Genomic DNA, 1,153,433 nt, shown 5'->3' with positions numbered 1-1,153,433 from the left:
TCGCTGCCAAAACATCATGCAGGACACGGCTGAACATCGTCTGGGACATGCCACCAACATCAGCTATGGTGAATTGAAACGTACCAGTGGCAAAAAAATGTAGGGCTGCGATCACCTTCATCTTGGGGGTCAGCGCAGTAGGGTAACTGTGTCGCGGTTGGAGGTGTGGTGCCAGCCTGTTTGTCAGGTCCTCAATCAACTGTTGGGTGAATCTGTAACGGCGAATGCAGTCACGTTCCCTCATGGCACCCAAGTCTGGCATTGGTCTGGGGACAGGCGGTGCCCTGCAGAAATTGGGAATAAATAACGAAGAGTGAGAACATAACAACATCAATGTCAATGAACTGAACACATGCTCAACTGCTAATACACATCTGCTAAATACAGAGTCTGGTCTGTGCAATACATCCAGGACACGTATGCCAGCCGGGTGATACTCCTACGAAAAGCCTGCTGCACCCGTTGATTGGCAAGTGTACATGACATGCCCTGAAACTAGCTGTGGGCCAGTGTCAGTGAATAGCCAGAGAAATCACAAGAGTGACATACATCCACATGTCAGCATTTTAAGGATGTCATCTCATACAGACAGCTGACGGCAAGCTAGACGCACAGATCACATGGAATGTCAAATGTACAGATCACACACATTGCGATGAAGGGGTACACGTGAAAACAGAAAACACAGACATTGAGACGACGCAGATATGTCCTCATGTCAAAAAATCAAGTTCGATGCATACAGACACACGTTACGTGGAAATCCACATGTGGCATGGTGTGCGTAGATGTGTGCCATGCCCATCTAGACACAGACACATGTTGGATGCAGCAACAGCAGATGCAGTTGACGGGACACCAACAGCAAGCTCATGGGAACACATGACACACACATGACATAGTCACATCGTTGCACACTGGTCATTAAATGTCAGTTGTTAGTGTCCCTGTCCCTGGCATCAGGGGACACTTGCGGGTGGTGGTGACTGTGCCATACCACTGATGCTGTGCTTGACACGTTTGTACTACATTCCCACATGTGCAAAGTGTGAAGGGGAAGTGTGCCACATAGTGTCCCATCACACATGACATGTGTACACAGGTCATCACACATCAATTGTGCAAATACATGAGGAGACATGTGCAATATCACTGCCTGACACACCTAGGCCCTGCACATGTAGGACAGCAATGACAATGACTTGATGTACATCCTTCTACGGGTCTGAGACCTCCATTCCTTTCGTGTGCGCATCCTATCAACAGTGTAAACGTGTGAAACGCACCATACACACGCTCTGAGGGCGTGTGTACGGTCCGTATCACTAGAGTTGTGTGGCCGTAGGAGCACTCGTGGTACGGACCGTACACACATACGTGTACTACCAGTGCCTACCCGTACATGTACTCCCAGTGCCTACACGTACGTGTAGGCACTGGTAGTACACATGTGGGTACATGTACTACCAGTGCCTACACGTACGTGTACTACCAGTGCCTACACGTAGGCGTAGGCACTGGTAATACACGTATGGGTACGTGTACTACCATTGTGGACACGTACGTGTAGGCACTGGGAGTACACGTACGGGTATGTGTACTCCCAGTGCCTACACGTACGTGTAGGCACTGGTAGTACACGTGCGGGTACGTGTACTACCATTGCGGACACGTACGTGTAGGCACTGGGAGTACACGTACTGGTACGTGTACTACCAGTGCCTACACGTACGTGTACTACCAGTGCCTACACATATGTGTACTACCAGTGCCTACACGTACGTGTAGGCACTGGTAGTACACGTACGGGTATGTGTACTACCATTGCGGACATGTACGTGTAGGCACTGGGAGTACACATACGTGTACGTGTACTACCATTGCGGACACGTACGTGTAGGCACTGGTAGTACACGTACGGGTACGTGTACTACCATTGCGGACACGTACGTGTAGGCACTGGGAGTACACGTATGGGTAGGCACTGGTACGTGTACTACCAGTGCCTACACGTACATGTAGGCACTGGTAGTACACGTGCGGGTACGTGTACTACCATTGCGGACACGTACATGTAGGCACTGGGAGTACACGTACGGGTACGTGTACTACCAGTGCCTACACGTACGTATACTAGCAGTGTCTACACGTACGTGTAGGCACTGGTAGTACACGTACGGGTACGTGTACTACCATTGCGGACACGTACGTGTAGGCACTGGGAGTACACGTACGTACTACTAGTGCCTACACGTACGTGTAGGCACTGGTAGTACACGTACGGGTACATGTACTACCATTGCGGACACATACGTGTAGGCACTGGGAGTACACATACAGGTACATGTACTACCAGTGCCTACACGTACGTGTAGGCACTGGTAGTACACATGCGGGTACGTGTACTACCATTGCGGACACGTACGTGTAGGCACTGGGAGTACACGTAGGGGTACGTGCACTACCAGTGCCTACACGTACGTGTACTACCAGTGCCTACACGTACGTGTAGGCACTGGTAGTACACGTGCGGGTACGTGTACTACCATTGCGGACACATACGTGTAGGCACTGGGAGTACACGTACGGGTACGTGTACTACCAGTGCCTACACGTACGTGTACTACCATTGCGGACAGGTACGTGTAGGCACTGGGAGTACACGTACGTGTACTACCAGTGCCTACACATACGTGTAGGCACTGGTAGTACACGTGCGGGTACGTGTACTACCATTGCGGACACGTATGTGTAGGCACTGGGAGTACACGTACGGGTACGTGTACTACCAGTGCCTACACGTACGTGTACTACCAGTGCCTACACGTACGTGTCAAAGGCACTGTGCAACTGGTGCCGTAGGGATAAGTGTGAAACGCACCGTACCTGTGTGTGGATTTGAAAATTACATAGGGGACACATAAGGGACAAGTATTAGGCACTAATGTCATGGATACAGAGTTTTCAGTTCAAATTTTCCATCAGGTGGCCTGGAAAAGTCAGTTGGCCACAAAATACAATGTTTCAAAGTGGTTGTTGACTTGACATGATGCTCAAATTTTGAACGATGCAAATGCTGTCACTGGTGAATGTGGAAAGGGATTGCAGTAAACGTAAAATGCGAATGAATCTGACCAATCACTATGTACTCCTCCAAATGAATGCCCCTCAGAAAGACAGATATAAGTCAGCCAGAACCCATGAGAGGGCACTTGCCTGCACAACTTTCCTGTCGACAACACTGCTGCTGTCTGTGCTTCCTCTGGCACCATGTCAAGGTCTGTGGAGAGGGCCCAGCCATTCACCCAAGAGGAAAATGAGGCATTGCTGGATGTCATCCTCCCACAGTACCCCAGCCTGTATGGGAGACCAGGGGAGCAGGTGAGTGCTGACTCCACTAGCTTTGACTGTGCACCTTTTTCGTGACTGTCACTTCTGGCATTGTGTCCAGGTGTGACAGACATGCAATGTTGTTTAGAGTGGGTCCCAGGGGGGGAATGGCTTATGTCTCCCATGCAGAGCATGATGTAGTTCATGTGTGCACTCCTCACTTGCATTGTGCTTACTTTGACACTCACTGCATAGTGCATGACACATTCAGCCTGGCTAATCCTTTGTGGCATTTTTTGTCTATGATCCTGAGTTGATTCAGTGGTCCCCCCGGTGTGACAGGTGACTGTACCCACAGATGTGTGTGAGTTGAGTGGAGCTGTGGTGAGAGTGTCCAAGTGATATGTACGCCCCCTGGACATTGATGTGTGTGAATGTTCCTTGTCATGTGGTTGAGTGTCTATGTGAAGTGTTGCACCACAGCTGCATGGAGGAGGCAACAGCTCTACCCATCTGATGTGAGAAGTAAGCCGTGCTGTGTGTCTGACTTGCTGAGCTAGCCCCACACCTGTGACACCCCACAGGCAAGTGGCACATGTGCAGAGTGAGGTTTGTATCCGCTGTTGCCAATGGCATGTGATTGATCTGTGCCTGTGTGTGTCTGTGTACTCTGCTGAGGTTGCGTCAGTGGCCTGGGGCATGTAACTGCTTGGAGGTGCTGTCCATCAGCCTGGTGTTGCTTGTGATGCACAGTGTGTGCCATGTTCATGTAGTGTGTCGCACCCCTCATGCCACCTGTGTACTTTATATGCCATGTAGTGCATTGGGGCTTCCACAGAGGCCAATGTCCATATGACTAAGATGCAATTCCTTGGCAGCATCCTATGCCCTGTTCAACATATGAAAGATGTTCAAATGTGTGTCTCTCTGACATGGAGCAGGTGTAGTGATGTTGTCTCACTTTGTCATCCTCACAGGTAACTGCCTACGCCAAGGGGGAGATCTGGAAGCAGGCCGTCAGGGCCGTGATATCGGTGGAGGGTCGCAGTCGGCGCCTAGCCCAAGTAAGAAAACGGTGGCAGGACATCCGGTGCTGGACCCGGAGGATCGCCCGGGTCCTGCTGAAGGACTCACCTCCACGCCCCCATGGCGGGCGCCGACGCCTGACCCACCAGATGAAGCGTGTCCTGGCGGTGGTCTTTCCTGACATGGATAGGCGGTTACAGGAGATGCAGCAGCAGGAAGGGGGTAGGTACATGTGTGTTTGTTGTGTGTCACCAGCTTTTGGAAGTGCTCAGTCGCCTGGATACACTGCCAGGGTTTATATGTGCAGTGCATATCCTTTTCCCCCCAAGTCAACCGGTGCTCTTCTTCCTCTCTTTCCCTCCTTGACATGTGTTCCCTGATCTGTGTATGTACACTATTGCACATGGTCATCTAGGCTGCCAGTTAATCCAAGTGCACATTGCTTTCTGCATCATGTGTGGGGGTGGTCTGTGACATGTGGTGGTACCTTGCCTGTGCCCTGTCCTGTTCAGTCATTTGGGGGTCCATATTTGTTGGCACTGATGCTGAGTCTCAACATAAGAGTGTGAGGTTTCAAATTGACAGACTTGCAGCATGCATGACCGATGTTGTGGCCTCAGACATGATGTGCATGAGTGGGAGATATGCATAGTGCCGGGACGGTTGCTCATGTTACAGTCAGATCATTCCAGGACCATGGAGCAGTGTGCCCACTACAGTTCCCTGAGACACCCTTGCCTCTGAATCATGTGTGTCATCTAACACTGTGCCCATTCTCTGTGTGTTCAGCATAGGTTGGCCTCAGTGGCATTGTTCCCTGGCCTCATTTGTATGTATGTAAAGTGTGCTACATGTGTCCACTGGACAGGGTGACCCCATTTGGCTTGTGCATCCTCACACTGGGCAGTGCCTGTGTGTCTATTTACAACTATCTGTTGATGGTTGTTTGTCACAAATATGTGTTGGCAGCCTCACAAGGTGATGTGGAGTACATTTAGGAATTCTTGATGCACATTTTAGTAAACCCAGATTAAGAGGTGTAACTTCTTGATCTGTCTCAATCACATTGTCTCAGGTATGGGGGGTTTGTGCGGGCAAGGCCTACATATCCAAACCTTATGTCTCCTTGCCAGGTCTGACCTGTGTGTGATAATTGTTTGGACAGACACTCAACATGTAGTGACCCAGTCATGTTGTGCAGGGTTTAATGTTTGTGCTTTGCAGCATGTGTGAGAAGTTTAAATACGTTTCCTGCTCATCCATTTTTGGCACCAGTGTGTGGTCCAGATGCTACGTAGTTTGGTCTTTGTGTGCTTACATCTGTGTGGACATTCTTGGTTGCCATGAGTGTGTCTCCTCTGTGCAGGTGCTCCTTATTCCGACACAATTGCAGGCCCATTATCTTATGCATTGTCTTGTGTTTGGACATGTGTGTCACTCCACATGACAGGCAGTGGGTCAGATGTGTTCCCAACTGTGTAATCATGGTACGGATGGCCATGTGACAGGTGGCATGATTCAAGTTGTTAGTCATGAAGTCTTGTACCTTGGCACTCACTACACTTGTCAACATGTCTTCATGTTTTCAATGCTTGACTTTGATGTTTTGTTGTGAAGGACAATAATGTGCCTGCATGACAGATGTCTCCCACGGAAGTGCACAAGAAACCACCTTTACACTTTCAGGGGACACACTGGCACATATTAAAGAAAGGCACAGTTCGAATAATACTTTTTTAAAGATTATACATATCCATGTTCCCACAGTGTGGTGGCATTTGGGTAAGTCCTTGGTTGTTGCTGATACCAACTTACGAGTGTCAAGTCATCCAGACCGCCGTGGGGCCATGTATATGTACTAACTGAAACCCCATTTCTTTCTAACAGTGGCTTCTTTGAATAAGGCTGCCAGCTCATACAATGACTGTGTAAATGTAGTTTTGTGTGCAGCTCCTTATGTGACTTCTTTTATACAGGCACATGTTTGTTCTGTTCACAAAGTGGCACATTCACACATTCTAAACACAGGGGCGGCTGGTGACATTTGAAATTGGTGAGGCGTAAAAGTTGAGGATAAGTGTTATGTCGATAGCGAGCGAGCCGACTATCATAGGAGGGACTCGAGGGGAGAGGGACTTGAGAAGTGTGTGCAAATGGAGCATTTTACAGCAAATTTGAGAGGGCAAGAATGTTTATAAAGCAATTCTGAAGGTGTAGACTTGAAATATGCAAATACATTACAAAATACCCCATATCTTACAGCACTAAACGAGCCTCCTCTGCTCTACATGCCTCTTCTACCCTCCGTGCCTCCTCTGCCTTATGTGTCTCCTCTGCCCTCCGCGCCTCCTCTGCCCTCCGTGCCTCCTCTGCCTTATGTGCCTCTTCTACCCTCCGTGCTTCCTCGGCCCTCTGCACCTCCTCTGCTTTCTGTGCCTCTTCTACCCTCCGTGCCTCCTCTGCCTTACGTACCTCCTCAGCTTTATGTACCTCCTCAGACCTCTGATCCTCTCTTGCCTCATGCTCCTCTTCTACACTCTGATGCACCCCATCTACGCTCTGCCCCCCTTCTGCCCTTTGATCTTCTTCTGCCCTCTTCACCTCTTCTACCCCTTTCCCATCCTCCTCTCCCTGCGACTCTCCGTCTGTCTTCTTCTCCTCTTAAATCCCTCACACTGATATGTGAGGCCCTGCCGGACGGTGTGGGGAGATGGCTATCTGTCAGCGCGCAACTGCGGGCCTGGAGCTTGCTGAGATAACCACCAGCACCTGGAAACGATTAACATTCAGCAAGATGTGGATCTTGCTGCTGGTGGAAAGTTTTTCAGCATTCACCTGTCAATCATCATTTGTTTAGCAATGAATTCAGAGTCCCTAAGCTGAGCAATTAATATGTGAATGAGAGGCCCGGGTGCAGCCGCATAACGAGTGAACACATTCATTGAGAACTTTACACCTAGGATTGGGAAGAAAGAAGCAGAATTTAACACTCCAGATGATCTGACCCGGAAGCGCAGTAAACTCTGCTGTTTTCTTTTCCAACATAAACTTAGTTCCTGGTGAGAGAAGTCATGTTACCATCCGGAATTGCACATGGCACCAAATAGAAAGCACAAGATGCCTACGTCTACTATCTGTTAGTTTCATAAAATGGCAAAACATCGGGCATCACAGGGTGGACACTGACTGCAGCCGAGCCTCGCCGCCTCCACTTTTATTACTTGGACCCTGGCTGGTGTCCAAGAACGCCAGCCGCCCCCAGCGGGCACAGCCACACTCAGGCACACAGTCACCCCCGCCTGTGGACGACTCCCAGGGCTCGAGCGGGGATCAGCGCCCGGTCTAGGGGTGTCGGACCCCACTCCAAAAATACAAGCGTGCGTGGACTCGGTTCACCATCTCAGCCTTTTAACTTCTCTCACGGCCATATGATGGTCTCATTTGTGAGCACGTCTTACACTGTAATTAGCTGTACTTGTGAGCTGATTACACAAGAGGGTCAGCGTGTAACAAACGTAAATAAAAAATACTCGATCGTTCAGGTGAATTAGATTATGTATAGGGTCTCCCCAAATACCAACTGCCAAATGTTTCAAATGCAGTGTTTCAGCGAGATATTGAATTTGAAGTAGCACCTCTTAAATCGATGTCACTATAAAGCTTATCCTAGATACTGACACAAAACCGGTATATATTCTGAAAACAAACCTGCTCATGGAACCAAATTCGCATGCCAGGGGCAGTACACAGTCGCGGCGGGGATCGGGAGGGGGAGGTGTGGGGTGGGGGGGTGTTATCGCGTGGGCTGGGGACCGGGGAATTAAATATAAAAAAAACTGAAAACTTACCTCACTGCGCCACCTCTGCTCCCCTTCGCGCCTTCACGAACGGCACTGACTGGAGTGGACTGGCAACCCCTCTCAGCCAATCCTGGTACTGCCAGCAGCGCCAGGATTGGCTTAGGGCACAGTTACTACTCGCCCGCCTGCCCATTAGGAGACCGAGGTTTGAGCCTTTGCTCAACCCTCGCTCTCCTAATGGGCATGCGCCAGTCAGAGAAGACACTAGTGCGCATGAGCGGGCACGGTGCGAAAATTCGCCCACCTTCCCCACTAATGCGCACTTGTGCTGGTGCCTGTTGCCCCTGGTCTGACAATCATGTCAGTTAACATGACGCCGGACCGCCCACCCCCTTCAGACTCTGAAGGGGGTGGGCGGTCCAACGTCATGCTGACTGACATGATTGTCAGTTCTCCCTCTGCGTCTTTGAACTTAAGTAAACTGATTACTTAAGTTCAAAGACGCCGAGGGAGCTGCGGGCGGGGGGGCTACGCCCCAACGCTCCAATGGACGCACCGCGCCTGTCTAAACATGTGGATTGTGTAAAGTGTTGTGATTCCCAGGGGATCACAATGTATTTCATTTGGGATTCCAAAGTACTCACAGGTCTCTGATTGTGGGGACACCTTCAGCATTGCGGTCTGTTATTTAGCCTTGGGTGCACCAATACTGTTTCGTTCACAGTAAACAAGAGGTGGCATGCCTTCATAGTAATGCTGTGCTCAACTGTTCCCAGACACTAGCTTCTCAGTATAATTCGATATCAAGTTATTTGCTGGTGTGTCCTAATTTTCCTTGTTTCCAAGTGGCATGGTGGGTCAACCAACTGTGGAGTGCAGGGCTTACATATGTGCGGAGTAATCTAGATGTTACTCATAATGCCTTTCCTGATATGCACTGTGACCTATTTTGTTTGTACTCATGTGTCAGATGTAAACAGGTGACTGATTATTTTCTGTATCTTCACCTTGCCCACAGCATCATCGGAGGACACAGAGGGAGACACCTGCACGGACCTTGAGGAGGGATCCAGCACCTGTGCCACCACTGCTGGCGAGTCTGCAGGAGCAAGTGGCGCGGAGGGAGAGGGGAGTCAGGCGGAGGACCTGTCTGGTGGCGACACTGACTACGACGCTGACGGGTCCAAGGCTGAACTCCTCGAGGGGGAGGAGGCTGCTACAACATTTGGCAGCAGCACAACATCTGTCACCGCCTCCTCCATTCCCATCACCGCCCTCCCAGTTGCTCCGGTCCCTTCTGTCCGTGCAGGGCACCACCATGTATCCTTCGTGCCAGGCCCCGCACCCCCTGCCCCTGTCACCCCTGCTGCCCTCACTGCAGAGTCTGTGGACATTCAGCAGCAGTTGCAGGTTGGCCAGACATCGATGCTGAATGTCCTCCATGGCCACACCACACTGCTGACACAGATGGTGTCGTTCATGGAGGGCATGTCAGCAGCGATGTCTGACCAACGGATGTTGCTGAGGTCCATGGACTCTTCACTGACGGCAGCAGTGAGTCTCCTGCAGCGCTTCGTCCCCCCCTACCCCTGCACCATCCACACTTCCCACTCCCATGCCTGTCCCATGCACACCCAGACATTCCCAAGCACGCACCTCACCAGACACAGGCAGCACACAAACACGTAAGGGCAAGCACACACCTCCTGGCACGCACACTCAGGGGGATAAAGGCACACCCACTGGGTCTGGGGCACACAGGCATACATGCAGCCACAGTCTGAGTCCGCATGCCTCAATACCCAGTCCCTCCAAAGGCACTCCCCTTGGCTCCCCTGCCACACAGTCAGACAAGGAGAGCTACTTGGCTGTGCTGGGCCTCAGCCCCACTGGGTCACCAGCCCGCAAACGGGCAAGGCACTTCCCGGGTAGGGGAGTTGATCCCCCCCCTCCCCCAGTAGCGCTGCACCCCGTCCCTCCGACCCCACCCCCTCCTTTGTGCCCGTGGTTTCTTCCGGTGCAGGGGATACTCTGGACGACCTGGCAGAAGTGTGCAGTGCCGAGCTCACCTCCACCTTTGGCGCTGCCCCACCCCCTGTGGTGGAGGCATCCAGCCCTGCACCCACCACACCTACCCTTACACCTCCTGCCCCTGCGGTGCCTGGTCCTTCCCCACATGATGCACCCCCCCCCCAGTCGACGAACCTGAGGGTTCTAATGTGCAGGCAAGCTAGGGGAGACACGTACCCATGTGTCCCCCCAAGGACTTCTATTCTGGACTGGCCATTGGCCTTTGTGTATAGTGTTGTTGAAAAAAATATTATCTTATGCTGATTAAAGCATTTTTTTTTACTTTGAACACTATTGCATTTCAGGTATTGAAGTTGGTGCTGATGCTCCAGGAGTTGGGGTTGTGGTAATGTGTTATGTTTCGGGCAAACGTTTGAGTCTGATGCTCAGGAGGTGGCCCATGGGATCTGCGAGCCATCACAAGGTCTCTGCAAAGGATCTTTGGTCGTGTGTGTAATTTGTTTTTGGAAACATTGTACCAAGGTGTGTCCCTTCCTCCGTGGCACCTGACATCTTCCCTGCAGAGAGTTGCACAATTGTTGTGCTGACCTGTATATACATTCCCTTTGTTGGTGACTGTTAGACGGACCGGGAGGGTCGGCCGAGGACGAGGGGAGAGGTCTCCGGGGAGAGCCGTCTCCAGCGATCGTACAGATAAATAACTTCCCCCCCCCCCACAGCCAGACACCACACAAGGAGAAGATTTAGCGTTCTTTATATGCACTTCTTAAGGTACGATGAAATAGTACAAGGAGGTCTGGACTCAGGGGTCCCCTCGATTTTAGTCTCTCAGGATAGGGAAAGGGTAGCGGGACAGTCTGTTTACCAGTCTGGTAGTTCGGATGAAATGATGATTAGCTCACAATCCTCGAGCTTGGTGGTTTAGCTGGTACGGGCCGCGGCAGCGCCAGCAGGTCCCGGTAGAGATGGTCGGTACACGGTCCGCGGCAGCGCCAGCAGGTCCCGGTGAGGATGGTCGTTACAACGGGCCGCGGCAGCGCCAGCAGGTCCCGGTGAGGATGGTCGATACAACGGGCCGCGGCAGCGCCAGCAGGTCCCGACGAGGATGGATGTTGCAGAAGGCCGCGGCAGCGCCAGCAGGCAGGTCGATAGTTCGCAAGATAGGGCTACGGCAGCGCCAGTAGTCCGTCAAGGCTGAGTTCTCTCGGTGTCTCTCGACTCCAGGATACAACTGCCTTCCTGCTCCGGAGCTGCCCCAGTTATAGGGCAGGCACCCTTTGATGTCCGGACCCTCGCACTTGGAGGTCGGAGGGCCCGGGATGAAGGTGTCCAGACACCCAGCGGGGGGTGGAGCCAGCGCCTGGGGGAGCTGGAGGCGATCGGCACCTGGCGGGGGAAGAGCCCTTGACGCTTCGTTCACCCATTGACCTGCCAAGTGGTCCGCTCACCTCCTGGGTGGATGGTGGTGCCGGGATGTCGGGGCCGGCCAGGCCCAGGGTTAGGGTCGGGTGGAGGCCACGCGGCCTCGTGGTGCAGGGCCCAAGATGGCGGCTTGACCCGGCCGGGGGAGCCGGTGGGGGCTGGGGCCCTGTCATGCGGGGAGGGAGCGAGCCCTTCGTGTGGCCTGTCCAACAGTGACGGATCCCTTCAACTATGGCCATGCCTGCTCAGCAATGTCTCCGGCTGCATCGTCTGTGCCATCCTTGCTATTCACTGTACTTGTGTATTGAGTATGTTGCCATGCCTTCATGGAGTAATTATGCCTTTTCCGCACTATGCATGTGTGTAATCCCATCCTAGCACACATATGGTACTTGTTCTGCAGGGTATTTGGGCACCTGACTGACAATTGTGGGCATTGTATCTGTGGGAACTCCATCCTATTCCTTCCATGAGAGACAACATCTTGGTGGCTGTCCCATTCCTATCAGTCCTGGGATGTGCGTGACAGTGTGTGTTCCCTTTGGCTCTCTTAGTTTAGTAGGCATTGACATGACTATACAGTCTTGTGGCATGATCTCCGTGTGTGTATTGTGCTGCATCCGCCAGGGGTGGGTATGCTTGTGTCATGTGTCCTCACACCCACATGTGGTATGTCATGCAGTGGCGGAAAGACATCCATCCTCATGGGAGTGGGACACTGCTGTCAGTGATGTGTTGTTATGGCACTATCAACATAGTCGAAAATTAGGGATGCGTACATAAACCCATGGAGTTGTGGTCATCTGATAATGATGTACACACCCCCATGTCTCTGTCCACTGCTGGGAGTGATAGGCACCCACCCTTCACATGTCTCTGTCCACTGATGGGAGTGATAGTCACCCACCCCTCACATGTCTCTGTCCACTGCTGGGAGTGATAGGCACCCACCCCCATGTCTCTGTCCACTGATGGGAGTGATAGGCACCCACCCCTCACATGTCTCTGTCCACTGCTGGGAGTGATAGGCACCCACCCCTCACATGTTTCTGTCCACTGCTGGTGTTCCTCTGCACCCACCCCTCACATGTCTCTGTCCACTGCTTGGAGTCCTCTGCATCCACCCCTCACTTGTCTCTGTCCACTGCTGGTATTCCTCTGCACCTACCCCTCACATGTCTCTGTCCACTGCTGGGAGTCCTCTGCACCCACCCCCGTGTCTCTGTCCACTGCTGGTATTCCTCTGCACCCACCCCCATGTCTCTGTCCACTGCTGGGAGTCCTCTGCACCCACCCCCATGTCTCTGTCCACTGCTGGGAGTCCTCTGCATCCACCCCCATGTCTCTGTCCACTACTGGGAGTCCTCTGCATCCAGCCCCATATCTCTGTCCACTGCTGGTATTCCTCTGCACCCAACCCTCACATGTCTCTGTCCACTGCTGGGAGTGATAGGCACCCACCCCTCACTTGTCTCTGTCCACTGCTGGGAGTCCTCTGCACCCACCCCCATGTCTCTGTCCACTGCTGGTATTCCTCTGCACCCACACCTCACATGTCTTTGTCTACTGCTGGGAATCCTAGGCAGCCACCCACCCACCCACCCGCACCCTTGGTGCAGTACACTGCTGTCCTGGGCATACACCCCCCCAATGTACTGGTTATATGCTGCACCAGGCCCTAAGCCAACATTTGTGGCGTGTGTACGCCTTGTATCACAAATGTACTGGTGCCCTAGGGGTATGGGTGATGCGGTCCGTACCCCCGCATTCATAGGTTGGGTACGGTCCGTACCACACGTACCCCTACATCCCAACTACAATGGAGGTACGGACCGTACCCACGCCCTCAGAGCGTGTGTACGGTCCGTACCACACGTACCCTACATCACCACTACAATGGTGGTATGGACCGTACCCACGCCCTCAGAGCGTGTGTACGGTCCGTACCACCATTGTGGTGGTGATGTAGGGGTACGCATGGTACGGACTGTACCCACGCCCTCAGCGCGTGGGTACGGTCTGTACAACCATTGTAGTGGTGATATAGGGGTACGCGTGGTACGGACCGTACACACGCTCTGAGGGCGTGGGTACGGTCCGTACCACCATTGTAGTGGGGATGTAGGGGTACGCGTGGTACGTACGTACCCACACCCTCAGCGCGTGGGTACGGTCCGTACCACCATTGTAGTGGTGATGTAGGGGTACGTGTGGTACGGACCGTACACACGCTCTGAGGGCGTGGGTACGGTCCGTACCACCATTGTAGTGGTGATGTAGGGGTACGCGTGGTACGGATCGTACCCACACCCTCAGCACGTGGGTATGGTCCGTACCACCATTGTAGTGGTGATGTAGGGGTACGCGTGGTACGGACCGTACCCACGCTCCCAGAGCGTGGGTACGGTCCGTACCACCATTGTAGTGGTGACGGGTACGCGTAGACGTCCACTTCCATTGTGGCGGTACGCAGGGATTGGTGGACACGCCCCCCGAAGTGACCAGACCCTAGAGGTAATGTCTGTACAGGATATATTCTTATTTAAATTGGGTAGTGTTGGAAGGCGTTCCCCGGGGGGGTTGCGGAATGTGTTCCTGACCACCCTGAGGCCCACCTTTCCCAAAGTTAGGCCGAGCAAGAGCAGGGAGGCCCTTCCTGGAAGGGTCTCGCACCTAGGATCGCACACGCTACGCTTACTCTCTTCTTCGGATAGAGGGACACCACACAGTAAATCGTTGTAAGATAATAAGCTTTTATCGGTGGTTATCAGGGATCTTTATGATCCGGCAGGCAGGTGCAGAATTAATGCCACAAGCGGCAGCGATCTTGTGATGGAGGGAAAAAGGGGTAGCGGGACAGTCTTTCACTCAGTGTCTCTGCGAGGTATCCGGCGCCCAGCTCTCAATCCTCGAGCTGAGGGGATGTTGCTTCTCTCGGCGATCTCTGCCGACTCTCTTGGAGGAACGGGCCGCGAGTCACTCAGCAGGCACCGGAGGGTCTTTGTTCAGGGAGCCGCGACGGCGTCAGCAGGGCTCAGATGGTTCAGAGTTCGGGGAGCCGCGACAGCGTCAGCAGGGCTCCGATGGTTCAGAGTTTGAGGAGCCGCGACAGCGTCAGCAGGGCTCAGATGGTTCAGAGTTCGGGGAGCCGCGACAGCGTCAGCAGGGCTCAGATGATTCAGAGTTCGGGGAGCCGCGACAGCGTCCGCAGGGCTCAGGTGGTTCGGAGTTCGGGTAGCGTTCTTCTGTTCGGGGAGCGATCGAGCCGCGACCAAGTCCGCAGGCTCTCGTCAGTCCAGGTCTTCTCTGCCTCTCGTCCCCTCAGCACCCCTTGTTATACTCCCCCTCCTCTTTGAAGTCCGGAGTCCTCGCGGAGAGGGGTCTGGGGCCTGGGGGCGGTGTGTCGGGGTTTCCTGTCGCTCAGCCCTTTGATCTGTTCAGGTGTGTCCGGGAGGGACTCCAGACGCCTAGCAGGAGAGGCGCCCACTCACCGGGGGCCTGGTGGTCGATCGAAACCTCCCTCGGGGAAGAGACCAGAGGTGTGACAGGGTCGGCGCCTCTCGGTCGGGTTTGGGGGGGGGGTTCGTTCGGCCATGCGTGTTGGGGATCTGGTCGGCCCTCGGGATGTTGGTCCACGGAAGCCGGAAGGCCGTGCCCACGAGGTTCGGCGTGGTTGTAGTGTGACTTGCTGGTCGGGAGGGTCCACGCCACGAGGCCGGTCTCACACGTGCCCCCCCCAGCTGAAAGGCGGGGAGAACTACCCATCCACTTGGGAGTTCTCCTCGCTGAAGCGGAAGAATCGGGACAGGCCGTCCGCGTTGGCGTGGTCCGTCCCGGGGCGATGTTCCACAGTGAAATCCATACCTTGGAGGGAGATGGACCAGCGTAGCAGCTTGGGGTTTTCCCCTCGCATCTGCATCAACCACCGCAGGGGTCGATGATCTGTTTGCACTCGGAAGTGTGTTCCGAACAGGTAGGGCCGTAGCTTTTTGAGGGCCCAGACTACTGCGAACGTCTCTCGTTCAATTGTGCTCCACCGCTATTCCCGGGGCAGTAACCTTCGGCTGATGAAGGCTATGGGCTGATCTATGCCTTTGTCGTCGTACTGTGAGAGGACTGCCCCGATGCCGTGTTCCGAGGCGTCCGTCTGGACCACAAACTCCTGGGCGTAGTCAGGTGCTTTGAGCACTGGAGCCGCGCACATTGCGGCCTTTAGGGTGTCGAACGCCTTCTGGCAGGAGGGAGTCCAGTGTACTTTCTTGGGGTGTTTTTTGGAGGTTAGTTCTGTGAGAGGGCCTGCGATGCTGCCATAGTTTTTAATAAACCTTCGGTAGTAGCCGGTGAGGCCCAGGAAGGCTCGGACTTCCGTTTGGGTTGCAGGGGGTTCCCAGGACAAGATGGCGTCGATCTTCGGCTGGAGGGGGGCGACCTGCCCACTCCCCACCTGGTGCCCCAGATAGGTTACGGAGCCGTGCCCAATTTGACATTTGCTAGCTTTGACGGTGAGGCCGGCTCGGCGCAGAGCCAGCAGGACTTGACAGAGGTGCTGGAGGTGCTCGGTCCATTGGGAGCTGAAGACCGCTATGTCGTCGAGGTATGCTGCGCTGAACCCCTCTAGTCCGGACAGGACCCTGTTCACCAGCCGCTGGAAGGTGGCCGGGGCATTTTTCATTCCGAACGGCATCACCCTAAAGCGGTAGTGCCCATCCGGGGTGGAGAAGGCGGAGCGCTCCTTGGCTCCCTCGGTGAGGGCAATCTGCCAGTACCCACTGGTCAGGTCGAAGGTACTGAGGTAGCAGGCGGCCCCAAGGCGGTCAATGAGTTCGTCGGCACGGGGGATAGGGTGAGCGTCTGCTCGGGGGACCGCATTGAGGCCTCGGTAGTCCACGCAAAATCTCAGCTCGGGGGCAACACCCGGGGTAGTCGCTTTCGGAACCAGGACTACCGGGCTGGCCCAGGGGCTGTCGGAGGGTTCAATCACCCCGAGGTCTAACATCTTTGCCACCTCGGTCTGGATGTAGGTCCGGACCCGATCAGGGACCCGGTAGGCCCGATGTCTCACTGGCGGGCTGTCCCCGGTGTCCACGTCGTGGACACACCAGCTGGTGACCCCAGGGGTCAGGGAGAAGAGATCCGCGAACTGCCCTAGTAGCTGGCGGCAGTCGTCGGTCTGTTGGGCTGTGAGGGCGGTCGACAGTCTCACTCCCTCCACGGATCCATCGGTTTCCTTCGCCCCCAGGGGTCTGGAAGGGGCTCGGTGTCGTCTTCGGCCCCATCGTTGGTGGCCAGGAGTAGACTTAATTAGGTCCGTACAAAGTGGGGCTTGAGGCGGTTCACGTGGAGAACCCGGAGGGGGTTCCGCGGGGACTGCACATCGATGAGATATGTGACTTGGCTCTTCCGCTCGATCACCTTGAAGGGCCCAGTACATTTATCTTGGAGGGCGCAGGGTCTCACAGGGGCCATGACCCAGACTTGTTGGCCCGGCAAAAACTCGACCAGCGTAGCATTCTGGTCATACCAGCGCTTCATTTCTTCTTGACTGGCCTCGAGGTTTGCTTCTGCGAGTTCCCTGAATTTTCGGGTCTGGTTGCGGAGCGCCAAGATGTATCGGAACACGTCCGGGGGGGTGCCCCGGGGGGTTGTTTCCCACCCCTCCTTGACCAGGCTCAGGGGTCCTCGGACGGGGTGTCCATATAATAGTTCGAATGGGCTGAATCCCAGGGATTTTTGGGGAACCTCCCGGTAGGCGAACAGGAGACATGGGAGGAGGACGTCCCACCTCCGGCGTAGGGGTTCCTCGAGGCCCAGGATCATTCCTTTCAGCGTCTTGTTAAAGCGCTCGACTAGTCCGTTTCCGTGGGGGTGGTACGGGGTGGTGAATTTGTACGATACTCCGCACTGCTGCCAGAGGGATTTCATATAACGGGAGATAAAGTTCGTACCCCGGTCACTCACAACTTCGCGGGGGAACCCCATGCGGGAGAAGATCCCCATCAAGGCCCGGCCCACCACGGGGACCGCCACGGTGCGGAGAGGGATGGCCTCGGGGTAACGGGTGGCATGATCCACTAGGACGAGGATGAACCGGTGGCCCTGGGCGGTCTTGGGGTCCAGCGGCCCCACAATGTCGATTCCTACCCGCTCAAAAGGGGTACTGATGACGGGGAAGGGCTGTAGCGGAGCCTTGCGCTTGCCCCCACTCTTTCCGCTGGCCTGGCACGTGGGGCAGGACTTGCAGTGGGCCTCCACATTTGCTCGCATCTTGGGCCAATAGAAGTGGGTGACGAGCCGTTGGTAGGTCTTATCCTGGCCTAAGTGTCCGGCCAGGGGTACATCGTGGGCCAGGCCCAGGAGGAGACTTCGGAAGCGTAGGGGTACCACTAGTACCCGGGCCGATCCCAACTCGGCCGACTTCTGTTCGCTGTACAGGAGGCCGTCCTCCCAGTATACCCAGTGGGTGCCAGTCTGGTCGCCTGCTGCTTGGGCCTCGGCCTGTTGTCGGGGCCCGATGAGGGACGGGCAGGTGGATTGTTCTTGGCAGAATTCTTCACGGGAGGGGCCCCCTTCGCCAGGCCACTGGGCCAGTTCTGGCAGGTCCTCGAGGTGGGTCAGGGTATCGGGGTCGGATGGCACTGACCCTTCGTCGGGACTGGTCGGCTCGTCCACTGAGGGCGTGGACCGTACCCACGCCCTCAGAGCGTGTGTACGGTCCGTACCACCATTGTGGTGGTGAAGTAGGGGTACGCATGGTACGGACTGTACCCACGCCCTCAGCGCGTGGGTACGGTCCGTACAACCATTGTAGTGGTGATATAGGGGTACGCGTGGTACGGACCGTACACACGCTCTGAGGGCGTGGGTACGGTCCGTACCACCATTGTAGTGGGGATGTAGGGGTACGCGTGGTACGTACGTACCCACACCTTCAGCGCGTGGGTACGGTCCGTACCACCATTGTAGTGGTGATGTAGGGGTACGTGTGGTACGGACCGTACACACGCTCTGAGGGCGTGGGTACGGTCCGTACCACCATTGTAGTGGTGATGTAGGGGTACGCGTGGTACGGATCGTACCCACACCCTCAGCGCGTGGGTACGGTCCGTACCACCATTGTAGTGGTGATGTAGGGGTACGCGTGGTACGGACCGTACCCACGCTCCCAGAGCGTGGGTACGGTCCGTACCACCATTGTAGTGGTGACGGGTACGCGTAGACGTCCACTTCCATTGTGGCGGTACGCAGGGATTGGTGGACACGCCCCCCGAAGTGACCAGACCCTAGAGGTAATGTCTGTACAGGATATATTCTTATTTAAATTGGGTAGTGTTGGAAGGCGTTCCCCGGGGGGGTTGCGGAATGTGTTCCTGACCACCCTGAGGCCCACCTTTCCCAAAGTTAGGCCGAGCAAGAGCAGGGAGGCCCTTCCTGGAAGGGTCTCGCACCTAGGATCGCACACGCTACGCTTACTCTCTTCTTCGGATAGAGGGACACCACACAGTAAATCGTTGTAAGATAATAAGCTTTTATCGGTGGTTATCAGGGATCTTTATGATCCGGCAGGCAGGTGCAGAATTAATGCCACAAGCGGCAGCGATATTGTGATGGAGTGAAAAAGGGGTAGCGGGACAGTCTTTCACTCAGTGTCTCTGCGAGGTATCCGGCGCCCAGCTCTCAATCCTCGAGCTGAGGGGATGTTGCTTCTCTCGGCGATCTCTGCCGACTCTCTTGGAGGAACGGGCCGCGAGTCACTCAGCAGGCACCGGAGGGTCTTTGTTCAGAGAGCCGCGACGGCGTCAGCAGGGCTCAGATGGTTCAGAGTTCGGGGAGCCGCGACAGCGTCAGCAGGGCTCCGATGGTTCAGAGTTCGAGGAGCCGCGACAGCGTCAGCAGGGCTCAGATGGTTCAGAGTTCGGGGAGCCGCGACAGCGTCAGCAGGGCTCAGATGATTCAGAGTTCGGGGAGCCGCGACAGCGTCCGCAGGGCTCAGGTGGTTCGGAGTTCGGGTAGCGTTCTTCTGTTCGGGGAGCGATCGAGCCGCGACCAAGTCCGCAGGCTCTCGTCAGTCCAGGTCTTCTCTGCCTCTCGTCCCCTCAGCACCCCTTGTTATACTCCCCCTCCTCTTTGAAGTCCGGAGTCCTCGCGGAGAGGGGTCTGGGGCCTGGGGGCGGTGTGTCGGGGTTTCCTGTCGCTCAGCCCTTTGATCTGTTCAGGTGTGTCCGGGAGGGACTCCAGACGCCTAGCAGGAGAGGCGCCCACTCACCGGGGGACTGGTGGTCGATCGAAACCTCCCTCGGGGAAGAGACCAGAGGTGTGACAGGGTCGGCGCCTCTCGGTCGGGTTTGGGGGGGGGGGTTCGTTCGGCCATGCGTGTTGGGGATCTGGTCGGCCCTCGGGATGTTGGTCCACGGAAGCCGGAAGGCCGTGCCCACGAGGTTCGGCGTGGTTGTAGTGTGACTTGCTGGTCGGGAGGGTCCACGCCACGAGGCCGGTCTCACACGTGCCCCCCCCCAGCTGAAAGGCGGGGAGAACTACCCATCCACTTGGGAGTTCTCCTCGCTGAAGCGGAAGAATCGGGACAGGCCGTCCGCGTTGGCGTGGTCCGTCCCGGGGCGATGTTCCACAGTGAAATCCATACCTTGGAGGGAGATGGACCAGCGTAGCAGCTTGGGGTTTTCCCCTCGCATCTGCATCAACCACCGCAGGGGTCGATGATCTGTTTGCACTCGGAAGTGTGTTCCGAACAGGTAGGGCCGTAGCTTTTTGAGGGCCCAGACTACTGCGAACGTCTCTCGTTCAATTGTGCTCCACCGCTATTCCCGGGGCAGTAACCTTCGGCTGATGAAGGCTATGGGCTGATCTATGCCTTTGTCGTCGTACTGTGAGAGGACTGCCCCGATGCCGTGTTCCGAGGCGTCCGTCTGGACCACAAACTCCTGGGCGTAGTCGGGTGCTTTGAGCACTGGAGCCGCGCACATTGCGGCCTTTAGGGTGTCGAACGCCTTCTGGCAGGAGGGAGTCCAGTGTACTTTCTTGGGGTGTTTTTTGGAGGTTAGTTCTGTGAGAGGGCCTGCGATGCTGCCATAGTTTTTAATAAACCTTCGGTAGTAGCCGGTGAGGCCCAGGAAGGCTCGGACTTCCGTTTGGGTTGCAGGGGGTTCCCAGGACAAGATGGCGTCGATCTTCGGCTGGAGGGGGGCGACCTGCCCACTCCCCACCTGGTGCCCCAGATAGGTTACGGAGCCGTGCCCAATTTGACATTTGCTAGCTTTGACGGTGAGGCCGGCTCGGCGCAGAGCCAGCAGGACTTGACAGAGGTGCTGGAGGTGCTCGGTCCATTGGGAGCTGAAGACCGCTATGTCGTCGAGGTATGCTGCGCTGAACCCCTCTAGTCCGGACAGGACCCTGTTCACCAGCCGCTGGAAGGTGGCCGGGGCATTTTTCATTCCGAACGGCATCACCCTAAAGCGGTAGTGCCCATCCGGGGTGGAGAAGGCGGAGCGCTCCTTGGCTCCCTCGGTGAGGGCAATCTGCCAGTACCCACTGGTCAGGTCGAAGGTACTGAGGTAGCAGGCGGCCACAAGGCGGTCAATGAGTTCGTCGGCACGGGGGATAGGGTGAGCGTCTGCTCGGGGGACCGCATTGAGGCCTCGGTAGTCCACGCAAAATCTCAGCTCGGGGGCAACACCCGGGGTAGTCGCTTTCGGAACCAGGACTACCGGGCTGGCCCAGGGGCTGTCGGAGGGTTCAATCACCCCGAGGTCTAACATCTTTGCCACCTCGGTCTGGATGTAGGTCCGGACCCGATCAGGGACCCGGTAGGCCCGATGTCTCACTGGCGGGCTGTCCCCGGTGTCCACGTCGTGGACACACCAGCTGGTGACCCCGGGGGTCAGGGAGAAGAGATCCGCGAACTGCCCTAGTAGCTGGCGGCAGTCGTCGGTCTGTTGGGCTGTGAGGGCGGTCGACAGTCTCACTCCCTCCACGGATCCATCGGTTTCCTTCGCCCCCAGGGGTCTGGAAGGGGCTCGGTGTCGTCTTCGGCCCCATCGTCGGTGGCCAGGAGTAGACTTAATTAGGTCCGTACAAAGTGGGGCTTGAGGCGGTTCACGTGGAGAACCCGGAGGGGGTTCCGCGGGGACTGCACATCGATGAGATATGTGACTTGGCTCTTCCGCTCGATCACCTTGAAGGGCCCAGTCCATTTATCTTGGAGGGCGCAGGGTCTCACCGGGGCCATGACCCAGACTTGTTGGCCCGGCAAAACTCGACCAGCGTAGCATTCTGGTCATACCAGCGCTTCATTTCTTCTTGACTGGCCTCGAGGTTTGCTTCTGCGAGTTCCCTGAATTTTCGGGTCTGGTTGCGGAGCGCCAAGATGTATCGGAACACGTCCGGAGGGGTGCCCCGGGGGGTTGTTTCCCACCCCTCCTTGACCAGGCTCAGGGGTCCTCGGACAGGGTGTCCATATAATAGTTCGAATGGGCTGAATCCCAGGGATTTTTGGGGAACCTCCCGGTAGGCGAACAGGAGACATGGGAGGAGGACGTCCCACCTCCGGCGTAGGGGTTCCTCGAGGCCCAGGATCATTCCTTTCAGCGTCTTGTTAAAGCGCTCGACTAGTCCGTTTCCGTGGGGGTGGTACGGGGTGGTGAAATTGTACGATACTCCGCACTGCTGCCAGAGGGATTTCATATAACGGGAGATAAAGTTCGTACCCCGGTCACTCACAACTTCGCGGGGGAACCCCATGCGGGAGAAGATCCCCATCAAGGCCCGGCCCACCACGGGGACCGCCACGGTGCGGGGAGGGATGGCCTCGGGGTAACGGGTGGCATGATCCACTAGGACGAGGATGAACCGGTGGCCCTGGGCGGTCTTGGGGTCCAGCGGCCCCACAATGTCGATTCCTACCCGCTCAAAAGGGGTACTGATGACGGGGAAGGGCTGTAGCGGAGCCTTGCGCTTGCCCCCACTCTTTCCGCTGGCCTGGCACGTGGGGCAGGACTTGCAGTGGGCCTCCACATTTGCTCGCATCTTGGGCCAATAGAAGTGGGTGACGAGCCGTTGGTAGGTCTTATCCTGGCCTAAGTGTCCGGCCAGGGGTACATCGTGGGCCAGGCCCAGGAGGAGACTTCGGAAGCGTAGGGGTACCACTAGTACCCGGGCCGATCCCAACTCGGCCGACTTCTGTTCGCTGTACAGGAGGCCGTCCTCCCAGTATACCCAGTGGGTGCCAGTCTGGTCGCCTGCTGCTTGGGCCTCGGCCTGTTGTCGGGGCCCGATGAGGGACGGGCAGGTGGATTGTTCTTGGCAGAATTCTTCACGGGAGGGGCCCCCTTCGCCAGGCCACTGGGCCAGTTCTGGCAGGTCCTCGAGGTGGGTCAGGGTTTCGGGGTCAGATGGCACTGACCCTTCGTCGGGAGTGGTCGGCTCGTCCAGAAGGGGGTCGTTGGCCTCTGGGGGTGTATTCTGGATCTCGGGGGAGGTGGCGGTGTCTAGCGGCATGGGCTCGTTCCCCTCGGAGGGAGGCGCCCGGAGAGTCATTGAGCGCGTGTTGGCGCATACCCACTCGGGGAGGCCCATCATCTCGAGGTGGGCTCTTCGTTCCACTTGTCCCCACGGGGAGTTCTCAAGGTCGTTGCCCAGGAGGCAGTCCACGGGCTGGGAGGTTCGGACCGCCACCTTTAACTTGCCGGTGACTCCCCCCCATTCGAAGGGGACTAGGGCCATCCGACAGAGGCTCTCGGAATTGTCTGAGGAGATGACGGGGCAAAAGGCGCCAGGCAGGATCTGATCCTCGGAGATCAGGTGACAATGAACCGCCGTGACACTCGCCCCCGTGTCCCGGAGGCCCTCGATGCGGTGACCGTTGACCGTCACCTGCTGTCGGTACTTCTTCGTGTTGGCGGGCAGGGACGTTCCGGGGACCATCTCTCGATCCCCTAGGGAGACCAAGGCCATGGCGGCTGGTTCCCATTCTTCGGAGTCTTCGATCTCTTCCCCCAGGGCTACGGAGGCCATCTGTCGAGTCGGCGGGGTTGTTGTGGTGGACCACTGGTACAGGGGACACTGGGGGTCGCTGGCATAGTGTCCGGTCTGTTGGCAGTGGAAGCAGGTGATCCTCACTCGGGGCCCCGGCCTCCCTGGTGGCCCGGTGCTGGCCGGAGGTGGAGCTGGAAAGGGCGGAGATCGTCCTCTGGGAGGGCTGAGCGGGGATCCCCCCGGAAGCTCCCTTTGCCGGCCTTGATTCCAGTCAGGGACCCCCCCTCTGGCGGGGGGGTCCCTGACTGTGGCGACCGTAGTCCCCCACGGGGCCCCGGGAGGCCCGGGTGTTCACCCATCGGTCAGCCTCGACGGCCAGTTTTCGAGGGTCTGTGAGTTTGCTGTCCAGGAGGTGCTGGCGCAGCTCTACGAAGCAATTCGCGGACAAGTGTTCCCATGCGATTAGGTCGAACAGCTCCTCGAAGGTAGAGACCTTGCTGCCCTTGATCCATCCGTCCAGGTCCCGGCTGTAGAAGTTCACGTACTCCACCCAGGTGGTACCGGGTATCTTTTTGCAGTCTCTAAACCGTTGCTGGTACATTTCAGGGGTGAGCCCATATCTGGCTACTAGAGCCTCTTTCATGTGACTGTAGGAGTTCATCACGGTGGAGGGCAGGTCCAGCAGGGTATCTCTCCCCTCGCTCAGGAACCGGCCCCACAGCCCAGCCCCCCAGTCCTTCTGTGGGACTCGGTGGGAGGTCATGGCGACTTCGTAGGCCTTGAACCATTGCTGAATATCGTCGTTCTTATAGTATTCTTTCACCACATCTTTGGGGATGTGGACCTTTGGTTCCACGGTGGAGGAGATGGGTTGGGTTTCCGAGGGTCGGGCCTCCGCCTTCTTAGCCTTGAGCTCGATTTCTTTTAGGCTACGTTCGTGCTCTAGTTGGAGTTTCTTTTCTTCGTGTTCTCTCTGTCGTTTCTTTTCCTCTAGTTCTCCTTGTAGGCGTAACTGTTCCACCGCCAGTTTTTTTTCCGCCAGTTTTATCTCTCCTTCGATTTTTAATTTTGCTAGTTCCAGTTCGTGGTTGCGATCTCTTTCTCGGTCCGCTAGTTCCTCCGGGGATAGGCCCCTCTCGGGGGTGCCGTTCCTCCCCGGGCTGCTTCGTGGTTCGTTGGGAGGTTCTCCTTCTGTTTGTGTCCGGGGAGTTTCTGCCTCGACCCAGGTTTTTAATGCCCCCTGGAAATCCTCTTTCGTGCTTAGTCCGGTGGTAGCGATTCCAAAGTCTTTGCAAAATTGTTTCAGTTCTCGGTGTGTATAAGATTCTAACTGGTCTTTTTGGAATGCCGCGCTCGGGTTGGTGCCTGCGGCACCTAGGGAAGTTTCTCCTTCCATTTTTCTTGGTAGTGCGTACGTCGTCTACTGCACGATCTCTAGGTGTTGGCTCGGATCCCGTCGCCTGCCACCAAATGTTGGAAGGCGTTCCCCGGGGGGGTTGCGGAATGTGTTCCTGACCACCCTGAGGCCCACCTTTCCCAGAGTTAGGCCGAGCAAGAGCAGGGAGGCCCTTCCTGGAAGGGTCTCGCACCTAGGATCGCACACGCTACGCTTACTCTCTTCTTCGGATAGAGGGACACCACACAGTAAATCGTTGTAAGATAATAAGCTTTTATCGGTGGTTATCAGGGATCTTTATGATCCGGCAGGCAGGTGCAGAATTAATGCCACAAGCGGCAGCGATCTTGTGATGGAGGGAAAAAGGGGTAGCGGGACAGTCTTTCACTCAGTGTCTCTGCGAGGTATCCGGCGCCCAGCTCTCAATCCTCGAGCTGAGGGGATGTTGCTTCTCTCGGCGATCTCTGCCGACTCTCTGGGAGGAACGGGCCGCGAGTCACTCAGCAGGCACCGGAGGGTCTTAGTTCAGGGAGCCGCGACGGCGTCAGCAGGGCTCAGATGGTTCAGAGTTCGGGGAGCCGCGACAGCGTCAGCAGGGCTCCGATGGTTCAGAGTTCGAGGAGCCGCGACAGCGTCAGCAGGGCTCAGATGGTTCAGAGTTCGGGGAGCCGCAACAGCGTCAGCAGGGCTCAGATGATTCAGAGTTCGGGGAGCCGCGACAGCGTCCACAGGGCTCAGGTGGTTCGGAGTTCGGGTAGCGTTCTTCTGTTCGGGGAGCGATCGAGCCGCGACCAAGTCCGCAGGCTCTCGTCAGTCCAGGTCTTCTCTGCCTCTCGTCCCCTCAGCACCCCTTGTTATACTCCCCCTCCTCTTTGAAGTCCGGAGTCCTCGCGGAGAGGGGTCTGGGGCCTGGGGGCGGTGTGTCGGGGTTTCCTGTCGCTCAGCCCTTTGATCTGTTCAGGTGTGTCCGGGAGGGACTCCAGACGCCTAGCAGGAGAGGCGCCCGCTCACCGGGGGCCTGGTGGTCGATCAAACCTCCCTCGGGGAAGAGACCAGAGGTGTGACAGGGTCGGCGCCTCTCGGTCGGGTTTGGGGGGGGTTTCGGTCTCCCTCGGCCGGGCATGCGTGTTGGGGATCTGGTCGGCCCTCGGGATGTTGGTCCACGGAAGCCGGAAGGCCGTGCCCACGAGGTTCGGCGTGGTTGTAGTGTGACTTGCTGGTCGGGAGGGTCCACGCCACGAGGCCGGTCTCACAGGTAGGGGTTATGTTTCTTGCCCCTCACCCCCCCTTTGCCCCTGGGTGTTGTTCTGACCTTCTGCGGCGTGCGCGGCGGTTTCGGTGCACCAGGTCGTAGGCTAGGAGGGCCGGGATGACACGTAGGATGGGGTCCATGGCTGTCCGTCGCTTACCAGTGCTCCTTCTTTGCGTTGTCCTCAATTTCCCGGGAGCTTTTGGCTGCCGTAAAATATTAGCCGTGCGGAGTGACGTAGGCACAAATCGTACTTGCTGGTCCGTAAAACGCTGCCTGACTCCGTCCGGACGTCACGTACGCGATGTCCCGGATCGGAATTGTGGGTATTTTTTCGCTGCACGTAGTTTTTTACGATTCGTACGGAAATGGTATTTCTGTACGAATCGTACTTGCTGCTTTGGAAGGAGGATTTCCTGGGTACGAGTCGTATGGAGAATACGCTCCGTACGACCATTCGTACCCGGGTTTTACAGGATCGGAATCGGCCCCTAAATCGTGGACTATTCTGATGGATTTAAAGGTTGATCCAGTTTTGGTTCAGTTTTTGAGACAACTCTATACTGGGGCAACCACCAAGGTTCGATATGGAACCAAAGGGTTGGTTGAAATATGTAAAGCACTTTATGAATGATCTTGGGCACTTAGATTATTATACTTGCCCAGAGACAATGAACTCTATTTCCCGGAGAGAAATTAAAGCTATATGCATGACCCACTTAGAGATAACCAGACTTGCACTGGAGATGAATCAACCCACAGTAGTTCAGCATCAACTGATTTTAACAACATATGACATCCAACCATATCTTTTAAGCTGTCTAGGGGGGTATGATAGGTATGTTTTAACTCGTTTTAGATTTGGGACTTTCCATCGATTAATTAGCTACCCAGTGATGAATAATTGGTCCAGAGAATTATGTTGTTGTCCCTGTGACGATCTGTCTCCGCAAACAAATATCCATGTGATCTTATTTTGTAAATTTTATGCTAAGGAAAGATCAAGATGGATCCTGTCCTTGTTAAGGATGGGGGGATGGAGGCGATGCCGACCTGCTTTGCAATATTTGCAATTATTAGAAAGTGATTATTGCTTTGGAGTTATGGTCGGTTTTCTAAAAAGTATACTGAGAGTGAGGAAAAGTAGTAATGTTTAACCGTCTTTGAAAGTAGGCCATAATTTAATGTATAGGATCACTCTGTATGTATTGTATATTTGTTACTACGATTTGTTCACTCGTTTGGATTAAATACACCTGTAAATGGACAAGATGTAGGAGAATAGTATACGCGTATTTTAAAGCAAAGAATATTTAAATTGTTTTATCTGTTATGTTTGCTTTTGTGATTTTATATTTCTGTAATCGAATAAAGCTTATTCTGATTCTGATTCTGATTCTGAATCTGAGTAGGTAATACAGAACGAATTCCAATGGTGTAACCATTTCCATCTCGAGTCCTCTGCCATTATCAAACTAAAGGTTTGTACAAGTTTTGATGACGTTCCAAAAGTATCATCATTGACATATAGATAACAGATGTATGTGCTTCTAAATGTGTGCTACTAAATGTAATCATTCATCCGGAATGGCTGTCTCTTCTTTCTTTCCTGACGCACAGTACTGACAGCGTTCGCCATCAACCTATGATCCATACTATGTTCACTCTTGTCATGTTTCCTTATTGTTGCATAAGGAACCAATCTCTTTATGTTCTGTTTTTCATCATCTACCACCAGTGTGTTCCCAAGCAGTGTCTTAATCTTCTCAGGGTCAGAAAGTTTTGATTCACCATTCCTCACTGATGCTCCCAATTTAACACATATCCAATCACCTTCTTTGAACTAATAGACAACCTTTTTCAATTTCTTATGTCTTTGACAGTAAATCTCTTATTTCACTGCTACCCTATTCAGAACTACTCTCGGATAATACCCTTTTTCTACTCTCCCTCTCTTTGACTAAGGACAAACCATTGTTTTCTGCTTCCTTCTCAGCAGTATCAAAAACAGAGATCCTCCATGACTGTTAAAACTATCAGCCTTTGGGTGGTCTTCCCTCAAACATTTTGCTTTCTTCCTACATTATTGCTGATCTTGTTTTTGATGGCCTTAGAACACTGTCAACTTTACTACTGCTAACCAGTGCTAAAGTGTGATCACTCCTTAAAATAGTGTGATATTGGCTTATCCCCAACTGGCATATTTAATTTCTTTATAAGTCCTTAATAAGGTGGTACTAAATGTACGCAGGGCCTGGAAATTATGTGCTACTGGTGGGCCTGCAGCACGTATTGTGCAACACACTTGAGTAGCCTTTTCAAACATGTCTCAGGCCTGCCAGTGTGTACAGTTTTAAAAAGTTATATTGACCTAGCAAAATAAACCCTTTGCCAGATCCAGAACCTCCATTTTAATACATATAAATCACTCCTAGGGTAAGCCCTGGACAGCCCAGAGGGCAGGGTGCAATGTATTTAAAAAGTAGGACTTGCACTTTTAGGGTTTACATGTTCCGGTAGTGAAAATTCTTAAATTAATTTTTCACTACTGCAAGGCCTATCTCTCCCATAGAGTAATATTGTAATACAAATCCTCTCTTATGATAAAGTCAGATTTTAAAGTACAGTTTTGAAAAGGATACTTTTAGAAAGTTGTAATTTTTCTGCCTCAACCATTTAGGTGCCAATTCCGATCCTGGAAAACCCGGGTACGAATGGTCGTACGGAGCTTATTCCCCGTACGACTTGTACCCGGGAAATCCACCTTACAAAGCCGCAAGTACGATTCGTACAGAAATACCATTTTCGTACGATTCGTACAAAACTACGTGCGGCGAAAAAATATCCACAATTCCGATCCGGGACATCGCGTACGTGACGTCCGGACGGAGTCAGGCAGCGTTTTACGGACCAGCAAGTACGAATCGTGCCTACGTCACTCCGCACGGACCATTTTTTTACGATAGCCAAAAACTACCGGGAAATTGAGGACGAAGCGAACAAGGAGCACCGGGGGGGGGGCAGGGGCAGGAAACATAACTTCCACCCAAGTGAAATTGCAAATATGTCCTGTACATACATGTCCTCCTGGCTCTGGTCACTTCGGTGGGCGTGTACATCACTCGCTACGTACCGTCACAACGGAAGTGGACGTGAACGCGTCACCACGACAATGGTAGTACGGACCGTACCCACGCCCCCACAGCATGGGTACGGCCCGTACCACATTGGAGTGGTGATGGAGGGGTACGCGCCGTACCCACGCCCTCAGCGCATGGGTACGGCCCGTACCACCATTGGAGTGGTGATGGAGGGGTACGCGCCGTACCCACGCCCTCAGAGCGTGGGTACGGCCCGTACCACCATTGGAGTGGTGATGGAGGGGTAAGCGCCGTACCCACGCCCTCAGAGCGCCCCCAGCAGTGCCCAGACATATGAGGGGTGGGTGCATCTCACTCCCAGCAGTGCCCAGACATATGAGGGGTGGGTGCAGAGGCCTCCCAGCAGTGCCCAGACATATGAGGGGTGGGTACATATCACTCCCAGCAGTGCCCAGACATATGAGGGGTGGGTGCAGAGGCCTCCCAGCAGTAACCAGACATATGAGGGGTGGGTGCATATCACTCCCAGCAGTGGACAGAGACATGGGGGTGGGTGCCCAGGACTCCCAGCAGTGCCCAGACATATGAGGGGTGGGTGCATATCACTCCCAGCAGTGCCCAGACATATGAGGGGTGGGTGCATATCACTCCCAGCAGTGCACAGAGACATGGGGGTGGGTGCAGAGGCCTCCCAGCAGTGCCCAGATATATGAGGGATGGGTGCATATCACTCCCAGCAGTGGACAGAGACATGGGGGTGGGTGCCCAGGACTCCCAGCAGTGCCCAGACATATGAGGGGTGGGTGCATATCATTCCCAGCAGTGCCCAGACATATGAGGAGTGGGTGGAGAGGCCTCCTAGCAGTGCCCAGACATATGAGGGGTGGGTGCATATCACTCCCAGCAGTGCCCAGACATATGAGGGGTGGGTGCAGAGGCCTCCCAGCAGTGCCCAGACATATGAGGGGTGGGTGCATATCACTCCCAGCAGTGCCCAGACATATGAGGGGTGGGTGCAGAGGTCCCCCAGCAGTGCCCAGACATATGAGGGGTGGGTGCAGAGGCCTCCCAGCAGTGCCCAGACATATGAGGGGTGGGTGCATATCACTCCCAGCAGTGCCCAGACATATGAGGGGTGGGTGCCCAGGACTCCCAGCAGTGCCCAGACATATGAGGGGTGGGTGCATATCACACCCAGCAGTGGACAGAGACATGGGGGTGGGTGCCCAGGACTCCCAGCAGTGCCCAAACATATGAGGGGTGGGTGCATATCACTCCCAGCAGTGCCCAGACATATGAGGGGTGGGTGCAGAGGCCTCCCAGCAGTGGCCTGACATATGAGAGGTGGGTGCATCATCCTCAGATGACCACAACTCCATGGGTCCATGAACGCATCCCCAATGTGCGACTATGTTCAGAGTGCCATATCAACACATCACTGACAGCAGTGTCCCACTCCCATGAGGATGGGTGTCATTCCCCCACTGCATGACACACCACATGTGGGTGCGGTGACAAATGACACATGCATACCCACCCCTGGCGGATGCAACACAATACACACACTGAGATCATGTCACAAGACTGTATAGTCATGTCACTGCATGTTATGTTATGTTATGTTATGTTATGTTATGTTATGTTATGTTATGTTATGTTATCTGGTGTTTAATTGAGCGCTCAGCTACTCAAGCAGAGTGTCCCGGCGCTGTGTACTGCTGGGGAATCCATCCTGGCTTTCCCTGTGAGATGGTCCCTTACTGGGCATCTCCAAGGTGAAGACCAAGCATCCCCGGCGCTGATGGGGCCGTTAGTGGAGATTAAGCAAGCTATTGCCCAGAGTTGCTGAGTGTGATCCATGATTAGAGTAGGCAACGAGGCGAGAATTATCGAGTCCGCTGACCTTGGCCCAAGACTGCATACTAAACTAAGAGAGCCAAAGGGAACACACACTGTCACGCACATTCCAGGACTGATAGGAATGTACAGGTGCTAGTACAGCCACCAAGTTGTTGTCTTCCATGGAAGGAATAGGGTGGACTTCCCACAGATACAATGCCCACAATTGTCAGTCAGGTGAACAAATACCCTGCAGAACAAGTACCATATGTGTGCTAGGCTGGGAGTACACACATGCATAGTGCGGAAAAGGGACCATTTCCCCATGGAGGCATGGCAACATACTCTATACACAAGTACAGTGACTACCAAGGATGGCACAGACGATGCAGCCGGACACATTGCTGAGCAGGCATGGACATAGTTGAAGGGATCCATCAGCCACCAAGGGAATGTAGACACAGGTCAGCACAACAAGGGTGCAACTCCCTGCAGGGAAGTTGTCAGGTGCCACAGAGGAAGGAACACTCCTTGGGACAATGTCTCCAATCACAAAGAGCATACACGACCAAAGAATCATTGCAGAGACCCTGTGACGCCACACAGATACCAGGGTCCACCCCATGAGCAGCAGACTCCTACATTTCCCAACACATGATCACCACCCCAACCCATGGAGCATCAGCACCAACATCAATACCTGAAAAGCAATCGTGTGCAAAGGAAAAACAAAATGCTTTATTCAGCATGAAAACAAAAAGTAGAAAAGGGCACTATTTACAAAGGCCATAGGCCAGTCCAGATACGAAGTCCTGGGGGGCACACATGGCCACGCGTCTCCCCTAGCTTGCCTGCACATGTGACACCTCTGGTTGATTGACTGGGGTGGGGGCATCATGTGGGGAAGGACCAGGCACCGCAGGGACAGGAGGGGGTAGGGCAGGTGTTGGGGGTGCAGGGACGGACGACTCCACCACAGGGGGTGGGGCAGCGCCAAAGGTGGAGGTCAGCATTGCGCTGCACACGTCCGCAAGGTCTTCCAGCGTGTCCCCTGCACCCGAAAGAACCACAGGCCCCAAGGAGGGGGGGGGGTCGGAGGGATGGGTTGCAGCGCTACTGGGGGAGGTGGTGGACAGGGGGGGGACTCAACTCCCCTACCCGTGGAGTGCCTTGCCCGTTTGCACGCAGGTAAAACAGTGGGGCTGAGGCCCAGCACAGCCAAGTAGGTCTCCTTCTCAGACTGTGGGGCAGGGGAGCCGAGGGAAGTGACATTGGAGGGACTGGGGAGTGAGGCATGCGGACTCCGACTGTGGCTGCGTGTCTGCCTGTGTGCCTTCTTCCCCCTGAGTGTGCGTGACTGGAGGTGTGCGCTTGCCCTTCCCTGTTGGTGTGCTGCCTGTGTCTGGTGTGGTGCCTGCCTGGGAAGGTGTGTGTGTGCTTGGGACAGGAATGGGAGTGGGAAGTGTGGATGGCGTAGGGGTAGGTGGGGGGACCAAGCGCTGCAGGACACTCACTGCTGCCGTCAGTGACGAGTCCATGGACCTCAGCAACATCCGTTGGTCAGACATCGCTGATGACATGCCCTCCATGTACGACACCATCTCTGTCAGCAGTCTGGTGTGGCCATGGAGGACAGTCAGGATCGATGTCTGCCCAACCTGCAACTGCCGCTGAATGTCCACAGACTCGGCAGTGAGGGCAGCAGGGGAGACAGGGGCAGGGGGTGCAGTGCCTGGCACGAAGGAGACACATTGTTGCCTTACATGGACAGAAGGGACGGGAGCAACTGGGAGGGCGGTGATGGGAATGGAGGGGGCGGTGACAGTTGTAGTGCTGCTGCCAGCTGTTGGAGCAGCCTCCGCCCCCTCAGGGAGTTCAGCCTAAGACCCGTCTGCGTCGTAGTCAGTGGTGGTACTACCCAGGTCCTCCGCCGCACTCCCCTCGCCCTCCGTGCCACTTGATGCTGCCAACTCGCCAGGAGTGGTGGCACTGGTGCTGGATCCCTCCTCCACGTCCGTGCAGGTGTCTCCCTCAGTGTCCCCCGATGATGCTGTGGGCAAGGTGAAGAGACAGCAAATAATCAGTCACCTGTGTACATATGACAGATGAGTCCAAACTAAATAGGTCACAGTGCATATCATGAAAAGCATCATGAGGAACATCTAGAATACCCAGCACATATGTAAGCCCTGCACTCCCCAGTTGGTTCACCCAACATGCCCCCTGAAATAATGAAAATCAGGACAACACAGCAAATAACTGGAGATCCAATTATGCAGAAAAGCTAGTGTCTGTGAACAGTGGAGCACAAGGCAGACCATGACGGCATGCCACCTCCTGGTCACTGTGAACAAAATAGTATTGGAGCACCCAATGCCAAATAACAGACGCCAATGCTGAAGGGGTCCCCACAATCATAGACCTGTGAGTACTGTAGAAAAGAAGAAGTAATACTAACTGATCCATTGGGAAGCACAAAACCTTACACTATTGACATTTTTGGAATGTGTGAATGTCCCACTTGTGGAACAGAACACACATGTGCATGAATATCAGAAGTCACACAAGGAGGTGCACACAAAACTACATTTACACAGTCATTGTATGAGCTGCCCGCCTAATGCCAAGAAGCCAATGTGAAGAAGAAATGTGGTGTCAGGAAGTACATATACATGGCACCACGGTGGTCGGGATGACTTGACACCGGTAAGTTGGCATCAGCAACAACCAAGGACTAACCCAAATGCTGACACACTGTGGGAACATGGATATGTATAATTCCTAAACAAAATTTGGACAGAAATGTGCCCATGTTCTAATAGTGCCAGTGCGTTCCACAAAAGTGTAAAAGTGGTACTTGTGCACTCCCTTGGGAGACATCTGTCATGCAGGCACATCATTGTCCTTCACAAAAATCAAAGTGAAGCATATAAACAATTGGGACATGTTGACAAGTGTAGTGAGTGCTAGGGCACATAACTTGTTGAATAACAACTTAAAACATGCCACCTGTCACATGGCCATCTGTACCATGATGACACAGTTGGCAACACATCTGGCACACTACCTGTCATGTGGATTGGCACACATGTCCAGACACAGGACAATGCATTAGCTAATGGCCCTGAAATTGTGTTGGAATAAGGAGCACCTGCACTGAGGAGACACCCTGATGTGAACGAAGAATGTCCACACCGATGTCAGCACACACAGACCAAACCACATAGCATCTGGAGCACACACCCGTGCCAATAATGGATGAGCAGGAAACATGTTTTTTAAATTGTGACACATGCTGCAAAGCACAAACATGACACCCTGCACAACATGCCAGCGTCACTGCATGTTGAGTGCCTGTCCAGACAATCATCACACACTGGTCAGACCTGGCAAGGAGACATAAGGTTTGGACATGTAGTCCTTGCCCGCACAAACACCCCATACCTGAGACAATGTGATTGAGGCAGTGCAAGATGTGACACCTCTCAATCTGGGTTTACTAAAAAGTGCATCAGGAATTCCTAAATGTACTCCACATCACCTCGTGAGGCTGCCAACACATATTTGTGACAAAAAACCTCAACAGATTGTTGTACATAGACACACAGGCACTGGCCAGTGTGAGGATGCACAAGCAAAATGGGGTCACCCTGTACAATGGGCACATGTAGCACACTTCAGATAAATACAAATGAGGCCAGGGAACAATGCCACAGAGGCAAAACTATGCTGAACACATTGAGAATGGGCACAGTGTTGGATGACACACAAGATACCGAGGCCAGGGTGTCTTAGGGTACTGTAGTGGGCACACTGCTCCATGGTCCTGGAATTATCTGACTGTAACATGAGCTACCGTCCCGGCACTATGCATATCTCCCACTCATGCACATCATGTCTGAGGCCACAACATCGGTCATGCATGCTGCAAGTCTGTTCATTTGTAAACTCACACTCCTATGTTGAGACTCAGCACCAGTGCCAACTGATATGGACCCCCAAATGACTGAACAGGACAGGGCACAGGCAAGGTAACAACACATGTCTCCGACCCCACCCCCACATGATGCAGACAGCAATGTGCACTTGGATTAACTGCCAGCCTAGATGACCATGTGCAATTGTGATTACACACAGACCAGGGAACACATGTCAAGGAGGGGAAAGGAGGAAGAACAGCAGCGGATGACTTTGGGGAACAGAAAATGCAATGCACATATTAACCCTGGCAATGTATCCATGCGACAGAGCACTTCCCAAAGCTGGTGACACACAACAAACACACCTGTACCCACCCCCTTGCTGCTGCTGCTTCTCCTGTAACCGCCTATCCATGTCAGGGAAGACCACCGCCAGAACACGCTTCATTTGGTGGGTCAGGCGCCGGTGCCCGCGGTTCTTGCCTTCTGGTAAGTCCCCCAGCAGGACCCGGGCGATCCTCCTGGTCCAGCACCGGATGTCCTGCCAGCTTTTCCTCACCTGTGCCAGGCGCCGACTGCGACTCTCCACGGAGATCACGGCCCTGATGGCCCGCTTCCATATCTTCCCCTTCCCGTAGGCGGTTACCTGTGAGGATGCCAAAGTGAGAATGGATCACTACACCTGCTCCATGTCACAGAGACACACATTAGAACATCTTTGATTTGTTGAACAGGGCATAGTATGCAGCAAACTAATCGCACCTTGGTCATAGGGACTTTGGCCTCTGTGTAAGGCCCAATGCACTACATGGCATTGGAAGTACACAGGTGGCATGAGGGGTGCGACACACTCCCTGATCATGGCACACACTGTACATCACAAGCAACACAAAGCTGATGGCCAGCACCTCCAAGCAGTCACATGCCCCAGGCCACTGTCCTAACATCAGCAGACTACACAGACACACACAGGCACAGATCATTCACCTGCCAGTGGCAACAGCCGATACAAACCTCACTCTGCACATGTGCCACTTGCCTGGGGGGTGTCACAGGTGTGGGGCTAGCCCAGCAAGTCAGACACACAGCACGGATCACTTCTCACATCAGATGGGTAGAGCTGTTGCCTCCTCCATGCAGCTGTGGTTCAACACTCCACATAGACACTCACCCACATGACAAGGAACATTCACACACATCAATGTCCAGTTCATTTGGACACTCTCACCACAGCTCCACTCAACTCACACACATCTGTGGGTACAGTCACCTGTCACTCGGGGGGAACACTGAATCACCTCAGGACTATAGAACAAGAAGGGCCAGGAGGATTAGCTATGCTGAATGTGCCATGCAGCATGCAGTGATAGTCACAGTAAGCACAATGCAAGTGAGGGGTGCACACATGAACCACATCATGCTCTGCATGACAGACATGAGCCATTCCCCCCCCCCCCCCCCCTCGGACCCACTCTAAACAACATTTCATGTCTGTCACACCTGGACACAATGCCAGAAGTGCCAGTCACAAAAAGAAGGGGCACAGTCAAAGGTAGCCGAGTCAGCACTCACCTGCTCCCCTGGTCTACCATACAGGCTGGGGAACTGTGGGAGGATGACGTCCAGCAACGCCTCATTCTCCTCCTGGGTGAAAGGCTAGGCCCTCTCCACAGTCCTTGACATGGTGCCAGAGGAATCACAAGCAGCAGCAGTGTAGTCGAATCAAAGGTTGTGCAGGCAAGTGCCCTCTCAAGGGTTCTGGCTGACTTATATCTGCCTTGCTGGGCTATTTCATGAACAGGTGTACAGAGTGATTGGTCAGACTCATTTGCATCCTACGTTTCCTCCAATCCCTTTAAACATACACCAGTGACAGCATGAGCATTTTTTCAAATTTGCAACATCATGTCAAGTCAACAACCACTTTGCAACAATGTATAATGTGGCCAACTGCTTTTTCCAGGCCACATGATGGAAAAATGTGATCTTTAAACTGGGTATCCATGACAACCAGCATTCATGTAGGCCCTAATACTTGTCCCTTATGTGTCCCCATTGTAAATTTCAAATCCCCACACAGCTACGGTGCGTTTCACACGTACCCCTAGGGCACCACTACTCTAGTGCTACGGGCCGTACCCGCGTGAGTACGGCCCGTAGCACTATGGCGTACGCCTACGGCAACCCTACCATAGTACTACGGGCCGTACCCGCGTGTGTCCGGCCCGTAGCACTATGTTAGTGTTGCTATAGGCGTACGCCATAGTGCTACGGGCCGTACCCGCGTGCGTACGGCCCGTAGCACTATGGTGTACGCCTACGGCAACCCTACCATAGTACTACGGGCCGTACCCGCGTGTGTCCGGTCCGTAGCACTATGTTAGTGTTGCCGTACGCCATAGTGCTACTGGCCATACCCGCGTGTGTACGGCTCGTAGCACTATGGTAGGGTTGCCGTAGGCGTACGCCATAGTGCTACGGGCCGTACTCACATGTGTACGGCCCATAGCACTATGGCATACGCCTACGGCAACCCTACCATAGTGCTACGGGCCGGACACACGCGTGTACGGGCCTATCTCTATGGCGCACGCCTACGGCTACACTCCCATAGGGATAGGACCAGTGTGTACATGTACGTGTGTGCGGTCCGTACACACACGCGTAATCCTACCCAAACACCATATAGTGATACGACCGTACACACGCCCTCAGAGCATGTGTACGGTGCGTTTCACAGCTTACACTGGTGATAGGAGGCTCACAGGATAGGAATGGAGGTGTCTGACTCGCACAAGGATGGACATCAAGTCATTGTCAGTGCAGTCCTTCATGTGTAGGGCCTACGTGTGTCAGGCAGTGATGTGGCACATGTCTCCTCATGTTTTCACCCAATAGTTGTGTGATGACCTGTGTACACATGTCATGTGTGATGGGGCACTATGTGGCGCACTTCCCCTTCACACCTTTTACATGTGTGCGAGTAGTTCTAACTTGTCAAGCACTGCATCACTGGCATGGCACAGTCACCAACTGTCCCCTAATGCCAGGTACACGGATGATGACACCTGACATCTCACTACCAGCGTGCCACGATGTGACTATGTCATGTGTGTGTCATGTGTTCCCATGATCTTGCTGTTGGTGTTCCGTCAACGGCATCTGCTGTAGCTGCATCCAACATGTGTCTGTGTGTAGATGCCCATGTCACACTATCACGCACACCAGGACACATGTGGAATGACACGTAACGTGTGTCTGTATGCATCAAACAGGGAATGCGAGCTTAGGACATATCTGCGTAGTCTCAATGTCTGTGTGATCATTTTTGACATGTACCCCTTCATGGCAAGGTGTGTGGTCTGTCCTTTTTTCCATGACATGTGACCTGTGCGTCTAGCTTGCCGGCAGCTGTCTGTATGAGATGACATCCTTCAAATGCACATATGTGGATGTATGTCACTCCTGTAATTTGTCTGGCCCACAGCTACTTTCATGGCATGTCATGTAGACCTTGCCAATCCACGTTTGTAGCTGGCTCTTGGTAGGAGTATCACCTTGCTGGCATACGTGTGCAGGTTGTATTGCACAGTACAGACTCTGTATGTAGCATATGTGTATTAGCTGTTGAACATGTGCTCAGTGCATTGACATTGGTGTAGTAATGTACTCACTCTTCGTTATTCCTTCCAAATTTCTGCAGGGCACCGCCTCTCCCCCGACCAATGCCAGACTTGGGTGCCATGAGGCAATGTGACTGCATACGCCGCTACAGATTCCCCCAACAGTTAATTGAGGACCTGACAAACAGGCTGGCACCACACCTCCAACCGCGACACAGTTATCCAACAGCGCTGACCCCCAAGATGAAGGTGATGGCAGCCCTACATTTCTTTGCCACCGGTACGTTTCAGTTCACCATAGCTGATGTGGGTGGCATGTCCCAGACCATGTTCAGCCGTGTCCTGCATGATGTTTTAGAAGCCATGTTGGAGCACCTGGATGAATTCATCCATTTTCCAACTCGTGAGCAGTTGACAGGTACCAAGGGTGAGTTCTATACCCTGGGAGGGATGCCCCATGTAATTGGGTCCATTGATGGGACACATGTGGCTTTGGTAGCACCACAGGCACAGGAGGTAGCCTATCGCAACAGAAAACATTATCACTCCATTAATGCCCTTGTGGTGTGTCTTGCTAACATGCTGATTTCCCATGTCTGTGCACGTTTTCCAGGGTCAGCACACGATGCCTACATCATGAGGCGTAGCAGGGTGCCAGAAATGATGCTGCAGCTGCACAACGAACGAGCATGTCTTGTTGGTGGGTATACTCTGTTTGTCCAGTATTTAGCGGTATCTTTGTATGTGACGGCATCTCCTGACCCACTTCTTTACATGATGTTTCCATGTAGGGGACTCTGGCTATCCCAACATGCCATGGCTGGTGACGCCTCTCCACAACCCGAGAACAGCTGCAGATCACCGTTACAACAACGCCCATGGGCAGACCAGGCGAGTGATTGAGAGGACGTTTGGCCTCCTGAAGAGCCGATTCCGTTGCCTCCACAAGACGGACGGGTCCACCGGTGAAGGTCTGCAAAATCTTCCTTGTGTGCTGCATTCTGCACAACATGGCAGTGGAGAAAGCTGTGCCACTCATCCTGGATCCCGATGAGCAGGAACATCCACCCGTGGAGGATGACGGCCTTGGTCACGAGGCAAGTGAGAAGGAGGAGGAGGACATCCGGAGTCAGCTCATACGCAACTTCTTCTCATAATGGTGAGTCCCTGGGTCTGAGTGTGCACGCTTGGAGCCTTGTGTGGCATGTGTTGCAATGTGTGTGTCCAGCTGACTGTATGCGAAGTGACTTTGAGGTGTGTGCTGATGTGACAACTCAAGTGCTGATGTCATTCCACACATTTCAGCTGACACACCCATTTGACAACTAGCATGGTGTCAACCTTAGTCATGTAGAGTACATGACCATGCATGCGGATGACTATGTTTTTCCTGACTTCTTGTGTGTCTCTCATCCCCAGGTAGTTGCGCATGCTGTCTGCTCGTGGCATCGTTGTGCTCCTGCTATTCCTCATGAGTATTGCAACGTGTGCTGAATCAGCGTTACATGCACGGACATGGTGAAAAGTCTCCTTTGGGTAAGGAATGCAGCAAGGCATTTTGGGTGGGGTAGTTGTTTGGAATGTGTGGGCACTGCCCCTGTGCAGGTTTTGTTACTATGCATACATGTGGACTCAACATGGAGCACATGACATGTAGCATGACTCACATGAATTGATAGTCACACTTCGTGACAGTCATCTGTAATGGGATTGTGGATTTTGATGAAGGCATCAATGTGTGTACAACTTCCCTCTGAAACATACGGGAGGCTACGGGTGGACATATTGCGGGACTTACCCATAAGAGGCTCAATGGGGAATTGCAGCCTCTCCGTGTGCAGCAGGGGATGTTTGGCTCAACCCCTTCACTTGTGTGCCACTCCAATGGATTTACAGCATCTGTGGTGCAAAGGGGGTGTCCAGTGTAGGTCCCACATGTTAATCCAATAGACCTGTGATTCTGTTAATGTTGATGCTTTTGCATAGGTGTGAGCCTGAGTAATAAAGGTCTTCCTCAGCCTCCAAGGTGCCTCATCTCTGTCAATGCAGGTCTCTTGCCACTGGGCATGCGGCATCTCTGGCATGGTTGTCAAGGATTGTGCATATGAGTCTATGTGTAGATTAGCAACCTGCATGCTGTTCTTCATGTATTTGATTCTCTATTGTGCATGATGTCCATGGCTGTGTATGTGTTTTGGCATGTTGGTCCCCACAACGGGCCGTCAACACCTTCTGGGGTGTGTTTCCTGTGCTCAGCTCGGCCTTCAGTTTCAAGATCCGGTGTCAGTCATCTTTGGTGATTGTGCATCCTTTGTCTCTGGGTGTGCCATTGAAAACCGGTAACTCCTTCCTTGACATACACCTGTTGCAGTAGTCCTTTCTGACATCCTATTCTTTGTGTGGATATTGTGGCATAGTTCCCAGGACATGCCGCCTGCTGTTGCAGCCACTGCAGCAAGGGCACACGTAGTTTCCAGATTTGGCAACACATACACATCAAAGATGCTCCTCCCTTCCTCCCTCAACACATTCATTTGGCTGTCATCAGCTTGTCTGTGCCACAGTTGCGGCCACGGGGTACCAAAGGCTGGACCGTCTGCACATGCAACGTGCACATTGCACGACCCTCAGGTCCTTGCATGACCCACATCACACTACAGTCTGATGTTGCAGCCACCCTCCAAGCAAGGTCCATCCACACATCTCCCGCCTGCTCTCAGGCATGCACTGAGCACACACACAACACCTTTGCATGATGAGTGTGCAACTCCGACTGCCTACACAGCGCTGCCACGCCTTCCAGGCCCTGTCACACCCACCAAGTCATTTCCCTCCTACTCCCCACCAGCTCTGTACCCCTGCAAGGCCATGGGAGTGGGACTCAAGGCTTCTGCATGTAGTATGCTGTCGTCGTGAGGCACATGGCACAGGAATCATCTCTCAGCGTGTCAATCTACAATGTGTCCAGGACCCCCCTATCCACCATCACATGCGCACACGACCTCATCATCAACTCGTATGCCATTGACAGCCAGGCGCTCCTCACCCTCACCAAGGAGGCAGACATTTCCTGTTCCAATATTCAAGATTGCATGGGATCCATAGATGAATGGCAGAACAGCAGCCACCTGAGGCTGGACTTGTACAGGACTGAGGTCAACATCTGAGGATTGTCTCCTTACAGCTGGGTCAACTGCTTGTGTCCCACCCACAGAAGCCCCGCACAGGCACTCAGTGTCCACGCACACAAGATGTTGTGCATCATGGATTGCTTGCTCACATTTGCCATGGTAATCACCAGCATCTGTACCTCACACTGCAACACCCTCAGCATTATGCGCATGATCCCCAGATAGATCTACTCCAAGGAAAGACGGACCATCCCCCAGGTCCACAACAACAACCGTGTCAAATACTGCCCTTCCCTCTACAGAGCAGCCACATCCAAACTCCAGGGACACTTGTCCACATCCAGGCTGCATCTGCACACCTCAGCTTCAACATTCCGCGCCCCAGCCACATCACCGTACAGCAGAGATAGCTGCAATGGATCACTGTGTGCTGCAGGATGACCTTCAGACTCCTCACCCACACTCAGGAGGCAGGCCACAACCCTGATCCAAAACCAACCTTGTACCACTGTCATCCGAGACCCCGTAGTGCCATCTCCGTGCATCCAACCTTGACCTGGCCACCATTCTTCAGATCCACCTTACTCCAGCATGCAGGACATAGTTCTCCCACCTGGGAACACATACCTGGGACTCCCTCCCCGGAACCTCCAAATGAGGCATGACCTCTACGCCTTAATGTTACTCTTCCAAATAGGTGTGTCTGCAAAGTTTCCCTAGCACCCCCTCAGCAGCTTGAAGCCATCACAGTTGAGTATTGTGCTCCATGTCTGCATTGAATGATAACTTGTGACCCATGTGTGTCCTGTAGCAGACTCAGATCCCAGGGTATGGATGGGTGGAGTTGGTTCAACACTCAGGCATAGTTAGACATTTACACACACATATGTGTGGTTGAGTTAGACATTTACACACACATATGCTGCCAAATGACAGCAACATCTCATGACAAAAAAAAATAATTTATTTTTGGTGGGGTGAGTGCTAAGGTGCTCTACCGGGTGCATAGAATCCAAAGTTCACAGGGGGAGATGGCATCCTTGTCAGTTGGAGTCATCAGAGTCCAGACCACAGTGTTGGTCATCATTGGTCAGACTGTGACCAGCAAGTCCATGTGGCAGAGAATGTCATTAGGTGAGGTGCTGCTGTTGCGCCAGAGGTCCAGGTGCCAGGCCAGGTGACCTGGGAGATGTGGATGGTCCGCTGACTCTCACGGTCTTTTCCGTGGACGACCCACCTTCCTGGGGGGACCCTCAGATGCAGGCCTTGACGATGTCTGTGATGCTCCGTCGGACGAATCCTCCTCCTCCTCCCTCCCTGTGGCTGGTGGTTGTCTTCGCCTCGTGGCACAGGGAGGGTTGCCCATGTTGTCGGCGATCCGACGGAGTGAACGGCTCATGTCCGTTTGCACCGCCAGGAACTCAGCCAGTCTTGCCTCCATCCGTTCTTGGTGTTGTTGTTGACTGGCATGTTGCTCGGCCTGCAGGTTCTTCATCTCGTCGAGGGTCCCCTTGAAGTCTGTGAAGCTCGACACTACCTGGCTGATGCCCCTGGTGTCACGCCGGTATGTGTCCAGGATGTGGCGTATGTGTGCCATACCAGTTCCCTCAGCTGGCTGGTCAGGTTCTCGCCTCCGCCTGCCTCCACTCCCACCACCCCTGCCCCCACGAGCCTGGCCTGCCGTTGTGGGCACATCAGGTCTACGGACCCCTGAGGGATGGCATTGGCGTGGTCGTCTGCCTCCTCCTGGGTGCCCGGAGAACCTTGTCCCTCCTGGTCAGACTGGCTGTGTTGTTCAGTGCGAGCAGGGCTCCTGGGTGTCTCCTGGGATGTGGCAGAAATGGAGGTGGTGGTTGGCACAGCTGTACCTGACACAGGTGCTGCTGGGTCTTGGGCACCAGAGGGGCCAGGTTGGTCGGGGTCATCCACGAAGTGGTGGGAGTCATCGCTGCCGGTGGGATCATCTTCACGCTGAGCCTGTGACTGTGATTGTTCCCCCCCATTGTTGGGGGGAGGTCGATGACGTTGCCCTGTGTGTGAGAGAGAGACAATGTTAATGCTGTTTCATGCCACATCCATGTTTCATACATATTCAAGAAGTCACAGTTCCTCCAGGTGGTTGGATGTGCCTAGCATTCCTCTCAATGCACACTTTGGGATGGGTATGTTGCGGGGGACAGATTGGTATGTGCTCCTGAGTGTTTGACCAGTAGATTTTTGGCTGGGATGCTTATTTGGCTATGGATTGGTCTTGTTGTGTCACATGTCCATTGTGAGAGTGGGTAAATCCGTTGCCTGCCCTGGGGGTGTGTGCTTGTGTGAGGGGGGGGGGGGGGGTGACCGGGCCTGCTGTTGAGTGTAGTGTGATTTGTCATTGGGTCTCCCAGGTGATGTGTCTGTCCCCTCATGGTGCATGCTGGCATGACAGTGTGTGTGAGTTCCTGTGCTAGGTATGTGAGCTTGTGGAGTTGTTGTTTGAGTGTACAGTGGTCACAGGAGGACCTTGTGCTGCCTACAGCAGGGCCAAGTGTCAGCTACCTTGTCAGAACTTTGCCAGTCCCTGTGCATTGGGCATGGTGCATGGGTATGAACCTAGGCCATATGGGCTGTGGGCATTGGTGTCTGCTTCTGAGTTGCACAATGTGTTGTATGAGCCCCACCCTCCCAGCATCCCGGACATCCAGTCTTGGGTTTGTGGTTGGTGTGGCCTGGGACATGGCATTGCCTTTATTTGTGAATGGGGCATGGAGACGTTAGTGGCATGAGCGTGGTTTTTGAGTGTGGTTGTGTGCGGTGAGGTCTTGGGGTAAGTTGCGTGCATTTGGTGTATTTGTGGTGTGGATGCCATTCCCCCCATGTTACGTGAGTTGTTTGTGTACTCACCAGGCTCTGCAACTCCTTCGACTCCGTGTACTCCCACCGGCGGATGCGTAGCTATCACCTTCTCCTCCCAAGGATGGTAATGTACGGGTCTGCGGGGCAGCCCACCTCCAGTGATGTTACTCTGGGCGTATTCCTCGTTCATTTTCCTCTTGACTGCCCTGCGCAGATCGCACCACCTGGCTTGGCATTCATGCCTGGTCCTTCGGATGGGCGCAACTGCATTCACCTTATCGACGATCCTCTGCCACAGGCTGGTTTTTTGGGCTATGCTGGTCTGTCTGACCAATGTTCCAAACAGCTGTGGCTCGACTCTGATGACTTCGTTGACAAGGAGCTCCAGCTCCGCCGTTGTGAACTTTGGATTCTTGTCTGTGGGCATGGTGTGGGGTGTGGGTGTGGATGGTTGTGGGTGTGTGGGTGTGAATGTGACGGTGTGTGTGTGAAGGTGAAGAGGGGGTGTTTGTGAAGGAGGTTGTGTGAAGGTGTGTGAGTTAAGGTGTAGTTGAGGTGTGAGTAAGGTGCAGTTGTTTGTCTGTGGGGTCTGTCATCAGTGGGTCTGTTGCAAAGGCTCATGGGTTGTGTGTGTGGGCCCTTTTTATTGGTCCTTTTGTGGGTGTGGCTGGGTTTGAATTTGTGGTGGGTGTGTTATAAGAGGTGGTTGTGGTTTGGGCCTCTGTTTGCCTGTTTGGATATGCCAGGTCAGTCATGGAGATGTATTTTGTCATGTAGACGTGTTTTGTGGTGTTGTGAGAGTCGAATTGACCCTCCTTGTGCTGTTTTACAGTGTCCTGGTTCTGTACGAGTATTTTGAGCCTAGGTAAGGTCCGTACATACGCGACGCTGGGTGAGGGTGCTGTGCTACGGTGTTGGGGTATGATGTGAACGGGTGCGGGGCTGTGCTACGGTGTTGGGGTACGGTGCGTACAGGTGCGGGGCTGTGCTACGGTGTTGGGGTACGGTGCGTACGGGTGCGGGGCTGTGCTACGGTGTTGGTGTACGGTGCGTACAGGTGCGGGGCTGAGCTACGGTGTTGGGGTACGGTGCGTACGGGTGCGGGGCTGTGCTACGGTGTTGGGGTACGGTGCGTACAGATGCGGGGTTGTGCTACGGTGTTGGGGTACGGTGCGTACGGGTGCGGGGCTGTGCTATGGTGTTGGGGTACGGTGCGTACAGGTGCGGGGCTGTGCTACGGTGTTGGGGTACAGTGCGTACAGGTGCGGGGCTGAGCTACGGTGTTGGGGTACGGTGCGTACAGGTGCGGGGCTGAGCTACGGTGTTGGGGTACAGTGCGTACAGGTGCGGGGTTGAGCTACGGTGTTGGGGTACGGTGCGTACAGGTGCGGGGCTGAGCTATGGTGTTGGGGTACGGTGCGTACAGGTACGGGGCTGGTCTACGGTGTTGAGGTACGGTGCGTGCAGGTGCGGGGTTGGGGTACAGTCCTGGGGTACGGTGCACAGGGGGGGTACGGGGCTGACATACGGGGGTACGGTGCTGACATATGCGGGGTTAGGGGGGCTGTACGACTCGTCTCCGGGCACAGGTTTACCCGTGTACATGTGTGCTGCAGCGTTCGCTTCGTACGGGGCCTTTTACATGCGGTTGGGTATTCGGAAGGGCGGTACGGATCGTACTTGCGCGCTCGGACTTGTGTTTTATGATTTTCACGTAAAAATTTCCGGCTCCCTATCGTACACTTTTCCCAACGCTATTCGGACGTGAAATTTTCCGGCTCTCTCTCGTACCCTTTTCCCGACGCTATTCGTACGTATTTTTCACATACGAATCGTACTTCGCTGTTTGTAAGGAACTTTTACGATTCGTACGTGAAAATATACGGACACGAGTCGTACGCAATTTTTTTTTACCGGATCGGAATCGGCACCTTAGTGTCTGTAGCCTGTCTCTGGGTCACATGACTGGGTGTAGCTGACAGTTGAACTTTATGTATTCCTCCTAGACAGCCACACACAATTGAGAGCACAGGTGTGCCTGGATGGACCATCACTGGCAGGATGGGAGGGAGAAGCTAGGCATAGCCCTACTTACACTTGAATCGTCTGTGTCCTGCCTCCACACAAAAGGCGTCATACTGCCTGTAGTTAGGAGCCAGGGCAAGGGAGGTAGAAAACCTGTGCACCAGAAAGGGAAACCTCTAGAAGTTTCTCCCACTTCAAAGGAGGCACCTGATATAAATATTGAAATTCAGACAACAACATTTTAGTACACTTCTGTATCCGTGGAGATTTTTCCAGGACGAAAGACTGCTGTGCTGCTGAAAGGACTGCCACTCTGCTGGACTGCGGCCCTGCTGGGCTGCTGCCTTGCTGCCCTTCTGTCTGAGTCAGAGGGATTGGACCTGCACCTGAACCCAGGACTCCCAGAGTGACTACAAGGGCTAGTCTGCTGGCCTCCTGTTCAGAGCAACAGGGACTTAACAGGCTCCCAACCACTTGAAACAGCACCCATATCTAGCTAGAACAAGTACCTGACCTCCAAGTGGTACCCTGCAGGTACTGGATCCTTGGTGTGGCCGCAGAGAGGCTGAATTGAAGTTTTTGGGCTCTTCGCAATTGGTGCTGAAACCTTGTCACTCTCACAGCCTGCCAATGCGAAGTTCCATCAGCCCGACCCTTTGCACTACAGCATTAATCACTCATTGGGAACACCACTGCACAGTGCCTGCCCAACCATCCGTGACAAAAACAGGATCTTCACACTACAGCGGCGCCTTGACATGATGCCCAGCCTGCTCTTCGCGCTACATCACCATCCACAACGATTTCCTGCTCCTTGCCGCCCCCTCCATCACGAACGGATCACTTTACGCTTGACTGAGATGGTAACTTCTCACCAGATTTAACCTGGTCCCTGTATCAGAACTGCAGTCGGCCTGAACTTGTGACTTTCTCACAACCATGACCAGATAGCCTCAACTGGCGCTTTGGGCTTTTTAATGCTATCTTAACAAAATGTTCACAAAATCTTTAAAAAATTCCTATGTCCGGTTCTACTGATTGGGTTTTTGTCATTTTGGTTTTGCTATATTTATTAAAATCTACCCTATTTTTCTCATCTGATGTTGGCTCCTTCTTGTGATGTGTTTTTATTTTATTGCTGTTTGAAGTATTGCACAAATACTGACACATTGCCTCTACTTTAAGCCTGACCATTCTGAGTCAAGCTACAGAAGGTTGATCACAGGTTAATTTGGGGTTTGCTTGTGACTTAACCCTCTCAAGGATTATGGTTGCTGCTTGAGTAGGGTTTCACCTCTCTCAACCAGTAAAACAATTTCTTGTAATGACAGCCTTTTGAGTAGTTCTATAATTCCATAACCTTGTTCTCAATTCTACTTTCCAATTCAAATTACTCCTGATTGCCAGCTGCAAATAATCTCCACACATTCTATTGAATTTCTCAACTTTTTTCTGTGTGATCTGAAGATGGATGTTAAAAAATGTAAAAAGTTCAGTAATTTATTCAGATATAAACTGAGGATCATTATCTGTGATTACTTCCTCTGGCATCTCCTCTCTTCTAAGTACATCTATATAGAAGGCAACCACATTATCGGCCTTTATTTCATGGGCTATCTCGTCTTCCTGCCACTTTGTAAAAATCTATCATAACAGTAGCCAATTTTTTCTTCAGTCTAACCTGACTGAAGGGTATCCAAATATCCAAACCATGTTTTTTCTACGGACTATCCGTATTCTGTTGCTGCATTATAGGAGATTCCCTCAGTGCACAGGACTTGTCACTAAGAATACAGCTGACACAGCTCCTTACATTCCTCTCTATATTTCTGTCCATTCCTGGCCACCAAAAATCGACATGCCCCTTGTGTTTCGTAGCTGACATCCCACCATGCCTATCATGCAGTAATTTTGTGATTCTCATTCAAAGAGATCCAGGCACCACCAATCTATCACCCCTGCTATCACCTCTATAGATCATATCATTGCCACAGATAAACCCGTTCAAACCATCATGAATTTTCCAAGCTACTCATTCTTCACCATCATTTTGTTTCCCACTCTTTTGCTATGTATTCCTGAATTCTCTTCAATTCTTCATCAGTATTTAGGTTAGTTTTCCATTCCTCTTTCCCAATGGCTGCACTTAAGTACGCTGGCATGAGGAAGAGATGAGGATATGGTGGGCTAATGCGCTGTCTGCCCTCGAGGTCAAACACACAGGTGCCGATTCTGATCCTGTAAAACCCGGGTACAAATGGTCGTACGGAGCGTATTCTCCGTACGACTGGTACCCGGGAATTCCACCGTACAAACCAGCAAGTACGATTCGTACAGAAATACCATTTCCGTACGAATCGTAAAAAACACCGTATGGCTAAAAAATACATACAATTCCGATCCTGGACAGCGCGTACGCGACATCCGCACGGAGTCAGGCAGCGTTTTACGGACCAGCAAGTACGATTCGTACCCACAACACTCCGCACGGCTATATTTTTACGGGAGCCAAAAAGTGCCGGAAAAGCTAAGTACGCCGCGATGCACGAGGAAAAGGGGGCCCGCTACGCGACGTATACGCCATCACCCACATCGTACGTGTCATCATGTATGGTGCGTACCCCAACATTGCATATGTACGGACCGTACCCCCAACCCCCCATATGTACACACCATATCCCCAACCCCGTATGTACGTGCCGTACCCCCACCCCAGCCCCGTATGTACATGCCGTACCCCCAGCCCCATATGTACGCGCCATGCCCCTAGCCTTGTATGTACACGCCGTACCCCCAACCCAGACCCGTATGTATGCGCCGTACCCCCAGCCCTGTATGTACGCGCTGTACCCCCAGCGCTACACCCTGGGGGTACGGCACGTACATACGGGGCTGGGGTGGGGGTACGGCGCGTACATACGGGGCTGGGGTGGGGGTACGGCGCGTACATACGGGGCTGGGGTGGGGGGGCCATACGACTCGTACCCCGGGCACAAGTGTACCCGGGGTAGGGGTCGTACACAATTCGCTCCGTACGGGATGTTTTCCATACGCTTGTGCATTCGGAACGCCGGTACGAATCGGACTTGTGCGCTCGGACTTCAGTTTTACGACTCATACGTAAAACTGTCCAGGGACGTCTCGTAGACTTTTCCCGAGGCTATTCGTATGTATTTTTCCCGTACGAATCGTACTTCACCATTTGTAATGTACTTGTACGATTCGTACGCAAAAAAATACGGATACGAGTCGTACGGAAAAAAAAAATACAGGATCAGAATCGGCCCCACAATGTAAAAGAAACGTTTTGAGCGACCTTAGTCTGTGGAAAAGACACATTGAAATATGTAAAAAAATGATATTTCTATCCACTATATCAGTGAAAATTATATTAAAAATATCGATATTAGTCACAGTGATATTAATTACCTAGAAAACGATATTTTTGTCAACAATATTTCTGCATCACCATATTTGTATGTTATGATATTTAGTTTCTAATGTTTCGGTCTCCCGATATTTTTAAAACTATATTTTGTCCAAACACCATGCAGAACAAGTCATTTCACCCACTGAGTTCTTGGGATGGTTTAATCCAGTGTTAGCCCAGAAACAGAGTGGTAAGATGCATATTTGGTTGATCTACACGATTTGAATGACTTCGTTTGAGTGGATCGACATCAGCTGTCAGATTTTAACCAAATGTCGATTACTATAGAAGACTGCAAATGTTTTTAAAACCTGGGCCTATTTAAAGCATATCAACAGATTGTCTTGCATCCTAATAGTAGGCATTTAACTTCTTTTGTGATCCCAGAAGGAGCATTTTAATATTTAAGCATGCCTTTTGGTCAGTCCTATGCTTCTGAAGTCTTCAGTCAAAGAGACACTAGGAAGCTGTGGATAGCAATCAGCAGAGGGACAGTATTCCAAGATAACATACTGATTAGTGGAAAAGATAAATGAGACCATGACATGATTTTGAGACTTTCTGAAAGAAAATTAAGAGATGGTAGTTTAACCATAGGGGTAGAAAAATTAAAATTTGCTGTGACAGAAGGAAAATATTTGGGTCCTGTTGTTAGTGGGAATGGAATTAAACCCAGAGTAAAGCTGTTCGGGGATATTGAATGTGCACACAATAAGTTTGCTGACTATGGGAATGCTTTTGAAGAAAGGAAAAATGTATGTCTGGTCTGAACAAAGCGAGAAGTTGTTTGTGTAAGATTTGTTTATTAAAACCATTAGATCTGAAGCACAAAACAGTTATGATTTCATACGCAAGTGCATATGGTCTATGTGTAATACTGCTAGAATTACATAAAGGAGTTCCGAGAGTCATGGCACTTGTTTCAAGAACTTGAAGGAGAAGAAGAAAGTTGTTCAGTCATAAAGAAAGAACAAAGCACTTGCTTGTTGGCACGGATCCCAGCATTTGAGGCTATATTTATACGGAATAAGAATCATATTGAGAACTGATCACAAACCTCTCATTGATGTTTCTACAACACAAGGTGCAGCCAAAGTTACTTTGGATGGCTAAATTCTTGCTGATACTCTACGAGTGTTCCTTTGAAATTAAATATCTGAAAGGAGAGAATAATGTCAAAGTGGATTGCTTATCATCCTGCCATTAATGTCAACGATAGATTGTGAGGGGATCACTGACAAAATATCGAGAAGGAGGATATCGACCTGCCAAAATATCGAGGAAAAAATATAGAATGCCAAAATATCGAATCCCTATCTACAAACAGGTAAGTACAAAAGTATAGAATCCAAAATATCGTTGTAAAAAATATAGTTGGTCAAAATATCGAATTTTTTAAATGTCTTAAAAGTAATGTAAACTTAATTAAATAATACATATAATTAACTAAAACATACTTAAAAACACTTAAATAACTTTAAAATTAATAAATAATTAATGTAAGTAAAAAAAGAATTAATACATATATAGTAACGTAATATTAATTAAAAATATTCAATATTTTTTGCGTAGGATAGCGGGCGGGTAAAATTTACTATTACTACTCCAGTAAGTGCAATAGTAGGGAAAGCGTTGGATAGCGGGAGGGTAAAAATTACTAGTCCCACTCCAGAGAGTGCAACAGTAGGGAAAGCGTTGGATAGCGGGAGGGTAAAAATTACTATTCGCACTCCAGAGAGTGCAATAATAGGGAAAGCATTGGATAGCGTCGGGGTAAAAATTACTATTCCCACTCCAGAGAGTGCAACAGTAGGGAAAGCGTTGGATAGCGGGAGGGTAAAATTTACTATTCCCTCTCCAGTGAGTGCAACAGTAAGGAAAGTGTTGGATAGCGTAGGGGTAAAAATTACTATTCCCACTCCAAAGAGTGCAACAGTAGGGAAAGCATTGGATAGAGTAGGGGTAAAAATAACTATTCCAACTCCAGAGAGTGCAACAGTAGGGAAAGCGTTGGATAGCGTAGGGGTAAAAATTACTATTCCCACTCCAGAGAGTGCAACAGTAGGGAAAGCGTTGGATAGCGGGAGGGCAAAATTGACTATTCCCACTCCAGTGAGTGCAACAGTAGGGAAAACGTCAGATGGCGTAGGGGTAAAAATGACTATTCCCACTCCAAAGAGTGCAACAGTAGGGAAAGCGTTGGATAGCGTAAGGGTAAAAATTACCATTCCCACTCCAGAGAGTGCAACAGTAGGGAAAGCGTTGGATAGTGGGAGGGTAAAATTTACTATTCCCACTCCAGTGAGTGCAACAGTAGGGAAAGCGTTGGATAGCATAGGGGTAAAAATGACTATTCCCACTCCAAAGAATATTGTATTAAAAATAAATTAATTATTAATACCAAAAGAAAAAGTATTAAAATGAATTACCAACCACACAATATTTAATAATTAATTAATTATAAATACCAATATTTTTTTATTAATTACCTATTAATAATTAATTAACAACCAATTAATTTTCAATACCAAAAATTAATAAATACAAATAATACCAATTAATAATTAATTAATAATACATTATTTATCAATATACAAAAATTATTTCAATAATTAATTATTTACAATTAAATTACTTCCCACCATATTCCCCTATAAACCCACAACCCGCTACAAATAATAAATTAATACAATTAACATAATTATCAATTAAACAATTAATACAAATTAATTACCAATTAATACAAATTATTTACCAATTAATAATTAATCAACAACCAATTAATATTCAATACCAATTAATAATTACTTAATAACAATTAAATTACTTCCCACCCTATTCCCCCATAAACCCACAACCCGCTACAGAAGTTAAACGCAAAATTAAATTAAAAATAATTAATAATTCCTAAAAATTATTATTTAATGTACTATAATTAAATTACTTCCCACCCTAATCCCCTATAAATCCACAACCCGCTACGGAATTAAATTACACAAAGATTAAATAACATACAATTCATTGCTTTAAAAATATTCAAACATACATTCCAAAATTAATACATACTTTTAACACATATACTAACACTTAAAACACTATAAAAAAATCGATATTTTTAACAACTATATTATGACTGTCGATATTACTTACTTCTATATTATGTAAATCGATATTTCTTACCTGATTTTCGATATTCTTCACCACTATATTTTGGCAATTCGATATTCTGTCCATTCTATATTAAAAACTCGATATTCTGTCCAGTCGATTTTTTTTTCCGATATTATGACTATTTACCATTGTGAGGCATATGATTGGATAGTGGCCAATGTAGAAGGTTCTTTGGGGGAGCCGTGGCTAGAACATACCGGCTTTCCTCGACAGACTATGGTCGGTCAGGCCGTTTCTTCTACATTGTGTGTTTGACCAAATTTTCAAATTGCATTTTGTATGCAAAAAGTAATTTTGGTTTGGGAACTGTAATTGCTAATAATTTCTGTTGCTTTGTGGGAACATTGTGGGGGGAACATTACTTCTGTCAGCCATTTTGTATTGCCATCACTCGAGGGCAGTTAACGCTCTAGCACGCCGCATCCTAATCTCTGCCTCACGCCTTAGCACTTAAACGTGACCATGGAATGGATGCACGCAGTGGGCGTGCCAAAAGCAAACCCGTCTGCTCCCGTCCGTGCATGAAAGGGAGCAGAGGCCAGAAATGCTGATTCTGACACCCTGGCAGGCATGTCTACTCAGTCACACAATTGCATGTTTTGCAACCTCTTCATACTAAGGTTTGTCCACCTTTGCTAGATCTAGACTGTACGGTAACTATTAGGTAAGGCTCACATTGCAATTATAAAACTAAACATTTGCATTTTGACTCTACCTCTACTCCAGTAGCTCAGCCAATGCTTCTTAAGGCTAATCCACCCAGGAATGTTTTTCAGTCTTAATTGCCGGTCGCTAGTGAAGTATCACTGGGAGATTTTCAACTTTATCACAGACCATGAACCAGATGCGGTCTTTCTTACAGAGAGTTGGCTAAACTCTGCCTCTGGGCCCGATGTAATTATGGCTATGCCCTCTTCTTACAGTATCCTGAAAATGGATCAAGAAAACAGGAAAGGCGGTGGTGTTGCTATTATTTTTAAAAAGCCCTATGTATGTAAAGTTGCTAAACTAGCAATTCTGAATTGTGAAGCTCTTATGTTTTTCATTATCACTTGCCCATAACTTCACCGTGTCAGGAGTCTATATATATCACTCACCTGGCAATGTGGTCAATTGGAGTTCTACCATCGAGGAAGCTCCTGCATCATTAATTCTTAATTACTCCAATTTCACCATCTTGGACTATCTTAACATCCACTTTAATAATGCGGCCTGCCATACAGTTACATCTGTAATAGAGGATCTTGATGCGCTTGACATGCATCTTATTATAAAACTCCCCACTCACACCTCTGGCCATTTGCTGGATTATTTTTTACAAACCTAGATGATATCCAGACTGACCAGTCGCTTCCCCTGCCATGATCAGACCATTTTGAAATCCCACTTTCTCTCCTGGCTCCCTCAGGAGTGCTTATTCAATACTGTATCATAGGAGTTCCACTGGCAGGAATTGGATAATAGGGCTTTGGGGGGGCGGCCGACCAGCAGGAGGCTCGCCCCCCGGGGGGTTTTGGGCCGGGGGGGGGCAGCAGGAGCACGGGGGCGGGTTGGGCTAGTTTTGGGCTACTTGGGCTGGTTGGGCTCTGGTTGGGCTCCTTTTGGGCTGGTGGGCTATATAGCCGGCCATTTTGTGTGGCGACCCACCATTTCGGTGGATCGTGACACAACCGCCGGCTGGGTGGTTGGCACGAGCTTTGTCGCGAGCTTTGTTGGACCTAGGCGGTTTGCGGTTGGCGCTTTCTGGGCGATTGTCCTGCGAGCGTGTGAGTCGCCGCGCGCCGGGAAGTGGGTGGCGGCTGGGGGGGGCGCGGCCGCGTGAGGGCGGCAGCGGCACCAGCACGACGGAAGCAGGGGAGGCGGCGGGGCACCGCGGCCCATGCTGTAGTTTGTTGGGGGTGGGGGGGGTTCACCGTGTGCGTGGGGTGCAGGCGTTGGCAGGAGAGGTGGTGCAAGAAGGGGGAGAGGGCGCCCAGTATGAACGCTTGCGGCTGGGGGGGAGGGGTGAGTGACGGCAGTGGGGAGTGGGGGTGGGTCCTCACCATTATTGATAGAGAGCTCAGAGGAGGGGGAGGGGGGTAGCGGGGGGGAGCCCTGCGGCCAGCAGGGGGTGTGCGGTTGGCGAGGTTGTGGAGCCCGGGGGGGAGGAGCAGGACGGGGGTGCCGGGGCAGCTGGTAGCAGTGGTAGAAGGGTGGGGAGAGGCAGGGGGGGTGGTCCCGGAGGTGTCTCGCGGGAGGTCCGGCGGGGCGGCGGGAGGTGAGGGACCTGGAGTGGAGCGGAGGGGTGCACGGGGGAGTGGCCTGGGAGGTACCGGCGGGGGCCAGGGGTGGGGTGCGGGGGCTGGGTGCGGCCCGTGGGGCAGTACGGCGGGAATTGGATTCACTGGAGTGGAGTAAAGGGGAGGAGGGTGCGGGAGGGTGGGGGCGGGGGGGATGCTGGTGGCGGGGGGTGGGACGTCGGGGCATGGCGGTCGTCTCCTGCATGGCGGGGGGGTCATTCATCCTGGGTCCGGAGGGGCGGGGAGCGTGGGGGGATGCGGGAGGGTGGGGGGCAGTGGCGGGCCACATTAACCCCGGCATGTTGGACTCCACCTATTTGTTTCCACAGGACAGGCTGGCGAAGTGCTCGGGAGAGCTGCATGCGGCTCCAATCCGCCGAGGGGATGGGCCGGCTCTGCCTTATGCGGGCGGTCGCACTCCAATGAGGGACCTGGCAGCGGTGGCACAAGAAAGGTGGGGCGGTAAGTCCCCGCCAGCCCCACCCCAACGGGTAGATGCGGCCACTGGGGGAAGGGGGCATCGGTCCGTCCGCTTAGATCGGGACCCCGAAGAGCGGCATACCAAGCGGCAGAGGGAGAGTGTGGATCTTAGGGAGCTGCTACACACGTGTAGGGAGCGGGCTGGTTTGAGCAGGCTGGAGCCCGCGGAGGGCGGCCTATGGCAGGACCCGGGGGTAGATTATGTGCATGGGGGAGAGCCACTGGATTATGAGGAGGAGAGTGAAGAGGAGGCGGAAATCCGCAAGCGGGGGCGGGGGGAGGAGCGGGGGGGAGGGGAGCGGAGTAATGCCTTGTCTAGTACCTTACAGGAGGCGCCCCGTCGGAGCAAAGCAGCGAGGGTGACGGCCCCCCCTGTTCCACTGGTGAGGCGGCGGGATCCGGTGCGGACACCGACCTTGATGCCGGGTAAGGCAGAGAACGGGGCAGGGAGGGGTTCAAGTGGGGACATGCGCACAGTCTCGATTGGCACAGATGCGTGGGGGAGAGGGGAGTGCGTCTGAGTAAGGGCACGTACGTGTGCGACGCGGGGGTGGGACCGGACGGCGCGGGTTTGGCGGGTGGGCTCCGCGGCTCCGGACAAGGATGGGGAGAAGGGGAAGGGTGGTAAGGAGGGGAAAGAGAGCCATGAGCTGCCGGTGTGCAAGCTGCCTTATATGGGCATTACCAAACCTTTGGGGGCGCATTTGTTGTTGGCCACTAAAGAAAAGACCTGGAAAGGGGACTACGTGGACATCCTGAAGCTCCTGCATAGGGAGCTGACGGCGAAGGAGGGGTCCAAAGAGGAGGAACAGGAGTTAGCCAAGCGTCCGAGGGTGCCCCTGAATATAGAGAATTGGTCCGCGGGGTTTTTGATTTTCGCCAGTGTGTACTGTGAGAAATATCCAGAACGGTCCGTCGCCCTTTTTAAGTACATGGATGTTGTCCGGAGGGCACAGGTTACCTATGGGGGTTACGCATGGTCGCATTACGATGAGGAGTTTCGGGCGCGCTTGGCCTGGGATCCGGAGGCGAAATGGGGGGAAATCGATTCGGATCTGTACCAGCAGACCATGGGGGGGCGAAGTTTGGCAAGACAATCTATACGGCGAGCGGGCTGCCCCTTGCGCCCCGCCCCTTTCCCAGCCGCCCCACCCGTGGGGGGGTGGGGCAAGGTGACAATACCGGGGGGCCCCCGGTGGGGGCATTCTGGGACTTCAACAAAGGTCTTTGTATGCGGCAATATTGCAAGTTCAGGCATGAATGCTCCAAATGCGGGAAACATCACTCGGTGGTGCAATGCTGGGGGACGGGAGGCAACCAAGGGCAGCAGTCCGCTCCGGGGGGACAGCAGGCGGGCAGTCGGGGAGGTCGGGGGGACAAGGGACTGTGGGAAAGGGCTTGTACGCCGGTTAGACAGGATCGGTTGGAACCCCTGCTGGCGTCTTATCCACGGACCAAGGACGCGGGGCTGAAACGGCGGGGTTTCCGGTCGCGGTGTATAAGTCGGTGGTCTGGGAGAAATTGGACAGGGAGGTACGGGAGGGGCGGATGGTGGGGCCGTTTGGGGAGGTGCCGATCCGGGATCTGATAATCTCGCCCATCGGAGGGGTGCCAAAGAAGGAGCTGGGACAGTTTCGCCTGATCCAGCATCTGTGCTGGCCGGAAGGGGCGTCGATCAACGATTACATTGCGGCGGAATTGTCGTCAGTATCGTACACATCAGTGGACGTGGCGCAGCGTTTGGTGATGGCGGTGGGGCCCGGCGCACTCATGGCAAAGTGCGATATCAAGTCGGCATTCCGGTTGTTGCCCGTCCACCCGGATGATTATCAACTGTTGGGTATACAGTTCGACGGCGCCATTTTTGTGGACAAAGCGCTGCCAATGGGGTGTTCGATTTCTTGTGCTTTGTTTGAGCACTTCAGTACCTTCTTACAGTGGGCATTTTCATGGCACACGGGGAAGGCGACGATGACACACTACCTGGATGACTTTTTCCTGGTGGGACTGCCCGGTTCGGCGGACTGCCAGCAACAGCTGGACAGTTTTACGGAGCTCATGGGCTACCTGGGTGTGCCCCTGACGCCAGAGAAGACACAAGGTACCAGCACGGTGCCGTCATTGTTGGGCATTGAGCTAGACTCGGTGGCCATGGAGGCTCGGTTACCGGAGGAGAAGAAGTTGTGAATGCTGGGTTTGGTGGACGACATGCTGGGGCAGCGGAAGGTGACGGTGCGGGAGGTGCAGGTTCGTTTGAGACATTTGAATTTCGCTTGCCGGGTGGTGCGGGCAGGGCGTACGTTTTGTAGACGGCTGGGGCGGGCCCTGGCGGGAGGTACATTGCCGCATCATCATATGCGATTGTCAGCGGGCACGAAAGAGGATCTGCGTATGTGGCGGGCGTTCTTGGCGCATTTTAATGGGATCCCGATGGCGCCCCCAGAGGACTGGGAGTGGGATGTCACCATCTCTTCAGATGCGGCGGGAGTGGGTGGTTTCGGTCTATTTTGGCAGGGGAGGTGGTGTGCGGAGGAATGGCCGCTGCATTGGCAGGGCGCAGGGAGGAGCATCACGTTTTTGGAATTGTTCCCGTTGGTGGTGGCAGTGACGGTGTGGGCGCGGGAGCTGGCGCACAGACGTGTGATTTTCAAGGTGGACAATAAGTCAGTGGTACATGTTGTCAATCGGCAGTCCGCTAGAGTTCTGCAGGGGCTCAAGTTGTTGCGGGTGTTTGTGCTGCGTTGTTTGGAGCATGATATCTTGTTTCAAGCACGGCATGTGCCGGGGGTGGACAATGACATTGCGGATGCTTTGTCTCGTTCACAGTGGCAGAGGTTCCATGGGCTAGCCACGGAGGCGGACAAATGCAAGACGCCAGTGCAAGCGGGGATGTGGTCGGTAGGAGAGAAAGGGTCATACAGCTGGTAAGAGGGTCGGTGGCAGGTCAACGTGAAGGGCATACGAGCAGGCGTGGTGGGAGTTCGTAGACAGTGGGGCGGGGTGGCAGGGTGATCGGGGGGTTCAGTGTGAGCAGGTTGTGCAGTTCATGTTGACATTGATGGACAAGGGTATGTCGAAGGCGACGATTGCGGGAAAGTTGTCAGCCATAGCGTTTATGGGGAAGTTGTGCTGGGGCTATGCGCCGTCAGCGGTGGAGTTGGGCGCAAGCTTACTGGAGGGCTGGGTGTGAGAACGAGGGGCCACGGCTCGTCAGCGTCGTCCTATCACAGGGCGCATGCTAAGGGGTGTGCTACAGAGCCTGCCTGGTTTCTGCCATAATCAGGAAGAGATTCTTTTGTTTTCCACTCTTATGTCGTGGATGTATTTTGGGGCCTTCAGGGTGTCCGAGCTGGTGGGGCAGAGGGGGAAGCCAGGGGTGTGCTGGGAGGCTGTGGAGTTGCGGGCCGGAGAGGTGGCGGTTCGCTTGCAGCGCTCGAAGACAGATCAGCGGGGTGAGGGGACCTGGGTGTTTCTGGGGCCCGGAGTTGGAGCAGGACATCTGCCCGGTGGTGTGGGGGGGGCGGTTGGCATCCCGGTTGCGGTCGGTGGAGGGTGAAATATTTCACCGGGTCGCGGGGGAACGGGTGACGGCGGCCCAGCTGCTGTGGGTCCTGCGGCACGCCCTGCTCGGCATAGGTGAGGAGCCAAACATTTTCGGGATGCATTCCTTTCGGATAGGGGCAGCAACGGATGCGGCTCGCCAGGGGTGGGGGAGGGAGGACATTATGCGTTTGGGGAGGTGGAAGTCGGACTGTTACCAGACATACGTTCGGTCGCAGGCTTCAGGGGGGAGGGGGGGAAAGTAGGCAGAGCACTTCCTTTGTGCTGACATGTGTCTCTTTCCAGGTGCGGTGGCGGGGCCGGACGTGGCCGGGGTGTCCATCCTCATCCTGGGCCACTCTTTCATCAAGCGAGCGGAGCGATATGAATGGGACAAGAGCAGAAACCTTAATTTAGAATTGCATCCTAGGTTGTTTCGATGTCAGTGGCAGGGGCAAGGGGGTATGAGATGGCATGAGCTTTTTCCAGTGCTGAACAGGGCTGTAATGGGGGGAGTGTGTCCTGATGTTTTGGTCATACATTTAGAGGAGAATGATTTGGTGCAGTGCAAAGGCCTGGCGTTGTTGAAGTAGATGAAAAGGGATTTGCTGGAGATTCGGACACAGTGGTCAGGTTGCTATGTTATTTGGTCAGAATTCATTCTGTGGAGAATTTGGAGGGGGGCTGCGCGCACGGCGGCCGTAGATAGGGCGCGCCGGAAGATTAATAGGGACATGCAGGTTTTTTGTGACAGGGAGGGGATAGGTAGGATGGAACACCCGGAATTACGCTATGCGGCAGTGTATTTTATTTAGAGAAGACGGGGTGCATTTGTCTCGGTATGGCATGGAGTTATATATTATTCAGCTGAAGGAGGCGTTGGACAGGGCAATAGGTGTGTGCAGGTACCCGAGGCGTCAGGAGGCCTAAAGGGGGGGGTCGAAAGCCGGCAGTTCCAACTTTCGAGTGGCGTTTTTCCTAGGTCATGGGGAACATATACTGAGTTATGGTTACGGTGGGATAGAACATAAGAAGTTACCTAGTTAGGTAGGGTAGGAAAGTTAGGAATTGTAAGTTGTGTTATGATTGTTGCAGGGGGGGAAACAATTTTAGGGGAGGGGGTGGGGGGCCAGATAGGAAGGCTATATTTAGTGAGGATTAGTTTTGTACGGCACAGGCCAAGGTATGTTTTATGTAAGGTGCACCTGTTTCCAATAAAGCTGCCTTTTTCACACCAACAAGCTAGCCTGTGGTCTGTGCTGCCCCCCGTAGGGCCCAATAGGGCTTTGGGGGGGTGGCCGACCAGCGGGAGGCTGGCCCCTCGGGGGGGTTGTGGGCCAGGGGGGGCAGCCGGAGCACAGGGGCGGGTTGGGCTAGTTTTGGGCTACTTGGGCTGGTTGGGCTCCTTTTGGGCTGGTGGGCTATATAGCCGGCCATTTTGTGTGGCGACCCACCATTTCGGTGGATCGTGACACAACGGCCGGCTGGGTGGTTGTCGCGAGCTTTGTCCCGCCCTCCCTCCCTAAGAGTTTGTGGGCGCCCCACCCCTCTTTTGAGGGTGGGGGTGTCGGTTCTGGCTTGGCAGTCGGCGTGGTTTTCTTGGGGACAGGTGCATCGGGGGGGATGCTTTGTTTGGGGTTGTCGCTGGAACAGGTGCTGGTGTGGTGCGCAAGGATTTGGGGGCGTTTTTCCTAGGTCATGGGGGACATATACTGAGTTATGGTTACGGTGGGATAGAACATAAGAAGTTACCTAGTTAGGTAGGGTAGGAAAGTTAGGAATTGTAAGTTGTGTTATGATTGTTGCAGGGGGGGAAACAATTTTAGGGGAGGGGTGGGGGGCCAGATAGAAAGGCTATATTTAGTGAGGATTCGTTTTGTACGGCACAGGCCAAAGTATGTTTTATGTAAGGTGCACCTGTTTCCAATAAAGCGGCCTTTTTCACACCAACAAGCTAGCCTGTGGTCTGTGCTGCCCAGCGTAGGGCCCAAAGGTGGATTTTCCTACTTTAAATTCATTACTTGAGGCCAGCGGCCCTGTATTGAGTCATTCGGTGGAAGTGGTCTCTTGCAACTTAGATTTGTGGATCAGACCTTCCTTGAATGTTTTAGCTCCAACTACACGGAGGAAGCATCATAGAACTCTTCCCCCTGGCCGGTGGTAGAACAAGTCATTTTACCACCTGTAAAAAATGCGTAAAGGACTTGAAAGAACAGGCAGAAAAACCTATAACAATGAGGATGAACAAAGTTATAGGAGGGCTTTGAAGGATTATCAGAAAAAGTGTTGCACTGCTAAAGCCAAGTCCTACTCAGATGAAGTTGCTGTGGCAAAAAACTGCCTTAAACCCTTTTTAGGTCAAGCCTAGGCAGCGTGCATGTAAGACCTGCTGTATTCATTAAAACGACTTTGATCCCGGCTGCTGTTTACCATAGGTTGACTCCAGTGTTGCTCTTCTTTGCAGTCTCCAAACTGGGTCACGCAGCCGATATGTCCCTTCCATTCTTTGTTGAGGAGCACAGACCAAGAACAGTTTTCTTCCGCTTTGATTGTATATCTGTTGTTTGGGAGAACTCTTTTTTTTTGTTGCCTTCCTAGGCTCGTGTTCTAACGTATGTGTTTCTGCCTCGTCCCATGGTGCAGAAAGCCTGCCACCACCTACCCCGCGTCACTCATTTTCTTCAAGGTCTTAGTAGCATAAGCTACTCTCCAGCCCGGTCTTTTTGCATGCACATGGAACAAATGGTTTCAGAGAATGCAGTGCCTTTGGTCAAGATTCTGCCCAGGCTTTATTCCCCCCCATAGGAGTAGGCTGCCCTTGGTCAAAGGGAGGCAGCATTTTTAGCAGAATCTTGGAGCGTCAGCATTTTCTTCTCCACCTCCCTGCATTAGTAGATCTCATGGGCTGCACTCTTCTTCCAGGGACCTCTCGATCAGAAAGTGGCAGCTGGACAGGGCAGGGCAACTGTTTGTGGGTTTCATGACCAGGTTCTCGCTGCCAGATGATTACCATTTGTGTTACCAAGGTGCCGATTACGATCCTGTAAAAAATTTCCCCGTACGACTCGTATCCGGTCTTTTTACCGTACGAATCGTACAAGTGCCGTACAAACTGGCAATCACGATTCGCATGGTGAAAAGTCCATACGAATCGCATTGGGAATTATTCCCCACACGTCCTCGGGTCGGAAAATGTGTCCGACACGTCCTCGGACGATTTACCATACAAATGTGAAAAGTGAAGTCCGACCGCGGAATCACGATCCATCCCGTGCGTCCGATGTTACAACCGTATGGAAAAAACACCGTCCGCACTGAACTCCCATAGCAACCATGGAGACATGTGCCCGCATATGCGCCCAACACCCCCCCCAGCCCTCCTATGTACGAGTCGAATCCCCACCCGTGTATGTACACCCGTGTATGTACGAGACGTACCCCCACCCGTGAATGTATGGAGCGTACCCCCACCCCAACCGTGTATGTACGACCCGTACCCTCACCCGCGTACGTATGGAGCGTACCCTCACCCCAACCGTGTATGTACGACCCGTACCCTCACCCCAACCGTGTATGTACGACCCGTACCCTCACCCGCGTACGTATGGAGCGTACCCCCACCCCAACAGTGTATGTACGACCCGTACCCTCACCCGCGTACGTATGGAGCGTACCCCCCACCCCAACAGTGTATGTACGACCCGTACCCTCACCCCAACCGTGTATGTACGACCCGTACCCTCACCCGCGTACGTATGGAGCGTACCCCCACCCCAACAGTGTATGTACGCCTGTACCCTCACCCCAACCGTGTATGTACGACCCGTACCCTCACCTGCGTACGTATGGTGCGCACCTGTTAGACGGACCGGGAGGGTCGGCCGAGGTCAGGGGGAGAGGTCTCCGGGGAGAGCCATCTCCAGCGATCGTACAGACAAGTGACTTCCCCCCCACAGACAGACACCACACAAGGGTAAGATTTAGTGTTCTTTATATGCACTTCTTAAGGTACGATGAAATAGTACAAGGAGGTCTGGACTCAGGGGTCCCCTCGATTTAGGTCTCTTAGGATAGGGAAGGGGAAGCGGGACAGTCTGTTTACCAGTCAGGTAGTTCGGATGAGATGATGGTTAGCCCCCAATCCTCGAGCTTGGTGGTGTAGCTGGTACGGGCCGCGGCAGCGCCAGCAGGTCCCGGTAGAGATGGTCGATACACGGTCCGCGGCAGCGCCAGCAGGTCCCAGTGAAGATGGTCGAGGTACGGTCCGCGGCAGCGCCAGCAGGTCCCGGTGAAGATGGTCGAGGTACGGTCCGCGGCAGCGCCAGCAGGTCCCGGTGAAGATGGTCGTTACAACGGGCCGCGGCAGCGCCAGCAGGTCCCGACGAGGATGGATGTTGCAGAAGGCCGCGGCAGCGCCAGCAGGCAGGACTATAGTTCGCAAGATAGGGCTACGGCAGCGCCAGTAGTCCGTCAAGGCTGAGTTCTCTCGGTGTCTCTCGACTCCAGGATACAACTGCCATCCTGCTCCGGAGCTGCTTCAGTTATAGGGCAGGCGCCCTTTGATGTCCAGGTCCTCGCACTTGGAGGTCGGAGGGTCCGGGATGAAGGTGTCCAGACACCCAGCAGGGGGTGGAGCCAGCGCCTGGGGGAGCTGGAGGCGATTGGCACCTGGCGGGGGAAGAGCTCTTGACGCTTCGTTCTCCCATTGACCTGCCAAGTGGTCCGCTCACCTCCTGGGTGGATGGTGGTGCCGGGATGTCGGGGCCGGCCAGGCCCAGGGTTAGGGTCGGGGGGAGGCCACGCGGCCTCGTGGTGCAGGGCCCAAGATGGCGGCTTGACCCGGCCGGGGAAGCCGGTGGGGCTGGGGCCCGTGATGCATGGAGGTCCGAGGGCAGAAGTTCCGTCGGGAGACGGGGTGCAGGCGCTTTTCGTGCGTCGCGCCTGGCGGGCCGGAGCTTGGGCCCTATCGTGCGGGGAGGGAGCAAGCCCTTCGTGTGGCCTGTCCAACATGCGTCCCCCCCAGCTGAAGGCGGGGAGAGTCACCCATCTTCTTGGGGACTCTCCTCGTCGAGGCGGAAAAATCGTGACAGGCCATCCGCGTTGGCGTGATCTTGGCCCGGTCGGTGCTCCACGGTGAAGTCCATTCCCTGCAGGGAAATGGACCAGCGCAATAGTTTTGGGTTCTCCCCCCGCATCTGCATCAGCCACTGCAGGGGTCGATGGTCGGTTTGTACCCGGAAGTGGGTACCGAAGAGGTAAGGCCGGAGCTTTTTGAGGGCCCATACCACTGCGAAGGCCTCCCTCTCGATGGTGCTCCAGCGCTGTTCTCGGGCCAGGAGACGCCGATTGATGAAGGCCACCGGCTGGTCATGACCCTCGGGGTTTAATTGAGAAAGAACGGCCCCGATGCCGTGGTCGGAGGCGTCTGTCTGTACCACGAATTCCCGACTGTAATCGGGGGCCTGGAGCACAGGGGCGGTGCACAGGGCGGCCTTCAGCCTCTCGAAGGCCGCTTGACAATCGGGGGTCCAGTTAATCCGCTTTGGTTGGTTCTTGGACGTGAGACCCGTGAGGGGCCCCACGATGCCGCCGTAGTCCTTCACGAACCGCCGGTAGTAGCTCGGACCTCGGTCTGGGTGACGGGGGGCTGCCAGGACTGGATGGCAGCAATCTTAAGTTGCAGCGGGGCCACCAGCCCGCTTCCCACTTGGTGCCCAAGGTAGGTCACGGACCCTTGGCCAATTTGGCATTTGCCGGCCTTAATTGTGAGGCCGGCCCGCTGGAGGGCCTGTAGGACCTCTTGGAGGTGGAGGAGGTGGTCGGACCAGTGGCGGCTGTATACAGCGATATCGTCCAGGTAGGCAGCGCTGAACTCTTCGAGCCCCGCCAAGACCTGCTTCACAAGGCGTTGAAACGTGGCGGGGGCATTCTTCATGCCGAAGGGCATGACCTTGAATTGGTAGTGGCCATTGGGGGTAGAGAAGGCTGACCGTTCCTGGGCCCGGGGTGTGAGACCGATCTGCCAGTAGCCCGCTGTTAGGTCGAAGATACTGAGGTAGCGGGCGGCCCCCAGCCGGTCGATCAGTTCGTCCGCTCGGGGGATCGGATGAGCGTCGGTCCGGGTGACAGCGTTCAAGCCCCGGTAGTCGACGCAGAATCTCAGTTCAGGTGTGGTGCCGGGGGCAGCGGCTTTGGGAACCAATACAACCGGGCTGGCCCAGGGACTGTCCGAGGGCTCGATGACCCCGATCGTGAGCATTTTGGCCACTTCCTCCTGTATGCAGGCCCGTACCCGATCTGGTACGCGGTAGGCCCGGTGTCGAATAGGGGGACTGTCCCCGGTGTCCACGTCGTGCACACACCACGGGGTGACCCCGGGGGTGAGGGAGAACAGTGCAGCGAACCGCAGCAGGAGGTTTCGGCAGCCCTGGCGTTGGTCCGAGGTGAGGGCGTCAGAGAGTCGGACCCCGTCCACGGAGCCGTCATTCTCCTGAGTCTTCAGGAGATCCGGGAGGGGTTCGGAGTCTTCCTCTGCCCCACTGTCCGTAGCCATCAGGAGGCTGAGTTCTGAGCGCACAAAGTGTGGTTTGAGTCGGTTGGTGTGGAGGACCCGAAGGGGGTTTCGGGAGGTCCCCATGTCGATGAGGTAAGTGACGGGGCTTTTGCGCTCGACCACTTTGAAGGGCCCCGTCCACTTATCTTGCAAGGCACATGGTTCGGTGGGGGACATCACCCACACTTGTTGACCAGGCTCGAACTCAACGGAGGAGGCATTGTGATCATACCATCTCTTCATGTCCTCCTGGCTGGCCTCGAGGTTCGCCTTGGCCATCTCTCTGAAGCGCCGGGTCTGATTGCGTAGGGCCAGGAGGTATTTGAAGACGTCTGGAGGGGTCTTTAGGGGGGCCATCTCCCAACCTTCCTTGACTAGGCTGAGGGGCCCTCGCACAGGGTGCCCGTACAGGAGTTCGAAAGGGCTAAAGCCGAGGGACTTCTGGGGGACTTCTCGGTAGGCGAAGAGGAGGCACGGGAGTAGTACATCCCACTGGCGACGGAGGGGCTCTTCCAATCCCCCAATCATCCCCTTGAGAGTGCGGTTAAAACGCTCCACTAGTCCGTTCCCTTGGGGGTGATAGGGGGTCGTGAATCTGTAGGTGACCCCGCATTGTTGCCAGAGGGACTTCATGTATTTGGAGATAAAGTTCGTGCCTCGGTCGCTGACGACTTCTCGGGGGAAGCCCACCCGGGAGAAGATCCCCATTAGGGCCCGGCCAACCACCGGAGCTGTCACGGTCCGTAGGGGCACCGCCTCGGGGTAGCGGGTGGCATGGTCCACTAGTACCAGGATGAACCTGTGTCCTTGTGCCGTGCGGGGGTCCAGAGGCCCCACAATGTCTATTCCTACCCTTTCGAACGGGGTGGTGACCACAGGGAAGGGTTGCAGAGGGGCTTTCAGCTTCCGACCACTCTTCCCGCTGGCTTGGCATGTGGGGCAGGACCGGCAGTGGTTCAGGACGTCGTTCCTCATTTTTGGCCAGAAAAAGTGGGTCACTAGGCGACTGTAAGTTTTGTCCTGGCCCAGGTGTCCAGCCAGGGGGACATCGTGGGCCAGGTTGAGTAGGAAGTCTCTGAAGCGGAGAGGTACCACCAGCACTCGACCGGCCCCTAGCTCTGCGATTCTTTGTTCGCTGTATAGCAGGCCGTTATCCCAGTAGACCCAGTGAGATCCGGTGGGGTCCCCTGCGTTCTGGGCGCTGGCTTGTTGGCGGAGTCCCTCGAGGGAGGGGCAGGTCTTTTGTTCCTGGCGGAACTGTTCTTGGGTGGGCCCCCCTTCTTGACGCCACTGAGCCAGGCCGGGAAAGTCCTGGGGTTGTGCGTCCCCTTCGGTCGTTGGCTCTGGGGGGCTGGCCTCGTCGTTGTCTTCTACTGGGGCGACCGGGGGCGGAGGTGCTGGCCATTCCGGTTCTTCTGATCGGGGGACGGCATGGGCGGCCATGGACCGGGTGGTTATGCAGGCCCAGTCCGGGAGGCCCAGCATCCCCAGGTGCTCTCTTCTCTCGACGGTGGCCCACGGGGAACTTTCGAGGTCATTCCCCAGGAGGCAGTCCACGGGGGCATCGTCCCGGACCGTCACCTTCAACAGGCCGGAGACCCCTCCCCATTCGAATGGGACGCAGGCCATTTGACACATACTTTCAGAATTGTCGGCTGAGCGGACGGGGCAGAGAATGTTCGGCAGGATCTGCTCGGGCTTCACCAGGTGACAGCGGACGGCCGTCACACTGGCGCCTGTGTCACGCAAGGCCTCGGCCCGATGTCCATTAATGGTCACCCACTGACCGTATTTCCTGGTGTTAGCGGGTAGGGGAGCCCGCGGGACCATGTCTCTTCCCCCTAGGCACGCCAGGACCATGGCGGCCGGTTCCCACTCTTGCTGGGCCGGCTCATACTCTTCCTGTTCCTCTGATAGTCGCTCTTCCCCCAGGGCGGCGGCAGCTACCTGGCGGGGCTTGGGTGTTTGGTTCTGCGGGCAGCTCGGGTCATTGGCGTAGTGGCCGACTCGCTGGCATCGGTGGCACGTGACGTTGGCTCGGAACCCAGGACGCATCGGGGGGTTGCCCCGGCCGGCCGGAGGCGGGGTGCTGGCCACGGGGGTTGCCGGCAAGGCTTCTCTCCCTCGCCCCTGGCCTCCTCCTCCTCCCCGAGGACGGTGCTGGCCTTGGTTGCTTCGGTTCTGCTCGTGTGGCCCTCTCCGGCCCACTCGGGTGCTTTCCCATCGGTCAGCTTCGGCGGCGAGCTGCCGGGGGTCAGTCAGCTTGCTGTCGAGGAGGTGCTGCCTGAGCTCGACGAAACAGTTGTTCGACAGGTGCTCCCATACCACAAGGTTAAAGAGTTGCTCGTAGGTCGTGACATGGCTCCCCTTGATCCAACCCTCGAAGGCACGGCTGAAATAGTTAACGTACTCCACCCAAGTTGTACCCGGGATCCGGGTGCAATCTCTGAACCTCTGGCGGTACATCTCGGGTGTGAGGCCATAGCGGGTGAGGAGGGCAGCCTTCATGTGGTCGTAGGACGACATTTGGTGATCTGGGAGCTGTAGCAGGGCATCGCGACCTTCGTTGACGAACCTCCCCCATAGTCCGGCTCCCCAATCACTCCGGTCGATCCGGTGGGAGGTCATGGCGATCTCGTAGGCTTTGAACCACTGTTGTATGTCGTCTTCTCGGACATACTCGCGGACAACATCCTTGGGAATGTGTACTTTTTTCTCGGTTGGCCCCGGGGTGTGCGGTCTCTCAGGCACCCCCGATTCTTTATTCTGTTTCCGAAGTTCTATTTCCGCCAGTTTGCGCTCGTGTTCGAGTGTTATTCTTTTTTCCTCAAGCTCTCTCTGTCTCTGCTTTTCTTCACGCTCCTCTCGGAGCCGCAGATCCTCTAGATTTAGTTTCTGCTCGGCTAACTTGAGTTCACCGTCCATCTTGAGCCGTGCCATTTCCAACTCGTGTAATCTGGTTCTTTCCCTTTCCTGGATCTCCTCCTGCGAGAGGCCCGTTCCCCGCTCCTCGGGAGCCGTGGCGTTCCCCTCTGGTGCGACACTGTTTCGGTCGGAGGGCCCGGCGATCCCAGTTTCTGTCCACGACTCAAGGGCGTGCTTCAAATCATCTTTGGTACTCAGGCCGGTGGTAGCAATGCCTAGTTCCATGCAGAATTGTTTCAGTTCGCGGTGGCTGTATTCTTCTAACTTATCCATTTGGAATTTTTCAGTGGAACCGCTATCTTTGGCCGACATCGTGGTTTTGTCGTGGGGTAAGCTACTCTCTGTACGATTACGCGTTGATTCGGATCGCGCCGCTGGCCACCAATGTTAGACGGACCGGGAGGGTCGGCCGAGGTCAGGGGGAGAGGTCTCCGGGGAGAGCCGTCTCCAGCGATCGTACAGACAAGTGACTTCCCCCCCACAGACAGACACCACACAAGGGTAAGATTTAGTGTTCTTTATATGCACTTCTTAAGGTACGATGAAATAGTACAAGGAGGTCTGGACTCAGGGGTCCCCTCGATTTAGGTCTCTTAGGATAGGGAAGGGGAAGCGGGACAGTCTGTTTACCAGTCAGGTAGTTCGGATGAGATGATGGTTAGCCCCCAATCCTCGAGCTTGGTGGTGTAGCTGGTACGGGCCGCGGCAGCGCCAGCAGGTCCCGGTAGAGATGGTCGATACACGGTCCGCGGCAGCGCCAGCAGGTCCCAGTGAAGATGGTCGAGGTACGGTCCGCGGCAGCGCCAGCAGGTCCCGGTGAAGATGGTCGAGGTACGGTCCGCGGCAGCGCCAGCAGGTCCCGGTGAAGATGGTCGTTACAACGGGCCGCGGCAGCGCCAGCAGGTCCCGACGAGGATGGATGTTGCAGAAGGCCGCGGCAGCGCCAGCAGGCAGGACTATAGTTCGCAAGATAGGGCTACGGCAGCGCCAGTAGTCCGTCAAGGCTGAGTTCTCTCGGTGTCTCTCGACTCCAGGATACAACTGCCATCCTGCTCCGGAGCTGCTTCAGTTATAGGGCAGGCGCCCTTTGATGTCCGGGTCCTCGCACTTGGAGGTCGGAGGGTCCGGGATGAAGGTGTCCAGACACCCAGCAGGGGGTGGAGCCAGCGCCTGGGGGAGCTGGAGGTGATCGGCACCTGGCGGGGGAAGAGCTCTTGACGCTTCGTTCTCCCATTGACCTGCCAAGTGGTCCGCTCACCTCCTGGGTGGATGGTGGTGCCGGGATGTCGGGGCCGGCCAGGCCCAGGGTTAGGGTCGGGGGGAGGCCACGCGGCCTCGTGGTGCAGGGCCCAAGATGGCGGCTTGACCCGGCCGGGGAAGCCGGTGGGGCTGGGGCCCGTGATGCATGGAGGTCCGAGGGCAGAAGTTCCGTCGGGAGACGGGGTGCAGGCGCTTTTCGTGGGTCGCGCCTGGCGGGCCGGAGCTTGGGCCCTATCGTGCGGGGAGGGAGCAAGCCCTTCGTGTGGCCTGTCCAACAGCACCCCTTACCCCAACCGTGTATGTACGACCCGTACCCTCACCCCAACCGTGTATGTACGACCCGTACCCTCACCCACGTACGTATGGAGCGCACCACCCACCCCAACCCTGTATGTACGACCCGTACCCTCACCCGCATACGTATGGAGCGTACCCCCACCCCAACCGTGTATGTACGACCCGTACCCTCACCCCAACCGTGTATGTACGACCCGTACCCTCACCCGCGTACGTATGGAGCGTACCCCCACCTCAACAGTGTATGTACGACCCGTACCCCCACCCCAACCGTGTATGTACGACACGTACCATCACCCGCATATGCATGGAGCGTACCCCCACCCCAACCGCGTATGTACGGACCGTACCCCCACCCCAACCGTGTATGTACGGACCGTACCCCCACCCCAACCGTGTATGTACGACCCGTACCCTCACCCGCGTACGTATGGAGCGCACCCCCACCCCAACCGTGTATGTACGACACGTACCCTCACCCCAACCGTGTATGTACGACCCGTAGCCTCACCCGCGTACGTATGGAGCGTACCCCCACCCCAACAGTGTAAGTACGACCCGTACACTCACCCGCGTACGTATGGAGCGTACCCCCACCCCAACCATGTATGTACGACCCGTACCCTCACCCCAACCGTGTATGTACGACCCGTACCCTCACCCGCGTACGTATGGAGCGTACCCCCACCCCAACAGTGTATGTACGACCCGTACCCTCACCCGCGTACGTATGGAGCGTACCCCCACCCCAACAGTGTATGTACGACCCGTACCCTCACCCCAACCGTGTATGTATGACCCGTACCCTCACCCGCGTATGCATGGAGCGTACCCCAACCCCAACCGTGTATGTACGACACGTACCCTCACCCCAACCGTGTATGTATGACCCGTACCCTCACCCGCGTACGTATGGAGCATACCCCCACCCCAACAGTGTATGTATGACCCGTACCCTCACCCGCGTACGTATGGAGCGTACCCCCCACCCCAACAGTGTATGTACGGCCCGTACCCTCACCCCAACCGTGTATGTACGACCCGTACCCTCACCCGCGTACGTATGGTGCGCACCCCTTACCCCAACCGTGTATGTACGACCCGTACCCTCACCCCAACCGTGTATGTACGACCCGCACCCTCACCCGCGTACGTATGGAGCGCACCCCCACCCCAACCGTGTATGTACGACCCGTACCCTCACCCGCGTACGTATGGAGCGTACCCCCACCCCAACAGTGTATGTACGGCCCGTACCCTCACCCCAACCGTGTATGTACGACCCGTACCCTCACCCGCGTACATATCGTGCGCACCCCTTACCCCAACCGTGTATGTACGACCCGTACCCTCACCCCAACCGTGTATGTACGACCCGTACCCTCACCCGCGTACGTATGGAGCGCACCCCCCACCCCAACCATGTATGTACGACCCGTACCCTCACCCGCGTACGTATGGAGCGTACCCCCCACCCCAACAGTGTAAGTACGACCCGTACCCTCACCCGCATACGTATGGAGCGTACCCCCACCCCAACCGTGTATGTACGACCCGTACCCTCACCCCAACCGTGTATGTACGACCCGTACCCTCACCCGCGTACGTATGGAGCGTACCCCCACCCCAGCAGTGTATGTACGACCAGTACCCCCACCCCAACCGTGTATGTACGACACGTACCCTCACCCGCATATGCATGGAGCATACTCCCACCCCAACCGTGTATGTACGACCCGTACCCTCACCCCAACCGTGTATGTACGACCCGTACCCTCACCCGCGTACGTATGGAGCGTACCCCCACCCCAACAGTGTATGTACGACCCGTACCCCCACCCCAACCGTGTATGTACGACACGTACCATCACCCGCATATGCATGGAGCGTACCCCCACCCCAACCGCGTATGTACGGACCGTACCCCCACCCCAACCGTGTATGTACGGACCGTACCCCCACCCCAACCGTGTATGTACGACCCGTACCCTCACCCGCGTACGTATGGAGCGCACCCCCACCCCAACCGTGTATGTACGACACGTACCCTCACCCCAACCGTGTATGTACGACCCGTAGCCTCACCCGCGTACGTATGGAGCGTACCCCCACCCCAACAGTGTAAGTACGACCCGTACACTCACCCGCGTACGTATGGAGCGTACCCCCACCCCAACCATGTATGTACGACCCGTACCCTCACCCCAACCGTGTATGTACGACCCGTACCCTCACCCGCGTACGTATGGAGCGTACCCCCACCCCAACAGTGTATGTACGACCCGTACCCTCACCCGCGTACGTATGGAGCGTACCCCCACCCCAACAGTGTATGTACGACCCGTACCCTCACCCCAACCGTGTATGTATGACCCGTACCCTCACCCGCGTATGCATGGAGCGTACCCCAACCCCAACCGTGTATGTACGACACGTACCCTCACCCCAACCGTGTATGTATGACCCGTACCCTCACCCGCGTACGTATGGAGCATACCCCCACCCCAACAGTGTATGTATGACCCGTACCCTCACCCGCGTACGTATGGAGCGTACCCCCCACCCCAACAGTGTATGTACGGCCCGTACCCTCACCCCAACCGTGTATGTACGACCCGTACCCTCACCCGCGTACGTATGGTGCGCACCCCTTACCCCAACCGTGTATGTACGACCCGTACCCTCACCCCAACCGTGTATGTACGACCCGCACCCTCACCCGCGTACGTATGGAGCGCACCCCCACCCCAACCTTGTATGTACGACCCGTACCCTCACCCGCGTACGTATGGAGCGTACCCCCACCCCAACAGTGTATGTACGGCCCGTACCCTCACCCCAACCGTGTATGTACGACCCGTACCCTCACCCGCGTACATATCGTGCGCACCCCTTACCCCAACCGTGTATGTACGACCCGTACCCTCACCCCAACCGTGTATGTACGACCCGTACCCTCACCCGCGTACGTATGGAGCGCACCCCCCACCCCAACCATGTATGTACGACCCGTACCCTCACCCGCGTACGTATGGAGCGTACCCCCCACCCCAACAGTGTAAGTACGACCCGTACCCTCACCCGCATACGTATGGAGCGTACCCCCACCCCAACCGTGTATGTACGACCCGTACCCTCACCCCAACCGTGTATGTACGACCCGTACCCTCACCCGCGTACGTATGGAGCGTACCCCCACCCCAGCAGTGTATGTACGACCAGTACCCCCACCCCAACCGTGTATGTACGACACGTACCCTCACCCGCATATGCATGGAGCATACTCCCACCCCAACCGTGTATGTACGGACCGTACCCCCACCCCAACCGTGTATGTACGACCCGTACCCTCACCCACGTACGTATGGAGCGCACCCCCACCCCAACCGTGTATGTATGACACGTACCCTCACCCCAACCGTGTATGTACGACCCGTACCCTCACCCGCGTACGTATGGAGTGTACCCCCACCCCAACAGTGTAAGTACGACCCGTACCCTCACCCGCGTACGTATGGAGCGTACCCCCACCCCAACCGTGTATGTACGACCCGTACCCTCACCCCAACCGTGTATGTACGACCCGTACCCTCACCCACGTACATATGGAGCGTACCCCCACCGCAACAGTGTATGTACGACCCGTACCCTCACCCGCGTACGTATGGAGTGTACCCCCACCCCAACAGTGTATGTACGACCCGTACCCTCACCCCAACCGTGTATGTACGACCCGTACCCTCACCCGCGTACGTATGGAGCGTACCCCCACCCCAACAGTGTATGTACGACCCGTACCCCCACCCCAACCGTGTATGTACGACGCATACCCCCACCCGCGTATGCATGGAGCGTACCCCCACCCCAACATTCTAAGTACGGAGCGCACCCCAGGCCCCAACACCAGCACCTTCACACAACATCGCGCATGTACGAGTCGTACCAAGCCAGACACAAGGACAGCACTGTACAACTAAATTCCCCAAGTACACACCGTACACACGCTAAAAACGCACGTACACAACCAGGACAAAGCAAAACAACACAAGAATACACCATTCGAATGGCACAAAGCCACTAAACATGTCCAACAAGCACAAAAACAACACATTCACTGACCTGCAACTGCCAAAATCCCAAACAGAGGCCCAAAACCCAACCACTCCTTATAACACACCCACCCAAAGTTCAAACACAGCCACACCCACCAATGGACCAATAAAAAGGGCCCACAGACACAAACCATGAGCCTTTGCAACAGACTCACTGCTGCCAGACCCCACAGACAACCTACAGCACCATACTTGAACCTTTACTACACCTTACACTTGCACACCTTCACACACCCACCTTCACAAACAGCCCCTCATCACATTCACACACACACCCACACCCACACACCCACAACCATCCACACCCCCCCTCCACCATCCACACCCACACCCCTCACCATGCCCACTAACAAGAATCCAAAGTTCACTAGCCGAGAGTTGGAGGTCCTTGTCGATGAAATCCTCAGAGTCGAGCCACACCTCTTTGGAACAGTGGTCAGACAGACCAGCATTTCAGAAAAAACAGCCATGTGGCAGACGATTGTCGATGCTGTGAATGCTGTTGCGGACACCAGAAGGACCAGGCATGAATGCCAAGCCAGGTGGTACGATCTGCGGAGGAGGGTCCGAGCCAAAATGACCGACGAACACAACCAGGCCAACGTCACTGGAGGAGGGCCGCCCCGCAGACCCGTACAATACCATCCCTGGGTGGAGAGGGTGATGGCCATACTGCCGGTGGTGGCAGTGGACGGATTAGAAGGACTCCGAGACCCGGGTGAGTACACAAACAACTCACCTCACATGGGGGGAACGTCATCCACAACCAAATTCACAAACAGGCACACAACCACCCCAAGCTATGGCATGACTCAACCACACTCCATGAACACGCACATGCCACTGGCGCCACCATGCCCCATGCACCCAGCTGGACAATGCAAAGTCACAGGCCACAGAAAACACCAACACAAGACATGGTAAGCCAGATGGCGGGAGTGTGGGCCCCACAAATCACATAGTGCAACTCAGAAGCAGACAACAATGCCCCCTGCCCATATGGCCTAGGTCACAGCCAGACAAACAGTGTGTCCCCACATAGGAAAGACTTGCCAGCAAATGGCGGACGCCTTGCATTAACACATGGGGGTGACGGCACGTTCTTGCACATGACAGCAGCCAATGAACAGCCAACACTGAAAGAGTGGCAGCACACACCACCACAGCAGCAGCGCAGACACAGACACTACACCCAATGGGTGCCTGGAGATCAGAAACAAACTCACATCAACAATCCAAGGGCCATTCAAAGATCTGCTAACAGTGTGTGCCCAGGAAGCTGGTCTGAGGTGACAGAGGGTGACACACAGAGGGAGGGAGAGGGGGACAGAGAGGGAGGGAGACACAGGGAGACGGACAGAGGGAGGAGGCTGACACACAGAGAGAGGGAGAGGGGGACAGAGAGGGAGCGAGAAAGGGACACACAGGGAGAGCAATTCAGCTTTGTGGGGTGTGGGATTGTCTGCTCGTCAGCAGGTGGACTGCGTGCATGTAGACAAGGGTGGCCAGTGCCAGAACCCCCCTCTTCTCCATGCCAAAACACAGGGCCATGTCACAACCTGTGCACGAGCACAACACCAGCTACCTGCATTATCTAAGTGTGTGAAACCACTCCATGTGCCCACGTACAGTGCAACACGGAAGGCGCCAATGCATGGCTCGCCACACCTGCCCACTCCACTGCTGACTGCAGTCACAATTGACGCAGCAAGTAAGACTGTGCCACACATAGGTAAAGTTGCAAAAGCTGTGGCCAAGGGACATACCCATGCACAAGTGCACTGTGAGTGGAATGCAAGACAAATACAAATTCCCAGAGGAAATGTGCCAACTCAGAAACCAATGAAACATGGATGTTGCATGGAACAAAATTAACATTGTCTCTCTCACACACAGGTCAACGTCGTGGATCACCCCCCAACACTGGCGGGGAAGACTCACAGGACCCGGCTCGGCGGGATGACGGAGCCACCGGCAGCGACGACTCTCACCACTCTGTGGGCGTACCCGACCCCGACCAACCTGGCCCCTCTGGTGTCCAACGACCTGCAGCACCTGTGTCAGGTACAACTGGGCCAACCACCACCCCCACTCCTGCCACATCCCAGGAGACACCCAGGATCCCTGCCCCACCACCACAATGCAGCCAGGCTGGCCAGGAGGGACACGGTGTACCGGGCACCCAGGAGGAGGCAGGCGACAATGCCAATGCCACCCCTCAGGGGCCCCGGAGACCCGATGTGCCCACAAGGGCAGGCCAGGTGCAAGTGGGCAGGGGTGGTGGGAGTGGAGGACGGCGGAGGCGCGATCCTGACCAGTTGGCTGGGGAACCGGTATATTCCCATGTCCGAAACATCCTGGACACATACCGGCAGGACACCACGGGCATGGCCCAGGTTGTGTCCACCCTCAACGAGATGAAGGGGACCCTCGATGAGATCAAGACCCAGCAGGCCCAGCAACATGCGGAGCAACATGCCTGTCTACTGCGACACCAAGGGCGGATGGAGGACAGACAGGCTGAGCTCGTGACGGTGTTCACGGGAATTCACAGTACACTCCGTCGGATAGCCGACAACATGGGCAACCCTCCCTGTGCCACCAGGCGTAGAACATCACCACCCACAGGGAGGGATCAGGAGGAGGAGGAGTCATCCGACGGAGCATCCCAAACATCGTCACGGCCTGCTTCTGAGGGTCCCCGCAGGAGGGCGGGTCGTCCATGGAAAAGACCGTGAGGGTCGGCGCAACAGCACCATCTCCCAGGACACCTGGCCTGGCACCTGGCCCACTGGACCAACAGCAGCACAGCAGCAAAAGACATTCTCTGCCACATGGACTTGCTGGTCACTGTCTGACCAATGTTGACAAAGACTGTGGCATGGACTCTCAGGATTTCAAATGGCAAGGACACCAACTCCCCTAGTGAACTTTGGATTCCACACACCCGGAAAGCCCCTCATGTCATACCACCCCCCCCCCCGGTACCCCAACCAAAATAAAAAGTTACACCATGAAGAGAAGATGCCTACCTTTAGCATTATTACCTTACATGTGTCTTGTAAAGTCTAACCATGTCTGAGTTCTCATTTGACTTCAACCATCCACACCCTGGGGCCTGAGTCTGGCACAGGACATACATGGGTCACATTGTATTAGGCAAGACAGACATGGAGCACCATACACACCCGTGATGGGCCCAACCAGCTGAGGGGGTGGCCGCACAACCGTGCCGACAGACATTTTGAGTACAGCGACAGCCATGCGCAGAGGTCAGGGATCATGTGGAGTGTCCTGGGGGGCACCCAGGTATGGGTGGACAGGTGGCAGAACCATGTCCTGCAAGCTTGAGTCAGGTGGATGCAGAGAATGGTGGCCTGGCCAATGTTGGATGCATGGGGATGGCACATGTCACAATACCCACACAGTCATGGACATCATGCACAATACACAGTCTAATCCCACACAAACAGCTTGCATCTTGCCACTCTACACATAGACACATAGCCACTATCACGGAAAACCATGCCAGACATGCCGGATGCACCGTGGCAACACACCAGCATTGACTGAGAAGAGGCACCTTGGAGGCATAGGGACACCTTTATTAGTCATGTATTCGGGATTGCAGAGGCAACTCGGAGTACACATGAACGGGTCATGTGGAGAAACATGTGGGTCCAACACTGGAACCCCCCTTCTGCAGCACAAATGCGTGATAGCCATGGAACTGGCACACAAGTGTCGGGTAACAGCTAAACACCCCCTGCTGCTCACGGAGAGACTGCCATACACCATTGATCCGCTGATGTGGAAGTCCCACAACATGTCAAGCCAATGCAAACCGTATGTGTCCGAGGGCAGTGTAACACACATTGATGCCATCATCACATTCCACAATCCCATCACTGATGACTGTCAACAAGTCTGACCATCTATTCAGGTGTACCCAGCTGCATGTCATGTGTACCATGGTGATGCAACATGTCTGCAGAGGAACCAAACATCGACAGGGGCAGTGTGCATACATCGTAAACAGCTGCCACACCTAATACACCCCTGAAGCATCCCTTACCCTAAGGAGACTTCCAAACTTGTCCGTGCGTGTAACGCTGAGTCAGCACACGATGACGTGTCCATGAGGAATAGCAGTGCCACAACAATGCAACCAGCAGACGGTATGCGCAAGTACCTGGGGAAGAGAGACACACAAGAAGTTAGCCACAAAAAGCACAGCCACTTGCATGTGCATGTACTCGACACATGTAAGGATGACAACATGCTAGGTCACAATTATGACTGGGGAAATACACATCACTGGCACCATCACTCCAGTGACACATCCACACACACCTCTGACTCACGTGCCATACATGCAGATGGACACACACATCGCAACACATGCCACACGGGGACCAATGCGTGCACACACAGACACTGGTACTCACCACTAAGCAAAGAAGTCGCGTATGAGCCGAGTCCGGATGTCCTCTTGCGGAACCACATCCTCCACATCACTAGCCCCATTGCCAAGACCTTGGTCCTCCACGGGTGGATGGTCCTGATCATCTTGATCCAGGATGAGTGGCACAGCTTTCTCAACTGCCATGTTGTGCAGCATGCAGCAGACCATGAAGATTTTGCAGACCTTCGCCGGGGCATATGGGAGGGCGCCGCCGGTCTTGTGGAGGCATCGGAATCGGCTCTTCAGGAGGCCAAATGTCCTCTCTATCACTCGCCTTGTCCGGCCATGGGCGGTGTTGTAGCGGAGCTGGGCCGGTGTGATGGGGTTGCGGAGAGGTGTGATCAGCCAGGGCATGTTGGGATAGCCAGCGTCCCCTACATGGAAAGCACATGGACATAAGTAGGACAGGAGAAGCGGTCGTGCTGGAAGTCTACGCAAAATACAGGACAGACAGAGTGTACCCACCACCAACACATGCTCGTTCGTTGCGCAGCTGCGTCATCATTTCAGGCACCCTGCTATGCCTCATGATGTAGGCATCGTGTGCTGATCCTGGAAAACGAGCACAGACATGTGAAATCACCATGTTGGACAGACACACCTCAAGGGCATTGATGGAGTGGTAGTGCTTGCGATTCCTGTACGCTACCTCCTGTGCCTGTGGTGGAACCAAAGCCACATGTGTCCCATCTATGGACCCAATGACATGGGGCATCCCTCCCAGGGCATAGAATCCACGCTTGACACCAGTCAACATTTCAGGGGTTGGGAAATGGATGAACTCATCCAGGTGAAGCAACATGGCCTCTAAGAAATCATGCAGCACACGGCAGAACATGCTCTGGGACATGCCACCAACATGAGCTATGGTATTTTGAAAGGTACATGTTGGACAGGCCACATGAAGGGCTGGCTCCCTCCCCGCATGACAGGGCCCCAGCCCAGGCCCACCAGGCGTGACCCACGAGAATCACCCGCACCCCGTCTCCCGACGGAATTCCTGCCCTCGGACCTCCATGTATCACGGACCCAAGCCACCACCGGCTCCCCCGGCCGGGTCAAGCCGCCATCTTGGGCCCTGCGCCACGAGGCCGCGTGGCCTCCATCCGACCCTAACCCTGGGCCTGGCCGGCCCCGACATCCCGGCACCACCATCCACCCAGGAGGTGAGCGGACCACTTGGCAGGTCAATGGGAGAACGAAGCGCCAAGGACTCTCCCCCGCCAGGTGCCGATCGCCTCCAGCTCCCCCAGGCGCTGGCTCCACCCCCTGCTGGGTGTCTGGACACCTTCATCCCGGACCCTCCGACCTCCAAGTGCGAGGGTCCGGACATCAAAGGGCGCCTGCCCTATAACTGGGGCAGCTCCGGAGCAGGGGGGCAGTTGTATCCTGGAGTCGAGAGACACCGAGAGAACTCAGCCTTGACGGACTACTGGCGCTGCCGTAGCCCTACCTTGCGAACTATCGTACTGCCTGCTGGCGCTGCCGCGGCCTTCTGCAACATCCATCCTCGTCGGGACCTGCTGGCGCTGCCGCGGACCGTTGTAACGACCACCTTCACCGGGACCTGCTGGCGCTGCCGCGGACCGTACCTCGACCATCTTCACCGGGACCTGCTGGCGCTGCCGCGGACCGTGTATCGACCATCTCCACCGGGACCTGCTGGCGCTGCCGCGGCCCGTACCAGCTAAACCACCAAGCTCGAGGATTGTGAGTTAACCACCATATCATCCGAACTACCAGACTGGTAAACAGACTGTCCCGCTACCCCTTTTTTCCTATCTTGAGAGACTTAATCGAGGGGACCCCTGAGTCCAGACCTCCTTGTACCATTTCATCGTACCTTAAGAAGTGCATATAAAGAACGCTAAATCTTATCCTTGTGTGGTATCTGTCTGTGGGGGGGAAGTTATTTGTCTGTACGATCGCTGGAGACGGCTCTCCCCGGAGACCTCTCCCCTTGTCCTCGGCCGACCCTCCCGGTCCGTCTAACATTGGTGGCCAGCGGCGCGATCCGAATCAACGCGTAATCGTACAGAGAGTAGCTCACCCCACGACAAAACCACGATGTCAGCCAAAGATAGCGGTTCCACTGAAAAGTTCCAAATGGATAAGTTGGAAGAATATAGCCACCACGAACTTAAACAATTCTGCATGGAACTAGGCATTGCTACCACCGGCCTGAGTACCAAAGATGATTTGAAGCACGCCCTTGAGTCGTGGACAGAAACTGGGATCGCCGGACCCTCCGACCAAAACAGTGTCGCACCAGAGGGGAACGCCACGGCTCCCGAGGAGCGGGGAACGGGCCTCTCGCAGGAGGAGATCCAGGAAAGAGAAAGAACCAGACTACACGAATTGGAAATGGCACGACTCAAGATGGACGGTGAACTCAAGTTAGCCGAGCAGAAAATAAATCTAGAGCATCTGCGGCTCCGAGAAGAGCGAGAAGAAAAGCAAAGACAGAGAGAGCTTGAGGAAAAAAGAATAACACTCGAACACGAGCGCAAACTGGCGGAAATAGAACTTCGGAAACAGAATAAAGAACCGGGGATGCCTGAGCGACCGCACACCCCGGGGGCAACCGAGAAAAAAGTCCACATCCCCAAGGATGTTGTCCGAGAGTATGTTCGAGAAGACGACATACAACAATGGTTCAAAGCCTACGAGATCGCCATGACCTCCCACCGGATCGACCGGAGTGATTGGGGAGCCGGACTATGGGGGAGGTTCGTCAACGAAGGCCGCGATGCCCTGCTGCAGCTCCCAGATCACCAAATGTCGTCCTACGACCACATGAAGGCTGCCCTCCTCACCCGCTACGGCCTCACACCCGAGATGTACCGCCAGAGGTTCAGAGATTGCACCCGGATCCCGGGTACAACTTGGGTGGAGTACGTAAACTATTTCAGCCGAGCCTTCGAGGGTTGGATCAAGGGGAGCCAGGTAACAACCTACGAACAACTCTTTAACCTTATGGTATGGGAACACCTGTCGAACAACTGTTTCGTCGAGCTCAGGCAGCACCTCCTCGACAGTAAACTGACTGACCCCCGGCAGCTCGCCGCTGAGGCTGATCGATGGGAAAGCACCCGAGTGGGCCGGAGAGGACCACACGAGCAAAACCGAAGCAACCAAGGCCAGCACCGTCCCCGGGGAGGAGGAGGAGGCCAGGGGCGAGGGAGAGACAGCCCACCGGCCACAACCGTGACCAGCACCCCGCCCCCGACCGGCCGGGGCAACCCCCCGATGCGTCCTGGGTTCCGAGCCAACGTCACGTGCCACCGATGCCAGCGAGTCGGCCACTACGCCAATGACCCGAGCTGCCCGCAGAACCAAACACCAAGGCCCCGCCAGGTAGCTGCCGCCGCCCTGGGGGAAGAACGACTATCAGAGGAACAGGACGAGTATGAGCCGGCCCAGCAAGAGTGGGAACCGGCCGCCATGGTTCTAGCGTGTCTAGGGGGAAAAGACATGGTCCCGCGGGCTCCCCTACCCGCCAACACCAGGAAATACGGTCAGTGGGTGACCATTAATGGGCATCGGGCCGAGGCCTTACGTGACACAGGCGCCAGTGTGACGGCCGTCCGCTGTCACCTGGTGAAACCCGAGCAGATCCTGCCGAACATTCTCTGCCCCGTCCGCTCAGCCGACAACTCCGAAAGTCTGTGTCAAATGGCCTGCGTCCCCTTCGAATGGGGAGGGGTCTCCGGCCTGTTGAAGGTGACGGTCCGGGATGATGCCCCCGTGGACTGCCTCCTGTGGAATGACCTTGAGAGTTCCCCGTGGGCCACCGTCGAGAGAAGAGAGCACCTGGGGATGCTGGGCCTCCCGGACTGGGCCTGCGTAACCACCCGGTCCATGGCCGCCCGTGCCGTCCCCCGATCCGAAGAACCGGAATGGCCAGCACCTCCGCCCCCGGTCGCCCCAGTAGAAGACAACGACGAGGCCAACCCCCCGGAACCAACGATCGAAGGGGACACGCAACCCCAGGACTTACCCGGCCTGGCTCAATGGCGTCAAGAAGGGGGGCCCACCCAAGAACAGTTCCGCCAGGAGCAAAAGACCTGCCCCTCCCTCGAGGGACTCCGCCAACAAGCCAGCGCCCAGAGCGCAGGGGACTCCACCGGAACTCACTGGGTCTACTGGGATAACGACCTGCTATACAGCGAACAAAGAATCGCGGAGCTAGGGGCCGGTCGAGTACTAGTGGTACCTCTCCGCTTCAGAGACTTTCTGCTCAACCTGGCCCACGATGTACCCCTGGCTGGACACCTGGGCCAGGACAAAACTTACAGTCGCCTAGTAACCCACTTTTTCTGGCCGAAGATGAGGAACGACGTCCTGAACCACTGCCGGTCCTGCCCCACGTGCCAAGCCAGCGGGAAGAGTGGCCGTAAGCTGAAAGCCCCTCTACAACCCTTCCCAGTGGTCACTACCCCGTTCGAGAGGGTAGGGATAGACATTGTGGGGCCCCTGGACCCCCGCACGGCGCAAGGACACAGGTTCATCCTAGTACTGGTGGACCACGCCACCCGCTACCCCGAGGCGGTGCCCCTACGAACTGTGACCGCTCCGGTGGTTGGCCGGGCCCTAATGGGGATCTTCTCCCGGGTGGGCTTCCCCCGAGAAGTCGTCAGCGACCGAGGGACGAACTTCATCTCCAAATACATGAAGTCCCTCTGGCAACAGTGCGGGGTCACCTACAGATTCACGACCCCCTATCACCCCCAAGGGAATGGACTAGTGGAGCGATTCAACCGCACTCTCAAGGGGATGATTGGGGGATTGGAAGAGCCCCTCCGTCGCCAGTGGGATGTACTACTCCCGTGCCTCCTCTTCGCCTACCGGGAAGTTCCCCAGAAATCCCTCGGTTTTAGCCCTTTCGAACTCCTGTACGGGCACCCTGTGCGAGGGCCCCTCAGCCTAGTCAAAGAAGGTTGGGAGATGGCCCCCCTAAAGACCCCTCCAGATGTCTTCAAGTACCTCCTGGCCCTACGCAACCAGACTCGGCGCTTCAGGGAGATGGCCAAGGCGAACCTCGAGGCCAGCCAGGAAGACATGAAGAGGTGGTATGATCACAATGCCTCCTCCGTCGAGTTCGAACCTGGTCAACAAGTGTGGGTGATGTCCCCCACCGAACCATGTGCCTTGCAAGATAAGTGGACGGGGCCCTTCAAAGTGGTCGAGCGCAAAAGCCCCGTCACTTACCTCATCGACATGGGGACCCCCCGGGACCCCCTTCGGGTCCTCCACACCAACAGACTCAAACCACACTTTGTGCGCTCAGAACTTAGCCTCCTGATGGCTACGGACAGTGGGGCAGAGGAAGACTCCGAACCCCTCCCGGATCTACTGAAGGCCCAGGAGAACGACGGTTCCGTGGACGGGGTCCGGCTCTCCGATGCCCTCACCCCAGAGCAACGCCAGGGCTGCCGGGACCTCCTGCTGCGGTTCGCTACACTGTTCTCCCTCACCCCCGGGGTCACCCCTTGGTGCTTGCACGACGTGGACACCGGGGACAGTCCCCCTATCCGACACCGGGCCTATCGCGTACCAGATCGGGTACGGGCTTGCATACAAGAAGAAGTAGCCAGAATGCTCACGATCGGGGTCATCGAGCCCTCGGACAGTCCCTGGGCCAGCCCGGTTGTATTGGTACCCAAAGCCGCTGCCCCCGGCACCACACCTGAACTGAGATTCTGCGTCGACTACCGGGGCTTGAACGCTGTCACCCGGACCGACGCTCATCCTATCCCCCGGGCGGACGAACTGATCGACCGGCTGGGGGCCGCCCGCTACCTCAGTATCTTCGACCTAACAGCGGGCTACTGGCAGACCGGCCTCACACCCCGGGCTCAGGAACGATCTGCCTTCTCTACCCCCGATGGCCACTACCACTTCAAGGTCATGCCCTTCGGCATGAAGAACGCCCCCGCCACGTTTCAACGTCTTGTGAACCAGGCCTTGGCGGGGCTCGAAGAGTTCAGCGCGGCCTACCTGGACGATATCGCTGTATACAGCCGCCACTGGTCCGACCACCTCCTCCACCTCCAAGAGGTCCTACAGGCCCTCCAGCGGGCCGGCCTCACGATTAAGGCCGGCAAATGCCAAATTGGTCAAGGGTCCGTGACCTACCTTGGGCACCAGGTGGGAAGCGGGCTGGTGGCCCTGCTGCAACTTAAAATTGCTGCCATCCAGTCCTGGCAGCCCCCCGTCACCCAGACCGAGGTCCGAGCCTTCTTGGGGCTCACCGGCTACTACCGGCGGTTCGTGAGGGACTACGGCAGCATTGTGGGGCCCCTCACGGGTCTCACGTCCAAAAACCAACCGAAGCGGATTAACTGGACCCCCGATTGTCAAGCGGCCTTCGAAAAGCTGAAGGCCGCCCTGTGCACCGCCCCTGTACTCCAGGCCCCCGATTACAGTCGGGAATTCGTGGTACAGACAGACGCCTCCGACCACGGCATCGGGGCGGTCCTTTCCCAAGTGAACCCCGAAGGTCATGACCAGCCGGTGGCCTTCATCAGCCGACGTCTCCTGGCCCGAGAACAGCGCTGGAGCACAATCGAGAGGGAGGCCTTCGCAGTGGTGTGGGCCCTCAAAAAGCTCCGGCCCTATCTCTTCGGTACCCACTTCCGGGTACAGACCGACCATCGACCCCTGCAGTGGCTGATGCAGATGCGGGGGGAGAACCCAAAACTATTGCGCTGGTCCATCTTCCTGCAGGGAATGGACTTCACCGTGGAGCACCGACCGGGCCAAGACCACGCCAACGCGGATGGCCTGTCACGCTTTTTCCACCTCGACGAGGAGAGTCCCCAAGGAGATGGGTGACTCTCCCCGCCTTCAGCTGGGGGGGACGCATGTTGGACAGGCCACACGAAGGGCTGGCTCCCTCCCCGCATGACAGGGCCCCAGCCCAGGCCCACCAGGCGTGACCCACGAGAATCACCCGCACCCCGTCTCCCGACGGAATTCCTGCCCTCGGACCTCCATGTATCACGGACCCAAGCCACCACCGGCTCCCCCGGCCGGGTCAAGCCGCCATCTTGGGCCCTGCGCCACGAGGCCGCGTGGCCTCCATCCGACCCTAACCCTGGGCCTGGCCGGCCCCGACATCCCGGCACCACCATCCACCCAGGAGGTGAGCGGACCACTTGGCAGGTCAATGGGAGAACGAAGCGCCAAGGACTCTCCCCCGCCAGGTGCCGATCGCCTCCAGCTCCCCCAGGCGCTGGCTCCACCCCCTGCTGGGTGTCTGGACACCTTCATCCCGGACCCTCCGACCTCCAAGTGCGAGGGTCCGGACATCAAAGGGCGCCTGCCCTATAACTGGGGCAGCTCCGGAGCAGGGGGGCAGTTGTATCCTGGAGTCGAGAGACACCGAGAGAACTCAGCCTTGACGGACTACTGGCGCTGCCGTAGCCCTACCTTGCGAACTATCGTACTGCCTGCTGGCGCTGCCGCGGCCTTCTGCAACATCCATCCTCGTCGGGACCTGCTGGCGCTGCCGCGGACCGTTGTAACGACCACCTTCACCGGGACCTGCTGGCGCTGCCGCGGACCGTACCTCGACCATCTTCACCGGGACCTGCTGGCGCTGCCGCGGACCGTGTATCGACCATCTCCACCGGGACCTGCTGGCGCTGCCGCGGCCCGTACCAGCTAAACCACCAAGCTCGAGGATTGTGAGTTAACCACCATATCATCCGAACTACCAGACTGGTAAACAGACTGTCCCGCTACCCCTTTTTTCCTATCTTGAGAGACTTAATCGAGGGGACCCCTGAGTCCAGACCTCCTTGTACCATTTCATCGTACCTTAAGAAGTGCATATAAAGAACGCTAAATCTTATCCTTGTGTGGTATCTGTCTGTGGGGGGGAAGTTATTTGTCTGTACGATCGCTGGAGACGGCTCTCCCCGGAGACCTCTCCCCTTGTCCTCGGCCGACCCTCCCGGTCCGTCTAACAGTACCCGTGGCAAGAAAATGTAGGGCTGCCATTACCTTCAGCTTGGGTGTCAGTGCCGTAGGATACCTGTGCAGCGGTTGCAGGTGTGGTGCCAGCCTCGCCGTCAACTCCACAATCAACGGTTGGGGGAAGCGGTAGCACCGGATACAGTCATTCTCCCGCATGTCAGCCAAGTCCGGAATTGCTCGGGGAAGTGGCGGCGCTCTGCAGTAATTTGGAAGTGACAAGGAAGAGTGAGTGCACTACAACAAGATTTTTTTGGTGCTGAGCACATGTTAATCTGTCAATACACATATGCGACATACGGAGTCAGGTATGTGCCACATGACCTGGACACGTATGGCTGCCAGGTGGCACTCCTACCAAGACTCAGCTACACACGGAGATTGTGAACCTCCACATGCCATGGCATGGGATTCGCTGTGTCCCAGTGTAAGTGAACTGCCAGACGCAACACAGGAGTGACATACATCCACACATCAGCAGAAGTAGGATGTCGATTGCAGAGACTGGTAGCGGAACACTAGAGCCACAGGTCACATGACACTACACTAGGACAGCCCACACACCTTGCCATGAAGGTGTACATGTAATGACTCACCACACATTCATAGAGAGGATGCAGACATGTCCTTGTTACGCTACTCCGTGTCCCATGCATACATACGCACCTCACATCCGATACCACATGTGGCCTGGTGTGCGGAACAGTGTGCCATGTCCATCTACACACAGACACATGTTGGTTGCTGCAACAGCTGATGCTTTTGAGGGAGCTCCAACATCAAGCTAATGGGAACCCCCCACACATACATGACATTGTCACATCGTGCACCGTGGGTAGTGACATGTCTGGTGTGGTAACCCCTGTAGCGGGCATCAGGGGACACTTGCGTGTGTTGTTGACCGTGCCATGCCAGTGACGCTCATCCCAAGTGTGCAGTACGACATGCACACATGTCAAAGGAGTGAAGGGCATGCCTGGCACACATTGCACCGTCACACATAACATCTGTACACATCTCATCATACATCTGGTGCCTTCTCGACTCAGGAGTAATGTGCCACATCACAGCCTTTCACACCTGTGCCCCACACATGTAGTACTGCCCAGACAATGCCTTGATGTCCATCCATGGACAAGTATGTCAGCCCTATTCCTTCCTGTGTGCTGCCTGTCACCACTGTGATGTGTGAAAGGCACCGTACTTTCGCTCAGAGGGCCTGTGTACGTTCCCTATCACTATGGGAGTGCTGCTGTATGTGTACCCATAGTGATAGTTAGCGTACGCACGCGTGTACGGTCCATATCACTATGGGCGTTCTCGCATATGCGTACTCATAGTGGTACGGACCGTACACACGCCTGTATGCTCACTATCACTATGGGTGTGCTTGCGTATGCGTACCCATAGTGAAAGTGAGCGTACGCACACGTGTACGGTCCGTATCACTATGGGTGTTCTCGCGTATGCGTACTCATAGTGATACGGACCGTACACACGCCTGTACGCTCACTTTCACTATGGGTGTTCTCGCGTATGCGTACTCATAGTGGTACGGACCGTACACACGCCTGTACGCTCACTATCACTATGGGTGTGCTTGGTGCTTGCGTATGCGTACCCATAGTGAAAGTGAGCGTACGCACGCGTGTACGGTCCGTATCACTATGGGTGTTCTCGCGTATGTGTACTCATAGTGGTACGGACCGTACACACGCCTGTACGCTCACTTTCACTATGGGTGTTCTCGCGTATGCGTACTCATAGTGGTACGGACCGTACACGCGTGCGTACGCTCACTTTCACTATGGGTACGCATACGCAAGCACACCCATAGTGATAGTGAGCGTACAGGCGTGTGTACGGTCCGTACCACTATGAGTACGCATACACGAGAACACCCATAGTGAAAGTGAGCGTACAGGCATGTGTACGGTCCGTACCACTATGAGTAAGCATACGCGAGAACACCCATAGTGATACGGACCGTACACACGTGCGTACGCTCACTTTCACTATGGGTATTCTCGCGTATGCGTACTCATAGTGGTACGGACCGTACACACGCCTGTACGCTCACTATCACTATGGGTGTTCTCGCGTATGTGTGCCCATAGTGATACGGACCGTACACGCGTGCGTACACTCACTTTCACTATGGGTACGCATACGCAAGCACACCCATAGTGATACGGACCGTACACACGCCTGTACGGGCCGTTGCTATGCATTTGTGGTGCCCTAGGACCCCAGGACGCACCGTACCTGTGTGTGAAACTACAAATTACATAGGGAACACATGAGGGACAAGTATAAAGGCCTACATGCATGCTGGTTGTCATGGAGACCAAGTTTAAAGTTTGAATTTTTTTAAGCAGGTGCACAGCAGTAGTCAGTTTGAATGAATCTACTTTGTTGCAATGTGGTTCTGGAGTTGACATCATGCTCAAGAAAAAAACACAATAAGAACCCACTGACTGTGCTAGGTTTGAAGGGATTGGAGGAAACATAGGATGCAAATGTGAGTGACCAATCACTCTGTACTCCTGTGCATGAAACAGGCCAGCAAGGCAGATATAAGGCAGCCAGGTCCCATGAGGGAGCACTTGCCTGCACATCTTTGTATTCGACGACCCAGCTGCTGCTACTGATTCCCTGGAACCATGTCAAGGTCTGTGGAGAGGTCACAGCCTTTCACCCTGGTGGAGAACCTGGCTTTGCTGGATGTGATCCTCCCACAGTACCCCCTGCTGTATGGCTGACCAGGGTATCAGGTGAGTGCAGAGTCTACTAGCACAGACTGTGTCCCTTGTTTGTGACTGTGACTTCTGGCATTGTGTCCAGGTGTGGCACACATGCTATGTACTGTAGGGGGGGTCCCAGGGGGGGAATGCCTGATGTCTCCCAGCCAGTGCATGCTGTGGTGCATGTCTGCCGTCCTCACTTGCATTGTGTTTACTGTGACAATCACTGCATGGTGCATGCCACATTCTGCCTGTCTTGTCCTCCTGGGAATGTGGCCTCTACAGTCCTCATGTGATTATGTGGTCAGCCCAGTGTGACAGGTGACTGTACCCACAGATGTGTGTTAGTTCTGTGTACCTGTGCTGAGAGTGTCCACATGATGTGTTCGTACCCTGGACATCGGTGTGTGTGTAAGTCCCCTGTCATGTGGGTGGGTGCATATGTGGAGTGTGGCACCCGGGCTGCATGAGGGATGGATATACCCTGCCCATGTGATGTGAGCAGGGAGCAGTGCTGTGTGTCTGATGTGCAGGGCCAGCCCCACACCTGTGAGCCCACCCTGTCTAGTCGCACATGTGCAGAGTGAGGTTTGTCGCTGCATTTGGCAATGGCAGGTGAATGTCCTGTGCCTGTGTGTGTCTGTGTACTCTGCTGCGGTAGCGTCAGTGGCCTGTGGCATGTGACTGCTTAGAGGTGCTGCACATTATCCTGGTGTAGCTTGTGATGCACAGTGTGAGCCTGGATCATTGCTTGTGTAGTTGCCCTCATTCCACCTGTGTACTTTCAATGGCACGTCCTGCTTTTGCCCTTCCCCAGAGGATCATGTCCCTATGACAATGGTGCAATGCGTTGGATGCATACTATGCCTTGTTGTAAACAGCAAGTTTGTTCTAATATGTCTCTCTGTGACATGTGCCTGGTGTATTGATGTTGTGTCACTTGTTCATCCTCACAGGTAGGCGCCTCTGCCAAGAAGCAGATATGACTGACCGCCGTCAGTGCCGTGAGGAGTGCGGATGGTCGCAAGCGGCGCCTAGCCCAGGTGAGGAAACGCTGGCAGGATATCCGGTGCTGGACGCGGAGGATCGCACGGGTCCTGCTGGGGGACTCACCTAAGACCCATAAGAACCGCGGGCGCCGCCGTCTGACCCACATCCACAAGCGTGTGCTGGCGGTGGTATTTCCAGACTTGGAGAGGCGCTTACAGGAGAAGCAGCAGCAGGAAGGGGGTAGGTACATGTGTGTTTGTTGTGTGTCACCAGCATTTGTAAGTGCACAGTTGCATGGATACACTGCCAGGGTTTAAAGGTGCTGTGCAGATCCAGTTACCCACAGTATAGCGGTGCTCTCCTGCCTCCCTTCCCCTCCTTGCAATGTGTTCCCTGGTCTGTGTGTAGTCACTCCTTCACAAGGTAATGTAGGCTGGCGCTTTCTCCACGTGAACTATGCCTGTAGCATCATGTGTGGGGGTGGTGTGTAACAGGTTTTGGGACCTTGCCTGTGCCCTGTCCAGTTCAGTACATGTGGGTTCCATGTCAGTTGGCACTGATGCTGAGTCCAGACATGGGAGTTAGTCTCTCAAGTGTCATGCCTTACAGCACGCATGTCCTATGTTGTGGCCTGTGACATGATGTGCATGAGTGTGCGATACGCATAGTGCAGGGATGGTGGCGTGTGTTGCAGTCATTCCCATTCAGGACCATGGAGTTGTGTGGCCACTACTGTCCCCTGGGGCATATTTTCATAGGTGTCATGTGTGTCATCACAAAACGTGGACACTCTCAGTGTCTACAGCATAGGTTGTGCTCTGTGCCATTGTCCCCTGGCACCATGTATATTGACGTAAAATGTAGTTCAAGTGTCCACTGTACAGCCTGACCTGATTTTCCTTGTTCATACTCACGGTGGCCAGTGCCTGTGTGTCTTGTTACAATCATCTGATGATGGCCATTTGTACATGATTATTTGGACAGGTGCACCTTGGGTATTTGGCGTCCAATCTTGCATTTATGCAGCCCCTGTGTATTTCACCCAGACTAAGAGATGTAAGTGCCATCTGTGTCTCAACAAATTGTCTCATGTAGGGGGTGGTTGGTGCGGGCCAAGCCTACATGTCAGACCCAGAATTCTCCTTGCTAGGTGTGGCCAGTGTGTGATGTTTGTCTGGACATACACTCAAGGTGCAGTGAGCCAGTCATGGTGGGCATGTTTTCTGTATTACCTATGCAGCATGTGCCTCAAGTTCATGGATGTGGTCCCTGCTCATCCCTATTTTCGGCAACGCTGTGTGGTGCAGATGCAGGGCTGGATTGTCCCCAGGGCCTGGCTCCTATGTCAAACTCCATTTCATGTAATTTGCTATTGTGTCATGCTCTCCATGGATTTTCAGTGGCATGGTGGGTCAACCAACTGTGTGTTGCATGCCCTACATCTGTACCTTGTTTTGTAGATGTTACTGATCTTTCTTTTCAGGCTATGCACTGTAACCTATGTAGATTGGACTCATGTGACATATGTATACAGGTGTGTGATTAATTGCTGTCTCTTCACCTTGCCCACAGCATCGTCGGGGGACACGGAGGGAGACATGAGCACAGACGGAGCGGAGGGACCGAGCACCAGTGCCAGCGTTGACATCGTGGCTGGCACATTGAGTGGTACTGAGGCAGAGGAGAGTGAGCCCGAGGACCTGTCCACTGGCACGACAGAATATGAGGCTGACGGGTCCGAGGATGATCTCTCCGAGTGGGCGGAGGCTGCACCAGCAGCTGACAGCGGCACAACATCTCACCCCGCCCCCTCCATTGCCATCAGCCGCCTCCCACTTGCTTGTGTCCCTTCCCAGCGTGCCCGGTCACCACATGTCTCCTACCTGCCAGGCACCGCACCCCCTGCCCCTGTCTCCATTGCTGCCGCCAATGCCGAGTCTGTGGACATCCAGCGGCAGTTGCAGGTTGGTCAGGCTGCGATGCTTAATGTCCTCCATGGCCACAGCCAAGTGCTGAACAACATGGAGGCATACTTGGAGGGCATTTTTTCATCGCAGGCTGACCAACGCAACTTGCCTCCATTGACTCGACACTGACTGCAGCAGTGGGTCTCCTGCAGCGCTACGTCCAACCCCCTACCCCTGACCCATCCACACTTCCCACTCCCATGCCTGTCCCACGTACACCCAGACGTCAGCATGCACCCACCACAACAGACACAGGCACCACACCAGCAGGGAAGGTCATACGCACACCTCCTGGCACGCACACACAGGGTGAAGTAGGCACACCCACTGGGTCGGGGGGGCAAACGTAAGTCACGCAGCCAGAGTGGGAGTCCGCATTCCACCAAATCCACTCCCTCCAAATCCCCTCCCCTCTGTCCCTGAGCCCCACTGTGACACCACCCCACAAGCGGTCAAGGGAGTCCCCGGTCAGGGTGGTTGAGTCCCCCCCCAGTCCACACCCTCCCCCAGTGGCGCTGCGACCCATCCCTCTGCCCCCCCCCCTCCTTGGGGCCTGTGGTTCCTTCGGGTGCAGGGGAGTCTCTGGAGGACCTTGCAAAGGTGTGCAGCGACATCATGGCCTCCGCTTTTGGCCCTGCCCCACCCCCTGTGGTGGAGTCCTCCATCCCTGCACCCACGACGCCTACCCTTCGCCCTCATGTCCCTGCGGTGCCTGGTCCTTCCCCCCCACATGATGCCCTCCCCGCTGTGGAAGACGAAGGAGTCTGACTGTGCAGGCAAGCTAGGGGACATGCGTCCCACTGTGTCCCCCATCCAGCTGTGACTCATGGACTGCCCTATGGGCTTTGCAAATATTGAACTTTATCCACACACACTTTATTTGGAAATGCTGAATAAAGCCTTTTTTTTTCCTTAGAACACTACTGCTTTTGTGGTATTGCTGTTGATGGGGCTGCTACACGCGGGTGAGGGTACGGGTCGTACATACACGGTTGGGGTGAGGGTACGTGTCGTACATACACGGTTGGGGTGGGGGTGCGCTCCATACGTACGCGGGTGAGGGTACGGGTCGTACATACACGGTTGGGGTGGGGGTACGGTCCGTACATACATGGTTGGGGTGGGGGTACGGTCCGTACATACACGGTTGGGGTGGGGGTACGCTCCATGCATACGCGGGTGAGGGTACGTGTCGTACATACACTGTTGGGGTGGGGGGTACGCTCCATACGTACGCGGGTGAGGGTACGGGTCGTACATACACGGTTGGGGTGGGGGTACGCTCCATGCATACGCGGGTGTGGGTACGGGTCATACTTACACTGTTGGGGTGGGGGGTACGCTCCATACGTACACGGGTGAGGGTACGGGTCGTACATACACGGTTGGGGTGGGGGTACACTCCATGCATACGCGGGTGAGGGTACGGGTCGTACTTACACAGTTGGGGTGGGGGGTACGCTCCATACGTATGCGGGTGAGGGTACGAGTTGTACATACACGGTTGGGGTGAGGGTACGTGTCGTACATACACGGTGTTAGAAGGCAACCTCAGAGGGGCCCGGAGGGGGCCCTGACTGCCCTGAGACCCACCCTCGAGGTATCGTAGCCGGGCACTGGCGGGAGATTCCTCAGGGGAGGAACCTCGTATCTAGGATCGCACACTCGGCACCACACGACAGAGAGACACCACACGAGGAGTTCTTATGAGCAAATCTTTATCAGATTGGAGTAGTAGGATCTTTATGATCAGCACAGCAAATATATACAAGCAGAGCGTGGGCTCTCAAAGTCTTGGAGGGGAGTAGGAGGTAGCGGGACAGTCTTTGGGGATGTGGATCAAATGCAGGAGCGTACCCGTCGCGCAGCTCACAATCCTCGAGCTGGGGGATACGGTTGTCGTCGTGGGGTCCGGCGGGACCAAGAGAGTCTGTGGGAGCCGCGAGTCACTCAGCAGGGCTCGGTTACAAGTTCGGTGGTCTTACGATCTTCGAGGAGCCGTGAGTCACTCAGCAAGGCTCAAGCACAAGTTCGGAGGTCTTACGATCTTCAGGGAGCCGCAAGTCACTCAGCAGGGCTCAAGCACAAGTTCGGAGGTCTTACGATCTTCAGGGAGCCGCGAGTCACTCAGCAGGGCTCAAGCACAAGTTCGGAGGTCTTACGATCTTCAGGGAGCCGCGAGTCACTCAGCAGGGCTCAAGCACAAGTTCGGAGGTCTTACGATCTTCAGGGAGCCGTGAGTCACTCAGCAGGGCTCAGGTGTTCCAAGGCGAATCTGCCGGACAGTCCCAGAGCACTCTTTGTTATAGGGCGACCCCTCTTTGATGTCCGGAGCCTGTGCAGGCAGGGGTCTTGTCCCCTGGGGGTCGCTTGTTGGGGGTTTCCTGCCATTGTCTTTTGATCCGTTCAGGGCCGGGTCGGGAGGAGTCCCAGACACCCAGCAGACGTGGAGCCAGCCCTCGGGGAGGCCGGCAGGTCGATCGAAACCCGCCGTCCCAGGGAAGCGCAGAGGTGTGATAGAAACTGCTCCTCCCTCTCTCATCCCAAGGGGAGCGTGATGTCCTCCAGCCGGAGTGGCGCCTCTAGGCCAGGGTCGCGCTGGGGCCGGGCGGCCATCTTGTTGCATGAAGTGGGCACGCGGGCCCGGCATGGCCGAAGGGCAGAAGGCCACGGACGGGGAAGTCCGGGTTGGGTGCGTGCGAGTTCTGGTGGGAAGGCTCGGCTAGGCCGTGGGTCTGGGGGCTGGTGTGAGGTGCAGGGGTCAGGTCTAGCTATGTTACGAGGGCCGGGTCTAACATGCGTCCCCCCCAGCTGAAAGCCGGAGAGAACTACCCATCTTCTTGGGGGTTCTCTTCGCTGAGGCGGAAGAACCGGGAGAGGCCATCGGCGTTGGCGTGGTCAGTCCCAGGGCGATGCTCCACGGTGAAATCCATCCCCTGGAGGGAGATTGACCACCGCAGTAGCTTGGGGTTTTCTCCTTGCATCTGCATGAGCCATCGCAAGGGGCGATGGTCGGTTTGGACCTTGAAATGGGTGCCGAACAGGTAAGGGCGTAGTTTCTTGAGGGCCCAGACTACGGCGAATGCCTCTCGCTCGATGGTGCTCCATCTCTGTTCCCTGGGCAATAGCCTTCGGCTGAGGAAGGCTACGGGCTGGTCTAGGCCTTGGTCATTCACCTGGGAGAGGACTGCCCCGATGCCATGCTCGGAGGCATCAGTTTGTACCACAAATTCTTTGGAGTAGTCGGGGGCCTGGAGGACGGGGGCAGTACACATGGCCGCTTTCAGGGCCTCAAACGCCTCTTGGCAGGCAGGGGACCATTGCACCTTCTTGGGCTGCTTTTTGGACGTGAGTCCCGTGAGGGGACCGACCAGGCTGCCGTAATTCCGGATGAACCTCCGGTAGTAGCCCGTGAGGCCCAGAAAGGCTCGGACCTCCGTTTGGGTAGTGGGGGGTTCCCAGGCTAGGATGGCGTCGATTTTGGGCTGTAGAGGGGCGACCTGCCCGCTTCCGACCTGGTGCCCCAGGTAGGTTACCGAACCTTGCCCAATCTGGCACTTGCTGGCTTTCACGGTGAGGCCTGCCTGGCGCAGGGCGGTCAGCACCCTCCGAAGGTGCTGGAGGTGCTCACTCCACTCAGAGCTAAAAACTGCGATATCGTCGAGATATGCGGCACTGAATTTTTCCAGCCAGGCCAGGACTCTATTTACCAGTCGCTGAAAGGTGGCCGGGGCATTTTTCATCCCGAAGGGCATCACGCGAAAGCGATAGTGCCCATCCGGGGTGGAGAAGGCGGACCGCTCCTTGGCTCCTTCTGTGAGCGCAATTTGCCAGTAGCCGCAGGTGAGATCGAAGGTGCTGAGGAACCGAGCAGCCCCGAGCCGGTCAATGAGCTCGTCGGCTCGGGGAATGGGGTGGGCATCGGCTCGGGTGACTTCATTGAGTCCCCGGTAGTCCACGCAGAAGCGGAGTTCTGGTGCGGCCCCGGGGGCAGCTGCTTTTGGGACCAGGACCACGGGGCTGGCCCAGGGGCTGTCCGAGGGTTCGATCACGCCGAGGGTCAACATTTTCTAGACTTCGGCTTGGATACAGGACCGGACCCGATCAGGGACTCGGTGGGCTCGGTGTCTCACTGGTGGGCTGTCCCCGGTATCCACATCATGGACACACCAGTCGGTGACCTTGGGGACCAGGGAGAAAAGGTCCGGAAACTGAACTAGGAGCTGGCGGCAATCCTCACGCTGCTGGGGAGTGAGAGACGGGGAGAGGTTCACCCCCTCTACGGAGCCGTCCTTCTCTTGGGTGCACAGGAGATCGGGGAGAGGATCTGACTCCTCCTCGGACCCATCATCAGTGGCCAGCAGGAGGCTCAGCTCCGTTCGCACAAAGTGGGGCTTGAGGCGGTTCACGTGGAGGACCCGGAGGGGGTCCCGGGGGGACTGGACGTCCACCAAGTACGTGACCTGGCTCTTCCGCTCAACCACTTTGAAGGGCCCGGTCCATTTATCCTGGAGGGCGCAGGGTTTCACGGGGGCCATGACCCATACCTGCTGGCCCGGCTGAAACTCGACCAGAGTGGCGTTCTGGTCGTACCAGCGCTTCATCTCCTCCTGACTCGCCTCCAGATTGGCCTCGGCCATCTCTCGGAACCTTCTAGTCTGATTTCGGAGGGTCAGGACGTAACGGAACACATCTCGGGGGGGCCTCGAGGCGCCGCCTCCCAGCCTTCCTTGACCAGGCTGAGGGGCCCCCTGACGGGGTGCCCGTAAAGTAACTCAAAGGGGCTGAACCCCAAGGATTTCTGGGGAACTTCGCGGTATGCGAATAGGAGGCAGGGGAGCAGGATGTCCCACTTACGCCGGAAGGGCTCTTCCAGGCCCGCGATCATCCCTTTCAGAGTTCGGTTAAACCGCTCTACCAGGCCGTTTCCTTGGGGGTGGTACGGGGTGGTGAACTTATAGGACACCCCGCATTGTTGCCATAAGGACTTCATGTACCGGGAGATAAAGTTGGTACCGCGATCGCTCACGACCTCGCGGGGGAAACCCATGCGGGAGAAGATTCCCATCAACGCCCGGCCCACCACAGGGGCCGTGACGGTGCGCTGGGGGATGGCCTCAGGGTAACGGGTGGCATGGTCCACCAGGACGAGGATGAACCGGTGCCCTTGGGAAGTTGGGGGGTCCAGGGGCCCTACAATGTCGATCCCGACCCGCTCAAAAGGGGTACTGACGACAGGGAAGGGTTGGAGGGGAGCCTTGCTCTTCCCTCCGCTCTTTCCACTGGCCTGGCACGTGGGACAGGACTTGCAGTGGGCTCCTACATCTGCTTTCATTCTGGGCCAGTAGAAGTGGGTCACGAGGCGACTGTACGTTTTGTCCTGGCCCAAGTGGCCTGCGAGGGGGACATCGTGGGCCAAGCCCAGGAGGAGGTTTCGGAAGCGTAGGGGTACCACCAGCACCCGGCCGGACCCTAGCTCCACCGACTTCTGTTCGCTGTACAGGAGGTCATTCTCCCAATACACCCGGTGCGTCCCCGTCTGGTCGCCTGCGGCCTGGGCCTCTGCCTGTTGCCGGGGCCCGTCCAGGGAGGGACAGGTAGCCTGCTCTCGGCAGAACTCTTCTCGGGAGGGGCCCCCCTCGTGGCGCCACTGGGCTAATTCGGGCAGATCGCCGAACTCGGTGACTGGGGTGGAGTCGGAAGGCAGGGGTTCGTCACTGGCGATCGACTCTTCTGGTGAGGACATGGGGGGACCCTCGGCTGGGACCATCCTGTCTTCAGGGGTCAGGGCGTCGTCGACTTCCCTCAGGGGGGTCAGTCGAGCCGCCATGGATCGAGTGGTGGCGCACACCCACTCAGGGAGGCCCATCATCCCTAGATGGGTCTTGCGCTCAACTTGTCCCCAGGGGGAACTTTCCAGGTCGTTCCCCAGGAGACAGTCGACGGGTTGGGAGGTTCTCACTGCAACCTTCAGTTTACCGACCACCCCTCCCCACTCAAAGGGCACCAGGGCTACCTTACATAGGCTTTCTGTGTTGTCGGCTGAAATGACAGGACAAAAGACGTTGGGGAGGACCTGGTCTTCGTGTACTAAATGGCTAAGGACACCGGTGATGCTGGCCCCGGTGTCCCGGAGGGCTTCTACTTGGTGGCCATTGATCGTGACTAGCTGCCCATATTTCTTTGTGTTAGAGGGCAGGAGGCTCCCAGGGACCATCTCTCTATCTCCTAAGGACACTAGGGCCATAGCGGCGGGTTCCCACTCCTTGGCATCCTCAACCTCCTCCCCCAGGGCTACATTGGCTATCTGTCTAGCAGGGGGTGCTGCCTGGGTGGTGCGTGGGGCCATGGGGCATTCAGAGTCGTTGGTGTAATGCCCGGGCTTCTGGCAACGGAAACAAGTGATGGTTACCCGGTGCCCCCGTCTAAGGGGGGGGGCCGGATACAGCTGGTGGGGGTGCCGGGAAAGGTGGAGGTTGGGACTTCGGGGGACTAGCCTGGGACTCTCTCTGCCCTCCCTGGTTTCCCCCCTGTTAGAGTCGGGGATCTCTGGTTGGCGCAAGGTTGCCCTTGTGTCAAGCAGGAACCCTCTCCTCTACGTCAGGGCGCAGGATAACCCCTTTTGAATGACCCTTGCTCACCCTCTAGGTGCGTGGCGTGAGCAGCCAAGGCGATTCCTCAGGCGTTGTTGGTTAAGCACTTACAATCATACACACAGTAAATACATCAATGCCCCCCAGAAACGGACACCAGACTTGGATATATAGAAAAATACGCTTCTTTATGTAAAAATAAGGATATATATCTCAGCAGACTTATCACAAGACCAATAACGGTTTCGCTATGCCACCAGGTTGTAAAGCAGGCAAATGTTCTTTGTTCGTAGCTTCAAATGGAGACCTTGTAGTCTCTTCGCAAATGTTACTTGTGGTTCCAGTACTCACAGAGATCGGCTCCTGCGAACGGGGAAATAAGGCGCTGCGGGCCCCGAGCCCGATACTGGAACTTCTTTCGTGATGTGGAGAGTCGGCACAGGTCGGTGCGACTCTCAGCTTGGGAAGTGTTCTTGGGTCCTCAATCAGCAGGTGTGGGCAAATAGGCAGGCGCGGCCAGCGACCCTTTAGCACGGCGGTGCAGGAGGGTCTCCACAGCGGGGGCCGCGCGGCCTGGGATGTCCGGGGATAGCGAAGCGGGGTCGCAGGGCACGGTCAGTGCAGCTGGCTGACCCGGCGTAGATCACAGTCGTCGGACGGTTTCCGGCGGGAGGGGTGATAGCGCGGTCAGCGCGCTCCAGTGGCAGGCGGTGACAGGGATGCAGGCAACCTGGCCCGGGGACAGAGAGCGGCTCCGGACGGAGCGGGGCTCTCACGGGTTTGAGGCAGGCAAGCTTCTGAGTGTCACGGCCCTAGGAGGGGCGATGAGGGGCGCAGTCTCTTTCCAGCGGGATGCACACACGGCTCGAATTGGAGGACGAGCAAAAGCACAGAGAACCCACTGGTCCTGGGGTTCAGTTCAGGGGGCAAGCTCAGATCAAGCCCTTGGAGAATGTTCAAGCACAAAGTAGCAAAGTCTTTTCAGTAAGTCTCTTCCTCTCCTTTCTCAGCAAGGCAAGCAGCAGGCCAGCTCCTCCAGCGTCTTCTTCTCCTTCTAGTCGGGCAGAGGTTCTTTGTGGTAAAACAGGATTCTGATTTCTTAGGAGCCAGGCTCCTACTTTTATACCATGATTCTTTTGTTCTTTAGCGCCAGGGGGCCTAGGCCTGGCTCAGTCCAGTTCTGGAGCACTTTGTTATGGTGACTCTGCTCTTTCCTTTCAGCAGCAGGGCAGAGACATCAGCCGCCCCACAGGGGGCGGCGCCGGCTTTGTGGTGGCAGAGCACAGGCCTATTCAAGAGTCAAGGTGTACTCCTCCCACCCATCCTGGTGTCATCTCCCGGCCCACCACCTGGCAGCCAACCTGTCTCTGGGGATCCCCCCACCCTGCTCCTTACTGTTGCTAGGCAGAACACACACACACACAGCAGAGGTGGACTGAGATGGTCAGGTCAGTAAATACTAACTTTCTAAAAGTAGTATTTACAAACCCAGGATATTAAAATAAACTTGACTACAAGAAGTATTTTATTATTCTGAGTTCAGGCATACTAAACTTGACACTCTACCATGCTCTCTGAGTCCACTGGGGTCATGGCGTTGGCGTGATCCCAGCAGCCCATTCTGGCCTATGGAGAGCAGGTAGCCTTCAATAGTGAGAAACGGAAAGGGCCGTAATTCACTACTAAGACATGCCACACACATCAGGGCATGTCCTACCTTATGCCTACAATGCACCCTGCCCTTGGGCCTACCAGAGGGGTGGCTAATATGTAGGTAAGGGAAGGTTTAGGGACTGGCAAGTGGGGGCACTTGCGCAGTCAGCGTGACGGTCCCGGACCGCGCACAGGGTCTGCGGTGGCAGACCCTAGATACATTTTACAAGGCCGCTTCCTGTGGGTGGCGCAACCAGCGCTGCAAACCCACCAGCAGCATTAGCATTCACAAGCCCTGGCACCCCTGGTGCACTTTACTGGGGACTGACAGTGAATCCAATAAACCAATCATGAACATCAATTACAGGTACACTTTACCTAGGGAGCACTTGCACTGCGGCATGGATTAGCCGTGGCGCAGTGCCCTGAGCGGACAACACCAGCAAAACAATCGAGGCACACCATCAAAAAGTGGAAGGGAAACTCACGCCAAGGTGCCAGGTCTAACACGTGTCCCCTCCAGCTGAAATGTGGGCAGAACTACCCTTGCCCAGGGGGTTCCTCGTCACTAAGGCGGAAATACCTGGACAGACCGTCAGCGTTGGCGTGATCTGTACCAGGACGGTGTTCCACCGTAAAGTCCATACCCTGTAGGGAGATGGACCACCTCAACAGCTTCGGGTTCTCACCCCTCATTTGCATCAACCATCTGAGGGGCCTGTGGTCCGTCTGAACCCGGTAGTGAGACCCAAACAAGTAGGGTCTTAGCTTCTTCAGCGCCCAGACCACAGCAAATGCTTCTCGCTCAATTGCACTCCACCTACTTTCCCGTGGAAGTAACCTCCTACTGATGAAGGCTACGGGTTGGTCCCAGCCCTCCTCAGTCATCTGTGAGAGGACAGCCCCTACACCATGCTCTGAAGCGTCTGTCTGCACTAGGAATTCCTTGGAGAAGTCAGGGGCCAAGAGCACGGGCGCCGTGCACATGGCAGTCTTCAGGGTGTCGAAAGCTTTCTGACAGGTGTCAGTCCAAATCACGTTCCTGGGCTGCTTCTTGGAAGTCAGCTCTGTCAAGGGGGCAACAATCGTTCCATAGCCCTTGACAAACCTCCTGTAGTACCCAGTGAGCCCCAGGAAGGCCCTCACTGCGGTCTGCGTCTTGGGGGGTTCCCAAGCCAGGATGGTCTCAATTTTGGGTTGCAAGGGTGCCACCTTGCCACTCCCCACTTGGTGTCCCAAGTACACCACGGAACCCTGCCCGATCTGGCACTTGCTTGCCTTGATCGTGAGGCCTGCTCGGCGCAGAGCCATCAACACTTCCCAGAGGTGGCGCAGGTGTTCGGGCCAGGTGGCACTGAACACTGCGATGTCATCCAGGTAGGCGGCACTGAACGCATCCAGCCCAACCAGTACCTGGTTGACCAACCTCTGAAAGGTGGCAGGGGCATTCTTCATCCCAAATGGCATGACTCGGAACTGGAAGTGCCCATCTGGTGTAGAGAATGCTGACCTCTCTTTGGCCCCTTCGGTCAAGGCGATCTGCCAGTACCCAGACGTTAGATCAAACGTGCTGAGGAACCGGGCAGCCCCCAGCCGATCAATGAGCTCATCAGCTCTAGGGATGGGGTGCGCGTCAGTCTTCGTTACTGAATTGAGTCCTCTGTAGTCCACACAGAACCGGAGTTCAGGTGTGGCTCCCGGCGCAGCAGCCTTTGGGACCAAGACCACGGGGCTGGACCAAGGACTGCTGGAGGACTCAACCACCCCTAGCGCAAGCATCTTGGAGACCTCCTCCTTGATGCAAGCTCTGACCCTGTCAGTTACCCTGTAAGCCTTGTGCTTCACAGGTAAGCTGTCTCCTGTGTCCACATCATGGACGCACCAATCTGTGACACCAGGAACCAGGGAGAACCTATCGGGAAACTGCCCCAGCAAGTGGCGGCAATCTTCCTGTTGTTCGGGCGTCAGGGTGGGTGAGAGGTTAACTCCATCCACTGACCCATCTTTCTCAGAGGCTACTAAGAGGTCAGGAAGAGGCTCGGTCTCCTCTTCCATTCCATCATCAGTGGCCAGCAGCATGCCCACTTCGGTCCTCTCTAAGTGGGGCTTAAGGCGGTTAACATGTAGGACCCTTAAAGGGTTCCTGGGAGACTGCATGTCCACCAAGTAGGTGATAGGACTTTTGCGCTCCACAACCTCAAATGGACCTGTCCACTTATCCTGAAGTGCACAAGGCTCCACTGGGGCCAAGACCCACACCTTTTGTCCAGGTTGAAGCTCTACCAGAGTGGCATTCCGGTCGTACCACCGCTTCATCTCCTCCTGGCTGGCTTCCAGATTTGCCTCAGCAAGTTGCCTGAAACGCCTAGTCTGGTTTCGGAAGGCCAGCATGTAACTGTATACATTCTGGGGAGGTTTCCTGGAAGATTGCTCCCAGCCTTCCTTTACCAAACTCAGAGGTCCTCTTACCGGGTGACCATACAGAAGCTCAAAGGGGCTGAATCCTAGAGACTTCTGTGGCACCTCTCGGTAAGCGAAGAGCAGGCATGGCAAGAGGACGTCCCACTTACGCCTCATTGGACCGTCCAGGCCCATGATCATGCCTTTGAGGGTTCGGTTGAATCTCTCAACCAACCCATTTCCTTGGGGGTGGTAAGGAGTGGTGAACTTGTACGTTACCCCACACTCCTTCCACAGGGATTTCATATATGTGGATATGAAATTGGTCCCCCTGTCGCTCACCACCTCTAGAGGGAATCCCACTCGGGAGAAAATTCCCATCAGTGCTCGTCCCACCACGGGGGCCGTCACTGTCCTCAGAGGGATGGCTTCAGGGTACCGGGTGGCATGGTCCACCAAGACCAGGATGAACCTGTTGCCCAGGGCTGTCTTGGGGTCCAGAGGCCCCACAATGTCAATACCCACTCGCTGGAATGGCGTACCGACCACGGGGAAGGGCTGCAGAGGAGCCTTGTGCTTCCCTCCGCTCTTACCACTTGCCTGGCAAGTCTGACAGGTTCTGCAGTAGGAATCTGAATTCTTGTGCATTTGGGGCCAGTAAAAGTGGGTGACAAGCCTGTCATAGGTCTTGTCCATCCCCAAATGTCCTGCTAAAGGCACATCATGAGCCAGCCCCAGTAGGAAGGTTCTGAACTTCTGGGGTACCACCAGCACACGGGCTGACCCAGGTTCAGCAGCCTTAGGCTCGGAATACAGGAGGTCACTCTCCCAGTACACGTAGTGTGTTTTGGCCTGAACACCATTGGCCTGGTCTGCAGCCTGTTGCCGCATACCCACGAGAGAAGGGCATTCTTTCTGCTCCCTGCAGAATTCCTCCCTGGAGGGACCTCCTTCTTGCTGCCAATGGGTCAGCTCAGGCAGGTCTCCCAGTTCGGCAATCTGTTCCCCGGTAGGCTCCAGAGCATCTCCTTCAGGGTCTGCTTCCTCCTGGGCCGTGGGAACTTCGGGGGCCGGTTTCCCGCGCTTCCTGCGCCTTCTCCCTAAGGCCGGTTCCTGGACCTCTCCCTCAGGCTCCAGGACCCTCTCAACACCCCTACTGGCTGCCATGGACCGGGTGGTCACGCACGCCCAGTCGGGTAGACCCACCATCCTCAGATGCGTGGTCTTCTCCACCTTTTCCCAAGGGGAGCTCTCCAGGTCGTTCCCTAGCAGACAGTCTACAGGCATGTCAGTTCTCACAGCGACTTGTAGAGTACCAGAGACCTCCCCCCACTCAAAGGGAACTTGAGCCATTGGACAACGACTCTCTACGTTGTCAGCATTGACAACCCTACAGTAGGCATTGGGTACAATCTGCTCTTGAGACACCAGGTGTTGCCTCACCGAGGTCACGCTGGCTCCTGTATCTCTAAGAGCCTCAACCTTCTTTCCATTGATGGTCACTACTTGCCCATATTTCTTAGTGTTAGAGGGCAGGTAGGTTACAGGGACCATCTCACTGTCTCCTAGCAAGACTAGGGTCATCTGCCCGGGACCCCCACCCTCCTGGACTGCTACCTCCTCCCCAAAATTAATATTAGCTACTTGCCGGGGTGGAGCACCAGTGGGTGCGGTCTTACCAAACAGGCGACACTTAGGATCAGAGGCAATGTGACCCGGGTCACCACACCTATAACAATTGAAGGGCCCCTTTGGAACAGGTCTACCTGTCGGGGCCCCGTTCTGCTGCGGGGGTGGGGGAGGCTGAGAACCCTTCTGCTGGTTCCCTTGGGAATTACTTTGGGGGCCTTTTTGGAACCCCTTCTGTTTACCCTTGTCCCCCCCACTCTTCTGCTGGGGACCCTGCCCACCTTTGGCGGAGTCTCCCACTTGACCCTTGTGGACCCTGGTGCTGAGCCAGCGGTCCGCCTCCTCAGCAAGCTTCCTTGGGTTGGACAGCTTGCTATCAATCAGGTGCTGGCGTAGCTCAGGAAAACATTGACTGGACAAGTGCTCCCATGCAATTAAATCAAGCAGCCCTTGATAATCATTCACTTTGCTACCCTTCACCCAACCATCCAGTGCTCTGCAGAAAAAGGTTACATACTCCACATAAGTACTCTCAGGGATCTTCTTAGTCTCCCTGAACCTCTGTCTATATAGCTCAGGAGTTAACCCATACCTGGTCATTAAAGCTTCCTTCATATGGGGGTATGAGGTCTGGACTTCTAAGGGCAAATCTAACAGTGTGTCCCGCCCTTCAGCAAGGAACCTTCCCCACAACCCCGCTCCCCAGTCTTTCTCAGGGACCCGGTGTGAGGACATGGCCACCTCGTAGGCTCTAAACCACTGCCCTATGTCATCCTTTCTAAAATACTCCTTCACTACATCTTTGGGGATGTACACCTTGGACTCTACCTGCACCGGTGGAGTGCTGCCACCAGAAGGAGCGGTGTCCAAACTTTTCGCCTTCAGCTCCAACTCCTTCAATCTTATATCGTGATCCATTTGGCGTTGTTGTGCCTCCAGGGCCAACTTCTGCTTCTCCATTTCCATTTGTCCTGCCAACTTTGCCATCTCTATTGCATGCGCCCTGTCTGCTACCCTGTCTGCCAGCTCCTCTGGCGACCGGACTCTGCTGGGCTCCTCAAGGTTGTCGGGTGGAACGATGTCCCCCGCATTCCGTGGGTCTCTTGACTCCTTCCAGGCTCTCAACGCCTTGGTGTACTGGGTCTTCCTCTTGAATCCAGCATGGGGGACTCTGAATTTTACACTGTAGCCTTTCAATTGCTCCATCGTGTAGCCTTCCAGTCTCTCCCAATCCACCTCATCTATTCCAGAAATCACAGAGAGTGCTCTTCCAGCGGAGAGTGAGCTAGGCATGGTTGCAGTAATGGCAGATGTCTCAACAAAGTTCCAAAAAATGAAAACCTGTGGCTGTGTTACTTGGTCTGCTCTCACTATCTGGTGATTAATAATTCACTGTATGCAAATTACAAGTGCAAATCCGAAATCCCACCGCTGCCACCAATGTTAGAGTCGGGGATCTCTGGTTGGCGCAAGGTTGCCCTTGTGTCAAGCAGGAACCCTCTCCTCTACGTCAGGGCGCAGGATAACCCCTTTTGAATGACCCTTGCTCACCCTCTAGGTGCGTGGCGTGAGCAGCCAAGGCGATTCCTCAGGCGTTGTTGGTTAAGCACTTACAATCATACACACAGTAAATACATCAATCCCCCCCAGAAACGGAATGTTAGAGTCGGGGATCTCTGGTTGGCGCAAGGTTGCCCTTGTGTCAAGCAGGAACCCTCTCCTCTACGTCAGGGCGCAGGATAACCCCTTTTGAATGACCCTTGCTCACCCTCTAGGTGCGTGGCGTGAGCAGCCAAGGCGATTCCTCAGGCGTTGTTGGTTAAGCACTTACAATCATACACACAGTAAATACATCAATCCCCCCCAGAAACGGACACCAGACTTGGATATATAGAAAAATACGCTTCTTTATGTAAAAATAAGGATATATATCTCAGCAGACTTATCACAAGACCAATAACGGTTTCGCTATGCCACCAGGTTGTAAAGCAGGCAAATGTTCTTTGTTCGTAGCTTCAAATGGAGACCTTGTAGTCTCTTCGCAAATGTTACTTGTGGTTCCAGTACTCACAGAGATCGGCTCCTGCGAACGGGGAAATAAGGCGCTGCGGGCCCCGAGCCCGATACTGGAACTTCTTTCGTGATGTGGAGAGTCGGCACAGGTCGGTGCGACTCTCAGCTTGGGAAGTGTTCTTGGGTCCTCAATCAGCAGGTGTGGGCAAATAGGCAGGCGCGGCCAGCGACCCTTTAGCACGGCGGTGCAGGAGGGTCTCCACAGCGGGGGCGGCGCGGCCTGGGATGTCCGGGGATAGCGAAGCGGGGTCGCAGGGCACGGTCAGTGCAGCTGGCTGACCCGGCGTAGATCACAGTCGTCGGACGGGTTCCGGCGGGAGGGGTGATAGCGCGGTCAGCGCGCTCCAGTGGCAGGCGGTGACAGGGATGCAGGCAACCTGGCCCGGGGACAGAGAGCGGCTCCGGACGGAGCGGGGCTCTCACAGGTTTGAGGCAGGCAAGCTTCTGAGTGTCACGGCCCTAGGAGGGGCGATGAGGGGCGCAGTCTCTTTCCAGCGGGATGCACACACGGCTCGAATTGGAGGACGAGCAAAAGCACAGAGAACCCACTGGTCCTGGGGTTCAGTTCAGGGGGCAAGCTCAGATCAAGCCCTTGGAGAATGTTCAAGCACAAAGTAGCAAAGTCTTTTCAGTAAGTCTCTTCCTCTCCTTTCTCAGCAAGGCAAGCAGCAGGCCAGCTCCTCCAGCGTCTTCTTCTCCTTCTAGTCGGGCAGAGGTTCTTTGTGGTAAAACAGGATTCTGATTTCTTAGGAGCCAGGCTCCTACTTTTATACCATGATTCTTTTGTTCTTTAGCGCCAGGGGGCCTAGGCCTGGCTCAGTCCAGTTCTGGAGCACTTTGTTATGGTGACTCTGCTCTTTCCTTTTAGCAGCAGGGCAGAGACATCAGCCGCCCCACAGGGGGCGGCGCCGGCTTTGTGGTGGCAGAGCACAGGCCTATTCAAGAGTCAAGGTGTACTCCTCCCACCCATCCTGGTGTCATCTCCCGGCCCACCACCTGGCAGCCAACCTGTCTCTGGGGATCCCCCCACCCTGCTCCTTACTGTTGCTAGGCAGAACACACACACACACAGCAGAGGCGGACTGAGATGGTCAGGTCAGTAAATACTAACTTTCTAAAAGTAGTATTTACAAACCCAGGATATTAAAATAAACTTGACTACAAGAAGAATTTTATTATTCTGAGTTCAGGCATACTAAACTTGACACTCTACCATGCTCTCTGAGTCCACTGGGGTCATGGCGTTGGCGTGATCCCAGCAGCCCATTCTGGCCTATGGAGAGCAGGTAGCCTTCAATAGTGAGAAACGGAAAGGGCCGTAATTCACTACTAAGACATGCCACACACATCAGGGCATGTCCTACCTTATGCCTACAATGCACCCTGCCCTTGGGCCTACCAGAGGGGTGGCTAATATGTAGGTAAGGGAAGGTTTAGGGACTGGCAAGTGGGGGCACTTGCGCAGTCAGCGCGACGGTCCCGGACCGCGCACAGGGTCTGCGGTGGCAGACCCTAGATACATTTTACAAGGCCGCTTCCTGTAGGTGGCGCAACCAGCGCTGCAAACCCACCAGCAGCATTGGCATTCACAAGCCCTGGCACCCCTGGTGCAGTTTACTGGGGACTGACAGTGAATCCAATAAACCAATCATGAACATCAATTACAGGTACACTTTACCTAGGGAGCACTTGCACTGCGGCATGGATTAGCCGTGGCGCAGTGCCCTGAGCGGACAACACCAGCAAAACAATCGAGGCACACCATCAAAAAGTGGAAGGGAAACTCACGCCAAGGTGCCAGGTCTAACACCCCCCCTCTCTGGCGGGGTGGTTCCTGACTGGCTCGGGGGTACTCTCCTACAGGGCCCCGGGAGACCCGGGTGTTGGTCCAGCGATCCGCCTCGACAGCCAGCTTTCTTGGGTCCGTGAGCTTGCTATCAAGCAGATGCTGGCGGAGTTCCACAAAGCAGTTGGCCGCCAGGTGTTCCCACAACATAAGGTCTGTTAGTTCTTCCAGGGTGGTTACCTTGCTGCCCTTGATCCATCCATCGAAGGCGCGGCTGAAGAAATTCACATATTCCACCCAGGTGGTACCCGGGATCTTCCTGCAGTCCCGGAACCGCTGGCGGTACATCTCCGGGGTGAGGCCGTACCTTGTGAGGAGGGCCGCTTTCATGTTTTCATAGGATGTTTGCATGGAGGTGGGTAGGTCGAGCAGGGTGTCTCTCCCTTCGCTGAGGAATCGTCCCCACAACCCAGCCCCCCAATCCTTCTGTGGGACCCGATGGGAGGTCATGGCGACCTCGTAGGCCCGGAACCACTGCTGAATGTCATCATTTTTGTAATATTCTTTGACCACATCCTTGGGGATGTGGACCTTCTGTTCCGTTGGGGCGGCCGCCTCCCGGTTCCCCGGGGGCCGCGTTTCTACGTTTCTCGCTCTCAGTTCTATTTCCTTCAGGCTGCGTTCATGTTCCAGTTGAAGTCTCTTTCCCTCGTGTTCTCGTTGGAGTTTCTTCTCTTCTAGTTCTCCCTGTACTCGCAATTGTTCTACTGCTAGCTTTTTCTCGACTAATTTCAGCTCGCTCTCGATTTTGAGTTTGGCTAATTCGAGCTCGTGATGGCGACTTTTTTCTCTGTCTGCGAGTTCCTCCGGGGATAGGCCCCCGTCTGGTACGAGGCCTCGCACCTGGTTGCTGCTGCGTTCTCCTTGGGAGGGTCCAGCTTCGTTGTGGGGCTCCCCCGCTCCTTCTGGCCGGGAGGCTCCAGAATCCACCCAAGCTTTCAGTGCCTTTTGCATATCTTCTTTGGTGTTGAGACCAGTGGTAGCGATTCTGAGTTCCTTACAGAATTGTTTTAGTTCTTTGTGAGTGTACTCTTCCAGCTGTTCCACCTGGAACACGGTACTGGCGTCGTCTTCTATGAGAACCCCGGTGTTTCCTTCTGCCATCTTTGTCGGTAGTGCGTCAGCCGTTCACGGTACGATCTCTAGATTATGGACCCGAATCCCGTCGCTTGCTACCAATGTTAAAAGGCGACCTCAGAGGGGCCCGGAGGGGGCCCTGACTGCCCTGAGACCCACCCTCGAGGTATCGTAGCCGTGCACTGGCGGGAGATTCCTCAGGGGAGGAACCTCGTATCTAGGATCGCACACTCGGCACCACACGACAGAGAGACACCACACGAGGAGTTCTTACGAGCAAATCTTTATCAGATTGGAGTAGTAGGATCTTTATGATCAGCACAGCAAATATATACAAGCAGAGCGTGGGCTCTCAAAGTCTTGGAGGGGAGTAGGAGGTAGCGGGACAGTCTTTGGGGATGTGGATCAAATGCAGGAGCGTACCCGTCGCGCAGCTCACAATCCTCGAGCTGGGGGATACGGTTGTCGTCGTGGGGTCCGGCGGGACCAAGAGAGTCTGTGGGAGCCGCGAGTCACTCAGCAGGGCTCGGTTACAAGTTCGGTGGTCTTACGATCTTCGAGGAGCCGTGAGTCACTCAGCAAGGCTCAAGCACAAGTTCGGAGGTCTTACGATCTTCAGGGAGCCGCAAGTCACTCAGCAGGGCTCAAGCACAAGTTCGGAGGTCTTACGATCTTCAGGGAGCCGCGAGTCACTCAGCAGGGCTCAAGCACAAGTTCGGAGGTCTTACGATCTTCAGGGAGCCGCGAGTCACACAGCAGGGCTCAGGTGTTCCAAGGCGAATCTGCCGGACAGACCCAGAGCACTCCTTGTTATAGGGCGACCCCTCTTTGATGTCCGGAGCCTGTGCAGGCAGGGGTCTTGTCCCCTGGGGGTCGCTTGTTGGGGGTTTCCTGCCATTGTCTTTTGATCCGTTCAGGGCCGGGTCGGGAGGAGTCCCAGACACCCAGCAGACGTGGAGCCAGCCCTCGGGGAGGCCGGCAGGTCGATCGAAACCCGCCGTCCCAGGGAAGCGCAGAGGTGTGATAGAAACTGCTCCTCCCTCTCTCATCCCAAGGGGAGCGTGATGTCCTCCAGCCGGAGTGGCGCCTCTAGGCCAGGGTCGCGCTGGGGCCGGGCGGCCATCTTGTTGCATGAAGTGGGCACGCGGGCCCGGCGTGGCCGAAGGGCAGAAGGCCACGGACGGGGAAGTCCGGGTTGGGTGCGTGCGAGTTCTGCTTTGAAGGATCGGATAGGCCGTGGGTCTGGGGGCTGGTGTGAGGTGCAGGGGTCAGGTCTAGCTATGTTACGAGGGCCGGGTCTAACACACGGTTGGGGTGGGGGTGCGCTCCATACGTACGCGGGTGAGGGTACGGGTCGTACATACATGGTTGGGGTGGGGGTACGGTCCGTACATACACGGTTGGGGTGGGGGTACGGTCCGTACATACACGGTTGGGGTGGGGGTACGCTCCATGCATACGCGGGTGAGGGTACGGGTCGTACATACACGGTTGGGGTGAGGGTACGGGTCGTACATACACGGTTGGGGTGAGGGTACGTGTCGTACATACACGGTTGGGGTGGGGGTGTGCTCCATACGTACGCGGGTGAGTGTACGGGTCGTACATACACGGTTGGGGTGGGGGTACGGTCCGTACATACACGGTTGGGGTGGGGGTACGGTCCGTACATACACGGTTGGGGTGGGGGTACGCTCCATGCATACGCGGGTGAGGGTACAGGTCGTACATACACGGTTGGGGTGGGGGGTACGCTCCATACATACGCGGGTGAGGGTACGGGTCGTACTTACACTGTTGGGGTGGGGGTACGCTCCATACGTACGCGGGTGAGGGTACGGGTCATACATACACGGTTGGGGTGAGGGTACGGGTCATACATACACTGTTGGGGTGGGGGTACGCTCCATGCATACGGGGGTGGGGGTACGGTCCGTACATATCCGTACCCACGCTATGGAATGCTTGTGCGGGCCGTACCCAGGCCTTTGCCACGTGGGTACAGCCGTCCCGCCATTGCTGGGGTGACGTATGTGTGGGCGTGGTACGACTCGTACCCATGCTCTTAAGGCGTGGGTACGGGACGTACCTGTATTGTTGTGTTGCCGGTTCGCATCGTCAAGTACTTCCGTTGTGGCGGACGCTGGCTTTGCTGGACACGCCCCCACCCCCTCGTAGTGACCAGGGCCTGGGGGTCAGGTATGTCCAGGGCATGTGTGCTGTGTGACTTTGGTGGGGGTTTTGTGGCCTGCCCCTGCTCCTGCCCCCCCCCTTTCCCCCCTCCCTTTGTTGTTCTGACCTTCTGCGGCGTCTGCGTCGTAACCTGTAGAGGAGGTCGACTGCTATGAGGGCCGGGATGACCCGTAGGTTCAGGTCCATGTCTGTCCGTCGCGTACAGGTACTCCTTGTTCGCGTCGTCCTGATTTCCCGGCAGTTTTTGGCTGCCAGAAAATATTGTCCGTGCGGGATGACGTCGGTGCGAATCGTAATTCCTGGTTCGTGAATGGCAGTCTGCGTGCGTCCCGACGTCACGTCGGCGCTTTCCCGATCACATTTGTATGTTTATTTTCGTCGGTCTGGGTTTTGTACGATTCGTACGGAAATGGTGTTTTCCGTGCAAATCGTAATTCCATGTTTGTATATTTTTGGGCCCGGGTACGCGTCGGACGGAGAATATGCTCCGTCCGACGGTTCGTACCCGGTTTTTACCGGATCGTGATCGGCACCCAAATGTTTGTTTTCTAGCGTCCCGTACATTTTTCATTTTCTAGCTGTAACACTTCCTGGGGAAAAATATGCCATCTGCTTCTGTTTGTTTCCTGATGTCCGTACATGTTCTTCTTATGTCGTGTGTGAACGGCCAAGCAGAAATGTTTCTGTCGTCACCTGCCTTCTGTGCTTGGAGTGCACATGATACCATGTCCCGGCTGCAGCAGGGAACAGCTCACTTTTGAAAAAAAGTAAACTCTTCTCTTGGACAGATCAGCCTGCGAGGGGAGCTGTTAACGAGGCAAGGTTTGCCCCCAACACCGGGTGACACTAAATTAATTTATACCTGCGCAGTTGTGCATTCAGCATCGCTACTAAAGCTCGTGAGACCCAGTAGTTCCTTGTATATTTCAAAACCTGGTGTTAACATTAAAGTGGCCACGCGTCCCCTTATTAAATGTATAGGTAAGCATGGGTGTTAACTGAGTGACCAGACAATCTGGTTATAGTGAAAAATCTGCGACAGTGAATCGCGGTGCCGCTCCCTCCCTCTAGAACATCGCATGTATGACTTCCATCCCTCTCTACAAATATGTACACACCCTCTCCTTCTTTCAGCGAGAGACTTGCACGATTAATTGCCAAAGAAAAAATCTAGTGTTCTTTTGCAACTTCCATGCTTCAGAGGCATCCGTTTATACACACAACAGTGGGTCCCTTGCTTAAAATGATTCTGTGCTGCTGCTCCAGATTGTATAGGCCCTGCATCCTAAGCTTCCGGTCTCTATGTTGGGCCAGAACAATCATGCATTGAACTAGCATCCTTTAAGGTAATCTCTTGAGACCAGACCTGTAACAAATAGTGGCGTGGCATGTCGGGCATGCGTAGCTGAACTGTGACTGTCTCCAGTCTGGTTCACATCCCCTTTGAAGAGCTTCCGAATGCAGTTTATTGGCCCACCCCCATGCCTATCTGTCCCACTCTGGAGCTGTTTGACATTACTGTGCTGGCCCTTCCCAGATATCAATAACCATTTGTTTGTTGTAAATTGATGAACATCCACATCATCACACTACATACCTTCTGTTTGCACCAAGCATTGTAAAGCTTTGTTCCATGGCTCCTGTCTCAGCTCTAATCCAATGGCAAGAATGATGAGTAATATAAGGCCAGACGACGAGGAAGATAAAACTGAATATTTTTAAACCCTGCTAAAAGGAATAAAGCTTTTTGATTACACACATCTCATTAAACAAATAAAGATGCTGAGATGCGAAGATTCCGCCGTTCACTCTCTTTAAGTTCTCTTTTTAGGTCGAGCCTAGACAGCGCATGCGCAAGACCTATAGTAAACACAATATGGAGGGTAATTTCTCCTGCTGCATGCCATTGGTCAACTCTGGCATTGCTCTTCTTAGCTGGCTTATTGTTGGCTGTCAATCCAATAGTCACTTTCGTTTATTCCAGAAGCAGCATCACCTAACTACAGTTTTCGTCCGCTTTCTTGTTTCATGTGTCTCCGAGGGGAACTTTTTTTTAGGATTTTTGCAGCCGAGTTGCAGCATGACACACTCACTTGCATGCATTAGATTTATAAACACCCCGTCTTTCTGCGCCCCCTCTCCATCACTCCCTTCAGTTCAAAATAATCTTCACTATTAGCTTGGTGCCAGCGCGTCACCGCGCTCAAATATTCAGAGCAATAGACACGGGCATTGACGGAGCACGCAGGAGCCAATAGGGGGCGCCGGGAGAGCGGCTCATTTTTTAGGTCTCGCCTGGCTATCGCGTAAGCGATCGCACAGCGAGACTTCTGTAGGGGCTTCAGAAAATGCTCCCAAAGGCTTCCCAGGCGGATCGGGACATGATTACGTGCACAACCACGCGCATTCCATTTGCCACCAGCTACTTCCTGCGCGTGCGCCGCCTCACGCATTTGAGAGATTTAGTAAGGGGCACAAGACCTTAGGAATGCGGTTTATGGCCAGTGCATGTGAGGCATTCAAGCACGAAGCTGGCATCGGACTTGAAAACAGCAGACTGCTTTCACCAGCGCGCGCTCGGCCTCACTTCCTGCATCCCCTCTTACAACAAATAACTTTCGTTATAACTCACACCCCATATGCTCGTTCCCTCCCACCCTTCCTTTTCTTGTTGTTTACAAACCACGCCACACACTGCTGCACGCCACACACTGCTGCACGCCGCACACTGCTGCACGCCGCACACTGCTGCACGCCGCACACTACCGCACACCACACACTGCTGCGCACACTGCTGCATTACACACTGCTGCATTACACACTGCTGCACGCCGCACACTGCTGCACGCCACACACTGCTGCACGCCTCACACTGCTACACAAAACACTGCTGCATGCCTCACACTGCTGCATGCCTCACACCGCTGCACGCCTCACACTGCTGCACGCCACACACTACCGCACGCCACACACTGCTGCACACCACACACTGCTGCACGCCGCACACTGCTGCACGCCGCACACTACTACACGCCGCACACTGCTGCACGCCACCCACTGCTGCATGCCGCTGCACGCCACACACTGCTGCATGCCACACACTGCTGCACGCCACACACTGCTGCACACCGCACACTGCTGCACACCACACACTGCTGCATGCCGCACACTGCTACACGAAACACTGCTGCATGCCACACACTGCTGCACACCACACACTGCTGCATGCCACACACTGCTGCACGCCACACACTGCTGCATGCCACACACTGCTGCACGCTGCACAATGCTGCACGCCACACACTGCTGCACGCCACACACTGCTGCACGCCACACACTGCTGCATGCCGCACACTGCTGCACGCCACACACTGCTGCACACTGCTGCATTACTCCCTGCTGCATGCTGCACGACACTGCTGCATGCAGCACACTGCTGCACGCCGCACACTGCTGCATGCTGCACACTGCTGCACGCCGCACACTGCTACACGAAACACTGCTGCACGCCACACACTGCTGCATGCCACACACTGCTGCACGCCACACACTGCTGCACGCCTCACACTGCTGCACGCCGCACACTGCTGCGCGCCGCACACTGCTGCATGCCTCACACTGCTGCACGCCGCACACTGATGCACGCCGCACACTGCTGCACGCCACACACTGCTGCACGCCACACACTGCTGCACGCCTCACACTGCTGCACGCCGCACACTGCTGCGCGCCGCACACTGCTGCATGCCTCACACTGCTGCACGCCGCACACTGATGCACGCCGCACACTGCTGCACGCCACACACTGCTGCACGCCACACACTGATGCACGCCGCACACTGCTGCATGCCGCGCACTGCTGCACGCCACACACTGCTGCACGCCACACACTGCTGCACGCCACACACTGCTGCACGCCGCACACTGCTGCATGCCGCACACTGCTGCACGCCGCAGACTGCTACACGCCACACACTGCTGCACGCCACACACTGCTGCATGCCACACACTGCTGCATGCCACACACTGCTGCATGCCGCACAATGCTACGCGAAACACTGCTGCACGCCACACACTGCTGCACGCCACACACTGCTGCACGCCACACACTGCTGCATGCTACACACTGCTGCACGCCGCACACTGCTGCACAAAACACTGCTGCACGCCACACACTGCTGCACGCCACACACTGTTGCACGCAACACACTGCTGCACGCCACACACTGCTGCATGCCACACACTGCTGCACGCCTCACACTGCTGCACGCCTCACACTGCTGCATGCCACACACTGCTGCATGCCACACACTGCTGCACGCTACACAATGCTACACGAAACACTGCTGCACGCCACACACTGCTGCATGGCACACACTGCTGCATGCCGCACACTGCTGCACGCCACACACTGCTGCACACTGCTGCACACTGCTGCATTACTCACTGCTGCATGCTGCACGACACTGCTGCACGCAGCACACTGCTGCATGCCGCACACTGCTGCACGCCACACACTGCTGCACGCCGCACACTGCTGCATGCCGCACACTGCTGCATGCCGCACACTGCTACACGAAACACTGCTACACGAAACACTGCTACACGAAACACTGCTGCATGCCTCACACTGCTGCATGCCTCACACTGCTGCACGCCTCACACTGCTGCACGCCACACACTGCTGCACGCCACACACTGCTGCATGCCTCACACTGCTGCACGCCGCACACTGCTGCACGCCACACACTGATGCACGCCACACACTGCTGCACGCCGCACAATGCTACACGAAACACTGCTGCACACCACACACTGCTGCATGGCACACACTGCTGCACGCCACACACTGCTGCACACTGCTGCATTACTCACTGCTGCATGCTGCACGACACTGCTGCACGCCGCACACTGCTTCACGCCGCACACTGCTGCACGCCGCACACTGCTGCACACTGCTGCACGCCGCTGCATGCCGCACACTGCTGCACGCCTCACACTGCTGCACGCCCCACACTGCTACACTCCGCACACTGCTAAACGCCTCACACTGCTGCACGCCTCACACTGCTGCACGCCTCACACTGCTGCCTGCCGCACACTGCTGCACACCGCACACTGCTGCACGCCGCACACCGCTGCACACTGCTGCACGCCACACACTGCTGCACGCCGCACCCTGCTGCATGCTGCACACTGCTGCACGCCGCACACTGCTGCACGTCGCACACTGCTGCACGCCACACACTGCTGCACGCCACACACTGCTGCACGCCGCACACTGCTGCATGCTGCACACTGCTGCACGCTGCACACTGCTGCACGTTGCACACTGCTGCACGCCACACACTGCTGCACGCCGCACACTGCTGAATGCCACACACTGCTGCATGCCGCACAACGCTACACGAAACACTGCTGCACGCCGCACACTGCTGCACCCCTCACACTGCTACACGAAACACTGCTGCACGCCTCACACTGCTGCACGCGGCACACTGCTGCATGCCGCGCACTGCTGCACGCCACACACTGCTGCACGCCACACACTGCTGCACGCCACACACTGCTGCACGCCGCACACTGCTGCATGCCGCACACTGCTGCACGCCGCAGACTGCTACACGCCACACACTGCTGCACGCCACACACTGCTGCATGCCACACACTGCTGCATGCCACACACTGCTGCACGCCGCACAATGCTACGCGAAACACTGCTGCACGCCACACACTGCTGCACGCCACACACTGCTGCACGCCACACACTGCTGCATGCTACACACTGCTGCACGCCGCACACTGCTGCACAAAACACTGCTGCACGCCACACACTGCTGCACGCCACACACTGTTGCACGCAACACACTGCTGCACGCCACACACTGCTGCATGCCACACACTGCTGCACGCCTCACACTGCTGCACGCCTCACACTGCTGCATGCCACACACTGCTGCATGCCACACACTGCTGCACGCTACACAATGCTACACGAAACACTGCTGCACGCCACACACTGCTGCATGGCACACACTGCTGCATGCCGCACACTGCTGCACGCCACACACTGCTGCACACTGCTGCACACTGCTGCATTACTCACTGCTGCATGCTGCACGACACTGCTGCACGCAGCACACTGCTGCATGCCGCACACTGCTGCACGCCACACACTGCTGCACGCCGCACACTGCTGCATGCCGCACACTGCTGCATGCCGCACACTGCTACACGAAACACTGCTACACGAAACACTGCTACACGAAACACTGCTGCATGCCTCACACTGCTGCATGCCTCACACTGCTGCACGCCTCACACTGCTGCACGCCACACACTGCTGCACGCCACACACTGCTGCATGCCTCACACTGCTGCACGCCGCACACTGCTGCACGCCACACACTGATGCACGCCACACACTGCTGCACGCCGCACAATGCTACACGAAACACTGCTGCACACCACACACTGCTGCATGGCACACACTGCTGCACGCCACACACTGCTGCACACTGCTGCATTACTCACTGCTGCATGCTGCACGACACTGCTGCACGCCGCACACTGCTTCACGCTGCACACTGCTGCACGCCGCACACTGCTGCACACTGCTGCACGCCGCTGCATGCCGCACACTGCTGCACGCCTCACACTGCTGCACGCCCCACACTGCTACACTCCGCACACTGCTACACGCCTCACACTGCTGCACGCCTCACACTGCTGCATGCCTCACACTGCTGCCTGCCGCACACTGCTGCACACCGCACACTGCTGCACGCCGCACACCGCTGCACACTGCTGCACGCCACACACTGCTGCACGCCGCACACTGCTACATGCTGCACACTGCTGCACGCCGCACACTGCTGCACGTCGCACACTGCTGCACACCACACACTGCTGCACGCCACACACTGCTGCACGCCGCACACTGCTGCATGCTGCACACTGCTGCACGCTGCACACTGCTGCACGTCGCACACTTCTGCACGCCACACACTGCTGCACGCCGCACACTGCTGAATGCCACACACTGCTGCATGCCGCACAATGCTACACGAAACACTGCTGCACGCCGCACACTGCTGCACCCCTCACACTGCTACATGAAACACTGCTGCACGCCTCACACTGCTGCACACCGCACACTGCTGCATGCCGCACACTGCTGCATGCCGCACACTGCTGCATGCCGCACACTACTGCACGCCGCACACTGCTGCACGCCACACACTGCTGCATGCTGCACACTGCTGCATGCCACACACTGCTGCACGTCACACTGCTGCACAGCACACACTGCTGCACGCCACACACTGCTGCACGCCACACACTGCTGCACGCCACACACTGCTGTACGCCGCACAATGCTACACGAAACACTGCTGCACGCCACACACTGCTCCGTCCATCACCACCCCCTTTTGTACTACACACTGCTGCATGGCACACACTGCTGCACGCCGCACACTGCTGCACGCTGCACACTGCTACACGCCGTACAATGCTGCACGCCGCTGCATGCCAACAGTGCTGCATGCCTCACACTGCTACACGAAACACTGCTGCACGCCACACACTGCTGCATGCCGCACACTGCTGCACGCCACACACTGCTGCACGCCACACACTGCTGCACGCCGCACACTGCTGCACGCCTCACACTGCTGCACACTTCACACTGCTGCACGCCTCACACTGCTGCACACCGCACACTGCTGCACGCCACACTCTGCTGCACTCCACACACTGCTTTTATGCGAGTTTATGCTACTGACATTGTAAATGACAATGCCTTTTATTTGTTTTAAAACCAAAACATAAATAAAAGGCATTGTAATTTTACAATGGCAATAGCTCAAACTCTTATAAATGCGAGACCTATCGCATTGCAAATGCTTGTTATTGCTGATTATGCAGGTCGGCAGAGACCCAGGGACCGGACTCGGGATACACGTGAGAGATGCAATCCATCAACCCGGGAATATAAACTCCTTAACGCAGTCAGGAAACACGCATATTATGGACACACCTGTTGGGGGGGGGGGGGGTACGTTAAGCCACAGTAGGCCTGTTCCGGGACTTCTTTGTTTTGGGGATAAAGCAAGCTATTTCCGCTAACTTAGCTTCCACCTCTACTTCGGGACCAGCGCGGTTAGTAAGGGTTTCTAGGATCCTGTGGGCTCTTGTTTTCTATTGTCTCTAAAATGTTTAGTCCATATGCACACGCTGAGACTGTCTCTTTTACGATCTTGAATACCACATGCCAGAGGCGCAACTAGAGCCAAATTTCGGGGGGGGGGGGCTAAGAAAACATTTCGGCGGGGACTGAATCTTTAAGCAGTAGGCAGAGTGGAGCTGCAGGGGCTCTTAGAAGGGGTGAAACAACAGCAAGGCCTCATTAACATGCAAATGGACTTTTAAAGACCTGTGAAGTGCTCGGGTGCGGCTGTATGTGCGCCCGGGAAGCTGTCTCATCCCGGGCTGCAACACAAGACGGGGGGGGCGCTGAAGCCCTTTGAGTCCAATGGGTGTTGTGCGCCTGCCACATGCTAAGTGTTATGCTCGGCTGCACGTTCCCTGCGCTGTCGGACTCGAAGTCCACGTGCTATTAAGGGAGTCCTAATACCTCTTAATCGCTGTTTGTTTACAGCCTCCAAAGCAATATGGTTTCTGTTGTCGCTCTATTTGACATTACTGTTTGCGATAAGGAATTGGAGGTGCCATCTCAGTAGGTAGCTGCTGCAGGCAAGTGCTTTGCTGGCCACTCAGCCATTCTTGTTAGGCACATGTGAGCAGGTTCAATAGTTTATAACTTTCTGCTGTTCGCTAGGTTTTACCTTTTTCCATCTGCAGCTGAACTAGTAAAGGGTATGCCCCTTGTGTTGCTGTTGGTGCCAGCGCACATTGCAGGGTAAAACGGGCATGGTCTTTGTGAATACGTTTTAACATAGCATTCCTGGCTTTGCACAGATGGATATTAAGTGCAGATGGTATATATATAAACTTCTTTATTCGGTTTTTACAAATTGTAAAACCATAAAAGGTACATTTCACACACAAAAATATACAAATATACAATAAAAATGGTAATCATGGGAAATAGTTACACAAATCCAAAGTCAGGTGTTTTACAGAAAGCAATTTTTATGTTTTCGATAGCATTTTGTCTTACAGATTTTTCCTGTGTTTTACAATACATTTTAGAAAATTGAGAACACAATAACAGACCAGTTCAGATTCTAGCAGTTGAAGGCGTAACATGGCTGGACGACATTGTCTAAATCCCCACTGCTTTAATAAAGGAAGTAGCCAAACCCTCCTGTGTGGGTGATGGAATTTACAGAACAATATTGTGTGTAAATTTGACTGTATTGATTTTTCATCACAGGGACAGGTAGAGAGAGTTAAATCCCACTTTTTTCTATCAGGGAATGCTACTAATCTGTGAAAAAGCTCTAGTCTGAATCTTGTTAATAGCATTCTGTCATAGGTGCTAATCTGTAATGTAAGATAGGGCTGGATTAGGAACGTCAACTGGATCGCATTGGCATGTAGAACCGAGGGTTTTGACCACTCAGATGCCAGCCTTAGTGATTCTAAATGTGTCAGGGCCAGTTGTTTCAATGATCGTTTTGATACCTCGATAACGTTTTTGGGTTCGAGATAATATTTCTCCAATCCAAGATCTTTGAAGAAATTTCTAATGTATCGAAGCCATTTGATTTTTGATGATTGGTCAAGGATCATTGAATCTGCAACAACTTCCTGAGTTATACTATTTTTTTCAGAGGTCCATATGCGCCGCCAAAGCAATAATGGTTGGATCTTTAATAGGTCCTCTAAATAAGGGATTCCGAGTTCTAGATGGGAGGCGTAGATCGAGGTGCTACGTGGTGTTGCTAACAGGAAACTAAGAAAGGTGTTTTCGATCACCTGTAGGGCACTAACGTCTACATGTCCCCAGAGCCCCGCCCCATAAAGTGCAATGGCCTGGCATTTGGCTATATATATTCTTAATAGTTCCACTGGGGGCCTTTTCCCCAATCTCTGAGAAAAACTCATCAAGGAAATTATTGCTCTTTTAAAAAGATGACATCTGGCCTCTACTGCTGGTCTCCAATTGAGTTTTTCATCAATCATGATACCCAGGTAGCAGTATTGAGTGGTTATCTCCAATTTTTGGTCATTAAGGAAAATGTTCTTTAAACGTTTTTTCCCGCTACCTGTTACCATAACAAACGTTTTTTTTACATTTACTTGTAGATCCAGCCCACCCATAAAATTGACATATCTGTTCAGGGAGTTTTGCAGTTCTCGTGGTGTGCGTGCCAAAATGACAGCATCGTCTGCGTAGAGCAGGGCGGGAATCAGGCGTTGTTTTACTCGTGGTAGGTCCTGCGCCCCCCTCAACATCGCCTCCTCTAATCCATTTGTGTATAGAGAGAAGAGGAAGGGAGCCAGGACACATCCCTGCCTGACTCCACGCTCTACTGCAAAAGGTGCTGTCAGCTCCCCTCTTGTGCCAAAGCGAACCCTTGCTGTTGCATTTGAGTACAGTTCTCTTAGAAAGTCTAAAATGGGGGAATCCACTCCCATGTGGGCCAAAATCGTCCAAAGTTTTGCGTGCGAGACGCAGTCGAACGCAGCGGACAAGTCCATGTAAACCATGTAGACTGTGTCATTCTTTGCTTGAAGATATTTGGCCACTATCATGCTAAGATTAAGAGCCTGCTCCACAGTTCCAAAACCCTCCCGAAAACCGAATTGAAGATCTGAGACAATATCTTTCTCTTCGGCCCAGTTCTGGAGTCGCTCAAGCACGACTCTGCCAACAACCTTTCCCAAGGAGTCTAATAGGGAAATCGGACGGTAACATTTCACATCTTGACGGTCTCCCTTTTTAAAGATAGGGACCATAATCGATTTCGTCCAAGATTTTAGCAGGCCCAGCTTCACTGATGCACTGCATACTCTCGTAAGGATGGGGGACCAGAGATCTAAATTAAATTTAAAAAGATCCACTGGGACCCCATCTGGGCCTGGGGCTTTCCCACTTTTGCTCGCTACCAAGGCCTCTATAACTTCGGAAATATCAATGTACAGGGAGATTGGGTATACAACTGTAGGAAGTAGCAATTGTGCCCCTGTCGGTGTAGCTGTATTATTAAAAATATTGGAAAAATTAGACACCCAGATATCTTCCTCAATTGCGACTTCTATCTTTGGGCCGTCTTTATCTTGTAGATAAGGAGTTTTAACAGTTCTCCAGAAGGCAGCGCTATTGTTAGAAACGGCGCTAGAATGTAAATCATTCCAAAGTTTCTCTTTTAAGTCTTTAGTTCTTTGCTTGCGAGCCCGTCGATATTGATGTCTCAAGAATTGGATCTGAACCTGATCTCTATCGGTTTTGTTTAACGCCTCCTTTAATTTAGTTAAGGCCATAGTACAGCTATGGTTAAACCACCCTTTAGTAGTTGGATTTGAGTTGTGTAAAGTTACTGTGAGAAGTTCCTTAATTTTCTCTATAATTTGTGCAAAATTATTTAGGACTTCTGCATCTGTTACTCCTAAATCCAAACACTTGATTATATTTTCGTATGCCTCGTTGACCAATTTGCCTGTAAATTCTTCCGGATCCACTTTTCCCCATTTTAATGTATAGCCATTTTGCCTTCCCATCTCAAGATTATTTTGTGCGAGGGTCTTCGCTATAACAGCGGTTGGAGATTGACAATCGGTTACATGACATTCCATCCTAAGGGCAGAATGATCGCTTAAATCGTTTGTCAACACCTCAAACAGCCTGACTCGGGGCAACAATCCTGTTGAAGCGAGGATATAATCTACTGTGGTTTTGTGGCCCCGACCCACGTATGTTGGTTGCAGGGAATTTGTACCTGGACTTGATTCATTGATGATTACAAGTTCCAGGTCTGTCAAAACATTATTCATAGCGTTTCCCCCCCTGCTATGAAAAAAATGCATCAGGGGAATATCATTTTCGTCCACGATCCCGCAACGATTTTTCCCTACATGTGGGCATGGGTGTAGATTCAAGTCTCCTCCCCATAGAAGATGAACTGCCCCTTTTCCCTTCCTTAGTTTATGGGTTATCCTTTCCTTGATGTCAGATAGAACAGACAAAAATGTATCCTCTTCCAAGTTGTTGTAAAAATTAAGCAATAGGATCGTCTCTTTGTTATTTTTCACAAGGGAGAGTAGCTGAAAGTTTGGTTCATACACAACTACAGAGACTTTCAGAAAGTTAACTGTGTTTGCTATGTATGTGGTCAACCCTCCCTTGGGTCTACCTACATTGGTACTCTGAGCGGGAGTGAAAAATGTTTTATAGCCCTGAAGATGGAGTTCGGTCATAGACCATGTCTCCTGGAGACATATGATTTTCCCTGACTCCAGGAAAGCAACGGCCGTCCCATCATTAATCTTGGAGCGGAGGCCCGCTACGTTCCAAAAAAGGATGGGTAAATGCTGCAGTTCTATATTGACCGGGGCTTTATTTATTATATAGGTCATTTTTTCTTTAGGTTCTGGGTAACATGTCTTAGGGTTTGTAATTTCCGAGTTGGTCACAAGGTCAGTTGTTGGACAGATTGTTTTTTCCTTAGACTTTAGTTTGCATGTTGTTGTTTCTATCATGTCTGGTAGTCAATCAACTGATTCAAGAACACTATACCTATTTGTCATCGGAATACTAGACCAAAAATCACTTTGGGGTGACTCTCTGTATACCATTCGAGAACCCCAGTCCTCCCGCCCTCCTCTCCAGTGTTGTGGTCTCGATGCGTGCCAGGGGCCATCGTTATCATAGTGGCGGGAACCCGCTACTTGCCAATGGTTAGGTTGTTTCCCCTGAGGTAGAACTATTGCTTCCCAAGGGCGAACGGCATAATTTGGGATCCCTTTAACAAGACCAGAAGGATAGAAAAAGGAAAGTCTCCTAGTTCCTATTTCCTCATTTGCATTCGAGAACTCCCAAGAGCAGATATAGTTTACCACTCTTGGGTCCTCAAATGTGATCAAAATGCAATCTCCTGGTATAGTTTTTCTACTGTTTCCCACCCATGGGGTCCTGCGTACCATCAGAATCCTACAAGTCCAATTTACTGGTACAGGACGATTATTATTAAGCCAGTATTGGACTTTATTTTTTAATGACCACGTAGGTTCTGTATTTGGGTTATCTATTTCAGGGATGCCTGTCATTACAACCACAAAAGGAGTTGCTTCTGGGGGCAAATCCACAGCCAGTCTAGGTTCAGGAGGCTTCCTTACGTCGCCACTGTTGCTATCGGGCACCACGGTTTTTTTGGGGGCTTTGTTTGTCGGCGTTATTTTTTTGTTAGGCATGAGTTTTTTTGGGGCCAGGGTTATCGGAGCTGATGTTTTTTCTTTCGAGGTGTTATTCTGGGACGGAGTTATCACGAGGTTTAGGGTGGGTTCCACTACTCTATTACCATGTCGCACTTTAGAAGGAGGTCATTTTGGTGTTACTTTTACTGATACATTTTCTAAAACTTTATGTTGTCTGTTTGCTGGCTTTTGAGGGGGCAACTTAGTTCTTTCCTTGCTACAATCCCCTGGGCCTTGCTTAAGTTTTATATCATCTATCAGGTTCACTAGCTGTTGCTCTATCCGTATTAGTCTTGATTCAAGTGGAGCAAGGGAAGATTTTAGGAGGGCCGTGAGATTGTTAATCAATTGTGAATTATCAGTCTCATTTCTTGTTTTACTGTGAGGTGAGTGCATAGGAATTTCTTCGTTTGTTAATTCTAGAGTGTCTTGCGTAGACTGATTTATCGCTATTAGATCAGATAGATGTTCTGCGTTGTGAGGTTCTATCTCTTCCCTACTACACTGATCAGCAATTTGGCGAAGACTAGAGTTTTTAAAGGTGTTTTTTCGTTTCCTTATGGCACCCTCTCTCCTCCCTCTTGATTGTCTCACTTCTTCCGGTGTTAATTGAGGAATCATGTCTGGTGTCTTCTCTAAATCTAAGCTTGTCTGGAACTCAGATAGTTGGGAGGCCGATAAATCAACGTTATTTGGCAGGCTACGCCTACCCTCGCAAGGTGGCCTGCGCCCATCTGTACTAAGAGTTTCCGGGGTTTTTGCATTCCTTAAGTTTCCGATGGATGATCTTTTGGCCAAAGCTAAATCCAGAGAGACCCTATCTTCTATTAGGCTGATACTCTGGTCAATGAATGTATTTGCCTTGGCTATGAAGTCATCCATGGGGCCTAGGCACTTCCCTCCACCCCCCTTCACTTTAGATTTTTTCCCTCTCGTTAATACCATGTTTTCTAGATACCAATGGAAAGTGGGTGAGGGATTAAGTGTACGTAATCAGGTATCGTTGCACTTTTAAAACCATAAATATACACTAATAATATAATCTGATAAAATTACATGAAGTAATACGTACACTGTTCGCACAAGGTTAAGGGCGTTAGGGGGATGGCCCGGTCCGGTCTCTTCCGTTCTCTAACGGCCTCAAACGGCCCGCTCTTTGCCCGGTCTTAGCCCCGTGCTAAGACCCGCGCGCGTCCCGCTAGCGCGTGTAGGCAGGGAAACGTACATATAATAAGGGGCAACAGTGTTGGGGGAGGAGTCAGGAAGAGGACCAGGTGCGGCTGATCTGCTTCGTGCACAGCACCCTGGTCCTCGCAGTCCTGAATACCCCAGTTCTTACAGGGTCAGCACTCCAACAATGCCCCAAATAGCAGCAGCAAAGTCCCGGTCCCTCGAGCGGCACCCGCAAAGCGGGGGCCGCGAGGCGCGGTATTAGTTCCAAGAAAGTTGAAATGAGAGTCCGAGGAATCCCTTCAAGGGCAGCAGCACCAGCCAAGTTCACAGACGGAGCCCACGATGCTGGGGCTACACCGCCTGTTTAAAGTGTTGGGGGAGGAGTCAGGAAGAGGACCAGGTGCGGCTGATCTGCTTCGTGCACAGCACCCTGGTCCTCGCAGTCCTGAATACCCCGGTTCTTACAGGGTCAGCACTCCAACAATGCCCCAAATAGCAGCAGCAAAGTCCCAATCCCTCGAGCGGCACCCGCAAAGCGGGGGCCGCGAGGCGCGGTATTAGTTCCGAGAAAGTTGAAATGAGAGTCCGAGGAATCCCTTCAAGGGCAGCAGCACCAGCCAAGTTCACAGACGGTATTATTTTGATGCCGCTTCCACTTTCAATGTTCGCCCATACAAGGAGGTTTAGTTTGCCAGTGACTGCTGTATGTTCTGTTCCGTGCGTGGAATCCTTCAGTGAGCAACCAATGCATTTGTAGAGTTATGCATAATGTACTGCACTCACGTACGTGTTTTAAACTCTTAAACGATCCCAAACCACCCCTGCCACCCACCATGGTTTTGCTGCTCCATCCCGGGGCCCACCTCTTGAAAAGCGAAGGAGCAGTAGGGCATCCTTTGTAAAATATTTTAAACTGTGCACTTTAATTGATACACTTTCCATTCTGTGTTTCAAGCAAACATGTATTCCTGAATCAAACTGCATGCCTCAGTGTGTAGTGATTGTAAAGCTGTTCAATCCAGTGGCACAGCACCTCGGATAGTGCGCTGCATGGCTAAACACTTACAAGGTCCCAAAGGCGAGAACTATTGGCTATGCCAATGCTTGTTTAAATTTCTTCTGGATTTCCATTCATTCTTGTTCTTTCTAAATGCTGCCTTCTGAGAGGACCGGTGAAGCCAAAAGGGATCAGTGATCTTCTTCAAACGTCACAATGTAATGAGAGACTGTCACCTTGTACTTACAGGACGACTAATCACAAATGGTAGTGGATTTCAGTCTGCACTGGCTGCAGTATGCAGGGGCTCAGCCGACATTGAGAGACAGCTGTCTTCTGGCATTCACAATCAACCAGAGGGTGCATATGCTGCCGTTATGGGTAGAACAGTGTCATCACCAGTCCTTAAGTATTCTTCAGAATTCTAGGATAGACTGTAAGTATGTGCTATGGATAAAACTGAGTTATACATTGTCACCTCCCTGATTGATACACTAGTGTTCCAATATTCAGTTAGGTGCCTTAAGTTACTGAGCACCTTTATTAAAAAAACATTTTGTCCAGTAGGGCGAAAGCACCATTGTCTCTCCTGACATTTTCATATGAGAAGAGAAAGCTTTGTCTTCCCAGTTACAGAAATGGAAAACATAACGCATTGTGAGACCGGCCTCGTGGCGTGGGCCCTCCCGACCAGCAAGTTACCCTACAACCACGCCGAACCTCGTGGACACGGCCTTCCGGCTCCCGTGGGCCAACATCCCGAGGGCCGACCAGATCCCCAACACGCATGCCCGGCCGAGGGAGAACGAAACCCCCACCCCAAACCAGACCGAGAGGCGCCGACCCTGTCACACCTCTGGTCTCTCCCCCGAGGGAGGTTTCGATCGACCACCAGGCCCCCGGTGAGCGTGCGCCTCGTCTGCTGGTTGTCTGGAGTCCCTCCCAGACCTACCTGAACAGATCAAAGGGCCAAGCGACGGGAAACCCCGACACACCGCCCCCCAGGCACCAGACCCCTCTCGGCGAGGACTCCGGACTTCAAAGAGGAGGGGAAGTATAACAGGGGGTGCTGAAGGGACGGGAGCAGAGAAGACCTGGACTGACGAGAGCCTGCTGACCTGGTCACGGCTCGATCGCTCACCGAACAGAAGAACGCTACCCGAACTCTGAACCACCTGAGCCCTGCGGACGCTGTCGCGGCTCCCCGAACTCTGAACCACCTGAGCCCTGCGGACGCTGTCGCGGCTCCCCGAACTCTGAACCATCTGAGCCCTGCTGACGCCGTCGCGGCTCCCCGAATTCTGAACCATCTGAGCCCTGCTGACGCCGTCGCAGCTCCCCGAATTCTGAACCATCTGAGCCCTGCTGACGCCGTCGCGGCTCCCTGAACTACGACCCTCCGGTGCCTGCTGAGTGACTCGCGGCCCGCTCCTCCTAAGAGAATCGGCAGAGATTGCCAAGAGAAACAACATCCCCTCAGCTCGAGGATTGAGAGCTGTGCGCCGGATACCTCGCAGAGACACTAATTCAAAGACTGTCCCGCTAACCCTTTCCCTCCTCACGAGATCGCTGCCGCTTGTGGCATTAATTCTGAACCTGCCTGCCGGATCATAAAGATCCCTGACAACTACCGATAAAAGCATATTGTCTTATAACGACTTACTGTGTGGTGTCCCTCTATCCGAAGAGAGAGTAAGCGCAGCGTGTGCGATCCTAGGTGCGAGACCCTTCCAGGAAGGGCCTCCCTGCTCTTGCTCGGCCTAACTCTGGGTAAGGTGGGCCTCCGGGTGGTCGGGAACACATTCCGCAGCCTCCCCGGGGAACGCCTTCCAACATTTGGTGGCAGGCGACGGGATACGAGCCAACACCTAGAGATCGTGCAGTAGACGGCTTACGCACTACCAAGGAGAAATGGAAGGAGAAACTTCCCTAGGTGCCGCAGGCACCAACTCGAGCACGGCATTTCAAAAGGACCAGTTAGAATCTTATACGCACCTAGAACTGAAACAATTTTGCAAAGACTTTGGAATCGCTACCACCGGACTAAGCACGAAAGAGGACTTCCAGGGGGCATTAAAAACCTGGATCGAGGCAGGAACTCCCCGGACACAAACAGAAGGAGAGCCTCCCAATGAACCACGAAGCACCCCGGGGAGGAACGGCGCCCCCGAGGGGGGCCTATCCCCAGAGGAACTAGCGGACCGAGAAAGAGGTCGCAACCACGAACTGGAACTAGCAAAATTAAAAATCGAAGGAGAGATAAAACTGGCGGGGAAAAAACTGGCGGTGGAACAGTTACGCCTACAAGGAGAACTAGAGGAAAAGAAACGACAGAGAGAACACGAAGAAAAGAAACTCCAACTAGAGCACGAACGTAGCCTAAAAGAAATCGAGCTCAAGGCTAAGAAGGCGGAAGCCCGACCCTCGGAAACCCAACCCATCTCCTCCACCGTGGAACCAAAGGTCCACATCCCCAAAGATGTGGTGAAAGAATACTATAAGAACGACGACATTCAGCAATGGTTCAAGGCCTACGAAGTCGTCATGACCTCCCACCAAGTCCCGCAGAAAGACTGGGGGGCTGGGCTGTGGGGCCGGTTCCTGAGCGAGGGGAGAGATACCCTGCTGGACCTGCCCTCCACGGTGATGAACTCCTACAGTCACATGAAAGAGGCCCTGGTAGCCAGATATGGGCTCACCCCTGAAATGTACCGGCAACGGTTTAGAGACTGCAAAAAGATACCCAGTACCACCTGGGTGGAGTACGTGAACTTTTACAGCTGGGCCTTGGACGGGTGGATCAAGGGCAGCAAGGTCTCCACCTTTGAGGAGCTGTTCGACCTAATCGCATGGGAACACTTGGCCGCTAATTGCTTCGTAGAGCTGCGCCAGCACCTCCTGGACAGCAAACTCACAGACCCTCGAAAACTGGCCGTCGAGGCTGACCGGTGGGTGAACACCTGGGCCTCCCGGGGCCCCGTGGGAGACTACGGTCGCCACAGTCAGGGACCCCCCCCGCCAGAGGGGCGGAGGGAATCAAGGCCGGCAAAGGGAGCTCCCGGGGGGATCCCCGCTCAGCCCTCCCAGAGGACAATCTCCGCCCTTTCCAGCTCCACCTCCGGCCAGCACCGGGCCACCAGGGAGGACGGGGCCCCGAGTGAGGATCACCTGTTTCCGCTGCCAACAGACCGGACACTATGCCAGTGACCCTCAGTGTCCCCTGTACCAGCGGACCGCCACAACAACCCCGCCGGCTCGACAGATGGCCTCTGTAGCCCTGGGGGAAGAGATGGAAGACCCCGAAGAATGGGAACCAGCCGCCATGGCCTTGGTCTCCCTAGGGGACCGGGAGATGGTCCCCGGAACGTCCCTGCCCGCCAACACGAAGAGGTACCGAAAGCAGGTAACGGTCAACGGTCACCGCATCGAGGGGCTCCGGGACACGGGGCGAGTGTCACGGCGGTTCATTGTCACCTGATTTCCGAAGATCAGATCCTGCCTGACGCCTTTTGCCCCGTCATATCATCAGACAATTCCGAGAGCCTCTGCCGGATGGCCCTAGTCCCCTTCGAATGAGGGGGAGTCACCGGCAAGTTAAAGGTAGCGGTCCGAACCTCCCAGCCCGTGGACTGCCTCCTGGGCAACGACCTTGAGAACTCCCCGTGGGGACAAGTGGAACGAAGGGCCCACTTCGAGATGATGGGTCTACCCGAGTGGGTATGCGCCACCACGCGCTCGATGACTCTCAGGGCGCCTTCCTCCGAGGGGGGAGAGGCCATGCCACTGAGCACCGCCACCATCCCGAGATCCAGACTACACCACCAGAGGCCAACGACCCCCTTCTGGACGAACCAACCGCTCCCGACGAAGGATCAGTGCCGTCCGACCCCGAAACCCTGACCAAACTCGGGGACTTGCCAGAACTGGCCCCGTGGCCCTGCGAAGGGGGCCCCTCCCGTGAAGAGTTCTGCCAAGAACAATCCACCTGCCCGTCCCTCATTGGACCCCGACAACAGGCCGAGGCCCAAGCAGCAGGTGACCGGACTGGCACCCACTGGGTATACTGGGAGAACGGGCTGCTGTACAGCGAACAGAAGTCGGCCGAGTTGGGATCGGCCCGAGTACTAGTGGTACCCCTACGCTTCCGAAGTCTTCTCCTGGGCCTGGCCCATGATGTACCCCTGGCCGGACACTTAGGCCAAGATAAGACCTACCAACGACTCGTCACCCACTTCTATTGGCCCAAGATGCGAGCAAATGTGGAGGCCCACTGCAAGTCCTGCCCCACATGCCAGGCCAGTGGAAAGAGTGGGGGCAAGCGCAAGGCTCCGCTCCAACCCTTCCCCGTCGTCAGTACCCCTTTTGAGCGGGTAGGAATCGACATTATAGGACCACTAGACCCCAAGACCGCCCAGGGCCACCGGTTCATCCTCGTCCTGGTGGATCATGCCACCCGTTACCCCGAAGCCATGCCTCTCCGCACCGTGACGGCCCCCGTGGTGGGCCGGGCCTTGATGGGGATCTTCTCCCGCATGGGGTTCCCCCGCGAAGTCGTGAGTGACCGGGGTACGAACTTTATCTCCCGATATATGAAGTCCCTCAGGCAGCAGTGCGGAGTATCGTACAAATTCACCACCCCGTACCACCCCCAAGGAAACGGCCTAGTCGAGCGCTTTAACAAAACACTGAAAGGGATGATCATGGGCCTCGAGGAACCCCTACGCCGGAGGTGGGACGTCCTCCTCCCCTGCCTCCTGTTCGCCTACCGGGAGGTTCCCCAAAAATCCCTGGGATTCAGCCCATTTGAACTACTATATGGACACCCCGTCCGGGGACCCCTGAGCCTGGTAAAGGAGGGGTGGGAAACAACCCCCCGGGGGACCCCTCCGGATGTGTTCCGATACATCTTGGCGCTCCGCAACCAGACCCGGAAATTCAGAGAACTCGCAGAAGCGAACCTCGAGGCTAGTCAGGAAGAAATGAAGTGCTGGTATGACCAGAATGCTACGCTGGTCGAGTTTCAGCCGGGCCAACAAGTCTGGGTCATGGCCCCGGTGAGACCCTGCGCCCTCCAAGATAAATGGACTGGACCCTTCAAGGTGGTCGAGCGGAAGAGCCAAGTCACCTATCTCGTCGATGTACAGTCCCCGCGGAACCCCCTCCGGGTCCTCCACGTGAACCGCCTCAAACCTCACTTTGTACGGACAGAATTGAGTTTACTCCTGGCCACCGACGATGGGGCCGAAGAAGACACCGAGCCCCTTCCAGACCCCCTGGGGGCGAAAGAGACCGATGGGTCCATGGAGGGAGTGAAACTGTCAACCGCCCTCACAGCCCAACAGTCCGACGACTGCCGCCAGCTACTAGGGCAGTTCGCGGACCTCTTCTCCCTGAGCCCTGGGGTCACCAAGTGGTGCGTCCACGACGTGAACACCGGCGACAGCCCGCCAGTGAGACATCGGGCCTACCGGGTCCCTGATTGGGTCCGAACCTGCATCCAGACCGAGGTGGCGAAGATGCTAGCCCTCGGGGTGATTGAACCCTCCGACAGCCCCTGGGCCAGCCCGGTAGTCCTGGTTCTGAAAGCAACTACCCTGGGTGTTGCCCCCGAGCTGAGGTTTTGCGTGGACTACCGAGGACTCAATGCGGTCACCCGAGCGGACGCTCACCCTATCCCCCATGCCGACGAGCTCATTGACCGCCTTGGGGCCGCTCGCTACCTCAGCACCTTCGACCTGACTAGTGGATACTGGCAGATTGCCCTCACCGAGGGAGCCAAGGAGCGCTCCGCCTTCTCCACCCCGGATGGGCACTACCGCTTTAGGGTGATGCCGTTTGGAATGAAGGATGCCCCGGCCACCTTCCAGCGGCTGGTGAACAGGGTCCTGTCTGGACTAGAGGGGTTCAGCGCAGCATACCTCGACGACATAGCAGTCTTCAGCTCCCAATGGACCGAGCACCTCCAGCACCTCCGTCAAGTCCTGCTGGCTCTGCGCCGGGCCGGCCTCACCATCAAAGCCAGCAAATGTCAAATTGGGCACGGCTCCGTAACCTATCTGGGGCACCAGGTGGGAAGTGGGCAGGTCGACCCCCTCCAGCCGAAGATCGACGCCATCCTGTCCTGGGAACCCCCCGCAACCCAAACGGAAGTCCGGGCCTTCCTGGGCCTCACCGGCTACTACCAAAGGTTTATCAAGAACTATGGCAGCATCGCAGGCCCCCTCACCGAACTAACCTCCAAAAAACACCCCAAGAAAGTACACTGGACTCCCTCCTGCCAGAAGGCGTTCGACACCCTCAAGGCCGCCATGTGCGCCGCTCCAGTGCTCAAAGCACCCGACTACGCCCAGGAGTTTGTGGTCCAGACGGACGCCTCGGAACACGGCATCGGGGCAGTCCTCTCCCAGTTCGACGACAAGGGCATAGATCGGCCCATAGCCTTCATCAGCCGAAGGTTGCTGCCCCGGGAACAGCTGTGGAGCACCATTGAGAGAGAGACCTTCGCAGTAGTCTGGGCCCTCAAAAAGCTACGGCCCTACCTGTTCGGAACCCACTTCCGAGTACAAACGGATCACCGCCCCTTGCGGTGGCTGATGCAGATGCGAGGGGAAAACCCCAAGTTGCTACGCTGGTCCATCTCCCTCCAAGGGATGGATTTCACGGTGGAACATCGCCCCGGGACGGACCACGCCAACGCGGACGGCCTGTCCCGATTTTTCCGCTTCAGCGAGGAGAACTCCCAAGTGGATGGGTAGTTCTCCCTGCCTTTCAGCTGGGGGGGGGCACGTGTGAGACCGGCCTCGTGGCGTGGGCCCTCCCGACCAGCAAGTTACCCTACAACCACGCCGAACCTCGTGGACACGGCCTTCCGGCTCCCGTGGGCCAACATCCCGAGGGCCGACCAGATCCCCAACACGCATGCCCGGCCGAGGGAGAACGAAACCCCCACCCCAAACCAGACCGAGAGGCGCCGACCCTGTCACACCTCTGGTCTCTCCCCCAAGGGAGGTTTCGATCGACCACCAGGCCCCCGGTGAGCGGGCGCCTCGTCTGCTGGTTGTCTGGAGTCCCTCCCAGACCCACCTGAACAGATCAAAGGGCCAAGCGACAGGAAACCCCGACACACCGCCCCCCAGGCACCAGACCCCTCTCGGCGAGGACTCCGGACTTCAAAGAGGAGGGGAAGTATAACAGGGGGTGCTGAAGGGACGGGAGCAGAGAAGACCTGGACTGACGAGAGCCTGCTGACCTGGTCGCGGCTCGATCGCTCACCGAACAGAAGAACGCTACCCGAACTCTGAACCACCTGAGCCCTGCGGACGCTGTCGCGGCTCCCCGAACTCTGAACCACCTGAGCCCTGCGGACGGTGTCGCGGCTCCCCGAACTCTGAACCATCCGAGCCCTGCTGACGCTGTCGCGGCTCCCCGAACTCTGAACCATCTGAGCCCTGCTGACACCGTCGCGGCTCCCCGAATTCTGAACCATCTGAGCCCTGCTGATGCCGTCGCGGCTCCCCGAATTCTGAACCATCTGAGCCCTGCTGAAGCCGTCGCGGCTCCCTGAACTACGACCCTCCGGTGCCTGCTGAGTGACTCGCGGCCCGCTCCTCCAAGAGAATCGGCAGAGATTGCCAAGAGAAACAACATCCCCTCAGCTCGAGGATTGAGAGCTGTGCGCCGGATACCTCGCAGAGACACTAATTCAAAGACTGTCCCGCTACCCCTTTCCCTCCTCACGAGATCGCTGCCGCTTGTGGCATTAATTCTGCACCTGCCTGCCGGATCATAAAGATCCCTGACAACTACCGATAAAAGCATATTGTCTTATAACGACTTACTGTGTGGTGTCCCTCTATCCGAAGAGAGAGTAAGCGCAGCGTGTGCGATCCTAGGTGCGAGACCCTTCCAGGAAGGGCCTCCCTGCTCTTGCTCGGCCTAACTCTGGGTAAGGTGGGCCTCCGGGTGGTCGGGAACACATTCCGCAGCCTCCCCGGGGAACGCCTTCCAACACGCTTCAATGATTTTCTAGCTCAGCTGTTAAAAAAAAATGTGTAGCTCACTCTAATTATCACAGCCTCTATTTTACCACCACGGCTTTCAACATACCCATTGGTGCAATCAGGTGCATTATAGGAATTAGCTCAATGGAACCACAGAAAACTTCACAACCCAGAATGCATTAGGTTGTGACATGAAACCTCAGATCTTCAGGTGTCTGTGGTGACATGGAATATGGCGGTCCCTTCATTTGCAGACAATGTTGGGTAAGCGTGCAACTGCAAAAAAGATGCCTGTTTCTGGTCCTGGAAAGACCTGCCTTGGCAGTTCAGTCCGGACTGTTCCTATGAGGCTCAGGGTCAAGACTGATTTGCATATGGCTGGCTCTGAACTGGGGTGGCGAAGTGAGCTAAAGAATGATGATGGATTCAACCCGGATCTGTGACTGTCGGAAAAGTTTTGGCGCTCCATCCATCATCTCCTTGTGTAAGCCTGCAACTGCACCTCAAAGATTGAAAATATTAAGAAAGGAGGGCCTCTCATTGGTCGTGATACCTTCAGCTACAGCAGGTTTTAAATCCACCATATTTCATGTTCTTTGGATTTTTCTTTGCATCCTGAGTTTGTAGATTTGCTTTTCTCATTTTAGATCGAGGACTGCAAGTTTTAGAACGCAAGTTATAAAACATGGCTGGAATAGCTACTTACGCTGCTCAAAACTTGCCATGTGTCAGAACCGAAACAGATTGATTCAGTTTTGAAACAGAAAGAGGTTATTATCTTTAAGCAAGCAACCAGCTGAGGGTGTCACACATGAACTGGCATCATCTAGCAGCATTGTCCAAAACAGAATTTTTAATTCTTCTTCAATGATCCAAAAGTCTACCAATTCTGACCATGACGTTCAGATATCACTCCTTGGAGTCTATTTTCTGGTACTCTGTTGAATGTAAGTTTTACAGTGTAAACCCATCGCATTTATTTCACCACATTCCAATTTTTGAATAGATACATTATAAGTAGACTAAATTCAAAACCAAAATGATGCCTTTATGTGAGACCGGCCTTGTGGCGTGGACCCTCCCGACCAGTAAGCAACCCTGCAACCACACCTGATCCCCGGTATCACAGACTTCCGGCCACCATGGCCCAATAAACCCGATGGCCGGCCGGGGCCCCAGCAAAACCCAAGACACTACCACGCATGCCCGGCCAAGGGAGAGAGAAACTCCCAAGCAAGACCGGGAGACGCCGTCTCTGTCACACCTCTGATCTCCTCCCCAAGGAGGGTTTCGATCGGCCACCAGGCCCCCAGTGAGCGGGCGCCTCGCATGCTGGGCGTCTGGAGTCCCTCCCAGACCAACCTGCACAGATCAAAGGGGCCGAGCGGCAGGAAATCCCAACACACCGCCCCCAGGCACCAAGACCCCTCTCTGCGAGGACTCCGGACTTCAAAGAGGAGGGGGAGTATAACAAGGGGTGCTGAAGGGACAGGCGGAGAGAAGACCTGGACCTAAGAGAGCCCTGCTGACCGGGTCGCGGCTCCCCAAACTCTGAACCATCTGAGCCCTGCTGACGCTGTCGCGGCTCCCCGAACTCTGCTCCATCTGAGCCCTGCTGACGCTGTCGCGGCTCCCCGAACTCTGAACCATCTGAGCCCTGCTGACGCTGTCGCGGCTCCCCGAACTCTGAACCATCTGAGCCCTGCTGACGCTGTCACGGCTCCCCGAACTCTGCTCCATCTGAGCCCTGCTGACGCTGTTGCGGCTCCCCGAACTCTGAACCATCTGAGCCCTGCTGACGCTGTCGCGGCTCCCCGAACTCTGCTCCATCTGAGCCCTGCTGACGCTGTCGCGGCTCCCCGAACTCTGAACCATCTGAGCCCTGCGGACGCTGTCGCGGCTTCCCAAACTCTGCTCCATCTGAGCCATGCTGACGCTGTTGCGGCTCCCCGAACTCTGAACCATCTGAGCCCTGCTGACGCCATGGCGGCTCCCGAGAATCTGAAACCACCTGTGCCTGCTGAGAGACTCGCGGCGCTCCTATCCAGAAGGATCGGCGGAGATTGCCGAGTGAACCCAAATCCCCCAGCTCGAGGATTGAGAGCTGTGCGAAGGATACTCCGCAGAGACACTGAACTTTAAGACTGTCCCGCTACCCCAATACCCCCATCACGAAACCGCCGCCGCTTGTGGCATTGATCCAACAGCTGTATCACGGATCATAAAGATCCCCTGAAACTATCGATAAAGTATACTGTCTTACTAAGAACTACTGTGTGGTGTCCCTCTGTCAAAGAGTGTAAGCTCAGCGTGTACGATCCTAGGAACGAGACCCTTCCAGGAAGGGCCTCCCCGCCATTGCTCGGCCTAACTCTGGAAGAGGTGGGTCAAAGGGGGGTCAGGAACTTATTCTGAAGCCCCCCCGGAGAACGCCCTTCCAACACTTTATGTCTCAGATCATCCAAGCAGTCTTTGTAAATATGGGCCACTGGTGCTATTCTATCAAAGCATGAGTTGTGTGTGGTAGCTGTTACTAGTTTTATAGATTCGTTAAGTTGTACATAATGTCCTTTTGTTATTATATAGCGCTAGCTTGAATTCCCATCCAAGCACTATGTGCAGGTAATAAAACCAATAAAATAAACAACACATAATTCAACTCCACACCATGCCACAAAATTCCACTTGCCATCATACCACTGTGCTACATAATTCCACTCCATTCCAAACCACATAATTGCAGTCCGTGCAGCACAATTAAACTCCAGATAATTCCACTACACATAATTCCACTCCAATCCTACATTTCACACCACATACTTACACTACACATATATCCACTTACTTCAAAAACACATAATTACACTCCACAAAATAAATTCAACTTCACAACATGCCACATAATTACACACCATATACCACTCCTCCACACCATGCCACAGAATACCACTCCAAACCACGCCACATAATTAAAAACACACAATTCAATACCACACGATTCTGCACCACACAACATAGATAGATAGATAGATAGATAGATAGATAGATAGATAGATAGATAGATAGATAGATAGATAGATAGATAGATAGATAGATAGATAGATAGATAGATAGATAGATACATACATACATTTTATTGCACAATTAATTAAAATCATTGCTATGAGGCCATATATAAAAAAACAGTATATTATTTATGTTCCAATATTAAAATAGGGATTTAAAAAGATGTATTATAGTGGGTCGCTCAAAAAAATTCAAAAAGTTTAAACCTTTCTTACGCAACTATAAACATGAGGCCTTTAAAAATACTTAGGCACAGCATTATGGATTATAGTTCTGTGCAATGGTCAGAATACAAAACTGCCTTTACTGCCATCAGATATTTCAAAAAGCGTGCCACCAGCTGCACTGATTCGCCTTTCATGCACTCGACTAGGGCAGCTTGACATGTCCGGATATTTAAATTACGCCAAAGTGGGCGAAGCCAATATATTCTCAGAAGGCGTAGTGTCTCGCAAATGCACAGGATGTGAGTTAGGGATTCCTCTACTGCTCCGCATGCTCGGCACTTAGTAGCTACAAACTCTTTGTACCCACGCCCATATTTGTATGCCACCAGTGGGATCAATCCAAACTGCAATTTCATAATTTGACGCTTCATTATTGGTTTTAAGGGGGAGGACAGATAGTGTGACAAATTCCCACTGTTATAGAGATTTGATGCCCAGCTTCCATGACTTAAGTTTTTCAATGTTTGCATATCACTGTCGGCGGACGGTAACTTCGCCTGTTTTGTTAAAAGTTTTACGGTCGCTGATATGGGTAAGGGGGCTAACCATATTTTCTTTGCTTCCAATACCTCGACACAATGGGCGAGAAATTCACACCATGTGGACCCTCGGGTGTTTATCATTGTCCAGATGTTTTTCTTTAGCGTGTTGTCCTGGACTTGTTTTGCTTTTAGACAATATGCTATAAATCTAGCTTTTAGGATCCAATTTTGGGATGAAAGGTTGAATTCTCTACGTATTTGCGCATGAGAGGTAGCGGTCGGCAGAAAAAAGACTTTAGGAAAACAGGCCAACTGTGCTCTGTCCAGCCATGTTGTCATCTTGTCTTTGAAGGCTTGCACTATGGGCTAAAGTTTGTAAAATGTTGCCCTCATTAATTTGATTAAGGGAGTGAGATCATGTGAACTTGTGGCTTTCCTTGCTCTACAGAAAATGCCTCCCAAGGATTGAGCTGGTCCTTGCATTGCAGTGATATGAGCGGAGGTTTGTCCTTTATGATTGATCCACACTCCTAGGTACTTGTAGGTTTTCACTGTCTTAATAGGTTTACCTTCAATGTTTCATGAACTTTTCTTTTTTGTTTGTCGCAAGATTATCATTGCCTTTGTTTTTGCCGTGTTTATTTTTAAATTGTTCTCTCTGCAGTATAGAGACATAATTGCACTCCACATAATACCACTCAGTGCCACATAATTACAATTCACATATGTACACACTGCTCAATACAACATAAATAAACACATTAATGCATTCTAAACTACATACCAGAAACACACAAAAATGTACTCTACACCATGCCACATATTTCCCAAAAACATACCTTTGATCAACACCACACAGTTCCATGCCACACAATTTAAATCAACACATTTCAAATACACCACACATAATTCCACACCAAACCGCATATTTCAAATACACAACACAATTCCACTCACGCCACATACCTCCAACCTACACCACAGATTCTCACATCATGCAACAAAATGTAACAGCACACTACATATTTCATCTCGACAACATGCCACTCCACAACACAAAATACGATTCTACATAATTAACTCTATAACATACATTCTCAATCCACATAATTCCAGTACACTTAATACTATTTCATTACTATCCTCATAATTCACCAGCACACCATGCCACGAATTTCCACTACACAACACCATACAATACCACAATAAACAATTCCAATCCAACCCATCTCGCCATAGCACTTCCTCCAACCCTGTCATCTCTCCCCCACTCACCCACTGCTCCCCTCATCTTTCCCTCACACTCCCACTACCCCCTCTCATCTCACCCCCTCTCATCTCACAATTCTACTGCCCCCTCACACACCTCCCTCACACTCCCGGTCTTCTTTTTATACTGCCTGATCACAGATGCTACCTTGTTAAACCTCCTTGCGCTGTCCAGTCATCCACCTCCAGCCTTTTCCCCCTGGGTGCCCCTCCCACTTGTCCCTCTCTCTCTCTCTCTCTCTCTCTCACTCCCTCTCTCACTCTCTAACACTGCCAGTTACTTTTTAAAGAGAAGTCCCTCAAATGCACACTCTCATCCTCGTCTAGGATGTCTTCTGCGTACACAAGGCTCCCTCCGTATGCGTCTCTTGCCTGCCCTCCACTTATTTTTCACTTACTCACACACTTTCTGCTCCTCTGACTAGAGTTCATTCACCACTTCGTACACAAACTACCTGTCCCTCTCTATCTTACTTTATATCTAACCACTATCTCAGCACCATGTCACATAATTCTACTACACAAATACACTCCACACCACACAATTCCACCCCGCTCAATTCCACAACTAACAATTCCAATCCAACTCACATCATTTTCATTCCACACCAGATGCACCCATTCCACTCCTAACCAAAACACATTGGTAAAAGGCTTTGTCATTACAAGACCAATAGCTCTAACTCTTGCAAATGCATGACCTATTGCATTGCAAATGCTTGTGAGAGTTGTTAGGAATCTTTCTGATCAGGGCCAATGTGATAAAATTGCAGATTTCTTCTTAAAAAAAATAGAATATATTCAAAATACATTTTTTGATACACACATAGTCTCCCCGATAACCCCCTTCTTGGTTGTCTAGCTTCTTGAATACTTTTGGTCCTCTAGAGGTGTCTCCATTTATTCATTACTCACAGCCACGAGGTCTGGCTCGCCACTGGCTCCTTGCCCCTCCTTCTGTATTGAGTAAGCTGTCCAGGCCAGGCCAATTATGTAACAACTTACTCAGCTTTTAAATGTCTCTTTGGCTGAAGGCAGTGTTTCCTTAGCTTGGAAACGGGTCTTAGTTACACCTTTACCTAACAAACCTAACCGTGACCCTCTCATTTGGTCAAATTATAGGCCCATATCCTTTTTACCTATCCTAGCCAAGATGCTGAAACAACATGTCAACCGTCAACTGGCATCTTATACTGAGGGTAATGGGATACTGCACCCCTCACAATCCTGCTTCAGGGCTGGTTACAGTACTGAATCTGCCCTCCTTGGTGTCATGTAATATCTTCGAGGCCAAGTAGATTCAGGCTGTACAGCTGCACTGATTCTTTTAGATCTCAATGCCGCATTCAGCACTTTGAACCACCTCACGTTGCTTTGCCCACTCGAAGGAATGGGAATACAGGGCACTGCATTGTCGTGGCTAAGATCTTTCCTGTCCAATCGCACCATTCAGGTGCACTCACATCAATACAGGTCTAAACCTCACCATCTAGCCTCTGGGGTACTGCAGGGCTCTACCCTCAGCCCACTTCTCTTCAACCTATATGTAAGGCAATATTGCTGAAATTGTGGAATTCCCAGGGGCTGACACTTTTCTTGTACACTGGGTCACCCACATTGTGGTATCCTTATCCACCAAGCATAACTGCAATGCAGAAGCCCTCCATACTTGTCTTACCCAAGTCTAAGCATGGATGAACATCAACTCACTGAAACTTAATGGGGACAAGACTGAGGTTCTGCTAGTGGGCAATCAACCCCACCTTTGGGGTCCTCATCTTTGGCCATCTAACCTGGGCATGACCCTCTCCCCAGTTTAGGTGGTTAAAAGTCTGGGAGTATGGATAGATGATAAGTTGACCATGCAATATCAGATAAACAAAGTCACTGCCAACTGCTTCGGTATCCTTAAATGACCAAGAAAACTTTTTGGCATTCCTTCTGGTCTCTGCCCAACATACTATAGACCAGGCACTTGTTATTTCCAGTCTGGACAATGGCAATGTTCTGTACCTGGATGTAGCAAAATCCTTACTAAGACGGCTTCAAACTGTCTAAAATGCGGCAAATCGCCTACTTCTTCACCCACCCAGGTGCCCTTATTCAGCCTGTCTGCTACACACTCTGCACTGGGTGCCTATTGAGCAACAAGTCCAGTTTAAGACCTTGTTCTATATGCATAGGTGTCTTGCTAATACAGGGCCACTATATCTGAGACCCTTGGTGTCTGGCTACCTTGCAAATTGTGCTCTCCAATCCAGCCATCAAGATCTGGCTAGGATTAGGAAGTCTCGTTAGGGTGGCCAGGCATTTGCTTTTCTTGGCCCTAAACTCTGGATTGATTTGCCAGATTCACTGAGAACCTGTAATTTACCCACAGTCTTTCAGAAGCAGCTAAAAACCTGGCTGTTTCTTTCGCTATAACTGGTATTGTGACTGCTGTTTGTCCTTGGTTCGGTGAGGAGGCTAGCACTGGGAAACCTTTTTTTGTAGCCATGTGCCTTACAAATCACCCAAATAAATAAATATATACATTTTATGTGTTACTATTGTTTATATAAATGCCATTCATTGTGTTTAAACCATAGCTTGCAATTTTAAGTGATTTCTAATTTGTGTTAATGTTTAATAGTAATTTACAGTGTTGTAGTGGATTGTTGGGTTTGTTGTGGCACAGAGTGGGAAGTTAATTAGGTTAAAGGTTATTTATTTATATGACTGATATTTATGATGTAATTTATGTAATCTGATTTATTTTCATTGTATGTTATTTGTGGGCTGTTAGGTTTGTAGGGGGTATAGGGTAGGAAGTTAACTGAGTAATAATTAGCAATTAACTATTCATTGTTAATTATTTAATAGATGTTTAATTACATGATTTATGGAATACTTATTTATTTTACTTATATTTTAGTTGCAAGCTGCTAGGTTTGTAGTTGTGTATGATGGGATGTTAATTTAGTAATAACAATCTATTATTAATTATTAAGTATTTCATTGATTTTTAATTATGTAAAATATGAAATACTGTTTATTTTACGTATATTTTAGTTGTGGGATGCTAGGTCTGTAGGGCAGAGGGTGGAAAGTTAGTGAAGTAATAATTAACTATTAATTATTATTTGTAAATTATTTAATTGAATCTTTAATACGTAAATTGTGGAATACATATTTAATTTAATTTTGTTTTAGTTGTGAGATGCACGGTTTGTAGGGGTGTAGGTAGGGTGGGAAGTTAATTAGGTAGAATTTAACAATGATTATTTGTTAATGAATTTTTCTTTTTTTAAATATGTAAGTTATGGAATAGTTATTTTTTAGTTATGTTTTAGGTGCAAACGGTTAGGTTTGAATGGGTACAGGGTGTGAAGATAATAAATAATTGAATAACAATTATTTATTAATTGCTTTTATTTTTATAACACTCACACACATGTGTATGGATGTGTGTGCATACATATATATATATGATGTTAATTCATAACTCCATAAACTGAGGTCTTTTCAGATACGTGGCAAACACATATTCGCCAGGTACGATTTAATTGTCTGACAGTCTTTTTATTTATCACGCACAGTAGTCTTTAATATTCTCACCGGTTTTCTTTATCATGGCCCTTTAGTCATGTATACTGATGTTTCTACCACCGGCACATTATTTATCTGCCAGATGGTGTTAACAAACTCATATACATATAGCACTGTTTTATTTTTATTTTATTTTTTATTTTACCAACTCTTTCATTTTCCAATCTTTTTTCCGCTGGGCAAGGGACTCTCGCTATTATCTTTAACTACAGCTAATTAGATTATACCAAACAATATTCCATATTTTCTTATCCACAGAATATTTCCCCTGAGGAAGGGACCTGCGAGTCCCGAAATGCATTGAGCTTCATAAACACAATGTTTCTGCCGAAAGTATCTGCTACATATATGTGGAAATTCTTAAGGAGATATCAACATGCAATGCGCATATCTTGTTTTTCTATGATGTAACTCAAAACATTCATTGTGTGTTAACCCAATATTTGTGAATTGTAACATTGTTTTAATTGAACACTTATGTTAAGCACAAGTATATCTTCTGCAATGGTTTGATAAACTATAACATTTCAACAAGATAAAAATGATGATTCAATTTCATTGTGTTGAAAACTGTATATTATGTTATAAATTTTGAACATAACGTTCCAGTGAACAGTGCACACTATAATCAGGTTTTTATACCTGTTACTTTGGTATTTTCGTTAATCGTGTGATGTCAACACACTACTATAGTGCAGCACCCTTTTTTTCAAAATTTCATATATTAATTTAGTTTAGACAACCTAGAGTGCACCTCCACCTCTTTTCTTAAATGCGAAGCCCACTGGCCCACGATGGAACCTTGAGCACATTTATCAGAGTTCTGACCTGAGCGTGCAACCCAGTTATATTACATTCAGTAAAAATGTGTGACTCACTTAACATGCACCTGCCTTTCTTTAAGAAATGCGCACATAAGATCGATATGGTAAAAATGTAGATCGGTATGGTAAATATGTAAACAATTTTAAAAAACACAGTCACGTAAAAAAAAAAAAAACTCGTGCAAACGCAGGTCTATCATTACCATGTTTAAGTCCAGATATATGACTACAAGGAATTCACAAGAGTTTAGGCTTGAAAACTGCAAAAGATGCCACTATCTAGGAGTTCATGATACACGTTAATCACGCAAGTGCACATTCACTTGTTAAAATGTTACTTTTCAGGGGACATTGCAGCGCGCGCATCCCTCGCGTGCTTAGCACGTCATCGTGATTGGGGTGAAAACGAAAGTGATCGCGATGACGTGCTAAGCACGCGAGGGATGCACGCGCAGCAATGATTGGAGAGGCAGAGCGAGGCGCGCGTGCTTGTGCACGTAACCGGAAGCTGGTGGCCGGCGGGTAGCAGTTTGAAAAGCCCCTTACTAAAGTCGAGCAAGCAGCGCATGCGCTGCTCTAGGCTTGGCCTAAAAACTGCCGGTGCTCAGACCCGGTGAGACCTGGCACACTTAAAGCCCTGGACTCACTTATAATTACAAATTCTCAACCCAGCTCTCTAGTATAATCAGCGCACTCCAGATAACAGTACAACCGTTTCTGTGTGGGGGTTTTATTACTTGCATGCCGTCGAGATGGCAACCCGATTTCCACTCCAGAAGGGGCAAGACACATGATGATTCACCCGTATGTGGGTGGGGACGGTTTTTAAATTACAATCCGCACTCATGGACTGAAACATGAAAAGGGTTTCCGCTCACAAAAGGGACGGCGTGCAATGCATCGCCTTTACAATCCCCTGGAGGGTTATTCGATGAGAAGCATGGTACCTTTGAATGTCCGCATCCGAGCGGAGTGAAAGTTATACTATTTTCAATTTAAATGACGATTGATATAGGCTACGTGCAGCACAATGCAGGGCACCTGATTTTAAACTCGCCGCACTAGTAATTACACTCCCTAGTGACTTCTAGTTAATTCCCGACCACTTCCCGCTGAGGGTGTTAGACAGGCCCCAGCTACCAATCAGGCGTGAAAACTCAGAGGATGTGAGTTTACATGGAGAGCTTTCTCCCGTGGCTAAGTGGGCGGGACCAGCCTCGGGCCTCAGGGCAAATTGGCTAAAATGTGTGTGGGGCGTACATTTTGATTAGAGAGGGACTGACCAAGGACATACACCGTTGCCAGATGTCCATCTAGTTAATGTAAACTATGCATTCTCTGTAACATAGAAGGAAGACTGACACAATAAGCATGCCTCAGTAGTAAATTAGCATCCTACTGGAAGAAAATGTGGCACAGCGATGAGACTTTCTGAAGTATGTCTCCCTGTTGTTCTGGATCGTATTTTTGCATTTGAAGAACTCAAGTGGAAACGCTTAGGAAGAGAGAGACGCGTCCATAGACCACGCTCCTAGACCATTAGAATATACGGATTCAAAAATTGTTACAGTGGAGCTTATGGTCCCGCCAATAAATAGGTTTTTTAGAATAAACCAGCTGTGACAAGGGAACCGGACTCCTGGGATACCTCTGTAGACTAAATAAACAAAGAGATTTTTTTTGCGAATGGGCGCATAAGAGATCGGCTGATCTCAACAAGTGTATGAAGCCTGTTGGACCTGATGAGAACCCCAAGACTCTTTGCGGGGTTCGAAACGTGTCGACCTTAGGTTTAAGCCAAACATGTGTTGAATAAAATTGTACTCCTGTGCATTCTGAAACGAATAATATTGTGGTTAGCACAGAGAATATCCAACATCAAATTCTCAACAGTTTGGCTTCCCCGTTAAAATATGAGAACGACACTTGACAATATTTCTCACTTCTAAACGGGGTAGTTGTGTTGTGTTTTTTGACTTTTGAAGTCTTTTGTCCATGTGGTGTCTATGTGTTAAATGAGTTTTTATGTTCTCTGTGGTTTGGGCGTGAAGAGTATTGTAAATATTGCGAATATGTAGTTGAAAATTTGTTGTTGTTGTTGCGTCTCTTTTTCCTTCTAAAATGTTTGTAAAGTATTTTTCTGAAAGAGAATGATCTAAAAAGAAAATATGAAATGATTAAATAAGGAATGAATTCATTTCCCTTGAGACTACAGTGATTGTTTTCCGTGTAGTTTACACTGAATAATATTGAAAATTAGATCAGCACTGGCATTTGTTTTGGTTTACTTGATGATTAGGGCTTAGCCTTACTGATTAGAACCAAAACCCAAGTTGTGCTTTGCAACTGTTTAAAGAGAGCATCCTTATCCCCTTTGACAGGTTGCGGCAGGCATATTCTCTTCCTCGTGGATACCTCCAAGTTAGTCATTTTTTAACACATCGTTCAGAGAATGAGATCCAGTTTGCATATAACTCTTTATTGGACTTCGTCTCTAAAACCCCTGCTAAGAGAAACATCGGTTTAGCCTATAAACGTATATATCAGCTGTCCAGGGATCACGGTGTGGAGCCTTTTTTGATATTGTGCAATAAAGGGGCACAACTTCTCAATAGCGCAGTGATGTCTGGTGATCTTAAACGTAGCAATGTCCTGGCACAGTCAGTTCTCGAAGTGTCACGAGTCAATGTGCATCATCTGAGATTTATTAATGATTTTTTCTACACGCCACTCAGTATATATACCAATCAATCAATCAATCAACAAATCTTTATTCGATTGTTACATCATGAAAGATACACTACAGTAAAAAATATAAAAATATACAGCAGACAGATACAAAGACCTCCATCCAGGACCAGCCCAAGGGGTCATGCTAAAACTATATAAAAAGTAGAAATCTTTCAATTTATATTAAAAGTTTAAAAAGAAAAACAAAGTGAAACTAGGTACATCAGTGTACTTATAGTTCTAAAACTGGAGGCGCTGAAGAATCATTCCTGTTCATCTGAGCCCTGCGTATTGCCCAAGACCAGCTAAGAAATTTAGCTATAGCAACAACTATGTCCTCTCGGGTATTAGTTCTCAAAAGGCGCATAGCTACGTTATGTGATCTAGTGCCTAAATTGGTACAGATCGGTTTTAGCCATATTTTCCTGGGGAGAGCAAAGGCTGGGCACACAAACAAAACGTGGGCAATGGACTCTTCCTGTGTTTTGCAAATGGGGCAATATCTATCAAATCCTCCTTTCCACTTGTAGCTGAAAGAATTGAGCGGAAGAGATCCTACTCTAAACTGGTGATATAATTTACGATCCCCTACTCTAGAAATAAAATTCCAGTAGGGTTCAAAGCTACTTAAAAGTTTGTGATCCAGGAAGAGACCAGAGAATGAGCTACTGTTCGTCTCAGACCACAATTTCCGTAACCTGGATTCCCAATATAAGGTTTTAAACTCGAGCTTGCTGGGGAACTGATTACCTCTAGGATCCACCCACAGATGGCCCAGCCCCATGTCAATCAAGCCCTTTTTAATGTATTGAAGCCAGGCAATTCTCTTTTGCGTGTCAAGATTCTTGATATACCAGATTGCATTGGCATACGATAGAAGCTCGGGGGTGGTCCACAATCTTCTCCAATAAGAAAGGGGTCTAAACCCAGCATTATCATTAAATGCCCTACACCCCAAATCTAACAAGAGGGGCTGAATGGGGGTAGATTGTGGGAGAGAGGTCAACGATCGTAGAAACTTATTTTGAGCTTTGACTAGGGGCAATAAATGATCAAAGCCCCAGATCTCTGCCCCATATATGACCGATGCTCTGACTTTCCCCTTATATAGAGCAATTGCAGGTCCCACTGGTTTAGCGTAGGAAGTTCTAAATTCCTTCAAAATGGCTCCAGCAAGCTGGTTATGTTTGAGAACAAATAGATCTATTTGTGGCTTCCAGGATAGCTTTCTACTCATTGTGATGCCCAAATAAGAAAATGTGTCAGTCTGTTCTAGGGAGGTGCCGTTCAATGACACTTGACTCTTGACTATTTTATGTTTGTGCATCAGCATGAACTTGGTCTTCTCGACATTAATTACCAGGTCGTGGTCATTACAAAACACCATAAAACGATCCAGGGCCCGTTGCAGACCAGATTGAGTTTTTGATAAAATGAGCGTGTCATCTGCAAACATAAGAAGTGGAACCCTGGAACGTCTAATATAGGGGCGTCAGTTGGATAGTTTGTAAAGTAGGATATAACTCTATTAATGTAAAGGGAAAACAGGGTTGGGGCTAAAACGCATCCCTGCCGGACGCCTCTATTTACAGGGAATTTGTCAGTTGTATCACCCTGTTGGCCCCATCGAACTTGTGCAAAGTTCGAAGTATGGAGCCTGAATATAAAGAGTAAAAGAGGGGTCGGCATGCCAGCTTCCATAAGAGAATCCCACAATTTATTATGGGGGACTAGGTCAAAGGCAGATTTTAGATCAATAAATGCTGCGTACAAAGTCCCCTCCGATAAAATGACCGTACGCCAATAGATCATAATAAATCTAAATACCTGATCGACGGTGCTTACGTGTGACCTAAAACCAGCTTGATAATCAGATAACACCCTAGATTCATCTATCCATTCATGGACCCTAGCTAAAATATTCCTGGCCACTATTTTTTTAAGTGAATCAATTAAGCTAATGGGTCTATAATTACAAGGACAGGAATGATCTCCCTTTTTAAAAATTGGAACAATTTCTGCGCCAAGCCAGGAAACAGGCAGAGGGACGCCCCGAGCTAAGACATTAATCAAAATGAGAATGTACCTGGCCCAATTGTTTTTGACACATTTAAAAAGATCCGAGGGAATGCAATCCGGACCGGGTGCCCTGCCTACTAGGGCCGAGTCTTTAGAGGCCTCAATTTCCGCCAGGCTGAAGGTTAATACCTCAGAGGTTATTAGGTTACTATAGTCAGATGCTGAACTTCGAGGGCAAGTAAACTAGGCTTGGTAGTGGGAAACCCATTTGTCAGGAGGGACATTGTTGAGAGGGGTTGGAACATCCACCCTACTGCCCCATTTTATTAGGTGCCAAAAATGTGTCCAGTTCTTCTCATAGGAGGCCTTCGTTAGCTCCTCCCATCTATCCTCGTCAAAACGTTTTTTTGCCTTAAGTAAAACCCTTTTATACATAGCCCTAGAAGATTTAATTGTGTGGATATCTTTAGACTTAATTGCCAAAGAAAGCCGCTTAAATGCTTCACAACACTCTTTATCATACCATTTTGCAGCCTTCCGGACAGAGGGTTTTTTATTTTTTTTACCAGTTAATAAAGACTTCACCTTCCCAAGAAGAGCCTCATGTTCTTTCATAAGGCATTGGGGGGGTTCTTCTAAGGGATTAAATTAAAAAAATTTAGACAGGGTTTCCTCAATTAATTTACGAAGTTTGCCTTGGATATTATCGTTTCCCGATATGAGGGCCCACTTCAAGCGACGAAAGTCGTTTGACGCTACGAGATCACCAGTCAACATATCTCACTCGGAATTGTTATTCGCTGATATCATTGGGGCCAGCCTCATTGATAAGGGTTCATGGTCACTTTCAGGTCTAGAGATGACCGTCATATCCGAGACAGTAGACCATAGGTCCAGGCTAACAAGAATATAATCTATCCTACTGCCACTTCTCCCATTTGAGAAAGTGTGGCTGCCATTCAGATCTGATGGGGTTCTCCCATTTAGAGCTCTCAGACCCCGCCCCAAGGAAAAACCTTTAAGTTGAAGGGCCGCCTCAGTCCACTTATTGGAGTAAGGGACAAGGATGGAACACCCCAAATGGTATCCTCTTCTGCACTTAGGCTACCGTCTTCATAACCCAGGGGCTCAAAGGTGCAATTAAAATCACCCATTATAACCAACGATTTTGGGCAAATTACATCATCAAGGAGGGAATCCAAGTGCTGTATAGTAGGGGATTGTCTGCCCCCCACTTGCCCTCGCGAATACACATATACACCCCCGCCTCCCCCCACAGTTACAGCACATGAAGCAGCAATACTTCAGAAATAGCAGATACAGTAAAACAGAAGTAGAGCATGCTTATCTCCTTGTCAGTATGACCAGGTCACCATGTCCTCTTAACCTCTTTCTCTTGCTGTGAATTTCCAGTAACGGCAGAAACAGAATCAGATTTGTTAACTTAAAAAAATGAATACTAGTGTCATTTAGTACACTGATTTGTTTTTTGCATTTCTAGGGACTGGCAATACTTGTCCAGCTAACCCGAGGAACGGTAAAAATTGCTTGAACATTATAATATAAGGGGGTCCCAATATTTCTTCTTTTCGTAGCAAGAAGCAATTTGAACTATTAGTTGTGGTTTTGGTGACAAGGGCTTAAATTACAGTGTTCCCTTCCAAATGCATAATTCAAAATACAAGCAAAGAGTTTAGTGGCCACAGAAAACGTATGGCAGGTGTCTCTAAGAGAAAACGTAGGGCCTTTCTTTATTCCTATGCTATGCATAGATTACATAAAACAAGTAAGGAGATTGTCCCATAATGAGGTTTTTATCCATTCAGTAGGAGACCCAATTATTAAGCATTCAACGTAAGGTGGGTGGAAGTTTGACATCCTTTAATGGCACCCTTAGTACATTAACATTGCACGGCAGGCACTTGTTGGGCCGTCTCTTGAGGCATCAATCTGATATTGGATACTTTTCACATATGCAGTCAGACAATTCATACAGGCAAACACACAGGCACAAGTGGGTGTTGTATATAGGCTAAGAATGAGCAGTCTGACATCTTAGAGGAGTATCTCCAAGATGCATAGACCAACAGTCAAAAGGCCTAGAAAGCAAAGCTGTACGCTGTGGGATCACGTAACTTGCTTATAGGCTGTTTTTACATGGCAAAGCTGTCTTCAGCATATGAAGAAATACATCCGAGGTCTTGCAGCCCTCACAGGTCTAGGATTCCATTAAGAAATGTGGAAGACACTGGCCGAACCCAGAGTGAGAAGTGATGTACGCACATGAATGGCTCAGTCGTGGCTTGGGGAAGAGCACGGAAAACAATGTTGCACATGCCTGAGGAGTAGTGTGGTAATTGGAGGACTTTTATTGCGAGGTATGGGTTTGGTGTAGAGGGTGAGTAAATGGTGTAAGCAATTCATTTTATGGGTAGGTTCTGATATTGGCGGGTGGTGTTGCTGAGTTGCACGCTGGTAGCTAAGTGATGTGAATGGCTGAGTGGTGATAGAAGGGCATGTGGGTAAATAGGTGATGGGGCGTGACAAGTTAGAGTGTAATTGGTGATTCTACCAATTCATTGTGAGTGACTGAAGGAGAGTCGTAAGGAATAAGTTTATATGTGCAGGACTGAGTTGTATCATGTAAATGAATAAAAGTTGAGGGAGTGAGGGGGCGTAGGTATGAGGTTGAGTGATTTCAGTGGTGATCAGCGAGGGCTGATGGCTGTGGGGATTTCTGTAGGGTTATGTTTGTGTGAAATGGTAGTTTCAAACGTATGTGGATGTAAGTGAGGGGTGTGAGCAAGTGGTGTTGAAAGCTAAACCTATTTCCAGACCTGACCTACAAATGATGTAAAGAGCGTGAGAAAAAGTGACACGGAGCAGACCCTGAACATATGTTATTTCCAGATCATAATACTTCATTTTGTCTGTTGTTAACAAGCATTGTATAGCAGAGTGCAGGAGGCGAGGCGGTGTTGAAGGATAGAAGCTCTTGGAGATATGATATTTCTTTCTCCCACAACATTCTTTATGGGCAGTGCGGAGGACCTTGAACTAAACTCTTTACTCAACTGGAAGCCATTGAAGTGTTTTTATGCTTCAGACACATGATGGAATACTCTGAGGCTGCGGATGGCCCTGAATGCAGTAATCCGAACCCGAACATGCCCGGACCATCAGTGTATGGAGTTCCTCGATGAGAAAGGGTAGCCTTTGCTCAAAATATGCAATGTGCCACAGCAAGAGGCCAAAACAGACTAGACCTGCACTTTCACTGAGACCTCCTGCTCAAGCAGCGCTCACGCGGTTTTACCTAGTGGCTGAGAAGGGGGCGGGGGACCCATAGTCTCTGGCAACAGCAACTCCTTCCGATGTTTCCCTATGGCCAGGAGTTCCATGCGGTTTGCATTCAGCTTTAAGCGAGTAATCTCATCCATTGCTGTGAAGCTTGAGGGCAGCATGAGCAATGGAAGCAGGGGATTATGGGCTGATCATTGGCTGTGTGCAGTCTGCATAGACTAGTCCCGAACAGCCGAAGCATCGAATCAAATGTAGAAGCGGCCGGGCATAGAGATTACAGAATACTGGTAACAGAGGGGAGACTCTAGGACTCCTGGCATTACTGCGACATTCTGAAGGGGCAAGGCTCAGAGATTGAGATCTAGCTTTCAAGGAGGTCAGTCAACCCAGTTCTAGGCCTTTTCCACCGATCTCATTGAGCTTGGTTTAGTTTAGTTTAGCAACTTTCTGCTAAAGGAGGGACAGCGCAAAACGGGGTTTATATATTAAGACATCGTTGCATAAAAGATTATCAAAGTAAAAGTAAATATTTTTTGCCAGAAAAGTATGAAGCATTACTATCACTTGAGGCTCAGGACATTTAGTATGCTCATTAAAATGCAGCTCGTTATAGGTGAAGCTCTACTGCTTGCATTATAGTGGCAAAACGTGGTGGATGTTCACTCCGATCTATTTAAAGGGATTTGGTGGCACTCTAAATTCAGCAACCAGGACACCCGCCACCTTTTGAGGGGGGAGGAGCTGCCGGCTTTGGAGCTGGGGCACCAGGTCCTAGCCTCAGCATCAGCTCAACATCCTGTGATTCTGGGCAAATCACTTAGTCTCCTTGTGCCTACCAAGAAATGAATGTGTCTTTGTGTAAAGTAACTGGTGCTCGTGTAAAGCTCTCCAATACCTTCGGGTCGAGTTTGCTCTATATACAACTGCAAAAAATCTGTCTTTTTATGATGCTAGTAAACATGAGATTTTCCATGCTTCTGTGCCTCTTTGCTAAGAGCAATGGCTGTAATTCCACACAAAGATCATGACTATTAAAGGTTGTTTTCTTCGTACAGCCTCTTGTCTGACATTTGCTTCATATTCAGCGATTCTCAATTCTTCTTTATCCCTTGACTGATTTATTTAGCTTTCTGTTGAAGAAGTCAATAACAGGCTGTTGTGTTGGCATTCCTTTGTGGCATGAGACGTAGAGTGTAGAGGGATTCTTTCAGCGAGGTGCCACTGCACGACATTCCCTGCATGGAGGCTACGGCAGTGGGAGCTTGCCCGATCTCCTTACATGTTCCTGTGCTATACTCAAATAAAGAGATTTACCCAAAACACTGTCTTAGTGTGTGAAGAGGAGGCAACATAACAATTGGAGATGAGGATGGATTTGGATAGATTGGTTGGTAGAGGAGAGGAAGGAGTGGATTTTGGAAGGACGGAAGAGGATGATGTCAAGAGAGAGCCAATGTTAGGGATGCAGTGGGGATGTGGTCCATGAGGCTACACCCCAGGCATCCGAGGGCAAGGATTCAATACATGAAGTTTCAGACAGCACTAAGAGCGAAAGAGTGTTGCCTAGATGGTTAAAGGAATATGTTATGGATTAAGATGATTATTTTGTGGTTTTCTTGTATTAGGGGGGGAGGGTAGCTGTATACTTGGGCCAAGACTTAGGTGATCTAGATGAATATCAGCTGGCAGTAAAAAAACTAACCATTTATTATGAGGGAAAAGTTAATTTAGTTGTTCATCGTCACAAATTTTTTACACGCATCCAAGGTCCCAATGAATCCATTGACACTTATATAACAGCCTTAAAAGTTTTGGCCAGTTACTGTGATTTTGATTATTTTACCTCACAATTAATTAGAGATCAATTAGTATCTAGATGTTATTCAAAGAAAATTCAACAAAGGTTGTTATCTTGTAGAAATCCTTCATTAGACGAAGCTATTGATATAGCAAAGAGTATTGAAACCTCTGAATGCGATTCTAAAATTTTGCAAACTCAACCTTTGCCCTCAACCACTGGTGCTTTGTCGACACACACAAATGATACTGTAACCAACAAAACCAGAGGTGCTTTCTCAAATTTTAGAAGTTTTAGAGGTACGTCTTTTGGTCGCGGCACAATTGTATGTTTTAGGTGCGGTTCAAATTCCCATGTTTCAAGTTTTAAAAATTGTCCAGCTGCAGCACAAGAGTGCTGGAAATGTAAGAAAATTGGTCACTTTGGCAATGTTTGTAGAGGAGGAAAACGCCACCCTATCAGACTGGTTCAAGATTCCGATGTTGACACTGATGTTGTAGAAAACAGATTTGAAGAATTAATGTTAGCAGTAGATTGCATTGACATTAATAATGTACATTCCGAGAACGCAATTTCTGATCCTCTAGTTCAGATTTTCATCGATAATATCAACATTCCGCTACTCATAGATTCTGGTGCAAGAATTACTATCATTTCTATTGACAAGTATAAACAGAGCTGGTCTCACAAAGTGTTATTGCCTCCTGATGTTGTCACTACCGCTTTTGAAGGCAGCAGGATTGACTTAGCAGGATACTTCTGTGGCAACATCACTTTTGAAACTAAAACCATTCATGGGAAAATTTATGTGGCTTACAAAGGCATTAATGTTCTGGGGTGGTGGCACCAAGCAGAATTTGGCATGATCATTAAACCTGGTCATAAATATCCTGTTTCTCTTACCAATTCAGTTTCTGACCATTCTACTTGGAAAGAGAAATTTAAAAATGTATTTTCTGATAAAATTGGCTTGATTAAAATTTTTTACCACACCATCAAGGTTAAGGAAGGTGCGCAACCAGTCAAGCATAAACTACGCAATGTTCCTCACAGTGTTAGAGGTGAACTGTCGGCTATGTTGAACAATATGCAAAAGGATGGCATTATAGAGAAAGTAGATGCCACCTTATGGCTTTCTCCGATTGTTTTGGCCAAGAAAAAAAATGGCGAACTTCGTCTATGCATTGACTTGCGCACTATTAACAATGCGATTTGGGTAGAGAACTACCCTTTACCCCGCATTGAGGATCTAATCACTGCTGTCGGCCAATCCAAATGGTTTTCCAAACTAGATTTACGAGCTGCTTATCATCAGGTGGAACTGGATGTGTCATCAAGGCATCTCACGGCCTTCGTTACACCTGATGGTACTTTCCAGTTTCGTAGGATGCCATTTGGCTTGGCGTCAGCTGCTTCTGTGTTTCAGAAAGTCATGAGTAACCTATTCAAAGATGTTCCCAATGTAGTTGTGTTTCAAGATGATATTTTGGTGCACACTGTCTCAAATGAAGAACACAACATGGTACTTGAAAAAGTACTTACATTATTGCAAAACAATCATGTTACTGTCAGAGAAGATAAATGCATCTTTCTAGTAAATTAAATTGAATACTTAGGACACGTTCTTTCCAAGGATGGTGTTAAACCTAAACCCAGCATTGTGGATGGTATTGTCAATGCACCTCACCCTATTGACAAAGATCAACTTCGATCGTTCGTTGGACTTTGCGAATTTTATTCCAAGTTTATAAAGAACTTCGCAAGCCTCACTGAATGTTTCAGAAGTCTTTTAAAGAAAAGCTTGGATTTTATATGGACAGCCACCTGTCAAGATCATTTTCAACGCATTAAAGAGAGCATTCTTTCTGCACCTGCTCTTCAAGCATACGTGGAAGGGCGGGATACTTTTTTTACTGTGGATGCCAGTTCTTATGGCATGGGTGCTGTATTATCGCAAATGTCTGGCAACAATGAGATTACAATTGGTTTTGCATCCAGACGCATGAAAGATGTTGAACTGAGGTATTCAGTTATCGAAAAAGAATTACTTGCTTGTGTATGGGGAATTGAGAAATGTAAACCATATTTGTGGGGGAGAAAATTCTGTTTGAGAACCGATCACAAGCCTTTAGTGGACATCCTTTCTGGCAACAAAATCAAAAAAGCAACTGCTAGGTTAGCCAGGCTATCCACAAAGCTGTTGGAATTCAATTATGTAGTGCAATACATAGCTGGAGGAAAAAATATTAAAGCTGACTTTTTATCCAGACATCCTGTGCAGGTGGACAAGTCTAATGTTTCAGAAGATGACATTGAAGAATGTATAATTGCCAGCATTGATGACACTGTAATCTGTTCTGACATGGTAGAGTGGCATAAAGCATTAGAAAGTGATGCATTACTCAAACAAGTTATGGAATTTGTAGTGAAAGGTTGGCCTAAGGAAAGATCTGTTGAACCTGAGTTACAACCATTTTGTAAGGTTGCAAATGAGTTATCTCTGGAAGGTGATCTCTTAGTCAGAGAAGGTAAATTGATTCCCCTAAATTGCCTTCGACAAAGAATCCTAGAAACGGCACATTCAGGTCACTTGGGTATGACTGCCACCAAGCGCAGAGTTCGCAATGATTTTTGGTGGCCATCGGTTGATCGAGATGTGGAAGCACTTATTGTTAATTGTACACAGTGTTTGTACAGTGACAAACATTTGGTCACAAATTCTCCATCTCCCAAACCTTCAATTTCTCCCAATAGAGTGTGGCAAAAGGTCGCAGTAGATTTTCTTGGACCATTTCATGTACTACCCAATTGTATGAGATATTTCATAGTTTTAATTGATCATTTATCCAGGTGAGTAGAGGTCAGAGGTGTTTCTGAACCAAACACAAAATCTGTAATTAAATTTCTTCATGATGTGTTCAGCAGAGAGGGCACACCGGAGGAATTACTTACAGATAATGGGGTTCAGTTTACTTCACAACTCATGCAAGAATTTCTGACAAAGATGGGCATCAAACATTTGCGCACTCCTTTATATTTTCCTCAAGCAAATGGCAAAGTTGAAAGATTCAATAGGGTGTTAGTTGAATGCATTCAGAGTGCCATCAAAGCTAGAGTAGATTGTGAGTCTGCTGTTAGAGATGTAGTATGGGCATATAGGACTACTCCTCACTCTGTATCTGGTTGTGTTCCCTTTGAATTGATGAGAGGGAGGAAAGTGGTATCTACGCTCAATCCGTTTTGGAAGTTGAATTACTTGGATAATAAATGTGATGTTGCAGAGAATTCTCTCATTGCAAAAAATCGCAGTGATGAAGCAAGTTTTAGGAGATGTGATAAACTTTCCGTGCCTGTTTCCAAAAAAGAAGTCAGATTTGTTGTTGGTGATCTTGTTCGTGTCAAGGATCCTTTGTTACTGCAAAAAGGGAAATCAAAGTTTAGGGATCCTGCACGTGTAGTCCTTATTAGAGGTAACTCTGCAAAATTAGAGCATGGTCAATGGTGGAATTTTGGTCGTTTGGCCAGATCCAATCCTGTTTATAATCCAGTTGTAAATATTGGTGAAAGTTCTCCTGAGGTCAGAAGGAGTTCAAGATTTAGGAGAATTCCCAGTAGGTATGTTCAGTAAGGATCTTTGTTCACAGTTTTTGTCAAATGTGTAATTTTATCTTTTTGTAAAAAGGAGGGAGATATGTGGTGTCTATGCATTCATTCTTAGTGCACTTCTTTTACATATAAATGTTAGAATGTTACTTTGTACTTGCCTAAGTATTCCATGTATTACATATTCGGAATGTTTGGGTTAGAGGATGGAATTGCTTCTCTAGCAGTTGGAGCAGCCACCTTGAGCCCTCTACACCTGTTTACTTATGTATCCTGTTGACTGGAATAAACCCTATCAAAGAGTGAAGATTCCTTGTCTACTTGAATTGCTGTACAACATTTCTAAGGAGAACACACTTCAATTTCCTTTGTGGGTTGGCTTAGAGGGGATAAGTTTAATTTAGTTTAGCATTACATTTTGATTTTTTTAGTGGCAATTACGTTTATTTTACAGAGGGAGGATGTGTTGTGTTGGCATTCCTTTGTGGCAGGAGACGTAGAATGTAGAGGGATTCTTTAGGCGAGGTTCCACTGTACGGCATTCCAAAGTTATTTATCCAAAACACTGTCTTCGTGTGTGAAGAGGAGACATCATAACATAGGCTTCTTGCTATCTGATTTGAATTTCTTGTGGATCGATGGTTGCACTAATCTGGTTATTTGGATCCAACTGGAGAGGTGCTAATATGCACACTTCCCTTAATCAACTAGTGACCATGTAAATGATAACTATGATGGTCAGCAGTTGATCAAAGGACTGGAATAATGGACACTGGATATCTTCAACTTACCTGATCTTCCTGTTAGACTCAACATGTACTGTAGAAACATGGATATCTATAACAAATTAATACTTTTTAGAACATAATCAGCAAGATTACAATTCACTGACTGTACTGTGTTACATGTTAGATCTGTAATAATGTATTACCTACTATGAGGTTGTGTCATGATGTTTACTTACGTGGAATCTTTTACCTTGCTCCACTCTAGAATGTTAGGCTGACGGCACTCGAAGAATGTCAGTTGCAGCTGATTTCCCGAGCTGGTCGGACGCCAGGTTGTGCTCTGCACTAAACGTCTTCTTCAAGATATCCAGTCTCTTGTGTTCATTTCTCTGTCCCTTCTCAACATTTTTGGCGACGAGGATGGGATTCATTCATGGTTAGAGAAATTCTCAAGCAGACTGCTTATCTCGTATGTCATTGGAGTGGGAACATGTTGATAAGAATGTTGTGGAAAGACTTGAGTCTGAAGAAGCTGTAGCCCCTCTTTGTGATGTATAAGATTGTAACTTTGGTGTGTTTTCCAGGTTGCAGTGGGAGGAAGGGATGTGGTCTGATGTCACCCTTAAGGAGGTGATTGACATGATTACCTTGGGTGTGCGTAGGAATAGTATGGTGTCTGTGTCTGCTAGACCTTATTGTAAAAGCATGGATGAGCTGTCTTTAAGCCGTTCGTATGTGGTCATGAGAGGAGATCGTTTTGTCCCGCCTGTTAAGTTGAGATTTCACATTTTCAGACTTTCCCATGAAGGTCACTTGGGACAAGGCATGACTATCAGAAGAGTCAAAGAAGACTTCTGGTGACCTGGTATGAATGACCAAATCAGAAGATGGGTGCAAGAATGTGGTTTGTGGAAGGAGAGTGAGAAGAGATTGAAAGTCGGTAGTCAGAGCAGCATAGGGCAGATTTCTGATCCAGGCAGGTCTCGGAGCACAATTTGTTTGGACTTTATAGGCCCACCTTCTGATCTGTCTTCTGACATGCAGTTTGCTGCGGTGCTTGTGGGCGTTCATTCCAGGTGGCTAATTGTTAAGTTTTTGGGAGACATTACCACTTCTTTCACTATTACAATTTGGGAGGAGGTTTTCTAAGAGGAAGGTGTACCACATACTCTGCTCACGGACAGTGGGACCCAGTTAGTCTCTGGTGAGATGTGTTTTTTCTTGGAGAGATGTAGAGTCAAGCATTCTTGTACTTCTCTTTATAACCCTATGAGTAATGGTATTGTTGAAAGGCCTAACAGATTGGTAAAGGGAACTGTGCAATTAGCATTGTCCAGTGGAAGGTCGCCTAGTCAGTTAGTGAAAGAAATGTTATGGGCATATCGTTCAACTGTACACAGTCTCACTCACAAATATCCTCTTGAACTTATGAGAGGGCATTCGCCTGGTTCCATGTTGGTTCCCTCCTGGTTACATGATTGGGTGATCGGTGGTGGTAAGCATGTTCACAAGGAGGTTTCTTCCAAATTCAAGGTTGGAGACTGGGTAAAGGTGAGGTCTGGTAGGTTAAGAGGCGGTCTGAGCAAGTTTTCTGGTCCTTTTCGTGTTGTTAGAGATGGGAAAAAATGTTGTGGTCATTAAAGGTGGTCACAGATGGAATTTTCGTAGAGTGGCGTTGTTAGAAATGAGGGGGCTCTGGTTGACGCAGGTGTGTACCCACCACAAGCAGGGACCCTTTACTTCTTGTCAGGGCGAAGGATGACTCCTCAGAATAACCCCTGCTCACCCTCTAGGTGCGTGGCGCGAGCAGTCTAGGCTAAGTCTCAGGCGTACACGGTTAAGCAAATGCAATTACACATACAGTAAATCCCTTGCATGCACTACAAACGGACACCAATCAGGAATTATATAAAAATAAGCTTTCATGTAGATTCAGCAGATTCAAATACAAGGCCCAGTAACGTTGAACTGATGGGGCCACAACTCTTGGAAATACGGTAAAGTCTCTGTGTTGCGGAAAGTTCTTTAGGCGGGCACAAGGTACTGTGGGCCTCAGCGCACTTCGTGCTGAGGCGGCGCCCGGGAAGCACGCGGCAGATGACAGGGAAATCAGAACGTTGCGGACCCTGGATCCGATGCGAGCTCGCGGTCGAGTTCGTAAGTACAGTACCTTGTTTCTTGACGTGAAGGCGGGTGCGGGATTTCAGCGGCTCTTCGACAGAAGGGCGAGGCGGCGTCCGGGGCTCCCACACTTCACGATGGGGGTCTGATCTTCAGGCTCACGGCAAGAGCGGGGTGTTGCAGGTGGCGGGTGAACAAAGCAGGGCAGCCGGGCACGCAGGTTACGTCCGGGCCGTCCGAGGCTTGGAGATGCTCACAACGCCGATTCCGGCAGGAGGGTGAAGGTGCGCAGTGAGCCTCCGGCGAGCGAGGTGACAGGGGCAGCCCAGCACAGCGTAGGGGGAGCGGCTCAGATCGAGCGAGGCTCTTCCCAAGGCGGGGGCGGCTAAGCAGTCCTGGTCACGGCTCAGGGAGGGACTGGGGCACGAGGGTCACAGCTCCGGCGAGGGAAAGGACACCACAGTCCAGCGGCAGGCGAGTGAAGATCAGGTAGAGCCCAATGGTCCTGGGGCTCAGTTCAGGGGGCAAGCTCAGTTCCAAGCCCTTGGAGATCGTTTTGGAAAAGCACAAGTCTTGAAAGTAAAAATAAAGCAAAGTCTTCAGCAACAGTTTCTCTTCGCCCCTTTGGCAGCAAGGTCACCACTGCAGGCCAATCCCCCAGGATAGGGACAGTCTTCCTCCTACAGCTTTCCCGGTGCCTCCTCCTCAGGCAGAGATTCTTCTTGGTCAAAAGCGGATCTAGTTTCTTAGGAGCAGGGCTCCTCCATTTATACAGCAAATCTTTTGTTCTCCCAGGCCAGGGGGTCCTTTGCCTAGTCCAGTCCGGTTTCTGAGCACTTTGTTTACGCGATGCAGGCTTCTTCTTTCAGAGTGCAGGGCAGAGTCCTCAGACGCTCCACAGGGGGCGGAGCCGGCATTGAGGTGGCAGAGCACTGTCCTATTCAGAGCCTAGGAGTACTCCTCCCACCCATCTACCTGTCGATCGTCCTATTCACCACCAGGCTACCTAGCCCTGCCCATCTGGGTCCCCCAGCCCTGTCACTCACACCAGCCAGACATCAGATACACATCACGCAGAGGCGGCTGAAATGTTTAGGCAAGCAAAGGCCAGCTTTCTAAAAGCGGCATTTGCAAACGCGGAATATTAAAATAAACCTTACGAAAAGATGTACCTTATTATTCCGAGTTCAGGCATACTAAACTCGATCTTCTACCGTGTTCTCTGGGTCGGTTAGGATCATAGGGTGTAACAATCCAAGCCGCCCATACTGGCCTATGAGAACAGGATAGCCTTGCAGTAGTGAACAACAAGATGGCGGTAATTCACTACTAGGACATGCCACGCATCTAGGCTTGTCCTACCTTATGCTTACAACGCACCCTGCCCGTGGGCCTACCAGAGGGGTGACTAACATGCAGTTAAGGGAAGGTTTTAGGGACCGGCAAGTGTGGGCACTTGCCAGTCAGCATGTCAGTACCAGACTGCACGCAGGTTCTGCGATGGCAGACCTTAGACATATTTTACCGGCCGCTTCTGTGGGTGGCACAACCAGTGCTGCCAGCCCACCAGCGGTGTTTGCATTTACATGCCCTGGTGCTCCTGGCGCACTTTACTGGGGTCTGACAGTAAATCAAACGATCCAATCATGGAATCCAACCAACATATACAATTTACATAGGGAGCACTCGAACCGCGACACTGGTTGGCAGTGGCACAGCGCGCTGAGCGGCCAACACCACAAAAACACATGAGGCACAGCGACAAAAAAAAGGAAGGGAGACTCACGCCAAGGTGCCAGGTCTAACACGTGTCCCCTCCAGCTGAAAAGTGGGGAGAACTACCCTACCCCAGGGAGTTCCTCATCACTAAGGTGGAAAAATCTGGACAGACCGTCAGCATTGGCGTGATCTGTACCAGGGCGATGTTCCACCGTGAAATCCATACCCTGTAGGGAAATGGACCACCTCAACAGCTTTGGATTCTCACCCCTCATATGCATCAACCATCTGAGGGGCCTGTGGTCCGTCTGAACCCGGAAGTGAGACCCAAACAGGTAGGGTCTTAGCTTCTTCAGCGCCCAGACCACAGCAAATGCCTCACGCTCAATAGCACTCCACCTCTGTTCCCGTGGAAGTAACCTCCTGCTAAGAAAGGCTACGGGTTGATCTAGGCCCTCCTCATTAATCTGTGAAAGAACAGCCCCCCACACCATGCTCTGAAGCGTCTGTCTGAACGATAAACTCTTTGGAGAAGTTGGGAGCCAAGAGCACGGGCGCCGTGCACATAGCAGTTTTCAAGGCCTCAAAAGCTTTCTGACAGGTGTCAGTCCAAATCACTTTCCTGGGCTGCTTCTTCGAAGTCAGCGCTGTCAAGGGGGCAACCATGTTGCCATACCCCTTGACAAACCTCCTGTAGTACCCGGTGAGACCTAGGAAGGCTCTCACCTCGGTCTGGGTTTTGGGCGCCTCCCAATTCAGGATGGTTTCTATCTTGGGCTAAAGGGGTGCCACCTGGCGACTCCCAACTTGGTGTCCCAAGTACACCACGGAACCCTGCCCGATCTGGCACTTACTCGCCTTGATCGTGAGGCCTGCCTTGCGCAGCGCCATCAATACTTCCCAGAGGTGTCGCAGGTGTTCTTCCCAAGTGGAGCTGAACACCGCGATGTCATCCAGGTAGGCTGCACTGAACGAATCCAGCCCAGCCAACACCTGGTTGACCAATCTCTGGAAGGTGGCAGGGGCATTCTTCATCCCGAATGGCATAACCCGGAACTGGTAGTGCCCATCTGGGGTGGAAAATGCGGACCTCTCTTTGGCCCCCTCGGTCAAGGTGATCTGCCAATACCCAGACGTTAAATCAAACGTGCTGAGGTAGTTGGCAGCCCCTAGCCGATCGATGAGCTCATCAGCTCTGGGGATGGGGTGTGCGTCAGTCCTAGTGACTGAATTGAGTCCTCTGTAGTCCACACAGAACCGGAGTTCGGGTGTGGCTCCCGGCGCTGCAGCCTTTGGGACCAAGACCACGGGGCTGGCCCAAGGACTGCTGGAAGACTCAATTACCCCGAGTGCAAACATCTTGGAGACCTCCTCCTTGATGCATGTCCTCAGCCTGTCAGTCACCCTGTAGGCCTTGTGCCACACAGGTGTACTATCCCCAGTGTCCACGTCATGGACGCACCAATCAGTGACACCAGGGACCAGGGAAAACAGATCCGAAAATTGTCCCAGTAACTGGCGACAATCATTCTGTTGCTCAGGGGTCAGGGTGGAAGAGAGGATGACACCATCCACTGACCCATCTTGCTCCTTGGCTGACAGGAGGTCAGGAAGAGGTTCTGTCTCCTCTTCCATCCCAGCATCAGTTGCCAAGAGCATGCCCACTTGGGACCTCTCCAAGTGGGGCTTGAGGCGGTTGACATGTAGGACCCTTAAGGGGTTCCTAGGAGACTTCAGGTCCACCACGTAGGTAACAGGACTCTTGCGCTCCACCACCTCAAAGGGACCGGTCCACTTATCCTGGAGCGCACACGGCTCCACGGGGGCCAAGACCCATACCTTCTGTCCAGGCTGAAGCTCTACCAGAGTGGCATTCTGGTCGTACCACCGCTTCATCTCCTCCTGGCTGGCTTCCAGATTTGCCTCAGCAAGTTGCCTGAATCGCCTAGTCTGATTCCTGAAGGCCAGCATGTAACTATATACATTCTGGGGAGGTTTCCTGGGAGATTGCTCCCAGCCTTCCTTGACCAGACTTAGAGGTCCTCTGACTGGTTGACCATACAGGACCTCAAAGGGACTGAACCCCAGAGACTTCTGTGGCACCTCACGGTAAGTGAAGAGAAGGCATGGTATGAGGACGTCCCACTTACGCCTCATGGGTCCTTCCAGGCCCATTCTCATGCCTTTGAGGGTTCGGTTGAATCTCTCAACCAACCCGTTTCCTTGGGGGTGGAAAGGTGTGGTGAACTTGTAGGTTACACCACACTCTTGCCAAAGAGATTTCATGTACTTGGACATGAAATTGGTACCTCGGTCAGACACCACCTCTAGAGGGAATCCCACTCGGGAGAAAATTCCCATCAGTGCACGTCCCACCACGGGGGCCGTCACTGTCCTCAGAGGAATGGCTTCTGGGTACCGGGTGGCATGGTCCACCAGGACCAGGATGAACCTATTGCCCATCGCTGTCCTGGGGTCCAGTGGCCTACAATGTCAATCCCCACTCGCTGGAATGGGGTACCGACCACAGGGAATGGCTGGAGTGGAGCCTTCTGCTTCCTTCCACTCTATCCACTTGCCTGGCAAGTCTGGCATGTCCTGCAGTGAGTATCTGAACTCCTGCGCATTTGAGGCCAATAAAAGTGGGTGACAAGCCTTTCAAAGGTCTTGTCCTGCCCCAAATGCCCTGCCAATGGCACATCGTGAGCCAGCCCCAGTAGGAAGGCTCTGAAGTCCTGGGGTACCACCAGCGCACGGGCTGACCCAGGCTCAGCAACCTTAGGCTCTGTATATAGGAGGTCGTTCTCCCAGTAAACGAAATGTGATCCTGACTGATCACCTGCGGCCTGGTCTGCAGCCTGCTGCCGCATACCCACGAGAGAAGGGCACTCCTTCTGTGCCTTACAAAAGTCCTCCCTGGTGGGACCTCCTTCCTGCTGCCAATGGGTCAGCTCCGGCAGGTCTCCCAGTTCAGCTATCTGTTCCCCTGTAGGCTCCAGGGCATCCCCCTCAAGGTCTGCTTCCTCCTGGACCGTGGGAACTTCAGGGGCCGGCTTCCCGCGCCCCTTGCTCCTTCTCTCTGAGGCCGGTTCCTGGGCCTCCCTCTCAGGCTCCAGGACCTCTTGAGTACCTCTACTGACTGCCATGGACCGTGTGGTGACACACGCCCAATCCGGCATACCCAACATCTCCAGGTGAGCACTCCGCTCCACCTTAGCCCAAGGTGAGCTTTCCAAATCGTTCCCTAACAAACAGTCTACAGGCATGGCGGGCCTCACAGCTACCTGAAGAGTACCAGAGACCCCCCCCCCACTCAAAGGGTGCCTCTCTGTGTTGTCAGCGGCAACAACGGGATAGAATGCATGGGGGACCACCTGCTCCTGAGACACCAGGTGACACCTGACAGCTGTCACACTGGCTCCTGTATCTCTAAGAGCTTCCACTCTATGGTCATTTATGGTCACCCACTGCCTGTACTTCTTAGTGTTCTCAGGCAGCTGGGTTGGGGGGACCACTTCACGGTCTCCTAGCGAGACAAGGGACATCTCTGCGGGACCCCACCCACCTTGGATATCCCTCTCCTCCCCCAAGGCTACACTCGTCACCTGCCGGGGTGGAGCACCAGTGGGTGCTGGTTTACCAAACAATGGACACTTTACATCAGAGGCAAAATGCCCCAAATTGTTACACCTGTAACATCTTACGGGCCCCTTCTGAACAGGAGGACCTGTCGGGGCCCCGGTCGGTTTCTGGGGTGGGGGAGGCTGAGAACCCTTCCCTTGGTTCCCTTGGGGACTACTTTGGGGCCCTTTTTGGAAATGCTTCTGTTTACCCCTGTCCCCCCCACTCTTCTGCTGGGGACCCTGCCCACCTTTGGCGGAATCTCCCACGGGACCCTTGTGGACCCTGGTACTGACCCAGCGGTCCGCCTCCTCAGCAAGCTTCCTAGGGTTAGTCAGCCTACTATCTATCAGGTGCTGGCGTAGCTCAGGAAAACAATTACTGGACAAGTGCTCCCATGCCATTAAATCAAGAAGCCCTTGATAATCATTTACCTTACTACCCTTTACCCAACCATCCAGCGCTCTGCAAAAGAAAGTCACATACTCCACATACGTACTATTGGGAATCTTAGTGCAACCCCTGAACCTCTGTCTATATAACTCCGGGGTCAACCCATACCTAGTCATCAAGGCTTCCTTCATATGGGCGTAAGAATTATGAACATCAGCAGGTAAATCTAACAGTGCGTCCCGCCCTTCACTCAGGAACCGTCCCCACAACCCCGCTCCCCAATCTCTCTCAGGGACCCGGTGGGAAGACATGGCTACCTCGTAGGCTCTGAACCACTGCCCGATGTCGTCATTCTTGAAGAACTCCTTCACTACATCCTTGGGAATATAAACTCTTGGTTCCGCCGGTGCTGGCGGTGTGCTGCCACCAGAGGGGTTAAGCTCCAAACTTTTTGCTTTCAGCTCCAGCTCCCTCAGCTTCATTTCATGCTCTAATTGTAGTTTCTTTTCTTCCATGGCTAATCTTTGTTTTTCCATATCCATCTGCCCATTAAGTTTTGCCATCTCCACTTCGTGTGCCCGGGTTGCTGCCCTGTCTGCCAACTCTTCTGGCGACAGGCCTCTGCCAAACTCATGGACACTTTCTGGTGGAACCATTTCCACCTGATTCTCTGGTGCCCTTGACTCATACCAGGCCCTCAGCGCCTTCACGATTTGGGTCTTGTTTCTCAATCCAGTTTGGGCAATTCTGAACTTGGAGCAAAAACCTTTCAATTCTTCATTTGTATAGTCCTCAAGTGCGCCGTCTCCCCAATCTATGTCATCTACTCCAGAGATTATAGAGGCTGCCCTTCCGGCGGGGAGTGAACCAGGCATGGCTTAAACAACGAAGATTCTTGGCAAAACAAAAACAATTGCTAGTCTTGTGGCTGTGTTACTGGTCTGCTCTCACTACGTGGTGATCAGTGATTCACTATACGCAAACCACAAATGCAAATCCGTAAATCCTCACCGCTGCCACCAATGTTAGAAATGAGGGGGCTCTGGTTGACGCAGGTGTGTACCCACCACAAGCAGGGACCCTTTACTTCTTGTCAGGGCGAAGGATGACTCCTCAGAATAACCCCTGCTCACCCTCTAGGTGCGTGGCGCGAGCAGTCTAGGCTAAGTCTCAGGCGTACACGGTTAAGCAAATGCAATTACACATACAGTAAATCCCTTGCATGCACCACAAACGGACACCAATCAGGAAGTATATAAAAATAAGCTTTTATGTAGATTCAGCAGATTCAAATACAAGGCCCTGTAACGTTGAACTGATGGGGCCACAACTCTTGGAAATACGGTAAAGTCTCTGTGTTGCGGAAAGTTCTTTAGGCGGGCACAAGGTACTGTGGGCCTCAGCGCACTTCGTGCTGAGGCGGCGCCCGGGAAGCACGCAGCAGATGACAGGGAAATCAGAACGTTGCAGACCCTGGATCCGATGCGAGCTCGCGGTCGAGTTCGTAAGTACAGTACCTTGTTTCTTGACGCGAAGGCGGGTGCGGGATTTCAGCGGCTCTTCGACAGAAGGGCGAGGCGGCGTCCGGGGCTCCCACACTTCACGATGGGGGTCTGATCTTCAGGCTCACGGCAAGAGCGGGGTGTTGCAGGTTGCGGGTGAACAAAGCGGGGCAGCCGGGCACGCCGGTTACGTCCGGGCCGTCCGAGGCTTGGAGATGCTCACAACGCCGATTCCGGCGGGAGGGTGAAGGTGCGCAGCGAGCCTCCGGCGAGCGAGGTGACAGGGGCAGCCCAGCACAGCGTAGGGGGAGCGGCTCAGATCGAGCGAGGCTCTTCCCAAGGCGGGGGCGGATAAGCAGTCCTGGTCACGGCTCAGGGAGGGACTGGGGCACGAGGGAAAGGACACCACAGTCCAGCGGCAGGCGAGTGAAGATCAGGTAGAGCCCAATGGTCCTGGGGCTCAGTTCAGGGGGCAAGCTCAGTTCCAAGCCCTTGGAGATCGTTTTGGAAAAGCACAAGTCTTGAAAGTAAAAATAAAGCAAAGTCTTCAGCAACAGTTTCTCTTCTCCCCTTTGGCAGCAAGGTCACCACTGCAGGCCAATCCCCCAGGATAGGGACAGTCTTCCTCCTACAGCTTTCCCGGTGCCTCCTCCTCAGGCAGAGATTCTTCTTGGTCAAAAGCGGATCTAGTTTCTTAGGAGCAGGGCTCCTCCATTTATACAGCAAATTTTTTGTTCTCCCAGGCCAGGGGGTCCTTTGCCTAGTCCAGTCCGGTTTCTGAGCACTTTGTTTACGCGATGCAGGCTTCTTCTTTCAGAGTGCAGGGCAGAGTCCTCAGACGCTCCACAGGGGGCGGAGCCGGCATTGAGGTGGCAGAGCACTGTCCTATTCAGAGCCTAGGAGTACTCCTCCCACCCATCTACCTGTCGATCGTCCTATTCACCACCAGGCTACCTAGCCCTGCCCATCTGGGTTCCCCCAGCCCTGTCACTCACACCAGCCAGACATCAGATACACATCACGCAGAGGCGGCTGAAATGTTTAGGCAAGCAAAGGCCAGCTTTCTAAAAGCGGCATTTGCAAATGCGGAATATTAAAATAAACCTTACGAAAAGATGTACCTTATTATTCCGAGTTCAGGCATACTAAACTCGATCTTCTACCGTGTTCCCTGGGTCGGTTAGGATCATAGGGTGTAACAATCCAAGCCACCCATACTGGGCTATGAGAACAGGGTAGCCTTGCAGTAGTGAACAACAAGATGGCGGTAATTCACTACTAGGACATGCCACGCATCTAGGCTTGACCTACCTTATGCTTACAACGCACCCTGCCCGTGGGCCTACCAGAGGGGTGACTAACATGCAGTTAAGGGAAGGTTTTAGGGACCGGCAAGTGTGGGCACTTGCCAGTCAGCATGTCAGTACCAGACTGCACGCAGGTTCTGCGATGGCAGACCTTAGACATATTTTACCGGCCGCTTCTGTGGGTGGCACAACCAGTGCTGCAAGCCCACCAGCGGTGTTTGCATTTACATGCCCTGGCGCTCCTGGCGCACTTTACTGGGGTCTGACAGTAAATCAAACGATCCAATCATGGAATCCAACCAACATATACAATTTACATAGGGAGCACTCGCACCGCGACACTGGTTGGCAGTGGCACAGCGCACTGAGCGGCCAACACCATAAAAACACATGAGGCACAGCAACAAAAAGAGGAAGGGAGACTCACGCCAAGGTGCCAGGTCTAACAGGCGTTCTATCAGAAGGGCGGTCAATGCCCTTTGCAAAGCAATGAAATTTCAGGTTGTTCTGGAGCTATGTTCATGCCTGATTTTGTCCATTCTTCAAATTCAGGTCGAAACGAGGCCAGTGATATTTCTGATTCTTCGGTGAATGAAAGTGGTGGCAGTTTGGAGTCTGCAAGTGGTTCTGTTGTAAAGGGTGATGTGGGTGTTTGAGTTCGTAGACCTCCTTCTTATTTACAGGACTATGTTAGGATGTGATTTATTCTTTCTTATTTACAGGACTATGTTAGGATGTATTTCCTTCTCTTTTATCTTGTTTTATATAGGACCTGTTGTAATGCACTGTGTTTTTATTACATGCCTATTCACAGGTGTGTTTTAGAATTTCATGTTTTTATTATCTTTGGTTTCTTTCTTTGTTTTTCTTCTATCGTTTTGTTTTTGTTTTTTCGTTTCTTTGTATAGGAGAAGGATGTGTTATGATGTTTACTTACGTGGAATCTTTTTTTCCTTGCTCCACACTAGAATGTTAGGCTGACGGCACTCAAGGAATGTCAGTTGCAGCTGATTTCCCGAGGTGGTCGGACGCCAGGTTGTGCTCTGCACTAAACGTCTTCTTCAAGATATCCAGTCTCCTGTGCTCATTTCTCCGTCCCTTCTCAATAGGTTGCTGACAGATCTTATTTCAAAGAGCATCAGTAGATTCAGAGTGAAATCTGTTATTGCAATAATCCTAAATTCATATATTCTGTTTTCTCAGTACTGGGTTTGAGTCAAGTGACATAACTGTACTATAGAATTAGTTGGCCTAAGAATGGTTGCAGGACTTAGTTCACAGAATTTGACAAGTCAATTACAGTATTAAGTGCATTACATAAAACCTGATGACTCCGGCGGTATGGAGTTCAAAACGAAACAATTGATAACTCCGGGATAAAGTCCATAGCACAAAACACATGACTCTAGTGCAAAGTTCATAATACAGAACCAGACGACCGTATTACAGAGTTCATATGTACACTGTTATCTGGTATACTTCTCTGTGTACAAGATCCGGAATCACTCTGACAGGAAGATGCCAAGAAATCCGACCGTCCTGGCAACAGGGGTTCCAGCTGCAGCAACACGAAGATCAATTGTCTAGCAATTCACTTCATACATCACAATTAAATTGTGACCAAAGGCTCAAGAGTTCTATGGCATCTTGAGAATTGTAGTTCTCCTGAGTTCTGTTGTATGCTTCATGTACAATCCTCGAAGGCTCTGTCCAAGTGGTGCCTATGCTCTGCTTGCAACTATGTATGCCCATGACGTTCAAGGGACGACATCTTTGTATTCGTATGACAAGCATGGACCATGAACCCTGACAGTTCCCACCTTACCCCCTGACTCCCCATCACCTCCCCCTAAGGGCCAACATCCTGGTGGCTTGCCTGCAGGCATACTTGGAGGATTCCTGTAAAAACTTCTTTAATGAACGCAAGCAGATTAGAGGCCAGGTACAAAGACCTTTCCTCAAAGCTGTACTCCTTCCTATCCATCAAGTATTGTAATTGCCCTCCAACAAGGTTTGCTTATTTGATCTTATATATTTTTATCTTAATTTTCACCATTCGCCTGAATAGAAGCAGGGTGTGGAGTAAGACATGCTCTTGCAGAACAGGTTTAAACTAATGATATATGAAACATTGGGTGAAACTTCATAGACTTTAGCCATTTTAACCCACCTGTTACATATTTCACACTTTTCTCAATGGTAAATGGACCAATTAATTTGGGTTGTAACTTGGAAGTCTTTTCAGATGCAAACATTTTGTGAATAACCAAACCTTTTTATCCACAATATATGTAAGGTGCTGGATTTCTTTTCTTATCAGCATAGAACTTTTAAGTAGCTTTCACTTTCTCTATGGACTCTTGTACAGCCTTCTGAGTCCATTTAAATGCTTTTGGCTTTTACAGAAATTATGCAGATGAATGTAGATCTAACTGCAATACCTTCAGGGAAGATTTAGTAAATAAAGCTGTTGTGCTTGCTAACAAGGCAGCTAATTTTACTATCTTAGGAGATCTCAACTTGCACTTAGATGATAGTGGCAAGACAGGCATTGCTAATTTCTTAGCCTCCCTGGAGGCATGTCAGTTAGCACAACGGGTCTCAAATACCACACATGTAGCAGGTCATTTGCTAGATCCCATATTTTCTAACCTAGACTATTTAATAACTGAGCCTCCTATCCCTATGGCCTGGTCGGACCATTTTCTTGTCCCTTTTTCTTTCTGCTGGCAAGGTAAGCCAGTGTCAACCCGCTCCTTACCGGTATTGACTAGGGGTGGGCGGAATTTGCGAAATTAACTTTCGCAAATTATCGCGAAAATGCTAAAAATCTCCGCAAACACGCCGGAAATATCGCAAAGACGCGGAAGTTTTTTTCCCGCCTGTTCGCGGTATTTTTTGCGTGATCGCGGGTCGCCAACTTACCCATGCGGTTGCTCAAGGGCGCGGCCATCTTGTTTTCACTTGTCCCGCCCTCTCGCGATGCTTACTTCCTGTTCCGGGTCTCGCAATGCATGTTCGCGCCTGTTCGCGGTCGAAATTTCCTGTTCGCGACCGCTTTTACTTGATCGCGTTGCTTTTTGCTTGCTCGGGGAGAAAATATCGTGCGAACTTGCGCACGTGGTCGCAATGGGCGCGGCCATCTTGTTTTTCACTCTATTGCATGGTTCTGGGGCCTGATTTTCAATCCTCCCAAAATCCTTTCAATCCTTTGTTTATAGCCACTTTTTTTTGGATCTTTATTACTTATTATTTCTGTAACTATTTTCCTGCTTCTATATTTTTTGTTTTTGTCTATTTTTTTTTTGTTTTTTAGCTACTTTTTCCTCTTTCTATTGCCTGCTATTTATTTCCTTTACTCCTTTATTTATTTTACCTTTTCTTTCCCGCCCCATCCCCTGAACCATGTCCAAGGGTAGGGCTGTTCGCCGGCGCAGCCAGAGCCGCGACCGTCTTCCTTGCGGAAGGCGGCGCCCACAAGGGGTGCAGGCACGGGCCTTATTTGGGGAGGAGGAGTTGGCTGCACTAATTTTCTTTGTGCAGCGCCACCTCCCCTCAACCCTGGCAGCAGGTGGCAGGCCTGGGTCCGGGTACGGCCTCCGGGAGCGTCGGCAGCGGTGGGGGAAGGTGCACCGGGCAGTGTCGCACATTTCTGGGGTCCGGCGCACCCAGGCACAGCCGACGCACCGGTGGTCCGACATCCTGGACCGTGAGCAGGACCTGCTGGACCTGCTAGGAGTGGAGGTCCCGGGGCTTGGTGAGTACATATTTAATTACTACAACTTTGTGTCTGTTCTTCTGCTCTGTGTTATATATTGGGAATATTTTTTTTCCTTCCAACCAGCTAGAATGTTGCTGCTTACAATACATTCCAGGTTAATAACGTTTAAAAGTCTTCTGTGATTATGGTGCTCTTCTGCGCTACTACTAATCTTACTTGTTTGCAGCTTTGCGTTTGCGCTTGCTTAGCGTGATTCTTTACGAGTTTATTTTAGAGAAATTAAGTTACGTTATGCTACAGTGACTCTAGTCCACTCCTTACTTTGTCCCGTCACTATTAGATAGGGGCGGATTGATGTTTAGGTACACTACTTTGTATGAGCTTCTAATTTGTTAGTGGTATGCGTGATGCCCCCTCACTCAGTTACGTGACGTGCTGCTAGTACGGCAGTCTTTAGAACCTTTTCTAGTTTGTTCAATGAGTGGTGGTAGGCTTAGCAGTTACTTAGCAGTAGCAGATCAGGATCAATCAAACCAAAATTTGGTGTATACAAAAAATGTAGTCATGTTCATGTGTCCTCCATGATTTGACCATACGCATTGTTGAGGAATACAGTGGAAATGCATACTTAATGTACAATTGGCATGCCTGGAATAGGTGGGCTAGGTTGGGTGGTACGTTGTACTTAGGCTTAGTTGTAACTTAGTTTTCTGGAATCAGAATGGAAGACTGGATTACTGTTGATAAATAGTAACTTAAGTAGTCGAACTGCGAATCCTCCGATATTACATGTTGACCAGATGAGATCGGTCAATGTAGTTATTGCAATTGTTGTTTACATAAGTGTTTTTTGACCGTTGTTGAAAAATATTGTATTTGTTTGACACCATCCATCAATGTTTGTCTCTTTCTTATATCTTTCCTGTTCATCAGCACCCAGGGGCAGACCGACAGGGACTGGGCAGTCGGCGGGACAGGAACAACACCACCAGGAGGACACCGCTGAGGGCTCCTCTGCTGGCCCCAGTAAGTCTTCTTGTTTTTAATAATATTTCTTATTCCATAACTTTTACTGCCCCATATTTTTCCTGAACTATTGTTGGTTTCCAAATGCTATTTTTTTACCACCAATTATCCTTCGATCTGTACGGTTTCAAAAATATTATCCCTGCCTCCGCTATGATGACTCTGAGTACTACTACTACTACATACTATCAGTCTGTCTGTACTGTAGTAGCTAGTCTTGCCCAGTTGGCCAGTGCCACTCTTTGTGAAAGGTTGTAATATAAAACTCATATTCACCAGTAGCTCGAGCCATTGAGTCCAATCCGTTGGGTCGTCGTCTTGTACTACTTTTACTCTTATTGATCTTGAGGCTTTGAAAATTCACAGCAACAACAGCCCTACCAGATTTATTACTATTTTGATATGATACCCTATAGGACATACTACTGTTGTAGGGATCTTGCACATACATTTGCACCAGAAAATAGGATGTTGGTGATGGTAGGTTGGACCTTCCTTGCACACCTCAATCAGAAATTCCGCACCCACCACAATTCCACTGCTTGACTATAGTACTGTCTTGTCATAACTATAAGGTCTCGGAACCCTCCCCCCAAGATACCTAACAAGTAGACAACCCAGAACATAACACACCCAACCTCTCAGTCGTGGAAGCAATTCACATGCACACCCTTACTTTAATTTTCTCACTCGTGTAACTTAGTCCACACCAAATACCACCAAGTCTATGTAAGTTCAAAATGTTTATTTCAATTTGAGAAGGTCTGCACACTGTTTTCTTAGCAGCACCAACCGGAAAATCAATAACATTAAAACAATATACATTGTTACACTTATACAGTTGGGAATTAAATCATGATAACTGAATAGTGGTGGAAGGCAGCACCACCATCCCATAGCAATTTAGTTTATATAAATTTATAAAAGAAGATGTGAGTGAAGGGACCTCTCACCTTAGAAGAACCTAGTACTGGTAGTTGTTGCATCATTCAGAAGCTCTGGTTCGTAGAAGGGAATCTTGCGTCTGTAATGCGAAAAAAGAAATGGTGTGCGTTAGTATATTGCAACTTGCAAGCATTTCTCAGCCGTGCCAAAAACTGTAGCATCTATGGATAAGCAAAATGGACTAACAGTAACAGTAGTACACCAGTACTTCCTAAAAAAGTGGCTTGTTAATGTTTGTGGACCGCTTGTACGCAGCGCGTAGACTAGACAGTAGCAGTGTGAGGCAGGTCATGTGGGCTCGAAGGTGTCTTAAGAAGCTGCAAGGTAAAGGTAACGTCACATGTGCAAAAATAAAAGACACAAAGGTAAAATGGTAGCATGGCTAGGGCTAATTAAGCAAAGGCTACAATGATCATATATAACTATTAGTGTCTACTCGACTACTATCTGATTTGTACTAGTGATGTATGTTAGTATTAACTCATTTTTCAACCTTGCTACTGATCAATAGGGGGAGGTGTATATGACGACTAATAAATGTGTAATGTTTTCTAGGCGCATTACCGACCACCAGTGCCGGGGCCAGCGAACAAGGCGACGCGGAGGGAGAGGATGCGGCAGTTGCTGCCGATACCGACGAAGGAGCGGTAGGGGGAGTGGCAGCACCAGTGGCAGGCGGTGGTAAGTTAGATTCATAATCCTTAACTATTGTTGAACTTGACAGCACACTCACTGCAAGGGTGTACTGTATGTATATGTATACTGTACAGTTGTGACTTAGGGCCCCATTAGGATGGTGGGCGTATTGCCCCCGCCGGGCCGGCTGGAATTCACTGCCGACACCGCAGGGGCAAACCTCCGCCATCCCTGTAGAAATTATTCAGACCCCCCACATGTCGACCAGGCGGAAAAGGGTTCAATATGCCGGTGGTGTCTCTCTGAACACACCGCCAGCCATATAATCTGCATTTTGGAATGCCTTTGCGTGGCGGCATTGCCGTCCGCCACGGAAAGGCATGCAGACATTGCAGAGTATGCTTGGGTGCCCCCATGGAGGGTACCTACCTATGCTATGGTACCCCCCCCGCCTTTCCAAGCAAAACGTGACAGGCTCCGTGCGGGGCCCGTCATGTTGTGCTTGGAAAAGCAGCACAACATTTTAGCATTGCTTTCAGCAAAGCCAACCAGAATGTAAAAAAAAAAAAACAGGATGTGCCCGCCACTGTGCCGGGCGCATCATCCTAAATAATTGTCCCCACGGGACCCCCACCCTTTTTAGCATGAGGATGGCGGGCCGACAAAGTCCGCCCGCTATCCGATGTCGTAAGTAAGTATGAGTTGTTGGGGACGTTTGAAGAGTGAACTAGAAGACTAGAATTCCCTTTATTTGGCATAGGACTAGGAGCCGGAGTATTGAGTAACCAATGGCCTCATCTATCTGATTTCAACTCCGCTTTGAAAGTTTTATGGAGAAGAGCACCTGGTGCACTGTTCAACTAAAAAGTGAAAGACGGGTGGAAGGAAGAAGGACGGGCGACATTTAAAATGTTATGTACTAATATGCTTTATTTTATAGTGCTACTCTACCATGCCACTATGTGTATAAATAAGTAACTTGTCTTACTGTTTTTCTAAGAGTATATTTTACAATTGTCTTGTTTTTTTCTTTTTGATACACAGCTACTCCTAAACTAAATTGAAGGGAGTTGGCCGCCAAGGCACGGCGCCGGAAGCTGGAGGCAATCCAGAGAGAATACCGGCGGCTGGTGGTCTTAGCCGAGGAGGAGGACGAGACTGCGGCTGCAATTGGGGAAGCCTCCTCCAGTGCCCAGGGTCCCAGCCACCACCCTCCAGCGCTACGGCGCCACCGTCTGGCGGCTGCCCGCCGCCACCGTGCCATCTCCGGTGCCCCACCCACTGTGGCTGCAACTGCCGCGGCCTTAGACGCCGCGTCGCCCGTTTAGAGGACGAGATGCGTCAGATGCGTGTCCTCCTTCAGTCCCGCCCCACCACTTAGTCCCTGTCCTCCTGTTCTGCCCCTTTTTAAATTCTTGTTTGGGTGGGTGGGTGGTAACTTGTTTGGGTGTTGTTACGGACTTCTATGGACATTGGTTGGGGTTAGGGAGGGGGGTGGGTCAGCTTTTGTGGGTTTAGTTTATTTTTGTTAGGGTAAATTAAATATATTTTTCTATGTTACATGCAATGTTGTTAATGTTTTGTAGGTGGGGTAACTGTTTTACATCACACTGTTTCCTTGCTGGTGCATGGCCGCCCATAGCCTGTGTTTGATTTCAATAATTTGCTGACTGTATAAGACACAAACAGATAGATGCGACACACCTCACTCATTGACTGGTCCTTCTAGTACTTTCAGTCTGTCCTCTAGTCTATGCATTCTTTGGAGTGGTGTGTGAAAATGAAATCATTGACAAAATGTCCATTATTAATTCTGCCTCCCCCAAACTTCTCTCTTACTGGTGCTTGATGTTTATGTCCAACTGTGGCACAGCACTGTCTGCATGGTGAAGATGGTGTCCTTTTTCATACATGCCATGATTGAGGTGGTGGTGGTGGTAGTATAGTAGTAGTAGTAGACACTGGCAGGGCGGCAGCATTTCCAAAAAAAGAAAAGGAGACAGTCAATCGCCTTTGAGAGACTGTTAGAGGAGTAGTTGAATGAAGTACAGTACAGAACTTACCGAGCAACAATAATATGCTCAAATATTTGACAAATAAACTGAATGGTGGTTAGGAGGATAGCCTACTAGACAGAGTTACAAACTATAGTTGTGTCGAGTCACTTGACTATGCCTACAGTCTAACAGTTAGTGCTGTATATGAGGAATGACAACAAACAAATCCAATCAATGCCGGCAATTCATGCTGAGGTATATGTTCCTTTGTTAAATAAAATAACCTCTGAAATATCCTACTCATGGGTGGCCAAGCAGAAGAAGATCATCGCTCTGCCTTGAAATTGAAGTAGTGTTGCTTTCACCACATCCGCCCCAGCAAGTGTGTGATTAAGTATTAGTGTACATTTAATTTAGTTACACCTCGACAATAATTCACACAGCCCGGGGGAAGAGGGTTAGGGTTTGTTGAATGGATGGGAAGGGGGTTTTTGGGAAAGGTTTGACATAGAAAAACAGTATGCATACATAGACAAACAAACGACAATCATTGAAGACTACCATATCCATATGTTAAGGGAGAAAAAGGCAATGCATGCATGATGATGAGAGACCCGGATTACATACACTTCTATTTCTTGTTCTGTTGTTACGGCCTTAATACTTTAACAGATAGCAAATAGAAATTTTAAATATTGGTAGGGAAGAATCGTAAACACAGAGCAAACCTAATGATGATTGATAATAACAACTCCAAGAACACACTGTTGTAAAGATTGTATACAAGATATTAATCAAATTATTTAAAAGAAGTTAAAAGTGGATACTGTTACTGTCTTATCCTGGTCAAAAATGTGGACTGGATTTTTGCATCTCGGCATTCCTCTTGCTCCTCTCGTCCATCAATCTTGGGTGTGTCGCCTCGCCACTCGCCACTGCCCGGCTGGAAAAAAAGGTGATTGATTGGTAAGGTAATTAATATGCATTGTAATGTTTTACAAAGTTTTGGGCAAGGCCCGGCCTGTAATTTTAGATGGAAAACCAAAGGGGATATTGAGAAAGAAAGTGAAAACAAATGCACAAGTGATGGTGTAGTGCAACAAGAACACTTTTTGAGGTGGCATGTATGCATATGCATCATCTCTACTCTAGTCTGTTTCCAGCATTGACCTTCAACAGTAACAGGAGAGAGCAGGCCCACAGTGCTTAGCATTAGCACATCCTACGTTAACACTTTAGAGTCCTTTTTTTTCTCTCAAAGAGTTGGACAAACGCAAAGCACATTATCCATTCCAAACATAGCATTTTACGGTTTAAGTTAGTAAAATCAATGCACTGCAGTCATCCCACCGCTACACTCTATTCAACTTCTACACAGACATTTGGGTCTGCTGTGGTTGTTGTTGACGTGTTTACCTTTACTCTTTTCCGTTTTATGCCACTCCTGAAACATCCTCCTGACTTCATCATCATCTCTGATACTTTTACTGACTGACTGTGAAGATCGGCCTGCAGTATAAGTAACATTTTTATGACACAACAAGAGTAGAAATATAAATATTACTGACTTGAGTCATTCTTTTTTGTGTACAGAAAGATAGATTACTACTAGTACACTTTGACATCACTTTGTGCACAACAAACAAACAACGCAAACACAAAGACCAATAGCTCAGAGTCAGGTGTCCAATGCATGCCATTAATTGTCATCATTCATTACCTGTTCCTTCTCATCTTAAGTTAACGGGCCATCTCTTTCGCCATCATCATGATGGATGGTGCTGTTGTGTCACAGTCATTTGCATTGCACAGATTGAGTGAGTCCCCTTCCTGTATTGAATTAAAAGCAATGTATTACCAAGATGCAGGATAAGTACACATTTCTTATTTACAAGAAGGGGAAAATTGAATTCACCTTGAGTTAAGTTTAGTGTGTTCTGTAAAGTTGATTATTGGCAGCGCACAATTACATAAATTCATGCGCAACAAACACAACAAAATCTACATCATTCAGTCTGCGACTCTGCGGCCAATGCATGGCATCAATCATTACCTGTTCCTTCTCATCTTAAGTTAACGGGCCGTCTATTTCGCCATCATCATCATGGACGGTGCTGTTGTGTCACAGTCATACGCATTGCGCAGATTGAGTGAGTCCCCTTCCTGTATTGAATTAAAAGCAATGTATCACCAAGATGCAGGAGAAGTACAAATTTCTTATTTGCAAGAAGGGGAAAATTAGTGTGTTCTGTAGAAAGTTGATTAGTGGCAGTGCACAATTACATAAATTCATGCGCAACAAGCACAACAAAATCTACATCATTCAGTCTGCGACTCTGCGGCCAATGCATGACATCAATCATTACCTGTTCCATCTCATCTTGTTAACGGGCCGTCTATTTCGCCATCATCATCATGGACGGTGCTGTTGTGTCACAGTCATACGCATTGCGCAGATTGAGTGAGTCCCCTTCCTGTATTGAATTAAAAGCAATGTATCACCAAGCTGCAGGAGAAGTACAAATTTCTTATTTGCAAGAAGGGGAAAAATAGTGTGTTCTGTAGGAAGTTGATTAGTGGCAGTGCACAATTACATAAATTCATGCACAACAAACACAACAAAATCTAAATCATTCAGTCTGCGACTCTGCGTCCAATGCATGGCATCAATCATTACCTGTTCCATCTTATTTTCAGTTAATGGCCAGTCTCTCTCGGCTCTGTAAGGAGGATAGCTATAGTAGTCATCTGATTCATGGTCCACTTGTTTTGGAAGGACGAGGAAAGTTTGAATTTGTTGTTACCATCATCCAATCATCATTCATGAGGGAAATGGAATTGAGCAGGAGATTCAGTATGATCGAGCGGAGGAGCTGGATTCGGAGGACTGTACTGTCAAATGGCAGACACCTGAAACTTGTATATTAAATTAGAAGAGTAGAAGACGGTGATAATGGATTTGTTGCGATTCACAAGTTTATAACCGGAACGACAGACACATAAACAAAGGGGGAAAAAAGGGAGGAAGACAGTAAGTGCGAGCCTAATTGTCAGGGAAGTATAGCTCGTCCTCAAACTCTGGGGGTTCTTCCAGTAGTAGGTAATCATCTGACACAATACTTCCGTCACCTGAGCCGCTGTCCTCATCTTCCTCTGTTGATTCATGTATTGTGTAATTCGGTGGTATGAAGTGCTGATTCATTTTGATCATTGTTAACCTCTCCACGTTTTTTGGAGATAGACTGGTCCTTCTCAATGTTACAATGGAACCAGCAGCACTGAAAACACGTTCGGAAGAGACACTTGCGACAGGGCAAGCCAGATAGCTTATCGCCAGCCTGCTGAGCTGTGGCCATTCAGACCTTTTCCTATACCAATACTGCAATGGGTATTGATCAACGTACACCTCTGTTGGGTCGTCCAGATAGGCCTGGACCATCCGCTCAATGTTCAGGGTTGCTGCTTTTTTCTGTGCATCAGCACTGTGCTTACAAAGGCCCATCTTTACATACCAATCCTGTAATGATCCAGTTATTGTTTCTGTTGTCGATAGTGATGGTGAGTGTTGTGATTGTGACTCTGAGCCAACCGCACTGCCCTCAGCCAACGAAGTTGCACTTGATTCTGCATGGCCTGCTTCAGTATCAGTACTTGTTGTGGGTTGATGTGGCGGGCTTTTAATTAGCAGCCCTTCGTTTTCAAACTTAATGGCTGCTTGAGCTATACAACTTTTGTAGCGGGCAACATCATTGTCGGAAAAAGCAAGGAATGTCTTCACTAGTCCTAATTTTGCACGTGGATCCAGAATTGTGGCACAAATGTAATGTTCTTGTGACAACATTTTATTTTGTATCCTTACATTTTCAGTTAAGCGCCTGGATAAGCTCTCCACCAAGTCATGGGTTTGTCTTCTGTCCTCTACACCTTTGTAGGATTCAGACACATTATTCAGCTCATGCTCTAGCATTTGCAACAATGGGATAGCTTGGCCCATTGTACAGTCCTCCTTGCTGACTTCACGTGTGAAGACCTCAAAAGGAGACAGCATCTCAGTCAGGCATTTAATTAGGGTCCATTGCTCCCTCTCAAGGGTCATGCCTTTAACACTAGCATCCCTGCTTCTGTACCAGACATATTCATGGAGTGACCTGTGCTGTTCGTACAGACGATCAAGCATGTAATACGTTGAGTTCCAACGTGTTGCCACCTCCTGGATGAGTGCCTTGACTGGCATCTTAAATTCACGTTGGATGATCCTCAGCTGCTTCCGAGCTTTAAAAGAATGGCTGAAATGAGTGCATATTCTTCGGCAGATGGCCAGTAACATGCTGACTATGGGTTCTTTTTTCAGAAAGTCTTGCACTATAATGTTTATGCAGTGTGCCAAACACGGAACCCTGAAATAGGAACCAAATTCTATGGCCTTAAGTACATTACTGCCATTGTCTGTGGCAACAAAACCAATACCAAGCCCTCTGGGCCGCAGCCATTCCAAAACCTTGGTGCGAAACTCTTCTAAAATGTTTTCAGACGTATGAGATTTCTCCATGGCGAACATGGCTACAGTTGCATGTTTCCGAGTACCTTCAAAAATCGCAGCTGTGTCAACAACACCTCGTGCAGATAGTTTATCTCTAACCCCCACAAAAGAGATCCAGTGTGCAGTGATGCACATGTAATCTGTGGCTTGGCAACTGATCCACATGTCTGTTGTCAGGTGGATATTGTGCACAGCACTCTGCTGCAAACCTTGACCAACCAATTCCAGCACATCATGATGTAGTGCCGGAACAGCAATTCTTGCGAAATAGGACCGGCTGGGAACTTTCCATTTCGGGCAGATGGCAGACACAAATTCAAGGAAACCCACCCCTTCCACAAATGAAAAAGGAAGAAGGTCCAGCGCTAACATTTTAGCCAGCTTTGCATTGTACAATCGTGCCGTTGGGTGGTTGCGTTGGAACTGCCCCTCCAACCTAAACATGCTCTCAATGGTAGGCTGGCTTACTTTCCTTAGTGGTGCTGTTTTCATTAACCCACTAAGGCTCAACGACACAGATTGTCTCATTGAGGTACTCGCCGGTCGCCTTGGTGTCTCACCCACACTCTGAGTATGGCTCTTACTGCGGTGCCACTCTGATGTTCCTGAGGAGGATGTGGGCGTTACCACTGCAGTGACTGCACTACTGGAGACAGGGCTAGTAATGCCTCCCTGTTCTTCACCTGCCACCACAATAATATCGCTCCCTGATTCTGAATCCTGAGCAACTTCAATGGGTTTAGTTTTTCTACTTTCTTTTAACTTAAGTAGGTGATCCTCCCACACGATATTGTGGTGTATTCTGAGATGACTTGCTTGTCCTCCGGTACCATAGTTTGTACCAAGCTTACCACGCCGAACACCTTGCCGACAAATTGAGCATATAGCAACGTTCTCCTCCTTGGCGCTAACAGAAAAGAAGTCCCAAACTGGGGAGGAGAACTTTCTGGCACTGCTGGATGTGCCACTTTCAACACCAGATGAACTTGAGGGGGTGCTTGAAAATATGTGACCCTGTCCACCTACACTGTGACTTTTACTACCACTTCCTACTGAGATGGTTGAGCTGGATGTAGGTCCCTGCCGGGCCTTGGAAAATATGGCAGCTGGAGGTAGTTGTGGTGTAACCTGTGTTGGTGAGATCCGTGCTACATCACGCTCAGTAGCAGCCTTTCTGGATAGGGTGAGAATGTCGGTCTCCAATCCCTTTGGGGCGGGAGTAATGTGCGTGATGACTGGCTCGTCTTCATCATCATCATCACCCCCCTCTTCTACATCTACCTCCATAACTCTAAGTTTTTCTGGGACTTTCTTTTTCAGAAGCATTGTCTTGTGGCGTATATCACTCTCAGACCGAGCTGGTGGGACCCAAGTGTCATCACGATCATCAGAAGCGGGGCTTGAAGAAGAAGATGATGGACTAAGCCTCCTTTTCCCTGCTGGTGGTCTGAAAGACAATAGATCTTCTGAAACAGTGGTTTGACTTTGCTCCACTTTGTCTGCAGGAAGCTCGATTTCCTGAAATGCCCCTACGTCAGGAGCAACAACTACTATGGTGGGCTGTTGCGGCAGCTGCTGCTGTTCTTGTTGCGGCGTCTGCTGCTGTTCTTGTTGCGGCGGCTGCTTCTGTTCTTGTTGCGGAGGCTGCTTCTGTTCTTGTTGCGGCGGCTGCTTCTGTTCTTGTTGCGGTGGCTGCTGCTGTTCTTGTTGCGGCGGCTGCACACTGATCTGCTGAGTTTGCGCCTGAGTTGAACTTGATTGTGTACTACTTTGCGGTAATGACATTTCTTCAACATCGCTGCTGGTTAGTAGACTGGCTACCTCTGCGACACTAAAGCCCTTGGGCCTAGGTTGGTGGGGTTGGACTGCTGTGCTGCTCCCAGCTTGGTTCCCGGACAACGCTTTGGTGCCAAAAAAAACATTGGCCGGCACACCACCAGGTGTGGTTAATGGCATTTCCTTTTTCTGTTCCATCTTCTCGCCGGCAACTTTCTTGGTACTGGACCTGGTACCTTTCTTTGGGGCCATCTTCTTCAGACGTCAGGCAGGATGCAGATGCACAACAAGTTCTGGTCACAGGTGGACGTGATGCGCAGCAGGACTTTTGTCTGGCTGGCAGTACAACAGGTAGCCGGATGATGCTGATGACACCTCCTACTCTGTCTTTTGTGCACCTAAAAGCAAATAAGACAGGAGAAGAACATCAGTGAAATGTTGCATTTGTTGTTGTGGTTCAGTTACTTAGTACTGTACTAGTGCAAACAAAAGATAGTCTAGCCATTTTTGACTTTTTTTTAACTAGAGCTATGTTATACTACTGTGTACAGCCACACACTACACTCTCAGGAAGGATAGGAAATTTAATAATAACCACCAAAATAAAAATGTAATGAAAGTGGGGTGGACCATTAAATTATTTGAGCATCTCAGCATCCATGGAGTTGCTGCTGGCAAAGGGGGAGGATGGATGGAAGCAGTAAGCCAAATAGCCAATAGGAAAACCATGCAGGCCTATGGCAAAAGCAGGACACTAATAACTCAAAGTCCAAACACCAAAAAAGGCCACCACCGACATGGACACTCACAAATCATAAACAAGCCGGGGGCCTCGGAAACACCAGGAGCTGACAAAAGGCCTATAAAAGCCAGGTAAAGGATGCATGCTAAAGCACACTGTTCTGCCTTTTTAATGCAACAAAATGGAAATAAGAACATTCACAGGCCCCAAAAAGGTCTGCAGGGTGCATGCATTGCACACCAACACACCAGACACATACAACAAAAGCATGTCTTTAAGACAACCAACATCAGAAAGGCCACCCCAAAAAACACACTTCCCCAACTCAATCCAATGCCATCCATGCCCTAAATGATGTCTAAATTCAACAGATCACACAGAAAACACTTGATTAATAAAGCTGTGGCTACCTGCTCTGATCCTAGTGGATGAAAAAGCAGGCCTGTTGGCAGACAAGGCCAGGCAAGCATGCAGGCCTAGGCCTCAAAATGGCCACCAGCCACATGGCCAGGCCCAACAACATCACAAAGGCCACCCCCAAAAAACACACTTTCCCAACTCAATCCAATGCCATCCATGCCCTAAATGATGTCTAAATTCAACAGATCACGCAGAAAACACTTGATTAATAAAGCTGTGGCTCCCTGCTCTGATCCTAGTGGATGAAAAAGCAGGCCTGTTGGCAGACAAGGCCAGGCAAGCTTGCAGGCCTAGGCCTCAAAATGGCCACCAGCCACATGGCCAGGCCCAACAACATCACAAAGGCCACCCCCAAAAAACACACTTCTCCAACTCAATCCAATGCCATCCATGCCCTAAATGATGTCTAAATTCAACAGATCACACAGAAAACACTTGATTAATAAATCTGTGGCTACCTGCTCTGATCCTAGTGGATGAAAAAGCAGGCCTGTTGGCAGACAAGGCCAGGCAAGCTTGCAGGCCTAGGCCTCAAAATGGCCACCAGCCACATTGCCAGGCCCAACAACATCACAAAGGCCACCCCCAAAAAACACACTTCCCCAACTCAATCCAATGCCATCCATGCCCTAAATGTGCTTGAAAATGAAATACATTCAAAAAACAACAAAAGGAACAGTTGCTTCATCATGCACACACACACCCATGAGGCCATGCCCATGGCTAGCTCGGGCCTACTACTACTACCCACAGAATAAAAAAAATTAAAAAAAGGAATGATGATAATTAATTATCAAAAATAAATTGTAGTTACAACAACTGCAATGCCCACAATCAAACAAACACAACAACCACTTACTTGTAAAATATCCTATTCCAAACATCCTCAAATCCAATTGCAATGATGCAGCAGACAAAAAGAGTGATCTTTCCAGCTCCAAATCCAAAGGCAGAATGAGCAGGAGATGGACAAAGCACTGGGAGGAGCTTGCTGGACAGGAACAGGAAGTTCGAGATTCTGTGTCACTTCCTCCCTCTCTCCACCTTTTAAAAAAATGACTCCTTGCACAAAAAAAGGAAAGCCAAATGTCAATGTAAGGAGTTCTTTTCATCCAAAATCAGCATTTGCAGATGGTCTCATGCTGCTAGAGCCGATATTCCTCTCCAAATTGAAAATTTTACGTTGTTGAGTTCTCGAGCTTCACATTACTTCCGCCGGCGTGTCGAAAATGACATATCGCGTTCTCTTCTTTGTCCCTGTCGTGTTGGATATGACGTGTTCGGGGTCTCTTTCTCCGTTCGATTAGACGTGCCCGCGTCCTCATCCTCTGGCTCGCGATGTAGAATGACATGTTCGAGATCTCAATCTTCTCATACTCGCGCGGTGCATGATCGCGAGAAGAAAGACGTGATCGCGCGACAAATGACGTGATCGCGCGACAAATTACGTTAATGCGGCCGCGAACTGTCGCGAGACAGCGCAAATGGCTACCAAAATCCAACATCTCGTGGAGAACGCGACCGGGTCGGGAAAACTTGTCGGCGAACGCGGGGTTTCAGGTAAGGCGATCGCGCGAACGCGAGAATGTATCTTTTTACAGCGCGAGCAAGAAACAAATTATCGCTAAGCTGCGGAATGCGGAAATTTTGACATTTTCGCGCTTTCCGCGGAACGCGAAAATGCCAAAATATCACAATTTCCGCGAACGGAACGGAATTTTGGCCCAGGCCTAGTATTGACATGACCCTGGCACAAATTAGAGGTAAAAAAAAATTCAGATATACTGGCAAACCACATTCAACTGTTGTCAGCCGTTGAGCTAGCGAACACATGCTTCCAGGATTGGCTGACCCAAGCCCTGGACAGCTGTATCCCTGACAAAATTTGTTTTAAACAAAAAAGAGAACAGTCGAACCCTTGGTTTGATGAATCCCTGATTAACGCCCAAAAAAAAATGTAAGCAACTGGACCGGGCTTAGAGGCACGTGTATGACAGTGAAGCAAAAACCAGATATCGCGAATCTATTTAAGCCTATCATAAGCTGGTCTTCTCCCTTCTTAAAACTATGAAAGGCGCAAATTTAAAAACATACTCGCCTGTTACGTCCAACAAGCAGTGCGAGGAACTGGCCGGTCATTTTGTGGATAAAGTGGAAAAAATCTATAAGAGTTTTCCACCCATCAATACTAACTTCGACCAGTGGGATGGGTACAAGGAAAATAGTCCCACAACCAATAATACACTGTGATCTTTTCCCCAAATATCCCTTATTGAGACTGAACACCTTTGCCTGAAAATCCAATGAGGTTCTCTAGCTGATCCACTGAAACCAGCTCAATTCTGTTTATTTCGCAACCACATTCTACCAGTGGCCAGGGAATTGATTAATTTATCCCTGACCTCAGCGTGCCTTCCATTAGCTTGAAAGCACGCAAAAGTGACACCTCTTCTGAAGAAGGCAACGTTAGATCCTTCTGACCCATGTAACTACTGTCTCATCTCCCAATTTCCTTTTTTAGCCAAGGTCACAGAATCCCATGTCAATACCATTCTGACAAAGTTTATAGAGGAAAATGCCATGCTGGATTCCTCGCAAAATGGTTTCAGAGCCCGTCACAGTACAGAGTCGGCCCTGCTAGCAGTGGCGGAAGAAATCCGGAGTAACCTTGACGAAGGAAAGTCCGCGGCCTTAATCCTGCTGGATTTAAGTGCTGCCATTGACACTGTCTCGCATGAAATACTACTAGTCAGGCTACAGGAGAATAGGGATTGAGGGTTTAGCCTTGGACTGATTTGTTCCTTCTTAGAGGGTAGAACTTTACAGGTCATTGTCCCACCCTAACACTCCCAGGTTTCAGCAATCAGACACGGGGTCCCACAGGGATCTACACTGAGCCCCGTGCTCTTTAACATTTATGTTCAACCCTTGGCAGAGATGGCAAAAAGTAGAGGGCTGTCGTTGGTTTCTTATGCCGACGACACCCAATTAGTCATCGCCTTCTCCAAGAACAGCAAAAACAATACTATTAAATTTAAGGAGGACTTGCTGGCAGTCACCAACTGGCTGACAACGAACTGCTTGCAGTTAAATTCCAGCATGTCAGAAATGTTGTTGTTCGGAAGAGATAGTGAGATGCTGTCAGAACAATGGTGGCCAGACCAACTAAAACCTGCAACACTGCCAAAGGAGGCGGTTAAGAACCTGGGCTTTTGGTTTGATAGAGGTCTTTCTTTCGACGCTCAATCCAAAGTAGTCGCAGGGACCTGCTTTGGGCTCCTGAGAGGATTAAAACCCATACTTGTTTTTTTCAAGCCCAAAGTCCGGCAGATTATAGTGCAGGCTACAATCCTATCGAGATTGGATTATGGCAAAGCCCTTTATTTGAGTGCCAATAAATCCTGTATTCAGCGCCTTCAGAGAATACAAAACACAGCAGCCCGTACTCTATTGGCGCTACCGAAAACATGTTCTGTGTCTAGATCCCTAACAAAACTACACTGGCTACCAGTGGAGAAAAGAATTCAGTTCAAGACCTTATGCGTTGCCCATAAAATCCTAACTCAACAATCCCCCCCCCCCGGTTTTATCTGACCTGCTAACACAGTATGTCCCAAGGCGCTGCCTGCGGTCAGCGGATCAAGCGCTGGCATGCACCCCCAGAGTTCTGAGAGCCAGAGCTGGTGGGCGTTCTTTTAAATTCTGGCGGCGAGACTCTGGAATTCCCTCCCGGCGGCTATTAGAGGTCTTAGAGATCACCCAGCTTTCCGGAAAGCCATAAAGACCTGGCCCTTCCCAGCGTAACTCTCTTGTCCCTACCAGGCTGTCACATCGTACGGGTAATGCGTAGATAGTGCTGGAATGCCCCGTTGCTGGGGCAGCTATGCGCGGTACAAATCTGTTTAATAATAATAATAATACCCCATGTCGATGTTCTTACATATAGGATAAAAATGACAACCCTATAGCAGAGGGATTACAGGTTTATTCTGCTAACCATAGCATCTTACTCCAATTTTCATCTTGTAACTGCGCTTAATATCTCAAACATTTCTCAATGAGCGGATTTATAAGCTCAGTCTATCCATACATCTGCATATGATAACTAGCTGACTTATGAATTTCTTTACAGAATTCTGACCACAATTTTGCATTTAATTGAGGACTTATTAAAACCTGAGGCACACCATATAATCGTATGATATGTGCAAATATTTGTGCTAGTTCTGCAGAGGAAAGCAATCCAAGCAATGCAACAAAATGTCACATTTTAGTCAAATGATCAACTATACAACTGTGTTCACTCGATGGTCATTCCACAATAAAGTCCATAATTACGGTGTGCCATGGTCTGGGTGGAATAGGTACTGGTCTTAAAATGCCATTAGGTTTCGTGTGTGAACTTTTAATGTGGGCGCATAGTGGGCACATAGTGCAGGGATCTTTAAATACTGTTTGACATCTGTGGACAATGTGGAACACCGACAATTTCTTTTAACAGCAGTTATTGCTTTAGTTATTCCTAGGTGCCCAAATGAAGCCATCTCATAGCTTCCTGTCTTAGTTGATCTGAAGGTAAGTAGAACAATTCATTTTCCAATACTAGCCCATCTTTCTCACTTATACCTTCCTTTTCTCTTAGAGATGGTTCTTCGTCAACCAACTGTCATTTACTGTGTTTTTTGGTTAGGGAGGGTTTTATGTTAATCAAGGTAATAGAATGGCTGCTCTGAATTGCAACTGGCAAAGTCGTTGGAGGTTTACTATCATGTTATTCTCGTTTTCAATTTGACTCTGTATAAAACATACATCTGCCTTACCATTGCAGAGACAAAGATTTTAATTAATACATGTTCACAACTCATTCCGTTCCTTGGGAACAGCAGATTGGGAAAAAGAGACTAGCAATTATGCAGTTGACTAACTTCTCCTAAATACATTCTATTCTGGTTTTGCAAGAGCATATACCTGACACCACGGCGCGGGGGCACTGCTCTAAAACAAACTGGCAACCATGATTCAAATGTGGAGGCAATACACGTATTTACTTCCTATCCAACACATCAGGAACATTTTTATAACAAGATGGCAAGGTGACTGTTCAACCAATAACAGGACTTGACATTATTCGATTTAATGCCTTTCAAAGACTGCTGTGAACTTGTTCTTCAAGTTTCAAACAATGATTCATAGAATAATCCGAAAAAATGTGTATTGTCATTGTGGCGCAGTCAATATTGAGATTAAGTAGCATTGAACATGGCATACTTTAAACCACTTTGATCCTGTGAGCATCAATCAACTCAAAATATATATTTTCATGGTGGCTTTCAGAGAATACTGTGAAAATCTTGCAGGTATGCAAACATACAGGCCCTGAAGATACATAGTCTTAACCTCTACAGGAACTCTTTTTTAGGTATTAGTAAATGTTGCATACAATTAATATCAATATAGTTCCATGAAGCAACTCAACCAAAGCCTTGAAATAACCTTATTCTGACTGTTGAGCAAGTAATTGTTTTTATAGGAGCCATTGGGGTCCTAATTACAATTTGCACAGTACTGGGGCTTTTGTACTGTGTGATGAATGTGCATGTGAATACTGTTCCTTCAATCTAAATTCTTGTTTCTCACTATCTACTCACGGGCACTCTTATTCACTCTTACGCCCCACTTACTGTAGAGCATCTGTGTCACATAAATTAATGTGTTCATAGAATAATGATTTATAAACATCCTTTATAAACAAGCTTTATATGTCCACTTGTGAATCTTCTGAGTTTTGTTATGATATCGGGTACTAATTGATGATTACTTTTTTGAATCCCCACTTGGGACCAACTGTGCTTTGTACCAAGTATTACCCAGGTCCCACGGCCTATTTATTGGGTTGCTCATTGATTTGGAATCTAGTTTCAAGTTCAGCAACTTACTATTTAAAGAAAGAACGTGTGATTTCTTTTTATCAAGTAACTTCCACATCTGTCTGCATAAATTAGAAAAAGTATACAGCAGTGGATAGTCATATTTAACTAAAATAATACTCCAATTGGCAGCATTCCCATTAAATAAGATAGGAAAAAAGCTACTTTAACTTGATCATTTAGAAAGGCCACTAGGGCTGGGTCAAGGAGGTGCAAAGAAAAAGAGGGCCCCAAAACGAGTTTGGGCACCAATGCATTTCCCATAGACTTTGTACTCAAATATGTAACACAAAACGGCTGTACACATTTGAATGAAACTGGGCAGGATTACACATTAAGGCGCATTGAGGATTCTTTTAGGTACTAAAAGTGAGCAGTGTAAGTATTTTTTAAGTTATATGGCTTTTTAACTTAGTGATCTCTGTGGTTGCTGTACTTTTGTCAAATTTCGAGGATTTTGTGGTATTTGGCAGAAGTACCGTTGTACATATAGATGACAGGTTACTATGTGATTGGTGAATGAATTACCTATACAAAAATTAAAGGCACCCATGTTGTTTTTAGGTGAACTTTGGCTATGTTCTGCCTTTCGCCCCTACATGTAGGCAAGTCTTAGGTTTGATATGTTTCCCAACTTATTACCACTTTATTAAAGCGGTATTATATAAGTAGAAAAATTTGTACATTTCTATATTTTTTTAATGTACGGAGTTTCAGGGTACTGCCAGAGGTGTGGCGCAGCGGCCAGGGTGATTGACTCCGGAACCCGGGGGCTCACGTTTCGATCCTCGGCACCAGCGGGAGATCAGCCCAGCACCATGTGACTCTGGGCAATAGCTCGCTTAATCTTCCCGACGGCCCCCAGAGCCTTGACACCATCAGGTAATTGTTTGCCCTTTACAAATACTGGACATTTACATTTACATTTACATCTATAACACTCCACGGTATTCCACTCTACAACACTCCTCACTCTATGTCACTCCAATGTACGCCACTACACTATACGCCACTAGACTGTACTGCACTTCACTCTACGCCACTACACTATACGCTATTCCACTCTACCCCACTCCAATGTTTGCTATTCCACTGTACACCATTCCACTGTACGCTACTTAACTCTAGGCCACTGCAGTCTACGCTATTCCAATGTACCTCACTCCACTCTAAGCAAGTTCATTCTACTAAACCCGGGCAGAGCTGGCGGTGTCACGTATCTAGTGCAGACAACCGCTCTACACGTCCCTCCGCAAACGAAAGCAGCGTGGGGGAGACAGGCAACGGTGTTCCAGGAGCTCTGTGCGCAATGGAGTCAGGAAGTCGCGTAAAACCCCACTCGCCACCTAAAGGAACTACCACTCCCAGCGGGCCGCGCGAGGAGTCACGCGCGCGCCCAGGAAGTGACGACAAGGTATTCCCAGAAGGCTATGTAAGCCGATCACAATGCGGAAGACGCCGCAGATTATTCGTTGCAGGTTGGCGATCCCGGAAGTTACGGAGTCGGACCCGCGGTCCTCGGCGGTGCGGTAAGGGTGTCACGGACACCGCAAGCATCTGAGCAACATGCTGGTATCTTGCTTAAAGATTTCTTACATTATTGAGACATTAGCACACAGTTAGAAACGATACTGCTAAAACATATGTGGACTATTCACGATCTAGCTGAACTGAACATACGATAGAGGAGGAAAAGGGGGGGTTCATTAGTAGCCATATTTAAAAGCTAAAGAACCTTGCTAAATCTACCAGGTAGCTTCAGGAACATTCCACTGTCCGCAATCCTGGTGGGTGCCTAAGGCACGTTTGAATGTGTGTGACGTAACACGCTGATATTTGGAGACAAGGCAACAAGATTGAAATGAATGTGTGTGACGGAACACGCTGATATTCGGAGACAAGGCAACAAGAGAAAAAGGAATGAATGTGACATAACACTTAATTTACCGAAGCGCTTGCTATTGCTTCATTTGGTGTGTATAAATGTGGCGTGTGTTTTGTTGTCCGTTTCATAGCAGGGGGGAGCAGTGAGAGGTGGAAGTTGCACCTTCCGCCCTTGTGAAGCCTGAAACAACACGCGCATGGTGGGTATAAAGCGAAGCTGTTCTACAGGGGGGGGGGTGATGCCCATGTTTAGTACATATGGATTCTGAGGCTTGTTTTCTATTATAGTACGCCCTTTATAAGCTCCATAAAGAGTCAGTGAACAGAACCAAGCCCTACTACGACCTTTTGGAAGAGGTGTGAAGTCTTACAACACCTTTAAGAACATTAACCAACTAAGCTACTTATCTTTCTTTACAGGTATGTTAGCCATAGGGACTCCCTAAAGGAAGGTGGAGAGTAGGAGAGATGGAAGTACATGTGGTGTGAATATCTTTTATTTCTTTACAGGTCTCCCTCCCCGCTGTCCCCATCCTTTCCTTCCCCCGATTGACCACCTTAAGCTTCCGTGCCATTACGGCATTCCGGAATTAAGGCTGTCAATAGGTGGACCCATTTGAGCAACGAGCCGATTCTGAGAGGCAACCGAAGGACCGACGACAGAATAATCTGCCTTAAATAATATATTCCTCTCCCGGTTGGTTCGTTGCAATTATGGCCACCTTAGAGGAAGTGTTGGCCACCTTAGTGCTATTACAGCAGGACGTAGCAGCCTCTAGGGCGGAAACAGCCGCTCTACAGGAAAAGGTAGATAGTATTCAAAGAAATCCCTTCAGTATCCAAGCAGGAAGAAGTACGGAGGGTAGTCCGTGGCAGTTGGGGAGTTCCCCATTTCAGGCACCACTTACAGTAGAAATTACTACCCCTATACCTCTGGCCGCACCAGAATGTTTTCAAGGAGATGCCACCAAGGTTCAGGTCTTCGTGACACAAGTACTGTTGCACTTTACCTGCAGGCCTAAAGCCTTCTCTACTAATCAGGCTCGGGTGGCGTCTCTGATATCGTATTTAACCGGAGACGCAGCACAATGGGCCGTGCCTTTCGTACGAAGGGATGATACCTTATTGTACGACTGGGACGAGTTTAGAAAGGAGTTCGAAAGGGTTTTTGATCGCAGAGCAGCATCTTTTTCTGCCGACAGAGAGTTGCTTGAACTAAAACAGGGCAATAGAAAGTTAGTGGTATATATAAACACCTTTCAACGTTTAGTAGCGGAAACCCAGTGGCCCGAGGTAAAAAGGGTGGCCTTGTTTTATCAAGGTTTGAGAGACGAAATGAAGGATGTGTTAGCCCAGATATACCCTCAGCCTTCACAATGTATGGATCTGATTAATCTAACATTAAGGTTGGATTATAGAATGGGAGAACGCAAGGGGGAGAGAAGGAAAACCGAAAGACCCTCCTATCGTTTTGATAAGACCAGAAACCCCGGGGTTTCCGCAAGTTCGTCGGTTGAACCTATGGAAATAGGCGCCGTGCGCGCACCCTTGACTCAAACAGAGCGGGAAACTCGGAGAAAAAACGGTCTCTGCATATACTGCGGTAAGAAAGGACATTTCGTTAAAGAATGCCTTAGTAAACCAAGGACCCCTTTAGCGTTTAAGAAGCCACAGGTGGCAGTAACAGAGCTAGTGCAGGAAAACTAATGAACTCAAAGATAACAGAAGGGGGATCTTTGGGTTCTATTAATGTCCCTTCTCTTAAATACCGAATAACGCGTTCTCCGTACCATTTTTCATCCCCGTTCAACTAAAAACTGCGAAAGGGTGGCAAAGTACTGAAGCAATGATAGACTCCGGAGCAACAGGGCTTTTTGTAGATAGCAGGTTAGCCAAAAAACTAGGGTTAGGGCTGGTATCCAAGGACATTCCAGAAGACGTACTCACAGTAGACGGAACAGAGTTAAGTACTGAACCGGTACAGTTCCATACCGAGCTCTTATCAATGAGCTGTGGAACCGACCATTCAGAAACCTTTAGGTTTAACGTCATTCAGGCCCCGCAATACGGTATTATATTGGGGCTCCCTTGGTTGGTACAACACAACCCCTCAGTTAATTGGAAGAAGTCCAGGGTGTCATGAGCTGGGATGTTTTACGGTCCCCCTACCAGGGCCGAGCAGGACTCAGGTACACAACATAGCTACAGCAGCCGAAACGGATGTAACCCTACCAACTTGTTACGCGGAAATACAGAGATGTGTTTTGTGAGAAGAATGCAGACACTTTCCCCCCACATAGGCCTTATGACTGCCAGATCGATTTGGTGCCAGGGGCGGTCATTCCCTGTGGTAGGTTGTATGCTTTGACCGAACCGGAAAACATACATCTTAGAGAATACCTGGACAAATACCTGGAGAACGGATTTATACGTCCGTCCAGGTCCCCTGCCGCCTCTCTCTTCTTTATTCCCAAAGCAAACGGAGAAAAGAGGGTATGCATAGACTTCAAAGCCCTAAATAATGTTACCATAAAAAACCGATATCCATTGCCATTGATTCCTGTGCTGCTAGAACAAGTGAAACCCGCCACTGTGTTCACCAGGTTGGATCTGCGAGGGGCTTATCACTTGGTAAGGGTTAGGGAGGGCGATGAATGGAAAACCGCCTTCCGTACCAGGTATGGACTATATGAATACACCGTAATGCCCTTTGGGCTTTGCAATGCCCCCGCAGCGTTCCAATATTTCGTGAATGAAGTGTTGCGGGAGTTCTTGGATCAATTTGTAGTAGCATACATAGATGACATTTTAATCTACTCCTCCTCTGTTACCGATCATGTACGACATGTTAAGCAGGTGTTCGAAGCTTTGAGAAACAACAAGTTGTATTGCAAACTCAGCAAATGCGAGTTTCACGTGCAGAAGGTGGAGTTTTTGGGGGTGATGCTCTCTCCAGGCGGCCAGGAAATGTCAGAGCCCAAGATCAAATCTGTAAAGGAATGGCCCAGACCCCCTAACATTAAAGACATTCAGCGTTTCCTTGGATTCGCTAACTTTTACAGGCGCTTCATAAGTCATTTCTCGAACATAGTGGCACCAATCACTAAGCTCCTCCAAAAGAAAACCCCCTTCAAGTGGGAAGACGAAGCGGAAGCCTCGTTCCAAACCCTGAAACAGGCATTCACAACCACTCTTATCTTGGCTCACCCTGACCCGGAAAAGCCGCACGTGGTAGAAGCAGACGCCTCAGACGTGGCTATTGGAGCCATCTTGTCCCAACGAAAAGAAGACACCGGCCAGCTGCATCCAGTGGCTTATATGTCCCGAAAATTGAACGAGGCCGAAGTGCGATATACCATCTCTGAGAAAGAGCTTTTAGCAATCAAGGCAGCCTTCAGTGAGTGGAGACACCTGTTGATGGGTGCCAAACATGTGGTAACCGTGTACACGGACCACAGGAACTTGCAGTTCATGAGGTCTGCTAGAATGCTATCTCCCAGACAGCTCCGATGGATGCTCTTCTTTTCGGAATTCAATTTCCTGGTAACCTACAGGCCAGGAACAGAAAACAAAAAGGCTGACGCTCTATCAAGACAAGAGACGATGCTAGGAAGTAGGGTAAAGACAACTCATTCCATTCTTCAGCCACAAGTGATTGGGCTTCTTCAAACTGATTCCTTCCTGCGGAGAGTGGCAAAAGGGGTTCAAACCCGTTATTGGAAAGACTGGCTAAAAACCCATACCCAATGGACCTTGGTCAAAGGACTACCCCTGAAAGGCAAACAATTGTTAGTACCTTCCGTAGACCTAAGAAAGGAAGTATTTCATTGGTGTCACCAGTATCACAGTGCAGGTCATAACGGGATAGAAAAAACCCTTGACAGAATACGACGTCAGTTCTGGTGGCCTCAGATGGAAACAGAAGTACGAAATATGATTCACAAATGCGAAGTTTGTGTGCAATCCAAAACCGAACACGGGAAAACCAGAGGTTTGCTACAACCCCTTCCTACTCCACTGGTGCCTTGGGAGACTATATCCCTAGATTTTGTGATGGGGCTTCCCAAGGATAACGGCTGTACAGCCATCCTAGTGGTGGTGGACAGCCTCACGAAAATGGGGCATTTCATCGCCTGTGCGCAGGAACCCACCGAAGGACAACTGGCACAGTTACTAACGCAACACGTGTTTCGATTACACGGCCTTCCGTCTAATATCGTGTCTGATCGAGACCCCAGTTCACAGCAAGGTTTTGGAAAGCATGGTGTAAGGCTCTTCATATGAGGTCCTCCACTTTAACCAGTTTTCACCCACAAACAGATGGGCAAACCGAAAGACTGAATCAAACCTTAAAACAATACCTAAGGTGTTACGTAGCGAAGAACTCTGATGGGTGGGTGGATTTACTATGTCAAGAACTCTGATGGGTGGGTGGATTTACTATGTCTTGCGGAAGTCGCGTACAATAGCGCCAAACATCAGTCAACAAGAGTAGCGCCGTTTTATAGCAGCTATGGGTTCCATCCTCGAATCATACCTTTGTCAAGCCCTACCAACAATCTACAAGTGCCAGAAGTACAGAAAAGAGTGAACCACATCCAACATACCTTGAAACAGACATATACCAATCTTGAGAAAGCCAAGGTCAAATACAAAGCAGAAGCGGATAAACACCGCCAACCGGCACCTCCCTATAAGGTGGGAGACGTGGTATGGCTATCGACACGGAACATTCGTTTCCGTAAATACAGTATCTTTAACCCAAGGTTCGTTGGCCCTTACAAAATTAAAAAGGTGATCTCGCCGGTGGCCATGTTATTGGATCTTCCGAACACCATGAAAATGCATCCCGTATTTCATGTGTCCCTCTTGAAACCTTCTTATACACCAGTGAAGAAAAAACCCAGTCCTATTTGGGTAGATAACGAGCTTGAGTACGAAGTCCGCGAAATAGTGGACTCCAAAATGAGAGGTTCCAAACTGTGGTATTTAGTGTCATGGAAAGGATACGGAGTAGAAGAAAATTCATGGGAACCAGCGGTGGGAATGCCTTCTCCAAAGAAAGTTAAAATATTTCACGCAAGGTATCCCAACAAACCTGGCCCGTGTAGGCGGTCGTCGGAAAAGGGATGTGCTGTCACGTACCTAGAGCAGACAACCGCTCTACACGTCCCTCCGCAAACGAAAACAGCATGGGGGAGACAGGCAACGGTGTTCCAGGAGCTCTGCGCGCAATGGAGTCAGGAAGTCTCGTAAAACCCCACTCGCCGCCTAAAGGAACTACCACTCCCAGCGGGCCGCGCGAGTAGTCGCGCGCGCGCCCGCCCAGGAAGTGACGACAAGGTATTCCCAGAAGGCTATGTAAGCCGATCACACTGTGGAAGACGCCGCAGATTATTCATTGCAGGTTGGCGATCCCGGAAGTTACGGAGTCGGACTCGCGGTCCTCGACGGTGCGGTAAGGGTGTCACGGCACCGCAAGCATCTGAGCAACATGCTGGTATCTTGCTTAAAGATTTCTTACATTATTGAGACATTAGCACACAGTTAGAAACGATACTGCTAAAACATATGTGGACTATTCTCGATCTAACTGAACTGAACGTACGATAGAGGAGGAAAAGGGGGGGTTCATTAGTAGCCATATTTAAAAGCTAAAGAACCTTGCTAAATCTACCAGGTAGCTTCAGGAACATTCTACTGTCCGCAATCCTGGTGGGTGTCTAAGGCACGTTTGAATGTGTGTGACGTAACACGCTGATATTTGGAGACAAGGCTGTTAAATGGTAGCTGCAGGTTCAGTCGATAACCTTTCAAGTATTGCCCGGCGGTAATCGCCTCTTATACCATTCGATGATTAACCAACAAAAGAGGCAGGCGCCGGAGACTGGAAGGCAGGAAACAAAGTTTTATTCCGTCGGAGCAGAACACATCAGATCGGACAGCAAGGTATCGTCTCGAGGTGCTCTAACCACATCTCTGAGGCCTGGCCTCTTATACACAGGTTTATTGCTTTATTACACGTGACACATTCTTGTTGAGACTTTGATACATGAAAGAACATCCTCGGAATCCCCGGCTCGGATCCGCTCCCACACATAACTACAGTGGAAGTCCCCACCCCACCCACAGTAGGAGATGGCTATCACACAGCTGGACATTCCGCCAATTCCCGGGGGTGTGTGCGACTGGTCGGGCCTCAGGGGGTGGGGGCCTTGATCTACTGTAATCCCTTTGATGTGAGGTGTTTCCCTTACAGTAGGGTCGATAAACTGCATCCGCAGGGCTAGGTGATGGCCTGGGATCGGTTCGGACAATCAGGGGCAGAGGAAGGGGGTTATCAAAAGGATGTATGACCATGTATGGGATGAAAGGAGGAGTTGGTCAGGCGCGGGATGTGGTTCCATGGCAGGGTCGCGCAGAAGGAGAGGGTTTATGGCCCATGTATGAGAGAGCGGGGGGTGGCCGGCGCGCGGGGGATGTTTGCAGCGCCTGAGGGACGCGCTGGCGATCGGCAATGAGACCATGGTGCCTAAAATGGCCGTCGCGCGTTTTCTGCGTGTGGCGCTTGGGGAGAGACAAGATGGCGCAGATAATGTTCAGATACGAACTAAATTTCCACAAGGCAACAAGATTGAAATGAATGTGTGTGACGGAACACGCTGATATTCGGAGACAAGGCAACAAGAGAAAAAGGAATGAGTGTGACATAACACTTTATTTACCCAACGCTTCCTGTTGCTTCATTTGGTGTGTATAAATGTGGCGTGTGTTTTGTTGTCCGTTTCATAGCAGGGGGGAGCAGTGAGAGGTGGAAGTTGCACCTTCCGCCCTTGTGAAGCCCGAACCAACACGCGCATGGTGGGTAGAAAGCGAAGCTGTTCTACAGGGGGGGGGGGGGTAATGCCTATGTTTAGTACATATAGATTCTGAGGCTTGTTTTCTATTATAGTACGCCCTTTATAAGCTCCATAAAGAGTCAGTGAACAGAACCAAGCCCTACTACGGCCTTTTGGAAGAGGTGTGAAGTCTTACAACACCTTTAAGAACATTAACCAATGAAGCTAGTTATCTTTCTTTACAGGTATGTTAGCCATGGGGACTCCCATAAGGAAGGTGGAGAGTAGGAGAGATGGAAGTACATGTGGTGTGAATATCTTTTATTTCTTTACAGGTCTCCCTCCCCGCTGTCCCCATCCTTTCCTTCCCCCGATTGACCACCTTAAGCTTCCGTGCCATTACGGCATTCCGGAATTAAGGCTGTCAATAGGTGGACCCATTTTAGCAACGAGCCGATTCTGAGAGGCGGAGTGCCACTACGAGGTGTTTCATGGAGTTGGAAAAAAACTCTGTGAAATTCAGCTCTACTCCCCGCCTCCACCCTCTAATAAAAACTATTTTAAACACCATTCAAAAAGAAAAAAAAACACTTACCTCTATTGTGACGTCCCCGGGCTGCCCTCCTTGTCCTCCTCACCGTCTCTCTCCTGCAAACTCCTACGTCAGACGTACGTCTTGCGAGAACTGCACATGCGTGCGTGTGCCCGCATGCGCAGTTCTCGCACGACGTACGTCCAACGTGGTGGGTTTGCACGAGAGAGACCACAGTGAGGAGGAGGAGGGCAGCCCGGAGAGGCCACAGTAGAGGTAAGTGTGTTTTTTTCCTTTTTTAAATATTTTTTATTAGGGGGTGGAGGCAGGGAGCCTATTTTTAGCAGGGGGGGGCTGGCTAAATCCGCTCCGCTGCGGAGTCGGAGTATTGCCTAAACTTCACGTTCTCAGCACACTTCGCTGGTGGAGTGGAGTTCTCAGTCAGCCCTCACATTCTACACCATACACCACTCCAATCTACGCTCTACGCTATTCTACTGCATACAATTCCACTCTACGTTACTCAACTTTATGCTATTCCACTCTACCCCACTCCACTATACTCTACGTTATTCTACTGTGTGCCACTATAATGTACCTCTTTACGCTATTCCACTCTACGCCACTCCACTCTACAAAAGTCCACTGTATGCTATTCCACTCTACGCCAGTCCACTCTAAACCACTCCACTGTACCCTACTCCAGGCTACATCACTCCAGCATACATTATTCCACTGTGTGCAACTACACTCAACACCACTCAACTGTACGCTATTTGATTCTATGCTACTCCACTCCACCTGCTCGAACCCATTAGACTGTACGTCACTCCACTGTACACTATTCCACTGAACTGTACTCTGCTGCACCCTACTTCACTGTAACCCACTCCTCTGCATGCCACTACACTCTACGCTAATCCACTGTACGAAATTCTATCTGTGCCACTCCAGTATATGTCGCTACCACTGTGTCACCCCACTGTATGCCACTCTACTCTACACTACTCAACTATACCCTATTTCAGTGTATGCTACTCTACTCTACTCTACGTTATTCCATTGTCTGCCACTCCACGGTATGCTACCCCAATTTACGCTATTCCACTCTACGCCACTCCGCTGTACGCTATTCTACTGTATGCCACAGCCCTGTACCTTACTCCACTGCATGCTCATCCACTCTATGCCACTTCACTCTAACCTACTCCATTGTATACTATTACACTCTACAGCACTCCACTCTTCGTCACTCCACTATGTGCTATTCTACTGTATTCCACTTCACTCTACGCCACTCCACTCTACAACACTCCACTCTATTCCACTCTACTGTACACCAATCCGTTCAATGCCACTCCACTACATAGGTTTTCGCTGTACACAACTACATTCAACACTACACTATTCAGTTCTATGGCATTTCACTCTACTCCACTCCATTATACGCCACTCCACTGCACACTTTTCCACTGTTTGATATGCCACTATACCCCACTCCACTCTACGCTACTCTACTGTGTGCTATTCCAATCTACACCACTCCACTATGGTTTACTCCACTGTATGCTGTTTCAGTGTATGCTAGTCTACTGTATGCTTTTCCACTGTATGCTACTCCACTTTAAGCCACTTCCCTGTACGTTATTCCACAGTATGCTACTCCACTGTACCTCACTCCACTCTAAGCCACTCCATTATAAATATTCCAAATTACGTCACTCTAGTGTACTGCCTGTTGAGAGCCATCCGTACTGGATATTGTGCATTGCCCCTCAAGAGCCTTCTGCGCTGGTTTACAACTGCCCAAAGTGAACCAACCGTGCACAGCGAGTGTTCAGCGCACTGAGTGTTTTTTCAGCTACGGCTGGTGGGCAGGATCGCCTATGAGGGAGTTCTCCATATAGTGGCACTCCTGATAGGAGGAGTCTATAAAGGATTTCTCCTCACAAAACAAATGAGTCGTCCTGCGCTTCAAGCCTCATTTTGGTACTGGCGGCCATTTTCTATTAGAATAGATCCCCAGTTGATTGAATGCGTTCCAGCTTAATTGGTGGGCATCTTAGGCAGTGTCAATGAAAAGTTTGAACATTTCCCTGTGGAAATTGTTATAATTCAGTGCCATTTAAGAGAAAGGTCATTGAAACCACTTCTGTTGTAAAAATGTACCACTAGATAATGCAGTGACTCATTAAATTCTTGTTGTTGGAGGTAAATAAAGGGAAACAATGCTGTTAGACCCTCCTTTAAACATTGCATTTTTAACTGCACTGAAAAGCTTATTAAATGCATGTCCTTTTGGAAACGCAACTAATGAGTTGATACGTGATCAACTAATGGTTAACTCTAACAATAAACACATTCAACGTTTATGGATCATGGGAGATCCCACCATGGAAGAAGTGGTGGTTTCAGCCAAAGCTATAGAACAGTCCATGAACTGGGTAAAATAGGTCAATGAAACCCAACAAAGTAAAAAGGAGAATGAGGTTTGTGCAGTTGCAGAAACATATGTGAAAAATGAGAGCTATAAAAGTGGGCAGGGATTGACCTGCACTCAACATAGAGTGCAGCAATTGCAGAGGAAAGGTCACTTTTCAAAGATGTACAGGCATGTGAAAAAACAGCTTGAAGATTGTGTTGCACAGGTGTCAAGAGGCACATCTTTCGTAGAAATGGAAATTGAAGATGACATGGCCATGGAGAGAACCGTCGTTTTAATAGTGCCTGGAAAAACTATGGAAGATGATGATGAACCCATCAAACCACCTATATGCAATTTGCAAGTGCTGGGTACAGAGTTGTCTGTGATGGCAGACTCTGGTTCTCCGTTCACAATAATATCCCAGGCATACTTTGAAACCAAATTTGAAAATAAAATGACACATTTGTGTCAACCATATGTAGTAGCTGTTACTTTTGATAGACGAAACATTGATTTCATTGATTAATTTGAGGCCATAACAAAGTTCAAAGGAAGAGTGGCCCAGTTAAATATTTATGTGACCAAAAAAAGGAGCAAATGTGTTTTGGGATAAGTTCCTAAGAAGATTAAACATTAAAATCAATCCTAATGCAGTGGATCATTTACTGGTGGTACAAGAGCTGAAAGCTGAGGAACAGATAATTTCCTCTTTCCCTGAAGTATTTAGTGAAAACATTGCAAGGCTATGAACATGAAATAAGATTGAAAAGTTGTGCTGAACCTATCAAACAAAAAGTGAGAATGGTACCATTCAGTGTTAGAAAGGAGTTACAAGATCTTTCGGATCAAATGCTGAATGAGGACATCATCAAAGAGATAGAAACATTGGAGTGGATTTCCCCTGTGGTTTTGGCCAAGGAAAATAATGACAAACTCAGGTTGTACATAAACTTGAGGGCGCTTAGTGAAAGGTTCATTGTAGATAGGCATCCGTTGCCAAAGATCAATTATCCACTTTCTATGTTCAATGGAGCCAAGGTGTTTTCCACATTAGGCGTACGTAGTGCCTACCACCAAATAAACTTGTCAGAGAAGTCAAAGCATTTGACAGCTATTATCACACCATGTTGTGTGCACCAGTTCAGAGGGATGCCATTCGGACTGGAATCAGCATCTTTGGTTTTCCAGAGAGCCATACAACATATGTTCAGGTTTATGGAGAATCAAGTAAGATGCTTCCAGGATAATATCCTGGTATTCGCAAAAACGGAGGAGGAGCCTTTTGGTGTACTTCAAGAGGTTTGTAGGAGAGTCCAAGAGAGGTCTTGTTTTGTGTGCTGAAAAATGTAAATTGTTTCGAGTCCCAGGTGGACTACTTGAGACATACAATATCTGCCAAGGGTGTGGTACCCAAAGAAAATCTTGTGGATGCTATCAAACAAACACTCACACCTGATAATAGAGAGAAATCAATGTCCTTTATTGGATTGTGGGAGTACTGTGGAAGATTTTTGAAAGACTACTTTTACACAAAGTGATGATCACACAATTTTAACATTAAAAATCAAGCAGATTCTCCCATCTTCCTTTTCTTGGTCACACAAATGAACGGACATTCCCTTATAGCCCATGAAAAGGGCAGAATTATCTGGAATACTCCAGGTATGAAGAAGTTGAATATTTTAGTTAATTCACCACAGCTGTTTCAGTTTAAAATGGACAATAGTTTTGTCCTGAATTTTGAATTGACTATTTCGGCAGTAGTTCAATCCCCACAAAACTTTTTGGTACCAGGAAAAAGCCCAAAATCTTTAAATAAACCACAACAATCTACAGATTACATTACTAGAAGATTAAATAGTTTAATAAGGCAGCAATTCAAAAGCTTTTCTGACTCTAAGAAAAAAGAAATCTCTAAGTTACAGAGAAAAAGAAAGAAAATAATCACCAATAGGAAAAAAGAATTTATGGACAAAAACTGAATTGACTTGCAGATGGCAAGTTCTCAAAAAACATAAGCAACAGTTCTGGAGACTAATAACAAAAGCGACCGGAGCTCAAAACCCCTCACCAGCAAACCCAGTTTCTCAAAATGATTGGGGAAAGAATCTTATAGATCTTTATAAGGCCAATTCGGAAGGACCCTGTCAAAAGATTTTGTGGAAATTTGTGAACAGCCGAGAAGAAGAAGATTGGATAAGTGCTCCAATGGAAGAACAATTTGTATTATATATCAGGAGGTTTAGATCATCATCAGTGATGGATCCAGATAGGATCCCAGTCACTGTCCTAAAAAGTAATCCCGAAGCCTGTAGTAAACTTCTGGAACCTCTATTCTGCTACATATATAAAACTGGTCAAATACCAAAATCATAGACTGGGAGCATTGCCACCCCCATTTTGAAGAAGGGCTCAAGACTTTCTCCGAGCAATTACAGGCAGATAGCTCTGTTGGACGCAACTGGAAAAATCTTTACAACAAGCATCCTGGACCATCTGAAGGAATAGGCCTTCTCAAAGGGGGTGATTGCAATGACTCTGGCAGGATTTTGTCCAAAGCATTCAGTGATTGATAACATCGATCTGCTATAATCAATAATAGACAAATATATGGTAATGAAGTCACAGATTGTATATAGTGTATTTGTGGACTTCTCTACAGCCTTTGACAAGGTCGATAGACCTTGCCTATGGAGGAAGCTGATGAAAATGGGAAATCCTGATGTTTTATTAATTCTGACCCTACATACTACAACATGGTGTAGAGTGCAGTTGGGAGGAGAAAAGGGCCTAACTGATAGGATTCCTACTTCGAGTGGCATCAAATAAGGCTGTCTGTTGGCCCCCTTACTTTTTTCCTTGTATGTAAGTGACCTACCAGAATGTCTAGTAGGTATAAAAGATTGTCCCCCTAAATTAGTCATGCATTAAATACATACCCTAATGTATGCCGACGACATTGTCATCCTTGACTTAACCCCGATCAGCATACAACATAATTTAGATACTCTTTTCGCCTACACTGAAAACGTTTTTTGAAAATTAATACTTAAAAGACACAGGTGGTTCCTTTTAGGGGAAAGAAGCACCATATCCATTTCAATTAGGTGCTAAACCAATAGAAACAGCAAAGGAGTATGTTTACTTAGGGCAAACATTTTCACAGACACTGGAAAACAATTCTCATCCATACCACCTAGAATCAAAAGCTACATCCCTTTTAAGTGCCTTAAAAAATCTATACACCTACTCAGGATAGAGAAATTTCCAAGCCCTTTTGGAAATGTATCGTATAAAGATTCCACCTACTTTGACAAATGCCTTAGAATACTTTCCAGAAAGAAAATGGCACTTTTTGCATAAATGTGAAGGGAAGTTTCTGCGGAAAATAACAAATACTAGTCAGGCCACTCCCATTCAGGCTCTTTGCCTGGAACTATCTTTGACGAGTGCGTATACAATCGCACTGGCCAATATAGTCAGGTGGGCATATAATATGCTACATGCACAAAAAGATACAGTAAGAGCCTTATTAAAACTTGAAACCCTTGAGAATGGCTCAGGAAAAAATACATTTAAAAAGAATCTTGCAGTGGCTCTATCATATTTTAAGTACACAATTTTACTCTTATCCACTTGGCCGCAGGCTCATTTGAAACCTTTTTTTAAAAATAGGACCCCTCATCTTAGCTATGATCTAGACTTAGCCCACTGCTCAAGGTTATCACATTATAGGTCTTATTCTGCTTCCCTTGAGTATAAGATCTATCAGAAGTACTTGAAATTCACTCTCAGGTATAGCGTGTGACAAAGCATTATTTTGCTACGTTTAGGGATCGTGCCTTTGAATACCTATACCAAACATTTGGAATACTTTACTGGCAAAGCAGGAGTTTGTAATCTCTGTAATGGTGGGGAACAAAACCTACCTCACAAGATGCATATATGTTCAAGCAGAGAGATAGTAGAGGCTCAACATTGTTTTATAAATCCTATATGTTCAAAGAATAACGTCCTTACAGGAAAGGAAATTATGGCTATTATAATTCCCCGCCAAACGAATTTGTATGTAACAATGTACTTACATTTTTAAATCCTTTTTACCATTTTACTTGCAATTGAAGAACTTATGGAAGTCAAAAACTACTAATGCTTATCCTAGGAAAATGTATTTATGATGAAGATGTTGATGGTTCTTATTAATTTTCCGATAAATGAATTTGTAACAATGTATATAAATGTTTTAAAATTACCACTGTAATTGCATTAGATGAAATTATGGTAACTAAGCAAATTTACTAAGGTTTGTTTTAAAATGTTATTGTTGACCTCAGTAGAGGTCTAAATCAATTAATAAAAAAAATCTTGAAAGACTTTGCCACTGTGATGGTGATGGAGCGGGTAAAATAAAATATTTTAGTATACCCAATCCATTTATATAAGTTTATATTAAAACAACTAAATGATTAATTTTAATGATTAAACAGTGTGCTGTGACGAACTAACCAACCTTATTAACCAAGAGAATATACGTGGGAATGCATTTGCATGGCTAAATAATAAGTGAACTAAAGTTTGTACGCATATTAAATTTATATGTTTAGTTTAATCAATGTTAATGTGATTTGCGCTTAAATAAACCAGCGTTAACGGCTTTAAATGTCACATATGGCTAGATAACTTCATACACATAAGGGTATTAGTGAGGGAATAACAGTGTTATAGTCATTTCTATGCATTAATTGCATTTTGTGTTTCTTTTACCTAAAGTTGTCTATTTCGGCCTACTAAAAGATGGCTGCCGACTGAATCCTCACTAAAGTACATGACTTCATGCAATTGACAATGGAGGAAGGCGTCTGCACTGACTACGTAGTGTCCTCTCCTTGAACCTCCAAACCAGGTCCATGAAGACTACTCTGGGCGAGGTGCCAATGTCCCTGAACACGGAAGAAATGTTGCAATCTGGGAACCAAAAGCCACCTATTCACAATAGACTAATACTTTCTTGACCTGGGAACGACGTTCCCATGCGCTTAGCTTATACATTATTCGTATGTGAACTTTGGTGAATGTTGCTTAAAGTAGTGGGACGGGGCTGAATTCAGCCAATGAACGGCCTGGAAATAAAATAATGTAACTGTTATATGTAAATTTCAGTATAAATATAAGTAGTCCAGAGAGGGAGGTTCGGTTAGCACCCAATGAGCTCGAGACGCACCCTGATCGATGCTACTCTATGCGGCACTTCACGCTGACAGCAGAGGACGGGACGGTAGAATCTCTGATGAATTTCTGAGGACCAGTTTCTGACTTAGAGAACGACAATTAGCCAGAATAGGTAATTATGACAAAAGATACTATTGCATTTGTTAGGATTTTAACCTGCAATTCAATTAGATAAAGAAAAATTATTGTTTGAAGAACTGTGTCGGGTGGTTATTTCTTGAAATGTTTATTGATTAATATAAGAATTGAAGGGTTATCTATCAAATTCCAACTCAACTAAATGATCCGATCGTCCTCCGGATGGATGAATTGTTAGGGTAAACTTAATAGATGTGATTTCCTCCATCCAACGAAATAGAACTGTAGCTCGGGATATTTGAAGATCCCTCTGTAGGCACGGATAGATTGATGAGAATGAATGTTGGTGTTATGGGCCCCACCAGCGTGTGATGTGTGTATGCGTGATGACTGAGGAATCATTCCGTCCGTGGAAGCAGGAGGAGATTTTGTGTTCTGAACTGCACCAGTATTCTTGGTAGCTAGAGATGGTTTTTATTGTTTTGGTTTGATGATTTTGCCTGTATATAGCTTATCAATTATTGATTGGTATTGAAATGTGTACTAACACTATATGTTGAAGTCGTATTGAGTTTTATGTAGTCTGTACGGCTTCTGGGATGTAAGAAGTCGGTGACAGTTCCGTAGTAGGGCAGAGGTAAGCGCTGCTCTCGGGAAAGACGGGATTGTGGTTGCCCGTAGGTACATGGGGAAAAACGTGTGACAATTGAAGTTGCGCGTCGCATTGTCTGGGTTCGATTCGGTGACATTGCTGTGTGTTGCCATTAGAGACAATTTCGGTGTCAGAAAAATGCATATGATAGCAAAGAGTTATCTGTGAAATTTTGGTCTAAAGTACCAGGAAACCAATTGGTATGCCGATAACGCTTTTTACTGAAAAGGTAGCAGGTGTTCTCTGAGCTTGTTAGAAGGACAAAGTAGAGGTAAGCGCTGCTTTGTTAACATATGTTATAATTCTGTAGTAGGACAGATTGTTCGCTGTTCTCGGGAAAGCAGGATTCTGTGTGAATGAACGGTATTTCCTTGTGTGAAAGTGCGTGAATGAAATAGCATTTGAATTAATTGCAGAACTCTGGTTTATTTCTCAGGAGCATTGCGTTTCCACATATGTGTCTTAATACCAGGGACAACAGTTAATTGATGTTTGAAAGAAGGGTAAAGTGCAGGGATGTGCTATTTTGCCGACGGATGTAAAGATTCTGTAGTAGGGCAGAGGTAAGCGCTGCTCTCGGGAAGACAGAATTCTCGTGGGAAAGATCTTTTACTATTCTGTGGTTAGCGGAGCAGACAATGGAGATGTTTGTGTGTTATAACTAACAAGTATTGTAAAATCGAAACAAAGTCTACCGAGTAGTTTTGTAAAGGAGGGGTAGACTGAAAACAGGAGTCAGGAGCAGAAGTTGCTGCAGCGACTGTAGACGTCAGGAGGACCGCGCTGTGATTGGACAGCTAGTGGGTGACGTAGACGCTCCAGGATTGGTGCATTAGTGAGAGTCGCGCAGGGATTGGAAGTTGTGACAGCGACGTAGACGTTCCAGGATTGGTGCGTTAGTGTGAGTCGCGCAGGAATTGGAGATTGTGACAGTGACGTAGACGCGCCAGGATTGGTGCGTGAGTAAGAGTCGCGCTACTATTGGACTAGGGATCGGACAGTGGTAGAAAGGACTAAAGGGTTCATAAAAGACAAGAAGATGTATTATCATTCACCCGAGAAAAAGAAAAAATCTGTGTTCAGTAAAATAAGAAATTTGTTTGCAAAAGACAAGGAGATTGTGACTAGGGAGGGACAGTTACTCCCTCCGGCAAAGACCCCTGCATCCTTCATGGTTGCGAAATAATATGGGTACCATACTTGTATCTGGTTAGACAATTGGGCAAAGTATACAAAGGAAGACGGAGCCCTAGCATTTCCAGAGGAGGGGTCTTTTAATTTGGCAATATTAAGGAACTTACGGGAGAGGATGATGAGCTTAGATCCGCGACCTAGGCCTACACAGTTCGAGGCATTGACAGAGTGGCAAGATGAGATGCATGAGAGAGAAAAGCAGAGAAATGGCACTAGATACCGGTACATGTTTGGACGGCCAAATGATCGGGAAACTCATAGTGATCGAATGAGAAGGTGGCAAGATGCTAGTATGACAGAAGGATTATTTCCTGTTAGAACAGAAGGAGAAAGTGGAGGAAGAAAATGCCTAGAAAAGAGAAATCATGTAGAAACCCGGAGGTATGGGGCTAATGAAACTGATGATGATGATGTCCTAGATGATATGTTTTACAAGAGCCCGCCTCTGTACAGACAGGAACCAGAAACGCCAACCACAGGCACACCAGTAAGGGAGACTCTGAGAATCATTGAAACAGAAGTTATGACCCAGAAATGAAAAGAAGAAATTCACTTAAAGAGAAAGGAAATAGGGTCGAGAACGAAAATTCTAGAGAACTAGCAGAAACCACATTGGAATTGACAGAGAAAATAAGGGAATTGACGAAAAATCTAGAAGCAGTTACAGTCCCTGTGACCATAGGTCCTGTTATGCCTATTTTTGAGAAGCAGAAAAACAGTGAGCATGGACTAACAGTTCCGTATGTGAACCAAAGACAGGCAAACAGCCCCTGATGAAAACGAAAGAAAGTTCCTGGGGACATGCTATGGGTAAAGGTGAACTACATGTGTCAAAGAACCCATTTTATTGTTCTGATACTGCTGAGAGAAGCAGAAGGGTAGAAGGATCAATGTTAGAACCACAGAGACTGGCAGAACCAGGGAATGCAGAGAAATCAGTGAGCATAACTACTGAAAAATTGAATGACTGGCTAAAAGGTTTGCAGGATAAAGAAAAAGAATCTCATACCATTGATGTGGCTAAATTGAGAATGGTGTTAGAAGAATTGATAGTAGGGACAATCCCCACAGAAAAGTTGACAAATTACCAGGATGAGGAGTTAATATTCCTGTGTAAGAGCGTCACTTGGAGAGCGAAAAATGTACATGACAGATTAGCAGAGATAGCCAGTGAAATGGGAATTGACATGGACAAGGTAAAAGCTTTACAGAAGCCATACCGAGTGGATTTTACAGAAAAAGACATTGAGAATCTGAATGCCGCAGGAAGAATAGGGCAGATTAGGGACATAATCACAGTATTGAGGAAATGGGGAGATGTGGACAAATGGAAAAGCAGGTGGTATAGGAAGCGGGATGACACCTCAGACAGAACATTTCCAGCATTTCCTGTGAGAGAAAAGGAGAAAGTGATGATGGAGCTCCCTATGAGAGAGATTCCAGGAGGGGGATATGTGCATGTCCCATGGACTAGACAGGACATTTTGTCATTTACAAATGACTTCCCTAGATTACGGGAAAAGCCGGTCGAGTGGTACAGACAGGTAGACAGATTTGTGAAATTATCAAAAGTGCTGTGGATTGATTTGAATAGTCTGTTTGATATAATAGTGCCAGCAGACTTGTGGGCAGAATGTAAGATAGTCATAGACTGGCCCACTAAAGAATATCCGAGAGATCCCAAAACAGGAGCCCCAGACCCGGAGGTCATGAAGAAATAGGAACAGGTTATGGCCTTCCTGAAGAACAAAGTGCCTCCAAAGGAAACAGATTGGGTTAAAATAGATCGAACACATCAGGAAGTGAAAGAGTCAGTCCACGCATACTATGATAGGCTAATTCTGGCTTTTAAACAGTTTAGTGGGGATGACAGTCTGGGAGAAAAGGACCTGAGTCATTTTGTGTACAGATTTGTGTATGGTCTGCGTCCCAAGATTGGGGACATGATCAAGCAGCCCACCGTGGACTGGCAGAGCAAGAAAATAGATGAGATCCTGAGGCACGCTAAAATTTTTAGTGATGAGATTGAGGCAAAGCAGCGAAAACTAAAAGAGAAAGCAATGTGGGCTCAAGTAAAGGTTGCAGAGAGACAGGAAGCTCATCTGATAGAACAGGCTAATAACCCAGGCATTAAATCAAAGTTTGGTCCAGGAAAGGGAAAGGGTAATATAGAGGAAGCCAAGAAAAAGTTTCCCTGTCACAATTGAGGCAGATTAGGGCACTGGAAATCCGAGTGTAAAAATCCACCTCTTGCTAATGATGAAAATCCGTCATTAAATCCACAGGTGCAGTGTGAGGGGAGTGACCCATCGCCGCAACAGCAGAAGGCTGTTAATCTACAGAATCAGGTGCCAAAACCGCCCTTAGCACAGAGCCGGAGTACACAGAGATATAGCAAAGAAACGGGATTCTACAATGAAGAACAGGTAAACAAACTGCACCGCGCGAGCGCTGTGTCACAATATTGGATGCAAAATGACGAAAGTGAGCCAGAAGAAATTTATTGACGGTGCCGAAAAGAGGAAGCAGAGTGCGTACTTGGCGCATCTCTAGAAATAGATCAGACAGGACCATTTGTAGATGGGAAAGTTAATGATGAAAACATTACTTTTCTAGTAGACACTGGAGCTACACGATCCACTGTCAGATCAGCCGATGTTAGAAATCTTCCTCTTTCGGATGAAACAATCCAAGTAGTTGGCGTGTCTAACACCCAGATTAAAACTTATCTTACTGACCCTGTGAAGGTCAGAATAGGGAAATTTTCAGACATGCATAGATTCGTGGTGTGTGATACCAGTCCCGTGAATCTATTAGGAAGGGATTTGTTGTGCAAGATGAATTGCACCATATTCTGTACACCAGATGGAATAGCCTTTGAAACACCAGATGAAGATGTTTTGTACAAAATGACCATAGCAAACCAAGAGTGCGAGGTCACTGGAACCTATGCAGTATTCAATCCCGATGAATTACCCCGGGAATTGAAACAGACAGTGAAAGCAGCAGTCTGGGACTTCACAGGAGAAGATGTAGGCCTAATGAGAAATGTAGACCCAGTGAGAATTGCTGTAAAGGAGGGAGCTGTTTAGCCAAACATTCCACAATACAGACTGACCCCAGAAATAATAGCAGGGGTAACCCCTTTGATTGAGAAGATGATCCAGCAAGGAGTGTTGAGGGAGATAATGAGCAGTCCATGTAATTCGCCTATTATGGGACTGAAAAAGCCAAGTGGGAAATTCAGGATTGTGCAAGATTTGAGAAAGATTAACAAGATTGTCGTCTCATGTTGTCCAATTGTTCCAAATCCCTCAGTAATTTTATATCAGATCCCACATGATGCAGAATGGTACACAGTAATTGATTTGTGTCATGCTTTCTTTTCCATTCCGTTGCATCATGACAGCCAGCCACTTTTTGCATTTCGGTTTGGAAACCGTATTTTGGCATGGTGCCGAATCCCACAGGGGTACACAGAGAGCCCCTCCATTTTCAATCAGTTGTTAAAGAAATCTCTGGAAAGTCTTACTATGCCTGAGAGTTCAGTTTTAGTCCAATATATTGACGACCTATTGGTAGCGTCAAAGACACGTGAGGCTTGTGAAACAGACACCATAGCTTTGCTAAATCATTTGGCAGATAGAGGACTTAAGGTATCTCCAACAAAACTGCAATACTGTAAGAAGGAAATGACATACTTGGGTCATAATATTGAGAAAGGCCTGAGAAAAGTAACCATAGATAGAATCCTAATCATTAGAGGAATGAGAGCTCCAATGACTCAAAGAGAAGTAAGAATGTTCCTAGGAATGGTTGGTTATTTTCGTCAGTGGATAAGTAATTTTTCCCTGATTGCCAAACCATTGGTGAAATTGACAAAAAGTGAGGTAAAAGACCCCCTCGAACTGAACAAAGAAGAATTGGCAGCATTTAAACAGCTGAAGAACAGTCTTTGTGAAGCCCCTGCACTGGGTATGCCAGACTATGAAAAGGAGTCTGAGCTATACTGTAGTGAGCGAAATGGGTGCGCACTTTCAGTGTTGATACAGAAACACGGAAGACAAAGGAGACCAATAGCCTATTTCTCGTCAATGTTAGATCCAGTGGCGATAGGTCTGCCAGGATGTCTGAAAGCCGTAGCGGCTACATGCCAAAGTCTAGAGCAGAGTGAAGGTATTGTGATGGGGTATCCAGTAAGAGTGTTTGTACCCCATAGTGTGGCGATCCTTTTAACAAGGAGTCGAACACAGTTCATGTCACATAGTCGGCTGACTAAGTATGAAAAAGTCATTCAAGGTGCAAACAATGTGAGTCTGGAAAGATGTGTGAATGTGAATCCAGCTACACTTTTGCCTGATGCAGAGAGAGTGGAGATAAGAGAAGAAGTTGATCATGATTGTCTGGATGTGCTTGATTACTGCACGAAACCTCGTCCTGATATGAGAGATCTACCACTGCCAGAGAGTGATCATGTGTTTTTTGTGGATGGATCCTGTTTGAGAACAGATGAAGGAGTGTTGAGCGCAGCCTATGCAGTATGCACAGTTTCAGCAGTTATAGAGGCATCGCCCTTGAAAGGAGTTAGATCCGCTCAAGTAGCAGAAATAGTGGCATTAACCAAGGCATGCAAGATTGGGAGGAATGCGAGAGTAACTGTGATGACTGATAGCCAGTATGGCTTCGGAGTTGTCCACGATTTCGGCCAACTATGGCTGCAAAGAGGTTTCCTGACCTCAAGTGGAACTCCCATAAGGAATGCAGAAGTGGTTGGAAAATTGCTTGAGGCAATACAAATGCCCAAATAATTGGCTGTGGTAAAATGTGCTGCTCATGAACAAGGTAGTGATTACATCACTACCGGAAACCGGTTTGCCAATGACATGGCTCAGTATTGTGCCCGAAACAAATATTCTATTAATCGGTCAAAGGAAAAGGAAATGTCTTTTTGCTCCATAATGTGATTTCGGCCAACTATGGCTGCAAAGAGGTTTCCTCACCTCAAGTGGAACTCCCATAAGGAATGCAGAAGTGGTTGGAAAATTGCTTGAGGCAATACAAATGCCCAAATAATTGGCTGTGGTAAAATGTGCTGCTCATGAACAAGGTAGTGATTACATCACTACCGGAAACCGGTTTGCCAATGACATGGCTCAGTATTGTGCCCGAAACAAATATTCTATTAATCGGTCAAAGGAAAAGGAAATGTCTTTTTGCTCCATAATGTTTACTAACGTTGTGGGAACATGGGATGAAGTGAGAGATCTACCACTGTCAGAGAGTGATCATGTGTTTTTTGTGGATGGATCCTGATTGAGAACAGATGAAGGAGTGTTGAGCGCAGCCTATGCAGTATGCACGAAGCCTATGCAGTATGCACAGTATGGAATCCAGTAAGAGTGTTTGTACCCCATAGTGTGGCGATCCTTTTAACAAGGAGTCGAACACAGTTCATGTCACATAGTCGGCTGACTAAGTATGAAAAAGTCATTCAAGGTGCAAACAATGTGAGTCTGGAAAGATGTGTGAATGTGAATCCAGCTACACTTTTGCCTGATGCAGAGAGAGTGGAGATAAGAGAAGAAGTTGATCATGATTGTCTGGATGTGCTTGATTACTGCACGAAACCTCGTCCTGATATGAGAGATCTACCACTGTCAGAGAGTGATCATGTGTTTTTTGTGGATGGATCCTGTTTGAGAACAGATGAAGGAGTGTTGAGCGCAGCCTATGCAGTATGCACAGTTTCAGCAGTTATAGAGGCATCGCCCTTGAAAGGAGTTAGATCCGCTCAAGTAGCAGAAATAGTGGCATTAACCAAGGCATGCAAGATTGGGAGGAATGCGAGAGTAACTGTGATGACTGATAGCCAGTATGGCTTCGGAGTTGTCCACGATTTCGGCCAACTATGGCTGCAAAGAGGTTTCCTGACCTCAAGTGGAACTCCCATAAGGAATGCAGAAGTGGTTGGAAAATTGCTTGAGGCAATACAAATGCCCAAATAATTGGCTGTGGTAAAATGTGCTGCTCATGAACAAGGTAGTGATTAAATCACTACCGGAAACCGGTTTGCCAATGACATGGCTCAGTATTGTGCCCGAAACAAATATTCTATTAATCGGTCAAAGGAAAAGGAAATGTCTTTTTGCTCCATAATGTTTACTAACGTTGTGGGAACATGGGATGAAGTGAGAGATCTACCACTATCAGAGAGTGATCATGTGTTTTTTGTGGATGGATCCTGTTTGAGAACAGATGAAGGAGTGTTGAGCGCAGCCTATGCAGTATGCACAGTTTCAGCAGTTATAGAGGCATCGCCCTTGAAAGGAGTTAGATCCGCTCAAGTAGCAGAAATAGTGGCATTAACCAAGGCATGCAAGATTGGGAGGAATGCGAGAGTAACTGTGATGACTGATAGCCAGTATGGCTTCGGAGTTGTCCACGATTTCGGCCAACTATGGCTGCAAAGAGGTTTCCTGACCTCAAGTGGAACTCCCATAAGGAATGCAGAAGTGGTTGTAAAATTGCTTGAGGCAATACAAATGCCCAAATAATTGGCTGTGGGAAAATGTGCTGCTCATGAACAAGGTAGTGATTACATCACTACCGGAAACCGGTTTGCCAATGACATGGCTCAGTATTGTGCCCGAAACAAATATTCTATTAATCGGTCAAAGGAAATGTCTTTTTGCTCCATAATGTTTACTAACGTTGTGGGAACATGGGATGAAGTGAGGCAATTGCAGGATGAGGCAGGGGATGAAGAAATGAGGCAGTGGATAAAAGCAGGATGTGCACCCAGGGAAAAGGATCATGTGTGGGTCTATCGGGACGGAAGACCAGTAATGCCTGATAGCATGATGTCAACCATGGCACGGATGTATCATGGCCAAGGACATCTGGGGAGGGATGCCATGATAAGGGCCTTTAAGCAGACCTGGTATAATCCAAAATTCAGGCTGATAGCAGAAAGTCTCTGTCAGAGATGCCTGACATGTCAGCAGTACAATCCTGGAAGAAAAAAGGTGGTGAGTCTGGGTACCATCGGCCGGGAAGGAGGACCTTTCACCAGAAGGCAAGTAGATTTCATTGAAATGCCTCCTTATAACAAACTGAGGTATGCTTTGGTGGTAGTCTGTCTGTTCTCTCGGTGGGTGGAGGCATACCCGACCAGAAGAAATGATGGAATCACAGTGGCTAAGCTATTGTTGAGGGAATTCATCCCAAGGTACGGGTTTCCAATAACCATAGAATCAGACAGTGGTGGACATTTCTACAACGAGATCATGAAATTGATTTGTGAAGCATTGGGTGTACAACAGAAACTGCATTGTGCCTACCGACCAGAGGCTTCTGGTGTGGTTGAGCAAATGAATGGTACCATCAAAAATAGAATTGGAAAAATGTGTTTAGCCTTGTAGGAAACCCATAAGAGGTGGAGTAGAAGAGGCTAAGTTAAAAGACACAGTTAGATCTAACAAGATGGCTAACATAGATGATAATAAGAGTAGATGTACCTTCATGAGAAGATGGTGCAAGACATGTTGCTGTTGTACAGGACTATTAATGCTTCTTTGGAGCGTACTCGCTCTTTTGATCTCTTTCAAAGTAACTTTAGATACATTAGCAGGACATACTGAGAATATGACTAATATAGTGAAAAACTCACAAAAGGTAATACCGGTTAGAACAAGCACAGAGCATGTGCATCAAGAAAGGTCAATAAATGATTTCTCTAGTAATGTGTTTTCAAAATTGTTGTATGAATATGTTAAAACAATGGAAGTAAGGGATTGCTACGTCTGCATGCAATTACCTGCATCTGTTTCAGAAGGGGTGACTTATCATCACCTCCCAGCAACTTATGGAATAACATGTAGCGTCTTGACTAGTATATTTTATCAAGTAGGAAAATTAGAATATAATTTGTCTAACATAGATAATATTCTTGGACGATTGCCCATGAATAAAGAATTAAATCCAGCTAAAGAAGCTAATACATTAGGAGAAATTTTTATAGAAACTAAAGGACTAACCCTAGAATATATTTTTAAGAACAATTTAACTTGTAGTTTGAAACCAGAAGAGAAAACATTCTTGGATATGGTTGAGGAGAGAAGATTGAAAATACACAAGAATGCAGAAGGACGTAAAGAAGGGGAAAACATTTGGGCAATAGATGGGAACAAGGAAACGCAAGGTGATGTTAGACCAACAATAGCTATAGATTCACCACAGAAAGGCAAATTATGCATCATGAGAGAAAGATCCCAGTATGATTACATATACATAGGGACAAGTGAGTGTCATGATACATACTTCATTGCATCCGGATGGGGATTTAGAGGTGGAGAAGACCCAGTTTTTCCTGGATTGTATTATATTTGTGGGAACAAGGCTTATTACAGGCTGCCTGACCATTGGTATGGCACATGTTATGTAGGCCTGGTCTTTCCAAAGATCCTTCACATGGATAGAGTAGAAAATAGTGGGCCAAATAACCTACTAATGCGTAGCAGAAGAGAAACTTGGTTAGAAATTGTAGGTGATATTTTTGGAGCTTTGATACCAGCAGTGGGAATATCTTTGAATGCAAATAATATTCGGAAGCTGTCCACCATAGTGGATCGTCTGTCAACAAGCACAGCTAGAGGATTTCTATTGGTAAACACTGAATTAGTTGCCATGCGTGCTATGATTATGCAAAATCGACTTGCCCTTGATATTTTATTGGCAAAAGAGGGTGGAGTCTGTGGAATGCTGAAAGTTCAACATTGTTGCACTTACATTCCTGACGAAAGCAGAGATTTAAAAGTCTATATCAAAAATATTACAGAATTGCATGATGAAATAAAACCACTGGAGGTTGAAAGTATCTGGACTAGAATTAGTAATAAGATGGCTGCTATAAAGGCTTTCTTAGGTAAATTAGGTAGTACTATAATAGGGAAAATATTATTTCCATTAACCTGTGTGATTTTCGTATTATTACTACTTAGATTAGGATGTAAATGTTGTAGATATAGAAGAAATAAAAAGAAGGTTAAAAGAGAAATTTACAAAAAGAGGGAAAAGAAACCAGGAAAAGATCTCAATGAAATAGAAATGGAAGAGTGGAATGAGAGTATGTATGATAAAACCAAGAGAGAAGATGAAAGGGAAACAGAATTTTAATTAAGCAAAAAGACATTTCAAATTTTCCGCAAAAGGGGAGCTAAATTGAAATTTGGTGGGTTGTTTTGGTGGTGATAAAATCACCAAAGGGGGGATTGATGGAGCGGGTAAAATAAAATATTTTTGTATACCCAATCCATTTATATAAGTTTATATTAAAACGAGTAAATGATTAATTTTAATGATTAAACAGTGTGCTGTGACGAACTAACCAACCTTATTAACCAAGAGAATATACGTGGGAATGCATTTGCATGGCTAAATAATAAGTGAACTAAAGTTTGTACGCATATTAAATTTATATGTTTAGTTTAAGCAATGTTAACGTGATTTGCGCTTAAATAAACCAGCGTTAATGGCTTTAAATGTCGCATATGGCTAGATAACTTCATACACATAAGGGTATTAGTGAGGGAATAACAGTGTTATAGTCATTTCTATGCATTAATTGCGTTTTGTGTTTCTTTTACCTAAAGTTGACTATTTCGGCCTACTAAAAGATGGCTGCCGACTGAATCCTCACTAAAGTACATGACTTCATGCAATTGACAGTGGAGGAAGGCGTCTGCACTGACTACGTAATGTCCTCTCCTTGAACCTCCAAACCAGGTCCATGAAGACTACTCTGGGCGAGATGCCAATGTCCCTGAACACGGAAGAAATGTTGCAATCTGGGAACCAAAAGCCACCTATTCACAATAGACTGATACTTTCTTGACCTGGGAACGACTTTCCCATGCGCTTAGCTTATACATTATTCGTATGTGAACTTTGGTGAATGTTGCTTAAAGTATTGGGACGGGGCTGAATTCAGCCAATGAACGGCCTGGAAATAAAAGAATGTAACTGTTATATGTAAATTTCAGTATAAATATTAGTAGTCCAGAGAGGGAGGTTAGGTTACCACCCAATGAGCTCGAGACGCACCCTGATCGATGCTACTCTATGCGGCACTTCACGCTGACAGCAGAGGATGGGACGGTAGAATCTCTGATGAATTTCTGAGGACCAGTTTCTGACTTAGAGAACGACAATTAGCCAGAATAGGTAATTATGACAAAAGATACTATTGCATTTGTTAGGATTTTAACCTGCAATTTAATTAGATAAAGAAAAATTATTGTTTGAAGAACTGTGTCGGTTGGTTATTTCTTGAAATGTTTATTGATTAATATAAGAATTGAAGGGTTATCTATCAAATTCCAACTCAACTAAATGATCCGATCGTCCTCCGGATGGAGGAATTGTTAGGGTAAACTTAATAGATGTGATTTCCTCCATCCAAAGAAATAGAACTGTAGTTCGGGATATTTGAAGATCCCTCTGTAGGCACGGATAGATTGATGAGAATGAATGTTGGTGTTATGGGCCCCACCAGCGTGTGATGTGTGTATGCGTGTATGACTGAGGAATCATTCCGTCCGTGGAAGCAGGAGGAGATTTTGTGTTCTAAACTGCACCAATGGAACCATTAAGAAAGCTGTATTGCAAGGATTGTGAATTTGTGTGGGAAACTGACCAACAAAATGCATTTGAATGGATCAAGTCACAAATTGTAAATGCACCTGCTTTTCATCCTTTTGTGGAAGGAAATTACTGTGTGATATCAGTGGATGCAAGTGCTTTTGGGCTAGGTGCTGTGTTGTCACAGATATCAAGTGAAACTGAGTGGGTGGTCGTGTATGCTTCTAAGACATTAAATTCATCGGAACACGTGTATTCTGTTATTGGACGTGAGTTATTAGCCTGTGTGTGAGCTACAAACCACTTTAGACATTTCGTTTGGGGAAATTGTTTTGCTATGGTGACAGATCACAAACCCTTTATACCCCTTATATATCCTGGTGGTGGAATAAATTCTATTGCCCGAATTGCCAGGTTGTGTTCCAAGTTACAGGGGTATAGTTTTGATATTAGTTATGTGCCTGGTCGATTGAATCAAGCAGCAGATTTCCCATCCAGGTTGCCCCAACCAGAGGAGAGAGTGAAAGTGAAGGAGGATGAGGATTTTGATGTGAAGGCTAGCGTAATGGATATATGCGGTGAAAATGCAGAAGTTAACTACAAAGTCTTTGGATCATTGAATATGCCAAGAATGAAGTAGTGAACATGGTCAAAAATTACCTTGTGGAAGACTGGCCCAGTATCAAAAGTCTTGTAGATCCTTTAAATTCCTGTGCACAGATTACGTCTGAGTTGTTCATGAATGTGAATTCCTGTTTGGTAATGACAAATGTATCCCACCAGTGAAATTGCAGAACCATCTCCTCGATTGGTGTCACCAAAGGCGCATGGGAATCACTGCGTTGAAAAACCAAATGTGGTACTAGTGGCCAGGGATGGATGTTGATGCTGATCTGTTTGTGAGACAGTAAAATGTATGCAAAGTTGCAAACAAAAATTGCAAGACCCAGATAACCCCTTTGCAAATATCCCATGGCCAGAGTGCGCCTGGCAAAAGGTGGGGTTAGACATTGTAGGACCATTGGTGAATTTACTGGGAGATGTAAGATTTGTGATAGTCCTTATAGACTATCATTCAAAGTGGTCTTAGGCAAAGTTTGTGGAAGGTGGAAACACCAGAGCTGTGATTGAATTTCTCATTGAAGTATTTAGTAGAGAAGGTTTCCCCGAGAAATTAATTACTGACAATGCTGTCTAATTCATTTCTAATGAGATGACAGTTTCTCAATACTCATAAGATACAGCATGTAGGTATAGCCTTATATGAACCACAAGGCAACAGTTTCGTGGAACAATGTAATTGATATTTGAAGGAAAGTATACACTTGGCTGTGGTAGGAAAGATTCCTTTCTTTTTCTCTGCTCGCAAAAGGTTGTGGTCATATAGAATCACACCACAAACTTTCACAGGTGTATACCCCTTTTTTCTGATCAAAGGAACACAACCCACCTCACTGATCTTTCCATGGTAGTTCAAAATCAAATTCTCTAAGCACAAGGTTATGAATGAGCAAGATATGAATGTTCAAAATAATAGCACCCCCATGAACCTGGGGTGTGTCCTCATAGGCACAAACCAATGCCTGGAAAATAGTTTACAACTACTCTGTGTCAAGGAATTTTGGGGAATAAATCCCTCCCAGTCGGCATTGAAAGCTGTCATCAAGAAGAGCATCTGGTTGTGGTCCTTTCATTCGGATAGGGCGATATTGTCAAAAAGGAAACACGCCTGGGCAGTGATTACAAATTTTAAACCAGGAGTTGTACCCTTCTATTTATCAAGCACGTTCGCACTTTATTGGAAAAGTAAGTTTCTGGCTCTAAGGATGGGTGAATGGCCGTTTTTAAAGAACCCTCAAGAATGGCGCCGACCAGATAATCATACCTAATGCAGGCTGTGTGGCTACCATACTGAAGGAATTGAACACATAGTTTGTCTATGTCCCGCAACGCTCACCATCAGACGACTTCTACTGCGAGGAGACTGGATTAGGTTCAGAATTTGATCATGCCACCATTTTTAGTACGATATATCATCTTATGCTTTACAAATGTGTCAGTTTCACTTCATGGATAATTTCTCTACTTGCATCTTTCATGTAGAAAGTAAGATGGCCGTCACTGTTAACGGCGTTCACATCACAATTTTAGGCTAATGTCCTATGTTTATGTTTATTTCCGATCACTCGACGATTTAATACACGCCGCAAGACCCGACTCTTAAACACGAGGAGTTTTGAAGCAGGTCTTCAGCATCACTCGAGTAAGTATACTTCAGAGGCACTTAATATTGAGGACACAGGGTGTTTTTTCCCTAACAAACAGCGGTTTCAGATGCACGCGTTGAATTTCGTTCTAGCTATTCCGTTGGTGGTTGGGCCGTGCACGTTCTATTCTAAACTTGGGATCGTAGACACAGCTGTAACGCTCTGTGATTTTTCTTTGCGGTTGCTTATAGTGGTTTGTTCATCTTTTCTTGCCAGCACTTGCTTCACCTCTACTGCACGAAATACATATTTCTCTCTACGAGATTGAAGAGAGATCATCACCGTGGTCAGTTGGTTTAATGTTACACACACTACACACGCTGACAAGCACGATCTAACCCAGTTTGTTTAGGCCTTTATCTCTACACGTATTCATACGAGATTATACTTTGGTTTCCTCATGGCATTGTATTTTGGTTTACATCCATAGAGTTAGCCCCTGATGAAGGGCGGAATGCCCGAAATGCATTGGGATATATAACATCGAAAAGTGTTGAACACTTTTTCACAACAGAAGAATATATAATAATGCATTCTGGATATTGCAGTCATTTGGTATTGAAACCATGATTTGATAGGAAGAATTCGTCTATGTCTGTGAAGAATAAACAAGCAAAACATTTAAAGATTACTGTCGCTATTTTCAAAGAAATAACAACTTTGGAATCCTTTTTCCAGGCATTGGTTTGTGCATTTGGGGACACACCCCAGGCTAATGGGGGTGCTATTATTTTGATTATTGATTCACGCTCTGGTTCGGAGAGCGGTACCCAGGGAGCACAACAAACATTCATTTAACATTATACCCTTTTATTGAACTCCCTCGCAATTGCTGTGCATGGATGTTGGACAGGCCACACGAAGGGCTTGCTCCCTCCCCGCACGACAGGGCCCGAGCTCCGGCCCACCAGGCATAACCCACGAAAAGCACCTGTACCCCGTCTCCCGACGGATCTTCTGCCCTCGGACCTCTACTCATCACGGGGCCCAGCCCCACCGGCTCCCCCGGCCGGTTCAAGCCGCCATCTTGGGCCCTGCACCACGAGGCCGCGTGGCCTCGCCCCGACCCTAACCCCGGGCCTGGCCGGCCCCGACATCCCGGCACCACCATCCACCCAGGAGGTGAGCGGACCACTTGGCAGGTCAATGGGAGAACGAAGTGTCAAGAGCTCTTCCCCCGCCAGGTGCCGATCGCCTCCAGCTCCCCCAGGCGCTGGCTCCACCCCCTGCTGGGTGTCTGGACACCTTCATCCCGGGCCCTCCGACCTCCAAGTGCGAGGGTCCGGACATCAAAGGGCGCCTGCCCTATAACTGGGGCAACTCCGGAGCAGGAAGGCAGTTGTATCCTGGAGTCGAGAGACACCGAGAGAACTCAGCCTTGACGGACTACTGGCGCTGCCGTAGCCCGCTCTTGTGAACCATCGTCCTGCCTGCTGGCGCTGCCGCGGCCTTCTGCAACATCCATCCTCGTCGGGACCTGCTGGCGCTGCCGCGGCCCGTTGTAACGACCATCCTCACCGGGACCTGCTGGCGCTGCCGCGGACCGTACATCGACCATCTTTCCGGGACCTGCTGGCGCTGCCGCGGACCGTGTACCGACCATCTCGACCGGGACCTGCTGGCGCTGCCGCGGCCCGTACCAACTAAACCACCAAGCTCGAGGATTGTGAGCTAGTCATCATCTCATCCGAACTACCTGACTGGTAAACAGACTGTCCCGCTACCCCTTACCCTGCTTTGAGAGACTTGAATCGAGGGGACCCCTGAGTCCAGACCTCCTTGTACCGTTCAACCGTACCTTAAGAAGTGCTTATAAAGAACACTGAACCTTATCCGTGTGTGGTATCTGTCTGTGGGGGGGGGGAAGTTACTTGTCTGTACGATCGCTGGAGACGGCTCTCCCCGGAGACCTCTCCTCCTGACCCCGGCCGACCCTCCCGGTCCGTCTACCCTTTCTAACATTGGTGGCCAGCGGCGCGATCCGAATCAACGCGTAATCGTACAGAGAGTAGCTCACCCCACGACAAAAACACGATGTCAGCCAAAGATAGCAGCTCCACCGAGAAATTCCAAATGGATAAGTTAGAAGAATACAACCACCGCGAACTGAGACAATTCTGCATAGAACTTGGCATTACTACCACCGGCCTGAGTACCAAGGATGATCTAAAGCACGCCCTAGAGTCGTGGACAGAAACTGGGGTCGCCGGACCCTCCGACCAAAGCAGCATCACACCAGAGGGGAACGCCACGGCTCCCGAGGAGCGGGGAACGGGCCTCTCGCAGGAGGAGATCCGAGAAAGAGAAAGAACCAGATTGCACGAGTTGGAAATGGCACGACTCAAGATGGATGGGGAACTCAAGTTAGCTGAACAGAAACTCAACCTCGAGCATATGCGGCTCCGAGAAGAACGAGAAGAGAAGCAGAGACAGAGAGAGCTGGAGGAGAAAAAAATAACGCTCGAGCACGAGCGCCAACTAGCGGAAATAGAACTTCGGAAACAGAATAAAGAACTGGGGGTGCCTGAGCGACCACACACCCCGGGGCCAATCGAGAAAAAAGTCCACATCCCCAAGGATGTTGTCCGCGAGTATGTCCGAGAAGACGACATACAACAGTGGTTTAAAGCCTACGAGATCGCCATGACCTCCCACCGGATCGACCGGAGTGATTGGGGAGCCGGACTTTGGGGGAGGTTTATCAACGAGGGTCGCGATGCCCTACTGCAGCTCCCAGATCACCAAATGTCGTCCTACGACCACATGAAGGCTGCCCTCCTCACCCGCTACGGCCTCACACCCGAGATGTACCGCCAGAGGTTCAGAGATTGCACCCGGATCCCAGGTACAACTTTCAGCCGTGCCTTCGAGGGTTGGATCAAGGGGAGCCATGTCACCACCTACGAACAACTCTTTAACCTTATGGTATGGGAGCACCTGTCGAACAACTGTTTCGTCGAGCTCAGGCAGCACCTCCTCGACAGTAAGCTGACTGACCCCCGGCAGCTCGCCGCCGAAGCTGACCGATGGGAAAGCACCCGAGTGGGCCGGAGGGGGCCACACGAACAGAACAGAAGCAACCAAGGCCAGCACCGTCCTCGGGGAGGAGGAGGGGGCCAGGGACGAGGGAGAGCCGCCTTGCCAGCAACACCCGTGGCCAGCACCCCGCCTCCGGCCGGCCGGGGCAACCCCCCGTGGCGTCCTGGGTTCCGAGCCAACGTCACGTGCCACCGATGCCAGCGAGTCGGCCACTACGCCAATGAACCGAGCTGCCCGCAGAACCAAACACCCAAGCCCCGCCAGGTAGCTGCCGCCGCCCTGGGGGAAGAGCGATTATCGGAGGAACCAGAAGAGTATGAGCCGGCCCAGCAAGAGTGGGAACCGGCCGCCATGGTCCTGGCGTGCTTAGGGGGAAGAGACATGGTCCCGCGGGCTCCCCTACCCGCTAACACCAGGAAATACGGTCAGTGGGTGACCATTAATGGACAGCAAGCCGAGGCCTTGCGTGACACAGGCGCCAGTGTGACGGCCGTCCGCTGTCACCTGGTGAAGCCCGAGCAGATCCTGCCGAACATTCTCTGCCCCGTCCGCTCGGCAGACAACTCTGAGAGTATGTGTCAAATGGCCTGCGTCCCATTCGAATGGGGAGGGGTCTCCGGCCTGTTGAAGGTGACGGTCCGGGACGATGCCCCCGTGGACTGCCTCCTGGGGAATGACCTCGAGAGTTCCCCGTGGGCCACCGTTGAGAGAAGAGAGCACCTGGGGATGCTGGGCCTCCCGGACTGGGCCTGCATAACCACCCGGTCCATGGCCGCCCGTGCCGTCCCCCGATCAGAAGAACCGGAATGGCCAGCACCTCCGCCCCCGGTCGCCCCAGTAGAAGACAACGACGAGGCCAGCCTCCCAGACCCGACGACCGAAGGGGACGCGCAACCCCAGGACCTTCCTGACCTGGCTCAGTGGCGTCAAGAAGGGGGGCCCACCCAAGAACAGTTCCGCCAGGAACAAAAGACCTGTCCCTCCCTCGAGGGACTCCGCCAACAAGCCAGCGCCCAGAACGCAGGGGACTCCACCGGAACTCACTGGGTCTACTGGGATAACGACCTGCTATACAGCGAGCAAAGAATCGCCGAGCTGGGGGCCGGTCGAGTACTGGTGGTACCTCTCCGCTGCAGAGACTTTCTGCTCAACCTGGCCCACGATGTCCCCCTGGCTGGACACCTGGGCCAGGACAAAACGTACAGCCGCCTAGTGACCCACTTTTTCTGGCCGAAAATGAGGAACGACGTCCTGAACCACTGCCGATCTTGCCCCACATGCCAAGCCAGCGGGAAGAGTGGTCGGAAGCTGAAAGCCCCTCTGCAACCCTTCCCTGTGGTCACCACCCCGTTCGAGAGGGTGGGGATAGACAGTGTGGGGCCTCTGGACCCCCGCACGGCACAAGGACACAGGTTCATCTTAGTACTGGTGGACCATGCCACCCGCTACCCCGAGGCGGTGCCCCTACGGACCGTGACAGCTCCGGTGGTTGGCCGGGCCCTAATGGGGATCTTCTCCCGGGTAGGCTTCCCCCGAGAAGTCGTCAGCGACCGAGGCACGAACTTTATATCCAAATACATGAAGTCCCTCTGGCAACAATGCGGGGTCACCTACAGATTCACGACCCCCTATCACCCCCAAGGGAACGGACTAGTGGAGCGTTTTAACCGCACTCTCAAGGGGATGATTGGGGGATTGGAAGAGCCCCTCCGTCGCCAGTGGGATGTACTACTCCCGTGCCTCCTCTTCGCCTACCGAGAAGTTCCCCAGAAGTCCCTCGGTTTTAGCCCTTTCGAACTCCTGTACGGGCACCCTGTGCGAGGGCCCCTCAGCCTAGTAAAAGAAGGTTGGGAGATGGCCCCCCTAAAGACCCCTCCAGACGTCTTCAAATACATCCTGGCCCTACGCAATCAGACCCGGCGCTTCAGAGAAATGGCCAAGGCGAACCTCGAGGCCAGCCAGGAGGACATGAAGAGGTGGTATGATCACAATGCCTCCTCCGTTGAGTTCGAGCCTGGACAACAAGTATGGGTGATGTCCCCCACCGAACCATGTGCCTTGCAAGATAAGTGGACGGGGCCCTTCAAAGTGGTCGAGCGCAAAAGCCCCGTCACTTACCTCATCGACCTGGGGACCTCCCGGAACCCCCTTCGGGTCCTCCACACCAACCGACTCAAACCACACTTTGTGCGCTCAGAACTCAGCCTCCTGATGGCTACGGACAGTGGGGCAGAGGAAGACTCCGAACCCCTCCCGGATCTTCTGAAGACTCAGGAGAATGACGGCTCCGTGGACGGGGTCCGGCTCTCTGACGCCCTCACTTCGGAGCAACGCCAGGGCTGCCGGGACCTCCTGCTGCAGTTCGCTACCCTGTTCTCCCTCACCCCCGGGGTCACCCCTTGGTGTTTGCACGACGTGGACACCGGGGACAGTCCCCCTGTCCGACACCGGGCCTACCGCGTACCAGATCGGGTACGGGCCTGCATACAGGAGGAAGTGGCCAAGATGCTCACAATCGGGGTCATCGAGCCCTCGGACAGTCCCTGGGCCAGTCCGGTTGTATTGGTTCCCAAAGCCGCTGCCCCCGGCACCGCACCTGAACTGAGATTCTGCGTCGACTACCGGGGCTTGAACGCTGTCACCCGGACCGACGCTCATCCGATCCCCCGAGCAGACGAGCTGATCGACCGGCTGGGGGCCGCCCGCTACCTTAGTATCTTCGACCTAACAGCGGGCTACTGGCAGATCGGCCTCACACCCAGGGCTCAGGAACGGTCAGCCTTCTCTACCCCCGATGGCCACTACCAATTCAAGGTCATGCCCTTCGGCATGAAGAATGCCCCCGCCACGTTTCAACGCCTCGTGAACCAGGTCTTGGCGGGGCTCGAAGAGTTCAGCGCTGCCTACCGGGACGATATCGCTGTATACAGCCGCCACTGGCCCGACCACCTCCGTCACCTCCAAGAGGTCCTACAGGCCCTCCAGTGGGCCGGCCTCACCATTAAGGCCGGCAAGTGCCAAATTGGCCAAGGGTCTGTGACCTACCTTGGGCACCAAGTGGGAAGCGGGCTGGTGGCCCCGCTACAACTTAAGATTGCTGCCATCCAGTCCTGGCAGCCCCCCGTCACCCAGACCGAGGTCCGAGCCTTCTTGGGGCTCACCGGCTACTACCGGCGGTTCGTGAAGGACTACGGCAGCATCGTGGGGCCCCTCACGGGTCTCACGTCCAAGAACCAACCGAAGCGGATTAACTGGACCCCCGATTGTCAAGCGGCCTTCGAGAAGCTGAAGGCCGCCCTGTGCACCGCCCCTGTGCTCCAGGCCCCCGATTACAGTCGGGAATTCGTGGTACAGACCGACGCCTCCGACCACGGCATCGGAGCCGTCCTTTCTCAGTTAAACCCCGAAGGTCATGACCAGCCGGTGGCCTTCATCAGTCGACGTCTCCTGGCCCGAGAACAGCGCTGGAGCACCATCGAGAGGGAGGCCTTCGCAGTGGTGTGGGCCCTCAAAAAGCTCCGGCCCTATCTCTTCGGTACCCACTTCCGGGTACAAACCGACCATCGACCCCTGCAGTGGCTGATGCAGATGCGGGGGGAGAACCCAAAACTCTTGCGCTGGTCCATTTCCCTGCAGGGAATGGACTTCACTGTGGAGCACCGACCAGGCCAAGACCACGCCAACGCGGATGGCCTGTCCCGCTTTTTCCGCCTCGACGAAGAGAGTCCCCAAGGAGATGGGTGACTCTCCCCGCCTTCAGCTGGGGGGGACGCATGTTGGACAGGCCACACGAAGGGCTTGCTCCCTCCCCGCACGACAGGGCCCGAGCTCCGGCCCACCAGGCATAACCCACGAAAAGCACCTGTACCCCATCTCCCGACGGATCTTCTGCCCTCGGACCTCTACTCATCACGGGGCCCAGCCCCACCGGCTCCCCCGGCCGGTTCAAGCCGCCATCTTGGGCCCTGCACCACGAGGCCGCGTGGCCTCGCCCCGACCCTAACCCCGGGCCTGGCCGGCCCCGACATCCCGGCACCACCATCCACCCAGGAGGTGAGCGGACCACTTGGCAGGTCAATGGGAGAACGAAGTGTCAAGAGCTCTTCCCCCGCCAGGTGCCGATCGCCTCCATCTCCCCCAGGCGCTGGCTCCACCCCCTGCTGGGTGTCTGGACACCTTCATCCCGGGCCCTCCGACCTCCAAGTGCGAGGGTCCGGACATCAAAGGGCGCCTGCCCTATAACTGGGGCAACTCCGGAGCAGGAAGGCAGTTGTATCCTGGAGTCGAGAGACACCGAGAGAACTCAGCCTTGACGGACTACTGGCGCTGCCGTAGCCCGCTCTTGTGAACCATCGTCCTGCCTGCTGGCGCTGCCGCGGCCTTCTGCAACATCCATCCTCGTCGGGACCTGCTGGCGCTGCCGCGGCCCGTTGTAACAACCATCCTCACCGGGACCTGCTGGCGCTGCCGCGGACCGTACATCGACCATCTTTCCGGGACCTGCTGGCGCTGCCGCGGACCGTGTACCGACCATCTCGACCGGAACCTGCTGGCGCTGCCGCGGCCCGTACCAACTAAACCACCAAGCTCGAGGATTGTGAGCTAGTCATCATCTCATCCGAACTACCTGACTGGTAAACAGACTGTCCCGCTACCATTTACCCTGCTTTGAGAGACTTGAATCGAGGGGACCCCTGAGTCCAGACCTCCTTGTACCGTTCAACCGTACCTTAAGAAGTGCTTATAAAGAACACTGAACCTTATCCGTGTGTGGTATCTGTCTGTGGGGGGGGGGGAAGTTACTTGTCTGTACGATCGCTGGAGACGGCTCTCCCCGGAGACCTCTCCTCCTGACCCCGGCCGACCCTCCCGGTCCGTCTACCCTTTCTAACAATGGACTTCAACTCCAAGATATGAATGATGTCGGAAGAAAGGTCAGCAACAAGCAGTGCACGTCAAAGAGACAGTATGACACGGCATATAAAGTTACTCCGGTAAATATATCTGTGGGTGACTTTGTGAGAATAAAGTGGATTAGAAGAATGAGTAAAGGCAGCAGCAAATTCTCTAAACCCATATGGTGTTAAAACCAACAAGGGAAGTGTGATCACCGAAAATGGCAAATGTTAGAACAGAGCAGAGGGGACAGAGTTTATGTCAGTGACCAGGAGACTTGGAAGACAAATGCCCTCCGATGTCGGGTGTTGCAGGATGGATGATGATGACCTTGACTCTGCAGCTGTGAGGACCAGGTGACTGAGGAAGGCCAAGAGCTGTGCACAAGCTGTCCCACGTCAGATTTCGAGTGCTAAGGGATCGGTGCCTGGCGGGAGCACCAGCAAGCCTTGGCGAGTGCAACCAACGCAGAAATCAAGGGAGGAGCACTGTCAGGACCAGCAAGGTCATGGGGACTCACCACAAGCAGGGGAGTCAAGGCAGGCCCCAAGCAATCAGGGGAGCCCAAAAGAAACAAAGGTGACCCTCAATAGGACACACAGGCCAGAGGCACTGGAGTCGCAAGAGGACCTTAAGCAACTCACCAAAAGATGCACGCCAATGTGGCTGAAGATTCTGGTCACTGGAGGTGCTCGAGGTTGGGGCTACTTGGAGCCCCAAGATCTTCTTGGACAGAAGCCAATAAGCCTTTGCAACTGCAAGTTAACACAGTGCACAGGGCTTCGGTTATTGAAACCCCCACGTGGGATACAGGCCTCAAACTTGGTGAGAGGGCAGGGTAGGCCTCGAGAGTTGTGGAAAACCACCACCTGTGTTGCAGAACCTTACGGAGTCCGGAGGAGCTCAGGATCAGCAGACCATTGACATATTTGCAGTGCCTGCGAATGCAGGGGAGTGACTCCCTCACTCCAAGGGAGATTACTTCAGGTGTCTTTGATGCCCACATGCCTTGGAAGGTTCCTGTATGGTGCATAGGCACAGACGATGCAGCAGATCCCAAATGAAGTCCAGCTAAGTCCAGAGTGCCCAGACGGTAGAAGAAAGAGTGGTGTCTGATCTGAATCTTGTCCCACGACAAATCTAGGGACCTACCAACAGGTAAGCCCTTAAGTACCCTCAGGAAAGCGTTGGGATGATTCAGGGGACCCTCCTAGTTTCGAGCCAGAGCGGAAGCCAGCGGCTCCCAGAGCTAGCTTGAACTGGACTATGCATGGGGACACCAAATATGCCCCTCATGCAGACTGAGTGGTGCTGGCAAGCGCACCCACCCTACCCCTATACACTAAGTCCTGTCTAGGAGGTGGTCACACCTACCTGTGACAGGATGCCTATTGTTCTGCCTTCCCCTGCTTGGCTCAGCAGCAGGAGGGCAGAATCGTGTCTTTGGTCGGTAGTAACCATTCTGCGCTGTCCGGGTCAATAAGGCTGGTACCGGGAACACTGAGAGCCTAACGGAGGGCTCTTCCAGTGCTTGGAATCATACCTCCCACACCATTTACGGTGCAGGGGTATGATTCCAACATGTTTGATACCAAACATGATAGGATTTGTTGCAGCCAGTTTTCAGATGGTCATTGCGTAATAACGTGATGCCCCTCTATATGGGGTTCACTTACAACCCAGGAGAATGGACTCCGTAGGCTGTAGGGGTGTCCTGCTCATGCAGGGGCACCTTCACACTTAGAACCAAACACCCTGCCATCAGGATAGATAAGGCCTGCTATAGGGGTGACTTATAGGTTTTAAGTACAGTAACCCTAGATATAGGAAACCTATATCTTTAGTAAGTGGTGCTAGCACCAGCTTACACAGGCTGCAATGGCAAGCTTGTAGTTCCATTTTGAAATGTCTCCCATGGGTGGCATAATGCATGCTTCAGCACATGGGGTACCTATGCCCTGGGTACTGAAAGGACGAACGGAGCCATCAGTTTCACAGGTAAGTCCTTTATTGACCATCAGCCAAGTCCACCAGGCAGCAACTGCCGCCAGCTGAATCTCCCTTCCCCAACATTCACCATTCCATCCCATAACCTCACACATATCCCCCTCTTACAAAATGAAAAAGAAGAAAGAACAACCCTGAGCAAAGTACAACAATTAATAAAGGAAAAGAAACAAAGAAGATAAAAGAAGCTGTAAAATACATGCACATTACAGTGACGGAAAATGAACCTTAACCAGAGCAATAAAATGAGAATACAGAGAAACAATAGCAGGTATTAAAGCATGACATCATCTTTAAAACGTGCAGGAGATTTCCTGTTCCTGGCAGTACACCCAGCCGCAATACCACCACCGCCGTTTCCTCTAGACACAATGTCATTATTGACAGGATGACCAAAAGACTGGGAACTGAACACAGCATCCTGGAGAACACTTTACCACCATCAACCACAATCACACAATCACACGATCACGAACACCAACCACCCTTTTGGGAGAGGAAAATGTGGAACAACCTTTCCTCAAAAAAACGGGTTTTTGAGTGCGAACCCAATCACCAGGCCTGACCGCCAAGGTCCTCCCAAGGGTTACAACACTTGCTTTACCAGATACAGCCTTCCCCACATCCAATACTTTTCCAAGGACATCACTGTTCACAATTTTCCGATCCATCCAACCTCTGTTCAAGTTAGTTCCAGACACCCTTCCTCTCATCAAGGTGAAAGTAGACACTCCATTTACACTATGTGGAGTAGTTCTATACGCCCGTAACATGTCCTTCAAAATTTTCTTCCAATTGAGATTATTCACTAAAGCTAACTGCAATTGATCTTTTACCACACGATTAAATCTCTCAACCAAACCATTACTCCTGGGATAATAAAGAGACGTCCTGATATGGCGAATAGCATTCTTTTGCAAAAATTCAGTCATTTCCGCAGATACAAATTGGGTACCATTATCTGTGACCAACTCCTCGGGATGCCCTTCTCTGGCAAAACCTTCGCTGAGAAAGTCCAAGATAACAGAAGTGGGACGCTGCATCAGTGACTTTTGTGCTGGGGAAGAACTTGGGGGTACACCTGATAATGCCGGAGGGTCAGAAGTCCCAAGGAACATCGCCAACACTGCTGCCCGCCTCCCTGACAGCCCGTACTCACCCTGGAGGGACCACTAGTCCCAGGGTGCACCTGCCACCTTCTCCCACCGCCGCCAACGAGGGGGAGGCGCCAGCATCGCACTTAAAGCGCTGCCTCACCTCCCGCAGCGCGGGACGCTGCATCAGTGACGTTTGTGCTGGGGAACAACTTGGGGACACACCTGATAACGCCAGAGGGACAGAATTCCCAAGGAACATCGCCAACATCGCTGCCCACCTCCCTGACAGCCCGTACTCACCCTGATGGGACCACTAGTCCCAAGGTGCACCTGCCACCTACTCCTGCCCCCGCCAACGAGGGAGAGGTGCCAGCATCGTGCTTAAAGCACTGCCTCACCTCCCGCGGCGCAGGGCGCTGCATCATGACTTTTGTGCTGGGGAAGAACTCGGGGGGCACACCTGATAACGCCGGAGGGACAGAAGTCCCAAGTAACATCGCCAACACCGCTGCCCGCCTCCCTGACAGCCCGTACTCACCCTGGTGGGACCACTAGTCCCAGGGTGCACCTGCCACCTTCTCCCGCCGCCGCCAACGAGGGGGAGGCACCAGCATCGCGCTTAAAGCGCTGCCTCACCTCCCGCGTTGCAGGACGCACGCGGGCTGCACCCGGGCCAAGGGCGCGCCCGTCCAGGCCTGTCAGTGCCAGGAAGAGGCAGGGCAGGGCCACCCCCCTTGGTTCTTGATTCTTTGTTCCATCGACACTGGTAAGACTGTTCTGGGACCCTTAATCCAGTCATTTTTACCCGGCACACCCAGTTCATCTTGCAGAAGTGCTAGTCTGTTCCTTGCACCCACTAGCTGGATCTGGTGGCGGATCCAGGGTACCTGTAACCCAGTGTCCCATAAGATCAATAAGTGGAACTGCTCCATATTAAGTTGTTAATTGAGACATATTTCATATGTATATTTTGTTCCCTTATTAATTTTAGTCCATAATCTTAGTGTCATTGTTCTGGCATACAGTTTGTGTATTAAATATCTCCCGTTTTAAATCACAATCCTGGTTTTGTGCCTTAGTTGGCTCAATGCCTTATAGGCTTGTACTAGGGGTAACCTTTCCTTAAACATGGGTAAGCGCATTTGTGCGGTAAAAAAAGGTCCCCAGGTCCCCATTGCGGCCCCTTAGCCCCAAACGTCAATAGGCAGAATGCTCCAGAGGGCTCTTGGGGCGGTATCAAATGAAATAGAACTGATGGAGAGGCGCCTGTCTCTAACTCCAGACTTATTCAGACCAGGGCCTGAATCACTCATCCCTCAACCAATATCTCCTGGCTCTCCACCGAGACCAACAGAATCCCTGTCTAGAACAATCGAGTCATCCTCACCATCACCTCAACAACTCCCAGTGAAGCCAACAACCTGTAAAGGTGGAACCATCACCGCCTCTCTTAAGACCACTAAACGCAAGGCTGGAAATTAGGAATTAAGAGAAGGAAAAACCCAGATATAACAAACAGCGTAGCTGAAATAGTCAGCAGTAGAAGAACGACCGAGCCTCTTACCAACCCCCTAACAGCTTCTGATTGTCCTCCTTAGATGAGGAACCTGATAGTGGAGTTGGAGAACCAGATGAGAGTTATCATAAAGGAAGAGCTTGCGCTTATATTCAAGCACACAGGTGCAGGGCAACAGACTGGGTTGAGCAGCAAGGGCAAATCCCCTGGTAGTACCACCATTGTCCTAGGGAAGAGGAAAGACTGTAGCTCCCAGACAGATAGCATAGCCCAATCTCCCACTGGCAAGAAGGGGCCCACGATGGCTTCAATCTCCGCTGCCCAATTGAGTGACGGAAGGGCAGAGGCTTTTAGTGCCGTGCCGGCTGCTATCCTCTCGGCACATTCTGAAACACCTGGTATCTATCCATCCTATGATCCTAGGGCAACATCTGGCCCTGCCCCGCCGAGGGAGATCCCGCATAGAAGAGGGCCTATCCATATAGAGCAGAGGGAAGGCAGGGAAAGGCTATATCCAGCAGAGGCCGAGGATACCAGTGCTACGGCCGACTCCGACCATAAACCTACCCCCAGCCTTACTCCCTTATGTCATCATATTAACAGGGGTCCCTGAGATTAATAATGGGCAGAAAGAATCTGCAGCTAGACCTAAGGAACAAGTGTCTTTTTTGGTTAACTAGGCACAAGCAGTTCACCTATGACAGGGTTGGGGAAATGTTAATGGTTCGAAGAGTGGGATTGGTGGGTAAAAATCCAAAAACAATCCAAGGAGATTGCATAGTCATCAATTTTAGCAACCCCCTGACCGTACAAACAGTAGCAGGCCAGCTTGCTAGCACCCATGCACTGCGCACTGAGGTCCGAGTTTATACTCTGGACTTTTTTTATCTGGGCAATTACATCCCGCCTTGGATTCCAGTGCACAGGGCCCCAATGAATAGATTCCAACCCTATCAATTTGCAGGCTAAACCCTTAGACCTCTTTTTAACATTCCAGTGGCAAAAAGATACAGGCCCCTTGAGGAGGTGGATTGACTCGGGTTGCAAGGCAGCCATAACCCTAACATTGGGACAGAGGGGTCCAATAAAGTAGCAGGGGTGAATACTAGTGGGCAACAGACACAGAGCACCCTTAATAGCAAAGAAGACGAACCAGGGGACCAACAACCCTCATCTCCCTGGGGAGCTTTAGATTATGATGGGTTAGGTGTAATCATGCATAATAATTCATCTTTAACTCTATTGGATCATGTAACCCCCAGCCCAGCTAGGAGTGCCCCCACAACGGAACAAGTTCAAGTCATTCCTATGACTCAGCCAGTTATTATCCGAAGCCCTAGTAACAACTGTTATGATGCACATGGTGGCAATCCTTCCGCCGGCCATAAGCTAAGGATTCTATCATGGAACATCGCTGGAATAAAAAATAAACTGCACTGCCCAGACTGGGGACAGTTTGTAGGCACCCACGATGTGTATATGTTTCAGGAGACTTGGGCAGAGAGGATATAGTGAGGAGAGGCAATGCAACCTCCAACGTGCAGGCTACCTTAGGGGGAAGAGGCAAACCCTCGGGGGTCTATGCCCCTGGGTCGTTACCCACCTGTATTGTACTGTGGTTCAGTTGAATACTGCATCCAACGATATCCAGTGTATTGTACTCACTTTCCCCTCCAACTTAAAACTTGCTTTTGTTAACATCTATTCCCATCCTGTAAACATCACTCAGGAATCCCCGACTATAGACCTACTCAACACCTTCATCGACTAAGCACCCCTGAATGCTAGATTGATTATTGGGGGAGACCTTAACTGCCAATTCGAGCCCCTGGCTGCCCCCACTGATGCCCCCTATAGTGATGACGATAGTATTTGGCTAATCCCTGATCCTCAAATTCCACCGGTAAAGGCCTGGACTCCTCTGGTACTCCAGATAAATGCAGTAACCTTAACCCACTCTCTGAGGGCGTGTAACAGCCGTACCAAGTCTGACCAGCCAGGGAAGCTAACCTTTAACAGAACAGGACAATCTTCCCTGCTGAACTATATTCTAGTGGAGACGAGCAGTTGGCGGTGGGTGGTCGACTTCGCTGTCATGCCAAGACTTGACAGTGATCATAACGCCCTGATACTGGAGCTCGAGCCTCCAGAACTTTACAATCCCACAACTATTGGAACCCCTGCAGGTACCAACTTAACACTCACCAACAATAGAAGGAAAATCAGGTGGGGAAAACTCAAGTAGTCACCAGATAATGCAGCTGCATTATATTCTCTAATCATCTTGCCCTTAATGGAAATGGACTCGGCTGCTGCAACACTCAACACTCCACAAACCATTAGTAGACTAGAGGCACTGCATGAAGAACTGTCAACAAGTCTGACCAACATTTTTAACCCTAAGATACATTCTAAGCCCAACAAGGGTGCCAAGCAAACTTAGTTTAATAACTCTTGCCGTAAGGCAAAGGGTGCCCCTATAGATACTATTAAACTCAAGGATAGATCCTTAATCAAATCAAGCAGGGCCCAGTATCGAGATAGTATCAAGTTGGCTAAGAAGAACTGGGAGCTAGAAAAGTGGGACGGCATCAAGGAAGCACTCTTTAATAGGGACATGAAGAAATTCTGGTCATTGGTGAACACCAACGGCAGTATAGAGAATTCAGCGATTGAGCCAAACATTGCTGCAGCCGCGTGGAAGTTGCACTTTCAAGCTCTCTATTCTACTGAGGAACTCACGGAGCCCAAAGATGCAGCTTTCTTAGAAATCTTAGGGAATCCCAATGAAGACCCCCAATGGATTACTCTAAAAGAAGTCTTAAACGCAATCAGGAACCTCCCCCTAGGAAAGGCCCCTGGTTTAGATAAGATCCCTGGGGACTTCTTCAGGGAGGAACCCAACATCTGGGGACCCTATCTCTGGGCAATATTTAACGCTATCTTGTTAGGCATGAAGATCCCGGATACGTGGTTAGGGGCCGAAATCTTCCCAGTCTTCAAGAAAGGCTCACCCCTCTTGCCCTCCAATTATAGGCCGATCTGCCTAATAGATGTCACACAGAAATTGTTCGCCAGGATCCTCCTTGAGCGGCTCCACTCTTGGATGGAAGAGCGTGTAGTTCTGAGTGCGTATCAGGCTGGGTTTCGAAGAATACTTCTACCATCGACCAGCTCTTCAGGCTCCAACTATTATACTGGAAGACGGTGTCAATAGAGGGTGGCAGCCTCTATTTGAGATTCGTTGACCTTAAATTGGCCTTCGATCTGGTCCCCCGTGTCAAATTGTGGGAGGTTCTTGAGCAGCTGGGTATCCCGCCCTACCTGCTGTCACTGATTATGCGATTGCATACAGGCAACTTTGCTCAACTTAGGTATGGGAAATCCGGAGAATTGACCCCCCGCTTCCCAGTTAACAGAGGAGTGAGACAGGGGTGTTGTTGGGAATGGCCCTTTTTGCAGGGTTATCCCTAAACTTTTTGCTTTTTCCTCCTACTTTTTCCTGACCTGTGTGTGTTGGTTTTAGGTCTCTGGGCACTTTACCACTACTGATCAGTACTAAAGTGCATATGCTCTCTGTGTAAACTGTGTTATGGATTGGTGTTTCCATGATTGGCCTATTTGATTTATGTGTCAGTACCTAGTAAAGTGCACTGCGAGTGCCAGGGCCCATAAGTCAAAGGCTGTTGGTGGCCTGCAGCACTGGATTGTGCCACCCACGCAAACAGCCTGTAAAGTGAAACTCTTGCCTGCCGTTGCAGTGCCTGTGCGCAGCCTGGGGCTGCCATATCGACTTGGCAAGTGCACCCCTTGACAGTCCCTAAACCCTTCCTTTTCTACATGATAGTCACCCCTAAGGTAGGCCCAAGGTACTCCTGTGGGCAGGGTGCATTGTATGTGAAAGGTAGGACATGCCCTGGTGTGTGTGGTATGTCCTGATAGTGAATTACAGCCTACTTCGTTTTTCACTATTGCAAGGATACCTGTTCCCCATAGGCCAGAATGGGCAGTTTGATTATAACATCCTATAATCCTAACTGACCCAGGGAACATGGTAGAAATTCGAGTTTAGTATGCCTGAACTCAGAATGATAAAATACATCTTTTAGTGAAGATGGTTTTAACATTCTGTGTTTGAAAATACCACTTTTAGAAAGTAGGTATTTTCTAACCTAACCATCCAGCCTGCCTCAGCTAGCTTGTGTATTGTCTGTCTGGTTTGTGAGTGACAGGGGCTGGGGAGACTCAAGGAGACAGGGTGAGTCAGCACAGGGCTGAATAGACCTATCTGCATGTAGATGGGTGCGAGGAGTCGCACCTGGGTCTGAATAGGGCTGTGCCTGCCTTCCACAATGCTGGCTCCACCTCCTGTGGTAAGTCGGATGACCCTGGCCCACACTGACAAAGGAAGAAGGTGCACACTGGCAGAATGCACCCAGAACTGGTTTGAACTAGCTACAGGACCCTCTGCCTTCAGAGGACAAAGGATTTGCTGGTATAAATATTGGGGCCCAGACCCCAGAGCTTTAGATTACTTCTGAACTAAGGAACCTGCCAGGAAGAAGGACTGGGAAAGCTGGAGGAGGAGTACTGCCCCTATGCTGCGTGTTGTGGGGTTGGCCTGCAGTGGTTGCTTCTGTCTTGGGGAGGGAAAGGACTGGACTGTGCTTTCATCATCCTGCTGTTAGAGTTTTATCCAAGGGCTTGAAGTAGAGCTTGCCTCCTGTTGAAAGTCTCAGTGATAGAAAAGACTTCAAAGAACTCGCAGGAATCAAGGAACCTGACAAGAAGAAGAGCTGGAAGAGCTGGAAGAGCTGCCAGGAGGATTACTGCCCCTTTGCTGTGTTGTGGCTTTGTTGGGTTGGCCTGCAGCTGCTGCTTCTGCCTTGGGCAGTGAACTTTCTCTACTTGTGCTGAGTATCTCCAAGGACCTGAAACCGAGCTGGCCTCCCGTTAAGAAGCCTCAGGGATTGTAAAGACTTCACCAACCTCTGGGTACCGCTCCTGGGATCACTGTTTCAGTTGCCACAGAGAAGAGGGAACCGCGACCGACTCCGTCACTGACTCCGTCGCTGGCCTTGTGTCCCAAAGGCACCGCAGGCCGCACCGTCTCGCCCTGCACCGCAAGCCTTGGTCTCACGACGCCGTCTGCATGATCATCACCGAGCCGCTGCCTGCACTGCATCGAGAGGACACCACAGCCCGCACCGCCTCGCTTTACTTCACTGGCCTAGTCTCACCGACACGATTGTCTCTGGCTCGACACCCGTGACCACCTCGTCATGCACAGCTGTCCGGCTCCGCCAGCGCCCATTCCCGCCAACCGGCTCTGTCGCTTGCATCGCAACCTGCCAGCACCGCATTGAGCACCGTCTCGCCCTGCACCACAAGCCTTGGTCTCACCGATGACGTCTGCACGATCGTCACCGAGTCGCTGCCTGCACCGCATTGAGAGGACACCGCGCCCTGCACCGCTTCCACTTTGCACCGTAACCACGACGGATGCCACGACCGGCTCTGTCACCTGCACAAAAACCTGCCAGCACCGCATCGAGCACCGTCTCGCCCTGCACCGCAAGCCTTGGTCTCACCAATGCCGTCTGGACGATCGTCACCGAGCCGCTGCTCGCACCGCATCGAGAGGACATCGCGCCTTGCACCGCTTCCACTTTGCATCGCAACCGCGACGGATGCCACGACTGACTCGCATGCCCGTGCGAGCCGCACAAAGAATGGTACTATTAACGAGTCTGTTCACGCTGTTGCTGGCCCGTACCGACACTGTCAGCGGGAACGGCGAGACTCTGTTGTTTCCAGCATCGCGGTAGGCTTGGACCGAGCTACTGACTGGTACGAACTGTGTTTTCAACGTATTTTTGCAATTTAAAGACATCTTGAGAAGTAACTATTTTTGAAGTACTGTATGGGGGATTCTTTATCGTATTTGGTCTTGTTTTAAGTAAATGAAAATATTGGCTATTTTTCTAAACTGGTGTGGTGTCCTTTTGTAGTGCTTACATTGTTTTACTGTTGGTTTTGTGCAAATGCTTTTACACACTGCCCCTAAGATAAGCCTGACTGCTCGTGCCACTGCTCGTGCCAAGCTACCAAGGGGGTGAGATGGGGTTATTTTAGGAGTGTAACTCCCTTACCCTGACTAGGAAGAAGGGTCCCTGTTTGGACAAATGTGCAAGCCCTCGCCAATTAGAGACCCCCATTTCTAGCATTGGTTGTCAGTGGTGAGGATAGGTCTTGTGTTTGCACTTGACTTACAGTGATTGGTGTGCACTACTACCATATCGCAGACCATTATGTACCACACACATGTTCTTTTTCTTTTTGGCCTATTTTTGATCTTGCCAGTTTGAACTTGCTACTTCAACATGCCTGAATCGATTGCATCATTTATTGCATCAATGGAAATTGCCTTTGAGGAGGATCGATTGGAAGCCTACAAGGTAAAGGAGTTAAAAATCGATTTGCAAGAACCAGAAAGTCTAGGTCAGAGGCCTTGCCAGGAAGGATCAGCTACAAAAGGTGCTGAGGGCCTGGGTAGCAGCCAGACATGCCAGTGGGCAATCTGGTGTTCTCAGTGGAGAGGTGGAGAAGCCTGTTCCTGGGGTGGATGTGCTTTTGGGAGGGGGGGACCCTCCAGGCAGGGCAGCAGTAGCTTGTCCCCAGAGGAGCTGGAGGACAGGTGGGAAGCAAGGAAGTTCGAGTTAGAGAAACTCAGGTTGGAAAGTGAGAGGGAAGACAAAACAATAGCCATGGAGGAAAGGAGGATGATCTTACATCAAGAGCTTAAAATGAGAGAGCTGGAGCTGGATTGGGAAGCCAGTAGGGCTTAGTCCAGCCCAGATGGTGACAGCAAAGATGTAGTGTCCAGTACTGAGGATGAGGTACACACACACACACAGACTTGGTGCCCTGCTTCAAGGAGGGGGTTGACATACACCTGGGGGTTCAGGATTGTGAGGTTACTCCAGTGGTGCATAGTGTCCCTGAGGTGGATTGGGGAACTGGCACGGGGTATCATATTCCTGGTAGTGGGAGGGACACTCTACTGACTCTAGAGGAGAGGTGCAGGGAGAGGGGTTCCCCCATGATAGAAGCCCTGGTAAGTGAGTATGGAGACCAGCCAGAAGAGTATGGGTTGAGAGACAGCAACTGTCAGACACTGTCTCACCAGTCTTGTGAGAATGATGTGGGGTACTTTTCTGAGGCACTGGATGGTTGGGTGAAGGGTAGTTTGGTTAACACCTGTGTGGGGCTGTGTGATTCAATTGTTGGAGAGCATATTTTAAGTCCCTGTTTTCCAGAGCTATGCCAACACCCGGTGGAGTGCTAGTTCTCTGACCCCAGGGAGCTTGCACTGGAGCCAAACCTTTTGGTGGATTTCAGAGGGTCTGGATAAGCATCTGGGGGTGACCCGGAAGAAAGTGGCTTAGGTATTTCCCAACTGTGGGTGGTGGGAAAGGTTCATTGTAGCCCAGATAGGTCCCGGTGTCGTGGGAAGGATGTAGGGTCTCACGTCCTGTCTCCGCGGAGAAGGAGTGGGAATGAGCTGCAGCCCAAGGTGCCCGAAACCCGTTCTCAGAGCCTGGGTGGTTCCATGAGGGAACACCAGGTGGGGAGCCTAGGCTGTACTGGAAGGCCACCCATTGAGGGGGATCCCCTAGTGTCTGGGGAACTGGGGGCGACTGCTGTAACAAGCCTCCCACCGGTTCTGGAGTCTGGCAACACCGCTCCAGTTGGGAGGGTGCAGAAGTCCAGATGGAGGGGTGAGAGGGGAATGCGTTCCCCAGTGGGAGAACCAGTGGGTCAGGGGCCAGCCAGAAGGGCTGAGCCTCCTAGCAGTGACTATGGTGACACCACTTCTGTCCTGGGGGATCTTCGCACACTGTCAGATGGACAGAGGTCAGGAGATCTGCGCCAGGCAGACTGTCACACAACACATGAGTCACGTGTTACCCTCAGGGGGAGCATGCGTGCTCCCAAGGAAGTCCTGGTGCGCCGGGCAGGTGCTCAGCTGCAGGGTTTAGTCTCTGGGTTGGGAGACCAGTTGTTGGAGGGAGCTCCTGAACTGGTGGGTGAGTTGGGCATGATACCTGCCACAGGTGCCCTGACAATTTTGGAAAGACCAGTAGGTCAGGGGTGGTCAGAGCACCCCAGGACTGACTCTGGTGAGGCCACTTCTGACCTGGGGGGTCTTCATGCTCTGTCAGGTGGACAGGAGGCTGGAGACCTGCGTCAGGCAGATTCTGGCACAACTCATGAGGAGTGTGTTTCCCTTGGGGGGTGGGGTTGGTGTACTCCCCCAGAAGTCCTGGGACGCCAGGCACAGGTCCAACCTAAGGGTACAGACCCTGGGTTGGAGGGCAGGTTCAGGGTGTCCCCCCTGACCTGGAGGGAGGGGTGACTGCTAACAGTCCCCCTACCAGTTTGTCTTCTAGGGGTGCCACTCCAGATGGGAGGGTACAGAGCCGCAAGGAGGAGGACCAGGTGTGGGAGAGTCCACCCCAGTTCCTGGTTCAGCCTCGGGGTACAGACTCTGGGCTGGTGTACCAGTAGCAGGATAGCACCCCTGAACTGGTGGGCAAATTGTGCAGAACACCTGCCACAGGTGCCCTTACAATTCTGGAAGGGGTACCGCTCCAGGTGAGAGGGTACAGAGCCCCAAGGAGGAGGTCTGGGTGTGTGAGAGTCCACCCCAGTCCCTGGTTCAGCCTCAGGGTACAGACCCTGGGCTGGTGTACCAGTTGCAGGATAGCACCCCTGAACTGGTGGGCGAATTGTGCAGAACACCTGCCACAGGTGCCCTGACAATTCTGGAAGGGGGTACTGCTCCATGTGGGAGGGTTTAGAGCCCCAAGGAGGAGGACCGGGTGTGTGAGAGTCCACCCCAGTCCCTTGTTTAGCCACAGGGTACAGACCCTGGGCGGGTGTACCAGTTGCAGGATAGCACCCCTGAACTGGTGGGCAAATTGTGCAGAACACCTGCCACAGGTGACCTAACAATTCGGGAAGGGGGTACCGCTCCAGGTGGGAGGGTACAGAGCCCCAGGGAGGAGGACAGGGTGTAGAAGAGCCCACCCCAGTGTCCTGTACATCTGCAGGGTACAGACCCTGGGCTGGTGGGTCAGTGCCATGATGTCATCCCTAACCTTACAAGAGGGAGAGTGGACAAAGTGTGCCAGGCACCTGGGGCTACCGCCCCCACTCTCTGATGCCCTGATGCCACATAGGTTAGAGAGCCCTGAGAGGAATAAGGCCTGGGTCTCCCAACTGACGACTGTCGGTAGCCACTGTGGCTTACTGTCCTGGTGGACAGAGTTGCCCCTGGGAGGGGGACAGAAGTCACACCCCAGGGGTGGACTGGGCCACACCACTGTGTTGGCCATGTGGGTACTGTCTACCTGTTGGGACACATCTGTGAGCAAAGTAAGTTTAGGTGCTGCACAGATGGGGTCCACAGGTGAGGAGAAGGGTTCCCCATGGGTCAGCTTAGTGGGCCTGAGAGTATGGATAGAGGGATCCAACTAGGTTCAGGAAGGCATAGAACTGGAATGAAACCCTGCTGTTGTGGGCCAGGTTCCATGTTCTATCGCCCCAAGCAGGGAAGTCCATCGAGGTATGGATTGGTCTACCCTGGCTTTAGGCTGGAAGGGGGTCGTGTTGGAAATGGCCCTTTTTGTAGGGTTAGCCCTAAACGTTTTGTTTTTTCCTCCTACTTTTTCCTGACCTGCGTGTGTTGGTTTTAGGACTCTGGGCACTTTACCACTACTGATCAGTGCTAAAGTGCATATGCTCTCTGTGTAAACTGTGTTATGGATTGGTGTTTCCATGATTGGCCTATTTGATTTATGTCATACACAAAAATGGAGCCAAGGGGGTCAAAAAGGCAGGTCGCCCCCCACTCATGACCATATACAAAAAAGGACCTGCCTCGTACTAATCCTTGTTTTAAGCACAGTGTACACACTCAACACTTTATACTCAACGTACTGGCTTCTGCACAAACTGTTGCTCTTTAGCCGTCTTTGCGGCCCTGATTGCCATTCGCTAAGGAGTTCTAGTGTCACTGGCTATGTAAATGCCTGAAACTAGGTATATTTAGAAAAGTGTTTCCCCTGAAAAGCTATTATATCCCCACCACTATGTGTGAGAAGAAAAGAGGAAGAAAAAGCGAGTTCAAATTCAAATTCAACAGAACCATCAAGTATAGTCTCTGTTCCAATACCTCAAAAGGAAGAAGTGCAAAAAAGTGAGGCGGACGGCAGTACCTCACGGACGTAACCCCAACGAGGTTTATGCAGACAGGTACACGCCCGCTACCTCACGTTCTCATCATAGGCGACTGCCGTCCCAAATGAAGATGAAGAATAAATCAAAAGTAGTTGTGTCTATTCTAATACCTAATGTGAAGTGGAACTAAAAATCTAAACTGTGTCTATGTTCCAACAACAAAAAAGTGGGTGTCGACCCTAAGAAAGAGGAGGGTGAGTCTGATCAGGACCCAAGACACTCCCAATTAAAACCGGGCAAGACCACACTAGCTAAATCAGACTTTTATTTAGTGCTGTGTGGCTGTCCACTAAAACCAACATGTTTCGTTGCCTGTATGGATTGGCGGCAACTTCTTCAGGGCTAGGGTCGACTAGCCTCTCTGCTTTAATAGCTCTGACCAGTATAGTATCTGTCAGGACCTGTGGGAAACATAAAATACAAACACACACTTTCAATACAGCACCCCAGTTACCTTTAAAGGGTAACACACATTCAATCGGGCACTTTAGCAGTTTGCATTAATTAACTGCAATGGACACAGTGCCTGTATCATCTGTATCAATCATATTTACCGTTGGGGTTGCTCATTTACAGCATACCTCAACCCTCAGAGTAGGAGTGTCTGTGCTACCTCGGGTACTTATGAGCTGCTTGCCCGCAAACCGCGGATTCGTATATCTAAAATGCATAGGAACAGAGAGTTATCTTATTGCATACCAGTATTGAACACCTTACACACATAAGTTGGTAACTATGTGTAGGACCGCTATCATGTAATAACCAGGATCCTGTGATTTCCCCATATGGCTAACACACATGTATCATTTAATGCCTAACACGTCCCATCACGTTAGGGTGGCCACATAAATTAATACGCTTCACTTCCTCGTTGTATTCATGGTCCTATCCAAGTTGTGCTAGCTGTAGATGGTTAAGTTGTGATGGCGGAGTGCACACCGTGTGGGCTCTCCGATGACCCCGCCCCGCCCTCCGAAACCGGGGAGATTGGATGTATTAGACGGCCACTAACGGGAACTAAGAGTATTCCTTTAGCTCTATTCTGTATACAGTCTACCACACCCAGCCCGCTATCAGTCTCACCTCGTCAGTCTTGCGCTCCGGGTTCTATCCAGCCTCCATCGCGGGCTGTGTGGCTCTTTCTTGTTTAAATGCTACGCGCGTGTTGACTATGCCCATGCGCGAGCGTGAACTGAAGGCAACAGCGGCCATCTTGTGTAAACCGGAATACGCGCCCAAAATGGAAATAGCGTATACGGTGTCGTTGACATGTGCGGACGTGCACTGGGGGCAATCGCGGCCATCTTATGTACACCGGGACACATACCCATAATGGAGCTAGCGTGTATGGTGTCATAATGTTATTAACCAATGTACCACACTCCCCAATTGGCTTAGTGAAATAATGAACTGGCTGCAACATAGCACACATTCCAGGGCCCTTCAGTTGTTATATATTTACAATAGGGTCCTAACAATGTGTCATGCAAATGATTACCGATACTGTCACAGCCCATGAATGGCCCTCCGAAATGTCGACAGGACAGTGTACTCAGATGGTGTGCAGGGACTGCATGGGTTGCCCTAACCCCCCTATCACTATATGTATGCTTGTTGATATACAAAAAGTGTCTGCAGTTCATTTGGATGAGGTTTGCAATGTGATGTAAATTATTGATTTGCAACCTTGTTCCACTCGATGTAATCATTAAGGCCATGTAGGTCTGCTCCCTCCTGGTAAATCCAACGTGCCTCCTTCATTGTTAGTCTGGCGTCCATGTTATAAATGTCACCCAAGACCCGCTCCAATACGACCCAACGTAATTCGTGAGGGCCATGTCTGGCCGTCACGAAGTGCTGGACCAACTTTGTGGTTAATTTGCCCATCCGAATGGTACTTAAATGTTCTTGTACACGGACCTTCACTTTACGCGTGGTCAATCCAATGTAGTGAAGGCCGCATGGACATGTCAGTCTATATATAACGTTGTTCGTATTACAATTGCTGAACGCATTCAAATACCAAATCTTCCCACTTGCCAGCATGACATTCTTAGTTGGAGTGGTGAGTTCGCATACACTACAACCACCGCATTGATAGTGTCCTGGCGGAATCCCTGTGGACTTGATCTCACCCTTAGGTCGTGAGTGCACAAGGCGATCGCGTAGACTGGTAGAGCGTTTAAAGGCAAAGCGGGGTTGTGGCATGGTCATGGTAGAAGTGTGTAGAAGTGGCCAGTGTTTCCTGATCACTTGTCTAATTTGTGTCGACAAGGGACCAAAGGTGGTGACTACGGGGATGCAATCTCCTGTGATTTTCGGTTTTCTCTCCAAGAGGGCCGTTCGTGGGGTATTCAGGGCTCGTTTTTTAGCCTGCTTGATAACCTTGATAGGGTATGCTCGTGCCTCCAGTTTACATGATAAGGTTTCTGCTTGTTGTACAAAGTCCTCAGTGTTCGAACAGTTCCTGTGATATCTCAGGAATTGTCCTACAGGTAAGTTGTCCCTCAATGCCCTGGGGTGGTAGGATCTATAGTGCAGGAGGGAGTTCTTGTCGGTAGGTTTCTGATGGACATTAGTGACCAATTTCCGATTTACTACACTGATATCGAGATCCAGATATGTAGCTGTAGTGTTGCTGATAGTCCAGGTAAATTTGAGGCATTCATCGAGGCCATTAAGCCACTGAAGGAATCTGTCAAGATCTGCTGCAGAGCCTGTCCAAATACAGAGCACATCGTCGATATATCTCTTCCAGAGGGCAATGTTCCTCTGGAAGGGATTAGTGCAATGTGAGATGTAATTAGTCTCAAATTGGCCCACATAAATACAAGCCAGACTAGGGGCAAATGTAGCCCCCATCGACGTACCAGACACTTGCAAATATAGCTGGTCCTTGTAGGCGAAAAAGTTTTTTGTTAAGGCCAATTCAATGCATTGGAGAACGAAGGTTTGCGGGACATCATAAAACCATTCGCACTCACCCAGGGCATGTGCTGCTGCCACCAGCGTTGCTTCCTGGGGGATGCTGGTGTATAATGATTCGATGTCAATTGTGACCAGCAATTGATGTTGAGGGTCAAACACAATGTCATCCAGGATTTTTAAGACTGATGTAGTGTCCTGTACATAAGAGGGTTGGGTAATCACACATTCCCTCAGGAAGAAATCTGCAAACTGGGATAGCGGTTCCAGGACAGATTGAATCCCCGATACAATAGGGCGTCCCGGGGGTGGCCTCTGTACCTTATGAATTTTTGAAACGATGTAAAACGCAGGGATCCTGGGTTTTTCGTTAATCAAAAAGTCCGCTTCTTTGACCGTGATCCACTTCTTTGCTTTGGCTTCCGCGACCATCGTTTGAATGGTCGTCTGTAAGTTCTTGGTGGGATCTCTCATGAGAGGTTGATAATTATGTCGTACATCAAGCAATCTGGCCACCTCCCGCTCATAATCCACAGTGTCCAGCACCACCACCGCTCCCCCCTTATCAGCAGGTTTGATGGTGATACTAGGGTTCTGCTGGAGGGAATGTACTGCTAACCAATCAGCCTTTGTCATGTTGCTGTGGCTGGGGCCCTGCTGTTGTTCTTCCAAAAAACTAATGTCTTGCATGATTTTTTGTTCAAAAACAAGGACTTCTGGGCCAATAGAATGGTTAGGGGGGCAAAATTGGGACGGTCGTCGCAGATTTGTAGAGAACACCGAAGGTGCCTCAGTTTCTTTACCCTGGAAGAATTTATTTAGTTTGATCTTCCTCATCAACCCGTACAGTTCACCCCGCAGCTTAAAGCTGTCATGTTTGGGAGTGGGGACATATCCAAGGCCTTTGTTTAAGACCCTGTGCTCGTCTATTGTCAAGATGTGTGAAGACAGATTGATCACAATGTAATTCTCCTCCCTAGTTACTGGGGTATTCTGCCCCTGCTGCGGGTGATCCTGGGTGAAAAATGGATTTGTTGTTGTGGCGTGCTCTGCCTCTGGCCCTCCCCCTGTAACTGGTCCCTCTCTGATCTGGGGGGCGCTGTTCTAAAAAATCCCTCAGCATGGCTCCCAGATCTTCGTTTTCATTTGGGACGGCAGTCGCCTATGATGAGAACGTGAGGTAGCGGGCGAGTACCTGTCTGCATAAACCTCGTTGGGGTTACGTCCGTGAGGTACTACCGTCCGCCTCACTTTTTTGCACTTCTTCCTTTTGAGGTATTAGAACAGAGACTATACTTGATGGTTCTGTTGAATTTGAATTTGAACTCGCTTTTTCTTCCTCTTTTCTTGTCACACATAGTGGTGGGGATATAATAGCTTTTCAGGGGAAACACTTTTCTAAATATACCTAGTTTCAGGCATTTACATAGCCAGTGACACTAGAACTCCTTAGCGAATGGCAATCAGGGCCGTAAAGACGGCTAAAGAGCAACAGTTTGTGCAGAAGCCAGTACGTTGAGTATAAAGTGTTGAGTGTGTACACTGTGCTTAAAACAAGGATTAGTACGAGGCAGGTCCTTTTTTGTATATGATCATGAGTGGGGGGCGACCTGCCTTTTTGACCCCCTTGGCTCCATTTTTGTGTATGATTATGAGAACGGCAGCTTAGCCGTGAGAGCTTTTAAAGAAAATTTGTAAAAATCATTAGACACTCACTTTTAGGAGCACCCTATTCACATTGGGGACATACATAGTTCACATCACTCCTTTAGGCATTTTTGACACTTTGCCTATCAACTGACCACATATGTGGGTTCTGCTATAGAATGGACCAATATTGCTTGGCATTCACTGATGAACATATCGCATCGATTTTGGCAGGGCCATCATTACTTCCCAATGCGCCCCTTAGTGGTGTGGCTTCAGCTAGGGAAGAATGGGAAAAACTATCCATTACCAAAAAACGGCAGGTCAGAATAGCCCTTCATGGTGCCCTTATGACAGAATATCTGCGGGCAGGGGCAGCCCCAGCCAGTCTCCTGGTCCGTATAGAACCAAAAATCTTTCTAGAGGCCAAACGATTCCGGGTGGACTGGAGCTTTATAGCAAACAAGTGCACTTGGGATTGGTTAGTATTAATCATCAATACTGCAAAGAGACTGAGCGAGGAACTGCTTAAAGAAATATTAGATTTGGAAACAGCACTGAAGGCAGATACCACCATAAAAGATATAAAAGAACAGTTGACCACAATCCAGAATGATGTTGGGGAATATCAAATTTATATGGTGAACCAAAAAATGAAGGGAATTAAAAGAAACCTAGAGAGATTTAGCCATGAATGGGCCTTTCCATATGTCGAGGACAGTCATTATCAACAACCCCCAGAAACACTACACTTTACACGAGGGTCCAGAGGTGGGCGCCGGCAAGGTAAACGAACATTTAACAATTGGACGTTTGACAATACTAGCAGTGAAGAGGATGATTGCAATGGACAACCCTCTACCTCTGCTTCCACGTCCAACTTTAACCAGAGAGTCAGATTTAACACCACAGAGAGGCCAAACGAAGATCTGAGAGCCATGCTGAGGGATTTTTTAGAACAGCGCCCCCAGATCAGAGAGGGACCAGTTACAGGGGGAGGGCCAGAGGCAGAGGCAGAGCACGCCACAACAACAATCCAATGTGGCAGAATTTTTCACCCAGGATCACCCGTAGCAGGGGCAGAATACCCCAGTAACTAGGGAGGAGAATGACATTGTGATCAATCTGTCTTCACACATCTTGACAATAGACGAGTACAGGGTCTTAAACAAAGGCCTTGGATATGTCCCAACTCCCAAACATGACAGCTTTAAGCTGCGGGGTGAACTGTACGGGTTGATGAGGAAGATCAAACTAAATAAATTCTTCCAGGGTAAAGAAACTGAGGCACCTTCGGTGTTCTCTACAAATCTGCGACGACCGTCCCAATTTTGCCCCCCTAACCATTCTATTGGCCCAGAAGTCCTTGTTTTTGAACAAAAAATCATGCAAGACATTACTTTTTTGGAAGAACAACAGCAGGGCCCCAGCCACAGCAACATGACAAAGGCTGATTGGTTAGCAGTACATTCCCTCCAGCAGAACCCTAGTATCACCATCAAACCTGCTGATAAGGGGGGAGCGGTGGTGGTGCTGGACACTGTGGATTATGAGTGGGAGGTGGCCAGATTGCTTGATGTACGACATAATTATCAACCTCTCATGAGAGATCCCACCAAGAACTTACAGACGACCATTCAAACGATGGTCGCGGAAGCCAAAGCAAAGAAGTGGATCACGGTCAAAGAAGCGGACTTTTTGATTAACGAACAACCCAGGACCCCTGCGTTTTACATCGTCCCAAAAATTCATAAGGTACAGAGGCCACCCCCGGGACGCCCTATTGTATCGGGGATTCAATCTGTCCTGGAACCGCTTCCCAGTTTGCAGATTTCTTCCTGAGGGAATGTGTGATTACCCAACCCTCTTATGTACAGGACACTACATCAGTCTTAAAAATCCTGGATGACATTGTGTTTGACCCTCAACATCAATTGCTGGTCACAATTGACATCGAATCATTATACACCAGCATCCCCCAGGAAGCAACGCTGGTGGCAGCAGCACATGCCCTGGGTGAGTGCGAATGGTTTTATGATGTCCCGCAAACCTTCGTTCTCCAATGCATTGAATTGGCCTTAACAAAAAACTTTTTCGCCTACAAGGACCAGCTATATTTGCAAGTGTCCGGTACGTCGATGGGGGCTACATTTGCCCCTAGTCTGGCTTGTATTTATGTGGGCCAATTTGAGACTAATTACATCGCACATTGCACTAATCCCTTCCAGAGGAACATTGCCCTCTGGAAGAGATATATCGACGATGTGCTCTGTATTTGGACAGGCTCTGCAGCAGATCTTGACAGATTCCTTCAGTGGCTTAATGGCCTCGATGAATGCCTCAAATTTACCTGGACTATCAGCAACACTTCAGCTACATATCTGGATCTCGATATCAGTGTAGTAAATCGGAAATTGGTCACTAATGTCCATCAGAAACCTACCGACAAGAACTCCCTCCTGCACTATAGATCCTACCACCCCAGGGCATTGAGGGACAACTTACCTGTAGGACAATTCCTGAGATATCGCAGGAACTGTTCGAACACTGAGGACTTTGTACAACAAGCAGAAACCTTATCATGTAAACTGGAGGCACGAGCATACCCGATCAAGGTTATCAAGCAGGCTAAAAAACGAGCCCTGAATACCCCACGAACGGCCCTCTTGGAGAGAACACCGAAAATCACAGGAGATTGCATCCCCGTAGTCACCACCTTTGGTCCCTTGTCGACACAAATTAGACAAGTGATCAGGAAACACTGGCCACTTCTACACACTTCTACCATGACCATGCCACAACCCCGCTTTGCCTTTAAACGCTCTACCAGTCTACGCGATCGCCTTGTGCACTCACGACCTAAGGGTGAGATCAAGTCCACAGGGATTCCGCCAGGACACTATCAATGCGGTGGTTGTAGTGTATGCGAACTCACCACTCCAACTAAGAATGTCATGCTGGCAAGTGGGAAGATTTGGTATTTGAATGCGTTCAGCAATTGTAATACGAACAACGTTATATATAGACTGACATGTCCATGCGGCCTTCACTACATTGGATTGACCACGCGTAAAGTGAAGGTCCGTGTACAAGAACATTTAAGTACCATTCGGATGGGCAAATTAACCACAAAGTTGGTCCAGCACTTCGTGACGGCCAGACATGGCCCTCACGAATTACGTTGGGTCGTATTGGAGCGGGTCTTGGGTGACATTTATAACATGGACGCCAGACTAACAATGAAGGAGGCACGTTGGATTTACCAGGAGGGAGCAGACCTACATGGCCTTAATGATTACATCGAGTGGAACAAGGTTGCAAATCAATAATTTACATCACATTGCAAACCTCATCCAAATGAACTGCATACACTTTTTGTATATCAACAAGCATACATATAGTGATAGGGGGGTTAGGGCAACCCATGCAGTCCCTGCAAACCATCTGAGTACACTGTCCTGTCGACATTTCGGAGGGCCATTCATGGGCTGTGACAGTATCGGTAATCATTTGCATGACACATTGTTAGGACCCTATTGTAAATATATAACAACTGAAGGGCCCTGGAATGTGTGCTATGTTGCAGCCAGTTCATTATTTCACTAAGCCAATTGGGGAGTGTGGTACATTGGTTTATAACATCATGACACCATACACGCTAGCTCCATTATGGGTATGTGTCCCGGTGTACATAAGATGGCCGCGATTGCCCCCAGTGCACGTCCGCACATGTCAACGACACCGTATACGCTATTTCCATTTTGGGCGCGTATTCCGGTTTACACAAGATGGCCGCTGTTGCCTTCAGTTTACGCTCGCGCATGGGCATAGTCAACACGCGCGTAGCATTTAAACAAGAAAGAGCCACACAGCCCGCGATGGAGGCTGGATAGAACCCGGAGCGCAAGACTGACGAGGTGAGACTGATAGCGGGCTGGGTGTGGTAGACTGTATACAGAATAGAGCTAAAGGAATACTCTTAGTTCCCGTTAGTGGCCGTCTAATACATCCAATCTCCCCGGTTTCGGAGGGCGGGGCGGGGTCATCGGAGAGCCCACACGGTGTGCACTCCGCCATCACAACTTAACCATATACAGCTAGCACAACTTGGATAGGACCATGAATACAACGAGGAAGTGAAGCGTATTAATTTATGTGGCCACCCTAACGTGATGGGACGTGTTAGGCATTAAATGATACATGCGTGTTAGCCATATGGGGAAATCACAGGATCCTGGTTATTACATGATAGCGGTCCTACACATAGTTACCAACATATGTGTGTAAGGTGTTCAATACTGGTATGCAATAAGATAACTCTCTGTTCCTATGCATTTTAGATATACGAATCCGCGGTTTGCGGGCAAGCAGCTCAGAAGTACCCGAGGTAGCACAGACGCTCCTACTCTGAGGGTTGAGGTATGCTGTAAATGAGCAACCCCAACGGTAAATATGATTGATACAGATGATACAGGCACTGTGTCCATTGCAGTTAATTAATGCAAACTGCTAAAGTGCCCGATTGAATGTGTGTTACCCTTTAAAGGTAACTGGGGTGCTGTATTGAAAGTGTGTGTTTGTATTTTATGTTTCCCACAGGTCCTGACAGATACTATACTGGTCAGAGCTATTAAAGCAGAGAGGCTAGTCGACCCTAGCCCTGAAGAAGTTGCCGCCAATCCATACAGGCAACGAAACATGTTGGTTTTAGTGGACAGCCACACAGCACTAAAAAAAAGTCTGATTGAGCTAGTGTGGTCTTGCCCGGTTTTAATTGGGAGTGTCTTGGGTCCTGATTAGACTCACCCTCCTCTTTCTTAGGGTCGACACCCACTTTTTTGTTGTTGGAACATAGACACAGTTTAGATTTTTAGTTCCACTTCACATTAGGTATTAGAATAGACACAACTACTTTTGATTTATTCTTCATCTTCATTTGGGACGGCAGTCGCCTATGATGAGAACGTGAGGTAGCGGGCGAGTACCTGTCTGCATAAACCTCGTTGGGGTTACGTCCGTGAGGTACTGCCGTCCGCCTCACTTTTTTGCACTTCTTCCTTTTGAGGTATTGGAACAGAGACTATACTTGATGGTTCTGTTGAATTTGAATTTGAACTCGCTTTTTCTTCCTCTTTTCTTCTCACACATAGTGGTGGGGATATAATAGCTTTTCAGGGGAAACACTTTTCTAAATATACCTAGTTTCAGGCATTTACATAGCCAGTGACACTAGAACTCCTTAGCGAATGGCAATCAGGGCCGCAAAGACGGCTAAAGAGCAACAGTTTGTGCAGAAGCCAGTACGTTGAGTATAAAGTGTTGAGTGTGTACACTGTGCTTAAAACAAGGATTAGTACGAGGCAGGTCCTTTTTTCTATTTGATTTATGTGTCAGTTCCTAGTAGAGTGCACTGTGAGTGCCAGGGCCCATAAATCAAATGCTGTTGGTGGGCTGCAGTACTGGATTTTGCCACATACGCAAACAGCCCGTAAAGTGTAACTCTGGCCTGCCATTGCAGAGCCTGTGCGCAGCCTGGGGCTGCCATGTTGATTTGGCAAGTGCACCCACTTGCTAGTCCCTAAACCTTTCCTTTTCTACATGTTAGTCACCCCTAAGGTAGGCCCAAGGTACCTCTGTGTGCAGTGTGCATTGTATGTGAAATGTAGGACATGCCCTGGTGTGTGTGGTATGTCCTGATAGTGAATTACAGCCTACTTCATTTTTCACTATTGCAAGGCTACCTGTTCCCCATAGGCCAGAATGGGCAGTTTGATTATAACATCCTAGAATCCTAACTGACCCAGGGAACATGGTATAAATTCGAGTTTAGTATGCCTGAACTCGGAATGATAAAATACATCTTTTAGTGAAGATGGTTTTAACATTCTGTGTTTGAAAATACCACTTTTAGAAAGTAGGTATTTTCTTACCTAACCATCCAGCATGCCTCAGCTAGCTTGTGTATTGTCTGTCTGGTTTGTGAGTGACAGGGCCTGGGGGAGACTCCAGGAGACAGGGTGAGTCAGCACAGGGCTGAATAGACCTATCTGCATGTAGATGGGTGGGGGGAGTCGCACCTGGGTCTGAATAGTGCTGTGCCTGCCTTCCACAATGCTGGCTCCACCTCCTGTGGTACGTCTGATGACCCTGGCCCACACTGACAAAGGAAGAAGGTGCACGCTGGCAGAATGCACCCAGAACTGGCTTGAACTAGGTACAGGGCCCTCTGCCTTCAGAGGACAAAGGATTTGCTGGTATAAATATTGGGGCCCAGACCCCAGAGCTTTAGATTACTTCTGAACTAGGGAACCTGCCAGGACGAAGGACTGGGAAAGCTGGAGGAGGGGTACTGCCCCTATGCTGCATGTTGTGGGGTTGGCCTGTAGTGGTTGCTTCTGCCTTGGGTAGGGAAAGGACTGGACTGTGCTTTCATCATCCTGCTGTTAGAATTTTCTCCAAGGGCTTGAAGTAGAGCTTGCCTCCTGTTGGAAGTCTCAGGGATAGAAAAGACTTCAAAGAACTCGCTGGAATCAAGGAACCTGTCAAGAAGAAGAGCTGGAAGAGCTGCCAGGAGGAGTACTGCCCCTTTGCTGTGTTGTTGCTTTGTTGGGTTGGCCTGCAGCTGCTGCTTCTGCCTTGGGCAGTGAAAGGACTGGACTGAACTTTCTCTTCTTGTGCTGAGTATCTCCAAGGGCCTGAAACCAAGCTGGCCTCCTGTTAAGAAGTCTCAGGGACTGCAAAGACTTCACCAACCTCTGGGTACTGCTCCTGGGACCGCTGTTTCAGTTGCCACACAGAAGAGGGTATCGCGACCGACTCCGTCACTGGCTCCGTCGCTGGCCTTGTGTCCCAAAGGCACCGCAGGCCGCACCGTCTCGCCCTGCACCGCAAGCCTTGGTCTCACCGATGCCGTCTGCACGATCGTCACTGAGCTGCTGCCTGCACAGCATCGAGAGGACACCGCAGCCCGCACTGCCTCGCTTTACTTCGGTGGCCTGGTCTCACCGACACGATCGCTGATGGCTCGACACCCGCCTCGTCACGCACAGCTGTCCGGCTCCGCCAGCGCCCAGTCCCGCCAACCGGCTCTGTCGCTTGCATCGCAACCTGCCAATACCGCATCAAGCATCGTCTCGCCCTGCACCGCAAGCCTTGGTCTCACCGACGACATCTGTACGATCGTCACCGAGCCACTGCCTGCACCGCATGGAGGGGACACCACGCCCTGCACCGCTTCCACTTTTCACCATAACCGCAACGGACGCGACGACCGGCTCTGTCACCTGCACCGCAACCTGCCAGCACCGCATCGAGCACCCTCTCGCCCTGCACTGCAAGTCTTGGTCTCACCGACGCAGTCTGGACAATCATCACCGAGCCACTGCTCGCACCGCATCGAGAGGACATCGCGCCTTGCACCGCTTCCACTTTGCATCACAACCGCGACGGATGCCAAGACCGACTCGCATGCCCATGTGAGCCGCATAAAGAATGGTACTGTTAACGAGTCTGTTCACACTGTTGCTGGCCCGTACCGACACGGTCAGCAGGAATGGCGAGACTCTGTTATTTTCAGCATTGCGGTAGGCTTGGACCGAGCTACCGACTCGTACGAACTGTGTTTTCAACGTATTTTTGTAATTTAAAGATATTTTGAGAAGTAACTATTTTTGAAGTACTGTATGGTGGATTCTTTATCGTATTTGGTCTTGTTTTAAGTATATAAAAATATTGGCTGTTTTTCTAAACTGGTGTGGTGTCCTTTTGTAGTGCTTACATTGCATTACTGTTGGTTTTGTGCAAATGCTTTACACACTGCCTCTAAGATAAGCCTGACTGCTCGTGCCAAGCTACCAAGGGGGTGAGCAGGGGTTATTTTAGGAGTGTAACTCCCTTACCCTGACTAGGAAGAAGGGTCCCTATTTGGACAAAGGTACAAGCCCTTGCCAACAAGAGACCCCCATTACAGGTGTGTGCTGGCCCTCACCCTGTTTTGCCTTTTTATTAATGCACTGGTGGCCCAATTAAATGAAGTAGCGGACAATGACGCCCCGAAGCTGATGCAAGGCAGGGTGCCAGCAATGATGTTTGTGGATGACACTTTGCTGTTGTCCAAGTCCCCTATGGGCATCGAAAGGATCCGAGACAGTTTCTCTTTATTTTGCAAAAATCGAGGGCTGGAGATTAACACAATAAAGACCAAATTCATGGTCTTCAATCCAGCCAAAACGTCTCGCCCAAATCCCTCCTTAAATGGCACTTTGTTAGATAGGGTGACTGTCGAATGGGGCCCACAACTACACAAGGCAGGCTTGAGGCTAGCGCAGATGGTGGGGGGAATCATCAAAACCTTTAGGAATTCCCTATACAAACCGCCTGGCCCGATAGCTGAAATATACAAAGTACAAGTAAGGAGTGCTGTAATGTACGGGGCAGAACTATGGGGTCACTGCCCCTCTGGCGGATTGGCCAAAATAGAGAACCAATTCATGAGAAAGCTCTTGGGCTTACCGCCTAGTAATCCCCTCATCCCCCTGCGCCTGGATTTAGGAATCAAACCCATAGCAGAGGAGATTGGACTAAGACCACTGACCTTTTGGCACAGACTGTGGGCGACCCCTGAATTAGCATCCTACCAAACAGAACTCAAGGGGGTCCTGGGACTTCCGGGGACAGGAAAATTGCCATGGTTCAAGTACATCAAAGAAGCATGTTCTAGAATAGGCATGCCTAACCTGTGGAGTAATCCCTAGGAAGTGTCCCCGATAATATCTCGACTTCAACTTATAAGAGCTTATTGATCGCTTAAACTAGTCGATCTGCAGGGGAACACCAAACTCGGGCACAAAACGGCTGATTTTCTTAACATAAAAGCCCAGTATCTCTTTGAGCCTTTCCTGGATGATATACAGCCCTCCAAAGCTAGGAAGCTGTATATCCAGTTTAGAACAGGGTCCCTCCCGGTTATTGCTTTTACGAATAAATGATCAAAAGATTCCTCTGTTGGGTGTCCCGCTTGCAACAGCCATGATGAGACCGACATTCATGTTCTTTTTTTTTTGCCCTGGCTATATATCTGCCAGACGGCGTTGGCTCATACCATTATGTAGAAACATGGGCTCTACACAGTGTCTGGAGGTGTATAGAATTTTAAGATCTGACCCCCCCCCCCAATAGTTTTTACCGTGTCCCGATTCCTCAATTCTATGTGGCAAAGGCATAGGGCCATTTTAAACACATCTCAGCAACTGTAAAAAATGCCCCCTGCAATTGTGTTGTTTATAGTATCAAAATTGTAATATTTCTTATCTGACAAACTAAAATGCTTCTTTGGCTATATTTTGTAATCTGCTAACAATGAATTCTCAAGATTTGTCTTAACACAGCTATATATGTATATGTATATTGGACTTTTTATGGCCTTTTATGACCAAAATAAAGTTTGTTGAATGGATGGAAAAACATTCAACCATCCTTACTTCAGGCCACCTGGACAAACAATCAATAAGCACCAAAGTAAATTTGGGTGTGCTTCCTAACACAGCAAACGGTCCAGAAATATCCAAAGCCAATTTGCTCCTATGCATGGACGGTGGTTCCACAAATACGACAGGATACAGAATGGTAACCTTGGATTTGTCACTAGCGACACAAGCATCGCAGTCCTTGACAAACTGGTCTGCCATTTTGTCTGTCACCGGCCACCAGAAATCTTCTCTAATCCTATGTTTGAGTGCCCTGATACCACCATGGCCAACATGTGCAAGATTAAGAATGTTACACTTAAGATTCTGTGGAACAACAAGCAAACTGCCCCTATGCAAAACACCATTGACAAAAGATAATTCATCACGCACTTTCTCAAAAGCAGCAAAACTCTCATGTAAATCCTTAACAGTGGGCCATCCTTGAATCATGTACCTCCTCACTCTTGTTAAAACATCATCTTTCTCCATAGCGTACAACCACTCTTTCTCACACAAAGCGCCATCCAAAACCTTATCCACGGAACTCATTACACAAACCATAATCGAATACTCATCATCGCAGGTATCCATGTTAGAATCATCCGGGACGGGTAACCTAGACAAACAATCAGCAGCAAAATGTATTTTCCCTGACACATGTTTTAGCTTTTACTGAAATTCCTGCATACGATACTGCCATTTGGCAATGCGGGGAGTAGCCCTTCCTCCACCATGAGTGCAAAATAGATTCACCAAAGATTTATAGTCTGTGTGAAGAACAAACTCTCTCCCCCGCAAGTAAGTTTTGGAATACTCAGTTCCCCAACACATGGCAAGGACCTCCCTTTCAATAGTAGAGTAAGTGGCTTCAGCCCCACGTAAAGTACGGGACGCAAAAGCCACAATCTCCTCACTACCATTCGAGCTCTTCTGCAATAGCACTGCCCCCAAACCCACACTGCTAGCGTCAGTCATTCAAATGCTTAAGTCTTGCATGTTGTAAGACTTCAAGGTATGTGCAGAAACTAGGCTTTTTTACATTTCTTTGAAGACACATTCACATTCATTTGTCCACTCATATCTAGCATTCTTTTTTAGAAGGTTGCATAACACTGCAGTTTTACTGGCAAATTGCGGAACAAATTTGGCATAAAACTCAACCAAACCTAATAAGGACCTGAGTTGATCCTTATCACAGGGTGAAGGTGCATCCTCAATAGCTCTCAAAATTTTCAACTTAGGCTTAACTTCATCGGCAGACACGTGGTGCCCCAAATAGTCAACACCAGAATGGGCAAAATTACATTAGTCTCTCGTTAAAGTCGGGCAGTTTTTCCTCAAAACTTCTAAAATCATTTTTACTCTCAAATCATGTTCTACGTTATCTTTGCCATATATAAAAAATATCGTCCTGAAAACAGGCAACTCCTTTCATACCTTTGAACAAAATGTCCATCACCCTTTGGAACACAGAAGATGTAGACGCTAAACCGAACGGCATGCGGATGTAGCGGAAGGCACCTTCTGGTGTGATAAATGAGGTTAAGTGTCTGGAATCATGGTCCAATTCCACTTGGTGGTATGCTGCTGACATGTCAAGAGATGTAAACACCGCAGCATGATAGAAAGTGGCCAACATTTCGTTAATGTTGGGTGAGGGTTGACGATCTACCCAAATATTACGATTTATATCACGGAGATCCACGCATAAATGCAAAGATTTGTCAGCCTTACGAGCTAAAACGATCGGGGACAACCATACTGAACCTGCAATGGGTTCAATGATTGACACGGCACACAATAGGTCAAGCTTTTTCTTCAACTCTTGTCTAAGACACAAAGGTACCTTCTTGACCTTGTGAACCACAGGAATGGCATTACTCTTCAGAACGATGTGATGTTTGAAATTGTGTAGTTTGCCCAGTCACAAAACACTTCACTAAATTCATTGATCCATTTTGAGGCATTAACATCTTGTACCTCTCCAACAGCATTTAAACTTGAATTCATCAAACGATCTCTAGTTAATACCAGATCGGGATGATTGGGATCTAAAACTATGTTGAGATCACCTTGATCGACCCAACCCAATAAATTTGATCTATTTTTTACGACAAACACACTAGTATTGACAGAATTGTCACAAAACTTTAGATCAGCCTTGAACTAGCCAACGACTTCCACTTTTTTGCCCCATAAGCAAACAGCTTAATATCAGATGACTCTAAAACGACATCTTGAAATTTGGCAAACTCATTTTCACAAGAAGAGTAACAGGAGAACCAGAATCTGCCATAATCTTTACACTATGGCCATTAATCGAAAGATCACACAACGCAGGTTTTCTTTTACCAATTTGTTTGATAAGTGCACAATTCTGATCATATTGAACACACCCCTCTTTACTAATCATTAAAAGATAACCTTCACCATTCACACTTCCGGATTCAATATCAACGTCATCCTCACACACAGCACTGACAAATTGTCTCCTTTGACTACTTGCTCCACAAATGCGAGAAAAATGACCTCTGGGGCCACATTTAAAGCAAGTTTGACTTAAAACAGTACAATGTTTGAAATTTCCTAAATGTGACCTACTACCACATCTGTAGCAAACAAACTCCTTTTTAGTATTCATTGAGGACCCCACAGGTTTTTTTTACATACTTCAAATTCTGGCTTTTAGGTTTATCACCACCTCTTTTCTGTATGACGTTAACTTCCTTAGACTCCAATTTAGCACAACTTATAGCCAACTCTTTCATACACATATCAGATTGTTCGATACTCCTTGCAATTTTCAAAGCAAGTTCCAAACCAGGATCCTCACTAGCCAGTAACCATTCTTGGATTCTCCTATTACAAGTTTTCTCAATTAGTTGATCTACAACTATTTCTTCTTTTAAGTTCCGATAATTACAGTTCAAGGATAAAGTACGTAAAGCTGAAACAAAATCATCAATGGATTCCCCAGGAAGGTGTGTACGTTGCAAAAACCTGTGTCTTTCCAAAACCACGTTCTTTTAGGAGAACATCTTTTACTCAAGGTTTAGATTAACGATGCTTATTCATCAACAATAGGCTCAGCATCTCCCTCACCACTGGGAAGAATGAGAACAGTTTCAATGTGTAGCGTGTTTAGAATTGACCTGCCCTCATGACCTAAGTTCTAGACTAACAATGCTTTCTTTTTCCTGGATGTGAAGGTATCTCCATCTATAGCGTCAAGATACGCTTCAAAAGCCTCACACCAATGTATCCAGTTCAATGGAGGAGAACCAGGATTTGCCAGGAAAGGAGGTAGCGGAGATATTCCTTCCATAACTGTAAAAATACACGCAGAGTTAGTTGGTGCCGAAATAGATATTAACTAGGTAGTAAAAATCACTGACTGTCAATTTATTCCACAGCGTTATAGGAAATTAAATTAATAGGAATTAGACCTATTGCAGAGGAGACTGGACTTAGACCGCTAACCTTTTGGCGTAGACTGTGGGTGACCCCGGAATTAGCAGTCTACCAGTCAGAACTAAAGGAGATTTTGGGTCTCCCGGGTGTGGGCAAATTACCACGGTTTTCACATATAAGGGATGTATGCTATCGGATAGATATTCCAAACTTATGGAGCAACCCCGAGGTAGTGTGCCCGACAATCTCACACTTAGAACTAGTAAGAGCCTATAGATTGCTCAAACTAGCTGATATCCAGGGGAGCACTAAACTTCGCCATCTAACAGCTGATTTTTTAAATATTAATTCGGAGTACCACATTGAGCCCTTTCTGGATGATATTCAACCTTCTATGGCAAGGATGTTATACTTTCAGTTTAGAATAGGGACCTTGCCGCTTTGTGCCTTCACTAAAAAATGGTTAAAAGCCTCCCCCCTTGGGTGCCCCGCTTGCAACTGTATAGATGAGACTGATATTCATGTCTTTTTCTTTTGTCCTGGCTATAAAACAGCCAGACGGCGATGGCTCGCCCGACTTTGCAGAAATTTGGGGTGTATGCAGTGTATGAAAGGCCTTTAGAATATTGAGAACTGATACTCACCCACCCATTGTTTTTGCCGTGTCCCGATTTCTGAACTCCATGTGGCATAGTCGTAGGGTGCTGTTAAACTCACCACTGCAAGTATAAAATCCCCACAGTGTACATCTTGTTACTTTTTAATCATTTTTAACTTTTAACTCATTTTTAACTCATTTTTTACCCTTTTCACATTCCAAAAACTAAAAGTATTGATGAAATGAAAATCGATCGTACCAAAATTATATGTGGCTATTTCTTTTATGATGATTGTGGCCATATCCAGGGTATTTGCTGTGGTAGTTGACGGAGCTCGAGAAGAAGCTTTGTATTTTCGAACCCCCTACCCTGTGATGAATTTTAATGTTGTCAATAACCAGGTTTGGCTAGTATTTTATTTTTAAGTATTGGTCTTGTGTATGTGTTTTATGTGTTTTTCTGCAATTGTTTGTATCACCTACTTTTTATGGTCTACATTGACCGAAATAAAGTTTGATGGAATGGAAATTGATAGGTGTAGAAAGGCAACTAGTGCGCTGGAATGAGCTGTGCGCATCAATGAGAAATGTCACCATACGAAATGCAGTAAGCTGTGCACATTAATAGTAAGCTGTGCATGAAATACAGTAAACTGTGCACATTAATGGTAAGCTGTTCACATCAACAAGAAAATATGGTTGACCTTAAGTAAAATTAACAGATGAGTAAGCTGTGTGCATCAGGGAATGAGCCAACACACGAAACAAGCGTTGCCATGGTTACTTTAAACATACTGCCGATTATGGCTGCCACATGGTATTGATGCCTATTATAAAAGCTGTGCGTATCAGCATGATGAGCAACCATCGAGAGTTTCAGAACAGCTGATGCGCAAACGTTGCTCAGAGAACAGGCAATATTTATGGTGTGCCTGTCACCGTAAACACCATACCGTATTAAGATGGGCGCCGTACGTCTACGCGGCGTGTTGAAGATGTTAGATACTCCAGAGGTTGCGTGCGCACCGCCACACGAACACCCACTGCCGCACGAGCTCAATCGCGCACAGTGGACGCGAGCCCAACAGATGTGCCTCAAAAGTCTCTGAAGTCCCAAATGGCTATCGATTCACAGCCATGGACTAGAATGATGCACAACAAGGAACCCCCACATCAAAGAAGAGCCTGGAAACAGTACGCTGCAGCATAGGACGTAATCGTAGAACGTGACGACGCGAAGAATAGCACTCCAATCAAGCAAAACCAGCTCCAAGGAGGACGAAGACAGCATCGAAGAGGTGGACATACTGGTGGCCACTCGTCGCCACTGAAAGGACGCACAGAGACATCAGTTTCACAGGTAAGTCCTTTATTGACCATCAGCTAAGTCCACCTGGCAGCAACTGCTGCCAGTGCTGCAGATCAGAGCTTATAAATTCTCCCTACTTCCACGGACAGAGTAATTCCACAGTCATACGCACATACACTCATCATACGCTGGTGGGCCCATTACACCAACATTTATTCTATTAACCTATCCGCACTGAATAGGAGAGAGAACTCCTTGATCAATCTGCATCTAATTTGAGGTCAATGCAATCAAATTGAATTGTCTCGAGTCATGATTTAAACAGTTTAAACACATTTGAGATCTCAATAATATGACAAAGAAATAACCACCCAACACTGAAATTCAAACAGAAATTATTTTATCTAAATTAATTCATAAGGAAAGCCATTCAATTGCAAAATCATTATTCTCATATTTACCTATTCTGGCTAAATGTCGTACTCTAAGTTAGGACAGGTCTCTCAGTAAAGAATCAAAGTCTCTCGAGTCGCCGTCCTCTCAGTCAGCATCGATCCTCTTGAGCATAAGTTCAGGAAGAAGTGGCCTTAGACCCTCTCTAGTCTAGAAATATTTATACTAAAATTTACATACTAAAAGTTACAAACAACCTCTAAAACGTCCGTTGAGCAGAGCGAGCAGGGAAGGATGTTAGCTTGCAACATTTCAAAAAATCTCTGCTCTCGGATATCTCAAAAATAAAAACACGGAAAATAGGAAGTCAAAATATAGTTTGCAATATCCATGGATGCTCTTCTACAGAATTGTATCACTCGCAGTGAAGCCACCACAAGTTTATCAAAAATGTTCATTTGTGACAAATGTTCTCCACCAAGGATATTTGGCGACCATCCCAGAGTTGTCGTCTTTTTCATAGCTTTTAGCTCAGACAGAGGCCAAGGTCACGTTCAGCGAGGCCTCTCTTCATATCTCATCTACTCAAATGCAGGCTGTAGATGTCGGCCATTTTCTTAACAGGCCAAAATGGACAACTTAATTAAAGAGAAACACAAAACAACGTTACTACATCGTACTGATTATACAGTGTTAATTCCCACTAATACCCTTATGTGTATGTATTTATCTAGCCATTTGCGACATAAAGAAGCATTAAAGCATATTATTTTAAAGCGCAAACACATAACAAATAGCGCATTAGCCACACTTATTTAATTAATTTGCTCACCAACTTAGTTCACTTATTAATTAAGCCATGCAAATGCATTCCCACGTATAATTCTTTCATTAGTAAAGTTGATTAATAAAACACTCGACAAAAATTAATACTTAATAATTAATTATTAGTAATTTTAATTATGACATATAAAAATATAAGCTGATGTTTGGGTTTAAATAGAAAACCCTGCTCCAGCAATCCCCCCTTTGGTGATATATCATCACCACAAAAATCCAACCCAAAAAATGTAGTCCCCTTTTCTTAGGAGAAATTCAAATGTCTTTTTGCTTTTTATTAAACTCCAGTTTCTCTTTCATCATCTCTTTTTGTTTGTAGATACATGCTCTCCCTAAATTCTTCTAATTCTATTTCTTATGGGTCTCTTTTTGCCCTCTTTTGTCTCTTTTCAACATTTTCTTTTATTATTTTCTTTTTATTCCTCCTATATCTACAACATAAACACCCTAATCTAAGAATCAATAAAGAAATAATCACACATGTCAATGGAAATAATATCTTACCAAAAATGGTACTACCTATCTTAGCAATAAAATTCTTAACAGCAATCATCTTATTAGCCATTTTAGTCCAGATACTTTCAGCTTCCAGTGGTACTAATTCCTCATGCAAATCAGTAATATTTTTGATATAGACCTTTAGATCTTTGCTTTCATCAGGAATGGAAGTGCAACAATGTTGAACTTTCAGCATTCCACAGACTCCACCCTCTTTTGCCAATAGAATATCAAGGGCAAGTCGATTTTGCATAGACATGGCGCGTAGAGCAACCATCTCTGTATTTACCAACAGAAACCCTCCAGCGGTGCTTGTCGATAAGCGATCCACCACTGTTGACAGTTTCCGAATTCCATATGCATTTAATGAAATTCCCACTGCTGGTATCAAAGCTCCAAAAATATCTCCTACAATTTCTGTCCAAGTTTCTCTTTTAAAGCGTGTTAGTAGATTAATTTGTTCTGCATCTTCAATTCTATCCATATGGAAAATCTTTGGAAAGACCAGGCCAACATAACATGTGCCATACCAATGGTCAGGCAACCTGTAATAAGCCTTATTCCCACAAATATAATACACTCCCGGGAAAACTGGATCTTCTCCTCCTTTAAATCCCCATCCCGTTGCAATAAAGTATGTATCATGGCACTCACTAGTCCCAACAAAATAATAATCATATTGGGATTTTCTTCTGGTAATGCATAGTTTACCCTTCTGTGGTGCATCTAAAGCCAAAGTTGGACTGGCCCCATTCTTCAACTCCTTTCCCATCTCAATGTCCCACACTGTCTCACTCATTTTATATCCTCCTGCCTTTTCATGCATGCTCATTCTCCTTTTCTCTACCATGTCTTGGAAAGCTTTTTCTTCTTCCTTCAAACTACAAGTTAAATTGTTTCTAAAAATGTAATCTAATGTTAATTCTTCTGTTTCAATAAAAATCTCACCACAAATGTTAGCTTCTTTAGCAGGATTCAATTTTTTATTCATAGGCAATTGCCCAAAAATGTTATCCTTATTAGACATATCATAATCTATTTTCCCTAACAAATAAAAAATACTACTCAACACACTACATGAAATTCCATACGTAGCTGGAAGATGATGATAAGTAACTCCCTCTGAAACAGATGCAGGTAACTGCATACTGACGTAGCAATCCCTTACCTCCATTGTCTTCACATATTCATACAATAATTTTGAAAAAACATTGCTAGAAAAATCATTAATTGACCTATCCTTGTGTATGTATATATTACTAATTCTAGGTGGTACTACTTTTTGTGAACTCTTCCCTATATTAGTCATATTCTCAGTATGTATTCCCAAAGTGTCTATTGTAACTAATAAAACAAGCACACTCCATAGTAGCATTAATAATCCTGTACAGCAGCAGCACATTCTGCACCATCTTTTCAAGAAGGTACATCTACTTTGATTATTTTCTGTGTTAGCCATCTTATTACTTTGACTGTGTCTTTTGACTTAGCCTCTACTACTCCACTACTGAATCTCTAGAACACTAGATCATTAAAATCTGTTAATTTTTAGAACTCTTCTTCTTCACTCTTCTCCAAGTGACTCCTTTAGTTCACTCAATTTGGATTTTCATCACTTTTTACTTCTTCTTCAGCAACATCAAATTGTATCAGATCCTGAACATCTGTCTCTTCTCCAATGTCAGACAAGATGACTTTCAGGATTCCAACAGTTTTCTCCTCCTCAACCACTTTCTGTAAGGTCCCCTCTGGATTTCCTTGACTCTCTGCCTCTTCTTCTTCAGACAGTGCCACATACGTCCATTCTGGTGACCTATACTTCTGGTTGGGCTTTCTGATTCTCTTGATCTCCTCTGGTTCCTTTGGTTCTTTTTTTTCTTCTTCTTTCGCTTGATTTTGACTTGACACCTCGTTCACCTGCTCAGCTTTCGATGAATTCACTCGTGTCAGTCGATATCTCAGCCTCTTTATCTTGTTAGGCCAAAGATCTCCTTTTACACTTCTTTTCTGTTTCACTTCTCTATTGTTTCTTTCTCCGATCCAAGTTCTCTTTCTCAGAACTCGACCCTCTGGTATCTCATTCTCACTCTCATCCGATTCTGTCTCATTTGCCTCTTGTTCATCAACAATTCTCTCTTTTTCCACAGTCTTCTTCTCCACCGATTGAGATTTCCCTACTACTGTCCCTCCTCGGGTCTCCGACACGCAATCTTCTTGCTGTCTACTTGTCACTTCACCTAGCTTATCAGGAATGTTCCCTACACCTCCTCGGGGGTCTTCCGCAATCTGTCCCTCTCTATCTCCTTCTGACCCTACTTCTTCAAGGATTATCTCAGATGGATTCCTCTCAATCTCTTCATTTGACTCAAGAATAGTCTCTGTGGAATCACTCTTTTCTTTTCTTTCTTTCTCTTTATTTTCTCCACTGCTCGTTAGAACTTCAGGCACTTTTCCAGAATCTGAGCTCTCTTCTGAAGTTCGCAATGTTCCTCTTGAAACTCTTGAAACTTCTTCCGGTAAGAAAAAAGAATCACCTGACTCTCTTTCTGACTCTCTTTCCCCCCTTTCAGGATTCTTTTTTCTTCTCACTGTTTCAGTGTCTGCATCATCACTGGAATTTGACTCTTCAAAGTACTCTTTTCCAGTCCCATCCTTTGGATTTGGAACTCTCAGAGTATGACTTGCATGAATCCAGTTCTTCACTCCAGCACACTTCACAGCAGTCGTCGTAGTCAGAATGACTTGTCTTGGCCTTCCCCACCTTGGAACCAAGCAATTTCTTCTTCTGTGCACTTTTATTCTCACCCAGTCCCCTGGGCTCAGATCATGGGCTGCCTTCTTTTCAAGTGTGGTGGCGTCTTCTCCAACCTGGTGAAACACAGAATGAACTGCGTCAGCCAGGCCTTTACAGTAATCCAAAATCATGTCATCAGTTATAGTCATCAGCTTGTTGACAGGCACGAATGCATGTCTCATTGCACGTCCCATTAATATTTCATGTGGACTCAACCCCGTAGTTCTGTCTGGAGTAGATCTAATAGTCATTAGCACTAGAGGCAAGACATCAGGCCATTTCATTCCAGTAGCTAAGCACATCTTGCCAATTCTGTTTTTGATTGTGCCGTTCATCTGCTCAACAACGCCAGAAGCCTCTGGCCTGTATGCACAATGTAGCTTCTGCTGTATGCTCAATGCTTCACAAATTAAACTCATGAGCTCATTGTAGAAGTGTCCTCCTCTGTCTGACTCAATTGTCACTGGGAACCCGTACCTAGGAATCAACTCTCTTAACAGCAACTTGGCCACTGTTATTCCATCATTTCTCCTAGTCGGATATGCTTCCACCCACCTTGAGAACAAACAGACTACCACTAGAACATACCTCAATCTATTGACTTGGGGCATTTCAATAAAATCTATTTGCATTCTGGTAAAAGGACCTCCTTCTCTGCCTATTGTTCCTAGGCTCACCACTGTTTTCTTTCCAGTATTGAATTGCTGACAAATCAAACATCTTTGACAGATGCTCTCTGCAATCAGCCTGAACTTTGCATTGTACCAGGTCTGCTTGAAGGACCTAATCATAGCATCCCTCCCCAAGTGACCCTGGCCATGATACATTCTTGCCATTGTTGACAACATAGAATTTGGCATGACTGGTCTTCCATCCCTATAGATCCAAACATGATCCTTTTCTCTTGGTGCACAACCTGCCTTGATCCAATCTCTCATTTCCTCATCTCCTGCTTCATCCTGCAACTGCCTCACCTCATCCCATGTTTCCAGTACATTAGTAAACATCACAGAACAAAAAGACATTTCTTTCTCTCTTCCCCTGTTAATGGAATGATTGTTCTTTGCACAATACTGTGCTATGTCATTTGCAAACCGGTTACCGAGAGTAACAAAATCATTTCCCTGTCCATGAGCAGCACATTTTACAACTGCTAATTCTTTAGGCAGCTGTATCGCCTCAAGCAATTTCCCAATCACTTCAGCATTATTTATAGGAGTTCCACTTGAAGTCAAGAAACCTCTCTGTAGCCAATGCTGGCCAAAATCATGAACAACTCCAAATCCGTACTGACTATCAGTCATTACAGTCACTCTCACATTCCTCCCAATGTTACAAGCTTTTGTCAGTGCCACCAATTCTGCTACTTGAGCAGATTTAACTCCTTTCAAAGATGAAGCTTCCATAACTTCTGAAACTTTACACACTGCATATGCAGCACTCAGCACACCTTCTTCTGTTCTCAGACATGATCCATCCACAAACAACACATGATCACTCTCAGGTAGTGGCAGATCTCTTATGTCCGGTCTCGGTTTTGTACAGTAATCAAGCACATCCAAGCAATCATGATCAACATCATCTCTCACACTCACATTTTCAGCATCTGGCAACAGTGTTGCTGGATTCACATTCACACATCTCTCAAGAGTCACATTTGATGCTCCCAGAATGATTTTCTCATATTTAGTCAGCCGACTATGTGACATATATTGAGTTCTGCTTCTTGTCAAAAGAATTGCCACATCATGAGGTACGAACACCCGTATAGGATATCCCATTATTATACCCTCACTCTGTTCCAAACTTCTGCATGTAGCAGCTACTGCTTTCAGGCAACCTGGTAAACCCACAGCTACTGGGTCAAGTGTTGATGAGAAGTACGCAATTGGCCTCCTCAGACGTCCATGTTTCTGGATTAACACTGAAAGTGCACATCCATTTCTCTCACTACAGTACAACTCAAACTCCTTCTCATAGTCTGACATTCCTAGAGCAGTAGCTTCACATAATCTGCTTTTTAATTCTTCGAATGCTGCCATTTGTTCTGCATTCAACTCCAATGGGTCTTTTACTTCACTTTTGGTCAATTTAATCAGTGGCTTTGCTATCAGGGAAAAGTTACTTATCCACTGACGACAATAACCTACCATTCCCAGAAACATTCTTACCTCTCTCTGAGTCATTGGGGCTCTCATTTCTCTGATACTTTTGATCCTGTCAATGGTCACCTTTCTTAGACCTTTCTCAATATTGTGACCAAGATAATGTACTTCTTTCTTGCAAAATTGCAATTTGGCTGGAGATACCTTTAATCCTCCATCTGCCAGATGATTCAATAAAGCTATGGTATCTACTTCACAGGCTTCACGTGTCTTCGATGCCACAAGTAGGTCATCGATATATTGTACTAGTACTGAGCTTTCAGGCATAGTCAGCCTCTCCAAAGACTTCTTCAGCAACTGATTGAATATTGAAGGACTCTCTGTATACCCCTGTGGGATTCGGCACCATGCCAAAATACGCTGTCCAAACCGAAATGCAAAAGTCGGCTGGCTGTCATGATGCAATGGAATTGAAAAGAAAGCATGGCACAAATCAATTACTGTGTACCATTCAGCATCATGAGGAATCTGATACAAAATCACTGATGGATTTGGCACAATGAGACAGCATGATACCACAATTTTGTTAATTTTTCTCAAATCTCGTACTATTCTGAACTTCCCATTAGGTTTCTTCAGTCCCATTATAGGTGAATTACATGGGCTACTCAGTAACTCTCTCAAAACACCTTGCTGAATCATTTTGTCAATTATAGGTGTTATTCCTTCAATTATCTCTGGTGTCAGTCTGTATTGTGGGATATTAGGATAAGAGATTCCCTCTTTCACTGTAATCTTTACTGGATCTACATTATTCATCAATCCCACATCCTCTCCAGTAAAATCCCAAACTGCTGCTTTTACTGTGTGTCTCAACTCTTGAGGCAAATCATCTGGATTAAATACAGCATATGTTCCAACAATCTCATTTTCTCTATTATCCAGAGTCACCCTGTATAAGACATCCTCATCCGGTGTATCAAAGGCTATTCCATCCGGAGTACAAAAAATTGTGCAATTCATTTTACACAATAAGTCCCTACCTAACAAGTTCACTGGACTAGTGTCACTCACTACAAATCTGTGCATGTCCGAAAATTTCCCTATCCTTACCCATACTGGTTCAGTAAGACGAGTCTTAATCTGTGTATTAGACACACCAACTACTTGGATTGCTTCGTCCGAGAGAGGAAGATTTCTTATATCTGCTGACCTGACAGTTGATCTCGTCGCTCCTGTGTCTACTAAAAAAGTAACACTTTCCCCATTTATTTTCCCATCTACAAATGGTCCTGCCTGGTCTATTTCTAGAGTTGCTCCAAGTATGCACTCTTCCTCCTCTCTTCGGCACCGTCAGTAGTCCCCTTCAGACTCACTCCCCTCATTCTTTAACCAGTATTGTTGTACTGGATTTGTACGTCTCGGTTTGTTTACCTGTTCATCATTGTAGAATCCCGAGTCTTGATTGTATTTCTGAGATCCCCTGTTCTGTGGCAAGGGCGGTTTTGGCTCTTGATTCTGCTGCTTGACAACCTTCTGCTGTTGCTGCTGATGATTACACCCCTCGTTCTGCACCTGTTGATTCAAGGATTGATTTTCATTATTCACTAACGGTGGATTCGTACACTCAGATCTCCAGTGCCCTAATTTTCCGCAGTTGTGGCACGGAAACTTCTTCTTTGCCTCTTCTATGTTCCCCTTTCCTTTTCCTGTACCATATCTAGGCCTATTTCCTGGATTATTTGCTTGTTCAACCAGCTGTGCTTCTTGTCTTTCTGCAACCTTCACCTGTGCCCACATTGCTTTCTCCTTCAGCTTTCTTTGTTTCGCCTCAATTTCATCACTGAAGTACTTTGCATGTCTCAAGATCTCATCAATCTTCTTACTCTGCCAATCAACTGTGTGCTCACGTATCATTTCACTTATTTCGGGTCGCAAGCCATATACAAATCTGTATACAAAATGACTCAAATCCTTATCACCCAGATGTTCATCTCCACTGAACTGTTTAAAAGCCAGTATTAACCTTTTATAAAAAGCATGAACTGATTCTTTTGCTTCCTGATGTGTTCGATCTATCTTAACCCAATCTGTCTCTTTAGGGGGTACCTTATTCTTCAGGAACACAATAACCTGCTCATATTTTTTCATTACCTCCGGGTCTGGAGCTCCTGTTCTCTGATCTCTCGGGTATTCCTTAGCAGGCCAATCTACGACTATTTTACACTCTGCCCACAAGTCTGCTGGAACAATTATATCAAACAGACTATTCAGGTCAATCCACAGCACTTTTGACAATTTCACAAACCTATCTACCTGCCTATACCACTCGACAGGCTTTTCTCTCAGTCGAGGGAAATCATTCGTAAATGACAAAATATCCTGCCTAGTCCATGGGACATGTACATATCCTCCTCCAGGAATCTCTCTCATAGGATAGGCATCCACTGTTTTTCCTTTTCTCTCATAGGAAATGCTGAGTAAGTCCTGTCCACTGTATCTTCTCTTTTCTTGTACCATCTATCCTTCCACTTTTCCACATCACCCCATTTTCGCAATAAGGAAATCATTTCCTTAATCTGCCCTGTTCTGCCAACATCATTTAAATTCTCAATGTCCTTATCCGAAAAGTCCACTCTGTAAGGCTTTTGTAAAGCTTTCACCTTGTCCATGTCAATTCCCATTTCCCTCGCTATTCCTTTTAACCTGTCATGTGTATTCCTAGCCCTCCATGTGATACTCTTGCACATGAATAACAATTCTCCATCATGATGATTTTTTAACATTTCTGTAGGAATTGTTCCCGCTATGAGCTCCTCCAGTTCTATGCGCAACCTGGCTACATCAATTGCCTGAGAATCTTTATCCTTCTTTGGAGAACTTTCAACCAATCATTCAAATCCTCAGCCGTTATTTCTGTAGACTTTTTCCCTGTACTCACTTGTTCTGCCATCCTCTGTGGTTCCAAAATTGATCCTCCCATCACAAAATTTCTTTCTACATAACCAGTATTCAATCCTGAGTTAGGCTGTACATCTGACTCTCCACCACATATGTCATGTCTCAACCGATTCTCTCCCGTTCTCATTCCTGACTCTCCCGGAGAACCAACTTGTCCATTTCCCACATATGGAACTGTTAAACCATTTTCACCCACTCTTTGCTTATCAAAAATAGGCATAACCGGACCTATCGTTACAGGCACCGTAACAGCTTCTAGATTCTTGGTTAATTCCCTGAATTTCTCTGTCAACTCAGATGTGGTTCTTGCTAATTCTCTTGTTTTTTCATCCCCGATTGCATTCTCTCTTTCTCTCTCTCGCTCTCTCTCTCTTTCCCTTTCCGTGAAAGAGCTACTACTTTTCAGATCAGGTGTCACAACTTCTGTTTTAATGATTTGCAAAGTATCTCTCATTGGTGTAGCAACTGGTGTTCTCACTTCTGGTTCTGGTCTATATGGAGGTGGTCTCTTATAGATCATGTCATCCAAGACTTCATCCTCATATTCATTAGCCCCATACCTTCTCAATTCTGCATCATGTACCTTTTCCGTACCTTTCCTCCCTTCCGTTTCTTCAACAGTTCTCATAGGATATAGTCCCTCTGACATACTAGCATCTCGCCATCTCCTCATTCGATCATGATGAGTTTCACGATCATATTTCCTCCCAAAAATATTACCTATAGTTACCTCCACTCCTCTGTTTTTCTCGCTCATGCACCTCATCTTCCCATTCTACCAATGCCTCAAACTGTGTCGGCCTTGGTCTGGGCTCTAGACTCATCATTTTTTCCCGTAAATTTCTCAACACAGCCAAATTAAATGAACCATGTTCCGGGAATGCTAAAACACCATCTTCTCTAGTGTACTTAGCCCAATTGTCTAACCAAATACAGGTATGATACCCATATTTCGCAACCATGAAGCATGCAGGGGTTCTTCTCGGAGGTAGTAACTCACCCTCTCTAGTTATTATGTCCTTATCCTTGTCAAACCATTTTTTAATTTTACTGAACAAGGATTTCTTTTTCTTTCCCTCTGTTTGGTAATACATTTTTGCCTTTACCACAACCCTCTAGTCCTCTCTACAACTGTACAATCTTCTGTCCAATAACAGCGCGACTCACACTAACGCACCAATCCCGGAGCGTCTACGTCACCCTGTACTTCTTCCAATCCCTGCGCGGCTCACACCAACTCACCAATCACAGCGCTTTCGCTGTTCTAACCCACTGTCCAATCACAGCGCGGTCTTTTCTGACGTTAGTAGTCGCTGCAGTCGCTTCTACTCCTGTCACTCGTCTACCCCTCCTTTACAAAACCTTCTTGGTAGACTCTGTTTCAGATTCTACAAATCTATTAGTTACAACATATAAACATCTCCATTGTCTGCTCCGCTAACCACAGAATAGTAAAGACCTTTCCCACGAGAATCCCGCTTCTCTCTAGAACAGCGCTTACCTCTGCTCTACCACGGAATTTTTACTTTCGTTGACACAGTAGCACATCCCTCTACTCTGCCCTTCTAACATGCATCCATTAACTGTTTCCTCCCGGAATGTTCCTAAGAGCTTCACAATTAACTAAATGCTCATACATTCACGCACTTTCACACCAGAAAAATATAGCACATTCACACAGAACACTGCCTTTCCCGAGAACAGCGAACAATCTGTCCTGCTACAGAATTATAACACGCGTTAACCAAGCAGCACTTACCTCTGCTCAGTCCTTCAAACAAGCTCAGAGAATACCTATTACTTCTCCAGCGGTAAGCTTTAACGGCAAACCTTACGGATCCCTGGGACTTAAGACCAGAGTTTCACAGATAACCTTCGCTACCATACACACCTCTCTTATACAGAAAATATGTCTCTAGTAGTAACACACGACGATGTCACTGAATCGAACCCAGACAATGCGACGCGCAACTTCAATTGTCACACGCTTTTCCCTGCATTCGTACAGGGCCAACAATCCCGTCTTTCCCGAGAGCAGCACTCACTTCCCTCTGCCCTACTACGGAACCGTCACCGACTCCCTACGTCCCAGAAGCCGTACACACTACATATAACTCAATACGACGACTTCAACATTTAGGGTTAGTACATGTATCAACATCAATCAATAAATCCAAAAAGCCTATGTACAAGCAATCTATCAGATCAAGACAATAATCAAAACCATCATACTGCTACCAGGAAACTGCTGCAGATCAGAGCTTATAAATTCTCCCTACTTCCACGGACAGAGTAATTCCACAGTCATACGCACATACACTCATCATACGCTGGTGGGCCCATTACACCAACATTTATTCTATTACCCTATCCGCACTGAATATGAGAGAGAACTCCTTGATCAATCTGCATCTAATTTGAGGTCAATGCAATCAAATTGAATTGTCTCGAGTCATGATTTAAACAGTTTAAACACATTTGAGATCTCAATAATATGACAAAGAAATAACCACCCGACACTGAAATTCAAACAGAAATTATTTTATCTAAATTAATTCATAAGGAAAGCCATTCAATTGCAAAATTATTATTCTCATATTTACCTATTCTGGCTAAATGTCGTACTCTAAGTTAGGACAGGTCTCTCAGTAAAGAATCAAAGTCTCTCGAGTCGCCGTCCTCTCAGTCAGCATCGATCCTCTTGAGCATAAGTTCAGGAAGAAGTGGCCTTAGACCCTCTCTAGTCTAGAAATATTTATGCTAAAATTTACATACTAAAAGTTACAAACAACCTCTAAAACGTCCGTTGAGCAGAGCGAGCAGGGAAGGATGTTAGCTTGCAACATTTCGAAAAATCTCTGCTCTCGGATATCTCAAAAATAAAAACACGGAAAATAGGAAGTCAAAATATAGTTTGCAACATCCATGGATGCTCTTCTCCAGAATTGTATCACTCGCAGTGAAGCCACCACAACTTTATCAAAAATGTTCATTTGTGACAAATGTTCTCCACCAAGGATATTTGGCGACCATCCCAGAGTTGTCGTCTTTTTCATAGCTTTTAGCTCAGACAGAGGCCAAGGTCACGTTCAACGAGGCCTCTCTTCATATCTCATCTACTCAAATGCAGGCTGTAGATGTCGGCCATTTTCTTAACAGGCCAAAATGGACAACTTAATTAAAGAGAAACACAAGACAACGTTACTACATCATACTGATTATACAGTGTTAATTCCCACTAATACCCTTATGTGTATGTATTTATCTAGCCATTTGCGACATAAAGAAGCATTAAAGCATATTATTTTAAAGCGCAAACACATAACAAATAGCGCATTAGCCACACTTATTTGATTAATTTGCTCACCTACTTAGTTCACTTATTAATTAAGCCATGCAAATGCATTCCCACGTATAATTCTTTCATTAGTAAAGTTGATTAATAAAACACTCGACAAAAATTAATACTTAATAATTAATTATTAGTAATTTTAATTATGACATATAAAAATATAAGCTGATGTTTGGGTTTAAATAGAAAACCCTGCTCCAGCACCAGCACAATTCCCGTCCCCAACATTCACCATTCCATCCCAGAAGCCCACAGGTACCTTAGTACCATATACTAGGGACTGATAAGGGTATCCCAGTATTCAATCTGGGGTGTACCTAAGTATTAACCACACCAATTTAAGGGAGAAAGCAAAAACAGGGGTCCTGATTAGAAGGATCCCAGTCAGACTAGTCAAAAACAGCTTGGCACCTGGCAAAAACGTGGGGGTAACCATGCAGAAGGATACTACCTCCATACAATGCATTTGTTCACATCCACACCGTATGTTTTTTATTCCCTTTCTTATCCGCTACCATGTTTCCAAACTCCCTTTTCCCTACCTCTTCCTTCTCCTGTGTACCGATTAGATATTGGGCTTGTGCCTTAATGTTGCTGTCTTGGGAGGGGGGGCTAATGCTGACAGTTGAAACTGACAGCTGATTCATTATTACTGTACGAGAAACTGATGTTGGATGCAGAATAAAGGCACTCCTGACAACCGTACATTTTATTGTTATTGTCATTTATATTGCTTGAATAAACCACACAATACTTTAATCAGAGTTCGGACATGTCCGATTAGTACTCTATCTGCACACTACAGCATAGTAGGTAGACTAGAGCAGTGCGCAAATACTCGGTGAATACGCTCAGCAAGCCGTGCCGGCTCTGCTGCGATTGGACCATGTCTTCCGGTGCAGCAGAAAGGTCTTTTCCGGTGCAGCCTGCATGGGCGGTCTGTTTAGCGATAGTTGGGCCGTCTCTTTCGGGGCGGGCTTCTTCGTGTACCCAATAGCAAGTATCACGGAGAAGTACAGCAGCTACAATTCTTCTCGGACCGCCCCTTGCCCGTCAATCAGTTTTAAAGTCCGCTTTCAGAATTTACTCCCGGGGTCTTCAAATAAATTGAATTCAGAAAAGGTCCTTGGTATAGTAGAGGCACTCGGATTTTCAGGATCTTCTGTCGGAAGGTAAGACGTGAGTTCGCGATCATTCTGGGCGCCGGTGGGTTGGTATATAGACTTGTTACGCTGGAAAATTGGTTCAAATGCTGTGGTAATCTCCCGCGAAACGGGAAAGGGCGCGAAAAGGCTGGTTTGGCGCGCATGTTTCGTCGGCTGCAGTCTAATAGACGTATGTAGACAGCAGACCCTGACTGTTCTCACGCCTGTCTCTTACAATTTACACAACACACGCGATTGTTTCCCTTCATGTAGGCTTTTCTATATAGTTTGATATTTTTAATTTACATAGCTCATATTAAATACGCTCATAGGTTTAAGAAGTTTAGCTCCGTACGCACACGTAGGTCTTTCGATCGATGTGGAGGCTGGAACTCATGTAGACAGTTGTTATGATGCACCATAGCAAAAACATGTGGTTATAAACAGGATATAGAAATTCATTTCCCGTTGAAATTCGGTATATATACGTTTCTAGGTCCTGAACGGACGTGCTTTTCCCACAGGTGGATGGATTTTTACCATTGGTATGCGTATTTGTCATTTTTCAATGTGTCATTATTTATCTTCTCTTTATTCATTACCATCGTTTCATGTACACATTTCACTATCACACAATTATATCGCTTTGTTCTCCAGTGGCGTAACGAAACTTGAGGGGGGCCCCCTGCAAAGTATATAGAGGGCCCCCCTCCAGCAGCTCGGCCTACCACTTTGCCCCACAGCCGAGAAATCTGATATATTTTGATTTGAAACCTCCAACATTTAATGAAATGTTCTATATTGTCTTGATCAAAGTTCTATTTAGGGAAGTGGGAAACACTCCTAAAATATAAACTTCGCTATTTGTGACATTGCCAAGAGCAGATTATTTAACTGAGACAGCAATCGGAGCAATGCCAAGGAGCGATCCTAGTGTCTCAGGAACCGCCTATCGCTAAAGAACAAAGAACCATGAAGGGTTGGAATTAGAATTTATATTGATGGGCAAACTTGAAACTTTGAAAGTCTAACCTAAACCTGCAATTTCACAGACTCGACTGACAGTATACAGGAGTACCCAAGCTATAAAACAGTATCCTGCCAACTCCAAGAGAAATAAACATGAATTGTCTGCAGGCCACACACTTGTGACTGTCAAGTATTGTGCATGGTAATAACGTGAACTGAGGAAGCAATTTCAATTTCTACCATCATGTCTTTGAGTAAGCAGGACAAAAACTGCTTGGATGTTTCAGAACATTGATGCAGATGTTTTTCAGTTTGTAAACAATGCTAATTGCAGAATCTATACAAACTGTAGTTGGTAAAGCAAAGGAAAAAGTGCAAATACTTTCAAAGTGCATAATAAAACAATCACCAAGGGGAATTCCTTCCCCCTCTGCAAACGTGCCAGGGGGCGTTTTTGCAGAGTGATGAAAGGAGGGGGCGTGGCCTCCGATGGCGGCTTTTTTTTTATTTTTATTTTTTATGCTGCTGCACGTTATATTTGTTGTTATTTTACCAGTCACTTTGACATATTTGCACCTTCATGCACAAACCAAAGGGGCATTGGTTGACTAAACTTGTTTGATTTTTGTATCCTGCTGTACTTGTTGTTGTTTTACCAGTCACTTTGAAATATGTGTGCCTTCAAAAAGGGAATTGTTTGCCTAAACTGGTTTGATTGTTGGTGCTGTACTTATCAGTTGCTTTGATATATTTGTGCCTTCATGCACAAACCAAAGGGAGAATTGTAACGCTAACCTGGCTTTATTTTTAACTGCTGGACTTTTTTCTTTATCATGCACTATAAAAGTATTTTCACCTCGCTGCAAGAAGAAAGGGGAATTGTTTTACAAAACATGCTTGAGTTTTTTTTGTATATTGCTGGACTGGTGATTGTTTTATTATGCACTTTGAGTATTTGCTCTTTTTCCTTTGCTTTGCCAACTACAGTTTGTATAGATTCTGTAATTACATTTTGTGCTATTTATGGTGTTGATTGCACCTGTTTTTAATATGTAGGCCTAAAATCTTGTAATTAGCATTGTTTACAAACTGAAAAACATCTGCATCAATGTGCTGTTGCTTGCACCCACTTACAGGCTGTGTTATTGCTTGCTACCACCAGCTGTTGCTTGCCCCCTTCCACCACATACTGCTACTTGCCTTCAGTTGTTGTCTGTGCAATTGATTGCCCCTCTCTTGCTCTGGATTGTTGCTTGCCCTACCCACCCCCTTCACCCTCCACCCCCTCCGTGATGTTCCTCCTGGCCTCGTTCCATTGTCAATTGTCCCTTTTCACTCACATGGCATAACAAAAAAATGCTAGGACGTGGCCAGTGCTGGCTGCATTAGAGCTTTAAAAATAAATTTTTTATATATATTCACTGAAAAAACCATAGGTTTCAGGGGCGTTATAGTTAGCTGGACTTTTCACTCGTACAAAACCATAAAAATTCCCCCGTTTATAGTTAGTTCAGCTAACTATAACTCGCGTGCCCGCAATGCACTGCTGATGACGTCACATATTACATCACTCATGACATGGTCAGTGACATCACTCATGACATCACTGATGACATCTCAAATGACATCACTGATGACATCATCCAGTGAATGTGTGTTTTTCTGAAAATTACATGTGTTTTATATATGTATATCTCAAGGTCGATGGAAGAATAAATGGGTATATAAGTGTCTAAATGGATGATTTGTTTTTGAAAAATTGATTGTATAACTGACTGATTAAGTGTATCTTAGTGAATACATGCCTTAGTGAGTAATGTTTAAATGTGTAAATATCTGTATCAGTCTCTCACTTTGTGTATAAGTGGCTGCATGGGTTGGTGAGTAGCTACATGAGTGTCTATATAGGTTATTAGTTGGTTTTTTGAGTATCAGTATGAGTGTCTGAGTGTCTGTATGGTTCGGTGGGGGGTATTACGTAGTGCATAGGTGCATGAATGAGTGACTCACTGTTTGTATGTGTTGAAGACAGCATGTGTGCAGGACTGTATGGGTGGATGAGTGTGTGCATGGGTGTGTTAGTGAGTGATAGACTGTCTCAATAGTGTCTTTATGAGTAACTACATATGTTTTAAACTAGTATATGTGACTATTGGTGTATATAAGTGAGTATGTGTGAGAGTGAGAGATTGAAAGAGTTCCTGTATGAATAGGTATGTGTTTCTATAAGTGATTGTTTAAAAGACTAAGGGGCATATCAACAAGCAGGCGATAAAAAATTATCGCCGCTTTTGCGGCTGTTTTCGGCCGAAAAGCGGCGATAATTTTATCGCCTAATCAGCAAGGTCACACTAACGCGTGAAACCTTGCTTTAGCGTCAGGATTTCTAACGCCCAGCTTTGCATCTTTAATGAGATGCAAAGTGGACGTTCCTGACCTGGCATGACAGGAGAAATGTCGCTAAGCGACATTTCTCCTATCATCAAGCCCCACACTATAAAGCATAGCGTTAGGAAAAGTAGCGATAACACCTGTTATCGCTACTTTCCTAACACCTGCTTCAGGACTGACTTAGCCATGATATCCTATGGAAGGTGGATATCATGGCTAAGTTTGGGGCATATCAACAAGCAGGCGATAAAAAATTATTGCCGCTTTTGCAGCCGTTTTCGGCCGAAAAGCGGCTATAATTTTATCGCCTAATCAGCAAGGTCACGCTAACGCGTGAAACCTTGCTTTAGCGTCAGGATTTCTAACGCCCAGCTTTGCATCTCTAATGAGATGCAAAGTGGACGTTGCAGACCTGGCATGACAGGAGAAATGTCGCTAAGCGACATTTCTCCTATCATCAAGCCCCACGCTATGAAGCATAGCGTCAGGAAAAGTAGCGATAACACCTGTTATCGCTACTTTCCTAACACCTGCTTCAGGACTGACTTAGCCATGATATCCTATGGAAGGTGGATATCATGGCTAAGTTTGTGAGTCCCTATCAACAAGCTAACGTGAGATTATCGCTGGGTTTCCAGCGATAATCTCACGTTAGCCAGTTAGCGCCAGGATTTTTATCGCTGAGGAGATAAGCGTTGCTAACAGCATGCTATCTCAGCGATAAAAATCGGCGCTAGCCGGCGATAATTATCCTGGCGCTAAATGCGCTCAGCGATAATTATCGCCGGTTGTTGTTGATATGCCCCCATGTATGTGTAAGTTTCTGTAGAAGTAAGTGTGGTGGTGTGTGTATAACTGTATATGCAAGTAAATGGATGTTTGATTCCTTATTAGCATGAGTGACTATGTGTGTGAGTAACTCTATGGATGAGTGGCGTTGTGTAACAGGATGTATAGGTGTGTGAGTACATATGATGAGTGAGTACATGTATGAGTGACTGTCTAGGACTGTTGGTGAATGAGTGGATGTGTATGTGGATCTTAGAATTACTGAATAGGTTGCTGTAACTGGTATTGGTATGTCCATTGTTTTGAACATTGTAGTTTCTATTTTTGAATGTGTGTATCAAAGGTTATATTAGGGGAAGAGGAGGTCTGCCACTCTATCACAAGGATGATGTCATCAGTGATGTCATTAGTGATGTCATTTGAGATGTCATCAGTGATGTCATGAGTGATGTCACTGACCATGTCATGAGTGATGTAATATGTGACGTCATCAGCAGTGCATTGCGGGCACGCGAGTTATAGTTAGCTGAACTAACTATAAACGGGGGAATTTTTATGGTTTTGTACGAGTGAAAAGTCCAGCTAACTATAACGCCCCTGAAACCTATGGTTTTTTCAGTGAATTTCAAAGGTTTTTTAAATGCTAATTTCTAACTATGCCTACAGAGATAGGACATGTGAAGAAAAAACGCACAGAAAAAAAAAGAAATGCAGAAAGAAGCAACAGAAGTCCTCAAAGACGAAGAAAAGTGCAGGAAGAAGGATAACGTGCAGAAAGAACAAACAGAAGAGCAGAAAGAAGCCTTGTTGCAAAATCATCCTGTACCCTCAACTTTTTCAGACGGATACTGGTGGTAACTGAGTCTGACTAACCAGTCCTAGAGCCAGTGCTATGTTAAAAGACACTCAGAATACAGTGAAAACACCTACATACACTAGGGAACACTATGCGTTGGGGTCCCCCTGTGATCAGCATGACCTCTTCTGTAAGCCCCTAGTATATAATAGGGCAGGGGATTAAAGCTACCTCTTAAAACGCGCCACAGGGCGTGTTTGCACACGTCACCTCAGGCCCCGTCCCCTCACTTCCCCACTGTGTAAACACGCCCTGTGGCCGTTTTAATTTGGGAGATTAAGTCCCCTTGAATCCTGAGGGTCCCTAGGGTCCAACTAGACCACTAGGTACCTCCAGTAAGCGCCACAGAGCTGTGTTGCAGAGAGATGTAAAAAGGGGCACGGCCTAGACCACCTCTCTGCAACGCAACGGAGTGGTGCTTACTGGAAGCACCTGGTGGGCTAGTTGGCCCCCAGGGTCCCTCAGTATTGAAGGGGAATTAATTCCCCAACTTACAACTGGCCAGGGGGCGCGTTTGCAGAGTGCTGCAAGGAGGGGGCGTGGCCTCCAGCGCGATGCCGGTCTTTTATTTATTTTATTTTTTTAAGAAGGAGGGCTGTGTGGCCCCCCTTTTTTTCTAATTTACTGGCCCTGGGGACCCCATCCCTCAGGGCCTGCACCCTCATTTTTTTTATTGAAAAAAATTAATTTGGCCCTCCCAAGGCCTTAATTGGCCCCGGGGACCCCAACCCCCGGGTCATGGCCTTTTTTTTATTTAAATTCTTTAGGAGGGGGCTGCGTTGCCCCCCTCCTCAGGCCACTTATGGCTCCGGGGACCCCATCCCCCGGGGCCGGCCTTTGTTTTTTATTATTTTAAAAATATATATATTTATAGAAACACCTAGGACATGCTGGACAAACCGTATGTACCTATCACCATGACGATTTGCGTTATATTCATTAAAAGGCGACTATGCATAGAATGAATCCACATGGAATGTATTTACACCGCTAGTGAAGCTCTGACGTGTCTGACGCCCTACCGTGCCTAATCCCGGCACCCCCACCGGTGGGTACTCTCCAAGTAGACACCCTTGTCGTTTATTTATACAAACATGGGTAGCTATTGACGGGCACATTTAATATACACGCACGCCAAGCCATTCAAAGGGGATTCAACAAAAATTCGACCAAACTATGCAAGAAACCCCCCTCACGGTTAATAAAAAACACATCCACCGCCAGATGTGTAATACTTTTTACTTAACTCTCTGGAAAGGAGACGAACCTCACTTGAGAGTCACAGCGTGCTCCTGGCTGAGCCCAATGCTGTGTTACACCCACCAGTGCCCGCCGATTGTCTCACACCTCTGTGTTGTATTCCACCAGCTAGTGCGTATGCTATGACACTCTCTAGCCCATGTGCACTGTAACACCACCCCGTGAATATGTCATGCCACACTTGCCTTCGCACGGGTTATATTGCCCCATCAAACGTGCCTTCCTCGATGTGTATGTTATAACGCACAGCGCTATGCCATACATATTACAATCTGGGATCCATATCTTTGTCACAGTGCATATGCAACGTTGCACTCCCCAGCACATATTTTATCTTACAACTTTAGAGACTAGTTATGTTACACAACACTGCCCTGTGCATATTACACTCCAAGGCGCATATCGCATAGCACGCGCTAGTGCCTGTGCTATCTCGCGCTCTCCAATGAATCTGTCATTGCGCACAATGTATTGTATATTATATTTCACGCCCGGTTCATCTTATATCACACTTTTTGGTGCATAGTTTATATCATATACTACATCTAGTTTTCATTTTCAATCGTGCTCTCAGGACTATGTTCTGTATAACACTGCGTCCACCTACCCTTTTCACGGGCATTACATTTTGCGATGGGGGTGGAGGGTCAGGGGGTGTTTCTGCCAAGTGAGCCCGGAGTCACAGTCACAAACGTCCTCTTCTTCCTGAATAAAAGTGAGATTATGCTGCATACTTGTTCATATTTATTTATTTATGGGTTTGTAACGCGCCGGCATCACACCCGAAGGTGTATCTCCGCGCGGAGCTGTAAGGAACAGTCAGGGCAGCGCTCCAACTAGAACAGAGTGGTTTTAAGGAGTTTCCTAAAGGCCAGGTGGCTAGAGCAATCTCTGAGAGAAAGAGGAAGATTGTTCCACAGACGAGGGCCCCTGATGGAAAGGGAGCGACCCCCCTGTCTGGTCTTGTTGTGTCTAGGAACCTGAAGTAGCAGCTGATTGCTGGACCTTAGAGTGCGGGAAGGGCGGTGGTATACAAATTTCTCCGCAAGGTGAGGTGGACCGAGGTTGTGAAGACCCTTGTGCACCACACAGCAAATCTTGAATTCCACCCTTTTCCGGATGGGGAGCCAATGGAGGGCCTTGAGGAGGGGCAAGGATGGGGTTCTAGGGGGGGCACTGGTTACCAGGCGGGCCGCAGTGTTTTGAACCACCTGAAGTCTGTTAAGCACTCCTTCGTTGGCTGCTAAGAATAGGCCATTGCAATAGTCCAGGCGGCTCAAAACGAGGGCCTGGACCAAGGTCTTTCTGGTGTGGTCTGGTAGAAGGGGGAACACCTTCCGAAGGAGGCTAATAATGTGAAAGCAGGAACCTGCCGTGATGTTGGCATGATGAGCAAAGGTGAGATCATGATCAAGACGGACCCCCAGGTTTTTCACCACCTGTTTAGGGAGTGGGGCCTGACCCAGACTGGAGGGCCACCAGTCAGGGGTCCACAGGATTTTAGCCCCTCCGAATAGCATGACCTCTGACTTTCCCACATTACACTGGAGAAAGTTCCGGGCCATCCAGCTGGCGATCGCAGTCATGCCGTTGGAGAAAGCTAGTCTTATCTCCGGGGTAAAGTTTTTAAAAGTAAACAGCAGCTGCGTATCGTCAGCGTAGGAGATGGGCATGAACCCGAAAGACCTCACAATGTTAGCCAGAGAGGAGACATATACGTTAAACAACGTAGGGCTAAGACAGGAGCCCTGTGGGACTCCTCTGGTGATACTGGCCGAGGGGGAACTGAAGGAACCCATATTCACCTTCTGGGTGCGTTCAGAGAGAAAGCTGGTAAACCACGCCAAGGCGGCTTTCTCAATGCCGATCTCCTTTAATCTGGTCAGGAGAATTGCGTGGGATATGGTGTCGAAAGCTGCGGACAAGTCCAGCAGCACCAACACCACTGACATCCCTCTGTCCAAGGACAGGCGTATAGCATCCGTGATGGAAAGGAGCGCCGTCTCGGTGCTGTACCTGGGCCTGAAACCCGACTGAGAGTGGTCCAGACAGCCGGCCTGCTCAATAAAGCTGGAAAGATGGTGATTAACATGCTTCTCCGTCAGTTTGCTGATGAACGGCAAGAGGGAGATAGGCCTCAGATTAGTCATGTCAGACCAAGGGATGGAGGTGTTTTTCCTAATAGGCTTGACCATGGCCTCCTTCCACTCCCGGGGGACCAGTCCCTCAGAGAGGGAGCAGTTGATCACCGTCTGAATGGAAGGGCTGAGGACACTCCCAATGTGGTGCATGATACGGGCAGGAACAGGGTCCACTGGGCTGCCTGACTTAATTGTCCCGATCAGGGAGTTGACTTGGTCCAAGCTGATCTCGGGAATAGAAGACAGCGCAGCGGAGACAGCACCGATTGTGCCGGGCTGGGGGCTGAAAGAGGGGACCGTCTCCTCAATTGGTGGACTAATTTGGGAGATGTTATGATAGATGGAATCGATTTTATTTGCAAAAAACTCAGCGGTATCCTCACACAGTTTTTGGGTCAGCATTTCAGGACTGTCACAGGCGACGGGCTTGGTAAATGTGCAGAGAACCTGGTAAAGTAGTTTAGGATCATTGCCAGCCTCAGACAGTTGGGAGACAATGTAGGATTTACGGGCAGCTCTGATGTTTTTGTGGTAAAGTCTCATCGCTGAGCTATAGCGTTCTTTATCGGTCATACTGCGTGAGGTTCTCCAGGCTTTCTCCAACTTCCTGCAGGCCTTTTTCTCCTCACGCAGTAGGTCCGAGTACCATGGTTCCTGCCTGCGGTCAGAGCGCCGATTACAGCGCCTTAAAGGAGCAATTAGATTGACAGCCGTGATCAAGGCCTCGTTGTATTTGGACAAAGCCGAACTGGTGGAGTCAGAAGGGAGAAAATCGGGAGGTACAAAAGTAGCTCTAAAAGTGTCAGCAGACATTTTATACCACTGCCTGCGCCATAACGGAAGAGGAGCAAGTAGGGGGCGTTCTGTAAAAAGAGCGGGGAGGGAAAAATTAATTACAAAATGATCAGTCCATTCCACCTGCGTAGGAGGATAACACGACAGGAGGTGCGAATTGGACATGATTAGGTCGAGGGTATGACCGGCCCGATGAGTCGGACCTTGGTTGCACTGTTTAAGACCAAGGGTAGATAGATCAGCCAGCAAGTTGCGTGCATCTGCATTATCAGCCACTTCGCTGTGGACATTGAAGTCTCCAAGGAGTACAAAATTAGTTCCTATAGTAATATAAGGAGCCAATGTCTCCAGAAGGAGAGTCGAAGCCTCCCCACAAGGGCCAGGGGGACGGTACACCAGTGCTCCCTTCCAGCAAGTTTGTGACAAGGAACCTATTCTGAAAACAAGGACTTCAATGTCCTTAGTACAGCATTGGTCGAGGAAGGTAACAGTAAGAGTGTCCTTATAGATTACTGCAACCCCGCCGCCAGTTTTGACAGGGCGGTCAAGCCTAAGAATCTTGTACCCCATGGGGATCCCCAGGGTAATGGCAGGGACCAGATGGGGTTTGAGCCAGGTCTCTGTGCAAAAGCAGAAATCAGGGCGGGCCGAGTGAATTAAGTCCCAAACCTCCGAGTGATGCTTCGGGAGGGATCTTATATTACATAATATGCTATTGCCCTTAGGAGACCAGGAACACAAGTCACCAGGGGTCAATGTGCCTGAAAGGGGGGGGCATGTGTATGACTGATAGTGGCAGTGCCTACATGAGAAAGGGCCCTCTGGACGAAAATCAGGGTTCTGAGCGCAACCTTTCAGCGGAGGGTCCCACAATTTACGAAGGTCATTGGAAGAGTACCTAAGTCTGTTGGAACCGCCAGCGTAAAGAGCCTCGATAGCAGGGGTCATGGCCCCTGGCCCCGTGCGGTCACGGACGGGCACAGACGGGCTCCTCTCTGGCTCGTCTCAGGCGCGACTAAGGCGCCCCCTGCGCGCAATCGCTGCGCGCTTGGGCGACGAGAGGGCTTAAATGCCCTGCCTGATGCAGACCGCTAGAGCGCTGACAGCGCGAAAGTGTGGGTGGGGTCACTGGCTCTTCCTGTCCCGCCCTCCGCTCAATCGGCACTGGTTGCCGTGTCGGACCGGGGCGGGGCAGGGGAAGAATCGAGCACAAGCCCTCAAGGAGTCAGAACGCAGTAAGTATGGCCAAAGTGTTTTAAGTAGTTCGCACAGACACACATTTTAAAAACAATAAAGTTCCTAATACCCACCTTCTCTGAACAGTTAGCTTGCTGCCCCATCCACCTCCTCCCTATCCCCTGTTGTCTGAATCCATGGACTAGCCTCCTCCCTCCTGCCATGCATGGTCTGATGTGCTGCCACTGCCCTCCATTTAGCATGATGTACCAGTCCACTCCTCCTGCCCTCCATTGCCCAATTCTATGGCCCATCATTGACCTCCTGATTAGCCTTTGTGCTTAGCTTGCTGCCCCTATTCTCCTCTCCCCTGCCCTCCGATGTCTTTGTGCATGCCCCTCCTCCATCCTTTTTGCCCACTAAGTTCCATGGACCTGCCGCTCCTATCTACTCTGAGTGTTCTGTTGAGCTGCCACTCCCCTCCCACCTGCCTAGCATTGTCAGATGACTGTAACCTGTCCCTGCCACCTCCACCCTGCCTGTCCACATGCCATGCCTCTATCCCCTTCCTCCTGTCCTCCATGGTCCATTTTACTGCCACACCCTTCTGCCCTCCCTGATCTGTTGTGCTGAAACTGCTCCTCCTGCCTGCCCCGCGCAGTCTGTTGTGAGGCCCCTTCCCCTGAACTCGCTTGTCTGTGCCCAGGTCCTGACCCTCCCTTCTATCCTCCATGGTCCTTTGTGCATGCCCCTGAACCCTCCTTCTTGCCCATCATAGCCATTGTGCTGCCACTAACCCTCCCGCATGCCATGCATGGTCTTCTGTGCTGCCATAGCCCCTCCCACCTTCCCTGTGTGGTCAGCTAGCTGCCCCTGACCCCCTCCCACCTTCCCTCCATGGTCTGTGTGTATGCCACCATAGTCTCATTGTTGCTCTCCATGGTGTGTCTTGTTTCTAGTGCCCATCCTGCCTGACCTCCATGGTCATCTTGCTGCTCCTGCCCTTCCACCTTGCCCCCAGCCCTCTGTTTCCATGTGCAGACCCCCTATTCCCTCCCTCCTGGCTTGTCTGTTCCATTGTAATGCCCCTGATCCGTCCCTCCTGCCCTTTATGGTCTGTTATGCTGCAGCTTTCTCTCCTGTCTGTCCATTATGGTCAGCTAGCAACCATTGCCTCTTTCCCATCTGTTCTCTGTTGTCCATGTGCATGGTCCTGTCCCCTCCCTATTGCTTTCTATGGATTGTTGTGCTGCACTCCCGTCCCGCATGCGCTGTGTGGTGTATTGTGCTGCTGCAAACCCTGATGCCTGCCCTGTAGGGTCAGTTTGGTGCACCTCTCCATGTCCCTCCTGTCCTCTGTTATCCGAGTCCATGTCCCTACCCCAATTCCTCCTGCCTACCACGATTCAATGTACCATACTTGCGAACATTTTGAACTTGGTAAGAGGGAGATTTTGAAAAACAACTGGGTTACTGATTTTCCCCTTTGAGTTACATTGAAAAAGAGGAGATTGTAGACAGGAGACAGATCAAATAAAGCCCATTTGAGCTTAAAAACATTGGACGTTTCCTGGCTGAAACGGGTCTGTTGGCATGTATGGTTGTACTACCACTGCCTCTTCCTTCTGCCCACAATGGTCTATTACATTGCCACAGCCTCTCTTGCAAGTCCTGTATTGTTGGTTTGTTGCCCCTGCCCCCCTTTCCACTGCCCTCCATAGTCTGTTGTGCTGCCACGGCCCTTCCTGCCTGCTCAGTGTGGTTAAATTGTTGCCTTTGCACCCTCCTACCTGCCTTCAATTTTCAGAGTCCGTGCCCCTGGCCTCTGCCTCTCAACAGTATCCTAATGAACAACTAGATTGCTAACATTCTATATTTATTACAAAAGTATGGAACGCCTGACGTCATCTTGATGTAATCAAAACTGTAATACCTAGAGCATTTCCTTTAGAAATTACATATATGAGAGGGTCTTATTGGCATCAAAATTATGGTTAGTGCTCTAAAAGACTAAAATAAGGACATATTTTCTGAGTTTTCAAATAGCGAGAAAGCACTTTTAAATTATTTGTTACCTTTATGTTTTTTTATCCAGTTGACCACTTGATTAAATGTTGCACTTAGGGGAGAGGATGTGGTGTTATTTCCAGAACTGCAGACTTTGCAACTGGGGAACCAGGTTGGAGTTTCTGCTTCAGCTCGACATTCTGTGATTCTGGTCAAAGCACTTAGTCTCCCCATGTCTACAACCAAAATTAATTTGTTCTTGTGTGATGTAACCAATGCTCATGTAAAGCACTCCAATACCTGACAAGTCTGCACTATATAACACTGCAAAAACACAAAATAATAAGTGTTTTGCACACTTCTGTCATTGGGCTATATTTGGGCTACATCTGGGAGATTTTGGGCTCTTTTGTCTCCGGTGGCCATCTTGGGAGATTTATTTGTTATGAAGTTTCCTAATTTCCTCATGTACTGCAGTCTCCTCAGTAGGAAATGCTTTCATTTTTTTACTTTGATTCCATCATGAAGGTATTCAGATATGTAACACATTTGCCATAAATTCTGAATGTTAGCACTCTAGTTGTTCATTAGATCACTGTAGTAAAACTACTGTTCACCATGGAAGTCTGCTCCTGGTATTAAAAGTGCATGTTTCAGTCTGCATGTCAGAATTTTTTAATGAAATAGAAGAGGATTTGAGAAGTCACTCAAAATGTGCCCTCATTTTCTTTCTTCAGAATTAATCATAATTTCTATGGCAAAATGAACCCCCTCATTGTGTTCCTTTTTAAATTAAATGTTTTAAGTGTTACCAGTTTATTCCAATCAAGATGGCTTCAGGTGTGCCATACTTTTGTCATAATGAAGACAGTAAGCGCTCTAGTTGTTTTTAAGAACACTCTGGGACATTCTGTCATTGGGCTATACTTGGGCTACATCTGGGTGATATTTGGGCTACATTTGGGTTCTTTTGTCTCTGGTGGCCATCTTGGCAGACTTATTTGTTATGAAGTTTCCTAATTTCCTCATTTACTGCAGTCTCCTCAGTAGGAAACACTTTCAGTTTTTTACTTTGATTCCAAAGGCATTCAGATGTGTCACACATTTGCCATAAATTCAGAATGTTAGCACTCTTTTTGCTCATTAGATCACTGTAGTAAAGCTACTGCTCACCAGGGAAAACTGCTGCTGGTATTGAAGGTGCATGTTTCAGTCTGCATGTCAGAATTGTTTAATGAAATAGAAGAGGATTTGAGAAGTCACTCAAAATGTGCCCTAATTTTTCTTTCTGTAGCACTAATCATACTTTTTATGGAAAAATGAACCCCCTCATTTTCTTCCTTTTTAAATTAAATGTTTTAAGAGTTACCACTTTAATCCATGCAAGATGGCTTCAGGTGTGCCATACGTTTATCATAAGTAGGACTGTTAGCGCTCTAGTTGTTTTTTGGAACACTCTGGGAAGCTGCAGTAGAACACAAAGGAATCAACTGACAGTCTCTGCCCTTGTTGGATGTACATGTTTTACTGAGAATGTCAGACTTCATTCTCACATGACTGAGAAAGATAATGTGAATTTACAGAAAATAAGCTCTCAGTTTAGCTTATAGATCACCTTCCAAACCTCTGTGGGAAAAGCATGAGAAAATACTTTTCTCTCAATCATGATATCCCAGCAGAAGGCTTTTTCACATGGTGAAATCACCTTAGAACATACCACAATTCCTAAAATGAGTATGGTACCATCAACAAATGATTTATAATGTAACTAAAGTCTTAAAACCTTCTATTAACTACAATGTTTTTTAATGAGGTGCTATCATGTATATTGGTCCCAAGATGGCTGCCAACACTTCTTGGATGAAGTGCTGACAGCCAATCAGATCTCAGGATGAGATGTGTGGTTAGGCTCCGCCCACATATATATATGATTTTACTTTTGATTTTCTCAGGAACTACTGAACAGATGGACACCAGACCTGCAAAAGGCACATCCCTGACCTGAGGACTACCTCTCTGCCAAATTTCAAGTAATTCTGTTCAGCCGTTCGGGCTGTACCTTGGACTAAAGGTCCCTATGGAAAATTGCATGGGGAAAACGCGTTTTGGGACCCCCATTTTTTCTCAGCCCCCGCTTTACGAATCCCCCCGAGACTTTCAGGGTAGGAGCGGAGCGGAGCGCCCCACCTATTTTGAGAATTTCGCGAGGATTCGTCAACCGGCGCCAAAGTTATTCCAAATAGAATGTTGTGGATTTCCTATGGAAACACGGTCCTAACTATCTACTGGCGACCGCCAGTAGATTATATATATATATAATCACTTAAAAAACCATAGGTTTCACACATGTTATAGTTAGGTAGATATTTGACTCGTAAAAAAACAATGAAATTCCCCCGTTATAGTTAGTTCAGATAACTATAACTCGTGCGCCCGCAATGCACTGCTGATGACGTCACATATTACATCACTCATGACATGGTCAGTGACATCATCCTTGTGATAGAGTGGCGGTCGCGCGAGTTATAGTTATCTGAACTAACTATAACGGGGGAATTTCATTGGTTTTTTACGAGTGAAATATCCACCTAACTATAACGTGTGTGAAACCTATGGTTTTTTAAGTGAATTTGCAAGGTTTTTTAAATGCTAATTCCGAACTATAATGTGTATGAAACCTATGGTTTTTTTCAGTGAATTTGTATGGTTTTTTAAATGCTAAGTTATGAAAGTTTTCTTATTTTTTGTTATATATTTATTTTACAATAAACTACGTATTAAATTTTTTTTTTTTTTTTTTTGGTTTTACACCATGCACGCACAGTGCGCGCACCCCCGCGATTTAAAAAAAAAATGTTTGTTTTTTTTTTTTCTGCCTTCAGGGACCCCCTGACAAAGGCTAGGGGGTCAGGAACTCTTTACCCTGCCCCCTTTTCACGTTCGCCACCTTCCTTTTTCACTCTCGCACTGAAAACAAACAAAATGGCGGCCGACACTTCCTGATTTCGACCGATTCGAACGTTGACTAACATGTAACCACCAATCAGAATTACGCTCGCGCACGTTAGGGTGCTCGCACGGTACGCGCTTATAGATATTTATATGCTTTTAAATGCTATTTTCTCAGGAACTACTGAATAGATTGACACCAGACCTGCAAAAGGCACTTCCCTGACCTGAGGACTACCTCTCTGCCAAATTTCAAGTAATTCTGTTAAGTCTAAGTGACGTCCCAGCACTGTGCGCGCCGCGGACCCTGCTCTCAATGACTACTGCATGATTTCGAGTTGAAGTTTAAAAAAAAAAAAAGTTGTTTGTTTTATTTAACTATTTCTGTGTTAGAGTACAGATCAATTCAGTGACTACTGTGTGCTGAGGGGGCCCCCAGAGCTTGGGGCCCCCCCCCCGCAACGGGGGGCTGCGGGGGCCTTTGTTACGCCCCTGCCTCTGTGTTACACTGTATTGCATTCTATGATCGTTTTTAGGTCTCGTCTGAGCTAGCGCTTGCGCTGCTCTGTGCGAGACATTTTGTAAGTGGGATTTTCGAAGTGCTACCCACAGTCTTTTGGCTGGCCTAAAGCTTGAGTGCACGATCACATGCACGTGCACAGCTGGCATCTAATGGCTCCTCAGCTCCCACTCCCCCCTCCTTTCTCCATAGCTTTGGCTCCAGCCGCCATCTGCCTTTCTTATCTACGAGCCGTCATGGCTCATTAAGTGCTTTCGCGCGCCAATGCTTGTTTTAAGAATGCAGCAATACTTCAAAAATACAGCAGAGGGCGCCATTGTTCTTTTTTTTTAATACCGCCGCTCCACACTACTCGTGGATGCACAGGGCTGACTCCAGACCCACTCTCTAAATCTCCCCTCCAGGCGTGGCTGCAAAAAGGTAAGTAGTTCAGCAAATGTTAGACTTGCCTATAAAATATACATCCCATTTACTACATGGCCAACAACAAACCAATGGAAAATCTACATTTCCGCTGGCTGTTCAGCTTCTGTCTCCTTTGCCCGCCGCTCTTGGTACAGCCTCACTGATTGCCACAGTTACCTCTTGACGTGAGTCTTACGCCTACCCCTGAGTTACAGGCGTCAGTAGTAACCAGAATGACTGCTTCGCACCCTCACTCTCCCTGCTGTTCTTCAAAGATCTGCAGATCACAGGTTTATGTCCCAGCAACGCAGGCTCTGCCATCCATCCTTCGGTGATGGGTAAATTGTGTACCATTAACTTGGGTAGAAGTAACACCTATTATTTATAAACAGCTGATTGCAGTATGAAACGCTATACGAAACGCGTTATTTCCGCTGTGCAGAGATCTTGACCAAATACACGAGAATGAATTCCCTGCATATTCTTGAAACAGCAGGGGTAGGTCGATAGACCATGTAAGGACTGCAAATAGGATATGGAAAGGGGCAGTCAGCACCAGCCCCACAGTCCTTGCCTCCTGCGAAAATGCAGGCTGGAACTCAGAGTAGCTAATGACCATTCACCAGAGTGATGTCATGCCTCCAGGTGCACAAAGCACTACAAATGGACTCGGCTTGCTTGAGAGGGAACCGGGTGTGATCAAAGGCGCGCATTCCTTACGTCCTAAACCCAAATTATGAAAAGTATTCAGGCTGAATGAGGATGAAAACATTAAACCATTCTACACTTCAAAGAGTTTTACTTTGAAGTCCGTTGGCCACAAAAGAAGTCCCCTGGTAAAAAAAAAATAAAAGCGTGCACACTTCTAACTTGCTCAACGTCAAGCACGTCAATTCACGTTTATCTGTGCTTTTTGACATTTCTTTCTGTCTGGCCCAGCTTTCTCTTTTTCCCGTCTGCACAGACATACCTGCACTGCTGCCACCTGCGTGTCTACCCATCGGCCTCGTGCCCGTCTAATCAACGCGCATGTCTCTCCATTGTACACCGTTTCGCTTGCCTTTGTCCATCTGCTCTCACTGCCTGTCTCTCTAGTGTTCTCTGCCTCTTGCATTGTGGGTCTCAACACACAGGTTTCTCAGTCGCTGTCTCGCCTCACTGTGCTTCTATGCATCGTTCTCAGTCTCTATCCTTAGCTGTTTCTCAGTCGCTTACTTTGCCTGCTCACTCCACCAAATAGCAGTCGGTTTCATTAGTCCAATAGGTCTCGCCTTTGAGACCTTATAAGCGTTTAGCCATGCAACAGTTAATGTTGTTGCACCAAGGATATTGTGCTGCATATCTAAACACTTATAAGGTTCCAAAAGCGAGACCTATTGGCTATGCCAATGCTTGGTTGCATTGGTCTTCTTTTTTTCCTGACACACTCGTGCTTTCTGTGTGTTTTGATGTCGATGTCAGCAGGAATTTGCAAAGAGGGCACCAGGGTTTTTACAGAAAAGTACTTCTATCGTGGCAGCGTACCTCAGAGTGTCCCCAGTTCCAGCTGGCATCTAGAGTGTTTTGCAGCATTTGTGTCATGCGCTAGGCACACTAGCTCAGTGGTACTTTTTTTCTTAAGGATGGACCATGGTAAGGCTGATTAGGCCTTTCTGGGCTTCTAACCATTCCTCTCCAGTCTATTATGCAGTGGATGCTCAACCCACTGGGCTGTTTTATTGGCCCTGGTAGTTGAACTCTGTTTTGTTAGCCACCCTTAGGCAAAGTGGTAGACTTTTTGCCAGTGTCTGACCTGATTGATTTTTGTTTTGTACTCAAAATGAAACACACTTGACACTTGAATTACTTGGTCTGACCACAGGGCCATTATCTTTCAAATAGACATACGACCTGTTGCCCCTTTAGTCTCCAGGCCGGGAACCAGAATGGGCACTCGTGCCTGGAAAACTGCAGATATGCCTCAGATGCTACATTCCCTGGCTTCCTCCCGTCCTCAGGGTGGAAATACTCCGGCACTTTCGGCTTTTCAGGACTGGATCCGAAGCGCCGCTGACCTAGTGGCCCCAGAGAAAATTACGAAGCCCAACAGAGTATCCCCCTCGGCCCCCTGGTACAATGAAGATCTTCGACTACATCGCCAACACTGCAGAAATCTAGAAAGGCGCTGGAGGAAGGTCTACTGCCCCATAGCCAGACAAACTTATAAAGATGCCCTTCAGATTTACAAAAAGGCAATCTTGGCCCGAAAAACCGAATTTTTCTCGGCACAAATTAAGACCGCTGCTAACTCGGCCAGAGAACTCTTCTCTGTTGTCACCAGCTTGTCTACCCCCCCTGTCGGGCCTGAAGTGGAGCCCTCACAGGCTTTCTGTAACGAATTAGCAGCCTTCTTTATCACAAAGGTTGCAGATATATATGCTTCCTTTGAAGACAACTCTAGAACTGAATGTAGAGGTGGTAGCGGGAAAGAAGCATTGTCTTACTACAACCATGACCATTTTCCATGCTTTCTACCCGCCTCACATGAGGATGTGATTAAAATCGTCTCTACCATCAAATCGGGCTCCCCACTGGATCCTTGTCCCCCATCCGTGATGTCAAAACTCACAGAAGTGATTTCCCGCCCTCTCATGGAGATCTGCAATACTGCTTTTTCGACAGGCCAATTTCCAAGTATATGGAAGAACGCTGTCATAAAACCCCTCCTGAAAAAACCTTCCTTAGATCCCACAGCTGTTGTAAGCTACAGACCGATCGCGTGCCTGCCCTTTCCTGCCAAAGTATGCGAATACCTGATGAATAGACAGCTCTCAGAGTTCGTCGAGACTCACCAGCTTCTCGACGATACGCAGTTTGGGTTTAGGAAAGGGCATGGAACAGAGACTGCCTTGATAAAGGCCTCTGACGAGATCAGGGTGATCATGGACCAGGGAGGGGCGGCTGTTCTTATCCTTCTGGATCTGTCAGCAGCTTTCGACACGGTCGACCATGCCATCTTGGTCGACCGTGTCACTGCTTTGGGGATTAACGGTTGCGCCAGGGATCTTATCTCATCGTTCCTGGCAAACCGTACCCAGACAGTAAAGTTGGGAGATTTCTATTCCCCTATCTCTGCACTCCCTTGTGGAGTCCCACAAGGCTCCTCGCTAAGTCCCATGCTTTTTAATATCTATGTAGCGGACTTGGCGAGGATAATAAAGGCCTATGGGATACAGCTTACATCGTATGCAGACGATACCCAGCTGGTGCTGGGCATCCATAAGGATGGTCTCACGGTAGCAGCCAACTTTCAGAAAGCTATGCTTGAGGTTAGTAGCTGGATGGCTTTGAACTGCCTTCGCCTCAATTCGGATAAGACCGAGATCATGACCTTTGGAAGACTCTCCCCTGAATGGTCCTTTGGTTGGTGGCCAGAAAAGCTTGGCCCTCCACCTGTCCCAGTAGAAAAAACCAGAAACCTGGGAGTGATCTTTGATAATAAGTTGGTTTTCGACCTCCACACCAACAAGGCTGTGTCGTCGTCTTTTTTCATCTTGAAAAAAATTAAGAAGCTGCTGCCTTATCTCCCGCCGTCAGCTGGGAAGACCCTGGTCTCTACCCTAGTCTTCTCCAGGATAGATTATGGGAATGCACTTCTCCTTCACACCCAGAAGCGTGTCACAACGAAGCTGCAATCTATTCAGAATGCGGCTGCTAGGATTCTTCTCAACATCCCTCGTCGCAAATCTACCACTCCTGGTATTCGTCAGCTTCATTGGCTGAGAGTGGAGAGCCGCGTCAAGTTTAAGGCCCTCTGTATTGCTTATATGGCTGTACATGGCATTGGACCTAGGTTCCTGGTTGAAGCTTTCCAGCTGTACACTCCTAGGAGGCAATTAAGATCGGCCAATAACAGTCTCCTCCCGGTGCCACGCACAAGATCGGTCACCTGGGGAGACAGGCTCTTTCTTGTGGCCACTCCAAAACTTTGGAACCTCTTGCCACTAGCCATCAAAACTGCCCCGAATCTGATGAGCTTCCGCAGGCTCTTGAAAACATGGCTGTTTAATCAGTAAGAGGATGACTTGATGATAGATTCCAGTTGCTCTACAGCGCCGAGACACCTTCGGGTATTTGTCGCGCTATAAAAGTTGCGTAAATAAATAAATAAATAAAGCCAATAGCTAAGGCTTGCATTTTCAGGCCTGCTGAAGTGAAAAAACAAGCATTTGCAATGCAATACATCTCGCATTTACGCGAGTTTGAGCTGTTGACAATGCAAATGACAATGCCTTTTATTTTTGTTTTCGTTTTAAAAACATAAATAAAAGGCATTGTCATTTACAATGCCAATAGCTTAAACTTGCGTAAATGCGAGACCTATTGCATTGCAAATGCTTGTTACTTGTGCCTCCATTATAGCTAATGTCATTTAGTCCTAACTTCCCTGTATCCATTCTCTATTTTTTTTAGTTCCTTGTTCTAGTGGGAACGTGGGCAGTCAATAATATCACTCTCACTCCCCATGAGTGACTGCACAACTTCGATGCACAACCGTGGTGTTATCCTGCGATCGCTCCAAATTTGATGGACTGCAGCGCAAGTATTCTGCAACGGTAGAAAGTTATCTGCCAACATGCTACTTTTTTTTTTTTTTTGTGTGAACAGAATAAACAAAATACGGTGCAAAAGCTCATTAGCTATATGCATTTTTTTCTTTTTTTATTAATTTATATTTTTCGGGAAATAATTTAGTACCAGTAGATTAAGTTTTGCCTGCCACCCGCAGGTTTGACAGAATTGTAACTTCCTTGAATGGTCCTTCAAAATAGAAATTCGTTTTCATCTTTTTGAGATCCATATTATTTTATTTATTTTTTTGTTTTTTTTTAACATCATCCAAAAACGTTTATCAATAATAATTTTTAAGTATTTGTGATTACTGTCCTAATGTCCATTTTTTTTTCTTTTTTTTTTTTCTTCTATTTTTCCTTGACTCTAGACAAAACTTTTAATACACATTCTCTGATTATCTTCAATATGAGGTTTGCTGTTCAACCAGTTAGGAACTAAATAATAACGAGACTTTCTCCCTCATAATAAAACAAGAGGATACATCAGTTGAGCTGTGTGAAGTGTTATGATCTACCTACATTTTGTGCCTTACAAAATCTGCTATAACACATCTTCCTTCAGGAAACGATAAAAACGACAGGAAGCAAGCGAAGGTAATACACATTCACAACTCCTGTACATGTAAGCAAACTATCCTAAATTACAAGAAAAGATCACATTACATAAAATTATTCCACTCCTTAGATTGTAAGAAAGATGCCTCCTAAAAGGAGAGTGCCATGGAGCCTAGGAGAGATGCTATCACACCCAAGCAACTGCTGCCTTAGAGGGTCTCCCAAGGAACTCTGGGCTTCTTATTGGGTCAGGATCTCATTCGTGTTTTACCGCTGCCCTATCCTGCAAGATGGGGGTATCCAAAGATATTGGAGTAGACGCATCACTCACTTATCGTGACATGCTTCATCATTGGCGCCTATCCACACCCTGGTGACATGATACTATCCGGGCGGACTTAACCATTGATGGAATGGGAGACCCGACTTTCTCTCGCTCTCCATAGTGTAAAAGAGCCTAAGAGAGATGCCAGGGAGCCTAGGAGAGATGCCACTAATACTAGGAGGGATGCCATGGAGCCTAGGAGAGTTGCCATGGAGCCTAGGAGAGCTAGACAAAACTCTCTCCACCGAAGGGTACACTCTTTCTGTTTTTGTGTTTATAAATACTCCCACGTATGTGAGAGCTTGCACTGTTATTTTTTATATTGAAAGTGAGACATAGGATATAACAGGCTGCATCAACACCAAAGTTAAATCTATTTGTATACCTTCTTCAAGCAGTTTGTTTAATCTCTCCCCAGCTCCATTAGATTGTTTTATATAAAGAGACTGTAACAAATAATGCATATTGTTAGGCACAGCAGCTATTGTACTAGGGAAATACCCTCTACGCCGGGATCAACAAATCTCTGCTCCACAAGCACCAGACCCTACAGAACACCGCAGCCAGACTCGTCCTCGGCATCCACCGACACAAACACATCACCCCACACCTGCAAGACCTCCACTGGCTCCCCGTTGAGAAGAGAGTAACTTTCAAGATACTCACCCACGCATACAAATGCCTCCACAACATCGGACCTCAATATCTCAGTTAAAGAATTGCCTTCCACGTACCCAGGAGAAACCTCCGATACGCCGCCCTCGCCGAAACCCCGCGCATCCACAGAGCCAGAACAGGTGGAAGAGCCTTCTACGTTGCAGCAAAGACTTGGAGTGAGCTCCCGATCAACATCAGACACGCACCCACTCTGCATATCTTCAGGAAGACACTCAAGACCTGGGTCTTCGACTGACCTGTGCTGTACCTTCTTCTCCTACCCCCCCCAAAACCCCCCCTTGAGACCCTCATGGCTGAGTAGCACGCTTCACAATTCCCTGATTGATTGATTATTGGTCCAGCAAAATCAAGAGCCAGTTAATCCCAAGCATTTTCCAGAAATTGAACTAGTAAAGTTGCATCCCTGAGTTTCCAGTGTTTGTTAGATATTAGGCGAGCCTCAAACTTGCCTAACGCATCTTTCACCTGGCAGTCGATAGCAGCGGCAGCGTTTTAAAGCATGGACAAAGTGGGCTCTGGCCCAGGGCGCCAGCCTTTCAGGGAACCCCCGGTAGAACCAGCTCTGTTCTGCAGAGTCTTGCCCTGATGACCTTGAATTAATTCTTAATTGTTTTAAATACCGTTTTCCTTGAATTTATCTCTTTTGTGAGGGATGTATGGGAGTCTCTTACAGATATTCTGCAGAGAAATGTTCATGTTTTTCGACACACTGCAACCTAAATTAAAAAAAGGTTTATTTTAAATCAAAATAGGACTTCACTGAGGGGTTCTCGGGCGGTGGGGGGGTGGTTGCAATACTGATCCATAGACTGGTCCCATATACGCACATAAAGACCTGGAGGGATACGCAGGGCAGATATCTCTTCCTACAGGGGCAGATCGGGACAGAGTCTACAGTTTTGGGATGTGTATACGCCCCCCCCCCTTTTCTTGGAGCTTGGTGGAAAAGCTTATGACCCTGTGGACAGACATGCCGGATGGGCTAGACATGGCTGGGGGCTGCTGGCGGACTGGGGGCCTGCCGGACGCAGGTGGGGCTACCAAGCTACACTCAATGGTGACTGGCCTGGATTGGGTGGATCCTTGGTGTCGTTTACATGGGGCGGAGAAAGGCTATACACACTTGTCGGCTGTGCATGGCTCCTTCTCCCGCCTTGATTACATCTTCTTTCCCCATGCCATGGATTGCAGGGTGGTCGCCGCAGATATTCTTCCACGTGGTCTGTCAGACCACTCACCGATCACTCTTGGACTGCGCGTGGGTAGAGCGCCTCAGCCATTTCGGTGGCGTCTCTCGGCGTTGAACCTTCAGAGAGACGACTATAGAGAACATATGGCGGGAGCCATCGACCAATTCTTGTCATCTAATGTAGGGACAGTAGAGGGGGCGGACTGCCTCTGGGAGGCGATGAAGCCTATGCTTCGGGGTGTGGATATCTCCTATTGTGCAGCGGCCTGCAGATTGCGTAGGGAGTCCCTTATTGAGGTGGAGGCGAAGCTGTTGGAATTGGAATCTAGCAGCAGGGATAGCTCCGGTCGACTGGCTCGCTGCCAACTTCTGTTGAAGCAGCAAGAATATTCCCACACTCTGCTGGATGAGGCCCGACAGGTGTGGCTGGCGACCCGCAGTAGGATTTACCAGTGGGGGGGATAAGTCCAGCAAATTATTGCATATGTTATGTCAGCGTCGCTATATTCTCAGTCGCTCCCAGGCATTCTGGGTCCGGATGCATCCACCCTCTCGGACCTCTCCGTGATAGCATATTATGCAGATCTTTATGCCCCCAGGGAATGCCTCCCAGCGGCGGTAGTCGGCCGCTTTCTTGATGATTTGCCGCCCTGGACCATCTCCGATGATGTGCGTGAGGAGCTGGATCTGCCGCTCATGGAAGAGGAGCTGGGTCCAATGGCTTCTCATGTGAATTCTTTAAACGCTATTTTCTGCAATTGGGACCACATTTCATGGGAGCGGTGGATGAGGCCTTGGAGCGAGGATACCTGCCCCGTGATTGGAGACACGCGGAGATCGTAGTGTTTCATAAGCCCGGAACACCTCTGGATCAACATGCGTCGTATCGCCCCATCTCTCTTCTTAATGTGGAGGCCAAGGTGCTGGCCAAGGCTCTGGCCAACTGCCTTCGTGCGCATATTACATTTCTGGTTCATCCCTATCAGGCCGGGTTTATGCCTCAGCGGGCGACCCGTCACAATATTTGCCGCGCCCACGTGGTGGTGGCAGCCACCCAGGGGTTGGGGGAGCGGGCCGCGCTATTGCTTGCGGACATGGATAGGGCCTTTGACTCCCTCAGCTGGGTGTATTTATTCGCTCTCCTCCGTAGGTTACATTTAGGACCGTGCTTCTTGTTCTATATAACTCTCCTATATACAGACCTGACTGCGTCTGTATGGGTGGCGGGTTCTGTCTCCTCCGCGTTGTCTATCAGACGGGGCACTAGGCAGGGGTGTCCGCTGTCCCCCTATTTGTTCGCTCTAGCGATGGAACCCTTAGCGTCCTGGGTACGGATTGATGCCCAAGTGACTGGTCTGGAGTGGGCGACGGGCCTGTCGGATCGCATTGCTTTATATGCGGACGGTGTCCTCTTCTTTCTTATGGATATCGATAGGACGGGACCACGCCTTCTGCGCATTATGCAAATCTCTGGGGAGACCTCAGGCCTATATATGAACCCTCGCAAATCTACTCTATGGGTTATTGGGGGAGGGGCGGGCCCTGGTTCCTGGGCCTCCTCTGTCCAGGTGGCCTCTGGGGGATTGTAGTACTTGGGAGTGTTCATATCGGACTCGCCACTCGTCTCATGGGAAAGGAATCTAACTCCTATATTGAATTGTGTGCGCAAGGATCTTAAAGTCTGGTCCCACATGCCCCTATAAATACATGGCCGTCGTCCATCTTTAAGATGGTGTCACTACCCCGCCTCCTTTACCAATTGCAAAACCATCCATGTTTGATCTCTCCCGGATGGTTCCGACGGGTTAATGCGGCCCTAGGTCAGTTTTTGTGGGTGGGTGGGTGGAATGGCAAGAGTGGCCCTGCGGATGTGCTTTCGGTCCACGTATTGTGGGGGTTTGGCAACCTCCGATATCCTGTCCTATTATATGGCCTCCCACCTATTAGTCCTCAATGAGTGGTGGTATGGGGATAGGGCGGATCCAGCCTACACGGTCGAAAGAGGTTGTATGGAGGACCACACCTTACATGCTATACTTTACGCGGCGTCGCTACGCAGCTCCTGGCCCCCCGGCTACGAAACTTGTCTTTCAAATCTGGCGATGGGCGATGCGGAGTACCAGGTGGTGGAACAGGCTAACTCTGGAGGCTCCCCTTTGGCACAATGGGCGACTGCCGCAACTGGCTACATTGTCAGGTTTTCGAGGCTGGGACCATATTGGCATTTCTACTCTTGGGGATGTCATGCGGGGCTCGGTTCTGAAGTCCTTTCAGGATTTCCAAACAGACTTTCAAATGCCTAAAACCCAATTTTTCAGATAGCTACAGTTCCTACATGCTATCGCCCCATATATCGAGGGGTTGGGGTCCTTAGCTGAGTTTAGTCCCATAGAGGCTAAGGTATTTATGGGGGACCTTCATGACCGCAAAATCTCAAAGATCTACCAGTCCTTGGTCACGCATTGCTCCCCCACATTATAGAGTCTCAGGGAGGTCTGGGAGGAGGACATAGGCCCTCTGGAGGAAGAGGACTGGGTGGAGGCCCTTGCCTCCCCACGGGGGGCAGCCATAGCTGTGAGTCTTCGCCTGATCCATTTTAAGTATCTCCATCGGGTCTATTTTACGAGGGTCAGGCTCTGGAGGGCGGGATTGGTGGCCTCCCCGGTGTGTTTCCGATGCCAGCACAAGGAGGGCACTTTACTGCATACCACCTGGCACTGCACTGCCCTAGCACGATTTTGGCGGGGAATTTTGTCGTGCCTCTCTGGGGTGCTGGGATGGGACCTCCTCAGCTCCCCAAAGCTGGTCCTGCTGCATGTGATGGATGATATAGGAGGGAACATATACAAGCGCCATCTTATGCTACTGGGGTTCAACTTGGCTAAGCGGGACATTGCTAAAGCGTGGTAGGCTCTGGATTTCTGTATGGGGCTAGAAATCCCTATCTTTGTGGCCAGGGGGTGCCCGCTTAAGCATTATAAAATTTGGCGGCGATGGGCAGAGTATTGAGGCCTGGAGTTGCTACCTGTTTCAGTAGCCAGGCCCACGGACTTGGCGTCCCTCCTGTTATAGGTTATATGTAACATTGCCCGGTGGTTGTAGGGGTACAGTGTCTGGACGGCTGTGAATGTTTCCTCTGGTGCTGCTTTTAGGTAGGCGTGAGTGCGATTGGGGAGGGGGGGGTGTATGAGGGGGTTTGTTACTCTGTATTTATTTGGTTAATATTGCAACTGTATTGCTCTCAATTTGTCCTATTTTGCTCCAGAAAGTGTCAGTCATTTCTGTGTACATCTTCTTTGCATGAGTTGCTGGGTGGCAGTGCTCTGCAATATCTTTGTTATTTGGCAAATAAAATCTGTGTAAAAAAAAATAGAACTTCACATATGAGAAAATAGAGGGGGGCACAAAGATTATATTCGGTGCTATTAGTGAGCTGCTTCTGTATTATAATATTGAAAGCACGTCACTATCCTTCAATATTAGATGTAAACACATTTACAATTTGGGGACAGATGGATGACAGTTTTTTGCGGTCGCGTTCCCGTTTGCGACCACAAAATAGGTCTGCCGTATATACAAACCCTATTTTGCGAGTCAGTAACCTATTACTGACTCGTAAAATAGGGTTTGCTATTAGGAAGGGGGAGGGGGACGTGCCTTCCTAATAGCAAGTCATACTTCAATGTAACATTGTTTTGTTGCCGCCAAACACTCGCAGTTTACCACCAATTTCAAGTGGGTGGTAAGCCACTCGCAAACAGGAAGGAGTCCCTTTGTGACTGGCAGTGAAAATTATTTTTAAGAGCAAGCAGTGGTCCCACTGCCTACTCTTAAAAAAATGAGACCGAAACGTTTCATTTTTCTTTTTTAAATGCATTCCGTTTTTCTTTAAGACTGCTTCATTTAAAAAGCTGTCGCAGACATGGTGGTCTGCTGACCCCAGCAGGCCACCATCCCTGGGAGTGTCAGCCATTCCCAATGGGGTCGCAAATGGCACCTGCCTCATGAATATTAATGAGGCAGGCAATTTATGACCCCATTAGGAATCGTGAACAGTGTCTGAGACACTGTTGTAAATTGCAATTAGCGACTCGCAAATTGGAAGCGTCGTACATCTTGCCCATAGACCTGTGTACCTGAGAACTCGCTGACCGTGACATGGCCAAAGAGCTGAAACTGGATCCTAAGTTCAAAGCTGTTCTGAACAGAGGCCCCCATGTTACATTTGGCCTAGGGCCCCTGAAATCCTTAATATGGTCTTGGCTAGCAGGCCACCAAAATGATTTGCTCGAGATATATTTTTTGTTGTAGAACTAATCTCCAAGTCCACTGAATGTACCAGCATTTCTATTCTAGGTTTTAACATTGTTGGTGGAACATACTTGCCAGCTCTTAGTAAAACACCTGTTTATGGTTAATTCAGCAGGAATCTGAAAAATCATACCAATTCGTTTTTAAGATGTTTCACAAGAGGCCAACAATGTATCACTTTTATCAGAATTAAGTCCTGTTCACAAGCTTCATTCTATTCACTTTTCATGACTATGGCTTGATGTTTTGTAACTGCTTCATCTAATGAGACAACCCATTCCTCCTCCAAGTTGTCTGAGACGGACAGTCTTCAGGTGCATTAGCACCTCCAGCAATGTAACACACATCAGATTGTATTCCTGTAATTTAAAATGTGTTTCAATCTAGATAGTGCTGCTCCCATTCTTCTTTTACCCAAAAGATATTTCCGTGGTTTATGATAAGTGCCCAAGATGGTGTGTGCCCCAAATGTATTAAAAAAAGAAAAATGCCCCTAGCACACACCAAGGCTTCACACTCTATAGTGCTGTATTTCTTTCCACTTCCTTAAGTGACCTAGATGCGAGCAAGATGGTATGCTCTGCATTACCGACTCTTTGGCAAAGTACAGTACCCATACCAAATGCACTGGCATCAACTGTAATGGTGCACTCAAATCCAGATATATAGGGGGTCCCGCTTCGCTGCTAATCCTACCTGGAGCCCAACTGCTGGTTGCTTTTGCTGTCACCTCAGGAGGAGACGCCTGCTTTCTTCACCGTGCCTGGAGGCGCCATTGCGGGTAAAGGCATCACACGGGACTCCGTATCCCAGGAGCCCGTGTGGAGTAGCACCTGTGCTTTGCCACGCCTACCAGCCCCAGGCCACTCAAAAGACCTTGCGGAACCCGCTGGCGCGGGTCCCGCTTCGCTGCTAATCCTACCTGGAGCCCAACTGCTGGTTGCTTTTGCTGTCACCTCAGGAGGAGACGCCTGCTTTCTTCACCGCGCCTGGAGGCGCCATTGCGGGTAAAGGCATCACACGGGACTCCGTATCCCAGGAGCCCGTGTGGAGTAGCACCTGTACTTTGCCACGCCTACCAGCCCCATTTTGTAGGACGCCCTACTAAAGTTCTAGCTACATCCGCTACGCGGCACGTGCCGGACGAAGCCCGGACAAAGGGCGGACCGTCTGTGGCCGTCCGGAGCCAGAGGAGGCCGGGCTGGGCCCACCCTCTAACCTTGGCATTTGCGCACCTGCCCCCATCCAGGTACTGTTTTTGCTCTGTGTGGAAACTCGCCTAATGTAGGTGGTTTTGGGTTGCATCATCTGGTCTTTACCGTTGGTAGCTGCCTTATTCATTGCTTAATTGTGGGACAGGGTTTTGTTTTGACTATATGATAAACTTGGACTAATATCAGCAATGTCAACTCGCTCTGGGAAAAGTCTGAGGGGGAGCGAGGGGGGCATGGCGGGCACCATGGATCAGTTTATCACCCGTGTGGCAAATGTTATCGAGACAGAAATTACCATGGCCGAACAGCAGCTATCTCAAAGTCCGTTTGGCGATAAACGCTCCTCGATTGGCCCGTTAGCCCAGATTTCCTCCCCAGACCGCACTTCGGACTTGCTCCCTCTTGTCCCCCATTCCCTGGATCACCCTCGAGTGGCGGCCCTAAGAGCTAATATAGAAGGGCTTGAAAACCTGACGGTTACGGCATTCAATGTCCAAAATCAAGTGGTCCCTATTCCAGTAGTAACCAAGACAGCCACTTCTATTTTACATTTGGCCGACCCCACCACTCTTCTAACGTCGCCTCCCCCGGCGGCTATTGGGGTACAGAAAGAAATCCACCCAGCCTCCGCAATGAGGATAAAATATGGCACTCGCAAGAAAAAGGGATTGCCCAAAAACTGTAAGAACCAGAGATGGGTGGGCGCCAGGAGGGGCGATCCAAATTTACTAGTGGGGGGGGGCTATCAGCCCTTCTCAGGAAAAAAAAGTAGAGGGCACAATTGAGGGGCCTGCAAATTCTGTCCCTAATAATCAGATCGCGGGTAGTGCAACGACTCCTTCTCTAGATTCTCCCCTCATTAAAAAGATGGAGGATATATTGAAATCTTTACTCCTTCCAGTTTTAGACAAAATTAGAGGGCTAACCGAGCGTGTGGACAAAATGGAGCAGACCTCCCTAGACAACTTTTTCTCATTAAAAGCATTTATAAAATTGCAGTTAAGGATGAGGGATGATGGCCTAGGGGGGGGTCTCGACGACAAGGTCCCGTCTTCCAGTCAACTTAGACTTGCCACCACCGCGGATAACTCTACAGATGCGTTGGAAGCATCTAATTGTAATTTGTACCCCACTGTGTTGGCGGCGCACACTTCCAACAACACAGGCCACCCCTTCCCCAAGCGTGTAGAGAAACCTAAGACCCGTAAAGTTTCCAATCCTATTCCAGGTAAAAGGAAGACATGCTCCCCAGCCCCGGTTTGTTCAGGCGAGAAAAATCCTACCACCATACTTACCACTCCAGTAACTCACAGCATTTTAGAGTCCGCAACTCCCATACAGTTGAAACTGTAAATGCACATGTACTGCAGCCAGGTGAGGGCCCTTCTTGTAGGCAGGATCTCAACATACATCTCCCCCCTGATTGCCAGCCCTACGTAGTTGTGTTGACAGGGGTACCGGAGCTTAGTCCAGGCAAGTGTGAGACTTACACTGAACTGTTTAACAAGACTCTTTTCTGGCTCAAAGAGAATAGACCTTTGCCAGAGTTTTGGGAGGGCCGGATAATCCATGTGCGCAGAGTTGGATGGCTAGGCACTAGGGAAAAAACTATTAATGGGGACTGCATTATTGTGAATTTTAAAGATCCGAGGACTGTCAGTTACATTTGCAGGGGACCCAGAAAGGAACATAGTTCAGCAGGCAGTAAAGGCCTTATTGAACATAGTTCAGCAGGCAGTACAGGCCTTATTGATACTTGCGACCTCAGTTTTTTCAATCCTCCAATCCCGCCCGTGAGACAAGTCGGACCATACATGCGGGAGGGCTGGGACAGTTGTCACCCGCGTAGTTGTATTTCTAAATACAGCTTATTTAACATTAACTCCAACCAGTCACAGGGTCGTCCTTGGCAAAGTAATTGACAGGCGATTTGCCCTAGACGGGAGCGGTATTTTGAAGCTTCTGGGGAATTTTACACCGACAGCTCTCCCTCAGGAGAGCAGTTGGGGAGTTTCACCTCTCCTATCCTCTCTTCCTTACTTTCTCCCAGGGGTCTCCCTCGGGTTGTGCTCCAGTCCAGCAGGGACCTATCTGTAGTAGGTCTTCCAATCCCCAATGATGTGGCACCACCCGTTGGTGAAATGGACACTATTATTGAATCCACCTCCAATATAAGAGCACCAGCTTTAGGGCAGGGAGGGGTCCCCAACATGCCCCTTAAGGTAGTTAGCTGGAACATCGCTGGTTTAGCTCGGAACACAAGCATCCCAGACTGGAATACATTTATTGAAACCTTTGGGATCTGCTTGTTCCAGGAAACATGGTGCCTGGAATTACAGCATAAGCTGGGCTTTACCACCTATTTCATACCAGCTGTTCGACCCAACGGAGGCAAGGGGCGCCCTTCTGGAGGTCTGTTAATTTGGGTAAGCATTTCCCTGCGGTATTCTATCAAATGTATTCCCACAATTTCACCGGACCTACAGAGACTCTCAGTGAGAGGCCCGGGTGGAGGAGGAGTCTTTGAAGTATTTAATATTTATGTTAGAGGCTCTAGGGGTGGTTTATCTAACCTTACCCCGATGGGCATTGACGAGGAACTTAAGAGTTGTGGCCCTGACTCCCTAGTACTACTAGCCGGGGATTTTAACTGCACATTTGAACCTCTTGCAGTGGACGATGTGTTGGGCGTCAGTGACGACGATGCAAGGAGAGGCATCCCGCCACTGTCAATTGTTCCAATTAAAAGATGGACCCAACACGCAATTGACCTCAACTCCATCTGTATGGAGTATGGCCTTAGAGCTACCAATGGCAGATCCAAGTCAGACCAAATGGGGGCACACACATATAATAGAATAGGCCATTCCTCCAGGATTGACTACATTATCTTGAACTTTCGCCTGTGGTCCTTCTTGGTGGATATGGAGGTCCGACCGACCATCGATAGTGACCATAATCCCTTATGTCTGTCCTTGTCCCCTTTGTGGAAGGGTAGCTCTCCTCTTCCAATTCCCCATGTGTGGAAATCAACACACGAAGTGCTCCCCTCCAACTGTGGTAGGCGCCTGAAATGGAAGAATTTCATTGGTAACGAGGCCAAGATGCGGGAGGCGCAATCCATATTGGCCAACACCATACCTTGCATAGACTCCCCCTCTACTAGTGCGCTGTAGGTATCCGCAGTTTTTGCACAAACCGTAAAGGATATAGGCGAGCTATTTACACTTAAGATCGCGGGACAGGGGGTCAATATGAGTGATGGCAGGAAGCGTCCAGCTGGGTGGTTCTCAGGTGCATGTCGAGTGGCCAAATGGGAACTGCTAAAGGCAGTAAAATCGAAGAATAGAGCCCTGGTGCGTGCCGCAAGGGGCATCTATAGGAGGGCTTTAATAAAGGCTAAGGTAGATTGGGAAGATCAGTACTGGTGTGACCTGAAGGCTGCAAGCTTAAGGAAGGATGCAAAGGGTTTCTGGGACCTCTTGAGATCTAGGGAGAAACCGGTGGACACAATGATTACATGTAACGTACCTGAGAGTGTGTGGGTTGACCACTTCTCCCAACTTTACTCATTGGCTCAGGAAGAGGGGGATAGTTTGAGAGCACGACACCCTTATGTATTTCCCCAGCCCAAGGATGAGCTTCTGTTTACATCTAAGGAAGTGGTGGGGGCGATTAATAGTCTTGTGCCGAACAAAGCAGCAGGTCTTGATGGTATACCCGGAGACTTGCTACGCACCAATCCGGAAGTTTGGGGAAAACTTATTTCCGCCCTTTTGAATTCCAGCTTTGAAGGGGCACCCTTCCCGACCTCATGGAAGGGCGCTGAGGTCGTCCCAATTTTTAAGAAAGGCTGTCGGAACGACCCAGCCAACTACCGCCCAATAAGCCTTTTAGACACTTCACAAAAGGTGGCTGGAAAAGTGATTTTGACTAGGATATTGCAGTGGGTAGAGGAAAAGGGTATTATATCAGATTTTCAGGCTGGCTTTAGATCAGGCACTGGGACAATAGAGCAATCCTTTCGACTAATGATGCTGTATTGGAAGGTTGTTCTATTGACCAAGGGCAGTCTGTATCTTGCTTTTATAGATTTGCGGACTGCCTTCGACTTAGTTCCCCGTAGCCAACTATGGAGAGTGCTTGACGAACAGGGTATTCCACCCTATTTGTTAAACTTGTTGATAAATCTTCACGCTGATAATTTTGCTCAGATTAGGTGGGGTAATCAGGGGCAGAAAACAGCATGTATACCTGTAAATAGAGGGGTACGCCAGGGATGTGTCCTTGCTCCCACTTTGTTCTCCTTGTATGTTAACGGTGTGGTTGAGCATTTGCTTCAATGTCCTGCAGATGCACCATCCCTGGCAGGCAGAAAAATACCTACCCTTCTATTTGCAGATGATACCCTCCTGATTTCTAAGACTTCGGCTGGTTTGCAGAGCTTATTAGCTAACTTCAAGTCTTTCTGTGACACCAGAGGCCTAGTCATTAACACTGCAAAGACCAAGTATCTGGTTCTAAACCCCCCCAAAAAATTGGCCAAACCACCGACTCTCAATGGTGTTGCCCTCGAGAGAGTCTCAGAGTTCGACTACCTTGGTATTCGGCTCTGCGACTCCAAGAGCTGGAAATGCCATCACCAAAAGATGTTGTTGACCCATAAGAGGGTGGTGGGTGCCCTGCTCAAGGAACACTGTGCCTCATCCCTGAAACCCATCGCTGCCGTTTTAGACATCTATAAGGCTAGGAGTGTTAGTGCTGCTCTTTATGGGGCTGAACTTTGGGGGGTTCATAAGGTGGACCATCTATCTCGCTCCAAAACTACATTTCTTAAAGATCTAATGGGGCTCCCTTATAGTACCCCAAACCTCCCACTGTTTCTAAATATGGGCATTCGGCCACTTAGCGAGCAGGCCAGGCTTCGCCCTCTTCTTCTATGGGCAAGAATTTGGAGCACTCCCGAACTTTCCAGTTACGCGGACGGTCTAACCGATGTGTTGGGATCACCTGCTTGGGCCAAGATCTCTTGGTTGAGGGAAGTCAAGCGTCTTCTCTTCAGCCTTGGTCTTGGCGAATATTGGAACAATAGATCCGCCCCCCCTAAGATAGAGTTGAAAAGGATTTATTGGAACTGGATAGCTGGCACTAGAAGTAGTAATGCCAATCTGTGTAGGTCCTCCATGGATTTTCTCCTGATTAAGGAAGTGCACTTCTGTGAACCTTACCTAGACGCTATTTCAAATCGTAAGGATGGGGCACTCTACTTCCAATTTAGAGTAGGTGTACTCCCCGTAGGAAAACTGACTTCCAGGTGGAAGGTCCCATCTCAGACAACCGCTTTTTGCCCTTTTTGTGAAAAAAGGCCCGAATCTGTCCCCCATCTTCTGTTCGAATGCCCGGCCTATGCAGCCCCCCGGAGAAGATGGGTAAAGCCTCTTTGTAGAGAACTTGGAACTAGATACTACTTAGAGGCCTTGCGCATATTAAAAAATGATCCACGGCCCCTCTTTGTTTGTGGCCTAGCAAAGTTCCTAGGTTGGGCTTGGCGCATTAGATCATATAGGCTTTCGTATCTTGTTTAATTTGTTATTTTATCTAAATATATTGATTTTTACTTAATTTATTGGCACCAGTAGCAGTTCTGAAATGTTTGCTTAACTCTCCATGCACTGGTTCCTTTTACTATTTTACTGTGTATTATTGTATTCTTGCTTTTTAAGATATATTTATATCGAAATAAAGCCTTCTTGACTTGATATATTGGTTTTCAAACCTCACATTTCTGACTATTGATTTCAAGCTATTAGAAATATGCTGTTCGTTATCAGTCCACACGTTTCTTTTAAACATTTACTTTAATGGTGCCATAATATTGGCAAACTGTTTTAGAAATCTGGAATAGTAATCACTAAGCCTATGAAATATATTAATTGATCTTTGTCCTTGGGTGCATATTTTAAGCCTTGGTAAAATCAGTCTTATGTTTATTACTCTGAGCTTTGATCCTGTGTCCTAAATAATTGATAGCATCATTTATTATTTGCCTTTATCACGTGACAGACACCCTCCCATTCCTTTAGTATACAATATGCTCATTCACATACTTTGCATATAAAAGTATGCTGTTCTGGAAGGCTTTCACTCCAGGGGCATCCTTAAATAGATAATACATTAATTTCTGTAATAACGCTAGCTGCTTGACCTAAGCAGACTGTTCATCTCAATTCTTTATATTCACCGAACGGAGTTATGACTGCAGTTCATAACTGCTATTTCTCTAATGCTACCTGATGGTTTGCAGCCTTTAAATCTAATGTATTGAAATTCTTAGCTCATTCTTATAGTGTCCGCAATCCCTGAATTTTCAGTAATGAGTAATAATCTGCTAAAATATTTTTGATCATTATTATGAAATCTGTAAATTGATTTGGCTTCCATTTTTCTTTGCACGGCCCTCGTCCACTCAGCAGCATTCCAAGTTGAATAATCTTAATTTCACTCAACTTTTCCAGATCTTTCTGCAAATCGCTTCTGACAAACAAAGGTACATCACACACTTTGTCTATCACAGTATTGGCTTTCTCTTTCAATTTTATTTGATGTTTAAAACCCTTGCCCACCCCGATTTTATCTCTAAACCATTCTTTGTATGTACTCAATATCATATCCAAATCTACCACTTTCACAAGGGTTACAGGTGTTTCCGTGTCAGGCTTTTAAACAATTTCTTGAACGACCCTGATCAATCCACCCCATAATATCTGCACCCTTAATTAATACATAATTCTTGGTAAAGTGACTATCAGAAGCATTTTAGGTATTCTCAAAATAACCTACCATTTCAATATCCTTGTCACCATGTGCCGCGGCTTTAATGTCAGAACCGGAAGTCGGAGATTTAATGTTTTGGAGAAGAGGGGCTTGCACCCGCCCCTCTTCTCCCCTCTTCTCCATTGGCTGGCCTCTTGAATGCTGGCCAGCCATTGGAGAAGAGCTTCGTCACTCCGAACAGGCCCCGTCCTTTTCGGATTCGGGGGCGTGTTTTTTTCAACTTTTCTGATTATCTCCTCCAGCCAATGGCATGAGGAGAATCCGAAAGCGCCGCTGCCTTTCTCCGAGGCATTTCTGCTTCGCCTCGGAGAAAGGCAGTGGTATGCTTAGGCAGTGGTGTGCTTGTTAATGCTTGTTTTTCAATGCACTTCAAGATTTGTGTAAATTAAGACATCCTGGAAATGTGCCAAATGAAGAAGGTCACACTTACAGGCAACTTCATTTACATTTCTTCGCTGAGGCATTTGCACCCCCTGTGAATGAAGACACGGCAATCCCTAAAGTCTGAAGATATATGGTACTCGCTCCGTCCTTAAAATAAGAGGTACGCACGCAAGGCTCTGCACAGACTAGTCTTTACGTCAACAGTGGGAGGGTGGGGGTTTTGAGACAGTTTATAGGTGGCAATAAACAGGGCAGAAAAATCTAAGATGCAAGAGTTAGATAATTACATCAGCAATCGAACTTCTTTTTGACAGAAGCTCAAAGTGACATTTTTCTTCGGGGTAAAAGTGTCTCACTTTTTAAACATTGTAACAAACACAGGTTATTGGCAAAAAAGCTGAAAATAGAACAACTCTCTTTAATTTGTACATACTTTACAGTGATTATAATAATAATTTAAGCAATATAACATTTGTATTATGGCTCTCATCCTAAGAGTGTGGCTTTCAGTACCAAATGCTGCCAGTTTAAAATGGCCGCCACGTTCTCACCATCTCGCAGGTTTTAAGGCTTTCGACATAGTTTGTTTTGCAGTCTTTCTTTTCTTCCACCCGGCGTTAGGGAATTGGCAGTGCGCGTGCGCACTGTAAGTTGCATGCACAGAGGCGGAAGTTCGCATGCGTAGTTACCATTTGTGCTGTGTACGCTCAACCCCAGAAGGGGGGCCGGGTTCCTTCGCACCGTCCACGGCCTCGAGTAGTGTGAGAGGAAGCTGTAGCTATGGTGAAGAAACGGAAAGGCCGAATTGTCATCGACTCGGATACGGAGGACAGCGGCAGCGATGAGAACCTGGACCAGGTGAGTCTTTGGAGCTAAGCTTCTGGGTTTGTTTGGAAAGGGAGCGCGGGCCCTGCCTCGGTTGTGTGCTTTCCTGGGTGCGGGATACTGGGGCTTCTCTGCCGGGAAGTTATTTGCCCTTAGTGTTGACCTCCCCGGTTATTCTGAACAGAAGCGTCCTAAACTCCGGGCATCGGCCCTGAGAATTCTCTGAAGTGCTGAGAAATTCCCACCATAAGACAGATGTGCATCTCTACTCGACTGGCAGCCTGGTGGCGGGAGATTGTCAACAGCATTCTTGGTCTTAGGCTCAGATGTGCAACTTGCACAATCACTTTACCATATGTACATAACTCCTACCTTTACAACAGTCCTATGGCTAAATACGTTGAGTGTATGGAGTCTTGTTTTTAATTGCTCCCTCCAGCTCTGATCCTCCATCTCAGAATGCACGTGGATGTTGATGTACAATGGACATGGGTTTTTGCATGTCTCGCGTCACATAAGCCTAGATATTATTAAAGAGGACGTTTGTCGACTTCAGTGTTTATTGTTGGATACAGGTTTGTAATGTCACGCCTTCTTGTTGTTTTTTTTTTTTACAGTTTGTATGCGATTAGTTGCTAATAAACGATTGTCAGCCCTTCTTGTTATAATGATGGGTACCATCGATTTTACCTGTGTTTCTTGGCACTAGTCTGCAGCTGTTTATCCCCTGTGTTATTTTGAAGTGATGCTTGTGGGTAACTGTCACCCAAGTATAAGCAATGTTAGATTCAGAAATGAAACCGTTCAAAGTTAAAGTGGTAATCTGTCGACCCGTCGTCTATGCCTAAAGTCAGCGTAATTGAAAGCGATGTGGATGCTTAAAAGTGACGTTTGTATCCTAGGCAATCCTTACGAAACTACTCTTGCCAGTGATTTTGTGGCTGTAACAGGTTTCCAAAAGCCAATGTTTACATGTTCATTAACTGCAAATCGTAGTGTGCTATTTGGAACCCCAAACTTGTCTGAGCGATCATGTGAAGAAGACTAAAAAAATTTGTGATCCTGTAAGAAATCGGTGCACTGAATTTTGTCGTGTGTAGGAAAACACCTCGTTTATTTTTTTAAGTGAGTCTTATTGTGGTCAGTCAGTCACACAGCTTTATTCGATCTCTTTAAAATGGATCATAAAAGCACAAGTTATCTAAGAATTCCTCACTCTCTGTCTACCTCACTCTGTATCACTACCTCACTCTCTATTTCAATACCTCATTCTCTTTCTCTATCTCACTCTCTCTCTGCTAATGCAATAGGTATCACGTATGCAAAAAAAGCTAATGCCAATAGAAATGACAATGCCATTTATTTAGGGATACAAAAATGATAAAAAAAAATAATGAGCAATACCAATAGCTCTACCTATAATATTGCCGAGACCGTTGCATTGTAAATGCAACGGTCTCGGCATTGTTACAGTTAGAGCTATTGGCATTGCTCATGCCATAATTTTTGTTTATGTTTTTGTTTGTAAAACATGTAAAGAAACGCCATTTGTTATTTACAATGTCAATAGCTTAATCAGTGTGTGTGTAGGTGGCTCTGTGTGTGGGTGCAAATGCAATAGGTCTTGCATTTGATAGTGATTAAGCAGTTGACATTGTAAATAACAATGCCGTTTCGTTAAATGTTTTAAAAACAAAAACATAAACAACAATAATGTCATGAGCAATGCCAATATCTCTAACTTTACCAATGCCGAGACCATTGCATTGTAAATGCTTGTTACTCTCTGGATCGCCTTTATTTCTTACATCAACCTTTAATATAAACTAGTAGACCCTATCAGCGAAATCTTGCTGTTCCTCATTTATGACACAATTTACTTTTAATGAACTATTAGTGCTCCTACAAACATTCATAAAGTGTCCTTTTTTTGGGGGGGGGCAATTATTGCATTCCCCCCCCCCCCCCCCCCCCATATGCTGGACAGTTAACACTGTTGCCAATATGAGTGCACAACCACATCCTTAAGAGCTGCACTACACCGATTTTCTAGTTAGTTTTGTTGCCCCTCCTGTGCTTTACTTAATCCATTCACTCACTTATTTACCACTCTCCAGAAATCACATATACTGACACAGCAGACCGTTCTGTTTCTTTTGCTATTTTTGTTTCCCTCTAGTGTAGGGTTTGTGCAGTACAACAGATATTAATGTACTTTTTCAAAGAACAATTTACCACAATTAGATCTCTGATACATAGATCAACACCTGTCTCAAAATTACACATGCATGCTAAAATCCTTAGATACGCAACATATTGATCTATAATCTTACTCATGTACTGTTAACGTGAATAGAAATTAAAACATTCCACAACTACACTTGGTTCATTTGTATTTTGTTTTTAGAAAGCCTTCTTTCTTCAGCAAATTCACTCCATGCTCTGAACCCCTCTCTCATTGGTTCCAATTCAGAGAAGTTGTCAAATATATATTGTCTTCCTTACCCAGAAGGTTAAATATAGCATAAATTTCCTTGGCACATAAATTACTGCATCATTGGCTACTAAATAGTTTTGATATTCATAATACCAGTGTTTCCATTTTAGTGTGGGTTTCCTGAATTTTGTAGATGACCAGGCCGTTATTGAATGTGACCACCACTAGCCATATTTTTCGAAGTTTGAATATTTAAGTAATGTTCATATTGCTTTAAAGGTAAGAATTTCAGTACTTATTGAGGTACTGCTGTTGTATTAGTCCTAGTACTGATAGCTGGTGTATACATAAGAGTAGCCTTTGTATACAAATGTCATTGTTCTAAATAGAATTAGTTAAGCACAATGTATATAAGTGGCACAATCTTTAATTCTCCATCTCAATTATATCATGCATTGAAATATTTCCAATAGCATATATTTGTAAAGCGCACCATCACCTGCAAGGAAATCCTAGTGTCGACTAGGTATGTGTCTACTCCTACCTGTGGTAGGTTTGTTAATTGGGAGGCCATTCCATGCTCTAGGAGCAATGTGAGAGAACACTGGTCCTCCTGAGCTGGTCTGTGTTTGTATGGGATGTGTGTGAAGTCCTGTGGAGCAGAGGTGTTTGGGTGGAATGAGATGCTACTGTTCAGGTAGGTGGGACCAGAGTTGTGTAGTGCTGTGTGTGAGGAGTTTGAATTGAGCACGTTTGTGAATTGAGAGCTGGTGTGATGTAAGTTCTGTATGGGAGGTTGAGGATGAGTCTGGCTGCATAGTTCTGGATGGTTTGCACTCTTCTCGTGAGTTGCTTAGTGATCCTGAAGTAGAGAGTGTAACCATAATCCAACTTGCTGGTGACTAGGTCATGAGTGACCGCTTCTCGAGTGTTGCTTGGGATCTTCCTCTGCATCTTCAGGGTGTGGATGCAGTATGCAGTGACGACTTTGACTTGTGCAGTCATGTCCAGTTGGCTGTCGATAATTGAGAGATTCCTGGTGTGGGTCTGAGTTCGGTCAGCCACAAGTTAGTCTCATAGTGAGGTGTTCTTGCCAACTACTCCTGGCTTGTCTGAGTTGGCCTGAGGCACTTGGCTTTCATCCAGCTAGCGACTTCAGTAATGTGGGCGGTGAACTGCTTGTGTTGGGGGGGGGGGGGGGGGGGCGCGGAGGTGGTCTTGTTTGAGAGGGAGAGTACAAGTTGTGTGTTGTTTGTGAGAGGGGAATACGTGGATCTTGTGTGCATGGATGACATTGGACATAGGGATCACGTTTGCTTTGAAGAGGGTGAGGATGAGTGACTAACTATGAGGCACTCCTCAGATGAGTTTGCGGGCTTCTGAGGAGTAAGGTGCCAGGCTGACAACATTGCATAACACTTTTTTTTTTTTTTCTTTTCAAATTGTGTATAGTTATTTTGCTGCAAGTATTAACCAATCACTCTTAAATGGGATACATGCCTGATATGTGACTTCTTTCCGTTAAAAATGTCTCTTCTGAGATTTCATCCGATGCGGTATACTAACCGTGTTTAAAAAAAACAAAAAAAAGTGCTGCATGCTTGTTACATTTTAAATGTCGGTGCAGCGACTCATTGCTTTAATTTATTTGCTGCTGTATGTAATTCCACATCCAAACATGTTCTGCCTGAGATGCAAGTCACAGTTGTGACATGCTTAATTTGTTTCCAGTAGTGCGTGTCACCAATCCTGTTTCCCTGCGGCAGCCCTTTCAGCTACAATATGTTCCTCTACCTTTCCCCATGGTTTAAATCCTCCCCTATAATGGCTTTTTCCAGCTTGTGTTGTCCCTATGACCAGCAAGACTGAGTCTTCCTCTTGCTGGCTGGAGTTGTCAGATTCAGTATTGTGCGGGCTGGTGACAATGGCTTCTTCTGTCGCATCTCCTTGGTCTCCAAAGGATTGAAGTTGTTGTTCTCTTCTCCCTGTGAAAAATCTGCCTCTGCCGACATCCCCATCTTATGGGCAACTGTGGGTCTTGTCTGGTCCAAAGTGTCTTTTTGTTTTAGAACAGACTGCAGGCTGTGCAATCCTGTTCCTTGTGTCCCATCAATAAACAGAGATTGCAGATGTTGTGTGTCTGAATAAGCGTATTTAGCACCAAATTGAGGACACGTATAAAAGACTTGTTTTTTTTCCTTCTTCACCCAAAGCTCCACATTCTTCACATGTCTGGGTGAAGTTTTGTGAAGTAAATGGTAGAAATCTTGCAACGTCTAAAGAACTCTGCTCCACTAGTCACCATGATTTGTCGAACTTGCGTCCGAGGAGTAGATGCCTTTTCCAGACCGTAAGGCGTCCATGGGCAGCTAATGCGTTTCTGCTGCGCGGTGATTTGGTTTAATCTGTCCGAACCAGAGGGCGTAAAATAATCTATCTAATAAAGGAGCCATTGGACATGCTCTTTCTCTCAAGGAGGTGGAAACTCTACGTCACACCAGCAATAAAAAGACTCTCGAGAAAGCCAACTTGTGATCCCAACACCATAGGATGTGTATCTGCAGCCAACACACGCTATAAATGCGTGTCTTTAATGCGCCTTCAGTGCACTTGCTGTACTAAACCAAACTCCTTTCAGTTTGTAGATACAAGTTGGAGGGTGCCTGAGAATGCCTCTTGTGCCTACATTCCTCAAACTGAGTGAGCATATCTACCGTTGAAACTAAGGCAAACAGGCCGGAGGAACGCAGCCTAAGTTCCCTAAATTAATAAGCCAAGCAAATGTCCTGTGCGACTCCTTCATCAACACTTCTACCTTTTGCTTTGAAAGTGCGAAAGCTCAGTTACTAACTTGTATCATAACTAGGGCTTTTATGGTATTTATGTTTTTTGATACTTCCGTCTGTATTTATCCAAATTTATTTTTTGGTCATTTTATCTGTATTTATCCACTTTTTTTTTTTTTTTGCAAGCAAAAGAAGACACTGCAGCCAGTACATTCCCACATTTATTTAAATAGGCACTAGACACTTGCACTCAGTTGTAATAGGTTTAGATACACATCAAATTAAGTAAACCCAATATATTCATCTGAAAACTTTACCAAAATAATTTAAAGAACATAGGTCTAAACAGTCTTTGAATAACTTGCATGAGGAAACCTTTACTGTGTGGCTGTACGCCCTAGGGACCTTTAAATCCTGTTATTTTCTTGTCACATTTGACGTGCCTTCAAAGACAGAGGTCAAATGTCGAGCTGTGTCTTTGAGGGAGCAACCCATTCTTTTTAGGTCTCGCAAGAGACATTTTATATGTGGGATTTTCAAAGTGCTACCCACTGTTTTGGCTGGCCTAAACCTTGAGTGCACGATCACATGCACGTGCACAGCTGCTTCCACTCCCCCCTCCCTTCTCTATAGCTTTGGCTCCTTTGAAGCACTTCAAAGGGTCCGCTCCCCCGCCCCAAGCGCTCGCGCCCACGCTCCGCCGGGCTTGTTGACATTGTTGTGCACTCGTGCTTTCAGTTTTCCCTTTCTCCTCCCACCCTGCAAGTCTCTGTCTTTCTGCCCCCGCCCGACACCCCTCCCCGCCGTCACCGCTGGTTTAAAAGGTAGGCTCCTTTCAGAGTTTTATTTTATTTATTGACATTGTTGTGCTTGTACGTTTGAAACCCAAGTATGGAGTTTCCCCAATCCATCTTGCCAGAACGCATGCCTTCATTTCACCGACCACCTCCCGCCCGTCGCTCTATTTGTTATTCATATGTTCACAGTGTGATTTACGATTTTTTAAATTTACTTGAAATGTTTTGTTTGTGGCGCTGCCTTTCTGCCCTCTGTGCCACTCGTTTTCCATCTTTTTTTGTTCCTTTCTGCCCTCTGCTCCTCTCGTTTTTGTGCCCGTCTGCCCTCTGTTCCACTCGTTTCCCTCTTTTTTGTTCCTTTCTGCCCTCTGCAACTCTCGTTTTTGTGCCCTTCTGCCCTCTGTCCCACTCTCGTTTTTGTGCCTTTCTGCCCTCTGCTCTTCTCGTCTTTTGTGCCCTTCTGCCCTCTGTGCCACTCGTTTTTGTGCCTTTCTGCCCTCTGTGCCTCTCGTTTTCCACTCTTTTTTTGTGACTTTCTGTCCTCTGTTCCACTCGTTTCCCTCTTTTTTTGTGCCTTTCTGCCCCTCTCGTTGTTTGTGCCCTCTGTTCTACTCGTTTTTTTGTGCCCTTCTGCCCTCTGTGCCACTCGTTTTTCCTCGTTTTTTGTGCCTTTCTGCCCTCTGTTCCACTCGTTTTCCCTCTTTTTGTGCCTTTCTGTCCTCTGTTACACTCGTTTTCCCTCTTTTTTTGTTCCTTTCTGCCCTCTGCTCCTCTCGTTTTTGTGCCCTTCTGCCCTCTGTTCCACTCGTTTTTGTGCCCTTCTGCCCTCTGTTCCACTCTTTTTTGTGCCTTTCTGTCCTCTGTTCCACTCGTTTCCCTCTTTTTTTTTTTTTGTGACTTTCTGCCCTCTGGTCCTCTCGTTGTTTGTGCCCTCTGTTCCACTCGTTTTTTTGTGCCCTTCTGCCCTCTGTGCCACTCGTTTTTCCTCGTTTTTTGTGCCTTTCTGCCGTCTGTTCCTTTCGTTTTTCTGTGCCCTTCTGCGCCACTCGTTTTTTTCCCTTTTGTGCCCCTTTTGCCCTCTGTCCCACTCGTTTCCCCACCGCTGTGCCCCCTGTGGACCCCTTCCAACACTACATATTCACCAAAGGATTGTGTGTGTGCGGCTCGGTGTGTGTGTGTGTGTGTGTGTGTGTGTGTGTGTGTGTGTGTGTGTGTGTGTATAGATGCAATAGGTCTTGCCTTTGCTAAAGCTATTGGCATTGTAAATGACTATGCCATTTATTTATCTGTTTTAAAAACCAACCCATAAATAAAAAAGTTTGTCGTTTACAATACCAATAGCTCCAATTTATGCAAAAGGCGAGACCATTGCATTGTAAATGCTTTTTTTGATAATTCAGTAACCTATCAATGGTTTGCAACACCAACTGGTGTTACAAACCAAGCCATTGATACATCGTGTTTCACAATTGCGAGGGAAGCCCCTTTGATGCCCATTGCTATCGGCAATTCAGAAAGAGTCAGTAAAACCATTTTACAGTCTGGAAATGCTTTAATGAATTGTTGGCATAAACTCTGCGATTCTGAAAAAAATGCAAAATGGCTTTGTACATCAGGCCCTTAGTTCTCTTCTAATGAGACTCTGAAAGACCGTTGAAATAAAGCCTCTCAGAAGTGCCTCTTTGATATCAAGCCGACACCCTTATAATATGTTCTGTCTATGCTAAACCCAGACCACACCCAGAAACTACTGGATTCATCATAACACACCTGGACTGAGGCTCTTCTTTCTAATCTAAAGCGGGGCGCAAATTGAACTCTTATTTAGATTCTGGCATGCAGTACAACATGAATGCAATAGATTGCAAAATCTCATCTTTCACCACAAAAATGGTTTGCATGTGCAGACGTCAGACACGGTCTACTTGAAGACTAGCTTTAGAAAAAAGCTGGTGTGCTGTACCATTCTCTCAGGGCAGCAGGGACATTAATCCACCCTGGGTAATACCTTAGTAGTGGGAATCCAAGCCAGCCTGCTGCTTCTAAAGTGTTAACAGAGGCAGATGCTCCACTCGCCCACATGAAAGTACAACATGAGTACTCCTGCCAAATTCACAGCACTGTCTCCTTTTCAATTTTTAATAAATGGCAGTAGGTACAGATTGACATTAACAAAGATAAATACTGAATGGGCCTAATCTGTTTATTTACATAAACCCGAAATATCACAGGTACAAACCCACCACTCAAAGATTTTCTAGTTAACGACCGATGCACGTGATTGTCAAGAGTACTTATACATCAAGAAGTGCAAAAATGCTCTTAGTCAGAGGAGGAAAGAGAAAGCAGCATTCTGGTACTTTACGTTTCTAGCCTTATTTTACAAATGCCAACACCGAAGAGTCTTTATGTATCAAGGTCCAAAGGTGGTGAAAGCATTGTGCTTTGCCAACCAACAGGGAAAGGACAATCAGAATATCATTGATGCTAGAATGGTAAGCTGCATCTGTCAAAGTGATTGAAGAGCTGTAGCTGAAGAAAAGTAGGGTTTGACCCCCCTTATCATTTGGTTTCTGCACATTTTACACTCAGATTCCATGAGTAGATGGAAAGCTGCAGACAAATTTATCACCACCATCGGGACCGTGCCCAAATAACAGTGACCTGTAATAATGCCTACACATATACGCTATCATATGAATGTTCCAGGGAAGCTAAAAGCAGTAGCGGTTGCTTGGATATATTTAGGACAACCAGGGTATTTGAAACAGATGATGCAACCTGGGTCTGTTAAGATAGCACACCTTTTTTAACCACACCTTTAAACTACATCAGAAGGTCAAACAGGTCCACCAAGGCCACCTTGACAACTACAATTCCTGGTGGCATCTAAGCTATCTGTGAACCTGGAGACCCTGTGTACAAGTCTAAGCCACGATACAGCGTAGAGGAAGTTAAATCGAGAAAGAAAGGCAGATGCGAGACCTATTGCATTGCAAATGCTGGTTTACATTATAAAAGTGTGAGCATCTGGCATTGCTAAGAATAATGCAACACTAGCTATTGGCTTTTTAAATGATAAATAAATGCCATTATGTGTTTGTTTTATAAAATAGATTAAAAAAGGCATTGTCATGAACAATGCCAATAGCTTAAACCTTTGCAAATGCGAGACCTATTGCATTGCAAATGCTTGTTTCTCTTTGCAGAACAATTTCCCTGGGATTATCTAGACCTACATAGGAATTATTTTGACAGATGTTTCTTCCATTTTTTTCTAAACGGAGAAGATAATTTTCCACTGTACATTATGATAAATATCTAATTATAACTTGCTGAAACGCAAGGCGAGTGTCATATTTTTATGGGGAGGAGGGTGCAAAATGCTTTGTTTCAGCATCGTAAACAGTCTGGAGCTGCGAAAATGTGTACACAAAGCAATGCACTTGGTGGGTAAGGGGGGAGTGAAAGTCGCTGCATGGGTGAGTGGATGGCTGTTTGAGTTGATGTATGGTTAAATAAAGCACTATGACCAATCAACGATGGCTGCTATTTCACCCCCCCCCCCCCCCTCCTTATTAACCACTGCTCGCCAGCAATAAAACCATTTCTAAAGCTGGCCGCGTTATTGCTTTGTGTTGGGTATTTTTTTCAGCTGATGTCCCAAACAGGGGAGGATTCTCCGGGAATCACCCAAAATGAGTTGTGCAAAATTAGGGTTACAACTATGGCCACACTTCACATGGGTACTGCATACTGTGAATTTTCTTGGAAATATATTTTTGGGCTTATGCAAAGAAGTCAGTCTCCACATAGAAAGGTACTAAAACATACCATAGAATTTGAAACTTTTGTAGTCGCATAATGTTTCATGAGCTCCCTTCGCGAATATTTCCAAAAATCGTTTGCTTCCTGCCAGTTTGTGGCACCGAATTATTTATTTCAGGAACCGGTGTTCCATCCTATACAGGCTGAACGTGTGTGAATTGCTATTCCTCTCCTTCTCCTCTTGCCAACTGTTGATTTTTAAAAAATGTTTGTGTTGAAACATTGCGCTGCTGCTGCTGGCCATGTTCTTCTGCCACTGTTGTGTTTTGAAGCTCGGTATAATACTTTCCACTACAAAAAATAATGCAAACGATTTGCATTGCCGGCAATGCATGATGGGAATGATTGACAAAAACTCTACATTATTTGTGAGCAGAGTTTACTTCTGGTTTTATTTGTGAAACGAGGATTTTTTTAATGGACTTTAATTTGTAAAATGTTAAACCCTAGCTGACTTGTGGCTTCATGTCTTGTATAACACTGACTAAGTCAGGCATTTTAGACAGCTGCACTTGGAGTGCTGGGGTTATTGAGCCCACAATGACCGTGTTAAAAGCAAAAATAGAAGCCACACCTTCCAGTATACTATCCGTTGATATGCGAAGAATGGCTGACTGCATCATGTCATAGTGGTGTGTGGCAGCCTTGTAAAATGCAACATAAAATTTAGATCCTGAACTCCTGCTTTTTTTTTTTTAATTTTTTATTTTTTTTATTGAGCAATTGAGGGGTACACCATCCAGTGGGTGAGAGGACCGAGATGGCCTTTCAGATGCAGATGTGAGCATCTCCCTACTAATTGGCAAACCTGACACCCCTTGGAAAAACAAACCTACCCTGTTTTTCTTCGCTTTCTCTATGTATCACTTTCACCCTTTTGTTTAGGTCTGGGGTTAACCAAGACCTTTTGATTTTACTGAAAGTTTCTGTGCAATACATTTACATAAAGGGCTTGCAGCCAATTCTCTTCATCCATTGGTCTGTGTCATTCACATTTTGCTTCTACATCATAAAGCATGAGGCAATGGGCCAGCCTACTTCAGCCACTGGCTAACTTCACTTTGAGTGACTGTATTTAGCCCTTTCACAAGGCGCACATGCACACATAAGGTGGTCAGCGTCAGTGTTTTTCTTTATCACTTTAGTGTTGCCTCTGTTTGCAGAACCTGATGTGATAGCAAGAGGTTTATTACCAGATGGAAGCACAGGGCACATTCCAGATTTATCAATCCCTGGCTCCTGCCAGTGCTTTTGTGAATTCCTTTTGAAATGGCCTGCTGCTTTTTCACAACATGCTAGCAGCTTACCTGAACTCTGAATATAAGCACATGAGGGTACTCTCTTTGCAACCCTACCTGTCTGTTGTTCGTTCCTTCTTTAATGCTTTCCTTTTTCTTGCTGTCTTTCTTTCTGCCTTGTTTCTTTCTGCTTTTTTCCCCCCTCCCCTTCTTTCCCAGAGGCAAGAGATATGTGTGTATCAACACATCTCAATAATTAATATATTCACTGTACATATGATCGGGATTTATGTCATTTAGACCATATACATCTGAAAATCATATTCTTGGGACTGTTATGTTGTTGTATAGTCAGATTGTTAAATAACTAGATACGTATTCCTACGATTGAGTACCAACACTATCCGATGTTTGTTTGCACTTTAAATTTCTAAATGGATTTAACCCACCATCGTTTTTTAACATTTTGAGCCCTTGCAGTTACACATATCAATGAAATGTTGCACTGTATGTATGTCCATGTCTAAGCATAATATTTTTCGTTTTCACTAATCACATGATGTATACATGGTGAAGGTGCTTAAAAGCGATGATGGACTTTAATCTAGTCATGTGATCAAGCCCAGTTAATGGGCGAAACGTGTCATCTGCCATGCTGAGCATCCGCAAATAAAGAAACAATTTATGCACTCAACTTGTCTCCGTGACCCGTTTGTCGATCAGCAGTCGTGGGAATTTGGTAAAAGTGTGTGTGTGTGTGTTTTAGTGTTCGTGTTAGACCAGGCCTTTGGATTTTACTGAAATTATGTTTATAACCTAGTTACCCATTGGGGTTTCAGCCAGACTTTCTCCATTAGTCTGTGATTCTGTCATTCATATATTTTTCCAACCACTCCCTCCAGCATACATCAAGGGGCAATGTGTCAGTCCACTTAAGGCACTGGCTGACTTCACTAGGAGTTACAGCTTTCTGCCTTTTCACAAGGCACACATCCACACACAAAGTAGTCTCCCCGCCCACCCCCCAGTGCCAGTGAGTACTACGGCAATGTGTGCTTTTTTGGGGGGGACCTAAACAAAGTTTTTACCTTTTTTAGCCATGGTTTTCAATTGGAGTAATGATGGCCCGCAGCAGGTTCTCGAGCAATAGTTTTGCCAAAAACCATGACAAAACAAGAATTTCCAAAAGGCTGCAAGTTAACACCAGACCTGCTGGCTTTTCCAATGTGGTTTTGTTTTCATTATTGCACTTCCCCTCCCACTCTTAACTACCTCCCGCTGTGGGTTTAGGGGATTTGTAGAGCTCGTGACTACCCTTGGGCATCTCAGCGCTGTATACCCCCATGTGCAGTGGCTGCTGTCTCTGGCTTCCTACTCATACATTACGCCATACAATTTTCACTTCTTCAACCATTTCTTGTCAGTATCCTCTCACTGCACTGATCTCACTGTGTCCGAGTCTGTCTCTCTCGCTCGCTCTCACACCCGCCATGCTTCTGCAACTCTGTCCCTCGCACCTTCTCTGTATCCTAACATTAAGTGTGTCTTCTTCTTGCCTCTCCACCATCTCTGGTCTCCCCACAGATCACCTGGTGAGTGAGATTTGTACACCCACATTTGTGGTTAAATTGGCCATGAATCGCTCCTGGCTGGGTCCAGTAGATTACCAGTTTTATGTCCGTGAAAGTGCATTAAGTGCCAAGTTTATAGGACTGCAAAACGTTGCAGGGTGTTTGGGGATGATCTCATGAATATGTTATTCTTTTTCACCTCTAAAGGTATGCGTTCTTCTTTTTTTTTTTTTTTTCTTCAGGGGATATTTCTTGAGTTCCTTGGAAAAGTAAGCGGGTTCTTCGTGGCCGGCTATTTGCATCTCCATAATCCACTTTGACTTCCACAATGCAGCGGACAATCATGTGAGTGACCTGTTCAGATGGATATTGTTTGTGTTTTGATTTTTAAAAAACTGTTTTATTTAGTGCTGGCTAGACCAGGAGGTATCCGAGCGCTTTACATGAGCCTATTGGTTACAAAACTAACAGTGTTACAAGGTTACAGAAGTTTCTAGAGCATAACATTGGTTGGGGGGGGGGTGGACAAGGGGATAGAAAACGTATCAATTCTTGGTAGTTCAGTCGTGGCGTAGAGGACTTCCATGGATAGCAAAAGTTCGAGAATGTAGGTTGCAACAGACCGGAGGTTCAAAGGGGATCAAGAAAGGGCGAATGTTCACTGAAGGGCACTGACCTGTGGCAAGGATCCGTAAGATGGTGGACCAGAACAAAGACCCCAAAAACAAGATGGCGGGAATGCCGGTAGAACAAAAGTCGAGTAAAAGACAAGCAATGGGGGGGGAAAAAAAAAAAAACTACCCGAAAAGCGGAGGTGAGTGGGGAAGGCGGTAGGTAGTCTGTTCAGGAGTGAGGAAATGGTAGACGGTCCCATATCGCTCTCTGGGTCCTGCAAGTCCGGGGAGGTCGGCACAGCGTCGTGTAGAAGTCTCAAGATTTTAGACTCCTGTGCAGTGGGACGCCAAGAAACCGCGTCTAAGGTCCAGAGGAGTCAGCCAACAGCCGGAGGGGAGAGAGAACCTCTGCCATGTCCCCAGCAGCCTCCCGAGAAGAAAGCGGATCCACTTTTCCCTAGTATCTCATCGGGGAGGCGGGGGGGGGGAAGAGAGCGAAACTGCAGAGAGACGAGGAGAGCTGAGTCTGAAGTCCGGCTCGGTCGGTGACTGCTGAGGCACTGAAGCCAGAGCCAATCTCCCTGAGTTTATCCAGCTGAATATTGGATCTGCCAGGACGGAGATTGTCTGGGACGCTCTCAAAGCTGGCATAAGAGGCGAGACAGTAAGGTTTGTAGCAAGGAAGCGGAAAAAGGACCGTCTGAAATCTCTAAATGATTTGGTGGCCCTCTCTATGCTGGAGCAAAAACTAGTCTCTGAGATAAAGTGTGCTGGGAGGGTCAGGGAGGTTCAAGCGGAAGTTGCTGCTTTTCGTTCAACTATATATCGAGGGTATGCAGATGAAGCAGCCGCCAAGTATTAAGTACATAGAAGCAAGTTTTATGAATATGGAGAAAAGGTTGGGAGTGTCCTGGCTAAAAGGCTACGACAAAAGGAGGTTTACTCTAGGATTCTCAAGATTAAGGATATGGATGGGAATTTATTAGAGACCCCCTCCCTGATTCATGATTCTTTTAAAAAATATTATGAAAAACTATACACGGCAGAACCGGTCAGAGGAACGCAACAATATTTAGAGGGAATGGGCTCTGTCGGCTTAGAGGAGGTGGATAAAGATGCACTAGTAGAAAGGGTTTCTTGGGAAGAGATCGAAATAGCTATGCTGTCACTAGCCTCAGGGAAGGCGATGGGCTCAGATTCAATCCCCTTAGAGTTTTACACTAAGTTCAGGAAGAGCCTAGCTGGGCTACTGACCTCGGTTTTCCAGGCTGCATTTAAGGGGCCCCCCCCCGGCCTCTTGGTCGGAAACAGTCATAATAATCTTTAGGAAGAAGGGAAAGGATCCCTGCGAGCTCTCTTCATACTGCCCAATTTCCCTTATAAATGCCGACAACAAAATATATTCGAAATGCTTGGCAAGGAGATTGGGGGGGATTATTACACCTTTAGTCTCACTACAACAACATGGATTCATAGCTGGGAGAGGGACCACGGATCACGTCAGGCGACTTATATCTGTCTTTGACTGGGCACAGGCAACGGGGGTTCCCGTTGGGGTGGCCCTGTTGGATGCCGAAAAGGCATTCGACAGGGTCTCCTGGGAGTTTTTATGGGCAGTGATGAGATGGAAGTCCTTTCCAAATGATTTTATACGAGCAATACAGTCTATGTACCGTATGCTGAATGCAATAGTACGGCTAGGGGGAGAAGAGTCACAGAGGTTTATGGTTAGCAGGGGCACGCGGCAGGGGTGCCCCTGCTCCCCACTTCTTTGCTCTGTTTATAGACCCTCTTATAAATAGGCTGGAGGCTGATACTGAAATCTGTCCGGTAAAAGCGCATATATATTCAGTGAAAGTCTTGGCATATGCTGACGACCTTGCGGTGCTTTCTGCGGATATGAATAAGGCTATGGAAAGAATTGTGGTCATTACTAATAACTTCGGTACAGTGTCTGGCTATAAATTAAATCTGGATAAGACACAGGTGTTACATACGGAGGCTGGTTTACCATTAGAGATGGAGGTAGCCACAGAGGCAATCTATCTAGGTGTGCTCATTTCTACTAATATTCAAGATATACCAAGGATTAATGTTGAACCACTGATTGTATCATCAAAAAATACTTTGGAGCGTTTAAATAGGCTGCATCTATCTCTATATGGAAGGGGTAATGTTCTAAAAATGTCTATCTTCCCGAAATTCCTGTATCTGTTTCGGGCTATTCCAATTATGTTTTCCAATATCTTTTTTAAGAGAATAGAGCGAATGTGTTCACGGTTCCTCTGGGGGTTTCGTCGCTCTAGAAGGGCGATGAAATGGTTATATCTGCTGGTAGAGCGGGGAGGTCTGGCCCTTCCTAACTTTTATGTTTACTATAGCGCTACGCTGCTCCAATTTATGGGTGTGTTGGTATCTGGGAACACTGAGGTTCAGGAGCCCGCTTTTTCCCCATCTATTTATGAATTGTGTTTGGGAGAATCGGCGCGAGGGTTATTACTAGAAATCCTGGAGCCAAGTTATTATAAAAAGACTCGGTTTAAGATTATTCAGGCAGCATATGCAGTATGGAAGAGGCTCAGGAAACAACTAGTTATCCCTTGTATCACGTGGTACACACCTCTGGATTCGTATATTTTGTCTTCTACCGTATATGTCATGATTCAGTTATGAGGAGGTGGTCACAGCATGGTATAAGAGTAATAGGGGACTTATTAGAGATGGGTGATATTCTTTCTTTTTTGACACTCCAAGAGAAATTTGGGGTTGGTAGGTCTGATTTTTTTCAAATATCTTCAACTTAAAAGTTTCTTGCAGGCTGAAATTGCGAGGGGGAACTGTCAGGTGTCTCAGATCCGGCTATTGGAGTTGATAAAAGGGAAATCTAAAATAGGTCAAATATACAAGGAAATTATCTTAAAAGAACCTGATGACATCCGTTAATTTGAAGCAGCGTGGGAGGGAAAACTGTCATTAACTAATCTCGATCTTCAGCTGGTATGGAGGACCGCTTGTTCTATTTTGCTTTCTGGCAGTCTAAGAAGTCAAGCCTATATGGCTATGTTTAATTTATATTATACGCCAGCAAAGATTACAAAGTGGAAGGCTGGAAGGGGGACGAGATGTGCTAGATGTGGTCTATATGGGGCAGATTTGATACATATGTTTTTCTCCTGCCCTTCGCTTCATCAACTCTTATCTGATATTGAATGTTTTATTTTAGGGTCTCTGGGTATACCGATTTCTGTGACTGCACCTTTGGTTTTGTTCGGGATAGAATATGGTATGGACCCGGGGAGGAAATTGGTACCCCATAGAGGCCTAAAGTTCATATGTATGGCGGTTCTGAGGCTATGCATAACATCTCAGTGGCTTGACCCCGAACCCCCGTCATTTGCTAACTGGAGGGCTAAGCTTATCTCAATTTACAATTTGGAAACCGCCCTATACAAATTAAAAGGTAGGGCAAGGAAGAAACTGGGGGCTGCAATATGGGAGCCGATTGGTAATTGGGTATAGTAATATACCATAATGATTATTATTAGATATATGTCTGTAAATTATGGATTATTCATGTTGGATTATGGCTCTCGGTTTGTATATGTTCCCGATTTAAGGCTTTTCTGTTTGTATACTATGAATCTTGTTTAAGTATTTTGACCTCACTGAATTGCGCAAAATTAAATAAAAATTAAAAAAAAAAAGAAAAGTATCTCATCGGGGAGGCGGGGGGGGGGAAGAAGAGAGCGAAACCGCAGAGAGACGAGGAGAGCGGAGTCTGAAGTCCGGCTCGGTGGGTGACTGCTGAGGCACTGAAGCCAGAGCCAAACTCCCCTTTAGCCGATCTAGCAGCTCCACTGGGCATCGGCCAAGATGGCCCTGTCTCCGCGGTCAGGACATCAAACATGCCTTACTCCGAAGATCTCGAGCCGAAAAGCAGGAGATTGGAGCTACGAGGACAGTAGTTGAACATGACCCCAGGTGAGTTAAAAAGGGTCTCGATCGGAGGTGGATAACAAGGGATTAGAAGCCAAGAAGGCCATCCCTCCCCGGGAGCTCCCTGCTGGAGCTCTTCACCAGTGGCCATCTTGGCATATAGCCGTATGGTTAGATGTGCTTAATAGTAGCTCGGGAGGAAATTAATGTTTGGGATTTTCTGAGTACATTGAAATAATAACCTAATCAGGAGACCTATCAACCTTTGGTTTTCTTTGCACAATAAGTAACCATTGATTCTCAGCAGGTCAATTTTAGTTGTCAGTCATCAGAGGTTGAGACAAACTTTTTCCGTGCAGGTTACATAAAGATCACTGCAGGTTGAGCTCCATCCACTGATCTAGCACAAGGTTACCTTGTCCTAAACTGCCAGACACCAACACTAATTTGTTGGTTACTGTGGTAGTGAAACCATTGACTGTAAAATAATAGAGAGGAGGTGTTCATCTTTGTTTTTTATTGTGCATTACTTCAGAGCCAAGGCTCATTCTGACTAGTTGGGAGGGTGTTGTGTGGCATATTGTGGCAATCTGTGCATGATGGGTAGCGGTACCAGCACCGTGCTGTATGACATTAAAACTGGTTTGTACAGCTGTAGTTCACTGTATGAGCAGAGTACTTGCTGACCTTAACAGAACTGCTCCGCTACCTTCTTTTTCTGTGAAGCTACAGGCCTCATCTAGCCCTTTACTGGGGGCAGAACGGATGAACATACCCACTGCAGAGGGTTCAGTATTTCTGTCCCTACCCTGTGGGTAATCCCAGATTGTTTTAAAAGAGCAGGGGCCAGAAAGTGCTATTATAAAAATCACATCTGAGTGGTTTACATTTTTCCCCATTATTGGTATTTTGACACAAGTTGTTTTAGTTATGTGCCAAGCAGGGACAGCCTATTTTGAATGATCATGACAGTGGGAAAGGTTGTTCCTATTTCCAGAGTTCACTGTCGAAAGCAGCAGGTGTCGTGGCCGCATATGTGTAACCAAATTAAAGGATGCATTTATTCATAGTCTCAGTTGGCATATAGCTTCAGGTGAGGAGAACACCATGTATTCAGTTATGAGCTTTCATTAAACTAGTAGGGGCGTTGTATGGCATGTAGTTTGTTTGTTTCATTTGAACAAATTGTTCTAAAATACGATTAACAATGTTATAGGAAATCTCACAATGTACACAGTGTTTTCTTGACATAGTGCAAAATGGTAACTGCATGAAGCCTAAGAAATCTGGCCACGGATTAGGGTGAGAAGGCTGCCTATGAAGGAAGTGTAGTTTTTTTGCAGTCCAAGAAGGAATAGAATATTAGGTAGAGTTGATGGTCCGTTGTGAGAGTGGAGGATGGACAACAGAGAATGGAGTCTCCCAAACAACTGCAGTAATTGAGGAGAGTGGTTCAGGGGAGGCCTATACCTCATGGCAGGAAAGCAACGGAGTCGATGGATCTTTAATGCTGGGAATGATGAAAGATGTCATTCAGGCATTTTACGGTACATCAATGATACCTGGGGCCGTATTTTGTATACGGCACTCTTTCCCTGTTTGCACCATTTCGCACCTTTCAGAAGGTGCGCAGGGTGGAAACTGGGACAGGCACCATATTAGAAAGAATGTGCTGCCCCCTGGCAGTCGCGAACTCGTGCTGCCCTGGGGTCAGCACATTTATAGTGAAATATGGAGGGGCTGCGTCAAAAGGTGCTCTGCTTTACAGTGCAGGGGGTATGCTGCCACCTTCTTTAAGAGGGGGGAGAGAAATCCCCTTGCAGGAGGGTACAGTTAGTGACTGCACCCGTCTGCAGAGAGAACATCTGGGCATCCATGGGACCCACTTTGTCCCCTCCGGAGGGATACCTTTTTTATGGCACACTTTCATTGCACCTCCTAAGGGCATATTTATATATGCGTCCATAATACGGTGCTTGTATAGGAGATTTCCTCATTTCCTTTGGGCAATGCCCCCGTGGAAATGAAGGAACACCCTCTCCTGATAGCGATGGGGCTAAGTGTAGGCCAGCGCTATCCGTATTGGAGAAGGAGATGCAAAAGCGTCTGTGGCCCTTTATGTAATACCATTGTGCCCTTGGGCCGCACAAAGCTGATGAACACTCCTGTTGCGCCCCCAGGACATAATGTATAATACAGCCCCAGGTGTGTTTTGTGTCTGATCTTTGTATTTTTCTCCAGAGGTTTCCTTTTAGAGCGAAGTTGATGGCTTTTTGAAGGTTGGTGGATGTGTTGTGGGAAAACAATGCAGATGTTACTTAAAGTATAATTTCTACACACTAAACATTATGTATTTTTTGCTTTCAGATTAACTATATTGATCTGTTGTAAATGGGCCTATGTGGAAATATTATAAAAGTGTCTCTCTGTTTCAGGTCTTTCTTTCAGGCCAAGCCTGGGGCAAATATTAAGAAGGAGGAGAAAGATGGAACGAAGACTGTGGCGAAGATTCCCAAAACTGAGGAATCGCCCAAAGGGCATGTATTTGCTGCTTTATTCTTGCTCTGACAATTTTGTTGCCACCTCAGCCCCACTCCTCCTTTCATTTCTTTCTGTGCCTACTTCAACCTTTTTCTTTCTTTCTAGAGGAAACGAGCATCCGCAATGCAATAGGTCTTGCATTTACGTATATGTTTGAGCTATTGGCATTGTAAATGACAACGCCTTCTATTTAGGTTTTAAAAACCAAAACCTAAATAAAAGGCATTGTCATTTACAATAACAATAGCTCAAATTTGCGTAAATGCGAGACCTATTGCATTGCAAATGCTTGTTTTTATAGATTTCACTGTTTGCCCAACCTCTAGTCTCTATTTTGCAAATAGAAGGCTGCTGTGGGAGCCATGGATGGGACAGTCGTTCAGCCCTGCAGATGCCATTGGTGGGATCTTCAGCTACCACTGATGTAATGGTGGACAGAAGTCCATGATACCAGTCAGTTCCTTTTTCAGTTCAATGCAGCTCGGACAAAAAAGATGTTAAACTAGTTTATACCTTTCATGCTTAAGAGTTGTAAATCTGCTCAGTGGCCTGCCTTTCACTCTCTTTGCTCACTTTGGCATGAGACATTGTGATGTCATAACTTAAACTCTGGTATTAATTACAATAAAATAGGCCATTTTCTTATTACTGTTCAGGTGCAATATCAGAAATAGACAGTACGAAACTCCAAGAGGGTTTTGTGTAGGTATTCAAGTCTCCTAAATATATTGCTTACTCTTGCAACTGAAATTGATTAATATTCAACTCAATTGATCAACACACACACACACGTGAATGTATTCATTGACGAACTACCAAGAAACGTTAAGATCTATTATCTCCTGCGTCACGTTACTCTGCCATTCTTCTTGTTCTGCAAAAAGAACGTGACATAAAAAGACACGGGTCTGTCTGTTATCTGGGGCTCTTCAGAGCCCGTATTTCCAGCCTGCTCTTGTTTGGTCATGTTCACTGACCTGCGCTGCGAGGCTAAAAACAGACCCAGCCTGTCAACCCCAGCAAGTGTGAGCTCAAATGAAGCAGAACCCCTGCTTTGGCAATAAGATGCCAGGAAAAGAGTCATGAGGCACAGAACAGCAAGCGTAGCACACCCTCTTAGTGTAGTCACGCGCTCGAGATGTACAATGGTGCTATGGGAAGATAATGGACAGGGTGTGGACAACTGCCAAGGCAAAGACACCCAAAAGGAGCAGGCACGTGGAGTGCACGATTATATAAAACAACACTCTGGCACCATGAATGCATGATGGGTTAACCATTTTCAGCATATTGGGCAAGACCCGCTAAACCTAGTTCCATAGTATTTCCTAGTTTGTAGAAACTGGCAGAAGGCTGAAAAACGGGTCAGGTCATGCACACACGTTCACAAAATGCATAAAATGGTGGCAGAATTAAATCAAGCCATTCGTCGTGTTTCCATGGCTTCCACCTTTCTCACTGGTGTCCTACCTTCTTTTCCTCCTCCTTTCTCCCCTTGCTGCCTCTTTCTCGCTTGCTCTGGGTCAACCTCAGACTATGAACCATACTAAACGAGTGGTGTGCGCGCGCGCCACAGCGAGACATGTGTTTCCAATTATCGCGCCCGTGTCTGGGCACGATAATTGAAAACACATGTCAGGAATGCACGTAATAGACACCAATAGGCCATGGGCGGCCAATGAGCCCGCCTTTGGCCAATTTCGTGCTGTCCTTCATAAAAAGACGCACGCAAAGGCCAATAGCGTGGGCCGAAAGGAAAAGCAGGAGCGTGTGCGATTCCTAGGTCCATTTCCAAACCCCCCTACAAAAAGTCTCTCGTTGCGCGAGCAGTGATACGCACTGCACCGCTAGGCGCGAGACCTAGAAAGGGTTCAGGGGAGTATCTGTGGTGAACTTTCCTGCGTGCATTCCTGTGCATTTTGAAATCCGTGTTACACTACAAATGTGCACTTGAGTCCCAATAACTTGCAGCTATACTTTCTCCTGCCATTCTAGCATATTTTTGATGCGTGCAGGACTCGTCTGTCCTCATCCATAGAGAAGAGGAGATGCTGCTGGTGCATTGAATGCTAAATGAGCTGAAATGCTTGTGGTATCGTAGCAGTTCCTGCCCCTGATATGAGATGTTCTGGAGATCAGACACACCTCACTAAAACTTCAGCTGGGCTTCTTGAAATGCTGAGAAGTTGGGGTGGTCTGCACTACTCGTTCTCTCACACTGCATCCTTTATAGATTATCAGAATTCATGGTAAAAATGTCACACACAAGTATTACAAACCATACATGTAGTATATTGATATTTGTGGCCTATCCACAACTCACTGATGCCAGTGAGGTGGATATTGGCCTTTCTGTAGATCTGCATATTTCAGTTTTTCCATCCGCATGTCACGTGTAGGGGGTGTGCTCTGCATAGGTTTTTTCCAATGCTTTTACCAGCATCTGACAACTGAAGCTTGTTGCCTACAACTCCTGTTGGAAAGATTTTTTTTTTACTTACATTTTTTCCTGTGCATTTTTCTAAATCGAACTTACTTTGATTTCTTTCTTAGTGTTTCCTGTGCACCCGTACTAAATAGCTAGCCTTGGGATAGATCAATTTATTCATATTGATGCCAGACCTTCATCCTAATCTTGGCCAAGGCTTCTGCTATGGCATAAGTCTCTGTTCTAACCCAATCCCAACTCTGGTATAAAAGATGAGGTTTGCAGACCGTTTAGAATGCATTTAGCATTTGCAACAAAGCATGTCCTGCAGGACTCTGGCATTTACAATAGTTTTCAGTCAATGAGTATGCCTTTAAAGCAGTTGGAGAGAAGTTACTTGTGAGGTATTGTGGCCTAGACGGACTTGAAAAAACCTCCCAGGTGACTCTCACTTTGAGTAACCTCTCTTCAGCCAGCATCGGTTTAATGACTGTCTACCTCCTCTCTTCTCAACTCTTGAATATGTTCCCTGCTAGAGGCGTTGGGGGACCAGCTTGCTGTTCTTATATCTATTTATAAATATTATTAAAGATTACCAAAGCAAAATTCACTTATTTCTCGTTGCCCTCAGAGAATTTACACTCTGTTCAAGGACAACCATCTAACCTCTTTGACATCCCACATGGCTGGAGTTAAATGGGCAGCCTAATATTAAAATCCTAACTCCTTCCTCGAGCTTTAGAATGAGTTCCTGTCTAACTGACCGGGTTAGCCTGTGCGCTATAAAGCACAGTATGTTTTTGCAAGATAGTATTTCCTCTTTGCATTCATGTTCTTTTGTTTGTTTTTTAGTTGCAGATTTTTGCACGTTCATGAGTGTTCTCACCTGGTGCCACCGCATGCCCATCAAGTTCGGTCATGGGACTTAGATATGGTAGAATCAGTCCATCATTTAAACCACTGTATAAATGGAAATATGAACCCCCAGACGCTCGGCTACTAGCGCAAACCGCATTGGCTAGAGTGGGCAAGCCTGCCGGGTGCCTGTCTTTATTTCAAGCTTTCCAATATTATTCGTCCTGTCCTTGCCTTCACATGCCAGGCCAAAATCCGATTTTCATAGCATTTATTTATACCCTATTGTATCAGAGGTTTCTTCAATATCTAGTATCGCAAGTGCATACTGTTGCTCTACTACTTATGATAAGTGTGCTATCTGCCTCAGATATATGATGCAATGTTCAAGCGATCAGACACACTATATAACTTCTGATGCAGGAAATTAATACCTGCTATTGGCACTACCAGATCAACTAAATTGCCTACCTCTGAATATATATTTACTGGCATGTGGCCAACAGATACCTGCAGCAACCTTCACCCTGGCCGCTCCACAGAAAGTATTTCCACCTACCAAGAACCACAATGGCTCTACCTCATCACATACAACATGGTATCCTCCATTGGTGTTCTTGCCTCTTCTCAAGTGGCTGTTTACACTTGCAGACAGGGTGTGAAATCTGTGCCATTGATGCTGGAACTCGCGTTTATTCCGGGCCTAACTGTATTCTGAATGAGTTTCTGCCCTTGCAGGAGGCAGCTAATGCAATCTGTGTAATCTACACTGAGAATTATGGAAGAGGAGGTTGTTGCAAGCAGCTAGGGCAGTCCTCTTGCAACACAGCATGATTGCCTCCTTTAAAGGGCTGCCCGCTGGTGCTGTACAGTACAGGATCACTGCACAGACAAGCTGTGATTGAGAAACTGCAAGCTAGCCAAGGAAAACAGTACCCATCAGCTGATGAGCTGCTGCTTGCCACTGGTGGCCCCTCACGTAGTCCTCTCCACCCTTCCTCTGTTTTCAGAATGGGCAGAATGATGTTTTTTGTATTTTTTACTCCCTCAGATTTATGATGGAAGGCTCCATCGAGTAGCATAAGACTAGGCCTGGGCAAACTTTTAATTACACAGAGTAATCTGAGTAATTTCAGTTACTTTTTTTATGTAAAATTACGCGTTTATGCCCATTTGTGTGGTTATGAGTAATTTGCCACATAACTCCTACCGCTGGAGCACTAGAACCACAAACTTAGTGTCTGGCTGCTGCTTTATGTGGTCTGTTGTATTTAGCGCTATTTTTTTTTTTAATAGCGCAAGATGCATTCTCATGTTCGTTTGGGTTACCATCCTGGCATAATCTCGCGCAATTTTGCTGTAATAATGTGACCGCAAATTACTTGAGCTACAACCACCCTTACTTAAGACCTGCACAAAGTCTGAAGTCAGAAAAAGCAGATAAAAGCCACATGGATGAGCGACTGAAGCAAGGTTGTGTGTTTGTCAGGGTGGAGCTGCAGACGGGGCTGTGGAAACACTGGGTACAACTGGCCACTACCTGCTAGATACAGCCATGAAAACTGAATGGAGAACCCCACGTTCGCTGTGTGTCTACATTTTCCTTGTGAGGCCAAATTTAGACATTTTTTCGTTGTCAGTTTGTGTCTGGTTTTCATTGGTGGCAATATTTCTCACCAGAACACAAAAAAGCTAGCTGAAATAGTGCGTCTGGCACCCAAAGCTACTATATTTGAGACCAATTGCAAAAAAAGTGTAGTTTTCAGAACGTAGGATACCGTGTATTTATCTTATAAGTTCTGTCTTTAGATTGATGTTTTTGCACTCTTGACAGGTCCTTCACCCTTAAGATTTATAAATGCAACCATTATTTCAAGTATCTTATTTTGCTCAGTTTCATTCTAATTAAATCCACTTCAGTTCCTAAAGCTTGCATTGTAGTTTTACTGTACTATAATTGCTGTTGGAATTTCACTTCTATAAAGCTGTGCTGTAGAATCTCAGACCACCACTAGCCTAATAAAACAAGCATATTTAAATTTTTGGGATCGAAATGTAAATTGGTGTGCCATTGAAACTGCTGATAAATGTCTTGTTTGCGAAATATGTCTGCGTGTGGAGGGTTCAGGAAACCATTTTATGTTTGACACCACTTTATAATTCTTCTGTGCAGTGTCCAGCATCCATTAGCAGGGCTTAGTACACCATCTTTGTACTCGCACCTTAATTGCACTGAAAGCAAACTTCCCTTTTCCTCTTGACCATTCTGTCATCTCTGCTTGGCCGCTCACACACACACTCCCCACCGTACCTCTGTGAATCTGCTGTTAATGTTGAACATAACAATGGATAAGCAACACCATTGCAATTGTCAAAGACTTTCTCTGGGCACTTCTATGCTATTGTCACAAACCTATGTGGCATTATGCATTGCAGTATACAAAGAACAGCAAGCATTACAAATTACAGAAGTCTGGTTCATATCTTAAAGTGCCTTTTCAGTCACTATCGTACTCCGCGTACATGCACTGTGTCACTCCTTTTGGCACTTATGCATCAACCCACTGATTTATTTATTCTTGAATTCACTCAGTCACCCATCCACCAAAAAAGACCCATACAAACTCAACAACCATATGCAAGTTAAAAGAATAAAAGTAGGGAAAGAGTAAAAATGTTGACACCGAATTGTGGAAGGCAAATGGTTGCAGTAGAAAATAAATTTAGTAGTGTACATCCATCTTGGAAAGGTCTGTAAATAGTGTATAATCATTGTAATAATCCACGCTGAAAAGGTCTATATTGGTTTTATCATATGGTTTTCACAAATGTGGCAGGGCCATTTCCCTTGTCATAACATTTGATAATATAAACCAATCAGACTTAACGACTCCCAATTAACCAATAAGCCTTTATTACTGACTTGTCACCGTAACCTGCCTAAGCCTTCTGGATGGTACCCAAGCAGTCCTACAAGGCAACCACCATTTATACAGTCATAAAATTACAAATTACTATACTGTTGGCAAAATTATATTCAAACCCTCTTCAGAAGACCTCACAAATGATTATCATACTGCACATCTTCAATCAGCAGGGTTTGTCGGAGGGGGTAACCAGCATCATAACCCTATCCTACTATGGTAACCAGTCAACTTCTGTGTAGCAAAATACTGGTCTGCGGGCTTCAGCATGGCCTAATAATAATTAATCTTAGCGGGCATATTTGCTTTAACAGAAGCTTTTCACAGTAAACAAGGCCTCTAGTGCCTTTTGTTATAATTTTTCCTAATAAACACAGCAGAACTATGGCATATGACATTTGATTTTTGCATGGCACATGGCAGTTTAGGTAGAGGAGGCGAATTAATTTTAAGTTAGTATATTGTTTTGCTTTTCTTCAATAGTTTTTGTTTATTTCATTTGGTTTTAGATGGTCCCTAGGGAGAGTCTGTCGCTTCAAATCCTTTTCAATGTGCATGCTATGGCCGTGCACGACTAGCCACACCAGGGATGCTCAGCGCAGTGAGCGTACCAAGAGCAGCCGTGTCTACACCTGGCTGGGGCCAACCACTGTTTTTTAAAAAATATATTTTTTTATTGTAATTGCTCATAGAAATCCTGGCTATAAAAACAAAATGGTCAGGAGTGCTGCCTCATGGAGTTCTCCGCTCCTTCAGATGAAATGGAATCCTTAGAGGCGCTACAACTGAGTATGGCGATTTGTTGCACTCTGGTATGTTAGAAAACATCCCCAGCACTCTAAAATATGCGTATTTGTGGAAGCGCTTGCTATTGGTACATGCAGTAGAAGTCAACGACTTAATCCCTGCCAATAACCAAGATATTTTACTATTGTAAAACTTAATTCCCAAACTTAATCACTGCTCCGCTAAAGTGTTCTAAAATTTTATTTCAGAATTGAAAATGTAAAAACATCCTGAGGCAGGGTGGCAGTGATTATTTTGATTCCTTTGTGTTTTTCAAAGGGAATATGTTGGTGACTATGCATCCGGTTGGCAATGATAAACTTGCTGTTCTTTTTAAAGGGAAACCATTGTCATGATACTTAAACTTGCCTGTCATTCTCCTCATTATTCCTGTAGTATAAGCATAAGTTTGCCTGAAAGTCAAAGTGCAGTGTAAATGCTCTTTTTCAGTGGAAGTCCACACATCTGCCCAATCAGAAGCTTGTAGCACGAGGGGAACAACCTGTGGGCTGATCCTAAGCCCCTTTCTCATTACGGTATCTTAAAGCTTTGTCTAGCTGTGTTGTCAAGCTAGACCTAAATCATGCATTGGCTATGTCTGTAGTCCTTCCTTTTCAGAACTGCATACACAGGCTGATACCACTACACGCAGATCTGTGTGCAAAGAACATAAAGATACAAAACCTGTACAGTCACACTGCACGTTCAGCACACATGGCCCACCGGCAGCATGTGATGTCCATGGGACATACATTTATGATTGCCTGTGGGCTTCTATAGGTGCTGCTTTAGTAGAGTAAAAATTAACAAAAAATACATGTAGAAAACCACTCTGAATCTGCAGGTAGTGCATAGTGGTGCCTATGTACAAATGCGCAAGCACACCTTTGTGCACTTCCTGTCCAGCAATCTGCCATAGCTACTGTCTTTGCAAATACGGATTCCTATAAATGGAGGCTTTTGCAAACTACATTATGCTGTTGCAGCACAGAGCAGATACTTACTTTGCTTGACCAGTTTCCAACTTAAATTTAATTCTGATTATTGATCTTGTTCCAACCAATTATTTGTTGAAAAGCCACATTTCTCCCATAAATATTCCAGTTTTTGGCTGATTATGGTGGTCAACGGTTTCCTTTTTATTTCTTTGGTCTTCAATCACTTGTTATGCTGCAATAAGTGCATCTCTATGCCATCGGAAGATGCCCATGGCCAATTTCATGAGCACATTAATGTCTACTTTTGTCCCACTCTGTTTTTCAAACCACCAGAATTGGCAATGCTAGACCGACTGGCTTTTACAGGGCTTGTTTTCCTTGTTAGTGAGAAGTATTCTGAATCTGTTTCTCTTACCTATGTTTATATAGGTCTAAGAAACCTGAGCGGCCTTTGAAAGAGAGGAATGGAGTGGAGTCCCCAGTAACCCGCGCTCCTAAGAAGTATTCACGGGTTATCGAAAGTGACAGCTCTGAAGAAGAGGAAGAGCATATGGAGGTGGAAGAAGAGCAGAAAAGCGAGTCTCCATCCAAAGCTAAGGTTTCTAAGAAAGAAAGGTCTTTGGAGAAGAAACCTGAGTCACCAGCCAAGAAACAAGATAATATAAAGGGAAAGGAAACTGAGGAGGAAAGTGAGATCCTAACCAAAGTTAGGAAACCATTGAAGAGCTCCTCCTTGGAGGAGAAAGCTAACTCTCCAGTCAAAAAGACCGCATCTACTACAAAATGTGAGGAGTTGTCGAAGGAAGAAGAATCTACTGCGGCTGAATGCAAGATGCTAACTAAAGGTGATAAGGTGGAAGTAGAGACCCCATCCAAAGGTGGGAAACCATCAACAAAAGAAGAATCGGTGAAGACCCCACTCAAGAGTATTGTGAAGCAGGTAGAATCATGTGTCTTAAACGTCAGCTGCTTATCCTCCACTCCATTCTCAACGTTCCTTTTGCTTCATGTTGTCTAGTTTCTGGTTATATACAATGCTCCTCTATATTCAACCACTCCCACTTTAAAACTCCAACTACTGCAACAAGCATATGCAAGCTAAATTAAAAGAGCAATCATGTAAAAAAGAAATCCTGCAGCCTAAACATGTCACACATATGCTGAAAACAATTAAATGAATAGGTAAGCGTAGCAGGAGGTGGCGCAATTGCAATAGTATTGTCCATGGTGTACAACGACTGTATTAAGAATCCCCATTAAATTGGAATATTTGGCTTTAACATATGCTTTTGAAAGTAGATGTCACTCCTACCTGCTTTTTGACCTATCTTTTAATAATAAACTGATCAGATGTGACTAACTTTTCCCGAAGTTAATACCAGAAATGGGTATTTAGACGCTTTACATTGAACCTTTCCAACCATTCAGTTAACCAATTCAAAAATAAATTGTAGCCTAACAGTTAAATTGCATTCAGAGGTCGAATGAATCAATTCAGACCATAGCTTTTTGCAATTCAGGCCAACTGTTTTGAGTGTGAGCCTTTCCGTGTAGCAGCCTTAAGGCAATTGGTCTTAGAATTGCCAATATGTATAACATTACAGTTGGCAAATCAATATCCACCTTTCCTAATGGGGCTTAACACTGATTCTCAGTTTTCTAGGCCCTACGGGTTTTCTCTGCAGACAACGAAAACCTGCATAATAACATGCCACCCTTAACGGCCTACTTCCTCTTCACATATGCTTTTCACAATAAATATGTCTGCCCTACTGCCTTTGTTACATATTTTCAGAATAGATTAGACCTATAGCATGTGGCATAACTTTTCCCAGTTAACTAATGGGGCTTAGAGCCTTTAGCATTGGCTTAGTGACAGTGACCGCTTTAGCCTGGTACGACCAGTGCTATCCCACCGGGTGCCAGGGTCTATGGGGCGCCCTCTGCATGACCGACTGAACCAATATAAGAACAGCATTTGTGTGTGCTGGATTGTTCAGGAGATAACTATCAAAGTTATTATGCTATTGTAATTAATGCACTTGACGGCGAGACTCCTAGTATAATAGCATAGAGGGTTAATGTTCCTGTTGCAAAGCACAACGTGTCACATGCAGATCAAATTTATAGAGATTGCTTAGAGAGTTATTGCTTTTGTCACAGAGATCCTTTTGTTTTGACTGTCCTCAAAAAGTTGCATGCAAATTGAAAGGCAAACGTTTCGAACCTTGTTTATTCCCTCACTATTTTGTTCTAGGTTTGCTAAAAAGAGTTCCTTTGGGTAGCAAAACAATGTTATTAGTTTAGGACTCCTTGTGTTACATTTATGGGTCTGATTTGCTAACAGTTTTAGCCTGGTTTGCATCATAAAATAGTGCGATGCCCTACGTTAAGTCAAGGAGGCATACCAGGGGTAGCACTTTTGATGCAGCGGAGTTTACCAGCTCTATACATACAACACTCATTTGGGCCCATATACATTCATACACTCAATAATCTAGCAAATATCCGCTGGACATCAATTTTGATTTACCTTCGGGAACCTTTACGCCAGTATTCTTACCAATCCGGTCTCCTAAGTAAATGTACGTTGTCGAAAGATCTAGTAGTAGATTAGAATAGGGAGGAAATGATGATAGTAATAACAATTCATTTAACTTTTATTCAAAGAACCACAGACTCAGGAGTTTGAAAGATTTATCTGAATTAATAATTTTGTGAGTCAAATCGAAATACAAGTAGATACACCACAATTCTCCATCAGGTAAAGGTAGTACAGTTAGCTTATAATTCGGTTCACATTAATTAAAGTCTTGTGATGACAGTACCTGAGGAGAGAAATAATAGAGCGCAAATACTTAACATAACCCCACAGAGCTATATTTACCTAGAATGGTGTGAGGACCTAGACATCAGAGTATCAAGGGTTCAGGACCGGTTCAGGCCCGGGAAGGTGATCTCTTCTAGTGTAATGCCAGCGTTGCACCCCTCTCTGGTGCTACTCTCTCCGACTCAAGCTCGTTCGGACCCCTTCCTAGATGTGCCTCCTCGGTTGTTCCGCGATCTTTCCCTAGTGTTGGCTTCTTCAGTCAGATTGCAGCAAAATTGGGCAGCATCTCAGCATAGCATCGGCATCAAGTGGATCAAGTGTGTGACTAACTAGAACTTGCCTCTGTTATGCCAATTCAAATGTATGATCCACCCCCAAATGTTTCAATTCTATGTACACCCCATAATTTGATTGGGCCAGGCAGTGGGGTGAGGACATCACACCATATTAAGTGTAATAATTTTCTTTAGTTCTATTGTCTCATTTCCCCGCCCCTTAATTTTAATACCCACAAGCTTTATTCCCACAAGCATTTCATATGTGGATTGATAAATCTGTTTCGTCGTCTTCCTCTCGTAGGGTCAGAAGTTGATCTTCCCATGTCATTGCTGGCCACATGGGTTGGCAGCCATTCAATGACTTAATTGGTTTCAGAACAAGAAGGTTTCACGCATGCATAGTTGCCGCAAAGGATAGGGACATCGGTCACCCTCCAAGGCCCAAATGTGAGCTTTTAATAAAGTCAGAGAAGAACATGTTAGAATACAAATTTAAATGAATTCACTGTATACCACTTCTATTCTAACCCCATTTACTTAATCTATTCTTTGCATTAATGGCTTAGTAAAACTTGCATAGCTTAGTTTCAGTATGGCATGTGCGTTAATGCGAGGTTTTCGAGCAGCCATGTTAAAAGCTATTGCGCAGCTGCAAAGATTTCCCACCAAGCTACAGGAGACGTCCTACTACGTAGAAGTAGTAGACACATGCGCAGAAAAGTTCCCGCGTTTTGGTGGCTATTTTAAAGACACTGGTTACTCATTAGTAAAGCACATAGAAAAGCTTCCCCTAGATACAATATGTAAAATGTGATGCAAAGTTATTACTCACAAACAGGTTGGTTATAATGTTACAGTTTATTTCAGAGGATTGGGTACGAGCAAGTTTCTTTTTATACGAAACCTTGCTCCATAAATCCCCTCTCTGATGGCATTTTATGCCATCACTAGCTTCTATTAAATCAGATGCCAACTTTAGCACTCTACCATTTCGATTTCTTCAAATCTTTTATTCCCTCCTTTATCTTTCTTAAATTGTGATCCTTTCATTCTTTTGTAGAAATTTCCCTTCAATTCTTCAAGTCGTATTGCATCTAATTTTCTTTTCCTACACTTCTCATTCACTTCGTACCTTTTTTCTTTTTCCACTGCATTTGTGGCAAAACATTATCATTAGAACTAACAAAGTTATGTACATGATCAGCAAGAATATTTGACCTAAGATACTCTTACCTATGTTAGAAACTAATAGTGGAAACTATTTATTTTTCTCCATACCACTGTCAACCTCCAGTGGTTTTAGTTCTTCTTCCAAATGCGTAATAATTTTAATATGCCTTCCAATTTCTACACTTTTATTAGGTATATATGTGCAACAATGTTGGGCTTTCAACATTTTACAGACCCCTCCCTCTTTTGCTATTAGGATAACGAGGACAAGTCGATTTTGCAAAACCATAGCTCTAACAGCACCTAATTCTGTATTGATCAGTAAAAATCCTCCAGCAGTGTCAGTAGATGACCGATCAACTACTGTTGACAATTGACAGATTTATCGAGAATTCAGCAAAACCCCCACTGAAGGTATCAATGCACCAAATATATCGCCTACTATTTCCAAAAAACTAGCTCTTTTACATCTGGTTAGTCCATTACTGTCATTATTGCTTCCAGTGATTCTTTTAACATGATAAACTTTAGGGAATACTATTCCGAAATAGCAACTCCCCTACCAGTGATCAGGCAACCTAAAATAGACTTTGTTTCCACAGATATATTAGAAATTACAGGAAATACTGGATCAGTTCCTCCTTTTAGTCCCCATCCCCCAATTACTAAGAAGTTATGTTCACATTCACTGGAACCAATAAATGCATTGTTCTATTCTGTTTTAAGTCTATGGAGACAGATTTTCCCTTTCTTTTCAAAATCCAGTGACATAGCAGCATGAGTTTTGCCAGTTACCAAAAGATCTTCCCTTTCAGCCCATTTAGGTACCTGAGGTTTCGGACCTGAGGCTTCGGATCTGAGGCTCTTCTTTGGAAATCCTGTCTCCTTGGAAATCCTGTCTCCTTTGTTCTACTAAGTTCAAAAATTTCTTTTCTTCTTCATGCAATTTACATGTTAGGTTGCGTTTGTGTGCATCAGCTATATCTATTGTCTTCATTGTTAGGAAATATTCACCCATGAATTGTGAGTCTTTAGTACTAAGGACAGGGTTCATGCTCTTTCGCATAGGGACTTCTGAAAATATTACATCTACATTTGAATAATACTGCAGCTTTCCAGTTTTATAAAATAAGCTAGCTAATACACTACATGAAATACCATATGTCAAAGGTAAGTGATCAGTTACCCCTTCAGCTACTGAGTTTGGCAATTTCATGCGCACACAACAATCACTAACTTCCATTGTTTCTACATAATGTACTAAGTGATTTGCAAAAACATTTAAATCCGTTTCGTTTTTATCTACAGTGTGGTGTAAATCTAACTCGTTTGGTGTTCTAAGTCTACTGTCTCCTTTAATGTTTGCTACTTCCGTATGTGCATTAGTACTATTCTGTTTGTATCTATCCATCAAATAAGGAATAGCTATTGCTAATATTACCCATATTATGAGGACTAATATTAAGCTACATATACAGATTCTACAACACTTCTTTATACAGCTTTGTTTTGGTTTTCCAATAACTTTGACAGACATTTTGGACCCGAAGATTGGTCTCTAATTCAGAACTTGGTATGAGATTACACCTTGAGCGTCTTCTCTCCCTTTCAAGTCGGTCTCACTTCATCTATTCATTCGTCATTCAGCTCTTCATCACTTTCTTCATTTGAGTCAAGATTTTCAAAATCTTCAAGAATGACATATGTCCACTCAGGACCCTTGAACTTGTTATTCAGTGTCTTCAACCTTTGGCTCCTTTGTTTTGGTGTTAGAGGAAGGTCCAGATTGACTGGATACTTTGTTTACTTGATCAGGTTCTTCACTGATTGTCTTAAGGCGGTATTTCAGACTCTTAATAATTCTGGCCGATTATCACCTTTTAGATTTTTCTTAATTTTTACTGCACTGTCAGTTTCTTCAAGGCTTCTTTTTATTTTATTTTATTTGCGGCACAATTTGATTATCTTCGTCTTCAAATTTCCTCTCTATCTGACCTTGTCCAGGGCTTATTGTTCTGCCTGGATAGGTCCATCTATCTCAATCTGACCCTGTTCAGGATTGGTGATGTCTCGTTTTTCTTCTGTATCCTGAACTTGTTTCTTTGCCTATCTGGTCCTGTTCAGGTCTTTTTACCTCTTTACCGTCTTCTGCCTGACCGTTTTCTCTAAACCCTATCTGTCCCTCCTCAGACTCCGGAATGGGGCTTTTGTTTTCTTCTGTCAGAGTATATTGTTCTCTCCTTAACTGTTCCTGCTCAGGTTCCCTAATACTCGTTTTCCCTACTTTCCTGAGCGAGTGCTTCTACACCTGACTGGTCCTCACTCTTTTCCTGTCTGTCCAACTGTGTTTGGCTTCTAGTTCTTATAAATACTTCAGGTGTGTCCACCGCAGGGGTCCAGTCGTCCTGATAAGTGCTTGGTTGTTCTTGGGCAGCTACCTCAGGATCTTCTATAGGAAGTTCTTCAGCTGCACAACCTTCAGCAACTTCAACTTCTTGTTTCAATTGAAATTCTTCTTCTTCAGGAGCTGGTACCCTTTTGGTATGACTTACATGGATCCAATCAGACAATCCTGCACACTTTACAGCTGTTGAAGTAGTCAGTATGACTTGATGTGGTTTGTCCCACCTCGGTGCTAGGCACTAGAGTGTGATTCTTCACAACTACCCAGTCACCAGGATTCAGATCATGCGCTGGGTTCAGCTGTCTGTTGACTGCGTCTTCCCCCAACCTGATGAGAGATAGAAAGCACTCTGTCAGCCAACTCTTTGCAATACTCCAAAACCAAGTCTTCAGTTATATTCAACAGCTTGTGTCCTGGTACACATGCTTGTCTCATGGCTCTTCCCATGAGTATTTAATGGGGACTCAAGCCAGTATTTTTGTCTGGAATACTTCTGAGTCCCATCAGAACCAGAGGTAAAGCATCAGGCCATTCCAGTGGGGTGGATGCACACACCTTTCCGAGTCTTGACTTGATTGTGACATTTAATTGTTCTACCACCCCAGAAGCCTCTGGATGGTAAGCGCAGTGCAATGTTTGTTCGACTTTGAATGCTTCGCAAATTAGTCGAATTATTTCATTATTAAAATGAGACCCTCTATCTGATTCAATCGTTACTGGAAAATCAAATCTAGGGATGAGTTCTCTTAATAAGAGTTTGGCCACTATCAAGCTGTCATTTCGTCGGGTATACTTCCACCCACTTTGAAAATAAACAAACTATGACAAGTACATATTTCAACCCTTAACAAGCAGGCAGTTGAATGAAGTCTAATTGAAGTCTTACAAAAGGACCTTCTGCTTTTCCAATCTTTCCCATACTAACCACAGTTTTCCTGTCAGGATTCATTTGTTGACCTGTTCAACATCTTTGGCAAAGACTCTCTGCTACATTCCTGAATTTTGCGTTAAACGAATCCTGTCGGAAAAGTCGAATCATTGCATCTCTGCCCACATGTGTGTCTCCATGATAAATTCTAGCCATCGGTGCAAGCATACTGTCTAGCATTAATGGTCTGCCATCATAACAAACCCACACACCATATTTTGCCCTTCTTTGACGTCCTATTTTCACCCACTCTTCCTTTTCTTTCAGGTCCACTCCATCCTGCAGATCTTTCACCTCCTCCTAGGTTCCCACTCCTGCAAGTAGCATAAGTTGGCAGCTAATTCCACAAGTTTCGATTTTTCTTATTTAGTGCAATTTTATGTCTTGCACAGTGCTGGGTAACCTGGTCAGCATATCTGATACCGGCTGTCACATAGTCCTCTCCTGATTGGTGAGCAGCACACTTAAGCACAGCCACCTCCCTTTTTTTTTTTTTTTTTTTTTTTTTTTAAAACCATTATTACAATTTCGAAAAGATACAAGTATGGGCCTACAACCAACAGGCCGGCCGCTAGACGCAGTGTAAACATAAGCACAACTTAACATGCACATCAATGAAGCAGCAAAAGAGTTACTAAAGTGCTAATCATCGCAGTCAGCCACAGCCGCAGTCCCTAAACAAACAGGAAAGGTTTCATATTTTTGAAAAACAGAAAACATCAAACTCACAAGGCAGAGGAGGTTAATGGCAGAAACATGTGCTCCTCGTATCGAGGGAATAAACCAACCCGGGTAGACAGAGGGGGGGGGGAGGGGGGCAAGGCAGAAGCGACAAAGTTGCATGTCGCAGGAGCATACAGGAATGCGGGGGCTAGGGAGACAGAGCGGCGTCCATCTCACGCGTCTGGGGCGGGGCGCAAATACCTCCACGATAGGAGTTCCAGGGACCCCACACCTTAATCCACTTCCCAGGCTTGCCTCTCGCCACATACACCGTTTTCTCTCTAAACATACACCAGTCCATGTGTTCCTTCCACGCTGAGACCGTTGGCGGCCTCTGGGAGCCCCACAGTTGTGCAATGTCACGCTTCGCTACCATATAGCCCAGAGTCACCCACTGCGTCTGCATCACATTGTAATCAGTCGGCTCCCAGACATTCAGCAAGCATCTACGTGCCTCCGGCAACAAGGCAACATGCGTGACTTTTTCTAACACCGCATGCACTCTGCACCAAAACCGAGTCACCTCCGGACACTCCCACAAGATATGGAGAAAAGTCCCCAGTAGCCCACAGCCTCGCTTACACAAACCATCCACCGAATACCCCATACGCACCAGGCCGGGCCCCGTGACGTACACTCTATGCAGTATCTTAAGCTGGACGAACCGCAATCGGGCCGGGATAGCCACCTCTTTCGGGGAGGCCACCGCTGACACCCAATCCTCGCCGTCCAGTTCTATACCGTCTGCAATCCATGTCTCCCGCAATGAGGCCAGCAAACCCATTCGATCATTGATAAGCTTTTTATAAATCAACGAAATGGTGCTATCCGGCACATAGCCGTCCAATATTCTGTCTTCCAACGGGGAATGCTCCGGAATAGCCGCCACGTCTGAGAACATGGAACACAAGGCATGATGAACTTGAACATACCGATAGTATTCCCTATCATTCAACTGGTATTCCGTTTCCAGCATGTCGAACGTCTTGAATTTCCCTTTCGTCCAGAGTTCCCCTACCGTGCTGATACCAATCGTATCCCACTTCTCGAAGCCTTTCGTAGTATACAGACAACCCAAACGCTGGGACGCGTACAATGGCGTAGCCCGAGTCAAGCGATCCCTCCACCCCATCGCCGCATTTGCTGCATGCCACACCTGCACTGCGACCCGCGTCGGGCCCGTCAACCGCGCATCAAGGGACCCCGAGTATAGTGCTCGATTATAGTCTCCGCCTGGCAGTAGCAATTTGTCCATCTCAAAAGCCGGGTTCAAAGCAGGGCCATACATCCCGTGATTGACGGCAGCCAACTGGGAGGCCCAGTAATATCGCTTAATGTCAGGGAGGGCGACCCCCCCGTCATACCACGGTAGGGTCAGTTTAGCAAGAGCAATCCGCGGTCGCCCATCCCAAAACAATCGACGCTGGAGACACTCCACCTCCCGAAAGTAACGGGCCGGCACTACGTCCATAGTATTCTGCAGGGCGTACAAAAAACGTGGTAGCGACATCATTTTGAACAATGCTGCCCGGCCGAGCGGCGAGAGCGGCAGCCGCCGCCAACCCGCCACATCCGCCCTTAGGCGCTGAAGGGGGGGGGAGAAGATTCCGTTCATACCGGGCCACCGGATCCAGGGTTATAAAGATACCCAAATACGTGAACCCCGACTCCGAAATCTGGATAGGGCACCCCCGCGGAAGGGGGGGGGCCTCCCCGGAGAGAACGTATACACAAGACTTAGCCCAGTTAATTACCAACCCGGAGTTGCGACCAAAGGAGCTCAACACATCCACCAATACAATGAGCGATTTACGCGGAGATGCAAGATACAAGAGGATATCGTCCGCATATAGGGAAACACGATCCTCGTATTCCGGCGTCCATCTAAGGCCACGTATCGAGGGGTGCCACCGCAACCATTCCGCAAGGGGCTCCAAGCAAAGCGCAAAGAGAAGAGGCGACAGTGGACATCCCTGTCGGGTGCCCCTACCCAAAACAAAGGGAGCCGACACCCGTCCGTTGACCACTACCTGTGCCAGTGGGTTGTCATAAAGCAATTTCACCCAACCGATAAACCCCGGGCCGAACCCAAACTTCGCCAACGCCGCCCAGATGTATGGCCATTCCAAGGTGTCGAACGCCATGGTAGCGTCCAAGGACGCCAAGATGGCCGGCTCACGAATGAATGGGGCGCGAGCAAGGACGCCATGCAGTCGCTGCAGGTTCAAAGCGGTATTGCGATGGGGTATAAAACTGGATTGATCCTGATGAATCAGGTCGCCCACAACCCGGATCAGACGATTGGCCAGTACCTTGGCGAGGATTTTGGGCTCCGCGTTTAACAAAGAGATAGGCCTGTAAGAAGTACACCGATCCCGCGGCTTCCCTTCCTTATGGATAACAACAATACTAGCAAGACGTTGGTCAGAAGGGAGGGAGCCCGCCGCCTGAGCCTCAAGGAACATGTCCCGGAGATACGGGGCAATCGCATCTGGGCGCAGCTTATACAATTCGATGGGAAGTCCATTAGGACCCATGGCCTTACCCGAGGCAATGGAGCGGATGGCCAAAGCAATCTCATCTGGCGATAGGGCCGCATCCATCAATACTTTATCCTCATCAGATAGGGAAGGCAGAGTAATATCTCGAAGCAGCAGTTGAGAGTCTTCCTCCGATCGCTCTGAGACCGGAGAGTAGACCCCGTGAAAATACTCCGCAAAGCAATCAACAATGCCACCGGGGTCCGTCACCCGCACACCATCCACCCTCTCAATCTCCGGCACCACTCGACTCGCTCTCTCCTTCTTATCTAACCAGGCAATCAACTTCCCTGCCTTATCACCCATATCGTACAATCGCCCCTGTTGCTCCCTGCCCATACTCCTAGCAGATTCAGTAACCAGCGCCTTATAGTCGGCCTGCTTAAGCTCCAGCTCATGCAATCTGTCATCCGTAACACCTTGCTCCAAATCACTCTCCAACTCGGTGATCTCATTTTCTAGCCGAACAACCTCCTGCGCCTCGCATTTTTTGGTGTGGGAAATGAGAGATAGGGCCTGGCCCCGGAGCACCTTCTTAAAGGCCTCCCAAAGGGAGACGGCGGAAGACACCGACCCCACGTTATCATTAAAATAGTGTTCCAAAGACTTAACCAGGTCTGCACGGATCGTGGGGTTTCGTAGGTACCAGGGGTTGATCGGCGCCACCCTCCCCTCCGCCCCCAAGGCGATATCTAGGTGTAGCAAAAGAGGGGAGTGATCAGATATACCGCGTGCCAAGTGTCGCACTTCCCCGATCATCCCAGCTTGGGCCGCAGGCACTAGCATATAGTCCAGCCTCGAAAGACTACCGTGGGCCCCAGAGTGGAAGGTATATTGCGCCTGTCTAGGGTGTTTCAACCGCCAGCAGTCTATCAGTCCCAGGGTATCCAGAAAGCCCCCCAGCCAGTTCTGGGCCCGAGGGAGGTCCCTAGGGGGGGTGTCGATCTTCAACTCCGGAAACCACTGCGTTAAAATCCCCCCCCCCCCCAAGACCAAACCCCCCCCCCCCCCCCCCCCCCCCCCGGAAGCCCAAGTAGCAGGCGCCCCAAATCAGCAAAGGTGGCCGTCTGCAGGCCCGGCGGCACGTAGACCGCGAACAGCGAAATCAATCTACCCTCCCACCTCCCCACCAGCGCAGTGTAGCGCCCTCTGTCGTCGTGGAGCACCTCATCCACCACCAGCGGGAGAGAGGTCCTGACTAAAATGCCCACTCCCCTCGAGCCAGAGGTGAAACCAGAATGGGCCAGGAGGCGATATCCTCGTCTGTTCATGGCATGAAAAGAGTTCCCTATGAGGTGCGTTTCCTGCAAGAACACAATGTCAGGCGAAATACGTTTCAAGAACTGCAGGACTACCCCCCGCTTTATCCTGTCCCCCAGCCCATTCACATTCCAGGAAAGAAGTCTCAGTCCCCTACCCCCCATCCCTCCCAGCACAAAATATCCCCCTCCCGGGGAGCACAATCATAATAGCACAGCAAAAAATTATTACCCCGCCTTGTGAAACAAACAAACAAACCCCAACCCCCCCCCCCCCATCAACCCCAACAAAACTCCCCCCTCCCTGCACCCCTGCGTGAGCCCGAACAGCCCCCCCAACATGCAGTGTGCCTGTCACCCCAATATGGAAAAAGGACAAAAAAAAACCCCAGAAGGAGGAAAGGGCCCCAGCAAGCCCCCCGCAACCTCCAAATACCACGGGGCAAATCGTTACAAACTGGAGTCCAGTGCAGCCACAGGTGCAAAACGTTACCAATACAGTCCATCACCAGGATCACAGTTCCATTCCTACTCCGTCAAACCCTCTCCGCTCTCCGCCATCCGACCCTCCCGATCCCGACTCTTGGGCAGGGCATCCAGCCACTCTCCCACCGCCTCCGGCCGGTCGAAGAAGTGGGAGCGACCATCCAACTCGACCCGCAGCCTAGCCGGGAACAGCATCGCATACTTGAACTCCATGTCTCTCAAGCGCCGTTTGATGGCCGAGAATCCCATCCGTTGCTTTTGAACCGCTTGTGTAAAGTCTGGGTAAAAGCTAACATTAGAGTTCTCAAATCGTAATGGCCCAGCCACCCTCGACGCCTGCAGGATAGCGTCTCTATCCCGAAAATTAAAAAGTCGGGCAATGATAGGCCGCGGGGGGGCACCCACCTTGGGCGCACCCCCGGGATCCTGTGGGCCCGTTCCACAGCGAAGAACTTGCTCAGCCCTTTGGGTGCTAGATGAGTCACCACTAGATCCTCCACAAAAAGATCCACAGCAGACTCCTCCGACCGTTCGGGCACACCGATAATGCGGACGTTGTTCCGTCTAGCCCTGCCTTCGGAGTCCTCAAGGCGACGCTCGGTCAGGTCACTGGCGAGCTGCAACCTCCGCACCGTAGTCTGCAAGGCGGCCACATCTACTGTTAGGCTCGACGCTGCTTGGGTCAATGAGTCGACCCGGTCATTGGTTTTCGACAGGTCCGCTCTGACCAAGGTGACCTCAATCAGCACTGAGTCCAATTTGTTAGCCAGAGTATCCAATTGCTGGTTCACAGTCACCTTCATCTCCTCAATGGCCCCCATGACATCCAACAGGGTCAATTCGGATGATGCGCCCGAGGCCTCCTTGGGCGGCTCAGGCGATTTACGCGATCCACTAGGGGATCCCTTTGGCTGTGCATAGCGGTCCATATTGTTGGCCTGGGAATAAGCTCCCCTCCGGGTAGATTTGGGTTTCAGTTTGTCGCCGTCCACTCTCGTCGTCATCGTCAGCGATCAGCAAGGTCAGCACCCTCCAGCACCCGGAGGAAGGCCAGGAGATCCGGGCCGCCAACTGAAAGTGGCCTGTTTACAGTTCAAGACTAGGCCTTGCACTCCGTACTCCGCGCAGCTCTCCCAATGTCCCACGCATCAGTCTCGGTAGCTTAACTCGAAACCGAAAGTGAAAGCACGGGGTCCGGGGCAGGCCCAGCCTGGCATGCCGCTGTTGTTCAATTCGCAGCCGGGCACCTCACCAACCCGAGTTCGGCACCAAGGCCGGAGAAGGCCGCAAACTTCAGATCACCAAAAAACACGTTCCCGGAGTCCAATTTCGATTTGGAAAACGAGTGGCACCTTAGCACAAAATCATAAACAAAAGCCCATCGAAAAAATCAGGATTATGACAGGATAGACGTGGGAGGTTGCGGAGGCCCTCGGGAGCCACAAGCCTAAACGGCCATCTTGGTTGCGCGCTAGGCTCCTCCTCCCCACAGCCACCTCTTTTGGTACTGAATTGCCTCAATTAATTCTCTAACAAAATTTCCATTTTTAATAGGAGGTCCTGAGGAAGTTAGGAAATCCCTTTGCATCCATAGCTGGCCAAAATCATGCACAACCCCATAACCATATTGGCTGTCAGTAAATATGGTTAGTCTCCAATGTTTCCCAATTTTGCATGCTTTATCAAAGCAATCAATTCGGCTACTTGTGCAGATCTGACTTCTGGTAAACGGAATGCTTCGACTATTCCAGTTAATGTACATAGAGCGTAAGCAGCACTAAATCCTCCCTCCTCGTGTCGATCATGAGCCATCTACAAATAGCTCATGATCTGCATGATCTTGTATGTCAGGACGTGGTTTGGTGCTAAGTTCTGTCACGTCAAGACGTTCATGTTCAACCTCATCTTTCACTTCTTCTTGGTAGGGATCAGGTAGTAAAGTGGCTGGATTAAGAACAGTACACCTCACTATAGTCACGTTTTCAACCCCTAGTAGTATTGTTTCATATTTCGTTAGCCTACTGGGAGTAAGGTACTGCGTTCGGGTTCTGTTCAGCAAAATCACCACTGCAGGGGGAACGTACACCTTGACAGGATGTCCCATTACAATTGACTCGCCCTGTTCTATGCTCACACAGGTTGCAGCTACAGCTTTCAGGAAACCTGGTAATGCACATGCCACAGAATCTAGGGTAGCAGAAAAATATGCCACTGGTCTTCTCGTTAATCCATGTCTGTGTCAGAACTGAAAGTGCACAATTACCCCGCTCATAGCAGAACAATGCAAATTCTTTTGAATAGTCCGGCATTCCTAAAGTAGGTGCTCCACACAAACAATCTCACAACTTTCTAAATGATCCCATGCTTTCATCATCCCATTCTATGGTGTCCTTCGCTCTCTTTTTGGTCATCTGTATCAAGGGTTTAGCTAGTAAAGCAAATCCTACAATCCACTGCCTACAACTCCAAGAAACATTCTTATTTCTTTTTGGGTTTGAGACAACTGCATTTGTCTTTTTATTCTGATTCTTTCAGAGGTCACACTTCTAATTCCTCTTTCTATTTGATGTCCTAAATATTTGCCTGAGTTCTTACAAAACTGAAGTTTCTCAGGGGACACTTTGTGTCCACCTTTTGCCAAGTGATTTAGTAATGCAATTAAATCAGTGACCGTCTTCTCGAGTGTTCGACGCTACCAACAGGTCGTTGATATACTGCACCAGGACTAACTCTCTGGGCAACGCAAGAGATTTAAGGCTTCTTTTGGGAATCTAATTAAAGATTGATGGACTTTCAGTGTACCCTTGAGGCACATGATTCCACACTTAAACATGCTCTTCAAATTTAAACGAAAATAAGAACTAACTATCTGGATGCAATGGAATAGAAAAGAATGCATGACATAAATCGATTACTGTGAACCAACCTGCTTTCCATGGTATGATAAAGAATCACAGCTGGGTTGGGCACTACTGGACAGCATGGTACAACAATCTTATTAATTTTCCAAAGATCTTGAACCACCCTATACTTCCTGTTGGGTTTCTTAATGGCAATTATAGGTGAGTTACAAGGGCTACTCATTATTTCTGTCAGGATGCCTTGTTCGACTAATTGCTCAATCTCTGCTGCAAAACCTGCCTTTATTTCTGGACTCATTTTCTATTATCGAGTATTCAGATAAACAGCACCTTCTTTCACTGTCACTTTTACGGGATCTACATTTGCCATCAATCCTATTTCTTTTCCAGTAAAATCCTGTATCTCTGCATTTACAGTCAGTTTGACTTCGGCAGGTAATTCATCTTTGGTTATCATTGAATACATTTAATTTACTTCTGTCCCCTGTTTAGCTAACATGAACTTGTAAACTCCATCTTCATCTGGGGTTTGTATTGCGACACCATCCGGTGTGCAAAATATGGTGCAATTCATTTTGCACAACAAGTCTCTTCCAAGCAAGTTTACGGGACTTGAGTCACAGACCACAAATTTATGCATTTCTTTAAAATTTCCAATTCGCACCTCCATTGGTTCTGTGATCAGGGTTCTAATCTGTTTGTTCGAAACACCTACTACTTGGATGGCTTCACCCGAGAGGGGCAGGTTAGGAATGTCAGCTGTTCTCACAGTAGACCTGGTAGCACCAGTATCCAACAAGAAAGTGATATCATTTCCTTCCACTTTACCTTCTACGTATGGACCTGACTGATCTACTGGTAGGGATGCGCCAAGTACGCACTCCCCTTCCTCTCCACTCAGGCACCGTCATTCTTGTTCATAATCGATTAGTGGGTCCTGCAAAAGAAACTGCGATGTTACCAACTTTTTCTTACCACTTCCTTCTGGAAATCCGGCGTCCACACTGTACTTGGCTTGACTCTCAAAATTTGACTTGGGGGCAGGTGGCAATTCACTCTCAAGATATATTCTCTGTTGCGGATGACTCATTAACACCTCATTCTGCGTCTGTGGATTTAAGTTTTGATTCGGTCATAACTTGTACGATTTTACACTCGTTATTCCAATGCCCTAACTTCCCGCACCCATGACAGGGTAACCTTTTCTTTGCATCTTCCCGCTTCAATCTTCCTGTGGTTTTCCCCCATTATTGTCACTTTGACCTTGTGCTCTTCCTTGATTTCTGACTTTATTCAATTGAAGCTCTTGTTCAGATAATTTTACTTGAGCCCACATTACCTTTTCTTCTAAGGCTTTTCGTTTGTTATCGATTTCATCCCCATAATATTTGGCATATTTTAAAATTTCATCAATGGGCTTTGATTGCCAACACAGCATGTGCTGCTTAATCATTTGTGATATATCCAATCTTAACCTTGTCACAAATCGATACACAAAATGAGTCATGTCCTTATTTTCTAAACTTTCAAGCCCACTATACTGTTTGAACACCTATAAAAGCAGTTCATAGTAGGCATCTACAGACTCATTCTTTTCTTGGGTTGTTCTGTCTATTTTTATCCAATCAGTTTCTTTCGGGGGGAATTTTACTCTTCAGAAAAGTGATCACTTGATAATATTTTTTCATTACATCTTCTGACGGGGCTCCTGTCTTTGAATCTCTTGGATATTCCTCACTAGGCCAATCTATAGTAATTTTACACTCTGTCCACAAATCTGCAGGTAATACTATGTCAAACAGACCATCCAGATCTTTTAACAAAACCTTTGAAACTTTCACCAACCTCTCAACTTGTCTGTACCACTCCACTGGTTTCTCTCTCAGTTTTGGGAAATCCTTCGTAAATGACAAAATATCCTGTCTAGTCCATGGTACATGTACATACCCCCCTCCGGGTACTTCCCTCATCGGATACAACCTCTCAGCCTTTTCTATTTCTCTCATGGCATATTCAGACGTTGTTCGATTTACCTGTGCTTCTTCCTTTTTCTTTGCCCACCTAACTTTCCATCTTTCAAGGTTCCCCCCCCCCTCCCCATTTTTGTAACAGAAATAACTCCCTGATCTGTAATTTTTCTTCCAGACACATTCATGTTTTCCAAATCCTTATATGAAAATTCTGCTCTATATGGTTTCTGCAACACCTTTGACTTCCCTATGTCAATTCCCATTTCAGATGCCAAATTTGTCAGCTTTTCATGAAATGTCTGTTTCGTGTAATACTTCTACAAATAAACAGCAATTCTTCCTCACTGTATGTGTTTAATCGGTCTAGACCCACATTTCCAGCAACCATTTCTTCCAATTCTACTCTCAATTTGAAAATATCTAATAATTTTGGCTGTGACTTTGGCTTTTCTATTTCTTGTGACCATCTCTCTATCTTCTGGGGTTACTATCCTGTTGATGTTTCCAATCTAACCTCCTTTGAACAACTGGGCAAATTTCTCCTTGGGGTTTCCATTATTGGCTCTCTTATCGGCAAATCCACCTTTTCTTTTCTAGGTTCTATGCTTGGGGTAGGTATTACAGGAACTTTGGGACAATTTGACTTTTCGCCATACAATGGGACTACTGGACCTATTGTTACTGGTAAGGTCAATACTTCTGGATGAGCGTTTATTTAAACTATTTTCTGGATCAACTCGTCTCTACTCTTTATCGCTTCCTTTTCTTTCTCTTGAAGTACTCTGTCTGCTGTGTCATGTACTATCTGAGGAACCAAAGGTGTTCCTATCATCGGTGCACTAGGAGTCATTTTATTGAATCCATCATTATAAGGTGGAGGACTTTTCATCAATATGTCTTCTAAGTATCCTTCTTCTGCATCCCCCGCTACCTAGCAGCATTAAGTGCTTGGTTTTCTCTGTACATTTACCTCCCATCTGCTCTTCTGATGTCAATATGAATTTATTTGAAAGGTTTTATATAGCGCTGGCTAGACCCGAAGGTATCCGAGCGCTTTACATGAGTATCAGAGCATAGTTGCAGGTTACATCATTACAAGATAGTTTCAGAGCATAGTTACATGTTAGTTTGAGAAAAACAATAAGGACATGTACGTAAGGGAAAGAGCAGGCATGGGGTGAGATTCTGGGGAGAGGGGTTATTAGCAGGGGAAGTAGACAAAGAATGAAGGAGGGAAAGAGGTGGGGGAGGGAGAGAAACAGTATGAAGAGGAGGGGGAGGGTGGAGGGGGCACAAACCGGTAGATGAATAAAAGCTGCGTCCAAAGTCCAGTAAGCTGTATAAACCTTCTGCCACCATGGCCTGTTTCATTTGACTAGTTCTAGTCTCTCGGGGAAATTTCGGATAATGTTTGCGCAAGGTCCTGTTACTTCATGGTCTATCACGTTCAAAGGCTTCCATTTCCCATTCTTCTAAAGCCTCATACAGAGTCAATCTAGGTCTGGGTTTTAATTCATTCATCCGTGTTCTTAAATTTTACAATATTCTTCCATTAAAGCTGTCTTACTCAGGAAATGCTAATATTTCATCATCTTTTGTGTATTCTGCCCAATTTTCTAACCATACACCGGTATGATAGCCTCTTTCCACCATCATGTATGAGGCAGGCGCCATCATGTATGAGGCAGGCGTATTGGGAGGAGGAATGAGAATCCCTTCTCTACTCTTAATGGGTTTGTCCTTTTGAAAATCATTCTTAACCTTTTGCATAAATGACCTTTTTCTCTTTTCTCCGTACATTGTGTGTTCGTGCTTATTAAGGTACTGTTCGTAAGCAAACCCTATAAATCTTCTATCTGGACGAAGTCCCTATTAATGTTGGATCGTACATGCAAACTCCACTATCTATTATTCTTGGGACATCTACTTTGATGACCAATCAGACGCTCGCTTTAGTTCTAATAATTCTCCAATACCAGCGCGTTTTCTAGTCTGAGGACCAATCAACTTCTACTCTGCTCGCTCCCTTGGCCAATGCTTGCGCGGCTTTTTCTGTGACGTCGGTATCACTCCTTACTAATGACCCCTCCTTTACAATTTCGCATCAACTACACACCCGCTGTTTCAACCAATCCCAGCGCAGCTCTCAGTTACGTCAGTGCAGCACCCACAACTGACCCCTCCTTTACAAGGTAATGCGAAACCTTATTTTCTCACAAAATTTCACACAATTTTCATTAATTAACCACGTATAAACATTCGCTATTGTCTGACCCACTAATTCAAAGAATAGAAAATGTATTTCACTGCGAGTAAAACCCTTCCGCTTACTCTTCATACACTATGAGTAAAACCTTTCCGCTTACTCTTCACACAAGCATCGGAGAACCTGCTACTCCTTCAGTATTAACCTTTCTAGGTGATATACCATCAACATTTCACCAGCGAACTCCTCGCCGCCAATTATTCTCACTAACATACAAGAAATTATTCCCTAACGTAGTGCTTCTAGTCCTGCGTAACTTTCAGCACTTTATCGATCCAGACCAATAACCTCACTGCAGTGTGGCTTCCATTTACCACCCGCTATTCAATATTCCTGGGAATTTCCAGACAACATAAAACAATACATAACTGGTTTGGTTAAAACATAAATCAATAATTCAATTTACAAACTACAATCCTCGCCTAACTAACTAAACTAACCATGCCCCTGCTACCAAGAAAAACTGATGCAGCGGAGTTTACCATCTCCATACATACATACACACAACACTCATTTGGGCCCATATACATTCATACACTCAATGAGCTAGCAAATATCCGCTTGACTTCAATTTTGACTTACCTTCGGGAACCTTTACACCAGTATTCTTACCAATCCTGTCTCCTAAGTAAATGTACGTTGTCGAAAGATCTAGCAGTAGATTAGAATAGGGAGGAAATGATAATAGTAATACCAATACGTTTAACTTTTATTCAAAGAACCACAGACTCAGAAGGAGTTTCAAAGATGAATTAATAATTTTGTGAGTCCAATCCTAATACAAGTAGATACACTACAATTCTCCATCAGGTAAAGGTAGTACAGTTAGCTTATTCTATTCACATTAATTAAATTCTTGTGATGTCAGTACCTGAGGAGAGCAAGAATAGAGAGCAAATACGTAACATAACCCCACAGAGCTATATTTACCTAGAATGGTGTGAGGACATAGACATCAGAGTATCAAGGATTCTGGGCCGGTTCAGGACCGGGAAAGGGATCTCTTCTAGTGTAACGCCAGCGTTACACCCCTCTCTGGTGCTCCTCTCTCCGGCTCGGGCTTGTCCAGACCCCTTCCTAGATGTGCCTCCTCGGTTGTTCCGCGATCTTTCCCTAGTATTGGATTCTTCAATCAGGTTGCAGCAAAATCGGGCAGCATCTCATCATAGCATCGGCCTCAAGTGGGTCAAGTGTGTGACTAACTAGCTAGAACTTAACTCTGTTATACCAATTCAAATGTATGATCCACCCCCAAATGTTTCAATTCTATGTACACCCCTCAATTTGATTGGGCCAGGCAGTGGGGTGAGGACATCACACCATATTAAGTGCAATAACTTTCTTTAGTTCTATTGTCTAATTTCCCAGCCCCTTAATTTTAATACCAACAAGCTTTATTTCCGCAAACATTTCATATGTGGATCGATAAATCTGTAATGCAATGTTTCGTCGTCTTCCTCTCGTAGGGTCAGAAGTTTATCTTCCCATGTCCTTGCTGGACACATGGGTTGGCAGCCATTCAATTACTTCATTGGTTTCAGAACAAGAAGGTTTCACGCATTTGTAGTTGCCGCAAAGGATAGGCACAACGGTCACCCTCCCAGGCCCAAATGTGAGCTATTAATAAAGTCAGAGAAGAACATGTTAGAATACAAATTGAAATGAATTCACTGTATACCCTTTCTATTCTAACCCCATTTACTTAATATATTCTTTGCATTAATGGCTTAGTATAACTTGCATAGGTTAGTTTCAGCACGGCATGTGCGTTAATGCGAGGTTTTCGAGCAGCCATGTAAAAGCTATTGCGCAGCTGCAAAGATTTCCCACCAAGCTACAGGAGACGTCCTACTACGTAGAAGTAGTAGACACATGCGCAGAAAAGTCCCCGCGTTTTGGCGGCCATTTTAAGGACACTCTGGTTACTCATTAGTAAAGCAAATAGAAAAGCTTCCCCTAGATGCAATATGTAAAATGTGATGCAAAGTTAGTACTCACAAACAGGTTGGTTATAATGTTGCAGGTTATTCAAGAGGATTGCGTACGAGCAAGTTTCTTTTTATACGAAACCTTGCTCCATCACTTTGAGGTTCCCGGGCACTCGCTTATGTATTTTGATGCTAAAGTAGGGCTCAGGAAGTCTGCTCTTTCACTCACTATGGCGAGTCCGATATTATCAGGGCGAACTATTTTTAGGGACTACTAGCCTGGTTTGGTGAGAGACTCCAGCTGACAAAGAACACTTTCTTCTAATTTAGTGATGCCTTTAAATCTTGTTCCATTTGCTGTGTGTTCAAAGACTAGTTCAGATGTCAGTTTGTTCCTTATTTTATATTCGAGATTGTAAGAAGGCAATCTGTGTTTACAAAATCTTCTAACTTTTCAGTCTGAGAAAGAAAACTAAAGTGAATAGTCTGACTAACATGCTGCCTGCAAAGAAAAGTTATTAGTTTAGTTTCTAAGAAACATTTAAATACCTCTTAAATTAAAATGACAAATATTTCAAAATATATTTCATTAGTTGCGAAAGCATTTTTTAAATTCTGATATGTGCTGGAAACAAATATTTTAACAGTATCAAAACAATCGGAACACTTTACTTGGTGATGTGCAAATGATAAATATTTGCAGAAACCCCATTTCCCCATTTATCAGTTGTATGCTATATAGTTTTATCAGTTAAAATGCCGGTCAGTGGTAAAGTTTGTGGCCATTTCAATGGACATGTGCTGCCTGTAAATGACATTGCACTACCACATTATGTTTTAGTAATCGATCTATTGAAAGTAGAGTTTTTAAATATGAACTTAGAAATGTTCATATCCCACCCTGATGACAATGCTATTGATGGCCCTCTGGGCAATTGAGGGATCATGCCTGCCTTTTATGTTGGTTAGATTTTTATCATACATGGTGCAAAAGTGTAGTCATTTTAAATCTAACATAAGAGTTTTGGTCAGCAAACATGCTGAGCCCATATTGAAGGTGCTCTCATACTTAAATGAAGAAAAAAGTGACTCCATGTAAAATATTTGCTCTGGAGCACTCAATTGGGACCCGCTTATGGGTCAAACATAGATTTTTGTGCTGGAAGGGTGCCCTTCCAGTATAAAATCGAAGCTTTGTATCAACAGAACATCCTTGCACTATGGCGCAAGGGTTTGTGCATTGATCCAAAGCAGCCTAAAGTCCACCGCCACTAAAGGAGAAAGCAAAAGCAGCATATCTTGGAAAATCAGGTGCTGTTGTTCTCTCATCGTTTCATGCAGCTCAGCAACTTTGATTACTGCACATTGTAAAAGCGTAGTTAATATGCCACTTCGTTTCTCCACACCAAGAACTCCTAATACAAGTTTCCAGCCAATATAGATCTAATGTTTGACTCCTATACCTTTTTATACCTCATTGTCTTGCGTAACATTTCCTATAAATTTGATTTACACACTTGACTGACTCCTTGTCTGTTATGTTTGTGATGTAAAGCACTCTGACAGTCTACATTGGTATTCGTAGCGCTGTAAAATAAATGTGAGAGGGGGGGCTAAGGAGAGATGAGGGACACCATTGAAAGGTTGTATTGAAGGAATCCATGAAGGAGGTCATTTGAGGGGCATCTACAAAGATTGTTGCTCCGAGTATCACCAGTACTAAAGCCGGCTGTAACGAAGTGAAGTACCTGGGTTGATGTTGAAAAAAGATTTATTCCAAGTAAAGGATCCCATCCGCAGAAACACTGCAACCAGGGAGCAGGCTCGGGGTCAACTGCCTAGAAGAGCATCTTACATCATTACATTCTGAAGCTCTTGGCAACAGAAGCAGAAGCCTAGAATGCCACACATCTCCCTTCTTTCCAAATAAAATTAACTATAAACAAGAGTAACATAAAGATGGCAAGGAAGAGTAAAGGAAACAAAGCATACATAGTTTTTATCCCAGGTTGTTCATTCTTAAGTTCTAAGTCACTTGAAAATGAAAGACATCAGCATGACAATTACTTTACATATTCACTCAAACACGCTGGAGGGGAGGACAATCTCGAAGACTTACGAATAGCACCTGAATTTCCATAGGAGACGCCGGAATTTCCAGAGGAGTTAGTAGGGTCAGACCTTGATCCTCCACATCAGGGATGAATCGGAACCAAATCCTCACCACAACCACTCTGTTCAAATGCTATGATCAGCAGTTTGACCGTATTATTGAAGACCTTAATAACCTACATAGGTTTAAAAAATGCTGTAGAAGAACTTTTCTTGCAAGGGTTTTTAATTAAAACCCAATCGCCCACTTTCACCACAGTCTTCTTTACACTTTTTATTTGATCATAAAGCTCTTTATGAGCTTCAATCCTCCTTGACTCAGCCAGCTTCCAATCATTCTTGTCATTGTACACATCACGATTAGATTGCATATCATTGACCCAAGTAGGGGCCATCAACGTGTTAGCACGCCTACCGCTGAATAGTTCAAAGGGAGTCTTCTTAGTTATGGCATGGGGAGACAACCTGTACATTTCAACTTTTTGCAGATTTCTTCACCCCAATCCAACCCTGCAGATTTTGTCATTTCAATGGTCTCTTTTCGAACACGATTAAAGCGCCCCACCATTCCATTAGTTTCTGGATGGTACAATGAGCACCTCTTGTGTTTGATGCCATGTCTACTAAGAAATTGTTCCATTCCTCTAGACTAACTGTGCCCCATTGTCAAAATTGTGTCTGGTATCCCTTCCCTGGCTATAAGTTTCTCCAAAAACGCCTTCACATGCTTGGTCTCTAAATCCCGTGTAATGGTTATTTCTGGCAATCTGGAAAACAAATCAACCAAACCCAGTAAGTACCACTCGGAACCAGAGGACCGAATGGGGCCGAGAATATCAAGCCCTACTTCCTTCCATGGACCTACGGGCGTTCCCGTATAACCATGGGTTGAACCTTTTGGCTTGGCTACTCTTTCGCTCAATGTACACTGCACACAATCTCTGATATTTTGTTCCACATGCAAATCCATAACGGGCCACCAGTAGGACAATCTCAGTCTATCCTTAGCGTCTGACATACCCTGATGCCCTGCATAAGCCAAAGAAATAAGCTCCTCTCTTGCTCAGAAAGTTGGTCTTTGACGTGCCAACCCTTTTTCCAACTTGTCCTCACCTTTAGGTCTGGTCTTCCAACCTGCCTTTACACACTCTAAAACTATAAGCAAGACATTGCCGCACCAGGAGCGTCATGCCACCTTTCTTTGGCAATGCTACCCCCTTCAATAGAACATACCTGTTGCAAAGTCATCACGTGTCCTGGGCACACCACAACTTTTTGCTAAATGGTACTGGTTGTAACTGACTCTGACTGACCCTGGGCTCTGCCTAACCAGGCCCAGGGCAAGTGCTATGCTGAAAGAGACACATTTGAAATACAGTGAAAACGCCCAAATACACTAGGGTACACTAAGGGTTGGGGTCCCCCTGTGGTTGGCATGACCTACCCTATCCGACCCTATTCAATATTAGGGCAGTGGGGTTAAAACTTCCTAGAAGTCCCTAGCCCACACTAGGGCATGGCAGTTTGGAGGGCAGCAGCTTTTCTGCAATTGCATGTGTGCACTGCTGAAGCCTGAGGCCAGTTTTTAAAGTAGCTCTGGGTGGCAGGACTGTAAATTGTGCTCAAACTTGACTTTGGGGCACTTAAAAATGGATAACCTACAATGTATTTGCATATTAGGAACCCCCAGGGTTCTCCCCTAGGTGTCCCAGGGGTGGGGGCGTCAGGTATTTATAAGGTAGACCCTTGTAAAATGAGTTTAATATGCCCTGGGTTAAGTGAAATTTCACAGTGGGATTAAGTGCTGCCCAAATTCAACTTTGATGCTAGGAGCCCTGTGGAGGGGGTATCTGCAATGTTTCTACAGATCCAGAACCCCTACAGTCTCCCCTAGTTGTCCTATGGGGTGGGCGTCCTGTAGATATAAGCAAAGTACTTATAAAATATGTTTTTGGAAGTCCTGGTGCTGGAAAAATTGCCCAAGTCATTTTTCCCATTGGAGATCCCCTACCACATAGGTTAACATAGCAGGAAGTTATTAATTAATAACTCTTGATAGAAGAAGGCTAGAAGTCCCATTCAAAGACTATGGTATATGGTATTGTTGAATTTCTCCTAAAGTGTACATACAAGAAGTTATACGAATTTCTCGTTTGTAAGTCCAAATTCAGCCTTCCAGTGGTCTGCCCTGATTGGTCAGAGTTAAGTGGATTAGCCAGGCTGCCTTGAAGAGGTGATCAAGAGCCCCTGGGGTGAACCAGCTCTGCTGGGAGGGCAGTGTGCTGCTACACAGAGATGCCAGAGCAGGTGGAGGAGTCGTAAACCATGGTCTTCAAATGGAAGAGGAGGCCTTAGTGTCATTTCCAACTCTACACTCTTCACCTCAGCCAGAGCCAGGCTTCTGGAAGGAATACACAGCTGCAAGAGGGAGTGTTTAGGGAAAGTAATCCATCCTAGGGGTGTGTTTAGCCAGCACTTACCTCCCTGCTGGAAAATCAGCCATTATGAATTTGGAGGATTTGGTGCACTCTGGGACAAAATAATGCCACACTCTACAGGATGTGTTCATATTTTTGGGGAGTTGGCCTGCTCCCATTGGTCATCAGTGACCTCCTGCTTGACCTGGAGAACGTGGAATAAGTATCTGAGAGGGGCAGAGCCTCTCAGATCTGCTGCTTGAAACTTACTGAAGCAAGACATTGCCAAGCTAGAAAGATTTCTACGGCCTGATCTCTGAAGACTGCACCACCTGAAACTACAGCCCTGTGGATTATCTTGCTGAAAAAGAACTTGAGTGGACTCCGTAAAAGCTACAGGTTAAAAGAGCTTATTTGGAACATCACCACCTAAATCTGCACCTTGGAGAACCACCAGTGGATTTGTAAGGGTTTTTTACCAGTGGATTGTGGGAACAGAAGTCCTCAACTTTCAAGGACCATCTTGAAGCTTCCAGACCCTTGGAGTGACTTTGAGACACTTTGGGACCCCTTGAGGAACTTCAGGAAGAAGTTCAAGAAGCTTGGAGAACTTAGGAGCAACTTTGGAAAAAAGCTCCATAGATGGACCGACTCAACCTGGCCAGCCAAGCCGCCTGCCTTCAACCGCGAGCCGGCCAAGCCATCCAGGTTTGTCCTGCTAAAAGCTCCGTAGATCCCACTTCCAGAGTTTGACCGGGAGTAGAAGAAATCCAAGGCTGGCGAACCCTCACCGAATCCGGCCTAGTGAAGAGCATCGAAGGACCCCAAGAGAAAAAGCTCCATAAAAGTTTCTAAGAACGAAGTAAAGGTGACCGAGAGCAAACATGAAAGCCAAGCTGCCTGCCTTCAACCGCGTGTCGGCCTGGATCCTAGGTTTGCCCCGCTGAAACGCTCCGGAGCTTGGACTTTCATAAGTTTGACCGGGAGCTCATTGCAAGACTAGCTGTCGAACCCTCCCCGAATCCGGACTGACAGAGCTTCGAGAGACCCCGGGAAGAAAAGCTCCACGAAAGCTTCTTAGTTCGAAGGCAAAAACTGTGACCAGGACCTACAGCGAGTGGTAGCCACTCAGGGCTCCATCGCTGTCGGCCTGAAACTTTGACTTTGAGCCAGTCTATCACGCCCAGGTATCCCAATAAGGTGCTATGTTTCTAAGTGCTATATAATGCTAAATCTTTGAAAATTCCTATCTCCGGTTCCCTACATTGGATATTTGTCATTTTGGTGTCATTTTAAAGATAAAAATATTTCCCATTGTTATAAATTGGTGTTGGATTTTTATTATGTGTTGTGTCTTAATTATTTACTGAATTGGTGTTTTTAAATGCTTTGCATACCTGTCTTTGAAGTTAAGCCTGCCAAGGATTGAGCATAGGAATAATTTTCTAAGACCTATGCTGAGTCCTATCTTGTGTTAGTGGCCTTATTGCCAGTTGCAGACCTACATTTGCCCCTACCAATATTCTACTTTCCAACAACACCATATCCTCATCTTGCTCCTATTCATCAGCAGAGCAGTTCTCATCATCTGTAGGAATCCAGCTCTGTATATACTATACCAAAATGAGGTATAGTGTGCACAGAGTCCAGTGAAACCCCAAAGGTTGGCAGAGGTAACGCTAGATAGCACCTCACACTCTTATTTGTGGTAGTGTGGTCGCGCAGTAAGGCATTATCAGAGGACAGTGTTAAGCATTTGTTGTACACACTCAGTCAGCAAATGAATTCACACACTCAAAGACTGAACTTCAGACCAATTGTTTTGTATCAAAAATATTCTTTGATTAAATTAGTGTTACTGATAAGCGAATGCTTTTCAGAATACAGTGCATATACTTTGAATGGGATTTTCAGTAAGATTACAGGTAAGTTACTTTTGGGTTAATTTTCTTACTCAGAGTAGTATACCTGGATACTACTCTGGGACATTTCCTGTAAACAGGTAAGTAAAATCGTTTTTGTTAAACAGTACAATTTTAAAGAATTTCTTACGGTTTTCAAACTCCACACTTAGAAACTTTTCCAAGGAAAAACAGTCAATATTATCCTGTGGAGGAAAATAGTGTTATCGGTTTTGAGGTAAGTATTTGGTAGTGGGAGTTGAGGTTCTGGGGGTAGACTCGGGGGTCCTCCAGGGTCAAGGATGCACTCTAGTTACACCCTCAGCGGCACTAGGGTTGCCGTGTGCAGAGTGCTGAGGCCCAATGTTATCCAATTGGGTATAGCTGGCCTCTGGTTGGTGGCTGCTGGCAAGCAGGCCACTTGGTTGTGGGAGCAAACCTCCTGAACTTTAGCTCAGGACAAATGGGGAAACAAAGTAGCACCAAAGGTGCACCCTCAGCGGCAGTAGGGCGGCAGGGTGCAGGGTGCTGTTTCGAAGTCGGGCACCCTGTTGATTTCAATGAGGAACCTCCAGTTTGCAAAGGCACTGCAGGCTTGGGAACAAAGGTCTCCTGGGTGCAACTACCACCTCGAGAGGTAAGTTGGGAAGTTAGGGGTTGGTTAGGCACAGTCTGTTTGGCCACCCAAGGCCGTGGGGCGTCGGGTGCAGGGGTGCCTTTTGGGGTTGGATCTTCTTACCAGCTCCTGGTCGCGGTTGTGGGGACCTTTCGGATAGAGGCTGCAGGAGTCTGCTGGAGGCAGTTCAGGAGTCGCCAGGTCTCGAGTCCGGATCGCCAGGGGACCTCCCGTGGTGTTTGCCCACTCAAGCTCGGGCTGTGGACGGTGTCAAGAGGTCATTAACTTGTTGTGCAATAGTCTCGCTAAAGAAGAAGAGAAATACTAAGTACCTCTGGTGTAGACCATATCCAATGTGGAGAAAGATTAATTCAAAAAACCTTACAAAATCAGGGTTGCCCGAATTCCAACACTGCCACCATCTTCCCAAGCGAAGTGGCTAAGCAGTCTAGTTGTTGAGAAATCTAGTGAAGCCAAAGCGCAAGTGCGACTATCGCACGACCCACTTTAACTGAACTCTTGAGGAGATGGGTAGTGTCTCCGTTCTGCGTCTGTATCCTGAGGAGAAATTTGGAAACTAGCGACTATTCCCAGAAGCAGTAATTCGCTAGTGGCTCTGGGTCTTAGAAGCAAAATCCAGAGAGCAGTGTTCCAGTTCTGAGAGGAGCTATTTCAGTGAGCAGTGTTCCTGGCTCGTGAGGAGCTGGCTCAGTGAGCAACGTTCTGGGTTCGTGACGAGTGGGCTAGTGAGTAGCGTTCCGTTCCATGGAAATATCATGGAGCAGTGTTGCAGTTCCAATATTTGAAAACCCAAGGTAAAGCGTTTTATAAAATATTGAGCCTTGAGCTTTATACAACGCGCAGGAAGATGTAAATTAAGTCAGCGCCTAAGAGGACTAAGAACAATTGGGATTCATAGACTTAACAGAAATTCTGAAGTACCACCCAGACATCAAGCAGGAGAGTAGTGTCTCTAGCGAAGAGCAGAATCATTTATTTGAGACTTTGAAAATATATTAAGACTTTACTGACCAGAACTTCAAATCAACTATAAACATATAGCAACGCCTCAAACAAACCTAGAGAATAGACGACTTCAGCTGAAGTTCTCCTTAAAATAATTTGGTGAACAGTCCCCTGCTAATGTTAATCTCAGGAATAAGTAGTCACTTAATTCCAATATTACCCGAGAGAGGCAATCCTCGATAGTTGAACAGACCTGGGTAAAGCATAATTGTAGTGACTTAGTGAGAAGGTTCAATTGTGAGCCCCTAATAATTATTGTGTTAATTCATTGTAGGTGCGTTCTAGACACCAGACCAAAAAGGCAGACGAGTCGAGCTAGAAGCACCTGACATGAGGATTCTCTCTGTTGTCCCCTTCCCCTTTCCCCCTGGTTAATGCTCGAGACCTATCTGTACATTGGTCACGGGTAGTGATTGAGAAATTATATTCTGCTCCTGAGGAAGTCGACATTGGGTATTGTCCTCTGACAAATGCCGGGTGCCGAGTGGGACGGATTTGCGATGTCCGGCCGGAGCCAGAGGTTGCAGATGAATAAATCCGGTGTTCACGGGAGACAAAGTCTTTGTGCTTGAAGGCAGGCAGGTCCTCCTGGGTTTTCGAGGTTGCTGGCTGCAGGACACACCGGGATTTCGCAGGAGCAGGTTCGAGAGGTAGACGGGCTGGTGCCAAGTCAGTGGGCTCCTCTTGTTAGCTGCTGCCTGGCTGTTCGGTCCCTCTACTTCTTTTTGTACTTTCTTCTTGTCTGAGGAAACAAGGTTCAGGGGTGTCCCTAAATACTAGTTTTAGGGGTGATACAGGTAGGTAAAAGGTATGGTCCAATGGGTCTGTTCCCTGGGTGGGCACACCCCCTGTTATGCACTCCTCCAGTGGGAGGGGGGTATGAGCCTGTCCCTGGTTGGCTGAGTTCCCCCAGCTGCAAGATGGCGGGGACTGGGAGTTGTGCTTCACCTCGCCTCCCCCACCTATGGGGTGGAGTTGGCAGAGGTGGGTACACCTCTCTTCCACACTTGTTTTTCCCACCGGTTCTCCCGCCTAAAGTGGGGGTCAGAACCAGGGGGGGCCAGTTGCTGAAAGCAGCAAGTGGCCTGGGGAAGCTTACAAAGGCAGCAAACCTTTGAAGCTTCCCCATCGTGAACCCTGGGCATCTTGGGGGAGGAGGCTTGGCACCTCGTCCCAGGATGTGCATTGTTTCGGGCCCCAGAGAGCAGCAGGTTCTCGACCCAGGGGTCCAGAAACATGTCCGGTGGTGGCAGCTGAAAGCAGCCACTCAGCCTGGACACTAGTGGTGGTTAGTTTTCAGAGGGCATCTCTAAGATGCCCTCTGAGTGCATTTTTCATTAATTATCACTCTGGCATCAGTGTGGGTTTAATGTGCTGAGAAGTTTGATACCAAACTTCTCAGATTTCAGTGTAGCCATTATGATGCTGTGGTGTTCATAATGACACTCACAGCACCATATACTCTTAATGGCAGCACTGCACTTACAATGTCTAAGAATGGACTTGGACACTGTAGGGGTACAGGGCTTGTACACATGTACCCTCACCACTGGTATAGGGCACCCAGCTAAAGGGGTGACCTATGCCAGGGCAGTGGGTTGTAGACATGGCACACAGTGCCCTTGGTACCTATGGTACCATTTACTGGGGGCTGACCTGTGGCCAGAGATGCAAATTGGATTAGTTTTGGGGAAAGAACACCAGCCCTGGTAACCGGATTGACAGGGACCCAGGGCACATCAAGTCAAAGTGCATCAGTAGTCTGGCAAAAATTGGAGGGGGTGGTTACTGCAACGGAAACTCACTTTCCTACATCATCTACCAAGCGAGACAAAGCATCTGCAACTTTGTTCTCTACCCCGGGCAAATATTGGATGTCAAATTCATAGTCTTGCAATGCCACAACCCTCTTGGTGATTCTAGTTGACGCAGCATCGATACCCCTTTTTTTTTTTTTTTTTTTTTTAATAAAGATTTCACACAACGGCTTGTGGTCTGTCCTGACTTCAAACACACTGCCCCACAAAAGATTCTTCCATTTTTTTTTTTTATGGACCATTATATAGCAAGAGCTTCTCTTTCTACGACAGAGTATCGCATTTCTGCACCCTGCAGCTTCTTGAAAGAAACAAAATAATGTCATCATGCCCTTGGTTCTTTTGCAGTAACACAGCACCCAGACCTTTCATACTGGCATCGGTTATAAGAAAGGACTTCTTTTTGGGGTCAAAGCTGCTCAATTTGGGTGCAGCACTCAATCTCTTCTTGAGAGTGCAAAACTCCTCCTCACAAACCTGGTCCCATACAAACGTGCACCCTTTACGCAGCAAAGACCTCATGTGAACACACAGAGAAGCAAAACCCTGGACAAACTTGCTGTAGTACTCTACCATTCCCCCAAAAACTCATTAACTACTTCTTTGTTAGTAGGAGAGTCTAGTTTGCGAATGGCATCAACAAGATCCTCCTTAGGCATCTCACTACCCGCAGAAATGGAATGACCTAAATAATCAATGGATTCTCTCCTGAACTTGCATTTTTCAATTTTGACAGTTAGATTGAAGTCATCAATTTCTGCTCAAAACACTCAACACTCTATCATCTTGCTCTCTATTGTCCCTTCCAAAAATTATATCAGGATGATATATTCTCTCACCAGTTAAACCCTTCAAGACATTATCCAAAGCTCTCTGAAAAACCGAGTCTGCTGAAACCAGACCAAATGGAAGTCTGACAAAGTGGTAAGTACTGAAAGGGGTCACAAATGCTGTAAGGTCTTTAGAGATATCATCAAGCCTAATCTGCTGATATATAGATTTAAGATTGATGGTGCTAAACACCTTGACACCCTGTAGGAACATCAACTTGTCCGCAATCTTCGTCAAAGGATTACAATCCACCACCACATGCTTATTTAACTCTCTCCGGTCCACACATAAAGGTAAAGAACCATCGGCCTTCTTGGAAGCTACAACTGGAGCAAGCCATTGCGTTGCTTCCACTTCCTCAATTATACCATCTGCTTTCAATCGTTCCAACTCACTTGGTACTTGTTCACGCACGGCCACAGGCACTTGTTCATGCACGGCCTCAGGCACATTACATACCTTACTTCAAACCGGTTTAGCACCATCAACCAAACTAATGTGATGAACATATTGCCGCAAACAACCCAAGGCTTTACAAAAGACTTGAGGAAATTTCTACTTTAACATTTGTATAGAATCCTCAGAAGAATTACCTTGTACAGAAGATATTAAATTTGTCTCAGAATTTTCTCTTAGTTAAATGGGAGGTGATTCATTAGGATCTAAAAATCACACCAAGGTCTCTCTGGTGGAACCAACTCAATATGCTGTCCCCTTTTTGGGGAAATGTATATGTTAGCATTGACTAACCTTTTTGGGGTCTCCTAGAATACAAGGAGACCCCAAAAATAGCCAAACTATTTAATCTGCTCGCCCCCATATGCACAGGGTCTAATGTCAAGGCAAAATAGCTTAATTTTTATCTTTGACATTTTTTTAGATACAATTCTTCCAAAACTATGGTAATCTTGGCAACCGGAGTCAAAAAGAACGTTGATACTTTCACCTTCCACCAAGATTTCATCAATAGGACTGCTCCTGCCTTCTTCATTTCCAGTAACTTGTAGTAAAATCTGTCCTCACTCTACTCGGGCGTATGGATCATGTGAACAGGCTTCCTCATCGTAAAGTTCATTTACCCTTCCTTTATAGGTATTACCTTTACAAACTGCAGCAACGTGACTCTTCCTCTAACAATTACTGCAGGTGACTTTCCAACCCGGACACTGTTTGTCGCTGGCCAAATGACCTACTTTCCCACAATGAAAACATTTAACTTGAAAAGTATTAAACCTTCCGGTTTTCTCAAAAGTAGTTTTTCCTTTTTTTTCATGTTCTTTTTGTTCCTTTTGAGATTGTTTTACAACATGAACGGAGTCTTTCTCTTTCTTATCACCATCCTTTTTTATGACTTCCACACATTTAAGGGAGTGTGCAATCCTTTTCGCAATAAGAACATCCTAAAGGGAAGGTTCATCCTTTTGCCACAGTTCCTGTCTTACACGTTCAATATTACACCGCAACATAAATTGGTCCCTTATTCTCTCATCAAGGAGCCAAACTTACAAGTTGAAGCCAACTTTCTCAAAGTAGTTATTTAATTCTCTATAGACTCCTCTTCCAATTGACTTCTGCGACCAAAGTGATACCGCTCAAGAATAGTACTGACTTTAGGTAAATAGCGTTTATCCAATTTTGCTATACGAATTTCAAATTCATTTTGATCACCATCGTGAATTTAGGGAAGATGGTCAAAAATCTCCTGTCCCTCGGACCCTAGACAATGTAGTAATAAGGCTGTTTTCCTTTCAGCACTGAGAGGAGCCACACACTCTGGCGTATATTTCAAATACTTTGCGCCATTTCTGCCCTCTAATGGGTGGATCACCGGGAGATGACAAAAAGGGAGGCGCAGTAACATTTTGCATTTTGTAAAGGATATTAAATTGCAGAAAACACTTAAATTCTAAAGAATTACCTTGACCTGAAAGGAAATAAATATTACTCACTAATGCAAGCCTTTACATCAAAAATTAACTTGGTATAATATAAAAGCAGTATGTGTGTCACTGTTGAAAAGAGGCTAAAATGACACACTAAATATTAAAGTGACACACCAAACATTGTTATATGCTGTGAGTGTGCGTGTCACTGAAGTAATATGCAATGTCGTAAAAATTAAGAAAAGCATATAAACCTTTACAATGTAGTAAGGCTGAAGTAACAAATTGTGTGCGTGTCACGGAGTAGACACGCAATGTAGCTAAAATTGTAACATTGTTAAATATCATGGAAAATGAAGTTGTTACGTGCTTGTGTCATTGAACCAGCACGCACAAAGCACAAAATCACCAGCGTCTTTTTAGATAATTTTGTGTGCATATCACAGAAGTGACACTCAGCTGGGTTGTGAGGGTTGCAATGCAACCACAAGACAGGAGAAGAAATTGATGCGGTGACGATCCGCACTGACCGTATTTAAGAGTTTGTGTGTGTATCACGGGAGTGACACACAGCGGTAACGTTTCCAAGCAACCGCGTCGCTGAAGAAAAAATAAACACGTTGCAGGAGGCTTGTGTGCGTATCGCAGAAGTGACACGCAGCAGTAGCGTTTCAGAGCAACCACAACGCTAACTAGTCCTACTGCAGAGTATGCCTAAGTTGGCCGCCACGCAGCATAATGAAGAATGTGACCGGGTCGGTGTCCATATGACGTTGACAAAGTCAGCTCTCCAAGCGAAGGAATTCAAGTAGAAAGAATTCTATGGCGTGTGGGCAACTTCAAAGAAAACAAATTCCGGTGAAGCGCGCTCAAGAGTACGAGTCAAAGCACGAGTTGTACTCGTAGAAGGTAACGGATACTTCAATTTTTCTTTACAAGTAAATAAAACGCTGTATCACAATGGGCTAACGCAACAGTAGGAAGCTCTCGTGTGCACTAAAAAGTCTCCTTTATGTTATAAAAAGGGACGATTAGTACAAAAAGTCCAATGAGGCCAGAGTGATCAGAAGGCGATCACCCTCTGATTTGAAAAATAAATGCAGGCACCAAATCGTTGAACTGTATTAAGACCCGAACATTCAACAGTACCTTAAGGGAGGGATTCAATTCATGTAGAAGGTCGTGCTTTAAGAGATGCTTAAGCTTCAAGGTGAGCTTGTGTTTGATGATGTTGAGATCCTTTCCATGTACTGTCCAGCCATCCTCTGTCACCAAATGTAACTAAGTGAAGTAATCGGGTACTCCAGATTTAGTTCAAGTAAAGGATGCCCATCCACAGAAACACTGCAACCATGGAGCAGGCTCAGCTTCAACTGCCTAGAAGAGCATCTTGCATCATTACATTGTGAAGCTCTTGGCAACAGAAGCAGAAGCTTAGAATGCCACACCGGCCCTGTTTAGAGTAACCAACTCAAGCCTATTGTCTTGAGCATGAGCTTTTACATAAGGCATTCAGCTGCATAATGTCTGGAAATTACAAATGTTCACAATTCCAGTTAACCAACCATAATACAGTCTTGACAAGGATTATCACGGTGCCAAGGTAAGAACACTAAAAAATCTTGCATAACACAATAATAATGTAATTATTTTTAAAGAATAATCTGTCTTCACTCTTTAGTGCAGTGTTGTAGCAATTGATCCTTACAGGCCTATTGCCTTTATCAGTAATCAGTAAATTGTTATTTGATTCCGACCTCAACTGAGATCAACAAATACGGATATAAAATTATTATTATTATTGAGTTTATAATGATTAAGATGGTAAAACTTTTACTTTTAAAACAAACTATAAAATGGAGAAGTAACAATGTTCTATCGCCTACCCATGCAACATTCAATAAAATAGGATAACATCTTCTGATTGTGCTTTTTAACTTTAGAACAGCTTCAGAAAGCATTTTAAAAACTTATACAAGTTATGGCATACAAATTCATTGACCGGACTGCGCTGTAATCCCTCCTATTCTAGTTTAAAAAAAGACCTCAAAACCCCCCTCCTCATTTATTATTGGGGTTCCTAACCTGTGTCCTACTCATGATTTCTTATCTATCATACTATATTGTTCAGTAATTATCTACCCTGCTCTCCTGTTCACCATTTACCTAATTACTTAAATGTATAGCTCCTGCCCCTGTTTACAAACATGAGCATTATACAAAACCAGATAAATACTTTGTATATTTCAAATTTCTGTTGCACTACCTTTCATATGCTTTTTTACCCTATGTGCCTTATACTATCCTTATCTTGTAAAGCGCTCTGATACCTCTGGGTCTAGCCAGCGCTATATTAAACCTTCAAAATAAATAAACATAATTAAATCTTGGGCCAAAAATGCATTTAACTTCAATTGAATTGGAATTATATAACGTCGTCGTGCTGCTACTATACTCATTAGGATAGATTAATAAAACGTGAAGCAAATATGGTCGGCCACCTTTGCATAATTCACATATTCCTTTGGGGTTATTTGTACCATCCCAGCTTGCTAAAAATGTTGCTTAAGGGAGTATACCCAAACGTAAAAAGAGTAGTATACAGCGCCTTACCCCGTGCTCTAGTTGAAAACGTAAATAGAGACCATAGGTTTTAAATTCTGTTTTCTGCAAATGCTTTATACTGCTTCAATTGAAGGCAATGCTCTTTATCCAATTCATAGCTGATTCTAGGGGCCAAAAGTTTTAAAAACCATTTCAAGTACGCTGGGGACCACTCCTGTAAAAGTGCGACAGTGCATTGAGAGACCTCAAAGGCTTTTAACATATCCCTATTAAAAGTATACCCAGACGCTTCCTCTCTTAAAGTCTCCAGTTTTAACAGATGCCTTAAGGTGTCTGGCGCTGCATGTAATGGGTTGTACGCCCACCTAATGATATTTGAAATTACTCTAGCAAAGATTCCCGTTACAGATCGCTCAAGACTGAGTGCTTGCACTGGTACCAAATGCGACACTTTTAAAAAATGTCGGAGCATGGTTCCTTCCTTTACTTTGATAGATTGCCATGTTTTAATTTGTGTGTATTCCATGGCATGTGATAGAATCGGAGGGATTTTCATGCCATGTAAAATGTCTATTTCCCGTAGAGCCCCAACGTGGGATTCTGCCCTCCGACTTGCGTGTAGGAGGTGGGCTGTATCTTGTAAATTAGAAGTAAAACTACGGCCAAAATAGATATACTCTTTTACAGTCTCGATCGGTTCGCCTCCTAATGACCATGTATAAGATAAAGCTTTCCTTCTGCCACTGAAAGGGAGTGCTTTAGTTTTAGTAATATTTGGCACCAGAGAATCTTCAGTTGCGTAATGATTTAGTTCATTCAGGGTTCTTTGCAGGCCTATCTGGGTATGATCGAGGAAAACGATCTCCTCGGCATACATTAAACACAGTATGTCAACTTGTGCTAATTTAGGAGGGTAATTTTTAATTTGAGAGAGACGCCCCGGTAAATCGCTAATGTAGATTGAGAATAATAGGGGAGCTAATAAGCATCCCTGTTTCAGCCCGTTCCGCGAAGGAATTAGTTTGGTTAGGCCTTTTTCTCCCCCCATTTGGACTCTGCACCATGTTGATGTGTGAAGGGAGATTGTTAAGAGATCTTTAGGGATCCCCAAATTCGCCATTTTTCTCCATAGGGTCAATCTATCTACACTATTGAAAGCAGTCAAAAAATCAATAAAAGCACAATATAGAATTTGAGCATTTAACTTAACAAACTTATCAAGTACTGTTTGAAACACAGCAATATTTTCCAGTGTAGAATGCTTTGGGCGAAACCCAGCCTGATACATAGGGATCTTTTTTTCTCGAAAAAGCCCAGTCTTTTAAGTGTTCCAAAACCCAAGCAGCAAAGATCTTACCTGTGGCGTAGAAGGGCTATTTGTCTGTAGTTTGCGGGATTCGTTCTTGTGCCTTTTTATTTAGGAGAGGAACCACCACATTCCCCCGCCAGGATTCTGGTATTTTCCCTGCTTTTCAGGCAATGTTGGAAAAGTGGGGCTAAGAATTTACCCCAGTCAGCGTTTTTTTTTTTTTTGTAAAACTTTAATTGGGGTCTTATCTGGTCCCATCGCTGCAGATGACCTGGCAGAGGATATCGGAGTAGAAATGTGTGCGGCTGAAATTTGCATTGGTTCCTGCTCGGATTGGTTCTTCAACGATTGATCCAGTCTGGGGAAGATCAGATGCTGATAATTACATTTGTAAAGCCTTAGAATATACTTTTCCCAGTCGGATGATGATACTGGTATGGCTTGAGCTGATTTTCATATTCCCATCTGTGCAGAGATTATGTTCCAAAATGTTTTATTATTTTTGTGTTTTACTGCTAATTGAATGTCGACCCAGACACGATCTCTTAGAGCTTGTCTTTCTTTCTTTCTCCTTTTTCCGTTGGTGGAGTTTTTTCAGTTTCCTTAATTCTCCTTGTCTTATCACACAGAGCGAAATTGAATTCTAGTCAATTTAGTTGTCGAGAATTCTTATCAACCTGTTTTCCCATCTCACTTGTTTTGACATTTTCATGCCTTGCAGAGTTTCCTTGGAGGGAGACAACCACTGAATGTATAGTAGCTTCAGATCTGTTTATAGGATTGCCTGCTTTACTCACAGATGTTAGCAGATCTTGGGAGATTGTATGATTTATTTTACTGATTGTTTTGGAATTCCAATGTGTCCTTCCAGTTTTGTGATCTATGATTGCCCGTCTTTCAAAAGAACAGAGTGACCACGGAGAAGTATGCTGAGTGAAGACGTCAATTTCTACAGAAAGGAGTGCGTGATCACTTTTGTGGGTATATTGAGTAGAAAGTGATTGGACCTTCGGAAATAGGTCTAAACTACAGATGAAATAATCTAAGATTGAGGACTTAGTTGGATCCAGTCTGGTGTATGCCGCCGGAATATCACCATCGATTCTCCCGTTTATTATTACGCCATTCATTGCTTCAATAGATGAAAAAGCATTTTCCCCCTTTATCTGCTATTATTTTATCGGGGAATACAGGAGTTGGTATTAAACAGGCTACTTCTTGTGGAGATTTCCCCCTATTATTGATTAGTATATTAGAAATCTTTCCATTTAAATCCCCAGCCATTATCATCGTAGGTTATCCCCTTACTTCTAGAATTGATTCGATTTCCTTGAATGCTTTGGTCAAGATATGATCTTTTGTGGTTCCTGATGGGAAATATGTATTAAAAAGTAAGAGCTTTGATGAAGGCTCCATTCTTTCTTTCCGGCACCTAATGCATTGAACATTTGGAAGCGAGAGCTCAATTTCTTCCGGGTCCCAATCCATCTCTTCTCTCAGTAGGATTTGCATGGCCTCTTCTAGAGGCCTCTGCTGCTTTAACAAACCCAAAGTATTCTTTTTGAGAGAAAGTCGTCAAGGACCATGTTTCCTGCAGTAACACAATAGAGGGTGAATATTCCAGAATAGAAAACATTTTGTCGGTAGTCTTTCCCGCGATGTTCCATGACCCTATTGAATGTCTATCGCTAAAAAGGATCCTTGCCCAACTTATTCCTGTTCAGAGATCCCCCTATCCAAGCTGGGAATTTTCATCTGATAGCGGCTTTTGCCTTGAGTCCGATGCATTCCAGAATCGCCGGACTCCATCTTTTATAGAGATCTGCAGAGGGGTGTCTTGCACAAACTTCCTTTTTAGGTCTCGCCTAGCGTTGAAACGCGAATGCGCTGCCATCGCTTTGTAAGGCATGCAGTATATACTGTAGTGTGGAAGCTTCGTGGAAGCTCCGTCCATTCTCTGCCCATTGGCTTTTGTCTTAAATGCTGCCTTCCGATTGGTTTGAGGCTTGTTAGTCCCTCCTCATTCGTCATTTGTATCCTTCCATGGCTTTTGGCCCCTTTAATCCTAACACTATTTTCTTCCCTGTCTCCCCACCCCACCGCCCCCTCCCTCAGTCTGTGACTTCCCCCCATAACCCCCCCCCCCCAACTCACGTTCTTGTTTTCTTGCCTGCCGGCACTTCCGTTTTCATCTGTATTATTGCCACCTTGAAATATGCAAGTTCAAGATGCGTGCTGTACTAAAACTTCTCATGCTTAATTGATTTAAATGATTTTAATGTTATAAGACTCTAGGCAACATTCGGGGTATACAAATGGCATTGTTGGGCGGGAGGAGCGGCAGTGCTTAAAACGAGCACTTTTAATAACTTCCTCTCAATTCTATAATCTTGTGTACTGAGGTGACCTGCTAAAGAAATGCACTTTTTTTAATTCTGAAGAGACATTATCGCACATTTACATCATGTTAACTCTATGATTAACATGCCGATCATTTTCATGGCTCCCCCACTGGATCATATATGCTTTGCTCGTCTCAGGCTGGCTCTACCTGCTAATTAATCTATTGGCTCGCGCACCTCTAACAAAGAGAGATGAATGGATACATGACAGTGAGCCCGGTAGATGGTAGAGAAATAGACTGGTGCAGACAAACAGACAAATTCAGTCTCCATTGCCTCCCGTCAGAATCCTCACTTTCAATAACCTGGAAATCTGTTGGCAGCTCCCGCATGCCCCAACCTCATCCCCCACACCTATTCTTAGCAGAAGTGGCAGAATTCTGGTGCAGAGGAGCACAGCAGAGTCTATAGAAACGCTAGGATCCCAGCCTCTCCGGGCGGGCAGCTTAGTCTTCCGGGTGCCTTCACACTCAGGATAAATGAATACATTTTGTTCTGTGCTTGAGTCGCCTCTCTGTGAGCACTATCTGGTAGATGGAGCTCTGCGTTAATAAACACATTCAGAGAGGTGGTTGTGTACAAACAAACAGCCACAATACCAAACGTTTTGAACGTGTAGTTAAATACCTGCTCATCGAGTACCTCATTGGCTTATCATTCCATGGCACTACAAAAATTACATTTGCTCAACTGTAAAACACTCCCTTCTATGGGTCATTTAAAAACTCTGGGCTTTGAGGGTTAGGTAACTTACTTTGGATACTGTGTAAACGAGTAAATGCAAAAATGAATGCAATGAAACTAAGCAACCAGTACTGTCTTAAACACTGTGAAAACTGACACGCATCCTGGCATTTTGTTTAGTTAATGTTGCTTTTCTCATAGATGCGAGTAAAGCACTCTTAATATCTTAATGAAATCTGCACACTTTTAACTGATCGCACCAGGCGACCTTTGACAACTAGGCAATGAATACTTCATTGCCTCCCAGTGTTTGGGGGTTAACCTAGACGCAGGCAAGTGAGTCAAATAGTCTAGAAATTGAAAGCGAAGCCGGGATTCCGATTCACACGCTTCGATCCCAATCGCATTGGTTAGTCTGTGAGCACTACTTTTATCAATGAGTTTCGCATTAGTAAAACACCACGGTGTGCATATGTGGCGACACTTCACCCATGAGGTACGTGCCAAGTAATTTTTGACACAAGCCACACTTTGCGTCTTTTCAATATATTTATTACGAAGTGCAGGACCTTTCCAAGGGATTTTGCACACTCCATACATTCACTCCCAAAAAAAAACTTGTAGGTAAAAAACATTGCCATTTACAACTTCAATAGCTCTAACTCTCAAATGCGAGACCTATTTGCATTGCAAATGCTTGTTTTACCTCCGTGCTCTGCTAGTTAGGATTATTGTTAGTGATGTCTATTAATTCTTTAGCATCCCTCAACTGTTCACCGAGGAGCTGGCCTTTTTAACCATGGCGATATCAAAACCGTTTTTATGAAGAGTGTCTTGTTCTTTAATTATAATAGCTGGAACTACATTTGACCAGAACTCTACGCGAGCCACTGAGCAGATCATTTTGTCAGGAAAAGAGACTCATTTTATTTCTCCTGTAGTTAATGATTGGAGTAGTCTAATCTTATGTAACAGTTCAACTATTCTCCCTTGGTTTAATGGGCAATTGCAGCTAGGGAATATGTCTGTAAATTCTAGAATGTTTGAGACTGGGCTTTCGGACTCATCCTGGAGGTCCTGATAAGTGTTTATCTTCTGTAATATGTTCATTTGATTTTAAAAGCTTTGATGAGAAATTTGGTGCTAGCGGATTTAAGACTTTTCTGTCTTTTTATTTCAATTCGAGGAATTGGGGGTGACTGCTGATAAGTATTGAGAGATCCTTTATTACTGTCCTTGACGTGGTTGATTTTTTTCACCTTCTTGCTCTATTGGGCTTGCTTGGAGAAATTTTTCTTTTCGCGGTTCTCTTTTCGATATTCTCTGTTTAGCTCTTTTCTTTGTCGGCTTCTTATTATTATTTTGCCTGATCTTGTATTTCTCCTTTTTATGAGGCGTTGCGGTTCCAATTGAATTGATTGGTCCCGGGTTGGGCTTTTCCCTGAGACTCTCCCATCAATTACTAGAGAAGTTGAGAGACCAGTTTTTTTGTTCTTTTACTTGAAAAATTGGAAATAAGGAAATGGGGCTTTGAATGGCTTTACCCTTCATACTTCTTGGGCAAGGGTCTTTGAATAATTTTCGAAGGGAATACATTTCATCCCCATTTAGGAAATTAGTTTTTTGAATCTGTTGTATTTGTTTTTTTCCCTTCTGAGTTTCCTTCTGCTTTGCCCTGTTTGCTTGCAATGGGGAAATGCTGGGGACTGGGTGTTTTAAGAGACACTTCTCTTTTCTGTCTACGTCATACTATAAAATAAGAGATTGCGAATGAGTGAGTCATTTGAACGGGTTGATTAGGTTGAATCAATTGTTTTTTCCTTTTTTTTTTTTTCTTTTTTTTTAATCTAGAAGATATTGAAGGATTCCTGTTTGAGTTTCCAAAATCTGATACCAGTTTTCCAAGTTCTTTTCCAAGAGTGTTAATATAGAATCCATAATTCTCTGCAGTGACAGAATAGTACTGGATACGAGATCTTGTCTGTTTGCTGATTGCGGCATAATAAACAACGGGAACTCAGGGGATTGTGAGAAGTTATACTATCTAGCACACCGAGCAATCTGCTAGACCCAGAACATAAGGACTGGCTGTTTTTGAGGATCTTTTGTATCAAGATGCGAAGGTCTGGAAGAGTGAAATCTGTTGTTGAAATTAGTCCGAGGCCCTCCTGGATTTCTATTTTGACATATCCCTGGGAGTTCTTTCATAGGCGGAAGATTCACAGTCTCTTTAAACTCTTGGGACGTTGCCAAGTCATGAATTTTCGAGGGGTCCTACAATTAAGCATTTTGGAGAGCTACATCCTTTAGGGGAAGGGAATTGAAGACTGAGCTCTCTTTTCTTGCACCAACTTTTTCTTTAACTATGGTTACGTGTTGCTCTAACTGATCCTCTTGAGGAGACTTTTTAGGGGTATCTGTGGTTATTGTAGTTGTTGGTGTCGTAGGCAAGAAAAAGATAGTTATTAAAGGTTTCTCTGTCTGTACCGATGCTCCGTGTTGAGACATTATACAGTTGCTCTTATAGTTAACTGGTGTTCGTGCTGTGCCCACTTTTTTCATATGTATAGTGTGGGACCGTAATCTTTTATAGACCATACTGCTTTGTCGTTGAGTGGAGTCCAGAGTTAGATTTAACTGAGAGTTCCGCCCCCGTTGAGGCTTGAGAGAGGATAGATAGAAAGAAAAAGAAAGCAGGTCGAACCTTCTCCTATTATATTTCACTGGCGTTGATGCAGTTTTACTAATGCGATGATCTGGAGGTCCAGGACCAGAGGGGTGGAAGTATATCTTGGCGGGAGCACTAAAGGGCCTGAGTGCGGATGCTCAAAAGCACCGCAGGCCTTGATGACTCCCAGCCACCCTCTGCAGCTGCGGATGCACTGTCTCACCCAGCCATCTACTGCCTCTTCCTTGCCTTCATGCCCACCTGCTTACTGTTTTGCTGTCTGTCTACAGCCCTTAGACTCTTTCTGCGCGCTTTTCGAACCACCTCCTCGGTCTCCAGGCAGCTCTGAGCTATTCTCCGGGCTCAAATCTCCAGGCCCCCCTGGCCACCCGATACAACACCCGTTTCAAAGCTCACACACCCCAGAGTAAGCTCCCCTTTTAACCATGGCCACCAAAGATGTCGGTTTGCTGTCTTGGGCTAACTAGCTAACTGGCTGGCACGGGGAGCACAAGAGAACAGCGTGATTTTCGAGGTATGTGGCGGAGATCAGACTTCGAACTTAGATGCTGGTGACCAGCAGCTCACAGCACTTACAGCGGCAGCTTCACAGCAGCTCACGGCACTCGGTCAAGATCAGAGAGTGTTTTGGTCACAAGCGTTTTTGACCACGGCTGCTGCTCGCTGGTGATCAGATGGTCAGTCTGCCATACTGTCGTCGGATACTGTGTTGTGTAAACGGCAGGGTAATTAACTGGAGCCGGCACCGCTAGCTGTTTGCGAGCATTTTTCTGCGTCCTTCGGCGTCCTCCGCTCCTGCTCCCGCTCTGCTCTGTTACTGAGGACTGAGCGAAAACACATATGCTTTTCACTATAAATATGTCCGCCCTCCTGCCGTTATTTTAACATTTCATAATAAACAGATCAACCTTTACCATTGGCTTGTCGTCATAACCAGCTCAGGCCTACTGAATTGAACATTAAGATTCCTATAAGACAAAAGAGCAAGCCAAGCACTTTTCCCCCTTCAAGTGGAAGCAAACTGCTTCGGCTACAATCAAGCTTGTAGACTGGAATATCAACCTGTATACAGAGCCTAAGCTCCTTTTCTTAGTACTGTTTCTTAAAGCTCTATCTGGGGATCAAATGAGGTCTAGAGACAGCTGTGATGTCGATAGATCTAAAAATAGACCCTCAGATAGTCAAGTTCTTGACATTACTAGTAGCAATGAAGGCTTATTTTGAATGTTTAGAAGACTTTTGCCTGACTTGACCCTGTTGTGATTGCTAGGGCGGGACTGCTTCTAGAAACCTTTAAGTAGCAGTGGTAGAACTCGTGCATACAGAGTACCCATCTTTTTATAATCCTATTGAAGTGTAATTCAATAGTGGTGTTTTCTGTCTAGTGACTGATTGAGTTATTGTATTTCTCAAAGAAAGACAAACGTTTCTTCCTCTGGGAATGTTTTCAAAGAATGAAAGTGTTTTGAAAATGTCTTCTTGTATTGCTCCCTCTACAAGAGCAGAGCACTACTACTGTTTCATTTAAAGGCTCCTCATTTCACTTTGGCATTGTTCAATTAACTTTCATCAATGTGATGCCATTTTTTCTTTTGATCAGTGTGAAAGAAGTATGTGCTTTTTAAGTAGTCCTTCATTAAGTAACCATTTTGTGTAATCTTGTTTTTGATAAATGTTACGTGTATCATGATTTACTACTACTAATTTATTGAATAAAGGTGGGTATTGCAAGGTGACTAGACGTATTTTGGAAGGTATTTATGCTATCAAATGAAATACTCTTCAATAAAAAGTAAAACAAAGAAATTAACCTTCGTGACTCTTTTTCTAAGGAGCAGGTGACTGTAATGAAGACCCCACGGGCAGAGTCCTCTCTGGATGTGTCTTCTCCAGCCAGTGATAGGTCTGGAGAGAGCCCCCTCTCCTCCGATCCAATGGTCATCTCTCCTTCTGGCATCCCAAAGCGAAGAACAGGTAACGATTTGCACAGAAGAGATTGAAACATACCAGGGCCCAGATAAAACAGCTTAAAGTGTCACTCTGCAGACTATGACTAAGGTGGTGAGCTTCCTAACACTTGTACTATCCTTTCTACATCAGCTCGCAAGCAGTTCCCAAAACGTAAACTGGAAACTATGACCAATGGTGATGTTGGTAGCAGAGGAGATTCTGAGACAAAGGAGGCAGTCTCTAAAAGGCAGCGGATGGAAACTGGTAAGCAGTGTTTACATAGTTTGCTTTAAGTGGTGGAATTGCTTTTCGTGGAGTATTGCAACTTGTTGTCATCATACAGTGTCAAAACTTGTGCTTCATGACTGCTAGTAGCGGGTATCCCTTTGACTAGCTAATCCCAGAATTCACCAATTCTGTTCATATAGTGTGAAGTCCGCTACAAATCCAATCTAGTACTGGTTGTTAGAGTGCAAAATTTTGACTAGATCATAGTAAAATACCGCGTGTGTAGTTTTAGAAATTCTGTTTTGTAAAATGTTTGTATTTGAATGAGATCGGGTGCATTCAGGAGGGTTTGGTCATAGGCAAGAATTTGCATTTTTGGTTTGCAGGGTGTTAAAGTACCTCGCCACTCAAATCAAAATACCAAAAAAAGTGTTGTTTTCTAAAGGTTAAAGAAAAGAAAGCCCGGGAACTTTCCTATAATCCTAGTTTTTTTCATCACCAATATTTGAAGAAACTATAAACCGTAGACTATCTGTGTCAGCTGGATTGTTATAATACTTTCTCTGGTATATTGTTTGTTTTCTACAGTTGCAACGTTAACGTCTAAAATAAACTGTGCTCGTTTCATACAAAAAGAATAAAAAAATAAATAAACATGCAGCATTTTCTAACTATTTTGTATAAACATCCCAATAACCCATGTAAAACAAACGGCACATATGGCACAAAATACTGTTGTTCTTGCCACTTTTAATAAGTAAAGGAAACTGTAGTCTTTAAATAGATGTTTCACATTCTCCTACACTCAGAGTACTAAACTAATACTGCAGCTTTAAGAATTCCAAAACGCGGTAAGCCTTTCTGTAATGCTGTAAGGGTCAATGAAACTATCTCTTTTGAGCACTGTTGGCTTTAAGATGCTGTTTTTAGGACTGGAAATTCCGATTTTTTTTTTTTTTTTTTTTTTTTTTTTTTTTGGTGCAGTTTTATGCCACTGTCCATATCTTACAACATTTTCTTTATTTTCATGTATGTTCTCTTAGGTTGGTGCCCTTTTGTATTCTTCTGTGTGGTGTTAATTTCACTCTCAGCCTAATCCTTGAGCCTCCATGCCAGCTTTTTGTGACCAGTGTCTTTCTGGTTTTGGGAGGAACGGTAGGGGAAGTAGTGCGAGTAAAGCAACTGTAGCCCCTGATTTGTGGGCTCTCTGCTCCACAGAGTAGAGTCACATCTGTCTTGAGGCCAAAGAGGGTGTATCTTGAGGTTAGTCAGTGAGAAATTGAATGGGTTGCTCTGTGTTCCAGCAGCTTCAGCTTGGCAAGTGAGCTTTCACTCCTATATGTTTCTGTTAGTGATGTTTCCAGATCTTCTACATTTTAGCATTCTACTTCTAAACCCAATGTCTGTATTCTCCACCACTGAGTTCTGTTTCAGTATCGAAAGTCTCCTTGTGCAGGGGCGAGTCACCCTTGCTATCGGTAACTTTGAGGGGTGGTACCTCTAGTTCAAAAGTTGAGAACACGGAGGCACATTATAAATATTCTACCTTCACCAGACCTTGAGCCTCTTCAGAGCTGCCCAGCCTTTTATTGAAAGTGTTTACTTCACTTACCAGCCTGCCAGTTATGAGACCAGCTCCACCTTAAACTGTGTTTTTATCTTCTCCTATGCTGCCTTTAAATGACAAGATCAGGCAGTGTGGAAGACATCCAGGAGGAGTCAGGAGGAATCTCGCAGTTAAAAGAAATAACTGTTACGATCACTCAAGAGAAAGGAGGTCGGAGAGTAAGCGAAGGTTTTAATCTGTGGGGCTTGAGAAGAACCAGGAGTTCCCCAAGGTGCAGCTTAACAAGAAGAGGGGAGCAAAAAAAATCTGCAGCAGCCTCCTCTGACCACAAGGTTAGAGGGCCTAGAGATTCCACAGGCAGATTTCTACTGCCTTGGTCTGTTTGTAATCCACGTTTGAGCCGCTGGTTGAGGACCCAACAACTTTAGTCTGATTCCTTGCTCCCCAAAGTGATAACTAAAGTGAAACCAGGCAAGATGATGACAATAATACGGATTGCTCTGGACTGGCATATACCATTGTGATAAAAAGACCTACCTATTTGTTGGTGCCACCTCAAAAGACGTTTTGGTGCAGGCCATACATGTGCAGAATGTCCACAACATCCTCTTGTTTAGCGTGCAATTGCTGAGCTTGATTGTATCTCCTGAAAAACTGTGGTACTTCTATGTGAAGCTTCCAGTTGACTGTTTAAACATCTTAAAGGAATCCAAACCTCTTTCTATCACAATTGTCATATTCCTTAAATTGAAGAACATTTTTCTGGAGACGTTAAGGGATGTGGAATTCCTATAGCCTGACATATTGTTTGGGGTCAAGGGCAACAATATATCATTTGTATTTCTGCAGCACAAACCCTTTGGCTGCCAGTTTGCAGTACCACATTATGGATCAGGAAAGGGCACTGTCTGCAGTTACGGTAATATTTTTGACCATATGTTAATGCTGTTCAAACTTGTATTTATGGTTCATTAATTGAAAGCCTAAGTTTAGCAATATGAGGCTATGTATAAGGCTCCCAGAATACTATGGGATTTGATGCAAATATTGGCAGAAGCTTGTAAGCATGATTGAATTATTTTTTACTTTCAAAATAAAATACTCATATAAAAAAAGGAAAGCAGGATTTTTTTTTTCCCCTCTAAACTACTTTAAAACCTTATTGGTGTTGGAGCTTCTGGCCCCTCACCATTAAAGCAAACATTGGCAAAAGCAAAAAAAGTTTTTGGTCTCAAAAAGCACACACTGCCACAGTAGTTACTGGCACTGAACAAAACTTTGTGTGCTGATATGCTCCTTGTGAAAGAGCAGAATGCTGTCACTCACAGTGAAGCCAGCTGACACACAGAGGGAGAGAGAGAGAATTTTAATAAACGCAAAAGGTCCTGGTCAACACCAGACCAAATTAGGGGTCCAATTATTAAAGAATGTCTCAAAAGTGCACATATGGTATATGTCCTTTCATTAGGTGCAGCTATACGGCTTTCATGAATTCCCAAGAATTTACAGAATTAGGACAAAATAGTACTCCCGAGAAAATATTTGTGAACTGCATTTTCGCATGAGCAAATATGCATGTGTAGATTTGCTCATGCGAAAATCTGAGTGTTCGCAAGTTCACTTTCTCTCCAAGCACTTTGTTTCCAACTCTGAAAGAAGATTTATGTCTGTCATTGTCAGAAGTAAATTTCTCTGTATGGGAAAAGAATAGAGAGTTGTTGAAAACCCTTTAAAACATGCAAGTTAGTAGCTTTGCACCAATGCAAAAGGGCATTCTAACCCTGGAACTATTGCTTACCATTACCTTCAGCCCTAGTATGTAGATCTGCAGTAACGTGGCAACATAAGGGGAATGCAAGTATTCAAACACTACTATGGTCTTGGCATGATCAGAGAAGCTATATCAGAGCTCTTATATAATGAGATTGCTGCCATAATGTGTCACCGCACTACATGGCACCAAAGGGACAAGTGGATTTTGTTACAGTACAAGTAGATTTATGAAGCAACCTGCCCCATGGACAAGTATGTATCTTTTATTAAATTCCACACCCCTGATGTTGGATGCAAAGTGATTAGTGACTTGTGCTGCAGTATCCTCTTGAATTGGCTACTATCCTACAGTTTTTATCTGTGGATTGGAATTTGGCTGCCATTAATGCTTATGGAATAAAGCCATCTTTTTCACCATTCATGAAAGACCATCTCTTCCTTGAGAGCTAAACCTATTTTTTTAAGTTAATGGGGCCTCCCTTTGAACCCATGCACAAATCGGATTGCAACATTTGGTTTGGAAAGTAGCTTACTCTGTGGTCACTTGGAAGAGTGACTGAACGTCCTGCTCTGTTAGGATGAACTCCTAGATAGTTTGCCACTGTAATAAAGCATCTCTACAATCTGGTCATTCTTTCTATCCGTAGGTTGTTTGATTTTCACATCAAACTCTTTCACTTTCGTCATTTTCCCTATGTTCATCCTTTGACAGAAAAGCCCATTATAAGTTGGACATAAAAACGTCTTGTGGATACTTACTAGCCTGTGCAAAATATCTCGGGCAATCAAGATACCTCTTTTGTATGTGAGGCAGTTTTCAGTTATTCCTTCCACAAGTAGACTATAACCTAGATCGTGTCATGCAAAAAGTATGTGATCGCTGAATACAAACATACTTTTACTGAGTAAACCTACAGTCCATTCTACAAGACCGAAAGTAATTGTGGTTATGAGGAAGGTATTTTGTTTTTATCTTTAATTTCTACATTTGTTTGAAAAGTGTACGACAAGGTGCTTGTGCCTGGAGATATTCTGGTGTTTATGGATTCAGAGTATACCCATGGCAGAACTCCATACTTAATCTTCAAGAAATGAATTGACCCGGAATACTTCACACATACGTTCTTATCTGCAGACAATATTATCTGACAAAACTGGTTTGATTTAGCCCATTCTCATTCTATTTAAAACATGAAAGGAAATCCAGGAAGAAAGACAGCAATTTTAAGAGCTGAAAAAAGAACATCGCTTTTATAAGATGAGGCAGCATCTCGCTCTCCGCATACTCTCCTCCTACAGATCTGTTTGTTCTTATATGGCAGCAAGATCCTAATCCTTAACTATTTAACTTCAACAACAACCATTGCAAGGCAAACCAGTAGGTCGGGCCTTGGCAAGTGTGCAATTTCTTTTTCCAACTTTTTTGAAAATGTATGCAGTGTTTAAAAAAAAAAAACATAAGTGGCAATCCTTTCGAAATTAATGAGTGGGGGTTGATACCCAAGCATATCATCTCTGGTCCTTTTCAGAATGCTTTGCAGACGATGGATGGTCAGGGCTTACCTGTTCTGCCATGGTGGGTGGAACCAATAGTTGAATAGCACTTCGGTGGATGAAAAAACAGGAATTTTACTGTAACAGATGTGTGCCTTTTGCTCTACACTGTTGCTAACATGTGCATTACCCACTACATTAAAAAACTATCCATTAAAATAATAAAAATGGAGGTCACAGAAAAAATGTTCAATTAAAAGGAAGTTATTGGTTTATAATAATGTAATCCAGGAAACCCTATACTCCGTTTCAAATCTCATCCCAATTCTCAATTAAATGGCAGCAGAAAGCATTTCTTGTGACTCCTAACCACAGATTCCTCATCTGTTCAATATACCCTTATACGTTAGTTACGTTGCTACATGACTGCTTCGCGTTCATGCCGCTTTGAAGGAGACCTATCATAGCCTCAAACTTCAGTGTAATTTAGAACCATCAAACATCTATCCTTCTGAATATTGCTCAGCGGGAAGGAAGCGGGAGAACTGCTTCATTACAGAATGCATTTCTAAATAAGGTAAAATACTGTTCAGCCGCAAATCTTCGTCCCTGAGTGGGCGCCCTTATAGTTGGTGAGTCTCCTTCTCTCCATGACAGGACTCCTTACATTGATCGCTTTTACATGATCAGAACACTAATATCGTATCTTTTCTTCCTGATTTGATGAAAAATTCTTACATGTGAAGCCTTGAAGTTACTGATGTAACGAAACGCGTGCCGGCTGTTGGCTGTTTTTTCAATCATTGTTAACGGCGAGGCCACATGGTCTCATCTATTATGTATTTATGAATAATAACTGATCATTTGTCAAATCTTGTGCTTGTATTTTGTGTCTTATCTCAGTTATTGGTTTTACACTTGATTGGACATTAAAAAGAATGCATAACGATTTAAATATATGGATTGATTTCCTGTGAGTTGTTATATCTGATATTATGTCTTAACTGAATGAAAACTTTTGATGACTAAAAGATATTTGTAGAGTGCCGAGGTATACAGGTTGATATCGGTTCAGTATCGGCAGGCTCCAGACTGGTTCTGGAGAATTTTCCCTTGAATGTCAATAAGTGGCATGGAGTTGCTCCATGTTGGATGCATCATGCCGAGATGTGATGTTGAGGTCCCTATATCTGCACCATATCTGTGCATTGATGTAATTTTCTTTCTTTCCGCACCTGCCTACTTGGATCTGGAGCTATTTCGAATTCTGTTGGTTTCAGAGTTCTTTTTCCCTCAGTAACTTTTCCAATGTGTAAGGGGCGTGTCCTCACCTAAAACCATAGGGTTCAAACTGTGCAGAGATTGTCCACGACAGATATCAGTGACCAACACCGATGATTTCTGTTACTGATGTTTCCAAGCGCAGATTGGTGTTGTGCGACTGTTGCATGAAGAGAGACCAAAAGGCCATCTGCGACCACAAATCAAAAATTGCCGTAGCAGACCTTTGAATTAAGTTGAGGAAAAACTGGCTGAGGATGCGTTCTTGCTCCCACGGCACAGCCGATCTTGCAACAGATCATCATTGAAGTCATGAAGTTCAGGTAAGTCCAAGAAATCCGAAAAATACAAGAAGTCCAAACCCTGCCGTCTTTTGTCCTGTCACTCCACTTTTCGGAGTAGTTAATCAAATCCAGAACTGATATTAACCCAGCTTCCCATGTGCCTGGGCTGTAGGTGATACCATGGTGACATCATGAGCTGAGACTGGTGATGGACCACATCTTTGGTATCCCTCAAACTCCCCCGGGTGCTAGGATTAGAGGCAGCCACCATTCAGATTTCCGCTGACTGATCCCTTCCAATGCTGACTGTGCCACTCGACCGGAGGCCAGCCCTCTCTTTGAACTCTGCTCTGAAGACTCTGTCCCAATGTCCGACACAGCCTTCAGTGCCATGACCAATAAGATTAGTCTGAGCCTCTACACCGGCACTGACAGGACTGATGCTGAAGCAGAGCCAATAGTTTTTCTCTGGTTTTGAGGTGCCTCTTTAGCGCTGCCACCTCCCCCAACAACCTGCTGTTACTCACATTTGGACCCTTTAACATACCACCAATGTGGTGGTGATGATAATGCTGGTGAGGACACTTATGATAAACTTTTTCAAGATCTACCAGATGCCAGTAGCCTGGATACTTTTCCAGACATTACTCGCCTAATCTTGCCATAGCAATGGAAGAATCTACATCCTTCGCAAAGTGCTCAGGATAGCTGCATAAGTATTAGACCTCACTTTACCCACAAGACCTGTCAAAACAAATGTCCTAACTGTGGTCCTTAACCTAGGACAGATGAGCCAAGAACCTTTTCTCCCTATTAATGCAACCAAACTAGAGGAAAGAGCTAAAGTGGTGTTGCCACAAGAAACGCACCTAAAAAGGGCAATGCCTAAAGATTCAGAATTAAGTATTACACAATTTAGGCTCATAGTACAGCCTCAAATAAAAACGTAAATTGGCATTTTTGTTGAATAACTCTTGGGGCGCATATATGAAAGAGGACAATGTCTTTCAAAGCAAGAGGTGGCTATACATCCTCAAAGCTTCAGTGCATGCCCCAAACCAGGGACCGGATATATTTATTTTTAGAGTATGCCGCTTTGAGGCTTTGCCTTGGTGCTGAATAATGTGTATGGGTGATTACAATCAAGACCTCTGTCACATTGTCCTGGGGAGTGATTGAATTGTCTTTAGACACGAATGAATATCTTATAGACTGGGAGCAGGTGAACATTTGGTAACAACTGCACCCCACAGATCATTACTAGACTTTTCATTCACACGTATTTGTGGATAGAAACAATCCTGATTTAGGAAGCCCTGTCAGACTGCAAAAATAGGGCTAATCTTGATGTGGCTCCAAACCCCAGTAAGAGGCACTCTTGAAGGCATTGACACAGCATGTATAGATGAGTTATTGGCTAGGAAGGTATCTAAAACAAGACCGAACCGATAAAACAGTTGAAAACAGTAATCGTACGGAGGCTAATATCCCTGGCTGCAGTGGAGAAATGGAACAGCGGTTTGGTTGAATACAAACTGTTTTGAACTCTGGGATGTGGTGAGGAAGTGTAAACAACCCTGGGCTAGAGCAGACTTGAGATGTTTTTTTTTATTTTATCAGAGGGCAACAAAAACGTTTATTTGTGAACTCGTCAGATAACCACTCCTAGAGTTCAAGTCTAAACCGTATTTGAGACTGTGAACAAGTCAAATGCTCTACTGGCCAGTATTCTAAATGCAAAACTGGACAAGGTCATAATACGTAACCTTGTGTAGGAAGAGAGAAGCAAGGCTGTGTTCTTTAGTGACTTTTCTATGTCCCTATATTCTGACTCAAGAAAACGAGGTGGGGCAAAGGTAATCTTTAGTGGAACCAGGGCTTGGAATTAAAAGATATCCAAAAGCAGTGAATGATGGCCCGATTCCAGAAAATGTTAAAGCTGCAATAAAGAACATGAACCCCTAGTCCCTGCGATCTCACTATTTTCCCAATAAATTTTATAAGATGGCCTCCTCTCAACTAGTGCCTATCCTGACCAAGTGGTGTCATTCAGTAGGTGAAAATAACGTGGTCACTGAATCAGTAGAACTGCCGAAAAAATTGCAAAAATGTACAACAATATGCTTCCTGTAGCCTATCTGTATATTAAATGTAGATAATAAAGTCTGCATGCAGTTACTGACCACAAGACTGGCGCAGATACTACCAGACATCATACAAGGATACCAATCTTTAAAAATAGCATCTTCAATGTTAGAATTGGACACTGAGAAAGTATTCAACAGGGTGTGCTCTTCCTTCCTCAGGAGGGTGATTGAGAGGTGGCATAGGAGAAATCTTGATAAATACCTGTGGAAAGTCTTTTGGCCTTCAGCGGCTGTCGCCACAGTTGTGACCGAAGCTTCTGCCCTCTGTCCTCTGTATGCCATGTAGATTCAGCATCTGGGTTCCTCCCGAACAGAGATATCCTTTCAATCTGCATGAGCGGTAGGTGTTTTGACGGGACCGCAAGGCATTTCTGCACTTTATCTGTTGCCTATTGGTTTGGTTAATTTGTCACTGACAACCCAAGCACCAGTTGGTATACCAACAAACAGGGCAGTGTGGGTTCTTGTCCCCTGTGCATAAAAGCACTGAAATTGTGGAGATGTACCTCTGTAACTGTTTTGCTAACTGTAAGCCTTCTGGTGGGCTCTCTCAACGTGAAGGTGGATAATCTGAGCAGAAATCTTTGGGATTACAAATGGGGCCTCTCTGGAGATTTATATGACCTTCGCCCACAGGAGAATGTTACAGGTGGTACCGTTTGCTACTCAAAACAATGCTCAGTTCCCACTGGTCAGTACCTTTCAGTTTTCCAAAGTAGGGGTTCCTTAGGGATGCGTTTTGTGTATGATGGTCTTTTTCCCTTCATTATGAATTTGTTACCTCTGATTCTGTATCCTCTATAAACTAGAGGCAGGACTGTGTGTTGGTGATCCTGATTGCACCTGACTGGGCAGGTGATGTTCGGTAATTGGAGTTGCTCCGTTTTTGTTTGCTCTCCTATCCCATTGAGAGAGAGGGGGTAGCGCAAGAATTGCTAGGTGGTACGCCCAAATCTCCGCAGCCTGCATCTACGTGCTTGAAGAGTGAGCTTGGCATATTGACAGACTGACTGCCTTTAATCTATTTTCAGAGGTGTGCCTCCCAACCATAGTGTCTGTGCTCTAGCCTCTGGTAGCGCTTTGTTACTTGGTTTGCTGAGGAAAAGGTTGACCTGTTCGTGGAATTATAGATTGCGGTTTCCACTTTCTGTAGCCTGGCAAGGCTTTGCTCTGGGCAGTGTAAAATGTGTGTTAGCTGTTGTGTTTGTGTTTTATAGTTTTTTGGCATTCTTTTATATGTAAATCCATTGTAGTGACAAGCTTCTTGAAGTCTTTTTCCTCCTTTTCTAGTCATCATGTCCCGGTTGTACTATCTAGATATCGCTTGTTCGATGTGTTCACTATTTGAACTCTTCCTTAGCTAGCTATACCATTGTTTTTGCTTTAAAGACTGTCTTCCTTATATCTGTCGCCTGTGCTCAACTACAGTCTCTGATCAGTTTACCCTGCCTTTCTGTATAAGGTGATGCTTTCTGTCATGGGCTGTTTGCCTGTTTCCTGTCTGCCAATCCATTACCCTGCCAGAGTTCTTCACTCTTGTGCACCCTACCAAGGAGGAAGAATCCAAGTGATGTAGGATTGTCAGGCTCTAGGTTTTTTCCTTGACAGACCTTAGGCAATCTTGTTGATTATCCGCTCTTTCTTTGCTTTGCTGGTGCCAAAAAAGGTTAAGATGTCCAAAAGAGGATACTTTTCCCCTCGACTGTTCTCTACAAGAAGTTGTATTATGCCCTAGCACAATAGTGCCCCCTGCTGGCATCAGAGTAAATTGCACCAAGACGAAGGCTGATTCTTAAGCATTGTTGGGCTCTGACTGGGGATTAAGTTGACACTTTTACTAAAAACTACTGCCTTGAATTCTCTAGTTCGCAGTCATGATCATTTTGCCTGCAAGAATTTTTGGTGTGCTCCTTTCCTTGGACCCACCTGGATTGGGTAGTGCTTGGGGTATTTAATTATGAGGTATAGAGCCTGCAGGTAGAAGTGCCTATTACCAGAAAATGTTACTTACTTTTCGTGGCAATCTTTGTGCAGATTTAACTACACATTCCTCTCCGCTTGCCAGCCCTGTTTTTCTGAGCAGTGGTCTAGATTTTGGTAACTCGCTCAATCAAGTCTCTGCCTGAAAGTGTTGAAAAATGTATAGGAGCTGACATCCGCATGAAGGGTGTCAACTCATGGTTCCTGGATCAATGTAATACCACCTATCTTCGCCAGGGAACAATTGTGAGATATCTGGATCTAGTCTGGCACCTGGGGACTATTCATGAAGATTTGAATCTGCAAGTAAATGGCACATTCACCAGATTGATTATCAAAGGTAAGTAACTTGTTCTTATGTAAGATTTCATTTTCTAAGCATGATCCATGCTGCTATCTTTGGTGTTTGCAGTTAAAATTAAATTCTTATAAACAGATTTGTCATGCCTTATTCACTTATTCAGTAGGTCAAATAAAGCATTTACTTCCAAAACACTGGAAGTCTGGAGCCCTATCGATTTGTATGTAAAATAGTCAAAAGGCAGAAAAAAGACCACTGTCCTCCGCCCCTACCAATTTTAGTTCTGTAGATAAAATGACATCTTAATACTTTTTTTTACCTTTTGCTGGTACAGACAACGAACTGGAGAAGACCAAGGAAGAGCAGCCTAAAGTCCCCCAACAGGGTGACAAAACCATGGAAGTAGAAGAGGTGACGGTCCCTGGTTCCACCGTGCAACCAGTGAATGATTCTGAGCCAGCGATTGAGCAGGAGAAAAAGGCAGATTCTAGATTGGAGCTTTCAAAGAAAACTGCCAGCGAAGGAACAGAAGACATGGAGACTGTAGAGGAAACTGAAGTGAAAGAGGTGGCACCAAAGGAGCCAGCGAAGCCTGTCCGACCCATCAGCAGCTTCTTTGGTGAGCCTAAACTTTTGATTGTTGGTCCCCTGAGGTCTTTAGTGCTGTACTGTTTCCTGCATAAGAGCCAGACTAAAGTCATCCTCAAGGGAAGGATTTATGGGTCACCGGTTTAAAAGTACATTAAGGCATTTGTAGTCCGATTTATTTGTAGTAGTTTACTGCTGGCAGGCATCTTCTTACTCCCAAGTATAGGGAGATGGATAGTGTTCTCTGCTGTAAAAATGAAATGCCTGTAACCTGTAAAACTTCAAAGGTTAACCTTGCCAGTTTTCTTACACCTTTTTAGCTCTGGTTATTGACCTTACAGCCTTGAAGCAGACCTACTGCTATCCGTTCGCATAGTGAGTGTTGGCTCCATCTCTTTCACCCGTAGGCTTTGTTCAGTCAGCCTCTTACAGCCAATGGTTGGAGATTTAGTCAATCTTATCTGGGCCCGGTGGAGGATTCATCTTTCGCCTAAAGTTGTTTGTTTAGGTGTCTGACTGTCTCCACTTTTAAGTGCTTGGACTGAACTCCATGAACGACTGTTACAACTATACCCCTCTCTGCTGACTTCCTTTCCTTGTGTCTCGCTTTAATGTGCTAAGGCTGAATGCATTCGCAGAAATGAAGCCAGACTTATTGGCTTTGCCGATGCTTGTTAGTTGAGGGTAGCATTATTTAAACTGCTTCTTTTCGAATTTTCAAGAGCGAGGATTTCTATTTGCGTATTTGCGCATTGGTCTTTTTCAAACCGCATTGGTAGATGTGCTGATCCTGTAATCTCTCTTGGGTGGAGGTCTGTGTCTGCTTTAGAGTGAGTTCATTGGCCCAGCTGACATAAGAGTGCACCTGTGAAAGGATGCTATCCTTAATTTAGGTTCTTATGTTCTGTTCTGGTACATGAGTGATGATATTACAGTCCATGGGGTTTACAGTGGTAAGGCCAAATGCCCACTCTTGATCAAGAATGGATTTGTTTCTTTGGCACCTATGTCTGCATATAGGTAAGACTGACCTATGGTCCAAAGTGGTAGAAAAGTATGGTAAGCAGTGAAATGTAGAATAACACTTTGGGGAGCCTGTGTGAATGCTTTGGCAATATAACTGGAGTAGAACTTTGAAACTGTTCTATTCTTTCTGTTTTAGCCTTTATAATGAGCATTTCGGTGATTTCTTTCCTAGGTAGCTAAATATGTTAATGCTTCGTTTATTTTTTAAACAGATCTCCCTCATTACGTTCCAGGACCAAAATGTCCATATTTTGTCGACCAAATCTTTCCCTCTGAATTTGTATTGTTCTGTCAGGAGGAACGTAGAAATATTTACACTTCTAGAAGTACTTTGTTTTCATTAAGAATTAATAGCTATTAAAAGTACCGCATGCGAGAAGGCTCGTTTTGTGCTGACTGCTTGGACAATCTGCTTGTTCTGAGAGTGCTGTTTCTCTGGCTTTGGCAATTGGACTCTGAAGAGCAACACTGTTGTACATGAACTTCTGAGCTACCTGGTGGCAATCTGCTTATCTCTCCCTTCCATCCATGCATTGTCCTGTGCTACTGGTACACACAGTCGTCCTGACATTAAAAGCGCCACTTAACAATGTTGATCTCCTTTGCTTTACACAGATGCCCTTTATGACTAATGATCTAGCACCCAACAGTTATTTTATTGTTCCTGCTCCTCATGTGGTGCATTTTGGTAACCAGATCCAAACATTGGAAAACGAGCATTTGCGTTCTAAGTCTAAGTATTCATTAATTATTTTACAATAACTGTAATGTACAACAGAAATAACATGAACGTAGAGAAGGATGTCCGAGCCAAGCCATTCCAGAATATCTTAGGTTGTCAGTGGTCCAAACAGGTTGACCGGGTCTGCACTTTAGCCCAGAGAGGAAGTCCTAAGTTTTCACTTCCCTTTTGAAGGACTTTGTTGATTGAATCAGTCTAATTTCTGTAGGTAGGGAGTTCCAGATTCTCGGGGCGACACCTGAGAAGGCACGATAATAGGTTTTTGTTTTTTAAAATGTGTTGGGTTTCAACAGCAAGGTGCTGGAGCTCCTAGAGGAGCGTGTACCTCCCGAAAGGACTATCTTATTTGCAAGGTATAGAGGAATGTTGATATGAAGTGCTTTGTGGGTCATGCATGCAAGTTTTAGTTGTATCCTTGCCTCGTATGGTAGCCAATTTAGAGCTTTCAAAATCTGGGAAATGTGGTTGGATTTCTTGGAGCCCGTGACGATCCTTGCCGTAGCGTTCAGTGAGGCCCTGAGAGGGTCCAGCCCGTATCTAGGTAGACCACTAAGGGTTGCACTGCCATAGTCTAGTCGGGAGAGCACTAGTGCTTGCACAGCTGTTTTGAAGTCCTCGGGTGGGGGGGGGGGGGCAGAAAGGGTTTGAGTGTCCTAAGAATGCTCAGATGAAAGTTTGCTCCTTTTGGTAGCAGCGCTGATGTGTGATTGTATGTTCAGGTTTTTATCCAGCACTATTCCCAGGGATCTAGTAGAGTCTGATATGTGGTGTGCAGTTAAGAGCGATGAGATTATTTATACATGTCTTCACAATGAGGTTTTGCTTGGGTGGGGAGATAAGGAGTAATTCTGTTTTGAGGGCGTTCAGTTTGAGATGGTTAAGGGTTAACCAGTTTTGGGTTATGTGCAGGGTTCCATTGAGAGTCGTGATATCATCCGGTGAAGAGATTTTCAGGTATAACTGCGTATCATCGGCATACATGTGGTAATGTATGTTAGATGCTTTGTATTTCAGTAAGAGGTTCAATGAAAAGGTTGAACAGGGTGGGGTAGAGAGATGACCCTTTGGGTACCCCCAGAGTGCAAGGACTGGGATTGGAGAGGGTTTGATTGGTTTTGAATCTTTGAGATCTGTTATGGAGAAACTAGGCAAACCATTTTAGAACTGTGCCAGAGAACCCCATCCTATGTTCCAAATGTTTAGGAGGTTATCATGTTTGACTGTGTCAAAAGCTGATGAGGGGTCAAGTAATACTAAAAGGCATGATTTTTTCCAGTCAAGCATAGTACGAGCGTCGTCCACTATATGTGTGATGGCCGTTTCGGTGCTGTGACCCGGACGGAAGCCAGATTGGAATTGATCCAGTAATTGGAATTCTTCAATGTGGTTACATAGTTGTACCTGAACGCATTTCTCAAGGAGTTTTGCCAGAGTGGGGGGATGTTTGTGATAGATGGGAAGTTGTTCAGATCCTCCGGGTCAGCCAATGGGTTTTTAACAATAGGAAGCACCAAACCGGACTTTAAGCAGTCCGGGATTTCACCTTGAAGGAGGGAAGCATTAATAATTTTGGACCAGAGAGGGACTACTGACCTTATCAGATCTTAGAAGAGGGGAGGGGGATCATTAAAGTGATTAGAGGGTTTAAGGGTAGAGAGAATGTTGTAAATGGAAGTGTCGTTGAGGGGGGCGAATTGACTCCAACAGGCACTGTTTTTAGGGGAGTGACTTGCAGCCATCTGGTGCTGCGAGGGGAGGGGGAGGTTTAGTACACGTGATAGGTCGACCGGGGCCAAGCTTAGCTCGAATCGATCTTCTTCGCTTTTTCTTGGAAGAAGGCAGCAAAGTCCTCATAATTTGGTTGTGGACTGGAGCGGAGTGTTGTCTGGGTGGTAGTGTTGTTGGATTGATGTTTAATCCAATCAAACAGCATTTTGGGGCGGTTTTTGGCATTGTCCAGTTGGCATCTGAAGAAGGACGCTTTCACCGTTCTGATGTCTTTGCTGTACATGCTCCTTTTCAGCCTCAGGAGCTTAAGGAGTTCCGCCGATGAGGATCTCCATGCACGTTCTGCAGCTCTCAGGTTGCGTCTGTCCAAGTTTAAACTGTCATTGTACCATGGGTTGGATACTTTGTTGGACCTTCTTTTCAGTTTTAGGGGAGCAACTACATCCAGTACTTTCAGTATAGAGTTGTTGTAGTGTTCAGTGAGTTCATGAACTCTGACATAGATGTAGGAGGAGGCAGGGCCAGATTACATCGAGAGACTAGCTCGTTCACTTTTGTGTTTGCAGCGATCTTTTCCAGTGAATGTTTCTTGGGTTGGCCATTCTTAATGTTCCAAGTTTTAAAATGAGGAAGTTGATGTAGAAGTGGTCCGACTAGTCACAGGGGGTAATTGATTCCAGCTGAATGGAGTTGGGGTTCGAAATGATTAGGTCAAGGGTCACGCCTAGGTTGTGCGTTGGGCTGTCACAGAATTGAGTCAAATTGAGGTCCAACAGGAAGTTTTTAAGACTGTTCACTGCCTGCTCATTCGGGTCAGTCCAATAAAGATTGAAGTTTCCCAGGAATATCTGGGGACAGTGTCGCCCAACGTTTGATGAGATGGTTTCCATCATTTGTTCAACTAAAGGAAAGTTGTCACCCAGGGGATAGTAAAAGATGTGAAGGTTGCATACGGTTTTGTGTTTGCTGATAATGTCTATAGAGAGATATTACCATGAAGAGAGGGCTGCAGCAGGAGATTGCTTAGCTGAGGGACTGTTATGGAATATACAAGCAATGCCACCACCCGTTCTTTTAGCTCTATCAAGTCTGATTATTTTGTGGCTCGGGGGTACTAGGATGTCAAGGACAGGTCCAGATTAGTCATTTAGCCAGGTTTCAGTGAGGATTAGTAGGTCTAGTTCCATATTTAGGATGAGGTCAGCGATGTCCGTAGCATGCTTCACCCCCGACCTACAATTGAGCAGCATGGAGTCAGTCTGATAAGGGTGGGTACTGTGAATTTGCCTAAGGTTATCAGTGTTAAGGCCATTGGAGTTATGTCTAGGAGCCCTGTGAGGGTTAAGTGGAATCGTTTGGACGTACACCGGGGGGGGGGGGGGTCGGGGGGTGGGAGGCTTAAAGGAGTCCACCTGCTCTAGTGGGCTTTAGTGTTGTGGGTAGCACTGGTTCAGGTATGTTTGAGTTGTCCGTTATGGTGGAGATGTAAGCTAGTAAGAGGGAGCGAATGTCCTGGTCAGATAGGAGTTTCTTGCATCTAATGGGTCTGGAGAGGTCGTTCGGGGAGGGAGTGGTGTTCCAATATCGTCCCGATGAGGGCAGCCTGTATTTCATCTTCCGCTCAAAGGGCCGAGTTGGGAGTGTAGGAGATTGGGTGGTCACAGACAGAATCATTTGCGACATCTTGTCGGACGCTAATTCCAGGGCCAGCTCAGAGGTGGTGTTTATGAGCTTATGTATGTCGGATTTAAGTTTCTGCAACTCCCAATTGATTTAAGTCTACAGGCATGACCGGTTTGAGGACCATGGGGCTTGGAGAAGGAAGGTGAAGAGTCGTTCACAAGAGTGGGGGGAAGGCATGGTACACAATTGGGAGGGCAGTTGGAAGGGACCATCCCTGGAGAAGGCGTTTGCACGGTGATGTCTCGATGGGCGCCAGGGGAGGGAGTGTGTATTGGTATGGGGTGGAACTCTGGCATCAGGGAAGTATGGTTCAAAGAGTGAAGGGGGAAGAGTCTAGATTGAGCTGTCGGCGGCATAGTTATGTCCAAGCAAGCCGGGGAAGGCCTCACGAGATTGTGGCTAGGTAGGGAGACAGATTGTGGGATGTGAGGAATGGGTGAGGGGTAGATTCTCTAGGGGATCTGAGAGGAACGATGTGAGGAATGGGTGAAGGGTTAGAATCCCTAAGGGATCTGGGAGGATCGCTGTGAGTCAGGGAATTTTTTAAAGAGGTAGAAGCTCTCATCCAATAATCCTAGATTACGATCAGAGGCTTGACTGAGCATAGTCCCATTATTGTAGATGTATATGGTAACAGTAGCTTTGAAAGTGGGAGACAAGACTGCTGAAAGTCTTGGGCCATGAGGGAATTTCTTAGTAGCTACGATCTTAAGAAGAGAGTAGAACGCCTTCCTCCACTTGGCTCTTCTTTTGGTATAAAAGATCAGATCGCTAGTAAAGGCTCCTTTTTTTTGCCAAAAATAAGTATCAGATATAAGGGTTTCTGGACTAGATTCAAGCAGTCTGTTTGAAGGATTTAGCTGCTTTTTTAGATAGGTTGGGTGGATAGTTAAAAGTGCAGCTATTTCGACTTAGTCGCTCCAACCTGGCGTCCGGCTTGCTCAGTGTGCGAGGGGCAATGTTTTAGAATGACTTTCTGTGGGATGGTCGCCCTGGGAGGATAGACTGGTGTGCAGCTTCCAGGACTGCGAGTAAGCAACTAGCTGGAGCAACCGCCTCCGGTATGCTAGGAAGGTTAGCAACGTGTCTCTTATCTACCCATGAAGGCCGACTCCATCGGAGTATGCGGGGCTGTGAAAGCGATCAGAGTTACTGAAGGCTTAGAGTGTGAAAGTACCCAGTAGAAGTACAGAGAATCCCTAGCCGTGTAGATTGTGTAAATCCTGAGATACCGCTAGAGAGGCAGGAGGTGAGTAACCTCTTGAGGTGTGTGTAGCAGCCCCAACAGAGTAGTTCACGAAAGAACTGGGGAGATCCTAGGCGATCCCAGATGGGCGTCGCATTGGGAACCTGAAGGTCTGTGAGTAACCAGAGTAGAGACCGTGAGAGTAACCAATGAAGAAACCAGTAATGACCGTGTGGATCTCCGTTTTGGCAGAGCATGAATTTTCCATCTAGTTTGCTGTGCTTTGCTTGTCGATGGACCCTCTGAATTCGTTGGTGAGCATCCCACCACCAAGATGGTGCGAGAGTTAAAAGGAGAAAAGCCTGCTGACATCCATAAGCAGCAATAGGAAGGACCCTGAGATTTGAGGAGGCATTGAGCCATAACGTTCTAAGATGGCCGCTGTATTGGGACACTGGGGAGCTAGGTGCATAAGCTCTGCTGGCCGCCTTAGGGAGGAGAGACTAGGATGGCCGCCCAGTGCCTCACACGAGTAGAGCAGTGAGGGGCAGGTAAAATAAAAAAAAAACTGGAGTGAGCTCAAATAAGTGGATGTGTGTGCTCTCAATTTAGGCAGAGCATGACTATATATATATGTAGCATATGTGGGGCACTGTACTATGTGACAGTATTTTACCTTGCTAGATAGACATAAGGTCCGTATTTGTGCTTGGTCGTCTTGCAGTATATTGAACTTTGCATGCTTCATGAACTCTTAAATAGTGTAGCAGCGACTGCTATGTTTTTTGCGCTGGACCAAAACTAGCATTTTTGCTAGGGCAGAAAAGGAACAAATTGTCGGTACCCAGAATTGTGTACTGTCATGAGCTTAGTCTCGTGGCTACCGGTTTCCATCTAAGTAAATCTGATCATCCATTTATATACCAAATGACGATTCTGAAGGACCTTTCCAGCTGTTGTATAGGAAAATTGTGAATAGAGTTGTGCATTTTTATTCCAGTTGGCCAGTGTGGCACAAGATCCATTCCTCTTTGGCTTCCGGTGCGGTTACCCATTTCATTAAATAAGTATGTGCACAATATACAAACTTGGATGTATCTTTCGGTATCGTGAATGTAACACTGAACCAGTTATCCAACCCGTAAATGTAGGTTTTATATATGTTGCGTGCCCTACAAAGCTGTTTGTACCACCACTCTTGCCTGGTACACCTGGAATGTTAAACCTGAAGACAAATGCAGAAACCAATCAAGTGCTACACTAACAGACTTTTAAGCTAATAGTCCTAATTACTTAACACTTTCACGTTTAAATTATTTATTAATTGGTCCTAATGCACAGACTTTTAGATCCTCTAATAACTAAGCTCACTTTATCAAAAACCTTCTTTCAAAAGGGGTTCACTGTAGCAGAAACTGGTGTTTTTATATTGTTTCTGAAAGAAAACTCGCAAACGAAATTGATGGCCACACTGATTTGCAAATCACGTTACCATTATCAATGACATCACTATAGATACAGTTTCTCTTCTTTTTTTATAGGTTATTTAATCATATGATGGTGTTCAGCGTAATTGTTTATTGGTATAAATATGGAGTTTACAAGTGACCTGTTTGGGTGCAAGTTTTCAGTTGGTGGGTTAGCAATTCATTTTAACTGGTTAACTTCAGGAAGGGGGGGGGTTACTTTTTTTGTTGTGTTTTTGTTTGTTGCAACGATTAATGTTGTTTTACCATTAGTGAATGGTCTTTGGGTCAATACCCATGCAACAATCCCTGTTGTGCACTGCCCTTAGCCCTGCATAGTGGAGTTGCATGCCTGACCTATGCTTATTTGCCCAGGCATCCGGTCATCGTCCTGCGCGGAAGCAATTGGATGCAATGAGGAATGGCTGCACGGTTGGCTGGCTGCCTGTAGCCTTGTGCAGCGGTGTCAGATGGCCAACCTGTGCATTCCAGTTGCTGAATGCAGGGGCTCCGCATCCTACTAAACATGCACTCGGCTGCAGGCCTTCAACATAATCCCTATTGATTTTGTGCACATTTTCTGTAATGCGTGTTTTCATACACAGCAGTTTATTTGCAAGCTCATTCAGAAGTGTTTTCTCTTAATTGTACCTCCATGTTTTAACTGCATTTCTATATCCACCCAAATCAATCAGTAGTCTTATAAAGCGCAAACTACTCGCCCGTGAGGGTCTCAAGGCACTGAGTGGGGTGTGAGGTGGGTCTGCGGTTCAGTCGAAGAACCAGGTCTTGTGGTCCTTCCTGAATTGCAGCAGCAATGGTGATTGCCTGAGGTGCAGAGGTAGGGAGTTCCTGGTCTTCGCAGCGAGGTAGGAGAGAGATCTTCCTTCTTATGCTCACGGTGGTGTCTTAGGTTTCCTCTTTTTCTATTCATGAAATTAGCAAGCTTGAGAAAATGCTGTCCGTGTGCTTTTTATTTTTATGAAATGTTCTAGATTATTCAAAATGATCTGTTTAAACAGTGTCCCACTTTATGGCTAGTACCTGTCCACTTGTTTGTGTTGTCTAGTTTAAAAAAAAAAAAAAAAAAAAAAAAATTTATCCAAGGAGCAGAGCTCACAAGTTTTGCCAAATTCACAAATTAGTAGGCCAGGGCGGAGTTCGCCTATGTTCGCAGAGTTCCGCTATGAACTCCATGAAGTGACAAAACTCTGCGTAGTCCCGCGAATAGCGGAGTGCGGTGCATGCAGTTCGTGCTGATCTTCCTGCAGTTTGAGTAGAAATTCTACCAGAGTGGCAGCTCGCGCTCGATAACTTACCGTTGGTGAGCACGAGTGAGGAAAAAACTCCGCTGAGCAGAGTTTTCTGCACTCCGCGAGCGGCTTGTTGTGCAGAAAAGTTCGTAAACACTGCAAACGAAGCGAAGTTCACCGTCCATGCCGACAATGGCAGAAAAAAATGATTTCAATCTGATCGCCTGCCTGTCATTTCATTAAATATTCAGGTGTGATTGACAGTGCATGCAAGATTTATGCTCACGAGTTTGACTACTATATTTCAGAAGTATGCCCAATAATTTTTCAATTGCAAATAACTTTAAAACTGCGGATTTTCATTGAACCACAAAAGAAAACGCTGTGAGTGAAGTTATATTTTTATGCCAATTGTTGTAAATCTTTTCAGCCATTTTGATGTAGTAGAGCCTATATCTTTCCTTGAAAGCAAAAATGCAAAATTCATATTTTTTGCCCTACTCGACATTTTTTTTTCTTCTTTATACAGCTGCACAAAACCGGGCATGCTGAAACTGTTAGCTGTGTAGGCTATGGAATGTACTTTTTTTTTTGTTTTGTTTTTGAAGATTTGTCAAATGGCTTCAGTTTTCAGGGAACCCATAATTACATTTTAAGACTGAACCATAACTATAGAGTTGCTATCACAGACTGATAAAATCTGTATAGTCTAAATTATAAAATAAGTTAATGGTCCATTGCGCATATGTTTGCTTGTTCTCATTACCCTTGTTATTGATGTGGCAGAAAAGTCTCAAGTCTTTGCCCTGGGGTCTTCTGAGATCATTCTACCCCAACAGCAGGTAGAGGCCTCCATTACCTGCTTGTTTGCTCTGCTCTGGTTTGTTGTGGGAGGAGTAGGTTGGGCACTGTCCATGAAAACCACCTTTGTGTAAAGTCATGGCACTGTCCATGAAAACCGCCTTTGTGTAAAGTCATGCTTTTCCCAGTGTTTAGAAATGGTCCTACTCCAAGCCAGCGTTACCCAAATCATGGGACAATGAAATGTGAGGTCTTTGAACCTGGCTGTCATCAGCCTTCTTGAAGCAGTCTTCAGGGACAGACTAAAGGGCAGACCTGACTGAGAAACGTTTTCACCTTAATTAACAAACTTCAGTTCCCCCCCCACCCCCCCCCGCCCCCCTCACCTCTACTATCAACTGAATGGCAGTGCTCCGGAAAAACTAGTCTGTAGCAACTTGCTAATAAAACTTTCATGTAATTTCTAAAAGTAACTTTGTTTGCATCCTCCTTCACTTCAGTGTCTAGGTCTCAACCATGGGAAGGCAGGCAATACACTTCCACTGTTTGGGGAAGCTTCCTAGTCCTCATTTAGGTGCCGTACCAAACCAGAGGAATATGAGATGGACCCCAAGGAAACTTACTGGAACTGTCCAGTTCCCACGTTCCCTCTACGTTCTCACATGTTCCAGCCTTTATCTTGAAGAAGCTTCCGAAAGCCTTCCAGAGTACATTAAACAATCTCTCACAAAACAATCCTTGAATGTGATTAACCCAAGCAACTTGCAAACACTCTGGAGGGGGCCTGTCTGTGCGCGCAGAAAAACTCAAGCAAGGCAGAGTCACAATTCAGGATGACCGGAGGCCATGTCAAAGCCAATAGTAAGAACATAATACTTTCCAATGTACAACATAATGTACATTTGCGCACCACTGCTTATAACCTCATACTTCATCTCACAATGTACAACACAGTGCACATTTGTGCACCATTGCGCATAACACTGCACTTCGAGACCAAAAAGTACATTCCACAACTCCAGTGGCAGCTCGTGGAATATGAAACTGGTGAGGCGTATGCAGAACGAATGAACGTATGTGAGCGCAGTGAGCGAGCAGTCTGCAACAAGGGGAGTTCGGGGGGGGGGGTGGTTCTCCCCTGTGAAGACCTTTTTAAAAAAAGAATGGCATCTTTTTGGTGCGATTTTAAATTTATTTATTTATTTATTTATTTTTTCCCAGCACTAATTCTGTGATAAATGGACTAAAAATTCAGTTCTTCTAGGCTTTCATAAAAGAAAACTCATACATTTCGGAGAATTTCTGGGTTGCCAAGCAAGTCTGACTTCTGAAGAGGGCTAGGGTATTACTACCCTGTCCAATAGAGAACACTAGTTAGCGATGTGAACAACTTCAATGGACAAACGTGGGGTCTAGGGAGAGTCCCTTAAGGCAGAGAGAGCTGACTGGTGCCAAGCTCACCTGGGGAGGGTTCGCTTTCACCTGGGGAAGCCATGGCTTTGTCCGCTGAACTCGAGTGGGCTGCTGCGAGGGGAGGGGCTGCCACCAGCACCATATATCACCAGCACTGGGCCACCCCTTGTTGGAAGAGTTGCAAATGGCCCCTGAGCTCTTAAGGGGAGGCTGTGCAGCTTGTAGCATGCAATGCCAAACAGTATTACTGAAACTCCTAGTAAATATGAGGTCCTGATTTCAAAAACATAACCTGCATGTTCGTGGAGGCTTGCCTGTGAATTCAGTAGGCCTTTCAATGTGAACTCTGCAAGCTTTCGAATTTTAGGAGCACGCACACGTTTGTACAATTAGTGGTTTACCAAACGTGCTCAAACGAGTTGACAGGGGGTTGTGAAGTGAAATGCTATTACATTGAAGGAAATCGGATTTTTTCTTAACACGCTCCTCGTTATATATAACGTAGCCCGAGGCATGTGGCTTTAACTTATTAGGCACGTCTTATTTTGATTAATCAGCAATCTCTACTTTTAACCTGTGCAGTTGTTGGGGCTTGGCGGGGAACCTGATATGCAGAGTAAATTGTTACTTGTCTGCTACAGGTTTTAAAGAGGAAAAACAAGACACATGTTTTTTTATTTTTATGAAACGGTCTAATGTTTTGGCAACCTGCTTTTGTGTAAGCGTTGATTTGTCTTTCAATTGCATTCTAAAACAGGCATGTTTGTTTAGTAGTGCAACAACCAGTAATCCACTACCCATTCAGCTGGATACCATCTCCACTGCATTCTATGAGTTGCAGTATGAGAAAGCATTAGCACGCTTTGCAGGGGAGCCTCGAGGCGGTATATTTTACACAAAATACTGGAAATAGGCTCCAAGTGTTGCACGAAGACTAAACCAGAGGTCTAAAATCTCATGCAGGATTCTGGAAGATATTTTTTGTTTTGCACCAAAAATAAGAACATTTTCCACATCTCACACTGGGACCATTAAGAGAAAACGAGATTATTAGCGCTTGTACGTGTTGCACGAGCGCAAATAAGGGGAGGCTGCCTCTTTCACAGTGATCAGGAAAGAGGGTACATCTTGCACAAGGATAGGGAAAGAGAGACCTCCATCTTGCATGTCAGCCGGAAAAGGGGGCTACGCCTTGCATGGACATTAGTAAAGAGAGGAGTGGTTATTCACAAGGGCCAGAAAGGAAAGACGACCCCTCGCACAGGGAACTGGAAAGACTGGCCACGTCTTATAACAAGCAAGGAGACGGGACGCATTGACGGGAAGCACTTGACTCTAGCCCTCTCCGCAGAAATCACCTATCTGCCCCAAGTCCACCCAGAGACGTTTTAAGGCATGGGCAAAGTGGGCTCTGGCCCAGGGCCCCAGCCTTTTAGGGGGGCCCCCCTGATAGAGCCAGCTCTGTCCCACAAGGCTTGCCCTGATTACCTTGAATAATTTATGGACAAATTGTTTTAAATATTGTTTCTCTTTAATTTATTTTTGATGTGAGTGGTGCGTGAAAGTCTACTACAAAGATTTTTCAGCGAAATGTTGTGTTTGTTTCATGCAACATCCATAAATAAAGTTTCAGTTAGATCAAAACAGGACTTCATATATGAGAGGTGGGCAGGTGTCACAAAGATTATTTGCAGTAATGTAAGTGAGCTGCTGCTGTGCTACAATATTGAAAACACACACCACTATCCATGAACATTAGATGTAACAACTTTAGAATTGGAGTGTGCCTGTGCACTGTCAGTGACATGGCCTAAGAGGGCATGAAAAAGTTGAACCTGGATCATAATTTCAAACCTGTTCTGAACAGGGGCCCCATAAAAACTATCAGCCCCGGGCCCCCAAAATCCTTAAGATGTCCCTGAGTCCACCCATAGCTGCCCCACACAGTCATCGCATCTTTTCACTTTCAAACCCACCCTGCACTATTCTGGAAGCAACCCGTGCACGTAGCGGCCCTTTAACCCCCCGTGCACCCCTACCTCTCTGCACTTGAAAAGCAAGAGGCGCGACCCCCCCGCAGGTAGCATCCATTCACAATCACACAATCCCTGTCCCTTGGCAAACCTCCAGCCCCGCCTCTCCCAAAAGCACCTCTGCCGCAGCTGTCATTTCCTCCATCCCACCCCCCTCTCCCATTGCACCCTTTCCCAAAAGCAAGCGCCTCCTCTTCGCGAGTCCCGCAAGAAGCACATTTTCTGCATCGTGCATTAAGCTGCCCCTCCCCCTCCGCCGTGAATTCAAGCCCCCTTAGTCTGCACTGCCCTCTCTTTCTTGCGCAACATAATGCAACAACTTTGAGATGGTGGGAGTTGCAAATGTTACTGACATACACCTAAGTGCGCGATACATGAGACAAAGAATTCTACAACAATTCAAAAGGGTCTGTCACCTTGTAAACCTCGAGTGAGGTGACCCCAGCTGTGAGCTTCAGGCAAGAAAGTGCTACTCCTTTTTGGACCCCAGAGGAAGATTGTGACCATCATTCATTAGCAACACAACACCAACAATATCAATCGGCACGACCGCTTTTCTTGCCTAGAGAAGCATTTATAAATGCTTAGAGAGCTACAGGTGAAATAATGTCTCATTTGTTTAGTGCCACCAAATGATGTCCTGCCAACAGTTTCTTACATAATTGCAGAAGCGCAATGGGAAAGTGGCAGCCATTTATGCCCAATTATGTAGCTGTTCCAATAAGATCGCCCAATAAGATATGTTTGGTGAGGTGTTACATCGAATAGCAAACAGATAATATAGCTACAATGGCTTCAAAGAGAGGGAATAACATGCCGAACAGTTAAGATTTATCCTATAATCATCGTGGACCACAAATGCGGCTCAAATTAACTTCACAATTTAAAATACAGGATCACCAAAACAACCTTCTCATAATCCACATTTTGCAATAGTTGTTCACCCACCACTCTTAAAATACGACTTCAGCCGCGGCTCGCAGTACTCTCTCTCGCGCGCGCGGGGGGGGTGTAGGGGGTCGTGCAGGGGTGGGAGCTGGGCCGGGGGAGTTTTAAAATAAAATAAACTTACCTGGCCGGGTCCACGTCGCCTCTACTCCGGGGTCCTGTTGGCTGGCGCCTACAAACTGCTGGCAAACCCTCTCAGCCAATCCTGGTGCTGCTCCAGCAGCGCCAGGATTGGCTTAGCAGGGCTGCTCGCCGCCCGCCTGCCCATTAGGAGACAGAGGTTTGAGCCTTTGCTCAACCCTCGCTCTCCTAATGCGCAGCCGCAGCCTGAGCAGACACTAGTACGCATGACTGGACTGGTCAGAAAAATATGCCGACCTTCACCAGTCCTGCTGCAGTCTGCCCCTGGTCTGACAATCACTCAATATAACGCCAGACCGCCCACCCCCTTCAGACTCTGAAGAGGGTGTTCGGTCCGACGTCCTGCTGACTGACATGATTGTCAGTTCTCCCTCGCGTCACTGAACTTAAGTAAACAGAGTTTACTTCAGTTCAGAGACGCCGAGGGAGCTGCGGGCATGGGGGGGGGCAATGTCCCAGCGCCCTAATGGACGCACCACCCTGCACAACTCTCATGCTTTCAAATGCACATCCCACACGTTCTGTTCTTGGCAAGCTGTTCTACTGTGACAGCTCTGACTTCAAAAGTACGAGAAGAGAAATGAGGCATATTCAGGACGTCGGGTTCAGGCTAGGATAAAAACACACCAAAGTCAATTAAAATGATGGTAGTCAAAGGTCATCACAGGGTGTCAGACCATAAAAATGCCTCTAGCACTACATTCCACCCCATGACCTTTGACTATTGTAACATACATATATCAAAAAATGTACTTCTTAACTGAAAGCACAAATCTAATTGAAGCACACACTAAAACCGTGAAATCATAAAAGCATGTAACAATCATTTCAAAGCATGTAAAAATAGCTCCTGTATTTCTGAATACTCAGCAACGAGAATAAATGTATGATGAATACACAAAAAAAATGCACAAACAGAATCAAGCATATGAACTCATTAATGTCACATATGGCTAATTCTGGAACCTCTACTATTGAAGCAGCCAAACTTCTATGTTTTGTGCTTAAAGTAAAGGAAGCATCATCTTTAAATTAAACAGCATCTTTTTTCAGTGTATGTGTGTGTGTGTATATATATATATATATATATATATATTTCACTGAAAAAACCATAGGTTTCACACACGTTATAGTTAGGAATTAGCATTTAAAAAACCTTGCTAATTCAGTGAAAAAACCATAGGTTTCACACGTTATAGTTAGGAATTAGCATTTAAAAAACCTTGCAAATTCACTGAAAAAACCATAGGTTTCACACAAGTTATAGTTAGCTGTACATTTCACTCGTAAAAAACCAATGAAATTCCCCCGTTATAGTTAGTGCAGGCAACTATAACTCACGCGACCGCAATCTTCTGCTGATGCTAATACTGTATTTAGACACTTATTTGCCCATGTCTTCTTCCATTAAATTTTAGCTATACATATATTACAAATATTTTTTTTTCATAAAGACACATATGTCATCAGCAGAGGATTGCGGTTGCGTGAGTTATAGTTGCCTGCACGAAGTATAACGGGGGAATTTCATTGGTTTTTTACGAGTGAAATGTACAGCTAACTATAACTTGTGTGAAACCTATGGTTTTTTCAGTGAATTAGCAAGGTTTTTTAAATGCTAATTCCGAACTATAACGTGTGTGAAACCTATGGTTTTTTCAGTCAATTTGTACGGTTTTTTTAATGCTAAGTTACTTTACGCCATTCGTGGCGTGCGCGCCCACTTAACGCAGTTCGTTCCGTGCGCGCACGGTGCGCTTCGCGCACCGTGCGCGCACAGTGAGCACGCGGTGCGCTTTGCGCACCGCGCGCCCACTTTACGCAGTTAGTGCCGTGCACGCACGGTGGGCACGCGGTGCGCTACACGCACCGCGTGCCCACGTTACGCTACATGGGCCATGTACGCACGATGCGCTTCGCGCACCGTGCGCACATGGAGGACATATGATGCGCTTCGTTGTGAAAGGTAATATTTTAATTTTTCATTTCTGTTATATGCCATGCACAAATGGTGACCTTCGGGCACCATTTGCACATGGGGTGGAGAGAGTATGGATAATTTTTTATTTTTTATTAATTTTTACCGTACGCGTACGGTAAGCGTAATCGGCGAAATTATCGAAAAAATTAAAATTCCGTTTTTGGCCTTGGGGGATCTTTGAGGACTCCCTCAACATGGGTAGGTGCTTAGGAGCTGTCTAAACAGCCCCTTTACATGTTTTTGGCCTTTGTTTTTTAACCTCCTCTCAGACTGCGAGAGAGAAAATGGCGGCCGCCGCTTCCTGGTTTCGACCGATTCGAATGTTTACTAAGATCTAACAGCCAATCAGAATCGCGCTCGCGCACGGCGGCGTGCGCGTACGGTAAGCGCACCGTAAGCGCACCGTAAGCTGGCTCAGATATATATATTGATTTAAAGGCTATTTTCTCAATCTACTGAACAGATTTACACCAAACCTACAAAAGGCACTTCCTTGACCTGTAGACTACATCTCTGCCAAATTTCAAGGAACTCTGTTCAGCCGTTCAGGCTGTAGCTGTGTCTAAAGGTCCTATGGAAAAATGCATGGGAAAAACGCGTTTTGGGACCCCCCTTTTATCTCAGCCCCCGCTTGACGAATCCCCCCGAGACTTTCAGGGTAGGAGCGGAGCGTAGCGCCCCATTAGTTTTGAAAATTTCGCGAGGATTCGTCGACCGGCGCCAAAGTTATTCCAAATAGAATGTTGCGGTTTTCCTATGGAAACAGGGTCCTAACTATAACTACCTACTGGCGACCGCCAGTAGGTAATATATATATATATATATATATATTCACTTAAAAAACCATAGGTTTCACACATGTTATAGTTAGGTGGACATTTCACTCGTAAAAAACCAATGAAATTCCCCCGTTATAGTTAGTTCAGATAACTATAACTCGTGTGCCCGCAACCCACTGCTCATGATGTCACATATTACATCACTCATGACATGGTCAGTGGCATCACTCATGACATCATCCTTGTGATAAGAGTGGCGGTTGCGCGAGTTATAGTTATATGAACTAACTATAACGGGGGAATTTCATTGGTTTTTTACGAGTGAAATGTCCACCTAACTATAACATGTGTGAAACCTATGGTTTTTTTAAGTGAATTTGCAAGGTTTTTTAAATGCGAATTCCTAACTATAACGTGTGTGAAACCTATGGTTTTTTAAGTGAATTTGTACGTTTTTTTAAATGCTAAGTTATGTATGTATTATATATTTTTTTTAAGGTTTTTCACCGTGCGTGCACCGTGCGCGCACCCCGCGATTTAAAAAAAATTAAATGTTTTTTTCACCCTTCGAGGTCCTTCAGGGACCCCCTGACAAAGGCTAGGGGGTCAGGAACTCTCTACCCTGCCCCCTTTTCACGTTCGCCACCTCTCTTTTTCAGTGTCGCACCCAAAACAAACAAAATGGCGGACAACACGTCCTGATTTCGACCGATTCGAATGTTGATTGACATGTAACCACCAATCAGAATTACGCTCGCGCACGGCACCGTGCGCGCATATAGATATTTATGTACTTTTAACTGCAATTTTGTCAGGAACTACTGTACAGATTGACTCCATATATGCAAAAGGCACATGCCTGACCTGAGGACTACCTTTCTGCCAAATTTCAAGTAATTCTGATCTGCCGTTCGGGCTGTACCTTCGACTAAAGGTCCTATGGAAAATAACATTGGGAAAACGCGTTTTGGGACCCCCCTTTTTTCTCGGCCCCCGCTTGACGAATCACCGCGAGACTTTCAGGGTAGGAGCTGAGCGTAGCGCCCCATTAGTTTTGAAAATTTCGTGAGGATTCATCAACCGGCGCCAAAGTTATTCAAAATAGAATTTTCAGATTTCCTATGGAAACACGGTCCTAACTATAACTATCTACTGGTGACCGCCAGTAGATAAAATATATATATATATATATATATATATATATATATATATATATATATATTCACTGAAAAAACCATAGGTTTCACACAAGTTATAGTTAGCTGTACATTTCACTCGTAAAAAACCAATGAAATTCCCCCGTTATAGTTAGTGCAGGCAACTATAACTCACGCGACCGCAATCCTCTGCTGATGCTAATACTGTATTTAGACACTTATTTGCCCAGGTCTTCTTCCATTAAATTTTAGCTATACATATATTACAAATATTTTTTTTTCATAAAGACACATATGTCATCAGCAGAGGATTGCGGTCGCGTGAGTTATAGTTGCCTGCACGAACTATAACGGGGGAATTTCATTGGTTTTTTACGAGTGAAATGTACAGCTAACTATAACTTGTGTGAAACCTATGGTTTTTTCAGTGAATTTGTACGTTTTTTTAAATGCTAAGTTACTTTACGCCATTCGTGGCGTGCGCGCCCAGTTAACGCAGTTCGTTCCGTGCGCGCACGGTGCGCTTCGCGCACCCTGCACGCACACTTTACGCAGTTAGTGCCGTGCACGCACGGTGGTCACGCGGTGCGCTGCGCGCACCGCGTGCCCACGTTACGCGGGATGGGCCATGTACGCACGATGCGCTTCGCGCACCGTGCGCACATGGGGGACATATTATGCGCTTCGTTGTGAACGTTATTCATTTGTACTTTCCATTTGATTAGTTATGCCATGCACAAATGGTGCCCTACGGGCACCATTTGCACACTGGGTGGGGAAAGTGTGGATAATTGTTTTTTTTTATATAAATTTTTTACCGTACACGTACGGTAAGCGTAATCGGCGATTTTTCGGAAAAAAAAATAAATGTTTTTTTGGCCTTGGGGGTTGTTTGGGGACACATATATGGATGCTGGGTGTTTAAGAACTGAATATACTCCCCCCTGTAGATGTTTTTTGTCTTGGTTTTTGCAGCTCCCCTCAGAGTGCGAGAGAGAAAATGGCGGCCGCCGCTTCCTGGTTTCGACCGATTCGAATGTTTACTTAGATCGAACAGCCAATCAGAATCGCGCACGTCACCGTACGCGTACGGTAAGAGCACCGTAAGCGCACCGTAAGCTGGCTCAGATATATATATTGATTTAAAGGCTATTTTCTCAGAATCTACTGAACAGATTTACACCAAACCTACAAAAGGCACTTCCTTGACCTGTAGACTACCTCTCTGCCAAATTTCAAGGAACTCTGTTCAGCCGTTCGGGCTGTGTCTAAAGGTCCTATGGAAAAATGCATGGGAAAAACGCGTTTTGGGACCCCCTTTTTATCTCAGCCCCCGCTTGACGAATCCCCCCGAGACTTTCAGGGTAGGAGCGACGAATTTGGCGAGGATTCGTCGACCGGCGCCAAAGTTATTCAAAATAGAATGTTGCGGTTTTCCTATGGAAACAGGGTCCTAACTATAACTACCTACTGGCGACCGCCAGTAGGTAATATATCGCTGAGATCTGTTCTGTTTCGCATTGTGAGGACTTGGCCGTCTTCTTTGTAGAAAAGGTGGAGGCTATTTACCGCTCTTTGCCTGGCTCGTCTGTACCTCAGGAGAAGCTGAAATCCAGCCCGAAGACCCTTATGTCTTTGTGCTCTCTCTCAGAGCTATCAATGGAGGAGTTTAACAGAATTGTGGCGAAAGTCAAATCAGGCTCGCCAATGGACCCTCTTCGACCTGCCCAATTTAGAGAATCTGCGTCACTGTGTCTCCCTCCTCTACGTGACCTCGTCAATCTATCTCTGACGTCAGGTTCTGTTCCTGGCAGCTGGAAACAGGCCCAGGTGATGCCTATTTTAAAAAAAACCTGCCCTGGATCCATTAAAGCTGGAGAACTACCGTCCCATATCTCTTCTTCCGTGGGTGGCAAAGTTGACCGAGGCCCATGTCAACGCTATCCTTTCCACTCATCTCCACTCTGCTAATATAGATCCTTCACAGAACGGCTTTCGATCTGGCCATAGTACTGAGACTGCGCTGCTTTCAGTGGTCGATCATCTACGTACTCTGGTCGACTCCGGTCAAACGGCGGCATGGGAAAAACGCGTTTGGGACCCCCCTTTTATCTCAGCCCCCGCTTGACGAATCCCCCCGAAACTTTCAGGGTAGGAGCGGAGCGTAGCGCCCCACCGGCGCCAAAGTTATTCAAAATAGAATGTTGCGGTTTTCCTATGGAAACAGGGTCCTAACTATAACTACCTACTGGCGACCGCCAGTAGGATATATATATATATATATATATATATATATATATATATATATATATATATATATATATATATATATATATATATATATATATATATATATATATATATATATATATATATATATATATATATATATATATATATATATATATTATGCTTTTTAAAGACAGTTTCCTGAATGCAGTTTGTAAAATAGCATATAGATGGACTTTGACTAAAGGATAATGCTACTGATGCACAGTACGATACGAGGTCAAGCCCAGCTTAAATATTTGAATAATAATGCATTCTGGGAACTGTGGTCGAAAGCAAGGATCACATGACCACTTGGACATTAAATTAATTCAACTCACCTGTGAGTTGAATTGAAACGCGTAAGGTATTTAATGAGTTGGTTTTTGCTGCCACGCTAACCAGAGCAATAAAGTCTCAGCATGAAGTGATGCCGGAGCTGTGGGCTCCGTTCTTCTTTTTTATGTGCCAAATTTCAAACCAGATTCTCCATTCCTGCCTGTGAGCCCGCCCTGCAGAGTTGGAGGCCCCCAGTAAAGTGGAGTTATGTTTGTGCATATATATATATATATATATATATATATATATATATATATATATATATATATATATACATATACACTTTGGATGTGCACCTTGAGTCACTCACATCACAAAGAAAACACCTCAAATGACCACAGCCACTGGAACCACGCATCACAATGGCACTAGTCAGAAACAAATCGCCTCACCCGATCGTTCACTCGACATCCTTGCCAACTTAAGCTGGGTGAGCCCGTTACAGCCAGGCAATGGACTCTCGATCAGGACTCCAATCCAGATTCTTGTGGCAATATGTCTATTCCACAAGTGAACTCCCACCCTGGCTGTCAACACCCCTCAGCTTTATAGTCTCAAAACACACTAGAAGGTTCAAGAGTCTTCCCCTCAGTGCCAAGGAAACTGACTGGGATTGGCCAGCTTCCAGGCAAGCATTCCACATCAAGGAGTTCCCACGTTCCCTCTACTTTCTCACATGTTCCAACCTTTATCTTGATGAAGCTTACGAAAGCCTTCCAGGGTATTAAACAATCTCTCACAAAACAATCATTGAACGTGATTAACCCAAATAACTTCAAGCCTGTCTGTGCGTGCAGAATTCAGGATGAAATGAGGCCATGTGAAAGCCAATAGTTAGAACTTAATAATACTTGTCAATGTACAACAAAGTGCACATTTGTGCACCACTGCTCATAACACTGCACTTTGAGACCAAAAAGTAGATTCCACACCCCTCTCCCTCTTTCGAAGAGAAACCAGGCATCTGCACGACGTCATACATTTAGGCTAGCATAAAATAACACATCAAAGTCAATTAAAACAATGGTAGTCAAAGGTCATCACAGGGTGTCAGACCATAAGAGTGCCTCTAGCACTACAGAGGGGTATGCCAATGTGACCTTCCCCCAAAGTGGATGCTTCTGACATTGCCGGCGCCAGCTCCATTCTGATTCTCATCCATCCAGAGTCAATCGACTCTGGCGCGCACCGCGCCCATAGAATATAGGGCGTTGCCTGTGCATTCTGAAGAGGTTTCAGGCAAGGGAGAGGACTGGGTGGGGTCTCTGGACCATTTAGAACAACATTTAGACACTCCTGGTGAAGATTAGAACTGGCATGAGGAGCTTGCGGAGGCCGGTAGTCTGAACACTTCTCCAGATGCTGGTATGCTCTCTCCACCCACTGTGGCTATGGAGTAGGGAGCTTCTTATGCTATGGGGGTAAAGAGGGCAGCAGATGTCCTTGACCTTAAACTCACCTCGGTGCAAGTCCAGACTAATCTCTTGACTGAAGTGCTTCAGCCTGGTGCTTCCTCTTCTGAACCCCTTTTGCCCTTTATTAAGATGTCCTTCTAGGTTCGTGGTCCAAGCCTAGCACAGGGGAGCTTGTGAACAGGACTATAGCACTCCACCATCCCCCCTGCCCTGGGTTATCCAAGTTTCCTCAGCCAACATCCTTCCCCTGAAACATTTGGGTTCCAAGCCTCCACGTCTCATGGCACGTTCTCTTCCACTCCCTCGGACAGGGAATCCAAGAGGCTGGACTCACCACATTTGGGAAGATGTTTTTTTCCGCTAGCCTGGCACTGCAGTAGGTGAACACCTCATGCCTATTGAGCCGTTTCTTACGCACCCTTTGGGAAACTATTGTGCAAGTACTGCCACAGGTCCCGGAGGAGTCCCATGCCATGCTCTCCTGGACATTGAAAGATGGGAGAGATGCAGCAAAAGTCCCTATTAGGTGTGGTGTGGATACAATTGACTCGTTGGGTAAAATAGTTTCATCGACGGTGGCCTTGTGGTGCCACGCCTGGCTAAGATCATCTGGCTTCTCGGGGAGGGGAGGGGGATGTGGTGTCCAGGCCAACCTCGTGGACATGCCCTTCGATGGGACTAGTCTGCTCAGAGAAAGCAGACTCTGCCCTAGAGTGCTTCAAGGATTCACAGACTACAGCCAGATCCTTGGGCCTCCTAGTGACACCTCATCCCCAGTCTGCCTTTCATGGCATCGGAAGGGGCTTTCAACCATGTCAGCCATACCCCAGCCACTGTTCTGCAGACTTCTCAAGTTGTGTGAGGACACAGTGCAGTCCGACCTCATGGGAATGGTAGCCAGAAGTAGAGGTTCCAGTCTCAACCCCCCCCTACATCTGCAACTGGCTGTTGAAGGCGTCCTCACCTCAGGTTGTCTTCTCCCACCTCCAAGCCATAGCGTACGTCCTGCATCTGTTGGGGTTCACTATAAACATGCCGAAGTCCCACCTGACTCCTTCTCAGACGCTCCCTTCATCAGAGTTCTTCTGGACACAGTGCAGTTTTGGGCTTGTCCTCTTGAGCAGCGAGTCCAGGATATTCAGGTTATGATACCACTATTTCAGCCTCTATCTTGGATTTCAGGGAGAAATGACTCTGAGGCTGCTGGCTCTCATGGCCTCCTGCATCCGGTTGGTAAACCATGCCAGATGGCTTATGTGGGCTCTTCAGTGGCAACTGAAGTTTCAGTGAGTGCAGCATAAGGGGAATCTCTCCCACCTGGTCTAGATCTCGGAGGGAACCACACAGGACCTGCAGTGGTTGCTAACGAACCGCGATTTGGTCAGAGGCAGACCCCTCTCTCTTCCCCAACCACGTCTTACAGTAGTGACAGATGAGTCTCTCCTCATGTGGGAGAGGTGGAGATCAGAGGACTCTGGTCTACGGTGGAGGCAGGGCTCCACATCCACGTGTTGGAGGTCCGGTTGATCTGATTGGCATTGAAAGCGTTTCTTCCCTCTGTCAAGGGGAAGTTGGGGCTAGTGTTTTCGGACAACATGGCCGCTATGTGGTACTGCAACAAGCAGGGCAGTGTGGGGTCGTGGTCCCTTAGTATTGTCAAGATCAAGAATGACCAGGCCCAAGCCATTCTCGTGGCTCTGGACCGGGCAGAGAGAGTCTGGTTTCTCAAGCTTCTTCGAACGAGTGTCGATCCTCCGATCAGGCTGCCCCTTCTGGAGGATCTTCTGTCACAGCAGCAGGGGAGGGTGCTCCACCCGCACCTGTCCACTCTCCTCCTACTTCTTGAAGATTGAGCAGCTGCAGCATTTGACCTTCATCCCAAAGTCTGTAAGGTTATCTTGGCGGCCAGGCGGGCCTCCACCAAAAGGGTCTACGCCTGCTGTTTGTCGCAATTTGTAAGGAGGATGAGTGAGCTGCAGGCTTTATTGTCCAAGACTCCCTGTGCTTTGCACTCGAGCCTCTTTCCTGCCTATGGTGGTGACCCCTTTCCATCTGGCTCAGTTGGTCACACTGCTCACCTTTTATGCTCCTCCGTATCCCTCTAAGGAAGAGAAGAGTCCATCATCTGGACCCAAAAAGAGCATTGTCATTCAACCCTAACCACACTAAAGAGTTTCAGGTAGACGACCAATTATTCGTGGGAGCTTGAAAAGCACAGGCAGTGCAGAAACTAACCATTTCGCGCTGGGTCGTTACCTGTATTAAGATCTGCTATGTCTCCTGGCTATGAAGCAGCCTCCTGAAGGCTTACAAGCCCATTCCACCAGGGGGGAAGGCTGCAGCCACGGTGTTGGCTTGTGCTGTGCCAATCCTAGTCATCTGCCAGGCTGCAATGTGGTCTTCACTTCACACATTTGCTGAACATTACTGTCTGGAAAGTCTGGTCCATAGAGATGGGCATATCACCTGTTCGGTCTTGCAGGACTTTCTAGTCTAGTAAATTGTCCCCAGCCCACCACCAGGAAGTATTGATTGGATTTCTATTCAAAGGTAAGGAATCTGCAGCTAGAAGTCTCTATCAGATAAACAAATTACTTACCTTCGGTAACGCATTGTCTGGTATAAACAATATCCAGCTGCAGATTCTTTTTAGATTTCCTGCTCTGCTGACTCATTGTAGGATTAGGGTTGCTTCCTCTTCAGGGCCCTAGTTTGGACACACCATAGTCTGTTCACTTCATGGCTCTGCAGTTTTGGCAAGGGAAACGTGTAAAGTAACTGACAGCGCGCCTACAGAGATCGACTGCACACTGCTTCTAGAATCTGAGGCTATGAACCGCTCGGCTTCATATAATGTTTAGATGAAAAAGAAGGGGTTGTCCCCGTTTGCTTTAGCTCTGGTACGATGGAACACCGAAGGTAGTATAACATGTGCAGCTTTAAACTGTTTCACCTCTGCCTTTGGTTTGAGATGGATAGCATAAGCTGTACAAAGTATGCCAAAGAAAACTGCTGTGTATCCTACTGCTTCTTTAATCTAAAGGTTTCTGTATACAACTTCGGAGCAGAAGACTTTGCCTTTGTAAAGGAGTATCATTACTCTTATTTCCCTAGGGACTGCTTATTTCTTAAGTTACAGTCCTGTAGCACGTGTTTGCCATTTTTTGGGGACCATGGCAATACTGCCCCTCCACCATCCCACCCCTTTCCCCACTCCTTGGATCCAAATCTCATCTCACCCCGGATCCTTCTGCTTGTTCTCCTCTAATCCCATACCGCTCGTCAAACTGCAGAAGTGTGGTGTGCATCTGAAGATAATTTGTTTATGTAGATGCTGAAAGCTCCATAACATAACTGTGATCCTCTTTCTAATTGCCTGTTTATCATGTGGTGGCTTTGACGTTTAATGTGAATAGCAGAGTTTCCTTCCTTGACGATGTGTTCAGGTTGTGAAAGGGTAATTCTTAAGGGACAGTAGCTATTACTTTTACCGTGTGGTGGTTGCTTAGGAGCTACATATGTTGGCACCCCTCGGGAAAGTAAAGGTGAGAGCACTGCCTTCCTGATGGGATGTATTGATGCGCAAATCAAAGGTAGTCTATTTTTAGAACAAACCTTAATGATTTATGCAGCTGTGGGTAGGTTCAGTTCCTTTTGACCTCTTGTCAAGGCTCCTATTAGAGTGTGCTATCTTTGAGTTTGGTTTATGGTGACTGCTGCAGTTTGTCATTAAGGTTAAACTACTTTTTGCTACTTCACGTGAGAAGTGGCCTCCGGGTTCAGGTTTAAGCATTCCACAAACGGGTTGCTTACAAATTTAATGATGTTTCATATAAAATAATTTTTAGTCTTTTCTGATTAAATGCTCTAAACCACACCTTTATGCAGTTCAGTCTGCTTATATCACGAAATTCTTACGTACATTTTCCATTCCTTTCTCAACCTTCGCATGGAAACATTAATGTTGACCCAAGTTTACACCTCTTCAGACCATGAGCTAGGTGTTGGTCATTTTTAAATATTCCTAGAACAATTTGCCCCAACCAGGAGTTGTATTTTGGGCATTTTCCTATCTACTTTTAATGTACTCAGTTGCTAATGCAATTACCATGCATTCTCTAGTAGACAGTCACCCCAAATTCAAAGTTAGACTAGCTTGTGCTCCAGTGATGGTTTTAACCCACCATATAATTCCGGATTTCAACACTCTAGCTCTCCGAATTTCTGCATCATGGCCATGTTCACACTGAATGAATGTCTGTCAGGCACACACGTTAGACATCCCTGTTTGATTTATCCCTCATTAAATAATTTCGTCTGATTACCTTTAGAAGTGAGTCCATTCACACATGTTGTGCCTGAGCCAGTGCCTTGTGGAGTTATTTTGTAGAAATCTTTGTGTTGTGTGCAGGCGCACTACATGCCAGTGCGGCAAAGCTCGCCTCTGTGCTGACCCAGTGTTTCCTGCGCAACTTGTTCTTCCACACAAGTATTTAGTTACGTCGTCTCTTTGCTTTGAAAACTATATTTGAGTTCAAAGTAATGAATTTCAGGGTTTCAGTGATTCTCCACTTCACTGTATCTCCCAATCCTTCTTGGTACTGAAGAAGGCCAACTTAAAGGCCAGATATTTGATTATTTTACATCCACAATTGAAACTACTTTTCACAGAAATCTCCCATGCAAAACGATGGCCATTCATATGCTTACATTTAAATTGCCTAACACAGCGTTATCTGACTGGCTACTACATAGGTCTCTTGACCCAGTGAGCGTTTTAAATAATAAACTATCTTTTACATTTAACTTTGTTAGGCAGCATTCTAGCAGACCAAAAGCTGCCTACACAACTGTTTGCATCATTGAAGCCTTTCACTGACCCACCCTGCCTTTCTAGAAATCTTCCTGTCAGCCAATACTTATGTGACACATGACTAACCACTTTATATCAAATGTAAACAATATTTGAAAGCGTGACAGATTCACCTACTTACTACCAAGGTTGAAGTTCAATCCCCCACCTTTATGCCAAAACTGTGTATGTACCTTATTCTGCCATGTTTGTCCCAAAGTGATCATAAAAGCTGTTATGGAAAAAAATATTTTGATTACCTTTGCCGTGCTCAGTCTGTGAAAGTGCTGGCTCCTCACATTGCGGAATTAGGGACCGACTTTAACATCTGTTTTGGCACTCAGAATCTCTGACTGCTCCAGAGTGGGTTGTTTTCTCTTCCTGGAAACACCCCAAACCATCACATGCAGTTATTGGCATGTTACATTACTTTTATTCCAGTCCTGATTAAAATCTAGGAAAATATCGTGGACAAACAGCTTTGATTTTTTTTAGAACAGCCAAATGGCATGATTGCATAGCATTTAGGCTTCCATACTGAAATGGATACGGAGTACGTGCTACTTATAGCTCTTAAATTGCAAACCTTGATTAATGGAGAGAGAGCAGCTGTCATCCGCCTCTGCTGTGATTGATACCCTATATCGCAGCCGTATCTTAATGCATGGTCTTGCGGAACGAGACCAGAAGTGCAATGCTTAACTAATTTCATTTCTTTCTAAAAGGTAATTGCTAGACCCTGTCACTTGGATCCATCAAGATCATGTTCTCTACGATGTTCCACAGGCTTCATCCCTTTCCCCTCTAATTCTCAATATCTTAATCTGTCCTTTCTTTACTCTTCTCAGGCAGCATGGCTGTTGAGCATTATCTTGAACAAGTGACACACAGCTCATCAGGCTGAATTAAAACAGCGGCTTATTTGCCTTCAGTCTACACAATTCTCTACAGGATATTCACACCTAGAGGGAGAAAAATGTTCTCAAACTTAATACCAAGCTGTATGTGATTGGTAAAAATACTGAGCGATACCAATGTTTGGCCATCCTGCATAGATACTCCACCATGCCTTGAATCGAACTAGTTATCCACTGGAATCTTCCTTGGCCACCAGCCAACTTTTAAAAAACTGCTTCTTTCACCTACTTTCAATGTTAAGAAAATCTGTCTTTTCAACCTTTTAATACTACTATGCCCAGTTGGTGGCCAGGTGTTTACTCTACTGTAGTAGCACACACTGGACTACCAAAATATCTGCTTTTATCTCTTCTGCTAGCTTTGAGTTTTTCTTTGACTGGTCAAGAGTTTGCTCAAACTTAATGAAACAATAAGCTGTACCAATCTTTTTCCAAACACCATCTACTCCAAAAGAGCATGGTCTGCACGATGTGGATGTGATTAGATCATCAAAATATTATACGTACAGGTCTAAATATTTCAGACAACTCGGATAACCTTTGATCCAAAGCACTTTAAAGAAATCCATCAACCAGGAATTGATCTCGGGGTGGGTCATGGAATGTTTAACAGCATGCTACTAAAGGGCAAATTGACACACGACCCTTTTGCAAGGGGGAACTGCAGCCACATCAACCTTATTCTGCAACATCGTCTAATATTTTGCAAGTCTGAGATTGGTGCATAATTTATGTGCTCATTACTGTATAGACTTTTGTTCAAAAGCTAATGCTTAAATTGATATGTCCCTTTGCCATCTGGCTGACTAAACCTTGTGTCCACCTCCTTTTGATAGTACAGTAAAATGTATTCGAAGGTCACGAATTAAAGGAAAAGTCCGTTGCTGGAGAAGAAAGTATGCACCTGTGACAATAGTTCTCAAGAAGGATATCTCCCGCTCTGGAGGGTGGTTGGATACCTGAGTTCTAGAGAGGGTAGGAAAATAAAGTGGAATGGTTGCTTACCTTTGTTCCGAAATAAACTCCCATCGCCTTAGAAACAGCATTTTACAGAGCAGTTGTCTATTAATTATGAGTGTTTGAGTTCGGAGTAGTTTGTTCTGTACTCAATTTCTTTTACATTATTTAAAAATGTGTAAGGTAGAAAAAGCTTTTATTTTAACAAAAATTAAAAAGTTGATGGTATTTCAGGCTAGCAGCTGAAAACTATTTTAAGGCTCTGAATTTGGGGAGGACTTTTAATATTGTTATATTTCTCAGCTAAACACTTAAGTTTTGAAAATCAAAAGGGTCTACAAAATGCAAACATTTTATGTAGACCTGCCTTAATTTGAGAATGAAGCAACTTTCGATTTTATCTGATACAATTTCTTTTTACTTGTACCAACCTATTTGCCAATGATTTCCCTTTAGCCCCTATCTATGCACTGAAGCTAACAATGCACAATAAATTGTCTGTTTTCTGTTTGGATAATACCTTGATTAGAGCGATATTGAAGGCTTCCTTAATTGGCTTGTAAGTTGTAATCCACTTGAATGCGGTTTGTCAAAGAAACACATGAATGAGGGGATGGGATATCATTCTATGAAAGTTTTAGCATCAACGATTATTCTGGGCAAATATGAAAAGCTGCTTTGTACACCTGTAATAAAAATTACTATCTAACCATGGGCAATGCTAAATGTAACTGGGCAGTTTTTTTCAAAGCGTTATCCTCTAAAATGCTGTTTCATGTATAGAAGCCCAATCAAACACTCTGGTACTGCATTATTAGTTTATTGCATTGATGACACGCTTTAAATGAAGATGATGAAGTTGCAATTGCTTCAATAAGTTTTATTAATCTCCAAATCCAGCTTTATAATTCCAAATTCCACTTCTAGGGAGTCTACCTATATCCAATTTTTATGTTTGATCATTGGAATTGAATTTTGCAGTTGGCTCAAACATCTCGTTGTGTTATAGTCACAAGTCCAAGTAATGCAACTGCCTTAAAGTCTGTTTACGTTTTTATATTAGAGGGTAGTATTAAAATGTAAAGACCACTTAATAACAAATAGTTTTCGTTTTTAATATTATACTATGTCTCCAGTAGTAGGGTGACTGGTTCTGTGGCTTCTCTATCAAGACTTGTTATTTACCACTTTCGAAGATAACTAACCTCTGTTCATTCAGTAATACAAAATTTACTAGCTATCGTAAAGGAAAGTTTCGATTCTATTAAGGACGCGGAGGTGAGGATTAGGCTTTTCTTTCTCCGTTTATTTTTGCTCCAGCAGCTTTACCAAAGACACACAAACAGCAAGAAAACTACATTTCCCATGATGCCAGGGGACAATGATAGAAAAAAAGTCCAACCGCTATGAGCCAATCCGGTGCCAGGAACCCCAAAAACTTCCTTTGTGGGACGCTCTGTACTCCTCTTTCTTCCTGCAACCACAATAAGTCGTTTCTCGTTAAATCCTGTTTGGTAGCGTCCGAACCTAAATCGAAGAAAGATAGTTGTATGTTTGAGAAATGTAAACCCTATGTACAATCTCAAAAGGAAACATTGGCAACATAGTCCAGAAATATCAAACACCCATCTAGGAGATATAGGAACCATGAAAATGAAACTCTCTACTCACCATAGATACGGTGGTACGATCTGGGAGGGTGTTAGTGCCAGGGCGGGCTAATCCTCGCCGCCGCGTCCTTAATAGAATCGAAACTTTCCTTTACGATAGCTAGGAAATGTATTCTATGGCAGGATTGGAGGCTTCAGATTAGGCTAGTTTAAAGCTTATCCACCACCAGAGAGGCCAGGGAAACCACAGGCTTGAAATAAAACCTCTTGAAGGTGGAGTCAGAGGACCAATCTACGGCATTAAGGATGTCTTCCAGCTGCACTCCTAGGGAAAACACTTTAGACGCCATCATCGCACCACGCACGGAGTGAGCTCCAAAACGCAAAACATCTATGCCTGCCTCATGCATCGCCCAACAAACCCATCTCGCGATTGTGGGGGAGGAAACCGCCCTGTGTGCTTGGTGAGGGCTATAAAAATCTGGTTGACACCCTGAGGACGTATGTCAATTGTAGCCACTTCATAGGCCTTAAGTGCCCTGACCACACATAGTTTCGGGACATCAGGAAAGGCAGGATAGGACACTAACCTTGAATTGGTCTTGGTTCATCTAGAAATATGAAAAGTGACTCAGTCCGGAGTAAAGACCCTGCCAGTAATGTCCAGTGCTCGTACATCCGAAACCCTGCAGCATGATATGAGGCACAAGAGTTGCAAGTTTTGCCGACATTTGCTTCCTGGATAAATACTTATTAGACGGCCAAGATTTAAATAAGTCGAGAACCTTATTAACATCCCAGAGGACCGAGGAACGAGGCTCGGGAGGAACCGATAGCCTTATGCCCCGTAAAAGCTTGCACACCAAAGGGTGTTCGCCAAGAGGATAACCATCCATCAGATTGTGGCCTGCTGAGATTGCTGAATGAAAGGTATTAATTGACCGATAGGCCAAACATTCCTTCGCTAAGGAGGCTAAGAAATTAAGGATGTGGACAATGGGAGCCCCCATCGGACCCACCTGTTGTCGAATGCTTCATCTCCCCTAATGAGACCAAGCTGAGCGATCTCGCTTACTGGTGCTGTCCGCCCAGGACTTCGCAAGAAGCGAGGCTGCATCTGCCGAAAGGCCTGGCACTTGCTAGCGTTGCCAGAAAATCGCCAAGCCATCAGATGAAGTCCGCCTGTGGTCAGGAGGTGATGAGTGTTCCCCTGAGGATCCTTGAGGAGAGAAGGACCGAGGGGTAGACGGATTGGAAAATCCCAGGAAAGTTCCATCAGAACTGGAAACCAGGCTTGCGACCTCCAGATTGGGGTAATCACCACCAGATCCACCTGTAGTCTCCTCACCTGGGTTGTCAACCGCATTATCATTGTGAAGGGTGGAAAAGCGCACCCCTCCTCCGTGCTCCAATCTTGAAGGAAAGCATCCACTGCCAGAACGTCCGGATCCGGACGCCAACTGTAATATCTCCGTAATTGGGTATCCATTCTGGAGGCAAAATGATCTATCGAAGGTGCCCCAAAAGGCGTGGAGCTCTAGGAAGACTGAGGCATGGAGTTTCCATAGACTGGTGTCCTTCCAATGATGGGAGCACCAATCCGCCACCCGGTTGGATGAACCTGGGAGATGTTCCGCCGATAGAGATATCTGGTTGGCCAGGCAGTACTCCCAGAGATCTCAGGCAAGGTCTGATAGCGCCCTGGACAATGTGCCCCCTAGGTGATTGATGTAGCATACTCCTGCCACATAGTCCATCTTGAGCAAGACTCCGCACTGAACCGCATCCTTGGTCCAACACTTCACCGCAAAAGAACCTGCCATTAATTCCAGGCAATTGATGTGCATATTTTGCTCGGAGGAGGACCATTTTCCGCCGGTAGAGACTTCCCCGCAGCGGGGGCCCCAACCGGAGCTGCTGGCGTCAGATTCGATCACCAGGTCGAGCTGAGAACTGAAGATGGCTCTGCCATTTCAGGCCTCCATGTGGGAGATCCACCACTGAAGTTCGATCTTGGCCTCCTCTGAGAGGGCTACAACCTGAGAGTATGTGAGACCCTTGCGCAAGTGAAACGTCCTGAGACGTTGAAGGGCCTTGTAGTGGAGGGGACCAGGGAAGATGGCCTGAATTGAAGAGGAAAGAAGGCCCACCACCCTGGCTAGGTGTCGTAAGGATACTGTGGGTTTCGCCAATATGCGTCTTAATTTGTGCCGAATCTTGGAAACTTTGTGATACTGAAGGGATCAAGTGGTGTGGACCAATTCTATCATGAACTCCAAGAACAGCATCTTTTGAGAGGGAACGAAATCGGACTTGGTCTCGATCACAAAACCCAGGGACTCCAGAAGCGGTACCACCTGTTGTAATTGGGTGAGCAAACGATGGGGACACTGACACAATAGGAGTATATCGTCCAGATAAATTATCAACCGAATGCCCTCCGATCGGAGGCGCTCCACCTCTGGTTTCATTACCTTGGTGAAGCACCACAGAGCGGAGGGCAAACCGGAAGGAAGGGATGCGAACTCGAAAACCTGCGAATTCTATTGGAACTGCAGAAAATGCCTGTGAGGGGGAAATATTGGGATCGTTAGGTAAGCGTCTTTCAGGTCCAGACGCACCATCCAGTCTTGCGTTTGTAGGAGATCCCGAAGGAGATGAATCCCCTCCATTTTAAAGTGGCGGTAAACGAACCACTCGTTGAACTCTTTGAGGATCTTACCCGTTGCACAGGTGTTTTTGCTCCAGGCAGGGGCTCTTTTGAATATTGCCCAAGCGCTACTAGCGCTAAATACAAACCGTAACTTCCCCTGCGTGAGCGTTAGGCGCAGCCGAGCAAGTCTCCTCTTTCCGATCGTAAATGAGGAAAACGACTTGCCGGCTACGCGGAGGGTAACTCGCTGCAGACCCCTGGCGGCGGGAGGGCCGCACCGCGCTAAGAGTCTCAGTGACAGACGCGGCTGCGAAGGAGCGAGACACAGCGTGCGCATAAATCAGGCTGCAATTATACAGATCGCGTGCACCATCAAAACTCTCAATTAACTCTAAAGAATGCCTTCTTTTATCATAAAAACGAAGAGAAGGTTAACACTTATCTGAATGCTGCTGGAGCAGCGAAGGAAGAGGAGTACACAGCGTCCCACGAAGGAAGTTGTTGGGGTTCCTGGCACTGGATTGGCTCATAGCTATCATTGTCCCCTAGCATCATGGGAAATGTCGTTTTCTTGTTGTTTATATGTCTTTGGTAAAGCTGCTGGAGCAAAAATAAACGGAGAAAGAAAATCCTAATGTGAAGCCTCCAGTCCTGCCATAGAATCCTATTGTGTTGATGCAAAAGATAACCGACGCAGCTCATGAAATGAGATGTCCTGAATTCTAATGATTGTGGACTCCAGGTGTCTCTCCCTTGTTATTTTAAGCAATGTGCAGCTATCTGACAAACGTGGCAGAATCTAACCTTGGTCAAAAGGTCTTACAGTAAAATGTTTTTGAATTTTATGTATATTTATTCTTCCCATCAGCTCCAAGGAAGCCCTCACCAAAAGCAGAGAAGGACAAAAAGTTGGAAAAGATTGAGAAGGTGAAAGATGTTGACAGTGAGCAAGTAAAGCAGGAGAAAGATTTGATACTGGAAGAAAAGCTAAAGTCCGAAGAAAAGAGGAAGGCAGAAAAGGTGAAAGAGAAAAAGACTGAACATGTGGAGAAGAAAGAAGAGGAAAAGAAGACTGAAAATGAGCTGGATAAACCAGATATTCAGAAAGCCTCTCCCGGGGCTCGTGACAAAGGTGCAGCAGTCAGTAGGTAGGTCTACGGAGTTATTACCTGCTCAAATGTATCTCCCAAGTCTTGGAGGATGCTCTTAAATGCGGTTATTCACATGACCCTGTAAAAACTTCAGGTGCTCAGAGCCAGAATCCCTGTTTTCAGTTCTTCATCTATAACTGGGGAGGGGGTGGGGGGAGGGTCGTGTGTGTGTGTGTGTGTGTGTGTGTGTGTGTGTGTGTCTCTCTCTATCTTTCTTTCTTAATATTTTTGTTAATCATTAGACCCGGTGTGCGAGCACCACCCTTCTAAAGAGGGTACTGGTGGGTTTCCCTGCATGATAATATACCGGAGCATAATAGCAAATTTCTGACCCTCAAACTGCTTCTGACTCCTGCAAACTTGCAATGAGCTCCCCAGGCTCACTGAATCGCAAGATGCCTCTGCTCACTCTTCGGGTGAACTTTTTTTCTTCTTCCTGCAACTTCTTTCCTAAATCATGCGGTTTGATAGCAATGTTATTGTGCCTTCATGGCAGGCGCTGTAGCCTATTGGCCACAGGTTCAAATATAAAGAGGTAGCTCTCCGAGTTCATGCCGTTGTTATAGAAAATCCTTCTGTAACTTGCAATGCCGCACGTATCAGTCCCGAGAAACCGTTCCTTTAATTTATGTGCTTAATGCAAATATCTCAATATTATCAGGCTGGCATAAGTTTGAAGCCATGAAGTGCTTTATTATTGAAATGTTGGTAAATGAAATGCTGTTGAATTGCACAGTAGTGTCGCGTATAAAAACAAATCAGTTTCTATTGCCTGAAAATTAAAAGGCAACTGAATAGTATAGTTATGCATATATTCATGATAAAGTGCAAATTAAGTGAATGAAGACCTGATGAATCTTACTTGTTTTCGCTCTATCATTTGATCATTTTACATCCGTTTCAGTGCGAAAATTGACCAATGGGCTGGGTAGCAAGACACGTAGCATGTATTGAGAAGTCTCATTGCTACCCATTGAAGAAAGTCTTTCTAGCTGTGTTAAATGGCCCACACCTCGTAATAAGACTCGCGTGCAGGGAGTAAAGAGCCCCAACACTCTGTGAAGTAAGGCCCTCCACCTGTTGATACAAGTCTCACGGCTCCCCATGGAGGAAACGTTTGTCTAGCTTTGCTGCACAGCCCATTGACTGTAATAAAATAAAATAAAAATTCTACAAAACAGAAGCTATTGATTTAAAGCCAACCAGATCTTTCTAAGGTTATCTGTGAGACAAGTCATACCTCCCACAAGACCTTTACAATAACTACTCTTCAAACCTAGGTTGTTTAAACCTAGGTTCTGCATGAGCCATCCCTACCATGAAACTGAGACCAGGCCTACCTCCCACAAGAATTTCTACAAAACCGGCTTGTTGGAAATGGCCCTTTTTGCATAGTTCTCCTCGAACGTTTTGCTTATTAGTTATCCTCGAACTGTTTTATTGACCTGTTTTTGTTGTCTTTAGGACTCTGGGCCCTTTACCACTGCTAATCATTGCTAAAGTGCATATGCTCTGTTCAAATTATGATTATAATGGATTATCCATGATAGGCATATTTGATTAACTAGTAGTTCCTAGTGAGCTGCCTATATGCCAGGCCCTGTAGATCAAATGCTACTAGTGGGCCTGCAGCACGGGTTGTGCCATCTACGTGAGTAGCCCTGTAAATGTGTCTTAGACCTGCCACTGCAGTGTCTGAGCACACATTTAACTGCCATGTTGACCTGGCAAGTGCACCCACTTGCCAGGCCTTAACCTTCTTCTCTTTTCTTACATGCAAGTCACCCTCAGGCAGGCCGAAGGTACCCCAATGGGCAGGGTGCAGTGTATGTGAAAGGTAGGACATTTGCTGGGGTGTTTTACATGTCCTGCTGGAGAAATACTGCCAAATCTTTTTTCGCTATTGAAAGGTTATCTGTCCCATAGGCTAACATTGGAGTTGCTTTATAACATCTTAATAGTATAACTTTCCATTGGGACAAGATAGAGAATTGGAGTTTAGGCTCTCTGAACTCAGAATTCAAGAACACATCTTTTTAGGAAAATGGTTTTTAAATTGTGTTTGAAAATGCCCCTTTAAGAATTTTCTTGTTTAACCATTCCCTGTGCCTATGTTTGTTTGTGTATTGACTGTCTGGGTTTGGATTGACAGGAGCTGGGGATGTCCATTCACTGTAGACAGCCACAAGGAGGATTGAGCTATGTCCTGCCTTTCCTGGGTGAACAGACCTGGGCTTCATTTAGAGTGGTGACAGGAGTTTCATTTGCACCCAAATAGGCAGTGTCTACTCCGCTACAGGCGGTGGAGACAGCATTGCGCAAAGTTGGGCCAGAGAGGGCTGCACTGGTTTGGACTGGGCTCGGAGACTGTTATGATTTGTAATGTATCCCAATATAGCTCTGGGTAGTCACTTAACCTTTCACCTACATGTTCTCTGCCATGTACTACATAACGGTTTTTGGTGCTGACCTTTTACCTAGTTAGGTGCTGCATAAATGTAGTGTGGTTTTCTCCGAAAATTTGCCTCTTCTATTATGAATGAGGATTCTCCGAATCGCTGCAGGATTACCATCTTCTGCATAGTAACTATGTATAAGGTTCATCACTATCGTCTTCCTTGGCCGACATGACACAGCAAGGTAGAACCCCTTAGGGTACCTTAGGGTATATAAACACCATATTTTTGCTAGGGCAGGCAGAGGAAAAAAGACTTCCATGCTGACACAAGACGCTGAGGTTCCTGCATGCAGACACTCCAGCATGCAGTGGTCTGACATCCCTCGCGGGGTGTCCATCTCGAGACCAAGACGGGGTCCTTCTTTCTCTCACATCAGGTAATAGGGTTGGTTTTATCCTAGGGGGATTCTTGGCCACACCTACATACATGCTAGGTACATTTAGGTACATCTAGTTAGGGTTAGCATCATAGGAGTACTCATTATTACTGTCCTGTATTTATACGCCCGCATATATCCATTGTTTTAGCACTATGGTAGAATTCCACCTTCTATTTACTCTGATGCTTATAACCGTATATATCTGTTTTATAGCTGTTGCAGCACACATAGAATCACGCTGGTTCAATAAATGCTTAATGAAAACGTCCCAATCGTTTAATATTTGTATCTCTCTGAACCAAAATGAACATGAGTGACTGTACTGTTTCCACGATCCCTGACGGGTCAGGGTTGTCATGTTTGATAGTTGGCAGAAACTATTCTCTCCTTGGTAAGAGGGGTTCATAGTAGCACTGTGGGCTAGCTGGTATACAGGCGAGCATATCCAGTGGGGGTGTCTGGGATCAGTCTGGACACCACTCCTACATTTTTTTGTCTAAACGCGCATATCCTATATAGATTTGTAGGACCTACACGGCAAGACCCTTGCCACAAAGAGAACCACGAGAACATGGGGTATAAGTATTGGACTTTAAACCCCAAAGAATCCGATCACTTCTGGACTCAAGAGGAACCTATGCCAATGAGAAGAGCTGGTGAGCTGTAAGGAGGAATACTGCCCCTTCGTTGTGGGTGTGCTTTCCTGGGTTGTCCTGCAGTTGCTGCTTCTGCCAAGGAGAGGACAAAGACTGGAACTTTGCTTTGAACCTGCTTGAAGTGGAATCTCTGAGGGCCTGTGTATGCTGGCCTTCTGTTCTGAAGTCTCTGGTCCACAAAAACGTCACCTGCAACCCACAGACCAGCCCCTAGACTCCTCTGTGGACTCCTGTGTTTAAAAGGGCTCCAATTCCAGTCCCTGGGCCCTGTGAATTGTGTTGTTGGTGCTGCAAAGCAAGAAAAACAATTCCACTGTCAGGGACACCGCAACCAGCACTGAGGCCGGGGGCACTGCTCGTAAAGTGCACAACACACTGCCTGCACCGTAACTCCAACGACCTTTGACACCTGCAGTTATCAGCCTTCCTAACTCCAGCTCGTGCACCGACGCAGTCACCGCCAGCATCTGCATCCTGTTATCACAGAGCCGATAACCGACGAGGGTGACTTCACAAACTTTTCAACTTCGTATCGCCTCAGTGGAACAGGCGCCAAGTAACTTCTGTCCTGGATTTGACACCTTGCCCCCCCCCCCATGGCAACCAGCGCACCGGCTTCGCCTCAGCTCCGACGCCTCACCTCCACAACACCATACATTGTCATGACGTCGTTATAGCCCCAGGTAGAGCTATTTTATCTGATAGAGACTACTAGTCGCAGATTCCTTAATGTAGAATTATCCCCAAGCATGAGACTGGACCCGGTAAACTTTCTTTGCCCCAGCATCCCTGCGCGCCGGGGTGGTGGTACCACAAAACTCCGCCCGACATCGTCCGCGGGCGTGACGTCAGCGAGGTCACATAAGCCCCACCCCGGCGCGCTGACCTCAGTTTCCTTCTTTTACGCATGCAACGCGGATCCGGATCGTGTCCCTGACCTGTTTTCAGGCCTTCTTTTCACGCTTTGTGTTGTGGGACAGTGTGCAAATTCCTTCGGGCTTTAAGACTTGCTAGTTTTGCGTGCGTCAGATGTCGGCGACAGACCCTCATCCTATTTGCATGTGGTGTTTGGGCGAGCACCATGATTCCACGGACTGCGACGCTTGTCAGCATCTGAAGCCTAAGTCCCGGCGGGACCACCGGATGAGACTCCTTTTGGCCCGCTTGTCCAGATCAGTGTCGTCTTTGCGTCCGTCCTCCGCGGAAGGGTCCAAGAATCGCCGATTCCGACCGCCCGTCACCGAGGCCCCTTGGGCGTCGCTCGCCCGTCGGTAAGTCTTATAGCTTGTCCCCGAGGCCTGGTCCCCGCTCTGCGGAGGGCGTGGGTTCTCCACGGGACATGCAGCCTCATTCGTCGCCACCCTACCCGCTGTTTCCCGGCGTCGGGGTGACCAGGGCCCAAATGGAGGCCTATGCTGTGGCTCTGCAGGCTTCATTGGCCCCTCCTCCTCTTCCTGGGACATCCGCGGATCCCCTGCCACATGCAGGGCCTTCCGCGGAGTCGCCGGCAGCTCCGGCACCGACTGGTTCGGCTTCAGGTTTTGGAGGTGTGGTGCCGTTGGGGTGCGACCTGTCTTCGGCTCACTGCGCCTCTGCCTCGCCGCAAGCCCCCGAGGGGGGTCCCTGTGGTGTCACAGGGTGTCGCCAGGACTCGCGGCTCGTGCTTGAGTCCTCCTTGGTCTTTTGAGCAGGCGGCCTTGCCAGTGGCCGAGCTGACACTGCTCAGGCGCCGATGGCTGTCTGCCCTGGCAGCGCCGCGGGTGCTGACTAGGGGCCGGGGCGCGTCCGTGGCTGCTTCGTCGGAGGTGGAGTCGGCGCCTTTTTGGCGCCGTTCTTTCGCCGACCCGGAGCAGCCCCGCCCCATTTTACTAGGGCGCAATTGGTGGTGGAGGTCATCTTGGCGTCCCCTCCGGCGCCGGTCGATGTCACACCGGCGCCTGTGGCAGACTCCCTTGGCGCCGGGTCGTCGACTCATCTCCAGAGGCCCCCTCCTCTCTGGAGGTTCGTCAACTTTTTGTCTCTTCTTCCCCGGAGACGGGACGCCACGTCGTGGCCTTTTCCCTGGCGTCTTCCAGGGAGGGCTCTTCGCCGCCCTCGTGGCCCCAGCCTTCCCCAGAGGCACCTCAGGTCCCCCACTCGGCCGTCAATCTTCCACCAGTCCGAGGCTAGCCATTTCTTCCTCCAGCTGGACTCTGGGATGGCCGGCTTAGTTTACAGCTGTCACCCATGGGGGAATTGCCCCCCCCCCCCCCCCCCCAAACGCCCTACAGAGGAGAGTGCAGCCTTTGCCTAGGCCATTTCCACAGCCGCTGGCATTTTGCACATGGGCGACCCCCGCCACCCCATTCCCTACGGACCATTTGCTTGAGGTCCGGGCTCTGGTGGACGGGAACTGCTTCTTCCATTCAAAGCCTCGCTCCATAATTCTCTTCTGGGGGTGTCCTGCCACGGGGGATCCGGTGCCCCAGTCGCTCCTCCACCGCCAACGTCCTGCTCCGCACGATCCAGTCTGCCTTTCTTTCCACCCTTCTACCCAGGGCCCTCTTCTGCAGAGTGCTTTTCCTGCCTTACATTTGGTGGTGTTTCCTCCGTCACGGGAGGGCTGGTGGTTGGATTCATGGGGGCGTAACATCTTCGCTTTCTCCAATGCTGCTTTGCGAGCACTCAACACGCTTTGTGTGTTGGCCAGGGCTACTTCCAGATTGTTGGATTCCGTGGAGTCCCTTCTGTCTTGTGCCTCTCAAGAAGGTGTCTGCACTGATCTGCGGTGCCATGTGATAGCTGGCCGGCTGGGAGTTGGCGCATTTATTCTTCATTCGGCCATGGATGTGTCTGATGCTCTCGGCCGCACTATGGCAAGTTCAGTAGCTCTCCGTCGCCATGCTTGGTTGAGGGATAGCGTTTTCCCAGAGAATGTTAGGGAGCGTCTGGTTGACCTGTATTGATGGGGTGCTTTTGTTTAACACCGATGCGGATGCCGCCATTCAGCGGCTCCTTGCGGGGCTCCGTCCTCCTCCCCCTCCGTAAACTTGACTTGTCGGTCCTCTGCTGCTTTATGGGCGGCGTTATCCCACCCTTTTTTCGGGGGTCTAGTGGTTCGGTTGGACCATCTGTGTATTCTGTGTGAGTTGGCGTGCCTTCAGGGTCCTTAGGTTGACCCCTTTGTACTGTTGGCAGCTAGTACAGCCCCTTTGGCTTTTGTAGTTCTTTGGTTGTTGGTACACCTGTATGTGTCCTCAGGTTGGGCCTTCTGTACGTTTTTTGTTTGGCTGATTGGCAAGCCGTCCGTGGTTCTATCTGCAGGTCCTTTATGTTCTTGTCCTCTGCTGCGGGATTTTTCCCTAAGAAGTGTTCCCATGTTTTCTTGGGACGTATCATACCCTATGTGGGTAACTTGTAGGTATTGCATAGCTCTGTCCTGCGCTGGAAGGTATGGTCGCCCCTTTTTCGGGTTCCCTTCCTTTCCTGGCGTCACAGTATACCGCTGGTGCGGTCTCTTTTGTCTTGTCCGGGTGCAGCTTGCGCTGTTCCAGGTTGTCATTCTCAGTGCTCTCTACATCGCTCGACCAGTCTGGCATGCTGTCTAAGGTGTCGTGTTGTGGTGTTTCTGCCTTCCTGTCCGGCGTTTCAGCCTGGTCCTCTGTCTGGTGTACCAGGGGGGCTAGGTTTCTCCTGGCTTTCCTGTGTTCTGGTTGACTGCTTGGGTCCGTCCTCCGTGTCTCTCCTCTTTCTCTTCTGGCTGGTCCCACTTCTCTTTGTTGGTCATTGTGTGTCTATTGATCGATCCTTCTTTGGGGATTGCTCTGAATTTCCCTGGCCTCTGCGCACCTGTGCCTTTCTTCTTACGACTGCGCTTCTTGGCTGTGGAGCCGTTCCTGCCTTGTCTTCTTCCTTGCGGCTGATGCCTGTTCAGCTGTCCTCTATCGCTGTGTGTTTTCCTACGGCGGGCTCTGTCTCCGGTTCTACCTCTTCTCCCTGGAGTTGGGGTGGTTCTTTTCCTCCGGGGTGCTCCTCTTCCTCGGTCTGCCCCTATGAGGGTTTGTGGCAGTTGTACCTTGGATGGGCTTGGGGTCTCCTAGTCTTCCCTTCGCCTTGTTCTTGCTTACTTCTGCTTGGTAGGGGCTGGACCGCCCTTCTTGTCTCCGTGACACGTCCCCTGCTGGGGTCCTGTGTTTCTCCCTACGGTGAAGGTTCTCTCACAGGTCCTCCTCCCATCTGGGTATGGCTAGGGTATCTATTCTACGTTAAGGAATCTGCGGCTAGTAGTCTCTATCGGATGTACAAGTTACTTACCTTCGATACAATGTATCTGGTAGAGACGATTCTAGCCGCAGATTCCTTCACGGTCCGCCCTTCCTCCCCGTTCTGCGAGGACCTTCAGTTTGGTTTTCTGCACTCTCCTCCCTCCGGGTGGCTTGTCTTCTGTGGGTGTCCGCTTCGCTTCCTCCCGGACAGGATGCTTCGTTCTGCTTGATTGTTCCACCCCTTCCCTTATGATACATGGTCTGTTGGTTCATGTGTGCTTCTGCATCCCTCCACCCTGAGTCTTTTTCCAGTTCAGGGGCCTACTTTTACTCTTCTCCCTTTTACTTGTTTGGGGTTTCTGATTCCTTTGCAGTCCTCTGTTTTCTTTTTTTTTTACCTGTACCTCGGCCTTTGAGCTCCTTTCAGGGGATATGGCCCTCCTTGATGGTGTTGTCTGGGTGTGAACTGCTGTTACTCCTCTGTTCCGGGCTTGTTGCCCTTCGCTGTTGTGGATTGTGATTGCAGTTTCTCTCACTCTCTCCCTCGTTTTTCACATGCTTTCTGCCTCCAGGGAGGATGTCGCCTTAACTTGCAAGGGTGTTCCTCAGAGCGGTGCTCTGCTCTTTCACCGCCATGGCGCTTTGTACCTTAGTGCTTGGCACTTTTCCAACTGGTGCTGTTCCTTGCCTTTCGTTTTTCCATTTTCTGTTTCACTGGTTTTTCACACACTATTCCCATACTCTCCACAGTTTTGTTTGTGATGGCTCCGCGTTGTGGCGTGGAAAATTTCTCAGAAGAACAGTGATGGCTCCGCGCCGGAGTGGGTCTTATGTGACCTCGCTGATGTCACACCCGCGGACGACATCTGGGCGGAGTCGCGTGGTACCACCACGTGCAGCGATGCTGTGGCAAAGAAAGTTTTCCGGGTCCAGTCTCACGCCTGGGGATAATTCTACGTTCAGGAATCTGCAGCTAGAGTCTTCTCTACCAGATACATTGTTACCGAAGGTAAGTAACTTGTACGTTTCTACAAGTTCTATTTTGGAAGTAGCTATTTTAAAAGTTCATCTTGATACCTGTATGTTGGATTTTTGTCGTTTTGGTCTTGTTTGGGTTAGATAAAGATATCTTTTTTTTTTTCTTTTTCTAAACTGTTGTGTTGTCCATTTGAAGTGTTATCACTGTATTACTTTGAAGGGGATATCTAAAGTGTGTAACCCCCTTACCCTGACTAGAAGAAAGGGTCCCTACTTGTACAAAGGTGCATACCACTGCCAACTAGAGACCTCATTTCTAGCACTGCTCATTTAATACAGGCTTTGTAAATTGCTTTTCTGCCTGACCTAAGGAGGATAGTCAGAAAAAGTTGGCACATCCTCAAAACCGACACAGTTATCGGTAAGGATATTCCCAAAGAACCAATGATCACTTTCAGAAAATCGAGATCACTTCGTGATAAATTGGTACAGAGCCACTTATCACCCCTGCCACAACCTACGGGTACTCTCACGGCCCTGCACGGATTCTTCCCCTGTGGGAAGTGTAGAGCCTGCAAAAATTGCAAAAGAGTTCTCACATTTAACATCCCAGGGGTCAGGCAACCAAGGCGCATAGATAAATTAATTACCTGCTCGACCACCCATGTGGTGTACTGTCTCACTTGCCCGTGCGGGCTCAAGTACATTGGTAGCACTATCAATAGTGTTAAAATGCGCATTTTGGAACACCAGCGTGCCATTAATAGAAATGATGTAAATTACCCTGTAGCCAGGCATTTCGCCATCATGCACCACAGTAACCGGGATCTTCTACAGTACTTCGGTCTCGATCATGTACCCGCTAACATTAGGGGGGGTGACCGAGTCCAAAGACTACGTAGACTGGAATCCCGCTACATCATAGATTTACACACAAAGGCCCCACACGGTCTTAATAGTGGGGAAGAATTGAGTGTACACCTGGGCAGATGAGCACACTTTATGGGCGGGGAACTACATATCGTTCCTCGTTGATCAGTTTTAATACTGGAGATAATTGGCTTTCATATACGTATGAATTATGAAATGAGTTTGAATTCCCAACATGTAATGCTTACCACTGTTATACTGTTTTCATCCCTCTATTTTCGTTGTCTTTCCCGCACATTGTCTCCCATGTTTCCCATCCCTTATCTCCAGTTTCTTTCTGTCTTCTCTTTTTTTATTTCTGTCCATCATCTGTCTCCTTGAATGTATAGGGAGGTATGGCCAATACATGGCGTTATATGGTTTCTCGCATGACAATGGTATATACCTTTTTAGGACGATTTGTTGATTTAGTTAAATTTGCAGTATTACTTAATGAATTATGTTTCACATGACTGCTAATTTCATCATGATTCTTTTGATTAAGAGACTTAAGTTGTATGGACATCATGAGTGAATAGATCACTCTAAGATGGCCGCCCCAAGAATATTGTAAATAGTGGGATTTGAGCCATCTTCTGTTTCAGTGGCTGTCAGTTGATTCTGTCTCACGCTGTCGCGCAATACATGACGTAATCTGTATTTAAATGTAAGCGCGCGGTCTTGCCGCCGAGACACTGACGAAGATTGATTCGAAACGCGTCTGTCTTGCTGCTATTTTGATTTCTGCCGAAATAAAGAAATAACTGATACAGAACCCCTCCTGTGAGTGCTTAACTCTGCGTGAGTAACGAGAGTCTTTGGGAGCTGTAATTTCTTGTGGGGCACCGCCACATCATAGCACCCGCCTGCGAGTGACCCGGCTGCCGGTGCAACTTTGGGAGCTTTCATATTTTCCGGGGCACCATCCCTACAACGCGAGGACATTGGAGTAAGAGACTCAACCGGGATTGCGTCACAAGCAGCGTCCGTGGATCGTTTGAACAACGAAACCCGGTAAGCCGTGACGCCGTCATTGTGAATTACTGTTGAGTGCTTGGCTTCGCATTGATACGGGATAAGGCGCTTGGAGGGGTAGTACCGACAGGGCAAGAGTACGCTTTGCCCTTGGCAGATGCAGCGAACATGTTCGATGAAGCAGACCGACATGAAGCAGCGCGTGACATTTTCAAGACAACCACTGACAGAGGTGCCAGTGGAACCGATGATACATCGAGCGGTTCCAACACTCGAAGCACCTTGCGCATGCAGTACAATCAACTAGAAAGACTCTGTGAGAGAGAGATCAGGAAATGGTGGGAGGCGACCTCACTCCAGAACTACATGGATGTAGACAGGGTGCCAAGAGGACTACGAATATACACAGTGCCCGCCTATGAAAATCCGGATCCACAACTCCTGGAGGAATGGGCTGAGTACACGGCAACATCATGCAAAGGAATGTTGGCGATTTTGGTGAAATTTGCTTGGAGCGATAGGAACAAAGCTCTAGCGGAGATAGCTATCCTCGAAAAGGATCTCACCAGTAATGCAGATGTTAGCACCCAGGAAACCCTCAGGGAAGAAATGAAGAAACGACTCAAAAAATACGAACTAACAATTAGACAACGGAAACAAGAGAAGTTTGCCCGTGATGAACGCGACTATCTACAGGGGAGGATTTTAACTTTCGCGAAAAAATTCGACGAACCCCGGAGAGCATTGAACAAAAAACAACCATCTGAACCGACGAATAGAATTGAAACATCAGAATCCGAAGTCACGGAGAGCGAACTCTCCGGAGACGAAGTACCAGCCCCTTCTAGCGTTCCCGCGAAGAGTCCTTTTCATCAGGAGTTCAACCTCATACGCCAATCTTGGCTAAGAGGGGGCAAGAGCAAACCGCCCGAAAACGAAGACCGACCAGAAGGAGCGGCTGGAAGGGCAAGAGGAAGAGGAAGGGGCAAAACAACGACTCGTGGGTCACGGAACAACAGAGGCAGGAGATGGTAAACGACGTCGATGACTTAACCATCGTGAACCTGACACCGAGAATACTCACGAATGCCGAAGAGTCCGCCCTCAAACTGGGACTTTCCTTTTGCCCTAACAATCATATGGAATATACGCAAACACGTATTGATTTATTCAAATTCACACGGAAAATGAAGCTTCACAAATTCTTCAAATTAAAACCCACGGCGAAAGAAGCCAGACAATTAAAACAACAAGGACAACTGCAAGGAACCGATCTATTGACCACTGGTGATCTTGACATGCTGGAAATGTTGGAGGCCCTACGGAATGAGGAAGAAACTGCTGGTACCCTGACAGATGATGTGGCAACCAGAGCCATGCGAGTGGGTATACAACAAACAACACCGGCTACGAGTTTCAAGCCCCCCTCAGTCTTTATCCCGCAAATGCCATATGATGCGATTGACGCATTCTCTGATGCGGTAATACAGGACCTCGTGAAGTTTAGAGCACAAATAGTGTGCAAACCCTCCGACAAAGGAGGAAACATCGTACTACTGACAAGAGAACAGTATTGTCGCGAGGCTTACCGCCAATTGAATGATGTGAAGGTTTATGAAGCAACCAATATTGAACAGTACAATACAAGCATTCTACAATATCAAAATTTATTAGAGAAATGGCGCAAAAGAGGCATGTTGGGAACTAACGAATTTCTTTTTCTACGCAATCTGGACCCCATCACACCAACTTTTTACCAGTTGCCAAAAATCCATAAAAACACCAATGACCCGCCTGGGAGACCCATTGTTTCCTCTATAGGAAGCCTTACCGAGAACATGTCTGTATATATTGACTCCTTCCTTTTTCCACTGGTTCTGCAGCTGAAATCATATATCAAGGACACTACCGATTTCATTACGCAGATTAAGAAGATCAATTGGGAACCCACATACCAACTAATTGCTTTGGACATCACTAGCCTGTACACATGCATCGAACACAGCCAAGGTCTAGAGGCAGCAGCATATTTCCTGGCGAAAAGACCTTTGAAATTTTCTGAGCACAATATCATGCTCCTTGAATTTATTCAATTTTGTCTGTCTAACAATATTTTTTTATTTCAAGAACAACTTTATAGACAGCTGTCCGGGACTGCCATGGGGACCTGCTTCGCCCCCAGCTATGCGAATCTTTTCGTGGGCTGGTGGGAGGAGCAGGTCGCCCTCAGTGACCATATGAACAAATGGACCAAATATGTGATAGCATGGCACAGGTACATAGACGACCTCTTCTTGGTATGGGGGGGGGTCATCAGACGAGGCTCAGACTTTTATATCCGAGCTCAATGACAATCAACTCAACCTCAGGTTTACATCTGAGATTAGTTCCCTAACGGTGAATTATCTTGATCTGAAGGTGTTTGCTAGAGAGGGTGCCCTCGAGACTGAGTTATACAGGAAGCCCACTGCGGGCAACTCCATTTTGCACGCCCAGAGCAATCATCCACCCACTTTGATTCGCAGCATCCCGTACGGCGAGCTACTTCGCCTGAAACGGAACTGCTCAAGGGAAGCTGACTTTGAACAAGCAGCAATTCAAAGCATAAAAAGGTTTCAAGTTAGGGGTTACAATTATACAGACCTGATCTCTACACTTAACAAAGTGAGAAAAATACCCAGACAACAACTTCTGACATATAAAAATACAGCCAATAGGAATACAGCTGAACATGAGGGCAAATTTCGCCTTATAACCACTTTCTCAGATGATGCAAATCTACTAAGGAGGATAGTCAGAAAAAGTTGGCACATCCTCAAAACCGACAGTTATCGGTAAGGATATTCCCAAAGAACCAATGATCACTTTCAGAAAATCGAGATCACTTCGTGATAAATTGGTACAGAGCCACTTATCACCCCTGCCACAACCTACGGGTACTCTCACGGCCCTGCACGGATTCTTCCCCTGTGGGAAGTGTAGAGCCTGCAAAAATTGCAAAAGAGTTCTCACATTTAACATCCCAGGGGTCAGGCAACCAAGGCGCACAGATAAATTCATTACCTGCTCGACCACCCATGTGGTGTACTGTCTCACTTGCCCGTGCGGGCTCAAGTACATTGGTAGCACTATCAATAGTGTTAAAATGCGCATTTTGGAACACCAGCGTGCCATTAATAGAAATGATGTAAATTACCCTGTAGCCAGGCATTTCGCCATCATGCACCACAGTAACCGGGATCTTCTACAGTACTTCGGTCTCGATCATGTACCCGCTAACATTAGGGGGGGTGACCGAGTCCAAAGACTACGTAGACTGGAATCCCGCTACATCATAGATTTACACACAAAGGCCCCACACGGTCTTAATAGTGGGGAAGAATTGAGTGTACACCTGGGCAGATGAGCACACTTTATGGGCGGGGAACTACATATCGTTCCTCGTTGATCAGTTTTAATACTGGAGATAATTGGCTTTCATATACGTATGAATTATGAAATGAGTTTGAATTCCCAACATGTAATGCTTACCACTGTTATACTATTTTCATCCCTCTATTTTCGTTGTCTTTCCCGCACATTGTCTCCCATGTTTCCCATCCCTTATCTCCAGTTTCTTTCTGTCTTCTCTTTTTTTATTTCTGTCCATCATCTGTCTCCTTGAATGTATAGGGAGCTCTGGCCAATACATGGCGTTATATGGTTTCTCGCATGACAATGGTATATACCTTTTTAGGACGATTTGTTGATTTAGTTAAATTTGCAGTATTACTTAATGAATTATGTTTCACATGACTGCTAATTTCATCATGATTCTTTTGATTAAGAGACTTAAGTTGTATGGACATCATGAGTGAATAGATCACTCTAAGATGGCCGCCCCAAGAATATTGTAAATAGTGGGATTTGAGCCATCTTCTGTTTCAGTGGCTGTCAGTTGATTCTGTCTCACGCTGTCGCGCAATACATGACGTAATCTGTATTTAAATGTAAGCGCGCGGCTTGCCGCCGAGACACTGACGAAGATTGATTCGAAACGCGTCTGTCTTGCTGCTATTTTGATTTCTGCCGAAATAAAGAAATAACTGATACAGAACCCCTCCTGTGAGTGCTTAACTCTGCGTGAGTAACGATGCTTAACTCTGCGTGAGTAACGAGAGTCTTCGGGAGCTGTAATTTCTTGTGGGGCACCGCCACATCATAGCACCCGCCTGCGAGTGACCCGGCTGCCGGTGCAACTTTGGGAGCATATATATATATATATATATATATATATATATATATATATATATACTACTGGCGGTCGCCAGTAGGTAGTTATAGTTAGGACCCTGTTTCCATAGGAAAACCGCAACATTCTATTTGGAATAACTTTGGCGCCGGTCGACGAATCCTCGCGAAATTTTCAAAACTAATGGGGCGCTACGCTCCTACCCTGAAAGTCTCGGGGGGATTCGTCAAGCGGGGGCAGAGATAAAAATGGGTCCCAAAACGCGTTTTTCCCATGCATTTTTCCATAGGACCTTTAGACACAGCTACAGCCCGAACGGCTGAACAGAGTTCCTTGAAATTTGGCAGAGAGGTAGTCTACAGGTCAAGGAAGTGCCTTTTGTAGGTTTGGTGTAAATCTGTTCAGTAGATTCTGAGAAAATAGCCTTTAAATCAATATATATATCTGAGCCAGCTTACGGTGCGCTTACGGTGCGCTTACCGTACGCGCACGCCGCCGTGCGCGAGCGCGATTCTGATTGGCTGTTAGATCTTAGTAAACATTCGAATCGGTCGAAACCAGGAAGCGGCGGCCGCCATTTTCTCTCTCGCAGTCTGAGAGGGGGTTAAAAAACAAAGGCCAAAAACATGTAAAGGGGCTGTTGTGACAGCTCCTAAGCACCTAGCCATGTTGAGGGAGTCCTCAAAGATCCCCCAAGGCCAAAAACTGAGTTTTATTTTTTTCGATAATTTTGCCGATTACGCTGACCGTACGCGTACGGTAAAAATTAATAAAAAAATAAAAAAATATCCAAACTCTTCCCACCCCATGTGCAAATGGTGCCCGAAGGACACCAACTGTGCATGGCATATTACAAATGAAAAAAAAATTAAAATATAACCTTTCACAACGAAGCGCATCATATGTCCTCCATGTGCGCACGGTGCGCGAAGCGCATCGTGCGTACATGGCCCATCTAGCGTAACGTGGGCACGCGGTGCGCGTAGCGCACCGCGTGCCCACTGTGCGTGCACGGCACTAACTGCGTAAAGTGGGCGCGCGGTGCTAAGTGGGCGCGCGTTAAGTGGGCGCGCACGCCACGAATGGCGTAAAGTAACTTAGCATTTAAAAAAAAGTACAAATTCACTGAAAAAACCATAGGTTTCACACACTATAGTTAGGAATTAGCATTTAAAAAACCTTGCAAATTCAGTGAAAAAACCATAGGTTTCACACATGTTATAGTTAGCTGGAAATTTTACTGATAAAAAACCAATGAAATTCCCCCGTTATACTTAGTGCAGGCAACTATAACTCACGCGACCGCAATCTTCTGCTGATGCTAATACTGTATTTAGACACTTATTTGCCCATGTCTTCTTCCATTAAATTTTAGCTATACATATATTACAAATATTTTTTTTTCATAAAGACACATATGTCATCAGCAGAGGATTGCGGTCGCGTGAGTTATAGTTGCCTGCACTAAGTATAACGGGGGAATTTCATTGGTTTTTTATCAGTAAAATTTCCAGCTAACTATAACATGTGTGAAACCTATGGTTTTTTCACTGAATTATATATATATATATATATAATCTACTGGCGGTCGCCAGTAGATAGTTATAGTTAGGACCGTGTTTCCATAGGAAATCCGCAACATTCTATTTGGAATAACTTTGGCGCCGGTCGACGAATCCTCGCGAAATTTTCAAAACGAATGGGGCGCTACGCTCTGCTCCTACCCTGAAAGTCTTGGGGGGGGGGGGGGGGGGATTCGTCAAGCGGGGGCTGAGAAAAAAGGGGGGTCCCAAAACGTGTTTTCCCCCATGCATTTTCCCATAGGACCTTTAGTGTGCGCACAGTGAAAAACCAGAACAAAAAATAAATACATAACTTAGCATTTAAAAAACCGTACAAATTCACTGAAAAAACCATAGGTTTCACACAAACGTTATAGTTAGGAATTATCATTTACAAAACCTTGCAAATTCACTTAAAAAACCATAGGTTTCACACGTTATAGTTAGCTGTACATTTCACTCGTAAAAAACCAATGAAATTCCACGTTATAGTTAGATCCGGTAACTATAACTTGCGCGACCGCAATCCACAATGTGTAATTTAGATGTCATCATTGATGTCATGAGTGATGTCACTGACCATGTCATGAGTGATGTAATATGTGACGTCATCAGCAGTTTATTGTGGGCGCGCAAGTTATAGTTACCTGATCTAACTATAACGTGGAATTTCATTGTTTTTTTACGAGTGAAATGTACAGCTAACTATAACATGTGTGACACCTATGGTTTTTTAAGTGAATATATATATATATATATATATATATATATATATATATATACACAAAATTGTATAGTACAATGCCGCATACCACAAATATTCAGTCTTCTCAGGGCAGCCAGTTGTTGCTCTCCAATTATGTGAGGTGACGTCCAAGCTAGGCCCAGCTAGTGCATTCAGGTCTTAGAAGTTCCATGATGGCTTTGCAAAAGTCAAAGTATACCCACGCTGTAGCACATCAGTCCGAGCAAGTTCTCTCTGAGTCCTGACAGCTCCGGATTCGGTTTTACCTGTTCTCGCTAGAGTGGTGGTTCCTCCGCTGGTCACATCCTGCTTTGTGTTCACGGCTGCTCCGTGTCCCAGGACGGCTAGCCTCGCATTTCACCATGGACCACTTCAGGCAAATGGTGTCGTAAGCGTGCACCCAGGACAATGGGCCCTTCAGGACACAGCACTACACAGGGCGACAGCCCTTTTCTTGATACAGCTATGACCAGTGCAACTGCCCTCAATCTTCACCGTGCCCTACCCTGCCCTTGGCATACAGGGATTGCGAGTAGCAGAATTAGGTGACGACCCTCTTTGGGTCACTGCGCTGCACAGGGCAACGGCCCTTCCTTTGTCACAGCGTAACACCAGACGGCAGCCCTTTTTCTTAACTGTGGCCCCCACCTGGCATATGAGGGTTGCAACAGTGCACATGGGCGCCGCAAGCCTGTCTACCCCTGTCTGCGCCTGGCCTTGGACTGACCCAGATTCTCCGTGGAGACACACACACTGCAGGGGACAAGATGGACCCCATTGTCACCTCCAGCAACCACGTCAAATCTAGCTATGTCGCAGAACTCACATGGAGCGATCACTCCACCATCCACTTTCGCATCCCCAGACAAGGTACTAGAAAAGACTATCAACCAGCAACTCACAACACATCTGAAGCAGAACCAGCTACTCCACGCCTCCCAATCCGGATTCCGCAGCAGTCACAGCACCGATACTTCCTAAATTGAAGCCACCGACTACATCTGAACCCTCCTCGACTGAGGAGAAACAGCAGCTCTGATCCTCCTTGACCTCTCAGCAGTCTTTAACACTGTATCACACCACACACTGATCAAAAGACTCTACCACATCGGCATCTAAAGGAACACACTCAGATGGATCACCTCCTTCCTCCCCGAAAGAAATCAAAGGGTCCTCCTACCACCCTTCACCTCGGAACCCAAGGAGATAGTCTGTAGTGTTCCTCAGGGCTCATCCCTTAGCCCCACGCTCTTCAACGCATATATGACCCCATTGGCCAACATAGTTGGATCTCACACCCTCAACATAATATCCTTCATAGATGACACCCCACTCCTCCTCTCCCTCACCGATGAACCTACCACCACCAGAACCAACTTCACAGATGCATGACAAGCCTCGCCGACTAGATGAAGAACACCTGCCTGAAGCTGAACACAGACAAGATGGAAATTCTGATCTTTGGCAACAACAGTAACCCATGGAGTAATGCCTGATGACCCTCGGATATGGGACCCGGACCCATACCCACCGACCATGCCAGAAACCTCAGAATACTCCTAGATAACAAGCTCACCATGATATCACAGATCAACACAGTTTCCTCTGCCTGCTTCCACGCGTTGCTCATGCTACATAAGATTTTAAAGTGGCTACCCCTGCACAGCAGACTCACTGTGACACAGGTATGCATCACCAGCTGACTAGTCTATGGCAACGCTCCCTACGTAGGAATTGCTGCCCACCTCCTACAGAGGCTTCAAACCATACAGAATGCCACAGCTAGACCTGTCCTTGACCTCCCCCAATGATCCCTCATTACTCCCCACCGAAGGCAACTCCACTGGCTCACCGTACAAAAGAGATGCTTGTTCAAGCTGCGGACCCATGCCCACAAGGCTTTACACAACCAAGGACCCTCCTACATTAACCACTGCCTGAACTTCCACCAACCGTCGACGATCACGCTCTGCCTCCTTTTTACTTGCCCATATTTCTCGCATCTATCGAAGCTAAAGTGGAGGATGCACCTTCTTCTACACTGCTCAAAGACCTGGATCAGCATCCCCACACAGCTCTGGATTAACACCTCGGTGCCAAAATTCCGAAGGGCCCTCAAGACCTGGCTGTTAGAATAAGCTTCCCGGGACCTGCAAGTGCCTGTATACCCTATCGGGTGATTAGCAGTGCTATACAAATCCTGATTAATTGATTGATGGCCTAACCAGTGTCTTCTCCGGGGCCCCACCTGGCATACGGAGCTCACAACTGCACACACTGATGGCAAATCCAAATGGTGTGCTGATTTCCACCTGCCAAAATCTCACACTTCGTGTCCTGAATCCAGTCGGCAGAACTCACACTGGCCTTGCTCTCTCCAGGTGATTTCTTCCTCCTCCTCACAGGGCCCACTGCTGTCTTGTTTGGCAGAAGCTGGTGCTCCAGAGCAAGTGGTCTTGATTCTCCTGGGTCATGTCCCCTCACCGAACAGGGACACTGGCAGACCCTCAGTCCCTAGTCCTAGTTACAACAGGCCAAACTCATGTTTAGCTTCTTCATGCATTTGTACAGCTTCTGTTTGACAATTTTAGAGTCTTGAGATCCTCTTTTATATTAACCATTTCTAGATACTGATGTGAATTAGTGTCTGTCTTTGAAGTTCATATTCTGTGGGTTGCCCACTTTGAAGCGCCCACTCCTCTGCTTGGCTCTTGTAGAGAGTAATCTATCACAGCATGGAACGTCTTCAAACCGGATTGCCCCAAAAGCAGGCAATAGGAGTGACTCAAAGATCACACCTGGATGTCCGCTTCACTGTTCTATGCTTATCAAAAAGTTTATAAAGAAGCCCAGCCCTGCTCTTTATATTCCCTTGTCAGCCTTATCGCCTTCCTGAGATGCGACCAGGCCCCTTCGACCAGTGACCCCTTTCAGAAACCTAGAGCCCCATTTGAAGTGTACTGAAGAACTTGGCTAATCCTTCATCCAGTGTGTCCCTCCCAGCGGTCAGGAATGCAGATACACATCTGTCTGGGAAAGGGGGTGGTGGCTCCTTTACCTCCACATGCTCTCCAACAAGCACTGGGACTCCACAATGGAGCCCAAAGTCTTCCATTCATTTAGCCCCGCACAAGCACACATGCATTCTTGTGCACATGCACACAACACACCATCACAGGCTCTTCTGTATTTTACGTCTCCAAAAGTGCACTTACATCCGTGCGCACTTGCAGAAACTGATGCTAACTTCCTTGTATGGCGCTACTAACGGGTGCACATACAACCCAGTGCTCACACTAGGTTGTAGGGCCATGCAGCGCTACATTAAACCAGATGCAGGCCAAAAGGGAGCTAAGCACACAGCAGATAATTTTTAAATGAGTGGGCCAGTAGGCCCCCCACCCATGACACACGTAACCGGGTCTAGTGATACTACTGATTACTTGCGTGGTATGCTGCCATCACCATGCACATTCTACTTAGCTCTGGGTAGGGGCAGTAGCCCTTCACTCCTATAAGGTAGTATGTTGTAAAATCCCCATCACCCCACCCAGTCTTTATAATGTTGCAATCTGTGAGACAAGCCTGGGTCATGGCATACATGCATTATCTGTGTTCGCCCATGACCACCACTGTTACAAAGGATCCAGATATAATCGCAGCTTGGTCACTCACGGCAGGGGTTCATGCCTATTATCATGCAAGGGAGTTTTCAATGGCCGCAATTGTTACACTCAGGCCCCTCCCCACTATCTTTGCAAACTGCTTTTGCTGGCCTTTCCCCCACACAAACTGCTTCCTTAACATGACCTAGAACAATTCAGTAGATACTTCGTCACCCTCAAAACACACACCATCACCACATGCTGCATCTCGCAGGACCTAACCACTCCTACCACCCCTTCATCTCCTGTTGATAAACAACCCCCTACCCCTCCCAGAATGGCTGAAAGTAGCATTAACAATTATCTGCAGCCCTGTGGATTAAAAAGCCATTCTATCAACCTACACGCTGTACCTCAGGGCTTAACTTCTCCCTCCACCCCATCCGCGCTTCCTGAGGATCAACGTCCCCCTACCCCTCCCAGAACTGATGAAAGTAGCATTAACAATTCCCATCAGCTCCATCTCTCAAACAGCCAGTCCATCAACCGCCCCAGGGTTCCTCTAGACCCTACGTCTTCCGTCACCACATCAGCACCTCAGGAAGATCTACAACCCTTGCCTCACCCTAGATTCGCTTCAAGAAGTGTCAACAAACCTCCCCCCGTCTCACACATCGCAGTGACTCCCGCATCTAGATTTAGCAAGATCAACAACAACAACCCCTCCCGCTCCACATCCACACCCACCCTCAGTTCCCCCGCCCCCACCCTATCAAGAACCTCCCAACACACATCCCTTCATCACCGTTCGAAAGTTACAAAACGTAAACCTTAAAATCCGACACGTCCTTCATCTCGCTGAAAACTCCCTCTGTACATTTAAACACCTTGAAAAGTCCCTAACATCACTCGAGAAGGGGATAAAAACTATCCCTTATCGATTCTTGCGCACATGCAGACTCTCCAACAATATATCGAACCGTGAAATCCAAACTCTACTAGGGCTATATGAAACTACGGCAGGCCCTACCACAAACAACAATGAATATGCTATACTCCCAATCCCCAGCGACCCAAGCAGAACTTCAGATCCAAGACTTAGAGGAATAAATCTGAAAAACCTTCAATCATTAACCGCGCACACCGAGAACCCTGAGCCAACTTTAAAGAATTACTCAAACGTGCTCTCCTGCCTTCTACTGAATTGCCGCTCAGCCCCTAAACACGCCTCAGACATCGCCGACCTTGTCCTCAACAGGAAAGTGGATATAATCATCCTCACAGAAACCTGGCTCAATGAATCATCCTCCCCCTGCCTTGACCTTCTAGTCCCCCCAGACTACAACATCATTAGACAGAACGCACAAGACAGGCGGTGGTATAGCCTGCATACATCGCTCCGGCATCTCCATCTCAATTTCACTCTGAACCCTTAGTCTCCTGTGAATATCTGGGAATTGCTGTTAAAGCATCAAATATCCTCTCTCACAAACTACATATACTCTACCATCCTCCAGGTTCGAATGCTGAATTCAAAGAACAGCTTATGGAAATTATTACCTCTAACTCTTCCCCTCACTCCATAAACATATACCTGTGTGATTTCAATCTCCATTGGGACAACCTCCTGGACTAGCAGGTTAACGCCCTCAAAACCTTCCTAGCAGACCTTTCCATGACACAAGTTATCTCAATGCCAACTCACTCAACAGGTGCCACTCTTGACTGGATCATTTCTAAACACAATACAATTGAATCTCTCTCGGTCAGTCCCTGTGACTGGTCAGACCATCCCATTATTACCTTCCAAATTCCATCAACTTACAAGAAAACTTTCTCGCAACAAAGAAAGCAAAAACATTGGCTAAGAGACACAAAAAACATCGAGTGGAACAACCTGGCTTCCCACTGTGAGAAGGCTCTCACTCCCCCCATTAACCATTAACGTGTCAGACGTCAACGACTTGACTGCTCACTAGAACTCCTCAATGACCGAAATCTTCGATCAAGCCACGCCTCTAAAACTTACAAGAATTCCAGATAAAGACGAAAAACCCATGGTTCAGCGAAGCCTTAAATGAAGAGAGACGCAAATTTAGATCAACGGAAATGGAGGCAACAGACTTCCCAGAATCATCTTAAACATCTCCGTAAATCGAGACATTCCTACAATAAAAGTATCCTACAATCAAAAAAAAGACTTTTTCAGATCAGAACTAGACAAGGCCAAAAATAGTCCAAAGAAACCTTTCGAAATTCTGAAACAATCCAACAAATTAGCCAAATCCTCAATCCTAACATCGAAATCACAGTTGAGTAGTGTAGAAATGTTGTCATTTTTCACATCTAAAACTAACTCCCTGCAACTCTAACTCAGTGAGGCAGCATCCAACTCCGCCTCGCCAAAGAGCAGTCTAGCCATAATTCCTGCACTGCAAGAACTTCCGCAACCCAAAAATAACTCTCACTGGGACTCGTTTACACTTTGCGATCTCAATGACATCACCTATATCCTAGCAACGACCAAACTTAACCACTTTAACAACCCCGTCCCCTCTAATTGTTTACCCCACTTCTTCCATATCATCTCACCCCTCTGGGCCAAAATCATCAATGTCTCTCTTTCACAAGGTCACATCCCACACTGCCTAAAAACAGGCCAAGTCACCCCTATCCTGAAAAAACCAACAGCAGATAACTCCGACCCCAACAATTTCTGACCAATAATCAACATTCCCATGCTAGCCAAGGTCCTGGAAAAATGTGTGCAGCAACAACTAAACCAACACATCTCGCACTTCAATCTACTGAACACTCACCAATCGGGTATCAGACCTGGACATAGCACAGAAACAGCCATCCTACACATAGTAGATGATGCCCTTCAAGCTCTTGACCGCAACAAAACCTGCCTGTTAGTCCTACTTGACCTCTCATCAGCCTTCGATACGGTTAATCATGACAAATTACGAAGAAGACTAGAAAACTGGATGGGTTTATCGGGTAAAGTCCTTCAGTGGTTCAAATCCTTCCTGGAAAACAGAACGCAATCTTACATGATCAACAACAATCTCAGTTTCCTCCCTTAACCTTCTGGGAGTGCCTCAGGGTTCTACACTATCTCCCATGTTATTCAACCTATACGTTGAACCACTCACTGAGCTACTACAGCAGGAGAACATCTCCTTCCACATGTACGCGGATAACACCCAACTGTACATCAAGATCTCCTCTATCGAAGAGATAAAGACAATGAACCTAGCTCTCGAAAAGCCAGTCCAATGGCTATCAACCAACTTCCTCAAGCTTAAGTCTAAAAAAACAGAGTTTCTCCTAATCTCCCCCCCCAAGAACACCACTGAGACAAAGGAATGGATCAAAATTATCACTGCGTTGAATTGCACGCCAACTGTAGTAGACTCCTCCTTATCACTAGGTATCACTCTAGATAAGAACCTCAACATGCAACATCACATCAAATCATTGACTAAAAACGCCCGCTTCCACCTCAGGTATCTCCAGAAAAATGAAACCTTTTCTCGAATTCCGACCTCAAATCCGCAGTCCAGTCCTTAGTTATTTCAAGGCTTGAATACGGATGCACCACCCTCGCTGGACTTCCCAGAATCTCATCCACACCTCTAAAAGCCTGTCTCAATGCCGCAGCAAGACTCATAACAGGGTCTAGGAAATTTGACCGCATATCACCACATCTGAAAGCTCTCAACTGGTTACCCTACGAAGCCTGAATCCACCTAAAAATGGCTTGCATCACACACAAGGCGTTACACCACAACACCCCTCGGTACCTAGCCCAAAAACTCACCTTATCTGGAGGAAACAGACATTCAAGGAGCTCAAACAATCTACTTCTGAAACCCTCACGTTTCAAAAAGTCTCAAACTTCCAACAGAGCTTTCTCCGGGGCTGCGCCAAGGATATGGAACTCCTCTCCCACCATACATCAGAAAAATCTCCGCTACACCGCTCATCAAAAAGGAAGCAAAATTATACCTGATGAGCAAATTCCTACTTTAAATCCGCACAACCACGACCCCTGAACCTCAACCCCTAACTACCTCTACCGTGGGTTCCCTGCCCGTAGCTGATGACCTGCACAAGCTTGAACTGTATCGCAAGACTCAGAGCATTTCTCCCCGAAGCTGACATGTGAAGTGTAAACCGACACGAACTTTGAATGGTTTTACTGCTTAGAACTAGTCCTCTCATTGTTGTTACTCCTTGTTACTTTCGGAGTATGTCTTTTTATATGCAATGTTCTCCTTTTGAATCTGTTGACTGTATGCCTTGTGTAAAGCGCTCTGATGCCCTAGCCTGGGTCTGGTTCGCGCTCTCTAAAACTTTAAAAATAAATAATGAACATCACTCTCCAATCAACTTCATTAACGTCAAACACCTTTGCCCCCCCAAAAAGACCCTCCTTATCAAATGCATCTTAACTGACACTCCCTTACCCCCTCCTACTGCCCATACGTCCTCCCTGCTACCCTGATTTCTCCTATGAAAACACTTGTCACTCCTCCCTGTCCCCCTTTCTCCAAATGTCTGTGAACCCCATTCCACTCCCTGCCCCATTCCATTCCACCAGTTATACCATCTCAGGCTCCACTACCTGGTACTACCCAACCATCCCCCTATCATCCTGGTTCAATTTAGCCAGCGTTCCTTTGCCCTCCATGCTATCACCATGAAGCCACTCAACCGAATACCTGATACTGGAAAACCGCCCTCCTTTCCCCTACTCACCCTCCACCCCTACTCAAACTTTGTTCTTCAACCCTTGCACCAATAATTTCTCTCCTCTTCTTAGCCCTTCGCATATACCTATATCCGCTAATCTGAAACCCAATTGCATGAATTCTCTATCTCTGCCCCATCTGTTTTTCCTCCAGTGACTTTTGAACCTCAACTGTATCTTGAAACATGGTACGAAAGAACCGCACGAGCCTCTACCTGCCCTGGAACTTCAATAGCCTCCCCTCACAGATCTCTTATCCTCTTCAGCACTTCTCTGGAGGAAATTTACATCCTTACACAAGCATCCTCTGAGCTCAGACTCACTCCTCATAAATGCTACCTACAATATCTTGCACAGTACAATACTGTCAGACGGCATATAAACTCACCAAATATTCCCATGTTGCGTGCTACATAGCTGCCGCTTAGCAGACAAACACTGCTGTGCGATCTATGAAATGGTCCAGGACCTTGACATCCTCGTCCTTGCTGAAATCTGGCTTAATGGTAACTTAAGCAATGTTCTGTCACCCTTACTGCCCCCTTGATACTCCATTTTGCGCTGTGACCAAGAAGACCGCCACAGTGGGAGTTTAGTTGTCATTTACAAACTCCTCTCGTGCCACTCGCAACCTTAGGATGAATGTAATTTACCACTCCCAGAACAAACCAACACTTTCACGGAGGACTGCATGAAATTCCTCACTTCCCAATTAATCAGCTGAGACTGCAGTGTCTTCCAAGGTGACTATAGTGTTCACTGGGGCACCAAGCATACCAAACTTATGGACACCATTGGCTTTTTCTTTCTCAGCCACATTGACCTCCGACAACACTTTCAAAAGCCCACACACTGCAAGGGCTCTACTCTAGAGTTAATCATTACCAGAGCATCACACCTCATGACTAGTGACCCCATCCCATTGACTGGTCTGACCTCTTGCAGCTCCCCTTCAGTATCCTTCACCCTCACCAATACCCTCAGTCAACCTTAGAAGGGGAAAATTTTGTTCAGGGACATAAATAAACTCAACATCACACCTATGGCCTTCCTAAACTTTGCTCAGATTGTGCCTCTGTTCCACATCAGTGAGACCCCAGGCAGTCCACTCTTGCATGTAATCCTTGATTGATGGATTCACACCCATCAAGAGCAAATGCAGCTGATTAGAACAGTCTCTGCCTTGGTACTCAAAAGACCTCTACGAAGCAAGGGTGCAGCAAAGAAACATTGAGTGGAGACGAGTATCCTCCCTACTCAGTCTGACTAAGCTATGATCTGCAAGGATAAACTATAAAGGCCACATCTTTAGAGCCAAGTCCTCATTACCTATTCCTCTTGGACCGTGCCAAAAACAGACCTAAACAAGTTTTTGAGGTAATCAAACTGGTTAACAACCCTTCTTCCACTTTCTCACCTAAGTCCTCTGAGGCCTTGTGCATCAAATTTGTGAATTTCTTTGACAGTCAAAGACCTGAACCTCTCCCTTCCAGAGACATTTGATAATAAAGTTGATGAGAATCTACCCTGCAAGGCACTGCAGCCATGGTCCTCTTTCTCCGCAATTTCAGAGGCTGATCTACGGTTTACCATATCTAAGGTGAAACCCCTAAACCTCTCTGTGAAGCTATTCCTGGCTCCATCCATAAAGTCCTCACCAAACATACACATCCCCTGTGGACTACCCTGGTCAACTCCTCCCTTGAAAAGGGGTGACACCAGACCATCGCAAAATCTCTGCCATAAATCAATTCCTCCCCCCCCCCCCCCAAAAAAAAAAAAACCCACATTCACTGGATCACGACAACTTGAACAACTTTCTTTCATTCATTCGCCTTGTAAGAAAGTGGCTCTGTATATAATGCACCAAGTAAAGTTCAGTGTGCAGAGTCCACAGTCCCTAGAGGTTTGGCAGAGGCTAAAGTTAGATATAACCTTACTCTCTAAAGTGGTAGCTTGGTCGAGCAGTAAGGCAGTATCAGAGGACAGTGTAAAGCATTTGTTGTACACACTCAGTCAGCAAATGGCCTCACACACTCAAGAACTGAACTCAAGGCCAATTGTTTTGTATATAAAAATATATCGTTTTTTTATTTTAGAACCAACAATCTGTATCAAAATACTTTCTCAGAATAAGATGCTGTAGTTGTATACTTTCAATAAGCAATATACTTTTAAAGGCAATAGTTACAGTTGTTGCAATAGGCAACACAATTATAACACAATTATAACATTGAGCTCAATGGGAGTTTTTAAGTAAATGCAATTTCAATTACTTTGCGTATGATTTTCTTACTCAGGGTTGGATCCTGGATTCAACCCTGGTGCATTTCCTGTAAACAGTTGAAAGAAATCGTTTTCGTTACACAGGCGATTTTGAAGGAATATTTGTATGTTTCAAAAATCGACACTTAGAGGAATTTCAGGTAAAAACCAGGCAATGTTATCCTATGGAGGATAATCAAGTTATCGGTAAGTACGGTTGTAATTACTTTTCAGGGTCAGTGCTGGGCACCAAGATCCAGCACTGGGATCTCTCCTGATAACAGGTGAGTAATTTCGTTTTCGTTATTCGGCTGATTTTTGGTGAATATTTTAACGTTTCAAAACTCGACACTTTGAAGAATTTCCAAGTGAAACCAGTCAATGTTACCCTATGGAGAAAATGTAGGTTATCGGCTTTCAGGTAAGTATTGGACTGGCAGAGTTAAGGTTCTGGGCATAGACTCTGGGATCCCCCAGGGTCAGGTGGGTACAGTTGTTATACCCTCAGCGGCACAGGGGCAGCCGGCTGCAGAGGTGCCTTTTGGCGTCGGGAAATCTTACCGTCTGCTAGTCGCGGTTGGAGGGGTCCCTGGTTCTGACGCTGCAGGCGTCGTCTGGAGCGTCGAGGAGGGTCCTTGGGTGCTGTATTCTTGGTCACAGTCACCGGGGGGACGTCCTTGGGGTCTTTGTTCACTCAGGCACAGGCCGGGCTTGGCGGGTGCAGTGTGTGCAGGAGTCTCGGTTCCTGGCTGGCACCAGGGGTTTGTTACTTGCTTTGTGCAGAACCACTGCTCATGGGAGTCCCAGTCTTTTAGAGTCACAAGGCTGCCAGGTCCTCCGGTGTTTTCGAGGTTGCTGACCACTGGAGACGCCGGGTTTTAGCAGGAGCAGGTTCGAGGGTCGACAGGCCTGTAGGGCTGAGGCTAAGTCAGTTGGTGTCGTCCTCTTGTTAGCAGCTGCACGGCAGGTCTTCTTTCTTCTTGCTCGTTTTGGATTCGGGATCTGAGGAAGGAAGGTTCAGGGTGCCCCTAAATACTAAATTTAGGGGTGTTACAGGTAGGAGAAGGGCAGGGACCAATGGGTCCCTTCCCTGGGGTGGGTACACCCCCTATCCTGCCACTCTCCAGTGGGAGGGGGGCAGGAGCCTAGTCCTGATTGGGTAGGGCTCCCGATCTTCAAGATGGCGAGATCCCGAAGATGTGCTTCACCTCGCCTCCCCCACCTGGGGGGTGGGGTTGGCACACCCCCTTTCCTCACTTGGGGTTTCACGCCAGTCTTCCCGCCAGAGTGGGGGCTAGAACCGGTGTGGACCAGTTGCTGAGTACAGCAAGTGTTCTGGGGGTGGCTCACAAAGGCGGCATGCCTTTGAAGCTTCCCCCTGCCCATCCTGGGGGAGGAGACCTAGCACCTCGCCCAGGACGTGCATTTTTGCAGGCCCAGGAGAGCGGATGGCTCTCTACCCAGGGGTCCAGCAACATGTCTGCTGGGTGGCAGCCTCTCAGACAGGACGTGGATTGTAGGTTAGGTTCAGGGGGAAACTCTAAGTTGCCCTCTGTCGTGAATTTTACATTAAACCCACACTGATGCCAGTGTGGGATTTAATGTGCTGAGAAGTTTGATACCAAACTTCTCAGTCTTCAGTGTAGCCATCATGGTGCTGTGGAGTTCGTGATGACGACCTCCCAGCACCATATACTCTTAATGGCAGCACTGCACTTACAGTCCCCAGGAATGGACCTGGGTACTGTAGGGGCACAGGGCTCATGCACCTGTGCCCACACCACTGGCATAGGGCACACAGCTAGAGGGGTGACTGAGGTATGCTAGGGCAGTATGTTTGTGGGCATGGCACACAAGGATGTGTGCCATGTCGACTCTGTTTTGTTCTGCACCAAGACACGCAGCCTGCAAAGGCAGTGTGTGTGTCAGGGTACAGGGCCTCTAAGGGTGGCACAATAAGTGCTGCAGGAGGCCTTCTCTGGTCACAGTGCCCTGGGTACCTATGGTACCATTTACCAGGGGCTGACATGTGGCCAGAGATGTCAATTGGGTTTAGGCTTCAATACAGTTTTAGGGGAGGAACACAGGCCCTTGGGTCCTGATTGGCAGGAGCCCAGGGGACACTCCGTCAAAGTACGTCAGCAGTTCAGCAAAAAGTGGGGGCATACCATGCAAGAAAGATGGCACTTTCTCACACTCCTCCCTTCCATTCCTAGGTAAGGAAGTTTAAAGTTGCGTAGCTTTCAGCTGTCATTCCACATCCAAATAACCGCTTTATCACTCTCCAATCATACTTCCGGCAGGGCCACAGCATAGACTGCAATTCTGCCGAGTGAGCGAAGCTTTCTGCATCCTGGACTCTGCAAGTTCTTCCTTTATTGTCTCCTCTACCCCTCTGCTGCATTTGACAAAGTCAACCACCAGGCGCTGATAAACCGTCTGAAACAGCGAATGGGATCTGAAGGCTTATTCCCGAACTAGTTTACCTCCTGCCTAACAAACTGCTCTCGAATAGTGAAAATTGGGAACTCTGTCACGAGGCCAGTTTTCCTGCAGCAAGTGTCCCCCAAGGCTAGATCCTCTCTCCAATACCTTTTAATAGCGAACTTGGACCCGTCTGCATGATTATTAGGAACTCTGGGATCCTCTGCTATCTATACGCAGACGATACCCATGTCTACCTTGAAGTCGCATCCTGGGATTACCTCATCGTCCTATACAGCACTTGGCAATAATTAATTCATGGATGACCAATCACCACCTCTAACTTAATGTGGCAAAAACGGAATTTATTCTGAGATTGCTGAAGAAAGGTAATCCTTCTGTTCAAGACTGCCTGGTGCTCTCCCCTGCCTTGGAGGGCTGTTCGACCATTGTTCAGAGTGCCAGGTCCCTTGGTTTCACGTTTGACAGCCATTTTAACTTCCAGAGCCATATCCTAAACATAGCCAGGTTCCAGCTAATGCTGCTATAGGGAATCTGGCAACTCATCCCAGCCTAGGACGTATAATCAGTTGTTCAGGCTTTGGTTCTTTCCAGACTGAACTACGGGATTGCCCACCTCTCAGAAAAGTTCACCTGGGCCCCTCCGAACAGTCCAACATGCCTCTGCTGGCTTTGTGACCTGTCACAAGACATTTGTACACAACCCCTAACCTGCTCACCCTCCAATGGGTCCCTAGAGGGACAAGAGTCCAATGTATAACTGCATGCACTACTCTCAAAGCACTTCCTCTTCGCCCTCATACTTAACTGAGAAATTTAAAGATTTGACCCCCAACAGGGGTCTAGAAATGCTTGGTTCCTTCTCCTTGAGCCTCCCACCTTCATACGGGAGCAATTTATGACCCAGTCATTTTCTGGAAGTGCCACAAGAATAGGGAACCCTCTCCCTCTGCTTGATCTCTTGCCATTCTCCCTTCAAGAAAGATCTAAAAGTTCTTCTCTTCGAAAGACACTTGGCTTAATTGTTCTTGCCCCTACCTGCTCTTCAATTTATGCTTAAATTTGTTGGAGGTTGTATCCCTGAAATATCCCTCCGCAGACTGTCGGAGAACTCTAGTTCTATACAGTCTTCCTCCCATTTTCTCCTGGTTTCTTGTTTTTTTATTATGGTATTTAAGATGTCATTGTTTTGTTTCTATTGTAAAGAAGTCAGATGTCCAGGGGCCAAGTCTGTGCTACAGTTTAGTGGGGGGTTTTAGTTGGCCATGTACAGTTAGGTTACCTAACTTTGACTGTCAGTGACTCATGTCTCTTTATGTACTGGTTTTGTTTGTTTAAATCCTTTGCTCTGTTGTCTATGGCTGAGACAGCACATGGCAAGCTCTTACGTTGGTGCCAGTTCTGCCTTTTGGCTGACCTGCGTGGTTCATCTTAACACTGCCTGAACAGGCTAAAACAGTTAGCTTTTAATTTGAGTTCCCTGCATGCTAACACGAAGTTCATTCTTTCATACATGTAAAATGCATTGATTTCTAGTAAAGTCTCTTGCATGTGGATAGATGCTGAATTTAAGCTATGGAGGTAGGTGCTTGTCTTTTAATATAAGGAGATTGACACCTTCTCTTTAATCTCACACTTTCTCAGTTTCTTTGGCACTTCAAAGTCCGAAACTTCAGAAGATTCTGTTGACTACAACCCATCAAAGAGCAGCTACCATCCTGTGAAAGATGCCTGCTGGATTCATGGACAGAAGTGAGTAACCCATTTTGCTAGTTTTGATTCATGGTGATGCTAATGGGTGTAGTAGTGGCGACAAACACTACCAGAAAATTAATTCTAACAGGTTTAGTAAAGGTGCAGGACCTGTGCAGTGTGCCATTGCACAATTTTGTCAGTTTAAATACTATTCAACCCAATGAATCAGAGTGAGGGTGAGACTGAAGGATATTGAGGCTGGCCTTCTTACTCATTAAAATCTTGGTTGAGTGGAGAGTTTGTCTTGGATCCAGCTCGTACAGGATTTTGAAAATTCTGCCCATGCAGTTGCTTTTTGACTTTCAATAAGTGAATATCAAAAGGAGCTTTTTTCCATTATAGCTGAACCTTTGCCCATTCAGTTTGTCCGTGTGTTGGAACAAACGTCATCTGCCAGGCTTTTATAAAGCTGGGGCATCACTGTGGGTGTCCCATGAGCCCAATGCAAGATTTCACTTAAAATTGTGTTGGTCATCAATGGAGGACTGAGATGTCTGAGCCAGTTTTGTGAGTGTGGTTACTTCTGTTTTTTGCACCCAATGTGATGGCAAGCTTTCTCAACCCTTTGGGACCTCAAGCCTTTTGGTCTTTGTCCCGTGGTGTGAGGAGCTGTCCTAGTGGGTGGAGATTGCATTCTATTTCCAGAACAATTTGAGCCATCATTCAAGCCCCTTTGGTTAAAGAGATCTTGCCTGTTGTGTTCGCTGTCCCCTCCTCCAACTGCTGCTGTGGTTAGTCGCCCCAGATACCTGTGGTCTCAACTGTAAAACACTACTGCATCTGCAAAAGAAAAGATCACAAACTTGTGGGCTACTTCCCATTATTTGTCTCAAGTTAATTGTCCACAACTCAGAAGCATGTGATGCTTAGCCCTCCAGCGGTTAAACATTGTGATCAGTAGTGGCCATTGGTGGAGAGTTATCTGGTCACCTGGAATTATCAAGGAAGACCTAATGATTCTGAGGAACTTGTGTCGTTTGGAAGTTGTTTAGAATCCTATTTGATCTAGAGCAGAGGTCTTAAAACCTTTTAGCTCTGAGCTCTCCCCTAGCAAAAGTTTTGAAGTCGGCCCCCTCTCCACAACTGTATGGCAAGAATTGGGGGAGTGAGAGAGGAAGGGCTGACCGCAGGGGGAGGGGGTTATGCGATCATTTCAGTGGTACTTTTCAGTATCTCATAATCCACACAAAGTTTGAGGCTTATCAAAGAAAAAATATATCTTCGAAAGCAGAAACTGACCAAAAACATTACTCCTCATATTTAGTGTTGCGAGTCCCTCAGGCTCCTGGGCCTCAGTGCAACTACACCTACTGGACTTATGATGGCTGGTGCCCTGAGCAGCAGTCAGTCTCCTTTCACCCCTTCCCCTACAATGCTGGTCACTCTTGCCTTGAAGCGAGCGGCCTGTCCATTTCAGAAAAATAAGCTCCCACGTGTTGGCCGCCCCTTTGCAACTAGGGTGCCCTCTGCCCTAACACTAGCTAGGAATATGAGCCCTCATGCCCCTTTTATGAAGGCAGACAGTCATAATTGTGATGCCGTGGGCCTAATACAGAACAGCGCCATATCTACAGAGATACAGCACTGTTACTCTCCCTCTCCCTGCACTGGCCCACATTTGGCAGCCATGTGCCAACTCTGACACCCTTGCTCCTTAGTGCAAGGATGTGTGTGTTCTCTAAAGCATAGGTTTTTTGACTGGAATGGGTCCTGTCCAGTACAAAAACTATGCTTTTGCAGTGTGACTCTTTTCTGGGTTTGAATGCTGTGCGTTATTCCGCCATCTAGTTGTTTGGTCCAGAATTCTCCTCTTGTTGTACTTTTTCTTTTTTGTTGTTGGGTTTCATCTGTTATCATTTGGTGCCTTGTCAATCCCTCTCCTGACATCAGGAGTCTGCTTCAGAAGCCCTTGTGCCTGATGGCCATCTTTAGATTATTTTTTGCACTTTTGGGTCTGAAAGCATCGGCCGAAGGCTCTTTGAAAGTGGAAAAGAGGATAAAGCGACACATTGTCTAACAATGTCAACTAATTTTACCTTTCAGTCTGCATTGTAGAGCAAAGGAGAGGAGGGTGTCTGATATACACCGAAGAAGTAAGTGGAGCAAATAGGTGACCAATAAGATCACAGAATGTGGAACCAAGGGGTCACAGTCACTGGAGGCTACAGAGAACATGCCCTTTAGGTTTTACCCACAGTGTTTGCCTAGAAAGACCATCACCAGGTGTGCAAACTCTGCTTGCCGAGGGACCACAGCGATCTGCGAACCGTGTGGCGAATTAAAATCAAAGGGGGTTGGCACCAGGGGGTAGCAGAGACGGACACAGTACCATCCAGGCCCAGAAGACCAGCTTTTTGCTGCGGGAACTGTGTGTGGAGCCAGGACGAGGATAACTTTGCTGAAGAAGGCCCCGATGCAGAAGCGGAGACATTGACTGGGAACAGTTGCAGACAAAAACAGAAAGAAAAACATGGACAGAACACATAAAATAAGAAATTCTGGGGTTAACCGAGCCAAGGCATCCGAAGTCTAAACCCTCAGGCTATCGCCGCACCATAACACTCATCAACCAAAGACAAGTCAAAGAAGAAAGACCCCCTTGGGTCTCATAAGGACACCCTAGAAAGAAGTTTCTCTGAAAAACCATCGGCAGACAAGCAGCAGAGGATCACGAAGCCAGCAGGCAAGACACTGGTACCGTTACAAAAAAAAAAAAAAGAAAGAAAAAAAAAGTCTGCTAAGTGAGCTCTCTGTCAAAGAAAGTGTACTCTAGGTTGAATGGAAAAAGAGGTGACTCAAGGCACAGATAGCAGCAGTCTTCCAAAAGAAGGATTTCAGTGCCTTCCTTAGGGGAATTTCAAATCCAGTTGAAACCTTGATGGAAAAAGGCTACGACGAGGGGGAGCTGGCTGACCTGTAGCCACCAAGAACGCCACAGCCCCAAGAGTAAAAAACACATGTTCTAAAAGGAAGAAGATCCTGAGTCTAGGGGCTATTTCATGAAGCAGAGGACATGGGAGATCAGTAGTAGGATCTTGACGTCTACTCGCAGAGTGAGTCGACACGTATCAGTCTCTGGACGATATCACCATGTATTATATGGTGGTGAAGAGAGCAGCAGTCTAATATGGGGCCCAATTAAAGGAGGAAAAGGCACAAGTTTCTTACTCGAAACCCTCTCTCCCATGGAAAGCTAGTGCCAATGCCTGCCAATTTGATCCAGCCTTTTGGTTTAGGGCAGAGGTGTTCAGTGAACCCACAACTTGCAAACCGGTAACAGATTGGAAAAGAAATATAAACACTATTCTGAAGAACCTGCTGCATACAAGTTAGTGCAACAGCTGACTCTATCATTGTGGCCACTGCAAGAAAAGGGGCCAATGTACCAGCGTCCTCGTGGCCACCTCCTGAAAAGCAGCAAAAGGATCGAGATGGTGGGGCGAAAGTTTGAAAGAGGAGCTGCAACAAAATGGCACATTGCCAACTCCAATGCCCTTCTAAATGGCTTAGCCACGAACTGTGAAGAGGTGGGAGAATTACTGAAAAACCAGAACAGCACCAAATGAGAGCAAACTCGCCCATAGAAGAGAGCAAGACTATTACAACACATGGTGAAAATCTACACTAGATATCGCAGACCTGGCAAGCAGGCATCTGGTGTCGAACAACACTAAGATGACACGCTGGCCGAGTGTTCGGTTTTACAGTGACGTCCAGGCAAACAAAATTAACATCCCCCTTCAGCGAAGGGCAGCTCTCAGGCAATGTTGTGGACAAGACTGCAGCAAATAAACAAGCATTGGCAAAGCCAATAGGTCTCACCTAAGCAAGATCTGTCCGATTTGCCAAAATTTATTAAGCCATGCTTTGCAGCAGCAAGGCTGAAAGTACATTTTTTTTATTATATAAAAAGCTTTTAGCCATGCTGCTATACAACAGGACAAAAGAATTGACAATGCCAAGAAATCTCACATAGGGAAGACCTACTCGCTTTGCCAATGCTTATCAGTTGAGGCTATAATTTTCTTATGAAGTTGACGTAAAAACAGTTTTTGAAAGGAATGCCTTCTGCAGATTTGTCAATTGCACAGCAGAGCATTTTCCATGCCCTGTTTTGCAGCCTTTGGTGACAGGCTGTGTGGCACATGTATTCTGCTCATCTGCCCTTGCCAGTGACTTTACCACGGCTGTCACATGCAGTCTTTGATGGCTCCAGAGCGAAGCATCCTGGTATGTCACTCTGTGATCACAACAGAGTGACTTGCAATCAAGTGAGGGTCAGAGCGAGAACAATCGGGACAGGGCTGTGAAATGCATTACATTTGGTGACATTTTGATTTCCTACGACAGATTACACTGCTGTGGAACATAAGGTGCTGCATGCTCTAACCGCGCCTCAGCAATTCCATTTTATTTGCTTACTGTTGGACTTGGCTTCTTTTGGCATGTTTCCCCAGAGTGTTTGCTTTCTGACCTCCCTGTTTTGACTCGGTTTCTGCTGGCGTAGTATTTGTGCGCACTTTTCTCACTGCTGATCAGTGGTAAAGTGCAAGTGCTCCTGTGGTAAATTGTGATATAGATTGGTGTTTCCATGATTGGATATTTGATTTACTTGTTAGTCCCTTGTAAAGTGCACAGAGTGTGCCAGGGCCTGTGAATCAAATGCTACTAGTGGGCCTGCAACACTGATTGTGCCACCCACATGAGTAGCCCTGAAAAGGTAGCTCCGAGCCGCCATTGTGAAGTCTGCCGCGGTTTGTAACTGCCATATCGACTTGGCCAGTGCACACACTTGCCAGTCCCTCACCTTCCCTTTTCAGGTACCCCTGTGCAGTGTATGTGAAAGGTAGGACATGCCCTGGTGTGTGTGGCATGTCCTGGTAGCGAATTACGGCCAATTTCGTTTTCCGCTATTGCAAGGCTACCTGTTCCCACACGGGACAGAATGGGGAGTTTGTTTATAACATCATATAAACATAACTGGCCTGAGGAATTGGATAAGAAAATAATGTTTATTATGTCTGAACTCCGAATCTGAAGATGCATCTTTTAGTGAAGGTGATTTTTACATTCTGTGTTTGAAAATACCACTTTTAGAAAGTAGGTATTTTCTTGCTCATTCATCCCATGTGCCTCTGCTGGAATGTGGATTGCCTGTCTGGATTTTGGATGACAGAAGGCCGGGTAGCAGGAGTGGCTCCAGATAGTCTAGGTGGGTCAGGAAAGGGCTGAATAGACCTGGGTTGCAATTGGGGAAGGGGGAGGAGATTTCCTTGCACCTCAAAGGGCCTGGTCTGCCTCTGACCATGCCATCTCCTGCCAGGAAGTCACGCCAGAGAAGGCAGAACTGGTTCTGGCTGGGCACAGACACTCTCTGCCTAAGAAGAGATCAATGGATTGTGGCATATAAATATTGGGGCACAGACCCCTGAACTTTAGAACTCTTTTGGACCAAGAAGACTGCCAAAAAGAAGAGCTGGAGAAGCTGTGAGGAGGAACTACAACATTGCTGTGAGCTATGCTGTGTTGGCCTGCAGTGGCTGCTTCTGTCTTGGGCAGTGAAAGAACTGGACTGAACGTTCTGCAATCTACTTTTGTGAGTGTTTCCAAGGGCTTGAGGTAGAGCTTGCCCCCTGTTCGAGAAGTCTCAGGAACAGCAAAGACCCTTCTGCCCTCAGGACTGGGAACTGTGTTTTGTGCTGCAGCAGAAGAAAAGCAACCCGACCACGTCTACGACGCCACTGCCAACTACGTGTCCTGAAGGCACCGCAGAGGGCACCACCACAACGCTGCACCGCAATCCTGGTCTCACCGACGCCTGCTGACGACGCCACTGAGCCGCTGCTCGCACCGCGACCTGTGGGCAGCGCACGCTGCACCGCCTCGCTTCATGAAGACTCCTTGATATCCCCAACGATGCCACTCCATGCCGAAATCTACACCGTTGCTCACACCGTGGTCCGAGGGCACCGCTCGTAAAGTTACACGACGCACCGCCCTCATCGCGCACCGCAAACTTGGCCTGCCGGCGCCATCGACTCCAGTTCATCAGCCGACAACAGCGCTTCAGCAACGACAACGCCGCTGCTTGCACCACGACCCACCAGCACCGCGACGATCCCCGCATTCACTTCGCACCACGACCCTGGTCTCACCGACGACGCCATCTGGCGCCATTGAGGCACTACTCGCACCGCGACCTGAGGGCACCGCACTGCTGCACTTTGCACCGCAGCACCTGACGCCAGCGTTCCTGACTTCAACAGAGAGGAATTCGATCTGCAATGCGTGTGACTTCGAGGGCCCCAACGACTCCTGCACCAACCTCCGGAACAGACGCCTGTGGAGGCCGTGCTTTCGTAAGCTCGAGCCGACGCCCTGCATTGCTAAAAGGTACTTTTTGCGGGTCTCCTGACACCGTAGCTGGCCCACGACGCCGCGGTCAGCCAGAACTGTTTGGATTTGTTTTCTCACGACACCGTGATAGCCCTGGACGGAACTATCGACGTCCAGTAACTGTTTTTCAAGCATATTTTGATAACCGAAGATTTTTAAATATTTTATTTATTTTTATCGTTTTTGATCTTGTCTTAAGTATATAAAAATATTGGATATTTTTCTAAACTGGTGTGGTGTCCTTTTGTAGTGCTTACACTGAATTACTGTTGGTTATGTGCAAATGCTTTTCACGCTGCCTCTAAGATGAGCCTGACTGCTTGTGTCAAGCTACCAAGGGGGTGAGCAGGGGTTAATTTAGGAGTGTAACTCCCTTATCCTGACTAGAGTGGTGGTTTCTTCCCGACTTTGGCTCATGCCATAGCCAACCAAAAATCCCCTTTCTAATACTTACACATTTGCTTAACTAATCTGTGGGAAGAAACTGTAATAGTAGATGCTGTTCTTATAGAATTTAAGGAGTGTGTAAGTTGGTTGACCATAGGCAGTTGTGCTCATCTGAATACCTTGTGCACATATAAGAAGAGCAGGGCTACATTTCTAAAAATTGCAGCCCTGCACATGCTCCGTCTAGCCGGGACCTAAAAAATGGCTTTCAATCAGTGTGAACTGCTGTGTTTTGTAATATAGCTGCTCCAGTACAACCCAGGTAGTTTTGGGAGAATTCGCTAAGTAGAAACAATATGCAATTACTGTATTTAACTTCTCCGCTTAGGACACGAATTGCTGTAGACGTGGCTTCCCTGTGTCTTGTGTTTGGAAATTCAAATATAGTCTTGAGTATGTTGTAGTTTGAGCTTGTCCGCCTTAGTTTATAAAATTGCTGGAGACAGCTTTTCGATTTTCTTATCTCCCTCACAAACCATATAATTGATTTATGTTTCGTACATTCTTTTCTGAGGCTAGACAGGACGCTAATTCTTCATGTCGTACTTTCATATGATAAGCAATGTTATTCAAAATCTTTATGTATGGCCTTGGTTGCTGCCAGGTATACTCGCAATGGTGTAGTTCAGTGTTCATATACATTCAACTTTGCAAAGCGGCAGTTTAATGGATACAGTGATTTATTAGTCTCACTTTGTTTTGTAATTGAAGTTTATTTGAATAAAACACTGCTTATTTTTGGCAGCAATTCTTCAAATACGGGTTTGGTTGCGATAATTGTGAGCGAAATATAATTGTCAGATATTGTTTGATACATTCACTGAAAGCCGATCTGGTGCAGTGATCCAATAGTTGATACATTTTAGCGGTTCAGTGCGTTTAATTCCGCCGCCTCAGTCAGAAGATTGCCAAAGATTTTGCTTACTGGCACGCATTATTGATTACGTTTATCACGGTGGTTGTCCCCTTTAGAATTAATTGAGTTATAGTAGTTCCTGGCTCAATTAGTTTTAAAGCATTTGAGCAACCGAAACAGATTGCCTCCCCCTCAGTTTAAGTAATTGTCGTGGACACCGCTTTCCGATTTATCTCCTTCACGTGCCATGTATATGATTTTATACTTTTTCCACTTTAAGGCTAGTCGTGATGCTGGTCCTTTGTATAGTACTTTAATATGATTGGCAATGTAATTCAAAATCTGTATTTACGGCATAGATTTCTACTGATTATACTCAGTGGCGTGGCACTGTATTTATAAACCTTAAACTTTGCAAAACGGTGGCTTAATGAATTTCAGTAATAATTTTCATCTGATGTATGTTTCGTAATTGAAGTTTGTTTGAAACCGTGTTTGTTTTGCAGCTATTATCAAACTACGGCTTTGGTTATAGTAATTATGAGCATAAATGGAGTTGTCAGATCTTGTTTGATACATGCACTGAAAGCTGCTCTGGCGCAGTTAAAGTTGTTCACAGTGATCTGATAAGTTGATACAATTTTTGCTGGTCAGTGCATTTGAAGATTGCAGTAGATTGTGCTTGCTAGCACACCACATTGATTAAGTTTCTCACCCTGGCTAGAACTAGTTAAATTGTAGAAGTTCCTGGCCAGATTTCGTTTTGAAATATTTAATACTGCAATTAGTATAAACTTTGGCATACACACACACTGTGGCTTTGGCATAATCTGCTCTGATGACTTGAATACAATTATGCTTACCTCTGGGGAGCTCCCATTTGGGCGGGATCATCCGATTCCGTCCTCTGGTGCTCGATCTTCTGAGAAGTATCAGGTTCTTCCTATTTGAAATACCGGGTGCTGCAGCAGTAATGCTCTCAATACAATGTGGTCGAAAGAGCAGCACGCTCAACAGCCAGCGTGGAGGGCACAACCGATAGTTTTATTGCAGTAGAAAATCACACCGACAAGTTTTGACCAAAATGGAGCTCGGAGCGAGTAAAAACACAAGTGCTTGTGTGACGTGCTCAAAAAGTAAGGAAGAAGTAGTTGTTAAAACCGTCCCTAAAATGGGAGCAGTGGATGGATAGTAGTAATTGATCCATGCTCCCGGGCAGGGCTAAACACAGCAAGAGGCATGAGGCATGCTTTCCATAGACCAGGGTTCTCCAAAGTCTGTCCTTGAGGGCCGTATCCATGCCAGATTTTTAGCATATCCCATTTAGATCAATTTAGTTTTCTTAAAAATCTGGCATGGGTCCTGCCCTCCAGGCCTGACTTTGGAGAACCCTGCTATGAACAAATGGGGAAAAAGAATGAGAGCCGTGATGGAGCCAGCAAATGGGAAGCCTTTGGGCGGGCTGAAGCTCACATATTGAATACAAAAGTCTTTTCGAGAAAACACTGGCGCTGTCAAGCCGCGACCTAAAAAGGACAATGACACAGCGAAGTCCATGATGTCTTTGCAGTTTAGGGGCAACCAGAGGAGAGGGGCGGCTCCCTTAAGAATACCAACAGAAAGAGGGAGCTTCCAAGCCAACAATTCACACCAACCACTACAATAAACAAGTCCGCTGCAGGGAACTGCACAGCAGTGCCAATACCAAGTGCCCCAAAGGCTGTCCTTTCGCGGGCGAGAGTGGTAAGGGGCAACTGGTTGGCACCTGGGCCCCTAGCTTGCTACTTGCCTGTGGCCTCCAGGTCCTGGTTGTTCCAGTCTGATTCAGTGACACCGCTGCTGCCTGGGTTTTTCTGACTGTTTTCCAGACTGGGTTTTCCCACTTACTGTTCCTGCTGCCAAGCGAAGTCCTGCCCACCCCAGGACCTACTTAATGCAGACTGCAGCGCAACCCTTCAGTGTTCGTGTGCAGCGAGCACACAAAAAGGCAGCCCACCCGCGCCTCGAATGAACCTGGCACCATGACCCCTGCCCCTTCCACCCCCCGCAGATAACCTTCGATGTGCTCTATATCCTCTAAGCCGCAACAAACACTGCCACCCCACTGACCCACGGTAGGACCTTTCATCTGCACCCACTGCCACTTCACCAGCCCTAGCAGGCACACCAGCCCCACCCTCAAAATACCACAGGCACCACCTGAACTAAAACACCAACTCTCATTCGCCCTTCTCAACACGCTAACTATGCAAACACACCACCGAGATTTGGGACCTCCTCTCCACCCTCACACCCGACGTCCTCTTCCTTACTGAGACCTGGCTAAACCCCACGTCTGCACCCGACATCGCCACTGCAGTACCCAAAGTATACAAGATCACCCACTGCGACTGTATCAACAAGTCTGGCGGAGGGAATGCCATCATACATAAGGAATCAATCTAATGCACCACCACAAATGTCGATCACCCCAGCAATGGAACGCGTCAACTTTCAACTCCAAACAGACAGCAAAACCACCATCAGGGACACCCTGGCCTACCGCCATCCAGGACCACATCCAGCCTTCTGACGCTTCATTGCCAACTTAATTGCTCCCCTCGACATAGACTCCCAACAACTACAATTTCCTCGACGACCACAATGACATCAACACTACCAACCTCCTTCACAACATGAACAACATCGGACTCTCCCAACTTGTTTACAATCCCATGCACACCGTAGGCCACACACTATACCCCATCTTCTCCTCCATAGACCACATTAGGTACAGCCACACGAAGGAACTCACCTGGACCGACCACTCCATCGTCCACATAAACATCACCAGCTCACTGACCTCCACCTCCAGTCTGCCCAACGCAGCTGTAGCAAAGTCTCAAAGGACATATGGATCAACGCCCTCCGAACAACCCACCCTGTCTTCTCCAAAAACCTAGACCAGAACTTCAGAAAGTTCAACTATTGGATCACCAACTGCACCAATAGCTTCACTCTCAATGGCAACAACATCCACAGAAGTACCACCAAGGAGGCTAGCTGGTACAACGAAGTCCTCAGAACCCCTAAACAACACTGTAAAGGAGATGGTGCACTAGTAAGGGCATGACTGACAAGACTGCATTCAAGACAGCCCTCAACCTCTGCCACAGACAGTTGAGAGAGTCCAAGAAATGGGCCTTGGCCTCACGCATTGAATCGAGCTCCAATAGCAGCAAAAAAACGCTTCCAACACTCGTCAAAGAATTTTCCACCTCTATAGCTGCAAAGGACAGTTCGAGGCATGTGGGCTGCTGAATTCATATCTGTGCATAGATCGCCGCCTAGTGTTGGGTCCGGATGATTGCACATTGTTGTCCTGGAAGAGTCTTCGAAGTATCACGAGATAGGTGGCTCCTCCCCTGGACTACAGTGCGCATGGGCATCCTCTCCATCCTCAGATTGTTTTTTTCCGCCATTGGGTTCGGATGTGCTTATCTTAGCTCAAGTTAGGAAAACTTTATTTAAGGCCAAAAGCCTTTAGGTATCGTCGGTATTGTTTGCGTTCGGTATCGACAAACTATTATACCTGTTCTTGGATTTATTCACACTTCTCGGACCTAGTTTCGGTCCGAACATCGATCGACGTTCGAGGATGGAATCGAGGACTCCCTTCAAGAGATGTCCTTTATGTCATGCGAAATATCCACACATCGATGTCCATCCGGTGTGTAACAAATGTTTATCACCGGATCATGATGAGTCAAGGTGTATGGCCTGTGCCCGGTTCCGGTCAAAGAAGACACTTCGGAATCGACGGGCGGCTAGATTGGAGGCCAAACAATCGGCGCCTAACCCGGTTAACATATTCAGCACCGAGGATGAAGAAGTCGAGAGCGTCGAAGAGACAGACTCGAGCCATGCTTCGGAGCATGAATCCCAATCTGACGACGATGATGAGGTGATCTTCGAGGACGAAGACGTCGTCGATGAGGTAGGAGATGACGATGAGGCCCTTGGGGCCGAGGAAGATAGCTCGGGCGAGGAGCTAGGCCCATCCGTCGATGCGGAGGCCGAAGGACACAGTCTTGATAAGGCTCAGGTCGAGGGATCGCCTGCGGGCCTTAACCAAGATCGGTCGGATCGTTCTACAGCCCCGCCTGAAGGCCCGGCTTCGAACATTTCAAAAGAGCCGACACTATCAAAAAAGACTGGATTCGATTCAGTGAAAGCGAAACCAAAACCAGCACCGGTCAAATCGAAACCGTAAGTGCAACTGGTTCAGGTCGGATCGAAGGCATCGAAGCCCTCCAATCCGTCGACACAGAAAAGGGACATCGGAGCCGAACAAACAAAGGACTTCGGTACCGAGAAACCAAAAAAGGGCTTCGGCACCGAGACACAGAAGAAGGCCCTCGGTCCCGAGAAAACGCAACGGCCTATGGCACCGAAGGTTGGTGCACCGACCACCAAGGTCACGGTGGTCGATCCGACTACGTCAACACCGAAGAGTGCGGCGACTGCCAAAATATCGAATCAACAAGGCGTCGATCCCAAACTTCGGATCGAAAACCCGAAGGCTGGGAAGAAACCGGAGACCGCGTCGAGTCCTGGCTCCAAAGAGCCTATCGGTTCCAAAGCACCGTCTGCATTGACGTTGCAACAGGTGTCGGAGTCCCTACAGCGCATCAGGGAACGGGCAACCCTCGAACCAAATACGGGTCCCGAACCACACAGTCGCCAAAGCTCACTCGGCGCCGGCACCGATCAAGTTTGGATTGCCGCCACCGGGGGCACCGAAGGTGTTCGAACTTAGGAGGAGTCTCGAACAACCACGAACAGTGTCCACGGAAAGAACCGATGTCGAGGACTCGCAGGACCAGTTTATCGAAACCGACACTGGTAGGCTGTTGTTCCGCAAGCGGAGAATTGTTCCTGAGAAGGCTTTGGACTCCTACAAGATTCCACTAAAAAGGAAACTGGCATCAGGTTCGACGCCAGTGCTTGTAGAAACATTCCACACCCATCATCAGGAACCACCATCCTTTTCTCCTACACACTCGGAACAGGATGCAGGAGAGGGCTATATTGGGGATGATACCACTTATCCTGTGGATAATGACCCTGATGACCAACAGCAAGACCAGGATCAAGCATGGGGAGACCCCACTGACCAAGGTGACCCACAAGATGCTCCTGACACTCATCTTTATAATGTCAAACCATCTCCCACTGAAGATACTGCTGCTTTTAACGCCCTCATTGAAAGGGCAGCTGCCAATCACGGAGTGGAACTCCATTCTGACTCTGTGGAGGAGGATTTCTTGGTGGACACGTTCTCCACATCAGAACGAACGGTCAAGACTCTACCAATGTTGAAAGGGGTTCTTAAACATGCTAAGGACATCTTTAAGGAAACCACCAGGGCACGGGTATTGAACCCGAGAATAGAGAAGAAATACAAACCTGCACCCGGAGACCCAATGTACATTAAGGGTCAATTCCCGTTGGACTCCATGGTAGTTTCTAATGCTCGCAAGAGAGCTAACTCGCAGACTACAGGTGATGCTCCTCCTCCAGACAAGGAGTCCAAAGTGCTAGAAACATCAGGCAAAAGGGTAGCAGCACAAGCAGCAAACATCTGGTGCATTGCCAACACTCAGGCACTCCTGGCCCGATACGACAGGTCACACTACGATACACTAGAAACACTGCTAGAACACCTACCAGATGAATACAAAGATGGAGCGGAGCTCCTCATCAGAGAGGGAAAACTCATTACAAATGCATCCATCAAATGCGCACTGGATGCAGCTGACACTGCAGCAAGGGCAATCAACACTAGTGTGATGTTGAGGAGGCACGCATGGCTGAGAATATCAGGCTTCAAACCTGAGATTCAAAATAATATCTTGAATCAACCAGTCAACCCAGACTTTTTATTTGGCCCCGAGGTTGACACTACACTGGAAAAGATTAAAAAGGACACAAACTGCGAAATCTATGGGGGCTCTACAGTCGCAGCAGTTTCGGAGTGGCTCCTTTCATCGCCCCGGGAATAGAGGAGCAGCTAGAGGTCAGGGGTCACAGCAGCAGTACAGTAAAGGAGGTCCCCAGAGTACCTATAATAAAAACAATAGGGGTGGATATCGTGGATCCAGCACCAAAGGCAGAGGACGAGGACACCACAACACCAGGTCCTCCGCCAATAACAAACCGTGACGTCTTGTCGCTGCCCCCCGCCCACATAACACCGGTCGGGGGGAGACTCCCAACAGTTCCTGCCAGTCTGGAGATCCATCACCACAGACAGGTGGGTCAGAGAAATTGTCCAGTACGGTTATTGTCTGGAATTCACATCCAATCCACCCAACATACCACCAAGACACCGTCCTATGTCCGCAGAGCACTTGACATTATTGCAGCAAGAAGTACTAAGTATGCTGCAAAAAGGAGCCATAGAGCTCGTGCCTATGGAACAGCGGGGGTCAGGGATGTACTCTCTGTACTTCTTAATCCCAAAAAAGGACGGGTCTTTACGACCTATACTAGACCTCCGCCCCCTCAACCAATACATTCTGTCAGAGCATTTTCATATCCTCACCCTCCAGCAGGTTCTGCCGTTACTCAGTCAGGGAGACTTCCTAGCAACACTAGATTTAAAGGATGCGTATTTCCACAGACTCATACACCCATCACACAAAAAATATCTCAGGTTCACTCTTCAGGATCAGCATTATCAGTTCAAAGTACTCCCTTTCGGAGTATCAGCGCCCAGAGTCTTTACCAAGTGCCTAGCGACAGTGGCCGCACACTTAAGGAGACAGCACATTCACGTCTTCCCTTACCTGGACGACTGGCTTGTTCAGGCAAAGTCAGCCCAGCAGTGTGCCAGACACATATCCCACACCATTCACCTTCTTCACAGTCTGGGATTCTCACTGAATTATCCAAAGTCACATCTCCAGCCCGCCCACGTACGGCAATACCTGGGCGCGACTATAGACACTCTGGCTGCCAAAGCTCAGCCAAATTTAGCGAGAATCAACAGCATGCAACTGCTGATAAAAAAGTTCAGACCACAACACTCCCTTCCAGCGCGAGTGTTCATGCAGTTGATAGACATGATGGCCTCCTGCATCTTCATAGTCCCGCACGCGAGACTACATATGCGCCCGCTTCAGGAGTGCTTGGCACGTCAATGGAATCAGACTCGGGGACAGTTGAAAGACCTAGTGTTGGTGAGCGGTCGGGCATACAACTCTCTGCATTGGTGGAATCCACACAACCTTTGCAAGGGCCGACCGTTCCAAGAGCCTGTTCCACAAATAATACTGACGGCGGACGCGTTTCTCCAGGGATTGGGGAGCTCATGTACTTAATTACACAGTGCAGGGACTATGGACGACACAGCAACAGAAGATGCACATCAACCTTCTGGAACTGATGGCTATCTTCCTGGCAATGAAGGCATTCAAAGTACACTTGTGCAACAAAGTCGTGTTGATCCGGACGGACAACATGACTGCCATGTACTACATACAGAAGCAGGGAGGAACACACTCTCCACAGTTGTCTCATCTGGCTCAGAGCATGTGGAAGTGGGCCATTCAGAGGAACATGTTCCTCATGGCGGAACACCTCCCGGGCAAGGACAACCAGATGGCGGATCTGCTCAGACACAGCCACCAAATGCACGAATGGGAGCTACATCCATCAGTACTCCAACCGTACTTCCAGCAGTGGGGTCATCCAGAGATAGACCTATTCGCCACAAGGGAAAACGCAAAATGCCAAAGCTTTGCCGCCAGGTTTCCGCATCCACAGTCGCAGGGCAATGCGATATGGATGAACTGGTCAGGCAGATTTGCGTACGCTTTTCCCGCAGCGCCATTAATACCGCTAGTGGCACGCAAACTACGGCAACACTCAATGACACTCATCCTGGTTGCTCCAATGTGGGCACGCCAGCCATGGTACACCACGTTACTAGAACTGTCCGTAGTGCCGCCTCAAAGACTGCGGCTAACACCCAAACTTTTAACACAGAACCATGGTGAAATTCAGCACCCAGATCCGCAACAGCTGAACTTGGCGATCTGGCTCCTGAAGTCTTAGAGTTTGGCTACCTGAACCTGCCTCCAGAATGTATGAATATCATCAAGGAGGCCAGGAGACCCATGACCAGAGCTTGCTGTGCGGCTAAATGGAAAAGGTTTGTCATTTACTGTAAAAACAATGACATTAATCCGCTGGATGCATCCATTCAGAACATCTGTTACCTGTTACACTTATACCGATGCAATCTGGCATACAACTCCATCCGTATACATCTAACCGCAATAGCGGCCTATCTTCAGAACAGACAGCACCTCTTTATTCAAGGTGCCTGCCATCAAAGCCTTCTTAGAGGGACTCAAAAGAGTGATTCCTCCAACTCACCCACCGGCACCGGTGTGGAACCTGAATGTGGTCCTCACCAGATTAATGGGTCCACCTTTTGAACCTCTACATTCATGTGAGATTCAATTCCTCACCTGGAAAGTAGCCTTCTTAGTGGCAATCACTTCGTTGAGAAGAGTTAGTGAACTCCAGGCACTAACCATTCAAGAGCCATTCATACAGGTTCACGCAAACCGAGTTGTACTACGTACTAACCCCACTTTCATGCCTAAAGTGATATCGCAGTGCCACATGAATCAAACTATTGAACTGCCGGTTTTCTTTCCAAATCCAGAAAATGTCGCGGAGAGAATGCTCCATACACTAGATGTAAAGAGGGCCCTCATGTACTATATAGACAGAACAAAGGATTTTAGGAAAACAAAACAACTGTTCGTTGCCTTTTCTCCACAACACAAGGGCAACGCCATATCCAAAGCAGTGATAGCCAGATGGATCGTTAAATGTATTCAAATTTGCTATGAAAAAGCTAAACGCACATTAACGATTCCTCCCAGAGCCCACTCAACACGAAAGTTAGGGGCGTCCATGGCTTTCCTAGGGAATATTCCTTTAGAGGAAATATGTAGAGCAGCCACATGGTCCACTATACATACATTTACAAAACACTACTGTGTAGATGTACATTCAAAACAGCAGGCAGCTGTAGGACAGGCTGTTCTCAAGACCCTTTTTCAGACTGCTGCAGCTGGCACGGGCAGCCGCTGCTAATAGAGGGACTGCTATATAATCTATGCACAGATATGAATTCAGCAGCCCACATGCCTCTAACTGAATATGCTACTTACCAGTATGCATCTGTTCTTGGCATGTAGGGCTGCTGACATTCATATCGCCTACCCTCCTCCCCGGCGTCTGTAGTGGCTGCAGCACTCAATTACTGTATAGCATGGTCATCACTTGCGGTATCTACTCCATCACTGCCACAATGGCGAAAAACAATCTAAGGATGGAGAGGATGCCCATGCGCACTGTAGTCCAGGGGAGGAGCCACCTATCTCGTGATACTTCGAAGACTCTTCCAGGACAGCAATGTGCAATCATCCGGACCCAACACTAGGCGGCGATCTATGCACAGATATGAATGTCAGCAGCCCTACATGCCAAGAACAGATGCATACTGGTAAGTAGCATATTCATTACTCCCTCACAGGAACTCTGCAACAATCTTGCAAATTTATTCTATGACTAGATCGCCAACATCTACAGAAACATCAAAGCCCAGGCCAAGACCATAAACTTCTTCAAGCAACACCATGACCCTGCTACCGCCACACACATACTGCTAACCGAATGGAGGCAGCTCGCCCTTCAGGACACCGCGCCCATCATGACTCCGTCCATTCAGGGGCCCTCACTGACCCATGACCTCACCACATTTTCAGCCTAGGCAATGCCAGAATCACCATCTTGTTCAACACCTCCATTGCCGTGGCCACCTTCCCTGAGGCCTAGAAACACAAAGTCGACGCCCTACTAAAGAAACCCATCGGCAGACCCCAGCGAACTCGACAACTACCGACCGATCACCCTACTCACGATCCCAGCCAAAGTATTAGAAAAAGCCATCAACCAACAACTTTTTTCACATATGGAATAGAACCTCCTACTCGAATCCTCCCAATCTGGATTACGCCGCAACCACAGCACTGAAAAAAACTCTCATTGCGGCTACAGACGACATTCAAGCCCTACTCGACCGAGGAGAGACTGTGGCTCTGATCCTCCTAGAACTCTCGGTAGCCTTCAATATGGTCTCCCTCTACACGCTCATCCAAAGGCTGAACAACATGGGCAGCCAAGGAGGTTCTCTCAGATGGATCGCCTCTTTCCTCACCGGGAGAATGCAAAAACTCTGCCTCCCACCCCCTTCACCTCCAAACCCAAGGAAATCTGTGGAGTACCCCAAGGAGCCTCGCTCCACCCCACCCTCTTCAACACTTGTGACACCTCTGGCCAGCATTGTCAAAACCCACAGACTCCAGATTATATCCTACGCCGTCGACCCACAACGCATCCTCTCCCTCTCCAAAGACACCACCAACATCTAGACCAACTTCCACAACTGCATGACAAATGTTGTCAACTGTATAAAGGACAACAGCTTGAAGCTCAACTCAGACAAGACAGAGGTACTGATTTTCAGAAACAAAAGCTTCCCGTAGGAGGCATCCTGTTGGCCCTCAGAACTCTGACCTTCTTCTACTCCAACTGACAGCGCTAGGATCCTAGGCATCATTCTGGACAACAAGGTAACCAGGACATCGCTAATCAACTCCATCTTCTCCTCCTGCTTCTTGATCCTCTGCATGCTTGGTTAGATATTCAAATGGCAACCCCAAATCTCAAGGCGCACCATCACCCAAGCCCTCCTATCCAGCCAACTGAACTACAGGAATGCTCTCTACACAGGGATTGCAGCTCATCTCCGATGACTACATACCATACAGAAATCTGCAGACAGACTCATCATGGATCTCCCTAAACAAACCCACACCACCCTCTACCTCGGAACTCCACTGGCTCCCTGTACAGAAAGAAGCCAGTTCATGCTCCCCACCCATGCACACAAGGCCCAACTTAACTGTGGACTGACGTACTTGACCCACCACCTAAATTTCCATCAGTGACACTTCTGCTCCGCATCTTTCACTAGCCCTCATCCCCTGCTTCCAACATAGCAGATGTGGAGGTCGCTCCTTCTCCTTCCTAGCAGCAAAGACCTAGAAAGAGCTACCCTTTCATCTACGGGTCTCCCCACTTCTTTCAGAGTTATGAAAGTTCCTGAAGACTTGGCTATTCGGCTAATCAACTGTACCCTGCCCGTGCCTGGATACCCTCACTGGTGTCCAGGAACGATATACCAATCTACTGATTGATTGATTTAACTGTCCAGGGAAGTAGGCCCCTCAACACCTCCATTTTTTTGCATCTTATATATAGCGCAAACTCGACCCGAAGGTATTGGAGCGCTGTACATGAGCACTGTATTTACATTACATATTCAGGCACGGGGAGATTAAGTGATTTGCCCAGAATCCCAGGATGCGGACACAACCCCGAGACTTGAACCCTGGTTTCCAGCACCAAAGTCGGCAGTCTAGCCAACAGACCACATCCTCTCCGCCACATCCTCCTCCTCTCAATAAAGGGCTTTCTCCACATAACACCTGCAAGAGAAAAAATGGGAGCCTTGCACCAGTGGATTGAACAAATGGATTCTCAACATCATCCAACATGGATATTGTATAGAACTTGTAAGATCTCCCCCAAGACTGGGACCAAAGGAATGATCACATCTGAAACATGAAAGATCAGATCTATGACGGGATGGTGAAAGAGTTGTTGCAAAGAACGGGAAGTAGAAAGGGTACCACAAAAAGATCGGTCAGTGAAACTAGTCAATCTGTTTCCTAGTACAAAAACCAGACTAGTCACTGTGCACAATTTTATACCTCTGTTTCCTTAAATTAATAAGGACACAAAAATGACAATGCTTGCACATTCCCATGAACAACAGACTCAAAAAATCCCTAGGCTTTGTAGTGGGCAGAACACACTACCCATTCAGTGTACTACCATTTGGAGTAAAAGCTGCACTAAGGGTGTTTCTGCAATGCTTAGTCGATGTAGCAGCGTACTGGAGGAAAAAGATGTACATGTACCCCTACCTAAACGATTGATTGGTAGAAGCAAATTTGTTCTGCATGTGTGCAAGCAGCATCAAAATGATGGAAACGCAACACAGGCTAGGTTTCTTAATAAACACGGAAAACTCCTCTCCAATACAAAGAAGGAAAAAAATAATTTTAGGAGCAAGAATAAATGCAGTGGAAGCACATGCATTTCCTAGAGACAAGAGAATCCAATCGATAACACATCAATTTCCCCCCACTACTGCATGGGTCAGTCTGACAGTGAGGGCACTCTGTAAGATGATAGGCATGATTGCTTTCTGCATCCCATTAATTCCATATGTGAGGCTTCACATGAGGCCAATCCAGGAATGGATTTAGAACCAAATGGTCCCAAGCATCAGGAGGTAGGAGAATCTAGTGGTTGTTACGCAAAAAGTGCAAGAGGAAATGGCTTGGTGTAGAACAAAGAGAACAAAAGAGTGGGGAGACTTTTTGCACTACCAACTCAGACGTTTTCCCCCAGAACACCACACCCAGAGCTTGGCAGCATAGTTCTTGAGTACACAAAATTCGGATGTTTAGAGAACAATGGAAGTCCTAAGGAAAGAACAAAGGCCACCTACAAAGAAATGCTACAGGGCCAAATGGGGAAGGTATATGAAATGGTGCCAATGGTCTGGCCTATATGGAAGCAGGACACCAGTCATCACATCACTAACTCTAATAAATGGCAAACTAATGTACACCTCACTGAAGGTTCACTTGGCAGCGATCGTAGCCTATACAGGGAGACACATAAGCAGATGAGCCTTCACTACACCGGTGGTCAAATGGTTCCTAGAATGGGCTAGGGGAGCAGCTCCACCAAGATATGCACCAACAGACATGTGAAACCTAAATGTGGTGCTAACCTAATTGATGAGAGCCCTTTTGAACCACCCCACAAAGCAAACCTTAAATTTGTCACGCTGAAACCAGTCTTCTTAATTGCAGTGGCCTCCCTAAGCAGCGTAAGTGGGTGGCAAGCGTTTACCATCCAGGAGCCCTTAATGTAAATACACAAGGACAGGATATTTATGAGAACCGTTCCACACTTTCTACAAAAGGTCAGATCACAGTATAACATAAACCGAACTATCCATCCAAATTCCAAGTTTCTTCTAGGAATCAAAGACTGAGGATGAAAGAGCTTTGCACACGCTGGATGTTTGTAGAGCATTAGTGTGTTAACTAGAGAGAAGAAAATTGCTAAAGGTGCCAGTTCTTTGTATCCTTTGCAGACCTGAACATGGGAGTACCAGTAACTAGGGTTACCATCTCAAGATGGATAGCTCAGACAGTACAAATATATCTCAAGAAGCCTTTCATACAACTGGAACCAAAGCCAAGAGCACGCTCCACAAGGAAGAAGTAAGCCACTCTAGCCTGCCTATAAACTTCCCATTAAGTGATATATGTATGTGAGAAAGTGGCTCTGTATATACTGCTCCCTAATAGGTACAGGGTGTAGAGTCCACAGTCCCCCAGAGGCTGATAGAGGTCAAAGTTAGGTATGACCTTACTCTCAAAAGTGGTAGCTTGGTCGAGCAGTAAGGCAGTACCAGAGGACAGTGTAAAGCATTTATTGTACACAGTCAGTCAGCAAATGGTTTCACACACTCAATAACTGAACTCTAGGCCAATGGTTTATATATATAAAATATATGCTTGTTTTATTTTTAGAACCACAAAGGGGATAAAAATATACTTTCTCAGAATGAGAGGTTGAATATAAACACTTTTGCCTTAAGCAATAAATTTATATAAACAGTCACAGTTGGTTGTAATAAACAATCCTATTTCCTAAACATAACAATGCATTGAGCTCAATGATAAATTCAGGTTATTTGTAATAAATTACTTTTCAGATTACTTTTGGAATTCCAGGTCTGGCTCCTAGATCCAGCCTTGGGTCGGTATTCAGAATCAAGTGATGAAAGTCGACTTAATAACTGTAATGATTTTTAAATAATATTTAGCTATTTCAAAAGTTAGCACTTAGAAAATATTTCAAAGAAAACATTCAATGGATCTCTATGGCAAGAAATTCAAATTGCAGGCAGAGTACTTTATCGTTACTTTAGTAATCCAGGACTGGGTACCTAGACCCAGGACTGGGATCCTTATCAAAAACAGGCAAGTAATTTCGTTTGCAGAAATGGTACGATTTTACAAGAATATTTCAAATTTGCAAAAATAGACACTTAGAAGAAATTTCACAGAAAAGCAGACAATGGTTTCCTATGGGAGAAAAATGAGTTAGAGGTAAGTATAGTTGTGGACACTTTTCAGAGTCAGGGCTGGGCACCAAGATCCAGCACTGGCAGCTCACCTAGGAGCAGGTGAGTAAATTCGTTTTTGTCACTTGGCTGATTTTTGGTGAATTTTTGCAGTTTTGAAAAGTTCACACTTAGAAGATTTTTGAAGAAAAAGCCAGTCAATGTTACCCTATGAGGAAAATGAAGTTAGCGGTTTAAGGGTATGTACTCGACTGGCAGAGTTGAAATTCCGGGCATAGACTCAGGGGTCCCCCAGTGTCAGGTAGGTACAGTTGGTTCACCCTCAGCGGTTTCAGGACGGCCGGGTGCAGAGAGAGTTAGGCCCAATGTTATCCTATGAGGGATAGGGGGGGCCTTGGTTGGTGGCTGCTGTCTGGCAAGCCACGCGGCTGTGGGAGCTGGGCTCCTGGTCACTTACTCAGGGCAAGTGGGGAAGTAAGTTAGTGTAGAGAGTGCACTGCCAGGGCCACTCGGGCGGATGGGTGCAGGGTGCTTTTGAGCCGTCGGGCGCTCAATGGAAATCATTGGAAATATTCCGGTTTGGAAAAAGGCTGCAGGCTCGGGGACGGGGATGTTCCAGGTGCCACCACCACTTCGAGAGGTAAGTTGGGTAGTTGTAGGTTAGGTGGGTACCCCGGGATTGGGCACAGGGGGCCGTAGGGCGCCGGGTGCAGGGGTGCCTTTTGATGTCGGAAATCTTACCCTCTTGTCGATCGCGGCTGGGGTGGCACTTGGTTCTGAGGCTGCAGGCTTCTTCCGGAATGTCGAGGGGGGCCCTTGGGTGCCGGACTCGGGGTCACAGTCGCCGTGGGGTCGTCCTCAGGGTCTTTGTCCACTCCGGCACTGGCCAGGCTTGGCTGGTGCAGTGTGTGTTGGGTCCGCGGTTCCGGGCTGCTGCCAGGGGTTAAAAATAGGTTTCTTGAGTAGAGCCTCTACTCATGGGAGACCCAGGGGCTTAGAGCCAAAAGGTAGCCAGGTCCGCCGGGGTTGGTGAGGTTGCTGGCCACGAGAGATGCCGCACTGGTGCAGGTTCGAGAGTCGACAGGCCGGTAGGGCTGGGGCCAAAGCAGTTGGTGTCTCCTTCTCTTTTTAGCAGCTGCAGGGCAGGTCCTTGTTCTTCTTGCTCTTCTTGTAGTTTTTCTATCTGGAATCTGGGGAAGGAAGGTTCAGGGTGCCCCTAAATACTAGATTTAGGGGCATTACAGGTAGGTGAAGGCCAGGGACCAATGGGTCCTTGTGCTGGTGTGGGTACACCCCCTATCCTGCCTCTCTCCTGTGGGAGGGGGGCAGTAGCCTAATCCTGATAGGGTAGGGCCCCCCATCTTCAAGATGGCGAGAGCCCGGAGATGTGCTTCACCTCGCCTCCCCCACCTGAGGGGTGGGGTGGGCAGGCTGGCACATCCCCTGTCCTTGTATGGGGTTTCCGGCCAAGCTTCCCACCAGAGTGGGGGGTTGCAGTGGCCTGGGGAAACTCCAAGAGGCGGCATGCCTTTGAAGCTTCCCTTTGCTCATCCTGGGGGAGGAGATTTATCACCTCACCCAGGATGTGCATTGTTGCAGGCCCGGGAGAGCAGGGGCTCTCCCACCCAGGGGTCCAGCAACGTGTCTGCTGTGTGGCAGCCTGGGCAGCCTCAGAGCAGACGTGGATTGTAGGTTAGTTGTAAGGGGGCATCTCTAAGATGCCCTCTGGGGTGCTTGGTACATTAAATCTCACACTGGCATCAGTGTGGGTTTAATGTGCTGAGAAGTTTGATACCAAACTTCCCAGTCTTTAGTGTTGCCATTATGGTGCTGTGGAGCTCGTGTTTGACGAGCTCTCAGCACCATGTACTCTTAAATGGCAGCACTGCACTTACAGTGCCCGGGAATGGACCTGGGTACTGTAGGGGCACAGGGCTCCTGCCCCTGTGCCCACACCATGGGCATAAGGCACCCAGCCAGAGGGGTGACTGACATATGCCTTGGCAGTGTGGGTGTTGGGCATGGCACACAGATGTGTGCCATGTCGACTCTTCATTTTGTCCTGCACCCAGACACTCAGCCTGCAAAGGCAGTGTGTGTGTGTAAGGGTACAGGGCCCCTAATGGTGGCACAAGGAGTGCTGCAGCCCTTGGGGACCTTCCCTGGTCACAAGGCCCTGGGTACCTAGGGTACCATTTACTAGGGGCTGACATGTGGCCAGGGTTTGCCAATTTGGAGTTTGTGTGTTTTAAGGAAGGAACATAGGCCCTGGGCACCTGATTGGCAGGAGTCCAGGGTACACTCAGTCAAAGTACATTCAGCAATTTAGCAAAAAGTGGGGGCATACCATGCAAGAAAGATGGCACTTTCTCACAATGTATGGCAGCTTTTTGGTCATCACTCCATACTTGAACAAAGCACTATTGCATAGATATCTAGGTGAATAGAGAATCACAAGCGGGGCTTTGTTTGCAAGTTCAAGCTCATTTCAAACGCTGCAATGAGCAAAGATACTGCTACAAAGTGAAGGTGCACCATGTGAATCCATAAAAGATTTGTTCTGCAAAACCAAATGGTTGCTTGGCATTATGAGTAGTTTTGCAGCTTGCAGATATTTTATATTGCCTTGCGACCCACCAGTCTCCCCTTGAGAAGAGGTGAAACATGACAAACAAGGGGCAAGATACAAGACCAACCTTAAACACCAGGAAGCCAATTTTGAAGTAAAGTGAAGAATCCAGTCACCAGGAGGAAAAATAATTTGAAGATAGCGACCACGCACAGGGGTTTCATGGGCGGGCCACTGACACCAGGAGAGGTGGAGAAGGCTCCTAATGTAATAAGATGGCGCCCAACAACAAAAGAAGGGGGACTGCAAGAGGGGAATTCAGACCAAAACATAAGGTGGCAGAATAATACACAGCATGTGAATCCAGAAAATGATTCAAGCTGCAAAATACTTCTACCACCGGTAAGTAACTATTTAGTTTGTCTTTTCATTTTGCATGTGTGCTTGGAATGATGAATGCCCATTTTGGCTGGGTCACAAGATATAAATCCTGTGTTACATTACATGGTAAGTGAACCAACCGTTTGTATACTACTTGTAACTTTTATGCATCAGATTACAGTAGTAGAACTGTGGTAGTTTGAACTACGGTGGCATGCTGAGTACCAGACCCTGCACCCTAGTCCTCTTGTCATAAGTGTGTTTTTTCACAGAGCTTGGCTTAAGTCCAGGCCTTGCAAACTCTGCAAAGTGAACCCCTCCCCCCACCCGAAAGCTTATTGGTTCAGGCCAACCACCATGAAGGTCAATCCCATCAGACCGGAAGTCGAAGTGAATTGACCCATTTTGATAAGAGTTTTTTTGCCTCTGCCAGTTTCCCATTGAGGTCCCTGAATGTGTGTGGATGATGTAGGGCACCATACACATGCCATTGAGGAAAAGTTCAGGAATGCTTTAGTTTTGACAGTCCATGATGCGTACGATGTGGCTAATTACGCATTGACAGCTGATGTGGACAGGACGTATAGCTTGGGCTGTGCCATGAGCACTAGTGTTGTGATTGACATTAAGCTTGGATGCATAACCAGGATTCTATGGGGACCTGGAGGTATGCCTTATGGATATGCATTTTGATGGATTAAGGCAGATTCTGCCAGTAGCATTTCAAGGAAAGCTGTGTCACAGTCCATTTATTAGGCGGCTTGCTGCCAGTTGGTCGTTTCCTCCAACAATACCGTAAGCTCGGAGGTAACTTGTGAGGGCTTGCTTATTGTCAAAGGCAGCCCGTGCAGCATCCTGCACAGGCATTACAGAGTTCCAGAGGAGATGATGGTAGTAGAGGACTTAACCAGCAGCAGGAACAGTTTTCATCACCTTCCTTGTCTACTGGCACAACTCTGCTAGCAGGTTGCAGGATACATGTTTCCTCTCTGCTGTGCATTGGGGACTGGATGGTGTTCTTGGACTGGCACGACGCGTACTTTCATGTACCCATCCAGCAGTCCCTCAGATGCTTCCTTCGGTGTGTTGTAGAATCGGAGCATCTTGTATGCTGTCTTGGCGATTGGCTTCACCTCTTGCCTCCTCATAAGAGGTTTAAAAAGGAGATGGTTGTAGTTGTGGCCCACCTTCGAAGGCCCGGGATGCACATATTTTCATACCTCGAGTCTATGGACTGCTGAAAGCAAACTTGCCACAGTCCGTAGCAAACCAACTGGAGATTCCTTTTCTTGCTATTCTTTCTGGGGATCTCCATCAATGAACCTGTCTGTTATCTCCAACCAACACAGAGGATTCAGCATACGATGGATCTGTGACCTCTTGTATGCCTTTCCACTGCTGACAATTGTACTTCAAAATCTGAAGGTCTGGAAGGACCTAGCCCAGGTCCTCATTATAGCCCTGGATTAGGCCATGATAGTGTGATACTCTGACATACTTTGTGTGAGTATTTGCCCTTTGCTTTGCCTATCTCTTCGGGTTGACTTTCTTTCCCAGCTCCAGAACAGGGTTCTGGCCCTGAATCTCTACAACCTCCTTCCCCATTCATGGAGGTTGAGCGTAATTAACTGAAGGGTTTTGACCTGCCTGTCGAAATGGTATACATTATCTTGACAGCTAGGTGCCTATCCAGCAGATGGATTTACTCGGGTAGCTGGGTGAAACGTGCGGCCTGGTGACCCACTTCAGGCATAGTGTTTTGATATACTGTTTCTTTCAGCCCTAGTGTGGCAAGGTACCACTGTGGGCACTGTTGAGTAATTTGTTGGTTCTTTCGACCTTTTAAGTTTGCCTGACCTACCTATGTTGTTCAAGTACACAATGGTAATTTGCTTCCGTAAAGGGCTGATGTATGTTTCCTTTTGCACCCTTTGTTATTCTACAGCGGGACCTTAACTTAGTTCTCTGGTTTTAGATGTTTTCTTTATGAACTTGCGCACAGCTGATCTCTGAGGGTGTTCACCATTAGGACTATTTCGTTATTGCTGTTACTTCTGTGCGCCATGTCAGTGAACTACCGGTGCCTTCAGTGTAACCTCCTTCAGTGACAAATGGGTGCTGCAGACGCTGGCTTCCTTTCTGCTGAAAGTGGTCTCACCCGTCCATGTGGGGCAGTCCATAATGCTTCATATTTCTTTTCTGTCCACCACATCCTTCTGTGGAGGAGGAGAAGCTTCACCAGTTAGATCCCAAAATAGCCTTCAACTTATACATAGATCAGAGTAATGAGTACTGGGTGGATAACCAGCTTGTTGTCCTTTAGCCAGTGCCCCATCTTAGAAAGGAAGGCAGTTAAGAAACCGATCTTGTCCTGTTGAAATGATGGTAATCCACAAGTGGAAAGGATTCATTCAAGGTAAGTTTATTTATTCCGTTTTGGCCCATGACGCGGCACGTCCTGTCCACTTTGACAGAGTACCTGTTTCGAACGGGAACCAGAGAGAAAACCCGTGCCACGATTGTAGGCAACAATCAAACATACACAAACAAATTTACAGTAGATAAAAGGCATGCCGAGAGAGCACGCTCGGCACTAGAATATTAAGTAACCCTGCGTACTTACTATTCCATTACAACATTTCCCCCTTTAGATCTCAAAAACAAAATATCATCTTGGAAATTGACTTTAATTACACACGTACTCCTATTTTTGGGGAATTCTCCCGATTAGAAAACCCAACAAATTCATGCAGGTACTACCAGGAGCTGTACCCTTGGTCCCGGAGGATATGTTTCTTGCAGCAGCTGTGGGGCCTGAATATGTGTATCATAAGGTTGGGGATTCTGAATAAGCCAGTGTGCCCAATCATTATCTGCCTCTTTTGCCATTTCTCTCCTTTTGCTTATGATAGCCACTTGATCAGAGGTCAGTCTGACAAGCTGTCTCTAATTCCACCACCATTTTTCCACGGTAAGTGCAGAACCTTTGCTTACCCTATCCACCTGCACAGGAGCAGAAAACTTGGAACCCCCTTTCTTTGTTCTAATGTGTTTTCTAATCATAACCCAATCACCTGCGCGTAAATCCACAACGGAATCCCCATGTTCACCATCAAATCTGGTTCTCATGTGAGCCTGCTGTGCACCAACTGTAGCAGCAATTATCCTCTTAAATGGCATCATTTCAGTATTTCCTTGCGTTTTTTCACTCCTTCACATGTGGTACAAAGTAGTATGAGCGTTCTGACCCCTCAATGAAAAAGGAGTCACCCCATGGTACAATAAGGAGAAGTATTATGAGCCCAGACCTTGCGTTCAATAAATTTCATAGCATCCATTCCTGAAGCCAAAGCTGTTTTCACCCCTCCTTTATTCTATTTGCATGTTCAACCAAACCGTTAGAAGATGGTGCATACAATGCAACCTTGAGATGTTTAATACCCATGCTCTGTAAAAAAATAATTCCCCCATGCACAGTGCGAGAAGCAGAAACAAAAAATAGTAATAACTTTCAGTTATTACCATTTTATGCTTGGGTGCAGGAGGGCGGGGATGCTCTGCGAGCAGGGCAGGGGAGGAGTGGTGTGCCCACCCCTGAGTGCGCAAAGACTATTTGGTCGGCCCTCTGGGGCTGCCCAAGCCAGTCATGCGTACTCTGCTCTTCTCCGGAGCCTGCATGAAGAACATGGTCTCCCCATAAGTTTCTGGCTGGGCAGTGTCCCGACCAATCACAACACTGCTTGCAGCGTTGTGATTGGCTTAGGGGAGGGAGCCTGGCTGCCTGCCTCCTGTTCCTGCCGGAGTAGGAGAACAGGAGCACAGAAGACGCTGGACCCGACCGGCAGAAAGGTAAGTTATTTTTTAAATTAAAATGATTAAATTAAATCCCCCTCCCCTCGCAGCCCCTCCACCCTACCCCCCGCCCCCAATGCCTCCCACCCCCCTCTCCCAAACGCGACTGCTCATGCATTCAGAAACAAAATGAGTGCAATTGTCTGTGACCAAAAGTTTAGGAAGTCCCTCCAATACAAAAACTTGTTCTAAAAAAGTTAAGACTGTCCGAGTATGTCGATGCAACAAATACATGGTACATCCACTTTGAGTGATAATCTATAAGTAATATAGTATACCTCATTGATTCTAGTAAGGTGGAGAAAGGACCAGAAAATTCCAACCCCAGTTTTTCCAATGCTTGATCAGGAAACTGGGTGGGACACAATGAAACGCACATACCTTTCCAATGGTTGTCGGACAAACACTCCAGGTGCTCAAGTTAAATCTTTGATTGATCAGTGTCCTAAGATGGTCACCAATATTGTTGCTTAATTTTCATACTCTTCCTGGTACACCCCAGATGTCCATCATGAGCCTGTGATATGATGATACCACGTAGCTTGGAAGAAGGAACAAAAAGAAATCCCCTGAGCACAAATGTATTTTCCACCGAAAGTTCGTCAGCAACCTGAGCAAATCTTTTCAACTCTCCTTGTACATTCCTCACTTCAAGCCATCCTTTGATCTTGTATTCTACAACTTTATTTCGGCATGGAATCCTTCTCTGAAGCATTGATCCAGTCTTGCTCACTTACAACTGATTTGTATTCAGATATAGCATCAACCAATGCCACACATTCCACATCATCTGACAGAGTTGTCAGATTTCTCCCCCTCAAGTACCATGCATGACAGTCTGCACGAACATTCATTCCACCTGGGATGTGACTAATGGTAAAGTTGTATGCCTGCAACTTTGAAACCAACCTGGTAAGTCTAGATGACCTATTTCCATTGCCACTCCTCGTAAAAAATGTGCATCAAAGGTTTGTGATCAATCAACAATTCAAACCTGGTGCCTCAAATATATGTTCAAAATTTATGGACCATCCACACGCAGGCCAGACCTTCCCTTACGATGGTACTATATTTCTTTTCATATGCCTTGAGTGCCCTGGGCGCAAAAGCCACAGTTTACTCACTGCCGCTAATCCTTTGACTGAGTACAGCGCCTATATCATGTGCACTGGCATCCACCGTAATGATGAATGATTTTCACAAAACGCACTTAGTGCTGGGGCTGTTATGATATGTTTTTTTTACCTCAAACACTGTATTTTGCACTTCCGACCACACAAACCTTTGTCCTTTCCTTAACAGCATTCTAGGTGGCTCAATAAACTGTGCATAACCTGGTACAAAGCATGCATAGTATTCTGCCAAACCAAGAAATGAACAAAGGGCATCTTAGACAATGGATGGCAATCTACTATGATTTATGTTAAGGATGCGCAAGTCGGCAAATAACCTGATGTCGCCAGTCCTCTTGCGCACAACGACAATAGGGGCCAACCACTGGGAAGAATCAGTGCCTTATGTAACACCTTGAGTCACTAATTCATTAAGAGATCTATTCAGTTCCTCTCTGGCGCTCTAAGCAACAGGGCGAACTTTCTGTGCACCAGATTGGGCATTGAGAATCTGCCTAATATTGTGCTCCAAACCTAGAACCGTACCAACGGGCCTGGCAAATAAGGCTTTAAAATCTGCTCGAATGGCATTAACAGATTCCTGAGGATCATCATTGACACATGAAATGGGTAGTTTGGGCATCTTTCCCTGAGCCAATGGATTGTCAGATCCAGGAGCCAACAGTATACCCATCCAGGCAACCCACAATGTTTCTCCCTTTGTCAGCAACACAAACCTTGGTAATGGTATCCCTACCAAGACACAAAACCTTTGAAATAGCCAATCATGTCGATCTTGTTCCCCAAAAGCCTTCGTATTAACATCTATAGGAGATAGTGAACGGTCAAAACCCCAATGTCCATAAAAGGTAGAGTCACGTGAAATGGTTATGGGTTACCTTGAATCAGCCATGACCGTTAACTTAATATGATCCACAAGAACTTCACATCAAGGGCCTTTGATGGGTAACTCTAGAGTGTTACATTCCAATGTTATCATGACATTAAGTGAGCCTACACAATCCTCCACATCTATGTCAACATTTCCCACTTTTGCTGTATGTTTTCGCACTCCTGCATGCACTATGAAAGTGACCAATTGTTTTACACAGGATACATTTGTTTTCAGTAGCGGGACAACTAGGAAAGCTCCTAAGATGGGATTTAGCATCACACATGTAGCAAGAGCCAAAGACCTTTTTGTTAAATGTTTTAAATTGTTTCCCTTTAGAACTAATAGCACCCACCACCTCAGTGCATTCTTCTGTGGATGTAACATTAACCTTAGAACGTCTGAATGTAAAAGTTTTGAAGAAATCCGTGTCCTTTCAATGCTCTTTGCCAGATCTAGTACCACCATTAGTGTTGGATTGCTACAACTTGGATGTCTTTCCTGAATTTTCCTAGAGGAACAATTAAAACCAACTTTGTCACAAATGTAAATGTCAAATTAGGACCAAACTCACAAGTAAATGCTAGAACTTTTAGAGCCGATACATATTCTTCTACATTTTCCTCTAGAAATTGTTTTCGTTTGAAAAAGGCATGTCTTTCAAGCATAATGTTAGGTTCATCAGCAAACTGTTTCCGTAACCTAAAAACCGCCTCAAAGTAAATGTTCCATTGGCTGTTGCCTGTAGGTGCTTGCATAGTTTGCAAACTGTCAAAAATAAGCTGTGCTGCGTGACCAAGACTTCCATATAAAAAGGCGGATTTACGTGCAGGATTGTAGCATCTATGGCAACCAAATGGTTCTCAAATAACTTGACCTAATCTGTCCATTTAAATAGGGGTGTACCTGGATGAGTTAAAGGTGAAGGTTAAGTCATGGATTGCTGCACGCCTGTAATGACAACATTGCTACCTGCGCTCACACCTGAATTTGAGGTGGACATGATCACACACATTAGATAATAATATACAGGAAGAGATGAAGGTAATAATCAATAACCAGTATGAATAACTAAACAGGAGAACTACATGGACATGAAAATTAACAGTAACAATGGTGTGCCTATCACCGTGTGTGAAGGTATGTTACCAAACATGCCAGGTGTTCGATGTCCAATACACTGTGTGCAGATCAAGACTCGATACTCTACTTCGTAACTAAAGGTGTGCCTGTTATCGATTCCTGTAAGGTTGGATGAGGTGTGCCTGTCCTCGATCGTGCAAGGAAAGTTCTAATCTGAAGAAAAATAAGCGTAGGTGTGCTTGTCACCGAATGTGCAGGCGAGCTGTGTAGGAAATGAGCAGCTGTACATCTAAGATGGCCGGCAGGGCGTCCGCGTGTGCAAAGGTTGGAGTCAGGCGTGCCTGGCCTGGATCTTCCATGTGCAAGACGGCCGCCAAATGTAAATGCATCATGACAAAGCCTTCCATTGTTGACACTGGGATAGCCTTCTGCTCCCCCTGCGGCACTGCTGTGAAGCAAGGATTTCCCCCTAAAACATGTCCAGGAGGTACAAGCATGCTCTGCAGTATGCGACTGGAGGCAAGAGCAGTCTCCGTGGTGAGCGACAGCAGGAACAAGAAGAAATCACATTAGGGGGCGCAAAAAGCGGCAAACTGTCCAGAATAAAACTTTTTCAGTTCGTCGGTGAGCCAGCGAAGGACAGCTTGTCACCATATGAAATGATGGTAATCCACAAGTGGAAAGGATTAATTCAAGGTAAGTTTATTTAATCAATTATGGCCCATGATGCGGCACGTCCTGGACACTCTGATCACGGCAGAGTAATGGACTCCAACGGGAACCCGAGAGAACACCTGTGCCACAAACGTAGGTAACAATCAAACCTACACAAACATTACAATAGATAACCGGCATGCCGAGCACGCCTGCTCGGCACTAGAATATTAAGTAACCGTGTGAGCATGGCGATTACTATTCCATTACGCCTGTACATAAAAATGTTGTATGCCTTTGCCAAGAAGGATCCTCATTCCACTGGTGAGGCATGTTCCAATGTTGGATATCTGCTGGGCTGCTACATAGCTATTCACCCACATCTTCAGCAGACATTAGTCTTGCTTGTTTGCAGAGGGCCATTTTTCCGGCTCGTTCTGCAGGACTTCCTAGTACAAAGTCCAGTCCTCAGGTCCTCCACCTTTTGAGAGCTACTGCTTTGGTATTTGTTCCCAAGTTGAGGAATCTGCGGTTAGGAGTGTTGATCAGAAAAACAAGTTAATTACCTTCAGTATTACTTTTTCTGGAGATTACTCTGTCGCACTGCAGATTCCTTAACACACTCCCTCTTCCTCATCATGCAGAGCAGGCTTTTAGGATTCTAAAAAATGTCCCAAATTGGGTTTACCCACTGTAAAGTTAGCAATCTGTTGCAGTTGATCCGCATAGGTGAGTTGGTTAAAAAAAACGATGTCAGGGGGCAGGGATCAGACCTATGTATGGTTCTGTGCCATCCCTTTCTTAGGGGATACAATGCCACTGATCTGATTGTGCCACCTGTTGGCACATGTAAGTAACTGTTTGCGATGTTCCAGCTCCAGCCTTCTTAGGGTAATTCAAGCAGTGAGGAATCTGCAGTATCCACCAGAAGAGCTTTACTGATGGTAAGTAACTTGTTAATTTTCCTTTTGAGTAAAGGATCCAAGAAGACTTACATTTTTATTTTTTTTATTTTGGGTTAAGAGATTGAACTTTATTTTGAGCACTGGCTAGTCTTATTCAAGGTTATGAATTAAAGGGTGATATATTGAGATAATCCCGAGGTATGATGACACTGGACTGGCTATTAACAATGCTTCAGTCTGATGAGCAAGCAGTTTACATCCCTTCAAGTCCTCCTGTAGTTGTAAGTGAGAGTACATTACTATTGTGGCGCTTACAGCAGACATGCCTTTTTTATTTTGGCTACCCTATTCCTGATCGTGGAATTCTTTGGCCTTTTTAAGCTTCACAGTATAATTATTCACCCATTATGATTAAGTAGGTTTAGGTTGGAAAAAAGTGAAGCTGAGTATTTCTGTTGCTTGCTGAGGCTGATTGTATTTGTATTGTTGGGGAAATTTTATTGCAAAGATTAAAAAAAGGGTCTAACGGAGCCGCCACCCTTTCACCCTGTCTTTTGGGGTAAGCAGTAGAAAGGGCTAATGCTCATCCTGCCATGCTCAATTTCTACCATTATGTATTGTGTTCTCTTTGCTCTCTTACAGAGTCCCTTATCTGGCTGTTGCTCGGACATTTGAGAAGATTGAGGATGAATCTGCCAGGTAATTCCAGGCTCTAAAGTTAGTAGCAATGTGAGTTACCATGACTATGGCTGCAGATAGGAATTTTTCTAGACACCACTCTGTGTATTAAGAGACCCTCTTCATTCCCTGTAGCTGAAGGGTTGGAAGATAAAGGGCTTTGAGCTGGAATGATAGTGAGCCACATTTGTGGTGGCATCTGTCTTGCTTGAACGCTGATCCCGATTAGGAGCCAGAACTCGGAGGGCAGGTCAGATGGAGAAGATTGGAAAAGCCAGAGCCTTGAATCCTGCATTTGAAGTAGATGGCTTTATGTAGAAAGAGTCCGGGACAAAGTTCCACAGTTTAGCTAGTATCCCCAAAATTGGGAATACACCTAAACTCTTATTGGCTAAACACAGACTGTTTCAGGCCATAACGTATATAAATGTTGGTGATCAGAAATCCACATGCAGTCCTGTGTGCCTTTGTGGTTATTACCAATTCCTTTGACATAGATGCATTTGCAAGAGGCCGTCTGTGACGATCTGTCAGAGTTACAATGGACACAGCATAGTTGTCTGCTGCATGGTGGGTACTTACAATTTGACATTCTTGGAACCCTAGTGGGAGGAATGTTTCATAGGACAGGTGTGAGGAGATTATGGTGTTTGCTGCAATTACTTTGGAAATTGTTATGGAAGATTTGGTTAAGGACCTGGAGGCTGTAGAAATGAGCGAATAACAATCCATACTTTAGGTGTGAGATCGTGCAATGATGAAACCTAGATCTTCACACTAACTGGAGAGGGGCCTAGGTCCATGTTGAAGCCTATGAGATTATATTATCCTCATCCACAGCAATGAATGAAAGTTCATTTTAAATGTTGCTTTGCAGTCATGCCACAGCATTGATCAGTATGCTTCATTGTCTTCATGACCTGTTGTGTGTTGGTTCTGGTATGGTGAAAATCCCTTTACGCACAAAGGGAAGAGCTGGTGTTTCAGATTTTGAACAAGCACACTCTTGAAACGGTCACTGAAGCAGTTGGACTTTGTGGTGTTAATGGTGACCAGGCACACGAGTGCCACCTACTGGAAAGAAACATTGGTGTTGGTAGGAATAACACTTGTGCCTCTCAGATTGATTCCCTGGACACTGAAAGGTGATCCTTATGTTAATTGTATTTGTATAGTGCTTACGAACCATTAAAGGGATTCAAGGTGTACAAATAGACTACAGATATTACAATATCTGTAAAGAAGTGTGGTGGCCCTCTACTGGTGGCATTAGTGGCTTTTACTTTTCCAGCATGCGGTTGCATGGTCAGTTCGAAGATGAGTGAGTCGTTATGAGGGAAGGGTGCCATTAATGCCTGGTTGATATGGGATAAAATACTATGTGCAGCAGCCGCCCCAGCACGCATAGAGCACCAGCTGCCACTGTCCTTTGTGGCTCCATATCCTTGCAGTGCACTGTAACTTTATTCCTAAGTATGGAGTGCAGCAGACTAGAGTAGTTCATAACCAAATTTTAGTCTTCAGATTGTCTGAGCCAGCTTTTAAAGCTCACTGAAGGTCCCTGTCATCTGCTGAAGGTGCTGATTGCTGCGAACTGTCCACCATACTCTTGTGGTCCTAAACGAACCCACACAGCTAGGAGGAGAGCATTGTTTAATTAAGCCTCAAGAGCAATAAGATTGAATCAAGGGCAGACCACTTTGGTTTTCGCCAGTCTAGATATGTTGTACCGTGTCTGCTGTGGACTTCTAAGAAAAACCTTGGGCCCATGGAATGATTTCTTTTTACTGTGACTCGGCCTCTTGGGTAAGCCTTGGCGAAGCACTACGCTACGCTCGCGTAGTTTGCGAAGTTCGCGCTACTTCGCACTACGCGAACTGCACGTAGCACAGTGCGAACACGCGTAGCGTAGTGTTGCGTAGTGCTGCGGTCATTTTTTGCTTGCTCGCGGTCCTCAACGTCAAGTTGGCGACCGCGAGCAAGCAAAATGACATCCCGGCGAGACTTTTTCCTTGTTCGCGATCAGCAACTTCAAGTTGGCGATCGCGAGCATGGAAAATAAACCTCCCGGCGAGATTCCCAACGCGAGGAGGTCAGGTTTCTCATTGAGAGTGGTCCCGTATGATCGCGACCGCTCGCGATGAGAAACTACCAGTTCGCGTTGAGAAAGCTGAAGCTCGAGTAAAAATCTACTCTAGCAGCAGAAAACTACAGCTCGCACTGTGCAAGATGCCATTTTCAATGATTGCACAGTGCCGGTTGCTTGTCCGCACTGTGCAATCATTGAAAACGACATCTGGCACAGTGCGAACAAGGAACTACGCAGTTCGCGAAGTGCTACGCGTAGCTCGCGTAGTGCGAACTTCACTTTGCGTAGCTTCGCGAAGTGCTACTTCGCGAACTATGCCCAGGGTTACTCTTGGGGAGAGCTTTAAAGAACTTGTTGATCAGAAGCATGTGTGCATTTAGGTTGCTGGTATCTGCCTCAGTCTCTACCACTCCCTCGGTTTCTACCCTGTATGTTTCTTGGCTCTGCTCTAGCCCTTTGATTGGCTGAACCAGTGTCAACAGTCCATTAAGGCTGCTAATGGTGGTGTCAAACATTAATTACAAGCCATGCCTCCTGGATTCGTTGTTGTTGTAACCTATGTTCGAGCTGCAGTAATAAGGCTCTCCAGGTCCAGTTCACTCTTTCGGTTGTGTGATAGCTCAGTGAGATAACATGGTAGCTTCAGAGAACTGTGTGCAACATGCAGGTCTCTGCTTCAAATTCCAGCAGTGAGTGTGAGTCTGATGAAATGAGCAGCAAATGAAGAAATAGGCCTTACTGATAGTGAGTCTTTGGTGAATACCGTTCTCGTTAACAACTAATCGAATATTCTTTCAGGAACAAGAATATCGAAACGCTGAGCAACCTCCTGCGCTCTGTGATCGCCCTCTCGCCAGAGGACCTCCTGCCGTGTGTCTACCTGTGCCTGAACCGCCTGGGCCCGGCCTACGAGGGACTGGAGCTGGGTATCGGTGAGACCATCCTCATGAAGGCGGTAGCGCAGGCAACAGGTAATTAGCCGCTGTCTTCTGCAGACTGCTAGTCTTCTCTTCCCCAAGTGGCTCTCAGGAACATTCACCCTTTACCCAGAAGGCGCTCTTCGGGCAAACCTGCACACCCGGGAAGGTGACAGTGGACTGTTAACTAGCACCATTTCAATTTTTGTTTTTGTGTTTAAGGAGCTTTATTGAAGCAATTAAGAGCAAAGGTACAACATTACAACAACAATTATGAAAAAATACGAGAAATAACCTGTATATAAGCATGGCAAAATGAAAACCTGATATAACAACTACTGTTGACAAAAGGTAAAACCAAAAGCTAGGAGCAGTAATTAAGAATTATGTACCATAGCAAATGAGCATTTTATATTTTGTAGATACAGACAGAAAAGATGGAGAGAGGAAAAGACAGAAAAAGAAAACAAGAAGTCAACATCATTACCAAATATAGTAAATAAGAATATCCGATACAGGCACTAAAAAACTTTCAGATAACAAAGTGATAGTACTATATTATCTTAATCCGAACAATTTAAGAAGTATAGAGCACAATACTCAAGGTGGCTGGAAGACAAAAGTACTGTCTTTGTTACGTATTACAGACAGGGATAAATAGTTGGTGAGTGGAGACCATTTTTTTGTTTTTGTTTTTTTAAGTAGCTGCTGAGAGGTAGTGGCAGAAGCTCTATCCAGCCGGTGAAAACAGAGAAGATTCCACCAGCTGGAAAAAGTGACCTTAGTGGAGTCCTTCCAGTTAGAGGTAATAACCTGAAAGGCAATGGCAAGCAACAAATCCACAAACGTGCCCATCTTGCGAGCACCAAACCAATTTGCAGAATTACTGCCCAAGAATATGGAGTACATGTCAAAAGGAAAATTAATAGAGCACATGGAGGTGATTACTTTACATACTTTTGTCCAAAAAGAGGAGATGCTAGGACAAAGAAAAAAGGAATGTAAATATGTGCCAGGGGTGTTTGCGCAAGACCAACAATTAGGAGATAGTTCGGAGTTGTATTTGGAGATAAACATAGGGTTAAATATAACCTCTGATAAAAGTAATAAAGGGTTTGAGTGGTGCTGGAATTACAGGAGGTGTGTTGTATTTGTGTCCAGATAGAGTTCCATGTGTGTACAGAGCGAGTATGCTGCAAATCTTATTCCCATAAGAGTTCACTTTTACTCTTGGGGCAATTAGGAAGCGAAAAATTAAGATATTTATAGATATGGGCGGACCGAACGGAAGGGGAGGTAGATAAAGGCTCTAATGGGGGGTCTAATGAAGGAGATCTAGAGAGAACTTTTAGGTTAAGAGCCTTCTTAAAGAATCATACTTAAGAAGAGAGGAGGCAGGCAGGCAAAATTTGGATTGTACTTCCTGAGGGGATAAAAAATGCGTACCTTGGAGTAAGTGTTTAACTTTTTTTTATTCCTTTGGCCACCCGGTCTCTCAAAAAAATAGTACGGTTGGAAAATTTAATGGACTTATTATGCCATATCGGGGATTCTAGGTAAACTTGCAAAGATGAAAGAGAGTTGTTAATGACCGGATTAAGTTGATATAAATTGTAAGATGGTTGGGGACTTAAATGAGCGAGGAGGGTGAGAAAAATAGGCCAACGAGGAAAAGGGAAAGGGATGAATCGGGGAATCCTCCAATCTATGCTAGACTGATAAGAAGGGTGTTTCGGGAGAGGATAAATATGGTAAAACCTGACTAATTAGAAAGGAAGAGTGATACTGTCGGAAGTTGGGGAAATTGACACCACCCCGATCTTTAGGTGCAAACAAAGAAAATAAAGAGATGCAGGCTTTCCGGTTATGCCATAGAGTATATACTTAAAGTACTATTAAGAGTTTTAAAGAACTTTAACGGAAGCCTTACAGGTAATATGGACAGGTATTATTTAGTGGATGACTTCAGATTTAGGAAAGTTTAACTTGTAACCCGACAAGGTGGCTTATGAAGAAAGGATCTCCGTAAAAGCGGGTAAAGAGATAAAGGTATCTGAACCATTTCTAAATATTAAAATGCCATATTCACACAACCGCAGATTCCTGCTACTGGACTGCCTCCCTGAGCCCCCTCTTACACAGGTGTGCATTGACCGAAGCTTGAGAATACCCCAAGGTTCTGGCACTTAAGAGCGTAAACCCACAGGGGATTCTTTCATAGCTTCTTCCGGTGCTGTCTTTCGAAAGCTTCACCGTGGTCTGACATGGCATGACATGTAGAAAGGGATCTGTCTTTCTCCGATTATCACCGCTGCCTGCATTGATCCTGTTTGACCTGCTCTGTGCAGCCCAGCAAGCTTTTTGTCTTCCTCTACACCCCCTACTCTTTGACGTTCACAGATAGGGACTGTCAGCACTTTATTTCTCCTAAATTGATCCTGCTCGTTCGTCTTTTTTTATTGTTGCTGCTCCTGCCCCATATCTGCTTATAATTCCACTCTTTTCCCCATCCTTAACCATTACCAATGGCCTGTTTTGAGGTCTGATGCGCAAATCCAATCGCTCCAACCAGTGGGTCCCGGATGCACATACATATTTGTTGCTGTTAGTGGTGGCTGGTAAATTTTGAAAGTGATGAGCCATAACATTCCTCGTACTGGACGTGGACAAGTAAAGTATGCCAGATCTTCTTTAAGGATATTTTGAGTGGGGCATGGTTTTCAAGTTTATATTTTTTTTTTGTTTTGTTAAAAGGGTGTTCAGATGGCTGATCTACAGCACCATTTTGCCTGAAATTGTGAGCGAGTACTAATGATATATTCCAATTCATTAGTGTATGCAGGCATGCTGAGCCTCCCCACAGGTGCTAGGCATGCATATACCCAAGAAAACCTTGAAAAATGCTGCCACAAGAGCGGAATTTTCAACACAATGTCCCATAAAGAGCAATCCGTATTTCAGGCTTTTAAAACTCTGGCTATGCAAGCTCACGTTGCCTATCGGTTTTTCATAACGTTTTCAGCATCCTTCTCACTTAAGTCAGTCATATCTTATGACTGAGGCTCTGTGAAAGAAGTAAGATGTGAATCGAGGGTTCTGCAAATAACACCTTCACCGGGCATTAACAGCAGTGCTTGACAAACACTATATGAACACACAGCAGTGCTGCCGCAAGTTACATAGAGATCGCAACAGCAGACAGAAATCTTTAATCCTCCGGCAGGAATAGTGATAATATCAAAAAAGCTTCATCTGCATAGATGCTAATATCCCTCCATTCAAGTCTTTTGATAAATATAGCAGGTAATGCTTTCTTACCAAGGACCCAACATCGTCACTACATTTCTCAAACTCTGCATGAATAATTTCTAAACTATTAGTTTTAAACACTTCAGGAATTCTGTTATTTTATCCAAAACCTCAGTGTCCAAAAATACTGCAAGCAATGTCACCATGATCTACAAAATGTTTGCTTTGGATAAGTAAGGTCCTTCCCCTCCTCCATAAAGGCAAATAATTTTCTTTTATAATAATAAGCAGTATTTGTTTCAAAACACCACATTTTAATTTTCATTAAATACTTTTGTGGTCCCCTCAAACATCGCCTTGTTAGGTCGAGCGTTCAAGACCTCTTGTATATACTTTGGTATATACTTATATGTGCATGTACTTTGTGGGCGTATGTACTTTGTGGGCACTGGAGATCAGCCCTAGGACTTGTCTGCTTCCGCTTAGGGACATTTTTTTCTGTTCAGCTGCCTCTATTTAACTGTCTTGATAGAAAACGACTAGCGAAAGTCAGTAAAATACCAGAATTGCTTTCTGCTGAGGGTCTTTCTGTTTTTTATTTTTCTGGCAACTGCCTCTATTTAACTTTCTTGATAGAAAACGACCAGCAGAGGTCAGTAAAATACCAGAATCACTTTAGCGTTCTCTAGATTCCAGTCCATAGAAATTGTCTCCCACGAGCACCCGTAGACAATATTTTTTTTAAATCTTGTATTTTCAGTGATATGACCACGGAAGGCCCTGATTTTATATTAAAAACAGAGCTTCGGACTATACCATTTCCTGCTGAAAGCCAATATTTCTCTCCATGTGTTCCCATACCTGGTGTGTCACACGGTTTGTTGCTTACTTTCCCTCCATGTTAAAGAACAGTAGATGTTTCAGCACCCAGGCTAATGTGCTGCATAGCTAAATACATATAAGGTCCCAGGCGAGACAGATTGCATTGCAAATGCTTGTTTTTTTTGTTTTTTTTTACCTCTTAGCTCAGATATGCTACTGCCTACGAGCCGTTTTTTTCACTTCTAAGAGGTTTTTTCCACATGTTTTCAGCCCTGTCATTTAAGGGATATGTGCTTTGCTGATTTTGTATTTGACTAGTGCCCTTTATCTGACTCTCTTTTAGTAAGATGGGCTTATTCTGGAATTTGTAAGCATTGTGATAACCTCTTGATTGTGTAATGGCAGCCCAGAACACTACACTGCCCATCTCCGGACCATAACCTACCTGCTTGCAAACACTGCTTATAAATGAGATGTAGTTCCCATCGGGGAAGTGTAGTTATTATGATCATCATAGGACATAGGGTAGGATAAATACCCCTCTACCTCTCCTCCATCCTCATTACTGCCAAATTCTGCTCATGCCTCTTCTACAATGGGAGTACCTGCCTCCACACTGCTTAGTGAGGAGCCTTTTATACCCTCCGCATGTCCCTGGTATTGTTTGTCCACGTAGTGGTCATTTTCTGTACCATGGGCTCTAATCTGTTATTATTGGTGGTATCATTGGTTTTATTGTAAGGGTAAACTATATATGGAAATTAGTAAATATCTGCTTTTTGTTTCTGACCCAGTAGTGAATAGGCCATTATTGTTGTTCCTTGGTCTAATTCCTAAAAATTATGAAAATAAATATGGTTACATATGTGGTTAGCTACCTAAAGATGTTTTGTGAAAGTCATGTATTAAAACAAAATGAATTGTCCCTTTTATAGATATGTCCCAAACATCTGTAGCCAGGAAAATGTACGTCTATTCATCCATCATTTAAAGATTGATTTCCTTGTAAATTGCAGTTAACCAGTTTTCTACCTTACTTCAGGAATCTGCTATTTATATATATTTTCTGGACACCTCCAGTTTCTCAAAGTTCTCTAAGGCAACCTAAAATCGGTATGTTGATGACCACATTTTATTAAATTCTACTTCCAATCTTTCTTTAGCTCTCCTCCATCTTTTCTGCTCTGGCCCATGTATTATGTGCACCAGTGAGTTCACTCTGGAGCCTCTGAGAAGTGTTTAGTTCCTTCCCACTCCCTCGACCTGGAGACTGGAATGCTGACCTTGAGAGAGTTAATGCAGAATCTCTGGGCATGAGGGGGTGTCTATTCCACACACATGGATTCTAACTAGTTTCTTTTGGGCTTTTAGCCTGGATAATGCTCTCTTAAAGTCTTTTATGCTCTCTACCTACAGGTCGCCAGCTGGATAAGATTAAGGCCGAGGCACAGGAGAAGGGAGACCTGGGATTGGTGGCAGAAAGCAGCCGCAGTAACCAACGCACAATGTTTGCTCCACCTAAACTCTCTGCCTTCGGTGTTTTTAACAAACTTAAGGAGATTGCCAGGATGTCGGGAAACGCGGTGCGTGTGGAGCTTTATTATAATGAAATTAAGCGGGAAACTCTTGGAGATTTGTCTAACAGTTAACACATAAGTATTAGGTTAATTCAGCTAAGATCTGCAGAGACGGATTTATTTTGTTTAAAATGATGTTCACAAATGCTACATTTGCATATGTATTTTGTATTCTTAATGCATAACCGTTTTGAGCCAGCGGAACATAGCATGCAGGAAGTTCCTTGTGGTGTGTACATTTTCTGCTTGTACCTTTTCTAATTAATTGTAGCATTTGGAGACCTTGTGTAATTTAATGGATTTTCTCTATTTATTTTCACCTCACATTTTTGGGGGGACATTACTTTAATGGGGGGGACACTTTTTTCCCCTTTTTTCCTACCATTTCTTGATTTTATTCAGTTACATTTAAATGATTCCATTGCCTCACCTATTTTTCTTCATAAATTCCTCTTTACCAGCTGATATCTTTCATATCCTCCATGACTGACCATTTCCACATACTAATCCTCTCTTGGTGGTTTCCTGAGATTTCAGATTAGCAAGAACATCACATTCTGGTTTTCCCATTTGTCCCTTGAATTTTTTCCAAATCCATCCTTCAGTTGCATGGTGATTGGGGCTTATTTCCTTTCTACATTAGGGAATCTTCATCTGTCCGAGGTGATTGGGTGCAGGATGTAAATTCTCAGTACAAAATACATCAGGACCCGAATACAAAGATCAACCTGTCACAAAACCCAAATCTCCATATAAGCACAAGTTATCCAGTCTGAAAGTCCTGATCTAGACACCACCTCATATTCCATTCTTCCCTTTTTCCTGGCCACATGCACGGTGTCTTAAATCCTTTAATGGCAACAGCAACAAAAATATTGTTGCTACCAGCCAGTCAGATCGCCAATCCTCTGAAGATCTCTATTTGGCCGAATGTAAAAAAGTAACTGCCAAGGACCTGCTGCTCCCCCCCCCCCCCCCTCCCCCCCCCCCATGCCCCAATGGAGACTGTGTTCGCCGCGGGTGCCGTAATGTGGCCTTGGGTGCAGCTGCCTTACAGCTGGGACCAGAGGAGGACAGCAGGGACGAGGCAGACTTGCTTCTGAGACGCGGTCACCCTGCAGAGGTCTGAGGGCTGCTCTACAGTGTGCGGACCCTGGGGAGTGCTGTACAGTTGTTCTGGCCCTGCGGAGGCACCACGCAGTGTGGGCTCGCCCTGAACCTGGGCTGGGACCACTTCTTTATGCCTTGCTGGACCCATGGCCACGTGCAGGGAACATTGCGGGACTTGGGCCAGCCCTGAGGGAAAATTGTTTGTTGCTGAGACTGCAGAGGGGGATGGCACCCTCTCCCTCAGGAATGCCTTTGTTTGCGGGTTAGAGCAGTCCCCCCTCCCCCATCCTTGGATTTGCGTTCTGCTTGCTGTGAAGGTGGCACTGCTGCTGAGGGTTGTTGCCCCTCTACTTCTCCCCCCACCCCCGCTTCATGGTGTGTCTCCTCTTTTGCTGCCCTTGGACTCTGGGCTAGGGACAGGTTGTGCCTTGCTTCGCTGCCCCCACCATCCCCTGCAGCAGTCCCTGGGGCCTTACTATGCCTTGGGGGACTTACCATGCTCCTGCCGGCCCACCCAGCAGGGTGGCTAGGGCCTAGTGGATTCTCCGCGGCAAGGGACCCTCTTGACCTGGATGCGTGGGGGGGGGGGGGCACCCTGGCTGGTGGCGCCCCTGGCCCCAAGACTTTTGTACAACTCTGGAGCCCACACATCAGTGAAGGGGCTTGTCTCACTCTGCTTGACACCACAGGTGTCTGGCTGCCCATGTTGCTGAAGGGCAAGCAGGGGAAGGAGGAGACCTCGCTGCACCACTCCCTCATCCTGCATGCGGAAAATCCCCACAAGCTCCACCACCTACCACACCCTTGTTGCTTGTGATGCCTAATGGTAAGCAAGCCAGGGAAAAGTTTTCTATTCTTCACAAACTTCTGAAATTGGTCCCCTAATACCCACTGTGGGCAAGAACAGAGCCCCACTGCCTGCCCGGCCCAGCCCAAAACTGACCACTTAACTTCGGTGCTGACAGGGGCTCGGGGGGGGGGGGCCTTCTCTGGGATGGCAGACTCTTTGGGACAAGCCAAGCCCAATCTGGTCACTATCCTTAAGGCCATGCAAGACTCAGACAGCAGGGGTGGCCCCTCCACTATGGAGGAGTGTCACCCCACTACTGCTACCCAGTAGCGGCAACGGGGAAAAGGAAAATGATAATACAATCATTATTATTATTTTCTTTTTCACTGTTGCTTCCGCTGGGTAGCAGATTTGTGGGGCCTGGTCATCCTTCTGAGCTTCAGGAGGAGGAGGAGTAATGGGCACTACTAAGTGTGCATGATGGTTTGGCCGGCTGTTTTAGGCCGGCCAAACCGTCATGAACATTTAGCATTTCTCCACTAGTCTGTGTTGTTCAGTTGGATGGAGAAAAGCCACAGGCTCCTAGGCACTGTCTGAGCAGCGTAGTAGGCTGCTCAGACCAATCTCAGCGCTGCTGTCATGCTGTGAATAGCATGCCAGATTTGGCATCTGGGAGCCAGCGCAGTGTGGCCCAGTCTGGGATCAGCGGAGGAGGAAGACAGAGCGTCGGGTAAGTCTAAATATATTTCTTTTTTATATTTTTTCTATGTATTTATGTGCCCTTCACGTCGTGGTCAGCTGCCACTGTCAAGCGGCCCTGGAAAACAGGGTGGGTGTATGGACGTGGTGCTCCTTTGCCAAGATCTCCGAAATGTTGTCATCAGAGTCAACAAGGCCTAGTTCTGTGTGTCTTCCATGGAGGATGAGGTTTACATCCAGAAACTGCAGGTGGCCTAACTTCTGATCTTGGCGGCTGCCCTGGAGGAGGGGACGAAGGATGCTGAGAACTGCTCACGCCGCGATAATCTGCAGATAGTTGGATTCCTGGAGGGCTCGGAGATGCCTGATGCTGCAAAATTCCCGAAGGACTGCTTTCACTCACGGGTCCCAGATTTGGCCTTCTACCCTTGATTCGTAGTGTAACTGGCCCATTGATCCCTGATCCGCGCGTCCCACCTGGGTTCCTGGTGCGCCCCTTGATTTGCCATGGAATCTCAATTTTCGGGACTGGGATGTGCTCCTCATAGAAGCCCGTTGGCCTTCCGAACTTTGTTTTAAAAACACGCACAATATGCTAGTTCATGACCATACCAGGGCCGTCTAGCAGCACCGCCACTTCTTCACAGCTGCCATGCAAAAGCTCCAGTACATGCTCCTCTTCATGGCAAAACTCAAAGTCCTCTTTGAATCTAGGTCCTTAATTTTTGATACCCCTGAGCAGGGCTGGTAGTTGGTTGAGGAGAGAAGAGACCCACGTGCCACTATAGACCGGCTGACCCCCAGCAGTCGGTCGTCCCGAGGCACCACCAATCGCTCCGCCCCTCTTCCCCCCCTCGAGGCTTCAGAAGAAGCAGTGGCCCCGTTCCTATTAAACCCCCCTAACTGCAATGATGGTTCTTCGTCCTCTGAGCCCCTGCACTCTGATGGGGGACTGAAGGGCGACTGAGTAAGGTCTCATCAGCGTGGAGCCCTGAGAGAGAGACTCCCCAGCATGACGCTGCCTAGGCCTGTACTTGTGGTATTTATCCCCAAATTGCTCATCCAAAAGTTAAGGCTCAAGACCCAGAATCATGGGCACTTAGCGAAAAGGTTCTGTAGTAGGGGATCTCTGTGTATAGTCATAATCTAGTGAATAGTCCCGCCATGTGCCCCAGAGCAATAAAAAATAATCTCTAAAGGTGACAAATCATGCAGACCTGCATACACCTTTAAGAGAGAATTTAATTTAAAGACAGATAATGCAGCCTATACCCACAGGCTACACTGTCCAGTACTTCAACTAGAATTCCACCAACATCCACAAACAGCACTGCCAGTCCAGCTTTTCTCCACATAGGAAAAAACCCTGCCTCTACCAGCAAAAGCCTCTGGAATGATAGAATAGAGAGGAAGGAGTGGACAGACAAGCCCCATAGGCTGCCATTATGTGGCTTAGAACAGGATACTGTGCCTTTAAGAAAACTTTCCAGATTTCCAGAACTTTCCCCATTATCCCAGAATGCCCAGCAGGTCCCATTTACTTTCAGTTCTTTTTTCCGGCTCCTGCTAGCAGGACCCTGGAGCATTGAGCTCTCCCCTTTTCAAGGGTTTATTGTAGTTTTTGTCAATTTTTGTCACTTTTTCAAGTGCTTAGTGGCTGGTACTGTCAACATGCCTGGCTTGTTCGACAAGTGCCCGGAATGTGGTAGAAAAAAGGCTAAAACAGATCCACACGAGGTGTGTATAGGTTGCCTTCCCCAGTCCCACGTGCCTGAAGACTGTGATATCTGCCACTCGTTCTCAGCCAGGACCCTGAGGGACAGAATGAAGATCAGGCTTCAAGTCCTGGAGGAGAGAAGGCTGAAGGCACCAGGTGGGTCTGGAGGGGCTGATTTGGCCCATACTGAGGCCTCTGGGGGGCTCCCCAGGGGCAGGAAGACCAGTAAGCGTCCCCACTCCCCGTCGAGGGCGTCGGCGGCATCGAGGAGGATGACTACCATCTGTTCGCCGTCTCCCCAGGGCTCTGGGGAGAAGCGGCGTCGACCTCGAGGGACCTGAACAGGCCGCCGTCGACTACATCGGCATCTTCGGCGATGTCGCCGTCCAGCAGTCGGCATCGAGATCGGACCCGGCGTCGGCGCTCGCCGTCGAGGGGAGATCGCCGTTCGCCGTCGGTGAAGAGGAGACGGTCGACGTCGACGTCGAAGAGACGATCGCCGTCGAGGCGCAGATCGCCGTCGAGGCGAAGGTCGCCGTCGAGGCGAAGGTCGCCGTCGAGGCGAAGGTCGCCGTCGATGAAGAGAGAGTCATCGGGATCGGTGTACTCTGTGGTGTATACGCCTCCTCGGATGCCTACGTCACCGCCTCCTCCCCCACCACCTCCGACTCCGCCTCCACCACCGCCGCCACCACCGCCTCCACATCCGCAGCCACTGCCTCCGCCGCCCCCACCTCGGTCGTTACCACGCACTCCATTTGGGCTGCCGGCGGTTCCCCCTCGGTCGGTTTCCCTTCCGAGGTACCCGACTCCGCCGCAGGGGACTCCGAAGCCGCGACGCCCGCGGTCGCCGGGACCGGCTAGACCGGCGGGCAGACCGAAGCCGAAGAGGTCGCGCTCCCGCTCTCTCAGGAGGAGAAGATCACGGAGCCATGGACTGTCATCGTCGGACTCAGGACGACGCCGTAGGAGGCACAGGTCCAGGTCGCACACGCGATCATCGACCAGAGACTTTTCCCCGACGCTGTCGGACTCGCCGGGGACTAGGGTGTCTCCGGTGGACGATTTGGTCTCTTTCCAAGAGGTGCTGTTGAGAGGGGCAGCAAAGTTGGGTATCACGGTGACGGTTCCAACACCCACGACGTCCGTGATATTCGAGACACTTCATAAGAAACATCTGTCTCGCCCTCTACTGCCCCTTGTACCAGGACTGGTGGAACCCGCGTTGGAGCTGTTCCTCACTCCCGCGGTGACGAAGGCCGCCCCCTCCAGGCTCATGAAAAAGTATAGGGCCCCGGAGTCGGACCCTACCTTTTTGAGGATGGACCCGAAGCCGGATTCGGTCATCGTGACGGCGGCGAGGAAACTACATGCGACCGCCCCTTCATCGACGGTCCCGCCTGACAAAGAAAGCCGCTGGCTGGATTCTGCGGGCAGGAAGGTGTGTGGGACCGCCGCCACCACCATGTAGGCGGCGAGTGCAGGGGCTTTGTTGGGCCGTTACGACCGGGCCCTGTGGGAGTCCCTGCAGCAGTATGCGGACCTGCTGCCCCGGACAGGAAGGAGGACTTCTTGGAAACAGTGCGCGAAGGCATGCTGGTTTCTAATCAGGTGATCGGCGCGGCGGCGGATGTCTCCTTGTTGGCCGCCCACGCCTACTGTCATGGCGTCCACCAGAGGCGGCATTCGTGGCTGCGCCTGACGTCCCTCAAACCAGAGTCGCAGCACAGAGTGGCCAACTTGCCCTTCTCGGGGGAAACCCTGTTCGGAAAACATGCGGATGATGAGATGGCACGCATGAAGGCGGAGGCGGAAACCCTGACGGCCGTCGGGTTGGAGAAGGCCGAGAAGAAGAAGCGCCCGTTCCAGAGGAGGTTCGGGTCTTCGGGCAGAGGGCGTGGGCAGGGTTCGGGACAGCAGCAGCACCAACAGCAGCAGTTCCGGAAGCCCTTCAGAAACGCCAGAGGGGTAGAGGAGGCCAGTAGGCGACTACCACTACCAAGGGCCCGGCCGGGTCTCGGCCCTGAGCGGCTACTTCCCCCTCAACCGTTACCCACTCCAGTGGGGGGAAGCATTCAACTTTTTCCGGCAGAGTGGAGAAAAATTACTCAGGACAAGTGGGTGCTGAATATTGTTTGCAATGGATACAGTCTTCGGTTTATCAGCCCGCCTCCAGCGATTCCGCCGGTCAGCTCTCAGTTCCAGCTGAGAGAGCTCCAGGCGGAGGCAGACATCTTGTTGAGAAAAAAGGCGGTAGAAGAGGTACCTTTGTCTCAAAGGGGAAGAGGTCTGTACTCTCGGTTCTTCCTCGTTCGCAAGAAGGACAAGAACGAGTTCAGGCCCATTCTGGATTTGCGACAGGCAAACAAATGGATTCGCAGAGAGAAGTTTCGCATGCTATCGTTGCACCAGATTTACCCTCAGCTGCAATGGGGAGACTGGCTCTGTGCCATAGATCTACAGGATGCGTACTTCCATGTGCCCATAGCACGGAAGCACAGGAAGTTCCTGCGATTTCAAGTCGGCGCCAATCACTATCAATACACAGTACTGCCATTCGGGCCAAAGTCTGCGCCCAAGACCTTCTCGAAGTGCATGGCGGTGGTGGCGGCACATCTGCGAAGGAACAAGGTGTTTGTCTACCCGTATCTGGACGATTGGCTGATCAAGGCTTCATCCTTCTCGGAAGCGCAAGATCACTTCCGATGGACGTGCGCTCTCTTGCACAAGCTGGGGTTACACGTCAACATGTCCAAATCGGTCCCGACTCCGGTCCAGTGCATACAGTACCTGGGAGCCTCCATCGATACGCGGTCAGCAAGCGTGTCTCCTTCGGAGGAGAGACTGTTATCACTCCTTCGGAAGGCTCAGGACTGCTCCATCGACGACAGTGAGGAAGGTGTCTTCTCTACTGGGATCGATGGCCTCCTGTATCTTCCTCATGCCTCACGCATGGCTACACATGAGACCACTGCAGGAGTGCTTGGAGGATCAGTGGGATCAGAGGACAGGCTCTTGGGACGACAAGATACGACTGTCGCTGCATGCTCTTCAGTCTCTGAAGTGGTGGTGTTCGGTGGAAAACCTCCTCAAGGGGGTTCCCTTCCACAAGGACATTCCCACGACGAGTGTCGTGACGGATGCGTCTCTCCAGGGCTGGGGAGCGCATTCCGGGGACTTGTAGATTCTAGGAAAGTGGTCTCCTTTGGAATCGACGTACCACATCAATTTCCTGGAACTCAGATCTGTCTTCCTGGCACTGAAGGCCTTCCTTCCGTCCTTCCAGACCAACTCGCTGCTGATACAGACGGACAATACAACCACGATGTATTACCTCAACAAGCAGGGGGGTCGAGATCGCGCACTCTGTCGCAGGAGGCGCAGGTGATCTGGCACTGGCTGCTGGCCCGAGGACTGACTATTACGGCCACGCATCTGCCAGGGGTGCAGAATGCTCAGGCGGACGCCTTGAGCAGGCTGATTCAGGAAAACCACGTATGGGTCATAAACGACGAAGTACTAGGAGAAGTCTTTGCAAGGTGGGGGACTCCAGACGTAGATCTGTTCGCCACCGCCGAAAACAGCAAATGCCAAGACTTTGCATCAGGTACTACCAGCGGGGGACGCTGGGGAATGCGCTATGGATCGATTGGTCGAACAGCTTTCTGTACGCTTTTCCACCCATTCCCCTGATTCCGGCAGTGCTCATCAAGCTGTCCCAGTCCAGGGCGCGGATGATCCTGATCGCCCCGGAGTGGCCCAGGCAGTGGTGGTTCACGGACCTACTTCACCGGTCTCTCCTTCCTCACATGCGGTTGCCGTGCAGGCCGGACCTTCTCACGAAGTTCGGGGGGCGGATGGTGCACCCCAACCTCTCGTCTTTGAGTTTGGCGGCATGGCTCCTGAAATAGTGCAATATGGCCATCTAAATCTACCAGACGATTGTATGGACATACTGAAGGAGTCTAAACGACCTTCCACTAGGACATCCTATGCTTACAAGTGGAAGAGGTTCTGTATCTGGTGTAAGTCCAAGAACTTTGATCCGACGACATGTAAGGAAGATGTCATCCTTCCGTACCTTTTACATCTGGCGCAGTCTGGCCTTAATTTCCATTCCATTAAGGTTCATCTGGCTGCTTTGACTGCTTACAGGAAATGCCCTTCACAGACTTCCTTCTTTCAGATCCCTGTGGTCAAGGATTTTTTGGAAGGCTTGAAGAAAGTGTTTCCTCCCGTCAGACTTCCCTCGCCTTCCTGGGACTTGAATGTGGTGCTGTCCAGACTGATGAAGGAGCCTTTTGAACCCATTCACAAGGCTTCATTGCAGCACCTATCCTGGAAGGCGGCGTTCCTAGTGGCCATTACATCGGCCCGCAGGGTGAGTGAACTTCAGGCATTATGTTGTCAAGAACCTTATACTGTATTTCATGCTGCTAAGGTTGTGATGCGTACTCACCCTAAATTTCTTCCTAAGGTTATCTCTGACTTTCATGTCAACCAGACCATAACTTTACCTACGTTCTTTCAGAATCCCTCTTCGCCAGCGGAAAGGTCTCTCCATTCCCTGGATGTTCGGAGGGTGTTGAAATTTTATCTGGATAAGACCAAGGATATTCGTAGGTCTGACCAATTGTTTGTTAATTATGGATCAGTCAGGACTGGTCTTGCGACCTCTAAGCACTCCATTTCTCGGTGGATTGTGTCCTGCATACAATTTTGTTATCAAAAGGCTAATAAGACCTTAGGGGGTAAACCTAAGGCTCATTCCACCAGGGGCAAAGCTGCCACGACGGCTTTGCTGCGTAATGTTCCTATTGCGGAAATCTGCAAGGCGGCCACTTGGAAGTCGGTCCATACCTTTGCTGCGCATTACTGTCTGGACTCGGATGCCAGGGCAGATGCTCAGGTTGGGCAGGCTTCGCTGCGAAATTTGTTCGCACAGTAGTGGTTTTGTCTTGTTGTTCCCCACCGCTGTTGTTGTGTGGGGATGGGCTTGCCATTCTATTCACTAGATTATGACTATACACAGCGATCCCCTACTACAGAAGGAGTAGTTTCTTTTCTGTAACTCCAGTTCTGTAGTAGGGGTATCTCTGTTATAGTCATAAGCGCCCGCCCTCCTCCCCGGTTGAGGGATAATTATTCATATGTAGAATGCTACAGGTCTGGCGTGCTACGCCTTCAAAAAGAACTGAAAGTAAATGGGACCTGCTGGGCATTCTGGGATACTGGGGAAAGTTCTGGAAATCTGGAAAGTTTTCTTAAAGGCACAGTATCCTGTTCTAAGCCACATAATGGCAGCCTATGGGGCTTGTCTGTCCACTCCTTCCTCTCTATCATTCCAGAGGCTTTTGCTGGTAGAGGCAGGGTTTTTTCCTATGTGGAGAAAAGCTGGACAGGCAGTGCTGTTTGTGGATGTTGGTGGAATTCTAGTTGAAGTACTGGACAGTGTAGCCTGTGGGTATAGGCTGCATTATCTGTCTTTAAATTAAATTCTCTCTTAAAGGTGTATGCAGGTCTGCATGATTTGTCACCTTTAGAGATTATTTTTTATTGCTCCGGGGTCCACGCACATGGGCGGGACTATTCACTAGATTATGACTATAACAGAGATACCCCTACTACAGAACTGGAGTTACAGAAAACAAACTACTCCTTCTGTAGGTCGCAGGCTGATTAAGTCAGTTTGTTGCATAATGCTAAAGTTAGCCACGGTAAGGACCCAGCTCTGTTTGGTAGGCACCTACCGAATGGAGCTTGGTCCTGACTGCAGAAAAATTGCCAGATAAATACCCCAAGTACACCTTCAAGTAGTTTATTAGTTCCTTTAATAGCTCTTATGCCTTGAAAAAGCCCCAGTCCTGCACTCCGTAATGGGCAGAACACGTGCCGGGTGTCCTTGTGCACATTTGTTCCAGCCTCTGCAAGAACAATAAACAGAATTCACCAAATTCAAAACAACCACCTAATTTCCTTTTTCCATTGGAAAATCTCATCAACACCAGAAAATGTCCTCCACTTCTGTCCACCTTCTTAAAACCATTCCCTTGTTTAAATGGGTTCGGGCTCTCCCCATTTAGGACATCTGGAACTTTTGTAAACGACTCCCATTATTGGGGCGGAGAACCCTGGGTACCACGACCCCAACTTTCCCGTAAGCTTACAATGTGGCTTCATGCCCGGGTGCCGCTCGAGACACTGTATAAGAAGGGTTCAGGCGTTAATCTCTAGGTTGGGTGCATCCCGTTCCCCCAGCAGCGCTAGTTTTTCTAACACACCAGTCTCTGGAAGTACATGAGGCGCCTTATCAGTGCCCTTTACCACTTTTCCCTACTCAACAGGTTGTTGTTCAATGGAGGGCCAGCGGAGAGGATTGCTCTCTATGCAGACAATGTTCTACTGTTTGTGGCTAACCCCCAGACTTCGGGCCCCAATGATTCGAAATTCTCAAATTATTTGCTAAGGCCTCCGGGTTAACTCATCCAAATCTCTACTAGTCCTGATCAGAGGCGACACCAGTGCCCACTTGTGGCAGTCTGATATCTCAGTGAAGTGCCTCTCCTTCAAGTGCCTGAGGTTTCACAACTCCCTGCTCTCTGACCTCACAAGATACCTCAACTTGACCCAGTTAGTGTCCAAAATGAAAAGCGACCTCATGAAGTGGTTGCAGCTTCCCCTGCATGTGATGGAGCGTATCGCCCTCTTCAAAATGATGATTCTCCCTTCCTTTCTATACATATTCCAACACTTTCCACTACCAGTTCCCCCATGCTGGTTTGACACTCTCCACCTCTCTCTTTGGGGAGGCGGACGCTCCCGATTTGCATTCCCCAATGTTTAACAATCTCTGTATAATGATGGTGGTCTGGGGATGGTGCACCTCCAATGTTATTATCTGGCCTCCCAACTAATTGTTAATGATTGGCTGGGATGATTCAGCATATTGTGGAGAGCTTTCTTCTTTGGGATTTCAACGTGTTCTAGATATGCTGTGCGGTGCTCCAGTACCTTGCAACCTGCCTGACCTCACTCGTGTGATCTTCCTTTGCTGGAGATCCTCGTTGCGATTTCTAGGCTGGAATGGTAAATGGACGGGGATCAACTCCCCTACGGAGGTAACACTGGCTCTATCACTCAACAGGCTTGGAGGGCTTCCACAAATGGGATATGATCAGCATCACAGTCCTTGGGGATGTCTGGTCGGGGAAACACATTTTGCCCTTTTGAGACCTACAGGATTGTTACAATCTTAATCAAACGCAATTCGAGAAATCTCTGCCACCACGCCAAAACGTTTAGCTAACATCCCACCTGACACTGAAGTTTTGCAATTTAGTCCCCTGGAGGTCAAGCTGCTGATGGTTCTCATTGGTAAAGGTGCGGGCTCCCAACTTTATCAATCATTCATTGCAAACACCCATATGGTTTTGGACACACTCCAACTCCGCTGGAAGGGCTGGGTTGGTGATCTCGAAGAGGTGGATTGGAGGGAGGCCAGGCTGGCTCTTCCCACATTGGCTATTGCTTCACGCCTCTGGCTGATTAAATTACCTACACATGACTTACCTCAACCCTATATGCTTACACCGTGCTGGTAGGATCCTCCAACCTGCCTGCTTCCGCTGTTCCACGCCTCCAGATGATTTATACCAGTTTAGACCTGCCTGGCTATCTCCCCATATTGGCAACGAATACTCTGTGAACTTCTGGAGGTCATTCAGTGGGACCTTGCCCTGACTCTCACTGTGGCCCTGCTGGGCATGGTTGAGGTTGGCAGCTCCCGGGCTGATCGTACACTTGTGGGTGTTGCCACGTTGGTTGCTAAGCAGGACATTGTCTGAAGATTGAGCTCCCCCAGAGCCCCGTGCCTGATGGAATGGAGGGCGGTAGTGAACTTGTGCCCTCAACTCAGTCTGTTTATATTGTACGTGGCTGTCCACAGAAGCATGATAAGATATTGGAGAGTTGGGGGCATACTGTAGTTTAGGAAGGTGATTCCGTCAAATGGTTGCATACAATATGAAAGTGAAATGCGTTGGTAACTTTACTTTACTTGGTGGATTTCACAAATCGTATAAAAAAATGTATTATCTTGGGAAAATTGGAATATTCATATCTTTGAAGAGTATGCAAATTAATGGTTCTGATATCTATGAAATGAACCCTTCAAGGCGTGTCATACACCTCTCTGCAATACCAATATCAAAAACTGCTGAATGGATTTACAGTATGCAAAAAAAGGCACTGCTTTGACTAAACATCTACCTCTGTGCCAAATCTAACAGACAGCAATGTTTCCTACTCAAGTTACAATGGAAAATGCACATTTCTACCCCATCTCATATGTTCTGAATAGATCTTTATGAAACTTCATGTGCTGAAACAGGTCACTTGACTGGAACATTTTGTGCAGATTCGTTAAACAGTGCCCCAGTTATAGGCAAATTAAACATCTTCTTTCTAATGGAAACTAACACCCAACTGTAACTACAGTCTACAGTCTGGGGTAAACCAATATATTTCTTTCACTGAAAAAAGTAAATGTTAAAATCATGTTGTTGGGTGTTGAAACACAAAGCCTTTTCATTTATTTAGCGTGTTTTATAAAGCGCGAACATGACCATCATGGTATCGGAGCACTATACAAAGCGAGCTGATGAGGGTTGCTGTACAGTAAAAACAACTGTTAATTAAGATCTGCTGTACATAGATATCGAAGAACTAGGTATAAAACAATATGATGCCATATAAAATTAGATGAATGACAGTTTTAAAATGATTCTATTATGACGCAAGTTTTTCTAGTAGTACAGCTTTAACTTCCTTCTTAAAAAACCAGAGTAAGGTAATTGCTCTTGTTGGGGGTGGTAGGGAGTTTCATATTTTTGGAGCAAATCCAGCGAATGTGTGGCTTTGAGTTTTCCTCTTTTTTTGAATCTGGCTGATTCTAGCATGATGGATTTAACACTTCTAGAATCCCTTCTGCCTCCTGATAGCTTCTTCGTTTTCACCATGCATTTGAGAGCAGAATTGTGTAGAGCGTTGTGCATGCAACCTTCTGTTGGATCCTAGCTTCAACTGGGAGTCAGTTGAGGGTCCTGAGTGATGGGAAAATGAGGTTATAACGACGTGTGCCTGTTAAGTTTTGCTCCTGCATTTAATGTCACTTTCATTTGGGTCAGGCTGACTTTAGGTCGACCTATGAGAGTTGCTTTCCCAGAATGAGAGCACTAGAGATTGATCTGCTATTTTGAGGTCATCTGGCGGTATGAATGGTTTTAGTTTTCTTAGGAGGTGCTGATGTAGGTTAGCGCTTCTGGTTGTAGCTTCTGGTTGTAGCTTGTATGTGAGCTCACATGTTTAGTTTGTCTAGTGTGATGCCTGGTGATTTTATGGAGTAGCAGTTGGTTGGGGTACAGTTTAGCGATTTGAGTTTAGGAGACCATGGTTGCGGTTGCAGGGATTCAATGAATGGGGAGAAAAGAATGTATTTGATTTTCATCGGATTCCGTTTTAGATGGTTGTGTGCCAGCCAGTCCTTTGTTTTCGTCAGGGTGTCTTCCAGTCTCCTGATATCCTCTTAAGTTGAGAGTTTGATGTAGAGTTGAGTATCCTCAGCATACATGTGGTATGAGATTTTTGATTGTTTAAGGATTTAAGTGATTTGTTCCATATAGAGATTGAAGAGCGTTGGTAAAACTGTACATCCTTGTGGAACGCCCCCGTCAATATCTGCTACATCGGATAGGGTGCTGCAGACTGAATACTGGTTGGAAGTTGTTTAAGTCTTTCTGGTCAGTGCCCGTTTTTTTGTACTAGGGAAGATACTTGGCCCATTTTCTGGCGTTCTGGGAGTGATCCTTGTTGGAGAGATGCTTTCACGATTATAGTCCATAAGGGAGTGCTGGATTGGTGGATCTCTTTCAGCAGGTGGGATGGAATGGGATCATCCAAATGTGTGGTAGGTTTCATTGACTGGATGGTTTTCTGGATTGTCTCCTCAGACCGAAATCTGAAACTGCTCCAGAAGGCTGTTTTTTCTTGGGACAGGTGAGGAGTGTTGGTCAGTATTCTTGCTGTGAGTGCAGGGTTAGTGGGTTCCCAAGGTTGGGTACTAGCTTGACTGGAAGTAGAGTCGCTTATTGATATTGAATGGTTTCTAAAGTGCGCAAATGCCAATGGCGTCTTGGCGCTGAATAACTACTATACTTGTAGAGATAACCTGCGATAAAGTCCAAATATTGCCTCTTAAGACAGGAGAACAGCCAAAGTTTTAGATGTTTTTTTTAAATTTAAAAAAGTTGGACTGGCCTCTCAGTTGTTCCTATAGTCCTGCTTCAAAGTACAGTCTTGATGCAAAAATCCCAGTACAGGAGCGGATGTTGGGTTGAGCCAGGTTTCATTTAACAGACTGTCCAGATCATCCCCATAGACATGGGTACTCACAAACATTTCCCCGGGAGCCGCAAAGCCTTGTCTGTGTCCTACCTGAGGGCCGCACCGGTGCCAGCAATGTGAGGGTTGGGGTGATGAAAGGTGAGCGTAGGGGGATGCAAATCAGATGTATGGTGTGGACAACAAACCGTGCCTTCGCATGACTTCTGTCTGCAGCCAACACTCTATTTTCATAAACCAAGTATTAAAGACAAAGCATTAACTTTTAATGTAAAACATGAGGGGGAAAGAGATACTCATCTAGTGGCTGAATTGCAAAATGTGAAACCAGAAAACCTGGTATCAATCCTGGCTTCCCCACTTGACGAAATTGTGTGATCCTAGGCCATTGGTTAACTTCACTTTTTCTCCTATTTCTTTATTACCACATATGAGAGCTGCTTAAAATATTCAGGTTCAGTATGTGTGCTATACAAAACATTCTCTTGGGTTTTATTTAATCAACTATAATGTTGTTTCAATTTATATAACAACCGAGACTAAACACAAGTTGCACCTGACAAATGACTTGCCTCTTGGTTACATACTGACTTTGTTTTCAGAATGGGGGGTGGCAAGAATGTTGCTTAGATCATGTTTGAAAACTATCGCTGCTAAAAAGTGCCTCTCAGTGCAGTGATATAATCTGATCTACAAAGGTAAAACTCATGCATTTTAGCAAAATCCACTTTATTGAAGTTTGCAGAGTTTCATGTTTTTACATGTTTAGTGCAAGATGTCTTTAAAACTAAAGGTGTTCCTAAAAATAAGTTGTCTAGGACACCTTCTTTACCACGTCTTTAGTTGATGAGTAAATAAAGAATGCCTGTTTCACAGCTTTCTGAATGTTCCTGCTCTGTCAAGTGAAAGCACCCCAGTGCTGCTGTCCACCAGGTGGCTGTAATTAAAGGTCAGGATGGCCTCCTGCGGCACCTGGGTCGTACTTTGAGTATCCCTGCTCAAAGAGGATATCTGCTATATCATTCGCATGTTTAGCAGCTGATCTGCAATTGTGCCACATACATTTCAGGTTAGTTACTGTTTTTGTGTTGGACCTTGAGTTTGTTACGATCAGGATCAGGTTGTGTAGAGGGTTGAATCTGTTTTTTGTAGATGGATGTCTTGGCAATTGGGATGATAGATGTAGTGTCAAGGGAAGTTTCTTGTGCACCCTGATAGTATATTAGCAGTGTTTAGCTCTTATGAGAGGTGATTGTTCATTCTTCTTGGCGTGTGAAGCTTGTTGTGTCTGCTGTTATAGATAGGCTTTTTTTATTTTTAAACTAAACATTAGGTCTAATGTTTAGTTAAAAGAAAAACAACAACAAACACTGAAATGTAGAGGTTCTAGTTCTGTATGCTTACTATTGCCTGCACCCCTCCCTGGTTCTTCTTATGACTCACATATTATATCCCGCACAACCTAACTGATAACACAATAGTCATTTGAATCATAGAGTTACTGAGTACACATGTGAATGCTTAGCATGAAAATAGTGTAATTCTTGTAGGCAATTGTGCATGTTGAACTTTATTTGGTGCACCATTTACAAACCATTAAAGTTTGGACTAAAAGTGCTGCCTTGGGTTGAATAAGGTAAAGGCCTGAGCACACCTGATGTAGGTTTTAGAGATGTGATTGAAAGTAAATTGGGACTTAAAACCGAAGCCTATTCAATAACATCTGTGAGAAAGGCTAAAACTGTAGCTGCAATAGAGTAGTATACACTAATATGTACAAAGGCCTTTAATAAGGTGTGTATGTTTATTTCCATTACTTTGCTATTGATTTTGATACATTGTAGAATAATCTAGAATGTAAGCGTGTCCCACTTAAATATTGTTTCTCACACTAGTGTTTTAAATATGGCTTTAAGGTTGTATACCACTGTGCCAGTCTCGGGAACGTGTATAGCTTATTTAACTAAACTATTATGAGGTGATCGTAGGGCCTCACAGAAAGTATCTTTTCAGTGGTAAATGTATACCTTTCAACCTCTCGACATAAAATTGCAAGTCATGTAAAGTTAATTCAATTCAATGAAACTTTATTTTGGCTATCAAAAAGCCATAAAAGCACATACAAACATAGCGTAATACAGAGAACTCAGAATTAGCACTTCATAAAATTACCATAAAAATATTTGTCATATATAAAAATCAGAGGGAGTAAAATGTAAATTACGCTGAGGAATAAAAAAAATGCAGAAGCAATTGTTCATATACATGAAGCCCGCCTGCGGGTCAACCACATTGCCCCAAAAACCTGGCTCAGTGCGTGCATATAAAGGCTGGCAGTCTGATCTGAGAATACAGAGGGCTGTACTATGGTTGCATGTGCCTAGTTCTTTACATAAAGGTGACAGCCAATATGAACGGGCATAGACAGGACAAGCATACAAGGCATGTGCTATGTTTTCCCTCAGGTGATTACATGCAACACAAGCCAGGAATTCGAAGAGGCCCTTTTATAGGTAAAAGCTTTAAGCGGTAATTTGCTTACTCTAAACATGAAATATAATGTTTGATCCAGTGGTACTTTAATATAGTCCGAAAACTGTTCATACGCATGCAGCGATTTAAAATGTGTCAAATCATTTGTCATGAGGGCTTTTGCCATTCTGTGGAGTTCATCATACTCTGCTTTTACCCAAAATACATTTTTTGAGTGCTTCCTTTGGGGGAATGGGAACTGCAGAAGGGCTTCACACAGGTCACCCAGCCCAAAAGAATGACGTGACCTTCGGATATTATCAAGCCACTTTATTTTGACTGGAGCTGCCAGATTACATTACATGGTGGAAGGCAGCAGTGAGCGAACTGGGGGGGTAGACCAGAGACGCCTCCAAAACAACAACGGACATGCTCTGCACTTGCTCTCCATCCTTTGTATGCCCATGTCCAATGTCAGGGGGCACAAGAGGGTGCTCGGTGGAAGGTGGGCAATATTTCTCCAAAACGTATTCTCTGGTCTAATGAGCTCATCGATATTTACACAGCCCCACAGTTCAGCACTGTATAAAGCAGACCCCAGTGCCCTCGATTCATAGATTAGGAGACTGGGGCTATTGTTTTGCTGGAAGAAACCCTATGCTCTTTGTAAATAGCCCCCACTATTTGTTTATGCTGTAGGATCACCTTGTTGACATGGCATTTTCAGGACATGGAGTCAGCAAGAGTAACTCCCAAGTATGCAAAGGAGCCTACCCTCTCCAGTGGCACACAGTCATAAGCCAATCTTCCTTTGAATTTTTTGTGAGTTAACATAAATCAGTTTTGTCTTAGTGGTGTTGATTTCTAATCCTCTCGAGTGACCAAACTCACCAAAGTGATTCGGAAGCTTTTGTGGTGCACTCGCGTTTTCATGTGAAGTCTTTAAGTTGGTAACTCCATTAAGGTGAATAGATAATTATCCACGGATGTAGCGTGCTGAATTACCTCAAGTCCCAATAGGACAGTGTCACAATGATTGTATAATGTCGTCCGTGATGTCATTTTACATGTCATAAGTGATATAATATGTGGGATCATAAATAGTGCAATGGTAAGGCAAGTTCTAGTTAGCTCAGAGGATTTCTGTGTTTTTTGCTAATTTCTAGGGATTTTTGATTATATTATTCACCCAACTTCCCTGCTGAGGACAGCTTTTGGCTGTGCGTAGCGGTGGATTGACCCATTCCATATCTCCCCCCTCTGCTCCCCCCACTGCCCGCTCATAGCCTTTGCCATGCAGGGCTGCAGGCTGGTCACAGGGCCTGTCCTGCAGCCAGACCCTGCACCTCAACCATGTGGGTGTCCAACCCCCAATTAGTGCACAGCATGTGCTTGGGTGCAGTCCCTGGCCTCTGACCAGGTTCTTCTCCCAGCCACTCATGGGTGCCCTCCAGAATTCCCGTATCCTGTAATTGGAGCTGCAACATTTTTCTTCAAGTTACTGCCAGCAAATCAGATCGTCCTTTCCCAGGGTAACAAAAGGGCCGATTGGAAAAAAAAAACCCTCTCTTGGCCAATAATAAACCCATATGTTCGAGGCATATGAGCTGCAGATCTCACACTTAGCATTAGATCGCTATCTGTTGTTGGGCTCGGATGCTTGCACCTTATTGTCTTGGAAGAAGTCTTTGTAGTCACAAGATAGGTGACTCCTCCCTTGGACGATCGTGCGCATGGGTATCGACTCCATCCTCACATTGTTTTTTTCCGCCATTGGGTTCGGATGCAACTTTTGCGCACCGGTTCGAAACTTTAGTTTCAAACTTTGACGCACAGAACTTTCACAAACCTTTCGGATTGACTAGACACATCAAAATCTCGACTCTCCTATCATCGGTTCGATTCCAGTCGTCGATGCGGGCCGCTGGGCCTATCGACGCCGTAGGGCCTACGGCTCATGGAAAGGACGCCTTTCAAAAAATGCCCCCAGTGTGGAGCAAAATTTCCACACAGTGACCATCACAAGGTCTGTAACCTGTGCCTCTCGCCAGAACACGACTAGTCCATCTGCCCAGCCGGCGCCTCCTTTCGATCAAAGAAGACCATTCGAGATCGTCGAGCTCGACGACACGTCATGGCGCAGAGATCAGCCCCGGAACCGGTCGACCTCTTCGATGAAGGCTCAGATGTCCCAGAAGAAGTTTCTGAAGATCTCCAAATCGTGTCAGAGGCAGAAGACTCAGACGACCCCATCACTCCTGGGCAACGAGTGAGTACTACTGCCCCTACCCCAACCCCCACACCAAAGCAGAAGGCACAGGAAGACTTTGCCTGCTGGCCCCAGTCGCGACCTAAAGCACACTTCAGAAGCCCCGCCTCTGGGCCTGGCTCCGAAGAAAAAAGATAAGCCTTCCGGCAGCTCAGGACTGAGCAAACCGCATGTACTAGTCCCACCGGCACCTTCGGCACCGAAGCCAAAAGAACACTCTGCTCCGAAATCGGCTCAGATTTCTTCCACTTCCAAAGACAAACCGGCTTCGAACACATCGAAGCCCGTGGATAAGCCGGCGTCGAACACCTCTAAACCTAAGGATCACGCCACAGCTCCTAAACAAAAGCCTTCGGAACCGAAAATCAAGCCTAAGGACTCTACCACGCTTCCTAAGGCCAAAGAGCATAAGACTCAGCAACAGCCCCACTTGGAACCGAAATAATCAGCGCCGAAAGCGGTTATCGAGGAGGAGGAGGAACTTTTTCATCCGGATCCTGTTGATCCTAAGCAGAAAAAGATCTATATCAACCCTAAAACAGGACATGTCACTGCTGTGCCATGCAAGAAGGGGAAATTGGACACACCACAAACCCCTCCAATGCCTGTGAAGGACTGTGCCACATCACCTATGTCTTCTTCCTCTCCTGTCCTTTCTTCTAACACCCCTCCTCTCCCCAAACCTGTTACACCGCCTCAGCCTGTAACTTCTCCACCACATACACCACCTCCAGACGATGATGATGACGACCTAGAGGTGGGTGGTGACCATTAATGACCCGTTCACAGATCCAGATGACCCACCACAAGACGATTGGGATTACAATGATCCAATAGATCCCCCAGACCTCCCAAGCCCCCAACCGTACCCAACAAACCCATCTCTCCCAGATGATCATATTGGGTTTGGACAACTCCTCAATAGGGCTGCTGTATTTCATGGGGTGCACATGCACTCAGACACCAGAGGAGGATATTCTTCTAGACACATTTGAACAGTCCCAAAAAACTGTACAGATATTGCCAATGGTTAAAGGGGTCATTAAGCATGCTCCTGACATATTTAAAGATCCTGTACGGGCCAGGAGTCTTAATCCTAGGATAGATAAGAAATATAGACCTGCCCCTGACGATCCTGCGTACATCAAAGGTCAGCTGCCTCTAGACTTATTAGTAGTGTCCAATGCTAGAAAGCGAGCTAATTCACACACCTCCGGGGACGCACCACCCCCTGATAAAGAATCAAAATTATTAGACGCATCTGGCAAGAGGGTAGCTGCGCAGGCAGCCAATCACTGGCTCATAGCCAACACTCAAGCACTGCTGGCTAGATACGATAGGGCCCGTTATGACCAACTGGAAACCCTATTACAGCATTTGCCTGACCAGTATAAAACTCAAGCAAATTACCCAATCCAAGAGGGCAAACTAATCACCAACGCATCAATTAAATGTGCCCTTGATGCAACAGACACTGCCGCTAGGTCTATTATTACTAGTATACTGCTCAGAAGACATGCCTGGGTGCGCATTTCAGGCTTCAAGCAGGAGGTCCAAACAACCATTCTAAATCAGCCGTTCAATCAAAACCAACTTTTTGGGCCGGCTGTGGACACTGCTCTTGAAAAAATGAAAAAAGATACAGAGACTGCTAAGTCCATGGGAGCGTTGCAGTCTCCGCAAGCGCGTGGCTCCTTTTGCCACTCCTTTTATAGAGGAGCCTCCAAAAACGTGGTCACAGATAAATCCTCTTCCTTTAAAAACACCACCCAAACATCCCCCAATAGAGGATAATTTAGAGGAGGTTACAGAGGGAACAACAATAAAGGGAGAGGCTGAGGTAACAACAACACTCGTACCTCCCCTGCTACTAAACCGTGACTTCCCTCCACTCCCCCTGACCATTCCACTCCGGTCGGGGGAAGATTAACACAGTTCCTACCTGTCTGGAACTCCATCACAACAGACAAGTGGGTAAGTCAAATTATCTAATATGGTTACTGCCTAGAACTTACAGCTACCCCCCCAAACATACCACCCAGACAGTGTCCAATGTCCGCAGACCATCTTACACTTTTGAAACAAGAGGTTCACTCACTGCTTCAGAAGCACGCCATAGTCAGTCCCCTTGCTACACCAGGGAACAGGGGTTTACTCCCTGTATTTTCTAATCCCCAAAAAGGATGGCATCCTACGGTCAATTCTCGCTCTCAGACCCCTCAATCAGTATATACACTCGGATCATTTTCACATGATCACTCTCCAACAGGTGCTTCCAGTACTACAAGTAGACTTCCTTGCCACACTAGATCTCAAGGACGCCTACTTCCACATTCCAATACATCCTGCTCACAGGAAGTATCTAAGGTTCGTGATGGAAGGACAACACTATCAGTTCAAAGTCCTTCCATTCGGAGTCACCACTGCTCCAAGAGTGTTTACCAAGTGTATTGCAGTAATAGCAGCACACCTACGAAGACAACAGATCCATGTCTTCCTGTATCTAGACGACTGGCTAATAAAAGCCAAATCATACAACCAGTGTATCCAACACACTCATCAGACCGTCCAAACACTGCACAACTTGGGGTTCACAATCAACTATACCAAGTTGCACCTTCAGCCCTCTCATGTACTTCAATATCTAGTATCCACAATAAATACTTCCACAGCTCTAGCATATCCCAGCCCAGCCAGGATAGCCAGTTTACAAGCTCTCATCACCAAATTTCAAATCCAACACTCGCCAGAGTGTTCATGCAACTCATAGGCATCATGGCATCTTGCATTTTCATTGTACCTCACGCAAGACTTCAAATGCGTCCCTTACAGGAATGTCTAGCACATCAATGGAATCAGGCTCAGGGACAACTTTCAGATTTGGTGATGGTGGACAGCCGCACACATCGCTCTCTGCAGTGGTGGAACACAAAAAACGTGTCCAAAGGGTGGCCGTTCCTTGAGCCTGTTCCACAGATAGTACTAACAGACTCATCACTCACAGGGTGGGGAGCCCATCTCTTAGCTCACACAACGGGGGGCAAATGGACCAATCAACACAAAGTGCTCCACATCAATAATCTGGAACTGCAAGCGATATTCCTAGCTCTGAAATCATTCCAACTCCATGTACAAAACAAAGCCGTCCTGATCCGAACGGACAACATGACAGCCATGTATTACATACAAAAACAGGGAGGAACAACTGTCCCAGCTTGCACAGAACATTTGGAGGTGGGCCATCCCACAAAACATATACCTCCTCGCAGAACATCTTCCAGGAGTTCACAATCAGATTGCGAATCTGTTAAGTCGTCAGACACAACAGATTCACGAATGGGAACTTCATCCACAAGTTCTTCTACCTTTATTCCAAATGTGGGGCCAACCAGACATAGATCTATTTGCCACACACGAAAACGCAAAATACCCAACCTATGCCGCCAGGTTTCCACACCCGCTGTGCAAGGGCAATGCGATATGGATGAACTGGTCAGGCAGATTTGCGTACGCTTTTCCGCCACTCCCTCTGATTCCGCTAGTGGTACGCAAGCTCCGTCTCTAAAAAGTGGCTCCCACATGGGCGCGCCAACCGTGGTTCACAACACTACTGGAACTTACTAGTCCCACACCAAAAATTACACTTCTCCCCATCACTACTAACGCAGAACCTTGAAGAGATCAGGCACCCCGATCCAACTCAAATGAATCTTGCGATCTGGCTCCTGAAGTCCTAGAGTTCGGTTACCTTAACCTTCCACCGGACTGTATGAACATCATTAAAGAAGCCAGGCGCCCCACCACTAGAGCTTGCTATGCAGCAAAATGGAAAAGATTTGCCATTTACTGAACTATCCATCATATCGATCCACTGGGTGCGTCCATCCAGAACATAATTTGCTACATACTACATTTGCAAAGATGTAATTTGGCATACTCATCCCTACATCTACATCTAGCAGCACTTGCCGCTTACTTACAAAACAGACAACACTTGTCGCTTTTTAGGGTCCTAGCAATTAAAGCATTTATGGAAGGCCTTAAACGAATCATACCTCCCAGAATACCACCCTCTCCAGTGTGGAATCTCAACATTGTGCTTACTAGGCTCATGCGACCCCCATTTGAACCTCTACATAAATGTGAACTTCAGTTCCTCACATGGAAAGTAGCTTTCCTTATTGCAATCACATCTCTCAGGAGGGTAAGCGAGATCCAGACTTTAACCATACAAGAGCCATTTTTACAAATACATCGTAACAAAGTGGTTCTCAGAACAAACCCAAAATTTCTGCCTAAAGTCATTTCTGCATTCCATTTTAACCAATCTCCGTAGCAGAGCTCTCTCTGCTACGGAGCTACCCGGACTCCGTAGCAGAGAGAGCTCTTCACACCCTAGACGTCAAAAGAGCTCTACTCTATTACACTGACAGGACAAAATCCTTTCGCAAAACAAAACCATTGTTTGTAGCTTTCTCTCCACCGCATAAGGGTAATCCCATCTCAAAAGCTGGGATTGCAAGGTGGATCGTTAAATGTATCCAAATATGCTACCAAAAAGCCAAGCGCACATTAATAATTCCCCCTAGAGAGCACTCAACTCGCAAACTAAGGGCTTCCATGGCATTCTTGGGGAACATTCCCCTAGAAGACATTTGTAAGGCAGCAACATGGTCTACAACATACACCTTCACTAAACACTATTGTGTTGACGTGCAAGCCAAGCAACAAGCTTCTGTAGGCCAAGCTGTTCTTTAAACACTTTTTCAAACTACTGCAACAGATATAGGTGACCACCGCTAGGGGAGATACTGCTGTACAGTCTATGCTAAGTGTGAGATCTGCAGCTCATATGCCTCGAACGGCAAATGCTACTTACCAGTATGCATCTGTTCTTGGCATGTAGAGCTGCAGATCCTCACACGCCCACCCACCTCCCTGGGACCTGGATATGTTCCAGTACTATCTTACTTACATACACACACATGGACATCTCTTTCTTTTCTACTAACTCCATGATTTCCCATCATGGCGAAAAACAATCTGAGGATGAAGTCGATGCCCATGCCCACTATCGTCCAAGGAAGGAGTCGCCTATCTCTTGACTACAAAGACTTCTTCCAAGACAACAGCAAGGTGCAAGCATCCGAGCCCAACACCAGATGGCGATCTAATGCTAAGTGTGAGGATCTGCAGCTCTACATGCCAAGAACAGATGCATACTTGTAAGTAGCATTTTCCTTTTTAACTCATGGTACCACAGGAATCCCGCTGGACCAACCACCCTTATATACCGATTATCAGCGAAACAAAAAATGCTCTTCCTATGAAAACTGACCTAACCAAAACTACATAGTTGTGTGTGTGTGTGTATCAATCATAATCTGCTCTACGAGAAGGCCAAAATATGTATTGACTGTGTCAGTTTTGGGTTCTACAGTAAGTTGTTCATCACTGATTGGCATGTGTGACACCTCGTTCCTTATGGATTTTGGAAGGGTCTGTAATATAAATGCTTTATGGAGCATGGGCTTCGTAACGGATCAACCAGTTGGAAGTGGCGAAACCACCAAGTAAGTTCTGTCCTCAACTTCCATCAGGGAACCGTATTGATCTCTTCCAAGAACTGGTAGTGGATGAGTTGAATACTCTCCGACATAAATGGCGGAATAGTTCTAAAAAAGGACATTTCTCGAAGCAGAATTGGAAAAACATTGATGAACTAAGGTACAATCCATCTTTGATCACAAAGCCGTCTGATAAAGGAGGTAACATAGTCCTAATGGATCAAGGGACCTATGTAGCAGAAGCACAGAGGCAATTAAACAACTCTCTACATTACACTTGCCTCAAAACAAACCCACTGAGTCATCTGGAAAAGGAATACCATTCAAAATTGAAGGTATGGTTTGAACTAGGCCTAGATCTGTTCCTGCAAGAAAATGTAAAAGACCTCCCATCATACTTAAAGAACAGTACAGACTTCTTAAACCGTATAACAATCCCTGGTAGGCAGAATATATAATCACCATGGACGTAGTGTCGTTCTACACCTCAATTGAGCATGGAAAAGGACTACATGTTAGTGAGAGCTTTTAAAGGGACTGACCAGTTGAATGGCTACACCATACACAAATGTTGATGGATTTGTTGAACTACGGTCTTGCACAACGTTTTTACGCTTGATGGCAAATTTTACCAGCAAGCACAAGGGATAGCCATGTGCACCTCCTCCACCCTCACCTACGTGAAATTATTCAAGGGGTGGTGGAAGAAGTAGGTAGCCTGGGCTGATGAGACCAGCCAATACTCTGAGAAAGTGGCCCTATGGACCCCATTTATTGGCGACCTATTTATTCTGTTGGAAGTCAGTGAAAGTTAACTAGAATTCTTCTTGACTAAATTAAATCGCAATGATTTTAATTCACATATACACAGTCGTCAATCAAGCAACTTCTTGGATGTAGATTTGGAGGATAAGATCTTGACAACCAGGATCCACAGGAAACCTATAGCAACCAACTCTATTCTACATGTGAATAGTGACCATCCAGATGCTCTCACGTGGAGCATCCCCTATAGCCAGATGTTATGCAAGGAGGGTTTGCTCAACAGAAAAGTTGCACGATAAGGAAATATGCAGGATGGTTAGGAACATCAGAGAACATGGATACTCAATGACCGCATTGGAGAACGCCAGTAAAAGGGCTAAAGAAAAAACGAGAGGACAGTCTTTGTACCCGGAAAATATTCAGGAATAGAGCAGCAAAATAGTAAAGAGACTGTTCCTGGAATATAATATGGCCCAGCTCAGTATCAAGAAAATTCTTATAAAGAATTGGCACGTCATAAAAAATTATGAACATCTTGGAGAGATTTTTGAGAGAGGACCACAAGTAACATCTAAAAAAGTTAGGTCCCTGGGAGACATTCTAACCTTGAGTCACTATGTTTGTAAGCAATAACAACCAGGACAAGGAAATTGGTTAGTTAGAAATATGGAGGGTTTTACGGAGTGCAATTCCTGCAAGTCTTGCAAACATGGACTTCATTATAAGAGTTATCACATATTTGAAGACCATGAGGTACCAATCAAGGAAAGAATAACATGCAACACAGAGTATGTTATCAATGCTTTGAAATGTGGCTGCAAAAAGTTATATGTTGGTAGCATGAAGAGCACATTGAAACTAAGAATCCTTCAACATATGAGAGCAATAAAAAAAGGTGTTTAAAAACTACCCAATGGCCTGTCACTTTGATCAAGCTGATAACCGGTCCCTATCAACATTCAATTATTGGGGTAACAAACAGTGAGGGCTCAACAGAGAGGAGGTGACTGTGAAAAGGAATTGAGGAGGCAAGAATCACGTTTGATACTCTCTATTGGGACAAAAATACCCTGGCGCCACAACATGGATGCAGAACTATTTGTTCACCTGTGATGTTGGAGTTAGGGTTGTTGCACTTCGATGAAATGGTTATAGATTATTCTTAGAACTTGTATAACCCTTAAATTGTAAAATATCATCCCCTTCCTATTTTTGGGCTCGAGGTAGAACAGCTAATATAGTGGGTATTTCAAGAGGGGATTGGACCCCCAAAAAAAGGGGGGGGAAAAAAGGGAAGAAAAAGATATATAGTAGATATTGTATGGCACCGTGTACTTTAAGTAAAATGTTATGCACTTTACCTTAGTGAAATGACTGAGGGTACTATATCATGCACAAAGCACTTTTTACTTCAAATCCTGTGAACTAACATCGTTCTCCACAAAAAGTATGATCAGGATCAGAAAAAGATTTGCGTTTCATTTTATATTCTTATGCAATATTGACACAGCATTGTGCACTTTAAATATGTGTAACGGACATTCCTCCATAGAAACTAGGACCAAGCACCTTAGGTACTTTAGTATTAAACTATGAATATAGGGTTTTGCTTGACTAACATAGTGGAGGTTATCGTACCCATTCTGTATTCTGCACTTTAATTATGATGCTGCCCTCACTTGGTCATAAATCTCCAACAAGAAGAAATAACTTAAAGTCTTATAAGAGAAAATTAATTTTTGGGAATATCGTTTTGAAAAGATGTCCTTTTAAATATTTTAAAATGGGCAATAAGTGAGGTATTGGAAGATGGCATAGTAACAAGAAAATTATGCATGTGTACCTGGTTCAGTTGTGAAAAAAGGAAAGGGGGGGGGGGGGAAGAATAGCTCAGAGTATTCTTAAGTGCACTAAGTGGATGAGAAGAATGAAAGATTCAATTAAATAGAACTGGAACCCTTAAGTATGTATTACGGTGTCTAAAAACGTACAATATACCAAACTTGATAATGTAACCTAAATATGTGGGACAGTGAACATCAACATGGTGGAAGGATAACTCTGTTAATGTGTTTGGGAAGTGTTGCTTTAGCTGTTTGAGGGTCAGCAAAACAGAGTAAGGATATAGAATAAAATTGTTCACACTGCCGAACCCGACCAGAACCAGTAGAAGGCATCCACGAAACACGTCGGTCTAAGTAAAGTACGGAACAGAATATTGTGTGTTAACCATGCACATGTAATTATGAAAAAAGAAAATTGAGGAAGCAAACTTGATATTGGACGGTGCCGCTGTGCGGTGTTGACGATACGGGACGCCCAAACAAATATATATCTATCTAACATGGAGACTGTAGTGATGGTCCATTCGATCTCAGTGTCCATGGTGATTTTTAGAGTATAGTATTCGGTTAATTCCAACGGCTGAGTATTGGGAGTATCCATGACTCTGTGAGGCAAAGCCTTAAGTGGGTCTGGCACCCCTCTTCTCCTTACCAATGTTAATAATTTGCATCTTACACCCTGCACATCTGCATAAATGGTATATGCCGTGAGACTTCGTGCATCTGTTTAACCAAGGATAATTAACCAATGTCAGGATAGAAGAGGTTAAATGTGTCCATTAAATTTACATCAGATTAATTCACAAATGGACGCAACAGGGGCAGTTGTTTCAACATAAGTAATTTTAATATGCATTCTGCTAGGTAGTAAAGAGTGTTGTTTTTTTTTTTTTTTCCTCTTTCCAGTTTTGCACTACTATAGAAATAAACTGGAATGTGATTGTTACACTGTAATAATAAATGTCAACATAAGTTTTAGTGCAGTTGCTCTAAATATTGTATATGTGTTCATTGATCCTGTATAGAAATAATCTACTGTGTGAGTTCAGACGGAGTACCATTGTTAGATAACTAGGATGAATAATACAACACTTTCTTTTACCTGTAACCACCATTGTTGGTATCATTTCATAGTCTTACACAGCATGAAAGGTGAGGTTGGCACACCATGTATCAGTCATAGAATCTACTTTGAAATAATGATTGTCTATTGGGGAAAGGTAATACTTCAAGCTCATTGCGCATGTAGCTCAATGAGGATCTAAATGGCAGCAAAGTATTAAAAGTATACATTTCATACTGTGATAAAACTACAAAGGAATCCTAGTGTTTAAAAATAAAAAGGGATGCTTGCGGATTACTGGGAATAGCACAAAAGCATGAAAATCTATGAAAGATACCGAACCTGAATGACTATTAACTTTCTCTCTTATGGTAATTCTCACAGTGAGAAAGAACATTTTAATTGCGTTAAGAACGAAGAATAAAGCTCTTAGTCCTGTTGGGCTTCTTTAGAACTTTATAAGCAGTTTATTTTATCAAACCACTAGTCTTCACTCTGATCCAGGCAGGAAGACACCAGCTTAATCTGATACACAAGCTTATACTGTACCCGTTTACTGTGGTACTCCACGTTGGGCAGCCAAACGGGTTGTTAAATGTTTGCAACTGTGACACATTTTTGGTAAAGGTAGGTGAGATTTGGGCTGGGACTCCTTGAGTTAGTTTGGTGAAAATTTGTGTCTGCTTGATTCATTGAGATCTTCTTGTTACAGTGTGTTCTATATCCGAACTGCAAAGTTAAATTGCATTTATTGCCCAATTTAAAAATCCCAACCCCATATTACATCCATTTTTAATGAGAAGTACCTCTAGATCTTCTGCGCAGCAAGGTAGTTTCAATAAAATGAATGTCAAAATATGACAAACTTTGAGGAGATGGTTTTCTTTGTTTTAAAAAAATGTGTATACATGTGAGTATATGTATGTATATGTGTGTATATATATATATATATATATATAATGTATATCTAAATTGAAGTGTGGTGTATTAAAGTAGATTTTCTTACCATTTTTCTTCTAGTCAATGAATAAGAAAATTGATATTATCAAGGGGATATTCGTGGCCTGTCGACACTCGGAAGCACGTTATATTGTTCGGTCAGTATCTTTAAAGCCTGATCATGCCCTAATTAGAACCTCTCCTTTCCCTGACAACTTCTCCCTGTATTTTATATGACCTTAAGATTGATTTACTCACTTGTTAAGCTTTTACTTAATCTCCCTATGGGTCTCTCCTATCCCAAAACTGTCTGCTTTGTGACTTTAGATCTTTGGCTGGAAAGCTCCGGATTGGTCTTGCAGAGCAGTCAGTCTTGTCGGCTATTGCACAGTCTGTGTCCCTCACTCCTCCAGGACAAGGTAAATTCCGCAATATCCAGTATGTGACCTTTGATCTTGAAAGCAAATGTTAAGATGCCTCCTTGACATTTTATGTAGAAGAGCCTCCTTTTTTTGTGTCGATGGGAGTTGTACTCTTGTGCGTTTTTTGTTTTTTGGGGGGGGGGGGGAGATGGAGGGTGGTTTCTCTTTTTCCTTTCTGTACTGGAATGATGAATATGATACAATTTGAGGTGCAAGGCAGTTAAGTTACTAAAATGGTAGGTGGAAGGAGGGCACACAGTACATTGGAATAACCGGACAAATTGTAGTTTAGAATAGCTCCTTAAATGAATCTGTAGTGTAGACGGACCTACTGCATACAGTTTAAGCCTTAAATTGCATTCCTGCTTTTCATTTGTCTTATACGTCCTTTTCTTCTTTGTCGTTGTGCAATAGATACCAATTCTCCTTGATTTGGGCAATCTTTTCTTGGACTGCATCACTTAGATTAGCTTTGTGAATAGAATTAACATGTCATTTTAACACCTGTGCTGTATAGTGCTTGGATATGTCCTTTCGTTATTTTTTCCTCTTTCATGTTGAGAATATTTAAAGCCTTCTGCTTCATTAATTCAGAAGCCATCTTATTTTATTTTAAATCGCTTTTATTGCCGAAATATATATTGAGAAGGCTTCTGCTCCGATTCATAATCGTACTATAGTTACTTGCTATGAGCGGAGGACATTTTCAATCTCCTAAACATTTTAAAGCCTCAGTAGATTTTTTGATCTTGAGGATTCTTTTAGCTCTCCGAAGAAGGGCAGTTGTTCTGGAGCTCTAACTTAAGCAAATCAATGGAAATAATATAACGGGTCTAAGGTTTGTACAGACCACCATGAATAAAGTTTCTTTATGCCATGCAAGACCCACCGCCATATAACAGATGCTTTTGAGATGCATACACAAGTGTTTGGTAGTTTAATGGGTGTTTCAACATCTTGGTTTTTACAGGTTTTGGTAGAGTCAGTGGCTCTCTCCACTGTTCAGTTAGTAGATAAGTGTAGATATTCTGGCAACTGAGGCTGGACGGGCTCTCTGGTAAAGAGATGAGACCCTAGCAGGGAGTGAAGTGAATTTTCCCTGCATCTGCTCCAGCATATGGATGCTGTCTAGATGGATGGACCTAAGCTTCAAAAAGATCTGCAGGGCAGTTTGTGAATTTGCATAGACTGGCGTCCACTTGTAGCCTACGTCCTACTTACAGGTAGTTGCCTGAGGTTATCTAAGTATTAGTTCCCCCATGACACTCCACGAGTGTATTGTATTTTCATTATATCTATATTAAGATTACGGCATAGCCAGTGACCACCCTCTGTCCACAAATGCTGTTCAGTCCCATGTAGTGCTCCTGCCATTGTAACATTCTTCCAATTACATTATTAACCCTGCAAAAGGAAGTTACTCATTTCTATTTATTTGCCCTACTCTACTCAGTGACCACGTTACTGCTGTCCAATCGTCTGTAGTATGTCTGATGTGCTACGCTTTTTGACCAGCAATTGTGGTAAAGTATTTGTTACTGGATTTGACACATTGAACTCTGCATTATTGAGACCTGGAGCTATTGGGATAATTAGAGGCTGCACAGATTTCTCATCTCAATGTTTTTAGGTTAATGAGCACTTCTTTGTGCGATGAGATCAGAGTGCATACAAAGCAAAATACCAAATTGTTCCCAATTGTATTATTTAAAATGTTACAAATGCTTTGTGTGGGCACTGGCATGCCTGTCCTTCTGGGACACATCTTAAAATGCAGAGTAGCAACAAAGCTGCAACATTTAAGGAATGCACATTAAGAAGTGCGTAGGAAATTTCGACGTGGAGAGAAATTGATGCAATCCTGGAACCCATTGATCCTAGAGTCCCCATCTTACTTGTGCTTGGCATTTTCAGGAGTGATTACCCAGACTGTTCGAGAAATTGAAAATTAAGTATTTACTAATTAATAGCAAATGGAGGCTGAGGTCCTTCACAGTTAGTTTATTACAACTCGTTTTAGTGAACTAATTTTAGAGTCTTAATTTGCCTTCTCCCTTCTACTTAGAGTTTCCCCCTGAAGTGGTGGATGCTAGTAAGGGAAAGTCTGCGGAGGCCCGTAAGGCCTGGTTAGAGGAGAGAGCCATGATCCTGAAACAGACCTTCTGGTAAGTAATCTCCCTTTGGTGCTTCCAAACGGGCACATATGACAACAGTATATTTCCTAATGGATGCAATTCACATCACTAACGTTTATCCTAAACTGATTCCGTTTAATAATAGGTTCTCAATTTGATTTTTTTTTTTTTATTGTTATTCAAACAGAAAGGTCATTACAGTTTAAAAACAAGTTAACCATATAACCGCAAGTACTTGCTCTATATGCACAGGGTTCTCTATTAATTTCTAGTCAAAACTTTATCCAGACGGTCTAGCTATCTTGTCTCTATTCTTGGCTAGTAACATACATCATTATAAAAGACTTGTACTGGTAGCAACCACGTGCGCAGAAGAACTGCAGTGACAGCACACATCAACAGAGTAAAAGAAATGGCATAGTGTATAGAAATGGAAGACAAGCTAAATCTAAGATTGACAGGGGTTTCAGTGGTTATATACTAGGCTTAGTTTCAGCACATTTTCACTAGTTTAGAGCTCTCCAATTGCAGCATGTCAGACACGAGACCCTCATGAGGTCCTGCTTTTTACTTTATATTCTGAAACTTTTTTAACGAATGCCAGAATACATTGGAAACACAAGCTCTGGTTAATCTTCCCTTGACATGGTACAACTCAAGGCAAATGCAATATTTAGTTGAACTTTATTGGGATGAAGGTCAGAAGGGCGGTTTGTAAAAGATGAGCAGCATATTAACGTTTGTGTTTAGGCATGTGTTCTAGCAATGTGACAAATACAGAGCTAGCAAGTGGCTCTGTGCCCGTAGATACTTTGAGCCTGTCTTGGTATTGTACTCTACTTCGTTTGCATTCTGAGATTTTGAATGGTGAACACTGTTGGTAAAATTGCTAGAAATGGTGTGATGTCAGGGGCCACATAGCAATGATGCAAGTAATTATTTGTATTCTCTAAACATTGAATGAAAAAGAACAAACATTGTCATAGCCGATAGGTCTGGAATTGGATGCAAAACTTTTGGCTTTGCAAAAACGTGTTTTTTTGGCGTGGTGCTATTAAACAATGTTGGGGAGCTACCAAGTCCTCACCGATCTGCATAAAAAAATTGCAGTAAAGCAAACAAATAATTTTGCCCGTAATACCACACATTGCCAAAGTAATCCTAGCCTTGAATGGAGCTACTTTGGGGGCAGATGGGCTCCTTGAGAAAGAGCAGAATGCCATCACCCTGAGCCAGTGGCTGTACTCTGTTGACCTGGGCTGCAGTGGATGGAAAAACCATGAATGAAACTACAACAGACCAATTGATGAAGAATCCTGGCTGAAAGCCCATTAATGTTAACCACATGATGGGTATCATTTTTGTAAAATATAAGTGTTTTGGTCAACGCCAGGCCTACAAGTTGAAAACACCCAATTTCCTCTAAGCTAGTGCAGACAGACAAGTGATTATTAGACCAGCTGTTCAACCTGTATGTTGTAGATGTACCTTATCAGTGTTTTTAATAGAAAAATTTCTGAATATACAAATCTAGCCAGCAAAATGAGATTCAGAACCCTATCCACTACAGGTCTCTCCCATCTCTTTCTGTGGAGCTATTGAGCCTGAAAGCTATTGTGATAAAGCAGCAAGTTGGGCATCTTTGATTGTAATGGGTCAACAGCGGAAATCCATTACACACACAAATGTAAAAATTCATATAGGCACGCACACTTAGACCTGACAATATACATGTACGCTTTTACACATGCTGACCTCATACACACATCTATGCAACACAGCATATGTAGATTTAGAGCAAAACCCCTACAAGCATCAATGGACGTGTTGACCCAGCATCCATAAAAGTGCAAATGCACACATGCCAACAGACATATAGGCATTTATGGAGGCACTAACACACCTACAAGCATTCAAGCACACACAGAGTATCACACACTTGTGTAGAAACTATACAAATTGTAGGGGTGAAAAGGTAAGTAACACATAGGAACACATGCAATTGCAGATTACATGCATTAAGGAATGCATATTCAAAAGAGGATCAGTAAGGCTGAAGTTTTCAGATCAAGAAAAATTGGAACGTTATGCCTGCAGCATAGTTACATCTGTGCTCCTGCATCCTCTTGCATGTCAGGAAACAAGGGGTATGGACTCCTTTTACCTTTGACATCTATCATTGGATTTAACAGTTGCAGCAGACTCTTTGGCAGGCATATTCTTCCTTTGCTCTCAATTCACAGGTGTCCTCATTCAGAAAGCAGACAGCCTGAGCAGCCGTCTGCACTTAACATATGAATGTGATTTCAACCGTGGAGTCTCCTGCTCCATCTGTGAGTCCTTTTTTTTGTTAGATAATTTTTATTAAAGATAAGAAAGCACAGTATTACAAGTATGAATTAAGCCAATAAGAGTATAAGTATAAGCATACAGGCAAATATAAAGTAGTAGTAATACATTAAGCAAATAATACATAGAAAAAGGTAATATACTTTATGAACAGAGATAATAATGTTGCTAAAAACAAGAGGCTAGAACAAGGATTATTGTATTATAATAGTACACAAAGAACCTGAGGACATAGTGAGAATGAGTAAAATCTGTAAATAATAGGTTAATTTTTTTTATCAAAAAAGGGAAAAAAGAAAAACAGAACAGAGAAAAGAGAAGAAGAGAGAGAGGAAAAGAGGAAAGAGATTATGATGTTGGTGACAGAAAAGATGTAAAGGGAAGCCATAATAAATCAGATTTGATTTAAAGATGAATGGAGGATTGAGGAATAGAGGCGATTCTATGTTCATCACATATAAAGTTCCACCAATGTAAAAAGGATAGTTTAGAGTTGTCTTTCCAACAAGTTAGTATAACTTTAAAGGCCACAGCAAGAAATAAATCCAGTAATGGTGAAATAGGAGTCACTGTATCAAAAGCTGGCGACAAAGTGCCTAAAAATACATTTTGAAGATTAAGTTGTAATTTATGAGAAAAAATCACAGCACATTTTGTTTGACCAAATAGCATCCCAAAAAGCATAAACCTTAGGACAATAAAATAATAGATGCAATAAAGAACCTTCAGCATTAAGGCAAGACCAACAAGATGCTGTAACGGAATGATTGAATTTATGTAGCAAGAGAGGAGTAATAACAACTCTATTATAAATAAAAAATAGGGATTGTGTGAGTTTAGCAGCCTTAGATGTCTTAAATATTTTCAGCCAGAACTTGTCCCATTGTGATATAGATAAAGTCAGAGAGGTCCTGTTCCCAATCCAATTCAACCTTAGACTTATTCCGAGTGACAATAGGGGAAGATAAAGATTTATAAATGAGAGGCAGTAGGAATAGTGTCGTTAGAAATTTGATATAGAGAAGAGTCAGGAAGAAAGGAAGTAGGAGTTGGTAGAGAGAGGAAGGTCTGAATACATCCCTGAAGAATAGGAGCTAAAGTATCATATTGCTGGATACAGGAATCAGGCAAATGAAAAGATTATTGCAACTGATGGAAGGAAAGAATTACATTATTGGCAAACATTTGATGTACATAATAAAGACCCTTTTCTTTCCATTGTTTGTAGTAAAATGATTTGTGGTGAAATTTTATGTATTTGTTAAACCAGAGTGATGACGCTTGAAAAGATTGGTGGTAGTTAAGTAACTTAAAGAAAAGTGTGTGCAACAAAACTTGAGAATGTTTAAAAATAGGATACTTAGAAATAAAAGTACAGTTAGACATGTGAACAACATCACGTATTAAAAAATCATTTTAACAGTGAGCTTTCAACATTAACCCATGGAGGCTTAGGTAAATCCTGATAATCCTTAGACAAAACAAAGAATTGACGAATCAAAAATGCATCCTGGTATAAATTAAAATCAGGAAATCTTACCCCACCCTCATTCTTAGGTCGAATCAATTTAGATAAGGCAATACTTGCATGTTTGTTATTCCATAGAAACTTGGAGCATAGTGAATTAATCTGAGAGAAATAATATCTAGGAATTTTAAATGGTAACATTGACAATATAAATAGAACCTGGGGGACAATCATCATTTTAATTGTATCAAGTCTGCCCCACCAGGAGAGAAACAAAGGGGACCAAAGATTTAACAAATTAGTAATCTTAAGTTTTAAGGAAGAAAAATTATGAAGTAGTGTATCACGAATGTTGGGGGAGAACCAGATGCCAAGATATTTAATTTTTTGAGGACACCATGTAAAACTAGATATGTCAAACATATATCTGTAACATGAGGGATTTAAGGGTAGAACTTCAGTCTTAGAGAAGTTTAATTTGTAACCTGAAACTTTAGCAAAAGATGAGATTTCCTGTAAAAAGGGAGGTAAGGAGGATTCAGGGTTGGACATATAAACAAGAACATCATCAGCATATGCAGACAGCTTAATTTGTGTAGACTTAAAACTGAAACCGGTAATGCGAGGGTTATTCCTAATACGTTCCAAAAATGGCTCTAAACATAACAGGAACAATAATGGGGACAGAGGGCAGACCTGACGTGTACCTCTCTGCAGGGAAAAATTGGGGGAAGAGAGACCATTAACAAAAATACAAGCTTTAGGATTAGTATATAACAATTTAACATAAGAAATAAATTTCGGGCCGAAACCAAACCATTGTAATGTATGAATCAAGAATTCCCAATTAACACGGTCGAAGGCTTTTTCTGCGTCTAAGGATAGAGCAGCTAGCGGGGAAGGATATTTTTTACTAAGGGCAAGAATATTGGAAAACATCCTGGCATTATCAGAGGCCAATCGACCTTTAACAAAACCAACTTGATCTGGGTTAATGAGTATAGGGATAATTTTCTCTAAACGAGACTCCAATATCTTTGCAAAAATTTTACAATCGTAATTAATTGGTGAAATAGGACGAAAATTTTTGCAATATTATGGATCTTTACCAGGTTTGGGGAGTACAACAATAAGAGCTTCCAAAAAAGAGCCACATGCCATGGAGTTGGAAATAAAGGAATTAAAAAGTTCAAGTAATTTGGGAGCAAAAATTGAGGAAAAAGCAGAAATTAATTCAATTGAAAAGCCATCGGGGCCAGGAGCTTTTGCTTTCTTCAAAGATTTAAGAGCATCATTCAATTCTTGTAGGGAGATATCTTCTTCCAGGGATTGGAAATCATCTTGGGAGGTTTTAGGCTTAGGGATATCACGGAAAAAAGAGACCAAATCTTCCTTAGAGGGATTGGTAGTTTCGGTATATAAGAGCTTGTAAAACGATTGAAATGAGGCAATAATATCAGAATCAGATGAAAGGAGTGTATCATCCAGCTCTGAATGAATGGGACCAATAACTTTTCGTTCTGATTTAATTTTTAGATAATTAGCAAGCAATTTCCCGGCTTTGTTTTGGCCACCATGATATTTCGATTTAATCTTAAGGAGAATATTACAGGCACCCTTGGTAATAATCTTATTTAAAGTGGATTTAGCTTTTATTAAATCTTGCAATGATGAGGAAGATGTGGAAGAGAAATAATTATGTTCAAGCAATTTTATATGGGCTAAAGTTTCTTTATATTTAGTGTGAAGTAACCTTTTCTTCTTTGAGGAATAAGCAATAGTGAAGGCTCTAAAAGATGCTTTAAAAGCATCCCAATTGTTATGCAAGGAAGTGTCTAGGGAGTTATTAAAAGAAAAGAATTCCTTGATAAAGGAAACCGCTTCTGAAATAAAAGCACGATCTGATAACAGGAAATTATTGAAGCGCCATCTGCCCTGTTTACAAGTGGTGAGGGATAAATCAATACGGGTGGAGACAGGAGCATGGTCAGATATAAAAATGGACCCAATGTCAGAGGACAGTCGACAAGGTAACAATGCTTTAGAAACAAGTATATAGTCAATTCGAGATCTAGTATGGTGTACGGGTGAAAAGAACGTAAACTATGAGGTATCAGGGTTACACGTTTTCCACGCATCAAATAGAGGGCGGGAGGAGATGGCAGTTTGAAATGATTTGTGGGATTTGTCAGGTTTGAACTTGCATTTGGATTGTCTATCAGTGAACGGGTCTAACCAATTATTGAAGTCACCACCAACCACAATATTGGGATTGGAAATGGATAGAAGTTTCAACTTTATAGAATGCCAAAATTCCGGATCTGGTTTAACAGGACTGTAAATATTGAAAAAAGCTATCTGCTTCTTGTCTATGATAACCTCAGTCAATACCAAACGACCATTTTGATCACATTCAGTCGACAAAATTTGAGCATTAATAGATTTATGAAACAAAATAGCAACACCACCATGTCGATCCATAGCAGGGGAGAAAACAATCTGGTTAACCCATTGACGTTTAAGTTTAAGAGATTCTGTGTCATTGCAATGGGTTTGCTGTAAAAAAGAAATCTGAGTGTTAAGTTTAGCAAGATGAGACAATACCTTCTGACGTTTGACCGGGTGACCCAGACCACGAACATTCCACGAAACGACATTCACCATACTTCTGGATGGAGGGGAACGTACGGACATAAGACCACATAACTGCAGGAGTGACAAAAAAAGAAAAAGAGACAATTTTCAATAGCTAAAGCAAAGGACAAAATCCTGGAAAAAACACCAAAGCAAGAAAATAGAATAAAAAATAAGGAAGAGAGGAAAAGGGGAATAGAAATAAATTAAAGAGGGAAGAGAGTGCAACAAGAGGAGTAGGTGGAAAAAAGTAGACAGATCAAGGAGGAACATCCAGATCTGTAAAAAGAGAGAAGATCTAAGAACGGGGAGCATAGTGACACCGAAGGACACGGACCACCATGAAAACAGGTGAAGAAAACAATGAAATGTACGAGAACTTCACATGTATAAAGAGAACAGAAAAACAAGGAAGAAAAACAGGCAGATCAATATATCAATAAAGAAAAACAATCCATCAATGGGGAGGAAATCAAGAGCCAGTGTCCATGCCATGTGCAGAAAAATTCTGAAGAAAAAGTTTGAGTTTTTCCGGATCCTCGAAGGAGCGTGTGCGACCCTCATGTGTGATTTTGCACAGGCAGGGATGAAGAATTCCATATTGAATGTTAAGTTGACGCATCTGAGGTCGAAGAGCAAGAAATTCTTTACGTCTGGCATTGGTAGCATTGGAAATATCTTGAGATATAAAAATATTATGGCCAGACCAGGTAAGACGGCGTTTGATTCTAACAGCTTTCAAGACTTGCATAAGATCGGTGAACTCCAGTAAAAGCATTATAATTCCACGCGGTCTGTTAGCAGATGGTATAAGCCGACCCAGTCGGTGAGCCCTTTGTATGTTAAGAGGATTTGATGAAGATTGAAGGTCTAGAAGCTCTGGAAGGAATTTCTTTAAGAATGATACTAGATCAGCCCCTTCAACATTTTCCGGCAGGCCAAAAAGGCGAAGGTTGTTTCTGCGATTGCGATTTTCAAGATCCTCTGTGTGGAGCTTTAGTTTAAGAACTTCCTGTTCAAGAAGAGGGATCTTTGTGGAGATATCCTGTAAATCGCTGACCCGTTGTTCAAGATCTAGTACCTTACTTTCCATAACAATCCATCGTTCCTCAATTTGTTTAAGCTTGTCATTGGTAGCGGACATGAATGGCTGGAGGTCACGTACCTCATCTAAGATGGAGTCCAGGACAGGGTTTTGTGAAGATAAAATCGGTGAAGGCGGGTCGTTTTTGTGCCTTTTCGGTTTTGTACCTGAGCTCGAAGCTCTGGGCGCAAGCGGATCGTTTGACATTCTTGAGCAGTAGAGAGTCAGGGATACAGTAATCCAAAAGCAACAAAAGCTTAGCGTCACTTTAACGCGGGATAGTAGTAAATTCAACAGAAGCAGGAACACGACTTGGAAATCTGATATGCTATAGTCTATCCCGGAGCAACTAATCCCTTTGGACACTAGAACACAGTTCAACAAGACCCCACCATGACTGGACTTGGCACAGCGATGACGGAAGGAAAATGTCTCACAAAATCAGCAAGTAATTGAGGAGACCGTGACTAATGAGGGAAATTCACGCCATAGACAACATAAGCATGAAAAACTCACATATTGACTGAGAGGTAAAGTCCATGAAAAACCAATGCAGCAGCAGGAGGTGAAAAGAGGCAGCAGAAAATATAACCAATTAATGCCCTTGAGGAGCTTCAGACCATGTATAAGAACATTGGAAACATAAAAATTCACAATTCCATAGCTGTTCAGGGAAAAACACAATTAGAGAGATGAAAAAAGAACCGAGCACCGCAAAAAAGCAATACAAAATGGCGGCCGCTCGCATCTCTGAGGTAAATAACAGCAGCTACGGTGAAGAACCATTTAGATTGGTGAAGTGGGAGAGGAAAGGCGGTATAAATAACTCACTGCGCTGTCCTCATCACAAAAATGCAGGAAGGGCATAATGAAACTGATGGATAGCAGGCATTACATTTTGAAGGGCAAAAAAGTAAGAAAAATCGGAGCGCGAGCACCGCGATTCAAAATGGCGGGCGCTCGCGTTTTTATGAGGGAATAATCACCGCCGCGGCTTCTAGGTGGAAGAACAATGCTGGAGTCTCCATTTGCGGCAAGCCGACTCACCGATCCATTACAGACTCGAAGATGTCATCCAGGCGTGAAGAAGTGGCGTCCGAAGATGAGATAAGGACAGAGTAGCTCCGCGTCCACACGGAGCTCACGTAGAAGCCGCCATGTAGCGACGGCGTCCAAGCCACGCCCCCCCATCTGTGAGTCCTGCAGCACCTTTAACACTAGCAGTGAGATGGTCCTAGGTCCTTTAGGGGATCAGTATCATCTGAACCTGTTGAGAAATGCATGAATATGTCCTTCCTTCAAAACTTTTAATGTGACTTATAGAGACAGTCCTATATGGTCAGTGGAAGCCTCTAACGGTTCTTGGCGAAGTTGTTTTTTAAAGATGATCTGTAAGTTTTAGGAACCAACACTCTTGCATTCTCGAGGCATTTCATGTTCAATGTACACACATGTGAACCAATCCACAAGCGTTCTGTCAGCATCCCTCTCTCATTCAATAACCACCAAGGGACCACCAGGTCTTGAAACACTTGTTTTCCTAGGACATTGGGTGCTCAGTGCCTCTTGGCTCCCTCTTGTTTCTTTTGTAATGCTGAGAAATCTCCCTCTACATTTGAATTAAAAAAGACTGACTGTGACATAGTTACTATTATTTCAAGTCAGTCTGTCTGCTCTCTTACACTATGCTCTCATACTTTGCCATCAATTAAAAACCATTCCACCAATAAACTCCCCTTGTGACAAGGTAACTTCCAGATGTGCAGTAGAGGCAGCGTGGCTGCATATCTGTTGTCATGTTGCACTACCAACCTTCCTCTAAGGAGCAGTTTTGCTCCCAGTATTGGGTGGCAAGGTAGCGAGTGTTTGGAAATAGAAGTGATCGTATGGAATAGAAGTAAACGAGTCTCTAGTAAAGATACCTTTTGTTCTACTACTTCATCACTGTCTTCATTAAATTAACAAGCAGCCTGTCCACCCACCCTGGTTAAACAAAGACAGTGGATGCGGAGAAGGTGATTAAAACCTTGGTTAGACAACAAAATGAGCTTGCAGTAAATTGTAAGTTCGAGGCATATGAGCTGCAGATTGTACACTTAGCATAGGTCGCCATCTGGTGTTGGGCCCGGATGTTTGCAGTTTGTTTTTCTTCTTGGACAGTCTTTGGAAGTCACGAGTTTGGTGACTCCTCCTTCGGTCCGTACTGCGCATGGGCTTCGGCTCCATCCTCAGATTGTTTTTTTCCGCCATCGGGCTCGGATGTGATACTTCGTGCTCCGGCTTCGAACTTCTACGGTTCCAGCCTCGACGGAAAATCCTCGATTCTTCGAGTTCCTTCATCATCTTCATCTCTCGAAGCGGCACTTTCTCCATCCCGTACATCGACACCGGCCTTCGGGCCCTCCGCGACTCCGGTCCCGGCCGATGGAAAGGACTCCGTTCAAAAAGTGCCCAAAATGTGGGTCTAAATTTCCCCACACCGACCTCCATCAGGTGTGTAACCTTTGCCTCTCTCCGGAACACGAGGCCAGAGACTGCCCCGCCTGCAAGTCTTTTCGATCGAAGAAGACCATCCGAGATCGAAGAGCTCGACGCACCATGGCGCACTCATCCTCTGCAGCTCCACCGGACATCTTCGGAGACGACGCCGAAGCTTCGGGGCAAACACACACCGAGCAGGAGGAAGACGTCGTCAGCGCTTCCGAGGCCGACGACTCCGACGTGGAGGACATTACACCAGCGCAGCGGGCCGTGAGTACTATGCCCCTTCCTACCCCCACGCCGAAAACCAAAGAGACTCGGGTTACTCCCTCGCCTGCCGGCCTGGGCAAAACCAAAACCAAAACTTCGATCACCCCACCTTCGGGCCCGGTGTCGAAGCTCCCAAAGTCTCATGGCAGCTCGGGATCGAGCCAGCCGACACCCGGTGCCGAAAAACAGCATCCGGCACCGAAGACTGCAAAATCCAGCTCGACTCCGAAACCACCGGTGCCAAGCCTGGACACTCGGTGCCGACCAAACACAAACACAAATCTGTCGGCACCGATGCTCCGGCGCCGAAACATCATTCGACGCCGAAACACCCGGAGACCTCAAAAAAGCATGGCGCACACAGACCATCGAAACCCCCGGTTCCGAAATCACCGGTGCCGACAGACGACTCGACACCATTGGCTCTGTTTACACCAGACCCTTTACAAAAGACTTTGTCCAAAGATCCAAAGACTGGGCTTTTGACTTTAACTACCAAGAAAAGACGCCTTGATGCTCCGGCTCCTCCTCCTCCACCCAAACGGAAGGACTCTGCTACTTCTCCCCTCAGAGTGCCCTCCCCACCACCACCTCCCCTACCCCCTCCACCTCCTCCACCGCCTCCACCTCACAGGTCTCCGCCACCTGTACCTCACTACGATCCGACCCCATCCCCAGATCCGGATGATGGGGATCCGGACAATTACCCGTCGGACGCCCCAATGGATCCCACTCCACCAGGGACCCCAGATCCGTGGGAGGATTACAATAACCCTGATATACCCAATGTACCTCAGGACGACCTATACCCATCAAGACCGTCTCCTCCAGAGGACTCCTTAGGGTTTCACCATTTAGTGCAGAGAGCAGCACACTACCATGGGGTGGACATGCACAGTGAACCAGTAGAAGAAGACTTCCTACTGGATACATTTGATATACAAGACAAATCCACTTCCATTTTACCCATGCTTAAGGGTGTCACCAAGCACGCTACAGAGGTGTTCAAAGACCCTGTCAGAGCCAGAGTACTGAACCCTAGAATAGAGAAGAAGTATAAGGCGGCACCCACAGACCCTGCTTACATCAAGGGCCCTGCTCCCCTAGATTCCCTAGTTGTCTCCACAGCTAGAAAGCGGGCTAACTCCCAATCCTCAGGAGATGCCCCACCGCCAGACAAAGAATCTAAACTTCTGGACGCGTCTGGTAAACGCACCGCCTCCCAAGCTGCAAACATGTGGCGCATTGCAAACACACAAGCACTGCTTGCGCGATATGATAGAGCACACTATGACGAACTAGAGGCTCTTATGCAGCACCTTCCAGAAAAATACAAGCACAAGGCTCATGACCTGATACAGGAGGGTAAACTAATTACAAACACCTCCATTAAGTGTGCCCTCGATGCAGCCGACACTGCTTCTAGGGCCATAAATACCAGTGTCCTTCTTCGTCGCCACGCCTGGCTCAGGATCTCAGGGTTCAAGCCTGAAGTCCAGGCATCCATACTCAATCACCCCTTTGACCAGGAAACACTCTTTGGGCCAAAGGTAGACGAAGCGCTCGAAAAGATGAAGAAAGACACAGACACAGCAAAGTCTATGGGGGCACTCCAAACACAAGCCTCCAAACGTTCCTTTCGACGCTCGTCCTTTCGTGGCACAGGCAGAGGCTCCTCCACCGATAACGCCTCTACCTCCTACAAGTCCCCTCCTCAAAATACCTTTTCAAAGGGCAATCAGAGAGGTGGTTACAGGGGTAACAACAATAAGGGCAGGGGCAAAACCAACAACACCCGTTCTGCCACCCCCCCCGCACAATGACTCCCCACCGCTCCCCCCAGACCATTCCACTCCGGTCGGGGGCAGACTACAAAACTTTATCCACGTATGGGAGTCCATAACATCGGACAAATGGGTGACCCAAATCATTCGGTCAGGGTACTGTCTCGAACTAACATCTACCCCACCCAATATCCCACCAAGGCACCGTCCAATGTCTCAAGAACATTCCACACTGCTCAAACAAGAGGTACTCTCACTCCTCCAAAAACACGCTATAGAGCAGGTCCCCGTCAATCAACAAAATCTAGGGGTCTACTCCCTATATTTTTTAATACCAAAGAAAGACGGGACCCTCAGACCCATTCTCGACCTCCGGCCTCTAAATGCCTACATACATTCAGACCATTTTCACATGGTCACCCTACAGCAAGTCCTCCCACTCCTCTGCCAGGGAGACTTTCTCACAACCTTGGATCTGAAAGACGCATACTTTCACATTCCAATACACCCCTCTCACAGGAAATACCTCAGGTTCGTGGTGGACGGGCAACATTACCAATTCACGGTTCTCCCCTTCGGGGTCACCACCGCACCACGGGTGTTTCCCAAATGCCTAGCAGTAGTAGCAGCACACCTCAGACGTCAACACATTCACGTCTTCCCTTACCTGGACGACTGGCTGATAAAAGCCGCGTCCTACGACCAATGTGTGCAACATACAAACAGCACCATCCAACTGCTCCACCAGCTAGGCTTCACGGTGAACTACCAAAAGTCCCACCTCATACCATCTCACACAAAGCAATATCTCGGGGCCACTATAGACACCTCCAAGGGTATTGCCTATCCAAACTCAGCCAGAATCACAAGCATTCAAGCCTTACGCAAAACATTCCTTCCTCAACACTCTCTTCCAGCAAGAGTGTTTATGAAGCTCATAGGAATGATGGCGTCTTGCATCTTCATAGTGCCCCATGCAAGACTCCACATGCGTCCACTTCAAGAGTGCCTAGCACAACAGTGGAACCAGGCCCAGGGTCAGCTGACGGATCTGGTGTTGGTGGACGGCCGCACACATCACTCTCTGCAGTGGTGGAACACCACAAACCTTTCCAAAGGGCGACCGTTCCTGGACCCGGTTCCTCAGGTGATTCTAACAGCGGACGCATCGCTCTCCGGCTGGGGAGCGCACCTCCTACACCTCACCATGCAAGGTCTATGGACGCCACAGCAAAAATCGCTCCACATCAACCACCTGGAGCTCTTGGCGATCTTTCTAGCCCTAAAATCTTTCCAAAAACAGATTTCGGGCAAAGCAGTCCTCATTCGCACAGACAATATGACTGCGATGTATTATATACAAAAACAGGGGGGGACACACTCTCCCCAGCTCTCCCGCTTAGCCCAGAGCATATGGAGATGGGCAATTCCCCAAAACATCTTTCTCCTGGCACAGCACGTTCCAGGCGTACAAAACACCATGGCAGATCTGCTCAGCAGACAAACACAACAACTACACGAATGGGAACTGCATCCACAAGTTCTTCACCCATTCTTCCAACAGTGGGGGCATCCTCAGATAGACCTCTTCGCCACCCACGAAAACAAAAAATGCCCAAGCTTCGCCGCCAGATACCCACACCCATTGTCCAAGGGCAATGCGATATGGATGAACTGGTCAGGCAGATTTGCATACGCCTTTCCACCTCTCCCACTAATTCCATTAGTGGTCAGGAAGCTACAACAGCACTCCCTCACACTCATTCTGGTAGCTCCGACGTGGGCCAGGCAGCCGTGGTACACCACGCTACTACAACTGTCAGTGGTACCACATCAAAAACTGCATCTATCCCCATGCCTCCTAACCCAGAACCATGGAGAAATCAGGCACCCGGACCCAGCTCAGCTCAACCTGGCGATCTGGCTCCTGAAATCCTAGAATTCGGATACCTTAACCTTCCCCCTGATTGCATGAACATCATCATGGAAGCTAGACGTCCTACCACTAGAGCATGCTATGCCGCAAAGTGGAAAAGATTTGTAATTTACTGCCGTAACAATACAATCAACCCTCTAGATGCATCCATACAGCACATCATATGCTATCTGCTCCATCTTCACAGGTGTAACCTGGCATATTCATCCATACGCCTACACCTAGCAGCGATCGCTGCTTATCTACAAAACAGACAGCATTTATCACTCTTCAGAGTGCCCGCTATTAAAGCCTTCATGGAAGGCCTTAAACGCGTAATTCCTCCCAGGGCACCACCTTCCCCTGTATGGAATCTAAATTTAGTTCTTACACGTCTAATGGGTCCGCCCTTCGAACCAATGCACAAATGTGAGCTACAGTTTCTCACCTGGAAAACAGCTTTCCTTGTAGCTATCACTTCCCTTAGAAGGGTTGGTGAAATACAAGCGTTCACCATACAGGAACCCTACATACAAATGCATCACAGCAAGGTCATACTTCGCACAAATCCGAAGTTTCTGCCCAAAGTCATTTCCCCCTTCCACCTCAATCAATCAGTGGAATTACCTGTCTTCTTTTCGCAACCCCAATCTGTTGCAGAAAGGGCCTTACACACACTTGATGTAAAAAGGGCGTTACTATACTACATACAAAGAACGCAACCCTTCAGGAAGACTAAACAATTGTTCGTTTCCTTCTCTCCACCACATAAAGGCAACCCCATTTCAAAATCAGGGATAGCTAGGTGGATTGTAAAATGCATACAAATTTGCTATCAAAAGGCAAAGAGAACATTTTCTGTTCCCCCTAAAGCCCACTCTACAAGAAAGTTAGGGGCTTCTATGGCTTTTCTAGGGAATATACCCTTAGATGACATCTGCAAGGCAGCCACATGATCTACACCGCACACCTTCACAAAACACTACTGTGTAGATGTGCATTCCAAGCAGCAAGCTAGGGTGGGCCAGGCTGTACTAAAGACACTTTTTCAAACAGCTGCAACGGATACCGGTGGTCGCCGCTAAGGTTGGGTACTGCTATGTAATCTATGCTAAGTGTACAATCTGCAGCTCATATGCCTCGAACGGAATATGCTACTTACCAGTATGCATCTGTTCTTGGCATGTAGAGCTGCAGAGTTGTACACGCCCACCCGCCTCCCCGGCTACCTGTATCCGTTCCAGTACATCTTATTTAGATACAACACATGGGTTTCTCACTGTTATTACTACGCTCCATCATTTCCCTATTGGCGAAAAACAATCTGAGGATGGAGCCGAAGCCCATGCGCAGTACGGACCGAAGGAGGAGTCACCAAACTCGTGACTTCCAAAGACTGTCCAAGAAGAAAAACAAACTGCAAACATCCGGGCCCAACACCAGATGGCGACCTATGCTAAGTGTACAATCTGCAGCTCTACATGCCAAGAACAGATGCATACTGGTAAGTAGCATATTCCTTTCAGTGCACTCTGCCAATTTAGTGCACCAAGGCTCCTCTAGTCCAGTACATTTCTTTTATGAGGAGGCATCTTATCTGTTTTTTTTATAATCTTCTTGAAAGGGAAGAATTGGGATTACAAGGAAGTAACATTTATTTATTGTGCAATTTTGGGTTGCAGCACCAGTTTGATTTAAAAAATCAACCTAATACTCTGTAATAAGTGTGCGCTTTTTGAGGAGAGTATGGTGCTGACAATGAATTTATGCCTCTTACCTTCACATACAATCTCCTGGGAGGCTTAGTGAGGTACTTAACATAGTTATGGAGACAGAAGTGGATCAAATTCTGTTATTAAGAGATCATTAATCTGTTTAAAATAAATGTTTCTTTTTGTGTTCCAGTGAGTTGCCGAACTATGATGCCATTGTTCCTGTCATGCTAGAACATGGAATTGAAAACCTGCCAAAGCACTGTCGGCTTTCACCAGGTAACAGCACAGGTTATGGAAATGAAGCTGCAGTAACCAACGTACATTACAGAATGCACATGACCTCTAGTTCTTTCTGTTCAGTCTTGCAACATCAGTAACCGGACTACTTTTCAGCACAAATATCTAAGACCATTTTTAGAATCTGTACTAGTCTTCATGTCCTGCTTATGGTACTTCTTTGAGGGCTTTAGTGGGACGGAGCACTACAGATTGGAACTCAAATGTATGCAGGAAATGTTTGCATATGAATTGCTGGAGAAAACTTGTAAAACATGTTTTTACTTGAATATAGATTCAAAACATAATTTTCTCCATTGATGTAAAATTAGTAAACTAATACCAATTCCACCACTTTTTAATTGATGCTTAGAATACCCATATCGAATTTGGCATAAAGGCACTGCTGCAACAATTCTATAATAGCTAACATAAAATATGTATGGACTCCTTGCCGCCATAGGTACATACTCATTCTCTTCCAGGGGATCCTCATCAATAGTCATAAGCACTGAATATTCCCGCCCATGTGCGGGGACCCCGGAAATAATAAAATTATATATGTAAAAAACATACATATATACAGCTCTGTATATGTATAAACATATATCATTTTTTCCAAGCAAATGCAGCTCCCATAAAAGGCTAGGCAATGTAAAAATATATACATCCAATAACACACATATATCTATATATATGTATAAAGGTATAACAATACACCCAAATCTCTTTTTTTTTTTTTTTTTAATGAGGTAAACACTCATGAGAAAGCAAAAAATAAAGAGAACAAACTGTGGAAAAACACAGATGTATAACACATTGCCAGCCTGCAGGCTGCATTGCAATACAATACCATAGAGACTAAAAAGCCCTGTACAGGTAAAAACTGGCACCGTGCCTTTAAGGCAGCCCTGACTTCCATATCCCATCATGCCTCAGGGGTGACAGTTAGGTCAGTTGTTCTTTCCGGCTCCTTCAGTCAGGACCCTGGAATTCAGCTCTCTTCTTTTTTGACTCTTTAGTCAAAAATTATAACAACTTTAAGATTTTTTTTGGACTTCTTCTTACAATTTCTGTGAGGAAGTCAGTATCCTGTGTTTTTCTGACTGATTTTTCAACCATTTTGTCAGAAAAATGCCTTCTTTATTTGTTCCATGCCCATCTTGTGGAAAAAAGAAGGCTGCGTCAGACACACATGAGGTGTGTATCATCTGTCTGCCGGACTCTCACTCTCCAGCAACATGTCGTCATTGTGAAGACCTTTCCAAAAGGACTTTAAAGGAGAGGGAGAGGATTAGGCTGTATGGCCTAGCAGAACGGTCGACGTCGAAGCAGTTGGTCCCTGTTTGCTCTCCATCGACGTCGGGCTCGGCGTCGAAGACTCCAGCGGCGGGATCGTCGCTGAGAGGTGAGGAGTCAAGGGGAAGTCATGCTGCAAAGAGAAAATCGACGTCGACTTTATATTCAGCGTCGAAGAGGATGCGTTCGACGTCGACGGCGTCTAAAAGCTCGGCGTCGAGGACTCGGCGCCATAGTTCAACGTCGAAGAAGCATCTGTCGACGTCGAGAGAAGATCGATCGACGTCTGCACAGAGATATCGTTCGTCGTCGAAAGAAAGACATCGTTCGACGTCGAGGTCGGCGAGACATCATTCGACGTCGCGAGAAGAACGTAGACGATCTCCACAGTCGACGTCGAGACCAAGATCGCCGTCAAGATCAAGATCGCCGTCGAGGAAACATCGTTCGACGGCGAGGAGGCTTTCGACGTCGTCGGAGCTTTCGACGTCGAGACAGAAGTCTCCGTCAGGAGTGACGTCGAGGCAGACGCCTCCGTCAGGGCCGACGTCGAGGCAGGAGCCTCCGTCGGAGTCGACGTCGAGGCAGGAGCCTCCGTCGGAGTCGACGTCGAGGCAGAGGCCTCCGTCGGAGTCGACGTCGAGGCAGAGGCCTCCGTCGGAGTCGACGTTGAGGCAGGTGCCTCCGTCCTCACAGGTCTCCAAAGCTTTGGTGAGGTACATGAAGCCTCCGTCGAAGGTAATCTCGACGTCGAGACAGGAAGCTCGGAGCCTCGAAGATTCGAGTCAAGGGTACGCAGGAGGTTTCACATATTCGCCTCACAATTCGACCAGTCTCAAGGCGAAAATCTCCTCATAGACTGATATATACAGCTCCGGAGTCACCGCGTATCATTTCTATCTCGCCTTCAGGATCAGAGGGCTCAGGTTCAAGGTCAGCATCACCAGAGCTTGTACATCAATCTCCAGTTCCTGCAAGAGAAAGTTCGCAGGAGGAGGACAATGCTGTGCCTCAAAGTCCCGTAAGGGAGATGCCTCAGGACCCTGCTATGACAGACACAATAAAGGCATCGCTAACAAGAATAAGGGGCGTGGTATTCCCAGCGACACCGATCAGACCAAGATCTCGAGAAAGAGAATCCCGAAGTCACTCTCGAGCACCAAGAAGGCGATCCAGGTCTGCCTCCCTCAGAAGAGAGTCGACCAGATCAGAGAGAAGGCGCCGTAGGACCCCTTCTACCTCCCCTTCTTCCAGATCATCCAAAAGGGATTATTCACCGACACTCTCGGAGACGCCACCCTCTCGGGTATCTCCGGTAGATGACATTTCTACATTTCAAGAAGTGTTGTGTAGAGGAGCTACAAAATTAAGTATCCCTATGCCGGTTCAGGAGACCACCACATCCATAATTTTTGAAACTCTTCATGAGCGCACAGTGACACGCCCGTTGTTGCCATTAGTCCCCGGTTTGCTACAACCGGTAATGGATATCTTTCTCACGCCAGCAACCACCAAAACGGCGCCGGCGAGAATTCTAAAAAAGTACCGTCCAGCTCCGGAGGATCCGCTATTCCTTAAAACAGATCCTCCACCGGACTCTGTCATCACCGCCGCTGCCAGAAAGACGCATGCAGTAGCTGGCTCTTCAACGGTGCCACCAGATAAGGACAGTAAAACGCAAGACTCCTGGGGGAGGAAAGTTTGCGGCTCAGCATCCTCAAGCTTGAAGGTGGCAAGTGCCTCGGCTCTTCTGGGGCGCTATGATAGGTCACTATGGGACTCTCTTCAGAGGTTCGTTGAAAAAGTTCCATCAGAGGACAGACGGGACTTTGAAGAGATTTTGCATGAGGGGAGTCTAGTCTCTAACCAGATCATAAGTGCAGCGGCGGATGGGGCAACACTGGCAGCGCATGAATATGCACATGGAGTCACAGCCAGAAGATCATCCTGGCTTAGATTGACGGCCCTGAAACCGGAAGCGCAGGCAAGAATTTTAAATCTGCCTTTCTCCGGTAGTTCTCTTTTTGGGTCCCATGCAGACGAGGAAATGGCCCGAATGAAAGCAGAGCTGGAGACCATGAAAGCAGTCGGGCTTGAAAAGAGGAAAGAGTTTCGACGCCGCAAGGGAAATGACAGGCGCAATTACCAACAGAGGGTTCAAACCCCTCATTGGCAAAAGAACCAGGACCAGCAAGGTCAAAAGAAACAGCAATACCAGTCCCGCAAGCCATCCAGGGGACGAGGTAACAACAGGCAGTCTAATGCTGGAAACAAAGCACCGGGGAAGCAATGAGAAACCGCTTCCTCCGATGCTGTCCACCGCTCCGGTGGGAGGAAGTGTTGCGCATCATCTTCCAGAGTGGCAGACAATCACAAAGGACAAGTGGGTACTCAATATACTGCGTCATGGGTACTCGCTTCGTTTCAAAAGTCACCCCCCATCGATTCCTCCTGTCAAGTCATCCCAGCATCTAAAGCAGCTCAGAGAGGAGGTAGCGACGCTACTACTCAAATCTGCAATAGAGAAAGTGCCCATAAACCAGAGAGGAAAGGGAGTTTACTCCAGATATTTTCTCATCCAAAAGAGGAGTGTGAAGGCGGAGTTCAGACCCATTTTAGACCTACGGATACTGAACAAGCACATAAGAAAGGAAAAATTTCGCATGCTGGCGCTCCACCAAATATATCCTCTTCTCCGGATGGGCGATTGGATGTGTTCACTGGACCTTCAGGATGCATATTTCCATATTCCCATCCTAAGGAATCATCGAAAATTTCTCAGGTTTGTGGTAGGCAACGCTCACTATCAGTTCAAAGTCCTCCCATTTGGCCTGAAGTCAGCTCCTCGAGTATTCACAAAATGCGTGGCAGTAGTAGCGGCTGCTCTGAGGCGCGCAGGAGTCTTCGTCTATCCCTACCTAGACGACTGGCTAATAAAGGGCTCATCGCCACAGAATGTGCGGACACAGCTGTCGCTATGCCTGAACTTATGTCGCAGGTTGGGTCTCAGAGTGAATGTCAAAAAGTCCAATTTTTCACCAACGCAGAGAATACACTACCTGGGTGCAACTATAGACTCCGTAGTAGGAAAAGTGTTTCCTTCGGAGGAAAGACAGTCATCCATTATGCTAAAAGGCAGACAGATTATGACCAGCAATCTGTCGTCGGCAAGGCAAATCTCATCTCTGCTAGGGGCCATGGCATCCTGCATCTTCCTAGTGCCCAATGCCAGGCTAAGGATGCGTCCTCTCCAGCAAGATCTCGAGGACAAATGGGATCAAAGAAACTCTCTGTGGGAAGAAAAGGTTTGCCTCTCCTCTGCAGCCAAACAGTCAATCAAGTGGTGGCTGAAGCCAAGGAATCTGCAAGTGGGGATTCTTTTCCATCAAGAGCCCCCAACTCAGACCTTAATCACCGACGCATCCCTTCAGGGATGGGGTGCGCATTTTGGGACTCTGCAAACTCAAGGACGGTGGTCCAGCAGCGAACAGTTGTACCACATCAACATGCTGGAGCTCAGGGCGGTCCACCTAGCCCTCAAAGCGTTCCTACCTGCGATAACGACGAGTACCATTCTAGTACAGACGGACAATACCACCACAATGTACTACCTGAACAAGCAGGGGGGTACTCGATCCAGAACGCTCTCGCTGGAAGCTCAGTCCCTGTGGCACTGGATCCTAGCAAGGAACATCTCATTGAAAGCGGTGCACCTACCAGGAGAACTCAACGTGCAAGCAGACTTGCTCAGTCGGCATTTTCAAGAGCCAGAGGACTGGGTAATCAACGACGAAGTGTTAGAAGACATCTTCGGGGAATGGGGGCGCCCGCAAGTGGACCTCTTCGCGGACGAGCAAAACACAAAATGCCGAGGCTTCGCCTCAAGATACCATCGACCAGGATCCCTAGGGAATGCCCTTTTGATCAATTGGTCAATGACATTTGTGTACGCTTTTCCGCCTCTCCCACTAATTCCCAAGGTGGTGACCAAGCTACAGAATTCATCTGCCAAGATGATACTCATAGCACCGGACTGGCCGAGGCAGTGGTGGTACACGGATCTCCTACACATGTCGATCCGCCCCCACAAGCGGCTGCCGTGCAGGCCGGACTTGTTATCCAAGATGCAGGGGAAGATTTACCATCCCAGCCTTCCCTCGCTGAGCTTAACAGCATTGCTCCTGAAGTCCTCCAGTATGGCCATCTGAACCTCCCTCAAGAGTGTATGTCCATACTGAAGGAAGCCAGGAGGCCTTCGACAAGACACTCCTACTTCTGTAAGTGGAAAAGATTTTATATATGGTGTGCTCAGCATCATTATGATCCCACTAAATGCCAGGAGGATGTAATTTTGCCCTATCTTCTACATTTAGCAAGGGCAGGGTTGAAATTTTCTTCCATAAAGGTTCACCTAGCAGCCATAACAGCATACAGGCGTTCGCCTTCACAGCAGTCATTTTTTAAAGTGCAGGTAGTGAAGGATTTCTTGCAAGGACTCAAGAAAGTCTATCCCCCTGTTAGACCTCCCTCTCCTTCCTGGGAGCTAAACTTGGTTCTGTCGAAGCTCATGGGTTCACCTTTTGAGCCTATTCATAAGGCTACCCTACAGCACCTCACATGGAAGACAGCATTTTTAATAGCCATCACTTCAGCACGGAGGGTCAGTGAGATACAGGCCCTCTGTTCTAAAGAACCCTACACTGTTTTTCATCTAAATAGGGTGGTGATGAGAACTCACCCTTCGTTCCTACCCAAGGTGGTATCGGAGTTTCATGTAAACCAAGCCATCTCCTTACCAACCTTTTTTCCCAACCCCTCCTCTCCGGCAGAGAGGGCGTTGCATTCTCTGGATGTCAGAAGGGTCCTAAAATTCTACCTAGATAGGACTAAGAATATCAGGAAATCTGACCAATTGTTTGTGAACTATGGGATTGTCCGTATGGGCTTTGCTGCATCCAAACGTTCCATTGCTAGGTGGATTGTTTCTAGTATTACTTTGGCCTACCAACTGGCTCGGAAACCATTGGGGGCGCGCCCTAAAGCGCATTCGACAAGAGGAAAAGCGGCTACCGCGGCTTTTCTCAATAATGTCCCACTCTCCGAGATCTGCAAGGCAGCCACTTGGAGATCTGTCCACACTTTTACCAGGCATTATTGTCTGGATTCGGACACCAGGGCAGACACTCAAGTAGGACAAGCCTCCTTGAGGAATCTGTTCCAAACATAATCATTTTCATGATTCTTTTTCTCCATGGGTGATACAACCTTAGTTTCATTTGCCTGCTGGTGGAAGGGGAGCTTGCTACTCTATTCAGTGCTTATGACTATTGATGAGGATCCCCTGGAAGAGAAGGGTAAGTTACTTACCTGTAATTCTAGTTCTCTTCCAGGGGTATCCTCATCAAAGTCATAAGCAACCCACCCACCTCCCCAGGCAAATGAGAAGAGGTGTATTATTCATTATGGAAAAGGTATATCTTTGTGTTTAGGACTACGGTCCCGCAAAGAACAACTGACCTAACTGTCACCCCTGAGGCATGATGGGATATGGAAGTCAGGGCTGCCTTAAAGGCACGGTGCCAGTTTTTACCTGTACAGGGCTTTTTAGTCTCTATGGTATTGTATTGCAATGCAGCCTGCAGGCTGGCAATGTGTTATACATCTGTGTTTTTCCACAGTTTGTTCTCTTTATTTTTTGCTTTCTCATGAGTGTTTACCTCATTAAAAAAAAAAAAAAAAAAGAGATTTGGGTGTATTGTTATACCTTTATACATATATATAGATATATGTGTGTTATTGGATGTATATATTTTTACATTGCCTAGCCTTTTATGGGAGCTGCATTTGCTTGGAAAAAATGATATATGTTTATACATATACAGAGCTGTATATATGTATGTTTTTTACATATATAATTTTATTATTTCCGGGGTCCCCGCACATGGGCGGGAATATTCAGTGCTTATGACTTTGATGAGGATACCCCTGGAAGAGAACTAGAATTACAGGTAAGTAACTTACCCATGTTGTTTTTCATTCCCATTTAGCAGCTTCACTGAATTTAGAAGGATATCACAAGATAATATATAACCACAGGAAAAAACTTGTATTGAGTGACATTATGGCAGTGATAATAGTACTTACTTTAAAAGCCACAAAATTGAATAAGGTTTACAAGGATTGCTGAAACCATAAAAAAACACCTAGTCACATTTCAAGGGAAAGAATCTTAAATTTGTGGACAGTTAGCGTGAGATTTGTTTTTTCAGTGGCATTTGTATGATACAAGTAGCTAGTATTATAACTGAGGCTTTCTAGTGACACCAGAAAGCAGAAAATCCCTTTGTAAATGTCGCCAGCACTCTAAGGTAACCTTAAAAGACCATAGTTAGTTACGTATTAGCATTTTATCATCTTTCATTTTTAGGTCTGAACTTTGAGGCAGCCTTCGATGTTTGGCTAGACAATTGGGTTTCTAGAAACATTTGTACATGATATACATAAACAAAGGTACTTGTTCAGTGGGCTTTTTTATTGGTCTGTTTAATTGTCATTTCCACTTTGCTTCTGTCCATCACATCATGGTGTAGTGGGTCAGCCTACTTTGCTGATTGGGTCCCTTAATCTTGAAGTACTGAACAAAGCCTCTGTACATTGTTTTCTGCCATCTAAAAGTAGTTCATTTTGAATAGAGACTTCTAGATGTAGATTCCTCACCTTTTTGAATTTTTCCCAGGCGTCAGGCTGTATCTGGAAGATTTTTCAGTAGTACTTTAGCACACTGATTGATGGCGCCTTGCAGCTCTGTACCGGTGCCATTCTGCTCCTCAAATGAAGTATTGGGCCTATATAGACGCCTCCCTTGTGCGCTGACGTTGGTTCCTTTCTTAATGCACCATGGGATACAGATCTGGAGCTCCTAGGCTCTCAGACTTACCTCAGTTTCTTCTATAATTCTCTTGGTGCCCAAGGGGTGTCATCCCTTAAAACAACAGGTTTCAAGCCCTAGGGACTGTCACAAGCAAATATCTGTGGCAGATCCCCATCAGATGTGCCTCTGGTGCTGGGGGGGTCGAACCACAACACTTCCCGCGGAGACTGTTAATCAGTGAACCTGCAGGCCATCAGGGACCATGAGGCAGAACTCCACGTCGCCTAGCACAAGAAAACTCATCTGGAACATTCCAAGATGCTCTGTGTCCAAGGTTTGTTCTCTGTCCTGCTTCCATTTCCCAAAACGATGAGCCTCTCCAGAGGTTAGTCTTCGTCATGATCTAAGTCTTCAGGTAAACATAAAAAGCATATGAAGTCAAAGCAGAGCTCTGCTGCTTCGTGCCGCTCATTTGCCCAACCGGGCGCAGGAGTGGCGCAATCCTTCTCAAATTCGCTCCTGAAGTCTGACTACTTAGGAGCCAATTCCACAGATGGTTCAGCAAAGCCCGAGTTTCCGGGGCCTTCAGCCACACCGCTCCAGATCGAAGAGTTCCAATCAGCCATGCTCCTACTGATTGGATCCCTGCCAACTTCCGCTGGCATGCCTTCAGATCCCAAGGAGCCTAGAGGCCCTCAACCTGGTATACTGCCGGCAGGTTTGCCCCGGTGCCAGATGGAACCCTCAAGTTCATCTTTCATCTGCCTCCGCTTCCGGCAAGGTTGCCCTGGGTGCATCAATTCCAATGCCAACTTTGCCACCCAAGGAGACGGAGATGATTGTTTTTTCCAACACAGAGTCTATGCTAATCTGACCTTGTTCGAAGTCTCATGAGGATCTAACCCAGGCTCAACTTAAACCAGCCTTCTGCCCTCAATCTTCTACCTCTTGAGTATTCGCAGGGTTGTCAACAGTCTACATTCCCTTTTTGGATCAGATTTGGACAATGACTAGGGGTGCCCTGGGTGATGAGGTCACTCAGCCGTATCAAGATGAGTATTGGTATGAAAAATTTACGAGAGGCTAGTGGCCTTGATGCCTCTCCTGAGACTGCACTGTTTACTAACACCCACTGACCCCCTTCCACCCTCCCCAGGCCAGCCACAGAGGAATCCAATCTACAGCTTTCTGCCCTAGATGCCAAGAAAACATTGTAACCGAAGTTCTGCAGCGGGGGCAGACATCCTCGGACTCTCTCCAGCCCTTTAATAATGCACTGATAACACGGCTTTCCTTTCACGGCACCCCTCACCAGACACCCGCGTGGTGCAGGCTTCCACAAGTTCCAACTCCAATATATTTACTGCTACATTCCCTGATAGGGAGTCTAAAAGAGTAGAATCATTCGAAAGACATGCCTTCTCTTTCACCAGCCGGACTTCATTCTCTTAACGCCAGTTGCTTCATAGGCAGTTATTCCCAAGCTCTTTTGGTCTCAGTGACACAAGTACCCTAGCATGCCTGACGTCTTCTGTCCTATTGTGACTTTGACACCACCGATTCCATCCGGCAGGCAATTGGCACCAGTGTTGCCATGCGTGGCTGCGCTCAACTGGGTTATCCAGTATTGGGGTATCTTTCATAGATTCACATGCCTGAATCATTCCCCGTCGCCGAGATGGGAGTCCCATGGTAAAATACAAAAGTAGTGCCATAAGTAATAAATAGGCCAAAAGAGGCCAAAGGCTATATCTTAGTAGCCTATCTACGTCCTTGTATGAAAAGGACCAAAAGTCTGCTTGAACCAATCAACTATCAGCACCCTCTAGAACACTCCCAACAGAAGCCGTTCTCCTCAGATTTTCACCGCACGTCGTGTGGAAGGGAGTCTCCCTGAGTGCTACTCAGTTTTCTTCTTGTCAGCTCTTCAAGCAAGTATATCTGACAAGAATGGCCTCTTCAACTCCTGCAGGACCTGTGGGAAGAAGAGGGTTCATGTTGATGATCTTCATAAAGATTGTCTTTATTGCCTCTACCCCAAATATGAGGCTTAAGACTGTAAAATCTGCCGTACCTTTCCCAGCAAGACTCTAAGGGACAGAGAGGCAAGATTACTCTTATGGCTCAAGTCTTAAGAACGTCCTTCTTCTGCTGAGGAAGAGGACTGATCTTCCTCATCTAGCAAGAGGGCTAGATCCCTAGAAGGCTCCTCGGGCGAGGGAAGGAAACCTCTTAAAACTTCCCAGGATAAATCTGTTCACAAAGAAAGGAGTTATAAACACTCCTCTGAGCCAGCGTTGTCTCCGCCTTCTACTCGACTTACAGAGCGTCCATGATCATCCTCTTCATATTCTGTGAGAAAGTGGCTCTGTATATACTGTTCCCAAATAGGTACAGGGTGTACAGAGTCCACAGTCCCCAGAGGCTTGGCAGAGGCTAAAGTTAGATATAACCTTACTCTCTAAAGTGGTAGCTTGGTCGAGCAGTAAGGCAGTATCAGAGAACAGTGTAAAGCATTTGTTGTACACACTCAGTCAGCAAATGGTTTCACACACTCAATAACTGAACTCTAGGCCAATGGTTTATATATAAAAAATAAATGCTTGTTTTATTTTGGAACCAACAATTGGAATTAAAATATACTTTCTCAGAATGAGATGCTTTATTTAAATACTTTTGCAATATGCAATTGACTTTGGTAAACAGTTACAAGTGGTTGCAATAGGCAACACTATTTTAAACACCATAATGCATCGAGTTCAATTCAAGTTTCATGTTATTTGCCACAGATTACTTTTAGGATTACTTTTGGAATTCCAGGACTGGATCCTAGATTCAGTCCTGGGTCAGTACTTGGAATCTAGTGATAAAAGTCGACTTAATTACTGTGATGATTTTTAGACAATATTTTGCTATTTTAAAAGGTGACAGAAAATATTTCATAGAAAACAGTCAATGATTCCATATGGCAGAAAATTCAAGTTGCAGGTACAGTATGTTCTCGTTACTTTTGTAATCCAGTACTGGGTGCCTAGACTCAGTACTGGGACCTTTATCCAAAACAGGTAAGTAATTACGTTTTCAGATATTATACGATTTTTAAAGAATATTTAAAGATTGCAGAAATTGACACTTAGAAGAAATTTCACAGAAAAACAGTCAATGATTTCCTATGGGAGAAAATGGGGTTACTGGCAAGTACAGTTGTAAGTAGTTTTCAGAGTCAGTGCTGGGCGCCAAGATCCAGCACTGGGAGCTCACCTAAGAGCAGGTGAGTGTTTTCGTTACTCGGCTGATTTTTGGTGAATATTTTAGGTTTTGAAAAGTCCACACTTAGAAGAAATTTCAGGAAAAAGCCAGTCAATGTTACCCTATGGAGAAAATTGAGTTACTGGTTTAAAGGTAAGTACTCGACTGGCAGAGTTAAGGTTCTGGGCATAGACTCAGGGGTCTCCCAGGGTCAGGTAGGTACAGTTACTTCACCCCCAGCGCCACAAAGGCAACCGGGTGCAGAGAGAGTTAGGCCCAATGTTATCCTATGAGAGGTAGGGGGGCCTTGGTTGGTGGCTGCTGACTAGCAGGCCACGCGGCTGTGGGAGCTGGGCTCCTGATCACTTACTCAGGGCAACTGGCGAAGTAGATAGGTGTAGAGGTTGCACTGCAAGGGCCACTCGGGCAGCTGGGTGCAGGGTGCTTTAGAGCCTTCGGGCGCTCAATTGATTTCAGTGGGAAATCTCCGGTTTAGAAAAAGACTGCAAGCTCGGGGACGAGGATTCTTCAGGTGCCACCACCACTTCGAGAGGTAAGTTGGGTAGCTGGAGGATAGGCCTTGGGTGCCGGACTCGGGGTCACAGTCGCCGTGGGGTTGTCCTCGTGGTCTTTGTTCACTCCGGCACAGGCCAGGCTTGGCTGGTGCAGAGTGTGCTTGGTTTGCGGTTCCGGGCTGCTGCCAGGGATTGGAAGTAGATTTTGAGTAGAGCCTCTACTCATGGGAGTCCCAGGGACTTAGAGTCAAAAGGTAGCCAGGTCTTCTGGGGTTTGTGAGGTTGCTGGCCACAAGAGATGCCGGGTTGGAGCAGGAGCAGGTTCGAGGGTAGGGCTGGGGCCAAAGCAGTTTGTGTCTTCCTCTTCTTAGCAGCTGCAGGGCAGGTCTTCTTTCTTCTAGCTCTTCTTCGGATTTTGGAATCTGGGGAAGGAAGGTTCAGGGTGCCCCTAAATACTGGATTTAGGGGCGTTACAGGTAGGTGAAGGGCAGGGACCAATGGGTCCCTGTCCTGGGGTGGGTACACCCCCTATCCTGCCTCTCTCCTGTGGGAGGGGGGCAGTAGCCTAGTCCTGATAGGGTAGGGCTTCCCATCTTCAAGATGGCGAGAGCCCTGAGATGTGCTTCACCTCACCTCCCCCACCTAAGGGGTGGGGTTGGCAGGCTGGCACATCACCTGTCCTTATTTGGGGTTTCCGGCCAAGCTTCCCGCCAGAGTGGAGGGTTGCAGTGGCCTGGGGAAGCTCACAGAGGCTGCATGCCTTTGAAGCTTCCCCCCTGCCCATCCTGGGGGAGGAGATTTAGCACCTCGCCCTGGATGTGCATTGTTGCAGGCCCAGGAGAGCAGGGGCTCTCCTACCCAGGGGTCCAGCAACATGTCTGCTGTGTGGCAGCCTAGGCAGCCTCCGAACAGACGTGGATTGTAGGTTAGGTTTTAGGGGGCATCTCGAAGATGCCCTCTGGGGTGCTTGGTAAATTAAATCCCACACTGGCATCAGTGTGGGTTTAATGTGCTGAGAAGTTTGATACCAAACTTCTCAGTCTTCAGTGTTGCCATTATGGTGCTGTGGAGTTCGTGTTTGACGAGCTCTCAGCACCATGTACTCTTAAATGGCAGCACTGCACTTACAGTGCCCAGGAATGGGTCTGGGTACTGTAGGGGCACAGGGCTCCTGCTCCTGTGACCACACCATTGGCATAGGGCACCCAGCTAGAGGGGTGGCTGATATATGCCATGGCAGTGTAGGTAATGGGCATGGCACACAGGGATATGTGCCATGTCGGCTCTGTTTTGTCTTGCACCCAAACACCCAGCCTGTGTGTGTGTGTGTGTGTGTGTGTGTGTGTGTGTGTGTGTGTGTGTGTAAGTAAGGGTACAGGGCCTCTAAGGGTGGCACAATGAGTGCTGCAGCCTTTAGAGGCCTTCCCTGGTCACAAGGCCCTGGGTACCTAGGGTACCATTTACCAGGGGCTGACATGAGGCCAGGGTTTGCCAATTTGGGTTTTGTGTGTTTAGGGAAGGAACATAGGCCCTGGGCACCTGATTGACAGGAGTCCAGGGCACACTCAGTCAAAGTACATTCAGCAAAAAGTGGGGGCATACCATGCAAGAAAGATGGCACTTTCTCACAGATTCTGTAAGTAAAAACCCAAAAAATCTTTATCTCCACGTCAACGATATGTTATGTCGTCGATGGCGACTATATCGACGACGGCTGTTTCCTCTCCTATATCGTCGACTAGGATTACTATTACGACAAGACCATCGTCGAAGCCCGTTGACTACGCACTGTCGACGAAGAAACTGTCGGCGAGACTTCCGTCGACGAAGATTCCAACGGCGCCGACGGGAGAAGCATCTACGGCGAGCCCGTCGGCGATAACCCTGCAGACGACTTAGTCTATGAATGTGCCTGTTATATTACCGCTGTCGACGACCGGGCCGGCGACGAAAGACATTCTTATTTCTGCACCGTAGACGAGAGTTTTTCAAATAAAGACATTTCAGAGGCCTTTTCAACAGCCTTTTTAGGATTATAGTAAAATTTCCCCTCTCCTACCTGTTAGAGGGCTTCATCGAGGATGAGGATTATGATGATGATGAGGAGGACGACGATCAATACAGAGTGACTCCTAGTCCATCTGAGCTCAACGTTAAGTGCCAAGATACTGATGAGGACGATAATAATCAGGAGGAGCATTACTATCATGAACAAAATATGGCTCCACGTCATACATATCAATTCCATCACAGGCAGGAATCTCGTCAGAGGGAAATGGCTCATCTTCCTCCAGCACTTATTCAAGACCTACAGGCTATGTTGGCGGATTATCATCGGAGATTTCCTCCGCAACAAATTCCGACAGAGAGCCAAATTCCACAAGTAGAGGTTCCTGTACTAGAGCTTACTCTACCTAGTACACCGGCTCCTGCACAAGGTCCACCTGACACTGGACATCAAGACCCTTCCTCCTCGGATGAAGGAGTTTAGGAAGGCGAATTACCTAAACAGGCAGATGCTCCAGATCCCTGGGACGATTGTATCATCGAGACACCATCTCCCCCTCCGCACTTACCCTCTGATTCTCCTCCTGAAGACATCGGAGGATTTCATCATTTGATGCAGAGAGCAGCCACTAGGTTCCAGCTCCCTATTACTGTCAAGCAAACAGACTGTTTTTTACATGACTTGAAGGAGGATACTAGAAAGATCATACACTCTATTCCAATCATTGATTACATCTGGCAAGAGGGCATGAAAATCATGAAGCCGCCAGCATCTAAAACGGCGGTGCTACCTCGTATAGAGAAAAAATACAGCGCTCCAGATAACAGTCCATCTTGCCTCATAGGTCATCCGAGGCCAGATTCGGTCATATCTCAGGCAGCACAGCGGCGTTCGAAAAGCCCTGCAACACCAATTACCACTCCTCCAGACAAAGAGGGACGTTGTATGGACCTTTTGGGGAAGAAATTCTCTTCTATGGCTGCAACTTCAATTAGAGCTGCTAATGCCTTGGCAATCATTGGCGGTTATGACCACCAAATGTGGTCCGATATAGCGGAATTGATAGATCTTATCCCAGAGGATCAAAGAGAGGAGGCCCGGAAGATCTTATTAGAGGGTGAGCGAGCTGCCTCCGAAACAATTGACTGCGCATTCGACATCGCCAACACGAGCTTTCGGCAATTAGCTGGGGCAGCAGTTCTTCGGCGCCAGGGTTGGCTTAAAGAGACTACCTTTAGACCCGAAGTTCAGATGAAGATCCTGGACATGGCTTATGATGGGGATTTAATGTTTGGGAAACATATTGATGACGCCCTTTTGGCAATCAAAAATGACAGACACCGCAAAATCTTTAGGTGCTCTACAATATAGACGTATACCTTTCAGAGGAGCCAGAGGGCGAGGATTCACTACATATCGGGGGGGCTATCAGTCGAATCAACAGTATCGTCAATACCAGCCTCAAAATCGACAGTCATACAACCAATCGTCTTACCGTCAGTCATCAACGGCAGGTTTCTCTCGCCAGGGTGGCCGAAAGTGGACACCGCAACAAGGCCGTGATTCTGCCAGAAAGCAATGAGCTTCTCAGGTTGCCAGTCAACCATACCCCCCTACCCGTGGATGCGAAAATTTCTGCTTATGCACAGCGGTGGCGTGACATCACTTCAGACCGCTGGGTGCTGTACCTAGTCACCAAGGGTCATACACTAGAATTTCTCTAGATACCACCTACCACTCTGCCCAGGGGTCCCCCTCGTCTTCACTTATTGCGCAAAGAAGTCTTGATCATGCTCCTCAAGGAAGCAATAGAAGTACCATCCACACACAGGACAGGTTTCTATTCTCGTTTCTTCCTAATCAAAAAGAAGTCAGGAGAATGGTGACCGATTCTGGATCTCCACAATCAACACATTTCTCAAAAAACAAACATTCTGGATGGTAACACTTTCCGATATTCTGGGGTGCTTAAACAAAGGGGATTTCATGGCTTCTCTGGACATGGAAGACGCATACTTTCATATCCCTATCCATCCAAAACATCGAAAATATCTGTGATTCACAGTGGCTGGCACCCACAATCAATTCAAGGTGCTCCTGTTTGGCCTAAAATCAGCGCCACAGATTTTCACCAAGTGCTTACCACCAGTAGCAGCGACTGTACGATCCCGGGGATCCAAGTTTTCCCATACCTCGACGATTGGCTGCTCAAAGCTCTGTCGAAGCAAGAAGCCACATCAATTTGTCTCCATCTGTTCAATAGGCTGGGGCTCACTTTGAACAAGGGCAAATCAAATTTTATTCAAACTCAGAATATTTTATTCCTCGGAGCATCCCTGGACACCGTCCAGTGCAAAGCACTCTTATCTCAAGACAGTCCAGTGCGCCTTCAAAAATTAGCGACAACCATTTAAAAAAGAAAATCAGTTTCTGTTCGAACATTCACATCACTCCTAGGGATGTGCTCCTCCGCAATCAACTTGATCCCTTTAGCGTGGCTCAAAATGAGACCTCTTCAAGAGGAGTTGCAGAAACAATGGCAACAAGCATTGGGTTCTTTCGAGGATGTTATCCAAATAACTGCACGTATGGTGGACGCACTCCGCTGGTGGTCCGAAACAGCAAATCTTGCCCAGGGTCTCACCTTTCTGCAAAACATTTCGGACTTCATATTGACGACAGATGTCTCCATGGAAGTATGGGGGAGGTCATCTGCAGGATTTACAAATCCAGGGAAAGTGATCTCGTATACAGAAACAGTAACACATCAATAGTTTGGAGCTTCGGGCCATATGTTTGTGCCTTCAGGCTTTCCTTCCAAGGATAGCAGGTTCCTCAGTGCTGGTCCGTACCGACAATACACCAGCATGTACTATATAAACAAACAAGGAGGAACAAGGTCCGGGAAGCTTTCGCAGGAAACACAAGAATTGTGGGAATGGACAACGTTCTTCGGAATATCCTTGAAGGCCGAGCATGTCAAGGGTCTGCACAATACACTAGCATATTCGCTAAGCAGATCTCTATCTGGCTGCAACGAGTGGAAATTAGAACAAACTCAGGTGAACAAGATCTTTCGGACATGGGGCAAACCAGCTCTGGATCTGTTTGCGTCACAGGAGAACAAGAAATGCCAATATTACGCCAGCAGGCCGACAACGACCATGTTCTCACGGAACAGTGGTCAGGTTGTCTATCCAGATCCGCAATCCTTTCACTTGCACGCATAGCTCCTGAATTCCTAGAGTTCAGAGATCTCAGTATTTCACAGGACTGTCGGGACATACTGTCTAAATCCCGTGCTGAAAGCACTGTCAAAACGTATCGTTTAAAATGTAAAAGATTTTGTTGTTGGTGTGAAACCAATAAAGTTCGTCCAGTCAAAGCTCCTGCTGAACAGATTTTACCTTACTTACTCTCACTGACCAAGTCTGGACTCACTTTCTCGTCAGTCAAGGTTCACCTGGCTGCTCTTTTCAGGTACAGGAAATCTCCGCAGCTTACTTCTTTATGTTTGTCTTCTCTTGTAAAACAGTTCATGAAAGGACTTTTCCGCACTTTGCCTCCTATGCGTTAGCCTCCTCCGGAGTGGGAACTCAATGTGGTTTTAGCACAACTGATGAGACAACCATTTGAACCGATCCATAAAGCAGATCTCAAATATCTCACATGGAAAGTAGCCCTCTTGCTGGCTCTTACTTATGCAAGGAGGGTTAGTGAGATTCAGGCTTTTACGATCAAAGAACCATTTTTACGTTTTACACAGAACTATGTAATCCTGCGGACGAATCCTAAGTTAATTCCAAAGGTACCCACCCAATTTCACTTGAACGAACCAGTAATGCTACAAACTTTCTTCCCGAATCCATCCAGTCTAGCTGAAAGGACATTACATTCATTAGATGTAAAAAGGTGTTTGAAGTTTTATCTTCTAAAGACAAAGGATATTAGAAAGACTGATCAACTGTTAGTGGGCTACGGTCAAGGAAAACAGGAACAGCTGTAACAAAGGCCACAAAAGCCAGATGGGTCGCATCTGCTATTCAGTTCTGCCACGAAAAAGCCAACAAACCTCTCGAGGTGAAGGCTAAAGCACACTCCACCAGGACTGTTGCATCTACAGCTTTGTTTGCTGGAGTTACATTGGACAAGATATGCCGTGCTGTGACATGGCAGAATGTCCACACGTTCACAAGACACCACTACCTTCAATCTGCACAAAAGGAGGATGCAGCGGTTGGACAAGCTGTATTACGCCACCTCTTTCACAAAGGTCAGATTCTTTACATTTCTTTAACGCTTGTCTATAATTAGCTTTCTTTACTGTTACATTGCTTACAGTGTTCATGCTCCTATGTTTCTCAATTTATTTGTTCCTCATGCTGATCTCCACTGTATGGTTATTGCTTTTATGCTTTGTCATTGCAATGTTTCAAGATTGTGGATGTATATTGGGAGTGTTAAATTACATGTCTCCCACCATCCGCTAACGACAGTACAATTGGGTTATTGCTTGCTATTCTGATTCAGGCATGTGAATCTATGAAAGATACCACAATATTGGATAAGAAAACAAGTTACTTACCTGTAACTACAGTTATCCAGTATTGGTATCTTCCATAGATTCACATGCACCCACCCTCCTCCCTGTGGTACCACTTCTCATTGATTTTAGGGGTATTTACTTCCCACTTATGCTTGGAAAATCTGAGGAAAACTGCTTCTGTTGGGAGTGTTCTAGAGGGTGCCTGGAGCTGACTTTTGGTCCTTTTCATATAAGGATGTAGATAGACTACCATGATATAGCCTTTGGTCTATTTAATACTTATGGCACTACTTTTGTATTTTACCGTGGGACTCCCATCTCGGCGACTGGGAATGATTTATGCATGTGAATCTATGAAAGATACCAATATTGGATAACAGTAGTTACAGGTAAGTAACTTGTTTTCGTCTCCAACAATGAGCTGTCCTTTCTTTTGGTTATGCCGTTTGGTGGGACTTGTCTTTTCAGGAACAAAGCTCACTCTGCTCTTGAGCATTTTAAGGAGAGCAGGGCTGTGGCTCTTTACCCGCCTCGCCAACTGCAAGAGTTTCACCATTCCATTCATGACTTTGGCTGAGGCGCTCTATACTGCCAGCCTGTTCAGCCATCACAGGGTAAAAAGTAGTTTAATGATAACAGCTGAGGTGCCCACCACCCTTGTGGTCAAGTTTAGCAGGGTTGGCAAGCCAACGCTTCGGACATATGGACCCTGCAGAATGTTCACTAAAGATGCACTCTCCCTTGGAGGGCGTGGCTTGGCCGGCTGCAAGATGGCCGCACTCCGAGTGGGCTCTGCCGGCCAAGCTTCATAATCCGTCAACAACCTGCTGACAACAGATACATTCCTGCTATCTAACAGCCTTTTCTTACTCTGCTTTCCCGGTGGAGTCGTCTGATCAATTTTACGTTTCCTGGCGACAACTGGTGCCTGATTTACACCGCCCGAAGATACGGCCTGCTCTGCGCACCGGGGTTGGCCCTCCTCCTCCTCCTCGGGGTTCCCGGTATGCTCTACTGCCTGCTGGACGTCTGCGGACTTCCTACGTGGGGCCTGGTGAATGGTGCAGCTGCGGGGCTGTCTCTGGCAGGGTTGGGGGTCGACTCGCTGTCCCGCCCGGCCCGGGCTGCAACGGCCGGGGCACCATCTTCCCGCGCGGCCTGGTCAGACTGCGCGGCGGCCGCAGGTGCCTGGGCTTGGGGGAGGTGAGCAGTGAACCCCCCTCGGCTCCCTGCTAGTGCGGCCCTGGTTCAGGCGTGCATCCCCTGGTCTCTCCCCTACTGCGGAGCGAGAGGCGCCCTCCCCTTTCCCGTGCCAAGGATCCAGACATCCGCGGCCCACGAGATTCGGGACCCTCCGCGACTTTGGGCCGGTGCCCCACTTGCGGCCTGGGGGTGCTGGGTTCTGGGCCCCCGTCAGATTCGCCCTACACATTGTTCTGGAGGCACCTACCTGTGTTGGCTTGGACTGGCTGGTGACTCGGGGGCGCGACCTGGGAGCTCCCCCGGAGGCACCTCGTCTCGGCTTGCCCCGCCTACTCCATTTTGGACTTTGCTGCTGGCGACTGGAACTTTGGCGGTCCCTAGGCCTAAGCCAGCTGGGTAACACACTTGCTGCACTTCCCTGTGGTGGGACCCGCTCCTTTTCGTTGGCCGCTCCTGGCGCTATCTGGGAGTTGGGTCGCGGCTGTGAGATCGTGCAGTGCCGCTGCCCCAGATCAACTGCCCTCTCCATTGCTCCCTTGCTCTGGCCGCCATCAACAGGAGCGCCGGTCTGCGCTAACTCTACACTTCTTGCCCATGTGGAGGACATTTATGGCGCATAGGCGCTACCCTACGCCTCCTCCTACCTTCTCCGAAATCTGCCCTGCCCAGCCCCGCCACGACTGGCGCCTGCAGGGGGAACCTTACGCCAAAGGACTTTCCTGTCTCACTGTGGTGCTTGACATCTATGGCATCCTCCCTTTGTCTCCTCTGATATGGTGGGGTGCTGTGCTGGAGGAGTATTCTTAGTTCTCGCATGTGTTCTACTACCCAACTTAATAGCAGCACCTCTAGCCATCTCTCTTGTGTCCGTTGCTCCTGGAGGCCGGCTGTGAATGCACTTACCATTAGTTATCTTGACTGTTCCTCCTGGTCTGGGCCATACTCGTGGTGGCTGGCCGGCTCGTGACATCCTCTGGTGTGGCTCCTCCTGGTCATTCCTCCTCTTCACTGCCTCAGAGTGCGGTCTGCCTCCTGGTTTTCCCTACAATGGGGAGAACGGACCCCAAGCAGCCTAAAATTACATTCAAGCACGAAGGTCCACTCGCCATGACGGCGAAAGCTCGGAGGGTGGTGACACTGCTCCTGTCATGGATGCACCTCTGGCTCGGGATGATGACTTAAAGGCAATCATGCTTGTGGTGAAATCAACTGCAACAAGTATTGCTACTCAACTAGACCAGCTCTCCGCCCGACTAGACTCTGTGAAGGCCCGTGTTGACTCGCAAGACAATCTCCTCCTCCATGTTGAATCCAGGGTATCCGACGCCGAGGATGCCGCCACACAGGATCACTAAAAACTGTTGCAGATGGACAAAATCCTAGCGGTCATCCTCGAGAAAAAAGATTTGGAGGCACGCTCTCGCCGGAGCAATCTTCGCATCACGGGGGTTCCGGAATCCACCAATATCTCCTGCATGGAGGACTAAGTGGAGCAACTTTGGCACCGAACTCTCCTCAGTTTTTTATTTTTTAACGCAAAAGACACACAATTGATGGACGGAATGCAGAACAAATTAAAATATTCACCCCCAGTCAAGTGATCTGGGTTAAATCCATCATTCCTTTGCTCACGATGCCACCCCAGTTTAGACCTGGCCATATGCAAATCAGTCTTGACCCTGTGCCTCATGAAAACAGTCCAGCCCGAACTGCCAAGCCAGGTCATCCATGGACCAGAAACAAGCCTCCTAGGACCGGTTTCGGGGTTTCACCCCTCTTCAGCCAGGGTAGCTTGAGTCCAGTGGCACAGTGAGCCCAGCACCCACGTCTGGGCATACCTGGCGCACTTAGGGCGAGAAAGCAAAAGACACACAATTGATGGACGGAATGCAAAACAAATCAAAACATTCACCCCCAGTCAGGGTCAAGACTGATTTGCATACGGCTGGGTCCAAACTGGAATGGCATGGTGAGCAAAAAAACAATGGATTTAGGCCCAGATCTCTGTACTGGGGTGAATGTATGACATTGTTCTGCATTCTGTCCATCAATAGTTCTTTTTGCATTTGTCACCCTGAGTGGGACGGGTATGCTCAGACGTGAGTCCCGTGCTCTCCATGCCACTGGACTCAAGCTATCCTGGCTGAAGAGGGGTGAAACCCCGAAACCGGTCCTAGGATGCTTGTTTCCAGTCCAGGGAGGACCTGGCCTGGCAGTTCGGGCTGGACTGTTCCCATTGGGCACAGGGTCAAGACTGATTTGCATATGGCTGGGTCCAAACTGGAATGGCATGGTGAGCAAAAAAACGATGGATTTAGGCCCAGATCTCTGTACTAGGGTGAATGTATGACATAGGTTCTGCATTCTGTCCATCAATAGTTCTTTTTGCATTTATCGTGGAACGCGCCCACCGCTCCCTTGGCCCACGGCCTGGTCCCGGTTTGCCACCTCGTCCCATTATTGCAAAAATTCTAAATTTTAGAGACCGGGATGCCATCCTCCGTGCTGCACGTGACATGGGCAAGATCAGCCATCAAGGGAACTCACTTTTTTATTCTACCCAGATTACACTCTTACGGTTCAGGCTGCACGTCGTGAATTCCTGCCTGCAAAGCGGATTCTTCAAAGACATGAGGTCGCCTATTCACTTGCCTATGCTAAGCTGGGGGTCAAACAGGGTGCAAAGACGCTTGTATTCCCTGATCCCAAGGAAGCCCTGGCTTATGCCAAGAAACTCGACAGATCCTCACACTCTTCTTCACCTAGCTTCCATCGAGCCGCCGGCACTGGGGACCTGAGCGAAAACGATTGAAATGCTGTGATATGTACACTGTTTCTTCTGCACGTTGTCTATTGACACCTTAGCTTGGCCACCCTGCTTTATTGCAGGGGTGTACGCTTAGCCGTGCCATGCCCTCACGGGATAATTCCCTCTCTGGATGTTGTCCCCTCTCTTCCCAGTTGTGGGTTCCTTGGGTGGGTAGGAGTGGGGGGGTTGGAGTGGGTGCGGGGTTGGGGATCCTAATATCATAGCTTTTTGGTCTGTTGGGGTGGGGTGGCTGGGTAGCAGTGGGGTCGTTCTTGTTGCACAGTCAATATGGTTGCCCACCTGGTTTTCAAGCAACTGGGTTTTCTATTTGTTCCGGGTATCGGTGTGGGTGCGAGGTTGGTGGTCCTTTTTGGCATTATTTTTCGGTGTGGGGGGTGGGGTTTCTGGGTGAGGTTTGGGTTACAGGAACAGTTAAAATTGCCCGCACTTTACCTACCTTTACTTATGCAGCCTCCGAATTTCAGTTCGATGAAGGTTCGGCAGTGTGGGCGGGGTTAGGGAGGGGGTTGCTGTGTGTTTGCCCCGCGTTTCATTGGGGTTGGGGTATTGATCTTTCGTTTTCATTGTTTGGTCATAATCGGATTGTATCTCTTTATTGCATTTAGTGTCCTTCCCTGCAGCAGGTCTGTGCATGACACTCCCCTCTGTCCAATGGCACTGCTTTTCCCCTCTACTTATTTCTTCTCTGGCACCTGCGCACTGGGGCTCCACTTTTGGACTTGGCCTGCCCATGCAGCTAGCTCCCAACCTGCCCAAGTATTCGCCAAGGGAGACCAGTCAGCCTCCCTGCTAGTCGGCACCACTATGCCGTAGCACACCAACTGGTGTTGCCTGTTGTTTACTCTATTCGCTCTGCGTCTCAATGCTCCCACATGCAGTAAAACATGACCCCATTTGTTGGACCTGGCACATCCATGGTCTTCACGACCACCGAAAAGCCACGCTCATCCACTCTCACCTGCAGCGACACAAGGTAGACATTTGCCTTCTACAGGAGACACACCTTCTGCCCGAGACCTCCTCCAGACTCCAGTCGTGCCACTGGGGAGAATCGCATTCCTCGTTTTATTCCACTTATGCAAGGGGCGTTTACATTCTGATACGTAAGGGCCACCCCTGGCAAACTCTTCAGATACTCACGGATCCTGACGGTAGATACGTGCTTCTGCATGGCTCTTTGCTATCTCAACCCATGACAATCACTGCGGTGTACGGCTCTAACTTGGATGATCCCGATTTTTTTTTTACACATGTATGGCACCTCATTTCCTCCCTCGGCCCGGCGGCTCTCCTCTGGCTGGGGGGGGGGGGGGGGGGGGGGGGGATTTTAAAGTTACTCTTTCAGCGGCATTGGACTGTTCTGGCCCCCACTCCTCCCATCCCCGCGCTACCACTCTGCCCCAGTCCTTACTGACTGAAAATTCGCTGTATGACGCTTGGCGTCATGTTTGGCCCGATGCCTGCGAGGGCACTTGCCTCACAGGGGTTTGTGGCTGCTGGTCATGCATTGATCTTTGGATCACTTCCCCGGATGTCCTCACTTGGTTCACATCAGCCACTCATATGGCATGTACTTTTTCGGATCATGCCCCGGTTCAGGTCTCTTTCCGTCTCCCTCACTTCCCTCAGCGGGCATTCACATGGTGGCTCCCTCCGAATGCTCTTCGCGATACAGTCTTTTGTGGCGAGATCCAAACAGCGATCACCAACTATTTCGATCTCAATGTGGGCTCGGTGGACTTTGCCTCTGTCCTGTGGGAAGGTTTCAAAACAGTCATACGGGGCGAGTGCATCTCTAAACAGGCCGCGATCCATCGTTCGAGCCGCACCACCTTGGACAAGCTGGAAACTGAAATTAGGGCTCTGGATGCCGCTCAGGCGGCCCACCCCGGGCCCGAGAGACTCTCTCTTAAGACAAAAGCGCGCTGCATTTACTGAAGAGGCTGATAGAGAGCTTGCCTTCCTGGGCAGAGAGGCTTGAGCATGGCGTTTTGGAGAGGGCGATCAGCCCTGAAAGACCTTAGCGAATCTTCTTCTCCCCCCCGCGCTGAGTCGTATGTCACTGCTCTTCGCGATGGTGGCCCCACCAGAACCACCTATCCTGAGGAAATCAAGACTCGTTTCATGGACTATTATTCGCACCTTTACGCTGCCCCCCCCCACCCCACTCGCGGGAGGCCTTTGAACAATATTTCGATACCATCGCGTTGGTATGGCTGGAGGACTATCATCGGAAATTATAAGACGAGCCCTTCACTAAGGAGGAGATACTGGCTGCCATAAACAGCTTACCTAGTGATAAGGCCCCCAGTTTAGATGGTCTTCCAGCCTCTTTTTATAAAACTTTTGCATCGCTCTTGGAACCACACTTGGCTGCCATGTACAACGAGTCTTTCGACACTGGCCTCTTTCCTCCGTCCCTCCGGGAGGCGATGATAACACTACTACTCAAGCCCGACAAACCAGCTGACTGTCGCAACTCATATCGCCCCCTTTCCCTCATTAATATAGATAATAAAATCTTTGCTAAATTGATGTCCTGCCGCCTTCTCCTCCTCATGCCCCTCATTGCTCTTCCTGACCAGTCTGGCTTCATCCCTGGTCGTGCCACCTCGCATAATCTCAGGACTGTTTTTTCAGTCCTTCACCAAATCAATCCCAGTCTTCCCGCGGTGGCCGCCCTTCTAGATGCTACTAAGGCATTCGACACGCTCGAATGCCCCTTTTTAGTTTTTTCTCCTACCGCGCCTTGATTTTAGTAATATTTTCATACGAAAGATATCCCTTCTCTATACTCGCCCCTCGGCTCGTATCCGAATAAATGATCAGATATCAGATCCCATCTTGATTGAACGCGGTACTCTGCAGGGGTGTCCTTTTATCGCCCATGCTCTTCGCATTGCAATGGTGCCCCTAGCGGCCAGACTCCGGCAGCAACACACTCAGAGGGGTATAGGTTTCTCGGCCTGATCCCTCCTTGTTTCTATGTATGCCGATGACGTTACACTGTATGTTCGTCACCCCCAAGACAATCTCAGCCCTCTGGTGCGTGAGAATACGCTTCAGTGGTTTGTCGGGCATACAGGTGAACTGGAGCAAATCCGTGCTGTTGTCCCCTCCCCTCCCCGCCCCCCCCCCCCCCCCACCACGGATGCCACCAAACCATTTACGCCAGATTTTCCCTTTGTCTGGGCTTCTGGCCCCACCCGCTATCTGGACATCTGGTTGAGTAGGGACTTGGATGACCTCTGGAGGTCTAACTTTGGGCGTGCGGTGGATTGACTAGAGTCTACGATCCCGCATTGGAATCGAATCCCCCTGTCCCTTTCCGGCTGTATAGCCATTGCTAAGATGGTGGTCCTGCCGAAATTCCTTTACCTTTTTCTAAACGTCCCCATTCTCCTCACTGCTCATTTCTTTCGTAAAATTTGTTCCCTGATTATCTCTTTAGTCTGGGCTGGGAAGCAGCCCAGGGTTGCGTATGACATCCTTACTCTCCCCATGTCGGTAGGAGGAATGGGCGCTCCTAATTTTAAGCTTTATGCCTTAAGTGCCCAGGCCAGCTTTCTGCACTTTTAGATCCACCCTTCGCCATATCAACCTCATGTGGCTGTGGAGACTGACATTGCATCTCCCTGGCCGCTGACTACGAGTCGCTTGCGGGCGGAGGTGGACACGGTCGAGACTTTGCGCTGGGCCTAGTCCGGACTGCACCAACTCTCCAATACCCCGCTGCGATCGGCCGACATCATGCCGATTGTGCGGCATCCTGCTTTTCCCTCTTTCCAACCATCTGGTATGTCCAAACATGCCTCACGCTTGGGCCTGTCGACATTGGCAGATCTCTACCCTGGTGGCTCGTTCTACTCCCTTCCCACCTCTTCTGGCCCGCTGGACACTATTTTATTTTAGCAATTGCATGCTATATGCAGGGAGTTGCACCCTACGTTTCCCCAGCCCCCGCCTACAATGTCTGTTCTGGATTTCATCTATATTTCACCGGCACCTCACAAAATGGTCACTAAATTATACTCCCTGACGCTCTCATCCACTTCCATCTCCACAGATCGGGCGCGTGTGGCTTGGGGTGAAGACTTGGGCATGGATATCGCTCAGACTGACTGGCTTTATTGTTGTAATCCGACGAAGAAATTGTCACCCAATTACAGGCTTCATCTTATTCATTTCAAATATCTGCATGGACTATATCGTACTCCTGCTCAGCTTCACAAACTTGGACTCATACCCAACGATAGTTGCAGGCGTTGTGCCGCCCCTGCTGCGGATTTTGCACATCAAGCGTGGCTGTGCCCTAAGGTGACTTCTTGCAGGCGTATGCGCCGCCATCTCCGAGATGACCTCTGCATCGGTACAGCTTAATCCACCATTGTGTCTGCTAGGCTTTGTTAAATTCTGCCCGGATGCTTCTCACCGCCTGATTGCAATGCTGCTCGTTCTGGCCAGGCGTAGGGTGGCCATGTGCTGGGGGCGCAGACCGGTGCCCCAATTCGCTCACTGGCTTGAAGACTCCTCGAGATGTCAGACCTTGCTTTCTGAATTCTGGGACTTACTCCCCGCGAGATCGCGCCCAATTGACATATGGGGTCCCTTAGTGACATATCTTCGTTCCCGACTTCCTTCGAGCAGTGCTGCATCCCTGCCGGCACCCTGCCCGCGGCGGCCGCCAGTGCTGGTCAGTAACTGCCTTCCTCTATCCCCGTGTTTCCCTTGCTCACTGTGCCTACCTTCATCCTTAGTGTTTCCCCTTCCCCTTCTATACATGTGTTGGTTGTGGTGTTATAGCAGTGCCTCACGGATTTCTATTTTTTGTATGCTGGTAATTGTCATTCTATTTATGATGTTTGGCTAAAATTACATTGTGTAGGTCGCTCTGATTTGATGCAAATGTACTCGGATTGTACTGAATTAATCAAATAAAGGTTTTGAAAAATTAAAAAAAAAAAAAAAAATACTCTCCCTTTCCTCTCCTCTGTCACATCTTCCACCGCCCCCTCAGCGACTTACTGAGGACCATTTCTCCATTTTGAGGCATGAAGTGCAATCCCTTTTGGCCAAAGAGGCTATCAAGAGGGTGCCAGTTCCAGAAGTAGGACATCAACGTTCTTCCTGCAGAGTCCTCAGTCCAGTTTTCTACCTGCTTCCTCTAAACACCTGCTTCCGAATGGAGAAATTCAGAATGCTCACCCTAATACTGGTTTGCCCTTGAGCCTGGAGACTGGATGGTGGTATTGGACCTGCAAGTTGCAGCTTTGGCTCTTACAAAATGAGCATGCATTCCTTCTGGAGGCTGTTTGAGGCCAATGCATAGCAATAGTGTATGCAAATCTTTTTGCAGAGCACAATTCAGCAGGAGATGGTTCTCTTCTGCACTGCCATGCTTTTTTTCACTCCAAAGAACCCAGTGAGCCTTCTTTTGGGATCCAGGTGATGGATCCTCTTCTCCCTAGATGGGTGAGGTGGAACATAAAACCAGTGCCCCTTGAGTGCTAACGAAAGTGATGCCATATCCATGTGATCTGTGGTTCCCTGTTTGTATTGCTAAATTTTTCTTTTAAAAGGCTGGAAATAAACCACATATATAAAAGAAGGTAAACCTCCGTATTACAACAATTAAATAAATAAAGTGAGTCAGTGCTATAGTATGCATAATTGGGTGGCCTAAGGCCCTACAACTTACGATGTTCTTTACTTAGCATGCCATAGAAGCCAAGGAGAGTTGAAGTACAATATGGGCCTCTCCCCAACCCCTTCCGGCGTAGGAGCCTAGCCCAAGTGGTGCTTCAGAAGAATTCCTCCCAGCCTCACCACAAGGACACAGGAGTAGTAGTAAAATCTTCTTGCTTTAGCCTTTCCTATCCCCATAACCCAGTGTAGCTCATGGGCTTTGGAGGGGATTCTACCTCTGCATATTCCTGTAACTAGAATTCACCCCACCCCATTTTGCCAATGGTGGTTTTGGACCCTCTCAGGATACCACTTGACCCAGGGTGTGCTGCTGACCCCTGCAAAGGACTGGGCCTCAAGGTATCTGGCAGCTGTCCTGGTGCCACCATTGCTATTTTGAAGATGAGGCAGGTACTGCTGTCAGTTGCCCCAGTCCTTATTGTCCCACAGAAGGAGTGACAGCTGGCTGAATGTTGTGTTTGTAATTGCGAATGAGACCCATCTGCACTCCTGCAACAGAATGCGGGCGACGGAGTTACAGATAAGAGTGCCTGAGCAAGTTTGATAGTTAAGGACAGGAAAGCATAAAAATGACTTTCTACTTTCAAAATAAAATGTACAGCATTCTAGACCAAACCCTTTTCCCCTCGCTTCAAACTCAAAAGTCCTAAATCACTGGTACTCTGTACAGGTGGTTCTTTAGAGTAGGGTTGTTTAACCAGGGTACCAGAGAGTTGGATTATTGCCATATGTTCAGTATAGGTACGCACAGTTGATCTAAATGGAACACTTAGTTGGTGGGTCTAATGAAATTCTGAGTTTCAGCTGACCCTACCATACCTACGTTCATGATCCATGCTTTATAGAAGTATTGTTAAAGCTTTTCTTCTGCAGCTAACTTGTGTCTTCTAGGTGCTCTGCCTGTTGAAAGACATGGTACACAAATCTAATTCACTGCAGAAAGGCCATCACCGTATTGAATACATGCATCTTTGATTTGTCAGAAAATTACCACTGGAATTTGAGCATGGCTAAAGCCCAGCAATTCATCCAAAACTTTCAAGACCTGATCAACCACTCAAACATGTAAAGGAACTTGCAGAATTATCTTAATCTTGCCCTGATCTTTGAGGTGCTACTGGTCTGTGCTAGTGATTAAACACTACAATTTATGGTTTTGTTTTTACTGATAATAGAATTCTTGAAAACATTTGTATTTATGCTTTCTTGACCCTGAGCCACATATCTCAGTTTGCAAGTACTCTATAAGTTGCCTGCTACATCTACAGGTATCCCTCTGAAACCAATGTTGGCACACCCGACCAAGGGCATTGGAGAAGTGATGAAGAGATTTGACGAAGCAGCCTTCACCTGCGAGTACAAGTATGATGGCGAGCGGGCTCAGGTAAGATGCTGATCCAGAAAAGAAAAATGCTTTATATGCCTGCCTATGCATTGACTCTATCTGCTTTTAACAACAGTGAGCTTATTTCAGCTTCTGTGCTTTGAACCATAACAAACACCATTAATTCTGCTCATTCAATATGGTCCAATTCCTTTAAAGTATATAAGAAGCAATGACTTCTTTTTTTTGTTTTTTTTTTAACAAGCGGGGGATGAGGTTTCAAACCTACAAAACTAAATGGTTTGGTTCTCTAGTGTTGAATGATATAGTTAATCGCTATAATCATTACCGATCATCAGGCTAGTAATCCTCAGTAATTATAAATAGCAGTAAATAGTGTCAAAATAGCCTAACAAAACCTTGTTTGTTTAGTAGCACATCCACCACATTTGAAACAACCCAAACTTCAGCAAATGAGTTTGAAAAACTGAACTCTCTTTTCCTCCTTGAGGCCACCATAAGTCTCTACTGCAGGTCACGTGTGAGGGAGTCCCTGAGAAGAGCTCTACTCTAGTCAGTTACTTTTAATCTTTACTTCACCCTCCCTGGACTGCAGCCAGCCCTATCTTCAATTTTCTTCAAACTGTGAGTTGTTTTTAGGGGATTTCTCAGATTTGCACCTTGGTACTGGCCCCTGGGGACCGTCAACTATACTAAGAAAAAGAAATGCTCAGTCTACGAACAAAAGATCTACACTGATGATCCTCATGATCAATGCATGTATTGTATTTATCCTATTCATAAGGAGTCTCGCTATGACAGCAGCAAGACCTTCCCTTTAGAGTCGCTGCAAGACCGAAAAGAAGGTTGACTGGACAAGTGAATTTCCCCCTTTCTAAAGTGCAAGATGCTGGGAAAGTTGCCCCACCAAGCCCTCCCAAAAAGGCGCTGTGATAAAGGAAGCATATTGAACTTCCTCAGCTTGATTAAAATGTGTACACCGCCACCTCCTTCAAACATCATCAAACATAGACTTCTTCAGAAAAGGCGTTAAAAAGGGCAAGTAACCTGCACAAAAAGTTGCATGCAAATCCAGATCGAATTGACTTTCAATGAGACCTGCTGCCCAAATACTTGACAAGCAAACCTGCATCATTGATAAGCAAGACCTCTTCATAGAAGGGCAGCTCATCATATGACGATCACACCATAGGTAATCCTTGTGGTAACATCACCTCTCTGACAGCGATCCCCGTCAAGTGCATCTGTCAACGGCAGTGACTACCTTATCGGTGGTAGGATTTACTTTTTAGCCCTTAACTTTTTCATGTTCGCCACTGAAGGTTTCTGTGAACTGCCTTTAGTTGACAGTGCCTGCTTTAATGCCCTCCTGGAAAGAACAGCAACAAATTTTGACCTCCCTCTAACTTCTGTGGACAAACAATATTTTCTATGTGATTTTTATAGACGAAAGAAATTCACAAAATTAATCTGATCCTGGATTTTGTCTGGCCTCACCGTCAAGACCCTTCCTGGAAAAGTAGTATAGTGTGCCAGAATATGGTCCGACATGCTTGGCTGGCCAACTATCACCAACTTCATCATTGTGACAGTGGCCCAGCATAGATAAAACGTTCTCTCAGGGGATCGCCATTGAAATCATAAGCACTAAATAGTCTCCTCCACTGCGGGGGACCCCGGAGCAGTTTTGGAGGAAAGTGGGTTTCTGTTGCAATAACCCCCCCTGCTTTTTGCCAAACTCCTGATGCACTTTTACTTGGTGTGCCCTGGGTCCCTGCCATTCAGGTTCCCAGGGCCTGTGTTCTTTCCCCAAAACGAACCCAATTGGCATCTCTGGCCACAAGTCAGTCCCTGGTAAATGGTACCACGGGTACCCAGGGCACTATGACCAGAGCAGGCTTCTAAGGGCTGCAGCACTTATTGTGCCACCCTTAGGGGTCCTGTACCACTACACTCACACACTGCCTTTGCAAGCTTCCGGTCTTGGTTCAAAACAAAGTGAAGAGTCGACATGGCACATATATCTGTGTGCCCTGCCTACAACCAACCGCCCTGGCATAGGTCAGTCACCCCTCTAGCTGGGTGCACTATACCAGTGGTGAGGGTACAGGTGCATGAGCCCTGTACCACTACAGTGTCTAAGGCTATTCTTAGACATTGTAAGTGCAGTGCTGTCATTAAGAGTATATGGTGCTGGGAGTTTGTCATCACAAACTTCACAGTACCATAATAACTTCACTGAAAACTGAGAGGTTTGGTATCAAACTTCTCTGCACATTAAACCAACACTGATGCCAGTGTGGGATTTAATGAAAAATGCACACAGAGGGCATTTTAGAGATGCCCCCTGAAAACTAACCCACCTAAAGCGTCCTGGCTGAGTGGCTGCTTTCAGCTGCCACCACAGACCTGTTTCTGGACCCCTAGGCCAAGAGCCTGCTGCTTTCCGGGGCCTGAAACAATGCACATCCTGGGATGAGGTGCCAAGCCTCCTCCCCCAGGATGGGCAGGATTCATGAAGGGGAAGCTTCAAAGGTTTGCCGCCTATGTGAGCTTCCCCAGGCCAATTCCTGCTTTCAGCAACTGGTCCCCACTGGTTCTGACCCCCACCTTGGGCGGGAGAACCGGCGGGGAAAACAAGTGAGGAAGAGAGGTGTGCCCACCTCTGCGAACCCCAACCCTCAGGTGGGGGAGGCGAGGTGAAGCACAACTCTCAGTTCACGCCATCTTGAAGATGGGGGGACTCAGCCAACCAGGAACAGGCACATGCCCCCCTCCCACTGGAGGGTTGCATAATAGGGGGTGTACCTACCCCAGGGAAGGGACCCATTGTTCCCTGCCTTTTACCTACCTGGAACGTCCCTAAATCTAGTATTTAGGGGCACCCCTGAACCTTGCTTCCTCCGATCCAGACAAGAAACAAGAAAAAAGGACAGACCAGCCGTTCAGCAGCTAACAAGAGGAAGACGCCCACTGACTTGGCCCCAGCCCTACCTGCCTGTCTCCCCCTCGAACCTGCTCCTGCGAAATCCCTGTGTCCTGCAGCCAGCAACCTCAAAAACCCCGGAGGAACTGCTTGCCTTCACTTCCAAAGACTGCTTCTCCTGTGAACACTGGATTTGTTCAACTGCAACCTCTGGCAGCAGCCAGAAACAGCAAATCTGCCCCATTCTGCACCTGCTGTCCACGGCCTGAGCTCGAGTGGGCAAACACCACGAAGCAGTCACCCCGGCGATCCTGGCCCGAGATCTGGCAACCGCTGACCTGCCTCAAGCCGACGCCTGCAGTCTAACTCCAGAAGGCCCCCGTAACCGCGACCAGGAGCTGGTAAGAAGATCCGACCCCAAAAAGCACCCCTGCACCCGACGCCCCACGGCCTTGTGTGCCCAAACCAATGGTGACTAACCAACACCTAACTTCCCAACGTACTTCTCGAAGTGGTGGTCTCCCCCAGAAGTCCTTCGCCTTTTGCAAACCGGAGGTTCTCCATTGGAAACAGGGTATCCAACCTTGAAACAGCACCCTGCACCCGGCTGCCCTTGTGCCACTGAGGGTGCACCTTTGGTGCTAATTTGTCTCCCCATTTGCCCCGAGCCAAAGTCCAGGAGCTTTGCTCCCACATCCCAGTAGCCTGCTTGCCAGCATCCACCAACCGGAGGCCCCTTATCCCCCATTGGCTAACATTGGGCCTCAACACTCTGCACCCGGCTGCCCTAGTGCTGCTGAGGGTGTAACAAGAGTGCATCCCTTACCCTGGGGGACCCCGGAGTCTAACCCCAGAACCTCAACTCAAAATGTAGTTTTATTTATTTGCTGAGTTTTATATAGCGCTGGCTAGACCAGGAGGTATCGGAGCCCTTTATATGAGGATCAGCGAGTTACAAGTTACAAAGTTACAACAGTTACAGGCGCCACGTATAACATAGAGAAACAAAGTGTTAAACAATAACTTGAGTAACTAGCGCAAGCATATTCAAGACATAAGTCCAGAGGGGCAGAGAAGGGAGAGGGGGGGGAAGGTACTTGGGGGTAGGGAATGCAGCTCGGGTCGGGCAGACCGGAAAGGGGGAAAGTACTTCAGGGAATGGATTTGTCTGAGGGCAGGGGAGTAAAGGAGACCCAGCAGAGAGGTGAGGGAACCATGTCCAATGTCCGGCTGGGTAGGTGATGGCCGAGGGGCTAAACCAGACCCTAATCACCTCTATAGCTGATCAAACTGCTCCACCGGGCAGCAGCCATGATAGGCGTCCCAGGAGGAATATCACGTCCGACCGGTTTTTGGGAGACAGAGGTGCTTCTAACTCCCGCCTAACCCGTCCACTTACTCTACCTCTGCCTACCTTTGGGATTCCACTGGACTCTGTGCCCAGTATACCTCACTTTGGTATAGTATATATAGAGTCCGCTTCCTACAAGTTTACATTGACTTCTTCTTACTACAGAAAAGCCAGGATTCATGTAAAACAAATGTTACATTTCCAGCCTTAAAACAGGCTATATTGCCAATTATATTAAATGATTTTAAAATGTGGACGTGAAAAGGTTTAAGTCTTTAAGTCATTAGAAAGATTAAAAAGTGACCTTTTTAAAAAAATGTCCTGCTCAAGCTCTTTTGACTTCTTTTTAAAGTAATATAAGAGGGAATATATGGCAATGTGACTGTACAGGCTGCAGGATTGAAAACCTAGGAAACTGCACCTGTAAGTGCACCTTGACCTCCAGTGTCCCATCACGTCCTGCAGGTGGTAGTTTACTCAGTTCTTTTTTCTAACTCCTTCTGATGCATGTGTGGCAGTCAAGATATTAGAGCAGAGCTCTGTCTTTGTAAGTTGTTTTTTTTCTCATTTTTTTCATCTGTAGCATTAATTAAGTGATTCACTTGACGTCCTTCAGGGCATAGAGTATTTTTAAATACTTTTCTGACAAGAAATGTATCTGATTTTTCTCAAAATATCAATTCTTTTTGAGAACTGCCTCGAATGTGGCAGAACAAAGAGTAAAACCGGCTTGGTACAGGTTCTGTATCCTAGGTTTGCCTGACTATCGTGATTCAAAGATGCGTCTCAATTGCAAGACCCTTTCCAGGAGCACTTTGAAGGAGAGAGCGAAGATTCACCTTCACTACTAAGTGGAGCACCCTAGAAGGCAAGATCCCTGGCTGGAGAGACTTCTGAAGGGCGAAGAGAGACAGTTTCCTGTACCAGTGCCTCTGTCGCGCTCTGAGTACTCCTGCAGAGGAAAATCAAAATGTTCTGGTGAAAAACAACTCTCCAGTTCATATAGAATTTTTGTCGAGAAGAGGTACAACACCTACTTGTTCCCTGGCAGGAGCTGGTTCGACATCAAAAACACATAGTACATTGAGAAGGTGAGCAACGTTAAAAGGTACATTGATGTCTAGACACCAGACAATGTCGAGACATGGTTCCACATTGGGAGAACATACAGCTTCTCTGACTAAGACAACGGAGTTGCTTTCACAGATGAATGTGCACAGACTTCCATCAGAGTCTGACTGAGGACTCCTGAGCCTATTCTCCATCGAGGCTGACTTTGCTAACCCCTCCTTAGACTCCAATGGAATCCACTCCTCCTTCACATTAGTCTCCTCTACCACCTCCTACACCGCCTCATTCTCAACCAGTGATTTTAGCGGTACTTTTACTGCCAATACCACCAGCCACTCCTTCTCGGCCACCACAGACTCCTGTATCAGTATCACCTACACAAAGGCATCCTAGATCTCGCTTCCGTCCTACCAGACCTCGCAGCCATAGGTCTAGGTCAAGATCCCACTGTCGTCATCGTCCAAGATCTCAGACGTTCACGCTCGAGATCGAGAATATCTTCTACATCCAGATCAAGATCCTTTAGTCTCATCATACCTCATCTTCTTCAAGTCTATATTCAACACCTTTAACAGATTCTCCTCCAGCAAGAATATCTCTTGTGGATGATATCAACACTTTCTAGGAGATACTTATAAGGGGTGCTCACAAATTAATTAATTTACTGACTAGGAATGTGCTCCTTTTTATCATGGTCGCCTCCACTTTTTGCCACTGGTACTGATGTTTTTTGACTGATGTGCGCTGGGTCCCTGCTAATCAGGCCCCAGTGTCAGTGCTCTTTCCCTAAAAACAAGGTAAAATGGTCTAATTGTAACACAATTATCACACATTTTAGGACCCCTAGTAGGTGTTACCGCTGGTAATTAGAGCCTGGCTACTAAAGAGGGTCTTTCAGGGCTGCAGCATTTATTATGCCACCCTAAAGGATGCACCTACAAATTGCATGCAGGATGCCATTGCATACTGCTGGTTGTGGTGCAAACCATGAGTGAAAACATGCCAGAGCACACTGCATATAATAAATGTAAGTCTCCCCTGCAATCTAAGGCTCCCGTTTTCCGTTTTTATGGATTTTTACAGATAAATACAGACAGAAAACAGTGTATTTTCTGTCTGCATTCATTTTTAAAAGTGGATTAATACAGAAAATTGCCTTCTTTTAAGGGACTCTGTGCTGTCTTTCATGAATTATTGGCCAATAGCTGAGCAGATGGACAGCAAGGGAAATTAAAAAAACAGAATGCAATTTCATTAAATAATATATTTGTGGTTTAATGCGAATGTTTACCAGTGGATGTTTTGTTATATAATATTTGGCAGCCTAAATAGCTAAAACAGACGGATATCAAAGTATGAGTGTGCGTCAATCACTTAAATAAATATGGAAATGTACAGTTTTACAACTTTTTATCCGCAAAACACAAAATAAATATGGATAAATACAGACAGAAATGCTAAAAGAATAAATACCAAACAACCGGGAGCCCTGATTATATTATATGGGAGTACAGATCTACACGAACATCTATGTCCCTGTGCTATTTAGTTCAGTTACTAGATGGTACAAGGATCAGCGATCATTTGTGACACACGGGTACTGCACACATTTTCTTAATCTGTGGTTCAGTGTTAATTCATAAAAGTGTTCCTTCGATGGTCTTGGTATGCAAACAGTCCAGTCATACATCTGTGATAATGCTTTTTGAACACTTGACATCTCTGAATTTAAAGAACATTTAATTTCCATCGCTTTCATACTTTGGAACAGTTTAGCCTGTGGTCAGACTATGCTTTTTTGTTTTATTTCTCTGATTTTCTTTATTTCTAGATACATATCTTGGAGAATGGCGATGTGCATATCTACAGCAGGAATCAGGAAAACAACACTACAAAGTATCCAGATATCATTGCAAGAATTCCAAAGGTAGGGATTGCTGTCCCTATATAGATGTTGTAAGGGTGCTGTGTGACTTTCAGATACTTGGATTTTGCGAAAAAGGCAGAGAAACACTTTTGCTACTTTACAAAATGTGAGCGAAGGCAGTGAAGAAGATCCTGGGCATGGTTCTTTATATCTCCAAGGCAAGATCTTCCTCAAAACTATGTGGAAGAATCAATGTTAATCTGAGGCTGCTCTTGACAAATTTCGCCTCCACAATGTGGTTTGTAAAGTACCAGCACATCTGAAGGTGTTATTTGGGGGAAAACTCAGTGACGGTCTCAAATGTGTGCATTGTTATAAGCAATTAAATCTTTTATTGCATAATTAATAAAAACCATTCCAATATAGTGCAGTTTAAAAACACTGTAAGCTCATAAGACAGATTTAAACAGTCGCCATAAAAATATAAAACATTTCATCTTTAAAATCATTTGATCAAATACTGGTAGGTTGAGAGGTATCCTGCCTAAAGCAGAGGCATCATCAGTAGTTAGTGCAACATCATTGAAAGGCTGGTGCATCCCATAATTCCTACCCCCCATACAGCATACAGGATGTAGTTAGACCATGTAAGTTACCAGTGGAAAATGTACTATTGAGGGATACTAGTGCCCAATACAAAATAGAAGTTGGCCAGAGCAGTTAATTCTAATAGACCTTCCTTAGGCGTGGACAGTCGCACTTAAAAATGTTCAGCCTTCCCCAAGATTGAATTCCCTAACCTCCTCTAGAGGTTACTGCTATCTATATAAAAACAAGATGCAGGTGCAGAAGACTAAATACAAATGGCATTATGACCTTTAAGGAGGAGTGCTCATGGTAGAATCTGGGAGAGAGGTGGGCAGATTTTTAAGTAAAAATACAAAGGTCAGTGCAATAGAAGTTATTGATAATTAAAGTGCTTGTGTAGGTATTTAAAATGAGAACGTTTGGAGGGTTAAGAGCCATTGCTCATTGTAAAATCTGGGATTGGTTTTGGGCAGTTTTTGGGTATATATTTAACATTCAGTGCAATGGGCACTATAGAAATGTTAAAGGAAATTAAAAATGCAAGTGTGGCCATGAACTACAGCAGCACTAATAAAGATTAAAGTGCAAATGCGCAATATAAGATCTAGGGTAGGTACTATGTTCTTTGAACTGTTCCCTTCTCCCCTGCTTCCGCTGACTCCTTGGCTGCATCACTTTTCCCAAAAATGTCGCCCTAATACAATGCAACCCAATGTCAATTAGTACAAAACTGTCCAGAACCGCTTCCCTGCATGACCTTATTCCTTGATCTCTCCAATCTGATGGCAACATCTAGCCAGAGAATCCTTATCTTTGAATTTCCCAGGTGTCAGACTGGATCCAGAAGATTTTTCATTGAGCAATACTGCTGCACGCCGGTAGGTGGTGTTGGTCAGCTCTGTGTAGCATCGCCGGCCTCGCTGGAAGTGGCATCTGAGACATCTAGCCGCAGATTCCTTAACTTAGAATATCCCCAGGCTTCAGACTGGATCCGGAATTGTTTTTGCAGCAGCAGCACCTCTGCGCACCGGGGGACGGCACCACACGACCCTCCCCCCCCCCCCCACTCTGACGTCATCCACGTACGTGACGTCAGCGAGGTCATACAAGTCCCTCCCGGCACGCTGATGTCGGTTTCCTTCTTTTCCACGTGCAACGCGGATCTGGAGTAAGCGGTTCGTCTGGCCTGTTTTCAGCCCCTTTTTTGACACTTCACGTCTGGCACAGTGTGAGATGCCTTCGGGTTTTAAAACTTGTACTTCCTGTTCGCTGCAAATGTCCGCGATGGACCCACATCTTATCTGTATGTGGTGTCTGGGTGAGCACCACAGCTCCACGGACTGCGACGCCTGCCAACACCTCAAGCCGAAGTCCCGGCGGGAGCGCCGGATGAAGCTTCCTTCGGCACGGCTGTCCCGGTTAAAGTTTTCTCGTCCCCCTGCCTCAATGCCGGCGGGTCCCTCTACTTTCCAGTTCCGCTGTTGATCGCCCTCTGGGGCCCGGGGCAGTCGTTCCCCCACTTATTGGTAAGTTGCGGCGCATGTAATACATCCACGAATCCAACACAGAGCTGGAACAATGTGGATTGATGCAGATTCTGGTGCCAACAGAACCCATGGATCCTAGGTCAGTGCCTGAGTTCTATTCTGAAGGGCTAGGCCTCCGGGATGAATGGAACACCAGTTGGAAGGCCAGGAAATTAACTGGTGTAAGGAACTTGGAGAAGCCAGTGGTCCAGCCACATCTCCAGACACTGATATGCTTTCTCCCCCTATTGTGGGTACTGAGTAGGGAGCAAGCATCTTATTCCATGGTTGTGAGGAGGGCTGATGAGGTCTTGGATCTCAAATTTTCATCGGTGGCAGTCAAGACCTACACCTTGATGGAAGTGCTACAGGAACCTTCCTCTTCAGAACCCTTGCTCCCTTTTGATGCGCTGACCGATCTCCTTCTGGGAACCTGGTCCAAGCCCAGCACAGGGGATCCTGCGAACAGGACAATTGCTCACCGCTTCCACCCTACACCTGGGGACCAGGGTTTCCTCCCTCAACACCCAACTCCGAGAGCTTGGTTATCCAAGCCTCTACGTCCTATGGCACATTTACTGCCACACCACTACACAGAGAATTGAAGAGTATGGACAGCTTGGGGAAGAAAATGTTTTCTTCCACCAGCCTTGCGTTCGGTAAACACTGCATGCGTATTGGGCCACTACACCCACACTCTGCGGGACACGGGTGCACAAGTGCTGCCACAAATCCCTGAGGAGGCCCGGGCCATGCTCTCCCCAGTGGTCAAGGACAAGAAAGACGCAGTAAAGGTCACAATTAAATGTGGCTTGGATACAACCGACTCGCTGGGCAGGACGATTTTGTAGACTCTGGCACTTAGACGCCATGCCTGACTGAGAACATCTTGCTTGAGGTATCTTGCTTTTCAGAGGATGTCCAGGTTTCCCTCATGGACATGCCCTTTGATGGTACCCTCTTCGGAGTTAAGGCAGACTCTGCCCTGGATCGCTTCAAGGACTCAATGCTGCTGCCGGGTCCTTGGGCCTCTCAATTGCCCCTAGTCAACCACAGTCTGCCTATCGCGCATTTCGTGGCTATGGAAAGGGCTTTCAAACGCGCCAACTCTACTCCAGTCATTGCCCCACACAAGGTGCCCAGTCTGTGCAGGGGCGGGTCGTGGTTCATACCGACCCTGTGGGTCAGGTGGTCAGAGGTCTTTCAAAGCCACCACTCCCTCTGCCTGCAGTCTCCAAGCTCTCCTAATCTTGCGCTACAAGATCAAGGGTGGCCAGTAGGTGGCAGAATATGCCATCATCTGCACCACTGGCAGTCCTTCACATCGGACAGGTGGGTGCTGCAGATCATTCGGAGGGCTACTCCTTTCCCTTTGAATCTCCCCCACCCCCTTGCCGCCTACTCACGACCAGCTGACTGAGAATAATTTGTCCTTGCTCTTCGAGGAATTCACTGCTCTCTTGGCCAGTAGAGCCATAGAGGGGGTTCCGATATCAGAAGTAGGCAAAGGTTGCTGTTCCCTCTACTTTCTGATACCCAAGAAGAACAAAGTGCTTCGCCCTATGTTAGACCTAAGAATCCTCAATCTCTTCATCAAAAAGAAGTTCAAGATACTCTCTCTAGCTCAGGTACTATCTGCCCTGGAGACTGGATGGTAGCATTAGATTGCAGGATGCTTATTTCCTTATTCCTGTCCTGCCTGCCCGTCTGCGTTACCTGCGATTTATGGTAGGCTGCTAGCACTTTCAATTCATCGTGCTACCTTTTGGCCTTACCAGCACCCCTCCGGTGTTCATCAAGGTGATAGCGGTGGTTGCACCTCATCTGCGCAGGTCAGGGGTGCCAGTCTTCCCCTAGCCTGATGACTGGCTGCTGAAGGCGAACTTTCCCCAGGCTGTCTTCTCCCACCTTCAAACTATGGCGATCCTTCTGTATTCGCTGGGGTTCACTATCAACGTGCCGAAGTAACACCTGACTCCTTCTCAGACACTCCCTTTCAGCGGAGCAGTTTTGGACACAGCACAGTTTAGGGCTAATCCTCCCCAGCAGTGAGTCTGGAATATGCGGGCTATGATACCGATGTTTCAGGCTCTATTCTGGATTTCAGTGAGAATGACTGAGGCTGCTAGGCCTCATGGCCTCCTGCATCCTACTGGTGACACTTGCCCAATGGCATATGCAGGCTTTTCAGTGGGACCGGACGTTCCAATGGGCACAGCATCAGGGGAATCTCTGCAACATGGCCCAGATTTCATAGTGAACTGCAAGGGATCTGCAGTGGTGGCTAACGAACAGCAATTGGGTCAGAGGCAGACCCTTCTCCCTTCCCAAACCAGATCTTACAGTAGTGATAGATGCATCACTCCTGGGATGGGGCGTTCATCTGGGACAGGCAGAGATCAGAGGACTGTGGTGGTCTCTGGTGAAATCCCGACTCCACATCAACATGCTGGAGGTCTGAGCGATCTGATTGGCATTGAAAGCCTTTCTACCAGCCATCAAGTGGAGTCTGATCTAACTGTTTTCAGCAACACCACTGACAAACCAGGAGGGATGGGGGTCATGGACCCTTTGCCAAGAAGCCCTGCGTCTCTGGAAATGGATGGAACAGCAGGCCACATCCCTGGTGGTTCAACACCTGGTGAGGTCACTGAACGCCAGAGCAGATTAACTCCACCGTCATTGCCTTGCGAATCACAAATGGCGTCTCCATCTAGTGGTGGTTGAAGGTATTTTTCTGCAGTGGGGATACCTTGGGTTAGATCCTATTTGCTTTCGTCGAACGCACAATTTCCATAGCTTTGCGTGCTGGAGTTTCAAAGCCAGCTCTCACTCGGAGACGCTTTTAGTCTCGACTAGAGCTCAGGCATCCTGTGCGCCTTTCCACCCATACCTCTCCTACACAGAGTTCTCAGGAAGATCAGGAACGACCGGGCCCAAGTCGTCCTAGTGGCTCCGGTCTGGGCAAGGAGAGTCTGGTATCCCGAACTTCTCAGCATGAGCTTTGATTCTCCGATCAGACTGCCTCTTCTGAAATATCTTCTGTCGCAGCATGGTCCTCCTCTTCCCAAACCTGTCAACTGTACACATTCTTGCGTGGAGATTGAGCACAACAGTTCACAGTTTTCAACCTTCCTCCTGAAATCTGCAAAGTTTTTCTGGCAGTCAGGCATCCCTCCACAAAGACTGTGTACGCCTGCCGGTTGAACAAATGTGTACTATATTTTACAGTAGAGTCTGTTGATCCTCTTTTTACTCTGTCTGATATTCTTCTTTTATCTTTGCCCAGTAGGGCTGCACTTTGTGTACTCTCAATGGTTACCTTTCTGCTCGGTCTGCTTTTTTGCGGCTGCAGACCAACCATCTTTATTTAAGTACCCCATTATGAATAGGTTCCTTAAAGGTCTTCAAAAAAAGAAAAGGAGCATATTATTCTATAATCAATTTGGCTCAGTCAGCAGCAGTATAACCAGTTCCTAGCAAATCTCTATCATCAAATGTGAAAGATTAAATATCCAATCAAATTCATCAGGAGTCTTGTGCATGAGTTTCAGTCCACTTTATTGAAGTCTAGTCATTGTAACAGGAAACAGTCTTGTTCTCGATATGGGACTGTGACTCGAACAACAAGGGAGTACTATACCATCTTACAACTCATCTTTTACTATTTTCGTACATTGTGCTTATTTGCCAACTCTTCATTCGGTGCAACATTAGAATTTTATTAACGCAAGGACGAAACTCTTGGCTTGGCTGATGTGCTATTGTTGCAATGAATAAGCTTCAATAAAGTGGATTGAAACTCACGCACAAGACTCCTGAGGAATTTGATTGGATATTTAATATTTAGCATTTGGTGATACCGCTTTGCGAGGCAATAGTACTGCTGTTAATTGAGCAAAATTGATTATGGAATTATATGCTCCTGTTCACTTTTTGTTGGTTTTGAATTTTCTGTGACTGCAGAGCAGTGGTGTCACGACACGTTGAGCAAAGGCAAGACATATTACAACCATACTATACACAAGTGCAACGTTTGATGGCCAACACGGCTATTGCTTTTTAACCTTAAAGGTCTTGTACATATGTTTCCTCCTTCCCCTTTCATTATGCCTTAGTGGGACCCTAATTTGGTTCTCACATTTCTGATATGTGCCTCTTTTCAGCCCTTTCATAATTGTCCTTTCTGGTTGCTCACCATCAAGACAGCCCTTCTAGTGTTGGTAACATCTGCCCGGAGGGTGAGTGAACCACAGCCTTTCTCATGCAAGCCTCCATTCCTGTCGGTTTTTCCAGACCAATTGGTGCTTTACACTAGAGCCTCTTCCCTGCCTAAAGTGGTTATACCATTCTATGTGGGCCAGTCAGTCACCTTGCCCACTTTCAACGCTCCTCCACATCCTTCAAAAGAAGAGGATTGACTCTACTGACTGGACCCCAAAAGAGCGTTGTTGTTCTACCTTGACCCCACTGTGAGCTCCAGGTAGATGACCAACTCTTCGTGGGTTATGTGGGAGTGAAGAAGGGTCAGGCGGTACAAAAACTAACCATTTGCACTGGATCGTTCTCTGTATAAAGATATGCTACACAGTGATGAAGAAGCAGCCCACTGAGGGCATAGGGGCTCATTCCGCAAGAGCTGAAGTTGGTACCACGTGGAGTCCAAGTCCAGGAGATATGCCAGTCAGCCATGTGGGCTTCCCTGCATACATTCACCAAACCGAACTACCTGGACAGTCCGGTCCTCCGAGATGGGCACTTCTTCCGTTCGGTCCTACAGGACTTTTTAGTTTAGGATTTGTCTGCAGCCTACTACTGAGGATGATATTGCTTTTGTATCTATTCAAAGGTGAGGAATCTGCAACTTGATGACTCTAGCAGATGTACAAGGTAATTACCTTTGGTAACGCACTATCTGGTAGAGACCAGATCTAGGCGCAGACTCCTTACCGACTTACCCATCCTCCCCACTCTGCGGACCAGTGTCTAGGGTTAGGGCTGATCCATTTCAGGGCATTAGTTTGGACACACCACGGTCAATGCACTTCATGGTTTTGTGCTTCTGGTGTGGAAAGTCATGGAAAAGTAACTGACTTCGGCGCACCGAGGTGGCGCCTATATAGGTGACGCGGACTTCACTTCCGGTGCAGACTATGCTACCTACCAGCGCTCAGGGGTATTGCTTGAGGAAAAATCTTCTGGATCCAGTCTGATGCCTGAGAAATTCAAAGGTGAGGAATACGCAGTTATATCTAGTCTCTACCAAGTAATGCATTACCGAAGGTAAGTAACTTTCCTACTCAAGAGCTCACGCCAATCCCCCGCGGCAGACCTGCACAACCTCAGTCAATCAATCAAAGCATTTGTAAAGCACACTACTTACCCGTGAGGGTCTCAAGGCGCTAAGGGGTGGGGGAATGCTGCTACTGTTCGAAGAGCCAGGTCTTGAGGAGTCTTCTGAAGGTCAGCAGGTCTTGGGTTTGCCGTAGGCAGAAGGGGAGGGTGTTCCATGTCTTGGCGGCGAGGTGGGAGAATGATCTGCCGCCGGTGGTCACTCTTCGGATGCGGGGGACAGTGGCGAGGGCGTGGTCGGCAGAGCGGAGATGATGGGTGGGGGTGTAGAAGCTGAGTCAGCTGTTGAGGTACGCTGGTCCAGTGTTGTGGCGTGCTTTGTGTGCGTGGGTGAGGAGATTGAAGGTTGTTCTCTTGTTGACGGGGAGCCAGTGCAGGTCTCTCAGGTGGGGTGTGATGTGGCTGCGGCGAGGGATGTCGAGAATCAGGTGTGCGGAGGCGTTCTGGATGCGCTGGAGTCGTTTCAGGAGTTTGGCTGAGGCTCCTGCGTAGAGGGCGTTTCCGTAGTCCAGTCTGCTGCTGACTAGGGCCTGGGTGACCATCCTTCTCGTTTCAGTGGGGATCCACTTGTGGATCCTGCGGAGCATACGGAGGGTGTTGAAGCAGGAGGAAGAGACAGCGTTGACCTGCTTTGTCATGGAGAGGGTGGATTCTAGGATGACCGCTAGGTTGCGTGTGTGGTCGGTAGGCGTTGGAGCTGTTCCTAGTGCGGTCGGCCACCAGGAGTCGTCCCAGGCAGAGTGGGTGGATCCGAGGATGAGGACCTCTTGTCCGAGTTCAGCATCAGTCGGTTGTTTCTCATCCAGTCGGCGACGGCCTTCATTCCCTCGTGGAGGTTGGATTTGGCGGTGTGGGCGTCTTTGGTGAGGGAGAGGATCAGCTGGGTGTCATCAGCGTAAGAGATGATGTTGAGGTCGTGCAGTCGGGCGACGTGGGCGAGCGGTGCCATGTAGATGTTGAACAGTGTTGGGCTGAGCCCTGGGGTACGCCGCAGATTATCTCTGTGGCTTCGGAGCGGAAGGGGGGGGAGGCAGACGCTCTGTGTTCTGCCGGAGAGGAAGGAGGTGGTCCAGTCCAGGGCCTTCTCTTGGATCCTGGCGTCGTGGAGGCATGTTCGTAGTGTGTGGTGGCAGACCGTGTCAAAGGCGGCTGACAGGTCCAGTAGGATGAGGGCCGCGGTTTCTCCATTGTCTAGCAGGGTCCTGATGTCAGTGGCGGCGATGAGAGCAGTTTCGGTTTTGTGGTTGCTGCGGAACACTAACTAGGACGGGTCCAGGATGCTGTTCTCCTCGAGGACTCTGGTCAGTTGTTTGTTGACGGCCTTCTCAATGACTTTCGCCGGGAACGGGAGCAGGGAGATGGGTCGGAAGTTCTTGAGGTCCTTGGGGTTCGCCTTGGGTTTCTTGAGTAAGGCGTTGATCTCCGCGTGCTTCCAGCTCTCCGGGAAGGTTGCTGTCTCGAAGGAGATGTTGATGGCTTTCCGGAGATTGGGTGCGATGGTGGTGCTGGCTTTGTTGAAGATGTGGTGTGGGCATGGGTCTGACGGGGATCCGGAGTGGACGGAGTTCATGATCTTGATGGTGTCATCATTGTTGATGTTGGTCCAGGAGGTCAGGCAGTTGGTGCGTGTGGTGGTCGTGCGGGTGGAGGTGGAGGTCTTGGTGGTTGCAGGGGCGGTCGCGGTGTTGAAGCTGTCGTGGATGTCTGCGATCTTGCGGTGGAAGGTGGCTAGCGAGTCGCACAGGTCTTGCGAAGGTGGGATGTCGTTGGTGCTGGAGCTGGGGTTGGAGAGTTCCTTCACGATGTTGAAGAGCTCTTTGCTGTTGTGTGCGTTGTTGTCTAGGTGGTCTTTGAAGGAGGCTCTTTTGGCGGATCTGATGAGGTGGTCGTGTCTGCGGGTGGCGTTCTTGTGGGCTGCGTAGCTTTCCGGTGTTAGTTCACGGATCCAGTTCTTCTCTAGCTTTCGGCAGGTTTGCTTGGAGGCCTAGAGGTCTTCGGAGAACCAGCTCGCTTTCTTTCTGGTGTGGCTGTTGGAGGGTTTCTTGAGCGGGGCATGGGTGTTGGTGCAGTAGTCGATCCACTGTCTGAGGTTGCGGGCTGTGGCGTCGTGATAGGTCAGGTTTGCGGGTGGGCTTCGGGCGAGGGTGGTGGTTAGCTGGTCTTCGGTGACTTTGCTCCAGCAGCGGCGAGGCATCCGCTGGGTGCGGTGGTGTGTGGTGGGTTTCCGGAAGGTGAAGTGGATGCAACGGTGGTCGGTCCAGAGGAGTTTGGTGGTGTGGTTGAAGAAGACGTGGGAACTTGCTGAGAAGATGGGGTCAAGCGTGTGGCCGGCGGAGTGGGTGGGTGTTGTGACGAGTTGTGAGTCCAAGGTTGGCGATCAGGGTGGAAGAGTTGGAATCCTTGTTGTTCTCGAGATGAAAGTTCAGGTCCCCGAGGAGGATGTAGTCTGTGGAGGCGAGGGCGTGTGTGCTGACTAAGTCGGTGATGGAGTCGCTGAACTGTGGTCAGGGTCCGGGGGGACTGTAGACGAGGGTTCCTCTGAGGGTGGTGTTTGGGTCAGTGTGGATCTGGAAGTGCAGGTGTTCGGCGGTGCAGAGGGTGTCATCGGTGTTTGTCGAGATTTTGAGTGTTCCTGTGGACGGTGGCAATTCCTCCTCCTACTCCGTTGGTGCGGTCCTTGCGGGTGATCTTGTAGCCTTCCGGGATGGCTATGGCGATGTCTGGTGCCGAGGAGGGGTTCAGCCAGGTCTCCGTCAGGAAGGCGATGTCTGGGGTGTTGGTGTCGAGTAGGTCCCAGAGTTCAACGGCGTGTTTGCGGGCGGAGCGGGTGTTGAGAAGGATGCTTCTGAGGTAGGTGGGTTCTTTGGTAGGTGGGTTGGCCGGCCGTATGCTGGTGTAGCTGCAGTTCCTGCAGGAGAAGGGTCTTTGGGTGCACTTTGGGGCGGCCAGGCAGCATGTGCGTGATCGTCCGATGTTGAGTGCGTGGAGGGTGCTGGCATCGTAGCGGAGACGGGCGTCATGGCGGTAGCGGGGGCCAGGGGTTCAGGCACTGGGCGCGGTCCAGGCGCAGATGGGCGTGCCTTAGGCGCCCCTTCTATGCGCCAGCCGCACGCCTGCTGCCCGTGTCCGCTGCGCGGCCTCCATATAAGGGGAGGTGGGAGGGAGGGGGAGGCGGGAGCGGGATGGCGAATGGGAGAGCAGGGGGGCGGGGCCGCAGGGATGCAGAAGTGGGAAAAACGGGTGAGGGACGGCGGGGGGAAGCGAGGGAGAAACCGGGCACAGAAGAAGGCAGCAGTTACGTACACAAGGAGAAGAGAAGCAAAGTTAGGCACACAAATGAGTCTGGTAAAAAAGAAGCAAAATACAGTACAGGCAGCAGACAAAGTCTGGCAGAGAGGTGCAGCAGCATGGGGAACGACCTGCCTGCGAGCAGGGTCAGAACATGAATGATGTCCTCCGGTCCTTGTTCGCATAACTGACAAATTTCTTGTCCTACCCGTCTTGTCCACGGGGGAGAGTGTGTGCACTTGTTAAGAAAAGACGGTGAGCAATTGTGTCTAATGAAAACAGAGTTGGTATTAAATCTGTTGGAAGTTCAAGCCTTCCGTTTACCCTCTTTATTCCTTGCAGAAAGCTTGATGAGCTGAGGAAGGGTCAAGATAAATCTGTATTTATCCTGGGTGATGGTCATTGTCCTGTAGCCAGAGGCCCTTTGTTAATTAATATGAATCTCTATGGATAGCACTCATAGGTAAAGGGAAACGAGGAGAAGAGGGCAGCAGGCTCTCTCCATGCAGTGATCCCACAGCAAATGTGCCCATGGGATGGGAAGGCCACCAGGGTTTAAAAGTAGCAGACACCATGATTGTACCTGCATGTCCATCAGGAAATGATGACTGACCTCCTCGACCGTTGGAGAATGTCCTGTGTTTTATTCATCTTTTGAAGAGCCACACACCAGTGTTTTCGAGTGAGCATAGAGCCAAGAGTGGAATCCCCCCCGGATTGCGATATATTTAATTTTATTTCCTTCCAGACTGGGAGTAGGATCTGTGCTTGAAGGTATCCCTGTGACTGATTTTGCGTGCGGAAAGGAATTTTCGAGTTTCAGTAAAGGCTGAGCTTCAGCTCATTAGGCGAAGGACCTTACAGCAGTCCTGCACACAAATAGTCATCTTCAAGGAAAGGTGAAAGTTGGCTTTGGAAGGGTGACTGCTTTGAAGGAAAAGGAGACTTGAAGCAGCTTGTCAAAATATGGAAGGTTGGCACACATCAAGGGATACCGGGTAAGCTCCTTAATATCATTAGAAATTAGAGTTCTTTTCCCCTTCCTTGTGCGGTGTGTGCTTCTAGTTACCATCTGTAGCTGGAGAAGACTGTCTGTGGAAGAACTTGCCGTTTTGCCACATGAACTCTGTCTCATATCCATGCACACTGTAACCTTCATGAGACTATACCCTCCTAAAGGTAGCTACTGGACTAATGGGATTCCAGTAACTGTGCATAGACTCCAGGCACTGGAAAGGGACTTCTGGTGTTCTCTCCAAGGAATGGTGGTCACTGGTGTATCCTTGAGTGGTGGGACATGGGACAGTGGATGGGCTAGGAACATTTGGCTTCATATCAACTGAAGTCAAATCGTGCAATAAAAGTATTAGTTCGAGGCATATGAGCTGCTGATCACACACTTAGGATAAGATCGCCATCTGGTGTTGGGCTCGGATGCTTGCAGGTTGTTGTTGTCTTCGGAAGAAGTCTTTTGGTCACAAGATAGTTGACTCCTCCCTTGGACTACAGTGCGCATGGGCATCCACTCCATCCTCAGATTGTTTTTTTTCCGCCATTGGGTTCGGATGAAACTTTTCCACTCCGCTAGAAAACTTCTAAACCAAGCTTTTAGAAGCGAAAAACCTTTATAATTTTCATCGATACACCTTTACTCGACATCGAATTCATCGGGCCGGTTCCGGACGTCGACGCGGGCGATTAAACCTATTCGCGCCGTGAGGCCTGCGGCTCATGGGAAGGACGCCGTTTAAAAAATGCCTCCAATGTGGAGCAAAATTCCCGCACAGTGACCATCACAAGGTCTGCAATCTGTGCCTGTCGCCGGAACACGACGAGTCCAGCTGTCAAGCCTGCGCCCATTCCAATCCAAGAAGACCATTCGGGATCGGAGAGCTCGACGCCATATCATGGCACACAGACCAGCTCCGGAACCAGAGGACATCTTTGATGAAGGCCCCGATGTCCCGAAAGAAGATTCCGAGGAACTTCACATTATATCAGAAGCAGACGACTCCGACGACCCCATTACTCCCGGGCAACGTGTGAGTACCGATGCCCCTACCCCAACCCCTCAAAAAAAGGCATTGGTCAAGACTTCGCCAGCTGGCCCCAGTCGCGACCGAAAACAACCTTCTGAAGCCCCGCCTTCAGGCTCGGCTCCGAAGAAATACAAGCCTTCAGGTGGCTCGGGCCCGAGCAAACATATTATTGTACCTCCAGCATCTTCGGCACCGAAGACATAAGACCTCTCGGCACCGAAGCCGGCTCCGGCACCGTCTGCACCGAAACCATCGAGGCCCGTAGACAAACCGGCACCTAAAGCTCCCAAGCTTAAAGACTCCATTTCGGCACCGAAACCTTAATCGGCACCGAAACCTTAATCGGCACCGAAACCTTAATCGGCACCGAAACCTTAATCGGCACCGAAACCTTAATCGGCACCGAAACCTTAATCGGCACCGAAACCTTAATCGGCACCGAAACCTTAATCGGCACCCAAACCCTCATCGGTACCGAAACAACCGGCTAAGGTCTATACTACACCTCTTAAAGACTCTACCGATCACCCAAAACATAGATCGGAACCGAAAAAATCGGTGCCAAAGTCTGTTCCTGAAGACCAAGAACTTTTCCACCCAGATCCAACGCAAAAAAGGATCTATATTAATCCAAAAACTGGGCATGTCACTGCTGTGCCATGTAAGAAAAGGAAGCTAGACACAACACCTTCTCCTGCTCCTGTAAAGAAGGACTCAGCCACTTCACCCATTCCTCCTTCCTCTCCTGTACGACCTCTTACCCCACCCCCCCTGCCTCCACCACCATTACCTCCACCATCTCCTTCACATACACCACCTTCACAGGATGATGATGATGACCTAGGGGGAGGGGGGGATCCGGATGATCTTAATGATCCTAATGATCCTTTCACAAATCCGGATATTGTACCATTGGACGATTGGGATTACCCTCTGCCTGATGTACCTGATCCTACTACATACCCTTCCAAACTCTCACCTCCAGATGACCACCTGGGGTTTGGACAACTAGTACACAGAGCAGCGCTTTACCATGGCGTCACCATGCACTCAGATGCACCCGAGGAAGACTTCCTTTTCGACACTTTTGAGCAGTCTCAAGAATCAGTTCAAATTTTACCTATGATTAAAGGGGTCATAAAACACGCCACAGAAGTTTTTAAGGACCCCGTACGGGCCAGGGTACTTAACCCTCGAATTGAGAAAAAATATAGACCTGCCCCAGAAGATCCTTCTTATATTAAAGGACAGCTCCCTCTGGATTCTTTGGTGGTTTCCAACGCAAGGAAGCGGGCTAACTCCCAAACAGGAGATACACCGCCCCCAGACAAAGAATCCAAACTATTAGAAGCCTCGGGCAAAAGAGTAGCAGCACAAGCAGCTAACCATTGGCGTATTGCCAACACACAAGCTCTATTGGCACGCTATGATAGGGCTCACTATGATCAGCTAGAAGATCTCATACAACACCTACTAGACCAATACAAGACCCAGGCAAATGACCTTATACAAGAGGGAAAGCTCATCTCAAATGCCTCAATTAAATGTGCACTTGAAGCCGCAGACACTGCCTCTAGAGCAATCAATACAAACGTACTTCTTAGACGCCATGCATGGCTACGTATTTCAGGCTTTAAGCCAGAAGTACAAAGTACCATACTTAGCCAACCATTTAACCAAGAGCAACTGTTTGGACCAGCATTAGATACTGCACTTGAAAAATGAAGAAAGACACCGAGACTGCTAAGTCCATGGGAGCATTGCAGTCTCCACAGCCACGTGGCTCCTTTCGACTCTCCTTCTATAGAGGAGCATCCAAAAATATTGGAGCAGACACCTCCTCCACGTTCAAAACCTCTACACTAACATCCCCCAATAGAGGATATTTTAGAGGAGGATATAGGGGAAACCACACCAAGGGACGAGGTTGAGGCAATACCAACACTCGCACCTCCCCCGCCACTAAACTCTGACATTCCTCCACTCCCCCCAGACCATTCCACTCCAGTCGGGGGAAGACTGAAACAGTTCCTACCTGTCTGGAATTCCATTACAACAGACAAGTGGGTAAGACAAATTATCCAGTATGGTTACTGCCTGGAACTCACCAATAACCCCCCCACATATACCACCCAAACAGCGTCCCATGTCGCCAGACCATCTTACACTCCTCAAGCAAGAGGTTCTCTCCTTGCTCCAAAAGCACGCAATAGAGCCAGTTCCCTTCCAACATCAGGGCACAGGGGTATACTCTCTATACTTCCTAATCCCCAAGAAGGACAAGACGTTAAGACCCATACTCTACCTCAGACTCCTAAATCGGTACATACACTCAGATCATTTTCATATGATCACTCTTCAACAAGTGCTTCCACTATTACAGAAAGGCGACTTCCTTGCCACTCTAGATCTCAAGGATGCCTATTTTCACATTCCCATGCATTCTGCTCACAGGAAATATCTAAGATTCCTGGTAGACGGGCAACACTATCAGTTTACTGTCCTCCCGTTCGGAGTGACAACTGCGCCCAGAGTATTCACCAAATGCCTAGCAGTAGTAGCAGCGCATCTGAGGAGACAACAAATTCATGTCTTCCCATATCTCGACGATTGGCTCATAAAAGCCAATTCATTCAACAAATGCGTTTTACACACTCACCAAACTGTTCAACTTTTACACAACTTGGGATTCAACATCAACTATCCCAAATCTAAACTACAACCCTCCCATATACATCAATATCTGGGAGCCACCATAAATGCCTCCAAGGCCATAGCTTATCCCAGCCCAGCCAGGATAGCCAATATACAAGCTCTCACCTTAAAATTTCAATCCCAACACACTCTCCCAGCAAGAGTGTTCATGCAACTCATAGGCATGATGGCGTCATGCATCTCCATTGTGCCTTATGCACGACTTCAAATGCGTCCCTTGCAAGAATGTCTAGCACGTCAGTGGAACCAGGCTCACGGACAACTTACGGATCTGGTGTTGGTGGACAGTCGCTCACATCGCTCACTAAAATGGTGGAACACCATAAACCTGTCCAAAGGGCGGCCGTTCTTGGAGCCTCTTCCACAGATAGTGCTGACAACAGACGCATCTCTCACAGGGTGGGGAGCCCATCTCCTAGGACACACCACTCAGGGCAAATGGACCACACAACAAAAAGTGCTCCATATCAATTACCTGGAACTACTGGCAGTGTTCCCAGCATTGAAGTCATTCTAATTACATCTAAAGAACAGAACTGTCCTCATCCGGACGGACAACATGACAGCCATGCATTACATACAGAAACAAGGAGGCACACATTCTCTCCAACTGTCCCAGCTCGCACAGAACATTTGGAGATGGGCAATTCCCCAGAACATCTACCTGCTAGCAGAACACCTTCCAGGAGTTCACAATCAGATTGCCGATTTGTTGAGTCGACACACCCAACAAATCCACGAATGGGAATTACACCCACAAGTCCTACTCCCATTCTTCCAAAAATGGGGCCAACCAGACATAGACCTATTCGCCACACACAAAAACGCAAATTGCCCAACCTCCGCCACCAGGTTTCCACACCCACAGTTGAAGGGCAATGTGATATGGATGAACTGGTCAGGCAGATTTGCGTACGCTTTTCCGCCTCTCCCACTCATTCCATTCGTGGTACGCAAGCTCAGACAAGTCTCTCAAGCGCATACTAGTAGCTCCCACATGGGCACGTCAACCCTGGGTCACAACACTACTGGAACTCTCTCTAATTCCACACCAAAGACTGCGCCTCTCCCCGTCCTTATTAACCCAGAACCATGGAGAAATCAGACACCCCGATCCACATCAACTGAACCTAGCGATCTGGCTCCTGAAGTCCTAGAGTTCGGTTACCTCAACCTACCACCAGACTGCATGAATATCATAAAGGAGGCCAGACGGCCTACTACTAGAGCATGCTACGCTGCAAAATGGAAAAGATTTGCCATTTACTGCACTAACAATGATATACGCCCACTGGATGCATCCATCCAGAACATCATTTGCTAATTACTACACTTGCAACAATGTAATTTAGCGTACTCATCCATACGTCTCCACCTAGCAGCATTAGCAGCCTACTTACAAAATCGACAACACTTGTTTAAAGTGCCTGCGATCAAAGCCTTCATGGAAGGTCTTAAAAGGATTATTCCTCCTACATTACCACCCTCTCCAGTGTGGAATCTAAATATTGTTCTCACTAGGCTCATGGGTCCCCCATTTGAACCTCTGCATAAATGCGAACTACAATTCCTTACATGGAAAGTGGCTTTCCTTATTGCTATCACATCCCTTCGAAGGGTAAGTGAAATCCAGGCTTTAACCATTCCTACAACTACATCGTAACAAAGTGGTTCTTAGAACAAATCCAAAATTCCTGCCAAAAGTCATTTCTCCATTCCATCTTAACCAATCAGTCGAGCTACCAGTGTTCTTCCCAAATCCGGACTCGGTAGCTGAAAGAGCTCTTCATACATTAGATGTTAAAAGAGCCCTGCTGTATTACATTGACAGGACCAAATCTTTCCGCAAAACCAAACAATTGTTTGTTGCTTTCTCTCCACCACATAAAGGCAACCCCATTTCCAAATCAGGGATAGCCAGGTGGATAGTTAAATGTATCTAAATATGTTACCAAAAAGCTAAACGCACTCTAACAGTTCCCCCTAGAGCGCACTCCACACTCAAAATAGGGGCTTCCATGGCATTCTTAGGAAACTTTCCCTTAGAAGATATTTGTAAGGCAGCCACATGGTCTACAACACACACATTCACTAAACATTACTGTGTTGATGTGTAAGCCAAACAACAAGCTTCTGTGGGTCAGGCTGTCCTTAAAACTTTATTCCAAACTGCTGCAACCGATACAGGTGACCACCGCCAGGGGAGACACTGCTGTATAGTCTATCCTAAGTGTGTGATCTGCAGCTCATATGCCTCGAACGGAATATGCTACTTACCAGTATGCATCTGTTCTTGGCATGTAGAGCTGCAGAGCCACACACGCCCACCCACCTCCCCGGGACCTGTATCTGTTCCAGCATTGTCTTAGACATTACACATGGACATCCTTTCTTATTCTCACACACCATCATTACCCATCATGGGGAAAAACAATCTGAGGATGGAGTGGATGCCCACGCGCACTGTAGTCCAAGGGAGGAGTCACCTATCTCGTGACCAAAAGACTTCTTCTGAAGACGACAACAACCTGCAAGCATCCGAGCCCAACACCAGATGGCGATCTTATCCTAAGTGTGTGGCTCTGCAGCTCTACATGCCAAGAACAGATGCATACTGGTAAGTAGCATATTCCTTACCATTGCTATAGTTTTGAAGAGTAACCCTTTGATCTGATCTGTATATTACAATGTTAACTGTTCTCAAGACAGGACAAACTGACCACTAGGCCTCTGAAAACAATCCATCCAATGCTCCACTACCTGAAAACATCACCAGTAACATAGAACACTTCACCTTCAAACACCTTATCACTGTCAACTACACCCTAAGCAGCACCCTTGTATACTGTCCTCCAGGACTATGCATAAACTTTGACTCCAGTGCCTTCATCTTTCTTGGCGACCCCCAACTACCACCTGGAGCACCTCATCGAATCCCAACACTACCAACCTCCTCATGGACCTGTCCAACCGCAGACTCATCTAGTGAGTGGAAGGCCTCACACACACACCTTACCGGGCACCTACTGGATTCCAACTTCAGCAATATCACAGTAGACCAGTTCACAGCGATCACCTGGGCCGATCCTGCCCTCATCAACTTCAGCATACCCATTCCACACCACTACAGAAACGCCATCACCTCATCATAGCGTGAATGGAACAAGATTTCGAAAGTATTGTTGTCTTCCAAACTCCAGTACCATTAGCCTTGTCACAACAACGTCCCCGACTTCATCTCCAATTTCATCCCCTGCATCACTGCTCGTACAGATACCCTTGGCGCCTCTCAAAGCCACCAGAACCAGACTGCAAACGCCACTCAAAGCAACTTGAACGAAGATGGAGACAGTCAGTACAAAACTGTCTAGCGCCTACGAATCCGTCCTCAGACGTTACCATCAGCAAATCAGAGGCACCAAAAAAATCCACTCACTGACCTCCTCGACAGCAGCACCAATAGAGTCTGCTATTTCCGCCACGGAATTGTTTGCTGTAGTGATAGACTTCACCTCTCTGGCAGCAAGCTCCCCCACGAAACACCCTTTGAGGACCTCTGCACCAGCTGTCTCTGTTCGTCATCAACGAGATAACCAGTATCTACGAAACCTTTGAGCCCCAACTGGACCTGTTCACCCTCGCAGCACTCCTGCCCATCGCTACCAATAGTCTATCGATTTATTTATTTATTTTTGTATACTTTAGTGTGATGCTGTAGTTGGGACGGGTCTGCCCAGACATGGGGCCTTTGCACTCTTTGCCACTGGAACCAAGCTACACCCCATTGATGAGCCCTAATTAGGACAAAACTGGCCTTGGGTTACATGTGTTCTATTTCAGGGACGACCTCGTCTGACAGTTCGGGATAGACCGTTTCCATTGAAACTGTGTAGGTACTGATTTTCGTATGACTGGGTCAAAACTGAGGTGGAGTGGTGTGCCAAATAGCAATAGACTGGGATGCAGCCCGAGTATCAGTAGCTGAGATCATTTCAAGCATTCAAGCCATCAGTTTTTTTGTGAGCACTTCAGGGCTACCATGGTAATGGCAGGGGTGGCTCTGCCTTTAAGCAATGTCTCTCCACCTGTATTCCCTGACCACACACCTTTCAGGGGAAGATTGCAGTTATTCCGTCCAAAATCGGAGGACATAAGCGCACACACGTGTTCACAAGCTAATATGCAAGGGTACTGCTTGAAGTTCTGCACAGCACCACCACACACACCACCTTACAACACGTCAAGATCATCTGATACTTTTGTAGGAAGAAGTTCATTCTCTTTTCATGAAGGGTGCCATTGAGTCTTGTGTCCCTACAGCAGCTGGGCCAAGGACTATACTCCTAGTACTTAGCCTTCCCCAATTGGTTGGAATTCTATGGTCTCTTAGATCTCGGGCCTCCTAAACAGTACCTTTTTGTTGGAGCACTTCAAAATGATCACCTGGAAGGACATCATCCGACTGTTCTGCACAGCTGATAAAGAGAAAAGGCCATGAGCAGTGCCTAGTGCACACTGATAACAGTATCCCTGTTGCACAAGCTAGGGTTCACAGTCCAGGACATAATGTTTTATTTTGTAACACAGCAAATCCAACCTAATGTCAACATTTCACTCCGTTTGCAGTCGGTTACTTTGGGCCAGACGAGAGCCACCAGTCTGATCCCAGGTACACAGCACTCAAAGGCTGCTGGAAGGCTGTTAGGAGCTGTGGCTCATCTATGTTTGTCTGCATTTAAACAACTTCTCTTGTCTCAAGTACTTTCTGACCCTTGTTAAACTCAAAACGATAATACTTCGGACAGCAGCGAGGTGCCAAGATTGCTCTTATCCGAATTTTACAAAGCAGGAGTTGTAGCATAACATTTTTAACTGCAGCTCTGACTAAATATCACAGCACAAGAGACCTGAAACACAGTGTGAGGATTGAGACATAATGACCCCTCTGCCCCACATTTCTCACGGCCTTACTTTATTCATTTCGCAAGTGGGAATCACCCCGATATCCCTCCCGCTCTCTCTATCTCTCTCTCTCCCCCCCTCTCTCTTTCTCACTCTTTCTCTTTCTGTCTGTCTCTGTCTCTCTCCCACCCTCTCTTGCGCTCTCTCTCTCTCCTCTCTATTTCTCTGTCTCTCTCTCTCCTCTCTATTTCTCTGTCTCTCTCTCCCTCCCTCTTTCTCTCTTTCCCTCCCTCTTTCTCTCTTTCCCTCCCGCTCTCTTTATCTCTCCTCCCTCTTTCTCTCGCTCTCTCTCTCCCCCTCTCTCTCTCTTTCACTCTTTGTAACCCTCTCTCTCTCCCTCTTTCTCTCTCTAGCTCTTTCTCTCCCTCCCTCTCTCTCTTTATCCCTCTTCCCTCTCACTCTCGCACTCCACTCTATGGCACGTAATAACATGCCACATAATTACACTCTACTAAATGCAACATACACTCCACATAATACCACTCAGTGCCACATAATTACATACCACATATTTACACTCTACTCAATACAACATAAATACGCCCCGATACTACTCAGTGCCACACAGTTGCAAGCCACATAATTGCACTCTACTCAATGCAACATAAATACACTCCAAAAAATACCACTCAGTACCACAGAATTACACACCACATATTTACACTCTACTCAATGCAACATAACTGCACTCAACATAATGCCACTCAGTACCACATAATTACACGTCACATAATTACTGTATTCAATGCAACATACAAGCACTCCACATACCACTCAATTCTACATAATTCAACGTCACATAATTACTCTCTGCTTAATGCAACATAAATACACTCCGCATAATACCACTCTGTGCCACATAATAACATACCACATAATTGCACTGAACTCAATACAACATAAATGTTCGCCTTTGGGTCAAGTCGCGCTATATAAAAAAGCAACAAACAAAAAACTTTTGCAATGCAGCATCGTATTACTGAATGTTTGCGCTACTGTTTGCATTATTATTAGCAATGCCAATAGCTCAAACTTTTATAATGCGAGACCTATTGCATTGCAAATGCTTGTTAGTTTTGCTTTCTTCCTCTTTCGCTCTTAAAGTACTATTTCCAGGTTGTAAATAAATTATGTGTCCCTTCCATTGCAGGAATGTAGGAGGTTGGAGATCCAGCCAAGCAGAGGCTACGCATAGCCTAAAAAGTGCGATAGTGATGTAAATGATCCCACTCGTATAGTTGGGATATTGAGTAATTGGTTCCCCTTGTTAAACTCTCCAACAGGGATAACCTGGAAAAGCCAGCTAATCCTCTCCTTCCCCACCTTTCTTAAAAAAAAAAATCCCTAAATTGTAGATATTTTTGTAAAAATCGCGTAAATCTAGCCCAAATCTCCTCAAATTATGCCATAGGATTCCCAGAGAGCACATCTCCTCAGCTTCCCAGGCCAACTCGTTCCCATATAGATATGTAACCATTGCAGAATATTTCGGGCAATTGACTATTCCGATGCATAGGGGTATACCAGGTTCTGAATGCCGCCATCAAAGTCTTGAACCTTGTTCTTTTATAATAGCTTGGCTCAAAGATTTTCAACAAGCATCCCTTAGCTGCAGTCCTGATCGCTAACTCAAATATTGATAGGACATACCCCTCATTCAGCTCATCTCCTGCCTTGTTATCAAAGAGAGGTGAAGATGTTGAAAAGCTGCTGCTAGGTAATATAATTTAAAATTCGGCAGCGCCCATTTCCCCCCCCCCCCCCCCCCCCCCCCCCTTTTCCCTGAGAAGGCACAGAAACCTATTGGCCCTCCTGATTTTCCCATATGACCAGATAAACCTGATCACCAGCGTATCTATAGATTTAAACCAGGCATTTTTAAACTCCAGAGTAATTGTATGAAACATATAAAGTAACGTTGGGAGGAAGACCGTTTTAACTAGGTTACATCTCCCCTTAATAGAGGTGTAGATTGTCCCATCTTAGTAAATCCTTTTGAGCTTTTTCTATAATTGAAGAAAGTTTTATTTCGACTAACTGCTCCACTTCAGCAGTAATAGCCTTTTCTACCATACGACAGTCATGGGTAGCCGTATATCTATTTACCACTACTTGTGTTTTACTCTTATTTAACGGATACCCGGAGTAAGCTCCAAATTACTCAGTTATCTTTTCAATAACATGGAGAGCATTATCTGGATCTCTTGTGACTATTGCAACATCGTCTGCAGAAGCCAATGTTTTCGTATCCCATCCATGCAAACGAATCGGTATGACCTCAATGGAGGCTTCCAGTCTACAAAGAAGGGGTTCTATATATACATCAAATAGCAAGGGAGAGGCAGGGTTCCACTTTCTGTATAGGGCTGGGATTCATGACCCATATTCTGAAGTCGAGCTACTGGGTTGGAGTACATTACTCGAATTGCTTGAATAAACGGCTCCCAATCCAAAGGCCCCCATAACTTTCCACAGATACTCCCAAGACACTCTTTTGAATGCCTACTCTGCATCCAACAGGGCGACCCCCGTGGATTCGTCTACATTTTTGGTTGCATTAAACATTGCAATTACACGTATTCACCGGAATAAACCCCTGCTGCCTAACCGATACCAATCTATGTATAATGCTACCCAGCCTATTTACCAAGATATTGGAGTAGTCTGGAGCGGTGCACCACCAATTTACTTATCAATACATCACACCAAGTGGTCAGTAGTTTGTACTCAAATCTTTATTTTAAATTAATTGTCCAACCAAAGCCTCAGCCAACGCGTTTCGTTCAGATTGAACTTCGTCAGGGCTGGAAGAGTATAGAAAAACATAACATAAATAAACGCACCACACAACATTTAAAAATTACATTAAAAGACACATTAAAAAGTAACACATACTAAGAGAATATGCACAGGACAAAAAATGGATATACCCTAAGCACTCAATACATAAACATAACCATACAGAGCAATTTTATGAAAAACAATACATAACAATGCAAATGAAAATGTCATGTATATATATTATAGTATTACATTAGTAACAAAGGAGGCATAAGTATGCCTATGTGGTTCCAAAATTTATATATTCTGAAGACCCTTTTTGCTTGAGAGTATGATTCAATGAAGAGTGCCCCCAACTAAAACATAGTTCCTATATATGTGATGTTATATCTGAATGCCCCATCTAGCCACGTGTAATATTAAAATATTTCATCAGAAAATAAAGGGGGGGGGGGGCATATGTGTGCCTATGTAGGTCCAAAGTTGAATTTCCTGAAGGGTGAAGCGCACCCCAAACTGCAAATAAATTCTTATACATAGAGTAAGCAAAAGCAAACTGATTAAGACAAAAGGGCAGGAAAAAAATTATGAGAAACAGTCCCCCATGGGGAGACATGTACCATAAGTGAGAATGCGAATATAATCCAAAGGTATGACCACTGTCTATGTAGACAAATATCCGTCTCGAGAGGAGCTGTAAAAAACGTCGTACTTTTCAGGTAAACAGTCCTAATTGTGCTTCCAGTGCCACCTTGATAAGGGCACTGTACACGATTCTGTCAAAAAAACAATAACAAAAATAGACAAAAATCAAACAAAAAATAGACAAAAAATAACAGAAAATAGACCAAAAATATCGAATCAAGTCCAAAGATGTATGCATATATATATAAAGTAGGAAACAGACCTAATGTCGTTTTTGGGCGAAGCAGAAATAAAATACCACTGGGGCGTGAGATTTAAACAGGACGTAATGTCAGTCCAAAATGATGAATCCCACTCAAAAGTATCTGACCGGAAAGTACAATAGCAGTCCGAAAACATCCTACTTGTAAACACTAATTGGAAATTATAAACCCAAGGTTCCAAACCAAAACATGGTAACAAAAAACACGTAGTAACATAAACAACATGTAGATGGAATTGCCAATGGAACTAACATTAGTTCGACGAAGTTAACTCAGGACAAGTTGCATTCCGCCCTCGTATAGTGCCACTACACCAACGTACGTGAGGCAAAGCATCCGCCATGTTGACACATATATAAGAAGAATCGTGCCATAGCACAAAAAGGAAGAAACAAATGGGAATTCCCTTTAACAAGCCCGTAGTCACCCGGACTCTAAATGTTCCCCAAAGGAGAGTCAAAAACCAGGACTTTGATAAAACAGCCCCCAACCCCATACCGACAGAATCAAAAGGTTACCAAAAGTATCGCCGCATACCTGTAACTCAATAGAAGTCCGTGCTCTCCCCTCAGAGTGTCCCGTATCGTAACCGAAAAACGCGCCAAACTTTAAAAGGAGATGTACGTGTGCAAACAGACGTGCGTCGGCAATCGTGGGCGGGCGTGTGAAAGGTGGTCAATGTGATCCCTGCATTATTGGTTTCCCTGGAAACCAGGGTGTATACCAAAGGTTGAAAAAACGGACTTGCGTTAGGGTAAAAAAAGAGTGTCTAAAACGTCAAAAAGCGTCGCGAGTTGTGAGCGGGTGTGTCGAGGGTTAGCCAATGTGATCCTTGCATTAATGGTCTCCCGGGCAATCTGGGAAGACAAAAAAACCAACGCGCGTTTGGAAGGTAGCCAATGAAATCCCTGCATTGTTGGTCTCCCGGGTAAAAAAGAGCGTCTAATACGTCAAAATCGTCGCAGGTTATGAGCGGGTGTGTCAAGGGTTAGCCAATGTGAACCTTGCATTAATGGTCTCCCGGGCAATCTGGGAAGACAAAAACACCAAAACAACGTCAAAGACTCAAAACGCGCCTAGTTCTAAAAGGAAATGTGCGTATGCAATTAAAGCGGTGCGTCGGAAGTTGTGGTTGGAAGGTAGCCAATGTAATCCCTGTATTGTTGGTCTCCCGGGTGAGAATCACACAATAAAGTGACCTAAGAACATTCTATCACTCATGATAGAAAAACTCATTTACGCTAGCAGACTACACACGCGAAAGTAAACCATAGATATCTGGAGATATAAAAAAGGGTGTCACACGGCTACCTGGAGACCGAATCTAACGAAGGAAATGAACAAGAAAATCCGTTCTACGGTTCATGGAGCCAAAAAACTAATAAACTGAAAAATTATACCTGAAGGATATACAGACAAACCATAGGTCATATAAATCTACAGATATATTTAAGGTTTCATAATGCTACCCGGAGACAAGAAGCTGGTGCAATACAGACATTCAAAGAGTCCACGGTCCTCACATAATTCCAAAAGGTCATAAATACACAACCCTAGTGCATATCTCATCTAAACTGATAAGCTCATGTAAGGAAGTAATGGAATTCATGGTCTGAGTTATGCCCCATAGTAACCGACCGTAATCTACATATCCATTTGGATTCAGTTTGTCTCAATGTGAGGTCTCTGTTCCCTCCTCGTTTGTTCACAGGAATATGGTCTATGCCACAGAAAAGGAAGGACTTGTCACCCAAATGTACTCTATTGTAATGCTCCGTCATGGGGTATCATGCGTCATTGTTAATAAGGGCTCGTCGATGTTCTTGGATACGAGTCTTCAAACACCGTGCTGTACTCCCCACATAAACCTTACCACACGGGCACTCAAGTGTGTATATTACGTATTTGGTATTGCAATTGATGAAGTGCCTGATGTGATGTATCTTATCAGTGTTGAAACTAAATTCTTTGCATTTATTACGTCCAAAAGTACATGCATTGCAAGAGGTACATGTGTAAAAACCAACCGGCGGTTTAGGTAACCAGGTGCTGGGTGTCTTCTGTGTGGTCACATAACTTGGACATGAAGAACTTCTGAGTGTACGTCCCCTTCTATACACCAAGGAGGGTTTTCCACTAATATTGGGGCGTAATCTAGGAATATCCACAAGTAGATGCCAATGCTTCCTAAAGGCTTTGAAAATGTTGTCACTATGTGCAGTGTAATTCGTGAAAAAACATATTTTTTCTCCGGTTTTGGAACTAGTGAGCGAGTTCCTGGAAGCCCCTCTATCAGTTTGCATAAGGGTCTGGGATCTAGGTAGTTTTAAGACTCTACGCTCAGCTCTGTCAAGTGTACTAGAATCATATCCCCTATGTGTGAAACGCTGTTTGATATCCTTAATGTTCTCCCTGAATCCTTTTTCCTCGCTACACAACCGTCTGGTTCTGACCATCTCCCCATACGGAATGTTGGCAATGACGGAGCTGGCATGTGCACTCGAAGCATGCAAAATACTATTGCATGCTGTTTTTTTTCTGAACATTGTGCTGTGTATTTGGCCCTCTTTAATGTAAAAATGAATATCTAAAAAATCGATATTTTCTTTGTTATGTGACATTGTTAGTTGTACATTAAAGGAGTTGCTGTTGAGGTATGCTAGATATTCCTTAAGCTGGGTTTCTGAGCCTGACCACAGACACACAATATCATCTATATACCTCCCCCAAAACACGATTGTGTAGCGAGGAAAAAGGTTTCAGGGAGAACATTAAGGATATCAAACAGCGTTTCACACATAGGGGATATGATTCTAGTACACTTGACAGAGCTGAGCGTAGAGTCTTAAAACTACCTAGATCCCAGACCCTTATGCAAACTGATAGAGGGGCTTCCAGGAACTCGCTCACTAGTTCCAAAACCGGAGAAAAAATGTTTTTTCACGAATTACACTGCACATAGTGACAAAATTTTCAAAGCCTTTAGGAAGCATTGGCATCTACTTGTGGATATTCCTAGATTACGCCCCAATATTAGTGGAAAACCCTCCTTGGTGTATAGAAGGGGACGTACACTCAGAAGTTCTTTATGTCCAAGTTATGTGACCACACAGAAGACACCCAGCACCTGGTTACCTAAACCGCCGGTTGGTTTTTACACATGTACCTCTTGCAATGTATGTACTTTTGGACGTAATAAATGCAAAGAATTTAGTTTCAACACTGATAAGATACATCACATCAGGCACTTCATCAATTGCAATACCAAATACGTAATATACACACTTGAGTGCCCGTGTGGTAAGGTTCATGTGGGGAGTACAGCACGGTGTTTGAAGACTCGTAGCCAAGAACATCGACGAGCCCTTATTAACAATGACGCACGATACCCCATGACGGAGCATTACAATAGAGTACATTTGGGTGACAAGTCCTTCCTTTTCTGTGGCATAGACCATATTCCTGTGAACAAACGAGGAGGGAACAGAGACCTCACATTGAGACAAACTGAATCCAAATGGATATGTAGATTACGGTCGGTTACTATGGGGCACAACTCAGACCATGAATTCCATTACTTCCTTACATGAGCTTATCTGTTTAGATGAGATATGCACTAGGGTTGTGTATTTATGACCTTTTGGAATTATGTGAGGACCGTGGACTCTTTGAATGTCTGTATTGCACCAGCTTCTTGTCTCCAGGTAGCATTATGAAACCTTAAATATATCTGTAGATTTATATGACCTATGGTTTGTCTGTATATCCTTCAGGTATATTTTTTCAGTTTATTAGTTTTTTGGCTCCATGAACCGTAGAACGGATTTTCTTGTTCATTTCCTTCGTTAGATTCGGTCTCCAGGTAGCCGTGTGACACCCTTTTTTATATCTCCAGATATCTATGGTTTACTTTCGCGTGTGTAGTCTGCTAGCGTAAATGAGTTTTTCTATCATGAGTGATAGAATGTTCTTAGGTCACTTTAAAGTGTGATTCTCACCCGGGAGACCAACAATACAGGGATTACATTGGCTACCTTCCAACCGCGCGTCCACAACTTCCGACGCACCGCTTTAATTGCATACGCACATTTCCTTTTAGAACTAGGCGCGTTTTGAGTCTTTGACGTTGTTTTGGTGTTTTTGTCTTCCCAGATTGCCCGGGAGACCATTAATGCAAGGTTCACATTGGCTAACCCTTGACACACCCGCTCATAACCTGCGACGATTTTGACGTATTAGACGCTCTTTTTTACCCGGGAGACCAACAATGCAGGGATTTCATTGGCTACCTTCCAAACGCGCGTTGGTTTTTTTGTCTTCCCAGATTGCCTGGGAGACCATTAATGCAAGGATCACATTGGCTAACCCTCGACACACCCGCTCACAACTCGGGACGCTTTTTGACGTTTTAGACGCTCTTTTTTTACCCTAACGCAAGTCCGTTTTTTCAACCTTTGGTATACACCCTGGTTTCCAGGGAAACCAATAATGCAGGGATCACATTGGCCACCTTTCACACGCCCGCCCACGATTGCCGACGCACGTCTATGTTTGCACACGTACATCTCCTTTTAAAGTTTGGCGCGTTTTTCGGTTACGATACGGGACACTCTGAGGGGAGAGCACAGACTTCTATTGAGTTACAGGTATGCGGCGATACTTTTGGTAACCTTTTGAATCTGTCGGTATGGGGTTGGGGGCTGTTTTATCAAAGTCCTGGTTTTTGACTCTCCTTTGGGGAACATTTAGAGTCCGGGTGACTACGGGCTTGTTAAAGGGGATTCCCATTTGTTTCTTCCTTTTTGTGCTATGGCACGATTCTTCTTATATATGTGTCAACATGGCGGATGCTTTGCCTCACGTACGTTGGTGTAGTGGCACTATACGAGGGCGGAATGCAACTTGTCCGGAGTTAACTTCGTCGAACTAATGTTAGTTCCATTGGCAATTCCATCTACATGTTGTTTATGTTACTAGGTGTTTTTTGTTACCATGTTTTGGTTTGGAACCTTGGGTTTATAATTTCCAATCAGTGTTTACAAGTAGGATGTTTTCGGACTGCTATTGTACTTTCCGGTCAGATACTTTTGAGTGGGATTCATCATTTTGGACTGACATTACGTCCTGTTTAAATCTCACGCCCCAGTGGTATTTTATATCTGCTTCGCCCAAAAACTACATTAGGTCTGTTTCCTACTTTATATATATATGCATATATCTTTGGACTTGATTCGATATTTTTGGTCTATTTTCTGTTATTTTTTGTCTATTTTTTGTTTGATTTTTGTCTATTTTTGTTATTGTTTTTTTGACAGAATCGTGTACAGTGCCCTTATCAAGGTGGCACTGGAAGCACAATTAGGACTGTTTACCTGAAAAGTACGACGTTTTTTACAGCTCCTCTCGAGACGGATATTTGTCTACATAGACAGTGGTCATACCTTTGGATTATATTCGCATTCTCACTTATGGTACGTGTCTCCCCATGGGGGACTGTTTCTCATAATTTTTTTCCTGCCCTTTTGTCCTAATTAGTTTTGCTTTTGCTTACTCTATGTATAAGAATTTATTTGCAGTTTGGGGTGCGCTTCACCCTTCAGGAAATTCAACTTTGGACCTACATAGGCACACATATGCCCCCCCCCCCTTATTTTCTGATGAAATATTTTAATATTACACGTGGCTAGATGGGGCATTCAGATATAACATCACATATATAGGAACTATGTTTTAGTTGGGGGCACTCTTCATTGAATCATACTCTCAAGCAAAAAGGGTCTTCAGAATATATAAATTTTGGAACCACATAGGCATACTTATGCCTCCTTTGTTACTAATGCAATACTATAATATATATACATGACATTTTCATTTGCATTGTTATGTATTGTTTTGCATAAAATTGCTCTGTATGGTTATGTTTATGTATTGAGTGCTTAGGGTATATCCATTTTTTGTCCTGTGCATATTCTCTTAGTATGTGTTACTTTTTAATGTGTCTTTTAATGTAATTTTTAAATGTTTTGTGTGGTGCGTTTATTTATGTTATGTTTTTCTATACTCTTCCAGCCCTGACGAAGTTCAATCTGAACGAAACGCGTTGGCTGAGGCTTTGGTTGGACAATTAATTTAAAATAAAGATTTTTTGAGTACAAACTACTGACCACTTGGTGTGATGTATTGATAAGTAAATTGGTGGTGCACCGCTCCAAACCCCTTCCGAAATTTCATTGATCTGCTTGGCAGTTTGCATCTACTAACAGCGGATGCAGGGGCGTTTGTATGCACACCATCATTAACTATACCGTTTGATCACATACTATGGGAACACAGTAAGGAGGTGCAGTCGTTGGAGTCCGCCGTTAACCCTCATTTTTTCTAAAAAGATATTGGAGTAGTGTTTGGTGTCTAACAGTGTGATTGGTCTATAGGCTCCTGGATAAACGCCTCCTTTCCTTTCTTTAAAAAAAACTATTACATTGGCTGTCGCCCACGAGTCTGGAGGATGCAAAAGTTCTAATGAAAAAAGCGTATTAAATTAGAAGGGAAATGAATCCGTTTCTACCGACTTCACGGAAGGGAGGTCCTGAATGGCTAGCTGGATTTCTTCAAAAGAGAATTCCTCCCCGAATAGGGACCACTCCTCCTGGTTTACTTTATTAGATATTATTGGAACCAGATACTGCTCCAAGTCCTTGAGACCAGCCGTTGCTGGAGCTTTATATATATTGATGTAATATGCTCGAAAAGCTTCTCTAACCACATTGGGATGTCACAACTCTAGAAGTGTGGCTCAATGATTAGAGCGGCAGACCCTGATGCAGAGGTCTAGCCCGGGACCAGGGTTCAATTCCCCGCCTCGGCGGGTCTTGGGCTCAAAAATTCCACGGACCTGATAATTCTCGCCTCGGTGCCATTCCAATCATGGAGTCCCACTCTGCAACTCTGGGCAATAGCTTGCTTAATCTCCACAACGGCCCCCACAACGCTAAGGATGGCTGGCCTCCACCTTGGGGGTGCCCAGGAGTGGACGCCTCACAGAGAAAGCCAGGATGGGTTCCACAGCGGTATTCGTACAAGCGCCTTGAGACCCTTGCGGGTGAGTAGTGCGCTATACAAGTATCAATTTACATTTTTTTACATTTTACCTTACCCATTCCTAATTTCATTAATCTGCCCTGCAGTCTTTTTTTTGCCTCATCCTGACCGCTAACACCCACCCTATCCGTTCATTATATTCATAGCACTCGTGCGTTCTAGCCACACAATTTCCCGGCCATCTTCTTAGCCGTACATTTATTCAAGCGTGACCTAATTATGGCTATGTGATTCAGCACGGGGTATAACACTTGCCCAGATAAACAGCTACAACAAAGTCTGCCTCTGCTTCCCCTAGCTTTTGATAAAGTTCTCTGATCTGAAGTTGAGAGTGGCTCCGTTTAGCTATACTAAACCTAAGGGTTTCCCCTCTTATGCCAGCCTTAAAAGCATCCTAGACTATCCTAGGGGATTAAGTTAAAACTAAATTCTGTGATCCACCCCTCTTACATATTCCAGATTTTACAAGAGACTTCTCAAAAGACCATCTTCTGGGAACCCTTCCCAATCCCTCGAGAGGTAGCTCTAAAACAAGAGGGTTCTGGTCCTACATTAATCTTGGAAAGAGCTTTTTATCCGTGACTCCTTAACCAGTGATGGCTACACCAAAAAATAATCCAATCTTGCAATGTGCCATGAGGGGCCAAGTAGTAAGTGTACCCAGCAACGAGGGGGAGGGGGGGAGGGAGACAGAGAGAGGGAAACAGAGAGAGACCAAGCCCTTGACCTACCCCTTGACCTTGCTGGAGCTTCACGTAGCACTCCACTGATGTCTCACAACAGAGCTTATTGCATCGTCTCCCCACTTCCCTAGCCCAATAGACACAGGCTGTTCAAGCACACCAGATGTAGCTGAAGGGCCCGCTGTTAATTCATGCGAACTAGAAATATTCTTGTTCCCAGCACGACCAGCCTCTGAGACACAGTTCTGGGTATAGTTCGCCTTCATCTTGAGTATCCCGGGAGACCAGGTCATTAGTTGTACATTTTGATTGGAAGAATTCTGTAATTTCGGGTTGTGGGGTAGCATAGCGACTACATGCATCACCCAGGCTCTGCAACCGCCACAAGTATAGGTTTCTTTACAGAGCTGCCTAAGCGGTCTACCATATTCTTACTCCTCCCTGCGCCAGTGCTATCAGGCCGGTTTTAATCATGTTAAGAGTCTACAAGTTTACCTGCATGGTTGCCTGCTTGATTTTGAGATGATTCCTGTCTCAGCCCCTTACTAACGGTCACAGTCTGAGTCAAGCTAGATGCACTGTCTCCCTTCTCACAGGGTAGCTTTGAGGATTTGGGACCCATGATGAGCACTGCAAACGACCAAGCAGATGGAGGACCAAATGGGAGAATACAAACTAGTCGGGCTACAGTGTACTACCTGCAGTTTAGATAACAAATACTCATTGGCTGCTACCAGTAAAGGATTTCCATAGTGCAAGCGACTTATAATCTGTGCTTGTTTTAAGGTTTTTGTAGAAGTTGGCGGAAGCCAAGGAAATGCTTTTTTCAATAAGTGCATAGTAGCATAGCAAGTTCCACAAACATGCATTATTGGTGGTTCAGCACCCAGGATTCAATAAATACATCGAATAGATGCATCTATATTCGAACATATGTTCTTGTCCTTTAAACAACACAAGAATTCATAACAGCTGAAAATCATGCATGTAACAAATGCATAGCAGAAAAGTTTCTTTCTTCAATGATTCTTTATTAGTTATCATCTTTTAAAAACCACGCCAACAAGCAGTAGCCAACACGTTTCGTCCTTCAAGGACTCCTTCAGGGCTTGAAATGATGTGAGACTAAGTCTGCCAGGATTCAAACTCATGACCACCAAAACACCATATTTGTCAATGGCAAACTTTCAGCTCACTGAGTCGTGCTCACTAGAAAACCTTGTTCAGGTCACACCATAATTGTGTTCAGCTCTATGTGATGAAATCACATACCTCTGTAAGGAAGTAGTGGGCTGTTTTATTTTCTTTAAGTGAGGATATCCTCATCAGTCACCTGTGTCATGGCACTGCAGCTGCCCGGACTGAGTACTAAAAAACAGTCACGACATGTTCCTTCATAAACAGAATAAGGTCTTATTTTAGAATTGAGATTTTTTTACTACTTGTTTTGGGGACAGGACTGGCCCCAGCTCGGATGGCCACCAGTCTGAGGCCCACAGATGCTGAGCTTTACCGAACAGCGGTATTTCTGTTTTCTCTCCGTTTAGTTGTAGGCAGTTACTAGACTAGAGCTAATTTCCTCATATAGTCATAAAAATGGGGTTTAACCACGTCCAGGTCCTGACCAAAAAAGATGGCCAATCAAGTGACTTTGGCGTAAGATATTATCTTGAAGCCGTGTGCTTTGACCATCTTTGCCAAAGGGGCAACATAGATGTTAAATAATGTGGGGCTTTACGAGGAGCCCTCTGATACCCCATTGTCAACAAGAATGGTACAAGACTTGAAATGGATTCAAAATCATTTGGGTACAATCTTTCAAGAAGACGTGAACCATTGAAGGGCTTTGTCATAAACCGCAGGTTCATACAGCCTGCGTATTAGAGTATCATATGAGACTGTTTTGTTAGCTGCAGACAAAATCCTGGAGCACAAGCATCGCTGGAGTGCCTGCACCATTCCAAAATTTTTACTTAGATCTACGCCTCCCTTGTCCCTCTAGCCCTAGGATATTTTATAAGCAGGTCGTCCCTAAAAGGCACTCGTGCCAGCAAGCCATGTTATGTTATGTTACCCAATTTATAAATCGCGGCGCATACCCGAAGTTGTCTTTACGCTTATTCTGTAAGAGACAATGAACAGAGTAATAGAGCCTACTGATTGAAAAGCCAGGTTTTCAGAAGTTTTCTAAACTGAAGCAAGAAAGGGAGAGATCTTATGGTGAATGGCAGGAGGTTCCAGGATGTACCTGCTCTGACCGCAAAGCTGCTGCCAACCCAATTTCAATTATTTTAAATCTAATGGAGTTTATTCTCCACATGCCTGATGATCTTAGGTTTCTAGCTAGGGTGTACCAACTAAAGGTTTCCCTCAGAAAGGTGGGCCCAGAATCATGTTGCGCTTTATAGGTCAAATAGAGGGCCTTAAACTTAATTCTATTTTTTGACCTTCAGCCAGGGGAGGTCTTTTGAGTGCGGCGGAAACTGAATGATGCCTGGGTATCTCCAGTAGAAGTCTGGCTGCAGAATTTTGGAGAACCTGCAATTTGTTCAAATATTGGGCTTGCAGACCCACGTAGAGGCCGTTACAGTAGTCTATTTTTGATGATACTAAGGTGGATGCCACTGACTTCCTAACTGAGATAGGCAGAAAGATGAGATTTTTTTTTTTTTTTAATCATTTTAAGATGTTATAGGAGGAGGAGACCACTGTATTGACTTGATTGCCTAAAAGTAGGTGATCATCTATGATGACCCCCAGACTTTTGGCTTTCCTGGTGGGGACAGGAAAGAGTCCCATATCTGCAGCGCAGCACGGAGCAGACCAGAAATTTTGGTTATTGCCGTGTATGATCACCTCGGTCTTCCCGGCGTTGAGCTCAAGACAGTGCTTGATCATAGATGTATTTCATGCAGTTATGAATGCGGAGGTTGGTGTCGTATGTATTTTTAGTGGCTGATAACACAATTTGCATGTCTTCTGCGTATGATATGAGTGAATCCGAAGGACTAAGTGAAGAGTCCTGCAGAACCCCACAGGGCAGACAGAAAGACTTTGAAGAAAAGGCGCCAATGTTGATCATATTTTCCCTGTCTGACAAGAAGGAGACTAGTTTCAGAGTGAGGTTTTTAATGCCTTTTGCTTCCAAACAGTAGATCAAGATGGAAGTTGCAGGTAAAAAGCAGTTTCACACCTTGTAAACATCTCGCAGTCAGCTGGACCACTTGATGTTCTTAAAGTTTAAAAAGAAAATGGCGAAATAAGTGAATATTGTTCTGTAGATTCTTATGCATATTGGTGATCTCCCTTTTTCCACGTAGTGCAAAAAAGACACTGTGACTTCCTGCATCCTAGACACGGAGGCGGTGGCCTGGGACGCTGAAAAGAACCAGATCCAGCCATTCCAGGTTCTCACCACACGCAAGAGGAAGGTCTGTACTAGTGCCCACCCTTCTGCTGCACCTTTCCTGCTTTCTCGGCACTTTGGGGGATGGGGTATGGGTGGGGCACAATTCGGTTGAGGAGGGCAGCTGTTCGAGATCTTGGAGATAGTGATCTGCATTGTCGCTAGAGGAGTGGAGGATGATTAAAGCACAGAGGTTTTAAGTACCTCCTCTGTGAAGCGGGACAGACCTCTCAACCAGCGTTCATGCACAGATCTGCTCTTCTATGAGCTGGAGCATAGTATATTGTAAGGAGAGCTAGATTCGTAACTTAGCCTGAAAAAGAGGGAGGGAGGAAGGGAGAGAGCGAGAGAAGAAAAGCTTCGACCTCACTGGTCTCAGCAGCGGCTAACATGGCATTTTTACATTATGTGCTCTCTGCTATGGGGTGTCCCTGGCATGCAGCACTGGTCTCCCCACTCTAGTTTCTGGTCATTGTGCACGTGGAAACAGGCCCTCTACTGTAACACCTGCTGGCCAGAGTGTGTTTGCCATATGTAATACCACCTTACCGCCATGACTGGGACTTTTTATGCTAGCCTTTAATGAGAATTTTGATGCCAGAGTCTGGGTTACGGCTCAAGATTTCAAGGCTTGGGCCATCTTGGAAACTGAGCTTCCTTGGATGTTGCATGTGGATATTGTTTGTGTATGTTATCTTTTTTTTTACTTGCCTGCTCTCTGTGGATCATTCAGTGCATCTAAGGTGTAGAGGCCAGTGCCAGCTTTGGCTAAAAATTGCTCTCCAGTTTTAAGCCATGCCCCTGTGCACTGTAATACCTGCCCCTTCAGCGCTGTGCGTCCCCCTCCGGTATAGGGGAGTGACTGACTGACTGATCTCTACCAGTAATCTACTCACACGTTCCTTCCTTTGTGACTTGACTTGATTTCCACATGGTTTGCTGGCTCTCCTAGGGTCTGACATGTTTTTTCTCCTCCAGGATGTGGATGCCTCCGAGATTAAAGTGCAGGTGTGCGTCTATGCCTTCGACATGCTGTACCTGAATGGAGAGGTGAGCGTTACAGAAAGCAGCTGCAGACCTGGCTGTACCCCACGAAAGTGCTATCAGCATAAGTGTATAATCTGCATATAGTACCATTGTACTGCAGTTCAATTGCGGCATGCTCTTGTGACCTATTCTACTGCTGCCGTGGTTAATGGCCTAAGCCACCATCAAGCTATTTTGTAAATAGTTCATTATTGCTTTATCCATTGTGGTTTATTAGGTTTTATACTCTCAACAATACTGCGGCTGCAGCATTTTCAAGATAGTTTTGAATTTAAGACACTAGTCACGTGATCAGCTATTTGTTGTATAGTTTTCAGATTAAACCCAACATGTCTTCATGTCTTCAGCACAACCCGATCAAAAACTCACACAACACAAAGGTAAATGTTGCACCTTTTATGTGACGGTTGCTGTAGTGAATTGGTAGAAATCAGCTGAAACATATACCCAGACAGTAGTGAGGCGTGTTAATATGACAATATAGTGAAATATTGCCAATGAATGTCTGCATAATATATCTGTTGTTGCTACACAATTAGTTCTCCCTGCCGCATAATTAGATTTCCCCCATTGATGCAGAATTCCAGTCACCTTTGTTATAATACAAGGTCTGTGCACATGCATAATAAGTAAGCCACTGTGAAATAATTTATCGTACTTTATAAAAATCTTTCATTGTTAGACGCTTTTTATAATCAAATGTTGACATACGCCAACCAAAATTATTGAAGTAACTATATAGATTAATCTGTGCATGAGTAGCACAATAGGAGAGTGAAATATTCTTGAAAGTTTTTAGGAAGAGACAGTAAAGATATTATTAAACCCTAAAATATTATTCTTGGGGTTGGTGCCTTCTGGCAGCGGGCTCGCGGATTCATGGACTGCATTTTAGCCCTCCGCATTCCCTAATGGTCAGAATTGCCACCATGGTGGCTGAGAGCATCAAGGCAGCTTTCCGGAGAGAGGCCAAGCATTGGATGGCCTGAAGTTTGATTGCTATTCTTGCTCATCTGAGCATTTCTGGTGCACGGTTGAGTAGGGCATGTTAGCTCTGCCGTGGCGCGCGGCACTGGCCTTGATCAAATCTGGAGATTTCAAGGTCAAAAAATGGGAAGAAAAATATGAATCTCCTGAGAAACATAGTTTATTTTCCAAATGGTGAATCTCCCTCTAAATTCGAAAGAATCAGCTTTTCATGTTGAGAAATCTAACTTGTTGTTTTGTTTTTCACAGTTCAGGTGTTTTCCATTTTGCAGTTAAGATCTTCTTCTTTTTTCTTTTTTTCTTTTTACTATTCTATATTACTGGAGATCCTTTTATCATGAATTCATTAGAAACTCTTCAAAAGCAGTTGCATGGGAATTGTAACCCATTTCAACTAAGCAAAGCAAATTGAAGAACAACCCACAATAACTTACTCTTTGTGCCTCTCTTTGGCCACCGATCCACTCTACAACTACCCCAATCTTCCAAATCCCTTCCATGAAATGACCCCCAAGCTGTGTCTCTTGGGTCTCACTTTTAATGCTCCTTTCTTAATCCCTTCCCATCCTCTTAGATGCACTTCAGCTTTTGCACTGGAGGCAGCTTGCAGTGTGTGCTATTCTAAATTACTCCCTCATGCTGTAGATTTTTTTTTTAATCTGTTGCTTACTTTACGAATACATGACCCTCCCAATCTCCTCCAAATCCTCCCCCCCCCCCCCAATCAAAAGTGATTCTAGTGAAAGATCCTACCGCTACCCCAAACATTTCAGTCGTTGATTTTACAAGCCAATTGCAGCTACCTTTCCCTCTTCTTTAAATCAAGGGTGAAGCAGACGAGCTTGGCATTGTAAGGAATGTTGTCACCAATATATCAGATTTTATATCCATAGCCTCAAGGACTTAAATTCTTTATAGAACGGCAGGCAAGCAGCTGGAAGGAAAAATACAATCAGCTTGGGTACGTCATGCTGCCAAGAATATCTGAAGGTCACCAAGCATCTGAGACATCCAATTGGCACATTCGTAACTTTACCGTTGCTAGACCAAGCATTCTGTTGTCTGTGTACAGGGCACGGATTTTGCCAGAGCACAATCAGCGGACGGTAACGCAAATGGAAAGTTGAAGCATAGCATCACCCCCTCTGGTTCTGCCCATTGTAGACACCAATACATGGAAAATACCTGTTACATAGTGCGACATTCCGTAATCAGGAAACGCTGTTTATGGCTGCTTATCCCCTGCTCGACATCAGTTAGCAAAGCTGTAGCACCCTAAATGTAAAATATAATGTAGACAAGGAAGATGCAGAAGCCAGGCCAACCACAAAGCAGTAGACACTAGACTGGATCAAGAAACAGGATTTCCTGAGGGGTCGTCCAAGGCCCAAACTCTTACTGGCATTTGGTGGCTGTCGGCTGGGGTGGGGCTCTGTCCGCCAGCATCCTTCATGGGCGCAGGGAGGAGGAGCCAGCCCTCCCAGCACAACAAAGGCTGCGCTGCCCTCCCGCAGCGCGGGATGCGTCCTAGCGAAGGGTGGACCCGCCTGTGCCAGTCTGCGGTTGATTGTGGCTGTGCTGGACCCACTTTCTGAGGCCTTTTTCACCACATCGTAGCACCTCCAATTGACTCTGAAGTTGTGAAGCCACAAAGCCTTCGCCTGGAAATTGAGGCCAAATGCACCGAGATATACTGTTTCTTCTCTCCATCTTAACAGTTATCAGGGGCCTCCTTTCTACCCCAGGCTCTCTTGTCTTGTCTTGTCTCCCATTCTGTTAATTTTCCGGGAACATGGGCAAGAGAAAAGGGGGCGTCTGTGGCTTCACCTTCTCATTTAGTAAAGCCTACCCCAAAGTCTACTAAATCGACCGGATGCTCGAACAAGCCGTTGGCGCCATCAGTAATGAAATCGCCAGAACCAAATGGAGGCTTTTCATCAATTCAGATGGTCCCAGTGGGGGTCTATCTGGCCTGTCTCCTTGCCTTTCTTGGGACACGCCTATAGTTTTCCCCAAAACAGTGCTGACTTTTCCTCCGCACAAGGATCCACTATGAGCCGAGCGCGTACTTCGCCAGCCGATACTCCTCTGAACCTCTCAAATGGTCCAAACAACAAATCCTTGTCCACAACTTTACCAAAGAGATTTAAACGCGGCGAGGCACGTAAACAGATGCCATCCCACTTCTATCTACACCCAAGACCCCACAAGTATCTGAGCCCGTGTCTGAGTCGGCGCCTATCCTGGTACCAAGCACAGAAGCCCTTGAGGCTTCAGTTTTAACTTTAGTCCAACTCTCATTGATCTCCTCAATGACCTTCAGGCAAGCCAGCTAAAGACTTCCTCAGAAAAACTGTTCTCATCGATCAACACCATACTCTCTCCTCTGGTTTGACGTTTGGCCACTATTGATTCCAATTTGGTCGTGATTGGTAGCAACCTTTCAGGTTCCGCTAAAGGAACTTTAAATCCTACTACCACCAAGCACTGTATCTTGAATAGGAATTCTGATGGTTCTTTTGAAAGTGTATTCCAGCAACACAGGCCCTGCCCTCTCCTTGCAATCTGCCCGTACAGTCTGACCACCCTCGCAACAATCTTTTTCGGACAGCAAGCAGCCAAAGTACCTACTTCTGATTGCCATTTTACTAACAAAAGGGACCCAGAGGGCAGAATGGCCTCTACTCCTTTCCAAACGCAGTCACAACTACCAGTTATCAATCTCCCCCTGCTGTATGCCTGTATGTGGCTGTCTTAAGAGGGGTTCCCTCATTGTGTTCGGACCAACGTGAATCTTATGAGCAGCTTTTCAACAAAAGCCTAGACTGGCTCCCACAACATAGAGGTTTGCCATTTCGACATGCCAAGGACATCCTGCACGTAAGGAGATGGATTGTTCCAAATTGGCCAGACTTGTTTAGAGATTGTATTGTGATTAATTGTAGTCTCCCAGATCTGGCATAAAATCTGTTATTCAATGCTAGACCCAGTAATCGGGCCACTTCTTCCATCTCCTTTGTCCTGTTAGGGTTTTTCTACAGACATCCCTTTGATCATAGGCAGTGCCCACCCAACTCGGCTCCAACCGGTAGGGCACATGATGTAATTTCATCTAACTACCACAGGGACATCAACACACACCAAGATAACTCAGCACAGATAGCCCCAGTTAGTCAATCACTCTCCAATATTCTGCCGGAAACTCCGGTCTCACAGTGTGCTCCCCTCTTCACGTGCCCTCTACCCACATTTAATAGATTTGACGCAGTCTCCGATCTCGACTGACTTACAGGCCCAAAAGTAGTTTTAACATCTGCTCCTTTGTGTATTACACCTTTAAATGACAGTCCCTCAACAACAACCACTGTTGCCCCACCCTCCGGGACAATAGTAATCACAACTCACACTCTCAACCTGCAATTGCACTACAGAACCCTTTCTGTCCTCAGTTGGAATGTGGCAGGCCTCAATGGGAAGATTAATGATGATGATTGGAGGGCATTCCTCTCCAAGTTTGACCTAATCCTACTGCAGGAGACCTGGCTTACTGATGCACTGCACTTTGAGGGCTATGCTTGTTACTCAAGTCCTGCTGTCCCCTCCACCCACTGCGGTGCGGCCGGTAAATTAGCTACCTGGATCAGTCTAAGCCTCCAGGTAGAGGTGTCCTAGATTAAATCTTTTTCTTCTGCCTTTTTAGCATTAACAATTCGAGTACCAAAGACTAACATGGTTTTTTACTTGATAAATTTACATAATAATGATTTTATTAACGTTAGCTGTACACACTATAACAGTCTATTTAATTTTATATCCCTACTACAATCTGAGGTTGAGAATCGTACCTCTTAAGTTCATTTTTTTTCTCTGCGGCTATTTTAATGCCAAGATTAATGGGGGTCCCAGGTTGCAAGACTTTGACACAAAAAGACATTCCAGTTTGTAAGATGCCAGGGGTGCAGAGCTGTCCAATACCTTACTGCCTACGGCCTGGTCGACTTAGTTGAAATTCTAGGGGTAGCTTGCAACACGTTGATGCCATTTAGAAGGGGGAGGGAGAGCTACCCTTATAGATTGATTGTCAGCCTTGATTATTTTATCTTGGGTTTCCAAAGGCGAGATCTTGCCTACAGACTGGGGCGATCATAATGCTTTGAGAGCTTGTATATTTTTACCGCTCTAGGGTCTTGCCTGTAGCAGTATTCTGGCTTTCATTGCGCGTCATTCCTTGGATGGCCTACAACTAGTTTGTGGTATGAATAATCAAAAAGAGTTATTAGTTGCCTTGCTCAAGTCAAATTTAAACAAATTCCTCTATTGCCTAGCAGAGAACGCAGAGGAATCTATGGCTCCTCAGAATAGGCTCATTCTCACAATCAGGGACTCCATGCTCAAGCCAATTTGCATTTCATTATAATAGGCTAAATCTCACAATTGGGGACTGCATGCTCAAGCCAATTTGCATTTCAAACACGGACCCAACATGGTTCGATAGGGTCTGTTTCCTGGCAAACAGGAAGCTGATAAAAGCTCAACGCCTGCCCCAGGATTAAGACTAAAATTGTACTTACAAATAGGAAGAGGGAAGTATACAAACAAGATTGGGACCTTTTGGAGCATGCGTCATGGGGAAAGGACAGTAAATCCCTTTGAGACATAGGGACTATCAGTCCTCCTCTTCAAAATAATATCTCTGGCGCGGCCTGAGTTACCAACTTTTCTTTCATTTATCACACTGAAGATGTGCTAATTATGTCTGCTATTCTCCTCAGCAGATTGCGGAATTCCCCCCCATTTTTATTAACTTTGGAGGAAGTTGAGTCGGTCATTCACCACAGTAAGGGTGGTAAAGCTCCAGGTCCAGATGGGTTACCAATGGATTTGTTGAAATTCTTGCCTAAAATCTGGGGTCCCCTGATCACGTATACATTTAACACTTAGTTATCTACTACTATTCCCCCCACCCCCCTATGGTCTACCGCATCAATAGTGCCTATACTCAAAAAGGGTGACCTTATATCGTCCAAGTGCTATCTACCTATTTCACTCGTCGACCGCACAATTAAAATCATCGGTAGAATAATTAAACTGTTGGGTTGAATGAGCAGATGACTAGGGCATACTCTCCCCCTTTTAATTTGGATTCTGGCCAAAATTAGCAAACAACGAACAATGTTTGACTGTGGCTCTGAACATTTACAAATGTACTAAGGTCAAGCGCTCCCCATATACTTGGCTTTCATGGACCTATCCTTCGCCTTTTACTCAGTGAACAGAACCAAACTCTGGTTAATGTTGCTGGTTCACGGCGTGGACCCGCCTCTGGTGAATATTCTATACTGCCTGCACTCTGACCTTTCAGCCCGAGTTCATTCAAATTCTCTTTTGGAGCTTTCGTCTGAATTTCCTGTATAGAGTGGAGTGAGGCAGGGCTGCACATTGACACCCTTATAGTTTATTTGATATATTAATGGATTAACAGCTCACTTATCTTCCCACACAGACATGCCCAGAATTGCAAGCTCCCCCATTCCCGCTTTACTGTATGCTGACGATGCAGTATTGTTCGCTCTCATTCCAAAAGCATTGAGACATCAGGTGGACTGTTTTGCTTCCGTTATGCACAATTTGAATCTAAATACTAATTATTCTAAATTGCACATTATGGCCTGTGGCCCGGGCAAATTAAGGTTAAACAGAGTCCGTATTAATGGGCATGTTTTGACTACTGTAGAAGATTTTCATTATTTAGGATTAAATTTGAACTCAACAGGGTCATCGAATTCCCATCTTGCTCAGGCTAGTCTAAAATTAATAAAACAGCAGGTAGAGTCTGCAACCTCATTCGATGGCAAATTAGGGGGACAGTGTTTCTACCACTGAAAGATCATATTTCGCAATGCATCAGTGTAGCTACCTATGGTGCTGGAAGTATGGGGGTTTCAGTAAATGCTGTTCACTTCAGACAGAGGAAAAACGTTTTTTGTAACGGTTAAGTACACCTCTGTCCACTCCCTGTCGCATTATTCATTTTGAGTTAAAGCAGTGTTTTATCGAGGATAAGATCCATCTGGCACCACTTTTATTATGGGTTAGTGTTTGGTTGAACCCAGCTGCCAAACTCTGTAAGGATATTATTTTTGACTGCCTGACGTTGGATAGGACTCGTCCTGCTTGAGATACTTAGGGGATTCTCTTGGTTCCCTCGGTACAGGCTGGTGGTTTACTGAACCCAGTCACATCCCCAAAAATGCTAGGATGGAGATGAAAAAATGATTTAAGGACCACCGTGCAAATATTAGGCTGAAACACTAGTTATCCAAACCCTCGGTGTTGCATTTGTATAGTCTTTTATACACAGGTGATTCCCCTCTGTACCTGTCGCTGGACCTGTCAAGATGGGAGCGGCTGCTTCAGAGCAGGGACAATTTATTGGTCTCTTCTTTTTTTTAAACATTTTTCAGATCCAGAGGGGAGCACCGTCTCCTCATTCGGCATAATCACTATTGCACTTTATGTTCTTCTGGAATTTGCACAGCTTAGCACGAAGGCACTTTCTGAGACCCTTAATAAGTAGGTTTGGCCTCCGCTGCTGCAGACCAACCCTTCTTCACTTACAATCTCTGTGTTCCCTAGAAATTGTTTTCACTGCCTGTGCCTTTTTGAAAGCAGCACTTGGGGCTGGACACACAGTATATAGACTTGGCAAAGATGTTGGGTTTATTAATTGGGGATAGAAGGAGCGTATTTTGGACCCTATTTGAGGTTTTTGTTCTCTTTCGATCTCCTATGTATGCGCTTTGCAGTTACTCCCCACAATATTATATGGCGCATTCGAATCTGACTTCGATTTGTATTTTCTTGCTCACCTAAAGCACATTGATATGATGTATTACTTGATGCGTTCTTAATCCCTAAAATCTTTTATGCATTTATTTTTAACAGTTTTTATGTATGATCATTTTTCAGCTTTGATGTGTGATTAGAGCTATGTGCAATATTTCTATGTACTTTATTCGGTCTAAAAACAATAGACCATAAAAGTTATATTGAATTGATCAAGAAACAAAGTAAAAGCAAGTTTTATACCTGAAGCACTGGGTTCAAGGAAGCATTGCAGGGAAAGGCAATAAAACAAGAATCCAGTAGTGTTTGGTAAAAATTGACATGGGTGAAACTTGATGAGGTCACACTGGCCTTAAAGTGTATGGATTCCTGGCCAAACTCTGCAGTAACCATGTCTTTATAACTCTATTGTCCCATCTTTGTCCTGCATATTTCCGACCCTACCCTCTCCAGATTGCATTTGAAATTATACAAATATTGTGCATCATTTTAGTTTAACTTCTATTGCTGAGATTTTCTGAATCTTGAGGTCTCCCAGATATCTCACCTGATTGCTGAATTCACTCTAGCCTCTTTGGCAGAGTCCCTGCTGCTTCACCCACAATTCCACCCCGCCACCTGGCATGTTGGCGTGGTCACAGCTGTCCTAATCAGTCTGCAAACTCTAATTCCATTAGCATAATACGTGCTTGGCCACCCACTGTTCGACCTCCCAGCCCTGTTGGCAGCCCCTGCTGTTCCACCAATGGCTTTCCTGCCTGCTGGCCTCATTGGCCCAGTAAGCTTCAGAGTTTTGCTCATCCTCTGGCCCTGATGGGTTCTTACTACAAAGAAAGACACTAAAATCATTGTGCCTGGCAAATTCTTGAAGAATTTTGTTATTGGTCGAAAAGGTTTCACTTATTTCGCACTGTACAACAAAGACATAACATTTCAGTGTTCCCTTGCAAATTTGACCTACGGGTAGTCTTTTGACTAGTCCTAAGTAATGTATTTCAAACTTCTACTTGTTTAACACTAGTTCCCCAGAGTTTCCCTCCACAGTTTCATTCCTCCCTCTAAACCCAAATATTTTGTGCCATTGGAAAGCTTTACATGAACTGTCAGTGTCTGCCTCCACTATTTTCGCTGACATTCTCTTTTCAGGGTTCTGGTGTTGTCTTTCCATATGGATATTTTTTTCATCATATTAAATATTCTAAATGTGTGCAATTGAAAGATGTCTGGTTGTTGAGTTTAAAATGTAGGTCCCATTTTACTGCACCCCCTTACCGTCCAAATAACGCATTGCTGTGAAGGGGCATAAGGCGACATGCCAGAACTTAATAACTTTGGTAAATTAAGAGGATATTTTTCTTTCCAAAGTTGCACTCTGCTTTGTAAATATACTGAAACATTAAAGTAATGTTTTAGTTAGGTGAATTTGTCAATGACATGAACGTTTAAAACTTGAGAAAAACACAGAAATTTACCTGTTAAAGTTAGCAGCACTGACTATAACTTGCTCCCCTGCCATACACTGTTTATGACCTCACTCATGACATGTTCTGTGACATGATTTATGACCTCACTGATGACATCTCAAGTGACATCATTGACATGACTATTTCAGCACTGGGGACCCAATCGCCTGGGGCCCGGCATAATTTATTTTGGAGGTGGGGGGCACGCAGCCCCCCACCCCCCTCCCTGGGCCAATTTCACCCCCGGGGACTCCATTCCCCAGGGCCCTAACAGTTAAAGGAGGGTTGTGAGAAAGGGTCATCTTTCTTGCATGGTATGCCCCCACTTTTAGCTGAATTGCTGAATGTACTTTGACTGAGTGTGCCTTGGGCTCCTGCCAATCAGGTGCCCAGGGCCTATGTTCCTTCCCTAAAACACACAAAACCCAAATTGGCAAACCCTGGCCACATGTCAGCCCCTGGTAAATGGTACCCTAGGTACCCAGGGCCTTGTGACCAGGGAAGGCCTCTAAGGGCTGCAGCACTCATTGTGCCACTCTTAGATGCCCTGTATCCTTACACACACACACACACACACTGCCTTTGCAGGCTGGGTGTCTGGGTGCAAGACAAAACAAAGAGTCGACATGGCACACATCCCTGTGTGCCATGCCCATCACCTACACTGCCATTGCATATATCACCCACCCCTCTAGCTGGGTGCCTTATGCCAATGGTGTGGGAGCAGGAGCCCTGTGCCCCTACAGTACCCAAGTCCATTCCTGGGCACTGTAAGCGCAGTCCTGCCATTTAAGAGAACATGGTGCTGAGAGCTCGTCAAACACGAACTCCACAGCACCATAATGGCAACACTGAAGACTGAAGTTTGGTATCAAACTTCTCGGCACATTAACCTCTTCAATGCCCGTGAAGAGCTGGTCTCGTCATGGGCCGCGGTTGCGCTGTGCCCATGACGAGACCAGCTCGTCACAAACCCCGCCCGCTAATGAAACGGCCGGCACAGGGCGGGGAAAGGGGCGGGCACTGAAGGGGTTAAACCCACACTGATACCAGTGTGGGATTTAATGTACCAAGCACCCCAGAGGGCATCTTAGAGATGCCCCCTTAAACTTAACCTACAATCCACGTCTGCTCTGAGGCTGCCTAGGCTGCCACACAGCAGACATGTTGCTGGACCCCTGGGTGGGAGAGCCCCTGCTCTCCTGGGCCTGCAACATACACATCCTGGGCGAGGTGCTAAATCTCCTCCCCCAGGATGGGCAGGGGGAAGCTTCAAAGGCATGCCGCCTCTGTGAGCTTCCCCAGGCCACTACAACCCCCCACTCTGGCAGGAAGCTGGGCCGGAAACCCCAAATAAGGACCGGGGATGTGCCAGCCTGCCAACCCCACCCCTCAGGTGGGGGAGGCGAGGTGAAGCACATCTCCGGGCTCTCGCCATGTTGAAGATGGGAAATCCTACCCTATCAGGACTAGGCTACTGCCCCCCTCCCACAGGAGAGAGGCATGATAGGGGGTGTACCCACCCCAGGACAGGGACCCATTGGTCCCTGCCCTTCACCTACCTGGAACGCCCCTAAATCTAGTATTTAGGGGCACCCTGAACCTTCCTTCCGCAGATTCCAGATTCTGATATACAAAGAAGAGCAAGAAGAAAGAAGACCTGCCCTGCAGCTGCTAAGAAGAGGAAGACACCAACTGCTTTGGCCCCAGCCCTACCGGCCTGTCGACCCTCGAACCTGCTCCTGCTCCAACCCGGCATCTCTTGTGGCCAGCAACCTCACAAACCATGGAGGACCTGGCTACCTTTTGGCTCTAAGCCCCTGGGACTCCCATGAGTAGAGGCTCTGCTCAAAACCTACCTCTAATCCCTGGCAGCAGCCCGGAACCGCGAACCCAGCACACTCTGCACCAGCCAAGCCTGGCCAGTGCCGGAGTGAACAAAGACCATGAGGACGACCCCACGACGACTGTGACCCCGAGTCCGGCACCCAAGGACCTCCCTCGACACTCCTGAAGAAGCCTGCAGCCTCAGAACAAGGTGCCCCCCTTACCGTGATCAACAGAGGGTAAGATTTCCCGACACCAAAAGGCACCCCTGCACGCGGTGCCCCGCGGCCCCCTGTGCCCAATCCCGGGGTACCTCCCTATCCTCCAACTACCCAACTTACCTCTCGAAGTGGTAGTGGCCCCTGAAGAATCCTCGTCCCCGAGCTTGCAGTCTGTTTTTAAACCGGAGACTTCCCATTGAGATCAATTGAGCGCCCGAAGGCTCAAAAGCACCCTGCACCCAGCCGCCCGCGTGGCCCTGGCAGTGCAACCTCTACACCTACCTACTTCCCCACTTGTCCTGAGTAAGTGACCAGGAGGTTGGCGAAGCGGTATTTCCCTCGGGAGTAATGTCCCCAACCTTGCACTCGTGGAATGAATTTCAATAAAGTTCTGCGTAATATTTTTCGGTATATACTTTTCTTTATTTGACAATTTTCAAAATGATAATCTCATATTCGTGATTTCCATTGTTAGACTGAATTTCATACTATTGGTTTCATAGTATCGCTGTGAGCCCTATGCATTTCGGGCATTGCCCTTCTTCGGGGGACTTTTGCTGAAAGTACAAGAATAACATAAAATGTCTAAACACTTAAATCTATTATCAGCATGTCAAACATTGATAATGAAACATTTGAAAATGCGAGAACAGAAATCTGCCTGTGATGCCGGTGGGTAAATGGTATCTACTGTTCTTGTTCAAATTAACAATAAATGCCTGTACATTGCCATTTGTTAATAAAGAGAATTCTTAGGCGTTTGATTGTGAAAAAAGTGCTCGCTTAAAAAAATGCTGTGTTTGAAAAAATGTGTTTAAAGCAAACATTGTGTATACTAACTGTCTCTTACCGGTTTAGCATTGCGTGGTGATATTTGACTGAAAAAATGTACACATGCCGTTTCTCTGGCGTGTTAAGTGATACTCGCATGTTATTTTTCTAACGTTTAAAGTGGTAATCAACCGGTGTACTCAACGAGACGTTGTTGGGTAGTTTAAGAGTGTGCTCGTGCTAAAAGAAAGGTATGAAATACCTGATTAATGGCCGTCTTCCTGACGTTTCATAACATTCGTATTTTACCAGAAAAGTACTCGCAATAGAGCTGGAAATTTTTTTTCCCATAAACGAACCGTGATACAAGTCACTATTAGTTTGCCGTTGCGGGTCGTAACTGAGTTTAAATTGGTAACAAGTTGTTAAAAGCTGGAGTCGCTTACCTTGAGTTTACTCGCGTTGTGCGTGTGTCGAGAGTAAAAGCCGAGTTTTAAAGTGACGGTATCCATGGAATCGTTATGGACGCTGGCGTAGCAGTCAGGTGTTCATGGATAGTGAAAAAATACTAATGTTAAGAAAGGATGTTTAGGAAAAAATACTGCTTGATCGTAAAACGTTCTAACGAAAAACATAATGAATGTGGTGTGATGTGTGGATATAATCCACCCCTTAATGTGTGATGTATTATATGTCAAAATATATAATAGCACTAAATGAATAAATAAAAAATAAAAATTGTAGAAGGAATTGAAATGAGTTAAGGTGATACCGTCGTGCTTGACTGTAATTAATGAAAACTATGCACCGCGTTACCTCCTGTGGGAATAATGAACGATTAATAAAACAGGGTAAACAATCAAATCTTTCATAGCCATTAGAATCCTAGATATGAAATTTTTCTTGTGGTGAGATAAACAATTAATGATTTGATTGTTTACCCTGTTTTATTAATCGTTCATTATTCTCACAGGAGGTAACGCGGTGCATAGTTTTAATTTTGACTAACCACAATTGTCACCTTCAGCACACAAACTAGCATTTATTTAATTTTGGATGCAGTAACCAAGTCCCACCTGTTAATTACAGTCCAGCACGACGGTATCACCTTAACTCATTTCAATTCCTTCTACAATTTTTATTTTTTATTTATTCATTTAGTGCTATTATATATATTGATATATAATACATCACACATTAAATGGTAAAATACGAATGTTACGAAACGTCAGGAAGACGGCCATTAATCAGGTATTTCATACCTTTCTTTTAGCACGAGCACACTCTTAAACTACCGAACGACGTCTCGTTGAGTACACCTGTTGATTACCACTTTAAACGTTAGAAAAATAACATGCGAGTATCACTTAACACGCCAGAGAAACAGCCTGTGTACATTTTTTCAGTCAAATATCACCACGCAATGCTAAACCGGTAAGAGACAGGTAGTATACACATTGTTTGCTTTAAACACATTTTTTCAAACACAGCATTTTTTTAAGCGAGCACTTTTTTCACAATCAAACGCCTAAGAATTCTCTTTATTAACAAATGGCAATGTACAGGCATTTATTGTTAATTTGAACAAGAACAGTAGATACCATTTACCCACCGGCATCACAGGCAGATTTCTGTTCTCGCCTTTTCAAATGTTTCATTATCAATGTTTGACATGCTGATAATAGATTTAAGTGTTTAGACATTTTATGTTATTCTTGTACTTTCAGCAAAAGTCCCCCGAAGAAGGGCAATGCCCAAAATGCATAGGGCTCACAGCGATACTATGAAACCAATAGTATGAAATTCATTCTAACAATGGAAATCACGGATATGAGATTATCATTTTGAAAATTGTCAAATAAAGAAAAGTATATACCGAAAAATATTACGCAGAACTTTATTGAAATTCATTCCACGAGTGCAAGGTTGGGGACGTTACTCCCGAAGGAAATACCGCTTCGCCAATCAATATACACCCTTATGTTCAGAAGGGTTACCAACCCTGAACCATTCACCTTGATGAACTACGACCAAAAATAGTTACAAGGCATACCCCAGGAGTGCTTTATTCCACATTCCAATTGGACCATCTCATTAAGTGACCAGGAGCCCAGCTCCCACAGCCGCGTGGCCTGCTAGTCAGCAGCCACCAACCAAGGCCCCCTATCCCTCATAGGATAACATTGGGCCTAACTCTCTCTGCACCTGGCTGCCCTAGAGTCGCTGAGGGTGAACCAACTGTACCTACCTGACCCTGGGGGACCCCTGAGTCTATGCCCAGAACCTCAACTCTGCCAGTCGAGTACTTACCTTTAAACCGATAACTCTATTTTCTTCATAGGGTAACATTGACTGGTTTTTTCCTGAAATTTCTTCTAAGTGTGGACTTTTCAAATCTTAAAATATTCACCGAAAATCAGCAGAGTAAGGAAAACGAAAATACTCACCTGCTCTTAGGTGAGCTCCCAGTGCTGGATCTTGGTGCCCAGCACTGACTCTGAAAAATACTTACAACTGTACTTGCCAGTAACCCAATTTTCTCCCATAGGAAATCATTGACTGTTTATCTGTGAAATTTCTTCCAAGTGTCAATTTCTGCAAACTTAAAATATTCTTTAAAAATCGTATAACTTCTGAAAACGTAGTTGCTTACCTGTTTTGGATAAAGGTCCCAGTACTGAGTCTAGGTATCCAGTACTGGATTACAAAAGTAACGAGAACATACTATACCTGCAACTTGAATTTTCTTCCATAGGGAATCATTGACTGTTTTCTATGAAATATTTTCCAAGTGTCAACTTTTAAAATAGCAAAATATTGTCTAAAAATCATCACAGTAATTAAGTCGACTTTTATCACTTGATTCTAAGTACTGACCCAGGACTGAATCTAGGATCCAGTCCTGTAATCCTAAAAGTAATCTGTTGCAAATAACTTGAAATTTCCATTGAGCTCAATGCATTATTGTGTTTAAAATAGTGTTGCCTATTGCAACCACTTGTAACTTTCTACAAAAGTCAATTGCATATTGCAAAAGTATTTATATAAAGCATCTCATTCTGAGAAAGTATCTTTTAATGCCAAATGTTGATTCTAGAATAAAACAAGCATATCTTTTTTATATATAAACCATTGGCCTAGAGTTCAGTTATTGAGTGTGTGAGACCATTTGCTAACTGAGTGTGTACAACAAATGCTTTACACTGTTCTCTGATACTGCCTTACTGCTCGACCAAGCTACCACTTTAGAGAGTAAGGTTATATCTAACTTTAGCCTCTGCCAAACCTCTGGGTGCCTTGGTTCCTACACACTGCACCATCCATAGTCTCCTTGTGGGCGACCGTGGGGGGGGGGGGGTCCCAAGGCCCCCTGATCCCAGCCGTCTCCCCTCATACATCGCGAGCCAGCATTGCTCCCGCCCGCAGGAATTGCCTACTAATGCTGGGGCCCTCTCTTTATCTGTTTCCCAGCCCACATCACTGCGGGCATGGAAACAGATCAGAAGTCTGCTCCAAGTGGGCAAGAGCATTTTTTGAAGCTCACGCCCCCTGGAAGTGGGCTTTGTTTGCTCCCGCTTGCCACGAAATTTGAAAATGCTCCTGCCTAGTGAGAGCAAAGAAGCAGATTTCCCTGCCTGTGCCACAATGGGAAAGAAAGCCACTATGTCCCGGGCGGGGGGGTCGCTCTCCAGAACGAGCGTCTGAGCTGGCTCCAGGAGATAGGGTCTCTGGAGCCATTAATGGCTCAGGAAGAGGGGGCAAGGAGCCCTCTACCCCTCACCCCCTTCATTAAAAGATTCAGCCCAGGGGGATGGGGTTCCCAGTGCCTCTAGAAGCTGGGGAGGATGTGGGGGGGGGGGGCACGTGGACCCCCTCACCTTTATTAATACAGTTGTCCCCCTGTGAATGCGGTCCCTGGGACCTAGAACTAAGGAATACGGCTTGACTGCCTTTTTTTTTCCTGATCACGCTGAAGTCTCGCGTGATTGTTGCATTTTCTTGCCTATTTATCTGTTTTTGTTCTCTTTTATTTGCCCCAAGGGGGTTCCCTCTGAGTCCCATTCTCCCCCCACCCCCAATGGGGCCTAGGGTATCAGGGATTCTCTTCCCTGCCCCCCCCCTATATCTTAGCTTTTTATAACTTCAGGACAGGGTACTAAGCCCCCGAGTCCTGTAATAGCTGCCAGCAACGTGTTTCTCATGTTGCTGGCAGCCAGTCAGAGCATTTTCTCTTGTGGAAGTGAGATGGCCGAAGGGAAAAAAATATATATTTGTATTTTAATGCTCTAGTGGCTTTCGCCACTAGGTAGTTTTACTTGGGTCTGCTTTTCCATAGAAAGAGTTTTTTTAGCCCTGTTTGACGAATCTTCACAAAACGTTCCTAAGGAAAACATATACATATACACACACACACCAAATGTTAAAGTGACATCCTAGTTGGGTAAAAAGTAACAGTTAAAATGTAACCTTTAACAAGTTAGGTAAAAATAACAGTTAAAAGGTAACATTTTACACTCTGAAAACTGCACATATTCATCAATAGTTAACCTAAGTAACTAAAGTAACTAGAACTCACACCTGCACCATGCAGTGTTAGAGACAATCAGTGATTTCAGAAAACATATCATGACTGATGTAATATGTGAGGTCCGAAGCTGTGCCTGACAAGGGAACGAGTAATAGTTACATGAGAACTGGTGAAGCATTGCATTTTAACTGACCTTTTCAACCAACTATAACTTCACATTGACCATTTATTTTTTTCAGTGTATTTGTGTTCTTTTAATGAAGATTAAGAGGTTATAAACATACCTAACTATAACGTCACCGCAACCTTTTTTTTCTGTGTGGATTTCTAGTGTTTAATGTGAAGTAATCTCTAATTTCCATACGTATTGGCAAACCCCAGCTGGCATTACCTTCGGCTGTGTGCAGTTTGGGGTTGACCACTAGGCCCTACAGCCAACCCCTGCAGTCGGCCATCGCCCCCATGCCTAGACTTCAGAGGTACACAGGGTTGGCTGCAGGACCTGGCCTGCAGCCCTGCCCTTTGTCCAACCACACCCCGCCCCCACACCCCGTGCTCGCGCAGCCTTCACCTGTTGGCAGCAACTCACAACAAACTCAATTCAAAACACTTGCAGGAGACAGCATGGCCATTGCCCTCCCATGTAACTCCCAAAGCTCACCCCACTCTCCCACACTGTCCAGGGAGTCATACCTTAGTGTTCTTTTCATTTTTAGGACACAGGGATAGAGTCCCTGTGTTGCAAAATATCTGCTGCATCATTTCTTTTCATGTTGATGGCAGCCAATTGGATCACCAGTGGGAGTTTGTGCATCGCCTTTTGCTCCCACTGGAGACCCTCCTCGGCCAATATGATCACTCGATTATTTAAAGTTGCATGATCACTGGACTTCCTTGAGCCTCCCACAAACCCAACTGTCAAGATGTACAAAGTTGTTTAACCTTAATTTCTCAAAACCTACTTAACTGATTTACATCATATCCCAAAAATCTTCTATGGAAAATTGCTTGAAGAAATTGTTTTTGGACCCTCCACCTTACTTTTTTTTCCCCCTCTGCCCCTGCTTGACAGATCACCCCGAAACTTTACAGGAAGGAGCTGTGCTCGATAAATAGTTTTTTTGGGGGGGAGGGTGTAGGAGGGGAGGTTGACGATTCATGAAGGTTTGCCTAACAGTGCTAAAGTTATTAGCAAACCATAAAACGCTCTTCCTATGATAACGTGGTCCTAACTATAACTGCACAGTGGTGACCACCTTGGTGTATGTATATGTGTATGTATATATATATTTTTTAATCTCATTTTAGGTTTATGTATGCTGAGATGATACCGCACAATTAGTGTGGAAATAATTTATTGGACCAAATTTGTACGTTTGACACACAAAATCTTTCATCCTCCTTCAGCCAGCTTTGAAAGCTGAAGTTAGCTGCAAAGGTCATAACTACCTATCTGATAGACATCTAGCCGCAGATTCCTTAACTTAGAATATCTCCAGAGGTGTCAGACTGGATCCGGAAAATCTTTTTTCCCCCAGCAATACCTCTGCACGCCGGGAGGTGGTGTCGCCCGGCTCCGTCCTGACGTCATCCACAGAACTGACATCAATGGAGCCATAAAAGCCCCTCCCGGCATGCTGATTTCAGTTTTCTTCTATTCCATGTCCTAACGCGGATCTGGGAAAGTGATACCTCTGGCCTGTTTTTGTTATCTTCAGGCCTTTATGATGCCTTTTTGTGTCAATTGTAAGAAAGTGGCTCTGTATATACTGTTCCCAAATAGGTACAGTGTGCAGAGTCCACAGTCCCCAGAGGTTTGGCAGAGGCTAAAGTTAGATATAACCTTACTCTCTAAAGTGGTAGCTTGGTCGAGCAGTAAGGCAGTATCAGAGGACAGTGTAAAGCATTTGTTGCACACACTCAGTCAGCAAATGGTCTCACACACTCAAGAACTGAACTCTAGGCCAATGGTTTTGTATACAAATATATTGTAGATTTATTTTAGAACCAACAATAGATTTCAAAATATACTTTCTCTGAATGAGAGGCTTTAGATAAATACTTTCAATATGCAATAGGCTTTTGAATGCAATAGACACAGTTGTTGTAATAGGCAACACAATTTCAAACACAATAATACATTGAGCTCAATAGGAATTTCTAGTTAAATGCAAGGATTACTTTTCTAACCACAGGACTGCATCCTGGATTCAGTCCTGGGACATTTCCTGTAAACAGTTTGAGTAAAAGCGTTTTGGTTACAGTAGGGACTTTTAAGCAATATTTTGGCATTTTAAAAGTTGACACTTAGAAACTTTTTCTCATAGAATCACCAATGTTATCCTATGGGAGGAATTTCACTTAGCAGGTAAGTGGGGTTATTTTTACTTTTTCTAACTCAGTGTTGGGTCCTGGATCCAGCACTGGTGCATCACCTGTAAACAGTTGAAAGAATGTGTTTTGGTTATACAGGCGATTTTTAACAAATATTTGTAAGTTTGCAAAATCGACACTTCGAATAATTTTCATCAAAAAACAGGCAATGTTATCCTATGGAAGGAAATTCAAATTATAGGTAAAGTATGTTCTCGTTACTTTTGTAATCCTAGGTTCAGCACTGGGACATCTATCTAAAACAGGTAACTAATTACGTTTTCACAGTTGGTGCGATTTTTAAAGAATATTTGTAGATTACAAAAATCGACACTTAGAAGAAATTTCACAGAAAAACAGTCAATGGTTTCCTATGGAGGAAAATTGGGTTAGCGGCAAGTATGGTTGTAATTACTTTTCAGGGTCCGTGCTGGGCACCAAGATCCAGCACTGGAATCTCTCCTGATAGCAGGTGAGTATTTTCGTTTTCGTTACTCGGTTGATTTTAGGTGAATATTTTAAAGTTTAGAAACTCCACACTTCGAAGAATTTCCAAGTGAAACCAGTCAATCTTACCCTATGGAAGAAAAGAGTTATTTGCTTTTGGGTAAGTACTCGACTGGCAGAGTTAAGCTTCTGGGCATAGACTCATGGATCTCCCAGGGTCAGTACAGTTGTTACACTTCAGCGGCACAGGGGCAGCCGGGTGCAGTGTGAGTTAGGCCCAATGTTATCCTATGGGAGGCAGGGGGCCCTTAGTTGGTGGCTGCTGGCTTGCAGGCCACGCGGCTGTGGGAGCTGGGCTCCTGGTCACTTGCTCAGGGCAAATGGGGAAGTAGAGTAGAGATTGCACTGCCAGGGACACTCAGGAGGCTGGGTGCTTTTGAGCTGCCGGGCGCTCAATGGATTGCAATGGAGAAGCTCAAAAACGAACAAAGGCTGCAAGCTCAGGGACGAAGGTTCTTCAGGTGTGACCACCACTTCGAGAGGTAAGTTGGGTAGTTGGAGGATAGGTAGGCACCCAGGAGTTGGGCACAGCGGGGCGCAGGGCGCCGGGTGCAGGGGTGCCTTTTGGTGTCGGGAAATCTTACCCTCTGCTGGTCGCGGTTGGAGGGGTCCCTGGTTCTGGGGCTGCAGGCGTCGTCCGGAGCGTCATGGTGGGTCCTTGGGTGCTGGATTCGGGGGCACAGTCGCCGGGGGGACGTCCTCGGGGTCTTGGTCCACTCCAGCACAGGCCAGCCTTGGCGGGTGCAGAGTGTGCAGGGTTCGCAGTTCCTGGCTGATGCCAGGGGTCAGTTACTTGCTTTGAGCAGTACCACTGCTCGTGGGAGTCCCAGTTGCTTAGAGTCACAAGGTAGCCAGGTCCTCCGGGGTTTGTGAGGTTGCTGGCCACTGGAGATGCCGGGGTTTAGCAGGAGCAGATTTGAGGGTCGATGGGCCGGTAGGGCTGGGGCCAAAGCAGTTGGTGTCTTCCTCTTGTGAGCAGTTGCACGGCAGATCTTCATGTCTCTTGATCTTCTTTGCTGTTTCGGAATCTGGATCTAAGGAAGGAAGGTTCAGGGTACCCCTAAATACTAAATGTAGGGGTGTAACAGGTAGGTAAAGGGCAGGGACCACTGGGTCCCTGCCCTTGGGTGGGTACACCCCCTATCCTGCACTCTCCAGTGGGAGGGGGGCAGTAGCCTAGTCCTGATTGGGCAGGGCTTCCCATCTTCAAGATGGCGAGAGCCCGGAGATGTGCTTCACCTTGCCTCCCCCACCTGAGGGGTGGGGTTGGCAGAGGTTGTCACACCCACTGTCCTTCCTTGGGGTTTCCGGCCAGTCTTCCCGCCAGAGTGGGGGTCAGAAGCGGTAGGGGCCAGTTGCTGAGTACAGCAAGTGGCCTGGAGAAGCTCACAAAGGCGGCATGCCTTTGAAGCTTCCCCTGCCCATCCTGGGGGAGGAGACCTAGCACTTCGCCCAGGATGTGCATTGTTGCAGGCCCAGGAGAGCGGATGGCTCTCTACCCAGGGGTCCAGCAACATGTCTGCTGTGTGGCAGCCTAGGCAGCCCCTCAGGCAAGACGTGGATTGTAGGTTAGGCTCAGGGGGCATCTCTAAGATGCCCTCTGTCGTGCATTGTACATTAAACCCACACTGATGCCAGTGTGGGATTCAATGTGCTGAGAAGTTTGATACCAAACTTCTCAGTTTTCAGTGGAGCCATCATGGTGCTGTGGAGTTCGTGTTGACGATCTCCCAGCACCATATACTCTTAAATGGCAGCACTGCACTTACAGTTGCCAGGAATGGCCTTGGGTACTGTAGGGGCACAGGGTTCATGCACCTGTACCCACACCACTGGCATAGGGCACCCAGCTAGAGGGGTGGCTTATGTATGCCAGGGCAGTGTGTGTTGTGGGCATGGCACACAGGGATGTGTGCCATGTCGACTCTGTTTTGTTCTGTACCCAGACACTCAGCCTGCAAGGGCAGTGTGTTTGTGTCAGGGTACAGGGCCTCTAAGGTTGGCACAATAAGTGCTGCAGCCCTTAGGGGCCTTCCCTGGTACCTAGTGTACCATTTACCAGAGGCTGACATGTGGCCAGAGTTTGCAAATTAAGGTTTAGGTTTCAGCACAGTTTTAGGGAAGGAACATAGGCCCTGGGTACCTGATTGGCAGGAGCCCAGGGCACACTCAGTCAAAGTACATTCAGCAATTCAGCAAAAAGTGGGGGCATACCATGCAAGAAAGATGGCACTTTCTCACATCAAGGAACCGTGTGTTAGATGCCCTTTGCGGGCTTCAAGCCGTGCCTGTCCTGATCGCGACAGATGTCAGCGACGGACCATTACAAAATCTGTATGTGGTGCTTGGGCGAGCACCATGACTCAGTGGAGTGAGACGCTTGCCGCTAGCTGCGGCTGAAATCCCTGTGTGCCTTCGGGCCCAAAAGGGGGTGGGGGGGGGGAGTAGGGACTCAGGCTGGGACTCTGCCGGCGGGTTTACCCTCGGCTCCGACAGAGTGCCCTGACTCCGACTCCGGAGTCGCCTCAACATTGGGACACGGCCCGGTGGGGAATTCCACGACATCTAGCCTTTCCACAGCTCCGTTGCACAGCCTTCCGAGGCTTCCTGCAGCGTCGCTGGAGGCGGCTGCGGCACGGTGCATGACACCACTTCGGTGCACTCTCCCCGCAGGTTTCCACCTCGGGGATGTTGAGTCGACGCCGGTCCAACTCCGGCCGGTCGAGGCCTTATCGGAGGTCGCCAACGCCGGCTTGACTCGGATGGTCGAGGCCTTTTCGGAGGTTGCCTCGATGCCATTCGACGCCTGAACTATCTCCGGGTTTATTGGTGGAGGATGTGGTCCCAGTGGATTCCCCAACCCCGGAGTTATTTCAACGCTTTCCGGAGTGGGCGCCAGTGGGGCATTGACCTACTCATCCTTTTGCTGAGCCTCTGTTAGGTGGCTGGATTAGCTTGTGTCCGTCACATACTGATGACTTGCTGTCACCGCCTCGCGGGGCCACGGAGGCTAGTGGAACGTTTGTCAGGGCTGTTTGCAGGGCTGCAGACATTTTGAGGATGCAGCCATCCCCAGTCTCTAGACCTTCGGAGCCTTTGCTGGATCTTCTCCACTAGGGCGCGAGGGATATGAAGCCATTGTTGCCAGTTGCAGAGTGATTATTTGACATCCTTCTCAGGACTTGGACGCGGCCCTCTTCGGGGGATCCCTTGGATCATGCTGTGGCACATCGCCATCGCCCAGCTCCCGATGACCCAGCCTCTTTGACCCTCCATCCTGGGGCTGGAGGACTTGTGCTTCAGGCAGCTCTTTCTACCACTCCTGTTCCGTTGCATCCTCCCACCCGGGGGTCTCGATGGTTGGAGTCATGTGGCCGCGATGTGTTTGCATCCGCCAGCTTGGGACTCCGGTCCGTTGTGTGTTTGCTCGGGCTACATTTGCCCTTTGGGACACTGTCGAGCAGCTCCTCCCCTCCCTGCCGGAGAGCTCTTGTGCCGATCTGGCCCGCCTAATCCATGATGGCCATGATATGGCGAATTTTCGATTCGGTCTGCCATGGACACAACTGCCTCTGTGGGTCGTGCTATGGCCAGGTCGGTTGTCATGCGCCGCCATGCGTGGTTGTGGGATGGCATTTTCCCAGAGCATGTTCGGGAGCGGCTAAGAGATCTGCCATTTGATGGGCTCACTGTTTTTGACGCCTATGCTGATTCTGCGGTCAGGCGCCTCCTGTCTCTTTGATTGTCTTCCCAGGTTTTAATCCTCGTGGAGGATTTTTGGTTTCGTGACTGTGCCGTCACTTTCTTTTCTGTTACCCGTTGTGGTTTACAGATGTTCTGGGTTGTGTGGCTGTTCAGCCATGTTATTTCCTTCTTCTGGTACAGCTGGTTAAGCTGTGTTTACATTTCTTTTGAGCCTCTGCCTACGAGCTTGTCTCAAGAGGGACCCTTCTTTGTTAGGGTTGTGCCTTACCCTATGTGGGGTATTTGTTGGCTGTTATATTGCTACTCTTCCTTACCCAGGAACTTTTGCCACAAGTTGACTCTTCCTATTTTTGTAGGATGTCTCCTCTGTTTAGATTCATGGGGTTGGTTTTTCTCCAGGGCTTACAATTGGTTGTTTACGGTTGGTCCGTAATACATCCCCACCTCCGTAGGGTCGTCCTTCTCTGCTGTTTCGTTGGGGTATTGTCACGCCTGTTCTTTCCTGTTGTGGTCTTGCAGCATCCCTGTGCCAGTCTTTCCTGTCTACAGATGGACATGCGCCCCTGGAGGGCAGGTACCTCTGTTCCGTTCCAGAACAGTCTCTTCTGTATTCTGTGAATAATTGCCGTATTGGTGCATACAGGTTGTGCTCTACCTCTTTTCTTCTGGCTCAAGCACTTTCTGGGTCTAAGGCAAGGGGGGTTCTCGCCGGCTCTCTCGGCTGTGTGTTGCCTCCTACCCCTCTTCCCTAGCAGGGTCTCTGGTCCCTTGCTTCTTGCAGGACAGGGGGTCCAGTTTGTCCGTTCCTGCCCTGTGCATATTTCTTAGTTCTTCAAGGAGTGGCGCTGGTCTATAACTTTCTGCCACCGGATCTGTGCTCCACTCCAGCGGTTTCTCGGGGTGTGGGTTCTTACTCACATTTGTAGCACTGGTGATGGGCTCCCCCACCAGCTGTTTTTCTGGGTGAGTTTTTACTCCCATTCTGGCACAGTTGCTTCTTTAGGTAGCGTTGCTGTGCATGTATTCTTTTCGACATTCTCCTTTTTGGTAGATGGTGTCAGTCTATGGCGGTGTATGCTTTTTAGCGGCAGGCTTCTGTCTGTGCCTTCTTATATTCCTTTACTGGCAGTATTGTGGTCTATGTTTCCGCCTGCCTCACGGGAGACAAGGTTTCTTCCCCCTCGGAACTGTTTTCTCTGCGTTCTGTGCTTATGCCGCACACCGGTACAGTGATACCGATTGAGCGACTCCCCTGTTTAGGGTTTCGTCACTTCACGTATGTGTGGCAACATTCCGGTCTCTTTGTGTATATGCTGTAGGTTCTACACGCCAAAGGGGTGCTGGCATACTAGGTTCTTTTTGCCCTGGTATCAGCCCTTCTTGCTCACTCTCTCCTTCGGGATAGAGTCCTCTGTGTCCCTGGCTTTGCAGGTTATCCCCTCACAATGGTAACTTTTGGTACGTTTGGCGGCATGCCTACCTACTGAGCTTTTGCTCAATGGTGGCTCTTCTGGCTCTTCTGTCTCTGTTGGCACTAGACTCTGGGTTCAGCCCTGCCACTGTTGTCACATGTCCTAGTGGGTACACGTTTTATGTGTGTTTTTTTTCCTTAAACACACTGGCCTTCTGTTCTTGGCTGGACAGTCTTCTTACTCTCCCCTGTTTCCTTTTGGCATCCACTGTGGTGTATATTCAGGCGGTATGCTCTACCGTTGTCATGTTGTTTTGCCCCTTTGGGGCTTCGTTCCTCATGGATCGTAGGGACCGGTGCTGGGATCCTTCTTTGAAGGAGTCACTGCATTGTTTCTTACGCTGGCACTGATCTTTCTGGTTCTGTATTTCCTTTCGTCTGTGTCTGGGCGAGAGAGGTCTCACACAGTCTCGTCAGATTTTGGTGTCTTTGCCGTCCCTTGTTCATGTCGCTTACGGAGTTTCCTGGGTCTATGTCAGTTGCCTGGCATTAGGATTACCACCGCGTTTTGTCAGCCTTTTGACGCATATGTTCTCCTGGAACTTGGTGGTTGTTTTGCAGACCCTCCACCTATGGGGTATGGCTTTGGTATCTATTCTAAGTTAAGGAATCTGCGGCTAGATGTCTCTATCAGATGGGATAGTAACTTACCTTCGGTAACAATATATCTGGTAGAGACACAGTCTAGCTGCAGATTCCTTAACGCTCAAACATCCTCCCCGCTCTGCGAAGGCCTATTCATATTTCCACCTAGGCCCCCCTCCCCTCCTTTCTGGTGGCCTTGGTCTTCAACAGGTGTGCTCTCTCACGTCACTCTTGGGTAGGGTGTGTACTCCTGTGTGGGGCCTTTCGGCCTCCCCTCCGTTCTAGTGTTTGGTTGGTGGCGTGTTCTCGCACCTTCCTTTGGCGCATGGGGTGTTGTTCGGCTTCCGAGCCCTTTGGCTCTCCACTCCGTCCATGTTCTTAGGCGGTTACGGTCTATACTTTTCACTGCCTTCTCATGTTGCTCCACCAGTGTTCCTCAAGCGTGAAGTTATTCTGGTTTTTATTCCCGCCCACGCCTGTGCCCCCTCCTTTCTATGGCAGTCGGTTGGGTTGGGTTCTCTTTGGTGCTGCAGTCATTCAATCTCTGGAGGGTGTGTGTAGTGAACTTTCTGGTGGTCGTTCACTTCTAGTCCCTTGTCTTGCAACATGTTGCTTCGATATTGTGGTTCTTTTAATTTCCCTCCTGTGGTGACAAGCTGTACCTGGCTGGTGATATCTTTTGCGCAATAAGCCGTTCCCCCCTCGAGGTGGGGCACGACTTGGCAATTTGTTGGGCCCTTGCTTGCAGCAAGTGTTCTGTGAGCTCCCATCAGTCACTCAGAGTACTGGGTGCTTTTTCAACTTCCTATTGTTTCTCCTTCCAAATGATTTGACTCTCATTTTCATGTTACTTATCGTTGTTGTTTCAACAATTTCACTCTTTAACACATACTGTTCCTATGCTACCGCAGTTTTTTGCATGGCTCCGCGTTGTGGCGCGGAAAAGTTTCCTGTAGAAAACTGACGTCAGCACGCCGGGAGGGGCTTTTATGGCTCCATTGACGTCCGTTCTGTGGACGACATCAGGACGGAGCCGGGCGACCCCAACCTCCCGGCGTGCAGAGGTATTGCTGGGGAAAAAAGATTTTCCGGATCCAGTCTGACGCCTGGGGAGATATTCTAAGTTAAGGAATCTGCAACTAGACTGTGTCTCTACTAGATATATCGTTACCGAAGGTAAGTAACTCTTCCGTTAGGTCACACCTTCATACAGTGGTTCCCAATCTGTGTGCCGCGGCACCCCAGTGCGCCGTCAAAGCTAGTCTGGGGCGCCGCACACAGTTTGGGAATGTACATGAATTTGGCTGTTAATCGTGTCTTTCTAAAGCACAGAGCTCTAGTTTCACTCCCTCAGCTGAAAAACATTTCAATCCGTAGTTTGAAGTTAAAATGTAAAAGCCAAGATATTTACGATGCTCAGGGTGTAATTGTTTCCAGTTATCCCTGAAAAAAATGAGTTAATGCCCAAATACAAGTTCATGCTAAGTTATATACACAGGCTATCTGAAGTGTTCAAAATTCATAAAAGGGAGACATGACATCTGCAGTATTCAGTGAAGGTTGATGTTCAAGTTCATTGAGATTGCCGAAGAAGTGAATATTTTGATGCTTATTTCTCTAAAAATAAATTAACATTTCCATAAGCGACTGTCACAGATCAGAAGCAGAAGACCGAAAGCAAATGGAATTGGTTACAAGCAGAAGTTCAAACTCAAAGGTCAGAAACTAAAGTGCAAAAAACATAGGACATAGGTCAGAATAAATGCCCATAAATAAACTAATGTCACTGATGAAACAGAACATGGAGTCATAAACCTAAAGAATCAGATTCCAAAAATGTGGCCAAACCAAGGTGACAGGAAAAACAGTGGTAAAGACAGTGTGTGGTGGGAGAGACCTGGGAGGGACGCATCTGAGAGCCCAGGGAGGAGCTAGCACAGCGCTGATGTCATCGTCATCTTGGAGCTGAGAGAGCGGCTCAGGCAGCATGATCCCGTCATCTCAGAGCCCAGAAAGATGCTGAGAGTGCATTATTGGAAACTAGGTGCAGCCTGCGGTGCATCAGTGGGAGCCCTCCACTCTGAGCCCTAAGCTCTCCTGGCAGATACCAGGCCCTCCCCAGGGGGCATGCACACACAGTCAGAAGGCATGAGGACACACACAGGAGGCCAGAACACAGTCAGGAGGCATGAGGACACACACAGGAGGCCAGAACACATAGTCAGGAGGCAAGGACACACAGGCAGTAGGCAAAAACAGACTGAGGGCATGAGGACAGAGATAAGATGCAAAAACACACAGATAGAAGACACGAGACAGACCGCATGCATGAGAACGCAAAGTCTGGCGTTGGGAAGGAGCAGACAGGAGATGTCCACAAAACACACTCATAAAGAGGACAGAGTGAAAAGGGAGCAAGCCAGACAAGGGTTTACCTGGGGTCATCAGACTGGAGACAATAAAGTGCAAAAACAGAAAAAACTAGACAGCAGATGCAGTCTTCTCTATCAATGTACCGAGGGTCTGAAATAACATTCATGTATCTATCAGGGCCTCACAAACCCTGCTCAGGAATGACCGGTCTTAAAGATACACCTCTTCAAAGAGCTCAGTAGTGGAGTGGATAGGATTGCATCTATGATTCTAATACCTTTATCTGCTTCATCCCAATTATTTTCAGGGAGAAAAATGGAACTACTCCTGAGGCTGGGCTTACATCCCCCACCCGTCCCCCAAAAAAAGTAACAAAATGGGGAGCCCCGGCCAATGCCCAATAGGTCAAGGGAGCCGCAGGTTGAAAAAGTTTAGGAACCACTGCCTTAATATAAAGGAATATTTTTAGGAAGATACATTACAATTTGCAGCTCCTTGGTGACAAATATTAAAATCTCTGTACTTTAATATCGTTTAATAAATCTTAAATTGGTCTACTTGTATGGCTTTTCTAAAATTCCTTGGTGTTACAGACTTTTCCAGTTCATGGTAAACAACTAACTTACTATGCATTTTTGTATACTTTTGCATTTTGTCAAGTAATTTCTCATTGTTAGTCATCTTTTTTGCTGTGTTTTAGTCTCTTGTGAAGGAACCCTTTGCTAAAAGGCGCAAGCTGTTGCGAGACTCTTTCGTAGAGACCGAGGGAGAGTTCATGTTTGCCACCTTCATGGACACTTCCAACACAGATGAGATTTCGGAGTTCCTGGAGCAGTCTATTAAAGGTATTTAGGAGACCACCTCTGACTGGGAGTCCTGGCCAGCACTGGTGCCATCATATGTTAGGTGCCATAATGTTTGACCATTGTTGCTGCACTAGCCTTTGTTTTCTGTACATAGACACTCAAATTATGCACCGATATTGGGCTACGGTATTGTATCTGCTGCAGATCAGATTTGTAGCTGCTGAATGCTGTTAATTGTTTTTATATATATATATATATATATATATATATATATATATATATATATATATATTCATACACTGGTAAAGCATTATTTGACTTACCTAGATCTTTGGCGCCAGTTGACGAATCTGCACAACATTTTCCGGAAAGAAGGTGCCGTGCTGATTCTTGTTGTGCATCGAAAGTTTTGGGTCAATCAGGACCAAAGAAAAATGGGAGGGGGGGGTCAAAAACTGTGTTTTCCCAATGTTAATTCCTACAGAGATTTTAGTCGCAACTACAGCCCAAACCATTAGGTGGAATTAAACCAAAATCGGTAGAAAGGAAGAAAAGTGTGTGTGTGTGTGTATATATATATATAGGGATGCGGATCCTCCAAGGATCCGATATTCCTCGTGCTGAAGCCATCTTGGGACTCTGCTTCAGCCTAGTCCCACAAAAAATGTGTAAAAAAAGAAAAGGGGACCGGGTAGGAATACCCTGACCCCCTAATTGTGGTCCTGGGATCCCCCAGTGACCCCGAAAGGGCCGAAAAGCACGTTTGTGTTTTTTACCTCACGACTGAGACGCAAATCTGCAGCAATGTTTAGTTTTTTAAACTGCGAGCGAGCTCCTCCTCAGGCTCTATTAGCACCTAGGACCATGTCCTCCACAGGGCAAACGCCACCTCCCATACCATAACACAAAATGAGGGGGGGGGGCGTGGACCCGCCCGCCCCGGGTACAATCTTCTCCCCGGGGGCAAAATTTTTTTGTGAAGAATGAGTGGCCATGCTCCCCCTTACCCGTACCGTTCTCAGACCCTGGGACCACCACCTCCCTTGAGCCATACATGGCCATGGACTCCACCGCCCCCAAGGGCCAGCTCCTCTATGTCCTAAGGTGCCAACTCCAGCTGTTTGCTCTTCCTTGGTGGGAGCTTTGACAGATCCCACCAAGCAAAAGAAAACACTCCGGTGCCAGCAGACAGGAGTTGTCAAAGTGCTCCAGCCCACTGGAAGAGGAGGTTTCCACTCTTTCCCTGGCCCCAGGTATGCGGGTGCAGAAAGATGAAACAATTGCTCCTGTACGTAGTGAGCTGCCTTTCCAGCAGCTCCCTCCACGCAGCAGCAAAGCCGGCACCTGCAGAAGGCATAGAGCCGGCTGGGACGGTGGGGTCTTGAGACCCCACCCCCCGCGGTCCTGGGAGAAAAAAACAAAAAGAGGCAAAATAAAGGTCAGAAACTAGCAGAAAGAGCATGAATAAAAGTGAGAAACAAGCAGAATAAAGCTCCGCAACAAGCCGACAGGCAGAATAAAGGTGATAAACGAGCAGAAGAGGCAAAATAAAGGTCAGAAACGAGCTAAAAGAGTTCAAATGTGAGAAAGAAGCAGAACGAGGTATAGTAAAGGTCTCAGAGTGTAGAAAGAGGCAAAATAGGATTAGCATCAAGCAGAAAGAGGCTGTATTAGAGGTCAGAAACCAGCAGCAAGAGGCAAAACAGTGGGCAGAAAAGCAAGCAGGAAAGGCAAAACAGAGCAGAAGAGGGCAAAACGGAGAACACTCATACCCACTGTGAGAAAGTGGCTCTGTATATACTGTTCCTTAATAGGTACAGGGTGTACAGAGTCCACAGTCCCCAAGGGTTTGACAGAGGCTAAAGTTAGATATAACCTTACTCTAAAGTGGTAGCTTGGTCGAGCAGTAAGGCTGTATCAGAGGACAGTGTAAAGCATTTGTTGTACACACTGTCAGCAAATGGTCTCACACACTCAAGAACTGAACTCTAGGCCAATGGTTTCTATATATAAAATATATGCTTGTTTTATTTTAGAACCAACAATTGGATTTAAAATATTCTTTCTCAGAATGAGATGCTTTATATAAATACTTTTGCAATATGCAATTGACTTTTGTAAACAGTTACAAGTGGTTGCAATAGGCAACTCTATTTAAACACAACAATGCATTGAGCTCAATGGAAATTTCAAGTTATTTGCAACAGATTACTTTTAGGATTACTTTTGGAATTCCAGGACTGGATCCTAGATTCAGTCCTGGGTCAGTACTTAGAATCAAGTGATGAAAGCCGACTTAATTACTGGGATGATTTTTAAACAATATTTAGCTATTTTAAAAGTTGACACTTAGAAAATATTTCAAAGAAAACAGTCAATGATTCCCTATGGAAGAAAATTCAAGTTGCAGGTACAGTATGTTCTCGTTACTTTTGTAATCCAGTACTGGGTGCCTAAACTCAGTACTGGGACCTTTATCCAAAACAGGCAAGTAATTACGTTTTCAGATATTATACGATTTTTAAAGAATAGCTAACTACAACTTAAGCCCCCGCAATGCACTGCTTATGAACTTACATATAACATCACTCATGACATGCTCAGTGACATCACTGATGACATCATCCACAGAAGCACTCACACACCTACTCGCAAGCCTATACAACCTCTCGTATAGCCACACAACTGCTCACATACCCATTCACAGACCCAAGTTGTTTCCTAGTGGCTATTACCTCTCTACGGCGAGTTAGTGAGCTACAAGCACTAACTATTCAGGAACCTTTTCTGCAAATCCATCATAATAAGGTTGTTCTCCGAACAAATACTAAATTCTTTTCTAAAGTAATTTCTCCCTTCCACCTCAATCAGTCTGTAGAGTTGCCCGTATTTTTCTCGCAACCACAGGTGGTCGCAGAAAGAGCTCTTCATACTTTAGATGTTAAAAGAGCATTGCTATATTACATCGAGAGAACACAACCCTTTTGTAAGATATAACAACTTTTCGTGTCTTTCTCACCACCACACAAAGGCAACCCCATATCATAATCGGGATAGCTAGATGAATTGTTAAATGTATACAAATTTGCTACCACAAAGCAAAACGTACCTTATCTGTTCCTCCTAAAGCCCACTCTACACGAAAGATAGGGGCTCCCATGGCATTTTTAGGGAACATTCCCTTAGATGACATCTGCAGAGCAGCTACATGGTCTACACCGCACACATTCACAAAACATTATTGTGTAGATGTGCAAACAAAACAACAAGCTAGTGTGGGCCAGGCTGTACTCAAAACACTATTTCAAACCACTGCAACAGATACTGGTGGTCGCCGCTAAGGAGGGGTACTGCTATACAATCTATGCATGGTGTGTAATCTGCAGCTCATATGCCTCTAACGCACGGGCACTCATAGTACGGCCCGCGACCTAAAAAATCCAGTTGACCCAGCTGGCTGGTGTAGGTACCAAAAATAGATTATGAGGTTATAGAAGTCAAATGAAAAGAGGACCGGGCGGAGAAAGCAGAGCTCTCCCGTGCAGTGGCGTAGCTAGAGCTTGTGGCGCCCGGGGCTATCCCTCAGATTGCCGCCCCCCCTCCCCCCGGGGGAGGGCATGCACTTCAAAGAGGTCCGAGAGACACGTAGTATGGCCGCTAATAGTTACCTTTATCATGCAAGTTACATGCACATACATGACACGGTCCAAGGCTACACAGTTGAAAACACCGGTGACTGGCAGTACAAAAGAGAACACACAGACTGCATGATCTATCTGGGGACTCAGAAAAACTGCATGTGACATCCATCAGAGAGCTGCGTGAACAATTACCTGGTAATCCCCTCAACACAATGCAAACATGCACATTCATGACACTGTTCATGTAACCTTCATCTACAGCTTACATTAAATGACCATTCATCATGGTCCCCCCCCCATTAAAGCAGTGGGGACCTGCACAAACGTGATGTGCTCTGTGGACCCAAAACCAACTTAACAGTATCGAAGCCTGTGATTCTTTATCTTTCAAAAACAGCAAATTAATTATTCACAGGGAATGACTCACTGTGTGCCCTTAAAACTAAACGCAGCACAAAGGGGTCAGTCAGCTCCACCTTGCCAACACAGACCGGATACAAAGCCCACTCTGGTGGCCCAAAGGCAACAACCAGGGGTCACTCCCTGTCATTACTTCCAAGCAGCAGCAACCAACTCCCTGGGAATGAAAAGACATGTGCTCTTGGTTCCCAAAACCAGCTTGTAATAGTGCATCTCTTCTTCACAGCAGCCTCAGCACACACATGGTGCACAGCCTGCCTGGGGGCCCAAAGCTAAAATACAGGGAGGGGCGACACATTATGATCACAATCCTTAAACACAGTTGTGGGGGCCATGGGAACTTGTTCAACTCTATCCAAGACCCGGGACCAACTGTTCCGGCGCTGCGGCACTCCTTGAATATTCAGAAGAAACCAGAAAAATAGGACCAGTAAAACTCACTCTTTTCCAAATCTCTTTCTAAATATTATCACTTTCCATGTAATGTTCCTTTGATGGGAAGAGGAGGTTTCTGAGGTGGGAGTATCAGGCAAGTGATACTACTCTGGCTCCATCTGTTCGAGCCTTCATGGAGGATCCCTCTTCATTACTACCTCCACCTGACCACGGACTCGGCAACGCTCTCCCTTACAGGCTTGATTATCCACTACTCCTCTCTCCAGTGCACCTTATCTCACAGCTGACCTTGGGCCCCCAGCCCCATATCAGGCCCCATCGGGCTCCACTTTGCTTTTTCCCGGTAAAAACATTAGTAAAATCACCTTCAAACTTAAAACATTGAATATAGCAGTAAATATAATTAGCATGCACTTTAAAGTATGTTCCACAGTAGCCCTTATGACCCGACTGCTAATTAAATCAACAAAAACAGAAAGGCCATAACAGGGCCGGCTTTAGCGCTGATGCGAAAGTCTTTTTTGGCGCCACACTAATAACCTCTTTCTCCATAAATACCTTTACTACCACCTTCCAACAGTGCCCCTCATCCCTCTATGGCCCCCCTAGTGATCTCCTCCTCAGATTCCCTCACTCCCTCACGCCACAAGTGCCCCTCTTCTCCCCATAGCCCCTCCCCCTCATGACCTCCTCCTTGGACTCCCTCACTGCCACCATCCACCAGTGCCCCTTATCTCTCTGTAGCCTCTCCCCCTCATGACCTCCTCAGACTCCCTCACTACCACCCTCCACCAGTGCTCCTCATCTCACCCTAGCTCCCCCTCCACACCATGACCTCTTCCTCGGATTCCCTCACTGTCACCCAGGGCACAAGTCCTAAAAAAAGAAGTGGGGGGACGCTGACGTCACAACAGCAAGTGATGTCACGAAAGGTGGCTTGCACCATCAGACTCATTGCCTCCCCTCGCTCACCCCTTAGATGCCATTGCATCAGAAAAGCCAGCGCGTGAGCAGCGTTCTGAATGAGCTCCGATCTCGCCCCAGAGAGGCCAAAGAGTAAATGTGTGGCTCCAGTAATCGAGCTCCCGCGAAAATAAGTGAGGGGACGCCATCCACCCGCCTGGTACCCCGACTCGAGCCCTGCAGTCACCCTCCACCAGTGCCCCTCATCGCTCCACAGCCCCTCCAACTACCTCCTCCTCAGATTACCTCACTGCCACCCTCCACCTGTGCCCCTCATCGCTCCGTAGCCCCTCTCTCATATGCATTTGTTGTTTAGCGCTACTCATATCAGTGTAGTGTGTCTGCACTTTACACCACGAACACATTATACAGAGACAATGAATCATACAAGTATGTAAATCAGTCTACAGGGAATGTCACATAAGCCAATGAGGATTACAAGGTGTAGGAATCTGCTGCATACTTAGAAAGAGGACACAACAACCATAAATAAAGATATTTCTCCCCGTTGTGCCTCTGGTGGGGAGGCGTACAACTCTGATACACTCCCAGGTCTACTAATGTTGGTGAATCTGGGAATGTGTCAGAATCCATGGTTAAATGTGCTGGAACACCTACACTCCACCTGAGGCATGCCTCCCTGCTGCAGATTAACGCAAGGCAGCGATTGCGCTGCCTTGTGTTACTCTAGATTCCTCAAACCAAGGTGGCCTTGCGGGACTAGATAAATCTCATTTAGGTTTTGTGACGCCGTTTTGTGCCCTTGCGACGACGCAAAACCTTGATAAATATGCCCCTGTTTGTCTTTTCTTGTCTCTGCAAAGCGCTCACATTTGAATTCATCCACACCCTCTTTCATCTTGTTTCATTGCTACAGATACAATGATTTCGTTGTAATGTTAGCAAAATGGAATTAAACATGCCGAGGAGGGAAGTAAAAGTGTGATTTGTTATGAAAGGTCTCTAAAAACCTCCCCAATAAAAGATTATTCGCAGCAAAACACTCCAAGTGTTGCTTTATGTGTATGCTATTTCAACTGCACACACTCCTGCTTGCTGCAAAAACCTAATAGCATTACGGTAGCCTTTGCTACACTGTATTTCAAAGTAGGTCCGTGTCATCCATACTGGTGGCCAGTATATTTTGAGAGGGTTTGGTCTGGGGAAACACAACCTTAGGATTTAAAAGAGTATTCCATGGGGGTCAGCTTTACTGATAAAAATGTATCTCTGCCCAAACATACTCATTTTAGCAACATTAGAATGATGAAAGACTGAGGAAGTTCTAACTATATCACAAAACATATCTATACCATTCACGTTTGTATGCAGCTCTTTGGTGACAGACTCAGTTCATTGGTCACTGTCCTATGTTAGGATTGTAACATCTGAACTGCAAGTAACACAAGGATCTCTGTGGCAAAGGCAACAACCCACTGAGCTTCGACACAAAATACAGTTCATCTGCATTTAAAAACTACTAACAGACAAATGATTGCTCTCAAGCGAATCATTAATCACCAGCGTTATTGGGGCATCTTTTATTGTCTTATTGTTGTCCTGCATCGGCCATGATAATGATAAAAACTTCAGTATCAACTATATGACTTGTTGCCCCCCTCTTTTCGCTCCATGAGATGGTATCCATTCTTTGTTCACAAGGAGTATAAAATAAACAGTACCCCCCCCCCCCCCCCCCCCCCGTGATAGAGAATGGAGATTCCTAGCCAGACAGGCATATAAGGATAAAGTGTTCAACTGTGTCTTTCATGTGAAATGTGATGCGAGACACAAGCTGCTCATCAAGATGCTGAAAGCGCCTAGAGACAGCCATCCCATCTGAGGCAGGTGTTTGCAGGGTCGTCCTACTAAAACATATAATTACCTGACGCCTCCTTTTCTCATGGCCTTCAGCCGATCATGCATGCATCCCGGCCGCTTTTCCAGTGCCAGGTCAATGACAGCAGGTCTTTGTGACACTGCACACTGGCATCCTGGAAATAGTAATGTGGCTGGACACAGAGCTTTACACTAAACCTAGAACTGGCAGGAACCCAGCAGGAAAAATACAGACATGACGTACATCTGCAACCTCATTGACAGGGTTCGAGGTTCAGAGCGCATAGACCCAGGCACCACGTCATTGCCATAGTAAAGTTTGAACCCTTGCCTTGTGTTTACTCTGTAACACACAAAAGTATTTTAATACCAGGGCATGCTGAGCCAGGTAATCACTGCTTGAAAGAAGGACTATAGGGAACAACGCATCCTACCCAAGAGTAGGCTCGAGCGAGATTTCAGTTGTGGTCAATTTCACTTTATACACGGAATCCTTCACAATCCTCAAGGAAACCTTCTGAACTGCAAGTAACACAAGGATCTCTGTGGCAAAGGCAGCAACCCACTGAGCATCCACACAAAATACAGTTCATCTGCATTTAAAAACTACTGACAGACAAATAATTGGTCTCAAGCGAATCATTAATCACCAGCGTTATTGGGGCACCTTTTATTGTCTTATTGTTGTCCTGCATCGGCCATGATAATGATAAAAACTGTTTAAATTAAGCGCACACGAAGTACGTGTCCTGCTGGACCTGCGCATATTTAAAAAAAGAAATGAAACACATTCTCTTACCTACTACTGCAGTCTGCACTAAAACAAATTATCCACGCAGCAGGCTCAGCAGACTGCCCCAGGCCACAAGGTCCTCACGAGAGTGCGTAGTGGTGAAGCGCGTGACGCGTCACCGCTACGTTCTCATCGCGAGGGCCGGGCAAAAATGTAGCCCAGGGCCGTCATTGGTAGCGCTGGCGCGCGCTCTCCATGATTGACGGCCCTGGAGCAGGCTGGAATGGGCGACGCCGCGGGCAGAGAGATTAACGGTCATCATGGCACTCATAGCACTACAGGTTAGTGCGCGCTGCTTTCCCGGCCGTGGCGGACTTTATAATTTATTTAGTGACACTGTGTCCCTAAATAAATTAAAAGGCCGCCGCCGCCCTAAATATAGTGCCGCCTGGGGCGGTCCGCCCCCACCGCCCCCCCTGGCTACGCGCCTGCTCCCGTGGCATTTTCAAATGACTGTAAACGAGTGAGAGCATAAAAAATGGAATCTGTGGGGAAAGACTGATATGTGATCTGTTTCGATCAGTTGTTCTTTTTGTCATGATCAAAGCAACTCTTTCTTGAGTACTTACCTGCAAGATTTAGAGCTTTAACATCAGAGACTCTTTAATAGGATGGAAGGCACAGTAGTATATCCCGTTTGGCTGGCACTTGTTTTCTGAATAAAGATAATCATTTGGCCATTGTTGGAGAAAACGAACAATGGAAACATTCCAAAGGACTGAATTGTTGGGGGGGAGAGGGGTGGGGGGGCAGGGCTTGGAAATCAGATTTCTCTCCCAAAAACCCAAAAGGAGTTTAGTAACTAGGGGATGTTCTCTTACTGGGTGATCTGCTACTGGAGTGTGCCCTGCAGAGATGGCCGATCTTGACTGTTTTGTAGGATAAGTCTACAGTTTCCAGAATAAATAAGTAGGTGAAAACAAATGTCACATCTGCAACCACTGTATCAAGGTCCCGTTCAGGGCACCGGCATGTCCACCTATTTAGTCCATGCTGATTGATAACGTTTGTGGATGGAGTCTGACCAGGCATTAAGCATTAAGAGGGCTTTGCTCACTCGGCAGCCTGACTTGAAAGATTACATACTATTAGATGAAGCTGTTTCAGAAGGACCAAGGGATGTGATTTCTGTAGAGGTTCCAGGAGCAGCTTTGGAAGGAGAAGGAGAAGCAGGGGAGGCTCGCACAATAGCTCCAGTAGAATAGAGAACCAAGGTTGTGTTCTCCATAATGGAGTTATGATGACCTGAGCCATTTGTCTCCTGGTCTGACATCTCACTCAAAGGAGTATTGTAAATGGGAAAATGCGAAGTTGCGCCCTGTCCAGTGTTGGCAAAAGGAATCCGTGTCAAGAGCCAGATCTGGTCTCCAGCTGTAAAAGAGCAAGATTTGAAATGTAAGTCTGAATGCAAAAAGGTTGATCTTGAATGGACCTCATTTGTCCATCAGTGTTGAGAATAAAAAAGGATAGAGTTTCCATTTGCTCGAATTGCAAAGGAATTGCAGATTCCAGTCTGCGATATGGTTGTTTTTACTTGGACGATGAGCTGATGTATATTGTTGGGTAAACAGAATTTCCAGAATTCCTTCACAATGCCTGGTAGAGATTCAAGATGTCTTTCCCCCAGGGCTGTTTATGTATTTATCTGCTGAATTGTTGTCCTTGCGGAGCAGGATACAATATTGAGACTTCTTGGTGGGGCATAAAGGTAAGAGACCGGTTTGGAAATGATCCAGCCAGAAGCTCCATGCAATTGACTCTCCTCTTGGGACCATGTGCCTCATGTGGAGATGGCATCGCGTCTTGCCCCACAGCTGAGGAAGCTGGCAGCTGATTCTATTAAATACATTTTCTGTTTATAAATGGCCCTGCCATTCCAGTTTTCCATGTGGGGTGATCACCATTGAAACAATTATTTGACCACTTTAGAGTGGGACTACCTGGGCATAGGCAATTCTTTTCCGCCGATGTTCTATTTTCAGTCTCTGTAATGCTCTGTAGTGAAGCTCACCTTAGGACTCCTAACTTTACTACTCCTAAACTGAGAAAAATCCTAACTCTAAGACTTTCGGTATTCACAGAAGGCATTTAGGAGTCCTAAAGATAGGACTCCTAACTTCTGTGGATACTGAAATGAGTAAGTGCCTTCTGTGAATACCAAAATGGTAGTAAGTTCAGGATTTTCTCTTAAGTTCGTTCTGTGAATCGGGCCCACTGACTTTCTGAGTCCTGCTTGAACATAGGCTGCAGTTTTTTCAGAGAGAAATCAATCTGAAGAACAAGGGTGAATGTCTTCTGGATCGAAAGTGTGAGAAGATAGTTTGAGTGAATAAGAGTGTTGGAAGAACCGTCTGGATCCTGCAGCCCAATCCTCTTGAGTATACCTTGTTTTTATCCTCCAGTGTGCTGGCGGGCAAAATGTCCAAATAAGTCTCTTATAGGTAACCTAGGATTTCTATGGCTTTCGCCTTAGATGGTCTTTTTGCTTTTAAAAAACGTACTTTACCAAGGGGAGCAGCTTCAGGGATGAGAGGTGAAACAGCAGGGTTTTCTGGCACCAGGAATGAGGCGGTGGACTTCGTTTAGGTTAATGAACCTAGGGATGAGGAAACTGACTTTCATACATAATTTTGAATAGACTAATCAAGGATCTGCCTATCTCCGTTAAACAAAATACATATATATATTTTGAGGAGTTAGACCCACTAACGACCTTAATTAATAAATACGCGTGTGTCTGTCTGTGTGTGTGTTTATGTATAAATATATAGTGGGGGAACTGCCAAGCCCCCCTTTATTTTTTTTATCTTTTCTCTTTACCTCTGCTCTCCCCTGAACCCTAAACTTATTTTTACCTCCCCGTAATCCTAAAATTACCCTTACCTCCCTTTACCTTTCCATAACCGTACAATTACCCTCCCCTCCCTTTACTGCTACCCACACATCCTTATCACTTTTTGTTAAATAACGTAATAATATATATATTTTTTTTTTTACTTATCCCTGTGATAAAGTCTGAGAATTACTCATTTGTGGTTGCTATTTACGCGTTATTCCGGATCCCATATAATGCCCTTAATTATGAAGAGGAGACTGGGCCTTGCATTCAAAAAAGTCCATACACTTTTGAAATTGGTGCGAGTCGTGATCAAATTAGTGCTCTTTTAATCTTATTGCAGATAGTTTGTCTCTTTACTCACTTTCCCTTTGTATCATGCCATGAGGGGCCATAGAACGGAAACTGCCCTGGCGACCCAATGGGTGTGTGCACCCCGGGGCACCCTGGTATTCCAGAAGGGGTAGTAGAAGCTTGTGCGGCCTCTTCTGTGATACGAATAGCGCTGGCTGGGAGTTCCCTAATTTGCATAGGGGTGTGGTCCCATGCAAATGAGGGAAGCACCATGCCTCTGCGATACCTATAGCTATATTAACAAAAATGTTTTGTGCTTGAACTGACAAAGCATGCATTGTTGACTTATGCTATGCCATATTACCGGTACAGGTGAAGAGGTAAACATGCCCTTAGGAGGTGCACTGACAGCGTGCCCTTGAAGGGCAGCCCTCTGGAGGAGCTAAAAGGGGTCCAAGGGACCCCCCCCCCCCCCCAACACCAGCAGGTGGCTGCAGTCACTCACTGCACCTGCCTGCAAGACGATCTAGCCCCCCTCTTCAAAGTGCAGGGACGGTACACGCTTGCACTTTGAAGCACAGAGTGGCTTTAGAGCAGCCGCTCCGCGTTTCACTGAGTGCACTGCCCTCAGGTCACCACATGTTTGCGACTGTCTTGAGAGCAGCATATTCATCATAGTAGGCGTTCTCTCCCTGTATGTACCCTATTCTTAATATGCTGGAAGCCTTCATTTGCAACCAATATTGGAAGAGTTGCTTAAGAACTGTTAGAGTGATCTTTTTAGGTCTTGCCTGCGATGCAGCGCAGCTGCTCGCTTTCGAGATCTATAGTCGTTGGTTTTCTGTCGGGCTTCTTTGGAAGTGGGGTTGGTGCACGCCCGGTCTCCCTTGGGCCCCCCCCACACTGCGAGGCGGTCTTCCCACCAAGCCGTTGTAATCTGCAGTTTCCATCAGAGAAGCCCTAATGCCAGGTCGAAAGTCTTATCTTGGCCTCTGCAGCGGTGCCAGACTCGGGTGAGTGTCTTCCTTCGTGGTATAAAGGAGATTTCAATCTCCTAAATGGGGGGGGGGCTTAATTTTTTCTGGCTACTCCCCGAGCACCGATACACGGCCTTGCGGTACCTCGCACCTCAATCCTCCTTTGTAGTGAAAATGTCACAGCTCGAGGCGCGTGTCGTCGAGGTGCCATGGTGTCATGTCAGCATGTTCACAAGAGTAATGGTGAGGCCTAGCGCTTCTCTCACCCGCTCCAGGATGTGCAGAGGGAGCTGCCCTTCACGGGCCCTCATGGCGCAGCAGAACGGTGACTTACCACCACAGGACAGGAGTAAACCTGCTGAAAGTGGCGGGGCCTCCACCCCACCCCACGATGTCACCAGGCCAGAAGCGGCATGTGCCGGGTTTCTTTGCTCTAATTGCTGACGGGATTATTAGACTCTAAATATTTGTGAGCCGTGCGGCGGGGATTTGATTAAAGACAATTCTACGAAAAAATGCTGTTCTGGAAACTGCTCATATTTGGCTGTTTTGGATGCGAAATGCTCAGTAATTCGGCGCATTATTATTTTCCGTATGGTTTTCTGTTTCAATGTGGGTTTGTTTAATGTTTAAGCCGCTGCCAGGGTTTGCAGACTGAGGCACACCGAGAGTACATTTTACCTCCGAGGCAGGATCAGTGCAAGGCACGAGGCCTCAGTCTCGAGGAGATGGCATGGGAGGGCTGCCCATGTGCACTGCACACACCATTACGCATCCCGTGGCACTGCCCAGACTCCTGGAGGTACTCGGGACACTCTCACACACCCCTCTCCACAGGCAGCTGCGCACATCTACAGGCTGCTTACAGAGCACTGAAAGTAAGTGTGCATTGGCTAAACTGAAAATGCACATGTGCACTGCACGCACCATTACGCCTCCCGTGTAGGGTGACAAACTGGCATGGGTGCAAATTCAGGATGGGCAGTGTAAAAATTCAGGACAAAGGGTCAAAATTCAGGACAAAACTTTGGGACAAAAGGTACGTTTTCCGGACACATCAGAGGAGGTCGCACAATATTATATAAATAAATAGACAACCAACATAAGTACTAGTCAAAATACCTTTATATTAGGTTGAGACAATCGTGCACTTCAGTTTTTCACGCACCTTTGAGCAACTGTGAAGATCTTTTTGTGGTATTTCATATGCTCATGATCTATTTATATGGTTTCGGCACTGGGTTGTCTAGTCTGATATTTTGTTTATAGTTCAGGGTCCTAGCAGGCATGTTTGGTGAGAGAAGTGGTCAGGAAGATCTGCTCGGATGGACTTTGTTACTAGCATATCATATCTGAGTGGCACTGTGAGATGTAGAGCAGCACGCATAGAATGGAGCCAATTGGGACCTGCAGTGCTGGACTAGAGTTCAATACTCTGAGTGGCCAGCTTTATGTCAGATCACTTCGGTAGTACATGTCTATTCAGCTGGTGATGACTGGTTTATGGGCTGGTACAGTACTGAGTGATGGTTAAGACCCAGAGGACAGGTCTTGTGTGAAGACAGGAAAACAGTTATTAACCAGCCTGCATGAGCTATAACTGGAAATACACAACTGAAAGTTATGGTATTATTGTGGGCCAGAATGATAAGATAGGAGTTCACATTACTATATAATGCCTTTAGATGATGAATCAGCCCAATTAGAATGCTGATTGGGCTGTTTCATTTGTGTGAGCTGTAAGCTGCAGATTCTATCTGATGCCAAGAAGTGTGCTACAGACCAGAAACTGTATACTTTGGTGAGGCATTATTGAAGGTCAGAAGGAGGCACTGTCTTTTACATACAGAACATTTAATTTCGAAATGGAAGCACAAGGCCAACATGCAGTTCTACTGATAAAACTACATAGCTCACAAATAATAATGGGTGAAAATGAGGTTTCAGCGCCTTTATCAGATGAGCCTGTTTTAGAGTACAGAGCCAGCATTGAGATGAAAGGTCAGGAAGCACACTCCGAGTATGGCAAGAATTGGTGCCTCACTTGTCTACTCTGTTTCATTTAAAGTTTCAAATAAAGTAAAGTAGTCTAGCCAGAGTGTTTCTCCTGATGTTAACGTTTGTTAGCAGGTCCATATGGCCCAAGACCACTTGTTCTGCTCAAAAGTCTTAACCTTGTATAATGCATTGTGCACGTTTCATCTCACTTGTTGCTCATTTCACACTCGCTTCTCGTAATTGGCGTGATCAGCTATTGTTTTGTGCATGCTGTTCCCTGTAGTTTCTTCCTGGACCCTTTTGTCATATCCCTAACTTTACAGGCAAAATCACTCATTAATTTCTAAATAAGGAGTATAAACGTGTTCAGGTGACAGTAATCCTCTGCTTCCCTAAAAGTGTTTTCTTTTTCCAGGATGTTCTTTGTTTTTTTTGTTTTTTTTAAGACATCATTTTACACTTGCCTCTCCTCCCTTTATAAGCTATTTCCTATTTTCTGGTTTTACAGCACTGAAAGGTCATATAAATGACAAATATAATCACACCACTGCAAATAAAAAAATAAAGTAAAAGAACATTGTAATTGGCAATGCTAAAAGCTCTAACTTTTATAAATGCAGGACTGATTGCATATACTCGTTTTTTTAAAGTAACTAGCAATGTTACTTTCATCCAATGAGTTACTTTTTAGGTCTCGCTGAGCCCCAGCGCTTGCGCTGGTTCGAAGAGACATTTAGTATGTGGGATTTTCAAAGTGCTGCTGGCTGGCCTAACGCTTGCGTTCACGCGATCGTGCACGCGCGCAGCCGTCCGCCAGCAGCACTTTGAAAACTCGTGTGCGTCATCGCGATCACTTTTGCTTTCAGAGCGATCGCGATGACGCACGCGCACACACAACTCCCGCTTCTCCCCCTCCCCCACCACATTTTGCGTCCTCGGCCGCTCGCGCGCGGCCAACGCTTGTTTGTAATGTCACGCTTCCAGTAAAATGCATCAGTCCGATGAAGGATTTGTTAAACAGGGCGTCTGCAATGAGCTCTTCAATTGAAGACGTGAAAAACTCCAAGCTCCCATAACATATACAGGCACTGTGAGTGCAGCTCGGCCCCGATTATAGGGCTTAATGACCACCACTGTTTGCACGCGCCACAGCCGAGGTGGATACTGGAGTCTGGGAGCGGCACTGCAGTCCTGCGCCAAGCTTCGCCTTCTGACACATCTCTTGTGTGTGAGCTCGTCTTTCCCAACTCGGACTCCGCTTTCAAGCTGAGGATCTTGATGGGCTTGGCTGCTGGTAGGAGCGGGTCTGCTCAGGAGAGTGACAGCATGATGTATAATGTACACCGTAGTTACAGCAGCACATGCTGCTTCAGCCGAGAACTGTTCCTTTAGATGGATACCTCGGTGTTTGTAGAGATGTTGTTGATTGCTCCGTGTGAAGATGCGCAGCAGTCGGGACAGCTCCTCGGGGTCTAGTGCGTTGTTCACAGCCAGCCCATCTTGCATCAAGCCATGCTCTTACACGAATATTTCTTAATGTAGACTGTAGGGTACCGCGAGAGGTAATCCTGTAGTCAAAGGTAAGTCTGTAGTTAAATGTCGGACTGAAACAAAAATTCGGCCGGGCACCAAAATGAAAGTGGCCCCCATTTGCGAAAAAAGTGACCCACGTTTGCAAATCAGGCCACTTTTGAACTTGTAAAAAGACACGCTGTATGGGTATTTTGTACGGTGTGGGAGACTCCGTGTTTGCTGCAAGCATGTTTGTAGTAACAACAGGGAAATCGGCATTACAAACCCAGCCCACTTGACCATAAAATAGGCACACAACCAGCTTAAAAAAAAAACCAAGCATTTGCAATGCAATAGGTCTCGCATTTACGCGAGCTTAAGCTATTGGCATTGTAAATGACAATGAGTTGTATTTACATTTTAAAAACCAAAACATAAATAAAGTCATTGTCATTTACAATGCCAATAGCCAAAACTCACGTAAATGCGAGACCTATTGCATTACAAATGCTTGTTTCTTCCTTGCCTTCAGACCCACCACATGCCTTCACTTGCCAGACTGGCCCATTGTCATTCTGTATGTGGCAATCATCCGGCAGATAGAATGACAATGGTTCCATCACAGTCTGTGAGAGGCCAGGGAGGAGCACGGAGGAGTGCGAGGCAGTCCCAGCAGGGAGTTCTCAGAACACAGAGGCTTCTTAAAGGTGAGCAGTAATCCCCTCCCCTCCCCCCCCCCCCCCCCCCCCCCCCACCACCCTAATCCCGTGACACGTCCCGGACTCCTGGAGGTACTCAGTACACCCCCAAACACCCCTCTCCACAGGTAGGTGCGCACATCTGCAGGCCGCTTACAGAGCACTGAAAGTAAGTGTGCACTGGCTAAACTGTGTAAATGCACGGACAACTGCACAGTCACTATGCACTGTTTGAGCGAAATTACCAGAAGAGGCCAACTGGGCTCCTTACTGTATCTTCCAGAAACATCAACAGTTTATCCAGTTTCACAATGTGACGTTTTCTTTCTTCAAGGAGAGCCCTGTCACTAACCACCCAGTGCGTATCTCCCCATTTCACTGAATGAACCCTCTCACCGACCACTGCTACACCAGGGGCCGTATGTACAAAAAATTGGAATTGCAATTATTGCCGAATCGCAATTCCTAGTGTAAGAAAACGTACAAACTTCAGACAGCCTTTCCTACCTCATGAATATTAATGAGGTGGGTCGCAATTTGTGACCCATTAGGAATTGCAGTCACCACAGGGATGGTAGTCTGCCATGTTTTAATAAAACAATCTCCCCCCCCCCCCCCCATTTTTCAATGCAGACCGTTTTCATTTAAAGGAAAACTGAATGTTTCAAAAAATAAAATTAAACATTTAGGGTTCATTTTTAGTTCTTGCCTGCGATGCAGTGCAGCTGCTTGCTTGCGAGTTCTATAGTCTTTGGTTTTCTGTCAGGCTTCTTTGGAAGTAGGGTTGGTGCACGCCCTGTCTCCCTTAGGCCCTGCCCACTCTGCGAGGCGGTCTTCCCACCAAGTTGTTGTAATCTGCAGTTTCCATCAGAGAAGCCCTATGGCATGGCCGATAGTCTTATCCTGGCCTCTGCAGAGGTGCTAGACTCGGGTGAGTGGCTTCCTTCGTGGCATAAAGGAGATTTCGATCTCCTAATAAATTACGTGCACCCCTGCCAGAACGGTTCCTGTATCTGTTGTTTCCTGAAACATCCCAGTTGTCACGTTGGTGAGAAATATCACAAATAATACGGTACCTACAAGTGGTAAATGAATTAATAGGATGCATACCGCGCCGTGAAAACCACTGAAAACATTTACTGCTGACACATTTGTGGTTAACTACAAAATAAGAGAAGTCCTTCTTTTTAACTGTAATAGTGCCGCAAGCTGTTAGGGGGGAGAGAGGCTCATGGTTATTTTTTTTAATTTTAAGTTTGTTACAAATCGCATCCCAAACTCACCTCACTTCAGGATATTACTAGAAGAAATTTACAGTTTTGTAATAACTTAGCTGGTGCTGTTCTAATTTTTGTGTACTGAAACGGGGAGTTGGGCGTAAGAATTTGCTTCTCGTTATCTGATCTCAGTATAGCAAGGAATGTGTTTTTTTAAGCAGCATGTGGTGTGCCTTGCTTCTTGTGCAGTATGGGCGTAAATTAACAGATCTGCCTTAGGAATGGCCAAACCCACCCTCTAACTAAAACAGCTGTTCCCTATGTGCTGCAGTATCAAGCTCCATATAAACCACCCAGGGTAAACAACATCAAGAGGTCAAAGCCTCCCGTGCATATCTGCTGCTCTTTAGTACTGCTCATAGCACCACCCGAAAGGCTGCGGCCACATCCAGGACCTGGCATAATTGTTAGGGATTATTCAGTAGCTGTGTTGAGTTTGCATTGCCTTTTTGTACCAGTGTCTGTAATATGCGAGACAGAGTAAGGGCACACAAACACAAAGATAATCATTCATTCCATATGGTTCGGCACCGTTACTTTCCGCTCCATACCCCATGTTGCTTTTTACAAAGCTGCATCTAACTTGAATTCTGCCTTTTCTGACTTCCCTCTCCGCATACGGTTATATATTATTTTTGTGTTGCTATTTGTTTTACCTTTGCCTACAATTCTGGATGCCAATAAAGTAATTTGATCGGGTTGCATTAAAGCAGTTCTCAACTCCATTCATTCAGTCACACAAGGATCACCTCAAACTGAGCATAAATACATATTTAAAAAAAATTATCCAATTTACTTTATATCGCGCTCCACTACGCACAAAAAATAAGTAAAACAATGCCATTTACAACGCCGATAGCTCTAGCTTTTACAAATGTGAGACCTATTGCATTGCAAATGCTTGTTTGTTTGGGCTGTTTCTTATTGCCATGCCAAGTAGGCATTTTTTTACACGGAGCTGTAAAACTATAATATCTGCGTTTGTATTGTAAGGCCATAAATCCTATTGCTCTGTATTTTCAATATTGTGACAAATGTACTTTTGTATGTTGTTCATAAGGACTTATGTCTAACCAACCATTTTATAGCAAAAAAGAACTTAAAATGTCCACACCATCTGTGGTGTGGAAGCGGATCTGTGTAAAAGATGGGAAATTAGTAAGACAATAATGAATAACAAGCATTGGAACTGCAATCGGTCTTGCATTTGTTTGTGTTGAAGCTATTGGCATTGTAAATGGCAATATATTTTTCTTATGTGTTATGGTTTGTATGTGGTGTGTAGTGGAACTATGTGTATTGGATTAGTTAGTGGTGTGGTGTGGAGTGGATTTGTGGAGCGGCATTATGTGGCATGGTGTGCTGTGGAAATATATGGTTAGCAATTTTGTGGCATGTGTAGTGGTATTGTGTCGAGTGGTAACTTGTACAGTTTAATTATGTGGGGTGCAGTTGAATTTTGCGGCACAATGTGGAATTGTGTGGTGTGGATTTGATGTATGTGGTGTTGTCACTGCGTTGAGTTGTATTATATGGTTTGGTGTTAAATTATGTGGTGTGGGTTGGAAATGTGTAAAGCTGAATTGTGTGGCATGGAACTTTTTGAATACCTTTGCGTTTTTGGTGATGGAAAAGAACAAATAGGTAGAAGCTAAGCATCAGATCTATGAGTTAAAAAAGAAAAAAAAAAAGGAAAGAGTTGGACCTATTGGCATTTTAAATGTCTTTTACCTATGCGTTATGGATTGGAGTGGATGTATGTGGTGTATACCAATTATGTGGGTTGAATTAGACTTGTTAGTTGTGGCATTGTGTGGTGTGAACCTGTGTGGTGTGGATTTGTGTAGTGGAATTATGTGGTATTGTGTGCAATTGTATTGTGGTCGTAATTATGTATTTTTGAGTGTATTGGAATTATGTGGTGTGAGACTGTGTGTAATGGAGTAAGTTTGTGGAGTGGTGTTTTGTGTTGTGGAGTGTTATGTAGTGGAGTTTAAAGAAGACCTTCTACAATCGAATGGCTCTTAATTAAAAAAAGAATTATCAAAAAATGTCTCCTAGTGTTTTTTTGTCCTTGCAATGCTGGCAATCTCCTGCTGCCTGTTGTAATGCTTGTTTGTTATAGCTTTTTTTGTAATGCAGGGACATAAACAATAGGAGAGTTGAGATTCAGAAATACTACCTGAATTACAACATGAGCTGCGGACGGTCACTAGGAGAGAATCAGCAGATGCCAGATTCTGAGGACACACTGAGGTGGTGCTGAGTAATGCTGCAGTGGTGCTGAGGTGTTGGTGTGCAAGTACAGATGTGATGCTCAGGTGCTGCTGAATGAAACTGTTATTGCTTAGTGCTGGTGTTGAGGTGATACTGAATGTTACTGAGGCAGTGCTGAGTGATGCTGAGGTGGTGCTGAGTGACGCTATGGGGGAGTGACCCTTGACCTTGTTGGTAGGTCGCTCCCCCACCACACAGCTCCGCTTGTGTGTCCTGACCCTGCTCCAGCTGCCACTGCTATGGAAGTTGAGGCCCTCCTCCACCCACAGGCTACTACCTGCGCCTCATCCCTGGTGGCCAGTGGTAGGCCTTAGGTTTGTATCTCTGTCGCTGTCTGTCTTCCCTGTACTGCCCATACTGTCTTCTGGTGTCTGTGACCGCTGTTGCCTGTCTCCCCCCTGTGCCTGCATTCTTATCTGTGCCAGTTTTGCCTTCTGTTCCCCTTCACTGCCCATTCGCTGCCCCTGCCTCCCAGCTGCTCCTCCCTCCCACATCCCCATATTTGGCGGCCGCTGCGCGTGAGGAGAGCGTCCCTTGACCTTGTTGGTAGGCCGCTCCCCCACCACACAGATCCGCCCGTGTGTCCTGACCCTGCCACAGCTGCCACTGCTGTAGAAGTTGAGGCCCTCTTCCACCCGCAGGCTACCACCTGCGCCTCAAGCCTGGTGGCCAGTGGTAGGCCTTAGGTTTGTATCTCTGTCGCTGTCTGTCTGTCTTCCCTGTACTGCCCATACTGTCTTCTGGTGTCTGTGACCGCTGTTGCCTGTCTCCCCCCTGTGCCTGCATTCTTATCTGTGCCCGTTTTGCCTTCTGTTCCCCCTCGCTGCCCCTGATTTGTGCCCGTTTTGCTTGCCTTCTGTCCCCCTCGTTGCCCCTTCATTCTGTTTCCCCTTGCCTGCTGTTCCCCCTCACTGCTCCTGATTTGTGCCCGTTTTGCCTTGTGTTCCCCATCGCTGCCCCTGATTTGTGCCCGTTTTGCTTGCCTTTTGTCCCCCTCGTTGCCCCTTCATTTCTGTGCCCTCTTGCCTTCTGTTCCCCCTTGCTGCCCCTGATTGTGCCTGGTTGCCTTAGGTGCCCTCGCCGCTCCCGTTCCTGCTGCTGCGCCCCCTGTGGCCCCGCCCCCTCACTGCCCATTTGCTGCCCTTGCCTCGCGCCTCCCAGCTGCTCCCCCCTCCCACATCTCCGTATTTGGCAGCTGCTGTGCGGCCACGCGCAGCGGGAGAGTCACTGGCGCGCCGAAGGCAAGCCCGTCTGCGCCCGGACCGAGCCCCGCACCCGACACGAAGACCACCGCGCTATGATGCCAGCACACTCCACGCTCTCAACCCCGGACGGACCCACACCTGCTTCAAGGCCGCCCCAAAACGTACATGCGGTCCCTTCACCTGCCGGAACTGCAGCTCCACCATTCTCGGAGCCGCCAAACAACCCGCCAAGAAAGACCTCAACCACCTACGATGCATCCTACTGAACACCTGCTCTGCACGCAGACACGCCGTCGAGCTCTGGGACCTGCTCGACACATCCTCCCCGGACGTCGCCTTCAAGAGAGAGACCTGGATGAATGACTCCTCCGCACCCGACATCACTATAGCCATCCCAGACGGCTACAAGATCATACGCAGAGACCGCACCAACGGAGTCAGAGGAGGAATCGCCATCGTCCACAAGAACAGCATCAGAGTCTCGACCAGCACCGACGACACTCTCAGCACCGCCGAACACATGCATTTCCAGATCCACTCAGACCCCAACTCCACCCACAGAGGCACCCTCATCTACAGACTCCCCGGACCCCGACCCCAGTTCAGCAACTCCATCGCCGACTTCATCAGCACGCACGCCCTGACCTCCCCCGACTACATCCTCCTCGGAGACCTGAACTTTCACCTTGAGAACAATGACAGCAACTCGACAGCACTGATCGAAACCTCGCCAACCTCGGACTGAGGCAACTCGTCACAGCGCCTACCCACACGCTTGACTTCATCTTCTCCGCAAGCCCCCACATCGCCTTCAGCCACACCACGAACTCCTCTGGACCGACCACCGCTGCATCCACTTCTCCTTCCAGAAACCCACCGCACCCAACAGATCCCTCGCCGCTGCTGGAGAAAAATCACCGAAGACCAACTACACGTAAACCTCGCTCTCAGCCCACCCACCGAACCCTCCAACACCGACGCTGCCCACAGCCTCAGATGCTGGATCGACCACTGTGCGAAAACACCCTCGCCCGCTCAAGAACCCCCCTTCCCTACAGAGACACCAGCAAGAGGGCCATCTAGTTCACCCCAGAACTCCTAGCGAGCCTGCTGGAAACTAGAGAAGAGATGGCGCAGTGAGCAGACTCCGGACTGCCATGCAGCCCACAAGGACGCCACCCGCAACCACCATCACCTCATCAGGACTGCCAAGAGGACCTCCTTCAAAGACCGCCTCAACAACAACGCACACAATAGCAAGGAGCTCTTCAACATCGTGAAGGACCTCTCCAACCCCAGCTCCAACACCAACATCCTGCCGTCGTAAGCCCTGTGCGACTCCCTCTCCACTTTTTTCCACCGCAAGATAGCAGACATCCACGACCGCTTCAACACCCAGACAGCCCCAACAGACATCAACACAACAGAATCTTCGCACACCATCGACCACGACCCCCTGCTAGCCTGGGCCAACGTGAGCCTCAATGACACCATCAAGACCATGAGCACAATCCACTCTGGCTCCCTGTCAGACCCATTCCCGCACCACATCTTCAACAAAGCCAGCAGCTCCATCGCACCCCACCTGCGCAACGTCCTCAATCTCTCCCTCGAGACCGCAACCTTCCCAGAGAGCTGGAAACACGCCGAGATTAACGCCCTACTCAAAAAAAAACAAGGCAGACCCTAGAGACCTGAAGAACTTCCGGCCCATCTCTCTGCCCCTGTTCCCGGCCAAGGTCATCGAGAAGATAGTCAACAGACAGCTAACCCGATATCTTGAAGAAAACAGAATCCTGGACCCTTCCCAGTCAGGGTTCTGCAGCAACCACAGCACCAAGACCGCCCTCACCGCCGCCACTGATGACATCAGGACCCTGCTGGACAACGGTGAGACCGCAGCCCTCCTCCTCCTGGACCTCTCAGCCGCATTCGACACCGTCTGCCACCGCACACTATGCGCACGCCTCCACGCCGTAGGGATCCGAGACAAAGCCCTGGAATGGCTGCCTCCTTCCTCTCCGGCAGGACCCAGAACGTCTGCCTCCTCCCCAAACCACCCCCCCATTCCGATCTGAAGCCGCCGAGATCATCTGCGGTGTACCCCAGGGATCCTCCCTCAGCCCGACACTGTTCAATGGTTACATGGCCCGCTCGCACACGTCGCGCGACAGCACGACCTCAACATAATCTCCTACGCTGACAACACTCAACTGATCCTCTCCCTCACCAAGGACCCCATCACCGCCAAAGCCAACCTCCACGAAGGAATGGAGGTCGTCGTCGACTGGAGGAAGATCAGCCGACTGAAGCTAAACACGGACAAAACGGAGGTCCTCATCCTCAGCTCCAACCCTTCAGCCTAGGACGACTCCTGGTGGCATACGGCACTGGGGGCAGCCCCGATACCCACCGACCACACACGCAACCTGGGAATCCTCCTCGACTCTACGCTCTCCATGACCAAGCAAGTCAATGCCGTCTCCTCCTCCTGCTTCAACACCCTCCGCATGCTCCGCAAGATCTACAGGTGGATCCAGACAGATGCAAGAAGAACAGTCATCCAGGCCCTTGTCAGCAGCATTCTCGACTACAGAAACGCCCTCTACGCGGGAGCCCCGACCAAGCTCATCAAACGTCTGCAACGCATCCAAAACACCTCGGCACGACTGATCCTCGACGTGCCACGGCCACATCACCCCCCCCCCCCCCACCTGAGAAACCTGCCCTGGCTGCCCGTCAACAAGAGGATATCCTTCAAGCTCCTCATCCATGCACACAAGGCACTCCACAAGACCGGCCCAGCCCACCTCAACAGACGACTTTTCTTCTACATCTCCAACCGCCAGCTCTGCTCCGCCGACCTTGCACTCGCCACCGTCCCGCACATCCGTAGAACAACCACCTGCGGGAGATCCGTCTCCCACCTCGCTGCCAAGACCTGGAACACCCTCCCACTGAGCTTACGACAGACCCAATACCTGCTGACCTTCAGGAGGCTACTCAAGACCTGGCTGTTTGACCAGTAGCTCTTAACCCCCCCCCCCCCTTCCAGCGCCTTGAGACACTCACGAGTATATAGCGTGCTCTACAAATGTTGATTGATTGACTGAGGTGGTGGTGCAGCGCTGGTGCTGGGTTGAGGTGATGCACTGTTGATGCTGAGGTGGTGCTGAATTGCTGCTGAGGTGGTGGTGGTGCACTGATGCAGAAATGGTGCTGTGCTGATGCGCTCTCCAAGTGCTGATGTGGTGCTGTGCTGATGCTGAGGTGGTGGTGAACTGATGAGGTGATGCTGAATGATGCTGATGTAGTGCTGAGTAGGGCTGAGGTGGTGCTTAGTAAGGCTGAGGTGGTGCTTAGTAAGGCTGAGGTGGTAGTGCTGCACTGGGTCTGATGTGGTGCTGAGCTGCTTCTTAGGTGGTGCTGGATGATAAGTTGGTGCTGTGCTGAGGTAATGCTGTGCGTATGTTGAAGTTGTGCTGCATTGGCGCTGAGTTGCTGCTAAGGTGGGGGCTGCTTTGGTGCTGAGCTGGTGGTGATGCACTGATGCGGCGCTAGTGCTGTGCTAATGCTGAGGTGGTGCTACTCTGATGCTGAGTCATGCTGAGCTGGTGCTGCTACACTGGTGCTCGGGTGGTGCTGAGCTGGTGCTCAGTTGATAAGTGATGCTGATGTGGTGTTGTGCTGAAGTGGTGGTGCACTGATGTGGATATGGTGCTATGCAAATGCAGAGGTGGTGCTGTGCTAATGCTGAGTTGGGGGTGCACTGATGAGGAAGTGGTGCTGTGTGATATTGAGGTGGTGGTGTGCGATATTGAGGTGGTGATGTGTGATATTGAGGTGGTGCTGTGTGATATTGAGGTGATGCTGTGGTGGTGATGAGTTGTGTTGAGTTATGCTGAGGTGGTGGTGCTGCGCTGGTGCCGAGTGATGCGGAGTTGGTGCTGAAGTGGTGCTTCATGGGTCCTGAGTTGCTGCTGAGGTGGTGCTGCGCTGGAAGTGGTGCACTGATGCTGAAATGTTGCTGTGCTAGTGCTGAGATGGTGATGTGTTGATGTGGTGCTGAGTTGGTGGTGCACTGAGGAGTTAGTGCTGTGCTGATGCCAAGGTGGTGCTGTGCTGATGCTGAGATGGGGCTGTATTGATGCTGAGGTGGTGGTGTTCATGTGGTGCTGTGCTAATGAGGAGATGGTGCTGCACTGATGCGGAGTTGGTGCTGCACTGGTGGTGGATCACTAATGAGGTGGTAGTGCTATGCTGATGCTGAGTTGGTGGTGCTGCACTGTTTCTGAGGTGGTGCTGAGCTGGTGCTGAGCTGGTGATCAGGTGGTGCTGAGTGATATTGAGTTGGTGCTGTGCTGAGGTAGTGGTGCACTGATGCTGAGGTGGGGTTGCGTTGGAGGTGGTGCACTGATGCTGAGATACTGCTGTGCTGTGCTGATGTTAAGGTGGTGCTGTGCTGATGCTGAGTTGGTGCTGCACTGATGAGGTGGTGGTGCTGTGTTGATGCTGAGACGGTGCTCTGGTGATGTTGAGGTAAGGCTGAGTGATGCGGATTCCCTCACCACCACCTTTTTTACAGTGTCCCTTAAGGCTCCATAACCACTAATGGTCAGATGCATTTAATTAGTTATAAAGTGTCGCACATACCAGTTTAGGGTATCAGAGCACTTTGCATCACTCACAAATTACACACAGACAATCATAAGTGTAAAGATGAGTGTAAAGGAAATGTTACATAACACAGAGGACTGCAGGGTGTAGGAGTCACAAGTCTTGCATATTGGTAGGCAGCATTACTAAAGAGTGCTTGGGCCCCAAAAGCACACACTCAGGATTGATAACAGAACACCATAGTTGGAGGCTCTCTTAAATAAAAATAATCAATTTCCATCCAGATGAACCCTTTTTGCAACTTTAATATCTCCTCTAATCTTCTTTGCAGTGCATGCAGTTCTTTGATGACGTTATAAATTCACTGTTCTGTTAGGATTTTAACTTGTACACTGCAAGTAACAGAAGAGCAGTAACCCATTGACCTAGTTACATTGTATGCACTTTGTAATCTGCATGGTACACTTTCTTCACAGCTGGCATATGAACCCTCTGGCTACTTCTTCCACTAGACAACTCTGATCTCTCCAGCAAAAACATCAATCACTTGAGTTATCTTGACATTTTTATTGTCTGGAAATTGCAGGAGGCCAGGAATGTGTTGAGTGCTTTTAAAAGCAAAATAAACTCTGAAACATTATCCCTCTGAAGTCAGTGTCCAGTGCAATCGCACAGCCCTTGTGCTAGCCCTGTGTTCTTTTTCTGCTTTTATTTAATGTATTACATTCAAATGCACATTTTAAAATGGACATTTTTCCAGAAGGAAACATTTTGGCCGCAGCGCAAAAACTGATCAGAAACTTCCAACTCCTCAGCCAGCAACCAAGAATGCTGCAATAACATTTAAGCAGTTGCGTCTGAGCACCCACGAGCAGATCAACAGAGCAAAGTGTAATGATATTGTACTAAGTCCCTGCTCCTTGGAGGAAAAAGGAGGGACAAAGAGGTAGCACTGGCCACTAGTAAGCAAGGAGTTTTAAAGGACATTAAAACAAACCAATGAGAAGCAAGGAATGGTATCAGGCCCACAGAAATATATGTATACTAAAGTATACAAGAGGTCGTACGCTTTTTTTCTTGTTTATCTTGCTAGATACCGGACGCCGGAGACTGCTCCGGACAGCCTTTTGGATGCGGCCAACACCGACATTCAATAACTCTTCTCACAGACATTGGTTGAATACTCTTGCCTCATTGTGCGTCATTTCATCACACTTTAGTTAGACAGAATCCGAGTCCTATTGCTCGTTGACTTGCTCGCCAGAAGAGACACCTTACACTCATACTATCTTGCCCTGAAGAAGCCCATGTTTGGGCGAAACACGTTGGCTGGCTGTTTTTATGAAGTGCAACAAGGAAAATAAAACACGGAAGATACAAAACATTGATATGTGATATGTTTTGTGCTGTAATATTTTGTTTACTTGGTTTACCTGTGTCATTATATTGCCTCTCATCCAATCAATTTTTATGTATATATTTACGTTCTACAAGCAGCAGAATGTTTGAGGTGGGCAATATTGCATATTGCTTGTGACTGATTCTGGTGGTGCAGTCTCCTTTGACCCGGCTTCTGCTAATTATTTTCTATGGTTTCTAGATTCCTGTGAGGGTCTGATGGTGAAAACACTGGAACAGGATGCCACCTATGAAATCGCCAAAAGGTCCCATAATTGGCTGAAGGTAAGAGTGACTGTTGGATTGCTGGTTTTGTAAATTAGCACTAGACTTCAGATAGGCTCCAGGAGTGTTATTCGTTTATCAGAAACAGTAACAGCTGGCTTAATCTGAACTCTGCTTTTTTTTAATGGAATTGTCCATTATGTGTGGGATCCCAAAATTCATCTAAAAAAAAGTTTTACGAAAAATATTTTAAACCAAAAGCCAATCGTAAAAGCAGCATTTCCTTTTCTTTATTCTAAAAACAAATTTGAGTTAAATTACCAGCCCTGTTTCACCACTCAATTTCATTACCCAACAGCAGATCATAGGCATCATCTACAGGAAAAAAAAACTGCTGCTGTCTCCCTCTGGCAGGTCCAGGGTTTCAGACTATAATGTCATTAGGACAGTCCGTGTTACCTCTTAGTAGAGCAGTTATCACTAAACACAAGCTATGCTTTTTTGTCTATTTCTCAAACTTACTTATGAAGCGGTTTGTTTACTTCACTTGTTTGGGCTCAGCCGCTATTCCAAACCTTTTTACATATTTAATCTGATAGACGTCTAGCCACAGATTCCTTAACTTAGAATATCCCCAGGCGTCAGACTGGATCCGGAAAACTTTCCGCAGCAGCACCTCTGCGCGCCGGGGGGCGGCGCCGCACGGCTCCTCCCTGACATCGTCCACGGACATGACGTCAGCGGAGCCATGTATGCCCCTCCCGGCGCGCTGACGTCAGTTTTTTTTCTTTTCCGCGTCCCAACGCAGATCCTGGAAGACCAACAGCTCCTTGGCCAGGTTTTTAGGCCTTATCGACACCTTCGGTGTCGCCGGAACAGTGTACAATGCCTTCGGGTTTTAAGGCTTGTGAAGCCTGTGCGCGTCAGATGTCTGGCACTGACCCGTATCTCATCTGCATGCACCACGACTCCAAAGAGTGTGACGCCTGCCAGAGGATGAAGCCCAAGTCCCTCCGAGAGTGCCGTATGAAACTGCTGGCAGCACGGCTGTACGGTCCAGCACCTTCGCATTGCCGCTCTCCCCCTCCGGCTTGGGCTCCGTCCAGAGGTCGTTCCCGCGATAGTCGTACAGGGGCAGGTAAGCGCAAGACCAAGCGGCAAGCACGGAGGTCCTCCCATTCACGTTCAGCCGCCGCCCGCTCCTCTCGTTCTATGCCAGGTAAGGGCGCCCGTCAGTTGCTTCCTCCATACCTCCCTTTCCGGGGGTTGGGGCGATGTGTGCCCAAATGGAGGCTTATTCTATTGCCCTCCAGTCATACTTTGAGTCCCCACCTCTGCCTCGAGCGCCTTCGGGTCCCAAACAGGTGGCTCGCCGCCCGGCTTGACCAAAAGGGCACATTTTGCAGTAGGATCGACGTCGGATGGCTTCCGAGTAGAGTCCCCTCTGGTGTTCGTCGACGTCCATACGACTCCGACCCGGTGTCTTATCGACTCCGGTGCCACCGTCCAAGCTTCTTCACGGGGTTGCTGCTCCTTCCGAATCCTCTGACGTCGCTGCGACCTCCACACTGTCGATCGGTGCCGGCAACAACGCCTCCTGGTCAAGAGGTTGACGCTTCTCAGGATTCCCCGGATCAGGGGCCCATGGTGCAAGTGCCTTGTGTTGCCTGGCCTTCGGGTCAGTCTCCGGCTCCTCCAGTTTTGTTGTCCAGTGGACGGCTTAGTCTTCAGTCGTCTCCTACCGACGGCTTATTATCACCTAGCCGGATGACAAATGAAGCTGGGGCTGCTTACGCACGTGCCATTCACAGGGCGGCTGCTATTCTTGGTTTTCAACCTCCTGTGGCCCCCCCTCCTGTCTGATCCCTTACTGGATCTGCTCCATATGGGGCCTATTGAGGTGGAGCCTTTGCTGCCATTTGGCAGCTCTTTATTGGACATTTTGCGTGCCTCATGGGCAAGGCCCTCTTCTGGTGACCCTGTTGATCGTGCTATTGCCCGTAGGCACCGTCCTGCTCCAGGTGATCCACTCTGCCTGTCCACTCACCCTACGGCACAGGGGCTCGATGTTCAGGCAGCCTTTAACTTAGTCTTCATCCGCCATGCCATTATTATCTCCCACCAGGGAGTCTAGCTGGCTGGACGCGTGTGCTCGCCAACTTTTTGCTTCTACCAGTGCGGGTATCCGGGCATTGAATACTGCGTGTGTGTTCGTGCGTTCATCCTCCACCCTTTGGGACCTGGTCAAGAGCAAAACCAAAGGGGTTGACGGACGGAGTGTTGAACATTGCAAGCACTCACCCCCAGTCAACTGATCTGGGTTGAATCCATCATTCTTTAGCTCACTCCGCTACCCCAGTTCAGACATGGCCATATGCAAATCAGTCTGACCCTGTGCCTCATGGGAACAGTCCAGCCCGATCTGCCAAGCCATGTCTTTCCTGGACTGGAAACAAGAATCCTGGGACCGGTTTCGGGTTCATAACCCTCTCCCTTCTATTCCAGAGGAGCCGCGGTCACAGTTGCTTCTGCTTGATGGCAGGGGGATGGCGTAATTTTCGCTCCGTTCTTCCCTTGATGCCACTGACTCTGTGGGGCGAGCTCTTGCTCGATCTGTGGCTTTGCGCCGCCATGCATGGCTGTGCGACAGTCGTTTCCCAGATAATGTTCGAGATGCCCTCAGAGATCTACCGTTTAATGGCGTGGACCTTTCTGATCCCTACGCGGATTCGGCAGTCTCCCGGCTCTTGTCCGGGTTGCCATAACTTTTGCACTGTTCTGTGCCTTAGTTTTCTACACCTCTATCACAAACGTGTATAGTAGGTTAACAGTTTGCTGTCCACGGCTGCTCAGCCTTCTCTGATTAGCATTTTCCTTGCCAGGCTTATGGGACCACCATTTGAATCACTTCACTAATGTGAACTTCAATTCCTGACATGGAAAGTTGCTTTCCTTGTGGTGATAACTTCCCTCAGAAGTATAAGTGAATTATAAGCACTTAAGCTACATGAACCATTCGTCAAATTATTCCCAACAAAACTGGTAATACGTAAAATATCCAAAGTTTCTACCAAAGTATCAGCTTTTCACACAAGTCAAACTATAGAGCTAACAGTGTTTTTTTCTAACCCAGACACAGTAGCAGAAAGAGCATTACATGCACTCAATATTAAAAGGGCACTAATGTTCTACATAGACCGAACCAAACCCTTCAGAAAAGCCCAGCAACTCTGTCGCATTTGCAAAGCCACAACAAGGAGCACCCATATCCAAGGCAGGAATTGCCAGACGGATAGTTAAATGTATTCAAACCTGTTACTGTAAAGCAAAGAGGGTACTCGCAGTACATCCACGAGCTCATTCCACTTTTTAGGAAAAATACCAATAAAGGATATTTGTTATGCAGCTACATGGAATAATCCACATTCATTCACAAAGCAGTATTGTGTTAATGTATTAACCAATCCACAAGCCAGAGTGGGTCAGTCTGTACTTAAAACTTTTTTTCAAACATCTACTTCAACCAATCGAAAGCCACTGCGTATGTTATGTTATTAAGATTTATAAAGCGCACGATTACCATTCCGGTGTCCTGGCGCTAAGCATTAACTACCTAAGCAGATAACATACCTAAAACTGAGAGAAAAGCCAAGTCTTGAGACCCTTCCTGAACACACTAATGTCAGGGGAGTTTAATGAAAAAGGAAGTTAATTTCAGATTCTGGATGCACTGGTTACAAAGCTTCTGCCTCCCCAATTAACTTTTTTGAAGCAGGGGGTTTTCACTAGTTTTGCACCCATTGATCTAAGAGATCTAGATGGGATGTACCAGGAAAACTTGTTTCTTAAAAACTGTGGACCTGTCCCGGTCAAGGCTCTGAACACAATACATAGTGCCTTGAATCTAGATCTCAGATGAGTAGGGAGCCAATGTAGCTTTTTGAGTTCTCCTTTAACTGAGACCGACCTAGGGGTCTTGGTTAACAGTCTGGCTGCTGCATTCTGAATAGTTTGGAGCCTATTTTGATGTTGAGCTTGAATATTGACATAAAGACTATTACAATAGTCAAGACGTGACAATATCAATGCAGTCACCACGGTTCTTAGGTTCCCCTCCGAGAGAAAGAACCTGATTTTCCTGATCATTCTCAATATAAGCGAGCATCCAGATATCACCTTGCTGACCTGGTCTCCCATATTGAGTTTTTCATCTACCACCACACCCAAGTTTTTGGCTTTCCTACGGGGTGTGGGACAGAGACCAAGATCCGCAGGCCACCAGTCTGGTGTCCACATCAAGGGGTTATTACCAAACCTCAAGACCTCAGTTTTAGCTGAGTTCAGCTTGAGGCAATTGGCCGACATCCATCTGGAGACGGCGCCCATGCAGTCTGAGAAGCGTGCTCCTGTTTCTTTTTCAGCTCCCTCCTTCACTGACAGTACAATTTGAGTGTCATCCGCGTAGGAGGTAAGCTGAAATCCAAAAGCTCTAATAATGCCAGCCAGGGGGAGGAATGCTTTAAATTTGATGCAGAGTATAAGCATCTACGACCAACACATGCTATGAATAGAATGTTAATTACCCTGTAAGCATCCATTTGTAGCGTGTAGTGTTGTAGATTCCTATGCACCCACCCTCCTCCCCAGAGACTTTTGTTTGAAGAATGCTCTAATTGACTCTATATAATAAACATTATACTTGCTCTTATGCACATTTTTAGGTCAAGCCTAGAGCAGCGCATGCGCTGTGCTCTGGCAAGACTTTTTGTAAGGGCTTAAGAAAATGCTACCACTGTGGCCTAGAGCTTTAGTGCATGTGCGCGGGTACGCGCTTACGAGCAGTGGCGCCCTATGGCTTTCCTCTCTCGTCATGGGTCACAGGCCATGGCTGTTCTGTCCGCCCTCTGCATTCCGCAGACCTTCTCCAACCTGCTTTTTCCCCTCTCGACCCCTCCCTTTGGACAGGGAGGAGGGAAACTGCTCCTGTTTGCAAGCCTCACCACTATTCATGCCATGGAAGTTTATCAGTAAGGCATGAACAGTGCATTTCATTTCTTGAAAACAAGTGTCCCTGTCTCCCTTTCTACTCTGGGCTGCTCACTCCTCTGGCCCCCACCTCTAGGCTTCAGGGTCAGAGTCTGCCAGCAGCTTCACTCTGCAGCTATTCTCTCCTCCTTCTTCCTCCCACCCCGTTTTCAGAGGGGAGGGGAAGGGAGGCTGGGTCCATTGCAAGCTTCTCAACCAGCAGCTTTAGGTATGTCAAAGAAGTGGCCACTTTACCCTTAATACGTAATGCTTATCCCCTCTGCCCCCCCCCCAGCACTGTCCTAACACTTATCATCAGGTTCAAAGCTTGCCGTGCTTACCCCCCTGCCCCCGCTCTGTCCTAAAACTGGTCATACGGTTCAAAGCTCGCCGTACTTACCCCCCCCCCCCTGCCACTCGCTCTGTCCTAACACTTATCATCAGGTTCAAAGCTCGCCGTGCTTACCCCCCCTGCCACTCGCTCTGTCCTAACACTTATCATCAGGTTCAAATCTCGCTGTGCTTACCCCCCTGCCCTCCGCTCTGTCCTAAAACTTATCAGGTTCAAAGCTCGCCGTGCTTGCTCCCGCTCTGTCCTAAAACAGATCATCCGGTTTAAAGCTCGCCATGCTTACCCCCCTGCCCCCCCGCTCTGTCCTAAAACAGATCATCCGGTTTAAAGCTCGCCGTGCTTATCCCCCTGCCCCACGCTCTGTCCTAACACTGGTCATACGGTTCAAAGCTCGCTATACTTACCCCCCTGCCCCCGCTCTGTCCTAAAACTGGTCATACGGTTCAAAGCTCGCCATACTTACCCCCCTGCCCCCGCACTGTCCTAACACTTATCAGGTTCAAAGCTCGCCATGCTTACCCCACTGCCCCCCCCCCCCCCCTCTGTCCTAAAACAGATCATCCGGATCAAAGCTTGCCATGCCTACTCCTCTGCCCCTGCCACTAGCTCTGTCCTAACACTTCTCATCAGGTTCAAAGCTTGCCGTACTTACCCCCCTACCCCCGCACTGTCCAAACACTTTATCATCACGTTCAAAGCTCACCGTGCTTACCCCCCTGCCCCCCGCTCTGTCCTAAAACTGGTCATATGGTTCAAAGCTCGCCGTGCTTACCCCCGCCCTGTCCTAACACTTATCAGTTTCAAAGCTCGCCGTGCTTATCCCCCTGCCCCACGCTCTGTCCTAGCATTGGTCATACGGATCAAAGCTCGCCATACTTACCCCCCTTCCCCCGCTCTGTCCTAAAACTGGTCATACGGTTCAAAGCTCGCAGTACTTACCCCCCCTGCCACTCGCTCTGTCCTAACACTTATCATCAGGTTCAGAGCTCGCCGTGCTTGCCCCCGCTCTGTCCTAAAACTGATCATACGGTTCAAAGCTCGCCATGCTTACCCCCCTGCCCCCCGCTCTGTCCTAAAACAGATCATCCGGTTTAAAGCTCGCCGTGCTTACCCCCCTTCCCCCCCCCCGCTCTGTCCTAAAACAGATCATCCGGTTTAAAGCTCGCCGTGCTTATCCCCCTGCCCCACGCTCTGTCCTAACACTGGTCATACGGTTCAAAGCTCGCCATACTTACCCCCCTGCCCCCGCTCTGTCCTAACACTTATCAGGTTCAAAGCTCGCCATGCTTACCCTACTGCCAACCCCCTCCCTCCCCCCCCCGCTCTGTCCTAAAACAGATCATCCGGATCAAAGCTTGCCGTGCCTACTCCTCTGCCCCCGCCACTAGCTCTGTCCTAACACTTCTCATCAGGTTCAGAGCGCGCCGTGCTTGCCCCCCCAGTCCCCCTCCCCCGCCACTAGCTCTGTCCTAACACTTATCAGGTTCAAAGCTTGCCGTACTTACCCCCCTGCCCCCGCACTGTCCTAACACTTTATCATCACGTTCAAAGCTCACCGTGCTTACCCCCCTGCCCCCCGCTCTGTCCTAAAACTGGTCATCAGGTTCAAAGCTCGCCGTGCTTATCTCCCTGCCCCACGCTCTGTCCTAACATTGGTCATACGGTTCAAAGCTCGCCAAAGGTGACCGTGCTTACCCCCTGCCCCACACACTGTCCTAATACTTATCAGGTTCACAGCTCGCCATTGTGCAGCACAATGTCCTTGGTGCAACAAAATCAACTGTTGCATGGCTAAACACTTATAAGGTCCCAAAAGCGAGACCTACTGGCAATGCCAATGCTTGTTATCTCTTCTATTACTATATTGCTCCTTTTCTTAATGCTCAACTGATGAGCCAAAAAACAATCTAGCAAACGGACCCAGGAACATGCGAAATACACACTGGAGGAGAAGTCAGTATATCTCGTGACTCGAACACTTTTTGAAAAGAAAATAACTTGCAACTGTCCTAGCCCAATACTAGATGGCAGAATAAGCTGACCATATTAATCTACAGCACTACATGCTACGAATTGATGTTTACAGGGTAAGTAGTGTAGGAGAGTAGGGTCTGCAATCCTATGATCACCCAGATTTTTTGCTTTTGCTTCATTGGTTTACGACTTTCTCCGGCTGTGGGCCTGCCAATCAGACCCACAGCCTAGCTGTTCTCTCTCGAAATTAACACACATGTACGTTAGGTGCATCCACTAATTGGAACTGGGCCGCCTTGTCAGTCCCTGTCTCAGCATACCACAGGTATCCAGGGCATCGGTGTACCCAGGGCCTACCAGGGGCTGCAGCATGTATTATGCCACTCCTGGAATGGCCGCCCAAATCTGACACAACTGGCTGCACGACAGCTGGGGCCACGTGGTGTAATCACCCGTTGCTGTAGGTGTAGTATTCCTACACCTAACCCTAAAATGGACACATGGATTCCTATCAGTCACTCCTATGGCAGGCCTTATCAATCCTGAAGGCAGAGTGCGGGGAGTCATGTGGGATGGTGCTCTGGCGCGAGCCGAGCCCGTCGACGGCTTGCGGAACCAAGTCCTAATAGCCGTTCCATGGTGACGCGGGCCAACTATTTGCTAACTTTGGCATCGCATCACCTACACATGTCGCGTAAGGTGTCATACGAATTGGAATACGAACCCCTCGCTAGTTCTGGCGACGGGGTTAGCATTCCCCCCTTCTAGAGGGGCACGACATGGAAGTAACCCTGAACCCCGGTTAAAGTTGACTCAAGCCTCAGCATCACAAAATGGATGCTGCCACCAGACACAAGTCTGACCTCCTGCTGCTGGGGGACCTTCCAGCGAAGGGAGTTTGGACAAAGGGTTTCCTGTCGAGGGCGGTGTTAGCACCGTCCCAGACAGGGTTGTGTATCCCAGGTAGGCAGGGCTGAAAGGAAGGTGATTGCCAGTGGCACCCCGGTGCTCACTGTGCATAGCCCGGCTCAAACCAGTTTCGGGGGCACACCAGCCCCTGAGCTGGCGCGAAGCCGGACAAAGGATAGGGGTGTAACCACCCCCCTCCTGGCTCCACCCATAGGTAGAACCTAGTCACGGGCCAACCCCTTTTTCTTAGAATAAAGGTAGGAGCGAGTCCCCTTCCCAAATTGGATAATCAGATAATCGGATACCTCCGAATCACGAACCACTTTCCACGAAAGGAACTCTTGACTATTTCTGAAGACTCTCCCTTGTGGCTAAGGAGTAGCCACCCTGCTCCAGCAGGCACCAACTAAGCGCTTGCGGTTTGCTGTAAGTCTCTCCTACGGATCAAGACTGCCCAGCTCGACGAGACCCGAGTTCCCTGCCATCTCTGACCTTTTACCTCCCTCATCAGCCCAGCTGAGAGCCGTAGGTGTGACGAGACCTGCGGGACCGGCTATCTTCAGAACCTGCACGACGCTTATCTAGCACGCCCACCGAGGGACCCTCGAGTGAGTGCACCTAGGGTTTGAGAAGCCCTAAACCCTGAGCAGCTCCAGCATCGAAGTCTGTCTCCCCAGCATCCGCGAGATCTGCGTGGGGGGCCCTTCCGCTCCTTGCTGTTCACCGCGTTGTCCGACCACTTGCCGTCCGGCTTGTGGCCCTCTTCACGACGCTCCAAGATTATTTTTCATCACTAGTCCGGTTGCTCCCGACTGGCACTTGCTCCCCTTCAACAGAGGAGTACCCCGGACCCTCCTGGTCCACTCCCGACGCCATCTTGACTCCCCCGCTTGGGTGGCCACTGCCAAGATCCGCTGCCCCTTCCTGGGCCCAGCATCATCGACAGCAGACACCTTCGTGGGACAGCTCGCCCTCCATCCTGGTCGCCGCCGCGCCTCCTGGTCCGAGGAACAGCCGAGTCCGACGTCACCCACTCACCTGGTCGAGGTGACTTCAGCCGGTACCCTCCTGGTACCCACACGATCGCTGGCTAGCGGTTGAGAACTGAGTCCCCTCTGCTTTCAGGTTTTCCTTCATCACCGATCCAGGCTTGGATCGCCCTGAACATCGTCACTGGTCGCCTGCCAGCAACTTCTTCTTTCAGGCTCCTGAGACTACACGAGGACTCCCGACATCTTGACTAACTTCACGCAGCCGCAGCCTCCGGGCTAGGTAAATCGAGCATCTCGGTGCTCCATCGCAGGTTCGCTCTACAAGTGTCCAGTTCCTTTTTCGTTTAGTCCCACTGATCGGAACCCTCCGGAATCAGTACCTCCAGACTCTAACCATTCGCATTTCACTGTTAGTGTAGATGGTTTCTCGCGCCCCTCGGGCATTTGTGTAACTTGTGCAACTGAAGTATTTTTCTAAGAGTTTTGTAGTGTGCGTAGCTCCCTGACTCATAAAGAGCCAGGGTAGTCTTGTTATAAATAAATACCCTTTTATTTTCATAACAACTTGTGTGGTGTCCTTTCACTTGGTGTTCAAGGGGTATATGTGATGGTAAACAGCTGGCTTAACACGCCCTCTAGAGTTTAGCCTAAGACTGCTCGTATCCACGCTACTAGGATAGCTGGTCTAAAAGGTTGACTTACAACCAATCATCAATAAGGGTCGTTTGGAATGATACACAGTGATCACTAGAATAGTGAGCACTACATATCAGGCCAACTTCTCACATTGGTGAGCAGCGGTTGGGATTTGAGCTTGCTGTTGTTTTACCACACACGTATCCTAAGAATATCGCAGTGAAAGATCACATAAGTACCCAGGTACATATAACTTAACTTAGAATACTCCGAGTTCTACTGAACCGGCTGTTGTAGTGTAACAGGGCTTAGCACACCCTGACTACAACTCCTAGCAAGGGATCAGTAGGTAAACACATAGTGTAGGTAGGTGCAACACTTACACCGCACTAGACAAGCATGTCGGTCCACGGAGAGTCCTCGCAGACTCCCTTAGTGGTCAGTGACCCTCCACAGGTCGTGTCACGATATGCAACCCTTAGCTTCAAGGAGATGCGACAACTATGTGCCTCCAGGAAGCTAAACCAGGGTTCTAACCCTACCATCGCAATTCTGATAGGTCTCTTAGAGGCGTACGATGCTAGGAGGTCCTCTAACACAGGTCCCCCCAGTGCAGATGGGAACATGCCTCCCTTAGAGGGAACCCTCGGTGACCCCGACCTCGACCTCCACACAGAGGAGGAGGACGAGTTATCGGGAGACGAGGCAGACAAAGGTCCAGCGGTAGTCGGCAGGCTTACAAGGACCAACTTAAGCAGGCATGAGAATGGAACTGGGGGAGCCCCGGGCCCACGCTCAAGCAGGCTTAACCTTGGGAACGGACGAGCTAGGTCTCTCTCCAGAGGCTCCGGCAGATCGGTTCATACACATGTCTCTCAGGCATCCTCTCAGAGAGGAATGACTTCCCCTCAGAGGAGGGAGCATGAAGCGAAGATGCGGGAAGTCAATCTGAGGATCGAGCGGGAAGAACTTGCCCTCGCCAAAGAAAGACTTGCTCTGGCCCGAGAGCAGAAATTAAGTGGGTTAGATCCCACTGGTGGCAGCAGTCTCAATAGAGAGAAAGACAGGGGTATAGACACTAGACACCTGAGTAAAATAGTGCCCCCCTTTAAACAAGGGGACGACATCCACAAGTGGATAACTGCTTTGGAGAGGGCCTGCACTGTCCAGTGCGTCCCCCCAAGTCAGTGGGCAGCTATACTGTGGCTTTCCTTTGAAGGTAAAGGAAGGGACAAGCTCCTCACTACTAGAGCTGAGGATGCTAACAACTACCAAGTCCTGAAGAACACACTGATTGATGGGTTCGGCTTAACCACGGAACAGTACCGGGTGCTGTTCCGGGACACCCAGAAAATTCAGTCTCAGGATTGGACTGACTTTGTTGATTGTGCCACTAAGGCTTTGGAAGGCTGGTTGCTGGGTAGCAAGGTTACTGATTACACAGGATTGTACAATCTTATCATGCGAGAACAGATTTTAAACAACTGTCAGAACCAATTGTTGCATCAGCACCTTGTCGACTCGGATCTGACCTCTCCCCAAGAATTGGGAAAGAAGGCAGACAGATGGGTCAGAACAAGGGTCAAGCAGAACCAGAATCAGAACCAGGGTGGTCAGAAGAAAGCCGACCAAAAGGGTAACAAGAACGAACAAAATGACCAGAAGTCTTCGACAGGTCCCCAACAAACCAAAGAGGGTGGGGGTCAGGCTTCACAGAAGAAGAAGACTCAAGAAGGCCAGTCAAAAAGGTGGTGCCAGTACTGTAAAAGTAAGACTCACTGGTTTAGTGAGTGCACCAAGAAAGGAGGGCAAACTCCTACCACTGCAGCCCCTAAGGCACCTGCGCCCCCTAGTACAGTCAGCAGTGGTAGTGCGCCTCCCAAGGCATTAGTTGGGTTAACCTTGGGAACAGAGGGGAGTGACGACTTAGTCGGCACGCTCACTCAGGCCGTCCTTGTCTGTACAGGGGATATGGATATGTCCCCTGATGCCAGTCCCAATACTTTGGGCAAATACAGACAGACACCTTTGATCAATGGAAAAGTGGCTCAGGCCTACAGGGACACGTGTGCCAGTGTCACCATGGTGACGCCTAACTTCGTGGACCCTGGACAGATCATGCTAGGTACCAGTTACCTAGTGACCAATGCCAGCAACGTCACTACCAATCACAGTATGGCAGTTGTTGATTTCTCCTGGGGAGGGGTAAGTGGCCCGAAAAAGGTTGTGGTTAGTTCAGACCTCCCCGTAGAATGTCTGTTGGGCAATGATTTGGAAACGTCACAATGGTCAGAAGTGGAGCAGAGGACTCACATGGAGATGTTAGGCTTGCCAGCACATGTCCTTGCTGTGACCAGGTCACAGGCCAAAAGATGCCCCACTGAACAGGTGCTGGATCCTGGAAGAACGGACCAGACACCTTCCAAGAAAAGGAGCAGTAAGGGTAAGGCTTCGCCTTCCCCCTTGCCCCAGGTCGTGGATCAAGTCTCCGAGGAGGCTGACCTTAAGGAACTGAGGGAAACTGAGCCGCAAGAGCTTGAACCTGGTCAGGTTGAGTTTCTGGGCTCAGGGGGACCCTCCAGGGAAGACCTGGGGAAGGCACAGTTAGACTGCCCCTCACTTGAACCCCTCAGACAGCAGGCTGCTGCTGAGGCTGCAGGGAACGCCACAGGTACCCACAAAGTGTACTGGGACGATGGACTCCTGTACTCTGAGGCAAGAGACCCCAAACCTGGTGCGACCAGGAGGCTGGTCATCCCCTTGTCTCTGAGAGGTTTCCTTCTCACCTTGGCCCACGAGATTCCCCTTGCAGGTCACTTAGGCCAGAATAAGACTTGGGACAGAATTGTCCCACACTTTCACTGGCCCCACATGTCCGAGGATACGAAGGAGTTTTGCCGCTCCTGTGTCACTTGCCAAGCCAGTGGTAAGTCAGGTGGCACGACAAAGGCCCCCCTGATACCACTACCAGTGGTGGGGGTACCCTTCGAGCGAGTGGGGATCGACATTGTCGGACCAATGGAACCCCAGACAGCATCAGGGCACAAGTTTATACTGGTGGTGGTGGACCACGCCACCAGGTATCCTGAAGCTATTCCCCTTAGGACCACTACAGCACCTGTGGTGGCACGGGCCCTACTTGGAGTGTTCTCCAGAGTGGGCTTCCCTAAGGAGGTCGTCTCAGACAGAGGTGCAAACTTCATGTCGGGATATCTGACTGCTATGTGGAAGGAATGTGGTGTCAACTACAAGTTCACCACACCCTATCACCCACAATGCAATGGGCTGGTTGAGAGATTCAACCGGACCCTAAAAGGGATGATTCACGGACTACCTGAAAAGCTTCGGCGGAGATGGGATGTCCTGATACCCTGCCTCTTGTTCGCCTACAGAGAGGTCCCGCAGAAGGGGGTTGGCTACAGCCCTTTCGAGCTTCTGTTCGGACATCCTGTAAGGGGACCCCTTTGTTTGGTAAAGGAAGGATGGGAGAGACCTCTCAGAAAGCCGGCATCAAACATTGTGGACTATGTGCTCGGTCTCCGCTCGCGGATGGCAGAGTACATGGAAAAGGCGTCTAAAAACCTTGAGGCGAGCCAAGAATTACAGAAAGCTTGGCACGACCAAAAGGCTGTCCTGACTGTGTACCAGCCTGGACAGAAGGTGTGGGTGCTGGAGCCAGTGGCCCCAGCAGCACTCAAAGACAAATGGTCTGGGCCCCACACGATCATTGAGCAAAAGGGAGAGGTCACCTACCTGGTAGACCTGGGAACTCCCCGGAGCCCCCACAGGGTGCTCCATGTAAACCGGCTCAAGGCATATGTCGACAGGGAGGGCATGGGCTTGCTCATGGCCACAGATGAGGGACAGGAGGAGGAGAGTGACCCTCTCCCGGACCTGCTCTCTCAGAACCCTGACGATGGATCAGTAGATGGTGTTGTCTTTTGTGGCAGCCTCTCTGGACATCAACAAAAGGATTGCAAACAGGTTCTTCAATCCTTTCGACATATGTTCTCTCTGACACCCAGTCAGACCAATTGGTGTACCCACGAGGTCGACACTGGGGACAGTCTACCCGTAAAGAGTAAAATCTATCGGCAACCTGATCACGTCAGAGACTGCATCAAGACAGAGGTGCAGAAAATGTTGGAGCTGGGAGTCATTGAACCCTCGGACAGCCCCTGGGCTAGTCCCGTAGTGCTCGTGCCGAAACCTCACACCCAGGGCGGTAAGAAAGAGATGAGGTTCTGCGTGGACTACAGAGGTCTCAATGCAGTCACTAAGACTGACGCCCACCCGATACCAAGAGCAGACGAACTTATCGACCGGTTGGCCTCGGCCAACTACTTAAGTACGTTTGACCTGACAGCTGGGTATTGGCAAATCAGGTTAGCTGAGGAGGCCAAGCCCAAAACAGCATTTTCTACCCCGGGTGGGCATTATCAGTTCGTGGTAATGCCCTTTGGTTTGAAAAATGCACCTGCCACCTTCCAAAGGCTGGTGAATCGAGTTCTCACTGGGTTGGACGACTTCTGTGCGGCGTATCTGGACGATATCGCTGTCTTTAGCTCCACCTGGGAGGATCACCTGGTCCACCTGAGGAAAGTGTTAGAGGCCCTGCAGAAGGCAGGCCTCACTATCAAGGCCACCAAGTGCCAGATAGGGCAGACACAGGTTGTATACCTGGGCCACCTTGTAGGAGGGGGTCAGGTTCAACCGTTGGAGAGCAAAATACAGGCCATACAGGACTGGGCTCCTCCAACCACCCAGACTCAGGTTCGAGCTTTCTTGGGCCTGACTGGTTATTACCGGAAATTTGTCAGAAATTATGGATCCATTGTGACCCCGCTAAACGACCTGACAAGTAAAAAGATGCCAAAAAAAGTTCAGTGGACAGCAAGCTGTCAGAAGGCATTCGATGACCTAAAGCAGGCCATGTGCACAGCACCTATCCTAAAGAGTCCAGACTACTCCAAACCATTCATTGTCCAAACAGACGCTTCGGAGCTGGGTGTGGGAGCTGTTCTATCACAACTGAATTTTGATGGTCATGACCAGCCCATAGCTTTTATTAGCAGGAGGCTGACCCCCAGAGAGAAGAATTGGTCAGCTATTGAGAGGGAGGCCTTTGCTGTGGTTTGGGCCCTGAAGAAGTTGAGGCCATACTTGTTTGGCACTCACTTCAAGATTCAGACCGACCATAAGCCCCTCTTGTGGCTAAATCAAATGAAGGGTGAAAACCCCAAACTACTTAGGTGGTCCATTTCCCTACAGGGGATGGACTTCACAGTGGAGCATAGACCTGGCACTGATCATGGCAATGCAGATGGGCTCTCCAGGTATTTCCACTTAGAGCAAGAAGACTCACCTGGTCAAGGTTAGCTTATTGTCCCAAAGTTTGGGGGGGGGGTCATGTAGGAGAGTAGGGTCTGCAATCCTATGATCACCCAGATTTTTTGCTTTTGCTTCATTGGTTTACGACTTTCTCCGGCTGTGGGCCTGCCAATCAGACCCACAGCCTAGCTGTTCTCTCTCGAAATTAACACACATGTACGTTAGGTGCATCCACTAATTGGAACTGGGCCGCCTTGTCAGTCCCTGTCTCAGCATACCACAGGTATCCAGGGCATCGGTGTACCCAGGGCCTACCAGGGGCTGCAGCATGTATTATGCCACTCCTGGAATGGCCGCCCAAATCTGACACAACTGGCTGCACGACAGCTGGGGCCACGTGGTGTAATCACCCGTTGCTGTAGGTGTAGTATTCCTACACCTAACCCTAAAATGGACACATGGATTCCTATCAGTCACTCCTATGGCAGGCCTTATCAATCCTGAAGGCAGAGTGCGGGGAGTCATGTGGGATGGTGCTCTGGCGCGAGCCGAGCCCGTCGACGGCTTGCGGAACCAAGTCCTAATAGCCGTTCCATGGTGACGCGGGCCAACTATTTGCTAACTTTGGCATCGCATCACCTACACATGTCGCGTGAGGTGTCATACGAATTGGAATACGAACCCCTCGCTAGTTCTGGCGACGGGGTTAGCATTCCCCCCTTCTAGAGGGGCACGACATGGAAGTAACCCTGAACCCCGGTTAAAGTTGACTCAAGCCTCAGCATCACAAAATGGATGCTGCCACCAGACACAAGTCTGACCTCCTGCTGCTGGGGGACCTTCCAGCGAAGGGAGTTTGGACAAAGGGTTTCCTGTCGAGGGCGGTGTTAGCACCGTCCCAGACAGGGTTGTGTATCCCAGGTAGGCAGGGCTGAAAGGAAGGTGATTGCCAGTGGCACCCCGGTGCTCACTGTGCATAGCCCGGCTCAAACCAGTTTCGGGGGCACACCAGCCCCTGAGCTGGCGCGAAGCCGGACAAAGGATAGGGGTGTAACCACCCCCCTCCTGGCTCCACCCATAGGTAGAACCTAGTCACGGGCCAACCCCTTTTTCTTAGAATAAAGGTAGGAGCGAGTCCCCTTCCCAAATTGGATAATCAGATAATCGGATACCTCCGAATCACGAACCACTTTCCACGAAAGGAACTCTTGACTATTTCTGAAGACTCTCCCTTGTGGCTAAGGAGTAGCCACCCTGCTCCAGCAGGCACCAACTAAGCGCTTGCGGTTTGCTGTAAGTCTCTCCTACGGATCAAGACTGCCCAGCTCGACGAGACCCGAGTTCCCTGCCATCTCTGACCTTTTACCTCCCTCATCAGCCCAGCTGAGAGCCGTAGGTGTGACGAGACCTGCGGGACCGGCTATCTTCAGAACCTGCACGACGCTTATCTAGCACGCCCACCGAGGGACCCTCGAGTGAGTGCACCTAGGGTTTGAGAAGCCCTAAACCCTGAGCAGCTCCAGCATCGAAGTCTGTCTCCCCAGCATCCGCGAGATCTGCGTGGGGGGCCCTTCCGCTCCTTGCTGTTCACCGCGTTGTCCGACCACTTGCCGTCCGGCTTGTGGCCCTCTTCACGACGCTCCAAGATTATTTTTCATCACTAGTCCGGTTGCTCCAGACTGGCACTTGCTCCCCTTCAACAGAGGAGTACCCCGGACCCTCCTGGTCCACTCCCGACGCCATCTTGACTCCCCCGCTTGGGTGGCCACTGCCAAGATCCGCTGCCCCTTCCTGGGCCCAGCATCATCGACAGCAGACACCTTCGTGGGACAGCTCGCCCTCCATCCTGGTCGCCGCCGCGCCTCCTGGTCCGAGGAACAGCCGAGTCCGACGTCACCCACTCACCTGGTCGAGGTGACTTCAGCCGGTACCCTCCTGGTACCCACACGATCGCTGGCTAGCGGTTGAGAACTGAGTCCCCTCTGCTTTCAGGTTTTCCTTCATCACCGATCCAGGCTTGGATCGCCCTGAACATCGTCACTGGTCGCCTGCCAGCAACTTCTTCTTTCAGGCTCCTGAGACTACACGAGGACTCCCGACATCTTGACGAACTTCACGCAGCCGCAGCCTCCGGGCTAGGTAAATCGAGCATCTCGGTGCTCCATCGCAGGTTCGCTCTACAAGTGTCCAGTTCCTTTTTCGTTTAGTCCCACTGATCGGAACCCTCCGGAATCAGTACCTCCAGACTCTAACCATTCGCATTTCACTGTTAGTGTAGATGGTTTCTCGCGCCCCTCGGGCATTTGTGTAACTTGTGCAACTGAAGTATTTTTCTAAGAGTTTTGTAGTGTGCGTAGCTCCCTGACTCATAAAGAGCCAGGGTAGTCTTGTTATAAATAAATACCCTTTTATTTTCATAACAACTTGTGTGGTGTCCTTTCACTTGGTGTTCAAGGGGTATATGTGATGGTAAACAGCTGGCTTAACACGCCCTCTAGAGTTTAGCCTAAGACTGCTCGTATCCACGCTACTAGGATAGCTGGTCTAAAAGGTTGACTTACAACCAATCATCAATAAGGGTCGTTTGGAATGATACACAGTGATCACTAGAATAGTGAGCACTACATATCAGGCCAACTTCTCACAAGTAGCATATTCCTTTTATGTTTTATGGTTTAAAAAGCAGTTGTGGGCTCATTGCAACAAATTAGCGTCAATGTCTTGGTTGAATATCTTAGTTTTAATTGTACTTCTCCTATTAGTCTACTATTTATCACAAGTGCATCTAGTCTGATTCAATCCACACTTCAATGGTCCAAGTTTTTATATTCCAGTGAATTATGATCATCGTTAATAGGTTTGTGTGTGCAACTCTTTGTACTTCAATATGTCATAAGGTGCAACATGCATCAAAAGGTTGGCCCTGGTTACCTGGAGAAGAAGATCTCTTTGTACTATCCTGCCAAGACCCTAACTCAAAACCACCAGCTCTTTTCCATCCCTCGCGTCGCATTAATAAATAGATTAGGTAGGCCTTCTCTGTCCAGTCTTCCTCTTTCTGACACTTGCTGCCTCATGATCTCAGATTTAGTCACACACAGTTGTTGATACAAGGAAAGGTCCCCTGCTTGCTCTAGAGTGTGCACCCTGACTTAATGTTCCCAGAGCATGTTCTTTTTTGACTTCCCCCTCAGCCCACATTTCAATCATGCAAGTGCACTGGGGCCTTGGCGCAGCATATTGAAACCCAGAGTGGAACTTATGGGTCGGAAGGACACACTAAGTGCTCCTCCCTTTCTTGGAGTGACTGCTTTTATTTCCACAGGCTTTATGGGACTGGCAGTATTGGCAGCCAATATATTGTAGGCAAGGCAGGCCTGTACCGGCCTTCCTTGTATTCTGTCTGTCCCCTGTAACAGTTCTTTGCCCATCTGTATGGAAGTTGCACATAGGTGTGCTTCAGGTGTATATATATATTGCATGCATGCGCATTGCTTTAATGTAATGGATGCTTGTGGATGAAGAGCAAGTGAGTGCATGTGACTACAGCCACAATCGGTTCATTTTTGTATTGGGTGCCAATACATGACATCAAGGCTTAAAGGAAAAGCCCAGACAGCACATGTATGTTGCCAGGCTTTCCGATCCCTAATAAACCCCCCAAAGAACATTTCAGGGAACTTTTAGTGAGCGTGGCAGTGAAGTGATGCAAAAATTAAGAAAGGAGGCAGAGCGTTTCTTTTAGTTTCCTCTGCCTGTTCCTGTCCCATTATTCTCTGGGAGAGGCTAACTTAACAGGTTAAACAGGTAGTAAAGTGGAACAGCCCCACCTGGATTTTTAGATCTCGCCTACGCAGCGCGCATGCGCTGCATAGGAAAAATACCTTTAGCCATCGGTCCCCTTTTTTGTCCAAAAACGTGCACGTGTTGCATTGCTTTCAATTGCAAAACGTGCACATTTGGCGATTCCCTTGCGGGAGTGAGCGACAGCGCCATATGTTATCAATTATCGCGCCTTGCTGCACGCTCATGCATGGGAATCGCGCAAGCCACCTCCCCTCCCCCCCCTCCCCCCCCCCCCTCCCCCCCCCCCCCCCCCCCCCGTGCCTCGGGGGGGGGGGGCGGGCTGAGCCAGTGCAGGAGAGGGAGCAGACAGATCGGGAGCCGGTGTGTTGTCACACAGCAGCACAGCACACCTCGTGCCTGAGTCTTGTCAGTGACACCACAGAGCCTCGCGGGAGAGCAGAGGGTCCGTACTCGCGGACCTAGGAAGGGAGCCAGACTCCGTGGCTGGAGGTACTCAAGAGCCCGGTGCTTCAGAGAACTGTATCTGACGGAGACCGTGTGACATGCTCTTAAACACATCACACGACAGAGGGACGGAGGGCACTGGAGCCACAGACGGAGAGCGCACCCTGCACTGGGTGCGTCCGTGACAACATGTGCATCACTGGGAATCATTACAATCCTCTTTGCTTATTACAGTCTCCCACCATCCTTACACTGTGCTGTGTACTGCAGCCACAGAGTAAAACTGTAAACAATGTGTGTGAGTATCATGTGCTTATCACAGCCAGGCAGCCTCTAAGCACTGTGAGTGTGATTCATGTGCTTCCTACAACCAGTCACAGCCTGTAAACACTGTGAGTGTATCAGGTAATTACCTCACCCGACACATAGGCACACATCGAAGCATTCAGTTTCCTCTCGGTAGCCAGCCTCACCTCAAACGCTGCATATTTCTATCTTATCTTAACTGCAGTCGCTCTCTTTCTGTAAACACTGCGAATTATTAGCCTATGTTTATTGCCACAAACTAACAATTCAAGTGCTTAAGACAGACAGACAGTCTGTAAACACTAAGCAGGTCTCCTGTGCCTCTTGCAAGCACAGAGGATGCTAACCCTGCATGGTTCGATTACTTGATTGCTTGTTGCAGTCAGACACAGACTGCTGATACCGCCTTTTTCCACTGTGTGCTGATCAGGTTTTATCACTCAGGTCAAAACAGTGAACACTGCCCATTTCGAATGTGTTTACTGCAGTGAGGCGCGCAGCATTCTGCGCATTGATAACGTGTTCTCTGCAGTCAGACACGGACTCAAATCACTGCACTCCTCTGTGATGTTTACTACAGTCCGACGCGCAGTAAACAATGCACATTTGTATTATGGGGAGACTAAAATCAGACAGACTCAATGCGGTCAGACAATGTCAGTAAACTGCACGTTCGAGGCATATGAGCTGCAGATTGTACACTTAGCATAGATCGCCATCTGGTGTTGGGCCCGGATGTTTGCAGTTTGTTTTTGTTCTTTGGACAGTCTTTGGAAGTCACAAGTTTGGTGACTCCTCCTTCGGTCCGTACTGCGCATGGGCTTCGGCTCCATCCTCAGATAGTTTTTTTCCGCCATCGGGCTCGGATGTGATACTTCGTGCTCCGGCTTCGAACTTCTACGGTTCCAGCCTCGACGGAAAATCCTCGTTTCTTCGAGTTTCTTCATCATCATCTTCATCTCTCGAAGCGGCACTTTTCTCTATCCCGTACATCGGCACCGGCCTTCGGGCCTTCCTCGACTCCTGTCCCGGCCGATGGAAAGGACTCCGTTCAAAAAGTGCCCAAAATGTGGGTCTAAATTTCCCCACACCGACCTCCATCAGGTGTGTAACCTTTGCCTCTCTCCAGAACACGAGGCCAGAGACTGCCCCGCCTGTAAGTCTTTTCGATCAAAAAAGACCATCCGGGATCGAAGAGCTCGACGCACCATGGCGCACTCCTCGACCGCGGCTCCACCGGACATCTTCGGAGACGCCGAAGCTTCGGGGCAACTACACACCCAGCAGGAGGACGACGTTGTCAGCGCTTCCGAGGCCGACGACTCCGACGTGGAGGACATCACACCGGCGCAGCGGGTCGTGAGTGCTGTACCCCAGCGCCCAAAACCAAAGAGACTCAGGTTACACCCTCGCCTGCAGGCCTGGGCAAAACCAAGCACACAGCTTCTATCACCCCACCTTCGGGCCCGGTGTTGAAGCCTCAGAAGTCTCACGGCAGCTCTGGCTCGAGCCAGCCGACGCCTGGTGCCGAAAAACACCATTCGGCACCGAAGAAAGGGATACCCAGCTCGACTCCGAAGCCACTGGTGCCGAAGCCTGGACTCTCGGTGCTGACCAAACATAAACACAAATCTGTCGGCACCGACGCTCCGGCGCCGAAAACTCCTTCGACGCCGAAAAAACCGGAGGCTCCAAAAAAGCATGGCGCACAGAAACCATCGAAGCCCTCGGCTCCGAAACCATCGGCACCAGCGGACGATTCGGCGCCACTGGCTCTGTTCACACCAGACCCTGTGCAAAAGACTCTATCTAAAGATCCAAAGACTGGGCTATTGACTTTAATTATCAAGAAAAGACGCCTTGACACTCCGGCTCCTCCTCCACCACCCAAACGGAAGGACTCTGCCACTTCTCCCCTCAGAGTGCCCTCCCCACTACCTCCTCCTCTGCCTCCTCCACCTCCTCCACCCCCTCCCAGGTCTCCGCCACCCTTACCTTATCACTCCCCGACCCCAGATCCGGACTTCGGGGACCCACATTATGACCCAGCGGACGCCCCAATGGACCCCACTCCACCGGGGACCCCAGACCCATGGGAAGACTACCACAACCCTGACATACCTGATATGCCTCAGGACGACCTATACCCATCCAGGCTGTCTCCTCCGGAGGACTCCTTAGGGTTTCATCACTTAGTGCAGAGAGCAGCACACTACCATGGGGTGGACATGCACAGCGAACCAGTGGAAGAGGACTTCCTACTGGACACATTTGACATTCAGGACAAATCCACGTCTATTTTGCCCATGCTTAAGGGTGTCACCAAGCATGCTGAAGAGGTGTTCAAAGACCCTGTCAGGGCCAGGGTACTGAACCCTAGAATAGAGAAAAAGTACAAGGCGGCACCCACAGACCCTGCATATATTAAGGGCCCTGCTCCCTTAGATTCCCTAGTTGTCTCCACAGCTAGAAAGCGGGCTAACTCCCTGTCCTCAGGAGAAGCCCCACCGCCAGACAAGGAATCCAAACTTCTAGACGCGTCTGGCAAACGCACCGCCTCCCAAGCTGCAAACATGTGGCGCATTGCAAATACACAAGCGCTACTTGCGCGCTATGACAGAGCACACTACGAAGAACTTGAGGCTCTTATGCAGCACCTTCCCGAAAAACACAAGCGCAAGGCTCATGACCTGATACAGGAGGGTAAACTAATTACAAACACCTCCATTAAGTGTGCCCTCGATGCAGCCGACACAGGATCTAGAGCCATAAATACCAGTGTCCTGCTTCGTCGCCATGCCTGGCTCAGGATCTCAGGGTTCAAGCCTGAAGTCCAGGCGTCCATACTCAATCACCCTTTTGACCAACAAACTCTCTTTGGGCCAAAGGTAGACGAAGCGTTGGAAAAGATGAAAAAGGACACAGACACAGCAAAGTCTATGGGGGCACTCCAAACACAAGCCTCTAAACGTTCCTTTTGACGCTCATCCTTTCGTGGCACAGGCAGAGGCTTCTCCACCAATAGCGCCTCTACCTCTTACAAGTCCCCTCCTCAAAATACCTTTTCAAAGGGCAACCAAAGGGGTGGTTACAGAGGCAACAACAATAAGGGCAGGGGCAAAACTAACACCACCCGTTCTGCTACCCCACCCGCACAATGACTTCCCTTCGCTCCCCCCAGACCATCCCACTCCGGTCGGGGGCAGACTACAAAACTTTATCCACGCATGGGAGTCCATAACATCGGACAAATGGGTGACCCAAATCATTCGGTCAGGGTACTGTCTCGAGCTACCCCACCCAATATCCCACCAAGGCACCGTCCAATGTCTCAAGAACATTCCACACTGCTCAAGCAGGAGGTACTCTCCCTCCTCCAAAAACACGCTATAGAGCAGGTCCCCGTCAATCAGCAAAATCTAGGGGTCTACTCCCTATATTTCTTAATACCAAAGAAAGACGGGGACCTCCGGCCTCTAAATGCCTACATACATTCAGACCATTTCCACATGGTCACCCTACAACAAGTCCTCCCGCTCCTCTGCCAGGGAGACTTTCTCACTACCTTAGATCTGAAAGACGCATACTTTCACATTCCAATACACCCCTCTCACAGGAAGTACCTCAGGTTCGTGGTGGACGGGCAGCATTACCAATTCACGGTTCTCCCCTTCGGGGTTACCACCGCACCACGGGTGTTTACCAAATGCCTAGCGGTAGTGGCAGCACACCTCAGACGTCAACATATTCACGTCTTCCCTTACTTAGACGACTGGCTGATAAAAGCCGCGTCCTACCACCAATGTGTGCAACATACAAACAGCATCATCCAACTGCTCCACCAGCTAGGCTTCACAGTGAACTACCAAAAGTCCCACCTTATACCATCTCACACAAAGCAATATCTCGGGGCCACTATAGACACCTCCAAGGGTATTGCCTATCCAAACTCAGCCAGAATCACAAGCATTCAAGCCTTACGCAAAACATTCCTTCCTCAACACTCTCTTCCAGCAAGAGTGTTTATGAAGCTCATAGGAATGATGGCGTCTTGCATTTTCATAGTGCCCCATGCAAGACTCCACATGCGTCCACTTCAAGAGTGCCTAGCACAACAGTGGAACCAGGCCCAGGGTCAGCTAACGGATCTGGTGTTGGTGGACGGCCGCACACATCAATCTCTGCAGTGGTGGAACACCACAAACCTTTCCAAAGGGCGGCCGTTCCTGGACCCGGTTCCTCAGGTGATTCTAACAGCGGACGCATCGCTCTCCGGCTGGGGAGCGCACCTCCTACACCTCACAATGCAAGGTCTATGGACGCCACAGCAAAAATCGCTCCACATCAACCATCTGGAGCTCTTGGCGATCTTTCTAGCCCTAAAATCCTTCCAAAAACAGATTTCGGGCAAAGCAGTCCTCATTCGCACAGACAACATGACTGCAATGTATTATATCCAAAAACAGGGTGGGACACACTCTCCCCAGCTCTCCCGCTTAGCCCAGAGCATATGGAGATGGGCAATTCCCCAAAACATCTTTCCCCTGGCACAGAACGTTCCAGGCGTACAAAACACCATGGCAGATCTGCTCAGCAGACAAACGCAACAACTACACGAATGGGAACTGCATCCACAAGTTCTTCACCCATTCTTCCAACAGTGGGGGCATCCTCAGATAGACCTCTTCGCCACCCACGAAAACAAAAAATGCCCAAGCTTCGCCGCCAGATACCCACACCCATTGTCCAAGGGCAATGCGATATGGATGAACTGGTCAGGCAGATTTGCATACGCCTTTCCACCTCTCCCACTAATTCCATTAGTGGTAAGGAAGCTACAACAACACTCCCTCACACTCATTCTAGTAGCTCCGACGTGGGCCAGGCAGCCGTGGTACACCACACTACTACAACTATCAGTGGTACCACATCAAAAACTGCACCTATCCCCATGCCTACTAACCCAGAACCATGGAGAAATCAGGCACCCGGACCCAGCTCAGCTCAACCTTGCGATCTGGCTCCTGAAATCTTAGAATTTGGATACCTTAACCTTCCCCCTGATTGCATGAACATCATGGAAGCCAGACGTCCTACCACTAGAGCATGCTATGCCGCAAAGTGGAAAAGATTTGTAATTTACTGCCGTAACAATACAATCAACCCTTTAGATGCATCCATACAGCACATCATATGCTATCTGCTCCATCTTCACAGGTGTAACCTGGCATATTCATCCATACGCCTACACCTAGCAGCGATCGCTGCTTATCTACAAAACAGACAGCATTTATCACTGTTCAGAGTGCCCGCTATTAAAGCCTTTATGGAAGGCCTTAAACAAGTAATTCCTCCCAGGGCACCACCTTCCCCTGTATGGAATCTAAATTTAGTTCTTACATGGCTAATGGGTCCGCCCTTCGAACCAATGCATAAATGCGAGCTACAGTTTCTCACCTGGAAAACAGCTTTTCTCGTAGCTATCACTTCCCTTAGAAGGGTTGGTGAAATACAAGCGTTCACTATACAGGAACCCTTCCTACAAATACATCACAGCAAGGTCATACTTCGCACAAATCCGAAGTTTCTGCCCAAGGTCATTTCCCCCTTCCATCTCAATCAATCGGTGGAATTACCTGTTTTCTTCTCGCAACCTCAATCTGTTGCAGAGAGGGCCTTACACACACTCGATATTAAAAGGGCTTTGCTGTACTACATACAAAGAACGCAACCCTTCAGGAAGACTAAACAATTGTTCGTTTCCTTCTCTCCACCACATAAAGGCAACCCCATCTCTAAATCAGGGATAGCTAGGTGGATTGTAAAGTGCATACAAATTTGCTATCAAAAGGCAAAAAGAACATTATCTGTTCCGCCTAAAGCCCACTCTACAAGAAAGTTAGGGGCTTCGATGGCTTTTCTAGGGAACATACCCTTAGATGACATCTGCAAAGCAGCCACATGGTCAACACCGCACACCTTCACAAAACATTACTGTGTAGATGTGCATTCCAAGCAGCAAGCTAGGGTGGGCCAGGCTGTACTAAAGACACTTTTTCAAACCACTGCAACGGATACCGGTGGTCGCCGCTAAGGTTGGGTACTGCTATATAATCTATGCTAAGTGTACAATCTGCAGCTCATATGCCTCGAACGGAATATGCTACTTACCAGTATGCATCTGTTCTTGGCATGTAGAGCTGCAGAGTTGTACACGACCACCCGCCTCCCCGGCTACCTGTATCCGTTCCAGTACATCTTATTTAGATATAACACACATGGGTTTCTCACTGTTATTACTACGCTCCATCATTTCCCTGTTGGCGAAAAACAATCTGAGGATGGAGCCGAAGCCCATGCGCAGTACGGACCGAAGGAGGAGTCACCAAACTCGTGATTTCCAAAGACTGTCCAAAGAACAAAAACAAACTGCAAACATCCGGGCCCAACACCAGATGGCGATCTATGCTAAGTGTACAACTCTGCAGCTCTACATGCCAAGAACAGATGCATACTGGTAAGTAGCATATTCCTTCTCTATGACACATACTGCAGTCAGACACACTAACTGTAAACTGCACGTTTATATTTCTATCATGTTTCCAGTCCTCAGTTACATGCAGTAAACAGTCCACCTTTTTGTTAAGGGTTCACTGCAGTCGGACACAGTAAACACATATTTGTAAACACTTGATGGCCGTGTCTCTAACTCACCTACTCACAGATAACTCTTTGAGCACTGCATACTTCTGCCATGTTCCAGTGACAGGCAGCCACAGTCTGTAAACATGGCACGTACTTCTGCATTCATGCAAAGGTTGTAAACACTGCATGGTTCTATCATGTGCATCCTGCATTTATGCAAAGGTTATAAACACTGCATGATTCCATTGTGTGCTTCCTGCGTTCATGCAAAGGTTGTAAACACTGCATGTACATCCTGCATTCATGCAAAGGCTGTAAACACTGCCTGATTCTATCACATGCATCCTGCAGCTATGCAAAGGCTGTAAGCACTGCATGTACATCCTAAATTCATGCATGATTCCATTGTGTGATTCCTACATCCATGCAAAGGCTGGAAACACTGCATGATTCCATTGTGTGCTTTCTGCAGTCATGCAAAGGCTGTAAATACTGCATGATTCCATTGTGTGCTTCCTGCAACCATGTAAAGGCTGTAAGCACTGCATGTACACCCTGCATTCATGCAAAGGTTGTAAACACTGCATGATTCGATTGTGTGTTTCCTAAGTTCATGCAGAGCTGTAAATACTGCATGATTCCATTGTGTGCTTCCTGCAGCCATGCAAAAGTTGTAAACACTGCATGATTCTATCGTGTTTCCTGCAGCCATGCAAAGATTGTAAACACGGCATGATTCCATCATGTGCTTCCTGCAGTCGTATAAAGGCTGTAAACACTGCAATCCACAATTCTACCATACTTCCTGCAGTCATAAACACAGCACTGCATGAGTCTATCGTGTGCTTCCTGCAGCCATGCAAAGGTTGTAAACACTGCATGATTCTATCATTCACTTCCTGCAGTTATATAAAGGCTGTAAACACTGCACTGCATGATTCTATCATGTGCTTTCTGCATTCATATAAAGGCTGTAAACACTGCACTGGATGATTCTATCATCAGCTTCCTGCAGCCATGCACAGGTTGTAAATAGTGCATGATTCTATCATGTGCTTCCTGCAGTCATATAAAAGCTGTAAACACTGCATGATTCTATCATGTGCGTCCTGCAGCCATGCAAAGGCTGTAAACTGTATGATTCTATCATGAGCTTCCTGCAGTCATGCAAAGGCTGTAAACACTGCATGATTCTATCATGTGCTTCCTGCAGTCATGCAAAGGCTGTAAACTGTATGATTCTATCATGAGCTTCCTGCAGTCATGCAAAGGTTGTATACACTGCATGATTCTATCATGTGCTTCCTAAAGTCATATGAAAGCTGTAAACACTGGATGATTCTATCATGTGCGTCCTGCAGTCATACAAAGGCTGTAAACACTGCAGGATTCTAACATGTACTTCCTGCAGTCATACAACGGCTGTAAACACTGTACGATTCTATCATGTGCTTCCTGCTGTCATGCAAAGGCTGTAAACTGTATGATTCTATCATGTTACTCAAGGTGGTTAAACCCATAAATGAATAGTCCCATTCAAAACCAGCATTGGCATAGCCAATAGGTCTCGCCTTTGGGACCTTATAAGTGTTTTGCCATGCAGCAGTTGATGTTGCGCCAAGGATATTGTGCTGCATAACTAAATACTTATAAGGTCCCAAAGGCAAGACGTATTGGCTATGCCAATGCTTGTTGGTCTTGTTTTGGGTTGCTACTGAGAGAAGATACCCCAGCCCGCTCCTTCCTTCCTTTACACACTTGACCCAAAGACTTTAGCTTGACCAGCCTGTGTAGAAAATCACAAAAGTGCAGATCTGCCCAGAACTGGTCGCAGAACTGAACACCTGGAAAGTGCAAAAACTGTAACTTGAGTATAAGGATGAAGCAGAAATGTAGTCATTGTGCCAAGATTTCCTGATGTGTAGCCACCGGGTAGGTTCCTTTGAACTCCAGGACTCTCCCATTTGCCACAGACTGCAAACTCCCTTTGTCCGTTTCAGTACGAGTGTTCTTTTGCTGGTGAGCTGGCCATAATCATGACTGTTCTACCACTGGGAGGCTTTTGGGTAGCTGTGTGCTTTACAAGATCTATAGATTAGGAGAAAAGTTGACCAGCCTGGCAGGAGGAGCTGCCGGCAATGAACTTTATAGGAGAAAGCTGCTTAACTCTATAGGATGTGCATTAGAGGTGTCTGTGCAAGAGGAAGGCACTGCTTAGAACAAGCAAACACTGTGAAGGGACTTGGCAAAGCAACACCACACAAAGCATAACGCACATCAAGAGACCGCAAGCAAGGTTCAGAGTCTAAGACATATTTTCTTTTAGAAATGGTATCGACAATTGTTGCTCGCTCTTTATAGGTTATACCAAAGAATTATATCATGCAAAGAGTCCACATATTCCCTTACTAGTAGACATGAACTTGCTCTAGCAATCCCAATGTGCTCTTCTAGGGGTTAGTGTGGTTGAGCAGCCTTGAGCTTATCAGAGATGAGTGTTAGACAACTGCAATACACACATTAGTCAATAAATGATGCACACAACTCAATGAGGAGATCCACACCAATTTATAAAAATAACTTACATCTTATAGATCTTTTAGTACCAGAATGAATACGCTCACACAAGTACATTTTTGAAGAGAAATATTATTGTGTTTAAAAAGTCAACACTTAAGTGTTTTTTTGAGAATCTGCAATGTTATCCTATAGGGGGGAACAATGTTATCCTATGGGAGGAACAATGTTATCCTATGGGAGGAAAAACAAATACGGCATTCAGGTACAGTACAGTGGCTTACGAGACCGATCTCCTGAACTTAAGGGGAGTATTGGGCAAGGTCCAAGGCAGCACAGCACGTTCCCTCCAGCTGCACCACGGTAGTCTAGTGCAGAAAATAAGTTACTTATCTGTAATCTTTCATAGGTTCACAGGCGACTCACTCTCCTCCCCCGAGATGCTCCCCTTATAGCTCGGGATTCTTTATTCCCACTTGGGCTTGAAAATTTGAGGGACTCCTCCTCTGTTGGGCGTGTTCTAGAGGGTACTGTTGCCTGATTGGTTCTAGTTCAAGTTTGATCCTTTTTTTTTAAAGGACATAGATAGGCTATTAAACTGACTTTGTAATTGCCCTTCTAGCCTATGATAGTAATACATACTACTTTCTTATGGTACCGTGGGACTCCCACTTCCGGGAATGATTCAAGCATGTGAACCTATGAAAGATATTAATTCTGGAGAACTTATTTTCTTCTCCAGCGTTGGTATCTTCTGTATATTCACATGCAAACCTCCCTACTCCCCTGGCTATGATGATTTTTAAAGAACAAGTTTTTTTTACATGTTCACTTATGTTCTAATTGCACACACTTAAAATGTTTTTGTTTTCTAAAATTGTTGCACCTATCCTATTAATCAAATATGTTAAGTGTTCTCAAAGTGTAGTCTTTGTGGGTTGCACCCAATTTTTCTTAACATTTTATTGACCACTTTTAGGCATAAAGTGCATTTAATGTCTTTATCAGAAGAACCTATTTGAGAGGCTCAAAGGAAATATATACTGATTGTTTTAATTCCATTCCTTAATAGCTAAAGAAAGATTACCTGGAAGGTGTTGGAGACACATTGGACTTGGTTGTCATTGGCGGGTACCTTGGTAAGGGTAAACGGACGGGCATGTATGGCGGTTTCCTTCTGGCTTCCTATGATGAGGAAAGTGAAGAATACCAAACTATTTGTAAGGTAAACATCCACAGGCCTTCCATGTGAATAATCTTCTTATTCATTGTAAGAACACACTAGTATTCTTTATTGATTTATGACACGTGGTAAGAGTACATTATTCAACTTTGACGTGTTCCATTTTTAATTATTTTTTGTTGTAGTTTATCCTTCTCAGAAAAAAGTGTTAAAGTTATACGCTTCTGTATGCTTCTCACCCACCGTCTGCCCTTGTAACTCCGCTCAATCTCAATTTTTGCATTTTACAGATTGGCACTGGATTTACCGAAGATGATCTGGAAAAACATCATGCCTTCCTGAAGGTAGGACCTCTGATGCAAGACTTGATTTGTTACATTGTGCATGTTTTCTGTTTAAAACACATTTTTTTCCATTGTAGGTAGAGAATAATTGTACAGTGGTGAACTCATGTGGGTGTTTTGTCTAGTGTTCTATTTTCCTATGCATGATATCAATTGTATTTTTACATTTGACCAATAGCCTTTGGTGCTGATCCTCTGAAATTTCCCATCTGGCTGAAAACTTTGAAAGGCAGGTATGACTGTAGCAGTCATTTAAATCTGAGGTGGAACCTGATTTAATGGTATTTTTCTCCCAGCTCTAGGAAGCTTTCATAGACTTCGGTTTGTCAAGTCCTTGGAATGTTTCTATATCCTTTCACTGCTCCTTATTTGTTGCATTTACTTAAGGTTTTGCTGAGTGAAAAGTTGGGACAGTGGCAAATTTGTATGATCTTTTCATTGATGGATATCAACCCTGCTTATGGTTATTCACATGAGATTTGGCAATTCTCAAGGAGCTGTCCGCCAACCAATTTGACACGAGGGCTCTGTAAGGGATTAACATTGTTGTAGCAGAAAAATCGGTCTGGAACCATCACCCTAGTCTTTAATTACTGGATGCAGCTCAAGTTAATTGGTATTTGTAGCACATGTCATGTCATTCAGGATATCACCTGGATAGCTACAAATCTCATTTTATGCCATGAACCTGTAATGCTCCTGCGTTCTTAATTGAGCATGCACTCCGTATTTAACAAGTTGATGGATATTATCCTGTTTTGCTCGGGTGGGGTGTTATTTCGGGTTTAAACGAAGTACTAGATATCTTCTACATATTGACCTCTCCTAAACTTGTTTATTTTTTTCACTCGGAAGTTTGGGTGAAAAGTTGAAACCATTTATTATAGGTATTGACTGAGTTAGAGCACCGCGCTCTTAACATGGCACATGATGTCAAATTGGAAGCAAACCGTATATTACGAAAGAACACAAATAGCCATTAAATGAGGTTTGATATGATATTCCACATCATACAAGTCAGACCTGTTGCCTGAATTATGTAGTGGCAATTGCTATTTTGAAGCCTAATTGCAATAGAAATTTAGACTCCCTGAATGTTGGAGGTTTAAGGGCACATTCTTTGGAGAGCCAAAAGAAATTGTAAAATGCGTGGTAGATTTTTTGAGCCTTATTGTGCTTCATTTCCCCCATGCAGGACCAGGTGATAGAAAAGCCACGGAGCTACTACCGATGGGATAGTGCCACTGAACCAGACCACTGGTTTGATGCTGTGCAAGTGTGGGAGGTGAAATGTGCAGACCTCTCCATTTCTCCTGTGCACAAGGCAGCTCTAGGTCTGGTGAGTATTTGCTTGCTCCGGACTCTGACTGTAGCTTTAGACTCTAATCGGAGTCTCTTGTACATGTGTTGGATCTTTGTTAGTAGCGAAAATGCTGAAGTGATATCAGCTGGAGATTGTTCCATGACAAGCATGTGGCAAAAAACAACGTGGCCTACAAAATCTTAACACAACGCACCACTACTGCCTGTAATGAATGAGATTGTCTGTTACATTAAGTAGCTTGGTGGCGTATTGACTATGTCTAATTATGTACAAATTAGAATGTTGGAATCTTACAGGCTATAAGCAGACAAACTAATATGCAATGTATTTTTATGGTCCGCTCCCTCTTTTTCATCAGCGATATGCCCTGGTTTACTAATTGCTTGTTCGGATGCTTGATAGAAGGATCAATGACCAGATCAGTAATTTATATTTAGACTCTGCACATATTTTTTGATCATGTATTGGAGATGTAGGATGGTATAAACACCGTGACCTGTTTCGATAGCCAGGTTTTAACTCTCCCTTGTTGTTAAGGTTATTAGTCCACCACTCCTACATTTTCAGCTCAGGCAATGTAAGCTGTCCCCTTCACACCTTCCCCAACTTAGAGGCAGTGTACACCAAGGACTAGGTAGTCAAGGGTGGCTGGCAATTCACAATCTTTTTAATCCCACAGGTTGATGAAGAAAAGGGAATTTCTCTGCGGTTCCCTCGATTCTTGCGTATCCGTGATGATAAAAAGCCAGAAGATGCAACTAATAGCGTTCAGGTACAGAGTAACACTATTACTCCTTGCATCTCATTTTGATGTCCACTCACATGGTGCAGCCGTCCTGATGACCTCTGGCCTTCGATTACAGGGCATAGGATATGATGGTTAAACTTTGGCACACAAGCCAGTGGTCACTGCCAAAGTACTGATTACTCCGCTTCACAGTCTACTAAAGCTTGGTAATGAGATTTGCTTAAATGCTCATTTCCAAATATGACCACTAGGCTGCTTGGAAAACAAGAAGGCGCAGAAGGGTATATAAGAAAATAAGCATTAGTGATGCTCATATATGTTAGTAATGTTTTTTGGGTTATAATTAAACCTACTCCTTTGAAATTCAAAGAGTTGAGGAATATTGTCCCTGGCAGAAAATGGGTGAGAAAGGAGGATTATGGTGTCTTTCAATGGGAATGAGGGTCTCCCTTTAAAGGTACTCAGAATAGTTAGAAGTAGTCAAATGCACCAATGGCTGTATTGTAGGGCACACCCAATAGTAGTAGTATAGTGATTGAAGCATCTCATAATCATTGTTAAGGATGTCTTATAGAACCGTATCTAAGATCGGTGTTTAATGGTTTTCTTTATAGTGCCATGCAAGATAGGAGAGATATTGACCTTGACTCCTATAATGGCCATCTGCGTTTTAGAACTGGTGAAGGAAGGGGCTTTGAGTAGGAATGTAGGAAGTCTAGCTTTGTGCACAGATCAAATATTCCATTTTAGGATTGAAAGTTCAGAATATAGGTCAAACAGAAGTAGAAAAAAGTAGACTGTGTATAAATATTTGTCCTTCCTATGGAATATTCCAATCTAAAGTCATTGAACCTGCAAATATGTGATGTTGTGAAAGAGGGTAAGTTGGACTTTAGGAGTCTAGATTTGGGTGTTGGTACTAATTTCACGTATTGCTATTTATGTAGTTCTGACAATTGTTGAATTATGCCAGTTGTGAATTGCTGCTTTTCCGTAAAGTGTTTTTAGAAATCAATCATAAACTGTGTAGGAAATATCTATTGCCAGTATAATATTTGGATAGGATACGATAAGCTTGATCAACAGTAAGACTATTTCTCCATCCTCAGTATCTTTATTAAAGTCATAAACATTAGAATTTCATTGCGAACACTAGTTAATGTAATTCAGTATCAGTGTAACATTTTATTATTTTTGAGTTAAAATAGTTAGGATCTTCTTCTTTTTTTGGTAAATTTATTTCAGTACATTTGTCTTCAAGTGTCTAGCCCAAAAAGTACAATCTGAAGTTATCAAGAATGTTCAGACTATATACAGTGGTCCTCTGGTCCCTTGAACTACTTTCTCCTGGCAGAAAATGACTAACAAAGCAGCAAGAAATGTGTACTTTTGACATTTAGCTGACTCTTCCTTTATTTGTGAATTTTAATCTTAATCAAATATTTTATTGAGATTTCCATTACTATTTTTTATACACATTCACCTCTTGTGTTTGCTGCACGGTATGATAGCCTTTCTTTTCAATTTGACTTTTTTTTTGGTTTTATTTTGTTCAAAGTATTTTATTGAGTGCGAAAACATGCAATCAGATGACATGCGGTACAAGGTATATTGTAATACAATCATCCTTAATATGATAAACAATTTCGTATGGCTGTTATAAGAATTCCTACTTGCAGAACTAAAACAGTACTTTGGGATATATGGATATAGCAGAAAACATTATAAATGAGATCTACCACCATAGATGAGTAGGTGGGATTGGACAAAAAGAGGATTATGCATACCTAGGCTGTCCGATTTTAGGTTTAAACCTATAATAACTGATAAAACCCCACTGGAAGAGAAATAGCCCTCACCAGTGAAAACATATAAACACTGAAAAAACACCTGCACAACCACAAACTAAATTCCATTCAAAGAAAGGAAAAAAGGAGTGAGTCATTTTTTTTTCTTCCTGAAGAGGCCAAAACAATGTAACTTTGTTATAGAAGCTAGCAGTAAGAACATCTGGGCTAACATTATTCTGCTTGACTTTTGTTTAGGGATGCCACTAAAATATTGTTTCTTCTTCCTTTTGTTTTTTTCAGTTCTGTGGTCTTTGGTCTAAAGATGCAGAGTTTAGAAGCATGTTTTAGGTCTTGTTTAATTATTTTATAAACCGTAGAGAATCAGGAAATATCAATCATATTTGATTCTTTCACTGATAGGTAAAATGGCTGGTTTCATAAGAATCTTTCCTAATGTGTCATCACATTTACCCACAGAGAAAGGGTAAAAACCCTTAATACATGAGCCCCCAGTTTCTAGTGAGTCAGTATTGATAGTAGGCAAATTGCCAACACCTCAGGCTTTAAACATTCAATGCAAGGTAAAGTGACAAGTATATGGGAAAAGAGCGCTATCACCAAGCATCTGGGATAGTGGTTAAAACATGACACTAGAATTTTGGAAAACATGGACCGCAGTGTCACTTAGGATGCTCTGCACAAAAGGTTCTTTCATAGTTCAACAAAGATTGCAGTGATATTGTTTGTATTTGCAGTGATTCAGCTACGTATATTAAAAAGTTGTGTGATGACCTGTCAAAATTGATACCTGAGCTGAAGTGCTTCCCTGTAAGAGATCCTTGCCACTTGTTAGATCGTATGCTGAAAGCATCTTTACAATCTTCAGAGTTAATGAGGAATGCTATTGACTTTTTAGTCCATTCTGGTGCAGTGTTTTCTTATGCACAGCAACTAAAACGCAAATATTTATTAATTTCTGCTTTGTGTGGCATCAAAGAAAGAGTCATCCCAACTGTGCCCCTTAGCTGATGGTTCTCAGTCCAAGGGGCTATGAATGCTATATTATCCATGTGGCAACCGTTTACAGAATTTTTGCCGAGTGATGATGCCAAAGGCAAGAAATGTGAGGATCTTTGGTCGCATATTGATAGTGATGTGAAACAAAAGTTCACTCTACTGCATTCTTAGATTTTTACAGGAATACATAACTGCCGTAGTGGACATAATGAAAAACTAGAGTCTGAAAACACCCTTGTCTGCCAAGTGTTCAGCATAATTGGTGTAGATGTGAAACATCCCCTTGAGAGTAGGCTGGGCGACACCTTTAGTGACTTTGGCACTGCAACATGTTCCATATTAGAGTGCTTGGCACTTCGTAAGCAAAGCAATGGTGAAGAACAATTCAGGAACTTTTATTTTACAATGTATGAGAAATGGCTTGCAATGATGCATAGAAATGTCCCTTCATCATCAATGGCATTTGAAGTCAATGAAACCTCACTCTGGTACTCTGTTCTAGATCCCTTCCGTAAAAGGGAATTTCCTCAGTAGTTTCTAAAGTGCTGCTTCATTTTTTACCACTTCAATAACTCTGAAGGCATAAGCGCCCAGATCAGCACAAATGATGCAGAACCTGCCCTGAGAATGGCAATGTTCAAGTGAACCAGTATTGGCAGGGAAAGCTATGTCAATGGCTGGAGTTAACAAATTGTCTACTGGCTGTTTTGGCGTTGCACATCTCAAGTGCCAATGTTGAGAGGGCCTTTTCACAGAAGTTTACATGGGAAGGAAAGAGCGAGCACACATGACCAAAGACTCACTGAAGAAGTATTGTATGGTGTACTACAATACATTTAATTTGCAAAAATCTATTTGGACCTCATATACACTATACTTACACTGTCTATATACCATGCGCTACCGGTGCAAAAAGCAAGCAATAATAAAAGCGAAATGTTCCATAAACACCGGAAAAACACTGTTTCTATAGTTTTTAATGGCGTGAAAATGTGTAACCACTGATAACTACTGTGTTTTTTAAGGTATTAAAATCACTTAAACACTGAAAAACCCCACCAGAATTTACCAAAAATAGAAACTGAAAACAGGAAAGCCTATGCATACCAAAGGGATCCCACACTATAGGATGTGTTACGGGAAAATGTTTATCGTCATGAAGTATTGCCTACATTATAATGAGAACAATAAGAGGGGAACTATGAACCTGAGGTATGGGGGAGGAGAGGTGGTGGGGAAATGGATGAGATATGCAAGTGAGTATCCATTGGCCTAGCCAGACCCGAAGGTGTAAGTGAGGGTAAGTCCTCCAACATTAGTGTTCTTCTCAATAAAACAATCTAGAGTACCACACTGCACTGTAGTTGGGTAGGAGGATTGTGATTGCATAGAATGTGCCCCTCTGAAGTATGAAACCCAAGCCCACCAGGTATGGTGAGAGATGGTTAAATGATTTCCATTTTGAAAGAATAATTTTCACTGCAATAGTAAGAAGCCGATCTCAGAGGGCCATATTGTTGGCATGGAGATTCATAGTGTTCTCTGAGGCCTTTGGACTTAAAGCTACCATAGGAAAGCTCAGGGATATGGGAATTTCAATTATCCAGTATTGGGGTATCTTTCATAGATTCGCATGCTTGAATAATTCCCCGTCGTCAAGATGTGAGTCCCCGGGACATTTATAAAGGTAATGCCACAATAGACATAGAAGTTAAAAGGCCTAAGGCCTCCTATTTAGTAAGATATCGAAGTCCTTATTTAATAAAGGACAAAACTGAAGAGAACAACCGATCAGCTGACACCACCCTCTAGAACCTTCCTGAAAGGAGCTCCAGTCCCTCAGTTTTTATACCGCACGTCATGCTTGGGAGTCTCCACTGAGCTCTCTTCAGTTTTTTCCTCATAACTTCTCATTATCCTTGTCTTCAGTTTTTCTCTTGGATTCAAGGTATTTTTCAACTCCCTTGTCTGAGTAAATTCCACTCATTTCATCATGTCGGAAACACCTAAAAATTAGGCCTTTTTAGGCCCTGCGGTACCTGCAGAAAGAAAAGGCTGCACATCGATGACCTCAAAGATTGCCTTTACTGCCTCTATCCTGATCACAAACCAAAGGAATTTTCATCAAAGACTTTAAAGGACCGTGAGGGGAGGCTGTTATTAAGACTGCAGAGGCTTAAAGACAGGGAGGACCCTGTATGTTCTGAGGAAAGCGAAGGTTCTGCAAGATCCTCCTCAAAGATGCCTCAAAAAAGACCACTGGAAGTCTCTCCAAGTCACTCCTCGCAGCAACCTCCAAAGAAGACCCACAAAAAGTATTCAGAGGCTACTAAAAACAAGATCTGCCTTCCAGAGCGTCTCCTTTGCATCAGCGTTTGATTTCTGTCAAAAAATCTTTTCAGAACTCCGCTTCAGACCCTCCTACTCCTCCGGTGAAGGTAAAACGACAACAAGACCTCTACTGACTGCTGTCGTAGTAACTTCGCCACGGTTTCAGTCTTGTCAGCGTCCATTTCATAGTCAACGTCTTCGTCAACGAGTCTTGGTCCTTTGTCGTCGACGATAAAGATATTCAGAAATTGGTCAATGAAGATTCCAAAGATTACCATCCCAACAACGAAGATGAAGACGAGTGCTTAGTTGACAGTGTTGCCTGCGTCGACTAAGAGTCTACCGTAGAAGATTCCCTCGTGGACGATTTCTCCCATTGCATCGTCGATGACTGTATTGTCATCTACTCCAGTTTCGTCTGGGACATTAATACCAATGCCCGTCGACGGTTCCTCGACAACAGTGTGTGTACCGACAACGATCTCGTCGACGACACCAAAATCTAGACCAGGAAAAGTAATTTCCTAGTCAAAATTTCAAAGAGCGAGACTGACACCCTCATTAACTTCTCATAGTAGGGTTCAAGCCTTATTACCAACTCATCTCTTGGATGACGATGATTCGGACGAAGACAGCTTGTTTGGGGCTGCACAAAGTCCTTCGGAGTTGAACTTTAAATACTAGGAAGACTCCGATGATAAGAAATTCTATAACCAGCATCTGTGCTATTCTGACCAATGACGTCAGCAGCAACTGCATCCAGGGATGGTTTGTCTTCACTCCAGTCTGGTAACTGATTTACAATTCATGTTGGTGGACTATAAAAAGAGGTTTCCTACGTCCACGCCATCTCTTGCCCCAGCGCTTTCACCCCCTCCTGTGGTGCCAAGTCAACCTCCACCCCTTCCTATTTCTCAAGTGGCTATGCAGCAGTTCCATCTACAGATGAAGAAAAGAGGGACAACAAGAAGGGGAAATCCAGGATATACAATCTCATCCAGACGAGTGGGATGATTGCATTATCCCTCCACCAGCGTCGTCACATCCACCTCAAGTAGACTCACTTCCAGAGGAAATTGGAGGATTTCATAATCTCTTGGAGAGAGCAGCCAGACATTTTGCACTTCCAATACCTACTCGCCAACAAGACTGTTTCCTTTACAATTTCAAGGAACCTTTTAAAAAAATCAGTCAGGTCTATGCCCATTATCGACTATATTTGGGATCGGGGCATTAAGTTGAGAAACCCAGCCACAGTTCCTCCAGGCTTACCAAGGCTCGGTTAAAAAATATAAAGCCCCTGACGACACGCCTGCCTGTCCCGCAGGTCAAAGAACCCATCAGCTCCACTATCAGCACCTCTGGACAAGGAGGGTAGGAGACTGGACAACATCGGCAAACGTTTTTCCACTATGTCTCCATTGACAGTCCGAGCGTCCAATTCCTTAGCGCTGCTTGGGCGCTACAACAGATCGATGTGGTCAGATATTGCTTCTTACATCAACGATCTCACACAAGACATCAAGGAGGAGGCAAGAAAAGTTTTACTGGCATGCGAACGTACCGCTTCAGAAATAATTGATTGCGCAATGGACATTGCTTCCACTGGTTTCCGTCAGTTAGCTGGAACTGCGGTCCTATGGCGCCAAGGATGGCTAAAGACTACAACATTCAGGCCTGAAGTCCAGACCAAAATTCTAGATATGCCTTACGATGGACACACAAACTATTTGGTAACCATATCGATGAAGCCCTTCAGGGAATCAAAAAGGTCACTTACGCGGCCAAAGCTTTGGGCACCCTCCCGTATTAAAAAAAAAACCTTTTCATCGTGCATGGGGTAAAAGTCGGTCATCCTATAGGGGAGGTTACCAACAATATAGGTTTCCTTCCTATATTTCCTTCAGCCAGCAATACAGGACACAATTCGCTCAGAGACAACAGCCTGCGACTGTCTACAATAATTCTTCCTTTCGACGAAAGGCGTGACAACTAAGAGTCCGCCAGACGTCCATGACCTCTCACTTCTGCTGGTTACAATTTCTTGGTATAGGAAACAATGGTCCTGGACTTCTTTAAAGCTACAATTCAGTTATGAAAAACATTCATTAGTCAAAGGGCATCTGGTACATATAGAATTAACTTTCTATCATTAATTTACCACCATTTTCTTTACAATGCACACAAGTATATCCTCAAAAGACACAAAGGCACAAAATATCGCTCCAATAGGGACTGTTAATTATTTAGTTACTTTTATAACGGATCATCATATTCAGTGCTCCAAATAGCGAAAGAATTTGCTCCAAGGGGAGTGTGAAAAAGGAAAGTGCTTGTGAGGTAGGACAGATATAAAGGAGGGGAATCCAAAAGGCAAATTCAATAACCAATCAAATACACATTCTGGTATCCTTAGTAAAAACTGGTTGTGGTTCATAGTGGCACCAGATTTACAGATAGACCTGTCCCTTATGGATTTACAAATATTCATTTCATGATTTTCTGATGAAGCACAGAGAACATTCATCTGTGAAAAGGCAGGGCTGGAATGATATCAGGTACAGGCCCACTGGGGGATGAGTGTCGAAGTTTCGACCCAAGTGCAATGAGGGTAATTTATATCCTCTGCAGGCGGGTCTTCCTCAGGACGGGGGAGGGGAGGCAACCTAGGGTGAGGTACAGTCAGGATACAGCCCCTGAGGAAGACCCGCCTGCAGAGGATATAAATTACCCTCATTGCACCAGGGTCAAAACGTCGACACTCTCCCCCAGTGGGCCTGTACCTGATATCATCCCAGCCATCTTTTTCACAGAAGAATGTTCTCTGTGCATTATCAGAAAATCATGAAATTAATATTTGTAAATCCATAAGGGACAGGCCTATCTGTAAAATGGAGGCCTGGGTTATGCCAAGGCTGGAAACAAGAAAAATCAGGGATAAGACCACATATCAGTCATGACCATTAATATGCCAGGAATAGGTACATATAGGCCAGTCATGCTCAGAGTAGGTCTATGATGGCCGCCAGCATACCACACCTAGATCAAAAATACTAAAATAGTCCACGATGACCATTATTATGTCACTGGCACTATTATGTCAGGAGTGGACACAATTATGCCAAATATAACACTCTTATGATGGGGCTAGCATATATATTTGACGGTTTTTGGCACCAGGCATAGTTTCAGGAAGCAATAGAGTTTAGTATGGGCACACACCTAAATGTTGATGAATCTCTTAATTTTCTTTGGTCTGGATTATACCCTGTTCTCATCAGGTCTTGAGCTGATCATGCATCTAGCTGACACATTTTCACTCTGACCCCTACAGCCCGCACTTTGGTAGGTCAGCACTGATTACAGCTCAGGCTACTGCTGCCATACTTGTTTGATGGTGCACTGGTCACACACATGTTGTGACTGATAAAGGTGGGACTACAACATGGTCAATCTCCTTGTGGCTTAATTATATTGAGATTGGATACAGACGGTCATGTAGCTGGTCCTATAAACCAGCCCAATGTGTGTTTGAGTGTTATTATGAGTTACTGTGATTAGTTTGGCTGGCTGTCACTCTTAGTGTCTTGAGATGATCAGTGCTGCCTTCTTTAATAGGCACCTACTCTCTGAAATTGATACTGGGCTTGACTTCGCCTCAGAGGGCTACTTTGAAGGTACTGGCAAGCTACCAGTAGCTCCCGAGCTACTCGTTGGAGACCCCTGATCTAAACAAACAAGGAGGAACTATATCTCTCTCCCAAGAATCTCAATGAATTTGGTACTGGGCAATTCAACATGGAATTTCTTTGAGAGCGGAGTACGTTCCAGGGAAGGAAAATACAATAGCGGATTCACTAAGCAGATTACAGACCACCTGCCACGAGTGGGAGTTGAACACCTGCCACGAGTGGGAGTTGAACCAAGATACTCTCCAGAATCTTCTCCCAGTGGGGACAAACAACTATAGACCGGTGTGCCACAAACGGCAACCCCAAATACCAATACTCCGCAAGCTGGCATCCCCAACAGGGATCTCTGGGGAATGCTTTTTCAATAGCGTGGTCTGGCGTATCTGCCTATGCTTTTCTGTCAATTCCAATATTTCCCAGGGTTCTAAAAAAGATGAAAGCAGAACCTTGCAAACGAATTCTAATGGCTCCAGCGTGGCCTCGCCAACATTGGTTCATGGAACACCATCTCCTACACTTTATGACCGCTGATTCCTCTGAAGCAGTTTCCCTCTCTTCTCATGATGAACCAGGGACAAGTTCAGCTCCCGGATCCAGGCTCTCTGAGATTATCGGCTTGGCTCCTGAGTTCCAGGAATTTTGAAACTTAAACATTCCTCAAGAGTGCAGGGAGATCCAATCTCATGCTAGAGCCAACAGTACCAAGAGCACTTATTCTTTAAAATGAAAAGATTCTGTGTCTGGTGTGGGTCTGGTAGGATGCATCCCCTCAATTTCTCTCCGGAGGAAGTCTTGCAATATCTCCTCCATCTAGCAAATTTAGGTTTGGCTCATCCTTAGATCAAAGTTCACTTAACTGCAATCACTCATTTTCGAAGATCTTCTAAAGGTTCTTCCTTTTGGTCAAACAAACTGATAAAACAGTTTCTTAAAGGTTTTTAAAGGACCTTCCCTCCTGTAAAATCTCTGCCTTCAACATGGCAACTCAACATGGTACTTGCTCAACCAATGAAGCACCCATTTGAGCCGATACATAGAGCTGACTTAAAATTCCTTTCGTGGAATACTGCTCTTCTTCTAGCTTTTGCGTCCGCATGAAGAGTTGGTGAACTTCAAACATTCACAATACAAGAACCCTTTATTCAATTTAAACATGATAGGGTGATCCTTCGCACGAACCCGAAATTTATACCTAAAGTCCCATCGGACTTTCATCTTGATGAACCAATCGTTTTAAACTTCGTCTTACCAAATCCTCAAACAGCTGCTGATCGAGCTATGCATTCTGTGGACTCGAAACACTGCCTTAAATTTTATCGAGACAAAACTAAATTCTTCTGCAAGACTAATCCACTTTTTGTAGCTTAACACTTGCATAGGAAAGGTTTTCCCTTAACGCAACAGAGCATATCTAGATGGATCTCTAGTGCTATTCTCTTCGGTCACCAGCAAGCTGGTCAACCCCTGCAATCAAACATTCCTGCCCATTCCACTAGGGCAGTGTCTACATCTATGGCATTGTTTGCTGGCATGCACCTCTCAGACATGTGTAGAACAGCAACCTGGAAGACGCCGCATACATTCACGAAGCATTATTGCTTGGATTCAGAATTGATGAAAGATGCTGCAGTGGGACAGGCGGTGCTAAGACATCTGTTTCACTAAAGGTGAGCCTTCCTGCCTTCCCACCAACCCTTCTAATCCACATTTCTCAGTTTTTTCTCTTTGTGATACCAATATTGGAAACTATTCATTTGCTATTCCATATGCAAATACATTTTTATATTTGTATGTATGTATTTCTATTTTATTCTCAAGAAAGTTATTGACTATTCGTACATGTATGATTAATATATATGAAGAAATGTGCTTCTTACTGCTTTTTATTCTGATTCAAGCATGTGAATCTATGAAAGATACCCCAATACTGGATAAGAGATACGTTACTTACCTGGAACTGCAGTTATCCAATATTGGAATTTTCATAGATTCACATGCGACCCACCTGCCTCTCTTGGAAGGGCTTAATTAGTACTCTCAGTTGTCTCTATGGGTATGTACGGTGCTTAGGAAAATCTGGAGCTCCTTTCAGGAAAGTTCTAGAGGGTGGTGTCAGCTGATTGGTGGTTCTCTTAAGTTTGGTCCTTTTTTTAAATAAGGACTTGGATATACTACTAAATATGAGACATTAGGCCTTTTTATTTCTATGTCTATTGTGACATTACCCTTCTCATTACCCTTCTAAATGTACCCGGGACTCCCATCTCGGCGACGGGGAATGATTCAAGCATGTGAATCTATGAAAGCTACAAATACTAGATAACTGCAGTTACAGGTAAGTAACTTATTTCATATATCTGATAATCTACCCTGTATTGAGCGCCAATAAGGTGCCAGAAGTGGACATTCAAAGAACATGTGCTGGTGTGACTCAGGATCTTGTTATCAGTTCCAGCATTTGTCAGTCTCTCATGGGTTTAGTGTGTGAAGTCTGGCTGGGGTCCAAAGAAATTGGTTCATTGTAAAGAATCCGGATTGTACAAGAGGTGGGGAGATATTGTTGCATATTGCAAATTTACCAATGTTCTGCCATTGATCATCAGTAATGTTTAAAGACGTCCGTATTGAAATGTTTCGCTCATTTGACATATAGTATTGATGGTTGTGCTGTGACTGGTTCCGATAAGAGTTTATAAATTTTAGAGGCAATATGCGCTGAATGCTTCCATCTTGCAAGACTTAACGGTAGGGAATGAATGTTTAGTGAGAATGAGTTTTGATAGTTTCACCTTCATTTTATGGAAATTATAAAAGTGGATATTGGAGAGGCCAAACCCAACTGTAAAGTCAAGTAGGGAAGCGGGTCATATAGGTCTCTGGTGGCCCATGGTTCTGTGACCCGGCCAAGTTCAGTTTTAATTTTAGGGTTATGCCACAATGAGGCCCATCTGTAATTATTAATAGGCCCGACAGTCTTCTGTACAGTAATTTCAAAGCATTGTCGGTATCCGTAAAGATGTGTTGGGAATGATGCATAGTGAATTTCGACGTTGTAACAGAACATGTACTAAAGGGCGAGCATATACTTTGTTCTTTTTCCAGCCTTCTAGGGGAGTTGGGGGCTCCTGGAAGTAACCCTTGGTCACCAGGAAGGCAGATTGATAAAGGTTTAAATTTGGTAAACAACAACCCCCATGAGATGGACTTTTCCAAAGTGATTTTTAAGAGATCCTTGCTTTCTTATCACTACAAAGGAACTTCAAAGTAATTTTATCAATTTTGTGAAAGAAAGAGGTTGAGAGTTTTAATGGGAGCATGGAGGATACGAAATTCACTATTGGAGTGATCATCTTAAGGATTTGGAGCTTTCCCCCAACAAGAGATGAACTTCAGGTACCAAAAAGATGGCAGATCCCTGCCTTTGGCTCTAGTTTGACTCATTGCATTTTGCTGTTAGATCTCCACTGAACCAGAAACCTAGGTATTTAAGACCTGAGTCACCCAGGTGAGAGGGGAAGAACAACGGATGTAAGGGAAAGACCTCCATTTTGTCTCTGGTTAATGTATAGCCAGAGACCTCGGAGAATGAGTGAATGATAGTGATGCTTGGAATTGTGGTTTCGATGTCTTCAGAGAAGATGAGAATATCACGCGCATATACAGTGGTTTTATATCTCTTGCTACCAAATTGGAGACCTCTTGTCTCCGCAGCAGCATTAAGTAGTTTAAGTTTTGGGTCAGTAGCGAGTAAGAAAATTAGAGGGGAAAGGGGATATCCCTGTCTTGTACCTTAATGTAGGTCAAAGTACGAAGCGGTAGCACCCTTTATCCTAATGTTTGCTTTGAGGTTGGTATATAAAGCCATAACCATATTTGTGAATGAGTGCCCAAGATTATGGGAATTCCAAGACCGCGTGGAGAAAAGGCCATGACACTTTATCGAAAGCCTTTTTGGTATCGAGAGCGATTTCTGCTGTTGTACGTTAGAAAAGGCGGGACCTTTCTATTATGTGGCAGAATGTATAGCTATTATCCCAGGTAGGACAACCCTTAAAACTGGTTTGGGAGTTATGTATTAATTTGGGAATAAAACTCGATTCTATTAGCTAAAATCTTCACAAAAACTTTTGCTTCCATATTTCAAAGTGAGATGGGATGGAAATTTTTAGGTTCAGAATGATCCTTCCCTTCTGTAGGAATTACCACTATTGTGGCCTCAGACGCTAATCCTTACATTTTGCCCAGATGTGCAAAGTAAGGTGATTGATGATTGAGGAAGGAAAGACTTTACAAAAAGCGATAGGAAAGCCAACTGATCCTGGTCCTTTATCCGACCGCATACATTTTATAGCTTTAACAATTCCCTCTGTATCAATTGGCTGATTCATGTGTGTTCTATCCGAATCAGATACCAAGGCCATGGAAAGGAAATTCAGAATGTCTCATAGCATCCCTTGAGTATAGAGTTTACTATATAAGTCCTTGAAGACCACAAGTATCTCTTCAGTTTTCAATTTTTGTAAGCAATCATGAGCCATTACGTGAGATAGCTGGATATTGCAATTATTACATTTAAGAGTGGCGGCAAGCATTCTTACGAAGCGGGAGTTGCCTTGATTTTTGTGTGAGAACACTGAGATATGCCCTTATACTCACAATGGTGTTGTAGGTATATTTCAAGTTTTTAATCTTATATAATAAGTGCTTCTAAATGCCTCATCGTTTTTAATTTCGACCTCTAACTTATGTAATGTTCTTTCATTTAATTATTTTTGGCTGCCCGCCGTTTCATGATATGCCCTCTGACATATTTGAATGCGTCCCACAGAATTAACGGGGAATCAAGAGTGCTTAATTTCTTTAAAGAAGCAACCTATTTCAAGCTGAAAGATTTCAATTGCCTGTTGATTCTCTAAGACTTCTGTATTTAAATGCCAAATTCTGCCAGTGTTTGTGTCAGACACAAATCTGATAGACATGGATACTGCAGCGTGGTTCGAGTTGAGAATAGGGTGGATCTTAACATTAGTAGTTTCTTTGAGGAGAGAGTAATCTACAAGTAGATAATCTATACATGAGAAATTAGAATTGGGTGGGGAGAAGAAAATAGAATCATTTCCCTTAGCAAAGTGTAGTCTCCACACATCCAAGAGACTGTAAGACGCAAAGACTAAGCATTTCTTTCTGTGCCCTAGGAATTCTTAATGTAAAAGCGAGTAGTTATCTAGAATGGAATTCATAGGGAGATTAAAGACCCCACCCACAATGGATTTTGAGCTTTGTGGGATATCCCATGCTTTTGTGATTCGGCTTCTAGGCTTCACTCCTGTCTGGTTTTATTATGGTATATCCATATCTTGATTGGTATCATTCAGAGCGGATTATTCCACTTTGCTTTATCATATGTATCTATATTAATGCGCTTGTGTTCCTACTGTTTTTGCCATCAATGACGTGTTCTAATTAGTATAATTTGTTAAATATGGGCATTGTACTATAGTGTACTCCATTTTACTTCTAAAACACTTATATGCCCAGGCTGTGATTTATGATGTTTGACAGCTTAAAGCAGACAATTTGTTAATATTTGTTGCTAGTCACTCATCATTGTAGATCCCCACTTGTTTTGTTCTATCCGGCCGGCCTGAGATGCTGGGTCCTGGCGCTGCACTTGCGTCCCGCTACAGTCTTCACCATGCCTCCTACAGAAAGCCCCTGGTGGAATGGGGCCCTACCCCAACTCTGGCATTCTACGGAGTTACTATGGGCCCCCCTAAGTTTCTGGTTATTTTTTCCCCTATACCTCCCTCCGTTTCCCCTTTGAGCAACTTAACTGGCCCGACTTAACCAATTTATTCCATTCCATTGTGTATGCAAACTTGCTATACATAATTGCTCATCAGCACATAAACAGATGACTCAATGTCATCCCTAAATGTTATCTCTTTGAACACTAAAGGGCTGAATTACCCTGTCAAAAAGCCAAAGTATTAGACTATTGTAAAGATTTAGATGGGGACATAGTTCTACTCCAAGAAACTAAAATTGGTAACAACGAAAGACTCCTTATGAGGAAAGGCTGGGTTTCTGATATCACTTGTTCTGAAGCATGGGGGAAGTAGAATGGGGTTCTTACCATAATATCGAAGAAATTAAAATTGACTATTCGCCTCAGAGCATGACACCAATGGCAGATGGTTACTTACCAGACTAAATAATGGGTCTCCCGATATCTACATTATGAACATATACGGCCACAATGTAGATGATCCACTATATTGACAGCCCCTCAACAAAAAAATTATCAGATACATACAGTGAAACCAGTAGCAACAGATCTTTCTGGCCATATACTCCTGTAAGAAGTAGAAACCTATGAGCGCATAAACATAGATGCATATGTTGAACCAAAGTGGAACAAACCAATTTGGATGATACCAATCAAGATCTGGATATTCTATAATGGAACTAGATAGGAGTGAAGCCTAGAGGCAGAAGTACAAGAGCATGTGATACATATGAAACCATATTCAAAACTTAATAATATTGGATCAAGTCATGTATGCCAAAAACAGTGGCAACATGTGAGCAGAAACATAGATGCATATGTCAAAATAAAATGGAATAATCCGATCTGGATGATACTAATTGAGATCTGGCTCTACCATAATAGAACCAGACAGGAATAAATCCTAGAAGTAGAAACAGAAAAGCATGTGATACATACAGTGAGTCCAGTAGCAACAGATAATTTTGGACATACATAAGATCCTGGTCAAATACCCTTTTCTGTCTACATTATAAAGCATCGCAATGCTCTCCATACAAGGTGGGATGGCAAGGTAATTCCTGTTATTCCACGGGTAAAGAAACATGTTGGTGAAACTGAGGTGCCTATGATGCCCTAATATGATAGTGTATGCCGGAGTATGCCAGAAGAAGCAAAAGATGCACATTTATGCACTTTTTATCTAAACAACGTTTATGGATACAGAGATGTGGTGGAATGAAAACCAGTTATACCATAATGTCAAACCATCTAAGAGAAGTTAAGACATCGATCAGAGCAGTGTAGAGTTAGGCTCAGGAGGAACCAGACTGATGGAGCCTCGACCAAGTGCTAGGGAGTGATTCAGAATCCATTTGGTGCTCCGAGTTGTCCCAAAACGTTTCTAGATCAGATGGCTCCATGAAGATTTTAGTCTGACCTTTAAAGATTATACGGTATGACCAGATCGCAAGAAGTCTTGTGAGATGGAGATGTTGTGATTTTGCCACTTAATTGCCTTTACCTTCTGCATGTGTGCCAACATTTGTTCCGTGTATTGATGAGAGAGCGGTTTAAAAATTAGCGGCCTGGAAGATATCCTGTTCTTTGGCTTACATTTTGGGACCCTGTGTGCTCTTTCGATCTCAGTATTTAACAAAAGTGATTTGAAGGATTTCAGGTATCAAAGTTAATAAAGTTAGCAACTGAGGTAGCAGAATTTTCAAGACATTCCGCTACTTCAAAAATGCGAAAATTACTCCTGCGGCTTCTGTCTTCCTGCTCTGTAAGCTCCCTTTATAGCGCAGAAATATAGAGTTGCTTGGCCTTATTGGAGTAGTCCTCCAATTAACGTATTCTTGTTTCAGGATTAGAAACCCAGATGTTTAAGTTGTGGAGGTCTTTGCGAATGCCAGTGACCTCTACCTGAAGCAAGTCTGTTTTTGTCTTGGTGCTTCGAGCAATATCATGTACGTAGTTTAGAGACTATGGCCTCTATGGTAGATTAGGAGTCCTGGTTTACTTTCACTGGTGACTCGGGAATTGTTGGTGATTGTGTTGAACGTTTTTAAGCTGGCTTTGGCGTCCCTCTCTTTCATTTAACCGTCTCTGGAGTCCGACATATCGATACTTAATACTGTGAGGCCAAGCTTAGTGAAGAGGTGAACGTTCGAGTATGATGAGCCCTTGCTGATAGAGTGCAGAGATGCTAGGGCAACATACTGAGGGGATCAGAAGGCACAGTTAATCACCTAAACACATGATAGCAAGGTTTGACCACAGTATGAGAAGACACTTGCAACAGCTGACTTTAAGACTTACTTAGGCATATATATTAGAAGAAGGAGCTGGTGCTAAAGCTTGATGAGCAAGGTCTTTTTGTTCCTTCAACGTTTATCAACAGCTGTGAAAATGGACCACAGAGTCTCATGTGCCCAACATTGAGCCTATGGTACTGACCTCATGCTCTAAACATGCTTAGGGACCACTGCCATTTTGGGAGGGTCTGGCGTCATCTAAACAGAAAATATCCTTATGAGGCTAGCACTCAAATGTGGTCAGAGAACCCAGCTAACAGTGTGGTGGTATCATAGTTGCATTAGGGATAGCTGAAGCAGTACAAAACAGTTCAAAATATTGTGCTCCACCTAAAGAAACATCAGGGGTGGGTACTAAAAGTGGTTAAAACATGCCTCCAGAGACCACCGCCATTTTGTGGGGATCCGGAGACAAAGAATATTGTTTGAGTCCAGTACTTAAATGTGGTCAGAGATTCCAGCTGATCACAAGGTGGCACCGTATTTCTGCACAGGACCGTTTAAAGTACCTACAATTGTCAAAAAAATGCTGAAGTGCCATCTCGTCTTGAGATATATTGAGACCGCTTGACCCACAGAGTCCCGGCGAGCCGTGATCATACGTTGTAGATATGGGTGGTATCAGTGAGAGACAGCGTACCATGGACAAGCACTCTTACCGCTCCAGTAGAGTCAAGTAGAAAGTAAGGTGAAGTATCTCTAGAATGGTGGAAATTACCACCACTGGGTGCCTCATCCCGTTCGGTTATGGTGTGCGGGTGTAGACGCTGGTCCCACTGTGAGGAAGGTGAACGCTGCGATCATGTGCGAGCAGGCCGTGGGAAAGTAATCTTCTTAGTAGTCGCTCTCAGTTCTGCCGCAGTCACACTATCGCTTTCAGTCCATCTTCTGCCACTTGGGAATGCTTTTAAATGTTTCAAGTAGTTATCCAGTCCGGCCGACACACCTGAGGTGCAACGGAGCTCAGAGACCAGCGCCATCTTCTCCGCGAGCCAAGCTACATCCCAATTTGACTATTTTGTAATATTTGATAAGTGTTTTGTGTATTTGTTGGTCGGGATGCTTGGTACAATTAGTGTTTTCCGTGCAGTCTGTATATGAAGTGGTCTACATGTAGTGCTGAGGGCCTGGTCACAAGCCCCGATGTCTGAGCACAGTAACTCTATGCACCCTAAGGCCATCAGGGCCAAGTTATTCTTGACCTTGCCCTTAAGGAGACCCCAAAATGGTGCTTTTCTCTCTATCGTAGATATCTATTGGTAGAGAGCAGCCACCCTAAGGGTCCTTTCATAAGAAGCACATATATCACTATAAGAAAGACGAGTTCTTTCATTCCTTATCTTGGAAATGATCCTGTTCTCAGAATCATTTGGTATGTGTCAGCACCATTCACCGACCGCTTCTTCCTCTGAGCGGATTTCAGTTTCGTGACGGTCTTTCTGGCTACGTTCACTGATCTGTCTCAGAGGCTCTTTGGAGGACCATGTTGGGGCTTTGCAGGCTGCTTGTCTTCCTTCCGGGCCCCTTTAACCTCTCAAGTTTGGACCCAAACCCTTCTGGCCCAGCAGCTCCTCCCCAAACACCGCCCAAATCCACATCTTCTCAAGCTCCGGCCTCAGTACCACTTCTGTGGCAGCCATCTTTACCCATGACACTGGCTCACTTAGCAACAGTACCTTTGTTGATGGTGTCTCCAGGCCTCGCTGATCTATTTGGCATTGCTTCAGCCCTCCTAACAGAGTAGATCCTTTGGGTAATTAATAAGGAAGATGTGCATACATGTAAAACTGACACAGAATCAGATGCACTTCGTATTCTTAACGTGGAATGCTGGCTCACTGATGTGGACAGATCAATACTGATAACCTTTTTTCCCTTATTGTACCAAAGCTGGGCTTTACTTGGCCAGTGGGGTTATTTCATTCCCAACGAGTCCTATGCTCGGACGTTTCCTCATTCATGGCTGTTGTGCGTAAAGAGCGGAGGTGCGATAATTGCCCTAGTCATCTGCTGAGGCCAAATCTGAAATAGTTCTTTCAATCCATTTTTGAGAAGAGATTGAAAAGGTCACCAGCAGTACCGCCAATTAACCTCCCCTCCCCCTATCTTCCACGGACTTTGCCTTCACAAAGATGCCCCGAATTGCCATCCCTCCACCATTAGATTCTTACTGGGGAGGGTCTCCCATTTTCCGGCCTCGTGGAAATTCTTTCCCATGCAGCATAAAATCTCTATTTGATCCGCAAGGGCTACCCCTAACATATCATGAACATATTCAGCAACCATGAACAGGAACACAAGGGATCTACATGCTGGTTTTTCTGAAACTGTCCTGCCAACAGTGCATACCTTAACTCAGAAAATCTGCAAGTTAATATATGAACAGCAGAAAGTTCTGCTCAGAAACTTGAAGAGGTAGCTACTCCTCTGTTCCTAAAATGGACTGCAGACAGCAGTCTGAGCAAAAGCAGGGCCATAGACCTGTACTGAGCTTAAATACCAAAGTAAAACTTGTTTATGATCAGGATCACCAAGTTTAACTTCCATTGTTGTTGTGTCCACGTCAAAATAGAAGTGTAGAACTTATGGTGTCAGAACAAAGCCTACACCTTGGTAAAATCACCAGTACAACCCAGTGACAATGTTGAAAGGAAACCGATTGAGCTGTGCTTGTTCCTTCCCCAAAGGCAGAAAATGCATTAGAACAGTGAACACTGCACAGAACACAAAGGTAAAGTGCCCTGGGCAACTCCTACGCATACCTGGCAGAAGCACTGTTCCCAGACATATTTCAAATAAACCTAGGTCCACATGCCTGGTGAAAAATTAATACTAAACTTTGCTCACACTGGCTTTCAAATAAACAGAAAACTACACAGGCATAACCCAATATAAACTTAATTTGAGGTGTTAACTGTGCACGCAAATGTTGGAAGACCATGACATTTCTTTGCTTCCTCAGCGCAATTTTCGTACAGCAGACAAGTTTTGCTGCCAATGATCCTGTAGCTAACAGTGTGCAAATCAATTTATTTGCAGACTTATTCCCTTTGAGCAGGAATAGGCCCAGATATGATACTAACACCAGACTTACTAACCTAGTCCCCTCTTGGAATCTGGAGATTAAGAACAGGGCAGTGTGAGTGGCGGAACATAAAAGAGCAGAGAGCATCACACAATATACATCTGTCGTAACTAGAAAATCTTCATTTAGTTGCTCTTTGTCATGTATGAGAAGACTAGAGCAGCGAGGAAGACGTGTTAATTGCCTTTCATTAACCATTTATCAGCTAGAAGAAAATCTTATTGAGGTGCAACATATCCCCATCCAGGCACATCCTGGATATAGGGTAAGACTGGACTGCTGGAAAGAGGGGTTTAACAATGGGAAGAGAGATGTGAGAAAACAATGAAAAGATATTCGCAAGAGCAAATTCAATGAAAAGGTAGAGACAAGGTATTTAGGAGCAGGTAAGAAGGAAGGAAGATTTTACATTCCTACTTAGTGGGGAAAGAAAGGGAAAAAAGTCAAATTATAAGCACTAGAAAAACATCCCATGCTGCGAAAGCTAATCTGGTATGTTAGTAAGAGGAGTAGGTTGCCAAACAGTGAGTTTCAATTAATTGCTATACCAAATTCTCCCCACACACTCAGGAGTATCAGATGGGTACCATCCTCATGCAATTTCTGCAGCACGTTCGCTGTAGCCCCATGAGGAAGCATCAGATACCACAGAAGACAAAGAACAACTCACTGTGATATTGGAAGGGCACATCCTTGTGTGGTGATCCAGAAAGATAGATCAGAAGGCACTGCTGAAGGGGCCTCATTCTTCAACATTATAAGGCACCAGGAAAATACCCAAGGTCATGAAGCCCAAAACGCAGAGGACATTCAGTAATGTAATAGGCACTGGACTGAAAAACATCAGGATATTATCCTAAGTATCCAAGATCCTCAGAGGTGAAGGAAATCTATCATGCAGGTGGTATTCACAGAAGGTCAATCTCCGAGTCCCAATGAGCTGCGTTTTCCACTAAGTGATGGAGAACCCCTGACGATGAAGCAAGCTCAGGGTAGAAGACTATGTAGTCTGAAACCAGCTGCGGAAGCATACCTGCATTAGTCAGCCCCTAGTATCCAAGGACACCTGATCAACTGAGGGAAGCTGGCACCACTGGCGGCACTTTGGTGAAAACCAACACCAAAAATTGATAATGAAGGGACCCCACTGTGCGACAGCCAACGTCCTTGAGCCAGGACCACTGGGTTGTGAAAAAAAGACATTACTGAGATTCAGTCACCCTCCTAAGCTGTGCTTTCAAGGCAAGGCCTAGAAAACCCTACTCAGAAATGCATCTCGAACCTGTCCTGATGGACAGAGGTTCAGGGGCCTTATTTCCAGAATCATGTGGTATAGCATAGTCTGAATAAAGTTTAACAGCTGGTGGATATTCTGGAGCAGTGGGGGGGATTTGTTTATAACTGGTTTAAATTGCACGACTGTTCCACGCCCACATCACTCTGGTGTGTTAGCCTAGAACCACTATCCCCCCTCCTTTAATAAGGCATTTCCCGGTGGACGCGTTTTAACCTGCGGTCCTTCGCTGACACTACGCCCCGTGTTATCTGACACTTTGAGTCACCCGGGCTCCATATACTCTTATACCGGACCGCATTTAGCAGGCTAAGCTCAAATCATTTTTAGCAAGCCTTATGCCCCCAACGTGGCACTTCCTTCTCTATACCTCATCCATTTCAATTGTTGTTCCCTGTTTTCACCGCGACGCCGCCAGAATCTGTTCTGTCATACATCACAGCTCACACTGAACTTTTTTACTACTGACACGGCACTATCGAGTGTCTTGTCCACGTCACCCAATATGATTTTACTCATACGGTTACCGATCTCAGGCACACATTACACTGAGTCCAGCACAGATACCCATCATCCGTACCATACCTCCACACCTGCCAGTTACTGTGTGTTTATAGACCTTCTGAGCATTCACCTCACATGGATTTGTCTTCAACCCCTCTCTCTTTCTGCAGATGGTTACTATAGAACCTTCCCGTCTACCACTCAAGTTCTGCAGACACGCTAATTACGCGCATTAAACTACCATCGACAGGGCCACGCAGTTAGTGGCACCGGTCTTTATCTATCATGTTTTATAAGTTTTTTGCATTCCACATTCAGTCATAGTGGATTCCTTTTTAGGTCTTGGGACCATCCGGTCGGCAGACCGGAAGTCCGGAGATTTAATGACTTGGGAGAAGAGGGGCTTGAACCCGCCCCTCTTCTGCCCTGTTCTCCATTGGCTGGCCTCGTAAATGCTGGCCAGCCATTGGAGAAGAGGTCCCGTCACTCCAATCATGCCCCGTCCTTTTCGGATCGGGGGGCGTGTTTTTTGCGAAAAGTCTCAAGGAAGAGACAACAGCAAAACACGCCCCCGAATCCGAAAAGGACCCTGCGTTTCTCCGAGGCATTTCTGTTTTGCCTGCCTCGGAGAAAGGCGGTGGTGTGCCTTTTGCTCTGCCTTGTTTAGATATTATTTTGTGAGCTCGCGCTTCTGTTCCTGGCAAGGAGCGGAGGCAGTCTTGCCCGATGCGTGTGTGGAATGAAGAACTGATGGAACGCAGCTCTCCCCCGCCCTGTCCGGCTCCTTCGACGGGGCGTTTCCGTGCTGAATTGCTGCTCGGAGCGGATCTAAGGAGGCTGGTGCTGGTTCTTGCCTGTGCCCCACACAGGCACTCGTCCTGTAGTCCAGCGTCCACCATTCCCCGCCGCTGCTTTTGTTAAGGGACTGGCAGGCTCGACAATAAATAAATCTCGCATCTTGTTACTGAAACTCCTTGCAAGCGATGTATTTTTTTACTAGAGCCTTTTTTAAACGTTCAATACACACTTTTCATTCCATTTTGCAGATTAGCGAGACCCGTTGTAGAATGGTGTGCTTCACAAGGACGGTCTGCCCTCTTCAATCTTTTGTGGCACTGCTCTGGGCAGGGGGAGAATGCGGATGTGTGCCGGTGGAGGCTGATGTGTGCCGGTGGAGGCTGATGGAACGCTTTGCTGTGAAGGGCATAGGGATTTCTTCCTGGTCGAGGGGAGGCTCAGTGCCACTTGCCCCAGTGAAACCCTCACAGCCGGTGTTGTGGTTGTGAGTTTGCCTTTACAGGGAATGCTGGACAACATTTATGGCCTGCTTTCGTGGTTTGCATGCCCTTGCCTACAGCCCATAGCAACAATGGCACAACAGGGAAGATGCACGTGTTCGGACGGAGGGAAGGTTGAAATGTGGTTCATGGACTGTAGTTCATGCAGAAAGATTATTTAAAAAAAAAAAATTAACTGTGTCACCACAGTTGGCTGATAATAGAACATTTAGGGGGGAAAAGGGGAAAAACAGCTGAATGCAGTTTTAAGTAAGGCAACGGAAATGGCTTATTTATTTTAATGCTCTTAAGCGCTTTACAAGAGCAGAAAAGCCCAAAAAGTTCAGAGCACGTCAAGTTTCACAAAAACAGGGGCAGGCGTTGCTTGGCAACCCTTAGAGCAGCCCATCTTGGGAAGGTGGTGGGTCGGATTAACCAGCTCAGTGTTAACACTTGAAATATAACGTAATCCAGCTGATTTTGGGAAGTAAAATATATAAATAAGACCTATCAAGGCCATCAGTCCATGTAATAGGCAGGCTAGCCAGCACCTTCCATGACTGCTGATGGCAAATCTATCCAGAGGGAAAAGAATTCCTTACATTCTTGCATAATAATGCTTTGTGTCACAGTTCATGATGACGGCTCGCGGCTCCCGATTCCAGATCCAGTGGCTAGTGACCCTGGATCACGCTTGGACTGCCGCATGCAGTGGGGACACAGACGCCCGGTGTGCTGCTGCCGCGCCTTCTGCTGGCTCGATAACAGCAGTTACTGTGGAGAGATCTGCTCTAAACAGCGGGAGCTCGAGCCACCACGGTTAGAGATGGGTGAACGAACAGCCCGCGCAAAGCTCTGAAAGTGTTTGCAATATAGATCACGTAAAATAGGATAGGATTTATAAAATACTCTGAGTGTATTTCTTCAACATGTTGAAACGTTGCTAGTAGTACGTCACGTTATGGCACGGCACTGAGAGGTACTTGTAGAAAGTGATCGTTTAAAAAAAAAAAAAGTGTGATGGGCCTTTGCAGTCAGAGGTTCAGGACAGGAGGAGAGAACGGATCAAGGCCAGAGGGGCAGACTATGGAGTTGGGAAACCGTGTTAAGAGTCTCGGCGTCGGCACAACATCCTGTTTTGGGCAAATCACTTAATCTCCCTGTAAGAACAAGCATTTACAATGCAATGGTCTCGGCATTGGTAAAGTTAGAGCTATTGGCATTGCTCATGACATTATTTTTGTTTATGTTTTTGTTTCTAAAACATTTAAAGAAACGGCATTGTCATGAGCAAGGCCAATAGCTCTAACTTTAACAATGCCGAGACCGTTGCATTGTAAATGCTTGTTTCTTCTGTCTCCCAACAGGTTCTGCTTTGTTGAGAACACGTACTAAACGTGCCTCAGACGCAGAGATGTCCTATCTATCCTGACAATAGGTGACGTAGAAGTATAGGGTGTCTTTCCCTGACTCCCACTAGCACTTACTATATGCACACGGTCCTGAAGAAGCGCACAAGGTTCCATTAGGGACCATTGGTCTGCGTGAAACAGTTCGACCACCACTTACTTTTATCACATCACACACACTCATGTTCACGGTTTGAGAGCAGGTGGGAACACACTAGTCCCTCCCTTTTATTTAGTCCAAAGCAAAGCCTCCAAACCACACAAACTTTTTAATTTACTTCAAGGACCCTTGATTAAACTTATTTAGGTACCAAGAGGTAATTTTAACTTCACCTTCACCCACTAACTTGGCCCACACACCCACATGCTCAAGCACGGCACCTCCTTAAAAGATCTCCAACAAAGAGCCCTCTCGTAGGGCCCGTGAGGGACTGCAGCGCCACCCCCACGAGGAGCACTGCCCAATGATGATGCTTGACACTCACAAGAGTGTGTGAGGGCACAAAAGATAGGAGGTGTACCCCCACTTCTAGCACACTCAACCGTCTCTAGGAGACATTGACAATTTACTCACAACCATAATTCGGTTGTAGAGCATTTGTCCTCCTTTCCCTTTAGGAACTGTTACCACTAGGTTATAACTGGATAACTTTTACTACCTTTTAAACCATGTACTCCCAGTATCATGATTTCTGTTTTCCACTCATTAACTGAGAGGTTATGGTTTTCTGCAAAAGAGTCTAAGATGTCAATTTGTCTCTGTGGACCGATTGTACTGAGTGAGATTAAAGCCAAATCCTCTCCATACATTAATGTTGATATCTGGGTGTTTCTTTTTCTTTAATTGGAAAGTCCGATAAATTAAAGAAAATAACTACTTGTTTCAGTCCATTGTTAATTTTAACGTTGGACAAGTATTCATTACCAGACCCGAAAAGTGTCTTTATCCAGGTTTCTATTGATAAGTGTAACAAGAGACTAAGAAGAGTATTTGGTGCAACCATTTTAATTTATTTTTCCACTGTTTCTTTATCAGCAGTGTCGTAGGCACTGCTGAAAGCAACAAGTGGCACACACAACTTCATTTTCCTGCAGCTAACTGCAGGATGCTGGCTCTTTTAGTAAAGGACTAAAACGAGGTACACTGTGAAAAGAGTCAAGACAATCCGCAGTTGGTTTACAGAGACAAAAATGATAACCCAAATGCTCTCTTTTGTGGTAGTGTGTGCGAGCAGTTAGGCATATCAGCGAGTAGTGCTAAGCATTTATTGTACTCACAGAGGCAATAAATGAGACACACATTCAAAAATGAATCGGACCAATTTAGAAACAGAAGTTATATTTTTGATACATTTTGATACTAATAACTTCATTATCAAGTAAGTACATTTGTAGTTATGAATTTTTACAGGTAAGTAAGATTGAAATATGCGTCTTTACAAAATAATGCTTCCCTGTGGGATAAAAGTCATACGTTACATACAGTTGTTTGCGATCGGTTTCTAGTGGGCCAAGGTCCAAAGTACCACCAGCAGTTACTGGTTATCTGCCCTGGGGCGTCCGATTATAGAGATAGAGGTAGGATTGGTAGCTGTGCGAGCTACGCTGGTGGCAAGAAGGGAGTCCACCTAAAAACAGGCTGAAGAGGGGGACTTGGGACAAGTTTGGGAGTTCCCAACAGGGGGGCTTGGGTCACAAGGGGTCTGAGGACAAGGGTGCACAGCTGGTTCGTTGGTACCCAGGCTGGGTCACTCAGGTGCAGAGTGAAAAGGTAAGCTGGACTCTGTGCATCCTAGGGCCTTGCGGTGGTCAGTCTTGCTGGTTGGAGGTGCAAAATCGGAACAGCTGGGCCACTCAGGAAGTGGGTCTTTGTAGTGCTGACGTCCTTCAATAGCTGCTCGGTCTCAGTGTAGTGGAAGTCCGGACTGGACTCTCGCAGGCTTTGTTTGTTGGAAGGGGGTCCTATACCTCGGGTATTGGTCCTGTGCGGCTCTGATTGGTCCTGGTGTCCTCTCACTTTGTGGAGGGACAGATCTGATCTTCAGGAGCGCAGGGTCCTCTTCCTGGGGCTGCGTCGGGCTGACTGGGGAGCTGCAACTTAGTACACCGGACTTTGCTTTTCGGTGCCTGTGGACTGCATGGGAGAAGCTCCTCCACTCCGAGGGAGATTGCATGGCAATTTGTGAAAGACTGGCAGTCTCCCAGAGTTCTTGGAAGCTGTTCAGCTGCATGTAGAGTTGCTGGTCACAATTGTTGAAATTTGGTGCAGCCAGGGCTTGGTGCCAAAAGTCCACAGCAGTCTTCAGCTCTCGCTTTTCTTGCGACTTTTCTTTGTCCTCTCTTCTTGATCCATCGAATCTAAGTTACTGGTTTCAGGGTTGCCACCTAAATGCTCAATTTAGGGGTGTTACGGGGAGTGACCAGTAGTAGCCAATGGGCTGCCTACATTTAGGGTGTCTACACCCTCTATATGACCACTTCCTGGGGAAGTGGGCATAACCCTGACACAGAGAGACTAATTCCACCAAAACTAAGATGGTGGAATTCTAAAAGTCGCTTCCACTTCATATAACCCACCTTAGGGGTGGTACTAGCCTGGGAGGGGAACATTCCTCGTGACTAGCTAATTTTCCTGCCTGTCCTGGTGCCAAAAGTACCTGGGGTAGGGAGTGGTGTTTTCCCTGTCTGGGGAAACCTTGGGTCGCATATCTAAGGCGGCAGAGGCCTTTGAAGCCTCCTGCCTTGATATGCTGATTACTTAGCCATCCTGCTTGGAGAAGGGGACAACACATCCGGCAGTAGCAGGCATTGTTTCTGCCCTCAAAAAGCACAGCCTTTCACCTGCAGGGGGTCAGAACCCAGGCTGTGGTGGCAGGCTGGTCTGTAGCAGTCCGCCACTACACAGGTAGTTTTAGGTTTTCAGGGGGCACCTCTAAGGGGCCATCTGGGTGCATGTACTAATAAATCCATCACTGGAATCTGTGTGGGCTTATTAATACGAGATATTTGACACCAAACATTTCTAGTTTCAATGAATCCATGGTGACGCTGGGGAACACATAAACTCAAAATGGCTTCCCTGTCCACTTGCAATATCTAAGAATCAACTTGGACATCACCAGGGCATATCTTTTCATGCAGATATGTCCACACATGTAGTATAATGCATCCTGCCTTAGGGCTGTAAGGCCTGCTATAGGGGTGACTTATCTATGCTGCATGCAGTGTCTGCAGTCATGGAGCACAGGAAGTGTGTCATGTTGCGATTTCACTCTTCTCTGCACCGTGGCACACAGCCTGCAGTGGAATTTTGCATTTTGGTGATGAGGGGTCCCTTAGGGTGGCACAATACATGTTGCAGGCTTTAGGGACCCTCTTTAGCCTCCTTGCTCTAAATACCAGAGACACCATTTACTAGGGACTTACAAGGGGTGCTAAAGGTATTGCCCATTTGGGGAGCAATTGTACCACTTAGAGAAAGAGATCTGGCACTGGGGACCTGGATAACAGGAACCTAGTGCACTTCTGAAATAAAGTGCATCGGATACCAGGCAAAAAGTGGGGGTGACTGTCAAAAAGAGGCACTCCTCCTATATCCTCCTCAACGCTCCCCCCCCCCCTCCTCCCCCACCATCCTCTCCCCCCTCATATCGTGTAGGGAGTTGGACCACCTCAGCAGTTTGGGATTTTCACCTTTCATCAGTATTAGCCACCTGAGAGATCTGTGGTTGGTTCGAACAAGGAGGTGACTATCAAACAGGTATGCTCTCAGCTTTTTCAGTGACCAAGCCACAGCAAAGGGTTCCTTCTCAATGGCACTCCATTGCTGCTGTCCCGGGAGTAACCACCTGCTAATGATAGAAACAGGCTGGTCATGGCCATCATCATCATCGGTCTGAGAAACAACTGCTCCAATTCAATGTTCAGAGCCATCAGTCTGCACTATGAACTGTGTTGAATAATCTGGAGCTTTAAGAGTGGGTGCTGAGCACATTGCTTCTTTCAGGATGTTAAAGCCTTTTGACTGCTCACTGTCCAGTTAATCTTCTTTGGTATCTTCTTGAAGGTATGTTCAGTGAGGGGTGCCACAATGGTACCATACTCCTTCACTGACCGCCTGTAGTACCTTGTCAAGCCAAGGAATGCAGTGACTTCAGTCTGGGTTATTGGAGCTTTCCAGTCCAGAATTGTCTGGATCTTGGGCTGTAAAGGTTGAACCTGGCCTCCACCTACAAGGTGGCCTAAGTATACAACCGTGCCCTGCCCTATCTGGCAATTGCTTTTCTTGATAGTGTGGCCTGCAGCTTGCAGAGCCTTCAGGACCTTCCCACGGTGAATTACGTGATCCTGCCAAGTGGAACTTTAAACCGCAATATCGTCCAGATATGCTGCGCTAAATGTTTCCAACCCATCATGGTCTTTATTCACCAACCTCCGGAACGTGGCAGGGGGATTATTTAATGCAGAGGGCATAATACAGTTAACTGATAATACCCATATGGGGTGGAGAATGCTGATTCTGCGTTTGTTCCCCAGGTCAGACCAATCTGCCAGTACCCTGATGTCATATCAAAGGTACTGAGAAATGTGGCTGCCCGTCCTGTCAATTAACTTATCAGCTCTAGGAATTGGGTGTGCATCAGTCTTGGTTACTGCATTGAGGCCCTTATAGTCCACACAAAACCTCGGCTCTGGTTTTCTACCCTTGGAGTGAGGTTTTGGGTATAACACAACTGGGCTGGACCAGGGGCTCTCAGAGGGTTCAATGACTCCCAATTCCAGCATCTTGCTGACTTGAGCTCTGATGCTCTCCTCAACTTGATCAGACTGTCTATATATTTTATTTTGACAGGTTTATTGTCTCCAGTGTCCACATCATGGATACCCCAAGTAGTCTGACCAGGGGTTAAGAAGAAGAGCTCCGCATACTGCTCCAGGGCTTGCCTGCAGTCACCTTGCTGTTGGGCAGATAGGGTGTTTGAGAAAGCAACTCCATCTACTGAAGCATCTTCTGGGCTGTAGGAGATGAGATCAGGGAGAGGTTCACTCTCACCTTCCTGATCCTCAATTACCATGAGCATAGTCACATCAGCCCTGTCATAGAAAGGCTCCTGCTAGTGCCCAAGTCTACTAGATAGGTGCCCTCCCCTTTCCTTTCAATGGTGTATAGTAGGGACCATTCCACTTGTCCTGAAGGGCCCTAGGTGCCACCTTGCTCCAAACCCCATGCCTTCTTCCCTGGTTGGAACTACCTCCGTGCAGCTTTTGGTCATACCAATACTTCTAGAGCTCTTAGCTGACTAAGGTTTTTGATGCTTTCCCCATGTACTCTGCAGCCCTAGAACATAGGCCTAGTACATAGTCCACAATGTTTTGCTCAGGTTCTTTGAGAGGCCTCTCCCAGCCTCCCTTAACTTGTCACTGTGGCCCCCTTACAGGATGCCCAAAGGGACTGCACCTAATGCAGATTTCCTTCTGAGGTACTTCTCAGTAAGAGAAAAGCAGGCATGGCAAAAGAACATGCCATCTCCTTCTGAGTTTTTCAGGGAGTCCCATGATCATACCTTTATGGTTTTGTTGAGTCTCTCAACTACAACATTGAATTGTGGATGATATGGGGTAGTGGACTTGTGAGTCACACCACATTCATTCCACATCCTCTCTAGGTAGCCAGACTTGAAGTGACTACCTTGGTCTGACACCACCGCCTTAGGTAAAGCTACTTTTGTAAAGATCCCTAAGATAACTCTGTCAACTGCAGGAGCAATGACCGTCCGAAGGGGTATAGCTTCTTGGTACCTTGCCATGATGCACTACCACCAGTATGAATCTCTTCCATGATGCTGTTGGGAAGGTCCATGGGATCGACAACGTCAACCCCTACTCTTACAAAGGGAATCCCAACCAAGTGGAATTAATGGGGCCTTTGGGTGGTTACCTGCTTTGCCACTGGCTTGGCAGGTAGCACAGGAGTTGTAAAACTCCTTCACATTCTGGGACATGTTTGGACAGTAGAAGTGAATGACTAGCCTACTCCAAGTACTGCCCAGCTAGGGGGGATGTCATGGGCCAATGAGAGTAAACATACCCTGTACTGCTGAGCACTACCAGTCTCCTAGTGGCACAGGTTTGGGGTCTCTGGCCTCAGTGTACAGGAATCCCTCCTCCCAATAGGTTCCGTGGAAGCCACTGAAATCTCGCTTTTCTTGTGCAGCAGCTTGCTGTTTTAGGCTTTCAAGAGTAGGAATGAGCCTATGCCTTTGGCACACCTTCCTAGAGGATGCCACTGGGCCTAAGAGCTTTGCCTGGTAAGGCTCAAGTTCCGGGAGTGGATGTATGACAGAACAAGGAATGCCTTTACAACAATGCTGAAACCACGACCGCTTCTTTCCAACGAAAGTCTTTACTTTTTTTTTTTTTTTACCTCCAATGCCTTTACCATGAAAATGTAATTATTTTACAGGTAGGTAAAACAACACTTTTATAGGGATCTCTATTTAGATAGATAGAGGTCTGTGTAATGGGTTTATACCCACTTATAAAATACTTACATTTCCATTTTGCGCCATTTGACGAATCTTCGTGAAATTTTCAAAACTAATGGGGCGCTCCGGCCAGCTCCTGTCTTGAAAGTTTCAGGGTTATTTGTCAAGCGGGGGCTGAAGAAAAAGGGGAGGGGTCCAAAACGTGCAGGCTACAGCCCGAACTGCTGAACGGAATAGTGAGAAGTTGGCCTGGTATATGCTGTCCACTAGTTATAGTGGGCATCTTGCACCAGTCCAAACGACCCCATATTGATGATAGGTTAAAGACAACCTTTATTGAAAGCTATCCTAGTGGTAGCTATGGAGAGCAGCCTTCAGGCTAAGTCTTGAAGGAATGTAAAGCAGCTTGTTTTACCAGTCTATAATCTCTTGAGTGGCTAAATGAAAGGAGACCACACCAGGTATATATATATATAAAATATATGTATTTATTCCTAAACACACCCTACTAGTCTCTTTATGAGGCTAGAGGTAAAAGCACATAAGTTACGGTTCAAATATTATAGTAAATTAGCACAGTACACGCTAGGCCCTAGGGGCGGACCAAACCATATACTAAAAGTGGTATAAGAACCACGACTTAACTAGACACAAGGCCTAGTGCATGTAGAATCGCTGGGACCCCAAGGAACCACCCAAGGTAGTGACACAGGGGACCCACTGGGGACGTGTGCAGTGTGAGAACACAGCCGCAAGCTCCCATTAGCGTCTATGGGGAAAGTCACGGTTAGATTTTTAAAGTTAAAGGACACTTAGAAATGGACTAGGACCAAACCCTCTTGGACTTAGATAGTTCTAGGCTCAACACCCACGGGAGCACCGGAGTACTCTAGTTACCTCACCCAGGGAAGCCGGGTGCATAGGTGTCAAATGGTGTTGGGTCGCGTCGTCTTTTTCAATGGCAGCTTGCAGAGAAGTGCTGCTGCCGGGAAGATGCTAAGTGTCCGAAGAGATCCAAGCCTGGATCAGAGATGCGAATAACCTGAAAGCAGAGGGGACAGAGTCCGGGTCACTTACCAGTGACCAGGGGCACAATAGACAAATGCCCACCAATATCGGGTGTTTCAGGTGCGAAGAGGTGAAGCTTGACTCTTCAGCCACGAGGACCAGGAGGCATCAAGGACCACCAGGAGCTGGATTTGAGCTGTCCCACGAAGGATGTAGAGTGCTGCAGCGTCTGTGCCCGGATTGAACACAACAAGCCTTGCCAACAGCAACCCACCCAGAAAGGAGAAAGAAGCTTCGGTGCAGACCAGCAAGATCCTGGGGACTCCCCAAGCGATGGAGAGTCAGGGCATGTCTGAAGCAACCAGGGAAGCCCAATTAAAGGAAGAGTTGCCTTCACAGGGACCCACAAGTCGATTGACCAGGGATAGCAAAGGGACCTCGAGAGGAATCACAAAATGGCAGCCCACGGGTCACTCGGAGTGGGTAGGCTGACAATCTTCTGTGGATTCTCTTCTCGGGGTCTGGGCTGCAAGTAACCCAATGCACAGCCTCAAGGGACGTCAAAAAGCTGATGCACTTCCAAATGTGCACGGTGTCCAGGGGTTCCGGTTCCATGGTACCCATGAGGGCTATGGGTCTCGGCTTTGCTGGGGACTTGGTTCGGCCTCTCGGAGGTCTGGAAATCCACCTCTGGTGTTGCAAAGACTTCGGCGTCCGGCGAGAGCTTCGGAGATGCAGACCGGACAGATGCGTCTTTGGTGCCTGCCAAGCACAAGAGTCACTCCTTTACCCCAAGGGAGATTCTTCAGTCATCTGGCGTTGAACAGACCGTCGAAGGTCCAGGATTCAGTTGGAGTTTCGTCCAGGAATATCCAAAGTTCTGGTTACAGAAGTTCCTTCTTTATACCCAAGGGAATGGGTTGGACTACCTCAGGGGACCCACCTATGGGAGGGTTTAGAAAGAGGGGTGGCTACACCAATTTCCTTTGTCCAGTTTCGTGCCAGAGCAGGGGCTGGTAGCCCCTGCAACCGGTTTGAGCTGGACTATGCACAGGGACACCAAATGTGCCCCCAGTGCAGGACTTCAAAGCACTCGTGGAGTGCTCCCACCCAGCCCTAATCCACTAAAGCCTGTCTGGGAGGTGGTAACACCTTCCTGTGACAGGAAACCTATTGTCCAGGCATCCCCTGCCGGAGATTCGGTCAGCAGCAGGAGGCCAGACTTGTGTCTGTGGCTGCAGCAATCATTTTGTGATGGCAGGGCTCTTTTAAGCTGGTACTGGTACTGGGTATACACGTGCTGTCATGTCTCTCCCGCTAGAAGGGTGGGATCATACTCCCATACCAGTTACTGGTGTGGGAGTACGATTCCAAGGTGTTTGACACCAAACACAATATGTTTCCATGCAGCCAGTCCAAAGTTAGCATTTACCGTTTGGTTATAATGCACATAAGAGTATATGGTCAGGGTGCATCACAGACCACCCCCCCCCCCCTGTGCTGTCCTTTTGGAGGGCTTCCCTGGGGTGGCATAATACATGCTGCAGCCCCTGGTAGGCCTCTGGGGTACCTATGCCCTGGGTACATAGTATACCATATACTAGGGACTTATAAGGGCACTCCAGAATCCTATCTGTGGTGTACCCAAGGTACTAGGAATCAATTTAGAGAGGAAGCAGCTAGGCTGGGGTCCAGAATAGCAGGGCCCCAGCCAGACTAAAGTCGAAAAACAGTGAAACATTAGCAAAAAGTGGGGGTAACCATAAGAAGCAGATCCTACTCTCCTACAGGAATTACAACAAATTCAGCAAAAAGGTAGCTCTTGGTTAAGAAAGCGACCTTTTTTTAAATTGTGTAAATCAGTTCAGTAGTCTTTGAGACATTAAAAAATAAAATGCGAACAATATCTGGTGACCGCGGTGGATCCGCGAACCCTCACGAACACGACCTTGATTCTGATTGGCTGCCATCCAAATGTTACAGGGACGTTATAGTTGGGTTCAGATTTCACTCATAGTGAAATTCAACAGTTATAGTAACTTGAGCTAACTATAACTTACGCCCCTGCAATGCACTGCTTATGACCTCATATGTTACATCACTCATGACATGGTCCTTGACATCATCCACAGAACCACTCATACAGCACCTCACACACCCTCACATCAATTGACATACCCACACAGCCACTCACACACCCATACAGCCACTCACACCCACTCATCAATAGCCATTCACACCCCCCACCCACTCACACATGCAACCACTCATTTTCCATATACCTACTCAGCCACTCACTCACCCATACTGTCACTCACACAGCCACTCACACGCCTATACAGCTACTCCATATTCACGTATTCACCCATACAGCCTCTCACCCGAGCCACTCACTCACCCATACAACCACTCGAACACCCATACTATCACTCAGATTTGTACTTTTGTACTCGCTCTCCAATACAGCCACTCACACAACCAATCAGTTAACCGAATACCCATTCAAACAATCACTGTCACCCATACAGCCATTCACACAGCCACTTATTCACCAAAACAGCCACTTGTACACCCACTCACCAATACAGACACACACACAGCCACTCCCACACTTGTACAGTTACTCAAACACCTTTACAGCTACTCAGCCATCCACTCACACGGCTACACACAGCCAGTCGTAGAAATAGTACCACTCATAAGTAGTACACAAAGTATAGTAACTTAACTTTTGTAGTACCTTAGTATATATGTTTAACAACCATAAATGTTTAAAAGACACTCAAAATCACTGGATGATGTTAAGACCATGTCATGAGTGAAGTAATATGTTAGGTAATCGGTGCATTGCGGGGCGTAAGTTATAGTTAGCTCAAGTAACTAGAACTGCTGAATTTCACTGGTTTTGTATGAGTGAAATCTGACCCGAACTAGAACATCCATGTAACCTTTGTTTTTTGCAGTGATTTTGTTTTGTAAATGTTAAGTAAAATGCTCATCACAATGCACTGTGTGGAGGGGGTTACGGGGGTAATAGAACGCAGGGCCTGGCCTGGCATTCCCTCCTCACCATCCATTGTCCAAATTCATGCCCCTGCTTCATCATTGCAGCCCTCTGTGACTATTGTTCTGCCGCTGACTTTCCCAGCTGCCCTGAACAGTTAGCTTGCTGCCCCATCCACCTCCTCCCTACCCTCTGTTGTCCGAATCCATGCACCAGCCCCCTCCCCCCCTGCCCTGCATGGTCCGATGTGCTGCCAGTGCCATCTATTTAGCATGATGTCCCTGCCCATTCCTGCTACCCTCCGTTGCCCAATTCTATGTCCCATCAATGCCCTCCTGCTTAACCTCTGTGCTTAGCTTACTGCCCCTGCTCTCCTTCCCCCACCTGCCCTCCGGTATCTGTGTGTATGCTCCTGCTCCCTGCCCACTATATTCCATGGACGTGCCTCTGCCCCTCCTATCTACTCTGAGCGTTGTGTTGAGCTGCCACTGCCCCTCCCACCTGCCTAGCATAGTCGGATGGATGCCACCTGTCCCGGCCACCTCCACCCTACCTGTCAGTTTCATGCCCCTATCCCCTCCCTCCTGTCCTCCATTGTCTAATTTGCTGCAACTCCCCTCTGCCCTTCATGCTCTGCAACTGCTCCACCTGCCTGCCCTGCGTGGTCTGTTGTGAAGCCCCTTACCTCTCTTGTCTGTGTCCAGCCCCTACCCCTTCCTTTTGTTCTCCATGTTTTTTTTTGTAAACCGTTTAAATTGCGTGAACTTGACCCAAAGGTATTGGGTATCAGAGCACTTTACATAGCACCAGTTGCATTACATGAGGACACATTCATTTATTTTTTGTTAGGCACGGGGAGATTAAGTGATTTGCCCATATCACAGGATGTTCGGTGTCATTGCCGAGACTCAAACCCGGTTCCCCAGATTCGAGGTCGACCGCCCTAGCCGTTAGCCCAACTCCTCTCCCCATGTTCCTTCATACATGCCCTTTCATACATGCCCCTGCCCCAACCCTCTTGCACACCATGGACGTTGTGCTGCCACTAACCCTCCCACTTGCCATGCATGGTCTTCTGTTCTGCCACAGCCCTTACCATCTGCCCTGTGAGATCAGCTTGCTTCCCCTGACCCCTCCCACCTTCCCGTTGTTGTCTGTGTGTATGCCATTAGTCTAGTGTTGCCCTTCATGGTGCTGCAATTCCAGTGCCCATCTCGCTTGCCCTCCATGGCAAGCTTGCTGCTCCTGTCCTGACCCCTTGCCCCTGCCCTCTGGTTTCCATGAGCAGGCCCACATCCCCTCGCTTCTGTCTAGTCTAGTCCATTGTTGTGCCCCTGCCCCTCCTTCTTGTCCTTCATGGATCGTTGAGTTGCAACTGTCCCTCCGGTCTGTCCAGTATGGTCAGCTTGCTGCCCTTGCCACTTCCCCTCTGCTCTCTGTTGTCCATGTGCATAGTCCTGTCCCCTCCATATTGCTTTCCATGGTCCTTTGTGCTGCACTACCGTCCCACTTGCCCTGTGTGGTGTATTGTGCTGGTGCAACCCCTGATGCCTTCTTTCTAAGGTCTGTTTGGTGCCCCTGCCCATCTCCCTCCTGCCCTCTGTTATCCAAGTCCATGTCCCCACCCCATTCCTCCTACCCTCCGTAATCCAATGTACCATACTTGTCAATATTACTAAGTAAGAGGGAGCGTTAGGAAAAAAACCTGGGGAATTGATTTTCCCCATTGACTTGCATTGAAAAAGAGGAGGTTTTACGCAGGAGATAGATGAAATAAATCCTTTTTGAGCTTAAAAACATTGGGAGTCTCCTGCCTGAATCGGGTCAGTTGGCATGTATGGTTTTACTGCCACTGCCTCTTCCTTCTGCCCTCAATGGTCTGTTATATTGCCACAGCCTCTCTTGCCTGTCCTGCATGGTTGGTTTTTTGCCCCTGCCCTCCATGGTCCAATGTGCTGCCACTGCCCCTCCTGCCTGCCCAGCGTGGTAAACTTGATGCCTCTGCGCCATCTTCCCTGCCCTAAATTATCGTGTCCGTGCCGCTGACCTCTGCCTACCAACAGAATTCTAATGGAAAAATAGATTGCTAACATTCTAATTTTATTACAAAAGTGTGGCAAGCCTGGCAACGTCTTGATGTTATCAAACCTGTAATACCTAAAGCATTTCGTTTAGAAGTTATAAAAATGTGTTTCTTATTCCCATAAGAATTATGGTTAGCGCTGTAAAAAAACTAAAATGAGGATGTTTTCGGAGTTCTCAAATAGCTACAAAGCCCTTTTAAATTATTTGCTATCTTTGTTTCTTTATCCAGTTGATCACTTGATTATATGTTACACATAGGGGAGAGAATGTGGCATTTCAACCAGAGCTGCAGACTTTGCAAGTGGAGAACCAGGTTTGAGTTTTGGTGTGCGCTCTACATCCTGTGATTCTGAGCAAATCACTTAAACTCCCCATGTCTAAAACCAAAAAGAATGTGTCCTTGTGTAATGTAACAGATGCTCATGTAAAGCACTCCAATAACTTTGGGTGAAGTTTGCCTACACAAACTACAAAAAAACAAAGAAATTAGGTGTTTTGTACAAAAAGCCTTTCATTGAGCTATACTTGGGCTACATTTGAGTGACATTTGTGCTACATTTTGGCTATTTTGGCCATCTTGGGAGACTTGTGTTATGAAACTCCCTAATTTCTTCATTTACTGCAGTATCCTCAGTGGAACTTTTGGCATAAATTCAAAATGTTAACTCTCTAGTTGCTCATTAAAAGACTGTAGTACAGTTGCTGGGAGTCTGCCGCTGGTGTTGAAAGTGCATGTTTCAGTCTGCATGTCAGAATGTTTCAATGAAATAGCAGAGGTAGATGTTTGAGAACTCACTTAAAGCCTGTCCTAATTTTCTTTCTACTGCAGTAACCATAATTTCTATAAAATGTTACATTTTACCAGTTTGATTCAATCAAGATGGCTTCAGGTGTGCCATACTTTCGTCATAAATCAGACTTTTAACACTCTAGTTGTTCTTAAGAACACTCTGGGAAGCTGCAATAGAACACAAGTCTTCACCCAATGGTCAGCCTTCTTTTCCAATTCCTGCGAAGAGACTGGACCTAGGTCCAAGAAGTACTGATGCAATTTTTGGGAAACAGATGCTCTTTCATAATAAGATTATAAAGTCTATCATAGTCTTGCACATTGTTACCTTTTAACTAGCTACCTAGTGTCTTTACTGAAAAGTCAACAATATCTACTCAAGTCGGACTTCAGGTTTTATGAGTCATCCTGAACTTAATTTTGTACTCTTCGTGCTCCGTTAACCTAAAGAGGCCCTGTTTAACACACACGGACTTTGTTGTTTTTGAGATTATCCCTTGAGGGGAGTAGTCGTGTTGTTTTCCCTTCCTCTCCCGTTGTTTTTTGTTCTTTATATAGTGGACCAAAACGAGGGACACTGTGTAAATATTCCAGGCAAACCCCAGTTGTTTTACAGAGGCACAAATGATAACCCAAATGCTATTTTGTGGGAGTGTGGCAACAAGTTAAGGGTATCAGAGGGTAGTGATAAGCATTTGTTGGACGCACATAGGCAGTAAATGAGGCGCACACCTGAGAATAAATCGAAGACCAATTAAGAAAAATATGTTGTATTTTTCTATACATTTTGATACCAAGAACTTCGTTATCCAATAAGTACTTTTGCAGTTATGAATTTTTACAGGTAAGTAAAAGAGTTCAGTATTATAGGTAGCAATGCTTCCGTATGGGAGCAAAGGCATATGTTGCATACAGTTATTTGAGATCAGTTTTTGTGGATCGTCTTCGGTTATAAGTGTTTTAGGGGGGCCAAGGTCCAAAGTACCACCAGCAGTTACTCGTTACCTGTCCTTGGGCGTCCGGTTGATGAGGTGCTGATCGGGTTGGTAGCTGTGCGTGCAATGCTGGTGGAAAGAAGTGGGGCCACCTAGAAGCAGGCTGCAAAGGGTGGCTTGAAAACAAGTCCTGGAGCTCCCAACAAGGCGGCTCTGGTCACCCCAGCCAATTTGTCTGTACCCGGGCTGAGGTGCTAAAGTTATTGCCTATTACGGGACCAATTGTACAGTTTTAGGGAAAGATATCTGGCACTGGAGACTTTGGAAAACTGGAACCTAGTGCACATCTGTCAAAATTGTGTAGGATACCAGGCAAAAAGTGGGGGGGACCATGTCAAAAAGGAGCACTCTCTTAACGGACAAGCTGATTGGCTCGATCCTGGCAACGGTGTGTTGCACTGTTGTCAAAGTCCATGTCAAATTCTATGCCGACTGTGGTGTAAATGATGCTAGGCATCTGCTGTTCCGTCGGAGGCACTCATACATTTTCCTATATGAACTTGGACCGGAGTCACAGGAACTCTGCACCGTTTATTGTTTACTCTGTTATGGTCTCAGTGAAAGTGTTCATCCAAGGAGGAAGTTTGTGCCTTTTCTTCATAGAAGTCTCAGGGATGTTTCATTCATGCCTTTCGTGAAGCCAGTGGATGGGAGACTGCGGTTAATAGTGTTTTCCTATTGGTAGTTACGATGTTTCATAGGGATTACCTCCTGTGGGGTCAGGTTTTCATTTGCCCTCGGTTGCTGGTTGTTGCTGACGCAATGTGAAATTTCAGTTGATTCCCATTAGGAATTTAGTTTTGGCATTCAATCACTCCTAAAATGCTATTTAATTATTCTCCCACATTTTAGATTTACCTGTAGCGGGGTGCACTGTGCTGGTGTGCTTCTTGTTGTGGGATGTGGGTTTACCCCTGTTCTCTAGCCTCGAGACATCTGATCTCTGGAAATGTCTTCTTGTCTTCCTCTGTAAGAACAGTTGTAGTTTGAATACTACAGTCTATTATGTTACAGGCAGTGTGGTGTGAAATCTTGCAGCCACACCTGTGCGTGCCTGTACTGAAATCTTGGGTTGGTTTTGTTGCCTTAGTTCTTGATTGATGTTTTCTGATCTGGGTATTAGGTTCCTTAAAGTGGTTTTACACTGTTTTATGTCACCCCCTCACTTTGTGGCGGTATTGTACATTTGCCCCTAGCACTTGATTCGTTCCTGTTTTGCGTTGTAGTTGCCATGTTGGTGTGTGATGTGGAACCTGGGTCTGCTGGTTCAGTCTTTCCTCATCTTCTATGCTATTGCCCTTCCCTCCAGATATGGGGACCTCAGTTTGGGATACATTTTACTGTGTGGGCATTATAATAGGCTGTGGATAGTTTGTCAGGATGCCCCTGTGTTCTGTTTTCACTTCTGTGGATGGCTGTCCATCACGGTCTTTGGTGTGAAGGAACTCCCTATGTTCTTTTACCTTGTACTCTCGTGGTGTATGATGTTTTTGGTGTTGAGGGTTGCTTCCTTTCTTTGAGGTTTGTTGTTTTACTTTGTGTCTTTCTTTACTGGTTCTCCTGACTATTGGCATGACCTTTTGGGTTCACCTTGAAAAGAGTGTACTATCCAGCATGGGTGCGAGGTTCCAGGAAAACCAGTGTCTAGTGTCTTACTCTGCTTGTCAAAGTGAGGATTTTCCCGAATGGCCCTTTTGTTTTCCTTCTACTGGTATATTTTTCTTGGTCTTCAATTGCGTTGGTGCTCTTTTCCACTAGTCCTATAGTTGTGCGACATAGTTGTGTGACAGATGATTCACTCCCTTCTGTCGATACAAAGCTCCATTCTAGGGTTCCTTAGTATCTGAAGGTGGTGATTGTATTTAGTCAAGCTGTTTTTGTCTCCTATGGTTGGGGTCTGGAACATGACTCCTTTTGTTCTCCTATGGTGGTTTCCTTTGTTGGCTTCTCTCTTTTTGCTGCCCATCTCATTGTATTTACAGTGTTGGACTCTACTCTCTGGTTATCTTACTGTTTTCTTCTTTGATTTTGTGTTCAGATTAATAGCTAGTTCCTTGCGGCGTATAAGCGTGTGCCCCTATAGTTAGCCTTTTGTTTTTTGTTTAATGATGTTGCTGTTTGGGGTTCTACCAGTCTATCATGAGGCATTGTGTCTTATGTGATACAGCTCTTGTCTGCCGGTGTCTAGGGTTGGATGGTTTGGCTTAATTGCCTTGGTGTACAGGATCTTTCATCGTTTCTGTCCTCAGAACTGCTTGAGTATTTTATTCTTTTAGATTGTAAATTGATGATTGTTGCATTTTTGTATACTTTGGTGGTTTGAGACAAATAACCAAATAAAGTTATTTGATGATGATGATGCTTGAGTATTCAATTTATGGGGTGAGGAATCAGAAAGTAGAAACCTCCATCAAAGGAAGAGTTACTCCTCTTTGGTAATTCTTTCTGGTGGATAATCTATCTGCTTTGCAGGTACCTGCACGTCTCCCCACTCTGAGGAGCTCTTTCTTTGCTGTTAATATGCTAGCAGGCAGGTTTGTGCAGAGCATGCCTTTGCATTAGGCAACGGTTCTGTGTCTCCAAAGGCATGCAGGGGAAAAAAGGATGAGTGCCATTGGACTCTGTCATGACAAAGTATCCCCCTGAAAGCTTGTTAGCGAAGGAAAGAAACTTGATTGTTTGTCTTGCTTTAGTCCGCCTATGTCACACTTCTAGGGCACAGTAGCTTCTTGAGTGCGAGTTGGGGGATGTGTATTGCGCTGTGATGGGAAAACAGGAGCTCTTCTTTTGTACTTCCTAATGTGGACTCCAATGCTCTCCTTCACAGTGCCTGACACTTTGAATAATGAATGGCTGTGTTTTGGGATGATCTAAAATGAAACTGCAACTTCAAACAAAGCAATGGCTGAGTCGAATCTTCATGGCACATCAACGAAGAAATGACCTGAAGCGGACCGACCAAAAACCTTTTTCTTTTCCTAATGTATTGTTGTTTTTATTTCTTAGAAATGGATCTTCTGGACCGCTGAGTCTCTCTAGCCCAGACTTAAAAAAACATTTGCTATCAATTTAACACAGCAATGAGGCACGCAATCCAAGCTTGTATCAAAGTGGCAGTATCTCCCTTGTATTTTTTTCCTAGTAGTATGACTTCTCTTGATTTGAGACTGAATGAAATTATCTCTGGTGGCTCTTTCTTGTGAGAATGGTATACTTTCTGCAGTACTTAGTACAAAAAAAGTACCAGGGCCCAGATCAGTAGGCCACTGCAGCTTGCACCACCTATTGCCCCTGCCAGTGCATAAATGGCAGCACCAATAGAACTACTAACCATCACCCTCCTACAAGTGTTACAATTCACACTATTCCAGGCTACCCAAAGCTATAAGTTTGGCTTGGACTGTAGTTATGTCCTTTTAAGGTATACTAAATTATTAAATATCTGTTGTGCTCATTTCAACATTTAACAAACAGTTTCACCATGTGGCGGACTGTCATAAGTGCCGGTGTTGACAATTAACTGCTGAGCACTAGAAACAGACCGGCTCATATTAAGCACTGCTCTTCTGAAGGGGACAGATTTGCAGTGCAATACTGTTCAAAGACATTTCTGGTCTTTTCTCTCCTGTGTGACTTTGCTGGAAGGGGCCCTGTACAGCAAAGGGGCCTAGGAAGACCCAGACTTGCCTCAGTCATTCCTACCACGTTCTCTCTGAGACATTGGTACAGATTTTGTGATTGCAACATCTATTGTATAGTCTACATAGAAGGTACTTTGGTGTTGTGGGCCCTGGGCCCACATGCTAGTAGAATCCGCAATAGACATCATAGTTATAGTTGGCTAACTGGACCTGGGCACGTGCGCCTGGCCCCTTTTATTAGCAAGGTAACCTGACCGGTGACGCCTGTGATGGGTGAGTGTGCATTGTGGGGTGCAACAGAGATGGAACACTAGAACGTGTCCAGCAGGACACTACATCCCTCCCAAACTTAAATGAAAAGAAATAAACAAAAGTCCAACCTATGAAGAAACAAACAACAATACACAGCACCAATGAGTCTCTTCAGGCTGTCTGCTGGGTGGTGCTCGAGTCCTGGACCACATGGTTAGAAAACTTTGGTCCGCCTTGGCGATGAAGTTTAGACTGACCTGGTCTTGCGGTGTTGGAGTCTATTTACAAAGTTCAAAAATAGCAGTGCATCTGGAGCAGTGATGGAATCCACTTTGGAGATCTTCTTGCAAGCGCTCCGGCAGACAGCCAGCCTGCAAACACGGAGAATGACCTTGGTGGCTGAGGGTTTTGCTTGGAGGCGATGATGCTTTCCAGTTCCCGATAGCCAAGCAACTTCAGACTTGCCTCTCCTGCCTGAACTCACCTCTCACTGGAGTTTCCTGGAGGGCCTTCCTGTCGGGCTGCCATGGGACCATATGGGCTTTGTGTAGGCCGTGCAAAGGTGTCGCTGATGAACTGCCACCAGGGCCACAGCCAAGTCGCTCATGCAGCTGCAAGGTGTGGTGTCTCAGAGTCTGTGTGCTTTCGCCGTTGGGACTCCAGTTCTCTGCCTTTCTCAGATGGTCTTTGGGTGACCAGTCTCCATCTGCGACCTCCATGCTTCTTGGTGCCTGTGGTGGAGCTGTTGCCGATGCATCTCTCCGATCCGGATTCACCTCTCACAGGAACTCCGATGAGGCCCTTACCCCTGGATTGCCACGTAACCGCGAGGGCTGTGCGGGCTCTTCGTAGGCGTTGCTGAGGGGTCGTTGCAGAACTCCCAACAGGGCCACGGCCAAGCCTCGTGTAACCCTAAGGGTGGCTAGTCCAATGGTTGGGCATGCTCTTCTTCGGCAGGCTTCAGGTTTATGGGGTTTATGAGGGCACACAGAAGGTTCCTGGGTGGCTAGCCTTGTTAAACACCGGATGTCTTGAGCGTTTGGATCCACCCTGGTGGTGTGATGCTCCTTAGATGATGTTGGTGGCGATGATGCACCTGGAAAATGAAAAAATTTTCTTTTAGTTGGGTAACACGTGGCAATCTCTTGCTTTCTGTGACCTTGTGGAGTGAGGAGGACTGGAGGGACTTTGTGCCCACTTATGGTTGTCTTCTGGCAGGTGCACTTGCTCGATGTGGTGCCATCGATGCCAAGCACCCGGTGACAGGTGAGTGGACGGTGGCACTGTGAAGCGTGGGGCCTGGATACCGATTGCGCATGATAGCCGCTTACGGTTGGTCCTCCCGCGAGGCTGTCTCCAGTGAAGTCTCTGCACCCCGGTAGCTGGCTTGTGCTGATGAACACCTCCTCCCTTGCTATTAAGAGTACTCTGTCCTGACGCTCTTTTCCTTTTCAATCTTGCACACCTCTGGTGGTTGTTTGCCTTGTGTCGTTGTGCCACTCTCCTTCCCTCCTTCGCAAAGTGGCATTGTGCTATGCTCTTCTCCTTCTTCCGACCAGGTTCATCACTCGGATGTGGTGTCCTGCCACATGTCATGTTTGCACCACATGGACATCTCGCTGGTCGTGTCCTGTTTGTGGGACAATCTTTACTTTGTTCCTGACCTGTCGCAGGTCTGTCCTGTTGGTAGGACGTGCTTCTTCTCCTTGAGGACCTCTTGCAGGCCCTTCCCCTCCTCAGGGGTTTTCGCAGTGCTCCCCTCCACTTCACTTGAGGACATTGTGCTTGCACCTCAAGGCTGCACCGTCGTGGCGCTTGATCCTGCTTTGTTCGGACATGCTTGGCAGGGTTGGTCACTTTGTGTGACGTGCTCCAGGTTTGCTGTGCGATGTGGTGTCCGGCCACATGTGGCCTGTCGTTGGAGCACATGTTGCTGTGGCAGCATGCCACACGGAGTGTGCGACTCTCCTCTTGCCTGTCTTGGCTGACTGGCGACTCAATCTTGAGGCAGTGTGAGGGAGGAAACTCAGCGGTCTTTGGCCCACTGTGGGGCGTCACTGGTGTAGTGTTGCCTTCAGCATTGCTTCTTCTCTGTGAAGATGTTGCTTTCTACTGAGCGCCTGCCCATGCTCTCATGTTCTCTGGTGCAGCCTTCTGCGCATCTTTGGCTTCGTGAACTTAGTGCTTTTCGTGGGCACCCTCTTCTGGTGCTTGGTGTGCCATTTTGAAAACTGGCGGTGGTGTCCATTCACCACTGATGCATGCGGTGCACTCTTTCCACTTGGAGTGTGCACTTTCTCCTGGCCCTTCTCTTTTACAACTGTGCGTGGGCAACCGGGAGCAGCTCACTATGTGCTGGGACTGTTGTCTGCGCAGCTCTCCCTTTTAACGTGACGGCTCCAGCACTCCCCCACATACTGCTGTATGACTGTAGGCACTTTCTGTAGATACCTCACTCCATGTTCCTCTTGCGAGCTTGGCAAGGGCAGTTGCAGCAGGTAGCAACGTTTCTTCTGGTTGTGGCTGCGGATGGCATCCAGAGGGTGCTCTGTGTACTTGCACCGGTTCTGGCTTTTTAACTCTGTCTTGCGGGTGAGGGCAGCGCTGCATGGATGCTCTGCTAGGTAACAGCAGCTGTCATGGGCTCTGTGTGGAGGGGCACAGTGGAGGGGCCTTTCCTGTTTTCTGTGTGTGCTGGGCACTACTGTTCATGGTCTGTTTATTGGTGCTTATGGACATTGTTGTGTAGTGTCCACCTTCTGGATGGAGGCAATGACCTGGGAGCCTCCTGCCCTGACTGGGACTTCCCTGCTGACTCTGCCTGCAGGCAGTGTCAATTTCGCTCTGCCTTCTTTTCTGTCTGGGGCTGATGGTGCCTGGGTGCACGTGGGCGTGACTGACCTGGAATGTATCAGGGCTTGGAATATGGTCACGGTAAGGACTGTCAATCTTCATGTTTTAATGAGCGGGAGAGCGGCTTAACTTTAATACATATGTTTTTTGTTGTTGTAGCATTTCATTTTGTAGCCCCTCTCGTAAGCGTCATTTGCTGGTGCAGTTCAATGGGCTGACAATGTTTGGGGCCGAACTGCTAGACATGAATGACGGTATGCAAGCTATTTTCACATGCAGAGCGGCTTGTCCCTTTGAAACTTTGGCCATGTTGGGGTTGCTCTGTGTATAATGTCTTGTTGCACGGTGCGGTGCAGCATACGGTCACTAGGTGGCTGCGAACGCCTCAGGAGGCCGTAGCACCTTCCCTTATGCTGCGGGCCGCACAACCATTCGGGTGCATCTAGAGTGCTTTTCCCCTTTTTGTGCAGGTGCAGCCTCTGGCCCCGTTCAGTGTTGGTGCACTCTCCGTCTTTCTCTTGCTGCTAGCGGGGAGCCACAGTGAACAGTTGGCCGGTTGCAGGACTCTCAAAGCGCCATTCACCATGCTGCTGTATCTCTACCCTGCGCCCAGGGAGGTGAGTGAACAATGGCGGTGTCCGGGGTGTTTTAAGGCTGGTGGTGGTTATCTTCACAGAGGGTGTGGGGGGGGGGGCTTGCTTGCAGATCTGGGCACCGGTCTGGGGTAAAGTCACGGGCGTTGTTACTCCTCGATGTCGGGCGGCATGGTTTTGCAGACATTACCGTTGTCGTGTGGTGTGGCGAGGCAGCAGCTAGATGGCGCTGCAGAGGCTTCTAGTGCTAATCTCCACGGCAGCAGTCTCTCTGAAATCGCAGACCGCGCGGAGGCTGAAACTTCATCTCTCTCTTCAGGTGCCGCTTCTCCACCCTTGCAGGCCCGGTGCTGAACAGGTGAATGATGCAGTGGAGTGCCTCTCACCCAGTGGCAGCTCCTCTTCAGCTACACTGCTTGGCACTCCATAGGTCCGTGGCATCCGGTGCAGTTTACTGCAGGCTTCGTGGGTGCTGGTGTGGGGCTCCGTGCTGTGTGGTAGAGCTTGCGGGCGGGGGCTGCCACATTTGCGGTGTTGCAGCTCTGCTTTGTTGGGGAGGGCGCTTCCCCGTTCTTCTCTCGTTGGTGCTAGCTGGGTGCATATTCCTTGCGGGAGGGGCAGGGGTTGCCACTGCTACGGCCTGCAGCTCTGATGCTCTTCTCCCCTCACTACTGTGGTCGGGCCTCCACATAAGGGTTGGACCGTGCTAGTTCTTAACTGTGAACGTAGCTGCAGACAGGGCTCATCTTACATGCTGGCGGGGCCTCATCCTCCTCTGTCAGCTTCAATGGCACCCTGTGCCGGTGCTGGCTTGATGTGCAGCCAGTGGCTGGGGGTGGGATCACTCGGTGGTGTGGCAGCATTCCCCAACTGGTTCTCTCCTTGGCCAAACATGTGTGGGCTGGCAGCTGCAGAGTCATGCCTTGCACGCATACAGGTGTGCCTCAGGCTACATTTCTCCTCGGGGCACGACAGAGAGGCAGGTTAATGTTCGGATGGATACTTCTAACTGCAGATTCCTCACCTTCAAATAGGGCCAGACTGGATCCTGAAACTTTTTTCAGCGGTGCTCTCGCATGCCAATTGATGGCACCATGCGGCTCTATGTTGGCTCCTCACCACCCTGGAATTGACTGCAAAGAGCCATACATAAATGCCACCTCTACGTGTTGACATCCGTTCCTTCTTTTCAAAGCAAATCTGGAGATCCGTTCACAAACTTGTCTGTTTCCAATATCTTCTAAAAATCGAATCCAGTGGGCTTGGTAATGTCACACCCCACCCCCCTCCTTAAAACTGCATATTGGAAACTTTGCTGCAACTGCAGTAAACAAATGTATGTAATGGACCCACACAAGGAGTGCCTCTGGTGTCTTGGCTCAGGCCACAAGTTGAAGTCATGCAAGATGTGTGTCCTCTGACATCAAACTACAATCCGGATCTGAAAGAAACACGTTAGTTATATTCCTCACCTTAGAATATCCCCAGGCGTCAGACTGGATCCGGAAGATTTTTCGTCAGCAATATCCCTTGCGCGTCGCTAGGCGTCGTCTGCGGCTCCGCGTCCGTCGTCGGCGTCGTGCGGCGGAATGACGTCGTCGGAGTACTTAGACGCCGCCCTCGCGCGCTGACGTCAGTTCTTCTTTTTTCCGCGCCAGTAAGCGCCGATCCGGGAGAGCTACCCCTTTAGTCAATTTTTTACTAACTTTTTTGACTCTTTTTGGTCACTTCTCGACTCTGGTGCCGGTAGGATGCCTGGTTTCAAGGCCTGCAACGACTGTCACCGACTGATGTCGGTGACCGGTCATCACCGCCGGTGCCTGTACTGCTTGGGCCTCGACCACGACGCGGTGTCGTGCTCCGATTGTATGGCCCTGACCTCGAAAGCTAGGCGGGAGCGGTCCCGCAAGCTTCTCGAGCTTCGCCGCTCTCGATCCCGGTCCAGGAGGAGGTCCAAGGATCGGTCGCGGAGCCGCACTCGACATCGTCACTCGTCTGGCTCGAAGTCTTTGGGTAAGTCGAGGCACTCCAAGAAGTCCAAGAGGCGACACCGCTCTTCGGACTCCCCTCGCCTGTCGCGTGACTCGGCCGAGGGTCTGGGTGATTCCACCCCCGCGGCTCCGCAGGCGCCGCGCAAGTCCCCATACCCGACGGTCCCTGGGACTGACGCGACGCCGGCGGAGGTCAGTGCCTTCCTCTCGGCCATGAGGAGCCTGGCCCCGCCGTTGACGCCCGCTGGTGCGCCTTCGGGCCCCGCAGACTCGACTGGGCGACCTCGTGTGCCGGCGGCGCCGTTGGAGGCTCCGGCCCAGACGCCGCAGGTCCCCGAGGGGCCCGAGCCTGGGCCCCCGTCGACGCCGGTCGACCTCGTTACACTTCCTCAACCGGCGCCGACACCGATACCACCCCCGACGCCGGCTCCGCTCGTCGTCGATCCCCGGTTCAGCCCCTGTCCGGTCCCGACGTCGATGCGACACATATTGTTTATCGACCGGCTCCGATCATTACTCCTGTTTACCAGGAATCGGATGACGGGGGCGACTGGAGGGGTCTGCTGACCCTATGGCCCTTCAGGGCCAACTGGGCAGATGAACTGGGGGAGGCCAGTGGTTTGAATACCTCACCGGACACTGGATTCATCTCTCCTCCGACTGTGGCTTCGGAGGAGGGTGCAGCTTTTTCTGTGGTGCTGCGCAAGGCGGCCGAAGCCCTTGGGCTTGAGCTGCCTGCCGTGGCTGTGAGGACTAACATCCTCACTGAGGTGCTTCAGTCTGCCGCATGCTCCACTGAGCCTCTGCTGCCATTCAATGAGGCCCTCACTGACGTTCTGCAGGGCACCTGGTCCAAGCCCTCCACAGTCCCTCCTGTGGATAGGAACGTTGCCAGGCGCCACCTCCCTGCTCCGGGCGACCCCAGTTTTCTGTCCCTACACCCCACCCCCGAGAGTCTGGTTATCCAGGCCTCTACCTCCCAATCCTCCTTCCCGTCCGCTCCTCCGGACCGGGATTCCAAGAGACTGGAACAGTTTGGTAAGAAGCTGTTCTCCTCTCTCAGTTTGGGCCTGCGGTCTTTGAACACCGCCTGTCTCTTGGACCGTTATTCCCACTCTCTGTGGGATGCGGTGGAGGACGTGCTGCCACTGTGCCCGGAGGAGGCCCAGGCGTGGCTTTCCTCGGCCCTGGCCGATGGGAGAGATGCAGCGCGCCATGCAATCCGATGTGGACTCGACACTACGGACTCGCTGGGTAGGGCGATTTCTACCATGGTGGCGCTTCGACGTCACGCCTGGCTGCGGTCCACGTCCTTTCAGGGGATGTCCAGAGCACCCTCATGGACATGCCTTTTGATGGCGCTCGCCTTTTTGTTGAGAAAGCGGACAGTGCGCTGGCTCGCTTCAAGGACTCCCGGGCTACGGCCACGTCCTTGGGCCTCTCGGCCCCGCGGCCACAAACTTCCGCTTTTCGCTCCTTTCGTGGCCAAGGAAGGGGCACCTCCTCACGTCCGCCTAGCCACCGGCCGCAGAACCAGCCTGCGCGCGGTCGAGGACGTGGTTTCCGCCGAGGCGGTACTGGAGGACGACGCGGTCAGTCCACATCCACCCCGGCAGCATCCGCCTCCAAGCCTTCCTAGTCCGAGCTTTCAGCCCCATTCCACGCCAGTGGGTGGCAGAGTTCACCATCACCTGCTCCACTGGCGTTCCATCACGTCGGACAGGTGGGTGCTGCAAATCGTCCGAAGGGGCTACTCCCTCCCCTTCGAGACAACCCCTCCAGCCATGCCACCGCAGCACCACCGTATCTCGGGGGATCATTTGAATCTTCTCCACGAGGAAGTTACGGCCCTCTTGGCCAAGGGGGCCGTCGAGCGCGTTCCGAGCCCAGAAGTAGGTCGTGGTTGTTATTCTCACTACTTTCTGGTTCCCAAGAAGGGCAAAGGGGGCCTACGCCCTATCTTGGACCTCTGGAACGTCAATGCCTTCCTCCGGAAGGAACGGTTCAAAATGTTAACTTTGGCTCGGGTTCTAGCTGCCCTCGACCCTGGAGACTGGATGGTAGCGTTGGACTTGCAGGACGCATATTTCCACATCCCCCGTCCTGCCGGCCCACCGGCGTTACCTGCAGTTCACGGTGGGTCAGGAGCACTTTCAGTTCACCGTGCTCCCCTTCGGCCTTACCAGTGCCCCTCGGGTGTTCACGAAAGGGATGGCGGTGGTCGCAGCTCATCTGAGCAGATCAGGGGTTCCAGTCTTCCCCTATCTCGACGACTGGTTGTTGAAGGCGGGCTCGCCCCAGGCAGTCGTCTCCCACCTCCAGACTACGGCGGATCTCCTGCATTTGCTGGGGTTTTCCATCAATGTGCCGAAGTCACACCTGAGCCCCTCTCAGAAGCTCCTCTTCATCGGAGCGGTTCTCGATTCGGCGCAGTTCCGGGTCCATCCACCGGAGCAGCGGGTCCGGGATATACAGGCCCTGATTCCCATCTTTCGGCCTCTATCCTGGGTTTCGGTCAGGCTAGTGTTGCGGCTTCTGGGGCGGATGGCCTCCTGCATCCTACTAGTGCATCACGCCAGGCGGTGCATGCGGGCTCTGCAGTGGGACCTGAAGTTTCAGTGGGCCCAGCATCACGGCAACCTGTCCGACCATGTCTTGATCTCGGAGGGCACTGCACAGCAGTTGCAGTGGTGGCTCACGGACCGCGATTGGGTCACGGGCAAGAGCCTCTCCTTACCCCTACCGGAGCATGTCGTAGTGACGGATGCGTCCCTCCTGGGATGGGGTGGCCATATGGGAGAGGCGGAGATCAGAGGCCTCTGGTCTCCGGCGGAGTCTCGCCTCCACATCAACTTGTTGGAGCTGAGAGCGATCCGACTTGCACTGAAAGCCTTCCTTCCCTCTGTCCGGGGAAGTGTCGTGCAGGTGTTCACGGACAACACCGCCGCCATGTGGTATTGCAACAAACAGGGCCGTGGACCCTTTGTCAGGAGGCTCTGGGCCCCTGGACATGGCTGGAACACCAGGGCATCACCCTGGTGGTTCAACATCTGGCGGGCTCTCTGAACGCCAGAGCAGACGAACTCAGCCGCTGGTGCATGATGGATCACGAATGGCGTCTGAACTCCGAGGTGGCGCAAGGTCTCTTTCAGCAGTGGGGAGAGCCTTGGTTAGATCTATTCGCCACCGACGAGAACGCGCAATGTCAGCAGTTCTGCGCGTTGGAATTTCCAAGGCGGCACTCGCTCGGCGACGCTTTTCGCGAGCGGTCTGTTGAACGCCTTTCCGCCTATACCACTTCTGCCCAGAGTGCTGAAGAAGATCAGGCGCGACCGGGCCCAAGTCATCTTGGTGGCTCCGGATTGGGCACGAAGGTACTGGTATCCCGAGCTACTCAGTATGTTGACCGATCCTCCGATACGTCTGCCCCTTCGGGAGGATCTTCTGTCGCAGCAGCAGGGGACTGTCCTCCACCCGAACCTGTCCAGCCTCCACCTCCATGCGTGGAGATTGAGCGGCGACAGTTGATGCCATTTGACTTGCCTCCTGAAATCTGTGATCTAATTCTGGCAGCCAGGCGTCCCTCCACAAAGACGGTATACGCCTGCCGGTGGAACACATTTGTGGCATGGTGCACAGCAAAGGCTGTGGATCCCCTTTCCGCCCCTCTTTCTGAGGTTCTCCTCTTTTTGTTCTTTCTTTGGTCCGGCAGGGCTCTGCCCTGGGCACCTTGAAAGGTTATCTTGCTGCCCTCTCTGCCTTCTTACGGCTTCCTGATCAGCCCTCTCTTTTCAAGTCCCCTGCAGTGTCACGCTTTCTTAAAGGCATTACTCTCACGTTCCCTCCTGTCCCTTTCGTAATGCCTCAGTGGGACTTGAATCTTGTCTTAACATTCCTGATGTGTGCTCCCTTTGAGCCCCTTCACAATTGTCCTCTTAGTCTTCTTACTCTTAAGACTGCTTTCCTGGTAGCCATCACCTCGGCTAGACGGGTGAGTGAGCTCCAGGCTCTATCGTCCAAGCCTCCTTTTCTATCTGTTCATCCGGACAAGGTTGTCCTTCGGCCTCGTCCTTCCTTTCTACCGAAAGTGGTGACCCCCTTTCATCTTGGGCAATCTGTCACCTTGCCCACCTTCTTTCCGCATCCGCATCTTTCCAAAGAGGAAGAGCGGCTCCGTCTAGACCCAAAACGTGCGCTCTCCTTTTATTTGGACCGCACAAAACAGTTCCGAGTGGACGACCAGCTTTTCGTTGGCTACGTGGGTGCAAAGAAGGGAAAAGCTGTGCACAAACGGACAATCTCCCGGTGGGTCATTTTGTGTATAAAAATCAGTTATTCCTTGGCAAAAAAGGACCCGCCTGTTGAGCTGCGCGCCCATTCTACTCGGGCCACAGCGGCTACTACTGCTTTGGGACGGGGAGTCCCTTTGCAGGACATCTGTCAGGCGGTGACGTGGGCTTCGCTGCACACGTTTTCCAGGCACTATTGCCTAGACAGCCAAGTCCGAAGGGATGGCTTCTTTGGCCGTTCTGTCCTCCAGGACTTTCTGGTGTGATCTTGGTTCGCAGACCCACCACCGGGGTTGGTATTGCTTGGGTATCTATTCTAAGGTGAGGAATCTAACTAACGCGTTTCTTTCAGATGAACAAGTTACTTGCCTTCGGTAACGATGTATCTGTAAGAAACATTAGTTAGTTAGATTCCTCACCGACCCACCCATCCTCCCCGTTCTGCGAACTGACATCTAGGGTTAAGGCTATCCCTTTCAGGGCCCTAGACTTTTTTGGCACCAGTGTCGGTCTCTTGCATGGCTCTGCGTTCCTGGCGCGGAAAGCTATGTACAAGAACTGACGTCAGCGCACGAGAGCGGCGTCTAAGTACTCCGACGTCATTCCGGCGCACGACGCCGACGACGGACGCGGAGCCGCAGGCGACGCCTAGCGACGCGCAAGGGGTATTGCGGACGAAAAATCTTCCGGATCCAGTCTGACGCCTGGGGATATTCTAAGGTGAGGAATCTAACTAACTAATGTTTCTTACAGATACATCGTTACCGAAGGTAAGTAACTTGTTCGACAGGGAGGCAAAACTATGTTACCAAACACACAAACTTGGTGGCTTGCAGTAAATGAGACCTTGTGCTCCTCCCGAGGCGCTCCTAGGAGCGATCATCTTTGTGCTTAAAATTCTCTGGTAAGGCCAGGGCAAATTCTAAGCTAACGGATAAGAAAGCAAAGCTTGACTCCACCCACATCCCACTTCTTTGAACCCAAGGAGGGAGGGAGGGAGGGAGAGAGACAGTCACACGATGTATGTTGTTCACCCTCAACGTCTGTGGTTATGGATCTGATCCCTCAGTTGTCCCGATGAGTCCCAACTTACTTATGCCATTGGTAACACCGCAGCAGATTAAGGGTTCAAAGGAGGCCATGCTGTAGTTTCTTGGTGTACTTCCTGCTCAATTTAGTGCTCCTTTAGGCCTCGGGGAATCACAGGGGCCCCAAGTCAGGTCATCAGTGGCTAATCCATCCTCTATGCCCTCTGGCATCTTGCTACCTGCCTCAGGCCCTCCCATTCCTCCAATCTGACTCCTTTAATCTGAAGTGGTGGCTGCTCGAACACAATTGGTCCAGTGGCTTGCCCATATCCCTTCCCCTGCCAGAGCTGATAATGGTGATGTATGAATTGATGTGGGCTAGGGAGGTCATATGAAAAAGTTAGAGATCTGATGGAAGCCGAGCTCCATATCTATTTGTTGGAGTTGAGCGGCACTCATCGGGCTCTGAAGGCCTTCCTGCTCTACATGAAGGGGGAGGGTGGTGCAGGTTCTCACAGGCATCAAACAGTGCTGTGTGGTATTGAAGAAAGTATTGCAGAGTGAAGTCTCGGGGTCCTTTGCCAGGAGACTCTTCACTAGTTTGGTGGAGTTCCAGGGTATTCGTCTGAAGTACCTGGCAGGGTCCCTCGATGTCAGAGCAGAGGAGTTGAGCAGGTGGTGCCTGGCAGATCACAAGTGGCATCTGCATCCTGAGTGGTACAGAGCATCTTCCAAAAGTGGGGAGAAATCTGGCTAGATCTTTGTCACCATCAAGAACAAAAATTTTTAAATGTTTTGCACATTGCCGGTTCCACAGTAACACTTGTTAGAAAATGCATTCCGGCTAGAATGTAACAACGCTTGTATATACGCCTTCCCGCACCTGCTTTTCCTGCCTCCGGTTCTAAAAAAGATCACAAGCGACTGGGCCCAAGTCATCCTAGTGACTTTGGATTGGGCCAGGAGTTTTGCACTCTGATCTTGTGGGCATGAGCATCTGTTACCCCATTAGGCTACAACTTCAGAGGATCTCCTGTTGCACAAACAGGGCATTCCGGACGGGATGGACTGGCCTCTCCTTTCTTGGGTGCCTGTGGTGCTTGTTTGTTAAAAAATTCAAACAAATAATAATGAACAGGACTTAATAGAATTCAATGTAATACAACAATTATTATTAGTGTTTTCTAACAATATATATGTAAACTTGTATATGTCATTTCATTTGTGGAACTGGGTTGACATTTTCTTCCTCCGATTTTTCCTGCTGGTTTGTTTTCGGGTTGTCAGTTGCTCCGACTCCTCCTGTGAGTCCAGCAACTCAAGGGCCTGGTCTCTTGTACCGCTGCCCTTGTTCTCTCCGGCTGCTTCATCCTTGCAGAACGATGTCTGTCTTTTTGCGTTGAGGACCTACCTCGTCTCTTCTTGCTACCACACGCACCGCTCTTCGAGGTCGGCCTCTGTCTATCCCTTTATTCTTCGGCCCTCACCTTTGACTACTTGTTCTGTGATCTGGCTGTTCTTTAACTCTTTTATTCTGGAGTGGTTCGTCAGGAACTTTGTTCCTCTTCTCAACTGTTCTTTTCTATGAAGGTTTCTCTTTTTTCCTACACTTAACATGTGTCTAACCCATTCAGAGTTAGTTGTACCAGTTCTTCTTTGATTTTGTGATCTCTCTTCTTGAGAGTTCCTTTCTTCTGTTGTGTCTTCACCTCCCTTTGGGAGCTGTGCAGTGGTTTTTACCTTCATGTGCAGGTATATACAAAATGCTTTTACTCTCTCAGTACGTACTATTCTGCAGGATTTTCTTCCGATAGATCTATACTGCCTGCAATTTTTCTGTTTCCAGTCTTCTTTAGAGAGGCTCTTATCTGGACTCTGTACTTGTACACTTGTATTTTCTTCTGCAGCCCCTCTTTGGTTCAGCTTATCTGATAGGGGCTACTAGGTGTAGATTCCTTCACGTACAATTATCCCCAGGCGTGAGACTGGATCCGGAAACTTTTTTGCCACAGCATCCCTGCGCGTCGGAGGCGGGGCGACATCACGCGACTCCGCCCAGGCATCGTCCATGCAAGTGACCTCAGCGAGGTCACATAAGACCCGGCGCGCATACGTCAGTTTTTTCCTTTTCCGCGTGCAACGCGGATCCGATGCTTGCTACGGGCCTGCTTAGGGCCCCTTTTTCTTCCATTACCTTTTGGAATGGAACAGTGTGCGAATGCCTTCGGGCTTTAAAACTTGCACGTTTTGTGGGCGTCTTATGTCGGCGACGAACCCTCACCTCATTTGTATGTGGTGTTTGGGGGACGATCACGGCACCACAGATTGTGCGGCGTGCCAACAGTTGAAGCTGAAGTCGCGGCGGGAGCGCCGGATGAAACTTCTCTCCGCACGTCTCTCCAGGTCGACGTCCTCCCCTCGGTCTGCTTTCGCGGACAGCTTCAGATACGGCCGTGGTCCTAGTCTTCGGCCTTCTCCGATGTCACGTGAGCATCGCACCCCAGTGGGTAAGTGTTGCAGTTTGTCCTCGGGGTCTGGTTTCCGGCCTACCGGGTGCGTCTACTCTCCGCGGGTGATGCAGCCCCGCGTGTCATCCTATCCACCGTTTCCCAGTGTTGGCGTGTCGAGAGTCCAAATGGAGACATACCCGGCGGCTTTTCAGGAATCGCTGGCGTCTCCTCCTCCTTCTCCACCTGGGGCATCGGCGGATCCCTCGCACTGCGCAGGGCCCTCTGCAGCGGCGCCAGTGGCTCCGGCCCCGGTGCCGACTGGTTCAGATCCAGGCTTGGGAGGATGTGGTGCTGTTGGGGTGCGGCTCCTCTGGGGCACCTCCTTCAGGCCACGGCGTCTCTGCCTCGCCGCAAACTCCCGAGGGGGTCCCTGTGGTGTTGCGGGAGGTCGCCGGGGCTCGGGACGCATCCCCGAGCCCCTCTCGATCCTTTGACAAGGTGGTCCTGTCTAAGGCCGTGGTGACACTGCTACGGCGCTGGCAGCAGCTGGACCGTGCGGAGGCACAGGGGTCGGTGGACATTCCTCGTCCCGCTCCGGGTCAAGGCCGAGGGAGGACCCCTCGTCCCACCTCACAGGCGGCTGCCTCGTTGGAGGGTGAGTCGGAGGTTGAATCGTCCCTGGTGCCGCCACATGGGTTGCCGAGTGAGCTTCGCCTCATTCTGGGCTGCGGAGGGCTTTGTGCCACTCCCCAGGCCCGTCTCGTTCCCCCCCACGCAGGGGGCTGCCTTGGCAGGGGTCGGGTCGGCGTCATTCCGGCGCCGCCCCGGAGCCTGTGCAGCTCCAGCTCTACTCCGGTCTCCGGTGCGAGGTGACTTGGAGGTACCTTGTCCGGTGACACCGGATGGTGCCGACGTCGTGCCTCAAGCAGTGGACTCTACGGCTCCACAGGAGTCATGCCGCGGATTCGTCTTCGGACGCTCCTTCTCCGAAGGCAGGCTGTATATTGGTGTCGCCCGCCCCGGAGACTGGTCGCCGTGTGGTGTCTTTCTCACTGGCATCGAAGGGCGGCTCCCCACCCTTCCTGAGGCAGAGGTGTTCGTCGGAAGAGCGACAGGTCCCTCATTCTTCAGCCCATTCTCACTTCCAGGTCTGGCCCTTGCCCGTCCCGCTTGGCCTTGGGAGGTCCTTCACCAGGGCTCTGGTGGGAGGGAAGTCTTCCGTTTTGAAGGTTCGCTCCTTTCTTCCTTGATGGGGGCTTGGAGGCATCCTGCCTCGGGAAACCCGGTGCCTCAGCATCTTCTGCACCGGCACCTCCCAGCGCTGTGTGACCTGCCGTGTCTTTCCCTTCAACCCTCAGCCGCCAGCCTCCTTTTGCGGACTGCTTTTCCCTCCCTGCCGCCACGGTTGACTCCCCCGTCCCGAGAGGCCCGCTGGCTGAACTCTTGGGGGCACAACATGTTCGCCTCGACCAGCACAGCCCTGCGGGCCCTCAACACCTGGTGTGTGCTGGCTAGGGCCTCCTCCTGTTTGTGGGACTCGGCTGAGTCTCTGGGATCTGCAGCGTCCCAGGAGTCTGGTCTGGTGGACTTACGGCATCATGCATTGGATGGCCGGGAGCTTGCAGCGTTTATTCTCCGCTCAGCACATCTCAGAGGTGCTGGGCCGGGCCATGGCTTCCGCCGTCGCTCTCCGTCGCCATGCTTGGCTTCGGGACAGAGTATTCCCTGAGAATATTCGGGAACAACTCATCGACCTTCCGTTTGATGGCAGCCTGTTCCATGCCCCGGCCGACTCCGCCATCCAAAGGCTCTTGACGGGTCTCCGTCCTCCTCCTCCGCCTTATCCTCCACCATCCCCTCCTCAGTGACTGCTGAGTTGGGTTGATTCTGGGTGGTCTTATGCCAGTTGTTCTGGCTGTGGAGTGCGTTTTTCTGGCCGTTTCCATCCTTCCTTGGGACTTTGGCTTTGTTGGCTGCTGGACGTGTGCCATGACTTTTACGCATGTTCTTTGCCTCCGGTGCACTGGGATGGGAGGTTGTCTATGTGCTGGCAGGGTGACTGCGCAGGTTTCTGCTTGTTCTTCTCCTTTCCCTGCCCTTGGGTTCTGCGGTGTTGGCACTACTCTGGTGGTGTTGTCACAGTTTCTTTCCAATTTTTCTGCTCTTCGCACACTGTTCCCATGCTTCCACAGTTTTTTATCTGGTGGTTCCGCATTGTGGTGCAGAAAAGTTCTCAGAAGAAAACTGACGTGGGCGCGCCGGGGGCGGGTCTTATGTGACCTCACTGATGTCACGTGCGCTAACGCCGCCTGGGCGAAGTCGCGTGATGTCGCCCCACCTCCGGCGCGCAGGGATGCTGTGGCAAAAAAGTTTCCGGATCCAGTCTCACGCCTGGGGATAATTCTACGTGAAGTAATCTGCGGCTAGAATCGTCTCTACCAGATACATCGTTACCGAAGGTAAGTAACTCGTACTTCAGGCATACTATTATTTGCAGGGGGTGTACCCTCTCTTGATTTGGCGTTGCCCCAGCCAGCTCCTCCTCGGTCTGTCTCACTATTTGTTGTTACGGAGGCCATCCTTTCCTTCTCCTCTAGGTGTTAGCATTTTGTGAAAACGGATGCGAGTCTTGATTTCTCTCTAGTGAGATCTTTCACCCTGCAGTCTTTCACAATTTAATCTCCAGGGATTTTTTGCTTTGGTATCTAATTCAAAGGTAAGGAATCTGCGGCTAAATGTCTCAATCAGAAGAACAAGTTACTTACCTTTGGTATCGCCTTATCTGGTAGATGTTGAACCTAGCTCCAGACTCCCTACTGACCCTTCCATCCTCCCTACTGACCCTTCCATCCTCCCTACTGACCCTTGCATCCTCCCCGCACTGTGAACTGATTTATTCCTATCTTTTATATCCTGCTTGATATTAGGATACTCCTCTGGCTTCATATTGGGATACTCCTTCTAGCAGATCTGTCTGTATTGACACAGAGAGAGAGAGAGAGAGAGAGAGAGATATCTCTTTATTGATACTGTTTCCTTGGCCAGTTTCTGTAAATGGCTCTGTGTTTTTGTTGCGGAATGTTGTCACCTTAGAAATTGATGTCAGCGTGTTGGGAAGGGGCATATATGGACGTCCCATCCGATGGTCAATGTCACTAGAAATGCACAAAGGCCTCTACCGACGTGCATCGGTACTGCTGAAATTTCTTTCCTGATTCAGCCTGGTGCAAATTAAAAGTGTAGGAATTTGCAGATAGATCCTGTCTACACCAGATTAGATGTTACCGAAGGTAAGTAACTTGTTTTTTATGGAGATCTGATAGTGAAGTTTTTTTATCTTCTATAAGAGTCTTTCATCAAGGTCAGACTTAGTTAGGTTGTCCAAATGAACAAATTGTGGGATCAATTGCCAAATGATGAATCGGAGTGTGGTGGATCTTGGCTGCATTTGTGACAGTGCTGTTTTCTTTTTGTGAAATTATATGCCTTTTAACAGCTTACTTTTTATTTTATTCTCTTTTAAAAGTGAGAAGCTGTAGGCAACAATCCAATTCATGTATTTTTGTAGAATTGTATTTTTCTATTGAGTACAGATATCTGATATTTATGAAATTAATAAAGATACTCCTCAGGAGGGACTAATATTACCGGTAAGTAATGCCTTCAGCGTAATTGAGAGGAGGCAAGAGACGAGCATAATGGTGAAAAGCCCTAGGTGAGCCTGCCCTTTCCTACAAGTCCCATAGATTGATGCCCTTATACATAGTCCTTTACGCAAGGCGGAATTGCCATCAAGGATGGGGATGGCTTGTGTCTTTATGCTGTTTTTATATTATGTTGCTTGTGATTTAAACATGAAAACAAGGAAATATACCTTTGGAATTTTTCTTCAGGTTGCAGATTTGTATAAGAAGCAGCAGCAAATCCAGAACCAGAATGCAACTGAAAAGACGGAAGAAGATTTCTACTAGTGCCAGAAATGACTACTTCCCACCCTTACGATCTGTTCCATGACTAGGGTGTGGCAAGGCCATCCTTGGAAAAACTGTCCAGAATGTTGAATCACATGCCAGGAGACTCGTCTAATATTTTACTGAGTACACCAGTATTGGATATTTGCTACTGTAAGCTCTGCTTGCACAAAGGCATACACACCAAACGTGCAGGTGCATTGAAGGGAGACCAAGGACTAGAGCTATGATAACTTAAAATGAATTTGGGGACGATGAGTGGGGTAAATTACCGGTGTGATGTTTTTGACAATAGCAGTTATGATGAGTGCTTGTGCTTTCCATGCTGCCTTACATAGCCGTTATGCCTGCCAGAAAAAAATACATGATACAGGAGAGTTGTCAGATGTCCTGAATCCTACTTCTTCAAGCCCAGTAATCTTTAATTTCCTGAAAATCTGAATGATCTGATAAAACTCCATCCTGTAAATCGCAGGCCATGTTATTTTATGTTATCCGTTAATGAGCTGTCCTTGTCTTTAAACTTGGATCATTAGCCATGCATAGCGCCATTCAGTAATATGGTTGGACTAGTGCCTTTTTATTGAGATAATGAAACTTCACTTCCATGAAGCTAAGCGTTTAGAGCGAAGTGCAAGTTTAGTCTCCTCTTAATATATTGCCGTACTGCAGATTGTTGTATGGTGAGAGACTTTTTGATGGAGACACCATCATTATGTTTGGTGAGAGAGGATGGGGGTGAGAGGGGATAGCTAGTAGTTTTTCTTTGATAGTCTTGAAAGCAACATGTCTTGTGTTTTGTAAACATATTTGTTTTGTAAAAAAGAAAAAATATCTTTGACCACAATGTTCCTTTTTTCTAACCTTACTTGTAAAATAAAGAAAACCTGTTTCTAATCTGTTTTTACAACTGCTGCATTTCTCCTGGATATAGAAGATGGGTGGGTTATAACTAGGGTGGATGAAAGCATAATTATTTTTTTCCCTTGTTAAATATGTATCTGTTTTGCAAAAATTAGGTGAAACCCCTTTAGTTGTCAGTTTCTACTCTAACCAATTTTCAGTGTGCAAAGAACTTCAACCTTGCATTCAGAAAAATAAGACAACTGAACACCTCTTAAGGGGATGAATCCGAGGCCAGCTCCTATAAATCTGAATTGTGAAATAAAGAAAAAAGAAAGCCTAATGCAGCTGTGGCCTCAGGCATACATTCTCCAGTGAACGACCATAAAGCGAGACCTTCCCATAACAGCTTAGGTGACCGTGTTGACTTTCACATCACTTTTTCCCTTTTTTTTTGGTGGACGAGGGGGGTGGGGGGAAGCAATGTTGGTTCTATTTCATGTTTTTCCCTTCCCCCCCCCCCCCCCTTTTTTCTTTTTTCCCTTTCTGTTGATAGTTGACCTGCTCTGCTCATCTTACCTTGGTAATGCTATTCTCCAAGACACTTGTTGTCAATATCGCACTGTTTACATGGAGCCGTAGGTCTTGTTCTTTGTTTGAAAATCTAATAAAAGATTTAAACCATAAAGCGAGACCTTCTCTGATATCTATGCCTCCACCGTCCTCTCTGGTTGACTAAATAATTGAAGACTACCCCACTGTCTGTGGTAATCCAGTCGATGGTCATGACTGACTGCGACGAGCCCTCTTCTAGGCCACTACAGGTGAGAAATTCACTGCAGAGCCCACAGAGGTCGCAGTCCAAAACAAGCTTCCTCAATACCACTGTCCGTGTCACCACCATCGATAACTACATCTTAGATGATTCTACCATAAAGAGCTTCTTTAACCATGAAACCTCTACAACCGATGTATACTTTTCGTAGTAAAATTCTACTTCAGCCACCAATTAAGCTAATGAACACCGAAGCGGAAGAAAAATATGATCCTTTTGGTGCTGCCTTTAGTCCAAGACGGTTGAAGATTAAATGCCAGAATACCTAGGAACATGTGTAATAGCCTGAACCACAGCCTGAAGCCTTGCATCTTAGCTTCCTTCAACAGCACTGGAAAGAGTTGTGTGAGCTGTTTTATGACCCTTATGAATTGGTGTTAGAAATTGGGCTGATGGTTGACTGGGGTGTTATCCCTGGTCAGCAGCAACCACAATCTTAGTCAGGATAGGAGGAAGGCGAACTCTAAATCAACCTGCGATCACACTCTGGTAGCTTGGCACACAGAGCAGTTAGGCATAACTTTGAGGCAAATTATTTGTTCAACACTTAAAACACTAAAACAATTAAGACACCACACAAAAACATTCCACACCAAGTTACAAAACATAGATTGGACTTGAATAAAAAAAAAACAGGACCTAAACAACAAAAGTCCAGTTTGTAGAACCAAAGATCTTGATTGTTAACGTTTTTAATAAAAATAGCACAAAGCGCTGTTGGGAACATCTGGTCGTACCAGACCGGGACAAACTTACAAGTTCAGGCTGACCACAATGGAACCCATGCCCCCTATAAGGACCTAGTTAGGCCAGCTGAACAGAGTACCTTAAATTCTGATTGTGGAGCATTTCTCAAATCCATGTTGTAGATACGTCGCATAGCGGAGGCGATGTGTCAGTTCCCAGATGAGGTGAGACTGTGGTGCAAGGTCCTGATGCGTCGACATGGAAGATCCTGTTGACGGGGCTTGTGATGCGAAATCCGCTGTCAAGGATGCAAAGAGCAGCCGAGGCGATGCGTTTGCTCCGATGAGCAGTGAAGCTGCGATATGGAGTTTCGCCGTCGACGAGAGTTGCGAGGAGCTTGTGCTAGGTAAAGCGTTGTGCAGCGGCAGCTCCTGAGGCGATGTCAGTCCCAAAATGTGGGAGTTGGCAGCGATCCAAGTCTTTTACGGCGGGTCCAATCAATGCAGCAGTATCGATGCAGCGCTCAGCAGATGTCTGTTCCGCTGGCAAGCACCTTAGGCCCACTTTCAAGGGTCCAGGACTGGGGTGGCACCTCTTGGCAGGGTAGACGCGCAGATGGCAGAGTCCAGATACAGGGGTTGGAAGCCTGTTATGTCCCTGAGGCAGATAAGGAGTCCATCCAACCAGCCCTTGGAGTCACTCTGGGGTCAAGTGATGCAGATCCAGTCCTTCTCACCCAGGAGGGCAGCCGGTCAGCACAGCAAAGCAGCAGTCCAGCAGAGTGGCAGTCCTTCCTGGTAGAGTATCCAGAGGTCCAGAAGTGTACTGAAGTGGTGGTGTCTGAGGTCCAGTACTTGTACCGTGTGGTGCCTTTGAAGTAAGGAAAACTTTAAAGATCAGCATTTGAAGTGCTCAGAGGTCCTCAGTTCCTGCCCTGGTTTAAGACTCATTACAGGGGGTATGCAGCCCTTTGTGTGTGAACAGGACACAGCCTATTTAGGTGTAAGTGAAGTTGTGCCTAATTCCTACCCCCATCCTGCCAGAGATGGTCCATTGAGAGACACCTAAGTTCCCATTGTGTGCAGCTGTCTAGGAGGAATACACGAAGCCCAACTGCCAACCACACCCATTCATGGGATCAGAGACAAGCTACAGGTACCAAATGACTACAGCAAACAAATGCCAACTTTCTCAAAGTAGCATTTTCAGAATTGTAATCTAAAATCCAACTTTACCATAAGCTTGGATTTTAAATTGTGATTCCAGAAACACCAGACTTGAAGGGTTTATTTCTTCCCAATTGGGAATTGCACTTGTAGCATCTAATAAGGTAATCCCAATGTTCTCCTATGGGAGAGAGAGGCCTGACAATAATGAAAAACACATTTGAGAGTTTTTCAATAGCAGGACATGCAAAACCTAAAAGTACATGTCCTGCCTTTTAAATACAGTGCACCCTGCCTTCTGGATTGTCCAAGGCCTATCTTAGGGGTGACGTATATGTATAAAAAAGGAGGGTTTGCTCCTCCAAACGTTTTATATTGCCATGTCGACATGGCAGTGTGAACTGCATTCAGGTTCTGCACTGGTAAACCAGAGACATGTTTGAAAAGCTACTTAAGTTGGCGGCACGATCAGTGCTGCAGGCCCACTAGTAGGTTTTAATTTACAGGTTCTGGGTACGTGTTTAACCACTTTACTAGGGACTAAACACGAGGGTGAGCTCTATTTGGGGCCTACTCGCCCTTTCTGTCGAGCTGACAAACAGGTGTTCTGTTCACTCACAAAGTAAAGGAGCATTAAAGATGCCTTTAAATCTTGTTTTTTATCTTGTCACATTTATTCTGTGTTCAGAGAGGTTAAAAGTCTGTATACATCTACAATTACTTATCTTACTCTGACTGCAAAGTTTTAGGATTTTGTAAAGGGAACTGTCTGTTGTACAGCACGTTTGTCAAAGTGTGAAATGAAAGGCTATAGGATGTCATGTTTTATTCTAGCACATGTTTAAGTGGCTAAAAAGTGAACTCTACAACCATTTCAAAATCTTTAGTAGCTATGAAAGGCCCTGTTTTGTAATTCAGTGATGAAAGAAAATATTTGAATAGGATGGAAACAAATCAGAACACTTTACTTGGTGATGTGCAAATGATAAATATGTGTTCAAGGCATATGAGCTGCAGATTATACACTGTGCATAGCTCGCCATCTGGTGTTGGGCCCGGATGTTGCAGTTTGTTTTTCCTCTTGGAGAGTCTTTGGAAGTCACGAGGTTGGTGACTCTTCCTGGGTTCGTGTTTCGCATGGGCTTCGGCTTCATCCTCAGATTGTTTTTTTTCCGCCATCGGGCTCTGATGTAATACTTCGCGCTCCGGTTCCGAACTTTTCCAGTTCAACGATCGACGCAAAAATCCTCGCTCATCGCGCTCCTTCAGATAATTAATCATCTTAATCACCTTCTCTTCGGCACTTCTTCGATTCCGGTCGTCAACGGGGGCCTTCGGGCCTATTCCGGCTCCGGTCTCGGCTGATGGAAAGAACTCCCTTCAAGAAGTGCCCTCGATGTGGGTCCAAGTTTCCCCACACCGATCTTCATGAGGTGTGCAACCTCTGCCTCTCCCCTGAACACGAGGCCCGAGACTGTCCCGCATGCAAGTCTTTTCGCTCTAAAAAGACTATTCGAGATCGACGGGCTAGACGCAACATGGCGCACTCCTCGACCTCCGCTCCAGTCGACATCTTCGGGGACGACGTTGAAGCTCCGGGACAGCAGCACATCGAAGAAGAGGACGACGACCTCGTCAGTGCTTCCGAGGCCGATGAATCAGATGTGGAGGACATCACCCCGGCGCAGAGGGTCGTGAGTACAATACCCCCTCCCACGCCGATACCCAAAAAGGCTTCGGTCACACCTTCGCCTTCGGGCCTAGGCAAGACCAAGGATACTGCTTCTCACACCCCACCTTCGGGCCCGGTAAAGAAGCCTATTAAGCCTTCCGGCAGCTTGGGCTCGAGCCAGCCTACCAGCGGTACCGAAAAACACCCTTCGGCACCGAAGAAAAGATCAGCCTCCATCTCCACACCGAACCCAGTACCAAAGCCTTCGGTGTCGAAACCTGCCCTTCCGGTGCCGACCAAACATCACATGGCCCTCGGCACCGACACTCCCGTGCCGAAGCCTTCTTCTGCACCGACCAAAAAATCGGAGGTCCCAAAGAAGCACGGCTTAGACAAGCCTAAAAAGCCGCCGGCCCCGAAAACTTCGGCGCCGACCGAACAACCAGTGTCGCAGGAACTTTCCACACCGGGTCCTCTGCAAAAGACACTCACCAAGGATCCAAAAACTGGACATTTGACATTATCTACAAAAAAGAGACACTTGGACAAACCAGCTCCACCTCCACCTCCAAAGAGGAAAGACACTGCTACCTCCCCTTTCAGAGTGCCTTCCCCACCTCCTCCACCCTCCCCACCTCCACCCTCGCCACCCCTGCCTCATCGTTCCCCAACCTTGTCTCCTCTCCAAGACGATTTAGGAGACCCTTATTATGATCCAGCAGACGTGCCACAAGACCCCACCCCTACTGGATCTCCAGACCCATGGGACGACTATCACAATCCGGACATCCCAGATGTCCCACAGGATGACCTTTACCCATCTAGGCCATCCCCGCCTGAAGATTCCTTAGGCTTTCACCACCTGTTACAAAGGGCGGCACACTACCACGGGGTGGAGTTACATACTGACCCAGTGGAGGAAGATTTTCTCCTAGACACCTTCGACAATGCACATAAGTCTACTGCCATTCTACCTATGTTAAAGGGAGTAATTAAACATGCACCGGAGGTTTTTAAAGACCCAGTCAGGGCCAGGGTCCTAAACCCCCGTATAGAGAAAAAATACAAAGCCGCCCCCACAGACCCTTCATATATTAAAGGCCCTGCACCATTGGATTCCCTAGTGGTATCTACAGCTAGGAAGCGCTCAAATTCTCAGGCGTCAGGCGAAGCACCACCACCTGACAAAGAGTCCAAGCTCCTAGACGCGTCAGGGAAGCGCACTGTGTCACAAGCCGCCAATATATGGCGTATCGCCAATACGCAAGCGCTGTTGGCCAGATACGACAGGGCGCATTATGATGAGTTAGAGACCATCATGCACCATCTCCCTGAAAAATACAAGAATAGGGCTAGCAAATTGATCCAAGAGGAAAAAATAATAATTAATACCTCTATACGCTGTGCCCTAGATGCAGCAGATACAGCCTCCAGGGCCATAAACACCGGTGTCCTTCTCCGTCACCATGCCTGGCTCAGAGTTTCAGGTTTTAAACCTGAGGTACAAGCCTCTATATTGAACCACCCATTCGACCAAGATCATCTATTTGGCCCCAAAGTTGATGAAGCCCTTAAAGATGAAAAAAGATACTGATACGGCGAAATCCATGGGAGCCCTACAGTCTCACACTCCTAGGCGCTCTTTTCGCCGCTCTTCCTTTCGGGGCACGGGTAGAGGCTACTCCTCGGATAGTGCATCCACGTCCTACAAATCCCCTCCTCAGTCTACCTTCACAAAAGGTTATCAAAGAGGCGGATTCGGAGGCAATAATAATAAGGGCAGAGGCAAGACAAATACCGCGCTCTCTGCCACACCGCCTACCCAATGACTTTCCCCCGCTCCCTCCAGACCATTCCACTCCGGTCGGGGGCAGGATACAACATTTCCTTCACATCTGGGACACAATCACCTCAGACAGATGGGTGACCCAAATTATTCATTCAGGGCATTGCCTAGAATTAATATCTACCCCCCCCCCCCCCCCCCAAACATTCCACCCAGGCAACGCCCAATGTCTCAAGAACATGCAACGTTACTAAAACAGGAGGTAACCTCCCTCCTGCAAAACAAGCCATAGAGCAGGTCCCCATCAATCAACAAAATTTAGGGGTCTACTCCCTGTACTTTCTGATTCCAAAGAGAGACGCGACTCTACGACCTATCCTAGATCTCAGACCTCTAAATGCTTACATACATTCAGACCATTTTCACATTGTAACCCTTCAACAGGTTCTTCCACTCCTCTCCCAGAACGACTTTCTCACCACTCTGGACTTGAAAGACGCATACTTTCACATCCCAGTACACCATGCTCACAGAAAGTACTTCAGATTTGTAGTGGACGGGCAACACTACCAGTTCAAGGTGCTCCCGTTCGGGGTAACAACAGCACCAAGGGTATTCACCAAGTGCCTAGCAGTAGTGGCGGCACACCTCAGAAGACAGCACATTCACGTCTTCCCATATTTGGACGACTGGCTAATAAAAGCCACGTCCTACCAACAATGTGTGCAACACACCGCCGCTACAATCCAACTACTTCACCAGCTAGGCTTCACGGTGAACCACCAAAAGTCCCACCTTGTACCATCACACACAAAACAATACCTCGGTGCTACCATAGAAACCTCAAAAGCCATAGCCTATCCCAATCCTGCCAGGATTGCAAACATACAGGCTCTGCGTCAGAAATTCATATTTCAACACGCTCTCCCAGCAAGAGTGTTTATGCAACTGATAGGGATGATGGCCTCTTGCATTTTCATAGTGCCCCATGCAAGACTCCAGATGCGTCCACTCCAAGAGAGTTTGGCACGCCAGTGGAACCAGGCCCAGGGGCAACTGACAGATCTGGTGTTGGTAGACGGTCGCACCCATCGCTCTCTGCAGTGGTGGAACGACACAAACCTTTCCAGAGGTCGACCGTTCCTGGACCAGGTTCCACAAATAATCCTAACAGCAGATGCATCGCTCTCCGGCTGGGGAGCTCATCTGTTACATCTCACAGTACAGGGCACATGGACTCCGCAACACAAGTTACTCCACATCAACCATTTGCAGTTACTGGCAATCTTCCTAGCCCTAAAATCCTTCCAGACGCAGATTGCAGGCAAGGCAGTCCTCATTCGCACAGACAACATGACTGCCATGTACTACATTAAAAAACAGGGGGGCACACACTCCACAGCTCTCTCAATTAGCACAGAGCATATGGAGATGGGCAATTCCACAGAAAATCTTTCTCCTGGCCCAACATGTCCCAGGAGTCCAAAACACCGTGGCAAATCTGCTCAGCAGACAAACGCAACAGATTCACGAATGGGAACTTCAACCACAGGTTCTTCACCCGTTCTTTCAGAAGTGAGGGCATCCACACATAGATCTATTCGCCACCCACGAAATCAAAAAATGCCCAAGCTTCGCCGCCAGATATCCACACCCATTGTCCAAAGGCAATGCGATATGGATGAACTGGTCAAACAAATTTGCATGCGCCTTTCCACCTCTCCCACTAATTCCATTAGTGGTGCGAAAGCTACAACAGCATTCCCTAACACTGATCCTAGTTGCTCCAACATGGGCCAGACAACCGTGGTACACCACACTGCTGGAACTCTCAGTAGTACCACACCAAAAGCTACACCTCTTACCATGCCTCCTAACCCAGAACCATGGAGATATCAGGCACCCGGACCCAGCTCAGCTCAACCTTGCGATCTGGCTCCTGAGGTCCTAGAATTCGGATACCTTAACCTTCCCCCTGATTGCATGAATATTATCAGGGAAGCTAGACGCCCTACTACTAAGGCATGCTATGCTGCAAAGTGGAAAAGATTTGTTGTTTACTGCCACAACAACACAATCGATCCTCTAAATGTGTCCATACAGCACATCATATGTTACTTGCTCCATCTCCAAAGGTGTAACCTAGCATATACATCCATTCGATTACACCTCGCAGCAATTGCTGCTTACTTACAGAACAGGCAGCACCTATCACTTTTCAGGGTGCCTGCCATTAAAGCCTTTATGGAAGGCCTCAAAAGAGTAATTCCACCCAGAGTACCACCCTCACCTGTCTGGAACTTGAATATAATTCTCACAAGGCTAATGGGACCCCCTTTCGAACCATTACATAAATGTGAGCTGCAATTTCTCACATGGAAAACAGCATTCCTAGTGGCCATCACTTCCCTTAGAAGGGTTAGTGAAATACAAGCACTCACCATACAGGAACCTTTTCTTCAAATGCATCATAACAAGGTGGTACTCCGCACCAACCCAAAATTTCTACCCAAAGTCATTTCTCCCTTCCATCTAAACCAGTCGGTAGAATTACCAGTCTTTTTCTCACAACCTCAAACCGTTGCGGAAAGGGCTTTACACACACTGATGTTAAAAGGGCCTTACTTTACTACATCCAAAGAACACAACCTTTCAGAAAAACCAAACAGCTATTTGTCTTTCTCTCCACCACATAAAGGCAACCCTATTTCTAAATCAGGGATAGCTAGGTGGATTGTAAAATGCATACAGATTTGCTACCACAAAGCAAAACGAACGCTATCTGTTTCCCCTAAAGCCCACTCTACAAGGAAGATAGGGGCTTCTCTGGCTTTTCTAGGAAACATACCACTAGATGACATCTGCAAAGCAGCGACATGATCAACACCGCACACTTTCACAAAACATTACTGTGTAGATGTGCAAACCACGCAACAAGCTAGTGTGGGCCAGGCTGTACTAAAAACACTGTTCGAAACAACTGCAACGGATGCCGGTGGTCGCCGCTAGGGTTGGGTACTGCTATATAGTCTATGCAGAGTGTTTAATCTGCAGCTCATATGCCTCGAACGGAATATGCTACTTACCAGTATGCATCTGTTTTTGGCATGTAGAGCTGCAGATCTATACACGCCCACCCGCCTCACCGGCTACCTGTATCCGTTCCAGTCTATCTTATTTAGATACAACACACATGGGTTTCTTTACTGTTATCACTACGCTCCATCTTTCCCTGCTGGCGAAAAACAATCTGAGGATGGAGCCGAAGCCCATGCGCAATACGAACCAAAGGAGGAGTCACCAACCTCGTGACTTCCAAAGACTTTCCAAGAGGAAAAACAAACTGCAAACATCCGGGCCCAACACCAGATGGCGAGCTATGCACAGTGTATAGATCTGCAGCTCTACATGCCAAGAACAGATGCATACTGGTAAGTAGCATATTCCTTGCTAATACCCAATTGCTACAGATTATTGTTTATACACTATATAGGTTTATTAGTAAAAACTACATGTTAGTGGGAATGTTTTGGGCCATTTCAACTTCCCTAGACCCTCCCCCCCCCCCCCCCCCCCCCCAATTCACTCAATTTGGTCTGTGGTTGTGGAATGATGTGCAAGTCTTCCGTGTGTTCATGATGCGTTGTTACTGTCGGTGGTTGAGACTAGTTCTGATTGTGTGACTGAGATATTTTGGGCAGGTCAGTTCTCAAAATTCTTGCCTGAGAGATCTATACGGGCACCACAGCTCTCCAAAAGATGCCCCTTGATTAGTTCGGGAAAGATTGATCCTCTCTATTCCTAGGATGAGCCAAAGGCGATGGAACTAGCCCGGGTGAGTGGGCGGATGTGTTGTCCTCCAGTGCAAGAGGATGTTTTGGATTGCCGCACCCATGACTATGCCAATCTGCTTCAGCCGTCTAGATCTAAGGGGGTAGGTGAGGGGATTGGGCAACGCATGTGTGTAAGCGTGTATATCTGAAAGAGACACGTCAGTGATAGATTCCTTACCTTAGAATATTCCCCAGGTGTCAGTCTGGATCTGGAAAGTTTTCTGATTAGCAGTACCCCTGCACAGCAGTAAATGGTGCCGAGCGGCTCCGCGCCCGTCACTGGCGTCGTGCACGCCGGGACGACGTCATGGAGGCTACTTAGGCGCCACCCATGCGCGCTGACGTCAGTTCTTTCCTTATCCGTGCCGAAAGCGCAGATCCAGATTGAGCACGTACCTTGGTCAATTTTTGACCACTTTTTGTCTTCTCCTCTTGTCTCCTGGTGCACGTAAGGATGCCTGGCTTTAAGTCTTGCGGGTCGTGCCACCGTAATATGTCGGTGACGGACCCCCATGATGTCTGCCTCTACTGCCTGGAGACGGACCACGACTCCCGAGATTGTCGGGACTGCCGTGCCATGGCCCCGAAGGCATTGCGGGAGCGGCGCCGGAAGTTGCTGGAGGTCCGGCATTCCTCTCGCCGCCGCTCTGGGTCTAGGGGCTGTTCGCAGGACCGCAGCCGTCGCTCCTCTGACTCTAAGTCTTCACCTTCAGATTCCGGTAAGCGACGCTTAAGAAGTCGAAGAAGCGTGTTCGCTCTCTGACGTCCTCCGTCGCTCCCCGGAGGCGGGCGTGGGGGACAGGGGCTCTGCCCCTGCAGCTCCTCTGGAGCCTGGGAGTCCCGCAGCCTACGCCCTATACCTGGGTCCGTCGGCGACTCCCGAACAGCGGCAAGAGTTTCTTGCTGCCTTGGACCGCCTGTTTAGGCCTCGGGCTCCCGCCAGTGTGCCTGCGGGCAGATCCTGTTGACCCGGCAGCACCGCCTCCGGCGCCAGCCCCGGAGCCGCTGGATCAAGCGCCCGTGGCTCTGGCCCCAGTGCCTCCACAGGCGCCGCACTGGGTGGCGTTTATCCCACCCCTGCCTCAGTTCTCAGACCATTTCGTTCCGACCTGGGATCCTCATTGGGATGGGGCTCTGGTTCGGCCCCGGCTGGCGCCGCTCCCGGCGCCGCTGGCCCCCCTCTCCGGCACCGGTCCTGCCGCCGCGACCCCCTTGTGCGACAGTGTGACTCCGAGCAGGATTGGGTGGATGACCTTCAAGATGCGGGTGAACTTGATGTATCTTCTGACCCGAGGTTTGCCTCGCCTCCGCCTACTATGGAGGAGGGCGCTTCCTACACTATGGTGCTGCGTCGAGCCGTGGAGACTCTCCACCTTGACCGCCCTACGGTGACCTTTTAGACCAACCTCCTTACAGAGGTGCTCCAGATGGCATCTACATCGTCGGAGCCGCTGCTCCCTTTCAATGAGGCCCTTACCGAAGTCCTCTTGGGTACTTGGTTGTGGCTGGCCTCGGGGGCGCAGGTGGATAAGAATGTCGCTCGGCGTCATCGCCCGGCGCCTGGTGATCCCGCCTTCTTGACCACTCACCCCATGCTTGAGAGCCTGGTCATTCAGGCCTCGACATCGTAGAGTGCCTTTCCCTCGGCTCCGCCAGACAAGGACTCTAAGAGGCTGGACCAATATGGCAAGAGGTTGTTCTCAGCCAGTTTGGGGTTGAGATCGGTTAATACCGCCTGCTTATTGGGCCGTTATTCCCACACAGTGTGGGATTCGGTGGCAGAGGTTCTACCTCAGTGCTCTGAGGAGGTCCAGGCTGTCCTTTCACAAGCAATTGCGGAGGGTAAGGATGTGGCGAAGTTTGCCATCCGGTGTGGTTTGGACACCGCCAATTCGTTGTGCAGGGCGATTACCACGACAGTGGCGTTGCGGCGCCACGCCTGGTTGCTTTCCACTGGTTTCTCACCCGATGTCCAGAGCTCGCTCATGGACATGCCCTTCGATGGCTCCCACCTCTTTGGTGATGAGGCTGACAATGCCCTGGAGGGCTTTAAAGACTTGCGGAAGCGGGCGTGGTCTCGCCATCAATGGAGTGAGACGCGCGTTGCTGGGGCTCCGGGCCGCCGCTGGTGAAATCAGCAATCATGAGCGGTGCAGAAGCGAAAGGGGCGCCCCGCTTGGGGGTGGAAGCCTGATGGAGAGGAAGAAGCGGCTACCTGGCGGCTCGGGGGGCCCCGGAACTGTGCGGCTGAGGAGAAACGCTGTGGGGTAGAGGATGCTCCGGCCGGAGGGAGCGTGCCCACCATCTTGTGTGCTCCCGCCCGGCACATCCCGGAGGGGACAAGCCCTGCGCTCCTGCGGTGGGAGCTGCTGGTGGCGCGCCTTGGGCGGCCTCGCGAGCGGTGTGATCGGCGGGGGCTGCCGGTGCCCTGATCTTCCTGCCCGGCGGGCTTGACGGCGGTGGAGCCCGGGCTTCAGCGAGGAGGGGATCGCGACTGCCATTTTGCGACTGGCGCCCGGAGGCCTGTGGAGAGTCCCCGACTTCGGAGCTGACGGCGCCGCAGTGGTAGTCTGCCCTGCTTGGGGAGAGCTTTGCTGGGGGGGATTGAGCCCTGCTGTCGCTGCATCACTGCTGCCGCTGCGGACCCCGACTCTGAGTAGGCCTGGTGAGCTGCGGGGCGGCGGAGCGCTGTTGCCCTTGGGGACTTGCCGCTGGCGCTTTACTGCCTTGGAAAGGACTGGGCGATGTCCCCTGACCCGCCTGCAAACTGAGAGTGGACTGGGGCAGGGACCTGGGAGGTCTTGGAGTCTACCGCCTAGTCTCTGCCCCCTGGTGCCTGGAGGGGTGAGCGGAAGATCCCTGGGGGCGCAGGGACGCAGCTACCGGCCGGAGGGGTGGCGCTGACCACGGGCTGCGCAACGCGGATAGATCGGGGCAGGAGCCTTTCATCGACGGCGCCAGATGACTGAGTTAGGTGGGTGCTGGTAGAGGGGTGCCCGCTGCCGTTTTGGGACTTTCCAGCACCGGTCGTGGCTGAGCGAGTGAGGCCCTGTGGCGGGGCCCTGTGAGAGCGGCGACTGGAGGGGCCCGCAGTTCATACGCAGCCCGGTACCTGCCTGTACCCCGGGGCCTGGTTGCCCGCTTGCCCAGCTGCACATGCCCTGTGCCGCCTTGGTCTCTGATCCCCAGGCTCGGGGTAGTGAATGGACATTGGACCGGGTGTAGATACATCGGACTGGCTGGGGGCCCCTGTCCACCTGATCCTATCTGGAGGCGGCGGCTGACGAGATCTGGGGGCCCTGGTCTCGGCCAGCTGAAGTTGACCTTGGATACCCCCGCCTCGGACATCGCAGGTAGAGAACTTCCGAGCTGCTGTGACGGGCCCTCACGGCGGCTTGTGAGGGGACGTTCTTGCTCTGCCCTCCGGTTTGGCCGCGCCGGTGCTGCTCTGGGCCGGAGTGTGGAGGTGGTGTGATCGTTCTTTCATCTCATTGTGCGGCTAACTAACGACTCTGCCGAACCATGACTCGCACTAAACCAGGAAAAGAGCCGCCGGCGGCCTCCAAGGACACCACAGTTATGGATTTGTGGAACAAGCCCGGTGCAGCGCCGGGGGGCGCTTCGCAGTCGAGTGCTGGAGGCTCCGCAGAGCCGGTGACGCAGTCCTTCATGGCGCAGTTTATTCAAGATCTCAAATCTGAAATTGGATCGCTTCGCACGGAAGTTCAGGCATGTGTTAAGGAGCTCCGGAGGGATGTGGGAGAGCTAGGGGACCGCGTTGACGATATGGAGAAGACCCTGGACGCTCGCACTGAAGATCAGGAACACCTTTGGCAGCGAATTGCAACCCTGGAGGAACAGCATGTTGAGCTCCAAATTCGGCAGGAAGACTTGGAGAATAGGGGGCGCCGCAACAACATACGCATACGGGGTGTTCCGATTGGAGCGGAAGGTTCGGATGTCATGGCTTTTGTGCCTGATCTACTACATGAAATACGGGGAGACGATGACACCTCGCCGCCAACCCTGGACCGTGCGCATAGGGTCTCGGGGCCGCCTGGGAGACCTGAGCTCATCCCTGATATCCTGACACGGGTCCATTTCTTCGTCGAAAAGGAAGCCATCCTTAAAGCGGCTAGGACAAGCCTGAAATCCTGTACAGAGGCACCCCGATCCAACTCTTTCAGGACTTGGGCCCCCACCACCCTCCGACGCCGGAGGGATTTTCGACCCATCACGGACAAACTGAGGGCCCTCAACATCCGCTACCAATGGGGCCATCCCTTTGCCCTCATATGCCAATGGGAATATAGGCGTCGGGTGCTGCGATCATACAGAGAGGCAGCGCAGTTGCTACAGGTCCCGGATTACCTGCCGGTCAGTCCCTCGCGTCGCCCTGCCAGACCTCGAGCCCCACTCAAGCCTAGTTGGTCCAGGGTGTGTCGATCTGGGCGCCCCCTCTCTCCGGCTGCGAGCAGGTCATCGAGGGACAAACAAGACATTATACAGCATATCAGATCTCTGGAAGGTGGCTCGTCGCCGGCGGGATCACAGGAGTCCGCTCCCAAATGAACTTTCTAGAAACCCAGCGATGTGCTTGCTGCAGGCCGCGGAGAGGAGACGACTCTTTATCTGAATACCCAGCGGCTGTGCTGGGTCCCAGTCCAACGCCTTGCGTACTTTGCACTGGGGCATACGTGACGCCCACTTCTGGACACTGCAACTCCACTTCTGGGGCGGTGGCCCGGAGCTGAAACCCGGTGACCTGGAGCTGTAGAGATGGTGATGATTGACCCCCACTCTATTCCTGGGAGAGTGACTTCTCCGGGATATCCTGTGCCACTGTGCCTGGCCATTCCCTGGACTGGAATAGGCATTGTTGGCCATGTTGGCCGTTTCAGAGTTTGTTTTTTTCCCCGACCTTACCCTCTCTCTTCTTTTCCCTTCCCCTTTCCAACCTCCTGGCGGGGGGGACATGAGGGCTTGCGGGGGAGCCACGCGGGGTTAGATGACCAGTGTCAATGACCACTGTACCTTACTGGAAGATTGTCTCCCTTAATGTGAAAGGGCTTAACTCACCTAGCAAACTGCGCCAAATCTGGAGATATTTACTGCAACAGAGTCCCGATATAATTTTCCTACAGGAGACACATCTCCTCAAGTCCGATGTAGCTCGGATGGCCCACCCACGTTTCCCTCACCAGTTTGGTCTTCAGCAACCACCAAGACAGCAGGGGTAGCCATTTTCTGCAGGGTAGGTTTCCTACAGGGGGACACGAAGGTGTTTAGGGACACTGAGGGTCGGCTTGTGCAGGTGGAGTTTGTGAGAGGGCACCGCGCGCTCACGCTTTGCAATATATATGCCCCCAATCAGGGTCAAGATGCCTTCCTGCGCAAGATAATAACGGAACACCTCGAGCCGGTGAATTCAGACCTCATTGTTGGAGGTGATTTCAACTTGGTATGGGATGCGGATCTGGATCGCTGCGGGGGAGCCTTCCACAGGGTCGGGGCCATGTCTGCAACAGTGAAAAAGTCCCTTACTGCTTTAAACCTGGTGGATATTTGGCGTTACCACTCCCCGGGGCAGAGAGACTACACATATTATTCCCATGCGCATCGCTCCTATTCCCGCATAGATATTCTTTTTGTGTCCCACTTCTGCTTAAAGATGCCCTGTCGGCGTCTCACACGAGTATCTCGGTCTCTGATCATGCACATGTGGAACTGCTACTCCATGAGCGCCTCACCCGCTCGCCCCGATCGCGTCGTTGGCGGTTTCCAGACCATCTCCTGCGGGACCCGGCGGATAGAGAGGAAATTCAGGCAGCTATCCTGGCGTACTTCGAAAATAAGGATTTACCGGGGACTCCCCTCCCTCTCCTGTGGGATGCCTTCAAAGCTACGATAAGGGGCACCCTCACAGCTCTAGCTGTTGCTAGGGCGCGAGAAACCAAACTCTATGAAAACAAGCTTGCGCGCGAAATCAAGACGCTGGAAAAGTTAGACCAGGAGCGGCCTTTGGCGGCTCACAAGCGATGTCTAGCAGTCCTTCGGGGCCAGCTCCGGGTGCATAGAACGAATAAGGCAGAACATGCGCTACTTGCGCTCCGGCAGCGCTTCTATGAAGGTGTCGACAGGGTCAGCACTGTCCTCGCACGACGCTTGCGTACACGGACGGCCAAGGCCCACATTGCAAAACTGCAGGGGGCAGATGGAGCTTGGGCTACCACGGAATCAGCAAAGCTCCAAGACTTTCACGACTACTACTCATCTCTCTACACGGGGGATCCACCAGCGCCGGATTTGATATCGGCTGCCCTGGGATCTTCTGCATCTCTTCAACTCTTTCGCGGAGTCTGTTGGCCCCTCTTCGGATATGGCAATGGCTGAAATAGCCCTCATCCCAAAGCCCGGGAAGGACCACACCCTCTGCTCTTCCTATCGGCCCATAGCCTTGTTGAATACTGATCTCAAGCTGTATACCAAACTCCTTGCTAAACGGCTCAGTACCCATCTACCCAACTTCATTGACCCGGACCAGGTGGGGTTTATACACCAACATCAAGGCGCGGACAATGTACGCCGCATAGCCCATATTGTAGGGAAGGCCAAGCACTGGGGGATACCGGCCTGCCTTCTGTCGCTCGAAGCTGAAAAAGCGTTCGATCGGGTGGACTGGGCGTTCCTCCACGCAGTTCTGCAGAAGGTAGGACCAGGGCATAAGATGGTGGCGCGTATTATGGCTCCTTACATCTCGCCAGTGGCTAGGGTGCGGGTGAATGGTAAGCTGACGCGGCCCTTCTTTATCTGCAGGGGCACCCGGCAGGGTTGCCCCTTGTCGCTCCTACTGTTCGCCCTCGTGGTAGAGCCGCTGGCCATCCTGATCCGCCAGTCCCCTGATATTAGGGGTATCTCCCTTAGGGGGGTAGAACACAAGATTGCCCTCTTTGCTGACTATCTCCTTCTCACGTTGTCCGACCCGCTCTGCTCGCTCCCGGCGGTGCACTCGTTGCTCCAAGCCTATGAAGGCGCCTCTGGGCTGAAAATTAATCACTCGAAGTCCTGGGTGCTCAACATCCCGATCCCAGAGGAGGAGATCACGGCACTGCAGGCCTGCGTTCCTTATCAGTGGGCGAGCAGATCGGTGAGATACCTTGGCCTCAATTTGACCCCGGACCTGGCTACCTGGACGCAGGCCAATTGGCAGGACTGTAAGCGCTCAGTCCTTGACGATTTGCGCACATGGAAAGCCTTGCCACTTTCTTGGCTGGGCCGCCTTAACGCAATTAAGATGTCCATCTTGCCAAAGATCCTCTACCTTTTTCAAACCTTGCCGACCCCTATACCGGAGCACCACATTCAAGGTTTGCAGCGCGAACTGACCACATTCATATGGGGAGGTAAGAAGCCGCGATTCTCTAATAAAATCTTGCAGCTCCCCCGGGACAGGGGCGGCCTCGCCTGCCCCAATCTGCTAGATTATTATTGGGCGTCACATCTCCGCTTCATTCTCGAATGGGGGGCATGGGAGAGCGAAAGTGTGGTTTCACATGGATAGGGCAGTTACGTTCTGGGACCATGCTTGGCTGCCTCGGGAGGCACGCCACCGCAGTGCGTATATGGCTGTCCCCACTAAAATGGTCCTCGAGATCTGGGACAAGGTGGCAGTTCGTAGGGGCCTCACTACCTTCCCCTCTCCCCACACACCTATTGCTTGTAACCCGCAGTTCCCGCCAGCGTGTCGTCTGCCCTATTTTGAGAATTGGACCGAATCTGGTTGTAGGACAATACGGGATCTATTTCTGGGGGGGGACTTTAAAACCTTTCCCCAATGCAAGCAGGAACTTGGCCTAACGGAGAAGGACAAATTCCAATACATACAACTTCGGCACTGGATACAGGGTTTCTCTCTCGCGCTGGCGGCCACGTGGCCCCTCACTCCGTTCGAGCGGTTGGCACGCACATTTGGCACCTATAAGGGTTTAATCTCTCACATATACAAAGTGCTCCAGCATGCGCAGGGTCTAGATCCCCACCCTTATCAACTGCGGTGGCAGAACCTCTCCGGCTCAGGTGTTACTCCTGCCCAGTGGACGCGGCTTTTGGGGCGACATCCCCAGAACCTTTCGTAGCATACCCCAACAGGAATCAGCCTACAAGGTGATGACCCAATGGTACTATACCCCTGTCCGACTTCAAAAGATGTTTCCCAAGGTGTCTTCTCTCTGTTGGCGCTGTGCTCAAGCACTGGGAGACTTCATACATGTTTGGTGGGCGTGTCCCCTCCTGGCTACCTATTGGAAAGAGGTCCTCCGCCACATTAAAAGGGTGCTCAGAATCCCTTGCCGGAGGACCCGCTCACGATAATTTTGGGTCTCAGGCCAGCGACCATGTGAGCTATGACGGGCTGGGATTGGCACCTGAGCCTCCACATGCTGGGTGCCGCGAAGCAAACGATAGCATTGTATTGGAAGAAGGCAGAGACACCTTCCATAAATGTGTGGTTCACCCGCTTGTGGCATGTGGTGGCAATGGAGCTGCGCCTTCAATTCAGGGATACTAAGTACAGGAAATTATGGAAACCCCTGGTGGACCATCTGGGGAGGATGGAGCATGCTCGGTTACAACCGCCACGGCTCCGGGCCTTAAAGTTGTTTGACGACGTGTTATGCCCTACTGACCCGGGGGGACTCTGGAGGTCCACAGGGCAGCCACGTTCACAGTTGGAGGGCCGCTAACCTCAGTTGGGCACACCAAGACTGTTGCCTTTTGATACACCTTGTACACCGCCATCATGGCAGTGTGGGTTCCCTTGGGGTGGTACCTCTTGAGTAGGAAAGGGAGGCTAGATATGGGTAGCAGAGTCCTACGTACCTCACCCTCCCGCCAGGTCTGTTCCCTTCCCAATCTTCCTCTCCTCTCCTTCCGCCTCAATCCCCTACCTAATAGTTGGTTTTCCTGCTTATCACTCCTTGCTTTGGGAAAGATAACGGATGGGTACTGCAACTCCGCTGTAGCAACACTGCACTGTCGAATACTGCCTGCTAGTTGTTGGGTCTCATAATGCACTGTAAGGTATGCATATGTGCGGGTCAGACGGTCTTCATGGTCCTACAGTAACTGTCTTATGCTGCTACAACTTTTGCTGCCGGCCAGTGTGGTTGTAGGCGAACAGCTGTGTAGTGTTGCCTTTGCAAACAATAAAAAGTTGATTTATAAAATAAAGACTCTTGCGCCACGGCCAAGTCTTTGGGTCTTTCCTCGAAACCTCCTGCCACGACAGGGTTTTGTTCCTTTCGTAGCCAGGGCAGGGGTACCCAGGCGCGCTCTTCCAGCAAGCCTGTGCAGAACCAGCCTCAGCGAGGTAGCGGACGTGGGTTCCGCAGGGGCGGGTCTGGTAATCAGCGTGCGGGGTTCTATCACCCCCGCTGATTCCGCCTCAAAACCTTCCTAATTCGAGCTTCAGGGGGGACCCCTCGCCAATGGGTGACAGGGTTCACCTCCACCACTGGCACGAGATTATGTCAGACAGGTGGGTGCTGCAGATAATCTGCCAAGGTTGCTCGCTCCCCTTTCTGTCCTCCCCTCCAGCCATGCCACCTCGGTACCACCGCATGTCGGGGGATCATTTGGCTCTTCTCAGTCAGGAAGTCACGGCCCTCCTGGCCAAGGGGGCCATCGAGCACGTTCCCGATCAGGAAGAAGGGAGTGGTTGCTATTCCCACTACTTTCTGGTCCCCAAAAAGGACAAGGGGGGGCCTGCGCCCCACCTTGGACCTCCGGGACGTCAATCACTTCCTCCGGAAGGAGAAGTTCAAGATGCTGACTCTGGCTCAGGTCCTGTCTGACCTGGAGACTGGATGGTAGCGTTGGACTTGCAGGACTCTTATTTTCACATTCCCGTCCTGCAGGCCCACCGGCGTTACCTGCGGTTCACGGTAGGCCAGGAGCATTTTCAGTTTGCCGTGCTCCCCTTCGGCCTTACCAGCGCCCCTCGGGTGTGCACGAAAGTGATGGCGGTGGTCGCAGGTCAGGGGTGTCAGTCTTTCCCTACCTCGACAACTGGCTGTTGAAGGCTGGTTTGCCCCAGGCAGTTGTCTCCCACCTCCAGACTTCAGCCGACCTCCTACATCTGCTGGGGTTCTCCATCAATGTGCCGAAGTCGCACCCGAGTCCTTCTCAGAAGCTCCCTTTCATCGGAGCAGTTCTGGATTCGATGCTGTTTCTGGTTTATCCTCCCGAACCGCGAGTCCGGGATGTTCAGGCTATGGTTCCGCTCTTTAAGCCTCTATCCCGGCTTCTGGGCCTGATGGCCTCCTGCTGGTGCCGCATGCCAGATGGCATATGCGGGCTCTGCAGTGGGATCTGAAGTTCCAGTGGGCCCAGCATCAGGGCAACCTGTCCGATCATGTCCAGATCTCGGAGGGCACTGCACGGCAATTGCAGTGGTGGCTCACAAATCGCGATTGGGTCAATGGCAGATCCAAGTTAAACCAGATTGGTCGCACACTGCTACACCTACCAGGCGTGTTCCCTCAATGAAAATGGTCCCTGAAGGTCAGCGTCGGCGGATACACCTATGCTCGAGTATGAATGCAAGTATGCGTGGCGTGTGCCATCCCTGGACACGTGTTTCGAGGTAGTTGCCTCTCGTCAGCAGGGAGTAGGAAAATGTGTGGGGTTGCTGTGTAAGCTGCTAAAATCGTTATCAGGTCTAGTACCTCTCGTAGCGCGCAGGTGCGTAACCATGAGTCCGTCGACTCCACCGGCTCAAGGGAGCCTGAATATAAAGTTAAACCAGATTGGTCGCACACTGCTACACCTACCAGGCGTGTTCCCCCAATGAAAATGGTCCCTGAAGGTCAGCGTCAGCGGATACACCTATGCTCGAGTATGAATGCAAGTATGCGTGGCGTGTGCCATCCCTGGACACGTGTTTCGAGGTAGTTGCCTCTCGTCAGCAGGGAGTAGGAAAATGTGTGGGGTTGCTGTGTAAGCTGCTAAAATCGTTATCAGGTCTAGTACCTCTCGTAGCGCGCAGGTGCGTAACCATGAGTCCGTCGACTCCACCGGCTCAAGGGAGCCTGAATATAAAGTTAAACCAGATTGGTCGCACACTGCTACACCTACCAGGCGTGTTCCCCCAATGAAAATGGTCCCTGAAGGTCAGCGTCGGCGGATACACCTATGCTCGAGTATGAATGCAAGTATGCGTGGCGTGTGCCATCCCTGGACACGTGTTTCGAGGTAGTTGCCTCTCGTCAGCAGGGAGTAGGAAAATGTGTGGGGTTGCTGTGTAAGCTGCTAAAATCGTTATCAGGTCTAGTACCTCTCGTAGCGCGCAGGTGCGTAACCATGAGTCCGTCGACTCCACCGGCTCAAGGGAGCCTGAATATAAAGTTAAACCAGATTGGTCGCACACTGCTACACCTACCAGGCGTGTTCCCCCAATGAAAATGGTCCCTGAAGGTCAGCGTCGGCGGATACACCTATGCTAGAGTATGAATGCAAGTATGCGTGGCGTGTGCCATCCCTGGACACGTGTTTCGAGGTAGTTGCCTCTCGTCAGCAGGGAGTAGGAAAATGTGTGGGGTTGCTGTGTAAGCTGCTAAAATCGTTATCAGGTCTAGTACCTCTCGTAGCGCGCAGGTGCGTAACCATGAGTCCGTCGACTCCACCGGCTCAAGGGAGCCTGAATATAAAGTTAAACCAGATTGGTCGCACACTGCTACACCTACCAGGCGTGTTCCCCCAATGAAAATGGTCCCTGAAGGTCAGCGTCGGCGGATACACCTATGCTCGAGTATGAATGCAAGTATGCGTGGCGTGTGCCATCCCTGGACACGTGTTTCGAGGTAGTTGCCTCTCGTCAGCAGGGAGTAGGAAAATGTGTGGGGTTGCTGTGTAAGCTGCTAAAATCGTTATCAGGTCTAGTACCTCTCGTAGCGCGCAGGTGCGTAACCATGAGTCCGTCGACTCCACCGGCTCAAGGGAGCCTGAATATAAAGTTAAACCAGATTGGTCGCACACTGCTACACCTACCAGGCGTGTTCCCCCAATGAAAATGGTCCCTGAAGGTCAGCGTCGGCGGATACACCTATGCTCGAGTATGAATGCAAGTATGCGTGGCGTGTGCCATCCCTGGACACGTGTTTCGAGGTAGTTGCCTCTCGTCAGCAGGGAGTAGGAAAATGTGTGGGGTTGCTGTGTAAGCTGCTAAAATCGTTATCAGGTCTAGTACCTCTCGTAGCGCGCAGGTGCGTAACCATGAGTCCGTCGACTCCACCGGCTCAAGGGAGCCTGAATATAAAGTTAAACCAGATTGGTCGCACACTGCTACACCTACCAGGCGTGTTCCCCCAATGAAAATGGTTCCTGAAGGTCAGCGTCAATGGCAGATCCCTCTCCCTTCCCCAACCGGAGCACACAGTAGTGACGGATGTGTCCCTCCTGTGTTGGGGAGGCCACATGGGAGAGGCGGAGATCAGAGGCCTCTGGTCTCCGGCGGAGTTCCGGCTCCATATCAACCTTTTGGAGCTGCGGGCGATCCGACTTGCACTGAAGGCATTCCTTCCCTCTGCCCGGGGAAGTGTAGTGCAGGTGTTCACGGACAACACCACCACCATGTGGTATTGCAACAAACAGGGCAGGGTGGGGTCGTGGACCCTATGTCAGGAGGCTCTGCGCCTCTGGACGTGGCTGGAACATCAAGGCATTACCTTGCTGGTTTAACACCTGGCAGGTTCTCTGAACGGCGGGGGCGGACAAACTCAGCCGCCGGTGCATGGTGGATCACAAGTGGCGTCTGAACTTGGACGTGGCGCAAGGTCTCTTTCTGCGATGGGGAGAGCCTTGGTTAGATCTATTCGCCACCTAGGAGAACGTGCAATGTCATCAGTTCTGCGTGTTGGAATTTCCAAGGCGGCGCTCGCTCGGAAACGCTTTTCGTCTCGAGTGGAGCTGCGGTCTGTTGTACGCCTTTCCGCCTATACCACTTCTGCCCAGAGTGCTGAAGAAGATTAGGCGTGACCGGGCCAAAGTTATTCTTGTGGCTCCGGACTGGGCTTGAAGAGTATGGTATCCCGGGCTACTCGGTATGAGCATCGATCCCCTGCTCCGTCTGCCTCTTCGGGAGGATCTTCTGTCGCAGCAGCAGGGGACGGTCCTCCACCAGAACCTGTCCAGCCTCCACCTTAATGCTTGGAGATTGAGCGGCGACAGTTGACACCTTTCGATCTTCCTCCCGCTGTCTGTGACGTCATCCTGGCAGCCAGGCTTCCCTCCACTAAAACGGTGTACGCCTGTCGGTGGAACAGATTTGTGGCATGGTGCACAGCTAAGACTGTGGATCCCCTTCCTGCCCCTCTTTCTGAAGTTCTTCTGTTTCTTCTCTCTTTGGCCCAGCAGGGCTCTGCTCTGGGCACTCTTAAAGGTTATCTTTCGGCCATCTCTGCCTTTCTACGGCTTCCAGATATCCTTCTCTTTTTAAGTCCCCCGTTGTTTACCGTTTTCTTAAGGGCGTTACGCATACGTTCCCACCTGTGCCCTTCATAATGCCTCAGTGGGACTTGAATCTTGTCTTGACTTTTATGATGTGCGCTCCCTTTGAGCCCCTTCATAACTGTCCCTTACATCTTCTTACTCTCAAGACGACTATCCTGGTAGCTATCACCTCTGGGGTGGGATATGTCCTTCTTTCTTGCCAAAGGTTGTCACGCCCTTCCACATTGGGCAGACCATCACTTTGCCCACCTTTTTTCCGCCTCCGCATCCTTCAAGGGAAGAGGAGCGGCTCCACCGTCTGGACCCAAAACGTGCGCTCGCATTCTATCTGCCGCGTACACAGCAGTTCCGGGTGGATGATGAGCTTTTTGTTGGCTATGTGGGCTCCAAAAGAGGTCAGGCTGTGCACAAACGGACCATCTCCCGGTGGGTCGTTCTGTGCATCAAAACCTGTTACTCTTTGGCCAAGAAGGAGCCTCCTGTGGGACTGCGTGCCCATTCGACCAGGGCAACTGCAGCCACTACTGCCTTGGGACGCAGTGTCCCCTTGCAGGATATTTGTCAGGCAGCTACGTGGGCCTCGCTGCACACGTTTACCAAGCACTACTGCCTTGACAGTTAGGTCCGGAGAGACGGCTTCTTTGGCCGTTCTGTGCTCCGTGACTTTCTGGTGTAATCCTGTTCGCAGACCCACCACCGGGGTTGGTATTGCTGGGGTATCTATTCTAAGGTAAGGAATCTATCACTAACGTGTCTCTTTCAGAAGCACAAGTTACTACTTGTGTAACGATATATCTGTAAGAGACATTAGTTAGTGATAGATTCCTTACCGCCCCACCCATCCTCCCCGTTCTGCGAACTGATTACTAGGGTTAAGGTCATCCCCTTTTAGGGCCCTAATTTTATGCACCAAAGGTCAGTTTCTCGCATGACTCTGCGTTTCGGCGCCGAAAGTTGTGTACACAATTAACGTCGGCGCGCATGGGTGGCGCCTTAGTAGCCTCCGTGACGTCGTCCCGGTGTGCACGACGCCAGTGAGGGCGCGGAGCTTCACGGCGCCACCTACTGGCGCGCAGGGGTACTGCTAAGCAGAAAACTTTCCAGAGCCAAACTGACGCCTGGGGAATATTCTATGGTAAGGAATCTATCACGAACTAATGTCCCTTACAGATATATCGTTACACAAGTAGTAACTTGTGCAATAGGAATCTAGGGAGCTGAGTGCATAGATGTACGTCAATATCTACTAATACTCGTGACCAGTAGGCTTGGATATGTGGGCAGTCCCCAAAGTAAGTGTACTAGCGTACCCCCGGTGTTGCACCCCCTCCAGCAAGTTACGCTTTTATTGGGGTCGAATCTGTGCAGGCGTTCTGGAATTAAATACCAGTATATTTTTAATTTAGTAAGTGATTCAGTAAGAGCCGTGTTGCAAGTGGTGTGATGGGCTCTGTAATAAATGGCCTCCCATTCCTTGCTGGTCTGGGATCTCCCCAACCTCAACATCTCCTAGCGAGTCTCACAAGGCTTGCAAGTGTCTAGTAGGCTGAAGAAGAAAGGTATAGATAGGCTTTCCTGTTTTCAGTTTCTATTTTTGGTAACTTCTGGTGGTGTTTTTTCAGTGTTTTCCAGTGATTTCAATACCTCAAAAAAACAGTGCTTTTCAGTGGTTACTCATTTTCGCGCCATAAAAAACGACTGAGACAGTGTTTTACCGGTGTTTATGGAACGCTTTGCTGTTATTATTGCTTGCTTTCTTCGTCAGGCCCCAGCCATGGTAAGGTCCACACTGTATGACATTTAAAGTGGATAAGAGGGCGATCATGATGTGTGCTGAAGAGATGAATGCCAGAATGTTACCATCTGACCAGACCAAGCAGTGTATATAGGTACAAACTACAGAGAATCGTTTGTGGCAGCCAGCAACGTCTCACAGTTCGGATCATTTTTCATAATTTCCCCTACAATATCACTGGGAGCTTCGGACGACATGATTTACAAGTGTTCATATGTGCCACCATAGCATAATACAAAGTTACACATTTGGATGAGCAGGTGTATTTAGAAAGTGTATTTTCACCCCGAAGAGCAAGAGCACCACAGTGCTGAATAACTGAAGGTTCCAGTTCATCTTATAAACACAACATTTTTTTGAGATGCCTTCGGTTCTTCACAAAACCTCTAACCAAACAAATTTGATGAAGGAAAAGCATGATAGACAATAGGGATTCCGGGACTCCCATCAACCTGAGGGATTTCCACAACAAATGTCTGGGAACTAGACTGAATGATCTCCTCAGTTTAACAAACGCTAGATATATTTTAATGTATTTCCAGAAAATCCGAGAAAGCCTGAAGACCTGGTCAACTGTGCTAGTGTTACGCCTGAAAACAGCCTGTCATCCATTGTTCCAGTTGATTAAGAAACTGCCTACGGAAAATCTACTGCAGATTGTCCAATAAACGGATGGGCCTGTAATTACTTAGGATGCCCCTATCCCCCTTTTTAAAAGAAAAAAATATGTTAGCACTAATCATTTCATCACGGAAACAAACGTAAATAAACAACATGGTTTCCCCCTGTTAAGTTTTTTTTTTTTTGCAATTTAACAAGTGAGACTCTTCCACAGCTCATGAGAATAACGACAACACTGTGTGCTTGTGTGTTTGTATCGCTAACCAAGCCGAGTGCTTCAAAAGGTTAAACGCCTTAAGTATCAGGCAAGTGACACTTCCCGGGCGCCCTCTGTGCGAGCCTTCAGGGAGAATTCCTCTTCATTACTACCTCCTCCTGACCCCAGACTCTGCAACACACTCACTCCCTTACAGGCTTGATTATCCACTACTCCTCTCCAGTGCACCTTATCTCACAGCTGACCTTGGGCCCCAGCCCCATATCAGGCACCATCAGGCTCCACTTTCATTTTTCCCGGTAAAAACATTAGTAAAATCACCTTTAAACTTAAAACATTGAATATAGCGGTAATTATAATTAGCAGACACTTTAAAGCATGTTCCACAGTAGCCCTTATGACCAGACTGCTAATTAAATAAACAGAAAGGCCATGACAGGGCCAGCTTCAGCGCTGATGCGAAAGTCTTTTTTGGCGCCGCACCAATAATCACTGCCATACGCCACAAGTGCTCCTCATCTCCCCATAGCCCCTCCCCCTCATGACCTCCTCCTCGGATTCCCTCACTGCCACCCTCCACCAGTGCCCCTCATTCCTCTGTAGCCCCTCCCCCTCATGACCTCCTCAGAATCCCTCACTACCACCCTCCAGCAGTGCCCCTCATCTCTCCGTAGCTTCCCCTTCCCCCTTCCACCCCATGACCTCTTCCTCAGATTCCCTCACTGCCACCCTTCAACAGTGCCCCTCATCGCTCCATAGCCACTCCCACTACCTCCTCCTCGGATTCCCTCCCTGCCACCCTGCAACAGTGCCCCTCATCTTTATGTAGCCCCTCTCTCATATGCATTTCATTTGTTGTGTAGCGCTACTCATATCAGTGTAGTGTGTGTCAGTACTTTACACTACGCACACATTATACAGAGACAACGAATCATACAAGTATGTAAATCAGTCTACAGGGAATGTCACATAAGCCAATGAGGATTACAAGGTGTATGAATCACATGTCATCCATACTGGTGGGCAGTATATTTTAAGAGGGTTTGGTCTGGAGAAGCACAAACTCCGGATTTAAAGAGTACTCCAGTGGTTAGGGGTTGCCTTTACTGATAAAAATGTATATCTGCCCAAAGATACTCATTTTAGCAACATTAGAATGATGAAAGACTGAGGAAGTTCTAACTATATCACAAAATAAAAAAAGCGAAGTTCTAACTATACCATTCAGGTTTGCATGCAGCTCTTTGATGACAGTTCATTGGTCACTGTCCTATGTTAGGATTGTAACTTCTGAACTGCAAGTAACACAAGGATCTCTGTCACAATGACAGTAACCCACTGAGCTTCCACATAAACTACAGTTTGTCTGCATTTAAAAACTACTAACAGACAAATGATTGCTCTCCAGCAGGATCATTAATCCCCAGCGTTATCTGGGCATCTTTTATTGTCTTATTGTTGTCCTGCATCGGCCATGATAAGGATAAAAAACTGTTTAAATGAAGCACACACGAGGTATGTGTCCTGCTGGGCCTGTGCAGATTTATAAAAGAAAAACAACTAGTAACACATTCTCTTACCTACTCCGTGAGTCAAACTTTGCGTCACAGCCTGGTGTGATAAGCAGCTGCAGGGGTCAGGAAAGGTGAATAGGAATAAACAAACTTCTTTTCTCCTGCACTGCATAGAAAAAGAAATATCCACGCAGCAGAACAGTAGGCAAAGGTTACCGCGGCCAAAGAAAGGTTTTGTCGCCTTTCGCCATGTGGAGATGAAGAGTGAAAAAATAAACAAAGCCTCGTTTACATGTAAATGGTCTTTTAAAGACCTGTGAAGTACTCCGGTGCGGCTTCGATAATCTCAAAAACTGTCTGTGTGTGGGCACCCGGGAGGCTGTCTCGGCTGACACACACCACGTGTGCTCTGCGCGCCTGCCTTCAAGCCCTCACTGCGAGGGCCAAGGCTCCTGTTTGGGTGGTTAGAACCGGGCCTGATTACAATGCGGGCACAGGTTTTAAAGGCATATCCACACGTGCACGAATGCAAGCATCGCAATCAGTTACAGTAAGCACCGATAGGCCAGCGCTCACACATAGGCACGATTTTATAACCTGCGCTCGTATTGAAACTCATAAGCATGATTGCACCTCGAAATATCATGCATATAGTATCATAACCCGGTTGGCGCACATTGTGTTTTTCACGGCAAAAGTTGAATTTTGGTGCCGGTATTTTTCACTTTTATTTTTTACCGAGAGGGACACGCTTACACAAGGTTGTTTATTTGATCTTTTCTGAAGCACTCAGTTTGGTTAGCGATTCGAATACACAAGCGCACAGTGATTGTCATTGTTCTCATGAGTTGTGGCAGTGTATCACAAGTTGACGTCCCCCTCGTTAAATGACACTATTTCTTTTAATGTGGAAACCAAGTCTTTTATTTCCGTATGTTCCCATTATGATCAGTGCTATAAATACATTTTTCCTATGTTGTAGTTACCCCCGATTGTACTGCTTTGGCTCCCTCAAGTGGCCAAAAGGTGCAAATGGCCAAGTAGTGAATCCAATTTGAAAAATTCAGCGATACTCGGTTTAAACCGGGTCAGCTGATTAGCAATCGGTAGGGTAATCTCGGGTAGAGTCGGTTAAAACCGAAATCCGGACAGCCTAGGTATAGAGGACCGAAACCAATCTCCTCTCAGTGGTCGTAGACACTAGCCATTTTTCGTATTGAGAAAGATGTCTCTGCATTTGGGTCTTATTGTCTGGCTGTACGAGCCTGTGACACAGTTGCCCGTAGTGCAGTCACTCTGTCTCAGGGATAGCATAGTCCTTGCGTAGTTGAGTAAAGGGGATCACTCCCTACTCAGAGAAGAGGGAAAGAAGGTTAAGCCTTATTTAGTGCTGCAATGGTCCCAAGCCTCCATCGTCTCCTTCGTGATCGGGGATAGGTACAGACTCCAGGGCCTAAGCGCTTTAAAAAAAACAGGGATCTTTAATTGGGATGTGCCAGCGGCAGCGCTGTCCTGAAAGAGCCAATGTCGTTCTGACTCAGCCCTGTTCCTTTCGGCTAGATACCGCCGTTTAGTGGCTAGTTCAGGGGTCTCCAACGAGTAGCTCGGGAGCTACTGGTAGCTCGCCAGTACCTTCAAAGTAGCTATCTGAGGTGAAGTCAAGCCCAGTATCAATTTCAGAGAGTAGGTGCCTATTAAAGAAGGCAGCACTGATCATCTCAAGACCCTAAGAGTGACAGCCAGCCAAACTAATCACAGTAACTCATACTAACACTTAAACACACACTGTGCTGGTTTATAGGACCTGCTACATGACAGTCTGTATCCAATCTCAATATAATTACGCCACAAGGAGATTGACCATGTTTATCAGTCACAACATGTGTGTGAACAGTGCACCATCAAAAAAGTATGGCAGCAGTAGCCTGAGCTGTAATCAGTGCTGACCTACCAAAGTGCGGGACTGTAGGAGTCAAAGAATGAAAATGTGTCAGCTAGATGCATGATCAGCTCAAGACCTGATGAGAACAGGGTATAATCCAGACCAAAGAAAATTAAGAGATTCATCCTGCAGAGGATATAAATTACCCTCATTGCACTTGGGTCGAAACTTCGACACTCATCCCCCAGTGGGCCTGTACCTGATGTCATTCCGGCCCTGCCTTTTCACAGATAAATGTTCTCTGTGCCTCATCAGAAAATCATGAAATGAATATTTGTAAATCCATAAGGGACAGGTCTATCTGTAAATCTGGTGCCACTATGAACCACAACCAGTTTTTACTAAGGATACCAGAATGTGTAATTGATTGGTTATTGAATTTGCCTTTTGGATTCCCCTCCTTTATATCTGTCCTACCTCACAAGCACTTTCCTTTTTCACACTTCCCTTGGAGCAACCTCTTTCGCTATTTGGAGCATTGAATATGATGATCCTTTATAAAAGTAACTAAATAATTAACAGTCCCTATTGGAGCGATATTTTGTGCCTTTGTGTCTTTTGAGGATATACTTGTGTGCATTGTAAAGAAAATGGTGGTACATTAATGATAGAATGTTAATTCTATATGTACCAGATGCCCTTTGAGTAATGAATGTTTTTCATAACTGAATTGTAGCTTTAAAGAAGTCTAGGACCATTGTTTCCTATACCAATGGTAAGCATCCATGGCGTATGACTGTAATACCTGGGAATTCAAAGTAGTCTGTCCATATGAGGCATTTGTACATGTGAGTACATGATGATAATAACAAGCTGATATGTTGACTGTGCATTTCTCAAAAACTGAAAACTGATATTTTAAAGGCAGTTTTAGTTTTCAAAAATGGGGCTTCTTCTGGAAAATTGAGTTTGTTTGCCCACAGTGGAAAGTAGTATTAAAATTTGCAATTTCAGAAACTGGTGAATGATAATTCAAGCTGAGCTGGGGAGACGTACTGCTGTGGTTATGTCCTGTGTGCCACTGGGCATGTCAAGATTTGAATGTTGCTTCATAAATCAAGGGGAGGTATTTAATATTGAAGAACTTTTTCCCAGCATTTCTGCTAGTAACAGCACTTGGTATACTTGGGGGGTAACTACTGAAAATCTTACTTTGGGTGGCCATAGTGTAGTCACTATTTTGCAGGTATAAAATTTGGTAGTAGCTTGGGAAGACTTTCCTTGAGCAGAAGTAGCTCTCACTACAGAAAAGGTTGGAGACCCCTGGGATAGATAGTAGAGTTGCAGATTTGGAGACCCCCCCCAGAACCCGGGGGGAGATAGCTAATCTCTCTCCTCAGGCGAGGGAGCCTCCGAGCCCTAACAAAATGGTTTAATTCTGATTGTAGTTTGGAAATCATTCCTTTCGGGGGCACTAGAGGAAGCGTCCGAAAAAGATACAAAACCCTGGGTAGAATGGTCATTTTGAAAGTTGCGACTCTTCCCTACCAGGACATCCCATGCGGCCTCCAGCAGGCTAACTCAGTTTCTCAATTTTAGTGTGGCTATGTAAAGTTTGGTAGTTAATGAGTGAGGTAGTTTGAAGGGTGGAAGACAGTTTGATCCCCAAATAAAGAACCAACGAAGTTGCTCACTGAATGGGGTATTGCTCAGCAAGGTAGGATTCAAGTGCTGGGGGCATCGATAGATTTAGAGCCTGGGACTGGTTGCGTTTACTCTGAATCCCGAAGCGAGGCTGATAATTCAGTCAAGAAGGTGGGAAGGCGGTCCAGAGTAGCCAGTGCATTATCTGGCTGCCCCCCGAAGACGGTCCCAATGATGTTGGGATTGTCCCCGGCCCTCTGAGCCAATGGCTCCATGTACACGGCAAACAGCAGAGGGGACAGGGGACACCCCCCTTCTGTGTTCCCCTGCTGATAGCGAACGGCGTGGAGACACAGCCGTTCACCCTCACCGATGCCACTGGGAGATGTTAGCAGTTTTGCACCCAGGCTCAGAATCTCCCTGTGATACCGAAATGGGTGAGAACCTGTTCTAGGAAAGGCCAGTGAGTGTACCCGGTCAAAGGCTTTCTCTGCATCAATAGCTAGAAGCATGTGTTCCCTGCGGGCTCGAGAGGCTGCCTCGATGAAATGCAGTATTCACTTGGTGTTGTCGCTGGTTTGACGTTGGGGGGATAAAACCTGCCTGATCCAGGTCGATAATGGAATGCATGCAGGAGCTTAGTCTGGATGCTTGGATGCCCGTGAATAGGTTGAGATCCACATTCAGGAGGGAAATTGGTTGGTATGATTCACATCTTCGGTGGTCTTTGCCATGCTTAGGAATAACCGACACCAGGGCAGAAAGCATAGAGGGAGGGAGTGCTCCAGGACCAGAGATGGTATTGAACAGCCGCGCAAGGATCGGGCGGGGGTTTGGCAAAATGTTCTATAGAAAATAGATATAAAGCCATCTGGCCTGGCGATTTCAGGGACTGTAGTCGGGAGATAGCTGAGATGACCTCTTTCACTCTGGTCTCGTGATCCAGGGAAGTGGTCTGGTCGGAAGGGGGGAGGGAGGAGGTGGGGGAGTCATCCATGAATCCGTGAAATAAGATGAACTGTTTTCATGATTCAAATTTTGAGCTGCATACAAGTTTGCATAGTACTCTGTAAGTGCTTCTGCGATGGCGACGTCATCTGTAATCTATGCCCCAGACGCATCTAGGAGGGAGTGGACACCCCTCTGTTGCTACTATACGCGTAAGCTATTTGCCAGGAGACAAGGGCTTCTGTCCCCTCTGGCGTAGAAGGCATGGCGTAAGCGTAGAGTTGCATATTCAGCTCTGTCACGATCTATGCCGGCTAGTTGCGCTCAAGCAGCTGTCAGCTGCTGCCAAATTCTGAGGTCCAAAGTGTGCTGATGTATACACTCTAATTTTATAACTCGCGCCGACAGTTGAACTTGAAATAGCTATAAGTTCCCCCCCCTATGTGGAGTGTCCCCCATGTTCTAAGAGAAGTGAGTGAGCAGCCATCCCCATAGTCTCCGCTGCATGGCATGGCGTGTCGAGTTGTGCCCCAATAAATCTGACCATATAGTGTGCCTTCCACATCATAATGGCTAGGGGTTTGATGTTTTCACTGGGATTCTAGTTAACATAGGGAACACACTCAAACAGGCAAGCTTAACCATGTGCGTTCCAAGGAGAGCGAACAGTTGAAAAAGTATAATCGACAAAAAAAGGGACCATTCGTGGCCCCGTCTCACCGCCACTGTGCAGAGTGTGGATCGCATTTTCCCCACTGTCAAGAGTAGTGGCGGCAAAAGCAATCGTGTTGCTTTTGCCGCCGACATGTCCGAATTTAGTATCTACAGCTTTCGTGGGAAACACACACTCGTGTTTGTCCCTCAGACCTTTGTTGTCTTCGAATTTAACGCATACGCTTGGGGACACTCTTTTACCCATTAATTGTAGCTTTATGGATGATTGTTCCTTAGCTTGACTGACGGCATGAGCACTTTGGACCTTGAATCAGTTCGAATTATCTGCCCCATTATCCTGCCGTGTTGAATTTGTACCCAGCCGGGTTGGAATTATCACCGGTCCTGGGATCCCACTGTACCGTAGCAACTTTATTCAGCCCTGAAGAGTCGTGGGTCACTATACCCCCGACGAAACACGTGTCTGCTTGTTGCGTGTCTCTGACAGAATAAAGAACACACAGCTCTACTTCAGTTTTTTCAATTTATCATTGTTGTATCATTTTGCATCTATGCATTTGAACTCTTATGTGTGCACAGGATTATTTTTGCAAGGTTTTGCCCATGGGTTGTGCCATTTCCTGTGCGTTATTTTAGGCTTTCAGCTCCTTTTTGCAGTGGGCATTCACGGACAGGAGTGGTCATCGTGCAGTATCATTACTTGGGACGATTTTCTGTTCGTCGGGAGAGCTCAGTCTAGTGAGTGTGAGAGACCTCTTAGGCAATTTCAGGTTCTGGCGCAGGATTTTGGGGTTCCATTGGCTCCTGACAAAACAGCTGGGCCCAGCTGCAGATTGACATTCTTGGGCATTGAGTTGGACTCGGTCGCGTGGGTGGCCAGGTTACCGGAACAGAAGGTGACAGACATGCAGGCTTTCTTGCTGCATGTGATTGGTGAGAAAAAGATAGATTTGCGGTCGGTGCAGCGAGTTCTGGGTTTCCTGAACTTTGCGTGCAGGGTGGTGCGTGCTAGGAGGACTTTCTGCAGACGCCTCGGCATGGCCATGTCTGGTGCGGTGCTTCCACATCACAGGGTCTGGATCTCGTTGGGGGTCAGGGCGGACCTTCGGGTGTGGCAGATGTTTCTGTCGGACTTCAATGGTGTATCACTGGACTTTGTGGATGACAAGATGGTTTGGCGTGCAGATTTTCTCTGATGCCGCAGGGGCTTCCGGTTTTGGGATCTGAGACGGGAGGTGGTGCGCAGAACAGTGGCCAGAACATTGGTTGAAACAGGGCAGGAGTATTGCTTTCTTAGAATTTTTCCCACTGGTGGTCGCATTGGAGGTGTGGTTCGTGGAGTTCCGGGACAGGTCAGTATTGTTCCATGTGGACAACAGTACGGTAGTGGACTTAGAGAATAACCAGAAAGCAAGAGACCTGCGGGTGCTGCGCCTTTTGCGGAGTTTTATGTTGCAATGCCTGCGACTGAATGTGATGTTTCGCTCGCAACATGTCCCAGGAGCAAGCAATGACGTTGCGGATGCCTGGTCTCGTTCGCAGTGGCAGCGTTTCAGACGCCTGGTGGCGGGAGCGGATGCTTTCAAGACCAAGGTGCCAGCCGGCATCTGGGCCTGGGGGGAGTGAGAGTGGTGGGCCTCGTCGAGAAATCTGAATCTACGAGGCGCACTTCGATTGGCGTGGTCTGAATTCAGAGCGTTTCTGGGATGGACCAGTGAGACGTGGCGCATGCCACGGCAGGACTGTGAACAGGGAGTTCTTAGTTTTGTTTTGGATTGCATTGATAGGGGGCTGTCTCAGATGGCGATTGGGGGTAAATTGGCAGGAATTTCTTTTTACAGCACATTGTACATGGGTTATGAGCCAGCCAAGAGTGAGCTGTTGAGCAGAATGTTGAAAGGTTGGGGAAGAGAGAGGAGTGAATGGGGGGGGGGGGTCGCCTAAGGAAACGATTACTTTTGATATGTTGCAGGGGCTGTTGGCGGAGTTGCCGCATTGTTATGATGAACACGAGGTTGCTTGTTTCGTCTATGTATGATATGGATGTTTTTTAGTGACTTTCGGGTGTCTGAGTTGTTGGGTGCCCGAGGGAAGGAGGGGGAGAGTGTATGGTGAAGTGTGCCTGGATGGGACGCATTTTGGTATTTGGTTGGGTCGTTCTAAAAATGACCAAGGGTGTAGGGGTAAGTGAGCGAAACGGGTTTGCGAGGGGGTGTGCCCGGTGATGGAATGGAGAGGTTTTTGTCAATAGTCCCGGAGTGTGTCTGGTGAAATTTGTTGTCATGTTTCACAGAAGCGTGTGATGGAGTATTAGTTGCTGGCGGTGTTGCGAATGGCACTGAGGCGCTTAGGCAGGGATCACGCTAGGTATGGGACGCATTTGTTTCGCATTGGCATGGTGATGGCGGCTGCACGCTTGGGTTGGTCCTGGGATAAGAATCAGCAGATTGGGCGGTGGAGATCTTGCTGCTGCGAGCGCTATGTGCGAAAATAAGTCCAGATTGGTTGGTGGGAGGCACCAGTGAGAGTTTGTTGTATTTGTGGTGCATTTTGTATTAACACTTGTTTTCTTCGTAGGTTGCGTTGGGGGCCCAGGAGCCAAGACTGTTACCTGGATTGTCGGGCACTCGTTTGTACATTGGGCGTTGAAGTATGCAGACTGGCAGGTATATGGACGTAGCCTGCGTCTGCGCAGCAGCCACCACGAGGTACATTTGAGTGGGATGCGCTGGGGGGTTGTTGCCCTGGCTTACGAAGAAAGTGGCCCAATGAGGTTGCCCGGACATGTTGGTGATCCATCTGGAAGAAAATGACTTAAAAAAAGCAATCTGGTGTGTCCCTGTTACACTTGATGCAACGTGACTTGGAGGCCATGAAGAGCAATCTTGCGGGCGCATGTATTGTTTGGACAGAGTTTGGACCAAGGAGAATCTGGAGGGGAGCTCTAAAGCCAGCTACAGTTGAGAAAGCGCGAAGGAAATTGAACCGCGCAATGAGTCTTTTGTGGTAACGCAGGGATCAAGGTGATTGCAGATGTGGAGTTGCGGCTGGAAGAGCCATTGCTTTTTCGCGATGATGGGGTGCACGTTTTGCACCTAGGTAATGCATATTACATGATGGAAATGAAAGATGTCATCAGTAAATTGTGGAACAAATCCTTTTGGTGCCGCTGGGTTTGAGGGCAAAAGGTGCGCTGAATGTGGGTGGGGCAGGTAACCGCCCCATTGGGGGTTCCCTGGTTGGCTGACTGTGGAGGTGTGGGGAGTCTGATGGGCATACTCACCCCCCCCCCTCCCCCCCCCCCCCCGGGAGGGGGATACAGGTGCATGATGGGGGTGCGAGATGCAAGAGTGCGATGGCTGGAGATGCTGGAGGAGGTTGAAAAGATAAGTGTGGAAGCGAATGGAAGAAGGGAGGAGATCGCTGAGTGAAGCGGGAGAGAGAATCTGGAGTGTGGGAATGGATGAAAGACATGACGTTTGGGATTGTTAAGTTGTTGATGTTTATGGTATATTGTTGTTGTCAACCCTGTCCTAATAAATGGCCTTTTACGCTAACATTCTGCGTTGGAGTGGTTATTGCGCGAGGGCTGCTGTGGGAAAACTGAATTCTTCTGCTGTCTGCCTGCCTTCTCAAGTTGGGCGATTCAGTAGACGCAGGCCCTACCGGGCCTGAACCCTCCGTCCCTGCCGGTGCGTGCAGCCGTTCAACGGACAGTGCCTCTTGTCCTTGGCCATTCATGGCTGCCTCTCTGCTGGTCGCCTGCAGTGCCGCCCTGGTCTACATGGGCATGACTGCCCGATTCCCCAAGGCTGGTGTCGGCGGTAGTCAGGCTCTCCGATCGGCTCCTTCCCCGCACGGCCTCACCCTTCACTTCCAGGCTGCAGCTTCATTGGCAGAGTTCCGGAGCATAGGCAGGGCCGCCGAAAGTCCAGTGGGAACTCCTCACTCCCGCTCCACTGCTGTACTTTGAGGAGCGAAACAAGGCAAGGGTGCAGGGTTATAGTGGTGGATACGGGTGACCGGGCCAGAGAGATGCATTTCACCAGGCGGCCATCTTGGCCACAACCCCCCCAAAAGTGAGTTTTGAAAGATAAACTGAGGAACATTCCTGCCCTAATGGCAATGCTATTCGTGAACTAAGAGGTAATTCAGGGGTCATGTGTACGATATGTGGGCTAGATTCCTATTATTCATGGAGCAAATTTATAGTCTAATAAATCAAACCAAATAGGGTTTTTTGTACAGCAGGAATGCTGAAATTATATATTGGAAGGTGTTCTTGTGTGATAATGAAGAAAAGGTGACCGCAAAATAAAATATTTGCTTAGGATGACATAATGAGACTGGTTTATAGGTCAATTACATTAGTTAGGTCGAGTAGATTATTCAAGTTACTGGACCTGCAGGGCTAGTAACATTACTTTTTATCATTTTTCAAGGCCTGCTTAGAAGTAAATTAAATATGCTAATTGGGTATAAGCCAATATTACCATGTTTAGGGCAGAGAGCAAAGACACTTTAGCACTGGTTAGCAGTTGTCCTAATACCAGCAAAAACAAGGTCAGAAAAATAGAGGGGGGGGACCAAAAGTTGGAGGAAGACCACCATACGGTTGTCGGGTCTTACAGTGTATAAAAACCATGAACACCGTCCTATGATGAAGAATAGTGGTAGATCTTCCTTTCAGGATCTCAACATCTGCCTAAGTGCAACCTCTTAGCAGCCCCTTTTCATACAGGGACGCCCGCTGGTTCCACTCTACAACGGGGGCGCATTGGGGGGTGGTGTGCACCATTAAAACTTGACAATCGCTGAGCTGAGAGATAGGTGCGATGCAGATCATGAAATTGCGTGAGCTTAAACCAGGCTTTATCAAGTCTTACTCATTCCAACAGCAAGGAAGCATCAGGGTCTCAGCGGGATTCCAACCGAAGGGACTCTCGTTGCTCCAGTCCTGCTGCATCAAAGTTGGGTAGCATGTGGGATGCACGGCAGCACCCGACAGGTGCTGAAAGTCCCAAAAGCCTGCGTGTCCGGCTTCAGCAGTGATCAGAGGTGCTCGGTGCTGCCTCCTCCAAAGTAAGTTTAGCAATTCCTACCAGGTTGGGTGTTAATCTTGGCACTCCTAATCTAGTCCCAGTGAGGTCAATGAACTCACAGCGTCCTCCTCTATCCAAGGGGCAGTTTGGGGGCAATATCCGCAATGCTTGATCTCAACTCATTGGTCACACTTCAGTATCAAGAGTCTCTCCGGACAAATGGGGTTGCCATGGTACCTTACACAAGGCATCTGCCCTTCCTGCATGGCAGTGCACTACACAGTGGCCCCGTCTGGCCTATTGGGTTCGCCCTTAGGCCCTGCAACGGTTTTTGCACTTTTTGGCATTGTTCACTTACACAGCGGCCATTCCTGGCATACGGGGCCGCTGCAACAATGCAGTACGGACTTTTGCTACCCACACTATCTTCACGGTGGCCCTCTCCTGACATAGAGGTTGCTGACTTTTTTTCTGGACATGGGAAATGACCCCTTCAGTGCAGCAGCCATCTCCTCACCTTTCACCAGGAGTCCTCACTACAGGGCTCCCCATTGGACCTTGCTTATCCAATGCAAGCAGGCAGTGGTGCTCCAGGTGACCCCAATGGTCTTGGTAAACAGGAGCTGATGCTCCAGAGGAGGTGGTCTTGTTTTCCCTGGGTGATGTTCCCTGATCTAGCAGAAAGACTAGCAGACCACCTTGGCTCCCAGTGCTGGTCACAGCAGACATCTTGCAGCAGTGAAGAGATTTGACTTACCCATTGCTGTCAAAGAGACTGACCGTTTCCTGTACGATTTTAAGGAACCAGCTAGGCAGGAAGGAATAAAATTGATGCAAATGTGCTACCCAGAATTGATTTTGAAAAATAAATATATTCCTGAAAATTCACTGCTTTGTGTTGTGTTAATGTTAGCCAGACTTTGAACTATGCTGGTGGTCTTACCCAAGAGTGCTTTGCATTTGTATGGTTTATGTGGGAAATGGTTGTTTCAAGATAAAGAATGATCATGGTGAGAGGTCGGATTTTATCCTAAGCAGATAAAGTGTGAATGTTTTTGCCACAAATATAATTTTCAATTTAATTTGTTTCATTTTTCACCCTGTGGCGGTTCATAGATTTTGGTTAGTAAGATTTGGTTATGTTTTTTAACAGAATTTGAGGTTAGTAAATATATCTTGCAGACAATGATTTGAACACTTCAAATGTCAGGCGACTATTTACCCAGGGAACTCTTTAACATTGTGAAAAGACAAACCATGTCTGACCCCCCCTCTTGTTTTAATCACCACTAATGAATGATGTAAGGAAATTGCTTGCTTTTTCTCTGACAAAGTCACCAAAATTTAGCAATCCTTTTTACAAGTCTGCTCTCTGTCCTCCATCCTTGCCTTCTTCTCTGACCCAACTCCCCTCATGACAGCTCCTCCTCCTGTTCCCATTGCTGACCAAACGACCCCTAAAGGTACTAACGGCTACCTTAATCACTCCAACCTGAAAAACACCACCAACTGGTCTGACTTCGATCCCTTGACGGAAAAGGAAGTCTTCAATATAATCAGGAATCTAAAGCCATCGGTCAACACAAATGACCCCCTCCCATCCACGATGGTGAAAACCTCAACCCCGTTTTGGACTCTAATAAACACATCTCTCAGTACGCCCTGTGTACCGATCTCTCTCCAACGAGGACAAATCACACCCATTCCCAAAAATCCCAGGCCTGTACCTAACCATCTAAACAACCTTAGATCTATCACAAACCTCCTGGTCCAAGCCAAGACGTTGGAGAAATGTGTCTTACAGCAACTTAATCATCATATACGATAATTCACACTTTCCAATCCGGTTTCAGAAAAGGGAGCAGTACTGAAACGGCCATGCTCAATATATCTGATGACATTCACAGATCCCTAGACGCTGGAGATGCTTGTCTACTTATCCTTCTTGACCTATCTGCGGCGTTCGATACTGATACCCAGCCCTACTTGAATCTCTGAAGTTTCACTTCAGCATCAATGGCACCGTCTTAAAATGGTTCACATCTTAAAATGGTTCACATCTTACCTATAACACCGTTCGCAACAAATCAAAATCATCTCATGTCTTTCTAAACCCACACGGGTCAATCTTGGAGTGCCTCAGGGCTCAATTCTATTTCTCTTTTCAATCTCTTCATGGAACCCCTTACGGTCATATTGAAGCAGGCAGGGATCAAATATCACCTATATGCTGATGACACGCAACTTTACTTCAAAATTCAATCACCCAGTGACATTCGACATTATAACACCACACTGATCAAGTTACAATCCTGGGTTTGCTCTAATCACCTTAAGCTAAACCCCATCAAAACTGAAGTAATTCTATCCCCCCCCCCACCCCAAAAGCAACCACCTTCCAATCCACTAATGGCTCAAAGACCTGAACGACTTAAATTTCTCTCTCACTCTATTCAACTCCGCAAAGTCCCTTGGCTTCTTCCTGAACAAAAACCTGTCAATGAAAGAATAAATCAAAAATTCAGCAAAAGGAGTGCTGTACTCACTATAAAACATTAAGAAAATTGAACTTTTCATCCCTGCCGATGATTTGAAGATTGTGGTGCATTCTATGCTCCTTACCAGACGACTATGGTAATGCCATTATCACGGGGATGCCGAAATCTCACCTCGTCCACCTTAGATCAGTTCTTAACTCTGCAGCATGGCTCATTTCAGACATCAAACAATTTGAACACATCACACCTGCCATCAATGTTAATGTTATTGACATTTCTAGGGCCTGACTACAGAGGCCTAACACGGGAGGAGTAATGTTAAAGATTAAACAGTAAAAAGCCAGGTTTTCAAGGCAAGTAGATTTGTCTAAGATGCAACGGGAGGCCATTCCATGCCTTGGCTGCACCAACCACAAAACTTCTGCCACCCCAGTTGGCTTTCTTTACAAAGGGCAACGACACCAAATTTGCTTCTGAGAAGCGTAGTGATCTTTTTGGTACATACCAATGGAATTGCAGTTTAAGGTAGTTGGGCCCAGTTCCTTGAAGGGCTTTATGAACCATGCACAGAGCTTTAAACTCAACAAGTTTTTTAACGGGCAACCAGTGAAGCTTTCCAATCTCAGCCGAGATTGTAATGTAAGTAACACTTCTATAGCGTGGCTGTCACCCTACGGGTATCCTGGAAAAGACACTATGTGTAACTGTAATTCATGAGAGCCAGGCCGGGGAGACTGTGATGCTATTCTCTAGGGAAAAGTCTGTTTTTTAGCTCCTTCCTAAATCGCAGAAGTGTCACTTTGTCTGAGCTCGACTGGCAGTGCATTCTAAAGTTTGGAAGCTACAAGGCTGAATGATCTACTGCCAAGTCGAGTTTTGTTAAAACGTGGATTACAAATTAAGTTGGCTGAAGAATACCAGAGGAATTTTCTCTGTAAAAGCTTAGGCCCCGTTTTGTGTAGTACTGTCCTATAAACAATACAGAGTGCTTTTAATCTGCGTAATGGGTAGCCAGTGAAGATCTTTTAGAGCAAGCGAGGCAGCTGCTCTGCTGTTTAATGCTAGTTTAGCTGTGATTACTTGTATCCTTTGCAGCTTTTTTTTATCAAGGAAACTGGGGCTCCCAGAAGTAGGGCATTACAATAATCTAATCTGCTCATGATAATACTCCTTACCACTTGGGGTCTAGCTAGAGCTGGTAAAAATGTGAGTATTTTTCGAAGAGCTCGGAGCAGAGATAAACAAGTGCTCACTGTTTTGTTCACTTGGTGTGAGAAAGTGCCATCTTTCTTGCATAGTATGCCCCCACTTTTTGCTGAATTGCTGAATGTACTTTGACTGAGTGTGCCCTGGACTCCTGCCAATCAGGTGCCCAGGGCCTATGTTCCTTCCCTAAAAACCTCAAACCCAAATTGGCAAACACTGGCCACATGTCAGGCCCTGGTAAACGGTACCCTAGGTACCCAGGGCCTTGTGACCAGGGAAGGCCTCTAAGGGCTGCAGCACTCATTGTGCCACCCTTAGAGGCCCTGTACCCTAACACACACACACACTGCCCTTGCAGGCTGAGTGTCTGGGTACAAGACAAAACAGAGAGTCGACATGGCACACATCCCTGTGTGCCATGCCCACCACCTACACTGCCCTGCCATACATCAGCCACCCCTCTAGCTGGGTGCCCTATGCCAGTGGTGTGGGCACAGGAGCATGAGCCCTGTGCCCCTACAGTACCCAGGTCCATTCCTGGGCACTGTAAGTGCAGTGCTGCCATTTAAGAGTACATGGTGCTGAGAGCTCGTCAAACACGAACTCCACAGCACCATAATGGCAACACTGAAGACTAGGAAGTTTGGTATCAAACTTCTCAGCATATTAAACCCACACTGATGCCAGTGTGGGATTTAATGTACCAAGCAACATAGAGGGCATCTAGGAGATGCGCCATGAAACCTAACCTACAATCCACGTCTGGTCTGGGAGGCTGCCTAGGCTGCCATACAGCATACATGTTGCGGGACCCCTGGGTAGGAGAGCCCCTGCTCTCCTGGGCCTGGAACAATGCACATCCTGGGCGAGGTGCTAGGTCTCCTCCCCCAGGATGGACAGAGGGAAGCTTCAAAGGCATGCCGCCTCTGTGAGCTTCCCCAGGCCACTTGCAGCCCCCACTCTGGCGGGAAACCCCAAATAAGGACAGGGGATGTGCCAGCCTGCCAATCCCACCCCTCAGGTGGGGGAAGCGAGGTGAAGCACATCTCCGGGCGCTCGCCGTCTTGAAGATGGGAGGCCCTGCCCAATCAGGACTAGGCTACTGCCCCCCTCCCACAGGAGAGTGGCAGAATAGGAGGTGTACCCACCCCAGGACAGGAACCTATTGGTCCCTGCCCTTTACCTACCTGTAACGCCCCTAAATCTAGTATTTAGGGGCACCCTGAACCTTCCTTCCTCAGATTCCAGATTCCAAAATACCAAGAAGAGCAAGAAGAAAGAAGACCTGCTGTGCAGCTGCTAAGAAGAGGAAGACACCAACTGCTTTTGCCCCATCCCTACCGGCCTGTCGACCCTCGAACCTGCTCCTACTACATCCCGGCACCTCTTGTGGCCAGCAACCTCACAAACCCCGGAGGACCTGGCTACCTTTTAGCTCTAAGCACCTGGGACTTCCATGAGCAGAGGCTCTGCTCAAAATCAGCTTCTAATCCCTGGCACCAGCCCGGAACCGCGAACCCTGCACACTCTGCACCCGCCTAGCCTGGCCTGTGCCGGAGTGAATAAAGACCACGAGGACGACCCCCCCGGCGACTGTGACCCCGAGTCCGGCAACCAAGGACTTCCCTCGACGCTCCTGACGACGCCTGCAGCCTCAGAACAAGGTACCCCCCCAACCGCGATCAACAGAGGGTAAGATTGCCCGACACCAAAAGGCACCCCGGCGCCCTGCGGCCCCCTGTGCCCAACTCCTGGGTACCTACCTATCCTCCAACTACACAACTTACCTCTCAAAGTGGTGGTGGCACCTGAAGAATCTTCGTCCCGAGCTTGCAGCCTTTTTTCAACCAGGAGCTTTCCCATTGAAATCAATTGAGCGCCCGAAGGCTCAAAAGCACCCTGCACCCAGCCGCCCGAGTGGCCCTGGCAGTGTAACCTCTACACCTATCTACTTCCCCATTTGCCCTGAGCAAGTGACCAGGAGCCCAGCTCCCACAGCCGCGTGGCCTGCTAGTCAGCAGCCACCAACCAAGGCCCCTCTGCATCCCATAGGATAACATTGGGCCTAACTCACTCTGCACCTAGCTGCCCCTGCGCCACTGAGGGTGTAACAACTGCACCTACCCGACCCTGGGAGACCCCAGAGTCTGTGCCCAGAGCCTTAACTCTGTAGTCGAGTACTTACCCAAAAGCAGATAACTCAATTTTCTCCATAGGGTAACATTGACTGGCTTCTTCTGAAATTTCTTCTAAGTGTGGAGTTTCTAAAACTTAAAATATTCACCAAAAATCAGCCGAGTAACGAAAACACTCACCTGCTATTAGGAGAGATCACAGTGCTGGATCTTGGTGCCCAGCATTGACCCTGAAAAATATTCACAACCGTACTTACCAGTAACCCAATTTGCTCCCATAGGAAATCATTGACTGCTTTTCTGTGATATATCTTCAGTCGATTTTTGCAAACTTCAAATATTCTTTAAAAATCGTGCTAACTGTGAAAACGTAATTACTTACCTGTTTTAGGTAGAGGTCCCAGTACTGAGTCTAGGCACCCAGTACTGGATTACAAAAGTAACGAGAACTAACTATACCTGCAACTTGAATTTTCTTCCATAGGGAACAACTTTTAAAATAGCAAAATATTGCCTAAAAATCATACCAGTAACTAAGTCAACTTTTATCACTTGTCCTAAGAACTGTCCCAGGGCTGAATCTAGGATCCAGTCCTGGAGTTACAAAAGTAATCCTGAAAGTAATCTATTGCAAATAACTTGAAACTTCCATTGAACTCAATGTATTATTGTGTTTGAGATTGTGTTGCCTATTGCAACAACTTGTAACTATCTACAAAAGCCAATTGCATATTGCAAAAGTATTTACCTAAAGCATCTCATTCTGAGAAAGTATATTTTAATACCTATTGTTGGTTCTAAAATAAAACAAGCATATATGTTTTATATAAACCATTGGCCTAAAGTTCAGTTATTGAGTGTGTGAAGCCATTTGCTGACTGAGTGTGTACAACAAAATGCTTTACACTGTCCTCCGATACTGCCTTACTGCTCGACCAAGCTACCACTTTAGAGAGTAAGGTTATATCTAACTTTAGCCTCTGCCAAACCTCTGGGGACTGTGGACTCTGTACACACTGTACCTATTTGGGAACAGTATATACAGAGCCACTTTCTCACACTTGGGAGTCCAGTTGTAGATTACTACCTAGTAGTATATTGAGGCGTGTTTTGGTATGCCTGTAAGCAATCTGGCAGCTGCATTCTGCAGAAGTTGAAGTTTGTTCGGAAGCCCTTTCTGGATATTGATATTGAGGCTATTTCAATAGTCCAGTCTGGACATGGCTAAAGCAGTGATAACTGTTTATTGACTATCTTTGGGTGGGAATGGCATCATTTTCTTGCAGAATATACGCTGAGACCACCGCATTCACTTGATCCCTAAAACTGAGTTTGTTGTCTATGCAGACTCCCAGATTTTTTACCTTCTTAATAGGCGTGGGGAGAGGACCCACTGTATCCGGCCACCATGCTGGGGTCCAAAGATTAGGGTCATTACCGAACAACACAACCTCTGTTTTGCTGGAGTTGAGTTTGGGTGTCGTCTGCATATGAGGTCAGATTAAAACCAAGAGATTCAACCAGGGGAGCCAACAGTGACACATAGAAGTTGAAAAGTGTTGGGCTCATAGATGACCCCTGAGGGACTCCACAGGGCAAAGAAAAAGGTTTAGCAGAGAATTCGCCGAGGGAGACAGTCTGTAATCTATTTGATTGAAAGGATTTGAGTAATTTCCAGGCAGTGCCCTGGACTCCAATCTCTTGCAGCCGGTCCATCAATAAAACATGATGGACCGTATGAAAGGCCACTGAGAGGTCCAACATAATCATAAGGGCTTTTCGTCCCTGGTCGAGTATAGCCTTGATTTCTTCAGTGAATTTAAGAAGAGCAGTCTCCGTGCTATGCCCCCACCCCACCGGAAACCATACTGGGTGGGATCCAGCACCTGAGCTTCTTCCAGGAACAAACTAAGTTGTGCATTCATGATTTTCTCAGATTTTCGCTAGAAGTGAGAGTTTAGAGATGGGTCTAAAGTTATTAGTCTTTAGGATCTAGACTCGGTTTTTTGAGCAGGGGCAGTATGGATGCACTTTTCCATGTTTTGGGAAATTACCCTTCCGTAAACATAGCATTTATGATGTTAATGTGACTGGCTCGGGTGCTATATTTAATATTGAGAGTGGGCAACGATCAAGAGCCTAAACTGGTTTCCCATCGAAGGAAGATGTACTTACAAGACTGCCTGCATCATCCACAAATCACTTCACTTACACACACCCAACTACCTAGAGCACAAGCTAATGAAAGCTGGGTCTACCAGATCTTTGAGAAGCTGTAACGCTCTTTTACTCATACCTGCAAATCTAAAGAAAAATCAGCAACCAAGTCTCGCTCTTTTTCTGGAAATGCTCTGAGCATATGGAACTCTTTACCTTGTGACCTTCGATGCAACCCCTCCTTCAAAAGAAACCTGAAACAACTCCTCCTCAACTAGTTTAACTCCTAGATTATTGACCTTGGTTAATTATCGCAGTTACAGATCTAGTCCCTACGATCATGGGCTGTTTATCTGTTTTATGCTGTCTATTAGATTATCTTGAATTGCTTCTCTTGTTTTTGGTACTACTTTTATTTTCTTTGATGTTTACTATTTTCTATTTTTAATTCGTGCCTCGTTTGTGTTTACGTGCCTGATATACAGAAATTTCTGTTCACAATTTTGTAAAGCGCTCTGATAACTTTGGGTCTAGCAAGCGCTATATAAAACTTATAAATAATAATAATTCCCAAGGCAGGTTCAGTAATTGTGCAGGTGGCACAGCGGCAACCCAGAAACCCAGTGGCACTGTGTTTAGTATAACCGGTTCAAAAGTGCCACAGAATGGGCATGGCAGCAAAAGATTCTCCTCTTTGGTTGTCTGTCAGTGCTACTAATGCCATGGCAATAATTGGCGATATGACAGATCGATGTTGTCAGATATAGCCTCCACCACATCTAGACTTACTGCCTGGGGGCACAAAACAAGATTTAAGGGCTACTATCCATCGGGGAGAGAAAGCATCATTTGCACTCTTAGATTAAGAAACTGATCTTCCAAACAATGGCTTTAGACAACTTTCCACAGTGGCCATTTAATGCAAAGAAGGATGGTTTAACCCTACTTCATTCAGGCTGGAAGTCTTGAATACTATCATGAACTTGCCATTTGAAGGAGAATGGCTATTTGGGAACTGTGGACAGTGCACTGCAGAATATTAGGGCAGACATGGATACAGCCAGATCCTTGGTGGCTGTTACACCGGCCTTCCTTGGTGTGGTCTTCCCCAGACTTTTTGCTTTCACCCCTTCTGTTTCCTGAATTGTTTTGGGCTTTAGCACTCTGTGCATTATACAACTGCTAACGTGCTTGTGCTCTCTCCCTAAAACATGGTACAATTGACTTACTATTATTTAATTTACTTAAAAGTCCCTAGTATATGGTACTACATACAGTAAGTGCCTGTAAATTAAATGCCACTAGTGGGCCTGCAGGACTCCTTGTGCCCCCCACTTAAGTAACTCGTGAACATGTCTCTGGCCTGTGCTGGAGTCTGTAAGGCAGTTTTAAAACTACCAATTTGACCTGCCAAAATAAAAACATTTTCCATGCCTAAACCTTCCTTTTTAGGTCTTGCTGAGTCCGCGTGCATGCGCTGCTCGGATAGACTTTAGTAGATGAGTTTTCAAAGTGCTGCTGGCTGGCGACAAGCTTGCGTTCATGCGAGCGTGCACGCACGCAGCCGGCAGCTTTGCAATGTGTACAGCCGCGATCACTTTCGTGTGCGCAGCCTACTTTCACTTTTCGCACGCGCGCACCACTCGCGTTTCTTGTTTTGCATTGCATCTGGATTAACGAGTTTGGATACAAGACATGCTGCCACTGTGGTACGCAAAGCTGGTAAGATTGAAAGCAGCATATACATTCTCTGCGTGACTGCAAAAGACAATGCGAGAAAAAAGTTACAGGTTACACTAGCCTTGGCTTCTTCTGAAAGGTGCTCTCCCTGATTACAGGCTACATCTCTAATAGCCCTGTCTGCAGTGTTTGACACAACTGACCATGTTAATCTTCTTTCTAGATAAAAAGCCTCTGGGCTGTGACCAAATATCAGTATGCTTGTTCGAGTCATTCCTTACAGTACAGTCAAAAACCGATTTTTTTCGCCCCATTTAAATCAAACACTAAGCTAGCAACATGTGGTGTGCCACGGGGATCTATAGTGTCACCATTGCTTTTTAATATTTACATGCCCTCCTTAGCGTCAATCTTGAAGGATATTGGTGTACAACCCTACATGTATGCCCATGATACTCTGAGGATTTTCAAACTTCAACAGCCATCACTATTTAAATCTACTTCCAACGACAATCATTCCAAACTGACTAATTCCCTTACCATCATTCACCACAGAATGGCAAATTTGTTTTCTAAAACGTGACACCTCAAAAACGGAGATACTTATCACTAGAAACTATGTTCAGAAAATGCAACTTTTAATTTGGTCTGGAATAATAGGCCCTTCCCACAGTCCTCAAAGACCGAAAGGAATCTGAGCATATATGTGGGTGTCAAACTTACATTGGGGCATCAGAGGACTACAGTACGCTACATTACAAGTGCATTGTTCTGGTACCTAAATTTGGTGAGAAAAAAAAAGATCTCGTCCTACATTGACAGCAATCACAGTACACCTATTGTTCAGGCATTAGTTCCATCTCCCGTAGATTTGGAAATGCTTGCTGTTTGGGTCTCCCTGCAAAACAACTGAAACACCTTCAACTATTCCACAATGCAGTGGTGGGCCTCATCACCAGGACTCCTCGTCAGCATTACATTTTTGCAGTGCTTAGTTGCCCATCAAGAAAATAATTATACTTTAAAGTCGTGGCAATAGTACACCAAATGATCCATGGGACAGCCCAATGGTTTCTTCATTCAAAATGTGCTATGTACCAGCCGATTCGACCCTTGCGTCCCAAAACCCTGAAGTAACAAGCATTGGCATAGCCAATAGGTCTCGCCTTTGGGACCTTATAAGTGTTTATTTATATAGCACAATATGTGAGAAAGTGGCTCTGTATATACTGTTCCCAAATAGGTACAGGGTGTACAGAGTCCACAATCCCCAGAGGTTTGGCAGAGGCTAAAGTTAGATATAACCTTACTCTCTAAAGTGGTAACTTGGTCGAGAAGTATGGCAGTATCAGAGGACAGTGTAAAGCATTTGTTGCACACACTCAGCCAGCAAATGGTCTCACACACTCAATAACTGAACTCTAGGCCAATGGTTTATATATACAAAATATTTGCTTGTTTTATTTTAGAACCAACAATAGGTATTAAAATATACTTTCTCAGAATGAGATGCTTTATATAAATACTTTTGCAATATGCAATTGATTTTTGTAGAAAGTTACAAGTGGTTGCAATAGGCAACACAATTTTTAAACACAATAATGCATTGAGTTCAATGGAAGTTTCAAGTTATTTGCAACAGATTACTTTTTGGATTACTTTTGGAATTCCAGGACTGGATCCTAGATTCAGCCCTGGGTCAGTATTTGCAGTCAAGTGATAAAAGTCGACTTAATTACTGTGATTTTTAGACTATATTTTGCTATTTTAAAAGTTGACACTTAGAAAATATTTCATAGAAAACAGTCAATGATTCCCTATGGCAGAAAATTCAAGTTGCAGGTATGGTATGTTCTCGTTACTTTTGTAATCCAGTACTGGGTACCTAGACTCAGTACTGGGACCTTTATCCAAAACAGGTAAGTAATTACGTTTTCAGAAATTATACGATTTTTAAAGAATATTTAAAGTTTGCAGAAATTGACACTTAGAAGAAATTTCACAGAAAAACAGTCAATGATTTCCTATGGGAGAAAATGGGGTTTCTGGTAAGTACAGTTGTAAGTATTTTTCAGAGTCAGTGCTGGGCACCAATATCCAGCACTGGGAGCTCACCTAAGAGCAGTTGAGTGTTTTCGTTTTCGTTACTCGGCTGATTTTTGGTGAATATTTTAAGTTTTGAAAAGTCCACACTTAGAAGAAATTTCAGGAAAAAGCCAGTCAATGTTACCCTATGGAGAAAATTGAGTTATAGGTTTAAATGTAAGTACTCGACTGGCAGAGGTAAGGTTCTGGGCATAGACTCAGGGGTCTCCCAGGGTCAGGTAGGTACAGTTGGTTCACTCTCAGCGGCACAAGGGCGGCCGGGTGCAGAGTTAGGCCCTATGTTATCCTACGAGAGGTAGGGGGGGCCTTGGTTGGTGGCTGCTGACTAGCAGGCCACGCGGCTGTGGGAGCTGGGCTCCTGGTCACTTACTCAGGGCAAGTGGGTAAGTAGATAGGTGTAGAGGTTGCACTGCCAGGGCGGCTGGGTGCAGGGTGCTTTTGAGCCTTCGGGTGCTCAATTGATTTCAATGGGAAATCCCCGGTTTAGAAAAAGACTGCAAGCTCGGGGACGAAGATTCTTCAGGTGCCACTACCACTTCGAGAGGTAAGTTGGGTAGTTGGAGGATAGGTAGGTACCCTGGGATTCGGCACAGGGGCCTGCGGGGCGCCGGGTGCATGGGTGCCTTTTGGTGTCGGGAAATCTTACCCTCTGTTGATCGCGGTTGAGGGGGCACCTGGTTCTGAGGCTGCAGGCTTCTTCAGGAGTGCCGGACTCGGGGTCACAGTCGCCGTGGGGTCGTCCTCGTGGTCTTTGTTCACTCCGGCACAGGCCAGGCTTGGCGGGTGCAGTGTGTGTAGGGTTCACGGTTCCGGGCTGCTGCCAGGGATTAGAAATAGATTTTGAGTAGAGCCTCTACTCATGGGAGTCCCAGGGGTTAAGAGTCAAAAGGTAGCCAGGTCCTCCGGGGTTTGTGAGGTTGCTGGCCACAAGAGATGCTGGGTTGGAGCAGGAGCAGGTTCGAGCGTCGACAGGCCGATAGGGCTGGGGCCAAAGCAGTTGGTGTCTTCCTCTTCTTAGCAGCTGCAGGGCAGATCTTCTTTCTTCTAGCTCTTCTTCGGATTTTGGAATCTGGGGAAGGACGTTCAGGGTGCCCCTAAATACTAGATTTAGGGGCGTTACAAGTAGATGAAGGGCAGGTCCCTGTCCTGGGGTGGGTACACCCCCCTATCCTGCCTCTCTCCTGTAGGAGGGGGGCAGTAGCCTAGTCCTGATTGGGCAGGGCTTCCCATCTTCAAGATGGCGAAAGCCCGGAGATGTGCTTCACCTCGCCTCCCCCACCTGAGGGGTGGGGTGGGCCGGCTGGCACATCCCCTGTCCTTATTTGGGGTTTCCGGCCAAGCTTTCCGCCAGAGTGGGGGGTTGCAGTGGCCTGGGGGAAGCTCACAGAGGCGGCATGCCTTTGAAGCTTCCCCCTGCCCATCCTGGGGGAGGAGATTTAGCACCTCGCCCAGGATGTGCATTGTTGCAGACGCAGGAGAGCAGGGGCTCTCCTACCCAGGGGTCCAGCAACATGTCTGCTGTGTGGCAGCCTAGGCAGCCTCAGAACAGACGTGGATTGTAGGCTAGGTTTTAGGGGGCATCTCTAAGATGCCCTCTGGGGTGCTTGGTACATTAAATCACACACTGGCATCAGTGTGGGTTTAATGTGCTGAGAAGTTTGATACCAAACTTCTCAGTCTTCAGTGTTGCCATTATGGTGCTGTGGAGTTCGTGTTTGACGAGCTCCCAGCACCATGTACTCTTAAATGGCAGCACTGCACTTACAGTGCCCAGGAATGGACCTGGGTACTGTAGGGGCACAGGGCTCCTGCGCCCACACCATTGGCATAGGGCACCCAGCTAGAGGGGTGGCTGATGTATGTCATGGCAGTGTAGGTGGTGGGCATGGCACACAGGGATGTGTGCCATGTCGACTCTTTGTTTTGTCTTGTACCCAGACACTCAGCCTGCAAGGGCAGTGTGTGTGTGTGTAAGGGTACAGGGCCTCCTAGGGTGGCACAATGAGTGCTGCAGCCCTTAGAGGCCTTCCCTGGTCACAAGGCCCTGGGTACCTAGGGTACCATTAACCAGGGGCTGACATGTGGCCAGGGTTTGCCAATTTGTGTTTTGTGCTTTAGGGAAGGAACATAGGCCCTGGGCACCTGATTGGCAGGAGTCCAGGGCACACTTAGTCAAAGTACATTCAGCAAAAAGTGGGGGCATACAATATCCTTGGTGCAACAACATCAAGTGTTGCATGGCTATAAGGTCCCAAAGGCGAGACCTATTGGCTATGCCAATGCTTGTTATAACTTATAATTCACACTTAATGTAGGCCCTAAACAGCCCATCGGGCAGGGTGGATTGTATTTGAAAATTGGAACATGTGGGTTTATGTTTTTCATGTCCTGGTAGTTAAAAACTCCTAAATTTGTTTTTCACTATTGTAAGACCTATTTGTTCGAGACTTCTAGCTGCAGATTCCTTACCTTTGAATTTGCCAGGCATCAGCCTGGATCCGGAATCTTTTTCTGAGCAATACCCCTTGTGCGCGATGTTAGGCGGCTCCAGTCGGCTCTGCATAATGTCGGCAGCGTCGGTTATGACATTGCAATGCCTACATAGGCGCCACCGAGGCACTCTGACATCAGTTCTTTTCTTTCTGTGCCAGTTAAGCGCCGATATGGGAAGAGCTTTCGCTCTGCCGCTTTTTGGCAAGCTTTTTCTCGACTTTTGTCGAAATTTTTGGAATCGACTACGTGTGCGAGGGATGGCTTTGAGGAAGACCGGTTTCAAACCATGTGGGACTCGTTCCCGCACGATGTCTATTACTGGTCTCCACTGATTATGTCTTTGGTGTCTCGAGCACGTCCACGATACGAAGTTGTGTTTGGACTGTCGGGCGATGGTTTTAAGAAGACCGTGAGGGAGCGAGTGATGAAGCTACTTGTGGCCCGGCAATCAACACCGTCGAGCAAGACTCCGAGGAGGTCACGGTCCCATTCGAAGAAGAGTAGGTCGCCGGACCACTCCCGGAGCCCTAAGTCCTCTTCCTCTCATTCGAGGTTCTTGGGACACTCAGAAGAGGCACAAGAAGTCGTCGTCGTCCATGCAGACTTTGACTTCACCTCAACAGGTGTCCGTTGTCGAGAGAGGTAAGGAGCACCGATGCTCTAGGCATGGTTTCGCAGAGCCAGAGTTGACTTCGGAACGACTCCCGCTCAAATAAAATAATTTTACGAAGCCCTGTGCCACGTATTTGAGTGAAACAACCCAGCTGGAGAGCCTTTGGGCCCCGTGTGGTCATAATGGGCCCCATTGGGTTCAACGCCATCGGCTCCGGCCACGACGCCTGTGGGGCCTCAGGGATCCGTATCCGGTTAATGCAACCTTCCCCTGTATCGAACCCAAAGTCAGAGCCTGCGACATCGGCGTTGCCAGTCAGTGGCACGAGCCCCATCCTCATCCCCGACGACTCAGAGACTGAATGATTCCAACGTCGACCGAACCCAGAGGTACTATGTTGTCGTCTGAGAACTTTGAAGACGTGATAGGCTCAGGAGAGTAATGGGAGGGGTCTGTAGACCCTCTTGAGAACCAGGATATCTCTGAGGAGAATTTGGACTGGTATGGGGAACTTAGGGAGGCCTGTGGTCTGGATACTTGCGGAGATACTGGCATGCTCTCGCCACCTACGGTTGCTACGGAGGAGGGAGCGTCCTATGCCATGGTGGTAAAGAGGGCAGCTGAGGATCTCGGACTGGAGCTGCCCTCCGTGCAAGTCATGAATAATCTCCTGACTGAAGTGCTTTAACCTAGGGCTTTCACTTCCGAACTCCTGTTGCCCTTTAATGAGGCACTGACGGACGTCCTTCTAGGAACTTGGTCCAAATCTAGCAAAGGGGCTCCTGTGAATAGAATGATTGCATGCTGCCATCGACCAGCTCTGGGTGACCCAAAGTTCCTCAGCTAACACCTCACCCTAGAGAGTTTTGTAGTGCAGGCCTCTACGTCCCAAGGCACGTTCCCTTCAGCACCTCCCGATAGGGAATCCAAAAGGTTGGATTCACTTGGGAAAAAGATGGTTCCTTCTTTCAGCCTTGCATTGCGGTCGGTGAATACCGCATGCTTATTGGGCTATTTCTCCCATTCCCTCTGGGAGAAGGTTGCACAAGTGCTGCCACAAGTCCCAGAGAAGGCCTGGGCTGTGCTCTCCCAAGCTGTCAAAGACGGGAGGGATGCAGCCAAATTTGTCATATGGTGTGGGTGAGATACGACTGATTCGCTAGGCAGATCGATTTCTACAACGGTGGCCCTGAGGCGCCACGCCTGGCTTCGTACCACTGGCTTCTCGGGTGATGTCCAAGCTAATTTGATATCCATGCCCTTCGATGGAACCCGCCTTTTTGGTGAAAAGGCTGACTTGGCCCTGGTCAGGTTCAAGTACTCTTGTGCTATGGCCAGATTCTTGGAAATTCCCCTACTCCTCGTGGCCAGTCTTCCTTTTGCCCCTTTCAAGCAGCTGGTCAACACGCCCACTCACAGAGCTGGACCCACCCTCGACCCAATCTTCATGGGAGGGACAAACATCCGCTTCCGCCACACCACCCAGCCCCTCTGGATGGACCACCACTGCGTCCACTTCACCTTCAACACCACCACCGCACCCAAGCCTGCCCCGTGCCCGCCACGATGGAACTGGAGCAATGTCACAGAGGAGCACCACAACACCACCCTCCTCCAAAACCCCCCCCAGCGCCACGACCGCCGCCAACGCCGCAGACATAGAATTTCACTGCTGGATTTCCTGCTGCGCCGACAAGCTTGCACCCCTCTGAAACCCCACCAAACAACGCCCTCTGAAGGCCGCCTGGTTCACCACAGAACGACAGACTCCTAGAGAAAACCTGGCGAGTGCCCTGAAAGAATACCACCAGCGCATAAGAGACGCCAAACGGACCTTCATAAGAGACAAAGTCCAGACCAACGCCAAGGAACTGTTCAACATCATACAGCAGTTCGCAAAGCCCACCACCGAAGCCACGGACGTCGCAACTTCCCAGGAACTGTACAACAAGCATAGCTCCTACTTCCATCTGAAGATCAAGATCCTCTGCAACAATTTCAAGGAACCGACGCCGGACATCACCCCCCTACCCACCACCGCTGATAAGTCAACCATCATGACCTGGGATCCCGCCACTGTCGAACACATCACCACGACCATAAAGAAAACCCACTCAGGAGTCCAAACGGACCCCTGCCCACTGCACATATTCCACAGGGCCGCCATCGCACCCGAACTAGGACTGATCATCAACACCTCCTTCATATCTGGCATCTGCCCAGACGACTGGAAATGGGCGAAGGTTAAAGCCCTCCTCAAGAAACCTACGGCCGATCCAACGGACCTGAAAAACTACCAGCCCATTTCCCTCCTCCCCTTCGCGGCCAAAGTCACAGAGAGACTCGTAAGCGCCCAGCTGACCGCCTTCATCAAAAAGAACTCCATCCTAGATGCCTCCCAGTCTTGATTCTGCAGCAACTACAGCACCGAGACCGCCCTCTTTGCCACCACAGACAACATCTGCTTGCTACTTGACCAGGGACAAACTGCTGCCCTCATCCTTCTAGACCTCTCCGCAGCCTTCGACACCATTTCACATCGCACTCTCGCAGACTTCATGATGCGGGGATACAAGGAACCGCCCTCGACTGGATCCAATCCTTCCTCTCCGACAGAACACAGAGGATCAGACTCCCTCCCTTCCTCTCCGAACCCACCGATATCAACTGCGCAGTACCCCAAGGATCATCGCTCAGCCCCACGCTCTTCAACATCTACATGGCCCCACTCACCACCATCGTCAGATAGCATGGGCTCAGCATTGTATCCTACGCAGACGACACCCAGCTCATCCTCTCACTCACAAAGAACCCCAAAGACACCAGACTCTGCTTCCAGGAAGGAATGAAGAATGTGGCAGCCTGGATTAAAGACAGCTGCTTGAAGCTTAACTCAGAGAAGACCGAGGTCCTCATCCTCGGACCCTGCAGCTCTGCCTGGGACAACACCTGGTGGCCCTCTGCCCTCAGAAATCCACCCACCCCTACAGATCACGCACAAAACATTGGCATCATCCTTAACTCCTCCCTCTCCATGAACCGCCAGATCAACGCTGTCACCTCCACTAGTTTCAACTGCCTGCGTATCCTCCGTAAGACCTTCAAATGGATCCCCCCCCCGACTGCAGAAGGACCGTCACCCGTATGCTCATAACCAGCAGACTGGACTACGGCAACGCCCTGTACACCGGAATCAACAGAACTCTTCTACACAAACTCCAAACCATCCAGAATGCCGCAGCCAGACTCGTCCTCGGGACACCGTGTCACAAACACATTTCCCAACACCTACGAGTCCTCCACGAGAAGAGGGTCACTTTCAAACTCCTCACCCATGCCTACAAATCCCTCAACCATATCGGACCCAAATACCTCAATGAGAATATCCTTCCACGTACCCAAGAGGAACCTCCGTTCTGCCCACCTCGCCCTCGCAGTGGTCCCGCAGATCCGCAGAAACAGAACTGGTGGGAGAGCCTTCTCCTAGATCGCAGCCAAGACCTGGAACACGTTCCCCGTGAATATCAGAGGCTCCCCGATGCTGCACTCGTTTAGGAAACAACTCAAGACCTGGCTCTTCGACTGATGCAGAGCCGCTCCCCCCCGGCCCAGCGCCTTGAGACCCTCACGGGTGAGTAGCACGCTATATAAACCCCCTGATTGATTGATTGCGGGCAATGGAAGGGGTTTCCAGCTGCGTTAGCCCTACCACAGCAACCTTCCCGCACAGACTTCCCAAGCCGTGCGTGGACGTGGACGCGGTGCATTCCGATCTCAGAATGGAGGCCAGAAGTCATCTACCACACTGCCCCCAACAGCCGTAGCCTCCAAGCACTCCTAGGCTGATTCTGCGGGACCACACTACTCCAATTTGGTGGGAGAATTCGTCATCATCTCCCCCACTGGAGATCCATAACATCGGACACGTGGGTCTTGCAGATCATCCAGGAGGGCTATTCTCTACCTTTCCTTTCTTTTCCTCCTACTATTCTGCCAAGTCAGGAACGGCTGACAGAGGATCATTTAAAGTTGCTCCAAGAGGAAGTTATGGCTCTTTTGGCCAAGGGAGCTATAGAAAGGGTCCCAGTTTCAGACGTATGCAGTGGCTGTTATTCCAGCTACTTTCTGATTCCAAAGAACAAGGGGCAACATCACATTTTAGATCTTCAGACCGTCAATTTCTTCCTCAGAAAGGAAAAATTCAAAATGCTCACTCTAGCTCAGGTCTTGTCTGCCCTAGACCAGGAAGACTGGAGGGTAGCGTTGAACCTGCAGGATGCATATTTTCACATTCCCAACCTGCCAGGCCACAGGCGTTACCTGCGGTTCAAGGTAGGCCGAGAGCACTTTCAGTTTACTGTGCTCCCCTTCGGCCTTACCAGTGCCCTCGGGTGTTCACCAAGGTGATGGTTGTGGTTGCAGCTCATCTTCGCAGGTTAGGGGTGTCGATCTTCCCCTACCTCAACGACTGGCTGTTGAAGGGGTCCTCGTCCCAGGCAGTCGTCTCCCACCTTCAGACTACGGCGAACCTCCTGCATTCGCTGGGGTTCTCTATAAATGTGCAAAAGTCACACCTGACTCCTTCTCAGATGCTCCCTTTCATCTGAGATGTTCTGGACACAGTGCAGTTCCGGGCTTATCCTCTTAAACAGTTAGTCCAGGATATTCAGGCTATGATTCTGATATTTCAGCCTCTATCCTGGATTTCGGTGAGACCAACTCGGAGGTTGTTGGGCCTCATGGCCTCCTGCATCCTCTTGGTAAGACACGCAAGATGGCGTGTGCAGGCTCTGCAGTGGGATTTGAAGTTCCAATGGGCACAGCATTGGGGAAATCTCACCGACAGGATTGAGATCTCGGAAGGAACTGCGAAAGATCGCAGTGGTGGTTGACCCATCACGATTGGGTCAATGGCAGACCCCACTCCCTTCCCCAACCAGATCTCACAGATGTGACCGATGCATCACTTCTGGGATGGGGCGGCCATCTTGGAGAGGTGGAGATTAGGGGACACTGGTCTCCGGCGGAGTTGGAGCTCCACATACATTTGTTGGAGCTCCGAGCAATTCGGTTGGCATTGAAAGCATTTCTTCCATCTGTCAAGGGGAAGCTAGTGCTGGTGTTCACAGACAACACCACCCGCATGTTGTACTGCAACAAGCAGGGCGGGGTGGGGTCGTGAACCCTTTGTCTCTGGACATGGCTGGAACAGCATGGCATAACCCTGGTGGTTGAACAACTGACAAGTTCTCAGATAGCAGATGAACGGAGCCATCGATGCCTAGTGGATCAGGAGTGGTGTCTCCAATCGGAGGTAAAGCAAGGTCTCTTTCAGCAGTGGGGAGAACCTTGATTAGATTTGTTTGCATCTGAATAGAATGCGCAGTGTCAACAGTACTGCGCACTGGAGTTTCCAAGGCGGCTATCGCTCGGCTGCGCCTTTTGTCGTGAGTGAAGCCTAGGCCTGTTGTACGCCTTTCTGCCCATACCACTCCTGGAGAGTCTGGTATCCAGAGCTTCTGAGAATGAGTGTTGATCCTCTTATCAGACTGCCCCTTTGGGAGGATCTTCTGTCGCAGCAGCAGGGGAGGGTTCTCCACCTGTACCTGTCAACTCTATGCCACCATGCGTGGATTGAGCAGCAACAGTTGATAGCCTTTGACCTTCCTCCCGAGGTCTGTAACGTTGTCCTGGCGCCAGGCTATCCTCCACTAAGAAGGTATATGCCTGCCGTTGGCAGAAATTCATATTATACTATACAGAAAGGTCCTTTGATCCTCTTTCTGCTTCTCTTTTTACTGTTTGTTAATTCATTCTAACCCTTGCATAGCAGGTTTCTGGCTTGGTAACGCCCAAGGGTTACCTTTCTGCTTTGTCTGCTTTTTTGCAGCTGCCAGACCAGCCCTCTCTCTTCAACTCTCCTATTGTAAATAGATTTCTAAAAGGGCTAGCTCACTTGTTTCCACCCACGCCCTTTGTCATGCTGCAGTGGGACCGTAATTTGGTCCTCGCTTACCTGATGTGTGCTCCCTTTGAGCCTTTGCACAATTGTCCCCTCTGGCTGTTGACCATCAAAACAACCTTCTTAGTGGCGATTAGATCGGCCCAGAGGGTGAGTGAGTTGCAGGTGTTATCCAGCTCGCCTCCTTATCTTCTGTCCTTTCTGGACAAGGTGGTGCTTCACACCAGAACATCCTTTTTGCCAAAGGTTGTGACTCCATTCCATCTCGGTGAGTCCATCACTTTGCCCACCTCCGCATCCCCCTAAGGAAGTGGAGCGCCTCCATCGACTGGACCCAAGAAGAGCGTTGTCGTTCTACCTAGACAGCACAAAAGAGTTTGTGGTGGATGACCAACTCTTTGTGGGGTATGTGAAAGCAAAGAAGGGCAGGGCAGTGCAGAAAAAGGACCATCTCTCGCTGGGTAATTCTCTGCATCAAGATTTGTTATGCCTTAGCAAAGATGCAGCCCCCTGAGGGATTAAGAGCCCAGTCCACCAGGGGAAAGGCTGCGACTATGGCATTGGCTCGGGGTGTCCGAGTCCAAGACATCTGTCACGCAGCGACGTGGGCATCTTTGCACACGTTCACAAGACATTACTCCCTTGATGGGCAAGTACGCAGGGACGGACATTTTGCCCGTTCAGTCCTTCAAGACTTTTTAGTCTAGGATGTGAGTCTGCAACCCACCGCCGGGATGGTATGGCTCGGGTATCTGATTCAAAGGTAAGGAATCTGTAGCTAGAAGTCTCTATCAGATGAACAAGTTACTTACCTTCGGTAACACATTATCTGGTAGAGACTCTATCTAGCTGCAGATTCCTCACAGCCCCGTCCATGCCTCCCCGCTTTGTGGACTGATATTGTAGGGCTAGTTTTGTCCCCTTTTTAGGGCCCTAGTATTGCACACGATTATGTCAGTTACTTCGTGGCTCTGCGCTTCTGGTGTCTGCGTGCCTAAGTGGCACCTATGTAGGCACTGCGGCGTCATAACCAACGCTGCTGAAGACGTCATAACCAACGCTGCTGACTAAGTCATGGAGAGCCGAATGGAGCCACCAAACATCGCGTGCAAGGGGTATTGCTCAGCAAATGTTTTCCGGATCTAGCGTGACGCCTGGGAAATTCAAAGGGAAGGTATCTGCAGCTAGATAGTCTCTACCAGATAATGCGTTACTGAAGGTAAGTACCTTGTTTCTCTCTCTCTTATTGGATAACATTGGGTTATCCTAATACATTTAATAAGTGCTAACGTTTGATTTGGAATAGATAGAAAAGTCAAGTTTGGACTTAATTGTAATTTAAAATCCTCTTTAATGGTAAAGTCATATTTTAAGTCACAATTCTGAAACTGATGCTTTTAGAAAGTTGGCATTTTCTTGTCTTATCCATTTTGTGCCTGTATCCTGGGTCACATGACTGTGGATAGCTTGGCAATTCACCTTTGTGTATTTCTGCCAGACAGTGATACAAGGGGGAACTAGGTGTTGGCAGAATGGGCCAGCCTGCCAGGCAGGTTGGGGCAGACCTCTTCCCTGACCCACTTTTTAGGTCGAGCCTAGTGCAGTGCGCATGCGCTGCTCTGGCGAGACATGTAGTAAGGGGGCTTCAAAAACCTCACCACACGCTTGTGCGTGTGGCCTATTGCTTGCGGTTACCCGCACAGGCACCATCTGTTTTGGATTATCGTGTCCAGACGCGTGCACCATAATGCAGAACAGATGGCCTGGTGCTCGCTCTCGCGCTCACCACTCGCGGGACGCTGCAATCCTTTTTTTATTTTTTATTTTTTTATGAAACTTTCAGGTTGAGGCACGCGTGCTTTTTTTTTTCTCTCTCCCCGACCCTGTGTACATCACCGGCTGCTCAACCTTATCCACCCCACCATGCCGAAGTACACACGCATTTCGAAATCAAAGTGTACCTCGTGTATAAATGATTGTAGTCCTAAAATCGCAGTTAGGAGGTAGAGTATAAAGGGGTGGGATCGCTCCACTTCCGGGTGACCTCTCTGTGGCACACACCCCTCCCCTGCTAAATAGTACATTCCAGTACTTACGCCAGGGCACTCTGCCACCCTGCTGTTCAGTAAAGAAGGGGGAGCCCTTTTATGGTGCTTGGTTCTTCGTAGCAGCGACATTTCATATTGGACTGATAAGACGGCCCGGGTATCGGGGCTGGAGCCCATGAATCCCTCATTATCTGTAGTAATACAGGCCAGCCTTCGTGGCATTCACAATGACAGGAACCCATACGGAGTGAGGACTTCCAGAGCACAGGCTGCAGATACCGAGACGGGTTCCTTCCTTTCGCTTCAAGGCAGGGTTTTTTTTTTTTTTTGAAAACCTTTATTGACATTTCAATCAATTACACGTATGGGCCTACAACCCCCGGGGCCGGCCGCTAAGCAGTCAGAATAGCAGAAAGCAAGTCTATCACAGTCAGCACCTCGGGGTGCAAAATCTCGACGTTAGCATACTCTCAGTCTCTGAACGGCCCAAATAGGAGACAAGGATAATAAAGGTTTACATTTTATAATAGAAGAGGATGAAAGGATCAGGCGCCAAACAGTTTCCCAGCAGCGAAAAATGGCAGGCAGAATGATGAACGTAAACAATAAACAGCAGTCTATCTAGGCAATGGCGCTGAAACAGGAAGTTCAGGATGTGAAGGATTGACACGGCCATTTGCGCCTGCAACCCCCCTGCCCCAAGACCCAGGAAACTCCACGGAAATTATAGCACTCCGGAAACAGCAGTGATTAACAACAAAGGAGTTCTACCATGCTGATCCCAGGAAAAGACAGAGAAGAATGAGAGAAGAAAAAGAGGCCATAGAAAAAAGGGGTTAAAGACTAAAGAATCCCCCCCCCAACCCCCCACCCTGCACCTCTGCAGATGAGTACGGCCCCCCCCCCCCCAGCAGTGTGCTTGTCGCCCCTAAACCAGACCCGAAATATAGAAGAAACAGAGAAAAAGAGTAGGAAAAGAGCCCCCACCAGGCGGGGGGGGGTAGAGAGAGTATTAATAAACTGGAGGAGGGCCTGTAAAACACGCCCCCGGCTTCTCCCTCCCGCACCATGCGTTTTCCCGCAAAGCATACAATACAGAACACGAAATCGACCCTGTCAAAATGAAGTAAGGAGCATTACGCACTTGGTACACTAACAGTTATGCCGTGAGAGCACACAACGCCCGAGCCCGCCCGCCTAGTGGATGACCGTCTCTGAAGGGTCAGCCTCATCCTTGGCCACTCTTTGCAAACCCACCCATGCATACCCTTCGTCCCAGTGCCATGTCCAGTGTTACCAGGAAGAAAAGCGTCCAATAAAGATCAGGAAGCGACACACACAAGTAGGGTAGAGGGCTCTGAAGGTCGACACAGTCAGCTCTATGGAGGGTCGTCTTTCCCAGTGCTGAGCCAGGATTGACACTGCACACCAGGCCCAGGATGGCGGAATCAGGCAGAGTAGGCGACCGTTGCTTGGATGTTGCCTGAGTCGTCGGAGGCCGCGCACGGGACAAGGCCACCACCCCCCGCTCAGGTCCGAAACCTCCGGAACAGACCAGATCCACAGCCAGCTGATCGCACGTTAATATACTGTCCGGAGAGTCCAGGCGTGCACTATTCTCAGGGGCGGCCACGACACTGTCCCCTCGTGCGCGGTGTAAGAAGTCCCAGTGTACCTGGGGATAGGCAGGCGGCAACTGTTCCAACGCTGATGTCACTCCATCGAGCTTGCTCCCCAACACCCAGGCGCCGTGAACCAAGGTGGAATGAAGGGCACAGAGGGCCTCGAGAAGGTCACCGTACCCCAGTACAGCTCCCGGCGCTCGCTCCGCTACGCTCCTCAGAGGCGCACCCTCCCAATCCTGCTGCAACCCAGTGTACAGGATAGTGGACACTGTCCGACCAAAATGGCCGCTGGGTAGATCCAACCCAGATCGGGACCGGGACTCAGGCCCAAGCGCCTCGGGTTCCATGTCACTGGAAACAGGGTTCCGGGGGCAGGCAAATGATGTGTCCGGTGTGTGGTCACGGGCCACAGTCGTCCCCACCACGGACCAGTGCCCGCGAAAATCCGGGAGCAGCCCGCGAGAATCGGGGCGAGTTACGGGCAGCGTCCGGGCAGCTCACCGGCGAAGGCTGAGGCAATCACCGGAGAGTCTTGGAGTCGCCACCCCGGGCCCGCACCCGTTCCGCTACGCTTAGTGGTAGGAACGACCACGGCGAAACGCAGGCCGACATTCGCACCACTCCGGCAGTCCGACTCCCCCCAGTCACCGAAGGCCGCTGTTGTTGCACTGCCGCCCGGCCACGGCGTCCACTCGAGGTCCCGGCTCCAGGGCTGCACAGGCCGCAAACTTCAGACGGACATTTCTCCGGCGGTACCGCTGCCAGAAACTTCGGGGTCACACGGTCGGGTGCCGCTCGCGTTCACCAACACGGGCAGCTAGCGCAGGCTAAGGATCTCATGCAGGATATCTGTGCGGGGTGCGGAGGTTCACGGAGCCGGGAGCCTACGCTGCCATCCCGGTCGCCATCTTGGCTCCTCCCCTTCAAGGCAGGGTTAACCCAATTGTTTTCAGGACAAACAGGGGGCCTCCGGACCGCCCGAGCCATCATCCACACTGTGCAGACTACGCGCCTTTGGACAGCCTCATTATATTTACCCTGTTTTCTTCAAAGTCTGCAGGAAGAGGAAGCAGCTTTGCCGCAGTCTTCCCAACAAGCCGCAGGAGCTCGAGTAAGAATTGTAACCCATTTCAAAACAGCAATTCCGTAGCTAATGTTTCAGCACTGAGTCTTAACGACCCCGCACGCAGGGAAGTTAGCTTTTTGTTGTAACAAATGGAGTGCGCGGAGAGGAGCGCTATTCCTGTTTAGATGAGAGTCCAGAAAACAACCCTGTTAGCATTTTTTTGTAATCTTTCTTCTTCTCCTTTCTACTCTCTACCACTCCCTCTCGGACCTCCACGCGCTCTCTGCATCTCTCCGCTCCTCACCTGTCTCAAAGTGGTATTTATTATTTGCAGTTTTATATAGCACAAACTTGGCCCGGAGGTATTGGAGTGCTTTAGATGAGCAGAGCAGCAGTCATATCACAACATTTTTGTTTGGCACGGGCACATTTAGTAATTTGCCCCGAAACACAGGATGTTGAGCCGACGCCCGAGACTTGAGACCGTTTTCCCAGCTCCCAAGTCTGCAGCGCTGGCAGTTAGCCCACATCCTCGTCCCTTAAGGGGTGGGGGCTGGGCTTGATGAGACTATGCACGAACCCTTCACCAGAGGCATGGTACGTACATGACTGCGTGGTACACCTGGTACATGTCAAGTGCTATTGTGTGCTTGACCAATCACAAAATGGCCTTTTTGGGCAAAGTAAACTTCATGTAGCTGGCAACAAGATACTTTTAAACAGCTGACATTGCCCCAGTGTCCTGCACCGTAATAAATAATACACTTGACAGGGTACATTTAAAAGTAAGCTTCTTCCTATCGCGACCTTGGTGTTATGGCGCGGTTGTTCCATTGTAATGAAATAGTATCGCGGGTACTGGGACACCAATTTTAAACCGTATTCTGCACAGATATTGTTCGGACACAAGCTACTGCCACTTACTCCAGAGGGGAGGCCACTGCAACAGTGGGAGTGCCTAGAAACCAGCATAGCTCTTACTTCAGGTAGTGAGTGCTCTAAAAAACCTTCATTACAACCTCAGTAAGGTGGGTGTTTCACTGGGATGGTTTATCTTTCTTTCAGAGTTTGAGGTTGCAAGATCACCAACAAGGCACTTTTTAGTCTCAAGTTCTGCCTTTGTTCTCACGTTAGAAATACAATAAAAATGTGAAAAATATATTACTGTCAAAGCATACCTAGTAGTGTAAAATTGATTTAAAAAATCCTTGTAGTTAGAAAGTTGTACTTGTTGACGTAATGCAAGGCTGATTAAGGAACACATCTTGCTCTCCCAGGACTGAGGCACTCACTCTGTGCTCAGATACTTAATGAGTGTAAGTCCTCAAACAGTACAATATAATGAAATACAGTGTCATGTGCCCAGCATGCTTGATTAGTTTAAAAAAACCTCCGATCTCTTTAAGAAGTATTAAAAAAAATGATGGATAGAATGCTTGAATTCATCATCTTGCCCATTCACCCGCAAATTCACTTTCATGCATTAGTCTTTTATCAGTTCATGCACTCACTTTACCATTCTTTGTTTTTCAGTCATCTGTTCATCCTACCAACAGTAAATGTATTCACTTATCCATTTACCCATTTGTAAACTTGAGGCGCCATTGTGGTTCAGGTAAAAAGCATGTTCCCCACTACTATAATTCCACAACCATCAACAGTTAGTAGCATCATGTTCATTTTATGGGCATGATAGTCAACCACATAAACAAGCATTGGTATAGCCAATAGGTCTTGCCTTTGGGAACTTATAAGTATTTAGTTATGCAGCACAATATCCTTGGTGCAACAACATCAACTGTTGCATGGCTAAACACTTATACGGTCCCAAAGGCGAGACCTATTGGCTATGCCAATGCTTGTATTTCAAGGGGCTGCCTCTAGAACACACGCGAAGGGACCTGACTACTTGGAGGCTTGACAATGGAAGGGGAGAACTTTCCAGAACCATATGTGGATGTAGCCAATGTATCACCCCCACTTCAAAGGCTGTCACCAGGTATAAATATTGACCCTCCTGAACCACATCTTCAGTGCACGCCTGGACCAATGGACTAAAAAGGTATTGCATGGTTACCTAGAGGGCTGCCCTGCTCATTGTGAGCATACTCCCTTCATACCAGGCTAAACCGAGTGACTCCAAAAATCAGTTGGCTAACCTATTGTTCGGAACTACAGGGACACAAGCCTCCCTGCAACTGCCAAGCTGACCTGCTGCACTGGACCTGCCTGAGCCCTGTGGGCCTCTCCTAGAGTGAGTCCTTCAAGCCCCAAGAGGTGCCTCCTGAGGTCCTGCTCTCATGGCTGGCATCAGAGTGCACTCCTTTGTGGAAAAAAGGTGAAATCCTGAAGTGTGCATTTTGGGACAGCAAACAGACTCATTTGTGTCGAGTCTCTGCCTCACATGACTACTGCCAATAGGAAGCTCAGTTGAACCTGACTTATTGGTACAGCGACTACCAGTAACGACCATCAATGCGAGATCTGCACTTCGCGCTAATGCAATGGCTGCCCGTTGTGACCGCCAATACTAAGTTCCAGCATTGACTGTCTGTAATGCTTGATCAGATCTTCACGCTAAAGTGACCATCCGCGATGCCAAGCCTGTTCTTCACGCTACAGTGATGACCATCCTCAGCGCTATCCCTGCTCCTCGTGGCTCCGTCCACCATGAACTGGACTCTTTCAGCTGGACTAACCTGGTCCTTTTATCAGGCCCAAACTCCTTCTCGGTCGGCCTGAACTTGACTTCCCCCAGTCAAGCACAACCAGATGACCACAAGTGGAGCTTTGTGCTTTTAAGCAATACACTTACCAAAAACTCGGAGTGCTGCATAAAAACTTTACACTTTGCTTATAAATTAGCCAAAAGTTGTACGGTGGTAGGGAAAAGTTTCCGCTCTGAGAGGTGAAAAGTCACAATAACAGTATCCCCATCAAATGCCACTGCTTCAGGTTTACCTTACAACGACCACCTCACGTTGTAAAATGTGGAGAACCCACTATAACAGAATACAATAATAGGTAATCCGAGCACAGGCAAGAAAGTCCTAACAATAAGTAAAGTCCAAATGCCAGTCTTGATTAGATTCTTCTTTTATTTCAGGCTTTGTCTCTCCAATGTTGTGTTCATATTTCAAACAAGTCTTCGAACCACACTAGATGCCAACACGTGTTTTGTCCAACAGACAATACGTCATGGACTTCCTCAGGGCTAAAGACAAGATGAAATGGTATCATTAAGATCCATTCTAGTCTACGCCAAGCAGAAGCACGCTGGATTTTAAAACTCCATGCGGTGGAACAGGGGATCAATGTTGATAGTGAACTACAATATTTTTAGGCATCTAATGACACTGTGTTTTCATGCTGTATTGTCTGATGTCCATATATTGCTGCTTGAAACGTAATCTACAGCCATTGGTTATGTACTATGAATAGGCTGAGATGTTTAATTCTATCTTAGTTCCTTATTGTAACTTTACAACTCCGCATGACTCCTTTGGATATTAGATTATTAATGTGTAAACAATCCAGGTGTGTTGCTAGAAATATAATCTATAGCCATTGGCTATGTATTATGAATAGGCTGAGATGTTTACACTCAGTTTCCTTTGAATGTAAATTCACAAGTCCACATGTTTTCTTTGGATATTTGGCTATTAATGTATAGACAACCAGGATTCGGTCTTGAGAATGGTTATGGCTTTGTTTACACATACATACGATGTATTCCGAATATAATGTACGTATAACTCTAACAAATATAGACCTAATAACCAATCTTCCGTAGATATTAGCGTTAAGTTTGGTTTTTGGCAAGTCGCTTTACTTGTGGTTCCGGCAGGGAGATGGAGAACCACGCCTCCGCTCTCACCTGAGGCTCGCTGACTCCCGGCTCCTGGCTCCTCCTTCCTTGACCCGTGCAGAACGTGTGCTGCGGACGCCGGTGGGCGCGGCGGTCAATGGCGGACGGCACCAGAAGATAGCGGAAGATAGCGGACGACTCAGCGCTCGGATTTCCTTTCTTTTTGGCCGTGAAAGCGGGACAGCGTGACCGCTTCTGGATGTGCTGCTTGCAGTAGGACGGCTCTGGCATCGATTACAGCTCCACTACAGCTTTGGGCTTTGTGGCTGACGACGAGGCTGCAAGGTGATGCGACGCTGTGAGTGAGGCGGCGGGTGATTCAGCCGAGTGCAGACAACGTTTTCAAAACTGCTTCACTCAGTTGGCTATTCTTCTATGGCAGCAGTAGCACGCAGTGAGTTGGTCATGAACTGAGTATTCCTGTTTTTTTCTTTTCGGATCTGCCATCTTGTCGGCTTGCGGCCTCTGGCTTTTGGCTCGTTGCTTCTGGCTTTTGGCTTGTGACTTGCTGGGCAGTAATCCTGCTGAGGGCGGCATTATCCTCATTGGGGTTTTTTTGGACTTTCAGACTTTGGGGGAGAGGCGAAGAGAGGAGACGAGGCCCGTAAGAGCGGGCCCTTAACTTTATCTGCACTCTAGTCGGTGTAAGGGCTTTTTCTTTTGCTTGGTTCAATATGGGCAAACTGCTTAACACACGCAAGGCCAAAGTTCTTCGTCTTCAGGCTAGAGAAGCCAAAAATGCAGCCAAATTATTGGGCCATAACGCTGCCAATAGTCCCAGCTCGGATGCTGCTGTAGGAGACGCAAGAGTTAGGGTCAACAGCTCTGAGAGTTCCGAGGAATTGGAGGTATCTCTGGGCGAATCTCTAACTCTGGACGCAGAGCCATCGCATACTGTAGAGGTGGCTCCTTTAACTCCTATTCCAGGCCATTCGTCTAAGCAAGACAGAGCCATGGATGCGTTGAAGGGGACCAAACCATTTCCTCTTTTCGACAAAAAGAATCCAGCGCTCTCCTCAGACTCTGCGCTTCCAACTTCCTCCTCAGACTCCCCCAATAACCCCAATCCCCCTGTACTTTCAGCAACTTCATCATCATTACCAAAAGAGAAAGACAACTCCTCGACGTACCCGCATACAGTTTCAGAGGCTTTCTCCCTGGAAAGTACAGCTCCATTACTGACCGACAAACCGCCAGATACTCCTGCCCATTCTGTTAATCTGAGTTCTCCCGGTTCTTCAAGCCCCTTGTTAGATCTTGACACTAAGACTGTTGGGGAGATTCAGATGTCAGTTAAAGACATGTTAAATTTGATTCTTGACGAAGTTCGAGAACTTAAGAGGGCTCAAAGGGCAGAGCTAGCTTCAATTCATCAACGGTTAGAGAAAATGGAGGCTCTCTTTTCTACATTTCCGGTTCGTCTCCAAGAGGCTGAAACTCGTATTTCTAGTCTGGAGGATCAGATGACGGAGGTTAAAAGAGATGTTAAACACCTTTCTGTGTGCACACGTTCGTTTGAACATAAATTGGATGATTTGGAAAATTACAATCGTAGATCAAACCTTCGGATAGTTGGGGTTCCAGAAGGTCTTGAAGGCTCCAATACGGTGCAATGGGCAACATCCTTTTTAAAATCTAAAGTGATCCCCGACTATGAAGGCGACTTATCTATTACACGCGCTCACCGCGTTCCTGCTCAGCCTTTTCCAAACTCCTCCCTTCCCCGAACAATACTACTTAATTTTTCTGATATCCGGGTCAAAGAGACTATCCTTTCAGCGGCAATTCAGAAAAGACAATTTTTTGTTACCGAGACTGTCAAATGCCGTATCTTCTCAGATATGTCTGCCTCTGCCGCCCGGAGAAGAAAGGAGTTTGTTCAAATGTTGGGACTCTTTAAAGCTAAAGGGGCTCAAGCGACGATCGCCCAGCAGTCCAAGCTTAAAGTGCTAGTTAAAGGCAAATTTTTTATGATTTCTGATATATCAGCGGCACAGGATCTCCTCAAGGAGATTTCATCTGTATAATTCAAGGTTCTTCCTTTTCCCCTTTTGTTTTTTCCCTTTTTTCATATCCGAGATGCGGGCACAGGGTCAGGGGGGGGTCTGTGGAGTCTGCGGGAGTCAGGCAACTCAGGTAGCCTAGGGGGTGTCAACAGGTCGCCCCAATGGTGTGGGCTAGGATCCTCTGGTCAGCGTGGAGGGAGGTAGCTAGGCCATTGGAGGGTGGGGTTTGGGGGGGTGGTGGTGGTGTGGTTGCGGGTGTTTGGGTTGTGGGTGGTGGCTGGGTGGAAACTAAAAGGAAACTGATTGTGTCTGACTATATTTACTTATTTTGTCCATTTGTTAACATGTATTCATTGTATTTAAGGGGCCAAGAGCAGATAATTCTCTACAGACAATTCAACTCCGATTTTAATGTCTAATAAGGAGAGTTTGAAGTTGCTTTCTTTGAATGTTAATGGCTTAAATAATATTAAGAAAAGACGCGCTATGGAAGTTTGGTTAAAAGCTGAGAATCCCTCCGTTATTTTGTTACAGGAGACTCATATTCCCTCTTCCAAACTAGATAGGTTCTCTATGCTTAAATCCTGGGCTTCGTTTCGGTGCTTTGCATCATGTGATGTATCTCAGCGTGGGGTGGCAATATTCTTGAATAAGAACCTATGTGCAGATATTATTCAATCACAACAGGGTGGTGCAGGACGTTGGTGCTGGGTCTTATGCAGAGTCAAAACCAGGCAGAGACCTTTTATCTTTGTATGCTGTTACGGACCTTTAACAGACGATGCTAGTTTGTATGAAGACTTGTTTCAGTCTCTATTGATGGTCTCAGGTGATATCGTGATTGGTGGTGACTTTAATTTGTTAATGGATCCGCATTTGGATACATCATCCCAATTATCCAAACAACTCAAACCGAAAGTCTTTCAAACCATCTCACATTATATTAAACTATTCGATCTCTCTGATCACTGGCGGGCTGATAATCCTTCTAAAAGAGATTATACTTGCTGGTCGGGCAGATTTAAATCTTCATCCCGCATTGATTTTTTTATAGCTTCACGTAACCTTAAACTCGGCTTTTGTAATACGGTGTTTAATGTATTCTCAGATCACGCTATGCTTATTCGGGAGTTCGTTTTTGGGGATATTAGAAGATCCCCTAAAAGATGGGTCTTCAATAGAGCTTATCTCAATGATGATAAATGGGTCTCTGAATTAAAAAACAAGATTCAAGACTTTATAACTCTTAATATGGGCACTGCCCGTATAAGTATAATTTGGGATGCCTTAAAGGCTTTTATTCGCGGATTCATTATAGCGAAAGATGCGGCTATGTTAAAGGTATCCAGGGCTCAAATCAAACTATTGGAATCTCGCATACAGACACTTAGCGTCCAAAGGCAACAAAATCCCTCACGATTGGTTAAAGAACAATTAATTGACGCTAAACATAAATATACTACTTTTTTATATGAGCAGGGCGAGGCATTCTTTCGTACCCATTATCAAAAAATATATGAAGAAAGTAATTTTACTGGGAGATTCTTGGCTTGGCAGGCCAAGGAACAAGCAGCATCTAATTTAATTCGGGAGTTAAAATGTCCGGTCTCACATCAATCAACAACAGACCCAGATAAAATAGGTTCGATAATGCATTGTCATTATCAAAATATATATTCACACCAGCTAAAAATCAACCAGTCTAAATTAAACTCCTTCTTACGGCAGGCTGAGATTCCTTCTCTCTCCCACCCCGAAGATTTAACCATGGCAGATGGATTTTCTTTGGAAGAGATAGAGGGGGTGGTGAAAAATCTTCCATCAGGGAAAGCTGCCGGTCCGGATGGACTGCCTGCAGAGTTTTTTAAGGTTTTTCTTCCTTCTTTCTCTAATTTGTTCTTACTTTTGCTCAACTCTATGTTGTCTGGCGCCTCAATCCCTGACTCTTTTCGCGAGGGCACCGTGGTCAGTTTCTTGAAGAAGGGGAAAGATGCTACTGATCCTAATTCATTTCGCCCCATTACTCTTCTAAATTCGGACTACAAGATCGTCACTAAACTATTGGCTATTCGATTCAACCGCATCTCGTCGGATTTGATCCATACAGACCAAAACGGTTTTATTACTGGTAGACAGCTTATGACTAACACTCACTATCTGGCAGAAGCTTTGGATTACCTGGAGACACAGAGAATCCCTGCACTTATTTTGTTATTCGATGCCGAAAAAGCTTTCGATTTGGTGGTTTGGGAGACACTTTTTATTATTTTGCAGCACTTCCATATTCCAGGTATCATTATTAACTTCATTCGTAATCTTTATTCTGGTGCTAAAGCCAATATTATTATTAATTCACATTCGGTTGGATCTGTTGCAGTTAATCGTGGAACTCGTCAGGGGTGTCCCTTATCACCGATTCTTTTTGCCTTTTTTATCGAACCCCTCGCAATAGCTATTCGAAAGTCTGCAGAGATCTCACCCCCAATCCCATTTATGTCTAAAATAAAACTTTATGCTGACGACATCATGTTGCTCATTAAATCCGATTTGCAGTCTCAAGCTCAGGCATTTCAGATTTTTGAGCAATATGAATCTTTTGGGGGTTACAGGATTAATAAGAAAAAGACCGAAATATTGATTTGTGGCAATCACGTTCCAGAACTATATCCGGATCTACGCGGTTGCTTAAATAATAAACCTAAAAGATATTTGGGGGTGATTTTTTCTTCTTCAGTTACAGATCTTTTCGGTTTGAATTTTGTCCCTCTTCTCCATAGGGTTCGTTCGATGTTAACTCGCTGGAATAAATTACCTTTATCATTACTAGGTAGAGTCGCCCTGATTAAAATGTCCATTTTACCACTGTTTAATTTTCTGTTTTCAACAATTCCGTGTTCTCTCCCAGGGTCTTTTTTTTCTAAAATAGAATCCTTATTCTCAAGCTTTCTCTGGTCACATAAAAAGCCCCGGATTGCGTTGACTACCCTCTATGAGGGTTTAGATAATGGCGGTCTTGCACTTCCAAACATTAGAGAGTATTATTACGCCTATTTTGCTCAGTACTTAACTCGTTTCAAGGTCCCTACTTCGATTCCAAATGATTATGTTAGTTTTTTTTTCGATTTAATCTTTTCAGAGAGTCAAATATCCTCCCCTCTTCAAATACCCAAATCTCCAAAATTGGTTAGGTATAAAATAATTGCTTGGTTTTTTATGAAGCGTAAGGCTTTGATTAGTCGATACTCTCTCTCTCTTTTCAATACCTCCTCCTCGTTGATTAATTTACTCTCCTCAAAAGGGCAGGGGGTAAGCCCGCAGTTAATGCGCTATTGGTCTAAAGCCGGCTTTAGCACAATAGGCGACTTTTTACATCATTCTAGGTGGTTAACTCCGCCCGAGATGCGCTTACTACTTTCAGGCAACTTTCTGTTAGCCGGGTCTTATCATTTAATCTATAAACTTTTACAGCCGTTTGCTCCCACCTCCTTTACTCAGATTTCCCCTTTTAACAACGATCTCTTGTTTAATAGTACTTTAATAAGGAAACCTGGTGAGTGGAAACGTCATCTTGCTCAGATCAAACAAGACGATTTAGAATCGAAAGCAGTTAAAAAATGGTGGGAACACGAAAAGCAGGTTCTATCTTCAACGACGTGGCGGACTATTAATAAATATAATTTTTCCATTTTACGGGGAGCCAATTGGCGTAGAATGATATTTTTTGGGAAATGGCTCCTCTACTATACCCCGGCGGTAATTGCCAAAATGTCTAGTAATTCTGCTCCGATTTGCTTTCGTTGTCAAAGTTTTGCCCCCGCTAACTGGACACACGTTATAGTTGAATGTTGCATGATTAAAGATTTCTGGAGAGATATTCTAGCTTTTTTATCCTCTATTTTTCATATCCAGATATCTTTAAATTCCAATCTGATGCTGCACGGTCTGGATCAGAATCTAAATATCTCTGTCTCATATGCTAAACTTCTGTTTATTTGTATGGCAGTGGCAAGATCATTGCTCCTTCAGAATTGGCGATCAACTCAGACTCCATCCTTTTATGAATGGTTGCGTAAAATGCACAGAGTTAAGATTAGTGAGCGTAACTATGCAGCAAGGATTGGCGGGGGGAGAAAATTCGACAAAATTTGGGAAAACTTTTTTTGACTCTCTTTTCACTCTGGTTACTTTTAATTTGCTTTTGTTTTTGTTATTGTACAAAGATTTTGGTTTATTGTATTTGAGATGCTTTGGTACTTTCAATGCGATACTTTCTGTATTAACATGAATGCTGTATGACACCTTCAGTTTCAATAATAACAAAAAAAAAAAAAAAAAAAAAAAAAAAGTTTGGTCTTTGGGAACAATGACACACCTACTAATATTCTCTTAATCAGATAATATTGACGCAAGTTCCATATTTATTCGTTAAATCTACCTCTCTTTGCATGTTAAGTCTTACCTCCTCTCCCGAAGTCATGCTTTGTGTATTATACGGTTATAGGAGTGTAGACGGTGTATAGGGTAGTATACTGGTAATATTGGTGATCAACAGTATATGAAGTCCGCATGAGAAACTGAACTTTTTGAACACGTCTACGATACCGGTATTACTATTTAGATAAGAAATGACAGTTTGCTTACCAAAATAGGGATTATATCTACACTTTTATTGGGTAATTTATGATGATTTGTTTATTGTGCTTTGGAATCATATATATCCGGTGTTAGAATATGAAGTTGCAGATCGACTAATATGGCGCTTATTTAAGATAATCGTACGTGGCTATTACTATTTTCACAGCTTAGACTGTCATCCATATCTAGCCTTTTAGGTACTTAAACCCATCCTAAGATGGCGCGCGCCGTACACGCCGACGCATATACCTACAGCACATGATGTCCGTATAAGAAACGGAACCTTTAGAATACACTTACGACACTGATATTACTATTTAGATGAGAAATTACAATTTGCCTATCAATACAGAGACTACATTTACACTTTTCAAAGGGTAATTTATTATGATTTGTACATTGTACCTTGGAATTTTACATATATCCGGTGTTAGAATACGACGTTGCAGACCGACCAATATGGCGCCCATTTAAGATCATTGTACATGGTTAATACTATTTCCATAGCTTAGTCCGTTATCTATATCTAGCCGTTTTAGCTATTTAAATCCATCCCAAGATGGCGCGCGTCATACACGCCGACGCATATACACGAGGTTCAGATGCAGGACCCATTAGTTAGCTAGAGGTAAGCGTGAGACTGGCTTTGTTCGTTTGTCTTCTTTTTTAAATAATGTGATTATTTCAACATTATACCATGTTTCATATTTACTATTGCACCTATAGTGCGTGTAGAACTGTAACGTGGGTTAATTACATGCTGGTTAGCATTGTACCGCCATCGTAGCCATGTTAATATTATGCGGATATTAGGTCTTCTTCGGTTTTTTAGGTCTCGCCTGAGCCAGCGCTTTAGCACTGCTCTCGCGAGAGCTTTTGTAAAAGGGGGATTTGGAAGTGCAAACCAGTGCTTTCAGGCCGCCAACTACAGTGCATGTGCGCCGGGCGCGCGCACCATTTGGCAGCCTGCCTGATCATTTCGCGGCCGCTTTGATGTTCTCAGTGAGCCGCGCAGCCACTGAGAACATCAAAGCGGCCGCGAAAGTTACAACACAAGCATTTCTAAGCAGGGATGCATATGGCCGCTTTTAAAACTCCCGGCGTAAACTCGATCAATCTACACGCCCCACCGCTGCTTCATCTTGCTCCCTGACCCTTTCATCTCACTTGACCACCTTTTCATCTCGCTATCCCCCCTCCACCAAGCAGGACGAACGTGATTATTTTCCGTTTTTAAAGTGCTCAGCAGCACTGAATGTTTAACTGGAGAGTTCTGTATGAATATTACCAAGTGCAATTGCATGGTGACGGCGATCTATTGTATTTATTAAGGCGAGGTGTTGGAGATAAGCCATGCACGTCATACAAACGGAAGATACATTCTCCCCCCAATTATTCGCTAGTGCCTAACCCGTAAATGGCTGCCTACTTCGACCTATTTCACTTTTTTAAAGATGTTATATTGGAGAACACATCACGCATATGGGACTTTGTTTTGAATCGTGAGATTTGCATTGAGAGGTTGACTCAAAATTGACAGGCTATGTTGTCACGATCACAGAACCAGTGAAATTTAGGAGGAAAATAAAACTAAGTATGCATTACCATAATCAAGACGTTTCTAGTGAATGCAAAAAGTAAGTGCTCTGTCAGTGGTTTTTACAATAGACCCCCGTCCAGGGATCACAAATTCATGGGACAATGACAGGCGCAGCTCCCTGTGTTCATTTTGACTCAGTCTCCATGGTTCAGCTTTCTTCCTTCACTTACTCCCAGCCAGTAAGTACATCGGTCCAGGGGTCACTATGGGAAAGGCCGCACATGTGAGGGCAAACCAGACAAAGCTGCAAACATTCAAGAAAACTTTACTAGGCCTTACAAACAACTAGCTGCTAATTCATTCCTCCTATGTTGATTGCCTCTGCTGGCTGCATCCGGTTTTGCCAAGGGTCACAGCTTTGCAAGTTACTTTGGAATCCACAGACAAGCTTGGTTTGTTTTACTGAGAGGTCTCTTGCAAATGTTACCATCTGTATGGTAGTGATTATCATTTAGGTTCCCTGTTTTCCGTTTTTACAGATAAATACAGACAGAAAACATTTATTTTTTTGTCTGTATTTATTTTTAAATATGGATAAAAGCGACAATTGGGTTGCTTTTTGAGTAATTCTAAATATTGTCTGCCAGGCCAATAGCTGTGTGGATTGATAGATAAGGGGTCTTAAAAAAAAAAAAAGGAATTTTAGTAAAGAGGTTTTAACAGCAGTAGATAAGTGTATGGTTGATACTGAAACTTGCATATTTTCTTATAAGTACATTGATTTATCTTCTGTGGGTGTATTTCCCGGCTAAATAAATGTGGAAATGTCCAAAAAATAAATACCATAAAACCGGGAGCCCTAATTATAATGAAGGCTCCCAGTTTTCTGTTTTTACTGATTTTTACAGATAAATACAGACAGAAAACCATTTATTTTCCTGTCTGTATTTATTTTTAAATGTGGATTCAAAACGGAAATTGGGTTGTTTTACAGTGATTCTAAATGTTGTCAGTTATGACTGCCAGGCCATTAGCTGTGCGGATTTATATGAAAGGGGATTAAAAAATATAGGGATTTTAGTAAAGAGCCTTAAACAGCAGATTTGCGCAACCTTTATACTAAAATGTACATATTTACCATCGGCGTGTGTATATATCATTGAAACCTGCCAGGCGTTCAGGCACGAGTGCACGTTAACCGGTTAAAGGAATGCAAAACTATACACATTTCAGCTTCATTTTTTCACAAAACATAAAATAAATATGGATAAATACATGTAAAATTAATAAAAAAATGAATATGGATAAATACAGACAGAAATGACAAAAATATAAATACCATAAAACCGGGAGCCCCAATTATTATCATTTGATGCCAAAACAGATCGCCTCATTAATTTGGAAAAGTCACTTCTCGGTCTTGTGTTTTATTTCACACACAAAGACAAAGCATTCAATATTTGAACTGTTAGCAACGCATGAGTATTTTGAAACATCATTCTAACCACATGTGTTTTTGCCACGGATGCATCTTTATGAACTCACAGTGAATTGAACAATCCATTAAAAAAATGATAAAATGCGTACGGCAAAATCCGAATAGGTTTTAGTTCGTAGTATTTCAGTAAGCTTGCTGGAATGCAAGATGGTCGACAACCTTATCTCCTGAAGTTTCAATTTTCATTAGCAGCTTTTCTTGGAAAGAAATATATACGTTTGAGAGCACTAGTAAATATGCTTATCCTAAAACTCAGTAGGAGGCTAATGTTGTTAACAAGGAGGCCTCCCCAACGGGGGCCAGCAGGGCTCTTTGATTTCTAAAAACAGTCAGTCAGAGCCTGACTTTAATACAGTGTGAGGAATAATGACAGGAAAAACGTACCAGCTGCTGAAATACACTGCAGGCCAACAAAAGAACATTTGGCCTCTTGTGTTAGACAACAGCATTAGTTCCATGTCAATTCCTGCCTTAAAAAAAACTGCGTCGTCCGCATATAGAAGGGCGGGGATTGGGCGTAATTTGATGTGTGGTTGGTCCTGGGTACCCTTTAACAAAGCTACTTCTAGGCCGTTGGTGTCAATGTTAAAAAGAAAGGGAGCCAGGACACAGCCTTGCCTTACCCCCCGCTCTATTCCAAAAGATGATGTTAACTGCCCCCCTAGGCCGTATCTTACTCTAGTAGTAGTGTTCGAATACATTTCTCTGATGTAATTGACCAAGTTAATGTCAATGCCCAGTTGAGTCATTACGGTCCAAAGCTTATTGTGGTCTACGCAGTCGAAGGCTGCGGATAGATCGACGTATGCCATGTAAAGACTGCCACCCTTTGCATGAACATACTTCCCTCTCAGGAGGGTAAGGTTGAGGACCTGTTCTATGGTACCTCTTCCTTCCCTGAAGCCAAACTGAAGGTCAGATAGGATGTTATTTGTCTCAGCCCAATTTTGTAGGCGTGCTAAAAGGATTCTACCTACTACTTTTACAAAGGAATCTAGTAGGGAAATGGGTCTGTAGCACGCGGGACTATTCCTATTTCCCTTTTAGAATATAGGGACTAGGATCGAATCTGACCAAGAAGTTGGTAGTCCAACATGTCCCAACGCCTCTAGAACGTTTAATAGCAGGGGAGCCCAAAGATCGATGTTTGATTTATAAAGATCCATAGGGACCGCGTCCGGGCCCGGGGCCTTTCCTGACCTGCTCGCGTTCAGGGCCAGCTCTACCTCTGCGAGATTAAAGTTCATGATTAGTGGGTTGGTTCGGATCGTTGGTGAACAGTCAGTGTGTGTGAGTTGCCCAGTCGGGATTGAGAAAATTTCTGAAAAGTGGGTGACCCATTCTTGTTCAGAGATGGTCATTTCAAGTGTGCCACTGGCTTTTGGTCCCGTCAGGAAAGAGGAGTTTACAATCTCCCAAAAAGTTACCGAATCTTTATTTTTGCAGCTATTATGTAAGGCGGTCCAGTGTTCCTCTTTTAGTTCGCTTTTCCTGGATGCTATGGCTTTATTATATTTTTGCCTAGCCATTGAGACTTCCAAGATGTTTCTTGGATGTTTTTTTAAGGTATTTTTAAGGTTTTTGTGAGCTCTAGAGCATGCTGAATTAAACCACCTGAACTTTGGTTTGTCTTTTGGTGTTGTTTGCACCCAAGGGTGCACTGTCAGGGCGTTCTTTACCTCTTGTGGAATTTTTTCGTAATTGGCCGCGATCTCTACAGGAGAAGAGAACTCCGTTAAACAGACTTCAAAGGATGGACGGGCCGTTTTAATTATGATTTCTAAAATGGCGGCAGGGTTGATTTTGGACCATTTAAGTGCGTAGCCGTTTAAACCGGACATAGACATAAGCTCAGCGTGGTATAATGTTTCAGCGTTTTTTTGTGGGGCTGTGGTTTGGATTGTGACAGACAGTGGAAAGTGGTCACTAAATGCACAGTCATGAGTGGTGACATCTGTGATCTGGTTTGGGGAAATGTTCCCTACCAAGATGAAATCGATGCAAGAGGATAATCCTCTACCATTAAAAGTTGGGACAAAGGGAGTTATGGGGACAGTGAGTTCATTTGCAAAGGCCAACTGGAAGAGGATCATGGTCTCGTTCAGAAGAGACCCCTTATGGGAATGTGAAAAATGAGAGATATCGTTTTGTAGGTGGTCCCTGTAACCACAATTATCATTTAGAGTACTCTTGCATAATGCCAAGTTAAAATCCCCCCCCAGATTATTATTGGTTCATTTCCTTTACTAAGGGTAAGTTGTTTTTGTAAGGAGTCACGGATTTCTTTTATGACCTCTGTAAATATGGTGTCTGTAAGGTTATTGTAGATGTTAACTATTAGAATAGGTGGCATTCTGCTTATAGTGACTCGTATAATCTGGTATTGTGTCTCAGTTTTAAGAGTGTGGGCCTCCATGGCTGGTATTAAGTTTGAGACGTAGATGGTTAATCCACCCTTTGCTCTACCGGATGTTGAAGGGAGTGCTGGGCTAAAAAAGGTCTTAAAGCCGTTTGTGTATAGGGGTGGTTACCCATGTCTCCTGGAGAGCGATAATTTCGCTTTCTTTGATAAATTTAATCCATTCTTCGTTTTGGATCTTTAAACGAAGACCTGATATATTCCAGTATGTTATGTTTAGAGGTGAATTTATTTTCTTATGTCTTGAGGGGGTCCTGGAAGTGTTTTGCTTAAGTGCAAAAGAGTCCACAATGATACTAGTGTCGCCCTCACTGCGAGGTCTAACTGTCACAGGGGGAATATTTTCAGGGGTACTAGACTGATCAGAGTAAAGTGGGCTCCCTGGTTGGTTTATAGATATTGAATAGATGGGAAGAAGAGGGACCGGGATCTTATCTTTGTCAGGGTGTAAGTCGGAATGACCAGTTAGTAAAGGAAGAGGCAGAGTGATGATTGGGGGGGCAGAATTGCCCAATGATGTTGGCTGTCAGTCTACCTCCTCTAATGTGGTGAGCTGGTCAAATCTGTTTTGGGTGAGGATGCACCCTTTCCCTCTGTGGGCGTTTATTTGCTCGCTAAGATAAAAATAGTCAAGTGACACCAGATTAATGTGTGTAGTTTCATGTGTTGTTGTCCTGTTAATCCTAAGTAAAGAACGGACTAGACCTGGTGACCTAAAGTTTACAACTATGCAGTCTCCAGGACTTTTTTTGCGGGAGTCACCAATCCAACCCACTCTTCTCACCATCAGGATCTGATTTATATGCCTTGGGTGGAAGTAGGTGTTTTTAGTGAGCCAGTTGGTGACCTTGTTTCTTAGTGAGACCCATGTTTCTATTGATTCTTTTTGTAAAGGAGGAACGTTTGTTAGGACCAGGACATATGGCCGAGCGGCTGGTGGTAAATTTAAACAGTCTTTGTTTGGAATTGTAGAGGTATTGGGATCTACCCTTTTGTTATGGTTTGGGCTTGCTTGGGAACTCGCGGATGATTCTGCTTCAGTATTTGGTCTGGAAACTCCCTTTGTTACCCGATTAATCGACAGTCTTATTGTGGGAGGAAAAGTAGAAATATTATTTGTGATGGGGTTATTGGGATGATTGGTTAAGGAGAAGGAATTCCGTTCTTGTTGAGAGTTGGATTGACTCGTTACCAACGGTATATTGGGAGGATTTAGTCGAGTTATGCCATCAAGGATTCATAGTTCGTAGGATTTCAGTAAACTTGCTGGAATGCAAGATGGTCGAAAACCTTCTGTCCAGAAGTTTCCATTTTCATTAGCAGCTTTTCTTGGAAAGAAATATATACGTTTAAGAGCACTAGTAAATATGCTTATCCTAAAACTCAGTAGGAGGCTAATGTTGTTAACAAGGAGGCCTCCCCAACGGGGGCCAGCAGGGCTCTTTGATTTCTAAAAACAGTCAGTCAGAGCCTGACTTTAATACAGTGTGAGGAAAAATGACAGGAAAAACGTACCAGCTGCTGAAATACACTGCAGGCCAACAAAAGAACATTTGGCCTCTTGTGTTAGACAACAGCATTAGTTCCATGTCAATTCCTGCCTTAAAAAAAAAAAAAAAAAAATTAAAAAAAATCTATACAGTTTTATAGGTGAATCTAGCACTCGCTGTGTGAACTCGACCAATGCACAAAGCAACCCACGTCTCCCAGCCAGCCAGCAAGGACATTGGTCCAAGATCGTCCCTATCCAGGTGGTAGCGCTGTCAGTGGCCCCTTCTCCGTGCTGCCTCCTGACTGTTCATCCCTATGCCTTGTTGTTTCATGGATGCCTTCGTCATTCAGGTGGAGCCCCCTGGGCCACTTTCAGTTATTGTAGCTACTCAAGAGTGCAGGTGGCAAACAGAATGGAAAGTGCCCTACGGTTTTCTTCTGTAAAATTGGAATGCTGACCCAGAATGCAAATCCAACCAGTGCACATAACAAATGGAATATCTTGTATCATTAAATGCTAAACATGCCACCTATGCCTAAAAAGGTTTTGCCTAATATGTGTCATGCATAATAGTCATCGACCCAAGCCCAGAAATGTAAGCAACACTGAAAGCAAAAGCAAACCGAGCAGCTTCAGGTTGGCTGTTACTGTCAGTCATGTACTGGGTCGGACAGGCACATAGGGCAATAAGGCAGTGCTCCATGGGCTGGTCTGACAGTTTATTGTGTATGCTCCTTTTTGGGTGTTTGTGGGCCTGTTTTATGGTCTGCTGTGCTCCGGTATCACGCTCTCTGCCATGCATTATCCCCAACTCTTTACCGCAACTCCTTCCCTATTTTTAATTCCTTTTTCCATTGGTGTCATTTATTTTCAACCTCCCCTCCCTTGTAACCTATTTCCCATTTTCTGGTTCTCCAGCATAGCAAGGTCATACAAATGGCAAGCGCTATGCAAATATGATCATTCCACTTCAAATAAAAAAGCTAAAATAAAAAACATTGTCATTTACAACACCAATAGGTCTACCTTTCACAAATGCGAGACCGATTGCATTGCAAATGCTTGTTCTCATAGTGTGTGGTTGATCCTGTTACGTAGTGACCGACCACCCTTTTCTGTTAGTTGTATCCTGTGCGGAGTTTCAGAAATTTTAGCTACTATAGAGTAAGATATGTTTATGTTAGGACTATTGTGGTTGCTACTACCCACATATATATACCTATACACCTAGGTTTCCTTTTATCTTGTTTGGAGTTTAGGATATATGGCTGACTTTGATAAATATTCACCATCACCATTTATTATGGAAATTTACTCGCATTGAACTGACGACGAATTTGAACCATTCTTGCAGGTATGCACTATAGCTTTTGATCTGTAACGTTACTGGGTATTATGTAATATGTTAATATGGTGATGTAGATCTGGATTGATGACTATTTCATCACTTGGCTTCTTATTGTGCTAAATAGGATACTTTAGAATTTTAGATTGAGCTTGGTGCTATTTTTATTATACAGGATTTGGAATAATAATTCTGCACTATTTCGATTTGGAATGAGAATTTTGATACATTGGTAAGTGTCAGCCATTTATGTTTTTATTCTAGTTAGGCGCATGGGTTTGCCAGTGGACTTACCATTTATCACCTTGTGTCTTCATTTGGGACAAAGTGTGAGTTTCGAGCCTTGATCGTCCTTCACAAGATCGGTGTATATATTTTTTTCTAAATAATCTCCTTTTTGGTGTAACTGGTTCTTCTACTACACTAATTTATACGCCTGATTGGATTATCTATCCTGTTTTTCTATTGTCTTCTACATTTGGTGGAGCGTGTTCACTATGTGTGTTATCTTCTAGTAAAATGCATAAGGTTGCTCTATTCTCACATTTTTTGTTCTTTTTACTTTCTATATATTTTTCTTATTTATTACACGGTATACCCTAACCATTACTTACATAATAGTAAGGTTTTGAGACTAGAATGGCTCTTAATGATACCATTTCATCTTGTCTTTAGCCCTGAGGAAGTCCATGACGTATTGTCTGTTGGACGAAACAGGTGTTGGCATCTAGTGTGGTTCGAAATATGAACACAACATTGGACAGACAACGCCTGAAATAAAATAAGAATCTAATCAAGACTAGCATTTGGACTTTACTTATTGTTAGGACTTTCTTGCCTGTGCTCGGATTAGCTATTATTGATGATGAAAAAGCTTTATTCGGTAAGGCAATTACATACCATAAAAGCATTTACATATAGGAAAAAACTTTTTACAAATATACATATAACATTTTTAAAAAGGTGAGTTAATTGTTCCTGGGTAAATGGCAGTAAGTGCAAAAACAACTAACTAGGACTATTCACGTGAGTTAAAAAAGTTTAGCAGTAGCTAGAGTAATAAAATACAATAAAAATATTTAAGCGGTACAGAAAAAACAAACCCCCCATTGGCAATATTAGGATGCGTTGGGGGGTAATCCCAGCTCATCGTAGGGTATGTTTAAGTGACTCATAAAGACCGTCCATTTTGAGTTTTAAAAAGAAAGAGAGGAGGCAGAGCTCCATTTAGTGATTTGTTCTGTGTCGCACGCAGAATTTTAAGAACTTTGCCATATTTTTTGCCAATGTTTCTGTTTCTAGCATTTGGAGGGCCATAAAGGCTGGCCGACACTGGGTAAGGCCCAAATGTTTCAGAAATGGAATCAGGTATAACTTTCTTGGCTCTACATAAAATTTACAGAACATAATTACATGCATTGTCGATTGGGGAGAAAGGTCGTCACAGGGGCAGAGCGTCAATTGGGGTGACCAATCATTTGTCACAGGAAAGGCGATTAAGCGGTGAAATATGTTCAATCGCAATCTGGTCAGTAGGAATTTCTCGTAATTACTTAGAGTGGAATTCAAGTAAGGCTCTATTTGATCTGTTGTTTGTATGGGAAGAGACAGTTGCACGGAGTTTTTGTTTAATTCAAGTGCCAAACGCAAATCTGTTAGGTGGCTTAAACACATGTCTCGCATTCTTTTTCTAGGGATTAGGTTGATACTTTGGGGATTAGTAAAAAGGTGAACAAGTCCCAAGTCCGTTAGAAAGTTTTTAACATAGGCAAGCCAAGTGATGTGTAGTCCGTGCTCCAGTTTCATGCAGTCAATAATGAGTTCCTGGGTGAATTTTAATTCCGTTGTGGACCAGATGCGGTGCCATAAAAGGATAGGCTGCATGCGTATCACATCTGTGATGTATGGAAGTCCCAGTTCGCTGTGAATATTAAAAGTTGAGGTAGACGACGGAGCTGCCAGCAAACATTTTAAAAAGGAGTTCTCTGTCTTTTGAATTAAAGTGACTTGTGCGCTTCCCCAAATTCCGGCCCCATAGGTCGCAGTACTAAGGCATTTTGAGTTATAGATGTCTAACATTTCCTTAGATGCTCTTTTGCCCAACCTCCGGGCGAACACTCTCAGGGCCGTTGTTGCTTTTAAAAATTGCAAATTTCTGTTCTCAATGGCGCTTTTCCAGGTAGTTTTGTTATCTATTACGACTCCTAGATAGGGATAGGTGGTGGTATGCTCTATTTTGGTGTCGTTTAGGTAAATGTTTTTCATTTTTCGTGTCTGTTTGCCTGATGCCATGACAAAGGTCTTTTTGGCATTAATGTTTAAGTCCAGGTGTTTCATAAAGTTTGTATATCTAACCAGGGCCCGTTGTAACTCAAGGGGGGTACGGGCGAGTATAACTGCGTCGTCCGCATATAGAAGGGCGGGGATTGGGCGTAATTTGATGTGTGGTTGGTCCTGGGTACCCTTTAACAAAGCTACTTCTAGGCCGTTGGTGTCAATGTTAAAAAGAAAGGGAGCCAGGACACAGCCTTGCCTTACCCCCCGCTCTATTCCAAAAGATGATGTTAACTGCCCCCCTAGGCCGTATCTTACTCTAGTAGTAGTGTTCGAATACATTTCTCTGATGTAATTGACCAAGTTAATGTCAATGCCCAGTTGAGTCATTACGGTCCAAAGCTTATTGTGGTCTACGCAGTCGAAGGCTGCGGATAGATCGACGTATGCCATGTAAAGACTGCCACCCTTTGCATGAACATACTTCCCTCTCAGGAGGGTAAGGTTGAGGACCTGTTCTATGGTACCTCTTCCTTCCCTGAAGCCAAACTGAAGGTCAGATAGGATGTTATTTGTCTCAGCCCAATTTTGTAGGCGTGCTAAAAGGATTCTACCTACTACTTTTCCAAAGGAATCTAGTAGGGAAATGGGTCTGTAGCACGCGGGACTATTCCTATTTCCCTTTTAGAATATAGGGACTAGGATCGAATCTGACCAAGAAGTTGGTAGTCCAACATGTCCCAACGCTTCTAGAACGTTTAATAGCAGGGGAGCCCAAAGATCGATGTTTGATTTATAAAGATCCATAGGGACCGCGTCCGGGCCCGGGGCCTTTCCTGACCTGCTCGCGTTCAGGGCCAGCTCTACCTCTGCGAGATTAAAGTTCATGATTAGTGGGTTGGTTCGGATCGTTGGTGAACAGTCAGTGTGTGTGAGTTGCCCAGTCGGGATTGAGAAAATTTCTGAAAAGTGGGTGACCCATTCTTGTTCAGAGATGGTCGTTTCAAGTGTGCCACTGGCTTTTGGTCCCGTCAGGAAAGAGGAGTTTACAATCTCCCAAAAAGTTACCGAATCTTTATTTTTGCAGCTATTATGTAAGGCGGTCCAGTGTTCCTCTTTTAGTTCGCTTTTCCTGGATGCTATGGCTTTATTATATTTTTGCCTAGCCATTGAGACTTCCAAGATGTTTCTTGGATGTTTTTTTAAGGTATTTTTAAGGTTTTTGTGAGCTCTAGAGCATGCTGAATTAAACCACCTGAACTTTGGTTTGTCTTTTGGTGTTGTTTGCACCCGAGGGTGCACTGTCAGGGCGTTCTTTACCTCTTGTGGAATTTTTTCGTAATTGGCCGCGATCTCTACAGGAGAAGAGAACTCCGTTAAACAGACTTCAAAGGATGGACGGGCCGTTTTAATTATGATTTCTAAAATGGCGGCAGGGTTGATTTTGGACCATTTAAGTGCGTAGCCGTTTAAACGGGACATAGACATAAGCTCAGCGTAGTATAATGTTTCAGCGTTTTTTTGTGGGGCTGTGGTTTGGATTGTGACAGACAGTGGAAAGTGGTCACTAAATGCACAGTCATGAGTGGTGACATCTGTGATCTGGTTTGGGGAAATGTTCCCTACCAAGATGAAATCGATGCAAGAGGATAATCCTCTACCATTAAAAGTTGGGAAAAAGGGAGTTATGGGGACAGTGAGTTCATTTGCAAAGGCCAACTGGAAGAGGATCATGGTCTCGTTCAGAAGAGACCCCTTATGGGAATGTGAAAAATGAGAGATATCGTTTTGTAGGTGGTCCATGTAACCACATTTATCATTTAGAGTACTCTTGCATAATGCCAAGTTAAAATCCCCCCCCCAGATTATTATTGGTTCATTTCCTTTACTAAGGGTAAGTTGTTTTTGTAAGGAGTCACGGATTTCTTTTATGACCTCTGTAAATATGGTGTCTGTAAGGTTATTGTAGATGTTAACTATTAGAATAGGTGGCATTCTGCTTATAGTGACTCGTATAATCTGGTATTGTGTCTCAGTTTTAAGAGTGTGGGCCTCCATGGCTGGTATTAAGTTTGAGACGTAGATGGTTAATCCACCCTTTGCTCTACCGGATGTTGAAGGGAGTGCTGGGCTAAAAAAGGTCTTAAAGCCGTTTATGTGTATAGGGGTGGTTACCCATGTCTCCTGGAGAGCAATAATTTCGCTTTCTTTGATAAATTTAATCCATTCTTCGTTTTGGATCTTTAAACGAAGACCTGATATATTCCAGTATGTTATGTTTAGAGGTGAATTTATTTTCTTATGTCTTGAGGGGGTCCTGGAAGTGTTTTGCTTAAGTGCAAAAGAGTCCACAATGATACTAGTGTCACCCTCACTGCGAGGTCTAACTGTCACAGGGGGAATATTTTCAGGGGTACTAGACTGATCAGAGTAAAGTGGGCTCCCTGGTTGGTTTATAGATATTGAATGGATGGGAAGAAGAGGGACCGGGATCTTATCTTTGTCAGGGTGTAAGTCGGAATGACCAGTTAGTAAAGGAAGAGGCAGAGTGATGATTGGGGGGGCAGAATTGCCCAATGATGTTGGCTGTCAGTCTACCTCCTCTAATGTGGTGAGCTGGTCAAATCTGTTTTGGGTGAGGATGCACCCGTTCCCTCTGTGGGCGTTTATTTGCTCGCTAAGATAAAAATAGTCAAGTGACACCAGATTAATGTGTGTAGTTTCATGTGTTGTTGTCCTGTTAATCCTAAGTAAAGAACGGACTAGACCTGGTGACCTAAAGTTTACAACTATGCAGTCTCCAGGACTTTTTTTGCGGGAGTCACCAATCCAACCCACTCTTCTCACCATCAGGATCTGATTTATATGCCTTGGGTGGAAGTAGGTGTTTTTAGTGAGCCAGTTGGTGACCTTGTTTCTTAGTGAGACCCATGTTTCTATTGATTCTTTTTGTAAAGGAGGAACGTTTGTTAGGACCAGGACATATGGCCGAGCGGCTGGTGGTAAATTTAAACAGTCTTTGTTTGGAATTGTAGAGGTATTGGGATCTACCCTTTTGTTATGGTTTGGGCTTGCTTGGGAACTCGCGGATGATTCTGCTTCAGTATTTGGTCTGGAAACTCCCTTTGTTACCCGATTAATCGACGGTCTTATTGTGGGAGGAAAAGTAGAAATATTATTTGTGATGGGGTTATTGGGATGATTGGTTAAGGAGAAGGAATTCCGTTCTTGTTGAGAGTTGGATTGACTCGTTACCAACGGTATATTGGGAGGATTTGGTCGAGTTATGCCATCAAGTAAGGTTTTTGTAAGTTGGACAAATTTATCTTCAAAAACCGAAGAAAGTAGGGAGATCATTTCGCCAAGTTTGTCTTCTATATCATGGCTGACTGCTAATTGTATTGCCTTTACACTGTTTTGTACTGCTATCTTGATCGTTTCGCCAAGGGTATCTAATTGATCGTGGGGTGGTAGGTATTTTTCCTCTGTTTGTGTGCCTATATCGCAAGTAGCTAAATATAATAAAGTCTTTCCCACTTTGGGGAGCTGGCCTTTTTTATATGCCCCCCTCCCGGTGCTCGGTTTAGTTTTAGCTTTCCCTCGTATTAAGGGACCCTTTAATTGTGGTGAAACGACTTTTAGCAAGGGTCCATTTCGATCTGGTGGAGTTAGGGGGGTATTACCCAAAAGTTCATTGGCAGTCGTCAAAGTGGGTGATTTAGACAGTGAGGGTGGGTTTGAGGTATCAGAAGTTCTGGTTGATCTTGTCGAGGGTTCTAGTGAAAGCCTCCTCTCAGTTGTTTGTATTTCCTGTATGATTAAGGATTCTGCTCTCAATAGGTAGGCATCTAATGTGCCCGCTGTGCTTTTGCGTGTTTCCATTTTGAGGAAGTAAAACGATTGCAAAACAGGATACACAAATTAAACAGTACAGCTCGCGCTATGTTAAAAAAGGAGATGAGACTTTTACCGTCTACTGTCTTCGGCCAAACCGAACGGTGCAGTGGGGAGGCAGTAATCTATGATCCAATGGACTCGAAGACTTTAAGACACTTTCTTAATAGCACGGCAAAGGGGGGTGGCCTGACCCGGCCTCCTCTGGCCCCGGACGGCCACAGACGGCCCGCCCTTTTCCCAGGCTTCGCCCGCGCGCGTCCCGCGATGCGGGAGTTCCCGCTCAGATTTAAGCGCCGCCGGGCGCGAGATGACGAGATGCGGCGTCCGGCCGCTAAGGCTTCTGGGGGAAGTAGTCTCCCCACGCAGCGGCCGTGCCCTCAGGTGCAACGGGGCTTCGGCGGCGGGGGAGACAGGCAGTATGAGACCCCACAGACCTCGTCCAGTGCAGGGGCTCAGCTGGTGACCAGGAATCGGCGACAGAGCAACAGGTAGCAGCATCACAGGGTTCGTGGCAATTCCGGCTAGGTTCCAGTGAAATTCAATATATTCTGCTCCCGTGGCCCCCGGTGCTGCGGTCCCCGATGCTCCCGTCCCTGGTGCTGCGGGCGGTGCCAAGACCCCCGGGCGGCTCGTGCAGGAGCGCGAAGTGTCCGCGTGGAGAGCTATTATTGTATTCTGCTTATAAATTAGGCCTGAATGTTTTAGCGCCAAGCTACCAGACAGTTAAGCCCAGGTTAATTTAGAGACTTTTGTGGTTCATCCTGAATAAGATTTTGGTTGTTGCTTGAGTGGGACTTATGCTCTTCTCAACCAGTAACGCAATTTCTTATAGGGTCTCTGCAGCAAAGAAAGCTTCAGTCCATTAGAGGAAGAGGGAGAATTCAGCCATACAGAGGTCTACACCAACATGTAGGTATCCAGTGTAGCAATCATCCTATTTACCTCGGTTGTATCACCAAAATGATGTACCCCAACAACAGTATCCACATATATAGACACAGCTGCAAGGCAGCCACAAAAACACAAGGGCAACAAAAGGGTTAGGACTCAAGATGTCAATGACAATTTCCAGGCACCAGATACTGATATAGTGAATCCTAATATATCTGGCCCGTGAGCAGCAGAACCTTTACCTATTGGAAAACAAGATCTACAGACAAATGGGTGTTAGATGTGATTCTGTATAGGCACACCCTGGAGTTAATACACAATACACCAACAACTCCAATACACTTGTTGAATGCAAAAATTCGCAACATACTGCAGAAATTCGTCTTTGACATGGTTCCAATAAATCATCAAAATGTCAGATTTTATCCCAGCTACTTCCTCATAAAGAAGAATGCTTCAAAAGAGAGGACCATTCTAGGTGTGAGAGAACTTAATCTCCTCTGAAAATAATCATTCAGAATGGCGATGTTACACAAGGTATTATCATTCCTAATGAAGAACGAGTACGTCATCTCAAAGATGCGTATTTCCACATTCCAATTGACAGAAAACATTGCAAATTTAACAGATTCGAGGTAGTTGGTTGCCACTACCAATTTTAAGTTCTTCCCTTTGGCTTTCAATACGCTCCCAGAATTTTCATTAAATGCATGGGTTCAGTCGCTGCACACCTTCGACGTCCAGGACATTATGTTTACCCATATCTAGTCCCCTGGATACTCATATGCTCGTCCATAAGCTCTAAAAACACCTCAGTGGTAGTATATCTCAAACTCTTCAAGTCACTATACCTCCAGCTCAACAGAAGAAAATCTTCCCTAACACCTTTGAGCAATAACAGACACTGCAAAATCAAAAAAGTATATTCATCGATGGAAAGACAAATCGCGTTAGCTACACTAACAAAACGCAATAACTTTCTAGGTGTCGTGCATAATGTTAATACCATTTTGCAGACTACACGAAACCAAACCTGGAGTCAAATTTTTGCCTCTTTTGAAGACAGACTACTCTGAAGTGCAAAAACGAAACAAGCACTCCCCTGGTGGACATTACAAGACAATACAAGTTCAGGGCTTCCATTCCTTCAACCACAATTGCAATATCTGGTCACCTCAGACGCCTCGTTGGAGGGATGAAAGATCACCTACAGGAGCTTTCAGCCTGAGGGCTTTGGTCTCCAAAGGAAAAATATTTGCACATAAACATGCTCCAGTTCAGAGTGGTCAGGAGAGCACTACAACCCTTTCTCCCTTGTATCCACAACTCGGAGCTGTTGGTCAGAACCAATACCACGACCACGATGTTCTGTATAAACAAGCACAGTAGAATACTCGCTAATACAACAGAACAAACAAATTGTGGTATTAGGCAGTTGGAATTTTAAGGACAGTGTCCTGAAGGGAATATTCAGAAGTCTAGAGGTAGTCAAAGTAGATGTCTTTGCTAAGAGTAACTACAAGAAATATCAATCTTACATATACAGCCACCCACAGTCTGAATCATGGGACATGCTCTTTTGATAGAATGGTGCAAAATGTTTGCCTTCGCTTTTCCACCGATTCCCCTTCGTCCAAAAGTGCTTGACAAAATGAAAAGGGAACCCTGCACTGTTATCCTCATCACTCCCAGCTGGCTGAGACCGTATCGATTCACAGAACTGCTATAATTGGCACAGGTAACACCCATACTGCTGGAATCGAGGGGGGATCTCGTGTTTACTTGGGCCAGGTTTCTACACAAGAACCAGCAGACGCTCAGTTGCAGCTTGGTTCCTGAGTTCCATGAGTTCGGAAAGAAACTCAGACTAAAATTATATTGGCACAAGCCAGAGCTGTTTCTACTAAAAGAATGTTTGCTGTGAAGTAAAAAAGGTTTTGTGTGTGGTGTGAGATACTCCCCCACCCCACCCATCTTATACAAGTGGCTAAGTTGGTACTCAAGCATACCTCAATTAATGTTCACCTGGCAGCCATCTCAGTTTTCAAAAGAGCACCTAATGAGCTATTTCTCTGGTCATATACAATTGTAAAAGAGCATTACCTTTGTGTTCCCACCATCCAGACCAACACCAACAGTTTAGGAACTAAATATGGTGTTTTCACTTTTGTTGTCAGATGAGTTTGAAACAGTTCACAAACCTAAAATACTTGAGAAAACTACTTTCCACTCAATAGAACATCAACAAGAAGAGTTTGCAGGCCTCTGCCATTGCAGATCTTTTCTTACAGCTCTCAAAAGACAGTCTTCCTAAGAACTATCAACAAAATGTTATCTGAAAGAACCTATGGTCCTAAAGACATTCTTTCAAAATCCAACAAATAAGGCAGAAAGAGCTCTGCATCCTTAAATACTATCTTGACAGAGCTAAGTAAATAAGAAAATCTAATCAGATTCTAGTATCCTTCTCTAGATCATGTAAAGGCTTCCAAGTCCCAACACAGGGAATATTGAAATTGTTAGCTGCAACAATAGCTTTTTGTCACATGAAAGCAGAAAGGCCTCTCGCAGACACAGGAGAAGCCCATTCTACAAGAGTATGGCGACTTCATCAACAGTCTATGCACGAGTGCCTATAGTAAACACTTGCCTAGCTACAACATAGAGGAACAAACACACCTTCATGAAATACTATTGTTTATAAGCAGTTGAAGACCGATGTGGAGGTGGGACAGGCGGCTGTCAGTCATCTGTTCTAATAAGGTGAGCATGCGTTTTCTATTACACCATCCTTTCCTATTGTACAAAATGAATTGAAATGTTAGTACCGCTTACACTTCTGATTTAAGCATGTAAACCTATGAAAGATCCAATGCTGGAGAAAAAAGGAATTCTTAACTGTAAATGTGGTTCTCCAGCATTGGTAACTTTCATAGATTCACATGGAACTCACCTTCCTCCCCGAATAGACGCTTGCCACAAACATTACATACAAGGTTATATTTCTGATGGATACTTCTAACCGCTGATTACTCACCTTGTGAATTTTCCCCAGCAGTTAGTAGATGGCATCTTGCAATCTGTGTCAATGTCATTCCTCTCAGGAAATGGCAAGCAGAGACGCATATAAGCACCACCCTTGTATGCTAACGTCTGTTCCTTTTTTTATCTCATTTTTTAAGAGATTTTTTCCTACTACAAAAAAAATTCCAGTATGCAAGGGATGTCTTCCTTTAGACAGCAGGGTTTAATCCTTGTAAGGACTGTCGGAAAAACAGATGTCGGTAACATATCCCCACAAGGTTTACCTTTGCTACTTGGGTATGTCACATGGCTCCACAGTCTACAGAAACAGCACCCAGATGAACCTGAGAGCCTTCCAATATCGAGAGGCGAACCTCTGTGGCAAATACCAAAGGCATCACACAGGTCCCACTTCACGTCGAAGTAGCGTGTGGACCTGCTCCCAGTCCCACTGTCATTCCAGTAGCTGATCTTCCTCCTGGTTAAAATCTTCCGGTAAGTAAAAGAAAAAGAATCAAAAAGACCTAGTGAGACTTGACCCCTTACCAGAAGGTGTGAGGGTGTCACCATGCCTTTTGGTCTTGAACCCAATTAGAGGAACCAATTACATCTCTGGTCCAGATGTACCTCGAATTCCCAGGCACATCAGCAACCTCGCTGCAACTGGAAGCCTTTTGAGAGGTTATGCTGTGTAACCTTGTCACACTTCTGGTTCCCTCTGGCACCCAAAGGATCTCCAGGGCCCTATGGTCTGGTTACCGCTAGTGGGTTCACCCTTGGGGCTGTCTGGTTCCGCACCGGCATCCTACAACACGGCAGCCCTTGTTCATTGAAGCCAGCAGCACTAGAGAAGGGCTTGCTGTCTATCATTCTGCCCGACTCCGAGCCAGCATCTCCTCGACCTTGACAGAGTCCACCCACTGAACCTGATGATGGAAAGATTGCATGATATAAACATGAGTCCAGCAATTTTTGTATCTACCTGACTTTGTACATCGTTGTCTGTGAAGTTTTTCCATGTATGTGCTAAATTGTGCATTTTCTTGTTCTACATGCCATCGGAAAATACCGAATGGTTGTTAGAATAATTACACCCTATTAATCATTTGTGCTTCTCTAAGATGGAAATCCACACTTTTTTACATCCAATTTGCAGTTAGTCAAGCCATGTGAGTCTCTTTCACATTACTTACCTTGAAAATGTAGTGTGATTAGCTATTTTATTGTATGTATAAGTGGAAGGAAATTCCCAATGGATGAGGGGAGTGGAGTTTGCACACATACTTGTTTGTAATATAGTATAAATCTGAAAGGAGAATTGTTTCAGTTGATCAGTCCCTTCACGGACATGTTTTTTGTGTGTTGGTTAATGCCTGCTCAAGCGTGATTAAACTGCTCTGCTATACCTCTGACTACCTGTACTGCTTTGGATTTAAGTGGACAAGAGTGGCATTATCTAGGGTGCAGGGGTGCACTTTCTACAAGTGGCGCCTGAACAGGGCCCTCTACGTGGGAAATCCAATAGCATTTGTGTCTGTGGCTGACTTGATACGACCCAAGACTAATTAATTGTGAGGGCCCCTGTAAGAGGAGACCGGTTTCTCGCAGCTGCCACCTGAAGTCCTGAACTGCTGTCCCTTGGCAACAGTATCTCCTCGGAAGAGGTTCCAAACTGATCAAGCAAAAAGTGGCTAAATTGCAGAGTACAGAAAGTCGGACGTCTCCAACAAACACTTGGTGAGATTGTTGCGAGTTGTTTTGTAATAGGTGTATTGAATTATTGATTAGTTTTTGGTATTGAGAATTTTATTGCATCACATTGGCTGGGTTTCAGGTTGGACCTGATAAATAGGCCTGTATTGATTGTATTGGAAAGTTTTCTCATTTAGATGGTCTCTGACTTTAAGGCACAAAGAGCAAACTAATGAAATGTGCTTCACAGAGTTGTTGTTGCTGTTTCATGAGTCCACGCCTGGATGAGTCCCAACCAGGGAGTCCTGCATGGAAGATGATGACAAAATATGGGACAGGTGTGAACTTGTGGAACAGAGTATGGCATTGATATACTAAGGGAAATGACAATTTGAGATGGCTGCAGGACAGTTCATGTGATCTAGATAAAATTCAAAATTTGCAGCAGTGTTTGTTTGAGATAAAGGTCAGACAAGCGATGTGGTACAGTTTCAATTAATGGGAAAATCATTCTACAACGTTAGTGATTAAAAGAACAAAAAGAGAGGGAACGAGAACAGAAAAAGAGTGTTGCAGAAAGCCAAATCATAAGACCAAATAAAACAAACTGAAAGTATTGAATGTATGGACAGAGAGTTTAGAATGACCACTAACAAGACATATGTGACACAAGACAAACAACATGAGGACAGGGATGAGTTATTAGAGCGACTTCTGGAGAATCCCCCAACATATGTCCCACAGGTTCCCAAACCTGCCCCAAAGGCACAAAATGTACCACAACAGATGGGTCAGCAGGGAAACACGCCTCTAGTACCCATTCTAAATGTACCATTTCTTCCTGTCCAATTGCCAGGTTAGCAACTGCCTGACCCACCCAGACCAATACTCAATCTGCCTGCTGTTTAACAGCAATCTGCACCAAAGTTACTGTCTACCGCTGAGGTACCCTTTCTACCATGGCTCGTGACGGGACGAACCCCCTCTGCATCCCAATCAGCAGGTACCTCACCTTTGATTCACAAGCATAGTGGTAATTTGAGAGATAGGAGTGGGAGATGGAGTGACAGATATGGATAACAGAAAGCTGACCCAGAAGAACTAAAACGGATAGCCGATAGATAGATGATATAAATAATGCTATCATGAATACTGTTATGCCAACAGTTATTAGGTTTGATGTTTTTCAGCTCAACGTACTCATTCAATATATGACTGAAAGGATAGAGGCCTGGTGGACATGGTGTAATAAAAATACCCCTCAAGAAGTGTTACAATTGTGGCGTGATGCTCAAGGTAAATTGATCCCTTCCCCAGATGTTCTTAATGCTGTTGAAAATTGTTTGCATTGAGGTATTAAGGTTAGACGAAAATAACAAGAAATGAATGGAGAATATCCCATGAGGGAAATACACCCCCTTCCTGCGCCCCCTGTTGCTGCTGGTGTTCTTGCTCAGAACCCCATTCCCCAATTCGTCCATACTCCGTGGAGTAGGAATGAATTAATGGCAATAAAGAAAGATTTGCCAGACTTTTGGAAAACCCCAAAGGGGTATTATGAAGCCCTAGAGTCAGCCACTAAATTATGTGTAATGACATTGAATGACTTGGATCTAGTTTTTGATCCCCTATTCGCCAGAGGACTACAGAATGGAATATGTAGACCTGAGGATGTAGCACACCTTGGGCATGCCTGGGGACGTTTTGAAAATCTAGACACGCAGAGAAGGCCAGGAGACAGACCAGATCAACGTATTTTTTTAATTACCTGATCGTATTATTGCTATATTGCAACTAATAATACCAATAATACCAAGGGAAGACCTAAATTGGGATAAAATAACAGCTTGTAAACAAAAGCCTACACATAAAGTCTCCAACTATTTCACTAGGATGGAGGAAATATTCAGTGCTCACAGTTGTCAGGATTTGGCAACCGTCATGGGGAGAAGAATGTTTGCTGACAAATTTGTGAATAATTTGATGAAAGTATTGGGAGACATGATTAAAGTATCAGAGAGCACTTGGCCAACTAACGAACCTGCAGATCTTTCAGTAATGGCTACGTATTATGAGAATTATCAGAAATTGAATAAAGAAAAGAATGATAAGAACATGAAAGAATTGAAAAGAAAGGTTTTGCTACAGCAACCCTTTCCAGACAGAGTAAGTATGGGTATGGAAAATGTGAGGGTAGGAGGACGTAGAAGAAGGGCTTGCAGAGCCTCATCAGCTCCTGCACAGCAACACCGAGTTGGATTAGGCTGAAATCAGTGTGCCTATTGCTTCCAGGAGGGAAATTGGAAGAATGAATGCCCTAGCCTACAGGACCAAGCAATTGTGGTGAGAGGAAGAGGTTGTTCAGTGCCAAGGGGTTCAGGAAGAGGTGGCACAAATAGGCAAGATTTTACCCAGCGTCAGAATGACAATAGATGTCAGAATTATTTTGATGGCCAACAAGTTGACACAAGTTTCTATAATGAAGATTATACTCACATTGATTACAATACCTTTGAGTATTCACAATCGGACAGCAATGGAAAGGGAGGACAGAGGGTCATGATTCCAGTTAATCAAGCAGGTCTGTATGTCACCATGGATACAGAAAGGGACCTACGCAACTTCCTTGTTGATACGGGTAACACACGCACCTCTGTGGCTCATGACCAATTTCCAGGGGCTCCCCTCTCCGGCAGAATTAATACATCAGTGGGATTCTCAGGTATTCCTATCCAGAGCCTATCTCCAAACCCTTAGATGTTACTATAGGTCACTTCACCACCTCTGTCCCATTTGTGTTCACTAAAAATTGTGCTGAGAACTTATTAGGTCTGGATCTATTGAAAAGACTGAATGCTAGCATTTATTCAACCACAATTAAATTACTCTAACAGACCATCAGTGGTCAATAAGGGTGCACTGTAATGGGGAAATGTGACGAGCTTACGTGAGGGAATATATCTTTCTTCACCAAAAGGTGAGCAAGGAAACACTTCCTTTTTGTTTAGTTACCCTCACACACCCTAGTGGTGTCATGCTTCATCATCGGGTCACCCCGACGCCTATAAGTCGTGGTGGGCTCAACCACAGTGTTGGGAGCTCTTTTAAGGAATGTAAGACCTGGGGCCTGAAAGATTAAAACAGACAGATCCCCAGTATCCCTTTATTTTTGGGTCTGCCTGGGTTAATAAAACAAAAAAGTTTGGGTCTTATTGGAAGTCTTATGATCCTAAGACCCTAGTGCTAACATGTTTCAGTCCATATGTGGCCGTAAAGGTCCTGGAATTTCTTCAGGGCAAAGTAGGCCTCCCTAGGGGACAGGAGAGGGGATTCCCTATCCTGTACGCGGTTCATGGGCAGAGTAGCTGCTCCTTGTGTAAGTGATTGATTATTTATCAATCACACGCCATCCTCCATCTGAAAAGAGAAGAACAAACGACAAAGAAACAAACAACATACTTTTGTATGATTTCATAGTAGTATTTCCACAATGCTGTGTCCCATAAAACGTGCTTTGGAAAAAGACCAAAACCACAGGTGCCAAAATGTGTCTATGACATAGTGGTGTTCAACTCTTTCCAAACATGTGCCACTCGTATCTGTATCTGTACATAATATTACTACGTGACAGATAAATAGTGTGGTGGCGAATTTGCTCATATCCTGACAGTTAATTCATGCCAGTTGGTCTATATTATCTCAGTAAAAACTCTATATCTCGCTCTCACTCATCACTCACACCGTGCTTGTGAATAAAAACAAAGACAATTATCATGTACAATTATCGTTATCTTTTCTTCTAAAGGGTTGTGCAGGATACATCAATAAACGTCCTTACCCAAGTTCTGGAGGGTTTCTGTATCTCGGGGAACCGTAAGGCTTCTAAGGGTAGCTCTATAGTCAAACCCTGTTATAATTGCACCGAGTAGGAAAAGGAAATGCAAGAAGGCAGTGTAAGGGGTAGTATTCAGAATGGCGCTTATGTTCGCAGGCGCTCCCCGTGTGGGGAAACACGATCATACTCGGATGTCCGTGTGTTCGCCCGTGACTTACTTTATCAAGAGTCCTGCCCCGCCTGCAAACCTATTTGGCTTCGGTTCCCGGCTTTCGCGTCGATAGGACGGTAGCCGGGGGATTTTGTACTTCCGTATTGTTCATTTACTCGTTAATTGGCGCTCGTTGGCGCATACTGTGTGACGTAATGACGGTCACTACGTAGATGGGGGAATCATGGGAAATGTAGTATGAATTATTAGTGGCATGATTACCTAGTTGAGATCAGTGCTGATAGGCAGATTTTTTATCGTGGTCTTCATGATTCTGTTTTCCTAGATGGAATATGGGGCTTTTTTCTTGCGCATTGTTCATCTATTCATTACTTGGCGCTAGTTGGCGCGTGATGCGTGATGACATAACGGTCACTGTGTAGATGAAGGAATCATGGGATATGTATTGTGCATTACTGCGAGCGTGAAAATTTCATGGCAATAAATGCTGATACGTAGATTAATGTATCAACGCCTCCATTGATGTATGTATCCACATACAATTATGTAGGATATGGGGCTCACAACTTTTTATAAAAAATTGTGTAAAAGTCAAAACAACCCCTTATAGATGGCCTATTGGGGTTTAGAAATAAAGGGGTAACGTCTGACACTCTAATATCAAAGTGCACGTAGGTGTAAGGTGGTCTTAGTACATGCATATGATAAAGGATCTGTAACATAATAAAAATCTATGTATATTAGATGATACTTTCAGGGACATTGTAATTACATGGCCATATGATTGTCTTCTCAAAAACTGAGAATTTTATTGTGATAATCACCGTAGTGGGACCAATCATAATGAACAAAAAAGCTCATGACTATGGGTGGATCATTATTTTATCTGGTCAGTTGATTCCAAGGTATACAATCGTTGAGGCCCTTTCATGGGTCTTCAACCGGTGAACCCACCGTTGTTCACGTTCCAGGAGTTTACGTTGTAGGTTATTCGTGTTTTTAACCTTTTCTATAACAGTCCATTTAATTTCTGTGTCCTTGTGTTTTTTCTCATTGTAGTGTGCAGTAAGTCTGGTTGCTGTTATTGCACGTCGTATTGTGCTTCTATGTTCGCTAATGCGAATTTTCACTTTGCGGCTCTTCATTCCAATATACATCAAGTTACATGGGCATTTGATTATGTAGATCACTGATTCAGAATTACAATTAGTATGTGATCTTTGTTCCCAAGACGAGTATAGGCCTAGTTCTATTGTCTTAGTGTATTCCGTGAAGGGACATACTACACAGGATCCACAAGGATAATGTCCAGTAACCTGGGGAGTACTCCAAAGGGTCATTTGATTGGTGGTTTTAGGTGTAAATGTGTCAGTATGCACTAGTACGTCTCTCAAACTTGTATTCTTTCTGAATGAGAAAATTGGTTTCTCAAAGGATAGTGTGTTGGATGTTAATATGGGCCATTTTTTGTTTATTATCTTTTTCAGATCATTAGAAGATGAATTGTACGTGGTAACACATATCAATTGATCGGCCTGTTTTTTTACATGTGTTTCCAAAAGAGCCTCTCTTGGTGTATTACGTGCTCTTTTATTCGCTCCCTCTATAATCCTGGTAGGGTACTTCTTTTGTTTTAATTTGTTGGTAAGGACAGCTGCTTCTTTTTTGTATGTCTCAAGGTCAGAGCAATTTCTGCGTACCCTCAAGAATTGGCCTACTGGTAGATTTTCTCTTAGGGAGCGTGGATGTGCGCTATCAAATCTGAGTAGACTATTCTTGTCCGTGGCTTTTGTATAAAGAGAGTTCTTAAGAGTGCCTTCTCTAGCTATAAAGATGACGTCCAGAAATGATATTCTTTCTCTGTGCATGGTCATTGTAAAATGAAGGTGGGGGTTCAGACTGTTGATCCAAATTTCAAAGTCGTTAAGACTGGTCATATCACAGCATTTATTGTTCACCTGATGGGGTTTTATCTCAATGGCTTCTGATAACTTAAGCACATGTTTTACAATGCCAGATCTTACTCACCTATCACCTGAATTACAGGCAATTGATAAAATAATCTGGGCATCAGGCGATAATGATGTTGGTAAAATGAGCATAGATCCCATAGTAATCACTGTTAAACAAGGTGTTCTCTTACTCTGCAATCCTCAATACAAAATATCCTGGGAGGGACAGGAAACTCTAAAGATGTTATCTCTGATTTAATATATAAGGGTACAGTAAAAGAAACAGAAGGTAGCCCATGTAAAAGTCCTATACTTCTGTTCTTAAAAAAACACAGAGGGAATACCTGATGAATATAGATTAGTGAGTGATCTTCGAGCCATTAAGAAAGTTGTAGCACCCCAATATCCTGTTGTTCCTGACATGAATTATATTTTTACCATGATTCCGTCTTCAGCCAAATATTTTACTGAGCTTGATTTAAAAAATAAAAAAAATGCATTTTTTGTGTGCTCATTGCTAAAGGAAGTCCATACCTTCTATCATTTTCATTCCAAGGGCATTCCTTTCAATTTATTCAAGCTCCTCGCGGGTATAAAGAAAGCCCTAGTATATACAGTCAAGATTTGAAGAAACAATTAGACCTTTTTACCCCCTCAAAAACTCTGTATTACTCCAATACATTGATGACCTATTAATTGCCTCAGATATAGAGGAAGGTTGTAAGAAGACAACAGTTAATTTGTTACATCATTTAGCACCCTTAGACCATAAGGTATCCTTATTTAAAATGCAATATTGTCAACAGGAGGTTGCCTATTTAGGTCACCTCCTGTCAAAGGGAGATAGAAGCCTTCACCCACAAAGAATTCATTTGGTACAGAAAATGAAACTTTCCCAGACCCAATCTGATGTTCATGCGTTTATAGGTATGACTTCCTTTTGCAGGCAATGGATACCTAACTTCTCTTTAATTGCAAAACCTTTGCTTGCTCTAACATCTAAGAATATTGGTAACCCACTCCCTTGGACAGATGAGTGTGATTTTCAACAACTAAACAATGCTTTATATAATGCACATGCTTTGGGTAACCCTGAATATGCTAAGGAATGCTGGGCTGTGCATGAAAAAGATGGCTGTGCTTTGTCTGTTTTACACAGTATAATGGGGGAGGAACAGACTATGTGCCTATTTTTCCTCCACATTGGATCCAGTGGCTAAGGCTTTGCCAAATTGTTTGCGCACAGTAGCAGCTGCTGCTGCGGTCAGACAGTCTGAAATATATGTTCTAGGTCGCAATTTGACAGTTATGGTGCCGCATGCCGTGGAGGTGCTACTAAACAAAACTCAGGCCCTGCACCTGACCAGTGCATGCTTAATGACGTACATGTTAACACCTTTTGCTCCAAATATCATTCTGAAATGTTGCAATGTTTTGAACCCAGCCACAGTGCTACCCCTCCTCACTGATTCAGGGGAAGAAGATGATGATTGTATGTTCACCACTGAAAAAGAGACCAAAGGACATTTATACCTGACATATACTCCCATATCTGACCCACAGGGAGAGTTCTTTGTGGATGGTTCATGTTTCAAATTACCAAATGCTACAAACACTGCAGCATATGCCATCACCACTTTGATAAAATGGTAGAGTCATGTAAAATACCTCAAATGTCAGCACAAGCAGCAGAAGTAATTTCCCTCACATGGGCATATGAACTGAGTAAAGATAAGATTGTAAATATTTAGACCAACAACTCGTACATCATTGGCGTTGCTCACTCACTTGGGCGATTATGGAAAGACAGGCTTCTTGACCTCACATGGTACTAAGATAAAGCATGGGAATTAATAGTAAAAAGTTTGGATGCCCTGCTGTTGCCAAAAACAAGATGCCATTGTTAAATGCCGTGCCCATAAAAAGTTTATTGATGAGATGGGTCAGGGTAATGCTTTTGCAAATGAAACAGCCAAGCAAACATCCAGATCTCAATACACTTTAATATATGTTACAGGACCAGCTAGATGGGTCCCTGAAGTACCAATGTTTAACAATATCTTAGAATGTGTTAGAGAGATGCAACAGGAAGCTACCATGGAAGAGAAAGAGACATGGCAGATTAGATGATACCGGATGTTGGGTAGATCTGTCAGAGAAACAAAGATAGATGCCTCCTTATTGTTATGTTAATGCTATTGTTACCATGGCACACAGCCCAGCTCACATTAGTGCCAAAGGAATAATGGATACATTAGATCATGTATGGTTCACCAAACTGATTCCTAGAGTGGCATGTCTGGAGATGTATGATATGTGCTACTTATAACTCAGGAAAAGGTACCCCTGTCCCAACGGGCCATTTTGCACCCCCGATGCCCTTCGAGGTCTTGCAGATAGATTTCATTGAAATGGAACGAGTGGGCAAGCTTAAGTATGTCTTAGTGGTAGTTTGCACCCTTAGTGGGTGGGTGGAGGCCTACCCTCTACAGGATAAGACAGCCTTGAGTACTGCAAAAGTACTCTCAAGATATGGCTTGCCCCGAGTTCTTTGGCGCAACAATGGGCCACAATTCATTAGCCAAGTGATATACCTGGTCTGCAAAGGCTTGCAGATAAGGCAAAAGTTTCATGCTGCCCACCATCCACAGGCTGCGGGTCTGGTGGAAGATACAATGTTATCTTGAAAGGAAAACTTGGAAAGGTATGCGCTGAAACAAAATTGAAATGGCCTGACTCCTTACCAATAGCATTGCTTTCTATTCGCACCACTACACACTCAAAAATGAATTTATCGCCCTATGATATTGTCATGGGGAGGCCTGAAAATGTATGGGGTGTACCTAGACCAAAGACATTTTCTGAAATTGAATATCACTTGCTGGTTGGTTCTTGTGGACAATTAGCTAAAGATTTGCATCTCATTCATCAACAGGTCAAGGCCGGTCTCCCACCTTGCCTTGAAGGAGCTGGACACGAATTGAGGCCAGGAGATTGGGTTTTGACCCTAAGCTTCCCAAAAAATCCAGCCTTGAGCCTTGCTGGAAAGGGCTAGTGCAAGTGCTACTCGCCACTCAGACTGCTGTCAAGTGCATGGCACACAAGCACTGGATACACGCCAACCACGTCAAGAGAGCTCCATTGCTTTTGCCCTATGATCAATGCATGAAGCAAGGGATTCCTGATTTGGAATGTGAACAAATTCTACAGCAAGTACCTTTTAATGATGGTGAACAGGTTAAAGAAGGAGAAGTGGCACATCCGTTGATCAACTTCACTCCTGTTGATCCCAAATTGATCCCAAAACCTCTATTTGAGCATCCGGCTTGTGATTCGCCTAGGTATCATTTGAGACTTTGATTGAAAAAACTGTCTCCGGAGAGATAGCAACCCATGCCAGTGGTCAAGTCTACCAGCGTCTGGACCTGCACATAAGCATGCCAGTGAGGCTGTGAAGTAAAGGACACTGGGAACTCTTAATGCTCTTTGGTAGAGTAGATAGAGATTTTCAGGATGTCTTAGCCCCGCTACTTTGCTTTGGATGTTTTTGATTTGTTTCTCTCTAAAAAATAAAAACACAAAAAAGGCCTGCAGAAACAAAGTTATCTATCCATGGAAAGGAAGGGTAGAAAAGAGAAAAAAAAGAGAATGGTCTGAGCATAAACACAAATATTAGGAGAAGCATCAAACGCTCCAGAACAAGTATTTGTATATCATACACAATAAATACATTATGGGTAATACTAGGAGTATTGAACTGAGACCGTTTGGGAAGTCCCCCTCTGATCTATGGCAAGAGGGGAAGACTCCAGTATCTGGTATACAACAATTTTGGACCAAGAAAGTGAACATTGTGGTGCTTCTGTTCCATCTGAGGATATTAGGAATGCTTGGGTTGTTCTGGTGGTGAGAAAAACAAACACCCAGTCATCAAGTCAGTGACATCAGTCACTACACCAATACCATAGCATCGTTACATAACCCTCGCCCCTCATAAGCAAGCAAGCATGATGTGAATAATACATTCATTCAGGTTTTACATAATGCCCATCTTGACTATAATGCTACAGATTGTTGGATATGTGGCTTCTTGCCATTTTCAGTCAAAAGGAAGCCGCCTCTTATTCCCCTACCTTTATCCAAGCATGGGTCTTGCAGTACTTGATGGGAATTGAATGATGCGTCCTATATCAAATTCACTAAGAAGACTGTACGGAACCAATTTAGGGATCACCTCAATCTATGCTGGCTAAATGCTGTTAGGATCTATGGCACCATGGAGGAGAGGGAGGCATTCACCGGCTAAATCACCTTCTCTTTGCTACTCTCCTTTAATGAGAGAAAGCTGTCCAAGGTGGCTATGATCCCCATACCTGCTCATGCCCATATAGTCCCCTTTTGTGTTCAAGGTGAAGGGCCCCTTGCTGTTGGGAATAGTATTTGCTCCCGTACAGTGATATTAATTTGCACTAGTTCCCCCTCATTTGTGGCCTTGCTAAACACCTTCTTTGTTTGTGGTAACCAGGCTTATGTTGGACTCCCTAGAGCAGAGGTCTTCAAACGTTTTGATGCCAAGACCCCCTTGTCAAACCTTTTTTTTTTTTTTAAAAACACATTTTTATTTGGTCATATTTCGATACACAGGGCCACGGCCCCTCAATGGTACAGTGAAGTAGTTGAACAATGTGTGCATCGATAAGCATTTCTATGTGAAGAAACAAACCTTGCAGAACGTGCAGGGAAAACAATAATCTAAACATTGTGCAGACAATGGACCAGTGTCTAAATGAGAATACATGATTCAGCAGATTCACAGCAGACAACCCAGTAAAATAATAAAACCGGCCATCGTTACCACCCTAAGGGACGCATGTCGAAGACCTGGGAGGGCAACTCAGGGGTCATCCTCAGGGACAGGGGGCAAATCAATTCCGCGGTAAGCTGCCCATCACGCCCATACTTTGCGCTGTTTCCTTGGGCAGCCCCTAGTATCAAATATAGCCATCTCCGCACCCATACACTTATCCAATTCGGACTTCCAGTTGCTTATAATCGGGGGAGAGGATGCCTTCCATCCCTGAGCTATGTCGCGCTTTGCTATGGTAAGGGCGAGGAACAGTAGGTGCTGTTTATATCTATTCCCCCCTATGTCGTCAGTGGAATGTAACAAGAACAGCTGTGGGTCCAGTGGAAGCATCCACCCCAGCACCTCATTAAGACACGTCCTGACTCTGTTCCAGAAGGGCTGTAGGGCTATGCAAGCCCAAACTGTATGGAAGAAGGAACCTTCCTCTCTACCACACCGCAGGCACTCAGGGGACTGAATGACCCCCATTCGCCACAGTTGTACCCTCGTGTAGTAGACTCTGTGTAAGTATTTGAATTGGATGAGTCTGAACCGGGTGGAAACGGCCGCGCCCCGCGGACTGGCGATCGCCTCCGCCCAATCGTCATCCGTCAATTCGGGTATGTCTGCAGTCCAGGCCAGCCGGGTATTGGCTAGGGTGGTGGGGGTGTGCGTCGTCAACGTTCGGTATATTTGCCTGATTTTGTGCATTGCGAGGTCCCCCATCAACAGGCAACCCTCAAGGGGTTTAAAGTCAGGGAGGGCCTCCAGATTGCGGATCTGGGGTGAGAGTGCGTGTCGGAGCTGTAAAAATTTATAAAATTGAGACTTGTGGAGGCGAAAGTCGCTCTGTAGTTGCTGGATATATTTCAAGGTCGAGCCCTTCATAACATCGCCCAGGGTAGAGATTCCCACCAGGTCCCAACCCCGGGACCCTCTCAACGTGTCAGCAGATCTCAGGTACGTACTCTGCCACAAGTGAGTCTGTCCAGTAAGACGCCCCTTCCAACCCATTTGTCTGGTCTTGGCCCTCCATAGCTGGACGGCTTGTCTGCTAGCAGGCGGTAAATGATCTTGCTTTGTGTAGCTGTAGAGTAAATGGAGCAGGGGGACCCGCTCCATTGCGGCCTGTTCGATAGCATAGGCCGGATCAGTGGGAGAATTATACCAAAGTTCGTTGATTACAAGGATGTGTGATGCGACGTAGTAAGAGTAAATGTCTGCAGCCGCAATCCCCCCGCAATACGTATACTGAATGCAAGTGCGGAGCGCCACGCGAACAGCTCCCCCTCCCCATAGGAAATTATTTTGTATGGCGTTCACCTGGGCAAACCACGTGCGAGGAATAGGATAAGGAAAATTTTGGAGGCGGTATAGGATCCGAGGCAGAGAAACCATTTTAAAAATGGCTGAGCGCCCATATAGGGATAATGGAAGAGCGGACCATACCATCGTTTCATTTTTAATGCTGGCCAACAGAGGGGTGATGTTATGAGCCCATGAGATCTTGGGGCACGAGGAGATAAAAATCCCTAAGTATTTAAAACCCTCTGAGGCCCGGGATGATTGTACTGCCCACGATTCACGGCCTTGATGTCCATATACTGGGAACAGGATAGATTTCGCTGGATTGGCGTGGAGGCCGGTGGTGCCACCAAACACCCTGAGGATCTCCAATATACGAGGGCCCGAAAACCACGGGTCCGTCATGAAGAAAAGAACGTCGTCGGCATACAACGCAATCCGATCTGATCGTGAGCGGGACCACTCTAATCCCCTGAGCACTGGGTCACTCCTGACCCAGGCCGCCAGGGGCTCGATCGCCAGAGCGAACAGCAGAAGAGACAGTGGGCATCCCTGACGTGTACACCTCTGTATCGGGAATGGGCAAGAGCGGTGTCCTGCGATTCGAACCGATGCTGTCAGGTCGGTGTATAGTAGATGTACATATGACAAGAACCGAGGTCCAAAGTTGATTGCTTCGAGCAGCTGGAAAAGGTAAACCCAGCTCAGCGAGTCGAATGCTTTATCAATATCGGCTAGCAATAGGGCAGCTGGACGGCCTAACGTGGGTGCGGCCGCGATAGCATTATGAACTCTTCTGATGTTATGCCTAGTAGCCCTCCGCGGCATGAAGCCCGACTGGTCGGGGTGAATCAAATCGGTAATACACCCCCGAAGGCGGTCCGCCAAAACTTTCCCTAGCAGTTTAGGTTCGAAATTGATCAGCGAAATGGGCCGATATGAAGAAGGATCTTCGGGGGGACGGCCTGGTTTTAGAAAAAGCACGATTTTCGCGTGCCGCCAGTCTCTAGGGAGCCTTGCCTTGTCCGACGCGTCAGCAATGGTCACCAGCAGATGTGGTCCCAAGAGAGGCATATGGGATCTAAGAAATTCCATGGGGAACCCATTGGGACCCGGGGCTCGGCCTGGCTGGATCGCACCAAGGGCGCCGGTTAATTCCTCTAATGTAGTGGGAAGCTCCAGGCGCTCCCGGACAGTGTCCAAGAGCTTACGAGGAGGGATATCCACAAGGAACTCCGCTATGAGTTCCGCCAAAATCTGCTCCTTCCGGGCGTAGAGTGACGTAAAGTACTTTGCAAATTCTTCTGCTAATCCACAGGCGATGCATGCAGGGACCCGTCCAGACCTCGGATAACCGGCGTGGCGGCTGGGGCACTGTTCGCCAGGTACAATCTATGCAGCATTGTACTGGACTTGTCCCCCCACTGATATATCCGATGTTGCGAAGCCTCCCATATCTCTTTGGCTTCGCTAAGCAAATACTGGCGCAATTCCTGCTGGGCGAGGACTAAATTGCGTTGAATAATGGGGCAAGGATTGGCACTGAGTTGGGAAGACAAGTCCGCCTGACGCATTTTAAGGGCGTCGAGCTGCGCACGACGTGTACGTTTCTCTTGCGCACGATAGCTAATTTCGTATCCACTTACAGTGGGCTTGAGCACCTCCCAGAGGACAATATTCGAGGGAGCTGAAGGGCTGTTCTCCGCTAGGTAGGTAGCAATCGCCGTATGGAGCATATCACGATAAGCCGGATTGCGGAGGTACCATGGGGACATCCTCCAGCAGAATGGGGGCCTGCGGGAGGCAGTGTGGAATTGCATTGAGACCGGAGAATGATCGGACAGACCCCGGGGTTGATGCCGTACCTGAGAGAATCTATGAAGATAGACCCGGGGGACGGAAAAATAATCCAAGCGGGACTGGGACCCATGGACCATCGACAAATATGTGTAGTCACGCTCCAAAGAGTGGAACTCGCGCCATATGTCAGCCCAGTTCATTGTGGTTGCCAGGGTATATAGTTTGGTTGGACCCGATGATTGAGGGGCGTCACCGACCCGCTGGCGGTCCTGTGGCCCCATTGTATCATTCCAGTCCCCACCCAACAGTGTCAACCCAGTCGGAAGGGAGCCCCATGCCCCAAGTAACTTTTCGATAAAGGTAGGTCCTAGTGGGGGAGGGGCATAAACGCTACCAATCGTTATCTGTTCACCACAGATCGTGCCTGTGACGAAGATAAATCTGCCTCCAGGGTCCGCCCTATGTGCTTGGTACTCAAACGGGACTCTATGATGTACGAGTATCGCCACCCCCCTAGAGCCTCTTGTGAACCCTGCATGGTAAACGTGGCAAAATCCAAAGCGAGCCAGGCACGGGGCCTTCGTACCCATTAAATGAGTTTCTTGTAAAAGCAGGGCGTCCGCCCCATTCCTTTTGGCCTGTCGCAGTATGGCTCCTCGTTTCACCTTGTTCAATAGTCCCCGGACGTTCCATACCACCATAAGGTCCCCGAGGGAGCTGTCAGCACCGGGTGTCATGGGGGTTGCAATATCGGCTGAGTAGGGCTAGCAGAGCTGCTGAAAAGACACACCATCGCCTGCATATAGAACAAACCAAAAGAAACAAAAAACACCAACAATACATCCGCACGGATATCCCCCCACCCGACACTACCAAAAACAAGGAGCATCTGTCGCGGTATAAACAGCAGCGGACCCCCAATGGGGAGCCCACAGAATTCACATCAAGGAATCCCCCCCACCCCATGAACCTATAAGATCAAGAACTGTACGGCGTCCGTGGCCCGACCACCCATGGTCAAACCCCACGCCCGCCCTGGGAACGACATTACAATATAACATTTGCCGAATGCAGTGTCATTTAAATCGCCTCATGAGATACGGAGCAGTCTGGGGACTTCACGGCTGTCGCTCGGGGCTCGGTGACACTCTATCCGAGCCGGGCCCCCGACGCTTCTGGGACATGTTGCGACGTGGCCTCTGAGTGCGAGAGCTGCGGGAGGAGTCTGAGTCTACGACTGGTGGAGAGTCTGCACGGAGCTGAGGGCGCTCATCCGGCCACGCGAAAACCGCCTCGGGGGTATCGAAAAAGTATGACTTGGAGTTATATATCACTCGCATCCGAGCTGGATATAGTAACATGTATTGAACATTTAGTTCCCTGAGTCTGCGCTTCGCGGCCATGAAGGATTGACGCTGTTGCTGGACCAAGCGTGTGTAGTCTGGAAATATTAAAATGGAGCGGGAATCGTGTATAAAGCAGTCCTTGTGCGTCCTGGCGAATCGCAAAATAGCATCTCGGTCCGCGTAATTCATGATCTTGGCGATAACTGACCTTGGGGCCTCGCCTGGGGGGGTCTCCGTGTCAGGGCCCTATGCGCCCTTTCAACAACGAAGGCGGAGGATAAGAGATCTTTAGGCAGGATGTCTTTGAGCCACGTGGTAATAAAGTTTGTCATGGATGCCCCTTCACAACCCTCGGCCAGGCCCACGAAGCGCAGGTTATTCCGTCGTGCGCGCCCCTCCGCATCCTCCACCCTAGAAGCCAGTTCCTGCGTGACTACGGATAGCTTGTTTACCTTCTTTTGAAGGGAGGTCACCGAATCTTCCACTGTGGACACTCTTGTTTCGTCCTCAGTTATCCGGTCCACTGCTTTGCGGAGGTCTTGCCGCAGAAAAGAAACTTCCGACCCCATTGCAACAATCTTGGCATCAAGCATGTCCCGGGCACCGTTGATCGTTGAAAAGAGGCCTGCATTGTAAGGGGCCGCGCTGCTCACACCACCGCCGGCCGCACCACCCGGCGCCGTAGCGTACTGGTCCGTGGTGCCCTGTTTGGGGCCTACCCCACTCGGCCCACCCTTGCCCATGAGGACGAAAGACCGTCTTAACAGTTAGGGAGTAAGGGGGGGGCGATGGTCCTCACCCCCGGGCAAGCAATCGTCTCAGATGGCGGAGGCCTGGATGTTACAGACACAGCGGGAGCACCAGGCGTGCAGGATGGATCTGGCCGCACCACCTAATCTCCCCGTAGATTCCCTGAGCCCAGGGACGATCACCCAGCGGGGCACCGGAAAGGGGGGCAGCGGCAACGGCCGCTCACGGCACCTCGTCGCTCCGACGTGTCCCCCGCCGCCTCCCAGGGCAGCGCATCAGCGAACCCAGACGGCGTTGGCCAAGAGCGAAGGCCCAGGTGGACCTGCCCCCAGCAGCACGAGATATGGCCGCCAGGGATCTAGCCAGCCAAATCGGGATACAGCAGCAGCAATCGCGAAGTGGAGTATCGACACCAGGCGCCACTGCACGGCGCCGCCACTACCTCCCAGTCTCTGGCACCAGGGGGGGGGATGCCAGCCTGCGACACTCACCCCAGGTGTCCAGTCAATTTCCACATAGTCCGCCCCGTCCGTGGGCACCAGATGCCTCAAGAGCACCTCGATCCCTGGAAGGAAGGTCTGGCAGCGCCGATGGGCCCACAGCACCGCCCCGACAGCGCGGAAAGGATGGCGGCCACCTGACAGAGGATGAGGCTATGATCCATGCACATCTCCGCACGGCTCCTTCGGTGCGCAGCTCCGCAAGGGCACCAGGCACCACTCTCCCAGCGGTCTCCGTTCAGGCTTCGCTAGCGTTGGCCCAGACCAGGGCAATCCCCCCGCTGAGGCTCCGTAGCTCCCCGGACACCGCACCAACACAATTGCGGCCGCGAGGGGGAGGGAGGGGACGGACCAGCGGCGAAGTCTCACCAGCCGCAGCGCTCCTCCTCAGTGCAGCCGCCGGGGAGGCACGAGGCCCAGGTCCCGCGATGTCCGGGTCGCAGGCGCCGAACTGCGCCCCGCTCCACAGTGCCACAACAGCCGTCCCCACGCAACCAGCAATGACGCCGCCCAAGAACCTCGGGGCGTTCACGACGATGACTTCTCTAGCCCCCAATTCATCGACAGCACTGCACGCCCCCTGTTATGGGGCAATCAACGGATCACGAACAGTCGTTCCAGGGCAGGATTTAGAAGGATGTAGGTAGGATTTTCGACTTGGCTGGACGGAGCTTACTTAAGCAGCGTCCGCCATGATGGCCTGCCAAGCCACGTCCCCTTGTCAAACCTTTTTAGGCGTAAGGACCCCCTTCTGACAATATTTTCTAGAAACTGGTGCTCCTCATCTTCAACATCTATCGACAAACATAAATCCCCATTACACCTGGCATCCTTTGGCATGTTTCCCCATTTTTTTCCTTTCTGACCTCCTAGTTTTGACTCTGTTTTTGCTGGTTTAGTGTCTCTGTGCACTTTCTCACTGTTGTTCAGTGTCAAAGTGCAATTGCTCCTATTGTAAATTGTATTATGGATTGGTGTTTCCATTATTGGCATGTTTGACTTACTAGTAAGTCCCTAGTAAAGTGCACTGAGGGTGCCAGAGCCAGTAAATCAAATGCTGCTGGTGGGCCTGCAGTACTGATTGTGCAACTCACCCAAGTGGTCCTAAAAAGGGTTATCAGACCTGCCATTGCAGTGTCTGCGCGCAGTTTGTAACTGCCATGTCGACCTGGCAAGTGCATCCACTTGCCAGGCTCTAATTTTCACTTTTCTTTCGTGTACGTCACCCCTAAGGAAGGCCCAAGGTGGACAGGGTGCCGTGTATATTAAAGGTAGGACATGTACTGGTGTGTGTAACACGTCCTGGTAGTGAATTACAGAGTGTTTCATTTTTCACTATGGAAAGGCTATCTGTCCCATTGGTTAGAATGGGAGTTTACTTATAGCATCTTATAAGCATATCTTCCTATTGGGACAAAACAGAGAAATGGGAAGGTCATTAGGCCTGAACTCAGAATATAAAAATGCATCTTTTAGTAAAGATGATTTTTATATTCTGTGTTTGAAAATACTACTTTTAGAAAGTAGGTATTTTCCTGCTTAGCCATCCTGTGTGCCTCTGCTGGGTTTGTGGATTGACTGTCTGGCTTTGGAGCCTGACTAGAAGGTGCAAACCATTGCCAACTAGATATCCCCATTTTTAACAGCCCCCAATTAATACAGTAAATAATTTTTGCGGTGAGGAAATTATATTCAACAATTTTTAGCAAACCAAAGGTCATTGAGCATAGCGGTGTAGCCAAAGGTGTAGCTAAATACAAAGGGCCTTATTTATGAAGAATTGGCGTAGGGCAGCACCGCAAGTCTTCTTGCGGCGCTGCCCTATGCCAATGTCCTTTTCCCTTGCGTTGGCACACAAATTGCTGCCTAGCACCAACATAGGCAGGATTTGTTTTGTGAGGGAAGGGGCACCTTCCTTCACCAAAACAATCCAGAGGGGTGTTTTCCTATTTCAATGTGAGCTGCAGAATGCAGCACACATGGAAACAGGAAAAAAGGGGGAGAAATGGAAACATTTCTCCTAGTTATGCCTCCACTGGAGAGGCGTCCGTTTTTGGAGCTGCCCCAGATTTACGTGATTTTGTAAATATGGGGCAGCATCAAAATCCATAAGCTTTGCGCGGGAACCCCACGCAAAGCCCGTGGAACACCACCTTGACGCAGAGTAAGGCAACGCAGTGACTTGCGCTGCTATGTCTTACTCCATATCTATGAGGCCAAGCAAAGTCATGCAGGGTGACTTTGCACTGCCTCATAGGTATGGTTGAGACGTTTGCGCCACCGGAACATCAAAAAAAGTGATGCTCTGGTGATGCAAGCCTCTCATAAATAAACCCAAAATATTCTGTACATGTTTTAGGTCTTTCACCATCAGGTATCTACATATAAAATAATGGGCAGCGTAAATGAAAAATAAATTTAAAAAAGTTATTGCTCAGTGGGAAATGCACTGTAGTACATTATGAAACCTCTATTAGTTAATGCACTGCAGAGGTCTGTGTGTAACCAGAGAACCACAGAATTAAATCTTGATTGGTGCAGTGGAGAATAGTGATGTGTATTTTTAGTGCTACGAAGTCACAGCCTGTGACAGAAAGCACTGTGAATATGTAAGTCAATTGTTTATACTTGCATTACACACAGGGTTAGATAGAATCCTGCAAAATGTGCAAATAGTGTAACAATAAAATGGTGCTTTCAAAATGAGATTTTAATAATACTAGAGCGTATGTAATGCAATTTCTTTTACATAACTGTCCCTTCAACACCTCCTTACGGACACTAAGGGCTGTGTAAATGCTGTTAAAATTAAAAGCGAAAACTTCCTAGCCCAGTTGTTAACTCTTTGCACTTCCACAAAAAAAAAAATCTTTGTAATCACAAAGAGCCACAACTGCTCCCAAGCATCCTTTACATGTGCAGATTAACTGATAAGGCACATTTTCCTTAAATTCAGGCAAGCAGCTGATTATGATCTAAATTAGCCATCTCAGGACGGCTGTCTTTTTGCAGGGACACGTGAAGCTGGGGAATCTGCGACCCCCTTCCCAGGACTCCACGACCCCCCTGGGAGTCGTGCCCCTCAGATTGAAGACCTCTGCCCTAGAGGATGGTCAGGCCGATGCTATATCGCATTTATTTTTCATCACACTTACATTGCACCCTCTGATTATCACAGGACAGTGCTTTTCTTGGGTCCTATGGACAATAGTGTTCTGGTCCGCCGATTGACCATGGTAGTGGTAGTGGAAGATATTATCAATGAGGCTGCTGGTGCACTCAGTAACATTACTGTAGAAATACAAACTTCCCGTCTTTTTTCCCCTAATAATCTTATCATTTTAGACATCCTTTTAGCAGAAAAAGAAAACTATTAATGATAGCCTTGGTTATAGGTGGGATTATTTTAGGGCGCTATCTATAAGTAAATTGTCTTCCCATGTGCTGCACCATGTTCCTTTCAGCCTGCAAGCCCCCTCCAGTTTCTGTTCCACAACAGAATATGCTTATGATGTATGATGAAGAAATACAGGATTTAATGAACATTAATGTTACTGCCCTCACATATTTGTATTTTTACAAAGGCCCATCCATTTCTTATTTTCCTCTGCTAACAACCCTATAATTGAGAATATCTGAAAATGAAGTACTATCATAATATGAGGGACCAATCCAAATTATACCCTGTTAATCATTTGTGCTTCTCTAAGATGGGAAACCACACTTTTTTTCCATCCAATTTACGGTTAGTCAAGCCCTGTGAGTCTCCCTCACATTACTTACCTTGGAAATGTATTGTGACAGAGGGGTGGAATTTAATAAAATATCTACTTGTTTATAGGGCAGGTTGCCTCATAAATCTACTTGTCCTGTAACAAAATCCACTTGTCACTTTTCTGCCATGTAATGCGGCGACAAATTATGGCAGCAAACTCATTTACTGCTTCTAGGTGTTCTCTGACAGGGAAAGAACGAACCCTCCTGGCACTCCTTAGTATTGTGTAAAATTGATAATCCTTTCAACAAATGTTTTCAAACAATTTTATTCTTCTTCTCTTTCAATTTCATCTTCAAAGCAATCTATTTATACAAGAGCTCTGAAATAGCCTCTTGGATTATGCCAGGGCTCCCATTCCATTGTAGGGTTTGAATACTAGCAATTTCCTTATGTTGCCACGTTTCCGCAGATCTACATACTGGAGCTGAAGGTAATGGTAAGCAACAGCTCCAGGGTTTAAATGCCCTTTTGAATCTGTGCAAACCAACTAACTTGCATGTTTTAAGGGTTTTCACCAACTCTTCTCTAATTTTTGCCATACTGAGAAAGGTTGGAAATGTGCTCCCTACAATGGCAGACATAAAACTTCTTCCAGGGTTGGGAAAAAAGTGGTTGGAGGGAGAGTGAACTTGCAAACACTCAGATTTTGCAATGAGCAAATCTACACCTGCAAATTTGCTCATGCTAAAATGCAGTTCACAAATATTTTCTAGGAGTACTATTTCTTGGCCTTCTTCTCTAAAGTCTTGTGAATTCACAAAAGCTATATATCTGCACTTATGCAAAGACATGGGTGCACTTTTGAGACTTTTTTATAATTGGGCCCCTAATTAGGTCTGGCGTTAACCATGACTATCTGTGTTTATTAAAACTGTTTGTCTCTCTCTCTCTGTATCGGCTGGCTTCAATGTGAGTGACCACATTCTGTTCTTTCACAAGGAGCACATTGACAGTTTTGTTCATTGCCAGGAACTACTATGGCAATGTGTGCTTTTAGAATTCAAAACAATTTTTACTTTAGCCAAAGTTTGTCATCATAGTGAGGGCCCGGCAGCTCCCACACCAATACATTTTTTTAAAAACCAAGCCAAAACAAGAGACGCATTGACAAAATCAAATGGCTGACCAACAATTCCAGACCTACTGGCTTTACCAATGCATGTTTGTTTTTATGTTTCCTATAATCTTATTAAATCTTGTTACACTGATTTTCCATTATGATTAATTTTGGGAAATACTAGCATACATCAACACATTTTATTAAATGATGCTGAAAAGAAATAGTACTTAATATTTACAGTAGTATAGAAAAATGTTTTTGCATTTTTTTGTGGACATTTTGTTTTGAAAGCAAAGAATCATCAATTTTGCTTTCAAGCTTTTGCAAATATTTGCATTTAATCAGAGAGCATTCTGGGAGCATTATACATAGCCTCATATTTGTAAACATTGAAAATGTGTGTACATATTTTTATACTGGAACCTCTGTCAGGAGAGCAGTCCAAGCTTACATTTACCTAGAGCACTCACCCTAATAATAAAGGCTTTGCATTAATGAACCATAAGTACAAGTTTGAGCAGCATTAACACATGGACACATATATTACCTTCACTGCAGGCAATGCCTTTCCCATATCCATAATGTGATACTGTAAACTGGCAGCCAAAGGTTTTGTGCTGCCGAGGGTTGGGCCTACTTGTCCCAAGAACAAAATACATATGAAAACATGTTGCCCTTGACCCCAAACAATATGTCCCGGGCGTCAGGCTATAGGAATTCCACATCCCTCTGTGATTAGATATTTGTTTTGTATCTATAACTGGAAGGAAATTTCCAATGGATTAGGGGAGGGGAGTGGAGTCTGCACGCAGACTTGTTTGTAATATAGTATAAATATGAAAGGAGAATTGTTTCAGTTGTTCATTCCATTCATCAACATGTTATTCCTGTGCTGTTTTGTTCCAGCTTGAGCATGATTAAACTGCTCTGCTTTACCTCCGACTACCAGTACTCCTTTGGATTTAAGTGGGCAAGTGTGGTATTAACCAGGGCGCAGGGGTGCGCTTTCCACACTGACATGCTGCAGCCTATTGTGAACCCATCGGACACAGACACTGTCCCATTCTCACATGGCTGTGCACATGTATTGTACCAGCTTTTGACCGCTGACTCTGATCAGAGCCAGCCTTACGGAGATGACCATGAAGGGCATGAGGAATGTTGTAGATGACTGCAATATGCACTTACAGGAAGCTAGTGGACTGAACACCTCACCCGATACTGGGCTGGTCTTCTCACCCCCGGGACCACTAATGGGAGAGATTACTTCCTTCATGTCAGTAATTCACAGGGCAGCTGAGGATCTTGACCGTCACCTTTCCACTATCGAGGTTAAAACGAATGTCCATACAGAGGTTTTACAGCCTGCCCAAGTGTCTGGACTATTTTTGCTTTTAATGAAACCCTTAAAGACGCTCTGTTGGGCCCTTGGGCTAAGCCATTCTCTGGGACCGTTCCGGCCCCAGGCAGCAGACATGTGGCTCGCTGCCATAGCATACAAATGATAATTAGAGAAATGCTTGCAATTTGTGTAACCACTAGCAATCACTCGGGGTAGCATTCCAACCCACCGTTCTTTGGCACACCATTCCATTCAGTGTTGACCCAGCCATATGGAAACCAGTTTTGGTCTGCTGAAATATGAACTGTCCAGCCTGAACTGCCAAACCCGGTTGTCTCTGAACACGAACACAAGTAACCCAAGACCAGTGATGTGAAATTTAAAAAAGTGGTGGTACGTAGTTGCTCGTGCCAAAGTACACAGAGCAGTAGGACATGTTTTCCCCTCACTAAATCTTGAAAAGGATATGGCAAAATGCAGCAAATTTACAGCACAACACAAACTGAATCCTGTAAGTTTAAATAGCTGCCTTCATAAGACATCAGCTTTTCTGCCCCTCAACGACTTGTGAAAATGATGTAAATTGGCATTGAGATTCCTCCCAAGGCAGTAGACAAGTTGAAGAAAGGAAGTCTGAAACTGTAATGCATGAACGTTTTCATCTCAGCTTCCTTGTTTAACCAAGTGAGTGATTCCCCAGAAAACAAGTATATTTGGATACCTATTGTTGGTTCTAAAATAAAGCAACCATATATTTTTATATACAAGCCATTGGCCTAGAGTTCAGTTCTTGAGTGTGTGAGACCATTTGCTGACTGAGTGTGTACAACAAATGCTTTAAACTGTCCTCTGATACTGCCTTACTGCTCGACCAAGCTACCACTTTAGAGAGTAAGGTTATTTCTAACTTTAGCCTCTGCCAAACCTCTGGGGACTGGGGACTGTGGACTCTGTACACCCTGTACCTATTTGGGAACAGTATATACAGAGCCACTTTCCTACATTGGTGGATCAGCTGTGGGATACAAACTTGCATTTGTTGTACTACTTGGTTACCATCTGATCACACAACAGAACTCTTAAAATTGCCTTTAGAATCCTGATTGGTCTTTTCCAAAAAACTAAAAGTCTTGTCAGGGCCTTGCTTGAGTCCCATTAGAATTTTAGAAAAATAAAAGTCAATATAGTCAGGGTAGAGGATTAGAACTGTCAGGTTAGAATGACTCAAACAAACCCAGCTATTTGTGAAAATAACACCATGCAGGACCTGGTGGAGGAGCTAGACCTCACACCTTACTTACATTTGTCTTTCAAGGAATTGAGGTCCCTATGCAAACTTAAAAATATACCAATGGGCCTGCATCCAACTAAACTAGGGCTCCAGGAGCTCTTGCCTGAGTTTGCTAAGGACCACCCATCTGAACATAGTGATGACCAGTCAGATGAGGACAGGGTGGAGGAGGAGGATAATGACCCACCTCCAGTAATCCCTAGGGAGGAAAGGGCCCACATACCCTTGAATCCAAAAATCAGCATCTGGGAGCCTAGAGATCACACAGGGGAACCAGGTACCAGAGAGTTCACTGGGGGACCCACCAGTGAATAGGACAGCTTTTTAGCAAAGCTGGCCAAAAGATTGGATCTAGAGTCCAGGCTCCTGGCTCTAGAGAAAGAAAGGAGAGAGATGGGTTTAGCACCCATCAATGGTGGCAGCAACAATAAAACTAAGGATAGGGAGGAAACTCTGATCCTAAAATCCCCAAAGGAATTGTCCCTAAATTTGAGGAAGGTGATGACATCACCAAGTGGTTCACAGCCTGTGAGAGGGCTTGTGTGAAATGAGAAAAGTAAAGAAATCTCTCTGGGGGGCACTCCTGTGGGAACTGTTCTCTGGTAACTGCAGAGACAGGCTTCTGACCCTCTCTGGGCCAGATGCAGGGTCCTATGACCTCATGAGGAAGACTCTGATTGAGGGATTTGGATTCACTACTGAGGAGTATAGAATTAGATTCAGGGGGGCTCACAAAACCCAGACCCAGTCCTGGACTGACTTCGTAGACTTCTCAGTAAAGACACTGGATGGTTGGTTAGCTGGACATGGTGTGCATGATTTTACTAGACTTTACAATTTGTTCATGAAGGAACATATACTAAGTAATTGCACAAATGAAAAGTTGCATCAGCATTTGGTAGACCTAGGTCTAATTTCTCCCCAAGAATTGGGAAAGAAGGCAGACCACTGGGTCAAGACTAGGGTGACAAGGACAGCCACTGGGGGTGACCAGAAGAAGGTTGTCACAAAACTTCCCCAGGGGAAAGGTGGGGAGAATCCCCAAGATAAGAAGTCTGAGTCTTCCAAAGGGCCCCAAACACCTGTTCAGGGGGGTGAGTCCCAAACTACTCCCTATGTGCCTCAACCCTATAGGGGGAAGAATATTGATCCCTTAAAGGCCTGGTGTAATAACTGTAAGAGGTCAAGGTACCTAACTGTAGATAAATCTTGCCCCCACAACAAGGCCCCTAAGGCACCCAGTACAGCTACTCCTGGGGCAGTAAGTCTACAGATGATATCAGAAGTGTGCCCTGAGCAAATCTGGGGGACGCACTGAGGCAAGTCTAGTTTCAATGGGGGAAGTGGAGTTTGCCACTGTATCTGTATGGCCACCCAACTTAAAGAAATATTTGCAATACCCCTGGGTGGATGGAACTAGGGTAGAAGCTCTGAGGGATACAGGTGCCAGTGTTACCATGGTGAGAGACACACTGGTTTCCCCTGAGCAATATTTGATTGAGAAAACTTACCCAGTCACCAATGCTGACAGTGTCACCACTAGTCATCCCATGGCCATGGTGACATTAGGCGGGGGGGGGGTTACTGGCCTGAAACAGGTAGTGGTCTCCAAAGTTACCAGCTGCATGTCTGCTAGGAAATTAGCTGGGAACCTGGGCTGAGGTTGAGCTAAAGGCCCATGCAGCCATGCTGGGCATCCCTGAATTGGTGTGTGTGCAAACCAGAGCACAGAGCAAGAGGAAGGGTGAAAAAGTAGGTCTGGAGCCTGAAATAATGGCCCAACCAACCAAGAGAAATGGTAAGAAGACTGGGAAACCAGCTTCTGTACAGCGGACCACTCAGGACCCCTCTCCACAGGGAGAGGACTTGGATACCCCTGAGAAAACTGAGCCCATGGAGCTTGACCCTTACCAGGTTGAACTCTTGGGCCCAGGGAGACCCTCTAGGGAAGAGCTGTGCCAGGGTCACCAAGACTGTCCCACTCTTGAAGCCTGAGGCAGCAAGCTGTTTCAGAAGCAAAGGGAAATGTCAGTGGTACCCACAGAGCTTATTGGGACGAGGGATTACTGTATGCTGAGGCAAGAGACCCTACTCCTGGAACCACCAGGAGGGTGGTAGTGCCACAGAAGTATAGGGAGTTCCTCCTAACTTTGGCTCATGACATCTCCCTAGCTGGACATCTGGGGCGAACCAAAACTTGGGAAAGGCTAGTTAGTCACTTTTACTGGCCCCAGATGCACCAAAAGGCGAAGGAGTTTGCCAGCTCCTGTGTTACCTGTCAAGCCAGTGGCAAGACAGGTGGCCACCCAAAGGCCCTCCTAATCCCACTACCAGTGGTGGGGGTGCCCTTTGAAAGGGTAGGTGTGGACATTGTGGGTCCACTTGAACCTCCCACAGCCTCGGGGAACAAATTAATTCTAGTAGTAATGGATCATGCTACTAGGTATCCCGAAGCAATTCCACTTAGGACTACTACAGCTCCCGCAGCAGCCAAGGCCCTCTTGGGTGTCTTCACCAGGGTAGGGTTTCTTAAGGAGGTGGTTTCAGACAGGGGTTCCAACTTCATGTCTGCTTACCTGACACACATGTGGAAGGAGTGTGGAGTGCAGTACAAGTTTACTACACCCTACCATCCACAAACCAATGGCCTTGTTGAGAGATTCAACAAGACACTGAAAGGCATGATCATGGGACTCCCTGAAAAACTCAAAAGGAAATGGGATGTCCTGTTACCATGCCTGCTTTTCGCTTACAGAGAAGTGCCACAGAAGGGAGTAGGTTTTTCACCCTTTGAACTTCTGTTTGGTCATCCTGTGAGGGGAATACTTTGTCTTGTAAAGGAGGGCTGGGAGAGGCCTCTCCAAGAGCCCAAACAAGATATAGTGGACTATGTGCTTGGCCTAAGCTCCAGAATGGCTGAGTACATGGAAAAGGCATCCAAGAATCTTAAGGCCCGCCAGGAGCTTCAGAAGCACTGGTATGACCAAAAAGGTGCACTGGTTGAATTTCAACCTGGGCAACAGGTGTGGGTTTCGGAGCCAGTGACACCAAGGGCACTCCAAGATAGATGGAGTGGCCCTTACCCTATCCTAGAAAAAAAGAGTGAGGTCACCTACTTAGTTGACCTGGGCACTAGCAGGACACCTAAAAGGGTTATCCATGTGAACCGCCTTAAACTCTACAATGACAGGGCTGACATCACCATGCAGGAAGCAGAGAGTGAACCTCTCCCTGATCGCCTCTCCTACAGCCCACAAGATGGGTCAGTAGATGGTGTAGTCTTTTCAGACACCCTCTCTGCCCAACAGCAGACTGACTGCAAGCAAGTCTTGCAACAGATTGCTAGCCTCTTTTCCCTGACCCCTGGTCTGACAAACTGGTGTACCCATGATGTGGACCCTGGTGACAGTGCACCTGTCAAAAACGAAATCTATCGTCAGTCAGACCAAGTCAAGGAAAGCATCAAAGCTGAAGTCCGCAAGATGCTGGAGTTAGGGGTTAATGAACCCTCTGAGAGCCCCTGGGCTAGCCCAGTGTTTCTGGTCCCCAAACCTCATCAACAGGGTGGAAAGAGAGAGATGAGGTTCTGTGTGGACTATGGAGGGCTCAACTTTGTCACCAAGACAGATGCTCACCCTATTCCAAGAGAAGATGAACTGATAGATAAATTGGGAGCAGACAAATTCGTCAGTACCTTTGACTTAACTGCAGGGTACTGGCAGATTGGCATGGCCCCAGGAGCAAAAGAGAAAACAGCATTCTCCACACCTGATGGGCATTATCAGTTCACTGTGATGCCTTTTGGGTTAAAGAATGCCCCTGCCACCTTCCAGAGGTTGGTGAACCATGCCCTGGCTGGGTTGGAGTCCTTTAGTGCAGCTTACCTTGATGATATTGCTGTCATTAGCTCCACCTGGCAGGATCACCTGATCCACCTTGGGAAGGCTTTAGAGGCTCTGCACAATGCAGGTCTCACTATCAAGGCATCCAAATGCCAGATAGGGCAGGGCACTGTGGTATACTTGGGCCACCTGGTAGGTGGAGGCCAGGTACAACCCTTACAACCCAAGATCCAGGCCATCCTGGACTGGGTAGCTCCAACAAACCAGACCCAAGTCAGGGCATTCCTTGGCTTGACTGGGTACTGCATGAGGTTTTTGAAGGGATAGGGGTCCATTGTGACTCCCCTCACAGAACTCACCTCCAAGAAGATGCCCAAGAAGGTTAACTGGACAGTTAGTTGCCAAAAGGCTTTTGACACCCTGAAAAAAGCAATGTGCTCAGCACCAATTCTAAAAGCTCCAGATTATGCCAAGCAGTTCATAGTGCAGACTGATGCCTCTGAGCGAGGGATAGGAGCGGTCCTATCCCAGACCAATGATGAAGGCCAAGACCAATCTGTTGCTTTTATAAGCAGGAGTCTACTCCCCAGAGAGCAGCGTTGGAGTGCCATTGAAAGGGAGGCCTTTGCTGTGGTTTGGTCCCTGAAGAAGTTGAGGCCATACTTGTTTGGTACTCACTTCCTGGTTCAAACTGACCACAAACCTCTCAGTTGGCTAATGCAGATGAAAGGGGAAAATCCAAAACTACTAAGGTGGTCCATCTCCCTACAGGGAATTAACTTTAAAGTGGAACACAGACCAGGGACTGCCCATGCCAACGCAGATGGACTTTCCAGGTTCTTCCACTTAGACAATGAAGACTCCATAGGGCAAGGTTAGTCTCATCACCTTTCGTGTGGGGGGGGGGGGTTGTGTGAGAAAGTGCCATCTTTCTTGCATGGTATGCCCCCACTTTTTGCTGAATTGCTGAATGTAATTTGACTGAGTGTGCCCTGGGCTCCTGCCAATCAGGTGCCCAGGGCCTATGTTCCTTCCCTAAAAACTGTGCTGAAACCTAAAAAACAAATTGGCAAACCCTGACCACATGTCAGCCCCTGGTACCCAGGGCTTTGTGACCAGGGAAGGCCTCTAAGGGCTGCAGCACTTATTGTGCCATTTAGAGGCCCTGTACCCTGACACAAACATGCTGTCCTTGCAGGCTGAGTGTCTGGGTATAGGACAAAAGAGAGTCGACATAGCACACATCCCTGTGTGCCATGCCCAAAACATACACTGCCCTGGCATACATCAGCCACCCCTCTAGCTGGGTGCCCTATGCCAGTGGTGTGGGTACAGGAGCATGAGCCCTGTGCCCCTACAGTACCCAGGTCCATTCCTGGGCACTGTAAGTGCAGTGCTGCCATTTAAGAGTATATGGTGCTGGAAGATCGTCAAACACGAACTTCACAGTACCATGGTGGCTCCACTGAAGTCTGAGAAGTTTGGTATCAAACTTCTCAGCACATTAAACCCGCACTGATGCCAGTGCAGGATTTAATGTACAATGCATGACAGAGGGCAATCTTAGAGATGCCCCTTGAACCTAACCTACAAGCCACGTCTGGTCTGAGGGGCTGCCTAGGCTGCCACACGGCAGACATGTTGCTGGACCCCTGGGTAGAGAGCCATCCGCTCTCCTGGGCCTGCAACAATGCACGTCCTGGGTGAGGTGCTAGGTCTCCTCCCCCAGGATGGGCAGGGGAAGCTTCAAAGGCATGCCACCTTTGTGAGCTTCTCCAGGCCACTTGCTGTACTCAGCAACTGGCCCCTACCGGTTCTAAACCCCCACTCTGGTGGGAAGACTGTCCGGAAACCCTAAGGAAGGTCAGGGGGTGTGCCGGCGAGGTGAAGCACATCTCCGGGCTCTTGCCATCTTGAAGATGGGGAGCCCTGCCCAATCAGGACTAGGCCACTGCCCCCCTCCCACAGGAGAGTGGCAGGATAGGGGGTGTACCCACCCCAGGGCAGGGATCCAGTGGTCCCTGCTCTTTACCTACTTGTAACGCCCCTAAATATAGTATTTAGGGGCACCCTGAACCTTTCTTCCTTAGATCAGATTCCGAAACAGCAAAGAAGATCAAGAAGAAATAAGACCTGCTGTGCAGCTGCTAACAAGAGGAAGACACCAACTGCTTTGGCCCCAGCCCTACCGGCCTGTCTACCTTCAAACCTGCTCCTGCTAAATCCCGGCATCTCCCGTGGCCAGCAACCTCACAAACCCCTGAGGACCTGGCTACCTTGTGACTCTGAGCATCTGGGACTCCCACGAGAAGTGGCACTGCTCAAAGCAAGTAACTGACCCCTGGCATCAGCCAGGAACCGCAAACCCTGCACACTCTGCACCCGCCAAGCCTGGCCTGTGCTGGAGTGGACAAAGACCACGAGGACGCCCCCCCAGCGACTGTGACCCCGAATCCGGCACCCAAGGACCCACCTCGACGCTCCTGATGACGCCTGAAGCCTCCGAACCAGGGACCCCCCCCAACCACGATCAACAGAGGGTAAGATTTCCCGACACCAAAAGGCACCCCTGCACCTGGCACCCTGTGGCCCCCTGTGCCCAACTCCTGGGTACCTACCTATCCTCCAACTACCCAACTTACCTCTTAAAGTGGTGGTCGCACCTGAAGAATCTTTGTCCCCGAGCTTGCAGCCTTTGTTCGTTCTTGAGCTTCTCCATTGCAATCCATTGAGCGCCCGATGGCTCAAAAGCATCCTGCACCCAGCTGCCCTAGTGGCCCTGGCAGTGCAATTTCTACTCTAACCTACTTCCCCATTTGCCCTGAGCAACTGACCAGGAGCCCAGCTCCCACAGCCTGCTAGCCAGCAGCCACCAATCACGGGCCCCCTGCCTCCCATAGGATAACATTGGGCCTATCTCACTCTGTTCCCAGCTGCCCCTGTGCCGCTGAGGGTATAACAACTGTACTTACCTGACCCTGGGAGACCCCTGAGTCTATGCCCAGCACCTTAACTCTGCCAGTCGAGTACTTACCCAAAAGCCGATAACTTACTTTTCTTCCGTAGGATAACATTGGCTGGTTTCACTTGAAAATTCTTCCTAAATATTCACCTAAAATCAACCGAGTAATGAAATCGAAAATACTCACCTGCTATTAGGAGAGATCCCAGTGTTGGATCTTGGTGCCCAGCACCGACCCCGAAAAGTAATTACAACCATACTTACCGCTAACTCAATTTTCTCCTATAGGAAACCATTGACTGTTTTTCTGTGAAATTTCTTCTGTGTCGATTTTTGCAAACTACAAATATTCTTTAAAAATCGTACCAACTGTGAAAACTTAATTACTTGCCTGTTTTAGATAGATGTCCCAGTACCTGCAACTTGAATTTCCTTCCTTAGTATAACATTGCCTGGTTTTTGCTGAAAAAGTTTCTAAGTGTCGATTTTGCAAACTTACAAATATTAGTTAAAAATCGCCTGTATAACCTAAACGCATTCTCTCAACGGCTTACAGGTGGTACACTAGTGCTGGATTCAGGATCCAACACTGAGCTAGAAAAAGTAATAATAACCCCACTTACCTGCTAAGTGAATTTCCTACCGTAGGATAACATTGGTGATTTCATTAGAAAAAGTTTCTAAATGTCAACTTTTTAAAATACCAAAATATTGCATAAAAATCACCACAGTAACTAAATCGTATTTACTCACCTGTTTCGAGGATCTGTCCCAGGACTGAATCTAGGATCCAGTCCTGGAGTTAGAAAAGTAATCCTAAAAGTAATCAATTGCATTTAACTTGAAATTCCCATTGAGCTCAATGTATTATTGTGTTTGAAATTGTGTTGCCTATTGCAACAAACTGTAACTATTGCATTCAAAAGTCAATTGCCTATTGCAAAGTATTTAACTAAAGCATCTCATTCTGAGAAAGTATATTTTGATACCCATTGTTGGTTCTAAAATAAAACAACCATATATTTTTATATACAAACCATTGTCCTAGAGTTCAGTTCTTGAGTGTGTGAGACCATTTGCTGACTGAGTGTGTACTACAAATGCTTTACACTGTCCTCTGATACTGCCTTACTGCTCGACCAAGCTACCACTTTAGAGAGTAAGGTCATATCTAACTTTAGCCTCTGCCAATCCTCTGGGGACTGTGAACTCTGTACACACTGTACCTATTTGGAAACAGTATATACAGAGCCACTTTCCTACACCCACTATTTTCACAGGGTGAACAGCATCCACCCTGCCAAGAATTTGGGCACCACTGAATAATGTGCTGAACTTGTCCCGGTTTAATTTCCAAACACCGGGACACTTTCAGCAGCGACTGCACGTTGTCTGCTTTCCATCTGCAACAAGCAACACCGTGCAGGTGGGGACGGGGCTTTTTTATTTAAGACTCCTGCTGGGCCCATAACAAAGGCCGAATTTGAGAGGTCATCAGGCCTCCTTTTGTGAGTCTCTTAGCTGAGAGCAGTCAGAAGCCTAACATCTAGATGCAAATGAAGCGGAGGGGAAACTAAGGCTAGCACTTCACACATACTTAAGAAAGGCAACTTTTCACTTTGTTCAGTCCCTGTTTAGGAGATAAGCATGCCCTGTAAGAATGTCAGATGTGTTGGTCTTTCTCAGTATTTACACACAGCAAATTGCATTTATAAAGAGCTTACTACACCTGAGGAGGCGTTGAAATAATTGAAGGAACCACTATTTTTTCTTGCATAGCCACACTCATCCCAATGCAGGGTGTCAGAGCGCTTTACATCAACACGCGCTTATTACATGTACAATATATTATACAAGTTTGTAAATGAATGTACAGAATGTGGTACATAAAACTGGGGGATTGCAAGGTGTAGAAGTCACATATCATCTTCCATAGCTCACTGTGCTATTATCCTCTCAATGTGTTCAAACGCACACATGATAGACCTGCTAAACATATATGTGAGGGCTTTAGATCTGATGTTACTTCTTGTGATGCAACTTTCTGTAAAGTCATGGCTTGTGATGCCACTTTCTATGATGTCAATTCCTGTGGTGCCATGGGTGATGTCATGTGACGTGATGTTGTGCGCCGTGATGTTGCGTGTAGTGATGTCGCGTTTTGTGATGTCTAATTAGGTTAGTTCCCCCCACTTCCTTATTTAGGCCTTGTGCCCTGAGTAGCACACTGTTTTTCTGTCATTAAAAACACACTTCGGCCTGCTGCACAATCTAATAAAAAGAAAAATAACAGACTTGCACTTGTTTGTCACTTGTAGTCTGTGATTGCAACAAAATTTAAACCGCAATTAACAAGCTGGGATGCGATGGCTGCTGCAGATGCAAGTGCTTTACATTACTTAAACTGAGTACATTGAACGCATGCATGCATGCAGTTACCCGAGACAGAGTTTAGTTTAAAAAGATAAATCCGGTACCAAAGCATTCACTGGTGAGTCAGCCCAGCCACCGGGCAACACAACTGTGCCACAGCAACAAAACATATGCCCTGCAGCTGGTTGCGGCCAGCATGGTGCGTAGGTGAACGGGGTCCCGCAAGGGGGTGGGGGGAGGGTCACGCAGAAACGGGGGAGTTTTAACTTAATAATAAAAAAAACTTAACTTTCCGAGGTCGGGTCCCGCATCTTCTCGGCTCCTGCTTCTGCTCTCCTGCCTCCAGCAGGAACAGGAGGCAGGCAGCCTCCCTCCCCTAAGCCAATCACAACCCTGCAATTTCAGCGTTGTCTTTGGTGGGGACACTACCCAGCCAGGGGCGGGCACACCACTCCTCCCCTGCTCGCAGAGGAGCCCCGCCCGCCCGCAACTAAACCTAATATGGTAATAACGGGAAGTTATTATCATTTTATGTTTCTGCTTCTCAGACTGCGAGAAAGCAGTGGGGTGACGCTCCTCTGCACAAGTGGAGGAGCCTCCCCTGCCTGCAGCACTCCTCATCTTCGAGATCGTGACAGTCAAAAGTGAAAACTGCGGGACTCAACTCCTCAGGACTCAGCAGCAAATAAAAGCCACATAAGCAGTTGGAGGCGGAGCCTGAATTTCCATTTTAGACACCCACTCCCAGGGCAAAGGTCTTAAAAAAGAGAAGTGAGGGGACTGACCTAGTTAATCAGTATGCAATTAAAATCACGGCGTGTGACATCATGGCGTGTGGAATTATAGGAATTGACATCACAAGTAGTGACATCAGATCTTAACCCCCTCACATATTTGTTTAACTGGTCTATCATGAGTACATTTGAGCACATTTCGTGTATGCATGCAAACATTCCTGATTTAGGCAGAAGATTCACACTTTTGTAAGCTACCCATAAAACAATGTTGCCTTTTTTCAGAGTAAAGCTTCGTCTACTCAAAGATTGAACACACTAACTCTACCGCCAGCCTACTCAACCAGGCTTAATATTCCGTATGTAGCACATTTCCTTGTACAAGTGATTGCTTTAGCTGCCTGCGCTCTCTGGAGTTGAGACCAATCTCCTTTGTGATGTATTCTTACTCAGCCTTACTCACCAGCACTCATTCTAGGAGATTTGGGCTCATTTTTAACCTACAAGCCAATAACCCAAAGCAAGAGAGAAAGACAAAGGAGAGAGATAAGAAAACAATGATGAAGGCAGAAAAGGGGATGGAAACAAACCTGCACCAATAAGCAATTTTAGGGTAGTGAAAGAAAAAGGTTACGGCAACCTTGGCATTCAGCAATAGGACCCTAGGAAAATGTTTGGGACTTTGTATTTATGTTTTTACAATATTAGACCATGCCCCCTAAAATGACACCTTCACATTTAGCAGCAGACATCTCTCATGTACTTATTGTTGGCATAACTATATCTAAACCACCCTCACATTTACCAGCACGCCCTGACAGCTCACCCTGGAATCAGTACCACCAGAATGCCCACAATAAGAATGGACCATAGATTTCAAAGTAAGAGGTATTGGCTCCACATCAAAATAAGTGTAAGCTGCACAGTATCCAAGGATGAAATGGAAACGGTGACAAAGGTAACTCACAAGAAAAAGGCACATTCAATTCCAGTCCCAACTAGCACTTTCAAGAAGATATTGACCTTCCAGAGGAAATATTACCAGTTTGCAAAGAAAAACTACCCAAGTGGGGAGATGTAGGAACAGCGAGAGACACAACAAACTATTGCCAGTAATCAGAATCTTCACTAGACTTTGATAATAAGACCTCTGCATATTCTAGACATGTTACACTGCCAACATAGTGCACCAGACATGGCCTACTTGACCTATTTGTTTTCAGGAACACTGACCTGTGGGCTCACATATTCACTGTCACCTCATCCGCTAACCTGTGTTATTGTGTTTTAATACAGTACATTGCAAACTTTGCAACATCGCTGAAGTAGGTGGGTGTGAGAAGGGCAAAAATAAAAACACCCATACCTCGAAAATGATAAGAACTTGGCAAAATTTAACTCAACCATATCCAGCACTCTTGAATTTCCAGGATAACAAAAATGCTACTTGTCTTCCTTTCAAAGAAAACAGCTCTTCAACATTAAGTGATTTCAACTGGTAAATAAAGCACACAATTTTAAATGTTTGGAAATCATTTTCTTTTGTGGTGTGATAGACTTAGATACTTCTGCACAAAACTGAAATATTTGGGTCATGGAGGAGCAAGCAGGATTATGCAAGGCAGTCCTTATTTGAAGTGAAAAGTGCACAGTTGGGGCATCTGGCCGCCACCCACCCTTCAACTGAATTTGCCAAAAATTAGGGGCGTGGCTTTGCGCCAGCGAAGATGGCCGCCTAGAAGCGAGCTCCGCCGGAGCGAAGCCCTAATTCCTCTGTAAATCCGGACATCATCCTGTGTACGGCACTGTCAGAGGTGGCACTGATCCCTAAAGTGGGAGCGGTGCCGAGATCTTCAGCACGGAGGCTCTGAGACGCCTCCGTTCTCTCGTGGTGCCTGGTGCTGGCGGCGGCGGCTGGGAGATCCGGAGACGCAGAGGGTGAGACTCCCGCCGGCCGCCTACACGACCCCGGCGTTTGGGCCTGCGGCGGGGCCGGTCCTCGTGGGTGCAGTCGAGCCTTGACACCCCCCGCTGACTCCGACTGCAGCGTCGTGGGGGGCCGTGAGGTGGGAGGCAGCCACGGTGAGGAAGAAGTGATGGCGTGCTGCCCGGGACCCGCGGCAGTGAATTAGTGGACCGGCGGGCAGCTGCGAGGCATATTTACTTATCGGCAAAACGGAAATCTGAACAGTGGACCAGGTGGGGGTACCTGCTCTCGAGGAGGGGGCCTGACCGCGGCGCCCCCACTCACCCCATCACAACAACAGCATAAGGGGGTCGCGAGGAGCACTGTGGCCCAGACTGCAGATAAGTGAGTTGCACAGCCTGAAGTAAGGACCTGAGAGGCCTGAGGGACAGTACGTCTTTGGCTACTATCGTCGCGAGGCGAGCCTCGCCTACAACGGCCGCCTCCCTGTGCCCCGGCGCCCTGTGGGCTTACAGACCCTCTCTCTGGGGCGAAGAGAGCCCCTGAGCTTCTTGGACATTGTGCCGCACAACCTAGGGTGAGTTCCTACCGACCCATACGCCGGTGGGTCCGGATGAAGAGGAGGGACAAAATGTGGGGCTGTTTGAAATACGGAAAGGGACACTGGCGGTGCCCGGAGTGACTGTTACTGGCTGCACAGGTCTCGGGGTGCATAGCCCCCTCGTAGTGGAAGAGGGCCTCAAAAAGACCACATCTATTGTCCCCTCTGGCTGGCCAAAGTGCGGACCGGGAGCCGGTGGCGAAGAACTAGAGACCCAGTTGGCGGGGGGCGGCCACTCGTGGCTGGGAGGTTGGAGTTCGTGGGTTCAGGAGGACGAAGACCCTGCTGAGTGGCGGGCGAGACTGTGGAGGAGTGTGGCGCAGTGATGCCAAAGGGCGACAGGATGACTGAGGATTCAAACTAACACCGGTCTGCGAATCTCCTGTAAAGCACCAGCTGACGGCGGAATATACTACTGGGACAGCAAAATGAAACCAAAGGGTGCTGCAGCTGCCCAGACAAACAAGCTTGACAAGTATGCGATCCCGAGGTTGGCCCCGCAGAACGAAGGGGCGGCGGTGAGCCAACCTGCGCAGGCTGAGTACCCACATTTTCTTTGGCAGAGTTCAAAGCGCTGTCAAATACATTTGTAGTAGATCGATCAATAACTCGTACAATTGATTTTGTTTGATAATCAAAGTTTTATCAATATTTCTTTTTGTACGTTACCATCGATTTTCGTGAGCGTTTAACAGAAAACTTGCTCTGTAGGTAGACCTTCAGATCCGCTGCGTCTTCCGATTCTATCAAGTTGTTATTACTGAAATTCTTTTTCTTTTGATTTTCATTCAACAATTTCTGCCTTTCATTCCTTAACACGCTTCAACATAGAACCTATACATACTTTTCTGAGGATCACCGCCTTGCAATTATTTTCTTCATATTTTTTAAATTTGTAAGTTCATAAATTTTCCTCTTGAATTCGACGTGGGTTCCCGTGTTGGCACTCGTCGCCACTTTGTAAAGTACTCATGAAAGCCAAAGTAAAATATGTATGTACTTTATTTCATCAAACACCAACACGGACTCCAGGAAGGTCTGGAGCGAAGCGTACGTCCAACAGCTGCGTGATCAGCTGTCAACTGTCAATGGACAGTTGTCAGCTGATGACCTCACAGCAGGTACGGAGTCCCAGCAGGGACAACAGATAGCGTGTTAAAAGAGGGTGTCCGCGCAGGGACAAAATGCAGAACGGGTCCAGTGCTGCTACACCTTGAGGCACTGCTGTTGATGGTGATGTCGGAGCCACTTGTTCCCCTTTATGTGCTCTGCCAGATACCTACTTGTTCATGTACAGCCAGAGAGTAGCTGTGGCTTGAGTCTGCCACAATCTGTCAGTGCTGATCAGCCTAATGAACAGGATTGCCCTGTTCCATAAGGCCACCACTCCTAGGCACATTGTCTGTGGCAGCATCAGAACCTGCAACACATCTTCTGCCCCTACTACCGGATTTCTGCAGGTTCCCCTCCAGACTTTATTAACAGATGCCCCTTGGTCACGCACAGCACTTGAGCAGCTGCGATGGGGTTCTGCCATGATGGTCTTCAAAAGCTGTCCGTTATCCTCCGAATGCCAAGCACCTTTGATAGTGTTTCCGGGCCATGGAGGGTAGTGACCTTCCAGGCTGCTCTCCTCTATGTTGGCCACTTTTGCTGTGTGCCTACTGACCCAGGGAAATTTGCACTTCGTTGCACTGATTGGACCGCAGTGTGACCCACGGTGCTCATGGTGGTGCCTGGGTCCGGTCGAATCAGCATCATCTTCTTGCATTGGAGGCCATTTGTGATTTTCTAGACAGTGGGCAGTTTTGCATTTGACTATTCTGTGCACGCAGGGTAAGCGCCCCCCCTCCCTTTGTGTCATCATTGTGCTCGGCCTAGTGGCGCTGAACATTGCCTGTGCCCTCTTGATATTCAAGCTCTACTCTACTTTTCTCCACTGCACATTTTATTGTCAGACATCTCATATCCCTTGCCGACCCTTCACCAATTCACCCAAAAATTGGTCACCGGCCCTCACTCAATTAGAAACTAACAAAGGACAACATCTAATGCAGTTCATAGAAACAGAAGTAGAACTCTTGCAATCTGCTCCACATTTGACTAAAAATAAAAAGGACAAGAACTATTTCTGCATACAGACTAAATATAGAGCTTTAGATATCTCCCTGAGCTTCATTTTCATGGTTTAAATTACATGTAAATATCTTTACCATAGGTCTTGTACAAGTTTGATATGCGGTTAACAGATTAGGACCTATGGAATTAATTTTAAAGTTGCTATTAGGAATCATGGACTATCTGATATAGCACATTAACTGGCAGCCATCCTGTAACGGTACATGCCCTGTGATCGCCTATGTAAATTTGTTCTTACCTTTTCTATAAACCTACCAATTACTGGATTTGCTCGCAGGATCCTCAGTAATCCTATGCCCCTCATTATCTCTGCTCATTATCTCTACTTGCCCTAAATGACACACCCACAAATATTACATCCTTTCTATGCTCTCTCACTTTATCCAGCCTTCTCCCACAATCATTCGGAAAGACGTGTAACCGATTAAATTCCTCACTTACACAACATACCTAAGGGTGATCCCTCTCACTTTACAGTACCTGATCGACTCATTTCGTTCTGATATGGATTCATCGAAAGCAACGCATACCAAAATTGGACAATCTAGTAAACATGTTTATAAAATCAAGTACCCCCCGAAACTTACAAAAAACACTGCTAAAAACTTAAAACACAGACTTATAAAAACTCACCCTTAGACCCTTATCTCTGACCCATACTTCTGCATAAAGAAAAGTACTATTATATGTGACCTAATCCTCTAAACAAGAAGAAGGGCACACTGGAGGAAAGCCCTACTCTCACTGCTCCAGATCTCAGCATCTAAAAAAACTCTTAATGGCTTAAGACTCTCTGTAGCCCCCTCTTCCATAGAGCAGAAGCAACCATCTCCATCCACAACAACAGGACACTCCTCATCCAATTCTTAGGTCATAACCTAGAGTTATTTGAAAAAATATTCCCCTTTATCAAAAAAGCGACAACCACTAATGTGCCATTCTCCTCCCAAGGCCTTTCTAAGCAGGTGCGCAATATGTACTCCCCTACATCTTCAAGTGGATCCAAGCCAACCTCGATCATTTGCTATGCCACACCACATCCTCACCTCACACCTAGAGCAACTACTGCAGAACCAAATAGTTCTGGTAACCACTTACTTCCCCTGACCTTTCTGCTGACCCCCCATGCTACAACACATAGTATCTCCAATGCCTAAACCTAATATCTCATACATCAACCTGTCATTGACTCCGCCTCCTACACTACACCATAACCCCCACCACCCAATCAGAAGCTCTCTGACACCTCTGAATCTATACCACTGCTCGTACACACCCCTGGCCAACAGCACTACGCCTACACAGGAATCAACACCACACCGCCTACATTCCCCACACTCCAAGACCTCAACATTGAGGCCACTCCCCTATGCTTCTCCCTGCTGGCCAATCATGCTTGACTACCATAGACATCAACACCCCATTGCTCCCTCTCCCCATACGCCATGACCCTACCTCATCCTCGCACATCCTACTAGCATCTAGGCTGGTTGAGATCTCACAAACATTACACCAACTAAAGGCAGACTTACATAGCCTGATACATATCGCCACTAATTCAACTACCAATCATAGGCTACTCAGGAATCTTAGTTCGACTACGCATGACCATGAACAGCCCATCTTCATGCCTACCAAAGGGCTCACTGCTGAGATGGAGAACCCTTCCATACCACACAGCACCCCCCAGACCCATGAAATCCACTGACTCAGAATCATTATCAGAGGAAGATATCCACTCACTCCTTCGATCGTACAACTCACTTCACCATGAGAGCATCTACAATCAGAGTCAAATCCAATCCATCTCTGCAAACCCACACAGAGAATGATAAATACACACAACCTCAAAAGAGTTACTCTCACCCAGACTTCCACAGGTATCCCCAAATATTTTATGAAATGTATTCTTCTCAATTGTAGATCGGCTATAAGACATGCCGCGGACCTCGCTGATCTCATCCTAGCCCATGATCTTGACCTCCTGATCCTGACAGAAATTTGGTGAAATGATTCCTCTGCACCTATCCTCGACATTCTAGCGCCTCCTAGTTACGATATCACCAGACTAGATAGACCCATCGGATCAGGTGGAGGCATTGCTTGTATTCACGTAACAGCCTTTCACTTAAACAGTCACAGTCCCCAGCTCTTTCATCATGTGAATATCTATGTATTGACATTGCCTGCAACGACAATCCTCTCTGCAAATGATACACATTCTATTATCCGCCTGGTGACAACCTCTCCTTCATAGAACAAATTATGGATATCATCACAACAAACACCGGTCAACATGGCACTCAAATCTTACTGAGGGATTTCAACATCCACTGGAGTGATCTGAATGACCATATAGTTAACAGCCTCAAAACATTTCTTACTGACCTCAAATTGATACAAATCCCACACATAACAAGGGAGGGATCCTAGATGTTATCAGCGCAAAAGATATCCAATTGGAATCTATCCTCCCCTGTGATTGGCCCGACCATCACCACATCACCTTCCTCATCACTATACCCCTGAGAACTTGTACCGCACAAGTACTTAAACTACAAATTAGGGAAAGAAATACAAGAAACATCAACCTCACTAATCTGGCATCACTCAGTGATAACATCCTAGTAACCCCTGAAAACATGCTATATGTATAAAATCTCACTGACCACTACACTAGCTCCATGAAGAATATTCTGGATTCAAATGCACCCCTACAGCTAAAAAGACTATCCACCAAAGATATTCAACCTTGGTACAATGATAGCCTCAACACCGAAAGACGTAACCTGAGACTAGCCAAACAAAAATGGAGATCTTCACCATCTCTTGAATACCTCAAACATCTCAGATCTCTTAGGAATACTCATCACAAAAGCATTATAAAAGCCAAAGCACACTTTTTAAGAAACCAACTGGACCAAGCCAAAAGATTGGCCCCAAAAAATATTTGATCTGGTCAAGCCAGAATCCAATACCCTATCCAAGCTCTCCCCTAAGGGATCCAGTCAACTACCTGATTGTGAAGAATTTGCCCCTTTCTTCCTTGGATAGACAGACAATATGAAAACTGGCCTTCAGCTAACACGAGAGAAATTTCCTCACACACTTGTCTCCCCCACATTGATACGGGGACCCGCATACCTTCCGGAGCACATCCTAAAAAATAAGGCATAATGGAGGTGTTTCGAAACAATTGATCAAAACGCAATTCTCAAAATTCTAACAGATTTGGAAGCCTTAAACCATTTCATTGATCCACTTCCCCGCATCCTCTTCCACGACATCAAAATTTCCATACTCCCACTCTGGAGTAAGATTGTAAATTGACTGCCAAAAATCTGGACAGGTCACCCCTATCCTAAAAAAACACAATGGTCAATCCAACCAAGCTTAACACCTTTTGCCCCATTTCCAACATCCGGACTCTGGCGAAGCTCCTTGAAAAATGTGTTCATGTCCAACTCTGTAACCACATTGAGAATTTCCGTCTCTTCGTCCGACACCAATCTGGTTTCCGTTCCGGGCATAGTACTGAATCAGACGTGACTCATATAGTGGACGATGCTCTAAAAATGTTGGGTCAAAAAGAATCATGCCTACTAATCCTCTTGGACCTTTCCTAAGCATTTGATACAGTTAAGCATGACTACCTACTTGACTTACTAGAGAACAGGACGGGAATATCAGGGTCTGTCTTAAATTGGTTCACCTCATTTCTTGAAAATACAATGCAAAATGTCAAGGTAAAACAGCCGCTCTCTAAGACTGCTCCGGTCATACTTGGGGTCCCACAAGGCTCCTCCCTCTCACCCACTATCTTTAACCTATTCATGGAGCCACTAACAGCAATCCTACGGTCACCCAACATCCACTATCATCGGTACGCTGATGATATCCAACTGTACCCAAAAATCTCCTCCCCTGAAGACATCCGAACCCTCAATCCTATTCTTCAAAATACTCAAAATTGGCTGTCATGCAACTACCTAAAATGTAACACTCTAAAAACTGAATACCTCTTAATCGCCCCACCCAATCAGTTACACACTGTTAATGAATGGATGAAGCAATTAATAGCATTCACTTGCACGTCAGCAAGATCGCTGGGAATAACTCTCAACAAAAACCTTAATACGCAGAAGCATATCAGTGCCTCCACTAAAGAAGTAAACCTCCAAATGAGCATACTAAGAAAACTAAAACCGGAGGAGCCTAGCGCGCAACCAAGATGGCCGCGTAGGTGCGAAGCTCCCGAGGACCTCCGCGACCTCCTGAATTAATCCTGATTATATCCTGTCTTTGATGAGGGGACTGTGTCTGTGTACCCGAGCTGAGGCGGCACCCGTTTTCCGTTTTCGACTCGGACCCCGGACACCGGTGGGAGCACCGATCGAAGATTGCGGCCTTCTCCGCGCCGGCCCCCCGGATTGGAGTTGTGGGGCGATCCGGGGACAAAGCGAACAACAGCGGCGGGCAGGGCTGGGCGACTCGCGTACCCCGCGCTTTCACTTTCGCTTTTGCGCCCTCCTTGCCCTCAAGCGAGGTAGGGTTGCGGAGCGGGGTGCGGTGGTGTGGCCTTGTCCCGGTGCCCGGCTGACCCGCCGGCTGTGAGTCGTCCTGCGGTCCAGTGGTCACCCCCCCCCGGAACCCGTGAACTGGTTTTATCGGACCTTTCGAGGAGATTGGCACGACTTTGGGAGTGCGACATGTCCACAAAGCAAGATGGCGACCGGGCAAAGGTGAAATCGACCTGCCGTGGCCCGGCACATCAGTCTAACAGCATGGACCGCTACACCCTCCAGAAGGGATCTCCAGAGGCACTGCGTACATCCCCCGCGGGCCCGACTGAGGCGTCTGCTCAGCCCGCGGATCTGACCCTCCGGGACGTCATGGGCGCCATTGCCGAGATGAAGGCCTCGGTGGACCAGCGCTTTGATACTCTGGCGCAGAAGATAGACTCGGCCCTGGTGGATGTGGGCCTGGTGAGAGCCGGCTTGTCTAAAACAAATGACCGGGTCGATTCCCTGGCCCACACTACCTCGAGTCTCACTACAGACGTGGCGGCCCTTCAAAAGGAGGTGCACCGGCTTGGCCAGGCGAGCGCCCTGATGGACCGTCGATTGGAGGACTCCGAGGGTCGGGCCCGGAGGAACAACGTTCGCATTGTCGGGGTGCCGGAGGGACGGGAGGAGGAGGCGGCAGATTTGTTTGTGGAAGACCTGATCCTCACCCGTCTCCAGCCCCGGGGGCTGAGTAAACTTTTTGCTGTGGAACGTGCTCACAGGGTCCCCGGCGGAAGACCTAAGGCCGGAGCCCCGCCGCGGCCTCTCATTGCCCGGATTTTTAACTTTCGGGACAGAGACGCTATCCTGCAGACTTCCAGGCTACAGGGACCGGTCAAGCTCGATAATATGGACGTGAATTTCTACCCTGACTTTACTCCGACGGTCCAAAAGCAGAGACTGAGTTTTCTCGGAGTTAAACGTCGCCTACGGGACCTGAACCTTAAGTACTCAATGCTTTTTCCAGCTAAGCTGAGGGTGGAGGTGGATGGTCGCACGCACTTTTTTGACCGTCCCGAGGCGGCTGGGGACTGGTTGGATACTCTGCCTGGGGATCGGGGCCGGGGGGGTGGGGGGGGTGCGGTTGGCGGGGAGGGCTCGCCGGATCAGAACTGAGGGGTGAATAGTAGGCCTTGCTCTGGACAACATTCCGGTTACCATTCACTGATCGTGTATGTTCCCCTCCTATGGAGGTCGTACGGGGTCCATTGGGGGCTTTCCCTCCTCCTCTGGGGGACTAGTTAGTTTTTCGTCTATGGGGCGACAGGCACACTGCACTTTGGGGGGGCTGTCTGGGCTCATGCAGGGGTGCAGGGAGGGGGGAGTTCTGTTGGGATGGGTGGGCGGGGGTGGAGTGTTGTTTGTTTGCACCGCAAGGCGAACCCTTTACTGTATTGTTGTTTTCGAGATGCTCTTTGGGGGACGACTGATGGCTTCCATGTATGATGGGGGGTAGGGATTTGATTGTGTTATCATGGAACGTTAACGGACTGGGGGATAGGATTAAGCGTGGTGTGGTCCTGCAGTATCTGAAACGAATTTCACCAGATGTGGTCTTCCTGCAGGAGACACACCTTATAGGCAATTCCTTTCATGCCATGAATCGGCGAGGCTATCGCTTGGTGGCCCATTCGGGCTTCACTTCGGGCTCGCGGGGGGTGGGCATCATGATTAAGAACTCGCTCCCATTGGAGATTGATGAGGTGCGCCATGATGAGAGGGGACGTTACACTGTCTTGGTGGGTAGAATGGAGGGCAGAGTGGTCGTTTTTGTATCAGTGTACGTTCCGCCGGGGTTGCAATCTACCACGTTTGCGGACCTGGGGCGCCTCCTCCTTGACCTCCCGGGTGGGCTTCTGGTAGTTGGGGGGGACTTCAATGCGGTGGCTTCTGGGTCTATGGATCGTCATCCCCCCAGGGACCTCCCCCGGGCACAGGCGTGGCTGTCCGGCCTTTTAGATACACTAGGATTGGTGGATTGCTGGCGACTAAAGCATCCCGCGCAGCTGCAATACACCTTCCACTCGGGTGCCCATGGTAGCCTCTCGCGGCTTGATTATGTCCTTGTCCCTGCGGCCTATGCTGGGAGAGTGGGAGAGGTGCGCCATTTGGCGCGGGGTATTTCAGATCACTCCCCACTACTGTTGCACTTTGATGTCTTCCCGAGGGGGGAGGGCAGGGTAGCCCCAATCAATGCCTGGTACCTGCGCGACCCCACTATTCGAGCCGAATTGATCAAATCCTTGCAGCGGTACTTTGAGGAGAATGTGGGGTCTGTCCCTTCGGCTATCTCCCTGTGGGAGGCTTTTAAGGTAGTTCTCAGAGGGGAGGCCCTCTCCTTTATCTCCCATGCCCGGAGGCGCGAGCGGGAGGAGGTAACCCGGGTGGAGGCCGAAATTACTGAACTAGAGGGTGACCTGGGGAGCGGGGTGACGGATGCCACATTGCATGTTCTACACCTCAAGCAGGCGGCCTATAGGGCCCTCGTCACGGAGGCGGCCAGGGGCCTCAGTAGAGAGCAACAGGGGCGACTGTATGATGTGGGTGATAAGGCTGGTAAATTGATTGCGTGGTTGGACAAAAAGGAGAGAGCGAGTCGTGTGGTTCCGTTGATCGAGAGGAGGGATGGTGTGTGTGTCACCGAGCCGGACGCCATTGTCTCCTGCTTCGCGGATTATTTCCGCAAGGTGTATTCCCCGGTTTCTCCCTGCTCGGAGGAGGATTCCCATGCCCTGCTTCGGGACATCGCGCTGCCCTCCCTTTCGGTAGAGGACAGGGATTCGCTGGACGCTCCTCCCACCTCGGACGAAATTGCCCTTGCTATCCGCTCGGTCGCATCTGGCAAGGCCATGGGCCCCAATGGCATCCCTATCGAGCTGTATAAGCTGCGACCGGATGTACTGGCGCCCCACCTACGCGCGATGTTCCTGGCGGCCCGCTCGCGGGGTTCCCTTCCGCCGGACCAGCGTCTGGCCACGATCGTGGTGATCCACAAGGAGGGGAGACCCCGTGAGCGGGTCACATCCTATAGGCCTATCTCGCTCTTGAACGCGGAGCCCAAAATCCTCGCCAAGGTGCTGGCCAACCGGCTGGTCGGCGTGGTGGGCGATTTGGTCCACCAAGACCAGTCCGGCTTCATACCCCATCGCAACACGGCCCTTAATTTGCGACGCTTGCACGGGGTGCTCGCGCGTGTCCCGTTCGTGCGGGAACCGGCCATCTTGGCGTCCTTGGACGCCACCATGGCGTTTGATACGCTCGAGTGGCCATACATTTGGGCGATGCTGGCGAAGTTTGGCTTCGGACCGGGCTTCATCAGCTGGGTCAAGTTGTTGTATTCCGGCCCATTGGCGCAGGTGGTGGTGAATGGACGAGTCTCGGCCCCATTCGCACTGGGACGGGGCACGCGACAGGGTTGCCCCCTGTCGCCTCTCCTGTTTGCATTGGCCCTGGAGCCCCTGGCGGAGTGGCTGCGGTGGCACCCTTCCATCCGTGGTCTCCGCTGGACCCCCGAGCATGAGGACCGTGTGTCCCTCTACGCTGATGATATCCTTCTATATCTTGCCTCCCCGCGTAAATCACTGATCGTCCTAGTTGATGTTTTGCGCTCATTCGGTAGCAACTCAGGCCTCATCATCAACTGGGCGAAATCCTGTGTATATGTGCTTGCCGGGGAGGCTCCGGTCCTACCACGGGACTGTCCGATCCAGATTGCCTCCCAGGGGTTTCGGTACCTGGGTATATATATTACTCTGGACCCGGAGGCCCGCTACGAGCGGAATTTGCTGCCCCCCCTCCAGCGCTTGAAGGAGGACGTGGTGCGTTGGCGGCGTCTGCCGCTTTCGCCGCTCGGCCGAGCGGCCTTGTTTAAGATGATGTCGTTGCCGCGCTTTCTGTACGCTCTCCAGAACACTATGGACTTGGTCCCGGCGCGCTACTTCCGTGAGGTGGAGAGTTTGCAGCGTCGCCTGTTCTGGGACGGGAGGCCACGTATTGCCTTGGCTAAATTGACGCTCCCGAGGTACGATGGGGGGGTTGCCCTCCCGGATATTAAACGGTATTACTGGGCCTCCCAGCTAGCTGTGATTAATCATGGCCTTTACGGGCCCGCCCTGAACCCGGCATTTGAAATGGACAAGATGCTCCTGCCCGGTGGCGACTACAATCGAGCGCTCTACTCTGGCGCGCCGGACCCTCGCCTGACGGGACCGACGCGTGTCATGGTGCGTGTATGGCACGCGGCTAACGCAGCTATGGGGTGGAAGGACCGTTTGACCCGGGCGTCACCGCTATATGCGTCTGCGAGGTTGGGCTCCCTGTGGACCTCGAAGGGCTTCGAGAAGTGGGACACGATCGGCATCAGCACAGTGGGAGATCTCTGGACGAGGGGGGGATTCAAAACTTTCGAGACGCTGCAGACGGAGTTTCAGTTGCAAGGCAGTGAGTACTTTCGGTACTTACAAGTCCGCCACGCGCTGGGCTCCATCTTCCCGGATGTCGCGTCCATTCCGGAGTCTTCCCCCCTGGAGGACAGAGTGCTGGATGGCCATGTCCCAGACAGCACGATCTCCCTTATATATAAAAAACTGATCAACGACCGATCGGGCCTGCTGACTGGCCTCCGCGAGGCCTGGGTTGCCGATGGGCTGGAATTGGACGACGAGGACTGGATTTCCGCGGTGGCCTCTCCGAAGGAGGTGGCCATCCCGGCTCGCCTTCGCTTCGTCCAGCTTAAGATCCTCCACCGGGTTTACGTGACGGGGCCAAGGCTTCTACGTATGGGCTTTGCTGAGGATGGACTGTGTAAGCGTGGCTGTGGTGCTTTGGCAACTTTCTTGCATATTCTGTGGGAATGCCCAAAGGTGGAGCGATTCTGGCGTGGTGTGCACGAGGTCCTGCGAGTGGTTACGCGTGTCGCGCTGTTGCCTGAAGCGAGGAGATGCTTGCTGAATGTGTGGGAGCCAACTGACTACTCGGTTCCGCAGACGCGGTGGGTGACTCTGGGATACATGATAGCTAAGCGTGACATTGCTCAATTGTGGGGATCCCAGAGGCCCCCGGCGGTGTCGGCCTGGAAAGAACACATGGATTGGTGTATGTTTCGTGAAAAGGTGGTGTATGTTGCGAGGGGTAAGCCTGGGGCGTGGGTGAAAATCTGGGGCCCCTGGAACGCCTATCGCGGGGGTATTTGCGAGCCGCCACTGCTGCCGGCTGCCTCACCAGCTCCGTCCCCCTAGCCGACCCCCTCCCCCAGCCACGGGCACGTGGTTCCCCAGTCCCTGATCTGTTCTCATTCCCCTCTTCAGAGTTTGGCGATTGGTTGGGGTCCCCCACTTAAGGAGCGCGTGCTGTCACTTGGGATTGCGGGTTGCCTTGCGGGTGTGCTTTTTTGTGTTGTTGTGTTTCGACAAAAGGAAACCGTATTGTGGGTTTGGAGTCATGTGGCCTGCACTACTGATATCTCCTGATTTACCTTTTTGCACCGCCAAGAGATTTTTCTGTATATACGTCATATGCTTCTGCCACTCTAGCGGCCGGCCAGACGGTTGTAGGCCCATACCTGTAACTATTTGAGATTGCAATAAACGGTTTCAAAAAAAAAAAAAAAAAAAAAAAAAAAGAAAACTAAAACCCTTCCTCCCTCAAAACGACTTCAAGTCTGCCGTGCAAGCACTCGTGATTCCCAGATTGGATTATGAAAGTACAACCCTCTCAGGTCTGTCCAGATCCACAACAGCCCCATTAAGGGCCTCCCTTAACCCTGTTACAAGACTCATCATGGGATCAAAAAGGAGAAATCACATATCCCCTGACTTGAAATCTTTTAACTGGCTCCCCTATGAAGCAAGAATTAAACTAAAAATGGCATGTGTGATGCACAAAGCTCTGTGCTTCGATGCCCCAAGCTATCTCGCCAATAAGCTTGAACGTTCTGGAGGCTCAAGATCCTCTAGAAACGCCAGCACCCTACTAAAGCCACAGCGATTCTTCAGGAAGAAAACCTACCATAAAGCTTTCTCTTGCATCGCCCCTCGAATTTGGAACTTTCTCCCCACTGAAATAAGACTGATCCCTTCTACTACATCCTTTAAGAAAAAGTCAAACTTTTATTTATGAACACATTTCTTGAATAGAACATCAGAATTCTGTTTTATGAGCTTACTGTTCACTTATCCTGTATCTATATAGATTATGCATACTGATTTATATGTTTTTGCTTCATTCACTTGATAAGCGCTCTGATAGCCCATAGGGTAAAGTTTGCGCTATATAAAACTTTTCAAACAAAAAATAAAAAATTCCACGTCTAGCGTGGCCACTATAGAAAAGCCTAATGTCTAATTATTGGTTTAGCTTTCACTCTTAAGACAGGTTTTATAGTCTTCATTTATGTTTTACTTTCCCTGCAAACAATTTGGTGCAATCACACCGTTTCTTCTCTGGATCACTCTGCCTTTGGCTCTAAAATGTTTTCAGTACTCAAAACACTAGTTTCAGCTCAAGATAATTAATATGTTGCATGGCATCTGGCTGATTACCACAGGTCCCCTATCTACAATGTGTCCAGATAGGAATGTCATCCTGTATATGAGGATTCTGTTGTGATGACGTCTATCTGGACTGGAGATTTACGAGTTCTTCTTTTTGCCATGTTGTCCTGTGTCCACCATTGTATTTCCTTTTGCATTTCAATGTAACAGCCACTGAATTCTCCCAGTATTTCCTTTTACCTGTGACCATTGATTATTTAACGACTCGTGTTCAGAGCGTATGTGCAGTTGTGCATTTGGAATAAGATGAGTGCATGAAAGTCATCATTCCCAAAACATAATCACTGTTCTTACTCTCTAAGACAGAGAAGTCTGGTAGAGTGCATTTTTTTTGCGATGCCAATACTCTTTAGGTAGTTTGCCAGTGCTAAATCCATACTCAAACCTGATCCCAGAAAAATCTTTATCAGTAGCGTGGATATTTTTTTCACGCTGACCTGGAAACCCAGCTTCTATAAAAGATCTACTACCCCCTAAATACTCGCTTAGCATTCCAGAATCAAATTCCCTTACACAAGCTGTCCAGACAGAAATGTCCCCTGCCCTATGTTCCCAGACTACAAGAATCTTGAACCCGTTGTTTGGATTTTGGCCTTACCGCACATGAAGGCTCAGGCCTGCCTTTGACTAACCTTAAACCTGGACTTGTCTGAGACCTGGAGGGGAATGCAAAGTGAACCCTCATAAGAGAGAGAAGGACAACTGTCCCTGTCATGGGTTTGATGGATGTAGCAAGGTGGTGGCTTCATACCGTGTTTTGTAAATGATTAGAGTGTCCAGGCCTTTTTTACCCAAGTCGTGTGAATGTGAGCCCATGGGCCATTCATCCGAACATTCCACTGCTTACAGTGAACCCGGAATCCTAGTGCCGAGACCCTGAGCGGTGAGCATGTGCACGAGCTGGTGTGCAGTACATGTGTGTCTGAATGAGCCAGAGTGACACATGCTGTGAATTCCACTTTGGAAACCAATGGCCTAGGCATGTGCACAAGATGGAGGTGGGCTTGGGTTCTCCAGATGGCAGAAGTGTATTGCTGACATTCCTGAGTTGGTATTGAGGTATAACCAGACACCGAAGTGAGGAATAGGGAGACAGGCTTCCCTTAGTAGTTGCCTGCCAGAAGAGGACAGAAATAGTCAGGGTGCAGCATACTCACATCTCTTTGGTACCACCATAGCAGGGGCTCTGCCTCAAGACTGCCCCGATGTGAACTGCATCTGCTAGATAAAGGCTGGTTTAGGAAGATGGCCTAGCAGGGACACATGCAAGAGAACCCAATCTAAACCTGGTTCAGTGAAGGCAGGGAAGAGGCAGCCCTGCAGAAGGATGTGAGCAAGGAAGGAAGGGCAGGTATTGACCCTAGCATAGGGATCCGTTCAGCAAAGACGGGCCATCCATACCGACTGACTAGATTGGGGGCGCTGATCTGTCTAATAAAGTGTTTTCGGCGGTCTCCTTGTATTGTCCCCATCGTTGGCACCAGGAGCCATGTGCCCAATTGGTGGGACTGACTGAAGCTTGGATAATTGTCTGGTTGTGGCACTCGCTGTGTGTCTGAGAACATGAATAAAGTGCCCTAAGCACTGCCCGTCAGTGTTGTGCAGTCCCCTCCGGCCCCCCTAGAAGTAAAAACGACCAAACCTGCGGTACCACAGTGCTCCATAAAAAAAGAGGACCCTACACTGCCTAGACATGCCACAGAACACCCTGCGCAGAAGATTTGCAGTGGTCACCTCGTGGCACTATGTGCCAAAGACAACGCCTGGCTGCCGAGGCGGTTAAGACCTCCGTGCCCAATCATCAGGGGACTGTTGTTGCATCTGAGGAGAGTGCATGGAATTGTGTCACCACCGCCGGAACCCACACTGGCAGAAGAGGGCTGCGAGCTGCCTCAGCCCGGGCGGTCCCCGCACCATTGCCCCAAAAGACTCACCAGAGTCAGGACGAATCAAGGCAGCACTCGTGTCACCCCAGTCAAGGACTGGTGAGAAACTCCAACTGGACTTGCACCCCTGAGACTATGTGTGCTCAAACAAGTGGCAGGAAGCGCGCTGCACCATAACAGAAGTCACCCAATGAACGTTTAAGAGCCAGAGACAGAAGGGGGATGTTATATAGAGCCCAGAGGGAGCAGACCCACTTTGAAACCTCTAAGACTTACACCTGTGAACCGCGTATTCCCATTGTGACTGTAGTGTGTTTGCGTTTTAAAAAGAGAATCACTGGGCTGAACACTGACCTTATTGCACTACACAGGGTGGGAGAGAGTGATAAGCCAGAGCACCCCGACTCTAAGTCATGAGTCTTGAGTCATAAGTCACAGGTCAAGTTACTCCCCACCTTCACGCTCACAGAGAGTCAAGTGCTGAAAGGATTGTACTTGACCCAGTTTGCAGAGCCATACATAGTAGGACAGGCCCCAGGACAGTAGAGGCAAAGACCCCCTACTTCACCTGCTGCGGCCCAGCAGGCCCTGCCTGCCCCATCACCTCCAGAACAGGGTCTGACACCAGCCGGTGTTTTAGATAAACAGTAAAACTGAATTCCCTGGCATCATCACTGACAAGCCTTGAAGCCTATTGTATGTAAAATGATAATGTGAACTGGTTATTAACACCCTGGATTATGAACCTTCGATATCGTCCACGTGCGGGATGCACCAGGACCTGTAAATGAGCATCTTTCGAAGCTATTGCTGCTGCACAGTAACTTTGCTCTAGCACAGGAATCACATTAGGAAGCATCATTATCTCAAACATGTGTGCCTTCGCAAATCTCTTCACAACGAACGCATCTAGCGTAGTTTTGAGATGAGCATAACATAAAATAAAATAATGCACCATTGTGTTTCTATACTTTCGTGGCAGACTCTCTATTGCTCAATTCTGTAGGAGTTCATGCACTCCCTGTTGTTACTTAGATATTATGGTGGTATGTGTCTTTGATTGTTTGGGTGATACCGCAGGATATATTGATGCAAATTCTGCAATAACGGTTTTTGATTGTTTTGAACTAGTCTGTTGTCACGGAACTCCACATGTTCCGATAGACAAGGCTTCTCCAACAAATAGTTTGAGAGCTACTGGGAGCTCTTCGGCTACTCAAAGGCAGCTCTCCTGTGTGCAGCCCAGCCTACTAAGTTAGAAGCTTTTGCTTGGTTGAATCAATATATGTATACCAAAACTAAAAAGCTATTTGAGATCAAAATTAATGTTTTTTCATAACTAATAAGCTGATGTATGCAGAAAAATGGATGGCTTTCTATAATCTATTTAACGCTGATATTTGAATGATATATCATGCAGTGTTGGGAGACTTAATATCAACTTGGTGCTAGGGGCATTGAAGCTAAGGCGGTGATGTAACTCATGTAGAGAGGCATTTTACCTTAACAAAGCATTTTCTTCTTTTTACAATCCTGCTGGCGATCGTGCCTAATGCACGGAGGTGATACCTGCTGCTAAACATGCATATGGTAGCCATTAATGTAATGTAGCCTGATGTGGTCATTACTAAAACTCTAATAATGTTAGTAGCTGGAGAACATTTTTACTGAACATAAATATATCTTGTTGCACAAAAGATTGGAGATCCCTGATGACATTTCTTTATGCTGCCGCCAGAAGGCGTATTGGGTTTTAAGGGTGGGACAAGAAATATTTTAGTGTTTTTTTAGCCACTTATACAGTGACCTCTTCGTTTACCATGTCTCGAAAATAAATAAAAAGTCGGTATTGGTGGGCTCAATTGCTGCCACTGACTTGTATTTTGAAATAAAGAACCTACACCTTGATGCTTATAATGAGGTGGCATGATACTGATTTCCCTGTCCTCCCCAGCTACCAGGATTACCTCTTCAAAATGATCCGATTCTTTGCAAAGCACCCTATTGCTTTAGCCACATCATTAACGTTATTCATTCATTCATTCATTGATTCGAATCGGTAACCCATGCTGGGTTAAAATAAATGTTCTCCTGAAAACTGCTCATCTATAATTAATTCTGATTTACTTCCTGAGAGTCATACTCACATATGCATGCGTAGCACTGAGCCTGTAGACATCGGTCTATCAGCCAGAAAAGCCGAATAAACCGCAGATTGCTGCCATTGTGTGTTTGAAATGATTTCAGCTTCCTCAGCCACTAATTAGCTTTCTTTTAAAGTTCTTCAGAGTTGTTTTCCTCCTTACCCTATCATCGTTGGAGTCGATATCATTGAAAAGGCCTTGGAATTAGTAATCTGCCTTTGGGTTATAGCTGCTCTCTCCATTTTCAGGTCTCACCTAGTGTTGCAGCGCAGATGCGCTGCAATCGCTTTGCGAGGCATGCAGTATATACTGTAGCGTGGAAGCTTCGTGGAAGCTCCACCTACTCTCTGTCCATTGGCTTTTGTCTTAAATGCTGCCTTCTGATTGGTTTGAGGCTTGTTAGTCCCTCCTCATTCATCATTTGTATCCTTCCACGGCTATTGGCCCCTTTACTCCTGACACTATTTTATTTTAGGTCTCGCCTAGCGTTGCAGTGTGAATACGCTGCCATCATTTTGCGAGACATGCAGTATCTACTGTAGTGTGGAAGCTTCGTGGAAGCTCTTCCCATTGGCTTTTGTCCTAAATGCTGCCTTCTGATTGATTTGAGGCTTGTTAGTCCCTCCTCCTTCAACATTTGTATCCTTCCACGGGTATTGGCCCCTTTACTCCTAACACTTACTTCCTTGTCTCCCCACCCCACCGCCCCCTCCCTCAGTCTGTGACTTCTCACCCTTCCCCGCCCTGCCCCACTCCCATTCATGTTTTCTTGCCTGCCGGCACTTCCATTTTAATCTTTATTATTCCCACCTTGAAATATGCGAGTTCAAGATGCGTGATGTACAAAAACTTCTTGTGTTTAATGAACTAGATTTTAATGTTACTCTATATATAATAACACTCTAGGCAACATTTGGGGTATGCATGACAACTGACGCCTCTTAGTTCACAAATGGCATTGTTGTCGGGCGGGACGAGCGGCAGTGTTTTAACTCATGCTTAAAACGAGCACTTTTAATAACTTACTCTCAATTCAGTGCCATAATCTTGTGTACTGAGGTGAAGCGCTAAAGAAATGCACTTTTTTGAATCCTGAAGAGACATTATCGCACATTTACATCATGTTTACTATATGATTAACATGCCGATCATTTTCACGGCTTGCCCACTGGCTCATATATGCTTGGCTTCTCTACGGCTGGCTCTACCTGTTAATTAATATATTGGCTTGCGCACCTCTAACAAAGAGAGATGAATGGATACATGACAGTGAGCCCGGTAGATGGTAGAGAAATAGACTGGTGCAGACAAACAGACAAAGTCAGACTCCATTGCCTTACGTCAGAATCATCACTTTCAATAACCTGGAATTCTGCCGGCAACTCCCGCATGCCCCAACCTCATCCCCCTCACCTATTCTTAGCAGAAGCGGCAGATTCTGAGCTGTGCCTTGCTGGTGCAGAGGAGCACGGCAGAGTCTGTAGAAGCGCTGGGATCCCTAGCCTCTCCGGGAAGGCACCTAAGCCTTCCGGGTGCCTGCACACCTCAGGATAAATGAATACATTTTGTTCTGTGCTTTAGTCGCCCCTCTGTGAGCACTGTCTGGTAGATGAAGCTCTGTGTTAATAAACACGACGCGCCAACTCTGTCTGCTGTTCAAGGGGGCTGCAGGTCCCAGAAGCCCTGGTTGTTTTGAGGGAGGAGCTGCTTTCACTCGCGCTGAAAAGCGTGCATCGCCACCCGCGACGCGGGACGCGCGCGGGCTAAGCCCGGGCAAAGGGCGGGCCGTCTGTGGCCATCAGGGGCCGAGGGAGGCCGGGCTGGGCCGCCCCTCTTGGCTAGTGTACCGGATTCATCTATGGGCTGCCATGCCTCAGGATAGGCTGAGTGTAATCTGCAGAGGATTAAGTCCGGGCTGATTGCAGACTGTCTTGCAGCGATACATCAAAAAAAAAAAGTAGGGACTGTTCATCGCCCTATCGTTGGGTCTGTTGTGAACCTTATTATATTCAATCCCAGCCTGTCTGTAACTTTAATCACCAAATTTCTACAACACAGTTGGGTTAAAGGCGGGGGTGCACATTGTAGTGCTGCCCTCAGTATCGTACACTTAACATGGCTAAGTCCAAAAATACTCCGACTAGGGCGGGGGGAGGAGTCAAGGGAACCCTAGACGCTTTCATTACAAGAGCAGAGTCTTTGCTAACTCATGAGATTCAGAGAGATTGTCATTAGATTCCCTCATAGCGCAGAAACGATCGTCGCTGGGCAAAATAGCTAAGTGTTCCACGCCTCGAGTTGATATTAGATCAGGGTCATCCAGCTCATACCATACTCTCCCGCCTCACTAAAGCACAAGTCCACGTTAATACTCTAGTACATGGGGACACAGAGTTAGTTAACACTATTGGGTTGGTCAATACTGTGCCACTCCTCGACCAACATTCTTCAACTAGAGAGGAAGGGCTGGCGGTTAGTATGACCGGTACTAGGGAGACGGGTGGTCTGGGCCAGGGGTGCGTCCCTTTAACAGTAGAGAGCGAGTCAGACTCCTCACGGAGGATGGGTAGGGAAGTGGTTACACGCTCGAAAAAGTCCTTACTGGCCGCAGCCACCCTCCCTACAGCCGGTCCATCAGAAGCGAACAGGGTCACTGGGATCCCACTTAACAGTGGGGTGCATAGAACAAGACCCGCAACTAAACCTAAACGTAGAGGGGCCATTAAAGCGAATAAAGTAGTAGGGGAGGGAGCCGAGAGCACAGTATGCCAAAACTGCCCAAATCTTAGCAGGGCGGATTGGTCCCAGGAAATCGTCAAGGCGTTAGAGGTAAAACTGGAATTGCTCCTAACTAAATATTTGGGGCCGGTAATGGAAGAAATAAATAGACTGGAAGGGAAAATAAGTAGGTTGCTAGAACAGGATATGGGGCGGGTATCCGCGTCCTCACTACAGGCGAGGGAGGTGGGGACAGGGCCCGCCCAATGCCCAGAATCATTATGTGCCAACAAGGGGATAGAGGAAGAAAATTGTAGGGGCACTAAGCCCACTGACATGAAGACGATAGCTAAAGATGGTCCAATGGACATTACTAGGAGCCCAAGCAGGAAGGGTTTAAGCACTACCTTCGCCCCTGCCACTTTCAAGTCATACAGTGAAGGAAGAAAAGAGCCTGTCAATGCTCCTACCAGAAACACTGCTGACCAGGTACAGAGTACCCCGGGCCTCCAGACGCTGGATTTACCTCCTGCATCTTGTCCCTACACTGTAGTACTAGTAGGGGTTCCAGCACTTACTCAGGATAGGAAAGAGACAAGAACCCTGATTAATAAGGCTACACACTGGATGCATAACAATACGAATGTGAGTAGACTCCAGCACAGACACATTTTTATGGCTAGGAGGGTGGCATGGATCGGGGACAGTCAGAAAAAGTTTGCAGGAGATTGTGTAATTGTTAATCTCAGGTACCCAGAGCTGGTAAGAGATTTGCTCGACTTCCGTCACGGGGACTTTGATAGAGGGACTATTATAAAAATGCTGCCCTTGAATTTTTTCTATAGGGATAAAGTGAAAGAGGTAGGCCTCGTTGTTCACAACGTTGGGCAAATATTCAAGGTTGGGTGGACAGGCACGGACCAGTAACAAATAGATTCGCCCCGCTCTCTGGTGCAGCCATATTGGACGAACTGGACTGACTGGGCACGGGAGGGAGTCGGGTGAATGCTATAACACATGAGAGTCTCTCTAAGTCTGACGCTGAAGGTTCGTCAGGAGATTTAGATTCAGGCATTGTACACCACAAGGTAACCAAGCGAGAGAAGAGGGGGGGAAGGTAGGGCAATAGTTGCAAGTAGGTTAGAAATAACATTACCCATAGGGAAGGTTAGCTTAGATAGTAGTGTGGATGACCCAGCAACCAAGGAGATTAGAGCGGTTTCTTGGAACATTGCAGGGATCTCAGCCAAATTACAAAATAAGGAATGGCTAGATTTTATTAGACAACACCACATTATCTGTCTCCAGGAAACGTGGGAAATATTAGTGTCCCACACTTAGAGGGTTACAAAATGTTTTTTGTCCCTGCCTGCAAAACAATTATGGGTCGCGTGAAGGGTGGCCTAATAACCTACGTGTTGTTGACAACCCAAGGGTCCTGGGAGGATTTGGGATGGGGTTCGGACTGCATTCAGGGTATTAGGTACCGTAAGAAGGGCCTTAAACTCATTTTGATAAATTTTTATAATGCGGGACAATCTATGCAAAGGCTGCACGAGCTAGACGATAGATTGGCAGGCATACAAGAGGCAGAAGACATAAGTTCCCAGCTCATACTATTGGGTGATTTTAATTGCCATCAATGCCCTTACCTGAAATGGGGCGGGGGAAAATGGGTTTCTTGTCCATCCACTAAGGACTGGCATTTAGAGCATTCCAGAGAGGGCAGGGAACTAAGTAAGATTCTGGGTACTTATGATTTAATACACACGATGGATCTAATCCGAGGTGGGATGCTCAACACAATAAATCCTTCTTTTAAGGGCAGGGGCAAAGACACAATTATTGATTTTGTTTTTGTCTCACATGCGCTTAAACGCAGGGTTATAAATTTTAGCATAAATGTTAGTGCCTTCAGTGACCACAACCCACTGGTATTGTCCTTGAGGGACGTTAACCAATCCACCCAGCTAGGTAATAGGATGACTAGCGGCCTATTTAAAGCGACTGATCAGGGTAGGAGAATAAGATGGGGCAATGTAGATGGGGAAGCGTTTTATAGAACGCTTCTCGCCAACTCTGAAAGTCAGACATGGAGGTGTCTAGATCCTACAGTGGAGGGCAGAGAACTGATTAGCACATTTGAGGGCACTGCGCTGGACATTGATAGGCTATTGAGGGGCAAAAAGAAGTCCCAGGCCCACCTATTTCCCAGATGGTTTGACAAAGTTTGCTCCAGGGCACAAAAAGATCTGAAGCTAGCAATTAAAATGGTCCCTAAGGACAGGAGCAGGGTTGCGGAGTGCAGGGCCCAATATAAATTGGCCACAAAACAGAGAAAATATTCCCCACAGATTCAGGCATGGGAGACTTTGAGAGAGGCAGCCGAGCGCAGGGACATGAATAGTTTCTGGAGGGTGATTAATGATCCCTGTTTCCAGGCATCGAATAACCCGAAGGTGGCTTGTCATATCCTGCCTGAAGCCTGGGCGTCTCACTTTAAAAACCTGTATAATCATGGCGGCTCGGTTGACCCATCAACTCCAGATACAGGTATTTTACCTAGTACGCGGACGCGTTTCTTGGTGGGCGAGATCAAGGAAGGAATAGACGCCCTGACAAGAAACAAGGCTCCAGGCCCTGATGGGATCCCCCCAGACCTATTTAAAAGCCAGGTTGATCTATGGGCCCCTATACTCACTAGAGTCCTCAATACAGCAGTAGAAGTAGGAATGCCCAGGTCATGGTCCACGGCTATTATTGTACCATTTTTTAAAAAGGAAAATAGGAGTGACCCGCAATGCTACTGCCCGATATCACTAATAGACGTGACAGCGAAAGTTCTAGGGAAGGTCATTCTTAACCGTTTGATGGTCTGGGCCAATGAAAACGATATCATTACAGATACCCAGTATAGGTTCAGAAATGGCCGCTCTACAACGGACCAGTGCCTCAATCTTTACCATCTGGTGGCCAAGTACACCCTGGCAAGTGAGGGGACGGTGTACTTGGCTTCCATGGACTTAACTGCGGCATTTGACCGGGTAAACCGAAGGAAATTGTGGGAAATCTTAGGGCTCCTGGGCGTTGACCCAGGTTTGATATACATCCTAAGAATGTTACATCTGAACACAACAGCACAGGTTAGATATAGCGATGAGGGGAATCTAACGGATCATTTCTCGTGCACCAGGGGGGTAAGGCAAGGATTCATCCTGGCGCCCTTTCTATTTACGCTATACATAAATAGCTTAGATAAGGCGCTTGTAGATCTGGGGGTAGACTGTCCACGCATAGGGAGGAGAAGTACACCTGTCCTCCTATACGCGGACAATGCGGTTCTTCTGTCCCGCACAGGAAGGGGACTACAGTCTCTCATTGATGGCGTCGGCAGTTTCATGGCGGATTTAGATTTATCTCCCAATCTCACCAAATCATACATAATGGAAACAGGGAAAAGACAGACAAAGAATTTTATCTTTAAAATAGGGGCTCACAAACTAGAAAAAGTAAAGGTTTTTAACTATCTAGGGATTATATTTGACAAGCATCTTAATTTTAAAACTTTGATCTCTGATAAATGTAGCCAACAAATTAGTTTGATGGGTTTAATTATGAACCGTACTACAAGATTAGGTTGCTGGTCACCAAATGAAATTTTGCACTTGTATAGTTCGATATGTTGTGCCAAAACTCTGTATGGGAGTGAGGTATGGGGCTTCAGAAACACATCATTGATTCAAACTGAGGAAAAAAAGTTCCTCAGAAGGGTCCTGCAAGTGCCCCAAAGTACGCCCTCCCACATTGTTCATGAGGAGCTAGGCCTCACTTATATTAGTGAAAGGTTAAGCTTTAAACCCATTACTTGCTGGATAAAAATATGGACTAACCCAGCGGCTAGCCTGAGTAGACAAATACTTGAGGACTGTATTGATCGGGATAAAGGCCATCGGATACCCTGGATTAAATATGTAAAGGACACCCTGAATTGGCTGGGTTATGCCAACTATTTTGATGAGCCCGCTACACTCACGCCCCGAGTCAAGGGTGCTTTAAAGTCCGAATTTCTACGGCGCTCAGCTTGTGAAAGGGAGGACAGAGAACTGTCGAAAGTCTCAGTGAGAGGCCACCTGTTAACAAAATCAGCACCGGGTCTGGAACCCTACTTGTCGTATATACGCAACAAAAATTATAGATTTTTAATGACTAGATTCAGATTGAATCTCTTGCACCATATTTTATCTGTTCCTGCAGGGTACACAATAGACACTGACACAAAGGGTCCTTGCGGCTGCGATCAGAGATCTCCGCAAGATACTCTTCATTTTGTTTTACTCTGTCCCTTTTATGCGTACCCAAGGTCACTGTTTTTAAAAACTATTTTAAGACGCAATAAATTTACCCAGGTTAAAGTGGCATTATTGTTCTTGAAACTTTCCTCAGACCCATTTACGTTGTTCTGCACTGTGAACTTTTTAAGACTAGCTGGAAAACTAGAAGTGAGGTGTAGCTACCTTGGTTTCAGAGGGCATGGATGGGTAGGTTGCATCAATATAGCCAGGATTCCTTGTTTTCATTAGCTAATTTCAGGATGAATGTAGTTATTTCTAATCTGTCCTGGTAGTAGTTTTTATGCAGACCCTCTGCCTATCTTTTAACGTTGTACCAGCCAAGGGCCTGCTTAATATTGTGTAATGGCTGGCTTAATGTTATTAGGGAATATCATGCTGTCTGCATTGGTCCGACCCACGTTATAGTATCCCATTTTAACTTGTCAAATCCTTGCACTTTATCACATTATGCTACTATTTTCTGAGTCCCTTTCACCGAGTGGCGCTATAATTCTCATGTCCCGGACGGTTTAGAGATGCTGTTTTGGCTAACTGTAGATGATGTGAAGTTTTTTATTGCTTTTAATCATGTGTAAATTGTCTTAATCATGAAATGTTTTATCGTGTTATTTGTGTCATGCTCTTTTATGGATATTCTTATATCCGAATAAAGATTATTTAATTTGATTTGAATAAACACATTCAGAGAGGTGGTTGTGTACAAACAAACAACAGCCACATCGCCGTACATTTTGAACGTGTAGTTAAATACCTGCTCATCGAGTACCTCATTGGCTGATCATTCCATGGCACTACCAAAATTACATTTGAACACATTTGCTCAACTGTAAAACACTCCCTTCTATGGGTCATTTAAAAACTCAGGGCTTTGGGGTTAGGTAACCTACTTTGGATGTTGTGTAAAAGGGTAAATACAAAAAGTAATGCAATGAAACTAAGCAACCAGTACTGTCTAAAACACTGTGAAATCTGACACGCATTCTGCCATTTTGTTTAGTTAATGTCGATTTTCTCATAGATGCGAGTAAAGTACTCTTAATATCTTAATGAAATCTGCACACTTTTAACTAATAGCACCGGGAAACCTTTGACAACTAGGCATCTACCCCCGAAGCCCCCTTGCCCCCCGCCCCCTTGGCAAACTTCATTGCCTCCCAGTGTTTGGGGGATAACCAAGACGCAGGAGAGTGAGTCAAATACTCTAGAAAATGAAAGAGAAGCCGGCATTCGGATTCACATGCTCCGATCCCGATTGCGTTGGTTAGTCTGTAAGCACTACTTTTATTAATGAGTTTCGCATCAGTAAAGCACCATGGTGTGCATGTGTTTCGACACCTCACCCATGAGGTACGTGCCAAGCAATTGTTGACACAATCCACCCTTTGCGTCTTTTTCAATATATTTATTACGAAGTGCAGGACCTTTCCAAGGGATTTTGCACACTACATACATTCACTCCAAAAATAAAACGTTGTAGGTAAAAAACATTGCCATTTACAATGTCAATAGCTCTAACTCACAAATGCGAGACCTATTTGCATTGCAAATGCTTGTTCTTCCTACAACCACCAGACATTTACTTCAGTTTTACTAGAAGCAGCCATTATCAGGGAGTCAGCTTACATATGTGATCTCATATACCTTTGCTTAAATTGTTTGGACACTAAACGGAGGAGCTTAGCACTGCCAACTGCCGGCTCACCTGTCTTTCACTCGGCGCCCTTCCGAGTGCCCTTCCACCTCTTGGCGCACCCGCTTCGCGGGTGCCCCTTCGCCCGTGTTGAGGAGAGGATCACACCTGACGTTTGCGAGGAGTACTGAGGAGGAAAAGCGGCATCAGGCGTGTGGCTGCAGCGGGGCTGCGAGCGTGCGGGGACTTCAATTCCCAGAAGTCCCTGCTAGACCGACGGAGAGCTTCCGGTCCGCTCTCCCTGCTGGCCCGCCCCCGCCCTCCTGAGGCTTCAAAACACCAGTTTGCAGCTAAACGAGTGGGACACTTTGCTTAAATTGTTTGGACACTAAACGGAGGAGCTTAGCACTGCCAACTGCCGGCTCACCTGTCTTTCACTCGGCGCCCTTCCACCTCTTGGCGCACCCGCTTCGCGGGTGCCCCTTCGCCCGTGTTGAGGAGAGGATCACACCTGACGTTTGCGAGGAGTACTGAGGAGGAAAAGCGGCATCAGGCGTGTGGCTGCAGCGGGGCTGCGAGCGTGCGGGGACTTCAATTCCCAGAAGTCCCTGCTAGACCGACGGAGAGCTTCCGGTCCGCTCTCCCTGCTGGCCCGCCCCCCGCCCTCCTGAGGCTTCATAATAACATCCTACTCCCGCAGCGCGGGACGCAGCCCGGGCGAAGACGGGGCAAAGACAGGGCCGTTTTAGGCCGTGTAAGACCGGACCGGGCCATTCCTCTTGGCTTTTAATTTTTGTGCCACATTAGTTGACCTTTTTGCCCTACTCACACATAATCGTAAAATCCCTCTCACACAATGTTCTCGCGAGAAACTAGGAGTAAGGCTACTAAGATCTCCAAAAAGGCTACAGGCACCCTAGATGATTTTATCACCAGGACCAATCTCTCAATTGATAATGAAATAACTAAACTTCAGCACAAAGTCTCAGTAGATCTTGAGAGTGCTAGGAGGCTCTCATCTGAATTTGCACTTGGAAAAAAATCTTCTCTAGGCAGTATTGCAACCTCCAAAACGCCTGATCGCATTACTGGCACAAAACAAATTATAATTTCGGCTGAGGTTCACTCAACAGCAGATGAAACAACTCCTCTTAATTATCAGGAACCTCCTGGGCCTTCTGTTAGAGCCGAAACTGGAAGCCTATCACTGCTGAATTTTCCAAAGGAGAGTGCTGAGGATATCGTAAATGAGGAGACCTGTCAGCTACTAGCTGAGATAGAGTCTAATAAAGGCAAGTCATCTGTTAAGGTTGCACCAAAACACAAAAGAAAACGCAAACACCTAACCGCTTTCGCTAGGAAAAAAGCAAAAGTAGCTCTTAGCCATAATATCACGGGGGGAACTCCAAGTATGCCTATTGCAACAACTGACATTGTACACGATGTAGCCCCAGCAACTGTAGAAAATACTAATGCTATCACAGATGAACAAATCTTTATCAGCATGTCTGATCACTCAGCTAGTGAGGGGCAAAGAGTCTCGTCTGATATGGCAGAACAAGATGGTGGAAGAGAAGAATTTTTAAAAATAGTTTGGGAGACTCTAAAGAGACTACTTAAACCACTAGAAGTCAGGCTTACTGACATTGAGAACCAACTACTTGAAGTTGAGAAAAGTGTTATCACTTTGTCAAGTTTAAGCCTTAACTGTACTGATGTGCCTAGAGCCATCCAACAAACTCCAGTTCTCGCCCCGGCCTTAACAATAAACACATATTCATCGACTGTGCAGCAAAAAAAGGAGGGGATAGTAGGGAATACTAAAGCCAAACAACCAATTAGTAGTACTAAAGATAAACCTAATTTAACCCCCTCAACTTCTACTGTTGTAAATGCTACCAGTAAACCTTTTCAGAAAAAGCAGGTACATAATAAGACTTCTCAAATGCCAATTGTTCCCTCTACCCACTCCTCCAACCAGAGCGTATTAGTCCCAAATAAATCTCGATCTAATCCACCTGCATTTTCCCATATTCCCTCTGTAAGCAATCAATCCCTGCCAGATAAATCTTCTATAAATACTACTCATAAGTCAAACCACCAGTCTAGCCACACGTATAGTAACTTTAGAGGAGGGTATATAGATCTGCCCCCAGACGCTAGTCCATTTGTAGTCGTCCTCACAGGGGTACCAGAATTGGATAGCCAATATGAAGAAAATTTCCAATCTTTAAAAAATAAAGTGATTTTTTGGCTAGACAAATATAAACCCATTCCTAACCAGATGAAAAGTAAGATTCTTATGGTTAGGAGGGTACCATGGGTAGGGCCAACGGCCAAATCAACCACGGGTGACTGTATTGTCATATCCTTCGAAGAACCCCAAAGTGCTGAACTAATATGCAATTGGAAATCGTACGGTGTGAATCCTTCCATCGAAGCTAGACCCTTACCATTTTTTTACCCTTTACCTAGACCCATTCATCATGTCCCCAAGTGGAACTATGTCAACCATTATTATGGCAGTGCTCCCAATTTGGCTAGACATGGTGATTATAATATGTGGTCTGGCATTACCACCTCCAACAGATTTAGTTGCCTTGACGCTGTCGATTGACTTGCCACTATGCCTGACTGTATCTCTAATTTATATGACACCTTCTGTAGCATGGATAAAGGTAATACCAAACTAAAAAATGTACTACATTTGCATGATGAAGATCAGACCATTAAGGTTAGGATGCATAGGACGGTCTCAAATCCCCAGAACGTGGAACTATCTTACAAAGCCAGAAATGTATGTTATAGTAAAGCTAAGGGTGGCCCGGCTGGGGGATCTAATACCGTAGTGAAAGAAAGAGTCAGGGATGCAGAGAAAGACATGCTAAATCCACAGCTAGGCATTTTATCTAAACAGTGTGTAGTCAATCCCTCCAATGTCACCCAGAGTCTATCACCTCGTCTACTTATTCTATCTTGGAACATCGCAGGTGTTTGTAAGAACTTAAAAGACCCTGACTGGGCAGACTATATTGACATCTGTGATATTTGTCTGCTACAAGAAACTTGGGCGATAGAAGTTCCACATCGGGTAGGATTTAAAACTTATGGTATTGAGGCAGTACAGTCCAATCGAGGAAGACCATCGGGGGGCCTATTAATTTGGCTAAAAATCACCTTGCCCATGCAGGTTGATCTTGTTGACACAGGCTCTCCGGATATCTTGGCCCTAAGGGTTACTCCACCCTGTGGAAACAAATGTTACATAATTAATGTTTATAATAGACCGATTGGCCACTCCAAGGTTTCACCAACATTTGAAGCCCTGGATCTCCTCTTGAAAAACGTAGTTGGAGACATCCCGGTTATCTTGGGAGGAGACTTAAATTGTAATTACGAACCTGTTCTGGGCATCTCTGATGTGTTTGAAGATGAGGACCAAGCGTATAATATCCCCCAGCTTGGTACCTCAAAATCTGTAAAATACTCCACATTGGCCAGCCAATTATTAAGACTCACCGCAGACCACGGCCTTAGAGCAGGAAATGGCCGTCTCCCATCGGACTTGCAAAAACAACCAACCTTCTCTAAAGCTAAAAGTAGTCTAGATTTTGTTCTTGTTTCTCTTAGCATCTGGCATTTTTTGATCGATCTGAAAGTAGTAAGCAGGGGGGAAAGCGATCACTATCCTTTGGAACTTTACATCAATATGAATTTGGTTAGTGATACTACCACAACATCAACTGTAAGCACGTGTGAGGACGTCCATATAAACAACAACAGACGTGCAGTAAGATGGTCACGTGTTCTGGCGGATGGTAAGGCCTTAGCATTGGTATACTCTCTTTTTGAGCAAACGTTTGCACACACAGTTGACCATGCCTTCTTACCTGAACATTTTGATCATTTTGTTGATCTCCACAAAATCTTCTTTTCAGAATTAAAAACGTATCTATCAGATATGCCGAGAAAAAAACAACAAACTATAAGAGTGGCTAATCACGGAAAGTTATGGTATGACCACTCGTGTAGGATTGCTAAAAGAAACTTATTGCTTGCCATTAAAAACAAGACAAAAGAAGAAGTTAATCTTGCAAGGGTTGAATACAAACGTATACTTAAAACATCTAAAAGACTATGGGAAGAATCAATTTGGGCTGAAATGTTAGCTGCAGCAAAAATTAATGATAATGTTGGCTTCTGGAGGCTGGTGGCTAATGGGGGGCATGCTGGGAGAGTTGTGAAAGATGTATTCCTGGATGAGATGACCTGGGTAACTCACTTTACAAATCTTTATAAACAATACGATGGCGACAGTAAAGCGAGTTTAAGGTGCCCCCCCTTTATTGATTCTCCCATTATTGAACCCCTCAATTTTACACTGGATGAGACAGTAAGGGCGATCAACGAACTTAAAAACACCAAAGCCCCTGGTCCTGATAAAATACCGGGGGATCTTTACAAACATGAAGTTGACGTCTGGGCCCCATATGTGAACCGCCTTTTTAATGCTTTATCATCAAACTGCAACTTTCCTGATAGTTGGCGTGCAGCGGAGATTGTGTTAATATTTAAAAAGGGGGATAGATTGACACCCTCTAACTACAGACCCATTAGTCTGATGGACACGCTCCAAAAATTATATGCTAAACACTTGCTATTCAGGATCAACGACTGGCTGGAAGACTCGAACATAATCTCCAAATTTCAAGCTGGTTTTAGGAGTAGGACCAGCACTATTGACCAAATTTTTCGATTTTGTTGTTTGATTTGGAAGTATGTGCACATTAAAAAAGGTCACCTGTATGTTGCCTTCGTTGACCTGAGGGCTGCATTCGATCTTGTCCCACGCAGTCTACTTTGGAAAACTCTAAGAGAAATGGGTCTACCGGGATGCCTCCTAGCCCAAATAGTCGAGCTACATGCTGATAACTTTGCAAACATTAGGTGGGGCCCTAATGGCGAGTTGACACGTAATATTCCCATTGAACGCGGGGTTCGCCAGGGATGTGTCCTGGCCCCTACCTTGTTTTCGCTGTTTATTAATGATGCTCCTGCTTATCTGAATGTCTGTGTTAACGATTCGCCGCGGCTCAATGGTGAAAGGGTGCCTGCGTTGCTCTTCGCAGATGATACATTACTTATATCTCAAACAAAAAAGGGCCTCCAGGCACTCCTTAATTCCTTCAGTCGCTATTGTCAGATAAAGGGCCTGGAAATCAATGCTGACAAAACAAAATGCATGTCATTAAATCCCAGTATGCCAGATAGAGGGTCTTTAACCCTGAATAGCCAAAAACTAGATATTGTGGAAAACTTTTCCTATTTGGGTGTTGTGCTTGATTCCAAACTAAGTTGGAAAGCCCAAATCGAGAAAAGCAAGATAACATATGCCCAAAATGCTAAGCCAATTTTATGTAAAATGAATACTAGCACGAGTAAAAGTGTAACCCCGGTTTTAGAACTTTTTAAATTTAAAATACAATCTGCTGTGCTATATGGAGCAGAGATATGGGGCGCATGGGCCAAGAATAGCTTTCAAAATCTGGACAACAAATTCATGCGTGCTTCTGTAAGGGTCCCTAATAGTACACCTCTTTTACCTCTCCAACTTGACCTGAACCTTAAGAGAACAGACCATCTAGCTATCTTAAGACCATTAATATTCTGGGTTAGGCTTTGGTCCACCCCGGAATTGATAGAATATAGAAATGGTCTACATGAACTGATGACCCTTGATTCTTTTAATTCCATCCAATGGCTAGTGCATATTAAAAAATGGTTTACACTCCTGGGCTTATATTCCATGTGGGAGGCTCCCGACAAATTGCCCACCTCTTCTAAACTAATAGTTAAGCGAGCTTTTTGGACCCACATGAACAGAAATTTAGTGGATGGAATTAGTGTAGGCTCCGCAGTCCAGTTCTTTTTGTCATTTAAGGATGAGTTTCGTTTTGAACCATTCCTGGACGAGATAGAGCCTCCTATTGCAAAAACCCTTTATTTAAAGTTCAGATATGGGATACTTATGCTTAATTACAACACCGAAAGATGGGCACAAAAAAGATTGGGAGAAGCGAATGTTAAAAAGGGGTGTTGCCCTATGTGTTCCAATGTCTGTTCTGAGAACGAAGCTCATATGTTTTTTGTTTGTAGCGCCTACATGAATGCTAGAAAGAAATGGCTAAAACCAATGTGTAACCTTTTGGGAACCAGGTCCTGCGCTATAGCCTTTAGGATCATGAAAAGTAATTCAACCCAGTACATTGTATTTAGCATAAGTAAATTTCTATACTCTGCCTACATAACTCGTAAGAAACAAGGACAGGTACTTTGAGTTGGAAATGTGTATATGTTTACAAATCTCTTACATTTTTAATATTTTTATATATTTTTAAAAATTTGAAATGAGATGAATTGTAAAAGGTATTCATTTTTTGTGCACTATTCTCTTAAATTGCTGCTATGTTTACAGTTTGATTTTTTTAATGTATGTATGTGACTTTTATGGCCAAAATGGCCGAAATAAAGTAATAATAATAATAATATTATACCTTTCCCCTCCCCTTCAAACACTTCCACTACCCTCTTGCTGACTGCATGATACATTCTAATATAATCTGGAGGTGATTGCCTACTTAAATGCATTTCTGTCTTTTATTGTGGAGAAATTGTATGAACTTCCTCATTGTGTATATGGAGTTGTGTTTCTGTAGCTCACGTTCTTCCTGAGGTGTAATGAACTATGGATGATTACCACTGACTAACATGAACAGAAATTTTTTAATTTGGTAAAGAGGACACCATTAGGAATCCTTCCCAAAATTAGGCTTATATAACATAAGATCAGCGTTTTAAACAAATCACGCTGTAATGAATGGATTAATAACAAACTAGAAACTGACAATGTTTTCTAAGCAACCATGGTTGAGGAAAGATAGTAATTCAATGCTGAGGATTTGATTCTTGGTAAATGTACAGTTGCAAGGTGGAGTCACTGTTATTTTTCAAATCCCGTTGAGGGTTATTCAGAAGTGCTACAATCAATATAATGAACCTGAAGTACTGCTCTTAGAGCTCGGAATTAAGTAAGGAACAGGACTAGATATATTTGTATTTATCATGCACCATGGTTAAGTCATTCCTTTTTGAATGGCTTGATGAATTGGTCCTTCAGTCCTTGATAGCATGCAAGGGACTGTTTGTCTTGGTAGACTTTAATGTTTGGGTAAACTCGTCTAAAGAGACTTAAGCCCTTACCTCTGTGGCTCATGATACCTTGGGTGACACCGAGAGTTCCATTAAAAATAAATCTGCAACGGAAGGTATGTACAAAGAGAGGGACGAAGAGAAAAGACTGACTGGATCACCCGCTTCTAGGGAATCTAGTAGGGGTGGTTACAATTTAAGGGACAGCAATAAAATGTAACAAAAACCTGAATGGTATCAGTATTCTCATAGCTGCTTTTTATTTTATTTTCAGGACATCAACGGTAAACGAACAGAGAGAGGGAGTCCATCCAAGTACCAAAGACAGGAGGAGTACAGTAGGAAAAGTGAAGCAGGCAGTGAGACTGATGTCAGCGTAAAGAGAGAGGAGAAAGGATTGTACTCTAAAAACTCCATTAAAGAAGAAGAAAGTAGCAGGACTGTCTAAGAAACATTATGATACTACTACAAGTACTCCTGCGAAACAGGACTTGGGTGAGAGCGATCTTTCAAAAGAGACCTGAAACGCCATCTCCTCAACAAATACTGGAGCCCATTAATCAAACTGAACCAGATTTCTATTAGGCTCCAGTGATCTGTTTATACCTCAGTTAATCTGTTGGCCTTTCTTTCAGTGTGTACACCTTTATTGTTTATGTTTTCCTACTCTCCAGGGTCCCTTAATGCTCATGTCAGTAATTTCCAATCCTCCATAGCCTTATAATTGTTTCCATATACATTAAATGTGTGCTCCACTGTAATCTTTACTTCACTTATCGTATTTATTTAATCTTGAACCTATGATTATAACCTTGCTCTTGATTCTGAACAGCACTCTGTTAACTCAGGATCCAGCCAGCGCTTTATGGACCCTCAATTGTTAATTGTCATGACCTCATTTCAGTAATTCCATCCTTCTGGTACCTACAATTGTTTCTTTGTATATAATATTGTGTGCTCCTTTGCTGAATTTCACTTCCCTTATTTTAGAATTGTATGTAACCTTGAACCAAGGATTACTGCCTTGCTCGTCACTCTGTAAAGCGCTCTGATACCTATGGGCCTAGGTAGCGCTATATAAAACCTTAAATAAATAAACAGCATAGCTGAAGTCACACTTGTGCATCAGACTCTTCAGAGGTTACTGGATGCGAGTCCAACTAAGAACATTATACAAATTGAAACTCCAGACAAACATATAAAACCTCCTGATAGGGTTTATAATGTAAGCATACAAATTGAAGGGGGTATACCCTGTACCTTTAAAGCAGTCTTCTGGTCACAATTGTCCTAATGTTATGACATCATCCTAGCTGAGGAGGCCTGGCCTCCAGTCTTTATTAGGAAAGCACCCCCGGGGGAGGAATTTATGAGGATAGATTTTTCTCCCATAGTACATGAAAACAACAGGGAAATTTACACCAGTTAATGGGCCTCGACCTTATACAGAAATCAAGTACTTACGCAGCGAACCTCAAGCACAATACTCTTTAAAGTCAGAAGCAAAACGTGGTATAAAATCAATATTAGATCAGTTACAATACCAGGGAATAATAGCACCTTGTCTGTCAACAATGAATACCTCCCCTTTTCCCGTCTCTAAAGCAGACGGCTCCTATAGGATACATTTTACATAAGAACAACGGGGATTGAGGCAAGACAAAATTGCACCTCTAGTGTATTTGTTATCCGAGAAAGTAAGGTGCTAAGGACCGGAGTTTCATAACCCCTAAAACTCCTAAGACACAAATGCCTAAGTTTATCACAAGCAATATTCAATGGTCCAGCACTCTTAATATTAGATAATATTCTTTAAGTATAACACATTTCTTCAAAGTAATGGCAAATCAAAAGTGTTGTTTCCATCAAGTGCTTTATTCACAACTTTGTTTTTTCAACACGATAAAAGACCGTAGCCAACGCGTTTCGTCCTCTCGGACTTCTTCAGGGCAAAAGGCACATTTACTTGCGGTCTGTACTGTAATTCAAAGAGTGCTTTGTCCCTTTCTTGATAGGATAGTTTTGTTTTGGACTATAGGAATCCAAACTTGCGTACATGAATCTACGTGGTTCAAAACTGGCACAGAGCAGGTTTAATGACCAAAAGGTTTAATAAAAAAAATACAAAACTACCCTGGCAATCTCCAATGGGTTATTCAGTCAAAATATAGGGACTGAAAGTGAGTATCTAACAGCCTTTATGTTCAACGGGGTGCAGAACTCATATCGACGCTTGCAAATGGGCTATAATACCAGTCCTAGCTTGCTCAAAATGAGCATCATGGAGATCTTACACCAAATCCTGAGGTATTGTCATACATTGATGATATCTATCTTGCAGATGATGATTTAGTTCTACACCTAACTAGGGTGGACAATGTCATGACCATATTAACATCACAATGTTACAAAATTAATTTTAAGAAAAGAAGATTGCCTACCTGATGGTAACCTTCTTAGAATATGAATTTTATTGCATTTTCCTTTAATATCACCACACAATCAGCAAGCCCTTTAAGAACATGGAGCACAACAAAGTTTCAACACTATAAAACCCCGCTACAACTCCGCCGCCCTCCTCACACTCAATCCCGGAAGGAACAACAACTGCCAAAGATCGATGCTGAACAGCACCCACGGTCAGTTCTCCTGCCGACACTGTCGATAATCCTTCACCATCAACAGCCCCCTCCCACGACTGCTGAACCCATGTCGGACCCCCGTACCACCGAAGCCCTGACGTGCATCCTCCTCAACGTTCGCTCAATGTGCGCTCCCTACACAGACACGCCATAGAGATCTGGGACCTGCTCGACACCCTCTCGTCAGACGTCGACTTCTTCTCGGAAGCATGGACCAATGCCACCTCCGCCCGACATCGCCACTGCCATCCCCGATGGATACAAGATCCAGAGAAAGGACAGCCCCCACCCCCTAGGAGGAGGACTCGCCATCGCACACAAGAGCTCCCTCCGACTCTCCACCTCCAGCACGAGCGACGCCCTCTAGAACCATGCTGCGTGGGACCCTCGCCTACAGACTCCCTGGGCCTCACGCCTCTTCTGCCACCACCATTGCTGACCTCATCGAACCCCACGCCATCGCCTCCACAGACTACATTCTCATCAGAGACCTGAACTTCCACCTCGACAACCGCAGCGACCCCGAATCTACCACCCTCCTGGACAACCTTGCCAACCTTGGACTAAAGCAGCTCGTCACCACCCCCACCCACAGAGCCGGACACATCCTCAACACCATCTTCGCAGGAGGGACAAACACCCACTTCAGCCACACCACCAGCCCCTCTGGACAGAACATCACTGTGTACACTTCACCTTCAAGACCACCACCGCACCCAAACCTGCCCGCACCCACCACGAAGGAGCTGGAGTGTGATCACAGAGATACACCTCATCACCACCCTCCTCCACGGCCCCCCCTTCGCTACGACTGATGCCAACTCTGCAGCCAAAGAACTACACCGCTGGATCACCAGCTGCGCAGACAAGCTCGCACCCCTCCACCACCCCATCAGACAACGCCCCCTGAAGGCCACCTGGTTCACCACCGACATCCAAGAAGCCAGGCACTCCTGCAGACGCCTTGAGAAACTCTGGAGGAACAGGAAAAACAAGAAAGACCAGTACACCTACAGAAAAGCCATGACTGAATACCACCAGCGCATAAGAGCCACGAAGCGGACCTTTATCAAGAACAAAATCCACACCAATGGCAGTAACGCAAAAGAACTCTTCAAAATCATACAGCAGTTCACCAAACCCCCCAGTGAAGCCACAAACGTCACACCATCCCACGATCTCTGCAACAAGCTCAGCTCCTACTGCCACCTTAAAATCAAGGCCCTCTACGACAACCTCAGCAAACAGACTCCAGACACCACCCCCTCTCCACCACTGACAGCCAGCCCACCATCACCACCTGGGCACCAAAGACACAGCCACGACCATCAAGAACACCCACTCAGGAGCCCCCATGGACAATTGCCTGCCAGACATCTTCCACAGAGCCGCCGCCTCCATAGCACCCGAACTGTGCCAGACCATTAACGCCTCCTCCGAATCCGGCATCTTCCCCGACGACTGGAAGCGGGAAGAGGTCAAGCCCCTCCTCAAGAAACCCTCGGCTGACCTGACGGACCTGAAAAACTACTGGCCCATCTCTCTCCTTCCCTTTGCAGCCAAAGTCACGAGAGATTCATCAACACCCAGCTGACTACCTTCATCGAAGAGAACGCCATCCTCGACTCCTCCCAGTCTGGATTCCGCAGCAACCACAGCACCGAGACTACCCTCCTCGCCGCCACCGATGACATACGCATGCTACTCAACCAGGGCCACACTGCGGCCCTCATCCTACTAGACCTCTCCGCAGCCTTCAACACCGTCTCCCACCGCACTCTCGCAGCCAGACTCCATGACGCCGGCATACGAGGAACTGCCCTCGACTGCATCTGCTCCTTTCTCACTGGCAGAACCCAAAGGATCAGACTTTCACCCTTCCTCTCTGAACCCACAGAGATCAACTGCAGAGTACCCCAAGGATCCTCGCTCAGCCCCACTCTCTTCAACATCTACATGGCCCCCCTCGCCGCCATCGTTAGACAGCATGGGCTCAGCCGAGGACACCCAGCTCATCCTCTCCCCTCACGAAGAACCCCAAAGACACCAGACTCAGCTTCCAGGAAGGAATGAAAGACATCGCAGCCTGGATGAACAACAGCTGTCTTAAGCTCAACTCGGAGACAACAGAGGTCCTCGTCCATAGACCCTCCTCCACTGCCTGGGACAACACCTGGTGGCCTTCTGCCCTCGGAAACCCACCAACTCTATCAGACCACGCCTGAAACCTCGGCATCATCCTAGACTCCTCCCTCACCATGCCCCACCAGATCAACGCCAACGCCTCCACCTGCTTCAACTCCCTCTGCAAGACATTCAAGTGGATCCCCCCGAATGCAGAAAGACCATCACCCATGCATTCATAGCCAGCAGACTGAACTATGGTAACGCCCTCTACGCAGGAATCAACAAAACCCTGCTACATAAGCTCCAAATCATCTAAAACACCGCAGCCAGACCGGTCCTCGGAACCACACGACACAGCACCTACGAGACCTCCACTGGCTCCCCATCGAGAAGAGAGTAACCTTCAAGCTAATCACCCATGCCTACAAATCCCTCCACAACATCGGACCCAAATACCTCAATGAAAGTCTCCTTCCACGTACCCAAAAGGAGCCTTCGCTCCACCGACCTCGCCCTGGTAGAGACCCCACGCATCAGCAGAACCAGAGCAGGCGGAAGAGCCTTCTCCTATGTTGCAGCAAAGACCCAGAACGAGCTCCCAGTCAACATCAGACGCTCCCCCACTCTGCACACCTTGAGGAAGAGCCTCAAGACCAGGCTCTTCGACTGTTCAGGAGCAGCATCTCCCCCACCCCCCAGTGCCTTGAGACCCTCACGGGCGAGTAGCGCACTTTATAAACCCCGGATTGATTCCTTGATTGATTAGAACATTCAACTATATTCCTTCCTTTTTGCTGCTGCATTAACAGATTAGTACTCATCTAGCAGCTCCGAGAGTTTGAGTTGTTTGCTTTTTAAATTCTGTAAGACTGTGTGCATTGTATGGATATGAACATTTCCTTGGGAAATATGAGGCGTATTAATAGTTGTATGCAAGGAAAGTCTTTATTAAGTTGATTCCTGTGTCAGGGAACGGTAAGAAGTTGTGAATTATGTTTTTATTGTAATTTGACCAAGAGCGGTATCAGATTGTAACGTTACAACAGCGCATACATTTTCACAATCAATTAATTTTAAAGGGTTTTTTAGCCTCTAACAAGAAACTATTGGACAATGTAAAATACCATGCGACTTTTGAACTGAAGCCGTTAGTTGAAGGGGAGGTGAGCAAGCATCTTGCTCTGGGCCACTTGGTGTTTACAGGCGAGGTCTGCAAGTGTATCGCTCTGGGCGGCATGTTGATTGTGGCCAAGGTCCATTAGCTTCTCGCTCTGGGCAACAGGTGCATATGTGGCTGTGCGGACCGCTGGTTACCGATGGCATGTGCAACCCATCAGCATATTCGCCCTCGTGCTGCTGAGGAAAGAGAAGGCCGGTTGTTTTTTGAACTACGGCATTGCAGGAGGTCAGCGGACATAGGCAGCACTTTGGAATAGTTCCTGAAGGGAGATTTGGGACGTGCTGTGGTTGGCACAAAGGGGAACAATTATTAAATGAGAGGGGACTCAACGCAGCCACATCTCATATAATGCAACGTAAAGGCAGCCATTTTAGGAGTTTGGGATACTTTGGTGATATACTATTGACTTTTCTGGTGTGACAAATTGGGCAAATTGATCACTTTTTGTTTCCCTCGGTCAGCTGGCAGAGCTCTGACACTAGCGCTGAGTTGAGGCTGGGTTAGTTATGGAGTAAGTTGTATTGTATTCTTATTTTGGTGGTTAAATTAATGGTTTTGGAGAATGTTAGGAGGGTTATTGAGATAGGTGAGCCAAGTACTTTGGGCAGTATGGAGAGTTCAATGGAAGAGAGAATTTTGAGCATGCTGTCAAAATTCTCCATGGATGTTATTAATGAGATGGAGAGAAAGTTGGATGACCTGATTCAGATTAAACGGTTAGCCCATCAAGACGAGAGTTTAAACGGCCGGTGAGGGCCGGCAGAGAAAAAATGTGGAAAACTAATTAGTAAACACCTAATAGAGGTTCAGACTCGGGCAAAAAAATTTAGACCCGCTGGCGCAGAGCAAGGATTTTGTGGATGCACGAAACTTGATGGTGTCTTGGACACACAAGGGGACCAAAGAAAGGGCCAGAGAACACGGTAAGAAAGACTGCTGAGACCTGTAGGCCTTCCGCAGTGTTATGTTATGAGTCGTCTGGCAGTGCAGAGGTGGAATTAGGTTGTTCCTTCGATTTTGATTTGGATGGGGAGATCAGAGGAAGTGCTGTGAGGTCAGGGCCCATGGTGGGCGAGAACGTTTGAGAAGTTGAAGCACTTACGGATCAATTGGAAGAGTTTATATTCGACTCAATGCTTTTAAAACTTCCACTCTTTCCTGAGTGGTCTCTGGCAGCCGATGAGGCTGAGTATGTGGAGACATGGTTAAGGAGGCAGATACCTAATGATGTTAGGCTCCGTCTGAGGTCTGAGTGCCCGAGACGTAGTGTGGTGAATAAGGCTATGTTGACTCCAGACCTTGATGCAAAAATATTGGCTCATATAGGCAAAGGGGGATGGGACCCCAGGAAAAGTCTTGATAAAGACCTAAAGATGTGTCAAGATCGACTGTTAGAACAGACAGGTCCAATAACAAGGATTTTTGTTATGGCCGAGGAGGCGTATGTTTCAAAGAACCTTTAAATGTGGAAGGGCTGAGGGAGTGGGTACAAAGGATAGTGCATCTGCAAGGAAATGCAAACACTGCGTTATTGGTAGAACGAAGAATGAGCATTTCACTAAAGATTGACCCTAAGTTGGTAGAGTTGGATAACAACGAGGCAGGTCAAGGCAGCAAACAGTTTGCTATTTAGGGATAATTTCATAAAGGAGATATCCAAGTACATAGGGTCATTTAGTTTGTTACAGAAGTCGCAACAGGACATTAAAAAAGTGTTCGATAAACATGTTTTTTGAGGGGCTGGGAGAACAAGCAGTTAGTTCCTCAGCCGAAGACATGGCATTCAAAGAACATCTTTAAGGCCCAGTACTTACCATACCTCGTACCAACACGGGGGGGTTTACCCCTAAAAACAAAGATATAGAAGTAGAGGAGGTCGTGGCGACCGGCGAACCAGGGGTTCAGGTAAGGCAAGACCCTACTGTTATCCCATTAAAGTTGGACGGCAGACTTACTCCATTTTATGGAAACTGGACTCTGGTAACAGGAGATCCATGGGTCTTCGAGACGGTGCAAGGTTATCACAGAGATTTCTTAGAAAAGCTGATTCAGTATCATTGTATGGGGATGATAAGGTTCAATGTAGAGCTCTAAACTTTGGTAAGCAAAGAAGTTCAGGAATTAGAGGCAAAAGGAGCAATTGTGGAACCATGTGAAAGGGTTTGTAAGCAATATATTTTTAGTAGAGAAAAAAGATAATGGGATGAGGTCTGTGATAAATTTGAGAGGCATGAACGATTGGGTAGAGTACAACCCCTTCAATATGGAAGGAATACACTTTTTGAGAGATGATTTGCAGACAGGGGACTGGTTGACTCGGCTAGATTTGTAGCACACAATTGACAATTCCAATTTGGGAACCCCATCAGAGGTTTCTGCAGTACAGATGGATGGAAAGATGCGGCAGTTTGTTTTTCTTCAGTTTGGGTTGTTATCAGCCCCCATGGTGCTTCACAAAGGTTCTTCATCCAGTAGTGGATTTTCTGAGGGAGCGAGGAGTAAGACTAATTATCTGGATGACATTTTGTTAATGGATCAGAGCAAGTTGAAACTTGCAGAGTACACAAGGAGGATAGTGTCTTTGTTGGAGGATCTAGGATTTTTAGTAAACAGACAGAAGTCATGTCTTATCCCAAGACACGAAACACAGTTTTTCGGATTTATGGTGAATATAGTGGAGGTACAATTGAAGTTCCACAAAGAGAAGTTAAAAAAAATAAGGAAGGAAATGCAGAAGGTATTGTGATTAGAGAGAATATCTTAGCAAGAGTTATAGGTATGTTGTCTTCTACGATCCAAGCTATTTTCCCAGGACCTTCAAGCCTTATGAAACTGCGGCTAATTGTTTGTTGAGGTAGCTTTAAATTTGCAATAATATTATCCTCCGGTCTTGCTATAAAATGTAGACATAGAGGCTAATATTATCCCTTCCTTGTACTCTCCCATAGTTAATTGTGCTACTTATGTTGTAGCTCGAGCACAACAATAAGGAAGAAGAGGACCTGCAAAGGATGTTGTTAATCACTAGATGCTCTGGAGGACTGTTTGAATTTATCCTGGACTTTAAGTTTGTTGTGAACTTTGTAATTTAGTTTAGGAGATGTTTGGTGCTTAATAAAAAAAAGATGCAGATTGCTAAGAAAGAAAGAAGATGGTTTGGTGTTCTAATGTTTTATAATATTGGAATGTTGCAGTGTTTCATGTTCCTAAAGGAGCTGCTGATTGTGTGGTGGTTTTAAAGGCGAATGCAATAATATTAGCCTCTGTGTCTTTCATAAAATCCAGATTTTCTGTTCACCAGAGCTGAGGAAAATCTACATTATCCGGCAAGGGTCTAGCTCCAGACTTCCTTCAGACGTGAGCTACCTTGAAGCTTCCCGATGCACTGAAAAAGTTGCAATTCCTGCTAGGATTTATTAACTTTGGACGTACTTACTTGCCTCACTATGCTGAGTGAGTGAAGACCTTATGTGGCCTCGTTTTCAGCCAAACAGTGAACAAACGCACCCACTGATATCTTGCGAGCTCTACAAGCAGACATGCTTGAGACTAAATGTTTACAGACAACAATATACTGACCACCAAATCAATGAATAAAATTTAAATGTCCACATGAAGTTGATGTTATTGTTTCCACTTAATTTTTGGTCTTCACATGTATCCAACAGAAATCCAGCATGAACTTGTAGTCAACATGTGTTTCATCTTACGGTAAATCTACCATTGGCGTAATAACAGTCAAATGCATCAGAAAAAATCTCAGGTCCAACATCCTGTGTATATCGTTTATGCCTTGGTGATTCCAGATCAATTCATGTGTTAGCCAACTAGTGTGTCTGGCAAGTTTCCAACTCCAAGTTAAAAAATATCTCTGGTAATTGGTAGCAACACGGAGAGCACTCCAAAACGAACAATAGGATTGTTCGTTTTGGAGTACTCCCCGTGTTGCAACCAAAAATAAAAAGTGGAAACAAAAACATCAACTTCTGGTGGATATTTAGATTTTGGACACTGATTTAGTGCTCAGGATATTATTGATTGTTATTTGGAGGCAGTCTTGTCTTCACCATTGGAAATGTTTAGTGGCCGCATCTATTCATGGAGCACCATTTAGGAGTAAATGATCTGAAACACTTAGATAAATGATTGTGTACAGAATTTAGCCTGCCACTTACCTTTTATGTATGCTAAATATTTACAGACTAGGGACAATAACACCAACCTAGTTATGAGAGCCTTACCCAGTCACTATGGTTATAACCTATGTAACCTTCAATGAAGGATAGACCGGTCCTATTGCTTACAAGTCGCACTTGTATTCCTTAGCCAAAGCACATTTTACTTCCATTGAAAAAATCCTTGCAGCTGTGCAAATGGCTATCCTGAACGAGCGCCCTTTGGTACAGGGAAAACATATCATCGTTGTTTCTCCCATACCGGCACTAGAGGCAACCACCAAGGCAAGTATTTCCAATGCTCACGCCATACACCCGAGGTGGGTGCAGTGGGTCTCTTATTTAAGTACACTGGATGTAAAGTTTCAGTATGATCCTACTCTTTGTACACAAGCTTTTCTCCAATATGAACCACACATTGCTCCAACATCAATCACTTTGCTCATTGAGTCTTACCAGAGCATATTCAACAAAGGATTTCACTAAACCCTCTGCTTGCGCCTCTCCCATTCCAGCATCCCAGTCTCTCTGCGATGACCTTGTAGACCATTTTGAAGAAAAAATCTCAAAAATCTACCACACCATTTCATAAGGTTTCACACAGGAAGGACCAGCCGCACTCGCCTCCTTACCCACTAATCACCACATCCTTCTGGAAAATGTTGATCTAGTCATCCCTGAGCAAGTCTTGGTCTTGATGAATAAGATCAAATCAGGCTCAACAGAGGATCCCTTTCCTCCCTATATCATGGCGATCCTGGCCCCAGAACTTCTCGCCACGATCATGGGTCTATTTAATTAGTCACTGAGCACTGCTACTCTTCCTATAAAATGGAAAGCAGCCCAGGTCAGACCCATTTTAAAGAGACCCACGGCAGACCCACTAGAGCATGCTAACTATAGACCAATATCATTGCTCCCTTTTCCAGGAAAAACTTTGGAAACTGGTTAACAAACAGATCACGTCTTTCTTGGAAATCCACTCCCTGCTAGACCCCTCCCAGTCAGATTTTCATGCTTCATATAACATAGAAACAATGCTAGACACCATCAGGCTCTCCCTTGACGAATTTCACCCAGTCATGTTGGTATTACTCAACTGCCGCATTAAACACCATCTCACACTCTATCCTGATCCAAAGACGTGTAGCGATTTGGTGGAAAAGCCCTTGGGTTCTGAGGGATCGGACCCACAGGGTGCAGCTAGAGCTCTTTATTTATTTATTTATTTTATGGTTTATAACGCGCTAGAATCGACTCTATTAAGAGTATCTCTGCGCACAGACGGAAAATAGGAGGAAGAAAAGAGGAAAGCCGTAAAAAGAGACATCAACAGCAGCAGAGAGTGTGTCCTTCAAGTTTGTTAAAATAAGAAAGTTTTAAGTTTTTTCCTAAAATTTAAGTATTCTGGGCATTGCCTAAGTTCAAGAGGAAGAGTATTCCATAGAGTAGATCCAATAACCGAAAATGCTTTACCACCTTGTCTGACCTTCTTTGTAATCGGTATTTTCAGTAGCAGTTGGCTACTTGACCTAAGTTACGGATGGGGTTGTAAGGAATAAATTTATCCATCCAATAGGGGGGTCCACATCCATGGAGGCTCTTATGAATCAGACAGTACATTTTAAAATGAATTCTTTTACGAACTGGAAGCCAGTGTAATTTATTCAGGAGAGGCTGGGAGGGTGTTCTCAGAGGAGCATTCAGCACAAGCCTCGCAGCCGTATTTTGCATCACCTGGAGTCTTGCTAGGACACTTTCATTAGCTGACAGCAAGAGTCCATTGCAATAGTCCAGGCGACTCAGAACTAGCGCCTGTACAAGGGTTTTTCTGACAGAGTCTGGTAACATTGGAAAAACCTTTCGTAAGAGTCCGATAACATGGAAGCATTGGCCAACCACCGAGTTGCCGTGTTGCTTGAGAGTTATCTCTCGATCGAGCCGAACCCCTAGGTTTTTTACTACCTGTTTGGGTTCTGGCACTTGGCCAAGCTCACATGGCCACCAATCAGGTGTCCACAGTGTTCTTACTTCCCCAAAGAGCACAACTTCTGTCTTGTTTACATTACATTGGAGATAATTTGATGTCATCCAATTTGCCACAGCCTTCATGCCTTCTGAGAAGGCCATCTTCACTTCCTGTGTGAGTTTTTTGAAAGGGAATAAGAGCTGTGTATCGTCTGCGTATGAGACGGGGATGAACCCAAAATTTCTCAGAATGTTAGCCAGGGGTGCCACATAGATGTTAAAAAGAGTAGGGCTAAGACAAGAGCCCTGTGGCACCCCCTTCGTAATACAAGTCTCCGTCGACTGAAATGTGCCCATGCTAACAGTTTGGGTACGATTAGATAGAAAGCTTTTTAACCAGGCTAATGCGGTGCTCTCAATGCCGATCATAGCCAGGCGTTCGATTAAGATTTTATGTGATATAGTATCGAACGCTGCCGATAAATCCAATAGGACCAGGATAACAGAATATCCTCTGTCCTGGTACATATGAAGATCGTCAGTCACTGATAGCAGGGCAGATTCGGTGCTATGTTTAGGTCTGAAGCCGAACTGAGAGCAATCTAGCCTACCAGTCTGTTCAATGTAATTTGATACATGTTTGTTGACATGTTTTTCTGTCAGTTTCCCTAAAAAAGGGAGTAAAGAAATGGGCCTAAGATTGGACATATCAGTCCAGGGAATGGAGGAATTTTTCCTGATCGGTCTTACTATTGCTTTCTTCCATTCCTTAGGAACTTGGCCATCCTTCAATGAAAGATTAACAAGACATTGGATCTGTGAGCCAATAATCTTGCCTACTGTTGGTACAATTCTCGCCGGTATAATATCTAGGGGGCTCCCACTCTTGATCTGACTTAGATAGCATTCAGTTTCTAACAAAGAAATGGGGGGAAAAGAATCTAAAGTCGCCAATCCTAATTCTGTTCTTCCATCCAGGGGAGGGGATGTATCTACTATGATAGACAGATTTGATCTAGTAATATCATCATGTATCTTATTTATTTTATTGGTGAAAAACTGAGCCACTTCGTTACATAATTGTTGGGATGTTGACTCAGAAGTTTCACAGGCAGCCGGTTTCAGAAACGACTGGAGGGTTCGGTATAGAACTCTAGGATTATTACCTGCAGTCGTGAGAAGGGACTCAATATGGGTTTTTCGGGCACGCCGAATTTCTTTGTGATACGTAGTGAGAGCTGCCCAGTAATGCTTTTTGTCAAATTCATCATGAGTCACCCTCCACACCCTTTCCAGTTTCCTGGCTAATTGTTTAAGTGATTTCAGATGCTCAGTAAACCAAGCTTCTTGTTTACGTACTAGGCATGGTTTAAATGTTTTAATGGGAGCTATATAATCTATCGCTTTCAAAATGGCATGATTATACTTAGCCAACACCATGTCCACATCCTCTGTATAGCCAGTAGAGGGTGCAACAAATTGCTCTTGAAACGATTTGGAGGAAACTTTGTGCCATTGCCTGCGTGTGGTGGAAAAAGTTTGTGCTTGCAAGGGAGCTTTACCTAAATGAGACGTATGGAATTCTAGGACATAATGGTCTGTCCAGCTCACTTGAGTAGGAGGAGCACATGTCATAGTAGTGGGTTTATTAGTAAAAATGAGGTCTAGGGTGTGACCTGCTAAGTGTGTCGGGCCCGAGTTCATATGAGTTAATCCAAACAGAGAGAGATCTGACAATAGGGATTTTGCATCTCTATTATCCTCCAGGTCACTATGCACATTGAAATCCCCTAACAGTACGAATACATTCTCAGGGTCAATGTGTCTGGCCAGCACTTCCAACAGTAGGATGTTAAAGCTGGCACACGGGCCTGGAGGACGGTATACTAAAGCCCCTTTATAATTCATTTTACTCGAGATGTACACCCTAAAAACCATAATTTCTAGATCTGGGGTGCTCATTTCTTCTAACATGGTAATGGATAAGACATCTTTATATACAATTGCAATACCGCCTCCAATCTTGACAGGACGGTCTAACCTGACTATTTTATAGCCTTCCGGAATTCCTAGTGTAATTGCCGGGACGGAATGGGGTTTCATCCATGTTTCCGTCAGATAGCACAGTTCCGGTTGTTCAGAGGAAATCAAGTCCCAGACTTCACTGTAATGTTTTGACAGTGATCTAATGTTGCACAATAGATTTTTACTATGATACAGGCTCTGTGCAGGAGCAATTTGTGTGGTAGATTCACGTGAAATACCAAGCGATTGCCATGCAGGGGCTTGATATTGGCAGGTAAGACAGGAAAGTGGTCCCTCTGGAGGTTGTACTCCCCCTCCTGAACAACCGTGAGGCGGTGGAGACCAAATACGTAGTAACTCCAATGCTGAATATCTTACCCTAGATTTTATCGGACAAATGGGCAAAGAGTCCATGTCAGCTGGCCCCTGGCCTCGTCCAGTCGCGGACGGGCGCAGACGGGCTTCTCTTTGGCTTGTCTTCGGCGCGTTCTGAGGCACACCCCTGCGCGCTACCGCTGCGCGCTTAGAGTGACGAGCAGCCTATGTAGCCCTCGCAGCTGGCAGTTCTAAACGCTAGAGCGCTAACCGCTCGAAAACGGAAGTGGCTGGGTCTGCCTGTCCGCCCTCCGCTCAACAGCTCCAATAGCCGAGTCGGACCGAGGCGTGCAGGCTGGTGACTGACTCCAGACTTCCCAACCTACTAGCAATGGTGTTTACAATAAAATAAAAACACAGGTATGTGATTCTTTTAAAATCGTTAAAATCTCCAGCAGTTTAACTGGCGCTAAGCATTTCAGGTACTGAACACTCTCTGCAACACTGGCTGAGGTCAAGCGGGTCGGGGTAGACACTGCCACTATCCACACCTTACCGCCCGGAACCGCCGTTCCTCTCTGCCTATGTAGCCCTCGCAGCTGGCAGTTCTAAACGCTAGAGCGCTAACCGCTCGAAAACGGAAGTGGCTGGGTCTGCCTGTCCGCCCTCCGCTCAACAGCTCCAATAGCCGAGTCGGACCGAGGCGTGCAGGCTGGTGACTGACTCCAGACTTCCCAACCTACTAGCAATGGTGTTTACAATAAACTTTAACTTTAACTTCCGAACCATGACCCTTGACAAGTGGGTGCTTCAGTGTTAATTTTTGAGCCCCACTCTTTTTAATATCAACGTGGCCCCCCGGCTCAAGTGATAAGATCCTGCGGGTTCGAAGTTATATGCGGATGACACCCATAGGGCCTAATCCTGAATCCACTAAAATCACAGTGAGTTAATGTGTGAACAAATTGCCCTCAGGATGTCCCCCAACTTCCTTCAAATGAGCAGAGGAAAGATTTTATCAAGGCTTACCCAAGGGTTAGTGAAAGATTGTGAATTCCATCAGCAACGCACCCACACTAAAGTCCTAGGTGATTGCACAGCATTCAGAACTACATACCAAATTTCTTGCCTTACTTATTGTGTCTGACTCATCCTTTTCAGTGTAAGGTTACAATGGTGACTTGATGCACTGGTGTTTGAATGGATTTAAAGGATTAAAAAAAAAACAATAAAGAATAAACAGCTTTGGGGAAATGTTCTGTCTTACAAAATAAGCTTCCACTGGTCCATGTGAGGCACACTTTGGGCCATCAGCGTGATTTCATTCACGCTAAAGGGAACTGAGCATCCAATTTAGCTGCTAACGTTGCAATTCAGACTATTAAAGTAGCAGTCCTGACCAGATCTCAAACCAAGATCGATACAAATACAAATATATCGATAAAAAACAGCCATAAACACAACCAAGCAAGGTGAGAAACTTCTTGCAGGCTTTCCTCCCAAATAGTCCTACACTCTTAATTCATTTCTGTAATCGCACTAATAGGAGTGGGAGACAGGATAATACATAATAATCAGTCCAGATTAAATGTAATCAAAGAAACCCATGAGGGATTGGAATCTACTCACATAGGGGTCAACGCAACCGTAACAATGCTACAGCAACACTACTGGTGGCCTGGCTTACATAAAAAAATTAGAAATTATGTTAGGCAGTGAGACATTTGTCAGCAGATTAAACCCTACACTGTCAAAAATCCTCACTAACTCTTCTCACAGTCTCCAACATCCCCTTCCGGGTAATTTATTTGGATCACATCGGTCCCCTTCATTCAACCGCTAAAAGCACATATTGATGGCAATCGATGTATGTTCTCGATTACTATGGGTTTGGTCACGGAGAAATGCAAGTGCTACAGCAGTAGTAATAGATTTTCAATGTCTGATAGCGAGTAGGGCAGTTCATTCATTTTATTCAGATATGGTCCTAAATTCGCCTCCAAGGCTTACAGGGATTCAATGTCTGCTCTGAGAGTTTGTCTGCAATTCAGCAACTTGTTGAGAGCTGAATAGAACGGCATTGTTGAATCTGCTAACAGCATGATTAAGCCAGCCCTGTCTGCTTGGGTAGTAAATTCAGGTCTTAGTTGGTACAATAATCTGGATAGAGTCCAGAGAGTGTTGAAAAACATACCTAGAAGAGTATTGGGAGGATGCACTCCATACAAGGTTCACTTCAGAGTTCCTATGTATGTGCTTGACTTAGATAATCCTGGGAAGGTGGCAGATAAGGAAAAATTTGAATTGGAGAAACGTTCAAATGTTTTGCAGAGTATACAAGAAGTCAGAGACAAGCTGTCGAATGTGAACCACTCTGACGCCACCACCTGTGAAAAGAAAGTTATCACTTCTGCTGACTGGTGGTTAACTAAAGTTGGGGACCTAGTTTAAAAAAAACAAATCGAGGACAAAAAAGCTTTGAACCATCCTACAGACCACCCGCCACTGTTCTTGGGGTAAAAGGCAACAGAACTGTCATTCAGCCTCCTTTGCCTGGCTCAAGGAGAAACATATAGGTGTCCATCAACCACGTGAAAAAGCACTAGGTGGCCAGTCCTCCACAGCAGACACTCGCAGAAACCAAGAAGGATTCAGAGTAATGCTTTTCAATTTCCTCCTACTCTGGATACACTACCCTGTGAACATATCAGGAACATCACTAGCTCGAGTACCCAGCCAGGGATATTTGAGCACAACACATCTCCATACTGAACATTAAGTTTCCTCAAAGAACCTGATGCTGCCATTATGACACTTGCTACAGTTTGATCCTATTGCATGGATTACTATGAAATTCAACTTGATTGAAAAGCACTTGAGCTGATGCCTTTTCGAGAGCCAATCAACTTTGAGAATGACTCTGGATATTTTTCAGAGGTTTTTACAACACAATCTACTGTCACTCACCATCAGACTGCTTCACGCCTATCAATAGTTTCAAGACAAGTTCCTGATTACACCATGGTCCTACACTTGGTTCACTTTGGGAGCTTCGCTTATCATCCTGTGGCTGTCAACGTTTCTTGTTGTTCTACTGCTACTAAGTAGACATTTTGTTCCTGCAAAAACAATTGCATCACCTGTGGTTCGTGAACTACAGACGCACACTTCACCCCACAGTCTCTCAAGAGGTCTCTACACTGCAAACATCACAGCTTATCTTGTGCTAGAAGGCATATCATGGGACAAAGTTCCATACCAGATTATGGGACCTACTGATATACTGCAATAACCATATGTGAAAAAAGTTTCAATACATTATGTTGTCATACCTGGTTGTATTTCAGATGACAGAGACTGTTAAAAGAATGATATCTCATTTACAGGCATATACTACCTTGAATAATGAAGATCTGTTAGACCTGTCAACCTTTGGGTGGTCTTTCCTCAAACTTTTGCCTTCCTCTCCCTAATTTTGCTGATCTACTTTTTGCTGGTCTTATGGCCCTGCACATTTTACCACTGCTAACCAGAGCTATAGTGCATGTGTTTGCTCCGTAAACATGGTAATATTGGCTTATCCCCAACTGGCATATTTAATTTACTTGTAAGTCCTTAGTACAGTGGTACACCACGTACCAAGGGCTTGTAAATTAAATGCCAAATGTGGGCCTGCAGCATTGATTGTGCTACCCACTTAAGTAGCCCTTTAAACAGGTCTCAAATCTGCCATGGCAGCCTGTGTATGCAGTTTCAAACTGCCATTTCAACCTGGCAAAATAAACCTTTTGCAAGGCCAAAACCTTCCTTTTTAAAATCTAGAAGACACCTCTAAGGTTGGCCCTGAACAGCCCAGAGGGAAGGGTACAGTATATTTAAAAAGTAGGACACATACTTTTAAGTTTTAGACGTCCTGGTAATGGAAAAATCTCTACATTAGTTTTCCACTATCACAAGCCCTACGTCTCCCATAGGCTAAAATTGAAGTTACCTTACTACACTTAATAAGCTGTAATTTCCAAATGGGAGCAGGTATCCAGTTCATGTTTAGTGTCTTTAGAATTGTAACGAAAAATCCTAACTTATGGTGAAGTTGGATTTTAAATTCCAATTTTCAAAATCCCACTCTTAAAAAGTTGGCATTTTCCTGCCTTAGCTATTTAGTGCCTGTAATCTGTCTCTGAGCTACATGACTAAGTGTAGCTCACAGTTGGGCGTTGTGTATTGCTCCTAGACAGTCACACATAATAGCTTAGGTGTGCCTGAATGAGCCGTTATTGGCATGATGGCAGGGCGGAGCTGAGCAGAGCCCTACCAACATTGAATAGCCTGTGCCCTGCCTACACACAAACATCTGCATGTAGTTAATCTGGAGCGAGGGCAGGGAAGGCCTGATGCCTGTGTACTTCAAAGAGAATTTCTAGAAGCTTCTCCCACTTTCCAGAGGAAGGGCACCAAGTGTGAATACTGGACCTCACACAACACCTCTTCATTACACTTCAGGAGTTGTGGATACTCTGCCAGGAAGAAGGACTATTGTGCTGCTGAAAAGAATGCCACTCTGCTGATCTGCTTCTCTGAAGGACTGCTGCCCTGCTGTGCTGATTTGCTGCCCTCTTACCTGCGTGAGAAGGACTGTACCTGCATCTGTTGAACCCAGGACATCAGGGTGATGCCAAGGGTTAGTTAGCTGGCCTCCTGACTTGAACCTCATGGACAGAAGGCTCCAACAACCATGAACCCAGCAACCGGACTCTGCCATCTGTGAGCCTACCCTGCCAAGTGTTTCCCAGTCCTGGACCCTAGTAATTGGGCCTAAGATGCTTTGCCAGGCTCTGTGGACCCAGCAAAAGCGACGCATCTCCTCTGCTGAACAGTGCAACTCCAAGCAGAATTGACACATCGCTGCTGCTGCATGGATGGGTTCAGTCACAAAGAACCACATTGCAGCCTCTTTGGAAATAACATTGTGCAATGCATCCTCGGCACAGGCCCTCGCATACCTTTTCAACAGCCTCGACCATGATGCTAGACTACGCATTGTAGCTCCTAGGAACAGACTTATCGCCCTAACTGGGCAATGCATCCTTGACAACAGATATCGCATCGCAAGCCCTCATCAATGGGTTCCTCGATGATGCCACAAGACCTTGCATCGCAGCCTCATGCAACTCAGAACTGATGCATCGCTTTGGTTGTACGACGCATCTTTGATGCGGATTCTCGCAATACTCCGCAAACCAGGATTTAAGGTACTATGTTCAGCAGTCTTAACTGGGTCGCTGTATTCGCCTTGTGCTCCATCGCGGTCGGCCTGAACTTGTAACGTTGTCCGCAGTTGCTACTTTGTGCTTTTTGGCACTATTTTCACTGAAATCTTTAAACCTGCATATCTCCGGTTCTACTGAATAGAATTGGTTTTGTTTTATTTATTCAACTAAATCTATATTTCTAATCTGGTTCGGGATTGTTTTTGTGTGGTGTTTTCACTCTATTTTGTTTGAAGTGTTCCACAACTACTTTACACATTGCCCCTAAGTTAGGCCGAACTGCTCTGTGCCAAGCTACCAGGGAGTTGAGAACAGATTAATTTGGAGTTTGTTTGTGCTTCACCCTGACAGGATTGTGGTTGCTGCTTGACCAGGGCTCACGCCCCAGTCAACCAACAACCCAGTTTCTTACAAGATCCTTATCTGAATTCAGCTAATTACAAAAGTAATGTTAGCATCACTATTACACACATAGTACAAGTTATCCTAGAGAAATTTACAATGACACATAGTTGGAACTTTGTGAGGCCCCCCCTCTTGATAGTCATCCTAATTTCTTGAAGAAATTCCCTTATTTTCAGAGTGCTGACAGATCACTCCCTTCAGCTATCTATTTTTTACAGAAGCCACAACAGCTTCCAAAGAATCCAATCATTACCAACTGAGTTGTCACAATTTAGCTATCCATGAACATGAGTTTTGGATAGCAAATATTGATGAGAAAAGTATATGGGGAACCTAATCTTGGCAGATTCAAGGCAAAGAACTCTTATTTCCAGCACGCTTAATACCAAAAGAAATGTCTTCTGAACAAAATTATCCAACATATTACGTGTCTGAGATGTGGAACAATAAAGGGCTTTAAAAACCTTTATACCAAAAGTCAGATTAACTCTGATCTATAATTGGTAATACCAAATGAATGAGTGAGATTTAAACATAAATTATACAAAATAGAACCTATAATGCACCTCGGTTCTCTACTGAAGGTTTAGCATTGTTGCCATATAATTAAACACCTGTATGCATTGTTTTCTTTTCAACATGCCTAGATTTAATGCTAATCATCCTGACCCACGTTATAACACGCAGACACCTGTATTAAATACCACATATAGTGTAGGTAAGCTATCAAATGATGACTGGAACATTCTAGTCTTTCATCTGAAAAAGAAATGATTTTGTTAATTAATAAAAACATGGATTTTTCTGATATTATTCTAGGACTAAATCCTAAAAGAAGTAAAATAGTCCTAGCCACAGGAGGGTATGCAATTTACAATGAATTGAACAAACATTCAGAGAAAGAAGCTGCGGAAAGAACTGGGCAAACAGATCAAGAAGACCTGCATGCAGTTTGAAAGTTATTAACAATAGACCACACACACTTTCTATAAGAGTTTACTCATTAAATCACATTCCATCCTCGGTTTTAGACCAGATAAATGGAGACTTGGGTATGTTACAACACAGGCAGGCTCAATTATGAGCAATTATACAAATAAATTGGGCATTACAAAAACTCAGATCAGGTTTTGTCCTTTGACAACTTCTTAATGAAACAGCCATGTTTGAACCGTATGATTCAGCGCTTACCCGAAAACAATGGCAAAGAACGAATCCACATATACACTGTTGAGTATAGAACAAATGGAAGATGCACCATTTACGTTTAGTGACACTCTACCTATTACCTGATTGATACAGTGTATCATTTATTTACTCATTACAATGTTTCATTTTCACGACTGCCAGAAGTTTAAATCCATTGGCTGGTATGAAACTTTGCGCAACTCACAATTGTTCTACTGATGGAAGTTTAGTTTTTCCTACACATGTCTAAATAAAAAAGTAGATGATCATGTGTATATTAGTGAAGCGAGTTGCAGGAATCAAATGGTCACTCTCTTCTGTGTTTCATCTGTTTTCCCCACTGCATCCATCTCCACACATCATGAACGCCTGACTGACCGTTCGCATTCATTTCTAACAAATGTTACTCGTTGTGGGTTGGAACCTGGCCAGACACACCTGATAACAGTTTATAAAACAATACATTGTGGTTGAAGGACCTTACACCCGCTACCTAGAAATTTCATTAGAAAGGTTCCTTGGCCTAGTATAGATATTAAGTCAATGCATTTTGACAATCGAAACAACCTATTGTACATTTTATTACAAAAAGAAGTCCCTTTGGCTTCTGCAGCTGAAACCAATAATCTCCAGATAACCAGAACTGCTTCAGATAATCAGAGGCTGTTACACGCATACCCATCACACTTTGCTGATATAATGTAAAAAATATTCAACTAGTCTTTGACGACTGGTGTTGTGCATTCTTTTAAGAATATTGGATCCGGTCTGGTGACTGGATTTAAAGCAGTATTAGCACTGATTCTATTGTTTTTCTACATTTTAATCTCCAGCCTTTTTGGAGGATTCCCAACCATCATACTGCTAATTGACTGTGGTATCATCTTTCTCCTCTTCAGACAAGGAAATCAACAACATGGTGTCCACGTATCCAGCTCAACAAAGATGCAGAGAAACTCTACCATATTACAGGGAACATGCTTGGCTATCTGAACACAGCAAGCACTGGATGCTATCATTTTGCAAAATGGACGCTATGCAAGTAAAACGTGTGTTCTGGTGAATAAACTGTACAACTGAAGTCATCCTGGACTTAGAACTGGAGTAGCCCCCAGTGACTTATCTTGCTAAGGAAGCAGCAGCCCCTAGTGGCTTATCTTGATAAGGAAGCAATCATTCAACTGCTACATGAGCGCCAGCGACAATGCCAAGCAATGCACCTGTCCCTTCTACGGGATGCCTACTTTGATAGCTCAGTTTCACCAGTGGCAATTTTTCCATGTTGTACTAAATGAGTGGCTTGACTTGCTGTTAATGTTGGAGTCTCCTGAATGTCCAAAAGAAGAACATTCTGTGTTTCCAAGTGCCACAGATGAGCAACCAATTGCTGGTCCATGTATTGTACAGGCTCACAACTATGCGCATGCATTGCTGGGATCCTACAACGACCACCCACATGCTGTGTGTGAACAGGACGATGTCACCATGCCCTCCAATGAGAATTGAAATCAACATGTAAGTCGACCAACAATAAGTATTCACCCTATATACACCATAGAGCCTGTATGAACTATGAACTGAAGATATAAGCAGTCTCTATTTTGGTTGTTTTTTAATTTTTTCTTATTCATGCAGCATATTTTTAATGTGGCCTAATCCAGATCATCACTGGTATGTTTAAGTGCCAACACCTATCCCTCTTTAGGAAACACTTTAGACAGATTGCTTTATAAATATGATCATGAATTGCTTGAAACAATGCAAGGCTTCAAAGTATTCATGTTTCTCTTTGCCCTTTACATATTATGTAGTTATGTTCATGATTTATTAACTGCATTAATATTTTAGGCTATTACACGTAATATTTTAAACGCATTGTTTTTTAGAGACCGCATTTCTTAAAATACTGAGAGCATGGATGTCCCTACACGGTAGCCAAATCCTACTTGTTAGATATGCCCCTCTGAAGTCACATTCAGGTGTACAAGCCGGGGATGACGTAAAGCCCTTAAAGTCCGAATCTATTATGAGTAGGCCCTGACACCATTTTAGGTCATGGGAGTCACCATATTCCCACTTTTATGAAGAATCATTGTTATGTCTGCCACTGTTGCAGATGCCGTTTGACCTCATCTTCCTAAAGACCGTAAAAGTGTTAAGTCATTGGACTAATAACATAAATATAAAACGGGATGCGACAACAGTCTGGGGCAAGTGTCTATTTATCACCATGTGAAGGTCGAATAGGATTAAATAAAGACATATAGCCAATATAGTGCAGTTTCAATTGACGTCTTTTCATCTAATATTTTAAAGAAATACCTGGGACATAATCTAAGTCAGCTACCCCTTACATGAGAAATTCCAATCTCTAATAAGATTTAGTCTATAAGGACTACCAATCGACAACTTCGGAGGAAAGGTCCTTCGCCCAGATTATTGCACAAGATTCTGCCAGGGACAGTCTCACCTACTGCCAGAGCACTGAAAAGATGCTGCATCTTGCCTGATGCTGATAAAGCCGAGTCCCGGAGGAAGGCCGATGCCACAGCGCGTTTGACTTTCACAGGGAACACTGCCATTACATCTCCACTGATAATGACATCTATTGCGGTCAACAAGGTATGTAGTGTGTTGCTTTGCCATAAGAAACTCTGGCAAGTTGTTCTACCCTCCATGCTCTCCTAGCTTAGGGCACACAAGTAGATTTTAGGGTGTAAGGTTTTAGATGACATTTTAACCAAGTTAGAAATTTTCATGTCATTCTCGTCATCTACAATGTGCCTTCTTGCTGTTTTTATGATGTCCTGTGTAGTTATTTTAGATTTGGTGAGAAACAGGTTTGCCCTTTTGTTAAAAGTTACTATTCTTCTTAGTGCAATGTTTGTGTGATATTATGAATAAAGAAATAGGTTTGTTTCAGTTACCACGATACACCTGATCCTGTTGCAGGGATTGTTAGTAACCCAAAAACAATAACTTTACACCAACAATGCCTTGAGTGGGGGTACTGAGGGGCTATAATAACTTGTGTTTCCCATTTAGCACTGGTGCATTGAACAGAGTTCACACGTGTCACCCATGGGTGGGAAACCAAACCTTGTAGAATCCCACCAATGTCCTAGTTTACGCAACAGTTGGCGTCCAACATGGGACTCGTATCTTACAGTTACGCCTTGAGTAGTACTTCCACTATTCACACACACATGAACCATTATCACATCATTACAGAAGCGTCCATAGTAATCATGATTACCTCGTACTGTGGATAAGGGAGCACCTATTGCCGTGGGTTGGACAAGCTTGACTTTTAAAAGACTATTATCCATTCTGTGGGTTTTTTAATTCTTTGTTCCAATTTCAATTGAATCTGTTCACCATAGCAGCACCTATTGTAATAGAGGCCAATTAGGACCAATCACAGGGAAGGAGTCCCTCACCATCTCAAAGCTTCCAGTGTCCCTGAAGAGGAGTGAGGGCAGTTACCTTTGAAATGGCTGCAGACGCAGTGTATGATATTGAGAAATGTTACTCATGGGTGGAGTTTGAGCTTATCGATGGTACCTCAGGCTTCATGCCTACAAAGCGTAGACCTGCTGCCACTTTATAGGGCTTATCAAGATTTGTAAATCCCTTTGACTTACCAGAAAGACCAGAACTGGTTTGCTGGTCAGTTGCTACATACACACAGAAATTTTCGTTTAGGTCTCTTGAGCAACGAAGGGGCTACTTGGGCCATCGTGGCTGGCTAAGCACCTGTTCCTTGCCTTAACAACCTTACACCCTTCTTGGAAGAAGGTGGTGTATGGTGGATTGACAGAAAGAGCCTGAAGCCCTCTCATGCACCGTACGGAGGTGATGGGGACGAGGAACACAGTTTTAATGGTCAGGATCAGTAAGAGACAGCAGTGAAGTGGGTTGAATGGAGCGCACATCAGATAACTCAGGACTAAATTAAGGTCCCAATAAGGCATGGCAAGGAGAGAAGGGGAAAACATTTGTTGGAGCTCTTTCAGACCGTTTTGTGTGCAAATTTCTTTAGGTCTTTTTGAAATGTGGCAATTTTTTGCTGGGTGAGAAAATCCTAAAACTCCAAGATGACCTTATTAGTTTCTTCAAACGTTTTCTTGAAGGCAGCCGTATTGAGGCTTGCCTTTAGATTGTTCTCACTTGATTTGATTTGATTCACTAATGGGTCAGAGAGTCTCTTGCTGGTTTTTTAATAAAGACCAGCCAGTTTCAAGTGCATTTACACGCAAAGAGTGACAAGTTCTTCCTAAATTCAAACGCGTGCATAAAAGCATTTTGGTATGAGAGAGTGTGCGCTCAGTTGTAACCTATTCTGATGCCACTCCCCACGGCAGTGGTCAATTTTTTTTATCACTTGCACTACCTGGCAGAATATAAATGCCTTACATACACAAGATTATAACTTGTCCTGGGATGCATACGGAGGTATCATGGTGGTGCTGCATAAAAGCAGGGCTTCCCTCTGCCACCAATGATTAGAGGTCACATCTGGGCCTTATAACCAGAACCTACAGCTACCATGACTAATACTTAATCATTTGTTATGAGCCTTGTGGAAGTGATTGATTATAATCATCTTACTTGGCATTATAACCCATTGCATGTACATATGGGTGTTTATGAATTGCTCTAACGAATGAGATTAAAAGCTCTATTAAGACAGACTGGACCATTGAACCCCCATACTTAAGACAAGTTTTTTACCCTCTTCACTTCCCTTTGTTACCTCCTATCAGTGTGTGACTATAGACAGCATTGCTCCCTCCCAGACCAGGAAGCCAGTATCCCCTATTATTAGGGTAAAGGATAGTCATGTATTCTCAAAGGAATTGTTTTTAAAAGAATTGGTGTAATTTTCTTTCAATTAAAATATGCCTTATGTGCATGTGCTTTATCACTTATCACATGTGTTTTTTCCGTGGCGTGCTGTGCAGTGTTCACTTGTGTGCCCACATCAAGATTGTATTGTCTTTGTATGTTGACGTAGGGAATTGCAATATATTCTAACTTTCATTTATTTAAATGTATAAGTTTATATATTGTATTGTATTGTAATTGCATTTATATAGCGCTTAATACCCCCAATGAGGCGTCAAAGCACTTTTTCGGCAAGTACCACGCTACTCCAGATCCCATAAAGGATTAGTGTTGATTTAGTAAAGTCAAATATGAAAGTAATTTGAGTGGTGGATATGTTAGTCGATTATTTGGATTGAGAAGGGTAGGGGAGGGATAGAAGAGGGAAAAAGGTTTGCATTTATAAAGCGCTTGTTACACCTGATGGGTTGCTGAAGTGCTTTTTTGGCAAATAGCACACGTTCCAGAAGCTATAAAGGATTAGTGTTGAATTAGTATAGTGAAATATGAAAGTAATTTGAGTGGTGGATATGTTATTCAGTTATTTGGATAGAGAAGGGTAGCAGAGGAATGTAAGAGGGTAAAAGGCTTACATTTATATAGTGCTTTCTACCCCTGATGAGGTGTTGAAGAGCTTGTTTTGCTCCATGACACTTTTTCACGATAATGTCGGACGGGCGTTCTTTACACAAGCCTGTGTCTAAAGAAATGGGCGGGCCGCCATGTGTTGCGAGAGAGCTTGTCCTGCCTGCAACAGCAAGGCAGAAAACCATTTAGTAAAATAGTGCTCGGAGGCTGTAATTAAAGCCTACCAAGTAATGACACATGTAACAGGAAGCGTCATCATGGGAGGTTACAAACTGAGACAAGGAGGGACTATGGAGGCACTACTAAGCCTATTGATCAATAAAAAGCCACCGTTTCCGAAGGGCAATCATACAAGCCAATGAAAAATATTGGTGGAGCTTCAAGTCCATACCACAGTACACCATGACTTGCACAGCATTGCATGCGTTGCCAAGGCTCGACCTAATAGGTGTCCTGCAGGTCCAATGCCACCATCCAGTCTCCAGGCTTAATAGTAGACAAGACCTGGGCCATGGTGAGCATTTTTAATTTACATTTTTTCTGAGGAAGGCACTGAGATGGGCGGGTCTAATATAGGCCAAAAGTAGCAGAAATAACAACCATGCTGTCCTTCTGCCACCAGCACCCTTTCTACAGCCCCTTTGGCTTAAGGGCTGGCACTTTGAGCTGCAAAATGGAGACATGGTCCTATGTCAGTCATTGGGGAGGAGGGACAGTTGAAGGACCAACGGGGAAGAAATTACTGGGAGAGCATACCCCCTGCAAATTATCTGTAGGCCTACCTGTTATAAGAGATGCCCGAACAACCTGGAAGGTATCACTGGATTCTGGCTCCTTGCTTCGTGAAGGGTATGCTAAAGAGAATTGGTAGGGAAGGTTGAAGGGGTGTGGGAGGTTTGGTGATGGTGGGCTGGGAAGCACGCCGTACTTGGCTACGTGCACGGTGGGTACCGCTGCCATGACCAAGGAATTGCTCAGTCCCCTGAGGAGGTTGAACTTGCGTTGGAACTGGAGAAGTTGGCAAGGATGGGCAAGAGGTCCAGAGAGTGAGCAGTGGCCCTACTCTCTTTAAATCATTTGAGAGCAGAATCAGCCTTTTCAACAAATAGGCCCATCCTGTCAAATGGGCATGTCCATCATTTGATCGCAGCCATGCTTGGCGGCGAATGGCAGCACTGCTGCAAATTGTGAGCCTCATCGAAACGGTGGTGTACAAGCCACAATTAATCGATAAAATGGCTGCCTCAGGACTATCTTGAATTGCTTGAGCCAGGACAGGATGAAGGTCATTAGGCACTCCAGGGATAACTTGTGCTACCGAATCCCAAACGTCATGGAAGTAGTGCCTCAACAACCAGCTGGTTTTGACAAGAGCGGAGGGCCAGGCTGGTGGAGAAAAAGACCCTTTTGCCAAATGACTCCACTCACTGAAATTCTGTCAGGGAGGGGGGATAGAAAAATAATTCATATTAGACCAACTCATGAAGGGCTGAACCACAAGGCTGACGGGTGAAGGGTGGTGCCACAGGAAAGCTGGGTCACCTGGAGCAGGACATTTGCGCCTGGTAATTTGGCGGTTGACAGGGGGCCCAGAGCAAGGTTTAGCTCAGGCCCCTAATAAAGTGTCCATCAGTAACTCATGAAATGGCAAGAGAGGCTCAGCAGAAGTATGTCCTTGTTGTAGGACCTCAGTAAGAACATGATTAGCATTGCGAACGAAGCAGATTGTTCTGTGGTAGGCTCGGGATTAGAAAAAAGAGAAGTCCCTTGAGAGGTATTGAGACCACTCATTTTCCGCAAAGCTTGTATCAATTGTCATGAAAATAACAAGGATCTCCTCCTCTTCGTCGATGGAGACAGCATAGGCGTTAAGGAACCTAGGGCCGGCACAAGTCTCAGGGCCGGCACAAGTCTCAGGGCCAGAGCCAGAGGCAAGACCGGCTCAGAGGGTGCAAGTGGCGCAGAGGATTAACCCGCTGGTGGGACTACAGATGGAGCTTTGGGGCCTGGAGGCATTCCAGAGGGAGCCGATAGGATCTGAAGTTCCGGAGCATGGCTGCACGGAATTCTTTAATTTGAAGCAGCATGGCATGCGGCCCTGGAAACTCAGGTTGTGTCTGCATGAGTTGTGGGATCGTCTCGAAAGCCGGCAGACGCATGAGAGTGGTGAGAGAGTGGAATCCCACTTTGACTTCTTCTGTTTCTTCCTAAATTCACCAGAAGACTTGAGCGCAACAAAGACTGGCCTCTCAAATGGCTCTGGGAATCGGAACAAGGCCGGGAACGATCCTTGAATGTGAACCATGACTTGAGAGAAGCCCGACACAGTCTTCTTTTTTTTTTTTTGTAAAACATTTTTATTGGCATTTATAAATAATAGTACTACACGCAGGCACAGGCGGTATCGCCAGCATCACAGAGACTTACATATCAGAAGCGCCCGGTCACAGCCCTTTCGGTCTCGCAGTCTCATGGGCCCTCAGGCCATTCGCCTCTTCCCTGAAGCCCGACACAGTCTTCTTATGCTTGGCATGGTAGAGTTTCACCTCTCAATCACTGATGGCCTTTGGGTTCATTGGTGCACAATCAGTGAAGGCCTTAGAGTCCTGGCTCGACAAATGGGCACCACAAGCATACCTGATGGGGATTTGTCACTGACATTTGTTTGCAACAGTCCCTACAGGGCTTGAAACGTGTAGTTTGTGGGGGTGACATCCCTTACACCCTGGAGACATTTGAGGTACAAAGTCGCTGGGAGACACAAAGGGATCTCTGGATCTGCATCTGGTGGCATGGAAAGAAAGGAACTTATGTCAGTGCGTGGGAATGTCACCTATACAGGCCCCGCATATCATTTCCAGAGTCGATGAGCATCAGTGAAGAGCAGCACGGCGCCATCTTCCAGTGCATAGAGAATAGTTCTTAAAAAGTTTCTGGATCCAGGCTCAGCATAGTAGGCTCCAGAAGGAATAACTGTCCTTTTAGTGTTGTTAGCATGTTGTGATGTGCTTGGAGTTTAATGACCCAGTCGTGCACCATTTCCATGGGATCTGAGACTTATGTTTGTCTGCCCCACTGAGGAGCCATTAGGATTAATTTCAAGTGTGCCTGTTAGCATTCCTTTATCACACGTGGTACTAATGGGATTGGTGGAAAAGCATAGGCAAACATCCCGGACCATTCTATTGTAGTAGAGCTTATGGGTCCATTGTCGACATTTGCTAAATTAGCATGAGCTTCGCTGTCATGAGCCTGCTTTTGCGCATGACACTGCTAACATATATTTCGCAAGACTCCGTTTGTGCACCTTTCACATGAGAACCGTCGGCTTTTCACGTTCTCTGCTGTGCTCTGAGGTTTAGTCTGCACCCGAGGTACAAGGTCGATCAACAATGCGCCTTGTTATTCTGTGCTGGTCAGTCCCTCGCACCTAGACATAACATACTACCCACAGCTGTACTACTGGAATTCGTGTGCTTTAATATTGCAAGCTAAACATGTTTTGAGACACTTGGAGAGACACCTTTCCATAGAGAAGAGCTGTTCTTGTCCTGAGATGTGAAAATGTAATCTAGGCCTTGAGGTATGGGGTCTGCTGACAAAGCCCAGAGGTCTTCTTTTATATAATAAACTATTTCTTACAACAGGGAGGGTGGTTAGGTCTTTTGGTCCTTTTCCACGGTCCTTATAAAATGATATCCCCGTTTGTTTTCTATGGAATTGTGACAATGCTGACTATATTGTGTTAATGCATTTTGCTGCTAGTAATGGCACATATACTGTACCATGGAGCCCGTTAGTTAAAATAAACATTTTAAACTATACAGCGTCACTGATTACTCACATTGTGGACAAGTATGAGTGAGTCAGCAAAAGAATTGTCTGGCTCCCGCGATTCCTAAGAGAGAGTGATGTGTTCTGGGTTGTCTAATCATGTGTAGCTTCGCTGTAGTCGGAGAACGAATGAGACACTATAGCTAGTCGGTTTGGGATTTCGGGTACTGTTGTGGTAGGATGGTACACCCCTATTCACTGAGGTCCTGTTTCCCTGTACATAATTCTGCATATGTGCATAATCCCTGTAACATGGCACCGCCAACGTTTTGGTCTGGTCTTTATCTGCGAGACACTGGAGTAGTGCTTGTGCACAAAACCCGCATTTCTGTTTCCGGAGACAGCTGTGATGGTGTAACCTCCTATATTGATCTTTTTATAGGTTTGTTCAAGCTTGAAAAAAGGTTTGTCTCTCTTTATTCTTAACCCTTGTTGTGCTGCTGCTTCTTAAGTTGTACTTCTTTGCTTCTCGTGATGGCGCATAACATTACGGCGCACAATCGAGCACCGTTCAGGGATTATTTGAGACTGTACGGAGTCCCTGATGCAGGTGTAGATCTGCTTTTTGTAGTTGAAGCAGATCGGTATACCGCTTCAAAGTCTTTTACTCTTGGGTCACCCTTCCAGCGGTGAACGGAAACGATAATCTATTCCATGAATAGACTGCCTCGGCTGCTCAGATTGCATATCGGACCCTTGAGGTTCTGCTCACAGCTTGGCAGCACCTTCCACACTCATCCACGCCGGTCCGTTTGAGCCCCTAATCAATAGACAGGGCCACTTGGCCAGTGTTGGCTGAGTGTACCCCTCACCCGCGTGCGTTGACGCCAGCTACGCTGCCGAACTACACGTTACATACTTCTCTGATATCAGTGCATAGAGCTGTTATTCAGTTCATGTTGCGCAACTTCCAAGTGGGACCACTTGGCGTTGTTGCACAGCCTGCAGGACCTGGTGGGGTTACTATCAGTCCCGTCATGGTTAATTCGGTGATGGGCAAGCGACCACAAAATAAGGATGAATTACCTTATTGGCTTGCCTAAAAATTTGGACAGCTTGGAGCACTTTTTCCTAATACATCTGTAGAAAAACACAGGATTTTGACTATTAGTTTGCATAAAGACTTACTTCCCGAGTTAGCTGATTGTAACACCTGGGGCAAGGTGTTCGCAGCTGTGTATTCAAAGGGCTTCGGCACTCCCCTCTATGACTGTACTCCCCTCCGTGATTAAACGTGTTCAGGATGAACATGGTGCTGAAGTGGCTGTGGAATTGGGGATGAGACAGGTGGGGGTGTTCGACGTGGTTGCTGATATGATCCTTGCCAATGTCAAGGGCGATGCAGTAAGCTTTCAAGTCGCTAACGGCTTGGAGGCTGTTCCTGATGTAGACAAACCACGCGAGTTACTGAAAATGATTGCAAAGGCTTAACCATTGGCCGCAATAGTTTGGGTGTTAAGCCTTTTACTCAAACATAAACACAGTCTCAAACACAACAGAAAGCTCAATCTGACACAGATGGGCGTCCAGTCTTTTCTAAAAAGAACTGGAAAAATAAAAAGCGGGGGCAGCAACAACAGAAGCAGGGGTCACGTGCTGGGTACAGACACCTGAGACTTCTGAGCGTACTTATGACTAGCGCGCGAAGATTAAGACTCCTGATAGATTTCAGGTCCCTGATCAGCGTTCTCCTTGTTCTTCACAGGACTCATCTGGCTTACTGGACGGTGGCGGGGAGCGCCAGGATCGTGGCAAAAGTCATATTGCACCACAGGGACGTGAACACCCTCGTCAGTTTGACGGCAAGGGTAAAGAGGAGGAACAACCACGCTTCCGTGCCCAGTTTCAAAAGAAAAAAGTTGCCGCTTTTACAGCGAGATATGCCTCAGATGGTGAGAACCTGACTGCTAGACCGGACTTGGGCGGTAACCCTGCTCCACAGCGCAGCGGAATTTACAATAGTGCGTGAGGCACTGCGTCCTTGTCTGGAGGCGACAGCAACTGAAACTTTCATTACTGTAGAGACAGCTGACACCTGGGTTGCCCCCCGGATCGGTTGTATAATATGGTTTTTCGCATTGAGGGTGACATTGAGCGTGTCGTCACAGGGATTTTTTGAGAGAATCTGACCGCTTCCTATGACATTTTGTTAGAGGAGGCAGATTAGCCCCCACCTTCAGTTCTGGCCGCAGCGCGGGGGAGGACATGATACTTTCAAGTTTTTCGTGTTACGTCCCCAAACAGCATGCAGAGGCTTTTGCAGATGAGTGGGCTTTGGCCCAGGTGCCGGCACTGTACCGTAATCAAGTGGGCTGGGATAAAGATTCCCCGCCACATGAGATTCCACTGCGGTCTATGCCTCATGCTCAACCCCAATATCCCATCCGGCGGGAAGCCAAAGACCCTGTTTCTGATATTCTAACTAAGTTAGAGTATCAAGGAGTGACTGAGACATGTGTGTCGCCAATAAATAAACCTCTTTTTACTATGGCCAAACCAGATGGGTCTTACCACTTGGTTTTAGATTACCGTCATTTGAACTCTCATTGCTGTACGTTTGCGGTAGATAATACCCATAGCTCTGATCTTGTTGACAGTATTGTTCGTAAAAAATATAAAAGGACAATTAACATTTATGTGGCAATGTCTAGAATGTCATGATGTAGGTATGATGTAAAAGAACTGCATCATGACTGGGAGTTCTAAATGGAACCAGTATGCGTTTGTTTGCTGGAGGTTGTTGCAGCTAGATTTGTAACTTCAATAGTTACTCCAATCTTAACTTGGATCTATATTTCATGATTACTACAAATTTTGGCGACGACTAATGGACTGCGCAGAGGGCAACTAACAAGCACAACCTTCACCTCTGGAACGGAAGGAAAAGAGAAAAGAATTTCTTTAACCTACTCAACTGTAAGTGTTTACTTTCTACTATAACAGAGCCTGAAAAATACCTGGAAAATGAGTTTGTAGAGATTTACACAAGAAAAATCAACTGTTACATTTTTTTTTTTAAATATGAAAGTCCATTTCAATGCTTAAATAAACGAACCTTAACGCGTAAAGCATAAAATAAGAGGAAATTTTGCCGTGTCAAAGAGAATATTGGATGCATGTGCTCAAGCGTGACAAGTACAATGTATTATTGGACACTTCAAGCTATATTCTCAAGCGATTGAGGCGAGTGAGAAGGATTGATGCACTCGAGCGTAAAACAACATGATGCATTATTAGGCACTTAAGGAGTAAGCATCAGAGCTTGCGCATCAGAACCCGGCGCGAGGAATGCTGTTAATGGAAGCTTTTTAAATTGCAAATAAACAATGCGCGCGTGAGGTCTAGCGCGAGGAGATCAACACGAGTACAGCTGGTGTGAAGCTTTCCTCGTAATTGGAAAATAAACAACGCGCGCGTGAAGCCTAGCGCGAGAGAATTAAAACCAAGACGATCTTTAGCCCATTGAATAAATACATTTCAGAAATTCGTTTTAAGGTCAACAAAGGAATACGAATACGAAGGAGCACTGAACTTAAAAAAAAAAAAAAAACACTTAAAGGCTTAAACATGATCTGCATCAGAGTTATGTACCGTTCTCTCGGAGTTATCTTGAGAGGCACTCACTGAATGAATTCTCAGTTCAAATAAAAGGAAGAAATTGAGGAAGGACTATTAAACCATTGGGAATTTTTTTTTTTTTTAGGTAAGAGAGAAGAAGGACAACTGAAACATCTCCTGGCTTATTTTTGGGAAACAAAAAAGGACTATTGGAAGAAATCTGTAAAGAAACTGAATTTAATTATTTTAATTAGTTGTTTTAATTCATTATATTAGTTAATTATTTTAAATCTTTATTTTAGTTTCTTGTTTACATTTTTATTGCAGGCATGTCTGATGAATCTATGTCGGCACCTCCCAAATTTCTACCTATTACCTATCCCAGGGGAACCTTCTATTCCATGGAAATGTTGGAAGAATATATTCTTCACATATTCACTGGCAATCGGGGGTGACAAATATGGTCCAGTCAGGAGACAAGCCATACTTTTGCACCATTTGGGAGTGGAAGGAAGGAGGATATATGATGACTTGCCTGAAATATCCCTGGGAATGGGGGATGGTCAACCAGTGAACATATATGAAATATCCTTACAAATGTTAGAGAAACATTTTACTCCAAAAGTAAATATAGTTTTTGAAAGGCATAATTTTTTTTGCAGAGTACAGAAAAATGATGAAAATATCATGACATATGCAGCATCCTTACGTGGTTTAGCTGTCACCTGTGAGTTTCAGGGGTTGTGTGATTCTCTAATAAGGGATCAACTTGTAAGATGCACGAATAACAAAAGAGTTAAGGAAAAACTGTTGTCCAAAGATCCAACGTTAGAGCAAGCCATTCAAATTGCCAGGAGTATGGAAAACACTGATCATTGGATCAAAGAGATTGATAAAGGGAAAAGTACTACTGACAACTCAATGGTGGTTAATGGGAAGGAAGTTCCTACAGAAATAAAAGAGGTTAAGAGGGAAGCATTCAAGAAAGTAACAAACAAAAATTATGGGAATACAGCCAATAAGTTTGGAGAGAAAAGATCCATTATTTATTATAGGTGTGGTTGTCCTGGTCATGTGAGTTCAAGCTTTGCTTGCAGTGCGAGGAATGCGAAATGCAGGGCTTGTGGGAAGAAAGGTCATCTAGCAAAAGCATGTAGATCAAGAGGTACAGGTCAAATGACTAGCGTCAAGGAAGTAGAGAATAAAGATGAAGAGGGTGATGAATTGTTTTTAACCATAGATGGAGTGGAATTGGATATGTCTCAAGGAAATGAAGTCAGAAACAAAGTTGATTCTGATTTTGTGGGAAATGTGGATAGTAATTACATAAATCTAAAAAGAGAGAGTACTAGAAAAGTGGAGAAACCTCATTGTGAGGTAAGGTTGGGAAACAAATCTGTAAGATTGTTGGCTGATTCTGGAAGTTTGTTTACCCTAGTTTCAAAAGAGACTTTTCAAGATAAAATGGAGGGAAAAATGAAGGAACTACTGCAAGCTGATGTGAGAGCGGTTGGGTATGGTGGATCTAAAATTAATATTTTAGGAATGCAATGGGTAAACATTATATTCAAGAATAATGGAGTTTACGGTAGAGTATATATAACGCAAGAGGGATCAGATTTATTAGGGTGGCGACACCAAAAGGATCTGAATATTATACTCAATCCAAACGCTGTAGAACCAGTTATGGTTGTTGAACCAAATGTAGAAAATGTATCTGAAAATGTGGAACGTGACAAAGGATGGGGGAAGACACTGATGGAAAAGTATTGTAATGTTTTCACTGATGATTTAGGAATGTTAAAAGGGTTTGTTCATCGCATTATTTTAAAGAAAAATGCAAAAGCTATTGTACATAAGGTCAGAGCAATACCACACATGATGAAGGAACCGCTTAGAAAAGAATTGGAGAAACTGCTAGAGGCAAAGGTCATAGAGCCGATAGAATCATCGGAGTGGTTATCTCTGGTGGTCGTGGCTCCTAAGGATGATAATAAAATCCGTCTGTGCATTCACTTGAGAGATCTGAATAGAAACATTTGGGTGGATAGGCAACCCTTGCCAAACATTGGAGAGATGTTGAGCATGATGGGTGGGGGATGTCTTTAGTGTACTAGACATGTCTTCAGCTTACCATCAGATAGACTTACATCCGGAGTCACGTCCTTTGACTTCGTTTGTAACTCCACTAGGTGCATTTAGGTATCGCAGGATGCCTTTTGGTTTAGCATCGGCATCTGCTGTGTTTCAGCGAGTCATGCAGGATATATTCAAAGGGATGGATAGAGTGTTGTGTTTTCAAGAGGACATAATGATTGTAGGAAGATCCTTTGAGGAACATGATAAACTTGTAGAAGAAGTTTTAAAAAGAATTGGTAATTGTGGGTTGACTATAAAAAAGGAAAAGTGTCAATTAAGGTTGAGTGAAGTCAATTATTTGGGTCATCGAGTGTCAGCAAAAGGAATTAAACCAAAAGGTAGTATTGAGAGAGCTGTGAAGGATGCACCTTGTCCAACTAACAAGGAGCAATTGAAGTCCTTTTTGGGTTTAGCAGAGTACTATTCCAAATTTGTTCCTAAATTTGCAGATTTAGTAGAACCAATGAGACTTTTGTTAAAGAAAGGGGCTGTATTTGAGTGGAATTATGAATGTGACGATGCGTTTAACAAGGTAAAAATGTGTCTGTCTAGTGCCCCGTCGTTAGGTCATTGTGACAGCAAAAGGAAATCCATACTGATCACAGATGCTAGCAATGTTGGTTTAGGAGGAGTTTTATTGCAAGTTTATGAAGGAGAAGAGACGATAATTGGTTTTGCGTCGCGCAGATTGCAGGGGGCTGAGAAGACATATTCTACAATAGAGAAGGAAGCCTTGGCATGTTGTTGGGGAATAACACATTTTAGGTACTATCTATGGGGGGATTCCCTTTGTGGTCAAGACTGATCATAAACCCTTGGTCCATATATTTAAAGGAGGGCGAGGACTAGATGGGAGTGTGACTCCTGGCATCTCCAGGTGGTTACTGTCTGTGTTGGATTATAACTTTGTAGTTGAGTAGGTGCGTGGGAAGAAGAATGTGGTTGCAGATTGTCTTTCAAGGATGCCAATTGAGGACAACTCTTGTGTGGAGATTTTGGAGGATTTAGTTGTGAATATTGATAATGAATTTGCTATTACTCAAGAGGAATGGATGGAAGCTCTAAGAACAGATGAGGAATATAAGAAACTGAAAGGGCTCATTGTGAATTGCTGGTCAAGTTCTAGTGAGGTGGAATCACATAAGAACTATTTATCTGTAAAAGATGAGCTCAGCATACAGGGTGATAGTGTTGAGAAGGAACAGGATAATTCCTCCTGTGCAGTTGTGGGGAAGGTTGTTGAGGATTGTACATGAAGGACATTTAGGTAAGGAGTTTGACGAAGAGGAGATTGAGAGAGTCTTTCTGGTGGCCTGAAATGGATAGGGATGTTGAGGATTTGGTGAAGGATTGTTATGCGTGTAGCAATAGCGATAAAGTGAAAGTTGCAAGAGAACCACCTTTGAAATGTGTTGAATTGCCTAGGAGACCATGGGAGAAATTGGCACTAGATGTACTAGGTCCAATTGAAAAGTTAGGTTCAAGTAATTGATTTTTAGTAGTATTAGTGGACTATCATAGCAAATGGTTTACATGCAAGTCTATGGGTCAGGTCACAACTGCTAATGTGATAAGATTTCTTAAAGAGGTTTTTGTAGAAGGTGTACCGAAGGTACTAGTGACGGACAATGGTGTTCAGCTAATTTCTTCTGAAATGAGTAGTTTTCTGGACAGTTTTGGAATTTCTCATGACAGGGTTGCTTTATTCCGTCCGCAAGCAAATGGTCTTGTGGAGAGAGTAAATCGTATTGTTATGGAGTGCATTCAACTTTCATTATCAAATGGCCTAGTGTGGAAAGATGAACTACGGAGGATGATGTGGGCACATAGAATTACACCACATTCAGTGACTGGTATTTCTCCTTTTGTTGCTTTAAAGGGAAGAGAACCAGGCACCAAGGAATCTCCTATGTGGTTAAAAGAAAAGAACCAGGTTTGGGTGGACAGAGAGAATATGAGGTCTAGGGCTGCTGAGTGTCAAAGACGTAATAAGGTTGCTTTTGACACCAGGAAAGGCGTTAAAGAACAAGTATTTATGGAAGGTGATTGGGTTGTGGTAAAGAAATGTGGATTTGTGAAGAAGGGTGAGAGTAAGTTTTCTCAGCCTCATAAAGTAATATCTGTCAAGGGTTCAGTGGCCAAGTTGGATGATGGAAGAAACTGGAGTTTTGGAAACTTATGTAAGGTTTCCCCATCTATAAATATATTTAAGACATATGTATATAGTGTACCATTATGAAATTCATATTTGATTGTGTAATACGCAACTGTTAATAAATGTATTAGCAATATTTATAGTTCACGGTTTATATTTATATAATTTTTTTCTTTATCTTATTCTTTGTGTTCTATAAGGGGGGAGATATGTGGCAATGTCTAGAATGTCATGATGTAGGTATGATGTAAAAGAACTGCATCATGACTGGGAGTTCTAAATGGGACCAGTATGAGTTTGTTTGCTGGAGGTTGTTGCAGCTAGATTTGTAACTTCAATAAAGTTACTTCAATCTTAACTTGGATCTATATTTCATGATTACTACAATTTCCAATTGTTTTTATAGCCACAACCTGTCCCCTGAATGCAGTCAATGGACCACATTCACGTCCGGTTTACCTATGGGGTATAAGAATAGCCCTGGGGTTTTTGCCGCACGTGTTGTCTCCTTGTTAGACAGCATTGACCCAGATGCATATTCGTATGTTTATGATATTTATCTCACAGACGACGAATTATGGCTGCATCTATGCCGTGTTGACCGCATAAGTCTTGAATTTGCGGACTACAGATACAAATTTAATTTAGCAAAATCACACAGCGCTTGTTATGCGGGGCTCTTTTTGGGCTATGAGCTCAATAATGAAGGTAGGGGCTTGGCTCCCCACTTTCTGGAGAAATGCGCACGTTTGCAGTTTCCAACTATACTGAAAAAACTTCAGTCTTTGCTGGGATTTTTACATTTCAGCCGATTTTACATTCCCGAATATGCCCAACGTATCAAGCCTCTTTATGCCTTGATACAACCAACCTTTTCGAAAGCCAGCTGGCTCCCGGAACATTATGCTATTTTGCATTCTTTGCAATCTGATTTGCTTGAATCTAAGTACTTGTTGACACGTGATAACCACACAAACCTGGTGATACGAATCGTACCAGGTGCAGTGGGTTTCACTTACTTGACATACAATGAAGGTGACACAGTACCAATCACATACAAATCACACTTATACACTTCAGCTGAAATGCGGTTTTCGACTGTTGACAGCTGTGCAGATGGCGGTCCTGAAGGAAAGCGTACTGGCACAGGGGAAACGCATTTTGGTGGTTACATCTGACCCTGCTTTAGAAGAAAGTGTCCCTAACTCAAAAGCTTTACATCCCCGTTGGATACAATGGGCTACATCTTTGACGTGGAGGTCACGTTTATCTTTGACCCCTCTCTTCAGACACAAGAGTTCTTGCAGTATGAACACGTTCACCCGCCTCCTCTGTCTTTGCTTCCTTTGGAGGAGTACGCATGTATCATTTACACAGATGGCTCGGCGCAACCGGCCACTGGTTCTAAACATGCTTATTCGGCGGCTTGTGCTATTGTGGCTGGTAAAATGGTGAATGGTGAGTTCAAGTCTAATATAGTGCACACTCAGGCACTAGGAGACTGTACCGCTCAATTGCCCGAGCTGCGCTTTTCTGGTTCTTGCTCTCGAGTTTTGCACATCCAAAGGTGGCAACTCTTATTGTACGTGACTCGTATTACTGTGTTCAGTCTTTCAATGACAAATTATTTTTTTGGTCTCAAAATGATTAACAAGATTCTAAAGGCAGCACAATTAAGCATAAAATGCTTTGGGTTCGAGTGGCGGATCTTAAACAACGTCCGTCTCTCAAGCATGTTATTCATACTTTTGGCCACCAGCGTGTGGGAGCACACGCTCTTGGGAATTGTTTGGCTGATGAAGCGGCCAGATCCACAGTAGCCACGTGTTCTGTAGCAGCGTTACAAGGTCCATGACTAAGATTGATAATTATATTTTGGCAGCAATTGCTGCAACTTCCGAGGCCTCTAATTATCCACAGGGTTTCCCTTCAAAGTATTCTTATCAGTTAACTCCAGAACAAGTTCCTTTTGCTAGAATACCGGACGTTGGAGATCGGCTGATTCCAAACACTGACCGCAGACACACTTTAATCAAAACCGCACACAAAGGTATGGGTCTGTAGCTGTTTCTATCTTGCAACAACGTTATTGGTGGCATGGCTTATATAAACAGACCCGTAATTATGTACTTTCTTGTGACATCTATCAGCAAATCAAGCCTTCTACGGTAACACACCCACCACAAACACCACTTTGAATTGCCCATCGCCCTTTTGCTTGTGTGCATCTTGATCACTGCGGTCCATTTTCTTGATACTGCTTATAAATACATTTTAGTTGCAGTTTATTCGTGCACTGTGGAGAGGTGTGGCTCACTGGTTAGAGGCGGCAGATCCGTAAGCAGAGAATTGGCCAGGGACCAGGGTTCAATTCCCGACGCGGCAGGGTCGTGGACCAGGGTCAAAACGGACTCGATAATTCTCGCCTCGGTACTTACTCTAACCAGGAACATACTCGGCAACTCTGGGCATTAGCTTGCCTCATCTCCACAACGGCCCCCCACATTCGCCGGGGATGCCTGGTTTCACCTTGGAGATACCCTGGAGGGACCATCTCACAGGGATAGCCAGGACGGGTTCCCCAGCGGTCTACAGCGCCAGGACGCCTCAGGGCAGCAGTGCGCTTTACAAGACACATACATTTACATTTACACTAGATTCCTTTAGGTTTGGCCACAACGCAGTGCTGACGCTCGAAATGTCATCAGGGATTTGCGTGTCTTTGTAGGGATTTTTGCCTGTGGCACCTTTCATTCTGACTAAGGTCCAGCGTTTGCCTCTAAGGGCGTACAAGGATGTGATGAAGTCTTTGGAGGTGCTGGTGCAGTTTTTGTCTCTATACAGGCCTAAGGGCAACTCAATTGTGGAGCGCATGAACCGTGTGTTAAAGCAATCCTTGACCGCTAGTGTCTTAGGTACTGGCAAGAACTGGTTAGCCCATCTGTATGGTGTCCCAACGTGCACTTAATAATCTCCCTAGAAGACCTCTGGGTGGGCGGACCCCATACGAGATGCTCTATGGCATTAAAATGTTTGTGCCAGACATTGATGGTCTAGATGTTGCAGCGGCTGCCGCGACCTTTGTCGTAGATAATCATTCTACTATGTAACAGAACCTACAAGAGACCGTGCCAGTCTTGCAACTGAACATTTGTCCTCAGCAACTGATGCAGCACTCCTGAATCCGGTGGTCGGCTGGCTTCCTAAAGTTGGAGATCAGGTCCGAGAAAAGGTGGAGAACAAAACAAGAATTTGGTCCCTCTTATCGTGCACCGGTTCCAGTGCTTGGCTTAAAGGGTACTCGAACAGTAATTTTACCTCCTCTTGCTGGTCGCAAAGACAACAGATACATTTCAGTGGACAATGTCAAGCTACAACATCTGGCTGATTCTGAATAGTGTAGACGCCTGCGGTTTTGTGTCCCACAATTTCGACGATTGGTTAGAGTGTCACGTCTTCCAGTTCACCACAAGACACTGTCATCGAGATGGAACCTGTTGTTGACCCTTCTTCTGTTCCCCCAGCTTCTTCCTGCAACGCAGAGGCTGAATACACATATCCCATAAGTGAGTCTTTGCATGATTTGCCGGGTAGTCCTTTGCACAATGGCAGTTTTTCCTACGACTCGACCTCCACCTCATCAAGTGGCCCAACCGCATTGACTATTTTTTTCTCCTGGTTAAACAAACTTATTTGGTCCCTCCATGGACATAAATCTGGTTGGTCCTTATCCTGATTTTTCTTTTCATGTTGATCGGATTTGTAACTGTTTTTTTCCTACTCATCAATGGTCACTATTTGCCTCAACGCTCTGCTGTGAACTTTGTTGATTGTGTTTCTGCCCCCCACTCATCTTCCCACATCATGAAGCATGACCAGACTCTTGTTAACATTTCAGCGTTCCCAGTTTCTGATGGTATCGTCTGGGATAAAGTGGATAATCAGATCCATGGTCCGACTGAGGTCATCAATGTACCATACAAATTTCGTGTTTATATGGGTGATGTGGTGACACAGGACATACGTTCTGATGTTTGGGCTGTACATGCAATACAAGCCTTGTTTTCCCGATTTAAAATACTATGCTGCTTTTGATTTATATATGAATTTTGCCAATTATGCCGATCTGTTCTGTTATCAACATTATGGGCATCATTTCCTACACAATACTAATACCTTACGACCGATCGTTAATTTCACACAGTTGGAACATTGCCCTGCACCGTTGAAAGGTAGCTCGAAAACAGTTAGAAATAAATTTACATACTTCAAGGACTTTGAAAGGTCAAACCCAGAGTCATAGTATTTCAAATTAAGTATTTCCTCCTCTCCAAAAGTCATGTTGACCCACAGTAAACTAATTATTGAAATTCATTCAGACATGACCTGTCACTAAAAGTTTATGATCATTGGAAAGACACGGTTGATTGAAAATCGATCTGGGGCTCCAAGAACTGGCAAGTGCGAGGCACTGAGGCCTTACATCGTGCCTGCCTCATTCCAGCACAGACTTTATTTTTGAATAATAGTGTACCTAACTACATGCTTTGGGTACTGCAAAAAAAATTAACGCTCTAGCAATTCCCTCTCTAGCTGAATATAATTGGCACTCATACACAAATTATACAATTGAGTCATTACAGACTTTGTTTCAAAATCATTCATTTAATGTATCTGGAATGGATCCTCTAGGATGTTTAGTTTGGCAGACGAATTCTAATGCCTGCTAACTCCGTTCTCATAACACTAATTTAGGGTATGTTCAAGACAGACCCGACCCAAGATTTTCTGATTCCCATTCAGTAACAACCCATTCGGTTGGTAAATTATGTCAACAGTGGTTGCAGCACTCTACACTATCGTCTGTTAAACAACATTAATCGTTGTTATCCAACAATATTAATTTAGCCGATTTTGTCTTAGGACCGAGGGCTCCTAGGACAAAAAGATGGATATATGCTGCTTACAATGAAATTTGGAAACTTTCACACATTGAGGCAGCATCTCGTTTGCGGGAAATAGACCAGGCTAACTTAGAAAACGTTCTAGCTGTTGTCGACAACAGTATTAATACACTGTCTTCCCGCATTTATACATTAGACAAGATTGTTTCCTCTGTTATTGACATTGTGCAAGAAGATGTGTCTCTGTTATATAATGGTGAGAATCAACTGCGTTCTGTAATGCAATTCGCATGGCCTTTGCAAACTCTAAAAATGGGAAATGTTCCGTGGGATTATTTGAATGCAACTGATTTGTGTTTACCGTTTAATTTAACAGACAAACAGCAATTCATGTCCATGAAAGATGCTATTTACACTCTTATGCACATTGAAAAAATAGATCCTTTTCTGCCACAGAAAATGACTCTGCTGTTTGGCTAATCCATGGGGTTATATCTTTGCCTTTTTCCCTGTTTCCATTCAGCCCTTGTATGAAGCATTACCATTTACGCCGCTTTGAACCCCTCCGAACTGCTTTTCTGCATGAACTGTGGTCTTTGCCTTTCGCCTATCGATGTTTAAGGGATGAAACAGAAGTGTATCTTACCGGGGAGGACTGTGTAGGTCATTCCCTCGTATGCAAAAACATAACATTGCACGGAGCATGTAACATGTCAGCTCCGAACTTCGCATGTGTTTCAAAAGGTAAACCAGTTCCCGCAATAATTACCACGTTCACTCTGCTTACTAACGGTAGTTATCTTGTTTTCAATAACCAAGAATGCTGCGGCTTGCTTGCTGGCATACCATACATTGTAACGGTTTCACAGCGCGTAATTTGTTGCAATAATGTGCTTTTTCCGCCTCCGCGTGGGCCACTGGATGGTTGTTTGGCCTTCAATACTAACTTCGAATGCAGATTTAAAAAAGTTGAGCATATTAAAGGCGCTTTTAACCCAACATGAAGTACTCCTTACTTCCGCACGAGAAACCTTCAGCCTGAAGGTAGCTAGCGCTGCTACTGAAGTTCAAATGCTTCTAAACACTAATCTCCCACTATATTTTGGGGAGCTCATCCATCGCATATTTATTGCGTCAACTACTCAAGGCTTGGCGCATTTTTTTAAGGCTGTCGGCTCTGGCCTTGTGACTTCTTTTCAGACTATATTTGGTGTAATACCTGCATTCATTCATTCTATCTTTTCCAGCGTCTTTGGTGGGTTTCCCTTAATAGGGACGTTAGTCGCTGGAATCCTGCTTCTGCTGTGCCTGCTATGCAATGGCTGCTCCTCTTGCGGTACTAAACAGACCGGGCAGGCTCCAATTGCTACGTGACCGAATGCATGGATGCTTTGGTACATTACCACTGGCAACACTCAGTGTGTCTTATGGGTTGTCCTTTCATTTTGTATACTTCACTTATGTGCGACCTGTCTTTTCGTGCTTGAAATGTCCATTTACATGGGCGTTGGATGTATGCCTTTCCAATACGTCATGTCCGGACCCAGATTTCGACCAGCTAATGGGCCCCTTAGTGGCCCATGAGCAGGACTGTTCTCGGAATGGCTTAATGGCGCGTGCGGCTGCACTTGGAATTTTGGGTCAATGGGATAACTGTGCAGCTGCACATAATCTCCTACTTCAGAGTTGTATTGAATATCACGCAGGTTATCCAGCGATGCTAATGGAGGCACCCGACTATGAAGAACACTCTTGTTCATTCACCTTGCTAAACTGGATGGCGTCTCTTTTTTCTACTGACCACAATGATGTCCTTTTGGAGGGTGTTGCATTCTTTTGCTCCTACACCTTGATGGATTAACTGCATACATGGCCAGCCGGCATCATTTGAGTTTCAGATGCCATTTTCCCACTATATATTTTTTCGCTTCTTCTAGAACTTGATTTATTTATATAGACTCTCGTCTTCGCTTTTTCCAAATTTAAGGACACGCCTGTTAATCTCTGCTCACGCTTTTTTAACTCTGTTTTCGTCCTATGCCTACATATGATGGACTTACCCGGGGAGGGTGTAGTAGAGCTTATGGGTCCATTGTCGACATTTGCTAAATTAGCATGCGCTTCGCTGCCATGAGGCTGCTTTTGCGCATGACACTGCAAGCATATATTTCGCAAGACTCGGTTTGTGCACCTTTCACATGAGAACTGTCGGCTTTTCGCGTTCTCTGCTGTGCTCTGAAGTTTAGTCTGCACACGAGGTACAAGGTCGATCAACAATGCCCCTTGTTATTCTGTGCTGGTCGGTCCCTCGCACCTAGACATACATACTACCCACAGCTGCACTACTGGAAATCGTGTGCTTTAATATTGCAAGCTAAACATGCTTTGAGACACTTGGAGAGACACCTTTCCAGAGAGAAGAGCTGCTCTTGTCCGGAGATGTGAACATTTCATCTAGGCCTTGAGGTATGTGGTCTGCTGACAAAGCCCAGAGGTCTTCTTTTATATAATAAACTATTTCTTACAACGGGGAGGGTGGTTAGGTCTTTTGGTCCTTTTCCACGGTCTTTATAAAATGATATCCCCGTTTGTATTCTATGGAATTGTGACAATGCTGACTATATTGTGTTTATGCATTTTGCTGCTAGTAATGGCACGTGTACTGTACCATAGAGCGCGTTAGTTAAAATAAACATTTTAAACTATACAGTGTCTCTGATTACTCGCGTTGTGGACAAGTATGAGTGAGTGAGCGAAAGAGTTGTCTGGCTCCCGCGATTCCCAAGAGAGAGTGACGTGTTCTGGGTGGTCTGATCATTTGTAGCTTCGCTGTAGTCGGTGAACGAATGAGACACTATAGCTAGTCGTTTTGGGATTTTGGGTACTGATGTGGTAGGATGTACACCCCTAATCACTGAGGTCCTGTTTTCCTGTGCATAGTTCTGTATATATGCAGAATCCCTGCAACACCATAAGCAGAGCATCCTCTAGCGACTGTTGGAGGAGGAGCCTGAAAGCGAAGCTTTGGCATTTTGCATTCTTCTGACTTGCAAACAAGTCCGTGTATGGTGTGCTCCACCTTTGAAAAATATCTCACACCACCCCTTGCTTCAACTCCTACTCGTGTGTGCCCGTCTCTTAGTCGGTCTGCTTCTGTGATCTGTACCTGCAGTAGGTGCATCACTTTTAGAATTATCCTCTTTTCTAGGGCCCACTTCCATATATCCTGTGCCAGTATGGATACCACATGGAGATTTCTCCCCCCTCCGGTTTGTTGAATTAGAATATGGTGGCTGTATTGTCAGTTTTGATTTTAACAGGCTTTCCCTCAATGTGTCTGGAAGACTTTCAGACCAATACATTTATGTGCCGTACTGCTTCTCTTGGGTTCTATGGTCCCCTAATGTTGAGCTTTTCTAAGCACGCTCCCCATTCTGTGTGGAATACATCTGTGGAAATCATTACTGAGGCAGTTGGTAGTTTGAATGTTCTGCTGCCAGTAATGTTGTTTGTATTCCACCACTGCATCTTATTTCGTGCTGGATATTCTCAGCTCCCAGCTCACTAGATATTCTCAGCTCACACTTGACTGTGACCAGTGCTGTAACAGCCACTGCCGAAGTGGTCTCTTGTGCAGTGTCGCCTGGGTTATGAAGGTGATACAAGATGCCACCACGCTTAGTCTTTTAAATAGGGATAAACATGTATTTCCTTTCATTGGAAGTGTGCTGCTACTATGGCTAGATACTCTGAAAACTTGGTGCGGATTCTATCCCAAAAGGTAGTACCTTGAACTAATAATGTACCTTGTCCATGACGAACCTTAGGAAATTTTCTGTCTCGTGTTCGTAGGTATGTGTACATAGGCATCCTAGAGATCTTTCGTAGCCATGCAGTCTCCTTTCATCAGATGAATGACGTCTTGCAGTGATGTCACATAGAATTTTTGTGTCTTGATTGATCTGTTGACTGGCTGTAGGTCGAATATGGGCCATAGTGTCTTGCCTGGTTTTGGTACCAGGAAATGGATGGAAAAAACGTCCTGGTTTGTTTCTTTTCGTGGTTCTAATTATATTGCCTTCTTGCTTAAAAGTTTTTATTTCTTATCGTTGGTGCTGCTTTTCTTCCTTGCTGGTTCGTCTTGCTGGTAGTCTTATTTTAGGTGGTATTTTGAAAAAGTTATATACAGTAACTGTTGAATCAGGTTTAGAATTCATCTGTCGGAGGAGAGCTTCCATGCCTTGAAGAATCCTCCAATTCTACCTCCTACTGGTGACTTGTGTAGGAGGGATTATGGTATACAATTGAATTTTTGAGGATTCACCCCCACTTGGGGCAGCCCGCTTCCTCTCCTTCTCCCTCTCCCTCAGAAGGTGTGCTGTGAGGGTAAGCCATACAACCACAGTGGTGGTGTAGTTGATGGACCACTTTGAGATAAAAAAGGATGCATGAATTGTTGAAGATTGTATCCCTCCTCTCGTGGGTGTTCTTTTACACACACGAGGAAAGATGCAACCTTCTAAAAAAGCCCCTTTGTATTGCTAAGCCCCCATTGCTGCCTTCTTTATCATGTGCTGTACCACTTCGTCAACTGTGTGAAACTGTCATCGGTAAAGGGCATGTTGATTACTTAGACCTGCATTTCTTGTCACCCTCATCCAGGCGTGTCTCTTCACTGTTGTGGCTGAACACAGTTGCCTGCTGGCAGTGTCTACCACATTGAATGCCGATTTTAATCTTGACAATATTCCTACCCTGTTGCATCATTGTTTTTGCCTTCTTTTTTGTGCTGTTCTGGCAGATGATGCATGGGTTCAGTGACCACTATACATTTGCATATCTGTTCACAGTGTGTTTGAATTTGTTATGTGTCATTGCGCTGTTGCTGACCTCACTATCTTTTCTTCCACCATGTCTACCCTTTTACTCTCCTTATCCGGAGAGGGTCCTGTTGAAGTGGGAGCATTTGCCCTGTTCATCCTGTTGCCATGATAATGCCCTGAAGAAATTGCCACTACAAAACACAGGCAATGAAACATGTCAGCCCAGCATTATATGGTCTGCAAACATGCAGTTTGGTTTTAATTTGAATAAGCCCACAAGTAGTGAATAAAAAGTATCCTGATGGTGATAGTGGGACTTACTTCAATTTTACTCTCACGGGGTTGTTTTGTGTGATTTTTACACACATTTTCATTTGTTTCACTGGTCTTTCTGGACACCCACAGTATTTGTTTTTACAAGATAGCAACCTATGATGATAGACGTGAGCATTTCTGGAAATCAATAACCAGCAAGCTACTCTGGTGGTGCGCACGTGAGGTGCTATCTTGTTTTTCACATTTTTTCAGAATCTTTTGCACTTAAACTCTTGTACCTTTTTGCGGTGTACACCTGTTACAGTACAGGATACTTTAATTTTTGACACGGTGACTGGTTACTCAGAGTTTGTTTTGTTTTTAAGAATCAGTATAGAGAGGGCTAGTATGAGTAGGGACAACATATACACTATATATAGGATTGCTGTGAAAGGAGAAAGTAAACTCCTATTCCCACTCAGCAAGAAAAGCAAACGGAATTAATTGCCCGAATATATCAGGTCTTGTTGATGGCCATGATTATAGAGTCTGATGCCACATTGCCTTTTATGTAAGGTGGGTCCCTAGTAAAGTATCTACACTTGGTTCCACTACTCAGGACTTTGTGTCTCCAGCAGGAAACCAAATTCTGAGTGCTCTTCTTTGAGCTGTAGCCCATAGGTAAGTCAGCTGCCCTCTTTATTACAGCATTGCGGACTGATGTTGTCTGGGGTGATGGCCTTGACAGGTATGAATCCACCCCTTCTTCTGGCAATCTAAAACAAAATCTTGCCATTTCTCTGTAGACTATCCTACCTGGGAGGGATCCTGTTCAACCAGTCTTTCTTCCTACACCTTCACCGCTGGCTCGATTGTAACTAGTGGCTCCAAATCTGTCATCTTATGTTCTTTCGCTTGTGAAGTCATTAGAGGAATCTTATATTTTTTAAAAGGGTTGTCAAACTCCTCTTTTTTTTCTTCTCATCAAAGTTGCTAGTCTTTTCTACAGCTTGTATGTGGACTCCTCTGCTAAAGGAGTTTTTTTCCCTCCTTATCTCTCTATCAATTGGCGTAATGCCGACGCCAGCAGTGTCCTTTCGCATCAAAACAGATTTAGAGTGCTTTTAGTCCTAGCTTGGTCACTGTTTGCCCTTGGTATGTTAACTTTCATTTTAGCACCTCTGATGTAGTTTTGGGTATTCTATCTAGTCCTTGAGCGACTTACTTGCGCAGGGGCGAAGCCATAGTGTATTATACGCCCACCTCTATTTTCCCAGTGTCTTGAGAGTTTTGTCCTGAAACTCAGCACAAGCAGTGCAACCCCCTGACCGGTGATCTTTTGGGAGGCAGAGTTGCAGAAGTCATGGCTGTGCTTTTGCATTGACTTGTGGGGCAACTTGGGGAAAATCTCAGTAGAGACTGCTCCATGCACCTCGGCCATTGTCTCATCCACGTGGTTCTTCATGTTCTTGATTGGCGAAAAGTCCTTAATGTTTTTTTTCGTTTTTCTTCTGTATTTTGTTTTTCCTTGTTGATTGTTGGTACTTTGGCTATAATCCTTAAGCGATCGGAGTCTTTTAATTACATTTACTGATTTCTTGTAGTTTTCGGTAAAAAAACAAACAAAAAAATCCTAAAACTTTTCCTTTCCAGCTTCGGAGCCCGTGTCTGTGCATCCACGGTGGAAAAAAGAATCTGAAGATGGTGATTGCATGGAGTGGTTTCTGGGTATGACGTCATCCAAGAGGGACAAGGGATCAAATGGTCGATTACTCATCGACACACAAAAACATTTTTTTTTTTTTTTAAAAGAGAGAGAGAGAGACAATGACTTAGACTATAAATTCCAGACCCGATCACTAGATGGTGAAATAATGCACAGCTAGTGACTAATACTGCAAAACATTTTTGCGGAAGTGACTTTTGGATTGGTTTAAGGGGATAGCTGATCAACATCTGAGCAACTCAGCTGCTCCACCTCTGAGCCTCTTCTGTACATCAACTTCTTTAGAAAATCCTCTTTTCCAGCGACAGGAGACCTTACTAGTCACCGACAAAAAACTGGGCTTTCAAGGGGGGGGGGGGGGATATCGTCCCTCTTCATCCAAAAGCAGCCAGAGAGGGACTACAAATTACAACAATTCAACAGTCAGACAGACCAAGTGTGCGACCAATTGTAAGGCTGAATGCTCAACAGCTACTGTAGTGTGCCAGCATAAGGGTTTCAAGGGAAGCACAAGTCCAACGCCAAAGGGATTCCACAAAGAATAATTCACTAAAATGTTGCTCATGGAATGTGATTGTTCTCAGCAGTAAGGTGGGGGAGAATGAATTTACAACTTATTTGCACAACTTCGATATTTTGCTTTTGCAGGCAATCTGGATGCAGACAATGACACCGTTAGTTGGCTTCAAAGAATATCTTAATGAAGCATGTAAAGTCAACAAGACAGAAAGGGCCACAGTGGGGCTCTCGGCTTACATTGCCACTGACATTTTGTGGGACCAAGAATACTTAGATCTGAGTCGCCCTTGGATTCAATGCATTAAACTCTCTGCACCTATTTCTTTAGATAAGCAGTATGCGTAAATAGTCTTCAACTTATACATCCATCCAGGAAAGAAAAGTATAACAGACAAAATAAAGACATTGAGTGGCCTGCTTACAACTTTTCAATCATCTTACGCCCAAGCTTGTTTAGTGTTGTCAGGGGACTTCAATATGCATTTATTGCAACGTTGCCACAAGGAGCCCTGCAGCACCCCCAATCAACGCAGGACCAGCATGCGATACCGAGAACATCACAGGAAGGCCTGCATCAGTGCGCTAGGAGTCATTGGTGTATATATGTTAAATGGGTGTAAGCCTAAGGCCCAACCAGCAGATTTCACAAGGCTGCTACATAAATCAAACGCTTGGATTACACACTGGTAGACATGAGCCATATTCGATGATTTATTATTTCAGCATAATTCCAAAGATGGAGAGTGATCACTGTCCCCAGAGCTTTGCGCTAATGACCTGCCCATTAAGGGCTTCAGTGGCAATCGGTCTATTAATGTTTCCCAAAGCCTTTAATCTAAGGCATCTCATACTGAAAGACCCGGCTGCAGAAAGGATCATGACTTTTGCCGTTGCTCTCTTGGAAGTATAGTCGCTGCGCCTATTTCAAGCTTCAACTCCCTCACAGGCTTCGGAGGACTTAGTTAATAATCTTACTTCTGTATTTCCAATTAAGTCCACCCTGATGCAAAGCCATGGTCCAATGGGGGCACAGTGGTTTTCTTCACGACTATTGAAGAAAAAAAGGCATCTTATAGGGAAATCAGATGGGCACTTAAAGTCAACCAACAGCCCAAACAAGAAACCATAACCAAAATTTTTGTAAGGAGGCAAGCCTACAAAAAAGCAATATGGACGGCAATAAACACTTATTTGACATGCATATGCACCAAACTGCTCCATGAGAGCAAATAAAAAAAATAGCAAACTGTCTTGGGTCAAGATTAATAAATTAGTAAATGGAAGGCAACGTCATTATAACGCCTGCATCACTGAAGTGGATTGGTCCACCCACACTGCTGCAGTTTATACTTCAGATGGCTACAAGATCTCCCGCAGAGCCCGCACCAACGGAGTGGGGGGAGGAATCGCCATCATCCACAAAGACTCCATCAAAATCTCAACGAACACCGAGGACACCCACATCACCGCCGAGCACATGCACTTCCAGATCCACACCGACCCCAACACCACCCTCAGAGGAACACTCATCTACAGACCTCCCGGACCCCGCCCACAGTTCAGCGACACCATCGCCGACCTCATCAGCACACACGCCCTCGCTTCCACGGACTACATCCTCCTCGGGGACCTGAACTTCCAACTCGAGAACAACAACGAGGCCAACGCCACCGCCCTGATCGACAACCTCACCAACCTCGGACTCAAACAGCTTGTAACGACACCTACTCACGCCGCTGGACACACGCTCGACCCCATCTTCTCCGCAAGCCCCCAGGTCTCCTTCAACCACACCACCGAACCCCACTGGACGGTCCCCACTGGACCGACCACAGATGCGTCCACTTCACCTTCAGGAAACCCACCACACACCACCCAACAGCTATCGCGTCGCTGCTGGGGCAAGGTCACCGAGGACCAACTGACTACCGCCCTGAGACCACCCACCGACCCCATCGACCCAGACACCGCCGCGACCAACCTCACATAGTGGATCAACAACTGCGCCAACACCCTCGCCCCTCTCAAGACCTTCACAACCAACCACACCAACAAGAAAGCCGCCTGGTTCACCGAGGACCTCCGGATCTCCAAGCACACCTGTCGGAAGCTGGAGAAGAAATGGCTCCACGACCGAACACCAGACAACCACACAGCCCTCAAGAGCGCCACCTGCAGACACCACCTACTCATCAGGACCGCCAAGAAGACCGCCTTCAAGGACCGCCTAGACAACAACGCACACAACACCAAAGAGCTCTTCAGCATCGTAAAAGAACTCTCCAACCCCAGCTCCAACACCAACGACATCCCGCCATCTCAAGACCTGTGCGACTCACTGGCCACCTTCTTCCACTGCAAGATCACCGACATCCACGACAGCTTCAACTCCGACCCCCCCGCACCCACCACCGAGTCCACCACCCCTGCGACTACCACCCGCACCAGTCGCCTGACCGTCTGGTCCAGCGTCAGCAACGAAGACACGCTCAAAACCATGAACTCCATCCACTCCGGATCTCCATCGGACCCCTGCCCTCACCACGTCTTCAACAAAGCCAGCACGACAATCACGCCCCACCTGCGGAAAACAATCAACTGTTCCTTCGAGACAGCAACCTACCCAGAAAGCTGGAAGCACGCAGAGATCAACGCCCTTCTGAAGAAGCCCAAGGCGGACCCTAAGGACCTCAAGAACTTCCGGCCCATCTCCCTGCTCCCTTTCCCGGCAAAAGTGACTGAGAAGATTGTCAACAAACAGCTGACCCGCTACCTCAAAGACAACAACATCCTGGACCCTTCCCAATCCGGTTTTCGCAGGAACCACAGCACCGAGACCGCCCTCATCGCCGCCACTGACGACATCAGGACCCTGATGGACAAAGGAGAAACAGCCGCCCTCATCCTCCTGGACCTATCAGCAGCCTTTGACACGGTCTGCCACCGCACCCTATCAGCACGCCTCCATGACACCGGTATTCAAGAGAAGGCCCTGGCCTGGACCACATCCTTCCTCTCCGGCAGAACCCAGAGCGTCCGCCTCCCACCCTTCCGCTCCAAAACCACCGAGATCATCTGCGGCGTCCCACAGGGATCCTCCTTCAGCCCGACGCTGTTCAATATCTACATGGCACCTCTCGCCCACGTCGCACGACAACATAACCTCAACATCATCTCCTACGCCGACGACACCCAGCTGATCATATCCCTCACCGAAGATCCCCACACCACCAAAGCCAACCTCCACAGAGGAATGAAGGCTGTAGCCGACTGGATGAAGGACAGAAGACTGAAGCTGAACTCAGACAAGACAGAGGTCCTCATTCTCTGACCCACCCCATCAGCCTGGGACGACTCTTGGTGGCCCACATCGCTAGGCACAGCCCCGGAACCCACGGACCACGAACGCAACCTGGGGGTCATCCTCGACTCCACTCTCTCCATGACCAGGCAAGTCAACGCCGTCTCCGCGTCCTGCTTCAACACCCTCCGTATGCTCCACAGGATCTTCAAATGGATCCCCCTCGACACGAGAAAAACCGTCACCCAGGCCCTCATCACCAACAGACTCGACTACGGGAACACCCTCTACTCAGGAACAACAAACAAGCTCCTGAGACGACTCCAACGTATCCAGAACGCCTCGGCCCGACTCATCCTCGACGTCCCCCGCAGCAGCCACATCACACCCCACCTGAGAGGCCTGCACTGGCTCCCTGTCAACAAAAGGATCCCCTTCAAACTCCTCATCCACGCACACAAAGCACTACACAACACCGGACCCACTTACCTCAACAACCGACTCAGCTTCCACACCCCCACCCGAAGCCTCTGCTCAGCCAACCTCGCCCTCGCCACAGTCCCCCGCATCCGGAAAACCACTGCCGGCGGCAGATCCTTCTCCTACCTCGCCGCCAAGACCTGGAACACTCTCCCCACCATCCTACAACAGACCCTGGACCTGCTGGCCTTCAGAAGACTCCTCAAGACCTGGCTCTTCGATCAGTAGCGGCCCCCCCCTCCCCAGCGCCTTGAGACCCTCTCGGGTATGTAGCGCGCTTTACAAATGCAGTGATTGATTGATTGAGATGAATCTGGCCCACTATTGAGTCCACAAACTGCTCACTATAGCCCTAACCTGTCAAAGCTCGACATCTCCACACCACCTTAGCCAACCTACACAGAAACTCGCAAGCCAAGCTGTAACTACTCGGGTTCAAAGAAATTACCCATTCATTGACGGCAGAGCACGAGCCTTAGCCTGCTCACCGGAGGACCCAATAACAACTACAGTACACTGCCCCTTACTGAACCATTAGCAGGCTATACGAATCTTGAAAAGACTTCTGTCTGAGGAGGCTCAAGGTCTGAACAGGCCCCCAAACGCTATATCTGGAATACAAATCCTTCATTTTGGGCCACCCATTTGACACTGCTGTGTAACTATGCTGAGATCAGGACTATCCATTTACGATTGACAGACTCCTTATTTCCAAAGGCAGCTGGACTTAATGTATGGTCCAGGAGTCAGAGCCCATTCAAAGGGACGTGCGAAGATCTATGCAGCGAGTCATCAGCAGAAGTGAAGGAATCGCAAGAGTACGGACTTCGGAAGGAAGCTGCCAACCAAGAAGGAGGCGGGACCCCGGAGGCAGTTTCACCGCGACATGGAATGGGGACTGAAGGAAAGTGGGTTTCTGTTGCAGTAACCCCCCCCCACACTTTTTGCTAGACTACTGATGCACTTTGACTTGATGTGCCCTGGGTGCCTGCCAATCACGTTCCCAGGGCCTGTGTTCTTTACCCAAAACTAACCCAATTGGCATCTCTAGCCACAGGTCAGCCCCTGGTAAATGGTACACCCAGGGCACTGGGAAGACCTCTAAGGGCTGCAGCACTTATTGTGCCTCCCTTAGAGGCCCTGTACATATATATATATATATATATTTTCTCTCTCCCCCCCCCCAACCCCCCCCCCCCTTTTGCAGGCTGCGTGTTGTGGTGCAGAACAAAGTGAAGAGTTAACATGGCACACATCCCTGCGTGCCATACCTACGACCCACTGCCCTGGCATAGATCAGTCACCCCTTTAGCTGAGTGCCCTATACCAGTGATGAGGGTACAAGTGCATGAACCCTCTACCCCTACAGTGTCTAAGTCCATTCTTGGAGAGTGTAAGTGCAGTGCTGCCATTAGGAGTATATGGTGCTAGGAGCTTGTCATTACGAACTCCACAGCACCATAATGGCTACAGTGAAAACTGAGAGGTTTGGTATCAAACTTCTCAGCACATAAAACCTACACTGATGCCAGTGTGGGATTTAATGAAAAATGCACACAGAGGGCATTTTAGAGATGCCCCCTGAAAAACCACCAGCCTCTGGTGGGTTCCCTGACTGGTACACACCATTCTGCCACCAGGCGGTAAACATTAGCCAGCCCAGAAGGTGTAGTCACCCTAAGGTCAGTAGCTCATTGGCTACTGACCTCAGGACCCCTAAAACGCCCCATAAATACAGTATTTAGGGGGCAGCCCTGAACCAAGCACTCAGATTCGAGCAACCTAAGAAGAAAAAGGACAAAAGAATACGCCCAGCAGAGGAGACTGCAGAGAACAACTGACTTGGCCCCAGCCTTACCAGTCCGTCTGCAGATTCCAGAGATCCTGTGCCAAAAATCGTCTTGTCCTGCAGCCAGCGACCTCCAGAACCCCTGGGAGGATTGACTGCCTTCAACAAAGACCGGATCTCCTGTGAACAGCAGCTCTGTTTAGAAGAAACACCAAAGAAAGACTGCTAAGGAAAAAGAAACCAGACGCCTAGAACCACCACTGCACCCGTCGCCTATGGCCCGAGTTCGAGTGGCCCACCAGTCCCAGCAAGGTTCCCCAGCACTCCAGAATCCGAGTCCACCGTGGGTTGACCCCCCCAGGACTCCCTGACATCGATCAGGGAGTCCTGGGTGAAATCCGACCTCAAAAGACCCCCCTACATCCAGCCGCCCTGCGTCCTGGAGAAAAGAACCTCAGGTGCACCTACGTCCCAGAGCCCTTCAACTCACCTGCCCAGCTGTTGGTTTCTCCCAGAAGTCTTCCTGGACCGAGCCTGCAGCTAAAAACCCAAACCGAAAATCTCCATTGAAAACAGGGCACCCGACGCCAAAACAGCACCCTGCACCCAGCCACCCTTGCGCCGCTGCAGATGCACTTTGTGTGCTGAACCGGATCCCCCTTTGCCCTGAGCCTAACACCAGGAGCATGGCTCCCAAAACCAAGTGGCCTGCTCGACAGCAGCCACCAACCAAAGGACCCCTCCCATTGGATAACATTGGGCCTCAGCACTCTGCACCCGGCCGCCCTAGTGCCTCTGAGGGAGTAACTAGAGTGCATCCTTGACCCTGGGGGACCCCTGATTCTACCCCCAGAACCTCAACTCCCACTACCAAATACTTATCTCAAAACCAATAACACTATTTTCTCAATAGGATAACATTGACTGTTTTTCTTGGTAAAGTTTCTAAGTGTGGAGTTTGAAAACCTAAAGAAATGATTTATAATTGCACTATTTAACCAAAACAATTTTACTTACATGTTTACAGGAAATGTCCCAGAGTAGTATCCAGGTATACTACTCTGAGTAAGAAAAGTTATCCAAAAAGTAACTTACCTGGGATTTTACTGAAAAGCCCATTCAAGTCCATGTACTGTATTTACAAAGTATTGCATTTCTCTGCAACCATACTGTAAGTCAAAACAAAGTGCATATACAATTACAATTCAAACTGTTTACAAACTGCATTGCTACTGTAAAGTATTTATTGTTTACCTGTGCCAGGCTGGCTTGGTTCTAGAAAATAAAATCCCTAAAAGAAAATTTTTATACAAAAACAAATGGTCTGAAGTTCAGTCTTAGAGTGTGTGAATTCATTTGCTGACTGAGTATGTACAACAAATGCTTAACACTGTCCTCTGATACTGTCTTGCTGCTCGACCACACTACCACAAATAAAGAGTGAGGTGCTATCTAACTTTACCTCTGCCTACATTTGGGGTTCCACTGGACTCTGTGCACACTATACCTTACTTTGGTATAGTATATACAGAGCCAGCTTCCTATAGGGACGACAGCAGCGGTTTCCTGGATCAACAGACCACCCGAAGGGGGAACAGACCATGAGGCATGGAGAGACTGTGAGATGTTTATCGAAAAACGAACCCCGCTTGCATCCCTGCTGTCCTGGCCACACTCCAAGAGGAGCGTGGCTAATGCAGGTGCGTGATCGGGTCAAGACGTTGGGAAGGCAGGTGGGTAGTTAAATGGAACGGGAGACCGCAGAGAAATAACTAATGTGGTCAGAGACGCTTCTATTTCCTTTTCACTCAGGTTAAAACTTGTAGCGCTGTTAGCTCCTAAACGGGCATTCACTTGTATTGTGTGCAGTTCACATTCTGTTTAAATCACAGACAAGCACTAGTCCTGTTAGCCCAGAGTAAGGGGACTACAGCCCAAAAAACACAGTGAAGGTGGTGGTATTTCCAAGGAAAAGAACAGGTAACTAACCTGCATTTTTGTTTTACTTTCCTTCAAAGTAACTGGTAGAGAGATTCTTAGTTAAGGACCTGGAAACAGGAATTTATCTTACAGACCTTACCACCTACAACTACTGTAGCTCAGACAATAAAGCAACACTGTGGAGATATCTATTACATCTCTATTACAACCTGAAAGAGAAAGTATTACATATGCATGCCTTACCAACTCTATTACAGACTCTTGGTGTGGTAGCATACTCCATCCGAGATATATATATATATATATATATATATATATATCTCGGACGCACAGTTTAACCCTGCAAATTATAGACTGATTGCGTTTACTGATATGGAAGCAAAGAGATACGCCTCTTAGCTATTAATAGGCCTGGAAGCTTCGGTCAGAAAAAATGATTCCAAAAACTCAGTCCGGCTTCAGAGAAGGCGTAAATACAACTACAAATCTGCTGGCCGTCACCTTTCTCGCAGAAAAGGCAAAAGCAAAAACTACCAAACTCTTTGGCTGCTTTTTTTTACCTGAAGTCAGCCTTCGATAAGGTCCCAAGGGGATGTCTCCTGAGAAAAAATGGATCATTGAAGTGTGCCGTCAAAGCTATTGGAAGCAATCATTAATTTATACACCAACACTTGGGTACAAACCAAGGTCACCGATGGCCGGAGAATTACCTACAAGATTAGCACCCAAATAAGCATGAGGCAGTGGTGCGTCTTGGCTCCCTGCCTATTTAACATTACATGGCCGACCTGGAGAGTAATCTGGCCCAAAAGGTGAGCGACTCCCCCTAAGCTTGCCCAAGAACTGCTGTGAAGCCTCCAATACACGAAGGCATGGTTTTGTTTAGTGAAACGCTGCTCGGCCAACAACGCCTCATCAATCAACAGGTATTGTGCACTCAAACACTGCCGCTGGAATTAAACCAATATAAAATTAAAGTGGTCTTCTTCTCGAATTCTTTTTAGAAAACAAACTTTTTTTCACCCGGAAAACATCTGGTCAAATCCTCGAACTGGTCAAAACATATAAGTATCTAGGAGTGCACATAGATGCCCCCTTGACTTTCAGAGAGCAACTCTCTTCCAGAAGAGCCACTGCGAAACCCCCCCTTTTTTTTTTGTTGCATTTAATAAAAAAGCGACTCAGTAATTCGTACCATCATCTACTTCAGGTTATCGCTGCAAAGTTTCTTCCATCTCTCACTTAGGGCTCCGAATTAATGAAAGGGAGCGATGTCACCACTTTAAACTCGCTCCAATTGATCCTTTCAAAAAAGTTAATTTGCCCTGCCACAACATATCTCGCAATCTCAGGTCAGATTGGAGTATAGCCTTTTTATCAAGGACCAGTGAGGAATGGAGTTCTGGTTAAATTGTGTTGGAGGCTTAGGTCATCTACCCCAGACACAGAATTTCGCTTGAGTTGGCTGGAAATGGAGAAGCAGCCATACTGTAAAATCCTTGTTCCACCGCTTTACAGCAGGTTATGCATGCCCTAAAACCAGCAGAAGCATGGAATTCAGAGATGGAATATTCTGCCTCCGAGTGAGTAGACAAAAAAGTGGAAAAACTTTAATCCCGAATCTTTGACAAGGCAGACTTTAGTCACAAACAGAATTCCTAGGCAGTCTTGTCATCATATGGCGCCTGGGACCCAAAGTCATATTTGACTTCCCATTTTTCAGTGACCCTGAAACACGCACTGCTGCTCATTCACCTTGGTGAATTTCCATCAAAGGACTTTGTCCCCACTTGGAAACAGTCCTGGTCAAACAGCCATTGCCGCTTATGAGGATACAATCAAGAAAGTATTCTTCACATAATTTGTATGTGACCCAGCCTTCTATCCCTCAGGCGGAAAATGGTATGCCCGGCTTTAATGCCCCTTTTAATTATGTCCTGCCATTCCAAAGTGGTTGCCATTTTGAATGGACATTCAATTCAACTGTCTTGTAAGGCAACTAAGTTCCTGCTTTTTCCTCATCCAAGCAGCTGTCCCAGTAAAAAAACAAGCATTTGCAATACAACAGGTCTCGCATTTACGCGAGTTTGAGCTATTGGCATTGTTAATGACTGCATTTTATTTATGTTTTGTTTTTTGAAACATCATTAAAACGCACTGTCATTTACAATGCCAATAGCTTAAACTTGCGTAAATGCGAGACCTATTGCATTGCAAATGCTTGTTATGTTGGATGTTGCGTTGAGGTTGTGTCTCAGGCACAACCCAAGGCCAGACACACCAGACACTCATGTTACATGCTGTTAACTGAAGTGAGGGCCTGAGCCACAGCTCCACTTTACTGAACCAGTCACATGACCAGTGACACAGGTGGTGGATGGGTGCAGAGTCAGGAAAAGTGTATGCGACAACCCTCTAGGAGATGGGGCTGTCCACAGAACTTGTCCTCATGGACCAAACAGGTAAATAAATTTACATTTTGAGAAAACGGCATATAGATAATCAATAAGTCAGAATTTAATAATGAAGCAATGGATGTAACTCCTGCGGCTCAAACCACGCCTTGACTGTGACTGCAAAAGGCGTGATAATAAAATGAGTCAACACATCATATGCTCACTTAAGCGCCATTTGGTATTCATTGATTTTGCAGGTACAAAAAAAAAAGCCACCAACCGCCCTTTTTCCACAGATATTGCTGGCTGCTGGTACATTAACGGTACGAACACGAGAACGGCGCGAAACCATTTAAGTCTGTAATGGAATCAACATACAGCTCAAAGGGCTCCGTTGTTTTAGCCCAAGGAAGTTACACCCACCTCAAATCACAGCTGTGCAGTCTGCAAGTATGATTAATTCCGTTAGGAATTCTGGAGAAAAAAAAAATCCACGCATCTCGCGTTACCCTGATGTCGCCTCGGTTTGCCCCCTCCCTACCCATGGGCAGCCTTATGTTTTTTTTTTGCTCGCTCCTTCGCTTCCTCCCTTCACAGCTGAGTGCAAAATTGCTCTCCCCTGAAATAATCCTGTTGCTTCTAGCAGCCTCGCTCCTGCTTTCTAGAAGACACGTCGCTACCTCTGGCAGCAAAGGCACGCCCGCCTGATTCAAAGAGAACGTGCGTCTGAGCCCACCAAGAAGCCATTAGGCAGCTGCCACGGGATGCATCTTGGCACGTACATTTCACCAGACTGCCAGGCGCACGCACAACACATACATACAAGGCGGCAGAGCGCGGATTAGGCTTCGGGAAAAAAACACAAAGGGGCGTGGAAAAAGGAACACTCTTCAGAGATATTCGCGGACCCTTCTTCACAGGAACGGTAAGAGACTTGGCAAGGGGGGAATTGAACGGGGTGTCAGTAGGACTGAAAAGGCGCAATCTCCTCAAAAGTTTTGCTACTGTGTGCTGTTATCTGTGGCGGTGTCTGCTGCGATAAAGATTCTAATGCAAGGGACGCTTTTGTGCGCGTGACAGGCGTTTCAAATTGAACATTCAGCTGCCAGCTCCAAGCCGTTGACAACGCTGAGAATAGTTTGTGGCGACGAGAGAGAAATATTGCATTTGAAATATTTGGGGCAGAACAGCAGAAGGGAGGAAATGGTGGGTGTGCAACACAGACGCCATGGCGTCCTGAAGACGCGGATTTATATATTTCGTTTGTGTGCCAATTGTCAGGAATTCATTTAAAAAACAAGCGCACGCCATGACGAGACGTATTTGCTCGACTTTTTCTGCCGAGCCACTTGGACGGCCTCGCCTGCCAAAAGGTTTCTTGTCTTTATGGGGCCATGTGTTTGGCCCCATAAATATAAGAAACCTTTTGCGACCAACGCAAAGCAGGCGAGGCCGTCCAAATGGGACGGCTCGAAAAGCCAAGCGAAAACGTCACCGGCACCTCTTTCCCAATGGCTGGCCGCTGCATTGCAAATGCTTGTTATGTTGGCTGTTGCGTTGAGGTTGTGTCTCAGGCACAACCCCAGTCCAGACACTCACGTTACATGGTGTTAACTGAAGTGAGGGCCTGAGCCACAGCTCCACTTTACTGAACCAGTCACATGACCAGTGATACAGGTGGTGGATGGGTGCAGAGTCAGGCAAAGTGTACGCGACAACCCTCTAGGAGATGGGGCTGTCCACAGAACTTGTCCTCATGGATCAAACAGGTAAATAAATTTACATTTTGAGAAAACGGCATATAGAGAAGCAATAAATACAGAATTTAATAATGAAGCAATGGATGCAACTCCTGCGGCTCAAACCACGCCTTGTCTGTGACTGCAAAAGGCGTGATAATAAAATGAGTCAACACATCATATGCTCACTTAAGCGCCATTTGGTATTCATTGATTTTGCAGGTACAAAAAAAAAGCCACCGACCGCCCTTTTTCCACAGATATTGCTGGCTGCTGGTACATTAATGGTACGAACATGAGAACGGCACGAAACCATTTAAGTCTGTAATGGAATCAACATACATAGATAAGAAACCTTTTGCGACCAACGCAAAGCAGGTGAGGCCGTCCAAATGGGACAGCTCGAAAAGCCAAGCGAAAACGTCACCGGCACCTCTTTCCCAATGGCTGGCCGCCGTTTACCATAAACTGTGACGCCGGCCAATGGGAAAGAGGGGTGGGGCTTAATGCCCCTTACTGAAAATACCGTCAACACTAAATCTCGCCAGCGAGACTGCGCATGCGCGCAGCCTTACTCTAGCGAGACCTAAAAATGAGACCCTAATGCAAGGTTTGCGTTTTCAAGAGAGGGCATTGTGGGCCACAACCTGAATACTTCTACACAACCTGAATACCTCTATTTACCCATCAGCATTTTATGGAGCCCAAACGATTCTATTTAACTGTTGTCAGCTGTCGCAATGGCACTTCATGGTTTAGTCCAACCATAGGCATCCATATAATAATCTAACTCAAGGAACTCCTAGAGGAGAAACCGCCGGTCTCTCTGCAACATGGAGTACTCAAATGCTGTAATAATTTGTTTGTACATAAGCACTTTAATAGAGAGAGAGAGAGAGAGAGAGACAGAGAGAGAGAGAGGTTTAATATCATTAAATCTATTTTTCCATTATCTCCTAACAATATTGTGCCCGCATGTTAGAACAAGTCACTCCAAAGATATGCAATTTACCTGAACGGTAGTTTCCTTTACAGGTACTAGTACTTTATGCTGCAGTTTCTCTGTCCAAAGGATAATTGGGAAGTCTTTAACCATAGGGGGTGTTTTCAGGAATGATGTATGGATGTCATCAATTGTTTTTTTTAAATTGAATGAATATATATTGCAAAGATTTTAATTAATTTGGCAATAAAGATTATTCATTCATGCCTTGCAATAAAGCTCTCCTTAGGCAGGCTGATTTTGCTGCTCCAGTATTCTGGGCTCATGCAACACCCTGAATTAAAGTTCAATCAAAAGACGTTCAAAGAGGGGCTGAGCCATCTTTTCTATTTCTTTATAGCTCACCTCCGAGTCAGTGAGGAACAGCTAAAGCCGTTTTGTCCAGTCCTAAAAATGGCAGGTCATGCACCTAGAAAACATTTCCTTTTGAGACAAACATTAAAGCACAACAAGGATATACCCAAGATTCTAAAATCGAAATGCTAAGCTTCAGCACCATAGGAGCATGAGAAATGCTGCCATTTCACGCTACCTGTTTACCTGTCCATTTAACTATGTTCCCTCACAATCCTAAGAAGTACCAACAAGAATATTTGAACAATATCTTGTCGAGGAATAACAAAGTTCATATTTGAGAGGTAAATAAACAGTTTATTTTAGAAAGAATTTTTGTAGAAAAAGGAGTTAAAGGAGTGTGTTTATCAAAAAAATACTCCGTGTTTATCTAACAATACTCAATAAATCTACGACTCATGCGTCATTAAATCTGTTGTATTTTTAAAGGAGAACTCTTTGAGAGCTGTGTCCCATTGTGATCTAGATGGATAAAGAGAGGCCAACATACTGAAGGCAGAGCCAGCTGCTGTTTAGCTACCACAAGGGGCCTTGAACTCTGTACAACTGGATTTAGGCACTTTCTCCAATTACCGAAGCCAGTGACTTTACTGTAGCCAATGTATTGGACATATTATCAAAAGCCCTTATAAACAGCATCCGCTATGTGTTACAGAATCACATTTCTAGATGGCTTCTGCTACAGCACTAAGTGACTTATTATACAAATCTTTGTACATATGTGAACCAGTTCATATCTCTCTCTTTACAGGTGGACTCTTTTGTAATATGGAAAGTCAAGGAGCAGGAACAACTGCCTACTGCACTGCCAGATTGATATGATTTTATATAGCACCTTCTGACAGTCTAATATCTTTATAATACTGTGTATAAGGTATCAAATGGAGGAAATTGAGGGTTTGTTTGTTGCATTCTTTCACTGGCAAGAAAAGAAAAAAACATAAGCATTATATAAATATAACTTAAACATGAATATAACTATCCTCCCAAATGCACGCTCGCATAACAGAACAAGCATGTGGTAATTATGTTATAAAACACCCTTTATGAATGCATTGATAATCTGTCACTTGCAAACTGCAATACACTGCCCAGATCCAAGGATAAAAGAGAAGCACAGGCAGCTTGAAGACAGAAATACAGCAACATCTGAATCCTTAACTTATTAGTCTACCTGAAGGCCCTGGGAAGAAAGTCCTAAACAAGGCTTGGAATACCTGTGATACAAAGTTTCCCTCCACTGAACTCAATCTGCAAAATCAAACGAGGTGCACCTCATTTCAATGAAATGTAAGAAAACAGAGCTTTACGTGCTGCTGAATAGGGGTGCACACACAGTGCTATCTCAACCATAGATTGTCATACTAGGCCATGACGTGACTGTCGGTCAGTACCAAATCTCTACAGTTCGGGGATACAGGCTTTCCTACTTCCACTCGGAGGACAGCCTGTATAGGGGCCCTCCCCAGTAAAATCAAAACATTCCCTCATGGCTAGGTTTTATCCTTTAGTACATGTAGTTTGAGTGCTCATATATATGTGACTAGACAAACGTCCTCTTGCCTATAGAAGAGCATGAATTTGCTGAAAAAGTGTATTGTCTTTCGACCAATCGCTCAAAAGTAGAATAAATAGTGGCACTCTCAGACTAAGGTTTTGCACTTTGAGGGGACTGCACAAGTATGCTGAGAGACATCTGACAAAGATAGGGCTGTTGCATATGACTGGAAAGAAGACAGGGACTATGGAGAACAACTTGCTGCTTAGACTTTACAGTAAGTGGAACTGAACTGCATGGAAAAGAGTGGGCCCCAGACTAGAAGAAAAATTATAAAAGGGCCAGATTGGGGTAGCCTTGATGAACTTGCATAGAATCCACAACACTGCCACTGGCCATTATCACCATCCAGGAGTCAAAGAACGACAAGGTCAAGGAAACACCAACGTCAAGAAACTGCAGAAACACTTTAAGATATTAGAGAGAAGTTTTAAAATCAAAGGATAGCCATTTCTGCACCCTCCTACAAGGGCTACAAGTTATTTACCTATTATGATAGATCTTGGAATTGTGTTGGTTTGGTTGGAGCCATTCTCCTTCAATTGGGAACTGTTAATTCTCTTCAACCCTTAAAGTCCCGGAGCTATGGCTTCTCGAACATGTGGTTAGACCCTGACCCTACAGTCGAGTCCAGTTCAGACTGGTCAAACCTCTAGGAACAGGCAGCCTGTCTGGTCCCACATTACCCCTGCCAACCAAAAACCGTAACTGCAGTCCACTCTGAGATACAGGCAGGAGATGTTTGGCTCCCCTTGGGGATACCTTACTTCTACCTCATATCTGATGTCCTTGTTTGCAAAAACTTTAAATACAGACTACCTATATCCAGCTCAGTCTTGAACTGCATCCAATTAGAAACAGACTACTGGACTCCTCGAGGTTGTATTGAATGATACATCGAAGTGCCCGAAACCTTTTTAAAATCTTTCATGGGAACCTTATTCCAAGAGTTGGGTGTTTGACTTTGAAATGTTAATTGAACTTTGGGACTGTTTCGCTGGGATACATCTCGAACCTCAAGTTGCATAACCTTGCGCCTAGGGTCCCTGAAACAACAGAACAGTGGACTATACAAATAATAAACAAGTTAATCTGTCTGGCCCAACCAACCCCAAATAACTGATGTTAGTGTTAAACCCTTTGAGACAAGCTGCCAAATTTTCCCAAAGAACCTGAACGCTGTACCCCAGGACAACACTGCCCATAGAGTTCAATGGTAAGCAGACATTTAGCACAAAGGCGAGGCAGGGTATTGCTCATTTAACAGCCATATTTTACAGCCACAGAAATAAAGAGCAACTCTCCATAGAAGATATAGCACTGACTAGACACTGAGTTGTGTTCTATTTGCCATGTCACATACTATGTGAGAGTGATTAAATTAATGACATTTGTATAGCATAAACCTAATCACACAGGCGGAGAAGCAATTCATAAATAACAAGAAGATACAGAAAACTAGAGCAATAAAAGTATTTACAGAGAAAGGGAGAGCAGCCTTAGCCGGATTGGTGCATGCTGAAAAGTTGATGTTTTAAGAACTTCTGAATGGCTAGGAAATTAAAAGAAATTCCAAGTACTTCACGTAGATTATTCCAGATTGTAGAAGCTAGGCAGAAGGCCACATTAGTGTGTTGGATGTTTTTGGGAATTCAAGTAAGAAACAGACCTCCTACTAGTAATGTCCTCCCTTCTTATTGAAAGAGGTTGGACTGCTCAACTTCGCCAACCATGGAGAGTTAACTACCCAAATCAATACTGGTGATGGTGGGATACCAATTTTAAATGGCAGACCCTGCCACCAATACTGGCAATAAAGCACTGACTGCCCAAGAATGGACTGACACAGTTAATGCCTCTGATGAATAACTTAAATAAAGTACCATTAAAGATGTTTCAAACTAAGTTTCCTGGTCTATATATGTGCATACATAACTTTACCCCATCCCATCTTGTCAGGCATATCTTCCTATTTGGATGCAAGAGGTTAGAACTTTCATCTGGCTGACAAATCCCACTATAACATGTACTCTAGAAGTGGCAGATTCTTTATCATTCTATTGCAGCAACACATTGCTTCAGGAAGAGAATTCGATTTGCTGGAAGTCATAAAGGAAACAAATTAAGACCTATCTTTTCTATCGTCAGAATTCTGGTACCATAATAGACTTGCTCAAAGAGATCCCATATGATAGAATGAATGGTAAAAATGTAGTCAGTCAGTACCCTTGAACCTACTATGTCTAGAACCAAAGGACTCCATTAGCCTTTGGACCTGCCAGCACAGCTAATGATATTACTCAAAGTGTCCAGCCACTCAGACAAAGCAATACCCAAGCTGTAACTAGTGAGGCATCTATAATTATACATTTTAGCCCTTCCAACACCCATTCACTATCTTGCTTACCCACCATAAGTCACTTGTGGTGCATGGATAATAACTCTTCTCCAACTGGAGTGCCACCTGCCTCCAGCTTCCATTGTAACACTTTTATTCAACGGCCTGGCTGCAACTGCTTTGGAAACATTAGAAGCCAGGGCAGTCTTCTTTTTCTAAATTGCCTTTTACAGCTTAACTAGAACAAATGTATCTGTCCCTTAGACACTGTTTTGTGATCAATTAACCAGATAGGCCTAGATGAACATCTCTTCTAGATTCCCATTATTCTCTTCTCATAGGTCAATGGCAATATTAAATTCTTCAGTGACTAAAGAATGAGTCTCTGCCCCCTCCTATGTAGTGAGGTATAACAGTTCATTGATTTCAACTTCCTTCTCATTGGAGTGGTCATGTTGAGAAAGTCATCATATCACCTCCTTTCAACAATGAGCTTTGACTCCTATCTTTCATGGAAACCTTGTACCCTGGTCATACCAGAAACACACCATGAATGTGTGGGATGAAAGTCCAATCCCAGATTTACATTTTGAGAACAATGCAGTTTGGTGGTACACTACACTCTCACTGGGCCACCATTCAGTCAGCTCTTAACCCTTCTGCTACCATCCTCGCAAAAGTCAAATTATGGATGTAACCAGTGTAACAATTTTGGATGCATTAGTTACCTGGTACTCGGGACAAGCACGGGCACTGCGTTCCATGAATATTTACAGAAACTGAATAGATAATGCATCTTTACGGAAGGCTTCTTGCTTAGTTTAGGATGCCTAATGCATACATTTAACATACCGGTTTGTTTACAGAAACTGAATAGGTAGCATCTTGACAGAAGGCTTGGTTTGAATTTTGGTCCGGATACCACTCCATGCGGGCTCAACTGAAGTAATTTGGAGCACTTTTAAAAATGCATATCAATTTTAAGTGATAATATGGTAGACTGACTTATCCAGGTTTACCTGGGAGATCCCCCTGTGCGTGCTAATCCATTTTTGGGAAGTTGTCCTTGGAAGTAATTTGTGAGACTTTTACATCTATGAGATTCTTTTTGCCACAATCCTTTGCATGCCACTATCCACTTTTTGAGTTGGTCCAGGATATACTGTCTGACATTTGCTAGCTTGTGGGAAATTCTGCCCTAATCCTTTGGTGTTTTTGATTCATAGTTTGTGTCTGTATGATGACCCTGCTCTAAATATGCTCAGGGGTCGATATGTCGACAAATAAACATAGGAGGACTGAGTTTTTAAGAATCTGATGGTGGATATCAACACTTGTTTCACAGGTGTTGATTCCAAACATTCTATTGTCCCCATCAGCCACATGTATACATTTTTGTACATAGCATGAATGCACTTTTTATTCCCCCATATATCACTTTCACAGGGCTATCATCTGGTAGGAGCACCGTGAATTGATTCATATTTGAATTGATTCATATATTCCTAAATGAGATATGTATGAATAAATGCACTAAAAGCACAATTGAAACTTACTCATTTGAGAGGTTTTCTTCCATTCCCAGTACAATACTATTGCCGTGGAAGTCATGGGATACACTTCTCCCATAGGGACCACTTTATTATTTACCAGTTATTTGTTGGCAACTGTTCCATTGAGGCACTTCACTAAATAAGGAGGGTGTGTTCAGTTTGCCCATCGTTCCTATCATCAGCCTCCACTCAAATAAGGATACCTTACCATCTCAGGGAAACCACAGTCATACGTTCAGTCCTTCCAAGGCTTCAAGCTAAATAGGTCTACACCACAGTCTAATAGCTCTATTACCCACCGCAATGAAAGGGGTTGTGGAGAGTTCAAGTTACCTATGCAGCCCCCAAAAACGTAAAAATAATTGATTGAATAGGTTCTGCATTACAACAGATTACACAGACCCCAGAGGTGCTAGTTCTAAACAGACCTATCCCTCGGGAGACACAACGTGCAGGCTCAGGCCTCATACAGCAGAGGTATCCTTCAGTTGTCTGAGATTACATAGACACTCGCTTTTAAACAGAAGCGCAGTAGCCCAGTCTTCCTATTCCTTACAAGTTGAGCCTCAAATGGCACAGCTGTCTGTAAAGTGATATACAAAAAAAGGCAGAGACGTAGGATAGAAGTTATCACTGAGGTGATACAGGCCGGGAGGATTTGTTAACAGAGAGTAGAGCCATCTGAGACTGAGCAGAATATTCAGCCGATGCTTCGGATAGAATACAACTACTGGATGACCTAGAAATGACAAACTCAGTCCTCAGACAGCAGGGCTATCACACATTACACAAGTTGGGCATACGGAGGCCTTAGTAGAGATATCACAACATAATACTGCTCGTATTGCATGACCAATTAAACATACTATTGATCAACCAAATTAATTGTCCAGGCTCACTCTGGGATCTGGGAGTAAGTAATCAACTGAAAATTCATTTGAAGCTAAGCCCACAAGCTGCTGTCACAACAGATACCATTCCACTCCTGCTGTCCTTAGACCACCATTTATCAACCAAAGATACATTCTCAGAAGAAGGAACATACATATCATTATGCCTAAAGAAGGGCAGTGATCATGGGACAGACAGGCACATGTCTAGCTCACAGATATTTTCCAAAACTAGATTCTGTCAGCAAGGTAAATAAAAACCCATAACATGCAACCAGGCACTGGCATGGTGAGAAGTCAACAACTTCCGTAAGATCAACAGAAGGCATCCCAAGAAAAAATAAAAAGCTCCAAAGACTTTAGATGAACCAGAGAAGCTATTTCACAACTGCCTCCAAACATGGAATTTCTGCTATTGCTCATACAAAAAAATATACCTTTGTTATATAGGTTTAGCAGCAGGGAACGACCAACTACTGCCCCGCCGTATCCATTCACCTCAACTTGAAAGCAAAAGCCTGATTAAAACAATTTTCATTTGTTGCCCATTCTTGAACCACACATGGGTCCTTCGTGGTCAACCTTTTGTGCTCCATAACTGCCTTTTGTGTCATTTTATTTGTATGCTTACAAATCTGCAAAGTTGTATAATTACTATACAGCCATAACAGTGTTTCACAACACAAGTAAAGAATATTTTAATTTTATACTGAATAACCTTGTTTGCAAATCATCATACCTTAACCTTCTATCTCACAAGAATTCAAAGATAAAAAGGAAAAACGTAAATTTTGGCTTTAAAAAGGAGGACTTGTGGTTAATCTCAATTCACCTTTAATATGGACAACAAGGCGTCAAACTACAAGGACACTTTCAGATCCAGTACTTTTAGAGCAGTACTTCCTAGTGAGGGACTGTGGGAGAGTCATTGGTGAGGGAGAAGTACAATTTGAGTATTTAACACAATGATACTCTCTCCAGTCATGATATCACAAAGGTATCTGCTACTTAAAGCAAAATAATGTTACCAATATCCCTGACATACTGCCAACATTGACTCTGGTACTACACCACTGCCTCAGAAAGTGCATCTGCAGCACAGCAACAAAATGGTTCCCTGCTGCAGCCTTGGCGTCCGCTACCCCTACAACATACTGCTTTCTATAGCCACATTATCACCCAAGAAGCTCCTGACAGACTTCCACAATACAAAAGCTGTATGCGACCAGCAGGCCCATCACCGTGAGCAATAAGGACGAATACCCCTCAGCACAATCAATCACAAGGTTCTTCCCCATGTCCTTGCTGTGATGGTAGTGTCAAATGTGAGACCGAGGCTACAGACTGGTGGCATGGCCCCCATCTTGGTCAAATCACAACCTTCATAAAATAATGATTCTCCCGAACTACTCCACTCACTCTCTACGTCCTGAATATTTATATTTTCAGTCATCCTTTAGGAATTTGGTAGCAGCATTAACAGCATGTCTTTCTAATTGGTTTCTCAGCTGGATAGAGCACTGTGTGCAGTTTCATTAGGTATCTTCCTTGGTGTACTTATTTTGCATTATTTAAAGGTTATAACATGGGTTATTCTCCACATACACCAATGCGTAATGGTAGTGTCTTCTTTATGCTATCAGTCATAGAGGTATTAGGGAGCTTTGTTATGAGTCACAGTGGAATTGTTAACCACTAGAAGGGGAAACAGATCATCGAGGTTTCTATTAAAACAGCAGTGGTAAAAAGACTCTGACCACGCTCAAAACATGATGAGGTTTAGGCGAGCTTAGCCACATACTCTTAGTTTGCAATCAAACACAAATATGGTATTCCTAGTCCCAAACTGCAGAGTACAACATCTTGCAGCACAGCATGTACTATCATGCTCTATTTCGGCAATAGCAGTCTTCTCAAATTAGGCAAAATCTTTCAGGCGCACCTAATACTTCCTGTTTTTGAAAGATCATCTTCTGCTGCGGAGAGGTTTCTCCATCAGTACTTCACTCTGATACCGATACTTGAACTTGCATTTTAAGTCCACATAGAGGTTTGCAATTACCAGCTGAAATTCCTCATGACTAGTGACTCTTTAGCAAGACAGTCATGTTCTTTTTGAGAAGCTGCATGTCAAATAAAGGACATTTTTTTCGGAGGCGGGTGGCAAAAAGGTGTCGACAGGGCAGGAGGCTGGAGGTATGGATAGTACAGTTGCAAGAGGTCAAGCTGTGGTCCATGAAGAATTCAGAGACACCATCGTTCAATGTAAAGCCTTCCTTAGCCTGTCTGATGGTGTAAGCACCGTGCCGGGCAAATCCAAGCTCTTCTTCAATCAGACTAGCTGGCTCTGGTTTACAGATGGCATGGTAGCGTGTGGCCACCTCATCCTCAGTAAGGCTTTCATTCTCCCCTTTGGGGTTGTGCATAATTACCAGGACTAAGACACACTGAGCTACTGTCGAGGAAGACTTGACGGCCAGTTTCAGTTTCTGCTGGTGTTCTGTGATCAATTCACTACAATCAACTTTCTTTGTGTTCCTGGGAGCCCAGTGCGGCACCCACATCTCATGACATGAGTTCCAATGCTCCCTGAAGTAATTCATAAAGGACTTTGGCAGCATGGCATCCATATTTTTCACGGCCTGGTTGTAGGCATTTTGTGAGGTGGCTGACGTCAGCTCCACAAAAAGAGGCCAAATCTTCTCAACTTCTGTGGACCCCATCTCTTGTGCCTTCAGCAAGAGTAGGCGTTCAACTTGGGATTGGCAGATCCGGACCTTGGCATGTGGCAGCAAATCTCTTACCACAGCTTTGTCCTCCACCGCCACACCAAGTATCAAGCAAGTCACCTTAAGCTTCATATCTGGCACACTCTGCACTAGTGACACCAGGGTGAAGCGTAGCAGGTCAGGCATCTCTCGTGTCAAGCAGTAAGCACATTCCCGTCCCTGGCCCTTAGAATCTATACAAAGAACAGTGTAGAGATCAAAGTCATTGTTCACATGCATCATTCGGTCAAAGATGAGTGTGACGGGGTAACTCTGACAGAGGGACTTCATTACAGAGGTGAGAAAGAAGATGGTCTTGATGACAACTTGGTCATCCATGAACACTAACTTGACTTTGGCTCCAGGGTCATTAGTGAAGAGGGCATCTAAAGAATGGAGGGTGTCCAAGACACCATTGTCTCGGTTTTTGCAGTAGGACACTAAACGTTTGACTTCTTCTCCACAGATAAATTGCTTAGAGATCTTGTTAGTGGTGCGTACAGGTAGGCAGGAATTTGCAAGCAGGTATCCCTTCTTAAAGTAGTAGTCAAACTCAATGGGGCACAGCAGATGGTTGTGGGTCAAGTGGCATTCAGTGATAAGAAGACAGTCTTTGTTTTCGCTCATCCTGAGGACGATGTGGGCCTTGCAGCCAGTGATCATCTTGTGGTCTTTCTTATTCCTGCAAGGAGATCAGGAAAAAGAAGTCCGTTATCTTACATAATATTCTTAAGGCAACTCAACATTTCAGAACTGGAAACAAGTAACAATAAACAGCCCTAAGCCCCTTTGATCAACATCATCAGCACAATTTGCTCATCATAATTATTTGTATTTAAAAAGGTACTCAGCTATCCCAATCAATATTGTATGGCTACCCTTATGAGTAACAGTCAACTCTGTTCTTTCTTTCCGTCACCACCTCCACACAAAACTCCCCAAAATGAACTTTCACAGTCCTACACCCTCTGCAATATGAGGACTGCTGTTCAATGCACCAACCTCAGATGCTTTATTATTTAACAATCACGGAGAGAAGGACAATGGCTTTTCACTCTAGGTCTGTAAAGCAAAATCTTTATTTCGTAACTAAACTAAAGATACAAGAGAAGATGAGAAAAACGCAAAAAAGACCATATTACGTCTGTACAATCTTTTGTGTTATACCTCTATCAGCACATGTTCATATCATCTGCGGCTGACCAAATCAAATACTTAATGAGCTGTGCGGTCTCTAACACTGTAGGAAAGTCCTAACATCATATTTTTAAGTACATCCTTTCAGATGTCTGATTAGCATCATCCACTATAAACACAAAAATGCCTTTAACTAATGTATTCCATCCGGCCATTTCAGACATTCATATTACCTTTGCAGATGGCCAGATATTATGATGTACCAAAACAATAACTATGTGGAATATGCAACTTTATATAAAGACTAAGTTAGAACCCAGTTCACAAATGCCAGACTGTTAAACATTTTCATGAGTGATGCAGAAGAGAGTCCTTAATTGGATGATCCGAGTTACTTAAATTTATCACAACTAATATAGTTATCCTGTGATATCAATACCTTATTTGCCTCCAAGTACATAAAAGCATCTGTCCTTCTTTGGGCCACCAGATACAGTTATATTTGAACACCATGGACATATAGAATATTTACTGATAAATGCAGTAGACATATTTATTTTCATGCTTTGTTGTTCTGGAGGGACACATTATAGTGCTAATTAAATTAATTTCATTTAAGGTACTAGCATGAGGATATGGACGTATAATCACACGGCATGGCAGAGGAAAGTGGGTGTGAGCCCAATTATGCCAACCTCATTGTGGGATGGTATGAAAATCATTGTGCTTGGAATTGTGGTAAGAATGAGATCAAGGTCATTTGGCATGGACCAGATGTGCACACTGACATTCAGCGCCCTACATATAAAAAATGATTTGAAAGGGAAAACATAGTCCTCAACAAACAAAAATGTAGCTTCATATAGATTTTTTTAGACATTCAATTTCAAACTAAAGAATACTAGGTGCAAAAAGACTAACAAACGGTTACTGGAATTTAGTGTGCTTCAGAATCTCACTGTGTAAAAATATTTTCAACTAATCACTAAGCTGTGTTTCATCACTCACTACTCCACTAAACCTAGTGTTTGAGGTTTTATGTAAGCAAACAAGAGTACCAAGCATTAAATGTGGCTAGAAATGCAAAACAACTATCGATCTTGAGGGTCACAAGGATGTGTGACGAAAGCATAACCAGATTGTTTCCACATCAAAAGAGCATGCTCCGATCAGATAAATGATGCATGTCAAACATACCTGCAGGAGGGATTTCCCGTGCACGGGAGCTACCAAAGAGTGCCTTGGAAATGCCGGCGAGGCTCTCAGAGGAACAAAGGCGCGGCTATGACCGTCCTTTTGAGGTGGGTGAATTCAAAAGGTGTTTGCAGAGATGCTGCGAGGTAAAACGCTGGAAACAGAGGGTTTGCCAGCAGAGCTGTACCAGGCCCCCTTACCTGATTCACTCCTCGAGACGCTCCCAGGGGTATTTATGGAGACACTGGAGAGGGGAGTGATCCCCGACACTATGAGGGAAGGGGTGATGGTTCTGATTCTCAACAGGAAAGGGGCCCAACGCACCTTACCTCTTATAGGCCATTATCCATGCTAAATGTGGATGCTAAGCTCCTATGCAAGGTACAGGAGAATAGGCTGACGTGGGTGGTGCACGACCTGGTCCACCCCAACCACACAGATTTTATCCCAGGAAGGATTACAATTAACAATATTAAGCAGTTGTCTCATGTTCTGCACAAGGCTGCAGACTCGGAGGGGAAGGAGGGGGGGGGGGTTTGACCTGGCATTGGCTACGTTGGACTTGGAGCGTGCTTTTGACACGCTGGGCTGGAGCTATATGTGGGCAATTAAGCACCATATGGGGTTCAGTCCAGTGATTATTTAGTGGGTTAAACTATTGTATACTATAGCCTTATAGCCCACCGGCTATTGAAAGGCCCGCTGCATCGGTAAAGGCCCGAGCCGAAGGCGAGGGACTTTAACAAAGCAGAGGGACTTTAAAAGCCGGTATAGCCCTGCTACGAAGGGCTATAAGGCTATTAAAACATTCTGCCCTCTAGTGGCAGAATGTTCTAACAAATAAAAGGCAGCCTTCAGGCAGCGCGAGGGGATTCAAATCCCCTCAGGCTCCCCGAAGCCTTTGTTCACAGCCAGAGCTGTGAACAAAGAAACAGTGGAATGTTGAAGCTCCTGGCTTATACCAGCCATTATATGCCCGGAGCACTCCATTGTTTTCAATGGAGCTACCAACATTCCAATGTTCTAATAAACCGGAGGCGAGTCCGTTCCGGTAATTTAATATCTGAACCATGGTCCGTGGGAAGAAGGGGGGGGGGGGGGGGGGGGGGGACTAGGCAGGGCCACCCCTTATCCTGGTGCGCTTTTCGGTAACGGTGTAACCCCTGGTTTGCCATTTTTGGGAGTCCCTAGAACCGTGGGGCATTTGGACAGTGAACACTGGCCACTTAGCCTCCATGTATGAGAATGATACACTGATTTATAGTCGAGACCCGGTGCATTTGGTGCCCCTGTAGTAAAAGGTCCTATAGGAAATTGCTGGGGTGCCTGGGCTAAGGATCATCAGAGAAAAATCTAAATTATTCCTACTGGGTTGATTGGAAAGAGGGGAAGCCCCCCTTGCTAGAAGGACTTGGACTCAGCTGGGTATGTGATTCGTTATGCTATTATAGCCTTATAGCCCGCCGTAGCGGGCTATACCGGCTATTAAAGCCCCGCTGGAGCGTTAAAGGCCCGAGCCGAAGGCGAGGGACTTTAACAAAGCAGCGGGACTTTAATTGCTGGTATAGCCCTGCTACGAAGGGCTATAAGGCTATTAGAACATTCTGCCACTAGAGGGCAGAATGTTCTAACAAATAAAGCCTTCAGGGAGCGTGAGGGGATTGAAATCCCCCCGGGCTCCCTGAAGCCTTTGTTCACAGCCAGAGCTGTGAACAAAGAAACATTGGAATGTTGGAGCTCCGGGCTTATACCAGCCATTATAAGCCCGGAGCACTCCATTGTTTTCAATGGAGCTTCCAAATGTTCTAATTGGGAATATGGCTGACCTGGGACTACCAGACGTACAACTTGAATGTGGGAAGGGTGATAGATGGGTTGACCAGGTCTGATGACTTCTGGAAGACGCTCCCGCTGTCCCTGACGGGGAGGGGGGCACCCCACTAAGACGGCGTTCCTGCCACAGTGTTTGTATGTCCAACAAAAAGTAATGTGTCTGGTCCCGGCAGTGACGTTTACTCGGCTTGATAGGTTGACGACTGACTTGGCATGGGCAGGCAGGAGAAGCCAGGTGTTCTTGTCCACGCTGAAACTTCCAATGTTCGCAGATGGGATGGGGGTGCCACATTTGTTCCTCTACTATGCTGGAATCCAACTGCAACATACAGTACTTTGACTAGATGATGGCCCGAACTGGGAAAAAGCACTCCTGGCAGACACACAAGGTCAATACACATTCCCGGAGTTGTTCTTCATGGGGAGGTGATGTTCGAGGAAGCTCCCGTACTTGATCTGGCAAGGGGCGACGATGGGGTTTAAAGTGGTTATTAAGGTCTTCCACAGGGCCCCCTTGGCAGAGAATCTCCCTCTGTCAGTGCTGAGGCCCTTTTACAAGACTAATAAGGTCCTTTCATGTATGGCATGGCGGAAGGGGAGTTGAACGAGGGTCTGTTCTGTGGAAATGTGGATTTTCCTGGTCAGTTATGTCCCCTATCTTGGACCCCAACGGTTCTATGTGCATGTCACAAGTACATGTATGTTCCCTCCAGTTCCAGTTATGAAGACGCAAATACATGTGCGTCCACCGTCAACATGTCCTCTGTCAGATCCGCCATGAATAGGCCGGATATTCCATTCCTAAATATAAAAGGCCACCGGCTTTATATGGTTCACTTATGTCATTTTACAGTCCAGGCAAGTAGGCCCTGATTCTGTCATCAAAACTCCTCTTGCCTTCTGCCTCTGAAAGCTCCAGTCTGAGCCTGCATCTGTGACCATGAACTTTGTCTCATTCTCTGCGCGGCTCACGAAGCCCGACATCAGCCTATTCTCTGCCAAGAACTGTATTTCACCTTCGAATTATCTGCTTCCCCCTCAGCCGATGCATTCCTGCCTAGTAGCTTAAGTAAACATTCTTCCAAATACCAAGCAAAAGGCCCGGCTTCTCTGTCCTCATGCAAGTAATTCATAGCCCTGTTACCATGGAATATTCCTACCCCCTCGCATTCAGTGTAGACACTTAGACGCTTGTACACGCACGCACAGTCTTCTTTTGTGGATAACATAGTTCTTTAAACATAGGATGCTAGATATGATTTGGGATTAGGTTGACTTGACCCCCCAGACTTTTCGTCTCCACACGTAGAGCTAATGTCAAGTCCCCTTCACCCCCTAGTTACACGTCAATTACACGTCATGCTGCTGCGCGCGCATCTATGCCAAGTATTATCTTATAGATCCACCTATGTATGACATCATAACCAATCATGTTCCTTTTTTATTCCTTATTACACCCATTTTCGATTACGCAGGTGCAACGTCAATTTCCTTATCAATTGTTACGCCTACTGTATTCGCTTCATTGTAATGAATGTACTATAAAAGTTACTTCTTGTCAATAAAGTATGTACTTCACTTCCTGAACCCCCGTGGTGATGGAACTTGGAGCATCCGATTATAATCGATCATTGGAATAAAGCCCATTCCGAAACTCTAATATCACGGATTCTGCCTCTCATTTTACTGAGCTATTTAATTATGATTCTGTATCAAATTCAGTCCCGGTAAAGGAATTTTATTTACCACATGATGGCGCCCGAATAGGGACACTTTCTCATCTCACGCGCCGGCGGTGAGTTGTAGGCCCGGTCTCCTGCCACAGCTGGACGGACAATTACGCGTACCAGCAGGATTTCCTGTATCTCCCTCCGGTCAAGCGGGGGCGACTGAGACTGCGATCAACACCCAGACGAGGCGGTGAGAAGTGCGAAGTATCCGGACCAGAGCCTGGCTGAGAGAGCAAGATCCGAGGTATACAGAGACCCACCAGTTCGAAGTCAAGCCCAGTTTCCGACGAGTCGAGTCGAGTCCAGTCCGGTTCAAGTTCAAGTTACCGAGGCCTTCAGTTTCCGAAGCTACCCGGTGAGTACCATTACTGGGGAGGCATTTCTGACGTGCACATAGGTTGTGCCGGTCAAGACGGGTTTGGGTACACAAATCCGGTCTGCACTGTTTTAGCAGTGTATCTGTACTGTTTAGCAGTATATCAAGTATTCCGAAGTATCTAGTTATTGTCAAGAATTATGCTTGGTGATCAGTTATGCAGACGATCATCATTGTTGTTTATTTTAAAGGTTAAAAATGCTTAATGTTCAATGTTTAATGTGTTAAACGTCCTGCATATTGTGGTATGAATGGTTGTTCATTAATGTGCTTTTGTATTAAGTGTGTTCAAGATTAAGTATCGGATCAGTTGTCAATATGCCGCTCTTTTCGAAATTAAGACAGATCACTACGAGAAAAGGGGTACTTGAAGAAGCCGTCTCTATTCCTCCTAGGGATACTCCGGGGCACTTCATGTATCACAAACATGGCTTAGACGCTATATTATTTCTTGATTTATGGGTAGACTACACCAAGGGATTACCAGAAAGTCAGAGGTGGCCCGCAGCGGGGACCTGGGATGCAGAGTGCATCATGAAAGTCGAGGAAGAGTTATGGAAAAGGAAAGTCAGACAGTCACAGAAAGACGCCGTTGAGTTATGGCGGAAAGAATCTCATAGACGCACAGAAAAAGCACGTAGACAGGAAGAGAAGAGTAAAGAAAGTTCAAATAAAGTTCGAGACAATCTATTAATTGAGGAAGGTATCCGAGTGAAATCAGAACAAGTAGATAGACAAAGAAATACCCTCATGAATGGTATGTATCCCCTTCTAGCCGAAGGATTACCTAAGGCTACCCCAGAGATACCGAAAGACTTGCCACCCCCATTATTCCCAATTAAGGTACATCCTAAGGGGCATCCTAGAACCGCAGAAGATGTTTTTCTTTCCTCATATTTAGATGACGCAGCTCCCGAGTATGCTAATTCCGCCCCACATAGACCGCATACCAGGGAGGTCCAACGCCAAGATCCAGCACCCGTATCCCTACAGCAACAAATCGAGTCACAAGTTCCGGCAAGCACATCTGTTTCTGCATCCGTTCCTACAGCTACTTCTATAGCTGTGTCCACACCTATAGTTGCTGTGTCACGTTCGACGAATCCTTTCACACCCGACGCCCCAGATGGGGCCACGGGAGGTGCTACCAATGATTTTTCTACGCCACCTAGAATAAATAAACTTATTTTTCAAGAGTCAGCGCATTCACGTACACCCAAATTCGTAAGTGACCGTGCGCTTAAGGAACTTCTTATAGATTGTAGATATGACCCGGTGACCGGTAAAGAGGACGAAATGATCCTGGCATCATTGCGTATCAGACGAGCCGCAGGGTATTTAGCGAAGTTACCAGGAATGACTGCGCATCTAGACAAAATATACCATTTTGTCCAAACAGGGCGAGATCCAGAATGTATTAACAGAGCTATGGAATACCAGAAAGTAGAAATACAGGGGGAACTGTTACGTTTCCTCATAAACTGTGTGATCAGAAATCAAGACCGACCGGGGGTAGACCCGGATGCAATGAAAATTCTTACAAGATGGAGCCAGAATATATCAGAAGGGAGACACGATAAGCAAAATTGTATAATAGCCATGTGCCGAAAGATCCGTAAAGAAATAGAACGCCTACACGAAGAGAGATTAGAGACAGACGAGTTCGAACAAAGCGAGGAAGAAGGGTCAGGACCGCCCGCGGAACAGCCAGACACCATAGCCTATGTAGGTAGAGGAAGATCTTGTAATAGGGATCAGACTAGATGTCATACTGATTCAATACGTCCAATATGTCTAGAAAATAACAGGAATTTCCAGATACCTATAATTAATATAAGGTCTAACGAGCATTCGTTCCAAACCGCCGACAAACTACTCCGAGAACGAAGGGGTTATCATTTTCTCGATTCTATGGATGAACAAGATTTAGCCAGGGCAGCTGTCCACTGGGTGGACAGTCCCGGAAAATATAGTGATGCTACAGTAGTACGCACATTTTTGAATCTCACCCCAGATGAACAGAGGTTAGCTGGGATTTATATGATTCAACAACTCATTATACTATATCAGAGTCAGCATTCGGACCCTGGTCCCTTACCTGACATATTGACTGAATTGCTTATGAATAAATGGAGAGGTCCAGGTACTAAATTAATTAAAGAAATTCTAGTATCAAGAAAGCAGTATATTCTTTTTGTATGCTCAGAGCATGTCTCTTTGCCCGACAAGGAAAGAACCACGTATCACATGGATAGACAGAATCCCTTACGAGAAGTACACCCAATAAAAGGCGAGGACAACGAGTTTAGGCGCGTATTTGTATATACGCCCATATCAAAAATAGAACTGTTACAAATGAAGAAAGTGGTACCCAGTCATGACAAAGATCCAGCGGGTTTTCACCGAGAAATTAAAGACATGTTACTCATGGGAGAGTATACCTATCCCGACATTATGACAATATTAAAGGTGTTGATGCCTGCTGGCATTTATGAGAAACTCAAGGAAAAAGAGTGGGAGGTAGGAGACCAAAAGATAGAATGGTCAGTATTAGAAGCAGAAGAAAAGGCCCGAACTGCAGGAGCAGGACTTGGGGACAAAACTAAAGCACTACCAGGTTTACTAGTACAGGTACTGCCACGGTTATTAACTACGAAAAAGGAAGATTGGGGTACAATTTCAGCCTGTAAACAGAAGCAAGATGAAGACACTAGTGATTACTATGCCCGATTCGAGAAATGTTTTGGTATAAATAGTGGCATAAAAGCAAGTAGCGAATCATACCCGCATCTGTTTGTAACAAAATTAGTGGAAAATGCCCTGCCCCCAGTAAAGAATAGAGTATTAAAATTCGAGAGTACCTGGCAAGGTAACACTCCATCACAAATGTTACAAATGTTACAGTACCATCACAATAGAATTAGAGAGGAACAAGAACATGAACACAGACGCATGAAAGACACAAAAATGAAAATGCTAGTTTCCCAGACAGTTCCAGCTGAAGGACATAAAAAGGGTATGACACATTCCGATTCAGCAGGACCTGTAAAAGGGACATGCAATTATTGTAAAAAGCCAGGTCATTACGTACACGATTGTCCAGTTCTAAAACATAATATCTCTATAGGTAAAACACAAGAAAGATCACGGCCACTAAGACAAGATCAGAATGAACAAGGAGCTATGCAGCATGCCCAGGCCATGCCAGCCGCACAACAGCCAATACAGTTTGTGCCAGCTGCACCACCGTTGCCTGCTGCTGCCACACAGACCACAACACGACAAATGTATCAGACTGCGCAGTATGAATATCCTGAGTATCAGCGTTACGCATGAACTAGCCTAGAGAGGGAAGTTGACTTACCCCTTATCGAGATTCCTGTAGATCAAGAAGGACCTTATGTACATAGTGAATTATTAGGTCAAGATAGAAAATTTTTACTCGATACAGGGGCAAGTCGAACAACTATAAAACGTAGTGAAGTTCCAGGGGCACCCCTCTCAGGCTCTCAGAATATTTCCCTTGGTTTTTCAGGAAAACCTATTGTTAATGAAGTATCACAGCCTCTTCCACTTACGATAGGACCTCTGACCCGAACTACAGATTTATTGCTTACTAAATCATGTCCAGAAAACTTGTTAGGAATAAAAACGTTGAAAGCCCTAGGAGCCATAATATGTTGTTCTCCGGAAGGAGTAAGGTTGTTTTTACGTGATTTTAAAGGTCACTATGTGTCTAGAGACATGGATCCCCGACTGCAGACTTTACCTACACATCTATGGGCACAAGGCCCTACTGATGTTGGTTGCATGAATATTACACCATATCGAGTCACATTAAAGGCAGGAGTGGTGCTACCACGAATGCGACAATACAAGTTACCACCAGATGCTGTAGTGGCTTTACTACAAATCATTGACGAGCTAATTGCCCAAGGAGTAGTTGTAGAAACAGACTCCAATGTATGTAATTCACCGATAATTCCGATTCTTAAACGAACAGATCCTACAGCCCCGCCAGTATATCGATTGGTTATTGATCTGCGCGAGTTAAACAAATGCATTGTGCCACAATTTCCTGTGGTCCCAGATATCTCGTCATTATTGACAGCTATTGATTCCGAAGCAACATTCTTTACTGTAATTGATCTCAAGAATGCCTTTTTCAGCGTCCCAATAGATCCGGAAAGTCAATATTTGTTCGGATTTAGTTTAAATGGGCGTAGCTTTAAATTCTCACGCGCACCTCAAGGATTTACAGAAAGCCCCAGCATCTATAGCCAAGCACTAAAACGAGAACTTGACAGTATCCACATGCCAGTTAACACTGCCTTGCTTCAATACGTCGATGATCTGCTGATCACCGCGAGAAGCGAACCGGAATGTGAAAAAGCATCACTGACAGTTTTACAATTTCTAGCCGAAAAGGGGCACAAGGTGTCCCCTTCTAAGCTGCAATTCTGTGTCCAGCGAGTTGTTTATCTTGGACACTCGCTGTCCAAGGAGGGAAGGCAGCTTACACCCGACCGCATTCAGTTAATAACTAACATGCCAATACCCAAGACACAAAAGGAAGTACGAGCTTTCATAGGCCTCACGTCATATTGCAGGCAGTGGATCCCTCAGTACGCATTTCTAGCAAAACCACTCATTCAGTTAACCACACAGGAGGCAGCCACACCGACTGTTCTCCCTTGGACTCAGGAACATACACAAGCTTTTGAAAGCCTAAAGAAAGCTTTATGTCAAGCACCCGTTTTAGCAACGCCATGTTACAGAAAACAGTTTACACTCTTTGTTACAGAACGCGAAGGTACTGCCTTGTCAGTACTAACACAGGAACAAGCAGGAGCACACAAACCATGTGCTTATTTTTCTAGTACATTAGATCCCGTAGCTCAGGCTTTGCCTGCATGCCTGAAATCAGTGGCAGCGACAGCTTTAGCAATCAGACAAAGCGATGCCATAGTGTTAGGACATCCATTGACAGTTCAAGTACCACATGCAGTAGAGGTTCTTGTGAATAGAACGCAAACACAACACTTGACTATAGCACGACTTACAGGGTATGAACTTACATTGTTTCAGCCACATATAGAAATCAGACGCTGTAACACATTGAATCCTGCCACACTTTTACCTGTAATCGGAACAGACCCACTAGCCCATGACTGTATTGAAGTTATTACGATAACGACGAAACCCAGACAAGACTTAACCGATGTCCCATTGTCAGACCCAGACCTGACATTGTATGTAGATGGTTCATGCATGAGAACAAGTACAGGAGAGTTAGTAGCCGCTTACGCAGTCACAACAGATACTGAAGTCATTGAAACTAATCGTATAAATACCTTGTCAGCTCAAGCCGCAGAACTCATCGCTCTGACACAAGCCTGTATTCAAGCCACGAATAAAAAAGTCAACATATACACTGATTCACGTTATGCATTCGGAGTTGTACATGACTTCGGCGTGCTGTGGCGAGAGAGAGGTTATTTAACTTCCCACGGTGCCCACATTCAGCACGGACACCTCATTCATGCCTTATTAGATGCAATACATCTACCCACTGCAATATCAATTATGAAATGTAAGGCTCATACGAAGGTTACTGATATCATTTCCCGAGGCAATGATCTAGCCGACAGAACAGCTAAACAGACTGCTCAAACTCAAACCCCCGACATGACAAAGACAATAGTCCCGGCACCGACACATTGTATGACAGTTAAAGATCCTACTCTTGACGTAATTGACATACAGACACATGCTACACCAGATGAAATAAAGAAATGGACTGAATTAGGAGGGATCCAAACGGACCAAGGATGGATGATGAAGGAAAAGTCTGTATGGTTCCTTCCTGATTCAATGGTCCAAGTTATAATTAACACTATACATAGTCCAGCACATCTAGGAGAAAAAGCTATGCTAGACAGCATTCAACACATTTGGTTCAATAAACATTTACGAGCAGCAGCCAAACAAAAGGTCCGTACCTGTATGATCTGTTGTCAGTTCAACCCAGGAAAAAGCGTTCCCGTAGAACAGGGTGGATTTCATACTCCTAATCATCCTTTTGAAGTACTCCAGATGGACTATATCCAGATGGAACGATGTCGAGGATTCAAATATGTTCTTGTAGTTGTCTGCGCTCTGTCCCGTTGGACAGAGGCATACCCGGTTTCAGATTACACTGCCCCGACTACTGCCAAACAGTTGGTTCGAGAATTCTTCCCACGATACGGTTTACCACGTGCTGTTCACTCAGATAACGGCCAGCCGTTCTCATCCGAATTAATGAAACACGTTTCACTTCTGGTAGGATATCAGTGGAAATTCCACTGTGTCCGACACCCCGAGGCAGCAGGTCTCGTAGAAAGACATAACCAGATACTGAAAATCAGAATGTCCAAAATATGCAGAGAGAAAGGTGTCGACTGGGTAGTAGCGTTGCCCGTTGCACTCTTTTACATGAGAATGGTAGCACACTCTCGAACAGGGCTATCCCCGTATGAGGTGATCTTCGGCAGACCACCGAATATGTGGGGGACGCCTATACCACGCAAAATAACTGATATTGACTGTAATATGCTGACAGATTACTTGGCTTCCTTGATGTCTGCACTACAATCTTGTTGTTCACAGGTAGCTGCAGCCTTTCCCGACAACACTGAGGTGAAACCCCATGACGTTGTTCCGGGTGATCTTGTCTTTGTGAGGAACTTCGACCGAAAGACTCAGCTGGAGCCCAGGTGGAAAGCACCCAAGTTGGTCCTGCTGACCACAAGGACAGCCGTGAAGATCGAGGGCCGCAAGGGCTGGATTCATTCAAGTCTTATCAAGAAATTTCATGGACTATCCTCGGATATAGACATTGTGCCCTGCACTCCCTCACAGACTGATTCAAAATTTCCTTTTGTTGAACCAAATGACTCTGAAAACTACAAACTAAAGCTTAGGCCCAACAGGTCGAGCAATTTGATTGTTTAAGTCCTCTCCAAGGTGAAGCGGTTGAATTGTCTCTGACATGTATCCCTTGGACCTGAGTAGAGAAAATACCCGAAAAATGTTGAAACGACAGGCGTATTGTAAATCACTGCGTAGCCACTGTATAGGGACATTATTAATTCTGTTTTTATTGAGTCTTTTAATAATTATTACAAGTATGTTGTTGCACATATATTACCCTATTTCTAGACATGTTTATAATGTTACTGCTGAACATTCTTTTAGTGACTTACCTCCGCATGAATTGTCTTATAGACTTGCGCTGCGCAATAACACTTTCATTAGTATGTTACATCATTCCCATCAGACTAGTAATGCCACCAATTGTTGGGTGTGTGGCCGACTCCCTCCCTATCAAAATTATGAAGGAGTCCTGCCTTTCTTTCCACATCCATTTACACATAATGGGTCCTGTGGAGCATGGTTTAGTTTAATCAATTCCATAGACTCAGACACCGCAGTTTACCAAGATCATTGGATATGGGGAAACCTGAACCTAGTTTTACTCAAGGTCTGCTACCCTGACAAGGAGGGTCGCCCCAAAAGAACAGGAACTGATCTAGAAAATGAAGTATATGGATTAGGTAATTTTACACCTAATCTCATGATTCTAAATGTCGTATCTGAAGTCGAACTAGTCTTACCCACCATGTCAGTATTCCCAGCGAAGGGTGAATTGTGTGTAAGAAAGGTTGGTTCCATACATATGGGCCATAGTAAATGCACTACTATAGTAGAATTCAGTGATCAAGGAAAATCTTCATTTAAAGCTTCTCGCCATTCCTACTTTATATGTGGTCAGACGGCATATATGCATCTACCTCTAGATTGGGATGGTACCTGCTACATTGCATTCCTTTTGCCACCTGTTTTCCTAGCTCCTCCTGATTATTACAGAAATATTCATTTAGTACACAACAGAGAGCGGAGAGATCTCCCCATTGTCGATTACACTGAGACGGCATGGGACAAGTATGTAGATTTTAATAAAGGCATCTTTCCCTATATAGGTACTGTTACTAATAGTAAGCTGATACGTAGATTAACTAGAACCCTTGAAGCAGTAGTGAATGAGACTATTTCCGCCTTAGGCAATTTAACGGAAGAGCAGTCTGCTATGCGGATTGTTGTGCTTCAAAATCGTCTTGTCCTTGACGTCATCCTGGCTGATAGGGGCGGAGCTTGTAGGGTCATCGGATCAAGCTGCTGCGTATTCATACCAGAAAATTCGCCATCTGTATATAAAGCCATCACTCGCCTTCATAAGATTGTAAACCAGATACACCAGAACCCAGGCACTTGGACTTGGTCCAGTTGGTTTTGGAGTGTGATATCAGCCTGGGGATGGAGAGTTTTATCCTTCCTAGGTATTGGCCTTCTCATACTATTCAGTTGCTGTCTGTGTCTACAATGTGGACCAGCGATTTGTGGTCTGTGTGCCACATCGTGTATTCCACCACCAAGATTTCATTCAAGATCACGGAAGAAGAAAGAAGAACAAATGATGCTACATGAACAGATCAATGGATTGATGAAGATTGATATCTCTTGAAGGGCAAGTAGGGGACAAGGAGGGAATGTGGAAATGTGGATTTTCCTGGTCAGTTATGTCCCCTATCTTGGACCCCAACGGTTCTATGTGCATGTCACAAGTACATGTATGTTCCCTCCAGTTCCAGTTATGAAGACGCAAATACATGTGCGTCCACCGTCAACATGTCCTCTGTCAGATCCGCCATGAATAGGCCGGATATTCCATTCCTAAATATAAAAGGCCACCGGCTTTATATGGTTCACTTATGCCATTTTACAGTCCAGGCAAGTAGGCCCTGATTCTGTCATCAAAACTCCTCTTGCCTTCTGCCTCTGAAAGCTCCAGTCTGAGCCTGCATCTGTGACCATGAACTTTGTCTCATTCTCTGCGCGGCTCACGAAGCCCGACATCAGCCTATTCTCTGCCAAGAACTGTATTTCACCTTCGAATTATCTGCTTCCCCCTCAGCCGATGCATTCCTGCCTAGTAGCTTAAGTAAACATTCTTCCAAATACCAAGCAAAAGGCCCGGCTTCTCTGTCCTCATGCAAGTAATTCATAGCCCTGTTACCATGGAATATTCCTACCCCCTCGCATTCAGTGTAGACACTTAGACGCTTGTACACGCACGCACAGTCTTCTTTTGTGGATAACATAGTTCTTTAAACATAGGATGCTAGATATGATTTGGGATTAGGTTGACTTGACCCCCCAGACTTTTCGTCTCCACACGTAGAGCTAATGTCAAGTCCCCTTCACCCCCTAGTTACACGTCAATTACACGTCATGCTGCTGCGCGCGCATCTATGCCAAGTATTATCTTATAGATCCACCTATGTATGACATCATAACCAATCATGTTCCTTTTTTATTCCTTATTACACCCATTTTCGATTACGCAGGTGCAACGTCAATTTCCTCATCAATTGTTACGCCTACTGTATTCGCTTCATTGTAATGAATGTACTATAAAAGTTACTTCTTGTCAATAAAGTATGTACTTCACTTCCTGAACCCCCGTGGTGATGGAACTTGGAGCATCCGATTATAATCGATCATTGGAATAAAGCCCATTCCGAAACTCTAATATCACGGATTCTGCCTCTCATTTTACTGAGCTATTTAATTATGATTCTGTATCAAATTCAGTCCCGGTAAAGGAATTTTATTTACCACAGTTCTCCAACAACCATTTTGTGTCTTTCGCCCAAGCGCTGTTTGGTGTGGGACAGGGACAGTTGCTGCTTTTTGCCAAGATGGTGCATATGGCATGAACAATATGGCCGTCATGTCCCGCCAAGTCGCAGGAGCACGTCACAGTGCGGCAGCTATTGGAACTGGTTGGGTGTAGGTAGTTGATAACTCAACTGTACGCCGCCTTGGTGGCAGACAGAGTGGGAACTATGGAACGGGTATGAGAGTGGTGGGAATGAGATTGCTCTGAAGACCTGAGGTTGATGGACTGGAGCAAAGCCTGTGCCCAGGTTAAACAGGAGTCACCTAATGCTCTATTTAAGATTATACATTCCCGCTATTTACACAGGATGTACATTAACACGCAGTAGCTTTCTAAATTATATCTGGAGTCTCCGGTGGCATGTCGCTGATGTGGCCATATTGCAGTGGACTTGTTACACATGACTTGGGTAGGGGGGCGGGGTTTCACATATAGTTACGTTCTGGGAGGCAGTACTGCACCTGACAAGAATTACGAGACTGGCACGTGACAAAGATGAGAGCCAAGATGTTTGCATTGGGAGTGGTGTTGGCGAGGTGCTGTATAGCTTATTCACTGGGTGGCGGCACGAACCCCAGTGGTGAAACAATGATAAAAGGATTTGCTAGAATGGACAATAGCTGCTGAAGTGTATATCAGACATGCAGGCAAGATAAGAAGGTGGAGAAGATTTAGCAACTTGGAGAGAGATGCTTTGTAGGATGACGGAGCCCCCTGATGGTAGTACTCTGTGACGGAGATAAGCCGCAGCGGGGGAGGGGGATAGAGGTGAGGGAAGGGATTGGGATGGGTGGAGACTTTGGGAGCGCTTGTTTTTGTTTTGTGCAGCATGCCCAGGGAGATGCATTTGATGTTGCAAGTGTAATCAAGTTCGTATTTACAATGGCGATAAAGGATATTTCAAAACAAATAGCACCCACTTGCAAGGTGCGCTGCTTGGTTGTTACTGATTGTTTCCCAAAAAATTGAAATGTCAATATAGATTTTTTTTTTTTTTTAAAAGACCATGCCATTGATGTACATTTGGAATGAATTAACAATGCAGTTATAATACATGTCAAACATTCATTCTCCACTTACATGGTTTAGATACTCTTATTTACTCACTCCAAAATTTAAAGGCTGTTACCCTCTGAAGAATTGCATATACGGACACAAACAAATACTTTACACAGCTCTATCCCACATAAAGTGGTGGTGTACACCCTTGGATTTGCTACTTGAAAGCTTTCTCTCTAATAACCAAGCATTATTCCCAATAGTTGCATTAATGGTTTATTTGCTCAAAGATAACAGGTCGGAGGCTCAAACCCTTCTAGTTTGTTTCAGCTATGAAATCCCATTAGCGAGACAAACATTTAAAAGGGGTTTCCAGTACATAAACGTGGTTTGATAGGACCACCTGGCATGGCAGTGTGGGTTAGACTATTCATGCTGGAGCTGGACCCACGTAATTTGCACATAGCAAGTCTACTTGGGTTTAGTGAGAAAAAAATGATGGACTTGAATGCAGCTAGAGCGACTGCCAGAGGCTGAGATTTTTCAGTGCTGTCCGCCCATCAGCTATGCATTTTTCCAGTACAACAGGCAGGTCCAGACCAGTCACTATCTTACTGTGCTGCAGGACTGAACCTAGAACTCATTGCTATGCACAAACTATGCCAAAAACAGTTTGAGGTTGCTTCTGTGTCTGCTTAGAGGTCATAGCCTGGCAGTTTGGGCGGGACGTTTGGAGCAAGACTGATTTGCGTAACACTGGTCTCTGTCTTAAGTAACATAGTGGTCGAAAAACAATGGACTGGAATTCAGGCCACAGGCAATTAATTGACAGAGGCTGAAACATTTGCAAGCAATCCAGCCAGCACCTTTGTGTTTACATTGATAACGTTGAAACCATCACAGTTGTTTCAGCATTTTAAAATAACTACCATTTTTTATGGACTGTCAGAAGAAAAGAAAAATATAATTTGACTACTATATTCAACATCATACGTGTCATCATACGTGTGCTTTCAAAAGTTTGGATGATCCCTCATAATCAGTGACTGGCATTGATAAGATACATGGGCAATGTGTTTGCATTCTTTCAGCTGCACATGCGCTCAGTACAATACCACAGTTTAAAACAAAATGAAGCAAAGTGATAGGAGCAGCACAGTAATAGTGCAGTTTGCTACAGACGCAGTTACTTAAATGTTTTATTGCAAATATCTTTATAAGTACATTTTAATGATACGAAATAAAGTATAGACCCTTGGCCCAGCATATATAGGTAAATGCAAGCACCCATACAAAGATTCACAACAAGTAGCCCAAGTGTGCAACAGGTCATAGAGAAGACATGTCACAGTTTTTCAAAAAAAGTAGCAACTGATCTAATGGCCTCTAATCTAATAGAGCTGATAAATTTAAAAGACTTAAGTTTGTTTCCCCTGCAGATGACACACAAATGTATTTCCGCATATATGATCGGACGGAAAAATATAGCTATCTTAACTGGTGTGTTGACATAGTTGATTAGTTAGAGACCAGCCGGATGAAACATAAAGCAGCCCAAAAAAGTTATTTATCTGTTAATATCAGTAAATGTGATGTCAATACACACCATGATATATGCAGGCCTGACCACGGCAATACCAATAAATGCAACGTCGAAGCAAGTCGTAAAATGTGCTTGCGTAACAATGTCAATACCAGTAGAAACAAAGTCAATGTATGTCATAATCTATGCACACATGTTATTGAAAATTTGTATTGCAAACGTTCACCAAACAGGTCTCTTGGCGCTGGGTTATTCTTTGGAGTCACTGAATCAGAAAAGTCCATGTCTAGCTGTAGGCTTGAGTAAAAAACCAAGTCTTCAGCTTTTTCCTAAAGCGCATATAGTCTGTTTCTAGTCTCAATGATGAGGGCAGAGAGTTCCAGAATTGGGGTCCCTGTGTTGAGAACCGCGACCCTCCTGTCCGTTTGCATCTGAATTTGGGAACCACCAATAGATTCATATGCATAGATCTTAGAGTGCGCTATGGAGACTATACATGAATTCTTGAAGATATAAACTTCGGACCAGTACCATGTATAGCTTTGACCAGTATTCATCCGGTTTTGAACATGAAACGCTGCTCCACTGGAAGCCAGTGGAGCTCCTTCAGCAGCGGTTAGACATGGCATCATCTGCCTTGTTGATAGATAAGTCTGGCTGCTTGATTTGGTATCAGCTGCAGACGGTTTTTCTGGGTACACAGGAGGCCAAGATAAATTGCATTTGCATAATTAATATTGTATTAGATCAGGGCAATGATGATTGGAATGCTGGCCTCTCTGCTGTAAAACCTTCTGATTTTTCGCAGTTTCCGAAGTTGGAAAAAACAGGCAGAGGTGACTGAACCAATCTGCGAGTTCGTGGAGAGGTCTGAGTCGATTTGAATGCCAAGGCTTTAAATCGAGTTCTTAGGAATCGGTGCAGGGCCTAGCTCCGAGAGCAAGTAGGCTGGGGTCCAGTGCGATAATTTGTTGTTAGGGAAGACTATTTCAGTTTTTTCGGAGTTTAATTTTGAAAAAATTTTAAGCAAATTTTTATTCATCAAAGGACACATATGGAGCAGGGCTCTGAGCTCCAGAGACATCTGTATAATCATTACACAGCATCCTTACTTTGATTTTTGACAATAAAGAGAACAAGGATAAGGAAAGGGCAATACCAATGAAAATATACCTGCAAAAAACCCATCCCCCAATAACAGCCTCCTACCCCCCCTGTCGCACTAACCGCCCCCTGCCATGACCTAGTTGCGACCCTACCCCCTCGCAACCGTACACGTGAAGATTGTAAGCACATCACTCACCCAATAGAAGACATTAGACCGGATTCCAGGGCCTCCCTGCAGCCACCGGCTCCAGCAGCAGGCCGGATAGTCTGCCCACCGCTTCCAAATTTTAAAGTGTTTTTGCGGGCAACCTCGTGCCAAAAAGATCAGAAGTTCTAAGCCCATACAGAAGTCTGACACCGAAGGTGGCATTGGAGCCTTCCAGGCCTGTGTAATATCTCTCTTTGCCAAAGTAAACCCCAACAGCATAAGGTGTCTTTTATACATATTGCCCTCGATCCCCTCCATAATATGCAGTAGCATCAGCTTCGGTGACAGTGACAGATTCCAGCCCAGCGCCTCCGAGAGGCAGGAGACTACCCCCCTCCAGAACCGTGCCCAAGACAAGCAGTGCCAGATAGTATGCATCAGGGTCCACTCCTCCCTCTCACATCGAAGGCATAGTGGAAAGGCCACCAGACCCGTGGTCCACAGCCGGACCTAAGTAAAGTATACCTGGTGAAGGTTTTTAAATTGGACGAGACGTAGGCGCCCCGTAATGGCCGCCCCCTGCGGTGAGGCCAGGGCCTCCGTCCAGTCCTCCTCATCCAGCGATCCAACCTCCCCCTCCCAGGCCTCCCTGAGCTTCTGCAGTGTGAGGGAGCAGTGCGTAGCCAGGGGCTGATATACCTTGGATATTTTGTGGTCCTGTAGGTCCCCCATAAATACCTTAGTTTCCACCGGGCTGAACTCCGCCAACGACTCCAGGCTCACTAAACTAGGGGAGAGGGCGTGGCGAACCTGAAGGTACCTGTAGAACTGGGCACGAGGCATTTGAAATTCTGTTTGTAAGTCCTGAAAGGACTTCAGCGTAAGCCCCCTCATAACATCCTCCCAGGGTAGAAATTCCGATACTGTCCTACCCACTAAAGCCAGACAGGGTAGCCAGCTGTAGCAGGCAGCCATTATTCCACAAGGGGGTTTTCCGGGTCAACGTACCCCACCACCCCATACGCCGCAGGGCCTGTCACCTAATTTGGAAGACCACCTGAGTTACTGACGGTAGGGCTCGACGCATTGGCGCCTAGTATAGAATAGTATGAAGTGAGGAGTCCCCCATCAGGCGCCTCTCCACTGCATAGGCTGGATCCTCACTGCCCCCATACCACCATTCATTCAGGACGAGCAGATGTGAAGCCATATAGTAGGACAGTATGTCAGAGGTCGCCAGGCCTCCACAATACGTAGATAAGAAGCACGTACGCAGTGCGACCCTCACTGTGCCTCCCGCCCATAGAAACTGGCCCAGCGCTGCATTAACCTGCTGGAACCATCTAGGGGAAACCGGGTAGGGATGACTCTGCATTTGACAAAGCAGACGGGGAAGCTCTACCATCTTGAAGATAGCCGACCGTCTATATATATATATATATATATATATATATATATACAATGGCATACGGGACAAGATTTTCATATCCTCCCGCACGCGGTTCTAGACCGGAGCCAAATTCCTCTCCCATGCCACCGTAGGGGACTCTGACAGGAAGACACCAAGATATCTCATCCCGTCGGTAACCACACAAATGGACGAGGCCCAGACACCCACCTCCGGTGCATCCCCCAAAAGCCAGAGCGTAGATTTGCTCGGATTCAAGTAGAGTCCTGACAATTCCCCAAATTTTTGCATAATACGTAACAACCGTGGGCTGGTGTGGTCGACCTCCGTGAGGAAAAATAAAACATCATCAGCATATAGTGCAATTCGATCAGACAATCCGCGCTCCAACTCAAAACCTGTCACCTGCGCGTCCATGCGAACCCATGCCGCCAGAGGTTCAACTGCCAGTGCGAACAAGTAGGGAGACAGAGGGCAGCCCTGTCAGGTACCCTGGCCAAGAGAAAAGGTAGAGGAAGTAGAGCCTGCCACCCGTACCGACGCGGTAAGATCAGTGTATAGTAGGGACAAGTAGGACACGAATCGCGGTCCCAGATTCAATCTGTGCAGTAAAGCGGAGAGATACACCCAACTAAGAGAATCAAATGCCCTGTCCATATCGGCCAATAGAAGCGCAGCCCGATCGCTACGCCCCCTGACGGCCGCCACGGCCACCTGCGCCAGGCGAACATTATGTCTGGTCGCCCTCTGGGGCATTAACCCGGGCTGGTCCGGGTGAACCAAGGTAGTAATATGCGCCCACAAGCCGTTGGCCAAGGCTTTGGCCACTATTTTTGCTTCTGTGTTCAGTAGCGAAATGGGACGATAAGAAGCATGTTGTTTCGGGGGTCTACCCGGTTTGTGAAAGACCACTACCTCCGCATGCCTCCAATCCCGAGGGAGACTACCCAGCTCTCGGGACTTCTCCACAACACTACGGTAATGGGGACCTAGCTGCAAAAAGAATTTCTCAAAAAATTCACATGGAAACCCATTGGGCCCCGGAGCCTTACCCGAGTTGATGTCACCCAAAGCTGCACCCAGTTCCTCCTCTGTGAGCGGGAGATCCAGCTCCGCGCTCCCCTCATCTGACAGTGCCCGTGGCGGGAGGTCGTCCAGAAACCGGCCTATCTCATGCTCACTGAGACATTCCTTGGGGGCATATAGCTCCGCATAGTAGGTAGAGAAACTCTCAGCAATATCCAAGGAGTCTGTAAGAGGCCGTCCATCCGGGCCCACTATCCCAGGGAGAGGCTGGGAATGAAACAACCCCTGGCAGAGCCTGTGAAGCATCTTACTAGACTTGTCCCCCCACTGGTAGATCCTACTACGCGTTGCCAACCAGGTGAGGCGGGCCTCATCCATAAGCAGGGCTCCATAAGTCTGTTGCGCTAGCTGAAGCTCACGCCGTGTTTGGTCCCCTCCCTCGCCAATGAAGCTCAAGATCCGCAATATTCACTTCTGCCTGGAGCAGGGCCTCCCTCCGAGTCTTGCAGAAGGAGATATCCACTCCCCGCAGGGTGGACTTCATTGCCTCCTAGACATGCTCAGCCGCGGACACCGACCCCACATTAAATCGACAAGTATTGATCCAGCGCCCCCTCCAGGCATTCCCTGTACTCTGCCTTCTGGAGGTTCCACGCCGACAGGCGCCAGCTGAACGGCCGTTTTGCCCAACCCATCCGCAACTTAAGGATTATCGGCGAGTGATCTGAGAGGCCCCTCTGCAGTATATCCGCCTCCTCCACCCGAGCAACAACTGCCCGAGGTACAAACAAATAATCTATTAGAGAGAAAGAACTATGGACTGCAGACATGTAAGTATATCCCCGGTCCTGTTGGTGCAACCGACGCCAGAGTTCCACCCAGTCAAGCCCAGACACGAACGAGGACAGTTTCATAGCCTGACTAGCCACCACCCCCTCCCCGGGCCGCCAGCAGTCCCAGGCCACATCCAAAACATCATTCCAGTCCCCCCACCCCCTCCCCCCTATCACAGACAGGCAATCTGGCATGTCCGCCAACAGTGACATAAGCCGCTCACCCAGACTGGAAAGCGGAGGAGGAGCATACACACAACCCAATACCACCGGTTCTTCCCTGATCTTGCCTTGTAGGAATAAGTAGCGCCCCTGGGTGTCCGTCCATGCCTTAATATGTGTTCAGTGGACTCGTCGGTGAATCAATATCGCCACCCCCGCACAAACCCGTAATGGAAAACCTGGGCGTAGCCGTAACGCTGGAGGCAGAGAGCCTTAGACCCCCATGAGACGAATTTCCTGTAGCATAAGTGTATCTGCGGGGACCCATTTGGCGTAATGGAGAATAGCCCCACACTTAATTTTATCAAGGGCTCCGCTGACGTTCCAGCTTATCACCTTGAGGGTCTCAGAGGAAATACGGGCATCACTAGGTGAATTGGCCATGGGGAACCCCGATGGACAAGGCGAGTGCAGAGGAAAATGTGTAGTGCGAGCATAGAGGCCTAACGGTAGGACAGTACAGTGAGACTTGTGAACCCAAACAGAAACAAGCCCCATAACAACCCAACAAAGCCCCCCCATCCTATACTTCAACAATGATGAAGCATCTGTTGCGGCAGGTGCCACCCGCAGACCCCAACAGGGAGTCCAGGCACACCTCAGCCAATGAATCCCCAAAGTACAACCTGAGTTAGGCAGGCACCCTCTCCGCTTGGAGACCAACAGAGAAGCCGGCCCTCACCGAGTCACCTTCGATCTAGACAGCAATGTTCAATGCACCAAGGACTGCAGACACCCCCAGCAATCAGGAGCCAGACACAGGCTGCCGGGAGGCCAATCCGGTCCAGGAGGAAACACTGCAGGAGCGGGATCGACGGTTGGATCTGGTGCGCCTGCGCTCCTTAGGCTTTGAGTGGGGTTGCTTAGGAGCTGCCTCACAAGACGAGGAGTCCGACTCCCGCCGAGGTGGTGTATGGGGACGCAGCCGGACTGTCTCACTTGTCCATTGAACACCTCCTCCGGTGTCTCGAAGAAATGAGCCCGAGAACGGTATACCACCCGCAGGCGGGCCGGGTACTGCAGGGCGTAAGGAAGTTTGAGTTCTGGAAGCCGGGCCTTGGCTGCTAGAAAGGACTGTCTCCGCTGCTGGATGAATTTAGTGTAATCCGGGAAGATCAGTATGCGTGCACTGTTGAAAAGCAAAGGTTCTTTAGTCCTGGCCTGCTTGAGAATAACATCCCGGTCGTGATAATTCAACAACTGTGCAATGACTGGCTTCGGGCGGGCTCCCGGTGGGGATTTTGCATAAGAGCCCTGTGAGCACACTATCGCAAAACAGCGGGACAGGGACTCCGGGGGGAGCCAACTTTCCAGCCATGTCGTGAGGAACAGTTCTATGTCCCCCCCCCTTGACATCCCTCCGGGAAACCAACAAAGTGGAGGTTATTCCGCCCGGCCCGGCCCGGCCCGTCCTTCCGCATCTTCTACACGTGTGGCCTGGCCCGCTGGGTGGTTTAAAGAGTGGCCACCCGTTGCCGCAGGCTGGCCACCTCATCTTCCATCCCTGAAACCGACGTCTCGGCTTCTGTGATGCGGGCAAAGCATTCCGCAGGTCTTGACGGAAGAGCATGACATCGGAGCAGACTGCTCCGATTGTAGCATCAAGGACATCTCTAGTTTGTGTACTAGCGGCTATAAGCGCAGCATTATCCGGCCCTTCGGAACTAGTCCCCTGCGCTCCTCCAGCCGCTGCAGCGATGTCTCCAGGACCTGTAAATTTATCCAGTGTACCTTGCTTGGACGAGCCACCTACCGTCTTATCTCTCGTCATCTTGTCCACTGGGCCCTACGATGTGCAGGCCACTCGGCACCAATCTGCCCGGCTGCTTCCCACTGGCCACACCAGTCCACTGCCGTGGGTGGATCACATCATCCTCCCGTGCCCGTAGTGGGCGCACTGAAGCCCCCGGATATAAGGCGGCGCAGGGCAGAGAGGGCCGCAACACCACCACGCCAAGGACCGTGCGACCCGACCTGGCCGCCGAACGTGGTAGCCCCACCAGATTCAAGGGGCAGGCATCCTATTGGAGGGGGCTCCCCAGGAACTCCAAAGCAACCTTCTTCCAAAATCAACTAGACACAGCAACTAATCAACCAAAAAAAAAAACCAGTTGAAAATTATCAAAAAACAGACTAACCGCAACAGCGATTATCCTTCCTCAGACAACAAAACAATACCTAGCTGCAAGACCTTCGACTCCTTCTTTGCTGAGAAAACCATGGTAATCACCAACAATATCCAGAAAACTATGCAACTCCTACTATCCGATCCCCCCCTACACCTCATGATCAGAAGGATGCTCAAGTAACCCAACCTGCTCACCTAAAAATAACGCTGCCTGGTCTAGCTTTAAAACCTTCAAAGAAAATGACATTCTAAATCTATTCACCTCTCCTAAATACTTCCAACAACCCCCTCCCCTCCAAATTCCTCAAGGAGTCCATCCACCTCCTACTCCAATTATGGACTAGGATGATCAATGCCTCACACATCCAAGGCGCCTTATCCGACTGCCTCAAAAGTGGCCAGGCTACTCCTATCCCCCCCCCCAAAAAAACCCAACTCTGACCAGTCTGATTTCAATAAGTACCACCCCATCTGTAACATCCTAACCCTAGCCAAACTCTTGGAAAAATGTGTACACTTACAGATTTGCAATCACTTAGAGCAATTCCAACTCCTCGACCAATGTCAATATTTCTTACGAGTGGGTCATAGCACTGTAACTGCCCTGGTCCACACTGTCAACAATGCCCTTTGCTCACTCGACCAGAATGAATCCTGTCTACTTACCCTACTTGACCTGTCAGCGGCATTCAACACTGTCAATCATGATACACTTTTGAACCTTCTAGAGCACAGGATTGGTCTCTCCAGCACCATGCTGAAATAGTCCTCCTCTTTCCTCCACAACAGATCTCAGCACATCCTTATCAACCAAGCTCTTTCGCATCCGTCGCCAGTGTCACTGGGCAAACCCCAAGGCTCAACTCTTTCCCCAACATTGTTTAACTTATATATGGAGCCCCCAAATGAAATCCTCAAAGTCGCACACATCTCCTACCACATGTACACGGACGATACTCAACTTTATTTGAAAATCGCCTCTCTCGATGACATCAATATCCTCAACAACACCATGACTAAAATGCAACATTGGCTGACCCGTAACAACCTCTAACTCAATGCCCTCAAAACAGATTTCTTACTGATCTCACCTCCCACCATCGCCTCTAATATCAAAGACTAGTTCCCACATCTCACTGCCTTGAATTGTACCCCACAAATCATTGACTCTGCAAAATCCATAGGTAAAACCTTGGTCAAACCACTGTTCATGCAAAAACACATCAGTGCTAGCACCAGAGGAGCTAACCATCAAATACATATTCTAAAGAAACCAAAACCTTTCCTCCCCTTAGCAGACCTCAGAACTGCGGTTCAAGCTTTTGCATTATCTAAATTAGACTACGGTAGTGCTACCCTTGTAAGCCTTCCGCAAATCGCACTTGCACCTCTGAAGGCTACTCCAAACGCAGCTGCTAGGCTCATCACTGGATCTGAAAAACGGATATCACTCCCAGCCTTCAATCACTGAAATGGCTGCCCTAGGAGGCAAGGATCCACCTCAAAATTACAATTTTGTGAATTCAAACACATGAAGCCATGATATTCTTATGTATTAAATATTGCTTTTGCTAAATAGTAACAATAACAGCATTCCCTTTCAGAATTTGTTATTTATTTTGATATTATTGTTTCTTTAGGATTAAAGTTTACAGAAACTTGTAATTTAGCGACCTGGAACGCCTTTTGATTATTATGTTATTCATTACATTTGATTTAGATCACGGTTTGATTAATTGTGTCTGTTAAGTCATTTGGGTCTTAGTACCAGTTGGATCCAAACTTTGTAAATTGAATCCCAGGAGAAGGGAATCTTTGTGTTGTTTTTAGCATAAATACCCATCCCTTTTCCTAGCATTAGGGTACCGCCTCTATATTTTGACAAGGAAACTAGAACAGCCACAAGTGTCCGGGGAGGAGGGTGAGTGCATGTGAATGAAAGAGAGTAAGTTGAAAGAGAGTACGTAGCACTGCCTGACCTACATTAGCTTACTGGTGTGCTAAAACATACACACAATAATGTTTGGTGAACGTGTGTGGCGTTGTCCATGTAGCTGCTTTACAAATGTAAGCTATTGGGATATTACCCAGGAAATCTATGGAAGCGTCTGTTTTACACTCTAGGTGGTGTAGGCAAAGTTCTTTTAGCTTTGGGATTACGTTTCAATGCACTTAATTTTCCGTCTAGAAATGTTCGACTTAGATATCGGTTTTCCTTTGAGAGGTTGGGAAAAGCAACACAGATTTGTTTGGCTTACGGAAATCTTTAGTTCGGTCAATATACTACGTTAGAGCTCTTTGGACATCTAACTTATGAAGAGCTCTTTCTGCAACTGAATCAGTGTGGGGAAAGAAAACAGGTAATTTAATTAATTGATGAAGGTGGAAAGATGATACCACTTTTGGAAGGAATTTCAGGTTGGTTCTACGAACTACCATATCTCTGTGTAGTTGGAAGAAAGGGTCTTCTAATATTAGTGCTGCCTGGCATGCAAGGTTGTCTTGGTCCAGATGGACTACATGACAACCATGTGCCATGGAAGCGCCTATTTTACCCACCTCCCCACCACCGTTTTTGTAAAGGGTACATGGTTGTCATGTTGTCCATCTGGACCAAGACAACCTTGCTTACCAGGTGAGTTAGAAATGCTCTCAATGCAGGTGAACAGCTTGAAGCTCAAGGTAGTTGATATGGAGATCCTGGTGTTTGGTATCCAAGAGACCCTGAACTGTGAGAACTTGTAGGTGAGCGCCTCATCCCGTAAGGGATACATCCGCTGTAAGAATGATCTAGGGAACAGGGTTGAGAAATGGCCGCCCCTTTGATAGGTTTTGTGTGTTCCACCATTGCAGAGAGCGACGAGTGCAGCTGTCTACCAAGACTAGATCTTTTAGCTGACCCGGTGATCGAGACCATTGGCACGCCAGACATTCTTGCAGCGGGCGCATATGTAGTCGAGAATGTGGTAATACTGCAATGCCAGATGCCATCATGCCTAAGAGTCACATAACTGCTTTGACAGTTATGTGTTGATTGGGTTGAAACGGTTATAGTAGCATTTGAATATTTGGAATTCTGCTAAGCTTAACTGTGTGTTGAGAATGGCCCCCAAACACGGCCAAACCTGTTTGGTTTGAAGGTGTGACTTCTGTATGTTGACAGTAAACCCCAGTTGATGGAGAAGCGGGAGAGTAGTTTGAGGGTGTTGTTGACACGAGAAGTGTACTGGCTTTGATAAGCCAGTTGTCTAGATATGGGAAAACATGAATGTTCTGTCTGCGCAGATGTGCTACTACCACTGCTAGGCATCTGGTAAACAGACAAGGTGCGGTAGTGACTCCGAATGGGTGTACTTTGAACTGAAAAGGCTTTCTAGCTATAACAACCTGAGGTATTTGCGATGAGCTAAATGGATTGGAATGTGGAAAAAGGTGTCCTTTAAGTCTGGTGCTGATATGAAGCCGCCTTGTTGGATTAGTGGGATGACGTCCTGAAGAGTGACCATATGGAAGTGTTCTGATGGTATCTAATGATTTAAAGGCCTGAGATCTAAGATGAATCCAAGTGATCCGCCTTTTGGATATTAGCAAGTATAGGGAGTACACATCTGAACCTTGGTGTTAAAGAGGGACGGGCTCTATGACTCCTTTGAGCAACAGAGCCTGCACTTCTTGTTTGAGCAGATTCTGATGTTCTATGAAGAGTATGTGTCTGTGAGGTAGAATGTTTGGAGGCGTTTATGAGCTCCAGACATTAACCATGTTGGATAATGTCCAACATCCATTGATCAGATGTTATTGCTTTCCAATTGGGGAAAAACTGTTGCAGTGACCCATGACAGGCGTTAAGTGGTTGGGGGGGAATGATAATAGTCACTGCTCCTCTACCACGACCCTTGGAATTGTTTCCTCTATATGTACCTCTGTAGTACCCTCTTGAGGGGGAGGTTTGATGTTGCTGCCTGTACGAGGAGGTAGAGGCATCAAGTGGTGTAGTTTTGGCACCTTGTTTGTATAATGGATGATGAAAGCAGGGGTTTGTAGTGCCCCCATTGATTTAGCTAATTTGGTGTCCTTTTACATCTTTTCTAATGTTTGGTCTACCTGTGGACCAACGAGATGCTCCTTATCAAATGGCACATTTAAGAGTGCTTGCTACACTTCTGGCTTGAAATCCAGAGCCAAGCATGTCTTCGCAATAATATATATGTATTGATGCCTCTGGCTGCTGTGTCCACTGAATCTAGGGCACACCTCATTGAATTGTTGGGATCTAATTTGCCCTCATTTACAATTTCAGGTCCCCTTTTCTTAAACTCCTCAGGGAGGTGTTGCAGCAGCTTCTCCATTTCATCCCCATGTGCCCAACCGTATCTTGCTAACAGAGCTTAAGTGTTGGCAATCTGCTATGGATTGGAGGAATATGTTGCCATCCGCTTTTCTGAAGCATCAGTAAGTTTGGACTTTGTGTCAGGTGGAGGAGAATCATCTGTTGATGCTTGTGAATTAGACCTATTACAAGCATTAGATACCATCAGGGAGTCTGGGGGAAGCAGACCCCCTGATGTAAACAGGGTCTGAGGGGGATGATTTGTATTTCTTGCTGACCATGGGTGTAATGATACGTGCTCACACTGGGTCCTCGAAAATGGCACCAGAGTGGCTTTATGTGAGGGGACTTGGAGATATGCTGATGCCCTACCAATGAGTTATTGATAATATGAAGCGTCATAATCATCCCAAGGAGTTGTGGGCTGTGGAAAAGCATAATCTCCCCCACCACCCTCCCCCATGATCATTACTGGAAGACTGTGGAGAACCCTGTGGTGCAACATCCCCAGGACTAGCTGCAATGTCCTTCTTCTTAGTAGCAGGCACCGGTACATCTATGGCCTCTTCGAAAGAAAGTTGGTGCTTAGATGGTGTGGGAGCCAAATGCACTATCTGAGCGAAAATCCTGCCAGTGCAAGGCTGTAAATGTAGTTTCTTCTGCTTCGGATGGAGCCGCTCCTGCATAAGTTGAAGGATTTGTTCTGGAGTAAACTTGGATGCAGAGGCTGACGGTTTTGGTGCAGAAATAGTGTTCTTTATTGGAGTCGAGGTGGTCGGAGCCGAGATAGAGCCGCAGGGGCTCTGAGTGGCGTGCTCAGAACTGAAGAGCCATTTGGTCAGTTTGGAATAGTCTGGTCGGCTTGGTGCAGACTGTAGGCGTTTCAGTTTTGCTTTCGGTGCCGAGCCAGAGGGCGGAGCAGCCGTAGCAAATGGTCGGTGCCTACCATGGCCTGCTGGCAGTGGAGGCCCGGGAGCCTTATATTCAGTGGAAACCATGTGTTTTTGGCAGGTGGAACGGGAGCATGGGTACTCATGGTACGCTGGCCCGAAGGAATGTCCTGTATCTGAAGACCGATGTCAAGGTAGGAGTCGGAACTGGAGCAGGCCTAATGAATCGCTCCCTGTTCGATATCTTGGTGTTTGATTGGAAAGATCTACAAGCCGCACAGTCTGCCTCCTGATGTTCTGAGGACAGATATAAGTTGCAAACCTGATGGAGGTCGGTTATCAGGCATTTCGTGTGACAGCTGGGACAGAAGAGCAATGGAGTCCGTTCCATTAGCAGCACATTCTTGGTCGAAGTTGAAGATAAAAGTAGAAGGTACAATTGGGTGGGGCCCCAAGACCGCAATAGGAGCACATCGAATCGAGGGGCAAACTACTTTTGATTGTCCGTACGGGACGATGGAAACACGTTCGAAACAATACCGACAACAGTAGAAATGAACTGAGAATTGAAGTGAGCCCGAAGCGGTCTTGAACCGGAGTGCTTTAGAACACGTCTGAACTCGACAGCAGACAGAAAACAATCTAACAATGGAATAGATGCCCATGTGCATTAGCATCAAGAGGAGGAGTAATTTTTTCTTGTGACTAGAAAGGCTTCTTCGAAGAAAAACAAGTTGCTCATATCCAGTCCCAACACTAGATGGTCAAAGTATGCAGAGCATGTGTATCTACAGCCACACATGCCTAGGACTAAGAATTATACCCCAATTTCGGTGGAACGTGAATGAGCAGTCCAGTGTACTTTGGAAGAAAGAGTTGCAACCATTTGTTCTCTGCTCCGTGTATCAGAAACAAATTATTGATGAAATCCTAGGAAAAAGGAATGCATCGTTCAAAATATTTTCTTTTAAGCAAACATTACAAATCTATGAAAATAAGGAGAATAGCTATCATTCAACTGCTAATTCAAAGGAGGAAGCAACTCGGGCAGCCCACCAACTGTGCTAAATACTTAATACCACTGACAAAAGGAATTAGTAATTGTCAGATTGACAACATCAATGGAGTCTCCAATAACTTTTGTAAATTGCTGCATTTTTCAACAAGTACACTAAAGTGCTTCACTTAATTAAAAAAAAATCTTAAACAATGACATAAAAAGTACTAAGCAATAAATTGAGATAGGATGAACTGATTTTGTTGTGGCACACTTGCTTAAAAACACAGATGACATAAATAAAGCATGTCTATCTTCTTTTTAAGGGAAAGCTTCACTATACTGAGACAAAGAATTTGATCCTGCAAACCATGTAATTTTACAGACAATGCATGTGCTTTAGAAAGCATGTAATTTTATAGACCAGGTTTGTGTATATTATGGTGTACATTACACTGAACGTCCATTCAAGACAAATCCCAAACATGATGTGTATACATTAGCTATGGCAATGCTGCAGTTTCTATACATTTATATTTGGTTAATGGTTTTAGTTAATGTTAGCAAATACCACATCCTGGTGCAACGTATTCCTCAAAATAAGTTTTGTACATTTACCTTGCAAACAATAAACGAGGGTGCTGTTTTTTTCCCAAGAAGCGTGACCAACTTTTGTCAATCATTAGCTCGCTAGCAAGGAGAGCCTTTCAATATGATTCCCTTAATTGGATTTGACAAAGGTCAGTCAAAATACAGCTACGGGTGTTCTCAGGAAACAAACTGGATCGAGCAATCTCATTTTGCTCCCCACGTCTCAGGTAAGAGTAAATCGCGACGTGCTACTGATATGTTTTGCCTGCTGTAGCAGAGGCCGACACTTAACCTTGTAATAATCATCTTTACCCCAGGCCCAAATGTGGAGGCACTTGAGAACAGAGTGAAATGAGAAGAAGTAGAAATTCTCAATTTGGGTACGTTACAAATGCTGCTTAAAGAGGAGAAGTGGAGTCACAAGTAAAGAAAAAGGGAACTATGACATAGGCAGTCTTGGCTGAGTCATAGCATAGTTTTAAGGTCTCGCTTAGGCAGCGCTTACGTTGTTCTCTTCGAGACATGCTGTATTCAAAATATGGGCTTTATGCTCCTCCCATCTTTTTGATTGGCTCCTTTTACTGTCCTTCATAAATGCCTGATTTGCTTCGTGAATATGCTTAATAGTCCCACCTTTTGCTCTTTTGTAATCTCCCACGAGGACTGCCCCCTTTACATGTATTTCACTTGTCCCATTATAGCAACTGCTAAAGGATTTTTTTAAACTTTTCTAAGAGCAGTGCACGCAAGATAGTGCTCTGTGTTTTCACTCCTTTGAGTTTTTGTATATCTTGTGGCATTTGCTGTTCAAGTGAACACTGAGATCAAATGTCAGAGGTGGTTTCCCCAAGCATGTGTTTATTTGTTATTACCAACTTCTGCACCGGTCCGGTTTCTTCTGCCCACGCAAGCTACCATCTGCTGCCTGCTTGCGCTGACCTGTGATTCACGGGCGAGGCACAACTGGAGTCTCGTTTGTTTGATCAGGCTCCGCCAAGCACTATCAAGCAGAAACGCTTTCTCCCTCCTCCCGCAGCACTTACTGCTCTGCCCAACCTCCTCCCTCTGCTCCACCATGGCTATTCCGATGCACATCTGAAAGCTTCAAAGAGCCTGCGGACTCGCAAAACTGCAGGCTAAGACCGAGCGAGCGGAAGCTGCGCCTCCAAACACCACCGAGGGAGGTTGCTGCATCCGCTCACCAACAAATAACAAGCCAGAGGTTCTGAGGTTGCCAGGACCGTGCAGTACCTTTCCGCACACCGGTACATGAGGAACACAATTACTTCGACCCTCTCAATTCAAGTGCTGCCACGCCTTGCACCCAAAACAGCAGTCTGTATTTCAGCCGCTCAATTTCTGGATGGGAGAGGCAGCTGGCGTGTTCAAATTCCCCGAGTGCAATGTATTTTTGCAATAATGTTGCAGGATGCAGTACCTTATGTGGCCAAAAGAGACAGCCTGTAGTACTGCACCCGCTCGCTGACCGGACACTATGGCTTTTAAAAGGAAGGAATTCATATCCAGATATTATGAATAACTATTGGCTTCTTAGAAAATTTCCAGCTCATAAATATTCATCCCCTTTCGCCCTACAAATCGATTCTTGTTTTAAAAACAATGGGATACTGTAGGAGAGTAGGGTCTGCTATCCTATGGTCACCCCAAATTTTTGCTTTTTGCTTCACTGGTTTTTGACATATTGAGGCTGTGGGCCTGCCAATCAGACCCCCAGCCTGCTGTTCTCTCTACTAAATTAAAACTATGCACCCTAGGTGCATAACCAATTGGAAGTGGATCACCCTGTCAGCCCCTGTACCAGTGTACACTAGGTACCCAGGGCATTGGTGTACCCAAGGCCTGCCAAGGGCTGCAGCATGTATTATGCCACCCCAGGCTTGGCCTAACAATTTGACACAACTGGCTGATCACTCAGCTGGGGTAAGTTGGTGTAATCACCTCTTACTTAGGTGTAGTATACCTATACCTAACCTTAAATGGGACACCTGGTAACCTATAAGTCACTCCTATGGCAGGCCTTAACAATCCTGAAGGCAGAGTGCTTGGTTCCATGTGAGATGGTGCTCTGGCATGAGCTGAGCCTGTCTGCAGTGGTCGGAACAACTTCCTTCTACTGTTTCCAGATATCGTCATACCATATACTCTTAAGTGCATTATGAACCTCGCGGTTAAATGCTATCTTTGGTTTGGCTTTATCAAAACATGTCGAGTAAGGTGTCATACGAATTGGAATACTAACCCCTCGCCAATTCTGGCGACGGGGTTAGCATTCCACCCTTCTAGAGGGACACGACATGTACAGTACCTGAAACCCGGGTAAAATCAGACATAGCCTCAGCTCCACAAAATGGATGCTGCCACCACAGACACAAGTCTGCCCTCCTGCTGCTGGGAGTCCTTCCAGCTTGGGAGGTGTGGACAAAGGGTTTCCTGCCAGGGGAGGTGCGTGCACCACCCCAGACAGGATTTTGTGTATTGGTCAGGTAGGGCTTGAAAGAAACCAGACATGCCTGTGGCTCACAAGGAGCCTCGGTGCATATGCCAGTTCAAACCGGTCCTGGGGCACACCAGTCCCGGGCCTGGGGCGAGCTGGACAAAGGATTGGGGGTGTAACCACCCCCCTTCCTGGTCCCACCCATAGGGAGGGACCTAGCAGGTAGTCCGGCCCCTAGAATCCGAATAAAGGTAGGAGCTGTGTCCTAAGACTTCAGACATCCTGGAATCAACTTAAAACTAAGAAGAAGACGGGAACTTCGACGCTCTGCTGCACAGAGGACTGAAGCCAATCTCCCCTGTGGTCAGGGAGTGACCACCTTGCTAACGCAAGCACCATCCAGCGAATCAACGTCTGCTTTGCCGCCGCCTCCCGCCGGAGCCCGAGCCCAGAGACTGACAAGACCTGGACCTCCAGACCTCTCACCGCCCGATCCACAGTCCCTGCAAAGAGGAGACCCGTGGAGGCACCGAGACACGTGGAGCCAGCCATCTTGAAACGACTACGACAAGCTGACCAGTGCAACAACCGAGGCTCCCTCCAAGTTGTGCTTTGGGTCCTGAGAAGCCCAACCCTCGAGCAGCATCTGCACCAAAGGTGAGCCCTCCAGCATCTCCACGATCTGCGTGGGGCCCTTCTGCATTTTGCCGCTCGACGCGCCTAACCGGTTGCTGGCCCGCTGGCTAGTGGCCATCTTGGCGACGAAATCTACGACAAACACCGCTGGTCTGGTTGCTCCAGACTGGCCCTTGCTCCCCTCCAAAGGAGCAGTTCCTCTGACCTTGCTGGTCAGAACCATCAGCTTATCTCCTTGCCTACAACAATTGCTTTTGCCAAGGCTTGTTTGCTTCGATCAAGTCGCCGACACCGCCGACAGCGAGAGCCTGCGTGGGACAGCTCGTGACTCGACTCCTGGACGTCGTCGACCTTCAGGGACCACGTGGCTGCAGAGTCAAGCTACACCTTCCTTCCTGTTTGCACCCGACATCGCCTGGTACCCACCTGGTGCCACGCTGGTCACTGGCTAGTGACTGTGAACACTGTCCCCTCTGCTTACAGGTCTTCAACATCTCCGATCCACTCTTGGATCCACTGCATCTCTTCCCGACCGGCCGCCTGCAGCACTTTTGTCTACAGGCCCCACGGAACCGATAGAAGAAACCCGACGCACTTCGAGGCCTATGCACCCGCTTCCTGTGGGTGAGGTAAAGCTGGCACTCCTGTGCCCAAGTGTAGTATTACATCTCTAGTGCCTGTGTTCCAAATCTTAAGTTCCTAGGTCATCCGGAAGATTCCTTTTGCAATAACTTTGTACTTTTTACGCACCCATTGAAACCTATGGGAGCACGCGTGTGACTATTTGCTCTGCACACGCCACCCGTGGACCTCCTGGTCACTAACTGACGTTAGCTCCTTGTAGGCCCAGCGATTCTAGAGGCCCTAGGCCTTTTCCCTTTTCTGTTCGTGGTACTTATACCACTATTTTAGTATATGGTTTGAGTGGCCACCAGGGCCTATCCATATAAAGTGCAACTTCTGTGTATTCTGTGATAATCTTGTTTGACGATTTGTGCTCCTGTGCTCATAAAGAGACTAGGGGTTACTTTGAGAAATAAATACATATATATTTTGAATATATATCTGTGTGGTGTCCTTTCATTGGTATAAAAGGGGGTTACTATTGGTAAAACAGCTTGCTTAACACGCATCACGAGTTTAGCCTCAAAGACTGCTTAGCCTACGCTACCACTAGGGCAGCTAGTCCAAAAAGGTTGACTTACAACCACACCATAAGGGTTGCTTGGCATGGTACAAGGTGGTCACTAGAACTAGTGAACAGCATATACCAGGCCAACTTCTCACAGATACTGTAGCTTGCATGAAGAGTGCCTCACTTAATGTAATTTATAATGAAGGCTAATAAAGTCAGGATATGAGGATTGAACTTCTTTGCAGGTTGCCACAGAGGTAGGCGACATGCATGTATTTTTAAATAATTCAGGTTACGCGCTCTTTCCATGTAGAGGACCGGTTCCTGGGGGACAAGCTGTCTCAGCTAAGTGTTTTCCTTATCAGGCATCTGACACCAGGGGAGGTCCGGGTACGGAGCTGAATACGCAGTACTCTGAATTGCAGGGGCCTTGGTCGACCCACATCAGCCTGGACTCCTTGGCCAGAGCAGCATAAGATGAGCAACATAAGATGAGCAGCACTGAAGTCTCAGAGTACGCTTGCCTTCTTGGTGTTCTGTATTAGCTTGCCCATGCTACCTTTTAAAAATGAAGTGAAAAAATCTTGAAATAAAACCACCTGGAAATAATTCACTATCACATCGCCGTCTCCGTGCCTACGTTTGACTGCATTGTGTCAACAGTGTTACTATTTATCAGTTCAGTCTTAGGTATTGCGATATTTTCCTTGCTAACTTGCAAGATTTGTAAGGTGAAGGGGGAAATACAGTGCTTTCAGACTGTGGTTTCTAAAGTAGCCGACCTGGGGGACATCAAGAATTGTTTGGCCATCCGACACATTGATGCTTCTTCCTGGTCGTCCATCTTAACGCGATTCTTACAGTGCATTGTCCCTCGTTTATTATTGCTTCCCCTGCTCACTTCTTGCGGTGGCATCGCGCTGCTCGTTTCAAGCACGCACTCGCAACCCTCCCATCATTGCTGTTGTCACTCCTCGCGGTGCCAAAATGCTTTTATGCTTCCCGAATTAATGTATATTTGCACACATGTTGCGGATGCGTGCCTAATGTGGCTAAAAGAGGTCCCAAGGGACACCTAGTGACAGCCTGTGGTACTAGACCCTTTCCCTGCTTCATGCACATTAAAACCGTGAATGTTGCTGTACCTACAATAATGTACTACATGGGTAAATACTACAAGGTCCCAAAGGCGCGACCATTTGCATTGCAAATGCTTGTTTTCTCATGGTGGGTAGGGGTGTGGAAGGGATTAGAAGAAACACAACAACGGGAGGTGGGATATAAGAAGCAACATGGATAACAGAGGGGTGAGGGGTAGGGGGTTGGACGGAAGAAGCAAAACAAACAAGGCTGGTGATGGAAAAGTAGCAGCAACAATGGAGAAGAGGAGAATAGTACCTTGATCAAGCAGGAGCAGAAGGACAGCAATCAAGATGATGAAATCAATATTTGGTCCATGCGCCAAGGAAAAAAAGGAGGCAGTGAAGCCGGCACATGCTGTCCAACTAGGAGGGAGCAAATAAGAGCGACAATGAAGCTAAAGAATGGTAATCAATGGGTGGGTTCTAAGCCCTTTGTAGAAAACAATATCTCCTGCAAGTGAGAGCCCATGCGGGGTCACAGGTGAGACCTAATGATGAAAATGGGGACACGCTTCATGAACAGGACTATATATTGACAGAGTTCAGTGCATTCTACACTAACATATACTTCAAGGAAAGCCACCCCCCTCCTGAAGAACTCACTGCGTTCCTAGATAGAATACCCATGACATGGCTGGATGGAGTTAAAATCCAATACTTGGACACCCTCCTGACGCTTGGGATGGTTAAATAGGTGACCTCTGAACTGCCTACCTGTAAGGCACCATGGGGAGATGGGCTGCCCTGTGAATTTAATAAGGCATTTGCAGACATGTTGGCTCTATTGCTTCTGCAGCTTTTTGAAAAGTCCTGTGTAGAGGGTAATCTTCCCCAATCATTGCAGGAGAAGGTGCTCATCACACTTTTAAAGCCAGGTAAATCACCAGATCTGGGAGGATCGTACAGGCCCCTCTCCCTCAAACACAGATGCTAAGATACTTGTCAAGACGTCAACCAATAGGCTGCTGCTCCTATTATCTGACAAGGTGCGCCCAGATCAAGCAGGCTTTATCTTGGGCAGTGCAACCTTGAACAACTGAGGTGTATTTTTGCCCTAATGCACCAACTGAATCCTGATTTGAAGGCCATGGCTGTCCTGCTAGATGCCACCAAGGCCTTTGATTCCCTAGTGTGGAATTTCCTTTTTTGTATATTATCAAGAATGTGGGGTTCCGACCCCTTTCTTGATCAGGGTCTGACTACTTAATAAAGAACCAACAACCAGAGTTTGTCTGAACAGACTCCTCTCGGACATTACTCCAGTCAACAGGGATTCCTGTCAAGGGTGCCTGTTCTCATTATATTATTTTCACTGACGGAAGAGCCACTACCCTGTGTTATTAGGCAATACCTTTCCCACAAAGGACGGAATTTTACCTCCTTCAACTTGATTATTTCCTTATACAGAGGACATCACACTGTAACCTTGTGATCTAATCTGGATCCTGGCCCCAGTCATTACAGAATTTACTGTGTTTAAAAGCTTGTCTGGAAAGCTCCATAAATTGGAATAAGTCGACAATATTCCCACTAACTCTCAGCACGCAATCTTTCTCTCTGGAATTTCCTCTCTTTTGGTACATATCCTTTGTTAAATGTTTGGGCATTTAGATTATCCAAGATAAAAATTATGTTATATCAGATTTATGTCACAGCAGTGTCGAAAATAGAAGATAGGATAAAGCACTGACCGTCATTGCCCCAGCTGGTGTACCTATTCCTTAATTATTTTTTTGAAACAGACTTTTATTGGGTTGCAGAAGGTAACACATTCAATCCCCGTGCTCGCTACCCAGCCCTCCAGATAAGCCAGTTCGTAGGATAACAACCAGTCCACCAACCTGAGTACAGCGGCACACCTCTCATAACAAAAGGCATCTGCGCTGTAATGTAATCCATCCACAGGGGTGATCCATTACCATGGTGTGATGCAATCAAAATACCCCCCCGCCCCTTTCCCCATCAACCCCCCCCAACAGAACCCCCCACCCTAACCACCCACCCAAGCATGCCGTCAGTATCTATCATAATCAAGTGAGCAATAAAGCCTCCCGTGCCACCTGTCAGATTCCCCTCCCGCGGGGCACAGCAGAAAATGCATCAAGAGCACAGGGGGAAGCCAGTTATCTCGGGCCCAGGGTCCTCCCCTCGCCCTGCAAAAAGGGGGTCTCAAGGGACCCGAGCCACATCCCCTTCCTCAGGATCCCCCTCATCGTCCACAGCTGGCCGTTTGAACAGTTCCAGGAGTGCCACCCATGCCCGGGCCATTTCTTGCGACCTCTCATTTCCACTACGCCGAGCCAGACATAGTCTATAATTCCCCTCGCTTCCTGCCCATTTCTCCATCTCCCTATTCCAGCGCAAGAAATTAGGCCCCTGCCTCGTCTTCCAATGGGAAGTAAGCTCCCGCTTGGCCAGGACCAGCCCCAGGTCAATAAACCGGCTGGTGACCTTAGTCTTGGCAGTGTGCGGGAACCAATGCAGCAAGCAGACCCTCGGACCCACCTCCAACTCCCTCTCTGTCACAGTCAGCAGTACAGTCGTCACTTCACGCCAAAAGTCTACCACCCGTGGACAGTCCCAGAACATGTGGAGAAAAGTCGCCCCAACATGGTCACACCGGGGGCAAGCATCCGACCCTCCAAAGTACTCAGCTATTTTGCTAGGCGTGAGGTATGCCCTGTGAAAAACATAAAACTGGATAAGCTGGAAACACACATTTCGGGAACACTTCCAAGGTCGCTCCGAGATTTCCTCCCAGTTTTTGTCCGCAATGGGTGCCCCCAGATCCGCCTCCCACTTGAGACGCAGTGCAGTCAGGGGCTGGCGCATATCACAGGTAATTCGCCGATAGAGGCCTTAAAAGTACCTGCCGCCATCACTACATACTGTGGTGTACCTATTCCTCAATATTCCTATTTCGCCGACTCCATCATTTTTCCAAGCGATTGCGCTTGCTCACTTGGTATGGGCAGATGCTCTCTCCAGGATCCAATGTTAAGTGTTGACGCTGCTGTAGGACTAGGGTGGCCTTACAGCACCAGATTTTGAATTATAATAACTCTGTGCCCAAGCACAGTTAGCATTTTATTGGTTACACCTACCTCCCTTTATGGCCACTGAACGTGATACATTGGCTCCTGTACCACTGATGGTAGCCGTGGGACAGCGTGCATCGCGAAATGGTCTATAAATCAATTGCTCAGCTTACACTTAATTTGGCATGGGACAAAATCTGTAAGAGAGCTACATGCCCCATTCTGTGTGCCCCTGAACAGTCTATGTCACACTAACCTTTATACTAGCTCACCAAGGAAAAGTTGATCCGTGACAGACTTAAGCAATGGGGCATGTGAACACTGGCTGACCTGTTCCCAGAGTGCATGTTCATTATCTACCCACATATTGACAATAGATACAATGTTATGGCCATGGACCTTTTGCTTTACTATAAACTAAGGGCAATGTGCAGGACAGTCTTTGTGTCTTTCCCACAGGAACCAACGTCATGCAAAAGCTGTCCTTACTCCTTACACTTACCACTAACAAAAAGGTCATCACTAAGCTCTAAAGGTCTGGGCAGGCTTAAGTCCCGCGGTAGCCCCTTGTGCAAGGGAGGAAGCTGCTCTATCAGATAAGACTTGGCATCATTTTACACGCAAGCTGGAGCAATCTTCCCTAATAATGGGTTGCATCCACTTCATTTAATCAGTTATATAGAACCCCTGTGCTTCTCCAAAAAGGAGGGATGTTGGAGAACTCAAGTTGCCCGAGATGCAGCAGCACCCATGCAAACTTTGTACATCTTGCCTGGCACTGTCCTGCGATACTGGCCTAGTGGGTGAAGTGTCTTCCGTTCTAGACTTGGTAATACAATAAACACCGTTGAGGACGTTGCTGGGGTACACCTCCCCTCTGCCTGCAAGAATTAGACGTCTGGTGTCTGAGGCTCTCCTGCTGATTAAAAGTAGAGTGGCTTGTTTATGGGGTAGAAGCCACTCCCAAAAGCTAAAGATTAGTCATTAGATATCATTTATTGCAATGAACAATCAGAATACTACTCCATATTATCCCCTACTAGTCGGCCAAAAGACATCAGGTCTTCACTGCGTGCACTCCTTAATATCATGAGAATCGTCGTTTACTCCCCTATTGCATCTGTATGATGTTAAGATGCATACTTCTAGGGGGTTTGTGCTCCTGGTTGAATCATTGTCAGATGTGAGTAGGTGCTTTAATGGTTATGTTGTTACCAATTGATGCTGTGACTATTGCCTACCTAACTGCTTGCTGTTGTAAATATAGAACTTGTTACACTATTGCACTTCCATCATTAGGGGACAATCTCACCCTACTTAGGGATCTTCTTTTTGTTCTGTGTACTATTTCGACTATGAAAACTTCTGTAAATAAATAAATAATTTAAAATAAGTAGAAAGGGAGAAATCCATAAGCACTGTTGTATTAGGAACAAGCTCACTGATGGCTAGAGAAATTGGCCTTACTCGACCTCCTCTTTGGAGAGATTTTCCCTCCAGAAAAATAGTTCTTTAGTTGTTCACAGAGCGCTTGAGAAGGGGAAATCTCTATTGAAATTCAGTACACATCAGGTCATTTATGTACTGTTTGGAAAGAATGTTTTTAGTGGATTTTTTTGCAGAAATTGTGTTTGAATAACAAATTAGTCTAGTGTTACTCTGGTCCGTATAATTTGTGATTTCTTTTTATATTCTAGTTTGGCTCCCTCATTGTTTCTTCTCCATTTCTGTTCTGTCGCAATTTTGTTTTGACCTTCTTGTTACTGGGAACATCAAGGGAACATTTCATACGGTTTACTGTCAATTTTGATACTGCCTGCACAGGAATGTTGGTAGCAGAGTGCAGCCAACATTCAAAGGCCATGCTTGTGCTTCAGCAGACCTATTTTGAATATAGGGGCAATAAGATAAGATTTTAATACATTCCTCAGGAAGAACCATATTCCAACGTAAATTAAGCTTCTGATTTTTTTTTCTGACAACCCTTGATTCGGCATACAGGGATTCAGAATTTAATGACAAAATAGTCAGCCCACGTGCAAGGAAGTATGTGGGAAATATTTATGTCCGTATTATATACGGAATCTTAACAAGGGTTATTTTCTGAATATTTTGAGTTCTATTTAAAGACACTAATGGGTCTGAAAATTGTTTGGCCTACGGGGCTACAGTAGTTAAAATTGCCTACATCATTATATTAGAGCTAGATGTAATTAAGGAAGTGAGAGGAAAAAAAAGAAGAAGACCATGTATATGTGTGGTGACAGGTCAAAAATATTGAAATTGTGATGAATTTGACATGTTAAGACTGTAAACAGGTCTTGTGCTAGGGTTAAGGTAATCAAAATATTACTTTTAATAATGGCTGCCACCCTACTCTGTTAGTCTGTTTTATAAAAAAAAGATTTGATATTCATCAGGGATATATTAATTATGACTTAAAAAGAAACCTTTCCAACCAAGCTACTAAGAATAGAAGAATATCTAGTTCAAAAGACTGGCTGGTTAAAGAACAAGGGTTAAGCAACTAGAATCTGAGTTCATTTGAGCCAGAGTAGTAGAAATAAACAAAAGCAAAATGGTCGCCATATGGGAGAGAGGAATTTTGGCATCAGTCTTTAGCAAAAAGTTCAGTTCCTGAGAGGAATATGAAAGGAAACAGGTAGACCAATGAAGAATGGGTTGCCTTTGGCATGCCACCAGCACACATGCTTCGCAGACGTGCAGCAGCACTGTTTAAATAATGAATGGGAATAAAGTACCTGTAGCTTTTGAGTCGGACCACTGACCACCCTTTGAGAAATGGGTAACTAAACATGGCAGTCACTTTAACAGTTCACCTAAAACTGCGTTCTCTCTTTTTTAATTTAATGGATTCTTTTGTACCCAAAACACAATGTCCCGCAAAATTAGTTAAAAAAAATAAAAATTGAAGGAATTCACCACAGAAAAATAAACCTTTTGCTGAGAAGCACTTTTTAAAAATTGCTATTAGATCAATACATCAACGTTTTTGGGATTTACCTAGAAATAACATTTTCTATTTGAAGTTGGTCACAAAAATAAATTGCTCTGGTTTACAAATGCAAGTTCTTAAAACAATTGTTCTGCTCAAGATATAAAGAATTGAAAATGAAAATCAGTAAGTCCGTTCAGGAAGTTTGCTTGGGAGTTGCATGATTACTCTAAATGGATTGCAAAGTGTCTTGTGAGTCCTTTCAGCAGAGCTTCCTAAACAAGAAAGCCTGCATTTTACTCTGGTGTATTAATGTGGTGGAGACAGTACACTGGGAAACAGGCTGTTGAGGAGGGGTGAAGGGGAGGCCAACTAAAATGTCTGCCTCCTGAGCCTACAAGAAAAGGTCACCTAAGACACAGGCCAAAGCGGACCCCAGGTTAGCCGCATAATCAAAATAAGGAGTTTTATGCATCTGTATCATCCACATATATTACATGGACATCTGAGACCATCAAGCATGGGTCTCTGTGTAACTACAAAACTGACCTACATTTAATTACGAACCAGGAGCCTCTCTGAAAGTAGAAACAATTGTTTTCAGCTATGTGCCTAGTACAGCTACATAAAAGAGAGCCACTATAATGAATTAAAACATTTTCTCTTTTCAAATACAGAACAAGTAGGAAGACCAAAGGTTAAACTTGACTCAGTAGTCCAGACCTATCTTAGATGAGGAAGCCGTGATCAGAAAAATAGGCAGATGTATACATACACTCTGTTGTACTCAAGTGAGGGTAACCAAAGCCAAAACCTTCAAAACTCAACCTCAGCCAGGAGAGTACTTTCTACTAGTTAGTAGCAGATTGCCCCATGGAGTCTTTCCACACATGTATAGGATGAGTTTTAAGCAGATCGACATTGAGTCTATTCTGACTTTGAAAAGTGGGTAACAATCACAAATTGATAACAACTGGGAGTCAGTTTATGAAACCTGAAAATGTCAGCCAAACCCCTTAAGCCCATAACCATCAGTCATCAAGCAGTAGAGCTCTGATTTCCAACGGGTTTAGTTCTCATTTTTTGGTCTTGCCTGAGACAGCGCAAGCGTTGTCGCTTCCAAGACATTTTGTTTAGTTATAGGGGAGAGTGTGTGCAGGCTTCAATTCCGCTTCATGCGTTTGTCCCTCCCATGGAGCATGGCCAGAGTAATTATTCTTTGTCCAGTTTCTTTCCATTGCTGGTGCTTTCAGAGCTACTTTTTTTGTTGCAGCCCCCCCAGTACGAGTGCATGTGTTTGAAGGCCATCTCACCACTTTGTCCCACTCAGTGTTGTTGCTTGCCTCTTCCTGCCCTGTCCCGACATGCTGCTTGCCCCCTCCCATCCTCTCGCTCCAGTTGTTGTTGCTTGCCTCCTCCCACCCGGTTTAGCATTGTTGCTTGCCCAATCTCATCCTACCGTCCCATGTGGATGCTTGCCTCTCCCACCCAGTTGCTGGTTTCCCCCTCTGACCAACATTACCGCAGAGTTGGTTGCCCACATTATTGCTTCCCCTTCCTACCCTCATGTCCCACTTAGGTAACACCTACAGAGTTTGCCAATGATTGTTTGTATGATAGTAAAGATGGACCCAAATCCGACGGCTGGGGGAAGAGGGGGGGGGGGGGGGTACAACAACCGGAAGATGGTATCTGCAGTCTGAGAAACGGAGGGGTTTGGGTTGACACAGACTTGGTGCAAGAAACATTAAAACTTGTAAGCAGGGTGTTTGGTTTTTTAAAATCCCACCATTAGTTAGTAGGATCCATGATAAGTTCAAACTGCATTACGCTATTCAAGATGCATTCAGGGACATTACACCAGCACTCTAGGACCAGCACTTCTTTGTGATACTGTGTTTAATATATAAATATGTAGAAAATCTTTGGATCTTCCACTGGACAGATTATTTTAAACAATTGCCACCCAATGTTAGCTTTGTTTACCCTCTTGCCTTTCATGGATAGCTCATGAATCCATACCCACAGAAAACCCCCATGGCTCCCCAACCCCCATTCTCATCTCTGAATTTTATGGATGGACTATTACCCATCACTCTCCATGGACATCTTATTTGCCTCTACTGGTCATAGCAGCATGACTACCCCTCTACTTTCCCACAGGGGACATCAATTTATGCATCTGAGAAAAACCCACTTACGTGTCCACCCTGATGTTGGCGTTTAATTCCTTGCAAGCAACCCGCAGAAAGTTGTACTTCAAGGCCTCCACCACTTCAGGCGACGGTGGCTTACTCGCCCATTTGCACTTGCTAAGGGAGGAGGAGTTCTTGACGAAGAACAGGGCTTTAGTATCCATGCACAACTTGTCGAAAAATGTGCTAAACTCTTCCAGGGAATAGAACTGCTTGCCCAGCAAGCTTTTCTCTTCCATCGTGGGACACCACTAGAAAGAAAATAAAAGGTTAAAACTTCAGGATACTAACAAAGTGAGATGGCGTTTTCCCTACCATTCAGAAATTAACAATATAACTGTCTCTCAAAATCCACTATGCTCCTCCCTTCCAGACTCATTCTCTCAGTCTCTCCAGACATATACTTCACGTCTCCTCCAAGGCTGTCACCAACAGTATATTTCCAACATCACTGCCCCTTCCAGATTCCCACACTCTCAATGTGTCCTTCACCACTACTTACCTTATTCAGAAATGTACTTTTCGAAAGATGCTTACTCCATCGTCACTCTGATCCATTCTAACTCTCTTATAGTAATCATAGATCAAGAACATACAAACTGTACAAGAAAGGATAGCCTCTTTATACAATGCTTGGAATGTGAATTGCATGGGAGATGCTAAAATCTGTACACTGGTCCATTTAAAACAGACTCTTGGGGGGGTGGATGGGATGTGGTCAACACACTAAGATGCAGACATGACTGTGTGGCTCTGGACCACAACAGCTTGATCAGCCCATATCTCAACTGGATGTGAGGAGTCACAAAGCCCTAAATTGTCAAGCCTGAAAAGCAGCAGGACCCTCAATGTAGATTAAGCAAGGAGAACCACAGAAGACGGCATGGGGCTCAGGTCTGGACAGAGTTCTGGCACAGCATCATGGACTACACAAAACTGTTTTTTCTTGGGTGCTGGACGTGAAGGAAGACAAAGAGATCCATACTTAATGAGTATACAGAGTCAACCTCCAAAGAAAGGGCAAAAGCAACTGTCGGCTAGACACAGTGGCCAAATTGACTGGGAAGCCAGGTTAAAGAGTCCCATGATCTGATGCTTCAAACAGTTACACTTTACCTTAGCAAAACGGGAGTCATTCGAGTAGATTACAGAAGAACCTGGCAAGAACTCTCTATGTTCTTGAGTTTATTTTCAGATGGAGTATGAAACTCATCTTGAGACCATCATTTTTGATGGGTGTTAGAACTGGGGGTCTCTAGTTGGCTGAGGTAGGTACCTTAGTCCAAATAGGACCCTTGCTTATAGTCAGGGTAAGGAGGGACACTCTTAGATAACTCCTGCTCACCCTCTGGTAGCTTGGCACAAGCAGCCAGGCTTATCTCCAAGGCAATGTGTAAAGTATTTGCAACCACACTCCCAGTAACACAGTGATAACACCACAAATGAACACCACACTTGTTTCATAATAATAGCGGTAACTTTATATAAAGGAATACGATGAGACCAAACCATAGTAATCCAACATATGCGTATTTGTAATATTTCGCTTTGCCTGTTATTAGGCCAGCAATCACTTGTAGGTTCTTGCGGTATTAATGAGCAATTCACGATCTCTAATGCAGTCCTAATGCAATGCTATGCAGTTCGTAATGTAGTAATAAGACAGTCCTTAATGCAAGAATCGGGCAGTTCATAATGCAAGAATAATGCGGTTCGTAATGCAAGAATAAGGCAGTTCATAATGCAAGAATAATGCGGTAAGCCAATCTGCGCGGTCAACTCGGGCACCACTAGGCACCAACAGCAGAGACAACGGTCATAAGCTTAAAGGGGTGCAGCAGGAGAGAGATCGGAGCACTCCTGTACTCCTCCTGCACGCCTCCCCAGGGCACACACGCTTGCAGCTCCCACCGGAGTCCAAGACTTACCTGCGGGTGGGGGTTGTTAAAAAAAAAAAAAAAAATGATATTCCCTCTCCCCTTCCCTCCCTCCCACCTTGTCAGACGTCCTGCTGGGCGATCCCAATCACGATGCAGCTCTGTTGCTCGGCGACGCTGTAGCCGGATAGGTTACGGCGCTGCCTTCTCCTTCATTGACGATCTTGGGCAGATTCCTTTCGACCAACAACGATCATGGTCCCTTTCACCTTGTAGCTTCCTTAGCTTCAAGAAATCCTTTAGCACGTTGCGGCTCTGGCCGGCGATCTTTACTCACAGCGTCAGTTACGATGACGGCTCGGGCGACACACAGCAATGCAGCAGCGTGGACGATGTTTCACGCTGCGGGGGCAATGCAGTCACGAGGCACCTCGTAAACAGCACCACAGACCACACAGCAGCATTTGTCACCCCGAGTGGGAAGGGTATGCCCAGACGTGGGTCCCGTGCTCTCCATGCGACTGGAATCAAGCTATCCTGGCTGAAGAGGGGTGAAACACCGAAACCGGTCCTAGGACGCATGTTTCCAGTCCAGGGAGGACCTGGCTTGGCAGTTCGGGCTGGACTGTTCCCATGAGGCACAGGGTCAAGACTGATTTGCATATGGCTGGGTTCAAACTGGAATGGCATGGTGAGCAAAAAACGATGGATTTAGGCCCAGATCTCTGTACTGGGTGAATGTATGACATTGTTCTGCATTCTGTACATCAACTGTTGTTTTTGCATTTCACACAGCAGTCTCAGGCATGCAAAAAGCACATGCACACAGTGTCGCTGAGACACACTTGGAAACTTATGTCCCCGAGTTTCCACAACAGGGGACCAGCTCTCCTCGAGGCTTTGGAGACAAGTTACTTCAGGACACAGCAAAGTCCTCTCAAGCAGGGGTACACAGCACACAGCAAAGTCGCTTGTCTTCTCCTCAGTCAAATCAGCAAACTGCAGGCCAGCCCCAGAACACACAGCAAGTGCAGTCCTTCTGTTCAGTCTCTTCAGCTGTTCTTCTTTGTCAGAGGTTCCTCTTGATCACGAAGTAGTTTCAATCCTTTTTCAGTATGGATTTCAGTCTTGAGTTCAGGGGTTTCAGCTCTTACATTTATACCCCTAAATGCCTTTAAAGTCTTTGTGTTCAGAGGGCTCTGACCCTGGTCCAAACCAGACCTGGGTGTCTTCCTGCCAGTGCACACGCTGTTCCTTTGATAGTTGGGGTATGGGGCCCAGACGTTCAGCAGGACGTGGAGCCATCCTCTGGGGGCAGCAACACAGCCTTCTTCTCATCCAGGGGGCTACTCCTCCCCCCACATGAAACTCAGGCCAGCCTGTTGCTGTCTCACCTACTCCTCCCTGGGGTCAGGACACTTTCCAGATCCGGTGACATCCAAACCCAGACAGGCAATACACAACCAGGCAGCGTGGTTTCTAAACACACAATTCAAAAACCATCTTCACAATAAGAGGCGTTATTAAATTCTGAGTTCAGGCACACAAAACTCCATCTCTCCATCTTATGCCAATGGGAAGATATGCTGAAAACATGGGACCCAGCATTCCACATTCTGTCCTATGGGCAAGATGGCCTTGCAACAGTGAAAAACGAATTTGGCAGTATTTCACTGTCAGGACATGGTGCACACCTCAGTACATGTCCTACCTTTCACATACACTGCACCCTGCCCAGGGGGGTAGCGCGGGCCTACTATAGGGGTGTCTGATGTGTATAAAAAGGGAAGGTAAGGCCTGGCAAGTTGATGCACTTGCCAGGACAACAAGGCAGTTACAAAGCTGCACGCAGGCACTGCAGTGGCAAGCCTGAGATCTCTTCTTAGGGCTACTAGTGTGGGTGGCACAATTAGTGCTGCAGGCCCACTAGTGGCATTTGCATTACAAGCCCTGGCACACATAGTGCACTTTACTAGGGACTTTACTAGTAAGGCAAACATACCAATCATGGACAACTAATTACCATAACACTTTATACAGGGAGCACTTGCACTTTGACAGTGATCAGCAGTGGCAAAGGGCCCAAAGCATCTAAGCCAGCAAAACAAAATCCATCACAGCATCAAAAATAGAGGAGGTAGAGGCAAAATGTCGGGGGTAACCACGGCAAGAAATGCCAGGTCTAACAATGGGATATTGATCACTAGTCTTGAGGAAGAGGAAAATGCAGCATTGTCCCCTAATCAAGAACAATGTGGCTTGCACAGGCCTTCAAAAGAACAGTGGCAGATGGCGAGACAAAGTCTTGATAAAAGAGGAACTTTATTAGAGCAAAATAATGACTGGATATGGAATTGACTCGGTTGGGCCTGGTGGTTCCAATGGGCATTGAACTTTACACATTAAGAAAGTCTGAGGCAGGATATAATGTACAACACAAGTGGGAGCTGGCTGCACAGATCAATACCCAGTTCATGGCATATCTGAAGGAAGGGCTGAGTGGGCGAAAGTTCAAGAAAGACTAGTGTCGCTGGTAGTATCAGTGGATATTGAGCTTCGGACAACGAGTTGTACATATATTTGTTCTTTCTATAATGTATGTTAGGTTAAGGTAGTTATTGATAAAAAATAGTTTGAGTTCAGGGCATAGAGTGAATCCAATGGATACAAATCTTCTCAAGGTAGGAAAGGGCTATGAATAACAGGTGGAACAAAGTGAGAAACAAATGCACCATTCAAGGTTTTAATCTTTAACGTCAGAAGACTAAATTCCACAAGCAAAATGTTCTAGAGAGTATTCCAAACATAACAACTTTATCCTAGGTAGTGTTCTTGAAGGAAAACACTTAAAAAAAAAAAAAAAAGCATACTCACGTAAGTTCAGATCAAACCATTACAATCCTGAAACGTATACAATAGCAGACAATACAACCTATGGAGCTGCTATCCTTCTTTGAACACACTGGAAGCTCCTAGAATACAGTGACTTTCATTAATGCCTAGACTCAGGAAGTTAATCGCAAGGACACTGAGTAAACTACGGAGAGATCATTCTTGGATGGGAGATTTGAATCAAAGCATGGATGGCAATTTGATTGCGATATCTGAGAGAGAATAGACAATCCGGACAGATGGCAAGTGCAGAATGGGAAATAAGCATCTTTAGATGAAGGAGTTTAGGAGTTGGTGTGAAAGGTCAAGAAGCGAGGAGAGATCACTTTACCAGGTTAGCTTAGATGTGCAACAACCTGCGGAGCCCCAGAATAGGAAGCCACATAAGACTGATAAAAACAAGTCAAGCGGGAAGATAGCTTCCTTCAGTTAACCAGGTTTCGAAAACTAAGCAAGCCCAAGAAATTATAACGATTTCTGAAACTGATTGTAGAAAATAAAAGTGAATATTGAAGAAGGGTCCAGTGAGGGGAAAGTGAGAACTCCCATTCTGTTAGAGATCTTAGTGTTACTTGGTAGATTAACCTACTAACAGAACAGAGAAAACGTGTACTCTTTGGGGATTTCAGCTGCTCTTGTAACCACACAAATGCACTGTGAAGAGGCATACTCGAATGCGAGTTAGTCACAGGCAGTATGTGGCTTTCAAACTGTATTCTGAAACTATAATGTTTTAAAATCTCTCATAACTTATCTGCTAAATTAACACCCATTACATGTGCAGGACCACACACAAAAAAAAGAAAAACAGCGATTATGTAATGTGTAACTACATAATGCGAATTAGTGGGCCTATGAGCAATAGTCTGCTGCCAAGAGGTGGAACCATTCACCCCTCTGAAATAAATAGAACATTTACTCATCCTTCATCTTTTGAAATTTTCAATATGCATACATTCAAAGAGATCCCTTTCTTGTAAGAAAAAGTGTATTACACTATGGACTAGTATGGTATTAAACGTGCTGCTCAGCCTGGGTAGAAGAGATAATGTATTGTGCTGAAGTAGTCGCTATGAGGACTGACAGCTCAGCAGAGATAGACTGACTATGAATGGCAGATGCTACTCTCTAGGAGACATCCTAACTTCATCCTTTAGGGTTTTTGAATAAAGCACATACCACGTCCACACACAAGTACCCAGAAGCTGCAAATCCGACACTCCACAGTAACACTGGTGGTGACTGGCAAAGAATCTATTTGTGCTGAAAGGAGGAGGGTCACGTCTAGGTGCAAGAGAAAGCAGGGTGGGGAGTTATGATCTGTGTTTCACTGTTAGTGAGTGAGAAATGCTGCTGAAAGCAATTCTTCAAACAAGAATCCTTAGCAGGGGTAGGCTGTGAAAGGATCATGTTTGAAGAAATACATATTTGTAAATGTTGTTCGGAAAGCGTACGCTTGTTTAATAATCATCCTTGCCCATTTTTCACTGGCTGGTTGTCAGTGTGATTATTTGTACTGAAACTAGCAGAATCTGGCTTGTATTTAGCTGTAAAATAAGTAACTCACAAGATCAGCTGTCACGCGTGTTCTGGAGAGGGCCATTAACTTTCTTTCTTCAGCACGGATGTCATGAGTTTCGTGCAGTCTCTGGGAGACTGTGTTCTGCACATGGGGCACAGGATTCATATTCGCCGTTCGCGCAAGTGGTAACGTCTGGGTGGCGTGGCCTTCCGTTTGTGCCACACAGAAACAACTTACGAATTGCTTTTAGGATAAGGCCCTTTGACGAATTGTTTCTAGGCCGATCACACCGCTTTTCAGATCAGGAGCAAGTGAAGGAGATTGCTACTGGGATTATGGTTGTCCTTTGGTGATGAGAAGGTACTCCTCGGCATGACCTCGGTCAGCATGAAGTCGCTGGCCTGTATATAGAAAAAGAAAAAAGAAAAAAAAAAGACAGTTGAATTAGTGCTAGACATGTTCTATGGGGGTGGAATGGGGTTATGCCAACTTTTAAGTGCAATCGGAAGATGCTGTGGTAAACAGTACAGTATACACGGGTGGCAATAATGTGCTTTCTTTCTCAATTGTGGCTCATGGTGGTAGGAGGGGCTGTGGCCACTGAAGGTTAGGCCCACGTCGTATGTTGTGGCATCATTGGTGCATTCTTTAAATGAAATTTCGATGCAACGACTTCTAAAGTTTTCCTCATACATAAATAAGAAAGGTGGTCACTTAGCAGGGGGTAAGTGCATTATGCCTTTTAGTTAACGTGGTATAATTACTGTGTTGGTGCTTGGAACACATTATGTTACTGGCACGATTGTTACCTTGATGGATGAGCATGGTGTCTGGCGCACAGTGCTTGTCGGTATGAGAGGTGCACTGCTAGGGTGCGTGTGGTGCTTAGAACACATTGTAATTTGTTTTGTACAATACGTTTAGTGAAAAGTGATATTCCTACCTTCCTAGAAAGTTGCCCACTGCTTAAGTAAGGCGTGGATGCATTGGCCCATTATCTATTTTTTCGTGACAAGACTGAACTCTGGTGACCTGGGATGATTGGAATTTAACGTGTAGATATGGCCTGGAATCGGAATTACGTAAAAAAAGATATTCTTTTGGGTATCTATAGCGAACACCTTTTTTCCAAATGTATACTATTGTGTCATACATACATCAATCATCATTCATCCTAACCAGAGCTGAAGGCACCCGAATTTTAATCCAGACTCAAGCTTCAGTTTGAAACCCAAAGAACCACATGTAACAAAATGACAAGAACTAAAATGATATAAAAATTCACACAATTTACTAAAAATATACCATCACATAAGCAATTATCAACAATGATAAAATACAATATAAAAATGTGTGTTAAAAAGAAAAGGGACTAGAGAGCAAAAACATAGCGTGAAATCATTACATTCATCGAAGAATGGTTATTTCCAGCAAGAATCAATATATATGAAACCATCAGTCTATTATTTCATAGTGGATTTCGGCATGAGGTAGTTCCTGGATCTAACCAATTCTAAAGACACAAGCGTCGACGCGTTTCGGTGGTGGATACTTACTGGAATCCCACCTTCATCAGGACAAGAATAATAATACTCTCTCCGTCTTTCATGAAAATGTAAAAACCTAATGAAACAAATAATTGTTAATACCAAAAGCCTAGACATCTTTTTTCATGTTAATAAATGTATATGTACTAGAATTCTTAACGTTCCCCAATTATACTATTCATTTTCACTGTCCAATATATAGTAGAGCATTTCTACATTTTGGGGATTCTCTCGAAAGAGAGCCCATGTGTATAGTTTAACAAAAGTTATGTTATCAAAGAGTCCATACAGTTGTTTGAGGGGTTCCAAGCTCATTTGAAATATAATTAAGATTTTCATTATGGCAGGGAAGTGAGAATTATGCATTTTTCTCTCTTTATTCACTACACAGCAGCCCTTGCTTCTGACTGCAACCTAGAACCAACCAATGAATTTAGTATGTTAGTTCTCTTGAAAGGAACCAGCTTCAGGTATGTGAAGACTTATTCCTTTATCCTTAGTACCTAACGGCACAATATATTCCAGCTCTCAACTTACTTGGGAGGAGCAAGTGACCACTGTTGGGAGTGATAACCCTCATCTCCTGGTCCTTAATAGAATCTTAACTTTCATAACTAAGAAATTTAATAGTGCCGATAAGGACCTATGGGCTAGTAATATGCAACTTGAAAGCTTGTTTGACGTGTCAAAGGCCACGCAGCTCGTATTGGTTTGAAACAGAATGCCTGTAAAGTTGACTTCTTGAACCAGACTGCCAAACTCATATCAACTTACAGGAGCAAGACCTAATAATCGAAGTTCCAATATCTGCCACATGCATCACTCATCTGGCCTAGTATGGATAAACGCTTAACAAGGACTCCAGCATATTTAAAGGCCTTAAGTGAAAGTGCACTACACACAAGTTGACTGGCACACCCTTCCATGATTATTGCCATTTTCACTGTAGTTCTACTTCTAATTCAGAGTGTCAGCTGCGCTAACAGTAAATTCACATGATGTACCCAGCATGCTTGTTATGCTCACATAAAACCCGAACTGTATTGGGCGAGAAAGTGATGATCTAGGTCATCTAAACATGGCCTTCTACAGAGTAAACATTCTGTCTGAAAGGTCAATGGCCCAAACATTTGACAGCCTTTTGCACGATAACAAGCAAAGCAGCATAATCAAATTAGCATCTTCACTAGACCAGGAAAGAGATTAGGAACCAATTTTGCATTTCTTAAGGGTTGACACTGCTATTTCATGCAAAAACTGCCTTTTTGGTGTGTATGAAAGGCATATGGTATCGCAAAATGCGATTTTTACCCAGGAAAATTTGCATTTTTTGCGATTCGCAAAATAGGAAATCGCAAATAGGGATTACCTATTTGCGATTCGGTAACTGGATGTACGCCGGCCACACGCTTGACCCCATCATCTCCACCAACACCCACATCTCCTTCGACCACACCACCGAACTCCACTGGACCGTCCACCGTTGCATCCATTTCACCTTCAACAAGGCCACCATGCACCACCGCACCCAACAGCTGCCTCGCCGCTGCTGGAGCAAAGTCACAGAGGACCAGCTGACCACCACCCTCGCCCAGACCCCACGCACCGACCACACCGACCCAGACGTCGATGCCCGCTATCTCAGACAGTGGATCAACGACTGCGCCAACACCCTCGCCCCGCTCAAGAAACCCTCCAACAACCACACCAGCAAGAAAGCCACCTGGTTCACCGAAGAGCTCCAGACCTCCAAACGAGCATGCCGAAAACTGGAGAAGAAATGGCTCCACGAACAAACACCAGTCAGCCACGCAGCCCACATGGACGTCACCCGCAGACATCACCACCTCATCAGACTCGCCAAGAGATCTTCCTTCAAAGCCCGCCTAGACAACAACGCACACAACAGCAAATAGATCTTCAGCATCGTGAAGGAACTCTCCAACCCCAGCGCCAACGACATCCCACAAGAACTGTGCGACGCACTGGCCACTTTCTTCCACCGCAAGATCGTGGACATCCACGACAGCTTCAACACCCCGACCGCCCCAACAACAACAGGCCGCACCCACCCGACGAACACCACCCGCGTCAACGGCCTGACCTCCTGGACCAACGTTACCGACGACGAGACACGCATGGCCATGAACTCCATCCAGTCAGGATCACCATCAGACCCCTGCACACACCACGTATTCAACCAAGCAGACGCAACTATCGCACCCCAACTACGGAAAGTCATCAACATCTCCTTCAAGACATCTACATTCCCGGAAAGCTGGAAGCACGCCAAGATCAACGCCCTTCTCAAGCCCAAGGCAGACCCAAAGGACCTCAAGAACTTCCGGCCCATCTCCCTGCTCCCGTTCCTGACGAAGGTCATCGAGAAAATCGTCAACATACAACTGACCCGCCACCTCGAGGACAACAACATCTTAGACCCGTCCCAGTCCAGATTCAGAAGAAACCACAGCACTGAGACAGCCCTCATCACCGCCACAGACGACATCAGGCGCCAACTAGACAACGGCGAAACATCAGCCCTCATCCTCCTGGACCTGTCAACCTCCTTCGACACGGTCTGCCACCACACACTAAAGACACGCCTCCAAGAAGCCGGAATCCAAGAGAAGGCCCTCAACTGGACCACGTCCCTCCTCACCGGCAGAACCCAGAGCGTCCCCCTCCCACCTTTCCGTTCTAAAGCCACCAACATCATCTGCGGCGTACCCCAGGGCTCTTCCCTCAGCCCGACACTGTTCAACGTCTACATGGCCCCCCTCGCACAAGTGGCCCGCCAGCACGACCTCAACATCATCTCCTACGCTGACGACACCCAGCTCATCCTCTCCCTCACCAAGGACCCGCACACCACCAAAACCAACCTCCACAAGGGTATGAAAGCCATCGTCGAATGGATGAGGAGCAGCCGACTGAAGCTGAACTCAGACAAGACGGAGATCCTCATCCTCGCACCAACCCCATCAGCCTGGGACAACTCCTGGTGGCCAACCACGCTGGGAGCAGCACCAACACCCACTGACCAAGCACGCAACCTAGGAATCATCCTCGACTCATCCCTCTCCATGTCGAAGCAGGTCAACGCCGTCTCCTCCTCCTGCTACAACACCCTCCGCATGCTCTGCAGGATCTACAAGTGGATCCCTACCGAAACAAGAACAGCAGTGACACAGGCCCTCGTCAGCAGCAGACCGGACTACGGCAACGCACTCTATGCAGGAATCTCAGCCAAACACCTACGACTACTGCAATGTATCCAAAACGCCACCGCCCGTCTGATCCTCAACATCCCTCGCCACAGCCACATCACCCCCCACCCGAGAGGCCTACACTGGCTCCCCGTCGACAAAAGGATCACCTTCAGACTCCTCACCCACGCACACAAAACACTCCACAACACCGGACCAGCCTACCTCAACAGCAGACTCAGCTTCTACACCCCCGCCCGCCAACTCTGCTCTGCCAGCCTTGCCCTCGCCGCTGTTCCTCGCATCCAACAAGCGACCTCCGGCGGCAGATCCTTCTCCTTTCTCGCCGCCAAGACCAGGAACACCCTGCCTACTCTCCTGCGACAGATCCAAGACCTACTCACCTTCAGAAGACTCCTCAAGACCTGGCTCTTCGAGAAGTAGCAGCACCTCCACCCCCCTCCCCCCCCTCCCCCCCCCCTCAGCGCCTTGAGACCCTCACGGGTAAGTAGCGCGCTTTACAAGTAGATTGATTGATTGATTGATTGCATTTCCTAATTGTCACAAAATGGCCATTTAGGAAATGTAATTCCCACTGAATCAGATCTGGTGGTAACCAAGTGTAAACTTAAACAAGCATTTGCAATGCAATAGGTCTCGCATTATTAAAGTGTGAGCTTTTTGCATTGCCAGTAGCTTAAACTCTCGCAAATGCGAGATAGGTCTCATATTTACGCGAGTTTAAACTATTGGCATTGTAAATGACAATGCCTTTTATTTATGCTTCAAAAACAAATAAATAAAAGGCATTGTCATTTACAATGCAATTTGTTCCAAGTCGCGTAAATGCGAGATCTATTACATTGCAGTTCCTGTCAGGCAGAAGAATTGGGCAAAAAGGCATCGCGTTTCCTGGAGACTGAGGCTGGAGCGGAGAGGTCTGTTGTGCTTGATCTCTGGCTTGATTAATCAGACAGTGTCTGCAGCTGCCCTTCGTCTGGACTCTCAAGCCAATGCCACCATAAGCTCCCACCCGACTGAGTACGCGGAGGTGAGGCTGAGGTGTGAGTTACGACAGTGCCAGGGTCCACTTTCAACAAGCATAATAAATACGGACTAAACATATTTAAACTTGTGACCTCTCCTGATACACAGAGCTCTGCTTTCAGCACATTAACCCCGTGCCCTGAAATACCTTACTAGCGTTGGTACACGTGACTGGGAAGTTTCACACAGATTTCTGCATCGGGCACTTTAACCCCCTCAGAGACGTTACAGGCAGTGCGCCCTGGACAAGAAAGTTACGTAAACATACTTGTCAATAGTTTACAACATGAAAGTGGCACATTTTAAATAAAAAAAAATGTTTTAAAAATCGGGACAACGTAATTGGGACAAAGTAGCTGCCTTTGGGGCAACTCCGGCCCGAATAAAAAACCCAAAATAAACATTACTGCGTGTGACACACAATAACATGCCCACTGACGCAACAACGTATACACACTGAAACCAGAACACGCACGCTGTCATAAGAACACAACCAGAAGCCAAATCATACACACTATGAAATAAGCCAGAACATCTTGACACATGAGCATACATAGTGTAGCACAAAAGTACACATGCTGTGATACATAAGAATGCATATACTGTCCACAGAACACCCAGACAAGAGCACAGGAGCAGCTCCCAGACAGGCACCAGAGCATACATATACACTGACATAATAGTGCACATACAGTGGCATAAGAGTACATTCACATGCCAGAAGAAAACCCACACACTGGCACACGTCCGTACACTATCTGACACCAGTTCACCATCACACACAACCATATACGCGGGAATACAAAAGCACATAAAACACTGACACAACAGTACCTTCATACTGACACGTGTGTACAGAATCTGACTCAATAGAAAACAACCTCTGCCACAAGAGAATACAGACACTACAAGATCATACATAAAAATCATACGAGTACACACTGACACTAAAGAACACAAACTTACAAGCCCATACATACTCACTTAACGAAAATGAGATCCAGAAACTATGGTCCTCCCCCACACAAAGCAAAATATCCCCGGTACTAGCACAGACACAAAATCTACTGGACCCCAGCGCGTTTGGCGTCCCTGGGACTAAACCCCAATGATCAGTGCTGGAACTGCAATAATGGTAAGGGGGACCTGGCCCATCTCATATACTACTGCCCAAAAGTCAAGGCATTCTGGAAGAAGATTTTTGTCTTCTTAAACAATATGCTAGGTTGTACCCTTAAAACCGAGTTTGCCACCCTAGTAACTGCATTCATTAGGACAGATACAGACTCCGAACATGACAGAGACCTACTCTACCTCCTAACAGAACAGCAGGAATAAAAATGGTACTCAATAACTGGAAAGACACCTCCAAGGCTAAGTTTAAAGCATGGCTCAACCGGGTGACATACCTTAGGGGAGCCGATACAGTGGCTCTAAGGGATTCACCATGGAGACAGCCCGACAGGAGAATGTGGGCAACCCTCGACAAATACCTAGACCCGTATGATCCGCCCTGAATAAGCCCAGCAGAAAAACCCGAATAGCAACCACATTAGACAATAGTAAACACGCTAACTCTCATTCTACCCCATCCTCTCTCTCCCTGTCCCTCTCGGTGCTTTTATGAACCATAAGAGGACAGCGGGTGGAAGATAGCCAAAATAGACTATTGTAACTCAACCTACATAGCCAGAGTGGGCATCCTTGTAGCAACTAGCGACACAGAGTGCATGTTAATTGTCTTATGTATGTGTTATGTTATATGTGATATGTCCTGGGTTTTGGGGAGAAAAAGACAAAATATTAATAAAAAATCTACTGAAATTTAAAAAAAAACAAAAAAACATATACAGTACTGCCGTAAGCTACACATGTTGACACACGAGCTTAAAAGCACTGACACTTGACAATGCACATAATTGGACACAAGAACATACACATCCTGACACAGGAGAACACACAAGTGCACACACTAACACGAGAACACACTTAAGCACGAGAGCACATGCATTGACAGAAAAGCACACGCACTGATCCAAGCGCACAACCACTATCAGAATAGCATACACATCCAGTCACAAAAGCACAGACATGCACAAACTGACACCAATCATACACAAACTGACATTCGTGTGCATGCACAATATGACACAAAAGAAGACAGTGACACTGGGGCACACAAATATTGATTCAAGAGCGCCTGCACACTCTGACCAATGAGTACACATGCACCAACAAAAAAGCTTTCACAATGTGACGTAAGACAAACGTGCTAACACAAGAGTACACGTACACTGTGATGCAGAGGCGACAGGGAAGCATAAGTGGACACAAACACAAAAGCATGTACCCACACACGAACAAAGGTATGCGCACACAGGAACAAAGTGTAACGACAGTGACACAAGAGCGTACACGCACACCAACTCCATGATACTACAAGCGGGTGCACACACTGAAAAAATAACATATACTCACACTAGAGCACCTAGGGTAACACAAAACGTAGACATGCACACAATAACGCGACAGAGCACACACTGATACAGCAGTGTGCACACATGCATTTACATAGAGTGCACACAAGTGTTCATCGGAGCAGACATATAGACAGGGGCAAACACTCGCACAGGAAGAACAACCAGCACTGCTAACTTCATGGACGGGGCTGTTTTGAGAGTAAAGCGCTGAACACTGTCCTCCCTACAGCCCGGTCCGCACCCGTGCACCGTTCCGTATTAGAGGATGGCGTTTTTTGGGTTCTACCAGGCGCTTTGGAGAGAGGCAGGGCGGGGGTAATTCAGGCCCACGTAAAACCCTGACAGGAAGGAAAGTGAAGTGAAAAGAACAAACATTCGCCTGAACAGATTCCAGTCTGTGTAGAGTTAGGGGAAAGAAGCTAAATGAAAGGGAAAGACAGACACATTGTGCTGACTGCTTCTTGAAGCCCCGGGATCACGTTTCACCGTCCCAATTGCAAGTCTCTGCAAAAGAGTCGAATGTGTGCGTTTTGCGTTTTTTTCTAAAAGCGCTGTCGCTGTGCAAAAGTCAGAGGCAAGCTCCCACACTGTTCCTGCGTTTAATAGAAGCCACGAGCCCGCAGTAGACTTTGTGGGAGACATAGTCGTCAAGTCACAGGAAGTGGTAGCGATTGCGAAAGAAAAAGTTATCGCTATTGAAAAACAAAAGAAGCCCGCGAGTGGTGCGCGCGCCACAGCGAGGCATGTGGCTTCAATTATCGCGCCTGTGTCAGATCTCTGTACTGGGGTGAATGTATGACATTGTTTGGCATTCTGTCCATCAATAGTTATTTAGGGCTCGCCTGAGCCAGCACTTTAGCGCTGCTCTGGCGAGAGTTTTAGTAAGCGGGATTTGGAAGAGCTAACTAGTGGCTTTTTTCAGGCCTCCAGCTTCAGTGCATGTGCGGCGGGCGCGCGCACCATTTGTCAGTCTGCGTGATCACTTTCGCGGCCGCTTTGATGTTCTCTGTGAGCCGCGCGGCCACTGAGAACATCAAAGCGGCCGCGAAAGTGCCCACCATTTGCCAGCCTGCGTGCCTCTCTCTGCCTCTCTCCGCCTTAGTGCGCGCGACGTGCCCTACCCCCCTCCCTTATCCCACTTCCTGCTTGTTTCTTTTCTGTTCTCTTCAGCGTTGTTTACTCACTTATGGCTTCTTTACATATGTAGAACGGAGTCCCCGGGGTCATCCGCTCGAGGTTTTTTGTCTTTTTTTAACGATCTCTTGCTGGAAGGTATGTGTTACTTTCGCCTCAATAGCACTCTCTCTGAGGGCATGATTAGCATGTCACACTGGTTATGCATGTTTGATTAAAACAGACATTTCCGATTTTCTCATCTTGAGTTTTCTGTTCTGGTTCAAGTTGATTTCACTGAACAAATTGGACAATGACATTCATATTTTACTTTTGCTTCTGATTCTCTTTCTATAGATCCTAGCATTAATCTTTGTCATGTGTTTGACTTGTAGTTAATGTGCACATAATATTGCCTCTACTAGACCTCTTTTCTACCTATGGAGTTCTGTATATATTGGCTATTCTCACAGCTATTGCGGATCTCAGCATGCACTTTTGGTTCTTTGAGCATCAGTTTTTTGGCACGTCTGCTGAAATTTATGTAATAATGCATTGCGTTTAATGTATTGAGATATACATTTCATTGTGGACGACCTGCCCTGGTACATTTGTAGGAGACAGCGGGCTGGCATTTATGTAAATAACTTTACATAATGGCAAGGTGGCTGCTGCAGGCCCTTGCACCCTGTTGTACCAATAAGTATATGTCCTTGGAAGCGAGCTGCTTCTCATGCGCTTTGTGAATGGCAAAAATACTAATTGTATAGCTATTCAATCCCTGGCGGCACACCACCCAGGATTATATGCTGCATAGCTAAGCACTTATAAGGTCTCAAAGGCGAGACCTATTGGCTATGCCATGCTTGTTTTGCATTTGTCACCCCGAGTGGGACGGGTATGCTCAGACACGAGTCCCGTGCTCTCCATGCCACTGGAATCAAGCTATCCTGGCTGAAGAGGGGTGAAACCCCGAAACCGGTCCTAGGATGCTTGTTTCCATTTCAGGGAGGATCTGGCCTGGCAGTTTGGGCTGGACTGTTCCCATTGGGCACAGGGTCAAGACTGATTTGCATATGGCTGGGTCCTAACTGGAATGGCATGGGGAGCAAAAAAACGATGGATTTAGTCCCAGATCTCTGTACTGGGGTGAATGTATGACATTGTTCTGCATTCTGTCCATCAATAATTCTTTTAGCTTTTAATCAAGAGCATCACTAGCAGGTCAAGGAAGAGGACAAGGCAAGTAGAAACAGACCAGCAGTGTGTACTGCCATTGTGGCATTGACCTAATCAAGTTCACTGTTAGGCCTAGCAGAAGCATGGCAGGAGAGAGCAGAAAGATCAGTTATAGCAACATTCTCCAGGTGCTTCATAAAATATTTTGAGTAGCAAAGCCTTTACAAACTTCTCACAAATGTGATACAAGTCAGTCAGTGTCTACCAACACTGATCTTACCCTGTTCCAGCATTACTTACAAAAAGAATTTTGAAATAAATGAATAATCCAAACAAATCTATAAAATGATAATGCATTTGGCCAATATGTGTACATTTCGAAAGTTCCTATTAGGAAATCGCACTTTTGCAATTTCCTAATTTGTAATTTTAGAATAGCGAATGTGAATCCATAGGAATTGCTTTTAGGAAATCGGGAGGTTACATACATTCCATTTTGCTATTCCCAAATAGAGATTTCTAAGGATTCGATATTTGGGTATCACAATTTCAGAATCTAGTAAATATTGGCCTAGATATTCTATTCACTGCCCAAAAATAATACATGGACCCTCACAGGACCAAAAAAACAATGCCCCTCAAAAGACTACACACCAGCAGATGTTCCCCGAGCGGGTGGTTCGGTCGTTGAAATGGCTGTCCTCAAACAACTTATTGTCCTGTAAGTCATACCACTTTCTGCAAGCTCTGCCACAAACTTCAACATGGGGCAGCGGCTGCCCCCCCCCACCCCCCCCAAGTGATCCAAACCCAATCACCAACACCAACTGGTCCATCTATCGCATGCAAAACAAGAACACTTATCCTCACCCTTGAACCAGGCCTGTCAGATGATGCAGCTTAGAGTACCAAGGATCTCCTGAAATCATCCATGCCATGACACAAAAAGGATCTGAAAGACATCCCGGGTGACTGAATTTGTCAGTAGCGCAGTAAAGACAGGGATCAGAAAACCCCAGGAAAATAACATGCACATGACATACCTAAGTTTGCCCTCTCCAGAAGGGTGCAACTAAAACTAAATTCACCAACTGTCTCCTAATCAGTGTTACCACTCTGGCGATTATTACACAATGTGGAAAAGGCATAATTGGCCTATACCCCATTGTTGAAGGAAGGCATATACTGTAACGATTCTTGATCAGGCCTCCAACAGAAAAATCTGGGTAGCTGGAAGATCAATTTCTATGCAAACGGGTCAGTCTGGCACAATCCCCATCAGTTCAATCAGACTCAATGATTTTCAATTTTCAGTTGCTGCTGTGCAGAAATAAACAAGAACCCCCTATGCATGCCAGATTCTCCTTTACCATTAGGTACTCAACCTTGTCCAAATCTTTCTCCTCAAGCTGAAGTTCCAGAAATCCTTGGCGAATTACGTCAGCATGCCGTTTGGCCTGCCGCCTAAACAGTTGATACACTGCAGTGTGGACACTGTCCATCTTCAGAGGAACAGTGCCAATGACCTAGTCCTTTACAAGCGGTCTGATCATGAAGGAACCCGACAATAGTTCAACAAAGTATATTGGTGGGGGGCCAATTCCTGGTCGGAATACGCCTTACCAGTGACAATACACTCTCAGAGGGTCAGAGTTATGGCACCATGTCTCACCAATCCTGGTGCTATACCTAAATGGTCTTACCATTCCAGGGTTCCATGAGCTACAGCCACTAACTCAGTTCTGTCCAAGCCTACATTAAGAGCTGAACAATAACCAAATAAGTGGTGATGGTTCAGGTGGGAGTATTTTAACCTCAGCAACACACTGCAGTATCGCCTGAATCAATGCAGTCAATAGGACAACAAATCTGGTTAAGGGTCTGAGCAAAACTGTTTCTCACTGTACTTTCCTAATGTGCCCACTTTCTGTTGTGACAACGTCAACTGAGCAGAATATGAGTCTACTATGAAGCCCAGGAAAGTCACATTGAAAGAAGGTTGATGGACTTACTTTATGGCACTGAGCTAAAGCCTAACCTCTACAACAATTCAAAGGTCAGGTTTAAGTGATGATCTAAGTAAACAATCATCCTCACCCCTCACGGGACAGATTCCAAAGCTGGCCAACATCTTTGTGAAGGATAAAGGGGTCCATGATTGTCTGAAGGGAAAGTCTGTGAACTCAAAGCCTCATCTTCTCCATAAAAAAACTGAAGAAATGTTTTATGGGTTGAAAATAAGAAATGGGAGCCCGTTAGGTCCACTCTGACCATTAGTCATTTTCAGAAAGGACATCGTGCACGATGATGTATGCTTTCCACCTTCAAGTGCAACTAGAACACCCAATCGCTGATCAGGTTGATCACCGTTCAAAACGCTATTTTTCTTTTCCACCAAGAAAAGGTAGCTTAAGAACCATTTGGGTTGAATGTTTATCTTGACAATAGTGCCCCCATGCTCCAGGTTGATGGCCTTATTTATCAATCGCTGCGCTTCGTAGAATAAGAGTTGATGCCTCTTCCTCTGGACCAAAGTCACAATGTGTATCGCTTGGAGAATTCAGGCATCCAGAGTTCTCGCCACCAGTAACAGAGATGCGCCAGCTGCCTTCCCAGTTTTAGATGGAAGAAGGCATAATGCTTACTTTGGGTACTTGTAGTATGGGCATTCTAGAAACACGCATTGACTGTCATGGCCATTTCTGCTTAAACCGAGTGCCTTTTGGGAGGCTTGAAACCCGTGCTCTCTGCTTCACCAGGCCGGCGCAAAAACCTTAAGGTAAAGGTTTTCTTCAGGCACGACAGCACTAACCACAAACGTCTGCAGTTCCTTAACAACTGACTCCCCAAAAAAATAAAAATAAAACAGAAAAGGACCCGGAAGCTCGAACTCTCTAGAAGTCACCATACGAACGAGCCGGATCCATTGTACTGAGTGATTAAAGAAACGTTGTTGGAAGGAGAAGTTCCTTAATAAAAAAAAAGGATGCAACCCATTACCTGCTAAATCATCAGGGTTGCTCCTGCACCAGCACTCTCATGGTGCTAGGCAGGTTCACCTAGAGCTCTTGGAGTCTTTTGATGAGTGTTATAGGGAGAACAGAGGTATAGTCAAAGTACATTTTATTAGTGCAAAAATTACTGTTCTATCCTGTACAAGATTAAAAATAAAAAGGTTTGTGAGAGATTAGGTAATTATTTTGTGACATGTGCCCTATGCGTGACTTCTTGCACCTAGATGCATCATCACCTCCAACTGATTGATGTCAGCAGCGAGCAGTCGAAACATACACAGGCTACCTGAGGGCTGTAGTACTAGTACAGAGTAATCTCACACGGAAGCCCAGTAAAACCAGCTGCATACTACGGCCTCCTCTGACCCCCAACTTGATCCCACCCTATACCTTGCTCTAAGGCTGCGTACCCACATAAGACCATTTTTAAGAGCATTTTGATTTAAGGAACGCCCCGTGGCGTCAAGCAGGTGAAATAAGGCCTTACCCGTTACTTACTCATACATCAGTAAATTCAGCTCGACCACTGTTGACCTCTTCATGAAACACATTTGTCTGTAAAGTCAGTACTTCCGGGGCATGCGACAGCCAATCCCACGGCTGAATGTATTCTAGGAGCCGTTTGAGAGCTGGAGGGACGTGTAATGTGTAAGGTGATCTAGGATTGCAGCATTGACTGAACCTTAGCCAATCTTAGTGCTTGCGCACAATTCCTAAGTGCTGATTGGCTGTAGATTTCGCACATGTCTTACGTGCTATGTAAACAGTAACGGAACTGTCCTAGATTTGTGCGGGTGTCGCGCGCTGTGCTACAGGATGAGCTGGGCTGGTCTGGCCGACATCGAAAGGCCAGTCTATCACGGACCTAGCGCTGATAGTGGATGGGGCTCTGGCCTGCAGAACAATTTGCCACCCTTCGTTTCTGTATGGATGGAGGAGGGGAGTTGATATAACAGGCCAGCAGTTTTGGGCAGCGACAGCTTGGCAGTTTGGAACAATGTTGACGCTAGGTGGTGAGATTGAAAGGTGCTTGTTGAAGGTGCTCCTTGAAGGTGCTCCTAATCCAGTAACGCCGCACCAGCGGCTGGCTGGCAGGCAGGCAGGGCGTTCCTCGTTCATTAATATCAATGCAAAGTAAACGGTTCTATTTTATTGAAATTTGTATTAAGTTATTTATTTATTTGATGAGTATTCTGTTATACGTTTTTAAAGTGTTTATTTCCGTTTTTTGCATACAACAAAATAAAAATAACATACAAATGCAACTTGGGTATTCGTGTTCTACTGACAGATGCAGTGCAACGATGTGGTTCACACGAGCGCAAAGCAAATAGCGACCCATACGTGTGGAAAAGAAGGTCCGAGAAGGTTGGTGATTCCACAAGTCCTTTAATTTAGGAAAAAGGGTAAAGCGACACCGGAGGTAGCGTCCTCCGCTTCCATCAGCAACCGTTTCCCAGCTCATCTACCCGACCACACATTCAACTACAAACATTCCACATACCCCATACATTCTACATACCTCACGCGACCCTCACACGCGCAGCCAACACTCGCGTGCCAATACCACACACCTTCCCCCTTCAACACACACACCACAACATCTACAAAAACACAAAACAAAATTAACAACAATCCATAAGCTAAAAGAACAAAATGTGAGACAGAACAACTACAATACTCCCGAGTGTCTATCCCAACTTGAAATCAACGAATCGAGCAGGCAACCTCCTTGGTCTACTACCACGACGCAAAATATGAGACTCAACATTAAAACCAGGACTGGTAACATTGGGACCAGGACTGGTAATGCTTGCATCAGAAACATAAGCATCGACGTTGGAATCAGAACTGGTATTACTTACTGCACTGTCATTCCTATCATTACTACAACCACTAACCTCTCCAGAATCATTCCCCAACATATAACCTCTACAACCTTCATTAATTGGTAACCTGTCACCCTGAACACCATTCCGGTCACTACAAAGACTTAACTGACGAAAATTCCACCTCCTACCATCTTCCAATTCCACCGCACTACCCAACACCTTCCTCACTCTCAAAGGCTTGGACCACACACCTTCACCTTTCAAAACACCTCTCGGATCCTTCACTCGAACCATTTGGCCTACATGGACAACCGGCCAACAGTAACTTCCCCTACGAGAACGCATAGTGCGCTCCTGAAATTCCTTAACTTTAGATCTAATTTCCTCACCCAATTCATCATTTTTACAAGTCATCCTTTCATTCCTTTTCCTCAACCACCAAGGAACTAACATAGTAGAAGGTTTCCTTTCTCTTAACACCTCAAAAGGCGTCTTCCCAGTGACTGAATGGGGAGTAACTCGATACGCCGTAAGTCTTTCCTGCAAAGCCTTTCTCCAAGATAATCCTGCACTCAAAGCCAACTGAATTACCTCCTTAACCACCCTATTGAAGCGTTCCACCTGTCCATTTCCTTCGTGATGATATAATGATGACCTTATGTGTTTGATACCCATCATCATTAAGAACTCTTGCATCTTCTGCAATACCAATTTGGGTCCATTATCTGAAACTAAAGTCTCAGGTACACCTTCTCTTGAAAACACGTCTTCCAAAAATTCAATAACCACATCTGTAGTTACTCCACTCACCATTCTTACCTCCGGCCACTTAGAGTAATAATCAATTAAAACTATAGCATAACAATCCTTCGATGACAACGCTGAAAAGGGACCCATAAAATCGATGGCAACTTTTTGCCATGGATTCTCAGGTAATTCAACCATGGTCAAAGGTACACAAAACGGTTTGACAACTTTATCACTAACACCACAAATTTTACAATTTCTAACCCAACGATCCACCATGGAGTCTACTCCTGGCCACCAAAAACACTCCTTAATTCTCCTTTTGGTACTCAACATACCACCGTGACCCTTGTGACTCCTCTCAATGATGTTATCTCTCAACCCAAATGGTGGTACAATTTTATCTCCTCTTAGAACAATACCATTGGATAAGCACAACTCTTCCTTTACTTTCCAAAACGCAGAGCATTCTCCTCGCAAAACTGATTCTCTTGGCCAACCTTCCACAATATACTTCTCAACTTGTTTCAAAACCATATCCTTGCCCATTTTACACATCCAAGATACTTCAGATAAAGTATTGTTAATTTCCTTCCCATCAACTGACATATCTTTGAAAGTAAAAGCAACTTCAAACTCGTTTGTACCCATCACTTCTGTTGTAGTCAAGCTAGGTAATCTTGAAAGTCCATCAGCAACTGAATTATCCTTTCCGGGAATATATTCTATTTCATAACTGAACATTTGTAATTTTGAAGCCAATCGAGCTAACCTGGGAGTCAAATTCCTCCCTCCCTCTGGTTTCAAAATATTCACTAAAGGCTTGTGATCTGTGCAAATCTTGAACTTCCTTCCCCACACATACATACGAAATCTTTCAGCAGCCCAAGTAGAAGCTAGCAATTCCTTCTCAATCACGGAATAATTCCGTTCGGATGGTGTTGACGTGCGAGAAGCATATGCTACTACCCATTTGTCTTTCTTGACATGTTGTGAAAACACCGCTCCAATTCCATATCCAGATGCATCCACAGACAACACACAATCAGCTGATGGTACAAAAATTTTCAAACATGGAGTTACAGAGATTTCTTTTTTCACATTTTCAAAACATTGCTTTTGTTGCTGTTCCCATGCAAATGACACATTTCTTTTGAGTAATATCCTTAATGGTTCCACCTTAGATACATAATTCTCAATGAACCAACACTCAAATTCAGTTAAGCCCAGAAAGGACATTAATTGTTCCTTGCTTTTTAGTTCAGGAGCCGCTAAAATTGCTTCTACATGACTGATTTTAGGACGAATACCATCTTTCGATATAACATGGCCTAGATATTCCACTTCAGATTTACCAAACACACACATTTCATTCTTAAAGGTTAATCCATTTTTTCTGAGTGCATCCAGAACTGCGTGCAAACATGTATCATGACATTCTTTGTTCTTTCCAAAAATTAAAATGTCATCTTCAAAAACTTTCGCTTCCTCAATTCCTTGCAAAATTCTAGACATTTCTCTCTGAAACACAGCTGACGCACTAGCGAGGCCAAAAGGCATGCGTTTATACCTGAACATGCCTTCAGTAGTAATAAAAACTGTGCAATGCCTTGATCCTTCATCCAAAACGATCTGATGGTATGCACTTGTTAAGTCTACTTTAGAGAAACAAGAAGACCCACCAATAGAAGATGTTAATTCTTGCAAATTGGGAAGAGGAAATGTGTCAATCCAAATAGCCTCATTCAAACACCTTAGATCCACGCATAGACGTAAATCGCCGTTGGACTTAAGGGAAATTACCACTGGAGAAACCCAATCGGAGCTCTCCACTGGCTCAATAATCTCATCCTTACATAGTTTTTTAAGTATCTCGTTCAGTTTTTCACGATAACAAATAGGAACATTCCTAAGTTTTTGTCTTATGGGACACACTCCTTCTCGTAAAACTATTTTGTGTTTGAACTTAACCATTTTACCAATACCATCAGTAAAAACATCAGGATACATCTTCTTCAGAGAAGAATAGTCAGCGTCAGCATTTATGCTTTCCTACTCATTTACATTCACATGCTGAACTGCAAATACCGGACAGTCTAAACCAGAATCAATTTTTATGCCTAAATCAATGATATGTGGCCAACCTAGAATGGTCGCACCCTTGTGAGCTACATATACTTTTCCATGACAAGAATTATGACCAAAATTTACATCCGCCCATATAAAACCTTCCAAAGGAATTTTATGTCCAGAATAAATCCCAGGACTTACATCGGGTTCCAACAATGGTCTATTTGGCCATTATTTTTTTAATTGCTCTTTACTGATGATAGTGTACCACGCACACAAGTCCACCATAACACTCATTTCCACTCCATCCATACTCACAATACATGTAGGCAATTTTTTAACCTTGCTTGTCTCAAGATCCAATTTGCCATGAACGCTGGATATTTCTCCAATTACATTAAATTCATCATTATGCTCATCATCTTGAACATAGTTGACCTTATTTTTGAAGTTATGGCACACCCTACTAAAATGGCCCTTTTCTTTACAATTAGTGCACACTTTAGTTAGCGCTGGACACCATTTGAAATTAGCCAAATGGTTACTAGAACCACATCTATAACACTCATATTTTCGTTGCTCGCCACTTTTCTTTTTGGAATTACTATCTAATACTTTGCTGTCACCTTTACTTTTATTTTTAAAATCCTTATTAACAGCACTAACATGGCCAGAATTTGTTCTATCACACTCTAAGTCATTCTTTTCATTCCTCACCTCACGTATACATTGGTCCGAAACTTCAATACCCCTAGCAACTTCAATTGCAGCTTTTAAGGAAGTACTACCACATGATCATAGCTTTTCCTTAATTTTTATAGATTTAGTTCTCATTAGAATTTGGTCACGTAGGACTTGATCATAAGTCATGCTTTCAAACTCACACGTGACCGCTAACCCTCTCAAAGCAGAAACATATTGGTCAATAGACTCATCGGCTTTTTGGACCCTAGAATAGAATTTACATCTCTCCATAACAATATTAATCTTTCTGCCAAACCTTTCTTGCATTTGTTTGACAGCATATTGGTAGACTCCAATATCACCAGCATTCTCAATCTTGGGTAAATTTTTAAACTGTCTTAATCCCACAGCACCCAATCTATGTTTAAGAAGAGAAAGTTTCCTTTCTTGTGAACACTCATCTTCCTCCAACACTTCTACATACGCTTCAAACATATCAACCCACAAATCCCAAGCAATTGGAGGTTCTCCTGACTCCGCCCCAAAAAATGGTGGTGGTTGAATTGAAGATATAGTAAAATTATTACAATACACACGGAGAAAGAAAGGCTTAAATTATTTGTACAGAAAAAAAAAAAAATAGAGCACCAGCAACAACAACAACAAATATTTCCGTGAACACTAGATAAACTTGTGCAAAAAGTTCACCAAAGTCAGTTCTTCAAATAGAAATGACTTTTAAAATCCAGCATGTAATGTTTTGCTCAAGTGTCTCTTTTCATGACCTGTCTGTAAAACTTAGGATGGAAATGAATGCTGCGTGCTGCATGTCTTCTTCGATGATAAGCACAGCAAAAATACAGTTCCACAATATTGGATAACAGTACTTGAAAACAAAAAAATACCGTTCAATGCCAAATGTGAATAAATTAATCCTAATCCTCTCTTCAATGTATTTGTAGTGTAGAGCGTTGCGAGCAGTTACTCGGAATTGCCGTAAACAATTAATGTGTCATTCACGTTGTGTGCATAACGTTACTAAGCGTGAACGTTGTCATAAAATCGCTTCCGTTGGCATGGAAATGCCAAACAAAAGACAGCATCCACTTTCCACGCCTAGCGCACGTTGACGTCACAAGTGAAGAAAATACACAAATCATCAAAGCTGGGCGGATAGAAGCGTCTGAAGATCGGCACAATCCAGATTTTAATTCCAGCAACGTGTGTCTCATTTGACTGCTTCAGCCTGTCTGGACCTTGTGTGCAGTGCAGATCCTGGGGCAGCACTGGAAAAGACGCCCCCCCATGAAGCGGTCCGTGCTGATGCTCAGAGACTTCCACCCCACCTGTGTGCGTCGCTTCCCGACTGTTTTTGGACACTCCTGTACCTTGGGACATCGGACATGGTGCTGGGTCGAGGGGCAGGCATGGGCAGAATCGCAAAGAGCGGTCAAGGCTGAGGCTGATCCTTCGGGAGTGGTCACCTAGTAGACAGGCGGACTCATGGTTGCGTGCTCTCATGGTTATTCGCATAGTTGGTGCATAATGCTCCCCACTCCCCCCCTCCTTTTTTGATATGATCAACTTGGTGCTGCTAATTGTTTGCTGTGGGGAGACTTCACCGTGCGGGAGGGAGAAGCCGGGGGTATGTTTTGAAGGCCCTCCTCCAGTTTATTACATTCCTTCCGCCCCCCCCGTCTGGGGGGGCTCTTTCTTACTCCTTTTTTCCCTGTCTCTTCTATATTTCGGGTCTAGTTCCAGGGCGACAGGCACACTGCTGGGGGGTGGGGCCATACTCATTCGCAGAGGTGCAGGGTGGGGGGGATGGGGGAGGGGACTCTTTAGTCTTTATCTCTTTTTCCATGGCCTCCTTTTTCTTCTCTGTTTCTTTTTGCTTGTTTTTCTGGGATCAGCGCGGTACACCTCTCTTATTGTGAATCGCTTGCTCTTAATGTGTGCCACAGTTTCCGGGGGGTTCGCTGGGCTTTAGGTACGGGGACCTGTAGGCGCAACTATCTTTGATATTTCTCCCCATCCGTACTTTCCCGTGTCTGCGCCATTGATTCAATGTATTGCTGCTTGCGTCTCTTATCCTTGCCCCTTATCGCTGTTGGGAAACTGTTTGGCACCTGATCCTACTGTTTTGTTTTATTATAAAATGAAAAACCCTTTCTCTCCTGGTGTCCTACCTGAGCGGCTCATTGGCCGGACTATACTGTATTGTAGACGTTGCTCTCCGAGGTGCCGCCTGTGTTTACATGTGCTTTTATTGTTCTGATTGCTTAGCGGCCGGCCCCGGGGGGTTGTAGGCCCATACGTGTAAATGATTGAAACGTCAATAAAGGTTTTTCAAAAAAAAAAAAAAAAATCCAGATTTTAAATCTGAGCGCAACACTTAAAGATTAGTGCGCAGCACGGCACAATCCAGATTTTAAATCTAAGCGCAACACTTGAAGATTAGCGCGTAGCGCAAAGTAGTGTAATTTGTTTTTTATACATTTCTCTTATCTGTCATCCCCGGTGTTGCCATGTTCCCGCTCGTCGCCATTGTGGAAAAGAAGGTCCGAGAAGGTTGGTGATTCCACAAATCCTTTATTTTCGGAAAAAGGGTACAGCGACACCGGAGGTAGCTTCCTCCGCTTCCATTAGCAACCGTTCCCCAGCTCATCTACCCGACCACACATTCAACTACAAACATTCCACATACCCCATACATTGTACATACCTCACGCGACCCTCACACGCGCAGCCAACACTCGTGCCAATACCACAATACGAGATGCAGAAGGCTGAGCGTGAGTACCCAGGGACCGACAATCGCATATTCGCTTCCAGTGGTGTGCTTATGAGGTGTCACCTTTTGATCATTGGCGTCAAAATATCCATGAAGCACTAGTCCTAGAGCTGGGCAGTGTCTCCCCTCTAGCACCACTAAGGTATCCCTTTGTTTTTTTTTCCTGGAGTTTTATATAGCGCAAACTTGACCCGAAGGTATTCGGTATCAGAGCGCTTTACATGAGCACCAGTTGCGTTACAGAGGGACACGTTCATTTTTAGGTCTCGCTTGAGCCAGCGCATGCGCTGCTCTGGCCAGACATTTAGTAAGTGGGCTTTAAAAAGTCCGACCACATGCTTTTGCTTGTGGCCTAGAGCTTGCGATAACGCGCACAGCCGCCATCTGGCTTTCCTCTAGCACAGGCGCCATCTGGCCTTCCTCTCTTGTGCACACCTCTCTCCTTGCTGGCAAGTTGCGCGAACCGCAGCGTGGCCGGGTGCCAGCTGCATACCTCGAATTCCTTTCGTGGCCGCGCTTGTTCTTTATTTGGGCTTTTGCTGCCAAAGTTCTTGTCTGCACCTTGCTGCGGACTTCCGACAAAAGAGGCTCTATCGGAGAAAGGGCTCTGAATGAAAGTTGGATGAAAACTGCCTTCAGGCTCGTCTGAGGCGCTGCTATGAGGCTCACTCTGCTCCTCCGCGCCACCGTCAGCCTTCAAGGGCAAGCAATGGGCAGAGCTGCTGCCTGAGGACCCGGGGAACACGCTTTCAGTCTCTGCGTCGGCTCAACATCCTGTGATCCTGGGCAAATCACTTAATATCTTGGTGCCTAAAAAAACAAATGAATGTGTCCCTCTGTAATGTAATATCCTTGCGGCGTTACACTCTTCTTTATTACTTGGTGTAGGCATTTTTTTCATTTAAGTGGAGCTGCTTTCACGTTGCTGTGCATTTTTGTGTTGTGTTCATTCCTGGCCAAGGAAGCGACCACTGTTCACCTATTGCTCGAAGAATAACCCATGGACAGATTAGTACCTTTGGGGCAATACGCTGCGTGTGCACTGGAATAGGGCTAGCCATAAGATAAAGAGGGAGCTACAAGCGCACAGGGAGACAGAGCAAAACAAGCATTGGCATAGCCAATAGGTCTCACCTTATAAGTGTTTAGCCATGCAACCGTTAATGTTGTTGCAGTAAGGCTATTGTGCTACATAACTAAATACTTAAAAGGTCTCAATGGCGAGACCTATTGGCTATGCCAATGCTTGTTTTGTTCGGCACAGGGAAACTAAGTGATTTGCCCAAAATCACAGGATGTTGAGCGTCTGTGTTCTTACCCTTGCCAGTCTCAGATCCAACTGCCCTCCCCGTTCAAAACCCAACATACAGAACTGAACCTTGGCGTTATGGTTCTGTTCTATCATGAATACAACAGGGTCGATGGTCTGCTGGAGTCAGCAGACAATCATGTCTGTGACTGGTTTTTAAATGAGACATTGTCTTTTAAAAATTAATCCAGTTTTCCTTAAAGGGAAACAGGTTGCAATTCAAAAACAAAAGTGAAACGTTTGTCTGCTCCTACAAAGCGTTTTTACTGCCAGTCACAAAGGAGAAGGGGTCCCTGGGAGCCCCTTCCTGTTTGTGACTCGATTACCACTGACTTGAAGTTGGTGATTGTTAGACTTGGGGGTCTCTAGTTGGCACAGGTATGCACTTGTGACAAATAGGGACCCTCTCCTCTAGTCAGGGTAAGGGGGTACACTCCTAAAATAACCACTGCTCACCCCCTTGGTAGCTTGGCACGAGCAGACAGGCTTATCTCAGAGGCAGTGTGTAAAGCATTTGTGAACACATACAGTAACCAAGTGACAACACTACAGATGGACACCACACAGGTTTTATATCAAAAATAAGTATTCTTAAAGGGGTTTCGAAGCTGTGCTATGTGGTTGATCAGGGGGGGGGGGAGGAGAATTGGGAAATGTTATTTTTTTGATTGTGTTATTGGTAAGCGAGATGTAACTGTGAATCGAAACCGTATAACAGTCGTATTGACCAGCGGACAGCGAATACTGAGTGAGCAGATTCAAGTTTTTTCATACACAGAAATGATCTGACTAATGGTATTAAGCAAGGTACACGGAAATGGGGCAGGATAGAGACCGTACCCTTTCCGTAATGTCCTGGAACGTTAACGGGGTTGGGGACAAAATTAAGAGGGGCATAGTACAACAATATCTAAAGTGACACTCGCCCGACGTTGTCCTTCTGCAAGAGATGCATCTGGTGGGTCAGAAATCTAAGGCTCTTACCAGGTGGGGATATAAATTGTTAGTACATGCGGACTACACCACGGGATCGAGGGGGATGGCTATATTGGTGAAGAAAAATACGCCCCTTATATTTCATAAGACATGGGCGGATACAGGGGGTCGATTCGTGGGGGCAGAGGTCCAATGGGACGGGAGGGACATCAACATACTCTCGATATATATGCCTCCAGCTTTAGGCAAAATGGCGTTGGAAGAACTAGGGACTAGGCTAGGCTATGGGGCCCAATGGCCTTCCAATCGAGTTTTTGAGGGCTAATGCCTCCCAGATCGTGCCTCACCTGAGAGCCATGCATGAAGAAAGTTTAGAAGTAGGGAGTCTACCAATAGATCAACGGCTAGCTACCATCATAGTCATCCACAAGCAGGGTAAGCCAGCAGATAAATGTGGCTCCTATAGACCAATCTCACTCATTAATGCAGAGACGAAAGTGCTGGCTAAAGTTCTGGTAAATAGACTGGTGTCTGTCATAGCGTCGCTGGTCCACCCGGACCAATCCGGCTTTATGCCAGGTAGAAATACGGCCCTTAATATACGGCGTTTACACAATGTGATGGCCCGCAGGACATACATCGAAGAAGATGCAGCGGTGTTGTCCCTTGACGCGTCAATGGCATTCAACTCCATTGAATGGCCATACCTATTTGAGGTCCTAGAGAAAGTGGGATTGGGCCCTAAATTTATAGCCTGGGTGAAGCTTCTCTACACTGGGGTCCTGGGACAGGTGAGAGTTAATGGCTTTACATCTAGAACGTTCGAGTTACAAAGGGGCACTAGGCAGGGAAGCCCACTCTCCCCATTGATCTTCTCTCTAGTCCTGGAACCTCTCGCGGCCTGGGTGCGAGGGGATATGATGGTGCGAGGGTTGCGATGGGCAGAAGACGTGGAAGATCGAATATCCCTCTATGCGGACGATATATTGTTATACCTGGCATCCCCATATAAATCGATTAGGGTCGTGCTAGATATATTCACAAACTTTGTCAAATACTCAGGATATGCGATCAATTGGCACAAGTCCGTACTGTTTATGCTGAGAGGTGCAGCCCCGCACCTTCCGGCAGACTGCACTATAACAGTCGTTACATAGGGGTTTCGTTATCTAGGGATCTTTATCACCTCAGATCCGGTTTGCTTCTACAGTTCCAGCCTGGCCCCCCCCTTTGGCCCGACTACGGGCGGATGTTAAACATTGGAGATCTCTCCCCTTAACACTGTTGGGGAGGGCGGCGCTCTTTAAAATGCTAGCCCTTCCTCGTTTCCTCTATATATTGCATAACTGTCCCCAGAGGGTCCCGGATTCAAATTTCAGAGCGGTTGAAGGGGAGATTCGAACGTTGCTATGGGATGGCAGGGCCCCCAGAATAGCAATGCAGAAATTGACTAAAGGCTGGTACGATGGGGGCATAGCACTACCTGACCTACAGCGATACTATTGGGCGGCACAACTGGTGACCACTAATCACTGGAAATATCACCCCCCGAATGACCCGGCTTATGTCCTAGACCGCTACCAAACGGACCGCTCTGGGTATATGGGGCCACTGTACGCCACGGACAAGAAAAATAGGAGGTGATTCTTCGGACCCACCCAACACACCTTGGAAATATGGCGGGTGGTTTCTGCCCGGCTGGGATGGAAGGGTGTGCTTTCTCAGGCTACAGCATTATGGACCACCCAGAAGGTAGGAATGCTGTGCTATCAGCCCGGATTTGAAAAATGGGACCTAATCGGGATATCAGCAGTGCGAGATCTGGTGAAAAAAGGAGCCATGCTCACCTTTGGTGAGCTCCAGACACAATACCGTATGGCGCAAGGAGAAGTGTTTAGGTATTTACAGATCCGACATGCGCTAAAGGGGGCGTTTCCATCCTTTAAAAACATACCAGAGTCATCGCCTCTGGAAGACCGTTTGCTAGACGGACACCTCACCTCCAAGGCAATATCTCTCACCTACAAGAAATTGAGTAATAACCTGCCAGACACCTTTCCGAGGCTTAGGGAGCGGTGGCAGGTTGACATTGGTCCCATAGACGACGAGGACTGGCAGACTGCACTAATGTCCCCGTGAGAGGTGGCTATAACTCAGAGATTTCGACTGATCCAGCTTAGGATTCTTCACCGATCATACATATCAGGAACAGTCTTGGCTAGAATAGGGACTAGACCTGACGACCGCTGTGGGAGGGGATGTGGGCAGCAGGCCACATTCTATCACACCTTGTGGGTCTCCCCAAAGATACATGCCCTCTGGGAGGAAGCCTCAGACCACATGAGTATAGCTTTAGGGAAGGAAATAATGCTAACGCCACAACTGGGACTGTTGAATGTGTGGGAAGCGACTGACCTCACAGAGGTGGAACAACAATTCACGACCCTGGGGTACACGCTGGTGAAACGGGAGATAGCTAGAGGATGGGGGGAACGAACCCACCACTTACCACCGTATGGGCCAAAGAAATGGATAGATGTATGTTGGCAGAGACTGCGGTTTTCAAGGCGCGGGGGTGTCCCAGGAAGTGGGATAAGAAATGGACTCACTGGAATACATATCGAGGGGAGCCCTGTGCGCCACCTACGGTGGAGATGGAGATGCATAGACCAGCAAGTACTGTAGGAAATGTTTAATATGTAACCAAAAAGTGATATCTGTGTATTTTATATTGACAACCCTAAATAGGTCGTTCACTCATGTTAATATATGGCTATGTCTAAACCAATAAACAAAGTTTAAAAAAAAAAAAAAAAGTATTCTTTATATAGATCTACCACAAGACCATTAAACGACAAAAACACACAATACTGTTACTTTAGATGGTAGAATTTTGCTTAGTTCTCTTTAGTTCTTAAATGCGGCACTTTAAGTCAATGTACCTTTTGGATGCGACACGCAGGGCAACGAAAGTGTTGCAATGATGTGGATGCGTTGAAGATTTTGGTGCAAAGAAATAAAGACGTGAAGGTGTACCAGATGCGGTACGTTTCTCCGATGTTGCTAGAAGTCTCGATTCGATGCTTCAGCTGCAGCGGCGACACACTTTACGCAATGAGACGACAGCGGCCTTGGCAGCGGCACTCTTCTTCGACGTTGCGAGACGCTTCCGCTCGATGCGATGCTGCAGCGGCGACACCCCTTTCGCGATGCGATGACAACAGCTCCGACGGCGGAACGCTTCTCCGTGGATGCGAGGCGCATTTCTTGATGCGATGCATTGCGACAACTACGATGGCTGCAATGGCGACACGCTTCTTCCTCGATGCGAGACTCCTCTCTTGATGCGGTTCAATGCGTCAGCTACGATGGCTGCGATGGCGACACGCTTCTTTGGCGTTGCGAGACACTTCTTGGATGATGCGAGACGCTTCCGCTCGATGCGACAGCTGCAGCGGCGACACACTTTACACGATGCGACGATGACAGCTCCGACGGCGGCACGCTTCTCCTCCTTGAATCGCGCTTCCAGCTCCTTGCGACACGCAGTCCCTCAGAAGGCCCAACAACAGCAGCAGGCCCTTCCAAATAACTCTGGGGAGCTGGGGGGTGAAGTCTGTTGTTCCTGAGACTTCAGCAGGAGGCAAGCTCTTTTCCAAGCCCTTGGAGATCCTTCACAAGTTGAGAAAAAGTACACCCAAAGTTCCTTTCTCCTCTCTTTGGCAGTAGGCAACCACTGCAGGTCAATCCCCCAGTTTCAGGGATAGTTCCTCCTCAGCTTCTTCTTGGTTCCTCTCCTCAGCAGAGTGTTCTTCTTGTTTTCGCAACGGGATCTAAATTCTTGGGATCAGAGTCCCAATGCTTATACCCCCAAATCCTTTGTCCTCTGAGGGCAGAGGGGCCTTTGCCTTGTTCAAACCGGTTCTGGTCAGTCCTGGAGCACTTTGTTTACCTGACTCCTTCTTTCCTTTCAGGGTGCAGGGCAAATACATCAGACACACCACAAGATGTGGAGCCAGCATTGTGGAGGGAAGGCACAGCCCTATTCAGGTCCCAGGTGCAACTCCTCCCACCTATCTAGATGCAGATCTCTCTATTCACCACTGGGACACCTCACCCTGTCTCCTGGAATTCCCCAGCCCTGTCACTCAAACTCCAGACAGGAAATACGCAGCCTAGCAGAGGCAGGTTTGAATGGTTAGACAAGAAAATGCCTACTTTCTAAAAGTGACATTTTCAAACACAGAATGTTAAAACCAACTTCACTAAAATATGTATTTTATCATTCTGAGTTCAGGCATACTAAATTCGAATTTCTACCATGTTCCCTGAGTCAGTTAGGATTATAAGATGTAATAACCAAACTGCCCATTCTGGCCTATGGGGAACAGGTAGCCTTGCAATAGTGAAAAACGAAAATGGCTGTAATTCACTATTAGAACATGCCACACACTCCCGGGCATGTCCTACCTTATCCTTACAATGCACCCTGCCATTGGGCCTACTATAGGGGTGTCTGATATGAAGAAAAGGGAAGGTTTAGGGACTGGCAAGTGGGTGCACTTGCCCAGTCAGCATGACAGTACCAGACTGCACGCAGGCTCTGCAATGGCAGACCTAGACAAACTTTTACAGGCTGCTTCTGTGGGTGGCACAACCAGTGCTGCAAGCCCACCAGCAGCATTTGGATTTACAAGCCCTGGGCACTCCTGGTGCACTGTACTAGGGTCTGACAGGTAAACCAAACCAACCAATCATGGAATCACAAATCATACATTAATTTACAATAGGGAGCACTTGCACTGTGGCACTGGACAGCAGTGACACAGTGCCCTGAGCAACTAATACCAGCAAAAATACATGAAGCAACAGCGAAAAATGGAAGGGAGACCCACGCCAAGGTGCCAGGTCTAACAGTGATAAACTGCTATTATTTTGCGAACGCATTCCGGTCGCAAAACAATCGTTAATGGCCTTGTGACTTGCTATTAGCAAGGGACACCCTTGGCATGCCCCTTCCTAATAGCGACTTGCAAACCCTATTTTGCGATTCAGTAAAAGGTTACAGACTCGCAAAATAGAGTTGATACATGCTACAATCTTTTTTAGAGGAAATCTTCATTTGCGACCGCTAAAAGTGGTCGTACATGTGGCCCAAAATCCTTTAGGCATAATTATAATCAACTTGAATTCAATTGAATTAACTTGTTTTCAATTATTGTTCCATGTCTTTATTTTTTAATTCATTGTGTTCATAATGAACGTATCTAAAAGTGCATTTCAGATCTCGAGAGCAATTTAAATTCCCCGATGCATTTCGGACCACATTTGGTCCTTCGTCAGGGAGTATCATAAACAATGAAAAAAAGCAATACTTTTGGTTTGGAACATGATTGATAGATATATTACAAGCTCAATAAAAAGTACACCATAAATCCCATTCAGCTATAACTTTAGCCCACATATTTAGGGTGGGAACCATAGTGACTGTTATATTTAGAAAATAGAACAGCTCAGGGAAAAACGTAATTCTTTAAAAGAACCCTCACTCACCAACCTAGTTGGTGACATTCTTGTAAATGTAAAATGTAAATTGATACTTGTATAGCGCACTACTCACCCGCAAGGGTCTCAAGGCGCTTGTACGAATACCGCTGTGGAACCCATTCTGGCTTTCCCTGTGAGGCGTCCACTCCTGGGCACCCCCAAGGTGGAGGCCAGGCATCCTTAGCGTTGTGGGGGCCGTTGTGGAGATTAAGCAAGCTATTGCCCAGAGTTGCAGAGTGGGACTCCATGATTGGAATGGCACCGAGGCAAGAATTATCAGGTCTGTGGAATTTTGAGCCCAAGACCCGCCGAGGCGGGGAATTGAACCCTGGTCCCGGGCTAGACCTCTGCATCAGGTTCTGCCGCTCTAATCATTGAGCCACACTTCTCCACGTGCTTCATCATTGGGTTCCCACCAGAGAGGCCGAATGCCTCCCTGGTGTGCTACGACACCTGAGTTACAGCGGAGCAGGTTTTTGTGCAGGGATGTGAACGTGATAAGTGATGTGAATTTAAAAGGTGGCCGATTTTAACCAGAACTAATTTTAATAGTGGAAAACCAGCGACCGTTAAAAAAGTGTGACAGACGTTGACTGGCTGGTTAAGTTGACCAGGACCGTCCGATTTGATAGAATAAGTGGTAAAAAATGGTCAACATGTTTCAGCTTATCTATGCAAACTCACTAAGTATTCATCAGGACCGAAAGAGTTCCACGGCAGTATGCGCTTGCTAAGGCGCACCCTAACCAGTGGAACTGTGTGGGCGGTAAAACTCACGGTTCTACCAGTTAGGCCTCCTGGGATTTCCTAGGCCAATAGACTCTAAAAACTGGACTCGTTTTGCGTCATGAGACCGGGAGAGGGGATCGGTATGCTGATAGGATTTCAATGCTCGCACACTCCTGTTAGGCACCCAACGCTGTCCTCCTCGGCCCGAATTTGAGCATAGAAATCCTATCAGCATACCGATCCCCCCCTCCCGGACCCATGACGCAAAACAAATCCAGTTTTTATAGTCTAGTGGCCTAGGAAATCCACCTTTTAAATTCACATCACTTATCACGTTCACATCCCTGCACAAAAACCTGCTCCGCTGTAACTCAGGCGTCGTAGCACACCAGGGAGGCATTCGGCCTCTCTGGTGGGAACCCAATGATGAAGCATGTCACCAACTAGGTTGGTGAGTGAGGGTTCTTTTAAAGAATTAAGTTTTTCTCTGTGCTGTTCTATTTTATAAATATAACAGTCACTCTTTTGTTGTTTTTGAGACAATCCTCTAGGGGGAACAAGAGTGACTATCCCTCTCTCTCTTGTTGTTTTCTATAACCATAGGGGATAGTCATCGAATAGCGACTATCTTTATCGCCAGGACTAATCCAAGTAGTGTCATACTGCAGTGCACGTTACGATTTGTCTGGCCTGGGAAAAGATTTAGGAGATAGTGCCTAATGCTACTCTCAACTAGAACATGGGTAATAATTTGTAGCCAGTGAACTAGCCCCCTTCAGTATGGTTCTATATGAGTACAGCTCCAAAGTATGTGTAGAAAATTGGCCACCCTTACTCCGCATCTGGGACAGTCATGTGATCTCCCTTGACAGATTCTGCACCGTTTTGCTGGCTATAGGTATGCATGGTGCAGTACATAGAAATGCGCTAATTTGAAACAGGCATTACTAGTCACTCCCTGAACCAGTGAGCAGGCTGTGCAGCACTAGATGTATGTGAGATCCCATGTCTAGTATTACTCCTAGTCTATGTGAGGTTACTGGCGTGTCGGGAAAACTATTCAAAATTTCCATTGCTGTTTTAGTAAGCTTGGCAAATTGCAAATACCGCCCTGGCCGTACATCAAAACACTCTAGTTCCTTACAGAACGTGATACAGTGATTCCCCGGATACCAATCTCCACTCGTGCCACCTGCTCCTTCCTTGCTACCATAGTCTTGCTCTTATCAATAATAATAAAGAGTTGCAGCCACCATAACAGTAGTTGTCTAGAGAAGGGTGGTCTGCGCATACCCAATTTTATCATCCTCTCCCATGCCTACGCCACCTGCCGGACCACATACTGGCAGTATTTGTTTAGGTGGAAACCAGCCATCAGGCACTTTGGCATGTGCCCCTCAAATGGAGCTCCCGCATGCAGTCACTTGTCCCAGTTGTTGCCAGTTGGCTGCATGCTGGAGCTGTGTCGCCAGATTATACAACTCCATGAATGGGAGTCCCAGCCACTCAGTCCAACCTTACTCCGTTTACCTGCCCATGTTAGGGGTTAACAGGCTAACTGCTTAAACATGTTTCTCTGTTACCATATACTTAATCCTATTGTCCTTAACAGTCCCTTCTTGTTTCCCTTTCACGTCAGTTCTCTGCACTTGGTTGGGCTTAGAAAGTAAAAGGAGCATTGTTCAGAAAATGACCGTTAACTGCATTCTTCAATGCCGGTCCCTGTCTATGCAGCTCTGAAATAAAGGTGCCGCTTCTCACTTTCTGTGTGGATTCCCATCTTTATAATTTATTTATTTTATTCTGAGAGTTTTATACTGCGCGAACTAGACCCTTGTGGGTATCAGCGCTTTACAGGAAGTGTCATTGTTACCTAGTACATGTACATGACATGGAGTTCAATGTGAGTCAGTGCTAGAATGGACAGTCGGTACATAGTTATATGGTGCATAGCAAAAAGATCACAAAATAACACGTATCATGTAATTACAGTATCTGGGATATCTAGGTAGACTGTAGGCATTCTAAAGTTCCATATCGAAGATACGTAGGGTCGTATATTAACAGTGATCCAGGCTCAGTTGCATTTCGCCATGAGAAGCGATTTCACTTCTTTTTTGAAAGATGCAGTAGATGGTATAAGTCTCATTTCTGGGGGTAGAACATTCCAGATTCTGGGCGCCATCCCTGAAAAGATTCGCTTTTATGTTTTCTTCTTGTTGAATCTTTGCGGCTTCAGTAGTAAGTTTTTGGTACTTGAGGGCGCCAGTTTCTATGCCAGATATCGTGGTGCATTGTGATGAATGGCTTTATGTGTCATACATGCTATTTTCAAATGAATTCTGGCTTCCAAAGGTAGCCAGTTGAGGGATTTTAGGTCAGGGGATATGTGGGAGCTACTTTTCGATCCAGTGATAAGTCTCGCTGCGGCGTTGATTGATGCTCTTAGCAGGGCTGTTGTGGCTTTGGGTAGGCCGCAGAGAGAGACACTCCTGTAGTTCACTCTTGGGATGACTAAGGCTAGTACTGCCAGCTTGAAGTCCTTTTCCGGCAGGAATGGTTTCAGCTTTCTCTTTTTTAAATTTTTTTTTATTTTATTTAAAATTATTCCGCAAAATACAGAAAGCAGAGAGCAAAAACACATAGACATAAATTTTCAGAGCACATTTTTGTTCTGACAGTAATCATCATTCAAAATAGAATACACTCTAATCAATTTCCTAAATTAAGCCATCCACCCAGTCTATGAATGGGTTCCAAATTTTCATCCCTAATTCTCTATTCTTTTTACCTTTTTTTGCATAAAGTGCTCTTTCAATGTTAAAAATATGAACCAGCCGTGTTTTCCATTGCAAGAAGGTGGGGGGAGAGGGATCAAGCCAAGTTGAAGCGATACATAGTCTAAGCACGGCCATAGATATAAATAAAAATTCATTATTATAACTATCTTGTGTTGTAATCCCAAGCATTAGCTGAGGAGAAAGAATAATTTCTTTTTTCGACACAATTGACAAAAATGTTGTCGTTTCTCTTTTTAGTAGATCCAGAACGGGGCATGTTGCAAAAATATGAATTATATCAGCTTCATATGATTTACATCTGAAACAATGAGTCCCTTCTGAACCCCCCCATTTAGCAATTTTCGCGGGTGTAATATACAAATCAAATAAAGTCTTATAATGTTGTGCCCGCAGATTAGCAGACCTCAAAACCAGATTGCCCGTTTCTATTGACCTTATAAAACATGAGTCTGCGGCATCAATCCTAGCCTGCCATTTCAGCTCGTGTTTTTCTAGATCATCCTTAGCATTCCCAGGTAGTAGACTATAGAGAAAAGAGATTGTAGGTTTAGATGTATGGCTTAGGGCTTCCATAAGTGGTATAGCTGAAAAGCCTATCGCACCACCAGCTTTCTTGAGGAGGAAATCTCCTATTTGTAAAAATTTGAAAAAGTCTCGATGATCTATATTAAATTTGTTCCTCAGCTCCTCAAAGGATGCGATGTGTTCTCCTTTTAAAAGATCACCAATCCTGCAAACCCCAAGTTTGTCCCATCTCTGTAGGTGCCAGTCTGACAAAGCCTCGGGAATCTGCTCATTTTCTATCAGTGGTGTGTATCTACTGTATCTGCCAATCCCAATTTTTTTCCTAATACCAGTCCAATTTCGAAATGCCGCTAACAAAGTCGGTTTCAGCTTTCTCAACGTATTTATCTGAAAGTTTGCTCCTTTTGTTGTGGCGCTGATGTGTTTTTGCATATTGAGGTTTCTGTCTAGTGTTATTCCCAGCGATTTCGCTGTGTCCACGATGATAGGCTGGCAGTTGAGTGCCGTGAGGTGTTTGATCTAGTCTTGCATTATGGGTACTTGGGCGGGAGTAGCGATTAGGAGGAATTCGGTTTTGAGGGCATTCAACTTTAGATGGTTTTCTGCCAGCCAGGTCTGGGTTTTTCCAAGAGTTGTGTTGAGCGATTTGATGTCTTCTAGAGTGTGGATCTTAAGGTATAGTTGTGTGTCATCGGCGTACATGTGATATTGCACGTTAGATGCGTGGAGTATTTCGGTGAGAGGTTCCATGAAGACATTGAACAATGTCAGAGATAGTGAGGACCCTTGTGGGACTCCTAAAGTGACTGGGACTGGTTTGGACAGGGATTGGTTGACCTTGAATCGTTGTGATCTGTTTTGGAGGAACGAGGAGAACCAATTTAGTACTGGTAATAATAATGGTGGCAGGTGTTTTATAAAAACATAAGGAAAATTAGATGTTTTACCGAGAAACTGTTTATTTTAACATTAATTTTGTAGGCCTCGATTTTTAAAATGATTGTTGCTGCCTGTTGCCATCTTCCTTCGTACCAGTCATCTTTATGTTTTTCCACACCATATACTCAGCACACAATAGAGACAATGTTTTAAACACAATGTCATTCTCTCATGTCTAACGATGTTTCGTTTCTAATCTGCATTCTCCTGCCGTGTTGGTAAAGTGAATGCTTTCTCAAGGCTTCACCTGTTGGGAACTCAATGTAATTTCAAGGGGAACTCACCTTTGATAGTAGCAGAATTTGTACTACGTATAAGATGTCACAGGATTGGAACTACATCTACTACAAACATACTTCCTCCCACTCTAGGCTCTAGTGTACCCGTACTTCCCTCACTTTCCATGCCATCTATATCTGTTCCCAGTATGCCCCCACCTCCTTCTACTTTTTCTATTCCAACATCTGATAGGAGGAGAGTGGACAGTGCTTTGATACCCCAATTTAAAGATAGGAAGGATCATAGTACTGGGCAACTACTACCTTCACTTTTTCCACACTTGCCTTCGGAGGCCTCACCTTATGTGGTGGTTCTCACAGGTGTTCCTCCATTGTCTGGTGCACGTCAGGAATCCTACCCCGAGCTGAAGAACAAGGTTACCCATTGGTTGAATACTTATAGATCTTTACCAAGAGGGGGTTATGGGGAAATTCTGTTTGTGCGAAGGGTGAGCTAGTTGGGACTGATCCAAAAAGATAAGGGAGGGGATTGTGTTATTATCAATTTTAGGGATCCTAGAGTGGCTAAATTTATTCTTGAATGGCAAGACTTGTCTTCCCAGAGCCTAAATTTACCTTTGCCTTTGAGTTATTTTTATTAACGGCCAGCTGGTTTGGCAAGGTCTGACCTAAGGAATCCCCATTTTTGTCCACAAACTGTTGTTTACAATATTCTTGTTGCCAATTCTTTTGGCTGCTTGGACATTGAGGCTTGACTAGTTCCTTCTGTGGGGGGCACAGGTTTATTAGACGGTCGGCCCTACACTTTGAAGCCGGAGGGGGAGAGTGCAGAGGTCGGTCTTTCTATCCTTAGTTTCCCTAATGCATCTGCGAATGTCCTTGGCTCTAGTATTGGCACATTTGGCGATGATGTAGATTTGTCTCTGGTACCTCACCAAGGTCACCCCTTGAGCTCTGAGACTGCATTCTGGCTTTTTAATAGGGTAATGGAATGTAGCGGGGCTGGGTCTTAAACTTTCCAACCCTGACTGGGAGGCACTGATAGATAAATACGACCTCTGTCTTTTTCAAGAGCCTTGGATGACGACTTCTCCGGTCAGAGCTGGTTTTGCATCTTACAGTGTCCCGGCGGTGCAGGGTCCTTGGGGCCTACCTTCGGGGGGCCTATGTACCTGGGTGGCTACCCACATGGGGTGTACAGTTAGTGTTATCAATTCGAATTCCTCGGACATTCTTTGAACTATTCTGAAGTTTGGGGATGGTACTTCGATACTGGTAATTAATATCTATCTACACCCCACCCCTTTACAACTGGGACTTACTATTCTTAATGCCCTAAACGATCTTTTGATTTTGTTTTCCAAAATTACTTACAAGATCATCGGGGTGACTTTAACTGCCACTTCGAACCCCTGGTTGGCATACCCTCTATTACCTCTGAGATAGATTTAATCTGGAATATCCAAGATTGTCTTATGTACCCTGCTCTGCGTCTCACACCTTTGGCTATTGAAATTAACAGGCTCGTAGTATTCCATTCCCTTCGAGCCTGTAATGGCAGACTTGCTCCAGATACCCCTGGGATGGATACTTATAACAGATTGGGTAAAAGCACAACCATTGATTACATCTTGGTAACTGTGGAGTTTTGGTCCCATCTTAAATCTCTTACCATAGTGGTCAGGGCTGATAGTGATCATAATCTCCTTAGTTTGGAACTTTTGCATCATTTGGATCCAGCACAAGCCTCAGGGACATCGGTTCAATCTGCAGTACCCAATCTAATAGCGGTGGCTGGTGGACGTCGCATTAGGTGGGCCAATTTTCTGTCTACCCCAAATAAAATTGCGGCACTATATTCACATGTGGCTACTCACCTAGTCAAAGTCTCTGTTCTCATGGAGGGCAGACAGGATTTATCATACTTCGAAGATCTAGAGATTATCCACACCAAACTTTTTTCCCTGGCCGCTACTTTTTATGACACGGTAAATTCTAAGCCAAATGGGGTGAGGAAACAAGCCAATTGGTACAACTCTAGATGTAGGGATGCTAAACGGGCACTCTTGTGGGAGGTGAAAAATGGAACTCCTCATAGTATTAGAGGAGCTAGATCCTTGTATAAATCTGTCACATCTGAATCCAAAAAAGATTGGGAGGCTGCCAGGTGGGCTAGTATAAAGGACGCCCTGGACAGCCATGATTCCAGGACTTTCTGGAACTTAGTCAGGTGTGGTAGGTGTGAGGGATCTTTAGCCATAACATCTGGTCTCAGTGAGGAGGTTTGGCTGAGACACTTCAGGCCTCTTTATAGTGTCCGGACAAGTGACAGTGTGGTTGAATTATCACCATTTATAACAAACATATCTCCCCAAGTCCCTATTGAAGTGCTCTAATGAGTCTCTCCTCTGGTAAGACCCCTGGTTTAGATAGGATCCCGGTGGATCTATTTAAAAGTGAACCATTGGTTTGGGTACCATACCTACTGCCATATTATAATGCAATTCTTTTTGGTATGGATATCCCTTATACTTGGAAGGGCGCAGAAATCATCCCCATCCACAAAAAGGCCTCTCCCTTAGACCCTGCAAATTATCGGCCTGTTGGCCTCATCGATGTTCTCCAGAAGGTCTTTGCGCGAATTCTATTAACTAGGCTTGAAGGTTGGATGGAAGAATTTCATATTCTATCGCCCCTTCAAGCAAGCTTTCGCCCTAGGGTCTCCACAATTGATCAGCTGTTTAGGCTGCAGTTGGTATACTGGAAAACTGTGTTTTTGGGGAGGGGCTCTCTCTACCTGATCTTTGTGGATCTTCGATCTGCTTTTGATCTGGTACAGAGGGATACGCTCTGGCAAATTTTACTTGAGATGGGTGCTCCCTCATACCTTTGTACCCTCTTCAAGCGTCTCCATTCTGGAACATTTGCAAGGGTTCGCTATGGTTTGAATGGTGAGCTCTCTGCGCCCTTCCCGGTAGATAGGGGTGTTAGGCAGGGGTGTGTGTTGGCCCCTACCTTATTTACCCTATTTATCAATTGTTTGATCTCACATCTTTTGGGGGTAAAGGATCTTGATTCTCCGACTCTAGCAGCACGCCGAATTTGGCCCTAATGTTCGCTGATGACACCCTTTTACTTTCTAAATCTCCAATGGGTGTCCAGCGAACTTTGGAGGCCTTTTGTTCTTTCTGCTCCTCTAGAAATTTGGAGATAAACCTTTCTAAAACCAAATTTATGGTTTTTAATTCCAAACCATCAACCTACCCCCACCCACATCTGGAGGGATGTTCTCTTGAGAAAGTTTCTACATTTGATTATTTGGGAGTCACCCTGAATGATAGGATGGAGTGGGACTCCCATATGGTCAAGGCTAATCTCAAGCTGATTCAAACATCAGGTGGAATCTTAAATGTTTTTAATGAATGCTCCTATAAACCTTTGGGTCCCCCAGTTGAAATCTACAGGGCTCAGGCTAGGGGAGCGGCACTATACGACGTAGAGCTCTGGGGCCATGCTAACGCGAGCTCCATGTCCGTCACTGAAAATAATTTCATTAGACGTCTTTTAAACCTCCCTTAGAGTACTCCTTTGATCCCCTTAAGACTGGATTTGGGACTGCTCCCCATCCAGGAGACTATTTCCCATCGACCTCTGCTTTACTGGAGGAGACTCTGGTCTACTCCTGAGTTAAGCTATAAGGAAGAGCTAGTCGATCTACTGTCTATTAGGGGATCGGGTACAATTCTGTGGCTTAAACATGTTAAACAACTCTGCCATGATAAACACAGGGAATATTTGTGGACTTCGCCTGCAACTTCCTGTCCTCTGATTAGTAAGAGGGCGTTGGGGGGTATTCTAAAACAGCACCTGTGAAGACTACCCCTGTTACATGTGTTACTCTGGATGTTTTAATTACAATCTGTAAGCTCTTTTTTCTTAAATTACAGCAGACAGGACACGCTTTCCCTCAACCATTTTTTTTTCCAGCGCGGCATGATGCACTTTATTTTATGTATTTCTGCTTTCACTTTAAAGAGGTGAAAGCTGCGCTTAAACATATAGCATGTCCTTGCGCCTTCATTCACTTTAAGCGTGCCTTTAATTGTGTATGAATTTCTTTCAGGCTGTCAAAGCAATTTCTTCCCATTGTGACCACGCTCAGCAGCTGGTTTTTCTCCCGTTTCCCAATGGCCCCCTCCTGCTGTTCACTCATGATAGAAATTGCTGTCCTGTCCAAGCCTCTTATCTCCCCACCCCTCCTCCATTCTCAACAATTTTCCTTGTTGCCATCTCCTGAGCGCTGGTCGCCACATTCACTTTAAGCATGTCTTTAATTGTTTATGTACAGGGCTGCTTTTATTTTAATTTCGTTCAGATTGGTAAAGCAATTTATTCATGCTGTCCTGTCCGAGCCTCTCAGCTCCACACCCCTTCCTCCATTCTCAACCACTTCCCTTGCAGCTGACTCCTGAGCACCGCTCGCTTGTCACAGCAGCCAATTTCTACGACGTAACCTTTTAAAACAAGCATTTGCAATACAATAGGTGTTGCGTTACTGAAAGTTAAGCTATTGGCGTTGCATTATTATTTGCAACGCCAATAGCTCAAGCTTTCAGTAATGCGAGATCTATTCCATTACAAATGCTTGTTGAATTGTATTTCTGTGCGTCTGAATCATGTTTGAGAGGGCTATGTGTATGCAGTAAATTTTAGGAGTTTATTCATGCTTACTGAATGTGCTTAGTATGTTAATTGCTTGAAATTTGCAAATGTGATGCTTGTTGCCTTATTTCTGAGTTTCTCTTACACGGTGTCCTAGCTGTGTCCAGGAGGGCTGTGCGTCGATTGTGAAATTTTGCGTGTTTGTTCATGTTTCTTGACTGCATTTATAGATATTCATGTGTTATTGCTAAGGTTTAGTTATTATTTTCATCAAAAATTCAAGATAGGTTATTGTTGGTAGTTGTCTGCTAAGGTGAGGTGAGGTGTGTATTGTGAAGCACCACATTCATGCCATGATAGAGATTCACTAAAGGTTTAGTTGTGAATGCAGGGAGTGATCGTAAACCTCTTTTACTAACTTTAGATTGCGCTACCAGTGAAAGTGACAGTTTGCCAAATTCATCCAATATTCCATGCAAGGATGATCGTAGGATAATCTGTCCAGTAACACTGAAAAAGAGACAAAACAAATGATTAACAAGACCCTGAAAGCATGTGAAGAATATCCTGATTGTAAGATACTAGAGAAAAATGAAAAGTTAATAAGTATTTTTAGAGGTCTTGCATCCAAGCTTGGAAAAGTAGTTAAAAGACCAAGGGTTAAAGAATGGACTGAAAAAGATACATCTAAATAGAATAAGAAAGAGATGCATTCAAATGTGATGTCGCTACCAGGAACTCGTAGATAAGAGAAAACAGGAGAGACTTTAGGAAAGAGATCTGAAATGTCAATTTTCCACCCACACTGAAAACCCCCTGCACAGTGAGCAAGACCCAGGACAGCGACAACAGCAGTAGCATGGGCAGCTGAAAGGAGAAGCCCTCTGATGCTCCTGATATGGACTAAGAACTTTGCCTGCAGCTGACCTCCAGGACTAGATGGATGTCTCCAAGGTCAGGGGCTCAGGCCCTTTTGTGCCGCCTGAGAACCAGTTGGGGGAAGACCAATGGTGCACTGCCCTGTGGGTGTCCTGCTATATTGCCAGGAGGCCATGGAGCCTGCAAAGGGCATAGCAGAGGAGAAGGCTGGTGCAGTAAACCAGTGAAATCAGATCCTGTGAAGTACTCCCCTTTAGGAGGCCTCCAGGAGGCCTTCTATAACTGCTCCAGTTGGCTAGAGGTTACCACCAGGATCAAAATGAGCCCATGATCAAGACAATCTGCCCAATGAGCCCCGAATTATGCACCTTGGAATGTTGGCCCATCTAACACGATTGCAAAGAAAAAGGAAAGCATGGCGCTTCACTCGATCCCTATACATTACTCTCGGGCAGTGCCCGAGGTTTGGTGCAAGATTCATTTATTAGTTGGTAGAACAGGGAAGTGGTGTTCATGGGGCTCTCTACCTAGACTCTTATTCGAACTGGGGACGCCATCCCCAGGCCGGCGCAAGTATTTGCTGTCCCTGGGACTCCAACCCCTGGGACAATGAGGGCCAAGCGCTGGGACACCACATCGCCCATCTCTCCACTCACAGGGTGGCCGGAGCCCCAGGACGGAGGCACAGACAGCCTCTTGACTCCCACCCCCCCTCCACTCTACCTGTGTGTGGGCAAAGGTTCAAACGCAAGCTGCTCTGGCACCGGAGCCCAGATGAGTGCTTCCATACGGTGGGAGTAACAAAGGAGCCAAGATGCCTTTGCTGGCTTCTGTGCATGTGTGAAGCCGGCTGGGAGCCCGAGGGCCTTGGGGCTCCATTAACACCCCCCCATTCCATGCATGGCTTCATGTGTAAACTAGATATGACAATAAAATATGCACACTCCCAGCAAGGGGTGCCCCATAATGCCCTGCAAGGGCTTTTGTTTGTGTTTCTAGGAGGGGCTGGGAATCACCAATATTCATTTAATCTGCTGTAGGAGGCTTAAGTAGGTGCAGCAGCCCCCCCCCCCATACCATTTAAATGAAATAAAAGTCTAGATCTCCTTAATAGCTTTGGGGGTTGGTAAGTCCAAGATTTCAGAGATTTTAAGAGAGTTCATAGACCATCCTCCCTCTGATAGATGATACTGCAGATATTCCACTTCTGTTCTCTCAGATTCACACTTCCCGCTTTATAGGACTGATGGTGTTCCCTGAGATAAAGAAGCACTAAACCAACATGTACCTAATGCTCTAGAAGGAAAGCAGAGAAAATCAGAATATCATCTCGGTATACCACAAGAAACTGGTTCAGGATGTCAGAGAATATGCTACTGGAGCATTATTAAGACCAAAGGGCATGACCCGATATTCATAGTGTCCAAAGGTTGTCCAAATCGTTGTCTTCAACTCACCACCTTCCTTAATCCGGAGCAGATAATATGCTCCGAGGTGATCTAGCTGTGTGAAATATTTTCCTCCACAAAAGTACTCAAGTATATCTTTGATGAGTGAAAGCGGGTAACAGTCCTTAATTGTGATATTTAACCCACGATAATTGATGCAAGGTCTCTGCTCTTTGGACTTCTAAGGGCCGTAGAAAAATGGAGCTCCATCAGGTGGCTGGAACAGAGAATGCATACTACCATAGGGAATTAGGGCTACCGGTACGGTCCAGATGGCACAATCCAAATCTCTGTGAGGAGGGACAGACACAGAGCTAGTCATCTGAAAGACTTCAGAAAATTCCTGGTACACCATAGGAATGGACTAAGTCTGACCAAATGCAGCTTGGGACTGGTCTTCACAAATTTCTTGTGCCACTGTTGTCCAGTAACTCCTATACGAGTAACAGTTATCTCTGGTGAACTGTGATGATAGATATGACTGTGGTCTCCCAAGTGACATAGGGATTGTGTCATTCCAGCAAGGGTGTCCAAAGCGCTATGGCATAGTTTGGAGACGTGATTAAATCAAAAGCAACCATCTCTTCACAATTGCCTAAGGACCCTAAGAGTGGAACTGTAATCTAGGTCACAAGACCTTAAAGTCAAAGGAGAGCCGTCAATTATTGGTATGTCATCTAGAGATAATGTGTTTCTCATCAGAATTTGAAGTGTCTGGGCACAACTCAAGTCCATATAAATGCAGGAGGCACCGGAATCTAACAGTACAGAAACAAAGACAGACTGGCCAGGATGGACATGAAGTATCGATTCTAACACAAACAAGCTTGATTTGGATCCACCAGAGAAACAAAAAACTTCATGAAGAGTGGAATCCTCTGTCCCTTTCTCCTTTACAAAGGACGGGAGCAAGCGTTTCCTGTGGCCTGGTGGGTTAGACAGTACAATTAGGTTGCAGACGGTTGAGTTTTGCAAAATGAAGCCACAAACCTCCCGTAAGTCTTTGTTCCCTTTCATCGTTGAATAAGGAACCTCTAGCGGATCCAAACTGCATTGGCTCTTCAGGCACCTCTGAAGAAAGAATAGATGTCTCAGTAATTGGGCCAGTTTGCCTAAGCTTTTGGAAAGAATGAGTAGAAATGAACTCCTGACTTCCATTCGTTGTTTCGTAAATCAATGTTCAATCAGGAGAACCTGGTCCTGAAGGTCAGAAAATGAGGAAGCTCTGAGAACTCTTGCCAGATCAACCTTTAACACCTACTTTACCCTTTTCCTAAATGAAGTCATATCAGTGCATTACACTCAGGTGGTCTCATCAGCAAGCTTGTGGGTGTCATAGGTGAGCACTTTGGAATTTCCCTAAGAGATATCTCATAGTGCATTCTCGGCAGACACTTCACAATCTGGTCTTTCAAACATCTTCTTGAACTTTGCTGCAGAAATTGGCATAAGTATTGAGGCAAGTATCTTCAGTGACAACTAGCGGAGTTGCCCAGGTCATAGCTACAACAGTCAAAGAACAAATCAAACATCCCACATTGGATCCTTCAGAGGAAAAGTGTCCAGGCTGAAAGACCAAATAAACCACCAGGCCATCCCAAAACTCTTTCAGCCTTCAAGGTTCTCTAGAATACTTTGATGTTAAGGGGCTGATGGCAGGCAGATCATAAGATCTGAAGTGAACGGCTTGACGAAGGTCAGAATTCTCGGCCCTCAATTCATCTTATTTCACGATTTGTTACTGGAGGACAGCAGTCAGATCAACATCAGGAATCATGCCGAAAACAGTCGGACGTTTTGGGTAACACAGCTTGTTTAGTGCTGGACGCTAACCCATAATCCAGATCTAGGTCTTCCACTGTCAGAGGTATGGACGACTGTTTCTGGAAGCCACAATGTCACCACACACTGGAGTAAGTGGTAGGCAATTACATGAAGAAGATGCTAAAGGTGTAAAAAAGACCTTCTTGTGGATAAAGTCTTCACTGGGTTGGAAAAAAACAGGACTCAGGAATCCAGGCAAGGAAGTCTCAAAAGTCAAGATCAGCAAATGGAAACAGCGAGGAATCAAGTGAAGGAACATGGCTTTGTTGAGACCTACCATCCAACCAGACTGAGGCCTTTAAATAGGAAAAAAATAGGGTAAGGATGTCAGATACAACCTGACAGAAAACATAGTGGTTTCGGAAAGCCAGGAAGAAACCAAGAGAGGAACAGCCTTAATGGAATGGGAATAGAAAGGAGAACTAAAGCCTGAAGTGGACTAGCTACAGAGTCACTTTAAAAAGAAGCTGCAAGCCCTTAAGCAGGAGACCTGCCATTTTGTGGTTGAAGAGAGAAGGAGCTGCTGCCAGGAGCACAAAAGGAATCTGACTGCGATGAGAGACTCTCCCATCCCTCAACTGCAGGCTTCATACTGCATCCGTTGTGCCCTTAAAACAAACTGCTGTGTCCCACAAAATACTGCGGGTCTATGATGCTGAGGTTGCTGAAAAGCTGCAGACGAAACAATCTTGTCCCTACATCCACACATTGCTTTTTGTGCCCCTTCCGCTCATACCATATTCTTTGAATCCTGCTCCCTCTGCACAAACATTTCTCCCTGCGCTTTTTACTCACTCTGCATTTTCTGCATCCTGCCATCACGCGCACTCACTATCATCTGTCCTTAATTCCAAAATGTTTACACACTGCTCCCTCTGCAGTCTAACCATTCAGCTAATATACTGCCTTCTGCTCCCTGTCCTCCACTACGCACACATTGCCCACTTTTATCCCTGCCCATTCTACTCACAAATTTTCCCCTCTGAATCCTGGTCACTAAGATTACACACTGCTCTCCATCTCTCTTCGACCGTCCCCTTCAGTTCAAACATTGCCCCTGCAAATGCAAGGCCCCTCATCTGAAATATTGGTGGGGTCAAAAGCCAGTGCCAAACGGAACTGGGCACCTATGGGCCCAGCCTCAAGCCTGGCAGGGTATGAAGCAGTAGTTTTCAAAGGAAGAGGTGTCTTGGACAGTATTTATTCAATCGGATATTCCATTTGTAATTTGCCATCGGCAGACCCATCTTTCAGGTGTCATGATCTATGCTCCTCTATGGATAGTTAGCAGCATGTGCAGCTAGGCTGTGATGGTGGTTAAACAAACTGTAGCCTAACCACAGATGCTGCTGTTTCTACTTGCTTCGTCTGCAACAATTCACAAGTTCAATTAGAGAGAACCTGACAAGCTGGCATTTTTGCTAGTCCTTTAATATCCCACTACCCCTGACAGCTTGATATGGCATTTGTTAGTCTTACACCTAAAGCTAATTTGTTTGCATTCAGCTGCCCTTATTTCACCAAGACTGATGCAGGTAGATTAATGGCTCTTACAGCCCTCTATTAGGTTCTAACAAATTTGTGCTGAAGCTCTCAAAAAGATTAATTGAACCACCTCAAATATGGCCTGCACTTGATTCCCGCCGTCATTTATCAGAGCCTTATAGCTTTGAGCCAGTATTGCAGTGAGGATTTGGGAGCTGAGCTCCGGACTCACAACATGTCTTGATTAATGCAATGCCATCTGAGACAGAGTCACTCTCCAGGTATGTTAAGCCTCAGCAGTCAGACACTACTAAGAAGGGACATTCTATTCGTCCTGGTGGTGCAAAGCGAATTTCTGGCTCTAAAGGAATGTTACTCTTAGAGCTTGCCTACCTTCTACATCCCTGTCAAGAGACACACAGAGTAACATGTTTTGTTACAAGTGCCTCATTATCACATAGACCCAGTATTATCACACAATTAAGATCCATCAAATTCCCCCTCCAGGGGTGTTCAAGTTTCTTGCTTGCTGCCCTAGCTCAGCAGGGGCACAATCTGCAGGGCCTGGGACTTTCACCTAGGTCTCAGGCCTTAATAAAGGCATGTATGTGTGATTCTTACATGGTCACTGGTGCTGGTTGAGGGATTTCAATGGACTTTGTCAATAATGCCACCTTAGAAGACTGGGCTATACTGCCACTCTTGGCCCGAGCTCCAGACTTCCATTATTGGAGCTGGCAGGTGAAAGCTGTTCCATTGGAGGTGAAGATTGCCCATCCCCAGACCGATAAGCCTGCTCTGTCCCTTTGGTAGTGAGCCAGTGGAGGTCCCCTCATCCTCTATCCCACCCCAGACTTTCTGCGTGCCCTGCATTGAGGCAAAAATACTGCTGAGGTGCTGCCAGAATAGTCTCACCTTATTGGTGGTGGCATGCAGTACACTGCTGCGCCTGCTGCTTGGGCTGCAACTGTGTGATCCTGCTATAAGAAGCGGACACGTATCTGCCAGATGGGGTATAATCATTATTCTCAAACTTCCTTTTCTCGGTCAAGCATTCTAACCACAGGTAAATAATTCAAATTGCCTATCATTGTGAAAGGAATCAAAACCCTAATTTAGATTTAGGGCCTAATTATTCAGTTTTATCTGTCACGTGCCCACACACTGTGAAATATTATGTAAAGACAGAAAAACAGTGTAATGCTGTTTAAACGTGCATGATAAATTTGCACAATTGTATCTGGAAATAACCTACAGCCTGCTTTAAAAAAAAAAGGTCTCAATGCGGTTTGGTTTAAGTGTTTTTTCCTCTTCATTGTATTCGAGCTGAGAACGTCCTGCCTAGGATAATTAACAGGAAATTCAGAGCAGCAAGAATGTTTTCCATTGTAGTCTGTTAGTTTGGCATGAGAAGTCACAAACAACAGGAAAGAGCTGTTCTTTAAATAAATGTATGTAATCTGGGTGGGACATAACGGAAAAGCAGGAAGCTTTTTCTATTGTGAACATTGTATTAAATATGGATCTAGGCCAAAATTAGTATTATAAGTAGACTTGAAGTGTATATTAGTTGAGACTGACTTGTGCTTCGCTCATAGCACATCACTCTCCCAGCTGAATTAGCCTGGCATGTACAATAAACCTTTTTGTACACCCTTTTGTTGCAGATGTGGTGATCAAATGATTTGCACTGCTTAAAGGATTGTTTTCCCGACACCGTGGCAGAGCCAGCCAAGAGATCAGTTTGCTCCTACCTGCCGCTGGGGAGGTTCTCCTTCGGGGCCCGTTCGGACAACTAATTTAGTGGTGCACAATTTGAGGAGGATGACAGACTCCCGTTGATACGAAAGATCTGTTTTTTGGACGACAGGGGGTACCGGTCTGGGGGACGTCTGCAGCGGCCAGATAAGGTAGGAAAAAAGGGCGATCGTCGAATCCTTGTGTATTGATCCACAACTGTTACAAACGGAGATGTATATTTAGTTAATCCTGGCAGACCTTTGTTTAGGAATCGTCAGAGAGAGAATTAAATGTGTTTTGTTGATCCTGACAGACCTTTTGTTTAGGAATCGTCAGAGAAATAGAGGTTTATTTAGTTAAACTTGGCAGACTGTTTTTCTTTCCCTTTGGAAATTATTAGAGAAATAGGAATTATCTAAGAGGTTTAGCCTGACAGTTTGAATTAGGAAAACATCAGAGAAAGAGGAAAAGTTGATATTTTGTATTTATATGTTATGTGAGTTGTTTTTCTAAATATATATGTACATATAAATATAATGTAGATTTGTGATTGTTATATCATGTGTAATAGATTATAAGTTCTCTTGCATTATCAGAGGTACCAACTGTTTTTAGTGTTAACTACATTAGGACAGGAGCCATTAAGAATAGTAAAAGTTTTTTAGTAGATTAAAAGGAAAATTGTGAGGTCATGCCTTTCTTTAAGAAATCTTCTAAGGGGAGGCAGGGATACAATGGGACTCTTTTAGGCCATATGATTTCCACATTTCCTGGAGACTCTGACAGAATAAAAATACATTGTCAGGAATGGGCAGAAGGCACAAATACTTCCCTGGTTCCATGGCCACTAGATGGCTCTTTTGATAATACAGTGATAGCCCATGTAATATCATATATCTTAGGAGCATATAAAGGAGATAGGAGAACAAAAAGATTAGCATCATTGGACATATGGAAGATATTCATTCAGGATTCCCATGTAGAAGCCACAGCACCACCCCTGACATATTCTGAGATAATTAAAGGGCCCTTATGCCGCCAGGGTATGTATCCATCATTGTCAGTGGAAGATAAGGAATCCACTACCTCAATAGACTCAGTGGACACTGATGTTCCAGCTTTAGTCTATAAAGATCCGATATTAATTCCTTTGACTGACATAAACAAAGTTACACCAAAGGTTGATGACTAATTAAAAATGGGGTGGTTGATTTTGCTCAAACAATTAATAAAGACCCTCTTAAACCTGAAAAAGTATATGAGGGAACAGTGTCCTTAACAGGAGACATTTCAGTAAAATTAAGACAAGACAACAATGGAAAATTGCTGGAACAAAAGTCAAAAGATGTATTAGAATGGGCTAGCAAGATTCCTCAAAACTCAAGTGAGGGAAATGGATATTATACTAGCACCCCACAGGTGAAGTTTGATTTAGGGGCACGATCAAAAATATATCAGGAAGAGGAAAGGGTTATCGTGCCATGACCACCACTGTAAAGGGAATACAATTAAGAGATTAAGCCTTATTGCTGATGACTGTTCAAATATATGTAATTCCATATCATTTAAACCAGATGCAAAGCCAGTTGTAAGGGACACAGGGTATGATCTAGAAATCAAGAATGTGACAGGAGAGGATGAGAAAGATGAGGAAGAAATAAACTCAGTGGAGAGTGAAACTAGAAGGGTTCTTGACCGGGAACTCATGGAATTGTGGCAAGAGGCTGAGAACAGAAATGCTGAAATAAATAGAAGAAGAGTAGAGGAACAAAGTTCTTTTTGAGAACAATTAAGAGGAGAGCAGGTTTTTCCCAGTAGTACAACAAGGTCTGGGCGTCCATTTCGCGCAGAGGGTATGATAGAGTTAGGACAAAGTTCCCTTCCAGCTGAAGTAAGATCCCTTCATGTACGAAATATGCAGGGAATGACAAGTTTTATACAGAGAAAAGGAAAGGAGAAATAAAGACCAAAGTGACAGAGCCCAAGCTAAACTGGTGACACAAAAAATACAGAAAAATGAGAAGGAAAAGACAGGAAAAGAAATGGCTGTGCAGGTTCCTGTTGCAAACAGGGAGCAAGGAAGGGGTCAAAGAGAGGGGAGACAGATGCAAAGAAGAAGACATTTTAAATGCCATTACTGCGGTAATATTGGACATTTTATTGCTGAATGCCACTTTAAGAAGAGTGATGAAGCACAGGAAGTGAAAGGAATAGGGAGAGGAAGGGGAAGACAAAATGTAAACACGTCAGGGCCAGTGCCTCAATATGGTCCATATCAGTATGCCCCCTATCCTCAACAACAAATAACTCCACTACCACAGGTTTATATGCCACAATAGCAATTTGCTAATGTACCTATTCAAGGGGCACCAGCACCTGTTGTGCAGGCAGGAGGCCAGCATCAGGTGCAGACTACTGCACTGGTGAGCACAGGGAGTCAAGGACAAGGGGGAGTGATTGTTCAAAGTGGAAACCCCTTTTATCATACAGCCTGATGGGACGTACCAGGGAATCCCAATAGTACTGTGGTAGCTAGGACTATAGACCCAGAGGAAGAACCAATGGTAGAAATTATTATAATGGGAAGGGGGTATGCTTTTTTGGTTGATACAGGGGCAACAAAATCTTGCCTCTCAGAAGGAAATGTTCCATTGTCCTCTGCCACCATGGATACGCAGGGCTTATCTGGTGAAGTACAGCGCATTCCATACACAACACATGTGCTCATAGAGGTGGCAGGAGCATTTCCTTTATTCTCCAAATTCACCAGCAAATTTCTTAGGAAGGGATATCATGTCTAAATTAAACATGACACTAAGACTTTCCTCTGATGGGTCCATGACATGTGAAATACCAGGGCAAGCAACATGTGGGATACATTTACTAAGAGTACCAGAGGAAAATGTAGTTGGAAGGGCAGAGCCAGTGCATTATAAACTGCTAGCAGATACAGTACTTACGGTTCTGAAGACAGAGGAAATACTTTTAGGGAGATGGATGGAATTACAACCAAGATTAATTTTCAGGAGACAAGCTGGTGGTGATGAACTAGGACAGGTGAATACCCTTTATCTTGAGTGCATGAAAATATCCAGAAGGTGGGGTGCTCTTGTGGCATCAGATAATGATGGAGGAATTTGGGAGGTCCTGATTTTTCTTATGCCTGGTCTGAGACCGCAGGACATTTCTGATTCAGAACTCTTTTCAGACGATCCTACTAGGACTGAGATAGTTTATACACACACTGCACCCTTGTTAGTACGTGTTTACCGTGCACAGACCACGTTACCAGTTGTGCCATCCCCCTCCAATGTTATTGAAGCACTTGCAGCAGTCCCACCTTGTCTCTGGACATCAGCTCCAGATGCGGTAGGACTGATACTATCTGCAGAACCATTTAAGATAAAGTTGAAGCCAGGTGCACAATTGCCACGTGTAAAACAGTATCCTCTGTCTAAAGAAGCAAAATAAGGTATTAGAGGGACAATACAAAGACTGAAGGATCAGGGAGTCCTGTATTCCTGTCCATCGCCTTGTAATACAGCAATTTATCCTGTGAAAAAATCTACAGGTAATACTTGGAGGATGGTTCAGGATTTTCGCCCCCTTAATGCCATAGTATTAGCAGAGTACCCCATAGTGCCAGACCCATCTGTGATATTGACTAATATACCAAGTAACATCAAATGGTTTTCTGTGGTGGATTTAAAGAATGCTTTTTTTTAGCAAACCTTTACATCCTGACAGTCATTATTTGACATCCTTCCGTTTTGATGGTGAACAAATCCAGTACTCTAGACTCCCACAAGGCTATCGTGAGTCTCCATCTGTGTTTAATAGAGTATTGAGAGATGATTTGTTAAATTTCCAGTCAGACAGTACAGTTTTGCAATATGTAGATGATTTATTAATATGCAGTAAAACAGAATCTGAATGTGTTCTGCACACTGTCAATCTCCTAACGCTACTTGTTACTAAGGGATACAAAGTGGACAGGAAAAAATTAGAGTTTGTGCAAAAAGAAGTGCTGTATTTGGGCCAAGTGTTGTCCGCAGAAGGCAAAAAGATAGCAGGTTCTAGAATACAAACTATACGTGATCAGCTACAGCCCAAGACAGTAAAAGACATGCAGAAATTTCTAGGCCTTTGTAATTTTGTACGTCAGTGGGTATTTGATTATGCAACCATCATACAACCACTATTATATGCAATGAAGCAAGCTAAAACTGACAACACAGGCATACACTGGAGTGATGACAGTGTAAGTGCATTTCAGACATTGAAAGAAGCAATTACTTCAGCCCCAGTGCTAGCAAATACAGACTATACAAAGATATTTTTTCTGTTTTCTGCTGCCACAGAGGATTCCATGATATCAGTCCTTACTCAAAAATACCCAATGGGTCATAAACCCGTCGCCTATTTTAGTGGACTATTAGATCCAGTAATGAAAGGTCACATTCCTTGTGAGCGAGCGCTTGCAGCAGCAGCTTTTGCAGTAGACAAGAGTAGTACTATTACAGCAGGATGCCCTGTAACATTGTATGTTGAGCACTCTCCATTTGCTGTGCTGCAGAAAAGTAAAAGTACACTGACCACTCAAAGAGCAACAGGTTGTGAAGTAATACTGTCAAACCCTTCTATCTGCATTGAGCGAGTACACTCAGTCAATCCTGCAACTTTTTTAGTGCACCCACTAGAGCCCACTGATCATGACTGTAGTGCAACATTGGATGAGGACGATCACCTGGCACATGAGGACCCCTTGTCTGATGGCCAACAATTGTTTATTGATGGTTCCTCATGTATAGACCAGGAGACAGGTAAAAGACATACAGGTGCAGCTGTTGTTGAGGCTATTGGTACACCTACTGATTATACCTTACACACATTGCACCTCTTACCCTTGCCATCCCAAGACTCAGCCCAAGTGGCTGAATTAAAAGCATTGATAACGGCCCTACAGGCATGCCAGGGTCAGCCAGTAACAATATATACTGATTCAGCATATGTAGCTCCCACAGTTCACTCAGGGCTGAAGAGATGGGAAAGGCGAGGATTTCTTAAATCTGATGGGACACCAGTAGCGCACCAACATCTTTTAGCTGACCTTATTGCTGCATTGCAAATACCATGTCAAGTAGCAGTGGTTAAGTGCCAGGCACACACAAAAGGAATAGATTTGGTGTCTAAGGGAAATGAAGCTGCTGATACAGCAGCAAAGGAAGCTAGTTTATATGCAATGAAAACATGCAGTATGCACACTTTAGATGCAGATGATGAGGTTGAGATACAACACTATGAGAATATTACTACAGAGGCATTATTAGACATTCAAAATGCAGCACCACAACATGAGAAAGATCTCTGGAAATCAAGGGGGGGAGTGACTGGATTTCCAGATCTTCTTTATAGATCACCAACTTCAGGTAAAGTTATAATGCCTCAGTCATTACTTATAACAGCCCTTCGACAACTTCATTTACCAACACACAATTCTAAAAGAGTAATGATGGATGAATTAAATAAAAGCTTGTTTATCCCTAATCTAGGACCATTAGTTGATGTATTTCTAGCTTCATGTCATGTGTGTTATCAGTACTCTAATAAGAGGTCACCAAAAATGCATTCATCCTCCATTCCAAGACCAATAGGACTACACATAGATTTTGTAGATATGATACCAAAATGTAATGGATATAGGCATTTGTTAGTAGTGGTGTGTCCATTTTCGCGATGGATTAAAGCAGGGCCCTGCTCCAGGTGTGATGCTGACCAGGCAGCCAAATTCCTGGTGGGAGAGGTCATACATAGGTGGGGGGGTCCGGCAGCGATACGCAGCAATAATGGAAAACACTTTGCTAACACAGTATTTCAGCAAATTACTACACTATTAGGAGTGGAACACCAGTTTACCTCAGTTTACCACCCAGAGAGTAATGGAATTGTTGAGAGGATGAATGGCTTATTGAAAAGCAAAGTGTCAAAGATTTGTGAGACACTGAAAAAGAATTGGCTTTACTGCCTTCCCCTTGCTCTGTATGCATTGAGAAATGCCCCTTCAAAAGATCATCATTTGACCCCTCAGCAAGTCGTAACAGGTAGGCATTCTAATTTTTCTTTCAAACAAAATCAAATGATTCGTTCTGATACCAAGTCTGCATCAGAAAGTGTTTGGCAAGAAATGAATGCATACATGTCTGCCTTAACAAAAGCTGTACAGGTTTATTCTAAACAGGTTCAGCTGCAACAGGCCAACAGTACTGCACCACCCCACCCCTTGTCTACAGCCATCAGCATCAGTTCCTGGGTCTTCGTGCACAACTTTGTGAGAACATGGAAGGATCCCAAGTTTCTAGGCCCCTACCAAGTAACACAGAGCACGCCAACAGCAGTAAAAGTGGAGGGGATGCGGAACTGGGTGTACGTAACGGACATTATTCCATTTTTGGCCTCACTCCCACAAGGAGTGGAGGAGGCAATGGTCCAAGAACAAATTATACAATGAAGAGACAGCTAAATGATATTTTTCATAGTATAATTATGGGTTCAGTGGTTATGATTATTACTCTGATAATTTGCTATTTTATTATGTGTTATGTAGATGCAAAAGATTCCACCCATAGGGAAGAAGTATTACGCTTTCGTAGAGCTGTTTTCAATGAAACAGATATACATCCTCTGCATGATTCTCTACTTGATAATTTGTGGTACAAAAGCATGCATGATATAGGTACCATACGCAAAATGATAGTTGTTATGTATGTTCTCTTATTCCCCATGCCATAGAAACACCACCTTTAGTGTATCCTAAAGAAGTGCCTGTTAATATGACAAAGTGTTTATTGCATCTTTTCTTGTGTAGGATAAAAGCACAGTTACAGCCAACGCATGTTAGTCCGATGACAGCCAGAGTTAATACAACCAGATTTGATACAACCCCTGAAATTTTGCAAATTTTGACAGATAAAACAGAGATAATGAAAGAGATATCCAGAATGAAAGGAGCAGGGCAGAAATATAGTTATGTAAATTGGGAGGAAGCCGTATTGGAACGAGGTATTCTAGGGAGATCTAATCCACCATCCACCTGTAATAATTATTCTGCCAAACCACTGCCCCCAGATTGCGCAGCCAGGCCAGTATTAAGTATTGAAGCATCAGTATTTGCCAATAATAAATGGTTTACTGGAGCTAGGTTTTCACGTAGGGCCATATCTTTATGGAGTGGCACAGAAACAAAAAATCATTTGAGATTTGATGATATAAAAGCATCATGTCAGCAAGTATGGGATGAAAACATACAGAGATATACCTGGACTGGAACTAAACGTCCTCCTAAGCTGGCTGTGAAACTAATGAGATTTTCTCTTTGCTTTCAGGGAAATGGGATTGTTAAAGTGGGACGGAATCTCAATTGCAGTTCAACTATTTCCAATGCCGATATGCAGGGCGGTACCTCCAACCTTATGGATTTTTACTGGCAGTGTGGAGCTCGAATATACACTCAATTACCCGCCGACTGGAGCGGAATCTGCTCTCTGGTGACTTTGCATACTCCATCTATGGTAATACCAGCAAAAGAAATACAAAATTTGCATTTGCATTCCATGAGTAAAGCATCAACTTTGCTGCATCATCACAGAAGAAAAAGAATGGCTGAGTACTTTGGAACTTCAGTGTGGCAGGATGTGCCCAAAGAGTATAGGTTGTTCAATGACGCCCAAACATTTTTTGGAAGTCTGATACCTATGTTTCAAGCAAAAGCAACTGCTCGTTGGGTTCAGATCACCCGCTGGGAGCTGATGAAACCCATATATGCTACCGAAGATGGCTTTAATGGAATTAAAGAAGAGCTGCGTTCAATCAGACTTATGGTGATGGAAAACAAGTACGTTTTGGACTTAATGACAGCAATCGAAGGAGTATGTAAAAAACTTAATTCAGTATACTGTACTTTCATACTGGCGAATGATGAAGATGAAGGAAATCTAACTCAGGCCATATTGACTTTGCATAATTTGCATGCACAGATGAAGAAAGAGGGGGTGCTCCAGATGAATGGTTCACTGGCTGGTTTGATTGGGTGCCGTCCTGGATGTCGGGGTTGTCTAAGGCCTTGTTGCCTATAATAGTTGTGTTGCTATTGATGTGCTTAGTATTTCAGGTTATCTTAGCATGTTGCAAGAGGGTTACAACTAAAGTGGGAGGTATGTTCCCTATAAGGAGAAATAAAGAGATGCAAAATATAGAATTGGAAGAAATGCAGAGGGGTAGTGAAGAAGTAGTCGAAGAATCGACTAGAGAGGGGAATGAAAGGAATCAAAACCGTAATTTAGATTTAGGACCTAATTATTCCGTTTTATCTGTCACGTGCCCACACACTGTGAAATATTATGTAAAGACAGGCAAACGGTATAATGCTGTTTAAACGTGCATGTTAAAGTTGCACAACTGTATCTGGAAATAACCTACAGCCTGCTTTAAAAAAAAAAAAAGGTCTCAATGCGGTTTGGTTTAAGTGTTTTTTCCCTCTTCATTGTATTCGAGCTGAGAACGTCCTGCCTAGGATGTTTAACAGGAAATTCAGAGCAGCAAGAATGTTTTCCATTGTAGTCTGTTAGTTTGGCATGAGAAGTCACAAACAACAGGAACGAGCTGTTCTTTAAATAAATGTATGTAATCTGGGTGGGACATAAAGGAAAAGCAGGAAGCTTTTTCTATTGTGAACATTGTATTAAATATGGATCTAGGCCAAAATTAATATTATATTAAGTAGACTTGAAGTGTATGTTAGTTGAGACTGACTTGTTCTTCGCTCATAGCACATCACTCTCCCAGCTGAATTAGCCTGGCATGTACAATAAACCTTTTTGTACTCCCTTTTGTTGCAGATGTGGTGATTAAATGATTTGCACTGCTTAAAGGATTTTTTCCCTACAATTGGTAATGCCGTTACTAATCACAAAGATTTAAGCCGTCCTCTTGACAAAGGGAGATAGAGAGACATAAAAGGATGGCGAGGTGTGCGAAGGGTAGTGAGACAATATAAGAAGGGAGAGGAAAACGAGAGACAGTAAGTCAATAGGAAGAGTGAGAGATAGGAAAATGGCAGAGAAAGGAGAGTTGGAGAAGCAGAGGAAAAGAAGAAGCAGGAAGGGAGAAGAGATTGGAAGAAAATGGAGCAGGGCAAGATAGATTTAGAGGAGGATAATGACATTTTGTGGAAGAGAGTGAACGGTGGGTATGAAGAGAAAGTGGTGGAAAGGAAGACAACAAATAGAGAAGAATTAAATGTGAAAGATAGAGAGAGGGTGTCATGAGTGTCACAGTCTCTAAGAAGAGAAAGACATACAGTGCTTCACATGCATTAGCTTAATTCCCTTTTGAGCCACCACCAGCATAGGGGCCTTATTTAGAGGTAGATAGCAGTGGAGAATCCTCTGATTCTGGGCAAATGCTCCTAATCTGGAGGAACCTTACATTAGGGGTATACTTTGGACCCTTAACCAACTCTCACCAAAAGTGAGATACACGACTGCTCCTTTTAACACGATAATAATACAAATTATATTGTTCAGTGTGTTAAGTTTTCCAGAATAATGTAAGCCTTACATTTAGTATCAAATGCAAAAACAACAATTGATGGAAAGAATGCAGAACAATGTCATACATTCACCCCAGTACAGAGATCTGGGCCTAAATCCTTTGTTTTTTGCTCCCCATGCCATTCCAGTTTGAACCAAGCATATGCAAATCAGTCTTGACCCTGCGCCCAATGGGAACAGTCCAGCCCGAACTGCCAGGCAGGGTCCTCCCTGGACTGGAAACAAGCATCCTAGGTCGGGTTTCGGGGTTTCACCCCTCATCAGCCAGGATAGCTTGACTCCAGTGGCATGGAGAGCACAGGACTCACGTCTGGGCATATCCGTCCCACTCGGGGTGGCAAATGTAAAAACAAGCATTGGCATAGCCAATAGGTCTCGCCTTTGGGACCTTATAAGTGTTTAGCCATGCAACAGTTGATGTTGTTGCACCAAGGATATTGTGCTGCATAACTAAATACTGATAAGGTCCCAAAAGCGAGACCTATTGGCTATGTCAATGCTTGTCTTTAGGGTCAGTGCGTACTTACCAGATAATAATAATATTGACCCCTCCCAGGGTTCCCAAGGTATGTGTCACAGAGAGATGTGTTCCCATAACCAGCAGTGCGTGTGTGTCCTTCTACCCGGGCCCGGCACTGCCCCAGAGCCAGAGGCATCACACACAAACAAGCCAGGCGGAAGCACAGAGACAGTTAGTAGTGAGTGAAGGAAGGCTCGACGGGGCTTACCCCTCGGAGGAAGAGGAGAGACAGCAGGTCCGCCCCACCCCCTCCTGCGGCCCAGACTAAGAGACGGTTTCACTTCCAGGGGCTTCCCAGGGCTGGAATAAGTCCCCAGTGGGCCCTGACCCGCAGAAGGTGGGGTGGGGAATAGTAGGTGTCTCCGGTGGAGCCACAGATGGGTTTGAGAGTGCTAGGCAGGAAGGGGGTGGAGGTTCCATGGTTTGAATCCTGGCTTCTTCTTGACATGCTCTGTGAGGCAAGGCAGGTCGCGCCGTCTCCTGTATGTTCGCTGCTCCAGAGGGGTTTTTCCTGGGCTGTGCCCAAGTCCGCGGATTCAGCAAAGATCCGATCCATCCTATAGAACTTATTGAGGGTCACACAGAGCGTCAGTCCGTGCCATGCAGTCGTGGGGCTGTAACATGCTGACTTCATGCCCCCCTCCCCCTTTTCATATGCAGTGAAGGGTAGCCAGGCCCAGCTTTGAAGGTGGAGATATGCCAGAAATAACACATTGTGTCAGTAGATGAGCCAAGGCCAGCGCCGGAAGTGTCTTTCCCCAATGCCAAGAACGTAAACACGGAGCAGTAGAGGGGTCCCTCTTTTGAAAACCTTAATCAGTAAAGCACAGGAGTACAGCATCAAGATATGATCTCGATGTGCTTGAGTGCCCAATAAATAGCATTATCCATCCATTCAAATGTATAAATGAATTCATACATATTTAAAGTGCAACAGCTAGCCTAACAGGGCGTCCAGGCGCTTCAAGAGAGACAATTACAGATGAGAGACATTAACGCTTTGTATGTTCTTGTTAATGCTCAGCTTAGGGGCCCTCGGTGAATGAACTAGAGAAGGGTGGAACTATATTTGACCCATGGTTAGAGCCATGCAACAGGAACATTAACCCTCGGGGCTATCTCATATGAATGCATTCCTCATCCCTAACAGATCCTAAATGATCGGAACCAGCAATCTTTAAATATATTCAGGCCTCAGCAGCAGGCGCAGGCGCATTAACCGACCAAGCACCGTACTACTACAGTTCTATTAAGGAGAGTCGGATCCTGGGCATACACCGCTGAGAGCCTGGCAGTTGAGACCTGCCCCCGGCAGCAGACCTCCATCCCGGGGTGCAAAGGACGCTCACCTATAGCGTGGGGTGATATGGTGAGCAAAAAAAGATGGATTAAACCCAGATCCTTGTGACTGGGGGTGAATGTTTGCATTGTCCAGCATTCTATCCATCAATTGTTTCTTTTGCATATGTTGCCCTGAGAGGGAAGAGTATGCCCAGACGTGGGTCCTCTGCTCATTACACCACTGGATTCAAGCTAGCCTGGCTGATGAAGGGTGATGCCATGAAACCGGTCCCAGGATGCTTGTTTCCGGTCCAAGGAGGACCTGGCTTGGCAGTTCGGGCTGGACTGTTCCCACAAGGAACAGGGTCAAGACTGATTTGCATATGGCTGGGTCCAAACTGTGGTGGTGTGGTGAGCAAAAGAATGATGGATTAAACCCATATCCTTGTGACTGGGGGTGAATATTTGCATTGTCCAGCATTCCGTCCATCATTGTTTCTTTTGCATATGTTGCCCTGAGTGGGCAGGGTCTGCCCGGATGTAGGTCCCGTGCTCACTACACCACTGGATTCAAGCTAGCCTGGCTGATGAAGGGTAATGCCCTGAAACCGGTCCCAGGATGCTTGTTTCCGGTCCAGGGAGGACCTGGCTTGGCAGTTTGGGCTGGACTGTCCCTACAAGGAACAGGGTCAAGACAGATTTGCAGATGACTGGGTCCAAACTGGGGTGGTGTGGTGAGCAAAAGAATGATGGATTAAACCCAGATCCTTGTGACAGGGGGTGAATGTTTGCATTGCCCAGCATTCCGGCCATCAATTGTTTCTTTTGCAAATGTTGCCCTGAGTGGGAAGGGTATGCCCAGACGTGGGTCCCGTGCTCACTACACTACTGGATTCAAGCTTGTCTGGCTGATGAAGGGTGATGCCCTGAAACCGGTCCCAGGATGCTTGTTTTCGGTCCAGGGAAGACCTGGCTTGGCAGTTCGGGTTGGGCTGTTCCAACAAGGAACAGGGTCAAGATTGATTTGCATATGGCTGGGTCCAAACTGGAGTGGTGTGGTGAACAAAAGAATGATGGATTAAACCCAGATCCTTGTGACTGGGGTGAATTTTTGCAATGTCCAGCATTCCGCCCATCAATTGTTTCTTTTGCATATGTTGCCCTGAGTAGGAAGGGTATGCCCAGATGTGGGTCCTGTGCTCACTACACCACTGGATTCAAGCTAGCCTACCTGATGAAGGGTGATGCCCTGAAACCGGTCCCAGGATGCTTGTTTCCGGTCCAGGGAGGACCTGGCTTGGCAGTTTGGGCTGGTCTGTTTCCTCAAAGGAACTGGGTCAAGACTGATTTGCATATGGCTGGGTCCAAACTGGGGTGGTGTGGTGAGCAAAAGAATGATGGATTAAACCCATATCCTTGTGACTGGGGGTGAATGTTTGCATTGTCCAGCATTCCGTCCATCAATTGTTTCTTTTACATTTAGTATCGGCAAAACGCAAAAGTATGTTGTAAATCTAAGTGCATTAGTAGATCAAATGACCTGCCATGTAAAAGCTAAGGTAAATGTATGACACGTGTGTAGCTTAATCTCTAAACTAGCCGATCTACAAGATGTTTTCTTTTTACTCTTAAAATATTGGAGTGAATGCACACTTGGCTTATGTTTTCAGTAGAAGGCTATGCAACATAGAGCAACGTAATGTTAAAAACCTGACTGCCTGGTGAGGTACCTTTTGTGCCTGTCCAGATAAATTGTCTTGATTGGAGGATTGAAGATTTTTGTACACAGCAGTTGAGTAAGATATGGAACGAAAGCACAACTTCATTTTGGATATGTTACGGGCTTTTAACCTAATATGAGAACGTGTTCAGTAAAACATGTTCAAGGCAAGGTGTAGCATATTTAATTGAGGCTTCTCAATTGCTTATGGAGGAGAGTGCAATACAAACCCTAATGGATCTAATAAAAAAATCCAAACTTTGGGCCAATACAGCAACATGTTGTCCTTTCTACTACTAGCCAAAAGCTCCCAGTGTAAGCCATCACTTGCTTAATATTGTAAGCTTTTCTACTTGTGATCAATTGCAGCAGTTAAATCTTTTTTACACCAATTTACCTGTAATCCATGTACACTCATTTTACATTAGTCTATTCAGTTTTCAGATTTATTAGTTGATGGCAAACTATCAGCAATCTCTTACCAGCGTAGAATTATACTACTTCTGCCATTTCATTATTTTCAGTTATTTTCTACTGTTTACCTAGAAGGATGCTTACCATTTAATAAGAGTACTGTGCATACATGCATTCTGAGAGATCTAATTTAGTGCATTCAAAGTACCTAATCATCTACATCTTATACAATCTAGTCAGATCTCGATTTGTGTTACAGGTTTCTGCCTTTCTCCATGTACCTCTGATCATGTACTTCCCAGACCTGCACCTGCCTAAGTACCCATTTAGTGCATGTCTCACTTTGATTGTTATGATGTGCTGAGTACCTTATTGCACTAAAGTGTACCAAACTGTTTACCAAGGCAGAATGTTCTTTACATGTAACTCTCCCTATTTACATTAGATTAGATTCAGATTCTGGTTTCCATTGGGTTGGCAGCCTGGGATACTTACTTTGGTTTGAACGGATGGATCCTGGCAAGATGCTGCCCTTCAACATTTGATTTTGCAGTTCCATTGCGTTTGCTATTTTATCGAGAAGTGGAGACCCTCAGTGATTAATACTGTAACCTGTAAGCTTTCTTTTTAAACCGAGGTCACAGTTGTAGAGGTAAGATGTGGTAAACATCGCCTCGCCTACCCTACTATGGACTGTTGGTTCAAGCTATCTAAAGTCATTTACCGTGACTTATCAGCAAGCAGATGAAAACCTACAACATGGGTATTTCTCACTTGGTATTGAGGCATCGCATTGAGTATTCATGTGATTATGTCCATTTTTAAGTACTTCAGCTTAACTTCTGGTGTGATTTGCACTTTAGTAGATTTCTATTTTAATGCTGAAAAGACTGCTTGAGCAATTGCAAAGTAAATTACAGCAACATTAGCCTCCCGCGACTTTGCTGTTCCTGCGCCCACGTGACACTACACACTAACTCTAGCACACCTTTCGGCCCCACAGGGTGTTTCACTTCTGTTCAGCGTCAATCTCTTCTTGCTATGTGATTATCTGGGTATGTCATCATACTTACTTCCTATATGTATGTAACGGTTTTGAACTGTGATTATGTCTATGCCTCATTGACAGACTGTAATGCAACATATGTTAAATCCTCAATTAAGGTTTTCAAAAAGCAAAAAAAAAAAAAAGTAGATTACAGCAACATAAATAGAATATGACTCAAGAATATAATCTCAGACTATGGTGACACTGCAAATGTGAATAATGTTTTAGCTACTGCAAGAAGTCGATGGACGTTTTTTCTCTCCAGAAAGCTATTGTGCTCAAATCTTAAAGAACTGAGCTAAGCAAAGCATTGATGGCCTTTATATTGTTAGTTACACATTTATTTTAAAAGTATACAATCAATCCTGTTCTGCAAAATGGACATGAAAAGTGGTGGGTGTTTTATTTATTTTGTCTTGTGGCAGCCTTTGTTCTAGTATGTTTCAACACATAGACTCACTTTATTTCCAGACATTGAATATTGCCAAGCTGGGCAACAATGAAACCCAATTTTCCTATCCTAGAACAACACAACAATGAGCACTGTGGCAAAAGCTGAAGTGGACCTTTTCTTTTTTGATGACACAACATCCATACTCACAATACTGTTGAACAAGCTGAAGAACCAGATGGAAAGCCATTTCTTTGGCGTTCTAATACACACTTCTAGAATTTCCTTTGCATGTGCTCTAGGCATGAGCGTTCAGAATTAATCTATTACCAATGTTTAGTGTTGCTTAGCCTACTTTGCAACATGGTTTGATTTTATTTTTTGTTTGCAACCCATTGCTTAACTGTGATACAACCTTGCTGTTTAAGATAAATGACAATCTTTCAACACATTTTCAAAATGCTGTAACCTTTCTGTCACCTGCAACTCAAACCCCCTCAAATCCTCAAATTAATACAGTGTATTTGCTCCAGGTTTGTGAATAATTACATGCATTGGTTTACCATGTGCTTTGAAATGATAAATTGCCATCGGAAGTTCCCAATTTGAAAATATGTCAGTGATACTCTCATTTCCACAAAGTAATCCAGAAACTGAGAAAATGTGTTCTTAAATCAAACAAGAAATAGATGAGATATTGACAGAGCTGCTTTCCTGGTTATCATTTTCACTTGTTGATATGCACTAAAAGTCAACATAAAGCAAATGCTTACTTGGTGTTAACTTGAAAGAATTTCTTATATAAATCATACTAAATCAGCAACATACAAGTTCTCAACTTGTCATCTTTTGGCAAATACTTCAAATTTCTTTTCACTCTTCCCATAGACTTCAGTTGGAGGTGGAAGGTTGTTCCACCCTAGGAACCTTGGTCACCCTCCAAAATAAATTGAATCTCCATTAACTGACTTACTTCAGTGACATCACCCACAACAAAAAGCTGATTTCACCATCCTCAAACTCCATGCGATGGGAGTTTGCGCTCCTTTCAGTTGATAGGTTATATTAATTATAAACTGTAGATCAGCCTTTATAGCTTGAATGTTGGTACCTGAATTTTAGTTATACATATGCTATTAAATCATCACCGAATGCGTTATTTAAGGTACAGATAGCATAATGTTATAGTCACCCGATTTAATGAAATTTTAAAAGGATGCAAGTTGTGTTGCTCTTTTATGGAGTCAGTAATTATTCGTTTTCATAAAAAGTGTAAACCATCAGAGAAACCTGGCTCATATCGTCCCATCAGCTAATTAAATAAAGATTACAAGCTTTTTAGAAAAATCATAGCGTCTAGACTAGCCTTATTAGCTCAAACTGTGGTCCACTGCGATCTTAGTGGATTTTTTCCTACAAGTTTGATTTAATCAAACACTATTTTCTTGTTGCTGGCAATTGACTAATAAACAATAAATTATAAGCAGCCATCAATATGCTTGACGCCAAAAAGGCATTCAATCTAGTGCAGTGGGAGCTCTTGTTAACTAAAAAAGCTCCGCTTTGGATTGTCCTTGCAGCTGGTTCATTTTTAAGAAAACCTATATAAAAAGGCAAAGGCAAAATTGTAATTAACTCTCAAACTGTAGGGCTTGTTTCTATCAGAAGAGGCACAAGGCACTGGTGACCTATGTCTACGGTTCTCTTTGCCCTCTTTATAGAGCCTTTGGCAGCAAATTAAGGAAAGATCCACAAATTAGCTTCTCCTCCTGCCGCCCCTCTCGATCTCCCTTCAAGGAGCATCTAAGATCAAGCTCTTTGCAGACGATATGATCCTCTATCTAGCCTCAGAGGAGCAAAACCTCCTCAATGCATTTGCCAAATTCGAGACATTCATGGAAATCGTGGCCTACAAAATAAACCAAGCCAAATCCGAAGCTCTTATGTTTAATAGCACCTTCTCAATTCTGCCTGTCTAAATGAGGCCACACTCTTCTGCTACTCACCTTCTAGGTATGTAGGAATTTATGTTTCACATAACTTTGCAGATATATTCAAACTAAATTACACTGCCACCCTCAATAAGGTGCATGGTCTAGTACTTCAATTGTAATACTTGCCCATTACTATTATAGGACGTGTAGCTCTAATCAAGATGGCATTCTCCTGCTATTATATAAACCACACTAACCCCAGCGGTTAACCGGAGGAGGGAACTAGAGGCACAGGGCGTCAGGAGCGAGCCAGCCTCCAACCTACAATGTTACACACAAGTTGGGCTGCTCCCAGAATAGTGACCTTTGGTGCTCAAAATTAAGTTGTGAGTGTAAACATCTCACAAAAAGTGAAGGACTGGCCTCACACACCACCTGGTGTCATGCTTCATCATCGGCAGTCCTCGCCCTCTAAAAACTTGGTTTGATAGAGGGCGGGTATACACCTGACGACAGGGATGCACTTCTAAACTAAGTGGGGACCCGTGAACAGTGAGTGTGATTTAAAAACCATTACAGTTGTCGAATTAATTTTAATAAAGTGGACAACTGTATGGTATTAAAAGGGGTGAGCGGTGACCAGGGAAAATTATTGTCCCCTAACCGTAATATATAGGGTCAACATGTTTCTGCCTGGTGTCCCATAAGGGTACGCGGCATTCTTCAGGACCTGTTCTAAAGCAGGCTTCGTCCTTACCAACTTCGTGATAAGGGAAAACCACTCAGTGGGGTGACCTTTGTCACTCCACTTGTTTAAAGGGCTCCAAGTTAGCCTGTGGAAAAAAATAGGGAAAGCACAAAAGGAATTTGAAAGTTTTCCTTGGTCACTTACATTAAACTCATTTGAAAACACAGAGTTTTATGCGCGTGGTTAAAAGTGCGTGACACATGTCAGTCATATGTGCACACAGTTAAAAGTGAGAAAAGTCCTCTCTCACATCTTACCCAAGGGTCTTAGCCTACACTTTCCATGGAAGGAGGAATGGAGGGAAGGCCCCTTTAGTCACACTCTAGGGAGTAAAGACAAAATCAACAGAAGTTTTTTATGTTAAAGAACATAGAACTTACCAAGTCTATTTTTGTTTGTTAGCGAATCTACCTACACACCACACGTCCCATTCACACTCTTACTGTATCAAGGTGTGCCTTCTGCTGTGGCACCTACCTGTGTCCATCTCTTCTCCCCGTGTATAAATGATTTGGGAGTTCACAGGGTTTATATAGTGTTCTTGATTGGACAAATGGTAATCAAGCTGCCTTCATTGCTTTCACACTTGCGGGATCCGGTGTCCCTACCAGCGCCATTCTTTAGATGTGCCTGATCGCCTGGCTTTATTAACAAATAGGAAGGGGAGGCCCTTATCCGTCCCGCCTGCATCCGCTGTCCCGTAGAATGGTCGTCTGCAGAACAGGCACTAGCCAGTTTCGGGGCGTGGGTAGGGGTGGGGTCGGGGCCAAGGAATCGACATGAATGTTGCGTCACGTGCATAGCCCCACCCATGTTGGTCAGGCACTGCCTGGACCCATTAAAGCCCCGTGGCTTTGTGAGTTCGAGTCAGTTACTGTGTGCTAAAATGACACAAGAGTTTTGTGGCAATGCATGTTTTCTATATTTCTAATGAAAATGTAGAAAAAATAGACAAATTCAGAAGATTGACCTGCGCAGAGGTGTCAGCCCCGTTGTCTATTACGGGTCATACTCAACAGTTATGGTTTAAGCAGTGCTCATAAATATTCCAATTCCCGGTTCCCAAACGGTGTTTCTAGGGCAGTGCCAGCGTGCATTTGGATATTTACAAGGCAAGCAGGAAAATGCCAGTTATACCAATAACCCCCACCTCCCCCCCCCCCCGGGAGACCCCGTCAGCCATGCTGCCAACATGTGGTACCTAGAGAATACTGGTCTAAGTGTGATACTTGTCACCCTGTCTCGTGTAGTCATTCTAGATGGCTCAAAAGTAATACAGAGATCGCTATTTGACCTCAGATGTAGCAATGGTGTATGTAAATGGTATCCATCCAATGTTGGAATCACAGTGATTGATAGACATTGTGGTATATGCTGTGTCATCTGGTAAATTCTATCGTCCCATCTGCAGCCATGGGATTTCATCGTTCAAACCAGTATCCCATGTGCGCAAGCGGAACACCCATCGTTGTTCCCTGATATGTACGTTTCTTGTGATATCCGTCTTCTGTTTCCTCATTACTTCCAGAACCACCCATTTTATTTCAGATTCTTTATGGTTTTGTTCCAAAAAGTGTTTTGTTAGTTCGGTGTTCGATTTGTTACATCAGATAGTGCTCCGGTGTTCGTTGATACGGGCCTTCACTTTCCTTGTGGTCATTCCCATGTATATGAGGTTGCAGGGGCACTTTAATAAATAAACCACATTCTCGGAGTTAAAGTTGCTGAAATCCTTCAACTTCCATGGGTTATTAGTGCCTATGTTTACTTCTTTGGTGGTGTATGTGAGTGCGCAGGCCACGCAGCTTCCACATGGGTAATGTCCTGTGGGTCTTTGTTGGTTCCAAAGTGTGGTTTGTTCTACTCCTTCCTGGGTCTGTGTTTTTTTTTTTTTTTTTTTTTTGACATACACACTCAAGTATGGGTCTGTGTTTTTGAATGGACCAAGTCATCACGCAGGGTTCTGCTCCTTTTGAACGCGAAGAGAGGCGGTTCCCACTGTTTTTTCGCACTATTTAGGATATGCCATTTCTTCCTTATGATGCTTTGGACTTTACTTGATACTGGGGTGTATGTGGTTACACATAACACTCTCTCCGTTTTCTCTGTAGGGAAAGTTTCCAACAGGGCTTCCCTGTCCATCAATCTTTTAATGATCCATGTAGCAGGACAAGAAGGCTCATACCAACTTGACAACTATACAATTAAATACAGAAGACAGCGGGCTGGCACTTCCGCACATTAGAAAGTATTATCAAGCAGCCTTTCTTGACTGGCTCATTCGAGCGGCGGGCATGAATAGCCAGTCGAATAGTTCCTATCTGCAGAAAATGCTGCAACAGGCTAACATTCAGTTTCCTGTTTTTCTTAAAATTCAAAAACGGCCTACGCATACCAGATATAAGCTCCTGCAGATTTTGGATTTTAGATATACAAAACTCAAAGAGGAATTTCAGTTTCCCTAGTTTCATCCCTGAATGTATATAGGAGAATATACTCTTTTAGGAATACATTTAGAGATCGGAGTCATTAGGGTTTGGGAAAAGGCGGTCTTTTTTAGGCATAGCGGTTTTATGCTGACCGGGAAAGTGAAAAACTGATTGCCAGTAATTCCACTATCCCTCCCAAACTAGAATTCTCCTGTCTGAAAATCAATCACTATATGTGGAATATCCAGCAGACAACCAATCCACTTACGAAAGGTATCAGCAAAGCCTACTTTGTGAGCAGCCTTACTGGAATAGGTAGTTGGTACTGCCCGCTCCATCGACAATCACGCAAAGTGGTTGTCTCCACTGCATTGGCCAAGATCACAACCTCCATTCACAGGATGTAAGATAGTCAGTGCTCTTGGGTCTAGTATAATCAAATGGCTCACAGAGCTATCCAGATGCAAATTACAAAAGAATGGCTTTCTATTCCAAATGGATGTTCTATTGCACTGCTTACCGCATCCAGAAAATGTATCCCACTAAGTCAACTGCATGCTTCAGATGTGGACATGACAAAGGTGGCTGGCTCCATGTAAGTTTTACCTCTTCAGCCCTCGTTAGCTTTTGGACTAAAATATTCTCATAAGCGACCGGATTTGCATGACCCCAGAACCATCAGCGCTATTTGGTATGTCTGCTTGAAGGAAGTGACCCGCTTGGGGCTACCCGGTCACTGTAGACCACCTCTCAGCCTTCCATTCAAAATTAAGAGTTGGAGAGTCAGTGGAGAATATAGACCAATAACTGTTTGGTCATATACACTCAGAGCGGAGCCCCGTCTGCACAATCTCTGGGAGTGGTACAGAGGGAACTAAAGATCATCAAGCTTAGAGATACATTATGTACATTTCATGATTGGTTCATGATTGGTTAATAACACGGCAACAGTGGAATTTTCCAGGCAGATGCAGCTGGGCAGTAGAATACAAAAAAAAGGTTTCTGTTCTTGTATCTTCGCAACTCCCCCCAATCCAAGGCCGTTGCTCCCTGTTCTATGATCAAAGTACCAGACAGGTGGTAGAGGGCCTCTATTCAGTGGGAAAGCTATGTGCTGGCACTAACTATTCATTATTGCAGAAACGAAACCTAGCAAGAGGCATTTCTTGCAATAAGTGAGAATCAGTTTCAATCACCATACAAAATGGACAACAGAAAAGCAAATGGTATAGCGAATGCTAACGTATACATTGGACTATACACGTGGCAGTGGGACTAATTTAACATGATCCACACAGGCAAGTTACCTTAAGACAGCAACAATTTCTCTTTATTGCCAGCTTGGTAGCTGAATCCTTAATTTTGCAAAAGTGGAAGTCCTCTGAGGCCCCCACCTTCAATTCATGGGTAGGCAAAATGAAGCAGGTTAAACAACAAGAATAGCTTTACGCATAAAGAATTGGGGCCCTTAAGAAATTCGGGGACGTTTGGTGCGATGTGTCAGACTAATTCCAGTATTATGACTTAAGGCATCTGACTTTGCTCGTGCTTTGTAAGCTTACTGCTTTTATGTCCAAATGCCAGTACGTAGGAGAGATCTCGCCCTTCATAAAATGGTTTTAGCTTGTGGTCTTTTTGCTCATTTTTGCTGCTTTTATACTTACTATACGAATGTCAGTGCTATATCAATGTTAATGTTTATGAATTTTGAATCATGGCAATTGTTTTATAATGGACTTTTTCTACATGATTGTACTGCTCGATTTTCCCGGCCTTTTCGTGTTAAAGGGCAACTGGTGTGACTTCAGTCTCTTTCCATCCAAGTCTAAGGGTTAGAGTAGTGAATGGAGTCTATTTGTTAGGCATTTTGACATGATCCTGTGCTCTTCCCCATAGATCAGGGCTTGCACACATAGCCTAGGGGATAGATTTGTTAGTATTAGGGGTACCCTGTCCTGTAGTGAGGGTATTTCAGGGAGCCGTGCTGAATTCAGGCCTGGTAGGCCTCAAACGGGAGAGACTCCATCTTTCTTTCTGCTCCGGCAGCTTGGGAAGCTTCGAGGTCGAGGGTGATGTTTTAGTTATGAGGTGTTATTCGCTTGGAGAGAACCGGTTCAGGCCGGCCCTTATCGAAGGATTGTATTTTTCTTCATGCCGAAGACACTACATCAGGCCGGCCGGCTGGGAACGTGTCCTTGGTACGGGGAGGTACAAGAATTTGGTGGGCGGCAGGTTACGGGCTGGAATTTTCCATGAGGAAATGCACCTCTATATTAGTGAAAGTCTGAGGCAGATACGGGCACTTATTTTTCAACCCATAGGCGGCACCTAGCCGTTAGCAGTAAAGCTACTACTTATTCCAGGGAAGACAGATGATGAACTTAAGGACGGAGAAAAACCGAGGAGCAGATACTCTTCTAGCAGAATAGCCAGAGAGGAGAGAGTAGCCGATGAGGAAGAGGTCCCAGTGACTCGGAGAAGGGTGAAGGGAGTAGATTCGTGACTGCGGAGGTGTAACTTCCAGGCGAGCCGAGGCACAGACGAGAAGGGAACCTAGATGACCATTGAGTACAGGCTACACACGACCAAGGTGATGTCAACCCCTTTTTATTAGAGTGTACAACCTAATCTTTCACTTTTCTTTGCAGGTTATATGTTATAGTGTAATGTTATGTGGTTACGTATGTAATGAGTAATAAAGTACCCAGTTTGTAGTGAATCAACATGTGCTGCGTGTTCTTGTATAAGAGGGTAGCCTATTCTTCTAGTCAGCTGTGACTTGACATGAACAGATGTTAACCCTGATCAGGTAAGTGGTAACTGAATAAGGGAGAAAGGAGCCCCTCGAACTGGGGAACAGGTTGTGCTCAACTGGCAGTCCTTGTGTGATCTGATACATAGTAACACTGATTTCCTTGTTGTATGTTATGGTAATCATAGGGTGAACTTGTGCTGAGGCTGCCGTCTGGGTAGGAAGCCCTGGGTCCGTCTGGGACCGCGAGGCTAAGGCTGCCGTCTGGGTAGGAAGTCCTGGGTCCGTCTGGGACCGCGAGGCTGAGGCTGCCGTCTGGGTAGGAAGTCCTGGGTCCGTCTGGGACCGCGAGGCTGAGGCTGCCGTCTGGGTAGGAAGTCCTGGGTCTGTCTGGGACCGCGAGGCTGAGGCTGCCGTCTGGGTAGGAAGCCCTGGGTCCGTCTGGGACCGCGAGGCTGAGGCTGCCGTCTGGGTAGGAAGCCCTGGGTCCGTCTGAGACCGCGAGGCTGAGGCTGCCGTCTGGGTAGGAAGTCCTGGGTCCGTCTGGGACCGCGAGGCTGAGGCTGCCGTTTGGGTAGGAAGTCCTGGGTCCGTCTGGGATCGCGAGGCCGCCACTTGTATTATAGAAGGTCTAGATACATATATATATATATATATATATATAAATATATATATATTGTAGGAATTCCCTGTCCTTAGGTGGTATACATATATAGTTACTTGTTGTGAATAGACCCTAGGGAGAGGGTAACGTTCTGGCTGGGTTAGAGAGGCTCTACTGAGCGGGTTCTATCTGATCCGAAAACCCAAGCAGAACATTTGGCGTCACGAACCGTTTTCGAAACCTGTGTGCGTCGTGTTGTCTTGTGTTTGCTTTCGGCGTGTGCGTGGTTTTGTTTGTATATTATTTGTGGTATAATTGTGTGTATAGTTTTTCTTCTTTCTTTTCTTTTTCTTTCTTTTCTTCTTTCTTTTTCACGATGTTTTCTAGAAAATCTAAATCTACTTTTAAGTTGCCCGTTGATATTCCCGGATGGGATTCAACGCCTTATGAAGCCTTAGCCCGTGAGTGGGCTGATTCTACTGGTTTGAGTTTGAATTGGAATTCTTCTTTGGAGCTGGCGGAGCCGGCTAATGTGATTACTTGTTTACAGAAGGCACCCGTATCGAAGGGTGAGGAGATTCCCATTTTGGGGCGCAGAGGGTGGATTGTTCTGTCTGCGTACAGGATTCTACATGAGAGATTGTTGAAGTTACAGATATCTCTTAAGGATGTGGAAGCGCACTTTGTTGAGATTCAGAATTCTCATACTTTGTTGAGGTGTCAAAATAAGTTGCTTGCTGACAAACTTGAGACTTACCAGACTATTGCCGAGAGGGCGGCTGTGCGAATTGCTCGTTATAAATACAAGAATCGGCGTGGTCGAGTTTCGACGCGAAAGGTGCGTCTGGTCGTGGCGAAAGCCGGACTGGATTGGAATCCTGATGAATGGGATGGTAATATCTGGAACTCGAGTGATTCTTGTTCCTCGGGTGAGGACTCTGCCAAGCGCGAGTCCTCTCGCTCCCGCCATGATTGTAAGTCTGCTTCTCGCTCCTCTGAGGATGCACCCCGTGTTTGCGCTCGCTCTTCGAGTGGGGTCGATGCCTCGTACACTGATTGTCCCTCTACGAGTACTGATCGAGCTCCTTGTGCTACTCGTCCCGCGGTCTCGGCGCACCCGGTTTTTCGACGGAAGTTGCAGCATGGTCCCAATGCTCCGAATGGTATTTCTTTAGACTCTTTGGAGGATTTTACTCAACAAGAAATTAGTGATATTTTGCAGCGCTTTCGGCAGCGTGCTGGTGAGACCTTGCTCACATGGATGGTGCGCCTTTATGAACTGGGCGCTGCTGGCATTATGTTGGATAATGGCGATTGTTTGAAGTTTTGTTCCTTGAGTTCGGATTCTACTGTACAGGATCATTTTCGTAACTATAATGGTGGTGGTCAGATTTCTTTGCTTCAGTTAGCGACTGAGGGTTGTAATCAAAAGTATCCTACTGAGTCTGACTGGCCTGTGACTGATAAACCATGGTATACTCTGCGCGACGCTGCACAACGTCTCAAAGAGGAGGTGATGAAAACGGCGATTTTTCTGGGTACTGCTGACAGGTTGCTTGATGGTTCGTTGACTTCTTCTGTGCGGAATCGTATTATTCGTTCTTCTCCTGTTGCCTACAAGCAGGTCATGATGACTTTATTGATTAATCAGACTGGTAACGTGTTATCTACGGTTCTGGAGTCGGTGCGCCAACTCGGTGAGTTGGGTGAGTGGTTTAAACCTGAACGTCAGTCCCGGCCTGACACTCGTACCCCTGGTGACAATAAACTTACTAGACGTGATATCTTTTCTGCTCTTCTGGCCGATGGTGTGCGGAGGGAGGACATCGACGGTGAGACTACTGCTCGTTTGTGGGAGTTGTTTCGCAAACGTGGTTTGGATCGGAAGGAGGGTGCCCGCCGTGTTCGGACGACTGAGTGTGATCGTGGTGGTTCTGACGGTAGCGGTGATGACGACCGCCGTGGGCGCTCTGTTCGTCGTGATGATCGACGTTATGTGCGTGAGATGTCCCCCCGTCGTGAGAGAGACAGAGAGAGGGAGGAGGACCGAGACAGGGGGAGAAATGATTATGTTCACAGCAGACGTAGAGATGATAGGGATCAATCCCCTGAGTTGAGGAGGAGAGAGGATCGTCACAGTTTGGCCGATCGAAACCCGCAGTACAATGCAGAAGACACGAATCCATTTCGTACTGGAAATGGATATGAACAGGAGGTACCGATACCTAAGAAACGTGAGAGTCTTTATCCTGATTTATCCTGGTACAGAGAATGCAGTAAGAATGACTAGGAAATAGGTCAAGCTCCGGTACACAGATGGGCTCACAGAGATAATAGACCCTATGTAGATATTGATATTTACTGGAGACATCGTAATATCCAAAGGGCCCGAGCATTGGTAGATACAGGAGCGGAGGCCACTCTTATTCATGGAAAATCAAAGAAGTTTACAGGTCAGCCTTTTACAATTACCGGATTAGGTGGAAAAGAAACTCCTGCAGTTCAAACTTTGCTTGCAATGAGAATAGGTAGAATCCCTAGAAAAGAATATTCTGTACTAGTGGTGCCACTCTTAGAATTCATAATTGGAATTGATATTTTGAAAGGAATGACTTTGCATTTAGATGATGGATGTTACCAATTTGGAACTACGCATTATATATCGTCTAGGCCTATACGGGTTGGTCGTTTAAGAATGCCCCCCATAAAAGTTCCCCAGGCGACAAAAGTGGTTTGTCAGAAGCAGTATCGTATTCCAGGTGGTCATGAAGAGATTAGTACCACTATTCAGGAGTTGGTGGATGCAGGTGTTATAACCCCAGTTACTTCTGCTTGGAATAATCCTGTTTGGCCTGTACGTAAGAGTGATAATTCTTGGCGCATGACTGTTGATTATCGAGAATTGAACAAACACACGCCCTCTTTGACTGTTGCAGTACCAGATGTTATTACCCTAATTGAAAGAATCCAAAAGCATCCAGGTACATGGTATGCGTCCATTGATATTGCTAATGCTTTCTTTTCGATTCCGATTGCCCCTGAGTGTCAGGAACAATTCAGTTTTACGTGGAACGGGCGTCAGATGACGTTTAGAAGTCTTCCTCAGGGCTATGTGCATAGTCCTACGATATGTCACCGGCTGGTGGCAGAGCATTTGGCTGAGGTACCGGTTCATCCCCAAATTCAGATGTGTCATTATATTGATGATGTTTTGATCCAAGGTGAAACACAAGAGGAAGTTCAGACCCAATTGGACAGGGTCATTGAGTGCCTGCGTGAGAAAGGTTGGGAAATCAACCCGGATAAATTACAAGGCCCGTCCCAGGCTGTAAAAATTTTGGGTATTAATTGGCATGAAGGGCACCGTGAAGTGATCCCTCAGGTTAAACAGAAGATTCTTGATTTTGCAGTTCCGAGGAATAGGAAAGAAGCCCAAAGCTTCATTGGTCTGTTTGGTTTTTGGCGCCAGCATATTCCTCATTTGAGTCAAATATTGGCCCCTTTGTACCGTGTCACGCGTAAAAAGAATGCATTTGAATGGGATACACCACAGCAAGATGCGTTTAGTCTGGCAAAAGAAGCAATTCAACATGCTCTGGATTTATGGCCTGTACGTGATGGTGATGTAGATTTGAATGTGTCTGTGCAGGGCCTTTATGCGAATTGGAGTTTGTGGCAGAAACAAGGCAGGAGTAGAGTACCGTTAGGTTTTTGGAGCAAAAAGTTACCTGATGCTGGTGAGCGTTATACACCTTTTGAGAAACAGTTACTTGCTTGTTATTGGGCTCTGGTGGATACCGAGCAATTGACTTTGGGACATGATATAATTTTGCGACCTGAAATTCCTATCATGCAGTGGGTTCTGAGTTCGCCGAAAACTCACCGAATTGGACATGCTCAAGAGGCGAGTGTGATTAAATGGAAATGGTATATACAAGACAGGGCACGTGTGGGACCGAAAGGAGTTGCATCTTTACATGAGCAGGTGGCGCGAGCGCCATCGACTGAGACTGAGAGTGAATGTTCCGTACCTTTAGTACAGGAGTCTCCTGTCAAGTGGGGTAGACCTTTTGATGATTTGTCCGCAGCGGACAGAAACCATGTCTGGTTTACGGATGGTTCAGCGAGGTTCATAGGGACGAAACGGCACTGGAAGGCGGTGTCCTATAATCCGATCACACAAAAACTGCTGAGCACAACTGGTGAAGGTAAAAGCAGTCAATTTGCTGAACTTTATGCTGTTTATCAAGTTTTGAAACAAGAGTTACCTGGTACATGTCATATTTTCACCGATTCTTGGTCTACTGCCAATGGACTGGCAGTTTGGTTGCCGACTTGGCATTCCCATAGTTGGAAATTGCATTCCAAAGAATTGTGGGGAAAAGAGTTATGGCAAGAGATTTGGGAGATGCTCCCACAGAGTACTGTTACAATCTTCCATGTGGATGCTCACACCCCGATAGATTCTCTTGACAAATTTTTTCATAACATTGCAGATGAGAAATCTAAAATTGCTGAGGCAGTGGTGGACAGGCAAGATTCTGATATTGCGGGATTGGCGAAATGGGCACACCAGAAGGCAGGACATTTTGGAGAGAAGGCCACTAGCAGGTGGGCTGCTGATCGAGGAATTTATATTCCCCTAGATTTAATCAAAAATGTTATTTTACATTGTCCCGTTTGTCAGCATATCAGACAGCGCAAAGTGCCCCAAATTGTTAAAGGTCATTTACATCGCGGGAAACTGCCCGCTCAAATTTGGCAGATTGATTACATTGGTCCACTTCCTATGAGTAGGAATTGTCAATATGTTTGCACTATTGTTGATACATACAGTGGCCTGCTGGTAGCCCTTCCCTGTAAGCAAGCTACCCAATTGAATACCATTAAAACATTGGAATTGATTATGATGTATTATGGTGTGCCATTCCAAATTCAATCTGATAATGCATCCCATTTTCGTGGAAGATTGGTACAGGAATTCTGCGTGGAAAACAATATTGAATGGATATTTCATATCCCTTACTATCCACAGGCCTCGGGTCTTGTGGAGAGGTTGAATGGCCTGCTAAAGGATCAGCTGCGCAAATTAACAGATGACAAGTATAAAAATTGGCGAGACTTTTTGCCCCAAGCGATATTGATTTTGAATAATCGTCCTTTTCTAAATGCTGAATCTCCACTTATGCGTTTGTTTCCTCCGAATGTTAATGCTATGCCCAATGAAATCAGAGAGACTGTGATGTACTGGGAAATTACTCCCGGAGCTTTGGCTCCATGTAGAGCGACCCCAGGGTCGGCAGGTTTAGACTTGCATGCCATGGATGACACCGTTATAAAAAGTAAGGATCGGGTCATCATTGCTACCGGTGTTGGTGTTCATATACCACCTGGGAATTTCGGATTGATCGCCCCTAGATCGGGGCTGGCTGTAAAAGGCATTCAGGTGCTTGGAGGAATCATTGACAGTGATTATCAGGGAGAGATTAAGGTGCTCCTGCTGAATAGCAGTGAGGTTGACTTATTGATACACCGCACTGACCGAGTGGCTCAATTACTCATAATGCCTGTTTTCAGTGGTTCATTAATGAAAGGCACTGCCCCAACTTTGCTAACTGTACGAGGCCAGAAAGGTTTTGGCTCCACAGATAACCCTGGGGCCAGGGTTTGGGTGCAGTCGCCTAAGAATCCCCCTGAACAAGCAGAGGTCATTGCCACCGGTCATGACAATACCATTTTAGTTATGAGACCAGGGAAAGATAGCTGGGAGGCGGTCCCGGCTGACAAATGTTACTTACGAGAATGATTAATGCCTGTATTTGATTCTCTTTCAGATCATTCTTTGGACTGTTGCTGCAGGATGTGTCGGCGTCGTACTGTCTTTGGGATGGTTCGACGAGAGAGGAGGGATCCCGTCAACCCGGGATGAACTGAGAACCCGAGTGTTGCGTTCCTTCGCTGCGTGGGATTCATCATCGAACTTTTGGACCTCACTGGCAAAAAGGGTGACTGATGCCCCTCACTTCTGTTTGACACCGATGAGATCTGTGCACGGCATCTTGGCGACCTGCCTGGTTGCTGTCCCTGCTTCACTTGAAACTCTGACACATATTTTCAACATTTCAAAGGCTCGCCCCATGTTCTTCTGGGTGATTTCGCTACCCATGTGTATTGCCCCTTATGTACTGAAATGCCAAACGAGACACCCCCCATCCAGTCCCAAATAGTTACCTATAATATCACACAAGGAGATTTGTGTTTTTTCCTTACGTGTAATCCTAGTGCGATCTCTGAATGTCTGTGCCTAAAATTGAAAGGTGCCACTTCGTTCACCGCTCATGAACGGACTTTGTGCTTTCAAAGGACACCGACCACATGTGTTTCGGTTCAGAACAATATGACTTGCAAGAGTTTGGTAGTTACCCCCAGTCATTATCGCACGATGTTATTACCTGCCGGATGGCTTTTCTCATGTGGTAATACTTCCTGGCCATACGTCCCCGCAAATATTTCTGGAGGCCCTTGTGCCATTACGAGACTCAGTTTACTGATGTTCTCGTCACATCCGAATGCCAACTCTCGTGTGATTCGAGATACAGTGATGTTACAGGAGGATTGTGACTCATCTTTACATTTATATTCCAAGTCTGAATACCTTAGCCTAGCTATTTCAATTATTGGTGTTCCTGCTTTGGCAGTTTATAATGCCAAATCTATTGGGAAAATGGCCTGCTGGATGGTGAAATCCATTAATCATACTTCTACAGTCCTGTCCGATATGCTATTAGACGCCCAGGGTGAACGTAGAGCGATTTTGCAAAATCGAGCGGCCATTGATTATCTTTTGCTTAAACATGGACACGATTGTTCTGATTTTGAGGGTCTTTGTTGTTTTAACTTGTCTGATCATACACAATCCATTCGCGCTCATATTGACAAGTTACGTGACTTGACGGAAGAAGTTAGAAAACACATTGACCAGGGCTGGTTTGACTGGCTCTTTAATTGGTTGCCTGATTTACATATGTTACGCCAAGTATTAGGAGGTATTCTGATTACTATCGCTGTTTTGATTTCTATCTGTTGCTTTATTCAGTGTATTCCTTCACTACTTCAATTCTGCACACTTGGTACTAGACATAGATCAGTTAGCTTTGTTTCGTATTATTCTTCCACAGATGTTAGTTCTGTTTAATGAATGTATAATAGACTGAAGTCAAGGGTGAAATGTACTGCTCGATTTTCCCGGCCTTTTCGTGTTAAAGGGCAACTGGTGTGACTTCAGTCTCTTTCCATCCAAGTCTAAGGGTTAGAGTAGTGAATGGAGTCTATTTGTTAGGCATTTTGACATGATCCTGTGCTCTTCCCCATAGATCAGGGCTTGCACACATAGCCTAGGGGATAGATTTGTTAGTATTAGGGGTACCCTGTCCTGTAGTGAGGGTATTTCAGGGAGCCGTGCTGAATTCAGGCCTGGTAGGCCTCAAACGGGAGAGACTCCATCTTTCTTTCTGCTCCGGCAGCTTGGGAAGCTTCTAGGTCGAGGGTGATGTTTTAGTTATGAGGTGTTATTCGCTTGGAGAGAACCGGTTCAGGCCGGCCCTTATCGAAGGATTGTATTTTTCTTCATGCCGAAGACACTACATCAGGCCGGCCGGCTGGGAACGTGTCCTTGGTACGGGGAGGTACAAGAATTTGGTGGGCGGCAGGTTACGGGCTGGAATTTTCCATGAGGAAATGCACCTCTATATTAGTGAAAGTCTGAGGCAGATACGGGCACTTATTTTTCAACCCATAGGCGGCACCTAGCCGTTAGCAGTAAAGCTACTACTTATTCCAGGGAAGACAGATGATGAACTTAAGGACGGAGAAAAACCGAGGAGCAGATACTCTTCTAGCAGAATAGCCAGAGAGGAGAGAGTAGCCGATGAGGAAGAGGTCCCAGTGACTCGGAGAAGGGTGAAGGGAGTAGATTCGTGACTGCGGAGGTGTAACTTCCAGGCGAGCCGAGGCACAGACGAGAAGGGAACCTAGATGACCATTGAGTACAGGCTACACACGACTAAGGTGATGTCAACCCCTTTTTATTAGAGTGTACAACCTAATCTTTCACTTTTCTTTGCAGGTTATATGTTATAGTGTAATGTTATGTGGTTACGCATGTAATGAGTAATAAAGTACCCAGTTTGTAGTGAATCAACATGTGCTGCGTGTTCTTGTATAAGAGGGTAGCCTATTCTTCTAGTCAGCTGTGACTTGACATGAACAGATGTTAACCCTGATCAGGTAAGTGGTAACTGAATAAGGGAGAAAGGAGCCCCTCGAACTGGGGAACAGGTTGTGCTCAACTGGCAGTCCTTGTGTGATCTGATACATAGTAACACTGATTCCCTTGTTGTATGTTATGGTAATCATAGGGTGAACTTGTGCTGAGGCTGCCGTCTGGGTAGGAAGCCCTGGGTCCGTCTGGGACCGCGAGGCTGAGGCTGCCGTCTGGGTAGGAAGCCCTGGGTCCGTCTGGGACCGCGAGGCTGAGGCTGCCGTCTGGGTAGGAAGTCCTGGGTCCGTCTGGGACCGCGAGGCTGAGGCTGCCGTCTGGGTAGGAAGCCCTGGGTCTGTCTGGGACCGCGAGGCTGAGGCTGCCGTCTGGGTAGGAAGTCCTGGGTCCGTCTGGGACCGCGAGGCTGAGGCTGCCGTCTGGGTAGGAAGCCCTGGGTCCGTCTGGGACCGCGAGGCTGAGGCTGCCGTCTGCGTAGGAAGCCCTGGGTCCGTCTGGGACCGCGAGGCTGAGGCTGCCGTCTGGGTAGGAAGTCCTGGGTCCGTCTGGGACCGCGAGGCTGAGGCTGCCGTCTGGGTAGGAAGTCCTGGGTCCGTCTGGGATCGCGAGGCCGCCACTTGTATTATAGAAGGTCTAGATACATATATATATATATATATAAATATATATATATTGTAGGAATTCCCTGTCCTTAGGTGGTATACATATATAGTTACTTGTTGTGAATAGACCCTAGGGAGAGGGTAACGTTCTGGCTGGGTTAGAGAGGCTCTACTGAGCGGGTTCTATCTGATCCGAAAACCCAAGCAGAAGAATGATCTATAATATAAAATATTTTTTTTAAAGTTAGTTATAAATCTTTCCAGCTCAATCAGCTCGAAGTCCTTCATAAATAAAGCACTTCTAGTATTGTTTCTGCTGAGAGGGCTGGATCCTCTGAACACTATTTCCTATTTACAAATACTATCTGCTATTGACTTTTGCTTAGTGTGCACCTGTGCTAGACCTTTCGTCCAGAATGTTTGTCTATTAGTTTGACTCTGTCCAGTATTTTTAGCCCTTGTCCAGAATTTACATGCTAGGTTGTCAAGATAGTGTAGCAAAACGCTGGCCCTGCACAGCCTGCCTTGAACTGGCCAGGTCCAACCATTCACCTTCAGGGTCACAAGCAGCCTAGCATCCATCTAGATAGTGTAGCAAAAAACTGGCCCTGCACAGCCTACCTTGAACTGGCCAGGTCCAACCATTCACCTTCACGGTCACAAGCAGCCTAGCATCCATGTGGTCTGGCAGACGCCTCAGCCCTCACTATGTTCAGAATGTCCTGGATTCCTTAAAACAACACGAAAGCAGTTACTGACACCACCTAGGTCTGTGCCTCCACCTGGCATTGAAGGTGCAATGACAGTAGACAGCTGATGTAAAAGTGCTGTGTAGGGATTTATTCTGAAGCCTCCAAGAAAATGTGGTGATTTTTAATGTCAATTATGTGAAGATGATGACGCAACGCTGAGAGACTCAAGCAGGGAGAAGGGCGCATGTTGTTGGAACGCAGCTGCAATGTGTAAAAAGATAATGCATTTACAGTGTCCTTCAAATTGATTATGCGCAACCTTAAGCAGGCAGTTACATGTGCCCTCATTACTTTCTGTGAGAGAGGGTAAAAAATTAGGTGGCACTGAGAACAGAGAAAGAGCAAGTAGGAGTGCAACCTTAAAAAAGTAATAATGAACTGAAGGGTGCACACTTTCTTGCTGGATTGACTGCATGGAGTATTCAAGGCACTTCTCATATGCAAATAATGTTGTTTATTTCTACAGTGTTGCGTCTTCAGATTGTTGCATGCAATCTCAAACAACCTCCTCTCTATTCCCCTTAAAATGTACCTTGACTTAAAACCTCAAATTGTTGCCTTTCTTTTTCTTCCAAATGAACATTTCCTTACTTTCCATCCTTTGCATGCCTCCTCTGTCTGAGCACAACCTATTCTAAGTCAGATGTGTGTTTACCTTACTCCTTATTTTTCTGCAAACTGTGCACACATTAATTCAATGATCACAACCTCTCATTTAACCTGTTCAATGTAAAGGATGGAACGGTGCCTTTGTCCTCCACGGTGCTCATGTGCCGAGGACAGAACTGTTACGTCCTCTGCACACGACAACCAAATCGCTCTGCTGTAAACAGCAGAGGGATTTCATTTTTTAGGTGGAGCCTAGCGGCAGAGCGGAGGCACTACTCGCTCTGCGAGGCATGCTGTAGTAGAGTATGCTTGTGGAAGCCTCGCTCACTCACCTCCAATATTTTTCATTGGCTGTTGTCATTGTCTGTGGTAAATGCTGGCTTCCGATTCATTATGAGGCTTCTAAGTCTCGCCTTGTTGCCGCCTTTAAGGACTGGACCTTTTACTTTGCTCCTAACATGTCATGCTTTATCTAGTGGGTGAGCACTATTTCGTTTATTGACAATGGCGGCTGCTTTTTTTTTTTTTAGATTTATGTTCATGCTGAGCGTGGTGCCCTCTTCAGGAACACCACGCTCCATTTATTTATTTATTTATTTTTACTTTAATTCGGAGCGTGGCGCCCGCTTCAGGGACACAGCGCTCTTTCTTTTTTACAATGCCAGAGGTTAAAAACACGCAATTGCGACACCTATAGCATTGTAAATGCTTGTTAGGTCTCGCGTGGTGTTGCAGGGCAGAGCCCTGCTCTGCCTTCCCGAGAGATTTTGTAAGAAAGGACTTTCAGAAGAGGGCTTTAAGCCCCGCCCCTCATTTCTATTGACCGGCGTCACCGTTTATGCTAAATGAAGGTTTTCTGTGGACGCCCTTTCTCCCCGAGCCGGACTAGCTCGCCTGGTTTGCATCTGTCGTGAAGACATTTCTTATCAGCTTGTTTATTTAACAAGCTGATAAGAAATGTCTTCACGAGAGCCGTGAAGGAGCATGCGCCAGTCGGGTTCTGTGATTGGGCGCTCTGAGAACGCACTTCATGCGTTAATGGGCTTCTTTTAGTAGGACTCCCGCATTTTGGGCGTCTTTCCAACGTGTGCATAGCTTTAACTGCGTGGCGTCCCTTTTAGGGAAGCCACGCACGTGCTCCTTTGTTTTTTTAAAATCAGCCACGGTACTATCCATAGGCAACTCCAGCCTGAGCAGTGCGGTGTGTGTGCAGCGGGGAACTGCAAGGAGCTCGGATGGGGGAAGGCTCAGGATCCTCAAGTGAAAAGTTAGCAACAGACGCCGTGCTCACTGCCTAGGCTCCGCATCAACTGCGGCAGCACGGAATCCCTGCAGCTAGTTAGAACCAGCATTTCTCATACGTGTTTGTGTTTTATCGTTGTGTCAGCGACGCGTTGCATTCCTTTGACTTCTTCCTTATTCTCTGCCGCCCTCAAAAAAGTCATGCCCGAGGAAGACCTCCCCCTCCACCCCCCTCCAGCTACATCACTGTCTGAGCACTGGATCCCACACCCTCAGTAGCGCTACAGTTACTGTCAGCATGGCAGCTCGAGTGCGTTGTTAGTGACCCTGCCTCACTGTTCATGTGCCAGGCTGCGCGTCTCGGCACAACAACACAGCAGGTAACGCTGGAGCCCATGCAAGTCGAGAGTTTTACAGACGCCAAACAGCAACACCCTCACATTTCACAAAGCAGGATTACAGCCCGTCTCCTATTGCCCTGAATGTCAGTCAGAGGAAGTGTCAGGATCACCACATACACAGCCCATGGCTACTGGCTTTGCTGAATGAATGCCCCTTCACTAGAAGTTCCGTACGCAGCGCACCTAAAGTATGTCAAGAATCCAGCCACACACCATAATCCACCCTCCGCAGCCCCTGCCGCGAGTGCCCAAACATGCCCACAGAGTCGCTGTGTAAGGAACCGTGCGATAGCAACATCCTGCTGGTCACAGTGCAATCCAGCTTTTCCGAGTTGTTTCCACCGCCTGACCCTTTTGCACTTTTGAAACGCCCATCGCGGTGTCTTCAAGGCTGTGTGTGCTGTGCAGGTCTCTCTCCGGCCTTTTCCCTATCACTTCAACCTCGCCATGAAGTGCATCCTCGGGCGCGTCCTGGCCTTCCAACTGGCCCTCTGCATGTGCCTGGCTCAACAACAACGTGAGTTTATCAGCTGCGTGCTCTCACTCAGGGAGTACTCATTCAGTGGCACACCTAGAGTGCCAGGGGCCCTAAAGCAAGTAAGGGAATGGGGTCCCATCCTCTGGTTTGGTAGTTAAAAACACACTTTAATGGGGATAAATTGGAGTCATCA

The 1,153,433-nt window shown here is 46.9% G+C and overlaps 2 protein-coding genes across 8 annotated transcripts; one reads left to right on the top strand and one right to left on the bottom strand.

Annotated features, from left to right (window-relative positions):
* The first annotated feature begins 279,839 nt into the window (after positions 1 to 279,839).
* Positions 279,840 to 782,184, top strand: LIG1 (DNA ligase 1). Of its 2 annotated transcripts, none has more exons than XM_085616644.1 (27): positions 279,840 to 280,023; positions 330,082 to 330,184; positions 336,825 to 336,926; positions 345,291 to 345,801; positions 390,589 to 390,730; positions 390,857 to 390,970; positions 402,096 to 402,380; positions 436,566 to 436,845; positions 468,705 to 468,812; positions 502,967 to 503,023; positions 505,890 to 506,062; positions 511,496 to 511,662; positions 541,371 to 541,447; positions 541,617 to 541,708; positions 543,777 to 543,876; positions 559,737 to 559,822; positions 589,318 to 589,433; positions 596,574 to 596,669; positions 631,870 to 631,980; positions 632,934 to 633,005; positions 661,360 to 661,504; positions 688,809 to 688,891; positions 718,842 to 718,994; positions 719,243 to 719,296; positions 720,492 to 720,635; positions 721,300 to 721,392; positions 781,210 to 782,184. In XM_085616644.1, the coding sequence occupies exons 2-27, from the start codon at positions 330,168 to 330,170 to the stop codon at positions 781,285 to 781,287; spliced, it is 3,456 nt and encodes a 1,151-aa protein (XP_085472770.1). In that variant the 5' UTR covers positions 279,840 to 280,023; positions 330,082 to 330,167; the 3' UTR covers positions 781,288 to 782,184. The 2 variants fall into 2 exon arrangements, with proteins under 2 accessions (XP_085472770.1, XP_085472771.1); XM_085616645.1 differs by having other exon boundaries at positions 279,891 to 280,023; positions 390,595 to 390,730.
* Positions 782,185 to 1,008,970: 226,786 nt separating this feature from the next.
* LOC146809787 (uncharacterized protein ZSWIM9-like) lies at positions 1,008,971 to 1,135,647 on the bottom strand. Of its 6 annotated transcripts, none has more exons than XM_085616638.1 (5): positions 1,084,727 to 1,084,799; positions 1,072,207 to 1,072,273; positions 1,070,696 to 1,071,051; positions 1,064,366 to 1,064,610; positions 1,008,971 to 1,019,208 (listed from the first exon to the last, which is right to left on the bottom strand). In XM_085616638.1, the coding sequence occupies exons 3-5, from the start codon at positions 1,070,813 to 1,070,815 to the stop codon at positions 1,017,840 to 1,017,842; spliced, it is 1,734 nt and encodes a 577-aa protein (XP_085472764.1). In that variant the 5' UTR covers positions 1,070,816 to 1,071,051; positions 1,072,207 to 1,072,273; positions 1,084,727 to 1,084,799; the 3' UTR covers positions 1,008,971 to 1,017,839. The 6 variants fall into 6 exon arrangements, with proteins under 6 accessions (XP_085472764.1, XP_085472766.1, XP_085472767.1 ...); XM_085616640.1 differs by having other exon boundaries at positions 1,084,738 to 1,084,796; XM_085616641.1 differs by lacking the exon at positions 1,084,727 to 1,084,799 and adding an exon at positions 1,082,096 to 1,082,172.
* Positions 1,135,648 to 1,153,433: the final 17,786 nt, after the last annotated feature.

The sequence above is a fragment of the Triturus cristatus genome, chromosome 7 (assembly GCF_964204655.1).
Source record: "Triturus cristatus chromosome 7, aTriCri1.1, whole genome shotgun sequence".
In the NCBI taxonomy this organism is placed as follows: Eukaryota; Metazoa; Chordata; class Amphibia; order Caudata; family Salamandridae; genus Triturus; species Triturus cristatus.
The sequence above is the reverse complement of the archived record's forward strand: the minus strand, read 5'-3'. Positions and strand labels throughout refer to the sequence as shown.

Bases quoted from the DNA above. Each gene is read 5' to 3' on its own strand.
- LOC146809787 (XM_085616643.1), bottom strand. From the start codon at position 1,070,815: ATGAATCCTGTGCCCCATGTGCAGAACACAGTCTCCCAGAGACTGCAC. The intron at 1,064,611-1,070,695 runs GTGAGTTACTTA...TTTTCTTTCTAG, and splicing joins CACGCGTGACAGCTGATCTT to TGGTGTCCCACGATGGAAGA. The intron at 1,019,209-1,064,365 runs GTAAGTGGGTTT...ATCTCCTTGCAG, and splicing joins GCCAACATCAGGGTGGACAC to GAATAAGAAAGACCACAAGA.
- LIG1 (XM_085616644.1), top strand. The intron at 468,813-502,966 runs GTGAGTAACCCA...GCTCTCTTACAG, and splicing joins TGCTGGATTCATGGACAGAA to AGTCCCTTATCTGGCTGTTG. The intron at 719,297-720,491 runs GTAGGACCTCTG...TCCCCCATGCAG, and splicing joins AACATCATGCCTTCCTGAAG to GACCAGGTGATAGAAAAGCC.